A 992,630-nucleotide genomic window follows, 5' to 3' on the forward strand; every position below is an offset into this window, starting at 1 on the left:
CGAAAGTAGCTTAGGTTTGGGAAGTTGTGAGAAACGCCTTAGTACCATAAATAGTTAACAACAGTACTCTTCAACTCTAATCATTGCGGGGAACTTCAGAAAGTCAAGTGCCAACGCACCAGACAATATAAAAAGTGAATGACGCACATGGGTTGGAGGAGGCCAACAGAATGAAGCCATGCTAGTAAGACACTTAAGTTGTTTTTGCTACTGCCTCTGATTCAATCTGGGCATCCAGAATTTTCATGCTGTCTTCGTTCCTGCTATCAGCTCAAAGGCTGATCTGAAATCAATCATTTATAGCTTAGTAGGATGTGTTTCAGAGCCAAGGTAGATCTGGCTGAATAACTCAGGAGCCTCTTCCCAGAAGCTCCTGGACTAGAGAACTCCATGTAGCTAAAGCATTTAATATACTTGTGTAGCAGAATTACTTTCTGCTATTTCCACTATTTTAAATATTTTATTACAAGAATATGGTTTTCTGCCTCAAAAGGTCAATTGTGTTTTTGTGGACCAGAATTGCAAGATAATAATTCACTTTTAGTATCATTCAGTGGGGTGGAGAAGTTATCCAAATTTCAGAATTACTAATACTCATTAATACTTTTAGAAAAGCAATCTGTTTCTAAATTTTGAAATACTTGGATGTAAATCAGAAATTAAAGGTAGTTAAACACCACAAAATGTTCTTGGAGAGCATGTTTGCCTTTGGAGCAGGGGTCTTTGTATCATTTCTGAAGTTAATGAGAAATCACTGAGTTCCTGAGATAGATCTACAAAATAAAAGTGAAACAGGAAATCAATTAGGGGTGTGGAGAATGGACTGGAAAGGATAGTGGTGGAGGCAAGCAAATTTGAAATTTCCTGATGTGTACAAGTCACTAAACTGCATATTTTATACATCTAATGTCACTTACTCATCATGACAATAACCTGCCATAGATACTGATATTCACTCCATAGATGAGAGAGCTCAGGCTCAAAGGAATAAAACATGTCTCGCAGTTTTATATTGCTATTAAATATCAGTACTAATTTGAGGGAAGAGAGCGTACAGAACAAATTTATGGCATCCTAGGAAGTAAGATCAATTTTGATGATCCTCTCCCTAGAACAGTGCTTCCAACTTGGCTGATCACTGGAATCACCTACAGCACTTTTCAGAATACCTAATCCAGTACTCTACATCACAGTGATTCTGATGATAAGTCAGGTTTGGGAACCTCTGCTGTCATCTAGATGATCTTCTAGTCATTTTACCAGAAAAGAAACTAAGTCCATAAGATGATTAATTCAGCATTAGACCTATTAAGTTTGATACAGTGGCAGAGCGCCCAGTAGGATCTCTGCATAATTTAACTGGAGATATGAGAACAGAGCTTGGAAGAAATGTCAGAACTAGAGGAATAAATTCTGAATCTATCTGCATGGAGGTGATATTTAGAATTATGAAGGGTCTTCCAAGAAGAAACAAGAGGGAAAGAAAGAGAGGCTGACTGAAGAGCTTTAATAAATATCCACAGAAGTAGAATGGGAGAGCAAGGAACAAGTTGATATGATTGAGTAGTACAGTATATTTTTTAAATGAATTTTTTATTTAATTATTTTTCAAGTACAGTTTTCTGTCTATTACTCCCATCCCAGCCCACCCCACCCCGTGCTTTCCACCTCCCTCCCATTTCCACCCTTCTTAGTTGTTGTCCCTGTGTCCTTTATACTAGTTCCTCTAAATCCCCCTCTATTTCCCCTTAAATTCCCTCCCCTCTCCCCTCTGGTCGCTGTCCCCCTGTTCTCTATTTCAGTGTCTGAGTAGCACAGTGTTTAGACAGAAACAGAACCAGGAAGATAAACTGCCACAGAAGCCAGATGAGTGGGGTGCAGTTCTTTCATCAAGGGTAATGTGCACTAAGGAAAAAATTCAATTCACCAACTGAAAATTCTGGTGAGTTCTGAGACTATTATCTGGGGAGAAGGCAAAAAATAAGGAGTTGATAAAGTTGTTGACAAAAAAAGGAAGCTGGTACAGTGTTTGGGGGAGTTTGGCTATGAAAAAAAGGAAGAAATAGTAGCAGCATCTGGACCAGCAAGGTAAATGAAAGACATTTTTTATTCTATTTTTCTTTAGATAGTAAGGAAGGGAAGGGAAAAAGGATGGAGAGAAACATCATTGTTAGAGGAAACATCAATTGGTACCCATCCCAAATGGGGACTGAACTCGCACCCCAGGCATGTGCCCTGATCAAGTATCAAAGGAAGTATACTTCCTTTACAGGAGAAAGGTCTGGGTATGTGTCCCAGATATAAAAGACTAAGACCTCTCCAGACTGCTGATCAGGGCTCCACACCCTGAATACCATCCCTGAAAAATGAGGCCACCTTGGGATAAAAAAGCTTATGCTCTTCTTCCACCAGCTGAGCCAAGACTTTGGCCCCATTTGGGTTTGGGGTCAGCTTATCCAAGGCACTGAAGACACATGTACTCTTATAGCCCTCTCCTTACGTGTGGTCTGCAGATATGAGGAAAAATGTGAGATTCAAGTTTGCTGTTTGTTTTATTGGTGGGGTGGGAGAACTGAAGATGGCAGGACTTTAGACCTCCGGGCCATGTGCACAAGTCCAGCCTCCCAAAATGCTTCCAGTCGAGGTCTGGCCCAGGTCAAGTAAGCAAATGTAACTTCACTTCCCCCCAACCTCTTTTCTTTACTTGTTGCTTGCATATATCCCCTGTTGTGAATGTTGAGTTTGGTCAACATTTCCCTCCTATTACTACCAGATGATCCTTTCTTCAATTTTAGGTAAATCCATCTACTCACACATTGAATTTTATGGCCCCTGCTTTTCTACATACATTTATTTTTCTTCTACTATAACCTGTTGATTATCCCTTTTTTTCTTATATCTTCATCTCTTCTCTCTCAACTGGGTCCTCTTTATTATTAAACTTTCCAAGCCTCTTTCACAATTTGAAAAGCCATCCATAGGCCATGCCCTCAGGTTAACATCTATCTCTCACCTCTCCTTCAAAGCCGGGTTTCTCAGTAGAGAGGTCTGACCTCATTGGTCTTCTGTTGCCATCAGCCTCTCTAACCTTTCCGACTGGCTCCCAGCCTATTACTCTACTGAAGAACCCCTTGGTTCTCATTACGGTCAACCTACCCTGAGCCTGATTCAACTGGCATTTTCATTTGTCATCCTAACTGATCTCATAAGAATGTTCAATATCATTAGTCATTCCCTCACTCTAGAAATTCTCTTTCCCTAGCCTGAGTTACAGAATCCACATTCTCCTGTTTCACTTTATTGTATTTTATCTTATTTATTTCTTCTTAATCTTCCTTTCTAATCCATATTCCTTCACTTGGCTATTAGTATGTGGCTACTGGTGGCATCGTCGGCAAGCCCTTCTCTCCCTCCCCAAGCAGTCTTTTCTATGGCTGTAGATTAAATGACTATATATGTATTGATGACCTTCATTGTATATACTTGTTCCTGTTCTATGCTCTGGCCTCTAGTCCTAGAAACCCAACTTCTTACTTAAAACCTCTGTAGTATCGAAACTTCCTATGCTCATCATGCTCCCAAATGAACTCAGAATCTCCCATTCCAAACCTGGTTTCCTTGTAGTGTTGTTTCTTTCAGTGAATGTCACTTGTACAATCCAGAAACGTATGGGTTGGAAAGCACTCCAAGACCGGCCTAGGTCAACACAGCTTAACTCCTCTCACAGCCACATCAGAATTACAACCTAATTGTAGAACAAGTTTCTCTCGGAACTGGCAGAAATGGAATTGAACGTCCTACAACCACAGAATGAAAGAAGATCACATTCATTCAGGCTGGTAGGAGCAGGAACACAGAGACATGAAACAGGTTGGTCCCACACCCACACATGGTGGATAAAAATCAGGAGGGATATCTCAGGAATGTGAGGTCCTAGCCCCACATCAGGTCCCCCGCCAAGGGTTCCAGTGCTGGGAAAACAAGTCTCTGTGGCTTCTGGCTGTCAAAACCAGTGGAGATTGAGTCGGTGGAAGAATGTTTAGAGTTCCAGGTAGTTCCTCTTAAAGGGCTCACACATGGACTTACCTAGACTCCCTCCTCTGAGCTTCAGCACCAGTACAGCAGCTTAAAAGACACGAGTGTTATATGGGAAGGAACTGAAGTGTCTAGCTTCAGAGCAAGAGCTGGGGGACAGCTTTCTCCAAGACAGAACTACTGACAAAGGCCATGGCTCCTCTTCTGAGCCCTCCCCCCAACAGAGTCACAGAGCTCCATCAACCTGGCTCACACTGTTTGCCCACCCTGGTGATTCCCTGAGACTCCACCTTACCCAATTTATGGGCCCACCGAAGCGGTTAACAGTGGTTTTTCTATATGAATGACTTGTCTTGACACATGCTTCTGATCTTCCTCTCAAGCAAGCAGCAACTGGCCTCAGTGAGCCCCAGTACCTTGTTAAGTGGCCCAAGGCCTGGAGCTAGCAGCAGTGTGTCTTAATTCACAACCTGGCCTTGCTAGGGAACCTCCAAGCCCAACACAAGTAGCAGACAGCTGCAGATCGCTTCACAGCTTATGCCATGTGGCCCAGACAGAATGCAAGCAGGCACCAGAGCCCTGCTGAAATAAGCCCTATTCTGTGGGGTAGGCCCCCCACATAACTGGTCCTTCATGGAGAGTGGAGGTTGGTGGTCAGTGGTCACAGACAGTCCTTGAAGGTGACTGGCCTAGGTAAATCCCTCCCATTGACCTCCCAACAGCAATCCATTCTCAACTAAAAGTAGTGGGTGTACTCAGACCACGCAAAGGGTACACCTTGAGTACAAGCTTGGGTGATATGGGTGGTTGTGCCACTGGACCCCACAGGACACCTACTACATTAGGCCATGCTACCAAGACAGGGAGTCATGGCAGCTCTACCCAATACATAGAAACAAACACAGAGAGGCTGCCAAAATGAGGAGACAAAGGAACATGGTCCAAATAAAGAAAGAGAACAAAACTCCAGAAAAGGAACTAAACAAAATGAAATAGGCAATCTTTCAAATGCCGAGTTCAAAACACTGGGTATAAGTGTGTTAAAAAAACTTAGTGAGGACTTCAATAGCATAAAAAAAAGATCCAGTCAGAAATTAATTATACACTAAGTGGAATAAAGGACAATTTACAAGGAATCAACAGTAAAGTGGATAAAGCTAAGAATCAAATCACTGATTTGAAACATAAGGAAACAAAAAACAACCAATCAGAGTAACAAAAAGAAAAAAGAATTCAAAAAAAAGAAATGAGGGCAATATAAGAAGCCACAGCAACAACTTCAAGCATAACAATATTTGCATCATAGAGGTGTCAGAAGGTGAAGAGAAAGAGTAAGAAATTAAAAATCTATTTGAAAAAATAATGAAAGAAAACTTTCCTAATTTGGTGAAGGAAATAGACATGCAAGGTCAGGAAGGACAGAGAGTACCAAACAAGATGGATGCAAAGAGGCCCACATCAAGAAACACCATAATCAAAATGCCAAAATGTTTAAGATAAAAAGAGAATCCTGAAATCAGCAAGAGAAAGGCAGATAGTTAGCTACAAGGGAGTTCCCATAAGACTGTCAGTTGATTTCTCAAAAGAAACTTTGCAGGGTATGCAGGCTAGAAGGCCTTGGCAAGGAATATTCAAAATGATGAAAAGCAAAGATCTACAGCCAAGATTGCCCTAGCTAGAAAAACTATCACTTAGAATTGATGAGTAGATAAAGAGCTTTCCAGACAAGAAAAATTAAAGGAATTTATCATTCCCAAACCATTATTACATGAAATGTTGAAGAGATTTATTTAAGAAAAAGATTAAAACTATGAACAATAAAATGCCAGTAAATACATATCTATCAACAACTGAATCTAAAAAACAAACTAAGCAGACAAGCAGAACAGAAACAGAATCATAAATACAAATAACAGTTTGAGGATAGCCAGATGGGAAGGGGTGCTGGGGGAATAAGGGAAAGGTGAAAGGAGTAAAAAGCACAAATTGGTAGTTACAGAATAGCCATGAGGATGTAAAATACAGTATAGGCAATGAAGAAGCCAAAGAATGTATACGCATGGCCCAGGGACATGAACAAAGGCATAGGGATGGCCTGAGGGCGTGAGGGGTGCTGGGTGGAGAGGGGCATAGTGGGAAAAATTGGGACAATAGTAGTAGTATAATCAATAAAATGTAACTTAAAAATAAAACAAAAAATTAATGTGTGGGTCATATTTAAATCTCCATATCTAATTTATCTATGAGCCCTGAAATTTTGCCTGAACATCTCTGAAATTCATATATTTCTCTTCATTCTCACAACTACCTCCCAGAACAAGCTGCTGTCAACTTTCCCCTACACTGCCATACTTAATCCCATTGGTTTCCCTACATCTGTCTCGACTCTTTCCAATTGGTTCTCTACACTGTAATCAACATATTTAAAATATGATTGTATCACCCCTACTTAAAATTCTTCAGTATTTTCCAGGGCTCTTAGGATCTTACCTGGCCTTACTTCTCCAGCTTCACCTTGCACACTTTTTCTTTGATTGCTCAAAAGAGATTACACCTACCTGCCTGCTTTTGCTGTCTTTCCTCTCCCTGAAACATCTCTCTCTCTCTCTCTCTCACACACACACACACACACACACACAACTTCTCTTAGTTGACTCTAAGTCACTCTTCCTAAGCAGCCACATGAATAAATTCTTGCCAGGGAATCCCCTTCACTAACCTACCCTCTTTTGACCTGTTCCCCTCCCCACTATACCTCCTCATGGCACATTGCATCTTTTCTTCACAGCTTTATCACAGTGTGTAATTATACATTTAGTTGAGTTTATATGACTCTCCCCCCTTACTATATTGTAAGCTCCCTGAGATAGGGATCTTAGCCCATGGTAACCACAGATATTTATTGAATTCAATATGTTAAATTTGATCCAGGGGCTATAAACCAGATTCAGTTTAAAGTTTAAAAATCAAAGTTCAGGATCAAGTTGAGATCCAACTACAGAAGAGGAGGTCCTTGGGTTCTGTAGCACACATTTAATGCTCCACAGATGGGCAAGTGAGACAGTCTGCCTCAAAGGGGGGGGGGGGTCAGACATCTGACCCTCTCAAAGAACGGTTATAAAAATTAACATATGCATGGGAAAAGGTTTTACAAGCTTTTATAGCCACCGTTTATAGATTTTAAGCCTATGTAGGGTGATATAAGACTGAGGAAGGCAGGTAAAGTCTCTAATTCCCAGCTCCAATCCCAGAGTATAGAGCAGTGTCTGGCATGTAGTAGATGCTCACTAATTGCGTATCAATAAATTAAATGGTTACCCTCATATTAAACTAAGCTAAATTTAATGAAGTATTTTGTTGAATGAGTGAATCCTATTCTCTGAACTGTCAAACTGTTTCTAAAGGAATTTAAGTTAAAGGTTCTAAAAAATAAGATAGAATCATATATATCAGATAGCTTTTTAAAACTTTGGATGGTAGAACATGCAAATGATCCTTTTAAGATAACTTTAAGACCTATATCCCTAGTTAATTTCCATTCATCCTTGAAATCAACTTGGCTATCACCTACAGAAAGCTTATCTTGACCTCCAGTGCAGGAGAAGTACTCATCATACCCCACAACAGATACAGGCACCACACCTGAACTTCTCTGGCAGAAGTATCTCTGTAGAAATATCTCTTTCATAGCACCTTTCTCATTGTTTTTAAATTCAGATGTTTTTGCTACCAATCTCTAACTTTCATTAGGTCAATGAAATGGTCTTATTTTCCTAATGGTTGCTACTCTAACACAGTATCTGACACTTAGTAGGTGCTAAATAAGTTTTTGTTGAAGTGGACTGAATTTTTCAAGACTTTTGCTGATGGTATCAATTTTATAACCTGATTCACCCATGCATTAACTTCCAGCCAGGTTTTCAGCTAATCCCTGTTCATACCTGGAAGAGATGATAACATATCATTTCATAAAGACTTTCTGGACCACTTTCAAGGTACCAAATGTTATTTTTAAAGAATTCTGATCAATAGTAGTTTAAATTAGGTATCAGAAAATCCAATGCATACATAAGTGTTTGCAGTATTTATATAAAGCTAAACTCGACAGTTTTTTTCATTTCCTTTCCTTCATTTAGCATGACATTTTAGCTGATATTCCTGAACTGCTGGGTAAAGCAAATGCATTTCTATCAGGGCCAGCATTCCCCCATGATTCTGCCAACAGGTGTTCAGCTTCTTCATTCTATGTACACTTTCCTTACTTGCTCTATTACTAGAACAAGAATTCTTCATTAAAGAATATACTGTGGTTGCTATAAAGACTGGATCTACTTAAACAAATAAAGCTCTCTGGATTACATACAGAATTAAAACTTAAGGCCCAACTCGCCCCAGTATTGTATAATGTGTGGTCAATAGACAGTATTCCAGTGTTTTCTTTCCTGTTCATATCTTCGTTCAGCTCTGACTTTAGAGGGGGGATATATTCAGGGAACACATCATTATATTCACAATTCTCAGTATTCTAAACACAAAGGAAAATCCCACTCTAAAAAATATAGATGATTTTTTTCATTCCGAGATGACATACCAGCATAAGCCTATATATTCCAGATAACTTTATTTAGTAAATATATAACTTATGTTACCCATCTGTGCAACTGCCATATATTTATAAAGCACTGAAATTCACAGAAAACTCTCTTTGAGGAACAAATGGTAAGAAAGTATACTAGTGTTTGATTTATTTCTTTGAGTAGATACCTCCTTGGGAGAAAATACACTGTACTGTCTTCAGGACATGTGGCTTACCATTGGGGAAGAAGGGTGAGGGTGAGGATAAAATCATTTCTTCTGTCTTGAACTGGCAACCTAGATATATTTGAAAAATATTTGTGAGTCTCATTTTTTAAAAAAGTTGGCATTGCCAAGTACTAACTTGAAATTCTCCTGATATTGATTCATTTTTTCCCAAAAAGTTTGAATTATATGTTGCTACACACACACACACACACACTTTATTTCTATGCTTGATTTCGATTGTATTCATTATCTCCCTCTCCCATACCTCTTGTCCCAACAGAATGAATATTCTTTTGAATTAACCAGCAGAACATCCCCAACTATTATTGCTCTGCAGCAGCCCCTGCTGGCAAAAGACATTATCCAATTTATCTGTCTCTGCTGGGCTTGTCAGATCTGATGATTCATTTCCAATAAACCATACCACGGTCTAGCCGCAAGTGACCTGCAGGTTCGGCAGACCCTGGACCAGGGCTGCCTACCATCTGCAAAGAAGAACAGTTCCTTTCAGTGTGGAAAGAACATCAGAGGAATGCATGAGTTTTGTGAGTCTTTATTGTCCTTGTTGGTAGTACACAGAAGAAAAAAAAGAGATTTGAAACTGTTTGTGACTAAAATGATAAAAGGAAATCAATGCAGCAAAGCATAGACCACCTGAAAATCTTCAGTTGAAGCACAAGTTGTGACATGATGTCAAAGAGGCACTCTTTTCACAGCGAAGGCTGGTGTTAAATTATGCGATTGCTGACTGCTCTTCCAAGGGCTGTTGATAGATGTTTAGGAAAGGAAAATCTTCCTTTCTGGTTGACCTTAAAAGCTGTCTTACCCCAGGCCTTAAACGTTTAAATGTGAACATAAAACATTTTCTCTTTAATCCCAGAAAAAAAATATTCTCAACCTTTTCTCTTTATTTGTTGTTTATCATCTGCCCCTTACATATAGAAAAATATATGGGTATATGTAGAAATAGATGGATGTATAGATATATTAATTTTCAGCTAAAGAATAAATGCAGTTATCACTCAGGATGCCAGAACTAGGGTGGAAAACACCCAGATGACTGCAATTTGTTTTGCCATGCACCATGAAAACTCCCTGTAGTGGGAAGAAAATAGAGCAGGCAGGTTATAATAATAGAATATATCTATTTTTCCTCACATTTATCATTATATTTAAGCCAATCTTCCCAAACAGTGTAAAATGTATACATTTGTAGTAAGGATACAATTTTCCCAGGATGGAGTTGAATGGCTGGGGGGGGGGGGGGAAAGCTGCAGAACTAATCCTCATGAACATGAGTCATGCAACAGAAAACAAGACATCAACTGAGAGAAATAAAAGAAACAAGAACAATGGAGGACAGGAAACAGGACACAGAAGACAAACCAATTTAAAGATTGGGGGTATGTGGCTATTTTGGTATCAGGAACTCTATCTTTAAAAGGAAGGGGGAATGAATAAGCCTCAAACAATGGGAGATACATTATACTTTGCATGCAATCCCACCAGGAACAGCACCTCTTCAAAAGAGTAACCTCAGGGCTACATCTAATTAAAATTTGATACATAGTGTGATTTTATTTCATAGCAAATAATACCACCAGGTGTGCCAGTTACCAAGAGGCCATTAACCAAATGAAGCACTCCAGACGTTTCTGGTTGTGATGTTTGCAGTCTCCTCACTTGGCGGTATCACACAATGAGCAAAGCAGGGTCCCAAGGCCAGCAAAGCATGATTGGTGACAGTTGTGCTATTTTATTGAAACAGAATCATCCAGTGTCTTTATTTTTCTATTTAAAGGCCTAAGTTGACCTGAAAGAGCCATCTTGACATAACAAAGTAACAAAACCCAGGCTGATATTATAGAAGCCTCTTAGGCAAAACTGCTAATAGTTGTACCTGTTAAAGAAAATAAAGAAAAATAAATCAAAATAACATCGTATGTTCCCTCAGTACAGAAGATAAACTTTCAAGTGGTGACAAGGGACTTTGACTTACAGCAAACCTTGACTTAAAGAATCAGTGTGCAGATGAGCAACCATTAAGTCATCTGACCTTCGTTTGTACTCTATTTGGCAGACACTCACAAAAATACTACCCAAGAAATATCACTCTCATAAAGCAATACAAAAAAGTCACTATGTATTACCATATCTGGCAAGGGGAAGGCTCTAGAATCTATTGATTGTTAATGAATTACCAATAGTAGGAATATATTTATATGCTTTTCTGTAAAAAAAAAAAGTAAGGTTTCATTATGCCAATGGGCATAAGCTCCTTTGACAACCTTCTTGGAAGCGATTATAAAAGCAGTATCTTGGGGGAAATGTCACAAGGGTCCAGCTTATTAAATTTTGTAAATCATAAGACTTGTCTGCAAGTGCAGAACACTACAGCTGATTTAGTTGTTGGCCTAGAAACTCTGCTGTTAGGACCATTAAACAGGTCCAGAGTTTAAGTCACACAGTAAATTATACTTAAAAGAAACAGACGGAAATTTTGCCTCATGTTTTCTGTCTGTGAAGTGCAAACCCACTGCACTGCAGCAGCCCTGGGAGGTGGTATCGGATTTCCACACTGAGGCATCGGCTCTGTGAACCTTGATGAAGCCCACCTGAGACTACTATGGAATTCTGTGAATTTTAATATCAAAAGTGGAGAACTAAATCAAGTTAGGCTTTTCCTAGCTGACAAATCTTCACACTGGAATAGATAGAACCAATATTCCTTTTAGATTATACCAGCTTTTAAAGTCAATTTCAAGAAACAGCTATTAGGAGAAACAATAAGGACAATGCGGCTGATCATTTAAAAATGAAGGATTGTCATTTTGAGGTTTTTTTCTTAAAAGGAATAATGAGTCACCTATAGCTACTATGACTGAAACATTTCTTAGAGGTCACAAATAAACCAGGCCAAAACGAAAGCAAAGTCATATGTCAAAGAGACCTAATCCAATTAACCATTCTTTGTAGTAATTCTGCCATGATGTTTTCTGATTTTTTTTCCTATTGATATGTAAACTGTTAGCTGGTAATTTGGAGCCTACTCAGTTATTTAATGATATATTAATTTTTTAAATGAAATTTCCCATGCAAAATTACACTTTGAAAGTTTCTAATGGCCAAGTTCTAAATAGCTAACTATTTCATAAAAAGTGGGAAAAATATTTTTTGAAATATAGAAACTAAAAGAAAATATATTGGAGTATGTCATATAATGTTATTGTGTTTACAGTTTGAAAAACCATTACATTATATAATTGTTGCATAAAAATATTTAACTGGCTAAAAATATATAAAATTGTCCTTGTTACACTTTTATAATATGGCAGCATGCCTTTAAGTTATATTAAAAAAACTATGCTATTTGATATCATTTCTAGGATGGAGCCCTACACACTTATAGATACTCAATAAATGTTGGCCTATGAAAAGCATGATCCTACCCATTCTATAGACTTTGTAAACATAAAGTCCTGACTTAGTTTTCCATGATAAAATAGCACAAGCCAAATAACTTAGGCAATTTATATCTATGAAGCCCATTTTATGAAAAAAAATTTTGTGTCAGTCATTTATTGAGCTCCTCCTTTTGTCCCCCAAGACTCTGCATACCTAGTACTTCACAGTGTAATGCAATAGAACGTAGGTTGCTTGTTCATTAAAATTTTACCCATTTTTTATGTTAAGATATACAAATCTAGTTTGAATGATATGGTTAAAATGTGATTTGATATCAATAGAAGAAAAAGGCAGAAATCAATACTGGGAGAGCTAATAAAGACAAATGTTCTCTGATTCACCAGGGAAGAAATAATGGATGAAAAATTGAATATGATTCAGCAGAGTAACACTGTCACCAAAAGGCAAATGCTTTATTGGATTGCATTAATAGACATATCATGTAAAACAAGCAATGTAATTTTTCAGCAGTGGCCATTCTCAGCACTATTGTTTAGGACAAAATTAGAAAAGTGCCTGTACTCTGGGGCACAATCAGTGCTTAAAGTGTTGTATCAGTTCACAAGAGAACAAAAAACAAGCATAAAAAAATTAGTATAGTTATAGATCAATCGATAGATGGTCAGGTTATCAAACACAAGGTTTAGAAAACCAGGCTTGTTTCCAAGGATTGAAAGAACTAAGTCTTGTTCAGTCAAAAGCAAAGTCAACTAAGAGAAAACACAGTTACTGTAAAAACAAATGCATAAAGGGAAAAATCTAAATGGAAGATAGAGACCAGTTGCTTTTATTAAGCAGCAATCTAACCAACAATAAATGATTCCAGTTGTTTCAGACAATGATTTACATTAAAAAGAAAGAAAATTTCTTTTTATAGACAGGCTTGCAGTGAGTCAATATGTCTGGGATCCCAGTCATTGGAGGTATTAAAAATAATCAGCATACGCTGCATTTCAAAAGGGATTTGGATTAATGAATACATGGCTGAGGACACCTTCAAACATTTACAGCTTTGTGTTGTCTATATAATATATCTAGCCAGATCATTGACTAAAAGAGCAAAATTGAAAGAAACAGCTGGAGAAATTCAGCTTGAAGTTACAGACTCTAGGAATCACTAAATCTCTACTTTGTCAAAAAATAAATTATCTCAAAATAAAAAAGGAAAATTAGCTATTTTATTGAGAACTTGCTATATACCTATGTCATGTATTTTTGACTTGTAAAATTCCACTTACTACATAATCATGAGAGCTATATACTCCATCATAAGCTCCATTTTATAAAAGAGAACATGAGGTATAGGAGGTTAAGTTATTTTACCCAAAAGGTCCCACATTTAAGATTGTGAACTTTAGCATCCTAGCTGCAGGGTATAGTAGGCTAATATGAACCCTCAGTTACCTGGGAACACACCACAAACTTCACAGGACCTAAATAAGATGTGCCACAATGGCAGTTTAAGAATCACTATAATTACAATTGGTGACTAAATAAATAATATTTTGATGCAGAAAGAAAAAATTATACTCAGAATAAGGAAAATATTGCATTTAGTGAGTGGTAGGTGTTAACACTAGAACACATACTGCGAAAATCTAAAAATTATTCTCTCTAGAGATTTTCTGAAATCCTAAAGAGTTTACATATTCATCTTTTGCAGTAATTTTGTGAATTTTTCTGAATATAGAGTATTACATTAAATTCTCCTGAACTCTTTTATACCATATGATTTATATAAATCATAATATTGCATTGGAAACATCACACTAGAGGACTTCTAAGGGAGTATTTAATTTCTGTCTAATATAGATTAACATTTAATTTCTGTCTAATATAAATTAATTTTATTAATAGAGGAAGCTGGCTGTATAACCACATCCCCAAATTTTGCATCTCTTGGGTCTTGATGGAAGAACAGGCAGTTAGAAATAGGAATAGGAAAGCAAGCTAGAACATGGTCATGATTATGACAATTACCTTAATTGTATCACTTATTGTATAACCATACCAAGTTCAGAAAGATTATTCAAAGATGTATTCATGATATGAGAAAAAATGTCCAGCTGCAAAACAAGGTCTGCCCAGAAAGTATACAGCCATCTACTGACACGCACACTGGCCTGCAATGCCTGCGACATTATGGTTGTAAAATCAAGACAAATTCACACAACTACAGAGTCTCCTGTGGAGGAAAAGGGAGGGCACGGCTACTCCTTCAAGGGGTGAGCCCCTCAGAGCGGCCTGGCAACTCTCTCAAGGGGAGAGTGCACCGAACCTTGCCTAGACAGGCTTTTATTGGTTTTTTTTGCGCAGGAATTCAGGTGCAAAAATGACAACTTATTAATCATTGTCAGGCAGTAAATAGTAGATAGCATACAAAGAACTACTAGGGCTTCTTCTGAGTCAGGGTCGATTAGCTAAAGGGCTACAAGACTTTGGGAAAACAAACTTATTTTCTGCCTGGGCCTTTATCATTTAACTAAGAGTATTCTTAGGAAAGCAGGCTTCACAGGATTTCACGTATCCTTTCTTAGGCCTGATCACCCAGGGAGCCCGCCATTCCCAGCACAGGGCTGCACCTCCCTCAATCATTGTTTTCAGGCTTACATCAGGCAGAGGAGGCAGATAGCCAAGGAATTCTTGGAGATGTCTCGCAGACAGACTGAGGACTCAGGCTTCATCAAAGCCAGGGGGCGAGGGTCCATCACCCCCTTTCTCCACAGCCCCTCAGGTCCTTCCCTGGGGCCTCCATGTGATCATGCCTGTCTTAGGTCGTTCCCCTCCTTGGGGAATCTTACTCATCATTGGCTAACTGATCAAGCCTTGGAGGCCAGTTATGGAAAAAGGAGCAGAAGCAGCGCTCCTGCCAGAGAGATAAGCTTTGTCTCCTTAGTGGCTTATGGTCCAAAGGTTGCTCACTCAGCCTTAGCCATGGGGGATTTGCAGCTCCTGAAACCAGGCGGGGAGGTTCCCAACAATCCACTCGAAAATAGAAACATTTATTGATGAAGATACAAGATACAAGAAACATTGTCCATAGGACAAGAATACCCCAACCCCCTTCAAAGCAGGCATCTTGGGACCTCACACAGTTCTCCCAATCACTATTACCTGCCCCATCATATTTTCCTAAATCTCATTGAAAGTCTGGATTCTCTTCCCTTTCAAATGTGATTTTAGTTTTGGGAAAAGCCAAAAGTCATAGGGTGTCAAACTTGGGCTGTAGGGGGACTGAGTAATCTGGGCGATTAGGTGTTTTGCTGACTCTGCAAGAGACTGTGATACAAGAGCAAGCGTGTCCTTGTGATGAAGACACCAATCACCAGTTATCCACGACTGTCACCTTCTGAATCATCCAAATAGTTTCCATAGAGGAATGTTCAAACTTAACACAAAACTTGATGCAGATTCATTACTCTACTCCCTCAGTCATTTTGAATGATACGTCCACACAGTACACATGCTCACTCAATGTCATTTACCAACCCCACTGACTAGTACAATGAAGTCATTGTTGTTCACTCCTGCACATTCCAGTACACTCTCCTTGGCTGCCAGGTTACAGCAATGCTGTGCAAACCATTCTCATTATATTAACAATGGCTGACTTTTTCCAAACATATTCATTCTGCTTACAAAAATCCAGGGATTACAACTATTTTTTTGCCCTTACAGCTTCCAAATATTTCAATATGTTTTGATTCTAGGCACATTTTATAGGTAGACTCAAGAGGATTTTAGAGCCAATGTCAGTGTGGAGAATCAAATATTTCTCCAAAGTTTTGGGCTTGAACAACTATAATAATGAAGCTGCCATTTATAGATATAGGAAGATTGTAATTCAAGCATGTTTGTGGTAGAAAGAGTTCAATTATTAATATGTTAATTTTGAGATTAACTTTTAACTTTTTAGGCTTTGTGATGTCCAGCAAAAGGCAAAGATTTGGGCTAGAATCAAACTCATTGAATTATTATTTCTGTATCAGTGAACCAGTGAATATTTGGTATTTAAAATATGTTTTAAGTTTTAGAGAATTCATCTTCATAGAGCAACACATCAGCCTTATAATTCTGAGTTCAAATGTATAACCAGAATTTAAATATATTAGAGGTTTTAAGTGGAAATTTTAGCTTTATATAGTATCAGATTTTTTAAAACTTAAAGTTTCCCATGTTTGTAATTTTAATTTATTAGAGCCTTAAGAAATTATTAAAGTATAGACTTGTAAGTCATATGATTGACACAGTAAAAAGAAAAGAAAATAAGTATTAAATATATTAATGAAGTTTTAAAAATTTAAACATGGTATTCAAAGGCCCTGAAAAGTTACTGTAGACTTACATACATACAGTAAGTTTTGTAAAATGAACCAAAAAGCTTAAGGAAGAATAAGAATTTTAAGTTTCCAACATTAATCAATTGACTGTTTTTTCAAAACAAATTCAATACTAAATAGTCTTTCTATACACATAACTGCCCCAAAGGGCATCAGCAGACTCACATTCAATAGCTTTCTCTGATGACAAAATGAAGAGATTTGATGTCTACTGTCTAGTCAAGCGTATTTCTGGGAAGACCAGAGGAATTAAATTGCTACTTAAAATTTCAGAGCCTAAATTTCCAGATATTTCCTGGTTTATTTAGGCATTATTCATGCCCAAGTGAACTGTACTTTAATCGTGAGTTGTTTTAGAAGTGTTGGCATTCTATGTTGCATGTCCAGTTACTTAATGGTTGGAAGCCCATCTTGTTAAGGTACTTGCTGTCTTTTCTTGTTGTTTTAACTCAGTGATTTTCACCCTTTTCCTCTCATAGGACACATACACTCACTACTAAAATTCTGTGACACAACAAAAATATGGTTTTGCTAATCTGACAAAAAACAGATATCATTTTGATTCATTCACACTGGAAGCCTCTTGTGTTAGCTGTTGTCATTGTTTCATTTGACAATCTAAGGGAGAAGAGGTCAGTGTCCCAACTAAGCAGTCAGGTATTACATGTTAGAAAAATTCTTGCAACACTGGTTGAAAATTGTAATTTTAACTATTCAGCACAATGAATACAAGAATCTAATCCAACGTACATATGACATAATACTGTTTACTAGGGGTAATGGAGTTGCCAGTAGGTCCCATATGTCACCATCGAGGCCAGAACTGGTAGAGTCAGAGAACAAAGGAAAAAATTCGAATTAGGAGACATGAAAGAAACTATATTCATCTTTTTCTAATCTATTACTATATCTGAGTAGAAACCACAGAAGTTTACAATATTAAGAAAAATTGGGGCAACACATAAAACTGTATTGATTAAAACTTAAAAAAATATATACTACATAGGTAATACCGAGCTCCATTGAATTGGAATTGGAACTCTTTCTAAGTTTGTGACCAACTTTTGATGTGAGAAGTAGAGATTCATTGTATTTATTCTTTCAAGGATTAATTTTTAAAATTTAAGTTATCTGAAATGTTGAGTGGCTCCCATAAGTAGAATTTACTTAGATGGATTTGATACTGAATTATTTCTGAGGCTGGCTGGAGGTGAAATAAGATGAGGTAGTGACATGAAAGCAGAAAACCGGTTTGAGCAGCTCAAATTTCCAGCCAAGATTTCTCTATTTGTGTAATTCACTGAGTAATCCTTTACACCCTTCTGAAATGTATCTTTTGAGAAAAAAATGATTATCACAAAAAAACAACAATTAAGAATTAGTAACCACAGAAAAGTAGAACATGAGGCTTTCTAGAACTTCAGATATAAAATAACCTATTGAAAATTGTATCTAATTTGTCATTTCTTGCCCAACTCATTTAAATATTTCATTAATTTTTTTCTAAATCTTTAGCTATAAATATAACTTTCCCCCTTGTTAAAAAAATTTTTGCCCATTTCACAAATTCATTTTTAATTAAAAAAATACCAAAATGTTTTGAATAAGAAAATAAAGATTTCCCACAGATTCACTATCCAAAGTCAACATTTTAGTGTAAGTTGTCTGGGTTTTTTCCTGCATTTATAAACAGATTTTTAAAAGCAAATTGGAGATCATGTATTTCCTTCAGTTGAGCATTCTTTTCTTCCGGGTACAACTTTTTGTGGATATTTTCCCAAATCTGTAGCCCCTAGAAGCGTCAGCTCAGCACCACTGTGAGTAGAATGAATCTGTTTCATATTGCACTATCCCACTCAAGGTTCAATTTTCCTGGAAGAAAGTGTCTGACTGGGCAAGCTGCCTTGACAGTACTTAGGTAGGAAGAAGGATCTCCAGTAAGGAGCCCACAGGGATGTTTTGGATTCTCTATAGAGAAAGCAAGCACTTGTTTTACCTGACCACTGAGTTGTCACAAGATGGAAAAGGAAATTCCCCGAAGAAAATCAAGGTGCTCTTATGACAAACAGAAATGAATGCTAGACCACAGACAGCATGGGAGCAGAAATCTTTTATCTTTTTTGTTCGCAAATACTATGTGTAGCCCTGCTTAATAAATAGTTATTGAACAATTTGAAACTGGGTAGGCAAAAAAGGAAAAGAATGGGGAAGGAAGGAAACAAGGGAGGGAGGAAGTAAGGGGGGAAGGAGAAAGAAAAGAAAAAATAAGGAGGGTTAATAAATTCAGGGTAAATATTATCTTAATAAAGACTAAAACTTGGTGACAATTTTTTAAATATGATGAAGTGACTCTAAAGCAATGTAATCAATTTTCTTGGGTGGCTTGCATATTGACTTTGAAGCCAGTTTTCAAAAGGAAGTTCTAAAATGCCCTTAAACAATGGCAGTAATGTTGGTGTAATGTGTAGCTTCCCTATGGGGGCACTCCAAAGGACTCATTTGGAGGTTTAAGTCCTGCAATGTAGGCTTTTGTAAATTCATTTGTGATTATATATTGCATTTGTTCTGTAAACTAATTGGTTAAGGAAAGCAATATAAGGCAATAAGGAAACTAAGAAAGAAGCAGAAAGGAAATCACTCTAAACATGGTAGGCTTAATAAAATTTACAGATCAAATATAATTTGAAGAACTAAATTATTTTTAAACACATTTGCAAGGCTTACTAAAAGCTGTACTAATAGTTGCCATATATCTATTACTATGTCTAAGACAGATTACCTTAAATTATCTATAATAATCTTTATAACCTAAATGACTATTATAGATACCACTATAATAGATAAATAGATAGATAAATAGATACCACCGCTGAAATTTTATAGGCAAGGAAATTGAGGGTCAGAAAATTTGAATTGTCCTAAGTCATCCAATAAAGCAAGACAAAGCCATGATTGAACCAATCTGTTCGTGCCAAACCCTGCATGTGATACTGAATGGAATACTCTCTAAAACAGAAGGGCTAATAAGGCAGTGTCCCAATGTGTCCTCTAAGATGCAAATTTATGAGTATATTTATTACTTATCTACATCCAAAATGTTCTCACACAAATCACTTAACATATTTTCAAAATGATACTAAACTCAAGCAAATATTTAATAATATCAAACCTGTCTTTATTTTTTCTTTTAAACTCAATTTATTTTACTGTTTTAAAAATCGAATTACATATCCAAACATCATATTAATTTTTAAATCTAATATACATGAAACATGACCAAATAGATGGATAGTGATAAACTTTCCGTTAAATGAAATTAAGTTCCATTGCTTTAGCATATGATTCACATTTGCACCAAATTCTTATTTTATGGAAAAAAGTCTTGTTTTCTATCATGACCAAGGTCTAGGCCTGTAGATACCCCTTGTAAGGAGCTCTTGATGCCAGAGCATATCAGCATGAAAAAGTAATAAAAGAGAGCTCACGAAGACTAAAAAGTTTGTGGAAAGAACAACTACTTCATAATGAGAGTTTCCAGATCACAAAGTAGAAAGAAGAAATCCAGCTATAAACCTATATTCAGAGCATAGTGGGGGAAATAGGATATGAGATCATTTTGCCTTACTTTGGAGTAGCACAGATCTTACGACAGGAGGTGGAAGCTGTTCAATAACATTTATTGCAATTCCTTGTTCAGTGCCTTCCACGGATGGGCAGTCAATAAATCTTATTTGGAGATCATATTTATGTGACGATAATCAGTCTAAAACAGCACAGCAATTTTGGGGAGAATATTGTCTCTAGTGAGTTTAAGCCATGTGAAATAAAATAATAAAAGCAAGGGAGAGACCAGATGTGGAAAGTATTCAAAAAAGAAATTAAGGTTTAGCTAATATTTGCATAAGCACTTACTACTCTGATTCAGAAAAGTAAATGCATTTTCAAAAAAAACTTGAAACACACTTTGGTAAATTAGGAAATCATTAAAATTATACATGATTCTCCCTTCCATCTTCACCAATCTACACATGTTTACCTACTCATTCAAATAGTGAAGACATAGATTCAGAAGAAATCTGACCTTAGTTTCAGAGCAGAGTAGGTTAACTATACACCACAAAGTCCTCTATCTTCATTTCTTAAATTTTTGTACACTAAATTAACAAATTATGAGCCCTCCCTGTAAAGGTTTGCCACACACAAAAAAATCATACTAAGTAATTTCATACAATGATTTAATGGTCTGGTTCAACTATATAAAATAATTTAAACATAAAAAAATTTAGGTTGATTTTGAGTTGAGAATCTTTATTTTGTGGGAATGAATTGAAATTCGATATCTCATTACACACACACACAGCAGGGACTCGCAGGGGACACACAGGTGCTGACAATAAGCTGGTCTTGTGTCTAGAAAATAAAAAACAAGCTGTGCTGACAGTGTAGAAAAATCTATACATTTCCCTTGTGAACAACTTATTTTTCAAATAAATTTTATATGAAATTTCAAAATAATGGGAATTTAACTTTTTCTATCTAATAAAGAACATTAAGCCCTGGCTGGGGTAGTTCAGTGGATTGAGTGCAGGCCTGCAAGCCAAAGGGTTGCTGGTTCAGTTCCCAGTCGGGGCACATGCCTGGGCTGCGGGCTAGGTTCCCAGTGGGGGGTTGCACAGGACGCAACCACACGTTAATGTTTCTCTCCCTCACTTTCTCCCTCCCTTCTCCTCTCTCTAAAAATAAGTAAATAACATCTTTTAAAAAAACCTTGGTTGGGAATACTGCCAAAGACATAGGTCCTTACAAATTAAAAAAAGAACATTAAAGAATAAACTGAGGAGTAGAAAAGAAAAAACTACCAAAGCTATGACATGTAGAATTATTTCACTCCCTTAACCATAAAGTTTTCCTACATGTGTGTTTTAAAAGTTGTTAACATATCTAGACTAAAAAATTATATGGTGAAGTTAACAAGACAAATAACCAGAGCTAAACCTGTCACCTGACAGTCCCAATTTCTCCTTCAACGTCCGTGGGATCCGTGAGAGCTACATTGCCAACAGGACATTGTTAGAAACCCAGAAAGAATGGAAGTCATTTACTGCAATCTTTAGTTTACCCAAACACTAAAATTTTTTCTCTATTTAGGTCTAATTTTAGTTTTCTTAGACTTGCCTATATCTTCCTTCCTTTGCCCATTCATAAACCCAGTTTGAAAATCCATGGCTGGCATAATACTCTCTAACAGTTCAACAGTCAGCTAGAAGAATAGTTTTCACCTGATTTTTTCTTAAAGAGAAAGTTGGAAAGAAGAAAACCCAGGCTGTTCAGTCAGCAGAAACAATGAAACTTAAAACAGAGATTTTTATTTCATAATTGGAGGCATGGGTAGAGGATTCCAGCAACTGAAGTGTAGGAAGCGAACTGGTCCCTGGGAGTGGCCATGGGCCAAACAAGCAGAAAGGAGAAACTAAAAATAAGAACGACTTCCTTTCTCTGCGGTTTCTCACTTTACACAAACTACTCCCTGTGTCCAACCTCATCTCTGACTTCCTTCTGCAGGGAAGTCTATTTTCACAATTTAAACGAACAAAGTTTACATTAAATCTTCAAAAGCAGACAAACTGAAACCTTGGCAGCAAGTCACTATAAAAACCTGGAGAGGACAAAACCAAACTCCACATTGCACTGAGACCAAGTTCAAATAAATTATGGGTTTGTTTTTGTGGAAACATGTTGGATCCCACCCAAACACCACACACACACACACACACACACACACACACACACACAGCAGTTAGTAAATTCTGAATTTGTTGCACTTTTTCTCATTAAGCCTGGAATCAGCACACACTGGTGCCCATACACACGTGTGTGGGGGAGAGAGAGAAAGACGTGAAGAACTAGAGCAAAGACCACAGAGAACCCCAAAAGATAAACACATATTTTATTGTTTGTAATATTCAAGTACTTAATAATTACTAAATAAGAATATACCCATTCAGAATAAAAAAGCAAGTTTCATGCTAGAATTGGGGGGAAATCTTTCAGGATTATAAGTGAGTTTAATTGAATTAGAGATAGTAAAGTAAGCATAAATCAAGCAGTGGTCAAATTTAGGATGATCTGCCAAGACAAAGTGAAGGCAAGGTGTCCAGCAAGAACTATATAGCTTACCTATATAAGCTCTATAGATAGCTTATATAATTCACTCTTCATCCAATTTAACATTTCTAAATATTTTGTGAGCACCTACCATATTCTAAGTTTGAGATTTGCTTTCAGTGAGTTCACAGATAACCTTGTACAGGAGGCCAAAGGTGTGGCATCTAGAAATCAGGTAACAGGAATCAGAAAATCAGGTAAAGAGAGCAAAGAGAAGGATACTGGCACCCAGAAACGAAACCCATATGAGAAGCCGGGCCCCCAGACCACCATACCCACCTAGCTCTGCACAGAAGTGCTCAATCTCCATTCAGGAGAACTCTTGTGTCACAGATGGGGAACTAAAGCCGACAAAACCAAATACAGTCTTGCTTATTCCCCCAACAACCCCCATTTCACCTGTAATCACCCTCATCATCACTCCCATCTTTGTACATTTTGGCTCAAATCCCTTATCTTAGAACAAAAATACATCTAAGCTTATTCCCTTTGATCAGCACCTGCCACTTCTTTGCTCTCACTTTGTATCGCAGCCAATTTGAGATCTGCACATGCAACATGCTCTTTCATGCTTACGTGTTTGTGCCGGAGCCTCCGTCTGATGAGTTCCCACATATACTGGGCATTTCGCCAACTGCTCCATGTGAATAGCTTATATAATTCCTGTGAAAGAGTTACAGTGATTATTGCTATTGTACAAACTAGGAAACTGAGGTTTTAAGAGTGAAATAACTTACCCATTAATCCCCAGACATAAGTTGAACTGAGAGCTGAAGCCCTAAGGGCTGCATGCAAGGTCCATCTCATCAGCCGCGCCATCCCTCCATCTCTTTAGCTAGTAACTGCTATTCCAAACTTTTCCTTACTCCATAATTGGATTTAGATGCTGTTTGCTATTCTCCCTAAACAGCCTGCCCGTTCCTCTATCAGAGCACTTATCATGCCTCATTTACTTGATTTTTCCCCTCTAGTGAATAAAATAAGCTCACAGCCCCTTCCTATACCCCTTCACAGCCCATTGCCTGGTACTTCAAAGGTGTTCAATAAAAGTTTGTTAACTCACTCAGGAATAAATAAATGTCATTTGGCTATAAATTACGGGCAGTGGAAGGATTAAAATATAAGTCTATTTGACTTCCAATCATTCTTCTTCTAATGCATCATTCTGGCTCCCAACTAATCATGAGTAAATGTCTTTACTCCACCCACAAAGCAGTCATGCCCAGCTTAACGAGGGACATATGTCCTGAGAAATGCAGCCATAGGCGGTTTTGTTGTTGTGCAGACATTGGAGAGTGCACTTACGCACATGTACTATAATTGTATGTGCTACACTTTTATAAGACTGGCAGTGCAATAGGTTTGTTTACAAAGGGCACCACAAACACATGCTAATAGTGGTGTAACCCTTGACTTTTTTTTTTTTTGGTAATTCAAATGCTTCCTTAAGCTTTGACTGCCTCCTTGAGGCATCCACTTAAGGAAGGCTGTCTGAATACACACAGTGCCAGCCACGTGACTAGACGAGGAGTGAAGTCACCCACCTCACCCAGCCCCCTTTGGTTTAGAGCTTGGTTGATTTCAATAACTGACCATTTGGGCTACGTGACATTTTTCTCTTACCATGCTTTAAATTCCTGCTCTTGTGTTTTTAATACACCAATAAAGAGTGAGCCCACAAAACCTAGGCCTCCAGCCTGGACCCCAACAAAAACGGGACCTCTGGTCCATTCTTTTTCTCTTTTCCTACCTGCAACCTCACTGTATACCTCCCCGCATGCCTTGTACAATTCAGGCCTATAAGCAATTAACTCTTTTTTCTTTCAAGGTTTCCTAATGATTATCACTAAACGATGTCTTGCAATGGTCATAAGAACCAGAAAGGTCGGTCCAGTTGAAACATTGACTTAGAACTGGAGAGATGTCTGGGAGAAGTTCACTGGGCCCAGGTGAGTGTCCCAAGGCATTTCTAGCAGACTGCATTACTGTGCATAGGATGATACAGCACAAACCAGTTAGGTGTTATGTTATAAGAGTATGTTACCATGACTATGATGTTGTGACAGGTGTGATGACTATGAAGTCACTGGGTGATAGGAATTTTTCAGTCCCATTATAATGGGCCACCTTTGTATATGTGGTCTATTGTTGATGGAAATGTCCTACTGCACACGATCAAAAGTAACGGTAACAATTCTGTTATCCTTGAATTAGGATGAGAGAACCATAACTAAAATCTATTGTTTCCTGTATCCAGCACACATCAGGAGTTTCGTAAATGTCTATCAAATCAATATGCCTAGTTCTAGCATATATGTGGTTCCTACCACCTGTGTTCTTTTCCATTTGTAAATATAAAGGTTGACATTGAACAGTGATACTCAAGTTGTGATTTGTGGACCAGCAAGATTGGCATTACCAGAAAGCTTGTTAGAAATGCAGAATCTCAGATTTCAGCCCAAACCTAATAATTCAGAATTAGTATTTTATCAAGACCCCCAAATGACTAATGTACCTGGTAAAGTTTGATAAGAACTACTCTGAAGTTTATTGTGTGTACTAGAATGTGGTTCCTACCCAAGGGACTTAAATTTAAGTTTAACAGAAAAATCATCCCAGTTATAAAATGCAGTAAATTAACATCATAAAAACAATATCAATGCACTGAAGTAAAATGAAAATGATAAAGAATAAAATAATGTAATATTTCAAGGAACTCTTCTTGGGCAGAGAGCACAGAGGCCTCAACAAAGGTGCTACAAAAGGTGAACTCACTGCCCAGCTCACCCACATTGAAATCATAATGAAGACAGACATTAGCAAAACCCAGGTGGCTGGGTCTATATCACATAACTCAAACAGACGATTTGTATTGAGGACCAAGAGGTAGGAACTGGAGGCAAATGGCCTGGGTTCAAATCCCAGATGAATCATCAGCAAGCTCAATGATCTTGTGACATTGGGTAGATACATGGCTTAAACCTCAGTTCCTCTTTGGAAAAAAGGAGACAATAAAGTACCTTATAGACTTGCTAGGAGGCTGAGACAAAACAATCACTGCAAAGTACTTAGGAGAACATCCGACACAAATAAGTACTCAATGAAAATAAAAATTACATAACTGTTCTTAAAATACATGAGCAGTTGGCTTCTTTGGGCACGGCTCCCCTAACCTGGTCAGCTTGAGCAGTGGCCTGGATTGACCCATCCCTATTTCCACCACCCCAGCCCAAAACGTGGCTGCTGGTCCCCAGATCAGAGCCCATCGACCAGGGTGCAGTTAACTGTAAACCCCTTAATCTTGTATGAAAGTGTGTGTAGAAGTATATGGGCACATCTCTTCAGAAATGTTTATCATTGTTATCAGATTTTCAAAGGCACCTGTTGGCCCGACTCAGGTTACTCATCACTGTTCTAAATGGCGTGGCTGAGAGCACCCGCGACTTGGACTTCACTCCTGACTTCCCTAGTTGTGTGATTTCTCCAAAGGTGTCTTCTCATCTTTTAAGGGAGGATAATAACAGCATTTTAATAATAGGTCCACGGTGGGATTGTGTAACAATCAAATGAGTTGCTGTGTGAAAGGGTACTCTGTAATTTAGGAATAGAACTTCCAGATGTTAGTGACAGCTGTTTTTATTCATGACATCAGTTGTCTTCTCCCACAGTAGGACCCATCCACTCGCTCCAAGGAACCATGTTCTCAGGTAGCATCCCCCTTGGAGAGCTACTAGTGAGGTAGGCTTGTCAGGAGGCCTCAGTGTCCATCACTTATGCCCTGTTGTGTTTAGAAGATGCAGATGGTCAAGTGTAGCAAGGTGGACCCAGCAGCGTGAAGACTGGTTAAAAATACATGTCGCTTAAGCAGTCCTAGGTGCTGGTGGCGGCTCCTGGCTTGGCGGCTGTGGGTTGCTACACTTTGATCTCCAGACAGACATCTGAGGCGGACACGTCTAGATGTCTTCCAGCCAGCAGCGCTGTCTCTTCAGCAGCACATGCCCAGGCAGCCTTGCTGCGACATTTCCATTTATCAACAGTTAAAGTGAGTGGAATACAGAATTCAGAAGTCAAAACACTCTGCTTATTTAATTAAAAGAGGTTTAAAAAAAACAGTGTAAACAGAGGAAGGAAAAACAGTCTCCATGAGTAGATCGGGTCGTAGCCTGTCTTTGAACTGAGACATTTCCACACTGTAATCGAGTGGATTGTCAGGAAGCCATGAGTGTATAGCTGAGGTGCAAGTGAAAATGAGACTGTGATGGGTGTGATAACAGTTCTATATCCATAACACTTTCATCTCTTTCATCTCATAGTACACTTGTACATCAAATGCATTTGCCGGCAGCTTTCTTGCCTTTTGAGTGGGAATCTGGCTGGAAGACTGGAAGAAAGGAGCTATCAGGAACTCAAGTTTTGTGTAAGCCAGTCGGGCAGGAGTGGGTCAGCCCTGGGCTGAGTGCGTACAGGCAACTTGGGAGTTTTTACAGATGTGTTAACAGTCTTCCCCGAGGGCTCGAACAATCCATTCCAATCAACCAGTCTTTCTCAGCTTGCATTCCTTTTGAATTTAAAAAAAAAAAAAAAAGAAAGAAAGAAAGCAAGGCTGTCTTCCTATCACTTTTATTTTATTTTTATTTTTTAATTCATTTATTTACTTTAATTGTTGTTCAAGTACAGTTTTCTGTCTTTTACTCCCATCCCAGCCCCCCCCACCTCCCTCCCATTTTACCCCCCTAGTTTTTGTCCATGTGTCCTTTATACTTATTCCTGTAAGCTTTCCCTGTAAGGGAAAGGGTAAATCCTTTCCCTTTTCCCCTGAAATTCCCTCCCCTCTCCCCTCTGGTCACTGTCAGCCTGTTCTCTATTTCAGTGTCTTTGGTTATATTTTGCTTGTTTGTTTGTTTTGTTGTTTAGGTTCCTATTAAAAGTGAACGACAAATACCTTGTGATATCACCTCATCACTTTTAAATCAGAAGCAAGGATATTAAGTCAATTCCTGAAGAAATGACATAGGAAAGCTATTAATTCTTGACAATACGGGAAAATAGGATGGTGATATTGGGCTTTTCCTGTGTGTTTAAAACTGAACCATTGTATGTGTTAGCCCGTGACCATATTTAACTGATTTCTATGTCCTTACATTTGTTCACATTTTCTTCTCTTTGAGCTTTAACTGCTTGAACAATACCAGTAATGAGGAGAAACATATTTGTCTTTCATAACTGTCAGAGGTAACACAGAGAAGCAAAAGGAATGTGGAAGGTGCTGTTTTGTTTCTAATTAACGAGGGTTTTCAAGTATTTGTTTAAAGAAAACAAGTACACATTCAAAGGGCTGGAATCTATTGCCCTTTTCAATGTTTATCTGTAAGAAATAACGATAAGTTTGTATGTAAAGAAAATACTGTGCGTGCAATTTAATAGAAATAGTAGGGACAGCTAGAACTAAAATATGAAAAAAAAATTAAACCATTCAAATACCATAAAGCAATGTGTAGCTGAAGGTGCCTTATTACTTTCTATTATACCTCTCATTCCAAATAACTACTGTTATGTAATATGAATCATTGATGTTTAATAATAGAAATAACCACAGTCAGATGTCAAATCAAGAAAAAAGATCTGCATTTGGAAAAAAAGAACTCTTCATGTGCATGCCACATACACATTCAGGGCTTGCACTCTGAAAGGAACCCTGCAGTGGGGAGCTGTTGAGAAAGCAGTTCTGAGACACAGAAGAGGAGTGGGTGCAACACTAGTTACAAGTCTGGCTCTTTCCAAGTTGAAGTAAGTGATACTATGAAGTACGTCTACACCCAGCTCCACTGCCAGACACTGACACCCCTTCTGGTTGCCTAGTAGCAGCTGGCAGAATTCAATGTGCAGAATGTCCGTCCATCAAAAAATACCTACTGAAATGTTTAGAAAGAAGAAAGCTCTGAATCACACATCTGAAGGGAATTTTTTTAAAAAACCACTTTTTATGCCTCAAAGACAAAAAGCAAAACATAAAAAGAATATTATCACCACAAGGTAACTTAGCAACAAATAGAAAGTATTAATATTAAATAAAGGGTCTCAAGGAGCAAAGTGCAATGCATTAATTGATAGTGAAAATCAAAAAGCAAAGGGATGCCCAATGATACTGTTCAATCAGTTCTATGGAAAGAAGAAAATACACTTATGAGGAGGATGTGGATTTAACTATTTATGTTTTCCTGAAATAGGGGAGTTTTTAGAAGATGAGGAATTGATGGAGATGCATGAGAATTCACAGGTGAATGGGATGTTTTGTTCAAAGGTACCGTATTGGAATGTAAGCAGCCACAAGTAACAGAAAAATATGATGGACAGCAATTAAAAACAATGGGGATTTCTTTATCTCACACAACAAAAAGTCTGGAGATAGGCAGCTGCTTATATTAGTTCTAGTTTCAAAGAGTAAAAGCTGAAATTTCTGTGATTTTCTCAGTTCTTCCTCTTGATCACAAAATGGCTGCTACAGCTCCAGTTATCATAGTTTTATTCAAGGCATACAAAAAGAAATGACACAAAGAAAGAATAAGGAGGATGGGGGAAGAAAAGGAAAATGAGTGGTACTCATGGTAAATGTGGTATATGCCACTTTTATCAGGAAAAGTAAAAACCTTCCCAAAACCCCATTTCCTCTGCAGGCTTTTATTTGTGTCTCATTGGCCAAAACTGTTTCTCATGACCACACAAGGAATCTGATAAGGTGAACCATGAGTTTTTCTAGTCTCCAGTTTTTCTAGTCTCATTTTATCTAGTCGCTGGCAGAATGAGGTCGAAATCTACCAAGGGTCAGTGCCTGCCACAATTGAACAGACAAATGAAATAAAATACAGGTGATGGAGAAATTCATTTGAGGGACTGAAACTATCTGGATGGTATTTTGAAAGATTTTACAAAGCACACACACACACACACAAACCCAAAAGTAAATTGTGGGTAGAAATAACATCTAGAATATCTTATTTACAAAAACATTCACACATTTATGATCCACTTTCACACTTTTATACAGTGGAAAATTTCCATGCGTGAAAGAAGAGCAGTGATCTCTGAAACAGGATTTGGCAACAATTTGCCATGCTACATACAAGAATTCTCTGACACAGGCTAAACGAGGAAAGAGAAACCACTTTCACAAGAGCCAAACCACAAAACTGGGTTATAAGGACAGAATATATTCACTTAGAGAATCTCCCAGTGAAGTTCCACATTTTACCCTCGCGCTTCTCTGGTCTGTGATCCAACGAGCGTTGCCTATTTTGTGCAGCACCAAGTGTCTTGTCTGTGGCTATTCTAGTTATTCACAGGCACACTCTCCAGGACATCATGTGCCATTACCTGGAATGAGGGGAGAATGAAAAGCGTTCTACCCTCTGCTTACTCCATGTCACCGAAGTCTTATGTGTTGGGTCTCTGTAAGCTCCCAGCTACCCTGGAATTCAACGAGTTACTTTCCTGACTTGAAAAGGGAGCAGACTGAGGGTTCCAGAAATAAAGTTGAGTGACTAAAAAGGAAGGTGCAGCCTGGCACCAAACCCAACCCATCAGACTGCAGTGCCCATGGTTCTTCCTGGGCACCACACTTACTCCAGAGTTCTTTTTTCCCCTTTTAAATATTTTATTGTTCATGTTATTACAGTTGTCCAAATTAACTCCAGAATGCTAAGGGACTAGCCAAAAACTCCAACAACTGGCATAATTGCTGAATTATGTAATGTGTTGAATAAGTGAATTAAACTCAATTCTACTCTAGCCTCAAAAAAGACAGTAAAAAGCAATGAAATATTTCCCAGCTTTGAGGACACCAGCCATTTTGTTTAAACCATTCTGGTCATTTGAAAGCCTCTCCGTGGTTCAGGGAAAATAACCATCTTGGACAACCAAAGTGTGTTGGGAGGTCCCTAACTCTATACAGGACATGAAGGCAAGAGGATCCTGTGGAAAGAGTGAGGCCTTTAAACAAAACGGTCTCTGAGTGCAATGCCTAGTTCTATCTGTTGCAAACAAACATGCTCAGCTGGTTGGTAAAATGCTCTGAGCCTTCTTTTCCTCTTGGGTACAGTAGGGTTAATGACGTCTACCCAGTTGAGACAATGTGTGAAAATTACCTTGTGCAGTGGCTGACACCTATGGCTGGCGCTCTATGAGGGAGAGCAAATGTGGAGTGAGCCCTCTGTTAGCACCACGAGAACCCATAGTGTCCCTATGACGATAATCCATGGGCCCAGGACCCTCCAGAATATGACAGGGTAAGGGAAATGGAGTCAGCAGGAGAGTTCTCCAGGCTCCTCCCAGCCCAGAACAGGGCAACCAGAGCTCAGTGCCACCCAATAAAAGGCACATTAATGTAGCCTCAGAAGTGTTTGAGCGCACAGGAGTGCAGCAGAGGGCGGGTGTCAATGATCAGGATGGTTTAGAGAATATAGAGATGAGAGGGAAACCCAAAAGAACATGAAACAGAGTGGTCAGAGATGTTTGAAGAATGTCAGAAAAAAAGGAGATATTCTTAAAGGATCAAATGTCTCACGATTAAAAAGGGTGAAGTCTTAACACCATTTTAAAAGCCTTTGAATATCAAAAAATTATGCCATTGACAATAGCCGACCGGAGAGGGATTGCCAGTGACAACTAGGGAATGGATGAAAAGCAGCGAAAGCTTGGTAAACTCCAGCAAGGCTTTGAAGGGGATTTGGAGGGAGTTGTTTTAGAACAGGGTTTCTCAACACCAACACCATCGAGGTTTTAGACTAGATAATTTTTTGTTGCAGGGCTTGTTCTGTGCGTTGTAGAATTTTTAGCAGCATCCCTGGCGTCTACTGGCTGGATGCCAGTAGCCCCTCCCACCGGCAAGTCACAACAATCAAAAATGTCTTCAGACTTTGCCAAATGTCCTTGGGGGGAAAAGAGGGTGAGAGTGGGATATGTGACAAAAATCAATCTTGGTTGAAAACCACTGCTTTGGAATGCAGAGACCTGCGTAGGTTTTAAACCACAAGGAAAGAAATACATAAATAGTTTCAACTTCTTGTCATGTCAAGCTTTTCTGTTTCATATCAATACAGAGGGAAATGCCAAAATTTCAAACACCTGAGAAAAAATAGCAATGACTGTCAGCTCGAGGGCATGGGAATCATCAGTTCCTTGATGCTTTTCTTCTGTGTAATAATGCAAGTAAAGATAACTTTAGGGGAAAGACTTGGCCTTTAATTTAATTTTAGGATATGACCAACTTAGAAATAAAGAGTCTCTATACACAAAATAAAAAATTTCATAATAGTTTGAAAACAAATATGCAACCAAGAGTTTTGAAAGAACTGGATAAGCTTACAATACCCTTACCGTATGGATGGGAAGAAGAAATGAATATGACAAGAAGTCTTTATAGCCTTAGCTTGTCTTTTGGCTTTTTAAAACATGATGCATTTGAACTCTTTCACTGGTTCCTAGCTCTCAGCTTTCTTGCAGTATGAAAGCTTTAGCATTCAGTCATGAAATATTGCACCCCAGTTGCTCCTATTTTTAAACAGATTTTGCAGAGTTGATATTAGTATAGTTTAGTGTTTTAGGTAGGAGTTCAAAAATATAAATAATTCAATCCCATATCTTTACTTAGTCGCATATTAAAGAAATGTAACTTATAATAAACAACTGCTTTCCACTAACAGAAAGAAATAAAAATTGGGTTTGAGAAATGATATACACTCATACATATATGTAATTAAACCCTAGAAGAACAGCTGAGTGATTGTTTATATCAATCCAAGAATTAATAATACTCAAGTCAGGGTCAGGCTTATAAAACTTCCATTTGAAGTTAAACACAGTGGCCTGGTCCAGTGGTGGCACCTGTTAAGATCTCAGTTTATAGAGTCCTCTGAGGTACATGGTGAGGCAACACTATAGGAAAACCAAACAATGGATCAGCTTGGAAGACTGGAAAATCAATAAAATTGATTATTTGGCATTGTGAACACACCTCTCAAAAAAGGGCGATCACATTTAATTTTCACTTTCCAATTGTTTGCTTTAAATCGCTTTGATAAGAACTTGTAGAAAATTACTACAGAGATTGTTCTGTGTTATCATTACACCAAAATATATAATGTTTATATTTTCTTCTGTCTCTTATCAAATCTGTCCCTGAAGAAATAATGGGTGTTTGAAAAAGTAATTGCTGGATTTTCTGGAAAAGTCCCTACAGATAAGGACTTTAATTTTAAAAATAGCCATTAGATTAAAACCAATAAACTCTTGTGTAGAGCATGTTGCAAATGAGGTCAAGCTCTCGAATTAATTCTGTAATAAGCTGTTTATTTTGGTATGGTTCCATGACTATAGATTAAAGTTGCAACCCAGGCCAGCCAAATCAAAACCACAGATGCTATTCCAGCAGGGACTACTCTCCAGTGTAAAGGGATCAACTCAAACCCATGACCATTACTGGAAAAACAACTCAAGGGTATATAAACCTTCCCTAAAACATGGCCCACTAATGGGGGGAAAATCAACCACATGCCTTGTTTTTGTGGTTGATCAATAATGTTGCCTTCATGCCTTAGCTTTACCACCCAGAACAGGCTTTACCTTGCCTGATCTTGGATAAATGCTACCTTCATTTAGGGGAAAACAAGAATATGTATGCCATTTTGAATTGCAATAAACAAAGGCAAATTCTACATTTGTCTCAAACTCAGCCTGAGACTACTAGTTGCAAAGTATCTGTGCCTCTCTTTAACACAACAAGCCAATCTGTAGACATGGTCTATAGATTCGCAGTTCAGTTATAGCCAGCCTTGGTCATTATATTTAACCTGTTACTAAACAGGATTGGAAATAAAATTTGTTTGACAGATGACTCAGATTATAGTATTCCAACTGGAAAGAAATGTTGTAAAAGGTTAGGAAGGTAGAACATCTGACCAGCAAAATCTTGACTGAAAACAATAAAAATCAATATTCCATTTCATATCATAAACACTATAATGCTAGATATCTGGCACCCCAAAACTGAGTCTTAAAATGAGTTGACAGAAAGCTGAAATATTACTGATACTAAAACAATACATAATGTTTTGAATGCTGCAAAAGGATGAGGCTAAAAATAGAAAAGAAGCTTTTAGTGTGAGTAGCAAATACCTTAGATGATTTCAGTTGGTGATAATTTTGCAAAACAAAAAGCAGCCATATTATCTCATCTTTGAATAATTGCAGTTGCTCAATCTTAACATGAGTTTTATGAAAATGAGATTAAATAACATGAATACAAGCTGATATTAAAGATTCCTTTTTTAAAAGCAGTCTTAGCATTCATACAGTTTCAACACAATTTCTCAATTTACTACATTTGCATCTTTAAAGTTTACCATAATTGATGTTTAAAATGTTTAACTGAAGGCACTACAAGAGTCTGAAAAGTCAATCCAGGTTTAATATACCTTGTTTATTAAAGCATAAAATTTGAAAATACATTTTCAAAAGCTTACTCAAAGGTACGATTGAAGTACAGTAACAGAAGTTAGAATGATAGATGGGGAACCAGATGGGTTGTGTTCAGCCATGCCAAAAAGCTGAGCTGTGGCCAAATATTTATAGTTCTGTTACAGAGATCTTTGGGTCAAACTGCCCAAATTTGTTCTCTCTCAGTAGGTCTCGACCTTCGTATGGATGTAGCCAGGGGAGGGGAGTAATGGAGAGGACGTGTCAAAATGCCCAACATCATAGAGTTCCCCTCAAATAGATTCTCACTACTCTAAGTCAGAGGGGATTCAGTGTAGACCTTCGTAATGAGTCTCCCAGGTGATTATGATTGAAATCCATGGCAAATATTTTGAGGAATGTTGCAGCCTTCTGCTTAACACTTGAGAAGCCTTGCTTTACATCCTAAATTCTCTCTTCTCAACCACTCTCAGGAATGAATGATGCTCACAGATTCCTCCTTCCTTCTTACCATTTCCTTGGGGCATTTTTCCAGTCTTTGCCTCAAAAATCTTCTCCTTGCATCTTTTCCTACATCATTTCCTTCCACTGAACTTGATGCTTTGGATTTTGCTTTACTTCCTGAAACTGAGCTCACTGGATATGAAGACACTTGTTCCTCTGCAAATGCAATTTTCTGCAAAATACAGGCAGTTCTATTCTTCTGTCAGCATACCTGCTATTACAAATTTGTGACATTCTTATTTTGAAAAAGGTACAGTGGTGTCATACAAAGAACCTGGCACCCTATGTCAGATGACTAAAGCTTACATCTTGGAACTGCTATTTCTGATTTAAGATATTGGGAGATTCAATGTATGGTCCGAGTTCCAGTCTCCTCATCTATAAAGTGAATTAAATAACACCTACTTCTTAGGGCTTTAGTTTGGGTTAAATGAAATACTGTCTATAAAAAATCTTTAAAAACTGTAATTTCCTATTTGAATATTAGACTATTCAATTAAAATGTTTGAATATGTCTGCAAAGCAAGTGAAAAACTTGCCAATAATTATTTTGAAATTCTCATCTCATATGAAAGAAAATGAGGGAACTTCTAGCTTCTTTTACATGAAGGGTGAAAAGTAGCCCCCTAATAAGTAATTTAGTTCCTTTGACATCAATAATGTTAAATCTTTAGTGATCCAGAGGCCAACGGTTCTGGGTATTTTCCAGTTTTGCACCCCATCCTTCCTTCCTTCCTCTGCCCTACTTTGATTCAGCAGGTGGCTCCTGCAGACTACGTCTCCTAAGCACCTGCTGGCTGTCTTCTAGGTGGGGCTGACCAACAGAGGCACCAGCAGAAGATGGTTGGCAGAAGGAAAGAGGTTGGGATATTTCTACCCTACTCATTCTATTTCCATACCACATCTATGGTGACAACTGTGCCCACCCACTCTGACAACAGCCTTTGCTCTACAGTTCCAGGGCTTACTGGGTTTCAATTTTACCACTCCCTCCCCCAACCCCTCAGCCCCGCAGCCCAGACTGTGGTGATGGCTTCTTGCTTTCAAACCGAGTCGAGCACCTCACCACCCTTCATGCATTTTCCACATTTGATTGCAGTCTCCATATCCCTGTAAGTTATGCTTTTTGAAAGTCTCCTCATTTAAACCATCTGCAATAAATTGTGTTTCCTGCAGAAGCTCTTATATGTATACCAATATAGCAGTAGGCCAACAACATGCATGGAATTTTTGGAGAAGAGCATGAATTCAAGTTCATTTTTATCATTAGGGTTTTTGTCATTGTAGAATATTTTCCATTCTCCTATTCTTAGTTATAAGCAGGCATCACTGCTAATATTGAATCATTAATTAGAGCAACATGGTAAAAAAGATTATTGCCCTGAAGCTACATAGAAACAAACTCTTCTGAAGTCTCTCTCTGAAGTTTTTTTTAATTATTGATTTGAGAGAGAGAGAGAGATCAATTTGTTATTCCACTTATTTATGCATTCATTGGTTGACTCTTGTATGTGCCCTGACAGAAAATCAAACCCCCAGCCTTGGTATATCAGGGAGAAACTCCCAACCAATTGAGCTACTCAGCCAGGACTTTTTGAAGTGTCTTGTTACCATGGGGTACTTTGACTTTGGAGTGTTTTTCTTTCCTTTCTCTCTTTAAACAATACATAAAAGTTTTCCAGTGGAAGGGTGGTATTATTTCCTGTAACTGAGGTGGGGTGTGAAATAATTTTCTTTTGAAACAAATGTTTATAAGTTTTTAATGTGGATTAAACGCCCTCAATATTTTTATGGAAAAAATAATGAAGAAGTTATTAACATTGGAAAATAGGCTATCTCAATTACACAGTAACTTTTTCCCAATGGTTTTCTTAATATTTATGTATTAACATCATAATGGCTCAATACAATTTATATAATAAGAAGCCATTATTGTGAAAAATCCATTAAAATAATATCTCCATCCTACAGACAGACTCAACATGCCCATGATGGCTCATGGGGAGCCAACTGCAGGATTACATGATAGGCCGGAAGTTGTGTCATGGTCTACAAGGCCAGGTAAGTAATACACATTTTGTAAAAGAGCCCAGTAAATAGTTACAGATACAGGAATGTCTCTGTAGAATAAATGTGCACTCGGGCAATTATTAAAATATGGATTATGGAAGAGTCTCTTTTCTCCTTTTCTGTAGGCTTTACCCTTTTAATAAGAACAAAAGTAAATGAGACGTGTGTGCACAAAGACACAGAATACATTTTAATAACTTCAGGGACTCTGTTTTAATTGACAAAAGAAATATATCTCAGAGTAGAGAAATGACATCTTGAGATACCTTCATTCTATCTGGGTGTTACAGCTGATACTGGCCTGTGTCAGGCAAGCTAAGAAGAATACATGCTACTCTGATGCCTGGTATTATAGGTGCAGCAATAACTAGCTTGCAGAGCTTCAAAGTGCTGAAACGATTTCAACCTTAATAACCCCTGTGGCATTTTTCAATTTTCCAGGCTGCCAGTCAAATGAATGCATGTCTGAGAAGGAGAGAAGACAAGAAAGGAAAAGATTAACCTCTGAGATATATAAACTCCATGATATAAACTCCATTGGCTAACATCGATCATGTGTTAGAAAACAAACATGGGTAGCAATAGCCCTCTGTGAGCAGTGAGCCCAAATGTTAGAACAAAGATTCCCACAGAGAAACTTGAGCTTCAGGGTCACCTGGCTGAAATAGTCTTGGAATGTTAATCATTCTTATTTCTTCTTCCTCTAGGCTGAAAGAAACCCAGCAGTATCCTCCTGATCTTCAAACTTATTAGCTCAAGACATGGTTCTTTAAAAATGTGCACTGTCTTCCCAATGAGAAAGGCTTGCAGAAAACTCAGACCTGCCACTGCCAGAACTGCCGGATCTTAAGGGAAGTGAGCAAACAGAACTCTTTGTGTGGCGCCTTCTTCATACACACTCCACCGCCCTTCCGCAGGCTTCCTTTATCCATATGCAAATTAGAAACTTTTCTCCAGGAGGTGAAGAACTCCTAATTATGGATGTCTCTGAAAAAACTGAGATTACCTCTATTGCCAAAAGGGCAAAATACAAATTATATGTGGGATGAATCTGCTAAAAAAAAAGAAGCCATTGTGCAGATGGCTCACTGCACCTTGACTTTATTTCTTGCATTTCCAGGAATTAAACAAATTCCATTTTTTCCAAGTGTACTTTTTGCCTGAGCTTTTCTACTTGGTGCTTCTCCCTGAACCTTTGTGCAAGCACTGGGCATTCCAAAAACAAGACAAGGAATCACTCATTTCTGGAGTAAGGGTCTTTGAAAGTCAAAGGAAAAACTGTGAGGCAAAGTTTGTTGATTCTGTCAGAAATCACCAGTTGGAGACCAAGAGTTTTAGACAGGGTCACCATCATACTGCCGAGGGGTTGCTGACTTCAGGAGCTGCTTAAACTGATCTCATCCTTTTTCATTAACTCATCTATTTATCTATTCATTTATTCACTCAAGAAATATGTATCATGTAGATATTATGTGCAGAACCTTGTGATAGACACTAAAGAGAGATAAAAGATAAATGCACTCCAAAAACATGTATCTTACTAAGGAAAGTCTGCCCCACTTTTATCTGACTCATTTCTAGTCCACTCTCCACACTCTTCCCAAGCTAGTGATATTTCCAAAGGCAGCTCTCCTGTAACATCCACTGTTTAAAACACCACAGCCTTCCCCTCACTGCAAGATGAAGCTCAACACTTTGTAAATGGTGCACAAGGTCCCAGGAAGTCTCAACTTGTACCACTCTTTCATTATGCACTGAGCTACTTCCATTCTGGCCTTACTGCATTTTTAAACTTGTAATTCGTAATAATCTCAGAAATGCAGAAAAGTTGCGTAGCTAATAGAGTTCTCACATACTGCTCACCCAGTTTCAGTTTCTCCTCAAGTTACCATCTTCCATTACTGTGACATGCTTTTCGAAACTTAGAAACCAACTTTGGTGCATTACCATTAACTAAACTCCATACATTATCCATATTTCACCAGTTTTTCTACTAGTGTGCTTTTTTCTGTTTCTGGATCCAGTCACTCTGGCCTTTGATTGAATTTTTACTCTATCATACAGTCATGCACTCCACTGTATTGCTCAACACAATCTCTTTTACCCTCACTCCTCCCCCCAGCCCTCTGTGTACTTTCTACTCATTGTTTACATCTCAGCTCGTCTCCCTGAATCTGAGTCTAGTCTGTGTAATGTGCCTTCATAAAACTGTGTGCCCTGCCTTCGTAGGAATTTTTATTATGCCCTTCTTTATGTAATTATTTAATTTGGTTCCTATTTACAACTAGACTCTAAGGGCCATGAAAGCAGAAAGCCTGTATGGTTTTCCTAATCATTATATCCACCAAGACTTAGCACAGTTAGTGTGTGGCATATACTAGGTACTCAAGGAAAGTATTGTATTAATCAATAAATGACAAATAAATGAATGAAAGAGAAGAGTTAGTGATACCGGGAGGAAGCACACTACAGAAATTATAATGAGTGATAGAGACAATGTAGAAAACCACAGGATTTCAAAGAAAGAAAGATCAAACTAAGAGGCATAATTATAAAAAGACTTCATGAAAATAGGGTGGGGCTTTACCTGGACCTTTTATTCACTCAATTAATAATATTGAGTACCTACTAAGTGTTAAACATTCAAAGTGTTTGTTCATTTTAAGCAAAGAAATTACATGATTAGTGTGACCTGTGAAAACAGTGGAGCAATATGGGATATGGACTGGAGTCGAAAGAACTTAGAAATGTAAAAAAGCAATTAAAATAATTATCTAGGAAATACTGAGACCTTACACTAAGGCAGAGGTGGTGAAGATAAGGAAATATTGAGGAGACTAATTCAACAAAGACTTGCAAATACTGAATAACAAAATAAGAAATTCCCAGTAGGTGAACAGAACAAGAACAAGTTAAGAGTTAAATATTAGCATGGATATTTAGAACACAGTGAGAGTACTTCCATGTTGAAGTAAAGGGCTCATGATGGAGGCAGTGAAATAGAGACTTGGATAGATGAATTCTGCTTCTAAAAAGTCAAGTAGAATGGACTTTATTCTATTAGTAATGAGTCATTAAGCAATAATGACATGATAAAAGTGAGATATAGGATGAAGAGACTTTAGACAAAGGAAGGTGCATTGAGAAGCTGCTGAAGAAACGCAAGCACTCGCTCTAGACGGCTACCATTAGAAATACAAAGGAAGGGACATATTTACAACACCTTCTGAAAGAAGATCAACTTGTAAGTACTTGAATCAGCATCCAACATAGTAACTAGTACAGAGAAGTTTGTCTTCCATAGATTTAATTGACTTACTCCTTTTTATGAACAAAACACACCCTGGAAGACTAGTAGATTTTGATTATCCACTGATATTTATTCAGAATCTTTTATATGACACATACATGGAACACACACAAATATGTATACACATGGTCCTTTGAGCTGGGTTTTTTTTACTCTTATCAGCTTTCAGGAGAAGCTGACTATATGTGATATACCTCTGTGGCTATCGCCTTCCAAAGTGGCCTCAATGATCTCCACCACCTTCATTTACATACTATCTGGTCTCCTCATACCTTACACTGTGCTTGACCCATGAGACCAATGATATAAAGCAGAAGTGATGGTTTATCACTTTCTAGAGTATATAACAAAAGCCCGAACCTTCTGTCTCGGCTTTCTTTCTCTCTCAGATCACTCACTCAGGGGGAAGCAGGCTGCTGTTGTCAAGAAGACATTCGGCCTGCCCACGAGGACTCACAATTGGCAAGGAACTGAGGCCTGCAAGCAGCCACATGAATGAGCTTGGAAATGGAGTCTCCACTCCCAGTCAAGCCTTGATAAGACTGCCGCTGTTGCCAACAGCTTGACTGCAGCTTGAGACCATGAGCCAGAACCACCCAGCTAAGCTGCTCCCCATTTCCTGCCCTGCAGAAACCAAAAGGTAATAAATGTTTGTTGTTTCAAACTGCAAAAATTGGGGGTAATTTGTTACACAGAAGTAGACAACTAAAACAATTTCCTACTACCAAACATTGAAAACTACCAAGGAAATCTCATTTCCATCTTAATCTTGGCTGCTAAAGAGTACAAGCTAATATTCTTGATGTTGTTGATTTTTCTTCCTTTTCTTTTTTGGTCTCCATTCTTTATCTTCTACCTAATGATTTTTTATCTTATTGTACCCACCCATTTATTGTAAAACTCCTTAACATTTTTTTAGAACTAGATGGCCCTGGCTGGTGTGGCTCAGTGGATTGAGCACCAGCCTGTGCACCAAGGGGTCACTGGTTTGATTCCCAGTCAGGGCACCTGCCTGGGTTGTGGGCCAAGTCCCCAGTGGGAAAAAGCAACCACACATTGATGTTACTCTTCCTTTCATCCCTCTGTCTAAAAGTAACTAAATAAAATCTTTAAAAAAGAAATAGATGGGAAATAAAACAACAAAGTAAAACTAGTGGGCCCTACATAAGATCCCAGCCACCCTCAGAGAGATCACAATCTCATTGAAGTGAAAAGAGAACAAGTCAATTACCAGTGTTCAACCATATAGAGATTGCTATTAAAATGCAAACAAAAGGTAAAAGTTGTGTTTTAGGTCAAGTTCCCCAGAATCGGGCCTTGAGATAAGATTTGCATTATTAAAGTGCTCTCAGAGAGAACTACTAAGGAATGAACAAAACAGGACAGGGAAGGAGAAGAAGCCAAGCTTAGATAGTATTTCAAAGTCTCACAGAACATTCTGCATAGAATGTCTGGGATGTAAATTAATCCTTTGTAGCTTGTCCAAGGCAGAAGTGATGAGCTTCCACACCTCTGCACCAGCCACTCATTGGCAAGGGCCTCTAAAAGGACAGATAAGCACCCAGGCACTCCAGCTCTCTGCAGGGCATCTTGAACATGCAGGCCAAGTGGCTTCAGTAGCCTGAGGAAAGTCCTCGAAAGAAACTGCAGGTGTCTGCGATCAGAAGAAAGAACACCCTGAAACCAAATTAAAACACATAGAACTGGTGAAGAGATCTGAGGGCATCTGAGATCTGAGAGTACCAAGGTCTGCTCTATCAGGGAAAACTCCATTCAAAGAGATGCCTCTTCACCTGTACCAAGTCTTACAGGATAAGGTAGAATTGGAACAGACATGAAGGTAAAAGTATTTTACAGAATCTAAATGAAGTGACTAACCAATTACAAAATTAGCAGAACCTCTCAGGTACTCTAGAATGATCTGATATTTAACTTAGTCTCTTAATTTTATTTCTAATCCCAAGGAGGGATCTTGAATCATCTCTTATTTGGGTTATTAAAACACAATCGTTTTTGGCAAAGAGGCAATGAGAGGTTAAAATAATCTTATGTGTCTTCCAAACCTTAGCAATGCTATTTTTTTCATTCATTTTGGTTTTAAAATACAAATGCAGAATAAAACTCTGGGCTTGATGTTAAATAAAAAGAAAGCTTGGTAGAAGAGGATGATGCCCACCAAGTGTTTTGAGACCCTCTCTTCTATTTTTTTCATTATTCCCAGGTTGCTGAAATTTGAAAACCATTTCGAATGCAAGCTATTTAATAATATGTCTCTTTTTTATTCTTTTTAGAATTTATCTCTGACAAGCAAAGTGCTGTAATAGCTTTTCCTCCTATATATGCTTTAGGATTTAGTCTAACTTTATCTGAAGTTGAGCATAAAGGCATAAATCATTAAGCCCCTGCTTGCCTGATCAAGAGCCTATCTTTCAGAAAAATCAGGTGTCCAAAGGCTGCTGTTCACAGAAGCTCTATTTTCTGGCTCTCCATCAGGTTTGCAGACACTTCTCCCCAAGGATTCATCAACCTCCAAATAAAGAAGGAAGGCAGGTCAATGACACCAAAATCTGCAGCTTCAGCAGCTTCTGGAGTTCCTGGCTAGAAAAAAAAATAAAATAAAGAAAAAGAAAGAGAGTGAAAAAAACACTCTCAAAGAAACTTTAACAAATGGTCTCAGAATTCATAGGTTACATCCTGCAAAGGAGACTTTCAGAACCCTATAACAAGCAAGTTTCTGGTGTTACCGTGACGGGCTACCAACCAGCCCAGATAGATGCTGGTCATTATTGTTTCATTAGCTACAGTACATTTTTGTGTGCCATTTTATCATTTTGACAAAAGAATTTCTTCGTATCTTTTATTATGTTATCATGATTTAAATGTGGATAAATCATACTGAAAGAGTCTGTAGATTGTAGGCAGTGCCTTCCAATTGAACACTCCTCAGATGCCCTTGTACTTTGGCAACCCAGTCCACACCACAAAATGATAGGATTGACATCCTTTATAAGAACCACTGTGTTGGGGGTTATTGCTCATTCTACAGGCAAGAAAGCTGAGATTCAGAGGGGTTAAATAAGCCTACTTAAACAAATAAGGCCAAATGAAGCCTGTTGTAGAAGCCCAGCCACCTATCCAAGTGTTTCCAGTATACCACAGTTCAACTAAAAAGGTTAGAGACAAATTTAAACTCCAAAGTTTTGTTTGTATGGAATTTAAAGAGGCTTTGGAGGGTGAGACACAACACAATGAAACATGAAGAGATGAAAAACAAACTCTGCTACTTCAGCTCTGACTGAGACAGGGCCACACACAGGATTGGACAACAAAGTGGGGGAGCCAGCTAGAGATGGAAGAGGCAGCGTAAGTATGGCAATCAGGATAGAGTTAGCTAGGGTTTGGGGCTTTCCATAGATTGGTTGATTTAAGTAATTCCTGTGGTATCTGGCCCAGGGGTGGTTAGGGTGGGTGCATAGTAGCCGTGGAGTGTGGAAGCTCCATAGGGTGAATGGTTGAGTTGTGGACTTAAGCAGTTATTCTGAGAAAGAAACTGATTGGCCTTTAGCCATAGCTGTAGAACTGGGTGAAGACAACATCTCTAAAAAATTTCATTACGAGTGCTTATCAATAAATAGTGTCAGCCCTATGTCAACTCTCAGATACTCACAGAAGGAGCTGTGAAAAAGAAAATTAAACAATACCATTCAGAACCCATAGACCCGGGATGAGTTCCTCAGCAATTCATTTGCCTTGTCATTTGAGTAAGTCATGTGACTTCCTCAGGTTCATCATCTGTGCATGAGGAATTCACATTACTCACCTCCCAAGATTACTGCAGAAATTAAATATAATAATACACAGCTAAACAAGTATGCATAGTTCATATGTTTATATAAAATATTAGATTTAAACAAGGAATTTTTACCTTAATCACAAGTATCATACAAATATAATGATGTCAAACTACTTTTAAATGACCATATTCTTATCACTACATATGCATGCAAGCCTAGCTCTCAGGGAGTGTCCTTTTACCACCAAATAGACAGAGCTATAAATTGTGGAGTCTTGATATAATAGATCAGATAGCTCTTTCCAATGTGTTATGTTCTATTGCCTCAGAATAATAAACTGCCAAGACAATATCATGCATCATATTAGTGGCAGATTATTCAGCAAAACTCACAAGGAGAGGAACTTACAGCTCACAGACAGATTCCAGGCTTCATCCTTTGTTATCTTGTCCTTCTTTGTAGAGTCCTGAGTTTTATAGAGTAAAAAAAAATCTTATAATAATCAGCAAGCAGCATGATTCATGGAAACACTTCAAATTCTTAGAAATACAAAACTTTACATTTATCAGGGGTAAAGCAAGATAAAAATAAATCATTCTGGACTTAGAAGGACTACTCTCAAGGCCAAGATTTATGAAGGGGATCAAGGAATGGGAGTCTGAGTATAAAACATTCAGAATTCTTTCCCAGACATTCAGAACTTCCCAGTGGTTCTCAGTTCATTTTTCTCAGGAAGCACAGTTCTTCTGATATCAATGAAAGAAACTCAAATTGGCCTCACTATTGCTTCTTTCACTCTTCCCTCATAAGAATTGGATAGTAGAGCATACCCTCCCAAGAAAGGAAAAGACCTGACTTACATTCTCCACAAAAACAGGAATACTGATGAATTATTCAAGTACATATTTTTTTCCAAAGCACTGTAGGTAGTGTGTACTTTCAAGATGTTTATGAAGTAATGGTTTGAATAGTCCAGTTCCAAAAAGAAATATCCAACTGCTACTCCTAAATCTCAAACATCTAAGGGTGTCCACTTACAAGTGAGTGAAAGCTCTCATACAGAGTTTTCTTATCTGCTGGGTATCCTTGAAACTCCAGAGAGCCTCCTGCTGCCCTGTTCATCTGTTCCAACTAAGCTCTCTGCAACAACTCCCCTCCTGTATCAGTGGTCAATACTTTGTCACACGTTCACCCTAAATCAGCCACTGGTGAGGGAAATTTGCCCACATCCTTTGGCTTAGATGAATCAGGATTTATGGCTGAATCTCATGGAAAAGTTCTAATATGCCAGTGGGTAAGAACCCACAAGATCTGTTAGCAGTGCCTTTTCTTGTGCCCTGCGCTTAGCGTTTAATACAATATCTTATTCTATCCTCAAATATCTATGAGGTGCTCATCACTGTCCTCATTTTACATCTGAGGAACCAGTTGCAGAAAGAATCACTAACTGCCTAGTACATCAGTAATATGCCCAGATTTACACTACTTTTCATCGTGGAACCAGAAACTATGGCTAGGTTTGTCTGATTCCAAAATGCTTGCAATCACCCGATGTGATGAACTATGAAGTAAAAACTTCAGCTGCTGTCATTTCTCTTGGATCACCATAACAAGTTGCTACCGAATCATCAATTTGTTTTCCTTGGATGTTGCTACAAATAACAGGAGAAAGATACCAAGCTTAAGCCCTTTTTGGTCATCCCAACCTCAGCTGAGAACAATTCATCGATATTGAGACTATTCAACAAAATGGCCATATGGAAACAGAGAACCAGAGGCTTGCTATGAAGTGCTGAGAACAATAGAGATACCAAAATATCATTGATTCGCTGGAGAAAATATCCCTGTTCTGATTCTCACATGCTGATACTACAGATGGACCCAGCTTAGCTGAGGCACGCTCTGTGCTTCAGCTGTTTACTTAAGCAGCACCAGGGTTCTCAGAAATAGTTGCTATGCCAACCAGCTCCAGGACTATATATACATTCATGACCAGGGCTTATTCTTAGGGCTTTGTTACCTTTCTTTCTAAAGTTTGACTCTCTTACTGCTAAACTGCTTGTATTCGTGCATTACGGACTCTGGCAGGCAGATTTTTTTTTAACTCCAGCAGGTGAAAAATCCAAGTGGAGGTTTGCAGCCTGTACTAAGCAACCTCTGACATCGATATTTTTTAATTTAATCTTTGTTGTCTTCTTTCCCATTACCATGTAGTCCTCTTATACCTCCCTCCCCACAGCAATCACCACACTGTTGTCCATGTCCCTGAGTCCTTTTTCCTTTTACTCAATCCCTCCACCCCCTAACCTCCCTCCCAACTAGCTGTCATCTGTTCTCCATCTATGAGTCTGTCTCTGTTTTGCTTGTTAGTTCAGTTTATTCATTAAATTCCACATATGAATGAAATCATGTGGCATTTGTCTTTCTCTGGCTTATTTCACTTAGTGTCACAATTTTATAGTCAGTGACCAGACTGCTCTATCTGTCCAAGCCCCTGACAATTTGGTGTTTAGATGACAAAGGGCAGCATCTTTTGTCATCTATTATTAACTGTCAGGTGTGCCCATTACCACAGAAGTTGTCAGAGGAGAAAGTAAAGCATGCTTTTCAGGTGCCATGATTAACATGCTTTTTAAATTTCCACACTGCATTTTTAGTGGGACACATTTCAGGACAGCATCAGCGAACAAATTTGGCCAATCAATCCTCCTCAGGTCTCCTGCTAGAGCTGCATTTAAATAAACCTGTAATGTTGAAAACTGAACAGAGAAAGCTCTTTAATTACCTTTTCTCCTATTTATGTTACTTTGATGGCCTCTGTTTAAATGTATCTGAAATTTCAGTCTGTTTATTTTATAATTATTGAATGACTACATACGGCACTGCCATTTCAATTAGATTTTGATGACTGATAAAATTGTTGTTGACAGAGAACACACAAATGAATGTGGGTAAACCAGATTAGCGATATTTGTGTTGTTGGATTTAAATAAAACAAAATGACCTGGTGGCTATGTGATCAAATCAGAAAATTTTGCTATAAAGACAAAGCAGCTCTGTGAGAAATCAGGTTTTCAACCAAGAAGCTGTTTTCTGTAAAGACATCCTTTTAAAGCCTCAAGTATGCAGCCACTTCTTCTTCAAACAGATTCTAAAACCAAAAACAGGCATATAATCTCTTCTAACAAGAGGTTTGCAGCTAGACAGATTGCTTTGAAGGAGAAAGAAGTGAAAAGAAAGTCAAGATCTAAATGCTGATAATGCATGCTAAATCCATTTGAATTGATAAGGTAGAGAAAGTTATGGTGATAAAGCTTGAGGGGTTAAGACTTTATGTTCACCCAGAAGATCAACAACTAGGGAAGAAGAAAATTTGGAAACATTTCCATTTCCAAATAACAGCTGAAATATACAAGGGAGATGAGGCAGAGAAGAAACAAACAGGCTGTTTTCCGAGAACAGACCATGCTCAAGCAGGGCTCAGTCTTGCTCTGTTGTTAGTATAACAAATGCTCAAATGACAATCTTTGTGTGCTAAAATATTTGCAAAAAGTAATAAAAATCTGCTGTTTATTCCAAGTTGTTAAAGCAAAGCGGGAGAGTTGAAGCAAGAGCGAACCATGTACAGTCAGCCAGACTGAAAGGATACTAACATCTATCCCCACAGCACGCCCTCCACCATCCGGGCTAGGTGCTCCGTGCTGCGTCAGGACAATGTAGCCTCCCAGTTCAGAAGGTGAGGCCCACACAGCTGGCCATGGGCAGAGCTCGGATGAGGACTCCGGAGTGTCTCCAGCATCTGTGTTCTTGACCATTCGTCAATGGCAGGTTATGTAGTCTGATTTCATCCTGTTCAACATTCACTTACTGATTCAGTCTACTCTTTGCCGCTCCTCGCCCTCCTCTTTCAGCCACATCTGAGATCTGGACCAGGAAAGGTCAACTGGAGTGGAAGTGAGACAACACCTATTGTCTACATATTCACAAATAGCCTGATGTTAAATGTCCTGGAAAACAAAACCCAGAAAGGTTGGCTATACTTCTCATCTTTCATTGGATGTTTTGATAGAATAATTTCAGCTAATAACTGCATAGTGCTTTCTATGTGCCAAACACTTTTCTAAGGACTTCATAGGTAATAACTTATTTAATCATTATAACGCCAAATGTTCTTATTTCCATCATCCTCATCTTACAGAAAGGGGGCAAGGGGGCAAAGAGATCTCTCAGTTATAAAATAAGAGAGCCAGTTTCTGACCTAGGCAATCTAGCCTAGCCGCCAGTCTACACTCCTGCCTAACATTTGCAGGTCTGCAAGGATAACTGAGTGTGTGTATGATTGTGCATCATGCACACTTACACGGTGCTCGCATCTAGTTGCAACTCTGATCCACTAACAAGGAAACAAAATTTCTTTTCCGTCACCTGTTGTTTTCTATGATTACCACCAATCACTGGCTTCTGAAAGAATTATTTTTAATTGTTATTAAATATATAGACTTGCTAACATATTCCTGACTCAAATTTATGAATAAGCTATTTATACCCTGTTTCCTGAGTACATTGCCTATAGTCTCTCCTTTCACATGGAAAGAGACAGCTCTGTAAAGGTCATTTCTGCCAGTAAAGCTTTCCATACCTCCATTCCACTGTGTGTGGGCTTTCCTTCAGACCTTGCTGCAAGTTCACAAAGTAATGTAGGTGTCATTTTCTCATAGCGAAGAGGCAAAGAACCACATGTGGCAAAAATCAAAGATAATAGTCAATAGGATAAGTTCGGAAAACTACAAGATGATGAAGGGAGAACAAAGGAAATGGGGGCTGAAGGAAGTCAAGCCGGCTTGCCCATCCCAACTGCTGATCAAGTCAGACAACCTGTGAAGGTCCTGGGGAGGGTGGAAGGAGGCCTGCTCACCAAGAACTGACAGTCACTGTGTTCTGGGCTCTGGGAGCTTCACAAGGAGGAGAAACCAAACTCTATAACCTTAAAACTCTCACAATTTGAAGAAGAAAGAAATGCACATGTCCATATAAATTAGGACAAGATTTCAAAAAGGTCCATCTTGCCTCTCAGTAAAACTTTGAAAAAAGGAAGTATCTTCTAATTTTTTAATCTTTTCACTCCAATGGATGACTATCAATTGATTATTGTTAAACAAACTAATAAAAATTGTTATTAAAAAATAAATAGCATAATGAAGATTCTTGAAATGGGCAGAGGGGACTTTCCTTTGATGGTGGAATGAGTGATGCTGGAGTTTGAGGACCTATTGGAGTCCATTTGCTTCTGGAAGTGAGATGTCACTTTAAAAGTTTCTATTGTATTAACACAGAACCAAGATCTGAAATGAAAAGTGGTGATGTGGTTTGAGAGTAGCATGTTCTTACCCAGCAAGTTTAAGAAGTTAGAAAAAGGACTGTGAACTCTTGGTTTCTTCCTCAGTAGTGAGGCAAGTCAGAGAAAAAGAACTTTTTAAAAGGATAAAAATTCAATACTGCATTTCAAATATGAAGATAACTGCCTTTCCCTGCTCTAATCTTAGTGACCTGTTTTTATACTGGTGATACATAAGGCTTATTCATCTACTCTCACACTTGACCTCCCCTTCTCACCCTACTCTTCAATAAACATCATACATTTAAGATAACACAACAAAACAAAACAAAACAAACCCTGAAGTTTTGGGTTAGGGAATACATGGTAGAGTTAACTGGAGAAAAGAAAGAGAGCTGGTTCTTATCGACATGTAACAATGAAACCAGACAGAAGCAAGGCCAAGGGGTTATTTCAAGGGCTGGGCTAAAATAGCTGCTTTTCTGCTTTTAATTTCAATTACAATGACAGTTTACCTCAACAAAGTCTGCAGATAAATTATGATTCTGAATCTGAGAACATGGGGAAAGTTACACATCTTGTCAGAATTTTGTTTTGTACAGATAAACTTTTAAATCTTAGCATTCAGCAGTGTATGGCCTTAGGACAGTATGCCAGTTTCTCTGGATGTCTATTTCTTCATCTGTAAAAGATGGTGTTGAATTGGGAAGAGATATAAGCTCCAAGGAGATCTGCTGAAGCTCTTTGAGTCCAAGCACTGTGACATGTATAAGTGGTCTGCAACACACTGTATCACTGTGGGGAGATTCACTCAAGCAATTCTTTCATCATGTAAAAAAGCGATTCTGTCCAGTACACAATGCTACTTTTTAATACTTAAACACACAAAGGCTGTATTATTACTAGCATTTTGTTTTTTTTCTTTCTCATCAAATATAAATATATTCAGTTTCTTCACACTGAATTTTTGGAAGGAAGAAGCATAGAGAATTTTCAGAAGAAAGACAGCTTATATTCTATTTCATGTCAGTTTCATTTTTCAGGTCTCACATTCATTTAGCATGACATACTCTTAACCAAACTGCAAAATATGAAGATAAATAATCAAATCACCTCCATTCTCTTCTCTCTTACCTCTTCTGTTAGAGGACATGAAACAAGAGGAGGGGAGAAGAAAAGAAAGGAGAGGAAAATCTCTTCCAGGTCTCAAACTATCACAATCAAAATGAAAGACCTTACAAACATACTTTTCAGAGTTCCGAGTCTCGCTCTTCTGAAGGGCTGAAGAGCAGATTTCTTGCCCCTCCTCCACGGTACTGATTGCTCTGTCTGCAATTTCACCCCCTGCTCCTCGGTAATCTCTCCACTCAGCTTTGTTTTCTGAGCGCTTTCCCCGCCCTCCACGTCTCTTCTGTGATTGCTCTGGCCTCCCTGGCTGTCTCCAAGCCACCCCCGTTCCTCCGTTATCCCTCTCTTCTATTTTGGTAACCCTTTCGGTGCCTTCCTCTGCTCCCCCCCACCACCCGTGTGATCTTTCTGGCCTCTGTAGCTTTTCCTATGATCCTTCTCTTTGTTTTTTTTTTTCTGTGAGAGTTCTCTGCCCTTTCTGGTTTTCTCAGCCTTTAGAACTCAGAAAACCTCAAAAGGTTCAGGGACTAATTACAGGTTGGATAAGCACCCAAAATTAGGATTGCTTACGGCAATTCTTTACTGAAAGTCTGTGGATACAAAAATCTCATTGGGAAAGTCTGCCTTATAAAAGTTCAAGTACTTAGAGTTGTATTAAGAGAATAATTTCCCTTCAAACACTGGCCTTTCTGCTTCTTATTTTGGGTAGGGTGAAAAGGAGTTAGCCACTGCTCTCTGTGCATAGTTTATGTTCCTTCATTTGAAATAGGCTTCACTTGACCAGAAAAAAACAGCATGCTGAGTACTGAGAGGGGACCCAGCAAGCACTTTTGATTTGTTCAGTAAAGATTTATTGAATACCTACTATGTGCTAGAAAGGCAGGAAGCTAGACTTCATTTCAATCTCCACCAAGTAACTATAGATTTACCTCCCATGAATATATTTTATAGACTGTGACCTTAAACTAGATTGGAAATGTCAAAAATGTTATTGTATAGGTTTCCCTATCACTCTTGTTTCACATCCTAGAATTTAAAAATTAGATAGCTATTTACCTCCTGTTACCTTAAAGTGTATATTGCTATTATTTCTATCACGGAGCAGCTTAGGTGCTTTTAAATCCAAAGTTTACATGGATTCTCCCTTTCCAGGTCAAGCACAATTACCAGGATTACAAGCTCATACCCTATAGGCTAAAAAAATAGATAATGTAGAGAAGGTAATTCTTTTCCCTTGATGTGTCCATCCAATATTTAGTAAATTTCTTTGTTTAGCTTTTGCTTTTACATCTCTTGAGAAAATTGGAAAATGAATTTTTATAGTCAACATTTAGCCAGATTGCATAATCTGAAAATATTGAAATGTTGAGCCAAATGTTCAGTTCTATCTTCTGTCAGACTAGTATCTGGGCAATTTCCTTTGTATCCCTTTGTTCTTGGAGTCCCACACTGATGATTCATGGGCCACGTCTGCCAAAGGATGTGTTTTATTTGCCTGTAAAATATTTTGTAAATTTGAATATAAATTCTCTAACAGACTGAAAATCTCCACTTTGTTACACTCTCCAGTAATATTTGTTGTTATGGACTTGTTCCATTTCACACATTTATATTACTCACCTAGTTCCATAGACATTCGGATTTATGATTCCTAAGTTGAGTGATAAGTTGGACCCAAGTGGGAGGAGAGATATGGAGGGAAATAAAATTTTGATGATATTTCAATACATCCTCACAATAGGTTTATTTGAAATGTAGTGAGGAAATGCAAACTTTGATTAAGATGCCCTCTCCCACACTTTCCTCATACGGATAATACATAAGATGAATGAAATGAAGAAAGCCATTCAGTTCTCTTAAATTCCCACGAGAGCCTTCTGCAGTGTTTGGGATGAGTGAGCTTGTACACTTAGAGGAATTCTCTCCTTTAACAGACACTAGCAGGAACATGCACTTCCTCCCACATAGGAGGGAACCTGCACTTCCCTCCTCACAGAAGTGAATGTTGCTTTCCAGTTACTTTTCCTGATTGTTTCAAGAATCAGGAAGATAATATTTATAAATCATCCCTTAAATTAAAATTGCATAGATTATATAGACTATCACTTATGGTGTGGTGAGGTAATGCCTGAGCATAAAAGGGTATCGGGATTACAAGACTTGGTCCATATCCTCCATTCTGGCAGGATCTTACCTACATGGGAAGTGTCTGGACTACATATGACTTTTCTACATGCTCCATGTAGCCATCGCACCTGAGTTCCATATTAGCATCTTAAATGTGTGTCTAGTTTGGAAGAGAAAATGGTAGTGTGCAATAAAGGATCACCTCTGCCCAGATGGAGTTTTGATCTTGTCCTCAGTTCTTGAAGGCTGACCTCGGAGGCCTTGGAATGACATTTCTCCATAACAGTGTCTTTGTTCGCCTCAGAGATTTGGGCCTCACTAGAGAGTCTCTGCTAACAAAGTGACTTACAGTGGGGAGCCTTGGTGGTAAGAACTCCGCCCATGGGAGAGCTGAAGACTAAGGTCAGCCATGTGGGTGGTCAACCACGACTATGTGACTGAGAAAAAAACAAACCTCTGAAAATCAAGAATCGGACAAACTTCCCTGGTTGGCAGCACTGCGTGTGTGTCGCTGTTCCTCAAAGCTGAGAGGAAGAGGGGCCGTCCGACAAGTCCACGGGGAGAGAACGACTGGAGGCGCTGTGTCCACCTCCTGGACCCTGCCCTAGGCCACGCTCACCTCCGCTGATTTTATCCACGCCTTTCACTGTAATAAACCCTATCCAGGAGGAAAACAGCTTTTCTGCGTTCCATGGGTCCCTTCAGTGAATTATCAAACCTGAGTATAATCTTGGGGACCTCTGAACTTGTGTCAGAAATGGGAATAATCTGGTGGACTTTCAAAATTGCATGTAGACAGGGGTGAGGAGAAGGGACAGAATCTGTAAATCTCTAACATTTTTCAGTGATTTTTCTGGAGCTTCTATCCCTACAAAGCCAACTGTTTTCAGAAGACGGTCTCCCCGGACGTCCAGCCCTTATCCAGCTCACAGAAAATGGTCTGGGCACCAGCGAAGGGCAGCCTGAGCATTTCAGCAACAGCACACAATCCCTCTCCATCTGTCCAACCCGAGCTCCACCAAGAGAGACAAAGGGAAGCCAGTCAACTCATCTTTCATTCGCTCTCATCATCTTATTCAGTCAATTTTATTAAACCTGCTTCTTAATATTATCCCATTAAGGAAAAAGATAATTACAATATTTACATCTTGTTTCCCAACACTTAGTAAAGTCACAAGTATTTAACTTCACACTTAAAAGAAATGGGTACCAATGTATCTGACACCTAATACTCAAATGCAAATCTCAGAGTGATGTTGAAAACTCAATTTCTTTTTATTTCTGACTACAAAGAACAGATGGCATTTTCAGTGAACTGATCTCAAATTGCCTGTGGGACCAGAGGAAAAAACACAGGTATGCGTGCAGATCCATCTTACAAAGTAACAAATTATATTTGGAAAAATACACATCTAGACTAATTTTACCCATGAAACTAATAGCATGCTGTCAAAGACTGAAAAAGCTTCCCCAGTACCTGTTACTTTCCTTTTTAGTATAAGACTCCAAGCCCTCAGGCAGAAATACAGATGCCCAATGGCACACATCCAGGGTTTCCTCTCCCCCAATGCATCTTCCACAGTAGTCACAGGACACACCAGGGGCACAGAAGATAGACATGAGGGTGGCTGCTCTTCCCATTCCCACTACTTACTGAAGGATTACCAAATACTTGTCACTGTGATACAGGGTGCAGCCAAGGGGGGACCCCCAAAAAAGATTTGGAATGGTGTCCAGAATTCAAAGTGTATAGGAATATTGGAGAGACATAAGATGTCCTCACCCCCCAAGGGGGAAGGGACCAATAGAGCAGGGCCATTGAGCGCTGTTTTGCATAGCAACAGTTTTGCAGCTAACCTCTGGAATGGTTATTTAACATATCTATAACCTTTGACTGGTTTCATAGATATGTTAAATAGCTGTGGCCAAGTTTGGAGCCAGGGGGAAGGGAGTGGACTGGGACTCAGGAGGATGTAACTAAGGTCTGCACTCCTGAGTGAGAAGGGCTTGGACTCAGGATGGAACTAAGGGCTGCGTTCCTGAGTGAGATGGCCTGGGTGGGAGCTTGGAAAAGACTGGCTCCGAGACATGAGGGGATAACTGCCCAGGTGAAAGGGAAAACCACACAGCTTTGCCAGAATGGAGATCCCTACAGCCAGGTGAAGAAGAAAGCCACATGCTTTTGGTGGAGTGCAAACCCCTGCAGCTTTGGTAGAAGAGGCCCACGTGGCTTTGGGGTGCCCCCTTTGGCCTCATGGCCTGGAAAACAGGAGAGACTTTGACTGGAACTGGGTACAAAGAACTCTTGCCAGTGGACCATGAGAGGGTACCACAGTACTTTGGATTAATGAGAGAGAGGTCCCGCCCTCACGATGACACAGCTGACGGTGCCAGCGGCCTGCAACACAGACGTGTGCTCTTTTCCTGATTTACGGTACCCGGAGTGGGACAGTGGGAGAAGGGAGAGCTGTGTGGGTGTAGGTGTATACCCTAAAGGACTTTGATATTTTAGTAGTGGCGTTAGGCCTGAATAGCATTAAATAAACATTTTGTTTCCTTTTCACAAATCTCTGGCATTGAGAGATGTCTTTGCAATTGGTGGCAGACAGAAGAGCCCAATAGATATTAGTATACCGTCCTTGGGAGGGGCCTCTGTTCTGTACCAGTTTTTGGCATCCCTAGGTGGGCCAATATTGTCCCCTCCCCCGGACCTCTGGTTCGGTAACAACTGTGCTGAGCACACTCATGACTTCCTTTAATCTGCCCAGTCTGCCCGTTCTGCCCTGCAGGAAGGAGATATTATTCTTCCCATTTCACAGAGATGAAGAATCCAATGTTTAGAGAGGTTAAGGACCTGCCCAAGATCACAAAGCTAGCAACAGCCAAGTCAGCATTCCCCAGCTCTGTCCACCTAACAACATAATTTAATCTCAACATATTCAGTGTTTTGGTTAATTATAGAGTCTGATTATAGCAATTTATCCTATATATCATTAATAAATAGCTAATTTTCAAAGAAAGTCCAGTAAAATAGTCTTAAGACTCAAAGTGCAAAAATTACACAGAATATAATCAAATTTTTCTTGGATGTTTCCGATAATACTTTAAGCCCTAATAATGTCTCGGGTGCATCATCCTGCAGAAGAGTGATTGTGCTAATGAAGTGTAGGTCAGAAGAATAACGGATAAATCAGCTTCCACTTACATATAATCACTACCCTAATTCTCATAAATACTTTTGCAGAGTTCATGATGTAGTGATCTACTAACTTTTTTTTTACTTCAAGTTAACAAATCTTTATCCAGTGCTTTCTTTGTGCCAAGCCCTGTGGTAAGCTCTGGGCAGCAGTAATAAGTGTGATATAATGCTTGTCCTTAAGGAGGACACATTCTGTCTTTGAATCCCTACATTATCCCCCTTGCAGTACAATCACCCTGTCAATATTTAATTGGCTGCAAGTGGAATATTAACAGCAGCAGATCTATATTTTTAAAAAAAACATAACTGGTGTGTCTGCTGATGTTGTAAAGTAGCTAGCTTTTCTCTTATTTTTTATGCTTTTTAATGAGCTATAACTACTTCCCACGTCATCCAAGCTTTTTTTGTAACTCTCCCCCATACACGCAAATACTCACGCACTTTAGTAAATAAATTATTTGGTGCCAGTATTTGTGGTGTTACCTGGTTTCTATCACTGGCTCATATTCACAGAAATTTGCAAAAATCTCTCTTATGACTCTTGGAAGGGAAGGGAAGCAGGGAACAAAGCAGAAGGAAGGGAGGAAAGGAGCATAACCTTCCCTTTGGCGGATGTCTAGGAAAGGGAGACTCTTCATGTGATCACTGCATCAAAGGGAAGTAAGAAGTTTCCAGGCTGCCAGTCACAAAGCCACCAAAAACTCACTTCTAATGAAAAAAGAAACTGTTAACTCCTGCACTGTTGTAAAATACTTACCAAAGACACCTTCCCTGCTAAGTGCCATTCATTTCAGGAGTGAAATGCGGTAACAGAGAAAAATGCCCAGGGCAAATGGGAACCAAAGAAGGAGGGAATGTGTGGTTCAACTGTCCCTGTAGGGGAGGAAAGCATCTCTTTCCTTGACAGCTACCCCACTTAACTGCTGTGCAGTCATCCCTGCTTGGCACCAGTGAAAGTCAGCCTTCCAGCAGATTCCCTGACATCTATCCACCTTATGGCTCCCAGCCCACAGTCGAAATACCTTGAATGCTTAAAAATCCTCAGAGCTCCCAAGAATTGTCTTTTGGGGACAATTAGAAAACCCAAGGAAAGAAAAATCTTTACTTTGCCACTTGGCTTCGATTTCCAAATTTAGTTGAAATTCTGGAAGAGAACTCTCAAAGATTATTTTCTGATTTTTTTTCTTTCACCTTGGTACTGTTTCCGTACTCGTAGTCAGCAGCCGTGGAAGCTGAGGGCGTGACAAATGGTCAATGACAAGGCTTGGGCCTCCAGAAAATCAGCAGACATTTTCTTCAACCAACAAAGAAGAAAAAAAGAGAAATGAAAACAAAACGAACTTACTGGGTCTGGGCCCCAGGCTTCCACCAGGTATCTGCCAATGTATTCACCCTGAAATCTAAAGATTCCACACGAAAGCATTTTAACTTAAAACCATCTCTTCACTTTGTTGAAATTTTAGTGGTTAATATTTGAAAGTTTCTTTGCACAGGGCTAAAAAAAAAGCTAATATATTTTTAAAGCTTTTTAAAGCTCAAAATCTTTGGAGGGAATAAGGAAGTTTTACTTTTAACTCATCTGGGTCACTAGAGTATATGTCTCAGTATAGCCAAGATCTATTCTTCCAACATGTATCCATCTTCCACAAGAAAAAAAACTAGACAACTTTAGTAATTTTTGTTTCATATAAAACACATGACTGGATGGAGCACAATTTGAGTCCAGTTACAACCAAAGCTAAATGCCTTATTCAACAGTTTAGTCCAGGGCCTGAAAATGAGAATTGCTTGGTGTCTTCAGAGTCTGAGAACTCTCGTGAACAGTGGTATGGATGTTAGAGACAGCTTTTTCATATCAGGCCAGTATTGTCTTCCCCACAGTTTCCTTTTTCCAAATGAGTCCCTGGTCATTTTCATTTAGTTCCCCTTGTTGAATGATTCCTCTAGGTTTGGATTAATGAACTTTCAAGCATCTCCAGTTCAGATGTGCATTAATCAGATTCATAGCTCTACTTATTTTTCTGAGCACATACTTGAAGAGTTCATGAGCTCAGATATAAATAATGCCTCTTGAACAACTGTATTTTTCTTCTTTTTTCAATGACAATTTATAGCCAATATTATTTTGTATTAGTTTCAGGTGTATGGCATGGTGGTTAAACAGTTAAACTTTACAAAGTGTTCCCCCTGATATTTCCAGTACCCTCCTGGCACCACATATACTTAATAAAATATTATTGACTACATTCCCTATGTTGAACTTTACATCCCCATGAATAGATTGTAACTACCAATTTGTATTTCTTAATCCCTTTACTTTTTTCACCCACTCCCCCAATCCCTCCCCTTTCAGTATTTAAAGATACATTAGCCCTGGCTGATCTGGCTCAGTACTGAGTGCTGGCCTGCAAACAAAAGGGTCTCTGGTTCGATTCCCAGTCAGGGCACATGTCTGGGTCTCAGGCCAGGTCTCCAGTAGGGGGTGCATGAGAGGCAACTACATATCGATGATTCCCTCTCTCTCTCCATTCCTCCCCCCTGTCTAAAAATAAATTTTAAAAATCTTTAAAAATAAATACATAAAAATACATTAAAGCTGACACAAAGTTTTCTACTTAAATTAGGAAGGAGCCAAGTTTCAACCAAAAACATATTCACGCCATACCGAACCTGTGTTCCAACAAGAGTTTAACTTCTTAAAGATATTTAGAAATGCAGTAAAAGTTATTCCATAGCCTCTGCAGATGGACTTCAATCACTTCCGTTCAGAATTAAACTTAACATTTGTTACAGGAGAAACTTCCAGGAACTCAATTCTTCTTGCCAATGCAGCAAAGAATTACAGGTCAGCGAGTCTACTGGCGTGCAAGCCAGGCTTATTGGTGACCCGTTCTGGAAGAGAATAGACCTAGCTAATGCGCGGGTGGGGCACTAAAGGCATAGTTCGGGGCAACGTAGGGAAAGTAAGGAAGGCCAGAGGAGCGGTGAGAGCCAGGGTGGCAAGTGGGAGCATGACCAGAGGCCAGGTGGCCTGAGGCTGGGTGGCCAGAGGCCAGCCAGCCAGGGAGCCAAGAGAGCCAAGATCGCCAAGCCCAGAGTCCTTTGTTCTGAGGACTTACATAGTTGGTGAGATGGGGGGGTGAAGAAGTTACATATTGATTGACCGGTTAAGATGGTGCCAGTTTTCGGTGGGTTGAGGGTGTGGCACGAATACCCAAAGACATCAGATGGGCTTCTTCCTTTGGGGACTGTGGGCCCTTTTCAGTCTTTCACTGAGAGCCAGGAAGTCTTTGTTCTTTGAGCCTGAGCATTGTTACGTCCCTATTCAGAAGGCCATTTACGCACAGTAAGCTGTGTCCTTTACCTGCATTAAAGGAATTTGAATCCCTTCCCTGTCTCAGTTGGCCTTTCCATCAACTACACTTATACACCACATATCTTGCCACAAAATACTCTTTTAAAATACTTATTTAGTAAATCCGTGATGGCTACATTCCCAAACCAAACAACTGTAAACATCAGTTTAATATATTGTCACTCTTCTGATTTTACTACATTATATGTTACGTACAAGGAAAGTTATCTGTGCCTAATTTGTAAAATTTAAAGAAATGTTTGAGGCTAATTCTATATCATTCTAAATACACAGCTAAAAAAAGAAAATGTAGTCAAATGTCTGCATTTTTGATCTACCTGATATCAAATGCCTAGATATTTTTAAATATGTGGATCACTGACATGTCTTACAAAATAACCTAAAAAGAAAAAAATTATTATGTGTGAACATATTTTCAGTATTCCTGTTTGAATTTTTACTTGGCTACTTATAATTTTGTTTTAATGTTAAATATTATGTTTCGGTTTTTCTTATAAGTTGACTTAGTACTGAATTATCCTTGTTTTTGATGTGTCTGTCATAACTTTTTAAACATATTTCCTGGCATTTATTACTTTTCAACGTTCCTTCTCAGTTACACTCTTGCCATTTACCCTAATATAGCTGTTTCATGATTAGGATAGAGCATATTTCAACTTTCTCACTCTCTTCATTTCTTGAGGATTTATGTCCTTAGGTCGATTTCTTACTTAATGTTACAAACTTCTCTGATTTCACAACTCTATAAAAATACCAAGCGCAAAATGATGGATATAATCAAAAGAAAGTTTCTGTTACCTGATTCACACAAAAAATGGAGATTTGATGAACGAGGTGGGAGGGTTGACCGCCTACTTAGATTCATTAGTGGCATACTCTCTGAGCTTCACGCATGGCACACTTCAAGATATTTTTAAATTCTTACTTCTTCCCATGAAATGAAATGAAAAATGTTTACTCTTCATATGTCACTGAAACAAGTAGTTTATTCATACTTGAATGGGAAGAACATGTTCTCACTTGATGAATCATGTAGAGGCAGTGAATGTAAGAAGCAGGGTATTTATTTTTGTATAAATGCTTACTTATTAACCCACACTGATGGCTAGACTTCATGTTCAGCCTCTTTTTCTACTCTGACTTAAGAAAAATCACTCACTTAAAAATAAATAAATAAATAAAATTATAAACAATAGCACTTATTTTTACTGATATCTTCTTGAAATTCATTATACCTCCTCATAGGTTAAATTTAAATACATTCTCTGATGACTCAACTGCAACTCATTCCAGAAGACTGTTGGAGTTTGCCTCCCCCAAACATGTCCAGGTGCACTTAGAATAAAATCCAGCTTCTTTTACACTGATCACTAAGGCCCTGTCTGATCTGTGTTCTGCCCTCCCCACTCCAATCAACTCCTCCTCCTACTACTACTACTACTCCTATTGCTACTACTCCTTTTATTTAATATATCCCAGACACAGCAGTCTTTACGTCACATGACTTGCAAAGCTCATTTCTCAGAACGCTTGCATTTGCCCTTCCCTGTACCAGGAAGGTTGTTTCCCTAATTCGTTGAATGGCCAGCTCCTTCTCCTTTTCGTCTTACCTCAAACACCACCTCCTCAGAGAAGTCTTTTCTAAAACCACAGCTATTCACTACTTCATTGCCCTGGATCATAGCATTTACCTGTATCTGACATCATATATTCTCCTGCTGCTGTCTGCCATAGGATGAGTCCTTGGACAGCTTCATTCTCCTCGGGACCTTCCTCTCCACCCTAAGTCTGGACCTTGGGGTATCTCCAGGTTCTTGCTCTCCTGCTCTCCACTGAAGCCTGCCTAACATCGTGAGCTGCTCACGTTCGGCCCGATCCCTATCCTCCTCCCACCAGTACCTTCTGACACAGAATATGCAGTTTTCTCTCCCTTAAGGCCTTGTTACTGTAGAGGGACCTACCTAGGACTTCTTATCTTTAGGAGATTATTGGTATCCTTGCTACACTCACTACCTCAGAATCTTTGGCTCAGACCTAGGAAGTTTGAGTAAGCACTGGCTTCCTTATGGAAGAGGCTGACATGAAGACTGTTCTCTTTCTCCACTAATATTACTTGAGACTGTAAGTTCTATTGATTCCCCAATATTCCTTGATACTTATAAGAATATCATTTCTGGAAATGAACAATTTCCCATTAATCTTATCAGGATACCAAACATGATTCATGTGGCTTTATGCAGGAAATGTGTGGTGCAGTGAGGTGGTTAGTTGCATGAGTCTGGATTCAAATCCTGACTATGCCCTTTAATATCTGTGTGACCCTGGAAATGTCATTCAAGCCTTAGCCTCCCAAGTATAAAGTGAGAGTAATAAAAAAATCTTCCTGAAAATGTTGTTGTGAGATCTCAGTGTGATAATGCAAAGAATTCAGACCTGTGCCAGATATGTTCACACATTGTTTGTAGAAGTGAGAATGATACAGTTCTATGGAGGGTGATTTGCAATATGTAACAAAGTTACATTTTCACTTACCTCTTGGCCCAGCACCACACCACTGTGAAAAGAATGGCAAGTACCTCTGTCAACTGATATGAAGGCATTTCTATGACATATACTGAGTGAAAAAGAGGCAGATGCAAAATAATGTTATATACATTAACCGTAGTCATAAGACAAAATCAGAAGTACACACATACTGTTTACATATCTATAGACATGCTTACATGTAATATATACAAATAATTATATACCTATGCACATAACATTTATTAGTAACTTCTTTGCTTATTTTTTGCAAAATAAAATATATGAAGAATAAGCCAGAAAATAACAAAAATGATTACCTAGAAGGTGTGAATGGGAATTGGGAGAAATACAGAAATAAAAAGAGGAGTTTGAGTAAAAATTTTAAATGCCATTTTGCCTTTTGAGTCATGTAAATATTTTATATATTTAAAATTTAAATTTAAATTAAAAAGGATTTACCCAAATCAAACTTTAAAATTGAATACATACAGATACAATGAACCTAACCACATAGCAACTTGATGATATAACCACATAGAAAAGTAGTAAGCTTTGAACACAGTAGTCTGACCGTACACTTTGTTAGACCTTATCAGGAAAAAGCAAACTGTGGGGCCTTCTATAGGAAGCCTGTCCCAGAATCTTCAAAAATATTAATGCTGCAATTAACAAAATAAGCAGATGGGGGCTGTTTTAGATGAATAGAGACCAAAGAGACAAAATAACTAAATATAATATATAATTCTTCCTTAGATCTTGAATTCAGTAAGAGAATAGCCATACAGGACATTTTGGAGAAAATTGGGGAGAATCTGCATGTGGACTGCACATTACAATGTATTACTGCATCCATGTTATGTTCCTTGGATATGCTCGTGACCGGGTGTCTTTGTTCTTAGAAGACATATGCTGAAGTATTTAGAGATGAACTATTAGGATTCTACACGAAACTTACTTTCAAAGAGAGACAGAGAAAGCAAATGTGCGAAATGTTCATATTACTCTCTCAACTATTCTGTATGTTTTAAATTATTCAAAATAAAAAATTGAGAGGTAAGCCCCGAAACAAACTAAAAAAGATCTGCTCCTGCTAGCTACTGCTAATCTCCGATTCTCCCAATCTGGGAGTCTATGAGAAGGAGACCTGAAATGAGCACATATGGCTGATAAATAAAAAAGAAATCGTGTACTGGGATCTATTTTCAGCCTATTGAAGCATGTCAGTTGATACTTTACTTATTCATTTCCCATAGTGTGTGCCCAAACAAATAAAATTGTCTCCAATTTTAAAAATGAAAGTGAGGCTGTCTATAAGCTTGCCTGCAAAGAGGCAGTTAAATCTTGTCCTTATTTTCCCTTCTTATTTAGTGATGTGCCTTGGCAGAAACTCAGGGGGAATCTAGATGCAGCCAGCCTCTGGAAAAAAAACCGCAGACAGCGCTGCCGCTCGCTCCCATTACTTACACTGGGAAACAACAGGCCACCGCTTCCAACCTGCCTGTGTCCATTGTGGTGACAAAGCACTGGGGCAAGAGGCAGACCCCTGGATAGTGGAGTCTATAGTATTTCAGATTCTGAACACTGAAAGAGACACAGAAAACCCTTCTCCCAGATCAGGGAGTGCGAAGTATAATTTACAGTAGATGAGACTCACCTTTTTCAGTGGGGAAAGGGGCGGTATTTAAAGATCTATAGGTTCTGCCTTTTACATTCCTGGTACACAGTTGACCTAACAAAACACCTTTAGACACTCCTAAATCATATATTTAAAAAAATCTTTTCTTCAGTTATATAATATTTGATGAAATGACAATTTGCCACTGGCCTTCTGTTTTCATTTCTTTCTAGGCTTAAAAGCCTGTTTCATTTCTATTTCAGGACTGTGTCCAGGTACAGACAGACGCCCTTTGTAACTGGGTAAAAGCTACAGAAAGGCTCTATGGAACCAAAATGCTGCTCATATCCCGATTCATGCCAGGAGGAATAAATCATACAAAAGCACCTAAAGAAAACTGTTCTAGAGTTACTACTGTGTTACATTAGCTGACAAGGGAGAGATGATGACATTTATAGATTTTTTTTCCTTTTATAGAGACAGAATCTATATGCAGCTGAAAAATTCTGTATTATCACCACTGGAATTTGAATTCAGCTAATGAGAACAAACAGCAAAAGGAAGACTTCTTGCAAGGCTTCGTGGTTTGGTCCTGTACATAAGCCATAAAATTAGACTCCCTTTCTTCCCTTTAGGGCCACAGCACTGATTTACAGGTATATTTCGAGATTCCATTTTGGCATCCAAAAAAATATGAAAACATGTATTTCTTTAAAACATGCATCCAAAGCTAATTATGAAGTTGGAAGCTATTAATACCAAGCTATCCTTTCAAAATAATACTCTCTATTTACATAGTGTTCTATACACCTCTGCTTCAAAGTGCAGTCACAAACATAGTCTCACTAAATCCTGCAAACTCCGTGAGGTAAATTGTGTGGTTAATCATTGCATTATGTAGTTAAAGCAACTGAACAAGATGTGGTCATCCTCAGTGCTGAGACTTTATTTCCACCATTTATCAGAACTGAAAGGGCCTAACAGAGAGACTCAGTTCTGTCGCTTCCTAGGTGTAGCCCCCTAATCAAATGGCCAAACCTCTCTGAGCCTCAGTTTCCTCAGCTGCAAAATAAGGGACACAATACTTACCTCTTATGAATAGTTTGATGGTTAAATAAATTTATAAGAAATAACACTCAGGATGATAGATATTTATTCATTCATGCATTCAACAAATATTTTGGTGTTTTTAGCAGTTGACAGACAAGAAAGATACAGATCTAGGGGAGGCAAGTGATATAACCGTACTGTTCGGAGATGGTGGTGATATAACTGTACTGTTAGGAGACGGTGGTGATATAACTGTACTGTTAGGATGCAGTGCCAGCGGCCGTGAAGCTCACAGACCTGAAGCATGGTGGACATTCGAATAAACCACTAGAATGGAGCGTGATATTGAGGAAAGCAGTCCAGGGCCACCATGTACAGTTGTGAAACCTTCATACTGCACAATCTAGGGGACAACCACTCATGTCGCACTGTAGTTGAGTGATGGTACAGCTAGAGTTGTGTAAGAGACCACCTGAGAAGCCATTCACAGCAATCCTACTGGGAGCAGAAAAAGGTTAATAAACTCTTCACAAAGGTGATATATTTAATCTAGGTCATTCCAGAAAAGAGAAAAAGTACATGAGAATACATGAAATGAATACCGAATTGTAAGACGACTATTGCCAAAGTAGATGATATATGTATACAACAGAAAAATGAAATTGAAAGAAGTGACCCTGGGGTGAGGGGCCTTATAAGCCATGCCAAATACATTGTACTTTATGCTTAAACAACAAAGTACTTTAATGCAATATGTGATTGCTACAAAAGTATACCTTCTTGACTTCCCATCAGCCCCTAGTTTCCATTTGGAGATAGTTCTAGGGATTGTGCAAACAGAATAAAACCCAAAAATGTTTTTGATAATGCTGAGACAACTATATAGGATGCACTGTGGCTCAGAGGGAGGACAGCTAGCATGAAGCCAACACCCTGACAGGCAGGCTGGAGAGACAGGGAGAAGCCAGGCTCCTGATGACTATACTGAAGTCCTGAGTCTAGCCTTGTCAGAGGTCCACCCACTTTAGAATCTTCAGGAATGTAAAGAAACAATATTCTATTTATTCTTTAAACCATTTTAAGTTTTTTTCATTTAATTTCAACCAAAAGATTTTTAAGTGATACAGGTAATAATAAAAGACTCTAAGCAAAAAAGTGGCATAATTGTATCCATAAGGTCTGTTCATGAAGGACACAGTCCTGTCATGTGATGAATAGAGAAGATATTTATTGGAGAAGATACAAGATACAAGAAACATTGTACATAAGACCATGGCACCTCAGTCCCCTTTGAAGTAGGCACCTTGGGACCTCACACAGTTCTCCCAAATTCAGCACAGTATTCCTTCTGCTCTGGTAGCAAAAGCCACAGAAAAATTTGCTACAACCCATTTCATGCCAAGATTCTATGTCAAAATCTCAGACACAGCAGATCCCCAGATCAGCTTCTAGTTCTCACACTGTCTGTCGCTGATCTTTGTTGATTGCAGCCCGCACACACTCAACATTCTCAGGTGTTCTGCTTGTTGCAGGCCTTCCAGAACGTGGACCACTTCCAACAGATTCTCGGACATTTTTGAAGTGTTCATGCCACACTTTTATTTGCACTGTACTCATTGCATCATCCCCAAAAGCCTTCTGAATCATCTTAACAGCTTCCATGAGGGAATGTTCAAGCTTAATTTGATGCAAAATTTGATGCAGATTTGTTGCGCTACTCACTCAGTCATTTTGAATGTGATGGCCACACAGCACACACGCTCAGTCTAGTATAGTAAAGTCATCATTGTTCACAATCTACACTCCTTGGCTGCCAGGTTACATCGATGCCATGTGAACTGTTCTCATTATATTAATAACTGCTGGACTTTTTCTGGACAGACAGCATATATTTTAAGAAGTATTATTGGTAGTAACTGTGAAGATTTACTGGAAAAGGCCAGAAATCAGTAGAATATAGTCTTTTGCCAAAGTCAAACAAGAAGGGAAGCCAGAACAATGAGCTGTAAATACTGAGTAAAAAAGATATTAGAGAAATGTTTTTCATGGCTAAAACCAAGATGCAAAATATTTTGCCTGATCTGACCTTGTTTTATTTTTTAAATCTTCATTATTTATGATAATGACACATTATCTATGTGTCATTTCATATTTTACTATACATATACATATGTATATTTATATGTATATATGTAAAATATGTAAATGTATGTACATATGTATATGTGTAATCTATGTAATACGTGTGTGTATATATATATATATATACTGTCTGAATTTTTAAATTGACAAATTGTTAGTTGCATAATTAAAGAAAGAACATTTAAGAAATACCGCTCACATGACCTAATTTTGTGGCCTTGAATGGAAAGGATGAACTTGAAAGACATTTAGAAGTCAACCTATCTGAAGTCATCCTTTTAGGAAAGGTTGGAGGCCCTCCTTTCTGGACTATCCCTGTCAGGACAATTTTTTTCCTTTTAATTCCTAACACACTTACTCTCTAGATAATTATTCAGTCTTCCCACATTCTACCTTGTACTGAGGCTTAACTTTTCATAAATGTATATCTTCCAAATGCTTATAATCTCCAGGAATCTTGGTTTATGCTTTTTTTAGCTTTGCTTCACCAGGTCTATATTTTTATGTAGTAATCATCTAAATACCCCCTGATCAGCTGAGTGCTCCCCAGTACGCAACACTGCCCTCCCTATTCCCTGTTTTTCTACCCTGCCCAGACTACCCCTTGACTTATCAGGGAGCAGTAGGCCCAGAAATCTCCAAAAGGGCTGGGAAAACCTCTGAACTGCAGTGCTCAAAACTTCATCCCAGGTTCTAGTTTTGGCTCTACTCTGTATTACCAAGTGGCCTTGGGATAGTCTCACCCTGTCTAGGTCTGTGTCTACCTATGAATACTTTCACAAAAATATTTGGAGGGGTCAAGATAGTCAGAACCTGTGAGACACAGAAGTAAAAAGCAGGCTGGTACAAAAAGATAACAGGAGGCAGGAAATCACATGTCAGAATGATGATAGTTAAGGGATATTCTTGGAAAAGTGCAATTGATGAAGACATCCATTTGAGAGAAACAGTAAGACAGGAAGACATAGCTAATGTGGCTTTACACCAGAAGCCAAGATCCAAGCAAATAAACTGTCCTCAAGTACAGAGAACAAACGTAACAAACAGGTTTGATCCAATTGTGTTTTGGTTGTCAAGGTCATTTATTCATAAATGTTCATCAAGTGTCTATATTTATGAAACACTATGGTCAGTATTGAGTTGATAGTAATAAACAAAATAACCATAAATCTGCCCCCATGAAGCATACATTCTAGTGAAGGATACAACTAGGTAACCAATTGCAATACAGTCTGACGAATGCACTCGGAGGGCAACACTCACATTGCAGCCTATGTCATTGGCACCCCTGAAGTCCATTTTCACAAACCACAATGTGAGTGGTGCTCTAGGTAAGAAATATAATTTTAGCCACTGAGTTTTTGTATCTCCCCAAAATTCATACATGCAATCCCAGCCTCTAATGCAACTGTACTTAGAAATAGAGCCTTTAAGAAAATAATAAAGTTAAATGAGGTTATTAGGATGGGGCTTTAATCTGATAGGGTTAGTGTCCTCTCTATGAAGAGACATGATCCTCTCTCTCTCTTGCTTTCTCTGCCATGTAAGGACACAGCAACAAGGCGGCCATCTACAAACCAGGAAGAAAATCCTCACCAGAAATCTACTTGCTGGCACTTTGATATTAGCATTCCAGGCCCCAGAACAGTCAAAAAAAATTTCTGTTCTTTAAGCCACCTAGCCTGAGGTACTTCATTATCTCAGCCTTAGAAGGCTAATAGAAGCACCCATTCCAATCTTACGGATTCATGGAAGTCCTCTTAAAAGAAAATAAAATTTAATTTTAGATCCAAAGAGTAAGAGTTAGCAAGTCAAGCAGTGTTGGTAGAGGAGCTCAGGGAAGGTATTGAATAGAAATTGTTTCCAAGCAAAGAGAAGAGCAGAGGTACAATAAACAAGACCAAGACACATTCACACTGAGTGGGTCATGAAGTGTGAGGAGATCGGCATGTGAAAAGATTAGAAGGGTCAGAGTTACAATAGGTCTTTTATAAAGCTATATAAGAACTTTGAATTTTACCCTAAGACCCATAAAAATGCTATAGCATTCCTAAAATATTTAAAAAATAATAATATTAACTGGAGTCATTTGTTCTTACTATCTGGAAGGATAGTAAGAACTTTTGCAGCTTTTCCAGCATTTTGCCAGCACCACTTGGTTAGTCCTCAGTGACATTTGTTTAATGAATGCTGGGTTTAGGCTTCTTCTGAAGATATCATGATCCTTGTCTTACTACCACAATGTCTCTGTGATTCCAGGTCAGAGGAGTTATTTTTAATGATTTCCTGTTGACATAGTAAGACAGCATTTTTCTAAAGCAATCCATGTAACTCTGCCCTAAAATTCAGGTTTACATTCAGTTTGCCTCCTAGAGCTCATCCCTTGAACCACCAGGCCAGCCAACACAGTGCTGGATTTGTGAAGATCAAGTTTAAACCGATCACTCTGGCCTCCAGAACAGTTCTGTATATTTTTTTCACCTCCTGAAATCTGCTGATCCTTGGATGAGTATTACCACACCACTTTTACATTTTTCATCCTTCTGGAAAACAATAGCAAGACATCAGAGCATGAAATAATGTATTGTTCAGGGGTCTGCAGAGCATGTGAGGTCAAATTCTCCTTTCTTTCGGCCTTCACATTGTTTTGTGAACTCCGATAATGGCATTGTACCACATTCGGTCTTCAGGAAAACAGACTTTGAGAACAAAAGTTGATGGACCCTGACAGCCAGTTTTTTAGGTCTGTTCTTCCAGCCATCCAAGCATGGGATAGAGTTACACTCTGACCTCCAAATCCTTGCTCCGTCTCCAAAGTCCTCTCACAACATGTAGGAACTCGTGACTGTTAGGAATCTACTGCTTGCTGGGCATACTTGAGTCAGCATTTTGAAAAGATGGTTAGCTCTCCAAAATCTTCAAAATAATTTTTCATATTATTTCTTTAATGTGGATCTGATGAATAGGAAAAAGCTCAGTGTGATCAAAGTAAGAACTACCCGTATGGAATGAGTAGCACCATAACCCAAGCTTCAGAACGGCAAGTGAGCAAACCCCACCCCAACCTGGTGCTATTGCTGATTGCAGCTGATAGCAAGAAGGAGGCAAAATGTTTCTGTGATCCATAATCTTGGAGCACCCTATTCCTAAATGCCAGTCTTGTAACTCAATGAGTGAAGATTCATAACAAAGCAAGGGGGGTTTAAAATGGCTTCTGAGACAGAGCCATGTCATTCGACTTAGCTGAAACTTCAAAGGAAGATCAGATAATATGTTTGTGCCTAAAGGACCAGCTCGCTTGAATTCTTTGCCATTTTTGTGTGTGAGGATTAGACTTTGGTGGATTTGGCAAAATCATTGCATCCACTTTATATAGAAATAATATTGCACACCCCTCCAGCCAGTCCTCTTCCCTCCAGCACCTCTGTTAGTGCTCCTTCCCTCTAGAGCAGCTGCTGCCCCTCCACCAACACTAATAGAGTCACTGCCGATCACCTCTTTTTTCCTACTTGTACTTGTTTGCTTGTCTGTTGCAAGTCAGGTTCACTGGAAACAGACTCTGAGACACAGATTCGCATGCAGTTTTCTTGGGGAATGCAGTTAAGACCAAGGTGTGCAAGGAAGTGATGGACTCAGATGTGCTGCAGTGGAAGAATAAGGGCAACAGGGATGTAGTCACACAGAGACGGATGCTACAGGGAGTCCTAAAGATACCATTGTCCTTTAGAGTTGCCTCCAATGAAGGCAAGGGGGCCAGGTCTTTATATTTCTAAGCTGACAGGTTATTAGGTGAGGGCTGCTTCAGGAGACAGGTCACGGCATCAAACAAGACTGTTCTCGTAGGCAAACAGCAATTCCTGGTAAAGAGCTCAGCTGGGAGCCCTTGGCAATGACACTCCCAAAATCTGGGGTCTGGGTGTCTCAAACAGGAAAGGGGATGTGGATGATGCCCCACAAATTCCACCACAGCCCCTCATTCCAATAACGTAAAGAGCAGCCCTGGGGTGGAGAAAGTCTGCCTTAGGGTTATTTGGCCATCTTTTTGCCCCTCTCCTGTTAGGTCAGCATCCCCCTTTGATTCCCCCTCCCTCCTAAATTCTGGTGGTGAATCAAGGGACTCTGCTTCCACTTCTACAAGTGTCAGACTGAGGCAGGCAGCTTAGGCCAAGGGTCTTATGGTTTTAAGTTTTGTAGTGCTTCGATATATGATGTGGTTTTTAAAGCAAATTTCTAATACATGCTTCTAATTTCCCTTGCTTGCTTTTAATTGCAAATGCACGGTATTTCAGCTACATTCAGAGCCAATAAATTTTTTGTCCACTATCCAAAAAGCCTTACAGCCATTGTTTCTATAGGAAAATATACACTGAGTTCCAAATACTCCACTCAGAAGAAGTCTTGGAACAGTGCCCAGGTGGCACCTGCCGCACAGGGAATGGCTGCAGTGAGCACGTTACGATTGTCAAACCTTTCAAACATCAAGAGGGAGGGCACAGCCCATTAAAAGCCAGAGTTGCCTTTTAACTGTGCCTAGCACAAAAAGATGCCTGAGGGCCAAAATACTGTTTTCATCAATCTTTTCCAAAAAATAAATCAAGTACTATGGTAGGCAGATAGATGTGAGCAGAGCAAGGACGATGGACCAGGTAGAGAAGGTCACCAGACTGGAAAGCCCCAGGTGCCTAGCAATGGGTGAAGCAGGGAAGACAAGGTCCTCACCCCCAGGGTAACCTTTTCTCTCTGAGCATATTGCTGGCCATGTGGTTTAGACCCCCCGACCTTTCATATTGCTGGTCATGTGGTTCAAGCCCCACCCTTACATGTCCTCTCCTGGCATGTTGGTACACATGTGGTAGATCCCTTGGAGGAAGAACAAGGGACCGGCATCAAATACATCTAGACCTCAGCTGTGTTTCAGCTCTAGGTCCAGAAAAGCAACAAAAACAGACAACGCCATGGCTGCCTTGGGACCACTGCATTCATTAACTGATGACCCCCAGTTCTGTTGCCAACCAATCAGTAAAGACTACGACCCTGAAAAGACACACCTGAAAAGCTGATGCATCTCCTACTGTGATCCTCCTGAGACCTCCAGAAAAATACCCTGAGGACCCAGGGCCCAGCATGGGTCTCTGTATGGAGTATACCTAAGGCTTTGCCCCAGCCTCCCCCATACCTCCAGGCCAGTTTTCCTTGCCTCCCTCACTCCTAAGGTTCAAGACTCTTCTTTTGTCTCTGTAACTTGTTTCTTGAGCCCATTTCATCTACTGCTCACTTCTTCTGCCTCTGTGACTTTCTAAATAAATTTTATCTTAGTGTTTGAGTCTTAGCTCTGAACTCAAGTACCAAGGTGGCTGAATCAAGGTCTGACTCTCCTGGTCTGACACCTGGTGTTGTTTCACCACCAACAGTACCACACATTCAAAAACAAGGCAGGCTGTTTAAACAGATCACATATTTTAATGGACTCACACTTCATTTCTGGAACAAGCAAGCACATTTTGCCCAAGCAGCTCAGCTGTCATTACAAACGGGATCTGGTCACAGTGTCCCCTCTTCCCAGCATTATCCTTGTTTTACTGGAAAGAAAGCTGGCAGTGACTTAGCCCCAAATCAGGGATCAGGTCTGAAACAGGCAGCTGGTGATAGCGAGTCCTTCCACAGCCTTTGGATGAGTTTGGCTCCCAACCCTGCCTGGACTCCCTCCCAGTGGCTTGAAATGCTTTAACTCTTCTCGGCTCTTCTACCTTGAAACGGGCTGAAAAGAGCCTTTTCCAGGAAGATTCATTTGCTGATCAAAGAAAAAACCACCCTCAAGGGGGACACAGAGCTCAGCGCAGCTTCTAAAAAGTGACTTACTTCTCTTCTTAAAGGGGAGCAGTGTGTCTGAGGTTCGGGGCCCTCTCCTGCTCTCGACAGCAGTGTTGACGATCACACCAGTGCTCTCTTGGCGCAGTGGCGCCAGTGAGCGAAGCCCAGTGAAGAAGAGGTGCCCGATGCGATAATGCCAGTTCAATACGTACTGTTCATTACCTCCCAACAGTCAAGGAGTTTAAAATCCTGTCAATTCATCCCACGTGAGGAAGATTATGTGATTTACATGTTAAAGTACCCCTGTGGTTTGATTTGCATAGCAAAGACTCCAGGGGCACAGAAACAAAGGATCACTGTGCATAACAAGAGCGCGATTAGCATAGAGCCTTCGGATTCTCAGGCAGCCCAGCCCAGCAAACCATCCATCTGGCACCTTCACCCCACAAACGGAATTTATAGGATTTCACAATTTCTCATCTACAATAAAAGGAAATAGGTCGGGAGTTAGGGCGTAGAATAAGGTTTACCAGAAAGGCTATCTTCCGAAGCACAATAATTAGTCTTTTCTTAAAGGGATTCCCTCCTCCCACTCTTTTTCCCCTTCTGATACTCATTCCATGGTAGAAATATTCTGCTTCATAATATTGGGAGAGCCTGGACACACCCATTTGAACGCTGGAGAACTCAGATGGAAGCTCTTTACTTACAGCTGTGACATTCTGACTGTAACTATCTTACTGAAACTTTCTGGCACCCTTTAGGATCTCCCAAATTTTATCAACAAAAGCACTTTGGGCCCAAGCCCTTGAGCTGGCTTCTGGGAATCTATAAAACTAGTTGGGTTTAGCTTCTCTTTTTTCATCCCCTCCTGTTCTCTTCTGAATGGCCCTTATAGCCATTTATTTACATAATTGTTTTTGATTAACTTATAGTGGCAGATGAATCTAACCAACCACACGGAGCTGGCCATTCTGCAGGTCATCTGTCCTGTAGTGGAAGCTACCCTCAGGAGTCCAGGTTGAAGAGCCAGAGGTCACTGGGCAAGCACAGAATCAAAACAAATAGTGTCATTGGAGGTCCTCAAGGTGCTTGTCTATCAGCTGAGGGCACCAGAATGAGTTGCTCTTCTATGCTCATTCACAGTTAAGGCTTTATGGTCTAGAAATAAATAAAACATGGGCCTTGCCACCCAAGGTTTCCAGTCTAGTGTGGCAATGGAGCACTAAGAGAATAAAGATAGCAGCTAAGTCAGCAACCAGTTGGGTGACAAGAAAGAGCATTTGAGGGCAGGAGATGCCTAAGCCAGGAGTAAGGGGTGCACAGGGAAGAAAACCAGGTTGAACATCCTCAAAGCCAAACTGGGCTAGATAGGCCCACATTAACCCCAGCCAACTATTATGCTTTCACTGCTTTGGCCAGGTTTTGACTACTTAGAGACTCCTCTCACTCCTTCCTTCATCCAACCTCTGCCCACAGCACTTAGTTACTTCAGCTGTATTAAGGTAGCAGCATAGAAACTTCATTTCTTTAATCTAACCTTTTCTCCTTTTTTCCCCTTTTCATTCAAAATGGCCTCATCCATCACTCCATCTCTCTTGGAAGATCACTCCCTTAATCAGTAAGCCTTCAGTGATACAGGGTGCAGTGGGGGGGGTGATACAGGGTGCAGCCAGGGGGGCCCCCCGAAAAAAAAAGATTTAGAATGGTGTCCAGAATTCAAAGTGTATAGAAATATTGGAGAGACATATAAGATGTCCTCACACCTCCCCCCCACGTGTGAGTGGGGAAGGGACGAATGGAGCCAGGACATTGAGAGCTATTTTGCACAGCCACAGTTTTGGAGCTAATCCTCGGCATGGTCATTTACCATATCTATAACCTTTAGGTTTCACTAGATATGTTAAATGGCTGTGGCCAAGTTTGGAGCGAGGAGAGAAGGAACTAGCAGAGACTCAGAATGTAACTAAGGGCTGCTCTCCTGAGTGAGGTGGACTGGGAGAAGATTGCTCAGGAGGATGCGCCTAACTAAAGTCTGGACTCCTGAGTGAGAAGGGCTTAGGGACTGGCAGGATGGAACTGATAGTGGGGAACTCAAGATGGAAACTAGGGTCAATAATGGGCTCCAGAGTGAGAAGGCCAGATATGGGAGCCATTGGAGACTGGCTCCAGGACATGAAGGGTCCCCGCTTGTAGCCATGAAGAGAGAGAGCCACGCGGTTTCAGCAGAGTGAGGACCCCCTCTTGGCGAAGTGAAAGAGGGGAGCCACATGGTTTTGGCAGAGTGCGCACTCCCTCTTTCCCAGGTGAAAGGGAAGAACCACGCAGCTTTGCCAGAATGGAGATCCCTGCAGCCAGGTGAAGAAGAAAGCCACATGCTTTTGGTGGAGTGCGGACTCCTGCAGCTTTGGTAGAAGAGGCCCACGCGGCTTTGGGGTGCCCCCTTTGGCCACATGGCCTGAAAAGCAACAGAGACTTTGACTGGAACTGGGTACAAAGGACTCTTGCCAGTGGACCATGAGAGGGTACCACAGTACTTTGGATTAACTCGAGATCCTGCCTGCACGACACAGCTGATGGTGCCAGCGGCCTGCAACACAGATGTGTGCTCTTTTCCTGATTTACGGTACCCAGAGTTGGGACAGTGGGAGAAGGGGAGCGCTGTGTGGGTGTAGATGTATACCCTAAAGGACTTTGATATTTTAGTGGAGGCAATAGGCCTGAATAGCATTAAATAAACATTTTGTTTCCTTTTCACAAATCTCTGACATTGAGAGATATCTTTCCAATTGGCGGCAGACAGAAGAGCCCAGTAGATTTTAGTATTTTGTTTTTGGGAGGGGCCCCTGTTGTATAGCAGTTTTGGGCATCCCTAGATGGGCCAAATATTGTATTGCCCCTCCCTCGGACCACCTCCTCTTGTTCGGTAACAGGGGTACAAAAAAAAGATTTGCAATGGTGTCCAGAATTCAAAGTGTATAGGAATACTGGAGAGACATATAAGATGTCCTCACCCCTTCTCCCCACAGGTGTGAGTTGGAGGAAGGGACACATGGAGCAGGAACATGCAGGGCTGTTTTGTACAGCCACAGCCTTGCAGCTAATCCATGGCATGGTCATTTACCATATCTATAGCCTTTGGAGGGTCACTTGGATATGTTAAATGGCTGTGGCCAGGCTTGGAGCTAGGGGGATGAAGTCACTTCCCCCAAGATGTAACTGGGGGCAGGTCCCCCAAGTTACAGCGCCTGCGTGGAAGCTTGGAGAAGATTGGCTCCAAGACATGGGGCCATACCTGCCCAGACTAATGATGGCAGCCCAGTAAACTTGTAATAATACAGAAATACTGGCAGGTGTAACTGATAGTGGGAAGAGTCGGAAACAGGGGCACAGAGGTAGATTGGCGCGAGGATTTAAAAGCCAGACATGGTAGCCATTAAGGGAGAGCCACTCAGTTTGGGGCAGAGTGAGGACCCCTGTAGTCATGTAGGAGAGAGCCACGTGGTTTCAGCAAAGTAAGGGTCCCCTCTTGGCCAGGTGAAAGAGGGAGCCACATGGTTTTGGCAGAGTGCACACCCCCTCTTTCCCAGGTGAAAGGGAAAACCATGCAGCTTTGCCAGAATGGAGATCCCTGCAGCCAGGTGAAGAAGAAAGCCACATGCTTTTGGTGGAGTGCGGACTCCTGCAGCTTTGGTAGAAGAGGCCCACGCGGCTTTGGGGTGCCCCCTTTGGCCGCGTGGCCTGGAAAGCAGGAGAGACTTTGACTGGAACTGGGTACAAAGGACTCTTGCCAGTGGACCATGAGAAGGTACCACAGTACTTTGGATTAACTAAAGATCCTGCCTGACACAGCTGATGATACCAGCAGCCTGAAACACAGATGTGTGCTCTTTTCCTGATTTACGGTACCCGGAGTTGGGACAGTGGGAGAAGGGAGCGCTGTGTGGGTGTAGGTGTATACCCTAAAGGACTTTGATATTTTAGTGGAGGCGATAGGCCTGAATAGCATTAAATAAACATTTTGCTTCCTTTTCCCAAATCTCTGACATTGAGAGATGTCTTTCCAATTGGCAGCAGACAGAAGAGCCCAGCAGATATTAGTATTCTGTCCTTGGGAGGGGCCCCTGTTCTTTAGCAATTTTTGGCATCCCTAGGTGGGCCAAATATTGCCCCCCCCCAGACCTCTTGTTCAGTAACATCAGAACAATGAGGTTCTGATGAGCATCAAATAATCTTAGGAACAAAGCTGGGGGTCTCTTCACCCCAGACACAGAGATTCAGTCTAACCAGAGGTAACATCTCAGTCTCAGTTGTTCTTCAGCTCCAGGCCCAGAAAATCAGAGGGACCTGCCAAAGCAACGCCATGGCTGACATCAGGACCAGATGCACCAATCAACTGTTTCCTACCCTAGTACCCACCAATCAGTAGAGACTATGATTCTGACCATAACCCTCACTACCTAGTCACCATGATTAATGATTTTGCCCGTATAAAGCCCATCTCCTAGAAGCCATCTGAGAGCCAGGCCTTTGAGCAATTAGCCCACCCATGTCTCTGGGTGTGGGCCACTTTCTAAAAATAAACCCTTACTTTTTTTTGTTGCAAGCTCCTGTTTGTGTCATTATTGGGCTCTGATGGGCATAGGCACATGGACCCCTTTAGTTTAGTAACGTTAACATTGAGCAAGTGATGGCTTTTTGAGAAATTCTCGCAAACTGATACTATTTCTTTCCTGATTATCTGGCCCCACAGATGTTGTTCCCTGATTATTGGGAGGATATCTTTTGCTCTCAGTCCCCTCTTCTCCTAATGCATCCCTACAACACACACATACATGCACACACACACCAAAAATGTATTTATTTGCATGCTGTTTTTTATTTCACTCATGTAATATTGATTGAGCAGCACCTAATGAAAAGGTCACTGGTTAGTAAGTTTGCAGGATCGGGCTTCAGTCCTGACTTTGCCACATCTTACAAGGGCAAGTCACCTAATTTCCCTGCATTCAGGTTTTCTCCTTTCTAAAATGGAAGAGATCAAAAATCTACTAAAGTTTCTTCTAGTCTTAATATAAGAGAAATCAACAAGACAGTCTAATGCACAGTCATATCAGACAAACTAAAACAGAAATGTGGGGGCTGAGGGTCAAGGTGAGAGTACCCCAGAAATCTCACCTAAAATGTTTTCTCACCTGTCACTTTAAAAGTTTATCACTTACCAGCTCTGAGCAAGTCTCTTTGTCTTTCAAAAAAAAAAGAACGTCAATGTCCCAGGCCACTAGAGCATAATGCATATATGTTAAGGTTGCAGGTTCCATCTCCAGTCAGGGCACATACAAGAAACAACTGATGAATGCATAAAGAAGTGACACGAAAAAATTGATGTTTATCTATCTATCTACTTATTTGTCTATTTCCCTTTCTGTCTCTTTCTAAAACAAAAAAATCAATAAATAAAAGAAGAATATCAACAAATGTGCCTGGGGACCATTAGGAGAGTTAAATATAGTGCTCTATGTGAAAAGCACTTTGAAAATTATAAATGCAGTTTATAACTAATGTGTTAACTCAGATGAGATTGAAATTCCAAGTACTAACAGCAGAAAAATGTGGTATAGTCTTTTAACGCGTTCGTTTTCAAGTTGGCATTGGGCGAGGTAGGGAGGGGTTTTGTCCCCCCACCCCCAGGGAACACTGGGCAAAGTTTGAGACATTTTTTATCATCATGGCTAGCACCAGGGGAGAGGTGCTACTGGCATTTCCAAGAGAAATGCTGGGGATCTGCTGAATGTTCTTCAAAACTCAGAACACCTCCCCACAGCAAAGAATTACCCTGCTCCATAGCAAGCATAACACTAAAAAGTCATCCTAACAATTCCTCTCTTTCTCAAGAAAAATGTATATCCATTCAGTATGGACCAGCAATACCTAGATCCCGTGAATTCCTAGATTTCCAAAGAGCCCTGTTGCCCCATGAAAAAGCTCCAGCCAAAAGAAGTTCCCCTCCAAGATTTCAGCACCAAGCTCTCGGCTGCAGGGATTTTGATGAAGGCTGTCCCATGACCAAAATGTACCATAAATTAAAGTGCACAAAGATCAAGAGCATACTAATCTCTAGAAAATTTATGCTCATTTTTATTTTGATATAATTAGGCAATGGGAGTTGGGGAAAGAATGTAGGAAGAGTGCATGAAGCATCATTTACACTATGGGGCTGAACTCATTGATTCTGGGTGTATCCCATTCCCATACATGCAGGAAGTAAGTAGCTCATTCTCTGCAAATCTTCTCATTTAAAGGTCTGCTCTAAGCACACAATGCAAGAGGATAAAGTATCTGCTATAATTGATATTTCTTTTAGTGACTATTTAAAATAATGTTTGGTCACTAGCCAGGTGTTACAGACTTTGAAGCATGAGTCATTCTACTGTAACTGAATGCAGGTTTGGCTGCCTGCCGGAATGAAAGCCAAACTTGTGAGACAGGTGCTAGTGAGAAGAAAAGCAGTTTATTTGCATGCCAGCCAGCTGAGCAGATGGGGGATTCTCATCCCAAAACCCATCTCCCCCTCTCGGTACAGGCAGAGGATTTTTATAAAGAAGGAGAAGGAAAACAGAACAAAGAGATTAAGGGGTGGGGGGCAGGGGAGATTGGGAGTTCTCCACTGAGAAGACTACATGCAAGCCAGCACAATCTGTTCATATAACTGGTTGAAGTTCAGCAAATCTCCCGGAGCTAGAACATCCAAAAGTTGGAGTCTGTCTCCCCTGAAGTCAGCTCCTATAATTCCCATGCAAACAGGCCACTTATCAGCAGTCACCCATCAGCCAGGGTCAGCACTTACAAGAAAAAATGTCAAAAGAATGGAGGGATGGGTTACAGTTCCTCACTGTTACATTACTGGGTATCTGTTAAGCAGTTGCCTCTGGAAACTCTTCTTGCAATCCAGGCTGAACAGTGAACATGATTTGGTAACATCTTTAATGGGTTAACTAATTCAGTCTCCAAATGGGTTCAACACTTTAGGCAGAGAAAAATAAATTAGGAAATAAGAAACTCTTATTTCACATTTAAGTAACAACATTTTTCTCCCAAAGAAACAAAATGACTTTAAACACATCTGTATTATTTCTCACCATTCTCCCATAAGGAGTTGTTACAATAAATGGGGAAACAAAATCATAACTGGAGTAAGAAAGCTTTAAAGGTAAAACTGAGGCAGGAAAGATAGAACAGGAAACAAAGGTCTCAAGCTCTTCTTCCCCTTTCCATTCCAGCTGGAACATCATGGACATGACTTTCCCTGCCCACCTGTTCCCTCCCTTCCCCCCTCCCCAATTTCCTGTAGTTGAGACAAAAACTGGTCTCTGCCAGATTCAGCAGCCATATTGACCTAAAAGTGACCAAACAGGGTCATTATAATATCTTCTTTTAATAGTTTATTTTATTGTGTTTTATTTCCATTGCCATTTATCCCCTGTAACCCTCTTCCACTTCCACACCCTCACTCCTCCCCCTCACTCACCCGTTTAATCACTACACGTTGTTCATGTCCATGAGTTCTTTTTCTTTTAAAATCTTTAAAATAAATTTGCATTGAGGTTCCAGGACCACTTCACCGCCTCTCCTCCAAATCACCACGACAGTTCCAGGAGGACCACAAAAGAAAACACTACCTGGAGAGGAGGGATGAGCTGAGGGTGAGCTGTCTGGGCAGTCAGCCCACCAGCAGCAGAATCTGCATATCCCCCATCCAACACCCCTGCCAAGTTTCATAAAAACCCTCCACCCAGACCCTGTCAGGATATCTGGTCCTCCTAGGTCACCTGCTCTCACTTTTTCAGTGAGTACGTTTGCTTTAATAAATCTGTGTTTTGTTAAATGTCTTCATCTCGCTCTCAAGTCCTCTGTTTGCAGGGACATGAACCAGTGTCAGTATCTGGTTAAGGCCCCCCTTGGCCTTCCTGGGTGCCAATGGCATCAGGATTAGAATTTACAGCCTTTAGGTTATTTAAAACTCCTGCCAACAGTGTTGACAATGCAATTGTCACTGCTATACTTTCTCCTTAAACTTGACATTTTCCTGTTTCATGTTATGCCAGTATGTTCTCTAAAATGTTTTGAATAACAGTGACTCGGTAGGAGAGGGTGTTTCAGTGTTGCATAATTTTGTCTTGACTTGTCATGTTCAAGCCAGATTTCAGGCCCTGAGCCTGGTGTTAAGGTCTCTGGATCCTGACACCTCCGACCTGAACTGAGAGCTCTTCCCTTTACCCTCTTGAAATGTTAGCAACGGCAGGGGCACTGGCTCTCTCCACTGAGATAAGAGCTTGGCAGTGAAATCCCAGAGTGGAGGTGAAACCCTCATAAAACACAGAGCATAAGTGTAATAGTTATAGGGTAAACTAAGATCACAGAGAGCTCAGCGAGGTGGCACTAACAACACCTTCAGAAAGCCTGACTTTGTGCGGCATTAGTAATTGTAGTCTCTTTGAAAAGAAGTAGCTGATTAATGTACATGCAGATAACATTCCAGATTATTTCTGTGTTTGAATACAAACTCAGTACTTCCGAAAATGGCATAAAATCTGTCAAGTCAGCAGGGTGCCATTTTGAAATTACAATGAATTCAGCAGTGCCTTCGGCAGTTACCCCATGTTCAAAAATTGTTCTTATAATTAGGAAATAAAACCATTTGAAAAAACATAAGAATAATTTAAGTCCCAGACAGAAGGAGCCAACTATGTTGGGAGCTTGCTTTTGTCCATGCACTACCCCTAACACCTAAGTGAGCTCCGAAATTTTCTAATGAACACTGTATTGTAAGAAATTCTTTAAAGGTATCATTTTCCTTCCATTTTTATACATGTATGCACTCATACGCATTTCGTCTGTAGAGTCACCTTTGAGGATTCTGGTTAAGGAAAACCTCAACTTTCAGAAAGAGCTTTCTCATTTGGGTCAGGGAGAGGAACAGAAAGGTAAATAGCTCAGGAAGTGCCACCTCAGATGCTTCAGGTCAGAGATTTTCAACCAGTGCACTGCAAGAATTTTTCAAACCTGCACTACCTGACTATGCAGTCAGGGGTACTCTTTTCCCTCAGCTTGTCAAATTTAAAAAATGACAATGGCCAACACAACAATAGCCGTCCAATGTGAAAGAATAAAAATTATACCTATGTTTTCTTTTGGTGTGCCACAGAATTTTAGTAATTAGTTTATGGCATGAGATGAAAAGGTTGATAGTTGATGCTATAGATTACTTTCATTTGGGATAAGTATAGACAAGAATGGCTGATGGCAGAAGAAAGGAGGATTTATTTTCCACAGACTTGTATACGTTGAAACAAAAGGAGAAATTCTCAGTAGTGTCTAGGTTGGCAGATCTTAAAGCGGTGGATTAGGAACTTTACTTGAGAGGAAAGTGGCTGTTCCTGGGAGGATCACCTAAATCAGGTGGCATTGTTTACATGACTGGCACAGAAGAGCCTCAAAGTGAAGCCTCTAGGATAGCAATCCCCTAGAATAACCAAGAGCTACAGGGAGAAATGTCATTTTGGTGAAACCAGCACTTATTCAAAATGTTTCCAAAGGGTATAGGCGTGCTTTAAGGAGTATAAACTAAACATATCTTCTTTCACATACTGAGGACAATGAGCCAGTTACACTGTTGAAGCAGCTGTGACAAAGAAAGCTCACCAAGACATGGACAGATACTTGTGAGGTCGTCAGACACAGTTTGTGGTCTGCGTTAGAGAGTGAGGGACTCTGGGAAAAGAGCGGCAGCAAACGTTCTTCTGAGAAGACAACCATCGTCTCTGAGACCAGAGCATCCTGGAACACATTGCTTTACCTTTGCTTAGGTTTTACACTGAAAATAACTAACTCTATGCCATTTGACACAAAAGTGCTTCAAAACAGAATTAAACAAGCTTAATAAATATAAAAAGGCAAGAAGGTATATAATTATTTTTGTTCCCTTTCCTAGTAACTTATCCTTTGTTCCTCAAACCTGAAGTGTTTATATGGATCAAAACAAAGTCTTTAAAAAATAAAGAATCTGTATAAAGATAAATATTCTGAGATAACACTTGTTTAGTTTCCTCAGTCCCACCCTGATTGTAAGTCTATGTCACACTTATACTCTCCTAGTGATACGTTTAAGATAAAACAATGTTTAATAAAATTTTCAGGCTTATCTGAGAACAACCACCCTTGTCCATTGTCTTTTCACTTTCTGCATTTTTTCACACGAGGAACACCATATCTGAACAATCCATTTAAAAAATAAACAGAGCTCTGTGGGTTGCTGATCTTAGATTGTGTCTGAGATTCATCTTCATATCAGCTCTAATCTGTGTTGTTTTCTGCTCTCAGTGCCTCCCCAGTTTCCAATGGAAGGTACTCAACTAAGAAATGAAATATCCGTCTTTCGGTTTTCCCAGAAGGTTCATTCTTGACGTGAAGGTTTCCACGAGTTGTTTATATCCTGTTCACTATAACTCTATTACCTCTGTTGGGAACAGGTGTTAGTGTGTTGTGGAAAACTAATATCATCTCAAAAATTTCATTTAGATCATTATACATGACCACCTAGAGATAAATGCAGGGCTAAAGTAATAGAATACAAGAACATGGAAAAATTCAGAAATAGCTTACTCTCGCTATGCACTTCATCTTCTGGAAGTAGAAGCAACTACCTTTGCCAAAAATTGATTGGGAATTAATTAGAAAATTCTCTGACCTAAATCAAATGATAAATTATGTGAAAATAGAATTTTTTCATACATAGCAAAATTGTACTTTCCTGGTAATATTGGCTTTATTGTGTAGTATTATATACATTCTTAATGGCATTCTATTCTAATCAACAGTATGTTTTATATACATTTTTTAGTTAAATTCAACTTATAAGGATATTTAGAATTCCAAAAATACATAGTTTTATGGAAAAATTGAGTCTTTCATATACTGCCCTATATAGACTAACAATGCCAATTTTTTAGAAGTTAAGCAAATAATGGCAAATTTTTAATTTTCTGTTGAAGTGAATGATAATAGCAGCACAGAGAGATTTTTGGAAGCTTCCAGAAAAAGCACTGTGCTATCAGACTGTGGTTTTAGGTGTCCATCAAAGGCCACTCATTATTCAAGGCCAAGAGAGATTAATAAGGCCATAAAAGTAACAGGATGTGACCATTATTTCTAAAAGGACATTTGAATTTAGATATCAAAAACTTTAATGGCATTAATGATAAAACATTTGACAAAGTAAAGATCATCAACACAGGCCAAAGATTAACACTGGCTACCTGGGCAGGAGTCATTTTTTTCTGTCCTAGAAACTTGTATCTCAAACACACAACCAGTAAGATTCCAGCTCATTTACCCCATCACTGTCTTGATTATCAAGGTCTTAAGAAAAGATTTTGAAACTTGGAATGAGTGTAAAATCATTCAGGAAAAGCTCAAAATCTCTTAGGGGGTTGTCCCAGCTTAGCTGTGCTGTCATCGATTGGTATGAGGCAGAGATAATTCAAACAAGGGTATTTTTCCTCACCTACTCTTTGTAGGGAATTACCTATTGGTAAAAGTGCTCATAAAGAACCTAAGCATCACAGCAATACTTCAATGGTAAAAATTATGTCAAAGAAGTTAATATTTTTACAAGTTAACAAGGACCTAAGATATCTGATACAGCTCTCTTATTTTACAGATGAAAAAGTCAAATTTGGAGAAGCTGAATGTGACTTCTAAGTACACAGCAAGTCAGTAGGAGGCTATTAAGCTTGAAGGTGGAGGGCTTTGGAATTTTCCTACCTGGGTACACATTCCATCTCCACCATTTACTGGCTATGTAACATAGTATGTTTCTTAATCTTTCTTGGTTTTGATTTATTTAGCCTGTAAAAGAGACATACCAATAGGAGAGTGGAACCCCTTTTATTCAATATAATAAATACTAGTATAACAGAATGTTAGTGAAAATAATGATTCATTAAATTATATATTTTAACCTAAAACATATACCCAGTTTCCTGTTGTTCTAAGGTCTTTTCTTTGACTATTGGCCCTTTAATTGGGTTTCTAGTCATCCATAAAGGTGCCATTTCTACAAAGTGAAGAAAAATTTTAGACACCATGATTCAATTAAGCACAAGATTCTTTTAGATTTTTTTCAGTTTCTAAATGTGTTGTGGTTGTCTTATCCATACCTAACCAAGAACATTTTTAACAATTTATCAATTGAGCCCTGGCTGATGCAGCTCAGTGGATTGAGTGTGGGCCTGTGAACCACAAAACTGTGCTTCGATGCCCAGTCAGGGCACATGCCTGGGTTGCAGGCCAGTTCCCAGCAGGGGACACATGAGAGGCAACCACACATTGATATTTCTCTCCCTCTCTCCTTCCCTTCTCTTCCCCTCTAAAGATAAATAAATAAAATCTTTAAAAAATTGTCAGTTAAATCCTTCCAATGCATTCAAGTTAATTTTATAAAAAGTAACCTTGTTTTCTATTGGGAATCTTATTTTACTGAATTGTGTTATATTTAATAAAACTATGTAATTGTTGTAACATGTGCAACTGGTATAATCAGACTGAGTCCAACTCATGACTCTTGCTATCATGCACCTTGACTCAGAATAGAAATGTGCTTGGCTTCCTGGAGATGTACATATGCCAGTGTTCTGCATGGATGGAATAGAGAAAGCTAAGGAATCTTTTCAGTCCAGGTGGTAAAGGAAGTTTCTACTGAAAGCTCACAGAACAGTGGCAATATATGTTAGCTATTAACACACAAGTTTAGAACTCATTTCTCCTGACTTCTTGTCAAGAGATAGAGAGATACTAATAGGTAGATATTATTCTTTCTTCTACACATTGTTCTCATGTTGACATTCAAAATCAACTTTTACCCTCCACTGAGCTATATTAACACAAATTACTACTTAATTAAACTATATACCCAGTGCTCATTACAACACCAGTAAAGACTGGTATCTAGTCTTTATTAAAGACTAGACTCATGCTAAATATAGTCCCTGTGATATTAAAAATTATTTTTTAATATTTATTTTCTATTTTTTCACAATTAAGATGCAAATAGTCTAAAAGTCAAATACTCTATTATACTGATTCTAATACAGGAAGACTTTATTCCATTGCACTGCACTTTATTGCACTTCACAGATGCTGTGTTTTTTATAAATTGAAGACAAGATCCTCCACCAGCAAAAAGATTATGGCATGCTTTATTGCAATACTCACTTTATTGTGGTCTGGAGCCTAATGCACAGTGTTTTCCTACATTTTAGTATCTCTGAAATCTGGATGCCTTCTTATGGCCCATGACATTTTATAATTACAGTGGACCAGGTGGCAGTCATACATAGTGATGCTGCCTGCACATTTATACTCCTTAAAAGTACCAGCATCAAACCCCTGAAGTGACAGCAATTTGGAAGAGAATCACAGAATCAATAGATCAGTCATTTGAGGACTGCAGCATCAACAATGATCTCAATGGCACAAAGGACACTATTGTATTGAGTAAAATAAGCACTGACAACTTTAAGTTGAAGTTAATTCAAAAGGATTTGAAGGTATAACTTATCCAGTTCATTTCATCTATAATTTTGCTTTTCTTGTATTCACAGGCATGATGCATGATTTAAAAGTGCTATGTCAAATAAATACAAAAGATCTTTTTCATTAAATTTTATAAAAAATACAAGGACTCCTGACAATAGTGGAGTAACTGGTACTAAACTAGCACTTCCATCATAAATAAGCATAGTAATGGGTCAAATATGAGGCAACTCAAAGCCAGTGTGTTCCGGCACTGGACCACAAGCAGTGTAAGGTTGTGATACCCAAGAAAAGGAACTCATAACGTGAGTCTCATGATTGCCCAGCTGTCTGAATGGGAACACATTCCTGAGTACACTGCAATGAGCTGGAATCCAAACAGATGATGGCAGTCCACCTGAGCTGAGGAGGCAGAGGTCAGAGTCAGGGCAGCTGAAGCAGCTGGAATCTCCGTAGCCAGAGCTCCAGAGGTACAAGGTGCACAGAGAGGGTACTCCACAAGTTTGAAATAGGCTTTCTCATGAGTCTTTGGCCAAGGACTATGCTGTGCATGGTCAGATTAAAATCGTGCTGATGAAGATGTGGGGAAAAGGGAACCTTTAATGCACTGTTGGTGGGAATGCAGACTGATGCAGCCACTGTGGAAAACATGTGGAATTTCCTCAAAAAACTAAAGATGGAACTGCCTTTTGATCCAGGGATCTCAGTGCTAGGACTATACCCTGAGAATCCTAAGTCACTAGTTCAAAAAAACATATGCACCCCCTACATTCACAGCAGTACTATTTACAATAGTCAAGTGCTGGAAAAAGCCTTAGTGTCCATCTGTAAATGAGTGGATCAGAAAACTATGGTACATACACAATGGAATACTACACAGTGGAAAGAAAAAAGGAACTCCTATCTTTTGTGACAGCATGGATGGAACTGGAGAATATTATGCTAAATGAAATAAGCCAGGCAGTGAAATACCATATGATCTCATCTATAAGAGGAATCTGATGAACAAGACAAACTAACGAACAAATAGAACCACAGGCTTGGAAACACGGAACACAGTGAAGTGGCCAGAGTGGATGAGGGAGGGGGATAATGTTGGGAAGAATGGGAAGGGACTAGACAAAGAACATGTACGAATGACCCACAGACATAAACAACAGTGTGGGAGCTGAGTGCAGGAGAAGGGACGGGTATGGGCAGAAGAAAGCAAAGAGGCTGGGGGAAGAATTGGTATAATTGTAATAGAATAACAATAAAAATGACTTAAAATATAAAAGAAGATGAAATAAAGTAAAATCATGCTAGGCTTACCAAAGACTAACTACCACAGGGGTGAACATGGAAAAGAGACATTAGTGGTCAAGTAGTGCATGTTAAAATGTCATTAACACCTTGGATATCCTTCAGAGACAACAAAAAGCTGCTCCTTATAAATTAAGACCTTGCCCTACTCCACACACAAAACCTGAAACCTAAACCCTGACAAGACCTACAGAAAGACAGAATTTAGAGACCGAGTTCCATCAAGGTAGAGGGCATTAGAAAGCACCTGATCTTTTCAAATATCTACCTTAATAAGCATAGAACTAGGGTTAAGTTTACAAAATCAAGATGATTAACTAACAATTGAACTGCCTATAAAACATAATCAAAATCCTTGTGTCTCTACAATATAGTATCAAAATGACTGGCATATAATAAAATTCATTGAGAAACAAGAAAATGTGAATTGTGTCCATTAAAAAAGTTATCAAAAGAAACCATTCCCAAGATGACTCTTACGTCAGATTAAGCAAACAAAGACTTTAAAGCAACTACTATAAATATTTTTAAAGAGCTAAAAAATGTTCATAAATATACAGAAAAGTATAGTTGGTTGTAATAAATGAATAGATAGGAAATCTCAGGAAAGAAATAAAAATAAAATGTAAACTGCATGGCTGAAAGTAAAATAAGCAAATGAGAAAATGGAGCTGACAGCCCATTAAAGATGGAGAAAGAGTTAGTGAGCTTGAGTTAGAGAATTTCTGATTGAACAGAAAAATACATGAATAGAAATCATCCAGTCTGAAAATCAGAGAAAATATTGAGGAAAATTGAACAGAGCTCCAGGAAGTCTTACATATTAAAATTTAAAAATGGTGATGATAGATATAGATAAAAGAAAGAGTGAAAGAACAAGAAGAAAAGAAAAGAAAAAAGTGAAAGGGATAGGAAGGAAGGAAGGAAGGAAGGAAGGAAGGAAGGAAGGAAGGAAGGAAGGAAGGAAGGGAAAAGCAAGGAGGAAGGGAAGAAGAGCGTAAAAACTTGAAACAAAAAATGGAGAAGTGTAATTGTCACTATTTTTAGACCCTATAATCTTTTTCTGTATAAAAATCCTAAGGGCTCTTATAAAATCCGGAATTAAAAAGTGAATTTAGTTAGATCATGAAATAAAAATTTTATAAACAAAAATTTTTTGTATTTCTATATACAAAAAAGTTGAAAAATGAAGCTTAAAATAAATAAATATATTTAATTTTAAAAGTGAAAGCTCTCATAGAAAAAAACCTACAAAGCCTTAACAGAAATTTTTTTTGATGTATACACCTTGATCCAATGTGTAGCTTTTTATTTATTTTTTTAATTTTATTTTATTGATTATGCCATTATACTTGTTCTATTCCCCCCTTCATTCCCCTCCACCCTGCACCCCCCACCCCCACCATTCCCCCCCTTTATTTATGACTACGTGTCTCAAATTCTTTAGATTCTATATTTCCCATGCTATTCTTGCCCTCCCCCCTGTCTAGTTTCTACCTACCATCTATGTTACTTATTTTCTGTACCTTCTCCCCCCTTCTCCTCCTCCCACTCCCCTGTTGCTAACCCTCCATGAGATCTTCATTTCTATGGTTCCACTCCTGATCTAGCTGTCCTCTTAGTTTGTTTTTGTTTTAGGTGTGGTTGTTAATATCTGTGACTTTGCTGTCCTTTCACTGTTCATATTTTTTATCTTCTTTTTCTTAGGTAAGTCCCTTTAACATTTCATATAATAAGGGCTTGGTGATGATGAACTCCTTGAATTTGATCTTATCTGAGAAGCACTTTATCTGCCCTTCTATTCTAAATGAAAGTTCTGCTGGATAGAGTAATCTTGGCTGTAGTTCTTAGGATTTCATGACTTGGAATACCTCTTTCCAACCCCTTCTTGCCTGTAAGGTCTCTTTTGAGAAATCTGCTGACAGTCTGATGGGAACTCCTTTGTAGGTGACTGTCCCCTTATCTCTTGCTGCTTCTAGGATTCTCTCCTTCCTTTTAATCTTGGCTATAGTAATGATGATGTGCCTTGGTGTGTTCCTTCTTGGGTCCAACTTCTTTGGGACTCTCTGAGCTTCCTGGATTTCCTGGAAGTCTATTTCCTTTGCTAGATTGGGGAAATTCTCCTTTATCATTTGTTCAAATAAGTTTTCCACTGGTTGCTGTTCCTTCCCCCTTCGATAACCCTATAATTCAGATGTTGGAGCATTTAAAGATATCCTGGAGGTTCCTAAGTCTCTCCTCATTTTTTTGAATTCTTGTTTCTTCATATTTTCCTGTTTGGTCATTTTTTTCTTCCTTCTGGTTCACTTCCTTGATTTGAGTCCCAGTTTCCTTTTCATCACTATTGGTTTCCTATGCAATTCCCTTCATTTCAATTAGTTTAGCCTTCACATGTTCCTCTAATTTGTGACTAAAATCAACCAGTTCTGTGAGCATCCTGAGCACCAGTGTTTTGAACTGTGCACCTGAAAGTTTTGCTATTTCTTCATCGCTTAGAGTTATGGGCTCTGGGGCTTTGAGATCTTCTTGAGCCATTTTTGGTCTGTTTGCACCCCTTAAGTATGAGGAACAAAGCCTTAAGTGTTCATCAGAGTGGGGCCGCCCAGGTAGCTGGGTTGCGACATTGTATGTGGGGGCGGGGTCAGAGCGGGGAAATGGCGGCCCCCTCTGCTGCCTCCCACCACTGGGGCCTTCTCAGTCCTGTCTCTCTGCCCACTCCCTCGCCGGTTTATCTGTGCAGGCATGCGCAACCACAGTCAACCTGCCGCCCTGCGCCCTCGCTGGGTCGCCGGTCGCTCACTGCGTCACTCACTGGGTCTGCCCGTTGCCTGAGATCCGTGCCTGAGATCCGTGCCTGAGTCTGTCTGACCAAGTTTTCTTGTGCAACCCCACTCCACCAGCTGCTGGCTTCACCCCTCTTACCACTCAGGCTGAAGAATTCGTTGTTATCAGACTTCCAAAAAGTTCAATTTTCTGTGTTCTGGCTGTGTTTTCTGTTGCTAATATTTTATTGTCTCTAAACTTGGTTGTGTAAGAAAGCATGGCGTATCCACCTATGCCTCCATCTTGGCAGAAGTTAACAACAGAAATTTTAAGACTAACTAGAGAGAACCAGACAATATTACAAGTTCATAAACTGGAAGGCTTGATATTAAGATGTCTATTCTTCTCAAATTTGACCTATAGATTTAAGGAATCCTAGTCAAAGTCACAGCAGTAGAAATTAATAATCTTATTCTAAAATTGCTATATAAATGAAAGGGCCTGAAATAGCCAAAACAATTTTGAAAACAAACAAGTGAAAATAATTATAGCATCTAATGTTGACACTCACCAAAAGTTACAGTAGTCAAGACAATGTGATACTAATATAATCACAGATAATTAGATCATGGAAATAGAGTCCAAAAATCATATGTATCTACATCTCTATCTATTTGATAGTCTAATAGTGAAATATATTCATTTCATCAAATGGTGCTGACACTACTAGGTATCTGTAAAAAAAAATGAACCTAAAAAAAGTAAGAACAATGAAAACAAAAACTAATCAAATAACCAGAACAGGAACAGAATCAGAGAAATGGAAGGTTTTGAGTGGGGGGTGGGGAATTGGCAGGGGAAGGTAAAGGGAATAATTGGTAGGCATAAAATAGACATGGAGAGGTTAAGAATGGTAAAGAAAACAGAGAATGCAAAGAACTTTTATGTACATCGCATGGACATGAACTAAAATGGGGGAATGCTCGAGGGTTGGGGGTGCAGGGCAGAGGGTGAATAAAGGTGGAAAAATTGGGAAACCTGTAATAGCATAACCACTAAAATACATCTTAAAGAAAAGAGAGAATCTTAACATCAGTCTCACACCACAAACAAAAATTTCGCTTTGATGGTTTGTTATCAAAATCATCAAAAACATTGATAAGTTGGATTCAATAAAATTAAAAATTTTGACAGGGTTGGGATTAGGTTGAGGCAAGCAAAGCCAAATTAGGCAAGTTCCGAGTTAGATTCTGTCTTTATTCAAAAGTTTGACACTGTATTTGTCCATTATGATCTTTACATTAATTTTGTTTTTAATATTGGATTAAAATATTATTTTTCTTGGTTATTCTGTTTTTTTTGGCATGTCTCTAAATATTGTGCTTAAGGCATATGGCTTACTCTTCTCCCTCATTCCTCACCCTGATCCCATCCTTCCTGAACTCTGAAGTCTGTATCCTGAAGTCAGTGGGAGCACCAGGCTGTGTTCTGGTTCCCCCTTCCTGCTCTGTTCCTTGAAATCTCTTCACTAAGTTAATTTGGGAGAATATAAAAAACACCTCATTGGTTTTCCCTCTCTCAGGAATCACTGCCATGTTCTACCTATGGTCCAAAGACTGAATATCATTTTTCATATGTGTTTTGGATTTTTTTAAGGAAGGAGGGTAATTCTAGTCCTTATGCTTCATTATTGCTGGAAGCAGAAGTACTTGCAAGAGTTGTGAAGTGTATTTTTATCTCTAGTTTTTGTATTTTTAACATTTGGTTAATACTCCAAGCTCTTTGACATACTCCAATTTATACAAGGGCAGATAAAAAAACAGAATGTATATATAAAAATTGTATATTTATTCTTACATGTTTAAACTTCAGTCACCTCCAAAGTACTCTGTCTGATGCAATACACCTATCTAGATGTTTTTTCCCACTGCTCAAAACAGTTATTTAAAATTTTTTAAATAATTTTTATTTAATTGTTGTTCAAGTACAGTTTTCTGTCTTTTACTCCCACCCCAGCCCACCCCCCCATTGCTCCCCACCTCCCTCCTATTTCCACCCAGCCTTAGTTTTTGTCTATGTGTCCTTTACACTTGTTCCTGTGAATCTTTCCCCTTTTCCCCTGAAATTCCCTCTCCTCTCCCCTCTGGTCCCTGTCTGCCTGTTCTGTATTTCAGTGTCTTTGGTTATATTTTGCTTGCTTGTTTATTTTGTTGTTGAGGTTGGTGTTAAAGGTGAGATCAGATGGTATTTGTCTTTCAACACCTGGCTTATTTCACTCAGCATAATGCTTTCCAGTTCCATCCATGCTGTTGCAAAGGGTAGGAGCTCCTTCTTTCTTTCTGCTGCATAGAATTCCACTGAGTAAATGTACCATAGTTTTTGGATCTATTCATTTACTGATGGGCACCTCAGTTGCTTCTAACTCCTGGCTATTGTAAATTGTTCTGCTATGAAAATTGGGGTGCATAGGTTCTTTGAAATTGGTTTTTCAGGGTTCTTAGGATATAATCCTAGCAGTGGAATTGCTGGGTCAAAAGGCATATTCATTTTTAGTTTTCTGAGAAAATTTCATGCTGTTTTCCATAGTGGTTGTACCAGTCTGCAAACCCACCAACAGTGAACTAGGGTCCTCTTTTCCCCACAACCTTCCAACATTTGTTGTTTGTTGCTTTGTTTATGATGGCCATCCTGACTGGTGTAAAGTGGTATCTCATTGTGGTTTTAATTTGCATCTCTCTGATAGCTAACGATATTGAGCATCTCTTCATGTGTCTCTGGATCCTTTCTATGTCCTCCTTGGAGAAGTATCTGTTCAAGTCCTTTGCCCATTTTTTAATTGGGTTGCTTGTCTTCTTAGAGTGGAATCATGTAAGTTCTTTGTATATTTTGGAGATTAAACCTTTGTCTGAGGTATCATTGGCAAATATGTTTTCCCATACAGGTGGTTGTCTTTTTATTTTAATACTGTTTTTTCTTAGCCATGCAGAAGCTTTTTATTTTGATGAGATCCCATTTGTTTATTTTTTTCTTTATATCTTTTGCTCTAGGGGACATATCAGTAAAAATGTTGCTGTGTGAAATATCTGAGATTTTCTTGCCAATGTTTTCCTCTAGGACTTTAATGGTGTCATGGCTTATATTTAAGTCTTTTATCCACCTTCAATTTATTTTGGTGTATGGTGTAAGTTGGTGCTCAAGTTTCATTTTTTTGCACTTTTTTGTAGCTGTCCAGTTCTCCCAACACCATTTGTTGAAGAGGCTATCTTTACTCCATTTTATGTTACTGCCCCCTTTGTCGAATATTAATTGACTGTAGAGAGTTGGGTTGATTTCTGGGCTCTCTGTTCTGATCCATTGGTCTATGTGCCTGTTTTTATGCCAGTACCAGGCTGTTTTGATTACAGTAGCCTTGTAATACAGTTCGGTATCAGGTATTGTGATCCCTCCTACTTTGTTCTTCTTTCTCAAACTAGCAGCTGCTATTCGGGGTCGTTTATGGTTCCATATAAATTTTTGAAGTGTTTATTCTATGTCTGTGAAATATGCCATCGGTACTTTAATAGGTATTGCATTGAATCTGCATACATTGCTTTTGGTACTATAGACATTCTGATGATGTTAATTCTTCCAATCCCTGAATACGGTATATGTTTCCATTTGTTTGTGTCTTCCTTGATTTCTTGCTTCAAAACAGTTTTTTAACTCATCAATTTTGATGCCTTTTAGTGCTTCTGCCATTTTTTATTTCACCTCTTCAATATTGGCAAAACATTTCCCTTTGAGGACTTTTTTCATTTAGGAAAACAAAAGAAAAGTAGCTCAGGGGTGAAATCGGGTGAATATGGAAAGTGGTATATGAGGTTCATGGTGATTTTGGTCAAAAACTACTGAACTCTTAGCATCATGTGGACAGGTACACCTGTAAATCACCTGTAAATTACCCATATGAAAGGGGCAAATGCACTGAAAGAGTCTTCCAAAAAAATTCACTGAAGCTGAATGCAGCCTCTCACAAAAATATCAGCTGATGCACTGATATACATGGGTTCATAGAGCACCCACCTATTGGGGGAAGGCTGTACTACAAGGGGCCTGCCCTTCAGAAGATAATTCCATTTTTTGGAATGTGCCCCCTCATACTGGTTTGGAAGAGGAGGTTATCAAAGTTTTTCTAAAAGTATTATAATCTTTAACATATATTACCATTTTGTATATGGCCTAGTGACCATTTATTTTTATCATGCTGATTTTTTTAAGTCTAAAAATATTTGGTAATTATTTCTAAGTCTACCATAGGAAGTACACTGATGTGCGAGAGTACTTCGCATTATACACAATGTGCGAGCATGTGACACATGACTGTCTGTGACATGATTCATGGTGAAAAACACTGAAAGTTGCTGGGTTTCTTGAATGACACTAAAATTATTTTTCTCTCATTAATTTGTAAAGGTATATTCTATTTGCATGAGAAAGACTAGAGATAGGAGAACTTTTAAGAAACTCAGTTTACTTTTCTCTACTGCTATGTAAACTTGGAAAGATGTTTTATCTTTACTTCTCAGCCCAGGAATAAGGTGTGAGTTGCAGGAGCATGGACTTGGCTCAGGCATGGAAGATCAATTGCTCTGAATGCAGGTCACTGGGCCAGAATCAGGAGATGGGGTGGGGATGACGAGAAGGAACAATGAAGACTCATATTCATAGCATGGAATAGAGACCAGAGAAACCAGCTACAGTAAGAAGGCCTGGAGTAGAGAGCAGGGGGATAGAGGCAGCATCACTGTATGTTCTCAGACCTGACAGTGGACAGAACACCCTTGTAACTTAACTACTAACTCTACATTATTGGGCACTTTGATACTTTTCCAGAGGGAGAGATCATTTTCATTCTTTTGTGGTCAACAGCATACAACAGTGAGAGCAGCAATAATAGAACAAAAATAATTTGTATTCATAAGCTATCTCCCTAGAGGCATAAGACATTATTTATATTAGTTTAGATCAAGAAAATTATCCTTTTACTCCCCTCACTGACCAAACATAGAATAATAAGCTTAAGCACCTCCTGGCTTTGCTGCAGCATGTGTTCACTGCAACACAAATGTTAAAGAAACTGCTATTAGACAAGGTATGAGGCCCATTTATTCTCTTTTATTTTTAAAAGTAGCTTTTATTAAATATTGAGCAGTATCAAAAAAAAGTGTGTAAAATACTGTTGAGTGTAAAGGATGGAAATAAAACAAAGACTTGTATACCTACCACCCTACATTGAAATAAACATTGTTTGGGGCTTTTTTGGTTTTTTTAAATATATTTTATTAATTATGCTGTTACAGTTGTCCCAATTTTTTTCCTCTTTGCTCCACTCTGCCCAGTATCCCCATTCTCTCTAGCAATGCTTCCCCTTAGTTCATGTCCATAAGTCATGCATATAAATTATTTGGCTTCTCCATTTCCCATACTATTTTTGACATCCTCCTGTCTATTGTGTACTTACCAATTATGCTTCTTAATCCCTACATATTTTCCCCCATTCTCCCCATTTCTCCTCCCAGCTGATAACCCTCCAAATGATCTCCATATCTATGATTCTCTTCCTGTTCTGGTTGTTTGCTTCATTTGTTCTTGTTTTTATTTTTTAGATTCAGTTGTTGATAGTTGTGAGTTTGTTGTCATCCTAAAGTTCATAGCTTTGATCTTCTTACTTTGTTTAGATAAGTCCCTTTAACATTTTATGAAATAGTGGCTCAGTGATCATGAACTCCTTTAACCTTATCTGGGAAGCATTTTATCTGCCCTTCCATTCCGAATTATAGATTTGCGGGGTTGAGTAATCTTGGTTGTAGGTCCTTTCTTTTCATCACTTTAAATACTTCTTGCCAGTCCCTTCTTGCCTGTAAGGTTTCCTTTGAGAAATCAGCTTATGAGAACTCCTTTGTAGGTAATTCTCTGCTTCTCTCTTGGGGCTGTTAAGATTCTCTACTTAGGATTTGGCATATTAAGTATGATATATGTTGGTGTAGTCTCTTTGGGTCCAACTTATTTGAAACTCTCTGTGTTTCCTGGATTTATATGTATATCTCCTTAGCCCAATTAGGAAAGTTTTCTTTCATTATTTTTTCAAAGAAGTTTTCAGTTTCTTGCTCTTCCTCTTCTCTTTCTGGTACTCCTATGATTCATCTGTTGGTATATTTAAAGTTGCCCAGAGGTTCCTAAGCCTATCCTCATTTTTTTAAATTCTTTTTTCCTCCTGCTCTTCTGACTCAATGCTTTTTCCTTTCTTGTGTTCCAAATCATTGGTTTGATTCTCAGTTTCATCCTTTCCACTGTTTGTTCCCTGTAGTTTTTTCTTTATTTCACTTGGTGTACCTTCATTTCTTTCTTTATGTTGTTGCCATACTCAGTGAATTCTTTGAGCATCCTGATCACCAGTGTTTTGAACTCTGCATCTGATAGGTCAGCTATCTCCATTTTATTTAGTTCTTTTTATGGGGTTTTGTTCTGTTCTTCCATTTGGGCCATATTTTTTGTCTCCTTAGTTTGGAAGCCTCCCTGTGTCTGTTTCTGTGTATTAGGTAGAGCTATTTTGACTCGCTGTAAAAGGCACCTGTAAATTATGTGGGGTAGAGCCTTAGGTAATTGCCAGGATGGGGTAACCCACTTCACCACTTTGTGGCTCCGTGTGGGGGGAGGGTTCAGAGAGGAAACAATGCCACTGCCTGACTTCTGGGGGTTTGCCCATCACTTGCCCCATTTCCAGTCACTTCACCTACTTCCTATATACCACTGGTTTTCTTCCAGCTGTTGTCCTGGTAGTGAATTCTAGAATGGGTGTGTTTGTGTATGCTCTAAATCCATGCGGGCCCTTTAAATAAACTTTTCAGGGGACAAAGGGAAAGGATTTACAGGAACTAGTATAAAGGACACATGGACAACTAAGAGGGGGTGGAAATGGGAGGGAGGTGGGGAGCACTGGAGGGGTGAAGTGAGATGGGAGTAAAAAACAGAAAACTGTACTTGAACAATAATTAAATAATTTTTTTAAAAGTTAAAAAAATAAAAGAGAAGCATGGAACAAAAATATAAATAAATAAATAAACAAACAAATAAATAAATAAATAAACTTTCCTGAAAATCTGGCAGTTTCTTCTGCCTCCTCAACCCCCAGTGGATTTTACAGTCAAAAGTTACAAGGATTTACCTTCCCAGTGCTAGAACCTTGGGCTGTGCAGTCTCTCCTGGGCCTGGGATCTCTCACTCCTAGGGTATCCCTCCCAATTTCTATCCACCACACGTGAGTGTAGGACTGCCCATTCTGCCACTACTGCTGCTATTAGTGGCCCATTTATTCTGAAAAGAATTTCATGTTCTTTTCTCCCTGATGGGACTGCCAGCCACCTGCTAATTGTGATGCACGTTATGATATCAGCAGAGGAAGCTAGACAAAGTTCTCCAATTTTTTCTTCCCAACAAATAACAAAACATAACTTGAAACAGAATCACATAAACCACTGACCATTGGATCTTGGCTTCTACTACGAAAGCAGAGGTAGCTCGTCTTTGACAACTGCTTTAGCCTTGGAATGCCTGCTCCCTGGCCTCAGCTGTGTTGACTAGGGCTGTAAACAGAGAGCTCCATGGTGGAATGTGAGGTTTGAAAAAGATGGATATAAGCCTCCCAGCTTCTACGAGCTATCTGAGGCCCATAGAAGCTATATGACTTGCACAAAATCAGCACAAAGTCAGAGATATATTACTCATACATTTATCTAGTTGTTACATTGAGTGACAACTTTACCTCAACTACAGAGTTTAAGGATGTGTATTCTCACCCAAATTATGAAATTAGTATACAAATGTTTACAAGGATCTTGGCTAAGCTCTTAGTGGTTACTGAAGATAATTCAAAGAAACAAAATAATCTGTACCATCAGCTCTGTATTTGCTGCTGGACTCTGGCTTTAGTAAGCTGGTTGCTTGACTTGTACTGGGTGCTCTGATGGTCTGAGGCCCAAGTGGCAATATCTGAAGTGACAGACCACTAAGTTTTTAATGTTTGGCTTCTTCACATGATGGCAGAAGCATTCCAAAAAAGGAAAAAGCAAATGATGCAAGTCTCCTGAGATTTCCACAGCATCAAGCCCACCACATTCTTCTGGACAACAAAAGGCAAAGGTTAGCCCAGATGCAAATGATGGAGAAAAGAGGGCTTTGTCTCTTCATGAGAAGAGCTATGAGAGTTTAGGACCATTTTAACCTATCATTTCTCTGCATCTCAGGAGCTTAGTATCTGGTTGTAGGAACACACCATAAATATAAACACCCAGAAGGCATAGCATTATTGAATGCTAGTATGTTCCAGGACTGTTTCTAATGCTTTCATATGGAACAAATAACTTAATATTCATTATAAGCCTATGAATTATCAGGAGCGATAATAGGCTTCTTTATTAGAGATGATAAAATTATAGCATATAAAATGTTAAGTAATTTGCATAAGGTCTGTGGGCAAATTACAGAATTCAGGCCCAAGCAGTCAAATTCTAAATCTCAATTTCTTGAACTCCATACTTTTCGAAATGCACAGAAAGGATATTGTACTAGTTTTCATTGCTGTCATAATACACTGCCACAAATTTATTATCTCAGTACTGTAGATTAGACACTTGGTTTGGCTTGGCTGGTTTCCCTGTTTCAGATTTCACAAAGTCAAAATCAAGGCTGGGGTTTTACTGGGAAGTTCTGGGGAGAATCTGCTTCCCAATTCATCAAGATTGTTTTTTAGGGGGAAAAGGGGAAGTATTTACAGGAACTAATATAAAGGACACATGGACAACAACTAAGGTGGTGGAAATGGGAGGGAGGTGGGGAGCACTGGAGGGGTGGGCTGGGACAGAAAACTGTACTTGAACAATAATTAAATAAATTTAAAAATTAAAAAATATAAATAAATAAATGAAACGTTGGGAGACAGAGGGACAAAAAGAGTGCTGTCAGAATTCAGTTGTTTGCTGTCAAAGGACTCAGGTCCCATTCTCTTGTTGGTTGTCGGTTGGGACCAACCAAACCCTTAGCTCCAGGAAACCTCTCTCCAGTTCTTGCATGTGGGCTCCTATATCTCAGAGCCAGCAGCCGTGTGTCAGATCTTTCTCAGACTGGAAACTTTCCCATTGTCACATCTCATCTTCCTTCTCTTCTGCCACTTCTCTCTGACTGCAGCCAGAGAAAGTTCTCTGCTTTTAAGGACTTATGTGATTAGACTGAGACCACCAGGGTGACCTGAGATAACCTCCCTTTGGTGAGGTCTGTAACTTTAATTACACCTGCTAAGTCCCTATTGCCCTGTAATGTAACATATCACAGATTCCAGGAATTAAGGCACAGACTTTTTTCAGGTTATTTTGCCTACCACAAATATTAAGTACTATTGAAGTTTGGAGGAAAATGAGGTCTTGAGAACTGGGAGGTTAGAAAGTATTCAGGAATATAAAATAAGAGTTGGCTTTTATTTTAAAAGGAGATGCAGAAGAGGTGGTCTTTGTGTTGGGAAGAAAGAAAGAAATACCCACCAAGGATGCTATTAACTGACACCAAGGATCCAATAACTGACAAGAATTGCGCAAGTGAAGATGCATAGGAAAGCATAAGGCACTTGTGGTAGTGATAATGATTACAATGATGGACTCGTAAAACAACTGGTAGAGAGATATGTTACAATGTATGTTAAGGTCAGATTGTGGGGAACCATAAATACCACATAGAGGAATTTGGGCTTCATTCTACAGGCAACAGGAAGTCATTACTTTTTAAATAAAGAAGTGAAAAATAAAATGATCTCCTGGAAAAAATAAATTCAATGAGTTGTACAGGAAAGATTGAAGTCACAAGAGTGGGGCAAGAAAATGGCCAGGTAGGACTTCTGGCCAAGATGAAGGTGTAGGTGGAAATACTGTGCCTCCTTGAACAATCAAATTTAAGGACAACAAAGATTTAGAAACAAAAACTCAATCAAAACAAACAGAAAATTGAACTGTGCAGAAGTCTGACAACAACAAACCATTCATCCAGACCAGTAAGAGGGGTGGAGGTGGCAGCCATTGGAGACGGGTCCCAGCAGGAAAAGGTGGTAGTTGGTGACCCAGGCTTGGGGAGGAAATCAGCAAACCAGTGAGGCACACAAGGTGGTTGACTGACCACAGACACACATTTGCACACAGATAAACCAGGCAAAAATCAGGCAGTGAGACAGACCACACAACCCAGGGCCCCAGCAATGAGAAATAAAACCTAAAAGCACTGATTGAAAAAATTTTGGGGGGTTGAGGTGCCAGGAGAGACTCCCAGCCTCACAAGAGAGTTTGTTGGAGAGACCCACAGAGTCCTAGAACGTATACAAGCCCACACACCCAGGAACCAGCACCAGAAGGGCCCAATTTGCTTGTGGGAAGTGGCAGAGGGGACCAAAATTTGAGAGAGAGTGGAGCAAATGCCACTGTTCCCTCTCTGACCCCGCCCCCACATACAGTGACTGGGTTGTCCTGCCCTGGTGAATATCTAAGGCTCTGCCCTTCATATGTAACAGGTGCCACCTGACCAAAAAATTATGGCTCAAACAGAAGAACAAATCAAAGCCCCAGAGCCAATACTTTAAAGCAACCAAGAGATAGCCAACCTATCAGATGCACGGTTCAGAACACTGGTGATCAGGATGCTCACAAAACTGGTTGATTTTAGTCATAAATTAGATGCAAAAATGAAGGCTACACTAAGTGAAATGAAGAAAAATACACAGGAAACCAATAGTGATGGGAAAGAAACTGGGACTCAAATCAATGGAGTGGACCAGAAGGAACGAAGAAATAACCAAACAGAAAAGAATGAAGAAACAAGAATTCAAAAAAATGAGGAGAGGCTGAGGAACCTCCAGGACATTTTTAGATGTTCCAACCTCCAAAGTATAGGGGTAGAAGGGGAAGAAGAAAAACAACAAGTGGAAAACTTATTTGAACAAATAAGAAAGAAGAACTTCCCCAATCTAGAAAAGGAAATAGACTTCCAGAAAATCCAGGAAGCTCAGAGAGTCCCAAAGAAGGTGGACCCAAGGAAGAACACACCAAGGCACATGATCATTACATTAGCCAAGATTAAAATGGAGAGAATTCTAGAAGCAGCAAGAGATAAGGGGACAGTCACCTACAAAGGAGTTCCCATCAGACTGTCAGCTGATTTCTCAAAAGAGACCTTGCAGGCAAGAAGGGGCTGGAAAGAAGTATCCCAAGTCATGAAATCCAAAGACCTACATCCAAGACTGATCTATCCAGGAAAGCTTTCATTTAGAATGGCAGATAAAGTGCTTCTCAGATAAGGTCAAGTTAAAGGAGTTCATCATCACCAAGCCCTTATTATATGAAATGTTAGAGAGACTTATCTAAGAAAAAGAAGATGAAAAATATGAACAGTGGAAGGACAGCAAACTCACAGTTATTAACAACCACACCTAAAACAAAAACAAACTAAGAGGACAGCTAGATCAGGAGTAGAACCATAGAAATAGAGATCACATGGAGGGTTAGCAATAGGGGAGTGGGAGGAGGAGAAGGGGGGAGAAGGTACAGAGAATAAACAGCATAGATGGTGGGGAGAAGATAGACGGGGAGGGCAAGAGTAGTGTGGGAAATGTAGAAGCTAAAGAATTTATGACACATGGACATGAACTAAAGAGGGGGAATGCGAGGGGAGGGGTGTGCAGGGTGGAGGGGAATGAAGCAGGAAAAATGGGACAACTGTAATGGCATAATCAATAAAATATATTTTTAAATGGCTGGGTAATGAGGGGGCTATTCTATTCATCAGGTTGTGCAATAATAAGGTAATAGGGGTGACTAGAAGGAAGAGAAAGTAGCAAGAGATTCTGGGAAAAAAAACAGCTGGACTGTGGAATTGACTGAATATCACCGATCTTTCAGACCATAAAATGCTCCTAGCTTTTAGAGGAGGAAAATAGAAAAAAAATTTTTGAAGCAAAAAAATATGTTAAAATATTTAATAACATAAATAACATAATATTTCACCAATGCAAATGTAACAAACTCAACAGCAGCATTAAAACCATCATTCCTCCCAAATTTGGCAGGGCAGGGGGAGTGCATCTTACAATCCAAAAAATACAGGTAAGTGTGAAAGAAGAAACTGATCTTGGAGAAATAGGGTAGGGGGAGAGAGGGCGGGATCTATCACAAAGAGGAAGCCTGAGTCGGGTTAAGCACGACGTGTGATTCTCCCCTAAGGGGAGCAGGAGCAGCATCCTGCTCAGCATTGGTGTCCTGCCATCTTCCTACTTAGGGTAACAAATAGACTCCCCACAAAACAGGCACCCTGCCAGCCGCCCTGACTTCAAAAACCACAGCTCTAGGCACAGAAAAAGCAGATAACTTTTCCCTCCTGAAAAATTCCTTTTAATATTTGGAGTTATTTTCCAAACAGTGGTTTAATTAGTGTTTTTAATTTCTATACTTAATGAAAAATTTACAGCTCCACGGTTGCTTCTAAGGATTCTGTGTGTCTGTAAGAATGTTTTCTTTTTTCTTCCTATTTTCTTAATACAAGATTTTCATAGACTCAAAATCATCTGAATTTTAATTTGGGGGGACCTCTGCAACTCAGAATTGATGTATGTAATAATAATTAAAACACCCCAACTGTACAATGGAGTGGATTAAGAGATCATTCTTGAAGGCACGTCTTAATAAACATTCTTTGGCAGGCCTGGGATTTCCAGGGGGCCATCATCAAAGTGACCATGTAAATGGGAACATATTGACAACTTCCTCCTCAAAGGCAGAGGGGAAAGGATTTATACACTTCCACAACAGCTCCCTCAGGACCTCAGCATGGGACTTATTTTGTTTCTTTTTTAATAGCTGCTCTTGGGAACTTTATGAACCAGTTCTCTAAACTCAAGTGTCTGATCCAAAGACATAAATTAATTTTAGATGCACCTTTTATCCATCTTGTCTGCTAAGGCAATGTTCATTATTTGTTTTGGTCACCATGGAAAAAATTGACTTCCTGCCATGACAGGAGTCTTGTTTGGGGGTATTAAAGGGTTTGGCTCCTGAGATTCTTTAACTTTCACACAGCGAAAGCCATTCTATCTATAGAACATTTATACACATCTCCCACTTTAACTGGAATTTTTGTATCACCTTGTGAAATTTCCTTTTTTATTACCCATCACTTCATTTTATGAGGCTTCACCTCTACTCTCGTAGGTGCTGACTGAAACCACACTGAAGGGGTACCAGTCCATTCATCACTATTCCACAGGACAGCTGGACAGGGTCTCCCCACAGAATACTATTGAACAGTCGAAGAATCTGAGAAAATGATGGGTTATAGAACTCTGTTCACAGAGGAAGAGGCAACATTCTATCAAGTCAGGGAACACTTTGCATACCAATTCATAAAATCTATGTCCCAGTGACTGGGTCCCTCTGGAGATTAGCTACCAGTTCTGATATTTACAAAAACAATTGTTGAGTTCTGCTATAAACTGTTAAAACAGGCAACCTGAAACCACTTTTCAAGTACAACGGGAAATAAGTTTTAAAAATCAGTTTTTAAAATAAGGTATACAAGATACAAAATTATAAATACAATTTAGTTTACATATTGCCTCTTACCTTCCACATTTTGACTACCACTACAGATCATGCAAATTTCCTTAAAAAATCATTTAGAGACCTTCTAAAGTATTTTAAAACCTATCAGAAATGAATCATACTTGTTGCACTTAACAAGTTTGATTTTTGAGACTCATATAAGTTAAGCATTTCTACACGTATAGTCACAACACACACAGAGAAAGTCTTGTAGCAATTATCCACAGGGCTAATATTTTTGCTAAAATATTTTTTGTTGTAGTTCAAAAAGCTATTACCAAGAGAAAAATTAAATCAACGATCAGAATGAAAATCTTAGAAGCAATAACAGTGAACAAAAGTCTAAGAACCTACTTCAGTTGTTTTAAGTGCACAGCACACAATCAATTTGCAATGACCCTGAGAACCAGCCTTCCTCACCATATGACAACAAAAGAAATAGAGGATGAAAGCAAATTAAAGTAGGTTCTTAAAAGTCTTTTTGCCTTCCAAAGATTTCAAGCTATTTTTGAGCTATAAAACTTTTAAAGGCAGCTCTTTGAGTGTTTACTGATATTATTATACATTCTTACAGTAATGACTTTGAACCAACCCTAGAGGTTCACAATTCCTTTCCCAATTTGTCTTTAATTCTCACTATTCATTTATTTCACAAATGTTTTTGAAGGAATATCATACACATAGCACTGTACTACGCAATGGAGGGCAAGAAAAATAACTGATGCAACGTAAATATTCACAAGGTAAGTATAACACAAGGTAGATAACCAGGTGTATGTGTCCAGAAGAAAAAAAATGCTAAGGAAATCCAAAGTAGACAAAACTGCTCCACTCCACTCTTCCCACACATCAGCTTTCGAACATTAACAATACACAGAAGGGGAAGACCTGGTGACACATCAGTTCACTGATCAGAAAGCTACACTTTAAAAAGGTGTTGATATAGGATGGAAGTGAGATTTGCCCCCAGATCTCTCTGATCACCAACCCAAGCACTAAAACTACAGGTAACCTATAATGTTTCCTTGTTTCAAGTGTTATAGTTGGCTTTCATGACAGCATCTTACTGGACCATGAGAAATTTTAACATGTGTAGAAAGAGCAAAGACATTCCAGAGGAACAAAAGAATACATGAAGGCTAGTGCATGAGAACAACACAAATAGTAGCTAAGTCTTACACAGCAGTCACTTGGTGCTGGACACTGTTCTAAGTGGTTTCTATATATTAACTTATTTCATCCTCACAAGGGCATCTTCATTATCCAATGACAAGAAGTACTATTATCATTCCCTTTGTATAAATGAGGAAACCAGGCTCAGAGAGATCAGATAACTCGTCCAAAGGCAAAGCTAGTAAATAGAAGACCCAAGCTGTGCCCTTGGGCTCAGAGCCTCTGCTCCTGCATCCTCCAAACCCCTGTACTCACCTGCCTCCCTAGATGCTGCCTGAGAAATACAAAGAGATACCAGACAACTGGTATCTGACACTGAAGCTTGGAAAAGTAGCTCGTGGTCCAGCTGAGAAGGGCCTTCAATTACCTTCTCTAGGTTTTGAGGAGCCTTCTTAAAATTTATTTCTTCTTCTTCTTTTTTATATTTCTCTTGAGCAGGAATAAGCTAAGCTCAGCTGTGTTTTAGAAAGATAACCTTGGAGCAAAGAGAAGCATGGATTGGAGAGGATAAAAGTTGAAGGCACTTTTTTGAAAATAAAAATATATTTATTGGTAACCCTCCACATACATACATACCACCATACCACCCACAAACTAATATACATATATTACACACAAGCACACATATACCAAATACCCCAAACACATACATGAATATATACCTCACAAACATACTCATATATACACCAAACATACACACACACATATACACCAAACACAGCCATACATATATAGCATGCACTCACATATACATATATGTATGCATATGTACACTACAGACACACAAATATATACCATGGGCTCACACATCATACTTGACACATGTGTGCCACGTGCACTCATATGTGCATATACACTCAAACATACCACACGATGCGCACACTAGTAGCATGTTTGCACATGTATGTGCACATGCCGTGCATAAAACCTCACACATGTATGCCACACACATTAACAGCACATACACACTGACACATACTCCCATACACACTCACATACATTCCCTGGCATCTGTCATGAGGTAAATGAGCTCAAAAAGGCAATGCTCACTAAGGTGTCCATGTCATTTATTTTCTACCTCTCTGAACAGACACTGGATGTTATTAGGAACCCTGAGCCTGTAGCAAAGGAATGTTGCAAATCTTTATCTTCTATTTCTGATGACCTGGCATTAAAAAGACTTTCCATTTTCCAGATTAATTTAGATCTTTTCTGAGGTCAATCAGCATGCCAGGGAGACTATCTTGAGGGACCTAAAAAGGGCCTTGGGCAGCATTTTCCTTAGCTACCACAGATGATGTCCTGGTTGCTTACGTATTAAAGTAAGAAAAACAACACATTTTGGTTTCTTCAGTTTCAGTTTGTATCCTACTTAGAAATTATCTGTGTGAAGCCTGGATAAAGTCAGTGTTCAAATTGAGACAAGGACCATAGCCTGCCAAGGGATCCTGCTGTGTACATGTAGACTAAATTATGCAATTTTCTTTATGTCTAATTTTATTTTTTGAGATTTCATTTATTTATTTTTAGAGAGAGGGGAAGGGAGGGAGGAAGAGAGGGAGACAAAGATTGATATGAGAGAGAAACACGGATCAGTTGCCTCTTGTTTGTGCCCCAACCAGGGACCAAACTCATAACCCAGGCATGTGCCCTGATTGGGAATCAAACTGCAACCTTTCATTTTGCAGGATGACCCCCAACCCACTGAGCCCATGAGTCAGGGCTACGTCTAATTTCTACATTGTTTTGTATAATAAACACACAAGGACACTATTCACCATTTATGAGAGTAATGTCTCTATCTAAACAAAATAAAAACACTTCTTTAGTCACAAAACTGCTGCCTAGATGGTAAATTAAATTCATATAGTGGTTCATACTTGTAAATTTTTTAAGCCTCTAGGAAATTCTGGTAAGCAAACATTTTTGAGCACACACCGTTTAAGTCTCACTTAGAGACCATGAAAAATACATTCTTTAGAACACACACAGGGCACTTACAGGAAATGTGGTCCACGAGATACAGATTCTCCGTTCTGAATGGAAGATTACATTTTCATATTTTAAGGTCAAATTACATCAGTTTTTTCCAGTAAAAAAAAAAGAGAGACAGATCATCATGCTGGAATGTTAATATCTTTTAAACCTCTGGGACAATATTCTGATCTCTCGGGATAATGTACTGAGGTGAGAGTGATGAGCTGCAAGAGCTGTAAACACCCAGGGTTTTGCTTAAGAGAAAAGGATTTGCAGAACAAATCATTTGCAGAGACAACTCAAACCAGTCTCTTTTCTTTTGAGAACCTATATTTCAGGTGGAAAAAAACCCTCCAACATATATCAACATGGAGTATTCACCCTTTATTTAAGTCTAGATAATTCGATGGCACGATGATTTGGGACCACATGAAATCATTTTATTGAAAGAAACAACTGAAGGGATTTCTTTTAGTTTCACTCGCCTCCCTTCCCTTCCCGCATTGACTGTGGTGAAACTGCGTGCAAAATACATTCAATAAGCATTCACTGAGCCCTCACTCTGCTGGGTGCAAAATGAGACATAAAATTGCAGAAAACTTCATATTTGCCCTGGGTGAGCCAGAAGTCCAGCAAGACGGAAAAGACACATATGGAGATTTAGAAAACAAGAGCACTGTTACCAGGATGAGCAGGGTGCTGCAGATTGCTTTAGGAATGCAAAGTTGGTTGAGAACCATGAGACAGCAGCCTAAAGAAGACATATGCGTAATTCCAACAATGGGAGATGAAATTCCCATTTCAGGGACATAAAGTTTAAGTCTGTTGAGGTACTTTTTGGCTACAGTGGCAGATGTTTGAGACCCTGTCCTAGAAGTAGGGAGAGCTAATGACTACAGGTGGTTATCATACCAAAATGACAAACAACAATAACAAAAAAATCCATTAAAAAACGAGTGGCTTCTGCTTGATGTGCTGGCATACGTTCAAACACTGAAAAATATTGCTCATAAATTATCTTTCAAGTTGAATTCCTTCTTCTCTGCATGCTGGTGAAACACTTTTATGAGCATCAACACCTCCTCAGTGGAATTGGGAGTTAGGGCTCTTTGTGAACAACAGGTGAGGTTGTCGCTCAAGGACATCCTAAGCATCTCTGCTCAAGCAATAAGCCATGGACTCCCGAAGCCCTGGATGGTTTGGGACCTCGCAGCAACTATCAAAGCCAGCTTTTTTAGTCACTGGGGAGTTTTCCATGTGGGATTTTGTGGAAGACTCTATCAGAGAGTCCCGGGGCCTCTTTCTGAGCATTCATACACATCCTCCCTCCTCCCCTTTGCACCTTACAAATGTAAGGTGCAGGTGCCTTACACCTGCACAATATCATATTCATATCTATAATGCAGAGGAGTCAAATTGGATCAGAGGCATCCCTCACCACCCATGCCTGTGAGGAAAGGTTCCATTGTTAATATTTCTGCTGAAGGCTGAGCAGCCTAGAACCTGTAAGTTAAGTATATATCTTATCAAAATTGCCAGCCTACAGTAGAAATAGCAACCTCTACCATTTCTAGAATACCTACCATGTTCCAGAGCCTTACATAAATTATTTTCTCCAAACAATTCCATAGGGATAGCTATTCTCATTCCTTTTTTCATAGGTTTCAAAAGACTATAAATAATTTGCCCAGGATCACACATACAGCAAGTGGTAAGACTTTCTGATCCCAGGTCATTGCTTTTCTCTGTTCTGAGATTGGAAATATAACCCACAAGTGAATTATAAATTCCAATGTAAGCAACATAAAAATATGGTGGTCAGCTAGGTGCAGCTATATTGGGCTAACCTGGAGAAGTTAAACAAAACCCCTGGGCAGCCCAGACCTTACTCTTTTAAGTGAGAAGAAGGTGAGGAAGGGGCTCAGCCTGAGACACCATAATCTCCAAGTAATCCAATGCCCTGCGCCCAGGGACCAGTATTATGGAGCACTGCTCACTCTCTCATGAGTCAGTAATTTCACAGGCAGGAAAACCCTCTCAGAACATTAAAAAGGGGCTTGATGACCTGTCCACTCACACAGAGTGCCTGCTGAAGTGTACCCAATCAAAATCTGAACCCAAACACATGGTAAACCCATGATTTTCCCTATAAACAGTTAATCCAAAAACAGAAATTTCAAGCAAAACGTGGACATTCAAAATTGCTGTGCTATCCTTTAGGAAATAGATGTAACTTATTCAAAACTTAGTAAAATGTCAGGCTTGAAATGGGCTAATTGTAAAGGGATGAATAGAAATGAGTGATGAAAAGATCTGTAGTGAAGGATAATCATCTTGCTCTCTTCTACTTCTTATAACTTCAAATGAAATACATCCTAGATTAGGCAAATTTCCCAGCATCTAATCCGCAACACTCTTTCATTCCTCTTTTTTCTTTCTCTTTTTTTTTTTTTTTTTTTTTTTTTTGCTGCGGTTTCTTGGGGAGTGGTTATGTTCAGAATAAGATAGGTGTTGAGGTTTATGTGGAAAGAGAAAGCAATTAATTCTTTCAATCATTCTTTTCACCAATATCTGAGTATCTACTTTGTGCACTGCTGCAGATGTTGTTCAGGAAAATAGTCAATACTCCCTGCCCTTGTGGAGCTAACACTCTAGTGAGACAGGATGACAAAAAGCATAAATAAGTAAAACATGCTCTGTGTTAAATAATAGATGCTAAGAAATAAACTAAATAAAGGGAGATAAAAATGTCTGGGGTGCAATTTTAAGTGAGGTGATTCATTATGGGAGCACCTGCAATCCATGCAAAGACTCCAAATTGGTAGCAATATCCTAACCCTAGCGGAGCAGACCTAGGCAGTTGGTATCAATATATTCGGTTCCTGGGGCTGCTGTAACAACATAGCACAACAAGGGTGACTTAAAAAACAGAAATCTATTGTTTCCCACTTCTGAATTCTAGAAGCTGAAATCGAGGTGTCCACAGAGCTGAATCCATCTGAGGGCTGTGAGAGGGTCTCTGCTCCAGGCCTCTCTCCTAGCTTCTGGGAGCTGCACAAGTCCCTTGGCTTGTAGATAGTGTTGTTCCTGTGTCTTCACATCATCTTCCTTCTGTGCATGTCTCTCCCTGTGTCCAAATCTCCTCTTTTTTTATTTTTTATTTTTTAAATAATTTTATTTAGTTATTTTTCAAGTGCAGTTTTTTGTCTATTTCTTCCATCCCAGCCCCCCCACCCTGTGCTCCCCACCCCCCTCCCATTTCCACCCCCCTTAGTTCTCATCCCTGTGTCCTTCATATTTGTTCCTCCAAATCCCTTCCCTTTTTCCCCCTTAAATTCCCTTCCCTCTCCCCTCTGGTCACTGCCCACTTGTTCTCTATTTCAGTGTCTTTGTTTTTATTCTGCTTGCTTGTTTGTTTTGTTGTTTAGCTTCCTGTTAAAGGTGAGATCAGATGGTATGTGTCTTTCAACACCTGGTTTATTTCACTCAGCATAATGCTTTCCAGTTCCATCCATGTTTTTGCAAAGGGTAGGAGCTCCTTCTTTCTCTCTGCTGCATAGAATTCCATTGTGTATATGTACAATTCTTTGATCCATTCATTTACTGACGGGCACCTCGGTTGCTTCCAACTCTTGGCTATTGTAAATTGTGCTGCTATGAACATTGTGCTGCATAGGTTCTTTGAAATTGATGTTTTAGGATTCTTAGGATATAATCCTAGCAGTGGAATTGCTGGGTCAAAAGGCAGGTTGATTTTTATTTTTCTGAGAAAATTCCATACTGTTTTCCATAATGGTTATACCAATCTGCAATCCCACCAACAGTGAACTAAGGACCCCTTTTCCCCACAACCTCTCCAACATTTGTTGTTTGTTGCTTTGTTTATGATAGCCATCCTGACCAGTATAAAGTGCTACCTCATTGTGGTTTTAATTTGCATCTCTCTGATAGCTAACGATATTGAGCATCTCTTCATGTGTCTCTGGATATTCTGTATGTCCTCCTTGGAGAAGTGTCTGTTCAAGTTCTTTTCCCATTTTTTATTGGGTTAGATGTCTTCTTAGAGTGGAGTCGTGTAAGTTCTTTGTATATTTTGGACATTAAACCTTTGTCTAAGGTATCATTGGCAAATATGTTTTCCCATACAGTTGGTTGTCTTTTTAATTTAATACTGTTTTCTTTAGCCATGCAGAAGCTTTTTATTTTGATGAGATCCCATTTGTTTATTCTTTCCTTTACATTCCTTGCTCTAGGGGACACATCAGTAAAAATGTTGCTGTGTGAATATCTGAGATTTTCTTGCCAATGTTCTCCTCTAGGACTTTAATGGTGTCACGGTTTATATTTAAGTCTTTTATCCACCTTGAATTTATTTTGGTGTATGGTGTAAGTCGGTGCTCAAGTTTCATTTTTTTGCACGTAGCTGTCCAGTTCTCCCAACACCATTTGTTGAAGAGGCTATCTTTACTCCATTTTATGTTACTGCCCCCTTTGTTGAATATTAATTGACTGTAGAGAGTTGGGTTGATTTCTGGGCTCTCTGTTTGGTTCTATTGGTCTATGTGCCTGTTTTTATGCCAGTAGCAGGCTGTTTTGATTACAGTGGCCTTGTAATACAGTTTGGTATCAGGTATTGTGATCCCCCCTACTTTGTTCTTCTTTCTCAAACTAGCAGCTGCTATTCGGGGTCGTTTATGGTTCCATATGAATTTTTGAAGTGTTTATTCTATGTCTGTGAAATATGCCATTGGTACTTTAATAGGTATTGCATTGAATCTATGTATTGCTTTGGGTAGTATGGACATTTTGATGATGTTAATTCTTCCAATCCATGAACAAGGTATATGTTTCCATTTGTTTGTGTCTTCCCTGGTTTCTTTCTTCAGCGTTGTGTAGTTTTCTGCATACAGGTCTTTTACCTCCTTGGTTAGGTTTATTCCCAGATACATTTTTTTTGCTATATCGAATGGGACTTTTTTCTTGATTTCTGCGTCTGCTGATTCATTGTTGGTATACAAAAATGCCTTTGATGTCTGGATATTGACTTTGTATCCTTCTGTTTTGCCAAATTCATTAATTAGTTTGAACAGTTTTGGGGTAGAGTCTATAGGATTTTCCATGTACACTATTATGTCCACCATGTACACTATCACTGCAAACAGTGACAGTTTTGCTTCCTCCTTTCCTATTTGGATGCCTTTTATTTCCTTTTCTTGCCTGATTGCTGTGGCTAAAACTTCCAATACTATATTGAATAGAAGTGGTGAAAGTGGACAACCTTGTCTTGTTCCTGATCTTAGTGGAAAAGCTTTTAGTTTTTTCCCATTGAGTATGATGTTGGCTGTAGGTCTCTCATATATGGCCTTTATTATATTGAGGAATGCTCCCTCTATTCCCACTTTGCTGAGTGTTTTTATCATAAATGGGTGTTGTACCTTATCAAAAGCTTTTTCCGAGTCTATTGATATGATCATGTGGTTTTTGTCTTTGCTTTTGTTTATGTGATATATTACATTTACTGATTTGTGAATCCCACTTGGTCATGGTGTATGATCTTTTTGATATATTGTTGGATGCGATTTGCCAATATTTTGTTGAGGATTTTAGCATCTATATTCCAAATCTCCTTTTTTTTAAAAAAAATAAGAACACCAGGCATTTGGATTACGGCCTACCCTAATGACCTACCTCACCTTAACTTCCTCATTATAAAACCCTATTTCCATAAGGTCACATTCACAGGAACCAGGGTTTAGGACTTTGATATCCTTTGAGGGGGCACAATTCAACTCATAAGAGTGGCTGAGTAAGAAATGATTTTAAAAAATTAAAAGTCCCAACAATACCCCTTGTAGAGCAGAATCATTAAAGGGTTTGATTGGTCTCATCAGGGAATGGTGATAATGCCTGCTTCTATATTTAATAAAGTCTAATTTCAGCCCTACAAACATTCATAATGAATTATTTAATGTGAGCTGGCAAAAATATGCCTATTGAACACAGATGTGGTTATTAGATTTGGCTATAGCATGAGAAAGGAATTAGTGATCTCTCAGGGACCAGAACAGCAGAAAATTGGGTAGGTAAAGGCCTCCTTAGCCCGAGACCACCCATGGCCTCTCTGCACACAGTGGGCTAGTACCTGTGCAAGTAGGAGCCAGCAGTGCCTCCTGGGGTCCTTATTCAGCATATTTTCTTTTCACATAGGATAGAGAATATTATCGAGCTAAATTTTTTCCTCTGCCAACAAGTAGTGCTAACGTGCACCATGTGGATCAAGCTGATCACATAAATTAAGGCTTTAAAGCACAATATCTGAGCATTTCCCAACTGAACACTACTTTTCTGTATGAATTAAAAACGTCTAAAAGGGGGTTTATTAGAAGGAGACTATCAAAGCTTTTTATGCCTTCTTTTTTGATCCATATAATTTTCAAAAAGTGTTAGACATATCATGATTTCTAGCACAACTAGAATTTTAAGTCTAGGAAAGAAAAGGAAAAAATGCAAATAGGGAAGGCATGATTTTGAAGCCAGGTCTATTTCCCAACAATTAGTCAATTAAGCAGAGGAATTTTGGTTAAAAGCCTGCATTATCTAACACTTTATCAATGAGGAAGCTCTAGGAAAAAAAGCATTTCTAATATCTCCCAACACAAATTTTCTATCTTTTAACCACAGGACTACAAAATGGTTGTTATTTGCTTTCTTACTGGTTTGAGGAAAAGAGAGAAAATTACATCTTTGCATCATTGAGCTTTTTCAAACAATAGTGATTTACATGTCAATCTCCTGACTATTAAAAATTATCTATGTGATTTTTCAACCCCATCAAATAGAAAAATTTAATTGCAGGTGATATTTTAGAAACAGTAAGTAGTTTGAATTTGGTATGTAAAACCTTGGAGATCAGAGTCCGTTCGAGGTTTGCTTGTGGATTACTGAGCCAGAGCAAGTGTGAAGTGGTCATTTATTTCTGAGCTCTCTCTTGAAGCATGTCAATATTAAAATGTCAAATATTGAGAGACTTCTCTGGTTTTATTCTTGAAAAGCTAATCCATGTAAGAAAAAGTAATAGTGCCCCCTTGAACTTGGAAGATTAGTGATAGTAAATATAATGTTCCTAATGTGTCCAGTTGCTGTCCATGTAAAGTGGTAGAAGAATAATTTAGGCACCTTTCCCTGTCTGAATGGGAACTAGGGAAAGGTAAGGTTCCTTGTTTTTGAAAGATTAGTCCATCAAGTTTCTGGACCATGGAATTTTCAAAAGATGCAGAAGCAAGTATATTTACTCACCAGGATTGCCATAACAAAGGACCACAGAATGTATGGCTTAGACAACAGAAATGTGTTTTCTCACAGTTTTGAAAACTGGAAGTCCAAGATCAAGATGATGGCAGGGCCAGTTTCCTCTGTATGTCACAAGGGGATAATCTTTTCTAAGCCTTTCTCTTTGGCTTGTACATGACCACCTTCTCACTGTGTCATCACGTGGACTTTCCCCCTCATGAGCACACCCCTTTTGTCCAACTCTGTGATCTAATCTCTTCTTCATAAAAGGACTCCAATAAAATTAAAGAGGGCCCATTCTAAAGCCCTCATTTTAAAATAATCACCTCTTTAAAGGCCCTGTCTCCAAACAGAGTCATATTGTGAGATCCTGGGGGCTAAGACCCTAGCATAAGAATTACAGAGGTACATAATTCAGCCCCTCACAGTGAGAAAAGTGGGAATCATTTGTTAAGCTCAGTGATCATAAGTCCCCTGTTGGTGAAGTTTTTCACACTCTTCCTGCTTGAAGGATAAATGTAGATATCATTTAATTCAACTGTACAAGTTATACCTCTGGATTCTGCCTGAATGGGGGAAGAATTAGTAAAATATGGACAGCAAAGGCAGTATTGCCAGCCTCTCCCTTCTGCTTTTGAAATAAAGAGAAAATGATTATATAAACAATGCAACATGGATTATCAGAGTCAAGGCTTTAAAAATCTCAAACTAGAATATGGGCTCTACTGGTAAATTTCAAAGTCTTGCCTAGCAGTGTCTGGTATAATTCAAAGCTATGTGAGTAGTGTATTTCTAAGTAGGTTGGCAGCCATCCTACTCCTTTCTTATATCTCTCATCACACATTGACCTCTATAAGAGCAGAGATTTATTCATGTTCACTAGACTTCTCTAGTTCCCAGAATGGTAGTAGACACATTGTAATTAGAACCTGTTGAGTAAGAGAATATAACATGGTCATAGATGAGCAAAGTGGAATGCCTCCTAAATCACTGCCTTTGGCTTTTCTGAATAACCTGATTCAGGTTTTCTGCACATTCTAGCCAGGAGAAAGGCTCCGAATCTTATTGTAAACCATGAGTCTGGCACTTAGTCCCCCATTGCTCTGTACAGTCCAGCTGAAGGAGACAATTCTAAACATGATCGACTTTCCATTGATTCAGATTGCTTCTCATTTGAGTAGCCTGAATCCCCAACAGAAAAGGGATTTCACAAGAGGACCACTGGCTGTAATGGCATGTGTGCTTTTTATATTTAACATAGTACAGGGCAATTTTTGTTTCTTCTAATTAAATTGTAAATTGGTGCGACCAGGATGAAAAACAAAATAGAGATTCAACAAAAACAATTAAAAATAGAGCTTTTATATGAACCAGCAATACAATTTTGGGGTAGTTATCTTCAGAAAACAAAAACTAATTCAAAAAGATATATGTATCCCCATATTTCTTTATAATAGCCAAAATGTGGAAGCAACAAACCAGATGTCTATCAATAGATGAATGGATAAAGAAAATGTGACTAGTATGTGTGTGTGGGGGTGTGGGTATACACACACAATGGAATATTACTCAGCAATAAAAAGGAATGAAATCTTGCCATCTGTGACAACATGGATGGACTCAGAGGGTATTATGCTAAATGAAGTAAGTCAGACAGAAAAAGACAAATACCATGTGATTTTACTTACATGTGAAATCTAAAACACAAAATAATTGAACAAAACAGAAACAGATCCATAGGTACAAAGAACAGGGTGATGGTTGCCAAAGGGGATAACAGGGGTGGTGGAATGGTTGAAAACTCATCTGACGCTATCCATTTCATTATATTTCTTGGTAAAGTGACCCAAACACAAAGCACCCTCCTAATTGGTTCGTGAACATGGGCTCACTTACATGATGTGACTGAAAGGAGACTATGTCCGTGAGTACTTTTATTGTGGTCTATGCAAATAGTCTGCATAAAGTCTGTATCCCTGTAAGGTACTCTTTTCCAGTGTAAGGACTCCTCTGCTTCCCTCCTTTGCTGAGGTTCCCAGGAAAAGAAGTGTGGAACAAGTGTTAGAGACATGTCTCCACTACAAGGGGGATCTCAGTATATTAGCACTGCTCCCCCACCTCCTCTCCTCTCTGATTTCTGAAAATGAAGGTCATTTCTCTTTGCTAGAAGACCCACGGCCCCTAACCTGTGGGATAGCAGGTAGAGAAGGCAGAACAAGCAGCCAAATGAAAGATTAAATGCTGTTTCCAAAAGTTTCACTCTCATTCTCAGTTGTAGATTATCTGAAGGGAAAATTTAACTCAACCAAAAAATTTGTTCAGCTCCATGAAGCTGCAGATGTTATAAACTGACACTTTCCTAAAGAGCACCAAACCTTGAATTTTCCCTGCTGGAGAGGAGCTGATCTTCACGGATAACTGTGCATTACTAGACATTAAGAGGGAAGGTGAACTCTGTCCTCTCCTCATAAAATGCTTTTATTTTGCCTTTTCCCCTTCTCTTCCACTGAACTCACTATGTTTATAAGTATAAGCTCTGACTCTGGAGATGGAAAATCTGATACCATCAGCACAAGTTGAACAAAATGAAAAGGGAAAAAAAACTACACCCATCTGGACTTCCATATGCTCTGTAGCCAAGAGGCTAATATAATTCCTTGAATGTTGGTTATAAAGCAATGTGATATGGATAACTGCTACACACTGAGCTTATTTAGACAAGTGTTCTTTCTACTCAATAAACCTTTGAAAAGATTAAAGTACAATCACTCCCAATTATCTGCCCATAGTTCTTCCTTTCCTGAGTTTTGAAAGTACCCTGTAATTGGTCCCTGTTTATACCCAGTTTGATTTTCTGTCCACTGGAAAGTGACAGAGTATAATAAGATGATATGACATTCAGGGAATGTTGAGAAGCTTAATATGACCAGGGTGCTTGATGCATGGCCAAACAGGGGGCTGCTGAGAGATCTCCTAAAGAGACAGAAGCCAGATTGTAAACAGCCTTATAAGCTATGGTATGGATTTTATCTCTGAGCATCACTAAACCTTTGGAGTAATGTGAAAATTTTGTTTTAAAGAAATAATCCCAGCCGCTATATGAACAAGAAAAGAAAAGAAAGTAGGGGTCGACAAAGTTGGTGAGATTGCCATGGTCCAGCAGATAAATAATAAGGGCCAAACCAAGGCAACTCAGTAGGGATGGAGAAGAACGGGTTCAAGGCTGTGGTCAGATTTATACACTGGGAAACCTCCCTCCTCTTCAGAGAAACCAGACAAATGTGAACTCCCTGAGGAATATTTTGGGGGATTTTTGCAGCCCCTAATAAAAGGGAACAATATTAGGGAGACTTTTAGTGTGCTTGTTGAAGAATACTATAAAGAAAAGGGGGGAGGATCTTCATACACTTCTTTATTTCATAGGAGTAACAAGTCATTACTGTTCTCATCTTAATATGTAAGTTGCTATAGTTTTCTATATTCTACTTTATTCTTTTATGCTGAATATAAAAAATGCCATTGACTTTTCTTTCTTTTCATTTTTTTTTCTGCTGATGCCCAAGATTTTCACTTCTAGAAACTCTAGTAACAGCCTTGACCACTGGTCCTTAAGTATATTTTGTGATAAAATTAAAATTAAGTGGATCTCAATAATCTAGTCTAAATGTTTCTAAGTCTTCTTTTATAAACATCTTTTAAATTTGGAGACCACACAATGGTCTTTGTGGCAGTTATAAAAAGGGGGTGGGAGCATTCTGCAAGATACTTTCTTTCTAAAAATTTAGCCCTTAAGTTAAAATCTAGTCCAAACTACTGTTACATGAAAGAACAGAAAAGACCCAGCATCATTAGTAGACAAAGACTATTATAATTTACAAAGATTTCATGATGCCAATGAACACTCTCCACTGGTTTACACTTGGGATCATTGCATGTTATAAAGATCTTCACCTGTGAGAAAAGATGGGCCAGCTCAGCTGAACACTGTTTTCTAGGCCAGCAGTTTCAGAAGATCCTCAGGGCACGATGCGCACTAGATAACCGCCCCATCCTTCTGCGCACAGCTTGGTGTGCTGATGCCCAGGTACCCACAGCCTAGGTTGCAGGAGGCTTCAGAGTCTTAGACCTGAGAGGTGGGTGGAAGAGTAGTGTGAGCCTTGTTTTAAAAGAATTGACAATTTTAAAAAGGAGCGGGGAAGGGGGTAGGAATCGCCTAGTGCCTCTCTGCAGTTTCTTGGGAAGCTTGGACACAAACTCATGTTGTCAGAGAAACAGATGTTTCCTATTTTTAGTGTTTTTCTCATAAAAATGACCAAGGGTTAAAATAGAACTGTGTTTCTGAGGCCACAATTTGGAGCACATGCCCCAGCAGCGTGGGAGGGACAGCATCAGAAGTCCTCACCTGTGTCATGATGGGCCGCACAAAGACAAGCTCTCGGGAAGTAAACAAGCTTGTCAGCTCACTAAGAATGTGGCAGACTACCTGTCACTCTGTTGCACATTTGGGTTTTAATTTTATCCCAAAGACATGAAAACGGGCATCCAATACCACCTCTCATTTCTCTTAAGCAGCACAATGGAACAGAGATTCTCTAAGTTCCAAGGAAAAAATGTAATCAGAGAAACTGAAATGAGGAGAAAAAAATTAAGGTAGAAGTATGCAACAGCTGCTTACTCAGGGCCAGGTTTTCAATGGGCCTTCTTAATTGTGTCTGCAGCCTTTAACGGCATCTTCCATTTTCACCAGTATAAGCCCACATTTCAAAAGCAAATTGGATACCTGCATGAACAAGCAGGCAGTTAGGCAGCTAATTACCGTTTGCAATTCAATTACCTAATTACTGTGGGCAAGTGTAGGGTGTTTGTGCAAGCAAACAGTCCCACCCACAAATATTGCAGGTTTGATTAAGAAGGCTTAGGTGCAAAGATCCATGTTCACTGCTAGTGCCTAATAGGTTCGATAATTTTCCCAGGGGCCCAGGAAGGTCCTGGTTAAACACTCCTCAAGGAATGGAGTGGAGAACAGTTTGCCAAAGCAGACCTCACAAACCTCTCCTCAAGTCAAGAAGAGGCTATCCTGGAACATTGCCTTGCTACTTAAAGTCTGGTTCTCAGATCAGCAGCATTGGCATCTTCTGGGAGCTTGTTTGCAAAGCGGAATCTGTGGCCCCATCTCAGACCTACTGAATTAGAATCTGCATTATAACAAGATGCCCAGGAAATTCATATGCACCTTTGTGTTTGAGAAGCACCTGCAAGAGCGCTGCTCAAAGAACAAGGTCACCCTCAGCTGCAAGTTAAGCAGAGCTAGGTCTGTGTGGGGGTGCCCTGGAAGGCCTTCTTTTCAAAGGAGAGCAAGGCAAGTGGAAGGAATTGATCAATAGCTGTTCAGTCACAGTGAACAAGTGTGATGCTTCAAGAGAAATCCTAAATAGGTGATCCTTTAGGAATCAGTCCTAAACATACTAACAGTACTCAGCATGTACCCTAGCAGAGAATAAAGATGATATAGTTGGCTACCTCCCTAAAGACTCCACAGCTTTCACACATCATTTCAGGAACATTCACCACTCATCTAGGACCCGTTTGACTGGTGATATTTGTCTTCATCTGGGACTACATGTTCAGCAGCAAAATCATTCTGCTCATGTCCTCAACCAGTACTCAGAGTCCAATTAATCAGTAGAATCTGCCTCCACAGAACAACTGCATAAGAGGGCTCTGCTTTGGGGGTCTCAGCCAATCTCTGCTAAGACAATCCGCGGTGACTCATTCACCCAAATGTTTCTGAGAGGATGACTGTGCAGCCTGGGGGGGAGGCATTTTCCACTCTCAAGTAGACTGCTTCAGCAACCTCATCAATCTGGCTCACTTTGCATGGTGTGGGAACCTGAGAACAATGCCATTTTAAGCAAAATTGTGTAGTTTGTCTTCATGATCTAGAGCAGTGGTCCCCAGGCTTTTTGGCACCAAGGACCAATTTCATGGAAGACAACTTTTCCACGAACCAGGGTACGGGGGTGGTTTCAAGATAATCCAAGCACATTACATTCAAGCTTACCTCCTGCTTTGTGGCCAGGTTCCTAATAGGCACAGACTGGTACTGGTGCGCAGCTCAGACATCAGAGACCCCTAATTTAGAGGAAAAGCACTGGAATCAGGGACCTAACCCCACCACTTAGCATCTGTGTGACCTTGGGTGAGGCATTTAAGGCTCAGTGTCCTCCTCTGCGAAATGAGGGGATTGAATTGTATGGCTTCCTAATTCCCTTCCACTTCCTACAATAATTTGTCATCTTATTTCCACACTTGGGCTCACAGCTTCTAAGTCCATCAAGGTACCTCATTAACATATTAGGGCTTCTAATTTCAGGCAGCTCCCCAGTGTGGGGTTTTTCCTCTATCTCTTACCTGTATTTTTCTACTATGAATCTCATCGAATTCAGAGCTTCCTTCAGCTAAGTGTCCCATTGGCAGCCTCCAAAAAAGCTGCATTCTAAAGTGTTAGCAGCTAATTTCAATGTATTAACTTTCCCATGGAGTATTTGGATTTCAATGGGAAATTCTTGTCTTAGCACAGAGGACTCAATTTCTAATGATGAAATTTTAAACTTGTTTTTCTAATAAGAAAGCAATGGCATTTCCACAAACCTGATCATGAGGCTACAAAATATAATCAGTTTCTTTTCATTTCAGCAACTGAGACACAAAAAGATTGACTGACTCACCCAAAGAGATGTTGCTAGCATCACAACTAAAGTTTCCTGAATCTTGACACTGTAAGGAGGCTCATCTTTTATTATTTATTTATTTTTATTGATTGATTTGAGAAAGAGAAAGGAAGGGAAAGAGAAACATTGATTTGTTGTTCTACTTATTTATGCATTCATTGATTATTTCTTGCATGTTCCCTGACTGGGGATTGACCCTGCAACCTTTACATATCAGTGTGATAGCCTAACCAACTGAACTACCTGGCTAGGGTGAGGTTCATCTTTTGTATTGGTATTATTATAAAGACAACTGCAGTGTGAGATAAGTGCTGACCCATCAACATGATCATTAACTCTGTTTCCCAAAAGGTCAAGGGTAGACCAGATCTCAGAGAGGGAACAGATGTCATTTCAGGATTTCTTCTGTAAGGGAAAAAGAGAAAGTATCTTTCATAATAATGCTTTATCCAAGTTTGTTATCCAAGCTAAAGTTGGTGGCTCTTAAACAACATCAACCATTCAACAACCCAAGGGAAAGGTTACTACAGCTGAGGGCACAGATTACTACAAGAAATGAAGGGCCGAGGGAAGAAATAGGATTCAATAACACCTCAGGAGCTCTGGCTCTGTCATGCATTGGGGTCAACAACTTTATATCCTTGGATGAGATTGGACTAGATGATCTCTATGTTTCTCTCCTATTCTGAAAGTTCTTTGAAAAAAATGTGATAGGTGGGAATAATGAATCAAATCCAAAATGAAGCTTAGTAGTAATAAATAAAAGGTCTCATATGTGTATCCATGTAAACAATGGTATAAGGATACGATGGAGTGAAGACATTATTTAATAGCTGTATGATTCCACCCACTGATTCCAATGAAAGTCCCTTAAGACTTGAAAGGGTTCATTTGAATTCCAGCAGCATTAATATGTTCATTTTTTAAAGAGTGTTTTTATTTATTTTTAAAGATAGGGGAAGGAAAAAAGAGCAAGAGGGAGAGAAACATTGAGGTGTTAGAGAAACATCCATCAGTTGCCTCTCACATGCCCCAGCTGTGGACCTGGCCTGCAACCCAGGCACATGTCCTGCCCGGGAATCAAACCAGTGACCTTTTGCATTGTGGGACAGCACTCGACCCACTGAGCCATATTAGTCAAGGCAATTATGTTCATAGTAATACGGATTAAGGAAAACTGTAGTCCTGTTCTGTTTCATTAGATCACATCTGGAGCATTCCATTCTGCATTTGAGAAGCATGTGGAGAGCCAGAAGAAAGTGGCTGGAAGGTGAAGAGACTCTGAACTTTGTCATGTAAAAAATGATGGAATGACTCAGACTATTTAATCTGATAAGTTAAGTAAAAGCCCTTCGTTACCTAATGAATACTTGAAGGTCTGTCATTTTTCGGGAGGGGTTGGCACTAGTTTATATTGCCCCAGTAATTGGAGCAGGGCCAGTGCAAAGAAGATGCAGAGGGTAGAATTCTGAGCAGTCAGAAACATCTAAAGGCAGAGAGGGTTGACCTCAGGAGGTCACTTGTCAGAGCACTTCAAGCCTTCTGTTTGTCCTTCTTTGGAAAAGATGCAAGCATCAGATGAGTAGAGAACAAGGTGAGCCTTACCATTTCTTCCTAAGAGTCTATGAAATCGAAAGTGAAGCTGAACAAAAAGAAAAAGCAGAAATAAGCAAATGTCAGGTGTTTCTTGTTGCCTTAAGTGAAACAATCCCTGTCTAGGCAATAGCACTAAATCATTCATTTTCACAGGGGGATATTTTTAGTCTATTTTTTAAAATACTTAGAAGGCACTTCTACAGATTTATGACAATTAAGACACTCTTAATGTCACTGATACAACAAGGTTATCACTAAGTTGTTGGTTTGTTTTTGTTTTTTGTTTTGCTAATGAGGTACAAATATTTTATAACTAGAAAACTCATCTTTTTTCTGTACCTAATATGGTCATCTCTCGGAATCCATGGTGGATTGGTTCCAGGACACTCCCATGGATACCAAAAGCCAAGGATGTTTGAGTCCCTTATATAAAATGGTGTAGTATTTGCATATAATCTATGTACATCCTTCCATATACTTTAAATCATCTTTAGATTACCTATAATACCTAATTCAATGTAAATACTATATAAATACTTGTTATACTGTATTGTTTAGGGATCAACTGTCTGAAATTTTTTAAACATTTTTGATTCACTATTAGTTGAACCCATGGATGAAGAACCCAGGGATACATGGGGTCAACTGTATGTAAATTTACTCTTTGTGCCTTATTTAAGGTTGTCATATCTCATTAGCAAATTTTATTTTCACCTGACTGGTTGAAAATGCATAATGACAATGGCAGCTCTTTTTACTGAACTTCATAATGAAGAGAGATGCCTTCACTTTGTATTCATTTTAAGTTTCTTTGTTGCTACTAGTCTAACTATGATTTTTTAATATGTGACTGTCTTCAGTAGCGTGACCATCTGCATCATTAATACAAAAGCAAAACAAAACCTGCTCCTTTTAGCTTACTTATACCCTCTTCCCAAATCTAGTAGTCATGTTATTTTTATTTATCCAAGAAGTATGAACTGTTTTCTTAATTTTAAGAATCTCCAATTTGAGAGTGTTTGAAGTTCACCTTTTCAGCATAGACACAAGAGAAATTGCTAAAACTCTGGCAATCCACATCATAATCAAATGTGTAAATGTCCACAACTCTTAATTAGAAAAGATATTGAAATTATCAAAGAAAAATGCTCCTTATAGACACACATAGAAGAGTCAGGAACTTTTCTATGTTCTGATGAGTCAAGTCTACAAGAAACTCAAAATCTGAAAGTTTGATAGGTAAGTCAATAAGTACAAGACATACAAGCTCTGTTAGGAAAAAGTACAGCCATTATTTATATAACAAGAATGGTTTGCATGACAGCAATGTAACCTGGCAGCCAAGGAGAGTGGACTGAAATGTGCATGCATGACAACTTCACTGTACTAGTCAGTGGGGGCGGTAGACAATGTTGAGTAAACTTGTGTACTGTGTGGCCATCACATTCCAATGACTGAGCGAGTAGAGCAACAAATCTGCATCAAATTTTGTGTTAAACTTGAAGATTCCTCCATTTAAACTATTCAGATGATTCAGAAGGCCACAGCTATGGGCAACTGGTAATTGGCAGCTTTATCACGACAATGTGCCAGCTCATGCATCACGTCTCATACAGAGTTTTTTGGAGATATATCAAATCACCCAGGTGACTCAGCCTCTCTACGGCCCAGATTTGGTGCCCCAAAACTAAAATCACCTTTGAAAGGGCAGAGATTTCAGACTGTCAATGAGGTTTAGGAAAATATGACAGGCCAGCTGATGGCAAGTGAGAGAACTGTGTGAGGTCCTAAGGTGCCTGCTATGAAGGGGACTGAGGCATCCTTGTCCTGTGTACAATGTTTCTTGTATCTTGTGTCTTCTTCAATAAATGTCTCTATTTTTCATATTACATGGCTGGATACCTTCTGGACAGACCTCACATACTGTGAATTATAATAGAAGTTCATAAAAGATGCTGTGTAAGCACAGCAGAAAAAACTCTTAATTTTGTCTGAAAATGTCAAATGTAGTCATGTTTTAGCCAGTTTTTAAAATGTAGGCATCCCCAAAGTAGAAAAGAAGCAAGGAAGGTGCTAGCAGAAAGAATAGGGTAAATAAAGGCACAGAAATATGCAGGTGAGTGGCATCTAAAGACATGGTCAGTGATATAGAGACACTACATTGGGTCTGGGTTGGAAGACGTCTGTATGTTGGGTTAATCAATTGGTAATTAGCCCTATAGGCCACAAGAGGCTATGGGAAGCTTCCCTAAAAATAGTGATTAAAGACTATTTTTAATACCTATTAAGAGTAAAGTACCAGGTTGCAGACACCATTCTACTGTCATGCTGACTAGAATTGAGAACAGCCAGGCTCCTATTCTGACATCACCATTTCACCTCTCCTTCTACACTATCCAGGAGGCATCTAATATAATTGAGCATCCATAGCAAGTTCTGTGTTGGCAGTGAATTGAATCATTCATTCTGGCTACAGGGTCTTCATTATAACTGCACGAAGCTCTCATTGTGGGCCATATTGTGAGAGTGTACTCAGCACTGGCACAAGGATAACTGCCGGGTAGAGCCAGCTGCAAATGTCATGTCCAGCTTTTACACACAAAGCAAATGGGAGCTTAAAAAAAAAACAGTGCTGATTATCATTGTGATTCATCTTCTTCCCATCAGCACCAGGAGTCTCAGATTACATTGTCTAGTCTAGACAAGGTTGAAGGGTAGGGGGTTGTCACTGCAGAGTCAGGGTCCTCTCCTCTGAGACTCCAGCTGCAGACAGCCACGCTCCATGCTGACAGTCGAACCAAGGTCTTCCAAACGATGGCTGAAAAAGCCTTTATGTAACAGAACATGAACCCTGGAGCCTACTGCTCCCTGCAGGTGGAGAAGCAGGGAGCAATAGGAGTTGAGTGTAATTTTCTCTTTCTGTGGTAATAGAGCAAGGAGATGTGTCACAGACATAAAGAGAGAAAATGGGAGATCTTTATGCTGAGCTACTAAATTCAATGGAAGCTGAAAACCACAAAAGATACATTCATATAAAACATCATTTGGTATTTCACCTGTATGTTCAAGAACCTCAAGTGCAAGGTTGTTTAAAATACAGCTGCCTCATTGGTAGACAGGGAGATGGGGCCCTGGGTGAATGTATCTATGAGGAGCCTATCAGAAAAACAATTGATTGTATAGATTTTACTTACAAAATTGAGGGAGCTTGTCAGTGGACTCTGCAAGACTGATGTCTACATCTGATGCAGGAGCTTGATTTCTGCAGGCACCCCAGGAAGGGAAGGTAGATGTAAAGTGGGGAGAGGGAGGATAAGCTAGGACCCCTGTAGAGACTCCCACTGTCTCCTGCAGGAAAAAGTGGATCCTATGCTCAAGGATAAACACACACTAGGCCCAGGAGTCAGAGAGGAAAGTGGAAAGAGAATGCAGGGGTACGTGGAGCCGCTATAGTCCCAGTAGCTGCCTCATACCAGTGAGGTAGGTGAGCACTAAAGTATATGAGTTACAAATGCACCTGCTGATGCTGCCATGACCTTCTGAGCTTTCTAAGCTCAGAAGGTGTCTAGAAGGCAAATACATCTCTTGCTATTTCCGTGGTGCCCCCCAAAAGCTTGTGCAAAAATGATTCCTGTGACCTGCTTTAATCAGAAACAAACAGGGAAGGGAATTCTGGAAACGCAGCCCAGCCTAGTCAACATGTTGCAAAGCCAGCATGTACCTTTAAAGTTAACGTAATGACTTTAACTTACAGGCGGGTGGCAATAAGTGTTGTATTAATTCCTTAGGGGTGCTGTAACAAAGTGCCACAAACTGGGTACCTTAAAACAGCAGAAATTTATTCTCTCATAGTACCGGAAGCTAGAAACCCAATTAAAATGTCAGCAGGGCCATGTTTCCTCCAAAGTTCTTTGGAGCCTTCAGGAGAATCCTTCCTCTTCTCATGTAGTGTTTGGTGATATCAGCAATCCTGAGTGTTCCTTGGCTTGTAGCATCATAATGCCAGTCTCTGCCTCTGTCTTTACATGTCTTTCTTCCTTGAGTTTCTGGGAGTCTTCTTCTTATAGGGACACCATTCAAACTGGTTTAGGGCCAACCCTAATTCAGTATGACCTCATCATAATGTAACTAATTATACCTGCACAGGCCTATTCCTAAATAAAATCACATTCTGAGGTTCTGCATGGACATGAATTTGCGGGGAGGGGGTGACACTATTCAATCGAGCACAAGTGTCATAAGGGAAATCTATACGAGGAAATGAATGGAAATCTTAGAACAGAGAATTCACCAAGGAAGTGGCTGTTATAAAAGGAACAGCCTCACCCCACAGACTGTGTGTTCAGGGATGGAGTTAGGATCACAGTTGGCCCCTAAATCTGTTGACTTTGGAATGCAGGCATATCTAGAAGACTGGAAAACATGCATTTACTGTTTTCTTACTTTATCTCATTTATTTTCTTATGGAACATGCCATATTGTTATTCAAAAGAGAAAACCTAGGGTCAGGAAGATGAAACAATCATGGAGCAGTGAGGCTAGGATTTGAACTGAGGACTGTCTTTGTTCATAATACATCTTCTTTTATTACCCATACTATGTAACAATAACTGATGCTTGCTAAAGTGAATATGAACAAAATTCTTCTGATCATCTCTTATTCATCATTCAGTGCTTACTTAAACATGACTTCTTCTCTGAAGATTTCCTTCACTTCACCGAATAGAGTGAGTTTCTCCTCCAGCCTCTCACACTGTGGTCACAACTCCAGTACTGCACTAATTTTATTATGTTACGGTTTACCTGTTTCCTGTCTTATGAGCAGGGACCACATCTCACCACCACAGTATCCTCGTACCCCAACCCAGTGCTTGGTACATATTAGGAGCACAGACCTAATTGGCTAAAGTTCTCCAGAGGAGAAGCATCACTTTCTAAAAATATCAGGACATGTTGTATCTATATACTCCCCCGATATTCTTTCTTATGCCAAATGAAATAATTTTATTTCAGTACAAAATTCTTTTTTTCTCTTTTCTGAAAAGGTATGAAATGCTAGTCTTGAAAACTTCAGAAGAAGTAGCAGGTAATTTTATTTACTATGTGTGTTTTTCATTTCCTGATTAATAATCTGAATTCCATAACCTAATTTTATATTTTTGAAAACCTGTCATCTATGCTTATGAACACACATAAATGCTTTTCATTTCATTTTGATTTTAGATCGTTCCAAAACCTAAAAAAATCTAAATTAATCCCAGCCATGATTTCCCTTTTCTCTCTTCCCACGCACTGTCTCCATCTCCTGCTTCTTTGTACACATCTTGGGGAACAAGCACCTGCCCTCATCACACTCACTCAGTAGCTTCCCAGGGAAATAGATCACCACGAAAACTACACCAAAGAGGGAAAGAAAGGCAAGGCAGGAGTTACCCGGGGCCACCACCTCACTTTAGACTTCCTGATTCCCCTAAGCCTTGCAGCAACTAAATTCCATCCTTATTTATCCAGTAGGTTTCCATTTGCTCAGTCCTGTGGTATTCACAACAGGAGCTACAAAGTCAGAAAGGGCCATTTTCCTTTAACTCACATTTACCTCTTAGTCCAAGCCCGGTGATGTCCTAGGTCCTGGCCACTCAAAGTGTGGTCCACAGACCAGCAACAGCAGCATCACCCAGGAGTTCTTAGAAATGCAGGATCTCTGGCCCTCCTCAGACATAGTGTATTAGAATCCATACTTGGACAAATTTCCCAGTTGCATCATCTGTACATTAACTTTTGAGATGCACATCTCTAGATAATTGAAGGCAACTGTGAGTTAGAGGAAACTACCATGGATTGGCATGAAAAGCCCCAGGCCGGAATCCTGGATCGGCTCTATATCTCCCTATGTGACCTTGGGAAAGTCACTTAGGATTTCTGATCCTCAGTTTCCTCAACTGTATCTGAACACTGTATAGTAACTCCAGTGCCACTTGCGCCAGATTCTTAAGTCCTAGCCCGTCCACTCAGTGAGGATTTCTCAGAGATTTACATTTTTAACAAGCTTCCCATGTGGTTCTTCTGCATCTTTTTATTTAACAATCTCTGTAGTCAGTACATATGGGGAACAATATTTTCTATTTTGACATCACTACTAGCGATGTGAGAGTCAGTTCTGGTAACACAGAAAAGGAGAAGAGTGATTTGAAAGGTTCTCTTGCTAAGTTGCCACTTGTATTGTATTTTGTCTTCCTTCTGTAGTCTGCATCAGAGATAAAGTGGTAGTCTTTCCCTAAACTGAATCATAGCAGGACAATTGCTTTATGGGATAACTATCAAGAGTGGCAATCATTCTAAAACATTCTGCGTAGTGAGTCATTATTATTATCCGTGGCTATTTATTGCTTTTCTGATTTGTCTAAGAATACCAAAAAGGTTTCTAGGGAGATGTTACTTCCCACTTTCTACTTCACAAGATGTTTCTACACCTGGCAGTTAAATAAAGTGCTGAAAACCAAATGCTTCCTTCTCACTGCTGTGCAAGCTTTCTAGACCAGCAGTCCTAGACAACTAAGTTAGGGAGAAAAATGATGGCAATCAACATTTGGTGAGCCTCTCAATATGCTGGGCACTATTCTAGTTGTTTCACTGCTATTGATTCAGAAAATCCTCCTGTCGTCCTATGAGGCTGGAGGTTATTTTTCTCCATTTGCAGATGATATTGGGAATGAGCATTGAATGCATTACATACAGTTTTAATATATAGATCTTATTCTAGGCTTTAATTAGTTCATTAGAGCCTTAACATATAATTCATTTACCATCTAATCCCATTTGTGATTCTCAGCTTCACATTATCACAAAATTTGATCACAAAACCTTGTTGAGTGCTTGCTCTATTCTCTAGGCCCCTGATTTGCAGGCCAAGGGAAGGTTACACAAGCACTAGGTGGTAACAATACCTGCGAAGACTGCCTCGCATTCTGCTTCAGAGTGGGTTCATACAAATGAATGTGCTGTTACCATATGAAGTGAAATAAGAAAGCTGCTGTCAGGAGAGGGCTCTGGGAATTTCCATAAGAAGGGGCCCTGGTATCTGGTTGAGGGGGACCGACAAGGCATGGAGAGGATCTTAGTATCTGGAGCTCAGAATTTGCAGGAGAAAAATCAAGTAAACCAAGTTCCAGAGACAGGGAAATTCAGGGTTTGTTAAAGCAAATAGGAGTAGCCCTATTTGGTTGCAGCACAACAGATAAAGAAAAGGGACCTTGGAAAGGGGGATGATATCATGGAAAGCCTTGAATGTCAATCCAAAGAGCGTGTCAGGCACTCAGAAGTCTTCAAAACAGGCGAGAGCCTTTGATGATGGCTGCACTTTAAAAGTCACTGGAGCAGCACCACGCAGGGTGCTTGCAGGAGCAAAAGAAATGGGATGCAGGGAAGAAGGCCATTGCCAAACCAGCACTCCTGGATTAGTGAGAGTGGAGAGGGGTAGCTGCCATGATGAACCTCCATGGAGCATAATGGACGCACCTTGCTGGGGACTGAGTACCAGTAGGAAGAAGGGTGGCACACTTATTAACAACTAAAGGAGGCACTGAGAGGAGGCCACTTGTGCTCTGTGATGTCACCCAGTGCTTGGTACATATTAGGAACATATGATGTCATACCCTAGCTCTGTTCCATTTCCTAACCTCTTTGAGTCTGAAACCTTATTGGTAACTGGGGAAAAGTGACCTAGCAGGGCTGCTGTGAGGAGTGACTGATTAAACTTGCAAAATGTCTCATGCAGAGTGCTCCTGGTACCATGGTTTCCTCCTCTCTGTGTCTCCTTATTAATCAAATTATGGTACATGGGCCAGCAGCAGCAGTATTACCAGAAAACATGGCAGAAATTTAGACCCTTAGGCCCCACCCAAGTCCTAAGGAAACAGAAATCTGCCTTCTGATATCATCACCAAAGTTTTCAATGCACATTAAAGGTCGAAAAGCATTATGCTAAGTAATCCTCCTGGAATTTTCCCTATCCAGGTTCCCCAGCTTCTCCACGACTCCTTAACCTCATTTCCTGTATTTTTCCCTACTTCCCATTTGCCAAGAGGAAATGGAGGAAAGAGGGGAAAATGAAGGGGAAGAATACCATATGGCCTAGAAGAATATCCTGTGACTACAGCATAATAACACTACTATTTTTCCTTTTGTTAAAACAGTCACTAGAAGGCATTTTAAAAACAGTTCTAAAAGGTGAATTTCAAAAGTACTTGAAGGAAAACAACTTCCCAAAACAAATTCACTTGGCAATTTTCCTGCTATGTTTGTGAGGAGCAGGGGCTGTCTCATTATTTTACCAGCATACCTGTTTTTAGAATGACAGATAAGGAGAAAGGACAGTTGTCTAGTTGTCACTAGACAGTAATCCAATTTCATAAGGTAACAAGCAGGACCTGTGTCTGGGAGAGAAGAACCTTTGATTTGGTGGATTAAGGATCAGACTCAGTCCTGAATGCCTGTGCAGTTGGCCAACATTCAAACCAAAGCTTTTAGGCTCTTGACATCGTGAAGCAGCAACATGGTAAAAGATTAAAGGATAGAGAATTCTCCACAAGTGAGGGTTAGTTCAGGCTCTGCCAACATAGGTATTCTCTGCATAACATCCACAAGCACAGGGAAGCTGCTAAGCTGGTGAGCCAGCAGCTCAAGGCAACAAAAACAGACATTCTGATTCCAAGCAAAGAGGACAGAACCATAAGCTCCAAGGCACATGCATGCAAAAGGTACATTCATGAGGAGAAAATGAGAGCCACGAAAGCCCTGGATAAACACCTCAGAAATTGATCCAGCATGGACCCAGGTCTCCCCACCAGAATAGTACTTAACATACTTTGTAAAAATACCTTCCTAAATGTCCTAACCCAGATAAGACTCAACAACTAACAGAATATTCCCTGGTTTTATTTCAGTATGAATAAGTGAAAAGTATATAGATTTATGAACATATACAGTTGACTGGATAATCTATCATATTTATCATCATTTCACACTATTGGTGACAGCACCGTTATAACAGAGAACAAAGAACTAAGATGGTGACTTGACATTTTTCATCATTTCCCAGCTTTTTTAGGTAAAATAAGAGCTACCTTTTGAGTCTCAATGATGTCATTAAAATAATGAGAATTAATTTCCATTTATTCAGCAGTTCCTCTCTGCCACAGACTGTTCTTACAAAATGTTACTGTAAATATGGTAATTCTTACCTCACCTATGTCAAAACTAAAGCAGAGAGAGGTTAATATCTTCTCCAAGGACATACAGCTAATAAAAAATAAACCTATCATATTTGTATCTTCCTCTCTCTAAAGTCCTACCCACTAATTCACACTGCCTATCCACTAAGTCACTTTACTTTACTGTAACTCAGTCTCTGCATCTGTAAAATAATGATGTTTGCTGTATGGTTTCCCTTATTCTCTTCTGCTTTGACGACTTTTGATTCTCTGTGAACTTTAATTACTCAATTTATATAACATGGAGTATTGTGATAGTTAATTTAATGTGTCAACTTGGCTAGGTTTCCAATTGTTTGGCCAAAATTAGTGTAGATGATGTACTGAGGATATTTTTTGGTGTGATTAACATTTACAATCCCTTGATTTTAAGTAAAGGAGTGTATCCTCAATAATGTAGGTGGGCTTTTTTTAATCAGTTGAAAGCCTTAAGAGAAAAACAAATCTCACAGAAATAGTAATTTTGCCTTAAGATTGTAACATAGAAGTGAAGGGTCCACTCTTCTGGTCTTCCCTACTGATTTCAGACTCAGGACAGCAAAATCAATTCTTACCTGAGTTCCAACTATACCAGCACACCCTATCATTTCAGACTTGTCAGCCACAACAATCTTGTGAGATATACGTATATAAAATTATGGGAGAGACTCAGTTCTTCTTGCCGATGCAGTAAAGAATTACATATCAGCAAGCCTATTAGCAAGTAAGCAAAGTTTATTAGTGCTAACTTCTCATGGAAGAGAACAGGCCTAGCTAAGGTGGGGGTGAAATGCAAGAGCTTGGATGGCAAAAGCAAAGGTGAAAAAGAGGCATCAGGTCCTTTGTTCTGAGGATGTGTATGGTTGGTGGGATGGGGGTGAGGGAGTTACATATTGATTAGTGGGTAAAAGTCACACCAGCTTCTACCAGGGGAATGTGACTACCCAAACATAGGTATGTGTGTGTGTGTGGGTTCCCAGATAGTGAAAATGGTATATAAAATTTTAAGGACTTCCTTCCCACTTTCTAGGCCTTGAGATGTTCAGGATACCTGAAATATTAGTAAGATTGTTACAGAAGCCCAATCTCAAGGACTCTCTCCTCCCCCTGTACTGTCAAAATTTTTACTTGGGTTGTTTGGAATGCCTAGCAGTCTTATAAGACCAGGATCAGGACTACTGAGTCAACGTGTAAGATAGGTCTTCTTTTGTTTCTAGCTAGAGATTTTAGTTTGGGGAAAAGCCAGAAGTCACAGGGTGCCAAATCTGGGCTAAAGGGGGTCTGAGTCACCTGGGTGATTTGATGTTTTACCAAGAATCTCAAGATGTGATGCATAAGCTGGTACATTGTCATGATGAAGCTGCCAGTCACTAGTTGCCCAGAGCTGTGGCCTTCTGAATCATCTGAATAGTTTTTGCAGAGGAATATTCAAGCTTAATGCAAAATTTGATGCAGATTTGTTGTGCTGCTTGCTTAGTCATTTGGAATGTGACAGCCACACAGTATACAAGCTCACTCAACATTGTCTTATCCACCTCTGCACTGATTAGTACAGTGAAGTCATTGTTCACACACGCACATTCCAGTCCACTTTCTTTTGCTGCCAAGTTACATCAATGTTGTGCAAACCATCCTCATTACATTAACAATGGCTGGACTTTTTCCAGACACACTAAAATATATATACAAATGTGTGTGTGTGTGTGTATACTTCTTGTTCCATTTCTTTGGAGAATATTCACTGATTTAAATATAATGAGAAATCATTTGTATTTTTAATACAGTGTTTTACCATCTTTTGTCCTAGAAAAGTGTAAGAACACAATCAAAAGCCAATACATAGAAGACTAACATCGGCGACATGGAAGAATTCATCAGTTAGCAGCTAGATCTTGAGCTTCACAGCCTTCAAAGTTGTGAGAAAAAAATTCCTGTTGTTCATAAGCCACCCAGTCTGGGGTAACTTGTTTTTAATGTGGACCCCGGCCAGCGGGGCCCATGTGTTGTGGATGTGACAAACAAATTCACATGGACTATAAAAGTCCTGTGGAGAAAAAGAGATGGCATAGGGACTCTCCAAGAGAGATAGAGAGGGCCCTGCCTGGACAGGCTTTTATTGCTTTTCTAGGCACATTACATCAAAGATGGTCCTCATTTAGTATGCACAGGTTTGCTTTAGGTGGTTATACTTTATAGAAAACAAAGGAGAGGATGTGGCTAATTACATCAAAGAAGAAAGATATTTGCAAATGCAAAAGGAAAAGTGGTTGAACTGGTTACACTCATCCTTGGGAGGTGTAGCATAGATTTTAGGAAGTTACTTTAAAGCTATGCAGTAAACATTTTCTACCTCAATTCAGGGTGAGGGACTTTTAGCAAAAGCAGGTCTCATAGCAGCCTAGGTACAATGCAGGACTGATTTTCCATAGGAGAAACTATCTGCGGGCGTGGGTCCTGTGTGCTGACCTTACTCCTCATCAGTTTTCCCCACGCCACGTGGAACAGTCCCCTAGAGTTTTTGCTATCTGAGTAGATAAGATAACGAACAAAAGAACAGACAGACAGATAGAAAACAATATAATGGAAATTGTAATTCCTTCCATATCAATAATTACTTTAAATATAAATGAATTAACTCCTCAATTAAAAAACTTAGAGTGACTAAGAATTTTTTAAAAAACAGCTCTAATTATGTGCTACCTACAAGACTCATTCTAGATTTAATAACATAGAGAGGCTGAAAGTGAAAGAATAGAAAATCCTATTCCATGCAAATGGTAATCAGAAGGGAGCAAGACTGGCCATACTTATATTAGACAAAATAGACTGTAAGTCAAAACTGTAAAGTGGAAAAAATAAAAACCTTCAGTAATTAAAACAGTATAGTGCAAGCATAAAGACAGACATATAGACCAATGGAATACAACAGAGAGCCCAGAAATAAACCCATGTATATACAGTCACTCAGTGTTAGACAAGGATGCCAAAAACACACAATGGAAAATGCATTAATCTCTTCAATAAATGGTGTTGAAAAACTAAATATCAGTCAAATAAATAAAATTCGACCCTTATATTATACCATATGCAAAAATAAACTCAAAATGAGTTAAAGAAAAAGTTAAGACCTTAGACTGTAAAATTCCTATAACAAAACATGGGGAAACTTCATTACATTGGTCTTAGAAAGGATTTATTGGATATGACACCTAAAACACAGGTAACAAAAGGAAAAATAATTAAGTGGGACTACGTCAAACATAAGTTCTGCACGGTGAAGGAAATAATCAACAGAGTAAAAAGGAAACTTGTGAATGGGAGAAAATATTTGCAAACTATATAACTCATAAGGTATTAGTACCCATAATATTTTAAGAACTTCTACAATTTAATAGCAAAAAGCAAATAACTATAACCAAATGCAGACCCAGCTGCCTGCTGCTCTGAAAGCCAATACTCAAGAGGCAGGTGCTGCTGTCAAGGAAAGTGGTTTATTTTCAGGTGCTGGTCACCTGCAAGATGGGGGACTCATGTCTTAAAGCCCATTTCCACATCTCTGTGGAGGCAGAGGTTTTTATAAGGAGGGAGAGGAGAATAGAACAAAGAGATCAATGAAGGAGATTGGAAAGTTCTCGACCTGCAGACAAACACAGTTTATTCTGATAAGGCAAGTGATGGTCAGGTGTGCATCATCCTGGTTTAGTCGTCCTGGTTTCACGTCATCTCAACTTTATGTCTTCCAGTTTCCACAGATGAAGGTCAGCAAATCTCCCAGAGCTGGGATGCCTGAAGGTCAGAGTCTGTATTTTTTTAAGTTAGTTCCTAGAATTCTTATACAAACACGCTGTTCATCTACAAGCTACATATTTGTCAAAGTCAGCGCTTACAGAAACAATGTCAAAAAAGTGGTGAGTTACAATTTCCAACAGTAAGAATTTTCCACTATTATATAACCTGATTTTAAAGTGGGCAAAAGACAGTCTATAGCCATACCATCCTGAACTCGCCTGAGCTCATCTGCTCTCGGAAGCTAAAATGGGCAAAAGACATACATAGACATTTCTGCAAAGAAGACACACAAATCACCAACAGATATATGAAAAGATGCTCAACATCACTAATCATCAGAGAAATGAAAATCAAAACCACAATGAGGTATAACTTCATACCTACTAGGATGGCCAGGAAGGAATGAAGGAGAAAGAAAAGGAAGAAAGGAAGGAAGGAAGGAAGACTAGTGAGAATGTGGAGAAATTGGAGCCCTTAGGCAATGTTAGTAGGAACGTAAAATGTTCTCCACTATGGAGTACAGTATGGAGGTTGCTAAAAACAGAACTACTATATGATGCAGCAATCCTACTCTCGATATTTACCCCAAAACAATTGAAATCAGAATCTCCTAGAGACAGAGGCACTCCTCATTCAGTACCACCTTGCTTACAATAGCTGAGTGGTGGACACAAATGTCCATTGACTAATGAACAAGTGTAGAAAATGTAGCATTTACAGACAATGGAATATAATTCAGCCTTAAAAAGTAAGAAAATTCTGTCATTTGCAACAACATGGATAAACCTCGAGGACATTATGCTAATTGAAATAAGTGCCAGAAGGGTAAATACTGCATTTATAAGAGGTATGTAAAGTGGTTAAATTCATCAAGGCAGAAAGTAAATGGTGGTTGCCAGAGGCTGGCACATGTGGGAAATTCAGAGTTAAAATTTAACAGTATAAAGTTTCAGTCCCTTCAAGTTTAAAAGGTTGCAGTGATCTGCTGTATAATGTTGTGCTTATAGTTACCAATACTGTTAGGTATACTTAAAAATTTGTTCAGGTTAGGTCTCCTGTGCTTTTTGCTACATATGTACTTTAAAAAGTACATATGCTAAAATCGAAAATAAAACCAAATGAGGAACTAATTATAAAATATATAATTTTGCTTCTAGGCCTACAGCCAACCACAGTCAAAACTATTTGGGGTTTTTTTTCTTTAATATATTAACACAATTTTCCATAGTAACTCCCTCCATTGTCCTTAGGATGTTTTTCTTTAAAGTTGTCCTAATTTTATTGTATTACATTTTCTTCTGGGCCTAAATATAAATGTTTTATTTGGTACTTGTCTATGCCCTTAAGAATTCCCATGTGCCTTTTCTTCCCTGTACTATAAAACTTTTTAAATGGCTCTGAGACTTTATCATGCTACAAACTATTAAAATTTCTTAGTATTGCCCAGCAGATTGATGATCTTTAAAAGTTCACTATGAAATAACCAATTTAATCAGCGAGATAACTCTCGTTAGGTAGTTACCTAATTTAATCACATTAGGTCACTACTTTGTGGCCTCGCCTTTACCTTCAACATGCCTGGAGTTAGGTTTAATTTACCTGTGCTACCCACATGTGACTACATTTAAGCTTAAATTAATTAAAATTATATAACCTTGACAATCCGGTTTCCTAGCCACACTAGCTACATTCTGAGTGCTCAAGAGCCACAGGTGGCTAGAGTCTACAGTACTGAACAGCACAGGTGGAGAATGTTTTTATCGTTGCAGAACGTTCTGTTACACAGAGGTAGTCCAAATTCTCCCCCCACTCTCCTAAAGCCCCACCCCGACTCGGCGTATTAGCAGAATGCTCGGCCTCTGAATCAGTTTCACTCGTCTCATCTGAAAAGCCAGAACATTTCTTACTCCAAGAAGAGGACTCACCCAGATTACCTTTCTGGTTCCTTACTAGTGTGGTATCCTCATTTTTGTGAATCCACTAAGACTTGACCTATGGTAAAGAAGATAACTGCATTAGAATAATGTTTCTCTGGGGAAAAAAATCAAATTTGAGTTGCGTCCTCTCAACTCAGCTTCTTTGCCAAGAATATAACCTCCTGAAGTAGGGAAGCTGTGTTCCAGCTTCACAAATTCCTTATTGGGTCCACTGTGGCAGTAGTTTTAGTACTAAAACTACTAAAACTGTTTTGCTTTTTATTTTTTTCACACCCCAAGAGGCCTCAGAAACACTGTAATAGGAGAACCAGCCTCTCTACAAAGGGTCAAGCACTCCTGTAAGAAGACATCTGGGAAGCAGAAAATTCATCTAAAAATGCAAACTACATATTCCTATAAGTAATTAATTGAGGAACATAAGTTGCATTTGAACTAAAACAGAACCTTTGATTACACTGAACGTCTGGTGGATGATTAATGTATAAAGTGTTTGCTGTTTACTAAACAAGGCATTTGTCTTTTCTTTACCATCTGAAAAATCTTGTTTAAAACACTTAGTTTCAGATTTATGATCATTTCTTTGGCACTTACTGGACTGTTAAATTGAATTCATGCTGTCCTTCCACGTTTCCCAGCCTACCCAGGAAATATGAAAATGGGATACGATGAGCAAGGCCTGGACATGTTTCCACATCCATTGTGTTGATGGTTATTGATGCAAGTCAGCCCTGCACACAGATCTACCACCTGGCCCAAGATAAATGGTGAACAGTGTACTTTGCTACTTCAGCAACTTCCCTTTCACATCTAAAACAGAAGTTCGATAACTTGGGATATTATGTACTTTCACTGCAAACATTATTGAGATCATCACTCTATATATATCAGAAACTATTTTATATTAGAAACCCAGACATGTGTGAATGACAATAATCCCCAGCACGAAGTATAAAAGGAAGGTATTCAAACTCCCACTCACCTCCTCCCTTCAAGTAGCTGTCTTGCTTAGGTTTTCCTGAGCAAGGAAAATAAATTGGTTGAGGGTTGAGTAACTCTCTCTCCATTCTTTCACTAACCTTCCTGATCTTCCGTTGAACCAACAGAAATTTGTTGTGTTATCCTTGCTTCACAAAGAGCCAGGAGTTTATAAGTAGACTCAGGAGCCAGTGTTTGTTTGTTTGTTTTTCTCCTGATAAGAGCAAAATTGTCTGAACTCATGCCTTTTGTTCCCTCTTGAAGAGGTTACTGGCTTTCGTGAGATTTTGAAAATGAGTACATGATCCAGAGGAGATTTAAAAAGTCCCAGTTTCTATGGACTTGGAATGTAGTTGTTGGGGAGGGGACATCCTGCTTCCTGGTTCTTCTGTCTAGTTTAAGAATTAAATTGATATGAGACAGATGAACAAGAGAAAATCAAGTTTAATTTTGATCATATACAGGTCTCATAGATATGGGACTAAGAAACATCCAAAGCCAGCAATTTTATAGTTTTTAAATAAAGAAACAATACATTTGTGAAGAATTGATAGCACAAAATAACTGAAGCTTAGGTATTTAGTAAGGAATCTAAGCAGGATTTGTTTACATAATCTTCTCGGCCCTGAATTCTTTGTCTCTGGTGATAGCGACCTCCGTTTACCGCCTAGTACAGAGAGGGAACCTTTCATGTGGGAGATTTACTTCCTGCTTCCTGGGGGAACAGAAGATAGTCAGATGTCCTTTTAGCACTAGCTGTTTCGTAAGTAACTTTAATTCACAATAATCAATAAGCCCAAGGGGCCTATTTGGGACAGCCTGACTTGAACCACAATCAAGGTCCCAGTGAAGTTACTACTTCTGCCACTAGTAGGGGTTGGTGACTGGGCACAACCGAGTGGCCGCAGTTCTGTAAAAAGAAGCAGAATCGGATGCTTAAGTCAAGATCCCCTCTCTCACCCCCAACTTTTAATAGTTGAGGTGTGATCCATGAACATGTATGATGGACTTTATGTGCTGCAAGATTGGTAATACATCAGAAAGTTGGTTGTAATAACACTCGCCACTATTTATTGCACACCTATGTGCCGAACAATCGATACACATTTTTCCATTTAATATCAATAATCCTTCAGGTGGGTATGATTTACTCCATAATGGGGTAAGAATACTAAGGTTCACATTGGCTAAATAGTATGTTCAAGATAACATAGCTAACATTTCAGTGCCAAAATTAGAGCCGAGGTCACTCTGATTCAAAAAACTTGTTCATTCACATTGCCCAGCAAAGAAAGTCCTTTAATTCTCCTATCATCCCACCTAAAACTGAAAAAGTAGCATACCTCATCATTCTTCAGGCAGAGAAAAATAAAGCTAATTTTAGAAGTCTAATGAGAAAGGATTAAGGTACTTCCTGTTAGACAGTCAACACAAGTGACTTTCATTAGCAACAATGAAACACCGGCTTATAGGTTTAGCAAAAGAAGCAGCCATAGCTGCTTTTGTGATTCTTAGCTGGGTTGCCCCTTTAAGAAGCTTAGCCCACATAGTCACATTTATAGATCCTGTAAATTAAAAACCTTTTTAAGAAGCACCTAGGAGGGATCCCTAACTACCAAGGAGTAAGACATATCCTCTCAGGAAGTAACTTTGAAAGATTTTTCTGAATGCCAATGAGTTTAAGTTCTTCAAAAGGAAGCCATCTAGAAAAGTGATTTTACACAATCTGTGAATTTTATTTCATTCCATCAAACATTTATTTGCCACCTATTCTATGCAGTAATTATGTAATATGCTGCAGAAGAAACAGGGATGTATAGAATGAGATTGGCCTACACCAGAGATTCACTGTTCTTTGGGACAAACACACACTCAATGTGTGTAGTCTAGCAGACAGTAGTGAGCTACAAAATTGACTTCCAACCAAAATGCCATAGGACTGAAGGATAGGGAAAGAGTGATTCTACTGGGTGGATGGGGTAGAGACAATTCTAAGACAGGCTTGTACAAAATGTGGGTTCTTTGGGTAAACAAAGGCAAGTAAGTTATTGACAGGGATTCACGTCCTAAAAGCATAGAAGAAGAGGGTGTGTATGTGTCTGGGGAAACGATACTAACCTGAAAAGGCCATAGAGTAGAGTGCAGATGGAGCACCAAGGATATAAAAAGCAATCTGCCTGGGAAGATGGTTGGAAGCTCAATGTGCATCCCATAGGCCCTACATCCACAAAGTGCAGTCCAGGGAAGAGCAGCCTCAGGAACACCTGGAAACTTGTCAGGCATTCAGGAGCCCACCCATCACATCAGAATCTTTATTTTTACAAGGTTCCCAGGTGATTGATACACACATTATGGTTTGAGAACTACGGCTGAGGACAATGGGAGCCACTGAAGGTTTTCAGGGACAGGAGTTGATCTTAGCTGTGCCTGGGAAATGCTACTTCGTGAAGCAGTGTGAAGGGCACACGAAATAGCCATTTGATTTAAGGGCAGTTATTCAGTGTCCACATTCTGCATAAAAATATGGACAGTTGCTTTCTGCAATGATGATTATTAAATGATACCCCTGTAGTCATAGCTCTATCACATTGGACTCTCAGGAAATTTGGATATTAATTTTTTTAATGCAATTTATTCATTGGATAGAAAAATGAAGAAGGGAGACCTGGTTGCTGCCAAAAACAGACTTTTATTTTACTTTAATTCACTATCTGGAATCTGTGTAATCATGCTGTTTGATTTTTAGATGGTTCAAATTTTTTTTAATGCTATCTGAAATCTGATAGCCAATGACCCTATTATATGAAATGAAATTAATCAAGCAGGCTCACAGCCCTAATTTCAGAATAGCCTATAGCAACTTTTACACTCTCTCTCATTCCCCAAACACCCATTTAGAGATAGCCAGGATAATTTTCTTCATTTCCTGCCCAGACAGCTGTGGAGTGTTGTAATTCATTGTTAGACAGCTGCAGCATTCCTCTTTAGAAAAGGATATATCTTGTCAAGGATGCAGTTTTTCTCCAATTTTCAGTTTATTTTTTAAACAGCAGTGTACTCACCAGATGTACAAATGGCATAGCCTTACAAACCTTAAAGCAAGGCCACATATCCCTGCCTGGAAGTCAACACTATAAATACCCTCCTTAGGTTGCTTATAATCTCCACTGCTTCAGCAAACAGTCCAACCTACTCCTGTTGTAAAATCCTCCAGATTTCTGAAAATAACTCCTTACTAGCTGAGTAAACCTTAACCCTCTCCTATAAGCCGATAAGAAAAATCCATATATCTAAAAGGTGAGCAGTAACCAATTCTATTTTTATTTTATTTTATTATTTTTTTAGAGAGAAGGGAGTGGAGGGTAAAAAAGAAGGAAGAAGACATAAAACATCAATGTGAGAGAGAAACATCAATAAGTTGACTCTCATACGCACCCCAACCGGGGACCAAACCTGCAACCCAGGCCTGTGCCCTGACCAGGTATCAAACCAGTGACCTTTCCCTTTGCAAGACAATGCCCAACCAACTGAGCCACGCTGGCCAGAGCACTGTGGTCAGTTTTAATCATCAATTATCACTACATTCCATATTCATAAAATGGCCTTGCTCTCTTCTTATTTTTACTATGAAACTGTGGAGAGCTGAGAAAGAGCTGAAAGAAGATAAAACTTCTCATGTGTCTGTACACATGTGAGCATAGTCATATGGGAGGAAGACAGAAACAACCACATAAAAATAGAAAAACACTTCATGTGACAGTGAGGGAGGCAAGACTCAGAAGACTTCAGGGAGCAGAGATGATGAGAATGAGTAGCAGTGTCCAGTGAAGGCTAAGAGGGTAGAATACTTAGATAATTTAGAAAATGTTGGACATTAAATCAAGGGAGGTTTGTTACTATGTCATGTCTTATAATTTAAAAATTGTAATCACAAAGAGGACAAATATGAGGGGAGCTTTTCTACTTTTAAATGACTTTTACTTTCATAATAACCTCTTATTTGGTACTATTTTAATTTTTTAAGGCACCTTAGAGTTGGCAAAATGGATCCAGAGGCAATTAAAGATTTTCTAGTTTCTTCTGTGAAACTGGTGTTTAATAGCTATGTGGGGAGTTTCTCCAAATAAAAATTCTATTTTTCCTGATTTCTATTTCAGGATCTCTAATATTAATCATTAAATTTTGTTTGATGGGTAAAGCTACTTCTTAACTTAGTAAAATCGGTCACAAACTCTACTCCCTGAAGTAGAGAGGAGATCATCATTATTGATTGGCGTAGCCTGGAAGTCCACAGAAAAAAAGGCCACAAAGGTCAACCAGTTCAATGCAGTCAAGAAACCTCTTCTGGGACCTTTGAGGACCTACCACATATTAGACATTTTGCTAGGCAGAGGCCGAAGGAGACAAATAAAGCATAAAACCCTGTCTCACAAAGCTTACACATCTTAAGACAGACAATTAGGGAAAGGGTAATTATAATACAGGTTTACCAATATAACAGGGGCAGCTACCCATAGGGTTAGGAAAAGCACCCTCACCAATTGAATGAAAAGAACTGCACTACCCCCAAAATGAGAAGAAGTGTCCATCTTCTTCCTAAAGGTTTCCTCCTAAAAGGTGCTACCTCATGTGGGAGACTATTTGGATTATTCCTGCCAAGTTCCTGATACCTTGTCCCACTGGGCTCAGTTCCATGCGGGGAGGATGGGAGAGTGGCTCAGAGCTGGTACATTCACAATGTAAGTCCCTCGGATGCCACTGTTTGGGAGCGGGATAAAGTACTTAGACCCCTCCTGAAGTCCGGGCTGGCATCACCCTCAATAGGAGACTTTTAAAAAAATCCTCACCAGGGGACATTTTCATTTTTTTAAGATTTTATTTATTTATTTCTAGAGAGAGGGGAAGGGAGTGAGAAAGAGGCAAAGAGAAACATCAATGTGTGGTTGCTTCTTTTTCACCCCCGCCAACTGGGGACCTGGCCCATAACCCAGGCATTTGCCCTGACTGGGAATCAAATCAGCAACCCTTTAGTTCACAGGTCATCACTCAATCCACTGAGCCACACTAGCTAGGGCAATAGGAGACTCTTTCCTTCTGTCCCCCTGAGCCCAGGGTGGCTGAGCTCACTTTTACAGAAGGGATGGCTGGTTGCACCCAACCTGAACCTGCAGTTAGCCCCTCCAGGGGGAACTAGAGCTAGAGACTCTGGCAGAAACTAAATGATTTGGTTCTGGAGAAGGGCCACTTTCCCTTCACTTAGTTCCTGACTGAGTGATCCACAGGTAAGGGGCAAACTGACTCAGTTCTTCCAGCCCAGTTGTGGCTCCCTACTTAGCTCACAACCTATGGAAAGGACTATGGTTCCTAACCAGCCTGAGCCCACTCTATAGTGTCTCTTTGGAAAGGCTCTGGGAGAAGACCAGGCAACCTCAGAGAAAGACACAGTAGCTGACAGGTGGAATCAGACTTCAGGGATCTTTAGTCCTTTTACAGATCTGCTACCAGTTCTAACCTGGAGGAAGCCAACCCTTATACACAGACTTTTTCCTTCCACACATATTCAAGTCTAATAGACACAGCCGCAAACAGTGAACAGCCTGATAGATGCAGACAGGTGGCCCAAGGCTGGTTCCAATTTCTGACATCAACCTGTACCTAAACACTGCCCAAGTGGACCCAGAACCAACACAACCAGTGGTGGGCTTCGGAGAATACTAGAGCTTGACCCAACTAGCCACATAGGCAGCACATGAAAAGGTGGATTCTGGCAGGAACCAGACCTTACTGAGAGCAATTCTGCCTTGGGGGACAGCCCCTGCACAGCACTTCATACATGGTGATTGAGGTTTATCCTTATAGTCAGCCAGCCTGAAGGGTTAACTCCACCACAAAAAGGCCAACAGCACTCAAGACTCAACTACAATAGGAGGGTGCACATAATGTACAAGAAATATTTTGGAGCAAAGAGCTCAGGTGATCTGGAAGATTGTGCCACTGAGCCCATCAAGACACTTTTTTATCATAAAGCCATCATAACAAGTTTGAAAGTCATAGGAGATATATGTAATGCACATAGACAAAATAGAGGAAACAAAAAAATATGCCCCAAATAAAAGAACAAGAGAAATCCCCCATAAAAAGAATTAAATAAAATGGAAGCAACGAAAACACCAGACGCAGAGTTTAAAACAATGATTATAAGGATGCTCAAGGATCTTAGAGGGAAGAATGGATGATCTCAGTTAAAACTTAAACAAAGAGACAGTAAGCATAGAAACCATAAAAGAGAACCAGTAAGAAATAGGGAACAAAATATCTGAAATAAAGAAATCACTAGAGAGAATCAATAGCAGATTAGATGAAAAAGATGATCAAATCAGCAATTTAGCGGACAAGTTAACATTAAGCACCCAAGGCAGAGAATCAAAAGGAAAAGAGACTTTTTTTTAAATAAGGAAATTCTAAGGAACTTTGATATAACATCACGTGTAACAACACCTGCATCATAGGGGTACCAGAGAGAGAAGAGAATAGGCAAGAAATAGAGAAACTGTTTGAAGATATAATAGCAGAAAACTTTTCTAACATGGTGAAGGAAAAAGTCACACAAATTCAGGAAGCACAGAGTCCCAATCAAGACAAAATCAAAGAGGCACACATCAAGACATTTCATAATCAAAATGCCAAAGATTAAAGACAAAGATAGAACTTCAAAGGCAGCAGGAGAGAGACAAGTTAAGTCACCTACGAAGGAGTTCCCATAAGGCTGTCAGCTGAGTTCTCAACAAAAACACTTCAGGTCAGAAGGGGTTGGCATGTATCTATCAATAATAACCTTAAGTGGCTTAAAACCTCCAATCAAAATATGTGGAGTAGATGAATGGATAAGAAAACATTACCCATATATGTGCTATCTACAACATATCCACTTCAGAACAAAAGATTCACACAGGTTGAAAGTGAAAAAAATATTCCATGCAAATGGCAAACAAACAAATCAAAACAATAATAACTTATACACAAGAGTCCATTCAAAATGGATAAAACACTCAAATATAAGTTGCAAAACCATAAAAATCCTACCAGAAAACATGGGCAGAAAAATCTCAGACATCTCTTGTAACAATATTTTTGCTGACATGTACTTTAGGGCAAGGGAAACAAAGATAAAATTAAATAAAATTAAACTACATCAAACTAAAAAGCTTTTCCACAGCAAAAGAAATTATAAACCAAATGAAAATGGTATCCACTATATGGAAGAATATATTTGCCAGTGACACACCTGATAAGAGGTTAATTGCCAAAATATATAGGTCAACTTATGCAACTCGACACCAAAAAACCCTCCAACAATCCAATTGAAAAATGAGCAAAGGACCTGAATAGCCACTTCAGCAAGGAAGGCATACAGATTGCCAATAGACACATGGAAAGATGCTCAACGTCACTAATCATCAGAGAAGTGCAAATTAAAACCACATGTCGCCTCATACCTATCAGAATGGCTATCATCAATAAATCAACAAACGAGTGTTGGTGAGGATGTGGAGAAAGGGGAACACTTTAGCACTGTTGGTGGAAATGCAGACTGGTGCAGCCACTGTGGAAAGCAGTATGGAATTTCCTCAAATAATTTAAAATGCTTTATGACCCAGCAATTCCACTCTGGGAATATATCTGAAGAAACCAAAAATCTGATTTGAAAGAATATATAATCCCTATGTTAATTGCAGCATTATTTACAATACCCAAGATATGGAAGCAGCCCAAGTGCCCACCTGTAGATTAGTGGATTAAAAAAGTAGTGGTAATTTGCACAATGGAATACTAATCAACCATAAAAAAGAAGGAAATCCGACCTTTTTCGACAGCCTTGCTGTTCCTCCGTGGAAGAACCTGGAGAGCATTATGCCAAGTGAAATAAGCCAGTTGGAGAAAGATGAATACTACATGATTTCACTTATATGTGGATTCTAATGAACCAAATAAACAAACAAAATAGAATCAGAGTCATAGAAACAGAAAACAGACCAAGAGCTGTCAGAGTAGAGTCGAGTAAAAAAAAATAAAGGGATTAGGCAAAGAAATAAAACCTCATAGACACAGACAACAGTATGGTGATTACCAGAGGAAAAGATGGGGAGGGGAGGTAGAAAAGGATAAAGGGAGATAAATGAGTATGAAAGGAGACTTGACTTGGGGGGTGAACACACAATACAACAGATGATATATTATAGAATTGTACACTTGAAACCTATATAATTTTATTAAGCAATATCACCCAAATAATTTTAATATAAATTAAAACAAAACAAAAAAATAAATTACAATCGAAAGTTAAATTTTATTTCAGTTACATATTTGAGTTTATCTGCGGTGGTATTGGAGAGGTGACAATAAACTTTTTGAGACCCTTTAGAGAATAAACGATCACAAAAATTAATTAATTAATTAATTAATATATTTAACCAAAAGCAAGAGACAGCTTTATATTAAAGAAATAGAAAACCTGAGATATGAAAGCAAATTAACACTAAGCTATAGTCATATCCTTTTATATATCTCTTCTCTGAAATTCAATGCTGAATTTAATTACATTGATTGGCTTTTTTTGGTCCTATCTCTGATTATAAAATTAATTTGCATAAATCTGCTTTCTCTATTGTTCTCCACAAAAGTTAACAAACAACCCTCCTCCTATAGGCCATTTATTTTAAAAAGAAATTGCACTTAGACATACACATAATCTCCAGACTGACAGACTTCTAAAAACTAAATGCCTGATCCTCCAGCCAAAGGTCTGTCCTGAAGCAGCAACCACCTGAAAATGACTTGGAAGTTGCCCAAGGTGAGTAAACGCCAGGAAGCAAACACGGCCACCTTTTAGATTTTACACAATCGTTCCAAGACCCAGAGATATTTTTTCTCCAAAATTTTAATAATCAGTCATTTTCTTCAGTTCTGACCAAAAAAAAAAAAAAAGGAAAGGACAAAGCTTCCTTAGAAGGACATTAGGATTATATTACCCTCCTTCGTCTGGCAGCTTAATACGTGTCCCGCTGAGAGGGTCAGGAGTGGCTGTCCCTCCCAGCCTCACCACAGATAAAAATTCCACTGCGATGCACTTGAGTCCCTGACCTGCAAGTTAACACTCCCTGTTTTCCCAGACAGCCCTTCTCTGGAGCACAGTCTGACAATCACGTCACACGGGCTGGGACCTGACCACCAGCTTCATTTTCAATTGTGAGTAAAATCAGGATTTGAAGCCAGGTCTCTGAAGATCAGGCGCAATGACATGAACTTGGTCCCCTAATAAATCACAGCTGAAGTCGGTGTTCAGGAGAGCAAATGCTACATGATGCTGCTGGCGAGATGAATTCTGTTACAATCTCACTTGTCCCCTTTTGCTTTGGCTTAAAACTTTCAAAGAACTTGAATCAGTTTCCTAAACTCCATGTTATTCCTTTGTTTAAAAGCATTGTTTGTTGCTGTTGTTGTTCTGGAGAATCATCTCCCAGACGGCCTCAGGGGGAGAGTTGTGGGCTCCCCCTGGAGTGGAGTAGGGAGCAAAACTCCTGTGGGGATCTAGGGCTCTGAATGAAGAAAGAAGAAAATTTCAAGCCATTTTTGAAGGGCAAAAATTACATACCGAGTGATTCTTGAAGTATTTTTAACATTTTATGCTTTCTATCTGGAAATGCTGAAAATAAGTAATAATGCCAGAAAATTACAATTTACATTCTGAATTCAGCTTCGGTGGAGCAGGTGATACTTAAGAAAGCATCACCAGTAAATATCAAAACATCACAGAAATATTGATGTTTTCACCTCTACATTCTCTTTAGCAATTTTTAAATGGGACAAATGGTATAAATTCAGCATTTAAATCTACAAAGGAAAAATTTTTTTCTGATTCTTAATGCAAAATGTGTACTCACAAAGAAAAATCAATTTGTCAGCCTGGCGTGTACATGACATTTTTCATTTCCCCACTTGCTGAGGAGAAATGCAGACAATGTGAGCTGCTGAATGAAGTGACATTTAAGGAATTGTGATTTTTTTATTTACCACTTTAGTCACATTTAAAATTTTTATTTCAAATATTTTATTACTAAACCTGCCCTGCGTATTTGAAATAAAACCAGTAAAATTACTTGCAAGGAAGCAAAATTTTCACCCACTCAAATCGCCCTTTTAAGCCTGTTGTCAAAATGATACGTGTAATGGCATCAAAAAGCTGAACAAGTAGAAAACTCACTCTTTGGGCAACATTTCACAAATTTATCCAAATTTTCACTTGCCCTAAACTGACTTCTTTTAATGCCAGATTCACACTTCCAGGACCTAGCCAATCCTTAGTTTCAGGACCACATTATTCTAAAGTGCTAAATGAGAGTCATTAATTTAGCTTCACATTATAAAAGAATCAGGTTTACCTTATCACCATTTTCTAGTTGAAGAAACAGACTGAGAGATTCAGAGGAGTTACATTCACCTAGCTAGGAGGACCTGAGATCCAAACCGTCTGGGTCCAAAACCTGGATTCCAGTAACTGAGTCATCTTGCTTCCATTTCTGGCCACAGGCAAAATACAAAGGTCAGGATCTGAAGGCTGGATTCAAATCGCCCCCCTGCTCCTTCCCAGGTATGGCACTTTGGGAAAAGCATTTAAGCACAAAGTGATGTGAGGCTAGGAATGTCCACACCCTGTAGATGTTTCTGAAGATTAGAAAGTGTGTGAAAAGCTTGAAACCGAGCAGACAGGGTCCCATCCACATGGTGTCTTGGTGAATGACCTAACAATTAATGTGGGAAGAGACAGGTTTTTATTCACAATATTCCAACCTTGGGGGGGGGGCTCAAAGCATTTATGCTCAGGGGCCTCCTTTCCCATAAGACCCAGCACTTGCAAAAGGCTATAAGCCAAAAGCAAACCCCACAGTTCCTCATATTCTTATCTTAAGCTGGCTGTGCAAACAATTCTCCGTCTCCCTAGAAGGTACCAAAATCACCATCCTCATGCAGTAGCTCTCCCCTTCAGGATCTGGGGTACATTGTCTTCAGCCTCCATGTTATAGTCCAGGACATGTGCCGTGTTACACTGGATCGTGGCGAAGTCCAGGAAAGGCACAAGTCCCAAGAGAGTGGCCTTGCCATGTTCTGAGTCCCAAGAGTCAGCATCTTGCAAGGCAGGGTCTTCGATGGCTTCTGAGCCAGCTAGAGTGGGCAGGAACAGAGCAGCAGTAGGTCTCTTTCCTTACTATACCAGGCCACATGGCAGGATCCTGACTGCAAACTACATAGCTGCTTGCTTCCTTCTCCCTTTGTACAGCTGCTACATCATTGCTCTTCTTCTTCATGGGTCCCCACTTACTATGCCCTTTCCAAACCACCTCTCTGCTCTACCTCTCTGCTGGCAACATGACATTTCCTCTTCACTACTAGCACTATGGGTCCTCTCCTTATGGTTGAACCCCTTTATAGCTGCCCACCCTTACTTTAAATACTGACCCAGAGCCTCCTATGTGACCTCATCTCTAACTCCTCCTGTAATGAGCTACATTTGCCAGTTTTCTGTATAGTTTACATTTATTCAGCTGCCATCTTCAGTCAGGGTAAGAATGACTCAGTGATCTAGGGGGTGCCCTCCCTCCTACATCACGAGTCAGGATATATCCTGAAACTCCCACCCACCTTGCCCCGAGGTGGTAGCATGACTATTAAACTAGCTACCAAGTTGATGTGAGATGTGCAAGTTGTCTCCATCCTCCCCATCCCCCAACCCATGGGCTATGGGGCTTTTCTCCTATTTTGCCTGCACCCCTCAGCCTGTACCCCATTATGAGCTCCCTACCCAGTGTTTTCCATGTACCGAAGTGTTCGCTAAGACAGGGGCTGTCAGAGCATGGCCAGTCCCACACTGATTTAAGATACTTCATGTCACAGTGAGTGTCCTCAAGGCATTTGTAAAGTTGAAACCCAGGTTTTCAGTCACCCAGGGCTTTAACGATCATAATTAATGAAAATATTTTTATTAAAAGCTTACCATTGCCAGGCACTGTGATAATCACTTTATACACCCCATCACTTTTGATTCTCACAATCATGCAATGAAATAGAAATTGAATCTGCTTGATAGTTGGCAGGCCGAGAATTACAAGTGGTTTTCTATGCACCCAGCGAGTTACATAGAGGAGGGCAGATGTAAACCCAGGAAGACACCAGAGCCTAAGCTTTGACTTCTGTGAACCACTCTCTGATTATCTCTGGCAGATACATGGTGACCTGTCTAAATTCAACTGCTTTTTTCCTTCTTTCTTTTTATTACATTAAGAGAATAGAAGAGAAACATTTTTACTCACCTGCTAAAAACTTTGAGGATTGACACCTCCTTGCCCACTGGGAAAGAGAAACGAGTTTATCATTGCTTAAAAAAAGTGGGCCCAAGGATGCTGCCCCCACCGCTGGGCCAGCCCTGTGCAGGAACAAAAGGAAAGCGGGTTTTCAGGTGAGTTGAAATCTCTCCAAGAGAGAAGAAGGATGCCTTCAGAACAACAGGAAGTCATAAGGAAGTGACTGGGAAGGAGGAGGTGCATAAGGGTCATGGGGATGGGAGTCTCATCCCGAAAAGTCAGCTTCTCAAAGGACAACTCTGAAGGGCCTGGGTGAAAAGAGAGGCACAAACGTGGTGCAGAGCGGTGGCTCTGGCCCCAGCCTGCCTCAGATCAAACCCCAGTTCCACCTCTTACTGGTTTGGTGACATTTGACAAGTGATTTCTCCTCCAGGCTGCTCAACCCATACCTCATGATACTCTTGTCTAAAAGAGAAAAAATATTGGCAACTACTTTTCAGGGGTCTGAGGATTCGACGAACTGATATCGGATCCTCAGATATCCATCCCCCAGACCAGGGTATGGCCCATTGTATGTGCTTAGTACATGTCAGGCCTTATTATCTACACAATATTCAAAGGCTCTGGAGTTGGCTGGAGCTATTTCATCGTGGGCCCAGAGTGGAAGCCTCTGGTGTGGTCTGAGCCCAACCAGGGTGCATGCCAGCAGGTCCTCCTGTTGGGACTCAGAAGTGACTCACTCCAAAAGGGCCCCACAGCACATTTGTGGTCTCCTGACTGTGCTACAAAACTCCAAGGTCAGGGAGCCTATCAATATCAGAATCCAACTAACTAACATGGAAACCCCAGTTTCCCTTTCTTCTGTCTGCCCTCACTTATTTCTATTTCGGTTCATTCCCATGTTAATAAAATAGAAACACCATTCACCTCACAGGATTGTTATGAGCATTAAATGAGATAACAAATAAAAAGCAGCGGGCACAGTGCCTGACACATAGTAGGTCATTTTAAAGTACACATTTTCTTCCTTTCTTCTTTCCTTAAGCTAAAGACACCACTTACTAAAGCTGTGAACGGACTAATGATTTAAGGCAAATACCTAATGAGAAGCAGAGAATTGGTTCTATCATTAAGACACTGCTGTTAATAGTGTATCTATTGATTACTTTTCTCCAAATGCTTGATTTTCACAATGTGGATAAGTCTGAAAGCATGACTTTAATATAGAAATAAAATAAGGATAATAATAGTAATGGTCTTTAAACACACGTAACCAGATATATAAGAAAATTGGTTTGTATTTAATAGAAAAACCTCTGGTTTTCTCTTTTGGTCCCTAGAAAACTAAATCATAAGTTATTCCTGTGCATTAGGAAGAAACGTGCTCTGCTCTAGAATTAAACTCATTTTAGCTCACGCTACACAAAGAGGCGTTCTGGAAGTCCATTTTTGTTGTTAAATGAGCACCTACGTGGTATTGCCAGAGGCAGAGGAGATAAAGGCACTTTGAGGAATAAGAGAGGAAAAGCACTGGCCTAGAAGTTAATCAGATTAAACGTATTAGTGGAGAGAGACCTGCAATTGGCTTGCTACCCACTTCCCCCCACCCCTATGTGACAACAGGATGAAGCTAATGAGGGGAATTACCAGAGAGGGCCCACAGTTTAAAAACAAATACACTAGAAACAAAGGCTTACTTGAAGTTCCATTTATGATGCTACACCTAACTCCCCACAGGACAGCTAATTTCTCACACTAATCAGTCCATTGCTGGAAATGCTGAGGAGGAAAAAATACCCCTGCTGCACACTTTCCTGTCTCTCCCCAGATTCTAAATCTTCACACAGAAATAATTGTGCAAGCACAGCCATCTCGGGGATTCGACGAATTCTCCTACCACCTCCTGTTGTTCCTTCAGTCCTAGAGGGATGCTCCAAGCAGACAGGAAATGTGACCCAGAAGTGTGGCAGCATATTTGCAGCTTGTTCAGGAAGATAAGTGTCTCTCAGTCTCCTCCGGTTGAACTCACACATTCCATCTTTGAAGAGAGCTTTAAACAGTCCTGGCTTATTTCAGAACCCTTTGTTCTCAGGACCAGTTTAGGAAACAGCCCTGAGGGACAAAAATACAGTCAAACTTGCTTGGTGATAGGCACAGTGCTCTGCATATACACATATATATGAAGTCTGTCCAGAAGGTACCCAGCCATGTAATACGAAAAATAGAGATACAAGATGCAGAAAACATTGTGCATAGGACAATGACACCTCAGTCCCCCTCAAAGTAAGCACCTTGCGACCTCACACAGTTCTTCCAATCGTCTTCAGCTGCCCCATCATATTTACCTGAATCTCACTGACAGTCTTCAATCTCTTCCCTTTCAAAGTGATTTTAGTTTTTGGAAAAGCCAGAAGTTGCCAGGTGCCAAATCTGGGCTATAGAGGGGCTGATTCTCCTGGGTGATTTGATGTTTCTCCAAAAAGCTCTGCACGAAACATGATGCATGAGCTGGTGTGTTGTAATGATGAAGCTGCCAATCACCAGCTGCCCATAGCTGTCTCCTTCTGAGTCATCCAAATAGTTTCTATGGAAGAATGTTCAAGATTAATGCAAAATTTGATACAGTCATTTTGAATGCAATGACCTCACAGTACACATGCTCACTCAATAGTATCTACTGCCCCCACTGACTAGTACAGTGAAGCCATCATTGTTCACACATGAACATTCCTGTCCACTCTCCTTGGCTGCCAGGTTACAACAATGTCACACAAACCATTCTTGTTATACAAACAATGTCTGGACTTTTTCTGGACAGATCTTACATATATACCTTCAGGGATCTGGATATGCCATTAATGTCTTCCTAGCATGACTTTTTAGGCAGGTTTCCTTGTTACCACCCAGTAATATCAGTCCTGATCTAGGTTACACTTCAAGAATCTTTTTTATTATCACCTGCTGGTTAATAGAATGAATATGACGTATGCACATAGCCTTCAAATTAGTTCTAATTTTTCCCTTTCGGTGTGAAATGTCATTGAAAACATTCTTCAGGAACTAAATGGGCATACGTGGATATTCCACACACATGTCTATATGTAGTTGGACTTCACCTAAATTAACCCAGACATAGAAAATGTATCTGTATTAACTAATAAGAACAATCACTCATTTACTTTCTTATTGAGGTAGAATTTCAGGCTAGGGAAGTCAGGGATGATTAAAGTGGAGGGCTTGGGATTCACACAGACACCAAGAAGCACAAACACACTTGGAGCTGTTACTAGTCAATAAGGAAAAGTGGATGATGCGTCACCCCCCACCCACCCTGCACTGGTGCAGCCATGGGGCCCAGAGTCTGTTGAGCAAGAGGGCGTCTAAGTTTGAGACCTTACCTGTGACCTCAGCCGGGCACAGTGCGTGTCACCAAGAGCACATCAGAGAAAGCCACCGCCCTTGGTGTATCCAGGGCACATTTCCTAGGAGAATGAAATAGGGCATCAGTGATGGATTAGTGCTTACTAATAGGGGCTGTCCTACAGATGAATCTTTACAAAGGTGGTGCCTGCCTCACACTTGTGCTTATTCAAGTGGAAGCGAAAGTTTCCCCCATCCACTGCATAAAAATCATGCAAAAAATAATCACTCTATCTCTTGCTAACTGTGTCTCTTTGATTGAGGGAGATGGGAATGCAGAGGGAATATTCGCTTGGCTCCTTGCATCAGTTGCAAACTAGCATCTACTTTGGTGTTGGATTCATGCTTTAGGATGTTTATCACCGATATGAAAAGCTCTAGTACCTCAAATACCCTGATACATGAGCAGTCCAGGTAAGAATGACTACAGTTTATAATCAAATGTTACCTATAAGTGAGTATATTCGTTATACTTTATAGGAATGGCTTTAGTTCATAGTAAAATGTAATGTATGAATGGTTATATTTTTTAAATACATAAGACAAATTTTGTCTTTTCAAATGAAAATTCTAACACATTATCCCTCATAAACAAAACAAACCAAAAGTTCATAGTCAGCAAAGAAATTAGACCCCACCCAAATGATGTCTTTGGAATCATCCCTTTTTCTGCTCCATTTCTCTTTCCCCCACCTTCCCACAGTCTGCTATTGCCAGCAAGTAAGTGTGTAAGTGCTGAAGCAAGAACAAAAGGAAAACAGAAGCATATATTTATGTAAACTTGTATTGATTCAACTAGGAGGAAACCCCACAGCTTTCGAGGTCTGTTACAAATCACTATGATCAGAAATGCTGATGTGCTAGGAATACACAATTCTTTTGCTTGTTATCTGGGCTCAGGCCTGTGGCAGAGCTAGAGTTAAACTGAATAACATTAAATGTAGTTTTAAGCCTCCATTCATCCGGCGATATTTTGGAAGAGGCAGGACACAGTAGCCAGGAGTCGAGGCTTGTGTATTCAGACCCATGTGCAGTGACTGACTGATCCACGTTTGAGAAAATCAGAGGGAGGTCGTATCACCTTTCCAAACATGCGAAAACTCTGTTCTTCCCAAGATGACCCAAAATGTTCTAATTATTGGTTATTCCCTCTGGTTGGTGATGCAGCCAACAAGCACATAGAGTTCAGTGAACCCACAAGCACACAGCTGTTATCTTTGACTTGTGGCCAAAACAAAAATTGGAACGGAATACTTCCAGACAAGTGTAAAGGCTTCTGTTTAAAGCAGCTATTTTCTAACCCAGATCAACAGCTTTGAAATGGTGAAGAAATGAACCCTTTTCTAGAATGTCTGAATCAAAGCAAGGTCACTGTCTTGAAGACAAGATGTTAAAATAGATCACCCACAATGGCTGCAACAAGGAGGCAGCCTCTGTGCCTCCAGGCTGTCCGTATTCTACCTGTTTTGTTAACTGTGTTTGTGTGTGGGAAACAACTTTCTGCATTCAAGAGTGGTGGCTGTGTTTACTTAGCTAGTTCATGATATAAAACATCCAAGAGCAAACTGCTGTGCTGAAAGCCAACCAGATGTTGCCTAGGCCACTGGCCTCTTTGGCTAGTAGCGTCAGAGGCTCTTATCTGGGAGCAGGAGGGCGGGAAGAAACAGTAGTTTCACTTTGGGGTTGAGTCAGTAATTCTGCCCTTCGAAGTTCCACTAAGAAATGACATTAACAAATACCTCACTTTAACAGGAAGCAAAGGGACTGGTAAGAAATAGCTGGTAGGAGAAGAAGGGAAAAAAATCACCCTTCCTGTTCCTTACGCAAACACTGTGTGCCTGTGCTAATCTGGCAATCCATCTTACAATCACCAAACAGTACAGAGCAAGGAAGCAATTCGTGCTGCAGTAGTGCTCCTCAGAGCTTTTCATAGCTTGATGCCTATTGAGGCTGCTTATATTGTACCAGCAGGTGGGTATAAAATAGCAGATTCCGAGCCTACAGAAGCAGTGTCCCAGGGTAGAAGAGGAGATGATTTTTTTCCAGTAGAGTGAATATGCATATCAATGTCCCTGAATGGAGAGCTGAGTCCTGGTGAGCTGTCATCAGCAGCAAATCTGTCTATACTTCCATCTCAAGTGGTCTGTTTCAGCGATAACAGGGCTTATGTAGCAGGGGTTTGAAGAGCCTGCTTCCCTCGATTCCAGTGGGGTTGCAGACCGTGTCTGCAGTGCAGACAGCCCTGAGCCTGCCGTCAACTTTCGTTCATTCCCAAATTCTCCCTGAACTCTTCACTTGCAGAAACGGTGAAGTCGCACCAGGTTCAAAATGCCACACGTGCAGACGTGGCGGGAACAACAAGGCATTGCAGACTGCTCTAAAACACTCTATGGTTAAGGCAGTCACCTGCATAATCGGTGTCGACTTCATGCCCAGTGGGCAGCGATAGTTATCAGAAGCCCGTTGAACAAATGGATGGGATGTTTCAAACCTATGAGCATCCAGCTTCTCCCAAAATAACAAGAAGTGACAGCTGAAGTCATGCTTAACAGAATTGGTTTTAAAATGTGAAATGGATTTTAAAAGCCGTGCTGTCTTCGTACTGGGTGTGAATGAGGCTTAGCATGAAATATCATAGGAGGGGAAATCCCAATCAGGGCTGGGATTCTTGCTTTGTTCTCTGTGCATAACGACTGCAAGTCTCTGGATATTACTTGAAAGGACCAAGTTGTGTGGGCAGCAGCTGGGTGGGTGGCCCCGGCCACGGGAAGCAGCTCTGGAAGAGAGAGTTTCAGTGCCTAAACTGCACACAAGGGCTAATCCTTGTAACAATTCCAGAGCTCTTGTTCATCTGGTTCTTTGTTACCTGAAGTAACCAAGGAAAATTGTGCCTGCCACCTTCCTTCCTGCCCTGGACAGTATGTTTCCTACTGCTGATTGCCTGGTGTCTTACCTTTTCTGAACCTGACTCATGACTTTCATATAATTCTCTAACTTGGGGGTCAGCAAACATTGTGTATAAAAGTCCAGATAGTAAATAGGCTAAAAGTTTACAAGCCACACAGGCTCTGTCACGCTACTTAGCTCTGCCCCGGTAGCAAGAAGCCAGCCATGAGCAATACACAAATAAATGGGGTGGCTGGGTTCCAATATGTCTTTATTTACAAAAATAGGTTAGAACCCACATTTGGCCCATGGGCATAGTGTGCAGAGTCTTTCTCTAAGATACTATATCTTCAACAAAGTCAACCCTGGGAATTTTTAGGGTTTTTTCCTCATTTTTGATAGCACTCTGGAGTAGATTATTCAAGTAATGCTCTCCTCCTATTTGCTCATGCCTTTCATTGTCCATGCCCTGGGTGGTTTCCTTCCATATTGACTATTAGAGGCTGAATTCAGTCCCTCCAAAATCCGTATGTTGAAGTCCCAACTCCAGGACCTCAAAATGTAACCACATTTAGAGATAAGGTCTCACAGTAAAATGAGACCATTCTGGTGGAGCCGTGATCCGACATGACTGGCGCCCTTAAAAGGAAGGGAAGAGACCGGAGCGCGTGAACCGAGAAAAGACCACGCGAAGAGGCAGCAACAGGGAGACCATCTGCAAGCCAAAGAGAGAGACCCCAGAAGAAACCAAAGCTGCCAACACCTCGATCTTGAATTCCAGGTGCCAGAACTGTGAAAAATACATTTCTGTTGCTTAATCCACCCAGTCTGTGACATTTTGTTATGGCAACCCTAGCAAACTAGAACACTGGGCCAAATATGCGACTTGTTTTGGACTATGGGGCAGTAGCAAATATGACACAAACAGAGGCTTGAAAAGTACTTCTTGCTGCTCTTGAGACCCTTGCTGGCAGCCCTGTGAACAAGTCTGGGCTAGTCTGCGTGGTAAAAACACGTGGCCAGTCATCTAACCACCCCAAACTCTGTCCCCTGACCCCCCGACTGACAAACTGAGCCCAAGAGGCAACTGCCTAGCTGACTGGCAGCCGAGCTGATCACAAAGGCATGAGAGGACCGCCCCCCACTAAGCTTAGCCGAAGAACCGAAGAGCTGAGACACTCCAAAGTGCTAACTCACAGAAAATTATTGTTGTTTTCAGCCACTGAGTTTGGGGGTTGTTTGTTGTACACAGTAAATAACTGCTATACCTCCTAGTCATTTTCCAAGTCTTCTCCACCCCAACACTGAGCTGACCCCTCTGTCTCCTGCTTACCTGGGCCACTGCAAAACTGTGCTCCATTTTTTAAGCCTCTCCTACTTCTCCACACCATCTGATACTTTAATCTGGTGCTTCGTCCACTCAAGACATGACGCTCTACTAGGTGGGTATGCTCATTTTCTATTGCTGTGACAACAAATGACCACAAACTTAGCAGCTTACAACAACACATTCATTATCTCACAGTTCTGTAGGCCAGAAGGTCACCATGGGCCTCCCTCCAGGTTCACATTAAGGTGTGGGAAGGCTGTGTTAACAAGGTTCTGGCAGGGCTGGGTTCCTTTACTGGACCCTCTAGGGGAGAATCTATTTCCTTGCTCACTTACATTGTTGGCAGAATTCAGTTCCTTGCTGCTGTAGGACTGACGTCTCTGCATCCATGCTGGCTGTCAGCTAAGGGCTACTCTCATCTTCTGTAGGCCACACACATGTCTTAGCTCATGGTTCCCTTCCTTCCTCTTCAACACCAGCAAAGGTAAATCAAGTCCCTCTTGCACTTAGAATCTCTCCTGCATCTTCTCTGACTGCAGTGGGGGAAATGTCCTTCTTTCAAGGGTTTGTGTGATTAGATGGGCCCATCCTGATAATCCAAGGTAATCTCCCCATCACGAGGTCCATAACCTTTATCGTGTCTGCAAAGTCCCTCTGCCATGGTCATACAGCACATTTACAGGTCCCAGGAATTAGGATGTGGGCAGTTTGTAGGAAGAGGGATTCATTATTCTGCCTACAACAGTTGGCAGCTTGTAACAATGAAATCAGACTAGTTCTTAGCAGCTCATAGTTATAATGAGGACTTTTTTGAAGGTTAACTTCACACCCTCGGTGTGGCCAAGTCCCCACTATCACAGCCACTCCATTCCTTCAATGATGGCTGGAATCATAGCCTTTATTTACTGCAGAGTAGTCTTCACTCATATTCCTAGGAACCTCTCCCTCTGCGCAGCTCCTCTCCATAGCTAGTTGTAAATTAGGGTACATGCAATATGTGGACTGTGGTTCCCTGAATATGAGGTTTTCAACAATGGTGTCTGGAATCCCATTTGTCAGTGTCTTGGGCAAATGAACTCTAACAGGTACTTGTTTTTCTCCCCCAACTGCTTCAAGCTTGAAGGAATTATTAAGCTTATACCTAAGATTGTGTACAGAAAAAAATGCCAGTATTATAACCAATGTCATAAGTTCCTACTTCTTTCTATTTACGATTTTGCAAACCGGCCTATTGCAGTCTATAAAAGCTACCAGGACCCATTTTATATTGGTTAGGATGACTTCAGCTGCAAGTTAAAGGAACCCTGATTTAAACGGGCATATACAATGTGAAAAATTACTATTTCACATTACACAAAGCACGGACACAAATCAAACTTCAAGGTTAGTTAATTCTGTGGCTTAGAAAAATAGTCAAGGTCCAAATTTTGTTCTCCCTTCACCCTGCCATTCCTGTGTCATCAAGCTGGTAGCAAGGCATCTGCAGTTCTTCCTGGCATCACATCCAATTATAACAACATCCAGAGGCAAAAGTGATGTCTCTTCCTGTGTCTCTATCTTTTTTGTGAGGAAACATTTTCCTACAAGTTCCCTAGTAGACATTCCCTCTGGTTTCATTGACAGAACTGACCTAATTTTAAAACAAGAAAAAGGAAGGAGAACATATCAATCCATCAAGCCCTTCCTTGATCTCCCTTTTAAAATAGCAACTCTTCCCCAACTTTGTCTCCCAGCATTTCCTTCTGCCCTTTTCCTGCCCTACCCCAGCCTGGCTTTCCTCCTTTGCTCCTATCACCATATGTTTTGCCTTGTTATTTGTACATTTTTCTTTCCACACACACTCTAATGTCCACTTCATTGTGTTAGGGATTTGGAACTCTTTTATTTGCCTAAAACAATGCCTGGCACAGAAAGAGTTCTCTCAATATCTCTTAAATAAATGAACAAAGAATACCCCTCTCAACCAATCAGACCCTTGGAGTTAGAGGTAAGATCCCCTTCCCCCTATGAATGCAGCGGGGAGGGTGGGTTACTGAATGAAACTGAGTTTCTGTTAAGAGTAGCTAGGGGGACTGAATATTGGATAGGCAGCCAGCATCCTCCTTCTTAATTTCATTTCCCCACAGCCACCATCACATTATTGGCCTGGGGTAACTTCGGTGTTGCTGAATCTTAAAGAGGTTTACTGGTCTTAAGGTAAGCATCCAAGGCATCTCGGGCCAAGGACCAGACTTACAGATACCTCACAGATCCATTCATCCTATCATCATATCATCACATGAAGTAGAAGGAAAGGCTTCTGATGCTACCAAGTCCAGTGGCTTTATTTATTCCTTCTCTATGCCTATATTTCTAATACTTTATATAATTTATTTTCATAATTCTGAGAAAGTGATTTACCTAAAGCTTACATAGTAATAAGAAGAGGTTTATCCTGTAAATAAGGAGGAAAATCTAAAGCAATTTGTTGGAGCAATAAAAGGAAAGCCATTCAGCTAGCCATCAGGCTGATGTCTGGCTACTCAGAATACCCACCTGGGAGAGGCTGAGCAGACTTGAAGAAAAGCAGCAGGTGACTATATTCCTCATAATTAACATCAGACTTCTGAAGCATAATTTCTAATATTCTTCATCATGATCTGCTCTCAGAGTTCTTGAGAGTCCCAAGTTAGGAGAACACCAGGTCTCTTGGACCTCCTTTTGGAGACCCCTCCCTCACATAGGAGTTAATATATTCACTGCCCAGGGGTACTGGTCAGGCACCCTGTTTATGTGGTCCGGGAAACCCCACCCCACCCTCATTCCAAAAGACATTGCCTTCTTCTTGGGAAGAAAATAAGGGGATGATTTGGTCTGTTCATCCCTAATAATGGGAGTGGGACAGTCTCATGAGTGTTACCCAACTTCATCCAGGCTCCAGAGTCTTCTTCCCATTTGAAATGATTCTGCCTAAATGAAGCTGGGCTTCCCTCAGAGCTCAAGAGTCTCTTACCTCACTTAGCCATTATTCACTTCGCCATTGCCATCACTGTCCCTCCCAGGTTCTGCTCTTTCTGGCACTGCTCCCCTTCCCACTTCCTACCATGACCAAAGACAACTTCTGCTCTGTTTCCTCTGCTGGACCACCCAGCTGCTTCTTGGAATTCCTCATGGTCCCTAGGAGCATGACCCTCTTATAGGCATTCTCTGAAGAACCCTATTTATATATAATCCAATGTTTTCATCATTTTTTTACCCAAATTACTTCATCTTTGCTCTGGCCAGTTTGGCTCAGTGGTTGGAACATAGTCCCTCAACCAAAGGGCTGCAAGTTTGATTCCCAGTTGGGGCACATATCTAGGATGAGGATTCATCCCCAGTCCAGGTGTGAGTGCGTGCGACCCCCAGTCTGGACACATACAATCCCTGGTCCCAACATGGGTCCCAGGTCTGGGTGAACATGAAGGCAACAAATCAATGCTTCTCTTGCATCAACATTTTGCTCTCTTCCTTCCTCTCTCTCTCTCAAAAATAAAGCAAATGAAAATATCCACAGGTGAGGATAAAAAATAAATAGTTTCACCTTTGTCCATTAAGAGTTTCTCCAGGTTGACTGCTGCATCTTTGTAGCAGACATCGTTTCTTCTTTGGGCCATTCCTTAGACCCCAAAAGGCTCCAGGTTAATCTTGTATTTCCCCCATCCTACCCCAGGAACCAACCACCTCTTTACAAAACCTGGTTTCTTTAATTAAAGAATGGCATTTAAACACTAAGATATGAGCATCAGGTAAACTCATTGTTATTGTAGAGGGCATTGCTTCTAGGCCCTCTCAGCAGAGAAAGCTAAGAAACACTCTGTGTACATGAACCCAGGCATACATACAAAAATTTGTATTTTATATCTGTCCAACTGTACACACACACACACACACACACACACACATATCTCAAAATTTGTGAGTTTATACTGATATCTCTGATTTCAGGCTGACATCACAAGTTTCATATTAGCCTTCTTTTTCCTCATCTGCAATGTATTTCTCCAGTAGTGTAAAACAGCTTCTTATCTACTTTACTATTAATTATATTTATTATATAAGTGAATATATAATCTTTGTTCAACTCTAGTATATATAAATATTTCAAGATTTCTAATCCATGCCCTTAAGGAACATATTTGCTAACTATGTTACAGTATTTGTATATAGTTATTTTCATCTTCAGTCTTACAGTACTCAGTCAAAATACTGTTTTATAAAATCATGTAGGTTTGCTTTTTTGTAGCAATAGGATCTTGATTTTGAAGTCTTCAAGCAACCTGTGTCCTTCCTTGTAGTCATGGGACCACTTTATCCATGTGCATTGGGTTTTAACATCATGATTCATTTTCTTCTAGAGTGGAGACACATTCGAACACACTTTTTTTTTAAATACTCACCCAAGGATATGTTTATTGACTTTAGAGAAAGCAGAAGGGAGAGAAAGAGAGAGAGAAATATCAATCAGTTGATATTGCACAGGACCTGACCAGGGATGCAACATGCAACCTATGCATGTGCCCTGACCGGGGATAGAACCCACAACCTTTTAGTGTATGAGATGATGCTCCAACAAATGAGTCACCAGCCCAGGGCTCAGACATACTTTTATGATAATACTTTTATATCCTTAACCTAAATAAGTGTCAAATATAGAGTGTGCCACATCTTTGTCTTCTTTACAAGATTAAATCTCTTCATTAAAGAAGGAAAATGGGCTCAACTCTTGTATATATTGTATTTACATTTTATTATTTTTCTATATAATACTTCTGATACCTGAGATGATCATTATAAATTTTTTATTATTCTAAATTTGTATTATCCCCTTAAGTAATATATTGAATTGTTATAGTTCATAACCTCCAGCTATAAAATACGGAGCAATATTGCCTTCTAATGCACACATATGCAAAGTTTGTAATTAAGTGCAAAGCTGTAATAGGACCCAGTACCCCATCTAAAATGAAACAGCAACAACAATGAATTAACGAGAGAAAAGAGGTGGAATACTCAACATTGAAGTCAAATGGTTTTACAGTAATTTAAAGAAAAATATTATTCCAAATGTTGGGGAGAAGAATACCCTTAAAACCAATAAGGAGAACATCTATCCCACTACACAGGAGGATAAAGTGTGTCAGTAGTGACACACTAAAGTGGGAGGAGACCGTAGCAAATGTAGGAGCCTGGCAGTAAGAAAATACGTTCATCTACTGACTGTAAGCTGTCCACATATATTCTCACATACAGCCAAAGCACACTCATGCACACACTCACACACACCTCCATTAGGGTGAGACTTAAATTTCCACTTCCTCTTGCGCTTTTGTTCTACACTTTTCTATATAAATACACAGTAGGCAAAAGTAAGCTTACAGTTGCCTGTATGGAAAATAATACAACAAAACATAAATAATACTACAAGAATAAGCTTGTCTCATGTACTCACAACTGTAAACCTCCTTTTGCCCACCCCTAGATTATGCCCCTTGCTTCAATGGCAGTTCTACCTTTGTCCACAAATATTTCTAATGACATTATCAAAATGACCCACAAATACACTTTTCACAAATGACTTTCTCCAAATTCTAAAAAATTAATAATAGTAATTTAGGAGATCTGAATTTTACTTCAAATGAAAACACATTATTGTATTATATTAATGCCAGGATGTAGCTAACCAGAGCTGCTTCTCCCCCAGCCTTGTGATTGAACACTGTCATCATCAGCCACACAGCTGCCCAAACGGGAGACCAGAAATCATCTATCACTCCTCACTTCCTTTCTGCATGGGCACATGTGAATCCATCAATATGTCCTATAAGTTCTATCTCCAAAATGCAGCATAAACTCTTGTACAGCCTAGTCTCTACTGTTACACCCCCATTCCAGCCGTCTACCATAAATGAGCTGGACCACAGTAGTCGTCCCTTAACTGTCCTTCCAACAGCCATATTTTCCACTGTGAATCCACTCTTGTACTGCAGCAAAGTGAGGGATGTTTCGCAAATAGAAACTGATCATATTACTCCTTTATTTAAAAAGTATTAAATGCTTCCCATTTTTCATAGATGAAAGACTGTGCTTCACTGGTCCCTTCTGGGGACTCATCTCGCCCTATACTTTACCATACTCAACGCTCCTTTGGTTCCCGGAATGTTTCCTTACTGCACAAAACCTTTGCCTGTCTTTCCCACTCTACACCTGGTTAATTCCTACCCATCATTTAGATCTCAATTCAAATGTCACCTCCTGTAAGAAATTTTCCCTAACCCCCATATAATAAGGCAGGGTACCACTTATGTATTCTCAAAACACAATGGACCTATTTTCATAGCACTGATCATAGTTGAATTTTTACATTTATTGGAAAATTATTCAATTACTAGATTTCTACCCCTACTGGAATATAAAGAATTATGTCTATTTAGGTTCCCCGTAGTATCCTTAAAACCAGGTAGAATATATGCCTGGCACTTGGGTGATCAACAAATATTTACTGAATGAATAGTAGATAGAAAAGAAATAGCCTAGATACTTGGAATTTTCACTTTTGTCTTCTTTATCAACCATCAACAGCAGGTGGGATAAAAATCCTGTCAGTGTACGTGAATCTCCTATTGTGATCCCTTAAGTTCTGCTGAGCTCAAGGCAGATGGAAATCCTGCCACAGCCTCACAGAACAGCTCTCAGATGTGACCTGCATACCAAGCAGAGGGCAGGAAAACACTCCAGAACAGAGAGTCGGCAGCCTGTTCACATCCATAAAATACAAGGCTAGTTCTGGCTTTGACCCTCTCCAGTCCAGTAAAACATGGTAAAGATGTAGAGAAGAGATACGTTAATGTCTTGGAATTATTCCAGAAAATTTGAATATATGACCATTTATCAGCCACTCTGTATTACCTGATAGTATGCTATCATCTTTTTAGTCTTGAAGAGCAGAAGACTAAATGCTTCCACATTGATTTTTTTTCTTTCTGCCATTTCTAGGTGACATATGTTAGTGAGATAAAAATAAAGGTAATGCTTTCTGATTTTTTCTTTTCTATCTCCTACAAAAATATCATATCCTAACTGTGTGGAACATGGAAGCAGGTGGGTGGCCCGCCTGAAGAGGAGACAACCATCTCCATAAAGAGGGCAAGAGGCCAACACTGGGCCCAGGGTGTGCAGTGAATGCTTGCCCGCTCTAGACTGGAGCAATATGCAAGGATCTGGACTCAGGAGGTTGACTGTGCACCATGACAGATTTCCAGGTGGCAGAAGTTCTAGACATCACGCGGTGCCTGAGGTGTTAGAAGGAAGATCATGCTAAAGAAAGGGAGAGTGGAAACCAGGCAAGTAGAATTAGGGTTCATGGCCAAGCAAATGGTTTGTGAACAGAGGGAGAAGAGCAACTGAGAAATAAAGAGGATAGAAAGCCAACCAAGCCAACTCTCTCTCTCCCTTATCACAATTAATTGTCCTTGAATGTTACTGAGATTTTATGTTCAGTTTCTTAATGGGTCATTTTCTAATCTTTGCACCTTGAGTGATCCTGCCAGAAAAACTCCCAATGCTGGATCAATTCAGTTGTTACTAGACAGAGGCTTGGCCCTGAGCCAGTCTGCCTAGACCAGCTGTTTGTAGTGTGTGGGTTCTTGACTTCAGGTAGGAAAAATTTCACAACACGAGTCCAGGTGACTACGAGAGTATATTTATTAAAGCTGGGGACAGTGAAACAAGGAAGGGCTAAGCATAAAAGTAACAGGACAGCCTAGGCTGGGCCGCCTTAAGTCGCAGTCAGAGAAAAAGGGGCTTTGGGGACAGGTTCAGGGGAGTAGTTTGGGACAAGCTGCCAGACACCCATTGCCTTAGAGTTTAGAAGACACATGCATGTGAAGAAAGGAGTGGGGAGGGGGAAGTGAGAAGAAGGAAAAGGAAATGGTCCTGGATGCTTCTAAGGAAGAGCTCATGCACTGGGTCCTTAAGAGATAAGAGAAAGCTTTTATCTCTTTCTCACAGGTGGGAATCTTAGGGGAGGTCTCAGGGAAGGGTGTCAGTTGAATATTCATCAGTTCTCCAGGAGTGCCCTTCCAGGGTCGTGGTCTGCACCGATTGGTCAATGGCAGGGCAGAAGTCGTTTGGCATCTCGACCAACTAATTTTGCTGTTTTTCTGGGCCTGGAGCTGAAATAGGGCTGAGACCCAGATGTTACCTACAGGGAGGAAAGACCAGGGGGAGAGAGGTTACCCTGGGTGTGGGATCTTTGTTTGCCTGTTTTGCCCCCTGCCAGGCACTGGGGGCCTTCCAGGCTGGTGACTACCCACGCCTGGCTGTAAATTGCTCAGCCATTGTGTTCAGCTACATGTCTCAGTTTCCTGATTCCATTCTCCAAGAAATCTTTCTATCTTCTCACTATCCTGTCTCCCAACCAGCAACCACCTACACTTCTATTCATATACCTAGTCTGGTGAATATGTACCTAAGGAGAAAACTCTCCTAATGGTGCAGAATAGCATAATTATTAATTAATGACCCCCTACCACCACCCCAATCTGAGCCCCAATGTGCCCAGGCACCTTTTCCAAGATCCCATTCAAAAATATTAAAATCTGAGTGGCTCTTTTGATCTGTCTCCTCTCCCAAATCCTATCCCCACCTTGACTCTCAGCCAACTGCATCCTTTGTTTTATAGAGAAAAATAAAAGCCATTGAGCAAAGAATACCTCAACCCCCGAGCACTACCATAGGAGCTGAACAGGCGTCTGGATCTTTGGTTTTTTCCTCTCTACCTCAGAAAAAGTGGTGGCTCTTCTGCTTCTTAGGATTCCTCCACACACATTGAGGATCACATACTATCCAAGTCCTCAGAGAACTTCCTCCATCAATTACATCCTCCCTTCCTTTCCTCTGTCTTCAACTTCTCCCTTGCTCTTAGCAAGTAAGTCTCTTCTTGTTTATAATAATTGTTATCACTTCAATTCTCTCTTTCCACATTGTCACAGGTGACTTAAAGACTTTTATACTCAAAAGATTTCTTCTCACCTTCTCATTAAGTGAGTGGCACAACTGAAAGAGCACTCACCAAATTAACAACCCAACAGACACTTTCCTGAAATGTAGGACTGGACTCCTAATTTATCTCTTTTTCCCTATTCTGCTCCCCTTTAAACATATCTTCCAGAGTTCTCTGCTTTTTTACTTTGACATACTACAAGAAAAAATAACACAACTTTGAAGCATGATATACAAATGATTCCTAACCTAAAGAACACAATTACTTCCCCAAATATTAAGTACATTATTTGCATATCAGTAATACCTGTAGCCCAGGCTTATGTGGCTCAGTTGCTTGAAGCATTATCTCATGAACCAAAGGCCATGAGTCTGATTCCCAGTCAAGGGCACATGCCTAAGTTGTGGGTACGGTCCCCCATCGAGACACATGCAAGAGGCAACCATCAATGTGTCTCTCTCACACTGAAGTCTCTCTCCCCTTCTTTCTTTCCCTTTTTCCTCCCCCTCTAAAACCAATAAGCATGTCATTTGGTGAGAATAAAAAATATTAATAATACCTACAGCTTAAGTTTTGGGGGAGGCATAAATGAATTAATACTTATAAAATATATAGGACAGTGTCTCATGCAAAGAAAATGCTCAAAAAATTAGATAATATCCTACAAAGAATTCAGTAAGTGTTCAAGAAATAAAGACAGGAAACTGAGATACTCATCAAATAATTTGGTGGTCTGCATCCCAGTGTTATGCAGGGACACAGAAGACTTAGTGTGACACACTAGGCTGCAGAGTCAAGGCTAATGGGGGAAGGAACTACTAACAGGATGCCAGGTAGAGCTGTCATTAGCTAAAGACCACATTCCTGGTATTTGTAGCCCACCTGTGGGTAGGCAGAACAAAGTAATTTGGGATAAAAAGCACATTAACTGTGAGGTCCATTTATTTGTTTCTTATTTTTATTTCTGTTGCAAATAATTCATTTGCATATTCTTCTCTGCTTTTTCTCTTGTTTGAAATCTTTGAGTATAGACACCTACAGGGTATTAGCTGTACTGCACACAGTGGAAACTCAAGTTCTAATGGGTATTCTCTGGGTAAGTGATGAGAAGATGACAACATAACAACAATGAAGATACTAGTTAACAGAGTCCTTCTACCACCCTCCTCCAAACATTACATAAGCTTGCCGAAAGAGGCTCCTGAGAATATTAACCTTAAGAAATGTTTTACATGAAAACGCAATTATCGTGTAGGGTACCAGGTAGAAGACCCTGTCTGTCAGAGGCCCTGAAATTTCTTCACCAAAAGGACATCTCTTTGCTTTTCCACATCAACCTCTAAGACATGTCTGAACTTCCATTAATGGTCTGTCATTGTTGTTTATCTAAACCAGGTCTACAAGCTATTTATGTTAGCAGTCTCCCACACCATTTGTAGGCAGTGAGCTTCTCGTGTTCCAAACTTCTCTCTTCTAAGTGGAAAAGGGCCACTCTGGTGTACCTGGACTGAACGGAGGACACCCCTTTTGTACAACTATGAGATTTAATGGCAATATACTTCACATTCCCTCAAATCTTTCACTGGGGCAGGATACAGCCAGGACCACCAACACAAAGACCACAGACCACTGCCCATAATGGAGAAAGATATTTCACTTCAGTAATTATGGGCAGAAAAGTACATATTTTAAAAAGATAAATGAGCTATTACATTTTGGACATGTTTATTCTTCTTACTCCTTCCTGTTCTAGGGTTCAGAAAGAATCATGTCATACAATTATATAAAGCACGTGAAAAGTGTTTAGTATAGCACACAGGAAGCCTGGCATAGAGTAAATCTAATAAACAGTCATCACTGATATTATTATTATTATTATCATTATCATCACCATCATCATCATCTGTGCTAGTCCATTGAGGATATAGCCAGAAAATAGAGCCAACCATAAGTGTATCTTCTATTTAGGTGATAGAGATATAGGTAAAGTCAGGTATAGACGAAGGGTTTTTGCATTTATCATAGCATCACATTTACTTAGGAGCTCCATGATGTAGGGAAGGTAATATAATTAACCTAATTTTACATATAAGGAAGGAGACATTAGAAGAAGTAAATCAACACCCCCTGCCCATGGAAGTCAATGGAAGATGTGAGCCTGCAATTCTGCCTTTCAGATTCCTAGCTTCTCACTCTTTTTCTGAGGTTGAGGGAAAGGGATGGTTGGGGGACAGAGTTGCAAGGGAGGTGGGGAGATGAGACATAGTATTTTAGGAAGCTGTTTTCCAGATTATCTGTGTCCCTCAAAGTATGCAAGGAGTAGATTGAGCTGTCAAACAATTGATTTTGTTCAAGGGTGTGGTGTATATAACGTATCTTTTTTCTTGGTTTTCACCCCCATAAGTTAATGGGGGCATTAGCCTACATTCATGGTTTGCTGTTTATTGCAGCAGCATAAAAAGCCAGAATACAGTCAGAACACGGCACCGTATTTTACAAAGGCTCAAATTTCTTTGAATTTATAATCCTTGTTCTAAAGGAGAAGTGAGATTCTGACAAGCATGAGTTGATTTCCCATTATGTTTCCTAGCTTCTTGGCTCAATAAGCTAGACTTTCAACAGTGCCAAACATACGATGACTGCCCTGGATCCCCCAAGGTACGCTAGAGGCCTTGGGAGACCATATGTTAGGCATCTGACATATGTTTAAAAAAAAGAGCTGGTCATATTTCTGAAATGGATTTCCATAATATAGCTTTGGCAGTGCTAGAATTAGCCCTGTAGCTCATCATGTTTAATTCATGCTTAATTACATTTGAATCCGTGAACTTTTCCGTGAAGTCTTTACAATTGCACTTCCATTGTAGTAATCATTCTCGCTGAATTTTTCTGTGCTTTAAACACAAATGTCTGTGCCTTGTGAAATTTCACAATTGTACTCTTCACTGTCATTTTTCATCCAGCCATGAATCAACATGATTTGATGGTAGCTGTACAATTATGAAAATACTGTCGAGTAGACATCACCCACATGAACCCAGCGCTAAGCATTATTGAAATGAAGTCAGGAAAAAGCCATGAAATTCCGAGCCAACCTGAACTTAACAGAACATGAAGTCATTTAACTTAATTGAAAGTGTTAGCGCCGGGTTTTCCCACTTAAGCAATAGAAGTTTTATACAAATGAGAGCAGTTTAGGGAAGGACTGCCTCCATAGTTGCCTTTTACACAGAGCCGACACAACTGCCGATTTGCCCTCACATTCCACATTCACTCAATCATCCTTTCTAAGTACCATTTGATTATCTCCAGGTTTAAATCAGGTTCTCCGAAGCCCCATGTCAGAAAGTCGTAGCGTCACAGTGGAAAGGAACTTTGTAGACTACCAACTCCTCACATTCATTTTACAGATGAGAAACTCAGACCCAGAGGTTTTTCTTTTTTTTATAGCACAGCTATATAGCAGTGGAACTGGAGCTCAGGTTTCCTGACACCCAAGCCAGGAAATAGTTTCCCCATGTGCTGGGGCACATCTCCATCATGATGCTGGAGTGTTACGAGTAACGCCTGAAACTGTGCTCCTACCTGAGAAATGGAGCACCAAAAGCTCAAGCTTTGTCTTCTTCTACACGCAGACAGACCATCCCTACTAGTAGTCTGGCTTTATGCCTGAAAACTTCACCATTAGAAGGATCTTCCTTGGATTTAAACCATTGGATTCCTCGTTAAAATAGAAATAAGTGTATTATACAGAGAGGCTGTATAACCTGAAGTAATCATTTGTGTGGATTTCAAGTCAGCAAGCAGGGCCAGAATGATGGGACGAGAAACAGATTCTATTTCATGGAGGTAACTGATCAACGGGAAGAGGGCGAAGGCCCCGGGCATGGTGGGGAGCCATGTGGGTACCTGCAGTCTGAAGGTTGGGATACTATACAAGCTTCAAAGGAGCAGCAGTGAGTGACTATCATAGGTTGGGAAATGGAGGGAAAGACACTCCGATAAAGGCATGAAGGTAGGTAACTGATAACCACACACCAGAGCCCAGGTATTTTCTTCTTTGGAGAAAATTCATGTCTCCATGAATCATTTTCTATTTTCATCTTTTTTTCAATCAGAAAATTTAAAAAAACATTTCTGCATTCACTTTAAGCACTCTTGAGTGAGGTTTTCTTCTGGGTATATATTACCTGCAGGTAGTCAATTCTTTAGGCAGAAAGTTCACGGTTGTAGAAAATCTTCTGAGTTCAAACAGCAGGGAGGAAGCTCCCAAACACACCATCCTCCTCTCATTCTTTTGTTATAAAGCTTCTTCAAGAAGGCCTTGGCCAGTTTTGAAGTCCCTAAAATACAGGAAAAGAGCTTTAGCTACTGCCAGGCAACATCTCTACATCCCTCACCTTTTTTTCACCTTTATAACTTACATACATTGAGCAGGGGAATGTGATTATGATGACATGTGGGGACTCTTGGCTCAGTGTTTTGCCCTGCTCCAAGTGGGTGAAAATACAAAGGAGGAGAAAACTCCCACTGAGGGGTAACCCCTCTTAGGATAAGGTGTGATATTTAAAGATCGCTTTCTGGTGAGTGTGAGTCAGTCTAGCAGCAAGGCCCTGCGCTAGTCAATGAGGCCACAGAGGAAAACACCAAAACAAAGGTGGTGTGCCTCAGAGCTGCCAGGCCAGTGAAGGAGAGGAGGCGTCTGTGTAGAGAGATAGCCAACGTCAACGTCAGGACAAGGCAATGAGAGGGAAAGCAAGAGGAAGCTGGACAGGAGAGACCTGTGTGTGAAAGGAAGAAAGAAATGGATCAGACAGAAAGGACGGGACATTCATCTTCCTGTAGATTATCCCCCAGTTAAGTGAGCATTGTCTTCCCAGCATATGATTCATATATATTATCTTATTTGACGGTATTTGTAATTTCACATCTCCAGGACAATACTGTAATCATTAGTAACGGTCTCCAAAGACTTACCTCTAGGGGAAGTATTACAACTGAGCAAAGGTACATTACTTAGTGATGACAAAGAAAAACCTGTGTTTTGATAGTAGGGAGTCCATGGCAGAAACTCTGCCTTACAGCTCCTTCCGCTGGAAACTATCTCTGTCATTTTATCACCTTGGCTTTAGATGTCCCCTACTGTTTGGCACAGCACCCTATTCATTTGTCGGTTTGCCTTGGATATAACTTCTTGGATCCTAAGTGACTCTGCATTTTTGTTATTAGCGAGCGACCAAACTCTTACCCTCCAATCTGGCAGCAGTTCAAGTTTCCAAAGTGCTTAACTGAATAGGACCCACTGTGGACCTCTGGCTGATACATACTCTTTTTCCCTTTGCAGACCCAGGAGTTCCCCTAAGTTCAAAGTCACCCAGAAGTGCAAAGAGCACGCGTGGAATAGAGAGGTTAGTGAAGCAAAGGTGTTGGAAAGCAGCAGAGGACAAGGCAACAACAGCACTTACGCTGAAGACATTTTCACGCAGGGCAGGCCAAGCCGTCACCTGCCAGCTTTGAAACTGCTGGCCACAACACGCCCGGCATTTGCCAGGATAAGAGATTCTATTGTAGAACTCTCTATAGGTCCAGGGAAATAATTATTAACTGTGGCTTCCACAGGCTAGGATTATGCCAGGTGGGGAAAAAAAACATGGACTTTAATCTGCTTGATCTGAAATGTCAAATTGGGCCTAAACACTTCCTAGTGCCCTGAGTGCTGCTGGGAGAGCCAAGCTCTTGGTGCCTTAGACCTTCTGTTCTGAACGCAGCATTCTCTTTCACGTTTCCACATTAATTAGAATTCTTTGCAAGGGAGAGAGTAATTGTTCTGCAATTATGCACTATCAACCAGCCATTTTCAAGCTTATACCCCCAATTCAGTGATTAGACCTCGGTCGACATGCCTTCTGGTACCTCGAGCTTAGCCCTTCCCACTTGCTGAGGAGACAATAGTAAATCCTGTGGTTCTGAGATTGGAAAAATATTAGGCCTCCATTCAATTTTAATCTCTGTGCCTACAGAGCTCTGAGGGAATAGCGGCATTGATGAGTCCTCCTCCTGGGACCAGAGCAAAAGATAACTCACTTCCATAAAACAGACAGAGGAAGTCCTTCAGGGGCATGTGGAGAACCGGCCTCAGCCACTTGACGCCATGTCAGAAAGCCGGGCACCGCCAAGCTGGCAACAAGGACTCTGAGGAACGAGGTGGGCTGGTTTGCACAAAGCAAGAAATGAGACCAGAGCCGGAGGAGCAAGAGGGCATCGACCCCTTCAGATGGAGACTCGGGATGGTGCGGTGTGCTGCTGGGCAGCCAGCTTGATGGTGGCTTGTCACTGCCATTCATTTGCCATCAGGAGTGTGGCTGTCACGTATGGGAGGTTACTAAACCAACAAAAAACCCGAGTTCATTACCTTAGTCAGTCATTTAGCTCCATCTCCGTTTTTTGAAATCAGAGGATCTGTGTGACTAAACTCTCAAGGAGACGCAAACATAGTGTGATGGACTCTGACTCCGTTTATGTTTGAGTGCAGATAGCTTTCTCGACCCACCACACCCCCTGCCCCACACCTGAGCAGGCTAATAAGTAACCCCAGTTCTCCCCTCTCCCTCTCCCTCTCCCCTCTCCCTCTCCCTCTCCCTCTCCCTCTCCCTCTCCCTCTCCCTCTCCCCCTCCCCCTCCCCCCTCCCCCTCCCCCTCCCTCCCGGCCCCAGCCGCCCGCACCACGCCAGCCACAGTCCGGCCTACCCTGGGCTCAGCCCGCTAACCGCCATCAGATCTTCCTCTGCTTTCTCAACCCATTTTCAGACTGCTTTAGAGCCTGCCTTTTCCTCCCCAGAGAGCCTCATTATGTGAGCAGGAAACCGGCTCACACCCTCCTGTGTAACGTCATCACAACCAAATCGGAGGCAGGGGCACCCCACTGCCATGGACCAGCCACAGCACATTGTTTAAAACGCGTGAACGCAGTATTGTCTTAAAGAATTGACCTGGAGCGTCTTCCAGATATATTCTTAAGTGCAGAGAACAATTTGCAAAACTACATGGATTGTAACATTTCGTCTATATAAAATTATATATATATGCACACACAATTAAAATCTATTAATCTTGGAGAGAGGAGCAGAGAATAAAAAGGGTTGAAAGGTTACCTTCTTGTTTTAATTTTTGTGTTTACATAGATTTAAATCATTCACCATAGATATATTACTATTTTGTTTGTCTAAGTCACTACCAAACATTAATAAAATAAAATATTAAGCCTAAAGTAATTTGAAAAACTAATTTATAAATCGTTTCATTCATCAGACGGCCTGAAACTTTTTACCGGGCTCCCCCACAGTGACGGGGGTTGAGGACACAGGCACTTCCCACGTGGCCAGTAAGCTGTGGTGCAAACGGGTACATGAATGATCAGACCTTTCGACCTAGTAATCCCTTTTCTCGTGATCAATCCTCAGGAAAAAATTAGTGCTGTACGCAGTGAGCTATATAAAAGAACCCTATCACATTGTTGTTAAAATGAATTTTTATTTCTGTCAGTGGAATATATGCACATAGTTTAAACACGAAGTAGGTTATAAGGCTTATTGTGAACAGAGCCGCCCTGCCCCAATATTCCCTGAGCCTATTCCTTAGATTCCAGCTCTTTCCTCTCTTTGATAGGTTTCTTTTGATGTGTAACTGCATATTTTTATTTTTTATTTTTCTATTATAGTTGGCATAACTTCATATTTTTAAATAATGTGCTTATCCAGATACTTCTTGATTCACCCATTTTAGACATAATATATTGATCTTGTGGCAACTGAGACTTCAACTCTCCTGCATCATAATCCCCACCCATCCTTACTTCCTATCCCTTCCTCTTCCCAATATCATTATATCACAGTTTTTATTTTCCATTATTATAACTGCAAATATTGTATTGAGTCAAGAAGTGTGCTACATTGCACTTTCTTTTTCACACAATTATTTTTCCTAAATTTAATAATTGCTGCTTCTTTCTTATGTAACTCGCTAAATATTTTCCCAACATTTCCTGATGTTTAGCTCCTCCTCCAAAGAACATGCTAGGACTTCTTTTCCTTTTCTCATGTTAGATAGGAAAACCATTTTTCTTGGTTTTTCTCTTTCTTCATTTCCTCTCTCCTTTACTGGAGTGTACCTTTCACCAGCCTTTCAAGATGGGAGACAAAAAAGATTCTTTCTTTTTTAAAGTATTTGCATGTCTAGAAAATTTTTCATTATTTCTCCTATAATTTTTTCATGCTTGTTTTTTTCCACCTCTTATTAGATTAATGTTAGACTTTCTAGACCGACCTAATTTTTCTGTTCTTTCTTCCATGTCCTGCCTCCATTTATTCTATTTTGTTCTATTTTCTAAGAGTTCCTCAACTTCTTTCTCCAGTGCTTGTATTGAATTGTGTATTCTGCTATCAAATTTCTAATTCTAAGGGCCCTTTCTAATCCCCTAATTTTTTTATAGCTTCTTGCATTTGTTTTATAGATGTAGTATCTTTTATGGCTCTGAAGATATTAAATATAGATTTTTGTTTGTTTTCTTTTGCATTGTCTCTGTTTTTATGGGTCCTTTATTATTTGTTTTTCTTTTTAATGTTGAATGAATTCCTCAAATATGTAGTGATCCTTAGCTGAACATTTACACTTAGGGCTGGCAATTCCAAAGCTGCTGATTAGCAGCTCTGTGTTTCTCAGTGTGACTTAGACCAGTGGAAGTGTGTCCTCGTGGGCATGACCTGTGGACCTATGACCCAAATGGAATGATGTTTAGCTCTGAAGTAAACAAGGCCTTTGGTGAGAGGTGTCAGCATCTGAGCTCTCTTCTAATACAAGGATTAGGTTCTCTGAAAAGCCTCTAATTCCCTGTAGGATGCCAGGAAATTTGGTGAAAGAGGCATCATACAACAGGGCTGTCATGATTCTAGAAAAGTAGGGCAGGGGGAGACTGCTGAGGATTTCAAAGATCAGTACATTTTAACAGCACCGCTCATAGCTCTGTGCCCACCTACCAGTCCCTCCCGCATTCTGTGGTACCACTGCAAGTAGTACACATGGTACCTAGCATTACTATGAGAGGGGAGTCAGACAAATTGATATAAGCAGCAGGTAAACTGCACAGCCCGAAGGAATATTATGTTACTGGGATGGTGTGCATGGGGCTGGTGTCTTCTGCAAGACCAGTGTTGTTTATTGACACCTAACATTTCCTAAAGATGAATCCTACTCTGAGGACTAACTCTGGCCAACATAAGGAAATAAAATGTTGTAAGCTGGATAAAAAGTACCAGGCAGCAGCATCCACAGAGCTATATTGCTAAAATAAATCTTCCTGCTAGCTGGTCTGAAGCTCACTGTTTCTGTGTATTGGATTTTAGCCTATTTTTATAGTCATGCTTTCCTGTAAAGACAGTTACCACAGACTGCAAAGACCTGATTATGAAGAGTAGATACAGAAAATGAATTATGCAAAGAGAGGATTTTGTATTCTTAAAAATATACTTGTTAACAAATACGTAGCGAAGAAACAACAGGCAAAGAGCCACTACCCCAGAAATGAATGCTTATTATGTGAAGCAATAAATCATATTGTTTGGTCGAACTATGTGAATGACATCCTGCAACTCAAGCAGATAACATACACTTAGCCTTCTTCCTAAACTCTCAGTTCAAGTTAGGATCATGTCAGGATCAAGAAGAAACTCAAATACATAGCTTTCTGAGTATCTTGTTCAAAAGGATCAGGAAAACATCCAGAAGGCAAATTCAAAGGTGGCTTTTCCAGATGATTATTTGGAAAATGTGAGGTTCTTATTAAATACTTGTCTCTTCCACCTTAAGGGTAGTGATTTCTTGCTATGGATAACTGAAATGCTACTTCACTGAACTTCTCTGTATATGTGAAAAGTTTTATAATAGGCAACCCCAGGAAGACAGGCTTAGTACAAACTCCAATGGACACCACACAGTAATGCAAATATTCATTAGATACAGTGCTACGTATTTACCCACGCATATATCTACCATGTCCACAATGCCTGTATATTATAGTTAACATAGTGTTTAAATTATCCTATAAAAGGTTCTTCAATCCTCAGGACTATAAATAGGTACCCTTACTGTATACTGACATGTACACTTACTCAATCTTATTTATATATTTATGTCCCTTCTAGGTAAGAAGGCATGGATGGTGCATGATCCATCATCTCTACCCTGCCCGGTGCCTGACACAGAGCTGGGTACATAGCAGAAGTTCAAAAATCACGTGCCGTGTGAAGGACTGACGTACAAAGTCTTTATTAAAAGCTCCTCACAAAGCTTGTTTCACTTCTCATTTAGCTGCTCAATAATCTAGGGGTGAGTATAAGGGAAAAGATAGAGTGGATAATGATCAAATTGTCAAATGAATTTGACTCTTTTTATGTATCTAATCTTGGTTTTTGAAACTGAAATATTGAAAACCACAACTCCACCTACTTAAATGTTTTGAAAGAAATGTAAATTAATACAATTACCTTAGCAAATGGGTTAGCACTATCATTAATAAACACAGTCTACAGCCCAGCAATTTCATTCTTATACCCTTGAGGAACTCTTGCACACAAAGGGACATGCGTAGAAATGTTTACTGCAGCTTTATTTATAACACCTGAGAAATGCAAACACTTAAGTGTCAATTGACAAAAAAAGAAAGCGCAAATAATGGAATGGTGAGCGAGCTGAATTACAGCTATACCCACAACAAGGGCGAACCTTAAACATGCGATGGTTAGCGTTACACGTCCACCTGACTAAGCCATGGTACTGGGTTGTCTGGTCTAGAGGTTGCTGTGGAGATACTTTTTAGCTGTGATTAAAATTTATAGTCAGTAGACTATAAACAAAGCAGAATACCCTCCATAGTATAGATGGGTATCACCCAATCAGTTGACAGACTTAAGAGCAAAGATGTAGGTTTCTTGAAGATATTCTGAAACTACAGTATAAAAACCCTGTCTGAATTTTTATTTCCGGGCTGCAGCCTGCCTACAAATTTCAGACTTGCCATTCCCCACTGTCATGAATCAACTCCTTCAAATGTATAAATATATACATCTCCTATTGTATCTGACTAATACCAAACATAAACATCAGTGTAAAAGCACATGAAACTCCGCACAGCGGTCCTGAGGCACCATATTTATAAAGCTCAGGGAGAAGGGACACTAACCAATGTAGTGTTTAGGGATGTGGAATAAGAATTTTTAAAAAGTGCAGGATAAGCCACGCACGCGGTGTCACAGTGCCTCCACGCAGGGACTGAGGAAGAGCGCGGGCTTCCCTTTCCTGGGGTCTTACTAATGTTCTAGTTCTTAGGTAAAATGGCATGTGTACGAGTATTGATGCGGCATAAAATGAAAATGTTGAAAGAATTATTCAAAGTACACTATAATGATTTGTCTCCACTTTTGTTCTCATTTTTATTCTAAGTTTTTGTATTCTATATGTATATTAAATGTACTGTTTTACAAAGCGAATATTTTAGGATTAAAACTTTTTAAATAATGAATCTCCTAGGCACCTCTATAAAAGAACATTGTGCTGAGCGCCTTTTGTTGGCTCAGCCACTGTTTTTAACATAAAATATTATTTCCTGGAAGCCTTGCTCTGTTCCTTTTTCTTTCATGACACTCCTTCTTCATTTATTCAGATCTCACTTGTACTTTTCACAGCTTCTAGTCCATTAACCACTCTGACATATGGACTTAAGTGCCCTTCATAATACACTCTGCTGGACTCTGCTTCTCCAGGTCGGATTGTCCCAACTCTGTTTCCTACTCAGTAGCGTTTCTTGTAACTTCATCTTTTGACTGTCCTCTGGTTGCACTGCTGTACCAGGCTCTGAACTCTTTCCTGGGAGATCACAGTGTTTCCTGTTGACCCTTCGATCTTTCATTACTTCTCCTCATAACCTTGCTCTTTTGGTTAAGTAGTTCTTCTTAGCCAAAAGTTTGCACCTGTTCCCTTAAATTTCTTTCCTTTAATTCTCTCTTTGACCTTCTCTAATCCGGCTTTTACCCATTTCACCCCTTTGAAACACAAAGCTACCAATTACTTCCTCCTCAGGGGCTAAGCCTCCTGGCCTTCCCGACAGCCTCAGCCCCCTTGACCTCACAGCTGCCTTTGATCTCGTGAAATATTCTCTCCTCGGGTCCGTGGTTAACTCCCACAAGGCCCAGGCAGAACGGGCCTTGCCTACAATGTAGAGGGGCCAGTGCACAGCGGCTACCAGGGAACTGTGCGTACTATAGAGTAGCCCCCAAGAAAATAGAGGGAGCCTTGAGAGGGGAATCCATTTTTCATTTGAAAGCTGAAGAAAGGATTGATTGTGCAGGCTGAATTAACCTGGAGAAAGAAAAGAGCTGCCAAAGGATTGGAAAATGCAGACCTTCTTTCAAATAATTTTTCAGCAATCTAAGACATAGTTGTATAGAATGAAAATGTTGAAAGAATTTAAACTGCATTTAAATTCAAAGTTCACTGTAATAATTTGTCTCCATTTTTGTGCTTATTTTTATTTTAAACTTCTGAGCAGCTATTCAGGTTTTAGTTTTGTAACTACATATGTGAGCAGCATATCTGGACATTTTTATTTGACTGGTTTTTATTTAGATTTAGAAAGAGCTAGAAAAAATTGTTTCTTCTCTGAAATTATACTTTAAAAAAATAATCTCCCTTTACAGCCCTCATTGTAATTTATTATATGTTAAGATAGGATATATTATTTATAAAATAGTTGTTTAAATTGGAGTTGATAATCTGCATTTAGACATTCAAGATAGCCTCTCATGGTACATCTCCAGTTATCCATTGGCAATTTATCTCTATAATTTCATACACTTTCACTCTACATGACTCTTTCCTCCCTGGCGCCTTCACTTTCCTTCTTCCCTATCTCTGCTTCAGAAGCTTTCTGGGTTTGCTCATTTGTTATTTCCTCGGTTAAAAACGCCTTTGCCCTCTCGTTTTCATTGGTCAAAATTCCTGTCATGATCTGACCTGCAGAGTACTCAATTTATATCCTCTCTGACCTATTTTGTTTTGTTTTATGCATTTGCTATGCTATTTCTTTATCTTTTTATTTGGTAATATTTCAAACTCACAGAAAAGTTACAAAAATTATACAGAGCACAGTACCCTTTACACAGGCACATAACTGTTAACATTTGTAAGAATTGTTGTAACTCTTCCTTTCTCTATATGTGTGTTATGTATATTTCCCTCCTGAACTTCTTTAGAATACAATGCATTTTTTGTGCCCTTTTATCCCTCAACAATTCAGTGCATATTTCCTAAGAAGAAAGCTATGATTTTATGTAACCGTAGTACGGTTACCAAATTCAATAAATTTAATATTGATATGCTACAATTTATCTAAGCAGTTTATATTGCAATTTATTAAATTGTTCTAATAACATCCTCCATAACTTTTATGACCTCTGGTGCAGGACCCAGCCTAAGAGCACACATTGCACTTAGGTTACATTTAATCTAAGTCATGTCACTAACTGACATTCACATTGCAATTTTAAGCAATCTGAACATAGTCATACTAAGAACATAAGAAATCCTGCTCTTCATCACACTCTTCCCCCTCGATTCAGCATCACTTGATTATTCTCATCCAAACAAATCTTCATTATGATGACTGAAAAATTATCATCACTCCATCCACATTCATGTGTCTAAATTATCCTTTAAGAAAGAGCTCTCTGGACTTCTGGCCAAAATGGAGGTGTAGATAGATACACTGTGCCTCCTCGCACAACCAAAATAAGGACAACAACAATTTAGAAACAAAATAAGAACCAGAACTGACAGAAAATTGAACTGTATGGAAGTCCAACAACCAAGGAGTTAAAATAGACACATTCATCCAGACCAGTAGGAGGGGCAAAGTCGGACTGCTGGCAGAGAGGGGTCAGGACACAAAAAGCAGTGATGCCGGGCATGCAAGGCACCCGGGGTGGGCAAGATGGCAATGGGCAGGCCCTGGGCATGCAGGCAGTGGCTAGTAGACCCTGGGCGTGGGGTGACAATGGGAAGACCCAGCAAGGCAGCGATTGTGAAGCAGGGCATGGTGAACAAGGCGGCTGACTGACCGGGTGGTCCCACGTACGTGCATAGATAAACCAGGTGAAACTGGGGAGTGAGACAGACTGCACAACCCAGGGTCCCAGTGCAGGGAAATAAAGCCTCAAAACACCAACTGAAAATACCTTGGGGGTCATGGTGCAGGGAGAGACTCCCAGCATCACAAGAGAGTTTGTTGGAGAGACCCACAGCGTCCTAGAATGTACACAAGCCCACCTACATGGGAATTAGCCCCAGAAAGGCCCAGTTTGCTTGGGAAAAGTGGAGGAAGGAATTGAAATCCAGCAGAAAGCAGAGCAAGCACCATTGTTCCCTCTCCGGCCTGCCTCAATGTACAGTGTCACAACCCAGTGACTGGGTTGCCCCACCCTGGTGAACACCTACGGCCCCTCCCTTCATACATAACAGGCACAACAAGACCCAAAAAAAATGGCCCAAACAGAAGAACTGATCAAAATTCCAGAGCAAATACAACTAAGTGACAAAGAGATAGCCAACCTATCAGATGCACAGTTCAAAGCACTGTTTATGAGGATGCTCACAGAATTGGTTGATTTGGGCTGCAAATTAGATGAAAAAAATGAAGGCTATGCTAAGTGAAATTAAGCAAAATGCACAGAGAACCAATAGTGATGGAAAGAAAATCAGGGCTCGAATCAATGCAGTTGACCAGAAGGAAGAAAGAAAGAACCAAACAGAAAATAATGAAGAAATAAGAATTTGAAAAAAAATGAGGAGAGGCTTAGGAACCTTCAGGACATCTTTAAACACTCCAACATCTGAATTATAGGGGTACCAGAAAGGGAAGAGGAAGAGCAACAAGTGGAAAACTTATTTGAACAAACAGTAAAGGAGAACTTCCCCAATCTAGCAAAGGAAATAGACTTCCAGGAAATCCAGGAAGCTCAGAGAGTCCCAAGGAAGGTGGACCCAAGGAGGAACACACCAAGGCACATCATCATTACATTACACAAAATTAAAATGAAGGAGAGAATCTTAGAAGCAGCCAGAGATAAGGGGACAGTCACCTACAAAGGAGTTCCCATCAGACTGTCAGCTGATTTCTCTGAAGAGACCTTGCAGGCAAGAAGGGGCTGGAAAGAAGTTTTCCAAGTCATGAAATGCAAGGACCTACATCCAAGATTGCTCTATCCAGCAAAGCTTTCATTTAGAATGGAAGGGCAGATAAAGTGCTTCTCAGATGAGGTCAAGTTCAAGGAGTTCATCATCACCAAGCCCTTATTATATGAAATGTTAAAGGGACTTACCTAAGAAAAAGAAGATAAAAATATTAACAGTGAAATGACAGCAAAATCACAATTATTAACAACTATGCCTAAAACAAAAACAAAAACAAACTAAGCAAACAACTAGAACAGGAATAGAACCATAGAAATGAAAATCACATGGAGGGTTAGCAACAGGAGAGCGGGAGGAGGAAAGAGGGGGAAAAGGTACAGAGAATAAGTAGCATAGATGGTAGGTAGAAATAGACAGGGGGAGGGCATGAATAGTATGGGAAATGTAGAAATTAAAGAACTTATAAGTATGACATATGGACATGAACTAAAGGGGGGAATGTGGATGGGAGAGGGTGTGCAGGGTGGAGGGAAATGAAGGGGGGAAATGGGACAACTTAAATAGCATAATTAATAAAATATATTTTAAAAAAAGAAAAAGAAAGAGCTCTCCCTCTTCCAACTTTGTTTACAATCTGATTACCAGTACAATAGTATTTGATTCAATGTGTTACTTTCCTTGTATGTTTGATGCTTCAAACTGTCCCAACTGCAGCCAATGAAAGTCTCTTCAAATTGGCTTCTGTATGCTTTTGTTTCGTTCATTCATTTTTTTAAATTGCTTCCTCACTTGCCAGCATAACAAAATGGTCAAGGCTCATCTTGTACTTTCCCTGTCCCAGCCCTGCAATCTGCAATCGGCCATTCATTCATTCATATTGCAAACATTATCTCAGTACCTACCATATACCAGCCACTCTGCTAGGCTTTATAGATACAGTGATGAGAAAAACTAGACATTGTCCTTTTCCTTATGGAACTTACATTTAACTGAATCAGATGGACATTCATCTTTTTCTTTCCCCATATCTCACAATCATTCGTCCTATCCCTATGTGGAGAAGTACAGGAATTTCTCACAAACTGAACTGCATGTTTACTAAATGAGACTCAAGTTCGTTTCTGATTATCTCCGAATTTCTCTCTTGTCTAAACCTAGGGCAGGGTGATCCTGCAGGCCTATGAGAAGTAGGTTTGAATCTAAAGTTGTCTTCACCAGCAGGGAAGGTTGTGGCAGGGTGCTCCATCCTGGGAGGAGAGTACACCTCAGGGTCCCCTGCTCACTGCTGCAGGGCAGATTTGCTGGGCACCCAGGTGGCGCAAGGACTCAGGTGGCATTGACTGTCAGGAACACAGGGCATTGAACTGACACTTTAAGGAGGAGTCAGAAACGCCCAAGTCAGAGATCTGGGTTAATCAAGAAGAGTATTGCTGAAAAGCCCCAATTTCTCCAGACCCACTTTATGGGACGCCTTTCCATTTCTTGGAAAAGCCGAGTTCCCTCCCGCCACAGGGTCTCTCTGCTCCTCCCCACACTATTCTCATCTTCACCACACTCTTCCCCCGAGATTCAGCATCCATTGACAATTCTCCCCCAAATAAATCTCTGTTACAATGACTGAAAAATCATCATCATTCCATCCACATTTGTTTGTTTAAATGAACCTTTAAGAAAGAAACTATCTAACCATCCCACCAAAATCGTCCTTCACCCTGTTCATTCCTTAAATATGGCCTTTAAAGTCTGCAGTATAGCACCTTAAACAACATGGCAAGGAGCTTGGATTTTTATTCAAGGACAGTAGATTCTGAAAAAATTTTTTAAAAAGGAAGAAATGAAAAAAACGAACCATTATGACATTTAAGGTAACTATTAGAGATACCCTTTCACTTGAGCTAAGAAATGTGACAACTGAGGTGAAAATGTTAGTACTCTCACCTCTGTAGTGTAGCAAAATGACTTACAATCTGAAACGCTAGGAATAAACAAGTCACTGCACACAGATTCAGAATAAATGAACTATCCCATGGTGAGGCTCCAAGCAGAACATCCTGTCTTATTTGGGGATGCAACTTCCTGCTTTGGTCATGCTGTTTGAAAGTATTAGTGTGACTGTTAACTACACTTCAGGGACTTTTGAGAATGTAATTTACAACATCTAATATAAAGGTGAATGTTTTTCATACCCAGTTGTGCAGAGCTGAATGCATGAGGGCAGATGACTGAAAAAGTTTGTACTAGTAGTACTTAATTTTGAAGACCTTTCTCTCCGTAACTCTACAACCTTAATCTGGAAAGTGGTATGAAGCAGCAAATGTCCTGAGGAAATGGTATCCAGGAGACTTTTAAGCATCAGAATTTTTGAACCTTAAGGCCTTGAATAAAATGTAATCAATCATTCTGTAAATTGCTATTTAAAATAATCAAATTGCTATTGTTTTATTCATTAACAGATAAAAGTATCTATAGTCAAGACTGGAGAGATTTGCTCTCTAAAAATTAGATATAAAGAAAAGACTGACTTAAGATTTTTTTAATTTTTATTATAAAAGTAACACACTAAAAAACTGAGTATGTTAAACTGCAAAAGAATGAAATCCAGTAAATTTGCTACAGTCACATTATCCAATTATACTAAAAACTATTATGATTTTGATACATGAATGAGAGAATTGGGGCCAGACTATAAAGAGAATTCTATATTCTGATTTTTATAAACAGAATATTCTGAGCATTTCTCTTTGTCATTAAATGATCTTCAACACCATGATTTTTAGTGCCTATGCGTTATCTTGGCACACACACACACCTGATTTATTCAACAACTTCCTGGTTTGGGGAAATGTAGGTTGTTTACCAATTTTTAGTCAAAATGAATAATGTTGTGGATTTTTGTTTAAAAAATGTCAGACCGACTACACACACTTTAGCCCTCTGCTTCCCCAAATCCTGTTAAAATATCAGAAAAGGGCATTAATCCACAAGGAAAAGGAGATTGCAGGGAGAGGCCTCAGTGAATTAAAGATTTAAAAATGTTTTTTGAAAGCGAGAAAAAAGATAGAGTAGATTGACTGGTTATAAGAAGAAAAAAAAGAGAGAGGACCTGAGGCCTGTGGAGAAGGTTCCAGTGAGAAGACAACCAACTGACCCCGGCAAATGCCGAGCGGCTCGGCCCTTGCAGGTGTCTTGCTATTTCATCCCTGTGAATCAACTTGCTTAAACATCGCTGTCTCTGCAGTACCCAGTCAAGAATGATGACACATTTCTAACCTTGATCAAGTCAAGAATTAATAAGCTCTCAAGGGGCCACTTGCAGAGAGCGCAAGATGGAGTAGAAGCCTCAGTCAGAAGGGAGGAGACGCAGGTTGGCCCCGGTTATTTGGGGAGGGCCTTTTAATGTGAAGCGAGAGACAGAGAGTGGGAACACCCCGCATTGTGATCTCTCCCTCCTTCACCAGTTCTCACTCGCCATCCTCTATCCAGTGTTTCATGAGTTCTCACGTTGAATCGTAAAGCAACAATGTGCCTTTAGGGTATTAAGACACTTACTCAGGTCTACCACTCGCTGATACTCCAATTCACTAGACCCCACCTCGAAACCAACTGCCCTTTTCCTTGCGTGAAATGTAGCACATATTTTATCATATATTTATAGATAATACACATCATTTTATTCAGCACATATGTTGAAAATCTTTAAACATGCAATTTATTGAGTCATGGCAGGAACCAAAAGTCCAGCTATGTGACTTTGAAAGCAGCCCAGGTTGCACCAGTGAGCTTAATAAAAGCTTCTGATGATAGAATAAGCGGATCCTATCATGTTCAGATCTGAGCGTTTGGTTTTTGACAGCTTTCCTTGGCGTGGTAACACCACACCCGAAGGCTTTCCACCACCTCCCTGCTATCATAGCTCTTCTACTACTGCAGTTATCACTTCACATGTTAACTATTGGTTCACAGAACGGTCTCACACACTAGCGTATGAGATCATGGAAGTCAAAACCCCTGTTTTCATTCCTTTATCACATATTTTTGAACACCTGCTACAGCACTGTGTGATAGGAACAGGAAATACAATAATGAACAGGGTAAACCTGTTGTTTTTATTTAGACAAATACAGTGTGGTCTGAATCACCAGACTGGTGTGTTAGTTAGCTGTGGCCACAGTAATGTTGTGTAACAAACCAACCCACAACTCAGCGACTTAGAACAACAATGCTGTACTCCTCTGCCCATGGGTCTGTGGGGTCTCTACAGCTTGCCGAATGAAGGCTGGACTCCTGTGGGAGGTTCTGCTTCAAGCACAGATTGGCTGAGCTCGTGTCCTCACTGAGTGGGTTCAGGTGTAAGGCACTTGTGTTCATTCTGGGGCCCGGGGTTCTCGGAGCATGTTCTCGTCATGGTGGACCACTGGCACACAAAATGTCTAATATACAAAATTTTCTGCTCCCTAATTTCCATTAACTTTTCACTGAGCAAAGCAAGTCACCCAACCAGGCTCGATATCAATGTGTCAAGAAAGTGGCCACTGTGGGAGGGCACTGCAACGTTACTGAGTCAGGTGTTGGCATGCACTTCAAATGAGGTGGGCGTCAGGAATTGTCATTATCTACTACATTAGTTTTTGTTAGAGCTGACTATCGTCCCCTGTACTACTGTTCCCCTTTAGTCACACGTCAAGCTTATAAATAACTTATTTAGTATTTGTCTTTCTACTCTTGTGCGAGCTCCATGAAGGTAAAGGGCTTGCCTAATTATTCACCAAATTATCTATAGACATAGTAAATGCTCAATAAACTAGTATGGCATTGAATTGAGTATGTGTCATGATAGGAAAGTCAGAAACCTAAGAGACCCCATGGGAGAGAGGTTTGTAACAGTATCTGCTGACTAGTGTCACCTAGGGGAACTTTACAAACTCTCTGCCCATGCCTCACCCAGACCAGTGAAAACAGAGACCTATTAGTAGCTTTGCTCTCTGGAAGCGGGGACTGGGCATATTGTAGATGCATACTGGGTGATTCTAATGGGTAGTTGGGGATGAGAGTCACTGATCTGGGCAACACCTAACATGGATTTGGGCAGTCAGGGGAGAGTTTGTGAAGGAAGTAGTATTTAAGCAAAGACCATTCCTGGACTCATAAAACAGATTCTGGTCCAGTGTGGGTGGTGTGGGGAACAGTCAGGTGCTGTGGGGTGGAAGGTGGCTGGAAGCAGAGATTTTTAATAGAGGGAGTTGTGTGTGCAGAGGCATTGAGGTGAAAGGGTTATTTCACTTGTTATCTGATTCAGGGTGAGGCCAGTGGTGTGGAGCCCAACAAAATTAGCTCTGGGAAGAACTGTTAGATAAAATGACCAGAAAAGTTCAGGATTTGGGGTGGGGGACGGAGCCTTCCCAACCAGGAAGCGGACGGGTTTCTCAGGAAGGGCTGCGCCCAGTCTGAGTTAACTTCCCTTGGCTGCTTGCCAGGCTGAGGCTTTTGTTGAGTGAAGTTTTGCCTGTGTTTATTTCTGTTGCTGCTGTTATTATGCTGAACTCTTTCCAGCTCTTTTTTGTTTATGTAACTCTCTAGGCAGCCATCTAATTCTAGGATATGACAATCTTCCCTCACAACATTTTGTTCATGATGACTGCTGAGTTACATTTTAATAGTATGCCAGCAAGTTTTTTTTTCAGGTACCAATATAAGAAGTAATCATAACAAGGGTATTCTGCTTTTTAAAAATGTTCTCTTCAAAATAAACTTCATGTAGTTCAATATTCTCCCTCTCCAGATCTACAGGATGAATCCATTTTTAATTTTTTTTAAATCAGTAAAAGCTTGTAACCCTTGTGAAAATGTTCTTTCTTGCACTCAGTAATGAGACATAGTGCCATGGCCAGGTGGCTCAGTTGGTTGAAGTATCATCCCATACACTGAAAAGGTTGCAGATTTGATTCCTGATCGGGGCACATACCTAGACTGTGGGTTCCATCCCCAGTCAGGGCGTGACCAGGTGGGAAGGGGCAACTGATGGACGTCTCTCTCTCTCTGTGTCTCTCTTTGTCTACCTCTCCCCCACTCCCTACCTCTGTCTCTAAAATCAATAAGCATATCCTTGGATAAGAATTTTAAAAAATAAGAAGAAGAATTATTTATCTATCATGTTTTATTTCTTATCTTAACAGAAAGCTGAGAGCTAAAATTGTAGAATTCAGAATTTGCCCAGATTTGAAATATGATTTTCTTCCCACTTATCAGATTTTAATTCTTCATTTTAGCAGTTCTACTCTATGTGTGTCTTCAGCAAAAATGTACCTGAAATACTTTTTGAAGCAAGAAGATTGCAGATAACCAGACAGAGTAGTCAGAACACTCACTGGATGCAATAGCATATCAAGACTTATTCACTGACCGGGAATTTTCAGTCTACTAAATATTCAGAGAAGGATTTAGCAAATAATTATATTATTTCTTTAAAATATATTTTATTGTTTATGCTATTATAATTGTCCCAATTTTTCCTCCTGCGCCCACACCACTCAGCACCCACCAGTCCTTCAGGCAATCCCCACTCCACTGTTCATGTCCACGGGTCATGCTTATATGTTCTTTGGCTACACCCTTTCCTATACTGTACTTTACATCCCTGTGGCTATTTTGTAACTATCATTTTGTACTTCTTCATCCCTTTACCTTTTCCCCCAATTCCCCAGAAGCCCACTCCCTCTAGAAACCATCAAAATATTCCCCATATCTATGCTTCTGTTTCTGTTCTGCTTGTTTGCTTAGTTTGTTTTATAGATTCAATTGTTGATAGATACATATTTATTGCCATTTTATTTTTCATAGTTCTGATTTTTTTCTTAAATAAGTCCCTTCAACATTTCATATACTAACGATTTAATGATGATGAACTCCTTTGGTTTTTTTCTTATCTGAAAAGCTCTTCATCTGTCCTTTAATTCTAAATGATAGCTTTGCTTGGTAGAGTAATCTTGGATGTAGGTCCTTGCCTTTCATGACTTAAAATACTCCTTTCTAGCCCCTTCTAACTTGCAAAGTTTCTTTGGAGAAATCAGCTGATAGTCTTATAGGAGCTCCCTTGTAGATAACTAACTGCTTTTATTTTGCAGCTTTTAAGATTCTCTCTTTAACTTTAAACTTTGGCATTTTAATTATGATGTGTCTTGATGTAGGCCTCTTTGCATCCAACTTGTTTGGTACTCTCTATGCTTCCTGGACTTGTATATCTATTTTCTTTACCAAATTAAGTATGTTTTCTTTCATTATTTATTCAAATAGATTTCCAAGTTCTTGCTTTTCTTTTTTCCTTCCAGTACCCTATGATGCAAATGTTGATACACTTAAAGTTGTCCCAGAAGCTTCTTATACTATCCTCATTTTTTAATTTTTTTCTTCCTGCTGTTGTGATTGGTTGGTTTTTGCTTCCTTATGTTCAAAATCATTGATTTGATGATTCTCAGCTTCATCCACTCTATTATTGATCCCTATAAATTGTTCTTTATTTTAGCTAGTATATCCTTCATTTCTGACTGGATCTTTTTTAATGCTGTGTAGGTCCTCACTAAATTCCTTGAACATCCTTATAAACAGTGTTTTGAGCCCTACATCTGATAGATTGCTTATCTCCATTTTGTTTAGTTATTTTTCTGAAGTTTTGTTACGTTCTTTCATTTAGGCCATATTTCTTTATTTTGGCACCCTCTCTATGTTTGTTTCCATGTATTGGGTACAGCTGACTTGACTCTGTGTCTTGGTAGCATGGCATAATGCAGTAGGTGTCCTGTAAGATCCAGTGGTACAGCCTCCCCTATCACCCAAGCTGGTACTCAAGGTGCGCCTTTTGTATGGGCTGAGTACATCCTCCTCTTGTAGTTGAGCCTTAGTTGCTGTTGGCAGATTAATGGGAGGGAGCTACCTAGGCCAATCAACTGCAAGGACTGGCTGTGACCAGTGGCCATAAACCTCTGCCCTCTGTGGAGGATCAGCTATGCCAGGGTCCACTCCACAGAGCAGGACTTACTTTCAGCAGAGAACCAGAGTCCACCCCTTGTGTGTGTCACTTGTGGAGTTGGTGGGTGGTGGTGCTCCAATGTGGTCTGTACCTGTCCATTGGGTACACAGGGGCCGGGATTTTTCAGAAGATCTGGCCAAGGTCAGCCACCACCTTCATTCTATCTGGGGCCACTTGGTATAACCTCTAAACAGGTCTGCAGATGGCTGGGCTTGGAGGTGCCCAAGCACGGCCAGGCTATGAAGCAAGACCAACTGCTGCTAGTACCAGGCCTGGGGCCACTAAGTAAAATGTACAAGGGTTTGTTGAGGCCAGCTGCTGCTTGTTTGAGAGGATTTAGGAAGATCTGAAGCCTGAGCCAAGACAAGCCATTTGTATGGAAAAGCCACTGTCAACAGCCTGGGTGGACCTATAGGTTGAGTGGGGCAGAGCCTCAGGGCATCACCAGGGCAGGACAAACAGTGGGAGACAGGTTGATGGAGTCTTAGATATGGTGCCCGCAGCCCTGTGGTTCTGTGTGGGGAGGGCTCAGAAGAGGAGCAATGGCCTCTGCCAGCAGTTCTGTCTGGAAGAAAGCTGTCCTTCTGCTCTTGCCCTGATGCCAGCCACTTTGGTTCCTCCCCATATGCCATTTGTGCCTTTCAAGCTGCTGCCCCAGTGCTGGAGTTCAGAGTGGGCAAATCTGAGTAAGTCCATGTGTAGGTCCTTCATGAGGAACTGCCTGGGAATCAAGCAGTTTCTTCCACTGACTCAGTCCCACTGGTTTTTACAGCCAGAAGTCATGGGGACTTATCTTCCTGGCACCGGAACCCTGGGCTGGGGGCCTGGTATGGGGCTGGGACCCCTCACTCTCAAAATATCTCTCTCAATTTTTATCCATGGCACATGGGTGTGGTACCAGCCCACCCACATCTCCATGTCTCTACTCTCCTACCATTCTGGATGGTTGTGGTTTCTTCTTTAATTCCATAGTTATAGGATTTCCATCCACTTTGATTTGTGATGTTTCTGAGTGATGGTTGTTTTATAGTTTATTTGCCATTTTGATATACTTGTGTGAGGAGGTGGGGCATGTTTACCCAGGCTGCCATCTTGGAGAATCTTGTTGATGTAACTAAAGAGCTATTCTAATGTAACATGTCACTTGAACGGTCCAAGAGATGTGGTATGGTATAGTGAAAAAAGCACCAAATTAGGACTCCATATTCATCTTCATTGCTAGATTGTGAGCTCCTGAACACAGCAACTAAGTTTTCTTCTTCGTGGTTGAATTGTCCTTAGCACCTACGTTGTTGGGTATGTTCCCTCAGGCTAAGCAAATAACTATATTAACAAAAGGCTTAAATTTCTTAAGTCTCAAATATTTTGGCGATTGGTCTAAAGCTAAAATGTATTTCCATGCATTCTACCTTAACATCAAAGTTATAATCATTTCTTAAATTTAAATTCTTCCCCCTGTATACAAAATATTCTTTTCTAGAAAGACATATGTGTGAGTATATATACACACATACACAAAGGTAGCAGTAGTTATTACCAATGTATCATGGTAAATGTTGACGAATATGAAATGTGTCTTTGTAGTAGTTCCAATTGGAGGGTATATGGGCACTAACATTGAAATAGTAAATGCATAAATAATTGCCGCCGGCTGCCTTTTGCAGCTTTGCAGAGAAAATAGTATCAATTGAATTCAAGTAATTTTGAGCCCTGTAAATTTAAAACAGAGTGTTTAAGAAGACTGGGCACCCAGCTCCAAGGATGTTATGAATACAGTATTCAATAAACCAACATGTGGAGATTTTTCAAAAAAATTAGGACAATCTAGATCCCAACACCAAGACTGTACTCTAATGTACCTCCTTCTAATAAAAGGAGTAATTTTTTAAACTCTCTAAAAAATATTCCTTGACACAGTACTGTCTTCTGAATCCAATTAGTAATCTTAGTACCTCATTTTATTAACACCTATTCATCCTGAAGAAGATTACTGCCATTCTATTGATCCTTTCTGATCTGTATTTATGAGGAAAAACGTGTTATGTCTATTTACTAATGTGAAACAAAAAGAGTTAAAACAAGACAGCTAGCGTGGAAAGCTCACTGTGGAGAGTGTCCACGCTGCATTGCTAGTGTGGAACGTCTAACTATGCAGTTATAAACAAACAGATGCATCTGAGCAGCACTGGTAAACAGTGCCATGTTATGGCCCAGTCAATACCGTAAATGCTAATTGCAATGGACTTTTGTCACAATTATACTTTATGTTAAATTTAATTTCTGGTTTTTGTCATTCTCCATAAAGAAATTCTGAAAACTTGAAGCTTATTGTATCTCCTTCCTGCTAATGAGAGGCAGCTGACATGATTTAAATAAAATTCTATCCTGAACATTTGAATATCAGGTTCAATATTCCTGTCGGTACAGAAGGGACTGACATTGACTAAGTCAACCCCCACCTGCCTGAGACTTGCAGTAATGCAGCTCAAAATTTTCAGTGAGTCAAGACTGACAGCTCTTGACCCAAACCGTATTTATAGAAAATGCCACAAACATTTGTCTCCAGAGGTAATGTCCTTTACAACTGTGTAAAGAAATGTAAAATGCATTATAGAGTGCCTTGATAGCTTTGTGCAACAGGTGCTGCATTTCCCAAATGGGAGAAAAATGAAAGTTCTTTTTTATTTGATTACAAGTCTCCTGTGAACTGTTCCATGATTGTTCTTTACATGCCAGTTCCTATTCCTTGGAATAAACACAGGAATTGCAGGAGTCAGATCAATCACAGCTTGTTCTGAGGCAGCTGGGAAGTTTCAGAGCCTCCTGCTTATACAGATGTAGAGAAATCCTGCCTGATCCTTCTACTAGGCGGTATCATGTCAGACAATTGCATAACATAAGCTTGTGCTAAGCACTGCTTTCTTGTTCTCCAATCAATCTCAATCAATCTCTCTCTCTCTTCTCTCCCTGGCTCCCTCGCTTATTCTATTTATAACTATCTGGTTTGCATTTACCTTTACAGAAAATTTTGGCTGGATAATTCACACTCTTTGAGAAAAATAAAACTGCAAAATGCCAGGTTCTCAACTAAGATGTTTACAGAGAAGAATCTAATAATTTCCCATAGTTATTCCTCTCAGCATGGTATGGAAATGCATTCAGTAGTTTAATTTGCTTTTTCTTCTCATTGCCAGGATTATTTATTGCTGAAAATGGAGGAGTCATATTATATTTATTTTCTTTTGATTGGTTGAAAATTCAGTTTGCTGAGAATCCTAAAAAAAAATACCGGTTTAAATGTGGGTTGGAAATGCAGCAGAGGGATTTGAAGAGAACAGATCTGATGAAAAAGAAAAATGTTAGCATTTTCAACTGACCAGTGGAATCACTGAAAAACAGGAAATCTCAGAGGAAACTGCAACAAAGTAAAAAGGTTTATAAAAAAAATACACAGCCATTTTGAGGGTTGTGTTGGAAAGGATAAGGTGATATATTTTTGTATCTGAGACTGTAATGAAAAGACCAGAATTACAGATTTGATACATCTGTGGGAATCAAACTTTTCCCTGACAACAAACTAGACTCCCATCCCTGGCTAAACATTTTGAAAAGACATGGAATATGGAACGGATATATAGTTAATTATGTGAGAATTCGTGAACAAAACAATGCATAATAAAGGATCTGGGTAATTAAAACAGTCTCCACAAACTAATCTGAATGATTATTAGAACTGAAGGTTTCTTGGGCTATGACTATCTGTACACATGAAATGAGCACATTAGGGCACAATCTATTCATTGTTACTCTCTGTGGAGATTGTTCAAGAGTCAGTTCTGCAGCCATGGTTATTGGCAACAGCCAGAGTGAACATGAGCAAAGAGTATGGTGCCCTGGCAGGAAAAACAGGGTGCGGAGATGCGGCCTTACCCTCTTAGCTCTTTCACTAACCAGCCATTTGATGTGGTATATCGAAAAGCACCATAAATTCCCTACCTCTTAATTTCTTCAGCTTTCAAATAGGAATAACTATACTCATTTATCTACTACCCCACTGTGTTGTTATGAATATCAAATGACATGAAAAAAGGTAAAAGAATTTCAGAAAATATTTAAATCACTTATAAACATAAGGCAGTGATAGTATTTGTTGATCAGTGATACCAGAGATCATTCTTGCATCAGCTCAAGGCTCCGATCGCATAGCAATTTATGCCATGGAAATTAGTGTTACTCTTTTCCAAAGTTCATCCTAACACATTCCTACTTAAAAAGCAGATGTGATGGTTTTTGCAGAGACTTGCCTTTTGTTCTTTTTTTGATCTAAATGGAAAAAAAAGTTCATTTGTAGACACTTTTACAGAGGCAAACTTTAAATCCTCTTCTTAAATATTTCAATGCTGATAGCAGCAACAATATTAATACTAACTGCATTGATAGAGGCCTTGATTTCCCTTACGGTTATGTCAAATGCATGTTACAGCTTGAAAAAGATGGAGCAATACTTCCTGGGAAGAGCCAGCTGGGCTCAGACAGGCTCACACAGAGAAGAGAGCTTTGTGTGGTCACCAAGGGTCTGGGGCATGGATGTGGAGGTTGAAAATTTAGTGGCCAATGCATCCCAAGACAATCAGGCTCAGGGATGCAACTTCAAACCAACACAACTCACAAATCTGAATTTAGAATTCAGAATGCAAACCTGTTCATTTACAATCAAAAGTATCACTCTCCATGGGTAGATGAGGGTAGGGCCACGCTCACCAGAAGGTTGCCCGATGGGTGTGGAATCAGAAGTTTATCACCTAAACTGAATGGCAGCTGTGGTCAAGCCAGCAGAGCGCCGTGGGATACCTGTGCTGCAAAGGCCAGGGCCTGGGCTCTTACAGTTCCAGAAACCCAGTGTTCTGGACGGGTCTGGAGACAGAGAGTTCATCTAAACCTTGTTCAACCCAATCAGCTTTCAGGTTAAGGCTCTTTTTATTTTGTCGTATGAATACTTTTCCTGCAACTTTAGCCTGAGAGGCATTCTGGTGTGTTAAGGTAATCACGTATCTTTGCTCTAACATATGAAGTGTTTGTTTCATAGACACACTTGAAGGGTGATCTTTCCAGGTTTGGGGCTGTATCTGATTGTGGCCCTTTGCAACCTATCACCAACGTACTCCTATAAAACTCTCAGTACCACTTTAAAAGGCCTCTCCTCTGTGCCCACTGTGTAGGCACAGACCAGTGTTCACTAAAAGAGCCTCATCACCAAACTCAGTTACACTGTAGCACTTAAGTGACTTTGCTAGCATAGCCCTTCCCTCCAATGGAGAAAAGTAGTGAAGAGCATCCTTATTTTGCAAGAATGACCATGTACATATCAGTTTTTAAGGAACCATTCTGGTTTCAAAGGTCTATAGTAGACCTTAGGCTTCCTCTTGACTAGGAGGATTTTCTGTTGTCAAACAAACAAAAAAAATGTTGTATTTTATCAAATAAAAAGGTTTTATTGCTAATCACTATAACACTTTGAGATTCAAGAAACAGCCCCAGCAGGCTACATTTGTAATTGCAGCTAACAGTTATTGAGTAATTACTAAGTTCTAGGCAGAGTACTAAGCATTTTGCATTATTCCATTTAATTCTCACAGTAACTTCATGATGTGGGTGGTTTAGTCATCCCCATTTTACAGACAGGGAGACTAACAGTGAGAACAGGCAGGCGGAAGGAGGCGGAGGCCTTGCATCGACCTGCTGGTAAAATCTGAAACTGCGGTGACGAAGGAGTGTGCCAGGATCAGAGATTCTGCTTTCCCCACATCTCTGCAGTGTGCCTGCGCCTGCGAGAGGTGCCTGCGTGAGGCTCCTACGTCTCCGCAGTGCGCCTGCGTCTCTGCAGTGCACCCGCAAGAGGATCCGGGTGTTCCACCGTGGCTACGCAAGATTGGAGCTAATGAAACGTCAGAGTTATACAGAGTCAGGCTCTGTCCATGAAGGAATGGTGCCAGGTGCTTCTCAGATCAGCTGGTTCCCAACAGGCAACTTCCTCAGCTGCCACAGAGCCATAAACATAGCTCGGGGATTGACCGGTAAATGCTCTGAGCTGTCCAAGACTATGTCACACAACTGAGAAGTATTAAGGTTTTAACTAAGAAAAAGTGTGTGCCCTACAGAGGCACACTCCCAGAATGTATTACCATATCTTCAGCCACACTATTTGCTCATCCAGAAGTAGCTACTGTGGAGGAAGGTCATTGCCAGCTCCCACTGGGACTCAGCCAGCTGTAGTATCTAAACACACCTGTTGCTACAGTGTCCTCTGTCCTCAAAAACTTGTTTTTGACACCTACAATATGCTGACTGCTTTGCTAGCAAACTCATGTTTTAAGTTTTATAAACCAAGCACTGAAAATCATCCGGTCAGCATAAAAATTTTAGATCCATGCTTAATATGTAGATGAAATATCACAATTCAGTAAATACTCTGTCATGTACTTTGGATGGAGGAGATACGCCTTTTAGAATCAGAAGGCACTCAACCTTTGAAACTGGTTGTTAGGTCTTCCTTCCTTATCTGTCTTTCCCCAAAGCCATTTCCAAGTCTCCTGCTCTCATCCCCTGCATACATACACATACTTCATCAAAACAAATCTGTAGAGCAGCTCCTTGCACGGCCGCTCCATCATTAAGATCTATCACTTCACTGCACCTTATGGTTATAATAGGATTCCCCCGCTTTGATTAATGCTTGTTCAACAGCTCTCACACTGCCTCGCCAAGACACTCTTTCCTGGGGGAGGAACCAAAATTACACCTTCTTTAACAATGATCCAGCAGAGAAAATGAGATTGCCCAGCACATTACAGCTTCTGTTCAGCGAAGCCACATGCTCCCTCTTGAGAAAGGATGGAAAATGAGCTGCCAGCTACAAATTCCTAAAGAGTGTCACAATTACAACTTTTCATTGGTGCTCCTAGTGACAGTACTTCTGACCTAAGACAACTGAGACACACAGATGTACTCCTGAGTCTGCTCATTAGCCTAATGAGGATGGAGTCAGGCAAAGAGTTAATTTGACTAATTTAATCAGCATGCCCTTCATTTTGTCTACTGGGAGAACACCAAAGTGACGGAGACAAACACAGAAGCACACAGAGGAGAGGAATTTACTGAGCTGTTTCTCTGATTAGGCAGAGCCACTGTTTGAAAACATAATAGAATCAAAGCTTAAAAGAATCTTAATGCTTGCTTAACCCAGTCACGTCACTTTATAAGGTCTAATTAGGTTAAGAAATCATTATAAAAATTATTGTAAAATGAGTCGTACGTGGGAAACATTTTATAAACTGTAAACGGCTATGTGTGCGCACAATACAAAATGTTATTGTTTTCCTAAAACAACATGGAAGTAGAATTTGAACAGTGGTTACAATGCTATACACTTCCATAGAACAAACCCCGTAAATAAATGAATTCTCTTTCCCTAAAAATACTCTGATTCTCTTGTTGTGCGGCAATACTTCAAACCAGTCATCTGATGAGAATACAATTCAAAATTATTGTAAAAATTTTTATCAAATGTGTGTGTCCTTTTCTTGAAGACTCTAGAAAAATAAAGCATTGATGAGTATTATTTGATGATCAATATAAATTTTAGTTTTACCAGATTTAGGGATTTCAGCTAATGCTTGGTGTGGATGATTTACATTTTTTATTAATAATTTTGATTTCTTTAAAGTTTCACCTTAAAATGAGCACCATAAAATATCTATTCAATGTTGGCAGTACTTCTAACAGCATGCCTTGATCATACAATTAGAGGTTAAGTCACAATTACTCATCAGATTCAGTAATCCTAAGAGAGTTGATTGAGGTTTTTTTCTGGACAATGGAATGTCATTTGCACTGATTATTTCATTGTATTAATTTTCTCATTACTTTCCCCCTTTTTTTTCACTTAAACACTATTAAGGAAGTTTTTCTACAGGCTCAAGCCTAAAGGGATAAAAATAAAATAAAATAAAGTGAATGGGTTTCTTTTAAAAAGAAAAGGAAGAAATAAAAATTTTATGTGGATACTAAGCCACATAACCTATAATTGGTTCCCGTTCTCTTTTTTCTTTGATGATGGTTTATAGAATTAAAATAAGATGAGAAAATTTATATTTCCAAGGTGAGTCTTTAAAAAATTGATCTTTTGTAATATTCCTTCTATTTTGTGCTGTCCCAACCATCGGGCCAGGCAAAACATAAGGATCCCTTTCTATAAGTTTTCTTATATTTTTTTATTGATTATGCCACTACAGTTGTCCTATTCTCCCCCTTCATTCCCCTCCACCCTGCACACCCCTCCTGCACCATTCCCCCCCTTTCATTTATGTCCATGTGTCAGAAGTTCTTTAGATTCTATATTTCCCCTACTATTCTTGCCCTCCCCTGTCTATTTTCTACCTACCATCTATGCTACTTATTCTCTGTACCTTCTCCCCACTTCTCCTCCTCCCACTCCCCTGTTGATAATCCTCCACGTGATCTCCATTTCTATGGTTCCACTCCTGATCTAGCTGTCCTCTTAGTTTGCTTTTGCTTTAGGTGTGGTTGTTAATAACTGTGAGTTTGCTGTCCTTTCACTGTTCATATTTTTTATCTTCTTTTTTTTTTAGCTAACTCCTTTTAACATTTCATATAATAAGGGCTTGGTGATGATGAACTCCTTGAATTTGATCTTATCTGAGAGCACTTTATATGCCCTTCCATTTTAAATGAAAGCTTTGCTGAATAGAGCAATCTTGGATGTAGGTCCTTGCATTTCATGACTTGAAATACTTCTTCCCAGCCCCTTCTTGCCTGTAAGGTCTCTTTTGAGAAATCTGCTGACAGTCTGATGGAAACTCTTTTGTAAGTGACTGTCCCCTTAGCTTTTGCTGCTTCTAGGATTCTCTCCTTTATTTTAATACTGGCTAATGTAATTATGATGCACCTTGGTGTGTTCCTTCTTGGGTCCAACTTCTTTGGGACTCTCTGAGCTTCCTGGACTTCCTGGAAGTCTATTTCCTTTGCCAGATTGAGGAAGTTCTTCTTTATTATTTGTTCAAATAAGTTTTCCACTTGTTGCTCTTCCTCTTACCCTTCTGGTACCCCTAGAATTTGGATGTTGGAATGTTTAAAGATATCCTGGAGGTTCCTAAGCCTCTCCTCATTTTTTTGAATTCTTGTTTCTTCATCCTTTTCTGTTTGGTCATTTTTTTCCTCCTTCTGGTCCACTCCTTTGATTTGAGTCCCAGTTTCCTTTCCATTACTATTGGTTTCCTGTGCATTTCCCTTCATTTCAATTAGTTTAGCCTTCATATGTTCCTCTAATTTGTGACTAAAATCAACCAGTTTTGTGAGCATCCTGATCACCAGTGTTTTGAACTGTGCATCTGATAGGTTGGCTATCTCTTAGTCACTTAGAATTATTGGTTCTGGGGCTTTGAGCTGTTCTTGAGCCATAATGTTTTGGTCTGTTTGCACCTGTTACACAGAGGGGCAGAGCCTTAGGTATTCACCAGAGCGAGGCTACCCAGGTCACTGGGTTGTGATGCTGTATGTGGGGGCGGGGTCAGAGAGGAGCAATGGCATTTGTCCCTCTCTCTCTCAGATTTCTGTCCCCTCTGCAGCTTCCCACAAGCAAATTGGGCCTTTCTGGTGCTGGTTCCTGGGTGTGTGGGCTTGTGCACCCTCCAGGACCCTGTGAGTTTCTCCAACAACCTCTCCCAGAACCTCAGCCCCAAAAGTCTTTCCAATGGCTGCTTTCAGGCTCTAATTCCTGTCCCTGGGGCCCTAGCCTGAGTGGTCTGTCTCACTGTTTGCTCCTTCACTTGGTTTATCTGCGCTCAAATATGTGACCGCGGTCAGCCAGCTGCCCTGCACCCTCACTGGGTCTGCCCATTGCCACCCTGTGCCTGGTATCCACCAACCACCTGGTATCCACCAACCGCCTGGTGTCCACCAACCGCCTGGTATCTGCCAACTGCTGCTTGCACTTCTGGGTCAGTCCACCAATCTTTCCTGCCTGACCCCACTCCACCGCTGACTCTGCCCCTCTTACCAGTCTGGCTGAGTGGTTCATTTTTGTCAGACTTCCGTACAGTTCAATTTTCTGTGTTTTGGCTGCATTTTTGTAACTAAAACTTTGTTGTCTTTAAACTTGGTTGTACAAGGAGGCATAGTGCTTCCACCTACACCTCCATCTTGGCCATAAATCTCTATAAGTTTTCTTAAAAATAACTTTTCTCCTGCAAACCCAAGTATAAAGGACACATGGGTGAAAACAAGGGCAGGAGGAAATGGGAGAGAAGTGGGAAGGACTTGGGGGTGGGCTGGGATGGGAGCAAAAGGCAGAAAACTATACTTGAACAACCATTAAAAATTTAAAAATTAATAAAACAAAATAAAAGTGAAAAAATTAATTTTTCTCTATTTAATTATTGAAGATTTCATGGATACTGGGCATAAAGTTTATACTCTTGTAAGAAAGATAGACATTAAGTAAATAAATATGACTATGAAATATATCTGCAATATAGGAAGAAAACTTTGTTCTATCAGAGAAAAATGGGGGTAACCATTTACGTATACATGAGTATGGTCAGGGACAGCCTCTCTGCAAAGAATTATCCTGTTTAGACTTGCAGAGGAAGGGGATGTGGGACAGGCAAAAGAAACAGCATATGCAAACTGTCCTGAGGTGGAAAAGACCTTGGTGGTTTCTAGGACTATTACCACGATAGCTATAACTGCAGTAAGGCAGAAAGTGGTGCAGGATGTAGGCTAGAGAATAGGCCATTGTCCATACTGGAGCAGCTGAGTAGTGAATGGGGAGCTCATATAGGATGGTGGTAGATTGAATGCAGGGTTGAATTCCTCTTTCTCATCTCTAATCCCATTATAAAATGACAGGCAAAAAATAACTCATTTATAAAAGGCATAAACCCCTAGGAACAAAGAGAAACACAAAGGATAACTTAGAATCCAAACTTTTGAGTCTACAAACCAGGTGAGCAAGTGGTAATTAATTTATCAAATCTGAGAAAGTTTGAGTGAGGAAAGCAAAGAGGTAGACCAATCTACCAAGTTACCTCTAGAAGGAGAGTGAAGATGAGGCTAAAAACAGAAGGATTGGTGGAAAGTTCATTCAAACAGCTGTTAGACTTTGCACTAGTGAGGAAGGGATTCAATATAGTGAATTCACTGCTTATAAAACTGTTGAAGGAACAGAGGAAAAGTGCAGACCAGAAAAAGCCACGGATACTTCTTAGGTTTTCTGTCAGTTGTTTTTTGGTTGTTGTTTTTTTTTTTTTGAGAATCAAGTTGTTGCAGGAACTTTAGGAAATTTCCAAAGATGATCATGGCTATCTGAAACATCAGAGCTGGTGATTTGCAAGGAACTACATTGGAACTGTCACAGTATCTCATATTTGCTAAAGTCCACAAAATTGCCAGCTCTCAGAGGGCAATAAGGTGGTATCTACCTTTCTCATGCCTTCCAGTCTTGTAGGCATGTCTCTCATGGATAGACTTGAGTCCAGAACTTGACCAGCAAGTCATTCTAGGAATTTAGTTTCTGGGCCTGTAGCTCTTGCAACACAAGCAAGAGCTTGGAAGAGTTGTGATGTCAGGAGGAGCAGAAGGTGTATCAGAGCTGAGTTGCCACCCAGGAGGTCAGCAAAGATCCCCTCTAGATCCCATTCTCCATTTGTGCAATTGGCCAATCACCCTTGCCTCTCATACGCAGAAGATTAGGTGTGTGTAGAGCAAATGGTCTCTAGATTTGAACACCAGGCTCAGCTGATGGCTGGGAGACAGTTCTTAAAACAGACAGGTTAAGAAAAAATGACCATATTAAATACTGAGGACTCTTCCACCCTGCTTCTTCTTTCATTTAACTGCGAGTTTGAAACCCGTGGGCTAAACACTGAAAGAGCCATCCCTGGGAAACCTGACCAGCCCAAGAGAAAAGGCCTCAGACATATTGACATCAGGGCTTTCTCAAAACAAAAGTCCCTGTCAGTTCACTTCATAGAGAAGCCCACAGGGGCAAGCCCAACCACAGGCATAAAGCTTTAGATGGCTAAGTTATGTCACACATTACGTATGAGCCAAGGATCACCAGCATGTATCACCAACAAATATGAAAATCAGAGCCCAAAGTAAAAAAGAAAGAAAACAGGGAAGACAGAGGCTACTAAAGAAAAAGGAAATGTCAAAAAATAAAACTCTGATTAACCAACCTCAGAGAAAGGAAAATACATTAAAACAAGGACAGAAAGCTAATTTAGGGGGCAGAACAAAAAGCCTTAACAGAAACTTGAAATAATTGTTACAAAAATATCCCAGAAATTAAAGCAAAGAGACAAAAAGTTTTTTTTAAAAAATAGGAGAGAAAAGATAGAGGGTGGTTCAAATAATAGAGTCTCCAAAAATAAAGAACTAAGGAAATTATAAAAGGAAAAAAAGCATTTGAAGTGAGAATAATTCAAGAGAACATACCGGAAATGGAGGGCAACCCAATGAATGAATATAGACCAAGATACAATAAAACACCAGGGACAATATCGTACAAACTTTTTAAAGTATTAATTGTTGTTCAAGTACAGTTTATCTTACAAACTTTTAAAGAGGAAATAAACCCAGGACTTATTTGAGAGATTGGAAAACTTTTTCTGTAAAAATCCAGTTGATAAAGGTTTTATATTTTTCAGGACATATAATCTCTGTCAAAACCACCTAACTTGGCTGTTGCAGTATGAATGCAGCCATAGACAATATGTGAAATAATGAGCGAGGCTGTGTTTAAATAAAACTTTATTAACACAACAGACGTGTGCCAGATCTGGGCAATATTTTGCTAACCCCTGTTGTATATAAAAACATTAAGAATGAAAACAACACCAATTTGCAATAAATAAACTAAAGAATAGATGACAATTGCTCATTGTTAGTAAAATTCTGAAGAAAAATTATTTTTAACCTAGGATTCTCTTCCCAAATTATCAAATAAAAGGGAGGGGTGAATAAGTTTTGAAAAATTTTACCTCCCATCAACCTCTTTCTCTGGAATCTGATAGTTGGATTCAAAATGAGAAAGAAAATCAACAACACAAGTAAACAAAATGATTACTATTAATTCCAAAGGAAACAAAAGTTATACAGAAAAAAAAAATCATTGATCACTGTATGACTAAACTCTGGTACTGGTCTCAAAGTTATAAACATTATATTGATCTAATCAAATACATAATAGAACTACACTGAAAAGATAGAGGGAAAGAATGGCAGTGTGTGGTACAGTGGGGTTTATGGAAAAGAAAGCTAAAACTTTGTCTCCCAAAGCGGGAAATCAAAAGGTAATAGGTAAAATCTAAATTGGAAAGCTAACATTTAATATAGAGTTTTAGAGGCAAATATCAAATAAATCAGCTGCAAAAGTTGCACATGGTTGTCTCTGGAATGAGGTGTAGCTAAATCGCTTAAAAGCCTTATAGAACAATTTGATTCTTTTAAACCATGTGCATGTATAAACTTTGATTTTTTTTTAAAAAACAACTTTAGAGAATAATGAATAGTTTTCCATCAACAGGAAAATAACTAAATGATATATTTAACCAGTAGATTTTATGTAGCTCTTAAAGTAATCAAATAGAGCTTTTATGCTTTAAGATAGATAAAGCACAATAATTATGCTGAGCAAAAAACCAAAGCAAAGAGAATTGCAGAAAGAGATACAGAATATGGTAGACCGATAAAAAGTTTAAAAACATGAAAAGCAATACTGTAGTTTATTTATACACACACACACATACTAAAGACGCACCTGTGGAAAAACAGAGCCAACTCAGAAGGTGGCCACATCCTGGAGGAAGGACAATGAGAACTAGAATGCTTCCAATCTAGAAGGTTTTATTTCTCTAAAAATTTCTCCTAAGTAAATGAGGTGAGCTAGTACAGTTAGACACAGCAGAAAGAAGGTAAAGATGGGAAAAAAGACCCCAAAAAAAGAATAAACATGATGAGCAGCAGCAGCTTTAAAACCAGAGGTCTCATCCACTTCCTGACAGCGCCTGGTCCCTGCATATAAGCTGTTTCTTTCACTCCTCTCTGCTTTGCTTTGTTTCTGTTGTTCTGTGGGTTGTGTTTCTTCTGCTTTTCCATCAACCTTTCAACATGCTCTTGTGGCGATTATATGTCCCCCCAATTATAATCCTACTGGGTCACCCTTCCTGAGAGAATTTGAAAGAGTTTTATACACAAGGTCTCCATTCTCTTACCTCCCATCCATTTTTTCTTTTAAAGTGTTTCTTTTTTAGTAACAAAGCTTCAGAAGGAGTGTTTCCGAGTAAAATATGGTGCTATAAGTTAAAATTGTTTCCTACCTCAGCCCACCATGCAGTCATATCTTTGAAGAGAGGGAGCTATAAAGCTGTGTGAGATTTGAAGCACAATTTTTATCATTAAACATAATAAGAAAGCAGGAAGTAGCTACTTCCAGGATTGGTTCAGTCAGTGCAACAATGTCATCAGGAGCCAGACTCTTTCTACCCTGGCATCCTGAGAACATTAGCTCAGTCCTTAGATCTGCCCTGTGCAGTTCCATGGCGATTGCCACAATTCCAATCTCTGCTTGAGGAAGAGAGATGTTTCCTCCCATGCATCTCTGTTTTATTACAGAGGGAATCCTAGTAACCAAAGCAGACATTCTGTCAGGTTACAGTCACAAGGGTTAGATTACATGCCCACGCCATAAGAGCAAAAGGGATAGATGAATGAGAATCTGGAGTTTTCAGTCTCTAGAGAGACAGGTGGGTTTTGCCAGCAGGAAAGTGCGGTTTTGTTATGGTTATTGGATAGGCAATCAGTAGTGCTGACCACATCCATGCCCAGTGGACAGAGCCATACCAGGCACAAGTGGCAGCTCTACCCGTAAGGAAAGGCAGTATCAAACGCAATCCTCAGTGGTGCCCGGTGGACACAATGGTGCCCAACAGATTTTGCTGAGTCCAGCACATGGAGAGACCACAGCTTTACTGTTCAATATCATAACAATTGTCCCCAGGTGGCTCTTTAAATCAAAACTAAGTAAAGTTTAAAATTGGGCTCTCAGTCACAATAGCCACATTTCAAGTGTGCAGTGGCCACTGGATGCTAGAACAAGTTCCTGCTGCATTAAACATTGCAGATCAAGAACATTCCCCCTTATGGAAAGCTTATTGGACAGTGCTGGGCTAGAACATGGGAAGAATTACTTCAGTAACAAATCCACATTATGCCTGCAACCATGCTACCGACCCACGGCCCAGATAGGAGTGAACTATACCAACTAATGGCTTATAATGTGCTGCTTAAAGCCCAAGAGTTTCCTGGTGGCCCCGGGTGCCAGCTTGTCCGCGATGTTAGTGAAAATGTATAGATTGATGGTCCACATCAATTCAGGCTGATGCTGGCCGTGTGATCAGTGAGGTATAAAAGCCCTCCATGCAAATTGTGCTTCATCTTCCGTGAGACAGATACCTTATTTTCATGTTGATGGGTCATGAGCCCGTGAGGAAGCATATTCTGTGCAACTGAGAGAAGACCCCAGAGCTGTGTCCACGTGTTCTGGGCCCCTGTAATGTTGCTTTGCGCTTTCCTGCTCCTGGTGCTGCATACCCTTCCCATGTAATAAATCTTACTGGGTATGCCTTGTTAGAGTCCTGCCGGTCTTTTCAACTATGTGACCCTGGGTAATTGCTGCCCCCCAAGGTGACCAATTGGACTTGGTCATTAACACACACAAAACATCCTCAGGACACTGCTAGAAATAACTAGGTTGAACTTTACATGGCTATAGAGGTCCCACATTAGCAGGTGTAAGCAAGCAACACCAAGATATAGTTAAGATTTTGTTGTTCTTTGTTCTTACACGTTGAAAGGAAGTTATAAATGAAGTAATATAGGTTGGCACAAATGCAAGTCAAAAAGATTATTTGTGTTCAAGCCCTTGGAAAAATAATTTTATCCCCTAGACCTCAATTTTTCTTCTGTAAAATGGAAAATATTGCAAAATTGACATCATAGGACTGCATGTGCATTGATTTATACACTATATGTAGTAAGTACAATGCTGAGCATGTAGTAAGAACCCAATAGATGTGAGTTCCTGTTATTATTCTCGCCAAATAAAGATATCTATTAAATATAAATATCTGTAACAAACTGAGTAATGCATTATAAAAGATTTCATTATCTGTCTTAGATTTTATTTTACTCAGCAGCACTGTCTCAATTATTTTCTAATTTTACATCCCTTTTGTTTTTCTTTCAATTATATTTTATATAAACACACACTGTATCTGAATACATTGCTACATCTTCTGACCCCAACTAGAGTGATATTTCTATATGTCCTACTGATGAACTTAGCTTTTATTGGAAGAAAAAAACTGCATTTTTATTTCCTGCATGGCACTTCCTCAGTGGGAAAATTATGAATGAAATTGTTAGGCCACTAACTCAAATTTCTTCCCCTGGTGGTTAATCTTGGTTTCTTATCCCAACGGTAAAGAAAAAACTTCTTTTCTGGCAGTCTTCCGGTATTAATCATCTGCCTTTATAGGGAGATTTCACAGCTAGTAAATGATAGAACTGGGACACAAATCCAATCAGACCCATAAAATTGTTCACATTGTAAGAATATATGGATGATATGGTGCATTTTTGGAGGGGATATGATTTGTAATTGAAGTAAGAGATTGTGGAGAGACAAAAAAACTTTTTAAAAGAAATTTATAGAATGATGCTGCAGGAGAAGCAACAAATTAAACTTTATTCTTCCTACCTACCATTAAAGAACTTGAACCCTTCATTGGACTTGTTCTAGTCAAGGTTCTTTAAATCACATGAAACAGAAACCCATTCAAGATAACTCAAATAAAAGGGTAATTTATTGTCAGGCTATCTTAAAGGAGAAAAGGAAATATGGATGAGTCTCATGTAAACTAGGACTGGAAAGTGGAAGGCTGCTACGAATTGAGACAGGCACTTAATCTCTCCCCCGCTCCCCTTCAAGATGACAAGTTCTCAATCCCTACCTTTCTTTCTTTGCTCTGAACTCCTTCCTGCCTTACCTTGTTTGCTGTGCTTGCATAGATGAGCATGGCACAACACAGCCAGACCCTTAACACTAGGGTCCGTTACCTTGTCAGCACCCTTCTTACCATTATCATCCATCTGAAATATCTGCCTTTGGCTCAGAAATTCATCTGCTGTTGATCTGTTTGGCTGGAGGTTTGTGAGCACCCACAGTCTAGAGCTGACCTTCTGGGCCTGTAACAAAGCAAGTACCTCCCAATATATCCTTTATACATACGCATACAGGTGTGAGAGTTTAAGAACCATGCAAGTGTGGTCATTTAGGGCTATTCTGGAGGCATCATGTAAGGTATGTGCCAAATGCATAGTAAAACCAGAAGTGCTCCATCCATTCCATCATGACAGATCTTCATGTGGACTGAAGCTCTAGGAAGTCTGCATGGAGGAGGTGAGTGCAAAGTGGTATCTTGAAGAAGGGGTAGAGCGTGACCATGGAGAAAGAAGACAAAAGGGTGTTTCAGGCAAAAGTGTGAATGTTAAGATGCATTCAATGAGAAGAGTATTTGAACTGGAGTAGAGTGTTCATATACAGGTGCAGTAAAAGATAAGATTGCAAAAGGCAAATTGTGGACTAATTGAGGAGGGTCCTGCAGTTCATATTATAAAAAATAGATTTGGTTCCTGAGGCACATTTAGATAAGACTTGGTTTTAAAATATTTTCTATTTGGGGTACATGGGGAGAAGCTTTGGTATTGGAGCTTTTTGAAGATGAGTCTTGGGTGGTCCAGGGTTGGAAAAATGAGGAAAGGTAACATAGCATATTCTACTTCTAAGGTCCCACCCTTATGAAAATATAAAAGATAAGGACCACGATTTATGAGCCAGTACTCCATATTCATGGCAGCATTGTGAATAACACAAAAAACTGGAAACAATTAAAATACCTAACAGCATGAGGTTCATTAATAAATTATGTATATCCAGATGTCATGTCATTAAAAAGAATGTTGCCAAAGAATATTTAGTGACATGGGGGGAGAGAAGGTAGAGCTGCTGATTGTATATAAAATGTAAAATTCAAGGACAAAGCTAATGTTTATGTACATGATATTGCCTACAATTTACACATCAAAATCTTTCTTCCAAAATTTTTATAATTTAATCTCCACTTCTTAAATAGAGGATATTAACATTATTGTTTACATTTTTGACAGATTTATTATAGCAAGCAAATATTCGCATCTGCTGTATATGTGAAGGTAAATGCTAGGTTGCTGTAACAAAAAATTACCAAAAATACAATGGCTTCAGTAAGACAGAGATTTGTTTCTTGCTTATGTAATCTAGTTGATGTAGGTTTTTGAGTACCTTCACTTTGCAAGATCATTTCAGGAACCCAGTTTCTTTTATCTTGGTTCTTCATCTTTTTCTGAGTTACTACTTTTTCCTGCACAGTCAAAGCTGAGTCTATGCTGCATCCCGGTTCTAGTCTGCAGGATGGAGGGAAGAGAGCAACAAGGTTAAGCAACTTTATTTATTAAGGATGTGGAGCACAAGTTCACATCACCTCTGTTCATAGTCCATTAGCCAAAATTTGGTTATGTGGTCACACCAGCTGTAAGGGAAGCTAGAAAGCTGAGTGGGAGGGTGGGTGCTCTATGACTTAAAGGAGGGAGAGAAGGGATATTTGGGGATAGTAATCTCTTTCAAATCTGATAGAACATAGTGCACCCTCAGGGGTCCTTTATTAACTGTTCTGCCAAAATCTAAGGGGTTTGGGGGGGTCCTTATGTCAGCAGTGGAATCACAGCTGGCAGTAAACTAGTCACCTGCTTTGCATGTTTGCTACGTGTCCTTGTGTGGGCTCCTGGCAGTCCTGTGACTGAGTGATGTCCACAGTGTCCTACTCAGTTCTTGCAAACCCATGCCTATGGCTTTCTTTATGGAGTCTGTCCACCTCATATTTGGTCTTTCTCTTTTCCTGCTGCTTTCTGTTTTCCCAGCATAATTGTCTTTTCCAAAGAACCCTGCCTTCTCATTGTCTGCCTGAGGCAGGCAAGCTTCGGTTTTGTCCTTGTTGCCTCTAGTGATGTTCCAGCCTCATTGTTGTAGGACGCAGGTGTTTGTCCTTCTGACTGCCCAGGGCATCTGTAGAGCTCTCCCCTAACACCACATTTCAAATGAATTCTATTTTTTTTACTATCAGCCCCTTCACTGTCCAGCTTTCTCATTTGTACACAGTAATTGGGAATTGGTATTGGTCTCTAAAGACACAGCATTGCTCTCGGTGAATTTTCCTAATTCTTCCATCACTGGCCCTCCAAGTCTCAGCCTTCTTTTGATTTCTTGGCTGCGTCTCCATCTGAATTGATAACTGATGCAAAACCTTTAACAATTTCAGTGTCTTCATTGTCTCTTTTAAAGTCGTGTATTTTTCTGTGGTCATGTTTTTGTCTTCTTGAAGCTCAAATGCAGTCCTGCTTTAGCACTTTTTTCTTTGAGTTTCATCAGTCATTTCAAATCATTGCTACTTTCAGCTGATGAGGTAGCATCATCAGCATATCTTCAGTTATTGGTATTTCTTCCACCAATTTTCACTCCTACTCTTCTGAGTCTGGTCTAGTTCTTCCATGTGATGTGTTCTGCATACAGATTAAACAAATAGGGAGGTACAATGTACCCCTGTCAGACAGCTTTGCCTATAGTAAACCATTCTGTCTATGCCTGTCCACAATATAAGCTATGCATCAGGATATTTAAGTTTCCTATTAACAGAGCAACTGGATAATTAGATATAGCTATTATAAATCTCAGACCACAGCAGGCGGGGAAAAGTAACCTCATTCTTCTATTAACTTTATATCTATTTAAATCTAACTCTAACCCCCATCCATCTGGCTGGCAAGACATTTGGGCTTAGCTGTTACTGGACTTTTCTGCCAGGGTGTGCCAAGGCCTTCAGCTGAGCCCCCCTCAGCTGTCAATGCACATGAAATGTGTATTTCCTCCAAGTGCCCAACTGCACAGAGCACAAGAGTATTTCTGAGACCACAGACACAGGACACGGGCCATACCTCTGTGTTCTTTCTGTCATCACTTCCTCCCCTCCCCTCGCACTGCCAGGAGACAGGTCCCAGGACCCCTGCAGGCAGGGCCTCCAGACCTGTTCGACCTTCCCGTTTTGTGTAAACCTTTCTTTTCTCCCTCTGCAGTGTTCAGGAAAATACTGTGAAAGCCTGAAGTTCAGACTAACATTACAAATGACAGAAAATGCTTTAGCCCTTAAGCAGTTTTCTGCATTCCACCCTGCAACATTTCCACCTGCTTGAAGTGGAAGAAGAGGAGAAAATAGAGTAAACAAACCACAAATAATCACTTGTAAGAATTATCCTGCTTCCAGCTTGCTGGAGTTGTTTAAAACAGAACCAATGTGCTTTAGTACATGAACTATTTTGAATTCACAGAGCTTTTTCTTTTCTGCTTGCTGCCTAGTTATTGGTCTGATTTTGGAGAATTGAAAGGGTTAGATAACCTGCACCTAAGTGATGTATCTTGAGTTTCTCAAAGATAAAAAATAGAGAGTGGCAAGAGGAAATGTGAAAGAGCAAAAGCTTACTTATTTAACTGCTGTACCTACCAAGTTTGCCCAGGGTTTAAAAATAACCTGGGGACTGGAAAAAGCATGAGGGCATTTGTTCATTACCCTAGGCCAGCAGATGGATGTGGAACAGTGTAGGGAGCCCTGAGCATAACAGATAAGAAGAGAAAAAGAGGGGAAAATAGAAATTCCACCCAAATCATAACCAGGGCAAGTAAATGGGCTCCCTCCTTTCTTTAGGCAGCTTTCTCCCCACCCACCTCCTGAGAGAATAAAACTCTCTCTCTCAAAATCAGTTTTTTGAGAATCAAATCTCTTATGCCTCAGTTCTTTGCCTGACTTCCCAAACATCAACATTTCAAATTTTTAGAAATATTTGACATTTTTTCTGTCAATTTAACACAAGCCAGCAATATTTTTTTTAATTTAAGAAAACTCATTTTAACACAGCGAAAACCTGACGAAAAGCAGCGTGCAGCCAGCTGACGGTGCAGGCGGCCTCTCAGCAGACACCTGGGAGCACCTCGGAAGCTGAGCCAGCGAGGAGAGCATTTAAATAGTTCATGTCAGGGAAAACTTTCTCTACCATCTTCACTTTGTCCTGAAGAAGAGGAAGTGTTGTAGCAGCTTTCCAAGATGCTATGGTTGACAGCCTTATTAATGATCTTGCAGAGACAGCAAATGATACTTAAATGAAGTTTACAGATAATGCTAAATGAAGAGCTGTTGCTAATACCAGCAGAGACAACATAGTCATAAATAAACTTGTGATGGCTAAAAATACAGGGAAGAAAAACGGGGGGAACAGAAAACATCTGAAAGCAATACAGAATACGTATATTAGGTGATTGCATATGAAACTACCATGCCCGCTAGAAGGAGACCCAGTTTAGGGTAAATATGAAGACACTGCTCTAAGGAGAGAAGAAATCCCATGTCTTTTTCTCCAAATTCAAATGGAACTGAACTCAGGAATAATGAAATCAAGTACAGCATTATTTCAGCAATATCAAGACACTTTTTTTTCCAGCCATAAAAGCTATTCAATTTAAGCAATTGGTGAAAAAAATTCTGGAACCTTCCATTCTGTGAGGAAGAAGAAAAGTAATGAGAAGAACCGTAAGGTAGCATATCAGTGAGCAAAGAACAAGTAAGGCAGGGACCTGGGGCTGAGAAGCACCAACCAAGACCCCCAGGAATGTGCTATCAGCAAGAAGAAAGACTCGTGATTTCCAGAACATCTCTCTCCAGTGTTGGAAAAGATGAGCAGAAAAGACTCCATTCATACGGGAAATGCTTGACAAACATCTCTGACCCATTTTCCTGGTGACCTCTATGAATTAATTCTCCTGTGAACAGCAGATTGGCAGCTACCAAAGGCAGGAGCTGGGAAAAATGGGTGAAGGTGTTCAAAAGGTGCAGACTTCCAGCTTAAGATAAACAAATTCTGGAAATTTAATGTACAGCATGGTGACTATAGCTTATAATATGTGTGGTATGTTCCAGAGGTGCTAAGAGAGTAGATCTTATAAGTTCTCATTAAAAAATATTTGTAACTATGTGAGGTGATGGATGTTAACTGAATTTAGTGTTGGAGTCAGTCATTTCACAATTTATACATAAATTATTATGTTGTACCCTTTAAACTTCTGCACAGTTCTATGTTGATTATATCTCAATAAAATTGGTGGGGAGAAAAGGGGCAGAAAAATTATGTTAAGGTTAAGCTTCCCAGAGCAGTCAGTGTTCAAAGTCTACTGGTTCATCAGGAAATGGCCACCATCTCCATTAGAGACTCCCACCCCATGGAGTTGCTGCTACTTGCATCTGCCAGAAACTCAACAGGGCCACACCATGGCTGCTGTTGGCACCCTCACCACCTCTGCACAGACGGTGGTAGCCAAATACCTGGGCGGTCACATCCTCCTGTCAATTGGGCTCCACTCACAACCAGCTCCTCCGGATTTCTGCTCTGAATTAGTTTCACGTGTCTAATTGGCAGTGTCTGGGTCACTGCCAGTTCTTACTGCAAGGGGAGCTGGGAAAAGGGGTGTTATGACTTCTTAATTGGGGTGGCAGGATTCATGAGGCTACATATTCCCTTAAACACAGGAAGGGTTTCAAGAGATGCTGGACAACCCAAAGCCATGACAAGTGTTTCCTGGAGGATTTGGCTCCCAAACACTAACATACACATACTTTGTTTCACAGTAAAGATTAAATAGCAACAGATTTAGCAACGATGGAACACAGAGTGCTGCCACCTAATAGATCTCTCATATGAGCCATCTGCTGAGAGAGAGAAAGGCTGAACTGCGACTGCCTTCAAGTCCAAATGCAAGGTCTTGAAGTCTGTTTGCTTCCTCCACTGCATCTTTCACAATTCTCTCCAGACAGTCTTTAGGCTATGAACTATTTTTTAAACTTTACTCAGTCTAAATAAAATGTGGAAAGCCAAAGTAGTGGAAAAAGTGTTAGATAAAATGTACAAATATATGCACCAAATGGTAAGGAAGAAATATGAGTAACTATAACAGTTCTTATTTCTGAATGGGTCACAAGATTTTTTTTGTTTTCTTCTTCTTCTTCTTCTTCTTCTTCTTCTTCTTCTTCTTCTACCTATTGTCATCAGCCAGTATCTCAGTAGGTGACAATTCTTTGCCTGTTTGGGAGAACCCAAATTGTATTCCCCAAATAGATAAGCCCTTGGTAATGTTGCCCGTACAGGGTCACTGCAGTTTTCTCATCTGCATCACTGGATAAGGAAAACCGAGGAGACATCGCGGAGAATTCCCTGGGTTCCACTAGAACCCTCCCTGCCATCACCATGTAGCAGCCCCCCTATTGCCCATTAATAACAAGGGTCAGCCACATCAGTGAACAGGGACCCTTATTTTTGCCTATTTTCTGGAACAAGAAGAATGCTGGCTGGCCAGGTAACAATCTCAGCTTCTAATACTTGCATCTCTTAACAATGGAAATACTTCCCTTTAAACCAGGAGAGTCCAGGGATATGAAAAGAGAAAGTGAAAGCTGTTAATTTGGTGTAATAGTGAGATGTATCATGCCCACCCCTACCCCTCGATATCAGGACTCCTGTTCTCTGGCTATTGGGAAAGAGCACCAGACACTGGTCACTGGTTTAGAGAAGCCCACATCTTGTAGAAGAGCACACAGGCCACACAAGGAGCTGTTGCCCAGCAAAGCTGGAAGCGAGTCTTTGTGAGACATCAGTGGAATGAGACATTCCACTGAGACATCAGGCCCGCTGCTCCTGGATGGCAGGGTACCAGGTAGTACTGGTAATGGCAAACGGCACCCGATGTTAGACCTTGTCCTGAGTTTTGGCTTAGAGAGAACTCAGAGCCGAGTCTCAGATACAAGCAAAAGTTTATTTAGAAAGTCACAGGGGTAGAAAAAGTGAGCCATAGAGGAAGTGAGCCTGCTGGGCTGCATGGGCTCAGGAAACAAGTTACAGAGGCAAAAGGAAGGGCCCTTGAGAAAGGAAGCAAAGGTATGCACCTTGAGGGAAGAGAGAGTGGGAAAAGGCACAGATATGCCAAGATAGAGACAGAGAAACACAGAGATAGAGCACTGGGTCCATGCTCTTAAGGAGTTTTTGTCCTTTTTGAAGGCAAATGTGGGGGTTTTATGGGAGGTCTCAGGGGAGGACTTTAATAGAATATTTATCAGGTTTTCCAGGTGTTTCTTTTCAGAGCTGTGGTCTCCACTGACTGGTAAGCACCAGTACAAGGGATCATCAGTCATCACGGCTGGTCCTGATGTCAGTCTTGGTGGTACCCTGGCTAACCTTGGTGCTTTTCTGAGCCTGGAGCTGAAACACAACTGAGGCCTAGATGTCATCTCTAGTTTGACCAAAACCCTGTCTCTGTGGTCAACAGACCTGAGGCTTTGTTCCTAAGATTATCTGATGTGGGTCAGAACCTAATTGTCCCGAGGGCTTAATATTTAAGGGAGTGGTCGTGCCTGTGTGGGAGTCGTAGGAGGCTATTCTCTGCCCCGATTTGTCCCTTCTTGAAGGCGGTCTGCCACATGCCCAGTGACGTGCCAGCGAGGAAAAGTCAAGGGAGGGTCCCAACCACATCACCGGTGATATGAAAGGTCAGGGGGTCTAAACTACATGCCCAGTGATGTGCTAGAGGAGGAAAGGTCACCCCAGGGGTGAAGTCCCACCCTAGCTTTGCCCACTGCTGAGTAGGCAGGGCCTTGTGCCCCAGTGAACTTCAGTACCTGGACTGTTGTCCCTAATCCGCTCACTCCTAACTGCCTGCTATAGAACTGGGGAACCCCACGGCACGATTACATTGGCTCATGTCTTGTACTCTGAAATAAACTTTTGCTCTGTAAATTCTGGCCATATCTCAGACCCTCTAAAAAGGCACTCTTACATTTCTCAGTGGGTGGTCATGGGGGTATGGCCTCCGTGTAATTCTTTCTTTACCCTTTCCCATCAGCTTAGGGAGTGAGAGAGCATGATTCCTGAGACTTCTCAGAGTCACACAGTGATCACGAAGAACTAATGTCAGCCCCTGAGGGCTCTAGAGGCTCAATTTACAGCAGACTCTCGTCCCTTTCACTCCCTCTGCTTCCTCTTTCCCTTCCTCCCCGCCCCCAGCTCCCTTCCTCTAGACCAGGGGTGTCAAACTCATTTTCACTGGGGGCCACATCAGCCTCTCAGTTGCCCTTAAAGGGCCAGATGTAATTTCAGGACTGTATAAATGTAACTACTCTTTACCTAGGGGCGAGGAGCTCAGCACTGCCACTGGGTAGAAACAAGGTGGAGGGCTGGATAAAACCAAGTGGGGGGCCAGATTCAGCCCACGGGGCCCTGTGTTTGCCACCTGTGCACTAGATCATCCTTACCCATCTCTTCCTTCTTTTAGCCTTTTTTATTCTTCTCTTGTTCCTTGTTTACTCTCTTTTCTTCTTCATCCCTCTTCTCCTAATTCTTTCTTTTCCTTTTTTGCCTTGCACACTCTTCATCATTTGTGTACTTTCAACCATCTACCACCTGATGCAAATGGGGAGAAGCCCAGTCCCTACCTAAATTTCCCAGAGCAACTTCTGTCCCATTCAAGCCCCAGGCATATGATGTCATAGAAAGTTTAGCACATACAGAAATAGAGAAAAAATCTTGACAGAATTACATTAAATTGTCCTCCACAACATATGAGGGGGGACCACAAAACCCCAGTACTTATTTATTAAAAATTGTATGTTTATTCTTCCACATTTAAACTTTAGTCACCTTCAGAGTACTTCCATCTGATGCAATAACCTATTGAGATGTTTTTTCCACTGCTCAAAAACAGCTTTGAACTCATTTGTTGCCTTTTAGTGCTTCCACTATTTTATGGTTTCACCTCTTCCACACTGGCAAAATCTTTCCCTTTGAGCAATTTTTTTTATCCAGGGGAACAAATAAGCAAACAAAAAAAGAGCACTCAAGGTGAGATCTGGTGAATAGAGAGGGTGGGGCACGGGGGTCATTTCATTTTTGGTCAAAAACTGCTGAACACTCATCACGTGTGGGCGGGTGTGCTTACAAATCATCGGTCATAAAATTGACCAAACATGTTAGAAGATTCTTCCAAAAAATTCAGTGAAGCTGAATGCAGATTCTCACCACAATACCAGCTGGTGCACTGATACAGATGGGTTCCTCAAACACTCACCTAGCAGGGAATCCTGTACTACAAGGGGCCTGCCCTCCTGATAATAATTCCAGGTTTGGGGGGTCCTTCCTTATAAAGACATCAATTTTTCTCATTTGTGTAAAAGTTCAAGCTTTGATTCCTTCAAATCAGGGGAAGTATTTGCAAATTCTCTCATACAATCCTTACAAATTTTCAGTTTCAATCTCTATCTGAGATCATTTGTTTTTTCAAAATAAAAATCCTCTTTTACATCCATAGCCTTATTTGAAAATTACATTTTAGCTGTTAGTGATGTGGCTTAGTGGGTTCAGCATTGTCCTGCAAACCAAAAAAGGTCGCCAGTTCAATTCCCAGTCAGGACACATGCCTGGATTGCAGGTCAGGTCCCCCGTTAGGGGGCGTGCAAGAAGCTACCCATCAATCAGTGTTTCTCTCGCACATCGATGTTTCTCTCCCTGTCTTTCTCCCTCTCTTCCCCCCCTAAAAATAGATAAATAAATGTTTTAAAAGAAAAGTGTGTTTTAACCAACCATTTGATAGTCTTTTGATCTGTCTGCATCCCTCTATGTTTATCATGTTAAATTTAAGTATACATTTTTAAGAATAGTGCCTTTAACCACTTTGGATTTTTTTTTATATCTGTGCTATTATGTTATTGTTGTTTTACCCTTTCTAACTTGTGTTGACAATTTTTATTTTCTAACTTTGATCTTTAGTGATAGATCTATTATAAAAGTAATCACTATTTCTGTAATCTGACATCTTTCAAAAGCTTTGAAGCCCAGGCCTAAATGGTCTCTATTGACTGTCAAATGTCTGTTTTTACTAATAATATGGTTTTGTAAAAAAGATAAAGAATGGCTTAAAATTTCAGTGAGAATTTTTCAATTGAGTCATAAATGAGAATATACAAAAGAAAAACCAATTTATTGCAAATAGCATGTGAGTAGAAATGGCCTAAATTGGAAGGAAATTTTCAGAGAATAAAAAGAGTAGTTGAAACATATGCGCACACACACACAAACACACACATTTTCTCAGGGGTCATGATTTTTCATCTTTTTGGATCTTGAGTCCCTTTAAGAATCTAAATAAACCTTTAGATTGTCTCCCCAGAAAGAAATATTTTGGCACTCAAGGTCCATGGGATCCCCCAAGGTAAGAACCTATCGAAAGAATAATATTAGACAATTATTCCAAGTCGAAATACCTTCTTGCTTTTTGTTCTGCCTCAGAGCCCCACTTGTTGAAGCAGTGTTCATCCTGAAGTCGAAGTGAAGTCGGTATCACCTGGGGTTCAACACTCTCTCCATTTCAACTCAGCAGGAAAAGAAAGAATGAGTGAGGCAGTGAGTGTTTGAACACAAGGACAATTCATCGTGGATGAGACTCTGGAAAATTACCACGGCCCACGTTTGGAGAAAGTTTCTCTGAGCAGAAGACATGGCCTAAGCAAAGGAAGGAAGTATGAAGCGCTGTGTCACATGCGGCAAATTACCCGTGTGAAGGGACAGTGAAGAGACAAATCATTCCATGGGGGTGATGTTGTATGTAATATTTGGCATTTAGACTTTACCCTGTGGAGACAGAGTTTCAACTGTAGAGTAACTGGTCAGCTTTGAATGTTAAAGAGATCACCTTGGCCAAAGTGGGGAGTGCATTTGAAGAGAACGAGCCCAGAGTGCTGGAAGCAGAAACACCACGGGGAGGCGGTTGCCGAAGTCCAGGACAAAGGTGATAAGGGACTGAAGCAAGGCAGTGAGAGTAGACTTGGCAAGAGGAGGAAAGACTTGAAAAACAATTAGGAAATAAAAAGCAGCAGGACTTAGTAACAGACTGGAGGTTAGAGGTAATGGAAATGAAAAAGCCAATGTGCTGTCCTTACTAGGGGTACTTTTGTTTTATGAGAATTCGAATGTAGAATGAACAGCTTTAACACTCTGGGACCACCCTACTCAGGGCTTTGGGTGGTCTTGTGCTGAGGGCACAGCACCGGAATGTTTTTTTTTCCACTAAGTGACATCCAAGGCTAAAGCCAAGAAGCAAAAATATTTGTGGGATGGAGTAAAGAAAGGGACTCACAAAGTGATTCATATACTTATAAATGTCCTTGTAGTTTCCTAAGTCACACACACACACACACATGCAAACGCATGCTGAGCCCCCAAAACAGAGCACCCCATCAATGCCATGCACATACAGCCCGTTTGTCCAGGATTCTTCTACAACATCAAGTGCACACTCTCAGCCACTGAGTGACTAAAGTATGTTTTCTTTGATTTCCAAAATACATTCTTTCATATTGAAAAACTGCTCCTCAAACTGCTTACACTAGTAAAATCACAAGTTATGATTCATATGCCTGAATCATATGATTCATATGCCAGAATCATATGATTCATATGATTCTGCTTTACTGAAGCTTGACTCTATTTACAGTTGATATATTTGGGGGATATTTTCTCTCCTTCTTTCTCTCTTCTTCAAGTCAATGGCATGCAAAAGATAAAAAGAACCAGAAAGGAAAAGGAAAGAAAAAGGTGTATGTATGAAAGTAGTCGGAACTAATGTTAACTACTGATGATTATATCATGGCTTTCACTTTCCTGCCTCCTCTCCATCAAGCTCAGAATAGGGGTTGCATCAACAGGTGGCTACTGAGAAGGTTTCAGCTCCACCCCACTCCCCTAATAATTTCCACGAATGCTTCCTTCAAGCAATCCACATAAAAATACAAGAAAAATATAAGTAAAGCCATGCACTCGCCTTTGCAAACTCAGTTACAGGTTTCCTACATCCTCATCACCAAACTTAGGCTTGCTCTTCCTAAGCCCCTTCCACAAGGAACCCTCCTTGCACTTCAAGAACAGTTGCATGTTAGCAATTTCACCTGTTCAGTTTTATATGTAGGAAATCTGGAGTTGCTCACATCCAACATGTGTCCCTTCCTGAGATCAGAGGAAGAGAAACATTCTAAGCCACCCTTTTTGCCATTGTCACCCATTGTATATTTCTGTGAGTCCCCAGTTCCTCGTACTTCATGGCAGATTCTCCCTCCTATAAAGTTAGTGTTGGGTTGGAGGAAAAAGTGACAAGGCATCCTGAAAAATGTAGGGGTTTGCTTGGAAGAGATTTTTACAAAGCCATCTGCTGGCTAGTTTGTGTCTGAATCAGTGTGGTAATATGGAATCTTTTCACTAGTTTCCTGGGACCCCATCTGGGGCCGCGATGTCAGCATGTGGCAGGACGAGGGGCGAACACGTTTTCCTCATACTACATCTTGGCTGACACCCAAAGCACTCTCCTGGGCTCCTAAGAAACATACCTCCTGCCTGCATACCGAGGGGGAAAATATGGATTTTACAAAATGTGGCCAACAAGAGAAAACTAAAGAGGTTAAACTCTGGAGACACTTCTGGAAAAATTCGTATCTGACTTTAATAATCAATAGCTCATGCCAGCGATCGTCACACACTCTGTATGCCTGCAGACTGTGATGCAATCAAGCTTTCATTTATATTTATGTGACCAGGAGGACTTTGTGTTTGATGATTTTAAAAGATGCACGGATTCAGCTCTGTGTAATTCTGATATATTTGGTCTATTATCTATAAGAGGCCATTGGCTAAATTGTACTATTCACATGAGGATCCATGATGGAAATTTATGAGAATGATAGGGAAATATTCAGATTTCTTCAACAGTAAAAATGGAGAATTTAAGCATATTGTGCTTCCAAACAGCCATCAGAATTAGATTTAAGAGGACCTCTTTGTACACCAAATGCACTATTAAAATAGTTTTTTATGCTGCATTAATACAGAAGAAGGTTGACAATTGAGGGAGCTGGAGAGATCGGACCCACAGGATCACAGCAGATGAAACCACAGTTTCAGGGAATCATACTCGGCGAGTCTGGAGGGGCCCCACAGTGAAGGAGACTGGCATTTCTTAAACAGGCAGAGTTGTTTATGTTCTTATTTTGTTTCAGTGACAATATTTATTTAACTTCCTTGCTGCTAATTAGTCTAGACAAGTCACACTGGTTCTCCAGGACCTTTCACTCACTCAACACCTAGGGCTGAGTGTCTCTGTATGATAGTTACTGTGATGGTCAGGGATTTCAGAGCACATATTCATGGTCACTGCTCATCTAGAGAGGAAATACATGGTTTGTTGATTAACAGAACGCACTAATTTAGTGTTCCTCTTGAAGGAGGTAAGAAGAGGCAGGAAATTTTTGGTTCCCAATAGAAATTTAGTGTGGAAGAAAACGCCCTGGTCAGAGTTGCTCAGTTGGCTGGAGCATTGTCTTGTAAATGGAAAGGTCGCAGGTTCTATTCACTGTCAGGGCATGTGCCTAGGTCGTGGGTTCTATCCCCGGTCCAGGCTCCTACAAGAGGCAGACAAGCAATGTTTCTCACATCGAGGTTTCCCTCTCTCTCCTTTCCTTTCCTTCTCTCTAAAATCAATAAGCATGTACTTGAGTGAGGATTTTTTTTAAAAAGGTGTGGGCCCTGGCTGGTGTGGCTAAGTGGACTGAGTGCCACCTTGCAAACCAAAGGGTCACTGGTTTGATTCCCAGTCAGGGCACAGGCCTGGGTTGCAGGCCAGGCTCCCAGTAGGGGGCGTACAAGACACAACCACACATTGATGTGTCTCTCCCTCTACTTCTCCCTCCCTTCCCATCTAAAAATAAATAATAAAATCTTTTTTTTAAAAAAGGTGTAGTATAAAGTATGTGTCTTGGTAAGCACGTTCCCCTCTCAATAGCATTTTGAGACTGTTCTTTTAAGGGGCAAGGTATATACCCACAGCTGTTTCAAGGCGTGGTGATGGGTATAAATCATTCTGTGTGTGATCTGTGGCATGCCTATTCAGGATGGGAGTCTTGGTGAACCAAGAGAATTCAGTTATTGTAAGTGACACAAAGGATTTAAAATGTGTAAGACTTAGGGTCAGAAGGTCTGGCACCGATCCTCAACTCTGCCATTTCCTGACTATGGAGGCCTGGAAAAATCACTCTAGTTCTAAGGATCTCAGATTTCTTCAGCTGCAAAACATTAACTGAATATTAATAGTCACTAAAAGCATAAGCTTTTATTGCTTGATGTGAAACTGAGCATTTGCCTGTCCACCAACTCTATCTAGATACCTTTAAATGAAGGCAGCTATGGAGTGGTTTGTTGCATGTCAGAGTCAGATGTAGAATCTTACCTGTACAACGTGGTCATGCCGATGAAGTAGATTTTGCTGTCTTTGTACATTGGATATTGGAAACTAAAGATCCATCCATTCAGTGGATATATTTTGAGTGTGTACCATAGGTCCTGAAAAACAGTGGAAGCAAGACAGAGTCCCTTCCTCTCCCTGCAGAGATAAGCAGGAAAAAGTTCCTGGAATTAAGGTCAAGGAGTTCAAATATCTTCTAGCTAGCAGAATGCATAGCTTGCAGCTAGTATCGTAAAGCACTACATCTAAACTGATTTTAGCATTCATGTAGAAAAACCTCCCCATTTTTCATTAGAGGAAACTGAGACTGGATATGGTGTATACATCTTTCCCAAGTCCCTAGAGCATTAGTGACATTTTTCATTTATTCAACCAATAGTTAAGTGACAGGCTTTTTGCTGGGTACAAAAAAAAAAGAAAACAACTCACAAATCTTATAGTTTAACGGGACACACAGATGAGTAAACACAGTTTGACAAGCACTATGATCTGGAAACCAGTTCGGGAGTGTCCGAGACCACTGTCTTGACGGAATCAAGTCTAGGCTGGGTTCTAAATGGTGAGTAGGGGGCATGGAGCTAGCATTGTGAATCCTAATTTAGGTTCAACCCCCATCTCCAAACTGGGACTGTAGGAACCAGTTGTAACTAGCTGCTCAGTGAGGGGTGGGGAATGTTCCTGGGGGAGATTTGCCTGCTCTCAGCCCAGTCTGACACAAAGGGTCAGCCAACTCCTGAGAACTTCTGCCAAGGTTTGCTCTGTCCTTTGCTTTCATGGATAGTGTGAGTAGGATAATGGGATAGAAAGAGCATGTCCCACTGAGTTGGGTAGACCTGGGTTCAATCCCAGCCCTGACAATGACTATGGCTGGGACCCATGAGCAAAGCCTCTGTGAAACTCATACTTCCCAACTGCAAAATGAGAAAAATATTTTCTTAATAACATTTTGAGTCTTTAATCACATAATGAGTGTAAAACAGTAGCCAGGCCAATAAAGAGTACACAGAGAGCAACTTTGAAGGTTCAGGCAACAGCAAACACACGAAACTGCAGGCTTCTTGTCAGAGATAGTCAAAGGAAACAGTAAATTTGAGGTCTCTGAACACTAAGGAATTATCTTTTGTTCTACTTCTCTGCTTCCTTATTATCAATTTAGATTATTATAAACTTTCTTGGTGCTTTACTTTAAGTCCATCAAAATATATCTTTATAAACCCTTTATCCCAAGCTCACTGCTATGAGCTTATTGAAAAAAAACACAATAATAAAATTCAGATTTACAGATTTACTGATTAGAATCAATTCACTGAGCCAAAACATGTGGTAAGAAGCATAATTTCTGTTGTCTTATTTTCCAGCATAAATTAATGCTAGTTTATTCAAAGGATTTTTTTTCTTTTTTATCTTTTGCTTTTCTGCCTTTTCCCCCATCCCTCCCCACCACCCCAGGACTCCCCTCCTCCCTCCCATTTCCACCCCCCTTGTTATTGTCCATGTGTCCTTTATAATTGTTCCTGAAAACCCTTCACCCTTTTCCCCCATTATCTCACTCCCTCTCCCCTCTGATCACTGTCAGCTTGTTCTCAACTTCAATGCTTTTGGCTATACTTTGCTTCCTTGTTCATGTTGTTGATTAGGTTCCTGTTAATGGTGAGATCATATGGTATTTTTCTTTCATCGCCTGGCTTATTTCACTTAGCATAATGCTCTCCAGTTCCATCCACGCTGTCAAAAAGGGTAGGAGCTCCTTCTTTCTTTCTGCTGCATAGAATTCCATTGTATAAATGTAGCATAATTTTTTGATCCATTCATTTACTGATGGGCACTTGGGTTGCTTCCAGCACTTGCCTATTGGAAATTGTGCTGCTATGAACATTGGGATGCATATGTTCTTTTGGATTGGTGTTTCATGGTTCCTAGGATATAATCCCAGCAGTGGAATTGCTGGGTCAAAAGGCAAATCCATTTTTAGTTTTCTGAGGAAATTTCATACTGTTTTCCACAGTGGTTTCATCAAAGGAAATTTTGAGGGAGAACCTAACCAAATTATAAACATAGGCCTCGGCATATTTTATTTATTTTTAAATTATTTTTTGACAGAAAGATATTGATCATTAGTAATTTTTAAAGATTCTGTGTATTTATTTTTATTTTATTTTTTTAAAGAATTTATTTATTTATTTTTAGAGAGAAGGGAAGGGAGAGAGAAAGGGAGAGAAACATCAATGTGTGGTTGCTTCTCACATATCCCCGGCTGAGGACCTGACCCACAACTCAGGCATGTGCCCCAAGTGGGAATTGGACCAGTGACTCTTTGGTTCTCAGGCTGGCACTCAATCCTTTAAGCCATACAAGCTAGGGCTAGGCATGTTTCAAAGAAGAGCATTAAGTACCCCAAGTTATTTCCTGCTTCAGAAGGGTTCCTCCAGTGTAGCTAGAAATACCACTGCCCAAAATGATTTTCCTTGATTGGATACAAAACAAAACAGATGAATAAATGACATCAAAGTACATAGATTCTAAACCCCAATGCATAATTCTCATCAGAGCTGGGGGTTCTGTCTTTGTTATAAGCGTTTGTCTTTAGTGAGGAGCACCATAACTCTTGGCTCCTTTGTTTTTACTCCATGCAAATACCGAATCAGTATTCATTTCATTCTTACATCTTCTTCAAATGTTTTGATAAGCTTCTCATTAGACTTTGCAAAGGAGGAAAATGACAAGCTGCAAATTAACCACACTGTGCCTGGTCCAAGCTAATGAGTGGAATTTTGGAGAACTGGGTAGTGGAGAGGGGAGTGACTGATAAAACACCTGTAGGTTCTCACATATAAAATTTTTACTCTGGGTTTCCAGAAACAATGATGTTGCCAATTCACTTTTTCCTACTCAAGGATGTTCTGGACCGTCAGCTTCCAGTCTCTGATATTTACAATTTTAATAAACTCTTCCCAATAGATCTTAATTGTAGCCACAAAAATCCTAAGGATTTCTAAAACTATTGGACAAGCGATCTGCATATCCTTTTGTCATTATCAATAAAAGTCCAACTCCTTGCATGAGAGAGGGAACATAGTGCAGTATTTTTAGCCCTGAGAGAGCTTCACCACTCAATTTAATGAATCCAACCAATCAGTGACCTTTGTACCCTTTCAGCCAATTACAAACCTCTACCAATAGGTGATTACTTAATATAACTTTAATGAAAGGAATCAAAGTTTCAGAACTAAGTAAGAGTGCACATAAAGAGAATGTATGATTATTCCAAGAGTCATGAAAAAAGGCTATTCTGAGCTTTCAAACTCAGCATGTGTCCTGGTATCTTTCAGGACTTCCATGTTAAGTTTTCATCAAATACATGGACAATCTAACAATTGTTGAAAGAGTCACTCTTCCTAGTTTCTTAATATCACCTCCATTCTCTTGTCCCTTCTACATCCCAAGCGCCATATGCCAGAGCAGTGATCTGCGTAGGGATTGTCACTGTGGGGTAGTCACAGCCCTAGGAACGTATAAAGGCTTCCCAAAGAGCATGGGGATTTCTGCAGTTTTATTTCCTTTCTTCTCTTTAGCATTCTTTATTAAAACTGACATATAACTGACATAATGTTATATTAGTTTCAGGTACCCAGTGTAATGATTCAGTATTTGTACATATTGCAAAACAACCACCACCATAAGTCCATTACCATACAAAGCAGTGAAAGGACAGCAAACCTACAGTTATTAAGAACCACACCTAAAACAAAAGCAAACTAAGAGGACAGCTAGATCAGGAGTGGAACCATAGAAATGAAGATCACATGGAGGGTTAGCAACAGGGGAGTAGGAGAAGGGGGGATAAGGTACAGAAAATGAGTAGGTGAGACAGTCACCTACAAAGGAGTTCCCATCAGACTGTCAGCTGATTTCTCAAAAGAGATCTTACAGGCAAGAAGGAGCTGGAAAGAGGTATTCCAAGTCATGAAATCCAAAGACCTACAACCAAGATTGCTCTATCCAGCAAAGTCTTCATTTAGAATGGAAGGACAGATAAAGTGCTTCTCAGATAAGATCAAATTCAAGGAGTTCATCATCACCAAGCCCTTGTTATATGAAATGTTAAAGGAACTTACCTAAGAAAAAGAAGATAAAAAAGATGAACAGTGAAAGGACAGCAAACTCACAGTTATTAAGAACCACATCTAAAACAAAAGCAAACTAAGAGGACAGCTAGATCAGGAGTGAACCATAGAAATGAAGATCACGTGGAGGGTTAGCAACAGGGGAGTGGGAGGAGACGAAGTGGGGAGAAGGTACAGAGAATAAGTAGCATAGACTGTAGGCAGAAAATAGACGAGAGGGGGCAAGAATAGTACGGTGAATGTAGAAGCTAAAGAACTTGTGACACATGAACATAAACTAAAGAGGGGAATGGTGGGGGAGGGGGTGTGCAGGGTGGAGGGGAATGAAGGGGGGAAATAGGACAACTGTAATGGCATAATTAATAAAATATATTTTTAAATTTTTCTTTTTCTTTTTTTATAAATAATTTATAAAGATTTTATTTATTTATCTTTAGAGAGGAAGAGGAGGAGAGAAGGAGAGAAATATCAATGTATGGTTGCCTCTCATGAGTCCCCTGCTGGGAACTGGCCTGCAACCCAGGCATGTGCCCTGACTAGGAATCGAACCTCAATCGTGTGGTTCGCAGGCCCACGCTCAATCCACTGACCTACACCAGCCAGGGCAAAATTTTCTTTTTCTTGTGATGGGAATTTTTATGATTTATTCTCTTGGCAACTTTCAAATATGCACTACAATATTATTGACTACAGACACTGTGCTGCAATACAGTGTTATTAACTTTGGTCATCACGCTGGGGAGGGATTTATGTCTGGATTGTGTCTGCTTCTCCTACCCACTTCAGTGGGATTCTTCTCTCATTCATCCAAAGCACAGGAGGTCAGTCGGCCAGCTTTTAGGTTTTTCTCAGAGGACATTGTCCCATGTGAAGCTGCAGATTCAGTGTGTTTGTGGAAGAAGGTGAGTTCAGGACCCTCCTACATCACCATCTTGAATCAGAACCTCCCTGTAGTTTTACCAAAATCAATTTCCAGATTCTCAAACTCTACTCACACCTTTTCCTTAAAAGAATTGTCTGAGCTTGCACCTGTGTTCACCAACAGCCCCTTTCCCACTTCGCTAAAAATTAACCATGGCCTCACTTCCCAACTCCTATGTAAAAATTGTCAGGGTGCAAAAAAAAAAATAAAGAGTGAGAGTACTTCCTTTTATAAATACTCAAGACACTATAAATTCTTAGGGCTTCCAGTTATTTCTTCTATTATACATACTCCTAATAATTATAAAGATGGCATGAAAAATGAAGAATGTGGGTCCCTGTTTAGATGTTCTAAATGCAGATGTAAAATAAAGTGGGCCAATGGTAATAAAAATAAAAATGAAAAAAGTAAAAGTAATGATAAGTTTTGTTTAATGTGTTTACTTTTCTATCCCCTAACTACTATCAAAGAATTCATTATTCATGAGGGAAAATCTATTGAAAAAAAGGGAAAAAGAGCATCTGTGGGAAATATTGAACACTAAAAATAGTTTCTTTTTATGTATTTAAATGTAAGCACTTCTTTTCAGTTATTCTCAATGCTCACCCTAAGACACATTATTAGCTGAGAAAAAAAAACAACTTCCAACAGCCAAAAATAAAGGAACTTCCATCAGCCAAAGCAGTATGGGTTAGTGATGCAGATCGTTTAAATATAAATGGAAGGTTTTCCGGGACTCCAAATTTTCCAAGATAAGTTAGGTAAAATCCACAGATAACCTCCTGTATGATTTATTTCAGGATTTGGTGTGTGTTATTAAATAAGGTATTTAAAATTATTTCATCTGGCCATACCTTAAAATATTTATTCTAATCTTAATTTTATTTAATGTTTAAATTTTCATCCCTTATTAACAAAATATAAAAGTATGCTAGTTGCCAGACTGATTTGATTGTATACCTAAAAACCAACTTATTAAAACATTTATTTATTTAAAATGAAGTCAGAGAGATTTGTAATTTTAAGATAAGATAGAGTAAACATACTTCCCTATATTGCTTCTACTAAGTACAACTAGAAAGTGTGGACATTATATAAAAAACAAGCAAGACTCAAAGGTGGAGGAAAAATGCCAACCAGTGAAGAACCTTGAGACCTATAGAACAGCATAGCAATGAAATTCTCATTTTTTCTATTCACATTACATACCCTGGACTGGGTGTTAAGAGAAGCTAGCAATCCAGTAACACTAATAGGCACAGGGGAAAAGTTCCCCCAAAGCTTACACTTCTGAGCCAAGGACCAGGAAAAGACTGCTTAGCAAGAGAGAAAACTTTCAGACAATATCTGCCCTACTCTAGCCACACGACAGGGAAAAACTGAGGCCACACCCCCATCAGTGAAGACTAGGTAGGAAGATTGGACTACCATATCATCAAGCAGCCATAAGTTGTGCCTCCCTACTGCCAGCATGGGGTCAGAGAAAGCCAAGACGGGACTTAGGACTTTCGCCACCACCCAGTGGTATGATATGGGTAGCTCCCCTCCCAGGCTGTCAGTGGAGATCACTTGGGGGTCCCCCCACCAACAGTGATGAGGCACCCTCTTCCAGAGTGTCAATGTGATGTGGACATCTAACCCCACCTGACGGTGACTGGGTGGTGTTTAACTTCTTCGATCAGCATGGTATCAGAAAACAGCTACTAAAATAAAGGATTTAAATAAAATCCAGAGTTTTATAAAATAATACTCAGAATCTCCCAAATTTGGCAAAACATATAAACCTACATACTCAAAAAGCTACACAAATCTCAACCAGAATAAACTCAAAGACAACCATGCCAATATATAATATAAACTTCTGAAAATTAAAAACAAAGAAAAATATTTGAAAGCAGCAGTAAAGAAACACCTTACCTAGAACGGGGATAAAAATCTAATGTTACATTTCTCATCAGAAAACATGGAGGTTGGAAAGAAATGATAGAACATTTTCAAGTACTGAAAAAGATAATTGCCAAACCAGAATCTTATATCCACCAAAAATATCCTTTAGGAATGAAGGGGAAATTAAGACATTCCCTGAAGAAGAAAAGCTACAAGAATTTGTCACTAGTAAATCTATCCTAAAAGGACAAAGAAACTTCTTGAAACAAAAAAAAACATTATTTTTTAAAAGAAATATTGGATTATTATAAAAGAAGAAAGAACGATGGAAAGATTAAGAATATGAGTAAATACAATAGACTTTCCTGCTGTTCTGAGTTTTCTAAAAATTGTGTTTGATGTTAGAAGCAAAAATTATCCTCTGATCTAATCAATGAATGAAGAGAAAATATTTTAGATAATTATAATACAAATGGGGAAGGGGAAGGGGAAGGGGTTAGGGGGAAGTAAGATTCTCCTTCACTCAATTCACTCAAACTGATCAAGTGTAAATATCAGTAGACTGTGTAAATTACATGTACACAAAGTAATACCTAGAGTGACCACTGAAAAAATCTACCCAAAGATATACACACAAAAGCACTGTAGATAAATCAAAACGGAATTCTAAAGTATATTTAAGAAAAGTTGAGGGAGGCAGAAAAAAACAACAAAAAACAAAAAAGGATACATGAGTATATATTTGTGACTAACAATTGTATACACGGGTTGCACCCCAGTCTGTTCTCTGTTTTTTTTTGTGTAAAATGTAGCCTTTGGGGAAAAGTAGGTGAAGGGACATGAGATATATCTCCACTGGCTTTGCAATTTTCAATGGATCTATAGTCTCAAAATAATTTTTTTTAAAAAAAATGAGGTCAGGCATCTTCTAAAATGAAGTAAGCCTGACTAGGTTGATTGGCTTGCAATGTGTCCTTGCTTTCTAAGTGAACTCTTTGTTGGTCATTAATGAGTTAAATTCTCTACTATTTGCTTTAAATGAAAAATTATTTAAGCCACATGATAAAATAAAAGTATTTTATCAAACATATAATACTGGGAAAAGCATAATAAAATTAACAATATATTGTCTCCCCTCTTCTTTCTAATTGTATATTAGGTTTGGGTAAACAGGGTGCTTATAAATTTAAAGTTAATAGGTACAATTCATTATCATTTGATACATTTGATAGAGCCTTTTTGATATACTGTGCTCTCCTAATTGGAAACTCAAGTTCAAGGAGACAAGGGGAAATTGTAATAATTTTCCAATTTAACAGAGAACTTAATCATATCCACTTAAATTGGATGATAGTAGATAGTAAATCATTATGGTATTTGGATCCCATTAGATACACTTTGAAGAATGATATAGCAGTTTCATATTTAAGTGCTAGAAATTACGGTACATCTTTTGCAGTTATTTAAACGTATGATGGAAAAATCTTTGAGGTCAATTTAAAAATGTGTGGGAAGGTACGTACGCACACACACACACACACACACACACAAAGTTGGTAGCCCGTTCATAAGCCCAGCATCTCTCGAACTGCCCTTTTCTCCCACTGTCGTGAACCACTCTGGATGCTGACCATCTATTATCGCTACATGCCTACGTAGCCACTCACACAGAATTCCTAGAATTCATCTCCTCTCCTATTTGCACTTGTGTCAGAGACACTACTCTTAGAGTCAGTTTTTCTGGGTATGGAGACAGTAGACTTGCAATGCCAATCACAAAGAATGAATGGGAGGGGTTAGTTGAGGAGGTTTTGTGCCTGGAGCACATTTGACCTAGGACTGTTTCTGACCCATTTGTTCTTTACAAATTTTGTTTAGTTTACTTTAACAAATAGTATAAATATCTTGTGTATCGAGGCAGACTGTGCACCATGCAGAAAAATTTTATAGATATATAAATTATATATATATATACACACACACATATATATACACACAATTATATATACTTTCTGGCTCTTAAGAAGCTCAAGCTAACAAACTTTAATAGATTTTGAAAATGAAATACTGAAGGTATAATAATAAAACACACAGGAATACTTTACTTTTATCAGAGCTTAGATACCATGGCTTATAAATTATACTATTCTTTTATGCACCATTAAGGAACACTACTGCTGCTTAAATAACAACAATGCTTTGTTGTCACTTAGAATCTTTATTATATATTTATTGAAAGAACCTTTTAAACTTATCTAGGTATAGCTTCTTATTACATTGAATATACGTTAAAGGGAAATGTAAGTAGAATAAACTGATTAAGGCGTTCCCGAAACTTCTTCCAATTCAGAGTTTATCTATTGAATATTAATTTTTGAGTCAGAGATTTTTACATCTATGTATTTCAGTGTAGCATACGATTTCCTTTCAAGTTGCTAATATTGTACTTCTTCAAGTTTGGTGATATCACCTTTTTGACACTATGGAGAGGTTGTCGACAAAAAAATTTCAAACAAGTAAGACTCCTGTTTCTTCTTTGAAAACCTTCCTTAAATAGTCTGTTGACCATGAGGGTTTTCAGTTGTTTAGTTATGCTTCCGTAAATAATAACCAAGTTTGAGTATGTCCATAAAATAACAGCCATGATCAGGAGCCTATATCCCAAAATAAGATGCCCAGACTCTGCTGGGCGGCTACTATGACCCACTGAAATTTTCAACAGGGCTAAGATTTGGCTTAAAAGAAAAAAAAAAGATGCTTGAGTTGGCCAATAAAGGATACATTTAAGGAATGCATTACCAGAGAGTATGGAAGACAGGGGAGAAAAGTTCTGGTGGCAAAAACCAAAGATGATGGGAACAGCTGTTATGACACCTGGAAGCCTCCGAGCAGTCCTATACAGAACCAAACAGCATCTATACCCAAGGTGCCTTGAAGCTCAGGCTCCAGTGCAGTTCTCAGCAGGTGGAAGTGGTAGAGAGAATCTGGTGCTGGAGTCGGTCTCCAGTGGTGGTCCTTCGCATTTGCCTTTCAGATCTCAGCCGAGTCTATCAGACAAGAGAAAATTACTGCTGGAGCAGACCTCCCCAATTCAACCAAAGCATGTGGTGAGTACTTACAGCCAAGCAAAGAATTTTATAGGTGTTCTCCAAAGGGAGGTTAGCAATAGGAAGTAAAGTTCTGGTTCTCCAGAAAATATCGTAGAGACTCAATAAATATTTGCTGACAGGAAGGTGAGAAAGAGAGAGAGAGATAAAAAGAAGGAAAAACGGAGGAAAGGAGGGACGGAAGGAGGGAAGGAAGGAAGGACGGACTTAAAAAATAATCAACACTTCAAATAGGAGATCCTATTTACTCTTTGAAACTTTGAAAGATTTTAACTAGATGATACAGGAAGACATCTAAAAGAAGAGTTCCCCCACAGGATGAGTTCTGTTAAATTTCATTATGCCTCCTCCTACATCTTTACCCATCTCCATTCACTCACTGGACGATTAGAAGTAGAATATGTTCCATTCGCTCTTCTACTCCCAAGACTCCAATTTCATGTTAGTTCTTTTTATATCATTCCATAGGTTCTTGAGGATCCTTTCAATTTTTCAAATATTTTTTCTATGCAGATTAAATAGTTTCTGTTAATCCATCTTGAAGTTTACTTTTGTCTATTATTTACATTCTACTATTAAGCCCATTCAGTTATTTTTTTTTATTTCAGATACTGTATTTTCAATTCTAAAATATCCAAATGGTCTTCACTATATCTGCCAATATTTTCACTTATTGCCAACATGTTTTCCTTTACGTCCTTAAGTATAATTAAATAGTTGAATAGTTAAGTACAGTAATAGTTAAGTACAGTAATAGTTTTAAAATCTCTGCTAACTCTAACATTCTGCTCTCCTCAGAGTTTATCTTTACTCTTGAGAATCAGTTATCTTTTTCTGGTTCTTTGAATGTCAAATTACTTGGGATCATATCCTCAACACTGTAATTATTATATTTTAGGGACTGAATTTTTTTATATTCCTCTGAAGAATGCAGATTTTCTACTTAGAAAGCAGTGATTTGGTTGGACTCAAACTCAAAACACTGCCTCTTGGGCAACACCTTAAAGCTCAGTTTAGTTCTTGAATTTTAACTGGAGTCTGCCCCAGGTACACATGGTTTGACAGCCAGTGGTGTGGGCAGAGTTCATAATAAAACTTGAGCTCTCTCTCTCTCTCAGACTCTCTGGAATTTTCCCTTCATTTGCCAATAGCTATGGTTGCCCCCAGCTCTGCCCTTTTTGGTTCTTTAGGCCAGAAAACTTGAGACTTTTCTTTCAGAATTTTCATGACATCTTGGCGTCAACTTTGACCTGTCCTCAGACTAAATACTATTGAAAAGCAAGTAGTGTATCCATGTGGTTTTCTTTTTCAGGAGCCCACTCCTCTCCAGAATCTGCCTGCTTCGTTCACTCTTCCGTGCCTTTAGGTCATTTGTTTTTCATTTGTGTCCAGAAACAATTACTGTTATCAGCAGAAGGGTGAGGTTCAGTCAGAGCTGCTCAGCCAAATGGGAATGAAAAGTCTGATTATGACTAATCCTAATTACGATTTGTAATTACTTACTGAGCCTTGGCTCAGTGCAGGAACTGTGCCTTTTTAAAAATAGATTATCTCATTTAATCCTACACAAATCCCAGGAGGAAGGGACACAAGAGATGTTATTGTTGACGTTCTACAGTTTAAGGAAATGGATGTTGAGAAAGGCTTGAGGTCACACTCCAGATTCAAATCCAAAGGTTTTAAAGTCCAAAGTCCATCCTCTTAATTCACTGCTTTAAGAAGAAATAAACACACACACACAATTAGCTTTCACTACCAAAAGGCGCCCTGAGGCACCAAAGAATGCCCTAGGCAGTTTTCTTATCAGAAGCCAACTTTGAACTAGATGATTGCAAGTGCTAGAAATTCCATTTCTTATGCACCTAAACCAGTGTTTCCCCAACTTGATTTATCATAACGATCGCCAGAGTGGACTCTCTGGCTACAGATCACAGACTTTGGGAATCAGGTTCCAGGGGTAGACACTGAAAATTCAAATTTTCAACAGGTACTACAGATGATTCCATGGGCTTTGTGAATCAGTCCCCAAGGGTAGATGCTGAAAAGCTAAACATTTGTCAACTCCTTTGGATGATTCAATGTTCTTCCCAGTTTGAAAACACTTATTTAGAGAAATGAGCACCTGGTACCCAAACACTTCATTCACAACTCTGTGATCCCTGATATAAATAATGATAGTACTAAGAAATGCTAATTATCACCTAGCTTACTTACCTCAGGCCTGGCAGCCTTTTTTCCTAAGTGTTTTGCCTAAGTATTTTACTGTAATATGTCCTTTAATCCTACCAAACATACCTCTAAATCTGCACTATTTTTATGATGAAACTGAGGTTTGCCCAAATTGTACCACTTAAGTTAGAGGACCCCATTTAACTAGATGATTGATTTTAGGACCACCCTTTTGATCACTGCACTATTCTATTTCCACTTGCCCAGTGTGCCACAACCACTCCTGAAAAGTTCAGGTAAACACGTGGCCACGAAGCACTCTGACCAAAGGGCCCAAGGGACAGACTCCAGTTAAGTAGAATGCTTGACTCAGCCCAGAAAAAGCCACTTTTCCCTGCCAGAACCTGTTGAAGCTTTGGGTTTTGCCCTGGGCAGCTTCAGAAGGTCCTGTTACTTTGATTACTTTCAGCACCAAGAGTGGAGAGGGTAGGAAGAAGCATGGGGAGCCCATCCAGCTCATCCACAACATGCCCCTAATGATTTCTGCGCATTTCCCATAGCAGTCCCTGTGCTAGGTGCCAACGGGAAAGCCGGATGGAGAGTTTACGGCCTAAGGAAGGAGGTAGACAATAAACAGGAATGTCAACTATTGCAAACTGACCTATTGACCATATGCACGATTCTTAGGCTCTTTTATAAATTGTAGGAGCCACCAATGGAGTTTAAAGTGGAGATTGTCAACTGTTTCCTTACGAAAGGTTATGCCAAAAGCAAGTCTCATATGTTTCTTAAATAAAATTTTACTAACAAAGCAAGTATTTTTAACAAACCATGACTTCTGTAGACTGGAGAAGGTCTCCATTCTCTTTCATTTCAGATGCTTTCACCACTGGTTTTTACATGGAAAATTTACTCTAGGACAATGCCAAGTTTCTGGGCAGGGCTCTGTCACCATGGTGGCCCGACAGAATCCAGACTTTATGGCTACAAACCAGACCTCTTCAATGCAATCCCTCAGGGTATAGTCACAAGCCTTGCTGGATTTTTACACTTTATTTATGCTATTTATTAAACATTCAATGTATACTAAGTACTTTAATTTCACCAGTGACAGTTCATTTCTAATATTTCTGACATTAAGCAATAGGCTACGTTTTATGCAAATAGAAACCTATTTCTGACATAAAATATGCTAATTAGAATCTGTTCTTGATGAGATATAGATAACAGGAGGGCCTGTGATAGCTACCTCTGGAGAGTGGTCCTTTCTGATAGTGCTATCTGACCCCTCAGCTTCACCTAATGAGCATACTAGCTGACCGCTTCTTGATTGTGCTTTCTAAATTAATCCCTGGGTATGGGTTTAACCTAAATTTACATCCTATAATATCATATTGTAACACTAAAGAGTTTTTAAAATATTTGCCAACACAGGAGCAACAACAAATAAGAAACTACGTTAACTGCTAGAAAGGAAGCCCATTACAGAGTGTCCTGACAGTGAATGAGAAGGGCAACCAGTTTCCTCCCACCAGGGCCCCAAGACTGGAAGCAGAGTGGCGGTTCACAAGCCAGGGATCACCTCTCCTGCTTTTCCACCTCTGTTCTACTGTTTCGAATAATGATAGTACTAAGAAATGCTAATTATTACCTAGAGCTTCCCTCAGACCTGGCAGGCTCTTTTCTAAGTGTTACACTGGCCAAAAACTCCATTTAGTTTTTTCCCATAAAATTAAAGACACACTTTTCATGTTCACCAATACCTTTATTGATTTGGATATTTTGAATATGTCAGCTATCTACCTCATGGTATAACACTGATTGTTCTCAATTAATGTCTTGATTTGATCACTATCAACTTTCAGCTGGTCTGTCCGACAACCATGGAACATTGTCCAATGAGAAATCTCCAGCATGAAACTTCGCAAACCACTTTTGACACATTCAATCCTCAACGCCAAGAGAGGTGGATGCCCACCCTAGATGCCCAGGCATCACAAGGAACTCTCGCCCTGACTAAAGATGGAGGCGGAAAGAAGGTAAAAGATACGGGGGACTTAGCAAAAGTTGCACATTATAGGAGGGGCCAGATGTGAGATCACATAGGAGGTTCTGGGCTGAACATTTAAAATGAGGGTGGGCTAAAAGAGAAGAGAGAGTCCACTCTGAGAAGTAGCCAAGCAGGCTGAAAGGGTGTAGGACAGTGTCCCAGCCCATCGTGGGGTCTGGTGTGTGGAAAAGGGTCTGCCACAAGGTCTGGCGTATAAGGAGATGCCACACAGTCTGGAGTAGGAGTCTGGAGTAAGAGAGAGCTGATAGAGCTGTTCAGGGACCTCCCTAAACAAGCACGGATTCATGGGAGATGCTTGGAGCTGAACTGTGACCGGGGATGCTGAACTGTAGATTCCTGCTTCTCTGAAGGACATACAGAGAAGCCACTCTCTTGGGACGTGTGCCTCCCTGGACTCCACCATGACCCAGTGTAACACAGCACATGTCTCCCCGAACCACTGCATGGAGGCTGAGAACACTGCACCCCAGATCCTGAAGGGGAGAGCTGCTGCGAGAGGATGGGGACTCTGAACCCCACAAGTGCACCTTCCAGAGGGGATGGAGGTCTGTTTCTGTGGCTGACTTAAGAACAACAGATGAGGACATGGGGGACGCCAGGGAAGTGCTGGGAGAGGAGGGTTCTGAGCAGGAGTGCCCTCAGCCCTCCCAAGGTTGGAATCCTGTTCATAAAAACCTGCTTCTTTCAACATTAATTGTTGGGTCATGCATCAAGGTGTCACATGGCTGAGCCCCAGTTTGCTCAGTTACAACAATACAATCTAACAAAATTGTTTTGAATGAAGTTAAAAAGAAGCAAGCACTACTAGAGCCATCTTATGGAGAAAAACAAAACACAACTTTTTGACCAACCCAGTATTTTACGTGTATTATCTCCTGTAATCCTCCCAACATACCTGTAAGTCGGTACTGATTTTTTTGATGAAACTGAGGCTTGCCCAAAGTTGTACCACTTAAGCAGTATAGGTTGTTCAAAAGTACAAGTAGGACAGAGGAGAGAATGTCTAGGGAGGTGCAAGGAATAGTAGTCATCAAAGTGAGTCAGAGGGGACATCTTTAGTGCCAGGATGCAAGAGAAAAGCTCCCTGAAACACCCCAACTCATACCTTCCTCAGTCACCAGCAGAACTAGGAGGGTGTTTCACTAGTGCTCAGATGCCTGGGTTCCTCCTATTCAGAGTGCAGGCTGTCAGCTTAAGAAACCTCCAGACCTGGAAGAATTTTTCTGAGTGTATTTGAGCCAAACTGATAACAATGGCCAGGAAACAACGTTTTAATGGATTGAGAAAATGCTCCAGAGGATGGCAGTTTTACACCTTATTTTATATATTACAAACCAAGGGGGAAGCGTAAAGGGGTTACATGAAATCACTGATGATAGATTAGGGAAGTGGGAGAAAGCAAAGCAGGGAAATCTCTGGGATTGGATAAAAAGTAAAACAAATAGACACATACATTGGTAGGTATAAGATAGTTAATAGTTAACAACACAGTAACAATGAAGGCATGGGTGGTTTCAGGGGCCTGAAAAAAATTACTTTGATATTCTAAGGGTATGTTATTGTAGAGGAAAAAAAAAGACAACAGGCAGGCTCAGTTAAGGTAAAGACTGGCCTGTTAGGGAAAAAATATCGGCCTAGGACATGACTGCCCATCATGAACTGCTTTTAGTTAGAAAGTTTTAATTTCAGACCATCCCGTGTGGTTACTGTAGGTCTCTGAGTTTGTTAAGGCCCCACGCAGGCCTCCTCTGAGCTTGTCACGTTTAGTATGTGGTCCCTTTTCTTCCACCACACAATTCCAGACTCTAAGAGCCCATTTCCTCCCCCTCACCAGCCCTAAACCACTCACGCTGCTGCCTCCTCCTCCACCTCACCTAAACATCATCTTCCTCTTTTGTTTAAGCCTGATCCAATATTTCTCTAGAAAAGTGATATCTAGTCTTTCACACCTTCCAACACAGCTTTTTGTCTGCTTCCTGGTTCCTAAATGATGAGAACTTGTGCCTTCTGTTCATTTTTATACTTCTACTGGTAGGGCTTTTTTTTTTTTACAATTAAAAAATTTTTATATTTTGTTTTGCATGCTCATTACACAAAGAAATCAAGCGATATGTCAAATAAGAAATAAATTTTTTAAAAACCTCCTCGAATTCTGCAACCCAGAGAACCCATGTTAGCAAACTAACTTTTCAATATCTCACCCCAAACAAAAGATCTTACTACAGGCGGGGCAAATGTAGGTTTACAGTTGTTCATATGGAAAATAATACAATAACTAAGAAATAATAATACAGGAATAAACTGAGTCATGTATTTACAACCCTAAACCTATATTTGCCCTGCCTTTACATAAATTTGTATATTCGTATGTAAATAGGACTTAATTATACATGTTATTTGTATGTTAGCCTTATTTTAACATAATCGTGGGCTTGCTCCCACACTCACATTCTAACATCATCACAGACAATCATGTATACGTATATGAGGGAGTTGCCATTTTTTAATGAAAACATGTTAAATATCCTTCCCTTCATCTTGCTTCTATCATTGAACAATATGTCATGGAACTTTCTCTAAGCCAATGATTTAAGTTTTATTTATTTCTTCAAATATCAGCATAATATTTTGGTATAGATTACCAGAGTTAAACCAGTCCCTTAATGATGAGCATTCACATTATTTCTAAAGTTCTATTTTTGGTTTTCTTTTTACTATAAATAATATGAATACTTATTCATTTACATATATCCTTCATATACTGGACACTTTAATTTTTTTACTATATTTACAGGAAAAAACTTGCAGGCAATTAAAGAGTATGCTTTAAAATTTTTTTACTACTACAAGTAAGACTGCAATAAACATTTTAGACCATACCTCTAATTATTCCCTTAGGTTAAATTTCTAAAAGTTAGTCAATGAATGAAGTAGAACATTTTTAAGATTCGTAATGCATATTGCCAAATTTTTCTTCAGCAAGACTGTGGCTGTAGCCTCTTTAATCTTTTTAGTAGAGTATGAGGCAGCTTATTTTACAGCACCTTTCACAGTACAGACGATTCTTGCACTCATTTGTTCATTAACTCTGATTTGTAAGAGCATCCCTAATTCTAACCATCACTCTCTGTGTTGATATCTTTTCCAGATTCTAAAAATGTTGACATTTGACTGGTGGTTTATTTTTTATTTTTATTTTTAGGTGGCACTCTTTATGAAGTATGTTCAATAACTTCTTGAACAAAATGAATTTCACTTTGGGGCAGTTTTCACTATTGCTGATTACAAACTATATCTCAATACAGCCACTAACTTTATCTTTCAAGGTAGATGAATTTCGTTCCTTAAAGTTTATAGCACTGGTGGATATAATCTGCATGGACAGGGGTGTCTATTTGACAAAGAACAGACAATATTAAGCTGGAAGCAACTTAAAATCTTTATTTCTTTAAGATATTTGCTTCTCAAGTGATCTGGAAATGAAGCACCCATCAGAATTATCTGTCCCCATGATTCTAAAACCTAAGGTTCATCAGAACCACCTGAAGGGTTTGTTAAAACACCTATTGCTACTCTGGCAAGTGTGGCTCAGTGGATTGAGCACCAGCCTGCAAACCAAAGGGTTGCCAGTTTGATTCTCAAGAAGGACACAAGCCTGGGCTGTAGATCAGGTCCCCAGTGAGGGGTGTGCTGGGGGGTGGGCAAGAGGTAGCCACACATTGACGTTTCTCTCTCTTTACCTCTCCCTAAGTAAAATCTTAAAAAAAATTTAAACCTTTAAAAAAAGACACCTATTGCTGAGCCACAACCCCAGAGTTTTTGATTCAGTAGGTATGGGCAGGTTTCAAGAACTGTCATTTCTAATAAGCTTGCACGTTCTGCTAATGATTCTGGTTCTTTAGCAACACCTGAGAGTCACTGATCGATCTATTCTACCCTGGCCACTTTTTTTTTTTTTGGTAATAGAGTCAAGTATTTAATAGACTTCACCATGAATTCTATTACTTCTCTATAAAGTATCCTCCTTTTTATGAGTTCTCTCCTCTGTGACAGTAGAGAACAGCTGGTCAGCACCTTCCTGATTACAACCTTTCACATCCTTGAAGAAAAATATTAAGTTTTCCTCATTCTCTTTTCACCTATCTAAAGTCCTGATTCCTTAGCCTTTCCTAAAATCACATATCCAACCTGCCCATCATTTTTATTGCTCTTCCCCAAAACCCATTTTAAATTTCCCCTCCATCCCTACCATGCTGCTGTTCTCATCCCAGTTCAGAAGATGATATGAGGAGAAGGGAATGTGCTAACATAATCCTTAAATGCATGATTTGGGGGTATATCCCTATTGGTGACTGGTCATGATATTTTATTTTAAGTAACTTCATAGAAATCAGCACTGTAGGATATTTTTTCTCAGCTCTTTGTTTTAAACACTATACTGTTACACAAATAGAAAATATTGGTCACTTTCTATATACTTATTTAAACATCATCAGTTGCCTCTTTTGGTATAAGAAACATCCATTCATTTGTTTAGTTCACAAATATTTATTGGACACCTAGAATGTGCCAGGCACCATGAATACCATAGCTAATGAATGCAGCATTAACTCTCATTAAGTCAACTTGATCCTAACAGCCTGAAAATATCAGGAATGTTTCTATAGCCCATCCACAGTATAGCTGGAAAGATGAAATTTAGCAACCCAAACGTTCTATAGCCTCTTTCAAACCCAATACCACCATACAAAAATGAACCTAGCTTTTGTCAACCATACATTATCTACAAAGAAGTAATATTTTTATAATTTTTCTGTAACTCACATTGCCATATTATTAAAAAAAATCTTTTCTGTTTGTTTTTAGGGTGTGTTCTGAAACATGCTTATTTAGTTTAATGCTGTAACAAGTAGCACTAATCCATCAAAACACTCTGAAAAGATCTTAGTTCTCATGGTGCAAGGACAGAGGGAAGAATATGGGGTCTCTTAACCCCATTCATGAGAGCTCTACCTTATGACTTAAGTAACTTGCAAAGGCCCCACATCCTAATACCACCACCTGGGACACTTTAACATCGGATTTCATGTTGGGGTCTGGAATGGTGAGGGCACAAACATTCAGCGCATAGCAGAAACATTTTTTGGAAAGCGACTAGGTAATTTTCCCATTTTGTACTCTGAGGGAGCGAGAATTGTTCAGCTGACAGCACTATGCATTCTTGGCACTGTGCTTGTGGCGTTAGGGTGCCAGACGGTTGCTAGTGGGCCAGGTAGCACTCTTGTCAGGTCAGCCCGTGCAGTTTTGCTCTGCACATGAATTGCTTACTCCTCTTTCCCCCAGTTACTCTGACTTCCGATGAGTGAATTTTGACTCCTAACGCCCAACATAATGAATGCAAATAACGGTGCTGGACCTACCTCATATACACAACGATAAAACCCTTTCATGAAATGGTATAATACAAGTTTTAATGATAGCTTGCGTCCTCATCAAAGAAATGACCATGGAAAAGAGAAGGGAACCTGCAGACAGTTAGGGGTTGGAGGAAGTGCTTGGACCTAACAGTAGGTCTCAGGCATCATTGTCGCCGATGCCCGTTCATGGCTTCGGAGAATGTGAAGAAAATGAGAATTGATTTCCAATGTGAAAGAAATACCAGTGCCCCATTTCCTTAAGGGCTGTGCTAATACTATCTTTTCTGATATCAGTTTCATTCCCTCCAGAAACGCGTGGGCCACACCCTGTGGGGAAGTAGGACAGGAAGGGCTCAGTGTGTTTGAATTTCACACCCTCCAAGTGAATTTTGAAAATTTATCAACAAATAAAGTACTAGTGAATTAGATTAAACAGTACATTAACATTACAATCCACCATAATTAAGCATAATTTGTATAGAAAATCTGTTAACATACCACTTAAAGTCAATTAAGTGGGAAATATTATAGGATAATCTCAGTATGCTCTGAACAGGCATTTAATAGAAGCTTACTCCCTGGCTGGTTTAGCTCAGTGGATTGAGCTCAGGCCTGGGAACCAAACAGTGGAGGTTTGATTCCCACTCAGGGCACATGCCTGGGTTGCAGGCCAGTTCTTAGCAGGGGATGCATGAGAGGCAACCATACATTGATGTTTCTCTCCCTCTCTCCTTCCCTTCCCCTCTAAAGATAAATAAATAAAATCTTAAAAATTTTTATGCCCATTTTCAGTTTTAAGGTCTCTAAAAATTCAAATATAGGACTACTTTCCTATAATAATAAATATGTATCTAAAATCTAAAGGTATTTTCATACTTAATGGTAAAATACTATAAGCATTTCTATTAAAATCTGAATTAAGAAATAATGTCTACTACAATTATTACACAAAATCTATTTTCTTATTTAAAAATGCATATTAAGATTACACATTTTTTCTAGGTGCTAGGGATATAAAAATAAACTAAACAAAGTCTATTGTCTTAAAAGTTATCACCAAACAAGAAGATATAAAAATACAGCTTTTGGAAAAGAGAAAGAAAATTGATACTTACAAATCATGTAAGTTTATGTAGACAGTACTTTACATAGAAAATACCAAATCAGTTGAAAATGTAGTAGGATTAACAAGTGAAATCAGAAATATAAATTTCTCCAAAGTAATACTGGGAGGAAATGTTATCCATGAAGTAACAAAAAGATAAAAGAACTAGGCACCTTACCAAGGAATGTGCAACACAGGCATAGATGTGAAGGGTACTAATATATGCTACCCCCAAATACGTCTTTTTGGCATATGGATTATTTTAAGCTACAAACTATTGAGAGCCATCAAAGGCAGGAAAAGCTTTTTACATGTCTCTAACTGCCTAAAACTAGAGTATAAATGTCCTTTTTTATAAATAAAATTTTGATTTGTACAGTTATCTCCACAACCAGAAGAGAGCTTCTCCAGACATTATTCTTACTTTCAGCATGGGTAGCTAGTTAGGAGGGAGAGAGAGAGAGTAAAGGGAATCAGATATTAAACATAATAAACCAGGGGGCTGAGTAGCCGAATGGGACAATAAACCTGCCTCACCAGGGAGTTGCAGCATTCACAGGCTCCCCAAGGGACTGCCGCAGCCTCCATCCTCCACCCTCCTCAAGACCTAACCCTGGACTACCAAGGGGGGTGGGGAGGGGAATAAAACAGCAGGGGAAATTTATTCTCTGCTGGGCACATCCCCAGTAGAAGCCAAAATGGACAAGGGGCGGTACTTCTGCTGAGGCACACACAGCAGGAACCGGACTGTGACCAGAAAAAGGATCGGGTTGGATAAGAGACACAGAAGCTCAGAAGGTCCAGGAAATGGATTGATTACATGGACGGCCCCGCGCAAGCTAATAAAGGATTGGGGAAATGACCGGATAGTTTGAACGAGCACCTGGTCCTTCCCAAGCCCAAGGTAATATAATTAGAGCCTAACAAAGTGCTCTGGCCCAGTAACATGTGTTCACTCGACTGTCGGTTCATGCATTCTCTCCCAGCAGGCTGCGAGCTCAGCCTGGTTACCGGGTACGAGCACACAGCGCCGGCCTGAGCGCAGCTGGAAACGGACTAAACCAGAGGGTGACAGACTCTGAGCTGGACTCAGCTCTGGCATGGACTGAATCAAATGCACAGAATTTCTGGACTCTGGCCCTTCTTCTGGGCTTGATGAAGGCAAGACCTGACTTCTTGTGCAGCGGGATAGATGGACAGAGATGGGACACTGGGAATCTGGGGGCAGTTTTTTATTTCTACTCCAGTAAATCTTACTATTACATCTAATCTTCCCATGTGTGGGTCCCCAGAAATGGCTTTCTTGTAGCACCATGGAAGGACCCCATTTCTACTGGCAACATTGTCAATTGAGAAAAATCTCAAAAGGGTCGGCATAAGCCGACCCTTGTGAGTATCCATTTCTTCTTCTTACCTTCCTATAACTTGCCTCCTCCACCCAAAACCCAAAATCCCTTTTCCTCGGTTTGATGTAAGATAGTATATAAACCTCAATCATCTGGCTGACTCCTTGAGTTTCACCTAGTCATAGATCATCATAAGTAACTGAAATTGTTTTTTCTCTTATAACTCTGTCTTTTATCCTTTTATCAGTGTGATTCTAGCTAGGGCCCCAGCCACTGAACCTAAGAGGGTAAAGGAAGTTTCTTTTTTTCCCTAAAAATTAATCTATGAAGTTTACCAGAAGAACCTAAAGAAAATATGACTAAACCAAGAGGCTTACTAAACAGCATGCAACCTCACAATTTCAATGAAAATAACAATGAAATGTTTTTTAACTTGACAGAAGTAATCACAAATTTAATCTGAAAAAAGTGAAAGGCAAGACCATCCAAGAAAATTTTGAAAAAGATGAATAACAAAGGAGTCTTCAACAAATATTTAAAAATCTTAGAGCTATTTTTTTTAAGTATCTGATTCTGGAAGAAGATTCAGGCAAAACAATAGAAGCACAAATTTATAGGATAAGTAATAAGTTCTTCAATAAGTGATTTGGTTAAAATTGGCAATTTAAAAACAATCTATCTGGAACCTAACTTTAAATTTTATGTAAAATAAAATTTAGAACCTAACAGATAAATTTTAAAAATTAAACATAAAAATATAGATGTTTGTCAAAAGTTAAAACGGAATTACCCTAGGACCCAGAAACTACACTCTGAGGTATTAAAAATAATTAAAATAATTAAAAGCAGGTATTCAAACAAATACTTATATATAAGTGTCCACAACAGCACTATTCACAGTAGCCAAAAGTTGGAAACAACCCAAATGTGTATACTTGGATAAATGGATAAACAAAATATAGTATATCACATAATTAAATATTATTCCTATAAAGGATTAAAGTAGTTATATGTGTTTCAAGGTGAACAAACCTTAAGAAACATAATAATAAGTGAAAGAAGCCAGATAGAAGAAGTCAATATTATGTGGTTCCATTTATATATAATATTCAGAATGAGTAAATCCCTAGAGACCAAAAGCAGATTAGTGGTTTCTGGGGTTGGGAGAAGTAGGAAATGAGAAGTGATTGCTTAATGGGTTTGGGGTCTCATTTGGGAGTGATCAAATGGTTTGGAACTAGATAGGGGTGGTGTTCATACAACATTATGAATATACTCAATGTGACTTTGAAACGGTTGCTGTAGTTAGATAAATTTTAACTCAATAAAAATATAAAGAAAATCACAGAAGAACACGTGGGTGTGAATTTGTACATTCTCTAAATTTGAAGAGCTTTCTATATAGAACATTATGAAAGAAATCAGAGAAAAAATAAATGTAATTTCTGTGAAAATATTTAAACTTGGGGGAGTCAAATTAAATAATGAATCTGTGCATGCTCTGCAGACATGATTCCCAAAGAATAGAAGAGGCATTTTGTCCTTAAGCCTGCCCTTCCCCTTCACGACTCTTCCCTGCCTCTGTAACTCAGCACCTCCTCTTAGCCTGATCTAGAGCCCCAGCTGAAAAACTATCAGACATAGACACAGAATTGCTGTTTCATACCTCCCAACAGCATGAAATAAACCTTAGTATAGTCTGTGAAGGCACCAAGCCCACAGTGTTGAATTTTGAAAAGGAGCAGATCATAGCAAGATTTGTTGTAAGTCTCAGTTCGGTTCATCTATGAACAGATTTTATTAGATATTTATTTAGATGCTCTGTACAGATTGCTTTGTTTAATTTTGAAATTAAGTTTTCAGGTTGGCAGAGGAGTTTTTAATACTTGAATATTAGAAAGGCAGCAGCTTTTAACCTTTGTACTTCTCTTTTAAAAGCTAATTAGAAAATTAGATCCAAAAGGACCGAATCCCTACAATGTTAGCTTTGTAACAATTTGTCACCTGCTATTTCAGTGTCACCTTCTGATTAGTCACTGGGATAAGATATTTTAAAAACTTGTAAAGATTAAAACATAATTTAGAAGTTTCACCATCTTTGTTAATATTAGAAACTTTATTGCTTGGAAAATTAAACCTGAACAGAGAAGTATTTTAGATTTTCTTATCACCCCTGGCTAAACGGTTTTCTTTGTTATGCACTTGATCAGTCGGTAAACTCTGGGAATAACTCTCAGTCCCCGTGGCAGCCTGCACTCCAGGCCTGCTCATTATCTCTGTAGGTCGCCTGGCACCCCGTGGACGCTCACCACAAACAGCTGGAGTCCACTGAGGGGGGAAAAAACACTGAAGCTTTTCTTTTTTTTTTCTTAACCTCCAAAGGCATTTCCAGCCAAAAGCACTTGAAATGCTCAGCGACATTCAAAATTCCCCTTTCCTTCAGCACAGGGTTCCATGACAGCTGTGACCCTTGGCTTCTTTAATAGGTTTAAACAACCTCTTGACACTGAGGTAATTTTTTTCTCTTTGGTCTCAAATATGCCCAGGCCCCTGTGAAATCCCACCAAAATGCAGGGAGACCCAGGTGTGCCTCAGGTGCGAGCCTCCCTAAAAGTCACCCGTCAGTATCTCCATTTGAACTTCTTTCTCTCAAATACCAATTCTGCAGAGGATATTTCTGGTTATTTTAATCCTCGAAAGCAAACAGTTTTTTTCTTCTTCGACAATATTTTTTAAGGTTCTATTTTGTATCTGGCGCTTTCCTACGCACGGATGATAAAACACAGACTCAGGTTCTGAAGTGTTTAGGAGAGGCAGAAGTATAAACAAGTAATTAAATAACATGTTGTAGATACCAAGCAAGAAGCCCACAAGGTATTCAACGAAAAATAAAAAGCCAAATGGAGAGGCAACAATCTCTCATTTGAGATCACAGAATTGCAATCTGGGGGGCACAGATTCAGGCAGAAATTCAAATTGTATCCCAATTTCAGGGTGAGGACAAGGGGCTTTTGTTTTGTTTGGTCTTGTTTAGTGAGAAAAAAAGGAATGAAAATAATTACACGTATAGAAGAAAGGAATTTGCATTGGTGGTAACACTTATTTTCTAGCCACACACGGCTGCTTACTGTTTCTCAGGCATGTCCATAATTGTCAGTTCTTGTGGTCAAGATGTCTGCTTTTCTGTTCGTTTTCCAAGCAGTTGCTAGGAAGACAGTGCTGCTCTGGCCTAATCCAGAGGTTATTTTGTGCAGTTCAGACATTCCAATGGGTCAGGGAGTAAGATGTGCAAGTTCTTCTGTAATGGCTATTTTGGCTCCATTTAAAAATGACTCCACTTATATCAGCTTTTCAGGAGGGGAAGTGCAGGCCTACAAAGGAGAATGGGCCTAATTCTGCCTTGAGGTGCAGGAGTCAGGGACAGAGTTGATCTCGAAAGGTAAATAATACATTTGCTTATGGAAGTAGGGTGAAAGCGAAAAAAGCATGGCTGACAATAGTAGCTAGTCTCCAAAGACAGTCACCATCAGCTCCTTCCCTCCATGTATGTACGTGATGTTTCTCACATCAAATGTGGAATCTAATTCCCCTATGTTTGAATATGGGCCGATCCTAGTGACTCCTTCTAACTCATAGCAATGGTGGAAGGATACTCTGTGACTTCCAGAGTTTGGATAGAAAGTCCGTGCCACTTCTACCTACTCTATTAGGAATGCCTTGCTCTTGGCACTATGTTGTAAGAAAGCCGAGGCCCATGTGGAGAGGAATCAAGGGCCTCCAGCTCTCAGGCCTGGCTAAGCTCCCAGCCCACAGTCACTATTGATTGCCAAACATACAAAACCTTTGAGATGACTCCAGCTCCAGCCACCATTTGGCTGACACTGCATGAGAGAACACAACAAGAATTGTGCAGCTGAGCCCATCCGCCTCTACCTCAATAAAAGATAACAACAGTAAGCCGTGGTTGTCGTTTTAAGCCACAATGTTGGGGGTATTTTTTTCCATAGTGGTAGATAAGTAGAATACAGATGAAGGCAGAATCCTAAGCAATGGCACAGGGACACTAAGCAAGAGCCTGACTTGTAGCATCACAGGCTCACTAAGATTGAGAAAACGGACAGAAGGAAGGCAAGGCATAAAGCTGCAGGGTCAGGGCAGGACATGACAATCTGTGATGCCACACCAGTCTTGAATCCATACCACCTGGTAAGGATTGCATCCTACGGGCAACGGGGAATACATAGCAGAAGTCTTAGAGAGAGTGGGGAGGTTACTATGCTAAGATCTGAGAAAGACCTTCTAGCACCAGTGTGCCAAAGGGTTGGTTATCTGGAAAATACTACAGTCACCCATTGGAAAGCATGAGGGCCCCCCGAACTAAGGCTGGAAAAAAGGAGATGGAAGGGAGTATTTAACATACGAAGAATGTTAATCTGTAAGATTTGGAGGTTGTTTGTATATTATATTGAAGGAATGGAGAAATTTTTCAAAACCTCATTCATTCATTAAATTTTGACTGAGAGCCTACTAAGTACCAAGCATGCTTCTGGGCCCTGAGGATAAAGCACTGAATTAAACATTCTAGACCCTAGTGAGCTTATATTCTCGTGAGAAAGAAAAACAAGTGGGTTTAAGACTCAATTTTCAGTTAATGGCTTCCTATTAATTCATCTTTTCATTTATTATGCGGCATATAGGAGAAATGGACAGTTTTCCAGAAAGTAAAATGAACACCTTTAATTTAACACTCTGATGATGATCCATGACACAGATTATCTGGGAGGTGGCAAGAGTCTGCGACTTATTCTTTGATACTGTTGGACCTCACATGGAAACCAGACACGTGGGGGTCAGAGGTGTGTTCTGGGTTGTGTATTATAGTCCTTGGTTCCAGAGGCCAATACCATGTAGCAAAAGGAAGCATAAAGGATATGTTTCAGCCAGGGAGGAAGTGATTTTCATTCATTTTCCTACAATCTTGTACACATTTGTTATTTCAACAAATATCCACCACTCTGACTGCTGGACATATTACAGTGAAAAAGAGAGGACAATAACTTTTAATTCATTGAACTTACATTGTGTTAAGGAAGACAGATAATAAACAGTAAAAAAAACAACGTAATATCAGTGTATTGGCTTCCTATTGCTGCAGTAACAGAATACCATAAACTTAGTTGCTTAGCACACCATGGATTTATCTTACAGTTCTGGAGGTTGGAAGTCTGAAATTGGACCTCATGGGTTAAAATTGAAGTGTCGGCAAGACTGTGTTCCTTCTGAGAATCCATTTTCATTCCTTTTCCAACTCTTCAAAGCCACCTGCATCCTTTGGCTTGTGGCCCCTTTCCACAGTCGCATCACTCTGACTTCCACTTGCCTTGTCCTATCTCCTCAGACTTTGATTTTCTTGCCTCCTTCTTATAAGAACTCTTGTTCAACCCAAATAATCCAGGATGATCACCTCATCTCAATATTTTAAATTTATCACATCTGCAAAATCTCTTTTGTCATGTAAGGTAAGAAACATATTGATAGGTTCTGGGCATTAGGCTATGAACATCTTTGAGGACCATCATTTGGCCAACCACAGTCAAGTACTAATTGCTATTAAGAAATATAAAGCACGTTGCCCTGGCTGGTGTGGTTCAGTGAATCGAACGTCATTGGCCTATGAACCAAAGAGTTGCCAGTTCAGTTCCCAGTCAGGGCACATGCCTGGATTGCAGGCCAGGTCCCCAGTAGGGGGAGCACAAGAGGCAACCACACATTGATGTTTCTCTCCTCCTCCATCCCTTCCCCTCTCTCTAAAAATAGATTAATAAGTTTAAATATATGTGTGTGTATATATATATATATATATGTGTATATATGTATATATGTTGGTAAGTTGATAAAACTTACCAACAGGGTAAGTTGATAAAAACCGTGACTGGAGAAGAAAGGGAAAAAAATTAGGTCAAATAGGTGATGTGATTATGTAAGTTCTATAAACTATGGTAAAAATATCAGGATTTTATTCTCCATGTGTTGGCAAAACTCTGGGTGACTGACTAGCTGGGTATGGTGTGATTTGATTTAAGTCTTGAAAGTTCACTTTTGATGATGTGTAAAGACCATTTTTAAGACGTTTTATTCCAAGGAGGACCACAATGTGTGGGCAAGGGGGGTGTTTTTATTGCTATTGTTTTTATTCTCGCTCTCTCTTTCTTTTTTTACCTTGGAGATAGTTCAGCAAGTCTAGGTGGTGGTGGGAATAGTCTAGTAAAGGGAAATGCACAATACAGGAAGAGAATGGGTTAAAAGCAGAAGCAAATCTTGGCTAGGCAAGAAGGCAATAGGATGCAGTTCATACGTGGAGGGAGGGGTTGGACGTTGATAGGAACAGACGACACCCTTTCTGTGCTAACAAGGGAAAGGTGGAACAGGAGGGAGGAGACGGACGCCGAACACCAGTACGTTGTACCTGTTGCCCTGGTGGAACGAGAAGCAGGCACTGCTAAGTGTGTGTGTGTTGGCTTGGGAGGGGAAGGGGAGTGTCATAGGAGAGAAAAATAACTGTGAAATATTTATTTAAGAGAATGAGAGAATGCATTGACTATGGAAATGTTACAAATTTCCTGGGCAATGTTGAAAGTCCTTGTAGTCATTAACTTAAAGTCAGGAGGGTTGTATGCATATTTTTTCCTTAACTATGATCAGCTGCTGGGGAACAGTAATGAAGAATGGGAAAAACTGGATTTAATCAGGGTTAGAGTTTTGAATATAAACACAGGGAAGAGAGAAGAGGAAATTTGATCGTGATGCGAGGGGGCAATTATAAGTATGGACTATGGCATCTAAGTTGAATAAAGTAGGGAAGTGAGGACACAGAGCGGTAATGGACAGTAGAAGAGGTAGAGCCAATGGATAGAAGGTCTAGAGAGTGAAAAAAATATTGGTATGGGGGTGTTAGAATAATAAAACATTACCAGTATGTGGGCATTAGAATAAATGAGAAAAATAGGAAGTAGTGATCAGAATAGGATGTCTGAAATTGAGATTTTGGAGGAGATATCTGTACCAGGTAACAAAAGATACTATGAATTTGGATAATTAAGGAACACTGGAAGATAAAATCACTGGAGACAAGTATAAGCTGATGAATATTCATATAGATATTGAAACCAGAAAGGATGATAACAGAATAATGGTAGGAAAACTTCCAGGTTGGAAGGATGGTAAGTGGTTACTAAAAGGAAGAGTATCAAATACAGTAATCACAGGCTTTTGTGGGTGCAGAGAGAACAATGGTCTGGAAGTGGGAATGAAGAGCATTACCCATTAGGTACAATGGGGTGTTGGGAAAGAAAAGAGCCCTCATTTGGGAGACCTGCAGGGAAAGCACCAGCGTGAAGGAACAGCCAGATTTCTGTAAGAACAAGAAGATGGAAGGGGATTATGCTGATGACACATGAAGGGTTCTAGAGATGATCGCTGTGAAGTTTCAGGCTTTGGAGGAATAGGAGCTTGGATCAGGAAAGAGCTGACCCAAGACCCATGATAATGCCTTGGGAGACTTGGGCTTTTCATAGAGACCATGGTCACAAAAGATTCAGGAAATCATGGGATTAATCTGATGTTCTATTAGGGCAGGAGTCACCAAATACTTTCTGTAGGGAGCCAGATAGGCTTTATGGAACATAAGCTCTCTGACTCCACCACTCAGCTATGCCATTGCACAACAAAAGCAGCCATAGAAAATGCATAAGTAAATGGGGGTGGCTGTTAAATTCTGGGGACTGTAATTCAGGTAGTTTCAGGGATAAAGCAGGTGCAGGTTGGGTGGGGTGGGAATGGTATTCTCACTAGAAGCTTGTATTATTCCAGAGCCCTCCATTCTGCCTGCAGAGTGAGTGAGGGCTAAGTACTCTCCCTGCAGCATTTAGATGTCTGTGGACCCACTCAGACCGAGCTGTGGACTTTTGCTGCGGGTTTCAGCTAGAATAATGGGTGAGTGGTGCAGTCAGCCTCAGAACACAAGTGATGAAGGAGAGTCATTTTTGAGGGAAAGATGATGAATTTTATCAATAATAATTTTGAAGTATCTGTGAGACATCCAAGGAGAGATGACCAGGGGCTAGTTGGACAGGGTTATGGAGCTCAGAAGATGTCTGGATGGGACATACAGATGAAGAGGCATTGTTATTGGGGAGGGGATAAGTTGAAGCTGTGCCCAGGTTCCAGCTGGAGGCAGAGAGATTCAGATACAGAAATCTTGAGTCCTGAGGTTTCTGGTTTTATATATTAATAAAATCAATCCCACATTTTTCAAATCCCATCCTCGTTTCGTGCCAGGTGGGCACTGAGATTCCAAAGAATACGAGGCAGAAAATTTCCATCATGCACAGATGAGATAAAAGCACTACATGCTTGAGGTTGTATGAGAGGTACAACCAGAAAAATGACTGCATGAAAAAGTCTTGAATCTTCTGCAAATTTTCAGGAGAGCAGCACTGACTAATGAATGGCCGTTGAAATTCCCTCTGCCCTCTTTTGATTGATGGCTTGGTTTTTCTGCCCATCATCACCTCTAGAAGACAAAGAAATTAAATGAGGTGATACGTAAATCATTTGACATTGCAACCAATTAACAGCTTCTGCAGTGGGAAGTAATGGAAGCTGTTGCCTAAGTGGATCTTTTCAGGTTGTCTCTTTTTGTGCCTGGAGAACCCAGAAACTCAGTGTGAGGTAGCGGAAAGGTGGTTTGTACTGGGACTCTGAGGACCGAGATTTGAGGTGATTTTGGCACAGACAGGACCTGTGACCTTGGGCTCCTCACTTATTAACATCGTTGCACCACAGTGTTCTCACTTCTAAAGCACCAACTCTGCGAAGCATATGCCAGGCACCTTATACACTTGTTTTGTTTAGTAATCCCTGCCTCAAACAAGGTTGCTGTCAGAGCCACACAGAAACGGATATAAAAGCTCTTTGGAAACCATAAAGCAGTGCACCAGCCCATGGCATTGGGTAACATTAATCGTTGTTTTCAGGTCCCTAATTGCCATAAAAACAAGTTTGCCCACGCCTAAAAGCCTCATTTTTCGGTTCAGTTTTCTCTTTGTGCTGCTGTTTCTGTTATTGTTTTTCGGTTAAGGAACCAAATCACCCATTTATCATTTACGTTTTATACTAAAATTGCCAAACTCAGAAAAGGGAAAGTGAAGTTCCAAAATTCTTACGAGTCCTGAGCCCCAACCCTCTCACTCAATTTGCTGTGACTTTTATAACCACACAGTCCGCTGCTCTTTCTAAAACTCCCCTGAGCAAGATAAAGGATTTGGAAAAGGAATCCGTAGGGGAGCTCTTTCCTGGACTGAGGAGGCACCGCCATCCGAACAGGATGGCATTCTTGCATTACAACTTACACCTGCATTTCATGCATTTCATTCGCTGCCAATAATTATTGAATAATCACTTTGTTCTCCCACTGTAGCCTCTCTTTGTGCCCCCACTTCTTCCCAGGGTCTCGGCAAGACTGTTGCCTTTTGAAAGTTTCTTTGCTTCTGGAAAGGAGGCAGGTGGTTTGTAATTCTTATTTTTGAGCCAAGTATTTAAATAGACAAGACTTTTAACCCAGTAGCCTGCCCCGTCCCCTGTGCGGCTTCCGTTTGTACAGTGTTACTGGGACTGTCATAGGAAGCAGTTTGTCGTAGGAAGTCACTTTTGCTTAAAGACCTTAAAATTCATGTGTTTGTGACTCCCATGTTACCTATTTTCATGTAGCATCTTCCAAATTTGCTAAGCTGACTTGAATTGAGATAAATTAGATCGTTTGCAGCCCACTTGCCTGCCAAATTCATATTGGCACTTGAAGCACTTTATCTATGTTTGGGGGTTTGTTGGAAGACAAAATCATCAAGCCTTAGCTACGCGGAAGGAGTTTGTTTTGTTTCGCTGTGTGGGAAAGCAAGTCAACTCTTGCTTTTTTTCCTCTTGTTTGTTTTTCTCCCTTTGTTGCAAAAAAATAATCCCCCAGTCACCCAGTTAGTCTGTCTATCTCTTTCCTAACTCAAAGAACAGTCCTGTCTCTGTCCAGGAAACAAAGACTTCAGAAATGGCAGATAAATGTGAAGCACTAGATGTAACCTGAGTCGACATGAACTTCCAGTCATTCCAATGTCATTCCTCCAGGGGAAATTTTTGTTAAGACTTGAATCTTTACTCACTGTTTTTTTCTGTTAAAAAAAAATAAAATGACTCTTGGAAGGAACTTGAACTTCTGTCAGTCCCGGAAGAGTACTTATTCTGCATCCTAAGTGTTCATTGGGTTTTCATCTCATACTTTCTAACCACAACAGACTTTGGTTTATGACAGTTTAATAACCAGATCTTTCTTGAACCTGATTATGGAAATGGAGACAAAAGCAATTCTGGAGTCCAAGCCTTGTACATGGTGTTGGTCTGCTTTGCGTAATCAATCAACCTTACATCTTGTAACCAAAATGACCTGAGCCCTGGCATTACAAGATAATTGAATGTTTATTATCAGAAGGCAACCTCCATTGGGTAAATGTGGATGTTGCTCAAATTGGTGGTATAATGTAACACCCAGAATGCACCAAGGCAAAGTACTTTAAACTCCTTTCTCAGTTAGTCGTCACATCAAGGTTTCTAAGGCAGGAGATAATAAGATCCTTTGCTTTATAACATAGGAATTGAGGTGGTTAAAGTCGGTTTGGAAATATTTGTGTAGAACATTCAAGACATCGTTTTGTTCACAGGGGCCTCCTAGAACAAGGAGTTTCTAAGTGAGTCTCTTTTAGAAAAGAAATGATGATAAATGTTTGAAACTTCATTTTGTTTTGTTGTAAATAACACATTCCTTTAAATAATAACCCCTATAAAGCACCTTACCTAGCTTCCTCTGTTGTGAAAAACTCAGATTTGGGAGATGACAGATGGGCAACCCCAATTGTTATAAAAAACTAGATAAGCTCAAGTCTGCCTCCATGTATTTTTTTAGGCGTTGGCCAAATTATACATTTAATAAATTATTACTGAGCATCTGCCACACACTAGATACTGCTCCAGGGTACTGGTAATAAAATAAATAAAGCCTAGCCCCTGCCCTCCATTCCACCTTCAGCCACCGCCAAAAGTAAAATTAGAATCAAAATCCAGGAGATGAGTTAGATAAAGATATGACTAACCTCAAGAATTAATCTGTACATGGCCATGAGATTATGATACATAAGTGATAAACAATCATATGTGTGTTGAATTAGAGCTACTTTTAAAACAAAGTACAGTGAATAGAATTTGAATTAATTAAACTCACTCAGATATCAGATGTTTATTGTTCGCGTACCTTTCCCTGTCCTCACAGAACTTTCAGCACTTATTTTCCAGTTTCTCTCTGTTTTTCCCAACTGTGAAAATATCCCAACATCCATTCCGTTACCAAATTGTAGAAGTCATCTTCAATTCTTCTCTTTCCTTCGTCAAACTTCCTCCACCCTCTCATCCCCAGACACACGGTCTATCAACAGAAACAGCCTTTGCCAACTGCAAAGCACACCCCGAACGCACCTGTCCTCACAGCGCCCATAGTCCCTGTCCTTCAGCAGGGAAGGCCACGGCTGTGGAGCCCTAATTACCATCACTGCTTCTATTACCCCTGCCAACCCCAACACATGCCGTCCATTCCCAACTCAGTAGCCAAAGTAAGCTTTTTAAGAATGGAAACCAGGTTGTGCTATATTCTTGTGCAAAGTATGTTCCCCTTGAACATGGAATAAAACCCAAACCTCTTTTCCTAGGCTCTAAAGGCATGTGTGGTCTAGGTCCTATCTCTCTCTCTCCAAGGTCAACTCCTACTACTACAGCCCGACCCCAACCACACTGGTCTTTCTGTGCCTCAGATTCGCCACCTTCCTCCCCAGCTTCGAGTTTTCATACAGGCCGGTCTTTCTAATCTCCACACAACTATTTCGTACATCATTCAGATCATAGCATAGAGTCACATTCTCAAAAGTCTTTGATTTCTTTCCTTGCCCTCATATCATTACAACTTTAATCCCCTTCATACCACCTATCACAATCTGGAAGCTTCCCTCTTTAACAGCTTCTTTGTTTATCACTTTTAGAATGAAATTTCCACATTCATTTGCCTGTTCCATAACTATAGGGCCTATAGCAGTGCCTGATATGTATCGAATTCCCAAATAATATTGGTGGAATGAATGGGTGAGTGTTAGGAAAGGAGCAGGGAATAAAGAGCTGGAGGCAGAGGAAGTGAGGAGAAAAGGACAGATAAGACATGGAAAGATGTCGGCAGAACAGGGAGAATGAGAGACAGGGAGAGAATTTAACTGCTTTGAAATTTCAAGGACAGGGAAAAGTCAAATATGGCAGAAATAAAAAGCGGGGTGGGAAAAAGGATGGCGAGGCTCAGAAGAATGGGCAGCAGCAGGCGGTCATCATGTCTGAAATCCAAGCAAAGAAGTTGGTGCTTCAGCCTACGGAAGCCAATTAAGGGTTTTAAGCAGGGGAGTGACAGGATCAGATTTGTGTTTTAGAAAGATCGCTATAGCTGCAGTGTAAGAAATGAATTAGAAGAGAGAAGACAGAAGAAAAATTATGTTAACAGAAAAGAATGGTCAGTGTGGCAGCTTAAACAAAGGGGAGTTAGGAAGCAGGGCTTCGGCAGTGTGTCTCCGACACTGTCGGGGAGAGGCAGTAAATCTGCAGGGCTGAGCCTTGCGCAGAGAGTGGAGGAAGTGTATAATGGTGGTTAAGAGTCTGGGCTGGGAGTCAGGCAGACCCGGGGATAACCTCAATCTATCACTCCGTAGCTTACGTGGTCTAACACAAGTTAGCAATGCTGAGCCACAATTTTCTCCTTTGTAAAGTAGGAATAATAATTGCAAGCATGTAAACTGCTTATCTCTCCTCCCATGGTGTATGAGTAATAAATAAATATTAGTTTTATTATAATATTATTAGGCGTGCTTTATTATGGGCTTGGATAATTCTAATAAGTCACCGCAGGACCTGGGTGTACTGCACCTCAACAGCTTCTACCTCCTTTTGATATGATTCTCTGCATATCAAGAAACTCTGATTATTAACTTGAATTCTTACATACCTGATTTATTAGGATCCTGGCTGCCAGTAAAGGCATAGTTCACAGTGAATATTAAGAACACTGTGTTTAGTTAGTCATTGACTTTGGTCAGCTGAGTTGGCCCCTGAACTTACTCATCTTTGGGAAAAAACAGATATCAAGACAAGGGGCCTCCAAGGCTGAAGTTCAGGCCCTGGCCCCGTGGCTGCATCCAGGACACGCAACCAGGAGAGTGACCAACAGCTGCCCTGGACAGCAGGTCCCTGTCGTGCCCTGTGTCAGTGTGTGCTTTGAATCTAATCATTCTTCTGCGTAAAATTCCCTACTGCCCGTTACCCGCCTCCCCCAGCTCTTCTCTTAAAGATGGGAAACCGCACAGAATGAGAAGTGGCTGGGGCTGTCTCGCAGTGCTGAGCTTCAGATGAGGAGGAGTGAGATGTGTTTTTCTTTTAATCTGTCTTTTGGGGGGAAAGGCTAGATCTGCTATAGACTTAATATTTGTAGAAATTTAATAGGCTCATTTAGAGGCAAATATTTACAATGGCCACCCATGTGTCACATTAACTGCCCTTTATTGCCACAGTATTACCAAAACTTCAAACCCTAGGGACTCGGAAGCCTTTTAACACCCCGTTGAGTAAATGGTAACCCTTTGGTTGAACTGAGTTCACTGCCCCTCGTGTAGATCAGGCAGCTGAGGTGGGTGATATTTCAGTCATTCGAATGTCAATCTGAAAACCCGAGCATCTCTGCTGCATGTCATCAGAGCCTGGGGTCATTCACACTTGTGGTTGTCTGACTTCAAAGCCCACACCTTCCTGGAGCTGCTGTCACTCTGACCCCGAGCCCACCCTTCACAGCCTCCTGACTCCCAACATCCTCTTTCAAGCTGACGCAGAGCAGAGTCTGACCTTGTCCCATCAATCACTTACTCACACAGACCCCGTTAATTTTTGGTGGCCAATCTCACTTCCTTCCTTGATTACTGTAGAATCTCACACAGGGGATGCTTTGGCTTCATTTGCTTCCATATGGAATGAGCTGTGACTAAAATGTAGACAGCTGCCCTGTGGGATAATTGGAGGACCCCTGATGAGCACAGGTAATTTCATGCAGAGTGTAGGTGTGGGCTCTCACCGCTAATCCCTTTCCTTTGCTCCTTAGGGCTTCTTTCCAAGGATAAGGAATTCCTAGAATAATTAAACACTTGCCCCCAGCCAGGTAGTCTGCTCCATGACAGATTCCATCCAAGTATAATGGGAAAGGGATGGAAAAAAGGCACTAAGGAAGAGCACCGGGTGCCTGCAGGTAGCAGGTGTCCAAGTGAGGGCACAACATTTTTCTAAAATGAAAGTAATCTGGGTTTATTCAAGGTGATTAAACTGTGTGGCCTGGGTAAGATATTTTATATCTCTGAGGATATAGACATCCAAAATATTAAATGATATCCTGTATGCAGACTTCCATAGTGTCTACATGCCACATGTATGTTGTTGTATTAGAGACAAACACCACTCATTGTTGAATTTAACCTTGGCCAGACATGGCTTCAGCCGGGAACACAAAACCATAAATTAGTTGCTACTTCAAAAAATATGGGGCAGAGGTCTAGCATGAGGATTAGCCTTAGCAGTCAAAAATCAGAACATTCGAAATGCATTCAGATTACTGTTGTCTACATGAGTGGCTCAGGTGGGCACCCAGATTTGATGAGCTTCTCACGACGAGTAGGACAGAGACTGCCATTCGGGATGAAAGACCTGGTAAGGAAGAAGGCATTGCCCAGAGTGAGAAACCTGAGGGGTAGGGAAAGTCAGTGGTCCAGTACACCTTCCAATAACAAGAAAAACATCCCATTGTCCCACCCCTGGAGTCCAGGGGACACATGCCATCCACTGTAGCAAATATTGGGGAATATGTTTGGGTCCTGTCATACACAGAATATCAGCCCCCACCCCCAAATATGTCCAGACCCCAATTCTTGGAAGCTGTGACTATGTTAAATGACACAAGAAGGGGAAATGAGGTTGTAGATAGCATTAAGGTCAGTAATTAGCTCACCTGGAGGAGGGAAGATTGTCCTGAAATACGCTGGTGGACCAAAGGTAATCACATAGATTCTTAGCAGAAGAGGGAAGCAGCAGGGAAGGTCAGAGCAACAACATAGAAAGATTTCACCTACTCATGCTGCCTTGGAAGATGGAGGAAGGGGGCCACAGGCAAGTAGTGGAGACAACAGGAAAACTGAAGGACGCATTCTCCCCTTGATACAGGGTGCAGCCAGGGGGGGGGGCCCAAAAAAAGATTTGGAATGGTGTCCAGAATTCAAAGTGTATAGGAATATTGGAGAGACATATAAGATGTCCTCACCACCCCCCCCCAAAGGGGGAAGGGATAAATAGAACCAGGGTCATTGAAAGCTGTTTTGCATAGCAATAGTTTTGCAGCTAACCTCTGGAATGGTTATTTAACATATCTATAACCTTTGACTGGTTTCATAGATATGTTAAATAGGTGTGGCCAAGTTTGGAGCCAGGGAGAAGGGAGTAGCGGGGACTCAAGATGGAAACTAGGGGCTGCGCTCCTGAGTGAGAAGGCCTGGGTGAGAGCTTGGAAAGGACTGGCTCCAGGACATGAGAGGATAACTGCCCAGGTGAGAAGAGGGCCACGCCGTTTGTGGCAGAATGGAGATCCCTGCAGCCAGGTGAAGAAGAAAGCCACATGCTTTTGGTGGAGTGCGGACTCCTGCAGCTTTGGTAGAAGAGGCCCACGCGGCTTTGGGGTGCCCCCTTTGGCCGTGGGGCCTGAAAAGCAAGAGAGACTTGGACTGGAACTGGGTACAAAGGACTCTTGCCAGTGGACCATGAGAGGGTACCACAGTACTTTGGATTAACTCAAGATCCTGCACAGTGACACAGCTGACAGTGCCAGCGGCCTGCAACACAGACGTGTGCTCTTTTCCTGATTTACGGTACCCGGAGTTGGGACAGTGGGAGAAGGGAGCGCTGTGTGGGTGTAGGTGTACGACCTAAAAGACCTTGATATTTTAGTGGAGGCATTAGGCCTGAATAGCATTAAATAAACATTTTGTTTCCTTTTCACAAATCTCTGGCATTGAGAGATGTCTTTCCAATTGGCGGCAGACAGAAGAACCCTACTGGGTTCTTTTTGTTTTTGGGAGGGGCCCCTGTTGTATAGCAGTTTGGGGCATCCCTAGGTGGGCCAAATATTGTATTGCCCCTCCCTCGGACCTCTTGTTCGGTAACACCCTGGAGACTCCTTGACTTCCCCTCGTGAGACCCATGTTGAACTTGTAAGCTACAGAACTGTCAGGTGATAAATGTGTGTTGTTGTCGTCACCAAAGACTGAAAGCTTCCCAGTTCCACACCTCGCAGTGGCATGCACAGATCCCCGGTGACCACAGGCGTTTAGAAGTTCGAGGTGGGCAGCTGAGTGCTAACGGAAAGAGCATCTGTTATTGGAAGTCACCGGGAAACTTCCCTCGGAACTGTTCAGACCACTACTTCAAAAGAAGAAAGAAACATTAAGGAGGTTGATAGGGATCTGACTAGGCAGTGTTTGGGAAAAGGAATTCAGAGACAAAATGTGTCCTTGTGTCCCATGTCTCAAGTTTACCTTTCTTGTTCCAAAGAATAGCGGGATCTAGAAGGCTCAGCTTAAAGCACAACGTGCGAGTTGGAGATGGAGTGGCAGTATTAATGGAACTGCCTTGCTTTAGTAGGTTTAAGGTAAATCCTTAACATTATTTTCCTGCCGTTTTCTAAATTAAATTTATAAGAAATATTATGTATCCTGCTGTGCAGCGCGAAAGCTGTATTCTTGTAAAGGACTTATAATCATATTAAAAGGCTGGAGGGTGAAGTTTGTTCATGCCTTCAAAGTCACAAATAGAAAATAGAGTTTTGCATTGTGCATTTTGATAACGGCATTACCTTTTGGGGTATATAACACCACAAAGAGCTTCACTGGTGGTGTTTGTTAATCCTCCGCACAACCCCGGTGGGGAGGCACGGTTTTATCTCTACTTCGCGTGTGGGAAGACTGAGGCTCGCCGAGGGTCGGCGGTGCGCCTCGGCCTGCCGGTGGGTCGCCAGCACAGCTCGCCCCAGAACCCAGTGTCTCGGCCTGAAGACGATTTATACCGTTCATCAGACGACAGTCATCTTTCTAATCTACCTTTCTGCAGGTACGGAAATGGCTCCAGGAGGACTTCTGTATCGCTCAAATTGTATTAACGTTCCGTAAGGAAAAAAATCCTATAAATAGATTTTCTCTGAATTCCACGGCATCTGCTTAAAATGCTTATGAATTTGTCTTCCAGCTCTGTGGGTTGGAGTTGGAAGGCTCAGAGCAAGGGCCTTTTTGCAATTAGTGGGAACTGGGGATGCTCTGGGGAAACTCAGCCGGGGACACAGTTTGGGGAGCTACAGCAAGACTGCATAGAAAGTCGGAAGCTCCCCACAGGAGCCTGTCCCCCCAAAGCCCACACTTCTCAGACCAGAGAATTTGAGGCCTTTCAGGAAGGTATGTTTGTGGGCACAGAGGTTCCTCCCCTTCTTCTGTAGACTTAGATTTTTATCCTGGGTCTTAGGTCTCTGCTTGGCATGCTCTTAGCAAATTGATATGCCCCGGGATTGAGTGTCTTCACAGAAACTTATAGTCTCTGAAAATCATACCCTTTCCTTTGATGTGGGCGGAGGGGGCAGTTCCAAATCTTATTCTGTCTGCTTGCACCCTTGGCTGTGTGTCGTTGAGTGATACAGAAACCAATGGCTCAAGCATCTTACCAACATGGGTGAATAAAATAATGTTTGGAGCACCTGCTATGTGCAGTCATTTGTCTCTGGGCATCACTCTCGGGGCCTCACTAGAATCGGGCTGCCCCTGCGTGACACAGGGAAAGGGTCATTTGCTCCAGGCCACACACCCAGTGAGTGGTGTTGCTGGGATTCAGTCCCAGCTCTGACAAAACTTAACCACCTGCATTGAACCAGCACATGAAGGCCCTCCTGGGCTGCAGGAGTTCTCCATGTGGCCTGTGACACATGGACCCTGCCAACCGGAAGCTGCCCTCCCAGCAGTGAGGTGCCGTTCTGTCTGCTCCTGGCATCTTTCTTTAGTATTTCACTGTTGGGTCTGATAAGCATGCTCATATCTCTTTTAATTTAGGGGTTTCTTATCCTAAATACACTTCAATAAAAAAATTTATAGATTTTGCTTTTAGTTCTTCACCCTAGGAACTTACTGAAAACAAAGACAGTCAATTTATTTGGATAATTAATATTGTCTATTCCTTTCCTTCTTGCACTCATGTGTTGTGTGTATGTATCATTAGTGTGTTGCAAATGCTCAGTTGTTCTATGATTTATTAATACAAATAGCCAATTGACTAGCTACATAGATGGACATGTTAGCACATTGTTTCCATTCCAGGAATAAGACTAACAATTGGGAGACAAGGGGTATATTCTGCCTGCTCCTTTCTGGACAGCGTAGATGGTCTTACAGTGCTGGTTCTCACCCAGGGTGTTAGAAGCCAACTGGAGTGTTTCCCAGACTGGCCAGCAGAGCTCTGGTCACTTCCCTTGCTTCACCCCACTCCAGTAGATGCAAATGGCTTTGTGCTTCCAGGGCTCTCTGTTTGAGAGTTTCAGCTGGCTGCATACACACTCGGCCTGAGAGGACAGGAGGTCAGAAACCCTGGAGAATTACTAGCCCTGGAGCAGCCCTAACCAGTGATGAATTAAAACGAGTAGACTAGCACCCCACCTTCCTTGCCTCTCAGGCAGGTCATTTCTAAGGCATATTCTATACCACCTCCCACAGGCCCTACAGGATTTAAATACATTATCTGCAGAAGTGACCTACCCACTAATGCACCTGATATTGGCCTTTTCAATTCCCCATCTCACTTCTGCTCTCTCTGCCCGTGACTTCTGGAGTAGCTTCCTAAATCAACTTAGAGTCTGCTTCTCCAAAACCAAATCTAACACATCCATGCTTTCTAGACCCCAGCTTCCCTTCTCATATAAAAACATGAACCAACCAAATTAGAGTTGGAGTGGACCTTCCAAGTCATCTAGCTCCATACAATCCTTCAGGGTGGAGAAAAGGCAAGAAGGCATGACTCCATTTCTTCCTGTCAGATAAGGGAAAAGTTCTGTGTTTTACTTCTTGCTTTACCAGTATTATTTCACTTACACCAAAGACTCTAAACTTTGAAAAATCTTGAAAAGCATGGATATAGGCAATCCAATTTCCACATAGTGGAATCCCACCTGTATTAGTTTCCTAGTGCCATCATAACAAATTACCACAAACTTGAGGACAACAAAATTTATTTCTTCATAGTTCTGGAGACCAGAAGTCCAACACCAAGGTGTTAGCAGGGCCTCCAAAGTCTCTGTCAGAAAATGCTTCTTTGCACCTTTCAGAGTCCGGTGGCTCCAGGCAGTCCTGGGGTTGTGGCAGCGTAATCCCAGTCTCCGCTCTGTCTTCACGTGACCTTCTCCACTGCTTCATCTCTCCTCATCCTTTGCCTTTTAGGTGGCTGTCCTCATTGTATTCAGGGCTCACACAGATAACTCAGAATGATCTGATCTTGAGATCCTTAATTATACTTGCAAACACCTTTTCCCAAGTAAGTTCACACTCACAGGTTCTCGGACTGGTGACCTGAACCTACCTTTTGGGAAGCCGTCCCTTGACCCACTGCATCATCCGTAGAGTCTCTGACCAGCAGCATGTGATCACAGATCATACCTGTGATGATTAGCAACTCCTCCACTCACAGGTGATTCCATTTCCACTAAACTCTAATTTCATAAAGATAATCTTCATGTTGCACAATATTCTGCCCAAATCGGCTTTTTCCCATCAGCCCTGCTTTTGCCTAAGGAGATAACTAGGGGAAATTCAATTTCTCTCCAATTAGGCTAGTGAATAGAGCTGAGCCTAAACATTATGTGCCAGAGAAATGTGGACGTTTATGAATTCAGATCCATTTGGACAATAATTCAACCTAATTTATGAATCACTTACTATGTGTTTACATCGTGTCATGTGCTGTGTGGTGGGTTGTGCAGAAGACTCTAAGACAGACAGGAGAGCCCAGGATCTCCCATATGTTACCATCTAGTATTGCAACAGACGTGCTCACACAGAACTACAATGCACAGTATTATCCCAATAACTATAACACAAGGTAAAATCTGATAGAGGTCATAAAGGAGGGTTAACAGTGCACTGGGAGTTAGATGATACAGGGTCTACTTTGCCATCCCTCACAATCTATTCTTTACACAAAAGCCACAATTAAAGAAAAATCTGAGCATACTCATCCAAGCTCAATACTATACAATGTTTTTTCATGAAAAAGGAAAAAATTCAACTCCTGGTCTGGTCCTCAAAGCCCCTCCTGATGGGGCTCAGCCTTGCCATGTACACAGTCCTCCATGCATTCTGGAAGGGCACCAGCCACGTTAGCCCACGTTCCACTCATTGAACAAGCTCTGCTCTGCCACAGGGCCACCTCGCTAGTGACTCTCTGAGCCTGGAATGCTCTGGCCCCAATTCTTTTCTCATCATTTAAGTCTCTGCCTCAAAGAAGGCTCTCCTGATTCTCTCATTTAAATTGGGCCCCTTTTCATTTCTCTTACAGCACCTTTACTTTTCTTCATACCATTATTATAGTTTTCAATCACACACCTAGGTGTGTGGTTATTTATTCAATAACAGTTTCTTTGAGACTATTATTTCTCACAATGTCTGCATGACCTATCATAGTACCTGGATTAGAGATGTTCAATCAAGACACTTGCTGTGATAGAAGAGGCATATAAGGGGGATAAATGATAATGGAAAAATATACAACAAAAAAGAAGAAATGACAAAAAAGATACTTGCTGAACTAGTGATTCAATGATGAATGTATAAAAGCAATTGGATCAAAGTTTTGCAGAAGCTGACATTTGAGGAGAATTTTGAAGGAATTGTAGAGAGGGCAGGGAAAACATTCCAGGAGAGTGAAGAATGTATAAGTGTGAAGTTTGGGACTTATTGTCTAGTGGCAAATAATAGAATTGGGTTTTAACACTGTAAAAATACATCTAAGATAGGGATCAGTCAAGTTTTTCCATAAATGGCTGATTAGTAAATAATTTAGGCTTTGGGGGCCATGTGGTCTCTGTTATAACTACTGAACCCTGCCATTGTAGTGTGAAAGCTGACAGACAATACACAAGCAAGTGGGTGTGGTTGTGTCCTAACAAAACTTTATTTACAAAAACTGGTGATGGTCCAAATTTGACTCATGGGTTGCAGTTTGCTGGCCCCTGACCCAGGAAAAAATGAGAAGGCTAAAATTAATTGGGGGCTGGTGCTTCATCTCAATGCAAAGTTGTGCAGCTGATAACTTCCTAGAGAAGTAATAGGGAGGCACAGGAAGTTTTTGGAAAAAGCAGGTATGTGACAAAAGTGATTTTTCCGTGTATTTAGTCTGCTAGTACCATCTGACGAACTTAATCAGAAATGATTAGAGGCATAGAAAGGAACATTAGGAGTCTATTGTAATAATCTAGGTAAGAGTCTCACCTGAAAAGATTGAAAATGAAGAGGTAAGAATATGCAAGATAACTCTGCTGTTTTTATCCTGGGTAGTTGAAAATGGTGTAAGGCTACTAAAGAAGAAACAGGATATTAGGAGAAGGAATAGCTTTGTGTTGAAGAGAAATGGTCAATTGAATCTCCACATGTATAGTTTAAGGTATCAGGAGGACATAGAGTGGGGTATCCAACAGAACGGACAAAATTTGGGGTTCAAGTGAAGGATTTCTGCCATGGATGCAGACTTGAATGAAAGGTTGAGAGAGTATAGAGAGGGAAGGCATGGTGCGCAAGAGCAGACCTTGGAGACAATCTTCATTTAGACAGTAAGTGGAAGAAGAAAGCATTAGCAAGTGTCACAGGATAGAACAGGACCATGCGAGACAAACAGAGTTTTAAGAAGGAAAGGTGTGACTTCTGGCCAAAATGGAGGCATAGGTAGATGCACTTTGCCTCCTTATACAACCAAACTGTCAGAAATCGAGTTAAATGGAAGTCTGATAACTATGGAATTAAAGAAACCAGACCCATTCAGACTGGGAGGAAGGGCACAGATGGAGAACAGGCTGGTCCCTCACCTATGTGTAGTGGGTAAAAATTCAGGAGGGATATCATGGGAGTTAGAAGTCCCAGTCCCATGCCAGGCCCCCCAGTCCAGGGTCCCAGGACCAGGTCATAAAACTTCTGGGTACAAAAATCAGCAAGGATTGTCAGTGGAAGAAACTTCTGGAGCTCTAAGCAATTCCTCTTAGAGAACACATGTATAGGTTCTCTAAGACTTACCTACTCAGACTCACTCCTCTGAGCTCCATCACCCAGGTAGCAGCTTAAAAGGCACTAGTGATATACAGGAAGAAACTGAACTGTCTGGCCTCTGTGAGCAGAGGCCATTGTCCTTTTTCTAAACCCTCCCCTGACAACAGAGCCTGCAAGCTGGTGTCATAACTGAGACCCTAATCAACCTCACTAACACTCTTTGACCCATCTTGGAGATCTCGAGACTCTGCTCCATTCAATTTACAGGCCCACCCAAACTGCTTTTCCATGTGAATGGCTGGTCTTGGGTCTTGCTGCACAACTTCCTAATCCTCTCAAACAAGCAACAGCTGGCCTCAGTGAGCCCAAGGACCAGCACTAGGAGCAGCCAGCCTAGATTCACAGCTTGGGTTTGCCTGGGAATGTCCAAGCCCAGCACAGGTAGCAGCAATCACAGATTGCTTTGTAACACAGGCAAAGTGGCCTTGGACAAAACACAGGTAGGGGCTGACCTCGGCCCACAACACCCAAGAAATTCCAGGGCTAGTGCATCCAGGGGACAGCAACAGACCCTGTTGGAGTGTCACCACCCTGTCCCTGCACAGCTGATTCTCCATGGACAGCAGAGGTAGGCATTAAGTGTCCATAGCCAATTCTTGCAGCTGACTGACATGAGTAAATCCCTCCCATTGATCTGCCAATAGCAACCAAAGCTCAACTACAAGAGGAGGGTATACTCAGCCCACATGAAGGGCGCACCTGAAGTACCCAGCTTGGGTGATAGGGGAGTCTGTACCACTGGATTCTACGGGACATCTACTGCATTAGACTACACTACCAATACACAGAATCAAAGCAGTTCTACCTTATACCTAGGAACAACCACAGGGAGGATGCCAAAACAAGGAGATGAAGAAATATGGCCCAAATAAAAGAACAGATCAGAACTCCAGAAAAAAAAGAGCTAAATGAACTAGAGATAAGCAATCTATCAGATTCAGAGTTCAAGACACTAGTTATAAGGATGCTCAAGGAATTTAGTGAAGGCTTCAACAGCATAAAAAAGATCCAGTTGGAAATGCATGATACACTAAAATAAAGAACAACTTATAGAGAAACCACAATAGAGTAGATGAAACTGGGAATTACATCAATAATTTGGAACATAAGGAAGCAAAAAACAACCAATCAGAACAGGAAGAAGAAAAAAGAATCCCCTCAAAATGAGGATAGTATAAACAACCTCTGGGACAATTTAAAGAAATCCAACATTCATATAATAAAGATGCCAGAAGGAAAACAGAAAGAGCAAGAAATTGGAAATATATTTGAAAAATAATGAAAGAAAACTTCTCTAATTTGGTGAAGGAAATAGACATGCAAGTCCAGAAAGCACAGAGAGTCCCAAACAAGATGGATGCAAAGAGGCTACTCCAAGGACACATCATAGTGAAAATGCCAAAGGTTAAGGATAAAGAGAGAATCTTAAAAGCAGCAAGAGAAAAGGAGACAGTTACCTACAAAGGAGTTCCAATATGACTAAAAGCTGATTTCTCAAAAGAAACTTTGCAGGCAAGAAGGGACTGGCAAGAAATATTCAAAGTCATAAAAATCAGGGACCTGCAGCCAAGATTGCTCTACCCAGCAAGCTATCAAAGGGCAGATAAAGAGCTTCCCAGAGAAGAAAAAACTAAAGGAGGTTTGTTATCACCAAACCATTATTATATGAAATGTTAAAGAGACATATTTAAGAAAAAGAGCAAAACCACAAACAATAAAATGGCAAAAAAATACATATCTATCAAAAATTGAATCCAAAAAACAAACTAAGCAAATAAGAACAGGGACAGAATCACAGATATGGAGAGCATTTTGATGGTTGCCAGATAAGAAGGGGTGAGAAAAAATGGACGAGGAGGTGAGGGGATTAAGAAATCCAAATAGGTATATTGAACATGGGCCTGTGAAACAAAGGGTCGCCGGTTCGATACCCAGTCAGGGCACATGCCTGGGCTGCAGGCCAAGTCCCTAGTAGGGGACACATGATAGGCAACCACACATTGATGTTTCCCTCCCACTCTTTCTCCTTCTCTTCCCCTCTCTCTAAAAATAAATAAATAAATAAATAAATAATGTAAAAAAGAAATGCAAATAGGTAGTTACAGAATAGCCATGGGTATGTAAAGTACATTACAGGAAATGGAGTAGCCAGAGAACTTACATGCGTGACCAATAGGAACAATGATGGGGGATTGCCCAAGGGAGTGGGGGTGCTGGGTGGAGGGGGGCAAAGGGGTGAAGATCAGGACAACAGTGACAGCCTAATTAATAAAATATAATTTAAAAAAACAAAAGTAAATGTTTGTGGGATTATTTTTAAAATGCATTTCCACCACACGGTGCATTAGCTAAAATTAGCCGAAGTGAGCCTGTCCTCAGGTTTGGTGCCACCCTGTTCTACTCAGAAGCTGCGTTACAAAGAGTGGGATGCAGCGAAGAAACAGACCTATTTGCTTTCTTTATCCTAGGCAGGCTCTCTTACTTCAAATGACCTGAAAAAATTCAATCATCTGTTCATTTGCTCCAGTCTCTCTGAGACTCTGTTGATGGGCGATTTATCAGAGCAGCCAGGGCCAGTGCAGGGCATTTTCTGCATTTACTTTGATGCCCTGATGCCAAAGCACATTATCAGAACTGAAGGCCAGTTATTTCCATTGAAAACAATGGCTCGTGGTTAATACGCCCCCATTGGCATATAATACAGGAGATGACTGGCGATAATGCAAAAGGCTCAGAGTTCAGGGTAGCCTACGTCTGTCACTGGGTTGAAGGCTATGTGTTTGCTCTGCATTCTCACGCTGCCCTTGTGTTCCCAGGAAGAGTGGGTTGTATCTGTCCTTTAAAACACAGGCTCAGAATCCTTGGCCATAGGTAAAATCTGGAAGGAAAATAACCCCACAGCAGAAGGCTATCAAAGGCTGATTTTACTTTTTTGTGTTTTTTTTTTATTTATTTTTTTACCTTGCACTCTGAGTTGGAGGCATTTGATCATAGATTTGTGTGGTTTGCCCAGCAGAGAAATTAGAGGAAGGAAGAGAGCAAAGATCCCAAATAACCTTCCTTCCTTGGAAAGGACCCAACTTGTTCTCACCTGCTGAGTTCTGCACTCTTTCCAGGTGCTCTTGAATTTGAACTACTGTGTATTACTTTCTGTGGATGCTCTTTGTGGAAAGATTTACTGTTCTGCATTTCTTGGAAGAAAAAATAAAAACTTCTGAGGCCTCTTCAGGGATTTTACAATCAGGAAGTAGAAAATTACATTTCAAAGTTGCAGCTAATGAGAGATCATCCTGTAATAGATGGGACATAAGACTCTGCCTGTGGAGGGAAAGGATGAAGGAAACAGACAATCTGCCCGCTGCTTTTCTCTGTCACCAGAAGTATTTCACCTTTGCCATCTGACCACAAAGGTTTGCAGCCTAGAACATGTCAAACCCTAAGTGAAAACAACTGTTCCCATTTCAGGTAAAAATGCATCTGATTTTCACAAAATCATCTGGCTACAGGGTAGTGAGTTAATTATTTCCCTAGAATGACTTTGTGAATACATTTCAAATTTCAACAACACTACAGTGTTGCAAGTATAAAAGTTACCAGACCATAAGTTGAGCTGTGCTAGTCATTCATTGCCCACTTGCCCCTTCAGATCCATTTTCGGGCTTTTACTGTGCTGCAGGAGACTGGCCTCTATGAAGCTTCTTCTTTTCTGGTTTCGGATTATGTTCATTAGTAAGCACCAGCAGATCAGAGGACAGGGCACACAACCCCGTCCCCTTTCTACCGCTTCCCTTCTCTGCCAGGTTCGGGCGCAGCTGTGTTCTGCCACACTGCTTGTCTTGGGGCTCCAGTCACGGGGTCTCCACCTCTGCCCATGCAGGTTCCGGGGTGCTGACGACTTCTCACTCCTTGTCTCAGGGGTTCCCCATCACCTGTTGGTTCCCTCGCACCTCTGAAAGTAGTCCTTTTATTAACGTCTTTTCAATAAAACCTTTTATGCACGCCATCTGTTTCCTTACTGCTCTCTGAAGGAAGCCAGAGCTGTATTGTAATGATACCATTTGTAAGGTACATAGAGGGTAGTGTGGAAATAACCATGTATGTTCCAGTCAAAACTTTAACAGGTGTACTGGGAAACCTGATAGATTAATTCTAAATTTCATCAGGAAGAAAAATATTCAAGAATATAGTCAGAAAATTTCTGAAAAAATTAAAAGCAACAGTGATGAAAGAACTCTCAATTTATCAGATGTTACAGTTGATTAGGAAACTTTACGGAAGGGAACAAACACTAGTGTAAGGAGGTACCAGAACCACTGGGTTCTGCTGCTCTGGGTTCTACTGCCCACTGCTGATGAGAACCGTGACTCCCAATGCCAGAGTCTTATGAAAAGGAAAGGAACTATTTATTCAAAAGTTATCCAGGGTTAGAACAATGGCAGAATTCTGCCATTAAATCCCACATTCTTTAGAGACAATAGAACACCCACAAACACACAGTCAGGCCTCTCCTGAACAAACCAAGCCAGTCAGAGGGACAGTCTCTCAGGAAAAGAAATTGAAATTTGTGGTCTGGCTGGACAGACTCCCGTCTGTATTCTGGCTTCTTCCAGTCATCTGTGCTTGGCTGGCTAGGCTCCTGCTCTTAATCCCAAACTGGATCCTCATGGTGGGCCAGTGGAAGTCCACCTGCATCCTTTCAAACATGCGGCCAACACCCCACACTGCTGCTACATCCTGCTTTTCTGCTCATTTCTAAGCTGCATGCTCAAGAGTGCAATGGTTGCCCCACACCTGAGTTTAAATTCAGGTGTGGATCTTCCTCCCTAACCCCATTTCCTAGTCCCCCCACACTGGATTACACCTACCAGCAGCCTGGTCTCTTCCGCCTTTCTCTGCTGCCATTGTTAGTCCAGGCAAACTTGGTCCTGGGACAAAGAGCTGACTACCAGCCAGCTCTCAAGCAGGCGCAGTAATCACGGTTTAGAGTCCCGCCCATCTCCCAGGCTCCAAGTACAGCTACTTAGCATCACTAAAACACGGGCCAGGTTCTTTAGATATGCAAAGTAATTCTCAATGGTCTGGCTCTGCTTCCTCTTTCCCCAGCCAGGTTACTGGGAGAACTTCCTCATTTGGGGGGACCCCAGTGCTCCCTGTTACAAGGATAGAAGACTGATCAAGTAAAGAGAATAGAGAGCACAAAAGTCCCCAGAAGAAGATATGGGAACACTGTTCAAGAATATAGTTTGTTCCTGGCTGGTATGGCTCAGTGGATTGAGCGTGGGCCTGTGAACCAAGCAACCACAGTTCAATTCCTAGTCAAGGCACATGCCTGGGTCGCAGGCCAGTTCCCAGCAGGGGACGCACAAGAGGCAACCACACATTGATATTTCTCTGCCTCTCTCCTTCCCCTCCCCTCTAAAGATAAATAAATAAAATCTTAAAAAAAAAAAAGAACGTGGTTTTTGAAAATGGGAGTATTTCTAATCAATAGGGGAAATAATGATTATTTTAATAAAAGGTGTTAGGGTAACTGACCAGTTATTTGTAAGAAATAAAAAAGGTAGATTCCCAGCCTCATTGTTCACATCACAGCAAATTACAGAGGAACGAAAGGTTTTAATGGGGAAAAAAGTCAAACACTAAAAATATTAGGACACATATTTGAATATTGTTGTAATCCTGGAGCAAGTATATGGGTCTTTGTAAGAATGTAAACTAATATAGGATGCATTGTTAATTATAATTAAATACAAAATTATACTTGAATGAAAGAGGACATATATAAAGAAAATACTGACAAAACTTCAGTTACTGACAATATTGTAGAGTAAACAGCCTAAAAATTTTTCCTGCTGAAAACAACTAAGAATACTGGCTAAAATATTTTAAAGCTTTTGGTGTGTATCACTCAGCTGGGATAAAAAAAATCAAGGAGTTTGCAGAGGTCAAAAGTGAAATTAAAGTAAGTCCTGTGAGGCAAGTGACAGTGGAAACAGTTTTCACCCTGAGCATGTTTGCCGTCCTGGTGACATGCATCTTCCCTCTGCGACAGTTGTCCCAGGAAAGGGGACAAGGTGGAAACAGGGCCTGCACTGGGGCCCCGGAGGCTGCACTTCACTGTAAGGGTGAATAAACACTAAGCCCGTTTGCATGGAGAGCGAAGAACCTTGCCTTTGGCCACTACAGCAGTGAATGAACAGGTCCATTTCCATGGAATGGAAATATCCTTCCCTGAGTTTTGCATCCATTATGGGGCTCTGCAGCCAGACTCTCATTATCTGGTGTAGTTAGACCAAGAAACTTCTTTCTGGCTGTGGCCCTGGGCAACTGACAGAAGCAAATGCAGATAATCTCAGAGGGCGTGCAAATTTCCTGAAGGAAACAGCAGGCCTCAAATAACTTTCAGAGATAATGTTCCAAAGAAAATAAGCTCATAAGCAAAAATAAAGGAAACAAGACACCAGAAGCAAGAGCCAGCAGATACAAACTGGCCACGTGTTTAGATATCAGAATTATCAGACACAAACTATAAAATAACATATTTACTATGTGTAGGTAAATACAAGAGAAGCTTAGAAATACGAGAAAGAAACAAAAGACTATCAGAAGCAACCAAGCGGGCTTGGAAAAGAAGCAAATAGATTTCTAAAATCAACCATATAATTGTTAATACTAAAAACTCAGTGGGTGGGTTCCATGGAAGCTTAGACACAGCTGGAGAGAAATTAGTATCCTGGAAGATAGATGGGAAGAAATCATCCAGAGTTTCACATAGAGTGTCAAATAGAACTTTAAAAAGCACAGTTGAGACATAGAAGACAGACATTGTCTTCTACATATATAATCAGAGTTTCATAAAATATAAAACAGAAAAAAATACTACTCAGTGAGAAAATGGCCAGAATTTTCTAGAACTGTGTAGAGACACCAAAGCTCAAATTGAAGAAATTCAAGGAATCTTAGAAGAAATAAATAAAAACAAAGCCATACCTAGGTAGGTTACAGTGGAACTGCAGGACCCAAAACATAAAGAAATGCAAAAGTAGTCAAGGAGAAAAGTGAGATTACCTCTAAAAATCAGCTGTTAGACTGACAATCAATGACTCAATGGCAATAATGTAACTTGTGAAATACCTTCATGATTGTGCTAAAGGGAAACATGCAAATATAAAATCTCTCTTTCAAGAATGAGGGTGTCATAAAAAGAGAACTCAATTAATCAAAAATCAGAAGTGTTCCCCATCAGTAGACACTAAAAGAAATTCTAAAAGTAGATACAAAATTATTTCAGGAGGATTTGAGATGAAGAAATGATTAGCAAAGATACTGGTAAATATGGGGTAAACAGAAAGGGAAAATGGTATAAAACAGCAATAACAATGTGTAATTCATGTAATTAAAAAAGGAATGATGTAAATACTAGACAACATAAACATATAGTTTTTAAGGGTCTTGATGTTAAAATATTCAAGGAGTTTCTGTCCTTTGGAACAGAGTGTGAAATAACATATCTTTGCCCCCTGGTTCCTGGCAAAGAACTCGTAAAACTGTTGTAATTTCTTGAGTAATAAAAGCACTAGGAACATTTCTTGTTCTAATATTTGATCTTTGACCCTGTCCCTGACACAGAGCAACTTCTAAAACACTTGTAAAATCCTGAGAGCACTAGGAGCAGCTTTTGTTCTAGTGAAGTGATTCTGAGTAGACTTCTGGATAACTCCGGGCTGGGGACAAATGATCAGAAAGACCAAGCCATGACTAGGAGCTTGGAATATTCAGCTCCAAACCCCCATCCTCTGGAGAGGGGAGAGTGGTTGGAAATGACGTCAGTAACAGATTATTTCTATGTGAGGAAGCCTCCATATAGAACCCTAGTAGGAGGGGGTTTGGAGAGCCTTCAGGCTGGCTAACGCAACTCACACCGGGAGAGCCACGTTCCCCAGCTCAAGGGAACAGGAGGGTGCTCTGCTCAGGACCCTCTCAGACCTCAGCCCCTGTGCCTCATCCTCTGTCATATCCTTTACTAGACTGGTTAACACAGTTGTTTCCCTGAGTTCTGTGTGCTGCTCTAGCAAATTAATCCATCCCACAGGAGGGGATCTTTGGAACCTGTGATTTACAGCAGATTTACACAGGTGCTAACCTGGTCTTGCAGATGGCATCTAAAGTGTGTGTGTGTGTGTGTGTGTGTGTGTGTGTTCTGGGGATGGGGAGCAATCTTGTGAGACTGGCCCCTAACCTGTGGAATCTGACACTATCTATGGGTAAACAGTATTAGAACTGAGTTAAATCGTAGTAGGTAACCCAGCCAGTGTCTGAGACGTGCTTGTCGTTGTGAGGAGAACACCACACGTTTGGTGACCAGAAGTGTCACAGGTGAGATGTTCTGTCTGAGTAATAAAGGAGACACACAGGAGGGAAAAAATAATAGGAACGAACTGGGTTTTCCCCTACATGGAAAAGAAAAAAACACTCTAGTTTTTTAATCACAAAGAGTAATAAAAGTAATTAACTTTACACTTTTAAAGATAAACTATCAGAATAGCTAGGGAAACTACAAAAGAATAGAGTATAACCTTCAAATTTATAGAGAAATAAAGTGAGAAAAATTGGGTGTGGGGTAAGACTAAAATGAATTGTGTGTTTACATATAAATTGTTTAAGTGCTATACATATTCATAGACATATGGAAACTGCACAAAGAAAGGGAGGGGTCAGTGAGCACACAATTCAGGGAGCCTCTGTGGCTAATCTGCAGGCCTCCACTGGCCTGGGCGCAGGACGGACTCGGGAGGGCGCCCAGAGCACAGCGCTCAGAGGGGACCTGAGGGCCGGCTCTCAGCAGCTCCTTCAGGAACTGCCGGTTCAATGGCAAAGATGGAGATTAACATGGATTCGGAACCCAGAGCCTCTCCTGGGTTTCTTGGGCACCATCGTAGCCTGGGAATTCTGTATGTTCTCGTGGGAAGTGAGAGGAAGCTCCACCAATCAGAAGTGATAACTCACATCACAACATCTGACTTAGAGAAATAAAGGAACAGAACAGTTCTTTGTCTGAAAACAACAAAAAAACCTATTTCATTCCCAAAATGTTAGTAGTGATCTTTAGTGAAATTTAAGGTATCATGTGTTGCTATGTCTGATATGCACTTTTTTGCCCAAATATTTGAGAGAAAACTAGGGATGTGTTTTATACATGGGTAGTACCTGGAGTACCTTGTACCTGTTCTTGCGTTTTGTAATTATTTATTACATAAAATTTCTTGTTCCATAATATGTTCAAAAATAAATGCTAACATTCCTTTATAATACAAAAAACAAGTGTCTAAACATAAATAAATAAAACATCGATTTTAAAAAATTAAAATATTTTTTTCCTGAAAGTTTGGGCCAAAAACATGAGTGTGCATTATACAGAGCAAAATATGGCATTTTTCGGTTTCTTTATATTTGTATTTTTGACACTTACCTTGAAAAAAAAACAGGATAGCTATAAAACTAAACCTATCTGTCTGCAAGACATAACAAAGGGAGTTTTCTGTGAACTGAAAAGGCCAATGTTTGTACGTCCCTAGAAGCTTCCTGAAAATATTCTTCGATGGTTTCTCACACTCTGACTTTCCGAAGGCAGGCTGTGCTTTGCAAACTGTGAAGCCCCATCTGTGCTGTCCCTATCCTTGCTTTCCCTCTGTGTCAGTTAACATTTAGTAGTCATTCTTCCCTCATGATATGTTCGTGAAAACACATCTGTAACTTAGGTTGTCATGTAATTCTTTGTCACCTCATAACAGAGGACCCCTGTATTTTGGGCTCTTTGTAATTAATACATGAAACTATATCTATATATCTCTCTGAATTTTATATATAAATGTATGTATGTATGTGTGTGTATATGTATATATGTGTGTGTGTATATATGTATATATATAATTTTATCTCTTCTAACTGCTATCCTATTTATTTCCTTCTCATCACCAGAGCTGCCCCCCGCCCGCCCTTCTCATCCCTCCTGACGCACTCACACGTGTTCACACAGGTCCCGGTTTTTCATTCTCTTCAATGTCCCCGTTTCTCGGACCCGGCGTCATGCTTTCTCCCTACCCTTTATGCGCATAACTAACGGTACAATATTAAATTTAAAAACACTTCTCTAGTAAGTAATATTCTAAAAGGAAGAAAATGAGACCAGAGAAGTAGCCTGGTGAAGATGGTCGGTTTTTTCCGTTGCGGTCCCTCCTTTGGACACACAGCTGCGCTGCAGTTCCCCTTCCCTGCGTTCGGGGTGACCGAGCTCTCAGCAGTGGTGTCTGCTACTCCCAGGCCTGCCGAGGAAACCTCTCTTGTCTCCTCCTCTTTTTCCCTCCAGGCTGCCTGCTCCTCTTCCCACCTCCCAACCCTGAGCAAAGCCAGGGGCTGAAACGGTAGAAGGACCAGCAGCCTGGGCTCTGACCCGGCGGAGCATCTTAGCCCAGCCAGCCAAACACTAGCTAGATGACTGAGAGAGCTGGAAGTGAACTGCTCTCTGGTGGAGCCAGCAGTCTCTTTGCTTTCACTGTGCTCTCTGCTCTAAAATACAGCAGTGGCAAATTCTCAAGAGTTGCTCACAGTGACCTGTGAATGAACATTTTTTTTCCTCTGATGACTTTTTCTAAAGTCCTTTTCAGTTGAATCCTTAAACACTGTGTGGTGTTTCACCCATGAATGTCAGATTTACCTCATTAGTTAATTTGATCTCCTGGGTGCGAAATGGTTCAGAGTTTCACTCAGCGTGATTCAGAGGCACACTCAGTGGGGTACATCTCAGATGCCAAAAGCTAAGCAGAGCAGTATTTTCCACCGTTTATTTTGTTATGAAATGTGGAACCATTTACTTTGTTACAATTATGGATGGGAATGTGATCTGGAAACTGAAATTGCAATTTTAAAAGTGCAAAAGTAGCAGCAACGAGTCCTACGTTTAGAGGAAACAAAAGGGTTAAGATAGGGTTGTAACAAAAACGAAATAGCATGTAGTGTTCTGGAATGGGCTGAAGACCTTTCGGAACGAGCTCGCTGTTTTAATTGCTCTTCTTGAGCCTGAGATGTCGCAGGAGCGCAGGTGAGCCATTCATACACATCCCACAAATCTGACTCCAGAGACCGTGACAAATAACATGGATATTTCCTAAAGGTTTTCTGGAAGGAGCACTGCCAGGCCTCTTACGTGCTGCACACCGGGAGGTGCCTGCAGGTCCCCATGGGCCCTCCCTCCCCACCATGTCCCTGCCGTGGTGGCAAAGGCCCTTCTCCCTGGGAAGTCACTTCCCATTTTCCTCCTCCGTCCGCTGGTCCCTCTCTTCTCAGTGCAGACCCTGCCACCACACTCCCCGGTTTTCCCAGTTATTTCACCCTTCCTTCCACAGTTTACCCTCCACCGACAGACCCAGGGAGAGAAACATGGGGCTGGAAAGACAGAGGTTGTGAATTCTTATGTATGGATTTTTGTCCCTATCATAATGATCTGGAGCTTTATGAGACTGTGTGATGACAGGATTCTTCACTGTGCTCTTTCCAGTTTTTAGGAAGAAGCTCTTGGTTCTCCAACAGCCCCTAGCCCTTAACTGAATGAATTGCGAAGGTTTTAGGGAAAGACAAGGACCAGAAGTTCCTTGTCTGGTGAGGCTTTGATTTCCACCAATATCAGTTGTAATTCTGAGTTATCAGTTTTGGGAGGCTAATGCCCCAGGCCATTGAAATAAGTTGTTGAGAATTGTTTGATTTATTTCCACCTAAATTGCACTTTAATGCTACAGAGTTCACAAAATAAAAGCAGTTCTGCTGCCTTTTAACCCAGCAATTCTGCTGCTGGGATTATACCCTAAGACTTCTGAAATGACAATTCAAAAGAACCTGTGCATCCTAATGTTCACAGCAGCACAATCTACAATAGCCAAGTGCTAGAAGCAACCTAAGTGCCCATCAGTAAATGAATGGATCAAAAAACTGTGGTACATTTACACAATGGAATGCTACACAGCAAAAAGGAAGAAGGAACTCCTACCCTCCATGACAGCATGGATGGAACTGGAGAGCATTGTACTAAGTGAAATAAGCCAGGCGGGGGTAGACAAATGCCATATGATCTCACCTATAAGTGGAACCTAATCAACAAAACAAACAAGCAAGCAAAATGGAACAGAGACAAGGAAATGAAGAACAAACTGACAGTAACCAGAGGAGGGAGGGGAAGGAGGATGGATAATGGGGAAAAGAAGGGGAAGAGTCATCAAAGACCATGTATTAAGGACACATGGTCAAAGCCAGAGGGTGGGAGGTGGGGATGGGTGGGGGGCAAATGGGGACAAGTTACTGTACTTGAACAACAATAGAAAGAAGCAGTTCTGCAAGGCTTGCAGGTCCTTCATAGGATTTTTAAGGATACGCTCTTTGCCTGGAGTCTTCCCTGATGCAAACCAATAGGAGGTCCTGCCCAGTTCTTCAGTGTCTGTGGTTCTGCCCACATCCTCGCTCTATAACAGGAAATGATGATGACGACCCAGCACTGTATCCCAGCACTTGTATCCCATCAGAACCTGGGGCTGTGTCAGGGTGACTTCTGTGAGCCAGTGTGAACAGGAGAATATGAGATAGCTGACTGTCCTGTTTGTCCTCAGCCTAATGCTAGTGATTTTCTTTTTTATTAGAAATGGCCTGAGACACTGGCACCGTTCCCATTCCTTGTGCTGACCCCCCCGCCCTGACATCCCCTGCCTCCATGTGGGCCCTGTGATGGCAGCATGCACTTCAGCAAAAATTCCATCAGGGCACTTCGAGGAGCAATGTTTAGTGCTCGTGGGTCCTGGAGGGCACACAGTCCGCCAGAGGACCACAAGGGGAGGTCACAGGTAGGGAGAGGGAGGGAACCTGGGCTGGCCTCTTCTTTTATTAGCAGCGGGGAATGGGAGGTCTAGGATTTCACAGATTCACTCTGTATTGGCAAATTTAAAGCATGAGTTTGGGAATTAGGGTGTAGAGAGAAATGGGGTCACCTAAGCTGTCAGTCACCTAGGTTACCCAGGGCTTTCACGGGTGGGAAATTCATGGGTGGGACAGCCTGGCTCTCTTAGCTAGTTGTGTAGCTGGCAATATGTTTATCTGGGGTGAATATCTTTGAAATGGCTGTGTCAGCAATCAAAAGCTTAATGTCAGGTACTACCATTACATTGAACATACTGAGACCTACACTCCTCTGAGCTAGAAGCCCAGAATCCTGGTGCCAGACAGTCTGCTCGTTTTACTGACTAAGGAAGAGGGCCCTGAACTAGAACTTGGGGTTCCAAGGGCTCGTGTTTTCATTACCCTTTTCATTTTGCCGGAGCCCTTGGACGGCTGGCAGCTCACCTGGCACCTCATTCTCGGAGCTTCTGCCGTGCATTTCTGAGTGCTGAGTCTCTGTGCTCCCTGAAAACTTCAGGCTAGCTACCATCATTTCCTCTGTGACCTTTATGGTTGCCAAATGAGCTTACAGTCTCTTTTCCCTTCAGTCCCTTACCCCTGAAGTGAATGAAGTAAGGCTACACATTAATCAACCTGCTTTCCTGGACACTTTGCTTCGAGCGTCTTTTATGCTTCTCTGCTGTCTCATAGAACATGCATTTAGAACACATCTAGTAGAACACAGCTGCCCTGCCCTTTTGGAACACATCGTGTTTGCAAAGGCGTCATGACACATGCTGGTACAGAGACAGGGCCAGGCCTGTTCCGGTGGCTTCTCTTAGGCTTATTTGACTTTGGTGAGATCATATTCAAGTTTCGTGCTTTCTGGGTGTGTAAAATTGATGTAGCATAAACTAGTTGGCTGATCTATGCATTTTTTCCTATTGTTTGAAAATTACTGACTCCAAGGAGCTCCCCAGTGGATACAACCTTGCCTGTATAGATCCTAGAAAGAAACACCGTGTTTGTCAGAAATGTATGCATGGAGAAAAAACAGACTTCACTGAAATATCAGCCCATATGGTTATTCTTACATATTCTTCTTTTTTCTCCCCATCATTTCTAAAGAATGTCCACCCACAGTGACATGGGTGATCCAATGGCATTCTGTATGAGTAGTATTAAGAATGAGAGCGACAGACTTAATCTCAAGCTCTATGGTTGCTTTCTAAAATCATCACATGAATGCACATACTGAAAATGTATCAGGTAGAAAGGGGATGTGCTTGCTTTAACTGCTGAGATAATTTAGTGAAGACTAATTTTTGCAATAATTAGTATGATAACCAGTTTTCACCTTAGAATACCTTAAATCTAGAAATCTTGACACATGTAAAATTAACAAAAACTTGAAGCCTAATTTAATGACATCATATTTTTATGAAAATGAAACAAAATTTAAGGATGGTGATACCATGAGTAATTGTTAGTTATTTGCCTTTTGTGGTTGGCTCAGCAAAATTTCTATAACTTGTGGTCAAATTAAAAAAAGATTTCCAACAGTTAACAAAAAATATCAGTGTGTTTGTTACAGAGGAAGCAATATACTAGCTTCCCCTCAATCTCAGACCTGTTTTTGTGCTTCCACATAGAAATTTCATGCTCATTCCGTCTATCCCGATTGTTCCCTCCGCCTGGCACCCCCTCCGTCTGCCTGTTTTTGCCCATCCTCTCTGCCTCAACTTAAGTGACCCTCCAGGACAGTTTCCCTGTGCCCCTATCGCTCTGTTAACCTCCCTTCCAATGTCCTCCTAAAACCTGTGCTCCCTATATACCAAGCACACAGATTCTGTGTTTATTTTCCCTGGTGGATTATACATCCCTCAAGGGCAGGAACTATATTTGTTGAGCTTTAGGTCCCCAGTATTTAGCATAGTCCCTGACATTTATTGAATGAATGGGTTTATGTTAAGCACTGACATCGGAACAGCTGTGGCAGGATCTTGCATCTAATTGCTATTTCATATACATTATATGAACTTTAGTGAAAGGGTAAGAGTTGTCCAGGAATAAATTTATCATTCTCTAATGAAATCCTTGGTCTTCGTTCACTGAACAGATTTTTCATCAATTATTTTCGACACAGTTGAAGTAGACTTTGTTGAGCTTTATGCCAGACATCATTCAGGACACTGATGTAGTTCACAAAGCATAGCCCTTTTCCTCGTAAGCAAATTATATCATGGATATACACACAGCGAGATATGTGTGCTAAGGATAACGCCAGCAACTTTAACTTCAGAAACACTTAACCGTGCAGACAAAAAGGACAGGCAGGTAGAAACCCCATACTGGAATGCTTTAGTAATAACAGACCGATTTGCTTTTTATTTGTCTTAAAAAATGCAATTTTTTTCTGGTCAGTTTTGCTAGTTATGGAATGGAAAAAGCATACCTGTGGGAGGCCAATACCAAGTTCAATTCACCCACAATAAACATCTTAGGTTCGATAGGACTGGAACATTAATTGCTTCTTATCCAAATGACATAACTCACAAATCTCTCAAAATATGTTATTCCAAAATGCACAGCTTACTACTAATCAAAGGTGTGAGAAATATGTTGATGAGTGGATTAGTCTCCTAAAAACTTCACACATCCTGAATTAAAAAAAAAACCCTCAAATGCACTCGAATTTCTAGATATTATTAAGAGGTCTGTTTTAAACAAAGTGATTGTTTTGGCAAAAACAAGTCTTCTCAGAGGTATGACTTATGTATTGTGCTTCTATTTCTCCCCAAATTCAGAAAGAAAGAAGGGAAAGAAAAAAGAAGCCAACAGAAAAACAAAAATGATGAACACTTATTTTGTAGAGAGGCAAATGGTTTGGGAAGGACTCAGCTTTCGTACACATTGTGCTCACAGAAATCTCATGAGTCTTCACAACACAGAGGCCTTGACAAGCTGTTCATCTCTGCGGGGAAAGTGCTCCCTGGTGGGGGCAGGGCTGGCGGGATGGCCAGTGTGGGAGGACTGGACACCCCTGTCAGCTGCTGGTCATTTTGACCAACTGTGGCAGCAAATGTTCAAATTTAAATTTATTCACCTTTGATTCATATGTGTGATTGATTATTTGACAATGCCATACTTAAAGAAAAGCAGTGATAACAGGAATCCAAATTTTAAATGCTTTATAAAATTTATCTATCATTATCTTCAGTATATATAAGTATTAGAGATTTGGGGCAATCATAGCATTTTGTAATAAAATAGTGCAGCTGGGTGGTGAGTCTATAAAGGCAACTACGAAAGTGTTGCCAAAGCACAGGGCAGGCCAAGTGTTTGATTCTTACCCCTGGTGCTTCCCAGGAGCAATTTAGAATTCTGCAGAGACAGAGAACAGCTGAAGATCGTGGGTTCTGGAGTTTTGGAATGCCTAGATTTTCATCCAGCGGTCACTCCTAACTGGCTGTGACCATGAGTAGATCACTTGTCTACTCAGTTTCTTCACCGGTAAAATGGCTCTATTAGAAATCCCTCTTTGTGAGGTGGTTATGCACACAAAGTGAAATAAGAGACACAGCATGCTCAGAACAGTGCCTGGTGTGGAAGCGTGTGAGCCGTGGTGGTAAACGGTTTCTTTGCTGCATTTCCATATGCTGGCAAGGAGCTGCTTTACCTCAGACTGGGGCAGCCCACCAGATCCTTAGCAGGTGTTCTTCCCCACTAGGCTTCTTTGCCTTTCTGGACCACTTCTTTCTAGGATAGGGCTGATTTATTTCAGTTGCAAGACCCGGTGCATGCACATGAATAAACCAAGACAGTTATTATGTCTCTCGACAAGGTAAGCAAGCAGAATATGTGATGGCTTGAAGGTGAAAATGCCCAAGGCTAGGGTGCCCACTTATGATCCCATAAAATCACAGAACACAGTCTAAGAATGATAAAGTCCTTCAGTGCTCATGTACGCCAACCTTCTACCTGAGTAATAGATTCCTTTATTATCTCCCAATCAAACAGGTACTGGCCTCTGCTTGCCGAGGGAACTTGGGGAGGGAGGCTGTGTGATGAGGGGAGGGTGTGAAGGGCAAGGAGACATGGCTGCAGTGGTGCATGGGGAGTCACGTCACCCCTCAAATAGGGAATGAGGGGCTTGAATTAGATGACTTCTAATGTCCCTCATAAGAACTTGCTCCAGTTCTAAGACTCAATGACTTTACAACTTTGAAGGACAGCCTCTCTCATCACTGGGCAGGTCTACAGTTAAAGTGCTTTTCCATATATACTGTTGGCCCTACCTAGCTCTGTCCTCTAAAGAGTAAGTTCATTATCTTTTCCATATGAACCTTTTAAGGATGTGAAGGCAGCTGTCCTGTCCTCTGAGTCCTCCCTCCTTCAACGTGGTCAGACGTGCCGAGCATCCGTGTTGCTTCCAGCCCTCAAGATGCCCATCCTGCACCACCTAGCAAAACTCCTTTGATCTCATGCTCCTTATTCTGCTGTTTACCTCACTCCTAGTATTGTGCATGGCTTCTGCCCCCACCCACACCCTCCGGCCAGTGCATCATCAGCCCAATGATGAGTGTGGCTTCTGAAGGTTGTTGCTGTTTAGTATCACACAGCAGTAAAGGAACCACATACCCAAATCAATAAAGACAGCAAACCCAGGGGCCAAATGGCTCTCATTTAGTGTTTTATTTCTCTTTTTTAATATATTTTTATTTTATTGATTATGCCATTACATTTGTTCTATTCCCCCGTCTGTTCCCCTCCACCCTGCACACCCCTCCCCCCACCATTCCCCCCTTTAGTTCCTGAACATGTGTCTCAAGTTCTTTAGATTCTGTATTTCCCCTACTATTCTTACCCTCCCCCTATCTATTTTCTCCCCACTGTCTATGCTACTTATTCTCTGTACCTTCTCCCCCCTTCTCCATCTCCCACTCCCATGTTGCTAACCCTCCACGTGATCTTCATTTCTATGGTTCACTCCTGATCTAGCTGTCCTCTTAGTTTGCTTTCGTTTTAGGTGTGGTTGTTGATAACTGTGAGTTTGCTGTCCTTTCACTGTTCATATTTTTTTATCTTCTTTTTCTTAGGTAAGTCCCTTTAACATTTCATATAATAAGGGCTTGGTGATGATGAACTCCTTGAATTTGACCTTGTCTGAGAAGCACTTTATCTGTCTTTCCATTCTAAATGAAAACTTGGCTGGATAGAGCAATCTTGGTTGTAGGTCTTTGGTTTTCATGACTTGGAACACTTTTTTCCAGCCCCTTCTTGCCTGTAAGGTCTCTTTTGAGAAATCTGCTGACAGTCTGATGGGAATTTCTTTGTAGGTGACTGTCCTCTTATCTCTTGCTGCTTCTAGGATTCTGTCCTTCATTTTAATCTTGGCTAATATAATGATGATGTGCCTTGGTGTGTTCCTTCTTGGGTCCAACTTCTTTGGAACTCTCTGAGCTTCCTGGATTTCCTGGAAGTCTATTTCCTTTGACATATGGGAATGTTCTCTTTTATTATTTGTTCAAATAAGTTTTCCACTTGTGACTGTTCCTCTTCCCCTTCTGGTACCCCTATAATTCAGATGTTGGAGCATTTAAAGATGTACTGGAGGTTCCTAAGCCTCTCCTCATATTTTTGAATTCTTGTTTCTTCATCCTTTTCTGTCTGGTCATTTTTTCCTTCCTTCTGGTCTACTCCCTTGATTTGAGTCCCAGTTTGCTTTCCATTACTATTGGTTTCCTGGGCATTACCATTCATTTCAATTAGTTTAGCCTTCATATGTTCCTCTAATTTGTGACTAAAATCAACCAGTTCTGTGAGCATCCTGATCACCAGTGTTTTGAACTGTGCATCTGATAGTTTGGCTATTTCTTCATCACTTAGATTTATTGGCTCTGGGGCTCTGAGTTCTTCTTGAGCCATGTTTTTATTTGTTTGTACCTGTTACATATGAGGAGAGGCGCCTTAGGTGTTCACCAGGGCGGGGCCACCCAGGTTGCTGGTTTTTGATGCTCTGTGTGGGGGTGGGGTCAAAGAGGGAGCAATGGTGGTCCTCTGCGCTCGTCCAGTCCACCTCACAGCTCACCCCCTGCCTGTTTATCCAATAGGAATTGTGCGACCCTGCCGCCCTGCACTGTGCGGTCTCAATGCTCGCCTCTTCACTGGTTTATCTGCACGCAAATGTTTGACCGATCGCAGACAGCCAGCTGTGCCTCTTCCCTGTGTCCGCCCATAGCTAGCCCACACCTGGGATCCGCGCCCTCGGCTGCCTGTGCACCTCCCAGGTCAGGGGATCGTCCCTGCCTGAACTACTCCACTGCTAGCTTCGCCCCTCTCGCCGGTTTAGCTGAGCAGTTCATTGATTTTGGACTTTGTATTGTCGATTTTCTGTGTGGTTTGGTTGCATTTATTGTTGTTAAAACTTTATTGTTTTTAGGTTTGGTTGTGTGAGGACGCCAAGTGTTTCCACCTATGCCTCCATCTTGGCGGAAGTCTCATTTAGTGTTTTTTTGACAACAGTATACAGTTCAGGCAAGGCCTGGTGTCTTGTCTCTGAGGATTAAGAAAGACCACATTGCCCAGATAATCTTCATGGATATGTGGGATGTCATTCTGGGACTGAGTCAGCGGTTTCTGCTCTCTCTGTGGGATCCCTGCAGCTCTAGGGGACTAGATTGTTCCTCAGGAATATGGGCCAGCAGACCTCTCAACCTCAGCTCTCACCTGCTCCTCCTCAAATTCGAGAGGCATGTTTGCTGTGGAGGGTGAGAACTCTTGTGTACTAGCTTGGATGCCTTTGTATTTTTTGCTGCCTCTATCTTTCCCTTCACTTTGTACTCAGAGCTTCGTGAAATCTTTTGAAAGTGCCCTCTTGTTGCAACTTCACAAGGGAAGATAAAGAAAAGGGACTTTGGTTCTTACTTTGACCTCAGCATTAAAGGATGAAGCAGCTGCCCTTGAAGACAGGGTGGTTGGTGATCAGACGAAAGGAACGAGGGGAAGCTGTGATTCAGGGTTCAGTTTAACAAGTGAGCATAGATTCCCCCAGTTTGTTTCTTCTCAATTCTCCATTAGTAGATTCTCAACCCTTATAGGTCAAAGGCAAGTGAATATGCAAATATCCTTATGGAATTGACCTTTTGCTGTTGCCACCTATTTAAAGAATGCAAAAGAGGCACCGGTGTAGTGTAAGAGGAGCCATAAGGATAGCAAAAGCCCAGCTTCTCAGAAAGAGTGTGCCTTATCAAACCAGACTTTGCCTTCCTCATTCTGCATTGGGGCACGCCCCAAAAATGGTCATCTTGGTTGTAGTTAGCTTGCATAAACATGGCATCTGGTCTCCACAGGTGTGGATTCCATTCCCGTGTGACACTAATATCTTCATGCTTAACTGCATCCTTGAAGCGTGCCTGGTCTGGTACACAAGTGTGTTGTGCTTTGGCTCATAAGACAGAGACTGTTAAGTTTCTCTGGAGAGTATGAGAAAAACTATTACAACATATTTAAAAACTCCCTTTCTGGGAGGATTCCCGAGGAAGTGCCTGAGAGACAACTCTCCTTAGGGACGGCCAGGATGAAGGAACTAATCATTGAGAAAGTGGGTGGTAAATTGGTGAACTAGGTACGTACCTGTTTCTTATAATAACTGGGGACCCCAGCAGTTATTGAGGAATGAAGCTGGACATTTCTTGATGCGGTCCTTTAATCTCTGAGAGACCTGCAGTATTCATTTCATAAAGTGAGACAACATTTCATCTAATGGAAGCAGTAAATATTCTACAGAAAACATACGAGTCATTTCGAGGACATTTTAACTGACGTTCTTATAAAGATTAAAAAAACCCAGATCTGTTTTCTTCGGGTCAGCAATCTTTTATTTGGGGAGAGGCTGTGGAGGGAGGAGCGGGGAGTGGGCACAAGCTATAATTCAGGAGGGCGCCACAGGGAAGGTCAGGCAGGACAGGATGATGTGTGAGATCACGTTAGAAATATCACCAGATTCCTTCGGGAGTTGTAAAGGTGCCTTAATTCTTGTCCTTGCCAAACACCCTATAATAGTATGACAAGACATTATTTATTATCACAGTCAAATTGGACACTTACGCTCTGGGTAGGCCACAGGTGTGAGATGTCTGTCGCAGCTCTTACCATCACCAGAATGGCTCTTGTTAGGCTTGAAGAAAAGGAAAGGAGTCAAGAGGAGACCCTCCAAAGAAAATGCCCTTTTTTTTTTCTGACTGGAGAGGCACCTGTTTGCTTTTATTAGGCCACTGGTTGGTTTTGCACTGAGGGGTCCAAGCATTTGTGTCTTATACAAGGGAAGAAAGGAAATGTCATTTTAAAAATCAAGCTTCCCTCAGAGGTTGGGTATTTTAATTTTGAGGTCTAAACTTCTGTTGCCTAATTTTGATGTATTTTTATAGAGAATACTTAATACATACTGAGGCTTGAAGTTATTACAAAAGATGAAAATAGACATTTTCATGTTCTTAGCATATATCCATACTGATTTGCCTTTACACATGTTATTGAGTATCTTAAATACACATTATATATTCATTATTAATCTGCTAATTTTTTAATGTAAAGATAGACCTTTTTTTACCCAAATGGGCTGAGTCTTTGAAAACAAACACTTTGGGGAGAAATTTATTGAAATATACCTTTCTGAATACTTGGTCCTGTTCTTAAGAAGTAATTTACCAAACTCTTGTTTCAATCTGTTTGATTTTATTATAGCTTCTATTATAGGCCCCCTGTTTGAGCATCAGTCACCCCTCGTGAGATTATCCATAAAATGTTAATATTAGATTCTCATTGGAGATTCATCTTTAAAATAAATTTATAGTAACCCATAGTTCAAAAAGGAGAAAAGAGAAATTTATAGAAATAGGTTCGTAATTCAAATATAATATAGACTAAAAATGTCAAGAGAAAAATGGCAAGTCACAAACTTCAGATACAATAAAAGATAAAAAATATTAAGTGGCAAAGATCTGACTTCTGGCCCAGATGAGAATGTAGGTAGACATGCCTCGCCTCCTCCTGCAACCACAAAAAAAAATTACAACTAAATCTCAAAATAAATAACCCCCAGAACTATCAGAAAATCAAACTGCATGGAAGTCCGACAATCAAGGATTTAAAGAAGCCACATTCATCCAGGCAGGTAGGAGGGGGCTCGGTGTGGTGTGGAGAGGCTGCGAGGGGGTGGTGCCAGAATGGCACAGGCAGTCCCACATTGACGTGTGGTGGATAACAATCAGGAGGGACACTTTAGGAGCAAGCAATCCCAGACCCAGGCCAAACCACATAGCCCAGGGGTCCAGCACCAGAAAGATAAATTCCCATAACTTCTGGCTGTAAAAACCAGTGGGAGTTGGGGTGGTAGAAGAAACTGCTAGATTTTTCAGGAAACTTCACTTAAAGGGCCCACATTGTCTTAAAATGTATACAAACCCACCCGCTCTGGCACTCACCACCAGTGCAATAGCTGGAAGGGCACCAGTTGTATATGGAGAATGAATAAAGTGACTGGAAAACAGGCAAGTGCTGGGCAAACCTCCTGGGAAAACCAGGTGGTGGCATCATCCCCTCTCTCTGCCCTCCCCCCACAGAGCCACAAAGCAGTGAAATGGGTTGTCCTGCCCAGGCGAATACCTAAGGCTCTGCCCCATACAACTTAGCAGGTGGACTAAAACAGGGAGTCGAAGCAGCTCTACCTAGTACACAAAAACAAACACAGGAAAGCTGTCCAATTAAGGAGAGAGAGAAATACGACCCAAATGAAAGAACAGAACAAAACACCAGAAAAAGAACTAAACAAAACAGAGATAGCCAACCTATCACATGCAAAGTTCAAAACACTGGTGATTGGGATGCTTAAGGAATTCATTGAGTATAGCAACAACATAAAGGGAGAAATGAAGGTTATACTAAGTGAAATAAAGAAAACCTACAGGGAACCAACAGTGAAGGGAAGGAGGCCAGGATTTAAATCAACGATTTGGAACATAAGGAATAAATAAAGATTCAACCAGAACAGAAAAAAGAAACAAGAATTTAAAAGAACAAGGATAGTATAAGACTCTGGTGCACCTCCAAACATGTTAACATCTGAATCATAGGGATGCCAGAAGAAGAAGAGAAAGAGCAAGAAATTAAAAACTTATTTGAAAAAATAATGAAAGAAAACTTCCCTAATTTGGCAAAGGAAATAGACATACAAGTCCAGGAAGCACAGGGTCCCAAACAAGATGGACCCAAAGAAGACCACACAAAGACACATCATAATTAAAGTGCCAAAGGTTAAAGATAAAGAGAGAATCTTAAAAGCAGCAAGAGAAAAGCAGAGACTTACCTACAAAGGAGTTCCCCTAAGACTTCCAGCTGATTTCTCACAAGAAACTTTGCAGGCAAGAAGGGGCTGGAAAGAAGTATTTGAAGCGACGAAAAGCAAGGACCTACAACCGAGATTATTCTACCCAGCAAAGCTGTTGTTTAAAATCAAAGGACAAAGAGCTTCCTAGACAAGGTTAAGCTAAAGGAGTTCATCATTACCAAACCATTTTCACATGGAAGGTTAAAGAGACTTATTTAAGAAAACAAAATCAATAGTATGAACATTAAAAAGGCAATAATTCACAACCATCAACAGCTGAATCTAAAAAGAAACAAACCCCAAAACCAAACAAACTAATCAAACAGCCAGAACGGGAACAGAATCATAGGTATGGAGATCATTTGGAGGGTTATCAACTGGGAATGGGGAGGAGGAGAATGGGGCAAAAGTCGCAGGAATTAAAAAGCATAATTTGTAGGTACAAAGCAGACAGGGGGATGTTAAGAACAGTATAGAAAATGGAGAAGCCAAAGAACTTCCACGCACGACCCATGGACGTGACCTAAGTGACTGCTGGAAGGAAGGAGTACTGGGCAGAGTAGGGCAAAGGGGGAAAAACGGCGACAACAATAACATGATCAATAAAATGTACTAAAAAATTAAATTCCATAAGAGAGACTTCTAAAATGCCTCAGAAGGCTGTTGTAAAAAAAAATAATAATAATAAGTTGCCCTGAAGGGATAATCCAGAAATTTGGCTTCCTGATCATTATCAGAATGCCTTTAAAAAAGTTACATTTCACATATGAAATGTATGATTATGTAGATCTATCTGTGAGAACATGCGCAATGTTGGTGATCATAATTGTGAGGAGGCAATACTGGAGATTTAAAAATTTTTTTGTCAGCCTGGCTGGTGTAGCACAGTGGATTGAGCACGGGCCTGGGAACCAAGCAACCACGGTTCGATTCCCAGTCAGGGCACATGCCTGGGTTGCAGGCCAGTTCCCAGCAGGCGACGCACAAGAGGCAACCATACATTAATGTTTCTTTCCCTCTCTCCTTCCCTTCCCCTCTAAAGATAAATAAATAAAATCTTTAAAAAAAAAAGTAAGTAAATAAAATCTTTAAAAAAAATTTTTTTTGTCCAATGGAAAAAATACAATAAAAATAATCAAAAATAAAATAAATCTAATAAAATACTTTTGTCCGATGGCTGGAGTTTTAAAATGGATAGCAGATGGGAAAGAAAACAAACCTATCCTTTTAAGGCTCCCTGAAAAAAAAAAACCACAACCCAACAATATTCCCTTTAAGTTCTTCTCTCTTGGAGAAGGCTGAAGAGAAGATATTGTTGAAGTCAAATGTTACTCAAATTTAATTAGGTGACTAGGAAACAAAGAGGTCTCTGCAGTCAAACCCCAAATAGAGGACAAAGCTAAATTTCATTGTACTTCAAATCCCATTCCCGTAGCCTACTTGTAACCCATTCCTTATACTCATTTTAAAAGGCAAAAGTTCTGTTTAGCAAAAATGAGTTTTTATGGTTTAAGGTTCCATTATTCTCATTTTATGGGGAGATTTGGATTCAGTTCTGAAATGCCATCCAGTCTGTGGTTCTTTGGCAACGCCAAATGTTTTGCTAAACAGTAACTCTTAGAGCAAAATGGTGTAACCATTTGGCCCTGGGACATATTCTAAGAACACTTACATCTGGTAAGAGCCTGTCACAGCTGCCTTTTAACAGTTCACCAGACAAAACTGAGTGCTGAGACACTGCCAGCTACAATTCCTGGATCTCAAAAATTTTAATAATTACTGTGAAGGAAAAAAGACCAATGCCACTTTTTTATTTTCAATCAAATGAGCAGTTTATATATAAGGATACATTACTTTTCAAAAGTGACATGGTCTGTATGAAAGCTTGCCACAAAACTAATCACTAAATCTGCTTCCAATCCTCACTTGCTTACCTGTGCAAGAGTTCACTAAGATGAAATATAGCAGATTCACATTACAGCCTGAACAATATAGTTCCTAACTAGTCAACTCAGAGCTATGTTGGATTATATTTTAAAATAAGAATGAATCAACCCAGGAAATAATCATTTGTGGCTAAACTAACATTTTAAAGTCATTAGTAACTACTGTTTTTGAATAAATACTATGGTAACAATTTGGGTTAATAATTGCATTTTCCAGATTTACTGGAAATTTTGATGTGAATTATTGAAATTTCAATTACCTCATAAACACTGATGTATTTTGTTTGAATATTCCATTAACAAAGGGTATACATACATACATGATTCGATTGCCTTCCTCTTTTTTATTATTTTTTTCCCCAGATAAATGACATTTTATTTATTGTTTCCACTTTCAGAATATATTTTTCAATTACAATTGACATACAACACTATATTGGTTTCTGGTGTACAACATAATGATTAGAAATGTATACAATTTATGAAGTGTTCACCCTGATAAGTCTGGGACCCACCTGGCACCACACACAGTTGTTCCAATGTTATGACTTTATTCCCTACCATATACTTTATGTCCCCATGACTATTTCATAACTGCCAATCTATACTTCTTAACCCCTTTACCCTTTTACTCATCTCCCCAGCCTCCTCAGCCATTTGGCAGTCATCCATTTGTTCTCTTGGTCTGAGTTTGTTTCTGTGTATTGTTTTTCAGATTCCACATATAAACAAAATCATACGGTATTTGTCTTTTCCTACCTGACTCATTTCAGTTAGCGTAATGCCCTCTAGGTCCGTCCATGCTGTCTCAAAGGGCATGATTTACTTCTTTTTACGCTGAGTAATATTACATTGCATAAGTGTACCACAGCTTTTTTACACACTCACGTGCTGATGACACTTAGGCTGCTTCCATATTTTGGCTGCTGTCAATAACACTGCAATGAACATAAGGGGCCATGTATCTTTTTGAGTCACTGCTTTGTATTTCTTTGGATAAACACCCAGAAGCTGGGTCATTTTTAATTTTTTGAGGAACTTCTACAGCATTTTCCATTATGGCTGCACCAATCTGCAGTTCCACCAACAGTGTATGAGGGTCCCCTTTTCTCCACATCCTCACCAACACTAGTTTGTTGATTATTGATGATGGCTATTCTAACAGGTGTGAGGTGATATCTGTGTTTTTAACTTTCATTTCCCTGGAGTTTAGTGATGTAGAGCAACTGTTCATGCTTATTGGCCATCCGTATGTCCTCTTTGGAAAAATATCTATTTAGGTCCTCTGCCCATTTTTTAATTGACTTGTTTTTTCTTTTTCTTTTTTTGGTGTTAAATTGTATGACTTTTCTATATATTGTAATTTAATTATTAACCACTTATCAAATGTATCATTGGCAAATATCTCCTTCTAATCTGTGGATTTCCTTTGCTGTCTCAAAACTTTGTAGTTAAATGTAGTCATATTTATTTATTTTTTCTTCTGTTTTCCTTGTCCAGTGAGATATATCATAAAAAAACATTGCTAAGAGAAGTATCATAGATTTTATTACTTATATGTTTTCTCCAGGAGTTTAATAATGTTGGATGTTACATTTAAGCCTTTAATCCATTTTGACTTTATTCTTGTATATGAAGCAAGAGGGTAGTCTACTTTCATTCTTTTGCATGTATCTGTTCAATTTATTGGAGAGATTGTCTTTACTCCACTGTATATTCTTGCCTCCTTTGTCTTAGATTAATTGACTGGATAGGTGTGGGTTTGTTTCCGGGCTTTCTATTCTGTTCCATTGATCTATACGTCTGCTTTATGTCAGTAACATGCTGTTTTGATTACTATAGGCTTGTAGCATCATTTGATATCAGGTAGCATTAATACTTCCAATTTGGTGCTGATTTCTGGGTGGGTGGTCTTGTGTATGTTGTAGGACCCTGTGGGTCTCTCCAACAAACTATCCTGTGAGGCTGGGAGTTTCTCCTACTGTTACAACCTGCACAGATTTTTACAGCCAGAGGTTTTGAGGCTTTATTTCCCTGCACTGGAACCCTGGGTTGCATAGTCTGTCTTGTTCCCCAGTTGTCCCTCCCAGTTTATCTGCACTCAAATGTGGGACCACCTGGTCTGCCAGATGCTGCTTTACCTGCCCTGGTCCTCCAGAGCCACCTTGCCCCCTGTCCTCTCCACCCTGGCTGCCCATCTCCACCCCTCCTACCAGTCTGAATGAATGTTTCTTCAACTCCTTAGTTATTGGACTCCCATACAGTTAAATTTTCTGGCAGTTCTGATTGTCTTTTGTTTTTAAACTTGTTGTCTGTCTTTTGGTTATGCAAGGAGGCAAAGTGTATCTACCTACGCCTCCATCTTGGCTGGAAGTCCTCTTTTTGTGTCTTTATTTTGTTTTGATATCAGGGTAATGCTGGCCTCATAAAAAGAGTCTGGAAGCCTTCTCTACGCTTCAATTTGGGGGGATAGTATGAGAACTGGTATTCTTTGAATGGTGGTAAAATTCACCTGTTGAAGCCATCTGGTCCAGGGCTTCTGTTTGTTGGGAGCGTTTGATTACTGACTTGATTTTGTACTAGTTCTTGGTCAGTTCAGATTTTCTGCTTCTTCCTAATTCAGCCTTGGAAGACAATATGTACTTAGGAATTTATCCATTTCTTCCAAGTTGCCCAATTGGTGCTGTAACTTGTTTGTACTATTTTCTTATAGTCCTTTGTATTTCTGTGGTGTTGGTTGTGACTTCTCTTTTATTTCTGATTTTATTAATTTGGGCCATCTTTTTTTTATTTGATGAGTCTGGCTAAAGGATTATCAATTTTGGTGATCTTTTCAAAGAACCTGCTCTTGGTTCATTTATATTTTCTGTTGCTTTTTAAAGTATTTCATTTACGTCTGCTCTGATATTTATTATTTCCTTCCTTGCACTCACCCTGGGCTCTGTTTGTTCTTTTTATGGATCCCTTTACGTGTGAGGTTAGACGCTTGAGATCTTCCTTGTTTCCTGAGGCAGGCCTGCACTGCTATGAGTTTCCATCTCAGGACTGCTTCACTCTCCCCCGTAGATCTTGCACTGTTGTGTTTTCATGTTAATTTGTATCAAGGTATCCTTTGATTTCTTCCTTGATCTCATTGTTCACTCACTCATTGTTTAGTAGCATGTTATTAGCTTCCATATCTTTGGGTGTTTTTCAGTTTTGTTCTTGCAATTGATTTCTAGTTTCATACCATTGTGATCAGAGAAGACACTTGATAGAATATCAGTCTTTTAAAATTTATTGAGACTTGTTTTGTCACCGAACATATGGTCTATTCTGGAAAATGTTCACTGTGAACTTGACAAAAGTGTACGTTCTGCTGCTTTGGGATAAAATGTTCTAAAAATTTCAATTAAACCCACCTGATCTAATGTGTCATTTAAAGCTGCTGTTTCTCTATTTTGTGTGAATGGTCTACCCCTTGACATCAATGGGATGTTAAAATCCTCTACTATGACTGTACTATTGTCAAGTTCTCCCTTTATGCCCATCAATAATTGCTTTGTATATTCAGGTCTCTACCTTGTGTTTATACATGTTTACAGAGGTTGTAATTGCTGGATAGATTGATCTCTTTATCATTATGTGGTCTTCTTTGTTTGCTATAGTTTTTGTTTTAAAGTCTATCTTATCAGATAGAAGTATTGCTACCACAGCTTTTAATTTTTCTGTTTCCATTGCATGAATGTCTTTTTCCATCACTTTACTTTCAGTCTGTGTGTGTCTTTCAATTTGAAGTGGGTCTCTTGTGAGCAGAATTTGTATGGGTCTTGTTTTTATATTCATTCAGCTACCCTTGGCTTTTGATCAGAGCATTTAATCCATTTACATTTAAGATAATTATTGATAGGTATATAGTTATTGCCATTTTATTACTCATTTTTGTAATCTTGTTAAAGTCCCTTTAACATTTCTTATAATACTGGTTTGATGGTGATGTTTCTTGTCTGGGAAGCTCTTTCTTCTCCTTCAATGTTACATGATAGCCTTGCTGGGTAAAGTAATCTTGGTTGTAGGTCCTTCCTTTTTTCACCACCTGAATATGTCTTGCCAATCCCTTCTGGCCTGCAATGTTTGTTGAAAAAGCAGCTGACAGTTACGGGAGTTCCCTTGCAGGTATCAAGTTTTTCCCTTGCTACTTTTTAAGATTCTCTTTTTTTCATCTTTAAATTTTGGCATTTTAAATTATGGTGTGCATTGGTATGGGCCTGTTTTGAGTTCATCTTATTTGGGACTCCGCACTTCCTGGACTTGTATGTCTATTTCCTTCCCCAGGTTAGAGTTCTCAGCCATTATTTTTCCAACTAGGTTTTCAACCCTTTACTCTTCTCCTTCTGGTACTACCATTACATGAATGTTATTATGCTTGACGTTTCCCAGAAGTCCCTTGAACTATCCTTAAATTCTTTTTTTTTTTTTTTTTGCTGTTCTTATTGGATGTTTTCCACTACCTTTCATCCCAAATTGCTGATTTGATTCTCTGCTTCACCTAATCTGTTGTTGAATCCTTATGATGTGTTCACTTCAGTTATTGTATTCTTCATTTTTTTTCATGGTTTCTGTCTCTTTGTTGAAGATCTCACGAGTTCATCTATTCTTCCCCTAACTTCATTGAGCATCCGTATGACCAGTGTTTTGAGCTCAGTATCTGATAGAATACTTGCCTGCATTTTTTTTAGTTCTTTTTTCTGGAGTTTTGTCCTATGCTTTAATTTGGAACATGTTTCTCGGACTTCTCATTTTGGTAGCCTCCTCGTGCATGTTTTTATGTATATTGGGTAGGTCAGCCATGCCTTCCAGTCTTGGCTGAGCAGCTTTATGTAGGTGTCCTAGTGGCACAGTGTCCCTAGTTATCTGAGCCAGGTGTTCCAGAAGTGTGTCCCATGTGAGTTATATGTGCCCTCCTGTTGTAGCTGAGTCTTGATTGCTGTTGGCATGTCAGTGGGTGGGACTGACTCTCAGGCTGACTAGCTGTAAGGATAGGCTGTGACTCCAATGGATAAGCTGTTGTGTGGGGACTCACCTCACAAAGTGGGGACTGCTTTAGCATGGCTTTGGGCCTGCTAAGTCTGCCCACTGGGTGTGTTGTTTGTAGTGCTGGCTGGGTGTTGCTCTGGTGTAGTCTGAAGCTGGCCACTGGGTGTGTTGGTTCTGGGGCTTCTTGGGAGGGCTCATTTGCAGGCCAAGGTCAGCTTATGGCTTTTGGGGCCCAGGGCCACCATGTAGCAGCTACAAAGTAGCTACAGTTGGTTGTCACCTGTACTGGGCTTGGAGGCATCCAGGAAAGGCTATGCTACAAACTGAGGCTGGCTACACGAATGACAGGATTTGGGCCACTTAGCAAGTGGCACAAGGCATGCCAAGGTCAGCTGCTGCTTGTTTGGGGTTTGTGGACATTTGAGAGATTTCAGGAAAGGATGCAGCACTAGGTGAGGTAGGCTGCTTGTGTGGAAAATTCACTGGAAGAAGTCTGGGTCAGGTAGGCAAAGTTGGGTGGGGAAGAGAAAACAGTGTTAACAGAACATTCAGATTTGGTACCTGCCTGTGCCTGTCGGCTTGGTAGGGGGAATACTCAACAGGGAAACGATGTCTGCCAGCAGTTTTGTCTTGGAGAGAGCTGACCCAAACCCTGACCCTCCAGCTCTTGTCCTGAAGCTAGACAATTTAGTTTCTCCTTGTATGTCCCTGCTGCTTTTCAAGATGCTGTCCCTGCACTGGAGCTCAGAGAATGAGTTTGTGAGCAAGTGAGTCTATGGTTGGGCCCGTTAAGACCCAAAATGCCTAGGGCTCTAGCAGCAGTGTCTCACTCAGACTCAGTCCCTGCCAGTTTTCACAGCGAATACAGGGATTCCTCTTCCCAGAACTGGTGCCCCGGTCTGGGGAGCCCAGTTTTAGGCTGGGACCCCTTGCTCCTTTTTGGGGGTGGGGGGCTCTACAGCCAAGATATCCCTTCCGTTGCTTAACTGACACACTGTGGCTGTGGGACTAGCCTCCTTTTTGACTCCACCTCCCTTACCAGTCTCCACAAGCCTTCACTACCTCCTTAGTTACAGCAAGTGCGTTCAGCTAGTGTTCAGGTGGTTCTCAGTGGGTATTCTATCATCTAGCTGCAATTCCACTGTGGTTGTGAGAAGAGGCGAGTCCAGCATTTAACTGTTCTTCCATTTGACCGAAGGCTCTGCTTTCTTTATGTTTCAATTACGTTGATTGGGAAAATTGTTAGCTGTAAGTCTTTGCTCTTGAACAACTCAGTGATCACTTAGCTGTCTGTGTGTTCTTGCCAAATTCTCTACATTGGCCTGAGGCAAAGAGGAGGCGAATCTACTTGGGGTTTGTCAGCAGCCTGGACAGAACATCCTCATCAAGGGCACTGAGCTCTGTCAGATGGTTTCGAGTTGGCCTTTTATCTGCTAATTCACATGAACGAACGTTCGCTCAGAAACACAAAATTGTACCTCATGATCTGCCTTCAAGTCACAGTTCATTAAGACAGTTTTCATTTTCAGTTGGCTAAAGGAATATTATGAATTTTAAAACCCCAATTCTATACCTCCAGCCCCTTGTTGAATGGACATTTATCAAGGACATAGCAAAAAACGATCGGCTTCTAGTTGGCACTCACCTCTGTCGACCCTTGTATTTTTCCCTTCATATCTATAGTCTTCCTATTTAGGACTGCTCAGAACAGGCCCTTCTCCACGGTGGCGGGGAGCGGATGTGGGCACCCGCACTGCTGTGCCAGGTTCAGGCGACTGGCTCTCCTGCTCGGAAGTTGTCCTTCGGCTCCTGCGCACAGGCGCCCCGAAGCTGACTGCTCGACTTGGCGCCTCCCTGCCTGCCCCCGGGAGTCTGCGGCATCCTCCCTTCCCTTTGTGTGCCAGGCCGCTCCATCCACCCTGATGGCTGCTCCTCAGCTCCAACGTTTCAGAGCTTTCACCTGCCACCTGGTGTATCCAAACTACCTGGCTGAATTTCAGTTGTGATTCTGCAAAGCCCGAGTCTTTGCAAAATCGTGTTAAAAACCAATACTCAGAATCCTTTCATTTAAATTCTCTCCATCCCGTTAAGTTTCCTTTCTACTTAAATCTGGAAACATCTTCACTTTTCTTGATTTTTAAGACTTGTGTTCAGGAAAACAGGAATTGCAATGGGAGTACAAAATGTACGTTTCAGTGATACACAGGAGAACGATTTATTCCCACACTGCATATGGATAACACTCTGGTCCCCAATATCTATAAACAGGGCCTGGTTCATGGTTCTAATTAATTAACTTTATTAAGCTGGAGCTGAAAGGTGGCAACTTAAGGAAATAAAAAGCAGTGGACCTCACAGGCTACTTCCATATAACTGCTTTTTAACTGAAGGTAAAAGACCAGTCACTTACTTACTGCAGATAATAAAGCCAAATAGATGCTGAGATCAACTGCATAGCACAGTCTATTTCCAACTCATCCACAGAATATGCTAACTACAAAAAGGAAAGGAGTGATTTTTCTCATTAAGTGCAAGCAGCAAGTTTATTTTCTTTGATACAGAATTAACAAAGTTAATTTGATGCCCTAAATAAAATACAATCGTAACATCTGCATAAGAAAACTTTCCTTGAAACATTTCTTCAGATATTTGTTAAAATTATTGATTGTCAGGTCAAAGAAACTGCAATTCCAAGTTTGTTCGCAGAAATCAAAAAAATCCGTTACTTGGGAAGTTTCACAGCAGCAGCTCAGTCACACAGTCCCAATTACGGGGTGGGGGGCGGGGCGGGCTGCGCTCTCAGCTGAGTCCCAGCAGCACTGTAACACCACGTATGTCCAACTTTATGCAAAAGCTTGTGCATTTTGCAGAGTGTGTTCCTAGTACATCACTTTTGGAAATGTGCTCAGTGGTATTATAGTTTCTTACAGGTCTAATTACAATGAATTCAGTGATGGTAAGGAGCTTACCAATCATATCCTCACAGCTCTGTTATATTAAGTTTCACGTTTTTGATACTATGCTAATAGCATATTAACCTCAGTTCAGGGAAAATCTGGGCCTATGAAAGTAACATGCATGGATATGTAGCAAGACTTGAGGTTTAAGATTTGACGTTTATTGATGTGGAAAAGAGTAAAGTAAACATTACAGTTGACTTAGAAACTTGGTATTTTCTTAAGGACCCATTGCTGAACACATGGCCACCTCCCTGCTCTCAGAAACACGTGTGCAATTTAACCCCCAAATATAGGACACATAAATACCAGGTGATGAAAATACATTAAAGCCCATTACAACCTTGATTAAGTCACAACCTCAAGTCCATAGGAAAAGCATCACAATCATGCATTTAACTTTGTTTTTTAATATATACCATAATTTAAAATGATATAAAGTAGCATATAAAAAGCAATTTTTCCAAGTGTTAGAGCTCAGAGCATGGCTTGATATTTGGTGTGATCCTTTTTAAATTTTTTTTTACCAGTTTAATTTATAAAGCTCGTAATCTTGCCAGCAGGGCTTCAACTTCAGGAATGGATTCATTTTTAGGGACAGAGCCGAGAATTCCCATTTCCTTTTTTCCGCTGCTGTCCACGTCGCAGGCGTCCTTCCTCTCAACCGCCTTGATCCTCCCTGCAGACGCGTGAGTGTCCGGATTATAATTAAGCTCCTTGGTGACTGGAACCCTCGTTGGGTTGCTGTTGACACTGCAGTGTGGATGCGACCCTTCGGTCAACTGCGCTTTCTGGTTTTCTGCAGTGAGGAAGAAACATAACATTTATCACCGTAAAAAGCAAGGACTGTGCAGATTACAAGATATAATTTTAAAATAATTATTCTCAACAAACAAACTCTTAGCTATATTAAGCTAAAAGTATTCAAAAGAGTAAGGTAGATTTAAAATGAACATGCAGAGGTTAAGAATAAACTGAAGTATACACAGACAATCATTTCATTAGCATTTCTGCTTATTTCTTTCTTCCTTTATGCCCACGATGCCCATCACTCAGTTATTATCAAAGCTTGGTTCTGTGTTTCATTCAGGTGCCTGCTCAAATGCCATCTGAAGAAAGAGGTCTGCTCTCACCATCCATCGAAAATGACACTCACTCTCTCACTACAGCATCTCCTTACCCCCTCGCCTTTCCCTCCACAAAACTTAAAACCACTGGACACATTTTGTATTTGTTTACTTGCCCATTGTCTCTCTCTTTATTGCAATGTAAGCTCTGAGACACCAGGACATTGGTTTAAATACTGCTGTAACTTTTGTGGCTAAAATGGCCCTGGAGCAAAGTAGGTGTTCAATAAATACACACTGGGTAAAGAAATCATTTCCACACTCTATCACCCAAGATAAGCACTAGTTTGAATAATAATGAATTAATTTCCTTTGGAACAAAACCAAGGAGAAAAGCTTCTAAAAGGAATTTAAAAAGTTGACAATTTCCCCTAAAAGAAATACTGAATTTGGCAAGCAAATTGTTGAAACTTCCTAGCAAAACAGAATTGCCATAACTTACTTGTCAAATATATACACTGTGTACGTACATACATATTTTCTTTTCTTTTTTTTTTTGGTGACAGTGATGATGACTTCTCAAGGCTCTAAGGAGAGAGTTGCAACAGCTAAGGACTAAACAGCTCCAGCTGATTGACTTTTCCGAAGAACACTAGATTTTCTTTTAATTAACTGACTCTCACATTGCACAACCTCGTGAGCAATCTCTCTCACAGAGCTCCAACTTTGAAAAAACAGACACCCTCAATATTCATGTAACCTTGAATGCAGCTTGGAAATGGCTTCAACAAACTTGACATGACATTTAAAGTTTTTTGGTTATTCGCTGAGAGATGTTCCATTATCCCAACAGTAATGACTTTGGAGCACAAGCAGTCACTCATGACAGTGTGTTTTATGTGAGTGCTGAAAATTCCAACCGAAAACAGCTTGTACATTAAAAGGTGGCTGCTGGAGATATTTACTGCACTGTCATTTCCTGACCAGGGGCTCTCCGTGATGGATGAGTATTTTACACACTTTCTTGGACAATCTCAACAAATTTTAGAAGTATGATCACCTTTTAGCTGTTGGAAGAAAATAAATACACTTTTCCTATCACCTTCTCTATCAGGTGGGTAATTGTTACCCCAAAATCAACATCTAATGGAGCAGCGCTTTTCTCTCAGAGCAGTTTGTGCCCTGCAGTTCCTGAGGCACCTCGAGTGTCTGCAGGGGAGGGTGCAGCGGGCCTGGGATTCCTGCAGCCCCACGACCACACCCGTGTATTTTCTAGCACGCACCCTTTCCCCCCAAAACATGTTTGAAAGCCACATTTTTTGCTAAGTACAAATTTTTAGTTAGCTTACTGCTCCCTCCCCTAGATGGTCCTGTCTTTTCTTCTTATTTGATTTTTTGTAAGTGGCTCTATCATGATGATATTTACAATAATCCAGCTTTTTCGGCGACTGGGCAATTCCAGTCAAACTTCTGATGGCAGAGAAGAGATTAACGGGGCCGAAACGCAGGTCTATAATGTACAGTTATTCTGTCCCTTCCGAGGCTGTCATGCAGCAAGCCTGACCCCAGGGTGGCGGAGTGGAAAGAGCGTGGGATTTTAAGGCTATGCTGGGTTGAAATCCAAGCTCTACCGCTTGGCTTCACACGTTACTTAATCTCTTTGGATTTCAGGTTCTAATAATCAGCCTCACAGAGTACTTGTGAGAGTTAAAGGAAGTAATGTGAGCGACACCCCATTTTCCTCCCCCCGTTCAAAGTTTTCTAAGGGAGGCATCTACCTCCCAAGACTTAGAGGACTTTTCCAGTTGCTGCGACCTTTGTGATTTTCTGGTGACTGCAACAGTCAGGATTGAAATAACATTGTATTAATAGCTTGTGCTTATGTAGCACCTTTACTTGTAAAGCATCTGTTGCAGTTTACACATTATCACCCTCATTTTATAGACTGAGAGGCAGGAGCAGTGGGAGGTTAAGTCATCGCTTAGACTCTGGTACCCAGTGACTCAGTGGCAGCGGCCCAATGCTGTCTCCAGAGACACTAAGGCTGTCTCAGAGAAATTTGAAAAGCTTTTTGCCAAGGAAAAAATGCTAAGTAATTCAAAGCTAAGTTTCCTAATAATGACCTGTACTTAATACTTCAAAATGCTTTCTCTATGCTTGATTTTAGCCAAAGGCAGAGAAGTGGTTTTCAAAATGCTTTCTGACACGTTTAATCCTCCTTATCAATAACTTTGTAGGGCAGATGGTATACCTATGTAAATTACCTCAGCACATAGTATGTCCAACGTCACACACGTACTCCTTTCCTTTCCCGGTCCCACTTAAATTCATGATTATGAACTTCAAGTACAACCTTGGTCCCCCTACCACCCCCTCCTCCATGCACCCCTCCCATCTCCTAGATGACTATTTCTCACCTTCTGCTTTCTTTTCAAACATCCGGCATGATCGCCTTCACTCTCATTTGAGACATTCGTGGAAGTGATTAGGAGAGATCAGGCCCCCATGCGCTCTCCCTGTCTCTGCACTGAACGCTGCTGTCAGGGTCTGCTCCCTGTGCTCCTCTGTGGGCAGCACCTCGCGCTACTCTTGCTTCTCTATTCAAGGACACGCCTTTGGCCGCTGTGTCCTCACTACCACTTCACAGAAGCTTCCCAATTCCTGTGACCAGTCTCTTTAGCACACAAGTATGTTGTATCAATAATAACCTTAAGAGAAAAGAATCCTTTGACTTCGACTCCACATCCTGGCCCATTTACCACCTCTGTTGTTGACTGACTCACAGCAGAACCTCTTGGAACTGGCCTTCCTCACTTTCTCAGTTCTGTGCTCCCCATTTTTATCTGGAACCCACTCCCATCATGCTTTTGACCCTTTAACGCTTCTGAAGCAGCTCCTGCCAAGGTCACTAACAAACGGCATACTGCTAAAAACAAGAATAGTATAAACCCACTCGGATATTTTGGTTGTCTTTACTCAACCTATACCAGATCTAAGGATGAACTGCCCGGCAGAGCCTGGGTTTTCTTTCAGAGTTTGCTCTTTGAACTTGCTCCAAGGCCAAGGTAGATAACAATGGGAGGACCAAAGCAGGCAAGAGCATTCTTCCCTTCTGAGAACACTCCACAAATAGCCGGGAGCACGCTTAAGGGACAAAGTGATAAGAGAAAAACCGAGCTGGTATTTAACTCCTCTGTGGTTTCAGATACGGAATCTTTCATGAGAAGCAACAGACAAGGCGAGATAAAAAGAGGCCATTCCTGAGACCACTGAATAAATAAAAAAGAAAGAGCACAAGGGTTTCTTTAACAATGAGCTTATGGCACTGTCAGAAGTCTCTAGACAACTCTAGCCCCCACATTTATCTCTCAGCATTCGAACAGCCCCCATGCAGGTCTCCAGACGTGGGAGATCCAACATACAGCACGGAGGAGTCACATTTTAAATTGCGAAGCAGGTAAGTGAAGTCGGGTTGGAGGCGTCTTCTGCTCTACTACAACTAGAGAAATTTTTACAGTCAGAGGAAGGTCCTGAGATGAAAGTTCACTTTTATATAAAAATGTTACTGTAATATTGGTTGAAGGCCAAGTGTCTTTTGCTATAACTATTATTTTTAAAGTCCCCTGTTAATGGCTTCACATGGGCTGAAGTAGAGACCCAAATTCCACACACTTAACTGCAATAAAAACATGCACTTAATTTCTAGGAGGTTCATTTCAAACATCCAGGAGGTGCCACAACCCTGTCGTGCACTGGAAAAAATTCCATACAGGTGCTCAGAGGCATGAAATAAATAGTCATTTCGGCCAATGGGCTTGTCCTTATCATAAGAAATTAGAAAGTTGCATACAAAATGACCTACCTTGGATACATAAACTCTTTCATTCAAAGGTAAGACTGGAATGTCAACAAAAAGAGAAGCATTTTCTATTTCCCATCAATTCAAATCCTTACCTATACAGTTTTTAAAAAATGGAAAACTAAAAACATTAAGACAAAGTAGAATGATTATGTAACTCTACAAAGAGAGAAAATCTGTGCCATTATTTTGTGAATTGAAGCCAAGCCTGCTATTGCTGGCCCCCATCCCGAGATATTACAGTTGGTGTCTGTTAAGAGAAGTGTGACCTATCCAGGACCACTGACAATATCCAAAGCCACTGGTGATCAGCAAGGCCCAGCTGCTATTCTTAGTACCAGGCCAGTAAGAGAATCCTGACCACACATCTCGTGTTTATTTTCTGTAGAAATAAACAGGATGAAAATACATGCTATTTTCCTTTAACATACAAAAGGTCACTAATTTCACTGTATTTCCTCCTATGATTCTTACTATAAGAATGGATTCTGGAGTCTTACCACAGCTTTTTCCCCCCTTGAAAATGAAGGAAGTTGAAAATCATTGAAAAGTTGAATGGCTCTTAAATATAGAAAACTCACTAGACTTAGATATGAGAATAAAAGCCTTAAACTGCATTCGTGTTGGGTCCCACATGGCCTTTGGCAGACTGGAGATTTGGATGACAAAGAAAACTAAAAAAAAAAAACAACAAAAAAAACAAAAAAACAAGGAACAAAACCTCTACCATCCTGAGCTAACATTTCCATTGTTTTTTTTTAATTTCTTATTCTTTTTTTAAAAATTTTATTTAGCTATTTTTCAAGTCCATTTTTTTTGTCTATTTCTCCCATCCCAGCCCCACCCCACCCCGCGTCCATTGTTTTTTGAGTAACACAAAAAACAGAAAACCAGGAAAACTGCTGACACAAAAACGTAAATCTAAATATATGCGGCTTGGCATCAAACGAGGAAATATTTCAGCCAAGAGCGAAGAAGGCGCGGCTGCCGCCCTGGCTGACAGCCCTCGGGGAGCGCCCTCTTGGCTGCAGGAAGTATCAGTTATGGTTCAGAGAGAGGCATGATTCCCTTTAAGTCAGCATTGATCCCCCATCACACTGTGGTTCTAATGGGCATGAGCTTCTTAGAAGTGCCAACTCTCAGATGAAATAGGAAACTGAGCTCCTGCCTTTTGTGGTCAACCGTGAGCCTGTGGCAGCTTTGACAGGACGACGAATGTGGAGCTCCGGCGTCCGCCATGGACTGCATTTGTTTAGTCTTTCTGGAATTCGGTCTCCCCTAACAGTCCTGTACCTTTCCCTCTTAACTGTTACTTTGGCCTCTACTGAGGAACTGTTTGTTTCACCCCGGCAATGACTTGACGTTGGTGAGGGAAAAAGTGATTCATAAATATAATTTTAAAGCACTACTGGGTCTACGTGATAGTAAAGTGTGTGACAAATATATGTTTTTAATCTATGCAACAACGGAAGTTAGTGCTGGCCGCCAGCAGCCCACATCCCTGTGGTTTTCCTTACTGCTGATTTACTGATGCTATAAATAATTGTCTTCCCCCAGCTTCATTTTGCTGTTTATTTTTCCTTTTATATTGAAAGTGTATAAAAATGATAAAAAGAGCAAAGGGGCATTTTGTATATAGTTAAAATCTTTCAGGAGTGCTAAGAAACTCTTATTGAAACCATATGTAAAAACAAAAACCAAAACAAAACAATTACTTCCCCCATTCAAACAAAACAAAGCAGAGGATGATAAATAAAAAGTATTGTGTCTCTGAGTAGAGAAGGTACTTGACAATTAAACTAGAACTTTTTGGTTTTTTTTCTCAGAAAGCCATCAAATATACACTTCTATTCAGTCTCGTTCTGTAGCACTACCCTTCAGGTAAAACTTCAGAGATGGCACTGACATTTTGCAGTTTCCTGTGCTGAGCCTCCCTAACTGGCCTAGGGCTGGAAGGAACTGGCGACGGAGGAGGCGATGGAGCAGGCGATGGAGCAGGCGATAGAGCAGGTGACAGAGCAGGCTGAGCCGGAGACAAGGCTCAAGTCTTCAGATTCCTGATTAGAACGCCCTCTCACAATAAAGCCCTTGACCGTGCTTATGCTCCTGCTTTTTGATGACTCATTTTCAGTCATCTTCGATAATTTATTCTACCTTTCAGCCCCTTGCCAAACACAATGATGCCCATTTTTCTGTACCTTCTACATTCTTTTGGCCAAGATCCCATAGCTGCAGTCGCGTTCTCTAGGAAGGAGTGGCCCTGTTCTGTGCCCAGCCCTACGGGGCGGGGTCCCACACTGCGCCCACCTCAGCCTCCCGGGCATTTATCTCAGTGCCCTACCATGACTTCAGACCACATGTTTTCAAACCAGACTTCCACGTGCAAAGCAGTGCCCTCTTCATACTTAAAGCAACCACAGCACCTGTTTACCAGTCCCACTCTCTGCTCCCCACAGCTGCCTCGGGTCACTCTGCACTTGTGGTCTCCAGTATGTGGCTTAGCAGCCATTAAGTAAATATTTCTAAAGAATGCAACTGCCTGTCAGATAATGCATGACAGGTAGGAAACACCTTGATAAGTTGATCTGGTGGTTTCAGAGGAAGAGGGTGGGGAGATAACATAGGACTATGATTTGATATTAGTGTTATTAAATATATATATATCTAAAAAACTCATTACATGCTATTTTAAATTTTTTCCAACAACCCTAGAAGACAGCTACTAACAACTCAGAAAACTGAGGGGTAGAGAAGTTCCCGACTGAGCAAGCCCTGCAGACCTCTCTAGCTGCCCCGGGCAAGGCCGACCCAGAGCTGGTGCTGCCCGGGCTCTGGCGTCGTGATAGAGCCGATGAGACCGACACACTGGGAAGTGGACAGAGCACCTTACATGTGAGAGGTTCCAGGAGGCCGATCCCTCATGCTGATGACTGGGAAGCTGTTGTTATAGTATAACGTGCTTTCAACTTTCTCCTTTACCTCTCATATTTCCTAATTCAATATTTGTTAGAAACTTTCAATGAATGCACAGGTGTTTCTTCTGAATAACAAGCTATTTTAAGTCCATTTCACTTTGATTCATAGACTCATAAAATGTAGACTTACGCAAACTCAGGAAATAGAAGAGTCTCAGTTACTTGGTAGAACCGTCAGGCCACTGCTTAAATTCCACTTACTCAGCCTCCTGTCGGATGGTTGTCTAGCCTAAGTTTGAAGGCTTCCAGTCACATCCACATAATCATAGAAGGCCATATATTCCTCCTTTGTACAGCTCTAATAATGAAAAGTTTTACCTTATATTTTTCTAGAGTTTGCTTTAGACACTGGCCCTACTCATGTTTTCCATTAGGGCTGTATTAAGTGAGTCTAATTCCTCTTCTACTCACTACCTGTTCACCCATTAAAAGACAGAAATCGCATTCCCCAAATCTCTTTGTCAAGCCAAACAGCTACGATTCCCACTGCTCTCCTTGAAGTAATAGTGACATCAATTCATTAGTTGATTCAGTGAGTACTCAGCTACCATGCTAGGTGCTGAGTCCTTGAAATATTTAGGATTGTGCCATTTTTATAATAAACATGCAAAACCATAGTCATTTAAATAGTTCAAAACTCTGGGAAGAACCAAACCCAACTACTGTATCCAGTACTATAAAACAATAGCATTGTATATCAGAGAGTCCTTTTGAATTCAACCTTTAAAAAAATTTTCATGTATACTTAATGTGAGTCTGATTTTCAACATATGCCTAATAAAAAAATCTGCTTAAAACAGCCTGTTTCTATTCATTAGAGAATTCAAACCTGGCATACACGTGTGATGAAGACCATGTTAAATTCAAGTAATTTTATGTATGACCATGACACAGAAATGCCCCTTTACTTCTCCACAATCCATCACTAAAGGCATTTTGTTAGCCATATCTAAAAGGTAGTAATATGTTCGAGGACTAAGAAAAACTCACAGCCATCTAAATCTGATCTAACTTACTAGGTTACAACTCCATGTGGGCAAGGATCTTTCTGTTTTATTCACTGTTGTGTCCCAGGTATAGTAAGTCCTCAGATACTGTCACTGATAGGTTCTTGGCAACTGCAACTTGGAGTGAAACAACGCACAGTGGAATGACATACAATGAATCCAGGTCAGGACTGTACTCGCCAGCGCTCATCCTGGCGGTTCAAGGCACAAGGTGGGAACCCACCTCAGACAGCACGCCCTTTCTTCGAAGGGCCACCCTCACGCACCCGCACGCACCCACACCCACACCGTGCCAATGCAGACACACCCGTTCACCTCACACGCACGTCTTTGGGAAGTGGGAGTCCCTGGAGAGAGCCACACAGACAAGGGGAGAACATGCGAACTCCACACAGACAGTGGCCCGAGGCGGAAATCGATTTTCCCCTTCGTTAGCATTACAACAGAACGAGAGACTGAACAGTTATTTGAGGACTTGCTGTACTCGGAATGGTGGTGCCTGCCTCTCAGTGAATGTTTGTACATTATTTCTTGAGCAACTGAACCTAAGTACAATATAATTTTACCACCTCGTTTCACTTAATGTTTCATAGTAATCTGTTAAAAAAAAACACTTTGGAATAGCATTCCCTAAATAACAAACTGATGACGTATCACAGAATTATGATTAATGCATATTTGTTGTGTTTTCTGGCCTCTTGAGGACATAGCACTGAGTCTAAGACAGCTGTCCAATAGAAACACAATGAGTCAGCAAAGTAAGCTATATATGCAACTTAAAATTTTCTAGAAATCACATTAAGCATTGTGAAGAGTCAGGTAGAATTAATTTTAAAGATGTATTTTACGGGACCAAATGTCAGCTTGCTAGTGTTCATCCTGGCAGTTTCGACATGTAAGCAAAGTAAAACGTACTGGCAAGATCCGTAACATTCTGTTTTGGGGAAACACTAAGTCTTCACACCAAGTACCTGTCACACCTGCAGCACCCTGTAGCCTCCATCCAGACCAGCCGCACCTCCAGGCCTTGGCAGTGCGCGGCTACCGGCTACAGTACTGCGGGCACCGCCCTAACGGAGTCTCTACCAGCACTCTCACTTGCGATGCGTTTAGGTTGGATATCTTTGTAGAAACTTACAGTGATAATAACGTTACCTCAAGTTTGATTTAGTACTATAAAAGACCTAATAATTATTAAAAATAATTTAGAAATCATAAAAATTTAAACTCCAGTTAAAAGTTAAAGTTCAAATCAGAATAATCCATATCCTAATGGAAATTAATATTGTCCATTTACCCATATTTACTAAAAATACTTCTATAATTTACTTAAGTTACCAGCAGGAGTCCCCAACATCCGGCCGAGGACCAGTACTGGTTAGGAACCTGGCAACAGAGCAGGAGGTGAGCTTGAATGTAACGCACTTGAATCATCCCCAAACCACCCCCCTCAACCCCTATCTGTGGAATAATCGTCCTGCATGAAAATGGTCCCTGGTGCCAAAAGGGTTGGAGACCGCTGCTGCAGAGGGATGTGTAGTTCTCCTGGCCACAGCAGAAATTACAATAGCAAGATAATAAACCCCACCCTTGTATGGGCATGTCTTTTGGAATCTCTTACTCAGTATTAGAAATGTATTTATTCTGCAATTTACTTCCCTGTGTAGTTTGGATTAGAAAACTTGGCTTTGTTCTATGGTCAGAGTGTACACAAATCATGGTTAGTTATCATATAAATATGTGCTGTTAATTACATAAGGAAATAATTGCAGTTATAAATACATTCCTAATATTGAGGTAATCCCAACATACAGACTTTATTAAAATTAGGTCAATAAATGAAAGACAAACTATTAACAATATCAATTCTTACAAAAGAATTTTTCTCAATATTTTTACTTTAGCTACATAAGAAACAGTCAAGTGAAAGAATGCAATGTTCCAAAATTTGAAGAGGAAGGGACAGTTGGATATTCCTACGTAATGTGGATCTATGTACTTTTGTGAATGGTAAAACTAAAGTTAAGAACACAGTCGTGACAGGCGGACACCAACTGCAACAAGCCCACTGCTGTGCGGTCTCTGTGTGGACTCGTGTTTCCAGCCACCCAAGCAGAGGAAGACCAGGCTCCCTACTTTTGCTTCATGGTTCTAGAAATACGCGTTTTAGTAAGTCAGTGAAAATTAGAAGGGTCTAACATTAACTGTGACTCTCCTTCTCTCCAAAATGAGATTGGCCTTTATTTCTTGCCATTCTTCTATTCAAATTGGAACTGAAGTACAGAGTTGCCACTGTTAGAAGCTGATAGACTTGCCTCTTTTGATTGTTCTATTCATAGCCCAGCAGCATGGAATGATGGTACCAAGTTTCATTATAAAATCTGAAACTACTTCTAAGATTTTGGTTTCATATATTTCTAGAAAATGAGTTAAAAAAAAAAAGATCTGGCATGCGTCACAGACATTACTGTAAAGAGAGCAGCTCAGACCAGTGCACTACTGCCTCCTACTGTCAGCTGGAGGAAAGTGAGGGCCTCGGAGGACGGAGCTCAACCTCGCTCCGTTTACAGACTTGGGCATCACTGGCCGCCTCGCTCCCGAGGACAACTTACACCCTGTGCCCTGGGATCATCACCTGGGAGGATCTGTTGGCGTTTTCTGAATTTTCCTGAACTCCTTCCTTGCACAGACTGCTAGATCTTTGACAAAAGTCCAGGAAACACCCTGGGTGTGGACCTCATCCACTGAGAGCATGTGCACCTGGTTTTAAATTTACAAAATATCTGTTCTTTTAAAATTCCTTTCCACATTATTTTATTCTTAAAATTTCATTTTTTTCTCCCCTTTCCCCTTCAAAGACTTACCACATACACACTGTAAGGAAAAATCAAGAGAAAAAAAATCTGTATGATTTTTAAATCTTTTAGCAGCTTTCTCCTAAATAAAAATATTAACAAGTATGAGTTAAAATATATAGTGGAAAATATAACAATTCATTACATAAGAAAATGTTTGAAAGCTTTAATTATGTATCAAAAATATGCACAGAATATATAAGTATTTAGAGTAAATACAGGGATGGGCAAAAGTAGATTTACATTTGTTCATATAGAAAAATACAATGAATAAGAAATAATACAGAAGTAAACCCATATTTTGCATATTCCCAACTGAAAACCTACTTTTGCCCACCCCTGTATAAACCACTCATTTCTAGAATCAGTACATTTGGATCAATGATTTGGGCGCTGGTTTGTAGAGTCCTTTGTGCTCAAACTACAATCTGACTTATGATGGTTTCGGCTGAGTCAAGAAATATCAATCCACATTTTAAAGATAAAATTTTTGATAGGAAAAATAAATCAGGCAAACAGAACCCTGCTTAGAAGCTGCTCCCTTTTAATAAGGAAACAGTAAGAAGAATAGGTCAATGTTACTTCAGGTACTTTACTGCAAACAAAACACTATCTGTGGTTACAGGCTGCACTGAAATTACTGAAAAATCGGTTTCTGTACACAACTCATTTTTAATGCAGCTGATGGGCTGGACCTGCGCTTCCTGAGACCCTACGGAGGCAGAGCCTGATCAGGACACGCAATTGCCTCTTTCCATTTCCCGCTGTAGATTCCGGCCTCGGGCTTCTCTATTGTAGCCAGCGGGACTGTTTTCTCAAAGACCTACTTCTACTCATCTTCCCAGGGCTTTGGAGTACCTCCTGTCTCTATGGTAACATGAAACACAAAGCATTAGAAATGTACCATACAGCAGGCAGAAAAGAACGAAATTAGAGGGCAGTACTCTTGGTAAGCTAAAGCAGGTGCTGACTGCAGGAAAATGGACAGAGGGCAAGCTATTGCAAATGTCAGTTGTCCATTTCCGGCATATTCTCTTAAGATTTATAGTAATTGTTAGCTCAGAAGAAGTTTTAAAGTATATGGAACCTTAAAATCGACATGGTATTTGATATTAAAAAAATTACTGAGGATCCACACTAACTGTAAATGTCCAGCAATTTATGGTTCATTAATTATTGAGATGCAAGTTCTCAGCTGAGATACAAAATATTAAAAAGAAAAAAAATTAAATCAAATATTCCAGAATGGTTCATGTTAAAGACAAAGGAAACTGTTATCATCACACTACAGAATATTCCCTCTTTTATTACTTTAAGATAATATAAGCGTTTTCAGTGTTTTGAAATTTGGGACATTGTATAAAATGTAGTGCTTAAGTCTATTTGGTTCAGTGGCTCAGTACAATCAGAGAGTCTAGACCCCACACTCTTGGTCAATTCCAGTCTATTTCTTGGTCACAAACATCATCCTTAACTTATGATGATGTGTATGAGGAGCAGTAATGCTATTCAGTGGGAATCTGAAAATATTCGTATTAACCCCAAACATCTATATACATGCAAGACATGTTATTATTGCAGCCATTTCATACATAGCTATTCTGTCACTGTTTTAAAAATATTTCACATAAGATGAGTAAATACACTTATTTATTATATTTAATATGCTATATTATTTATTTTACTATATTATGAAAAATAATGCTGAATAAATAATACATTTTCGGCACATAAACTCACAGATCAACAATGTTGGCTCTGAACTCTGTTTGTTGAGGCAGTACCCCAACAATTAGACTGGTGGAAATTCAGGGGAGCTAATACACACTCACCTGTGGAACTCTACAGTTAGGATCTCAGAAGATTTCTTTCCACAGTCTAAGTTTTTTTTTTTTTTTTTTTAACTCACCAGCTGAGATGCACCTATAAGCTCCAGCCACTAGAGGTTGGACAGTCACACCTGTCACCAATCATTAAATTAAAGTGGGTATTACAGCACCTTGAAGAATTCTGGTGACTTAAAATACAGAACATAAACATTCTCTTACAAATATCACAGTATAGTAATAATATGCCTTCTAATTGATTATTCTATTTCTAAAGGTCTTAGATTTTGCAATGCTACTACCTTTCTGTACTTGCTCTCATTTAATTGGAAGAGAGAAGAAATAATCACAATGAATGGACTGTAGAAACCCTCACAATTAATGGAATCCCATGACATGAAAAGGCCTCTTCTGGAGTAGAAGAGGTAAGTGATGTGTCCTGCAGTTGACCAAGTCCATTTGGAGACCCAGCATTCATGGGCTTTCCAACAGGAACCACTGTATCTTTATTTTTTAAATATTTTAAAATTTATTTTTAGAGAGAGGGGAAGGGAAAGAGAAAGAGTGGGAGAGAAACATCAATGTGTGGTTGCCTCTCATGTGTCCCTTACTGGGGACCTGGCCTGCAACCCAGGCATGTGCCCTGACTGGGAATCGAACCAGTGACCCTTTGCTTCACAGGCCCAAGCTCAATCCACTGCGCTACACCAGCCAGGACAGGAACCACTACCTCACGTCTATGTTCTCCTCGATTACATAGACCTCATTATCTCACATGTTTACAGCCCCACTTAACACAGTAAAAAATAATCATAATGGGGTGGTAATTTCTTATCTATCCAGTGAGGTTTACTACGTGGCAAACCAAGTATAGTTTGTTAAAACACAAGAAGACTTTTGAATTCTAACACAATCCACAAAGATAGAACCCAGATTTTGTTCTAACAAAAATACTACATTCACTTTCTCACCATTATTACAATTAATAAAATAATTATGTCTTTTTGTATTTCAAGTTTTGTTTCGCAAAAAAATAATGAAAATAATACTGATGTATTCGAGCACTTAGTAAGTGCCTTTTACATGAACTGTCATATAGCCTAATAGAATATAATTCTTATTCTATTTCACAAATGAGGAAGGGACACTATGAGGAGTTAATGAACTTGTCCCAGGTCAGAGGCAAGTTACGGTGAAGCTTGAATTCAAGCCCAAGTCCCCTCATTCAGGTCTGGGCTCCAAACTATTCCACTGCTATCTAACTTAAAAAACAAAAAAAAGTACACGTGCTGAAAAAAGTAGTACACAGTATTCCGACATCAGCACAAGGAAGTAAAGTGTGATATACTTCATTTCTACTGATATTGTTTTTGACAAATACCTTAAAAATTATTTGAGCTCTCTAGTTAAACAGAACCAGGAATATATTTTCCAGAGATTTTGCTTGTATTGTATAAAGTACTACCTGTGCTTAAAATGCAATATAGCCAGTTATTCATAGAAGAAGCAAAATCTGTGACCCAGATTCAACAGTACACTACAACATTCAGAAAGCTAGTTTATGACGGTCTCTCCGACATGCACAGAGGAAAGGCTCCGAGACGTCCGTGGATGCCCGAAACCACAGATAATACTGGCCCTATACACACTATATTTTTCCCACAAACACACCTATGTTAAAGATTAATTTATACATTAAACGCAGTAAGAGATTGACAACAACAATAATAAAATAGAGCAATTATAACAATCTGCTATAATACAAGTCACGTGAATGGCTTTGGGGCCCTAACTAAGCATGATAAGGGTGACTGGACACAAACACTGTGATACCAGGACAGCTGGTCTGAGAACTGAGGGCTGCTGAGTGAGTAACGTCTGTTCATGGCATGGCTATCAGAGGAATGGCTCCGGGCAGTGTGGGGGTGTGAGATTTCATCACGCCACTTGGAGTGGCATGTGATTTTAGAAGCTCAAAATCGTATCTGGAATTTTCCATCGAATATTTTTGACTGCAGTGGATCAAAGGTAACTGAGACCGAGAATAACTGCAACCGTGGAAAACAAGACCATGGACAAGGAGTGACTATGGTACTTTGACATCACACATAAAAACTACGACTTTTAATTAATACTGTCCAATTTGTCCCAGCTAGCGTCCAGAATGTTTGTAAAATGCTAGAAAATGTTTTTTTTTTTTTTAAATAAAATGAGCTAACCACAATGCCTCAGTCAAGTTTACATTTAAAAATTTTTTAATGTATTTCTCTCACTGGCAAGCCCTGCTTGAGGAAGCTGCTATTCTCTTAGGAAACTGAGCAATTCCTGAATCTAAGACGTGTTGTAGCTTTTTTAGTTTTACGGAGGTAGTGAACCCTGGAATGCCGCCCCTTTTCTACTCCTCTGTCATGATCATTGTAACAATCTGCGATCCCTCGGATCTCATTGAACGCTACTGATTTCTCAAACGGCTGTGCTGTCACTCGCCGCTGAACTGTTATTGTACTTCTCTCCCATGTTGCATATCTTGGTCCACTCAGTGTCGCGGTTTTTTTTGTGTGTACCTGCTATATGCCAGAGTCAAGTGATAAGACCATCAACTCCTTAGAGAAGAGTCTGTGTTCTTCTCATCCCCTGTGGAGTTAAAAGCAGTACTTTACACGCAGATATGGCATATGTCATCATAAGAGTCTACAATCAAGGCAGCAAAGACTATGTTTAACAATTTCTGGGCAGATGGAGACCATGCTTTCATTCACTTTGCATGAAATGCTGGGTGTGTTACAGAACAGGGCCAAGGGCAAGGGGGGGTGGTGCAGATACACTATTACTGAAAGGACCCCCTGCCAGGTCTGTTATGTCCATCACCTTGGGAACTATACCAGAGATTCGTGAAAAGGAAAGGAAATGTTTATTCAATGCTATACAAAGTGATCTAATGTCTTCGTTAAAGTATCAAAGTCCTTTTTGATACCCACAGACGCCCACAATGCTTCCTTTTCCCCCTGCCCTAATTTGGGGTACCATATCTCAGGAAAAGAAATAGATGTCCCTTACTCTGACTCCTGACACCATCAGCTCTGTTGCCATCCAGGCAGGATCTCCAGTTAATCCAAAGCCATGTGGCACCTTCTCATGGTCTACTGGCAAGAGTTCTTTCACCCTTCTTCCAGACAAAGTCTCTCCTGCTTCCCAGGCCACGTGGTCAAAGGGAGCACCCCAAAGCCACATGGTCCTCTTCTACCAAAGCTGCAGGGGTCCCCACTCTGGCCAAAACTGAATGGTTCTTCTCTGCACCAGAGCTGAGGGGGTCTGCACTCTGGCCAAAAGCACGTGGTTCTCTCTTCACTGCACGGCAGGGAGGGGGTCTACACTCTGGCCAAGCCAGGTGGTACTCTCTTCTCAAGGCTGCCGAGTCTGGGTTTAAATCCCCTCACCAACCTTCCTCTGTACCCATATTTCCAACTCCTCCTACAGTCAATTACATCTTGCAGCATTCCTGTATATTACGAGTTACTGGGTTGCCATTGAGAGTCTAGGCAGGTGTGGCCTCATGTCATGGAGCCAATCTTCTTCAAGCACTCACACAGGCGCTGTAACTTGGGGGAACTGCCCCCAGTCACATTTTGGGGGAAGTCCCTTTCCACCCCCTATCTCAGAACATGGCCATAGCTATGTAACATATCTATGCAGCCAGTTAAAGGCTATAGATATGTTAAATGACCATGCCATGGATTAGCTGCAAGGCTGTGGCTGAACAAAACAGCCCTGCATGTTCCTGCTCCATGTGTCCCTTCCCCCAACTCACACCTGTGGTGGGGAAGGGGTGAGGACATCTTATATGTCTTTCTAATATTTCCTAGACACCTTGAGTTCTGGGCCGCATTCCAAATTCCTATTTGGGGCCCCCTCCTGGCTGCACCCTATAACAGGTGTGTACAGTGGCCACACTGTACTGTCAGGGACATTGCAGAGGATGAGCAGACATGGTTCCTGCCCTCAGGAGGCTTAGTCTCATCACATCCCTCCAGCAACATCTACAGAGGTATTTGCTTATTATTTTCCCTATGTCACAAGGAGAAATGGCAAGACTGCTCAACGTGATTTGAACAGTCAATTATGCCTCTCATTTTTTAATGCATTATTAGATCTGGTATCTGTTATAGATTTTATCAAAAATAAGATCCATGCCTCTTAAATAATAAACAGAAAAGTTTAAGTCCTGTGGATGTGTCAGATTAAAAAAAATGTTTAGGACTGGGAAGGAGGGTGTCATCTGTGGCGGTAGATGGTAACTGAAGGGAACCCATTCAGTGATGAAAGTAAAGGGCCTACTGAGGAGATGGTCTAATGGGAGAGGACTGATGAACTTGGCTATGGGGGGCCTGGCTGACAGGTGGGAGACAGGGAGAGAAGAGAGAAGGCTATGTAGGCTGTGTAAAAATACAGGTATGAAGTTATCAAATCAGGAACAGTTCATACAGGATGAACTAGGCAGGATTTGAAGAATAGCATGAAGATGGAATAAATTTGTAGTCAGAAGTCCTGAATTTGAGATGCTTTTGCCCCAGACGTAGTTGACAATGGTGGCTGTCTCCACTATCTTCTTTCACTGTGGATAATGTCCTGTTATTCTTGCTGTCAATGTTATATTAGAAAAAATGATATGACGTCATCGTGCTACCTGGGCCTCTCTGAAGAGGCTGGTATTCCAGTTTCCACGAACCAGGTCCAAGTGCTTCGGCACAAGAAGTCAGCTCCAGGGAACCCTCTTTAGCGCCCACCCCATACCTCCTCCCATTCACTCTCACATAGCACCCTGTTCTTTTCCTTCACTGCACTTACCATGAGCGTAATGTGTTTGGGTAATTATATATTTAATATCTGTGTCCTCTACTGCATCCCACTAAAGAAATCTTTCACTCAGTCTCTTCCGAAGATAATGCCAGTAATTTAGTGTGCCTCTCTGCGCCAAACACGATAAGGCGTTTAGAAAACTTTTCCCATTAGTGCTCACATACTCTATGAAGCTGTTATTAATAACCCCATTAAACAGGAAAAATATCACTATCTGTCAGAATGTGGTGATGCTCTTTGCTTTGCTGCTGGAACTCCCGGGGGGGACGGTGATGATCTTCTCAGGCAAATTACAGGCCCCTTTGTGGGAGGCAAGTTTAGCTCACCCACCTTTCCTGCCGTCTCTACAGATCTGGCTTTAACTGAGCTACTGCCACAGAACAATCTTTTTATCAAGCTGTATGCTCATTGTTTGTTTGTTCTTTGGCTTTACACGAAAGGGAATCCAAAGCCATTTCCCTGACTCATCTGATTGGCTGCAAACTCTGCATTTGTGACTAGTACATCAGAAGGTGCTCTATCATGAAGCTCGTTTATACCTGAAAGGAAAAACTGGAAGGGTTTCTTCTTCGCTCTATCGTTCAATTTTTATTCGCTGGAATGACTCTCTTCATCGCTGTAGACCTCAGCACCTTTCTTAGTTTACCTGGGATGATTAAATAGGCCTAACCTACACAGAGACTTTTATGGCAGGAACAATATACACAAAAGCTCTTTGATGAGTACAGATCACCATACAGAGGTCAGATATCGGTAAAGTGTCCTCTCATCACAAATCTCGAAAGCAGCTGTGTTTGGGCTTCTTTTCTAATGGTTATAGCAGGAACCTCTGTAACAGACACTCCTAAAATTATATAACTGTGAGTGAACACAGAGCCATTGATGATGCTCTTGGAGTAACTGATCAAGATATTGATACAGGGTGCAGCCAAGGGGGTGGTGCAAAAAATATTTGGAATGGTGTCCAGAACTCAAAGTGTATACGAATACTGGAGAGACATATAAGATGTCCTCACCCCTTCCCCCCCACAGGTGTGAGTTGGAGGAAGGGACACATGGAGCAGGAACATGCAGGGCTGTTTTGTACAGCCACAGCCTTGCAGCTAATCCATGGCATGGTCATTTAACATATCTGTAGCCTTTGGCGGGTCACTTGGATATGTTAAATGGCTGTGGCCAGGCTTGGAGCTAGGGGAATGAAGTCACTTCCCCCCAAGATGCAACTGGGGGCAGGTGCCCCGAGTTACAGTGCATGCGTGGGAGCTTGGAGAGATTGGCTCCAGGACATGGGGCCATACCTGCCCAGACTAATGATAGCAGCCCAGTAAACTTGTAATAATACAGAAATACTGGTAGGTGGGAGGAGTCGGAAATAGGGGTACAGAGGAAGACTGGCACGGGATTTAAACCCAGGCACAGCAGCCGTTGAGGGAGAGCCATGCGGTTTTGGGCAGAGTGAGGACCCCCTCTTGGTAAGGTGAAAGAGGGAGCCACGCGGTTTTGGCAGAGTGCAGACCCCCCTCTTTCCCAGGTGAAAGGGAAAACCACGCAGCTTTGCCAGAATGGAGATCCCTGCAGCCAAGTGAAGAAGAAAGACACATGCTTTTGGCAGAGTGCGAACCCCTGCAGCTTTGGTAGAAGAGGCCCACGCGGCTTTGGGGTGCCCCCTTTGGTCGAGGGGCCTGGAAAGCAGGAGAGACTTTGACTAGAACTTGGTAGAAAGAACTCTTGCCAGTGGACCGTGAGAAGGTACCACAGTACTTTGGATTAACTGGAGATCCTGCCTGACAGCCAACACAGCTGATGGTGCCAGCGGCCTGGAAAAATGGATGTGTGTTCTTTTCCTGATTTATGGTACCCAGAGTTGGGACAGTGGGAGAAGGGAGCGCTGTGTGGGTGTAGGTGTACAACCTAAAGGACTTTGATATTTTAGTGGAGGCATTAGGCCTGAATAGCATTAAATAAACATTTTGTTTCCTTTTCACAAATCTCTGGCATTGAGAGATGTCTTTCCAATTGGCGGCAGACAGACGAGCCCAGTAGGTATTAGTATACTGTCCTTGGGAGGGGTCCCTGTTTTGCATCCCTGGGTGGACCAAATATTCCCCCCCTTGAACCTCTGTTCGGTAACAATATCACTTCTCATGTAAAAAAAAAAGAAAGAAAAACTTTATTTCTGTTATCCTCAATGTAATCTATACCATCAGCCAACTAATTTATGCTTACATGTAGTGTGATTACTTTCACAGTTAAAGTGATAAACCCAGTGAAGTGCATTTATTCATTAATTTGATGAGGATAAGGTGGGTGGATATCCAAATTCTGAATATATTTGATGAGAATGTCAGCTGTAATATTTATGAATCACAGGTCTCTGATTTAAAATAAACTGACAGCTTCCTCTTAAAGCTTGATAACAGCAACCAGTTTAAAATCAAACTTGAGGATTTCAGGGCATCTAGAATTATTAAGAAAAAATTGCAAAAAGCTGTTTTATTTTGTGGGGGAGGGCGGTGGTGGTTTGGGGTGGGAAGGAGATTCTTTTTTCTGAGAGCCAGAGAAACATTTCACATTTTCCTTAAATGCTGGTGCTTCCCTAAGGGACTTCCTTCCACTCTCAGCTCCCAGTATCTTAAAAGAGACATCTGGGACTTCTTCTGAGTAGTACCTAACACAGTACGTTCACGCACACACTGGCAATGAGGAAACAGATGAGGAGGAACTGCTGAAACCTCCAGTTTAATGAAATGCAAGCTCTCTTGTTCTTGCACTCTTGTCTTTCCCCAAGGTCTCCCTGGCTCTCCGTGGCTACACAACACAGCCCTCGGAGAAGCCGGCTCATTCACACAGGCAGCATCCACTAAATCCTCCTGCGAGGTGGTCAGTGCTTATCTTAATTTACCGACGAGGAAACCGAGCTCAGAAAAGTGGAGTACTCCAGTGACAGAGTGGAGAAAAGGCAGAGGCAGAATGAACACCCGAAAGCCCTGTTTCGGGCGGCACCCGGCCACTGTCTTCTGGGCCATGAATCAGCTGCTCTCTGTTAGAAGAGGTGGCCAATGTGAAAAAACAGTGAACAGAGATGGAGAAGTGGTATTGCTGGTGGCTGCATAGGAAAAAAATGAATATATTGGGGCTGCAGAAGAGCTAAGCAGCTGTAAGCTTCAAGAGTTTGTAATAACAGTTTGAATAACCAAAACAAAGAAAAGTTTTGTTCGTTATAACAAAAAATAGATTCCTTTTATGTGGACTCTATTTGGGGACTGATACCATTTATGATGAATAATTTCTGTGTTTATCCTTTATTTGGTTTTAGTCTGAGATAAACAGAAATCAACTGAATATATTTAAATTTCGGAAGTTAAGAGTTGCAAATTCCCAAACTAAATGTGCCACTACCTGTGGTTTTCTGCCAGTCACTCAGGCTCAGATTCATCAGTCACAAAATGAACATTTTTTCTGAGATCCTTTTCTATTAGAATGTTCTTTGATTCTATGAAGAATATGAAAGTACTAAAAATAATGTGATAAATATTTGCTAGCAGAATCTCCCATAGAAGAAAAAAGTAGATAAGCCTCAGAAAATGGGACGCTCAGCCATTCATCCTTCCTTCGGAAACACTGGAATCCTTACTTCAGATAATGCGATTATAGAGCAATTCTAAGCTGTAGCTGTGCCCTGGCTACCGGCCTGATTTAGTGCCTTGAAGATGTCACCTGTACTTTTTAATCTGATACTGCAAGAATAACATCATAAAGGATATCTATTCACATCAATGTTTCACTTGAAAAAGAAACAAAAAATTCAACTCACAGGTGGCTACCAGGCAGGAGTACTCACAGGTTCTAACAGGATAAAAAGGAAAATGATGAAGCACATCAGCTCTTTAGGAAGAAGGTACTGCTATTAGGCAAACTCAAGGATCTTTTCCCATCGAGATGATGTAAAAATGCTTTCACTGACAAAATAGGCCATTTGTTTTTAACATTAGTAAATTCTCACCACAGTCCATAGCTTCTTGGAAACAGTGACTTTAAGTGAAATGACATATGAGAAAGCCAATTTTACCATAAGCTTACTGATATAAGCAAGAATTAAGTTCCTATGGCACATTTCTGGCCACAGAAAACATCACTGAACTTCTCAATAGTCTCCAAACACTTCTAATGTTACACAATAAAACACATTTAAAAAAGATGATTGAAAACATGATCCTGATTTTTCCACCCCACTTACTCCAGTTCAGGGTCAGGGTCGGCCAGAGCCTCACCCAGCAGCACCCAGAGTGCAAGGCAGGCACCCACCCGGGACAGGCACCCTTCCATCACGAAGAGCCCTCGCACCCACAGCCTCAGTCTCTCCTACTGAGACAGCACGGACATGCCCATCCGCCTCCTACGCACACCTTTGGGATGTGGGAGGAAATCGGAGAACCCGCGGAGCACCCACACCGATGAGATGATGTGCAAGCTCCACGGACAGTGGGTTTGACAGAAAATCAAATTTTCCCCCATCAATACTGTAACAAAATGCTGTTCAACAAAATGCCATTATTTGAGCTATACTTCTGCTTTGTATACAATGACTTTGTTGTGTCAAACACAGTGTCTGATTTACTTTGGGCTAGAGGTACGGAAAGTTTTGTGGAAAATAAGCAGCCTTTTGCCTGGTTTGTGCCAGAGGTTTATCACAGTTTACACACCCCGGGTAAGCACATTCCGAAGCAGATCCTATCATCACGTATCCTCAGGCAAAACCACGTGCACCAGGGCACTGCAGAAACAGCCTTCGGACGTGGAACAGAGCAGTGGCGCCACAAGGAGAAAGGCTGCAAAGGCCAGAACCTTTCAGGATCTTTGACAAGCGACACACCTACGTGAGACGGTAATGACGACATCAGAGCGTGGAGGTGCTGGGGCTTCACGTGAAAGCACCATCCACTTCTCTTTGTCTGCTCTTACTTGAGCTTCCCCATAAAGACTGAGTCTAGACTAAAAGGCAAGATTAAAAACAAAAGGTTAGAGATCACCATGGGACATTAATTATGCAAAAGAAGGCATACTGAATTTAATCAGAAGCAGCAGACTCGGTGCAGGAAGAATTTTCTCTTTTTGACAGAAGCAGTTAGGAAAACATTCATGGTAATACTGCAGCATCTGCTGATTGCAGTTGGAGCTGCAGGACACCAGGGTTAAATCACTGAGCCGTCCTGACAGCTCCTGGGTGCTCCAGTCACATCGAACTGCAATTTGCAATGAAATTCATCCAAGTCTAAAAAATCACCCGACATGTTTAAACCAGACAGAAATAACTTAGTTTTGACTTTAAAAAAAAAAAAAATATATATATATATATAATAGGGAATTATATTTCACAAAACTTTGGATCTAATGCAAGAATTTCCCCCAACAAATACTGGTACATTTTTTAAAAGAACACAGGGATTTTCAGGTCTATTAATGCACACTGTGATCAATCAATATTTAAAATTTATAGAAAGAAAAGAAGTCAACATTTAAGTCAAAATATGGGAAATAGAGTTTTAACTCCTTGACAAAAAGGAGAAAATCTGACATCTCCGAGTGCTTTGATACGTCTACAAGGGTCAAAGAGTAATTAAGTAGAATAATAACTTGTAAACAACCGACTTGGCTGCTAAGCAAATGTAGGTAAAATAAGCAGTGCAGAGAAATAAAGAACTACAGAGTAGCGTGACATTAGGATGGCCGTCGTGTGGACTGCCCATCATGGACAGGCAGGTCGACCAAATGTGTTAGTGCCCATCAGGGAACTGCTGAAATGGTTAAAGGAATAATGAAATTCTATAGGTATTCATAACCAAAACTCTCATACATAGGTGTTTCTGTGGGATTTCTGGTGGTCAAAAACACACTGTGTTTAAACTTAAATCTTTGAATGACACAAGAGCCCAGAGAACAAAAGATGATGTTAAATTCTTCTGAGATTAAAATTCACAGAAGTCAGTGTCCCATATTTTATCCAAAATCAACTCCAAAGATTTTCTTCCCTCAGCTGCTTTGGGAGCTCAACTAAATATTATTCATAACATTAAAAGATTAAAGAAAGAAGGAAACAAAAACTTTAAAATGTCGATTTTTGAAGGGAGCCATTGAAACTAGCCACCAGGGATGGCTCTATTGTTGCCTTATTCTCAGCTAGATGAACTGTTTGAAAATATGTCTGCTACAGGGAACCACTAACACAATATTCATCTGCAACTTTAAAATCTAAAATTTTAATTAAATTTCTTTTGCTAAACACATTAAAAATATCTCTAGACTTCTCTTCATAGACATAACCTATTGATGGTAAAAAAAAATGCAGCTAGGTAATCAAAACACTCACAAAAAAACCACTGAAAAGGTAAAAAAATCGATCAGTTGAAAGCTTCAACTTAAGTCAATAGGTAATTGAATAATGAATCAATAAATGTTTATTGAACAGCTGTACGTATAAGCTACAGAGCTACAAATGGATAAGAAGTTTAAGGCACCGCTGCTGGTCTGAACAGGACCATGGACGAGAGCAGAGCTTCCGTGGGCTCGGTTTTTAGTGCTGCTGAGGGGCCGGAGGACTTGTGCCCAGTAGGGGTGAGGTCTGACCAGAAACAGTGTAAACGAAGGCAGGCTTCACAATGGCACAGTCTCAGTTGGGCTTTGCAGTAACAACAGGACTTTAGATAATTCGGAAACAATTTACAGGGGATCAACCTGATCTAAGGAGAAAATCTAAAAATGCTACAAAGGTCCCACCTGCAGATGTGGATGTTATGATTCAGGACAAGTGACGTGCATGTAGACGAACATATAAAGAAGACACATAACATGGGTCAATCCAATACATTTTAAGCACCCAACTGGTGAAATGTCACACAGGAAATGTTTTTGTGACAGAGTCTGCCCCCACAGCACTGTTTCTGTGGGAGGAGTCACATATTTAGTCCCCATGGGTTCCCCCTCAGGCAGAGGGAAAGCAATGACTGAGGGAGGGACAAACGTGACTCTAGTCACAAAAAGGTGACGCTCTCAAGATTTTACCAACTTCTTTCTTTTGTCCCAGAAAACGTTCCTCAAAGGCCACACATTTTTCTGAGAAAGTTTAAATATAAAGCAGAAAATAAAGAGGGCTTGGCAGCCTAAGGAGGGAAGCAGACCCTGGGGCCATTTCTGTCCCCTCCCACATGAAAGACACGGAAAACTGAGCTAGGAAACTGGGAAGTCAGGTGGTGTGGTAAAAACAGATGAAGGCGCTAAAATGAGTTGCACTAAAATAAGACAAATAAGACACAGAGTAGTCCTTGGGAAACATGGCTCTTAATAGAGAATCTGATGAGCAAGTTAGCTGGGCATATCCCCACCACGCCAGAATCACCTAGAAATTCTTAGGTACAGTGAGGGAAGCTTCCCTGTCACTGCATTTCTGCAAGTCTGGATGAAGACACTACGTTGCAGAAGTTAGATTCCATGAAGACTTTTACCTTGGGAACTAGTTGGTTTTTAAGGTGGGCTTATTCAGCAGATCAAGGAAAAACATCTTATCAACCAGTAAAGATAAAAAATATGTAAGTGGTGCTTGAAGGAAACTAATCATAGAAGAGAAAACTGAATAAATTTAGGCCATATTCATTATCTCTCCAGGCCATTTTTGATCCCACCGAAGTTACCACTATGTCCTAATGTTAAGTACAGACATTCAGATGAAAAGAACTGGAGGGTCATCTACTCTAAATGTCACTTTGCTTGAGAAGAAACTATGGCCCAGCAAGATGAACTCACGTGCCCTAGAGCTGCTCGTGGTGGAGGAGGGGTGACGTGGTGCTTGTCCAGTGCCTAGGCCTTGGGGTCAGGCTGCTGAGGTATAAACCCCAACTTTGCTACCTTATTTCCCACTCTCTTAAATGTTCATAATTCGGTGTAATTTTGTTTTTGGTGGGTACTTTAAACCATGACACACTTTGCATTTGTACAGGGCTCTATTGTTTCAATGTGTACTTATACACATTACTTTGCTTTTTCTTCAGGACAGCAGGCAAGAAATACCAAGCAGGGAGGGGGGCAGATACAGAAACTCAGGCAAAGTAAAGGATTTATAGGGCTTGGCCTATCCATATTCAGAGATCCTGCTCTGTTGCTAGGTCATGTTATACCTGCCCATCGGTATAATTTGCCCTGGACTGCAGTTTCTACACAGAAAATAATTGTATTTACTTAATATAATGAAAATACTGCACATTTGTAGCAGTGTTGCTTTCTGCTATTTTTCATTACAACTGCACAGTGTTTAAGCTACATTATGGGTTAAATACACTCTTGAGGGCTAGCCTGGTAACTTAACCACCATTTATAACATTTATAACATTGTTTCAGTGGGAAATTGCTTTGAGTTCCACAACAACTGATTTAAAAATTAACTGTGGGAATATAACTGGTTTCAAAGTAGAAGACTGTCTGTCAGACATTTCATGTAATTGGTTACTTAATTCATGCACTGAAGCAACAATAGTGGATTGTGTACTGTGTACCTACTGGTGAAAGAAGGTCTTAGACCCTTAGGCACTCACAGCTAGAAGGGGGAAGCATATTATTAAAACAAATACACTCTAACTACCGGCTGAAACAGAGCTATGGGGAAAAATGCTGTAGGAGCAAAGAGGACAGAGGAACTTGCCTCCAAAGGATTGACTGTGGAAGTAACATTTGCGTTGAGTCCTGACAAGTGAGTACAGCCTGTCAGGAAAGGGAAGGGGGGCACCAGGCAGGAGGAAGAGCACACACAGAACACCAGCATGGGAAAGGGTCTGGTGAGCTTGAAGAAATAATAGCAGAAATGCCGGGGGAAGGACTTGGGCTATGAACTGTCAGATACTTTTTAATCATGAACAATTTAAGTAATTGCTGAAGGAAGAACTACCGAGGAAAGGATCCAAATTAGTATATCAGTCCATATTGGAGCATCTTAAACTCTTATCTTCTTGGATTCTCCAAAGGAAGAAGGATGACGGGATCAAGAACATTATATAGACCCTTGCCCTGGTGAAAGATGGGAATTGCTCCTCACTCATTTCATTAGGATTGCTTTTATCTCCATGGATCATGTGATCAACCTACACCAATTTTTTGCTGACCTACATAAAATCTAAGGTTATAGAAGTCTGCCTCATGATAATTACCGTCTTAGCTGTTAGGGAGAAGGATCAGCACAACCGGCATATTTCAACTGTCTCTGTACGCTTGCTTCTGTTACATTAATGTGTTTCATATTGAAGCTGTAACCTTTTTGACTACCAGAAACTGTCTCACTGTAAACTCCTGCTTCAGGAAAATTCTGAATCAAAGTTCGTCTGACATTTCAGCCTGTTTACAGGTCAGTTTTAGTTAATGCATATAGAACTAGTAACATAAAGCAAAAGAAGGAAGCAAACCTAGAGGAAGGGAAAGAAGAAAAAGAAGAGTGTTTCAGCTTAAGCGCATTTTAAATGTAGGGAGAACTATTTTATATTCAAGTACAAAAACTATTTGCTGGCTGAGGGTGTTAAGGACTGAGTAAACTGTATTTCTTTCATATGTAACATAAACAAAAAGAAGCAGTCCTTTGTAAACATTAGTTAAAAATATTCCTGACCCTTCAGTGTAAAGCTTATGCAATGTACACATTGGGACTAAAATACTTCATTTAGCCTAAGACAACTTAAAAAGGATTTTAAAAAGCCGAGTATGGAATCGAGAATGTAGGCACCACAGCTGTGGGTGATGGTGTTCTCTGCTCTATGCTTTTGATAACTAAAAACAGAATGAAACTCTTTTTCAAATCTTACTTGGTATAGATTACTCATAGCTTTGATAAATTATTAGTTGCTTCTCTTTTTTTCTTTTTCTTTTTTAAAGAAAGGAATATCAGCTTTCATACTTGGAGTCTTAACTATTTTTCAGAATCCTGAGAATTTATCCATGAAATCTGGTGAGAAGAGCAAGGCCTGAGTTTTAGGTCTAGGGAGCTACAAAAAAGGGAGCGTGAGTGCTAACTCACTAACTGTGAATCTGGAGCCAAAGACGCTGCTTAGGCGAAGTCGTTCCACTCGCACCCCTCCTTCCCCCTCAGAAGCTCTACATTATCTGTCTGTGTCTGAAATCCCTGGCACGGCTCCTGGCTACAATCCATCTTCTGAAAACCAAAGAACACGGGAGCTCAAGCCTCCCTCCATCCTACTTTCAGGTTGACAACACTGTAGTAAAAGCACTTTGGGTTTCCTTTTCCAGACATGGAAACTGAGGCCCGGAGAGGACAAGAAACATGGCCTGGATGAACTGTCAGGATCTGCTCTCTCCACATATGCCCTCCCCTGACCCCCCCACCCCCCGCCACGTCCCCACCCGTCTACTCTATGAGCCTGTCTGTGGACACCAGGCTGCGCGCCTCCCGCAGGACACCGCACAGCCGCTCCTTCATTTCATGGTCTTCAAGCTCTCTGTTACTCCCTGGGGATGATTTTGGTCTAATTTACCTGTCAAAGGTGTGAAATACTGATTCTAATAAAATCTTCTTTCCTCTGTCGCCTACTCTTTCTTTAATCATAGAGCTTACACACTATTGGGAGAGACAAGCATTAAACAAATAATCGAACAAATATGTAATTATAACTTGTAAATGCAGTGAAGGAAAAATAAAAGATGCAATTATGAAGTGTAACCGGGCACCTGATTTAAGTTTCAAAGGAAAGACAGTTGTAGAAAAGCTTCTATGAGAAAATAATATTTGAGACCAGAAAGAGTAAAGTTAGCAGGACAGGTCTGGTGGGAGAAGAGCATTCCAGGCCGGAGGAACTGCAGGAAGCCCTGGGACGGAAGGCTCCTGGTTAGAATGCAGAGACGGAAGGTGAGAGGGACCGAAGGTGAGAGGGGAGGCGTGCGATTTTACTGCAAGAACCAAGGGAAGCCACTGAAGGAGGTCAAGCAGAAGCCTGGCACGGCCAGGTGTGCAGCTCTCAGATGACCCTTGTCACGGAACTCAGCTTTAAAAGTTCATCCTTAGTCCAAAAAGTGGAGAGAGCTATCAGTGCAAATCTTTCTCTCCTATTTGCAAAAACAATGGAAGTCTGTATGTGGGTAGTATCATGGCATCACAGGCTATACTGAGTCCTAGCATTGCAATCTAACAGGAAAGCAAACTGCAGAAGACAGCATTCTATCCCAATTCAGAAAAAATCAAGTTTGTATAAAACTCATGGGGCATGAGAGATCTTCGAAACAGCAAATTTTTTTTTTAAAAATAAAAAGACAAGGAAAATTGTTACAAAGTTACATGACAAATTTGAGTTTCTTATTTGCATGATAAACTTGAAACCATAAATTATATTGGAAATTATATTTTCTAATCTGAATTTTAAATGATCGTTATAATCCTCATTTTATAAGTAATGCCAAAAGTGAATTTCCAAGAATATTTTCATGAAATAAATTATGAAATAGTCTGTTTAGTGTATAAAATTCTAACTTCATCATTAAAAAAATCCTAGTAGTATTCTGAAGTGTGAGTTTTCAAATAAGTGACTTTATTTTTGTGATCCTGAATTATTCTGGTGGTGCTATGTATAAGCCAACGTTTCCAAATACTCCACCTTCAATTTGCTGACCATTATAGAGAAAGCACAGGTATGAGAACCTATTAAATTGTTCTGGCTTTGAAATTAATATTAATAACCAATAATCAATCTCAATAATACTAAAAAGAATAACTCTTGGAATGTATCTAACCACGGTAAAAGAAAAAGGAGACTCGGAAAAAACTCAAGAGACTTGCGTTTGACCTCAACCCTCCCAGGACACTCAAGGTTGATCCGTTACAGGAGTCGCGAATCCCTTTCTCAGGTTCATTCCAAGAGTAAGTGTATAGGGTTGATAACACTCTAGTTTGGGTTTAGTTTACTAGAAAGGAAGCTGTGTCACTCCTCATTTGTAGCATGACTCTTAAAAGAAAAATGGGAAGATCTTTGTCAAAGAAAGCCTATTTTCAGAGTCCAAAGTGAAATGTTTTTTAGTTGAATACTTTAACAACTTCAGAAGAAAATAAGTGATAACAACATTATAAAGCAGCTATTTTTTATAGCTGCCAAGTAATGCTCTTGGAATGCCTATGTTTCTGCTTAATAAAGTAAACTAGAGTAGCTTCTGGGTGGATATAAGACTTTAGAAAATACTTTATTCTTGATTGTTATTAGAAACAAAAACAGTAGAAATATGTTATATTTCTAGAATGAGACAAAGTTGTTTAGTCATTTGAAACATCTGGTACTGAATGCAGATTTCTTAATTATTGAGAGGGCCCCAAAATATAAATATTCACAGATTCCAGAGAGTGCTGCCAAATATTGTAGGTTATCAGGCAAAGAATACGCAACCACCTGGAGAACAAAATCCATCTGTCTGACTGAATTTAGTTGAAAATAATTTTTTACACTTGTTAGTAAAACCCTCATGCAAAATTTATTTGATTGAATAATTTACCAAGAATATTTCCATGAGCATCATAAAGTGCTATAGCTGATAAAAATAAATACACTAATCATCTTTCTAACTTGGACCCACTGCCGCAGCTTCCAGCGAGTATTTTGCAGGAATCGTCAGCCTGTGGTCTCGACTTGGAAACACAGGATTCCCATAGACAGAAAGAAGCCGGTCCCCTTAAGGACCCCCTTTGGGGGGGGGAGAGAAAATGTCTTTCTCTCGGAGACATGTACTGGGATGCTTTTCCATCTTCTCTGATACTGACACCTGGGTGTTGGCAGAGCTGGGATGGGGAAAGCTGGCGAAGGCAATACTAGCCCTGTATGCCCTTTCCTGGAACTTCTGCCAATTGTGTGTGTGTATTTGAAAGGGACCACAATGCAATACATCCAGATGACTCCCTGCTTCAGCTGTGCAGTACAATGTGTGTGAGGCGCAAAGCCAGTACTCCACCTGTTAAAGTCACTGAACAAATAGTAGTCCCATCAACTTGCCACTTCCCCTTCTCGAAAGCATCAGAAAACTATAACAGCACAGTTCCTGACGAAGATGAAAGGTTGACAATTAGGTAAATTATCTCCTAGTAACTGAAGTGCCAATACACAATCCAGTGGGATTCATAGTTTTAATACTGATATGTGCATTCATTCCTCCTGAGGACTAAAAGATGTACTTAAGAAGTTAGTAGTGAACTTTTAACTAGAATAAGAGTATTCCAACAGAAGGACATTAAGTAGTGGAGTAAAATGACCCTTATCTAAAACAGAATGACAAGCCAGACTGAATCAAGCAATTAAAAAGATATGCACTGGTACCCTTTCTGCTACTCTAATATTATGAAAAAAAAATCTTTAAAAGAAGTTCTTTGTTCCACTACCAAAACCTCCCAGTGTGGTTATCTTTAAAGAGAAAGCAAAAACCAGAAACTAAGATACACGGTCTCATCTTCCAAACAGAAGACATGACAGATCACTAAACCCTTACTGAAGCAGCTTGAAAAGCAGGGATGTGGCTCCTGCCTGCCATTCAGAATAGCTTCCAGTTTAAGTGCATCCAATCCCACTCACCAGTCTACTCAGATGAGGTGGTTACTGGACCTTATGCTTTTTGGAGGAGATCAATCATGATAATCTAATCAGATCAAAATGGCATATTATTTAAATTAAGTCATTCTTTAGAAATAGCTTCATTGATTTCTTATCATTTGGATGGACATTAAATAACAGGTGGTTATTAATGGTACAACATTGGATTATAAAATTTTAGGCAACTTGAAATCCTGTCAGTTGGTATGATGACCACTTGAGACCACGTGGAGCTATTTCTTACCCACGATGCCACATTCCTGTACATCCCAAACCTGTTCCCACGACAGGAGGGCAAAGTGCCTGCTGTGCAGTGCTACGCACCCCATTGCAACGGGTTCATTCATATTTATAACACAATCTGTGATGTCGATGCAATCATTGCAGGTCTCAGTTATTTCACACAAATCCATAACTGAGCAAAAGGAAGGATGTTGACAGGAGTTAATGTGGATTTTACACTGCTTACAATTGCCTTCTAATCTGCTAAATGGCTGTGAAAATTGATGCATTGTTAAGAGTGCTTTCATATCCTTGTACAGTTGTTGTGACGCAGTAATCTCTACAATGCTAACTTGAATTTTCTACAGTGCTTTGTGTTTTTTCTATTTGTCTGTGATAAGTAGGTTCCTGATTTTATGTAAATGATTAATAAATAAACCCCCCAAATCTCATTTTATTGAAGTGAGTTTGTTTTACTTTCAGACAGTAAGTCAAAATAAACTTGTAATTCTATCTTAGCTACATATAAAATAAACTCTGAGTTTTTCAAATAAATTAAGGAATCACATCCCCAAGGGGTGTGGATTATCTCATTCCAAACCTCTGAACCATTTAACCTGACTAGGAACCTGGCTAGCATATGGTACACTGAAGCAAGCATAAACCGAAGATAAAACTTCAGACACATCAATATGAAACATTAATAACAGCACCTCCTCTGCAGACCTACTGCTCGTGCTGACAATAAGGTAGAAAGAGGGCAAAAAGGGTTTCAAAGAAGGGATTGAGGCTCATGTAACAATAGCTATAATTATTATATACATATATTTACAACATATCATATATAACATATGTAATATGAATATGTAATAACACGTTATATATCATATAATTTTATTTAAACACTACTACCAACACACAATGTGTGAGTGCATTAGCCCTCCAGAGCTACCAGCAGACTGCATTGCCTTTGCAGCTGTAACACACTATGACTGTGAATGTGTGACAGATCTCAGAATCCCTCCTCCCTTGAGAGAATGTGGCTCATGTGTGACACTCGGAACAACCTAGAATCTAAGAACTGGGAGCTGGGTTTTCAAGTCTATAGAAGCTATGGATAAAGACTAACTATTGATACAAGCAAAGAACAACTAGTGTTCGTGATATTTAAAAACAACTTTAAATCATCAAACTAATTATCAATTACTTGTTCATTGTGCTAATGGCCTTATATTTTCAAGAAAGGAGTTAGAAGCAGTGAATAATTATGCTTTCATTCTAAGATGCTAATTGTGCTTATAAACAATGGTTTCTTATTTCCACATAAAATTTTGTTTGTAGGAAATAATGCTCCTAGCCTTTTCCCTCTTACTAATATTTTAAATTCTGGTAGTCAAAGAAAGGAAAACTCTGTTATGTACTGGCGAGAATTACACACACAATTGAGTTCAATAAACGCATATGCCCAAATGTGCACAAAGCAGAGAATAATTCTTTTACAGCTACTGGAACGGGTAACATCCTTTTCAAGACCTGTCTTCTTCCTTTTCATACTTATCAATACATTTCATGCTCTTACTATTTTTTCCTATCACAGTTATTGCAATGACATTTATAAAGTGCATCATTAAGAAAATTAAATAACTGGCTGTCTGATTACGATGTTACTCTGAGCTTAATGTGGGGTTTTAAAGTCTTTTCCCATCTGCCACCTCCGATTCCTTGTGGCAAACTGGTCTTCTCAAGGACTTAAAATAACTAAAAATTATGTTTTTCTAATGAAGAAACACAAAACTATTTCACTGCCTCAAAACAAATACAAAAGGAAAAAAAATAAAAGAATTAACAATAAACCTTACATGACAACCAGCTACATATATCTGGCAATCAGGACGTTAGAACACAGCAGTTGCTGAAGGAATCTGAATATAGAATAATATCTCTTGATACCAAAGGTAAAAAAGCACCAGCAAGTACCCCTTTCATCTGTCTTTTAAAACAACCTCCGTGTACAAACATATGGAGCAAATGCGCAAAAAACAAGTGTTGCTAAATTAGTGCATGAAAAAAGTATTATAATTGCCTATCTTGACAAAAGAAATAGCACAATAAATCATATTCCTGCCTTCTTAAAAAATAGGAAGTAAGCAATATTCTTATTTCCTTAAATCAGCTTTAAGTGGTTTATTTCCTACCATAACACAAATACTACCTGGCAAGGATTAATAGATCCAAGAGAATTAGATGGCATGGTGTAATAATTCCCAATAGCTGCTCACGAGCGTTCACTGAGGCAAATAAAAAAAAAAAGCTTCCTTAAGCTACTGTTCTACAAATTTAACATTAACATAGCTTTCTGATGTTAAAATATTATTATTAAAAATAAAGTATAGGTGACTGCAAAGGATCATCTCTTATGCCTATTCATTCAACAATTAGTTACCAAACTCCCATTGTGCATCAGACTGTTCTAGAAGAGAGCCAGCCTGGGGAGGTCCCTGGCACCATGGAGCCTGCCTTCTGGGGCTAAGGCGGGAGGGTGCTCACAAGAGATAAACAGGTAAACACACCTTATGTCTGAGTGCTCAGCACATTGGAGAAAAAGGCAGGGCAAACGTGCTGAGGGTTGGGGTTGCTCTTTTAACAAACAATGGTCAGAATAAGCCTCTCTGATAAAGTGAAAATGGAGAAGAGAGATCTGCAGGAATACAAGGGGGGGAGCACGCATACCCTACATTTTAGATGGAAAGGTGTTCCAGGAAGAAGAAAGAGCAAGTAGACACTAATGTGTTCTAGGAATAGCAAGGTTTCTGGAACAGCCAGGGCAGGAGTAGCAGAAATGAGATCAGAGAGATGAGGTGGACAGATGGTTTGACCTTGTCGGGCTCTTATCCCACTGGAGGGTTTTAAGAAGTGTTATCTAACCTGACCTACACTTGAACACTTTCACCCTGGCTGCTACCTTTAGGGTAGAGCAGACCAGAAGAGGACAGGGTAGAAGCACGGAGGTCAGTTAAGAGGTGAAGCCAGTAACTCACAAGAGAGGGTGAGACTAGATTGCTTTTCAAAGGAGAACCAGAGAAAACACGAGATGTCCATTCAATAGCAATCATTTCAGTATTGACTTTCTAATTTATTTTCTGGTGTCCCACATTTTTTCAGAAATGCTTTTAAGCAAGACTTGTCTTAATTCCAGGTTTTTATTAGAAAGTGATTTCAGTCATTTACTCCATCTTAATTTGTAGTTGGATTTTCTCCAGGACTTCCTCTTGGCTCAGGGGCTTCGATGACCCTGGCATTTGGAAGCACAGCCCCCCAGGGAAAGGGCTGGCAGTAAGGGACCATGCACAGGCTGTTGGAGCGGAATTAGAACAATGGCCTCACTTGGATTTTCTAATCTCTGAAGTGGGTTTTAAAAAGAGCTATTTTTTTCCTTTTTTTCCTTCCAGACTTCTTGGTCTATCGGTGCTGCCCCTAAAGACATCCTGCTCCTTCACTTCTTTTACGATCCTCCTACTCCTCCAACCTCACAGGTTATCTCTGTCAGCCTTTAAGCAGGCAATTTCCCTAAAGAGCTCACCAGGCTCTGGCTTCACCCTCAGGCTTCCGGTTGCAAACATTATACCTGTACGCTGAACACTTTCCTCAGCTTCAGATCTCAGTTTCTATCCCTCTATACAATGTTGCTGCCTTCTTTTCTCCTCTTCCTCCTCCATCCTCCCCTTCCTAACAGCCGATGCATCAATGCAGTGATGTCTAAATCCTAGAGAGAAAAATCCGCCCTTCCTTTCATTCTCTATGTTGTGTAGTGGAACCACCATTCTCTCGCTTAGCTCATTACTTCTGTCCTCAGGAAGGACAGAAAGGAGGAAATAGCAATTCTAATTATAGCATATCTCTCTACCTTTTATCCGGCATCCAGTCAACCAGAAATCTTTCTGCTAGTAGCCAGATATTTCAGTGGTGGGAACTTTTTTGGGAGAACCTCGGAAGAGTGCACACCACATTCCTTTGTTTAGGCCGTGTGATATTTTTGCTGGTAAGTATCCCCGAAGATTGGGATGTTGGAGGGTGCGGCAGACACACTGCTCACCAAATATTTCCTGTGGCTTCCTACACTTCCTGGACTGCTCTGTGATCACCCCGGAGCTGCATGAGTAGCTCTGGCCTCTGCATGTGGGTGGGTGACACTGTTGGGATGAGGCAGTTAAGAGCCATGGTGTCTCCTCCATCTCTCCTTCCCTTCAGCAGGGACTGTGGGCTTCCAGAAAATGTGCCTACATACAGGTGAGAGGTTGTCGGACCCACACAAGACCACAGATGGGAGAGGAAAAAAACCCTTCATTTAGTTCAGTCAATACGATCCAAGGATTTGTCTGACATGACAGTAAGTCTTCATCACCCCGACTAAGAAAGATTGCTTGGTTATCCTGGTTAAATTGACCTTAAATGTGAAATGGATCACTTTAGTACTTCTGTCTTTCTGAAATTTGTCAAAAATCTTAATTTCCATTAATCTTTTCTTCCAGTGCCATCTTTAGGATGAGCACAGAAATTTCTTTGCTTAGTAAAGAAAGTTACCCAAATCAAGATTCAAAAATATGTATCTGTTGTTCTATTATTGGAGGATTTGGTAAGTCTTACAATACAACACTGACGCTCTTTCTGTTAAAAAATATACATGTAATTTGTATTTATACGTATACTCATACACACATATGTCTATTTTATAGTACTCTCTCAGCCTGTGATTCCCAGACCCAAAATGCTGTACATTTAAAATTTTCTCTTGTCCTTCTGCTTCTATTAGTTGCTTTATTCCATTGTATCTATGCTGAGGTGTATCGGATCTACAGATACTAAATGTTCTATGTCTGGACTTTTCTGGGTAACTTTTTGACCGAAGGTAACCACTGGATGTCAATTAGAGGTCCCCTCACGGACATCTCTGAACTCTGTTTCCACCCCAGTCTGAGTCAGCGGACCCTCCAGACAATTCACGGCATTTTAGGAGGAGGAAATAATCACCGCGTCACAGCACAAAGGCCTGCTGATCTAGCCCCTCCCCAAATTGTAACCTATGTGAAGTCAGATGCCAAGTTTGTCTTGGTGTCTGTGTGTCCTTGCACTTAATATAGGACCACATTTGTAAAAATGGAGCTCAGTAAACACTTATGCACTCACCAAATGAAAGGCTGAGGAAAATTATTTCTGAACTTTTTAAGTCTAATTCAAGACAACTATCTTGAAATGTGACTTATTATTGTGGGGGTTATGACCTTTTTCCTAGGGAAAGCTTCGTAACTTTAATCAGATCTTCAAAAAGTCTGGGTGCCCTCCAAAAACAGAAATTGTCACTGCTTTCAAGTCACACAGGCACAGGCACACACGGGTTTTCAAACACACTGCAATACGTCCTTGCATTTGCCCATTTCAGCGCTCCCCTGCCCCCCTGCACACAGCCCCCAGGGTCTTCCCTGAGGGCGCTCATCAATTCATTGACTCTTTCCTGCTAGAAGGCTTTTGACCAAGCATTGCCTTTCTCCAGGTTACTTGTAAAAGTGTTAAGTGAGCTGAGAGTTAATATTTCCTGAAGAAAACTAGTCCTTAAACTTCTCAACCTTTTCTTCTGTTTGTTTTCTTTTGAAGATTTTTTCACCATAATTAATCCTTTTATGCAACCTTAGAAAGTGAAGACGCATATTTATTTTTCTCCTTTGGTTATAGCAATTACACTGTTACACACCTTTAAGCAGGAAGGCGATAAATAACTCTCAGGCATCCTTACTTTAAAAAGCTTCATTTGTCAGATGAGCAAATTCCTTCTTTCTAACTAGACATCTTCCTATCTCCTAACATATAATAGACTAAAAAAAGAGCTATTTATATATATTTAAAAAAATACATGCTTAACTCACTAATTGAATATAATTCTTTTAAATCTTTAAAGTAGAAAACACAGTGTTAAAAAACTGAACATGAATAACTGTATTGGTTTTACTGCTAGATGTGCAAAAGCTGTTATTTAAAACACTTGTGCCTCTAGAGCTGGATCACATCCAAGGGACTGAAAACCAGCCTCCAAACAAACACACCTTCCCTGACTCTGCACTGCGGCACAGTGATACGAAGGCGCGGCGTGATTTTATCAGGAAATTTTAAAGATATACATTAATATACTAATAACTGTAGAAAAACCAAAGCTAATTTTTAAGCCTTGAGATTATCCGCGCCCCCCACCCCTTATCTGAAGGAATATACAAAACATGAAAACATATGCTCTTTATTTCTACATACGCTCCAAGAAGTCTATTAGGCTTTACCTGAGAGGGTCCCCATTTGCTTTTCTGTCTTAATCTCCTTTTAGTGTCCCAGTTAATTCCTCCAATATACCAGTCTCCTTGGTGTTCTTAAAAAATACCTACATTGATTTTGCATCCTATAACTTTCCTGTATTTGTTTATTGTTCCTAATAGTTTTTTGGGTGGAGTCTTTAGGATCATGCCAACTGCAAAATGTGGTACTTTTACTTCTTCGTTCCCAATGTGTGTGCCTTATTTCTCTTGCTCGACTGCTCCGCCTGGGACTTCTAGGACTATGTTGAATGACAGTGGTGAGACTGGGCATTCCTGTCTTGTTCCTGAGCTTAGAGGACGAGCTTTCAGTTTTCCACCATTGAGCATAATACTAGCTGAGAGTGTGTCACATACGGCCCTTATTAGATTGGGATACTTTCCTTTTATACCCGTTTTATTGAGTGTTTTAATACAAATGGATGTTTGCATCTGCATCTATTGATAAGAACATACAACCTTTACCCTTTATTTTGTTATTGTGCTGTATTCAACTGATCCATTTGTATATGGTGAACCATCCTAGTGCTCCTGAAATGAACCCCACTTGATTGTAACATATAATTTTTTAATGTACTGTTGTGTTCATTTGTTACTATTTTATTTTTTAAGATTTTATTCTTTAGAGACAGGGAGACAGAATGAGCAGGAAACATCAGTGTGTGGTGGCCTCTTGTGCGCCCCCGACCAGGGACCTGGCCCGTAACCCAGGAACGTGCACCAGACGGGAAATCCAACCAGCAACCCTTTGATTCGCAGGCTGGCACTCAACTGCTGAGCCACACCAGCCAGGGCCATTTGTCAGTATTTTGTCTAGGATCCTTACATCTGTATTCATCAAAGATACTGGTTTGTAATTTGCAAACAACAACTCTGACAAGAGGGTAATATTAAAAATATACGAAGAACTCAAACAACTCAACATAAAACAAACAACCCAATTAAGAAATGAGCAGAGGACCTGAAGAGACTCGTCTCCCAAGACATACAAATGGCCAACTGATATATGAAAAGATGCTCAACTTTACTATCTATCAGGGAAATACAGTAAAAACAATGAGATACCACTTCATACCTGTTTGAATGGCTATTATCAACAAGACAGGTAATAACGTGTGTTGTAGAGGTTGTGGAGAAGAAGGAACCCTCATTCATGTGGGCACAGCCAGCACTATGATACACGCCTCCCTATGTTCACTGCAGTATTATTCACGGTGGCCAAGACAGGGAAACAACCAGTGTCCTTTGTGGACAACTGGATAAAGAAGATGTGGTACAAAGGCACAACAGAATACTACTCAGCCCTACCAAAAGGTGAAATAGTGACATTTGTGACAACACAGACAGACTCTGAGAATATCACGCTAAGTGAAATAAGTTAGAAAAGGCTAAGAACTATGTGCTCTCACTCCTTTGTGGGATATAAAACTGAAACTCACAGACACAGACAACAGCATGGTGGTTACCTGAGTTGGGGGGGAGGAGGGTAGTAAAAGGGGAAGGGGGACAAACATGTGGTGATGGGAGATGACTTGACTTTGGGTGCTGTAATATACAGATCACGTATCATAGAAATGTACACCTGAAACCTATATAGTCTTATTAATCAATGTCATCCCAGTACATGTAATTAAAACTATAAATAACAGTATACTCATGCCTCAGGACTCAGTCTTCAACCTTCTTCCCTCATCTATCTGCAAGGCTCACTCATTATCCCCCATCTCCTCCTTGTCCGTCCTCAAATACTGTCCTGCGGCGAGGCCTTCCCTCACTTCTTTACTTAAAACTGTATGGCTCCTCGTGCCCCCTGCCACCAATATGTATGACTCTCTGTCACCTTTCCTCTCTTCCTTGTGGGATTCCAATGACACACAAGAAAGCCTGAGCTGCCCAGTATGGCAGCCACAGACATGGGACTGTGCGTCACTGGAAGCGGAGAGTGCAGACCGAGATGAGGACTGGAAAGCACACAGTGACTTCAGAGACTTTGCAGACACGGCAGTATCTCCGATGGCTGACACACTCACATGAATTACTAGTTAAAATGAAAAGTAACAATGTCAAACTAAATTCTTTGAATACACTGGGTTAAATAAAACACGTTATTAAAGTTAATTTCAGATACTTAAGTTCCACACGTGTCCTGCTACCATGTCTGCTGGACGGCACTGTCAAACCCCTTCGGGAATCTCGCACCTATTCATCATCTCTGTTTCCCTTTTTCCCCTTTCGGTGATTCTGATTGGATAGTTTTTCCAGCTCACCAATCCTGTTTTCTGTTTCTCTAAATTGACATTTTAACCATGATTTTAGCTATCGATTTAATTTCATATTTTGTATTTTTCAATTCTAAAATCTCCTTTTGATTTTTTATAAATTCTAATTCCTTCAGTAAAACACCTGATATTCTCATCTATTTTATTTTTCTTTCCCTTCACTTATTATTAGTACTACTCTATGACAGTTGTCCCAGTTTTCCCCCTTTGCCATCTTCTGCCCAGCCCATCCCCTCACTCCCAGAGTTAGTCCCCACACTGTTGTCCGTATCTATGGGTTATTCATCCTTTACTTTGTTTAAAATTTTAATCTCAGTTAAAGTACTTGTCCAATAACTCTAATGTCTGGGTCATCTGCATATTCATTTCATGTGTGTTCATATGTCCTATTTCTTGACAGGCCTAGAAATATTTTACTGAAATCTCGACATTATGTATATACTAAAAAACAAGATAAAACAACCCCCCCTCCATAGGATGCACCAGGTAATACTGAGGGCTCATACTTTCCTGTCCTGGGAGTGAGCACCTTTATCCAGCAGGGACTGGGCTGACCCTGAGCTAAGTTGCACTTTGAGTACGACTCTGACTACACTGCTGGCCCCAGTCCCTAGGGCATAGCCCTCTAGAATTTCTGCCCAGCAGGTTGTTATTCCCTCAACAAGGTATTTTCCTGCTTGTGCAACTCTTCACGGCCCACAGCTTCAGAACGCAGGAAATGTCATAAAGAGGAGACTGACTCTGAGCTGAGGCCTTCCCAGCCTCCCTTTCTGCCACTCCAGCCCCACACGGCTGCCAAAACCTGGCTGGTTTTGCGGCTCCCTAGGAGCTAACCTCTTTCTGGGGCTATACTCCCAGGCTTAGCAGCTATGTGTACCATCTCACAGGTGCAGGTACCTACCTCATCTTCAGGGATCGGGGAAAGACGGACTTCTCCCCAGATGTCACTTCCTTTGGATGGCTTGTGGGTTTTAACTGGCATTTTGGTTGTTGCCGGCAGAGATGGTGATCTGCTACCAGCTCAGCCCCCAGCCAGAAAGAAGCACAAGGTGGTTTACTGTTTTTCAAAGAACACTTAACCATCTATATTTTTTATTTACTTAGTTTATCATCTTTTTCTTCAGTGGAATGTAGCCTTCCTTCAAGAAGGCTAGTGGGTTTTGCATATTTTTTTCATATTTGCATCCTCAGTTCTCAAAAAAAATGTGGAAAGAATAGCAAATTAATTGATAGTAAATGCATTGTAAGATTTATAAAAAACCTGAATAAAACTGATTCTTAAGCAAATATAAACTATTTGTCTACCTAATAGATTTATTTAATCAACAGTTACTGGCCCTTACTATGCGCCAAACAGTATCTTAAGAATTGAGCATTTAAAATTGAATACAATGTATTCCCTATCCCCCAAAAACAGACTAGCAAAAAATAGAGATAAAAAGTACTTTCCTGATATGACAAGAAACCAACAATGGATTTTAAACATATGAAGACCCTAAATAATAACAACCCCTTTCCAAAGTGTCTGTGGGAAGTTACTCCCTTACTCTGGTTCTGCGCAGAGCAATCTGTCATTGTCTCTATAACTGCCTTCAGGGCCCGCAGCACTGCTGTTTTCAATGGCGGCAAAAAGAAAAATCCCCCTGGAAGTAGCTTTGACTTTAGAAAACAATCAGAAGCCCTTTGGAGTGAGGTCTGATTAAAAAAGACTCATACAATCCATTCCGATCAATGAGGGAAGACCGAAGTAAATGAGACTCCTTGTCTTGTGTGGTTTGTAAGCTGGCTATGAAGGCAACTTCGAGAAACTAAAAATTGTGAGTAGAAATACTGCTGAAATAAGCATTTCAGTGTTCTGTTTCATTATTTTAGTCCTGTGGTTAAAAAAGTAATTTTCAGATTATACAATGTCTGTTCAAAGGGAAGACTTAAAGAATACTAGCATATTCTTAATATGCTAGTACTAGAAGAACTAGCATATTAAGAATACAGACAAGTACTTAGGAATTGTTACGGTAAGTGACATTATTTAAATTTCACAAAGCAAGTATTTCATAGCTTAGAATGTAACACTTCCTGTGCTAATATTACTAAGCAGGTCTTTCATAGCCAACAATTCTATTTTATGTTTCAAGACACTTAACTGATGTGTCCATCATGCATCACAGTTTTCCTCATGCCCTGCTGTGATCTACTTACGAAGATACGTGAATGTATATATTTTTTACATCTTACAATCCAGAATTACCCTCAAACTTAAACTTAAGAAGATATTAAGTAATAATCAATAGGAAAGGAAAAAGCTACCTTTCCCCATTTTTAGCTGAGGAGTTATGAGATCAAACAGGGAAGAGAGAGAAACATTAATAATATAGATAAAAGAAAAACTACAAAACCGAAAGTTGGCTGTAAATAATGGTGATTAAGTCAAACTATTTCTTAATATCCTTTACAAAATGTTGTAACATTTTAATTTATAAACAGCTGGAGGATACAAAATAAACAAACACTCCAAAGTGTCGGTAAGTCATAAGTCACCACTTTAGGATGCTATTTCTTTTGTTATTTAGATTCCTGACCAGAAGAAGGTTCAACTCTGAGAGACCTGCTACTAATGAGAAATAAATTAGCTGCTGAGAAATAAAGCTACTGAGAGGTCACCTTTTTTCCCCCCTCTCCTTTTCCTCCTGTTAGTCATTCTCAGATCACTATTGATAATTCGGTTATATTAGCATTTTTGACAATAAAGATAGCTAAAGGTAGTTTCAATTTGAGTTCTTCAAATTGAAACCACCAACAAAAATGTTAATATTTTATATTAGCAACACATTTCTATATGAATATTTTGAGTGAATAGAATTGACACATATAAATGCAAAGAAGTAATTATAATTACATATTAGTAGCTACTGTGGCAATAATTTCAGAAAAATGGTTATATCTACCTCTCTGAGAAAACAGACTTGAACACAAAATGAAGTCATATTCCTTACATGAAAGAAGTGATTAGAACCTAGGAGGAAAGCCAGTTAAATGTGCTTCTACCATGCTCCAAGTTTAAGTTTTAATGCATTTAAAAATGTTTCTGGTCTCAAAACACTGAACCGCAGAACCCCCAAGAGAACAATACCTTGAGGGGAAAAGCAATTAAAATATGGATTGACCAACAATCAGTAATCGTAATTTGGTACATTAAATGCAGTATGCTGGCAGCTGATTAATTTAGAAATTGGTTAAATATCTGGAAAACAGGTCTTCCTCAAGTTAAATGTGGATGCTCAGAGAATAAAATGGACTCTCTCACAGTTAGCACATATCAGGAAGAATACTGTAGAATAAGACCTCAGAAAGTTAAAATTCGCTGAACATATTAGAGTCGATTGGAATCAATTTCTTCTAAGAAAATCTGGTATTTTTTAGAAGAGCTGATGACACATTTTATGTCAAGGCTTAATATTTCTGTGAAGGTAATTTAAATAAAAAGTGCAATTCAAAAAAAGCCTTTCTATAAAATTCTTCAACTAGAAGGAATGAAAATTAATTACTAAACCAGTGAGACGAGAACTCCCACAAACCCCCCACCGGCGGCATCTTTCACCACAGTCCCCGTCCCCTGCCTTCCCTCCTTTTCCTGCTGATGAACTGTCCAAGCTTTGATGGGGTCAGCTCCCCCACTTGCCTCCGGGGCCTCATCACACCTCATTCCAGAGCAGTGCTCCAGTAACCTTCACCTTTTCCCACCATCACCAATTTCCCCCATGTCACTGAGATGTTCTCTTTAGTAAACAAACATGCTACTACTTCTCTCATCTTAAAAACCAACAAATGCCCTTTCCTTGACTCCAGTTCTCCCTCCAACTTCTAATCCATTTTTCTCCTTCCTTTTACAGCAAACTTCCTTGAAAGGGTCATCTATACTCTCTCTTAGTTTCGGATTTATGTTATTCCTTCTGGAACCCATTCCAATCAGGCAATGATCCTCCCCGCGGCAGCCAAAATACGTTTCATCTCAAGGCCACCGGGCACCTCCACTCTGATCAATCCAATGGTCACTCCTCAGGTCTCGCCCTACTTGACCTCTCAAGCAGTGCTAGACACAGCTGTCACCGTCTTCTTCCTAAGAGTCCCTTCCTTTGGCTCCCAGGACATCGGCCTTGCCCAGCTTGCCTTCTCAGGGTTCTGGCGTGTCCTCCTCATCACCTGGAACCCCAAATGTTAGCAAGGCTCGGGGCTCGGCCCTTGATAGCATCTCTTTTCTATCCATACTTATTTCCAAAGCAATCTACTCCAGTCTCTTTGTTTATATATCATTTGTTAATAACTCCAAAATTTATATCTCTATAGCCCTGATCTCTTTCTGGAATGCATTTTCTAAATATTTTAAATAAGATGTATTATTTTATAATCCCCCTTTTGCTCCCACCCCCCAATTGTTCACCCGTTTGTTTTCCAATGAAAACACTGCTTTTCTTCTGGATTGAAACAAAGGACTATTTGCTGTGAACAATTAAAAATTAAATAAACGGGAGGGATTTTGAAAAACAAGTATGAAAGACACAGGGATGAGGACTGTGGGGGGGGGATGGGAGGGAGGTAGGGAGACGGGGCGGGAGGGGCTGGGATGGGAGAAAAAAATTTGTACTGAAAGTTAAAAGAAAAACAACTGTACTTGAAAAATAACTAAATAAAATTTAAAAAATAAAAAAAATAATTTTATTCAAAACACCCTTAGTGACATGTATGATTTTTCTTAATTGCTAGATATGAAGAATATGAGAATAAGAAACTAAAAAACAATCACCTGATCTTCCATAACCATATATTCTCATTCTCTCTCTCTGTCTCCATATATATATGTGTTTCATTTCACATGAATGTATTCATTATTTCAGGCACATAAAAATTCATTAAAATCTATGAAATAATGAATATACTCAAGTGAAACAAAACCTGATAAAAAGTTTTTAAATGTGCATATATCTTTTGTGCCTTTTTATATTTTTAATGAATAGCTTTTATTTCTGAGCAAGTCTGTAATTTTATAGATTCATTAGTTGAATATGATTTACTTTTATTAGGATGGTGTTTTGAAAAATAACAGACTGATGGCGGTTAAGGTAGAACAGTTATATTAAAAAATACCATGGCATATCATCTGAAAACCTCTTATAACAGATTTCAAGTAAAGGAGTAAAAGTGTACAATTTCCATTGTACTTTCTACATTTAAAGGTAGTTAAAAAATTGACAACAAATGCTAGTCAAACTGAAGTGTAAAAAAAGCATGAAATTTAAAATATGGGCATAGATAGACTAGGGCTATATTAATAAGATGAAGACTCAATTCTCAAAAAAACATAGAATCCAACTTCCACTGAATTTGAACTCAATTGTTACTCACCCAATTACTGCACAGCAATTGAGAAATAACAGAGAGCTTGCTCAGTTAAAAGTGCAGTTAAGAACATGTGCTGTGCATGTGGGCTGCATCTCATCTGAGTTGCGTATGCATGGGGTTCTGAGTTTTAGTTCATCTGTCAAATGAAGGTAATACCGGCTCCCATGTCATGATTATTTTGACTACTGAGTGCGATAATATATCTAAAAATCTTAGCCTAGTGCACAACCTATACACTAAGGGCTTAACAAATGTTAGCTATTCTTAGCATTATATTCAACTTTTCAGACTTGTTTACTCCCTCTTATTTTTTCCTAAGGTACTTTTACTCACCAAAGCTAGTCAAATGAATAAATAACAAAAATAATTAAAACAAAGAGAACATCAGTACTGAGCTATGAATTCTGCCTGAAAATTTTAAAACAACATGGTTTATTACACGGAACAAAGCTATACTTTGAAATCAGTTTGTTCTGCCAAAAATAGTGGTGGCAGGAGAGACTCACAGGAGAGCTCGTTGAAGAGAACCATAGGGTCCTAGAATGTACACATACCCACCCGATTCAGGAATCAGCACCAGAAGGGCCTAGCTTGCTTGTGAGTAGTGGGGGAAGTGACTGAAAACTGACTGAGAGCTGAGCAAGTGGCACTGTTCCCTCTCGGCCCCCTCCCTGACATATAGCGCCACAAGGCAGCAAAGAGGGTTGCTCACCCTGTGAATACCTAAGGCTCCATCCCTTACTACGTAACAGGTGTGCCTAGACAATGAAATGTGGCCCAATTTCCCAGGTCAAGTTAAAGGAGTTCATCATCAAGACCTTATTATATAAAAATGTTAAAGGGACTTGTCTTAAGAAAAAGAAGATAAAAATTATGAACATTAAAATGACAACAAACTCATAACTATCAACAACTGAACCTAAAAAAGCAAAACCAAAAATGAACTAACCAGACAACTAGAACTGGAACAGATTCACAGAAACAGAGATCACATGGAGAGTTATCAGCAGGGAGGGGGAGGGGTGAGAATGAAGGAAAAGGTACAGGGAATGAGAGGCATAAATGGTAGGTAAAAAATAGACAGGAGGTTAAGAATAGTATGGGAAATGGAGAAGTCAACGAACTTACATGTATGACCCATGGACATGACCTAAGCCAGGAGGGGGTGGGAAGGGGGTTGCTGTTGGTGGGAGGGGTGATGCAGGGTAGAGGGGAATAAAAGGGAGAAAAAAATGGGACAACTGTAATAACATAATCCATAAAGGATACTTTAAAAAAAGACAAAAAAGCTCAGCGGGTGCAGCCGAATGACTTCTAGAGTGCACCCTGGCCAAAAAGCAAGACAACCTGCTTCTTAACATTCACGGAATTGAGCCTCGTTCTTTCCATTTCATACAGATTTTCCACTCCTAAATTCACTGAAATAGTTAGATAATTGTTGTACATTTTTAAGTCACTTTGTCAGTGTTCTTGAACTGTGAAGGTAATTCAGTGTCTAACTCATAAAATAGACTCTTGAAGGTCTGAGTTTGTGATTTGTTTCCTAACAACAGTGTCTGACTTAAATTTAAAAACTCCTTCGTACTAGGCAGTCTGTGAATCAAGTTCCTGTCCTATCCATCGCCCTTCTGAACAAAGCAGACATGGGTGTTCTGGGGGACCACCCCCACAACAGTCAAGATCAAAACCTGTCGTTACCTCCATCCCTACCCGCCACACTGTTCCCATCCCCTCGGTGGTCGCATCTGTTGCTCTCACAGCCACCAATGCCACTAACCCTCTTACCGCCACCACTCGTGATAAATATGAAAACACTGATCCTTTCACTCGTATTGCTCCATTTAATCCTCAGAACAACTTGAAATGTTCGTTTGTTTTAAATATTAAAAAAAAATATTCACCTGAAGATGTTTATTGATTTTAAAAGGTGAAAGATTTATATGAGCTAAAGAGAAACCAGAGTATGCTTATTGATTTTAGAGAGAGGAAGTGGGGGGAGGAGAGGGAAGGCAGGCGGACAGAGGGGCAGAGAGAAACATCAGTTTCCTCCCATCGACTCCCCGACCAGGGACTGAATCAACACCCTCGGTATGTTCCCTGACCAGGGATTGAACCCGCAACCTTTTGGTTTTTGGTGCAGGGATGTCACTACAACCAACTGAAAACCTGGCTGTCCAGATACAACCAGGACTGTTGTACGTATTTTATGGAGGAGTAAATCAAGACACAGAGAACTTAATCATTTTGGCCTGTGTTCATATATTTGATGAATGGAAAAGCCAGAATTTAGATAAAAATTTTAATAACCACAAGGCACATATTCTTTTCATGGCCTAGTGTATCATTTGGCCCAGAGTTCATAATAAAAAAAATGTTGAGTGACTGGATTAGTAAAAGATGCCATGCTTTGGGTCATCTGGCAGTGGTGACAGCTAAGTGGACAACTGTCAGGAGATGCTGCCTTGCAGCAGATTCCATACTTGGTATTACCTAAGTCGCCTTGCAAATTCCTCTTGTGGGACAATGAAACATATAGAGAAGGGCACAAACAGTATGGAAACACTGAAACCAACAACCAGAGCGAAGGCAATGGGCCACGGCCACAGAGTCAAGAACGCTAGCGTAAACCCAGCAAAAATGGTTAAAGCACTGTATCTGCTGGTAATGACAACGGAAACAGGAAGAGACGGACAGAAGGTACATTATCAGGATGGCGCAGCACCCTTGGGGTGATGGCGGTGTTCTGAACGGCATTCTCGTTCTCTGAGTCATTTACTGTTGACACACTCTCTCAAACGTTTCTGGCTCCTCTTTCTCTAACCAAGTGGTGATCCCTTTCTTGGAAACCACAGTCTCGTCTGACTGCTCAGGTCAATAACCCCAGAATCAGATGTTTATTCCCCCCATGCAATCCTTTACTGTGCTCTCAGTTTCCTGTCCTCCCTACTTCAATCCTGGTCCAAGCCCACACCATCCTCTGCTGGGATCGCTGCAGCTTCCTCCTAACTGGTCTGCACCCACTCTTGCCTTGCCTTTCCCTGTCCATTCTCCACGTGGCTGGCTCCCATAACCCGCTTCTGCACCTCCCTCGGACTTACTCAGCTCTTACTCAAAAGATCACTCCTTTGGGGAAGCGCACCTTCAGGTAAAATTGGACCCCCTGTGATTGAGTCTTTCGCCACTCTCTACTTTCTTCACATGTATCACAATGAACAATTTCTTGTTCCTAAGTCTGTTTTTATACGATAGGCTTCTTGAAGACAATGCTCTGTTTCGTTTAATCCCATACTCCAAGTACAGTGGCTCACCCGTAAGTGTACAATAAATACTTGCTTAATTAACACTGCTTACTGTTTCTTCACATATCACATCATCTTTGGTAACTTGAAGGTCTGTTTTTTTTTAAACTAAACCTCAATGTATGATTTGAAATGCATTTATACATATTTCACAATTAACAGAACGAGAATCCAACGCACCTCCTTTGGGGACTGACGTTACATCTGCACCGCACGGAGGAACCAGGGATGGGCAAGAGAAAGAGGCAGAGAGCAGGGTTTATTCAGTATGCACAGAGAAGCCACTAATAACCTTTAACCAGTGGAATGATCTGACCAGATCTGCGTTTTGGGTGGAAAAAACTTGGAGGCAGTGGACGAACTACAGTGTGCTAAGCCTTGAAGAAGGAAGAGCAGTTGGCGAGCTGTGGGAGGCTCTTTTGATGACAAGAGACAGCTGCCCACATGGCCATGGACCTTCTGGCCACTAAGTCTTTAAAAAGTCTGTTCAAGGACTTCTGAGAAAGATTTCCCTTCCTGTAAACAGGCCCAGACGACTTTGGACACGGCTGTGTGCAGGTGTGACGGCAGTTACCTCGCAAGCTTGAGTCGGTGAGCCCAAGAACAGTGGCAACAGAGAGCAAAGAGGAGATTAAAGAGTACAGACCTTTGAAGCCATTGTTGCACCCCTAATGAAAACTGGAAATAAGTTTTACTTAGAAGATTTTAAGACCTGAGACATTTTTTACATATTTACTTTTATTCTTGTTCCTCTTTTTCTAATAGGATGCCACATCCTCACTCATGGAAGTTAGGATGCCCCAACTTCAAGTGACACATTACTTATTAAAGTGCCTAAAGTAGGAGGTGTATTTATTATCTTGCTTATCAGTAAATCAGCTTTTTGACTTTCTGAAGTGGCTGAATGGGGCCCTCAGGGAGCAGGCTGGGAAAATGGAGAATATGCAATTCCATTTTCTACATGTAACATATAACTTAATTTTATAAGATAATTGTTTTGGTGAATAAACATGCATCTCCCCAAAAATACCCTCTGATCATTTTTTCCAGGGAGACAAATGACAAGGAGCAATACTAAAACATGTTTTATCTTCTCACCAAAACTTCTTATAAACTGAGATGCTTATTACATGCTCTCAAGTAGCATATACCCTATTTCCCACTTTATATATCTACATGTGGCCGATAGGCGCCTTCCTTTCTTTCATTCACCGAACATTTGTTACCATTTGACAAATGATTACCAAATAACCATCAATTATCTAGATGTTAATAAAAGCACACCATTTTGTCTGCCTTCAAAGAATTAATTCAGTATTTACCTCAAGAAGAAGTCACATATTACTTGCTTACCAAAATTCCCAAAACATGGTAGGTGTTCAGGCATTTACTTAATGCATTAGTTCTGTAGCATGATATTGCTGAGGGTTCTGAAGAAACCCTATCAAGATAAAATTTTCTGGATAGGGCATCTGCTTAAAGGAGATGAGGAAACATATCACTACCAGACATGATTTTGAGCTTTCAAGGTCCTCATCAGATAGACATGAAACCCAGCCATTCATGTAAACCTCAAGGCAATTATTAAAATAATCCTATATGTCAATAATCATAGAAAACTTTTTATCTCTCTCTACGGAGCACTAAACACACAATATGGAATTTTAACAATAAAATGAAAAATAAATAGTTACTGAACTGGTATATGCCAGGCACTAAGCCAGGGCCTTTTATATATATAAATTCGTTTTCAGACTCACAATAGCTTTTCATGGCTGGAATTATCATTCCAGTTTTATAGTAAGGAAATAGATTTAAAGGCCAAGGTCATGCCGTTGGTAACCTTCTTGACATCATGCTGCCAGTGGTGAGAAAAAAAAAACACCTCACACTAACTTTCCTCCCTTTCAAAAGAATATCACAGAACATAAACCACCCTAATAAGGTTCTAAAACTTTAGAGAAGGTATATGGAATGAACTTATAACTATAAAGCGAAATCCCCCTTGTTCTGAAATCTATTTGAATAGCTCAAGAAGAAAACCAAATCTGTTTAGCAACTGACAATACTTTCAAATTTTAGAAACAGTAATAGTGTTTTATTCAAGGAAAAGCATTATAAATTATAAACACCAAAGTGTTACAGGCCTAAATAAAACAGACTATCTAGTCCTATTCATAGTTACTAAATGTGAAGTGCTTAGTAACAAGCACTTGTGAGCTTCATGTGCTATGCCTGTTAAGCTGACACCAGGCAGCAAGGAGATCACCATAAGCAAGTTTCCAAAGTCAAATGGTAGCATCTAATATCTTTCCACATCTCCTCTTCCTCATGTTGGGAAAAGTTCTCTATAAAGCTATGCTTTTGGCTCATACTGAGTTTCTTTCTTCTCCATGGAATATAGAAATGACAGACGATGACCCAGTAGCCAAATTAAACCAACAGGCAACCCTGATATTAGAAGCTAAAGGATAAAGATGGTGAGCACAAGAACAGAAGGAGACAAGCCCTTCTGTTCATTGTCTGCAAACTGGGCCCAGCATAACGGCCCCCACAAAGGATGGCGAGAATCAATATCATCAATGAGGTGAGGACTAGAGAATAAACCACCAACACTCACAAGCACTTCTACAGAGTGGGCTTGGCTTCAAGAAGTAAGCTTCATGCCCTTCAAGCATTCAAACGGATTGACAATTTGCCATGAAGGATGGAAACTCCACATGTGCACACTGACACCAGGCTCAACAAAGCTGTCTAGACCAAAGAAGTAGGGATGTTCCATGTGATATGCACATGTGGTTGCCGAGAAAACGCAATAGGATGAAGGTTCACCAAACAAGCTCTGTATGTTGGTTATCCACATACCTGTTAACCTTCAACAATCTACAGTCAGTGTGGGTGAGAACTAGCCACTGAGTTAAAAAGCTGCAAACAAAAATGACAGAAAGAGTTCACATCCCTGATGACGTTGTGCAACTTCAAAGCAAGCATCATAATGACACCTTTGAATTTCCGTTTAAATGACATTTTAGTTTTCTCTTATATGCACTTGAATCTAATCCTAACCAATATGCTCAATATGCTTCCCCCCCCTTTTTTTCTGGAAATTGGGAAACTGGCTGGTTAAAAGATAGGGAGAAAAAAGGGATTTGTATTTTCTTTTAAAAAATCTCAATTTGAGCCATGTGATCACTTTTGGGCCCGCTGGCTAAGATCAAGTTGAACTATGTGAATGTATTAGTCAGAATTAAATTATATTAAAATTAATTTAAAAATACTAAAAAATTAATAAAATATTATATCTGAAACATTAGAAACTGTTATTTTATGAAAACAGGTTTATTCTATTAAAAAGTTCATAAAAATCTGCACATAAGACACTTTAATAAATATTGGCAATGTGACAGAAACCTCAATGGTTTCCTCTGCAAAGCTCAGAAGGACATCAGGACAGGAACCACTGAGTCCACCTTTGTAACAAGAGCAACTAGTCTGCAACTGTGCATGTGGCTGGTGCTTGAAAATACAGGCTGAACAAATTAAATGCCATAAAATCCATCACCATTCCAAGTGCTCACCTCAGTATGTGCTTCACAGTTATCTATAAAAACTGAATGTATGAGGAAGACTTTAGGCAAACACAGAGGAAAAAGATTATAATTTTTTCGTAGAAGCTTAGCAGAACACAGTTATTGGTAGTTATTTAAGCTGGTAAGCAAACATTATAAGCCCATTTATTTATCTGCCTCAATAACTCATTTTCCTCTGCAAGCAGTCATTGACTGACTAGCGTATGTAACACTCTCAAGTTAAAAAGGTATTTATATGGGACATGCTGTAAAATTGCTATTAAAGTATAGTAGGAACTTTGCCCTAATTGCCATGATTTTTATTGTTTTAATATTTTCATGCTATTAAGGCAATCCAAAAGAATACAATTTACTAAATGTGCACTCTGCTAAATTTTCATACTGAAAAACTGTACGTTTACAATATAAAACATTTTTGTTGTTCTACTTAAAAAAATCACTCATCTTCCCCAAAGGGACTGTTAACAATTATAACTAGCTTATATGAAAATCTGATTGAATAACTCAAATAGAATTTGCAAATATGTAAAGCCTTTTCACTGAGCAAATCCGTGAAACTTTTAAAAGATTGATAGGAATGTGTAACTTACTTTGTCAGTTTCATTTTTCATGTCTTGGTAACAAATGTTATTTTGATAAATAAAGATGATTTATACTTCATTTATTGCACTGTGATTTTTATACAGCTATGGTTCCTCAAGTAATATAAAAGGAGGGACCATACTTCAGTACTCAAGCTGTTAACTCATGTTTGTTTTAAAGTTGTTTGTCAACATTTCTACATCTGTGTAAGAACCAGATGAACTGATGATGTGGGTTTCTCTATGTCCTACAAAATGAAAGTCTGAAGAAAAACAAAATGGGTGCAATAGCCCTTAAACGGTTTTTGTTCTGTCACTAATTCTCCTCTACCTGCCTCTCAGCATCACCGTACGAACATTCTCACTTGTGTCCACCTGACGAATAACGGTAATGACAGTGGGAAAGATGGCTGTACCATAAACAAAACAAAAGATCCTTGGGTGGATCTGAGCAGGCAGCACTCGACATCGCTCAAGCCATAATAGCAGGTGAAGGAGCACAAGAATTCCAGTCCCACTGGGTGACTTGCAAAGCAGAATCAGTCGAGGTGGATCTGAAACCAGCTTCTGAGCAGCATCAAAGTCATGGCCAGAACGGACTAGCTGCCTGTGTCCTTTCAGGAGTTGGCTTCCGCTTGAGAGCAAAATCAAGACAAAATATACAGCTATAAAAATAGCTTTTATATTTGGTTAAAAAAAAGGAAAACTTGTCAAAACAATGTCCAAAAGACATCTAAACATATTTGTCAAAAATTCTGTGTTCAAAGCCCTTAGGTATTTGAGTCCTAACTTCAAGTTAGGACTTAAATCTGAGTCTTGCCATTGTTTCAGAATTGTATATGACCTCATAAATGCAAATAATAATGATCTACCTTAAAGCAGTTCCTCTCAAGTATTTTTCTGAAAGGCACCTGGGATCTTTATTACACGGTCTTTATTGACTTTTCTCTTCTGTATAGAGAAGATGGATTAGTAAGATGTGACTACTACTTACAAACAAGGTTGCATGTCCTGGTTATGGTGGACTGAGAGTCAGCGTCCCTTTGAACCAACTACTAGAGTATTATAGTGGCTGGAAAGCCAAAAACCACATCAAAATCCTCTTGTAGTTTAGATGTGATTTGGTCTGGGCCATCACCAAATTACTCAGAGGATGTTGATGCGTGTGAACTAGTGGCCATCTTTGCTGGTTTTGAGCACGAGAGTGACTTCAGAAGCATTGGCTCTCTATTGTACCATCAGCAGAGTTCCTGGTATCTGGTCACTAGCTTGCGGATAAGGAAAGGCAGGTACATGGGTATCTGTCATGCTGGTCTGGATCATAACAGACGCTGTACAGTTCGGTAGCTGGCAGCAATGGTGGCAGCTTCCTGACACAGGAACTTCCTGTCAGCAAGTGGCAGTAAGGTTCTGGTGCCGGTAACTGAAGCTTGAAAAGGAGAGAGCAACCACCTTGGTGGCCTAGTTATGGTGTCAGTGTTGTTGGTCCAAGGTCAACCTAGATCATTTCTTCAGTCCTCCCCATAATACTGTAATCCATTTCATATGCCATTATAAATATTTTTCTGCTGAAACTTGATTCTGGCTTTTGTGGCTAAACCCGAATGAACCCATATGCCAGTGCACACATACCCTTTCCAAGAAATGAATTTCCAATTTGTAATGATGAAGGACAATGCAAGGTTCAAAGGTCTATAGGGAATTCAGCACCTCAAAAGAACGTTCAGGGGTGGAAGATTGCGAAACAATGCTTTCCCTCACTCAGAACGAAGGTGTGGTCTTGGTTACACACTGTGATACGTTCAAAGACCAGGAGCGGACAATGTTTAAAATATTCCCTTGACCAGATTGTTGATATAAGTACCTCCAGAATAATATCCACGACTTAAAACTCCTCAAGTGTAAAAGAACAGTAAGTGCAGTTAAGAGCTGAACTTCTCAAAGCCTGAGCCACCCTCCCTTGTGGGGAAGGGTCCTGCCAGCAGCCGGCCCCATCAGCTCCCAGAGGTAGTGGAGTTCTGAGACATGCTTCACCCACTCCTGCCCTGCAGCCCTCTGACGCACCATAAGATGCTACGTCTCGGCTATTTCAGTTGGACACTTAATTTAACTGTACTGTGTATGTGTGTGTATGTATGGAAGGGGTCTTCTCCTGCCAATCCATAGCTCATTTGAAATATTCAAGTCTCTTGATAAGTGTTTCTTTTTTAGGGTCAGTGGTAGTATTATGTACTGTCTAAAGATTCTTTTGTTAAGTGTCTCTTTGCCTGAACATCATGGTCTACCCCCAACAATGTCTTAACAAAAGTTAAAAGAAAAAAAATGAGCTGCCACTGTGGTCTTTCAGTTTTTGTAATAAAAAAAAACAACCCCTTATTATAGTTCATGAGCTTTAGCTGCAGACTGGGGGTAAGGTTGTCAAATTCAGCAAAACAAGCTAAAAAATGAGGATACATATTTAAATTTGAATTCAGGTAAATAATGAATAATTTTTAAGTGCAAGAATGTCCCATGCAATGTTTTGGATCTATTTATATTTAAGAAGCATTTATGGGACTTACCAATATTAAAAAAGTATTGATTGCTTACCTGCAAATCAAATTTAACTGACTGACAATCCCACGTTTTATCTGATGATCTGAGCTGCATGCACCACCACTGAGGAGTGATCTTACTCTACAGCAGCCCAGGGGCCCGACACTGTTTGAGACTCTAAGACACCCACCAGGAGACAGAGGGAAAGCGCCAAGTGTGGGCAATTCATGGCCTTTTAAATAATGGGGACAAAAGAAGAAATGAAACTCTTAACTGGCCTCAGACTGTTGGTATTTCCTGTTTTGTTTTGTTTTTTCCTTCCTTGAATCCAGATTCAAAGATGTTCTTGCTCGGGAGATACAGTCCAAGTTTCAGCACTCCATAGTCAGCTATGGTCCCTCTTCTATGCCTGGCTGTTAGGAAGCTCAAAAATATATCACAGTATTTACTATTCAGCTTCTTCACCCATTAAATACACAAACCACCTCGAATCTTTTAAATAAAAGGTGGCCATGAAACATTGGAATCAAATGAGTTGGCTTTCTTCTGTGGTAGTCATGGGCAGTTAACGAAAGAAACAATTCTAAAATTTATAACACAGCAGAAGTCACCTGCTTAATTTTTCCTTCTGTGGGGAATAAAAAATAATTACGACGTTTCCCTTAATAATTATGTAAGTTAGAAATTTTACTATACAGGTTTGAAAGCAGCATAGCGCCCTACACTACTGCCACAGTGATGAATGATACCCCAGAGCAGAAAAGCTACTCTAGGGTTTCGACTTTCATTTACCAGGCCCTGCTCTGTAACACAGAGATGAGAGCAGGACCAAGCAATTTAGTGTTTTTATTTGTGAAAAGTGTTCTACTGCTCAAGTATGAGAAGTGAAAATGTGGCTGAATTTTGAAATGTAATATATATCTGGAAAATAAAATAATTTGCAGTATAGTTAAGTTCTGCTCAAGTCTAAAGAAATTAGATGAGAAATTCTCAGACTAGCAATTTGCTGACTAGAAAATCACTATTTTTCCAATCAGCCTAATATGGCAGTTGTTTTTCATAGGCAAAGAAAAGCTAAGAAGACTTACAGCCTGTAGATATTTGGCATAGCTTTGCAAAATTCAGCTGCTAGTTTCTTCGTACCCTTGTTACACATTTTCCATATGGGACTTATTATTATCAACCAGAAGTAACAGAAGCAAACAGAAGCAGGAGACAAGGTCCAGAATGGCACACATTAACTCCTTGTCAACTGTGGTTTTCCTAATGAATGGCCCTGTTGCTCTGCATCTCACTGATTACAGTACAACAGCTTTCATTAGTCACTGCAAATAAGACTTAGTGCCACCTTATTTACATTCTAGTGCAAATAATTAGCATTTCATATCAGAATCATCCAGGGCACTTCTGAACTTACAATCAAGACTATTTGACATCACCCAATACTTGATTCCATCCCAAACAAGCTTGAAAACACAGTCTGTGCTTTTTAGTTACAACGGTGTCACCAATGAATTCTACCATGGCTTAAATTCCTGCCCGTGTTATAGCTGGGGATATCAAAACGCTGCAGTAATTAGACCTTGCAAGTCTGACTTCCCTAGTGGTAAAACTGTCACAGAAGGGGAGGAGTTGATATTCAAAGTTTATAATAACTCAAACCTCTAGAATTATTGCTAAAACCCGAATGCAACCATTGTAAATGGCAGAAAGTAACTTAAATAAAAGCCTCATCACAAAAGTAAAAGAAAAAAGTAACGTCACATGCTTTGATAACCAATGTCTTTTCTCTGCTAAAAATATATGATTACTTATTAAAATTCAAACCCGATTCTTAACTTGGTGAGGAAGTATTTTTTTGAAAACATAGCTGTCACATTTAAGATGGTCAAGCCTATTCTGTAACATAAATTAAAATTTCACTTTATAAGTGTATTATTCTAGAATTAAATATGTAGTTGACAGATATTATTTCATATAACCAAATTTATGAAAAGTATTTTGTACAAAACCAATTATTTCCATTTCTATATAAATAATATGTATGTATATATAGGTCTACATTTGTAGTTCTTTATATAGAACTGATATTCCTGAAAAACAGGAATCAATCATTGTAAATTTGTGTGAATATGCTGTTCATGGATAGAACTGGACAATCTAAATACAACATTTCAGGACAGGGTGGCCCCAGCCCCAGTCAGTGGCTGGGTACATATGCATGCTCTTAGTTTCCTACTTTTCCATCGCTGGGCTCTGTGCTATGCGAACAGCTCCTGGTACCTGCTTCTGGACCTCGCGTGATAGCAGCCTCCTGGGCCAGTAAGTCAACTCGGAAATCCCCGACTGCTCACATGCTTCCTTCTCAGAGTCACAGATCCAGCCTGCGTGTCTCCAGGTGGCTGATCTAGTGGCCCCACACTCACCAGAGGGGTGATCTGCCGGACTCTTCCTATTTCGCTACTTCAGTTTTTAACTAATGGTTTAACTGTCTTCATTAGACTTTGGAAAAAAGCATGCAAGTGGGCATTAAAAATGAAATACAATAACAATAAAAAAATTAGCCATAGGAGCAAAGAAGTAAATATAAACACGGTAAAAATGATAGTGTGTGGGACCGTTGGCTAAGAACTCCCCATGTACCTAGTACACATTAGAGGTTATAAATCAATGATGAGAATAAAGTTTACTCAGTTGATAAGGGCCTTTCACATAAATTATCTTTTCTATAAAAAGATTAAAGACCTTCAAAGATATAGGGTCTCTCTTTTTTACGTTGTTTCATTCCTTATCATGTCTCTCAAGGGGAGCAGTGAATTAGTTCTATCTGAAGAAACCTCTTCAAAAACAAGGTAAACCTCTGTGGATTTCTTGCAAGGTGACTGTGACCTACAGTCATCAAGGGACTTTTATTCTCCCCTGGCAACAGCTGGTAGTTGAATCCCGAATATAGTTCTTTAGGGTTATAAGTAGTTGTTTAGGAAGCTGGGATGATAATTAGGTCACATAGAGCAAAGCAAACAATAATTGGATATCCAGGGAAGAGGACTGTTAGAACTTGTCTGGGCTGATATGTCTGCCTCCTTCTCAAATGTCTGTCTAAAATGAACCAGGGAAGTTGGAAACTGTTCTCCATGGCAGTCCTCGTCATCCATGCATCTTCAAGCAAAGAACATGGACAAACGCATGAGTCTGAATTCCGCCTCTGCCATTCACGACCCATTTAACCTTAAGCAAGTTATTTAATGTGCCTAAAGTTCCTCATTTACACACACACACACACACACACACACACACACACACACCCAGCCATGCCTTAAGGGATCTTTGTGATGATGGAATGAATACATATAAGGGCAAAATGCTGCCTAGCTAGAGTAGGAGCTACATAAATGTTGATCATTATTTCTATTGTTAGAAAGATGTGAGGTAGAGCAAATAAACCATTGTGAACTTGTGAACTTAAAAAAGGCATTTCTTGTCTAGTTTGTTATTAAAGAGGGCTGGTGTGGCCTTCTGCACCAGCCTACCACCACGCACGTAGTTTGTCACGCAGCACTAATGCCCACGTTTTGGTCTCCAACACTTCTCCATTACAGAAAATGAGTGACTGTGAAGAGTAACTGATCTCGAGTTCTGCAGTAGAGGAAAAAAGTAAAAATGAGCCTGCGACATCTTGTTACCAAATCATAAGCACATATTAAAAAATGCCTGGGATGCTTTTAAAAAGACACAGAAACTTGAAGAGAGCTCTTACTTGACAAGAATGATAATTTGGGTGTCAAAAAATAAATATGTAGAAGAGAAATTAGTCCTCCTGAGTTGAAGTCTATTTTAGGTTCTTGTTTCTTGTTTCATGTTTTAATATCTGGTGTGGCTAGAACCCCACCAGTTATTCTGTATTTTAATAATTTTCCCAGTTTTTGCTTGTTTTTCTATTTAAATTTTAGAATTAGCTTGTCTATTTCTAAGAAAAATTATGTAGGCAATTTTTATTATAAATGACCATGCTGACTGATATTTTAATGAATCAATTCATAAAGAATTCCTAGAAATAATTAAGAAAATGACCAAATGACTCACTAAAATGAATAAAGAGACATGAGATATATATTAAAGAAACTTAAATAGAACATCTAAGCTCTAGAATCTGATTTGAAGAGATTTCTCCTCATACTAATTGTTATTACATTGGTAAATTACTAAATCTCTTTCAATCTTACTTTGCCATCTATAGAGCAGAAACATTACCTCCTATTTCACAAGGATGCTGTGGTGACCAAATGAGATACACACATGAAACACTTAGCACAGTTCCTGGTACCTAGTAAGTGCTCAATGAAATTCAATTGTTACTGCTTTCAGCATAAAAACCAAACTCCTTATCTTATCTACTAAGACCACTCGCTGCCTTCTGCAACAGCCTACCTCTCTAAACTTCATTCATACTCCTTTTCCTTCTTTCATTCATCACCCCGCAGCATCACTCTTCTGTTCATTCTTCTAAGAAGCCCACATCTTTCCTGACCCCAAGTAATCACTATTGCTTCCTCCCAGCTCTATTATTAGTTGGGACCTCCCAGGGTTGCTGTTCAATTTGTAGCTCAAACGTTACTCCTAAGGCAGGCTTCTGCCGACTGATTATCACATCTTTTCATTCACTTCCTTCACAACCTTTATAATAAGCTGTTATTTGCTTTATTTATTTACTTGCTGTTGCAAGAGAAGGGTGGGCCTTGTAAGGTCCACAATGGCATGTAAAGCTACAGCCTCAGCATCAAAAACAGAAGCTCCTGGGAACTGCATAAGGAACACCTACAAAGTAAATGTCTCAGACCTAAACTACAAAACACTGATGAAGAAAATGCACATTTTATATACAACAGCAAATCATAATTCAAGCTTAAATGTTTAACTGTGATTAATGTCTCATGAAGTTCAAAAGAAAATCCAATCATATAATTACATTAACAAAGAATATTCAGAACACTGAGACAAGCAACAGTACAACAACAAAAAAGAATGCCATTCTGATAAATATTAAGCAACCTAATTAGACAGCCGCCATACCTACTTTTGTATAACATTTTTGACCTGCAAACTGTGCCTTCACACAGGAGAGGCAGCTCTGTAATTACCCCAATCACCACAGTTAAAAAGCTTAGAAGGAGAATGAGCCAGTAAATCAATGTAAAAGACATAATTGCCACATTTCAAAGATCATATGAGGCTGCTTGTTATCTATAGGCTAATATAGTTATTTAAAAGGGGGAAACAGCAAGAAGAACCAAAAAGTCATGTTGCTTAGATTTTCATAGCTGAAATGAAAATGTTTGTATCTAAATTTAGAAAGATTTCTAGCTTATTTTCTGCTGGTTTCAGTTGAATGTAAAGATTTTAAACACCTAGATGGTCTCCACTGATCGCCTGGCAGAATCCTGGCGTCTGTGTCACTAGAAATATTTGAAAGTATGTTATGAAAACTGATCCACTGTGCTAAATGATGTTGGATCTTTGTGGGATATTAGATTCGGGACAATAGGAGCAGAATGTATTTATATAGCCAAAGTGAATTAACAAACTCCAACTTTGACCCTCATTGTTCTGTAAAATTTGATTCATCAGAATTTATTTATCTATCATACAGAATGTTATAATGAAACACCTTCCCAAAAGATTTTTTTCTGGGGAAAAAAAGTTTACCTTTCTCTTCCCCTTCAGAATATAGTTAAAATATAATTTTGTTTATACAGATTTTTAATCTATCCATATTCTTCTCATCTGTGCAATCTAAATATTCATATGTAATTCTATTTCTTATAAGTTGGTCTTAAGGGGGTTAGTTGTTAATGATTTAATATATTTAATTGTGTTTGTCCTATTTATATTTCAGTCCATAAATTCCTCAGGGGCCTGGAGCTTAATTTCTGTTACTTCTTAATAGGAGACCGTGGTGTTTCCCTTCCCCTCCCCTCCCCTCCCCTTTTTGTTTCTTTTGGATAAAGAGTACCTTTGGTTTGGGCTTTAGTGTCTTAACCAATAAAATGAGAAAACTAGACTAGAATAGTATTTTCCAAATTTCAGGTCTCTTATCCATCAAAACTGGCATCATATATTCTTTTCTAATGGAATATAGATTAGAACAGATTGCATTACAAAAAAAGACCACATCACATGAAACACAGGTAACAGTTGTGACATTTTTGTTCTCCAGTTTTCTGTAGGTCTGTGTGCAGATATACACAGTGGGTCTTGGTATATTACGTTTTTCCCAATGTGGTTCAAAGTCAAAAAATTTGAAAGCCACTGGGGATAAAAGACATTCTGTTTCTTTAAGATCTAAATTCTATAATTTCTAAGGCTCTCAGATATTTACCTTTCTTCTTATATCATTGTTCATTAGGAACCATTAATGAATTACATGCAATTTAATCCAAAGGAGACTAGTAAGAAAATTGTAATAGATAAGCACACTAATGAATAAGAAAATGTTCATTACTGAGTAGAACTTGGAAGAAATGGATTTTGGCAGTTTCTTTTTCTCAAAATAAACAATATAGCCAGAACTTAATTTCCATAAAAATTTCCAATTTAAAAACACCATAATCTAAGTATAACTACTGAGAAGGTAATAATAAAATCTATTTTGTAACTAGTATGTCCTATAATCTCATTCTAATGTTTGAAATAAAAATATCCTAGATGGGGGCGGGGTGGCTGGGATGAGAGAAAACTGTGCTTGAACAACAAGTAAGTAAAAAAAAAATATCCTTGATGATTTCTAGAAGAGTTGTTATAAAAAATAAATACATATCCTCTGATAAATTCATTACAGATAAAATTTAATGTTGGAGATATGAGGGTTTACCTATATTAAAGTCTTCTGTACCTTCAGTATCATGGCCCTTAGATTTCTCATATGTTTGCTTAGGAAGAAAAAACCCCAAGCATATATTCACCCCACTTTTTTCCCCACTCTCAACTTCAACAGGGTAAAGTACTATTCAGAGGGTAAACGTATGATATATAATATGTCACTTCCCTATTCTGTACCCATCACAGACATCACTAAATCAGCATGATATTCTTTGCAACTGAGCCTTCCAGAAAGCAAATGCCAGTCACTAAGCTATTGAGAGGAAACATTTTCCTTATCTGGCCCAGATCAGAATCCATTTATGTCAGAAAACTATGGCTTGGAAACTACGTTGCCATTACACACGCATGCACACACACAAACACAAGATTTGCCGAACTCACTGATACATACACACATTCAGAAACCTGGTTTCAATTAGATAGCAATGAGGCATGATACAGTCAGTAACTCTAATGTTTTATTGTGTTTGGATTGCGAAGTTGCTTGATTTAATGAAACTCAACTTATTCATAGTCTTCAAACTCAGAAATCAAGGTCATATTATGAAGGTAGATTATATATCTGGTTCTTATAATCACCCTCTTTTCACTCTCTCTTAAAACTCACATTCCTATCAGGTGGCTTTTGTTGGAAACCACTCTGCCTGGTTTCAGTTGTAACTACCCCCATGGCTAAGGATGAACAAGCAACCTCCGGAATGCCAGCCACAGGAGACAAAGCTTATCTCTGGTAGTAAACGCTGCCTCAGCTTACTCCCCTGCCCCCAACGCTTGGTCAGTTAGTACATGACAGGTAAGACTCCTCACAGCGAGGGGCAACCTAAGCCAGACACGATCACTTGGGAGGCCATCATGGATGGACTCAGGGGGCTGCGACAAAGAAGGAGCAATGGACCCTTGCTCCCCAGCTATTCTGACATAGCCCGAGTCCCCATGTCCTCTGGGAGAAGTGCTTCCTGGCTCTAATCCCCTTAAGCCTGAAAACCTATGATGTGGGAGGTGGTGCAGTCCTCTGCCAGCTAGAGTGGGATCTGGGGTGATCAGGTATAAGAAAGAATTCCTAAAAATCATGTGAAACCTGCTTTGCTAAGAATGCTTTCATTCACATGTTAAGGGTCTGAGCAGGAAATGAGTATGTTTCTCACAGTTTCTGTAACCCCCTTTCCTGACAGACACTGACTTAGACTAAGCCCTCAGATTTCTTTGAAATGTTATCTACTGTTTGATCCTTACCGCCTATATTCCTGTGTATTACAACCCAATAAAAGCCCCTGGCTTTTTTCCTCTGAGAAACTGGCCACCTCTCCTCCCCAAGCAGATCATGTCTTGGTAGTGTTTACTTTCATCCATGGCGGACGGGGGGACTTGAGGGCAAAGTCGTCCCCACAGGCTTAGTAATGAAAATGATACAGAATATGTGATGTTCTGCATTAAACTGAGTATCTTAAGAATTATTTATACATAATAAAGTCTTCAGGGTGAAGGAATGGAAAGCTAGGCTAATCCAACAAAAGGCACCATAAAGCCTGACTGTGAAAAACAAAAACTTAATTTTCTTTTTGCTTATCAACGTCATCTCATATCAAAAGTTAATGTTTATGAATTATTGAGTTGGTAAGTAAATTTGCCCTTTTAAATCATCTGACTTTTTGCCTCTGAGGAGTCATGTCACTTTCTCTTCATGTCAATGTCTTGCAATGGCTGAGTTGCCACAATCCACTATGGCCACTAACGCTCAAGTCATTCAGAGCCATCGAATCAATTATAACAGCCACCACTGTCTTACACCGACAACCTGTGATTGATAACAAAAGCTGTTTGCTTTCAGTTCCATTCCGAAGCAACAAACCAGCCCCTGCCTCCTCTCACTGGCGTTTGTCATAAGTCAATAGCAATTCCCTCATGCAGAAAGGTGCTGGAGATGCTGTGGTGCACCTGGCCACACTGTGTTTTCAGATTTAAAATATATCTATTAAGCAAGATTAATGCCAAAAGATTATTTCTTGAAGTGTCTAATGTTACATGTAATGGCATAATTTAATACCACATCATGTTCCTATTCTTTAATCCCATTTCTAAAGTGAATGACTAAAATAACACTAAGACTTAAAAGAGAAAACCTGATGGTCTGAAATTCTGCAAATTTATATTGAGTAGAGAAAAATGACACATCCTTTCAGATTATTCCAGATTAATGCCATACTTTTAACTCTTTGAATATTTTAATTGTTTCAACAAGAGATATTTCAACAAACTTAAGAAATTTTTTAACTGTTAAGCAATATCATTACAAAAATGAAATAAAAATTTAATGCAGTATTATAAGCAAGTAGTAGTCAATAAACAGTGAATATTAATTACATGTAGAAGACTATAATTTACAGATATAAAAATATAAAATTTTCTTTAAAAGGTATTACTTATAGACTGAGACCAGTGCACTTTATATATATTGTGAGTTAACACCTTAGTTATTTGCAGAAAAAATAACACTAATTTAATTAGCAGAATTTGGAGAACACTTGCAAAATTTTAACACCTTACTACACAATTTTCAAAACCAAATAATACTGAATCTACTCTATGTTCAAAGCTAAACTAAGCATCAGATATATAAAAATGAATGAAATGCAGAGACTGGAGTGCAGGTAAACAAATCAGACACAGAACCACAGAGTGGTAGCAGCCATGGGAAATAAGGGAATATCACAGTGAGGAAGGTAGATGTGTGTGCGCGCGTGCGTGTGCACCGCCTCGCGTGCAAGTTCACAGAGAATGACTTAAATCTCAACTCAGCTACCTAGTTGTATGACCTAATAGTCTCTTAACCTCACCTCTTTCTTATCTGGAAAGATGGATTTATCTCAAAATAGTGAGTAGGAGTTCAAAATGAATGAATCAATACCAGAAAACATTGAGCACATGGTAGTGGCTAATTAGTTTCACTTTCCCTTTATACAAATCCTCACCTTCAAACACCTCCTAAGTTTAGTCACCATCCTCAGAGATACAGAAGACCTACCTCCCTCATTTAAAATGTAAATGACTTGATTTATAGAATTCCCTGCGCAGAACTGGAACCCTTGGTAACAATGGCCTTCGATCAATTTAATAAAGATCCTGGTCTAAGGTAGCCTGCCAAAGTGGGGGGACCATAGCCATCAAGGGTGTGGGTGAACGGGGTGAGAGAATCCGGAGTGGTTGGCTCAAGGAGCTTGAAGGGTACAGTACAGCAGCCTCTAGAGCACAGGTGGCAAACATGAGGCCCGCAGGCCGAACCTGGCCCTCCACCTTGTTTCTACCCGGTGGCAGCACCGAGCTCCTTGCTCCTAGTTAAGGAATAGCTACGTTTATACAGTCCTGAAATTACATTTGGCCCTTTGAAGGCAAGTGAGAGGCTGATGTGGCACCGGGTGAAAATGAATTTGACACCCTTGCTCTAGAGACTGGGCAGACCTGGAGACTGTTGACTTGCCAAAGCAATACCTAAACTGCTTAAGAACTGTCATATTCTAGTCCTAGCTGGGTAGCTCAGTAGGTTAGAGAATTATCTGCATATGTCAAGGTTGTGGGTTCAATCCCCTGGTTAGGGCACATGCAAGACGCAACCAATGAATGCATAAATAAGTGGAACAATAAATCGCTGTTTCTTGCTTTCTTTATTTCTCTCTCAAAAAAAAAACAGTAAGAAAAATTTAGAATTGTCATATTCCCTTTAGCTTGCTTCCTCCCTCCACGTGCTGGGGAGAGAAGGGGTTGTTACTCTAGGTAGGCCCCAGGTGAGAGAGATAATACCTACTGTCAAGTACTAAGGCTACTAAAAATAAGCACTAGAGAGAATATACTCCTCAACATTTTGTGATTAAATGTTATAATCCCATTAATCCATGAAAATATTTTTAGTGGCACCACTTTAAAAATAGACTCCTTCATATAATAGCTTGTAGCACCCATAAGGGGATTCTGTAGATCAAATTAGCTCAGTATCTGTCCCAATAACTGTTACAGATTGACCTGAACTCTATCTTCAAAAATTTTTGGTAGTTTGACCACTGTACATATTACCTATATGCCCTTTGTGTGCTGAAATATTTTCACCAACACAGTGTCCACAAAAACTTGGCCATGTTTATGATCAGTGGTTTTCCTACTTCTGGAAGATGTTTTTTTTAAGACAGCAGTGTAGCAATACAAGTTCATGTATTAAGAACATTTCAGGGGGTAAAGTTTAAAGACTTTCCCTGCTGGCCTCCCATCTCTCCTGACCATGCTGTAAGGATCTATCCCTCACACTTAGTTCCAAATTATCAAAATTAACAACTGTCAGTAGAGAGGGATTAGTAAAGGGATTTGAAGTTTTGCATTTGCATCTCGTTAAGAATGTGATCCTCTAGAATAGCGTGCTATACAAAATAATCACATTTCATCTACTGAATTTTAATTTGGTTCTTGAATGCATTTAGCATTCTAATACCGAACTGTTGGAGGCTGCATGGTGTACTAGAAAAAGCCACATGAGAAGTGAGAATTAGAAGTTCCTTACTCTGCAGGCAGCAATGTGAGTGGGTCAGTTGACTGCTCCCGAGTCCCCTGGAAATCGGAATAGTCTGTCTTGCTTCACAGGACTGTTGAAAGACTGAAGATAAGTGTACACTGCCTGTCACATAGATGGCACTCAGTAAATGTTATCTGCTAGTATTAATTACTGTGATAGTACTAATGACATTTAATTAGCTTGTGTGTTGGGATTTCCCATATGCTAAGTCTAACACCATGTATCAAAGCCTTCTATAATTTGTAAAATTAGCAAACAAAGCATATTTAAACTGTACATAAAAATGCCATGGAAAAAAGTAAAAACAAGTTAAATTCTAGCTTGGTATCTTGGAAAAAACTTCATCAAATATACAATTTGATGTAAAGGGTAAAAAAAACTTATAACAAGCTAGCATGAGATAACTCGCCTACTATTCTTTTGTAATATAGAATCATTTGACCTCTACTGGAAATGCACTTGCATATTTCCCCCCATATATGTTACCCCATAGTGAGAGGATGAAGAGTAGGGCATGAGAGAACATGTGGATAAAAAGAGAAGGTGTAGCCCAAAATCACGGAGGACATTTTCTCAGAGTTGGTGAACAGTGGGAATAGCTCGAGGAATCCACACCCAAGGCTGGCAGGGATGGAGATGATGGGGTGATGAGCAGAGAGGGGTGAGGCTAAATGGTGACTTGGAATCAGGAAAGTGAGACAACTAGTTTTTTCCTGTGCCCATTTCTAGCCATTTAGAAGTCATTTTCACAGCTTAACCAGCTGTCATTCCTGACAAGTGAGAACATGATGGACTTAAAGGAAAATTTACGATTAAGCAGTTACAATTTAAAAGAAAGAGAATGGGTACAGGTTAGGAAAGAAGAAATACACATGGACATTTTTCCCTTGAATTTCCTTTCATTATTAGGAATATTTTGGGGGTGTATGCGTGAGATACAAATATGCAAAGAAAAAATGTGAGTATCACTAAAGGGGAGAGAAACATTCTGAAAGCACTTATGCTATTGTACTACTTATGTGGATTTCTTCTCATATCTACATAATAAAAACATTACAGATTTCAGTGTACTTCAGGGAGAAAAATACTAATGGAAGCCACAGCTGTAAGTACTGTTAGCAATAAGTGAATGAATTGAAAATATTGCTTTTTAAGAGATATACTCTATAATGCCAAATTGTTTATATTATGATAGATAAATTAAAAATGCTTAGGTAGACTGATAAAGATTTCAAGCAAGCATAAAATCTATAGCCCAATTCAAATATAACTAATATGTCAACAATAAAATTTTATAAAATAAAGTCAACTTAAGTGCTAGAATTTAACCTATTTAAATATTATTCAACATTAACATGATTTTGAAATAGCAAAAAAGAAGACTGTGGCAATTACTAGTATCCTAACCACATTCATAATTTGTGATTTTTTTTTATCATCAGTATTGCCTCCAGTAGACACAGTACTTTTCTGTCTTCTCTATGTTGTTTCAACCTAATAGTGTTAAATTAAAATATGTCAAGTAAATAAAAAATATTTAAAACAAAGAATAAAACATTTTCTAATACTTAAAATATATTCCTTCTGGGCAGTTTGTATCTAAAGTTAGGAATTAGGTATTGTAAAAATTAGAAATTAGGGACTTAAATTATGGTTTTGTATGCAGATCTAGTATTATTAACTTGTGACAAAAAAAGTAGAAAGAATTATTCTATAAAAATATGGAAGTAAGATGGGCAGTTGGTATTTAATGAGCACAGTTTCCACCGGGGAGATGACAAAGGTCTGGAGGTGGGTGCTGGTGAGGGTCATACGACAGTCTGAAGGCATTTAATGCCACCGACTGTACAGATGAAAATGGTTACAATGGCAAATTTTAGGTTGTGGATATATGTCCACAATAGAAAAATGTAAATATATAAAAACAGATGGCAAGTAAAGGATAAAGGCACAACTAAAAAGAACCAAAAATAGAAGATTAAAAACTCCATGTTCTAGATGGTAACACTAAACAAGGAAGGCTTTAAAAAACTATTATTTATTTTTAAAGATTTTATTTATTTATCTTTAGAGGGGAAGGGAAGGAGAGAGGGAGAGAAATATCATGTGTGGTTGCCTCTCGTGCGTCCCCTGCTGGGAACTGGCCTGCAACCCAGGCATGTGCCCTGAGTGGGAATTAAACTGCAATTCTTTGGTTCACAGGCCCATGCTCAATCCACTGAGCTACACTAGCCAGGGCTAAAAAACCCTTTTAGAAGAAAATAGAATATATTTATAATCTTGAGGTGATCAGAAAGGTTTTCGTACATAGGAAGGACACTAAAAGTGTTATAAAGGAAAAGACTAATTAATCGGACTACATTAAAATTAAGGTCTTTTTATCATAAAACCACAACTGAAAGGGGAAAAGGTAAGCTCTATACTATGGAAGATATTTATGTTACATGTACCCACCAAAGAACCTGGATCCAGAATATATCACGAGTTAATAAGAAAAAGAAAACCCAAGAGAAAATGGACAAAAGGCTTGATCAGCCACCTCACTGGAAAGGCTGCACATTAAAGGAAATACAGAACCAAGCCCCAGTATAATACCAGTACACACCAGCAGAATGATTAAAATACAGAAGAATTCAAAAGACGGGCAATACCAGCTGGTGAGAATATGAACCGTAATTTCATTCACTGCTGATGGAAGTATAATTGGTATGATTTCTTTGACAAATCTTCTGGTAGGATTTGTGTACACTAAACATAAGCATGAGCTGTGATCTAGAAATTCCTCTCCCAGGTGTATACTCAACAGCAATGTGCATATATATTTACCAAAAGACATGTTTGAGAATGTTCATAACTAACGCCATTCAGAATAGCTACAAACTTGGAGCCCTGGCTGATGTAGCTCAGTGGATTGAGCGTGGGCCTGCGAACCACACGATCGCGGTTCGATTCCCAGTCAGGGCACATGCCTGGGTTGCAGGCCAGTTCCCTGCAGGCCAGTTCCCAGCAGGGGACGCACAAAAGGCAACCATACATTGATGTTTCTCTCCCTCTCTCCTTCCCCCCCTGCCCCTCTAAAGATAAATAAATAATAAAAAATATATATATATTGTTAAAAAAAAGAATAGCTACAAACTTGGAACAAACCAAATACATTTCCACAGCAGAATGAACAAATTATACATCATTCAAATAACGGAATATTAACTAGCAGTAAAACAAAAAATTCAGTATGTGTAGAGTTGTATGTGTTCATTCTGAGAACATACAGTGAACTATACACAGCTGACCCATGATCAACATGGGTTTGAAAAGTGTGGGTTCACTTATATGTAATTTTTTCCCATTGGTAATTTGAAAATACAGAAAATCTGCATACACTAAAACAGATGCTATAAACTTATAGTATCGATAAATATACAGACTTATAAATGTATTTTCTTAAAAACATTGTCTTTTTTCTAGCTTACTTTACTGTAAGAGTATAGTAGATAATACACATAACTGTACAAAATGTGTTAAGCAACTGTGTTTTCAGTACAGCTTTTAGACAACAGTGAGCTGTCAGGTGTTGGGGGAGTCAAAAGTGACACGTGAATTGTCCACAGCGTGGGATGTGGAGAGGTCAGGAGATCCAACCTCCGTGCTCTTCAACTGTAGTATTATAATTTGTGCATTTGTGGGCACATATGTATACTTCATTAAAAATTTCTAAAAGAAAACATTTATTAAAACTAAAATCAGAAAAAAAATAAATGAAAACAAAAATCCTCCATTTTAATTGAAAACCGGAAACATCACAGCACACTAAACAGCCTATCTGCAAAAATAATTGCCATGGAAGACACTAATTGCTGGCACATACCCTTGCAGATTTCCAGCAGAAACAGGAGAAATTTAGAAAATACAGGTTTTCTAAACGTAAGTTTCAGAGACTGGGGAGGTCTCTGACGGAAGGAAGCGGCTGGAGCAGGGAAGAGCTGGACCCAGCACCGCACGGACCCAGCACAGAATGGGGGCTGAACAGAAGTCCTGAGGACACACCCTCCTCACAGCCAAGGGCGACTGACAGCCACGGGTAAAGTGAGACCAGCAGGTTCCACTTGAAAAGGCCTGTGACTTAGTTAAGTGCCACAACTATGTGGACACTAAAAAGAAAGAAAAAACCCAGGGCAATGAAAAGAAAATATTGGAAGAAACTTGAATTTCCACTTGAGACTATACTAACCCACTCTCACCACCCACCCACTTCAATTCTTCAGCATACTATTTGCAGCAATACAAAAATGAGCAGTAATCCAACCTGCATGTGATTTAAGGGTAGATGCTGCTAAAAGGAACAACAACAACAACATACCAGAAAAGGAATGGATGCAAAGAAGAGATTAAGGTATTTCCACTCCACTCAGTAGGTCACGTGTTTATTTTATTCTCCCTTGATTTTTATTTCAGCAGCTGTGACAACTCACACTTCATCAATGATAACAAGACTTATCAGAATTGAAGAAATGGTAGATTTTGGGGGTGGCCTTTCTCGGAGAGAGTGTGCACATTTTTAATCTTAATGAAAATAAGAGGCAACATTTCTAGATGATAAAGAACAGTACAAATTGAAAAGTGTAGGGCATAATGGGGACTGCAACGGCCTAAGTACGGCCCCTAGTGAGATAGAGAAAGGCTGGAATCTGGTGACAGGCCACAACTAGGTGAGCCTGGGAGGTACATACAGGATCACGTGGGCATTTATACTCTATAAACTATTGGAATTTACACAGAGCCTGAACATATCTGCGTTTTGGATGAGCTCCTTGTAGCACTACGAAGGAATGAGTTGGAGTGGAGGAAAAGTGGCGGGAGGGAGAGTGGAGGGCAGCGGGCAGCAGACTGAAAGTGGCGGGGCACTGGCAGGGCGGAAGGCTGGGGTGGCGCAACCTAGTGGAGATGGAGACATGGCACCTGGTGATGAATGCCGTGGGTGCGTGGTTGTGGTGGTGATGAGGCAAGGCGGGGGGGGGGGGGGGCGGTTTCCAGGTGGGGAAGAATATAGAGAGTAGATTCAAATGGAGTTAGGAGGTGGGATAAGAGTTCCGTATTCGCCCTTTTGGGGGCACCCGAGGAATGGCCACCCCGGAGGGAATGCTTCCCCCTCATCTCACCCCTTCCTCGGTCTGCCTGACAGCCTAACTGAGGAGTGCCACAGAAAAGTAGGGAGTTTCCTTTTCTGAACATTTTAAAGAAAAAGTGGCCAATTATCTTTTGTAATGGCTATTCACAGATCTACTGAAGGTTCTCTTCTAGCTTTTTGATTCCGTGGCAACTGTCTTTTTCAGAGTCATATAGAGATGCTTGGGGAATTAATAGGATATTTGTAAAGCATTTTCATTTCCTTTAAAGTTTTTATTTACAATCCATTTACATACATTTAAATGCAGCTAGAAAAGCACATTTAAATTCAATTTCCTTTGAAATTGCCAAGGGATTGCTACAGGGAGAATAAAAAAGGACTTTAATAGAGGAAAAAAGTCTTCACACCACAGGTGTCACTGTCACTTCCCTCTCTGAAACAGCACACGTACACACAATCAAGTACAACTGGCAGGCCAGGCTACTTCTTTGTACGAGGTTTATGTTAGGGTCAGTCCTTTATTTTCTCTGGTAAATGTGTGTATATTGCTAAAAAAAAAAAAAAAAAAAAAAACCCCGCGAGTGCTGGTTACATGGCCAATGCATTTTGAGAAAATACATTGAATTATATATGCTTTTAAAATGTGTACATTTTCTGCATGCATGTAATAAATCAGTAAAATAAAGTGAAAACCAAAAATAAAACTCCAACCTTTAAAGACGATAATAAGCTTGATACAGCATAAAGATGCAATATCTAATATTTGGACTGATGAACCAGTCAATTACAAACTATCATCTTGGAACAAATGACATTACAGGCCCACATAATAATAATCACTAAGCTCACTTGATAATCTGCCAGGTACTCTGCTACGCATTAGGGAATCCAAGGTGAAGATGGCCCCTGCCCTCCAGAAGTTGATATTCCAGTAAGACAGACAACTACATCAACAGCTAACCTAGGAATAAAGAGGCAGAATGTTCTATGGGAGCAGCACAGAGCAGCAGAGATTATTTTTCTTTGAACAGGAATCAGACAGAAGTGGCCTGGAAGGTGACATCTGAAAGAGAGCTTTGAAACTAAGAGTGTACCTGGACAAAGGAGAAACAGAATCTCAATCAGCACGAATGACCCAAGATGTGGAACGACTAAAGACTTTTAGTTAAGAATGACTAAAGTGGAGTTTATGGACAACCTGGAAGAATCACAGCCTTTTTGTTCCGGAATGGTTTCTGTTGAAGTTGCTTTCAAATAACTGACAACTTTAGCCTGCCAGGAAGGAAGTGTTTTAAACCTTAGTTACTTTTTTGTCTTTCTTTTTCCTTTAGCTTTAACACACAGCCTGAGGTTTGTCAGAATGTTTAACAAGAACAAAGCCAGGAGTTGAAAGAGAAGGCAAGATAGAGAAGGGAGACAGGTCCGCAACCCAACACGGTAGGGCTAACACTATTCAGATGTGAACATCGCTTAACCTGAGGATTAACTGTCTTCTACAAACAATACCAAAGGTTTCAGCTCTAGGGAAATTGTCACCAGCAAACTGACTACAAATGAATGCATATAATCTTTGCACACTTTAGGGTGCTCTAAAAATTCTTTTTCAGCCATTTATGACTGTTCTGTTTGTTTGGCAGTTTTCACTAATGTTGAAAGTATGTTGTAAGCTCTCAGTAAATAGTCTGGGAAGATATGGATTGAAATGAATCTTTCCAATCACTGATTGATGGTGATGTTACACTTTTTGTTCTTGTGCTCTGGACTATACTAACCAGTTTTTACACCTTAAAAACAGTAATTCTGTCCATGTTCTATATTATTTTAAACTTATTTTCAGTCACTAACACATTATATCAGTTATTTTATATTTGCTTCACATTAAAACACTTTAAATATTTTCCTTTTAGAGAAAAACAGACATTAAAAAGTAACCAAAAAATATATAAGGCAGTTGGTTTTCAATATTCCTAGAATTTACATCAAGACTTTAAGCCTTGCCCTTACTGCTAAGGCTCAGTTGGTTGGGTGTCAGCCTGCAAAATGAAAGGTTGACGGTTCGATTCCCAGTCAGGCACTTGCCTTGGCTGTAGGTTCAATCCCCAGTTGGGGTGTGTACGAGGCAACCAATTGATGTTTTTCACATCAGTGTTTCTCTCCCTCTGTTTCTCTCTCTCCCTTTCCCTCTAAAAATAAGTAAAATAAAAAAGATTTTAAGCTTTGTTTTCACATTGAGACCTGATATTAATAAGTGGGAAATATTACTCCAGGTTTGCAAAATGCTCCTTTTCCAACCAGGAACATCTCAGGGACACAATAATCTTTTGACGAATTTGTTTAAAATATAGTTCCTGAGCACCCAGCCCAGAAGTTTGACTCAGGGGTCTAGAATGAGGCACATAAAACTACTTTTTAAAGGAGCTGCTTGGTTGGTTATGACCAAACAGCAGGGTTTGGAACCACAGATGGAGTTTCTCTTGTTATGCATAATTTTTAACTTAAGTAGTGCTAGTTACTGGCTTGACTAGTCATTTTCATGCAATGACTGACAAAGAGAAAAATGTATTTAAGTTTAAAAAATTAAGAACTCAAACTATCATACCCAGAAGTTATAAAGTCATGCCTACATGCAAAAATTTGTGCATATTTAATTAGTAGCTGGAAAGATTAGTTTCTGATGAGGTTTTTCTAGGAGTGAAGTGCTTAATGATGATACGGTTACAAATAATTCAGATAACTCTGTGAAACTGTGAAGACAACAGATTTGGTTGAAAATAACTATAAAAGCAAATCAAACTGTAAAACACAGAAATACTAAAAAATACTTAACAGGTCACTCAGGTGACCCATTTTATCAATTGCCAATATAAGGGGAAAAAATCACCACCAGGAACTGTTATTGAAGCATACATACTTAGGGAAGGATTTGCAGATAATGTCCTGGGGATTCTGGCATAGGTCAAGAGTGATGGGATCTCCTAATAAATATCCACATGAGGTACAGATTTTTCAGCTAGATTTTTATATCGGCCAGCTTCCATCAATGTATTGTTAGAATGGTCCATCGACCTTCGGGGGTGGGCAGGGGAGTGATGGGCGGTGGGAATATCATAGTAGAACGCAGCTCCCTCAAGCTTCCTTTATTGAAAAGTAGAGACAAGGAGTGAGTGGACTGAACAGGGGTTAACACAGATCTTTAAAACTCGGGTCACTCACTTTCTCATTTTCCCAGTGGAGTGGTTCTTTTAAGTTGTCTGATCTTGTCTGGGCCAGTGGGGTCTGGCTCAGAAGAAATCTTCAGCTGAAAGAGAGGGCCATCTAACGTTATGAGCACTCAGACAACATCTGCTCTTTGACCGCTTGAGTTACAGCCTACTGTGGACATCCTCTTCTCCTCGGTGAGTGAACATCTGTCTCACATTTACATGAAATTATGACTGTTTTCTTCTCATTTTACAGAGTGATTATCGTGCCATCCAAACCAGACTGAGCAACCCGTTCGTCCCCTGATCCCTTTCCCTCATAGTCAATGCTTCCTTCCCAGGTGATGGTCCTGTGTAAGGCTCACTCCAATCAAGGACCTGATTCTAAAAGCCTGTGGAGTGTCACCTTCCACGGGACATTATCTGAGAAAGCTTTAGTTTGTCTTTGCCCAGGTGAGCTTAGTTAGCCAGACATTGGGTATGTTGCATCACCTAAAGCAAAGGCCTACAAAGCATCCAATAAGACAAGCTGTGCTGAAGATGTGTACACTGGAAGGTTATGGAACCAGTCAGCAATGGGTATGATTTTGTGCGCAAAAGAAAGGTGGTGGGGGCACTCGACCACTCTACTTATCACAAAGAGGTGACTCCCTGATGAGATTTAATATTGATATTATGGGCTTTCAAAACCCTCCTTGATATTAGAGTACTCCTCATCACATATTCAGGCTGTAGACCTTTCATCTCTTTGGCCATGAAGAAGAAAACACTTTAACAGAGTGAGGAAGGACTGTCCACTCTTATTTCTCCAGTGGGCTCCTGTGTAGTCTGATCATGATGGACATCTCTCCTTCCAGTTATTATCTAGCCCACTGCTAAGTTTTGTGTTAACACAAATTCTCTCTGTCATGGAAAAATGCCAGTGCATCCTCATCGTAAGGATATTTTAAACTTCATTTGTTCTCAGAACCCTATGGGAGGCCTAATCATTTGAGGGACCAGAAGTCATGACTGGTGGTAAATTTGACAGTAACTAGATCTTCACTGACTGAGGAGCTGAGTATTTCTTACCTTGTAGAGAGCTCTTCTCAATTACTATACAGTGAATACAGTATTTTAGAAGTGTAGCCAAATATTTAAATTTGAAACTTTAATGAAAATAACCTTTAAAAATATTCCACGGGGCTTATTAAGGAATATCTGAGATACTGTATATATAAAGTTCATAAATAAAATGTATATAATATTTAGAAAATAGTATTTGCTATACATGTAATTTATAGTTACTTTTATCTTAATTTAAAACTATGAACATAGTGAGTCTTAGAACATTTTAACACATAAATTTCAATTCTTTTCTCCTTGTAATTTATAGACCGAGTATCTATTTTAATCATTGAGATGGGACCAATTTTTTTGGTGTGTTTGAAGTATGCAAATGACTTAGATCACGATCATCAGAAGCTAATTTCTCTCAGAACACTGACTGATACTCCGGTAGCTATCTCGCTGGAAAGGGGACAAGTTATAAACACATTAAATACACATGGAGTTCTATCAGGGAAAAGAAATCACATTGAATTGAAAGGCCTTCTTTCAACCTGCTCTCCACTACGAAGAGGACTCTGTGGTTATGCCCGGGCCATCTTTACAACAATTATAACTATTTCTATACAAACAGACATTAAGCTATGGTAAGACATAGCCTGAAATAATGATATTAGCTTCTCTGAATTCTCAGAACATTTCAGCCAGGAAGCACCTTCAGTCTATTTCATTAAAAGACACATATATTAAGACTTCCAGCCAAGATGGAGGCATAGGTAGACACACTGTGCCTCCTTGCACAACCAAAAGAAGAACCACAACAATTAAAAAACAAAAAAACAAGAACTGAGAGAAAATCAAACTATATGGAAGTCTGACAACCAAGGAGTCAAAGAAGACACATCCATCCAGACCAGTAGGAGGGGCGGACGTGGGCAGCCAGGCAGAGAGGACTCCCACCAAGGCAGTGGCTGATGGACCGGGTGGTCCCACATTTGCTCGCAGATAAACCAGATGAAACAAAGGGGGAGTGGGACAGACTGCACAACCCAGGGTCCCAGCACAGGGAAATGAAGCCTCAAACCACTGACTGAAAACAGCTGTGGGGGTTGAGGCAGCAACAGGAGAAACTCCTAGCCTCACAGGAGAGTTCACTGGAGAGATCTACAGGGTCCTAAGATCATATACAAACCCATCCACATGGGAATCAGTACCAGCAGGGCCCAATTTGCTTGTGGGAAGCAGCAGAAGAGACTGAAATCCGGCAGAGAGCAGAGCAAGCACCATTGTTCCCTCTCAGACCCCTTCCCCACAAAACAGTGTCACAACACAGTGACCTGGTGAACACCTAAGGCTCCGCCCCTCACTATGTAACAGGCAGGTCAAGACAAAAAAAAAAAAGGCCCAAACGAAAGAACAGAAGATCAAAGCTCCATAGCAAATACAACTAAGAGATGAAGAGGTAGCCAACCTATCAGATGCACAATTCAAAACACTGGTGATCAGGATGCTCACAGAGTTGGTTGAATTTGATCACAATTAGATGAAAAAATGAAGGCTACGCTAAGTGAAATAAAGGAAAATGTACAGAGAATCAATAGTGATGGGAAGAAACTGGGACTCAAATCAATGGTGTGGACCAGAAGGAAGAAAGAAAAGAAAGAAAAGAAAGAAAGAAGAAAAGAAAGAAGAAATAAGAATTCAAAAAAATGAGGACAGGCTTAGGAACCTCCAGGACATCTTTAAATGTTCCAACATCTGAATTATAGGGGTACCAGAAGGAGAAGAAGAGCAACAGGTGAAAAAGTTATTTGAACGAATAATAAAGGAGAACTTCTCCAATCTGGCAAAGGAAATAGATTTGAGGAAGTCCAGGAAGCTCGGAGAGTCCCAAAGAAGGTAGACCCAAGAAGGAACACACCGAGGCACATCATAATTACATTAACCAAGATTAAAATAAAGGAGAGAATCCTAGTGGAAGCAAGAGAAAAGGAGGCAGTTTCCTACAAAGGAGTTCCCATCAGACTATCAGCTGGTCTTTAAAAAAAAGAGCTTGCAGGAAAGAAGGGGCTGGAAAGAAGTATTCCAAGTCATGAAAGGCAGGGACCTACATCCAAGATTGCTCTATCCAGCAAAACTTTCATTTAGAATGGAAGGGCAGATAAAGTGCTTCTCAGATAAGGTCAAGTTAAAGGAGTTCATCATCACCAAGCCCTTATATGAAACGTTAAAGAGATTTATCTAAGAAAAAGAAGATAAAAAACATGTATAGTAAAATGACTGCAAACTCACTCACAATTATTAACAACCACACCTAAAAGAAAAGCAAATTAAGCAAACAACTAGAATAAGAACCAAACCACAGAAATGGAGATCACATGGAGGATTATGAACAGGGGATTGGGATGGGGAGAGAGGGGGGAAAAGGTACAGAGAATAAGTAGCATAGATGGTGGGTAGAAAATAGATGGGGGGAGGGTAAGAATAGTATGGGAAATTAGAAGCTAAAGAACTTTTATGTGTGACACATGGACATAAACTAAATGGAGGAGTGGGAGGAAGGGGGTGTGCAGGGTGGAGGGGAGTGAAGGGGGAAAATGGGACAACTATAATAGCATAATCAGTAAAATATATTTTTAAAGGGCACATATATTAAATATATACATACAAACTACCTTGAAATTTATTAGTATGTTTACACAGTAGCTTGTTTCAAAACCTCATGAACTTGACCAATTTTATGGGTCAATACACTTTTAAAGGTAAGAAACAATATAATAGTACCTCCCATATATTCTCTTACCATTAATTTCTTTCTTCCCCAACTACCTATGGTAATTAGGTTCTATAACGAATTATTACTTGCCAGGTTTAAGAACATTTTTTTCCAAATTAAACTAGCATAAAAGACCATACAGTTGGTAGATACCACTTTGTCATTTATTTTTCAAAAGAGGTCTGGTCTCATTTACATTGAATTGATTTTCAGTTTCAACTCATCTGGCAGTTAAATCATAAGACTCTTAAAATAAGGAATTATAAATAGAGGAGAGAGCTACCAGTACAAACTGAATCTAATACCTATGTGGATTGCAATTAGCTAGTTCCAGTACCTATGTGAATTACAATTGACTGGTTCCAATCAAATGAATATTTTTACCTCAGGCCACACTACTGTAGTTTCAGATGGCAATAAAAGAAAGAACCATTGATCTGTCTGCCACAGCCTCTGGGCATTCCAGTTTTGAGTTCAGCCTGGATAAACAGTTGTTATGTTATTCTTCACACCTACCTCTGAGGGGCTGGTGTCAAATTAATCTCCATGTCATCAGAACCTTCTCAACAGGTTTTAAACAGTCTTCTCCTTCCCTCTCAGTCCCAGATCAACAGTTGTCAGGGTCTGAGTCACGCTGTGCTTTTCTGCCCTCATAGTGGCATTGCCAGCACTCAGCTGCTCAAATGATTTTTTAAGCAGAGCAGCCGGATGCCTTCAGCAGCAATGCTTTTGGGGGCACTCCGTGCTGTTCACCCAGAGTCTCTGGCTGCTCTACAACTGTGCTAGTTAAGGGATCGACAGAAGGAACAACAAATGGCTACAATGAGCATTCGCCCTGTTCCTGCAAAAGAATTTTGTTGCTATGGCAACGGGAGTTGCCCAGACAACATAGGGCTTTGCCTGAGAGCAGTGTACTGTATTATACCAAGCTCGGAATAAAATAGCTGAAGATCAGGCTCTCGATTCATGGCACTAAGATCTATGCCATTATATTTAAGTTTAATTAGCAAGAACTGATTTCTTAATTTTATGAGCCAAGGTTCTGGCTGTTAATAGCCTAACACAAAAGATCATTATTGATCCATTCTTTTAAAATTCCAATAAAATAATTAGAGTGATTAAATTAGGTTCCTCTTAACTTGATCTTCCTATTTCCTACCTTAACTGCCATCCCTTACTTTTATTGCTTCAGCTGTTATTTACAGATCTATTTTTACCCAATCAGTTGCTATGATATAAATGTATATAATCTGTGAAAAAATTACCATGTGTTTCCTTACACCTTGATATTACCATGCCCTAGATGTTTATAAATGTATGAAAGAATGAGCAACAATGTCTAAGCAATTTATATCGAGAAGTACAATGTTGCAGTTCTTCTAAACCATTTGAATAGAATAAGACCATATTTATCACGCTGTTTTTAAAGTAAACTTTTTAAATGTTTTGAAATTGGTTTGGTAGCAGTACAAGTAAAATGGAAAGATTAATCTCAATGACATGAAAATAAGCTGCCTTGGCTACCACTAAATGGCCCTGCAGTCAAGCTATGTAATTGGATCAGCGCCACTCACAGTCACGCAAGCCATTCCGCGGGTCTGACCCAGGAGCACTTCTTAATGAGCCAGGAAGGGAGGTCTGCTCGGGTAGCACAGGACAATGAGGCTACTTGGTAAAATTTGGCAAATGATGATCTTCTTTTCTAAGAATTTCAAAAGTCAAATATCTTTAGAGTACAGTCTCCTTCCCAGCCAACATCCTTGTCAGCAAAGGACCGAATATTGTCATCAATTACAACTGTTAACATTTACTGGATGCATCGCAGTGCTTTGTGTAGTTTGTTCAATTCAGTTTTCACAAATTCCCTATAAGTGGGCATAATTTCTGTCCATTGACAAACGATGAAACCAGGCGGCAAAGAGATTCAGTAAATTCCAGCATATAAGCAGCAAAGCTGGAATTCAAAACTGAGTCCACCCTGCAGTATTTCCTTTTCCTACAGCAATATTGTCTTATACCACAACCAGTAATAATGTAGCAATTTTAAAGCTTTGGTCTCTTTTCAGAATAATAGTAAGTACAAATTCTATGATAAGACAGTCTGAATGAAAAAATTAGTAGTACATATGATAAGCATAATGATGCTTTATTTGATCAAATTTTGTAAATGATTTTCTGGGAATGTGGGTGCAATGGCTGAGGGTGAAGAGAGAAAGTATTGAACCCTCATTGAGCATATTAGCTAGTACTAGTTTTGGCACAAAAACACATGTAAAAAATCTGGCCAGAAATTGTATCCCTTAAATTATGCAGACATTTATTTTCATTTTGTAAAAGATTTTAAAAAGGTAACCCCCTTTTTAGCAGTAGGTAGCCATCTATGAAAGGTAAGACTATTTTACTGACAGAAATAATCCTGCTTTACAGCTTTTTAAATGACACGTGGATATGTAGCAAGGTACAGGGCGGGGTCCCCTGAAAATAGCAGAGCATTATGCCCCACAATTCTTGGTTGGGGGGAGAGGGAAGTGGATGATATCGCTTTAAGACACTTTGAATAATAATGGCAAGTTAATAGAGGTGCCTTTCCTGGAGGGAAGAGGGCTGCCACCCAGGGAGAAAGTTGTGACTTTAAGAACATGTAGTGATTTGTGACATAGCCAGTGGAGGCAGATGTCCGCCCCAGATGCCCTTGTGTCACTTGGAATTTTTGCCCTGACCAAAGATGGCAGCCAAAAGAAGGTAAAAGATATGGGGGAACTGGCAAAAGTAGCGCATCTTAGGAGGGGCCAGATGTAAGGTCCCGCAGGAAGTTCTGGGCTGAGCATTTCAATGAGGACAGGTTGAAAGAGAGGAGAGTCCATCACAGAGAGAAGAGGTACGGAGTAAGTGAGAGACATGGGAGTCCGCCACGAGGTCTGATGTATAAGGGGGAAGCTATGCAGTTTGGAGTAAGAGGATGCCACTGGGCCTAAAGTCAGAAAGAGGCGACCTACTGGGAAGCCTGCTGGGAGAAGGCAGCAGCAGAGCTAATGGAGCTGTGAGGCAACCTGCCAAGCTACGCATGGATTTGTGAGGGATGCTTGGAGCTGAACTGTGGCTGCGATGCTGGGTTGCAGCCTTCTGCTTCTCTGAAGGAGGTACAGAGAAGCCACTCTCGGGACGTGTGCCTCCCTGGACTCCACCACGACCCAGTGTAACACGGCACATGTCTCCCTGAACCACTGCATGGAGGCTAAGAACACGGCACCACAGATCCTGAAGGGGAGAGAGAGCTGCTGTGAGAGGATGGGGACTCTGAACCCCACAAGTGCACCTTCCAGAGAGGATGGAGGTCTGTTTGCACAGCCGATTTAAGAACAAATAAGGACATGGGGGACTTCTGGGCATGGTTTTGGCTTATAGCCTCTTGGAGAGCCAGGGAAATGCTGGTTCTTGCTGGAGAGGAGGGCTCTGAGCAGGAGTGCGTTTGTCCCACCCCATGAGGTGGGTGATTGGAACGCTGTTAATAAAAACCTATTTCCTTGAACACTAATTGTTGGGTCATGTGTCAAGGCACCACATGGCCGGGGCCTGGTTTGCTCGGGTACAGATAGTTTGCATCATACAACAGTTGGTTAATGCCAGTCAAGCCAGTCAAAAAAAACCAAAACAGAAATAATTAGGGATTTTACAAAATGTTCCTATAAATAAACAAATAAATTTGACAAAGTCTAACTTTAGTCCAAGGTAATGGTAAAAGGCAAATATTATGAGACTTTATAAGAATTTCAATATCTGAGGTTTTCACTCTCATGAATTACTAGAAATTTATTTCTATAATTCCAATTAATGAAAACAAGAATTTTTGTAAATTGTCAAACTTCAGACAAAATGCAGTACAAAGTTTTTTTTACTGTAACTCCAAATGCTATGGTAATGTTAGCCTACAAAATAGTTAAAATCAAATCGATAAGTTGGCATGCACAAGTGCATTACATGGGGAAAATCGCTTCATTCTGAACATGTCTGAGCGGCAGCAGCAGTGAGATTTTGAGGCAGAAAAAGGAGGTGTGAAATGAGAGGGAAGAAAAGCAAAGACCCTCCATGACACTGCCTGACAGCCAGTATTTTCCAAGTAATACCTACATTTTAATTTTTCATCATGATCAAACTTGTCATTTACAATGCAATAAAACACATTACAAAGGTGTATGCACAGAAATTCCAATACGGACGACTTCCATCCAATTTGGTATAAACGTGTTTCATGTACTCGTGGATATTTCAGGGCAACAGAAGCAAATCGCAAAAGTGCCCACCAGTATGTTAGGATCAAACAAAATCATGTTAAGTGAAAGCACTTTGAAAACTGTAAAGGGCTATAAATTGCTTCACCAAAAAAGTGTTAGTTTTCATGGGCTCATAGGATCAACCCTTGGTGTTTACTTATTTTAAGTAAACCAGTGGAGAAACGACGATAAAGTATATGGATTGCCTACCTTTCTAACCCATCCTTTCCAATCTATTTCCATTTCTAATACCTCCATCTAGCCCATTTATAGCCTCTTTCTTCTAAAACATCTTCTTTTTAGCTATTTAACTAATTTAAATACATGCTAAATGCAAGAGAAAAAGCCCCTCAGCTGCTTTTCCCATTTTATTCTGTCACTAAGCAGGAAGCCTGCCTCCCACCTTATCTCTCTGTACTCTAATTCTGGTGTTTTCCAGTGCATATTCCATTCCAGAAAAAGTAATTTCCTGATTCCATTCAAAGATAGGCAATTTATTGAAATGATTTAGAGAATGGAGTTCACTGTGCCAGATCTGGGTCCAATTCCTGCCTGATTCATTTATCAGCTTTAGGATTTGGGGGCAAGTTACTTAACCTTTCTAAGCCTCAGTTTGAGACAATGTAAATAACGCACTCAATAAATTCTGACAGGTAGCAGCTGGTCAAAATATTGGCTCCTACATTCTCCTTGGAATCTTATTTTTCTAAAATAGATTCCCACTCCTTTCACTACTTATGTCTGGGGCAATCCATTCTCTCTGTTCCTACCATTTAGCTATGATCAACTTGTAGGCAGAAGTTCTGAGTTTGAATTCTGGCTCTACCCCCACTTTCCAATAATAAACATAGCACATTGAGACTGAAAATCTAAACTGTTTTCTAATAGAAAAACATACTTAAACTTGTAAAAACTGAAGTTCCAATTTAGCCTCATTAGTCATTGAAGAAGACAGATCCCAGACCGATCATCCTTTGTGTCACTTGGATTATTAATTATCAGTCCTGTCAAACCAAACCTAAAATACCTTCTATCAATTCCTCAACTGATTAAAATTACTAGCACTTATTTACTTGAATTGCTGCTATTCCTCAAGCCCTGTTGAGAATCTTCCATGATTGTCTGATTTAAATCCTTACAACAGACCAAGGCAGGAATGATTAAGATCTCATTTTATGGGTGACAAACTGAGGCACGAGGATCTAGTAACTTGCACAAGGTCACAGCAAATAGGTAGCAGCTGGTACTCTTATTTCTCTTCTGTATGAGCCACAGTTAGACTGTGACATTACATGCACCGACATGACCTACATTTTCAATGTTCAATTTCTGTGTTTAAATGTTTACTTGCTCTGTGTTGTTTATACGGCTCACATTATACACATATGCTCCTTACAGTTAAAGCTACATGGAGTCAGATCCAGCACTATTTCCACCTACGGAGAAGTCATAGAACGGGTCAATACCACGCAGCTTCTGAGCACTAAATAAATGTTCCCTGATGTGAAGAAAATGTGCATGACCAAGGCAAAGTCAAGGTAGCATCACCCACTTGATAGAAATAATTTGCAATAAAATTATAAAATATTGAAACTTAATGAGCACAGTCTCAATTAGGAAACTCAAAGTCTGCTCATTAAATTTACAGATGATATTTAGTTGAGCAGGGGTTAAACACTTTAGGAAAAAAAAACTATTTAAAATGACCTCGACAGATTAGAGGAACTTCATCAAAATCAGAAGTAGTCTACTTAAGAGATGAACAAAATGGCCCGCATAAGAACCAAAAACATACCCCAAAGATAAATGACATGAATGAGTACCTGGACACACTGATGGGGGGCGGGGGGAGAAAAAAAAGAAACCCAAGCCACAACCAAAACATCGGATTATCTATTGTCAAATGGGTTGTTTTTCTCTCTATCTGTGGCTTACAATTCTGGCCAACACTGGAGTCATAAGGGAAGTTATAAATATATAGTGTCTAGGTCCACCATGGACCAGTTAAATCAGAACATGTGGAATAAGGCTCCATACTGGTGCTGTTTAAACTCTCTGGGTGTGTGTCTAATGCAGCCGAGGTTCACAACCAACAATCATACCCTCCAGGTCCATATGAAGAACTTTATGAAAATAATAACATGGCTGTTATTATGTATAAGACAGTGGGATAGAACGTTCACAAAAAGAAACTATTTAGTTAAAAAGAACATCAGTCATCCATTATTCTAAACACTCAAAGAAGCAACAGGACAATCCAGACCAGCGCCTCTCACAGTGTGGTTCCTGGAAGAGCAGCATCTGTGAATTCCACGCCCACCACAAACTGAATCACTGAGTTACTGAATCACTAACTTGAGGCTGGGCCTGGCCACCTGTGTTTTGATAAGGACCCTACCCGACCCAGGGGGGTTTCTGATAGATGTTAGAGCCCAAGGCTCTAAGCTAAGAAGTCAACCTACTTTTGTTTTCTTATAAGCATCTATTCTATTATAATTACAGGATTATTATATGCCTTCTTTTGTCAGCCATCTCAAAGTATTTAAATTATAAATTTTTTAAAAATCACACTTAGCAAAGTGGTCAACATGTACAAATACCTTCATTGCTGAAATCTCTCTTAAATGAACTCATATGATAATTTCAGTGAAAAGGAATCTGTTAAAATTGGTGTTAAAAAATCACCTGGCACCATGGAATTCTATGCAGCAGAGAGAAAGAAGGAGCTACGACCTTTTGCAACAACATGGATGGAACTGGAAAGCATTATGCTGAGTGAAATAGGCCAGGCATTGAAGGACAAATACCATATGATCTCACCTTTGACAGGAAGCTAAAGAATAAAACAAACAAGCAAACAGAAGAAAAACAAAGACGCTGAAATAGAGAACAAGTGGGCAGCGACCAGAGGGGAGAGGGAAGGGAACTTAAGGGGAAAAAGGGGGAGGGATTTTGAGGAACAAGTATGAAAGACACAGAGATGAGGACTGGGGGGGGGGGGGGGGATGGGAGGGAGGGGGGGGAGACCGGGTGGGGGGGTGGGGTGGGATGGGAGAAATAGATTAAAAAAAAAAATGTACTTGAAAAGTAACTAAATAAAAAAAAAAAGAAGTAAAAAAAAAAAAATCACCTGGAAGAAAAGTCAGTTGTGGGTTTAGTTTCTTGAGCTCTCAAATGGCTCTGATGGAATCGGGTAGATTATGGTTAGTCACAAGCATCTTCACAGACACACTAAGTTGCTGCCTAATGACCCCAAAACCCCCAGGGAAGGAGGTGCAAGCCCACCTGAGATTCTGCCTCCCTTGATTAGTCATGTGCCACTGCGACTCAGGTGTAGCTCCAATAAGTCAGGAGTTGATTTTATGTATTATTGCTAACGGCCAAATATATAAATAAAACCAACTCCTGTGCTGGCAGCACTGGGAAATCATCACAAATAAACAATAATAATAACTGCTGCTATTGAAGAAGTAAGATAGAGGAGATAGTACTAACGTTGATGACTTTTCCTTAATGGATACACAACTTCATAAGAAATACTAAGAAAGTTTCTCTCCTGCACCCCATTTCTGTTCTCCCTGCATTTCACATTCTGTCAGTTATAACAAAAGATTTTTCAAAAGATACAATTTCGTGGCTAACTAAAAATGGAAAACACCATGAAACATCATTTTGTCTAATTGGTAAAAATTTTTAAAAAGCTAGTGCAGCTGAGGGTTTGCAGAATGGACACTGCCCTTGGCAGCCAGCAGAAGTACAATTTAGTAAAATATAATTAAGGGATTACTTCACCCTACCCAAGCCAGTGTGACAGTATGTATGAAAGCCTTAAAACTGTTCATACCTGTTAACTTTCTCTGAAGAAATACTTCTATTTACTCTGATGGTGAACAATTTGAAAACATCTAAAGGTAAAACCTGGGGGAAGCTGGTCAGGTAATGTATGGCTCAACCTTATTATAGGTATTATATATGGATTAAAACATTGTTAAGATGAATTCATATGGAAGATACTCATAACAGTCACTATGCACAGCATGTCTGTATTTAAAAATTTGTGTTTACAATTAGAAAACCAATGCCAATAATATTTACATAAGAGTAGTTAGGTTATGGGTAAACTTCATTTTCTCCTTTATACTTTTCTGTATTTCTAAAATATAATACTCTAAATAGATGTTCACATCAGAAAACTCAAAGACACTGGTTTTTAATTTTTACTCAATGTTTACTTTTAATAGGCATACTTGAACTCAAAGGCAGCTCAATTAGTTCAAATGTAGCAGTCAAAATAGACTGGATACGGAACAGCCATAGTTTGGATCTCAACTCTAAGTGTTAATCAAATAAATATTCAGTCTAGAAAGAAGAGAATGGGAGGTCTAAGGCTTAAAAGAGTAAAAACTATCTAATAGCACATGCCACAGATGAAGAAACACGGTAAGTAGTAAACACAGGAACACATACTAATTCCACAGAGTGGAATGACATTTTAAAATAAACGGCTTCTACTTCATATGAACCCTTTCTGAATTGAAAACTACCTTAATATGTTGCAAGCTTGACTTTGGAAGATAGTATGGAGTCTTTTTATGCAGACAAGTCATGGGAAAACCACACATTTATTCACTCAACACTGATCTAACTCATCAGCAATAGAATCATGTGCTTGGGCTATTTTAAATAGGAAGAAATTTTTTCTTTGGTAATAAACTACATTTTTAAAAGCAGTTTATAAAGAAGCTATGCAAATTTTATCATAAAATTAGATCTAAGTATGTTTGTTATAAGTTTTCACCTTGCCAGTTCACCCTGACTCATGTTTGTGAGCTCCAAGGTGAGCACATTCTATGACAATTATTCAGCACACGCAAGCAATGCTTCCTGATTAATAGTAAGCATTGGGGCCTACTGGAATTTACATCAGATTTAGAGGTGGAAGGCCGAACTTCAAGACTCGGCTTTGCAGTCCTTTGTTTACTTTTCTCCTTCCTGTATTCACATGTTCACTCACTCAATCATTCATGCAGCCATTCACTGAACAAATGATTTTCTGAAGTCTTTTGCATGACATAGTTGTCTTTTCTAGAATAACGTCCTTGGAGTGTCTGCAGTTTAGTTAGAGAAGCTAGAGGGGCCCTGGCTCCAATCACATACGACAACAAAGAGGAAAAGACAATGGACAGGTGCACCAAGGGAATCTGACAGAAGAGGGTTAGCAGGTGGCAGATTTCACAAGATGCTCTTTTCGTGTATAATATTGACCAGACCTGTCATTCTAAGGTCTCGACTTGGAGATCTGAGCAACATGGAGGCTTATGTTAACATAAAGTGACGCACAGTCTTCCCTTCAATTAGCGGTTTGACATAAGTGTTATGATCAAGTTTTAAATGGTGTTAAATCTATTTATTCTTAATTTGAAAAATGCCTATGAGCCAATAAAAACTAGGCAAAAGACTTGAACAGGCACTTCAGATAACAGGATATCCAAAAAGACAAAAAACTTATGAAAATGTACTCAAGTTACTCAAGGGAAATGCAAATCAAAACCACAATGAGCTCTCCTACCAGAATTGTTGAAACAAAACTCTCGTACATTGCTGATGGAAGTCAGACTGGTACAATCACTTTGGAAAACTGTTGGGTGCCATCTACTAGAGCTGAACATGCAAACTCAATGAAATGACAATGAGACTACACCTTAGGTCTTTACTGGACAGAACCAAAAGACTTGTACAAGAATCATGTACGTTATGTGTAATAGCCCAAATCCAGTAACAAAAAAATTTGATATATTGTTAGTGTGAAATATTAAATAACAATAAGGACAAACAAACTACAACTTCACACAACAACATGGACACAAAGCGTATGACTCCATTTGTAAAATGTGCAAACGAGGCTGGTTTTTGCTGTCACAGTCAGGACGGGAGAGGGGTGTGAGGAGCCAGAAGGGGCTTCATTGTTTCTGACACTGTTTTTTGATCTGGGTACCGGTTATATAGGTAAATTCACTCCAGGAGCATTCAGCGAGCCATAAACTTAATACTGTGTACTCTCCTATATTTATCTTATTCTTCAGTATAAAGTTTACGTTTAAAATGAAAGAAGAAGCAAAAACATGTATAAGGGCTGTGTAAACAAAAACAAAGCCTCTCAGTGCAATATATAGTGCCAAGTAATTTAGTAAAATAGAGGGCTTTTATTCCCATTCTGAAAGTAGAAAGAGTGTGCTATTTTTTTTTTTTAAAAGAGGACAGTAACAGGGTTAGAGAAGATCTCAGTGCAAAGGGGATTCTAGATAAGATCAGAGTTCTGTTTGGTAGAGGAACATGTGACTAATGTGGGCCTATCACATGGAAAAAATAGTTCACACTTTTCAAAATGGAGAATTATGCATCTAGGAGCACAGAAATTAACACAAAGAGAGTATACTAGGAAGATGTATAAAACTCATCTGTCTTTAAAACAAATATATAGCAGTCAGAGAGTTACTTTCTAGGAAATGTTATAAGTTTCTACAACACGGCACTGAAGAGTCACTGATATTCATTATTTCATTTTATTACTGAATATATTTTATTTCTTAACCTGAGCAGATCATGTGTTGTTATGTTTAGGTGAAGAGAGGGAATGGGGATCAGCAAATGAAGAGAAAGGTTAATAGGACAGAGAGTAACAGGCTATGTCCAGTTTCCAGCAAGTGAGGAGCAAACAGAGAGACCAGTGAGCAGAAAGCCTTAAGGCTTATCAGAGAGGAAGCTGCTGCCGAGGGCTGACAGGTCCTGGGAGAATCCGCCCAGAGGCGCCTCCTCTGCCCAGCGAGACTGCGCCAGAGACTGCACCCTGGCGCACCGTGTCCTTCACCTGTTTCCGTCTGCACATTAAACAATGGAGTGTCATTGTCATTACTGGGGAAGCTGCCTGATGACAGATCACAGTGAATTTTAAAAGATCTTTTTCTCTATCTTTTCTCCCTTCCTTTGGGACATGGGGAAGAATAACGAAAATGTGTGAAAATATGCTTCACATCCACTGATAAAATATACTTTGGATTATGAATAAAACCCTGTTCATGGTTTATCAAACATAAGCTTGAGAACTCCTCAGGCTAATTTTATTAACAAGAAGTAAGTAATACAAGGACTGATAAAACTGCCTGAGTTGTGTCTTAGATTTGTAGTTTTGGAATTCTATAGATTTTAAATTATTGGCTTGTTAGAACTAAAATACATGTTATGAACATTTTTAATGTTAAATCTAAACACTTTCTTAGTTCATCTTTTAATATGGAGAAGTTGGTAAAGGAGGATTTTGTTTTTATTTGCATATTCTGTTAGCACTTTTTCTGCTGTATAAGTGCTTTAATGGGCAAAACATGCACATATAATTTAATAAGCCTAATCACCATATTTCACAATTTAAAAAATGCCAGGCATTTTTGAGGTTGTTATAATAGACTAAGTGAAGGTAAATAAAGTTGATATATGAGGTAAACAGTGACACACTCTCACTTACTTTAGAATATTTCAATGTTCCTTTATTTCATTATTCCTCTAGAAATTGGGAATAGACAGCTCCTTTGACTAATTAACCAAAAGAGGTTTGACTAATGGAAGGAAATTGCAAGCACAATTAGTTAAATAATAATGTACATAGCACTTAATGATAATTATCATTTATTCTAATCTCACTGCTAATAAATGGTAAAACTGTTTAAGCCAAATGCTATCACACCACAATAATGTCATCATGGCTAACACTGATAATTTCTAATTTACTTGGCAGTTAGTGGGATACATTCAGGTTTATTAATACATGGCAGTGCTTTCTTCAATGAATTTGTAGACCCTTGTAAGGTAAAAAATACTCAATATTTATCTCCTCACCTTCACTACTTAACAAGTAATCATATAATAAGGGAGTTGCCTTTCCTCTCCAAATCACGAATAGGTCTAGCTACACTAGAGCTACATCTTTGGCTTTCACAAAGCCAATGTAATGTATTAAGACCTTTATTTACAAAAGAGCAACTGACTATCACGTTCATGTTTCAAAATGTTAATTTCACCCTATTCTCTTGCTTTCTAAGACTTCAGTTTATCCATCCAGTTCTCATGCAGCACTGAAAGGCTATTTTTCCTCTGAAAATAAAAATAAAAATAAAAAAAGGAGTGGAACTTGAATTTTTACTGTAACTCATTTTCTTCATTATTTTCTCTCACATTAAGAATGACAAGGGAAGAAAATATTGAGATACATGCTGCAAAATAACTGACCAGTATTATCTACGGAACACCCACAAAAAAAGGTTGGACAAGGATCCATTTTATTGGAGCAGCATCTTTATTATCCTGACCTAGAGGCACTGCCATTATCAACTCCTATCCTCACCAACAACTTTTTAGGAGTACACATTAAAGAGCACTTCGGTTTCTAGATCGCATTAAAATGAGAGAGAAAATGAAAAGGAAAAATAAAAAAAATAAAAGTACAATCAGTCTATTTTAGGAGAAAAGAAGAAAGCTAATGAATGAAATTGAGTTCCATATATAGTTCCATACATATACATTCATATTCTATCTAAATAGCAGATAGACTAAGTTATTCTTGGAGATGTCTTGCTATCATGATTTTCTACCTGTTGTCAATTAAACACCTCAATATTTCTAAACATTAGCTTTCTTTAAAGTTATTGGTGCTTTACACAGAAATCCAACAGGCCTCCCCAATGAAATATTAGCAGACCCTTGTCCCTGACTCTGCCTTATTTATATGTCTCCTCCTGTTCCCTGATTCATCCATTTTAGACATTATTTAATGATCTCCCATTATAACAGACATAAGCTTAGTTTCCTCATAACTTGGGCCTCTCCGAAGGGCAGCTCACAACATGGCCAAAAGAGACAAAGAAAGCAGGGGAGGACATCCAAGACAAAAGCCCTGGTGCCTTTTGTAACCTATTATTAAATGGGACATACCATTATTTCTGCCTTATTTAATTGGTTACAGACTCAGCCTGGAAAATATTCTGGGGGAGATGCCATAAGGCTGTGAATACCAAGATGCAGGGATCCATAAGGGCCACCTTAGAGTTGGCCACACCAGCATTTGTATTGTTACAGCTGTAAAACAGCTCACCACGCTACGTCAAATACAAGCATACTGTGATTATACACCACTTTTCTTTTTTCTACCGTTAATAACTGCCGCTCACTCTTTCCAAACCCGTACCCAAAGCATTATAGAACAACTGTATACGTAGTCGAATCTATCGGGCTATCTGTAACTTCTGCATTTTCCCCTGGAACCCTCTATTGTTTATGCTTTTCCAAATACTGTACTATTTTTTTATGCTACGAAATTTTTCATATCCAAAATATCTTGTTTCTAATAATTCTTTTGTAAATGCAGGCACATGCCCTCTGCAGATGCCACTTCTTACAAATGGAAGGTTTGTGGCGACTCCGCACTGAGGCAGTCTATTGCCTCCATTTTTCCAGCAGGCTCAGAACATGGTCAGCATTTTTTTTTAAACAAAGAAGTACTTCAAGTTAAAGTATGAGCATTGTTTCTATTTGGACATGATGTTATTGTACACCCGAAGACTACAGTATAGTGTAAACATAACTTTTAAATGCACTTGGAAACCAAAAAATTCACGCGACTTCCTTTATCACAGTGTGCTTCCTCATGCATGGCCTTGAACTGAACTTGTGATATCTTAAATATCTGTCCAGCTATCTAGCTATCTAATCCTATTTTCATCACCGCAATCTTTGATATTGTTGCAATGATTAATTATGGTGTTATTCTTCGCATTTTCTCTGCTTAGTAAGAGTTCCTTTGGTTGATTATTGTTTTTTTTCATGTTGAACGTTTTCCTCAAATGTCACACAAATTAATATCTAAGAGTAAGGATTTTGTATAAGTGAGCAGGTTTGTTCACTTGTGGGACTCCCCGTGGGATGGTCTGGTAGTAAGCTAGGGCCTTTAGGGGGCGGTCAAATGTCATCATCTGAAGACCTTCTCTCTAAATTGTTCATTACCTTCACAGGAATATTCTGTAATCTGCTTGGAGTATAAATTTAGCTTCTATACTCTGAGGACTAAGAGGTGGGAGGGGCCAGAAGAGGATTTTGCAACTCATTTCTTTTTTCTGCAGAAGACTTTCCTCTGAGTGCACACAATCCCTGTTTCCAGTGGTACACTTCATCCCTGGCCTGTGTGGCCATTCAAAGTATCACAGTGTTTCCAATCAGTGCACCTCTCACCTCCTGGTTGGGAGGAGTGAAGGGGGCGAGGGAAGAGCAGCATAATGGTTAAAAGTCTGAGCTTTGAGGCCACGTGGCCTGCGTGGAGGCCGAACTGCCCCTTTACCAACTATCCATTTCCGGCTCTATACCTCATTCCTTCCGCCAGCTGCTCCTGGAACCTATAATTCCTGAGCCCTTTTGTGGTCGGTCCTGTGAGGAGTAAATCAGTCTGCTTCTCACTGGAGTCACTGCTGTTATGGGTTAAATTGTGTCCCCTAAAACATGTTGAAGCCCTCAATCCTGGTTGTCCTGAATGTAAACTTATTTGGAAATAAGGTCTTAGCAGATCTAATCGAGTTAAGATGGGGGTCATACTAGAATAGGATGAGGCCTAACTAAATGACTGGTGTCCTCATATGAAGGCCAAGAGAAGAGACGCAAGGGAAAAAGGCCACGTGTAGGGAGACTCAGCGATTAGGGTGATACGTCGAAAGTCAAGCACCGCAAGGCCCACCGGCCACCAGAAGACGGGAAGGAGAAAGGGAACAGACTCTCCTCAAGAAAGAACTGACCTTGCCAAAACCTTGATTTTGGATGTCCAGTCTTCTGAACTGTGACAGGATGATTACCTCTGCTGTTTTAAGCGCCCTAGTCTGTGGTTTGTTATGGAAGCCTGGGAAACCAATACGCTTGCTTCCCAGTTCTCTCCTTCCTGCAGCCCCTTCTTCTCTGTTCTGCCTGTGTATGTCTCAGGTTAAAGGCGCCTTGATTTCACAGAATTTGAGACTGTTTTTTGTTACTCCTCTTTTGGGTTTGTGGTGAAAGAAGGGGAACACATCTTTATTATGGTATTTTAAAACGCAAAGTCCCTGTAGTCTTTTAATTTTTCACTTTTTTTCTTCTATAGTTCACAATACTTATTGCACTTTAAGTGAAAAAATTCACTTAAGTGAAAATATTCACCATAAGAAAATGAACTTCAACCTGTCTCATTATCACACCTACTCTGCACACCACTATCACTTTGCTGAAGAATTTACGACTTTCTGTGGACGAATTCATCATGGAAGTATAGTGGAGAAAGAAAAAACAAATGAGGAGGAATTCACGCATATGGAATTTTTTGAATATTGACTCAATTCTAGGTAATTCAGTAGAGTATTCTCAAACACTTTCATTTAATCTTACAAACAGTCAAAACACATAGTGTAATTTCTCCTTTTATAGCTGAGGAAAAGGAAATTCAAAGCTGAATAAAGTTGCTAGTGTCACCCTGTTAATACACAAGAAGTCAAAGCAAGACCTGTCTGCTTCTAACGCCCAAACCGACCCCACACTGCTTTTCAAGGTCAGAATGCACCTCCAGGTCACTCAAGGTCTGTATAAACAGGATTAAAAATGTCTGACTAGGTTTGTGCTTTCACAAGTAGTCAGTGAATAAGAACTGTTACTGGTATATAATTATTTTTTAAATTCTTGCCTGACGACATTTTTTCATTGCTTTGAAAGGGAGGGAGCGAGGTAAATATCTGAGGGGGAGAGAGTGTGAGTGAGTGCGGCATCAATTAACGGCTGCCTCCCTTACATGCAACCTGTGCATAGGCCCCAACCTGGAACCGAACCCATGACCTTTCAGTTACAGGATGATACTCCAACCAGCTGAGCCACACAGACCAGGGCCACTACTGGTATTTTTAAAGTAACTGTTATGTGCCAGTCAGGCAGTTTGGAAAACCCTTATTTTTAATACTGACAAACAATCTTAAGAATAGTTTTCGTATCTGTGGCTACTCCAAACTGAACTTTAGTGAGGGCAAATACAATAAAAATACAGAAAATAAATCCAATGGCCCCTTGTGAAAAATGAGTGTAGCGCCAAGTGTTGTTCTGTGGGGAAACACGTCAGACACGCGATCCAGCTGGCACACGCCCGGAAGGAAGACAACCAGCTGTGTCAGGGTCACTGCTGTCCTGTCACATGCTTTCCTCACACGTGACAACACTCAGTGCTCAAACACGCACTGCACAAAGCATGCCAGCAGGGGACCCATTATTTCCCTAAGTAACTACTGCACTATTTTAAAATATGAAATAGCTTACGTTTTTAAAAGTGGAATGGCTCTGCTTTATGAGTGAGCACTATGGTTACATTTGGACATTAATTTTTGGTATCTTCAGGCTATTGGGGAACCGACTGCCCTTTGTCACAGAACCTGGGAAGCACCTCAGTGACTTTTCTTCCCCTCACGCTTCACAGACTAATGTTACACAAGTTACCGTCTCCCTGTTCAGCGGGGCCATTATTGCCAAAATTATTCTGCGTCTCCCCGAGCAGCGATTTCTCACTCCCTGGAAGAGATGTGCCGTCCGCCATCGCTCTCGGCCACCTTTCCCTCTCGGAGACTGTTGCTTTCAGGAGGAGACTTTAGGTCCTAGTTCTCAGCAAAAACAGGTGTATCAGGTGAGGCCTCCCACTCTTCCTTACTCGGCACTTGCATGCACTTCTCTCCGTACACCCTTTCTTCTTACTGTCCAGGTTCTCTGCACCTGTGCTCTCCCGTCCCAGCCCCCAAGAACCTCACCCTAACTACTGCCCCACTAAATATTCATCCCTCCCATTTAGAATACAAAGATAGTAAAGCCAATGTCATACAAAAGCAAAGAAACATAACCCACTCATTGAACCATCAACCCATTATGGTGCCATCTACTATAGCGCCATCTACTTTCTAGCTATTTTCTCTCTTTCATAACCAGGCTTCTAGAAAGAACAGCCTTCACTACTCCTCCAATCGATGCTGTCTGGCTTCAATTTCTAGTATTCCACTCTGCTCTTCCTCAGATGACAATGACACCTGTGTCCTCAAGCCAATCTGTACCCACATGCTCCTCCATCCTTTCCATACCAAGCCCTTCTGAAGCCGATGGCTTTGCTGACTGCTCCGTTCTAGGCTCATCTGTCCCTTAACTGCTCCTGCTTTCCACGCTGCATAGGCCCAGATGAGCCTGCACACCTTCCTGCCTGGGAGACCCAGGAAGACCAACGACTCTCCTGGGTCCAGACGACGCTGTCCCTTCCCTGTGTCCTGAGTGAGCCTCCAATTGCAGCACCACTTCATCGGACCTTAACTGTTTAGTGACAAACAATTTATTTGTCACTAAAATTCTGGACTGGTCAATCATTTGACATATTTCCCATATTTGTGATTATAGCAATGGAGGTTTATTCTCAAATGACAAGCAGTTACAGTAAAAGTGGCTCCCTTTTAAGGATATGCCTATAAAAATATAATATGTAGAAAGGAGGAAATTTATAACAAACCAGTAATCAAATAGCAATGTCAATAATTATTCTTTAATCTCTTTTTTGGGGGGAAGAGAAATATGAAAAAAATCAGGCCTGGCTGGTGGAGCTCAGTGGATTGAGCGTGAGACTGTGAAACAAAGTATCACGGTTCGATTCCCAGTCAGGGCACATGCCTGGGTTGCAGGCCAGTTCCCAGCAGGGTACCCATGAGAGGCAACCATACATTGATATTTCTCTCCCACTCTTTCTCCTTCCCTTCCTCTCTCTCTAAAAATAAATAAATAAATAAAATATTTATTAAAAAAAAAAGATATATGAATGTAACGTTCCTAGTCCAATAAAATAACATGCATTCATTTGAATCTTAATATAGCCAAAATATATTAATAACTGATGATATTTTAAGAATATATGTGTCCCTGGCTGGTGTAGTTCAGTGGATGGAGTGTGGGCCTGTGAACCAGGGTATCACGGTTCAATTCCCAGTCAGGGCACATGCCTGGGTTGCAGGCCAGTTCCCAGCAGGGGGCGCACGAGAGGCAACCACACATTGATGTTTCTCTCCCTCTCTCCTTCGTGTTCCCCCTCTAAAGATAAATAAATAAAATAATTTAAAAAAATCAACAGATCCTTTCACTAGGGAGAAAAAAAAAGCCCAAACACAAAATCTTAATCAAAAGTATAGAATTCAAGGAACTCCTAAAGTCATTTATCTGCTGACTCCAAGTAAACCTGATTCTGGACCTGTATGACAAGCAATGGGAGAAATTCAGAGTGAGCCAAAATGTTAACATTTCTAATGCTTAGAGTCTACTACAGACAAACAGAACAAGAGACGGATTATCATAACACCTATTTCAGGGACATCAGGGGCATTCCTTTCCTTACTTAACAGTTCTTTATCTTCTTTTCACTCAATTTGGTTTCAGCCTTCAGCATCCATTTGTGAATGCTCATTAAATGAAAGACATTGGCTATTTCTTGCATAAATGTCCTTTTAAAACAACTTGAAGTCTTTGCTACTTGAGAATTTTCTAACCTGTTCCGTGCTTAAGAGGCTGTATGATAATGTCTGAGCCAAAAGGTCGTCCCGCCCCGCAGTGTAAATCGGTCCTTCTCATCTCCCTGCAGGGTACACTCACCAAGGCAGCCGCCTTCTATTCCTTTGGCTTGACTACATAGTAAATAGAAGAGACTGATGTCTGAATAAAATGCGAAATGACCCAACCTGTTTTACATTTCTGGCCCAGAAAAGTCTCCTTAAAAATATTTAAGTCTTTTCACAGTAACAGGTAGCAATTGATTCTGCTTGAAAGCTCAAGTGTAAGGGTGCCAAAAACAATTAGTGTTTTAATAACTCCCTTTCCTAGCTTATTTGACAGGCACAAGTGTATCAGAAAGAGAACAAAAGCTCTTCTCAAGAAAATAAGCCAATGACATTTAGCAAAATGATATAATTTTACTATAGTATTCCTTATGCTCTTTATACTTTAAAAATAGGATACAGTTTAAAGAAATGGAAATGGTGGTTGTCAACATTTCCTACTTTGACAGATAAAGGTTTTCTAGACAAGGACTGGATTCGCGTTGTCCTCATTGTTTTCCAAGAAGCCTTAAGGCAGCCAGTGCTCAGCAGGCACCACTGAAAGTTTTACAAATTTCATAATTTTGCCTCCAGACAAATTCTTGCTGTTTCGGGAAAAGGGAGGTCAAGAAATAAGGGACCGAGCCTGAGTGGTTTGGTGAGGGGGCACGGTTATGTGTGAAGCTTTGATACATCAACAACAGAGGCTGTTTTGTGTGGCTTCCTTCGAGTTATTTTGTAGAGAAATATGCTAATTCAAAAATATCTAACTAGCTTCACAGTTAATTCTGACTTCAAATCTTAAGAGTGGCGGAGCAGCTGTGCCTGGAGGCGATACAATCTTATTGCTATAAAAGCCTCTCAAAGCTCCATATATAAGTAGGAGAGTAAAAATAGATAATCAAATCCAAATTAAGGCTATTAAGAATTGATTTCGTGTAAAGATAATATAGCAAGATTTTGTTTAGGTTACGAATATTCACTAAAAATGCATAATACTTGTTTGCCTAAAATTTTGATTATGTTTTATCTTATTTTGTCACAGTTAAATGGTTTTATCATTAGTGATTTTAATTGCACATAGTTTATAGAATTTTTTTTGATTACTCTGTACCCATCTAAACTGAGGGAAAAAAACCCAAATACTCCTTAATGAAAAGAGAACTATCTAATAAGGATGCAATCAAGTTACAGGGGGATGCACCAGAAGGTGCATTTCTGTCACACATTTTATAGTCTATATAGTGTGGAGGGAAAGGCATGTCCTGACGACAGCAGGAAGAGAGACACTGGTCACTCCAGTGGTGTACTACTGAATTGAATGAAGAAACAAATAACGGAAGAAAAAACCAAGAAAACCAACTCCTTGAAAGCTGTCTTTTAACCATCATGTAGGCTCTATTATTATGTGCTCTCCCCCCATTTCTTTTGCCTTTCATTCACTTCATTATTCACCTGGCGTCAATCCTAAGGTCCAGCCCTGGATTTACCATTCTCCAGTTTAAAGATTTTCTTGTAGATAACTCATCTGCCTATGCATCCTTAGCTATTTCCTGTGCTGGTCTCAAGCAGAGGCTAGACCTGGCTTCCTTCCTCAAAACTTGATGAGCTCTTTGACTGTCTCCTGCGCCCTTGCAGCCAACCCCTGTCAGCACTGAGGTAGCTACAAAGTCTCTGATTCTTTCCTGTCATTCAGTCGTCACTTCAATTCCAGGCAAACTGCCCAAGCCTGTCATTTTCTTGCTCAAAAACATAAGTAGTCTAAATTCTTGATCTAGCATCAGACTCTTGATATACTTTTCACCACTCTGGTGTGTTATTTTCAACTAGTTGATTTGCTAACACCCAAATCAGGTATGAACTCATAAGTAACCTTCCATTTCCAAGGAGTGAATAATCCAATCAAGATTAAACTATACCCTCCACATTTGATCTAACAGACCTAATGAATCCCAGACCAGTGATAATCAAATACGTCCTTCAGATAACATTTTAGGGAGATGAGAGGGGGTTAATTGTGTTCACAGCCTAAGCTTCAGCAATTTGGCATATTAAATTCCATTTATTTGGGTGATATCGAGGGACCTGATTTTGCTTACTACACATTAATTGTTCCAATGCAAGCCAAAACCTAAATATGTCTGTTCATTCAGTTCATTCTTACTAAACATCCCTGTACCAGGCACCAACACAGCTAAGTACTGAGGTTACAGCAACAAACAAGACAGACACCCTCCTTTATGGTCTTACCCCCACCCTGAAGGGCCTCACAAGTAGAGTAGCAGACACTGAATAAGAACATTTTTAGGAAAATGAGTATCATAAATTGGGAAAGGCTAGGGCGTAAGTAAGAGCATGATTATATTAGCTAATAATATGTGAAAATAGAGCATATAGTCTTACAGGGTTCAGAATGGGGCTCAAAAGGAGCTCTTGAGAAAGGATGCCCAGGCGGCTCCTTTCCTGGCCCACACACCCTCGTCCTTAGGTTTTTTGGGGGCCTCGTTTCTGCTCATCCCTCAAAACTCAGCTTGGATTTTAGGTCCTTCTAGAAGCCAGGTGTGAACTGCTCTTCAGACTTCTTGGTATTCCCAAGAGTCTGGTGTGTTACACCTAACTTGGCATCAAGCAAAGACAGGGTGAGAATTATTACTCGTCTATCTTCCACCTGGATGGTGAAATCTTTGAGTGTATCTCTATATCTTAAGTGCCTATCATGTTGTTTTAATCAATTTTGCTAAGTTAATGAGTGGAGATTTAGCAAGGAAAAATGCCAAACACTTAATATCTGCCTAGACTTTAATAGGCAAAACAAAAGATAAAACAGGTAAAGGATTTAACCAAAGTATTTTTGCTAGAGGTTTGGAGAAGAGCTAAGTTATTCCGTGTGTACAGTTTCTGTGCTTCTGAATCCCACAGAAGTGAGAACGCTTGAGGTCATCTTTTGCCAAAGTATGTATGTACCAAGGTCTCAGAGGACACTTCAGAATTTTCTGATTCTAAAATGAAATAGGACAGTGGTATATAGACACATATCTTTCTAAATGTGTATGTATAATCTATATCATCTGTGATCTTTTAGTGTATAAATTTATTAAAACTAATATAGATGTTTTAATACAGAGTTTATTAAAGGAATAAAAAGTGGTCCTAATTCCAGAAGACGGTACAGCCTTGTAATCCAGCCTCTGAAGAGGAAAAGAGCGCTATCTAGTGGTCTGATCAGGGAATAAGAGACTAGACACACCAGAGGCTAGGAAACCTCAGAGAGTCTGTATCTCAATAGTTCAACTTTATGTCATGAGAAAAAAAATGTACACAAATGGCTCATCGGCCCAAGGATGGGAAGAATGGATACTGCTTCGAGCAGCTATATTCAGAGCACAACGCTGCACTGAGATCAAGAACGTGGATGCAGAAGTCAGGCCCAGGTTGGAAAGTGGACAGCAGTGCTTTAAGCAAACTGTTGGACCTGTGTAATCCTCGGTTATTTCCAACTATAAAGTGGAGATGAAAGAATTGACTATTAATAGGAGTATTAAAAAAATTAAATGGGATATGGATAAAACATTCACCATAGTGCTTGGCATTTAGTAACCATGCAGAAAATCTTATAAATCTTTCAAAAATAGTCTATGATATAATATCAACAACTACATACTTTTAGAAAAAAGTAAACATCAGACATTACTTTTAAATACATTAGAGCAAATTAAAAAGTAAAAAGAGTTACCTGTTACATTCCAATCACATACTCCAGTTTTCGATGAAAACAATTTTTAGAAGATTACAAATAGACACTGAAATGTCATTTTTCTAAAAATAATCATGATCCTTATTGCAATGAATATACTTTCCTTAATCAAATTCTTTATTTTTTAACATCTAGTCTAATAAATCTATCTTTATACACGCAGTTCTTAACGATTAATTTGGTCATTTGAATTTTGTTCTCACTGGCTTAAAAATGTGAAGGGAAAACACAGCAGAAATAGCAATACAAATTAAGTCAATCCACTGCGCATTTCTTTTACAACAGAGAACTTGATATTTGTGGTATATGTCCTTTGGCTCACCATCCTGAGCTTAATTATCACAATGGCCTTAGGACTTAAGATAGTACATATAAGCTTTAGTAAAGATAGAAATGCAATTCTCATCTGCTTTCACAAAAGAGATTGAAATATCACAATTTATATGTAATTATACATGAGCCTTTGAAGCCTTAACACTTTACTAATATTATAGTCACAGAAGGACTGGAGCTCCTGAGGTCAGTGCAGCAATTTACCCTAAATAATTTCCCTCATCATTACACCTAAAATATGTATATAAAATTAGGCATAGCAGAAGTACATATGCCACCACAATCACACTATAGTCACTGTGTTGGCAGTGGTTTTTTTAATGACTTACAATGTGGGCTGAATTGTTTATTTTATATATTTTACTACTAATAAAAATAATCAAAGTACCTATATGCAATCAAAAGAGAAAGGCAATGGGAATCAGAACTGTGTCATGGTCAAGGTTGTGTCAGTTACTAGCTGTGTAGTTTTGAGAAGTTTTCAGTCTGAGTGTCCATGTATTAATCTATAAAAATAACCTCTAGTGTCCAGAAAGAGAATATCCTCTACACTTTTTGCCATTATTTCTTAAGTCACAATGACTTTAGATCATAAACCTCAAATTAGGAATTAATTATCCACAATAAATTTTTCTGACTTATTTTAGTTGGTTTCCCCTATTGTTCAGAGGGAAAAGCAAAAAAAACAATACAACACAACAAAACAAAACAAACATCTTTCCCCAAAACACTGTTGACAAAAGTCAAAAGATCTATGTAAAATTTCCCTGCAGGTTTTTACCTTTCATATGAACTTTGTTTACCGTGAGCAGTAGGGACCATACAGCTAGTAAGAGATCATTATACCCATGTCATTTTTTTATTTACCTCATAACCTCACAACTTTTTTAGGCTCTCCTAAAAATGTTTCTCTTCTCAGGTACACATTAGAACTAGAACTTAATTACTTAACTCATCTGTACTCAAAACAACCCTTGAATGGAATCGATCAAGTATTTTTCCATTTGTAAAGCTGGTGAACTTTGGTGACACTCCCACTCTGAGTAAATGGCAATCACAGTGGATAAATTTGTTTTTGACAAAGGAAGGTAAGCAGACCCCATAATACGTAACAGTGAGAAAAAGGGAACCAAAATAAATCAAAGCCAGTCAATACAAACTGGCAACTTGAGACAGGTGTGCAGGAGGTGGTCAGGGATGTTGGGAAGGACTCAGTCTCATAAACAGCAGAGACTAAGTCAACTTACCTTCTTTTTACTGACCCTAGCACCACTGTCCATAACACCACATGAAGCTCGCCTGCATTATAATTTTGCAAACCGCTGATCACAGTGTTTAAAACTGCACTGGCAAGTGTGGTAGAGTATAGTAGGTAACAGATTCAACATTTCAAATTGTATCCTGATGTAAAGTAAATCCACTACTTAATACAGTATTATGAAAGCATAATGCTTTTGAAAGAATACAGAGAACAACACTGATCGGAGATGTGTGAGGTAACTTCAAATAACAACAATAACAACAACAAAAACACTCACTCAAGACCTAAAAGAAGAACCCTAGACACTACCTCAAGACAACAATGTCAGGATGCAGAATGAGTACACTACCCCCTAGCAAAGATCCACAGTTTTACTACTTTAGATATATTTAAACTTGAAATCTTCATAGCAGTGCACTAAAATCACAGATCAACAGGATAAAAGTAGATAAGAAGAATGTGCAACTTATGAATACTATTTATTACCATGGTTACAAACTTTCAGAACAGGCCGCTGAGACATTGGACTGAGACTCTGCCGAATATCTGTTAAAAAAAATACAGAAGAGAAACTTAATATAGAGGTCTGTTCATCTCGAGAAGTGTAACAGTATTTTTTTCAAGGTTAAGTATTTCTGGAAGCAAGCAATAATGTTATGACTTTTACTTGCCATTTAATTATGCTACTGTAAACTCCACTGGGAGAAAGTACATATGGTTCTTTAGATGAGACTTGTCACACTAATCAGGATTTCCTAGGCTCAGCACATTGATTTGTAATGTGCCACTGACACCGGCCAACTGGAATGCTTCTCCCTCTGACATTTGTCATCGCAAGGGAAGGATTAAGAAAACTCATGAAACTTCTGAGATGTTGCCCACAGCACTACATTCTTGACATATGACTTTAAAAGAATTAAAAAGTGTAAAAGGGTTGTTCTTTGTGATAGTTCCCTAGAAAGTAACATGAAACAAGTATAATATTCACCTTTGGACTTCGGTGTCCTTTTTCTTCGGTCGCGGAAGGCAGCCCCCGACTGCAAGGCCTCCAGCAGACTATCCATCACTCCTGTCTCGTCACCCTCTGTGAAGAGAGATGCAGGGAATTCCATCAGCCCTCAGGGTTACGCAGCAATGTCACGCACACACACAAACTGGAGCTGGTGGTGGCAGGGGGAAAAGAGCAGACGCTAGGACGAAACCGGCAGTGATTTCAAAATATGACAGGACTTTAACTCTCTCCTAAATCAAAAGTCTTTTAATGAAATCTGTCTCATTGGTGCCTGTGTTACTGTCCATTACAAAGGACCGAGTTCTACGATTCACCTCAGAGCGCTGCTGTAGGGGTGGCACAATAACTTTCAGTGGAATGTGGTCCCCGGCATTTTCGTGGCTCAGGTTATCATAAATCACACTTGCTTGGTAGAAATGGGTTATTTTCAAAGCATCAGCTTCTGTTCTAAAACCGGCCAGCTGTGGGAGTGCTGTTGTTGGTTTTATTGATATTCTGCTGCCTAAAATTACTGTACAAAATTGTATTTCCATGCTAACTTTTGAGAACATGCCCCCAACAACTGATTCTTCGTATCAGAGTGTAATCAGTCCTTAACTTTAGGTGAATACAACAATCATTACAGATTGTTACGGAATGTATGAAGGTTGTCTTCTACAATGAAAAACAAATGACGAGGATTTCCAAAATCTAAAGAACTGTATCACATTACGATTAGTTTAAATTGATATTCTGTATATGATTAATGACGCAGTTAGAGGGCCAATTCTCGCTACAAATACCAAATTTATTGCAGTAATCATAGCTATATATAGTTGTCGATGCTAAATACTATTTAAAGAAAACAGAACAAAAGGTTTCAACAATACTACTGGCCCAACTGAAATACAAAGAAACAACAAAGATAGTTTTTGTCCCTTAGAGAGAGTGTATTTGCAGGCATTCTCTATGAAATTGTACGGATGGTATATAGGTGTGTCTAAACTAATAGAAACTTATTTTCCTCTGGAATTTTTATTATTTTTTGAGATGCAATCCCCATTATAGGAAACAGATGACAAATGAATACATTAGAATACAAATAAAGCAGTTTACAAAAAAATACATATAAACACAAATATGCACCAACCCCTTTTCCTTCTGGTTCTAATTCATATTTTCAGAAAAGTACTAAAACTTGAGGGTGTAATACAAAAAGGTGAGTGAGAAAGAGAGTATTTGGAGATTGTTAATTTACACATCAATTTAATTCTAAAGTGGCTTGATGGCTATTTTAATTAAAATACATTAAATAGTCCAGACACCAACTATATTTTCCCCCCAAAGAGCTATAGGTAATGTCAAATATTTAAGGTTTTGAATAAGTTTCATTAGTAAAAAAAAAAGCATTTAAAAAATCAAAAACTTCAAGAAGACAAGCATGCGATAAATGGCATACATAAAAAAAAAAGAACTACAAAGAAAATTTAAACTTTCCTTAGTAAGTCTGCTGTTGGTAGTGGTATTGATAGAGTGATCTGAAACTATCATGTATACTGTAAGACTGAACAGACGGGTAAACATGCTGACATTGGCAACAGGAGTGGAAATACAAATATAAAGTGGTAGAAGGACAGGAAGAGCTGGGAAGTGTTGGATTAGATTTAAAGGCATCATCTAAGCTCAAGGTTTAAAAAAAATACTTTCCCAAACTTTGTGGCTCAAGGACCCCAGAAGTAATACCAGTGCAGTAACAAGGTACACTGCTCTTGGAACTTGGTGTCTGAACATCATTACTCAGTAACAGGAACCAGAAAACTTAGAGAAATGGGTGGTTTTAGGGCTGAGACCAAGACACGGTGAGATGATCCAGGAACATGCTGTTATGCCGGAAAACAAGAACGTGCTCAGATGGACAGGTACGTATGTGTCCAAGGGCAGAGGAGCCAGACTGCAGGGGGGCTGTAGGCGATTAAGAGGACAATTTGAACACTGAAGAAGTAAAAATGAGAATGGATTATTACACACTACAGAAAAAAAAAACATGCATCCGTACTGGTACTAAAATATTAAAAAGTAAATATGGAGGAGGAAGAGAAAGCTCCTCTTTAAAGAAGACCGTAAACTCATAGAAGTGAAAGATATAAAGAGGACCAAGGATATAAACAGGACACAGATATGAGGAAAATAGAAAAAAACACCGTATTACAATTCACATGGTAGCAACTGATTCAGGCAGAAATCATCAATGGTTACAAAAAATCATCTGTATAAGACTGGTAGAGGAACAGGATATGAAGAAATCTCACAGCTACCACCTTACCCAAATAATCAAATCTGACATCTCTGTGTTCCCCAGTGATGGGAAACACAGACGACTGCCTTCTAAAGTGGTGCGCTGAGGCAGAAACAACATAACCTGTGCAACACTTTGCTCAACAGCATTTCACCTGAATTTAAATGGGAGGAATCATCAGACAAAGCCTAAGTGAGGAATATTTTGTGAAACAACTGGCTTGGGTTCTCTCTCTCTCTCTTTACCATTTTAAATTTATTATTATAAAATTTCAATTACAGTTTACTTTAAGTATTATTTTCTATTGGTTTCAGGTAATGGCACAGTGCTTAGACAAGCATATACGTTACAAAGTGCTCCACTCAATATTTCCAGTACCCGGCTGGCACCACACATAGTTGTCGCAATATTACTGACTATAGTCCCTATGCCGTACTGTACATTTTGTAGCTACCAATCTGTACTTCTCGGTCCCCTCACCTCTCTCACCCGGTCTCCCATCCCCCTCCCCTCTGGTGATCAGCAGTCTGGTGTCTGTCTCTATGAGTTTGTTTCAATTTTGTTTGTTTATTGATTTTGTTTTGTACATTCCACATAAGTAAAATATACTGGCCTGTTCTTAAAAATCATCAATATCATGAAGGGCCAAAAGAAAAATAAAGTAAATAAAAAGTTAGGGAACTGTTCTAGATTAAAGATTGAAGAGCTCTGGCTGGTGTAGCTTAGTGGGTTGAGCATGGGCCTGTGAACAAAATGATTTCTGGTTCGATTCCCAGTCTGGGCACATGCCTGGGTTGTGGGCCAGGTCTCAGTAGGGGGCGCTTGAGAGGCAACCACACACTGATTTTCTCTTCCTCTCCTTCCCCTTCCCTTCTCCTCTCTCTAAAAGTAAGTAAATCTTTTTAAAAAAACATTAAAAAGACATGAAAACTAAATGTAACCCACAATCTTTGATTGGCTGTTGAAAAGTGAAAAGGTTACAAATGGCATTATGGGGATAATTGAATAAAATTTAAAACGCACTGGGTATTAAAGAATTATATCGTATAGTGTTGAGATCCCCGAGTGTTATAATTATACCATGGGTGGGCAGGATAATTCCATTGCTCTTAGGAGATAGAAGCTGATTCTTTTAGGCTCACTGACAACTTGCACCACAGTTCGTGTTCTCCAGTTCGTGTCTTTGAATGCGCTCTTGTGCTGTACAAAACAGCCATCACACTTTCTTCACTAAGCTCACTCCTTGTCCTTCAAGACCTATGTGGCCGAAGTGGGTGGTCCTCTGGGTCCAAACGGCATGTGGCACACAGAGTAGTAAGTCCTTTACAATATCGTTTACTTGACAATTTCCACCACTAGACTATGCGTTCACTGAAGGCAGGGACTGTGCTGTTCACTTATCTTTAGCACCTATCACAATGCTATTATTACACAGGAAGTGTTCCTTAAGATACGCTGACTATGTTAACAAATGTGGCACAACATGGTCAGCTGGAAAGAATAATGATGCAGGAGAAAGGAGGTCATAGATGAAGATGGGGCCAGGGAAACAGCAGGAGTGCATTCCCATCACCGTTGTAAACAGCACATGGCTTTTTGTCTTCCTTTTCCTTTGTCTCAAACATCCAGTCGGCTGACAAATGTTAATGGACGCTCCCAAGTATCTCATAAATTGATCCACTGTTCCCCTTTCTGACTAAACCTTATATGTTGGTGGTTCGAAATCGAATTATTTTTTACCTGAACACTGCAGGAGTTGCCTGGACTCACATTGCTTCCAGTTTCTCCCTAATTCTAATTCATCTCACGCAGTACTGATAAGTCCTAAAGGAGGGTGATGATCTTAAGCCCCTAGGCACAGGTTTCTAATATCTCGCACTTCCCTCAATATAAAGTCCCATCACTTTTACTTGCTCCCAACACTGATTCTAATTGCTCTTCTAATCTTATCTTGACTTTCAGCATCACAACCTATTCTTCAGTTAAATGCAACTGCTGTGATTCTTCACAAACATTCTCTCTCCTGTCCATCACTTTCTCCACCTGGAACCTCTACCCCTGCTCTGGTTCCCCAGTGCTGACGGCTTCTCTTGGCCTTCACACCCACATGCATAATGGAAAGAATAATACCTACATAAGAACACCTGTATTCTGAGCTCTCACCTAACTACCTGCGTGACACCAGACTGGTATAATCATTCCCGAGATATATAAGAGAGAGAATACCTGTCTAGTGTTAATCAGAGGATCAGATGAAATCATAGAAATAAGAGCACTTGGTAAATTGCTAAGTGATATAAAAATGTAGAGAAATTCATAAGTAAACTCTAGAGTGCTTTAGCAAGTTTATGAAATATGTGCTTATATATTTCAAGCATCGCTTTCTATACATTAGAAATTAAATAAATCTTTTATAGTGTACTTGAGTATGTCCTTAGTAAGGGACATAGTTTATGACATCATTAACTTTCTTAGTAAAGGACATAATATATAACATCATTTCTAAGGGAAACTCTAATTGAAAGTACAAACAGAGTTTTAAACAATCCAATGTGTAAGATGAAGAGAAGTAATGAAGGTGCTTCTCCAAATGTGAAAAATGCGTTTAGAATATTCATTCTACACATGTTTACTAAGGGCCTACTATGTAGCAGGACATTATTAAGCACTAAAGATACCTAGACACCAAGGGTTAACGAATGTTGTCTGCTCTCAAGAAGCAGAAAAGTGTGAAGGTATGTGAGGGATCTACATGAACTCCAGGAACTATGACCTGACAAAGAGGCAGGAGGTAGCCGCTGCAGGGACTGCGGAGGGAAGAGCATACCTGGCAGAAAGAATAGCAGGTACAAAGCCCAAAGATATGAGTAAAAACAACAGCGAGGTATAGGAGAGTACTTAAATGATTCGTGTTTACATTATTCTAACATAAACCGGGGGACAAAAATTAGCCATTTTTTTATTGTAGACTAGAATTCAATTTCTCTAACTACAAGTCAATTTATATTCAAAATATTTACAGCCTCTCTCTTGCTGTGAAAACTTTTAAATAAACAGAGTAACTACAATAGTCAAAGCTCTGCTATGTCTGAATAACAAAGCACCTGGTTTAATTTGTAAATGGTGTTTCTAATAATTGCAGTGTCATGGGAAGTGGAGAAGGGAGAGTTAAGGATATTCCTAAGGCAGAATCAGTGAGGTGAGGGGACAGACAGGGACTGAACTTGCTAAGGAGTGAGTGGGTCATGTCTGATGTCTTTGGGACCTATGACTGGTGAAACAGAAAACATGGAAATTTTTAAATAATATTGAATTTGCTGGGGGGCAATGTTTGAGAAGATAATGAGTTTCCTTTGGGACTGGTGAGTGCAAGGTACTTGCAGGGACCTACAGATTGCTTCTGGAAGTAAGCTGGAAATTCTGGCCTCAAATTCAGACAGAAATTTGGGCACTATTTTTGGGAGTCATTTTCATATTACAAAAAATACTCATTTAGAACAATGGACCAGACCCTAAGAAAGACCTTGGAATTAACAGGGGGAGATTTCTCCCACTTCATAGTTGCCAGTGGCACTCTGGAAGTGAGTGTGTCTGATGCATCCACAGAGGCAGCATCTTGAGAACATAAATATAAAAAGCGGAGGCAAAAAGATAAGGCAGTGAGATGGCAGGAGTGTTCTTCCTTTTATTCCATTTTCTCCAAGTCAAGACACAACAATGAAGTTGCAGGTAGCTATGTATACAAGGACCCTAAAAATGTCTATATGCACTCATTCTGAGGAAACTACTGGAAGGTGTAACTTTTGCAAAACAAGAAAGAAAATTAAGAATAAGTAAAACATAAGCTCTAGCAAAAGGGAAGAAGGGACAAAACAGCAAAGTGGCAAAAAGAATCCCCAGCACAGCACTGGTGCGCCAGGCCCAGAGCAGCCAGTTCGGATCACATGGGAGAAAACCATGGCCAGGAACTGAGAGCAAATCTGCTGTGTTGGACTATTTGCAAAAATAAATGCTGCTTATTTCACAGACCTGTCAGAGTGTTTGGATAAAACAGTGACAGGTATACACAAATGCTAAGTGAATCAATAAAACCTAGAAATGGCATTGTTGTCTGATAGGAAACAATCATGGAACACTAACTAGAGGGCTGAGGAATATTTACACACCTGCAGTCTCTAAACACTGCCTATCCTTTTGACTGCTACACATTCCAAAATTGCTGTGAAGACACGGGTGAAGGAGAAGGGGTGTATGAGGACAGCACAAATATGGAGAGGGAATAAGGGAACTAAGTCTTCAACCACTTGCCAGGTAACATCTAAAATGAAAAAAGGACAAGTAATAGTCTAAGCATATTATCTAGAAACAGGGAGGAGGTTAACACCATGGGGAGAAAAACCCGAAGCACTAAAACAGTTGCCTCTGGAAAGTGGGAGAAAGTTGAGAAGAGTGAAGGAGAAGATACTTTATTATGCTACGAATTTATTGTATTTCAATGAGGAATTTGCACATGTTATGTTAATACAAAGTAACTAAAAAAATCCTGACAGGAAGGACAACAGAGAAAGAGGAGAAGGAGGAGAAGGAAAGGAGGAAGAAGCGGAAGATGAAGAGGAGGAGGGGAAGGAGGAGCAGGGGAGGAAAGGGAGGGAGAGGAAGAGGCTGTTTTTTGACCTGAAGTGCTTGCGTCTGAAAGGAAGAGAGGTGACAGATGGTAGAACACAGTGTCGTGGGTATGAGGACGGAGACCGCCAGCCCAGAAAGGACACCAGGTGTGGGGCGGAGGGAGAAGGGACAGCAGCTGCAGGCCTCCTGCATACCCGACTTAAAGAAGAACTTGAGTTTGCCCCAGCTTCCTGAGGAGGGTAGGTCCTGCTACTACGGAGTTTGGTTTTGACCTTTAAGGGACCCATGAACTCATTTTAAGTTAGGAACTGGTATGTTCACATTTCTACTTTAGAAAGATTACATGAGAAAAGAAGACAGAGGGCAAGGAAAATAAGGAGATAGGAGGTTTAGTCAGTTAAATACAGACAAAATGTGACTGTCGGTCTCAAGTAAGAAATGGAAGTGGTAAAAAAGAAAAAAGAGAAAGGAGGAAGAACACAAAAGTCTTGATCTGCATGGATGTATTAAAAAATAAAGTTGAGCCTAGTTTCCAGGTAGCTGGTGTGGCCACCTGGACATATGTGAATATTATTCACCACGTAGCTGAATTACTTTTGTTTGGTGGTAGAATGGGGCTGAGCCTAGAGAGGAGTTCGGTTTGGTTTAACATCTCAATGTTAAATTGAGATGTCTGCTAGCTATCCAACTACAGGTGATTAGAGGTGTCTAGCAGCCTGATGGATTCATAGATTTAAAATTTGAGGGAGAGGAAATGGCTATACTCATAGACATAAGAGGATATTGGTCACACATGATGCTATGCAAAGGAGTGTAAGTGCAGTGAAATAGTAGAAAACACAAGTTTTGAAATAGAACAACCTGGACTTCATGCTGACTTTTCAATCTTCTGCGATTGTGACTTTGGGCAAATTACTAGCCTTACTATCTCCCCCACCCCCAACTATAATGTGTGAATAATAATAGCACCTACTTCACAGGGTTGTTGGGAGGATTAAAGGAGGTACAATCATGTGCCAACTTGACAGTGTCTAGCAATAGTAAGAACTTAGAAACAGGTCATTTTTGCTGTAATAGTTACTGATATTATGGTGGAGCATGAGCTCTCTTAGGAAGAGTATGTGCAGTTATAAAAGAAAGCTAAGGTTAAGCCATAAGACAAACTAATATGTAAAGGGGGTTTTAGAAAATGACAGCTCTCAACCTGTGACATTTTCCACTGTGTATATTTTGCATGTGGTTTCAAGGCTGTTTTTATTCCCATCATTCCCTGACATATGATCTTTAAGTCTCAGCACTTAAACATTTTCTTCTTCAAGTACAATTGACATTTTATTAGTTTCGGGTGATCACTACAATAAGGCTTGTTACCATTTGTAAACACGCAGTGTTATAAAATAATATTTTTCTTGTGATGAGAACTTTTAAGATTTACTTTTTTAGCAACTTCAAATTTGCAGTATGATATTACTGAGTGTATGCACCATTCTGTACATTACATGCCATGACTTATTTATTTTGTATCTGGAAGTTTGTGTCTCTTAATCCCTTTCAGCCACTTAGCCCACCCACCTCCTCTCTGGCAATCACCGATCTGTTCTCTGTATCGATGACTTTTGTTTGATCATTTTTGCTTTTCTTCTTTTTAAATTATACAGGTAAAGTTATATGGTATTTGTCTTTCACTCTGACTTATTTCACTGAGTTAAATATGTCTCACCACCTTTTCTACGATTGTAATAGTAGTAAGAGATACAAAGATAACCACCTGGAATTTGGAGCGGAGATAGGGAAGGAAAGCTCTATTTCTCCAATTATTGAAAGTGTGCAGCTAATGCACAAAATTCAGAGGCTCATAGTTTATCCCAGCTCCTTCTAAAAACAAAAAACAAAAAACATGAGATAGTTTTCCTAATGAAATTTTATAAATTATTGTTCTATAATGTTGATTCAATTGACCTTCTGGGAACCAGGCTGCATTTGCTTTACTTTGGTAACCAAGTGCAATCTTTAATCTTCTAGAACAAAGCTCAAAATACTCCTTAAATTAGATAGCAAATAAAATCTCTGGACCTGTTTTAATCTAGAAATGAAAACAAACATGTACTTGAGTCACAGGAGTGAGAAAGCTGATGTGCACTGAGATTCGACTGATAAAATGACACTTAGGACCATTCTTTTTCGTGCTGTCGTCATGAAATGACTGGCTCACCAGAAGTGGAATTTTATATTAAAAACATCATTTTAATATGTCTGTTTTTCTCTACTATTCTTCATTATTTGCATAGCGTGAATGAAATATCTTTCCTAGTATAAGTTAGAAGGAAAAAAACAATAGAATCTTTTCTCCCTAAGATAGAACAATTAAGAATATCATCAAAGAGTCAAAGTGCTGGGCTTAAATCTTGGCTCGTCCTCTTACCAGCTGCGTGCCACTTCCTCTCCTCTAACACGGACATAATGACAGTATCTACCTCCAAAGGTGGTTGTGAGGATTGAGTTAATACATGTGAAGGGCGCGGGACAGTGCCTGACACATGGTGAGGCCTCAATAAATATTAGCTGTTTTTCTTTAAATTATCGTGACTATTCTTTTCCACTCATACGGCACACATCCCTGACTGGCCAATGCCACACCCCCACTCTGTCTGCTTCCACTGGAGAGAACGGAGAAGTTAAACCTCACGTTCTAAGGCTCCCTCGCAGCAAAGCCGGGGCGGCAGCAGAGCACGTGCCGCAGCTCTGGCCAGTTAAAGCGGGCGGACAGCTGCTCGGGTGTTTCCAGGAACGGAACGGCACGCACTGAGAACCGGTCTCCCTCTTCTGCCCGCCTTGAACATCTACTGGGGCTGCGACAGCCAACGCACACGGCCACCCTCCCCCTGCCCTCTCCAATACGCTGGGACCTGCGGCAATCCCCCGCCTTTTAGGGCTGAGCACAGACAGCAGGACTGGTTTTTTAGTCGCTGTATAAAGCTGCATTTTCAAAGTCTGAATGAACAAACCTTTTACTGGTACACTTGAATGGAAAATTCTTATTATCATACTATATGTTACACTGTACCCAAGTTAGAACGTAAATAACTTCATGTCTTACAGTAAATCGTTATAGAAATAATTAAAGAAATGTTCTTATATAAACTCTCTGTTCTTTAAAAACATCCATAATTGGATGTGATGTATAAAGCACTGTACTATTTTAATTATATAAACAACCCGGATAAAGGTAATATGAACATACCGTAACACAGCATACTGTGTTGCTATTAATTTTTAATTTTCAAATTTGTTATGATTTCAATTCTGTTGTAAGAAATGATTTTGGCATCATACTTTTTAGTTTAACTCAGTTTCTTCTGGAATCTTCTATTGAAGTTCTTTCATTTTTAAAACTAATGTAAACTATGGGCAAAAATCCACAAATGTAAGTTACTTGTCTGCTCATGTACTTCTTCTCTCAAACAAAAGGGCAAACAATCATGGGAATGTAAACATACATAAGACACAAGATTTAAAACTAACCATACAGTCAACGAATGAATTTGTCATTACAAAATACTATAGCAAAAGCCTAGATTACATTCAACAGACACCCCATATTAAAAAAAAAAACAAGAACGACACTTCAATAAGACAACAGAATTTACCAAAATGTATACCACAGAATTCTGGTCCCATGAAAAGTTAGCTCTTTGTATGCTGTGTGTGTGTGTGGGGGGGGGGAGGTGAGGAGAGTGGGGGTGGTTCTGTGGTCAAATAAGCTTAAAGAATAATGTGCAGTATATACTGTTCTTGATAATATTGAATATATATAGAGACTCAGTTCATGATACAAAAAATGTGGTATTTCAAATTAGCAGAGTATAAGAAAATAGTCAATAACTAATGTAATGACAGTAATTTATTTGAATTCCACTCTGCAACTTACACCAAAATAAATTGCAAGTGGATCAAACATTTCAACATTAAAATATTAAATTGCAAAAGTATAACAGACAATATGGAAAAGTATATTTTTTATTAGTTATGGAGTGAAAAGATCTTCCTAAGAAAAATCTAAATACCTAAATGTCATACAGATTGTATTAGATAGTAAATATCTACAAATCAAAAGAAAAACAAGAACAAAGTCTACACACAAACAATAAAGGGAAAACTAGAAAAAAATTTGAAACACAGGAATTTCCTGACTGACTTTTTTAAAGTGAAAAAAATTATGACTCAGTAAGAAGACCAACATATACTAAAGAAGACACCCATAGTCTAACTTTAATAAAACAACAACAGCAAAAACCAGGGAAATGATATGTTTAGGAAACCTATCATAAAAATAAATGAGACTTATACAGAGGATATAATCCTTAACCTTACTCATAATTAAAGATATTTCAAATACGTCAACGACAGATCTTTTTCTCCCTATCAGCATAGCAATAATAAAAATTGAGAACAAAGTAAAGGTTAGAAAACAGGTCACTCCACACATTGTTAATGGAAATATAAAACAGATGCAACCTCTTTGGAATGCAATCCAGCAATCTGTATCCAAAATGAAACTGCACATACCATATGATGAAATGATTTTTTCCTAAAAAAATCATTCCAATTATAACTCAGTCGCATGCAAGGGCATATGTACAAGGCTGCTCACTATAATATTGTTTATAATAACAGGAGATTGGAAACAACCTAAATGCCCATCTGCAAGAGACAGCCCAAGTAAACGATGACATCCGTATACTAAAATATGTGGAGATGTGAAAAAATAATGAACCATATTTAAATCGTTGATATGGATCATCCCCAAAACATAGTAAGTAAAAAGAGCTAATCGCTTGTTTTATCAATGAGGACCCTAGATAATAGACCTTTCTATGGCCACTCACAGCTATTAGTACGAAGCAGATATTTTTTCTGACTTCCTGCTTAGTTAGCAATTGCTCTACCATGTGGTACTGAAGAGAAAGGCATTACTTATTAAGTTGTTTCTGTGTTAAATGTTTTTAAAATTTACATACCTGTAAGTATGACTCTGATTAGCTTGCTCACAGTGACCTATTCTAACCATTACTAAAGAAAGCTACATTTAAAAACCAGTGTTGACTCCCTGGCAAAAAGAGCGTTGCCAGAGTTGCTTCTGTGTAGCTATATAGGGTCGAGGGTGCTGAACAGATGCTTTCAGTTGCAAAAGCACAGAATGTCAGGAAAAAATGTATCTATTTAAATATACATGTAGATGAGAAATGATAATGACATTTAACAAGATGTGACTCTCACAGACAGTGAGCACCCATGACCCCTTAATTGAAGAGTAATTTGGAGAGGAAAAGGTTAATTACAAGGCATAACACCACCACTTCTGTCACAGGAGCTTCACTTGTCACCGGCAAGAACTTCACTTCGCTCTGAGAAAAAAGCCTGACAGTCGTCTAGCTTGGCGATTGCTTATTTCCTGTTGAAACTATATTGGGATATGTTTTAGACTTGTTTTATTTTTTGGTAAAGAATTTTGAAACAGACTTTTTGATGCCTTTGTTTTTCATAAAGCTTAGAAAAAAGAGTAAAATGCTTTTAAATACAGAAAATGAGAATACTTAGTGCAATACCAAGAACCAAAAAAGGAGGGCGGGAAAGCTGGGAATAGTGACTGCACAGGGATTTTCTTTCAGAAACAGCTGGGATAATGGACTGGGGGCCATGAGGAGCCACGGCAGTGAGTGGCCTCGGGAAGCCTGAGAGGGCCCCAGGGGCCCCAGGAGTGAAGCTCTGACAGCAGCGTCTGGTGCACGCCAGAGGAGGGGAAGAAAGGTCAGGAAGGGAACCGAGGGAGCTTGGACTCCTGACGGAAAAACTGCCATAGAATATGTCTGAAAGGTGTGAAATAATCAAAATTGGACTTCACTGTGATTAAAGCTGGCATGTGTGAACGTGTCAAGCCTGGGTGACCAGGAAAACGGCAGTACAATTAACCCAAAATAACAACATGAAAATCAGGTCTTATGTGGAACATGATGTTGAGTTTTAGATGAATTGATTTTGAGGTGCTAGCAGAATAGTCAAACAGTTTTGCCCAGGTAGTTGAGAATAAAAAAACTATAAAGTCTGCAATTCAATTCAATTCCACAAATGTTCACCAGGAATATGTGTCAAGCACTGAAACCAGCCTATCCCTGTTCTCATGTGACGCACAGTCTACAGGCAATTTGAACGCGTGATTTACAACGACCTGCATGATGACTGTTCCAGACCAATAACGAACAGACTGCTATGAAATTCCCCAACACCAAGGCGGTAGGTTCGTTCAAGTGATATGGCTGCCCAGTGATAATTTTAGGGGTTATTTTTTGATAGGTGTATTTGCACTTATATTTCTCAAATGTTTTATTTGTAATTTAAAACACAGGACCCTATACTTAGTACAGTAAAACAGTGAAAATTTGTGGATTAGCATTTTGGGGACCAAGAATGTTTTTGGTTAAGTATCACCTCACTTCTGCCAACCCTGTCCAAACAAAGCATTTTATGAGATTCAAGTTCTAGATTCATTTCTAATATGAATTTGTGGTTCAAAGTATTAAGTATTCATTATATTTTCAATTTGTTTCAAAGGGAAAATACAGATTAATTCTGCACAAGTATGACATTCCCTCTCCATCCCTTCTCCAATCAGACGCAGAAATGGTGGCATTAATATTACAAACTGAAGGAATTCGAGAATCTCAGAGTAACAGCAACATATTTTTTGAGAGAAAGGAAGTCAGCAAAGATAATAAAGCAAATCTGAATGAGTGGAAAGTAAGAAAAGGAACTGACATACGCTTCCAGAGAAAGCAAATAACACAGAAAAGAAATGAAAATGGGAGACAACTGAACTTTCCACGAACTCATTAACAACTGCAAAGAAACTGGAGGCCAAAATGTGTGGAAATTCGCTGAAGAGAAAGATAGCAGATTTTCCTCTTGACTACAAAAAGCTGACAAATATAGAAATCCATAAATAAAAACTGAGGTTGAGAACAATTTTATTTAGAAAAAAAGGAATGCATGAGGAAAATAATGACGGCCTAAATACAAATTAAGATATATCAGAAACCATCACTTTGAATGCCTGCTTGCTAGGGTCTGCGTGGAGCATTTTACCTAGATTTTCTAATCTAATTCTCACGTCAACTCTACAACACAGGTGGCAAACACAAGGCTTGTGGGCCGAATCCTGCCCTTCACCTTGTTTTATCTGGCGTAGTACCTTGTTTCTACCAGGCTGCAACATGAGCTCTTGCTTAACAGTTAAGAAGTAGTTACACTTATACAGTTCTAAAATTACACCCAGCCCTTTGAAGGCAACCTCAAGGCTGATGTGGCCCCCAGTTAAAATGAGTTTCCTGTTCTACAAAGTAGCTGTGGTCAGATCCATATTAAAGCCAGAGAACCTGGAGCTTAAGGAGGTAACGTGATATGCCCACAGCTCTAACAAAGGCTAGGTAGCAAAAGGAGATTTGAATCAGTATCTTTGGAATGCTAATGCTCACATTTTCTCCATTAATAGACTTTTGAAACAGAGGTGGTGGTATATGACAACTGAGAAGTATTCAGATCCTTAGCATTGCTGACGAAGGTATTTCAGGAAATGCGTCTTACAAAAAGACAATGGCTTTCATAGCTGGGAATTCAACCAACGAGCACGAGCACGGGTTGGGTTTCCTCAAATTCACTGGGCGCCAGATTCCTTTCCTAGAACTTGGCAATAAGTGAGGTGGTCACAGACGACTCCTTCCTCACAGAGAAAGGTCAGAAACAATCCTCTCCTAAAACCAGGAGTATCTGGAAATACAAGGATCACTTCAGTGCTCAGTGGCCCACTGGTCCCTCCCTACAGAGCATAACTTGTTTCATGCACAGACACTGTGCTTTCACCAACATCAAGGCAAGACCCTCCACCAGCAAAAAGATTACAACTCGCTGAAGGCAAGAATGATGGTTAGCATTTTTTTAAACAATAAAGTGTTTTTTACTTAGGTATACTGTATTTTCAGAGGTAATGCTATTGCACTTAGTAGACAACAGCAGAGTGTAGACATAACTTTTATATGCAATGAGAAACCAAAACAACTGTGGGACTCGCTTTATTGTGATGCGCACTCGATCGTGGTGGCCTGGAACTGAAAATGCAGTATCTCTACAGTGTGCCTGCATGGGTCTTCATCTTGAGGCTGGGAAACCAGTATCACTATCATTCTCAGACACCACTGCCCAAGAGTCAAGTCCTCCCTGACCTTTATTTCCTCCCATACTTATTAGCATAAACGACTTCTCTACTATCTCAATGTCTTTAGTGAACATTCCTTCAACCCTCTCATCTTCATTGGAAATGGGCTGTACCCGGACACTGCAGAGATGGCGTCCACAGCCCCTTGCTAGCACATGTTGCTCATGCTCTCACACCTGCTCTGCAGGGGATGGGTGTGGAGGAGTTTTACTGCTCTCTCTATCAGGCTATCACTTCCTCCACCCTCATGTAAAAAGCGCTCTCCTATGAGACACATGTCATTCGGTTAGACCACTGTCACTCTTCTAGGTCAACATCACCTTAACCAGGCACTAATCTCCTTTCTCACTCACAATAGACATTGTCATCTGATTCAGTCTTCCTTCGAGTCAGGTCCTGCAGGAATTCAATTCCGTCAGAACAAGAGCAAATCCTCCGAACTTTTTGACCTCCCACATCCCCAGAGACCACTGCTTTGTCTCTGCTTTCCATTGCTCACTCTTGTATCCATAATTCAAATCTGGATGTCGCCCACAATGGTTTTATCTTACTTCTCACAATTTAACACAAGCCATTCTCTGACTGCTGTCCAAGTTCTTCCCTCTTCCCTTCCCACTCTCTCATTAGTCCTAATGTCTATCCATGGAAATCTCCACAGTCCTGCTCCATTTTCTTGCCTATCTAGTTTATGCACTCATCTTGTTGACCATGGCCAACAAGCCAGTATATTTGACTTCCCTCCTCCAATGATGTTCTTTCTCAGACTGGTGCCGAAGCATAAATGAACCCCAAATTCCACCTTCTTGGCACTACGCCAGCTGCTAGTAGAGGTGAAAACTAATTCTGCAGGGTCAGGGACCGCACATAGTCACAGCTGCCAACATCAACTGGATTCTTCATACCATCCAACACTCCTCCTGTGTTTCGCCAGGACAGGCTCCCTCGAGCTCCCTCAAAGAGGCTGTTTCGTGCCTCCTCACTTCCCTCAAGGCTCTCAATGGACCTCTGCCCTTTGCAGCACATGACTTCCTCTAGATTTCGGCTACAAAATACAGGCCACCTAATGAAAATACCCTGAACATCCTACCATCAAATCTACAATCAGCTTTTCCTCCTTCTCACCCATCATCGCAATAGCAGAGCAGCTGCTTTCCAAGATGATGTCCCCCCGCCTATGCTGGTATCACACCCTCCGAACTCTGCCCTGCTGCCCTGGGGTCCTGTTCCATTGGGTGTCACTATCTCCCAACATCTCCTCTCCTCACTCCTCCCAACCCACATTAAACAGAGTCAGACACCTACTTTGTCCTCCTTGAGCCCTCCAGTTATCTCCAGTTAGTAACCTTTCTTAAATCTGCCTCACTTTCCATAATCACTTACCAACACGCCCTTCTTTTGAGCTGAAGTCAGAGACAATTGTTGGTCTGTTTGTTAGATGCTCTCTCAGCAGCGTTTGACAATGCTCTACACCTTCTCCTTTGAAATGGTGTCCTCCCTGGGCCTTGTGATACAGGAATATCTTGGTTCCCCTACTGCCTCCATGGTGATGCCTTTTCAAGCTCTCCTCCTGGCTCCTCTTCTGCTTACACCCACATCATTCCTCACATTCTCCAACAGGGATTCATTAATTCCCACAGCTTTGCTCACTGAGAACCCTAACTGTTTTGTTTTTTTTAAATCATGAGCACAAACTCTATTCCTGAGCCTTGACCATAGTAACAAGCAATCCCTGTTTGCCAAGGGCTAAGTGGTTTCCTGGGACACAGGATCTTCATTGTTAAATGGAGGAAAGTCTCAGGCAGACTGAGATGAGTTAGTCACCTTAGTACAATCACACATTACACATGGGAAATCGAGTGTCCTATAGATATGTCAAATGTAACATCTGTGATACTGAATTCATCACTACCCTCCCCAAATTTCTACGATACCTCCTCTTGTGTTCCATATCTCAGTGAAGGGCACTACCTGCTCAGGCCAGAAAGCAATGGCCCAGGACAAGTATACACAAAAGGTTCTCAACGCATTGAGTTCCCAGTAGCTTTTCTTACTGAGGAATTGTCCAATAAGATTCTTATAAGACCTGTTAGCACTTAAAAATTCTCTTAAATGAAAACTAATGTGCCATTTGTCTGAAAAGTTACAAATCCCTTGGGTAGCTCCAATGGTACAAAATTTTTTTCTTCAGTGAAACATTTTTCTACCACTCAAGTTCTTGACGGTAATTTTCACTTCTATCTAATACATCATTAAATTTCTTCTTTAATGGAATATTTATTTGTAACATGTTTTTATGGAGTGATCCATTTTCCTCTCCAATAAGCTGAAATAAATAAATGTTCCTTGAGTAAGGAAATGCTGGAAAGCAACTTTGCATCCACTTGGAACTGCCTCAGCCTAATGACACGGTGGACATTCTGTAGGTCACGGGAACACAGAATGGTTGCCCTTCGAAGTTCACTCTGTCAGTGGTCTGCAGACCTCAGTTATCTCCACACGGCTCCTGGCTCGGGTGCCTCAGTCAAATGTTGCCTTTAAAAGTGCCCGGATAAGGGAAATGCAGTCCAGTGCACAAAGGAGAATGAATGAAAGGTATAGATTAAGAAACTATAAGACAAAAGGAAGACCCAAGACTCTTTAGGTCAAAGAAACAAGGCAAATTAGTAACTTCATGGCACTTGGGTTATTATATTTATATCTCACCTTCATTCTGTATGAGTCAGTCAGTAGGTTGATGTTACAATGAGAAAAAAATTGACACTAAGTTGTGGAAATAATTATATGAAAAGAAATGGTTGTTAACAGAGAACTAGGCTGCTGTGGGAAATGGTGTTCTTTCCTTTCTCCTGGGTATAAGGGGATGTTCCCTCTGTCCCAGAGAGCTCGGGTATGACATTGCCGGAGCTGGTGGCTTCCCCTGGTTTCACAACTCGAAGCTCGTTAGACATGTAGCTACAAATGAATCTGAACAATTCATTGCTCAACATATTTATTTAGTTTGTGCTTCCCATGTTCCCCCTCTTGCCAGACATCTTGTGACCACATTTGTACATCCTAGATTTTCACCAGGGGGTAGGTGCATCAATAAGAGGACGAGTGGAAATGAGATTAATCTCCTATTTCACTGACAGCTATGGTAACAAGTCCAAAGAAAAAGGAGACTGAAACTAGCCAAAATGAGGGGGCTTATATTGTGAGCAAATCTAAATTATCTACGTCCCCTTTTCCTACGGATAACTGAGAGTCAGCTGCGCACACATCTGTGGGTGTTTATAAACATTTACCATCTGTTAGAAGCTTATGGGTTATAAATGATGAGCTAATTAGTGAAATGCTAGTTATTTCTAATGACAGTTGTTATGGATAAAGGTTTTATCCAGGTTAAATTGATCTCAGAACCTCGTTGATCACTGGAGGCCACTCAACTTTTTATTACAAGACTAAAGAGTTACACTGTGTCACACATTAAAGATGCATTATAACTAGATCCGGCTGCTAGTTTATGCATGTTAATGAGCCCTACTTTATATAGACTGAAGTGCTGATTGAGTATTTGCCAGGGAAAATGGGAAGTTGTCCATCTGTAAAAAGTTCTGCTGATTCTGTAATATAGACATTTTTATTTCTGTTCTACATACATACTAAACATACTCCATTCGGAAAATTAAGGAACCATTAGAAAGCAAACTAGTAATTGACATAAGAGACAATTCATTAATGAAAAGGTTTGTTCACATACATTCACACATAGCTGCATACACATATATTTGCCTAAGTCCTCCATATCATAACCTTTTTCTATACCCATTTCTCTCTTTACTGATCAAAAATGTGAGAAAAACATGCAAAACCAGTTAACTTCCAAATACATTCATCCTGTAAGCTAATGGGAAACAAAACAAAAAACAAAAAAAAATAGATCACTCATGGGTAGACTCCTCATATTTATAGCAAAATGAAAAGCATCTTATAATATAGTGTGTAGTTTTTTAAAAATGTATTTATTTTCTAGAGAAAGAGGAGGGGAGAGAGAAAGAGAGGGAGAGAAGCACGTCCCCAGCTGGGGACCCAGCCTGCAACCCATGTATGCGCCTGACTGGTAATCGAACCAGCCATTTTTCAGTTCCCAGGCCAGTGCTCAATCCACTGAGCCACACCAGCCAGGGCAATATGGTTTGTATCTTAATACAGGACACTGTTATAGAATGACTGACAATGGACCTAAAATGATTTTGGCTGCTTAGACTATAACACAGCATGTTTTTTACTTAACAGAGCACTCTGCACTACGCGACACTGCTTGTAATCCAAGAAAGTAACAGCGTTGTCCACGGCATCGAGAATTTTCACAAACGGGAAAAACCACATCATCTACAATGTCCCTCCTGCTCACATTTCCTGTTCTCCATCCTTGCTTTATTTCATTCTCCTTAGAACTGACTAAATTCTAATACTACGTATTTATCTTAAATGTTGTTCATCATCTCCACAAGCATGTTAGCTCACAGGGCAGGGATGAGGGTTTGCTTTGTTTCCTGTTTTATCCCCAGGAACTGTGCTCAGTAGATATTTGTTGAATGAAGAAAATATCTTGATAGAAAAGTTTTTTCCACTACTACTTTAATAATTCCATCAATAAAGGGGATTTTCCAATGAGATATCTTAAAAACTTCTTGTCAGAAATTTAAAACCGTAAGAGCAAATAACACAGAGCCTTGGAAATTCTTTTTGAATGCCAGACAAGTGTGATTAATGCTTAAAAAAATAACAAAACTCTGACTAAAGCAGCATCACAGATGCCAGGAAAACAAACAGGAAGGCAAAGTTCAATGACGAGTCCTGCAGAGCCCGAACACAGGGCTCACTTCTCCTCGGCAGGACGGCTCTGTCTCACCTCACCCATGCTCCAAGCCTCGGCTGGAGAGGGCCGGCCCCAGCTTATCCACATGAACTGATGTGATTTGGCTCCAGATGTTCTTGTTTGGTCCAGTTACAAAAGAATGCCTAAAATGTCTCTTTGTTAACAAAAGAAGAGTTTTTCCTCTCAGAGAAAAAGCTCACATTGATGTGAAGGTGTGTTTCATACCCTACGCCAGGCCCTTTCGGATGAGCAGTTATTCCCAGCTGAAAACTGGAGGTGCAGAATCCCTGTGTAGAAGTACCACCCACCCATCGTGAAAGTTTCTCCTGTTCTCCCGACATTCAGTCAGGTACAAAGCTCATTGGGACTACTTCAAAACTGCCTTTCAGACCTGTCCTATCTTCTCTTTCTCAGTACATCCTTACTCAGGCCTTTGGCATTTATCTTCTACAAAATTTCAAGTTCCCTAATTGGTCTCACTCTTTCTACTCTCCCCACATCCTCTGATCCACCTGCAGTTCTGCCATCAGAGTCCTGTCTCTCTCAAAGAAGACCCGATCACTGCTCTGCTTAAATGCCCTCAGAGCGCGCCTAAAGCACGAAGCAGAAACCCTAAGCACAGCACTCTCCGGCTTTCAATTTAGCTTCATCTCTTCCCGCAGCTCTACCGAAAGATCACTCCAGGCATGCTATGTTATTTGTTGCTGTCCAAATATGAATTTCATGCCTCTGTGTCTTAATTTACTCACTCCAGTGGATTCCCAGGCGTGGAAGCCCTGGCTCATTTAATTCTGTGTTCAACTGGTATCCACCCAATTCAAGATTCTGCATTTCAAGGGGCCTGTAGAGGTCTGAGTACTATTGCTCAGATGCCAACCCACCATCCCTTCCTTTACTCTCATGTGAAAGCCAAAAGGACTATTCTACATATAGAAACCAACCCATAGGAGAGAATGCTCACTGCATTCTTGGCTTGTACGTGGAAAACATGCCCCCATCTGGTAGCAGAGAGAGGGAAGGGAGGAGATTCCGGGCACACTGCTCCTCATTCCAGAGGCAACATGGGACTGACAGGGTGAAATCCCCACGGATTCACAGGGAGTGGACTCCAAGAGTGGAAGTATCTTGTGCCCAACACAAAGAGCTGGGAGAGTGGCAGACTCACTGGCGATGCATTGCGAGGTTGTACGTGTACAACTGAGAGGTGCCGGGAACGAGTACGGGCACAAGGAGGCTGCAGAATCTCCTTCCCACGCCCCCCTCCCCCACAGCTGAGCGCTGTCGGGGGAGCAGAGCAACTTTCTGTGCACACTGGCTGGGAAGAAGAAGCAGTTGGCAGAGAGGAAGTAGAAATTCAAGTGAAGAACATGGATACATTTTTGAGGATCATCAATGTCAGGGACAGAGATGGTATCTAAGAGAAAGCCAACAGACTTCCCAGGTTACCATTTGAGAGCAAAACCGACATCACTGAACAGAAGAAATTAGGTCCAAGTAGAGAGGCTGTTTCAGGCTCAGAAAGAAGTGAACCTAAAAGAGTACACACCCTTAGAAGTGTGCCCCATGCCGGCTTTCAAACTTGGGGTCCATTTAAGGGAGAAGGAAAATAAGAAGAGAAAGTGTACAAAGAAATTTCAAACAGGAATAACTGAATTCTACACTGAAATTACTGAGTTAAAACTGAGGGAGAAGGGGGTAGGGAGGGAGAGGGGGAGGAATCCGGCTAGGTTGTTCAACATTGTTTAGGCTGGCAGCTCAGAGTCCGAAATTAAATTTGCTCTTATACAAAGAGTTACATCTTTGCACACCAAAGTTTGTTGTGATTGCGAAACACCAATTGTCATCAATACCATATGAACACACAAAGCAAACTTGACAGATGTCATATCTCATTCCAGGATTGGCCCAATTTACTTCAGTGAGTCTACTCAAATAGAATATGTACAAACGAAGGAATTTTTGTCCCATAGACATGGATTCTGTATTTTAAAAGTGCTTATTGAACACCTGTTGTAGAAAGATACTATACTAGAAACAGCAGCTCAAACAAGGTTTATTTTTATAAACATGGCTAATTTTGTATAAAAGAATTTGATTTTTGTAAGATTTATTAACTAGAAAAATAATGGTATGTTTAATTTTCATGTATAAGGTAACTATAGCCAAATCAGAATGTTAAATGAAATATCATTTAAAGTAACTATAGTAGGTATTTCATGTCATTTTCCTTTTTTATACTTTATCTCATTAACTAGATAAAATCTAATTAATAGACCTTTATGCCAGGGGTCCCTGATAAATTTCTAGGAGGATATGTTAAATTCTCAAAACTTTTGATGTCTTTTCAAATAACTGACCCCACATTGGAGCAGGCTAGCGGCATGTCTGTACAGGCAAACCTCCATTAGCTGAACTGTGATACGCAGGTGGGAAGTTTTATATCTCTCTGAGCTCCTCAGATTCTAAGAATGCTAAAAGCTGTCTTCTGGAGAGGCACCTCCCTTCTCCTCTTCCCTTCCCCTTTGACGCATGATGACTGGCGACTGTGAGTATTCTGTTTCTATGGTATCAGAGAGCAATGTTTTAGGAACAGGGCGATGCCGACCATAACATGGAAATGCTCTCGTGGGTGAGAGGAAGTGGAGCTTCTTTCCGGCTTTTCCCACCATGCTGGTGTGGCAGATCTGAACAAAGCGTGGGACCGTTTAGGCTCTTCTAATTTTCCAGGTGGAGAAGAAACACTTCTTAAACTCCCCACTAGGCCTCCAAGTACAACCTTAAGACATTTTCTGTTCAAGATCGTAATTTAAGAAATGGTACTCCCTCGGACTGCAATGCTGTGCACCTTAAAGTGGTGAAATGGAAGGGTCTGTCAGAACACAGTGTAACCCCCCCGCCATTTCCCTGGACACGGTTCCTTCGCAGCTCACAAGAAAGCTTCAGTCTAAAGGGAAGGTGAGCAGCGTTAGGGTCTTTTGCAAAGATGGATGGTGGTTCCAATGACTGTGAGCGATACTTTCATGTATCAAAGTTAAACTCAGAGTATATAGCAACATGGTAGGGTAATCTATTAAAATATTTAGATTTACTTATTGACGGATTTAATATTTAACAAAACCATTCTGTGCACTCAAGAAACAGTGAGGGGCTAGTCTCAAAGGACCCCATGCTTTCATTCAGACAAAAACAGCATTGTGCCACAGAAATATTTAAAAATGCTTTTATTCTCATGTGACTTCAACAGAAAATAGAATTTAATTAGCATTGAGAATATCCACTGGAAAGGATATCCGAACTGCAACCCAGCACCAGAGAATAAATACTTCTAAAGATATCTGTGGTGCACTGGCAAGGCTGTCTTTCCTGGCTTTGGATTAAGATAGCCCCTTTTGTTGACTTCATGCCATTTGAAGGCTACTTTGCAGTTATGTTAAAAAGAGGAACTGTCAAACATTCAAAATCTTTAGAACTACTGACAAGTCAGAGAACCTGAGCTGGAATGACTTTGGGAAAACTATTCAGCTTTCTAATGCACTTGAAGTTAGTGATGAAACCTCCAGTTCAACAATGATCTGAGGAAAATGTTTCTACTTTGCAAGAAATCTTGCCTGAATATCACTAATCGTTTAAAAATAAACACTCAAAGGATTATACCGAATTAAAATCACTGTCACTTCTACCCATTAATGACAATTATCAGTGGGAGTGTTCTTGTGACAGTTCATGCTAGGCAGGCACTGGTCTTGCAAGAACTGCTCATTCCAAACACAGTCACCTGTTTTCTGTTATTATACCAGTCTGTCCCATTCCTCCTGCCTCGGGGCACCCGAGCCTGTGCGAGGGCTGCCCTCCACGTTAACTCTGTTAATTTTATGCTGCTTCTAATTTTCTTGAAGAACATTGGATACTGAGGAAGGAAGCTACCCAGGAAACAATATTTTAAAACCCTATTACAAAATAATGTCTAATTTCATCTGAACACAAATGGCTATTTATGCCATTTTCAAGTAACACATAAATATTCAATTTCTCTGCTTAATTTTCCCAGTCTGCCCTAGGGTATATTCAGTCATCATCACAAGCCAAATACTACTGAATTCCTTTTTCACTAGGCAAGATAATCACTTTAGACTGAGCAACCTTCACAACCAAGTTCAGCACCACTGAATGGATTTCCTTCAACTTTAAGGATTTAATGTCAAAATGACCAAAAATAGGAAGAGAAAAGAGACAGCCGATTAATAAGAAAAATAAAACTCTGGCTCTTGCTATGACCTTCTGACACATTGATATTTTCATCTCAAAAAAGATATACAAACAATAGTACAGAAATACTGGGAACTGTAACCTGGAATAAAAGGATAAGAAGAGCACAATGGTTGGTTACTCATTGGTTACTGGAACAATCAGAAGCCCAGGAGCTTGCTAGCATTCCAAAAGTTCAAGTGCAGATATTCTCTGCTATTAGAAATGTGCAGAAAGATTAAGATTTTCCTAACACTTCCCATTACCTATCAATCAGTATTTTTACTTATTTAATTATTACATATTCATTTTCCAGCACAGACCAGTCACTTTGCAAATGTGTGCTTTGGCTACAGGAAAACAAGAAATAATGAACACCCTGTCTGGGTAGCTCAATTAGTTAGAGCATCATCCCAAAGTCAAAGTTGTGAGTTCAATCCCCAGTCAGAGAACATGCAAGAATCAACCAATGAATGCATAAATAAGTGAAATAATAAATTGATCTTCCTCCCTTCTTCTCTCTCCCTCCCTCCCTATAAAAATCAATAAAAAATTAGCAAAACAGTTAAAAAATTCTGTTATGAAAATCAAAGAATATTATGTATAAATTACTGATCTACATCAAAATGAAATACTGAAAAGACAAACTTTTTCTGCAAAGAACTAGATACTAAATATTTTAGGCTTTGTGGAGTATATGACCAGTGTTCTAATCACTTAGCTCTGCACCTGTAGCACCAAGACAGCCGGAGACAATGTATGTAAAGGAATGCATGTTGCTATTTTCCAATGTAAGTTTATTTATAAAAACAGGTGCAGTCTAACTTAGCTCGGGGGCTGTACTGTGATCTATATTTTTCATTTTCTTTTTTAAAATATATTTTATTGATTATGCCATTACAGTTGTTCTATTCCCCCCCTTCATTCCCCTCCACCCTGCACACCCCCTCCCCCACCATTCCCCCCCTTTAGTTTATGACCACGTGTCTCAAGTTCTTTAGATTCTATATTTCCCCTACTATTCATGCCCTCTGCCCTATCTATTTTCTACCTACCATCTATGCTACTTATTCTCTGTACCTTCTCCCCCCTTCTCCTCCTCCCACTCTCCTGTTGCTAACCATCCATGTGATCTTCATTTCTATGGTTCTGCTCCTGATCTAGCTGTCCGCTTAGTTTGCTTTTGTTTTAGGTGTGGTTGTTAATAACTGTGAGTTTACTGTCCTTTCACTGTTCATCTTTTTTATCTTCTTTTTCTTAGATAAGTCCCTTTAACATTTCATATAATAAGGGCTTGGTGATGATGAACTCCTGGAATTTGACCTTATCTGAGAAGTGCTTTATCTGCTCTTCTATTCTAAATGAAAGCTTTGCTGGATAGATCAATCTTGGTTGTAGGTCTTTGGATTTCATAATTTGGAATACTTCTTTCCAGCCCCTTCTTGCCTGTAAGGTCTCTTTTGAGAAATCCACTGACAGTCTGATGGGAACTCCTTTGTAGGTGACAGTCCCCTTATCTCTTGCTGCTTCTAGGAGTCTCTCCTTCATTTTAATTTTGGCTAATGTAATTATGATGTGCCTTGGTGTGTTCCTTCTTGGGTCCAACTTCTTTGGGACTCTCTGAGCTTCCTGGATTTCCTGGAAGTCTATTACCTTTGCCAGATTGGGGAAGTTCTCCTTTATTATTTGTTCAAATAAGTTTTCCACTCGTGGCTGTTCCTCTTCCCCTTCTGGTACCCCTATAATTCGGATGTTGGGACGTTTAAAGATGTCCTGAAGGTTCCTAAGCCTCTCCTCCTTTTTTTGAATTCTTGTTTCTTCATCCTTTTCTGTTTGGTCATTTTTTTCCTCCTTCTGGTCCACTCCTTTGATTTGAGTCCCAGTTTCCTTTCCACTATTATTGGTTTCCTGTGCATTTCCATTCATTTCAATTAGTTTAGCCTTCATATGTTCCTTTAATTTGTGACTAAAATCAACCAGTTCTGTGAGTATCCTGATCACCACTGTTTTGAACTGTGCATCTGAAAGTTTGGCTATTTCCTCCTTGTTTAGATTTATGGGCTCTGGGGCTCTGCGTTGTTCTTGAGCCATGTTTTGATCTGTTCGTGCCTGTTACATATGAGAAGCGGAGCCTTAGGTGTTCACCAGGGGAGGCCCACCCAGGTCCCTGGTTTGTGACAGGGTACGTGGGGGCGGGGTCAGAGAGGGACAATAGCGGTCCCCTCTGCTGCTTCCCGCCACTGGGGCCTGCACGATCAGTCTCACCGCTCGCTCCTTCACTGGTTTATCTGCAAGCGAATGTGTGACCATGGTCCGCCCTCACTGAGTCCACCACCTTGCGCCCTCAGTGGGTCCGCGCACTACTCCACACCTGGGATCCGCCCACAGCTGCTGGCGCACTTGGGTCACGTGCCCGGGTCAGTCTGGTAGATCTTTCTTGCTGGACCCTACTCTGGTGCTGGCTCTGCCCCCTTACCAGTTTGGCTGAAGGGTTCGTTGTTGTCAGACTTCCCTATAGTTCAATTTTCTGTGGTTTGGCTGCATTTTTGTTGCTAAAACTTTGTTGTTTTTAAACTTGGTTGTGTGAGAAGGCACAATGCTTCCACCTACGCCTCCATCTTGGTGGAAGTCTGATCTATATTTTTCTTTACATATTAATACCAATATCCCAAACTCAACTCAAAATGGAAGAGATGTCACTTGACCAGTTACATTTTATCAACTGTCTGACATATCTTGAGTGGCCTCTGTGGTATCTACTGTGTGTACACAGGAAGCCAGGTCCTATGAGAAAAGGAAGGCATAAAGCCATGTTCTTGAAAAACATACACAATCTGTTGGAAGCATAAGACTAGAGCAAAATGCAACAGCATTAATGAAATATTGCATATGTAAGTTATATGGCAAGAATATAATAGTTTATAAAAAAGGGGTTGTCTGCCCTGGCTGGTGTAGCTCAGTAGATTGAGCACGGGCCTGAGAAACAAAAGATCTCGGTTCGATTCCCCGTCAGGGCACATGCCTGGGTTGCAGGCCAATTCCCAGCAGGGTCCAGTTCCCAGCAGGGGACGCACCAGAAGCAACCATACATTGATATTTCTCTCCTTCCCTTCCCTTAAAAAGAAGAAAAGGGGGGGGTTGTCTGTTTATCAAGGACATATATTTAGAAGACATTTAAAAAATCCAAGAATTGAACTTAATCACATTTTGTTATACTCAGTCAGTTAAAAATGAGACGAAAGGTATTTATGGCAAAGAGAGCACCAGAAAAAAAGCAGAGAAGTAGGAGGCACTGTGGCCGAGGTAGGTGGTATAACCAGTTCAACAGAGGCAGAGAGCAGTCAGTGAGAAGTCCAAGTTCACAGTCTCCTATCTGACTGTGATCAGACCTCTGATATGACCAGACCAAAACATGACCTCTGATCAGAGAACATGAGTGCTGGCTTCATTGCTGGCTAAATCTAGCAATGCAGTCAGGTATGTCAGATTTAGTTTTTCAGACTGCAGGAAATTTAAAAAGGTGTATATGCTGTAGAATCTTAACATACCCAGAGCAACCTGGGGCAACAGCCTCTAATTAAACGTATTATATTCCCATTTGATGGGACCTCCTATCAGTTCAGGTCAGGTGTGGCCTCAAATGCGCTGGGGCACTAATTTACTCAAGAAAATTAAGGTTTTCAGACCATTTTGCATTTCTGAATTGCAAAAGGCATTTAGACATAAAATGGATTCAGCCGTCCTGAGGCATGAAAAGTAATCCTGTGTGTGTCGCAACTTTGTCCACTTGGTTGTTACAGTTTTTTTTGACTGGGGACACAAGTACTGGGCTTTAGAGATGGTATAAATTTCACCTCTTTTTTAAACTGCTAGATATACTGTTAGATATATTTTTCTTTTTTGAAAGTGCTGGAATAGATTCTATGAAAGTAAGAAGCTTCCCAAGTGTAGCTTTTTTGGCTCTAAAACAACTGGAGGCCTGTATAAGGCTCTGTTCCTCAGGGTAAAGGTTAAAAGCAGAAATTTACATAATATTTAAGAGTATGTATTAGATAACAGAATGTGATAAGCTTCTTTTTAAAATTGATTTGAGAGTGAGAGGGGAAGTGAGGGGGACCAGGGAGAGTGAGGGAGAGAGAGAACTGCCTGGTGCGGGGTTGGGGTAGGAGGTGGGGGGGGAACCAATCAGTTGCCTTCCATACTTGTCCAGACTGGGAATAAAACGGCAACCTAGGTATAAGCCCTGAGGGGCAACTGAACCCACAACCTTCTTGTTGTACAGGACGGTGCTCCAACCAACTGAGCCACCTGGCCAGAGCATTGGTTGGTTCTTGTTTGTGTCCTCACTGGGGTTCCAAACCACAAACCTTGGTGTATCGGAATGACACTCTCACCAACCGAGCTACCTGGCCAGGGCCATGATAAGTTTCTTAGAAGCTGGAAAGATTTATGGTTATGTTTGAAAATAAGACAATACTCATTGATTGTCTATCTCTGGAAATAAAAGAATGACTTCCCATCAAATACAAGTAATTCCACTTAGAATTGGCAGTCTGGCATGAGAGGGCCCTTTGTGACAGCACACACACGTCTCAAAGTGTACACTATGTAAACGACCACCGGTTAGGGAGACAATTACTGAAGGCGTACACAGCGGTACACACAAAGAAGGTGCCACTGTGATTGAGTTCTCCATTACAGCACAATAAATGTAGCCGATGTTATCAAAGGTATGGCATTCTCCACATTAGAACGGCATTAAAAGAACTGAATGGTATCATTTCTGCCCTAGAATATACACAGGGTAAATCTGTGCTTGGTAACAGAAAAGTTTAAATAAATATTATCAACGCAAAGATTTCTTTGGTAAAATTCTTAGAATTCATGCTATAATATAAAGATTGAAATTATTTTGTCTCAAATAGAATTTATAATAATTATTCACTCTGAAACAAATTTAAATAAAAATTGGAGTCTCACACATAACTCAACAAAGTAAAAAACAAAAAAAATCATGGTTTCAAGATACATTGTGCTGGGGAGGTCTGAGACCCTCCTCTCCTAATTTCCCTTTCCTGGGACTTTTTGGAAGAAGACAGAAGGTCACGTGTGAGCCCTGCACAGCTACACAGAGAAGACAAGTATTAGTTCAACCAAGGCTGGACTCCAAATGAGCTCTGACCATTGAAGCTGTGTTACGCCAGTGAAAGAGACTGCTGTGTTCAAGTCAAAAGCTGTGTAACTGTTAGTGAGACCTTCGGAAAAATTTCCCACTTGTTGCCCAATAAGGACTCATGGAATCTCAATCTCTTACTAACATTTAAAAAAATGTAACTGAAAACACTAATTTGAAAGAATCTGAAACACTAATTTGCACCGCTGTGTTTACTGCAGTGCTATTCACAGTAGCCAAGATATGGAAGTAGCCCAAGTGCCTGTCAACAGAAAAGTGGATAAAAAAGCTGAGAGACATGTATATAATGGAATACTATTTGGCCATAAAAAAGAATGAAATTTTATCATTTGTGACAGCATGGTTAGACTTAGAGGGTATTATGCTCAGTGAGATAAGTCAGTCAGAGAAAGACAAGTACCATGTGATTTCACTTATATGTAGAATCTAAAGAACTAAACAAATAAACAAAATTGAAACATTCACAGACAGAGAGAGTGGAACGGTGGTTGCCAGAGAGGAGGAGAATTAGAGGACTGGGAAGAAAAGGCGAAGAGATTACAAAGTACAAATGGTAGAGACAAAATAGTCACTGGGATGTAAACTACAGAGTATAGTCACTAACGTTGTGATAACGATGCATTGCGCCAGCTGGGCACTGGAAATATCAGGGGGGAGCACTTTGTAAAGTATAAATAAGAGTATCTAACCACTATGCTGTACAGTTGAAACAAATACAAAATAATATTGAAAGTAAACTATAAATAAAAAAGTAAAATGAAAAGTAAAACCCAGTATATTGTAATTTCCCTGGTTCTTTAACTTCTGGGTCAAACGATAAAAATACTGAAGATGTTTCCACCTCCTTCAGAACTGGTGAGTTCTGCTGGGCCCAGAACTACTCCGACCTTAAAAAACCCCTCTTTCAAGAGGGGAAGGATGGTTCTGATTTATCCTCCTACTTCTGGGCAGTGGGATAAACAAATCTTTGAATAAACCAAAGCATCAAAATGGAACCTGACCAGAGTAAGGAAGCCTTTCTAACTTGGCAATCCTCCCAAAACTTTGCAAAGGAAGGAGTCATCTAGTTTAAAACCACTGAGGATGGTTACCACAGAGACAGCTATCTCTGTCGGAGGCTTCCAGGGAAGATAAGTCTCAACCTTCATGCACAGGCATAATCTGGTACCAGTTACTGATCACTAAAATACTTTTGGTCCTTTTCATTAAAGGAGTAACAGCACAATAATGAAAAACATGACCTCTGATCAGAGAACATGAGTGCTGGCTTCATTGCTGGCTAAATCTGTGACCATGTACAAAGGAATTAAACAGCTTTTAGATGGAAATAGTACCGTACGTTTGTTGTTAAGCATTACATGCAATAATGAACACATACGGAGCCTGGCAAATAGTCTGTGATCAATGGTTGTAATAGCAGCAGCAGTGCTAGTACTAGTAGTAGTAGTATGAGTGCTGTTGTTGCTACTATGATCTGTATAGTACTACTATTCCAAAAGTGGGGGAGGTTAAGAAGAGAGGAACACATCAAAGCCAGTGCAATTTAATTTGTTATGTTCTTCTAAATAGAGGAATGATTAAAACCACTGGCCTATTTACGTGTATCAATGGCCAATAGTGCCAGAAAACTGAAAGCACTGCTGCATAAAATGACGATATACACAATTATGGAAAATAATCTCATTTTATGTTATCTGTAGAGGACAGGGTAATTGTCAAAGCCTTTATGAAAGCAAGTATGCACATTAATTGCTATCTGTTGAGACTGGCAGGCATTCCCGAGCAGTATTTGTGTAATGTGCATTTCCTCTAAAATGGAGGCCTAATTGCTTAGTTATTCTAAATTGCAGAATGGAAAACAAAGGGGCAGTTTTAGCCGTGTGGGTAAACAACAGATTTCTAAAAGCTAATTATCTTTTTATTTAATAGACTCAAGTTGCACCAAATAAGACATTTAAATCTAATAAATAATAAACAAATTGTAACCTAAAGACTAAAATATAGGAGCCGCTCATATAGTTTTTATTGCCCCATTAAATAGGCTCTTATTTACTTCCCCCACAAAACATAATTATACAACACGGGGTCCATTTCAAGGCCATTCTGATGTGCTATTTAAAAATTATGTGAATCAACTTACATACTCAGGAAGTCTTACAGCATAATATTTGAATTCTATTATCAAACACCCTATTCGTTTCCATGATTAAGAAACAGAAATGCAATTTCCAAAAACTTGTATATGATCACATAAAATCGCTATTACTATTTGTCTTGCTAGAAATGATTACACAGAAGGATAGCTGTGCACTTTAAATAAATAAATACTAGTATCTACACTTAGTAGTTTCTACATCAGACATGTAATACTTGGGCATCTTCTAAATTAAAATAATTCAAATTTAAACATCAACCTCAGAAAATGTATTCAAAATTCACATACTGATTAAACAAAGACCCCGTGAAAATACAGTTAATTTGCTTGTTTGTTTAATGTAATATCAAATCATTCAACATAAATAACCGTAAATAACCGAAGCTATACATGTGAATATTTAAGAGACCTCCAGGCTCATCTTTTTTTAGAGAAAACAAAAATGAGAAAAATGCCCTTTTAATGCTATAATATGAAAATATGTGATGCTGTACTTTCTTAGTTTTGTTGTGCAAAAGGATTTTTAATGCTTTATTCTTCTTCTTAGGGAAATGTAGTCCACTAGTCTACCTTTTATTTTCACTCTGTTAACAAAACTCACATTCTGAAATAACAGTGATAATAAATAGTAGATTTGAAAACAGCTGCCTGCATTTTTGCCAAAGGCAAGTGATGACTGATGCTGGATAAGCCAGAGCAGGACTTCAGTTCACCACCACAGGTGGTGATGGAATACTTTGAATATCGGGAGGAACACAGTTCTTATTCGCAAGGTAAAAATACTAAAGTCGTGAAAGTATTTAGAAGGAAGCTCCCTAGGGGCAAAAAAAAAAAAACCAGGAAGCTCCATGTGAGGTTACGACAGGATTATTTGAAGATGTCTCTCTTCCTCTATCATTTAGGGATGCATATCCTACAGACAAAAATAAGATGAAACAAAAAGTCCCTGAATCAGTGATGTAAATTCAACAATTCACCTTCGACTTTTTTTTTTTTTTAAGAATAGGAGAGCTAAGCTGACAATATCTACAAAGATGAGAGTGATACAGTTGTCCTCGAACACAGGTTTGAACTGTGTGGATCCAGTTATACATGGATTTTTAAATTTTTCCAATAAACACCTGTTCTGTTTCTGGCCAGTGGTTGGGAGTGCACAGAGGCAGAGGGCCCGCTGTACGCATCAGTCATTTTACACAGGGAACTTGAGCCCCCGTGGACACTGGTATCTGCACAGGTCCTGGAACACATGCTCTCCAGAGACGGAGAGACAACTAAGTTTTGGGGGAGTCAAAAATTATACATGGGTTTTCGACTGTATGCGAGGGATCAGGGCCGTAAACCCGATGCTATTCAAGAGTCAAATGTACTATGTTCTGTACTAAAACATCATAGCTGCAAAGGAAAATCATATAAAGTTTCAGCTGATCCTCACTATTAGACATTAAAAGAAGTACACTGTATTAACACAAATAGTATAGCAGATAAATGTGAAACTAGTTTTCCTATCAATGTCTAAGGAGTTTTATATAATTCATATTTTACATTAATATGTTTGGTATAAGTAACATTCTCCTTAGTCTGTAACACCAAATCCTGTGGCCCCACTTGCCACCCTGGCATGCCCCATCTCCATCTCATGGAGATGAGATGTCTTATTTTACTACCTGGGACTGTTTGTGATCTGTGACTACCATATCTTATCTATATGGTTTGTCTGATTCATTCATTAAAATTTTAAACATCATTGCAGCAAGTACATTTTTGTCTTTATCACTATAATCTCAGCATACAGAAAAATAAAAATTATTTGTTGATGACTAAAAGAAACAAAAGTGGCCAAGCTATTAAATTTCTTTTCTGTGCCAATAAAATACTGACAAGCATTAATAAAATAATGCTGTGTGAATAAGACCATAGCCCTTGTATTTTTCATAAAAACACAATGCCTTTATTGAAGACAGTATTTGTCAAATATCAGATATGCATTAAATTCAGTGTCAAAACTGACATTTTGCCTAAGAATACTTTCAGTAATGAGTACTGATTAGACATACTTCTTTGTAAATTCTACTTTATAAAGCCTCCAAATGTTATAAAATCATGATTTCACATAAAGCATATTCTATACTTAATACGGAAAAGGTAGGACTTCTGGCCAAGATTCAGGTATAGGTAGAAATACTGTACCTCCTCGCACAACCAAATTTAAGGACAACGAAAGTTTAGAAACAAAACCACAACCAGAACAGACAGAAAATTGAACTGTACAGAAGTCTAACAACAATGAACCGTTCATCCAGACCGGTAAGAGGGGCAGAATCAGTGGCTGGTAGAGAGGGGTCGCTGCAGGAAAAAGTGGTGCTTGGTGGACCGGGTGGGCATGGGGCGAAAACCCAGTAAAGCTTGCAAGGAGGCTGGCTGACTGTGGACACACATTCACAAGCAGATAAACCAGTCAAAAAATGAACAGTGAGACAGACCATGCAACTGAGGGCCCCAGCGACAGGAAATAAAGCCTAAAAGCACCGATTGGAAAAACTTGCAAGGGTTGAGGTGCCGGGAGTGGCTCCCAGCCTCACAGGAGAGTTCGCTGGGGAGACCCACAGGGTCCTAGAATATACACAAACCCACCCACCTGGGAACCAGCACCAGAAGGGCCCAATTTGCTTGTGGGAAGCAGGAGAGGGGACCAAAATCTGATAAGAGAATGAAGCAAACGCCATCGCTCCCTCTCTGACCCTGCCCCCAGTCACAACCCTGAGACTGGGTCACCCCGCCCTGGTGAACACTAAGGCTCCATCCCTCATACATAACAGGCACGAACAGACCAAAACATTATGGCTCAAGAAGAACAGCTCAAAGCCCCAGAGCCAATACTTCTAAGCAACAAAGAGATAGCCAACCTATCGGATTGCACTGTTCAAAACACTGGTGATCAGGTTCCTCACAGAATTGGTTGATTTTAGTCACAAATGAAATGAAAAAATGAAGGCTACACTAAGTGAAATGAAGAAAAATGCACAGGGAACCAATATGATGAAAAGAAAACTGGGACTCAAATCAATGCAGTGGACCAGAAGGAAGAAAAACAAACAAACAAACAAACAAACAAACAAACAGAAAAGAATAAAGAAACAATAATTCCAAAAATGAGGAGAAGCTTAGGAACCTCCAAGACATCTTTAAACATTCCAACATCCGAATTATAGGGGTACCAGAAAGGGAAGAGGAACAGCAACGAGTGGACAAATTTGAACAAATAATAAAGGAGAACTTCCCCAGTCTGGCAAAGGAAATAGACTTCCAGGAAGCTCAGAGTCCCAAAGAAGTTGGACCCAAGAAGGAACACACCAAGGCACATCATCATTACATTAGCCAAGATTAAAATGAAGGAGAGAATTCTAGAAGCAGCAAGAGATAAGGGGACAGTCGCCTACAAAGGAGTTCCCATCAGACTGTCAGTGGATTTCTCAAAAGAGACCTTACAGGCAAGAAGGGGCTGGAAAGAAGTATTCCAAATTATGAAATCCAAAGACCTACAACCAAGATTGATCTATCCAGCAAAGCTTTCATTTAGAATGGAAGGGCAGATAAAGCACTTCTCAGATAAGGTCAAATTCCAGGAGTTCATCATCACCAAGCCCTTATTATATGAAATGTTAAAGGGACTTACCTAAGAAAAAGAAGATAAAAAAGATGAACAGTGAAAGGACAGTAAACTCACAGTTATTGACAACCACACCTAAAACAAAAGCAAACTAAGTGGACAACTAGATCAGAAGCAGAACCATAGAAATGAAGATCACATGGATGGTTAGCAACAGGGGAGTGGGAGGAGGAGAAGGGGGGAGAAGGTACAGAGAATAAGTAGCATAGATGGTAGGTAGAAAATAGGGCAGAGGGCAAGAATAGTATGGGAAATATAGAAGCTAAAGAACTTGAGACACATGGTCATAAACTAAAGGGGGGAAATGTGAGGGGAGGGGTGTGCAGGGTGAAGGGGAATGAAGGGGGGAAATGGGACAACTGTAATGGCATAATCAATAAAACATATTTTTTAAAAAGTATTATATTAAATTGCAAAAACAAAACTTAGTTGTTCCAGAAATTGGAACTTTCCATCAGGAGAAATACAAATTTAAATAAAATTATTACTAAGATAACACTGAATTTAAAGTTTCGCTTAGATGTTCATGGGAGGTTTCAACTCTCTGGACTGACTGAACCGAGACCTGGGAGAGGCTGTGTGATAGAGGGTCAGGCAGAACTCACAGCAAACAGCACAGCCAATCTGCCTGCAAGAAGCAACTCTTTAACCAACACCAAATGAGTGAATGTTCAAATAACCAGAAGGTTTGGTAAACCAGGCAATACTAGATTAAGTCAGAATGTTTTTCAGAAGCATATTTTTAAAAAATCAATGATAAACCTTTCTAATCTCCATTTTTGTTTATATTTTAAGATATTTCTCAGGATACTTCCTGAATTTCAAGTGTACTCTTAAAGGAAATTGTGCTTAGATGATTTTTTTCCCTTGTAGTAACATGTGTGATACACTAAAGTACTTGGTTTGCTTTATTAAAGATAAAATATGTCTGTAAAAATGAAAGGAGAGAAGGCAAGAAGGCATCTCTGTGTACCCCCAGGGGAACCTTGGGTAAATTTGCAGCTGTCCTGATTGGAAGCTACAGTAATGTGGAAGTGAAGTTGATGGATTTTAATTAAAGGCTTCTGCACCCTTGGTGACTTAGAGGTAGAAAAGCCAAAATTTTCAGGGGTGAAATATAACCACAATTTACTTAATTCTTTTGCTTCTAAGTTTGTGGTATCTTTTAGCTTTGGGGGGAAAAACATATCTCTATCTCTAACTCTGTCAAGCTGTAATTTTGCTATTTTTTCTTTTTAATTTCTTCGAGGAGCTTTTTATTAAAGAAAATATCAAAACACACCAAAGTAAAGAAAACAGTGTAGTAAATACACCCTTGCCTTCAAGCACCCATCAGCGAACTTCAGCAGTCCTTACTGACAGGCAGTCATGTTTCACCTGCACTCCCACTGGCCTCCCAGCTGCACTGGACCATTTTGACTGAAATCCCAGACATTGTGTCTTTTTGTCTATAAAATTTCAGTGAATTTCTAAAAGATACTTGGAAACATTCACAGCAACTCTATCATATCTGTAACAACAACAAAAAAGCACTTACATTTTTCAAATTGATTTTTCCTAGATTTGGATTGGAATATAAAGGGTGAAGGAAAATGTAGGTTTACAGTTGTAAGCAAAACACAGTTTATTCTTGTAGTATTAATTACGAGTTTTCTTATTATGTGCCATATGAACAACTGTAAACCTACTTCTATATTTAAGTTCCATTTATTGCAATTGGTTGATATGTCTGAGTCTCTTAATCACTTTTTTCTTCCTTAGTGTACTCATATGTTGTTGAAGACACAGGATTACTTGGTGTATAGAGTTCCCCAAGGTTTCCAATAGTTGTTGATTTACTAACTGACATAAATTATTGCAGATTGGTTGTTGAAAGAGTAGCCAAAGAAATATACTAGAACCATAATATACCAGAGAACCAAAATCACCCACAAGCCCAGTTAGAATGAAAACACTGTTAGTAAACTAAAGCGGGGGAAGCCCATAAAAAATGAAGTGCTATACAATTTCATAACAGAAATAAGTAACCATATCTCCCTTCCTTCTTCACTGAAGTATTACACTGCTAATAAAATAACCAGTATAAATCTTAACTATACATAGTATAAATAGCAAATTTGATGGTACTTACCAGTCTTCATTTCTAATAAGCGCTTTTTCTTCTGTTGGCGTTCAAGTCTTTCTTTCTCTGCCAATTCTTGGGCTATTCTGGCACGTTTTTGTTTTTCCTCTGCTTCCCGTTTTTTGACATTTTCCTTTATTGCTTGCTATAGAAAATTAATTTTGAAAAGTGGTCAATTTTAACCACAATGATTCCACAAATAAAATGGGAAATTATTCATCTGTAAAACAGTGAATATCTTTTAAATAATGGTTACTTATTATATTAGTAACACAAGCTTTTAAAAGACTAGCACACAAACCCTTGTTAAATATGTCATGTAATATCTACAAATACAGCTGTTAGGTTTAAAGCATCTGTATCTTAATGTAATCAACTAAGAGAAGGGAGACAGAAACTAAAAATAAAAACTATTTAATTTACAAGTCAAAACTGTTTCTCTACATATTTCCAAAAGAATACATTTGTATTAAGAGTCTCCCATACTTTCTCTGCTAAGTAAACTATTAAGTACAAGTAAAATAGTTGAACAAATAGTAAAAGGGAGTGGAAATTTTGAAATGGCTCTTTTATACTATAATCATTTAAAAATTTTTCTCACATAGAAGTGTTATAAGCATGACTAGAGAAATACTTGGCATTTCAAACACAGATCCTCTGATTATTCATCAAAATGAGTAACAACCTGTAAAATATAAGATCTCAATAGATATGTGATCAGTTAATTTCTTATTTTCTAAGTTTTATACGTATCAAGAAACACCTCTCATGTGGCATTAGTGGGAATTAGCAAAACATGGATTTTTCTAGGTGCCAAAACCAGTATGGTATCATATTCCAATCTCATGTGGAGACCGTATTTCTCAGTACCAATGAAACCAAAGAGGTTATCTAATTACTAGTTTATCACTAATAGTATCAAATAGGAAAGTGAATAATTAAACTTTAGCAAGGAGGTAGCTTATCTTATTTTTGGGGAGGTGTTAATTCCTCCTTTACTGTAATATTTTTTAACCCTAGAAATAGTGCAAGTTTTTCATTAGAAATCAGATAATATAATTTAATATTATTAACCAAAACAATGAAAAGAAAAGCACAAGGGAGAAAAAGGGAAAACCCCCAGACAATACTAATTCATCCATCCATCCACTCAATAAATTCTTACTGAGAGGCCAAGTAGCAAACAGCACTATTTAAAGACGAGAGATATATAGCTCTAAAACAGGCTTACATTTTCTGTGATAGGGTGGGGCAGGCCAGTACAGACAACAAATGATAAAATATTTGACGAATGCAGCACTACAAAAAAGGAGTGATGGGAGAGAAGACCTGGGAGCTACTTTACACTGGGTTGTCAGTAAGGCCTCGCTCACTGGCTTGACACAAGCTGGACTGTGAATGGCGAAGAGCCAGCTCGGTGATCATTTGGGAGAAGAACGAATGCAAAGGCTGCTGGAAGGTATGGGAGGCAGGCAGCCAGTGCAGTGGTGTAAGGTGAGGTCAGGAGATCCGCTCAGGCCTGATCATTTGGTACTTTTGGTCTTCTAGGACAGCTGGATTTTCTTCTAAGGAAATGGGAAAACTGGAGATTTTCCAGCAAGAAAGTCTAAGACCAAGCACTCTGAGATATAAGTACTAATTGAGCACATTTGTTTCCAACTCCCTTTTCAAAGATATGTGCATAATGAAGAGTGTTGGAAAGTGGAGGTAGTGTCTCCCTCTTAAGCAAACGGATTTGTTTGCTGTCCAGTGCGGTAAACTGGGGAGAAGTCTGGGCAGTTGTATTAGCTCTTAGAGAAGACTGAGTTCCCTAAGTTGAGGATTTTATCTTGTAACACAAACTCCTAAGCATGTAGGTATTATACCTGGCCCTCTTAACATTGCCCTGTGGGAATTTGGGCTCAGGAATTGACAAAATTGTTTACTCTGGCTACTGCTATTGCTGTAATGAACTGTGTTTTGTCTCTGACCCCACAGTCTTGTGTCTTCCGCCAACATCCATGGAATTGCTGGCAGGCTAACAAGGTAAATTCTCCTACTCTTCGCAGTGCATGACATATTAACACATCACTATAGCTAAGCTATGAAAGACCAGCTGCAATGGCAAACGCTTCAATGTGCAGTCCCTCCAATCTGCAAAATGGATTCTATATTCTCCATTCTGGCACAGAATGGTTAAGTATTTGTTCACTATAATGAGACTAGTCAGAGGCAGAGGTAAGATTTGAAAGTAGCTATAATCTGTTTTGTCCACCACGTTGCTTCATATTATGGTAGCATATGGTAAGTGCCAGCTATAAGACAAAAGCTGTGATAAAAATCAACATAAGATTGGGAGATAGGAGAAGGCAACATAAAAAAAATAAGCCCAGTTTCAAAGGTGAGTGTGTATATCTGTGTGTGTGCATGTGCAACCAGCATATGTACGTGTGAGAAAGAGGGTATAGGAAGAGTGGACTGTGGTGGAGAGTAAGATAAATATTCAGAAATCAAAACTTTATTCTTGCTTGAAAAAACGAATACAAGGAAATGGAGAAACATACAAATATATATCATGTAGCTTATTTATGAAACATTAAAGTACAAAATTTTCTGAGGTGAATTTTCCACTTTAATGAGTGGATGCATTTCAATGAGGACATTTAATAGACTACCTGTTACCACATATAATTGCCACACCTTTTTAGTATTTTGAGGGGCAAAAAAGGTCAAAATTACTTCCTAGGACCTATAAAAATAATGTTTATATTTAGAAATAAGATCTGAAGTAGTTCTTAAAGCTATTCTGTTTTATAGAAAATGCACTATTGATTTTCATTAAAAAACCTACCTCATTTAAAACATACCTTATTCTGACATTATAACTATTAGGAAAGTTTAGCTGGGAAAATACCAATAGACAGCATAGAAATAGGTATTTAGTCTAAAACTGATATTCCAGTTCAAACAGTAATTTGGGATATTTTTTAAATTCTAAATGTTGAGAAGTAAAAGTAGCGTAAAATAGAAAGGCTGAATAGTTAGGAAACCACATTATTTTAAAAACAATTGCCTTTTGGTTACTTTAATTGTAAATTCAAAGCCAGAAAACAAAGTTAAGGGCGAGCCATACATAAAGATAATTAGGTATAAGACACTGATTTTTTAAATTATCTGCCTCTTGATCTGGTTTTCTATTTATTCAATTGGCAAATAAATCGCACCGCCACCGCCTCCTCCCAGCCATGCAACGCCAGAAGGAATTCTCTGAGCACTCACTGGCCTCCTGGATGCAGCCTGCCACACACTCCTGTCCGAAAGGGCTGAGGGCTTCCTAGTGTGGAGCAGCTACGGCCAGCTGGTGCGCCCCAAGAATTTTTCAAACACCCAACACCTATTTAGTTGGGAGCACTGACCTCTTTTCCCTTAGACTGCCAAATAAAAACTAACAACAACCAACAAAACAATAGCCATCTGGTGTGAAAGAATCAAAACTATACCTTTTTTTCTGTCAGATTGGCAAAAACATATTTGTTGGTGTGCTGCAGAATTTTTAGTGATTAGTTAATGTGTGCCATGAGATGAAAAAGGTTTAAAATTATTGACTACAGCAATGACTACAGAAGGTTTTAAAACTTCAGTCAGTTTTGACTATTCGTTTCAAAGGCATAATCAATAATTTATCTGAGTTCTTAAGGCTCACATGTTTTTGATGGTGATAGTAGATTCTAGCATATCTATATTAAAAATACATAAGTATGTTAATAATATATTTATACAAACATATATAGAGATGTTAACAAATGTGAGTGTGTGTTTATTCTGGAAAGAAATAAATGTGGGCTCAAAGTTATTTTCCATCTATAATTTGTTTTCTATGTAATTAATGTAACAAGAATTTGCTACATCTAGTTAAATATATATTATAGCATTATATAACATATTTTCTCTCAGAAACCAAAATAATCCAAAGTCAGTAAATTTAAATATGTGTCTATGTGTGCGTGTGCATGGGTTTAAAATTTTAAAGTTTAGGAGTGTGTAATCCTCCATAAATCATGGTTATCATAAACATTACTGCTGAGTTTTTTGAAAACTGCTTCATCCTTACTTTGAACTTATGTTCAAAATGATGTTGAGTAAAACTTCTTTTCTAAGATTCATCCAATTTTTATGTATAAACTACACCTCATTTTCAATGCTTATAATATTAAATTGTTTTATAATGTACTCTCTTACCAGGGGGATTTGGGTTGTTTCCAGTTGGGGCTATAATAAACAATATAAATACAAACACTTCTGTATACATCTTCCTGTGTACATGTGTAAAATTTCTTTAATGGCACGTCCTATCAGTTGGTTCTTAAATCTGTTTAGAAACTGGTGATAGACACTGTGTAAAGTCATGGGTGTCAGAGTCATTTTCACCAGGGACCACATGAGCCTTGCGGTTGCCTTCAAAGGGCCAAAATAATTTTAGGACTGTATAGATGTAAGTGCTCCTTAACTGCTAAGGAGTTGAAATTACATTCGGCCCTTCAAAGGCAGCCATGAGGCTGATGTGGTCCCCAGTGACTTGACGCCCTTGGTTGAAGGGAAAGAAAACAGAACACTTTAGAATGTGACACAAGTAGGAGAAGAAATGTTTGCTGATGATTTTCCGTTCTAAAAAATACACATGCATAAAAGTGCTGAGTCTCACTGTAAAATTTTACAATGTGGGTTATAGTGGAAAGTTTGAAAACCACTGCTCTCTAGAGTATGAGTGAAGCTAATGAATACATAAAAGGAGAAGTCCATCTGTAATCTTACTCGATGACGTCAATGTATCTTCAAAGTGGTTGTCCAATGAATGAATACCCCTTACCACCAGTGCGGGATGGCAGCACACATACCATCAAACTGTCCCCACCAGTCTTCCATTCACTGGCAGGGCTGTAGTGGTGTCCCATCGTGCTTTTAACTTCCATTTCCTCCTCCATGAAATGCCATTCATATCTTTTACTCACTTTTCCATTACATTGTTCATTGTTTCCTTAGTGATTTGTAGTTCTTTAAATGTTCCAGATACTAATCTTTTGTTAGCCTTAAGTTTTATCAGTATACCCTGAATTGTAACTGTCACTGTACATTATTTAGGTTCTTTCAGTAAACAGACGCTTTTAAATTTACACAGTCACAAATATTTTTCATGTTGCGGGTACCTTTTATATCTTATTTAAGAATTCCTTCCCCAATTCACAGAAAAGCTATTTTCCTGCATTTCCTTCTTAGTTTTAATGATGCTGTTCTGTTCACATTTCAGTATATACTTTATCTGAAATCAGTGTTTTTGAATGGTAATGAAGTGGAGATATAATTCACTTTTTTCATGTGGGAGACCAGCTGACACATAACCATTTCACTACTGGCCTACCCTTGCTCCATGGATCTGCAAAGCCACCTCGTCTAAATTTCACACAGTCATGAAGTGTTGATGTTTTAGTCTTTTAGGTCAAGATTTCCATGTTTGCACCACTAACACACTATCTTAATTATCACAGCTTCTATCTTATCTTACTTTAGAAATCTTCATTGTTCTTGGGACTTTGCTCTGTCATCTATATTTCAAAATGTACTTACAAAGGTTTTTGAAAGGCCTATTAAGATTTTGACCAGAATTCCTCTGATTCTGTAGATTACTTTACAGAGAATTGAAATTGAGTCTTTACAGTATTGACTCTCTGTATAATGAATGTCATGTGGCTCTCCATTAACTTGGGTCTTTTTAAGTCATTGGACAAAAATGCTTAATTTTTTTCCCATTCAAGTTTTAGATATTTTGTGTTAGATTTATTCTCTGTGTCTTCTCAATTATTCTTGTTAATGGTGACTTTTTAAAAATGTGATTTTTAATATTTTCTAAATAATATACATTTAAATATTCCATTGATAAAATTCCTAATTTCTAAAAATTTTCCTATAGATTCTTCTGTATTGTTTATAGATAACCATGATGACAATTAATCTCTTCATATTCTATTTTTATGCCATTTATTTCTTTCATATTGTACCATTCGGCTAGGAGTTAAATTCCCATTTTTAGGTTGGGAGTTTCCCCTTTGTCCTAGTTTCCTACTTTGAGGTACAACGTTCAACTAGTTTGTTCAGAGAGTCTGTTGTCTTGTTTTAAAACCTGAACAAGGATTGAATTTTATCAATGTTTTTCTCAATCTACTGTAACTCATAATTTGATGTTTTATTACTAAATATTCTTTTATAAAAACACACTTTCATTTCCGGGATACGCTTAACCAGGACCTGAAAAATTTATCTTTTGAACATTTGGTCATAATATATTTTTTCACACTCTAGTGTGTAATAACCATTTCATTAAAATATGGTAGAGTATCTGCAAAACATTCTGGGCCAAATATTTAGTTTCCTGGAAGATTTGAAACAAGTCATTAAATTAAAAATTAGTCATAAGCTTATTCAAGCTTTCCAATTCTTTTAAAGTCAATTTCAAGATGTAATTTTTCCCCATAGGAACTTAACTATTTCATCAACCTCTCAATTCTGGCTTACAAATTTTTATTGTATACTCTTCTGTTTTTACTATCACTGTATCTGTCCTCATATTCCTTGTTACATTCTCAATATTCTTTGTCTTGATTAATCCCTTCAGAAGTTTATCCAATTAACTTGTCTTTTCAAAATAACCACAACTGGACTTTAAAAAATTCTCTCTTAAACCAGTTTTTCCCTCACTTCCCTCCTTTTATATTCTCTAGGATTATGTATTTCCTTTTCAATTTTTGTAGTATGATGCTTACCTTGTTAATTTTCAGTCTTTATGAATTTTCAATATAAGCACTTAGGGTATAAATTTCTTTATAACACTATTACTATATTCCACAAATTCTGATGTGGGGTATTTTCAGTATTATTCAGGTCTAAATTTTTTCTATGATTTTTTTCTTGATACCTAAGTTACTTAATGTATTTAAAAAATTTTCAAATTAGAGATTTGAATTTCATCCTCTTTTAAACTTTATTTCTAACATCATTATTGTGGTCAATAAATAAAGCTGACACTTGGAAATTTGTAAAGATTTCTTTCATGATCTCTAGTACATGATTAATCTGACAAAAATTCCACTTGTGATTGAGAAGAACGTGTTCTTTAACTGTAAAGTTGGGTTTTATAGTTTAATCAAATGAAGACTGTAATTGGATTGTTTATAGCTCCCATGTCTTAATATTTTTCTGATTGAGTTACCAATAAGTTAGAGAACTTTGTAGAAGTTTCCCAATATAATGTTGACTATCAATTTATATCTAGAGCTTATTAATTTTTACATGTTAATTTTGGTGCTATGTTATTATGTACTTGTAAAGTTTAGAATTATGTCTTTCTGCTGAACTACACTTTTTATAATCTTGAAGTAATATTCCCTCGTCTATTTGCTTTGTTTTTAACATAGTTTCCCTTTTTCTTTGATTAATGTTTTTAACAGTTCTATTACTTGAAACTTTTCCACATCCCTGAATTTTAGGTAGACTGGAACCAGCATAAAGCTAGATTTTATTTTTTATCTAATGTTGTGGCCTTTGAAAAATTTTGGTGTGATTTATAAAATATGTTTCTACCACCTTACATTATTCCTTCTATTTGTCCAGCTTTATCTATGCTCCTTTTATTGTTTCCTATTTTTATTAAGTTACATATCTTTCTTATTCCATTTCTTCCCCTAAAGTCCAGAATTTTTACTGGATATATCTATCCTCTTACATCCTTGTAATTTTATCACATAAATTAACAACCTAATAAGGTCTGAAGTTCATATATCCTTACTTCTCTACCTCTTCTTTGGATAATACATAGAACATAAAACACCTGAACTCCAAACATCTCTTTCAATTATTTAACAAAGTCATCCAATAGCTAAGCTCTGTCTCCCCTTTCTACGAAACAAGCTACACATTGTTTTATTTTATACTTTACTCTTTACATTTAGTTTCATGGTAGGTACGTTTTCTTGTCTCCAAAAAGTTTCTTTTTGGAAAAATAAATTGCTTGGTCTTTAATACATCCTTCAGAACAAGAGTAAGCAAACTACACTACTCAGGGGGTCAACCTGTTATGGTAAATAGAGGATTATGGGAAGGTGGCCACACCCACTCATTTGCACACTGCGCAGTGCCTGTGGCTGCTTTTGCCCTGCTCCAGCACAGCTGAGTACTTGCAACAGAGACTGTACGGTCTGCAAAGATGAAACTTTTGCTAGCTGGCCCATTAAGGAGTTTGCCAACCCCTCCTTTAGAAGATCTTTAACAGAAGGGTATTTGTGGAAAACGCCCTCATCTGTTTATTTGCAAATAGTTTAATTTTGCACTTGCTGCATAAAGTGCTTTTGCTAAGTACCCCAAAAGGGAAGAACAGTTTTCTTCTCAACACTTGAAGATATCTCTTGGTTTCCATTTTTGCTGATGAGAAATCACTTGCATTGGGGTCCTATCCTTCCCCTTAGGCTGCTTTTAAGATGTTTGTCTTTGGTGTTGTGTTCTAAAGCTTCACGACAATAGTTTCTCATGTGAATTTTATTTTATTTATCTCTCTTGGTATAGGTTGCACTTCCAGATTCTTGATGTGGAAAATATATAACCATTAGTTTTAATAATATCTCTCCTTCATTCTTTTGAGTTTTTTCCTCCGAGACTTCCATTGTGCAAAGTGTAGTCCTCCCCGTGCTGCCCGCCCTGCCTCTTCACCAGTTTTTACCCCGCTAATCGTGTTCTCTCTCTGAACTGCATTCTGGACAATTTCTTTAGATCTATTTTTCAATTCACTGTTTCTTTCTTTGGCTGAGAATAATCACTGAACGTTTAATTTCAACCATTGTGCTTTCATTTCCTTACATTCTGTTTGGTTCTTTCACAAACCTGCCTGGCCATCTTTGGTGGTCTCTTGTTTCTTTAATCACATCTGGACTTCCTTAAACACTCCGCATATAATTCCACATCTGGAGTCTTGGGGGTTTACATCTACTGTTTTGTTCTTTGTTCTGATCACTTCACCATACAACCCCTTGTTTTCTCTGTGTGTTTGTTGATTGGGATTAAGAGCTCTTATTTGATTAAACTTAATTTGTGAGTATCTTGAGGATATAAATTGTAATTGCCTCCTGCACAGAGCTTTGAATTTGCTTCTGTAAATAACCAGGGATTATTTCTAAACTAAGTTTAGTTTCTTTTTGTCCTAGATTTGTCTTATTCAGTGTACTGGATAATTTTGTGCTGGTCTTGCTCTCGGCAAACCTGGCTTCCTCCTTTGTACCTATGCACAACATCCAAGTTTTAGCTTTGTTCTTTTTCTCTTTAATCTGACTACCCTCGGGAATTTCACTAACTTTCTCCCAGGACACTCATGTATTAACAGAGTTTGCTGTATTGTGGTGGGATGGATAGTCAAGAGTTTCTGTTACCACACATGATAATAGCCCTCAACAGTGTGTTCTTGTAGAAAGTTGAACATAGAGATCTTGAATTTTTTTAAGATTTTATTTATTTATTCATTTATTTTAGAGAGAGGGGAAGGGAGGGAGAATGAGAGGGAGAGAAACATCAGTGTGTGGTTGCCTCTGCACCTCCCCTACTGGGGAACTGGCTGGCAACCCAAAGAATGTGCCCTGACTGGAAATCAAACTGGCGACCCTTTGGTTCACAGGCCAGCGCTTAGTCTACTGAGCCACACCAGCCAGGGCAGATCTTTAATTTTTACCCACTTTTGTATAATGTGTCAGATCTTATACACTATATGTTTTTCTGGGTATCTTACATGTGTGTGTTTTAGGATTCAAGGAGTAAAGGATCCAAAACAATTTAACAGTGGACAGACACATAAGATCAGTCTAAGGCAAGCACTCAGAATAATTTACCTGACAATCAAGAATATCTTAAAAAATATAGTATGATATTTCACTACTTTCAGATATATTTTTTTAATTTACATGATGTTATCATTGCATATTAGATGGAAAGTACTATAATGGTTAGAAGGAGGAAAGCTGAAGTCATATATTCTTTATTTGAATCTTCACCGGGCACTTAATAGCTGTGAGGCTTGTGTCTCAGTTTCCTCTTCTGTAAAATGGGCAAAATAGTACCAAGATTTTGCCCATTTTATGAAGATATGATAAGAATTAAATGAATTAAAACATGTAAGTGACTTACAGAACTGCCAACATAGTAAGCCCTATATAAATATTATCAATTATTATTTGAATTACTATATTACTAATCTATATATTTTTCATTACTACTATGATACCACACACAATTATTCATCCATCAACAAATCGAGTACAAGCCACTGTCTAGCATCCATCAATCATACGTGTACCTACTATACTGGGGACGTGCCAATTTTCATAGCTCCTGTGAGCGTATGAATGCTTTCCATTCCAAGATGTTCAGATGTGACTGTACACTGATTTAATAGAAGGTATTGTCGTCAAAGCATGCATTCAATGCAGCTGGATTATTGGCTGGGAAAGTAGAGAGGTATATGGAAGGCAAAACCTACACTTGACCTTGAGTCTAGATTACCTCTAAAGATTTAAATACATGTATCTATAGAAATATTGCTTTTGATACTTCTAAATCTAATATGCTTTATGAAATTTTACTTTAGAAAAGAGAAGTACTTTAGTTTCCTATGTTTTCTTCCTCCAAAGTCTTGCCTGCACTCTAGATAAATTAACTTAAAACAATGCCTAATGATACAATTAATAGTAGTTTTATTTCCCCCCTGAAGTTCAAAATATAAAAATTTAGTGTGCATATTACCTGCTCCTAAAAATGAAAAATCAAACTTAGGAAATAGTCTGTATCCAAATATGCCTACTTGAAGAATACATTAGTTTTATTTTACAACATTGTGGTAAAATATAAGAATGAAAGTATAAAACACAAGTAGACTTCCGTAGATCCTGACTGTATGACTGTACTTCATCTCTGTTGATGAGTCTTAGCCTATTTAAACAGACCTATGTATCTACTGAACACTTTTCAACATATGATAATATCCTATATAGTTTTGTAAATTAAAAAAACTAGTGCAGATTTTATTATATGAAAAATAATATTGAAAAGCTAGTAAATGTCTTCTTTTTCAGAGATATATTTCTTTCAACATTAATGGATATTTAAGCGATGTAAGCCACGAATCTCAGCACAGTTTTCACTACGCTCAAAAATCTTTTCTTCACATCCTACTATTCAATTTTTGCTTCAAGTCCCTAAAATAAGATTAGACAAACCAAATTTAAATCCACATGCTTTACAAAGGATGGATGTGAAGGTAGTATGAAAACACAGACTAATTTTCTCAAAGTAAACAACCAGGTAAGAGTTCAACACATTCCCACTAATCCTTTGTTAGGAGTTTACTTCATCTTGCAAAGAGACAACACTCAACCATACTAAATGACTTTTTTTCTAGAAATTTCTATTAACATTTTCAGGAAGAAATGGAAAATAGTTTCTATAAACATTGAAAATGTATGCCTGTATTCTTATATATAGTCCTAGACTGGAACATAAAAGAAAATATTTTTAAATAACTAATGCCAGTGACAAAAATCTTTAAGAATATTGAAAAAATGTGATGTACTTGTCAGTTTTCAATCAAAAATATTTTCTTTTGTAACTACTATAAATACAAAATTTCCCTCCATATTCAAAAACAGGATTATAACTATCTTTATGGAAAAGAAGTTTATTCTTAGAAACCCTTATTTGCAATAATTACAAAATAGAGGCTTTAATTGAGTGTGGGCCTGTGAACCAGAGTATTGCAGTTCGATTCCCAGTCAAAGCACATGCCTGGGTTGCAGGCCAGTTCCCAGCAGGGGACACACAAGAGGCAACCACACATTGATATTTCTCTCCCTCTCTCCTTTCCTTCCCCTCTAAAGATGAATAAATACAATCTTTTAAAAAGTAGAGGCTTTAGAAAGAAATACATATGACCTAAACACTACCAAATTAATGTCTCTGGCATCACCAACTCCTATAAAAACGGTGATCACTGAGAACAGGAGAGCATGCTACACTGGCACAAACAACTCATAATCTTAGCATTCAGTACAAGGTGTCATTAGTTAAGCACTTTACAACTGTGAAACTTACGAGAATGGGACATTATCCTTTGAGAATGTCCCAAAGGAAGTGCAGATGCTAATGATTAAACTGTTTCAGCTTACAGTTGTTCTTTATTATAGAGTCAGTCTCAGATGAAACAACAAATTACTTGTTAGCCCAGCAGGGACTTACCATTACCAACCTTTCATCACTGTGCTACCAGTGTGTTTCCTATTCCTTCAAACACTCTGTAAACGTCTCAAATAAATGAGATATTTCAACCTATTCAATAACTTCTTTAATAAAGCATGAAATGTTTACAATTAAGGTTTTCCCAAAGTAGAATTTGATTCTTCCATTAAATGTGTTCTCTTCCTTTGTGTTCTGAAGTGATACACTATAAAAATATTCTCTTTACCTTTCAATTGTGGGGCTAAATAAAGGTACAGGTAGGCATAAGATGGCAGCCCTGAAGTACAGTGCTTTAAGGTAGGCGTGGTGATAGGGCTGCATTTTTTTTTTGGCTACTGCTAATCACCTCTTCAAGGAGAACATCCAAGTAAAACCCAAAAATATCCCATGCAAACCTGGTAATGTTTAAGATATAATAAAATGTAGTCTTAAGCCAAGAGCCTTCTCAGTGTTCTCACGAGCGCACTCTCTCTCGCTCTCTCTCTGTATGGAAGATCAGAATATCTGATATGCAAAGAATATGCCATTTCATTCACTTTTGTTGGTTGCATACTAGCTTAGTGCTATTTTTTCAATTACATGGAGTAATCTACTTATGATTTTATATTAGTTACTTAGTTGACTTCTTTTTACCAATCATTGGCCTCATTATTGTATAGAATAATCCAGTTTTACCTTTTAACATAATATTTCAGTGAATAAGCAAAATACTTAAAATAGGAAAGGAAAATACAAATTATTAGTTATTTAGTCGTACAGAACCCATCAGTCAAGTGCACGCATTATCCCACTAAGAATAAATATTATCACTAAAGGGAAAATGTTAGCTAGTTAGTCTCAGTGTGTTTTTATTGTGAAAAGCCTAAAGGATAAAAATTAGAAGAACCTAGCAACTGATTTTTAGGTTTCATATCCAAAATATTCAGCGCCTGGGACTGATCTAATTCCTTAAATAAAGAGACGCCAAGGATAAGAAGAAAATAAGATCCTTTATTTAAAAAACTTACTTTATTCTGGGTTTAGAGCTTTATACCTCTAAGTATGACCTCAATCGTGACAATGAAGAGAAATTTCAACTTTTAAGCTCACCAAGATAGGCAAGGATTGAAGATACGTCCTGGTCCTATTATAATTGCATAAGTTGACTCAACATCCAACCACAGGACTTTTGTATAATTTTCTTGTCTCTGATAACATGACATATAATGAGTCAATCTACAAGAATTAAGGAATACATCGAAAATGTTTAGTGCTTTGGAGTTTCTGTTAGTTACCTAGTTGGTTTATATAGTAGTCTTCAGAAATCACATTTAGAGTTTACAAGTATCAAATTTATCTACTTAAATGAGCTGTCAAAATGAGATTTGTTCTGGCTGTCCTATTTATTAAAAAAATTTACACTAAAAATACCATCATTGGATGAATTCATATTTGTTTGGCAAATCACTACTTTAGCCTGGTTATTCAGTAGAAGAATAAATTGTATTTGATCAACAGAAACAGCAAGATTAAATGAATTGTAATTGATTTTATATTTGTTCACTACACAATGTTTTCAATTGTATGAACCCAAAATCAACTTAAAGTCTGCAAACAGCATGAATGACAAATCTTTAACTGGATAAAACATAACACTAACAAATTTGAAGAAGTAATCTAAAGACAGAAATATTGATGAAAAATAAAATACTTAAAATATTGCCTTGTTATAATGAACTGGGAAAGGTAAAAATTACTGCACTTCTATTATTTGTAGATAGCTAACTTGTTTTGAGGGTATATGTACATTATGCCATTTGATCTTGAAAATGTAACATCCCTAAGAAACACAAATTGTTACTAACAGGAAGCTGGGGCAGTGAGGTTAACTGACCTGTCCCGCCTCCTATCGCCCAGAGTGTTCTGATGCCAGGGCCTGGACCCTCGGCAATTCTGTTTCCAATAATGAGGTGGAGGCAAAACATCACTATTACAAACAAACAAAGAGGATGAGGCTTCTTGCTGGCAGAATTCATACATCACTTACGATTCGAAGAAATCAGAGCCCTTTCTCTTTGTCACTGCATGTAACTCAAATGGGGAGTGTGCATGTGGGCAGGTTTAGGGAGGAACAGACTGAACTTCATGGGTTAGAAAATAAGTACAAAGTTTAGCACTTTTATATATTTAAACCTAGGGGCAAAAAGGAAAAATATACACCACATAAGGCTCCCACTTCTGTGTGTACAACAGTAATCCCTTTAGCACAGGGATTTCGTTCTGTTGCCCTTGAAAGATTAATCCTAAAGTGGGGTATTCAGATACGCAGGGTCTTAGAAACTATAAGTATGTCCAATTAATCTTTTTCTAGTATTTTAAAACAGAAAAGGTTCATACGCTCAGAAAAGTAGTCGCATGAACCAACAATTCTGACCTCTCTCATGAATCACATCAATTCTACTTGGGAACCATGCAAGTGTAACCTCAGAGGGTCTCCACAGAAGGCCCTCTGATTAAAACAGAAAAATGGTACATTCTTAATATGTGTAATTTGACAGAGAAATTTATTTTCAAACATGTTAACTAAACGGGACAAATAATAAAGGAGTCCTAAGAGGGGAAAACACTCAGAAGTATTTCTCAGAAGATCGTTAAGCAAAATAAATAAGGTGTCAGATGAAATTAGCTTAAAGAACTAAGAGTGCTGCTGCACTGTGCTAATAATTCTGGTTAGAGAATAGCAAACGAACTTTCAATGATGGAAAAGGAAGCATCATTGGAATAAGAAGTATGACATATAAAGAAGAAACCATGTAATTCAGGCCTATGTGAGTATAAAGCAGTTTAAGCAACATTCCCTAAAATGAATACGAATGGGAAAGGGGCAACCAGGATGTACATTATGCCTCAAGGCTACAGTGACCAATGAGAGACACAAAAATTAGGCTCACACTCAAAGGACAGACATCCACATGCTATAGCTATTGGGTAAGATAAAGTAGGAGAAAGGTTACCTAGCAAGATCCAACAAAAACCTCAGTTCACCCTGTAGAAGCATGACATCTCTGTTAACAGCAGGTATGTTGGTAAGGGCATGTACCGATGAATCTAAAACCAGTCACAAGAAGAAAACGATGACTATTGGTATGTAACACCATACTGCTTTAGTGAGGCAGGAACCTCACTGTGAAACCCAATGCCTGGTAGGCTACCAGTTTACGCAGCCTGAACAGTGAGTTCCACCTACTGCCTTCAGTTTCAACTCTAAGCTTCCATAAAGATCTCCCGCAGAAAGGTGTTTGCTAACTCTACCTCTCACTTAACCCTCACTTCCGCTATTAATTGGCCTCTAATTTTGAAAGAAAACATTTTAGGCTTTGAAATAAAAGCAGACCTGCGAGCATTCTTCTATCATACACCCATCAATGTAAATAAATAGGAAGTTATTATATTAAAGAGTGAAGAAATAAAGTATGATTTGTGCTGACTCCCTCTGGTAAAATATTGTAAAAAACACTTAAAAATTGCATTTTGACTTTTCTTACAAATGCTCTGTGCAGCACTGTATTGTAAATGTTTAAAAAGTCCAGGCTTTGCACTTGGCAGGCCTCCATTAAAACCCTAGCCTCTACCAATTATGCAGGGCCTATGCAAATGCACTGAGGTCTCCCTGCTGCAGTTACCCTCATGGGTATCACTCTGCACCTCTCACAAACAGCATGAGGACCAAGTGAGACACATGTAAAGCACCCAGCACAAGGGTCCAGCTGGAAGCAAACACTCAGTGGCTGTTGTTTAGTTTTGGCCTGGTGAAAATGGTAATAATAAAAAAAGCTAGGTAAAATTACAAAGTAAACAAATTTTCTATTTTTGAAAGCTATTAGTTCTAAATAAAAATCATTCCCTATGTGCATGCTACCTAGAGTAGACTGTAAAAGCAATGATGATGACAAATGAATTCCCAGTTGAGGAACTCCAACTAGAAAAGGGATTAGTTAGAACTACTTCAGAATGAACGGTGTTTCCTCAGAGGAAGCTCCAAGATCATGAAACACCCTCTTGGTCTCTATAGCTTGAGGCTGCAGACTGGAAAAAATATTTCTACTTTATGTATTATAAAAAGGCCGAGAGAGACAGAGAGAGAGGCTATATCTATACAAATTAGTTGTGAGATTCTAGTAACACCAGTGAGAGGTTGTAGGAATTAGTCAATTTTAGTAAAGAGCTCTGAATACAAGTGAGCCAGTCTTTAATTGCTTCAGTTTAAAATCTGGGGCAATCCTAAAACAAGTATTTTTGGATAAATTAGTTGCAAGCTAAATTACTATCAAGAGTAAGAGTGACGCCCTTTTTCGGGACAGAAGTTAGGTTTCCAGTCAGTCCTGTGAACCTACTAAATGTAATTCCTGTGTACAATGGAATTAACAGAGTTCATCCACATGTGGCACAGACTGTGGAGCCCCACTCCTCTGGTTCACAGCTCAGCTCTGCCTCTTGTAACTGTGCAGCTGGGTAGAAACAGGCAAGTCATCATGTCTCTGAGCCTCAGTTTCCTGATTTTAAAATATAGCACCTGGTACTTGGTCAGCACTGTGAGTTAGCTATTAAAGCCTATCACCCATTTTGATCAGAACATCAGTTACTTAATAAATCTGTCCATTTGTTATATTCCATTAATTAGAGACACAAAGGTAAGCAAGACAGACACAGGCCTTGACTGGCTGAGTATCTGAGCAGGGACCAGAAAGGTGAGCCCAATAGCAGAGCCAGGCAAACGTGGAGGCCTGCTCCCTCCTGAACTCGAGAGAAAGAGTCCGTGAAAAGCCGCCACAGCGGTGGACGGCAGCTGTGGCGGGAAGACAGTGGCTCCCAGCTCCTTACCCATGGTATGAAATGGGCCGCCACAAAACACTGAACAGTACGCTTGGCTCGTTCATGAGCAGGCATGTACCTATGTTCCAGTGGATGAAGTAACGGTATAAGCAGAGCACAACACTATTTTCTTAAAAGAAAATATGCTTTTTGCCTATTATATTATGTGGCTTTCCAGAACAGACCTTCAATACGTGAAAGGCCCACATCTATCGCTAACATTTTCATAGAGGCTCACTAAATTTACCGTTTTCCAAAGTCGAATACTATGAAATTAAATAGCAACCTAAAACACAAAGAAGTTTTAAAACCACAAGGTATTTCTTTATCAATAATTTTTGTTAATATTGATATCTTGGTATTTTTAAAGACCCAGTGCCCAGAATTCAAGCAGTGTAACCATATTTGTCAGAAAGAAAGAATAAAGTGGATGCAAAATTGTACTTCCCATCCAATCACCTTTATCTTTACTTTTATTCTAAAGAAAAATTTCCTCTTCATATTAGAAGAAAAATACGTTTTTAAAAAATATTTAGCTCTACGGACTTTAATTTAGTACAGTGTGTGTGCATGAGTGTGTGAATACGTGAGAGCAGATACTTCTAACCTGTCTGGAATAGGCAAAGTATATTATCACTCAATTATCCTCTGTCTTTGAACCATTCTTCATTCAAACACTTACTTTCTCCATCTACCCACCACTTAATAACAGAAATGCCAAGTTACAGAATGCCCAAAGCCTCTAATCTTACCAGACTTCAGAATGATTTGGAATTAGACATGGATTCAAATCCCAATTCAACTACTTACAATATGGACTTAGTCTCATTAGGAAACCTTCCAAATGCCAGTGTTCTTTATAAAATAGAGCATAAGCTATAGAACAAGGGAAGCAGCCATGCCTGGCATTTAAGAGCACAGGCTCTGGAGGAAGCCTGTACTGGTTCAAATTCTAGTTCTAGCATTTTATACCTAAGTTACACTGAGCTAGATATATTGTACTTCTGTGCCTCAGTCTCCTCATTTGCCACAAAGACATGGTAACAGTGAAAAGATGGAGAATTATTCAGAATGAGAAAGTATATATAAGGTATTTGGGAAAATGGTTCACAGAAAACACTGACTATATAATGGCTATTATTTTATATACGCATTTTATAATTTTGTGCATAATTATGTTAGGGGTCCCCAACACAAGCTTCAAGTTTGATTATTTTTGGGGAGGACTCACAGAACTCAGAAAAGCTGTTTTATCTACTGTTACAATTTGTTACAGGAAAAGGATACAGATTAAAATCACACCGTCCTCTCCCAATGGGGTCTGATTATCCCCGCAATGATGTGCGACAGCACGAGAGGCAGACTGCCAACCAGGGACGCTCGCCCTGCCTTGGTGTCGGGAACTTTTATTGGGGAGGTTGGTATCACAGGCATGGGTCTCCTGCATGAATGAATAACCTTAGCTCCTCAGTCTCCAGTGCCCCACAGAGGACCAAATGACACAGTGCAGACTGCGCCTCAGGTGACCAAAAACAGGTATTCACCATAAACTGCATATTTAGCATAAACTATCTGGCTTGGTCCTAGGTATACAAAGACACCCTTCCCAGGGGCTTAGAGGTGACCGATCTCCCAGGAGTCAGTCAAAGGCCAGAGCTCTCTCTGGAATGCTCAAGATTTGAGTACCTCGAGTTTGCTGAGTTAACTAACTCTTTACTGAATAAGAATTTATTAAGCAACTACCATGTGCCAAAAGCAATGTAAACACTTAACATATAGTATCTCATTTAGTATTTAAAGACTCTTACGAGAAAGAAATTAACATCCACTTTTACAAATGTGGAAACTGGGACTCTGGAAGGCTGGTGTTCCTAGTCACTTAATTAGTGCGCAATCCAAACCCAGCTCTTTCAGACTGCAAGGCCTTTGCTGCTTGCACAAAGCCACGGTGCCTCACAGAACCTTATAAAAACTAAAATAATATATCATTCAATACATCATGCATATAGGCACAGAATATTTAATAATCAAAATCACTTCTGGCATAGAAATAATCAAAGAATCACTTTCATTTTGTAAAGAAAATAAACCAGAGCTGTAAGCAAAATGTATATTTAACATAGACAAACCAGTTTTCCTTTAAAATACTGACTTTTATTCAAAGACTATCTAATCATAACCAAGTGATTATAACCAGTCTAATCAATCCAGCAATAAAGTTTTCCTCAGATTAAAAAAAAAACAAACCTCAGTTACTCAAAACTTTTAAATCCCATCAAACATTTGCTGAAATACAGAAATGACTTACCTATCTATTAAGAATAATGTAATTTTTTTTTTTGCAGAAATGTATCTCCAGTTCCCTAGGGAGGCAACAATGCTTCCTCATTTTAATATGAGTGTGGTTTCCCCCCATCTAATCAGCTAATACTTTTCAAAAGATCTTTTTAATGCCTAAATGAAAGGATTCCACATCAAAGACCTGACCTCCCTATTAAAATATCTAAAGGAAACCCTAGGAATGTAAAATCCATTCAAAGGCAAACTGCAGGTAGCTTATTGTACAATGCATTAAGCAAAGAAAAGGGGGAAAAAGCTTTGTAACAGCAACACGGAATTTGGTAAAATTATACCACAAAAATACAAATTGATCTTAAGTATAATAAAACAAATTCATGGCCAAAAAACTTATTACAAAAGTGCTCTGTAATCTGCCAGGAGGGGAGTCTCTATGAAAAACTTCAGAATTTGTCACATTTTCAATCAAAATTTCTAATTACAGTTTAATGTTCGGAAGGCCAATAAAAAAAAAAAGAAAGAAAGAAAGAAACCATACACTTTCCAATAGATTTAAAATTTGAAATTTTAAAAGCTAACTTTCAACATCAGAAAAAGTAGGTATTACTAGACAACAGGAGTGAAATGAAGTAATGAAGTAAAAGTGGTAATAGATGAGATAGTATTGGGTTGGCCAAAATGTTCATTTTTTTTTTCTGTAAGATTCCTCTAGTAGTGCTTAGATGTCTTTAACTTCAATCCACAGTTTTGTTAGATTGTATTGTGACAATTGTCATATCAGCATGCATTTTTAAAAAAAGCACATTATTTTTAAAAGCTTTATTACTTCAAGAAAGGTAAAAATGCAACTGAAACTCAAAAAAGGATTTTACAATGTATGAAGAAGGTACTGTAACTGATCAAACATGTCAAAAGTGATTTGCAAAGTTTCCTGCTGGAGACTTCTTTCCAGATGCTGCTCCATGGTTGGGCAGGCTGTTAAAGTTGATAATGAGCAAGTCGAGACATTACCTGAGAACAATCACTGTCATACCACAAGGGAGATAGCCGGCTTCAAAATGTCCAAATCAGTGAAGTTATTGGTGTAAATGAAAAATTTTGTCTTTTATTTTAGGGCAAAAAACCATATGGACTTTTTGGCCAACTCAATATAAATACAAATTCTTCAAAAAAAATAGACTGATTTTTTTTAACATACCATGAACGCAGTTCTGAAGTTATTTAAGTCGGTCAAAACATCTTCCACAGACACTTTCTTCGCATCGATGGCATAGTACTCCATTATGCTCTGGTACAGCTCTTCCATGTGTTCGTGCAACTTTGAAAGTTTTTCATATTGCTCCTTCGCACTGATAACAAAGCTGTATATGATAGTTAAGGAATTCTGAAACGTCAAAATAATGTTTAAAAAAAAAACCTTTTAAGTCCAATGTTTTAATGTAATTGTTGGCTAGTATTATATATTTCCAAAATCGCCTCTAAAAGTCAACCACTCTTACAATTCAATCTATACTGAATATGATGAAATCTTAAATTCAATTTCTAATTAACTCTGGAAAAATTATCAGAAAATTTAAGTATTTATACATGTAATATTTGTCTTTGACAATTGAATTCAAGGAAAATTTTCTTCCAATCTGCCCAGTTATATTACATAGATTATTAAATGTGATTTAAAATTATAGTTTAAGTAGTTGTAGCTGAGTACTTTCAATGGTAATGAAATCAATAACCAGCATTGACCACAGCAGTTAAATTGGACGACCAGGGCCCGGGCTCCAGCTCCCACACGTGGCTGTACTGTGTCCGTGGGCAAATGTCTTCATCTCTCTGTGCCTAAATTTCCTCCCTTGTAAAATGAGAACAATGATGATAATGTCACCTATTTTATAGGGCTGTTGTGAGGACTAAATGAGCTAGTATATGAAACATTCTTAGAAAAACAAATGGCATTTAGAGTACATATAAATACTTGGTATTTTGCTGCCCACTAATTCATTTTAAGCTTTATGTAAAGTGGTAAAGGCAATTAAAAATAAATGTTTAAGAGTTACATTTAAAACCTCATATGAAAGTAAATTCATGTTTTAACTTCTCCTTTGGAAAATCAGTAGTTTCTCCTATACACTATGTGATTTCAAGTTATGATTATACATACACATGGAGATGTTCTTTTCTCAATTATGACAACTTAGTTTAAGGCACATTGAGATTGGTAAGTCTAAATGTGAATGTGTTGGAGGCATTAGAACACATTTTGTAAACAAAACCTGGAATTCCTCTGGGGCATGACATATTGCTGATGCAGTCAGATATAAAATCACCAGTCTGGAAAGATGAATTTTATAGTGTCAATCATAATTGTCTATGGGGCCTTTAAATTGGGTTTTAAATAAATGGAACATACACAATCAAACTTCCTGAAGTCATCTTATTGTCTCTAACACAAAAGGATAAACAGACATTAGCACACTAAAGAAAAAAAAAAGGCCAATATTAAGAATAACTAGATTCAGACCAAGAGAGGCAAACCAAAAATGTCATGTTTATTAAACATTCCAATGTTAAGAAAAATTCTCCACAACTTCAAACAGATATGGTTCCTCTGGTCAGAGCATTGCCCAGTGGAGGATAAAATAAAGCAAGTCATCCAGGCCCTTCATTCTGAGGGTGGCAAGTGGGGAAGACTGAGGATGAAAGAGGCAGTGCTGCTGCCAGGTAGGTGGTGAGTTCAGGGGGCACAGGAGAATTCTAGGAATCAGAACTCAACCTCGCAACAAGGAGAAAAGCACCCCAGCCGACTACAACCCACCTGCACCCATGTTTGCTGTCAGTCCAGGGGTTGCCTATTGCTCTTCTATGTCTCTGCTTTTCATATTATACTGTGTGTGTGTGTATATACACACTCACTTTTAGATTACATAGAGTCTGGATTTTAATGCAAGAGCTGATTTTTATTTTTAATGACCTTAAGAAAACCTATAAATCTTTTCTGGTTCAGTTTACATTCAACTGAATAGCAAATTACCTCCTTACACTTTCTAGAATCTAGATCGTAATACTACACCAGTGATTGATGGCTTTATATGTGGTATCATTCTTTAATTCTTGAATGAGCAACAAAAATTTCTTATGATTAGTCAAATAACAAAATCACAAGGAATTATAACAATACAGTGACATGGGCATGGGATAGGTTTCAATATACTTTGTCTTGTGAAATATCCATATATATGAAATGTTCCAGGTAAAATGAACTTACATAAATAAAAACCACATCTGAAATGCATTCAGAAACTATCATTAGATGGAACATATGGGGAGTCATTTGTAAAGTGAAAAATCAATCACTCCCTTTACCTAGTAGGTTCAGAAATCAACTGGTTTATCATCTACTCCATCTATAAACTCAAACCTAAAATTATTTACATCCCAGATAGAGATTGCATCCACATGGATTATATATATATATATATATATATATATAAATATATACCCTTAACTTCTATCTAAAAGAGAAATTGTTTTCTGCCTTTACAAGTCCAAGCCTACCATTCAACGCTTCATTAAATTCTTCCTCTTCCATGAAGCTTTCTTCTCTGCAGCTGTGAGTGATCATTTTCCACTGAAGACATACAGCACTTTTAGTCCACTGTAGTCATGTGCAATGACATTGTGCATGTCCCCTTGTAATCCAGTTCCCTAGCAGCGCTTTGTTCTTGCCCTCTTCCTGGGAGGTGGTCACCCCTGATTGTCAGCCCCTTCTCTAAATGCCAGGTTCCACCTTCTTAGTTGTTCTAGGTCTACTCATCTACAACTGCACTGGTGACAATCACTTATTTCACTCTGCTGTCAACAGTCTTAAACTTTGGTGGGAAGGGTAACAGAGGTCTTCTCACAATTCTGATGGAAGTCATGGAACATCAAACTGCACGTATACAGTATCCCACACACAAACAGTTGTGATGCCCTACTAAGAGCTAATTGAGTGCCTGAACAGGTGTGGTCCTGGACAACAGGCTACACTATTTTCACGAGTGTTCCGAACTGTTCGGTTCTACAGGTACTACTTTCTGCCGCTGTCACTGCTTATAAGGCTTTGAGTTTTCAAAAAGGCACTTCAGCCCTAGCTGGTGTAGCTCAGTGGATTGAGCGCGGGCCTGCGAACCATGCGATTGTGGTTCAATTCCCAGTCAGGGCACATGCCTGGGTTGCAGGCCAGTTCCCAGCAGGGGACTCACGAGAGGCAACCATACATTGATGTTTCTCTCCTTCTCTCCTTCCCTTTCTCTCTAAAAATAAATAAATAAAATCTTAAAAAAAAAAAAAAGGCACTTCACAAGTCCTAGCAATTTTATTCTAATACCTGGGAATATGCCTATTCTCAAGAACCAATTTGGTAAGTAGGTTAAATTAAAGCTATAAGTATTATCCAACAATATTTTTTAGATATTCAGATATGAATCAAAAGTTAATGAAATATTTGGAATATGCCTGGGCACACTTAATATTAAAATAGTATAGTTCTATTTAAAAAGATGGGAAAGAAGACCAAGAGTAAAACCATGAAAATTACATGGTCTTGTTCTAACAGCTGGAAAGCTTTAGAAGTTAATTTTATTATAATTGTTCGCTATAAAACAACTTGCTCCCAAAGGAAATAAAGTGGAGCTTTGAATAACTGGAATTACCAACAAGAATGGTAAAACTGTGATGAAACTGAAATAATTTTAGAAATAGCCAAGTTCTCAGAAGATTAAAATGACTGTACAATAGGACAGAATAAATGGTTACATAAATGAGTTACTCAGTAAGAGATGGTGAGCCCTGACCGGGTAGCGCAGGTGGTTAGAACATCATTCTGATACATCAAGGTTGCAGGTTCAATCCCAGGTCATGCAAAATTAATGAATACATACAAAATCAATGAATACATAAATAAGTAGAACAACAAACTGATGTCTGTCTGCCTCTCTCAAATCAATCAATAAAAAAAAGAGATGGTGAAACATTCAGACAAAAAAATAACTTCATCATCATCACTCAAAAGAAACAAATGCAGGTATTCTTGTGCCAACTGTTAAACAGCAGATAAAAGCAATGCTCATCTCAGTAGTAGTAAGGCTTTATTTTTTCCCCAGCATGAAGTTCTATATTTGTAAAAAGCTTTAGAAAGATAGGTGAGCCATGTGACAAAATAAACATTTGATAAAATTCATTACGAAACTATTGATATTAATCCAAACACTTGATATTCTTACAAAATCTATTTTCTATTCCTTTAGTAGGACAAAGGCCAAATTCTCATGAATTTCTACCTGAACCATTGTAATCCTTCCATTTGCAAGGTATACTGATAACCAGACCTGTGTACACACCTGCTGAAACACTAATACTTAGCGTTGGCCAACTAAGTAGCAAGAGTAAGATTTGGGATTCAGTCTTGGTCAACATTTACTGCTCATTCCCTAACTACCCAGCACCAATGTATTCTCCATTTATTCTTATGTCTTGCCTTCATTTTTGTACTTTCCCCACAAAAGATGTCTACTATTTCCATGAACACACCTGATAAAGATCAGCTTCAGTCATACGTGTCCAATGCCTTTTATACAACTTCTTAAGTACCCAGGATCTGACAGCCACGCAGCCAGTCGGCTAATCTGCAAGTATTCATTGAGGGCCACTGTATTCCCCTCTTTTGGGCACTAGGGAAAACAGTAGTTAACTACATAAGCAAAGTCCCTGCTTTTGTGAAACCTCCCTTCAAATGAAATAGACAGTGATAAGTATGAAAAAAAATTGTGTGATGTAATACAAAGTGGCAGAGGCTAATTTATGTTGTATGGCCAGGGAAGTCCTGACTACGAAGCTGGTATGGACTGAAATGACTGAGGCATGACTATGAAAGAGCCATGAGAGCTAAGCTGTGGAACAGCCTTTGTGAGTGCAACAAGATTTCAGAGAAGAAAAAGGTCAATATAAATGGAAGATTCACAGAGGATGAGGAATAGGATATTGTAACCTAAGTCTCACAAGTTTGTTAAGAAGGGGTTAAATGAAAGACAGACGAGAGAGAAAGAAGTGAGGAAAAAGAAGATTAATTTAAGAGAAGAAAAATCTGCTTTTATGTATCACCCAACTCCTGCAAATGGACAGTGTATTATACAAGTTTACATTTCACCCATTCCTCTCTTCTATTTTACTTCCTAACTATAGTTCAAGTCAATAAAAGTGTACTGAATTCCTTTACCTCAAAAATGCTCTATTTTATGTAGTGTGGAATATACATAAGATGTCTTACAAAAAATTTACTGAAATAGTTTTATCGTCTACAGAGTAATTTCAAAAGTGACTAAAACATTGTTATGTAGTAGAACAACATGAAAGAAAACGCAAAAATAAAGCTGGATTGCAAAAGAAATTTAAAGACGGTAACACAGAGAAGAGGCAAGTAACTTGTTACATATATTGTGATAAATATAAAAACATAAATGTCTAGCAAAATGATTTTTTCCTAAGAGTCTTGGAAGGGGTAGGAAGAAAAGAAAATAGAAAGATTAAGGCTGTGCAAGGAGAATTTCAAGGACAATATTCTAGGATCTATTTTTTTTTTCTCTTAAAGCAAGAAATATACCAGAATGTGAAGGTCAACAGAAAGAAACAAGTACTGCATGACACAAATCCTGGCATTTTCTTCACTTTTTCACTGATAAGAATTTAATATGCATATTCACCTCACATATAGTAGTTTGTATATAACAATATTAATGACCTCACCTCAAATTTGTGTTAAACATTTTTCAAGCAAACCCTTACAATGAAACTATTTTACTGTAATTAGATTTCAGAGCAGGCTTAGCAGTTGTAAAGTAACATCATCATTACTAAAAGTCAGTGCTATATGTATGAAATAATTGTTCACGCCTTTTAAAGAATGTACTAAATTCACATTTTTTATATTAAGAAGTATATGCAAAGAAAAAGCATGTATTGAGAAATAATACAATATACTATAATTGAATGCTATTAGCCAAATTTTCTATAACAAAATTGTATCATAAAGACAATTTGATTAACAGATTATTTAATAGTTCACCAAATGATGACTGTTTACTCACACTGACTAGCTGTAAACTTGAATAACATACCTATTCTGCCAGAGTTGGTTGATGAAGCAAACATCTGATATGTGCTGTAACTAATAAGCACTAAAAATTAAAACAAAGTTTGAGTGTTAATAACCCAAACTTTGTTAAATATATCTCTATTCATTGTGCATTTTCGTTTCCAAATCTCCATTTGCTAGGATCTAAGAAGCTCACAATTTGCCATTTTAATAGGATCTGTATAAATGCATTTAATATTCAAGATCTCATTTGTTGTCAGTCCTAATTAAAGTAAACAAAGCTTTGCAATGAATGAATTTAATTACTTGGATACTAGTATGTCTAAGAGGAAAAGCAAACAAGTGCAATCTAATCTCAGCAAAGAATATTTATGATCATAAGCTTTGTCAATAGCGAAGTGCACCGAGTGTTCATATATCTGACTTCCAAGAGATATGTGAATGCTAATCAGTTCATTAGAAGCTTCTAGGTTGTGATATTTAGTGACAGGATATAGTAGCTTTCATGCCCATAGATTATGATTGTACTCAGAATAAAAAATTGTTTCCAACAAAGCACCGTCCTTCCAGTTTCTGATTTCCTGAGAGGTGCTTTTTATGAGCTGCATACCTTTCAAGAAGCCGCCATCATTCAGCTTCCTGTGCCATACAAATACAAGTGGTCCTGAGATCATCTGCTGAGCACGGCTCTACCACATTTACACCAAGCTCAGGAATTTATCTCGGGTTACATGTTCAAGAAACCTGACCTTCATAATTAATACACTCACGATGTATTGCCAGAAACTGTATGCAAGCAAATCCTTTTCTAAAATGCTATCTGTAGGGAACAATAATAAGTACTTCAATTAACAGTACTTAATGATTTAAATACACTGTCATTTGTGAATATTTTAACAATAAGATGACTGAGAAAAAAGCTAAGGAGGGTGAGACTAATATAACTGCAATAACAAATTTAAAAAATTTAGTTTTAAAAAGCATATGTTGCCAAATGAGAAGGTACTGAAAAAAATATTTTTGATAAATATAGACTTCATTTTTTAGTTAAAAATACAAACAAAAAACCCCAGCTGTCTCCAGTGCAGTGATAACGGCGCCCCACCTCATAAAAGGAGAAACTGGACAGGCAGGGAAGCCAGGGAAGGAACAAGCACATTAGCCTGGACTGACTGTCGCTGGAGTGTATGTATTTTTACAATATTTCCCAAAAGATACAGTGAAGGAAGCTAAAATGGAACTAATTCACAATCAAGCTGAAAGCATATACAAGAAAATCTATGACAAGCCAAATAATAATTTTGTGATTTGCCAAATCTCAGGGGAGAAGTGACAGAGAGAGGAAAAGTGGTTATTTTACTTCAAGTAACTCCGTTTAAAATAAAATATTAGGAGTGTCTATTTATAACAGCTCATTTTAAAAGTGGGTTATCCTTTTATGTAGAATTCTGAAGTCCATATGGGATTTTAATAATGCATAGTAGTAATACTTCATTATAACACAAAAGATATCAGTCTCTAATTTCACAGATCGGTTTGCAAAGCAACTTAACATTAGTTTCAGGAAATAAAGTTTATTACTTCAATTACTCATTAGAGTTTAAGCCACAAAGTTAGCAAAACCAAAGATAATTGAATTCAAAAGAAACATTAAATGAAGTAGGACACAAGCCTCAAGCTATTAATTTTATATATGCATGTATATACACACACACACACACACACACACATTTGTCCATTTTATTTTGGGTCTGGAGAATACCTTCACAAGCAATGATGGTGACAAACTCAATTTTGATTTTGGAACTATAGTATCTCTAAAGAAAATAGTCAAGTTTCTGAAACGCAAGTTAATTTTTAGTATATACCAACACTTGAAATTAAGCTGAGTAGTCACTCCACTTTATAGCCTTTATCTGCTTCCTGAAACATTTCAAAATACCTAAATCACATCATCATGTTAGATTCAAACTTCCTCAAATTGAGTTTTCATATCCTTTCAATCTAACATGAACATTAGAAGGAAATAAGGCATGCGGAAGGAAAAAGATGAGAGAACATATTATCCAAGTTGATGAAAAGGGAAAAAAATTGAAATCAACAGAATACATTTCTGCATTGTTCATGATAAATAAACACTTTGATAAATTTCCCTGTAAGAAAGCAAAGATGAAACCTACAATTTGGCACTATAGAAGGGTCTCTGGTTATGCAAGTATTCTTAAAATGTTAAATATCTTCTAATTCTACGTGACTGATCATTGAAGTTATTTAGACATCAAAAGGATATGGACATCTTTGTCACAAACTTATCATGCAAGTCCTCAGGAGGGGGAAAGGTTTCCAAGTCTCTCTCAAGCTGTTGAAGCTGCCTTCCCATCTGCTTCAAATTCTTTTCCAGCATTTCTACAGAGACTAAAAGAGAGTATATTAAATGCCTTGAAAAGATGAAATTATACTATATAAAAGGTAAAACAGTCTAGAAAAAATATTTGTGAAAAATCTTACAATAATAAAAATTTACTATAATAAAGGTAAACTTTTAAACCTTTCCATTTTTAACTCCAGGAATAAAGAAAAGTATTAACAGTCTTTAAGACATTGGATGAAATTCAGAACGGACCACATGAACAAGCTATATTTAGGAAATGTGTTTAAAATTAGAGCTCTTGACTTCTAAATATACTACAAAATAATCAATCTATTCAAATGGACAAAGAAAGACTATGTTTGTAACATTAAACTAGTTTCCATATAATCTTAACATTCTTCACTATCACGATCTCTTTGAGAAGGAACAGTGAGCACATGAAGAAGATCTCTCGGGCAGGCTTGTCTACGGCAGGAATGAGGGTGTCAGACTATCTGAGTAACAAGTGGAATGGTAGGTATCAAGCTCTCTTTGCAGGCACCGTGAGCACAATCTGTGGTGATTATCAAACGAGGAGTTTCCGTCTCTGACTTAACGTTGCTCTCACAGTGCACTGGAAGGGACCAGTGGTGAAGCAGGGCTCAGAGGCACTATCAGATGGCCTGGCCACCCAGCAGGACAGAGTTTAGGTATCACTTCCTAATGTCTTTGCATAGTCAACTTTAGAAGACATCGAGAAGAATTAACAACATGTAAAGACATAGTGGCTCAAACCAAATGCTTGGATATGTGCTTTAGGTTCAAATGAATTTTAATTACAATTTGTTTTGATCCTGACTACTATGAACTATACAAAATAATATTAAAAATGTACATCATAATTCCAGGTATGCTATGATTTTCAGGCTTCAAACTAATCCAGAGGAAGAGGTGTTAAGTTAGTTTTCACCTGTAAGAATGCAAATATCCTTTAAAGCAATTTAATTATCCAACCAAATGAATTGCATTAAAAAAAATTATGGTTTGCAGTCTTGGGTCCATAGAATGGAATAGAAGGGAGGCATGAAAATGTTGCATGAGGACAAAGACTCTTCTTGTTTCTGTTTTATAAACTACTGCATACAAAATAACATTCGTTATTCTAACATGCCGATAGCTGTTAAGAAAACCTTAACATATTTGGCTGTAAACACAATGAGTAAGCTAATTCCCAGAGACGCTGTTTAAGGAGACCAATGACTGAACCCTTCAGAGAGTCACGCGCAACAGCTGTGCCTAAAGAGCTACGACACTTGAACCTTCAGCTCCCGCCGCAGTGAAGTTCTTCGGGTGCGTATTTTCTCCATGGTTTTTTGCTACTCACGTTTCCCCTTCCCGTGATCCTTGAAATTGAGACAATAATTCAGACAAGGGAGTGCACAAAATATTTCTATCACAACAGGGTTTAGTGTGTTAATTCAATTGATTAATCTCATGTTCCTGATATATTGTGTTGTAGGTCAATATAGGATTGGAGGAGTTTGTAAGCTGTACAACCACTTTATGCTATGAATTAAATTAAAAAAGAATTGTATTAGTATCATAATAATAGTAGCAGTAAGAATTATAATGGTTGTAGTAGTGATAATACATTGAAGATTAAGCAGCAGCTAAAATTTACTGAATGTACATGTGTGTCAGGTACTGGCTTAGGTGCTCTGCATTAATTTTTTTAATCTTCCTCAGAACACTATGATATATACTATTATCTCCACTCTAGATGACAAAACTAGACCTGAGTGGGTGAGGTAAAAGTTAACTACAAAGTGGTAAAGCCAGAAACTGAACTCAGGCAGTTTAATTCTAGGTGATATTTTTGAACCATTCGACTTTATAGAAATTATGAACTACAGACTTTATTTTACTTTTACAACCCCTAGCTACCTATCTGTAACAACATTTAAGAATACATATAATTTTCACAAAATGACTTTTTTTCTTTTTTTGATATACGATTATCCTTGCCTAGTGCAATGCCAAGTAATCCGTATATGGCTAAACCAAGGAGAATATATCCAAGCATTCTGGCTGGATGCATGGCAAATAAATACACTACTATATTTTTTTATAATGTGGTAACAAATCACTGAACAAAGCCACACACTTAAAATATTATAATTTAGTCTGTGACCCAGTTTTATTATGCACACAATCATGTCTGCACAGATATAGAGAAAGGCCTAATAAAAGGCTCCCACATGAACAAAAAGCACAAGGCAGACAATGGGCGGGAACACAGCTGGACTTTTTTTTTTCTGGCACAAAATACATTATTCCAATACCTACCACTTCTCCAACACCTATTGAGTACCTTCCAATTCGATTCAATTGAGACACTACCTCGAGTTAGCCTAAGAGTTTGAGAACTCAGTCCCATGAAACTGCCATATTTCACACAATAGCCCCAAGTCCCAAAGACCACCCATATTTCTGACAAATTGGCTATAAACATTTCACACAAATGTTCCCAAGTCCCCTCCCTCTTACAATACTTTCCACGATTTGCTAGGATGATTCAATAGAACTCAAGAAAGCACTATACTTCCTATTAGCATACAGAATACAACTCAGGAACAGCCAAATTGAAGACGTGCATAGAGCAAGGAATGGAGAGGACAGGACAGGTGGTACAGAGCTTTCATGCCCTTTCCAGGTGCACCACCCTCCCAGTACACAATGTGCTCACCAAAAAGAAGCTCCCTCAGTCTGGCTGTTTCAGAGTTCTTAGGAAAGCCTAATTACACAGGCATGATTAATTAAACCATTGGCCATTAGTGATAAAACTCAGCCCCCAGCCCCTCTTCCCTTCCTGGAAGTCAGAGAGTAGACTGATGATTCTAACCTTCTAAACACATGGTTGCTCTGGCAACCAGCCCCCCATTCTGAAACCTCTAGAGTCCCCCTGCCTACCATCTGCAGGGGAATCATCTCATTGAAACAAAATGCACTATTACTTAAGAAACCCCAAAGCATTCTGACTGGATAATGTGGTAGCAAATAAATATGCTGCTATATATTTTAAATGAACACTTAAATATAATGTGGTAACACCATTCCTTTCCCTATGCATATATTCGATTGACTATTCTGAGTTGTATTCTTCACACTAATAGGGAGTATAGTGCTTTTCTGAGTTCTGTTGAATCGTCCTAGCAAACTGTGGAAAGTATTGTAAGAGGGAGGGGGCATGGGAACATCTGGGTTTTAGGAACTCTATGCCAGAAATCAAGAAAAAGACTAAATATACATATATATATATATTACTATATCTCATGGATACGGAAGCGTGTGTCTGATCAGAGGACAGAACTCCAGTAACTGTGAGGAGGTGTGAGTACGGTATATTTTTGATGAATGAGTTGTCATCCTCAGAGCAAATAGCGTGGGCTGTTTAGAGGAGGCCAGCTGCTTGTAATTTAACACTGAGCCATCCCAGTGAATAAGTGCTTCTCAGTAGAATGAGAGAAGAAGAGCGTAAGGTTCAGATGAAAGGCTTCTTAGGTGATCCTTTTAGCTTTTCCAACTCCTTGGTAGCCAGTGGATCAGTAACCACATTATATCATTGTGATTTGAAGCAATTTCTCAATGGCTCAGTTTCCAAATCACTGGAATGGGTAGAATCCTACCTCATATTTTTACCTCACAGATCTCTCATAAAATGTCAATATATACTGATATTTTTAACATAGGCTGTAACATAGAATGAAGAACTTTTTAAAAATAGAGTGCACTATGTAGTCTTTTGTTCTTAGTGAAGAGCTTAATAACTGAAATACAAGTAGGTAACAGAATCAAAGGAAACGTAAATGATCATTATCACCATCACCACCACCCAGGAACAGTGTTTTAGAAGTCAGGCTAAGGAGAAAAGCTGTTCATTTCAACAGTAAAATATTAGGAATGACTGCAGTGTATTCAAACTTGTAAGGTCAACAGCATAAAACGTAGCCCTCCTTAAACAATGGCTCTGTGGCTGCTCTACGGAGGGAAACCCTGGCAAGCCGTAACTCATGCTTCATCAGCAGTCTCCCAATACAGTACTTGTACATTGTAGTTCAGAGGACTTCTGTGCAACTGACCAACTTTTCAGTGTTGGCTTTTAAATAAAGACCAAAGCACACCTGGAAAAAAGAAAGGCATGTACATATTGTAGGCTAATAAAACAGAATCTAATGTTTGGGGTCTTCTGATGGGTAAAACTGGGAGCATTTAAGAATTTCCTTAATGTTATTCCTTTTAAAATTTTTATTTATTTATTTTTAGAGGGAGGAAGGAAGGGAGAGGGAGAAGAAATAACATGTCTGGTTGCCTCTCATGTACCACCTACTGGGGACCTGGCCTGCAACCCAGGCATGTGCCCTGACTGGGAATTGATATGAGTTCCTTTATACATCTTCAAACATAATTTTAGCCACACATTTCATATGTGTCAAGCTCTTTGAGGTCGGTGACAGTATTTTTTTAAATATTAGAAATCTGAACTACAGCAGAGTTTTAAATTGCGCTCTCAAATAAGTGATAATTTACTGGTATGCCCCTATGTGACCTGTGAATGAATTTTATCTTTCAACTTTGTCACATTTCTTGACCAAGAAATTAATCTTATTTTCCTATTCCTTTTCATCATTTAGTAGCAACAGAACATAGCCGTCATCAAACAAAGGTGATTAGATTCTTTTGAGGCAATTCTTGCATTTCACTCAGTTAACATCCAGATAGACGTGGTGTCTCTGTCACCTCAGACATCGAGTGGTCTCCTATTGTTTTTCTCCAGGGCCTTTTTCTCACTGTGCATGGGGGTTTCCTGACAAATATTAATATAAAGATGTCCCCTCCCTGCTTAAAACCAGCCAGTAAACTGCTTATATGACAAACATCTTAGCTCCACCCCCATCTGGCTTGGCTCTATTCCTTCTTCTGCCATGTTTCCTTCTAAAACAACCTCCTGCTTGTACTTTCCCTACCTCATCCCTCTTCACCCATTCTGCACCTGACTCTGGGAATAATGTCCGTTTCCCTTGCCTCCTCCACCCAACTCATCCTATTCATACTTGATAACATGAGTTAAAAACTCTGGCCAGCCTCCAGGTAAGCTGCCCTCACTACCCATCATACCTGCTAATTACCTCATCTTTGCAATTACTACACTTTATTACTTTTATTTTTCTATGTGTCTTCCTCTCCCAAATGACTGGGATTTCCTTAAGGGAAAATACCATACTCTAGTAATCTGTGCATTTTCAATTGTATAACATAGTACAGACACTCAATGTTTGTTGAAGAAATGGATTTTAGATTTAACTTTTACCATTTGAGGTAAAAGCAGTAAAAACAAAATAGAGAAATATAACATATTAAATATCTAAAATCTTAAAATCTAAGACACAGATTGCTTGTCATTATAATACCTGTACTCTAGAGGTGTTAAACAAGCTTTGAACAAAAACTAAAATCATAACTATAAATATTTAAGTTTAATGCAATCATGGATATAGGCTTTCTGCAATATGATGGCTTCTGTGATTTATCATGTTACAAATTCAGATAAGAAAGGTGAGTAGAGCTTACTACACATATTTAAGTAATCTTTGTAATGAAATAATAATCTTCTTTGAATATGTCCTGAAATTGTTGACTTTATAACAAGCTTACAAAGAATGACATTCACTCTTAAGTTTCATAATATATTCCAAAAATACTAATTTCTTTAAAGAATGCTTGAACAACAACTTATTACCATAAAACAATTTAAACATTCAACCTAAATTAACCTTCCGACACTCACTGACACAATTATTTAGTGAAAGAAACTAGAGACTAGAGCATTTCAGGCTTCCAACAAAACAATTTTTCCTAGAAGATTGTAATAATAAAAGTGTTTTTATAAAACTATAAGAATATTTCATAAATGCAAGTTATGCACAAAACTTCAGTATCATTAAAAAAATCTGTACTACTAAGTAGGTCTATAACGAAATCTAAGTTCTATAATACCATTATAAAACACATTACTATTTTGAAAATGTATGAAATTGAAACAAGATGGTAAAGAAGCACAAACTCAGCCCTGGCTGGTGTAGCTCAGTGGATTGAGCACCGGTCTGTGAAGCAAAGGGTCACTGGTTCAATTCCCAGTCAGGGCACATGCCTGGGTTGCAGGCCAGGTCCCCCCGTAGGGGAAACATGAGAGGCAACCACACATTGATGTTTCTTTCCCACTCTTTCTCCTTCCTTTCCCTTCTCTCTAAAAATAAATAAAAAGAAGCACAAACTCAAAATAAATTGCAGCTTAGTTCTTACCAGGAAAATAGAAGTTGAAAAAAACAAAAGCCAGTTATTATCCTCACCAAGAGCCCTGCCTTCCTCTACTCAGCTTTCCTTTCCTCCCTGAGTTCTGATTATTGATGGAACCCATATCACAAATACAGCATAACTTGCATCCTCCCCCCCGCCCCCGTTAACTTGCTGTGCTCTCTGCAGTGAGGGTTTTGCTGTTGCTGCTAACATCACACTGCATGAGAACGGCCTACGTCTGCCATGGAACCTGAACGAGGACAGGGACAAGGCAAGCAGAGGAGATCACGGTCACTGCCAGTGACAGGTGCCAGTCAGTTCTGTTGTCCCATGTCACTCTCACCAGGGAGACATAAGCAGCCTTATTCCTCAACTACGAAGAGGGTTTAAAGGCAAAATAGCTTTTTAGGAGAGAAAACAATATTAGTGGGAGAAGCCTATCTCATAGCATATCATGTTTACATGTAATAATTTGAGAATCCCTTTCTATAAACAAGATGTTGAAGAACATGACAAATGCCAGACAAAAGTGGTCCATAATACAGTTGTTTGTGACAGTATCGAAATGTCCTCTCAGGATAGCAGTTCTGTCTGCATGTATACCGGAGGGAGGTGTTGTTGCTTTAGATGTGCTCCACTGTAAACATGAAGGACAGACTGACATGCAAATTATGAGATGAGTTCTCTGATATGGCTACTGGAGACCATGTTGCCTAACAAGTCCCGGCCTGTTCATCTCTAGACCTAAAAAATTCCAAAATTTTTTAGCTCTTTCCCCTGAATTCCAACTGTCCATTGGACATCTTTCCTTGATGTTTAATAGACATTGGCAACTCACATTTTCAAAATGGAACTGCTCATCTTCCTTCTTGAGTCTACTCCTATATCATCTCGGTCAATGGTGATTCCTCTCTTTCTGCCATATTCCACACACCCAATCACTGGAAATCCTGCTGGTTCTACCTTCCATGTAGATTCATTGTCTAAACCCTTCCCACCACACTTGGTACCTCCTCCTGGCCTAACCCAACATTTTTTTCTCTCCCTTGCATTATTATTATTAAAACCATCCAAATGGTTTTGTCCTTCTGCTGCTATTGGTCCTTTACATTTTTCCTTCAACACAACAATGAAAACATCCTATGGGAATGCAAGTCAAATATCCTTCTGCTCAAAACACTTCCAACGGCTCCCCATCTCAGAGTAAATGCAAATCCTTACGATGGCCAAAAATGTCCTGCAGGATAGGTCACCTTTCTGACCTATCTGCTAACCCTCCGCCTTCCTCCCTCTGTTCGACCCAGTTCCGTATCTTGGGGCCCGTACACTTGTTCTTCCCTCTGCCTTGAGTGCTTCTCTCCAATACTCAAAAGGCCTCGCGTCCTCGCACCTTCTTCGAATTTTGCACAAAGGCCACCTCCTCTTCAAGGCCTCTCTGACCACTCAGCATAAATTCCAAAACACTCTGCCCTGGACTTCCAAAGTTAACTATCTGACATAACACACGCCGACTGCTTTCTTTGGTGTATGCTCTGCATCCACAAACTAAATGTAAACTTCCAGAGAGCTGAGATTTTTCTTTGTGATCATGTACTGTATCCAGTACCCCAAATGGAGCCTGGGACAGAAGAGGCATTATATGAACAACTTATGAAATAGTGAATGAATAAATCTTATTTAAGAGACTGTTATTTTTTTTCCTGTCACTCAAAGTCAAGTCTCATCCTAGCTTATACTAGTACCTAGGACAGTATCTACTATGCAGTGAGAATTCAATCAATTTTGGGAGAACAGTTCTTTCTTTATAGTGTCAAAATAAATAAAAAACCATTAATAAGCACTAGTACTTCTTTCCTTAAAAGAACTAGCTTGACAAACAGCTGCTGAGAAGCTGCCATCACAGCGACAGACACGGGTACATAACAAAGGGACTCCCTATGGAGCTGTTTGAAATCCATCCTTAAAGATGACCTCTTCCAGAGGGGTCAACATTCCCTTTAGTTTTTTTTAAGGTAAGTAAACATCTTTTTGGACATCTCTGTCACTTACATCACTGATCTTAAGTGTTACTTCATATTTTCACAGGGCACGCCTTTCTCAGGGCTGATAAAATTGTTTTTTAAATAACATGTAAACACTCCCGTAAAAAACAATCTCCAAGTTGTTGAAGAATTACTGGAAGACTAGTTCTTTTCAAAAGTTATTTAGTAATAGAAACCCTTTTTCTACAGGGTTTCCATAAAGAAATCTTATCAAAGTTCAAATCTTATCAAAATAGAGTGTCACGCTGAAGCACAGAGGAAAAATAGAACTCATTTTTCAAATTCTATTCCCTACTCTTATATGTCCAATTGGTGAAAACGCACTGAGCTGAACATTCATGATTTGTGTAATTTCCTAGATGGATATTATTCTCTAATTTTTTAGAAAAGTGTAAAAATTTTTCAATAACAAATCCATAAAGTTCTTACATTCTAAAGCTTACATAAGTGTCAGGTAAGACACAGTTGGTGTCTTATCCTGTAAGAATATATATTAAAAGTCTACAATATATTATTCACAGAGACTCATGTTTACCTGAACCATTACTGACACCACAGGCAGATCTATGTCAACAAGAAAAAATCATCTAAAAATAACGGCAACAACAACTACAACAAACAGAGACTATTTATGTAGTGCTTACTAGGTGCTATTCAAACTTTATCAATATTTACACATATTAACTTATTTAATCCTCATTACAAACCTCCGACTTACTACAATTATACAATCCTCATTACATAGGTCAAAAAGAAAAGAAAAAAGACAGCAAAAACAAAAAACAAGAAAACTAAGCCCCAGAGAGAATAAGGAGCTCATTAAGGCTATGCCTTTACCAACTGGTGGATCTGGGGTTTGAATCCCAATTGTCCAGCTTCAGAGTAATAACAGCCTCCCCCACAGTGTGTGGCCTGCACAATCTAACTAGGATCACATTTTTATTTTGCCCACTGAAATCATTTATTGGAGTTACTGTCATTGTCACTATCTGTCAACAAAAACTCCTCAATTCAGAGGCATATTATGAATTTAAGGCATATTAAGATTTTAACTGCTTTAGTATTTGCATAGACTTAAGAAAAGGATGCTCCATAAGCTCACCAACAACTGTTAAACACCAAAATGTTTCACGACTTAGTGATAAATGCTTTCCATATCTACCTATCAGCGTAATTTCCCTTACTGTTTCCTGATACTCAAAGATGATAATGCTACCTCCATCAGTTATGGGACTGATGACAAGAGGGGACTGAGTTGAATAGTGTCTCCCCCCCCCCCCCCGCAAATCCATGTCTACACAGCAGCTCACAACTTATTTGGAAATAGGATCTTTGTAGAGGGAATCTGTTAAGAATCTTGAGAAATCTTCATGGATTTAGGGTGCGCCCTAAAGGAAAAGACTGGTGTGCCCTTATGAGGGATGGGGAGGGCACAGTGACACAAAGAAGGCAGTAGGAGATGGGGCAGAAAACCGCCAAGGACTGCGGGCAACCACTAGAAGCTCAGAGAGAGGCACTGGATGGTTTTTCCCTGAAAGCCTGCAGAAAGCACCATTTCTACTGATATCTTCATTTCAGACTTCTGTATTCCTCAACAGGTAGTTGAAAAATTTCTCATTTAAAGCACCCCAGTGTGTGGTAATTAGTTATGGCAGTCTCACAAAACTAATATAATTACTAATTCAACATGTTGTAAGCTGCGCAAACAGTGCAGGCAATTCTACCTGCTGCATCTGATCAACTCCCCGCCTCCCCATTGGTCCCACGTCAGCCTTGAGCACAATGAGATTCAGCCCATTGCCATAAATATGTTTTTCCCATCCAAGCTTAGATTTCTTGATGGCATACACATTTGCTTTGTTAAGCTGTCTTTCAGAATGCTTTCATTCTGAAATTTTCTTTCATCTACCTTGTTTGTAATTTCCCACCTCAGGTTGCAAACTGAGGGGCAGTAAATATAACTTTACAGCCAGCAGTGTGAGAGAGCTCCAAGACCTTGGTCGTCACTGTTGACCCTGCCCTGTTATTTGATGTTAGCTATGGCTCATAGGTGACACTGATGTAACTGTTTGAGTAGCTATTTCAAATCTGTAGCTGGCCCAAAATCTGAAAACACTATAAACTGTTAGTTTCTCGAAAAGATTAATGCTGTGTTGATGCCACTTTCCATCTGCTAACCTCCAAAAAGATATAGAGGGCTTCCTGATGTACTTTTCTTCTTCATCATCATCTATCAGCCCAAGCACCGACCAACTCAGGAAATGTTCCTAGCTCAGTATCTTAAAAAACCAATCTCTACTGCGAGTGGTTCCTCCACGCCCGATGCTCTTCAGTCTCAGTCCACAGAGTCCTTCAGCCTCACAGACATTCTGGCAGTTTCTTTCTAAATTCCTATCTGCTGCCTTCCAAAACAGTTTATATTTGCACTGTACAATACTGCATGAAAGCCTCCAATTTAAATTTCTGATGCCAACTCTTCATAGATAATCCCTGAAAATAAACAGGCAGAATTTAAAACAAAAGGCTGTTCATCAGGCAACTTGGGCCTTGTGGATCCCGACCAGCACACCGTGCAAGTATTAAGTTTAGAGGTGTTGCCCTTTTACTAAGTATATGCAAAAATTTGTATAAACTGCAATTTTTAAAAGTTTAGCTTTTCTGTATTTGACTTGTAATAATATTAAAATTATGGTTCCTAAGTATAGTTATTAGATGGCTGCAGATTGTCAAATTAGATCATTGAGGCCAACTACCCAGAAGTCATAGACTACCTTCATAGACAGAGCTTGTTACTCTGCCACCAACCTGTAAAACCAGTGCTGCCAGCTAGGAAACACCAAATGCTTATACCATTTCCATGGAATCAGGGGTGAAAATTATATAAGTAAAACCATCTATCCATTTCTCCTATTTTGGAAAGTGTCAAAAGATGATTTAGTATAAGTAGCCTTTATCAGCTACTTGCTTATAATAAAATTACAACTATTACATTAGCAAAACAGGGAGATGTGGCAAAAAAGTATACATTGGGATGTGGTCAGTAAAAGGCAAAAAAAAAAAAAAAGACTCAGTACAATTCAGTATAAATGAATGCATTCTAAAATAAACTCTAAGAGATGCCATGGATCTAACCCTGAAATGAAATGTAAGTATTCATAAATACATTTATTTTTTTAATTTTATTTTTTATTTATCTTTAGAGGGGAAGGGAAGGAGAGAGGGAGAGAAACATCAATGTATGGTTGCCTTTTGTGCGTCCCCTGCTGGGAACTGGCCTACAACCCAGGCATGTGCACTGACTGGGAATCGAACCGAGATTGTCTGGTTCACAGGCCTGCGCTCAATCCATTGAGCTACACCAGCCAGGTCATAAATATATTTATTAAAAATACCTCAATGTTTCTTTCTACGTGTACTAATTCATGTGTCATGTCTATTTTTAAAAAAGGAATTGAGACACACCTGTAATTATTTAGAATCTCGTGATAATTCAAGGTTTGTACAAGAACCTTTGACATTCCCTGGTTGATTACTAGTGAATGAACAATCTGCACAGCAGGTCTAGGACTGTTTCTTCAACTGATCTGATGAAATAAAAAAATTTTCAGGTAGGCTACTCTATTCTGTAGCCAGACATTTCTAAACCAGAAAAGTGAGCGTATTAGTTTGCTAGGGCTACCATCACAAAATATGCCACTGAGTGGCTTAAATAACAAAAATCCATTTCCTCAAAGTGCTACAGTCCAGCATAAGGTGTCAGTAGGTCGGTCTTGTCTGAAGCCCCTCCGTTGGGTTTGCAGGTGGCCACCTTCTCACTGTGTTCTCAGTGGTCTGCCTTCTGTGTGTGCACATCTCGGGTGTCTCTCTGTTGAGTCCAGTTTTCCTTTTCTAAGATGACTAGTCAGGCTGAATTAGGGCCCACCCTAAAGTGCTCATTTTAACTTAGTCACCTCTAAAAGCCCTGTCCCACATATAGTCACATTCTCAGGCATGGAGTTGGGGCTTCACTGCATCGGGACAGAATTCAGCCCAAAAGAGCATATAGATTTTTTGTGCTTCATTGACAATTCAATGAAAGCAATATCCTACATGTTTGTCTTTTCCAACAAAACTATTTTAATATAAATGCCCTCCCAGCAACAATGTGTACTATCAAATTACTTCACTGTATTGAGAGAAATGGACAAAAATGTGTATTTTCAAAAACTTTAATATCCTACAATTGATTTAAGACATGGAATGAATTACTTATCTCAGAAAATTATGGGGCCCCAACCTACAGCCTTTATAACATAATGGTTTCAACTAACACAATGTTACTTAGGTTGTTAACTTGCTACACAATAAAATTTTAGTGAACTGACAATTACATTTAAAATATAAAATGTAATTGAATTAATAATGCTGAATACTCAAAATATATATTCTCTCTACAAAACTCACTAATAAATTTTAATTGATATTTTTGAGGTCTATAGCATAAGGAGGTTAATGGAAGCCTTTGAAAATGCTTTGTGCTTGTTACTGCAGGTGAATTTGAAATTTTCAAACACTGTGCAGTTTCCAGGTGGCAGCCACCTGGAAATTAAGTGTTCTAAGTGTTCACAGTAGGTGAATAAAAGACAAACATTTGGTATTTAGTAAGGCATTTATCATAAAATGTTGGAAAGTCAGGAGGAATTGAAAACTAGGAGATATATTTAAATAGACAAATATTTGGATTAGACCAAGAAATTACTAGCTAAAAGCAAACAAATAGAGCCTTAAAAGCAGAGAGGTCTTTAAAATGGAGAGAAAAAAATCAAATATATCAAAGAATGCTCCCAAAAGCTAAAAATGTGGAAACAAAAATGTGACAAAAATGAAAATGGGTGATCATTAAATCCACTCTAATACATGGGATATTGCCCTTTTTCTAGAAGCTAATTACATTCCCAGCAGTTCCAGGAATGGTATCTAATACATGGTAGGAATTTTTAAATAGTGGTCTAAGATTTTCTGCAAAACCTATAAATTTATCCTTAAGGACAAAGTGTAATGAATACACAGAGACTTTGGTGAGGTTGCCAGTGAGGACCAGAAAAAAGCACCAAAGAGAAGGTGACATTTATTTGTTACTTGATGAAAGAGAAAAGTAGACAATTCAGGCCACAGCTGCTACTCCCCACAGACTGAACTTAGAATCTACCACAGACCTCTCTGTTGAGATGGTAAAAGGTGGTAAAAAGGGCAAATGAGAGAAAGGAAGGGAATGAAAGGGGCTAAGGAGGATTTTCTCAAGTAATTAAATTTTGGGCAGGAGAGGTCTAGGGTATAAGAGTCAACAGCCACATTTTATGGCACATCGTGATCTACAAATTGAGATGTAGCTAGAGATGGCAAGTAAGCTGAATCTACAAGTGTAGAGCTTAGAAGAAAAGTGTCTGATAAAAGCTTGTGAGTCATTAATGTTATGATGGTATTTAAGCTCTTGGGACCTGAAGAGATTACCTGAGGAGAAGCTATAGAGAGAAAAAAAGGGAAGGGCTCAGTAGTAGGCTAATAACAGCAGCAACACTTAAAGGTTGCATAGAAGAGGAGGAGGAACTAAAGGGCACTGAAAGTAACAGGGAGGAGCCAGCTGGGACAGAAGCCAGGTATGAGTGACAGAGCCCGACTGCACTAAGTCAGACACTATGCCTTGGATCAGAGGCAAGACAAGAGCACAGTTTCTGGCACAGACTAACCACACAACATATGCTGGTTTAATGAATGAGTGAGTAAGTTACAGAGTGAACTCGCATGGCGCTTCTACAATTCAGAGTTGACTACCTAGGGAATAGTGGAAATATATGCTAGAGGTATGATAACCCTACAAAGGACAGAGGTGAACAAGGTGACATTGTAAACTTACCTTTGTTCCATTTTAATATACACCAAGAACTCCACAGTTTTGTCATATTTTCTATTCATTAAAAAAAATCATTCCAATTTAATGAAGCAGGTCGTGTGAAATAATCAATAAAACCTTCATAGATTAGAGTTCATTAATTTCACTTGTTTAGACAAGGGAAAATGTATTCAACCCTTAGAAGTCCAGAAAGGAAAGAACTATCACAATCGTATACAGAAATACAATAATGACCTGAAATAGTTTTCACTGAAATACAACAGATAAGCTGTAAGCTATTATCTCTCAGAAAAGAAGCAGCCCTAATGAAGTAGAGTTTTGAAAATTGTCATCCGGGTAAGCTCATTAGTTGCAATGAAAGTTCCCCCTGCTGATCCAAGAGTACCTAATGGCCAAGATTTGTTATGTCTCAAAAAACAAAGGTACTTTTTAATTCATGAGATAGCTCACTATGGAGATTGCAAATCTAGAAACTTTAAAATAATGATATATAAGAGCACTGAAATACTCCAAAGCAAACCAACTTACTTCATCCAAAACCTTACATTTATTCCTCCAAAATCTCATGCATTAATGGGGTAATATAAGCATAGAAAGAAATTACGCTCCACAATTACCTGCACTATAAAAACAATGATCTCAGTAGTGGCTACTCCACCTTAAACATGAAGTTTGCTGCTCCCTGAGAAACACATTAGCAGTATCTGCTGACCCATCCACATACGCGTTCCTCGGCTATAACAGATGGAAGCCAAAGCCTCCAAGGCCCCTACTGCCCCACAGAAACACCAAAAAGGAAAACAAACAGAAGAACTAATTACCAAGTTACAACTCTGCAAGACCTTATGAAAGTTAAACAGTTTTCAAAAGTAAAGTAGGGTAATATTTGTACAGAATTTTACGTACAGTCAAATGACTCATGATAAATGATACTTCAAAAATTTAATTTACAAGCAAAAGCTGCCAGAAAATAAGTTCTGTGATACCGACTGCATCTGCAAGACAAGTAAGTCCAGGCTTACCGTTAAGTTTTAGGACTAGCGGGAAAGAGGGTGAAGAGATCAGAAACACAAGCAGCTGTTGGCAGATAATGCCCGCACTACTTTAACTCCTGCTCAACACCTGATGTGGACATAAGCTATTAACTACTCATCTACCTTTTTACTAGGAGAAAAAAAGAAGGAAATTTTCACTATATTTCAAGGCACTTTGCACCACTTTTTCACCTACCATTCTGTTACTTATAAAAGATAATGTTGGTCAAGAACACCAATTTTCAATTCTTCTTCATTGTTAATTCACATTTTACTCCAAAATTTCAGAAATCTCATTTAGGAAAGTCACTTTTCCTCAGTTAAAGAACTGACCACGTAAAAACTATTTTTGAGAGTCACCGAATTATTTTAAATTTTTTTCTTCTATGCCTCTTGGCCCTATCTCACACTGTTTAATTTCAGTTATTTTCATTCTCAAATTTTACACACACAATATTCTTATACCAAGCACATTTTAAAGTAGCACAAAGAGAAAGTAAGTAATTCAATTACCATTCAAGCACTGAGAGGCAGGAGCGAAAAGTAAAGTTAAAGGTTTAGTTTTGGTCTTAAGAAATTCAGGCCAATATTCCCAGCACCCATCCACACCCTGAAAACATACATCTCAGGAAAAAGTGTCAAAGAATATATCATCTCATTGAATCACATGCTTTTATGCAGGTAAATTACTGCAATCCCCATTTTATAGAAGGAAAAATAATTTAGATGGGGTAGGGAATGATAAAAGTGAGTTTTTTGATTTAAGAAGTATTCACTATAATATGGAAAAAATATATATTTAAGTTGACAAATTCCAAATTTAAGAAGGAAATAAACAAATGATAAAATACTTTTACACTGCTAATGACCAGTGCTCCACACAAAGAGGACAGTCACCATTTCAACATTTGTGTATCTTCATAGAGGTGTGCGTTCGTAAATGGGTTGCTGGGAGCCAAATTCGAGCCTCCCATAAGATCAACGTGATATACAAATAAAAACTAATCAAAAATTACAATTGATCATATCATACCCAAGTATTAATAATAGGTTCTAACTCTTTCTATGACCATTTATAAACCGATCTAAACCCACAGTCAGGGGTAGAAGCAGGTTAGGAAAGGAGTGAACTGAATCTCTGGAGGTTCGGTGTCTACCTGGACAGGGAAAGCAGGCTCCACCTGCAAGGCGGGTGGAGACAGATTCAGGACTTGAGCAAACAGGGGACACTGATTACCTGTGCTTGGCTCAGATACGCAATAGTCCCCAAGTACGTGTCCCCAGTGTATGACACTGAATCAAGGGAGCATGACGCTGGCTACCAGTGGGGCAGGCTTACCAGCAGAGGTGGGGCTGGCAGGCGCGCCTAAGGTTTAAACTGACTTTTAAATATAGGTAGGGCCTCAGTATCAACTCAACTTAGACTCGTAGCTCCAATAATGACAGTTCATAAAACAAATGTTCTACAACTTCCATTTTTAAAAGGACGCACTCAGTATGAAAACACCGTGACAGAAGAGCAAGTACGCTCAAATAAAAGGCATTACTTTCTGTCTTTATGAACCGAAGACCCAGAACAGCGGCATGTTTTCCATAAAAGCACAAACCTTTGCTAGCTTTGTCCAAATGTTCCAAATCGTTCACAAAATTCAGAATATCAGGGTACTTTTCTTCACATATTTCCACCAGAAAATGAAGTAGTGTTGTTTTCTGATCTGCTGATTTTGTGTCCTTTAGCTAAATAGGATAAGAGGTAGAAAAAACACAGCATCAAACACGTTTTGATAACTGGCCTATTAAATAATGTTAATACTATATTTTCTAGATAAGAATAAAAGAGTAAAATTAGTTCATTCTATTTTTGAAAAGCAAATATTTAAATACTTGCAACACTACTTTTTACATGTAGTTGTTTGGTCAAAGTCATTAACATTCGTTGAAATGAAGGAATAAGTTCAACCCAATCTGGTATGCAACATTTTATGGGGGAAATATATATATAGTAAGTACCTAAGAAAACAGAAAAACCTCAAAGTTAATTCAATAGTGTCTTTAAAACACCCCCGCTTTTGGTCATTTTTTTCACTTGGTGCATCCAGATAGAATGTGCACTATTTACTGTGGAAGCTGCAGATACACAGATGACACAGTCATTCCTCAAGAAGCTGTTTAGTGAAAAAACAAAGGAACGGAGAATACCTATTTATCGTATTTGGTGTGCCAAATAGTAGAGTAAACTAGTCACAAAGCACATTTAGGAGGACATGATGTCTAAATTGAACATCTGTAGACAGGAAGTTGCATGGGGTTAGGGAAGGAAAGAAAAAAATCAAAAGCTCGGTGTCAGGGGCAGAAGGAGCAGCTGTGGCAAACGGCCATGAATGCAGAAGAAAACAGCACAGTGGAGGCATCTGCTAGACTCCAAAATACTGGTGTGTCAGGGAGGGCAAGAAGGTGAAAAGATATAAATCTGATAGGACAGAAAAATAAAGAAAAATAAAAGAAAAAGTAGGCCATGCAATAGAAATAGGATTTTTGACCCCTAAAAATTTGGAGTTTTTAAGCAGATGACCACATTTTAGAAAGCTCCCTGTGTGGTAGTGTGGATAAAAGATGAGAGCAAGGGTAATAACAGAAGCAGAAAGAGTAAGTTAAAGAGCTGTAGCAATAATCCAGAGAGGGGAAGAAGGCAGCGTGAGCCGAGGTAATGCTTCGGGAATAAAGGTCGCAGGGCAGAGTGGACACAGAAGCTCAGGTGGTACCATAAGTGAGACAAGCCAGAATGGATGAGAACTGTTTGGGTGGGTGGGCAGCGAAAAAGTCACTTCAGCTGTGAACAAGTCGAGTTTGAAGTTTTTAAGTAATATCCAAGTGGGAATGTCCAAAAAAGGCAGATTTATATAAGTGTACGACAGTGTTCCTCAACCTTTTTCATCACTGCCAGCTAAGGGGCTTTTTAAGGAGTTTCACCCCCTAGTTGTTTGCACCCATGGAATTTTTAAACCACAGGCACACTGTACATGTATTTAGGTAGTGTATGTACATCTGTGCTTTACAAATAACAACAGTAAGACATTTTTGCTAACCAAGAACAACTTTTCTATCCCTACGAAGATGAAGAACTCTGGGAAATTCCTCAGGTGGTTGGAACTTAAAAGGAATCAACTGGTCTAAGACCATCAGTTTGTGAGCTGTTAGCCCTAAAGCTAAAAATTTGATCACATAAACTTCAACAGGTACACAGAATGAAAGAAAGAACAGAGGCTTGACAATCAGAATGGAACCATTCTAAGCTGAAATGGCCGAGGAGTGCAAGCTGAAAGGAGAGGTGGTGAAATCCAAGCAATAAGTAGAAAGATAGCTGGTGTTTTGTGTGCTTATTGGGGTAAGGAGTACTGAGTCCGAACACAGGACAAGTAGATAATCTGGTAGTGTCCCCTATAACTGAGGAATCATCCAGAGCAGATACATGTATGAGAGGGGGAAAAAAATCACTCTTTGCATCATACCAAGACTTAATTCAGAGCTGGAACTTCTTGGCCTACCTTACTTGGACAGCCTTATTTTCTTGTTGCTTTTCCAACAATTTCCCACTTTAAAATATAGATGTATCAGCCCTGGCCGGGTTGCTCAGTTGGTCGGAATGTTGCCTCATAGACCAAAAGGTTTCAGGTTTGATCCCTGGTCAGGGCACATACTTAGGTGGTGGGTTCAGTCCCTAGTTGGGAGATGTCTGGGAAGCAACCCATCAATCTTTCTCTCATATCAATGTTTCTCTCTCTCTCTCTCCTTCTCTCTTCTTTCCCTCCCTCCCTCTTTCCCCTCTCTATCTCAAGTCAATAAATATATCCTTGGGTGAGGATTAAAAATAATCTATAAGTATGTATATAAATAGACATCCACATATGTAATATTTTTACAAACCCTACCATCACTGAATATTACTATCACCACCAGAAGAAAAGTTAGTATACAACACAAGAATGGGGGCTATTCTATGCCATCATAAATATAAACACACACAATATTAATACAAAACCCAGAGCATTCCTAGAACATACAGCTACCTTTCTAGACAGCCTGACTTTCATATGATTACCCATGTAATAGGGTCAAACACTACATCGACCTACTCAACACACAAACTAACATTCAATCGCTATGCTGTACACTTCAAACTAACATAATATTGTATTCCAACTGCACTTTAATAAAAAAATGAAATGAACATTTAATCCATTATTTAATGCCTTTTAAAAGGAACACAAATCACAAAATCTGGCTGAATGTTTTGAAAGAGTACAGGAGGTCTGTCCGGAAAAAGTCCACCTATTATTAATATAACGAGAATGAGTTGAGTGACATTGATGTCACTGGCAGCCAAGGAGAGTGGACTGGAACACACATGTGTGGATAATGATGACCTTACTGTACTAGTCAGTGGGGGTGGTAGTGAGCATGTGTACTTCACATCTGAAATAACTGAGCGAGTAGAGCAATGAATCTACATCAAAGTTTGCTTTAAGCTTGAACATTCCCCCGGGGGAAACTACTGGGATGATTCAGAAGGCTGTAGCTTTGGGCAACTGGTGACTGGCAGCTTCATCATGACAAGGCACCCACTCATTCATCACATCTCAGGCTGAGTTTTTTGGTGAAACATCAAATCACCCAGGTGACTCAGCCCCCTTACAGTCCAGATTTGGTACCCTGCAACTTCTGGCTTTTCCCAAAACTAAGATCACTTTTGAAAGAGAAGAAATTTTGACCATCATTGAAATTCAAGAAAATATAACAGGGCAGATGATGGTGACTGGGAGAACTGTGTGAGGTCCCAAGGTACCTATCTGAAGGGGACTAAGGTATCATTGTCCTGTGTACATTGTTTCTTGTATCTTGTATCTTCTTCAGTATATGTCTGTATTGTTCATATTACATGGGTGGATACATCCTGGATACCTCATACTTCAAATGACCTGAACAGTAGAATGGCCACTAACATGCAGAGTTGGCCTGGAAATGTTGAAACACATCCTAAACTAGTTACATAGCCCTGGGCAAGTTACTGGCCCTCAATTTTTACAGAAGTAAAACAAGAATACAAACTAGACAGAGAAAGAGAACTCTTCAATTCATTTTCCACTCTAAAAATATTAAATATGTATTCCAGTGGACTTAGTGCTGGTGGATGTAGCAAAATCTAATTTGAAACAATGGTAGGATAAAAATGAAGAAACCTAGTTATAATCTCAGTTCAGAAGTTATTTTTGAGTGCTTGAGCTAATTAAAATCTTTCTGAGTTTCAGTTTTTACATATGGTGAGAATGTTAATACAATTTATAAAAGTTATCTCTCAACCGTAATTGCATTCATGCTATCACCTTCAATGGATAAGGCCAGATTAAAAGTAGAAAACTTCTGCAAATGCAGTTTTCCTTTGTACAATTAACAGTTAGCATAAAAGTTGTCTCTCTCTTTTTTTAATAGCATCGAGTAATGAAGCTCTTTATGCCTCCACCCCACCCCCTTTACAATAGCATCTGTCTGGGAAATCCTGTCCCTTCTGTGAACGCTCCCCTCCTGATGGTCACCAGTGTACACCCTTCCTATCGTGCTCCTTTCATGTGACACTAGATACACAGCCTGTGTGGAACATTAAGACAAGCACCACCTACCTCTCTAATTGTAAAGCCTGGAAAGAGTGTTGCTGTACTGTTTGTAACATAGCGAAACAGCCAGCAACTGCTAGGATTGATATACCAAGCCTCTATGATCCAACAACAACCAACTGGATCAATGTTGATTTTTATTCATGAGCAGCAAGATTCTGAATTAGAATCCTGGAAATACTATAGTTTACGTAGCTAGCATGTATGAATTTACTGAAAGTTAAGTCTGCACATCTAATACATTTAAGTCTTTAGAAACAATCATGAAGCTAAACACTAATTTACAGAGGATGGTGGTATGTTGGTTGTATACTGAAAACATCAAATAACTAGCAAGTAGCATATTGGTAAGTTTAATATTAAAAAGTATACTGTGGATAGTAAAAAAAAAAAAAAAAAGCAGAATTCTCCTAGGCCTCCAAAATCTATTTTTAACAATTATGACAGAAAAAACACCCCCTGCAAATTTCCAATAAATAATCTGAAATGAAATTAAACCTAATAAGTAAGAAGTTCAAGAAAGAAACACAGACAGAGATCATTTGTCAATAATGCACAGCGTCTATTTACAAACTATATGGCTCTAAATCTGAGGTCGAGCCTTTTTTACTCAGGTCTAACATTTCCAGAAAGAAATCTGTGATTCTACCAAGGTATTCTTCCTGCCTCAATTACTCTATTTGCTCCCTCCTTCCCCAAATCACTTAAAAAACAAACTCCTGCTAACAGCAGGAAAGCACAACAAAATGTATTTGTCAAAATCTTTACTTGCTGCTCAATTTTTTTCACCTTTTTGATAAACATTAACAGTAAGGAGGGCACATCCTATTTCTACTAATTTCTCATATCAAACGTAATCAGTGATTAAGTCAGAAGAGGGATGCTTGGGAGATAGTGGTCATTTTGCTGAAGAGACCAACGTGAGCACATTTGTAATGCTAACTTTTGGAAAGAAGCAAAGCTAAAATATTTGCTTTGAAAACTCACTTAGGTTTAAAAATATGTTTTATTTAAATTTAACAGACATTGCTTGACAGAATTCCTTTTGTATTATTGTCAACAGATTTATCTTCTTGATGAATAATCATCACTATTAAGCAGAATTTCTTATTTATATATTGCTTCTTTAAGGTACATTTAATGTGGCATACATGTCAAATGAACCAAAAGATGGATGGACTTTCTTCAACTGCTCTATTCATTCCAGACAAAATAATGTTAAAAGCAGATACTGTAATAAATCATTGCCTAGTTGTCAGTCTGGAGCAGAAGTTCTTTGTTGCTACAGGGCAAGCTTTTGGAATATTTCTAAGGTACTTGGCACAAATTTGGATGGGAATGAGGTTGGGCAGGGCAGGGAAGAGCAACAGGGGGAAATGGGACAACTATAATTGAACAATAAAATCAAATTAAAAAAAAGAATATTCCATTGTTTTAAGCACAATGAAGAAAATTCCTAAAATAAACCTTAGTATCTTGGTGATTTTCTTAATTCAAAGGCTGTAAACCCTTTACTCTTCGATAATAAAACTTATATCACATGAATATTATTAAATGACTAATTCTTCTCTCATTATGTTCCTGTAATCTGAGTATGTTTCCAGAAACCACTGTTTCAGATGTTATAGACATTGCTGACCACCAGAAAAATGACCAAAGTATGAGTACCCGTAACGATGAACATTCTAGACGACCATCACTTGTGAACAGCATTAATGCTGAGAGTGACAGCAGCAGCTCCTTCATGTGGCACTTGCAATGAAGCAGAGACAGGCCAAAAATACATGTTTTATGCTTAAAACACTCATCATTCCCATTATTAAGGAGGAGACACAAAGACATTCGCGAGATCGTGTACTGAGCCCTGCATCACACAGCTGCTACCTAGCAGAGCCAAGATTTGCGCCCATGCCTGCAAATCCGAACCTCTTCACCACTACAAACACAGTTCCTCGACAGAAGTCTTTTTCTAGTGGGTTTTATTGTTCATTAAAAGAAACAAAATTCTCAAAAACACAGTGGACAAAATAATACTAAGACAAAAGAGCACTAATGCAATTTAAAATACTGAAGCTCTAACACCTGAAAATTCTAGCCTGGAAAGTCTCTGAAAATGAACACCCTCCACCCTCATGTCATTTCTAGTTCTGAGAGCATGATATTCTTTTGATTGTTTTATATTTTATGCTAATAAAATGCCACCTGAATACTATAACCCAAACAGCAAGCCTTTCCATATTGCTAATGTAATAGTGCTGACATAAAATATGAATATGGTTGGGTGAAAACATATCTGTAAAGTTTAAACTTTAACAGATTTTAACAAGTATTCATAATAACATCATCTTTCCTCTCAAATCCTTTGCAGAGCAAAGTGATTTGTATATGTATGAAATAGCATCTCTAAATATAAGTTAAAGTTATCCACACAAAAATGAACGTGTAGATACAAACTTCCAACGAATGTCATAATTACTCAGATAAGAAGTTCAAAAAGTCAAGTTCACTCTAGAGAAACCAACCCACAATTATAGAATAGACAATATTTTCTGATATGCATAAACACATTAAAAATAATCACTCCCTAATTAGATTTTTCAAAAAAACGATGCATCCCTCCAAAATGAATGGAATTAAAAATATTAACATGAACAAATCTGGCATGGATATAACCATTTTAAATTCATATAATAAAACTTTTATAATGATTTTAAAGATGGGTAGAAGTCAATCAATACTAGGTAAAATAGATAATTGGATAAATTTATGGTATTTGTATATAAAATTTTTTATATTTTTGCTAAATTTTCACTTTAAAATAAGAGGGTTGAAACATTAAGCAAGCAAAAAAAATTCCTATGGATAATAAGGAGTTCTAAAATTAAAATAAGCTGGTTTTACCATATACTCATGGACATTCAATTTAAAAATTATAATATTTTGTTGATGAGTTTTACACCTATGTTTATGAGAGCCATTAAGCTAAATTTTTCCCTTATTGTAATATCTTTGTCTGGTTTTGGGGTACACCTATGTCATCACCATACCCTTCCCCTCCACCTTAAAATCAATGTGCATAAACACCTCAGAAAGTACAAGCAATAACAATGTGTGTTTTGCCTCTGGTCCCCAAAATCGAGAAACAATGCAGATCCTTGATAAAGGAGAGCTAGATAACAAGCTTCCTGGAGTATCAGAAATAAAGCACCCGTTTACCAGGGGAGACAGATGGATGCAGCCTCTGATTTGTGGTAGCTGTTGATAAGCACGGTGTTGAGGAGGACCTGGGAGTCTCACAGATCAGCAGTGTTTGTCCCAGGAGCAGCAAGACACACACACAAGTGGTGTATTTGTTGTTGAGAGCATTACAGTTCTATTAAAATAATAATTCTAATTTACAATAATTAATTACAATGGAAACCAGTCAGAAGTAATATGAATAGAATTCATCAACAACACTAGTTAGTAAAGCCAACTGTATGTTTCTTGGAAAATGCCATGCATTATTAAATGGTGTTAATGACTAAGTCAAAAGGGGTTAAGAATCTAAGTAGTTTCATGTTGCTTTGGAAGTCAGTATTTCAGTGATTTAATTGGATGGATATAAAATAAGAATGGCATTTGTTATCTGCAAGTCTTTGGCCAAAAACTGCTTTACTTTCAGTAGATGCCAAATTTATAGTAGGATTTTGCCAATTTGATTAGAAGTGAAATTTCTCTCAAGTTCTTCTAAAACACTGCCTGCAGATGGAACAATGGGTTGGTTTGGTAGAGGTCTTTCTTAAAAATAATTTCATAGTATAAAAGAAAAGGTGACCTATGAGAACCAAAAGTTAACCTGTGTGAGTGATTGTGACAGGTGGGCACCATACAAACTGCCTGTGACGGGAAGAGGTATTTGTCTTCTGCTTTTTAAAATCACTGTAACTTCACCTGTGCAAGGTGGAGGCCTGTGAAATAACTCAGGATCTGCCATCAACTTATTTCATTTCCATTGTGTGCCTCACATTCGTATTCCTTTCACCCCCCCCCCTTTTTTAAATTTCATAGTAGTGTTCATTCGTCACCAAAAAAGAGAAGTAATGGTTTTTGGAAATTCTCTCACCACTTATCACCCTACAGTGAAGAAATAAAGTTGCTTCTTTTTTGTTTGTTTTTGTGTTGGTTGGGTTTTGCTTTTTTTGTTTGTTGGTTGGTTCCAGACCACCAATCAAGGATCTTCAATTCTGAGACAAGGCAATAGGGCAGGAGACAGCTAAAGTGATTCTCAGGTCTGTCAGTGCATTAAATCATCAGGAACTTTTTTTTTAATGCCACTAATCAAAACCCACATCTATACCTGCCGAGGTAATCTGATGCCGGGCTGACATATGAGTGTTTCTCACAGTTCTCCAGGTTGAGAATCAATGTCCTGCAAGAGGGCTGTTCATAATTTCAGGAAACCACTCACTGGTATTGGTGTATTGGTGGAGATATTAAAGGAAAAAATTCATTTTTTTTCTAAAAAATCTTCCCCAGCACAACTTTGGCAAAGTTATTCAATTTTGTCCTGTGCTTATAAAAGGAACATTTAGAAGATGAGATAAAGTTTTCAAACACTAGAAAAGAGAACTCAGATAAAAATCAATCTTGCATGACAGCACCCCACCTTCATCACCTAACTCCCCACAGCCACAGCCCACTACTGTGCATCCCTCGATGACTACTCTTTGAGGTGAATGCACATGTTCTACTGCCACTGAGAACACACAGTGTGCTATGGATGAATGCCGTGGATGAATGTATAGTAGAATCAATGGCTATTTGTTTCTGTAATTTTCCCCAAAATCACAGCACAAACTCTGATAAAATTAGTTATTACAGTTAGTAAAGTCTTCCAAAAATCATATCTACTATCCTAATATATGACATTAGTTTAATTACCTTGACAAAGAGCTACACTTTACAGTTCCAGCATTTATTTGTATTCACTGAGATGATTTGTTATTCAGATCATAGTGAACATTACTAAACACATGATATAGTTATTGCATGTGGATTGATAACATCGATTTTATATTTATAAGGTAAAGTCATCTCATATATTTTAATATGATGGTTGAGTCAACGCCTTCTTCTGCTAGATCTCCTTGGGACCAAAAGATGTTGGCCTTACAAACAGGTTTTTTTAGAGCACAAACTTCAACATTATCCACATACAATTTCTTTCTAGGTGTTAGCGTAGGTAGCTAGATAATAATAAAGGAGAAGGAAGCAAAACTGGCTAAGCTTAATTAGGCAAGAAGCTACAGCTTCACACACCCCAGGTGACTGCTGCATCCTCTACACCCTGGACCTAATGCCGGAAGTGGGCAGAAGAACTGGGTACTAGTCATCAGCCCAGATTACCCAGGGAGAGACAAAACAGCAGAGAAAACCCATCTGCTGGGCCCACATGCAGTAGAAGCTAAGATGGTAACCATGAAAGGGAGGCATTTAATTTGGGAAAAAGAATGGAGAGGTCAGGGAAAGACCCAGTCAGTACAAGCCCAGAAAGATCTATGAAATGGATTGGTTAGAGGAAGGGTCCGGCACAAGCAGACAAAGAACTGGGAGACTGGTCCACTGGATAGCCCAAGATAATGTAATCTACACTTGACAAAGGTCTCTTGCTCAGTAACACATTCATTTGTTGGTTCATTCCTTCCTCCGTTCTCTGTTCCCTCTCCATGGCTGCCATGGCAGCCCAGCAGCCACAGGAGCCCAAGCATGGGCCCTAAGGTGCAAGCTGTCAGCTGTCTGGCCCCAGCAGCCAGGCAGGCTCAAACACAGGCCTGGGCTGGGCAGCGCATCCGCAGCCAGAGCACAGCCAGAAACAGAGGCTAAGCCGGAGGACGACAGACTGAATGGCAGTCAGCTCTGGCATGGACTGAGTCAACAGCACAGAATTTCTGGACTCTGGCCCTGCTGGGCTTGGTGAAGGCAAGGCTGGGCTTCTTCCACAGCGGGATAGATGGAGATGACACATGGGGAACCTGGGAGCAGTCTTATTTCTACTGCAGTAAATCTTACCACTGTACCTCATCCTCCCACTGGTAGGTCATTGAAGTGCTTTTCTTTTGATTCTGTGGAAGGACCCCATTTCCACGGGCAACATCCACAGGCATTTTGGTCAGGCAAGAACCTACCATTTGCTGATTAAATTTCTAAGGATATATATTTCCATTTAATCAATAAAGCTCCTAAAAATAGAATATAATCTCAAACTACCTATTATCACGTTTTTATCTAAAGTCTAGTCATACCTTTGGAGGACTTTGATGAAGTAGTCCATCCATTGTCCGAAATTACAGGTCTCAGGAAGGATAATCCATTTGAAAAGCCATGTTATCAGAAAGCAAGTTACTAACTCTATTTTACTTAAACTAGAAGTAGTATTACTGTAACTAAAGACCATACTTATATCTTACCATGAGGGTTCTTTTGGAGTGCCAAGTCCTACCATGCCCTGAATACACATTTGTAGGAGATGAGAAAGGAGAAAGATGGTAAGAGGACACTTGTAATGAATGTTTTCCCACTTATTGTTTGTAAGAACACAGCTCTGTACCACATTTTTCCTTTATGACACTACACATGCAAAATTTCTTATGAAGGCCAGCTCTGGCTAATCACAGAAACCACTATTTTTAGCTCATGAAAATTTTCATAACCATGTTTGTACTTCATTTTTACCACCAGAAATGCTCAAACGTATGCATCTACTATAATTTTTATTTAACTCTTAATAATAGATTCTATTTTATGTTTCCCTTATATCTCATATTTCACTTTTATATTTATTTATTATAAGCTATATTAAATCTTCAGGGCAGAAGAAATTAGACGAACCCTTTTCTGTCTCTGAACTCAGTTATTTTAGTTAGCCATCTCAATGACAAATAGATACAAGAATATAATACAGCTCCTAAAATATAATATATATGGAATTCAAAATTCACATAAATATTCCAAAGTTAATAAATTTAATATGAATCTTCATGCACAGTTCACACTTGAGATAAATGTACAAAGGATACTTACAAGTAAAAAACTGGGATAGAGAATATCAGATGTCACAGGGTTACCTGGCATGTTTTAACAGCTTAAAATACAACTCTGTCTTTCTACTTTCAAGTAAGTTTTAAATTCCTTGTGTGGAGACATGATCAAACCAAATGCTTTATACTCAGTGTGAAAATTCAATCACAATTGTGAAAGATCAAACTGCTACTTATAATAAAAAAGAGAAAACATGATGAGATATCATCTTGTTCAATATGTGCTTTCAACTTGATGCGTAGGCTAATAAAAAATATGAAGTTCTACTATTTATTTTGTTTTTACACAACATAAGTCTCCTAAGAGGGATGATTAAAATATCCAGTCTCACTGGCTGAAGAAAATAGAGTCCACTTTATTATCTGGAGACAGATTAGCCAGTTTGCAGATTGACTATAGTAAAATAAGAACAGCATGCATTGCATTTGTAAAAGATTTTAAAATTACTATGCATCAGTGACTGTATCTCAATACAAGAAGATGTCTATTTTCAACTACATGATAACTAAGAGATAGAGCATTGTTTCTACTGCACTGCCATTCAAGAGCTATTTATTGATTACTTACTATATACCAAGCACTGTCAGGCTACTCCACCTCATTAATCAGTCCTAATCTCTCCTCAACGTGCTCTTTCAGAGGAGGACACGTGGGTCAACACTTTGTGAGTTGGCCATAGTTCTGAGATACAATATCTAAACAGAAACAGACACCTAACACCAGGAAACAAACACCAGGAGATTTCTAGGTGTGAACTTAACTTCTCCACCACTTGCTCTGCATTCTGTTTTCCTTTGCTTCCCTTCTCGGGGAAAGCCTGATCCTGGCAGTCTAGCTTCTCTCTTTGTCCTTCAGCTTCCAAGTTCATAATCACCACCCCCTGACAGTTCCCCACATGTTTCTTAAATGTGTGCACTTCCCACCATCCCCTGCCCCATTCTACCTGGAACTGCTCTATTACTACCTTAGCAAAGACCACCATCATCCCAAAGCACAATGACTATTATATAATGGACCCTCAAATATTTGCTATGTAAGTAATAAGGGACATCAATCAGATGCTCTTCAAGACACTGAGGTAAACAGGGAAGAAAACACCACAAACCACCTGAACTTCATTTTTAAGCAACCGCTCCAAACATGTCAGTGGCATGGAATTATCTTTGACTCTTCCCCTTTTCCCTTCACCTCCCATTGTCTTCCCTATTTATCTTCTCAGCTACATTTCCTCTGTCACTCTCCTAGGTCACATGCTACTGTCAGCCAATGACAGTCTCTCCCACTGTAGCCCTCTAACCAGTTCTGTCCATAGAACTTGCTTTCTGCAATGAAAGAGGTTATATTTGTATTGCCAGCATGTATGGACACTGATTCACTTAAACTGATTCCCAAAAGTGGGACTGAGGAGCTAAATCTTTTAGTTTAAATTTTTATTAAATTTAAATAAAAACATTTGGCTAATGGTGACAATGTAGCTTACTTTTTCCATACTGCTACTAGAATTATCTTTCTACAAGATATCTGAAAATATCACTTGACTTATATAGATAACATGTCTCCATAAAACCTTGACCATGAGGAGTGACATTTGAGGCTTTTTGAGATCTAGGCCCATTTACTACCTCATTTCCATTTTCTCTGCTCCTCTTCTCTCGGCTCCGCCTGTAACTAGATCACTCAGTGTACTCACACACGCCATGATACACCTTTCATACAAACTGTTGATTCTTGCTTAGAATGCCTTTTCCTCTCAGGGAACACCCACTCACTCTTCCATATCCAGTGCAAATTTCTGTTCCTCTCTGAACACTTGATGGCCCTCCCTTAGCAGAGCTAATAAGCTCCCTTAAAACATTTAATCACAATGAATGATTTACATGTGAAAAATGTACACTTCACACATGCTAAGTAAATATAAACCGTATTAAATGAGACCATCAGGTCAAGCACTGGGCACAACAGTCACTCTATAAATGCGTGAAGTCTTCAATACATGTGTGAGAAACCACATCACCCATGCTAGAGACCTTAACAGAATACAGACAGCCAAAAAAAAAAAAAAAAAAAAAAAAAAAAAGGAGATATAGAGGAAAATGAAAAGATGGAGATGGAAGAGGGGAAAAGCTCGCAAAGCTCTGATATCAATGGGAAGCTCAGGTTGGGGAGCTAATGTAAGAAAAGTCATGAAAATACTAAGAGATTAAGTATTCAGCAAACCCATAGCTAAAGCTGAACTTGTTTCTCACCTTCCCTTCCTAACTGGCAATAGCAATAATCAAATTCCTTAGTCAGGGAGAGTACATGTTACCAGGTCAAGAATGAGAGAAAGCTTTCCTTGAGATGTGCAACTGAGAAGAATTTGTTATAAGGAAATCAATAAAGCACTATTACTCTGACCCATTATTTAGAAAAGAGCTCTCTTACATAAAACATTGAATATATTTGCTGTAGAAAATGTTAATCTATGGAAGAATCTAGCAGAAACAAGTATCTGTAAACTTACACAATTTTCATATCCTCTAAAATTATATTTAGATAAAAACATTTCAAAATCTGTTATTCCTTTATGTAATCATGACTTCCCCTTTATATAAAGCAATCTCACTTTTCCCTCCCTTTAGTTTGCTTGCAAAAATTAAATACAAAGAAAGAAACATTTAAATAGTTAAAGGTAAATATTTTAGTGGCAATCCTAAGCAACTGTCAATAAATATCATAGATTCAGGTACCGAAATTGAAAGACAACATTTTGATGTCCCATTTCATCAGTTTGAGAAAGCACAGGTTTATGACATGCCTTTGTTATTAATCAAATGCCTTCAGATGGATTTGCAGATCAAAGAGAATTAACATGTGGATTTAGGTCAGAGGTTAAGAAAATTAGCTCTGTTCACTCTGGGTTTGGGTTCATGGTTCGGTTCAGGTTCTTGACAATGAACATATCAAAATTAAAAAAAATAATTAAATATATGTAATCAGGGCTGGCATTCTACAAGTAAGTGTGCAGGCAAATATGTATTTCGAAAAAGACAAAAACAAATAAACTCACTTTACAGAGGGAGCTAAGGTTAAATCCGAAGGTTTGAGCATTCCGGGAGCCGGCATTCATGTAGTTTCCCATTAGCAATACAAGTTCCAGCAACTTGCTAAAGCTTTTGCTCTTCTTTATCTCTTCGCAGGCGGTGCTGACAGCCATGATGTCAGGTTTGATGTTATTCACCTGCTCTTCAAACTGAAGCTTAAAGAGAATAGCACTGAGCCGTGGCCGCAGTCTCTTCACATTGCTCATCTGATTGAAAAGAAAATAGCAGATTTCCTTTAAAATGCATGGTATACTTTAGTACTGTAAGCCTGCAAGTAATCTGGGATGATTTATTGGTATGACAGTACCGAAGAGGCAATATGTCCCCTAAAACTGATAGCAGGAAGAAAGAAAAATCCTGGTTGTTTTTCTGAGGAATCCAGAGCCATCCCTCAAAAAACAATAACAACAACAAAAACAATTTAGATGCTTAATGAAATGAAAGCTTTAATTACATGATAAAGTTTAATTAAGCAATAAAGTACTGTACCTATTTTTACAACTAAATTTTAAAAAGAGGATACAGAGGCAACAAATTACAAAGCATTCATATCATTAATTTTGTTCGAAACTGAAACATGCTGGGTCACATTTAAGACATATTTAGAAAGGTGTACAAGAGGGTTTGTTTTCTTCAAGTAGCTAATGCTGTCCTCAGAAGCACTGCTGACTACGAGTACATGTTAGATAGAAGGAGAGTAAATAGGTCCCAATTTGTACCAAAGTGACTTTCTTCAGCAACGCAGGAAAGCGGAATGACTACTGACATGTACTAAATTAGCAGAGTTAGACTCCAGAAGCAGGGGCGTAACAGGAGACAGAAGCAGTTGGGACTTGGGGTTTCCCTGCCTTCCCAAGTTTGGGACTTGGGAAGGCAGGGGTTGAAAGTGTCAAAAATGTACACAAAAGGGCTACAGGGTTAGCAAGTTCTTGCCTTAAACTTACTCCCCATGTTCTAACAACACCTGTAAAGGAAGAGCCAGCCACTTACCTGAAGGCTGGAGACCTAGGGCATTTAAGCTACATATAAATTCCTTGACCAAATGTGTCAGGAATTTGAGACTTAAAACAGATTGATGGGACAGTAATAGTTTAACTCTTGAACTTCAACAACTATTATACACATCGAAAGCAGTTTCCAGCAAGGTCAGGAAAAAAATAACAGAACATGACACGGTTAAAACAGGAACCACTTCCTCAGTCACAGACCCAAAAGGAAAAGCTAAACAGCTCATGAGGTGCACAGGATATCTGTCGAGGACACAGAAATATGTGTCCTTGACACATGATAATAATAGGTGGTGGTTATTTAGAACAAAATATGCCATACAGACGCCTAAACTTATTAGATCCAATAGGGTAATACAGATATTATTTTAACAATGCAACAATATAACCCAGCACACTCATCTAAAAAGAATTGAGCAATAAAGAGTTAATCTCAGTAGATACCTCTGAGAATATATCTTCAGATGGACCAAAATCTTACAATGACTGGACCGAAAAGTTTCCTAGCAAATAGTATAAATGTCTAATTTACATCAGTACTCCCCCCAGGCTCTTGGCATGTGAAATGTTTGTTTATGTGTACACAGAAGAGAGTCTATGAGCTCAACAAATACAGTTACCAAGAAGGCCCCCGCTACAAAGTACTTTAAGGAATGTTTTAAAATTCCTTAACTTCAAGGAATGTCTTCAAATTCTTGTCTAGAGAAAATGTTTTTCTCCTAGGAGAGAGTAAAAAACTATAAGCTCAAAAAAGACATTTCTTAAAGGAAAAAGAAATGAACTAATAATGATTTTATAGAATAAGTTTAATACAAAATTTTAGAAAAAAAGTGAGGTTCTATTAGAATGTTTGACTATTGAATGTCTAGTACACAAAGTAGATTTAAGCATTATTTCTATAAAGTCATTTCATATGTTTTAAAATGCCCCCAATGAACTCACTTTCTTGAAATTTTTATACTTACTTAAACATTGCAAATGGTATACGAGGTCTGTCCAGAAAGTATCCAATCATTTGATATGAAAAATAGAGGTATTTATTAAGGAAGATACAAGATAAAAAAACAATGTACATAGGACAATGACACCTGAGTCCCCTTCAAAGTGGGCACCCTTCATTCACCTCTGGCTCTGACCTCCATGAGGAAGTCTGGCTCACTGGCAACTGTAGCACGACATCACTTCTGCTTTGGAAGCAGAAGCCACAGAACAAATTTTACCACGACAGGAATTTTGCCACAACATGTTTCATGCCAAGATTCTTCATCAAAATTTCAGTCACAGTAGATTTTGGAATCCTGAGATCTGCTTCTAGTCCTTGCACTATCTTTCGCTGATCTTTGTGACTGCAGCCTGTACATGTTCAACGTTCTCAGGTGTTCAACAAGCAGGTGTTCTGCTTGTTGCAGGCCTTCCAGCATGTGGGTCACTTTCAACAAATTCTAGACCATCTTTGAAGCTTTTGTGCCACACTTTTATTTGCACTGCATTCCTTGCATCATCCCCCAAAGCCTTCTGAATCATCCAAGTAGTTTCCATGGAGGAATGTTCAAGCTTAATGCAAAATTCGATGCGGGTTCATTGCTCTACTCACTCATTTTCAATGTGACGGCCATACAGTACACATGCTCACTCAATAGCATCTACCCTCCACTGACTAGTACAATGAAGCTGTCATTGTTCACACATGTGCATTCCAGTCCACTCTCCTTGTTACACTGATGCTGTGCAAACCTTTTTCATTATATTAACAATGGCTGGATTTTTTCCAGTGAAGCCTTGTATATTCATATTATATTGCAGCAAGTCTACATAATACTCTATTATATTTAATATATCCTTTAGAATAATAAGATGTACAAAAGAACACTCACTTCAGTATATATATTATGGCCTTCCAGAGGTTTGTAATGAGCCCCTAGAATCGGTTTTCAGTCTGTGCCTTTATTCATCATCATGAAGTTAGGTATTTAGCACTTTGCAATAAACATGAGAAGGAATCCTCCAGTATTCCATGAAAACCATTAGTATTACAAAATATATTAATTTTAACATATTGCATACTAGTAAACTGCTTTGTGCAGAAAGAGGAAAAAAAGACTGCTTAAATGGCTATACAATGCCGCCCCAAAATATGTTAAAGGTTTCCTGCTGACAAGCTAACCATACGCAGCCAGTATCAAGTAATTAATTTTCCTAGGGAAAAATATAACCTAGATTTGTATGAGTAATGAGTCTACCTGGCACTAGGGACAGGTAGCTTGAAAAGATAGAGTAAGTCTATGATACAATGCAGAACAAAGTGTTCAGGAAAAACCCTGATAAAGCAAAGTCAGGAAAGCCAACCAAACAACAGGTCTTTGACCACAGTTTCGTAAATTGGACGTCCTTTTCATATCGCTCTTTCTTCCAAACTTAGAGTTAGTATTTTGACTGATATGAAATAAATGTATTTTAGTGAATGAAATTATTGAGATGAAAAGGGACATGAGAGGTCACCTGAATGTAGTCACTGTCTTTAGTCCACCATTCAGCCCACTCCAGCCCCTTAGGCCAAATGGTTGCCCCTTTTATTAAAAAAAAAAAAAAAACAGTGAAAGCTAATGTCCAAAGATCTAAATCTGGAGACCTATGATAATAACAGCATGACTTTTTCTTATTAATCAAATCAAAGTTTATTTCTTCAGATGGAATCAAAGAAAATAGGTTTAAAACAATGGGGAAATATTTTATTTTAAACCCTGAAGAACGTTTCCTTATTACTTCACATAGTCTATCAACACTAGAGATTTGCATTTTGTTTGCTTGCTAAGAAACCTAGAAAACTCTGGCTGGGCTATTAACGCCTAAGGTGAATGCAAAAATAAAGCTATAGTGCACAAATCATTATTCTCAATGGTATACAAAATCACCAAAAAAAAAAAAAAAAAGAGGAAGGGCTATCATAAAAGTAACTTTAAGATAGTTAATAATTAGAATGTTAGAGGAAATTATGTCATTTTTACAGACGTATCCTTTACATTTGTTAAATAATCTTCGCAATGTAAACCCAAAGCACCAAAGTCTGACAAAAATGAGTTACAATCTGAAATATAAGGGTATAAAAAAGTAAAGAATATTTGATTTCACTACTATTTCTTGAAGGCAGGGAGCAGTACTCCTGTAATCTCCCACTACCACCACAGATGACTCATGCCAGAATGAAATAACCTTAAAAGCAGTGACTAGTGAAAATTAAACAGGCAAATTCAGAACCCTAAGAGTAATCTGTATTCTCAAATGTTGCTGCTGGGCAACATACGTAGTTGGTACAGGGGCAACATAAGATGAAAAGACCTTTAGAGAATCAATTAAGCAACAAGTCCTGACTGGGTGCCCACTGGGTGCCCGCTGAGGGCCCACTGGGGGCCACGAGAGGTGCAGAGGCAGTACTTACTGCCCTTACAGCACATTTCCTCTTTCTTCTTCTGTCTTAAAAGGTAAAAAGTACAACAAAGTCCCCAAGGAGATGTGATCTGTCAAGATCTAATTTTAATTGTATCTATTATTCTATGAAGAAAAAAAACTAATTTGGTATTTTTATACCAATTATGTTTAATGCTGAATATGGTTCACTTTATGCAGTTTCTTTTATAAGGAAGAAATTTTCAGGAGCCAACTTATTCAAAACTTGCTGGGTTTTGCCCCTTCCTGTCTGCAGGCTTACTTAGGCTCACCTCAAAAGAAAGTTTAGTACATGTTCCATCTCTTCATTACTTTTACCTAAAGCCGTACATAAAGTCATAGATACTTAACTGTTCATTTAACTTTCAACCACTACAAGCAACCAACTGATTAAAAAGCTACTTGCTTCAGTCTTAATTGACTGACTAAACCTTTACTTTATACACTTTTAAATACATAATTATAAGGAATAATGAAATAGTATTTCAGGAAGGCTAAATGACGCTTCAAGGTCACATACTGCCAATCAAGCATACAGTTCTACTAAGAGCATCACAATGTAGAAATTAACAACCGCAGCTTAAAAGCCATCTGATACTCATACTACTTCTGCTATGTCTTCCGATAAGAATGGACTTTAATTTCCCCACAGCAGTTATTAGATAAAACACCATGGAGAGGACCCGGCTGTGTGCTCTGCCTACTACGACTTCACATTCCTTTCCTTTCTCTTGGGTATATCCATCTACCTCCTGCTCTGCTGAATTTTTAATATTTTTTCCAGATCCACACTGTATTCTCCACTCATATTTCCGTATTAGCCAATTATTCTATTCTTGCGGGAGAGGTGTGATAAGCAAGCAGAGGGTGAAAAAACAAATGCATCCTTGTGAAAGACAGGACTGAAGAAAATGACAAAGGGTTGAGGGAGGGAAGTGACATCTGAGAAACAGGATCTAATAACAGAATTAAGACGCTTATGAAAAAGTTTTGAACTTCACTTTTCTAATTAAACTAGGTGAGAAATATCTAACCATTATCATTAGCTGGCCAATATTTTCATGATCTCCAGAATTCTCAGAAAAAAGCAGTGTTCATTTTACTTCAAGAGAGGCGTCAAAAACATAGCTATTCAAGTGCTCAGAATATTTTTTAAAAATGTTTTTTAAAAGAAATGTGGCCTTACAGTATTAAAACTCATAAGCTAAAATTATTTTTAAAAACTACACAACAGCAAAGTACATATGGTATGTTTTTTACAAGTTTTCATAGGAGCAAGGTAAAGCCAAGAAAAAAATATATTAACCAGATAAAAATGTATATTCCTCTAGCTAGCTAGCCAAGAAATCAACAATCAGCTATAGACATCATAAATAGCTTTGCCATTGTTTACAAATGCTTATCAATTCTGGACCACCAAGGATTTCACAGGAGGTCCAGATGAATTCTATAGATACTCAGGTGGTAAAGCTAGAGAGCAAGAGACTTATTTAACTTGGCAATCTTAGCAAGCACTCTGAACACATAAGTTTTGTATCTGATGAATTAAAAAGCTGGCATAAGACTCTGAACTATTCTGGTGATTTAAATTCATTCACGTCTGCTTCCAGACAGTCCCCGCCCTCCCAGAGAAAACCAATGTTTTTACTCCTATCATTATAACTTAGTTTTGCCTGTTCTTAAAAATTTGTATTAATGAAGCCTACAAGAAACACTGTTTGAGTCTGGCTTCTTTCACATACCAAAATTACTTTGAGATTCATACACACCTGGTGCAATTGACTACTTTGTTCCTTTTCATTAGTGAACAATAATATTTCATTGCAAGAACACTCAAAATTTGTTTATACATTTTCCTGTTAATAGTTTTTGGGGGTGTTTTCTTTTTCATTTTGAAGCTATGTAGAGAATTGGGTTGAATACGGACTCAAAAAAATGGTATTTTAAGTCCTAACCCCAGGTACCTGTTAATGTGAACTTATCTGAAAATAGGGTCTTTGTAGATGTGGTGAACTTAAGGATCTTTGCAATGAGATCTGCTAGATTTAGGGTGAGCCCCGAGCCCAATGGCTGATGTCACTTTAATAGAAATAGTAGAGAGAGAAACAAACAGAAGGCAGCGATGGGAAGGCGGAGGTAGACTGAAGTCATGTTACAAGCCAAGAAGTGCCGAGAACTGAAAGCAGCTACCAGGAACCAGGAGAGGCAAGGAACAGATTCTTCCTCAAGAGTCTCCAAAAGGCATCAACCCTGCCAAAATGCAGATTTAGAGCTTTTGGCCTCCAGAAATGTAAGAGAATAAAATTCTGTTGTTTTAGGCCATCAGGGCTGTAGATGTTGGTTACAGCCACGTGTGAAAACCAATACAGGATATTATGAATAGCCTTATATGAGTCTTTTCATTTCCATGAAATATCTAAAAAATTATAGTAGAAATGTATACATAACTTTATAAGAAATAAAAGTTTATACCGTTTTATACCCCCTTTACTGTTGTGGTTTATTCCAGAAGCTGTATACTTTATCTTTACATATTTAAGTCTACACTACAAGCTCTTATTAATTAATTACTCTGTGTGGTGTGATGCAGGAGCTGAGATTCATTTTATTCCACAGGATATCCAAGTTTTGCAACACCATTTGATACCAGGAAGTTCCTTTTCCCATTCACTAGCCTTGAAGTCTTTATTGCAAATCATTTGTTGGTATCTTTGCGGGTCTATTTATAAACTTTTCAGAAAAAAGTTTATTTGTACCCATATCTTTGAGCAAAACCTTACTGCCTGGATATCAAATCAATAGTCTAAGTCCTCCAAGTTTGTCCTTTTCCAAGTTCATTTTGTCTATTCTAGGTTCTCTGTATGACATATAAATGTTTGTAATTTTTATCGACTGCTGTAATGAAACCCACTGGGATTCTGATTGGGAATGTGTATCATATGTTTATTAGTAATTTACAGATCATTTGAGGGAAAAAATAAAATCTTGGTAATATTGAGTCTTCCAGTTTAATGAACATGGTAAATACCTCATTTACAACTTGAATTTCTCTCAGCAATATCTTGTAGTTTTCAGTGTAAAAAAACAGCTTATTTAGTGAAATGTATCCTGAGTATTTTAATCTTTTTGGTGCTGTTGTAAAAAGCACTATTTTTTATTCTGTTTTCCAATATATATCATTGCTACACAGAAAAATACAACTCATTTTGGTATACTGACTATCTTGTTAAATACACTGATTACTTCGAAAAAGTTTATTGCAAACTCCTTATGCATTCACACAGACAAAAGTAAACCATAAAAAATGGTTTACTTTTTCTTTTCTTATCACACAGGCTAGGAGGTTCATTATAACGCTGAAGAGGTAGAAACAGATAATCCTTGACTGGTTTCCAATCATAAATAACTGAGCACTTAATATTTTACCATTAACCATGAGGATAGTTCCAGCTTTTCCATAAATGTCTTTTATTAGGTTGAAGAAGTTACTCAATTTCTCGTTGCTAAGAGATTTTGTCATAAAGCAAATTCTATCAAATGCTTTTTATTTTACATCTTTTTAGATATAACTTGTCTCCCTTTGTTTCTGGTAATAGGTTAACTACATTTTTTAAGGTAAACCAAGCTTGCACTACTTGGTCATAATAAATTCCTTTTAATGAGTTGCAACATTTGATATACAAATATTTTGACACTTTTTACACATGACTATGTATGAGTCTTTCAGTTTCTGTAGTGAACTTCCTTCTTTGATTTCTGATATTGGTAATTTAAGATTTAGTTTTCTTTTTCAATGTTTTCATTTTCATTCAGTTCAAACTAATTGTACTTTGACACACAAATAACTTAAGTGTGTTACATAATTTTCAAAGAGATGTTCTATTGTTGTACAAGTCAATTGTTTTAGATAGAAAAGCAGAAAACATATAATGTAAAATCTGAATCTTCTAAAAATTACTGAGATCTGTTTTCTGTCCCTACATGGTCTACCTTGGCAAACACTCCATGGGTATTTGAAAAGAAAGCATATAACACAGCTATTGTGTGAAATGTTCTACAAATGTTAATTCTAAGTTGGTTGATAGAACTATCTTGATTTTCAAAATATTTACTAATATGTTTGGTCAGTTTCTGTAACATTTACTGAAAGAGGAGTGTTTAAAGTCTCATTATGATCAATAAATTATTTATTTCTCCATTTAATTCTACCAGTTTTTGCTTCATGAATTTTGATACTGTGTTATTGGAAGCATACATGTTTATGATTATTCCTAGTAAATCACTCCATTTATTAATATCACTCTTTTTTTCTTACAGTATGCTTTGCATTGAAATATTCATAGCTATGCTATTTTTCTTTATTTTTACTCTTTGTTTTCTATTTGCCTGTTGTTTTTATCTTTCTTTTATACCTTTCCTGATTTTGTGCTAATCAAGCAATTAATATTCCATTTTATTTTTTCTGTCTTCGGAACTGTATCTCTTTTCATTAAACTTTTTCTGAGTGCTCTAAGAATAACAAAATGCATCTTTTTGCATTATTCTATTGAGAGTTGCTATTTAGTAAATATTGTAACTGTTCGTTTTTCATTAACTGCCTCACCCTTCCAACAGTTCACTCCCATTTCACACCTCTGGTTGACTGCTTCTGCGTAATGTTGCAACAGCACAGTCCCGTTTGCTGTGCACATCATTTGTGCCGTTTCCATCATGTCTCTTACTTCTGTGAACATTAAGAAACCCAGCCCACATTGTTCTTTTTTCTTTGTTTTAGTTATCAGTTTTCTTTCTGTGGATCTGAGTTTCCCTACAGAATCACGTTCCTTTGGCCTGAATTCAGGACAGCCTATACCATTTCTTGTAGGATAGGTCAGATGGCCCCAAACTCTCTCAGGATTCACATCACTTCAAAATGTATTTTGCTCTACTTTTGGAAGAGTATGTGATAAATAAAACATTTTGAGTTTATAGGGTTTTTTGATTTCAATGGTTTAAAATACACCTTTCTCTTGACTTCTGCTTTCCAACAAAGCCAGCAAAAGCTCTCACCCTTGGTTTCCAAAAAGTAATACTCTCTATGCCTCTCTCCCCAGTTATTTTTATGATTTTCTCTTTATCTTTGGCTTTCACCAATTTGATCAGGAGGTACCAATGTATCTTTCCCTTTAATATTTACCCTGATTGGGTCTGTTGAGCTTCTTGAACAATATGTTGATGTTCTTCATTCAATTTAGAATTTCCTAGCCATTATTTTGTCAAATATTTTGTCAGCCATAATCTTACTCCCTTATCCTTTTGGGATTCCAATTACAGGAGTTCTGGACAGACTGGTATGTACCCAACAGTACCTGAGACTCTGTTCGTATTTACTACAATCTTTTCTTCCTACATGCTTAAGAAAATAATTTCTGTAGATCTGTCTTCAAATTACTGATTCTTCTGTTATTTGCAATATACTTCAAGCCCTTACATTAAATATTTTGATTCGGTTATGGAAATTTTCAGTTTGAGAACTTCCATATGCTAAGTTTTTATGATTTTCATTTCACTGCAAATATTCCTTAATTAAGACCGTGCTTTCCTCTATTTCCTTTAAGATAATTTCTTGAGTTCTTTGAACATTTTCATAATATCCACATTAAAGTCTCTGCATGTGAAATCCAAAATATGGGCCATTTTGAGTCTGGTTTGACTTTTTCATTTTAACAACACATCCTGTTTTATTATTCTTTACTTTTGAATTAAATTTTATAACATAACAAGGACTGAGGTGTAATATTACTTTTAAAGAACATTCACTCTTGCTTTAGCAGGCAAATCAGTCACTGGGTGATTACACTGTTCAGGCTTGCACTTGCACTTAGTTGATATAGCTCTGTGTAAAGTAAGAGGTGCTGGCCCAGCTCTTCGAACTTGGCACAACTCAATTACCAACCTTTCTTCCCAGAAGTGTCCACAGGACTTGACTATAGCTTTTGTTAGGATGGGCTTAAAGTAAAAATTCGTTTAGGGTGTGGTCCTTATTCCTACAGTACACCCAACCTTTCCAATTCCTTTAGTAAATGTTTAGTGAATGAGCTATTAAAATTTTTCTGTTCTGGCAGGGTCAGAAATCCAATGCCTCCCAGAAATGCTGGATCTGTGTTTAGTATCTCTGTTCCACTCTAAGCTTGGAGCAGGTGCTATGTGACAAATCGTGCTCAGCATACAAACAGCCCCGCCAACATACCCAAGTGAGATCCCCACATGGACAACTGGTATCCCTCTCTGCACGATCCCTCCCGCTCTAATGCCCTGCCCTGCAGATCCCTGCTGTTTCAGCCGCCATAACATGTGATCCCTGCCTCCTCAGCTCTGAGAGAACCACACCCTCTGCTTGAACTCAGCTCTCTACTACAACTGAAAACTCTCACTAGGCCACTCATGAAATTTATGAGTTTATGAGGTTTGCAGTTTTTCTCTTCTGTTTTAAAACAGAAACTTTCCATATTTTGTCAAGTGTTATCATTATTAGTGGTTTACACAGCTTTTGTTAAATTTATTCCTTATTTCTGAGGTGGCTATAAAAATGTTTTGAAACTTTATTAAAATATCAGTTTTAAGAATACAAGAACAACTCTTCACCCAGATGAACTAATTGTTTCCCTTTAGCCCCATTTGTTTTATCAGTTTCTCTTCTTTACCATATAATAAGGATATTACACAATATGTATCAACTATAAAGGAAAACATATGAGTATATGCATACCTGGTTAAAGTGATATTTAATAGTTTTCCAATGTAAAGTAACCATATTCTTCTTTTACAATAAGTAATTTATAGGGAGATGCTTTGAGACCATGTAAGATATATATAATCTATCTTCATCAAATATTCACTTTTGTGTTAATGAGGACAGCCAACTGAGTAGCATACTCATTATAGCATTTTACTTGACTTCATTAAAAATGCACTTTATAGACCCTGTACAGATGTCCTCAAGAATGAAGCATAAAATAAACCAATCTACATACAACAATTACATCTTAAGTCACAAGTGGGATAAAATTGTCCAACACTATAGGACACAGTTCCACAAGTCCAGCCCCCCTTTTCCATCAGGTTTCCAAAACAGTCTTAGAAGAGACTACATAAGCCTATTTAATGAAAGTACTTCCCAGGCACTAGTTGATATTTGGATCTTAAAAGCAACCTTAAAACAATGCCGTTTGCAAAGTGATGAATCATAAGAGACCTTTTTGCTTATAACTACAAAATGCTTTAGGCTCAATTTCAAATGAATGATGCATGGCTAGTAATTAGTTTGTGACTATAATGATGTTTTGTTTTTGTTTTTGCAAATGAGACAAATTAAGTAGATTATGCCATAAAATTCCAATACTACATAGACAGTCTGACTAAAAACCACCATGTTTCCACCTGAAAAAATCAACAACACCCCCCCATTCATAGTATGGACTTAAATATCCCACTTATTTGTTCATATAGAAGACTTAAAATCCCAATGAAGAAAAGTAGAAACTAACATAATTCCCAAAAACTTGATTTCAAACATTCCAGTTCCCATACATTCTATTTGTATCTTATAACTCAAAGTTACTTTTTCAGTATTACAAATAAATTGCTCCAATAATGAAGCATACAGAAACTACTGCTAAAAGCAACTTTGAGTAAAGCAGCCAACAAACACAAAAGTGACTGCCATCATGAGCAGTGACATGAAGGACATGAAGTGTCCTAAAGGACCCAAAACTGTGGTTCACGCCTGAACTATATACTACTGACTGGTCGAGTGACTAATTTGTCATGTCTACATAATGATAATGCCTATTTCTGGAATTATGTGAAAATATATAATTACTCATACATCAGTTTAAGTATCAAATATTTATCGAACACTAATTATGTGCCAAACATTGTTTTAAGTCATATAAGTTCCTATGAAAAGATGACAAGGACCTCCTCCAAATCGTGTACATGATAAAGCAAACAGACAGGGAGTGGGAAAGAGACAGAGGAACAAAACAAATGAGAGATTTTCGATAGGGGCAAGTTCTATAAATAAATACGGTACTGCCGACAGCAGATGAGGGGGGCATCATCATGATGAGAGCTCGCCTGAGAAAGTGGCCTATGGGCTGAAGGAAAGGAAATGGCCAGAGGCAAATCTGAGGTTAGAACAGAAAATGAATGTGGCTAAAGGGAGTGGTAAAATATGAGGTCGAAGAAAGAGACTATATCATCTCACAAATTATCATTAAATTGAAAACCATCAGAAGATGGGAAGGGAAATTCCCTCTCTGGCCAAAGATGCCAATAGTGAGTAGACTTGTCCCCTCTGCCTGAAAGAACAGTTTTGAGACTTTGGACCCGGGCAGTGTGGGACAGTGGTGCCTGAGAAGAGGAAAACAAACAAGGTGAGCCTATGACCCATGACCCCCCCCCCAGCTTACTGTTTGCAACTTCCAAACTGCAGCACAGGGAGAAGCGAGGCAAAGCGAGGATGTCTCCATGAGTGGAGGAGATGGAGGTGGGAGTCCGGACATGCTGGAGAGGCACAGGTAGGTCTTGAGGCACAGTACCAGAAAATACAGAAAGTTCTGAGGATCTCAAGGGGTCCCCCAGGAGTGTTTGGCTGTAGCAGTGACTAGCACATGCGTGGGAAAAAGAAACACTGGAGGCCTGGGAACACATCGGGCAAAAGGAGTAGAGGTAACAGCGTCTGATCCTCACAGAAGGTTGGGAATAACACCTGTTCTCACCAGTCAGCGGGGAAAACCTTCAAATACCTTGAACACTGAGTTCCTCTCAGAAGGGTATTGCTTTCATTAGTGGGGGAAAAAAGGCTCTCGATTCAAAGCTACTCTGATTCCACGTAACAAAGCTTTTTACAAAGCTCACAGAGTATCAAACTGTTGCCATGCATTTTAACTGCCTTCCACAACAAAGCTCAAGGATATTTATAAAGAACACAAAAATATCTAGAGTACACAGTAAAATTTTTGGTTAGCACCCACAATTATCTTGGCCCAAGGAATCAAGAAAATACAATCAATGAAGAAAATAGTTAATTAACAGGGCCAGAAATACACAGATGACAGAATTACTACACTGGGAAGTTAAAAGTTATTGTAACTATATCTCACATTTTGAGAAGGTTGAGGAAACACTGAGCATTTTACGTGGAAACGTGATAATGCCAAAAAAATCAATTTCTAGAGGAAAAAAAACCCTATAATATCCTAGATCACTAAATAAGAAAAAATGTAGATTAGGACACAACAAAAAATCAGGGAACTGACATACATGGCAATAGAATTTGAAATTAAAAAAAAAAAAAGTAAAAAGAAAGTATAAAGAGTACCAGGAGCTGTGGGACAACTTTAAGAGGCATAATATATGTATAATAAAAATATGTGTAATTGAAGTCACTAAAATAAGAGTACCATGGGAAGAAATACTTGGAAAAAACTGGAAAAAAAAAACCATAAGCACTAAAAAATTCCTCAGAAATTTAGAAATTTTAGATGAGAACTAAAACCTCACAGATTTGAGGAGCTCAATGAACCCCATGGAGAAGAAATATGAAGAAAACGATAACGATGCCCATGATACAAAATAATCAAATTGTACAAAACTAGTGATAGGAATTTTCTAAGCAACCAGAGAAAAAAACACATGTACAGAGGAACAAAGTTGAGTTTTATGGCAGTTATCTTGCCCAGAAAAATTTGACTGTGAAGACAGTGCAGCAACATATTTAAAGTGCTGAAATAATAATAATTGTAATAAAATGTCCACCTGAAATCTCATTCAAAAACATTTTCAAAATGACTTCCTCAGAAAAAAATGAAAGAATTCATTAGCACTGGAAGAAATATTTCAGGTGTTCTTCAGGTAGAAGAAAGAATTTCAGATAAAAGACAAGATCACACCAACAAGTGAAAAATACTCAAAATAGTATATAAGTATACAGACATAAAGTCATTTTTAATATGTTCAAGCTTCTCTAAAAAATAAGTGAGTTGAAAGTAAAAATAACATGTTAAGAGTTTTAAACATATGCTATAGCAAAATGCATATTAGTGAAAGCCCAAGAGGAGGAAAATGGGAGTATATTATTATAAGGCTTTATATTGCACATAAAGGGTTATAACATTACTTCAAGGTAGTTCAAAATATATACTATAAACCCCAGAGCAACCACCAGTAAAATGAAACAGAGAGTAACAGCCAATAAGCCAACAAAAAGTGAAACAAATTAAAATATTCCACCAAAAAAAGAAGAACTCTGCAGAATAGATGAGATAAACAGAAAACAAATAGCAAGATGGTAGATTCAAACTCCATCATATGAATAACCACACTAAAAAGAAAAAGGACAAAACCTTCCAGGAAAGGCAGAGATGATCAGACTGGATCAAAACAAAACAAAACAAAACAAAACAAAACAAAACAAAACAAAAGAGAGACTCAACTAGTATGCTGCCTGTAATAGCAGTATGTTAAAAGAACAAAAAAGATACACCATGCTATCATTAATCAAAAAAACAAAAACAAAACCCTGCAGTGGTTTTATTAATAACACAAAATAAAATTTAAAACCATTAGTGTACTTTAAGCTTGGAAATGACCTCATCTCATTTACTTTTACAGTGAGAGGTCACTAGCTGTGATGTGGACAAGGGCAGGGCACTGAAAACAAAAACATCGGGCCTGAAATGCAGCAGGCAGTCGACAAATGGCAAGTACAAAAACACATACAATTATGATGCACTGGCCCAGCACTACCATCCCTAAAACTGTACCTTTTCCCAACCATACTGTTCTAAAATGAATACCCACATTTTATTCTACATTAAAGTTGGCTTCCCATTGCCATTCATACCCACGTATGCAATGAAAGCACTCTAAGTATGGAAATCCCTGCCTGACTTTCAGAATTTCATTTAACAAAAGAGGGATTATGAGCAATCATTAGAATACCATAAACATGATATCTACATTCAAGAACCACTTTGGCTAAATCCTCTATACTTGCAAGAGGTTAATTAATTACATGTTCAAGATCGACCAGTGGACCAGGTAAGGATTAGTCCGTTACCGTGTAAAAGGGTAAGTTGGAGCTGGAGGCAGGAAGCAAACAACAACAACTACAATGGAACAGCTACCCTTAGATGTAATCTAGCCCGGTGCCCGTTAACTCTACTTCCAGAAGCAGGTCTCACCAGTAGACTTGACCATGAGCGATGTCCCTGTAGGCCCCTCCTTGCACAAAGACTCTGAGACTAGTTCAGGCTTCCCAGTTCACTGACGAACATGGGGAGGCGTGCCCAGCTGGCTGGAAGCCCGATGCCCAGAAGAGTAAAGAGTGTTTCTCTAAGCAGAAGTGAGCACTAGGCCATTGTAGGGTCATGGGGCAGTGGACGGCCATGGAAACAAAACCTTTACTTTTACTACTGTCATGTCTAACACACCAGACCTTAGACTTAGCCCAGATGAGGTGTGGGACGGGACAGGGTCGGGGAGGCCAGCCTTCCTTCCTCGGGGGGGAAACAGCCCAACCTCTGCTATGGAGCAGGCCAACTGACGTGCACGGCAGTGGGCATCACTTAGGATGTTTTGCAGTTTCTATTAAACTTGATCTGAGGAAAAAAATTGAGAGTGGGACTTTGAGGAGGCAGGGTTGGGGTAGTGGAGGTAAGAAAAAGTGACACAGAGCCCTGGCTGGTGTGGCTCAGTGGACGGAGTGCCGGCCTGCAAAATGAGAGGTCAGCCGTTCAATTCCCGGTCAGGGCACATCCTGGATTGAGGGCCAGACCCCAAGCTAGGCCAGGGAAGAGGCAACCAATCCATGTATCTTTTGCGCACTGACATTTCTCTCCCTCTTTTTCACCATCCCTTTCCCTTTACCTAAAAGTAAATAAAATCTTTTTAAAAAAGTGACATAGAAAAATTTCTCTATGTTGTAGATCAGTTTACTCAAAATTAGTAAGGAATAACAAGGCCTTTTCCTGTAATGTTTGCTAAATAGCTCAAATAAAAAATAAATAAATAAAACTCCCCACATACTCTTAGCCAACGTCTTGCCTAGCCTTTAGTTTTTCCTGTACCATTTTAAATAACTATGCCCAGAATTTAAAAATTCTGATGCCAGAATATTAATGGCAAAGGTGTTTCTGTATTTATACATGACACCATGTTGTGTTTCTTGGTATTGTTTACAGTTTTTTTCCTATTTCTACATGAAGACAAATAAAATCCACTTAGAGACTTTTAAAAATAAATCAGTGGCTTTTCAGACATTCATTCAGTGTTTGGTTTCATGCTTCAGTTCAAGCCACTGATTTTGGTGGGTGCATTTCATTTGGTAGCATTCGAGTCAAATGACTATGCTACATTTTCAGGGAACTCCTCTGCTCTTCAGTAATGAAGTATGTCTAATGCTTTGCCCAAAGATGCTGCAGGCACCAGGTCTGGGACCTGCACTTAAGGCAGAGTGGGAGAACTATGTGGCTACTGACTAAAGGTAAAACAAAGCAAAGTCGGAAGGCGGGACTAAGACAAGGGGAATTAATAAAGGATTGGGGTATAGTTAAGACCCATGGTTGGGAAAAAATAGGCAGAAACCTGCATTGGGGGAGGATAAAGTTAAAAAAATATATAAGGAGTCTTCAAATAGCAAGAGAGGTCATTACTAGGGCCAGCAGTCAGAATCACACATAGTTCCAAAAAAGGTTATAAGAATCCACTAAGAAATAAGAGAGTAAGAAAACAGCAGAAATAGCCCCTAAGAAAACAACTAGAAAAATGAAGAAGGCAAAAAAAAGTACATATAGTAATAAAATGAGAACAGAAAATAGCAGATAGACAAGCAGTAAAGGATAGTCATGAAGCTAACAGAACTATTTTTTCCCTAATTACATTCCAAATATAAAATGCTTCAAAAAATTCTGGGTCAGAACTTAGGGAAAATATAAATAATAATACTGTCAATGAAACCTATAATATAAGCCTGCTAGATCTTTAAACCCCTTCAGAATATATAAGCATTCAGTGGATCAAAATGACTTGGGTGCTTTCCTGTGGTTAGTCGTTCCAAGGGGACCTACGTACAAAGGAAACCTTGTTATATGGGACAGAAAGACTACTTGTCCGTGGCATACAACTTCAGAAATGCCACACAGATCACTGCAGGAAGAGACTTGTACTGCAACTTCAGTAAACAGAAAGTGGACCGGATTCTGGTCCTATCACACTTTCAGCAGAAAGCTACAAACTATGTGAACTCTTAAACACATTAATATTTATACTGAATCATTACTATTTAATGTAAAAATATAAATCTGCATTATCAATGGCTCAGTACACATACACACAAAGAAAACTTAATTTTTCTAGTAAAAAGGAACTTGAACAAATATTATAAGACAAATGATTTGGTAGTGGCAATGCTGGTGGTCAAAAGTTAACACTAACTTTTCACCAAAGAGGGGAAAATCACTTTGACTGGTCTCTATCCCAACCTGAAATAAATATTATATGGGGACTTGGATACAACATTAGCATCCTCGGTTAAAAAAAAAAAAGCATTAGTAACAGATAAAGCTGAGTTTAGGACAGGAAACTTGTAAAGGGATTTATCCTTTCAAAAGAGTCAAGACTGGTTTGGAACTTAAGTATGTGTAATGAAACATATAATTCAATACAGAATAAAAATATAAACAAAGAGGGAAAAGGGCTAAAAAAATATATAGGCAAGTACCATAATGAACTAAACACACACAGGACTAAAACACCGCCATCCTGTGTACCAAGTTTTATTTCACTTAATGCAAATTAATTGAAATCAAACTTTATGCAATTGATTCTGGAAATCACAGAAAAGTTTTCAAGGGCTCTGGCCCTTAGCACCAAAGTGCCTGCTGTTCCCCTGTCAGCCACGGGACAGAGAACGGCCGAAAAACTTTCCATGGGAAATCAGTGGTCAGGCCACAGAGGAATGAGCCAGCAAGGCAGTCCCTGTTCCAGAAACGTCTACACAAACCAGGCTTTTCAAGGAAGGACAGTGCATTTCCCTCCCATTTTAGGCCCCAAGTTTCTGATAATAAAAAACAGTCAAATCCTGAGTAAAAACACATTATAAGCTAAAGTATATTGTAAAACCTTTCCTGTGCATCCAATGACCTTTTCCCCCACATCTACTTCTCTGCCAACAGGTCAAGAGTTTTATACCGAGAAACAAAGCAGTGTGTGAAACCAAATCAAACACGAAAATGTACAGTCACAAATCCTAAGTCTGAATCCTTCTCTTCTGTTTATCAGCTGTGTGTGCGTTGGGGGCAGGGCGGGGGGGGGGGGAGAGCAGTCATGGTTAAGTTGCCAATTCTATATGACTTTCAGTTCTTGCAAACTTAATAGGCTGCTGTGAGGAATATAGCACATAAATGTATACAGACATACTATGTAAACCACATCACTATACAAATTCAAATAATATACCGGTCATTGTCACGTAATTACTTGGCTGCTCTGCTGCTGCGCATTTGGTCCAATACTTAAGTCATTGACCAAAAACTCTAAAATTAATCTCTCTACCTGCTATTATTATCCAAACACTCATCTCCTAAGTATAACAAGTCTCCACACCATATTAAAAAAAATAATCAGACTAAACTAATGTAGAGTAAGATTTTAATATCCTCTCACTACCCCATCCCACATGATTTAGAAGCAGAGGGCTAACTTGCTGTCTTGTAATATCTCAGACAGTTAAAATAGATTTGCAGAGTTTTTTTTTTTTGGGGGGGGGACCCTTGAACACACTTTCCATAATAACCACCAAGCTGTTATTGTCTGCATTTGGGTGATTTTCATTTCAGGGGATTCCTAAGCTAAGGCTTGGATCCTTGGTTAAATATTCCTAGTGGAAGATCTTGAAGTTGAAAGCTTTTAAGCTCAAATTTCTGGCCCCAACATCTGTGACTACTATTAGAAGAGAAGCTTATCCTAACCAGTTTTTCAATAATTTGTCTCGAACTCCTGAAGGCTATTCCCAGGAATAGAAAAAAAAATATTCCAGCACCATGAGGTCTAGAAGGTACGACAGCTGATCATAATGGAAATGTTCATGAATCAGTACTTATCTTTACGTCAGGTTCCTTCTAACTCATCCCCTTGGCTGCTTTGTGTGACATTAAATTTTGCATACTTAAAAGTCAAAGTACAAAATGTCTGGAAGATGTTCAAAATGAGTTATTAATAAATGTGTGCTGAATAAAAATCATTGAGAAATAGAGTATGGAAAAAAAAAGAGCCCAGAAAACAGTATTTGAGTAAGAATACATTTACTTGGGTATTAAAAGACATCAATCAAGAGCCAGAGAAGAGGTGAGAAAAGAAGCACAAGGGAGCCAGTAGACAGGACAACAAAAAAGGAGACAGTGCCAACAGGGTGAGCGGGTGACCACAAGTCACCAGCACAGGGGACCAGGGATGAAAGGACACGTGTTGAATCTGGAATTATGAGGTCACCGACACACCAAGAGAGTAACTCTTAAGACAGTAGTGACTGAAGCAAAAACACACACATGCGGGAGGACTACACAACAGTGAGGAAAAAATTCACATATAAAGAAGGGAATAACATCACAACAGAGGAGAAGAAAAGCGCCCAAAATAAAAACGGGATGATGATGGCAGCAGCCACGACGGGCACTTATCCGCACTCCTGACACCTGTGTGCGCCATCTCCTCAAATCTCACCACAACCTAGTGAGACGGTAATAAAAAAAAAGCGAGGGGTTTGAAGAAACTTGCCCGAAACCCAGGTCTAATTAGACTAGAAATGTAATAAAGACTATTTTCAGGAATACTAAGTAACAAGAAGTTGTCTTAACCCAGATTCATGTTTTTACACTAAAACATGCTTCACAGCAAGACTTAGTGAGCCAAAAGCTAACAAGGATTAGTTTTTTAGTATTTAAAATAAATCTTAAAGTGCCTTAAGGAAAGTTATTTATTCATTCATCAGATATTTATTGATATTGACCAAGACATTATAAATTCATGTTAGATACCCAAAAGGATGATTCCTGAGATTAAAGACACTCTTATGATAGAATAATAAATAGGTTAATGAACAGAAGATAATACAGCAAGTGAGAAAGAAGATGGGTACTTGGGAGAAAAAGTAAGTGGGGAAGAGAAGTGATAAGGGCAACTGGGCATGCTATTTCAAATAAAGTGCTCAGGATAAAAAAGACCTGGGGAAGGTGACTCTTCTGGCAGGACAGGAGGGAGGAAGCCATTTGCATATCCAGAGGAAGCAAGGTCCCAAGAGGGCCAACAGCAAATGTAAAATCGCCATGGTGATGGGCCTGAGGAATAGTGCAGAGCCCGTGTGCCTAAAGCTGCAGGAGCTGGGGAAGAGTGGTAGAGGCCAAAACCAGCTGCGCAGTGTGTAGGGCACTGTCAGCCACTGCAGGGTTACAGGGAGACAGAGAACATCATCTTACTGAAGTCACTACTTACTCTGTTAAGAACAGACTGTGTTGAAGATAAAATGAAATAGATTATTTCTTACTATTACCAAGTTCTTTCACACATTTTACATGAATGTTATATAAAATGCAAGCAAAAAGTGGGAAAGATCGAGATAAATCAGTGGAAAATTCAAACTTTTTGAGCAACTTTATTAGAGTTCCTCAAAAAATGTAGTATTATTCTGATCATTCTGTGTTTTTATTAGTTCTAATAAGTTAAATAATTGCAGCATTATTTAATATAACTGACATTCTACTAATTTCAAGGGAGCGAGGGTAATAAAAGCTCATAAAGAGAATTCATTCAGAGTTCAATTTCATTTACCCTCCCACTGTTCTCTCTACAGAGAACACAAGGCTAGTATGTTAGTGAATTTTCCCCTTACCGGCCAGATTTGACATTACTATTTTGAGATAGATTTGAACTAAATGAACTCAAGCCCTTGATTAAATGAGCTATTTTATCAAGGGATATGCCTGTATACTTTTGACATTTTAACTTCATATTAGTTCATAATATAGGCACTTATATACTAATTATTATGATGTATTAGAGATTATTCCACTATTTCATATGAGAGCAAGTTTTGCTTGGAGGCAAAGTAGATTTTTCCTTTCTTTTTACAGACACATAGTCTCATGAGCACTAGCTTCTTTCCAAAGATCCCTGATGAATTATGTCCTACAAATGCCAAATCGCCCTTTCACCCAAGCTCATGCTCAGTTTTTGAAACAAATTGCAATAGTGTCCTATTATAAAATCACCTTGGACAATTCCCTAGACCACAGATTGCAATTTTCCTCAGAGAGGCGGTAACCAGCAGCAAAAAAAACAAACAAAACTGTGCTGATGATGAGTCCCTCTCCAGAGAGAAGATTGAGAAAAACAGTAGTGTCTGCATATTTCCTCTTGCCCTTCACTGACTCCTAGGTTACATTTCTAATTCACTTCCTTGATGATCTCATCCCCTCCCAGAGCTTTAAATGCCACCTGTATGAGAAAGGCTCCAGATTTATACATCCAGCCCTGAACTCAGAGCTTACTTCATATGCCCAATTGGGTGTCAACACACATTTTAAGTGAGCTTCCTTCCTACTGCAAATCTGTTCTTCTTGCTGTAAGTGGACAGTCATCTTTCTAATCACACAGGCCCAGAGCCTTGCAGTCATCCTTGACTTCTCTTAGACTCCCATCCAATCGATCGGAAATCCTGTCTTCCTGCCCTGGCTGGTGTAGTTAAGTGGATTGAGCATGGGCCTGTGAATCAAAGAGTCACGGTTCCATTCCTAGGCAAGGCACATGCCTGAGTTGCAGGCCAGTTCCCAGCATAGGGAACATGAGAGGCAACCATACACTGATGTTTCTCTCCCTCTCTCCTTCTCTTCCCCTTTAAAGATAAATAAATAAAAGTTAAAAAAAAAAAAAGGAAATCCTGTCTTCCCTACCTTCAAAATTCTTGTGGAATCTGACCACTTCTCACAAGTGACAATGGCATCAAACCTGTCCAGCCAGCACTCTTTCTCAATTACTGGATCACAATAATAGTGTATTAACTGGCCATCAGCTTCAATCCATGCCCCTCCCCCAATCTGTTCCTCACGCAGCTGCCAGAACAATACTCCCAAAGCATCAACCTGATCATCTCACTTCTTTGTTCAAAATGCTCCAATGGCTTCCTTAGAATAAGTGCCACAGGTCTCACACCATGGCTGCAATGTCATCTCTCATGTCACCTCTTCCCACCCTCCATGTCCCTTCACTCTGGAACAGCCATTGGCCTCAACTGTGCCAAACTTACCTGCCCGCAAAAGCCTTAGGGCTGTGGTCTCCTTCATCTATAACATGTTTTCCCAAGACGGCCACACAGCTAACTAAAGGTATTCAGACTTCTGCTCAAATATACCCCTTTAAGCTTTCCCCAGCCATGTTAGTTCAACCCATAACACGGTGCTCACCCCACCACTTCCACAGGAGTTCTATTATTGCTTGATTATATTTATCTTACACTTTTGATTATATGTATATTGTTGCTGTGCTCAATTAAAGTATAAGGCCAATAAGGAGTGAGAGATATGTTTACAGCAATAAACTCAGAACCTACAGGAATACTCAGCACAATTGTTATTCAATAAATATTTGTCAAGTGCACAGCTGAATCACTGGTGAACCAGTGAAACGAGGTATTCAAATAAAATGTATCAGTGCTGTGCTTACCAACATAAACTCAAGCTATCAACTCATCCATAAACTAGGCGGCAGTCCAGGGCCTGTAACACCACAAGGCTGAGGCCCACACCAAGGAAACGCCACGACCTGGAGCCTTTGCTTCGGGGTCGGCCTCTAATGAGAGCTCAGGTCGGCATGAGGAGAGTTCTCAAATATACTCACCTTTCCAGCACTGGAGCCATGTTAATTTAACCATTAAAAAAAGCCTCTGATGTCTGTGAATTTCTAGTACATTGGTTAAATTGGTAAATCTATTACATGAGTACATTATTTTCTATTACTTGTTAAACATGTAAAGGAAAGATGTAAATGACCTTTTAATAATTTTGTTAACATGTATCTCTCCATTGGATAACGTGTAGGAAGAACTAAAAAGAAACATGTAAGTAATAAGATTTTAAGAAAAAGTAATAGGATGGGCAAGGTAAAGATATCTTTCAGCTGACCATTGATTTTAACTTCTTAAACCAACAAACTTTCAGTAAGTTTAATTAAAAACTCAACACTGTGTCTATTTTAACTGAGACTGAAGGAGATGGGAGGCAGATATCAGATTATAATAAAAAGTACAGAAGTAATAAATGTTGGAATAATTTCAGGCTACAAGTCAAACATAACTGAAATCAAGCTGAATTAGCAAGCCCTGGACTGGACGGAAGGAAAACCATCTGTGTCACTGAGCCGTATGAAGTCCTGGCTCCTGGTAGGAGCATGTCAAGAAGGCTGCAAAGCAATGTGACAAGAATACTGAACAACAGATAAATGCTTGTGATCTCCAGAGAACAAACCTCTAAGGCTATAATAGCTAGGAATATAGTTACAATAGTGCATATTATTCTGAACAAATGTCCTCCTGGATACTGAAAGATTAGCCAATGAGTTTGCCAAAGTGCTGTCTAAAACATTGAAATTAGAGGGACTTGGGACAGATGGACAGGAACCACGATGCAGCAGCAGAAGGCAAATAGAACTATTTTCAAGTAGGAGATTCTGGTAAGATTTATAGCATTGAGAGATAAGATCAAAGATGAATTATTAAAGAGAAAAAGTAGTAATTACAAGAAGCCAAAATGGGTCTTGAAGAAGAAATTATATCATACTAACTCCACATCCTTTGTTAATATTAAAGTGATAATTCTATGAAACATGATTTGTTTTTGTATCTGGATACTTGGCAATACACTTGAAATAATCACACCAAAGGAATGAAAGATGAAGATATTTGTTAGTCTGGGAAAGTGATGGTTCAGTGAAGAAATTCTTTCAGGTTCCTTACCTGTCTTGGTCAGTCTTATCTGAGGTACTTCAGTAAGCCATCCTGTTAAATCAAATTACAATTTCCTCAACTGTTTTTCGAATAAAACCAGAGGCCAAAAGCAGTATTGTACGTAGCCTTCTGAGTTAAAGGAGGATCAAGGAAAAAGTCCAATGGAGGTGTGGTATCAGAAGAAAAGTAAAATGTTGAGCAGCATACGAATTAAGCTGCAATTTCACAGGGCAGTTAAGTTCTATTCTTTTTTGGAAAAGTGAATTCTATTCTTTTTTTGTTCTATGCACAAAAGTGTTGATTATCTGGTCTACTTTGAATTAATCCATTCTCTCACACACAGAAATCATTACTAAGAGATTCATCTTAATAAAAATGAAAATGATTACCTCAAAAATAATCAACATTTTTATTTTAAAAAGTAACTTTAAAAACATTTGTTTCAGCATGACAAATACTCTGGATAAAACCAAGATGATGTACACATGTCATTATGCATTTGTCCAAATCCATACAATGTACAACATCAAGAGCGAACACGACTGTAAAGTCTGGACTTTGGATGATGATGATGTGGCAATGTAGGTTCACAGCTATAACAAACGTACCTTCCCAATTCGGTGGTGAACCATAAACTGGTCTACAAACATTAAAATCTGGAAAAATATTTAACATTAAAAAAATTTTATTGTTTTTGCTATTATTCTTCCTCCTTTCTGTTCATCATTCCCTTATTTCATATATTCATTTAGCCAATACTGTGTGGCCACCAGGGGCTGGAAAATGGGCTGTGTGTTGATAATATAGAGATGAGCATGATATACTCCAGCCCATCAAAAAATTCTGAGCATAAATGAAGATGTAACATGTAAAATAACATTTCTGTTCCAAATTAAGAAGAACCATTGAGAGATACGTAAAGGGCATCCAAAGGGGAAAATACTGAAGTCTGCAGAAATAAACAGAAGTGTTAGGGACAGCATTCCAGAGAAGGCTTCCTCAAAAGGGAAAGGAAGTATATTGACAGGCCCAGAAACATACAGCAAGCTACAAGGAAAGATAAAGCACGGGGGGGGGGCGCGGGGGCGCGGGGGGGGGGGGGAGGAAGCAAGCCAAGAGGTGGGAGGGGATAGCAGGAATTGCTTCATTAAAGACCTAATAAAGATGGGTACCTGAAAGAAGAGGAGGGCATTACTGAGAGACCAGAGGAAACATTTGGGGATGATGGCTATGGTCACTGTCTTAATTATGGTGATGGTTTTATGAGTTTATTCATGTGTCAAAATTAATCAAATTGAAAAAATTTAAATATGTGCATTTTATTGCATGGCAATTATGCCTCAAAAAAGTTTTTTTAAAGGCCAACTACAATTTTATGGATTTTGGACATCCATGTAAAAGTTATAGGGAGCATCTAAATAGTTTTAGGGAGCTAGTGAAAGTCAATGGCACTTCATTCTTCATTTTACATCTTTACAAGATGTTCTAAACTAAAGACTTAATCAACTGCTATTTAACAAGCTTCTACTAAGCACAAAGGACCAAGCTTTTTCTATACATAGAACATGTTCCTATCATTAAATGAGTAACAGGACTTTTTTTTTTTTTAATGTCAATTCACTTATAAAACCCAACTCAATCCACTGGTGTAACTCAGTGGATTGAGTGTCAGCCTGCAAACCAAAGAGTCACTGGTTCAATTGCCAGTCAGGGAACATGCCTGTATTGTGGGCCTGGTCCCCAGTAGGGGGCATGTGAGAGGCAACCACACACTCATGTTTCTTTCCCTCCCTTACTCCTCCCTAAAAATAAATAAAATCTTTAAACATATTTAAAATGTAAGGTAGAGCAGACATCAGATCTCTAGGATGCATAGCCTTCAAAAACATATACAAAATTATTTTTGTAAAGCACTGGGGAAAACAAAAGTGTACCATCCTTCACTGAGGAAATAGTTAAAAGAAAAAGTCTTAGTATGAACCATGCAATGCCACATCAAAAATTTAAAGCAGCACATCATAAAAACAACCTCCAAAATACATTTTACAGTTAAAAAGTTTCAGAAATAGGAATTTTTAATGTGTATACAAATATTCACATATTTGTAAATACAAAGAAATAGGATTGGAAATCCAACAAAATGTTAAAAATGATAGCTTATATGGAATGTAGTAGGACAGTGAGGTATAAGGAACTTCTCAATTGTATTCAATATTTTTATATGTTATTTGAATGCTTTACAACAAGAATATTAGGGTGTACTTTAAAACAAGGCATTTCTGATGCAGGGAAATAAGCATGAACTCCCTACAACATTTTTTTATTAAAAAAAAACAAAAACAAAACTGGAGGTCTCTACCGCACAAAGTTGAAAAGCCCTGCCCTACAGTGCCACCAAATGGTGGCAGATCAAAACACAGCACAAAAACAGGACATTGGTTCAGTTTAACCAGACTGTAAAGCATTTGATTCCTTTGAAGAACAGGCAGCTTAATAGAATTAAATAATATAGAGACAAATACTCAAAACCTCAGAGTTTTTAATCAAAGTATAGAGTACCAAGTTTCAAATGTAAATTTTTAGGCCTTTTTCCAAATTTCAGCTAATCTTCTGATCATTGAATATTTACATATCTTATTTCTCACACAGTTAAACCATGTAACTGTGAGCATAGTGATGTTACTTGGTGGTTTACTGATCAAAAAAATACAGCAAACGGTTTTTAAAATGCAGTCATACAACTAAACCCAGGGTCTGCTCCGTGGGAACCAGGAGGGTAAGCAGGCAATATTTGGAGGGATGAAGGAGGAAGTGCTGGGGCTGAATATGGAAGGAAGGAATCTGGGAAAGACAGGCAACCAACTGATCTGATGAGTTTCTGGGAAGCGTATGTTCACTTCTTCATCTTCTTAATGGAAAGTTAACTTAAATAAAGCATGGGGCTAGATCATGCCGAATACAAACCAATTTCGCAATAAAAAATTTGCCCTGGACTGTCCAAGAAAAAGAATTTTTCAAATTAAGCAAATCAGTCAATACTTAGTATCCTCTGCTCAGAACTAACAAAATCAGAATGGAAACTATCTCCTTCATCTGAAGTTACATAAAAAAATTAAGAAACGTACTAACTCCCAGAACATTCCTCTAAAATAGCATTTGACCAGAACCCTTAGTCCAAAATTTTTGATGCATTATTTTTCATATACCAAAATCTCCCAGAAAACACAGGACATACAAATATACTATAATCAGCTACTAAAACAAGTCAATAATATCTTAAAGTTCTACGCCCTGAATTTGTAGCACTGATGTTAACTCTAAAAGGTACCAGCCCACCAAACACCACCACGTCACCGCCACTTACTCCACTGCAGTGTATAAACAGAGCCAGACCCGGAACACCTGAGTCACAAGGACAGCAGGAAGGTTCAAGAAGGTACCTTAAAATTCAGAAATACTAGAAAAAACTGATGAGCAACTGAACTGTTAATTTCAAAAAATATCCATGTCTTGTACTTATGCATTAAGACAGTTCCTTTAGGAATGTAGATAGTAACAGCATGTAAAAATTTGCTTCCAATTTCAACGGAGAAATAAATAAGTGTGAATACGAAACTCTGTATTACAGGAAACCTGGAGAGAATGTAGACATATCAAATGCTTCAGTGGTTGAAAGAAAGCTTCAAGGACACACACTGACATACTATTTCTGAATAATATATATGTATACCAGTGTAACCGTCTAGGACACAGAGCCCTGGAAAACTGTATGTAAAGTAATATAAAACAAAAGAGAAACACATTTCTAATTTATATGTTACATCTTATGTATTCTAATAAGGCTTTAATTGACTCTGGTTACTAGCATTTTGAATGTATTTCTTTTGCACACTGCCTTTCTAATCAAAGACAAAATAATGAAAACAAATGCCACAGTCCAGGTAAAGCTACTTTTTGTTAATTGTTTTACAAAATTAAAGCTGATTATATAATGCAAACAACTGTAGTGACTCTATCAAATTCATGTGTATGTTTATACACAACACTTGAGAAATCTGTAATTCACAAGAATCAAGTATGGTAAAACTCACTAGCAAGTAATATAACTAGAGTTTTAACTAATTTCTGTTAAAATAAAAATAATGCTAAAAATAATAATTATCAGTCTATAGAACCTGAGAACAAAATAGAGCTAATCACAAATCTATGGTGCAAACAAATGAAAAGGCAAACCACAGCTCTATTTATGGGTTAAAACGCTATCTCCACCCTTGATGATTCCTTATTTACAACTCTGATGTTTTTTTTTTAGGTTGAAATGAGTACATTAAATCCAGATTAAGTCAATAAGTAAATATTTTTCTACAACATAAAAGTATATAGGAATCTGCAGTTTACCTTACCTCACCTCAATGTTAACAGCCCATCATCAATAACATAAACATAATTTCATTAAGTTTGTTACTTGAAACATGAAACTTAGTATTATGGGAATCTTTCAGAAATATATGTGATAATTACAATCAATTTCCCAAGCCTACCAAATTATTATATTATTTATACAATGTTGATAAGTTGAAAACATACCACTTTAATTAGCAAACTTAATATTAAACTTTTAATCTAGAAAGAAGAGCAGAAAAACTTTGGGCATTCCACACAGTTCCGCACTTTTTGTCCCTTTTTTTTTTATAACTCCCACGTATTCTTTGTAACTTCAGCAGGACCCCCCTCTTTTTGGTGGGAAGGGGGGGCTGAGAAGTAGGGGAAGCTAGACTGAGAATGGTAAAATGCTGAAATAGAAAAAGGCGAAGGTAAAGAATGATTTGACAAGATATAAAGTTTTCACATGTTCTTCGACTTTCTATTTTCTGCACCAAAACAATCATATTTTAAAATGCTAGAATGACCCAAACCAGAACTTAAAGCAATGTGTTCAAGAACATTCATAATCAATAGATGATAAAGCACTGCTCATACTGTCTGTAGCAGATGTTTTCCACCAGCATTACTCTTTTTACATTAAATTCCATTTGTAGTCAGGTATGACCTGTGACAGATTATGTACATTCAAGGTCAAGTTTGAATTGACAAGTCATGAAAGGGAAGTGGTCCATATGTCTTAAAACTATAACCTCTAGTGCCACTATCTGGGAATATAATTATTTTAATGTTCTTACCCCTATGAGTACACTGCTTGTAAATCACAGCTCTTTGATATGAACACTACTGTTTGAATAGCATAACTTGGCTATTTTAAACAAACCTAAAAATATTTGTCAGTTTGAGTTCATTCTTCTGTGACAATCATGAGAATGTGGTAATAATTTCCAATCTTTTCAGTGATGCTATGCAACATGAAAAATTATTTGTTAGGTAGACATTTAATATAAACTTGTATGGGTTTCAGACTTAAGGTACTTGGAAGATATTACAAAATTATAATTTTACACTTTATGACTTTCATTCAAGGGCTAAAAAAAATGGCCAAAGATAAAAACTCTGATCTGTGGTTATAAATTTAATGTAATCTGCCTTATTCATTCACTGTCATATGGAAGACACTGCAAGTAGAACACTGTATATGGACTAAGTGAAGGACTAAGTGATCAGGTAACAGGAAGTAAAGCAAATAAGAAAATACAGAAGCAGGTGAGGAAAAACAGTACCCTGAAAAACTGGGGGGAAAATGAAAAGCATTTTTGTAAATACGGTAAGTTAAAAAGTTTCAAAAGAATGAGAAGACTATGAATAGGAAAACTCTGTTTTAGGGGGTTTTGGTTACTCCTGTGTTCTATTCAGTTTTGTGAACTTGGGGAATAAGAGGAAAGGAGAGGCACTGCAGGGAGGGCTGAATAGCATGGTTTTATGAAGAGACGAGAAATAGTTTTATTTTTTTAAAGATCTTATTATTTATTTTTGAGAGAGAGAGGAAGGGAGAAAAAGAGGGAGAGAAACATAGATGTACTAGAGCTGACTCTCACAAATCCCCAAAAAGAGACTTGGCCTGCAACCCAGGCATGTGTCCTCACTGGGAATCTAACCAGCAACCTTCCGGTTTGCAGGCTGGCGCCCAATCTACTGAGCCACACCAGCCAGGGCAAGGCAGGAAGGAGTTTTATAGCAAATGCCAACAACATGCAAAATATGGTATGGAGGCCACAGTCAGTCCTTCAGTCAGTCAATCCAAATTTTCCAAATTTTATCAAATGCAATTTCATCAGATCCCTGGAGGTTGGTAATAGTATAACTGAAGAGGTAATATAAAAATAACCATATATATACACATATACAGATGTGTGTGTATATATGTATATGAGTGTGTACATTTAATGGAACACTAAAGTATTGTCATGGTAACTGAATGTAACCAACCTCAAAATGATAATTTAATGGTAGGAGAAAGAAGCAGGAGAAAAAAAGCTTGATAAAAATCTTAAATTTGTTGCAACACAGCTCATACACAACAATGGCAAGTCTTCTCACCTCCTCAGACCCTAGTTTCTATAAATAGGAAGGTGGAACAAGACAATTATCAAGGTTTCTGAAGATTTTTTAAACTATTTCATTCTTGAACCTCATTGCCAAAAAAAGTAATAATAACTATATTTCTAATTTCAGATCTAAAACATGAGATGAACTGAAGTAAGTGATTAGAACAAAAAACTGGAGTTACTCTTGCAATCTGCTGGATTGCAGTTCTAGAATAAACCATAATTTTGATTTTACATTTTGACAGTAAATAGAGAATATAAAAATCACATATATTTTTAAAGACGACTTGGACTTCACTTAAGGCTAGAGTCTCAATATATATTTTAAATGAACATAATTTCCCACGAATATCCTTACATTAAAAAGAAAGAGAAGAACCTTAAATGTGTGTGAGTAATAATGAGTGAAAAGCTTGACATTTTCTCTCCTGTTTTCCACAATATTAAAATCCCCTCAAGAGAGTTAACACTGAGACGGTACTTACCACAACAGCAAACTGCTCTGGTTCACTTAAGTTGTTATAGTCACTCTTGAACTGAGATAATAAGTTTAATTGTTCTTGATCAGGAAGATGCTTTATTAAGTTCTAAAAATTAAAACCAAAAGAAAATGTCTTCATTAAATGTGCTTCTTGAATTGTAGGAAAATTTATCAATAACCTCTGGGAAGGAAATCAGTAAAGAAGTTAATCTTAATTTTATTTCTAGGTAACCTCCCTTTATAATAAGACTTAAGCTGCAGTCTCTGCATCTTGAAAGCAATTTTCTTCTTCTCTATCCAGACCTATTATATATTCAAATCAAGCACTACTGAATGTTTATTTGATTAGGTGTATAATGGAGAAAGAAGAACTCAACCTATACCAATGAAACAGCTTTCTCACCTGGATAAATGTGATCAATTACATTTCAGCTTTAGGGAATTAAATGTCAGGAATTTCAGGCAAAGCCAAACATATTTTAACACTTCACTCACAGTGATAAAGAAATTATCATATTGCTACTTAAAAGGCAAGGGAAGGAATAGAAATCAAGAGTATTATAGTGACAGTTCTTGCAAGGTTTAACCAAATGAGTATGGTTTTAATAATAAAAATAAAGGTATCTCTATAACACAGACAAAGTAATTCTTCTAATGGGAAAGAAACTCTGAAAGGCACTGAAGACGCAAAATGATACACCTGCAGATAAAAGCATACACAGATGGAGATCCTTTAGGAGCTGAAGTGCCTGTGGCTGCAAGGCCCTTTGCCTGAGTTATGTGCAGTCCAGAAACGAGATTCAATTGGTCATTGTGACTCCTTTGTCCACGCACAGCCTTTCCCAAGTCACACACACACACCCCCCCAAACTCTCCCAATGGAAGAAGAGCATGGAAATACATGTAATTATGCTTCTGTTTAGAACTTAAATGATTATACAATCCCTTGGCCAAAGTTTACATAGATTCTCTGTGTCAAACGTATTTGACTGTCATGGTTATAACCAGTTAGTGTAATGATAATAAAATTAAGAAAAATAGAGTAGTTGGTGCTCACAATCCTAAATTATAGTATCAGTATATTTTGTGTAAGCTAAAATTCAAGTACAAATTTAAATTATGCCTATATCATGCTATACATATTAATGGGAGAAAAATCCCTCAAAGATGTTATTATTTAAAAAATAATGTCAGAGTACGTTATATATCAAAGTAGTTAGATCAAAGAACAAGTTTTCCACTCACTCAGTGTGTATCTTTCAACAAAAATTTGGTTGACTGGTCAAACATAAACAAAAAGTGGCAATTTAAAATCATTCCTAAAAAAATATTCACTATATTATTACCACAAACTAAATAAAAACATACGGGTATATGATTTTCCCATATAAATAGATATTTCTCTTAGAAGAACTGCCTGGGACCAAAAGACCTGGTTATTTATATTTTATTTTATTTTTTAAATATTTTATGTTTACTTATTTTTAGAGAGAGGGGAAGGGAAGGAGAAAGAAAGGGAAATACCAAGGTGTGGTTGCCTCTCAAGTAACCCAGGCATGCCTGGGACCTGGCCTGCAACCCAGGCATGTGCCCTGACTGGGAATTGAACTGGTGACCCTTTGGTTTGCAGCCCATGTGCAGTACACTGAGCTACACCAGCCAGGCTATTTATATTTTCTTATAATCATTCTAGCTGACAGTTAAATTATTTGAATTATTTATTACATCAGGTTTCTAAATTTCTTTAGCACTCTCTATATGACCATCCAATCCCCCTGAATATTTTCAGTTAATATATAATTAAATTTTAATTTCTCAGCAGAAATTTTTCACTTCATTATTTTTTCATCTCAAAGCAATAAAAGTATTGTAAGAACACAGGCTCAAATTTCCGTCATCTCTCCATTCACCATCTTCCCTATACACTTTATAAATCCTAAGATCCTATCAAACTAAGCAACTCTTCACAGTGGCCCTCACACACCCAGCTTTTCCTCTTCTCATACCTGAGGGCTTTATTATTGCCAGAATGACTGCCCCTCACTAAATGACTAACACACCTCTCTGCCCTTTTCCATATCCACACCGTACTCAACCTATGAGTACGCTTATATGCACACATACACACACCTAGCACTCCCCTAACACATTATGTAGTTCTGTAACTATCGTAAATCAGCTATGTCTGTCCCGTATTTTAAATATATGTATGTATGTGTGTGTATCTGTATATACATATATATAAAATCTCTCTTGCCACACTGTCAATTCTATAAAGGTAAAGTCTGTGCTCGAGCCTAACACAGTGCCTTGCACACGGTGGGCGTGCATACACAAACACACAGAGCTAAATAAACAAAGACTGATGGAAGGAAGCTAAATGGATGAAGAACGAGGTGGGAAAATGACATCAATGCCGACATGTTGTTATATAGGAATAAATAAATAGATCAATAAATAAACCAAAATGAGGTCATGATTTGGTAGGTTTTGAAGTGAATAAAACCTACCAAAAGAGTAATTATTGCCAAGCAATGCTCATTCCCTATCCTGTTCAACACAGGCAGTTTTTCACTTTAAAAATATGTTGCCATAAGGAACATATAATTAAAATTAAAAAAAGAAACTTCAAATATCATGAAATCCTTGTTTTTTTAATGACTACAGCATATGTCATTATGCTATGAAGACTTTGCATATGTCCAAACAAAAGTTTTAAATTTTAAATTCATAAGACCAGTTTTATATTTAGGAAGTCTGTTAGGCAGAATAATGACCCAACCTCCCCCAAGATGTCCACATCTAATCCCCAGAACCTGTGAAAATATTAGGTTCTGTGACATAGAGAATTCTTTCAGCTGACCTTAAAACAAAAAGATCATCCTGAATTATCCGGATGTACCCATGTAATCATACATAAAGGTCTTTAAAAGTGGGAGAGGGAGACAGCAATCAAGTGAGAGGGAGATACGACTACGAAAGGAAGGACAGAGATGCAGCACTGCTGGCTCAGGAGAGAAAGCACTGTGCCCATGAGCCAAGGAAGGAAGCAGCCATGGGAACTGGAAAAGACAAAACATACACATAAGTAAATATTAAATAAAAATGTATATACTAAATGTAAATACACATATATTAAATATATGTATCAGGGTCCGGCACATACAACGTTCCTTGTTTATTACAAAAATCTTTTCTTACAAAGTCATAAGCATGTCATTCTGTAATAGCAATACCTCACTCAAGCACACCATATGACATTTTAGGTGAAATGTTCAAATTAAAACTATAAATTATTGCACCCATATGATTACCCTGCCAACCACACTCAAGCAAACCTTACTTCTGCCAGACCCTGTGTATATATAAAACAAAGTCTTCCCTAAAGTCTATGGAAAGAAAAGCAAGCCTGCCAACACCTTGACTTTGGGACACTAAGGCCCAGGCCAGACTTCTGTTCCATAGGAACCTATAATAATACATATTTGTGTAATCAAAGCCACTAAATTTGTGGTAAATTGTTACAGTTGTAATAGAAAATTAATATATTAATAAGCTACATGGAACTCAATGCTCTTTAGATATGAATTTCAAATGAAAATACTTGTTTTTCCAACTCTATACAACAAGTCAATGATCATCCAAACCATTTGTTTGAGCAAGTTAAAATCTATTCCATGAATATTTAACAAATGCATTATAAAAAATACGAACATGTATAAAGTAGAAAAATTTTAAGAAATTTGAAGTCAATTAAGAACAAGGCACATACACAATCAATTAACAAAATTCTAGTAAAAAGAAACTGTTAAAGTACTTAAAAATTGTTCAATCATGTAGATTATGTCTCGGAGACTCACAGCACAAATCACTAAAGGGATTATATTCAAATCACATTTAGAAGACAAGATAGGATAGATGAAACCAGGAACAAATCCTAATGTTACGATTTATTGATGAATTAAAATGTTTAGAACAATTTTAATTACTTGTAAGACCAACGAATAATCCTTATTTTCTTTATATTGTTAAAACACCATTTTTCCTCCATTATAAAAATAAAAGACAGTACACTGAAGACGTCATCCTCTTGCTATATAATTTGTGATTTGTTTCTCCAATTTAAAATTCTATCTAGATGTGCTCTCTGTGGAATTAGGCAAGTAACTTTGGCACCACACTAGCATTTCTTAAAAAATACCATCAGTTGAATCCATTTAAAAAATCTTCCAGTCTTCTAAATGAATTCAGAACACTATGCAAACTATCTGCGGTGTTCGCAGCACAAATGACTCCAGCAGGGATTGTTAGTAAGGTTACTCTGAAGGAAGAGACATCTCCCTCAGTCTTTTATCTTAAATAATAATACAACTTCCTAAGACACATAAGCCTAAGAAAAACACACAGTGGAAAGATTATACAAGTAAATTTAACATATTACTAGTCTTAACTGTAACAAAAACAAAAATGTAAAATTAAACAACCTGGCTTTCAGAAAAGTCAATTAAAATAATTGAAATGTAATCATTTTGAAAATATTATATTTTGTTTGCACTTAAGCGAACATTCAGAGTTTTATCTCCTGGCAATGCCAAAGTTAGGCTAAAACTAATTATGCAGCAATGATTTTCCGCTTGAATGCTTTGGTTTAAGAATTTTGCTTCACTTACAGATTTCTATTTAATGAGAAGCTTTGCAATGAAATGTTGGAATTTAAGCTCTCTGCCCATTACTTTACCTGAATCATGGACTCTGCCAACTGTGTTTCATCCACTTCCAATATCATCATTTTGATTTCTTCATATGGTACCCGAAAAGAGCTCAGGAAGATTGCTGAAAGCAGGAGGGTGAAGGGGGGTTGTTCATAAATAAGGTATGAAAAGAGTCTAAGGAGTAGTTCTAAATGCAAAATCAAAAATATTTCATAAAACAAAATATTGTAAAACATTTCATAAAATTACTGTGAAAGTTTCATTAGCACATTTTATACTTCTCCAGTTTTAGAACTATTATCATTATCCTGATTCTGAGGTTGATTATTAATGAATAGTTATTAGCTTATCAGAGAGGAATGGCAGCAACTTTTGAGTGATGAAAAAAAAAATATGTTTGGCCATGGCTGGTGTGGCTCAGTGGATTGAGTGCCAGCCTGCAAACCAAAGGATTGCTGGTTCAATTCCCAGTCTAGAGCACATACATGGGTTGTGGGCCAGGTCCCCAGTACGGTGTGTGTGAAAGGCAACCACACATTGATGTTTTTCTCTCTCTCTTTCTCCCACCCTTCCCCTCTCTAAAAATAAATAAAATAAATCTTAATAAAAATAAAATATGGTTGGTTCACTACAAAAATAACACATTATAAAGAAAAACACCACAACACCCAGTATGTGCATATAATATTTGTCATATCCTGTGTGTTGTCAACTCATGTAATATCTTTTAGCCCTACAAAATAGTTCAGAAAAAATACTTTAAGAAAACTGCTTATGACATTACCACTTCTACAAGTTGTAATAATACTTTACTGTTCAGAAATATTACAGACATTATGCCAGAGAACTACCTTTTGCTGTAACTAATGCTTAAATATCCAATATTAGAAAACAAGTTTTCATGGAAAACTATCCAAATGAATTATATGGGATAATATGTTATTAATGAGAATCCCAACATTATTTACTTCATTTTTGACACTTCATAGATCTACTGTTAAAATGATCTTCTCAGAAGCTATTGCAGTGTATGCAGATACTTTCACAGCATCAGACTTAGTGTTTTGGCTGTTCTCCCTTATTCTACTATTACTGTGTTTCCTCTCTCTCATGACAAATGTCACTTCTTGAATATACCTAGAACTTGCCAGCCAATAGACCACTAACTTATTGTATATATTGAACTCTTTTTCATAAGGCTCAGAAAATACGATCCACTTCTTTCTTAGAGTAAGGCTGTATTCCAGATCCCTGAGAATCCAATGTATCATCCACAGCTGAACAACCAAGTCACCGTCCATGTTCTTATCACTAGTTTCATTCCCACACTTCGGAACTCAATCAGTCGTAAGTCTGGGAATAGTGCTATAAATTATCTATAAAATATGGATCCATATAATCCTTAATGTCCCAAGAACAGGAAGAAATAAAGGATATAAATGAAATTGTAATAGAATTATACAAGGAGAAATCCATAACAGGTATTAGAATTAGAAAGCACAAAAATACGATAATATATACTGTTGAAGAGTAATTAATGAATAATTGATGGGACAATCATGTACATCACGTACAAAACAAGAAGCAAATAACTGTAGAATTAAATGTAAATATTAGCAACAGAAAAGAATACTAAAAGAAATTTAGCATAGCAAATTAACTCTTTTATGGTTACAGAAGAACTTCTTAATCATAAAAACCAATGGAAAAATACGCAAAGATTGATAGCTCACAACTAGAAAGAAAAACACTCCTATCAAAGTATTCATACTCAAAACAATTAAAAAGCAAGGAAGTTGAAAGGACAAACCCACTTCAAAATTCACAATGTATTCATTTACCTTCATTTAGAACACCGTGAGGTCCAAATAAAAAAGTGGACAAAATGGGTGTGAATTCAATTAAAAGAATAAGAAAAATATGACCAAAATAAATGTAACATAATAAACCTCAGGAGTAAGCAAATTGAGTACACAAATTGTAGAACCCTTAAAATAATTGATTCCATTTGAGAAACAGTAAATTCCACTCAAGAAATCTAGCCTATGGAAACACAACAAACAACATACAAAGAAGATTATGTCATTAAATAAAGTAATCAAAAGTACAGAATTCCTCTGAGGCATAATATAGTAACTGAGAGAGAAAGAAATGATAGTTTGATATTTTACACAGTAAAGCAAAATAGAGAGATACTTAAAAAAAGATAGATGTAAAAGTACATTTTTAAATTTTATTATTATATGCATTTCTGAGCTATCGTGAAAGAAAATAATAACCTGTGATAAAATAAGTATTTAAAGAAATGAAAAAAGTTTGAAACATTGGACAGAAAAATAATACAATACTAAAAAGAAACAAAATGATTTAAGGGGAAAAAGTCAAACTTTTAGAAATCATAGAGATAAATTAAACTACTGAAATACAAACTAAACATACGAATTAGACATCGATGAAAATTCATGACACGAAAGACCACAAAAGAAGTTACCCAAAGTGTAACATAAAGAGATGGAAAAATACAAGGTACACAGAAGATTAGTAAAGGTAACGAAAAACTACCTACTTCGAGTTCCAAAAGAAAATCACAAAAAGAACAGGAAGTAAACGTATATAAAGAGAAATTATCAGAGAATTTTCCATATTTAAAGAGACACAAAACACCCAATCAAGGAGGCTGAACGGATTTCAAACATAATTATTTTAAAGCCACAGGAGATTGACTCCTGCAAAACAGGAAGCATTTGGGAGGTTGTAGAGCAGGAACACTCAAGCAATGATGGGGGAAAGCACGTCGGTGCAGCCACAGAACAGGTGTACATTTAGAGCAGGGTCACCACACATCTTCTGTAAAGAGCCACACAGTAAATATTTACCATCTGTGAGCTATACAGTCTCTGTCACAGCTACTCAACTCTGCTACTGTAGCACAAAAGCAACCACAAACGATGTGTAACTAAATGTGTTGGCTAGGGTCCAATAAATCCTTCTTTTAAAAATTGGGCATTGGAAAGATTTAGCCGAAGGACCATAGTATGCCACACCCTGCCTCTGTGACGCCAAAAATGGGAAACCCCAATCCAACCAAGCATCGAATGAAGTATGATATTCAAAATTTAGACTGCAGATAGACATACTTTATTCCTTTACTTCTTCTGTATTTGTAATTCATCCACTGCTTTCAGTTATTATTCCATAATTAGAATAGTATACACATTAAACACATATTTAGAAAGATCGAGCTATGTTTTTTCTTAAATAGTTTATGAATAAATTCTTTTGTGGAAAATATTTGCTGTAACTAAAGGCAATAAAAGAAAAAGAATTGAAAAAGGCCTAATGCATAAACCCAAACATAGAATAGACTTTAATTGTTTTAATATTTTAAAAAGTTACTGAAAATAATGGGACTCAAAGCCTCCTAAAGACCCATTAAAATTAATGTTTTTACTAACATGTATCTTATCCTTCAAAATGTGATTTATATAGATTCCAGTGGGAAGCTCTGAGTTCAGTGAAGGAGTGTAAAGTGTGCAGATTTTGGAACCAGTCACACATGTTTCCTGCAAGGGAACTTACAAATATTTACACCTTTATAAGGAACCTATTCAACAAAACAAACAGACAAGCAAAATATAACCAAAGACAATGAAATGGAGAACAGGCTGACAGTGACCAGAGGGGAGGGAATTTCAGGGGAAAAGGGGAAGGGTTTGCAGGAACAAGCATAAAGGACACATGGACAAAAACAAGGGCGAGGGTGGAAACAGGATGGGAGTAAAAGGCAGAAAACTGTACTTGAACAACAATTAAAAACTTCAAAAATTTGTAGATTTCTAGGTTCCTCCCTAGAAATCTAATATATCTAATATTCTCTCCGAAAAGTCTGCTAAAGCACATGAACCTTGCAAATCTCCTGAGCTCTCTCTTGATCCTAGAATGGCTGGAATTCTATCTTTTATCCTGGACCCAGAGTCTTTGTCAAAACATTTATGAACTCAAAATACAGGGAACCTCACCCACCTTTTAATAAACCGGTAAATAAATGAGTGATTTTTATAGATCCTTTCCTCAACTTTCTATAGAATATTTTGGATAAGAGGAATCTAAGAAAAATTATATTTCTAAGTGACAAGATAAAGTCTTGTCACTATCATAAGACTCTTCTCAGAATTCAGTATCTCAAAAGACTGAATTTTTCATAGACAAAAACCAGCTGTGAATCAAACTATAATTATAGTAAAGATTTTAAGCCTTCTAAAGCTTCTTAGAGCTTAACTCATAACACGTGGTGTAATCAGAGAGGGCAGAATAATACAGAATGGATTACATCATAATATGGCAGTATAAATTCTGCACCTTTCGATCTTATACTTTAAAACATGATTAACAATTAAAGGAATGGGTATATATCCTCTAGCAAAAGCAAACAAAACAGTATCCTGTCCAATGACAATATAATTTTGTTATCCCTAAATAGGGATAGTTATATACCCACTGGACATTTTCAAAACAAGCAATCTTATTCAAGTAACTGAACTGCTACACCCACCAGATTCCCCACCTACAATGGCCACACTACTACCTATGCCATGGGCTGTCCTAAAAGATTGAAGAGTAAAATACAGAACTAGCACATTCAGGCAATCAGTAATTACTATTATAATTAAACTTAAAATCCTACTTAGTACATGTTCTATAATATATAAATAATACCAAAGACCAATGAGTCACTTCAAGATGACTTCAAGATGAATATATAAGCTAACTTATCAAGGCTGAACCATCTGAAAAGCACTCGATGCAAAATAGTACTTCTTCAGGACCCATAACGAGGCTATTTATAGAGTTAAGACTAGCAATCTGTAATGCATGGCATGGACTGTTTAAAGAAAATAACCATTTCTTTCAGATCACCGGACACAAAATTTTTTTATATTACCCAAGTTAATAATGCTTTAAACTGAGACCATGTTCCTTTAAGGAGGAAAATTCCCTGAAATCTCTGTTTTATGTAATAGTCCCCAAAACTTTGCTGGTCTAAACACAAAACAAAAATAAATAAAATATTTCTAATTGAGACCACGTGCCCATCACACACACCTGAAAGACAGGACTTGCTTACTTAGGATCCTCCCGTCAGGACAGTGGACGCTGTTCTGACCACCATTCTGGGTGAATGGAGAGAGCACTGGAGCTCTCCCACGGCAATTAAATGCTTCCACACAAAAACTTTTCAAGTTGACACCTAACTTGAAAGAGGCAGGGATGTGCAATCGACTTGTAAACAGAATAAAGAACTATGTATTGGCCAAGAGCATTCGCGTCTGCACACTTTTACGGGGATCTCGGCAGCCTATGCTGCAGAATAGGGATGGCCCTCCACCACAGTGACTGTGAAAGGAAGGAGGTTTCCGAACTTTTCTAAGAGGAGGGTATTCTCTGCCTTTTGTACACATGCCTCAAAGCCCTCTTGCATCAGTAGTATCGATCTTTATACTCTTAACAAAAAAAATTTTGTTCTAATACTCGTTAAAAGCTTACCTGAGGCATGTAATAATTGAAAGGCAGATTAAAAAGCCACGTTAACTGTCCATACCTCTAGATTCTCCACATTATATCCCACTTGCACCGTCAGAGAGTAATATGTACTGATAGTATCTTATTGCCAAGCAGAACTATCTTTAATGCATTTAAGCAGCAGTTAGAAATGAGTTAGAAGCAAACCCAGTTTCTCCCACAGTAATTCAGTCAGGAAGACAATTCAATACTAAGTATTTAGCTCCTTATAACAGTAATTAAATCTAAAATACTTCCAGTTAGTACTTTTGAGGAAAGGCTTTGAACTGTTCAGATGGAATAATGAAATTCATTTTACTCATCATTCCTTTACTTCCATTAATATTCCAGCCTCCTTTATGTGTGATCAAGTATTCAAATGGTAGAGATTCAGAGGTATAAAAGAAATAATACACTACACATTTACTTCAAAATAAGTCATCACTTACTTTGTTAATTCTTTATTTATATACTTAAAAGAGAATTTAAAGGGTAGGGTTTTTTTTTTCAGTTATGAGAGATATATTCTCATTCAGAATCCTTTTCTGTTTTATTTTATAATATGCTTCAATCTTTCAAAGAATTTAAAGCACAGGTCACCTACAGGAAAGTTGTCTTTGAATTTATTATACAAATTATAAATTATTACGCAAATTATAAAAAATAACAAAATAAAAAAAACAAGTCACAAAGAAAATGAAATTATTTAAAGAAACCATCTCCAGTGTATTTTACTGATGTAATAGTATTAAAATATTATACTTACAAAGGTTCTGGGCAACTTTAGAATCTAGAAATTTAAGTTCTTTAATTTTTTTTTTAAGAGCTTTCCTCTCTTCACAATCTTCCTCTTCTCTTCTCTCTGTAAAATCAAGGAAAGGTCTGTGTCAGGGGCAATCATAAGGCACTCGGCGGCCACAAGGGTGGGATGTGAGTGCTCTATCATCAAAAACCTGGAAAAGATATAAAGCTTTTAAATCACATAGTTATAAAAACAATTAAATAATAGATAATCCCAAGACACAACCTATTTCAGATAGGCACTGGTGGCTCTTATGAGAGAAGAACAACTAAGAGTAAATATTTGAAGGTCTAAGAGGAAAAACAAAAATAAATCTAGTGTGTGCTGTGGAAACCAATAGCATCGAGTACAAGAATAATTACAGTTACCTCATTTGAACAGTTCACAAGATTCAATTATTAAATATATATAAACTGCACTTAGGATGGGTGAAGAAGTTAGCTCTAAGAGTGCAAACAAGGACAAGCACATAGCTGTTTTACGTTTCATACCCCATGCTTATTTAAAAATATAGCTTAGACAAAATTGGAATGGTAGGTTGTTTACAATTTATCCAAATACTTGAAAAAATAGTCAAATTATGATACTCAGCTTATTTTATCTGAGTGTCTTAAAATCAACAATTGCATTAAACCTCTCTGTCCTCAGCAGTAAATACATAACTAAATACATTAAATAAAGAATCATGCTGCTAAACAACATTACATGACCTGTAGTTACACTACAGTATTGGAGAGTCATGGTGAACGGCTGTAACTAATAAAGAAATCCTGTCATCTTTGTTGTTGCGACATGGTCAGTGCTTCTAATTAACATCAGTCATCTTACAATATTAGGATCTTGGTAACAAAGATAATAGAGCCAAGTTTTTAATTAGATATGTACAAATAAATCACTAATGTTGAGAAAAATAACTTTAATAAAGCATCTTCACATCTGTAATGATGACACATTATAATTATGTGATTTTTAATATCAGAAAAGCATATTGTAATTACATGTTTTGGATCCAATGTCACAGTTTTCATCATTATTACTAATAATCTCTGTATCATTTTATTCGTGATCACTAATCTTTCTCAACTGACTTTACATTGCACTTTACCTTGACTTGTTTTCTGAAGTCCTAATTCTGTTGCATCGCTCTATGCACTTCGCCTGTGCCACGATTACTGTCTTAGGTACTGTTAATTAATACCTTGTTAACTGGCTGTTCACACTTTTCTTGCTTTTCTAAATTTTGTTCACTTTTCTTATTCATTTCTTTTTTTAAAATATTTTATTTTTATTCATATTTAGAGAGAAAGGAAAGGAAGGAAAGAAACATCAATGTGTGGTTGTCTCTTGTGTACCCCCAACTGGGGACTTGGCTTGCAACCAGGCATGTGCCCTGACTGGGAATCGAACCAGCAACACCTTGGTTCACAGCCCACGCTTAGTTACACCAGCCAGGGCTCATTTCTTTTTCCATGTGAACTTTAGAATGATTCAAAAGTTTCAAAAATAAAGTTGATTTGAATTGTATTTTAATTTCAAGGCATTTGAAAATAGTATAGAGAGATGTGATATGTTGACAATTATCAAACTTCCCAATCCATGAACATGACACGTATCTAAATTTAACTTAACATAGGCAACCTACATAGTACTGTTAGTGTTAGCTCTACTAAATATGTCTAAATTATACTTTTAAGTATTTGATGGTGAGTGTTGTCTAATTCTACTTTTTATCCACTATACTTTGCAACTAGTTACTGCTGGAATATAGAAACTTGGCTGAATTTTACATACATGTTTTATAATCAGTGGCTTTACTTATTCTTTCACTCAGATGACATATGTATTAAGCACCATCTAAAAGGGTCTGTGCTGGCGGATACGGAAATAATACCGGGCACAATACAGACACCTGGCCTCACAGACTTTAAGAACCAAGCGAGGTAAACGCAAAGGAAATGGCAATCATAATACAGATACGCCTGTAATGTTTTTGTAAAAATCACAGGAGAATAAAGAATAGACTCTTAATCCATACTTGTCAGGTACAATCTTCACAGAATAAATATCTAATCAAGAGGTTAAAAGAGAAAAGGAGATAGGCAGTGAGAAGGTTTGGGTGTGTGGAGGGAGAAAGGTCCACATAATGGAAGAATAGTGTTTCAAGGTGAAAAAAGTGCAAGAACATGAAGGGCACAGAAAGAAGTGAGAGCAATGAGTAGAGAAGATTGAATGGAAGTCAATGACACCAGACTCTAATCAGGTATCATAGCATGCAAAACCCTTTAAATCAGGTTAAGAAGTGTCGATTTTATGCTCCAAGTTCTGAGGAGACACTTATGGTGTAAGTAAGTGAGAGACATCAAAATTATTGCATTTTAGAAAAAACTCAGCTGTTGAAGGTAAATTCAGTGACAAAAGTAATTAATGATGGAGGGCAAGACAGAAAGAAGAGACGGTAATCCAAATGGCAGTAAATGGAACCCTCACCTAGCGCAGCGGCAACTGGATGGAGAAAAGGGGTGAATTTCAAAAGTATAATCCAGCCCACACCTGTCTCCAGAATTCCACACCTGAATATCCAACTGCCTACTCTCAACATTTCTACCTTGATGTCCAGTGGGCAGCTTCAATTTGACATATCCCAACACACACGCACACCCCTCCACACCTACTCTTCTAACAGTTCTCCTCATGTCAGAAAATGCTCTTGTTGCAGTTCTGGGGGCAAAAAGCTTGAAGTCATCCTCCTTTCCCTCCAAACCACATTCAATCCTGTCAGTGAATCTGGCCAATTCTAATTACAAAACATTCACTAAAATCAGCCCTCCTCACCATCTGCCTGGCTACTACTTATCCACTGTTTGTGGCTACCATTCTTTTTCACCTGGACCACAGCTGCTTCCTAATACATCTCCCAATAGCAGGCTTGACAGCTGTAGTCTCTTCACTACAATGCAGAAGAGTCCTGCTAAACCTTAATGGAAAACTGCCTTATAGCTACCCCCAATGTGCTCCCCACCCCTGTATTCCCTACTACCATCATTCTTACCCTTTCTTCCTCTTCCAAAGTACTTACTCCTCACACATCATAAATACGATAGTTTCTCTTCCACTATTACAGAACAAGTCCCTTAAAAATAAAAACTTTGTTCACTATTACATTTGTAGTACCAAGAAATAAGGCCTGGAATATAGCAGGTGCTCAATAAATGTCCCTGAGACATATATATGTGTGTGTATATATATATATATATATATATATGAACCTGCAAAATAAAGGGAGAAAAAGGGGCACTGAGGTTGCTTAACAACCAAGTAGATGATGCAGCTGTTTGTTTAGTTCAGAAGTAAATGAGCAACAGGTCTGAACTAGTCCAATTTTAAACATGCTCAGTTTGAGGGGCTCTCATAAATGTACATGGTGATGTACAAGAGGCAGCTAGACGTCAGACTGGAAAAGAGAAACCTAGAATGGGGATTCATACACTATCTGTCCTGTTACTTATTCCAGTCGCTGTCAGATGTTTCCTGGGTACCAGCAAATACTGACATATTTGTTTCCTTACTTCAAGTATTTAAATTTTTTCCTTGACTTATTAGTTAAAAGTTTCAGATGAAGACGAAAAATATTTATCTACCTAAAGAAGAAAGTCAAAGGAACAAGTAACCTTTAACTTTAGCACTTGAGTATTTATTAGGCACAGCACTGAACACTTTTTGGAATAATTCTCGTAATAATCGTGCTCCTACCAGTATCATCATCATACTAACGGTGAGAAAAATAATGCTTAGGTTAAGTAAATTTGAAAGAATTTAAAATCACTAGACTTTGATGCTAATGTTCTTTCCACTAATTATGAAATATATTACATGTCATATTTTTTAAAAGTGTACCTAGCAATATTGAGCACTTCAACTTCCCAATTAGAAACAAAAGCAATTTTAACCAATTCTGCCCTTTTTAAAAACCAACAAATTAGACTTGCTGAGTTTAATGCATCGGCACACCAACAATGCAATGAAATTGTGGTTTGTTTCATTCTTTCCTGCTACCACACAATCAGAAGATGGTTGGAAAAACGTGGGACTGACAGAGTGAGCAGAACACAGACAAAGGGATATGTTTTCTAAGAGGAAAACAATAAAATTCAAAAAACAAAAAAACAAGGTAGATTATGGTTTTATTGAAATAAAACAAGAAAACCAGTCTATTATCCAAATAAAGTGATTGGGATAAAATCTCGTATATGGAGGAATAATGAAAAATAACATTGAAAACAAACAGAGTCAAGTAATAGACTGCTTCAAATCAGTGGAAAACCAGTGAAAGTATTTATGCAAAGGCCACTGCTAAGGCGGACTAAATGTTGGCAACAATAAAAGGATGCATTAAGGAGGAAAAGAATAAAGGAGAATGCTTAGTGGGAATAAAGCTTTTCACAAAATCTTATTTCGGCTGCCCATGCTGACAGCATCTCTGTGAAACACTCGCCAGAAGAAGTGCAGGTCCCTCGGGGAACTCAGGCTTGGAATCAGGCGCCAAGGCCTGCGTGCTCCAGGGCTGCGGATCCCAGCCACTGAACCGCACTGTGCTTCCCATCCTTCATCTGTGACCTGGGAACGCTGGCCCTCTGAGAGATGTTAATGGAATGAACTGATGATTACCTTCCTGTGGCCTGCCCCTACTTCCAGGAGTGACAGAGAAGGACAAGAATCAGAGTTCCTAACCACAACTCGGGAGCCTACAGGACAGCACCTTGTGAGTGCTGCTATTCATCCCACATGGCTGGAGTTCCTCTTCTAAAGCCAATACAGTAAAACACTAGGTTTTTGCAAGTATAAGATGAAGCTCTGAATCACAAAGTCAGATTATTACTGCCAACTATACGTGTGCTCTAGCCTTTTTGCCATTAGAGGTCTCTGTTTAAAAACATCGTGTGTGTGTGTGTGTGTGTGTGTGTATTTAGCACGACCTGTGGTTTCAGGTACCCACTGGGAGTCTCAGAACAAATCTGCTGCAGATAAGGACTACTGTATCAGTGAATGCAACTAATTGTTTACTCTATTTTTGTTGGTGCTTCCTGGTTAAATGTATGTAATCTCTGTATTTTTAAAATACTAAACATTTCCAATTTTTCTGGTATTCATTTAGCACAAATGCTATTAGATTTTACAGGTTTACAGTGAATTGGTAATTCATTAGACTTTTTGCACTGGCCTTGAGAGGACAAAGGACAAAGGTACACCTGATTAAGTGAGCAGGCTCTGTGGCACTGCCAGAGGCCAGTAAAGTCATCTTGATCACAGAAATAAAGCAAGCGTAACTCACAGTAGGTAGGAAATGAAAACTGAGGCCTCCTACAAACTTCAATGGGGTAAAAGGTGAGGGCCAGGAGACATTTTTAAACTAGAGATTGTTCCCATTGTGGTTATTTTTTCTTCGTGCTTTCTAACTATTAAGGTTCAAAGACACTAATAACTAGTGTCCAAATTTTATATGGTCCAAAGTTTAAAAGTAGATCAACCCTAGAATATGAAGTTTAATCATATTATTTTAGTGAGGAAACCTAGGCACAGAGAATATGAGTCACAGAAAGGGCTTGGGGGTGACCAGCTCCCAGACAAGGGCACTGACCTTCATACCGCAGGCCCAGAGCACCCTCTGGGACAGGAAATCTGCATGAGGAAAGCGCTCTGCAACCAGGCACACAGAAGAAAGTTAATACCCCAAGCTCTGAATTTATGCTTGACTGAAATTTCCCTTGCTGTGCATGGTCTCTGGCAGAGTTTGTGAGAAGGGGAATGGACCTGGAAGAGGGAAGAGAATGCTTGGTCTCCTGAACACAATGAGCAGGATTTGCAGCGATGGAAAACAACAAGGAGACACCCTAGCTTCACCCAGTAGTACCTCGCAAATAGAGGCTCACTTTGCATGCAGTTCAGTTACTCAGCCGCACAGTGCGAATGCAATGTTCTTGGGAATCGGAAGGGTCAGAATTTGAGAATAGCCAACTAGCTGAGAAAGAAAAATAGACTTTTAAGAGTTACCATTAATGGTTGCTATGATAGAATATGATTTCAAAGAAGATTTAGGCAGCTTGAAGATGGAAAATATGAACTGTGTAGAAAGAAGTGAAAAATTATTTTTTAAGTAGGCAATGTCCACTTGGCAAAATGTCAAACTAAATGCTCTGGTATTGAAAACCATAATTGTATCAATACTTGTATTCATATCTGATCTGTCAAACACAGTTTTAATATTTCTAGGCACATAAATAATGACTATGTACCTAACTACACAGAAAACACATAGGGAAGAAACAGATTGTTTTCCTATGCAAACATTAATATATGACTACCATAACTAATCAGAGTGTTTTCCTGGCAAAATGATGTCTGTTTGATAATTTTGCTACAAATGATATAACATATAAGAGTGGCTGAAGCACTAAATAAGGTTTTGTGGAATGGATTATTTCATTTACAGCAATCATCAAAAGTAGAGTTAATAAATGCATATTTCTCTTTATGTGACATTCGATTTTAGCAGATAGTGTCACAAACCAAATAGTTTTGAAGGACTTTTCTCTACAACTAAAGTCTTACAATGGATAGGAAGAAGAATTTCATTATTTAACAAACTCTTAATTGGGATTGTTTCCAGATTTTTTCCCCCAACCATTACTACAAGTAGAAAGGGATCACTAGGCATCTGAAATATATTCCATAAAAAATTTGAAAATATACTTCAAAATGACAATGATTTCTACATAGTTGACTTAAAAGTATGTTTCCCCATCTCTTTATCTCTATATAAAATTTAAAAAATTGGTCAAGATATGTTATAAATATAAAACTATTTGGTCCTGGCTGGTATGGCTCAGTGGATTAAGTGCTGGCCTGTGAACTAGAGTCGCTGGTTCGATTCCCAGTCAGGGCACATGCCTGGGTTGCTAGCCAGGTCTGCAGTACAGGGCACAGGAGAGACAACCACACACTGATGTTTCTCTCCCTTTCTTTCTTCCTCCCTTCCCCTCTCTCTAGAAATAAATAAATAATATCTTTAAAAACATAAAAATAAAACTGATCTCCAAGGACCTTTGAAATCATAAACTAATCATTTTACTGACCTCAAATGTATTACCACTACATACTTAAAAACCCACTTACTTAAAAAAATAACAGATCCACTTACTTGAGGTCCCCTTGTAAATCATAATTAAAGATTTAGATAGCAGAAAAACTGGAGTTCAGAACAATGAACATATCAAAAACCCTCAAACTCACATATTCCACAATTATTTTAATTTAACAATTACGCACTGGGGATAAAAATAATGCTCAGACACTTTAGTCTGTTTATCACGTGTATCTTAGTGTTAACTGTTACAATTAATAGTTACAAACTGAAATGAACTCTGATTAAATGGATGAAAGATATGGTGTGGGGAAAGTAAAATAAATAGCTAAAAACTCATCCAGAGCAACTACTGAAGCATGATCTTTTCCTGGCTCATCACAACTGCTCACAAAAAATTTATTACATATACTCAGATCTCCCCACTTGAAGTGCCTGCCCCTGTGAATTTTCCCAAATGTCACTCTTTCCCAGTAATGAAATAATACATGTATTTATTTTTTAAATTGATTTCTACTTTTGTTTTTTTAAATATTTTATTTATTTATTTTTAGATAGAGGGGAAGGGAGGAAGAAAGAGAGGGAGACAAACATCAAAGTGTGGCTGCCTCTCCCGTGTCCCCTACTGGGGACCTGGCTTGCAACCCAGGCATGTGCCCTGACTGGGAATTGAACCAGGCTGGCACTCAATACACTGAGCCACACCAGCTAAGGCTCTACTATTGTTTTTGCCAATACAACCTATTTCCTATATCTTCTGATGATAACAGAAAGTAGAAATGTATCTCTGCTAAAAAAAAAAATTACAAAGCAAAGAGTCTAAAAGTTAATGCATGGCATACTAATATACACACAAAAAATGTACTGAAGGAGGTGAAACTTATTAAGAAAAGAATGAGAACTCAGTATTCATTCCTAATTTAAAAGAAAAATTAAGTCCAAATGAAGACAGGTAATTCAGGATCTCTTGCATGCTGTAGAATGGAAAGACTTAATAAGCTAACTTATTAGTATTTGCACACACAGTGCTGAGCAACTTGGAACAGAATAAGTAATAATAAATTATATTAACTAACAGATGAAAAGCAATGCCATATAAATAGTGAGCTGACCATCCCTGGTGTGTCAGAATGTAGGAAAAACAGAACAGAGTTTCATCAAAATGGCCAGAGTGATTATCTAAAACTTGACAGAAGAAATGTGATCAGATATAAAAATAAGCATTATTCCAAAATACTGAGAAAGAACTTCAGGTTTAAGTGCCGCGGTCTGGCCGCAGCGGGTCTAAGGGTCCCCTCGAGGTGAAGGTAGGAGTCTGCGCAGAAATCAGGCAACTACGCAGCTCAAGGCAGGTGATGCTCTGAAGACCTTTACTGAAAGTAAGGCTGAAGCTTTTATACTATTCTAGCTGGCAAGCAATTTTGGATTCGTTGGCTTTTGCAGTTATTGTTACTATGCTTCTTGGTCTGAACAGGAACTTGGCTGTCTGCCTTGGTTAGGCTGTCGCAGGGGGCCTATTCTTATTCTGCATATTAGATATGTCTAAAATTGACTCGGGGGGTAAACATGCCCTCCATGCCACATCCACCAGGTTGGAAAATGCTTCTTTGAAGTCTTGGACCTCCCCTCCTGACTTTGTCAAGGAAGGGATCCAACTGTGGACGTGGCATTTAAGAATCTGAACTTTTCAATGACAGCATGCTTGTATTCTTCAGAATCTTGTGTTTTTGCAAAAAGGTAATTAGAATGTAGAGTGTCAACTCAAATTTTTGATATAGAAAAATGATGCTCTAGTACCCCACCCTACCATAAGAACCACTGACTTGTCTCCACCTGTGGGCTTAGCAATGCCCTAGAAAATGGGTATAAACATCATCTCTAACCAAAAAAAAAAAAAAAAATGCTTAATTTTGTGTATATGTGAGTGAAGGAAGCAGGAGATAGAGTCGATACCTAGGTATTTGTTCAATTCAACTCAACCTTTATTATAGACTTTCTGATAACTAGTTAACTTCTCCTCAGATTTGACTGTTCTTATGTCTGAGAGTTCAGTTGGGGAAAACTCAAGTCATTTTTCCGATTTCTCAGTTATTGAATCTCTATTCGTCTGTGCTCTAGAATGCTAGCAACTAGAGCTGAGGATAATTTGGTCTCCAACTGACCTACCTAATTGGAGCCTCATTAGGTGCCTGGTCTGTTTCTAGAATAAAACATTCTGCTATTTTTTTCCCACAACCACCTAGATTTGGAACTCTTATTTTTTTTTTAATTTCGGTTTTTAACAACTGTATACCTATGTTCCCTCCCCTTGAAGCTAACACTTCTTTATGCAGATCCTGCACAGCCATACACAACTCCTGGCTCACCTACAGACCTTTCTTCCAGTGCACCACCTTCCCTACCTGCAAATCAAATGCAGCTTACATGCCTTCCAACTGCAAGGAAGAGGTCACACGAAGACTAGCAAGGTTCATGCTATACCGGGATTGGGGAAATATTTCTAAAACATGATCTTTAAGTAGGAAAGAGAGTGGGGAGTTATTCTTAAAAAATACTGAGTATCTAGTAGAGAAGAGAGTAATTGCTGGAGGTGGAGGGTGGCGGTGACTGAGCAACCATGTGAATGTTCTTAATGCCACAGAACTGAATGCATAAAAATAGTTTAAAGTGTAAAATTTGGTTATATGAATTAACCACAATTTAAAAATGGGAAAAGAAGATCTTTATAAGGCTAAATTTCAAATCACTCTCTTTTTTTTAATGTTAATTGACCTCTTCTTGATTAGAATATAAATGTGGACAATTTTTTTTAATGAAAAGAGACAGACCTGAGTAACCCCAAAATTCTCCAACCAGACCAAACTGGGATGATTTTAAATGCATGTGGTTTTAGCCTTGACTGGTATGGCTCAGTGGGTTGAGTGCCAACCTGTGAATTAAAGTGTTGCTGATTGATTCCAGTCTAGGCACGTGCCTGGGTTGTGGGCCAGGTCCCAGTAGGGGGTATGCAAGAGGCGACCACACATTGATGTTTCTCTCCCTCTCTTTCTCTCTCTCTGAAAATAAATAAATAAAATTAAAAAAATAAACTGAAATGCATATGGTTTTCCCCAGGGCTGGTCAAAAGCAGAGACAGTGCTTATTCACTGCACAATATACTTCACACACATACACAGGCATGAGTGCTGACCCACGGCGCCGACAGTGCTGGTAAGAACCGTCGCCTCCTGCCCCTCAGCCCAGGCTACCTCTCCAAACTGTACAAGGACTTTACCTCTCGTGCAGTTCAGTGTTTTGAGAACCTGGTCTCATTTCCATTTTCTGGAATACCACAGCCCAGCTCTTAGATTTCTAAGAACACGGTAGCCCCTGTCAAGTTCTCGGTCATAGAGAGATACAGAGTGAGAAAACAAGGGTGTATTTTATATGAAAAGAAGATCTTAGCTTCTCTTTCCAATCTCTACTTACCCTTCACTTTCGAAGGTTCAGCACAGAGTGTAGACATCTCACCTTTTATTTTCTTCCTCCCTAAACAGTTGGAGCAGGTTAAGGGAACCTGGAACATTTTCCAGGACTGAAACTGCCCTTCTCATGTCCTTGGGCATGGCCCCATATAGGTGGCTGGCACACAGGTACGGTATAGGACTGGATTCTGGAAAAAGGCCAGTCATAGGCCTGAGCCTCAAACCACTCACCCAACACAACAGAGTTTTATTTGGTATATTCAGACAAAAGCCACATTAACAATAACACTGTGTTTTGTTTTTCTTTGCTGTGGATCGCTGTGTACATATTTCAAAAAGGAAAAAGGAGAGGTAAGCCAAGACAGGACTCAAAAATCTCTTGATGCTTGATGCTAGTCCCCAAAGCCCCAATAAAAACTCCTAAGACTGAACTGGAGGAAGACGGCGGCCAGGCAGGTAGAAGGTCAGTCCACTTGCTCTAGCCCCCCAACTCGAATTCGCAGCTGATTTGCCAACGAAATCCCTGAACAATCAATGGAATCTTAGCTGATACAAAGTTTTCAGCCAAGGAGTACAGAAGACACTTCAAGGTGGGTGGTAAGGAGATCTTCTAAGCTGAAGGGGAAATATCCCATGTGCGGTACCTGTAGATGTGGAGAGATTGGTCAGAAATCTCAGCTTTATGGTTCTACCCCCTTCCAGGGCCAGGGAGCCCAGTCCTGAGCCAGAAGTGACCTGGGAGGTTGTGTTAGATCACACACAGAGAACAGCAAGTCATCCATGGAGCTGCAGGGCCAAATGGGGAGAGTGCGGGGGGAGACTCTACGGCACCTGGGTTGGGTGGAGGCAGGCTGCGGGCAGCCGTGCCCGTGAGCGACTTCTGGCTTGGTGCAGAGGTGGTGTGGGTGGAAAGCCAGCCAGTGACTCAGTGGTGCAGTGGGTGTACAACAGAAAGACTTTTTAAAAGGGGAGCTGAAGGGTGCTGGGCAGGGAACCCACGTGTACCTGCCTTGACAACAAAAAGACAATACTGAAAGGGCCGTTTGCTCCCCGTGAATAGAGCTGGGCAGGGAGATCAGAAAACCGCACAGCAAAGGGATTTCTGGCCCCAGCCCAGCTCCGCTAGCAAGCCAGGGGCTTCACAAAATGGAGTTTGGAGCAGTGGGCTGGGAATTAGCGAGGCAAGAGCTGAATGCCTGAGATTACTGGATTCTACCATGTAAAATGTGCACCTTTTTGCCCACATTTTTGAGGTAAAAATAAGAATGTATATTAGACATGGGTGGTACTAATTCCGTATGTATATAAATGTTTTTAATTCTTTTATTTATGTTTATGCATTAAAGTGTAACTCTAGAAAGAAATAATGGTATCTATATGCAAAATAATATCTTGGTGTACAATAATTGGTTTTGTTTCTAAATACGAGTAAATAAAAAACTGAATTAAAAAATTAAAAGATTTTTTCCCTGGAAAAGACCTGGACCAGATGGCTTACCAAGCAAATTCTGCTAAACATTCAAAGCAGAACTAATACCCATCCTTTTCAAACTATTCCAAAAAATTCAAGAAGAGAGAAAACTCCCAAATTCTTTTTATGAGGCCAATGTTACCCTAATTCCAAAACCAGGTGAAGACACAACAAAGAAAGAAAACTACAGGCCAATATCTCTGATGAACATAAATACTAAGATCCTCAACAAAATATTGGCAGTCTGGATTCAGCAATATATTAAAAATATCATGCACTATGATCAAGTAGGATCCATCTCAAGGATTCAGGGATGGTACAATATTCACAAATCAATAAATGCAATATATCGTATAAACAAAATGAAGGACAAAAAAATCATATAATCATATCAATAGATGTTGAAAAAGCATTACATAAAATTTAGCACCTATTTGTGATAAAAATACTCAGCAAAGTGGGAGGAGAGGGAGCATACCTCAGCATAATAAAGGCCATATATGAGAACACTACAGCCAAGATTATACTCAATGAACAAAAATTAAAAGCTTTCCCCTTAAGATCAGGAACAAGACAAGGGTATTCACTTTCACCACTCTTATTGAACATACTATTGGAAGTTGTAGCCACAGAGATTGGAAAAGAAAAAGAAATAAAATGCATCCAAATTAGAAAGGAGGGCGTAAAACTGTCTTTATTCACAGATGACATGACAGCGTACACAGAAAACCCTATAGTGTCCACCAAAAAACTACTTGACCTAATAAGTGAATCTGGCAAAATAATGGGATACAAAGTCAATATTCAGAAATCAATGGTATTTTTGTACACCAACAATGAAATATCATAAAGAGAAACTAGGAAAAATATCCAATTTATTATAGCATCATGAAAAATAAAGTACCTAAGAATCAATTTAACCAAGGAGGTAAAAGATTTGCATTTGGAAAACAATAAAACACTGAAGAAATTAAGGAAGGGACACCATATTCAAAAAGCATCTGGAAACAAATGAAAATGAACACACAACTACCCAAAACATATAAGACACAGTGAAGGCAGTTCGTTGTTTATGGATCATAAGATAACATTACTAAAATGTCCATACTACTCAAAGCAATCTATATATTCAACACAGTTCCTATTAAAATATCAATGGCTTATTTCACAGATCTAGAAAAAATACTTCCAAAATGTATATGGAACCAAAAAAACCCTTTGAATAGCCTCAGCAATCTTCAGAAAGAAAAACAAACTAGGAGGGATCACAATACCCTATATCAAATTTTACTATAAGGCCAATGTCATCAAAACCATCTGGTACTGGTATAACAACAGACACATAGATCAACAGAACAGAATAGAGAGCCCAGAAATAAATCCATGTCTCTACACTCAATATTTGACAAAGGGGGCATGAACATACAATGGAGTGAAAATAGCCTCTTCAATAAATATTGGGAGAACTGGACTGGTACATGCCAACAAATGAAACTCGATAACCAACTTACACTATATACCAGAATAAACTCAAAATGGATAAGAGGCTTAAAAATAATTCATGTTACCATAAAAGTCCTAGAGGAAAACATAGGTAGTACAATTTCAGATATCCTGTGCAATGGCATTTTTGTCAATATATCTCCTAGGACAAGGGATATAAAGGAAAGTATAAACAAATGGGACTACATCAAATTAAAAAGCTTCTGCCCAGCTAAAGAAAACATCACCAAAATGAAAAGGGAACCAACTGTATGAGAAAGTATATTTGCCAATGATATCTTGGACAAGGGTTTGATCTCCAGATAAGTGAACACTAGGAAGACAAAAAATCTAATTTAAAAAATGGGCAAGGACCTGAAAAGACACTTCTCCAGGTTAACCATACAGAGGGCCAATAGACATATGAAAGGATGCTCACATCGCTAGCTGTCAGAGAGATGAAAATTAAAACCATAATGAGATACACCTGTCAGAATGGCTATCATTAATAAATCAACAAATAACAAGTACTAGTGAGGCTGTACAGAAAAGGGAACCATCGTACGCTGTTGGTGGGAAGGCAGACTGGTGCAGCCACTGAGGAAAACAGTATGGAATATCTTCAAAAAAACTAAAAATGTAACTGCCTTCTGATCCAGTGATTTCACTTATGGGAATACATCCTATGCTAATCACCAATTCAAAAGGACTTATGCACCCCTGTTTCAAAGCAGTGCTATTTACAATAGGCAAGTACTGGAAACAGCCTAGGTGCCCATCAGAGGATGAGTGGATCAAAAGCTATGCTACATTTACACAATGACACACTACACAGCAGAAAGAAGAAGCTCCTACCCTTTGAAACAGCATAGATGGAACTGAAGAATAGTATGCTAAGTGAAATAAGCCCATCAGTGAAAGACAAATACCATATGATCTCACCCATAAGAGGAATCTAATGAATAAAATAAACTAACTAACAAAATAGAACCACAAGCATGGAAACATGGAACAGACTGACAGTGACCACAGGGGTGGGGGTGGGGGTGGGGGGAATAATGGTGGAAAAAAGGGGAAGGGACTAGTTAAGAGCAGGTATGAATGACCCGTGGATATGGACAATAGTGTGGGGAGTGACTGTGGGAGCAGGTGGTGGGATGAGCAGAGGAGGGCAAAAGGGGAAAAATTGGAACAACTCTGACAAAATAACATTTTTTTAATCTTAAAGAAAAAAACAACTCCTCAGACTTAAGCAACATTTCTACCTCCTTCCCAATGTACAAATTTAAAGTTATGGGCTTCTTATAAAATCATAATTTGCCCTGGCTGATGTTGCTCAGTGGATTGAGCGCAGGCCTGTGAAGTAGACATCTCAGTTTGATTCCCAGTCAGGGCACATGCCTGGGTTGCAGGCCAGTTCCCAGCAGGGACCAGTTCCCAGCAGGAGCCAGTTCCCAGCTGGAGCCAGTTCCCAGCAGGGAACGCACCAAAAAAGCAACCATACATTGATGTTTCTCTCCTTCTCTCCTTCCCTTCCCCTCTAAAAATAAAAGAATAAAATCTTTATAAATAAATAAATAAATAAATAAATAATTTATCAACATCTTGCAGCTTGCCTCCCCCAAAACATATTACCTTTAGCACACTAACCAATGTGTTATTTAAAAGAAATACTTAACAGAATCATTCTGTGAGAGGGGAAATGGAGAAACGTTTCATTAATGGGAACGCAGCAGCTTAAATCTAGTTAGAGAATCTCACTTTAAACTCAATTGCTTCACAATGGTGTTGGGCCACCTGACACTTGAATGGGGAAGCATTAACATCTTAGTGGAGAAGCATCTTTCCTGGAACTGAAATATCCCTTACTGTAAAGTATCCAAGTTCATTAATTAAAAAGTCTCTAGTGTAAATGCTTCATGAAATTGTCAGACAGTAAAAGTTACTGCTCCAAAGACATACACCAACAAGTCAGTGAAGAACAGAAAATGAAATACTAAACAGAACAACACTTCTGACATCCAGGAACACCTATTAATTGGGGCTCTCTGGTGCATGCCAAAGTTCTTCATGTTTAAGAGGTTTTAATAAATCATATTCCTATTCTTAAAACTGTTTTACTTCATGCCAGAAACATCAAGTTCATATATCAAATAATTATTTGAATTTCTGAAAATTTCAAATCCCTTTTCCCCATTTAAAATGAAGAGTAGACAATCATGTAATAAAAATTTCATTTTACAGCCCTGGCTGGTGTAGCTCAGTGGACTGAGCGCAGGCCTGTGAACCAGACAATCGCGGTTTGATTCCTAGTCAGGGCACATACCAGGGTTTCAGGCCAGCTCCCTGCAGGCCAGTTCCCAGCAGGGGACGCATGAAAGGCAACCATACATTGATGTTTCTCTCCCTCTCTCCTTCCCTTCCCCTCTAAAGATAAATAAAATAAAAAAATATAAAAAAATTTCATTTTACAGTATGAAAACTGAAGCAGAGAGAGACTAGGAGTCTAACAAGTGGACACCAGCATTCTGGACTTCCCTTCTTATTTATGCCTGCTCCACTCTGAAAATGGTTCTGTCCTGGCCATTCAGAGCCTATCTAGCTCATCAGTGGATACTGCAAAGGTGATGAGAAGAGAATGGAATTAAAGGCAGGATGACTGAGATTCATTGAGCCCTGCAGAGAAAGTTGAGCCAGATAATAATTGGAGATGATATCTGGAGATTAATTTTTTTTCTTTCCTGAGATTTTCCCCAAAGCCTTGCCATTTCAGGATCATGGCATTTATTTCCTCTGGGGAACAGATAACACTTAGAGTAAGAGGTCATTTCTCAATACTGAGTATAAAATTATATTCATTAATATCTATAGTGAGAAGAAAGTTTTGAAAACTACGTGGTCCGAATGCAAGACTGGAGTCCTTCCAAAGGAAAAAAAAATTAACACATTCACGAAACTTCCCTTTAACTACATAAAACTTAGAATAGGATCCCACTTTCAGCAGTGAAAAGATGTCGAATACATGGTAAGTACAATGTCTTAGGCACAGGAAAGCCGAAGAAGCTCTTGGGCTAAAGGAGCATTTGCAGGGCATCGGGGGAGATGAGGCCAGCTTTTAGATCCAGCTGTACAGGGTGTGCTCCCTTCCTCCTCCCACACATAACAGTGGGCTGGAGGACAAGGGTCTAGGGAGTGAAAAGAAACCAAAGAAAGTTCGGAGCAGCGGGTACCTGTGCCCAGCTTCCTGCCTGGATCTCAACTGAAAGACTATCTCATGGCGCCATTTTACCCCGTGGGCTCTGCTGAGTGGTGAGTGCACCAACCAGAGAATATGTGTGTGGTAAAAAAGTCAGCAGACACATTTTCAGAAATATGTGGTATCCTACATTAAAACTTTCAAATGATTGAGCAATTCAGGTTGGATATAAATCCCTTGAAATTCTAGTAGAAAAAAATCTATATGAGCAGAAAAATATATCCAAATTGCAAAGACTAAGTCAGAGTGAAGGGCTGAAAAGAAAATTCTTCCCCATCTGTACATACAAATGCCCAAGAGGAATATAATATATAAAACATACATTTCTATTGACACTTATAATACTTGACTTCAAATTATCAAATTTAAAAGACTAAGCCGCACATTTAGCCCTCTTTATTTAGTTCCTTAAATTCTCACAATGCTTTCTCAGCCTTTCCCAGGCTGCTCCTAAGCCTGAAGATCTGTGCAACTTCTCATTTAATCAATTACTTCACACTCAGAACAAACGTTCTTCTGGATGACCATGACACAGGTCCCTTCATTACAAATGGGTGTCCCTTTTAATCATTGGCACCATTTGGAATAATTAACTATCAAATATACTGCTTACTGAATGCAGTTTACTGATTTAATGAAACCCTGTGTATGTAATATACTTGACAAAAATTTCTTTCACTTTGGAAAGCTAAGGTCACTTCTAAGCCATGACTGTTTGAAAATAAAACAAATGACTCAAATATCTTGTTACGATTTGGGGATTCATTTCTGTTGACAAGGCAAAGTCACCTTGTCACTTTCCAGTTAAACAATAGACATATAAAATATATATATTTTTAAAAGACTGAACACACTATTCCTGCTAAATGCTCTTTTATTCTGGAATTATTCTTCAGGAAAAAATTTAAATTACAATAAAAATTTAAAATTTCATTGTAAAACAATTCAACATTATAAAAGTGCATAACAAAGGTTCCTTTAATGCTTACTACAAACATTACCCATAGAAAACTACCAGTACAAATAGTTACTGGTGACAAAAGCTACAGCTGGCACTCTTCTAAAAGGCTACAAATAAAATATGAATATGCGCATGAGGGTGTATACAAAGACAGATATATCTCCATGTATACAACTATACAGCTTAGGATTTTGTTAACCAAAAGTGCTTTTCACAGCATACATTGTTTTACATTTTACTTGTTTCACAGAGCAGTTACCCCAGACATCTTCCCACATTCACACGTACAAATCAACCACACTCTCTTTAACATCTTCATGGTATACCGGCTAGGTACCACAGCTGAACAGTGTCCTAGCTTAACTATTTTCTTTATGGATGAGTATTTACGTTGTTTCTAAGTTTTTACTATCGAAATTATATTACGGTGAATACCCCTATATTTTCTCATATGTATATGTTTGCTGTATCTGCTTTTAACTACATATAAGTGAGAATCTCACTCCCTCACGAGAAAAGAAATATATGATCAATTCACCATGATTAGTACAGTCACCCTTCTACTGAGCACAGGTACAATGGACTTTTTGAGATTCTTTTTTTTTAGTCATCTTTTTTGTAACTTTATTTTTATTATTGACACTATCACAGATGTCCCCATTCTCCCCCCTTTGTGCTCCTCCTCCTAGTCCCCACTCCCCTTTCCCTCTGGCCACCCCAACACTGTTGTCTGTATCTATGGGTTACACATATATGTTCTTTGGCCAATCCCTTCACCTTCTTTCACCCAGTCCCCCAAACCCCTTCCCCTCTGACAGCTGTTAGCCTGGTCTTTGTGTCCATACTTCTGTTTCCATTTTGTTCATGAGTTTATTTTGTTCATTAGATTCCACCTGTGAGATCATATAATATTTCTCTTTCTCTGACTGGCTTATTTCACTTAGCATAATGCCGTCCAGGTCCATCCACGGTGTCACAAAAGGTGAGAGTTCCTTCTTTTTTTATGGCCGTGTAGTAGTCCACTATGTAAATGTGCAACAGGATTTTTTATCCAGTCATCTACTAATGGGCACTTGGCTGTTTCCAGATCTTGGCTATTGTAGATAACACTGCTATAAACACTGGAATGCATATATGCTCTCAAATTGGTGTTTCAAGATTCTTAGGATATATCCCCAAAGTGAGATTGCTGACTCAAAAAGCAGTTTCATTTTTAATTTTTAGAAGAAACTCAAAACCATTTTCTATGGTGGCTGCACCAGTCTGCACTCCCACCAACAGTGCACTAGGGTTCCCTTTTCTCCACAACCTTGCCAGCACTTGTTTGTTGATTTACTAATGATGGCCATTCTGACTGCTCTCAAGGGGTATCTCATTGTGGTTTTAATTTACATCTCTCTGATAATTAGTGACTTTGAGCTTATTTTCATATGTCTATTGGCCGTCTGTATGTTTGATATGTTCCTAATGTTTATTTTGGTAGCTGATAGAATGTTAAACTACAATGAACTCATATTTAGTAGATGTGCAACTGAGGCCCAGAGAACGGAACTCTCCAAGATTCAAGACTAGAAATCAGCTTCTGGATTCGAGGCCATTCCCAAGGGACCACATGGCACTTCCTGGAGAGGACACCCAGGCAAAGAACCCCTCAGAGCAGTGATAGCAAACGGACCTGCAGTAATGGTCAGGATGGTGCTGCCCCAAGAGCCCCTTTGTCACGACAGGCAATCTTAAATTGTTCCATCCACTCCCTCACTCACTCACTCAGAAGCCACTGAGGATATGAATGAAAGAACATAGAAAACATTGTCTTTGTCCTTACAGAACTGCAACTGAAACTGGAGCAACAAAATATACAGAAATAAAATTTAGAATAATACAATTAGGTTCATAAAGTAAAAAGTTTTAGAGAATTCAAGCATCTTGATATCTATGCAGTCAAAAGCCCAGTAAATGAGTTCACTGAAAAATTAGTACATTTTTAATGGCTGAAAGATATGAGGCCGATAATGAAAAAAGATGCATGGAGGTTAAGAGAAGCAAAAAAATAAAAATAAACTAACATCATGCGGTAAAAGATGTGGGCCTTGAAAAATAAACAGGGGACAAAATTACAATATACTTGTTTTTTCTCACCCCATAGTCTCTTCTGCGTATAAATACATGAATTAATATACACGTGTACACACTAAGTAATAAAGTACAGTTCTGAATAAGTTTTCTAAAGAATATAAATAAAAAATTTTAGTAAAAAACCTAAATGCAAAGGGCAAGAGCTTCAGTCATTTCTAGTCTTATTCTGCGTAAGGCATTTGAAGAACAAAAGGGTTTATTTTAAGAATTATCATCACACATGAACTCCTAGTGCATTTCTGAGATTCAAAACAAACCAATCCTCGTGGGGAAGCAGGTTTTTGAGTGGAGCAATAAATTATAAGATTAATTTGACTTCTACTGCCAACCATGCTTCGTATGCAATGGAATCTTTGGTATTTTATTCAAATAAATCTTTTTTATTTAGTAAGGAATAATTAAGTCAAAAACTCAATTGTTTAACACTAATTTGTTTCAAAAATAATTTTGTTTTAGAAAGGGGCTATGTCTTTACATCTCCTTTTGGAGTAGACAGGCAGAGCCTCTAGAAAAAACTCAACCCTCAGCATCAGTACTGCTAAGCTCACAGCAGGCCACTTTCTGGCCTTGTCACACTGCCCACCCGCCCTCTCCGCAGGACAGCCATGCCATCACCACCACCTACGTGTCTGTGTCCCAGCGAGTGGGCATCTCAGCAGCGCGCCAACTCTGCCCCTTTTGTACTTCTGCAGGGTTGGTCGTCTTCCTCCTGACCACTTGCAAAAAGCATGTCCACACTTGGAAAAACACTCAAAAGTTTATGTGAAGTATTTCCAAACAGCCCAGACCTCAACTTCTGATGGAACCTAGATTACATATTTTTTTCACCTGAGGAGCTCAGACCTTGCTATTTCCCACTCGTGGACATCCATCCCTCGATTCCTTGCCTGGAAAAATCTACTTTTCTCCTCTGAGTCTCCATTTAAACGTCACGACCTCCAAGGCATTCTGTGGCCACCCTCTCCGTTCTAGCTCTTATCAACATACCTTGCTTACTTAGTTTCACAGCACATTCAAAAACTACAGTCAGTTTTCTTTACCTACAAATTTATTTACTACATTCCCCATTTAAAAATATTCTACATAGAGGCAGGAGTTATATCTGTCTTGCTCAGCACTATATCCCAGGAGCTAGGACATTCATTACCTTTCATCAGAAGGGCATCCAATATTAATTGTTCGCTGGCTGACTGGCGGTCAGCTGGGCTGCATAATTTGCCATGACTGATTCAATAACTAAACCCAGAGCCTTTGCTTATTGATGGCAGATAACTGCAGGCCTAGACGTAGTATTAAGAAGTAGCCAGACTTGAGGTAGTGTGATTTGTACATCCAATTTCACTCAATGACAGAAAAAAAGGCCACAGGAGCACCAACACTGAAGCACTGAATACAACAAGGATTCCAGAGCTCCAAGAAGTAGCCCGTAAGCACAAAGCTGCTGGGCTAGGAGACAAGGAGGCCCTCTTCTTCAGCACAGCAATCGACCTTAGCACAGAAAAGATGTGAAAATCAGTGCTTAGAGGTACAGTAAGTGTTCCTCCTGTTCTATTTCCTTCAGAGCTCAGGTTTAATGCATGAGTGTTTTCTGTAATTAGGAATTCATTTTATCAGGAAAAATTAAAAACCTATCGGTTGAATTTTAAAAAACAAGCTTCAAACATTAAAATAGACTTATATGAAAATAAATAATACTCTGGCTTATATTTTAAAATCTTACATTAAGTATGCAGTGAATTATAGAAAGCTGTCTCCATAGGGCACATAAAAAGTAAGAAAAGATTCTCGATGATTGACAAATAATCCAATTATGTCAAATAATGGTTCTATTGGCAAAGGTTTTAATCTACTATGTTTAGCTCTCAAATTTTTCATCTGTTAAATGATAAATGATGGCTATAGTTCCTACTAACTTTATAAGTCTATGTCTCTTTACCAATGTTTTTTCTATTTCTCTTTCAAGATGTAAAAGCATTGTGATTCTCATGTGCTGTCCTTTAGCTAAAATAGGTTAAATACGAGCATTTGCATAACATTTTATACTTTACAAAGCACACCTTTCAGTTGGAAAACCCCATTAATGAGACCCCCATTAATAATGGGAAAAATGATGAAGAACAAAAGCCTCATCAACACTTCTTAATACTGCTTCTTACACTGTCATTTCTTTAAAAAAAAAAAGTATTTGAAGTCCATGCTCAAACTATAGTATATGAAATGCCATATTCACAAAAATCAATTCAAAAAATTCCTCAAGATTACACACACGGTTTCCTCTAATTAGCATACAAACAACAAATGCTGGCAAAGCACCTGGGTCATCATTTAAAAACACATGCAGATGGCCACGAAGAGGAAGGACGGATTGCTGATGAATACTGGCTCATGCTTCTTTGAACAGCTATTGTATACGATATTTTAATTCGATCATACTTACAATTGCAGATATTATTCTAAAAATATACGTACATGATGGACATGTTAATTTAAAAAAGAAAAGAAAAACTATACCCCTACCATCAGGCACAACTTTAAAATAATGTGCAATATGAAACAAGAGAAGTTGGAAATCTGGTACAATAGAAAAAATGAAAATTATAAAATAAGACACGATGCAGAGTGGAGCTGCACCAGAGGTCAACAACACTATTATTCAGCTGAAACACAGAATTTGCCTTTACACACCATTTTATTGTTAAATCGAGAACTGTCAATCAGCACCATTTGTTGTAACCCCTCAGCAGAACCCACTGCCTCAGCCTGAACGTTCAGAGGGAAGGACTGCAGAAGGCATGTCTGCAACCACTTAACCTTCATCAACCAACATTCATGCATGCTCATTAACATTTTCTCATCCCACTTTCGAGCATGACACAGCTCAAACCAGAATAATAACTCATTGATAATTGTTCAAGACAACAGCTGGACAGGCAGAGTGCAAAGGTGAACACTCTCATAGATTATGGAGTACAGTGATGCATTACAATTAGTATAAAGAGTAATGTGTTCTTGTTCAATAGTTTCCAAAAAAACTTTAAGGAAATGTCTTTAGACAAAACAGCAGTCTCTTCCAACTTTAACTCTGCATGGCCCACTGCCTGATTTTCTTGGCACTTTATTATTTTCAAATAAACCATAACAACCATTGACCCCAGTGACTGTAGTGTTTCATGGATGAAAGCAATCATTTTGATGTATCATGGTCAGACATCATTTAAACTTATTATCTAACCTAAAACTACAAAGTGGGAGAGGAGAATTTCATACTTTTCTAATAACAATTGGTTTCTACTAAATTTCTTGATTATTGATTATTTTAAAAAGTGGTACTCAATATTATACTTCAAAAATGTGAATTCAGAAACATCAATTGATATCATTGAAGAAACCTGGAATAATGCAAAAAAAGAGGAATCCTTGCTATGGAAGGGAACTTAAGAGAATACCCAGTCCATTCATAACAATTTGAACAGCTAACGCTACTTCTCTGCCACAATGCAATACAGATAAAATGAAATTAATATAATGATAACAGTTGCCATTTATGAAGTAATGTGAACCAGTTATCATTCTAGGCATTTATTCAATAGACTTCGTCTTTCAGCTGTCCTGTAAGTAGATACTGACCCTCTCTTACAGAATAGGAAATTGAAGTTAGCCTGGAAAAGACTGAAAATTCACCCGAAGTCAAGAAGTCTTAGAGACTGGATTCCCAACGGGCAGTCTGATATCAGAGCTAAAGCTTTACACTGTTAATTTCTGCTTCAGAATCTTGCTTCCATTTCCATTATTTCATTCCGACATCTCATTGCACAATTATTTGATGCTCTAGAATTAGACCTCTTCCTGAAAGGTGTTCATTCTAAAGTTTAGCACTTAAAATTCCACATTATTCTTTCCATGTCCAAGAAGCCTGCTCATAACACTTATAAAATATCTAGTCCCTGTAACAGAAATTCCCTTTAACACCTTTCTCCCACTCACCTTTTTTTCTCCCGTCACCCAGCTTATAGTTCCTGGTCAAACTTCTAACGGGAGTTCCTACTATACCTTTTCTCTGTCATGCTTATTTAACCTTTAGTCACAAATGTCTGGGAGATGGATCACTGAACCTGAGTAAATACAACAGTCCTCCTTTAGATTAGTAATCACTGTTTTAGGAAATTGCATAACCCACCCTGGCTGGTGTGGCTCAGTGGATTGAGTGTTAGCCTGTGAACCAAAGGGTCACTGGTTTGATTCCCAGTCAGGACACATGCCTGGGTTGTCGGCCAGGTTCCCAGTTGGGGGCACATGAGAGACAACCATACAATGATGCTACTCTCCCTCTCTAATGCTAACCCTAATTCTCCCTTTCCTTCTTTCTAAAAAGAAATAAAACTTTAAAAAAATAACACAAACTTCATTTTATAAAAAAAAATTTGAACCCTTGTACACTGCCAGTGGGAATGTAAAATAATCCAGCTGTTGTGGAACCATTTAGCACTTCTCCAGAAAGCTAAACACACAAATACCGTTTTATACAGGAACTAGACTTCTAACTCAAAGCCCAAAAGAACTGAAAACAGGTGCTCAAATGAATACATGTACACACATGTTCACAGCACCACTTTACAACAGCCAAAAGGAGAAAACGGCCCAATGTGCATCAAAGAAAGCAGGGACTAACAAATCGTGGCATATGCATGCAGTTGAATATTATTCGCTCATTAAAAGAAATGTTGTATTGATACATGCGACAGTGTGGATGATCCTCAAAAGCAGTATGCTAAGTGAAAGTAGCCAGATGCAAAAGGCCATATATTTCAAGATTCCACTGATGTGGAACATCCAGAATAAATTCATAGAGGAAAAAAAACAGATTGGTGGTTGCCAGGCCTGGGGGAAAGGAAAATGAGGAGTTACTGCTTAATAGGCACTGGTAATTTTTTGTTTTGTTGTTTCTTTTAAACTTTGGACTGGTAGAAATATTTTGGAATGAGACAGGGGTAGTGGTAGCACAATACTGTAAATATACTAAGTGCCATTGAATTATTCATTTTTAAATGGTTAATTTTATGTAATGTAAATTTTAGCTGAATCCTCACACTCACACACTCACACACACACACACACACACACACACACACACGAAAACCAACACCCAACAAAGTAGCAATTTTCAGGAAAGAAATTGTAGCGAGTGCTATAAAGGGTATGCTAACAGTTATTCCTGCTTTGCAGACATCAAATCAAGGTTCATCTGCCAATAACACAGAATTCATCTAAACTTTTTCATCCTTATATTGATTCTTGCTGCTAAAACAGAAAATAACAATGAATTATTTTAGAATTAAGACCTTGAACCTACATCATTCTCAATCACCTTTATTATTCTCTGAATTTTTTATGTAATTTACAAAAGAGCCTGTATTTACACAGAGCTACAGTCATTCATCAGTGGCCAAGTTAATTGGACTCTAGATTGTTTAAATAATACTTATCTCCTTCCAAAATTTCTATTTGCTGAAAACGAAAAAAGACAGTTTGCTGGAGGAGTGGGAAAATAGATTTCTTCTTTAAAGGAATGAAATTCCATTCATTTATTCAGCAAAGGTTAATTTGGTGTCCACTATGTGGCAGGCATTCTTCTATGTGTTCAAGATATATCAGCAAACAATGACCCCTCTGCTGAAGGAGTTCGAATTCCAGGAAGGGCAGAGAGAGAAAAAGAAACATATAAATGATAAGTAATAAACAAAGTAGGGGGACTGAAGTGGGGATTGGGAACATGGAAAATGTAGCCTCACTGAGAAGGCAACAACTGAGTTAAGACTTGCGGTGGAAAGGAGCTGTATCAAACAGATATCTAAAAGTAAGAATATTTCAGGGCCAAGGCAGGAGTATAACTAACACGTCTGAGGTATATTACAGAGGTTCTCCGGCGTGGCTGAAGAGAAAGAACTGAGGGGAAAGTAGTAACAGATGAAAATAGAGAGCAGGGAAGCAGGAAAGAGGGGTTTTCTAAGGCTTTGGCTTCCTCCCAGTACAGAGAGAAAGGACTGAACCAGGGGAAGGCAGAAGAGACAATTGTGGAGGCCAGGGGCAGAATCAAGGCAAGCTCTCCAACACCTCAGCCAGTGAGAGACACAGTAATCAATAAGGCAGCAGCAGCTCTCGTGAGGAGTTTTCCCAGGAGAGGAAGAATGGGTAGGGACCGCAATATAAAACATTCAGTGTAAATGAAGACAGGGAGAGGCAAGAAAATGCAGTCAAATTTAGTGAAAAAGTAAAGCAAGGTTACTACAGTATCATGTGCAGAACAGAAAAATAATAAGAATACAGCTAGAAGTACAAGTTGGATTTGACTGCAGAAGGCTACGAATGTCAGACAGAGCAGTTTTCTTACTTTTCCTGTGTGCACACTTGGGATACAATAAACATGATATCCACAGGGATGATAAATCTGAACAGAGCTCGCAGTACTGTTGTGAAAACAGGAAGAATGTGAGAAAACAGTATGAAAGGCATTTAAGAAAAACAAACGTTGCAGAATGTATGTAATGAACAAAATGACTATCACAGCTTCTAAAGTTTAAAGAACCAAAACAGACGTCATTGTGTTAACACAGGCAGTTGGTGGCTGGTAACGGGGTCACTCCAAACCAATGCACATGGACTTCCACTGAGGCTCCCTCTGACCTGCTCACATGCCTTTCCTTCCCTCCTTTACTTGTGTCTGAACAGGGGACGGGAAACGACACAGGACGTGAAATCAGGCAGAAGTGAACTTTGGACTTTCTAACAATGCAGACACGAAGGCCAGATTTTTAACTCCTCTCAGCCTCAGCCTCTTCACATTATGATAGGACAAAGGCCTAAAGCTTACACGGCACGGATGGGGTGCGGTCACTGGGGCTGGGCAGCCACTCACTTTCCCCTTTACTGTGGAAGTCAGCTCCTTTCTCTCCTTTCTTTGTCTGCCTAACAACCGCTTTGGCCTTACAACCCTAATGTAATCAAAAATAATGAGAATTTCTGATTTATTGAGGGTGTAGGTTATGCTTGTTCATCAAGAACACATTCACAAAAATAGCAGTTCTGAAAGAATACACCTCAGCGACACAAAAGTGAGCACAGATGACCATGTTGCCTTCTCTGGATTCAGCAATCCTGCTGATTAAAAAAGATTGTAAAAAATGAAACAACAATCCAGCGATCAGTCAATTTTGGATAATCTGGTTTATGGAACAATGTTCTTTCATACATACATGTGTGTATATATACATATATGTTTTTATATACACACACAAAGGGTAAATTCTTAACAAAAGCCTCATTACCACACAGAAGCTGCACAAGCTGTTTTCCTGGTATCAAAAGCACTGCTAAATCTTGTAAAACCAGTAATAGAAATAGAAAGGACTGGTCACTTTAAAAAGTTCATACTCACTCTTATACAGATACATAAAAGCTGAAATGAAGTGAATAAAGAAAAAGGGTAATTTTAAAACAGAACAACATAAAAGCTCTAATGACTAACATCCTTCATTTAAAAACAAACACAATTATCCCATTGGCTATCTCAACTCTTGAGTTAAAACTTATGCGATGAGAACAGAGAACCAAACTATCCCAGTGTGACCTGGGAAACCCTGAAAAATAATTGGTTCTCTAATTGAAAAAGAAAAGAAGATTAAAGAAGGAAGAATAGCCTGCTTCAGGAAGAACCAGTCTAAGGCAATATGATGAAAAAAAAGCAGACTGTCAAATAACTAAGAACCAATAATTAAATTAAAATAAATTGCTTATTTTGTGTGAAATGTAGTTGTATTACCTCTTTTGATAAATGTGGTTTTCCTCAGCGATAAAATTTTCCCAATTAAAATAAACTTTGTTACATATATTTTAAATGATCCAGTGAAATATGCAATTATAATAATATATTTTCCAGATTATAATGCAATTATATATTCATGTCAACTTGTAGATGTTTATTAGGTTTGAGCAATGGTTGTACTCAGAAAAGGTCTCTCTTCCCAAAGTCTCTATCACATAAAAATATTTTTCAGATAAAAAAAGCATATCTAATATATGCTTTATATCAGATATAAAACAAGAGTAAAAGCTATACTTTAAAACATAAAGAAATATTTAAGGTAAGCAAAGTATTAAGTTTTTCGAAAGACAATGTAGAAACAGTTATCTCCTAAAAGTTAATAATGTATAAAATATAATAAATTTGTTTTCCTAAATTAGAATCAATCTCTCTTTCTTTCTTAAAATACATAGCAACAAGTAAAAGTCAAGAATCAATTTTTTTAAAACACCAATGGTACTTTACCCTAAGTTTTTGGAGGGTATTTCTGGTTTGAGAAAACAAATGACTATGAGGTTAAAAATTTAGATAAAAATTCAATAATTTCCCAGAAAAACCAAAATTAATAGTATATATTACAAACTGGAAAATATACAGTAAATGATGATGCTTGTTGCACATTAATTAAATATAGCATATTTCAACAAAAAGGGGGAAAAACCTTGCCTAGAACTCAGAAAGACAGAAGGGTTCTTCCTAAAACTCCAGAAAGGCACTTCACTGTGGTAACAAAAACATATGTTCATGTAACTTGTGAAGATCTAAAGCTCAATAAATAGTGAACAAATGATTTAAAAGGTTAAGTCAAAGTACCCCCAGACCCTAAAATGACATTCCTATAAAGGAAATTCAAGGTTAAAGGAAAGTGACAATCATGAGTGAAATTAATGGGAACAGCTATCTTGTGATATGTTGAGATTTTATGGCACCCAGTTGTTGGATGTCTATATAAGAGATGTCTATCTATGTCCTAGTCCCTGGAACCTGAAATACAAGGTCTGTCCAGAAGGTATCCAGCCATATAATATGAAAAGTAGAGCCATTTATTGAAGAAGATACAAGATACAAGAAATATTGTTATAGGGCAATGATGCCTCAGTCCCCTTCAAAGTAGGCACCTTGGGACCTCACATAGTTCTTCCAGTTGTTATCAGCTGCCCCATTCTATTTTCCTGAACCTCTTTCCTGCATGTAATCTCTTCCCTTTCAAAGGTGATTTTAGTTGTAGTAAAAGCCGAAAGTCACAGGGCACCAAATCTGAGCTGTAGGGGGCTGAGTCACCTGGGTGTTTCACCAAAGAACTCTGTACCAGACGTGATATCTGAGTGGGTGCATTGTCATAGTGAAGCTGCCAATCAATAGTTGCACATAGCTGTGGCCTTCAGAATCATCCAAATAATTTCTGCAGAGGGATGTTCAAGCTTAATGCAAACATGCAGATTTGTTGCTCGACTCACTCAGTCATTTTGAATGTGATGGCCACACAGTCCACACACTCACTCAACGGCGTGTACCACCCCCACTGACTAGTACAGTGAAGTTGTCATTGTTCACACATTCGCTTTCCAGTCCACTCTCCTTGGCTGCCAGGTTACATCAATGCCGCACAAACCTTTCTTTTTATGTTAACAATGGCTGGACTTTTCCAGACAGACCTCATATGTTGCCTTTCTTGGAAAAGGGAACTTCTGAAGATATGATTACATTTAAAGACTCTAAAATTGGGAAATTAGCATGGACTACACAAGTGGACCTCATTTAATCACAGGAGTCTTTAAAAGAATATTTTCTGGCTTACGTCAGAGTCTGTACTCAGGGAAGTCAGGTGAGAGAGACAGCCTCTGAGGACTGACTTCTGACTCTGAAGGTTAGAGAAAGGAGGGCCACAAACTAAGGAATATTTGTGGCTTCTAGAACAGGCAAGAAATGAATTCTCCCCTGGATATCCACTTGTGAGCATAATTACTCCCATCATGGCTAGTTAGGCTATGCTCAAACTGGAGAGAAAGCTAAGAAAATGGACAAGAAGCTACATAGAGCCCCGACATAATTGGGATATTGCTTATGAGCTCTGAGACCACCAACCACACTTGTTTAAGTCACTTTTAACTGGGACACTGTTACCTACAAGCAAATTTCCTCATAGAATCCATGGGAAAGACTGGCTCATACACATCTATGCAGTATGAAAAATTCCAAGTATTCCAAACTGAGATCTGGGGGCTACAAATCATTCCAAGATAAAACTTCCATTTCCAGATTTTTGCACCCTTATCCATTACTTGACAAGCTATTAGAGAAGCAGAAATGCCAATATTCATTTTCGATTAAGCAATAAACTAGAGAAACCTCTTTATGTATTTCCTTAATTTGACAACAGTTTAGGAAACAAGAATCAGACTGAACCAAATGAAGTTGGTTCATTTATTTTCACCTATTAAGATAGATCAAAAGGGTAGAATTTCAACAAATGCATGATGCACCAAAACATTTTTTTAGCTTATACCACAAAGCTGGAAGAGAAAAAAAGGAACAATTATCACTCCTTTGAACCTTCTGCTAGCACGACATTAAAATTAAGTTATCTACCCTCCTGCAAACCCTGGGGAGAATTTAGCCATAAGCTCTACTCAGCATTCATATTTGCCTATCGACTAAAGATTTCCTACATCTTAATGCATCCCAGTTCCATAATTATATTAAGCCATCCATACCATCGTCACAAATCTTTGTAAATCTTTGTGACTGTAAATAACTGTGAAAAATAGTAATGAATTATTAACAAGAACCAGTGAGCTTTTATAAAGAACTCAATGAGCTTTTCAAGATCCCTCTCAAGTCATCAGCTCAATGCTCTAAAACTGAATCACACCAAAAAAGCAAAATTAAAATGCTGTTTTTAAACTTCATAAAATTACAGAATCATTGGGAAATAGCTCTATTAATGACTGATAAACTAAAAGGAAAGTAAATCATGAAAAATAAAAATTTTTAAAGATTTTATTTATTTATCTTTAGAGGGGGAAGAGAAGGAGAAAAACATCAATGTATGGTTGCCTCTCGTCGTGGGTCCCCTACTGGACACCGGCCTGCAACCCAGGCATGTGCCCTGACTGGGAATCGAACCGCGATCCTCTGGTTCGCAGGCCTGCGCTCAATCCACTGAGCTACACCAGCCAGGGCTGAAAAATAAATTTTTTAAAAAAGTAATAAAACCCCAAACGGTTCTTTATGTTTATTCCTGATTCAACAGATCCCTCTCTACAGGAACTTAAATCATTTGGCAGTTCAGACATACACAAAAATGAAAGAAGACAGGTACACAGAATAATCTTCTATGACTATTTTCTAAAGTTAATGGTACAGACCAGTGTTACATCAGATGTGCCTATTAATAATCAGTTAACACAGCAGTTTCATAGTTAAGAAGCTGCATTTGGAGGTGGGGCCAGAGCTGGAGGGAGATCATTGAGCTGGTAATAACTGTGGACGACTCAGAGATGATAATAAACCAAACTTTACAAGTAGAAGTGAGCCTATATTCTCAAAATTTAAGTTCAGCTAATATTTCCCAAGCAACTACAATGAGTTACGCACTGCAAAAGAGGCTTTAAAATGTTAATTCTATAATCCTCACAGAAACCTTGTGAGATGGATAATATCTCCTTGTTTTATAGAGGAAAAAACTACAGCTGTGAAAGCCAGGGTCACTTACTTGGCAGGGTGGCCTCCACAGTCCCCCGCTTCTCCTACACACTCCACAGCCTGGTGTTAGTATTTACAGCTCAAATACTCGCTGAACTGAACAGAGGTACCAAATGATGAAAGATGGTTTTGAGATGGAAAGTGTTTAAAGCCTTTAATGTAAATTGTGGGATGAGGGTGAACTGCTATGGGACAGTGGTAAGGTGGCAGGAGATGAGAGGAAAATTATTTTAAATCAAAGAGGAGCACTTTAAATTAAACAGAATAGTTTGTTGTTCCTATTTTTTAATCAGGGAAGCAGTGTGGCATAGCAGAAGGAGCAAGAGCTTTAGACTCACGTCTGTATCCCATTCGAAGTGGCAGCTCCTTTTAGCCAAGGTTCGCTTGAGAAGTGGAACTTCTCCTAAATACAAAATGGACACAGTGTTTGCCTTGGTTCTTTCACAGGATTGGCTTGGGAGCAAATAAAATTACATAAATGAAGTGAACATAACTGCTGAAAAAGAGTCAATGTTATTAATACTGTTTTATTATTGTTTAATTAAAATTTTCATATTTTTCCAGATTTGACATATGTTTTGAGTAACAAATGCATAACAATAGGTTGTTTAAGTGGATTTAAAAACAGATGCCTGGTGTTAAAACCACCACATAGTTTTTTCTACATCGGATGGAATATCTTACTTATTACAGATAATGTACTGGTCCCTGGAATTAAAATAAAAAACATACATATGGGGTTGGCAAAAGTAGGTTTACAGTCGTGAATATGCAAAACCGGTTACTAAAGCTATTGTAATGACCACACCCTGAGTGTCTTTTCCCACACACACACACACACACACACACACACACACACCTACTTCTCCCACCCCTGCACGTGGACAGGCAGCAGTGCAGGCAGGCCCCAGGCCCTAGTCACCTCACTCCTACCACCACACAGATCGGAAAGGCCATAGCAGCGTTCATAATTTTACTGCCACGGACCCTATTGGCAGTCAGAGAAGTGGCCCCTTCTCGGGATAATTTGTATTTTATTTTTTAGAAGACTTTATTTATTTTTAGAGAGAGGGGAAGGGAAGGAGAAAGAGAAGGAAATAAGCATCAGTGTGTGGATGCCTCCCCCATATACCCCACTGGGGACCTGGCCCGCAGCCCAGGCACGTTGGCTGGGAATAGAACCAGCGACCCTTTGGTGTGCAGGCCAGGGGTCAATTCACATAGCCACAGGAGCCTGGGCTCAGAATAACTTTTAAATGCAAAAATATTTGTTCTAGATCTGTATTCTTTACACATCTAGAACAAATACTCCAAAAATATATATGGAACAAAAAAAGACCCCGAATAACCTCAGCAATCCTGAGAAAGAAGAACAAAGTTGGAGAGATTACAATACCTGGTATTACACTGTACTACAAGGCCACTATAATAGGGACAGTCTGGGACTGGCGTAAGAATAGATACGTAGATCAATGGAACAGAATAGAGAGCCCAGAAATAAACCCATGTCTCTATGGTCAAGTAATAGTTGACAAAGGGGCATGAGCATACAATGGAATAAAAACAGTCTTCTCAATAAATGTTGCTGGGAGAAATGGACTGGTACATGAGGGGAAAAAAAAAGAAAAAGAAACTACACCACCAACTAACTTATATTGTACACCAGAAAAAACTCAAAATGGACAAAGGACTTAAACGTAAGTTGTGATACCATAAAAGTCCTATCATAAAACATATACAGCAAAATTTCAGACATCCCACATGGCAATATGTTCGCTGATATATCCTAGGGCAAGGAAAATAAAGGAAGAAATAAACAAGGTTATATCACATTAAAAAGCTTCAGCACTGCTAAAGAAACCATCATCAAGATGAAAAGGGGACCAACTGTGTGGGAGAACATACATGTCAATGATACACCAAACAAGAGTTTAATCTCCAAAATATATAAAAAACTCATACAACTCAACACCAGTAAGACAAACAACCCAATTAAAGAATGGGCAAAGCACCTGAACAGACATGTCTCCAAGAACGACGTACAGAGGGCCCAGAGATATATGAAAAGATGCTTAACATCACTAGATCAGAGAGATGAAAATTAAAAACACTTCACACTGGTCAAAATGGCCATCATTAATATATCAACAAACAACAAGTGCTGGCGAGGATGTGGAGAAAAAGGAGCCCTAATGCACTGTTGGTGGGAATGTAGACTGGTACAGCCACTGTGGTAAACAGTAAGAGATTTCCTCCAAAAATTAAAAATGCAACTGCCTTTTGACCCAGTAATTCCACTACTGGGAATATACCCTAAGAATTCTGAACCACTCAAAAGTGGTTCAAAGGAACTTACACACCCCTATGTTCATAGCAGCACTATTCACAATAGCCAAGTATTAGAAACAGCTTAAGTGCCCATCAGTAAATGAGTAGATTTAAATATTGTGGTATATTTACACAATGGAATACTACACAGCAGAAAGACAGAAGGAGCTCCTACATTTTCCTGACAGCATGTATAGAACTGGAGACTATTACGCTAAGTGAAATAAGTCAGTTGGCAAAAGACAAATACCATATGACCTCACTTATAATTGGAATCTAATGAACAAAATAAATTAATGAGATAAATAGAATCAGAGACATGGAAAAGTGAGATAACAGCTATAGGAGGGGAGTGCTGAGGGGGCAATGGTGGAAGAAAGCAGAAGGGACAAGTCGAAGCACATGTATGAATGACACATGGACATGGACAACTGAGAGGGGATTGACTGTGGGCTAGAGGGCTGGCCTGGGTGGAGGGGGTCAAAAGCAAAAAATAATTGGGACAACTGTAATAGAATAAACAATAAAAAAGACACCATCAAGAAAATCAATAAATACATGCAAAAATGTGTAGGATTTGCCCTGGCCAATGTGGCTCAGTTGGTTGGTGTGTCATTCCATAGCCCAAAATGTCACTAGTTCGATCCCTAGTCAGGGCAAGTACCAGAAGGTAATCAATCAATGTTACTCTCTCACATGAATGCTTCTCTGTTTCTCTCTCTTCTTTCCTCCCTCTCTAAAAAAGCAGTGAAAACACATCCTCAAGTGAGGATTAAAAAAAAAAAATACATTGGATTTCAAAGGAAGCAAATGATACCACGATGAAGATTCAAAATGCACTGAACACCAGTTTATTAACTAACTACATATATACATTTCAGCCAAGGAGATGCATTGCTCAAATCTAGCTTCAGGAATGAGCTTTCCACTCAGTTGAATGGAGTGCTCTTGGTTGACAAACTGCATTAGCTCCCTCGGGATCCTCCTTAGCTTTTGAGCCCAGGCAATGTTCTTCCGGGGCATCCTCCAGCCAGTGACTGAGCACGGCAGGAGTACTACAGGCTGGCAGGGGTACTACAGCCCGGCTGTGCTCCAGAGCTCCCCCCAAGCTGGGCTGGCTGAGAATTTCACCATGGCCTAAGGTTCCTCCTACCCAGTCCTGCTTTCCCCTTCTACCTTTCATATGCATTACCTAGCCCCTGCCTCCTAAAATTACCTCTTGCACTCTGACATCTCAGGATCTGCTTCCTGGAGGACAATAAAATGCCCTTCTTTATTAATGTATTAAATAGCAAGATCTAGCTGCAGGTCTAATAAGTACTCTGATTTTCAAATACTGATGAGTTTCAATGATATGTAGATATATGCACATATCTGAACTGATTCTAATGTGATATGAATGATATATGTACTTTACAGCTAGAAGAGGCAAAGGTACCACTGTATTTGTTGCCTATATTTATAATTGAAGAAAATGTTAAATTTCAATTAGAAGTTAGGGAAAGTGATAATATTGTGTTTTGATGGTTTTGGGTTTTTTTCTTATCTAATACCTCAAGTTAAGAACTCCTGGAATAGTGTGTCTCTGGCTTGAAAAAGCCATTCTTTTAAAACAAAGATGCACCCTTAGGTAAGTTAGAGCTGTGACAACCAAAGGTCTCTAACCTGGTGCTCTTCTAGGATACGATGAAACATACATGAAAGCTTGTGGTAAATGCACAGAGTATCTTACAACGTATAAGACCATATGCCCAAATGATTTTATCTTCAGGGACAAAATATACCCAGCACCTAAACGTGTAAATATCTAATTACATCAAAATCTAATTTAGAAAATTCAACACTTATAAAATACATAATAAAGTTATTTTCATAAAGTTTTTTTCAGTTACAACAAGCATTGTGTGAGGAGGCGGGCCTAGGGGCCAGGGAGGGAGGAGTGGAAGAGAGGGAGACAGATTTACAAATACCATTTTAATATTAAAATAGTGTATTCAGAAGGATGAGCCTCGTTTACCATATTTTGCCTTGTATAATATGCTCCTGGGTATAATGTGTGCCCACATTTTTGGCCTTTTCAAGAAAAAAAAATCTTTCATTTAATTTTTTTAATTCAAATTTTTATTTATATTTAGAAATAAAACTGATCGTCATATTCCAGGGTATTATTTTGCATATGTGAGATATTGTTATTGCTTTCTAGAGTTACACTTTTAATGTATAAGCATAAGTAAAAGAATGTAAAACATTCACATAGATATGGAATCAGAACTACCCAGGTATAATGCACATCCTTATTTTTCTCTCAAAAATTTGGGCAAAAACGTGTTCATTAAACTTGACAAAATATGGCACATCTTCAGATGGATCATACTGTGAACTAATTATGAGTGGGAGTTTGAAGGGGTAGAACATAATGCAGACAAGAAAAACACTAGGGAAGTGTAGTTTGAGCAACCACAGGGCAATAGGGAAGTGCCGGGTAAACAGAGTAAGACAGAGGACACAGGAAATGGAAGAGAAATCCTGGGAGAAAAAGGTGTGTGGTAACAATGGAATGGAATGGATTTACAGTTTTGTTAAGGGACTTAAGTACAGTTAGACCACTGAAAGTGCTAGCAGAGTTAAAAAATACCGAGGTGAACTGGTAGCACAGAAGGGATGTAGCATCCCCACACTAGTCAAGTAGCTTGAGTTGAATCTAGTGCCCTGATACCATTCCTCTCTACAGTGGAAGAAGAAAATGAGAGGAGAGGGGAAAAAAGGAGTGAGAAAAAGCTGTTTATGGGCACATCCCCCACAACACAAGTTCAGTCCTCCTCCTTTTCTATTTATAGCATCTGTACAATATATAAGAAATACACCTATTCACAGGGACCTTCAAATGCCAAAGATATGAAGTGTAACTAAGCACATAACTGAGGCATTTTGTGGATTTGAAAGTTGTCTGTGGCTCCATGCTAAAAAAAACTCTATACCCTTTCACTTTAGGTTCTATTTCTACACTTGATCTTAGCCAAAAGGCCGAGAAGCGATTAGGTTCTAGTTCTCTAAAAGCTTTCAGAATCATTTGCTGTTCCTTCAGGGATCCAACAGAGTACAATATAATCAGTAACAATGAGATACTTTCTAATGGTAAATCAAGAGATTCCTGGCCTGCTTCTTAATTTCCTTAAGTTTTTAGTTCTTTTGAAAATCTAGACACATAGAACCAAATGATAAATTCAGCCACAGACAAGAAACAAATGAGAAATCCCTAGAGAAATATTTAATTCTCCACTGACTTCCTCCCAAATCTTTCCAAATTAGTATTTCTCAATTTTTTTTAAATCTTGAAGAAGTTCAAGATGTGTTACATTAATTTTGACATCATCTCTTTATTAACATGCATTCCCAAGAAATATAGCTGTTAGAAATTATACTGTTCATCTAAATGTAGGCTTGTGAGGTAGTCTAGTATTTTTTATACACTTTTGTTCATACAGAAGAATAAACTGTGTTTCTAATGCAAAGCAACATCCCAAACACAGCCAAGTCCCTGGGATAATCCATAGTTCAATCACTTTCTACCCCGATATTTTATCTACTGATCTATGATGTTAGAAATCTCAGCTTGATTTGTTTTTTTACTGTATAATCCATTAACTGTTTCCATATGCCAAACTATTCAGTTGAGAAATATTTATAAACCAGTTTACTGGCCCTAACCGGCAAATATGATGCACCTGTTATAAAAATGTGATTGCTTCAGGAAGCTAACAATTGTGGAATCACATTTTGATAATAAATCAGTCTAACTGAATTAGAAAATCCACATACTTTCAGAAAGCCCTTTAATCCCTATTAAGTTAACAGTTTGTGAATAATGAAAGTAATCAATATTAATTTTAGTTGATAAATTCAACACCAATAACCTGTTAGTATACTTTAATCTATTTTCCAACAGCCTGTAAAAATCAACCAACAGATGCTTCCAATCTGGTAAAAAATACACAGGTCATTAGCATCATTCTGATGACACCAAATGTTCAGTATATGAATATTGTGATTAAATATTAAAGAGATTACAATGTTCTTTTTTAATCTTGTTAATTCTTAACAAAAGCCAAAGACCATAAAATATGTCATTCTTTACTAAATTCCAAATCAGCACTTACTGTTCCACTCCTCATTCTTGAACTTGATGGAGTCTCGCTGAGACTGTAAAAGCAACATGAAAACAGGGCACGTGCCTGCCTTCCTCATTACAGTGTCCCCGGTGGTAAGCGACATGAGGCCTGACGTACAACATATACCAAATAAATATCTGTTGACTTGAATATGCATAACTAAGTATAAGAAAGAGAAAACGTGGAACAGACGACTGAGAGAAAAATGAGAAAAAGAAACAGTAAAAGAAAAACATCAGGTTATTTTCAGAAGGATTTAAAATATGGAAAGCCAAGATGTATCTCAAAAACTTAGACCTGAGAGACACAGGGAAATCCAAGTGAGATACTTAAATAGAAAAACAACGCATTTAAGAAATGTTGATTTCACAGGAAAAACATTTTTTCTCAATTAAGAAAATGCATTTACTGAGGAAAACAATTTTTAAAGACAATATTTTGCTTCAGAGGCTTTGGCTTTTCCAGATTTGTTTACAAAGTATGTAGGGGAAGTTATCATTCCAGAAAACCCAGGAACACCTCTGCTAAACCTGAAATTTCTCCCTTTGCTAATGGGTTGCTGATGGGTGGTATGTATACTTTGGCATCTGATACTGGCTGTCCTTTCATAAAATGCTTTTTGATTAACAAGTGTCCACTTCAACCATTTTCCCCCTGAATGTGGGATTCTTGGGCACTAAAACCTGCACATAGAATCGATTTGTGTTCAACACAAACCTTGGAATCAAAAGATTCTTCTGTTACTGACATTCATTGTCTTTCACCAATCTTAAAATTAGAGAGAAGTTCTTGTACTCCTTAAGATATGACACTGGCACTATCCCAAATGAAGCAATGTTATAGATGTCACAAGGAGATAAGTTTAAAAAACAAAATAAGTAAAATCAAACTGAAAAAAAAAAAAGGCAAAGAGATACATTGAAGAGCAACATGAAGGAGGAGGAATATACAAGCTCTTACCAAGAAGATCTTGCAATATCTATGAGTAACTGGGCCAGGGCACTATTCTGAGGAATAAGACCTGTTTGTAGGAGAAAAAACTCAGCAGAGATGTGGTAAGGACTAAACCAGGTGACATGAGGACGATGGCCCCACTTGTGGACCTGTATACCAAAGGGGATCCACAGGTATCATCAGTTCTTCTTCCTTTAATAGCTCTCAGGGTGCAAGAGCTCTAAAACCTAAAAGTCCCAGAAACCTAAACCAGTGCCTTCTGTTAAAAAAAATTACTTTGTAACAAAAAATAAAGAGTATGTAAGAGAAAATTTTAAGGTTCTCTTTAAATGACTGGATTCAGTTCCATTTACCCCCCCCCCCCCCCCCCCCCCCCATATATCTCAAATGCTTAGGATGCACAAAGGATTCGCATCTACCATTTTAAATGTCTGGGAAGGAACATCCACCCGCCATTGTAATCAGAGAAATAGCCTTGGTTCTTCTTTTTAAAAAATTAATTTACACCCCCTTCACCAGTTTCTCAAACCCCATCTCACCCCCACCTTCCACCTCTGGCAATCACCAATCTATATCCATGAGATTGTTTTGTTTTTTTAAGATTACACATATAGAAGAGGACATATTATTTCATTTAGCATAATGCCCTGCAGGTCCGCCCATGTTGTCAAGAAAGCCCCCAGTCTTAATCAAAAGGGTCTGCAGGGGGAGGTGGGGGGTACAAAAAAACCCTCAGATAAACCAATTGCTCCAAAACCCCACAAATCACTGGCTTTGTAAATCCTGTTCTCCCTGACAAATTGTGATGCAAACCAATGATGAAAATCAACCAGCAGACAGGGCCTCAACTTCCCCTTCTTGCTCTGGAGTGGTGAGCAACTAACTATATTTCTACCTTGCACTGAACAATAAATAAGTGACTAGCTTTAATTTTGAATTCTGCAAAAACTACAAAATTGATTCAAACAAAGTAATCTTTGGAGACCTTAGAAGCTGGTAAACATTAACATTTGCACCTAATGCCTCAGCACCCATGCCCTGAACAGAGACCGTAAGGAGCCATCTGTCTACTCCACCAGCCCTTTGTCCTAAGTTTTTAGTCACCGTTCTCTTGACTTCCTTTCTCATCTAGAAAGGAAGATATTTTCTTTGCTAGAAAATATCTCTACAGAATCCTGATTTTCTGAAAGTAACAATAAGTGGCCTTTTCCAATAAAATAAATGACTACTAGTCATTACTACATGAAGCACTCTCAACTGAGGGTCCTTGACTAATGCTCACTACAAATTATTCTTTAAAATCCAGACAAAAAAATAGTTACATTTATAGCTTGTCTCCTGTTGACATTGCGAAATGTTAGCATTGCCCGGGGCTACAACCCCAGGCTTCCCCATTTTTTCTGTTCACCATGGAAATACCATCCACAATCACAGAAAGGAGAAGGTACCATTTAAAGAGAGAAAACAGAAGTCATAGGCCTCTGCCAGCTTCTAAGTCAAAAGAAAGAGAGATTCAGGGCAGAGAGAACAACGTGTACAAAGACAGAGAGGGATGAAGTACGCAATATTCAGAAAATGCTCATCATTTCCTCACCTTAACCTTTTTTTACCACTGGTGTTAGACTGAGCAAATACATTGTTTTTTTTCCAACCTTGAATCTCAAGGCTAAAGTTAGATGACTTAAGAAATTTTTAAAGGTACAATTATTTCATTTAGGGCTAACACTACAGCTAAATTAAAGACATGCTAACAAGTTTCCCTTTTGAGCCTCATTAATTAAGAAAGTAATCAGAGTAAAGATGGAAAAAAGAGAGTAGCTGGATGGCAGTATTACTGAAATAGCTTTTAGGTCCCTCCATTTGCACCTACTAGGAAAGCAAAGGGGAAAGTAATCAATTCTAGATTATGAAATCTGAAATTCTGAAGTCTTTTACATGTAAATACATTTTAACTGCCATATAGTTGCTTTGATTGCCAAAAGAGTACACTAATTTTATTCAAAGAAAATCTTGATTCTCCATAATCAAAAGGTACAATTAAGATCTGCTTACTTCACAAGATTTCCTAGGGTAAGCTTGCTGAGAAAACTCACCATTTTCAAAGATCAAAAATATATCATTTTTATTATTTTAGTCAAGACCAATAGTGCTTAAAAATATCTGCTAAAGACTTTGAATTTACCACACATAATAGAAAACTACCTTATTTTACAAGTACCTTTTAGTGTTTCTAACTTACAATTATTTTTTAGAAAGTGTCTAATTTACATTTATATTTTAAAAATCATTTCAAAGGAATGCAAACGGTTTTTGGGGTTTTTTTTTGGTATCAGCCAACATCCCTTATTTGCTGTGATGATTAAGTTAAAACAGACACATAAAGCATCCAGTGTGGTGCCTTGTACACAGTAGGCATTTTAAGAAACCAGCCTTCCCATCTCCATTCAATGCAATCACTCCAGTCCAGCTCTGTGCTCATTGAGCTCAGGGACAGAAAGAGCATAAGTCTATGGGTTCTTTTTTGAAAATTAAAGGAAATCACTGATCTAAAACCAACCAGGATATATAACACTTAAAAATTAAACTAGTCAAAGAACACGTATCAATGCTCATGTACACTAACAATGAGAGGGGACTGATTGTGGGCGAGAGGAGAGTGGGTGGAGGGGGAACAAAGGGGGAAAAAAGACATTGGAACAACTGTAATAGAATGAACAATTTTTAAAAAGTATAAGTGGGTATCAGCCTTGAAACTGGGCCATGAAATTGGATGAAATAAAATTCAGTTTACAGACAAAAAGTGTGATATCTAAATATAACTTTTTTAAAAAATCAGAAAACAATTTGAACAGTACATTCCATTACTTTTAATGAAAAGATCTTATAACCTACTCACATACTTCTGCTTCACACTAACTTTCAAAACACTCTTTAAAATTGCTATTTCTATCCCATGTGATTCATACTAATTAAACTATGTGACAGTCACTGTAATATTAAATATTAAAATCTGACTCAAGGAAGGCTCACATTTTGCTTCTGTTTATACTATTCCTCATTGACAAAAAAATTTTCATGACAAAATTCTCTCTAAAAATATCCTTTCTGAAAATCTATATATAAAAATTTCCTATGTAATACACTTTTTGAAGATGGGTATTATATAGAAAATTTAAGTTTTGTTTCAATCATCTGCATTTTAAAAATTGCTAATTTGATACTCTAATAACATTTTCTTTTTAAAGATTTCATTTTAGTAAATCATGTTTTTATCCGTTAATAAGGTAGAAATATATATAGGATTCTCAAAATAATGCTTTCTAGTAGTTAATATATAAAAAGTGGCCATGTTAAAATACTAAAATTAAAAAAAAAAAAAACCAAGATGTTAAACTTACCTTTTTGTTGGCAACAAAATGTATTCTCAAGTTTACAAAGCAAATCCACATTTTCATACTTGTTCTCATTTGCTTTTATCCAGAAACAGTTTTCAGTCATTTCATGAGGTCTGATCTGCAATCAGAGAGAAGACTGATTCATCAAGAGACGGGTGTTTCATCTGTCCCAGCACAATCATTATGCTCAGACCCAGCGGCCCAACGCTGCCAGCCAGTGTTTATGAAGTAATTCTTATATGATTTTTCTCCAATCTGTGTTCAACCAGATACAATTTCTGCAGGAAGTTAAACTTTTATTAGGGGAAAAGTTGGGGATTGAAGCTGAATAAAATGAAGTTTGTTTCATCTCAATTATACTTCTCAGAGTCTTTAATAATACTCATGTGCACTATAACTCTTCCATTACATAGAATTTCCCAAGGTTATGTAACCAACTAACATTGACTCCCACTGCATTTATAAACTAGAAAGCCTTAGTTGAGAGCAAAAGGCTTTGTCTCAACACTTACAAGGTTTTTTTCTTTTTTTAAAGGCTATTTATTTAAATTCACTTTGAATAGGGTTCTTACTAGAAATTATACATAAGTAAAAACAAAATAAAATTTTAATTTAGGTAACAGTATATTTTCTTCTATTTATTCATTTATTTACTTATTTTTATTTTTTAAATATTTTTACCTTTAACCAGTTCAATCTTCTCATGCTGATTTCAGGTTTAAATTCTTTCTTTGGTTTCAACCCAAATGGCAGGGTGGGTGGAAGACAGTTTCCTCCACTGAGAAGTCCTAGGGGAGGAGGTGGAGGCACAGGACCACCGAAGGGCAGAGGCACTCCTGGCAGTGGAGGAGGCGGGGGAGGAGGCGGGGGAGGAGGGGGTGGAGGAGGGGGAGGGGGTGCCACAGGAGGAGGAAGGGCTGGGTGCTCAGTTCCATTTTCTTTTGACAGGTGCAAAGAGGCATTTATGTCAGCAGGCAAGGCACCAAACTAGAGAGAGATAAATAAACAAACAAACAAACAAATAAATAGGCAAACATGACTAAGAACATTCTGTAGAACATGTAAAACTACTTTCCTTAAATATAATGCAATACTTTAAACCAAAAATAATTGGATATCAGTAATTTCAAGTGGTTTAACCTAAAAATTCCAGTGACGTTTATTCCCAGTTTAAGCATATAATTATAACTTTTCATGAAAATGTAACTGAAAGAAATATGACTCCCCACTTTGAGGTAGGTATGATCATCCAGACAGAGATGTCTAGGAAGAAAATGGGTCTAAAGGTATGAAAATCAGCAGGTTCTAAGACACAGTTAAAGCCATGTGAATGGAGAAGTTCGCCTAGTACAGAGGCAGTAGCAGGAAGTTAGTTCTATGTACAGTATTGTATAGAACGCTGGCATTTAAATAAGCTTTTTTAAAAATCCAGAAAAAGATTTAACTACTATTGCCACATCATGCCTTTGCCCTTGAGGAAAAAAAAAAAAATTCTTAGTAGGACCTCCAAAGACCTATCACAATCTGGAACTGGTCAAGTGACTTTCCTCTACCACTCTATGTATATGCCAACCTCATTTCAATGTCAGGTTCCTAGCACATGTTATTCCTTCCACCTGGAACATCCTCATCACCTGTACCTTTCAATCTTAGCTACCATATCCCTTTCTCAGGAAAGCATTATCTGACAACTCATTTCACACCAATAGTACCCTTCACTTCTCCTTCATAGCTCTTCCCAAAAGTGTTTTATAACCATTTAGGGAGTTGATAGCATTTATTTCTTTGATAGATTATAACTCTATGAGGGAAGTGACTATGCCTGTATAGCTACTCTTTTCCCCAGCACCTGATGTTGTGCCTGGCCCATGACAGCCACTGAAGAAATATGGGTAGGCTAAATGAATTAAAGACAAGAGGATAAAAAAGGCAAGGCAGACACGAGGTCATGAATCAAAAGTAAAGAGAGTGACCCTCATCCCCTAAAAAAGGCATCAAATGTCACAGAGAAGCAAACTAAAATCAGGAGTGAAAAAGAGCCAAATGTGTCCACTGGTCACTTTTCTCCTTATGTTCCATGGTATGGTAAGAATTTAATAAATATATTTTGATACCATAAATAAGTTCTGGGTTCATAATTAATTTTTGTGATCTGATTATTTTCCTGAAATTACTAACTTTAATCCTGAACTAGACGTACACATACATACAAACTACCTTGCAAATGGTGCACATTTAATATATGTTCAATCATTTTTCAGTTTTATGGCACAATTATGAAAAACAGACTATGTATAAATGCCTGAAATTGACATCTGAGATCAACACAAAGAAAAACTGTCATAAAAATTGAAACCAGAAATCAAAGACTATGCCTTATCAAAAACATTCATGTTGGTGCTGCTCTGGGGTGTTGTCTTGGACAGCACTGCCCTTTGAATGTTAGGAAGTGTGTACACTCTACTCACACTCAATGCACATGGAGTTAACTATTCACATCCTAAAGCAGAGATATACTGGATTTCTGCTCTCGACTAGTGTATTTAACAGGATGGTTGACTTGAAATGCATTGCTCATGAGGCTGGACACTGTGATTGTCTTGCTCACAGTTATATTCCCAGCACCTAAGAATGCTTGGTTGTTAAGTGACTAAATGAATGAAGTCTAAGATAACAGAACATATTTTACTCATAACCTTCAACATCAGCATAGCTTTTATCAAAGAGAAGTATCTTAAGACAAATGCATAGATTTCATGAGAAACAGATACTAATTCAAAGAAATAATTTGTCAGGTGTTCTTCAAAAACGAAAATGGTGGCCAATATTTAGACCCTAATTCTAGGCCTTCCTTTGATAGCCATAAAAACATGCCACACAATTGACCCCAATTTTTACTACATAGGATTTAATCTCAGTTTCAAAATATAAATTTATTGGCATTTTATACAAAAGCATAGGCAGCAATTAGATATCCAAAGGTGGTAAATACATTTTTTATAAACTGGAATTTTCTAGAGTACATTTATAAGCAACCCCTCAACTGGGAGAAGTTAAAAAGAAAAGAAATTCTTTTCATTTGTATTAGCCCAGATCAGGAAAAACATTTCATAAATATTTCAGCCATTGTCTGTAACTCTATCTAAAATATAAAACACGATCAAATGTTTCTTTTAATGTGAAAGACAAAGAACCACCTGGGAAATACAAGAAAGTTCAATACACTGTTATGTTCTCATTTTGTGCACTGAAGAAAAAAAAGATAATTGAGAATAATTTATTTGTAGGTAGGAGCTTTTAATTTTTTTTAGTTGAACACTAACAGAGAAGTCTCCCTTAGGGTTTCTTCAGACAGTCTCTGTAACAAAACTATCCACTAAGTTTTAAAAAGCATGCCAACAACATAAGAAATCGTACACCAATATACAAAATAGTATACCTGAGACTACTGTAGCACAACCATAAGTTAGAGTAAGAGGAAAAGAGTAAAATGATACTAAGTGCTCATCATCCTTATATAAATATACATAAAGAAATTTAGTTATGAATATTCTACCTCCCAACTTTTACCCATTTAAAATATGTAGATGATATACTTCTTGCTACCTAAATGTTTTATGTATAGAGGGTGCATGTGAGCTATCTGCTTCATAATCCAGATTTGCTCTCTCTCTTTTTTGTCATGTTTTAAATCTGTTTACTTTTGGAAATTGAAAAATTATCAGAAAATGTTCTTATTCAGCTAGAGGTTATCTTTCACTGCAAGGTACCCATGGGCTGAAGGTCTTGAAAAATAAATAGCTAGAGCAATAATTTCCTGTAGTAGGATAAAGATCAGTGATGAATGACAAATCTAAGATGAAAAGACTTTTTTATGCTTCATGCTTAATTACATTGGAAATGTGACATTATGAACAAAACCCAAATAAAATATAAGGAAGCAGATTGGTTAGTAAAAGTTTAAACATTCTTAAAAATGCAAGTTGAAAAAAAGTGGCAAAATAGTTTAAACATTTTGATGCTCTGATGATATTATAAGACCCCTGCTCCCCTGGTAAGCTTTCAATACTGAAGTTCACTCTGGATAGTCTGTATTTTTACCTGAGATTTAAAAGCTTGTAACTCTGCTTGAAGCTCATTAATCTTCGCCTCTTTTTTCTGCAATTGAGCCTGTGTTTCTTGATGGTCGGCAAACTCTTTTTCAAACTAAAAAGGAAAAAAGGAGAGAAAAAGGGAGGTGGAAATAAAAAGCACTATTTATAGAGAAATGTGGCTCTAATCATCTGTCAGGAGAACATAAACTTTTATGAAAGGAATCGTAGATTTTCGCTAAGTCACCCACAGCCTTTCTCTAAGTCCCAACCAAAATCATTTCCGAGCGGGCAGACAAAGCCAGAGATGCAGTCTGTGACCTTCTCCTCGCAGCAGAGGAAGCAGGCCCACAGTTGTCTGCAACCCTGGCATTTTTCTTGAAAGTCCCTAAATATCAGCACGACTTTGTGTAAAATAATAGAGAGCAAAGCATTGTACTGAGTTCCCTGACCTCTACCTGAAAAAAAAGTACACTTGAAATTTACCTAAAGTTTACCAATATGACTTAAAAGAATTCCCTGTTAATGTGAACATTCCCTGTTTATCAATAAATATTATATAATTTAAGAGAACAAAGTCCGTTTTACTTATCATTAATCTGTTGGAAATTAATCTTTGAGCTATTAAGTATAAATTAATCTTTCAAAGTCCTTAGTTGGAGGAAGGTAAATGATAAAATTTGGTGAACCTGATGAGTTTTTAAATTCATATAGCCACCCATCACGTGTCCCCATCTTGAATTCAAAAAGCTTACTATCATTATGACTGAAAACCTCTCCTAACAGAAGTAAATTTCCAATAGGGTATTGTCTCATAATCAGTAACTAGTACTTGACTCTCTTTTAAAAGTGGGTGGTGGGGGCAATCAATCAGTTAAAAATAATGCAACTACTTCACAAATATAGCCTGCACTTTTAAAATACAGACAAACCTCAATAAGAAAAATAACATTGTGGAGCTTAACAGTTTACAAAGGGCTGTATGCATCTCGTTCTCTACTTAAGAAAAAGAGATAGTTCTCACCATACAACCAGTGAGTAAAAGATGTGAGATTAAAACCACATGTTATGTCTTTAAAGTCTGAGTTATTTAGATGAAACCACACTATCTTCCTACAATAATGTTCAGATCGTGCTTTACAGTTTTTTCTATAGACTTCATTTTTTAAATTTTTATTAGTATTTATCTGATCCTGGGCCATAAGCACTTGTTTCTTCAGTTTCTTCTGGGATGGCTCCTTCTTCTGTGCCACCCCCTCTTCTGTTTTGGGAACAATTTGTACCTGCTCTTTTCCAGGAAAAACCATCTCCATGTGGCAGGAAGAGCCTGTGTATGATGGGTTAATCCGCCCATGAGCTCTGCAAATTCTACACAGCATCCTGGGAGCTTTGTTCACGTGGATGTGCTCAATGACCAGAGAATCGACATCTAAACCCTTAGGTTCAGCATTACTCTCTGCACTTTTAAGCACGTGCAGCAAAAACTCAGCACTCTGTTTTGGGCCGCCACCCCTGTGTTCAGCCCCACTGTTTGGCCTGCCAGTTCTTCCACTGTAACGACAGACTGGTACACATTGCTTCTTTCAAGTGACATTTTTCAAAAACTTGGTGGCTCTTCGAATATGCATACACTGGATAGCCTGGGCAGTTTCAGGAGTGCTCTTAAAGTGAACACAAAGATTTGAACCTCTTGATTTGCATGATTTTGCGGGATTTTCTGGGTCAAGTGAATAGTGATCTATTTTCAGAGGTCACCTCTGGTCACCTTCAGGAAGAGTAGACTTTATTTTTAAAGTCACAGTATCTGGCAAAAGCTTCAGAGAGTTCCTACATATACCCTCCCTGCACACATATATTATCATTTCCTCTCCATGTTCCACAGTATTTAAAGCACAAAAATAAGCACATTTGCATTTTATCACCAAAACAACAATGAAATAAGAAACATTATTACAATTCTAACTACAAGATAGAAAAGTGAATCTAAGACTCATGATCTTCTCCGTGGAAGTGTCCTTTAACTCTCACACACAACACCAACATTACCACTCCTACCCCCATTCTTACTACAACTCCTCCAAACCCCTCCTACCACTAATAATTTTAAGAAGATACTAACCTTAAATCAAATGAAATAACTAACTTACACACCAAAGCAGCCTGCTTAGATCTCAGAGGATAACCCAAAGCCCGCCTGCTACCCAGGATTCCCAGGAACAGGCTAAGTCACGAACACCTATTGCACCGTGAACCTCTCTGTCCTTTTGCCCTCTCACTTGCCCTATGTCACTGTAACATTGTTTTCATTTCAAGCCAACTTCTTGAAAAAGTGTTCTTACTCCACACTCACTTTTCCGACCTGTGACCTTTATTCACTTCATCATCCACCACAACGTATTCATCACTCACTTTAAAAACTACGGGTCACTTGCCCTGGTCACGTTGCTCAGCCAGGGCATATTCTTAGGCTGTGGGTTAGATCCCACGTTGGGGCATATACAGGAGGCAACTAATCAATGTCTCTCTCTCTTCCCTTTCCCCACTTCCTCTCCCTATCTATAATCAGTAAAGATATCCTCATGTAAGAATTTTTTTTAATTTTTAACAAAAAAATAAAAACTATAGCTTATCAAACTGCAAATCACCTGGATTTCTCCCAGCCTCATCTTACTTGATGTGTCCATAGCTGTGCTATTTCATAGAGTACCCACCAGCCATAGGTGGCTATTAAAATGTAAACCTAATTAAAATCAAATAAAGTTAAAATTTTAGGTCCTCAGTCCAACCAGTCACATTGTTAGGGCACAGGAGACACACTTGATTGACAGCTACTGTATCAAACAATACGGATTATAAAACCTTATAGACACCCCTGCTCTAAAGCATAAATATGCTCTTACATCTGCACATTGAGTCTCTCTTCCCCTGTGTGTTCTATACTACAGAATCCTAATCCCAGCTGTTCCTACCAGTTCCTTATGTGTTCCAAATCTTTAACACCGCCACTGAACTGGACTTTCCCCACCCCTCTACTGGACTCAGATCCCATTTTTCATGAGATGCGGTCTTCCTCACACATATGCTCCAATCACCATTCTTATATTATTGGCTTCCAAAATCCCCGTCACTAGCTCAGCTTCTCATCTGAATTTCGGAGTGCACATCAATCCATAAAAGTATTTTCAACTGCTTAATGAATACTTTCCAATGTAAACAAAAAACCCAGTATTTTCAAAACTAGTATTATCTTTCCCCTACATACTTTGTTTTTTGAATACTCCTATCCTTTCTAAAAGACAGCTTTAATGACATGTCTCCTTTGCCCTTAAACCTTTTTCACTGGCTTCATTATAAAGGCAACACTCACTGGCATAATATCGAAGGAACCTCTGGAATCTGGCCCCAAACTATGTATTTCCCATTATACAATAACTTCTAATAGCATGACTGTGTGTGCCCTCAGAGTGGCAGGTGCTAAAGATACAGAATTAAATAAATTCTGGTTATTGCTTTTAGTACGCATAGTGTCTGGTGATAAAACCAAAGCAGACAAACCAAAACTTGCACAAATTACCAGTAATAATGACAGATATAGTGAACAATTCTTGGAAGGAGGATGTTCAACCCAGGGTTAGAAAACCTGGGCAGTTAGTAGAGAAGGGAAACTAGCACTTCACCTAGAGGAACTAGCACTGGATGACAAACAACCTCTTATACGCAGAAAGGAGAAGGGGTCAGGACAAACTGCAATGGAAATTGTTAAAAGGAGTTTTACAATAAGCCCCCCAAAAATTCTTTTTCCCAAAACCCAGGGAACATTATTAAAGTATTTATAAAAAGAAAATAACGACCAAATGTACATGCTTGAGAACCCAAACAGCAGCAAGTGTAGAAGATGAAACAGAAACACGAGGGGCATGAAACAAGTGAGGGCTATGGCAGGAACCCAAGCAAGAACCGAAGGCCTGAGTGACTGAGGCACAAGACGGGATAATGCAAAGGAAATGGAACGAAACATTTTTACAGAATTCAAGAAAGTTAGTGTCCAACTGAATAACAGAAATGAGTGAGAGAATATGTATAAGATGACTATGATGTATACCAGATGAGAAAATAGAATGCAGGTTGAAAAAGTATTTTGAGAGAGATTTCTGGCCAAAATGGAGGAGTAGGTAGACATACTGTGCCTCCCCGCACAACCAAAAAGGACAACAACAAATTTCAAACAAAAACAACCAGAATTGGAAGAAAATCAAAATGTACGAAAGTCCAACAACCAAGAGGTTCAAGAAGATACATTCATCTAGAACGGTAAGAGGGGTAGAGATGGGCAGCCAGGTGGAGAGCACTCGCAGCAAGACGGCAGCTGGAGGACTGGGTGGTCCCACATTCATGTGCAGATAAACAAGGAAGAACAAGTGGGGAGCAAGACAGACTGCACAACTCAGGGTCCCAGTGCAAGGAAATAAACCCTAAAAGCCTCTGACTGAAAACACCTGTGGGGGTTGAGGCAGCAGTGGGAGAAACTCTCAGCCTCACAGGAGAGTTCATTGGAGAGACCCACAGGGTCCTAGAATGTACACAAACCCACCCACCCAGGAATCAGCACCAGAAGGGCCCAATTTGATTGTGGGTAAGAGAGGAAGTGATTGAAAACTGGCAGAGAGCAGAGCAAGCAACACTGTTCCCTCTTGGACCCATTCCCCACGAACAGTGTCAACACAGTAACGTTGGTTGCCCCGCCCTGGTGAATGAATACCTAAGACTACACCCCTTACTACATGACGGGAGTGCCAAGAAAAAAAAAAAAGGCCCAAATTAAGAACAGATCAAAACTCCAGAAAAAAATACAATTAAGTAACAAAGAGATAGCCAAACTATCAGATTCAGAGTTCAAAACAATGGTTATCAGGATGCTCCAGGAACTCACTGGGTACTTCAACAGCATAAATAGACCCAGGAAGCAATGAAGGTTGCATTCTGTAAAATAAAGAAAAATCTACAGGGAACCAACAGTGATGAAAAAGAAACCAGAACTCAAATCAATAATTTGGAGCAGAAGAAAGAAAGAAACATTCAACCAGACAGAATGAAGAAGCAAGAATTCAAAAAATGAGGAGAGGCTTAGGAACTTCCAGGACAACTTTAAATATTATAACATCTGAATTATAGGGGTGACAGAAGAAAAAGAGGAAGAGCAACACATTGAACACTTATTTGAAAAAAATAATGAAGGAGAACTTCCCCAATCTGGCAAAGGAAATACACTTTCAGGAAACCCAGGAAACTGAGAGAGTCCCAAAGAAGTTGGACCTAAGGAGGAACACACCAAGGTACATCATAATTACATACCGAAGATTAAGATAAAGAGAGAGTCTTAAAATCAGCAAAAGAAAAGGAGAGAGTTACCTACAAAGGAGTTCCCATAAGACTGTCAGCTGATTTCTCAAAAGAAAATTTGCAGGCAGAAAGAGGCTGGAAAGAAGTATTTGAAGCGATGAAAAGCAAGGACCTACAACCAAGATTATTCTACCCAGCAAAGCTGTTGTTTAGAATCAAAGGACAGACAAAGAGCTTCCTAGACAAGGTTAAGCTAAAGGAGTTCATCATTACCAAACTATTTTCACACAGAAGATTAAAGAGACTTATTTAAAGCCCTGGCTGGTGTAGCTCAGTGAATTGAGCACGGGCCTGCAAACCAGACAATCGCAGTTCGATTCCCGGTCAGGGCACATTCCTGGGTTGCAGGACAGTTCCCTGCAGGCCAATTCCCAGCAGGGGACGCAGGAAAGACAACCATACATTGATGTTTCTCTCCCTCTCTCCTTCCCTTTCCCTCTAAAGATAAATAAATAAAATCTTAAAAAAAAAACTCTTTAAAAGAGACTTATTTAAGAAAAAGAGACTTCCGGCCAAGATGGAGGCACAGGTGGAAACACTGTGCCTCCTCGCACAACCAAGTTTAAAGACAACAAAGTTTTAGAAACAAAAACGCAACCAAAACACAGAAAATTGAACTGTACAGAAGTCCGACAACAACGAACCATTCAGCTAGACTGGTAAGAGGGGTGGAGTCAGCAGCGGGTGGAGGGGTGGAGTCAGCAGCGGGTGGAGCGGGGTCAGGCAGGAAAAAGCAACCAGACCAACCCAGGCGACAGGAGATGGTTGGCAGATCCCGGGTGTGGGGTTGCAACAGGCAGACGCAGTGAGGGCGCAAGGTGGCTGGCTGACCACGGTCGCACATTCACACACAGATAAACCAAGTGAAGGAGGAAGCAGTGAGACAGACCGCACAGGCTAGGATCTCCGGGGACAGGAATTAAAGCCTAAAAGCACCAATTGGAAAAACTCTCGGGGTCAAGGTGCCAGGAGAAGCTCCCAGGCTCACAGAGAGTTTGTTGGAGAGACCCACAGGGTGCAAAGGCCCACACACCCAGGAGCCGGCACCAGGGGGGCCCGGTTTGCTTGTGAAAAGCAGCAGAGGGGACCAAAATCTGAGAGAAAGTGGAACAAACGCCATTGCCCCTCTCTGACCCCGCTCACACATATAGCATCACAATTCAGAGATGTGGGTTGCCCAGTCCTGGTGAACACCTAAGGCTCCACCCCTCATACATAACAGGGGCGACCAGACCAAATAATTATGGCTCAAAGAGAAGAATAAATCAAAGCCCCAGAGCCAATACTTTTAAGAGACCAAGAGATAGCCAACCTATCAGATGCACAGTTCAAAACACTGGTGATCAGGATACTCACAGAACTGGTTGATTTTAGTCACAAATTAGAGGAACAAATGAAGGCTAAACTAATTAAAATAAAGAGAAATGCACAGGAAACCAACAGTGATGAAAAGGAAACTGGGACTCAAATCAAGGGAGTGGACCAGAAGGAAGAAAAAAAAATGACCAAACAGAAAAGAATGAAGAAACAAGAATTCAAAAAAAATGAGGAGAGGCTTAGGAAACTCCAGGACATCTTCAAATGTTCCAACATCTGAATTATAGAGGTACCAGAAAGGGAAGAGGAACAGCAAAAAGTGGAAAAATTATTTGAACAAATAATAAAGGAGAACTTCCCCAATCTGGCAAAGGAAATAGACTTCCAGGAAGTCCAGAAAGTTCAGAGAGTCTCAAAGAAGCTGGACCCAAGGAGGAACACACCAAGGCACATCATAATTACATTACCAAAAATTAAAATGAAGGAGAGAATTCTAGAAGCAGCAAGAGATAAAGGGACAGTCACCTACAAAGGAGTTTTCATCAAACTGTCAGCAAATTTCTCAAAAGAGACCTTACAGGTCTCTGTAAGTGGCAAGAAGGGGATGGAAAGAAGTATTCCAAGTCATGAAATCCAAGGACCTACATCCAAGATTGCTCTAAATGAAAGCAAAGCTTTCATTTAGAATGGAAGGGCAGATAAAGTGCTTCTCAGATTAGGTCAAGTTCAAGGAGTTCATCATCGGCAAGCTCTTAGTATATGAAATGTTAAAGGGACTTATCTAAGAAAAAGAAGATAAAAAATATGAACAGTGAAAGGACAGCAAATTCACAGTTATTAACAACCACACCTAAAACAAAAGCAAACTGAGGTCAGCTAGATCAGGAACAGAACCATACAAATGAATATCACCTGGAGGGTTAGCAACAGGCAAGTGGGAGGAGGAGAAGGGGGGAGAAGGTACAGAGAATAAGTAGCATAGACAGTAGGCAGAAAATAGGTGGGAGGGCAAGGGCAGTGTGGGAAATATAGAAGGTAAAGAACTTATGACACATCGACATAAACTAAAGGGGGGGCAATGGTGGGAGAGGGGGTGTGCAGGGTGGAGGAAAATGAAGGGGGGAAATGGGACAACTGTAATGGCATAATCAATATAATATATTTAAAAAAGAAAAAGATCAAAAATATTAACAATAAAATGATGACAAACTCATAGCTATTAACAACCAAACCTAAAAAAAACAAAAGCAAAAACAAACTAAGCAAACCACTACAACAGGAACAGAATCACAGAAATGGAGATCACATGGAGGGTTATCATTAGGGGAATGGGAGGAGGAGAGAGGGAGAAAAGCTACTGAGAATAAGTAGGATAAATGGTAGGCAGAAAATAGACAGGGGGAGGTGAAGAATAGTATAAGAAATGTAGAAGCCAAGAAACTTTTATGTACAACCCATGGACATGAACTAGAGGGGAGATGAGGGTGAGAGAAGGTGTGCAGAGTGGAGGGAAATAAAGGGAGAAAAATGGGACAACTGTAATAGCATAATCAATAAAATATATTAAAAATTCTCATGGAACTATCATAAAAATGACTATGAATGAATACAAGGGTGTGTTTGCTTTGTAGCAATAGCATATGTATGCTTTGCACATTTTTCTATACTTATGTTAAATTTTAAACCTGTTTGTCAAAAACAAAATGCTGTCCCAAAGAGAGTCTCTGGGAATTTCAAAAACTAATATACAAAATTCTCTGACAATAATGCAATTAAATTAAATACTAACAATAAAAAGATAGAGAAAACGAAACTTCTTGGAGAGTGAAAAATGCATTTCTAAACTCATGAGTTAAGGGAAAAATTTTAAAATAAATAAAATCTCTTTTAAAAAAGTATTTTTAGGGTACAAGAAAGATAAGTTTGGTTTATGAAAAGTTAAGCATGTGTAAGAAATCCACAGTTTGTGCATGGCTCCTCTTTGGCATCTCACCTCGTTACCTCACACTGATCCATCAGAGTTCACATTAGTCATTGCTTCCTTGAGTGAGCTGTCCCTGGCTCGCCACCCAGGACTAAGTGAGGAATACAGTCAAACCTCAGTTCTCGAACATCTTGTTTATAGAACAATTCAGTTCCCAACCAAGTTGTTCATGGAAGAAAATGTCTCAGCTGCCTAACAAAACTTTGGGTCTCGATTCTCTGCCTAACAACTCCTTTCATGCTGATACATGTATGGTCAGTCAAGTGTCTCCCAGGCAACAATGGAGATTTGGTTTTCGAACAACTTGCTTCTCAAACAGTTTTCTGGAGTGAATTAGGTTGGAGAACTGAGGTTCTTCTATACTTCCTATAGGCTTACACACCACATAGGGTTTCTCCTACTAGAGCAGTTATCACACTGTAATATAAAAATTTAAAAATGCAGCATCACATTCTTCAAAAACACTCACTAACCTGGAAGTTCATCAGTAATGAAAACCTTTTCTATTTTATTCCAAAGCTTTACATTTGTAATTAAACTCCACATATCTTTGTTGAATGAACTGATGGGCCAATTCCTGTCCAATCTTTCTTTATATGATGAATGACTAAGTCAACACCACATATTAAAGTCCTCCAACCTCCCAACATCAAACACCTTTGAGAGGTCTTTTTCTCTATTCTCCTTTTAATGACTGCTCAGTCAGTGTTTACTGCAGTGTAGCGAGAAATATTAAATTCTTCTTATGAGAGTAAGAATGAAAATGTCTTTTCCACAGTATAAATATGTACACTATCATATTTCATAGGCCTTGGAATGAGATTCATAAGAATAAAAGATTGTGTAGGGGAAAATGATAAAACTATCAAAACAACTAGTCATAATTAGTACACACAAGAGAATTTAGTAAATTAACTTGGCCCAGTATTACATACCAAAGGAAAAATATCTAGATTCTCCCCTATAAAAGGATCAGACAAAATATAAACTTTACTTTAGCATTTTTATAATATCTATAGACAAATCATAGTAGCCTTGGGGATAAAATGAATATCCATTAAAGACGTACTTTATAAAAACTGATATGATAGCTTTCTTCTCCAAAAAGAGTTACTAGAGCAATATTGCACTTACAATATTACATGCAAAAATGTCAAGAAATACAGTTAAGGTTGAGGGTCTGCTTAATTTCATTCCCTAGGGTAAATGTATTAGTGCATCTGTACAAGAAGGTTGATAATTCAATATTCTCTATGTACTTTCTGACATTTCTGGTCTTCATTTTTCAAATTTATGCACCAAAATAAAGAATGTGTCTGACAACTAAGATAGCTTCCTGCCTAAAGCAAAATATTTACATGTGTCCTTATAAAGCTATCAGAAAGAAGTTCTTGCTGATATATACAAAATGGTATGGCAGTAGAAATCTTTTATGGAGCGAACAATATTTTCTGAATATACCTAAGACACATAACTTCTACTAAATGGAGACATCTAACCTTGAACAAGGTCTTTCTTCTATTTACATTTAAAGCTTACAATTTTAAAACAATATATTAAGAAGGTTATCATGTTTAACACCAATCACATAAGCTGCATGTCTAAAATTATTATAAAAACAAATTTATACTATCTGGGATACATCTAAATGAAGTACTTGAGAGTTTCCCACTACCTTCCCATAAAGAATAAAAATTCTTACTAATATAAAGGTGGCAGGGTGAGAGAGTCACTCAACAGCACGTCTGTCAGCTGTGACAATGACGACACTTAATTTAAATGATCCATTGTTTCTCCACCAGACTAGGTACTTCAGGGCAGTGACAACACCATGTTCACAGCTGTAATCCTGGCTGCACCAAATGCCTGATATATAATACCCTCCCGTTAAGTGTTCAGTGAACTTTAGGACATTTTAGGAAATTTACAAAGTTTTCCACAAGTTACTGGTAATTTACAAAAATGTGCCCACCACTGGAAGTCATATTTTATCTTAAAAGTTTATAAAATTGTACATTTCTCTCAAGATTTTTTTTAGGGCCAGATACCAAAAAAAAAAAAAAGTAGAGTCTTTTTCATGGTGCTGAACACACAGTGAATGTTCATTTGGTGGTGGTAGTAGTAATAGTTATTTCTCTGATGTAAGAAACCAGTTCAATCAATTCAAATCAGAGTAATTACCTAAAATATGAAGAAAACAACATTGCCAGCAAAAAAAAAAAAAAAAAAAACTGAACAAAACAAAAAACCACCAAAGGAAAAAATCTAATAGAGATTTTAAGCACGAAATAAAAGAGATAAAAGCACGAAACAGCATGTTAAAGAGAAGTAATGATCAAATGACTGGCTGGTTAGCAATACTACTAGGCTGAAACAAATGAAGTTGGCAATATCTGATACTTTCAATCTATGAAAATGATAATTTTATATGGTTCAACCTGATCTAATATGAAGAAACATTAATCAAAACAAGCAAATTAACCTTTCTTTAAAAATTGTTGGATATATTCTCAAACCTAAATCCTAAATTATATGACTTCTTGAGAAATACACTGATGTTAAAATTCTGACTCTATATATTTTGTTCAATTAGTCATTCAAAAATATTCTTTTAGTTCTTAGACCAGGAATCATCAAGGTGTTGGGGATAGTGAATAAAACAAATGAAAAAAAATCCCTAATAAAATGTACTCTAGAGAGATGGACAACACATTTATATATACACACATAAATACATAATAAACTATGTAGCATGTAAGATGATAAATACAACAAGAGAAAAACAATGTAAGCAGCACAGGGAAGGTCAGGGTTGGGTGTGAGGAGCTAAAAATTTTAAACATAATGGTGTGGAAGTCCTTGGAAGATGGCATTTGTGCAAATGCCTGAAGGAGGTAAAGGAGAAGGAGGGAACAACGAGCAAAGTCTCTGAGGCAGATTCATACCTGCAAGTGGTTCCCCACATAGTTCCTGAAGTTAGTCAAAGTTACTTACTTTCTTGTAAAATTCTGATGCTTTCTCTTCAGACTCTTCGACTTTCACTTGATCTGTGCAAATATCTAAAATTGCAAAAAAAAATTTTAATTGCAGTACTTCCCAAATGCATTATGACTTTAAAAGTTTAAAAAAATTAATCACTGAAAAGATTTTTTGACTTATAAAAAATTTATTTTTCAATTACTGTTGACATTTAATATTATTTTATATTAGTTTTAGGTGCACAGAATAGTGGTTAGATATACAATAGCCAAGAGTTGGAAGCAACCTAGGTGCCCCTCAGTAAATGAATGGATCAAAAAATTGTGGTACATTTACACAATGGAATTCTATGCAGCAGAGAGAAAGGAGCTACTACACTGAAAAGATTTAGAACAGTGCTAGTGATAAGGAAAATGGAGAAACATATTACAATGTAGAAATGAACAACTTTCTAAGCATAATACCAAGGCCATAAAACATAAAGGAAAAGATAAACCCTACCACAATTTTAAACTTCTATTAGGCAGATGGAGGAGGTACTTGAACCATGACATGTAATACTCAAATGTTTCTATCATCAGTCCATATATATTTTAAAGGAAGAAGATTATATCCAACACAAGATAGGAAAATGGGCAATAGTAATAGAGAGTTAAGAGTAACAAAATTAAAAATTACTAAAATATATGAATGAATATTTTATTTTCCCTGATAATAGGAAAATACAAAATATTTAATGAGAAATAGCACAGATTAAATGGTCCATAATGTCAAATGTGGAAGTGGCACAGAGAAATCAACTTTGTCAACACAACAAATATAAATAAGAATCTTCACTAATGAGAAACTAGGCAATATGTACTAACATTTTAAAATATAAATTTTCTTCCCCACAGCACTTCTATTTCTAGGACTTTGTCTTTAACGATGGATAGTCATAATATTATTTATGTTAGAAAAAACTAAAAATAAATGCTCATAAAATTATTTAAATAAGTTATGACACAGGAGGTCTGTCTAGAAAGTATCCAGTCATGTAATATGAAAATAGACATTTATGGAAGAAAATACAATATACAAGAAACATTATACACAGGACAATGATGCCACAGTCCCCTTCAAAGTAGGCAGGCAGGCAGGCACCTTGGGACCTCACACAGCTCTCCCAGCATGTCTTCCACTGTTCAAAACACTCTGCAAAATCCTTTGTTAGGATCACCGCCAGCTGCCCCTTTGTATTTTGCTGAAAATCTCATCAATGGTCTGAAATCTCTTCCCTTTCAAAGGTCATTTTAGTTTTGGAAAAAGCCAGAAGTCACAAGGTGCCACATCGGGGCTGTGACAGGGCTAAGTCACCTGGGTGATTTGATGTTTTCCAAAAAAATTCTGAATGATACATGATGCAAAAGTGGGCACGTTGTCATGATGAAGCTGCCAATCACTAGTTGCAACTGTTTTCATCTTATTGAATCTCTCAAATGACAAAGAACATCGAGGTGGTACTCTTTATTAACTGCTTGCCCTGCAGGGGCATACTCGTGATGGATAACATCTTCCCAATCAAAAAACACGCTTATAATGGTATCAATCTCACTGTCACTTTGCCTTGACTCCAGGTGTGGAGAACCAGGAGACACTCACTGGGACAACTAGGCCTTTGTTCTGGATCATAACCACAATTCATCTCCAGTTATGACCCTCTTGAGGAAATCTGCTTCATTGGTAGAGGTTTGAATCAAGTCATTAGCAATTACACAATAACGCTCTTTCTGCTCTGGTAGTAGCAGCCACAGAATGAATTTTGCCATGACATGTTTCATGCCAAGATCCTGCATCAAAATCTTGGACACAGTAGTTTTTGGAATCTCCGGATCAGCTTCTACTTCTCACACAGTCAGTCACCAATCTTTGTGGATTGCAGCCCATACACATTTAACATTCTCAGGTGTTCTGCTTTTTGCAGACCTTCCAGAATATGGATCACTTTCAGCAGATTCCCAACTATCTTTAAAGGATTTATGCCACACTTTTATTTGCACTGCACTCATTGCATCATCCCTGAAAGCCTTCTGAATCATCCAGTTTCTGCAGAAGAATGTTCAAGCTTAACACATAATTTGATGCAGATTTGTTCTACTTGCTCAGTCATTTTAAATGTGACAGCCACTCAGCACACACACTTAACGGCATCTACTGTCCCCACTGACTAGTACAAAGAAGTCGTCATTGTGTGTGCATGGACATTCCAGTCCACTCTCCTTGGCTGCCAGGTTAGATTGGTGTCGCACAAAGCATTCTTTTATATTAACCATGGCTGTACTTGTTCCAGAAAAGACCTTGTATATCCACATGATGGGATACCATGGCAGAAGTGATTTATATGGATTTCCCATGATGTATTTTATACCTTTCACTTTTTAAATGAAAGTAATATATGTGCATGGCTTTAAAAAATTATAGAAGGGCTTATAATAATAAGTAATAGTGAACCAAATTGACTGTATTGAAAACTGAACCCAACTCCCTAAATGCAACCTCTCAAAGCTCTTTCTATGTTAGATTATTCTGTGGTTAGGTTCTTAACTCTAAATAAAATGTCATACCATTATTTCTTGACTTATTTAAGACATTATAGATAACTTCCTGTTACTTGCTAAGTTGCCTGGCTCTATACCACTAAACAGACATGTAAACCTCTGATTCCTGTTACACAGACAGCATCTCTTGGTTTTCACTCTAATACATGAAGCTACCTATGCCCCATGCTTTCCAACATTTGTCTCCCAAACTGCCCAACCTGTGTCTTCTCTCATCTTTTCATTTCAACACTCTTCTGTATCTGCATTGGTCAGTGCCTGTAACTTTATTCTAAATTTTAATATCATAAATACAATAAATTCATTACTTGTATTAGTTATGTTCCCCTTATATAGCCATACAGTGTTTTAAGATTATAATTTCTTTCTACATTCTATATTTTGCAAGAATTGAATGTCAAAACCAGTCATCTCCTCAAAAAAATAAAAAGTGTTCCTAATGTCCAGGAATAAATATTCTTTTCCGATACTATTCAAAAATCATTCCACATTTTGAATTTTTACTTGAAAGCTTGAATTTTATCACTGGTAACAAATTCCAGCACTCATTTTCCTTGAAGATACAGACACACTTCATTTCATTTTTAAGAAAGTGTGTGCCAAACATTCAGTCTGAGCAGTCAGAGCTTGTATGACAATCATCCATTTGGTGTAGAACAAGCCAGTTTGGGTCACACAAACAATTACACGCGTGTGTTCTCACTGCACTCTGGAACACAGCAGCAGTCCTTCACATGCACACCTCATTTTGTCACACAGATAAGGAAAACAATGTGTGCTCAGGGTAGATATTTAATAAAATTAATATTTTCTAGGTCTTTATCAAGGACATTCCTATGTAAAAAAAAAATGAGTTTTTACTGTTTTGTTTTGCTTTACTGGGAGTGAAGAATACAATGACTAAAAGGATCGTTTTGCACCACTGCCTGGTTTAATCACAAAGTGCTAGCACTTCTACCCGCCTTCGGTTTGCATCACCAGAGCAAATATCGACACAGTAGAAAAAGACAAATAATGTTTTAATATTATGAAAGTAGTTTTAAGTATTTGAACCCCAGTAAGGGTATCAAGAACCTTGGAAGTCTACAGGTTCCACTGTGAGAACAAATACTCTAGAGTTAAATGAGGGAGTAAGAGACAACAATCTTATTTCCATTTAAACAGTAGAGAAATACTCACCAACAAATTGACTTAAATCCAAATCTAGTCTTTTTCGATATGTGAAGTCTGGATCCATCCCATCTCTATGCAATACAATCTGAGCTACACATTCGTCAATTAACTTGAAGTACTGTTGCCTAAACCAAGGAAAAGAATAAGTGTACACTCAATTTATTAGAGTGACTTTACATTAAAATAAAATATTTTGGTAAGCTTGATTTCAAGTTCAATAATTTACTTTGTACAGTTTCAGCAGTGGACGTAAATTTAACATGGGAGTGACAGTAAATACCATTACCTTATCGCTTTCCTTTTAGTCATTTTAAGACATTATATTTTATAATACTTTAACCAATACAGTGTGTTTTAACAGTTCCCTTACCCAAGTCAGAACCCTGACTTAATTAGTAAGCAGTAAAAGAAAGAATATTAAGATACAGTGAGATACGTGCTCAAAAGCAATCCTCACTAAAAGTCATCAACCAACCACTGTAACATAGTGAAATAGCTACCATTAATTCATTTTATTAATATAAAATTTTTTAAGTCTTTTCTAAAATATTCTCTGGCCCTGGCTGGTGTGGCTCAATGGATTGGGTCCTGGCCTGCGAATCAAAGGTCGCCGGTTCAATTCCCAGTCCTGAGTTGCGGAACAGGTCCCCTGTTGGGAGTACGCAAGAGGCAACCACACATTAATGTTTCTCTCCCTCTCTTCCTCCCTCCCTTCCCCTCTCTCTGGAAATAAATAAATAAAATCTTTAAAAAATTCTTTTGAAGTTTCTTCAAACCATACAGTATACTGTTTCTAGAATGTATGGGAAATGAAATTGAAGACTGAGACTGTAAATTATATACAATATCAAATAAATATCTTCCTCAAAAAAAAAACTAGAAAAATTTAGTGTTACAATTTTTGTCCAAAATTTAAAGTTTAATTAAAATACCCAAATGGGATTTGTTCATGTTGTCATCACAGGTCAGTCCACTATGAGTGTAATAAACTAGAGAACATCCCTTAAACTCAAGTCAACACAAGTGAAAGAAATATCTAGAAAATTTTACAAAAACCAAACTAAAGTCATAGAAACTCTGGACACCATTCCAGTGAGGTACAGTCCTCCATCCCCAGCCACCTCCCACCCCACAACTCATTTCTGCCTGGATGACATTCTGCAACTTCTCTCCCAATCATCCTTACTGTGTATATGTGTCCCCTCTAGCCACTTGGGCCTTCCTTCCCTAGAAACTATTACCTATAGCTCTTGACCTACTTACCCTACATCTAATAAACCATCCATTATGTTTAATAAAATTTACAAAAGCTTAAGATTAGCATAAAGACTAAGACTCATTAACTGTCTGAGTGAAAATGTTCAAGACACTGTTCCAGGCTACAAAATCAAAGCAAGAAGGTATAATCAACTTCTTTCAAATAATCTCCCATTCTCTAATACTTCAGCACAAACACATTTACACTCAAGGTACATAAATTGCACGCACATTTATATCTCTCACATTTGAAGATTTAGACAATCCACTTCCATTCCTCTTTACTCATTCAATGCTATGCTAATGTTGTTTTAATAAGAAAAAGATTTTAAATTAACAATGCAAGCTACTTATGTCATTGAAAAAATTCATTTTAGTAACTATTTTCCCTCTTCCACACTCCCAATTATGAGCTCATTTATAATCTAGCTGAAATTTTTACAAAAAATAGTTCAGCGAGGCAATATTAGCAAAGAATAATATGCATCTGATTTCTAAAAATGAAAATTGAGAAGATAATCTCTATGAGTGATATCGGTGAGTTAGTGAGTATGTCAGAGGCACATGGGAATAACATTAAGAAATGAATACAAATTGTCATTACTTACTGACAAAAAGCCATTTTAGAGGATTTTAAAAACAATATTCATTTTCTCTGTAGTATTTTTACAAAATATGAGAAATTACCTCCCATGCACACCCAACAACATGGTGTTCTGCAATGGTCAGCCACTAATCATTTGTCGCAGAACTGAATCTGATCTTCTATTCTACCTTCTAATTATCTCACTGCATTTGATTTTTCTTGGTTGGTAGGGGCTACTTTGATATGCATTTTCCCACGAGTTCCACTGAAGTAAAATTCTCTTATGTTCCAATGTAGAAGTGAAAAAATAATCTAGTTCTGTTATTTACTAATTAGTTTAAATGAGACTACTTTGCACTCTGAAATCTATTCATTCCGTACCTAATCTATTAAAAATGAATTATGTTTCTTCAGATCAATAATTTAAAATGTTCATTAAGCAAAATGCATTCAGATAACAGAAGACTTCTGAAAGGGAAAGTCCAGGTCCATCTGAGATAGCATACTAAAAAATGAAGGTAAGACCAAGATTCACAGAACTCTAAATCAAACAGTTAATTTTACTGTATGTAAATTTAAAAAATGAATGTCTGAAAAAAGTCTATGTAAATAAACATGATTCTGACTTAATATCATTATAAAAGCACAACCACCTTATAAGAACAAAAACAACCCGACAACAAATAATGAGGATGTTGGGTCACGGGAAGAACACCCGTGGAACTGTCTGGACCACAACAGTCGCAAGAAAAACACTGCCTTCAGAGCAACCATACTTGGAACAAAGACTAAGGACCTGCAGCTTAAAGAGCCAACAAAAAAGCAACATTACATGTGAATCGAATTTAAAAAGTGATACTCAAAAGATGACCAAAATAATTAAACTCGTGTGCCTCACTAACGTCACTTCAGTAGGACTACAATTTAACACTTCTCTGAGACCCTCGATCCCACTGAAGTGATTGGACTGATCCCCTGAACATGCCCAGCACAGCTGTGCTTGGTAATCTGTTTTGAAATTAGACACAACTTCTTGTCCCCCTGGAGCACCGATGAAGGGATTAAGGTCATTAAGTAAGATATAACCCCCGCAACCTCACCCCCCTCACCCCACATAGCACTAGGGCCACATTCAAATTTTTGAAAGCAAACATCAGTGTTGAATCCTTGAAACCTCAAACAGCTTTAAACAACTGAAGGTTGACAGGACCAACCACACAGGGAGATCAAGTAAAGGATGGGGTTTCTTCAGAGGAAATGGAAGTTTCAATTTCACCTATAATTAAATCTGGAAGATAAATATAATATCCCAACTAGCAGGGTACCTCTATTTTAAAGTCTTATGTAATTAATGTATTAGTATTTTTATCTAGCATTTATAAAGTGGTTAAATATTTAAACTGTTTTATTTTTTAATAAAATAATAGAAGAAAATTAAGCATCAAAACTGGTCACTAAATTCATATTTTACAATACCACTGGGATTCCTCAATTCTACAAAGGGAAGAGATGGGATGGATGATCTGTACTTAACCCAAAGCACCTAAAGCTTCAGCATTTTTGCCTCATTCTGCTCTGATGTTGGCACATCAAAGCATACTCCCTGACCTCACCCCGAGGACAGTACCTGAATGACGCATGTCTAGCAAATCCTTCCTGCTAAAATAAGAACATGGAAAAACTTACTAACCGCAGTATTTGAGAGTGCAATTTCAGTAAAGCTATGTTGGTGGCAAAAAAAAAAGGTTTTATATTCAAAGATCTCAGCTTCCCACATAAAATAGTAATAAAAGCAAAAAGAGGATATTGAAAACATTTACTGAGCATAAGCATACACCATGTGCCAAGTATTAGGCTAGGAGTTTACCTATGTTACCATATTTCATTTTCATAGCAACCCAAGCAAGTTAGGTGCTAATATCCATACCTAGGTACATGTAGGTAAAGTACAGCCAGGATAAACAGCCTGTTAATAAGGTCAAGATGGCTAAGACATAACCAAACTTGAAAAGTCATTTGTCTTGCTTTTCTGATACATTAGCAACATTAAACACATCTATCTTATTAAGGCACTTTCTACCTGCTTAATAAAAGCAATGTTTAAGTGCCCTTCATATAACTTATAAAAAGAAACTCATCATCATTCCTACTGCCTAAGGACTAACCAGAAAATATCATCCATCACTTGATAAACTAGCAATTTGTTGCTGGTTTGCATTTTTATTCAGACGAAAAGTTGTAAACAAGAATCCATTGGAGCTTTAAGAAAAAGTAGTAATATTTTACCATCACCTATCTAAATATAAGCCCAGAGGTAATACTACATTCTATGAATCAGTATTATGACAGAAATGAACATCTTACAATTATTTGCTTGCCCAAATCAAACATCAGGTGAATTTCAAAATTAACAGAATTTTACCAGTGAAAGAAAACATTAGAATATGGCTTCCTCTTACCTTATAAAACAATCATTTCGAATCAGTAAAAGATGCTGAAGAATAGAAATAAAATATTTCTCTGCTCTAGTTTCCTTAACTGTGCTCCACAGCATGTTGTAAACATCATATGCATCAGTAAATCAATTAAGGAACACGTCGATTTATTTATGCTCTACAATAAACTAAATAATATGACCTAGAATCTGTAACACATCTAAATATTACTGTGTCTTACCCTGAAACAGGCATCGTTTATACTCAACATGTGATCAAAAACAGGTAATTAGAACTGAGAGTAGAGGGGAAGTTGTGTGCAAATGATGCCCTGACACTTCTTGGCTTCTCCTCTACTTCAACCAACCCCCCCTATAGAGCCAAGATGCTGCTGGCAGGCTGTGCACTGGGCACCTGCACTGGGTTCAGGGCGGGGTGGGGTCCTGAACCAAGAGAGCATTACCTACCAGGGAGAAACCTACAGGGGGGCTGGAACCTGGTGGATCTCTGAAAAAGCACAGACATCTGCAGACCCAAGGCATTAACAAAATCCTGTGTGAGTACATACCCAAGGTGTAAGGAAGGAACTAACCAGAAGGCTATAGTCCCCTAATTCCTACTGCTGGAAAGCATGTAGGGAGAGGGCACGTACCAAACACAAAAAGACAAGAGGGTAGAATACAGATACACATAAGAGACTGATGTCACAAAATTCATCTGTACATTGTAACATCTGTTTACTTATTGGTGTATTCATAAAAATCACACATTAATTAACTAATAAAGTAAGGAAAGTTTATACAATTATCCTCATTCATAAAGATTTGATTTTATATTGTTTGTATAGACATGGCTACAAGAGTTTAATATTTTATGGGATGGAACGTGGTTGGTTGAGTTTTAACAGTAATGTATATATCTGTCTAGACTTTAGAACAAAAGGATATTCAAGTTCAGCTCTAATATCTTCCAGGCGATGAGACAACTCAATCAAGTCTTCTTCCTTGTGCTCATCAAAAACTTTAAGTTGGATATCCAGGCCATCATTCTTAATGCATTTTAAATTCTAGAAATAATAGAAATTATAATAAAATATTTATATTATGCAAAAAAATAAATACAAAAAATAAACAACCAACCACTCAACTTGATTTATACCATTCAAACATTTAAAGTGCTAATACTCAGAAATCTTATCTAGATTTAGAAAATAGATTTTAATATTCAAGCCTTTTTTCCCCACAAATAAATTATTCTTGAAGGTAAGTTATCTAAATTTCCCCTTACTCAAATACTTCTCTAATTTCAATATTAATAAGGAGCCTGCTGGGCACTTACTGGCAGTATCTCTTTCAGTCCACAACGCAAAAATTCATTTCTGATGTGAAGCCTGAAGTCCAGATCATCGGGAGATGTGACAAGGGCATTGATGAGCTGCATACATGCCACCTACAGTAAATTACACAGCCAAGGTCAGACTTGGATGCGACATTTAAAAGGGGGGTCACGGAACTGAAACATCACGGTTTTGCTCCAAGTATTATTATCAAATATCTTCCTTCACAAGAGAGTTTATTAAAACAATGATTCTTACGTAAACTATTTTAAATAACTCTAAGTTTTATAAAAATTACAGTTTCAATGCAGTCTTTACTTTTCAAGCAGTCAGAGCTTCCTGTGGGCAAGGAGGGGTGAAGGAACATTAGGCACTGACACTGTTCACAGAAACATTTACTCTAACCCAAAGTTAAGTTCTTGTCCAAAAAGGTCAGTTCATACACATAAACCACAAACTCAACAATCCTAGTTGACAGACTGTAAATCTCTAATAGATGGCTAACACGTAAAATAGGAAAATGAAATAATTTTCCATTCATCAGGAGAAATCCAAAGTCCCAAAGACTTCAAAGTTGACAAGTGTCCTGAATCTGGGGTTGTTATAACTGGAAACTATTTATAACTGCTATACAATTAATTACTAGCAGTTAATTTCCCTAGAAACAGTTCTTAGCTTTTGGTAAAAATTCAAAATCACTGTATATTTTGACAAATGCAAAAAGAATTAATATAACTAACTATATTATTTATTATTTAATACACACCTTAAATGATAAAAATTAAAATCCACTGTATTTTTTTCATCTAGGTTTAACACTCCAACTTTCAACCTCTCCATTTTTTAACCCTGGCCTAAATACATCATTCATCATCTGAAATCCATACAATGGAAGAATGAGAGATTGTCTCTGGAGAAGCAAAAGTATGCTTTGCTGCTGATGTTGTTATTTTTATAAGTCTACATTCTACCAAAATCTAGCAAAAATGATGAGCCTTCTGATCAATGTTTAAACTCATGCTGTTCCCTAAATTGTCCTTTCTCCATCCCTTAAGGCAAGGTTTCTATGAATTTAAAATGCCATTTTTAGATTAAAACACCAGTAGGGGACTCAGTCCCTGTTGGTTGAAATATATAGTAATTGTTGTATGTTATATCCAAATGCTAAAGTCTAACCAGCATTCTTCTACTGTCAAAAGTTAAGACTGTTTAAAGTGGGGTTGAAAAATGTGCCAGAAGAGAGGGGAAAGAAAAACTTTTTTTTCTTGAAAAAAGGAAAAACTGAAAAAAATAATCAATCTTTCCAGCACACATTCACTGAACTGTAACCAGTTCGTGTCAAAAAGTCAAGTTTAAAATGCTTTCTTTCCACTTCCTTCCCAGTCATTACCTGGTACCCACAAATGTTTTTCTCAGTAATGCTACACAAATTTAAAAGATCTCAAAGAGCATATAAGTAATGGTTCTGTGCATTCAGAGAAATTAAATCAGTCTTAGTCACCAAGTTTCTGGGAAAAATGTAAATTAAAGGCTACTCAAACAAAGCCACAAAAAATAGTAAATTTGCTCCCTTGGCAAATATCACCTAAACAGAAAGTAGATATGTGTAGAGAAATAATAGTATGAAAATGCAGAGAAAAAAGAGAAAAGTCTCATCCAAAGTACTTCCAGTAACTATTCTAAATGAGAATTCACCATAACAGGAAAAACAGAAAATTGACTTAATTTGAAATGATGAATTTAGTTCTATAAAATATCCTTCGCAATTCTAATAATAATTTGCCATCAAGACCTATAGCCACCCTTTGATTAATTTATACTGTTTATGTTAATTATGCAAAGATGTCTATGAATATATACAAGTATGCAGCAAAATGTATTATTTCGTTACAGTTAAAAAATTCTATAATCAAGCTAAAAACCAAGGAATGAGTTTCTTCTACATTTTTAACACATATACCATTGTATCACATAATTTCACATTAATACAACATACCAGCAGAAGTGAGTACCAAATCAATTCCAAGAGACACTAAAAAAGTTTCAGGAATTATAACAGTAAACAAGTTGTCTGCCCAAATAAAGGTAAATAGGAAAAATGATTAAAAATATACTACATACGATGAGAGATATGTTTGGTATATAATGGTGTAAGAGGGTACAGCCCAGGGGCCCCCAAAAGGATTTGTAATGGGGTCCAGAACTCAGGGTATCAGGAAATATTAAAAAGATGGGATATCCTCACCCCCAGAGGTCTGAGCTGGGGGATGGGACTGAAGGAGCAGGACCATTGAGAGCTGTTTTGAATAGCAACAGTTTTGCAGCTAACCTCTAAAATGGTCCTTTAACATATCTATAACCTCTAACTGGTTTCATAGGTATGTTACATAGCTGTGGCCATGCTTTGAGCCAGGGTAATGGGAGTGACTTCCACCCAGGATGTAACTGGGAGGCAGCTCCCCCTGATTACAGAGCCTGGGTAAGAGCTTGGAGATGACTGGCTCCACACCACAGGGCCACACCTGTCCACTGGGCCGCTTACTATGGCAGCCCAGTAAGTCTGGAAGAATAAGGGAATGCCAGCAGGTGTAACTGACTGTAGGAGGAGTTGGAAATGGGGCTGCAGAGGAAGACTGGCGCTGCGATTTAAACCCAGGCCACCATGACAAGAAGCACATGGCTTTGGCAGGGGAGAACCATGTGGCTTTGGGTCTCCCTTTGCCACACAGCTTAGGAAGCCAGAAAACAAGATGTAGCAGCAATGCAGAGCTCTCACTTAGCAGTTTGGAAGAATGCAGGGCAGACACTGTGGGAAGGAAAGGAGTGAAAGGACTCTTGCTGGTGGGCCATGAGGAGGTGTAATGTGGTTTTGGATTAAGAACTGGGGATCCTGGTGACACAGCTGATGGTGCTGGGAACAGAGGGAGGCCCAGCACGGATTACTGGGAAGAACCTGGGGCTGCCTGAGCCATGGACTTCTATTTCTTTTCCTGAGATACGGAACCCCACACTGGGCAAAGGTGGGAAGGAAGGACTGTGTTTATGGGTGTTTTAAGGGACGTTGGGATTTTAATGAAGACGTTAAGCCATTCTTCTTAAGTCTGTATAACTTTTGAGTAAATAATTCCTTTTCTTTTCACCAATATCTGATGTGGAGAGCTATAATTCCCTGGTGACAGGCAAGATAAACCTAGTAGAGGGGACCCCAGGAGAAAAGGGAGTCCATTCGATAACATTGTGTAACCCCTTCTCTGGTGGCCAATCAGGGGAAATAATGGGAGACCACATGCGCAGTAGCTTCAAAGTAATACAATTACTTATAAATGAGCAATAAAAGCCCACCAAAACTAGCCAGGAAGGATCCGCCTTATAAGAACAGAATCCCTCCGGCCCATGAGGTCAATCTCTGCTTGGGGTTGGCCTGCTCCCATGTTCTCTGCTATAAACTCTGTGTGTTCAGTTCAATTCTTTGTCCCAGTCACCAAGAACCTGGTTACCTGTGCCCACATGTGACAATGGGAATATGGAAAAACTAAATAAAAACAAAGACAGCTTAACAATGGTACAGACTCCTAAGGATTAATAGGAAGGCAGCCTAATGAAGAGGACAACCAAGATGTTGCAAGAAGAGGGATTAACATGTTCAACGATATGAGCTCATTTGCTAACTTACGAGGAATTTGGATTCCCTGAATAGTCTGTAGGGTGGGAAGGAAGAGAGCAGGGGAAGAAGTCAATGGAGCTGAGGCTGAACAAAGAGAAAGGGTAGGTGAGGCACCAGATGCAAACAGAAATAGCAGCCAACAGAAAAGATTTTACGCAAAAAGTCAATAATAGAGGCAAGTTAAGAATCTATTATAGAAATAAGTTTGATGAGCCATATAAGGGAGAGCTTGAACATCTGAAGTATAAAGAACAATGGATACAGTGCAATGGCTGGATGAACAGGGTTTGGAGACACGAATTTACAACAGTCCTGCTACCTTTGTTATTCAAGTAACAGGAGGTGGTACCATTAACACATAGAAAATTGTGTTAGAGAGAGAAACAACTTCTCTCTCTCTACCAAGCTGAAGGAGAGAAACAAGTTTATAGGAGAATAGAAAAAAATCCACTTTTAAAATTCTGACATTGAAATGGAGCCATTAGGAATCTCTCATTCATTAATAAAAACTAGTTACTGCGTACCTTACCCTATGTCACCTGGGGATATTAACAGAAACTCAAGGAAATAATAAGTGAGATGTTAATCATAAAGAATTAATCACCATGCTCTGCTTGATGTTGCAAAAACGCAGCATATGATCTCCATTAATTTGCATTATGCCATACTAATTGCTTCAATAGCAGATCTGGAACCGAGAAAAGTAAGAAAACAAGGACCTTCTGCCCTTTGGGGAGCATCCTAAGTTAACGTAAAATTCTATCTTTGGGCATCAGACTGCAGTTCACTTTCTGTTTTATTAGCTCACACAATTCATTCCATCAAAGCCTATTTATTGGTGCCTACTATGTATCGGACACTATTCTTTTTCTAGGGATACAGCTATAAAAGAGAGAGAGAAAGACAGACAAAGTCAAGAGTTGAATCTACATTTTTGGGCCTAGGCAATTCAAAGAATAAAGCTGTCATTTATTTGGATGGGAAACACCATGGGGGAAATGAGCTTGTGAAGAAAGATCAGGAATTCATTTTTTGGAAAACGTTAAATTGGAAGTATCTATATCAAAAAGAGTGGGGGGGGATGGTTATAGGAGACTCCAATTCAAGAAGGAGATTACCACAGTGAAATGAGGTGCAAAGCAAAAAGGACCTCAATATAGAGCTTTTTGCCCCACAGCCCTTGGTTGGGGGGTGGGGGAGCAGATCATAAGACAGTTAAGATACTTTGCATAACAACGGCAAGCCCATGCCTAGCTAGTAGCTGTGCTACCACCCTGAGGTGCAGGGTGTGTATGTGACTTCCACAACGTAAGGTGACTCCTGACTTGGGGCAGTGGGGGGGATTTGTTCCTGAGCTACAGGCAAAGAGTTGGTTCCCCCTGTGTCACTGAGTCACTCTTGCCCTGACTAAAGGTGGCAGCAAAGTGAATGTACACAATACAGGAAAGTAGCAAATGTAGTTCATTGCAGGGAGAGCCACATAAGACGTCACTTAGGAAGCTCCAGGTCAGGATTTAAACTAAGGGCAGACAGAGAGAAGAGGCTGATCTGCCATGAGGACTGAGAGAGTAGGTAGCAACCATGCTGACCTGTAGCAAAAAGGGCAGCCACGTGAGAGAGATTCAGCACTGCTGGTGGTAGTAAGAGAAGGGCCATGTAGGCAGAGTCCAGAGGAGAAGGAGCTATGATATAGCGGGTAAGCAGTTTGTAGTCAGTATTTGGCCAGGCGGCCTAGTGTAGTAGGGAGAGAACAGCATGCTGCTCTGATCAGGCCCGCTCTAGCTGACGCAGAAGCCATCAAGAACTCTGCCTTGCAAGAGGCTGACTCTTGGGACTTAAAACATACAGAAAAACCACTCTCTTGATGCTTGTGCCCTTCCTGGATTTCACAATGATCCAGTGGAACATGGCACATGTATTCTTGGACCACACATGGAGGCTGATGGCAAGGCACCCCAGGTCCCCAAGGAGAGAGCTGCGGTGAGAGGATGGTGACTGAAGCCCACAGTGTACCTTCCAGGATGGAGATCTGCTTGCGCAGACAGCTTAAGCATACATAAGGACACAGAGCTTGGTTTCTGCTTTTAGCATTTTGGGGTGCAAGGGAAGCAGTGGGTCTCATGGGAGAACAGGGCTCTGGGCAGAAGTGTGCACAGTCCCCTACCCCAAGGTTTCACCCCAGTAAATAAAAACCTGTCTCTCTCCACACTAACTGTTGGGTCATGCACCAAGCTCCACATGAACAGGTCCCTGTTTGTTTGGTACAATTACAATAGAATGAAAACACCAAGAGCTTAGATGGATGGATCATCTAGGAGGCAGCAGAGAGAGAGAAGAAGAAAGGACATTGAAAAACTGATAGGAGCAGTTCAATTGTAGGTTTCAATTTATAGGTTGAGGAAATAAAAATAAATAAATAAATGAGGAGGAGGAAGAGGAGGCACCAACAGGTGTAGTGATTTAGTGCCAGGCTTACCTAAGTTCACAGGCCTCCAGGGCAGATGCCTTCTCCCTGGTTGTGCTAAAGGAACGGAGATGTTATCTAACAAACAGCAAAGCAAGTATTCTATAGAAAGCTCACTCTTCAGTCAACTTGTTCCTCCTGGATCTAAGTAGATGTTCTCACAAGTAAAATGATGGCTCTACTACATTAAAAACCCATCAGCTACAGAAGCTAAATCCAGACTGGAAACAAGTACCAGTAAGAGACTTAAATAAAAATTCTATCAGCATCAGTGAATAATACTTATTATCTGGGCATGAAAGATACTGCTTAGACTGCTATTCATCTCTCCTACCCCATAGCAGATATCCTCTGTCTCTCTCAACACAATCAAATTTCACATTTATCAAGTTAAAATGAACAAATGATGTTTACAAAGAAGTATTTTGCCTCCAGTACAAATAAACTCAAAGACTTTAAATAAACATACTTTAATTCAGAATAAAAACTAAATAGAACACACTATATAATATAGACAAACACAAAAACAGTAAAGTAAATCAGCAAATGAGGTAGTATAATTTTATTTACACTTCCAATTATATGTTCTGTAAATGATAGATACAGTAAGAGAGCAAGCCAAAACTTTGGATGACTGCATATATCCCACAGATTAAAAAAAAAAAATTGCAGGATTCAAAAAGCTATAATTTACATGAACAGGAATGCTGAAAAACAAACTTGGATTTTTAAATATTTATTCAGAAACTTCTCCTGAGACATTATTAATTTCTTCTCTTTCCTCCCATAAATTTGGTTGGAACTGCCAGTACTGCAGTTTTCATAGGAAACACTGGCTGGCTTTATAAAACCTTGAGTATAAGCTTCGTAAGGACAGGGGTGTATTTCATTCATCTTCATAGCTCTCGTATCTAGCACAACCAGTATGCAATAGTCACTGCATAATTAACTGACTTGCTGATAATCACGAAACTTAGCGTTTACCTTTGAGGCATGAGTTAAGTTTATCTTTCTGGTGGTCTATTGTAGCCTAAGTGAAGAAATAAATTATGCAGCCCTGGTCTGATAGCTCAGTTGGTTCAAGTGTCGTCCTGATATGCCCAGGTTGTGGTTAAATCCTGGGCCAGAGCACATATAAGAACCAACCAATGAAGGCATCAATAAATCAGAACAACAAATCGATGTCTGTTTCTCTTTCACAATAAATTTTAAATTTTTTTAATTATGCCCACTAAGAAAACTGACAGGAAATTTTAGACAAAAATGTTAACCACTAGTTTATACTTAAGTGCGCTCCATGACAATAAGTTCACATTGGAATGTTATTTTACCGTATTTTTTATGGCTATTAGCTTAATGGCATATTATTTACCAGTCCAATTTAACATGTTTGGTGTTTGATTTGTATTGGTATATTAGTCTTACTCATTAATCCTACTGATTTTGACTACTACTCCATAAAATTTGTAGTCAAAACAGAGGAATTAAATCGATCTCTGTATCCTTCTGGAATGCTCCAACAATGGCTCTTAAATTAACTCTACCACACTCCATATTCTTCACTGGATCTGTCATTAAATGTGAGAACAATTTATTTAAAACTGAAAATAACTTAAGCTGACAATGATTTTTTTGTGGGGGGATGAAAGATATCTAAAAACTACAACTCAAGAAATGGCAATTCATTAAGAAAGACTTTATTTGATCTCAGGCAAAATTACCCTTGGGTGCATTTTTAGCTTTTGAGGCCCGAAGGCGGCAGAGTGGGGGGGGAGCAATTAAATTTGGCTAAGTCACAAGGCATTTTAACCTATGATTTGTGTAATTATTGCCTGATGCCAAAAATTCCAAATACATAGTTTTAACTCAAGGGAGATTTTTAATACTCGGTTTTTAATACTTTAATAAACCTGAACCACTTAAAAATGAAGGAAATTGTAAACTTTCTACATTAAAAAAATACCAACTTTTTCCTATTTTCTCACATTAAAAAACTGAGATCTAATCAAATTTTCAAAGATCTAGTCTGTAGTTAAACTCCATGAAATACAATGAGATTGGAGAATTCACCTTTTTTTTCTTAAGTTAAAAATTTTCACTGTCGTTACGGCAGCCATAACAACACAACTCTTAAATTTTGGCTAAGGTGAACATAACTGAGGTGAAGAGATTAAGAATTTTTTTAAAAACCCTCATAGACACAGACAATGGTTTGGTGATTACCAGCGGAAAAGGTGGTGGGGGGAGACAGAACTGGGTGAAGGTGGGATAAATGGTGAACACAGAATACAATATACAGACGATGTACTACAGAATTATACGTCTAAAACCTGTATAATTTTATTAACCAATGTCACTTTCATAAACTCAATAAAAATAAATAAACTTTGGCTCAAGAATTCCCAAACTATCTTGCCGAGTTCTCCCTAGAACAGCATAGCAGCCTAGGATGTTTCCAACCAACCTCCCTCCCTCTTTTCCGCACTCCCTCTCCCCTTCCTTTCTTCTCTGTCTTCCTCCTTCCTTCACCTAACTCTCCTCCAGGTTCCCCACAGGCACTTCCCCTGTTGGACATGAGAGCTCTTGCTCGCAGAGGATGCAGATTAACACAGCCTGTTCCACAAAGAAAGTTCCAACAAGGTTATCATTTTCAAACTGTAAGATTAATAAGTTTATAACTAAAACTTCATATATTTAACAGAACACTTCCACATTTTCTTATTTTTCTCAAAATGTGAGCACCCTCTTCACTTTAATTTATAAGCAACCATGAGATACTTGTAAAGACCATATGCATGTCACATACCTAAATGTGTCTGGGACCTAATTTTCCTTTAGTAACAGTTCCAGAGACTCCAAAGGCTTGGAGAAGACATGTCTTCTCTCCAAACCAAGGGGCAGTCACGCATTCTGTCTAGTAGAATAAAGATGGTCTCTCTTTGAAGCAAAGGGCAGACACATGTACAGCCCATTGTAAAAGATTTAGGTTCTCAAAGTTCAAAATTCCACTTTGACAGCAAAACTGCCATCTCTGCCATATCTTTAGACAGTTAAGTTAATCCAAAACCAAAAATTGGACTTGGTTATTTCTAAAACTGAGAATCCTGATGCCCTATATGGGGAAGCCAGAATTAACTTGCCTCATTCTCCAAAAATGCTGTGACTTGCACCTTAGAGATGGTCATAAAAGATGTTCAAGTGTTTCAGGAAATACCAACCAGTAGACCAGGAAGCCCTCCGACAACTATGGAAATCTCTCCAGACTGAGGCGACCTTAGCTCATCTGGAAAGCCTCTGGAGAGAAAACTGATCACTATGTGCATGCACCCAGCAGACAGTCATCCCTATGATGAGAGTCACCCAATTAGAAAAGGTGGCAAGAAACGTGTCCCTGATTTTAGCTGAAATGATCAGCGACACCTCATCAGCTCTGGAAGGCACGCAGGTCAGCACCAACTCACCCGCCAGACTGTATGGGTAAGAGGATTGCCCTAGACTTCCTCTCTGCTGAACAAGAAGTCCATGCAATCAGCAATACAACATTCTGCACCTGAATTAATATCTCAAGCCAAGCAGAAAGATCAATAGAAAAAATTAAGAAAACTTCCTGGTATTCTAAAGCAGACCCAGGTTGTCTGTGGAATTTGTTCAGCTGACAGGACCTGGGACCAGAAGGCATAGCTGAGGTCGATACTGCAGGTCAGCTCCAACGTCTTGTTGACCAGCAGCCTTAATTAAATATCTATGAGGCGAACTAAACAGATTTCATCACAGCCTATATAAATCAGAATGATCGCTGCCCATGATAATCAGGTTGTATTCCCTAAATTCTCCTGAATTTAGGTTTCTCTCCTGAAACACAACCCAATGCAACTGGCCACTGGGGCTGAGGCAAAGCCGATACTCAATCTACAGCTATTGCTGTGGGTAATAAAGTCCTTCATGTTTGATCTAAGAGTTTGTGTCTTCTGACAGCAACCCTAAAACTGTGATATACTAACTTGTTAGTTTACAAGTGGTATAAAATTGCAGACCATTCGTGTTCTTCACACTGCACAGCCATGAGTCCAAGGGGACTAGATAAGGAAGAAAGACACCACAGGAAAGGAAAGGTGTGGCAGGCTGTCACTCTGGGCCTGAAAACAGAGACACAAAAGGAAAGCCAAATATCCACTCAACAACACTCTAGAATTGGCTCCTTTCCTGACAAAAATCTACAACAATTCAAATCAGCCCTGTGACGACAGCAAAGCTTCCAACAAACTCTTTAAAAGCTAGATTAATGCTTCTAGTAATCTAGCAAAGTGTTTCTAATAAGAGAAGAAAAAGGACACACACAGAAAGAAAGAAAAAAGAGAGAGAGAGAGAGGAGAGAAATGAAAATAACAGATAATATCAAGAGGTAGCAGAAACTAGAGATTGGTTCGCCCATACTTAGTCCAACCCTTTTCTGCTAAAATACGATCTGGCCAACAAGAGGGGACAATTACATTTATGAAGAAAACAGGTCCATGTGGAAAAGCTTTGGTGCTTACTGTCTGTCCTTAGTGCCTCGGTGCTAATCAGAGTAGAGTGTTGGGAGTGGTGTTTCCATGGGAACATCTCTAGATGTGGATTCCGACATTTCTTCTTCTCATTACTTCTGGTTATCCACTATCCACATATGGTTCTCTGAACCTGCCAGGAATTCTGCAAGGTGTCCAGTGGTATTTCCTGCTTAAACCACCTAGAGCAGATTATACTGCTTGAAGCCAAAAACCTCATCTGCTACACTTGGAAAAAAATAATGTACATCTACTTTTTAACTCCAATATTTATATTTGTACTTCTTTCCTCATAGTAAGACTCTCCAAGGCCTAAAAATAATTTTGAGTTATTTCTGGAACTCAGTTTTTTACATTTTTACAAGCTATTGGGGGCTGAGCAGAGCACTGCAGGGCAGTAGAAGTATGCTCATTCCATCAGAAACATAGGCAGTCCAATTATCTCCATTATTATGACCAGACTCAAGAAAATCTAAAAATCCTCCTTTAAAAAGTACTTCGTTATAAATATACTTCGCAAGAAAAAAATGCATTTTTTTGAATTTTACTACCAACCATCTCCTCTGACATAAAAACAAACAATTGAGTTCTATTTTATTCAGCAACAAACAAGTTTTATTTTTAATTTGGTGATCTGCCAATATCACCCAAACTAGTATATTTTAATATATGCAAATTATACAGCTAATAGAGTAAAATGGGCACTTATAGCCATAGCTTTATGGGAAAATTGATAACCAGCTAGCTTTAAAATATGCTTTATTTTATAAAAAATTCCAAAGCACTCAAAAAGGAAAGTATTTTTAGATATTACTGAAGTGCTACTTTATCATTTTAAACATAAGTAGTGCACAATCAGCAATCCCAGAAAAGAGAATCTCCCCCAACCCCCAAAATAGCCTCTAAAACATGGGAACTTTTAACTCTTAATTTAAGGTTGCCACGTCCTAGCAATTCCACACACTGGGCTTCAGAATAATGGAAAACCTCAATTAAAAAGTAAAAATTCACAACAAAATGGATGAGAAGGGGAAGTAAGAAAGAACTATTGTTTCCACTGTCTATGTTCTCAATCAAGAGCATGCAAATTTAACCTGAACTTATCCTAAAAGTGAAAAAGAAATGAACTTTAATAAGTGATGCCATGATGACTTTTCATTTACCAATGAAAACTAAACTTTAAGAACAATGTCAAGAAATTTATTTTAGTGTTTACAGGGCATCAAAAAAATAACATTATTAACCATAAAAAATATAATTATTTACAACTAAGGCCATTAGTTTCATGAAAGCAAATACGACCAGCCATCTACATCTTGGTAAAAAAATTTCTTAAGAACTGTACTAAATACATGACTTCTACAACTATTAAAGGAAGACACTGGGGTCGGCCCCAATGCTCTGTGCCCCGTATCCCCTTCCATACACATGAAACATAAGCAGTCAGCAAAAAGACAGCCTCTCCACTAATACCCACAGCTACATTTTTTATAAAAGTCAGAAAGTAGAAACATCCCAAACCTCCAAGTGACAAATGATAAACAAAATGCAGTACACATCCAAAGAACAAAAAATGAAGTTCTGATACATGCTATAAACATAGGTGAACTGTGAAAATATTGTACTAAGTGAATGAAGCCAGTCACAAAGGACCAGAAATTGCATGATTTCATTTATATCACATGTCCAGACTATGAAACCCTATAGAGATAGTGAATTAATGGTCACCTAGAGCTAAGGGACAAGGAGTTTCTTTTAGGGATGATGAAACTGTTCTAAAATTGTAGTGAAAGTTGCACAACTCTGCAATTATAAACACTGGACATATACTTTAAAGTGGGTGAATTATATAATGTGAATTTATGTAATTTATAAAAATTTACATAAAGCTATTAAAAAAGAAATCACTTCAAATCTATGTCAAGTCTTTAGACATATATGTATATATTGTAATTTCTTCATGTCTTGGTAACATCTTGAATTAGAGTATACCAAAAAGAGGGAACTGAAATCAGTACAGTCCACAGTTTATTCAGACTGTACCACCTTCACACTCATGCGTATGTGTGCATGTGCAATTCTATGAACTTTTATTATATGTGTAGATTTATATAACCATCACTATAATCAAGACACACAAGTGTTTCAACCATACAAAACTCACTCTTGCTATTTATTTATGGCTATACTCAATACCTTCCCAGACACGATCCCAAACTTTGGCAACCATCAAATTGTTCTCCAGCTCTATAAATTTAGTTATTTGAAAAATATTATATAAAAGGAATTATATAATGCTTAACCTTTCAGAACTGGCATTTTTCAATTAGGATGATTCTTTGGAGATCACGCAAGTTATGTGTATCAGTGGTTCACTCCTTTCTGAGCAGTATTCTGTGGAATGGCTGCACCACCACTTAATCATTCACCAGTGGTCAAGGCTCTGGGTTGTTTCCAGTTGAGCCACGACCAATAGAGCTGCCATAAAAATTTGTTTATTTTTTCTGTGTGTGAAAATTTTCATTAATCTGGGATAAATGTTCACGAGTGCAATTTCTGGGTTGTATAGTTAATACCAATTTTAATATCAACACTGGTAATGTTCCTGAAAAAAAAATGAAGATCACTTCCAATCTCCACTCTCCACTGACTTTGTTTAATTTAACAAAATTACTTTTTACGGCTTGCTTTTACTCAACAATTCTGCTAAAGAACTGAGCACTACACTAGCATTTTAAAAACATTATCCTATGTAATCCTTGCATCGACAACGAGCTGGGTATTGATATTAATTATCTCCATCTTACCAATGAGAAAACCGAGCTACGGAAGAGGTTTGGGGTTGACCCAGAGTCACACAACTAGGACGTGAAGAGCTGGAACTTAAATTGGAGGCAGCCTGCCTCAGAAGTCTATTCTTGTCACTACAAGACACTACATTTCCCACTTTCATAGCACGTATGTGATTAGATACAAAAATTATATGTTAGTACAAAAAAAGTCTTCATTTAGGGCATAAAGTTTATATGCAACCATTAAATTTCATAAATGAGATTTTAAAAATTAGACATGATCTCTAACATGCTGCAAAAGTAAGTGAAATTAATCTAATAATCTGATATTTGCACAAATATTATATATACAGAAATTAACGTGATTACTGGATGAAAATTCACCTAAAGTAGCTGTTCAGTTTTTCTCAACAAAGTTTCTTTTAGGTTTACTCTTCATTAACATTGTGGTGAACAGGGAATCTGGGAACAGATGCAAAAGGAGGCAAAGAAGAGAAAGGAGGGAAAAGAGCGGGGTCTGGGTCAGAAGTGGGTAACACATCCCAGATCCTTACTTGCAAGCCCTCTGATAAGCCCGGATGAGCAAGGAGGGGCTCTTTTCCAGGGGCTGCACTAACTGAACCCCACTCAGCATGGTCACACACTCACAGCTGCACACCTGCCTAGTGCCCAGCAACAAATCCCAGAAGGATTCCTCACCAGCCACTCACAACAGTGTCATCAAAAATGTCACCCTCACAAACACTGTCATCAGAAATGTCATTAGAGATTTATTAATTTGACAGTTCCTAACATTTTCTGATTTTTTCTCAGAAATGTTTTATCAAGATTTCCTTAAATATACTCACAATTGATTAGCAGTGACTGTAACAATAATTACAGGGAGAAAAACTCATCTCCTTTCTTAAGGAGAAAGTAAATGAATATTATTATGCACCTTGGATACTCTAATGTTTAATTCCAAATGTGACTTTTGGGGGGCATTTAAATATTTTGAAAATCTCTATAAGTGTACCTTGGTCATCATTATTACTCATACAAAATTTCAGTTATAAAAATTATTATAAGAAGCCATTAGGAGAAATTGCCAAAATTTTTTCAAAATTATAATCAACTTGTAAAACTAACACAGAATAAACAATTTGTGGGACCACAATCACAAAGTTTACAGAGAAACCAATAAGTCAACTTCTAGGAAAGTAACCCTATAGAAGCAATTGTGGGTATATACCAAGCTGCATCTATAAGATAAATTATGATACAGAATGAATAGAATTCTATACAATTCTTAAAAATGGTATGAAATAGTAAATGACACTCAGGATTTCACACTATCGTGTTCAATATAAACCAGTCAGAAAACAGGTTACAAAACAATGTGCTTGATGTACATGACACCTACTTGCAGTTGGACTGAATTGTGCCGAAGACCTTTCACAATAGAAGAAAATCTGTCAATTCTTCTTTCTTCTCCAGCTGATGTTAAAGCTTCTAAAACCTCTTCAAGGCTATTGGAAATTTTGAATTTACTATTAAATTGCAAACTGAGAATAATCCAAATGCTATAATCTAATTGCTTGATTTAATAATCTCTGTAGTCAATACTTCTTCCAGGCAACCAAGAACATTTCAAAGTAGCTTACTCAGTACGCATCAGCAGTTCACACAATATATATCCAGCAATGCTCTAAGCATATTACACATTTTGATTTATTTATTCCTCATAATAACCATAAGATGATGTTCATTTATCAAGCATTTATATAGTGCTTACTACACATCAGGCACTAACTGAACCTGATGTAAACCAGTTTACAAATAGTAACTCATTTTAATGTCTATAATTCTATGAATTAGGTATTATCATCATTCCGTATTACAAACTAGGCAACTGAGGCAGAAAAGGTTAAGCAATTTGTCCTCCATCTACTAAAAGATGGAGCAAGGATCTAAAACCAGAGAGTCTGCACCATATAAATGCTCATAACCACTACACTTTACTTCCTCTCAAATATAAGTAACTGAAGCTCTGATAGGCACAAATATATACTAGTAAGAAATTATAGTTGAATAAAAAAATAGTTTAACAGGAACTGCACTGGCTTCTCCTTTAAAACAAATAGCTGTGTTCACAGGACCGAGCACACTGTAGAAGCTCACATGGTTTCATAGTTTGTGAGCACAAACAGGTGGGTCCTCAGAGTTATCAATATTTATGTCATTTTGAGTCCTATTTTGAAATAAAAAAATAATAGAAATAATATGGAACTAGGGGAAGAAGAAAAAATAGGAGGGGAAAAAACAAGAAAAAAGGATAAAGAAAAAGAGGAAAGAAAACGGAAAAGGAAGAAGAAAGGGAGAGGGAAGAAAAAGGAAAGAGGGAAGAGGAGAAGAAATCGGAAGCGTGGGAGAAACGGAGAAAGGAGAGAAGGGGGGGGGGCACAGGAAGTACCCTACATGACAACACTAAATTCACTCTAGAAGGAAACTTGACTCGGGAGAGTAAACACATAATACAATATATTTTGATGGTATAGAATTGTACTCCTGAAATCTGTATAATTTTAATAACTCACATCACCCCAATATATTCAATAAAGAAGACATTAAATTTACTCTTAGGTTTCTATACCAAAATTAATATGGCCTCTTTAAAATGGAAAATGCAAAGTGCTTAGGCTGTTTGCCTGGCTTTGCGTGCTGGGATTGCAGCAGGTGCAGCTTCACCCACAGAAACTCTCCTAGATGCACATGGGCACAGAAGGGCAGGGCTGAGTGCTGCCACCTGTTGACTCTCCAACTAAATCCAGACTGAGAGGTTCGATAGTCACCAGCCACAGCAGGATCACCACAAGGACAATGTCCCACTGTATGCAGGAAGTGCCACTCACAGGGCTCTGCCTACCCTTACCTGAGAGGGCTGTTTCCATTTGTCTCTGGCTTTTTGGTTTTTATATCTTTATTCTTTTTTTAAATATTTTATGTCATTTTTAAATGGCTCCTTGTAATAAGAACCCCCAATCTTCTTTTTAAAAAAGTTCCCCTTTATAATTCTTTTAATACGCATGTAATAGTCTTTAGGTACAGCTATAACATAAATAATAATCTCTTTAAAAGCTTCAGTATGTATCTTATGGTCAAGAACTTTGTACCCTCAACCAGTAAAATACAATTCCATATGTCCCTTTTTAAATCTGCCTTACATACAGATTTTTAAGTAGTATATTTGCTTTTTTATAATGGAATATATATGACCTACACTTTGAATTAATTCTATCTATCTAAAAAAAAAAAAATACAAGGCAGAACTCATTAGCATCTTTTTCAAATCTTCACTTAGCATTTTTATTTAGGGTCTGAGTCCAGAACAGTCTAAAATAAGTAAGATGAAGAAGTCGGTATCTCACGGCCTATATCAGGGCTTCCCAAACCCTGGGCCACGGACCAGTACCAGTCCACAGCCTTTTAGGAACCTGGCCGCACAGCAGGAGGTGGGTGGAGAGCAAAGCTCCATCTGCATTTTCAGCAGCTGCCCATCGCTCACATTACTGCCTGGGCTCTGCCTCCTGTCAGATCAGCGGTGGCATCAGATTCTCACAGGAGCGTGAACCCAACCTGAACAGCATGCGTGAGGGATCTAGGCTGCACACTCCTTATGAGAATCTAACGCCTCTAACGCCTGATGATCAGGGGTGGAGCTGAGCCAGCTCAACAACCACAGTGGTGCAAATACAGATGACCATTAGCAGAGAGGTTTGACTACACAGAGACTGTAACAAACTAATTAGTTGCAGACTCATATCAGTGAGTGGCAAGTGACAATTAAGCTGCATCTGGTGGCAGGCTCTCAAGCCATGCACTGCCCCCAGTCTGTGGAAAAATTGTCTTCCACAAATGGTTCCCTGGTACCAAAAAGGTTGGGGACTGCTGGCCTACATGAATCTAAATCAGTTGCTTAAGTACACTTCATTTATTTAAATTCCAGTCTAAAACAGAGTAGATAATGAAAACATTAAATACATCACCTTGTCTTAAATCATTATATAATGAAAGGAGTAAGTTCAGAAGACTCACATGCTTTCCTCCCCGACAATGCACACTGCAGAGAGAAGTTTGACCACGTCCGTCATCATGCTGGGGTGCTCAGGATCGATAGCCTTGGCTAATAAAGAAAGACTCCTCTCTTCACTCATAATCCTTTCCAAGCCATACTGTAACATTTTGGAAATGAGAGGTTAAATGTTAACAGTTAGTTTAAAAAAACCAGTGTTCTGAAGAAAATGTAGCTATTAAAAAATATTTATATTTTAAATATTTATTTATATGTTAAATTTATATAATATCAATATATTTAATTTATATTTTTACAACTACTAAAGCTAAAAAATATAAAGAATGTTAACATCCTAAAAATGAATAGAATACACTTTATATCAAGAACTATAAGAATCAACCAAATACAAATAACCATTCAAAGATGATTTTATAATACTGACTGATTAATTATTAACATAGATAAGCAGTCAACTGGAAAAGAAAGAAGCAGTGTAAACTATTACGATTTCCCAACAGAAACATACAAAACATAAAGTCAGACGATGAAGTAGACACTAAAGCCATCAGGATTCTTCCTGTGGGGGGAAGACCGGCAAGAGACACACAGCGGCAAGAAGCCGCACTCTGTCCCGGAGAACCACACCGTGAGCTGCATGTGCAATGCAAAATTTACAAGCAAAAATGAAAACTAGTTTTAATAAACATTTCAGTACATCTAAAGTAATAGCATTTCAACATATAATCTAAATAAAACATTCGTTGATGAGGCATTTCACTTTCTTCCTCCCAAAGTAGTGTAATCTAGTATGTATTTTATACTTACAGCACATTTCAACTCTGACTAGACACATTTCAAATTCTCAATAGCCACATGCATACAGCAATCACATTATACAGTGCAGGCCCAGAGAGTAACACCTCATTCAAAACAGGAAAGAGCCAAAGGATGATTTGGGCACGTACCATATAGAAACTGCATTAAGGAGCATATGTATTTTGATTGGAATATTTATCATCAGAAACACAGTGTAGTTAGTTGTAAACACATATAAAAATGGGATGATTTGGCATAAGAACAAAGTTTGTTTGCTACTGCCAAGATGTCACATCCAACTAGAAGACAGAAGTTTATGTTAATGACAGTGTTCTGATATAAGGATGTATACATCGCTAAGGCCTCTTTACCATCTATGGAAGACAAGTATCAAAAAACAAAGAATTGGCCCTGGCGGGTGTAGTTCAGTGGATTGAGCGCAGGCCTGGGAATCAAGCAACCACGGTTCGATTCCCAGTCAGGGTACATGCCTAGGTTGCCGGCCAGTTCCCAGCAGGGGACACACAAGAGGCAACTGTACATTGATATTTCTCTCCCTCTCTCCTTCCCTTCCCCTCTAAAGATGAACAAATAAAATCTTAAAAAAAACAAAACAAAACAAAGAATTCAGAGAAGTAATAAAACAATACTATTTATTTACCATGCATCCCAGAGAATCCTCCAGAAGTGAGAAATTGGTTAATTATAGTTACTCCTAAGAATTAAAAAAGGCCTTATCCCAATTATGAACCTATGAACTATGGTTTACACTAAAAATTAGCACTGGACGTATGTATCATAGCTGAATCTATAACAGGCTTAGACCCAAATGTGTTGAGTGTTACGAGATTTTAGTTATAACTTTCCTATTATAAATAGCTTTTATGTAAAGAAGCCTTCACACCGTGCTGAGATACTGCATTTACTTTAAACTAGGGAACACAGGTATAAAGAAGGAGGGACAGAGGATCAAAAGGATCAGGATACAATTTTGGGGAAGACTACTGTCTTGGTGGTGACTGGGGAAAGTTACAGAGATAACTGCACTGGCCTGGAAATGCTCACTTCTGTGATTTCTTGGGTTTGTGTCACACCTGAGACAAAGAACACAAAAGCAGGCACGAGACCAGACACTATAATGTGGCTCAAAGATCATTCCAGGAAATTGTCAGGGGCTTGTAATATACCACTTAGATCCAATTCAAAAATTCAACCAGTCAACAGTTACCAAGTACAAAGGACTGGCTCTGTCTTCAGAAACGTGAGGACTGAGAAAAGCCTGCCTCCAGCATTTTCCCCTCATTTCCCACCCCCTTGGCTAGCCTTAGCCAGTGAGTGCCTTCCTGGATTCACAACCCTGTGGTTCCTCCAGCCACTCACGGGATTTTCATACTACTTTCCTCTGGGCAACACTACAACTAACTTCTCTGTGTCGACCTCTAAACCATCAGGTAGGAAGCGCAGAACAGCATTCTCTGATCTCACAATTTTGACCATCATCCTGTGACCCCCAATGCTCCATCACAGGCAGTATTCTCTGATTTTGCTAATGTAAAAATGTGTAGTTATCAGTTTTAGCATGGAATGAAGACAGTTGTCAATATTCAATATCTAGAAGTGAAGACAGAATTGCTGCCTACGTGTATAAAATTACTCTCATCCAATTATTTAAAACACAAAGCAAAGCAAAACAAAAAATGTCAACTTTGTGGGAGAATTAACTGACTTACCAGTGCTGGCATGTACAGTGCATTAAGTGAAGGCTTTTACAAAGTAACAGAGGTGGTGACAACTTTTGGAAGGTCTAAGGAAGACTCTTGACTCAATGTCAAAGACCCACTCTGGATTCTAAGAAAACCTGTGTTCTAAACTGAGGACTAATGTCAGATTCCATCTGCATTCTACACGAGGCCTATTATTACCTAATAGAGGGAAGTTCAGGCCAACGAAGAAGGGTTAGGTAGGGGAAGGTTAGTAACCCAAATCCCTGTAGAGGGCGCCCGCCCGACACTACATGCATCTGCTGCTGAACAAGTCCCCCAGCCCTGCCAGCACCAGTGAGCCAACCCCAGCGGCAGAAACAACATGGGGGAGGGACTGGCTCCAGGAGCGAAGCACCCTCACTGAGGGGTGCAACTCAAAGCCACACACAGAAGCTTAACTGACCAAAAGGAAACCCCTCTTCTGCTCACCTTTTAATTTCAATAAATTAACTTTTCATCCTGACTTTTGCAATCAGGATGATTGCAAAACTAATATTCACAATCTTTTTCCATTTAAAAAATTAGTCCACTTTAGTGTTATAAGAAATTCACTTTCATATATTATTAAATTTGCTTATTAATTATATAAATAACTACTAGTTCAAAATAAGGCACCACACTTTTTTCTCTAAAGCCTGTATTGTTCATCGTTCAATACCTCTTATGAAGGAAGGCTGCACAAGGAGATATAAAAAACAGCATCAGCAGGTCTTGGGAAAGAAGAAATAGCCTTACCAAAAATTTCAGACAGAATATATAATACTAATTCCAAGTATCAGTAACTTAACTTTTCATTCCAATTAGCACAAGTGATATTAACAAATACAAATAGCAACATATATCAGCTCCACATATACAAACTGTAAGCAATACTGTGTTATAAAAAGTAACAGTATACTAATTAGAATATAAATACATACAAAGTTTACCCCCTGTCCTATCCAGTCTCAAAACAAATAGGAATATTATTTTCAATATGCCATCTCACTGTAACCCTGAAATTCTTCCCAAATTAGGATCCCCCTGCCCTTCTGGTTTGAAAAAATGGTGCTAGGTTTTCTCTTCTCTCAGACTTGCCACCACTAGTGAATGTTCAATTTCTCTGTTTCCGCTTTCGAAGGAGCCTCCTGAAGCAGCGCTATGCACTCACGATGTGAAAAGGCCTCTCCCCGTCAGTAGTTTCTGATTCCTTTGTTCATTTATTCTTATGATATAGTCTGCAAAATACCTAAAACCTACTTCTCACAGAACAACAGAAAGAAGTTTGATTTCCACAGCAGATGTTTTCCTTGAAAATCTTATCTAATTAGAAGGGGTGAGGGAGGAGAAAAATATTTCACTGGTTAAAAATAGAAAACTTAGCTCCAGAAAATGCTAAAAAATACATAAATAATTCAGCAAGTTAAAAATAATTAGAAAACATAAATATTTGCTATATGTAGTAAAAATACATGAAATAAATGTTAATAATTTAAATATCAGTACTTCTGTGCGAAGTCTTCTAAAGGTTTATTCTGAAAATCAAAGGCAAAATATTAAAAATAAAATTAATCAGAAGTGTACAGTTTGCTATAAAACACAAATCATCACACCCTCATAAGTACAATTTCCTCTCCTGCTGCCTTTACAGCAACTAAAATACCTATCATTACTCACACATCATGAGGTAAATGCGTTTAGATGTTGGAGCTAAAGACACGGCATGGGTAGAGAAATTTCTTCAATTAACAGTATAAAAGAAATCCTTTCAGAAAATCTAACTTCAGTAAAGAGCTTGAAGTATTTTTCTCTTCTAATGTTTCCTCTTTAAATATGCAAAATCTGCAGATCCGTCATATTACATTTGGTCTCAATAATACGTGTATTAAGCATAACTGCTCCATTTCTGGGACCTGTTTTATCATTTTCATTAATTGCATTATACAGTTGAATTCCTAAACTGTAAAAATTAAGTCTTTCCAACTTGATTCTTTGGTAATGAATATTAGTGCAAACCCCATTTAACAATCATGTATGATTTCAAAGGTGATTCAGGCTATGGTTTCGAAAATTAAGAGAGAGAGAGAGCAAGAGAGTAAGGAGGGAAGTGAGGGAAGGACAAAAAGAAGGGCAGGAAGGGAAGGAGAGAGACAGGGAGGGAGAGATTAAACGACACGTGAGAAGGGCCACAACACGGTCCATTTATCCCCAAGCTTTCTCCGCTGAAAGACAGTGGTTTGTATACAAAAATAAAAATTATACAATTCCATATGTTTTCCATTATGTACTAAACAGTGTGTCAAAGCAGTACATCACTTAAGTGCAGATTCATTACACAACTCTAATTCTTAAAAATTCTAGAAGAATCGGTGAAAAATGAATACAATATGATTAACCATGTACACACCTGGGTATTCATCAAAGCCTTCAGACACTGTATGACTTTGTGCTGATTCTTCTTTACAATGTTTTCTTGTCTGCATCGGCATAAAAGATGTCAGTGTTAGAATTATAACTGGACATGCAAATGTAGCTTAAGTGTAAATAATTAACAATACTTACATTTTGCTACTAATCAGTTTTTCCAAAATGTCCAACAATAACCCCAGCCCCTCACAGCCAAAGCTCTGCACCCAACTGAAAAACAAGAAAAACGCTGTTATACAGTGTCAGTGTTCTCAGTGTGGAATATCACAAGACCATCACACATATTTTACAGTAGTTATATTCTAATCATAACACAATATAAGAATAATATCTTGTATAGAATCATTCGTAATTCATAGTCTTAGTTGTAATGGAGCAAAAATACAATGAGTGGTGTGCATCTTTATAATTGCTGAGAATTTCCTAAGTTTCAAGGTTTGATTTTTTTTTTAAAGTTTCTTCATTATTTTTTAAATGAGTATTTTCATCCTCACCAAACCACCTCTATTCCAGAAGCCCATAAATACAGTCCCAGTACAGTATGTAATTAGGACATCACTGCCAACACACAATAGCTCACTGAGATTATAGAAAATCCACCTTCATAGAAATAATGCATTTTTTTCCAGTGGTGATTTAGAATGCCTAAGTCAATAAATAAAATGATAACAAGAAGAAAGCAAAAAATATATGTGTTTATATCTCTTCATTTGTATCTTTGTAAGTATGTATGTTTGTGTGTGTGTGATATGTGTGGCCTTTGAAAAATGAAATGTTGCCCTGGCCAGGGTGGACCGCCGGTTGGGCAACATCTGGCAAACCAAAAGGTTGCTGGTTTAACTCCAGGTTAGATTACCAGTCAGGGGCACACGCCTGGACTGCAGGTTTGGTCCCCTGGGGCATGTATGGAAAGCAACCAATCAATGTTTCTCTCACTTCAGTGTTTCTTGCCCTCTCTTTCTCCCTCCCTTCCCCTCTCTCTAAAATCAAAAATGAAAATAAAATGTAAAAAAGAAAAATGAAATGATAAAAACAAAATTTTGTCCAATAATCAAACACAGCACATTATAAAGAATAAAAACAAATTTAAGTCATATAACCAGGATATAATACCACTGTCTTAGGATACAATATAACATTTCCCACGAAAATAAGAAGGGTAAAAAGCAAATGCACCATTTTACACGAAAAATAAAAATCTACCTTTATTTGTACATTTCTGTAAACACAGCTTAATCACCTATAAGCTTTAGAATTTCTGATTTTACCACTCCCCAAAAACCACAATTTGCTATTTACACTGCATACTCTTCTCAGATTACTTTTATTCGTCTATTCTCTGTGAAAACCAAGGAATAACTAATTCAAGAATGCACCATACAGTAACGACCCTCCTCTGTAAAAAAAAGACTGAAGGTCACTATCATAGTTAAGGGAAGAAAAAAAAAGTTAACGAGAAGCTGGTATTTTCAAACCAGAATGCTGCTTCAAAAGCGAAGAGTTCACTCTGCTCTATCAGCAACACACATTACCTGTGGACATTTCAATTCCGTCTTTCATGTTTCACGAACACACCTAGGGCATCCCGCTTAACTGTTTGTCTTGCTGTCTCCTATTCTGTATTTATTCTTATTTCACATGCAGCAGGGAAGCTTGTAATCAAACACATAAGGAGTGATTTGAGTTCTACGTGGGCTGGTCCTGACATGTGCGGACAGGCTCCGTTCATCAGGCCCTCCCGTGTCAGTACCTCACAGTGGGACTTCAGCGTGTTGTTTGAAGCGAATTTTCAGCAATCTCTATATTTAAAAGCATATCCATAAAAACATTCTAAAGCTAATATGAGCAGCTTAGGATGACTCACACTACTATCATCTTCAATCACTGTGGACAATACAGTTACTATTCCTAAAACTGCCTTGTACCAAAATATACAAATTTAAAATTATGTTAATATAACAAAAAGACCTTGTTGAATTTAATATGCTTATCTTGGAGTCCAGTGCACAGTTCAGAAAGCCTATTAACCCAGGTAAATCAAGATAAGGCCTCTGGTCTGAGTAGTTAATAGAACATAGCTATTTTAAAAATGTATCACCACTAATATAAAAACTGTATCTACAATATGGGGGCCCACAAAAATACATCCTCACATAGACCATTTTGGACCCACTACATAAGTCTCTTTTATATTGTAGAATATGAATCATTAAAGCGAAACTTACATCCATTCATGTATATTACATATAAACTAATTCTCTATAAAACACAGTTAAATGTAAAGAGGCATCCTACCTAATGACTTCATATTACAATCTTTTAACTCATGGTGGGAAGTAATTTATCAACGTCAATAAAATCAAAGAGGATGGTAACAGTCTTATGAAAGGCAGACTATATTTCACTAAACATCAAAAATAAGAAAAGCAGGACACAGTACAGAGAGCAGAAACTAGGATGCTCAGTAACAAAAGAAACACTATATTTTAACATGAAAAGGAAGCTGATGAAAGTACTCATTGAAAAAGTAATACTGAAACACAAATTAAATAGACATAAAACGTCTTCCCATTTTCCTAAAAACCCGCAAGGCTAACGTACTATTGTATTAACAAGTTATCACCCACAAACCCATTCTCTCAAAACATTCGCCCCCACCCCTACTATTTTCAGCAATATTATTTTTAAGGATAGGGGCAAATACCACCAGTTCCTATCTCTTCAGAAAAGATGTTCAAGATAAAAAGTGATATTGAGTAGGTAGGTCTGCAGTCCTGACAAGAGGTTTATTGAAATCCATAGCTTTCTACAAAAGTAAAAAATTTCTCATCATCAGTGCAAGAAGCAACCTGGAAAAAAATAATCAACTGATCTATAAATAATCAATCTTCAGAAAACAAAGTCTGTACTATTTATTCTGGGCCTGTCAGCAAAGTGCCATCAGGCATTACGTGGTTCAACTATAAACTGCATTCATGGATGAATGAGCATTGTGCAAATGTTTTTTTCTTCATGATAGAAATGGCACAGAGATTAGCATAGCATTTGCATTGGGAAAAAAACTGCTTTAGAAAGCGAAAAGTAATGTGTTAAGCACTAATTTAAAACAAAATCTATTTCTTAAAATTCTGTAACAGGAAATATGAAACTCTTAATTGCTTCAAGAGACACATCTAAGTATATTTATTACTATTTAGCACTTCATAATGGGGTCTCAAGGTAGGAGAAAAGAAAAGGTGAAGGAAGAAGAAGAAGAGAAAAAAGAGAAGGAAGAGCAGGTCTCTAGGATTAAATGTTCAAACCACCTTTAAATGTTCAAAGCAGATTAGGCTTTGAAATTCAGTTATTGCTTCCAAAGACAGAGAATGAAATCAGAAGTGTGCAAAGTGATTTCCAAAGTGTCATTGGCTTTATGAAGCAAATACAGTCACCTCATAGAGCACAAGAGGCAACATACAGTCAAGCCTCAGATTTACTTCCCAGCCAAAGGAACAAAGCACTATGTGTGTATGTTTTCTACAGACTAAAGTTCAAGTTACTAACTCTTCCCAAATGTGCCCTAAGGAAGGAAAAGACAAATGCATCACCGACTGTCAGAGCTGAAACAAGCCTACCAGTCTTAAGAGCAATAGTACCTGAGGCATGCAAACTGGAGAAGAGGGACCATTCCTTCTTTGTCTTTTTATCTCCAGCACCAGGGACAGACTATACTGAATAAATGGTTTCAGAAGGGAACTGAATCACTTTCCAATTTTATACAGAAGGAAAGGAATACACTGAGAGATTAAGTTCACTTGAAATAGCATCTAGGTCTGCTGATGCACAGGCGCACACCCTCACTTTATATACATAGAAAAAGACACAAAGAGATGATGTGTTCTATGTAGCATCACTGAACCTGTCTCAAACTTCATGCCAGGAACATCTATTCTGATTTTGAAACTGGTACTTATCCATACTGAACCAAGGATGATGAATCTAAAGACTCTGTCCTACATCACACTTTAGGACTTGATTGACTGCTGCTAGAAGGGTGGTTTCATTACTACTAAACCTCAAGTGCTCATTAACCAAGTCAGCCAGCCTTTAATAAGGGCTCACTATGTGCTTAATACTGTAATACATATGAGAAAAACAAAACTGAATAAAACATGTTCTCTGCCCTTGAAAGGATCACAAACCAGTGATTGAAACGATGTTGAACAAAATTATTCCCATAATGTAATAATAAGTGTTATAATCATCTACCTCTTGGGAACAAAGCTGCTGATGTCTGACCTGAGTCTTGAAGGACAAGTCAGGAGGAAATACATGCAAAGACATTAAATGTTAAAGATGCAACCTGTACTGAGCACCAGCTATATTAGAGATAAAACCAAACAGGTAGGAATGAGACTGATTTTGAAAAAACTGTATCTAATGCCATGGGCAATGGGAAGCCATTAAAGGATCAGGCACATATTTGTGTTAGGCAACGGAAGCCCACTTCTGCTCCCACCAAAGATGGCCACGCCCTAACACCAAAACCTATGAATATATTATACTGCATTGCAAAGAGAAATTAAAAGGGAAATTACAGTTGCAGGTGGAATTAAGATGGCTAATTAGATTATGTTAAAATACAAAATGACCCTACATTATCCACGTGGGTCCAATCTAGTTACAGGATTCTTAAAGGCTAAGACCTATCTCCAGCTGGGTAGGCAACCAGAGATGCAAGAAAGAGATTCAAAACATGAGAGCAACTCAACCTGCCTTTACAGGCTTTAAAGACAGAGGAAGAGAAATGTGAGCTACAAAATGTGGGTGGACTCAAAAAGCTGAAATAACCCTAAGTCAGTAACTATCAAGAAAATAGAGATGTCAGTCACACAACTGCAAGGAATTGAATTCTGCCAACAACTCCAATGAGTTGAGTCTCCTCGCTCATGATCATGGAGAGAACTTATTTGATTTCTTTCACCATTATTTCATAGTTTTAAACATAAACGTCATATACATAAATTTAGATTTATACCAGAGTATTTGTTTTTGAGCAGCAGTAATAAATGATGCTGTTTTCCAAAAGTTCGCTTGCTAGTACATAGAAATACAATTGTTTTGTTTTTCAGGTTAGAAAAACACGTCTTATAAATATATCCTCTTAATATTTAAGTGTATAGTATTGTTACCTATATGCACACTGTTGTACAAAAAATCTCAAGAACTTTTTCACCTTGCAAAATACAATTGATTTTTGTCTTGAATCCTGCAATCCTGCTGAACTCACTAATTAGTTCTAGAAGTTTTCATAAATTCTTTGAACTTTTCTACATAAACAATCATGTCCTCTGTAAATGGAAATACTTTTACTTCTTCCTTTCTGATTCATATTCTCTTTATTTCGTTTTCTTGTCTCATTGCACTAGCTAGAATTTCTAGTGCTGTGTTGAATAACAGTGGTTAGAGCAAACACCCTTGCCCTGTTCCCATCCTAAGGGGAAAGCATTTCACCATTAAATATAATATTAGCTATAAAATTTTTATAATTTGTGTAATTAAGTTGAGAAAGTATCCCTCAGTATTAGTTTCCTAGGGTTGCTATAACAAAAGTGACACAACCTGGGTGCTTTACATATTCACCCTGGCTGGGTGGCTGAATGGTTAGAGTGTCATCCCATACAACAAACAGTTGAGGGTATGAGCCCCAGTCAGCAGGCAAGTGATCAATGCTTCTCTCTCACATCAGCAATGTCTCTCTCTCTTTTTCTTCCTCTCTCTCCAAGATCAATATAAATATCCTCAGGTGAGGATTTAAAAAGAACAACAACAGATACTTATTCTCATAGTTCTGGAGACTGAAAACTCAAATTGTCAACAAGGACAGTCTTCCTCTGAAACTCTGACTAGAATCACTCCTTGCCTCTTCCTAGCTTCTGGTTTTAGCAGTTAATACAGAATTCCCATACTCTATCATCAAATGACATCCTGTCTATAAGAAGATAAATTATATGGGAGTGAGAGCCCACTTTACTCCCTTATGACCTCACCTACTTACTTACATCTGCAATGACCCTATTTTCAAATAAGGTCATGTTGCATTCTAAGGTGCTAGGGGTTAGGACTTAATTTCTTTCTGAGGGACCACAACTCAATCCACACCATCTATTCCTGCATTCCTGCAAGTTTTTGTCATGAATTGGTGTTGGGTTTTGTCAAATGCTTTGCATCAGTTGATATGGTTCTGTGGCTTTTCTTTTTTATTCTTTAGCCTTCTTAATGCAGTCCATTACAATAATAATTTTTGTGTCCATATTCATGATGGGCATTGGTCCATAAATTTGGGTCTTTGGGGGTTGTTTTGTTTTGACATTGTCTTTGTCTGTCTTTACTATCATTACCAGCTTCATTAAATAAGTCATGAATTCTTTCCTGCTCTTATATTTTCTGAAAGATACTGTATAAAAATGGTATTAATTCTTCTGTAAATGTTTGGTAGAATTCTCCAGTAAAATCATGTGTACGTGAAGACCTTCTGAGGAGTTGTAAAATAGTAGTTCTATTTTCCTAAAAGTCAAAAGACTATTCAAACTTTTTATTTCATACTACATGGATTGTAGTACATTGTCCTTTTCAAAGAATTGACCTTTTTCATCTAAGTTTTCAAAAGTGTCTTCAAAGTTCTTTGCAGTATTTTTTTATTACCCTGTTAATGTGGGGTTGTTAGTGAGATTCCCTGTATCATTCCTGATATTGGTTTTTTGTGTCTTTTTTTCCATCAATATTAATAAAGGTTTGACAATTTATTAATCTTTCAAAATAACTAGCTCTTTGTATCATTGATTTCCTTTTATTTTCTCTGCTGAATTTAATTGGTTTCTGATCTTATCTATATTTCCTTTCTTTTTACTGCTTTGGCTTTATTTTTCTCATCTTTTTCTAGAGTCTTAAGGTGATAGCTAAAAGATTAATTTGAGCCTTTCCATCTTTATAATGTATGTTCAATTATAAATTTCTCTCTCAAGTATTACCTTAGATATATCCCACAAGATTTGAAACGTATATGCCTTTACTTAGGGTATTTTTTTTAATTTTCCTTGAAACCGCTTCTTTGGTCCATGGATTATATAGATGTGTTGTTTACTTTCCAGAGGTTTAGAGACTTCTAGTTTGAGTGCACTGTGGTAAGAGAACACATTCAATATAATTTCAATTTTCTTAATTTGATGAAATTTGCTTTTATGGCCCAAGTTATGGTCTACCTTGGTGATGTTCCATGGGAATAAGAATGTGTGTTCTATTAGTGTTGAATGGGATGTTCAAAAATGTCTTTTGGTGTTATGGCAGTGTGGAGTTCTTCTACATCTTTATTTTCTACCTAGTTCCACCGATTAGTCACAGAGTATTGGGAAGTTTCTAAATCTAATTTTGGATGTATCTATTTCTTTCACTTCTACTATATTTTTGCTTGGTATATTCTGCACACTTGTGGCTTGCCATGTGCACATTTAGGAGTGGTCTCTCAGTGGCTGACTCTTTGATCACTATGTATTAATCAATCACTTTATTTTCTTTACTGTGAAGGCTAAACTATTTGATATTAAAATAACTACAACTGCTTTCTTTTGATTAATGTTTGCACGTTTTACCTTTTTACTTTTAATCTGCCCACATCATTATTTTCTAAGTAAATTTCTGGTAAAAAGCATACAACTAATATTTTTTATATCCACTCTGCCAATCTCCTTTAACTGCCAATTTAAACTATTCACAATTAATGTAATGAATGGATATGTTAAGGTTTCGGTCTACAGTTTACTTTCGTGGGGGGGCGGGGGGACGGCTTGTTATTTTTCTTGGGGGAGGTTATCTTCTTTTTCCAGCTGGGATGAGAGCAAAAGACAGAAAACTATACTTGAACAACAATTAAAATAAATAAAATTTAAAAATAAATTAATAAATAAACATGTTTTAGAATTCCATTTTGATTTATTTATTGTTTTTCATGTATATCTCTTTGCATAACATTTTTACTGGTTGCTCTAGGTGTTACATCGTAACATACCACAGTTTTATTGGTATAATCACTTTACAAGGTGGAGTGAATTATAGAAAAATTCATTTCTGTTATGGATTGAATGGTGACGTGTATGTTGATGCTCAAATCCACAATATGACTATGGATTTGGAAATAAGGCTTTTAAAGAATTAAAAGTACATGAGGTCATATGGGCACAGCTCTAATCCAGTGCGACTAGTGTCTTTGTAAGAAGAAGAGACACCGGGGATGCCTGCCCATAGAGGAAAGGCCGTGTGATGGCAGGATGGGCGCCACCTGCCAGCCAAGGAGAGAGGCCTAAGAAGAAACCAACCCCGCCAGCACCTTGAGCTTAAGACTTCCAGCCTCCAAAATGGTGAGAAAATAAATGTCTCTTGTTTAGCCACCTAGTTTGTAGTATTTTGTATGGAGCTCACAGCAAACTAATACACCTCCCTGTATCCTTCCCACTTACAGTATAATTGTTTTAGGTATTTTCTCAACATACATTTAGAAACATATTAAACAGTGTTATAATTGTTGCTTCTACCATCGAAAAATTTAAAACACACAAGAAAAAGAAAGTCTATTGCATTTACCCATATTTTTACTTCCGTTCTTCCTACTATTTCAAGGTGGCTTCCTTTCTCATTTCCTTGCTATTTAAAAAATATCCTTTAGCCACCCTTTTAGGTTAACTTGCTAGCCACAGATTCTCCGGATGTTCCTTCATTTGCATATATCTCAATTTCCCCTTAGTTCCTGAGGATATTTTCACAGCACATAAGATTCTGAGCAGACTGTGTCCTCTCCTTTCTTGATTTGAAAACTATTTTTCTCCTTATTTTGCTTTCTTTTGACATTCTTAATACCGGAGGAGAAAACCAAGGTCATTTGAATAGTTTTTCTCCAAAACTAAAGTGCCATCTCTTGCTGTTTCCAAAAATTTTCTGTCTTTAGTATTCAGAAGTTTGACTGTCACACTGTGTCCTACTATGAATTCCTTTGGGTTTATCCTGTGTTTAGCTGACCTCCTGTGGCACTGCTCCAGTAGAGGAAGGTGGGGCACCACATGCCAGGTAGGGATATAAGTCCAAATTCCTCACTTGGTTTCCACTGACACGTGAGAGAAAACATTCCTTGTTACTGCTTAACACAGATGGGAACCCGGGCTCCCACGTGGCCTCCACAGCACCTCCCAGGCAGGAACAAGTAGGACTGCATTTTCACACTCACCATGCCAGCTCCATGGTGCCAATGGGAAGGCAGGGGGAGAGAGGGTGACCTTGCTACCACTAGGTTGTGGTGAAAGTTCTGACTCTCTACTAAGTCTCCTCTGACACCAACCCCGGCGGAAGAGGGTAGAGCACCTCCCTTCTACTGCCTGGGAGTCTAAGTCCAGGTTCCCCACTGGGCAAGCAAAGTCTGGTTACCGCCCAAGTTTTCTGTATTGCTGGCTGCCCCTTCCATGATCCTTTGGCTTAAGAGAGCAGGCTTTGGGGGATCAGGGGACTTCTCCTTGTGTCTATTGGCATTTCTGGGTTGCCTACTTCTTTATCTCCAAATCCAGGATCAAAGAGGCAAAAAGAAAACCCAAAGAATTCACCACCATGTTGTTCCTTGGGTCCGAAGTTTCCTAGACTATGTGCTGTCTTGTATTTGGTTCACATATAATGTCTAAGTGTTTCAGTTGTATTTAGCAGGAGAAAGAGGGAAAACTTTATCTCCATCTTCCTGGAAACATAAGTCTGAAACATCCACTGTTGAAGTGTGAGAAGGCAGAGGCTCTCGCCAGGGCCCCCAAGGAAAAGCAATAACAATAGCAAACGAAGAACCAAATGAAGATGCTACGACAAGTCCTAAAAGACAGTTTTAAAAAAAAGAGGGGTCACTGCTTCAGTGAGGTAAAAAAATTGAATTCAAGAGCAGTTCATAAATAACTCTGTATAAGTAAATTTCTAATTGCATAAGAATTAAACAAGAAACAATAGTAAGGGCAGAGATAACAAACATAATACGGAATAAAGCCTTGATGGTCTGAAGGAGAACCAAGAACAGGTAAATACAACAAACAATGAAAACAGTATGTAATATATGTGACAAAAGCAACCGATGGAGGCTAAATTAAATGGCTACCTACTAATCTAGCATGGGGATAGAAAAGAATCTCAAATTAAAGAAAACTATGCCTTCTAAATTTAAATTTTGGACATCAACCCCTTATTAGATGTATAATATGTTCTCCCATTCCATGGGTTGTCTTTTTATTTAAAATTTTCACATTTGTTTTTCTTTTGTTTCCCTTGCCTGGGAAATATACCTAATAAAATATTGCTATGAGCAAGGTCTAAGATTTTGCTGCTTTCTTTTATTCTGGAATTTTTATGGTTTCAGGTCTAGCATTTAAGTCTTTAATATGTTTTGAAATTATTCTTGTGTGTGGTGTAGGAAGGTGGACTAGTTTCATTTTTCTGCACATAACTGTCCAATATTCCCACCAGTTACTGGATAAACCATCTTTAGACCACTGTATGCACTTGCTCCCTCTGTTGAATATTAACTAACTACAAAGGTGTGGGTTTACTCCTGGGCTCTCTATTCTGTCCATTGATCTATGTGTCTGCTGTTATGCCAGTATCATGCTCTTTTGATTACTATGGCCATCCGGTGTAGTTTGATATTTGGTAGCATGATTCCTCCAAACTTATTCTTCTTTCTTAGGACTGCTGTTACTATGCAGAACATTTTATGGTTCCATATAAATTTTTGAAATATTTGTTCTATTTCTATGAAATATGTCATTGGTATCTTGATAGAAATTGTGTTGAATCTATAGATTGCTTTGGGTAGCATGGACTTTTTTAAAAATATATTTTATTGATTATGCTATTACACTTGTCCCATTTCCCCTCTTCATTCCCCTCCACCCTGCACACCCTCTCCCACCCACATTCCCCCCTTCAGTTCATGTCCATGTGTCACAACTTCCTCAGCTTCTACATTTCCCCCACTATACTTGCCCTCCCCCTGTCTATTTTCTACCTACCATCTATGCTACTTATTCTCTGTACCTTCTCCTCCCTTCTCCTCCTCCCACTCCCCTGTTGCTAACCCTCCATGTGATCTCCATTTCTGTGGCTCTGCTCCTGATCTAGCTGTCCACTTAGTTTGCTTTTGTTTTAGGTGTGATTGTTAATAACTGTGAGTTTGTTATCATTTTACCATACATGTTTTTTATCTTCTTTTTCTTAGATAAGTCCCTTTAACATTTCATATTATAAGGGCTTAGTGATGATGAACTCCTTTAACTTGACCTTATCTGAGAAGCACTTTATCTGCCCTTCCATTCTAAATGAAAGCTTTGCTGGATAGAGCAATCTTGGATGTAGGTCCTTGGATTTCATGACTTGGAATACTTCTTTCCAGCCCCCTCTTGCCTGTAAGGTCTCTTTTGAGAAATCTGCTGACAGTCTGACAAAAACTCCTTTGTAGGTGACTGTCCCCTTATCTCTTGCTGCTTCTAGGATTCTCTCCATTTTAATCTTGGTTAATGTAATTATAATGTGCCTTGGTGTGTTCCTCCTTGGGTCCACCTTCTTTGGGACTCTCTGAGCTTCCTGGACTTCCTGGAAGTCTATTTCCTTTGCCAGATTGAGGAAGTTCTCTTTTATTATTTGTTCAAATAAGTTTTCCACTTATTGCTCTTCCTCTTTCCCTTCTGGTACCCCTCCCCTATAATTCAGATGTTGGAGTGATTAAAGATGTCCTGGAGGTTCCTAAGCCTCTCCTCATTTTTTTGAATTCTTGTTTCTTCATTCTGTTCTGGTTGAATGTTTCTTTCTTGCTCTGGTCCACTCCCTTGATTTGAGTCCCAGTTTCCTTTCCATCACTATTGGTTTCCTGTGCATTTTCTTTCATTTCATTTAGCATAGCATTCATTTGTTCCTTTAATTTGTGACTAAAATCAACCAGTTCTGTGAGCATCCTGACCACCAGTGTTTTGAACTGTGCATCTGACAGGCTGGCTATCTCTTTGTTGCTTAGAAGTATTGGCTCTGGGGCTTTGAGCTGTTCTTCTGCTTGAGCCATAATACTTTGGTCTGTTTGCTCCTGTTACATATGAGGGGCAGAGCCTTAGTTGTTCACCAGGGTGGGGCCACCCAGGTTGCTGGTTTGTGACACTGTATGTGGGGGCAGGGTCAGAGAAGGGACAATGGCACTCTGCTCTACTCTCTGTTGTACCTCAGTCCCTTCCACTGCTTCCCCCAAGCAAACTGGGCCTTTCTAGTGCCGATTCCCATGTGGGTGGGCTTGTGAGCATTCTAGGACCCTGTGGGGCTCTCCAGTGAAATCTCCTGTGAGGCTGGGAGTCTCTCCCTGCACCTCAACCCCCACAGGTATTTTCAATCAGTGTTTTGAGGCTTTATTTCCTGGTGCTAGGACCCTGGGTTGCGCGATCTGTCTCGCTCCCCAGTTATCTGCCCATGAAGGTGGGACCACTGCCCGGTCAGCCAGCCACCTTGTGCATGGTGACCCATTTCTCAATCGCCACCTTGCTGGGTCTGCCCGTTGCCACCCCACACCCAGCTGGGGTCTGCCAGCTGCCGCCTGGGTGCCCAGGGTCTGCCCGGTGCCACCTTGCGTGCCTGGGGTGCCTTGCATGCCAAGTGTCACCGCTTCCTGTGCTGCAACCCCTTTCTCCTCAGCCACCTGACTGTGCCCTGCCTACCGGTCTGGATGAATGTGTCTATTTTAACTCCTTGGTTGTCAGACTTCCATACAGTTCAATTTTCTTTCAGTTTTGGTTGTTACTTTGATTCTGAATTACGGTTGTCCTTATTTTGGTTGTTCGAGCAGGCACAGTGTGTCTACCCACCCCTCCATTTGGCCAGAAGTCTCCAGCATGGACATTTTAATGATGTTAATTCTTCCTATCCATGAACACAGTATGTGCTTCCACTTATTTATATCTTTTTCAATTTCTTTCTTCAGTGTCTTATAATTTTTGGAGAACAGGTCTTTCACATCCTTGGTTATTCTTTTTGAAACAGTTGTGAATGAGACTGTTTTCTTAATTTCCCTTTATGATAGTTCATTACTAGCATATAAAAATGCAGCTTATTTCTGGAGAATGTATAAAAGTCAACACCAAAACAACAAATAATTCTATTAAAAAATGGGCAAGGACCTGAATAGACACTTCTTCAAAGAGAACATATGGATGGCCAACAGACAAAAGATGCTCAAAATCACTAATTATCACAAAAATGAAAATTAAAACAAGAAAATACCATCTCACACCTGTCAGAACAACTATCATCAGTAAATCAACAAACAAGTGCTGGCGAGGATGTAGAGAAAGGGGAACACTTTTGCACTGTTGGTGTGAATGCAGACTGGTACAACCACTGTGGAAAACAGTATGGAAATGCCTCAAAAAATTAAAAATGGAACTGCCTTGTGACTCAGCAATCCCACTTCTGGGAATATACCTGAAGAAACCTGAAACACTAACTTGAAAGAATATAAGCACCCCTATGTTCACTGAAGCATTATTTACAGTCACCAAGATATGGAAGCAGCCCAAGTGTCTATGAGTAGATGAATGGATAACGCAACTATGGGACACTTACATAATGGATACTACTTAACCATAAAAAAGAAGAAAGTTTTACCCTTTGCAACAGCATGGATGCCCCTGAAGAACGTTATGCTAAGTGAAATAAGCCAGTCAGAAAAAGACAAATACTGATGATTTCACTCATGTGGAATCTAATGAACAAACTGAACTAATAAGCACAATAGAGAAATACTCACAGAGAGCCAGCTGAGAGCCACTAGACGGGGGTGCAGTAGGAAATGGAGGGGCTAAGCAAAAAGGACTCATGGACATGGACAACAGTGTATTGACTGCGGGGTGGCAGGAGGGGTAGGCGGGAAAAGGTGTTATAAGTGGATAAATAATAATGGAAAAAATACATTAGAAGAATTTTTTAAACTGTGCCTATAATCTTTACATGAAAAGATGCTAACACATCTTAAGACTAAAAAGCAGAAATCGTTATGTGACATTTTTTTTGTTCAAAATATGTTTTTGTTCACATCAAGGAAATGTGTGCATGTACATGTTGCTATTTAAACACACTGTTAGTCATTTTCTACCTAATCAACTCATTCAATTACCTGCTGTTTTCATTCTATTTATGAAACACTGGCTAATACCATGGCAAAATGAACATTCCAGGCTGATGTTCTACTCTCTCATACATTCACATGCTTATGCTCCTACCAAGAATCGGTGGTGTTCACTTCCAAATTTTGCCAGTTGCAATTATTACTGTAATTATGGAAATTATATAAACTTACCATTGGGAACATATCAGGAAAACATATCATAGGGGAAAAGTTTCTGTTTCTGTGAAAATAGTACTTCTATGAACATATCACTGGGCCACCATGTCACTGGGAAAAGAATTGCCATTTCTATGAAAACTAACCCTAATGCTTTGACAAAAAAATTTTTTTAAGGATGACATTTGAAAATGTTATAGAAGTAGATATGGATACAAGTATTAATTGTCAAAAGATATCTCCAAAAAGAAAATGAATTCTACACTCAGCTTACTTTGTAAGTCTCTACATTTCTGTTTCCTGTTAAAAATATCAACACGAGGATGACAATACATTACGGGCATGGTTTATGCAATCAGCCTGTGCCTACTCCAAGAAAAGGCTCCACATCAAGTGTCCAGAGGGAAGAAAAGGCAACCAATGTTTATATCTTGAATCCAAAAAGAAAAAATGCTTATGGTATATATGAGTCACTTATTTTATCATTCCTTGCTTTAACCAACTCTTTCAAATAAGTAACCAACAGCATTAAACAAGAGGGCTTCATCATTAGACATTCGCTTCCACCCAAGAAATTTCCGTGCCTCCCTACGTAATTACACATTTTTCTTTTGTGTATACATTTGCCTTTGTGTAAGAGCTTGCTTATTTTCCAGTAATGAGCCCACATTTTTGTAATAAGAAAACTATTTTTAATTACCCCAAATAATAATCTTACATGAATACCTAGGGAAATACAAAGTTACTTTGCCAAAAAAATCAGTGTAAGAAGCTTCTTGAAAGGGGAAAAAATACATCATTGATCATATGTGACAAAGTAACAAATTTCATACCTTAAACTCAGAAGGTCAGCTTTAATACTGTATAATATCCAGATCCAATTTACATTCCTCTGTCAGAGTAATATATCACCAATGCTGAATATAATTATAGCTTATTTTAAGCTTTCATTTTCACCTACTCTTAGCAAGGTGACTAAATACTTAGAATGAACAATTGGGGGTGTGGGGATGAGTACAAAGCAATTAACACGCCCTGGAGGGCAAAACAAACATACACCCACATACCAAGTGATGGCTTATCCACAAAAATCACACTAAATTATACAGCCACACAAGGAATTCAAGAACTAAATACTGTCCTGATTGTAAAATCTGCCAAATTTCAAAATACAGCCATTAATATGTATATTTTCTAGAAACTGACTTTTAAAGAAATTATATATTTAAAACTATCGTTTATTCTCACTTCTAATATTAGACAAGATGATAGAGTAACAAATTGAGTAGTTCATTCCCCTAGTTATTTTTAGCCATAACATATTCAAAGGCATAAAATGTGTAGAGAAAGTATTCCAAATAAAATAAAAAAGAAAACCAGGTCAACAGCAAGGATAAAAAACAAAGCACTTATATATGACACGTGAGTTCTTGATGGTTAGATAAAAAGATAGTAAGACAACTATGGATTTAAAATAGCATATACACATATGTCTTCTTCTAATCAAAACTTAAGACAACTGTTAAAAAATATTTGTAGTAGAAAACAAAATTGGTTGAATATGTTGAAATATATTAAATATTAGTATGTTTCTTAGTATCAAATCAAAGCCATCATTACCTCAGGAACGCATTAACTGAATTATTCATTTTAAATACTGACTACAGTTGACCCTTGAACAATTCAGGGGTATGGGGTACAAAGTCAAAATAATCACATATAAGTTTTGACTCCCCCAGAACTGAATTACTAATAGCCTACTGTTAACCACAGCCTCTACAGATAATATAGTCAATTAACACATATTTTGTATGTTATTTGTAATACATACTATATGATTGTTAGAAAATAATATTTAAAAAACCATAAGGAAGATAAAATACATTTACAGTACTGTGTGAATCTATTTTTTAAAATCCACCCATAAGTGGACCCCTATTGTTCAAAATTCGTTATAACTGGATAACCAGCATGGGGAAAGGAAAATTATGATCACATTGTTGTCAACTGTTCCCGTCATCTGTTCCTACCCTAATACTTGTTACTACTGACCAATAGTGGTCCCATTGGTCAATTAGATCGGTCCATAAATATAAGCCCATAATCTGCCCTTGACTCTATCAAGTTCATTGCTAGACCTTTACTCATAATGCTCCCCTCCACAGAACTGTCTCATGTTTCAAGGGCCAATTCAATGTTCCTTCTTCTGTGAAACCTCAATAATTTACCCTTCACCATTTGCTCAATGGGTTCCATATCCTGAACCCCAGATATCCCTCCAGTTACTGCCCATTTCTCTCCTTTCTTTTGTAGCAAAATATCTCAAATAATTTCATGACAAGCATGGCCAGTATTACTTCACCATTCATTTACTCAGTCTCACTTCAGTTTGGCTTCTGCCACCCAAACTGCAAAAAACTGTTTTTCTCAAGGTCACCAACACCCCCTCTCCTGCCAGTTCCGGCCCTGCTATCAGGCTCCACTTCTCAGTAACATTCTGTGTGGTCACCACTTCCTTCTTTTCAAATACTCTTCCTCTCTTAGGCTCAGATGTTCTGGGTTCTCCTCTTTCCCACTTGGCCGCTCCATCTGTTTTCCAGGCTTCTGCTGCCTTTATATACCACGGCTGGAGTTACTCAGAGGGTCTGGGCACCCTTGTCAATCTTTCTATTATCTCTGCACACACACACACACAATCCAGGATCTCAGCCATTCTCAGGGATTTATGGATAATCCACATATAAACAACAGATAAGTACCCCTTCATTTCTCCACTGAGCTCCAGACTCACTCGCACAGCAGACTGCTTGAAATCACAAACTGTAAAACTCTAGACATAGCCAACTTAACATGTTTAAAATACATATATTGGTTTTCTTCCTCAAAAGGCAAGAAACCAGTAACAATAACTGTCTTCCTCCACCCCAGTTAATGGCACTACTGTCTATTAGCCCAGGTCAAAAACCACAGTGCCATTTTTGATTCACATATCACATTCAATCCATCAACATGTCCCACAAGTCTCTGCCTCCAATGTACCTGCAAATTCTATCCACTCCTCACCCCACCACCACTTCAATCCTTATCCCAGGCACCCTCAATATCCCTGTGACTGCTACCACAGTCTCCCTTCTCATTTCCCTTTCTGCTCATTCCTCCCTTTTAAATCCATTCTCCCTAGAGGAACTTCTTTGAAATAAGTAAATTGAGACTACAGCATTTCCTGCATGAAGGTCTTCAAAAGCCACTTATTGGATTAAAACCCTGATCTCCCTACCATGACCTTTAAGAGCCCTTACAGCCTGGTCGCCTTCCACTCCTCTGATGCCCCACCCTCCTGCCACACTGCCTCCCAGCCTCAATGTCTCTGCTGTCCAACAGGGCTCCAGGTCTAAGTTCCTCTTAACAGGCTCCTTGTCCTTCCCATCTCTTAAACGACACCATGTCACAGAGACTTCCTCTCGTATCTCAGTGCCTTATTATTTCTTGACTGAAGTGATAATATCTTCTGTTTTATTTATTTACATGTTTGTTTTCTAAGTCTCTCCCCCATATACCTGTTACTGTGGTACCTAGCAGAGGATCTGTGAATACTTTTTACATGGGCAGATTAACAAATGCATCCTCTACTTCACTCAAGCGGTGTGTTATCTGTCGTACCACATGCTTAAGGATTATTTAGATAACAGCTGTTGGTACCATTTATTCTTTAATGTATGTAATGTATGTTTCTCTTGAAATAGAATCTGAGGAATCTGAAGACAGGAAAAAGCCCCTGTACCTCTTCTACTCTTCCAACAGGGAGGTGGTTAAAGACACTCCAAATACTTGACCTTCTGAAAAATGAGCAATAGAGGTACATGCATTTCACTTTATTTCTTTCTCGAATTTCTCTATTTTCTTGTTACTACTTGAACCCATTTAACACATACTCTATTACCCTCTGCTGAGCCACTCATTAGGGTTCTGGTCTCCTCCTTGGAAATCCATAGCATGGTGGAGAAAACACCCACGCCCAGGGGGACTCAAGAGGACAAAGTTTCAAAATGAGTGCACAGGAAAACTAGATGACTTTCCAATCTCTAAAACCATGTCGTTCAAAACAGTAGCACCCGTATGTTCATTGCAGTGTTACAGCCTTATATACAATGCCCAAGATGTGGAAGGAGCCCTAGTGCCCACCAGTAGATGAGTGGATAAAACAACTCGGGGACATTTACACAGCATGCATTTGAGGAAAAAACAAATCAAAATTGGTGATTTTTATGCAGCCATTTAAATAGTAAAGATAGAGGAAAATAAGTAACAATTTCAGAGTTTTATGCTTTATTATTTCAAGAACGGTAAAAATGAAACTGAAATGTATAGAAAGATTTGTGCACGTATGGAGAAGGTGCTGTGACTGACTGAATGTGTCAAAAGTGGTTGGCGAAGTTTCCTGCTGAAGATTGCATACTGAATGATGCTCGAGTAGGCCAAGTGAAGTTGACAGAGACCAAGTCAAGACATTAACTCTCACAATCAATGTTTTACCACATGGTAGACAGCCAACATACTCAAAATATCCAGATCAATAAAGTTATTGATGAAAATGGAAAATGTGCCTTTACTTTTATGGAAAACACTAAATGGACTTTTTGGCCAACCCAACATAATGTATTTTACTACATCAATAAGCCAAAACCAAGCTATGCTATGAATGACAGTACACGAAAGAGAAAGCCTCCTACCAGAGCACTCAGGCTCCTAGACAACCTCAGAAAAATGACACCAGCTTTGGAAGACTGCGAAAGTACTGAAAAGTATTAGCTTGTCCTTTAAAATATCAAGTTAGACCTTAACCAGCATGGCTCGGTTAGTTGACCATCATCCAGCAAAGTGAAAGGTCACCATTTCAGTTTGTACTCTGGGCACATGTGTACATTGCAGGCTGGTCCCCGGTTGGGGCATGTGAGAGGGGCAGCAAATCGATGTTTCTCTCACACAGTGATGTTATTCTCCCTCTCTTCCCCCTCCCTAAAAATATCTAAAATCTTTAAAAATATATACATCGAGTTAGTGCTCCTTTGAAAATATTACTATTATTTTCTTCCAAGATATTTTTCACTAATATTTCATTTAATTATAATACTTTGGAAGGGAGATCAAAAAACGCTAAAATTAAGGGCGTTTTCAACAAGTATTTCCTTAATAGGCAATCTCAAATATCGTAAAAGTTATGTATCCTGAATGATAATTTAGAAATAAATAACACCAACTGTAGCCTAAGATTTTTGGCAGTGTCTAAATAAAGAAGTTAGAATGAATGTTAACATCCTACTTACACTTTTTGACTTCTTACTGAAAATCAACCCACGGGGGTTGGGAGGTGGTAAATGCTTTTAGGAGGTAAAAGCCCATCTCACTGAAGGGAATTCTGTTTAATAAACATGCACCCTACTAATACATTTAACCTACCAAAGGGGATGTTTCTGTGACTTCACTGATGTGCCGCATTATTGCTCATTCTGATATCCTGGCTGCAGGCAGCCACACTGAAGGTTGCCAAGGACCCTGTAAAAGCATTGCCTGTCCAGACATGCCATTCCTCTCCTTTTCTATCCTTTAATGAATGGTATGAAGCCCAAACCCTTAGCTTTATATTTTTAAATCAGCAGCCGCCATTAGATCTCAGTGAGAACTTCGACAGTCAACCAATAAAATATTGACTGTAAACTATAATTTAATATTTTAAATTTTAAAATATTTTTAAAATCACAGAAATAAAAAAGAACCAGTTAGAAATGAAGAATACATAAACTGAAATGAAGAATAAACTAGAAGAAATCAATATCACATTAGATGAAGCACAGTATCTAACCAGTGATTTGGAAGGCAACATAGTGGAAAACACCCAGCAGAACAGAAAAAAAAAATTTTTTAATGAGGAAGTTTAATAAACTTCCGGGGCAACATCAAGCATACCGTTATTCATATCATAGAGGTTATGTATGAGGGAGGCACCAAAAAAACAAGGATTATCTTCCGGAGGGTGGGCCCGTTGTAGCAAAGGCCTCGCCTGCTAGGTGAGTGTTCTAGAAACCATCTGTATCAGCACACCAGCTGGCATTGTTGTGAGAAGATGCATTTGTCTTCAGTTCATTATTTTTGAAGATTCTTTCAAGATGTTTGCCCATTTCATGATGGATGATTCATAAGTGTACCTGCCACACCAAGCTGAGTGTTCAGCACTGTTTGACCAAAAATGGCTGGACTCCCATGCCCCACCCTCCCTATTCACCTGATCTCGCCCTGAGCAACATTTTTTTGGTTTCCCGAAAAAAAAGTCCTCAAAGGGAAATGATTTACCGATGTGGAAGAGGTGAAACAAACAACAACAAAAATAAGAGAAACACTAAAAAACATCAAATCAACAAGTTCAGAAAATACATTGAACAGTGGGGAAAAAAATGTCTCCACAGGTGTGGGCCATCAAATGGAGAGCACCTTGAAGGTGACTGAAGTTAAAAATCTAAGAATACGCAATTTTTTAATAAATAAATTCCAGGGCTTTTTGGGTCCTCCATCATATGGTATCAGGTTGGTATGAGACTTACTGGAGATATCATTTCATAAATTATATAAATGTATAACTGCTATGCTGTACACCTGAAACCAATATAATATTGATTGTAAAGTATAATTTAAATTTTTTAATTTTTAAATAATTTTTTTAAAGAGGAAAAGAAAGATTTAGGACAAAAAGACTTCCTCAGTCAAAGAACACTCAATATCTTCATCATATTTATTGCCCTTTCCCCCAGACTTTTCCCAAGTTCACTCCCTCCATAAATTTCTAGGATATATCTGAGGAATACTAACACAGTCCACTAATCTCTAATGTCAAAGGATGCTTTTCAAAAAGATAAAACCATTGCTCACCCAAATAAAGTCAGAAGTATCCATGATTATTTACAAAATAAATGAGGGACCCAGTAAGAGGTATGGCTGGTTCAAAAAGAACTGGAAGAATCAAGGAATTTATCGTGGCTTTAAAGATAGTAGAATAAGAATACCAAATTTAAGTACAAAACTAGTTAATATCCTGCAGGGCAACTTCTGGAGTTCTTCTTAAATAAAAAATAAGCACCAGTAAGGTAAAAAAAATAAAAATAAAATAAATATGAACATACCAACATAAGTATTAAAAATATGGGTCAAAGGCACACAAGAAACTATTCACAAAAGTTCACCACTGAGCATCAGGTCTGGCAATCAAATGGCAAAAAGAAGACTTTCTAAGAAATCTAAAAATGTTGGTGTTTGGCAAAGGAATGTAATGCTTTTATAATTTAAAATTCATTATTCAATACTATTTTCCTGATATTAAACTAGATTCCACAACCACCTTCTCAACAAGAGTTATAGAGACATGATTTTAGATGTGCATCTGAGGTTTGGGTGGTGAACACAATACTATAAACAAATGACATATTATAGAATTGTATACCTGAAACCTATATAATTTTATTAACCAATGTCACTCCAAAAATTCAATTAAAAAAACCCTCAGACAACAGAATAGTGGTTACCAGAAGGGGCTGGGGGGATGGCGAACTGGTAGAGAGGGTCAAATATAAAAAACTTTCTTGGGTCCAACTTCTTTGAGAATGGAAGGGCAGATAAAGTGCTTCTCAGATAAGTTCAAATTCAAGGAGTTCATCATCACCAAACCCTTATTATATGAAATGTTAAAGGGACTTACCTAAGAAAAAGATAAAAAAGATGAACAGTGAAAGGACAGCAAACTCAGAGTTATTAACAACCACACCTAAAACAAAAGCAAACTAAGAGGACAGCTAAATCAGGAGCAGAACCATAGAAATGAAGATAACATGGAGGGTTAGCAACAGGGGAGTGGGAGAAGGAGAAGGGGAGGATAAGGTACAGAAAATAAGTAACATAGATTGTAGGTAGAAAATAGATAGGGGGAGGGCAAGAATAGTATGGGAAATATAGAATCTAAAGAACTTGAGACACGTGGTCATAAACTAAAGGGGGGGAATGGTGGGGAAGGGGGTGTGCAGGGTGGAGGGGAATGAATGGGGGGAAATAGAACAACTGTAATCGCATAATTCATTAAATATATATTTTTTAAAAACCTGACTTTGGGTATTGAACACACAATAAAGTGTACAGATATCAAATTATAATATTGTATACCTGAAATGTATGTTATTAAACAATGATTTTTAAAAAAGAAAAAATGTGTCTGAGGTGATAAAGGAAAGTCTCCTTAAAAGCAAGATTTAAAGAGAGAAAGAGAGGAATTCAAAGAGGTAAGCCAGCCTCAAGACCTATTTGATCTGTGGGACAAAGGCCAAGCCCTGGAAACCCACCATGTCCTTTGTGACAGCTGTGCACAGTGAAAGGGACGACAGATGATGAATGCCTAGAGGCCACCATCAAGCCTAGGACACACAAGCCAAAATGTGAGGATAGCAAAGGGTTATACCTTCAGTAAGAAAGCAAACCAGAAATTACCTTGCTCAGTACATGAGGCCAACAAGGCAAATTTGTTCTAACTCATAACACTAACCAGACACATGTAAGGGGCCTGCCTATGTGGTCAAAAGCAAACAAAACCCCTCAAGCCTGCGAATGAAAAGGGGGCCACATACTGCACCTGACAAACTTGGGAGGGAGGACATGAGCAACACAAGGCAGGCTTTAGAACTTGGGGATGGAAAGCAACCACACAGTATGGTCTCAACATAAAAATTAAACTAAAATGGGTCATAGTGTGTAGTCACATCCTCGACATGCAGTTTCCTTGACAAAGGTCATGTCTATCATCTTTGTGCACCTAGGAAAACATGCCCTTGAAATCTCAGAATAATCTTCTTTTCCCACCTCTGGAAGGCACAAAGGCCAGCACCAGACCACCAGAGCAGGAGACCAGAGAACCCCTTGTGATCTTGTTGCAGGCATACCATCTCTGTGTGCTGGAATGTTGATTAACTGTCCTTTACCCACCAAGGTAACTATGTAACTACCCACGGAACTATGTGTCTCTCTAATTTGCCTTTTATCCAATCCTAGAGATTTCCCCTGCTTTGCCTGCCCCACCCCTTTAATCTATCACCAATGAATTTCATATATCTTCCTCTTGTCTTCCCCTTTGATTATAAAGTATAAAATACGCTGAGAAACTGCCATTCTCCTGAACATTTTCTCAATCCGTTGAGATTTTGCTTCCAGGCACGTCCTCAAATTTTTCCTTCAAAAAATTCTTACGAGACCTTTCTGTAGGTTGGATGTTCTTTCATCAACAAGCCAGTAATTTTAGTTTAAGGTGGTACCAGGTCATTAGTATCCCTATGCTCCCAGTAGTACAAACACATTAATTCATTCTAACAGTATATATCTTCAATAAAAATCTCAAAGGAAAAGTTCTAAGGAATAGGAGGTCACACTCTGAAATTATAAGACACACAAAGAAACAACATATGAGTAAAGGTAAAAAGAAAAAACCAAGACCAGTATTAAGCCTGGCTTACATTCATTAATGGGAATTATAGACATAGAATATAAAATAAAAATATTGAATATGTTTAAACAAATAAAAAAGCACTATCAATAACTGAACCTAAAAAACACAAACAAAACCTAGGCAAACAGCTAGAACAGGAATAGAATCACAGAAATAGAGATCATGTGGAGGGTTATCAGTGGGGAGGTAGAGGGAGAAAATGGGGGAGAAAAGATACAGGGAATAAGAAGCATAATTGGTAGACATAAAATGGACAGGGGGAGGTTAAAATAGTATGGGAAATAGAGAAGCCAAAGATCTTACATGTATGACCCATGGACATGAACTAAGGAGGGAGGATGCTGGAGGGGAGGGGGATGCAGGGCTGAGGAGGGGGCATAATATGGAGGAAAAACATGGGACAACTGTAATAGCATAATCAATAAAATATACTTTTAAAAAAGAGAGAAAATACTATCTTCAATGTTCTAAATAAGAAATCTAAAAACCTCAACTTCATGTGGTAGGAAAACTATCCTTCAAAAGTAAAGTCACTGTCAGACAAATAAAAAAGAGTTTTACCACCAACAGGTTCTCACCAAGGGAAGTTAATGATATACCTGAAGCAAAAAGTAAAACAATCAGGGAAAAACATATGCACAAAACCCAAAAAGAATGATGACAATATGTGTTTGTAAACATATACAAATATTTGTACTAAAACTCAAAAGTAGTAATAGTTAATTTATAATATTAAAAAATAAAAAACAGCCTTGAACAGCCCTGGTGTGGTTCAGTGGACTGAGCACCAGCCTGCAAACCAAAGGTTCGCCCATTCAATTCCAGGTCAGGGCACATGCCTGGGTTGTGGGCCAGGTCCCCAGCAGGGGGCACACGATAGGCAACCACACAATGATGTTTCTCTCCCTCTCTGTCTCCCTTCCTTCCCCTCTGTCTGAAAATAAATAAAATCTTAATAAAAATAAAAATAATAAAAGCATAATTAAAATAGCACATAAAAGTAGCACAGAAATTAAGAAGGGATGACTGGTGTCTAAGCATTCTTAGGTTCAAAAAGAAAAGCGATCTTGCTTATTTTTTTGGCTTTCACGTACACACATGTTAAAGTTACTTTTTTATATATGTTAAATATTTTTGTTATAGGATCAGAAAAATGAATGTGTCTTCCAAATTAGTAAATGAGAAAAAATAATATAAAAGATTTTACATCTATCCAAAAGAAGTTAAGGATGAGGAAGAAGGAAAACTACAGAAGGAGAGGAAGGAGCACAATGAAGGAGGAGAGGAAGGAGAGGAGGAGGAGGAGGAGAAACACGGAAAGGGTAGCAAACTAAAAGCTCAAATGAAATACCAGATATAAATTCCAACGTATTTTTATAATCAACACAGAAAAATAAAACTATAAAATAGAGACAAAGATTATCAGATAGGATTTTTAAAAAAGCATTCACATGCTATTTATACATTCCTAAAGTATAAGAAAAAATAGTTATAAAAACGACTGATACAATGTGAGTAGTGGCACACATCAATATACGTAACTCTGACAGCAGAGGAACCCGCGAGTCTCAAAAAAAAATACAGGGAAGATGATGCCATTTATACAGAGGTGAAGAGGATATGAAACCAATATATTTAGAATACATATGTGGTAAAAAACTTTAATAAAAGGAAAAAAGATAAGCCCAAAATTCAGGATACTGGTCACCGCAGGACAGTGAGAGAAGGCTATGCAGAATGAAGGAGGGATATATGGAAGTTCCAAAAATACAGGAAATAATCTATACCTCAGCTCCATTAATAGGCATGTGGTACTTGTTTTACTGTTAAGAACCTCTTTTAATATATTTAACATTTTATAAAATAATCTTTAAATAAAGCAAAGTATTAGTAACTTCACAGTTTTGGGTCTTTTTTCTTCGTGTTGATGCCAGTGAGTACATGGATGGCACTGCTCACCACAAGATTCTCTATCTTTTCCCATCGTAGATGCCATACATGACAAAAAACATATCAACACCAAAGCTAAGCTCCTCCACAGGGCCTGTGTTTTCAAACCCAGGAAAGAGACAAAACTAGATTTCAAACATCACGCTGATTGAATGGAATAATGGCATGCTAAAGCTGTTTATTTGCTTTGAGGAAAACAAATACATTTTAACTGCATACTTTTCTAAAATGATTTTCTGGAAGTTATAGTTTAATAAAACCTAGTTCCGAAACCTCCTTAGAAATCTTCTAACAAAAAGATAAAGTAAGCGAGAAAATATTTCTTGTAAACTTCAAAATGTTAACCTTAAGGGGAAAAAAATGCCTAAAGTCACAAAACACAAAGAACTGATGATTTTCTGCGACAGAAATCTCATCCCTGACAGCTGCGTCAAATTGAGAAAATGAAGATGCATTCTAGAATTACTTTGCTATATGTGCAGATGGGTATGGACTAAAATGCTGGATATCAATCATAATGATGTTAGTGTCTACCTTTTTACGTTTCCACGTCAATGTGTCTGATGGCTTAAATGTAATTGCTGACTATGTCAAGATCCACTAAAAGTAATATTTGATCATTTGAAGAAGTTACTCTCTTCTCTAGTGCTTCAAAAATAAAGCAATTTTGTCTTTTAGCGCAGAAGTGTCACCAAGAATATTGAATAATCAATAAAACTTCAAACAGAAGAACTTTGTGATCTTCAAATCAACTCTTCATAAAACAAGCCAAATAATCTGTTATGCAATGCACTAGTTTTTACATAATTCACTATCCGGATAGTAAAAGATTGCTATGGCTCATAATTCCTAGGCAGAGTTTCAGAAGTTGACGAATGGCTCTAAAAATACTGCATACCAGCTGGGGTGGGGGAAAGGGGTAGCACCTCCTACCTTCTCCTTGATTTTTTGAATTAAGTAAATCTGGATCCCAGCATTGGAGAGCCACCATTAATAAGTTTACTTGTTTCTTTTGCAACTCAATTCACAACACAGACATTAAAAAGTTTTAACTATAATGTTCTCACTAGCACCACATAACAATGATCTCAAAAGCTGACAAAAATTCGAATTCTTTCTCTCTTGGAATGTAGTTACATACTGTACATAAAAAAGAAGAATAAGTGATTCTATCAGCAGATACATAGTAACGGCAGCGAAGTGCGTAAGATTTGATCATAGGCATAATTTCAAGTGTTACATGTACAGCTAAGTCTTTCCTCTAATCAGAGCACTAAGCATAGAAATTACTTACTCAAGCATAGAAATGTTCTTGAGTAGCTTCTCAACTCTTCAATTCTCTGTCTACATAAAGTGCTATGATTTTAGAAAAAAGAATCTCCAAAAGATTTGCTATTCTTTTCTATTAAAAAGACTACTTCTCAAGGAACATCCACATCACTTGTGGAATCCTGCTAATGTTTTCTAGAACAAGCCATTCTTGGGGAAATAATTTGATTTTTATTTAAATTAGGTTCAAATAAAACAGACATAAAGCATTATTCCCCAGTGTCTTTGAGTGAAACCACAAAAAATAACTGTATCTATAGTCATGTGCATAAACTTATACATGAAACCCTTTCAGTTTTTCTTGTTATCACATTCACTTACTCAAAAAATGAAGATAAAGAAGAAAAGGTAAGGTCTACTTTTAATTATATTGAAAAGCCAAGAATATTTCCAGTGCCCTACCAGATAAATTGAAAGATGAGTATATCTCCCCACCAACCCCCAAATAGCTTTTCCTACATTCGAACTCCATAGAAACAATACCAGAACAGCTTTGCCATCTTCTCAAGGCCCACGTCTAACATAGAACTTGGAAAGTAGCAAGTGCTTAATAATTACTTTGTGAATAAATACATTTAACAAGAACAGATTAAGCTAGAAACTAGGGCTCTTCATACGTGACTACGCCTCTAAATAAATTAGTAATTCAACTTAGTTTCTAACATTAGGCAAGGTTAAGACTTACGAAGGCTAAAACCAAACTTCGTTGTTTCAATCAACAAATCTTACCGAACACTTCTATGTGCTAAGCATGGTCTAGGAAAGAGAGGTAAATAAGAAATATGAAGTCCTTGGTCTCATGTTCACTATTAGTTTACAGTCTAGAAAACAGATTAGAAGTGGCAAAATATGAAAAAATAAAGTTGAACTACAGTAAATATTCTCTGTTTGCTCTTCATACTCCTTGGTCAAACCTCACTCACTTTCATGACTTAGCAGAAAGAGCTCTTCTGTTTTAAATACTTGTACTGTCAAAGATTTTTGTCATACTATAACCTAACTATAGGAACGTCCAAAAAAAAAGTAACAGAGAGAATGTCAAAAAGATTTTTTTACATATTAAAAACCAATCATAATTTGTCATTCTAGCCCTCAGAATATATGCACACACACACAAACACCATGTCCACACATAAACATACATTCCTATGCACAAATAAGCATTGACATTTAATACAATAATAAGTTAAAAGTGATCTACTTTAGACCCTTGGAACTGTGAAATTCTAATTCTATAACTGCTGAGATATTTTATAATTTCTGCTTGAAAAATTTCAAGAATATACTCAGCTAGAAAGTCTAAAAATTGATGTAGAGACATCCCAGTAGTAACGCTGCCAGATACAGGACACCCAGTTAAATTTGGATTTCAGAAAATCATTTTTTCTAAGTATAAGCATATCTAAAATTCAGATTTTACTAGGCATCCTGTATTTATATTTGCTAACTCTGGCAACACTAATCTAACACAACCATTTCCAATAAAAGAAAAGGTAGATTAATGGTACTTCTGGCTATGTTCAACAGGAATAACCAATATATATGAATCCCCAAATTCTAAGTGAAACGCAATCACATTAATTAGTAGTTTTTGATCATGATTATTCTATGTAAAAATAAAAACCTGTTTTTTAAAATTCTAAGAAAAAAGTGATTTTTTTTATTTTATTTAGTTATTTTTCAAGTACAGTTTTTTTGTCTATTTTTCCCATCCCAGCCTCCCCCGCCCCTTGCTCCCCACCTCCCTCCCATTTCCACCCCCCTTAGTTCTCGTCCCTGTGTCCTTCCTATTTGTTCCTCCAAATCCCTCCCCCATTTTCCCCTTAACTTCCCTTCCTTCTCCCCTCTGGTCACTATCCCTTGTTCTCTATTTCAGTGTCTTTGTTTTTTGTTTGTTTTTTTTTTCTGCTTGTTTGTTTGTTTTGTTGTTTAGCTTCCTGTTAAAGGTGAGATCATATGGTATTTGTCTTTCAACCCCTGGCTTATTTCAAAAAGTGAGTTTTTTTTGAAATCCAGTTTATGTATTACTCAGTAATAAATACAAAAGTACAACTGACACTATATTTCTTAATGCATATAAATATCGTATATTCACTTTTTACAGGCTCTTAATTATAGAAAAAGTACTAAATAAAAACGACAGGTTGATAACTACTGTTCAACTCGGCGGCAAGCCCTGATGATGCGCAGACACAGGAATTACCTCACAGGGTTACTAGTCAAAGACACACGCAGTGACTCCAGGCACGTGACGAGTCTCTCATCTGCAGACCCCATTCGCAGTTCATGGATGAATTCCTGAGGTGAGATCTGCCGATTTCTCTTCAGACTTCCCTGTAAAGGAAGTCAAAAAGAATTTTTAATTCATACTGTGTGAAGATTATCCCTTAAAATAGCAATTACATTAACCTCACCTTTCACATTAATAGCTATACACAGCTCCTTGAAGTCTTACTATCAGAGGATGATTACTTCTTCTGCCCATAAATCTATAAATTCACAATTTATGGTATCCACAAAAATAGTAACATCATATCAAAAGTTGCGAATTAACACAACTTTTTCCAATCAAAAATATAAAAGGCTATAAAGTTTCTCATAGAAAATATTTTAAAATATTTTAGGCACACTCAAAATAAAAACCAAAACTCAATACAAAGATGACCCTATTGGAATAAATCCTCCAAGCTAGGTCAGCCTGTTAAGGTTTAATGGATGCTGACAGAAAACACAAGAATCCTAAGATAGAGTCAAAATACTTGATTACGCACATATTGGTTCCCCAACCCAGCAACTCTCACGGGGGACGATGCAGGGTGACGGATGCAGGGTGACGGATGATGGATACCTGCATAGGCAGGGGACTGCATTATACAGGAAGAACACTGAGCTTGGGGGATACACCATTTTTGTAGTGAGCCCTAACAGGCTTGCTTGCTCATTACCCATTGACAAACAAAACTTCACTTCTAAGGCTACTCGCTGCAAATGCAACCCTGAGAAATGGCCCGGGTGAAGAGCATTCAAGCCTTGAATTCTTGCCAAAACCAAAAACTATATACACCGTATATTCAGGGCGCGAGAAAGACTGCCTTTCCCAATGATAAATGTATCTCACAAGGGATTTGTACTCAGAATATTTAACACACTCCTACAACCCAACAGTAATGACAAAAACAATACAATCACTAAAGAAGATATACAAATGGCCAATAATCACATGAAATGACATTCACAATCACTTATCAACAGGGAAATACAAATGGAAACAAGTGAAATGCAAATGAAAACAAATGAAATAACACTACACACTCCCTAGAAAGGTGGGATGTGAAGCACTGGAACTCTGCTACGGGACCCTGGCCATGTAACGTGGTGCTGCTGCTTTCCAAAAGAGCTCTGACCGTCTCTTTTAAAGCTAAGAATATTCACTGAACCTAGGACTCAGCAATTGCACAGCTAAGTGCTAAGCAGGAGTAAATATATGCATACAATGTTCAGAACAGTTTTATTCATAATAGCCAAAGACTGGGAACGACCTAAATATTCATCAACAAACTGGGTTATATCCATACAATGGAATACTACACAACAATAAAATTTTTTCCACTACTGATAATGCAACAAAATAAATGAATCCAAAGTAACTATGCTGGGTTAAAGAAGCCAAACAAAAAAAGTACATAATGTATTGTTCCATTCACATAAAAGACCAAGACTGACCTGCCAGTTTTTCTCCATATACCATTTTAGCTCAAGGCATAGAAGCGGAACTGTTACTTTTTGGTGTTTGGCTACAAAATAGGGTTAAAGGTGAACATCTTATATGGGGTAGCAAGTAGATTTTTCCAATAAACATTGAGCAAAACAGACCACATTCACTGGCAAAAAATACTTCTTTATCTCAGCCACATTAAGTTTTTCTAGTTTGAACAATTTATTAGGCAATAAATTGCCTAAAAGCTTCTGCATTTTCACCTGAAACCCCTGCCTCTAACACACTTCCCTCTCGCCCAGACCTCGCCATCACTGCGCATCCTCGCGCAGTCCTATTCCTAGATACCAGTGAGGTATGGGCTGGGGTGAACTTCTCAGAGAAGGCTTTCTCTGAGACACACAAACTCAATCCCTGATCAAGAGCTTCCTGACTTAAAATATGCCCCACTGTGTGTAAAAATAACTTTTACATTTATCATTTAAAGGTTATAGTGAATGCCTACTGTGTGCCAGATCCTGTTTACATGATGTAGATCCAGGGGTAAAATAAAAGACAAAAATGGCCCCTAAGTTTTTGGCCTAAGCCAAAATGTGGTGCCATCTACTGGAATGGGAAGGAAGGAGAGTGGGTGATAGGGAATGTTAAGAGTTACAAGATTGAGCAAATGACATTTTCCTGAGAAAATAACATTTGAGAAGAGAGGAAAATAAAGAGGGAGAAAGATATTCCAAGCAAACAAAGAGCCAATACAAAGCCCTAAGGCAGGAATTCACTTGGTATATTCAAAGAACAGCAAGAAGATGCATCTACATCCCAGGGAACAGGACAGTTAGCGATGGCGAGGACAGACACAAGAGGCAGGCTTCTGATACTGCGGTTGGGATGGAAACACTACAGTCTGGGAGCCTAGTGGTTTTTTTTTATCACTCTTGGGCTAAGAATGCTTTTTACATTTTTAAAAGCTTGAAAAAAAGAAGAGGAAGCACAGGAGAGGGGGAGGAAAAAGACAAAGCAGCAGCAACCGAGGCCCTATGGCCACACGAAGCCTAAAATGCTTCCAATCTGACTGTTTAAAACAAAGTTTGTGGGCCACTGATAGGATCCCGCAAACCATGGTAAGTGCTTTAAGTTTAATTCTGAGTGGATGGAAACCTATTAGAGAGTGCTGAGCATAGAAAAGATGTAATAAGCATTTTTTTAAATTATTCTAAGTCCTATGTGGCAACATACTGTAAATGGCAAAACATGAAACAAGGAGACCAACTAGAAGGCTATTATACTGTTTGGTCAGGAGCTGACGGTAGCAGTATAAGATGCCAGTGATGGAAGAGAGGAAAGTTGCTCAACATGAATGTGGACCAGACAAGATTTGCAGACAGTTTGGATGTGAGGTGTGAAAGAAATAAAATGTAAAGATGATGCCAAAGCTTTTGGTCTCAACAACTAAATGAATGGTGTTACCATTTACTGATCACTATGACCTTACCCATATCAGCTTGAGTGGTAGGTAGATTGAAGATAAGCCTGATCAGAACTTGAGGGGGAAAACAAAACAAAACAAAACAAAGAATGTACAACACTTCTGAAGAAATCTTCTGTTAAGGGGGGCAAAGAACTGGGGCAGCAGCTGTGGGGTAATTTGGGCAAGGGTGGGAGGGGCCTACCATGCTTGCATGCTGATGAGAATAACCAAGCAAAAGGGCAGAAATGGAAGACGCAGAGGATAGTTACAGATGCAGTGAAACAAACAAGAGACAAAAAAACCCTTGAGTGAGGTGACGGGATGTGAGCTACTACATAAGAGGAAAGACTGACCTTATGCAGCTGCAGGGAAAGCCTATCACCATAGGAAGAGCAAAAGCAGAACCAGAGAAAAGATTCAGGTACAGTGTTAGGTCTGGTGACTTGGACATGAGGGATGGCAGTTCTATTACCTCGACACTCTCAGTGATGAAGCAGCAATAAAATCACCTAAAAGTGAAAAATGCAGAACTGGAAGTATGAGAAGATATGAAATCATTTTCAGAAAGTAGAGAAGTGCACTGACAAGACCTGATATCTGTTCAGATATAGGTCACGAGCTCGTTGGTCACCCATGGTCGTTTGGGAAAGGCCAGTCAGTGTGCTACATGCCTCCTCCTAGCTGCACGCCGCACTGAAGTGCAAATACAAAGAGGTGGGGAGTTTAACCGAGGGCAGAGGATACGTGAAGAGGCCAGTGAACTGACGGTTTGTTTACGCAAGAGAACAAAGGCTTGTGTGTCTAAGGTCCATAAGGAGGTGAGTAAAGGCATGGCAAGGTTGCAGAGGCAGTAAATATTTTTTAAAAATGGTAGAGTTGATAGATTAACATTTCTAAAAGGGTTATAGAAATTTTTTTGAGTTTTTATTTATTTATAGAGAGAGAGGAAGGGCGGGAGAAGGAGAGGGGGAGAAACATCCATGTGCAAGAGAGTCATTGACCACACGCCTCTCACATGCTCCAAACTGGGGGCCTGGCCTACACACCACATGTGGGCCCCGACCAAAAAGGAAACCAGCAACCTTTTGGTTTGCAGGCAACTCCTGAACGATAGAGCCACACCAGTCAGGGCTAAAAGGGTTATAGAATTCTTAAAGTGAGAATATTTAAGCACATAGAAAAGACAGATGATGCTCATGAAATGATGTTTTTAAACCATATTTGGAGCTGATATTTTACTGGACAATGGGTAGTTGAGATTGGTTGGAAAAACAAAGATCACTGGGAGTGATAAAATTGAGGAAATAAGAGTACGGAATGTTGGGTGGATCATCTATGTGAATGATGAAGTCAGTGAGAATAATGACTGTGGTAGTAGCAGGAAGAAAAGCAATGACCTCGGGAGGCAATCTGCTAGGAGCAAGGAGTCCTGTCAGCACATGCCAGCACCTCTACGTGATGCCATCGTCACCACTGGAAGACATCTGCTAGGGCAGTGTGTGCTTCTGCTAATTCATCACTATGTCATCAGCCCCTGGAAAAGGCCTGGCATCCAAATGAATGAATGAGCTCATCATAAAACAGAAGGTACACATAGACTGAGGATTAAAATAAGAAAGAAAAGTCAGAAAATTCTGAAAAAAAAAATTGATTACTCAGAAGGAAATATTTCAAATTAAAGACATAGGTTGGGACCAGATAATTTGGAATTTTGTTTTCAGCAAATTTCCCCCCTTTTATTATATTACTATCAAAATACAGGTTTAAAGGAAAATTGAGGAGAGAAAATATTGTTACACGAAAAATCAGAAATATTCCTTTCAAGCACTGCTCTCCTTGTGTTTCTTTCATTTTATACAACTTCAAGGAAGTGGGAAGGAGGAAGAGAGAAGGCAAGGCCACTCACGTCTGCACATCTACAAGTCCATTAGCCGGGAAGGGGAAGATGCTTAGAAAGCTTTATCCCCTGTGGTATCAAACACATTACTGAGATAAGAATGTCTGCCTGATATCACGAAAATTAGAAGAATATTTATCCAACATAATTTTTAAATCTTTTTTAATCCCATAGTAAATTTTATTCTAAAACATCAAATGTAGAACAGAAAGTAAAGCCCATATATCACTCATCAGATTCTTTATTAAAATGTATTCTAAGGCACAAAATGTAACACTCACTTTTATACTTATTTCCCTTATCATTTCTATTTCTCTAAAACCAAATATTCTTGCATTAAAGGCAATTCTTTTGACTCACCTTAGAACAGATTCTTCTGTATCTGCCTCAACGCCTACATGTCAAGTCAGTTCAGATGTAAAAATTATTATTAAATGTATGTATCCTCACGCTTTCATCTTATTTACTTGTTTGCAGAGTAATTTGGAATACCCTATCTATGACAAATTAAAAATATACCATACCTCAAGTTACCAGTGGAAAATGGTGAAAAACTTTCTTTATTTTTTCAAATAATTGAATGACTTCTATATAACCATGGAGAATCCATCATTATATGATGGCCTGTTTTTTAAATAATATAAATAAAAAGCTAAACCTAGAATGTCTGCGTGCTCTGCAGGACAATGCAGCACAATGCCATGTTGGTGTGGGCTGGGACGGTGACCTTCAGTCCCCAGTCAAGTGTGGAACACAGGGCCATTGCTTTTAGCAAAAGTATGCCTGGATTATTTGAGACATCACAGAGATCGGAAATTCTATTCTTAAACATTACTCCAACCGCTGTAAACTGTTATTCAAAACATGAAATCAAACCTTGCTTCTCCTGAAAAGTGGCCTATATTACAATTCACCTTTCAACATCCCCAACTACAGGTAATGTTTTGTCTTTTAATCACATTTTTAAAATGCTGATTTGCTTTCTGAATTCAACATAAAGACCCAAAAAACCTCTAGAGATGTAACTTTTTAAATATTGGGAGACTGAAAGAAGAGCTTGAAACTACAAGTGATTTTGGTATGACGTTAGTTACTAGATCCAAGATCCTTCTCCACAAACATTCACTTAGTAATTGTTAGCACACAAACTGCAGAAAACAGAAAAGTTCCATGAAAATAAAGCCAATAACTCAGAAAGCCTCAGTCTTCATAGTTATGAGAGAGCCTGTGCACATGCCGGCACCGGGCTGTGTGTCTATCTCCATGTCTATGGGGTTTCTCTGTCAGTGACTGAACTGTCCTGGTTTCTTTTTAGTAGTATAATTCCTGAATTCTTAGTGCCTATTATTTAGGTGATGAGACTTGTGAAGATGAATAAGATGATACAAAATGTAGAGCCTTTTTAAAGAAATAGTTTGCATGGATAATAACAATATTTTAAGAAAACAGCAGCGTCAGCATTGTAAAAAGGAGGGGTAAGCACAGTTGACACCAACGAAGTAATTATAATCTAAATCACTGTCACGTATATTGCTATGAAAATGCATTGCAACAATCTCCTTACGTTTTTCAAATGATTTCTAGCATCTCTCACGTCACTGATCAACAGAAACACTGCGCTGTCCCTGTGACATAAATGGCTTGTTTCAGAGCATTTACGACCCCAGCAGATCTCCATTACCTGTGAAAACCTGTTATTCAGAGATGATAGTATGCAAACTCATAGTAGAAACTAGGAGCCATGTAAAGTACTGCAAAAAGGTACATTCACCAACAAAATAAAGTTTAGCAGAGTTTCCTTAGAGTTACTTATAATTTTTTTCATAAACATTAAATGAGCACCATTATATACCAAAAACACTGGCTGTAATTTTAGAAGCTTCTTTTAAAATACACTAAAAATAGAATATATTAAAAGTTCAGAATTACCAAGTACACTTTTACAAAGAAATGTGATAAAATGTAAAAAATACGCTGTTCTCCTTTCAGTTCCTAAAATATCTTTATAAACGAAAACAAAAATTGATCCAACGCTAGTTTTAGACGCTTAGAAATTAACTTGAAAAAACAAAAGAAACTTCTACATTTTAAGATTGTTCACTATATTCACAACACTCTATATTTGTCTATAACCCACCAATACCTAACTAGCATTGACTTCCCTCCTATTCACCGGAAAGCTTTCCTGCATTAGCCCACTGCCTTCAATAAGACACTTGAATATTTAGACTACTTTATGTGTTTAAGAAGAGTTACTTCAACTGCTGTCTGCAACATCCTGGTGTTATGAAACTGCTACCTGCTTACCATGACCAGAACTGAGATGTTATTTTAGCTTTTAAGCCTTAAAAGTGATATACCAGAAGGTAACAGTCAACTGCTTCTACCCAAAGCCAGAGAATAGCAGTTGCATAAGCAATGGGGAGCCAAACGCACGAGCTCACTGCGTCAACTGTAGCACACAGTTGTAAGAAGAACGAGGGTATCTCTGAACTAACATAGCGTGGTTTTCAGACTACGCAGGGCTGGCAGAAGTAATGCCACTGGGTGCCATTGGTAGGGTACGTGAATGTCTCGCACGAGATGGACAGTAATTTGAACATTTCACCTAAAAGGTCACATGGTATGCATGAATGTGATGTATGTTACAGAATTACATGCTTATGATTTTGTAATAAAAGATTTTTTTCCACTACTGAATTAAAAAAAGGTTATTTGTGCTGGACCCTGTGTATTACCTTGTGCTTATAAAAGAAAAATGAGAAAATGCATTATTTTTTATTTGTATATAATAATGGGGACAGAAAAAGATACAAAATGTGAAATTAATGAGACTGTATGCCTTGCATGGGGACATGATGAAAATGAAAGAGTAGAACAGCTCAGAGAAACGAGGATGAGTAAAAGTTCTCGTCATACACTTTTTGTGCAGTTTTGATTTTCAGAACTATGTCAGTGTTTCATATATTCAAGACGAAAAATATAAAACAAGAAGAATGGGAAGGAAATCCTAAAGTGAAATAAATCCAAATCAAATCAACCTAGCTGTATTTCAAATTCATAATAATGTCAGAAATAAACTAGAATATGAAAATGGAAGCTATCAGAATAGCTCCTGGTTTGGGTAGGAAAAGGAGGGGCTATTTAGATAGATGATAGATATAGACAGCTAAAGACATAAAAAATAAGATGGGTACTTGTATATATTTTTCTATATGTATAGTAGATACATTATTACATATTTTATATGTGCACACATGCATGTGCATATATAGAACATGTATCTCTATATTATATATCTATATATACACAATATCAAAATGTCCACGCATGCATATATTCATGTGTCATATATAAACACACATATGAGTATATACATACACCCTAACTACCCTTTAGAAGATCTAGCACCCCAATATTGATTTCCAAATAGAGTCCCCAACTCAAGGGAACATTCCTTGGAGAAAAAGCTGATTCCATGGCTGGAGCTAGGGCAGTACAGGCTGACCGTGGAAAATCCTATACAAGATAGTAAGGAAGTGCTCAAAGGATGATGGGCTACGACCAAAAACAAAGGAACCAGCTTGAAGGGCTTTCTATCCACCAAACGGACCAGTGTGGGTGAAGGGGTGACTGATTAAAGGACACAGCTTCTCCCTTGGTATTGATGACAATGTGCGGGAGCTAGATGTTGGGAAGGTACTTGCCAATGAGTTGTATACCGCAAAATGATTAATGATATTATTATATTGTGCAAATTTTACCACAAGAAAAAAATTTTAAGGAACACTTCTAAAGCAGAAAAAAAAAAGTTAATTTGTAGTAGCAGATCAGGACAAGGAGTTATCTTGAGGAAGAGGAAGTAATAGTGACTGGGACAGTCAAGTTCACTGGTGTGCTAATTCTCCAGCTGGGTCCCAGTTAAATGGGTGTGTTCACTCTGTGATGACTTACCTGGTGCTATATTGAATACTTTTGAACTTTATTACATAAATTTAATTTTAAAATATTAAAAGTTCAAATTTACCAATTTTTTATGCTTTATGTACATATACATCCATATCTAAGGTTAGGTATGTTCAACTTGAATGCCCTTTAAATCTTAACTTAGGTTTTAAAACATACCATTTAAAATATTTTATACAGAATAATATTATGTATTTCCTTGCTAAAAAATGAAAAGGAAAAATGAAAAAATAAAAAGAAACAGTTATATTGTGTCAAATAAGGCCATTTGTTATTATTTAGCGTCTTTACTATACCTTTTAGAACTGGCTTTACTTCCATTTGAACAACAAATTGTATTTTTAAAACTTAAAAAAAAAAGAACTTCTGCCAAGATGGAGGCATAGGTGGATGTGCCGTGCCTTCTCACACAACCAAGTTTAGAGACAACTAAATATTAGCAATAGAAAACACAGCCAGAACATGGAAAATTGAACTTTTCGGAAATCCGTTAACAACAAATTCTTCAGCCTGACCTGTAAGGGGGGCGAAACCAGCGGCTGGTGAGGGGATGCACAGGAGGACGCGGTCAGACGGACTCAGGCGCGGAATCCAGACACGAGGAATCCAGGCCCAGGGTTGGACTTAGTGAGCGACCGAGCAAGCGACCAGGCGAGCGACCGCGGGGGAGACAGCGGGGGAGCGGGGCTGCGTGTTGACTGTGGTCGCGCATTTGTGCAAGGGCGGACAGGCGAGGGAGTGAGCGGTTGGACCGCGGCCCAGCGGGTCCCTGCGGCAAGCGGCAGGGAGAGCGCCGCCATTTCCCTGCTCTGACCCCACCTCCACATACAGCGTCATAACCCAGTGACTCTGAGTGGCCCGGCCCAGGTGAACCACCTAAGGCGCTACTCCTCACTCAGCCATGCGAAACAGCAGAGGAGGTCGCCAGTTCCCTGCTCTGACCACGCCCCCACATACAGCATCACAACCCAGCCACCTGGGAGTCCAAGGCTCTGCTCCGCATACTTAAAGTGCCAGAACAGACCAAAAATGGCTCAAGAAGATCTCAAAGCCCCAGAGCCTATAAATCTAAGTAATGAAGAAATAGCAAAACTCTCAGACGCACAGTTTAAAACACTGGTGATCAGGATCCTCACAGAACTGGTTGATTATAGCCACAAATTAGACAAATATATGAAGGCGAAACTAATTGAAATGAATGGAATTGCACAGGACACCAACAGTGATGAAAAGGAAACTGGGACTCAAATCAATGGAGTGGACCAGAAGAAAGCAAATAATGGCCAAACAGAAAAGAGTGAAGAAGCAAGAATTCAAAGAAATGAGGAGAGTCTTAGGAACCTCCAGGACATCTTTAAACGCTCCAACATCCGAATTATAGAGGTACCAGAAGGGGGAAAGGCACAGCCACCAGTGGAAAACTTATTTGAACAAATAATAAAGGAGAATTTCCCCAATCTGGCCAAGGAAATAGACTTCCAGGAAATCCAGGAAGCTCAGAGAGTACCAAAGAAGTTGGACCCAAGAAGGAACACACCAAGGCACATCATCATTACATTAGCCAAGATTAAAATGAAAGAGAGAATCCTAGAAGCAGCAAGAGCTAAGGGGACAGTCACCTACAAAGGAGTCTCCCATCAGACTGTCAGCGGATTTCTCAAAAGAGACCTTACAGGCAAGAAGGGGCTGGAAAGAGGTATTCCAAGTCATGAAATCCAAAGACCTACAACCAAGATTGCTCTATCCAGCAAAACTTTCATTTAGAATGGAAGGACAGATAAAGTGCTTCCCAGATAAGGTCAAGTTAATGGAGTTCATCATCACCAAGCCCTTATTATATGAAATGTTAAAGGGACTTATCTAAGAAAAAGAAGTTAAAGAAACATGAACAGTGAAAGGACAACAAACTCACAGTTATTAACAACCACACCTAAAACAAAAGCAAACTAAAAGGACAGCTAGATCAGGAGCGGAAACACAGAAATGAAGATCTCAAGGAGGGTTAGCAACAGGGGAGTGGGAGGAGGAGAAGGGGGGAGAAGGTACAGAAAATAAGTAGCATAGACAGTAGATAGAAAATAGATGGGGGGGGCAAGAATAGCATGGGAAATATAGAATCTAAAGGACTTGAGACACATGGTCATAAACTAAAGGGGGAGTAATGGTGGGGATGGGGGGTAGGGTGGAGGGGAATGAAAGGGGGAATAGAACAACTGTAACAGCATAATCAATAAAAAAATTAAAAAAAAAAAAACTTAAAAAAAATCAACCCGAAGTTGGGGCTGGGGGCTGATTAAATAAACGTGTATGTTCTAATTTGTCAGTCTCTATTTGACAGCTCAGTGAAAGATAAATCTATTCATAGATCTTAACAGATAGAAGAAAATATGCTAATGCCTTTAGTCATTGGTTCATTATCTACTTTATTGTGTTGATTATGAAAAAAGAAAAACCACAACAAAATTTCACTGGGCATTGAAACACACACACACACACACACACACTCTCTCTCTCTCTCTCTCTCTCTCTCTCTCTCTCTCTCTCTCGAGCGTGCGCATAGTGGAAGGAGGTGGTTAAAATAACACCAGCTGTTCCGGTCTTCAAAACTAGGCAATTTGGTTTTCAGTCCCTCCAGGTAATTGCACAATTATTTGCCTCCACAATTCTCAGTAGTTTTTTAAAGTGTCACTGTTAGATTTATAGTGTAAGCCATCTTCCTTTTCTCTTCTTTTTCTTGATTTATGGAAGAAAACCATCTTGGCTACGCATACACACAGGGTAGCCCACCAATCCAATGTTTGTTAGTAACAAGGTCGAAAATATAAAACAGTGCAAAATTAACTTCGAAAATACCTGTATTCTCTCATCTTGTGACAGCAGGCACATATTTCCTTTTTCTTAATTAGCAGTTTTTAAAGCTGTGTAGTTTGGAGATCAAAGCAAAGGAAAGGAAGGACCCACAGTCTGCAGGGTGGATGAGGGAGGGAGCGACATGAAGAACTAAATTGATTAAAATGAAAGGAAGCAACTGAAACCCAACAAAAAGAGGTTAATTGTTCATTTGTTTATGTTCATCCTCCTTGTTACTAAGTATACAGATATGAAAAGGCAGAAACAGTCTCATATCTCTTCTCTGTCTCCCAGAACAACTGGCATTATGTTCTAGCAGATACTACATAAATGTTTCCTAATAAATGAGAGAGAATAAAGAAGGTAATGAACTTAAATTTACTTAACTACTATGTTCCTTCTAAAAGCATCCACAAATGTGAAGTCTAAAAACTTTGGTAGTCACATGACAACAATTTTATAAGTATATAATTTCTAGGATGTTCTATAAAACCTACTTGTCCTCCTAAAATAATCACTCAATAAACATGTATGTAAATGCCTATTATGTACCAACCATTATGATGAACACTCCGACTCAAAAACAGCAAGAGAAAATTCTGCCCTTGGGGTTCTCACCATCAGATGGGAAAGAGTAACTGAACAGTTACAAACTGGAGGAGCCTGGATATAAATTCATTCTCAGTGAGCAGAGGGAGATGTCCTAACTGCCACCTGCATAATCAGAGAAGGCTTCCTTGATTCAAGAACCAGGTCTTTCAGGATGGGGAGTGGGAAATAAATAGCACAGAGAATGTGGGGCAATGCACGGTGAGGCAGAAGAGCTGGGAACTACCTGGCTACATCGCAGGTGATGTACAGAGTGTGGAGAACAGAAGCACAGAATACACAGAAACCTGACCACTGAAGACTCCTGCCTCGAACCAAGGAAAGTCAACTGGAACCCAGAGATAGCAGGAAGTCACTGTAGAATTGGAAATAAAGTACAAGAAGCTGTGTGTTAGGAAGATACTCTGGCAACAGCAAGGAAGACAGAAACATGAGCCTCTGAGGCAGCTTACGAGGTTAGAGAGAGACAAGGCCAGTTCAGGTAAACTTGTAAGAAAAAATTCATCTTCTCAGTTCTATTAAAACCTTTAAAAAAGAAAAACAAACAGCTGAGAAGAGTTAGTGGAGTTGATCAGGAAGCCCAACATGTCCTATCTCCAATGCACCTAAAGACAAAATACGGGGAGAATCATTCTTCCTACTAACAGACACAAAGAAGCCTCTTTTTAATCATTCCACTCTTCTCATAATATTCAATGTTCTACCAGGAAAAAGAAATTTTTTCCCAAACCTACCCTTTCAATCCATGTTACACTGTTCTCTCTCATGGGCACCTCGCCACAAACTGAACTTCCTGTTCCACGTGTGCACATCAGTCTCCCCACACGCACATCTCTCCTGGTGGGGTCTCCACGGTCTTCTGCACCCCCACTCCCCCACCTCCAAATACTCCAATCCTGCCTGTCCTACATACAGCCCTACTCAACACCACCTTCTCCCCGAAACCTTTTCGAATCGCCTCAGCAGGAGGCAACTCTGACCTCCAAGTCACCACTTCAAATTTCTTTCTCCCATTGCACTTCAATTATTTCTACATGGCCTCAATAACATATTTACACATTTTATGACTTCTACCATATTATAAACTCCTTGGCAAATGATAAGTGTTGAGCTCATCTTTATACACATTCCAGGACACAGGAACTCGAACCATTTAAGAAATTTTATAAATCCTACCTTAATCAAAATTACATTACAGCAGTTGGTTAAAACAATCTGGTTACACCCAGTCTTTCATTTAACATTATTCACTGGGCAGCTACTACATGCAGCCACTGTTCCACAGTTTAAAAATTGTGAAATGAACTAAACCAGAAAGAAATCCCTATTAAGATTTAGAACTATACTTTGGGGATGTTTACCACTTTGGGAGATCTTTCCTTCCCAGAGTAGTTTTAGCATCATTGCTAGTTAGAGATTCAGTATATCTCCTTTCAATTACCTCCTAAAACTTTCCTTCAGGTATCTACCAAGCACCACCCCTCATGAACTACATGGACAAATTAGGATTTCTGTCCTGGTAGAGAGGATGAACATGTAGGATGCTCAAGTTCCATCCTATGAAAGAATCTAGACATATAGAAAATATTAACTAATACAAAAGTAACTAATACAAATTCTTTGAGTTTGGCCTGGTCTTATACATTGATTGATTCTACTAAAGTATAGCCTACAAGGGAGCAAGGACATGGTCAGCATTGGTTATTACAATATCCCTTTGCCTAGAACAGTGCCTGGCCCATAACAATATTTACTTATAAAAATGAATGAAAAAGATTAAACACTATTAATCTAAGACTTACAGCCCTATTACAATGACTCAAAGTAAAGATCATGACTTGAAGGCCTGCTCCATGTCAATACACTAACTTATTTTCATTTCTGGTTTAATTGTCAACTACAATTCTCATAAATTCCCAGAGTAGTTTCTAAATAGGCTATCTTCCCAGCCTGCCATTCCCTACATACCATTATTAAAGATAAAAATAAAATATAACACTTTCAATAAAGCATCTTTCTTTATAAATAGGCCAAGAACATTCAAGTAGCTAGATAGCATAAATTCACAGGAATATAATTTTAAGTGCAATTTCCATTCATTGATATGTATCATAAGCAATAAGCCATTTATTAAGCATAAAAGTAAAGGGTTATCCTTGAAGCACTAGTACCCAGAAATCTAATAATGGAAATGGAGTAATTTACACTTGAATTTTTAAATGAGAATGCATAACAAAAATAAAATTGTGAATATAAGAAAAGCAAATATCCTGTATGTTATAAATACATTGCACAACTAATTCCAGATAAAAACAATCATATCAATTAAGTTCTGGAATGTATAAATTATTTTCCCATTTTTACAGTCCGTATCATAAGTTATGATCCACAATTAAGTGCAATGGCATTGCTGGTAAGTGCTTAAGAACTGACTCTCAGGAGAACAGTAACAACAACTTATTGGCAGTGTTTGCCAATCTGTGTGAGATAGAGACTCCCAGATGGCTGATGGCAAGCAACTACTGCAATGTTACTGAACATGACAGAAAAACTGGCTCTAGAACACCACTGAAGACTGCACTGTGCTAGACTAATATGTGTTTGGTACATGCTGTATTTATAAATCACTGACTTATCCATCAATAGCTTATTCTGCATACGCTACATTCCAAGTTAGAATGGAGGCATGATAAAAATGACAAAACCCCAGCCTTTGAAGCCCACCCCTGTACTAAGTAACAAGTTAACCTAAATAAATTAAAGCTCTATATGCTTTAATAGGGTGAAGAGGCATATAAATATAAGTAAATATGCAGACACACCTCTTTATTCAACTAACATTTATATAGATAGCCAACCCCCTGCTAGGGTACAAAAATAAAGTAATTAGGATGTCACTACCTCAAAATTATTTCCTTTACATAAATAGAAAATCTATACCGTCTTCAATTTATGCCCAAAGGTTAGTGTCTTTGAATGTTTTTCATTTTCTTGAGTTTGGCAGTGAGATTTAAAATCTAACATTCTGAAATCTTTAAAAATAATTTCTGTGTAACTACACCTGTATTGCCGTTTGATATGATTTTCTTCATCTTTAAAACTCTTTATTTATTCATTTGTGTGCATATATGTACACAAATTTTTTATAAATCCATAAAAGCAAAAAGTTACACCGAGCTCCTCTCTGCCCCTTCCCATCGTAAGGTAATCCTTGTAAAACCCCTTGTCCGTATCCTTCCATATTTTAAACAATGCTCACGTAATCATATGTGCTTGTGTGTATACACACATACATAATTGTACCGGTAGAACTTGGCTTTTAATTGCATTATCTTATATAATTTTCTGCATTTTACTTTTCTCTTATTTAGACATTATGGAAGTCTCTCCATCTAATATAACTCTAATTTATTCTTTTTAATATTGGCATAATTCTCCATGGTATGGATAACCATAATTTATAGAAATGTCTTTTGTTTCCAGGTTTTTAACATAGTAAGTAATAACAAAAGGAACATATCACTGTGAGTATGTTCTCATCTATTGGTGCTTGTTTTTTTTTATTATTTACTGTTTTTATAGAGAGAAAGGAAGGGAGAAAGAGCTGTTCCACCTATCTATGCATTCATTGGTTGCTTCTTGTGTGTGCCCTGATTGGAGGTTAAATCCACAGCCTTGGTGTATCCAGATAACACCCTGACCAACCAAGCTTCATGGCCAGGGCTGGCGTGTGTATTTCTAAGTCAGAGATTCCCTGGATCAAAGAGCACGCATACATTTTTCTTTTTCGTGAACATATCAGGCACCTTTCCCACAATACTGTATCATTTTACAACTCCACCAGCAATGGATAAAGGTACTTTTTCTCCACTAGAAAAGTAAAACTACCTAATGGGAATAAAGTTATTATTACATGTATATAATCAGTACTATCTTAGTATGAATATATAACTACAAATTTCACATGTATTTATGTTTTTAAATTTGTTCTTGAATTGTTATTACCTCATTTTTTATTTTTTCTCTTTTTCTAGTCAACTCATGCAAGTTCACTATAAGGTATATATTTATCCTTTGCCCAGATCATTAGAAATATTTTTTTAACCGTGTCTCGTCTTTTGCCCATGCTTAGTTTGGCATACAAACAGTTTCAGCTTCTTTTTTAAACAGCCGATTATACCTGTTTTCTTTCCCAGTTTCAAGCTTTCCATTTCTGGGAAAACGTTGTTCTGTAATCAGAGAACACAACACCGATGTTCAGAGGTCAAGGGAAAAGCGGAGAGAAAGTCCCACCTTCAGACCCTCCTTCTCCTCATCCCTTCCCTTCCAAGTAGAAAAGTCAATACAAGGTCTTCTTTGCTCGTTAGTTCAAGCTGGATTTCTAATACCAACAACTAAAGCAGACGTGACTAACACTGTGATGTACTTCCCCAACCGAAAGGTTGTTACACTGTGGTTTTCAATGCCAGGACCCCAAAATCAGTACTACATATTAATAAATTATTTCCCATTCTCTTTACCCATGTCGGTTTTCCTCAATCCCCACATTTTCTAACTGCATTTATTGAAGTGACATTGGTTAACAAAGTTATATAGGTTTCAGGGGTATAATTTTATACTACATCTCATCTGTACACTCTACTGTGTGTTGAACATCCCAAGCCAAGTCTTCTTCATCACCATTTATCTCCCCTTTACCCTCTCCGACTTCCCTGCATTCTTTCCCTCTGGTGATGTGCATACTGCTACCTATGAGGTGAGGTGATTTGGGGTTTGTTTTAGGTTTTGGTTTTTGCCCTTTGCCTAATCACTTCACCTACTTTGTCCAGCCCCTCACAGCCCTGCCCTCTGACAGCTGTCAGTCTGTTCTCTTTATCTGAGTCTAAATCTCCACATGTTTGTACAGAGAAATTATCACTACATAGTTTAAGGAAAATGAGATCTAGCTATTTCTTAAAGTACAATAGCTAAAGCTTGGGAAATTTATGAAGAATCGACAGTATTATTTAAACTATTCCTAAGGACTATGCTAATAATACACTCAGAGTTTCCATTAGACAAATGTGTCTTTTCCTTAACACATAACATCACACAATTTTTATCCTTTGTATTTTTTATCTTTGTATACCATAAGTGAGATAAGCTTTATTTCCAGGTATTCGTCCAGAAAACTATGGATATGATAGCTAATTCTTAATTTTAGAAAGTATTTAAAATTTTACATTTATTCTCATTTTAAAACCCAGATTTCTAAAGGCTTTATTCCAATAAACTCTACGATCCCTCCACTTAAGAATTAAAGGAAGGTGAAAAATTAAAAGTTGATAGTAACCATCTGGTAAGAATGAAGTAAGTCAAAGCTGATGTCAACGGTTTGTTGCCCTGATTATCCTGTGCTGAGATCATCTCGTGCTTGGAGGAAGGAAGTGAGAAATCAGACCCGCAGGCTCACCCATCCAGGTGAACTACAGGAGGGATGCATATCACATAAAGCGCTCTCTGGATCTGGGGCAAAAACAGATCCATGAGCCCTTCATGAGATCTCTAGGTAATTTTAATAAAGCTCACAATGAATTTACCCAAACTGAACTTTACAAGCCACACGTGAAGGCAACAACAGACTCACTGAGGCATCTGGTGCTGTTTGCAACACCCACACACAAATCCAGAAGCAGAATGTGCCTCTAGTCCCCAGACCTCCTTTCCAACCCACACACAAGACTCAAAGTTACCCACACCCAAAGGCGGCATGAAGACAGGATGAGAGCCAATCACGTGATGTTAACCTCATATGCTACACTGTTCTTGTACCTTCTTAAAATTCCCAGACTCATGAAGAAAGCTCTTGCTCAATGTGAACCCCTCAAATCCACACATTGTTTCTTTAGCTAAGTGACTTCCTATGCATGTATTCTAGTTTCTTACATGATCTTCCAATATTCACTTGCTCCTCAGCCTGGCCTTACTCTCAGGGTTACTTGATTTGGTGTTAATTAGCCGATCGTGGTTATTCTGGCCTCTTCTTTGTCAAACAGAAGAGAATTTGAAGGTTCTAATTTGTCCATATCACCTTCTTTTCTTGTGAGTTGTACTTGTCACCTATCAGTCTGTATCATGGTTCTTGGAGTTCTAGGCTTCCGTAGCTGTGCCTCAGAGTTGACCATAAGTTCACCTCAAAGGCCCACTAGTCTTTCTCAGAGAAAACAGATTCACTTCTATCACTGAGATATGATGGGAGGAAGGGAGCTATGTAAGACTACATTTTTTATCAAAAGGGTTCTTGCACTAACCAAAACTTAGGAACCATTAGCCTGCATTATTTGTTCATATTTTCCAACCTCAAATAGGCCCTCAAGCTACAGTTCAGATATTTGTACTCATATTCCATTCATACTCTCTCGGTAACTGTTCAAAACCCATTAGCTCTTTCTGAAACTATCCCTATCCCTGCCCTACTTGTAACGCATGACTTTGCACCTTGCTTCATTAACATAGTGAGTCTAGGACACCTGAATTGCCTCAGTTTTCCTCTTCTATCAAGGAAATCAGTTTTCTTCTCTCTTTACCAGACCTCACTGCCCAGAGAAACACATGTACTTCCTTATTGTTAAGTCTTTTAACACTAAGCCATTCGACTAATCCCAGCACCTGTTCCACTGATTTGGATGCCTGCCCCATTTAAACTCTCCCCGAGTTTCTCTTACAAAAGTCCACCAGGGAACTCCTAATCCTTGTCTCTCTCAGTGCCTATCCCCTGATACCCGCTAAAGCCAAACACTGGTATTTTTCCACTTGAACCCTTCTCTCCCTAAACTATCCCATGTAATTCTTCTCCGCCTCCCTGCACCATATCTAAAGCTGCAGAGCAGCTTCTGCAGCTCCTCACAATCCTTCGCTGGGTTTCTCCTCCTCTGTTCATTCCATGGAAGCTTCCAACTGTGGCTCCACCGTTTCCCTCCTCTTGCTAAGTTACCTTCACTGACTAGTTTCCACGTCCACTGGCATAAAGACATGATTAAAAATTTGTCTCTGGCAACATTCAAGTTTTCCTTGAAATGGGGAATTAAATATCGAAAAACACTAGATGACAAATGTATTTTTATCAAAAAATACCTTATAGTAATTATTATAAGTTAACAGTCATAAAGAATCTCTAACAAGCCTCAGAATAAAAGAAGCTGAAACATAATCAAAGACACTGTAAAAACAAAAAATAAAAATATATAAAATAAGGCTGACACTTTTAAAAGTTACTAGAGAGAGGACCAATCATCAGTAATGCTTTACCTAACATACATGCCAGACACCAAACAGGTAATAACAGCATGTGGCACTTCATTTGAACTCCACGACCACCTTGAGATTGATATTCTCAAAGTCATTTTTCAGACTTGGGAAAAGTAATCAAAAATGTTAACAACAGTTATCTCTGGTGAAGAAATTATGTCTTTGCAGCTTCTTTTTGCCATCTGTGCATGTTTTACAATGACTATACATTACTTCCGAAAACATTAAGATGAAAACATGGAGTTTTCAACTAAATAATTTTGAAAGGAGAGATTGAGTGACATATCCTGGTAAAGAAAGGAAGCAAAGAATATTCAGAAATAGAGTGTAACTTAGATGTTTTCAAGATATAGCCTCTGGTTTTTCAGGTTGAAAAGTATCTGTTCGGGTAATAATAAATTCTAAGGCACACAACAATTACATGAAATACTTCAAATGTAAATGATGCTTTTTATATATTTTAATGTAGCCATATACCTCTTATGGGAGTCAGGTCTCCAGGTCTCCTACATGTTTCATTTTCTGTGGTACTGACAGCATCCAGCATTATCATACATAGGCAAATGCTTAATACACATTATTTGGCAATGATCACAAACTGAACATTTAAATTATTCATAGATGTATCCAGATGTTTCCAAAACTTAAGTTCTGTAAATAAAAGCGATTATTAAATGAATGCCAATTTACTACAAGAATGTAAAATGCATCTGTGTGCTATTCCAAGTTACATTGAAAAGCTTTGCCAACAGCGTACTATCAGGTCTGCTGATTTGTTTTGATATTTCTAATTGAAATGTGGTCCATGTTATCAGGCCATCTGCACCACAGGAAACTGACTTGGTAAACAAGACAAAAATGGTGTTTTCTGTTAGAAACAACATCTGATTTTATTTCTGCTAAGAAAATACTATAAAAAAGACATTTTCTGGGACTGACGCAGAAACTCAGAGGAAGGCGCCACAGCAGAAGCAGCCATTCTGCGCTGCCTCTGTGGCCAGCCAGGAGGCCGATGAGACCCGGGGTCTCACCATTCGCTCCCTAACACAGAGTGCCAGGCATTCTCGAACACTGGGCTGCTGCCAACGGTCCAGCACTTTGCATCTCACCGCATCTTCCGAGGTTTACAGTTTTGTCTCTACCAAACTGTGAGCTGCCTGAAGTAATAGAGATCTTGTTTTGTTCACACTGACTTCCCCAAGTTTCTTTCTCATAGGAGGAAGAAGGTATTACTGTAGTCTAAAATCGAGGATCAGACACTGAAGCTCATCACACACACATACCTCGCCATCCAAGTCATTGCTCTCCCTCTTCCCCAGCTCGGTTGCCTCTCGTAAGTGCTCTGACCAGGACCAACCGGGCAACCCAGGCTTTTGCCCTGACTGGGAATCGAACTGGTGACCTTTTGCCTTGCAGGACAAGGCCCAACCAACTGAGTCACCACCAGTCAGGGCATATTCCTCTAGCTCGTCACCCTCTTCAATTTTTTAATCAAAAACCAAACCAAACAAACAAGAAGAACCACAGTTTACCTTGAGAAATACACAAAAACACCAAAATCTAAATCGTCTGTAATCCCAATAATCCTTTTTGTTTAATTACTAGAGGAAATTGAAATTCTTGCCTCTGTTTCTCCAGTCTTAGCCCAAGAGAAACAGTGCAAATGATTTTTAGAAATTTGGTGAGAATCCAGCAAGAGTTTTTCTTTAGTTGGAGAGATATACATAGGCACCTGTCATTCACAGAAACAAAAATTGGTTCAGACTGTACACAGACCTCTATGTTTTTTTAAATAGTAGCTCACTCTCCAAGTGATATCTAACTCATTCATTTTAGCATGCTGTATCATCCATCATTGCGTGAATGTGCTGAAGATTACTTAATCACTTCTCTAATGATGAATATTTTGGTTGTTTTAAATTTGACATTTTACACAATGCTACAAGGAACAACTTCATACATAGATCTTTACAAGTTCATGCTACTATTATAAAAACAGAGTCAAAATAGTGAGATTATTAGGTCAGTAGGACATACAAGTTCTTTTATTTTGATAGATACTGGCAAATTATAATCCAAAAGGCTTACATTGCTATATATTTCCATACCCTCACCAAACGCTATCAGCAATCTTTTTCACTCTACTTTGACAGCTGAAAAATGCCCTCCGTACCCATTTTAATTTACATATTGAGATTGAACATCTTTTCAAAGATCTGTCTGCCATTTGTATTTCTTCTCAGGTAAATTGCCTATACGCATTAAAATTTCTCCTATCAGGTTATTCATCTTTTTCCTAAAGATTTGTAGATGTTCTTTACAGATTAGTGATATGGAGCAGATATTTTCTTCCAGTTTTTTATTTCTTCTAACTTTACTTACTCCCTCCTTCTCCCCATCACCCCCCATATGAAAGTTTTTAGTTACATTAACACATGTACCCACCTTCTGCTTTATAATTTCTGGATTTAAACTTGCATATACAAACACTCTCTGAATCCAAAGTTATTTTTAGTAAAATTACCTCATAATAGTATTCTACATTTCACACAACTTGCCTAGCCCAGTACGGAAGAGTGAGGCTAATCTTAAAACTTCAATCTTAACTAACTGAAAATTTCTCCCCTTCCTCAGTGTGGCCCTGACTCAGACTACGAAATCTACAGTGCTGAACAGGGCTGTGGACCCGCACTATTTTCCCACCTTGTTCTTCAATTCCATGGCCCCTACTCATCAGGTTTCCTCCAGCACCTTCAGAGCTGAAGAAAGTGGGGAAGAGAGTTTAAGATGCAGAATCCTGCAGTTATCAGGTATCGCTGTTGCACTCCGGTGCACCCGTCCCCTGGCTATGGCTAAAATGTAATCACCGTCCTCTCCTACGGGATGTCCCTGTGGGTTACTCAGAGACTCCCTTGCTGTGACTCGGCAGTCCAGCCTTACAAAGACTCTCTCAGCTGGGTCACTGCATATGCTGGGGGTTCCCTTGGACAAATCTCTTCCCAGGACAGCTCAAAGTCCACTCCCTCCTGAGAGGTCCACATCCAGTCAATGTTTTGGTGCAAGTCACACTTCTCCCCACAAAAAGGTCTAACTAATCCTCTCTCCTCGTTCTGCCACCACAGAAGCTCACTCAGTCTCGGCCTTTAGAGCCTACCATTTGCAGTTTCCAGGGCCCACATCCCCAGATTGGAAGAGACACATTCAACCTCCGAGAGGCTCTCTCAAAGGAACACTCATTTAGCTCCACTCCGTCACAAAGATTTGGAAATAATGCCATTGTACTACGACACCTCTTTCTCCAAAGAAAGCCTCTCTCGCAATCTTCCATTTTAAAAAGACTTTTACACCTACTATTCTATCTAGCCTGGAAGTGAAGGATGAGCTAATGGCAGCACAGTCGGCTCCACCGTCTATTTTCACGGCCACACTGTTCTGGCTCTGCCACCTTCAGCTTTTGGACTTAGGCCAAAACTCTGACAAAATAGAAAAACCACATTCAATATTTCTGCTACAGAAACCTTAGCTTCACTGTTACAATAACTCTTTTTAGGCTTTTTCCAAATCAAAACAACCCTAATATTGTAGCTGGATGCCTCATCTTGAAATAGTAGGTTTTTAAACAATCTTCCTCTCTATGATATCTTGTATTTTCTAAATTTTCTGTAACAGTGAATTATTTTTGAAATGAGAAAACACATTGTTTAAATTGTTATATTTTAATGCCTTTATTTAAAATATTCCAAATTAGCCAAATTCTGAACTTGGGTTTCATTAATCTTAAAAAAGCTTTATAGAACAGCAAATGATTACTTAAAACCATTCTATTCATTCTTACATTTGTACTTAGTCATTTTGCATTAAGATATTTGTTTTCTGATCAGATCTCACAAGAAAAGCATTCCTTCTACAGAACTGATCATGTGAAAGTGTCCTGAGGTCACATACTTTTGTCACTGAAGAACAGACAACGTAGTAAGAGTGTAAGAGCCCTGGCTGGTGTGACTCGGTTGGTTGGAGCATCAGCCAGTAAACAAAAGGTCACTGGTTCAGGACACATGCCTGGGTTGTTACAGGATCGGTCCCTGGGCAGGGCATGTACAAGAGGCAACCTATCGATGTTTCTCTCCCTCTCTCTCTCCCTACCTTCCCCTCTCTCTAAAATCAAGAAGCATGTCCTCAGGTGAGGATAAAAAAAAAAAAAAAAAGGATAGTAAGAAATTATTCAATGTTGGTTGAAGACCACCTCATTAAGTATACTCTATCTTTTTAAGTTGTATCTTTGATTTTAATAATTTTAAATTTGAGCATCTGAATAAATGAATGATACTTGGAATGTTACTTGATTACAAACAAGTTGATCTTAGAATTTCTAATCACTTTGATTATTTAAACAACCTTTGTGTCCCACAAAATTTCTCAAAAATGACAGGGAGAAATGTATCAAGATCATGAGTTATAAAACTGAAATACTTAGTGAGAAAATAAAATGAGAACACCAGTTCCTATCAAATTCTCCCCTAAAAGGTAACCTGAAAAGAAGTGAATCTTGGGGGATATGCATTTTGCCAACTGTAAGATACCCCCAAATCTTAAATCACAAGAAAATTAGGAAAAATACCAAAAGATAACAGATAATGCAACTCCTATAAAAATGACCAAAGAGATTACACATGTACACCAAGACCAAGAGTTACCTCAAGAAAAAATAAATTTATTTTAATTACTGTAAAGGGTGTGGCCTCAGCAATTTCAGAGCACTAGCATTAGTGAGCATGTGCTATAGGAGAAGATAGTCGACATGGCTACGTGAAGAACCCAAAGTTCTTCAGAGAAGCCGCTCCCCAGAAAAAGGGGTAACAGAAACATTTACACAAATATCTACTTTGTGCTGCATCAGGTATTCTCTTACTCCAAGGAGCTTCCTTCCAGTCTATCACATAAATAACGCAGGAAGTATGAGAACAGTTAAAAGAGCAAAAGCCTGCGATGCTATGGGCATATACCCCATTATCTTTACAGAGAAGATGTTCCAACAAACCAAGTAAGCAACTCGCTATCACTTGGCTTCCTACATATACTAACCTACAAAGAAAGAAGAGAATATAAGAATTATTTTCCCCTTAATAATGTTTCTGATTGTAAAAGTAAGTGATACTTAGATTTTTATACACCAGTCTCTATTAGCTTGGATTGTATACCAACTCACAAATGTATACTGGGTCTTAGCATATGGATCAACCGAGTTTGTGAGACTTCTAGACCTGTCACATGTGGACAATCATGAATTAACAAAGATAATACTGCCTTAAAGGGATCTATCCTGTCCAGATGACACATGACCTTGATCCACATTTTCATATCTTTTTCTCCACACACAACACATAAAGGCAGCGACAGGGCACATTTAGTGCTCAGGGGCCTGAGCACTAAACTAAAGAGGACAGCCATACTGACCAAAAAAACCCAGCAAATGCAAACTGAGTCTTTAACTAAATGTGGCTAAATGGAGGATAGGAGCTGGTTAGTGCTACGGGAGAAGAACCAGTACAAGCAAGACTAAGGAAGAGCTGAAGTGGGCAAGATCGAAGTCATCTTTGAGCTTTGGAGAACTAAAAAATTGCCTACTGCATGCTTGTGTATGCTCGCAAAACATTCCTAAATGGGCACAATAGATTTGGTTATAATATAGAGTAAAACCAGTTATTAAAAATTAAAAAGGCATTTAAAATTGAGAGGCAGAAGTATAATTTTTAGAAGAAAAATAATAAAAGAAATTTTAGAGTTAAAAATTTATCTTAATAAAATGCACCAAGGCCGTGATGGATGTGGTTCAGTTGGTTGGGCATCATCCTGAAAAGCAAAAGGTTTGATTCCGGTCAGGGCACATGGCTGGGTTGCAGGGTCCATCCCCAGTTGGGGCCCATGAAAGAGGTAATCAATTGATATTTTCTTCATATCAAAAGAGGGAGGTTCCTCTCCCTCTTTTTCCTTCCCTTCAACTCTCTAAAAAAAAAAAGTACCAAGTGCAGAGACAGTTTTATATTCTCCAATAACAAGTCATGAAGTAATTTGTAGATTGTGTAAAACCACTTGAGTAGAAAAAAGAAGGCATGTTTAGCAGTTTGTCATGAATCTAGCACCGCTAAAAGGTGATGATGAAAAAAGAGGAACCAATTTCATTTGTGTATATAAGGCAAAATTTCCCAGTGAAATAGTAATACTTTAATTTATATTTTGATATTAGCAATTCATATTAGATAGATAGATAGATCGATCGATCGATCGATAGATAGATAGATAGATAGATGCAGTCCATGTAGCAATGGCGAAGGTAGCTCAGCCCTGGTTAAGAAAACTGGCAGGTGTGAGGCAACACACAGGAGCCGGGCCCACAGATGCACGTTCCCATGAGCAACCAGGCCTGCATTGTATCTAGGCTGCCTTAAGGCTTGCTTTTGCTAAAACTCCCTCGCCCTGAGTTAAGGTAGAAATGTTTACTGCATTCCTTTGAAGTAACTTCCTAAAGTCTGTGCTAAACCTCCCAAGGACAGAGTGCAACCAGTTCAACCACTTTTTCCCTTGCATTTGCAACATCATTTTCTTTGTTATCTGTAAAAAGTAATCACCTAAAGCAAACCTGTGCATAATGAATGACATCCTGCCTTGATGTAATGTTCCCAGAAAAACAATAAAAGCCTGTCCAGGCAAGGGTTGGGGCACTCTCTCAACTCAGAGAGTGGCCGTGCAGTCCCTTTTTCTCCACAGGATTTCTGCAGTCCGTGTGAATTTGTTCATTGCATCCACAACACCACAGACACTGCCATTTGGAGTCTGCATCATATATATTTAGAGATAAATTATAATTTACCTCCTTATATATAAAATCAATAACAAATATGAGGAAGTAGCACAATAAACATGCTTATGATAAACTTTCACCGACTTACTAGTATATATGATCAACTTATTTAAATTGATAGGGTAAGTGAGCTAAAATCTGGGGATACTACTGATTTAAAATATAGTAGTTAAGTCCTGGCTGGTGTGTCTCAGTGGATTGAGTGACAGCCTGAGAACCAAATGGTCTCTGGTTTGATTCCTAGTCAGGGCACATGCCCGGATTGTGGCCCAGGTCCCCAGTAGGGGGCACACGAGAGGCAACCACGCATTCATGTTTCTCTCCCTCTTTCTCCCTCCCTTCCTCTCTAAAAACTAAATAAAATCTTTCTTAAAGTAAAATAAAATAAAATATAGGGGTTAAGTCAGAAGCTTCTACTATCCATCTAGATTAACCATAACAAAAGCCTGCATGAATGAAGTCAAATAGTAAAGCAGCACTAAGAGATATAAAAAACTGGGTGGGTCCTTAGGTCATTTGAGTACCTAGGTCTAGGCCTATCAGAAAGGTACACATCTCAGGGCTACTCAGAAGCAGAAGCTAATATGCTCCCATTTTTCTCTGAGTCAATTTGAGCTAAGATGGTCATTTCTAATGAGGGGTACAACAAAAAAAAGAAGGGAAAAACTTAAACAATTACAGAAAGTTATATTTTAATGACCCCACTGATGAGAAAAAGAGTGGAAAAAAATAAAGTTTTCAACCAAGTTTGATTTCTGTATAGCTGCCAGAGGAAAGCGGGAAGGGGGGACTGGTGGAAAGAAGGTGAAGGGACTAACTAGACAAAGAACATGTGTGAATGACCCATGGACACAGACAAAGGGGTGGGGATGGACTGCGGGGGCAGGGGTGGGATGGGTGGAGGAGAACAAAGAGAAATACGTTAGAACAGCTGCAACAGAATAAACAAGATTTTTTTAAATTTTTTAAAAATATGCTAGCGATACACATCCAATATCAGACTCTCCATTATCGCATTACATACAAAGACGCATAAAACATGCTGTAGGCAACACAGTTATACCTACGCACTGATTTCTGTGGATACCAAGAGTTGATTTTTCATGCCCCACAACTGTTCACAAACTGTGATAATACTTGTTCTTGTTAATGGAATCATAAGAGAATGAGAATACTTGTTTCTATGATAAATCACTTTAATGCTTAGAAAAGACAAGATAGAGTGAGTTGGTTTAAAACACCCATTTCCAGATTAGGTACGGCAAGATAATGGAAAACATAATACTGTAAATAGCATACAAATCTCTTGTAACTCTGAACACAGGCTGTATCACAAATATAAATTCTTAGTTGAATTAAAATGCACAAATGGTGATCACAGATGATGCTTCCCGGGTATGACTTGTGTAGGGAAAAACTTAAAGAAAAATGCTCCACTCTACAGCCAAAGAGTAGTATGTGAATACATATTTTAAGAAGGAAAAAATATTCTATGTATTATTTTTGATGACCAATTTTAGTGATTTTTATTCAACCTTTTATTCTAATATGAATTAGAATTAAGAACGCCTCTGTTGTAGCATTCATACGCCCAGTCCCATTTTACACTCTCAACCTTGGTAAGAGGACTGGAACTTAAGGTAGCAAGATAACTCAAAGACTTCATTTAATCATTGCCCTTACTTCCCACGGCATAGTTTCCCACACAAACACTCCGAAATTGTATTATTTAGTAAACTAAGTCACAGAGAGGGATTCTAAATTTTCTGAAATCTTAAAGCTAGAAGTAACAAAGTTAAATTCGTAACTACTAAAAACAAAGTATAATCTTCCATGAAGAGTAAAATGACCTTTTACAAAATATCATCGAACACAGATCTATTTCAAACCTTCTAGAAAAAAATTTAATGCATTCTTTGTCACACTTTCAAATAATTAATGTTACTATACTTTGAATATTTCAATAATTTTCTTAGTATTTAAAAATGTGCCTAAATATAATTACTCACCATTTTTTTAAATTTACTTCACTACTGTATGTGTAATAAAATCCTAATGTCCATAACATTTTACAATGTGTAACAGAAATTGATGACTTTAATTACTTAATGTGCACGAATCAATTTGAAATAAATTGAAAATGAACACACCGTACACTCTACTTAATCTTGTTACAGTCTTGTTTCAGATTTCGCTTTCTAATTTGCAACCCAATAGGTTACATTTTAATAATTAGAAAACTTTAACATTTCAGCAGTTTAAGTGAAAGCGACTAAAAGTGGGCAGAGTTCTACTAGACAAAAGGTCTAACCTCAAAGGGAAAAAAATCCTATGCTTTTATTGTCTAAGCCAATTCAATGGCTGGTTATACTCATTTTTTTCTTCTTAAAACTCAGGTTGAAATAACTCCCTGTCTATAGAATAATTTTTAAATGAATTATAGGCACAAAAGGTAGACAAACAAATTGGCAGACAAATGAAGTAACAAAGGAAATAATCATTCAAAGTCAATTCTAGCTGGTTAAGGATGGCATGGAACTACATACTTAAGATGAATAATACATTTTCATTCTAAGTAATACAACTATCTGCATAAAGGGTCACAAATCACTTTTCACACTGAACCAGTTTAAAAAACAGGGTGACAAACTCTCAGATGCCTATGAACTCCATTTACATGGAGTACATCACAATAATTTTTTAAATGCATTGATATTCAAATCTGAGAAACATGATTCTGAGCTCATCAGGCCCGCTTAATTGCACCAACATCTGCAATCAATTTAAATTCTTTAAGATAGTCTTTCACAGAGCCTGAAGTGATTTCATGCTGTGATAGATTTAACACACTCACTAATTTATAGACACATACAAGCAGCTGAGACCTATTTTCTGGGGGTGGAGTAAAGTGCTGAAGGGCAGTCTGAATCTGCCCACCATCAATGGGATATTTAAAAAGGCTGCATTCTGCATAAGTTATTTAAATTATATGAGAAGATCTAGCACTGCACAAACATAATACAGAAATTAAGACTAAAACTAGTGTTTTATTGAAATCTATTTGTAGGTCATGGACCACTAAGGGGCTTGATGAAAGTTTACTAGTTAAACAGCAAAACCTTGAGCTATCAGTTAAAATTACATAGCAAAATGTCATTTCTCAATATATCATAACTTCTCCCCTGAAAGTCAAGGGACGTGGGGGCGAGCGAGAGGAAGAACTCTAATAATCCGGAATTGTTTTACTCTCCAGGTGCCCCCAGAAAAAGAAACAAAACAACTAAATGCCAAAAGCAAAGTCCCAACAATACTGAAAGACAAGGTACAGGCATACCCTTGTTTTATTCTGCTTCACAGATTTTTTTTTTAATTAAATGAAGGTTTGTGGAAACCCCGCCTTGAACATGTCTAGCATCACCATTTATCCAACAGGCCCTGATGATGGTCAGCATTTTTTTTGCAATAAAATATATTTTAACTAAAGTATGTACATTGTTTTCTTTAGACATAATGCTCTTTAACACCTAAGAGACTACAGTATAACATTAAAATAACCTTTATATGGACTAGGAAACCAAAACCTTCATGACTCACTTTATGAGGTTTCACTTTCATGAAACCTTCATGAAACCTTCATGACCTGCTGTACTGTGGCGGTCTGGAACCAAATCTGCAGCGTCTCTGAGGGATGTCTGTACCCCCACCCGTGACCCTCAGAGTACAAGCAGCTGGAGACAAACCACAACAGCCACTAGATCTGCACAGCATCAACATCTGTGCAGGAAGAAGCAAGAAAGTGTCTAATGAGTGGGAAAACTCCAAAATACCCAGAGATACTCATCAGAAATTACAATGGACCAGTCTGAGACAAGCAGCCTACACTGGCTGGAGGTCAGCCCACTCCAGTTGTTGCGAGTGGACACAGGCAGAACAGATCAGGAGAGACCGCAGCAGTCGATGTCCTAAGAACTCCCAACACTGAGCTGCCAGGGCTTCCAGGATGGGACCCCACACATTGTAGAGAAGGTCCCGAGAGTGAAATCGAAACGAAGCAGAACACCCTACAGATGGAAGGTCACCACAAACAGAAACCCTTAAATTATGGCAAACTACAACTTCCAATTTCACAATAAGAGGCATTAAGAGAATATATAAGACATGAAAAAAATACTTAAAGCACAGTTAGGAAAACTCAGAAATGAGGTGAGAAAACTCAAGGAAACACGGAATAAAAATAACTTCAGTAATCCAAACTAGCCCTGGCCGGGTAGGTCAGTTGGCTGGAGCATCGTCCCATATGCCAAGATTGCAGGGTCGGTCTCCAGTCAAGGCACATGCAGGAAGGAACCAGTGAGAGCATAAATGGATGGAAACAAATCAGCGTTTCTGTTTCCGTTCTCTCTCTTTCTCCTTCTCTCCACCCCTCTAAAATCAATACATTAAAAAACAAAAGAGAAGTCAGTGAGAGTCTTACATGGGAAGGAGAAGAAAGAAAAAGAAAAAGGCAGCTTAAAATGTGCACAGTCACTTACTTGGCAATCTTCTTTCTGGAAAAAAAGGTAAAAGAAAAACTAAACTACAATATAAGAACAAAAACATAATAAATCACATCATAAGAGATTCAAAAAGGAACTAATTTGTTTTAGTTTAAAGGAAAGGAAGAATAAGACAAACAGGATTTAGGGGAAAGTGGCAGATTAAAGGTAGAACTCCAATGCACAGACAGTAGGATCCCTGAAAAAGGAAAACCAAGGCAAATACATAATGGAAGAGAACACTGCGTACTTTACAATCCCAACTCAGACTTCTGAATAAAAAGAGCCAAAAATCGATAAGGAATGAAAGTTATTCAGCAGCAGTCCTTCTGACAGCAATGTGGATGTACTTTGTGCTAGAAGAAAATGGTATGTGTGAGATACTATGGGAAAAAACGTGAGCTAAATATTTTATATCCAGTAAAAATGCCTAAACAATAAAGGAAATTTATTGTTATCAACATGAAAAACTCAGCAACTAGAGTCCTTCAAAGGAATCTACCAAAGAACAAATGTTAAACAGACAAAATGACTAGAGAAAACACTGACCTAAGGACTGCTAATGAGCATTAAAACAGTTACTCACAGCAGCAAAGACGTAAAAGAGGGTTAAAAACAGTTATTCATAGAAGTGAAGGCTAAGTAAGGACCATAAAGAAGAAAGCATATAAAATGCAATGATTATATGCTCACTGTATAGCTAGTACAATGATAGTTGGTGATGTGAACAGAACATACAAAAGAAAAGAATTTAAATACACACATTTTTCTTGTAGTCTCTCTTCACTGGAGAGGCCTACGAACAGAAATTAACCCCCCGGCAATAAGTATCCTTGATCCCAACACTGCTCTTGAAATATCATTTCTCACTAAAGGAAATGACTGATTTCAGGTCTAGTGTGGAAAAAAAGAGGAGCCTGACATCTTATCTAGTCAGGTGGGAATGAAACAATCCCAAACTACTGGGTCATGCCCAAATGACTAGAAGCCAACTGGACAGGGTCCCACCAGTCAAATATTGGACAAATTGAGCTTTACCAGAAATAACTGTGATGCACTAATTTTAAATGACATTAAGAATAGTTGATCACCTTCGAAGGATGATAGGGAACCAACTCAGTATCTTGAAAACTGGCAAATAAAAATGAAATCAAGTATTTATCCTAAATTTCCTATACTATGAGATAATCAGTATTTTAGAGGAACTGTCTCTTTAAAAATATATTCAACTAATGAACGAAGTAATAGGATTCTAGTTATAAAGCACACCTAATAACAGATCATCATACTTCCTGGGGTCTTGTCAGAGGGATCAAACCCGAGTCTGAACAAGCTTCTGCATCTAATGCAAAGAAATGCAAATGCAAAGAAATGCAAAGAAATGCAAATGCATTTCTGCAAGAAATGCAAATGCATTTCTGCAAGAAATGCAAAGGAAAGCGAACCTGTTAACTTCACCACAAGTATGCAATCGGCAACATCCAGACTGCCCTGGACAAAATAAAGAAACAAATGTGGAACCCGAAGATTAAAAAAAGGTTTAAAATGCTCAAAATTCTAAAATATAAGCAAGAATAAATTATGGTGTTTGGTAATGTGCTTCTGGATTGCAAAGCTGTAAAATTCAAATAAGCAATACCTTAAAAAGTCAAGATAGGAACTTCTGGCCAAGATGGAGGCATAGGCAGACAAACTGTGTCCCCTTGCACAACCAAAATCAATACAACAAAAATTTAAAACAAAAAAACAACCAGAACTGACAGTAAATTGAACTGTATGGAAGGCTGACAACCAAGGAATTAAAAAAGACACAGTCATCCAGACTGGTAGGAGGGGTGGAGTCCGGCGGCCTGGCAGAGAAGGATCACAGCAAAAAGAGTGGTGGCACAGGACGTGCAAGACAAGCAGCAGGTGGACCCTGGGTATGGGGTGACACTGGGCAGACCCAGCGAGGCGGTGATTGTGAACAGGGCATGGCATGCAAGGCAGCTGGGTGGACCGGGTGGTTGGTCCCACATTTGCATGCAGATAAACCAGGAGAAACTGGGGAGCGAGACAGACCACACAACCCAGGATACCAGCATGGGGAAATAAAGCCTAAAAGCACCGACTGAAAACAACTGTGGGGATTGAGGTTCCAGGAGAGACTCCCAGAATCACAGGAAAGTTCGCTGGAGAGACCCACAGGGTCCTAGAATGTACACAAGCCCACCCAGAAGGGCCCAATTTGCTTGTGGGAAGCAGCAGAGGGGACCAAAATCTGAGAGAGAGTGGAACAAGTACCATTTTTCCCTCTCTCACCCCACCCCCACTACAGCCTCACAACCCAGCAACTGGGTTGCCCCACCCTGCTTAACACCTAAGGCTTTGCCCCTCATACATAACAGGCGCAACAAGGCAAAAAAAAAAAAAAAAGGCCCAAATGGAAGAACAGATCAAAGCCCCAGAGCAAATACAGCTAAGCGACAAAGAGATAGCCAACTTATCAGATGCACAGTTCAAAGCACTGGTAATCTCAATGCTCACAGAATTGGTTGAATTTGGTCACAAATTAGATGAAAAAATGAAGGCTATGCTAAGTGAAATGAAGCAAAATGCACAGGGAACCAATAGCGATGGAAAGAAAACTGGGACTCAAATCAATGGAGTGGACCAGAAGGAAGAAAAAAACAAAACAATCAAACAAACAGAAAAGAATAAAGAAACAAGAATTCCAAAAAATGAGGAGAGGCTTAGGAACCTCCAGGACATCTTTAAATGTTCTAACATCTGAATTATAAGGGTACCAGAAAAGGAAGAGGAAGAGCAACAAGTGGAAAAGTTATTTGAACAAATTATAAAGGACAACTGCCCCAATCTGGCAAAGGAAATAGACTTCCAGAAAGTCCAGGAAGCTCAGAGAGTCCCAAAGAAGTTGAACCCAGGGAGGAACACATCATAATCACATTAGTCAAGATTAAAATGAAGGAGAGAATTCTAGAAGTAGCAAGAGATAAGGGACAGTCATCTACAAAGGACTTCCCATCAGACTGTCAGCTGATTTCTAAAAAAAGACCTTACAGGCAAGAGGGGGCTAGAAAGAAGTATTTCAAGTCATGAAAGTCAAGGACCTACAACCAAGATTGCTCTATCCAGCAAAGCTTTCATTTAGAATGGAAGGGCAGATAAAGTCAAGTTGAAGGAGTTCATCATCACCAAGCCCTTATTATATGAAATGTTAAAGAGACTTACCTAAGAAAAAGAAGATAAAAAACATATATACTAAAATGACAGCAAACTCACAATTTTTAACAACCACACCTAAAACAAAAACAAAAAACAAACTAAGCAAACAACTAGAACAGGAACAGAACCATAGAAATGAAGATCACATGGAGGGTTAGCAACAGGGGAGTGGGAGGAGGAGAGAGGGGAGAAAGGTACAGAGAATAAGTAGCATAGATGGTAGGCAGAAAATAGATGGGGGGAAGGCAAGAACAGTCTGGGAAATGTAGAAACTAAAGAACTTGTGACACATGGACATGAACTAAAGTGGGGGAATGTGAGTGGGAGAGGGTGTGCAGGGTGGAGGGGAGTGAAGGGTGGGAAATGGGACAACTGTAATAGCATAATCAATAAAATATATTTAAAAAAGAAAATAAAAATACTCTGGAATATTTAAAAAAGTCAAGATAGTAATTACTTTTAGAGAAAATAACAGAGGTTTGAGACTGAGGCAGGGCAGATGCAGGCTCTCCTGCTTCCCAGGGTAGCTGGCAAGGTTCTCTTTACTGATCTGGGTGGTCTTCTCCTTATAATAATCCACTAAGGGACATACTTGTTTGGGGGAGTTTTCTAGAACTATGTTTTATTTGATAACAAAGGGGCTTTAAAAATCAGAAACCCTGTTTCTAGTTCTCAGCGCAGCGCTAACTTGGGAGTGTCACACACGCTTTAGGCCTTTCCTCATGTACAGCATGTAAAGACACTGTAAGATACACCAGACCTAATGTAAATAAACAGCTTCATAACTAAGAACAATGTCTACTAAATGAGTGCAATAAAGCCATCCTTAACATATTGCCAGGAAATTTTTAATTCATGAAAACAGTACGATACAGCTTTCCCAAGAAAAAGCCTATACCCCCCCAAAAAAGTCAAATGTAACAGTAATAATGTACACAAAGTAGTCAAACCATAAGACTGTCTGAGTTTACTATTGGAGTATTTTGCTTTCCCACCTCAATAAATACTAAGGGCAGAACTCCCAGTTTACGTAATCTACCCTGGAAGGCTTTCTGATACTGAAAATATTTGACAAAACTTTGTATTACATAGAGGGTACGAAGTTTTATCAACTCTTACGGGTGGAGGAAAACCATTACTTTGTATCATTTAGGAAATGGCAATAAATCAGGGCAGCATGAAATTAGGAATGAATGCTTTTTGCACATCAAGGTGATTAACATATAAAGGATTTTTAAGTTTATGTATAATTTTTAGAAATAAATATAAAGGTTATTGAGACTGAAAGGATGTCTCAAATCCAAACTAAACTAAGAGAGGTTAAATTTTACCGCCACCAACTCGGAAGATGAATCAGTCCACTGAACCTTTAAAACCAGGCACACCCACTATTCTCCTTGCTAATGTCTGTTCTATGGAACATCTTTTTCCAAAACAGACCAGGTTCTTCTAATTTTGACAGTAGCTAACCTTCCCCTTTAATTATTTCTACAAGTGCCCAAGGGTCATCGAGAATTTCTTGGTAGCTATAGTATGCCACTTGAACACTTCCATTATGCACATGCCAACCAGGCTTGAACTCACAGTGACTTGATCACGGTTTCATCAGTAATGTCGCCAGGCTTAGCCTTCAAATTCTGCGAACCCCTAGTCTTTGGTTGAATGAGCATCACAATAAAGGACATCTAGCCCTGGTCAGGTTGCTCAGATGACTGAAGCAACGTGCATCCTGTATACCAAGCAGGTTGTGGGTTCGATCCTGGTCCGGGCACATACATACGCGAGGCAACTAACTGATTTTTCTCTCTCACACTGATGTGAAGAGGGATAGTAAGAAACCAGGAAAATTCCGGGGCAAGTGGAATGGAGAAACTGAGACAAGAAAATTAAACACAGAGAAACAGCTTATAGCCAGCTGGTGAATCACAAGGACACTGAAGAGTAAATGGTTTATACCTTTCCTCCCTAACCAAAGAATACACAGTTTAAATCTCCCTGGCCTGGAAAATAGAGAACGGAGACCAAATTACTGCCATTCATGCCAACTAAACCCAAGGACAGATGAAATCAGGGGGAATAACAAAAAACACCATTAAAAGCCAGACAGACCCAAGATAAAAGTCAAACAGGAAGTACAGCAGACCAAAGAATAGTTCCAAAACACCCGTAACATGCTCATTTTGACACATCAACATATTAAAAATGCACCTGGAAATCTGATGAATATTCCACTGAAACTCTCCCCTAAGATTTTCACCTGCAGCAAAATAATTTAAAAGCCTTCAGGACAAAGACTAAATGAGTGTAATAAAGCCATCCTTAACATGTTGCTCACTCTAACATATTGCTCAGTGTGGTCTCACTCTATTCCATGCCCCTTCCTGAGCATGAAACCTTTACCTCCTCCTTAACTCTAAGGGTCCCCAGGGACATGCAGCCAGGGGAGCAGTGGGCAACAGCAGCTCCGACCCTGCTTATCCCCGATCCTGTCTTTGGGGCTCCCCTTTTTCTCTGACTTCCCAGTGAGCAAAAAGCAGCTGCATCTTGGCTCACTTCTGTCACTGTGACCTTCACTTCCCAGTGAGCTAACAGCCCATCCCCTGGCTCAGTCCTTTCCTATAACACTTCTGGAGATCTCAGAAAAGCAGAGCACAGCCTAGGCTCTCTCCTGTTACTTCTTCTACCCTAAGTCTTTCCTTCGTTTCACTGTCGCAGCCTTAATACACACACTCTCACGATCACCTGGACTCAGGCTGTGAAATCTTTCCTACACTACAGGCCAGCCAGAGTCTTATCTGGTCTTCTTTCTCTCCCAACCTCCCTGCCCTCACCTAAAATCAATTAAAAAACAAAACAAAACATAGTCTTTGGGTGAGGATTTCAGAAAAAAAGGGGGGACATCTACTGGTGAGATACATCTTGTACAGTCCAATAGTTCTCATCCTTGACTGTACCCTGGAATCGCCTAGCAGGGTGTCCAACCTTTTGGTGTCCCAGGGCCACACTGGAAGAAGAGTCTTAGGCCACATGTTAAGTACACTGCAGCACACAATCACAAAAAAAGTCTCGTAATGTTTTAAGTAAACTTACAATCTTGTCCTGGGCCACATTCATAGCCATCCTGGGCTACGGGCTAGACAGACACCTGAGTCCCAGAGGTTTACTAAATACTGATACTTGGGTCCCATCTGCAGGAACACTGACTTAACTGTTAAATACTAGGGTACGGACAGTGTGATTTTTAAAGTTGTCCAGATGATTCTAAAAGATATCAAGGTTGAAAGCCATGGTTCCTAATTATTTTTCCCCTCATTTCATCAATTAACTTTCCCCTTGTTCACTGAAAGGCAACTGTACATCATAGCACTTCTCTCAGTTTTCCACTCTTCCCTTCATAACTGTTTCCTCTCTCAAAAAATTCACTCAACAAGGATAGTTTCGCATCATTTTCATCCTCATCATAACCACATGTCTCTTCCCTCTGGCACTTTCAAAGTTTTCACTAATTTTGCCGTTAATACACAGGGTAAACGTAATTAACATTCATAAAAATTTAACAAGTGAGCATGGGAATAGCACAACATCTTAGACCAAGAAACAACTCAAATACCCAAGAGGGAAAAAAATCTCAGATGACATCTAATGTCACAGTCAGTGAAAGCATTACTGACCATGTTGAGCTCTAAAATTACAGCACTTTTTACTAGTAGTAACAATGCTTCTACATCTGGCAAGTCTTTTTTAAAGAAAAGGTATCTTAAATAACTGTAAGTTTTTTAGAAGACCAAAAGTACCCAGTTCTAATTTACACCTAATGTAATTTCTTCCTATAAAAAAAATAAGGCCTGGCTGGTGTAGCTCAGTGGCTTGAGCACGGGCCTGCCAACAAAAGCAGCGCCAGTCTGGTTCCCAGTCAGGGCACAGGCCGGGGTTGCAGGCCAGGACCCCAGTGGGGGGTGCACAAGAGGCAACCACACACTGATGTTTCTCTCCCTCTCTCCCTCTTTCCCTTCACCTCTCTCTAAAAATAAATACATAAAATCTTCAAAAAAAAAAAGAAGACTGGTAACATAACTCATCTTTCATTATTTAAAAAAAAGAGAAAAAGAAAGAAATAAAAGAAAAGGTACCTATTTTGTTCATTGCCACCTCCTGCCTAAACAAATGAGAGTCTCAGTAATGGCAGAGACCAGCAAACGCTGCTGGGACTGCCCAGAAACTGCTCCTGAGAAAGCGGATGCATTTCAGCAGCTGGAAGATCATTTTAATGGTACATAAATAAAACCTGTCCTTCATAGGCACAAATGGAAATTAAAGTGCCAAACAGATTACTAGGAAATCCTCTTAACAAGAAATTGGTTCATTGCCCTAAGGCTCTGAAATTTCATCCTGGTCAACAAGCAAGTCCTGGAGATGAACAGGCAAAGTATCTTAAGCAAGGGCATTGTTGATTAATATGTGTCTTATACCAAGTACCAGCCACAAATTTTCACTCAGCTTTTATGTTAGAAGGGTGCTTTGATCAAATCCCTAACCCGATGTGGAAGCCAAAATATTATCCACACTAACTTTAATTAGCAAAAACAAGTAAAACCGTCTGGTTCCTCTACATTTTACACCATGATTAAAATATAAACAGCGATGAAAAGTGAAAGAAAAAATTTTTAAAACTTGATTTACCTGTATCTGACAACAATTTCCAAAATTAAAATATAAAACTGAGCTCTAAAGGTCTTGGCCAGGTACCGCAGTTTGTCAGAGAATCTGAGGAGACAGGCCAAGGTTGTAGGTTCAATCCCGAGTCAGGGCACTTACAAAAAAAATCAATAATGAATGCAACAATAAGTGGAAAAACAAATCAATCTTTCTTTCTCTTTCTCTCTCTCACACACATACCTTTCCTCTCTCTACAATCAACAATTTTTTTTTTTATTTTAAACTGAACTCTAAGAAAAATAAACACTGAAAGGTATGAACATATCCCTACTGGTAGAACAATATTAGCAAATCAATACTAAAACAAATGAACACTAGATTTTCTATCTAGAGAAAATATATACAAATCTGCTTCCTTCCCTGGGAAAAAACATCAAAAAGAAAAAAATAAACATAAATAGGGAATAAAGGATGACACATGGTGGGAAGGGAGGAGCAGGAAGCCAATGAGAGCTTTTGATTCGAAGCTAAAACAGAGGAACTAGAAGTATAAATTTAAAAAGAAAATTTCTGAATCATTTTACCCACCTCTAATGGTACAATCATTTAAAAAAGTAATTACGTGCTGACTGGTAGCAGCAGCCCAGTTGTAACCTGCACAGAAATAAACAGTCTGCACAGCCTCATCGTCTTGTATGCAAAAAGTGGAAAAAAGGAAAAGATGACCCCAAACGCAATGATGAGCGAATGCTTATCTCCACTGAATAGCTCTCGAAGACATACTAAATGTCTCGAAGATATTGAACACTATATAGCATAAACAAAATTTCCCTAAGAACGCCTAATTTCTCTCCCTGAAACTCCACCTCCCCACACGGAACCAGACATCCTTCCGGTTCTCCTGTCCTCTCCCCAACTCTGCCTCCCTGCCTCCCCTTCCCCTCCGCTCATCTCCCGAGCCTCTTCCTCCCTGGGCGATTTGCCTTCACCTTCGGGGATATATTTTGGCTTTTCAGGACTACTTCATTGTGGTATTGGCACAGGTTACCCTGAAAAAGCCTAAATGTGGAACAACAAATAGAAGAATCATCTGACAGAAAAAGGAGGGGAAAGTAAAGCGAATGTTTTATTTTTACTAATCATTTGTGACAAGGGGTGGGAGGTTAACCCATTCTTTAATGGGGTATGAACAAATCCGTAGCTTTCTGTTAAGCCTGTCGTGAGAGACATTCACACTATCCAGACACAATATATCCTGAGCCAGCTCACCCTAAATACAGCTCAAGTACCCAGAAGAAAATGAACATCAACATGAACACTGGTACCACAGACACATGATATGATAAATCAAAACCAAAAAGAAGAGGAAAACTCTTCCTTCCAGGTTAGTGTTTGAGTGAAGGGAGCGACTCTATGAGGATACAGCTCCTAAGCTGGCTCGCCCACAAAAAGCGCAAGAGTCTTGACTACAGAAACGTCATTTAACAGTGTCTGTAAAAATGCTTCAGGAATTTTAAGGGAAGAAAGGGATTAAAAATATTAAACCACAATAAAGAACTATTCTCAGATTAAGCATAATTAGATACATTTATATAATAGATCTATATATATTAAATTCTAGCTCCCTTCCATTTAGAAAATAGGAAAAATTAGTAGGCCATTATGGTTTAAGATATTCTTTGCTCTGTTCCAGAATTTTCTTACATTGTTCAGGAACTGTAAATTTACTTCTACTTGGACTATCATATCACATTCTGCTTTCAAGGTCCTTACCACCAATTGCAGAATAGTTTTACCCTCTAGCTAGTAACCGAACAAAAGGAAAATAGGTATCATTCTTTTTGAAAGAAGTTTTCTCCAATAGACTTGCTGCTAAACATCTGAGGCAAGTCACTGACTAAGAATGGGCCCCTAGTCCATGTAGCACCTACCCCTCTCGGGTATGCTCTGAGTATACTGGGTGAGGGGAGGATCTTATAAGAAGCTCCTTTGGATGGAAGGAGTAATTTCCAGCGTGAATCAGTGATGGAGAGAGATCCTGCACAGGCAAAAGTGTATCTGGATGGCACATCAGGATGCTCACAGCCGCAAAGCAAAGAACCCAGCTTAAAGCAGCTTAAAGCAAAACGTGTATCTTATACAATAGAACCATCTGGAGGCAGGATGGCATCAGACCAGAGCAGCAGCTCTAAGATGTCTCAGGCAATCCACACCCTCTCATATTCAGCGGTGAAGACACTGCCTTTCCTGCTCTGGATCCTTCTACGAGGGAGGGAAACCTGTCTCAGAAGCCCGGAGCAGCCCTGGCCATCAGATCATAATGGTCAAACCCGGGTCACATGTCCATGCCCTAGGATAGGTTAGAAACTTGTGAATCTGGCACTTGCCACCTCTACACATAATACTTGCTTAATAAAATTTTTGAAATCCTACCTAACTGAAGAAATTCAGTTTTACACTTTTGCTACCTAAACTGAAACTTACTAAGGTCTTCAAAATAACCTAATTTGATTGATTTTTCCCCCTCTTCTAAAAACCAAGCTAATCTACTTCAGCCTTACTTTGAGAGTTAAATGAACATTTCTAAAGCATTTTCAAAGCACTGGCTAGGCATCAGCACTATTTTCTAAAAAATACTAATGCTTCCCCCAAAAAGAGAATCTCAAAGCAAATTCTAAGGCTGAAATGATAACAAAAGTATATCTGACACACACACACTCCCCACATCTTCTCTAACACAACCTATCTGTGAATTTTGTTTGGTTTCTCAGAGTAACTTTGTGAGTACTCATTAACCTAAATATACTGGCATGACAAGGCCCACATCTTAGAGTTAATAAAATGTGTTTCTACTTCCAGAGTGAAAATAGATGACTGGTCAGCTTGCACTTGCTAAACGCCTGCCAAATTACTCACAACCCTCTTAGGAAAAGCCTTGACCCTCCACACGCCAATTAAATGAGTTGAGGCTTTAATCAGACTTTAGATAACTAATCTATTTCAATCCTGATAATCTAATTAACTAATTCTGGTAAATAAATTCCAACCTTAGTACAAAATGATTAGGGGATTAGAGTTTTAAATCAGTGAATGCAAACTGAAATAGATCCACTATAATGAAGTTCAAAATGGTTTGTTCTCCTACTCAAAAGTCTGTTTATTACCTGAAATTCAAGAATTAAAGTGCAAGGTTTTTTTAAACCAGCTCTAATATCGTATCTCTTGTAATTATATCATGTAAAGGCTTGCTTGTTGGATTTAAACTTCCCAAATCAGAGTACTCTTCCCTGATTATTCTATGTCAAACAGTTACACCCTCTCCACTCCCTTGCTCTTTTTGTCACCTATGTCACCTATTATTCATGTTTCTGTGTTGTCCTGGTTGCTCACGAGACCCTGATGGATTATCTTGATGCTCTATCTCCAAGGCGTAAAATAGTGTCTGACATGTAGACACTTACTAAATGTGATGGGTGAACAAAGGCATGTCTTAGAAATGTGGTCTAATAGTAAAATTGTATTTTTACTGATGTACATTTACTTCTATTTTTAATTATGGTATAATAATTTCAATAGCACAAACAATAAACAAACCACAAAAATAAAAGTAAAAAGCAACTGCCACTGCCACCACTGCTACCACAGAGGCAGCCACCAGTTATAAAATCTGTTATGTTTTAACCGTGGAATAAACAATTTAATTCTAACAACAAGCCTATGTTGTTGGGTATTAGCTCTACTTTATGGATGAGGAAATTGAGGGTCAGGGAGGTACAGTAAAATGCTCAAGATCAAATACAGATAAATAAATTGATCTAAAGCTTAAGAGCTCTGACTTCTAATGCTAACTTGTGATGTCCAAGTATCGTTAAGGTACAAAGGCAATTTGTATCATGCTAGCAAGTACAGCACCCACCTATATAAAGAGCTGAAATCTCAGTATTCAATGATTTCTACAACTGAACGGCAGGCTGCCAAAACGAGAGACATGCTTAAAAATTAAACATCACTTGAGTCTTCTTCCAAAATAAATATTACAGAGTCACTGACTGGTCTATCAGATAAATGGAGTTAAAGTATAAATAACTTATATTCATTTAATCTGGGCTTAGGTTAAAGTATCCAGTGAATATTATAGTACATTAAGTTATTTTTCCCTAATCCAATTCTATCTTAAATTCAGCCAAAATCATTTTTATGGCCTCTCTACTGATCGACTCTTCATTAGTTTCCATTTTATATTTTTCATCTAATCTATTTATTTACAATTTTTATATGACTGGTCAAGCTCATTTGTTGGTCCAGGAACTAAATGTAATTGATTCTGGGTGCCAGTCATGGTTTCTCAGACATTTAGTCATTACGTCAGCCCACATATTTCAAGTTTCCCTAGAAAACTGGCAACGATGTAGAGGCTCAATGCTCCTTTCAATGTCTACATTTATAATCAGTTATAAGATAATTTTATCAATACGAAAACTCACAAGTATCCTGATTTAGGCAGTTGGAGGAAAATCAGTCTCACTTTTCTATAATACAAATACTATCCTAATTTACAAGTGACGTAGAAATCAATAACCACATTAATTCACTAACAAGAAAAGTTATCTTAGAGTAAATAAACCAACTAATCACAGTGTTTCTTAGCAACGTGAATGGCTAAAATACAAAAGCAGCTTAAAGTTATAAGATGAGAAATATTTTTAAATTAAACAAACGTACAGTTGGTGTGCCCATAATTACACACTCAAAAGCCCTCTGATTCGTGGCGCCCGCACACTTAAGCCCTTCACCAGACACGCGCATTGTTTCCCGCATCACAGCACGTCTCAGCAGTATCTCTTCACTTGACACTTTTACTTACTGCCTCGGAAGCAGTATTGATGTACTGCATCACCATTTCTTTTTTGATACTGAAGTCCTTTTCCCGCAATGGTGCCTTCTTATCTTCATTTAAATTCATATCTTCCTGGAAAATACAATTAAAAAGCCTCATTTTAGAATCTAAGTAGAGCAGCCACTCTACATACACTATGAACGGAAAATCAATAATTTGTGACTACAGCAGCATTAATTGTTTTGGAATGATTTGTATGTAGTTCTGCCTGGAGGAGAGAGAGGAAAAGAGCTGAGGTACAGAGAAAGGAGGATTCTAGATCATCTTCTCAGGTAAAACACTTCCTGAAACAGCTTTTTAAATTCACGGCAGGCTGGCAAAATTACATCTGCATCACTATAGTAATTAGACAGTTGGAGATATCTGCCTTTCATAAAGCCATTAAGATTCACAATTTCAAAATATGGGTGTATATATAAGTATATATTTTACCAACACTGTACCTGAAACTATCTTGCACTGTTTTAAAAACACTGCTCCATGTTTCATAAAAATTAAAAGGTAAGTAAAGCCAACCACTTTCCAGATTCTGATAGCTATAAGCAGCGATTATCAAGTACCTAGTAGTGACCCCTCCAAAAGGTGAAGCAGTCTACAGTTTTGTCTCTCCTTCACTTCATCTAAAATACTCATTAACTTTTTAACCATATTCAGTGTTCCAAATTATAGAAAAATTACAGTTACATAAAGAGATACCACCTAAAACTCTAACATTGATCAAGCACCATTCAAAACAAGGGTTTAAGTGACCTGGATATTGCTTTAGGCCTAATCCTCACTAAAAATACAAGTCAAGTATATCCACAGAAATATAAGACTTGTTACCAGGATCTACCAGTTAAGCTGCTTGAGTCAGAAGCTGTTCTGCCAAAGGAAAAAGGGCCTCGGACAAGGCAGAACGGTGTAAGAAGGACAGCCAAAGTGGCTTTCCTCCCGATGATTAGCCCTGAGTGGTTTCTGACATACAGAGTAAAACCTGAATGAAGATAAACTCCATTGCCACTCAGAAATGAGACCACGAAATTCAGAACTTTGGATCACCTCTGGAGTCCAGCAAGTTAAACTTCTTCCAAGTTTTAGAAGGGTGCTACAATTCATCGGACACTGTAGTTTATGGCTTTAGCTGATTCAGATTTTGGCTATCGAACTGTTGAAGCACTTAAAAGTCAAAATTCCCTTCATTGCACCTTGATATAAATATTTGAGGTCTTATAAGCTGTTCCATTTGACACTCCAATAAAAGATAGTAATTAGTAATGTCTCTCCTGGCTGTTCTGGTTAGTAATATCCTATGATGTGAATAATGGTTTGTTTTGTGTCATTATTTTTTCCTGCTAACCCAGTGATTTTCATAGGCCTTAACGCCACTTCAGAAGCACTTTGAAAACGCCGGGGAGCACTGTGGTTGCCAGTGTGACTGAGGGGCTTCTGCCAAGGTTTGGGGGAACCGCATGCCAGACTTTTCACAGCAAGTGGGCTTGCCCTACAGGTAACAGAAAAAATGGGGGGAAAACCTCTCCTGTCTCTCAGGTGTACATACCTTAAAAAAAGGAGAAAATCTTAATTATCTAAGCCTAAACTCTGATTCAATAGAATGAGATGTAAAATGGAGTTTATATGTAAATTGTTGCATATTAAATATTATTGCATGGTTTTAATTATATGTGGGATTTTCCAACAATACAACTACTACTCTATAACTTAGAGTTACACTGTTTTTATTTAAGGGTGTCGAGTTTTGGTTTTCTTTTGTTTGTTTAGTTTTACCAACAGGTGTGCTCCATTTCTGAAATTTAGGTATCGCAGGACAAATACTGCCTTTGACATTTGAGTCACCAGAACAGCACACCTATATCAACCTACACTGCAGCTGTTGTGCTCACGGGACCATGAGGCAGAGTCACGAATGTGACTGTGCTGTGCCTTCTTGAGTCATCATAGCCAATTGCTTATACTGAAATATATATTGCTTTATTATATAAGTTTGGCGAGGCAGTGTAATAATTTTTCTAAGTTACAAGTGTAGATAGTTTATATTATCTATGAGGATTTTCACAGGGAAAAACGTAATGGGGAAATTAGGGAATATTTATTGTAAAAGGAAGGGGACCAAAGAACATTAAGAACGTATTTAAAATTATTCACTATTTTTTTATATTTCCTTCTGTCTGATGACCAAACATGACCCAGCCTCCATAGCCAGTAAATTAAAATACCTAATAGATGCAGAATACTAAAAAGCAGAAAACCCATCAGCTGTGGTTAAAGTCAAAATAAAATTTCAAGACAGACAGATGAAAGATGAAAAGACTACTGTTTTCTTTGTGGAAAGGCATCTTCAAGATGACATGAGCTTATACAAAAAAAGGAGCATATTTGGAAGTAAGGACCAGACCCACAGCTCCTCCACCCTCTTTCCTCTGGCTTGTCTGACCTCCCTGGTCTAAATACAGTACTCACCAGTACTCACCTTCACAACACAGGTGTGCTGACAGTCCCTGTTTTAAAAAAAAACAAAGAGGAAACAGAAGAAATGACACTACAAAGAAGTTTGCAATCAACTACACATAACAACACAAACCTCTCAAGAGCATTTATGAGGTATGTGACTTCATCCAAAGACACAGTTATTCTCTGCATGTCCAGGAGAAAATGGCACTGGAAAGTATAAGAAAAATTCTGTCCTTTACAAAAGGAAAAAGAAATATGGGAATAGAAAAAAAAGTGTGTGTGTGTGTGTGTGTGTGTGTGAATGAATGAATGAATGAATGAATTAGTAAAGGGCGCAGTGCTCTTAGATTTTTAAGCTCTATCTACAAAGGGCTAAAAGAAGAAAACCCTGTGATTCATTGGCACTGAACTTGTGGAGGTCACAAACTCCTTAGGAAATATACTGAAAGCTTTTTTTCTAGAAAATGCACATCCATGTTTTCTATTGCAATTCCAGAGGAGTAAAGCTAAGCATCTTCTAAAGCTACCCCAGAAGTTAGAGTTGGGGGCATCAAGGGAAGCCAAACACCTTCCTGTAATAACCACCTTCCTTAAGGGAAAATCTTCAACATGAGAGTCTGAATAATGCATAATCTAAGCTCTATATATTACAGAACAGAAAAGATAGACTCAGAGAAATAAAATGGCTTTTTTTTTCCTATTATTGTTGTTCAAGTAAATGGCTTTTCACAGCTAGCTGGTTTTTACAAACTCCAGAACCAGAGCCCAGATCCCACGTCTGGTGCAGTGTCCAGGTAATCACAGTGGGTACCCTGTGGCCGAGTCATCAATTTCCACGTTCCTTAAGTTTGCTTCAGCTCAAAGTGATCATATCATAGCTCCACTGCCTTAGGTCAGGCTTCCTAGAGGCAGCCTCACAACTGGGATTGGAGCGCACGTGATTAATAGAGGGAGGGGATGCTTTCGGAACGAGGGGTGAAGGAAGCAAGGGAAGACAGGAAAAAGAGACATTCGAAAACGTGGCCTCAGGTGGATTCTCACTTCAGCCCAAACTGCCCCACAGTCAGTACCTCCTGAAAGGACACCCCCAAATCAGCCATAGTTCCCTGAGGCCAAATCTCTGAATAAGGGACAGCTGTCAATCACTAGGACCCTCACTCATGCACTGGGGTAGGCATGCACCACCCTGGTGAAGGGGTCTTGGGGGGGGGTACCCACAGTATCCACAACACCACTTGAAAGTAACTCACTTTACATTATAAGAAGGCTTCTTTCTAAGAAGAATGCAGAAACCTAAACAAGCTTACAAACCATCCTGCGTTAACCAGTTCTTCCATGACACATGCACTGAGACACCCACTGCACTGCACGGGTATAAAATGACACTGAAGCTACAGATTCTAAAGCAGCTCCAAAGTGGCAGTTTCAGCCATTGTACAGCAATATACTGATATGTGTACACAGTTCATTAAATGTCTATCAAGAAAATACCGAGCAGAAAATACATAGAACACCTAACCACAGCCATGCTAACTACCTAGGGCCTGAAGAGCAATTTGAGTAAGGTCAATATTTCAGTAGTCTTTAAACAGAAACAAACCCATCAGTTAGCTATTTAACTGAATATTGTCTCATTCAAAAATACTATTTAAGCAGTCATCAAATCAAAACTTTAGCTTCTGTCTGTCTGTCTGATGAGTAGTTGTTTTTGTTGTTAAAATTCTACTAAAACCTTAGCAACATAGACTGTGAATTAACCCTTTTCTTTTTATTGAATTTACTGAGGTAGCATGGTTTAATAAAATTACATAAGTTTCAGGCATACGATTATATGACACATCATCTATAGACTGTACTGTGTGCACAGCGCCCCAAATCAAGTCTCCCTCCCTCATCATTTGTCTCCCTTCACCCCTCCCACCCCCTTTCCCTCTGATGATCACCATGCTGTTGTGTCTATGAGTTGTGTGTTTTATATTTTTGCTTAATCCCTTCATCTTTTTCACCCAGCCCACGACCTCCTACCCCTCTGACAGCTGTCAGTCTGTTCTCTGTATCTATGAGCCTGTTTTTAACTTGTTGGTTTATTGTGTTCATTAGATTTCACATACACATGAAATTATATAATACTTGGTCTTTCTTTGATTGGCTTATTCCACCTAGCATAATACTCTCCAGGTCCATCCATGCTGTCACAAAAGGTAAGTTATTCTTCTTTTTTACAGCCAAGTGGAATGCCATTATGTAACTTTACCACAGCTTTTTTATCCACATATCTACTGATGGGCACTTGGGCTATTTCCAAATCATGGTTATTGTAAATAGTGCTACAGTGAACATAGGGGTGCGTATATTCTTTTGAATTAGTGTCTTGGGTTTCTTTGCATGTACTCCCAGAAGTGGAACCACTGGGTTGTCAGGCAGATCCACTTCTCATTTGGGGGGGGGGGGGGGGGGGTAAATCCATGCTGCATTCCACAGTGGCTGCACCAATCTAAGGGAATTTCTATCGGTGCAGATAAGCCGACACAGTGACACTGCCAATTCTAAACATTGTGTTTAATTTTTATTCTCACAGTTATCAGTCCTTTAGTCCTAATATCTGTCCTTATCTTTGCCATTGTTTGAGACACAAGGTTCGGGCCCAGTCCAGGTTATTCAGCCCTGCTTCAACATTTGAAAGGTCTGAGGAGTCAGCTTCCAAGGCAGCTCCTCTGGGACGACAGTTGCAGCACCCGTTTAAAGTGGCTCTGTTTATATTAGTTTTTGCATATATATGTTTATCAAGTCATCGCACTGAATGCCTTGAGCTTACACAATGTTTTACATCCACTATATCTCCATAAAGCAGAAAAATAAAAAGAAAATGATGAGCTCGGTGTCTGGTCTGTTCAAGTTGAGCGTATTTAGAGAGATTGATTACAGCTGTTCTGGTGTAGCAGCCACAGTGAGGTATCAAAGCAGGAGACAATGTACAACACGAAAGGGCTCTGAGCCCTTTGGAGGAGTGTGCAGGGGAAGACACGATGGTCAGAGGCAACACTCAGGGCAAATAAAAGGACAGATAGAAGAAGAAACCTGGAAAGAAAACTGGTAAGAACTTTCCAGAAAGGAGGCCAGAAAGGAGGGAAGGGGGATGAGGTGTCATGGGGCCCAAAGGGGGGAAAAAAGCAAAGAGGGGGGGATGGTCAGCAGTGTTAGATGTTGCAAAGAGGACCTAATCATCAGAAAGCCACACAGAATTAGAGGAGTAAATAGCTGGAAGAAAACAACTGCAAAAATTAAAAAGCTACAGTTAAAAAGAGCCAGAGTAAACCGCTCTTTGTAGAGAACAGATTCTGAAGGTCCAAAGGACAGGAGCTCAGGGCAAGGGAGGCACTAACTTTCCTTGGACAAGACGTGGACCCCAGGGAGGAAGCAGGCCTGGGCCATTTAGAGGCAGTGCACCCAAAAGGTGACCCCAGCAGAGGAATGGGGTCATGAACACTGGGAAAGAAGACCAGACAAAGCAGATGTCACCAGTGACAAGGGAACTGTAGGTGAGACTGAGGAGGGGAGGGTGGAAGGTGCCCCAGAAATACCAGAGGAGCAAGGAGTCGGTCCATGTAATCTCCTACACCTCCATCAGGTAAAGGGGACTTTGCAGATGCAATTAAGGTTACAAACTTTAAAATCCTTAGGGAAATTGTTTTGGATTATCTAGGTAATACATGAGTCCTTAAAAGAAAAGGACTTTCTCTAGATGTAGGCAAAAGATGCCATAGATGGGGAAGCCGGAGATTCTAAGCGTGCGGTGGATTTGATGTCTCCGAGATATGGGGGCCCACATGAAGCCTAGGAACGAGAGTCTGGAAACTAAGATAGCCCCCAGATGACAGTCAGCAAGGAACTAGATTCTGCCAACACGAACTTGGAAGAATATTTTTCCCAAAGCCTTACCAGTAAGAGCACAAGCATTAGACGCTGATTTCAACCTTGCAAAACCTGGAGAAACAACGTGAGTCAACCTGGACTGTGACCTGCAGAACCGTGATACACTATGTTGGTGTTGTTTTAAGTCACCAAATCAGTAATAGTAATTTATTACAGCAGTAATAGAAAATACAACACCCCAGGGCACCAATGCCTGACTATAAAACCATGGGTATTTATTATTATTATAGCAACTGTATTCTTGTTCCTCCTCCCCTCACCTCCAATCTAATCCTAGAGGAGACATTCAGTCTGGAGAGTAGAGAAGAATAATATGGAGAAACAGAGAATGGGCCAAAGCCCTCACTCCCCCCAAACAGCCCCCACTAGAGACTCCAAGGGGAGCAGGCTTGAAAGGGGAAAAGAGGGGAAGTTTTGGGGGATGAAAATTAAGTTATTTATATTAAACTAAGGCTTTTTTGTTATCAGAAAGTGAACAGAAAGCTCTGGGACCTGCCTGAGATTTAATCCAGGGACAGGAAAGAAGCTGAGAGGGCCGGTTGAAGGGGCAACAGGTGGAATACACAGTCACTTTCGACTTGCACCTATGATGTTCACCTGGTTCAAAAATCAGTTACATGTATCTACAGTGAGTTCAAGAGTAACTAGTGAAATCTGACTTCCAGAAATCAAAGTTTTATATACAATGATGTCCGCACAACTATTTCATATAAGTAGATCCACAAAGAAACCAATATGGGCTTTCAGGTAAAAATTCTGCTTTCACGAAAAGACAAGTGGGGAAAAAAAAGCCCTTAAGAAGTGTAACTACAAATTCTTCAGCACTTTAAAAGCACACTAAAACTCTTATCCAGAGACCAAGCAAATCAATTTCCTAAACAACTGAATTGAGTACCAATGCTGAAGTACTACAGTGTACTTCACAGTCATTAAATAATCAGGTTAGCACACTGTCTTTCAAAGGATTGTCTTGAGGAGGAAAAAGAGGTTCTTCAAAACAAAGTTTTTACTTCACGTAAAAATTATTTAAGTACCTTCGATAATGTTAAATAAGAATCATTTTTAAAGTGGCACAATGCCAAAACAAAGTCTTTAGATGCAAATTTTAAATGGTATGAAGCCTCTGTAGGTGCAAATGCTGAAAGATTAAAGTGGCAAATTACTACCTGTTGCCTCATCAAAAGAATTTTTATTCATAAAAATACCACCAGTAGGTACAAGCCGAAAATCAAACCCAACCTAAATCTTGCATCTTCCACAGACAAAGAAGCAGCTTTAAATTTGTCAAAAATGTGATGCACCAAAAAACCTGAAAAATGTTATTGATTCGCATTTTAAAAAGGAGAAAGACCCCTCTCATGTTCAGAATCATCAGCAGATCTTCCCTATAATGTCTGTGATATGTTGAAGGAATCAGAAAGGAAGGGAAAGGAAAGAACCTAGTCCTCATTTTTAAAAAAGAACTTAATTGTGACAAACTCATTTATTAGCAAATTGAGCAGCCCTGAAAAAGCAACAATTTCATATTCTGCTTAGTAAAGTGAATTTGATCGCAAAAGATCTCTGCCAACAGGAAGTCCTGTTAAGATTTAACAAGTGATCTGGCCCAGTTATTAAATATGTATTCTGTAAACACTTCAGGAATGTCAATATCCATCTGCCCTGCCCATACTATTGAAATTGATACTCTCAGCCAGGAGAAGGGTAAGACTAACATAAAAACACTTCCAAAGTAATCACGTTCGGAACCGAACACCATAAACTACATTCACTACTTTCAAGGCAGTTGTTTTCCTGGCTTGTGGTGATAAAACAAACCTCTGTAATTATCTAATATCAATAGCCTACTCGCTCTACTTACTCAGATGGCACCAGCAACTATGACCAAAAAGAAAAAAAAAGTATTTATTTTAACAAGGTAGTCACAACGGAACCACAAGAGTCCCATTCCAGAACCTCCCAGGTGATTTAGGTGAGTGGTTGCATGTCTGAGACATGGATGAGGGCAAGGAATGGGCACTGGAGTATCCTGGGTCCAAGGTAGTAATGTGGAGAGAGGCCTTTACACAGCCTGATTGAGAGGGGCAAGGGCTAGCAAATAAAGGGGGAGAAGTTAATTTTTTTGTTGTTTTTCTAGGCTGAAATTATATCAATTCATAATGACAAGGGTTAGTAAAGAAGTATATATGTATGGTTAATTAAAATCAAAGCCAGCACTTCATCAAGAACTGACATGAGATCAGAAGTTCCCAAACATAAGGTCCATGCAAAACAGTACTAATAAAATGTATGTTCAACAATGAAAAGTTAGGAATCACTAACGGGAATTAAGAATCCCATGCAGGCACACACCAGGCATTCTTTCCTCCTGGGGTCTTCTGAAGGGCCATGTGCAACACTGAACTCGAACACTTGTGGAGGAAAAGAAAATAAGGCAGTATAACAGCAAACACCTGCCGATTCCAGCTGACCAGTGAAGAGTCCAGCTATTAACTTTTTCCCAAATCCCAAGAACATCGCATACTCTAATTTAAACAGGTGAATGCAATAATCCTCCAAAACTAAATGAGGCTATCAAAACCAATAACCAATTTGTACATTAAATAGACATGTACAAAACAAAATGATGCTGAAATAATATATAACTCCTCAGAACAGCATATAAAATCCTTTCATAATCTGTCCCAAATAATCATCCCAGTCTATTTTATCCAGCCCCTCAGTTTCCCCACCACGTGAACTATTTGAAACCTAGCTCGTCTTTACTGCCTCCCATCTCAAGAGAAAGCCCTTCCCTTTGCTGTCCAAATTCTGTCCTAAGTTAAGACCAGTCTCTAGTCCACCCTCTCTACTAAATATTCCCAAACTACTATGATTTCCTTTCCAGCTTGGTTTCCCCTGAACCTAATGAGGTATCACAAAAATTAAAGTAGTTCGTTCCTATTCTGAATGTATAAATAACTTAATCATTAAACACTACCTTCAGGCATTTTTTACTCTTAATTTTTTCAATTGTTTGTTTTGAATCCTAAGAGTTCAGCAACTTGAGGGCAGAAACTATATATGTAAATAATCTATTTATATAAAATTAGCATTCACTTGTAGTAAGTGGTTTGAATATACTTTAACATGTGGGTTATGGGTTAAATCAGTCCAGCCGGCTTGAACGCCAGCGGCTGAGTCTGTCAGAGCATCACCATTGACTTCAGAACCCACTGAAGAAGGCCTCGAAGGACACCAGGTGTCTCTCCCAGAACAGGCACATTCCGAAATGAAGGAGTTCAAGCCTCTACCAGTGTAACTACTGCAGGACTACAAGAACTTGGTTATCCTGAGAACCAAGAAGGAAAGAAAGCACGTCAACAAATCAGCGCACTCAACAGCGTCACACACAGCAGAGCGCTGTGGCCGCCTTCCTAAACATGCATCCGAACCTAAAAAGGCCACTTAGATCATCCATTCAAGACAAAAATGTATCATTTGATACTTTAGAGTATCTATGGTACAGTATTTTTCTTCATTCTTTTTTTGTCACTTTAAAGTTTCTATGCCTAAAGTGCCATGTTAAATGATATCAGAAACCATTCTATGGAACATGACGAGTTCCAAATATGTTTAGCGTTTCTAAACATGACCATAAGCTAAGGCTTTAACACCAAACATTTCATAAGACTCTAATTCTTACCATCATCTTTTCAAAAAGCTCTAAGAGTTCATTCTCTGACAGTGGCTTCGGAAGGTTTTCCATCGTCTCTGAGGAACAGTCACTGCTGGCAAATGCAGCCTTCAGGTTCGGAAGTGCAGGCCTCTCTTTCTTGCTCCCTGGAATTTTTATGCTGGCAAATCTGTCCAGCTACAAAAGAATAAAGTAGAACACATGTAAATATCTCCTTCTCAACATGAATAAACAAACAAGGCCGATCACATATGAAGTCAACCCATGAAGTCAACAAGTACCTGTTGACTTCAAACTATCAGGGAGCTGAGATCACGAGAAAATTTACAAGAACTATCAAGAAGTGATGGACTTGATTTAGTCGCCGGTTGGGGTGTGTATGGGAGGTAACTGATTGATGTCTCTCTTCCTCGTTCTCTTCCTGCCCTCCCCTCTCTAAAAATCAATAAGCATGTCCTCAGTAAAGGATAAAAGAAAAGTGCAGGTGCTCTCATCACTGACAAATAGCAAAAAAGTAGTTAAACAGAGGTAAAGAAAAACCAAATTTTTAATGAACTACTGTTGACAGGAACACAGGTACTGGCACGAGAGACTAGAATTCCCAGGAGCCCAAGTCACAAAGGCCCAGCCAGGAAACCAGTCTGCACCCACCTACAAACTCCTGCCCTGAAGTCTTCACCAGCTCCATCGGGTAGCACGCAATGGCGGGGAGCACAGGAAAGCTGAACAACATGTTCCCTGGGGCATGAGAGGCACAGGAGGAAAATGCAAAGCAGCTGCCCTCTGAAGCCTCTGGCCTAAACCAATGATCTGAGAGAAATCCCAACACATTAGGGCCTGGGATAAAGGTATCAGGTCAGACAGAGACTACCTGAAGAAAGAGCCAGCAGTGGGGCTGAAAGCATAAAGAAAACTCTACCATTATCCTACAAATGGGCATCAGGACATTAAAACACAGACACCCCAGAGTTTTGAAAGCTAGTGGTTCAGTCATGAAGTCAAAAACCACACAGCCAGAATCTCATTACTGCTCAGATCCCAAGCCCTCAAAACATGAGGCCAAAAATGAGCTGAATAAAACAGAAGCAGCAAGGAAGCCAAAACTCAGCTCAACTAGAGATCTCATTGACCCATTCTAGCCACTTGAAAGAAGCTTTTTTGGAAGCAAGTATTATTTAACTTCTACTATAATTTTCTTACATGTTCACCAAACGATCAAACATTACAAGATGCACAAAGATCAAGAAAATGTGTCCCCTAGTCAAAAGAAGCACACCCAGACATGGCTTAGATGGTGGAATTACCAGACAGACTTTAAAATAAGATTTATAAAAATAACAAAAGATATAAAGGATAAAAGATATAATGAAAAGAGTGAACACCATGCATGAGAGATGGGAAATTTCAGCAGCAAGGTCAGAAAAACTTTTTTTAATGTCTTTTAGAACAAAAAATGGATCAGAAGTAAAGAATTCATTAGATGGGCTTAACGGAACCTAAACATCGCTGATACAAGAATGGGTAAACCTAAATACAGATCAAGGAAAGTATGAAAACCACAACAAATAGAAAGAAGAAAAAGAAAAACACAAAAGAAAAAAAGAACAGAGCAACCAAGATCTGTGCTACAATACAAAATATTGTAACACAAGTGTAATTGGGGTCCAGAAGCACAACAGAGTGAGAATAATACAGAAGATAAATGTCAGAAGATAACCATTCTATTAAAAAAAAAAAAAAGGCTCAGCAAACACCAAGGAAAATACATACCACCCACCCCATAAAAAAAAAAAAAAACACCACTCAGGTACCTCCTAGTCAAACTGCTGAAAATTAAAATTAAAACCACAGAAGTGCAGACAAAGAAACGAAGACATTATATACACAGGAGGAAAATGACACGAATGATAACTACTGTCTCACCAGAAACAATGACAGCAAAAGACAATGGAATGGTCTTTAAAGTACCAAAAGAAGGGGTCCAAGATGTCAGAGGAGTACATGGAAGCTACATTAACCTCCTCCCAGGACTACTCTGGAATTAACAACTGAATTGTAGAGAAATCACCCTGAAAAAACAACTAAACACTAGCTGGAGAGAAGCGTTATAAACACAGACCGAAGAAACCACTTCACCACAACATGAATGGTAGGGAGTGTGGAGCAGGCACAAGAGGGCTGTCTGGGATCCCATGGGTGGCAGCTGAAGTCCTGGAGGGTTATTTCATCTGGGGGATTCACTTGAGAAGTGTGGGTTCTAAACCACAAGCTGAGCTCCCCAGCCCACAGCACCAGAGCCAGGAAAGGAACCCAGACAACATTCAGCTGTGAAAAGCAGAAGGGTTTGGGGGGGGGGGGCGGGCAGGGAGGTGGAGATTCCTAGAGATTCAGAGGGCCTCTTAAAGAGCCAGCACACAAAATATCATTTGCAGCCATTTACCCCAGTCTCTGGCAGAGGGAGGGCAGAATGGACCAGAGACATTGGAGGAGAGTCCTGGGTTTGCAGCTCAGGAGAGAGAACTGAAGGAACAGCCGCCAGGATAGCTGTGCCGAATCATTCCCCACACTGCAGGAGCCATCCTCCTCAGGCAGAGCACTCCTCTCCAAATAGCATCAGCCTGAGGGGAAGCAACCACCCCACCCTGTGGACCCTAGGCCTGGCTGCTGATTACTGCTTGATGCTACATCACCAATTAGTTTAACAAGTAATGCAGATACTTGGGAATTCTGTAAGACTTCAGCTGATCCCCCCCAGCGCCCAGTGCCGATAAAAGGTGGTGACCTTTGTGCGCAGACTGGTTCCTTCGCACACAAAAAGCCCAGCCAAGGGGGCCACATGCTGTGGACTGCTGATAGCTCTAAACAGGTTGACTGGGGCCAGTCACAAGCTGCAGCTGACAAAGGCCTGAACCACAGTCTTTCTACCTAACATATAGAAACAAATAAAAAGCAGCAGCCAAAATGGGAAAATACAGAAACAGACACCAACAGAAACAAGAGAATTCTCCAGAACAAGAGCTAGAGGATATAGAGACAAGCAATTGTGATGTCTTCAGATACACACAGATTAAAGTAAAGGGTAAAAAAAAGTTATTTCATACAAATGGAAAGGGAAAAAAAAAGCTGGGGTAGCAGGACTTATATCTGACGAAACAGACTTTAAAACCAACACTTAGAGACAAAGAAGGACACTACATAATGATAAAGGGAACAAATCCAACAAGAGGATATTATCCTAGTAAAAATTTATGCACCCAACATAGGAGCACCTAAATATATGAAGCAAATCTTCATGGACATAAATGGGGAGATCAACAGAAATACAGTCATAGTTGGTGATTTAACACACACTGACTTCACATCACTGTCAGTGATGTGTTAAATGGGTAGATCTTCTAGGCAGAAAATCAACAGAGACAGCAGCCTGAAACAACACACAAGATCAAAAGGACTTAATTGATATCTTCAGAGCATTTCACCCCAAAGCAGCAGAACATATATACTTATCAAGACAACATCAATGTTTTCTAAAGTAGAACACATGTAAGGGCACAAAACAAGTCTCAATATACTTGAAAAGATTGGAATCATTATCATGCATCTTCTCTGACCACATTGCTATGAAACTAGTAATCAATCACAAGAAGAACACTTACACCCAAAGACATGGAAGTTAAATATCATGTTATTAAACAATGAATGGGTCAACAATGAGATCAAGGAAGAAATCAACAGATACCTTGAAACAAATGAAAATGAGGACACAACAATCCAAAATCTGTGGGACACTGGGAAAGCAATGCTAAGACAAAAATTCATAGCATTAGAGGCCTATCTCAAAAAAAAAAAGTTCAAATAAACAATCTAAGTTCACAATTTAAGGAACTTTAAAAGAACAACAAAGCCCCAAGTGAGTAGAAGAAAAGAAATAATAAAGACCAGAGCACAAATAAAGGTAATAGAGTCCAAAAAAAAAAGAAAGAAAGAAACCAAAGATCAACGAATCGAAGAGCTGGTTCTTTGGAAAGATAAAAAAGGTTGACAAACCTTTAACTGGACTCATCAAGAAAAAGCTCAGAGAGAGGACCCAAATAAATGAAATCAGAAATGAAAGAGGACAAATAACAGCTGACACCAAAGAAATACCAAGGATTGTAAGAAAATATTATAAACAACTAAATGCCAAAAAAAATTGGACAACCTGGACAAAATGGGTAAGTTCCTAGAAAACTACAATTTTCCAAAACTAAATCAGGAATAATCAGAGAATGTAAAATCGAAGCAATAATCAAAAGACTGCCAACAAACAAAAGCCTTGGACCACATGGCTTCAAGAAGAATTTTACCAAACATTTCGAGAAGGACACACAACTTTCCTCAAACTGATAAATTTCAAGAGGAGGAAAGGTCCCAGCCTCATTTTACAAAGCCAGCATTACTCTAACTCCAAAATCAGATAAAGACACAACAAAGAAAAAAATGATAGGCCAATACCCCTGATGACCATAAATTCTAAAATCCTCAACAAAATATTGGCAAGCTGAGTAGAGCAATGCATCAAAAACATCAAACACCATGGTCAAGTGGGATTTATTCTGGGAATGCAAGGTTGGTACAACATTGCAAATCAATAAATGTGATTCACCACATAAATAAAATGAAGGATAAAACCACGTGATCGTAACAACAGATGCAGGAAAAGCATTTGATAAAATCCAGTACCCATTTCTGATAAAAACTCTTAGCAAAGTGGGATTAGAAGGGACATATCTAAACATAATAAAGGCCATATATGACAAACCAACTGCCAGCATCATGCTGAAGGAGCAAAAACTACAAGTGTTCCTCTTAAGATCGATTGCAAATAAGACAGGGATGTCTGTTTTCACCTCTCTTATTCAACATATTATTGGAAGTCCTAGCCATAGCAATCAGAAAAGAAGAAGAAATAAAAGGCATCCAAATTGGAAAGGAAGAAGTAAAACTGTCTTTAATTGCAGATGACATGACACTGCACAGAGAGAACCCTAAACATTCCACCAAGAAACTACTAGAACTGAAAAACGAATTCAGCAAAGTAAGAGGATACAAAATTAATATCCAAAAATCAGTTGCATTTTTATATACCAGCAATGAACTAACAGAAAGGGAAATTAAGAAAACAATTCCAATCATAGTTGCTTCAAAAAGAATAAAATGCCTGGGAAGAAACCTATCCAAGGAAGTAAAAGACCTGTACTCAGAAAATTATAAAACACTGAGGGAAGAAACTGAAGAAGATACAAATAAGTCAGAGCACATACCATGTTCATGGACGGAAAGAATATCACTAAAATAAATGTCCATACTCCCCAAAGCAATCTAGAGTCAATACAATTCCTATCAAGATTCTAATGATGTATTTCAAAGAACTAAAACAAATACTTCAAAAATTTATATGAAACCACAAAAGGTCCCAAGTAGCATCAGCAACCTGAGAAAGAATGAAGTTGGAGGAATCATACTACCTAATATCCAACTATACTCTAAGGCCATAGTAATCAAAACAGCATGGTACTGGCATAAAAACAGACACATAGATTAATGGACAGAACAGACAGCCCATAAATAAACCTACAACTTTGTAGTCAATTAATATTTGACAGAGGAAGCAAGGACATACAATGGTCTAAAGATAGTTTATTCAATAAATGGTGTTGGGAAATTGGACAACACATGCATAAATGAAACTGGATTACCTTCTTATACCACACACAAGAATAAATTCAAAATGATTGAAGACTTAAATGTTAGACCCAAAACCATAAAAATTCTAGAAGAAAACAGTCAGCAAAATAACAGACATTGCTTGTAGCAACATTATTGGACATATCTCCCCAGAAAAGGAAAACAAAAGAAATAAACAAATGAGACTACATCAAACTAAAAAATTTTTGCAAAGGTAATCATCAACAACAGAATGGGAGAATATATTTGCTGATACATGTGATAAGGGCTTAAGGTTCAAAATTTATAAAGAACTTATAAAACTCAACAGCAAAAAGAAAAAACGAGTAAAGGACCTGAACAGACACTTCCCCAAAAAGGACATGCAAATGGCCAACAGACAAATGAAAAGATGCTCACTGTCACTCATAATCAGAAAAATGCAAATTAAAACCACAATGAGATATCAACTCACACCTGTCAGAATTACTGTCATCAATAAATCAATAAACAAGTGCTGGCAAGGATGTGGAGAAAGGGGAATCCTTTTGTACAATTGGTGGGAATGCAAAATGGTGCAGCCACTGTGGAAAGCAGGATAGAGATACCTCAAAAAATTAAAAGTGGATCTGCCTTCAACCCAGCTACTCACTTCTGGGAATACATCTGAAGGAACACAAACCACTAATTTGAAGGAACATAAGCACACCTATTTTCATTGCAGTATTAAACTAAATCACCATGGTATAGAAGCAGCCCAAGTGTCCATCAACAGATGAGTGGATAAAACAACTACGGGAAATTTACACAGCGGAATACTACTCAGCTATAAAAAAGAAAAAAAATTTTCCCTGGCTGGTGTGGTTTAGTGGATTAAGCGCCAGACTGCAAACCAAAGGCTCTGGTTCAATTCCCAACCAGGGCACATGCCTAGGTTATGGGCCAGGTCTACAGTAGGGGGCGCTCAAGTGGTAAGCATACACCGATGTTTCTCTCCCTCTCTTTTCCCTCCCTTCCCCTCTATAACTAACTAACTAATTAATTAATTTTTTTTAAAGAAGAAGAAAAGGTTACCCTTAGTGACAGTATGCATGGACCTGGAGAACATTATGCCAAGTGAAAGAAGCCAGTCAGAGAAAGACAAATACCATATGATTTCACTCACATGTGGGAACTAATGAACAAACTGAACTAACCAACAAGACAGACTCACAGATAGAGAGTGGGATGACAATGGGTGGAGTGGGACAGGGCTTTGCAGGGTGGTAGGGGATAGAGAGATAAAGCAAAAAAAAAAAAGGACTCATGGACATGCACAACAGTGTGGTGAGTGCTGGGGGCAGGGGGATGCAAGGGGACTGAATGGTAATGGAAAATAATACAATAAACATCCAATCAAAAAGTATTAATAATAATTAATAATAAATAAAAATTTTAAAGTACCGAAAGAAAAATACTGTCAATCCCGGGTTTTTATGTCCAGTGAAAATATCTTTCATAAATAGAAGCAAAACATAAACATTTTCAGACACACAAAAGTTGAGAGAATTTGCCTCTGGCAGACCTATAATACAAGAAGTGTCAGAAAAAATTATACCAAATTTCATGTTTTTCATGCCACCAAGAAATTACATCAAATGGAATCCCAGATTTCAAAAAGAAATGAAGAGCACTGAGAGGTTGTTCTGTTTGACGTTGGCGATACAAAGGTACATGAGCTCTTTAGGACATAAAAATCAAACCAGCAAAGGGGACAAGTGCATAAAGAGGATATTATATACCTATGTAGAAAATGCAGCAAGAGGTATGTACAACGTACTGCAGTAGCAAAGAAAAGAGTTATCTATCTAACTCACTGAGATAAACAGGTTCTCCTTAGGAATAACCCATAAACATAAAACTGCCTTTGCATGAATATATTTCCAGAAGTGATTGTACCTCCATACCTTAGTACCCCAAATATTCATATGTTTTAAAAAACCAAGGAGATACAAAAATTTGTTTTTAAGAAATGAGACTGGTTGTTCTATCTTCTGATTTACCTCTTCATTCCCATCTATGCAGTAACAGTCCCTCAGTGTGAAAACTACACCGACTCCTCTTCGAACACCACAAAGGTATGACTTGACTAATATGCTAACATTACGACATGAAATTAAGCAAAACATCATTAATACAACATCGATATTATAAGTGTAAACATGTCAATGAATGGGAAGTGTGCTCAAGCAATTCACAAGCTGATTTGTTATTATATAACTTAATGATTCCATCTGTGGTAGAATAAAAATTTTTAGTTTTCACCAAAAAAAAAACCACAAACCTTTCTTAAACAAAAATCTCTAAATGTCATAAAAATGGCAATGGCTAATATTTATTGAGTCTCTTCTACATGTCAGTCACTGTGCTAGGAGCTTGAGCAACAGCATCGGACTGAATGCACGTCTAACTAACAACGAACAAGCTCCAAACCACTTACACATAAAAACTGCATAGTAGTTGGCTTATAAAATAGCATAAAGGGGAAAGAGAGTCAACCTATTATGTTTTTAGTAGGACAGTATTTTTATCAATAAACAATATCAGAATACATACAGTAATAATAAAACAGAATTAGCACAACTTCCCCATACACTTAGCACTTAAACTCTGGGGAAGGATGAATTTTATACAAGTGGAAAAATTAATTTGCACATTACCACTAGCATACCTAGCTAAAGGCACAATAGGAAAAATTAGCATATCCCTCTTCTATCTTGTAAATCTTCAAAGGTCCAAACAGTAATGCGAGATACAAAAGATCAGTGTTTCATAATTCCATTACAATGCTTTTATCTATTTGCCCTGAGTTGAAGGCATGAAAGACAAAATAAAAAAGGAGCCATAGGAGAAAAAGAAATACAATCCTTCCCCCTATACTAGGACAGTAAATTGAATTTGCTGAATACCTCAGGCTTAACATAAAACTGTTCCCAGCTATGTGATGAGCCATTGAGCACTACAGGTAGATTCCACGTAATCGAGACATTATTACAAACCTAGGTGCAAAGTGAATTTTACTATCAAATCATTTAAAATGTAATAAGAAATTTCATTTTTAAAGGGATGATACTATGTGTCCTCCACTCACAAATGAAAAAAAATCACTAATTTATCTTTCGTAAAACTGCACATACTATTTGCTTAAAGCAAGACACAATAAAACATAAAAGCAAACTTTTAAAAGCAAACTTTAAAATACTTTTGTACATAAAAACACAATATAAATCCCCATCATACTGACTATAACTGGTTGTTATTTTGTATTTGGCAATTTGGCTGGGAGTATGTGTCTTTTACAATTTCTGTAGTTGTGTAGCTACTTTTCAAATTCTTGTCTTACAGATAAGTTAGAAAAACAACCCAAGGAGACAAAGTACAAACAATTAGCCTTTGTTGAAGAACTGGTTAAACACAGAAGACTGAGGGAATTCTATTATAATGCTATTTGAGGTGGTGCGCCACACTTAATTAATACAGCTACAGCTGTGTCTGGGGTGTACTGAGTTTTATAATTAATATCACTTATCTTCAGGGGAAATTAAATGAGCACCCTACTGAGTATTACCCCACACTGATAATCACCAATGACAGTTTAAATAAAATTAATTTAACCGAAAACAAGCTCTTTATAAACTGTCTAGATTTTTAGCTATAGCATAACATGGTAACAGTGAAAACACAGTATATAACTCTTAAAACATTTTAAAAACAGTACTCCTTTAATTTAAAACAAAAGGAAGATACTATGATTATTGGTCTTCCTACAACTTGCAAAGTCTGGAAAACTATGTGATCATAAACACACTTCCTTAGAACCTGAAGGAATTGATATTTTCATACAATCCAGAAGTGTTAAGCAAATGAACCAAAAATTCATTGTGATTATAGAATCATTTCCATTTAAATATATGATAACTGAAATCCAGAGAAAATATACCACTAAAATTATCAAATTCCATCTAATATTGAATCATATTTAAGAGGAGGGAAAACCTAACAGCTTAAATAGTGATACTTTTTCATTAGCTTTATAACTAAACAGGCAACTTGATAATAAATACATGGCTCTGCAGTCTGACTTCTGAATCTTGCTTGCTGTGTTATGCTAACCGAGCCACTTCGCCTTTCACGTTCGTACCCATCACAGTGAGTTGATAATAGCAAATAAAACCACTTGACAGTCAGGCCTTAAGTTAAAAGGTCAGAAAAGCCTTAGCTAACCACCCTATCTAACGTACTACATGTCTACACGCTCCCCACTCTGTCATAGCACAGTGTATTCCTCTATGTGTCATTTCATTGACACTAAGAAAGCCTATGATTATCTTATTTATTTTATAATTGTTGATGCCCTCTCCTACTAAAGTGTAAGTGCCAGGCCGGACAAATGATGAACTGCCTTAGTCTTAGTGGCCAGTCTTTGAAAGGGCTCCCAGTGGTCCTCTGACTTGTGTAACCAATAGGATACTACGGAAACCATGGAGGGTCATTTCCAAGACTAGATCATAACAGACAGTACAGATTTTGTGTCACTCCCTCTTGGATCCCCTGCTCTGGGGTATGCCAAGCTGCCAAATGAGGACACTCGAGACCACCTCTACAGCGAACGAAGCCCACAAGACCAAGCACTGAACTACAGGAGCTACAGCAGCATGAAGACCTCCCACCAGCACTCATGGGAGCACAGCATCTTGGAAGCTCCAACTAAGTCTTCAGATAATATTATACAGCAGCAGGTGACTAACACAGAGCTCCTCAAAGAATAATACTTTTGAAAAGCTCTAGTCAAAGTCTTCTCTGTAACCTCCTGAAAGCCCTAGCCAGAATCTCCTAGCTCAGCCTACCAAGTTCCTATCCCAGGAAACAGTATGAGATAATTGCTGTTTTTAGTCACTAAATATGAGGGTAATTTGTGGGGTAATTTTTATACAGCAACAGATAACATTACAGCCCCTGGTGTGTGTTCGGCCTAATAGCACAGTAGCTGGCAGATAGGTAGCAATCAATTAATACTTGTTGAAAGTATGAATGAATGAGCAACTACTGGGTGATAAAATACACTGCCATCCCTGCAGATAGATGTTCGCCACCGAGGGGGGGAAATGTATGCTAAAGAACTATTTATAAATTAAGGTAAAATATCGTAAGCACCCCAAGAAACTCCTAAGCCATGTGAATTAGGAACAGATAGGAACCAGTGAATAATTCTGGAGAGAGGAAGAACCTCAAGAGAAGCCCTAGAAAGGGGGATACATCAGGCACTCCTTTGAGGCCAATACACATGAGAATTACAGGAAATGGTACATGTTACAAGCTAAATAGTATGCCTGCCTGTTCCATGGTCTTCACTGAAATGCTACTGACATCACTATTAAAACAGATATTATAATGGGGGCAAAGTGGGCCATTCGCTGTTTCAGTTGCTTGAAAGTGAGACACAGCACGCAGTGTGTGTTCCACAGCCAGGGGTTGCAGAGCATCCAACAGAGATGCCACACAGGGAAGAACTGAGGCCTCCCAACAGCAGTGGGCACACGTGCCAGTCGGCAGTGAACCGCCATGAAAGGGGTTCTCCAGACCCATCAAGGCTTCACATAACCATGGCCTGAGCCGATGCCTCGATTGCAATCTCACAAAGACCTCAAATCAGAACCATCCTGCTAAAATGTTTCCAAATTTTTGACCCAAAGAACTATGAAATGTTGAGTGTTTATTACTATTATAAACCACTAAGTCTTTTGGGATAATTTACTGTGTAGCAATAGAAGACTAATACAGAGGCCCTCACAGAATACTTTTAAATGTCTCAAATACATACAATTACAAAACAACTAAGTAAAATGAGGTTATAGAAATAATAAAAAAATAATTGTGATACAGTAATATTCACCTCCATGAGTCTATTATTGTCAACAGTGTTGAACAGAAAGCATATTTTGAAGTATCTTCAATTAACTACAATATGTCTTAAAAACATCTATGATTTCTGTGGCAAACCCTACTGAGTGGGGAGTGGGTACCTTTATTTGTAAGTTTAAAAACACTAAACTTCACTTAAAGATTAATGAAAAACTTTTTTAAAGTTCACTCGTTTCCTATTCAAGGACACCATAAATTCTACTCAAACCCTTAATGGTCCATAAAACCCCAGGTTAAGACCCCTTGTAGGTAAATATGGAATAGTAGCAGAAACAGGGGTAAAAAAGAAATTACCTTAGAAGAAAGTTCTGGTGGCTTCAGTAAATCAGTGGGAGGGACGAGAAAACCTACAGTCAAGACCAACTAGGAGAAATGCACAGAAATGCTTAAAAAGAGCTGGAAGCTTTTGAAGAAGATACCAGGAAAGCAAAAGCCTTCAAAGAACATCTAGGTTTCTGCAGAGCAAGAAGGAAAGCAAACATTTTAAATGATAGGCTTTGAGACACAAAAGGCAAAGGAGGAGGGTGTGGGAGGCCTAGAGAGTTCAGAGACAATGTCGGCTTAGAGGAAAAGTGGACCTGCATGGGGAGAGAAGCCTCCGGGTGCTTGCTGATGATATGGATTAATTATGACTTCTGATGCTGTCTCATGTCAGCAGAAAAGTGAGCTGCACTGTAAAAACCAATGAAAATTAATAAGGAAACGTACATCATCCACCCTGTTGACTGACCTTAATTCATCTTCTCTGTCCTTATTGCTACTGCCCTGATTCAGGCCCATGGGACAACTGCTACAGCTTCCTAAACTGCCTCTGTGTCTTCACCGCCCCCTACCCCTGCCGTCCTGGCGCTGTTCTCTCCCCTGACCTGTTCTCATCTTACTGGAATGCAGATCCAGTCCTGCCCCACATTCCTGTGCTTCACACCCTTCAGCCTTTGTATCCCCATTACTCAGAGGACGACATTCAAGTGTCTTTCCATGGCTCCAAGGTCCATTTTAATCAGAACCTTTCTTCCTCTCCAGACCACCTCTCACCATTCCACCGCCCTTATGCTCAATGATCTAGATATCCTGACTAACCTAGAATTTCCTAAGTGTGCCAATGCTTTTTCTTGTGCCTAGAACCTATCCACATTCACAACTCATATCCCATCCACTTAATCTGGTGAATTTCAGTTCAGCCATTAGTTCTCAGTCTGAGCTCTATCTTAGATGGAGCCTTCCCCGACTCCTCCAGGCTGAGTCAGATCCTGCAGACCTAGTGTTTGCTTACTTACAAAGTAGTATGTATAATATTCTAAAACTGCGTGATACCATTGATATTTACTCAACTAGGGTATAAGTCCTTGAGAACAGGAATTGTTATTTTATTCACTGAACCACTCCTAGAACTTAGCATGGTCCTGAGTATGTAGTGTGTTTTCTGTTAATATTTGTTAAGTGAGTAAATTAATGAATAGCTTTCTATCTTCCAGAGCTGGGACACAAGCCACTGCTCCTTGCCTTCTAATTCCTTCTCAACAATATCAGAAAAAATACCAGGTGTTATGCCTTTAATATATTCAACAGGTAAACTAAGGCTCTTCCCAACACCGATCACAGAGCAGCCTGCTACACTGAAAACAACCACGAATCTCTGTAATGTAACACCATGAAGACAGTTAAGGAAAACTTCACTCAAAGGAAAGGAGCACAAAATCATTTTAAAAGAATTTAATATTCAAAAAACATTTTATCCACATCTACTCAAAGTATAATGATAATTGTATATGTTCGAATATTACAGCACTCTATAATTAAAAAATATAAATTAGCTCTGTAAATGACTACTATACTTAATTTTTAAAAGACAGACATACAGTAGCCATTCATGAAAATTATCTGAAGATATTCGTAATTGCTTTCTACTTGCCAATCTGACACTTCCACTAGGCATTCATTCCATTGACATCCAGGAAGGAAGGTTATTGCAGTAAAAAGTAACCACGACTCCTCCCAGCCTGGATTCCAACATGTCCTTCGAAACTCAGCTGAGGTCACCTGCTCTATGAGGTAAGTCTTCCCCTAGATCAAAGTTGACCTTGCGACTTCCACTGAACCCTGTATACTATTACTCTAGCCCCTATCACACTGCACTCAAATGTACACTGACTGTGTACTCATCTGTTTCACCACTGTCCCAAGAGGGAAGAGACAGTCTTATTCATCACTGTATTCCTCTAACAGCACTAGGCGCTCAATAAATGTTTAATGAATGAATGGATAAAAGGATGAATAAACAAGTCTGTACACCCTACTCCCTCTTAGTATATTTAACACCGAGAGCTCTTGATCTTATTCCCAAGTTAGTACTGATTTGAGGAGGAGCTCTCTAAACTATTTCATAAATATTTAAAGATCCTAAGATAGTACTTAAGTGTTGCTACTAAAAACCTAAGTACAGGAAGCTCTAATTAACTCATATTAATGGGCTCAGAAAGGCCCACCTGCCTTAGCAAATAGTTTAAATTTTATAGAACATGTTTTGATGTATTTGACCATATATATTCAGTTGCCCCAGTCCATACTGGTGTTTCTACATTACACAGAAGAATAAAATGTATTTTGAGGATATAGTTTTATAGAAAAAGTATGGAAAATACTGTTTTTAATTTACAAGGAAAATATAGTAAGTTCATAAAATGCAAAATGAACTTAAATTATAACATTAAAGCTTTATATCCTACCAAGCCAATATTACTTTAAATAATATCACCTTAAGTTTAGCTCTTTTTATGTTTTACAATTCATATTAACTGACTTGAAAGTTGGACATATGTTCATATAATCAAAATCACTTTATTTTCTTTCATTGAAATCATTTCATTTTCTTTTTATACATCTGCGTCTAATTTAGCATATACCCCACAAGACAAGTCACATCTAGATACAGGAATAGTCCGCAGGTAGACGGAACCTGCAGGCACGTGTCCTGCTAGGCATGTTCCTCTGGAGAACTGCTCTTTGAGGGAACTGGTCTCACAGAAACACCCAGCAATGTGCTGGAGCTTTCTGGTAGCAGTCAGTTACACCACACGAGCCAGGTGGCCCACAGAGAACAGTGAGAGCTCCACAGAGCACGCCCACCCCAGACTAGGCAGCATCCTCTGCGGCTCTGGGTGTCCACACCCCCATGGGGGACTTCCAGGGGAACCAGGAAAACCTGTACTCTCATCTGGGAGTGGACCGCTGTTGCTAAACCTGTGAAGCGGCGTCCTCCCAGTCTTTCTATGTCCTTGCAGTGTGACAAATCTCAGATCTTTTATCTGTGGCCGTCTCAGTCACACATATCACTCTACTGCTTTGGAATAAACCTTTCACCCAAAGTTCACTAGAAATATTCAAAGTAGTTCATTTCTTATGAAAGAAAACTTGTTAGATACAATATGTTTTTACAATTATCGTTAATTCTCTCAGGATATAGACCAATGGCTATGATACTTTTTCCTTTTCAGTTTAAAGTCAGAAGTCTCACACTTTCCTCAAAGATAGCTTTAAAGAAAAAAAAAAACAGAAAATAATGAGATACACCTTGAGATTTGGCTCTGGCCTTCTCAGTGGAAAAAGGGACAGCACCTAGGGGGCAGCATAACTCTCTTGTTAAAGATCGGGTCCTCTGGAGCCAGTCAGTTTCCTGGCTGCCCCCTGTGACTCTAAACAAGGTACTTAACCTCTCTCTTGCCACAGTTTCTTTGCCTTTAAAATGGGAATAATAATAATAATAATAATAATAATAATAATAATAATAATAATAATACCTATCCAGAGGCTTGCTCAAAAAATTATAAAGCTAACATTTGGAACACTACTTAGCACACAGCTAATAATTATATGGTCGTTACTATCACCTCACACTCCAATCGGCAACTATGTTTTTCCATTTGCTTAGTAAATCCTCTAACAACTTATCTCACATGTTTCTATTCCCTGGAAGGCTTCTGCCTGCCTGGTGACTGAGAAATGTATATTGAACTAGACACTGTCCTATCATAGAGGCCTTATGTGCCAGGTTAAAAAGCCTGGGCTTGACTTATAAATAGCAGGTGCAATTAAGCAGTTTCAAATATGGTAAAACATGGTCAAAACTACAATTAGGACAGGTCACTTAGTTGCTGTGCAGGAAGCTGGGTCTTTTAGAGAGCAACAGGAAGTCGTGAGTCCTGATAAGATAATAAGAAGTCTAATGTTATAATAGAAGTACTTCAGAGATGAAAATAGATTCAAGAAATAATAAAAAGAAACATGAGGAGGATGAAGCTACCTTTTAGAAGAATATAAGAATAAAAGTAAGTGTAAGATGAAAGTGAAGGATTTAATTTAGGGCAGGCAGAGTTTTAAGTACAAATAAGACATCATATGATGGTATTCAGCAGGCTAATGCATTAATGTCTCACCTTGAGGAAAAGGTCACAGACGGACACACAGACAAAGGTAACTACCCAGATCGAGCACTATATACGGAGAGCAGTGGATTCAGGAGAGAGCTGAGAAATCACAACGGTTCAAAGGAAGAACGCACGGGAGAGAGAGAACAGGAAAGGTCACAGGGATGTGGAACCCACAGTCGGTCTCAGAGAGTCAAGAAATCTCATCCTTCCAAGAGGAAGGGGACAACTGCATCGAGCAGAGCAGAGAAACCCAGTTAATTTTCAAAGACTAAAAACGAATGAACATAACTGAGGATAAAAACAGTCATTTCATAATAAAGGATGCATAACAATCCTAAATATATACATACTTGATTGGAAAGATTTTAAAAAAGAAGTGAAAACTGAGAGAAGTGAACAGAAAATTTAAAAATCCTACATAATATTTGGAGACTTCAACACTCTTCTTTCCATAATTGTCACAACAAGCAGACAGAAAATCAGAAATATAGATGTGAACAATATATCAACCGACTTGACCTATTTACTACTGAGACCAGTTCTAACAAAAATGGTGCCACAGAACATTCACCGAGACAGACCACATTCTCACACAGAATGCCAGATTCAAAACTGAAATGGACTGAAATCTCACAGACTATGATCTCTGACCCAAGGGAATTAAATTGCAAATCAGTAGTAACAGAAACACATCAGAACACTCCTCAAATAATTGAAAATTAAACAACATGTTAGCTAAATGACCAATGGGTCAAAGAAAAAAACAACAACAGAGAATTAGAAAGTATTTTCAATATTCAGAAAATGATGCGGCAGCTCCCCAAGGGGAAAATGTATAGCATAAAATTCCCATAGAAACAAAAGCCTCAAATCAATTATTTAATCTTCTATCTTAAGAAATGAGAAACAGAGTAAAGCAAGATGAAGGAGATAATAAAGATAAAATAAATGAAAACAAAAGTGCTATTAGGAAAATTTGTGAATCCAAAAGCTGTCTCTTTCAGGAGATCAATAAAATTGACAAACCTCTACTCATACTACTGAGGAGGGGGTAGAAGACACAAATTATCAATAGCAGGATTCGAAAAGGAGGAGATCAACACAGATCGTACATTAAAACGATAAGAAAATATCAAAAACAACTCATAATTCAACAACAGAGATATGCCAAAAAAAACTCCTGGAAAGACAAACTACCAAGATCTCAGAACTTCCTGTTTTGCTAGCTATAGCTGTGAATCATGTGTGGGTCATGAAATCAGTGGAGTGTATTAGATCATTTTTTCTTGTATTAGTTTTTTTTTATGAAATGGAGAAGAATGGATAAGATCAGAAAAGAAAGGATCTGAGATTATTATGCTTAGAAACATTAAACACTATTTTTTAAATCTTAAACTTTAAGAATTTGTGTGTGTGTGTGCGTGCGTGTGTGCACGCGCTCTGGGTTACAAAACAAAATGCATTTCGTACTGTGGGTCCTGTTCCAAGTTTGAAAACTGCTGCTGGCATGCCAGGCAACAGGTTACAATAGCAATGCTGAAGTCAGTGGGAAAAGGAACGGATTATCAGCAGGGGCACTGCGTCAATAGTTCTGACAAATGGTTGTGAGGGGCAGGGGCGGGGAAAGGCAAGGCAAACACAACTCCTGGACGGCAGAGACACTCAGTGCACACTGAGGTGGAGAATTGAGCACGGCCAAGTCCACATTCAATTTCTCTCAGCTTACCTCTTCATACTGTCCCCCTCCCTGTCCTTCTCCCAACTTTATCTCTACAGGGAGAGCTTCCTTTCACCCAGACTGTAACAATAGAGGGTGGTAAACTCAGTGACTTTTTTCACCTTTACATTACCTTAACACTTTGGACTGCACTTTATACACGGTGAATACTCAGATATTTATAGAATAAACACTATGTAGAATACGCTAACTCTGCCTAGGGACCGCAATGCTATAGTACTACTTCACTCTTAACAAAATAGTGTTCTGTGAAATTAAATTCTGATAGTAATTCACGAAATAACCTTAAAAGGTGAAGTACTTTTGCAGGCCTTTAACAAAGCACCTTAGGCCCTGGCCAGGTGGCTCAATTGGTTAGAGCATCATCCAGATACACCAAGGTTGCGGGTTCAATCGCCGGTCAGAGCACAGGACAAGAATCAACCAATGAATGCATAAGTAAGTGGATCAACAAATTGATGTTTCTCTCTCTCTCTCTTCCCCCCACTCCCTTCCTCTCACTCTCTAAAATCAATAAATAACAAAAAAAAATTATAAGCAACTTAAAGAAATAGTAAGCAACTATCTCATGTTTCTAAGCCCTGTTAGCACAGCAGGTGCTACTTTAGATGCCTTCTCTCAAGTGCGGCCCAGAAATGGCTATTCTCATTAAGAAGTTCTGATTCGAAAGCACACGTGCAACATGTGTACCCTGCGAGTGCCAGCGTTAATTAGAAAACATCATGCTAGCGTACTTCACAGTCTCAGCTAGTGACAAATGCTTCCCTGAGCTCTAACCAGAATAATTTGAAAAGACTTCGAAACACCCAGCTCCCCCGTCCTCACAGCTCTGCACTGATCTATGCTACACATACCCTGTAAGCCTCAACTGCAAATGCGTCACACCACCCCCTCTCCGTCCACCGGGGGATATTTTTAAAAGGGGTCAAAAAGGGACAAAACAAATGCAGCAGTACAACCTACTTGGGCTTAATTGAAACACACCAAAAATCGTTCGGGAAGGCAGGAAAGCTTTAATTAGTCGTCCTTTACAAGTAAGCAAACATGTCATTGATTTGCCAAGGTCACAGAGCTAAGAAGTGGTGAAATCCTGTCTTTCCACAAGAGTCTTTTGATTCCAAATTTGATGCTCTCTCCACATTGCATTAATCAACAGTAGGAAAAACCTTATTGGTCAGTGTCTCCTGTTCAAGATAATCATGCTTATTCTCTAAACTCCACAAAAAACAGGTCCAGCACTTACTTAGATTAGATTATCTGTCCATCCTTTCCTGGACTCAAGTCAAGCCTGGGCCACTGAAGAGCCAGGCTAAAGCCAAGATCAGAAGAGAACAGTGAGAGCTGGGAGACAGCAGTTCAGTCAGGGGGGTCACTGAGAAGAGGGTCACCAAGCAATCTAGGAGACAGTTATGTGTACATCTAAGATGACGGCAGGAGCAAGGCAATTCAGCGATCCAGACAGGTGCTGAGAAGACTGATGGCATGTCCTTGTCAAAGCTTCTCCACCCTACCCCGGCTGGTGTGGCCCAGTGGACTGAGCACCAGTCTGCAAACCAAAGGGTTGCTGGTTCAATTCCCAGTCAGGGCACATGCCTGGGTTGCAGGCCAAGTCCACAATAGGGGACATACAGTAGGCAACCACACATTGATGTTTCTCTCCCTTTCTCCCACCCTTCCCCTTCATAAATAAATAAATAAAATCTTTTTTTTTTAAAGCTTCTCTACCGTCTGCAAAACAAGACTCCATCTCTGGGAAACCTGACCAGGACCTAGCCGGCACAGATCCAAGGAAACCACAATACAATGCCGGTTATCAAAGCAGCAACTCATCCTTTCACTTCAACAAAGAACTTACAAAAGTGCTTAACATGTGCCAGAAAACATGCCTGGAAATATTAGTAACACACGGCCTCTGCTGTCTAAACAAATGAGAAAGACAGATAGCAAATGATGTACAGCTGGATGAAAACACACACACGGCACTGTGGCACCAACCCGGAAGTTCTGACCCTGCCACGCCCAGGTATAAGGGTCAGGGGACAGGTGAGGAAGGCAGGCAGATGGAGTACGGAGGTTAGGAAACTCTTCACTGAAGAGGAGCCCATTGATTAATGTAAGATCAGAGCAAGGTGGCTTCTAGAGCAGCCCGTTGAAGCGACTCCATCACATGACCGTTTCTAAAAATTTGGGGGTTATAAGGATACAGTCATATAACAAAGGTATAAGAAAGGCAAAGGGCACAGGCTGAAAGGTTACAGGGGGAAAAATATAGACTGCCCATAAAATGGAAACAAATCTCAAAGAAATCATCATATAAAATACTATTCATCGATAGAAAGGACGTACTGATACATGCTTCAACATGAATGAATCATGAAAACATTATGCTAAGCAAAACAATTCAGTCACAAAAGCTATGTCATGTGACTCCATTTATATGAAGTGCCCAGAAAAGGCAAATCTATGGACAGAAAGCAGACTGGAGATTGCCTAGGGCTGGGGAAGCTGGAGGGTTTGGGAAGTAACTGCTTAAGGGTATGAAGTATCTTTTGGGGTGATGAAAATGTTCTAAAATTGACTGCAGTGATGGTTTCACAACTCTGCAAATATACTAAGAACCACTGAAATGTACACTTTAAATGGATGAAATACATGATATGTGAATTATAGCTCAATAAGGCTGTTGCAAACATACCACTGTATATTCTCATAAAAGTTCAAACGTAAAAATTGCAGATGGTTTTATTATCGGCCTTAAGAAGCCATTTGAAAGCTAAGTCAGCAGAGGAAGCGTATGGGTTTGGAGCTATGTACAAGATTCAAGCCACAGCTGCACCACTTGCCAGCTGTGCATACTTGAGAAAGCTCCCAACTTAACCTGTCAGCCTCAATGCACTCGGTGGTAAAATGAGGACAGTCTCAACCTCGCAGGGTGAGAAATGATACAATCTACATAAGTGTTCCATATTGCTACCATTTTCTAAATACTGTTATATGAGATATAAATGTTCTGCCAAGTTTACATAAATATCCTTTTATTAGATACTATACAGAGGAATAAAACATACAATCCAATTCAATTTTTTAAATCTGCATGTCAAAATCTATGTCTCATTCATATCCACATGTCTACTTTACCCTAAAATGGTTAAGTGTCTAAGACGGTACTTTGCATTATCAGAGGTACTAAACATTTTCTGAGTGCTTTCTATGTTCCAGACACTCTGTTTCATATTGATACAAGGTGAATTTTAACTCAAAACTTGGTCGGTAGAGTTATATGCTTTGTCATCTATAAGACATTAATATATTTTGGGTGTTATTCTTTATTGGGGTCTTGCTCTAGTTACTCCTTTACCACTAACCAATAGTTATATTCAAAAATAGTTATCGGAATAATGTATTTGAACATACAGGAGTCAGTAAGGGTGCTGTGCTAATGACAATGCATAATATTTTCAACATGCATAACATATACTAAAGCTGCTTAGTTCTCTTGTTTTTAAGCAAAATTTTAAAAAATACGGGGGGGGCAAAAAACTGGAAATTATTCATTAAAAATTGTGTATTTATTCTTACATGTTTAAAGCTCAGTCAACTTCAAAGTGCTCTCCATTTGATGTAGTCTACCTATCGAGACTTTTTTTACACTGCTCAAAACAGTTTTTGAACTCGTCTAATTTGATGCCTTTTAGTGCTTCTGTTGTTATTTCACCTCTTCCACATTGGCAAAAACGTTTCCCTTTGAGGACGTTTTTATGTAGGAAAACAAAAAGGTCTCTTGGGGTGAGATCAGGTGAATAGGGAGGGAGGGACATGGGGGTCATCCCATTTTTGGTTAAAAAATGCTGAACACTCAGTACACTGTGGGCAGGTGTGCTCGTCAATTACCCATCATGAAATGGGCAAACATGTTGAAAAAGTCTTCAAAAAAAATTTACTGAAACCATATAGAATCTAAAGAACTTGAGGAACGTGGTCATAAACTAAAGGGGGGAATGGTGGGGAAGGGGGTGTGCAGGGTGGAGGGGAGTGAAGGGGGGAATAGAACAACTGTAATGGCATAATCAATAAAATATATTTAAAAAATAAAAATTAAAAATTTACTGAAACCTAACACAGCCTCTCACAATAATGCCAGCTGGTACACTGATACAGATGAGTTCCTAGAACACTCACCTTCGAGGGAAGTCTGTACTACAAGAGGCCCGCCCTCCAGAAGATAATTCCGTTTTTTGTACATATATAGTATTTTACTCTGGTCTATTTTAATTAGCAACTACATATTTCTGAAAAGCTGACATGTCTTTAGCTATTCTTTTTACCTCTTTTTGTAAGCATGAGAGCTGATCTGAATGATTCAGGTTGACTAATAATTTGTAATCAAACAAAATTTTTAAACTAATGTATCAACTAGTCCCTTTTACTATTGGAAAGCAACAGTTTAATAAATTTTACTACTTCTGCCTCTTAATTTAGCACCTTTTAACAGTACATTTACAAAACATGCAGCTTTTAGCAATGTCCAAGGTGTTAGCACAGCATGCCATCAACATCATACAGTTAGTCTACATTCAAACAAAAGAAACATTGAGAGGAAGCTTACCACGTCATCTGTCAACGTCCTAATATTTAAATGCTGCAAATTAAAGAAACCAACCATATTAGTAATTTATAACAGCTTCTTAAATTTTTAGTTAACAGAGTACATTTAATATTCTACAATGCTAGGTTGAATGTAATTAAACTCATGATAGTCTAATAAAAATGCATTATATATTGTTGTAATCACTTTCACAAAAAGGTAGACAAAAGTTGCCCTAGATATGGTAGGTCCAAATATTTCCTAAAATTTCTTGTATTTGTAAACCAAACTAGGAACCTAATTGTGGTACAATAGATCCTCCCAAGTAATCATAATAATTATCATTAAATATATAAACTTAAAATACAGTGGATATTTTTAATCTAATTTTCAAAAATGTGTTCATATTACAAAACAGGGAAACTTCAAATCTAGCACTAGCATGCAGCATAGCAGATAATGAAATACTTTGCTGGTTTAATTAAGTTAATTCTAGAAAGGAAGAGAATACTATGACCAGTATTTGCATCTTTAACATCAGTTTGACTTATCACTAGTGGTGACAGTGGACACTTTCAATTTCATTGCTATCATCTTTGAAAACCCATTTTCTGATTTCCTTGCTAGATAAACATAAGGCCACTTTAGAATATGAATAATTTAGTTTCCTGCAAAGTGGAGTTCAAAAGAAAAAGTATTTAGGTGAGGAGGGGGAACAGAAATCTAAGTTTTATAAATTCTGGAGTCAGGAAAGATTTTGTGTCCCAGTTGCTGGAATCAATATCTGATCCTCCTTCTTTTATTCATTGTGGCATTAGATCTTTAATAGGGCAGAACAAGGATCAGTGCATTTCCTAAATAGGAAATCAGAGATATGGACTATATTGTAAGTATAGAATAATGTGTTAGCAACGAGTTCACCTTTATGCTCATGAATCTAGTTCAATGATGATCCAGATTAAAAACTGTTACAGAGTAAATCACTATCCCAGATTCTCTTCTGTCTTTCACCAAGATGTTCCTTCGTCTAGTACAGAGAAAACAGTAACTCTAGGGACCCAGAATGAGCCCTGTATACCCCAAAAAGAACACAGAGGGATAAATGACCACACCATTAGCCATTACCCACAGCACTAGGTTCCAGACTGAACTGCTCGGTAAATTAGGAACAAAGAAGTAATAATATTAGATAAACAAAGGGTTAGTGTGTAATTTGGAGCTGCAAAATTTGCTTTTAATCAAGACTATCTCCAGCTCTTGAAACTGATAGGTATGCTCAGAGGTCCTTAAGAGTGGGTGTGATCCTCACCCGGCAGAACTACAAAATCTCTGAAGCACTTAGGACTCCAGTCTCATCCCAGAGACCTTTACTAGGATGAAACCCAAATCTCCACAGCTCCCAGGTTCACAGAAAAAGGAACAGTGCCAAGGCTGCACAGGGTTCCCTTCCTCTAACTGCAGCCCCCTGTGTGCTTTCCCGCCGAGAGAGCTTTCCGGCCCCTGCATCTGCCGAACCGAATCTCTCTCTTCTCCACCCAGAGGTATCACCCCAATCACAACTCTCACAACACTTGAAAGCGGTCGTTTCGAAGTTCTCTAACAAGAGGAATATATAGCCGGCTTCTGACAACAGCATTCTAGGTGGCTTAATGCTTAAGAAAAAGTAAGGTCTAAGAAAAAGTATGAAGCGGAAATCCTATTTAGAATAATCGGCTACAAGAAGAGAAACACCTACTTAAACAAATGAAATATTCCCAAACTCCAATTTGAGTCGCCAGAGAAAAATGCTATAAAAATTATATTAAAGAGAAAGACAATGAAAATAAGCAATTTTAAGAGAAATGGGGTAGAGCCTGTGCAAGATTTATGAGCTGCAGAACGCATAGAAGATAGAGAAAGCAGAGCACCAGACAGAAAAAGTAGGGGCGATAGGTTACGCGATGTCAAACCCAGAAGATGTAAATACCCAAAAAGAAGGTTTTTCATACCTTCAAAGGCTCAAAACTACACAGCTTTTTGGAGTTAGGGAAAAAAAACAAAGAGTGACTTGTCTAGGAACAAGACGTATAATGATTAATTTTTTTTGACATGGCTTTATATTGGGTTAGCCAAAAAGTCCATTTAGTTTTTTCCATGAAATAAGATACAGTTTTCATTTTCACCAATAACTTAATTGATTTGGACTATTTTGAGTATGCCATCTATCTCCCTCATGGTATACGTTCATTGTTCTCAATTAATGTCTCAATTTGATCGCTATCAACTTCAACTTGTCTCCCCAACCACGGAGAAATCCCTAGCATGAAATTTCACCAACCACTTTTGACACATTCAATCCATCACAGCACCTTCTCCATACACTGCACAAATCTTTCCTTGAGTTTCATTGCATTTTTACATTTCTTTGAAACAATAATGCATAATACTCAGAAAATGTTGTTTATTTCATTTCATCTTCAATATTAAAATGGCTACACAAAAATTCACCGATTCTGATAAGTTGTTTTAAAATGCATGCTGATGTGACAGGTGTCACACTGCAATCTAACAAAATTGTTTCAAGTGAAGTTAAAGACAACTAAGCACTGCTGGAGCCATCATATGAAAAAAATAAATAAACTCTCAGCCAACCCAATACGTTTATAAACATGTATATCTGTATGTTTAAATGATCTGACTCTTGACTTCCGCCAAGATGGAGACCTAGGTGGGAACACTTTGCATCCTCGCACAACCAAATCTAAAAACAACAAAGTTTTAACAAAAATAAACGCAACCAAACAACACAGAAAATCGAATACGGAGTCTGAAAACAACGAAGCGCTCAGCTAAACCGGTGAGCGGGGTGAAGCCAGCAGTGGAGCAAGTCAGGCAAAAAAGATCCCCCCCACCCGGCGGTGCACAGGCAGCCCAGGGCGCAGATCCCAGGTGCAGGCTAGCTATGGGCAGAACCCAGGGAAGAGGCGCGACTCGCTGTCTGCAGTCAGTGCATTTGCACGCAGATAAACCAGTGAAGAGGCCAGCGTTGAGACAGATCTCGAAGGCCCCAGCAGCCCGTGCACAGCGCAGGCTCCCACATTTGCGCTCAGATAAGCAGGCGGGACGAGTGGAGAGGACCGCCATGGCTCCCTCTCTGACCCGCCCCCACATACAGTGTCACAAACCACTGACCTGGGTAGCCCCGCCCTGGTGAACACTTAAGGCGCCTCTCCTCATAAGTAACAGGCACAGACAGATCAAAACATGGCTCAAGAACAACTCAGAGCCCCAGAGCCCATAAATCTAAGTGACGAAGAAATAGCCAAACTTTCAGATGCACAGTTAAAAAAACACTGGTGATCAGGATGCTCACAGAACTGGTTGATTTTAGTCACAAATTAGAGGAATAAATGAAGGCTAAACTAATTGAAATGAATGGTAATGCACAGGAAACCAATAGTAATGGAAAGGAAATTGGGACTCAAATCAAGGGAGTGGACCAGACGGAAGGAAAAAATGACGAAATAGAAAAATATGAAGAAACAACAATTCAAAAATATGAGGAGAGGCTTAGGAACCTCCAAAACATCTTTAAATGCTCCAACATCCGAATTATAGGGGTACCAGAAGGGGAAGAGGAACAGTTACAAGTGGAAACCTTATTTGAACAAATAATAAAAGAGAACTTCCCCATGCTGGCAAAGGAAATAGACTTCCAGGAAATCCAGGAAGCACAGAGAGTCCCAAAGAAGTTGGACCCAAGAAGGAACACACCAAGGCACATCATCATTACATTAGCCAAGATTAAAATCAAGGAGAGAATCCTAGAAGCAGCAAGAGATAAGGGGCCAGTCACCTACAAAGGACTTCCCATCAGACTGTCAGCAGATTTCTCAAAAGAGACCTTACAACAGGCAAGAAGGGGCTGGAAAGAAGTGTTCCAAGTCGTGAAAACCAAAGACCTACAACCAAGATTGCTCTATCCAGCAAAACTTTCATTTAGCATGGAAGGACAGATAAAGTGCTTCCCAGATAAGGTCAAGTTAAAGGAGTTCATCATCACCAAACCCTTATTATATGAAATGTTAAAGGGACTTACCTAAGAAAAAGAAGATAAAAAAGATAAACAGTGAAAGGACAGCAAACTCACAGTTATTAACAACCACACCTAAAACAAAAGCAAATTAAGAGGACAGCTAGATCAGGAGTGAACCATAGAAATGAAGATCACATGGAGGGTTAGCAACAGGGGAGTGGGAGGAGGAGAAGGGGGGAGAAGGTACAGAAAATAAGTAGCATAGACAGTAGATAGAAAATAGATAGGGGAAGGGCAAGAATAGTATGGGAAATATAGAATCTAAAGAACTTGAGACACGTGTTCATGAACTAAAGGGGGGAATGGTGGGGGAGGGGTGTGCAAAGTGGAGGGGAATGGAGGGAGGGAATAGAACAAATGTAATGGCATAATCAATAAAATAAAAAATATATATATATAAAAATAACAATAACAAGAAAATAAATGATCTGACTTTTGAAGGGCTCAATTTGTTAGATGTTTGACTTGTGTTTTTAAAACTATAGAGGCACATACATAAGCCCCATTATAATCTACATTATTCTACATGCCTTCACACACACACACACACACACACACACACGTGATGCATTTCAATACAATTATAATGCAAGGGTAGCTTATGCGGAAAATAGGAAAAATAAGAACCCAGGGGAATTTAATAGTCTGAGAGAAGAGCAAAAGAGCAAGAAGATCGAGTCAAGTTCATTATTCCTTCTCTTCAGGAAAATGCTCAACTATGGATTCTCACCACCAGCCAGAGAAGCCAGCAGGACAGGAAATGACGGCAAATTCAAAGTTCCCATAATTGAACAGGAGATACTAACTAATAGGGTGAATGACTAAAAAACTAATCTAAAAAAATTTGGGTATCTTTATCAAAACATTAAAATAAGAATTTAGTTCCAGAAAACAAATGACATAGCTATTTGTTTAGACACATTCAATCTAAAAGAAACCACCAAAAGGAAAAAAAATTTTAATAGATCTAAGCAAAAGTAAATTCTGCAAAAAGCTGAAATATCCAATCATAGTCTACTTCAAACATGCCTGAAAGAAAAGAAACAAACACTAAATACTTAGTGAAAAAATGTAAAGGTTATATAAAATGGCATTCTTTTGTGAGATGTTTGAATGTCAATATCAATTCAGGTTTATTATCCAGTTTACACTATCTCAAGGTCCAACCTGTTTAAATTAGAGACTTCTAAACAGTTGAGTGAGTAAGTGATGGACATAAAATCCTCAGATCATTACACAGGGCTTTGGCCTTTTGTAGCTACAAAACTACATGGATGATACCCTTAATTTTTAAAAATAGAAAAACTGTACTGTAGAAAGTATTGCTTTTGTACTGGTACCTGAGGTACTCTTTAAATGTAAGGTTGACTGAGATACTGAGAAAATGAAGAAGTGTTTCTGTTTTCCAGCTACAAGCCATGCTCTTTACTCCCGGCTGGGGCAACAGGAAGTGCACACACATCAATCCTGTCCAGGACGAGCAAGTGCTGGTACCAACGCCAAGAAGGAAAAAGAAACATGAAACTGACTATTAAGCAGACACAACTAGAAATGCTGTTTAAAAATAACCATTCGATCTTTAGGGTCATATCTGTCCCCCCAAAAGTTAGAACCATATTGTTTTAGACATTAAAACGGTCACACAAAGGTGACTTTGTACCTTTAGTTTTTTAATTGGCCTGTGGTCCTATAGATATTATTATGGCTTTAGAGGAGAGAATAAATCTGGGGATAATCAAAATATGAACAGTTCGGAACACAGGACTACTGATAATTGGTTAGTGCGTGGTATAGTGCTATTTTCCTGGCCCTAACTTTTTAAAGCAAAAACCTCACCCTTCTTCCTGTGGTCTTATGTTTCTCTGCTTGCGAATTCTATTTTCTCCCTAAAAAGTAAGGAGTACCATATATAGATATGTTTTCTGCTAATGACAGTTCCTAGGATGAATGATCAGAGACTAAATCTGGAATTGATAGATAAAGTGTCTTTTTTCTAAGGAACGTAGGACCCAAGAATAGGGGCAGAAACACAGACCACAGACCTCCATATTCCCACTTAAGCAAAGCATGCAAACCTTTACTGAAGACAGAACATGCTCCAGAATAAATCTAGAGCTTTCAGAGCACTGTGCTAAGTGCTGTAAACATCAAGAGGTATGAAGAAATAATCCCGCCTCCACCCATGTACTTTACACGTAAGTAACAAAAACCAAATAAATTAACACAAAGCAAGATAAAAACCCCCGGGGTACTCATGCAATGAAAAAGATTCCCAGCTACAGCCAAAGATGTTTAGCAAGTTTTACATTTTCTTTCATTGGTTAACACATCTGAACTAGCAGGGAGCAAAGGATCTGTCCACTGATGTCATCAAATATAAGACAGCCACCACCAAGGGTCAAGATATCAGGCTTGGATCACTGTCCTGAGAGCCAAATACATGGTAATATTGAAAAATCGTTCTCAGCTGCTGCAATTCCATTCAACTTACACCTTTTAACTGGGTCATTATAAGAAACTACCAACAAGAACAAAACCTGTAAGACTAAAGATTCTGAGCTCACTTGACTCAGACTGAATTTTCATAAACTAGGTTCTCTGGACCATCCGGTTAGTGGGCACGAATAACAAGCCCAGATTATCTTTGTAAAACTCAACCACAGGGCCTTGGCTTCCCAACATTCTGCTTCAGTAGGTCTAAGGCCGGGGGCACAGGACCAGCCTGTTTAATGGGCCCCACAGAGGGCCCAGGACTGAGAGAAGCAGGCTCCACACAGCCCCCCACACCAGCCACGGAACATTCCCCCAACCTGCACACACATTTCTCATCACATGGCTCACTTTAAAACCGGTGCCCCTGAAACGAGCTAAATGAAAGGTGCAGGTAAGAGCACAAGAGGATTTCAAAGAAGTGATAGACAGGGAGCTGGTACAACTGGGACAGGTTTACGGCCAGGAAGTGGCAGGCACCAATTAGTACTGTTGAAATCTCTTAAAACAATCTCGGGTGTCAGGATGAATTACCAATTACATCATTTATTCAAATGCTTAGTCTGTCTCTAAGGTACAATATTTCAATTTCACAAGCATATGCCTAGACCCTAAAGTATCAAAGATTGTTCATTATATGCAACCATGACATGACAGTATGTGCTTGTCAAAATGAGTCAGTGACAGGTTACCTACTGACACAACAAAGTGATACCTTAAGGGGGAAAAAAAGCAAGGATCAGTCTCTTAATCATAATCTATGGGTAAAGATAATAGGTCGAAATGTTGCTCACACTTGTGTTAAAGTCCAGATTTTTCCTCCAACACACTTAGGAGTATATATTTTGACCTGATGACATTTCTGGTCCACACACCTGTGTTTATTTTAATGTGAATTCTAATTATAAGTATGGTAGAAATATAAAGTACATTACTACTAACCATGATACTAAACACACCCACAGATTCTATCTGAGGGTCATCTCCCGGGCAACTACACCACACACACAGATGAGAAAATATTCTTCAAGGGCTCCAGATTTAACATCTCGGAAGGGTCCAAAAATAACACTGAAGCTTTCCTAGCACCGAGGATAAGAGCAGAGCTGGCCCTTTGATTCCATAAAGAAAAGCTTTTAAGTTTACTGGCTCTTCATGTGGTCAATTTTTTTAATCTTAGATGGAGAAAAGTGAGAGAGAAGACGGTAGGTACAGCTGAGAATTAGGAAACGCTTCCAGCTTCTTTTAAATCTGTCCATTTGCTGAAAGCCATAATCCTGCCCACCTCGAAAAGATAAACACCTGTCCATTAACTATTATCCAAGGCTCCTCCACTCTCATCCACCCCAGAAGCCAGACCTCCCTTCTCCATAATTCCTTCTTTGGGAAAGGAGGCTCATCAAAAAAGACCGGCTTTCAAGAGGAGGCATCATTTAAGCATCAAAAGAAGTAAAAAAGATTCATTTCTAAGAGAATATAAGGTTTTCAAAAGGCTGCAACATAATTGCTAGAAGACAACCACCTCTCTAGAAAAGCCAATTATCAAACTGCTACTCGAAAGTCTCACCTAGGTTCCTCATCACAGGGGCTGAGCACCTAACAACTCATTTTTATTCTACAAAGAACCCTAGTGTTCTTTTTTCCATCAATGAATGTAAAATTTGAGGTAAAATTAAAGGGAAATCATAATGGCTAACTAGTAACACAGCTTTAATATCTATTTTAAGACGCTAGCTTCGGCTGTTCCAGTTCTTTTCACTCTACTACCCGATCAAAAACGCTTCTCCAGTCAGCCCTGGAAAAAGCCATGTATCTCTTTGAAAAGCTTTACACATAGGTTTAGTTCTAGACCTTTTTCATTATCTGAAGAAGGCTGAAAAGTACTTAAACTGTAAGTTATCGGAAGATTTTAAATGGTCCCTGGGCTTTGAGGCCCTGAGGTTTACCCAAATTACTCGATTACTCCTGACCATGCCTCAGCCTCCTGGTCGTTTGTCCAAGACACGAATCTAGACTGAACGTCTCTGAGACCAGTGGAGCACCACACATCACCTCATACACGTTTGAGAAGGATTGTATTCATTCCCATTCTAGCATCACCATTAATGAATATAATTTCATTCAGTCTTTTTAGAGAACAAATTGGTGAAACAAATCCTATGTTCCCATTTTTAACCTAGTAAGTCTACTTCTAGAACCTACACTTAGGAAATAAGAAATACAACCAAAGATTTATATACAAATATGTATCGCTACAACATTACTTTAAATATCTAGAATTGTAATCAACCTAAAATTTTCTAGATTATAAAATAGATTAAATTATAGTCCTGCCATACGGACGGTGACATAGAAAAATACAGACAACAAACATTACATTAAAAAAATGTTGCATTTACAATGGTGTACGCAATATAAATCCAACTTCATTAATACAATAATTTATGGAAAAAATAAGATAGAAACCATTGTTAATTTTATGTACCTGCATTATGGGGTTTGAAACAACTTTTTTCTTTCTCATGTATTTCTGTATTTTCCAAGTTGTCTAGAATGAGTAAATTTATTTTTATAATGAGAAAGCTTTTTACATTACTAAGAATAATACTTTTCACACCAAGCAGAAAATATAGATTAGTTCCTTTTCAAAAAATAAAAGTACGTATTAGTGAAAAAACTAAAAATGAAAATCTAAAAGATCTGATAAATGCTATGAACAGACTTTTTAATGGGCTGGGTTTTTTAATGCACATTTTCAGATGTCAGAATATTAGGCACATTATTCATGTGTTTTCTAATTCACATATATAAATTAACCAATCTCAAAAGGTCCTTGGTTTTGTGAATTATTGATGGTGTCACCTGCTAGAAACTTAATTCCAAGAAAAATATACGAATCACTCCATCACAAGCACAAATCCTTCTGACACAAATTCAATTTCTGTGGCAACGATAATATATTGACTTAGCTTTAGTTTTCTATTTTATGACACTTATTAATGGCAGAGATAAAAGAAATCTAACATTTTACTTTATTGTAAATGTAAACGATCTCAGGTTATCTTGAGAAAGTCAAACTAAATACCACACACTTGATAACCCCTTCGTGAATGAGGACATGATAACAAAATATAAAATATAAGACCTACGATTTTCAATGGAGACCTAGTTTTATAATCCGATTATTTTTCTACTACGCAATTTAATTAGGCCGCCAACCTGTAGAGGGCACTGCATTAAATATAAATAGAGCCCAGTTCCTTCCCTTAGGAGCTTAAAGCCAGAAGAGCAGCAAGACAAGTTAATAACCACGGTACTGTACGAGGCAGTGGGGTAAGCACCACGGCAGAGGCATTCAACGATGACTGGAAGGAAAAGCAGAGCCTCTACCTGCTAATTATGCATGCTTAAGTACATGCTAATTAACTTGCAAACATTACGGCAATGACCTAAGACTATAAAGTGAAATTAATTTTTAACCATAGTTTAGGTAAGTTATAATACACAATTTGTTCTTCTTACAGAATGGGATTTCTAAAACATTCATTCAACAAATATTTATTCAACATTACTACGTTCTTGACAAGGGAAACAAATAAATAAAACAAAGATTCCTGTCCTAAAGGAACTTACCTCCCACTGGGGAAACAGACGATCAACACATAAGTAAGGCAGAGAGGGTGCTGGGAGGTGATGGGTGCTCTGCTACAACCGAAAAGCAGTGCAGGCCAAGGCCAGCCCGGAAGGAGTGGCAGGAGGGTCTGCAGGCTGCAGTTTTAAATGTGGGTAGCTGGGGTCGGCACTGGCCAGAGTGAAAAAGTCTGAGCAATGCTGAAAATGGACTAAGTTGGCAGCAGAGCAGAAAGTGCTTCAGATGGAAAGATGGGCCACAACAAAGGCCAGGCAGAAACCGGCGCCTGGGCTGTGTGCTCTCGGAGCCAGGAAGCCGGCGCAGCTACAGAGGAAAGAGGGCAGTGGCAGCAGGCCGTCCGGGCCATTTTGAGGATATGGGCTTTTATTCCTCAAATGGAACAGGTGCAAGTGTTTAAGTATAAAAACACATTATGAATAATCGGCTTAAACAGTAAATTATATTTGAATCTGCACATTATTCAAGATACACCACAGGGAAGGAAGGCAATAGGACTGGCCTCAAAAAATCCTTTCCCGTCAGGGCCCTTGAAGAAGCTGGTTTGGTTGAGCTGCCAGGAGTCTCCACTAAAAAGTATTAGAAATACTCCCAAAACACTGTGAAGATCACATAGGCAATTTTTGGACAAACTCAGTTAATTCTATTGCACTACCCACAGTCCCTCAGCCCCCTGGCAGGCCTGAGTGTCAGCCCTAAGGAGTCCTCCTACAAGGGTCCCCACACAAGTGCAAGACAGACACACAGCCTCAGGGACCCCACTCAGGCAGCATCGCCTCTGCCCTTTCCCTTCCACTACTTTATGAGCAGTCCCCAGATTAAATCTACCTACCACGGTTTTCATTTCAGTGCCACAGTCCCTCCTCTCTCAACACCTGTGCTCAGGCTGTTTCTGTTACCCCACACACCCAGCTACTCACCTTCAAAAGCTGCCTGGTTCAGGAATGTTCTCCAATTCTCCACAACCTCAGGTGTGCCTCTCCCGTGACTCTTACATACCGGCTTGCACTGACTGGGCAGAAGCAAACTGCCTAGGTTCTAGGATCAAACTCACCTGGGTGGATATCCAGCTCTGGATACCAATCAGCTGTGCGACCTTGAGCATATTAACCTTCTGAGCGTCAGTTTCCTATCTGCACCAGGAGAATGGGAAGCATCTGGCCCCATAGACTCCTTGGGAGCCTTAACTGAAGAGGCCAGGTAAAGTATACAACATACTTCACCTGGCGGGGAGGTGGCTCTAATGAATGGTTGTCCCCTTCCTTCCCACTAACGTCCCCACAGGCACCACCTTGGTTCAGACCAAAGTCACTCACCTCAAAGCCACTCACCTCAAAGCCACCCCCAACAGTCTCCTCCCCCCTGAGCAAGGGAATCATTCTCTAATCCACTTACAATCAATTAGTACCTAATGTAAATGTGTGCAGGTCTCCCACCCTGGGCCCAGACTAGGGTTCCTGGAGAGCAGGGATTTCTGTCGTGGTCACTTTGCCAGCAGCTCTGTGTTGTGGGGTGTCGGGGATACTGGATCACCCTCTCTCACCTGCTGGAGCTTCTCATATATTGTTCTTTTTCTCTGGGGCTCAGATCTTAGGGCTGAGAACTCTAAGCAGTCAACTTCCCATTGCCATCCCAGAGCCGCCACACGTCACTGGGGCCTGACCGGGGAGGTAAGCAGACTGAACCAGTACTGCGCACAGAGATCCCTAACGCCGTCACTACCACCAGGAAATAAAAACCCCACCTCTGCCCGCCTGGATCTCTTTTTTCACAATTCCCTTGGTCACACTGATTGCTGTTTATCTTAGAGTACGTGTTTGTCTTGTTGTCTCATTTTTTTTTTCCATTTTAATGTGGCAGGGACTTTGCTTCTCTCATCTTTGAACACCTAGACCTACCACAGTGCAGGGAACATTTTAGGCCAGTGGTTCTCAACCAGACTGTGCAAGAGAATCATCTGAAGAGTTGTTTCCTTTTTCTAAATCAGATGCCTGAATAACATCCCAAACCAAATAAATCAGAAAAGCCGGAGGTGGGGGCCTACCATAAGTATTTTTAAAGGTCCCTCAAGTGAAGCTAATATGCAACCAGGGTTAGAATCCACTAAACTGGGTGAAGTACAGACATACTTCATTTTATTGTTCTTTGCTTTATCTCGCTTTACAAGTGTGTTTTCTACACGTTGAAGGCAAGACTGTCCACCAGCAAAAGAGTATGACACACCTTACTACAACACTCACTTCATTTCGGTCATCTAGAACCAAACCTGTAATATCTCTGCACACCTGAATTAGGAACTCAGTCTTCTGGTTCCAAGCCCATCATCAAGGAATCACCAAAGACCCACACGTGGAGACGTGGCAGACACCTGTTGTGTGTCATGCACACAATCACTTCTCTATGTCATGGGTGTGGGCCCCAAAGTCTTCAATGTCCTTTGTGAGCCAGCCCTAGCCACAGCTGAAGTGAGCAGAGCTCAGCACTTAAACACAAGCCCGACCAATCGAATCCTCACTTTCCCAGAAACCTGGATTTGGGATACAGAGATGAGAATCAGGATCTGCTCTCACCTAGACCAAGGGCATACATAGATGGGCACGTGGAACTGTGAGGCTCTGGACTTGGTTGTATGAAGATGGGTAGTAGAAGCTGCAATATGCAAAGATACGACAGTGGGCAAGGGTGAGAAGCAAAATGAGGCTATATAGCCCCAGAAAAGAGAATGAGGAAAGCAGCCAGCTTTCAGTTCTCGGCTCCAGTCTCTTGTGAGAACAAGACACATTTACTGTACTTGATCCCAAAGATAACCCTGTCTATCTACAATTGTGCTTTCCAAGCTTAAACTAGCTATTTTTTTTTACTTTTTTAAATTAATTTTTTTATTGATTATGCCATTACAGTTGTTCTATTCCCCCTTTCATTCCCTTCCACCCTACCCCCCCGTTCCTACCATTACCCCCCCTTTAGTTTATGACCATGTGTCTCAAGTTCTTTAGATTCTATATTTCCCATATTGTTCTTGCCCCCCCCATCTATTTTCTATCTACTGTCTATGCTACTTATTTTCTGTACCTTCTCCCCCCTTCTCCTTCTCCCACTCCCCTGTTGCTAACCCTCCATGTGATCTTCATTTCTATGGTTCTGCTCCTGATCTAGCTGTCCTCTTAGTTTGCTTTTGTTTTAGGTATGGTTGTTAATAACTGTGAGTTTGCTGTCCTTTCACTGTTCATCTTTTTTTATCTTCTTTTTCTTAGATAAGTCCCTTTAACATTTCATATAATAAGAGCTTTGTGATGATGAACTCCTTGAATTTGGTCTTATCTGAGAAGCACTTTATCTGCCCTTCCATTCTAAATGAAAGCTTTGCTGGATAGAGCAATCTTGGATGTAGGTCTTTGGATTTCATGACTTGGAATACCTCTTTCCAGCCCCTTCTTACCTGTAGGGTCTCTTTTGAGAAATCCGCTGACAGTCTGATGGGAACTCCTTTGTAGGTGACTGTCCCCTTATCTCTTGCTGCTTCTAGGATTCTCTCCTTGATTTTAATCTTGGCTAATGTAATTATGATGTGCCTTGGTGTTAAACTAGCTATTGATTGGGGTCTGTTCCTTTAGGCCAAATAAGCCCTTACTGAAATAGAACCCAAGATGCAAAACAGGTCCCTAGGTACCCATATGATCTAGCCCACCTCACCACCATTACCACCAACACTGACTGAGCACTTACCATAATCATTAATACATCAAACAATCCTACAAATTAGCCATTACCCCCAGCTTAAAGATCAGGGAATTGAGTGCCACAGATGTAATTTGCCAGAGTGGTGAGTGGCCAGGCTGGGAATGGAACCTGAGTTACTGCGGACTCCCAAACCCAGGCTCATTCCCCCTTCCCCTCCCCTCTCCCCTCCCCTCCCCTACATTCCCCCTTCCTCTCCTCCTCTCCACTGCTCCATGCGACAGCTGCTATAATCCAACCTAGTGGAGGAAGACTCACAGTGGAAATGAGGTTCTGAGTTGTCTACCAGGTGAGGAGGTGGGCAAAGAAATTTGGAAATTAACTAAATCACTACTAAGCTTTCTTGCATTATCTTAGTACTACTTCTTATCACTGCCCTCTACATTGGTTTGTAACTGAAAATAAGTCAAAGGGATGGCTGCATGTTTACAAAGTTCACAATTGCAAAAGAGAGGAAAGTGGCACAATTCCAGCTCTTCTGTGCAGTCCCAGTACTGTGCATAAAATGCCATCACATTTTACACTTCTTCTAGAAATATTAACCAAACAGAATTTATTTATTGAGCATGTCAGCTAACTCAGACATCACATTAAGGCTGGCATATAAAGACCTATAAAACACAGCACCCGTCCTGAAGGAGTTTACCGTCCAAAGGTTCTAGAGGTAATAAATAGCCTGGGTCACTTATTTTTCCCTTCTTGGTGACTCAAAACATAGTATAACAAAAGTAACTGCTAGTGCTACACAAACTGAAATATACACAGGTTTCTTACCTTAATGTTTTCCTTTGTACTTATCATTCAAAGAATTTTGGGGATTTGGGGAGATAAATCCTTGAATAGGATTAGATACAGAACAAGGCAACTCAGTACCAACTTCCACTGTGCCATATGAAAATTATGTGAAAATCCAGTGAAAAATCCAACACATCACTTTCTATGTCACATGTCAGGTTTCAAACACCAGTTTCTGCAGTGAAGCTGCAAGCTCAGACAACTGCAGCTTAAACTGCCCTTGGCAATCTTCCAGCAACACTGAAGGAGACTTCAGCCATGACTCTAGCAATAGCCCAAGTATATTTTTAAAGGACTTCTAAAAGTACATAGTTTCATGTTCACTACTGCACCACTCAAGCACACTAATAAAGCAAGTCAACAAGGGTTATGGGTAACTCAGCAGCTGACAGTCACGGGCGTGGGAGAGCACCCAACAATCCCAATAACCTAATGCAAATCACTGAGTACGGCAGATCTTACAAGGAGGACTGTTGTGGACGCCGGCCCCCAGTGTCTGCGTCACTGTGGATGAAATGAGACATTCACACAGACTACGGAGTCTGGTGGAGGAAAAGGGACAGCATGGCTTTTCTCTCAAGGGGAGCAAAAGCCTTGGCCCTTGCCATGACCTGACTTTATTGGGTTTCTCGGCACATTACCTGATGGTCCTCATTTACTATGCACAGGTTCACTTTAGGTGGTTACCTTTTACAGACAACAAAGGAGCCAATGCCACTAATCACACCACAGAAGAGGGATATTTGCAAATGAAAAGGTGAAAGTGGTTGAACAGGTTATACTCATCCTTGGAAGGTTTAGCATGGATTTTAGGAAGTTACTTTGCAGTAAATGTTTGCCACTAATCTGGGTGAGGGAGTTTTTAGCAGAAGCAAGGCTCAAAGCGGCCTAGACATATTGCAGGCCTGATTCCCCGCGGGAGAACCTATCCGTGGGCCTGGGTCCTGTGCGTCTCCAAGTGGGAGCTGGGCGCACGCCCCGCGGAACGGTCTCCTACAGGAAGACAATTCTCCTGTGCCTGTTTCTTTCTTTTTTTTTTAATTGATATATAACTGACATATAATGTTATGTAAGTTTAAGGTGCACAACATGTTGATTTCATTCATTTATGTATTGCAATATGATTACTTCTGTAATTTAGCTAACACTTCCCACAATTATCACTTCTTGTTTGTGGTGAGAACATTTGGGGACTAATCCCTTAGCAATTTGGAAGTATATAATACAGCATGGTTGACTACAATCGCTATGCTGTACATTGGGTCCCCAGAATATATTCCTCTTCCACATGCAAGTTTGATGACATCTCCCCAATCCTCCCACCCTGTCAGCCCCAAGGAACCACGATTCTGCTTTGTGTCTACAAGTTTGCCTTTTTGAGTTTCCATATAGGAGTAATATCCTATAATTCTGTCTTCCTTTGTCTGCCTTATCTCAATAAGCATAATGTCCTCAACGTCCGTATATGTTGTCACAAATGGCAGGATTTCCTTTTTTCTTATGGCTAAATAATATTCCAGTGTGTGTGTGTATACACATCTTTATCCATTCGTCTGTTGATGGATATTCAGGTATATCCTGTATCTTGGCTATTGTGCATAATGCTACAGTAAACATGGTGACACAGTAAACTTGATGATATCCAGTCTTCATTTCCTTTGGATATATACCCTAAAGTGGAATTGCTGGGTCATGGTAGTTTTAAAAGAACCTCCTTACCGCTTTCCACAGTGTCTGCACCAATTTCCAATCCCACCAACAGTGCACAAGGGTTCCCTTTACTCCGCATTCTTGCCAGCACTTATCTTGTCTTCTTGATGATAGTCATTCTAACAGTGATCTCATGCCTGCTTCTGTCATCTTGTTTTGCTCATAAACCTATCATTGAGGGTAGGTCCAAAGGCTATGAATGAGCATTATCTTTGCTGGAATAATATGTGCATGTTATCCAGCAGAAGTAAATTGTCACATGACTGGAAGGCAGTCTGATCTATAGGTGAAGACTCTGAAGGCCCTTTAAATATACCGACAGACCAATGTCACATACGGCTATTTAAATTAATTCAAATTAAATTGAATTAAAAATTAAGGTTTTGGTAGTTATTAGCCACATGTGGCTAGTGACTATTGACTTAAACACAGCAGGACAGAATATTTCCATCATCCCAGAAAGTTCCATTGAACAGCAGTGATCTAAGCAGTAGTAAGAGCTAAATACATGAACGTGCTCATGCTGAAAGGGGTATGGAGTGGACAGAGAAGCAAATCAGAGAGAGTACTTGGGAACACTAATTGGAAAGAGTGAGAAGAGGAAAGAGCAAAGATCAGAGAGAAGAACACATTATGGCAAAAATTTCAGAAATGACAGGTCAGCGCTAATACTGTGAAGAAGTCAAGTAACATGAAGTTTGAATATCAGCCAGAGGGTTGGCAATTACTGACCTGCCAAAGCAATTTCAGTGGAGTGACAAAAGCCAAGGCAAAGATGAGGAACACTTGCAAAGTGGCTGAATCTCCCCTTTATCGGTGCACTTACCCCTTCCCAGTGCCATTGTGAGAGCGGCAACGAGCTCAGCAGTACTCATGGGCTAACCCCCATTACAACATCAGCATACCTAACCTACACACAGGGACTAATGCTTCTATTTCACAGGTGAAGAGAGAAAATGCAAAAGTAATTTTCCAAGGTCACACAGCCATCAAATACAGAGCCAGGGTTTAAACACTGGTTAACTCCACAATCTGAGTTCTTAAATATTGTACAACTTGGACTCCCCAGGATCACTTTACAAAAAGAGGGGTGTTGGTTCACACCCCTCTTTCTCCATACCAGACTGAATGTGGGCCTCTCAAAGTCAAGGATCAAACCTTATCTACCTTTGCTATGCTTGGTATAAAGATCATTCAAATATTAATGAAATAAGTGACAATAATTATTGAGTTGGCCAAAAGTCCATTTCGTTTTTATAGTAAAATAAAAGACACATCTTTCAATTTCACCAATAACTTTAGTGATTTGGATATTTTAAGTATGTTGGCTATCTTCTGTGTGGTAGAATGTTGATTATTCTCAATTAATGTCTCAAATCGGTCACTATCAACTTTAACTGGTCTACCCAACCATGGAGCATCATCGTCCAAAGAGAAATCCCCAGTGTGAAGCTTTGCAAACCATTTCTGACACATTCGATTGTCACAGCACCTTGTCCATACACTGCACAAATCCTTTGCTGGGTTTCAACTGAGTTTTCACCTTTCTTGAAATAACAAAGCATAATATGCCAGAGATGTTGCATATTTTCTTCCATCTTCAGTATTAAAATGGCTACACATAAATCCACCAATTTTGATTTAAAAAAAATTTTTTAATATGACAGCTGTCACAAATACAATCTAACAAAATTGTTTCAAATAAAGTTAAAGACAACTAAGTGCTACTATAGCCATCTTCCAGAAAAAAACATGAACTTTCTGGCCAAACTAGTACTTCAAAGGGTCTGGCTACAGGGGAAGAGCACGGTATTCCATGGGAGGAAGAGTCAAGGGCGAGTTGGAGAGGGAAGCCACTTGCTTCTGCTACTGCTGTTTCTGCTACATTGGACGACATCAGGACGTTTTCATAGGAGGGAGGCTGTAAAGAATGAAGCATTCCTAATGGGATGGGGCTGGAACAAGAACAGTGCACAAGGGATTGACTTTGATCAGGGAAGCAGACATTTCTTCTGTGGATATTGGAGCAGAAAAGATGAAGAGCTGCAGGTACAGAAGATTCCAACTGCAGCAGCAAGAATTTGAGCAAGTTCAAGCAAAAAGGCCTGTATTTGCTCTCTGAAGAAGGTGTCAAAGTCAGTGCTGAGAGTCAGGAGTAACCGTCTCTGATAGCTTTTAAGTGAATGCTGTGGTATGTTCTTGTGTGGGTACAAAATGAGGGCTTTACACACACACAGAAAATATCATTAAAGGATACAATAGAAAATAATAGAAGTCATCATCGCCTCCGTCCGGGTAAAGCCTGAATTGGTGGTCTGGGATGTAAGAGGAAAGCTTACTGAATTTCGCTCTGTACTCTTAATAGTTTGGGGCTTTTTAAGAGGTGCACAGATTACTTTTTCAATTTAAAAAACTATTTACAACAAAAAGATATCAGGCCCATAGAGAAAGTAAAGAAAGTGGTAAGGGTTTAGCCTAAATGCTGCAAGAAATGGAAAAGGAGGGAACCAAAGAACTAGTTCAAAGCCAGGACTCTGGAGCCAGAATGACTGCATTTATATCCATCATTCCCTATCCCCCGCTGGGGCACCTGGGGAAAGTTCCCAAACCTCCCTCCCCATCTCCGTCCCATCCTGTGCAACACAAAGGTGGTGAGAGTACCTGCTTTAAAACACTGTTAGGAGAAAGTGACTTAAACAATGCCTAGCCCACTAGGAGCTGGATAAATGTGGCTATTGTAATGATTAATATCCAGCAGTTCTGAGGACCAAGATAGTCAGCAGTACCTTGGAGATGCAAAAAGGCAAAGGGCATCAGTTCACATAGCTTGGAGGGGTTCCCACCAGGATGCCCCAGCCTGGTTCAGCCTGTCAGGTGGCTCCAGGTTTGGAGATCTGAGACAATTAGACAAGGAGGCCAGAGGTTCTGTTATTTTTTTTCATATTCTACCTTATGGCAGCTTGAAAAGGCAAGGAGTAGGAAGGCCTCATCAGTAAAGGAGTTCTTGGGTTACTTTTGGGTTTAGTGCAGAGCAAATGTTTGCAGGAGGATATCAGAGAAAGGCAGAGGCAAGGTGAGGGGGGTGGAGGTCTATGATGGGGACTAAACCCTTGTGGTCCCTACACAAATTAAAGTTCAGTCCCTGGAAACAATCAATGCAGGGGTCCAGCAGGCAGGGAGGCATGAGGAGAGAGGGAGGTGAGAAGCAGGAGAAAAGGTCAAAATGCTGTCAATAACTGCGGTCCTGCCACATCTCCTTCAAGACAACCAACTCTGGAGAACTCAACACTACAGAGATGGGATCTCGCCTACTGTGGTGTCCACAAAACAATAAAAAAATAATAATAATAACACTCATAATAGCTATCACACTGCTATGCACTGTGCCCAAGCTATTGTAACATGTGTTACCTCAACTAATCCTCACAATCTCGAAGTGTTGATACTGTAACTCCCTGTTCCATTTTACAAATAAGAAAAGCTGAGGCGCAGAAGATAACTAATTTGCCCAAAGACATACAGCCATCTTTGAACCCAGCCCAAGCCCAGGGGTAGGGGCAGGGCTCTAAAGCCACACTGCCAGGCCCCTGCAGGAGCTGGAGGTGGCAGGCTCAGCTTGCCAGTGACCCACATATTTCCCTCACCCACCACTACTGAGCTCTTCTATAGAAAAAAGCAGACATTTAAGATATATCAGTAACATTTAAATTTAAAAATTCATCAAGAATAGAGTAATGAACAGGCAGTGTAAGGCTACAAGATTAATTTGACATAGATTTTCCATTAGCCAAGCACTCACATTCCTCCTATAAGCTCAAGCCTATACAAGACACCACAGAGAAGGTGACTTCCAAAAGCTTACAACCATGGGCATAAAAGCAACTGAAAGCAAGTTCAAGATAACGTATTAACAAGAACAAAGAGACGAGAGGCTTAGAGCATAGTTTTAACTGTAGATCACCATCTTCTATAAAGAAATGAAAGTGTCACATTGAGTTTCTGATTGCAGATTATGTGCATGTGTTTTTCATGTTCATTTCTCAGGCAGGCAAATTTTTCGTTAGAAATGAATTGTAATTGCCACTAGAATTACATTCTACCGAAGGTTTTGATAAACTAAAACAGTCTAATGCTACAGTACAGTCCGTAATTAATGTCACCCATTTGTAAATTCTAGTTAAAAACTGAATTTTACAGTTTCATTTAATGGTGCCCAAATAAATAGCACACTTTGACAAAATGTAGCAATTACAAGATAAACTGCCCACATCCTGGAGATACTTCATAGTAAATTCACCAAATAAATGCAATGTTATGGATCTTACAACAGACATTCTATACTATAACTTAAAAAGGATCACACTTTTTTTTTTTTTTTTACTTCTGGAATGACCTAGGATTAGCAATAACTTCCTTGAAGAAAGCTGAACAGATGGTTAGCCATCTTTAATCCATGATGGTCTGACTTGGATCTCAGCTACCTAGATGTACCCAAGTCCTTCAGCAAACAGAATGCCCTTAGAACATACCTGGTACCAGGAAGGATTGAATGCATTTAAGATGGGCTATGATGCTCAAAGATGGAGAGATAGAAAGATATTAAATATTAATTCCATTCACAGATCTATTTTTAGAAAAAAAAGATCTATAACTAGAACCAAAAAAATCAAAATAAAAAAAAAGCCCTTACCTCAAGGTTATGAAAAGCAAAGATTATAAGGAGATATAGATAGGAAAGGAGAAAAATGAACATTTCAATAGGATTTATGAAGTTTCATTTGTGAAGCTTACTGGTGAGTACATGGTGTTCTATACCTCTTTTGTATAATAAAATATTTTTTGAAGATCATAAGAAAAATATCTACCCTTAGAAAACTACTTAGAAGTAAACTATTTTAAAGCACATTGATACGTCCTTAATATTTGCTAATTACTTTTAATCTGCCACTAGACAAAGGACTGAAGGTGCAAATACCCTCATTCCAATACTCTTCTAATTTCATGAAGAAAGAAGGATTCTGGATTCCTCAAACTGCGGTCTGCAGAGCCCTTCCACAGACTCTCCAATTAGGAGACTTCTTAAGTCGTGCATTTATCTTAAGCATAAGAAGTAAAGTAAGCACATTCGGGGACGATCCTAATGACCACTACAGCCACGTTCCGGCAGGCACTTTCGGTGGCCACGCCTGCATTGGGTGTACACAACCACGGCAGTGGGCAAAGGCCAAACATCACCAACATGATGCCATGTGGGTTTTCACAAGCCTCCTCCACTTGGGAAGGACTATTCAAGGAACCATGTTCCAGAGCTAGAGAAACTAAAGTTAGGGGGAAAATGAACATGCATGCTTATAGGTGTTGACTCTGATTCCTTCTGCTCTTCTTCAACAATTTCATACAACTTACTAAAAAATTTACATACGGCTATTTTCTTTTTTTCACTAACAGGCTTATAAGGGTCCATACTACTTCACCCACTCCAGTCAAAACTTTGTGAAAAAGACAGGAGATGCTCGATGACAGGCCGCTGCCCACGGCATGGGGCTGAGTGTCTGGATTAATGGCTCTGCACGTCTATTCCTCAGCCTCCGGGACTCCATTTCCATCCAAGTCAAGATGACACAACGGAAAACAGCAAACCATACACATATCTTTCCAATATTAAATCCAATAATGACTTCATTTCAGCTAAACATCATCGTCAATCACATTAAGTTGATGTTACTGTTCATTTGAATTTTACTGGCTCTACGGTTTTCTGGAGTTTATATGTAAATCTTGGTTTTATAGTTGAAAAGACCCATAAGCATGAAGAATTATGCATAGTTTTATGTCTATATTTACATATCTATGTAACATTATTTTAATTTTCATTCAAGTCCACACTGAGGATCATAGAGTTTTTTTCCTAAGTGTGAGGTTGTTGCCTTTAAAGGTTCCTTTGTGTGAGTCTCACTGGCACGCAGACCCCACAGTCGACGACCTGCATTAGGACGAGAACCGAGAACAGAGTGACTCTGCCTCTGCCACACCTGCCCCAATTGAGATTTTTCCAATATGAGAGAGTGATTCAAATATTCAATATAATTTCCCCAAGACCCTAAAATCAAGCTGTTGGGGAAATTACACCACTACTTTTATTACTAATGAATACAACTACAACCCTATAAATGGCAAATATTCATGTAGAGTTTAAAGTGAGCCAGGTACTATTCTAGGCCCATCACATTAACTTTTAATCTTTCCAACAACCCCATTTTACACAGGAGGAAACAGAGGCACCAGAGAGGTTAAGTAACTTGCCGAAGTTCACACAGCTAGTAAGATCCAAGCACTGAAAGTGGTGCAGGTCACTGCCTGTTAATGTTCGTCACAATGCCCTTTCTACCAAAAACAAACAAACGAACAAACAGTAAGAAAGGATGGAAGTGGGTCCTTTCGCAGAATAAAAATCTATGGCAAGCATTCCCAAACCTGAATATTCCAGCACCAAAACTTAACTACAAAAACTCTTAAATCCTCCCCGAAGTCAATAATAATGATTTGATTTGCTATTTGAGAAAATTACTCCCAATTGTAAGGTATGTCAATGCCACCATGCTGCCAGCAAGAGAAAAGTTACCTTTGCAGATCCTGTTCAAAGAAAGCTCCTGCTTTGATCTTTAATATCCCATGAAGTAAAAGGTTATACTTAATCTATATTTTATAGATCTAAAAGTCAAATTAGTTCCTGGGATAAACAAGCAGAGTGTCAGGGTAAGCATATTCTGCAGCATTTGTTGCACTCCTAGTTTGGAGGATACTATGTGCTGAGTTAAAGACAATTACATTAGTGTAAGACATAGCAGTTTTTTCTGGCATTATTCTGCAAGCATAAACAAGTTATACACATGTTAATTTACATTGTATATAAAAAGCCAATTTTAAATCCAATTTATAAGGCAATAAATATATAAAGATCCTAGGACACAGCAATAAAGTTATGCCATAAAGTAGAGTTAATTCAAGACAACAATAATAAAAGCATGACAAATTTTAGCATTCTACCAACAGCACAGAGGTGTTCCATGTAACATCTGTTCAGAGGCAATTGCTACAAGCCAGACTAGACGAGATGCAAGGTTTCACAGTGTAATAAATGTATGTCAGTTTGCTTGCTTCATAATTAAGGATACGACTCTTTGAAAAAAGCAATTAAGCCATGCTCTAAATCTGAGACAAACATATCTATTCCCACCCATTTTTAGCCCACAAAGAAAAGATCTAGAGTGATAACAAGTAATAAATACTACACATCATCCTTCAGCAGCTAACTGTACTCCCCGAAACCCTTCTGATATAATTTATTTTGAAAATCATATATTAAAAAAAATTTTTTTAAACCTTATATTCTCTGTTAGGAAGGGTAGAAGGAACAATTCAGAGTAATTTCCTTAGAAGACTGGCCCAAATAACATGATTTTACCTTATGAAGGTTTCAGTGTTTGATGGGTTAGGTAGAATTTGGTATGAATAAAACTCAGGTGCCTAGTCTTCAACCAAGAACACTTATCTCTACTTCTTGAGTCTTTAACTTTAGGACCATTGAAAAAACATCACCTTAGCTGCAGACTCCATAAAGAAATAAATTCAGAAAACAGCACACAGACTTGGCTCCATCTTTTCTCAGCTTTCTAGCAACTATGAAAATGATATAACAAACCAAGATGAGTGAAGGTTCTAGTGGTTATTCCAGACAACCAATCTGTGGTGATCTTATCATCTCCCAAATCACAAACCTTCCAAAATAAAACACTGCAAGAAAGAGATATAAATGAATCTGATGGTTCCTCTAAAAAACACATTTTTAAACTGTTCAACCAGACCTCACGTCCAGGTCACCCTCAGCTAAACCTGCTGTGTTGGTTTCCTATGGCTGATACACCAAATTACCACACAAATGGAGCCCCTGGGTCCTGGAGACCAAAGTCCAAAATCGGGTTCACCGAGCTGACAGCCAAGTGCCTCCCTCTGGAGTCTCTGTGGGAGAATGGTTCCTTGCCTCCTCCAGCTCCTGATGGCTGCCAGCCTTGTTTTGTCTGTGGCTGCATCACCCAGCTTTGCCTTCTCATCACACCGCCTTCTCCTCTTCTGTGGTCAAATCTCTCTGGCTCCCTCTTACAAGAATATGCACGTTTGCATTTTGGGGGCCCATCCTGATAATACAACATAATCTCATTTTAGAAGCCCTAACTTAATCATTCCTGCAAAGCCCTTTTTTGGAACATTGACAATTTCTGGGGATTAAGATGTGAATATATTTGGGGTTAGAGGTCATTATTCAGCCTGCCACAGCTGCCTCCAAATAAGCCCAAAGCAATTAGGTAACCCTGCGCTAATCTCATCAAGCCTACTCTGATTTCAACTATACCAGGGGTGTCAAACTCACTCATTTTCACCAAGGGCCACATCAGCCTCACGGTTGCCTTCAAAAGGCCAAATGTAATTTCAACTCCTTAACAGTTAAGTAGTTACATTTATACAGTCCTAAAATTATTTCGGTGAAATAGGAATTTGATACCCCTGAACTATACTCAAGTTCTCCAACTTAATACCTCTCCTGCTCACGACCAGCCTATGATCGAGAAGTTGCTAATTCTATATTCATTAAAGCCATTATTAACTACTGTTAGAAGTTCCTAAATGAGAAAGGAAATGTAGCAGTGGAGAACTGTAACAGTGGAACATTTCTTTTGACCTGTTTCTGTAAATGCTCTGACTGATGTGTAGTTTGTTGATAAACAGTATGTTTATATAAGAATCTTAGGTGCTAACTTCAAAAGACAGGCTCCAACCTTCAGTTATCCCAGCTCCAGGAGACTTGCTGACCTTCAACTTTAAAACCAGAATGAGGAACACCAGACCAGCACTTGACCAGTTTCGAGATCCTTATTGGAATGGAATCTGCTGGTCTTCCTGTAGAGAACTTTTCAGCCCCCTCCCTTTGATCTCCTTGTTCTGCTTTCCCTCTTCCTCCTCACAAAAATCTCTGCCTGCACTGAGATGTGAATATGGGCTTGGAGACATGAATGCCCCCCCCCCCCCCGCCACCATCTTCTCAGGTGATCAGTACTTAAACCTCCTTCCTTTACACCAGCACCCTCTCTTCAGTATTGGCCTTCAAAGTGGCAGGCAGCCAGACCTGCATTTGGCTACAAAAAGAAGCAGTAAAAATTAAAACTCCCTCCCAACAGCACAGGAGAGTAAAATCAGCCAGCCCAGGTACGACTCCCATCTCCCCAGGTGGAAGCTGTGTAACCTAAGGCAATTTAACTTCTGTACCCTGGTTTTCCCATCTAGCAAGTAAGGCTAATAATACTATCTACTTCATAGAGTTATTGCAAGTACTAAAGGAGCTGATAGTTATGGAGCACTAATAATGCCCAAACACTGTAGACATCAAGCTATTAATAGACAGGGTGAAAAATCTCCCACAACCAAATTTGAGGGTACTATAAAGACATAACTGAAGGTAGTGTAATAATCCATTCAGTGCAAACCATAGAATTAGATGTTATATTTACACTAAAGTCTAAGAATTTTTAAAGGATGTTCCTAAATAAACAGCTACTTTGCCAAGTTGGATCGCCAAATTTACAGGCCTCCTTTCAAAAGACCGGCCACATTCCAGAGATGGAGACGTCTCCAGTAGCCACATATCTTGCTCCCACTCTCTGGATCTGGTGGCCACCGCTGTTTACCATGTGTTTCTACAGGAGGAGGAGGTAGGAATGCAGTGCCCAAGTATCCCTGAAAAACAACTCCTTTGTTTTGTTCTACAAGTGAAACAGGACTCGGGTCTCAGTACTGAGAGTATGACCTAGGGCAGGTACCAAGCTTAATGATCCTACTGAATTCTACTACTTTTATAAAATCTTCACCCAGGTACCTGCCTCCTCCTCCCAGTCTCCTTGTTTGTATCCCATCTCCTAGCAACTATCCCAGCATCTCAATACTCACCATTTACCACATTTTCTATAGAAGCCAAGTTGGTTAGTTCACAAACAAGCCCAAAAGCAGATGACTGATTTTACAGCCAACACATCACACATTTACAATAGACTAATTTCTACTATTTATGCATATTTATGGGGGAGGTTCTATAAACTTTTATATACAATTCAAAAGTAACTTGAGGCCCACAATTATACATTCAGTAGAAAACAAAGATTTATCTGCTTTATCATGGCTCAGAGTAAACCAGGGTTTCAGTGGGCACCAAAACTCCTTCTTAAACTAAGACAGGACCAAGTGGCCAGTTTACCACTCAGCTCTATTACCTGCTTGCAGCTTTGAAGAGTATGCAAAATACCAAACACCTAAATTAGCCCTGCTCCATTCACATCACCAACCTACATTACTTGTCCTACTGAAAAAAGTTGCCCCAGGCAACCAGGTGATCTGACCTGAAGAGATTCAAGCTAACATCACTTCATACCAAATGAAAGCCAAGAACTGGCTTGACGCCTTGCAGTACAGCAAACTGAACTAAAGAACAATCACTTTTTGAGATATTGCTGAGATCTCATGAGGAAGTGATGGTCCCTAAAGATCACCCTTCATCCCCAAAACAAGAGTTATTAGGTTGGGACTGAGAGTAGTGAGAAGTTGGCAAACTGTTCAGAAGGCAGCCTTGAGATTGGGAAACTGAGTCTTGGGCCAGGAACAGAGTTAGAGCTAAGATTAAAACCCCAGGCCCCCTCAGAGTTCTAGTTCAATAGAGAGATAGTCCCAAATCAGTGGGACCCCCAGGGTGCTGTTGGAAAGAGAGTCTAATCTCCACAGAGAAGCATTCTCAATTAGGCCTCCTGGAAAACAGGTAGAGAGGAAGCAATGAACTTGCAAAGATCAACAAGCAAAAGGGGAGAGAGGAAGCCACCACTGAGTTCAAGTCAACATAGACAGTCCAAAGATTGTGAGTACCAGGACTGTCGAATAAAGAATAAGAGCCCAGTAAGAAATTCCTAAAGAAATGAAAGAATAAGAAACAGTACTATCAGGAATGACCAGGCAGAACTGAAGAAACAAATGGAACTTACAGAAATAAAAAATAATTGCTAAACTCAAATAGTCAGAACAAGTTAGACAGAAGATTAAACATAGCTGATGACAAAATGAGTGAAATGGAAAATCTATCTAAAGAAGTTACAATGTCAGCAAGAATCTAAATTAGTTTTGGAAATTATGAAGGGTCTACTTCTACATAATTATGATGGCTCAAATAAGACTCCTATTTTAAAAAGAACATAGTATTTTGGATGTGCTCATTAGTTTTATAACCTAAAAGTATTATTTTATTGTGTTCATCTTTAAAATAACCCTTTCACATACCTAATAAATAAAAAACACACGCTAGAACCCAAATCACCTGATATTAATTTAGGTTTTGTTTTGATTACATCCTTGTGCCAGATGAGTCACAGAAACTTATACTTTATGTATAAAGTATAAGGAGTGAGACACAGGAGTGAGACAAAATGGAATGTGTTTAACCCAGAGAGAAAACTATATAGGGAAGAAAAGTCATTGCCCCAATGGATTCTTCTCCTACTGGATAGAGTCATTGCTAATTTAACCCCATCCTATTTATTCCTCCAATCTGTCAGTATAATAATCAACAATATATTTGATCCTCCTGCAAAATTTTGCCATTCCTACAGGTATCTTGATGCTTAATTTAACATAACTAATCCATGTTGTCTCTCATTTCACATAGTATTCTGATACATCTTAGAGCTCTGCTCCCAGTTCTACTCAATTTTCACTTTTAGATGTTATACTTAGCAATTCACTCCTCTTCCACAAGTCTTTTAGTCCTTTAATGTGTATCCTAACTTAAATTCTTAATGATTTATTTGTTCACAGAAGGCACATCTGTACTGTAAAAACCTACCTATGCCTAAAAAGAAATGTTTTTCCATACTCCTAAGTAAAATGGAGGGATATTAAATTTTCAGTTCTGCTGGTCTCTGTCGTTTATTTACAGACACACACCAAACTATCATCACTACCTACTTTTCCACTAGTTGATACCAACAAAGATTTACAAGGCACCTATCTGGACACTCCCCCTTGAGTGTTAAGAGTGAATAGCGAGTTTCAAAAACTTGGGACTTCTTTCCAATCATAACATTCTTTAGCAATGACTGCATGGCCCCACCCAAGTTTTAAAACAAGCTCTTTCGACTCGGAAAATTACATCTCCCCTGAAAAGTTTTTCTAGGATTAAAATATTAAGTAGGAAAAAAAAACGCCTAAAAGTTCACTTTGATATGTCTCATACCCTTAGACGCTAGGAGTAAGGGGAGAAGTTCGACTTAAAAAAATGCAATATCCACGTGGGTGACGTCAATACAAATGCATTTGAACAGCCCTAAGATATCTGGGACAACTCCAGTGATCATTGTATGCCGGAGGATCCAAATAGAATTGGACAGTGTCGTCGTAAAACGACTGGTAGCTCTGAAAACCTAAAACAAAATTTAGCCCAGGTGGGCCCACCCACTTCAACGAAATAGAAGGACCCTGGGACACAGCTCAGGGCACAGCTCAGGTCGATCCGGCCAGGGCTCCCGGATCCGAGCCTCACGCAAAACTTACAAATTTGGGGCGTTTCTCTCCAGGCACCTCCCGACCGCCGGGCGCCGGAGGGTGCTGGGAACCCTTCCTGCGCGGCATCTTGCCCTCCCGACAGCTGCGGACAGAGGCAGAGGACGAGTAAGCAGCCCCCGCGGCGGAGCCCTGCGTCAGATGGTGCAGCCGTGGACGCTGCCGATCCATCTTCCCCGAAGCTCCGAGCGACAGAGAAAAGGCTGCCTCTCAACAAGCCACAAGCAGAGAGCTTAATGATCCTGGCTAGACTCTGCTTCACGTTCTGCCGCAGACGCCCGCAGCCAGACTCAGTCCAACCGCTGCACCCGGGAGACGCCGCCAACACTTCCGAAAACTCCCGCCACCACGGACCTCCCGGGAACCCGCCAATCGTGCGCCGCTACGTTACTAACACGCCCTCGATCCGCCCCTTCCGGATATACAGAAATATGATTGGCTCTGCCGTCCGCCCGTTTAACCACTCAGCCATTCGGCGGGCTTCAAGGCGCTCACATTAAGAGCACAAGCCAGAGTCGAGTTTGGAAAGCACAGGTAAGACCCGCTTGGCGCCACCTTTTGCGCACCTCCTGAATGAGAAACCATCTGCTAACCCCTTTGCGGGTCTGCGGAGCCCCTGAGTGTGTGCACCACCAGGAAAAGTAGTTCTGGGATCCGTGCTTGAAGGGGTGCTAGGCGGTAGAAAACGACAGCGCCCCCAACGCTCGAAAGAAAAAAAACTTTCTCGTCATACTTACTGAGCGACTGACTGCTTAGTGCCTACGTGCAGAGAGCCACTCGGGTGGCAGAGAGGTCCCTCAAAAAATCAGAAAGCGCTACGTCACACCCTTATGGAGGGTACCGAAACCCTTATAACAAAATGATGTAAATGTTATAGCAGTTGTTTTAAAAGTTCATTGAGAACAAAGACGGAAGATATATTAAGGAGCAGTTCTGGAAAGGTGAAAGAAAGAATACATAGACTTTATGCAAAAAAAAGAATGGTGGGACAATCAGATAAAAGGCATTCCAGCCAGAAGCAAGGCCAAGAGAGGTCAAGAGCATAGGGTTGAAAAACACTTGAAGGGCATATAATGAAGGGCTTTGAGCTGAAACCATGCAAAAGAATTTGTTGTGTATACCTAAGGTCAAGTTACAAGACTAAAGCAGTTTTTCCACTTATCAGTGTGCTTTTTTCATATTTAAAAGGCATTTTTTTCTTTGAATTCTTTCCTTAAGTTATCCACCTCCTGACTGCCTGGAGGTGGTGTGGGCCAAGATCCTGGTAAATGTGCAGTGGTGATTTGGGTTCAGGAAACAACTCTAGTAACTCTGGGGATATTGGCGCAGAGGTTCAGAAATAGGACTTAGTTCCAGCTAAGTCTTGACACTACAGTTAGGTGTTTGTTTGTTTGTTTGTTTGTTTGTTTGTTTGTTTTTACTGGCCAGCCTTTCTATGCCAGTCTCTACTCAAAGACAGCTAATTTTTAGGAGAAAGTACAAAGAACAACAAGGTTAGGAGAATTGTGAGTCTTATGTCTTAACTGTTAGACCCAGATGCAAGTTTTATTCCTGTCGTTTACTAGCTACGTGATGTTGGAGATGATGTTAAACTCTCTTTGACTTTCCATCTGAAAAAACGGCATGATAATAATAATAATAATGCCTAATACACAGGGGCATTGTTAGGTTCAAATCAGATAGCATATGTAAAGTTTTTAGAAATGTCCATGAAAGCCCCTCCCACCAGAGAACACCAGTAGCAACATTTGCTACTGTTGAATAAGTGGAGTTTATTATTCCCAGGGAAAGACAACGTGGGGAACGCTGGGCTTTCTCAGTAAAAGGGTACTAGAAAGGACTGGGAGGATTTGAGCTTCGTTTAGTGTTAGGTAGCTGAGGTGGCTAAGAAATGACCTAACGCCAGAAAAGTCCAATTAAGGGCTTTTATTCAAAATGAGACACTGTGATCAGGGGAGCTGGGTCCTACAAGAGGCAGCCACAAAGGGAAAGGATAGGAGGGCTTTTAAAATGTGTAGCAGACCCCCAGGGGAGGGTGAGTCACCCTGCTGATGCGCCTCAGGTGTCCTGGGTATCTATCTGATCAGGGATGGCTGAATCTGTAGAAAGCTTGAGGGAGAGGGGAAGGGCAGTGAGGATTCAACCGGTCTCCAGCAGGATTCCAGCAGCCATGCCACAGTTGCTTCTAATATGGGGAATCTCCAGGTCAGGTATTTAGCAATTAGCGCCTACCTTCTTTGTTCCAGCATAGGTGGTGGCTTCTAAGGTCCATGTCCCTGTACATTCTAACAGGTGATGTTGGAAGACCCCTCAGAAGCAGAGTGGGAGGATTCCCATGCTGTCAGGTGTAAAGACAGTTCAAAGATTGGGTATCTTAATACAGCTTATCTAGAAGGATGGCAGGCTAAAGAAAGGGAATTAAGCTGTAACTGATAAAGCAGCCGCAGTCATTCAGTGTATCATGGAGAGGGAGGTATTTGGTATTTTGTGATTTTATACATTGACCTTGTTACTGTTTGTGCTTAGAAAAAGTTAGTAGTTTTGTTCTGTCTCATTTCAACATAGTCAGAGTGATCTTATCTGATGTTGGCCATCTGTAAGTTTATGTCCATGAGGAGAACAACGTGGCCTAGCTCTGTCAGGCTAGTTTCTAAAAGCACTGCAGCTTAGCTGTGTCAAACTCGTTCCCTGGTGTCCAGGACTGTTCTTTTCTTTCTCCTGTTCTTGACATGCAGAAGGTTCTCAAAATAAATAAGCAGGAGCTACTATAATCAACTTTCAAACTTCACATAGAACACTCTGAAATTTTTCTCATACAAATTCTTTGCAACTGCAATGCATCTGTGAAAATAATACCTTTGTCAAAATTTTACATTTTAAAGTGCTTTTTATATGTGTTTATCATTTAAACCTCACAAGAGCACGCACTGTCCCTCATTCTGATGCCCCAACAAGGAAATGTACACCCCACTGAGTCAACAATTTTAGAAATGCTACCTCATGCCTTGTAGGCTCAGCACACAAGGCTGGGACAAAGCTGAATGAGACGGAAGGCAGGCCTAGGGAAGCTTGGAATCCAGAAATACATTCTTTCCTTTATCACGTCTGTTTAGTCTCAACATTCAGGAATTCAGACAATTTTTTTTTTAATATATTTTATTAATTATGCCATTACAGTTGTTCTATTTCCCCCTTCATTCCCCTCTACCCCGAACACCCCCTCCCCCATCATTCACCCCCTTTAGTTTATGACCACGTCTCAAGTTCTTTAGATTCTATATTTCCCCTACTATTCTTGCCCTCCCCCCGTCTATTTCTACCTACCATCTATGCTACTTATTCTCTGTACCTTCTCCCCCTTCTCCTCCTCCCACTCCCCTGTTGCTAACCCTCCATGTGATCTTCATTTCTGTGGCTCACTCCTGATGTAGCTGTCCTCTTAGTTTGCTTTTGTTTTAGGTGTGGTTGTTAATAACTGTGAGTTTGCTGTCCTTTCACCGTACATGTTTTTTATCTTCTTTTTCTTAGATAAGTCCCTTTAACATTTCATATTATAAGGGCTTGGTGATGATGAACTCCTTGAATTTGACCTTATCTGAGAAGCACTTTATCTGTCCTTCCATTCCAAATGAAACCTTTACTGGATAGATCAATCTTGGATGTAGGTCTTTGGATTTCATGACTTGGAATACTTCTTTCCAGCCCCCTCTTGCCTGTAAGGTCTCTTTTGAGAAATCCGCTGACAGTCTGATGGGAACTCCTTTGTAGGTGACTGTCCCCTTATCTCTTGCTGCTTCTAGGATTCTCTCCTTCATTTTAATCTTGGCTAATATAATGATGATGTGCCTTGGTGTGTTCCTTCTTGGGTCCAACTTCTTTGGGACTGTCTGAGCTTCCTGGATTTCCTGGAAGTCTATTTCCTTTGCCAGCTTGGGGAAGTTCTCTGTTATTATTTGTTCAAATAAGTTTCCACATGTTGCTGTTCCTCTTCCCCTCCTGGTACCCCTATAATTTGGATGTTGGAACGTTTAAAGATGTCCTGGAGGTTCCTAAGCCTCTCCTCATTTTTTTGAATTGTTGTTTCTTCATCCTTTTCTGTTTGGTTATTTTTTTCTTCCTTCTGGTCCACTCCCTTGATTTGAGTCCCAGTTTCCTTTCCATCACTATTGGTTTCCTGTGCATTTCCCTTCATTTCACTTAGTGTAGCCTTCATTTATTCCTCTAATTTGTGACTAAAATCAACCAGTTCTGTGAGCATCCTGATCACCAGTGTTTTGAACTGTGCCTCTGATAGGTTGGCTATTTGTTGGTCACTTAGAATTATTAGTTCTGGGGCTTTGAGCTGTTCTTGAGCCATTAATGTTTTGGTCTGTTCGTGCCTATTATGTATGAGGGGTGGAGTCTTAGGTGTTCACCAGGGAGGGGCCACCCAGTGGCTGGGTTGTGACACTGTATGTGGGGGCAGGGTCAGGGACAGGCAATGGTGTTTGTTCTGCTCTCTCTCAGATTTTGGTCCTCTCTGCAGCTTCCCACAAGCAAGCTGGGCTCCCCCTGGTGCCCGCTCCTGAGTGTGTGGGCCTGTCCATCCTCCAGGACCCTGTGGGTCTCTCCAACAAACTCTCTGTGAGCCTGGGAGCTTCTCCTTGCACCTCAACCCCGAAAGTTTTTCCAATTGGTGCTTTTAGGCTTTAATTCCTAACTAACTGGGGCCCTAGCCTGCTTAGTCTGTCTCACTGCTCACTCCTTCACCTGGTTTATCGGGGCACGAATGTCTGACCGCAATTAGCCAGCTGCCTTGCGCCCTCACTGGGTCTGCCCATTGCCATCCCACACCTGGGATCTGCCAACCACCACCTGTGTGCCTGGGATGGTCCAGCTGCTTTTTCCTGCCCAACGCCTCTCAGCCAGCCACTGACTCTGCCCCTCTTACTGGTCTGGCTGAATGGTTTGTTGTTGTCAGACTTCCGTGCAGTTCAATTTTCTGTGTTTTGCTTGTGTTTTTGTTACTAAAACTTTGGTGTCTTTAAACTTGGTCATGCAAGGAGGCACAATGTTTCCACCTATGCCTCCATGTTGGCCAGAAGTCTTGAAATAACTCTTAACAAAATTTAACATATATTGAATCTCAGTGGTGAGTATATTTAAATCTATCTTTTATTTCCTGTTTGCTGGAAATGTTTAATATCAAGCTTTTAACAAAATATGCAAATTAAGAGAAATATAGGAACCTTAGAGTTAGTGACCTTAACTCCTATTCCTCTAGAAAAATCTTTATTGGCATTGAGACCACACTGAGCTATCAAGTTCATGTAAGGGAAAAAAATTAAATAATTTCCTTTTAGGATGACTTTAATTTTTAAACAAATATGTGAGCCCTGGCTGGTGTAGCTCAATGGATTGAGCACAGGCCTGCGAACCACATGATCACGGTTCGATTCCCAGTCAGGGCACATGCCTGGGTTGCAGGCCAGATCCCAGCAGGGGACACACGAGAGGCAACCACACATTGATGTTTCTCTCCCTCTCTCCTTCCCTTCCTCTCTCAAAATAAATAAATAAAGTCTAAAATATATATATATATATATATATATGAGTAATAAAATCTATTTCCTCCCTTCTACCCTGTCCTTCCACTGTCTTTTATCTCTCTTATCACATGCATTTCTCTTCCCTCCCTTAAAGTAACACAGAGTCAAGAATCGGAAACAAGGAAATTCACTGTGTTCCCTCTTTTAAGTTTCAGGTTAAACTACAAAAGCAGGTCTTTGTCACACATGCTTTCCAAATGGTCCATGGATTAATGCAAGAACCATGTAGTAATTACAAGTCTAATTCAAACCTAACTGATGTAACATTATCACTTTCACCATTGTTTTAGCACCTGACTACAATGGAGGTAGCTCACTATACACAAATTCATAGCATTTTTTACTTAATGACAAGGTGTTAGATAATTATCTGGCTTTGTACTTTCAGTCCAAACTCTCAATGCCAGGAAATAATAGTTTTGCTTGCCCTACCAGACTTGAGACATGACTGCTTCCTCACTGTCCACATGCATGTCTGTCTTTGTTAAAATTGCTGCTGTTTTACAACTTAATGTTAAATGGCTCAAAAGCCAATTTTATGCACAGGATGATCACTGATATAGTTCTATAATGTATGTGTCTCTGCCAGGGTTTCTTAACCTCCACATTGACATTTGGACCTGGATAATTCTTCAACGGAGTTGGGGGTGGGAGGCTGTCGTATACGTTACAGGATGTACAGCATAGCAGCATCCCTGACGTTTACCAAAGGTGAGTCAGGTAACTGCACTGGACAGATAATAATGACCTTTACCCTAGATGCCACCTAAAACTTCCCTAACATTCCCAAATAGCCCTGAAGGGCTGAGTAATACTTCATTGTATTGTATGGATATAGCACATTTTGTTTATCAAATCATCAGCTGACAGATATTTGGGTTTTTTCTACCTTTTGACTATTGCAAATAATGCCGCTGTTAACATTCGGGTATACGTTTTTGTGTGAACCTGAGTATTCATTTCTCTTGGATATATTCCATGGCAGGAATTGCTGGGTGATATGGTAACTGTGTTGTGGCTGCACCGTTTCACATTCCCTCCAGGAGGCAGGAGGGTTCCAGTTTCACCACATGCTGTCTAACAATTACTTTTACCTGACTTTTTTTGTCCAGCCACGTTAATGGGTGTGAAGTGGTATCCCACTGTGGCTTTGATTTGCTGTAAATTTTTTTGTAAATAAAATGTTACTGGACTGTAGCCATGCTATTCTTACATATTGTCAATAGCTGCTTTTGCTCTACAGCTGTGGAGCGGGGACGGGGAAGGGGGGCGGTGGCCACAGACCGCATGGCCTGCAAAGCATGAAATGTCTGACATCCGGTCTTTTACACAAAACTGTTTTCTGACCCCTGCTAAATGATTTTTCCCCTTGATCTATAACAATTACTTGTGTTACGTTATCTCTTGTTTTCAATAAGAGTAGTATTCTAGTAGGAATCAAATATTATTTTAGGCAAATGTTCACAGTAGAGCTAAGTATCTCCCTTTGCCATATTAGACACTCACACCATGTTTAACACCATTTTTTAAAATGTGATAAACAAGGTCAAGAAGATCTTGCCACAGTAATGAACCACCATGGAAAACAGAGTTGATTTAAAGCAAAATGAAAAACAAAATGATTATATGGATATATGATTCTTCTTAAAATGCATTTAAGCAATTTGTGCTCTTAAGTTTTTTCTCCAGGGTCTTATGCTTTAAGTTCACATAGAAATTCTTCATAGGGAATATAATTAGTATAACACAGTTTAATGTCATGCTTAATAGTTTCTCAGGATGTTTTGATTAGAAAATTAATCTCCCCACATTTGTAGATGATAAAACCATTTAAAAGAATGAAGGAATATTTCTATTAGTGTGAGACAGTTAACTAAGGTTCAGTTACAAGTGTGATATGTCACTACAAGATCATACTCCCAATATTTGAAATAAATAGCAAAAATAAATTAAGTAATTATTAAGACTATTGTAAGATTACAGTTTAATTCCTTCATATTAACGCACAATTACTAATGCCTCAATATAATTTGTTGAGTCACTTGGATAATGATTTTCCTGATAATAGCAAATAGTAACTATGTCACTTAAGGCTAAAAATACATGTAAATGAGCTAGAATTCTATGGTGCCTAATAGAGATTTTCAAATTTTCTTTTTTTCATCTATGTCTCTTTTTTAGCACCATATATGTTTGCACTTTTTGTCCTCAGGTAAATTGCCATTTTGGGACATTTTATGAACTCAAACGTAAAACCTCTCTTAGTGAGATCTCTCCTGAAGGCATTCATTTGTGTGTGTTACTCATTTTGTGTTCCAATTCTTTAGTTGAACCCATCTTACTTAATACAATAAACTAAAACCTGTTTTGTCAATTTGGTGTGATTTAACATATTGATGTCTCCAATTGGTTATGAAAAGGTAATGTAAAATTAGTTACAATATTTTTACCAAAGTAAGCATTCTTACCATTTTGTTGATGATGACTGAAATATTTACAATTTCTGGTGAAATCAAGCTCTGTCTATACACTCGCTCAAAACTACTTATAAGTCACCAGAGAATTTTATACTATCAGATCTTTACTCTCAATCTTTAATAAACTCTCCACTTGCTGCTATTGATTACAGTATCCTTTTTAAAATTTATTTTTATTGATGCATAATTGACATGTAACATTATATTAGTTTCAGGTGTACAGCATAATGATTTGATATTTGTATATATTGCGACATGATCACCACAATAAGTCTACTTAACATCCATCACCACACAAAAATTTTTTTTCTTGTAATGAGTATCCTTTTTTAACATCTCCTCTCACTCATTTCTCTCTACCCATTCTGTGCCTGACCTCCGCTCAGGTCAGCTTTCTCTTCTATGCCGCCCGGTGTGAAGAATGCCTTACCCCGTGGAATGCCTCGGGGTATGAAGCCTGATTCAGTTCCACTTTGTGTGTGAGTTACCAATGATAAAGTGACTGGAGGAGAGAATGCTTACACCTTACAAGCTGGCCTCTGTTTACTCGTCTGCAAAATGAAGAGGTTAAATTGTGTTCCTCAAAGCTTTCCTATCAGTACCCTAAAGCCTCTGTAGGAAGTGAGGGAGAAGGCATCAGAAATGGGGTGATCCTGGACCCTCTCCCTAGCAACACTTAAACTGACACTGTTTCTACTTATTGTATGTGTTTGTGTCGACATGTGAAGCAAAAATGAATTCTGCAAAAAACAAGTAAAAACTTCATTAAATGAAATGAGATCCGAATCAGTGTTTCTTTACCTTTTATTATCAGCCCTTGAAGGGTCTTTGTTGACATTTTCCCACTTGTCCCCAGTGACATTCTACTTTAAACATACTGTATATTTGGTTAAGTGCAATATGTATATCATTTCTTTACATAAAAAGTGACCATTGTTTGCCCCATAAGAACCACTTTTCATGCTTTTGGAATGGGGTACTAAGGATGATAGAGGCTCCCCACCCACACTCAGATGCTCTAAATAACCCACTAAATAACTGAGTACTTTGAGCTCCTTATCATCTGAGAATCTCTCTTTTCATTTACAACACAGGAGATATAATTTATAAGCATATTATCAAGATTAATTGAGGCAATATATCAGAAAGTATTCTAGCAAAGTGCCTAGAGTATTATTATATGCTCAATAAATGTTCATTTTTCTTCTCCTTGAAAGTCCCATCCAATCTGACATTCTATGAAATCACAATTCTACTTGAATGTTCCCAGTTTAAATATTAACAGAACTGAACCCCTCGCAATCTCCGCCTCAACTGCCAACACCTGCCAGTCCCATTGCTACTCCTCAGTGCTCCAGACAGAGCCCAGAAGTCCCCTCTGACTCTTCCTTCTCTCTGACAGATCGCACCCAACTCCAGGTGGTTTGGGGCAAGAAGTGAGGCCATGCTGAGATCTGGAAACAGAGGAGTAAAATTAAGTCATTCTCCTAAGAATAAAACGAATTTAATTAGCACATGTTGGGAAGTTGCTGGAGGTTTTTCTGGGTGAAAAGATTGATAACTTTGACTTCAAGAGTATATTAATTCATGAAGAGAATAACATCATTAGAAGTTTGGCAGTCAGAAGGAGAAATTAAAAAAACATGAGGCTGCCCCACAGCCACCCCAAATTCAACACATGTGAAAGTGAGCTCAGCAGTTGCCCCTTCACACCTGCCTCTCACCTAGGAAGCTCACCTTCATGAATAGCAAAGCCCTGCCCAGTTACCTCACAGAAACCTGCTCCACTTCCCATCCAGCCTCTAATTCCTGCCACTTCCTCGTTGTCACTATACTTCATACCTCTCAAATCCATTCTCTCAGCACCATAGCCCCTGCCTCCGACCAGCCCCTGGCCCCTGTTCACTCTCAGGGCTGAACCGGCCTCCAGCTGCTTTCTCAGACCACACTCTTCCCCCTCCACACACTCTGCAGGCAGCTGCCACAGAAATCTCTCTGAATAGGTTATTATAGTCTACTTACTCCCCGGGTTTAAAATCCAGCTGCTCCACCTTCCTGGCCCTCCAAAAGAATAAGGGGGAAAGCTGTACAGCAGAAACTGCCACAAACCAATGCGGCAAGATTGCCTTATTAGATAATTGGCAGTGGAAAAATGTTTTGACCAGTTGCTTAATTTCGTCAAAGTCTGCCTAATGCTGACCTTAAAAGAAACAAACTTGACCCAGTGTAGGGAATGGAGTGATTCCTGAATTTAACAGGCTTTTAATGCACTCAGCCAGTCACCCAGGCTCAGCAGAGGCTTTTCTCTGCACTTGAAGATGTTTACTGTTCTTCCTGAACAAGAAGAAGAGGTCTGCATTTTATTAAGTAGAGAATTTCATCAGTCTTTGTTCAGTGTCAAATGTTTAGTTTTTATAAACAATTTCTTTGGGAGCACTGTTTAATTTCTCAGTACCATTCTACTATTCCTATAAATAGGAATCCTGATTCATAGTTCTGTATTGTTTAAATTACAATATATATCTTTTCTTCATTTTCCTAGTTTTAATTTCACTGCAAAATCTCTTCAAAATTCTGCAATTTAGACCTATATTGCCATCTCTCTTTCTTTTCTTTTCCAATAAATCTTTTCCTTTACCTTAGGTTGTGTCTTCGAAAATAAGTTACCAAGATTTCTATTTTCTTAAAGGCAAACGCTGGAGCCTAATTATCATGTTACCATATGGTTTCCCCTCTCTTCCTTATTCCTCAAAACTATCACGCAGTTCTGCAATTGCTATCGAAATTCATCTGACCTCCCCCATTTGTATCTGTACACCTCTAAACTTGCCATCTGTTGTTGTCCTTCAGATGGTTACTAAATTCTGAATTCATTTTAAGGTCTTGCCATTTCTATAACTCTATTTCTCACCTCTCTCTGTGCTAGGAATCCCTAAACCTAATGTTTACTTCTTACTCACAGGAGGGAGTGGACTGTTTCAGACAAAATAAAGCGTCCTCTCTTCATTCACTCTCTGACAAGGAGAAGAGGCACCTTCTCCATTTTCTGAATAGTGGTCCAGAGCAAGAACAAATTACTCTGGAAAGGAAGAAAGGAGGAGAGCCGTGGAGGATGCCAGAAGGACAATTTCAGTACAACAACGTCCCGTTAATTTTCTCAGGGTAAATGAACACCCTGGGGACTCTAGCCCAGAATATTTTTGACAGATAAAACCACAAGACTAAGGAAATGTGTTAGCCTTCCATCAAATTTATGTTAAACCTTAATAGTCAGGCATAGTCTGTTCACTTTTAGTAAACATGAGCCCAAATGCTTAATTAAGCAGTTTTGTAGTTCAGCCTAACTTTCTAGACTGAGGTTTCAGAAGACAGGCTCTCATTGCAATATTCCAGAATGCAAAGTACCTGTTCTTTTTTTTTAAACATCTAATTATTACATATGACTTCATGCATTTTGGTTATGTCCTCCCTTCGCCTTCACTCAGTTGAAAGCCTTCCTGCCTTTGAGTCCTGTTTCCATACAACAGCACCGCATCCCCATTTTGGTGATCATGTAGGGGTATTTCTCGCGAATCTGGTGTGTCTCTACTAACATGACGAGCAGCACCACAAACTGAACTTCAGATGTAGATAAACCATGCTTTTATAGGGCAGCAGGATACCCCTTTCATTGGGTTTCAAACTTTTCAAACATGAAAATGTATCCCTTACCCAATGAATGGTTTAGCTCTTAGTGGCCCAGTAGTTCTATTCAAAACAGAAAACCTTATAGTAATATATTGTATGCAAAAGCATTTTATAAACTGGACATCACTTTAAAAACATTAATTATGATTTATACATTGAGTACTATATTTTAAAGACATTTTTAAATATTTATATTACATGCTAAAATATATATTAGAAACTGATAACATTTTTCATTCCAGGGACAATTTAATTGATGTTGTGGAGTTAGCTGAAAACATGACAGATGACAGGAGAACAACATTCAGTGTTAAAACTATGTCACAAAGAGTAAGTGAATAATTTATCCTTCAGAGATGATCCAGGGTTGAAGCTATCACAACCTTGAGGACTAATAGAAAGAGTGGGTTTGGAGATATATGTGCCAGACTTGTTTCCATTGCAAGTCACAAATTTTCAACTCAAACTAGCTTCAGCATAGAAGGACACTTTATTTTCCTACGAAGCAGAGAAAAATACTAGGGACTTTCACATAACAGAAGGAATTAGATCACAGAAGTTGAGCCTGAAGATCAGGACTAGCTACATAATTTGGAAAGTAAAAAAGCCTTGTTTCAAAATTAAGAATTACAAGCTTGCAACAAGAGAGCATTAAACCTTATGTGCAAGGCCTTTCCAAGCTCAGAATCCTGTATGACTATGCGTACCCATGTAGGTGGTCCTGCTAATGACTCAAGTCAACCAGAGCCTTCCTTCTCTCTTTCTTCCTGACATCTCATACCCACTTTTCTGTGTTTTTTTGGTTGTTGTTTTTAAATGTATTTCTCCTTCTCTCCTACTACGGCGGTTTAGCCAATCTGCTTTGTTAACTCAAGGAAATAAAGACTCAGAGAGGTCTCTGGTGAGTCAGACCTGAGTGAAATGCCTAGGTTTATCAAGGCAGGGCCTGGGAAGGCAGGGGACGGATGAAGTTACACAAGTGGGATGATAAGATGGACGATGCATCCAATGCACAAGGGATTGGTGGGGAGATCCCCAAAAGAATTTGGGGTGCCCTGCCAATGAAACAGTGGGACAGAACAGTATTCTGAGCAGGCAAAAATGAAATGACCACATAAAACCCACTGGGTTTTACTTGACACCCTAATGGTTGTATTTTTTAATCTTTCTTACCCACAGTTGTGAAGATGAAATGACATGATTAACACTACACTGTAGACATTCAATAAATATTACTTCCTTTTACATTTATCAGTGTTAGTGTGAACTCCAGGGTATAAACAATTTTATCATTAATTTAAGACACTGACACAGTTTTAACATTTATATATAAACTGCACGGTGATTCTGGTTGACTTTAAACCTTTTCTATAAAACCCATGTAGAGAAAGGTTGAGAGAAAGCTGGAGAACAAATAGCAGGACAAGTGACAAGACACTTGCGTTTCTAGAGCCGTTTCACAGGTAGAGAGAGTGCACAGTGTAAAGATTTGGTCAGTCCCCCAATTCCCCTCAGTACAGGTGAACAGTCTGTAATGATAAACAGATCTCTTCCTAGATTTGGAGATAACAAGAGGGAATTTCAAAAATTTACCAAATATAACTTTCCTATGAAGCCCAAAGCAAACCCTTTTGTAGACATTCCCTCCTGGCCATTACCTATTCAGGTATCCAGTCTGTTTTATTTCTATGCCTTTCTCATTCAACTTTTCAAATCATATCCCAGACTTTCCTTTCTCTTACACATAAGTGTCCAGGTCACACCTGGCCTACACAGTATTGAAGGTTTATTGAAGAATAGAAGAGGTTCTCCATAACCTCAGTGAGGAGAGAATTACCTTTCATTTCAGGGAAGAGCTGCTTATGGGAGTCTTTGTAAACAAGAGAATTGGTCAAAGAGAAATATAAACATAGAATCAATATTTTGTTTTCACAACACAGTCAGAGTAATATGGAGAATTGGCCAGTCATCAATATAAACAGCCAGTCTTCTTCAAAGCTAAACACTTTGACAATTGTCTGTTTAACCACCTGAATTCTTTTCTCTGAGTTACTTTTGTTCATATGGACTATACCTTCAAAACTAAATTTGTGACTAAAACTATTTTTAATCATGGTACATGATTAGTAGATTTTTGTGTGTATGGTTTCAAAATATACTATGTAACTGAAAATATAAAGTTTTTTGTTTATTGATTTATTAAACCTCTTCTGTCTATATTTAATCTCGTTTTCGTGAAGCAAGCATGTTAAATACATGATCTATCCTCCCTGCCCCTGTCACTCTCCTCCCCCTTTTTATTTTTTAAACTTTGAGGAATCAAAGTGTTGATGCTGGCCCTGGAAAAGAAACCTTCCCAGCTGCAAGATGGATTTCACATGCATTCAGAGATACCTGGGACCAAACAAATAGTTTATTTGCCTTAATTACCATGCATAAGTGGAACAACAGATGTTCTCTGACATGTGGCTTACTAATTTACTTCTTTCTTTCTTCCATTTACATGAGTCATTCTGAATATTAGTGCTGAGAAAGTGTAATCGAATCTTCTCCTCTTGGTAAACAAAATCTGATTTCTCACATTAATATGTCATCTTTCAATACCAAAACTTAGAAGAATGCCTATTACCAACCACAACCACACATGATGCACAGATGAAAAATCTACATCAATCTTTAGCTCCATGCAAAAATACCAAAATGCATTTGTCTAACAGCAGCAGCAGGAAAATAAACACAGCTGCTACCACACACTCATGCTCTCTAAGGTATTTAACATCTATAAAAGGTTGTTTGATCTTTACCCATAAATTGTGGCAAATTCAAATTCAATCACTTCCCCCTCCCATATTCATGTACATTCAAACGTTCACTGGATGTCTGGAAATTTGCCCACAATTATATTTAAAGCCACAATTTAAATATGGCTAGTTTTGAAATAAATGAATGACTTCTACTAAAATTACTCTACATCAAGCATGTTCTAGAAAACCTTTTAGATCAGGACCCATTTTTCTATTAAGTCTGCCTAATACGAGTAATGCTAAAGTGCCCTGATCCACTTAAGGAAGAAACTGACATGGTTTTCCATTATATAATATAGCTGACCATAGAATATTTAAATTGGTTTCAAATTTTAGGTTAATGTTCTTACCGCTGTCCTGCTACTTACTTTAATTCATCTTAGTATTTTATGATGTTAGACATTACTGCCTGCATACTGATCACAGAACTTTCAAATGCAGTGTCTCCTTTCTCTTCATTAATGCTGCTACTAAACCTCACTTCTTAAAGAAAAATGATTACACTATATGCCGTATGTATATATTTAATTTCAAAATAGATAATTATACTGTTGAATGATACTGCCCTGTGTGGTACTTTAATTTTTGTGTGGTATAGAACTTGATTGTAAGCATCTAGGGAATTTGCACTAAATTTACCCCTTTTTAAAGTTATAAATATAAAATTAATATGTTAATAAAAATCTAAAATAACAGATTATGAAGCACCAAATAAAAATCTCCCATTTTTATGCTGAAAATCTTGTTTTATTTTTGTTTATTCTATTACAGTTTTCCCAATTGTTTCTCCTTTGTCTTCCTCTGTGCAGCCCATCCCCTGCTCCCACAGTCCATCCCCACACTGTTGTCCATGTCCATAGGTCATTCATAATGTTCTCTGACTAGTCCCTTCCCCTTCTTTCCATGGCAGCTGTCAGTCTGTTTCCTGTTTCCATGTCTCTGGTTCTGTTGCTTCTTGGTTTGTTTTGTTCATTAGATTCGTCTTATGAGTGAGATCACATAGTATTTGTCTTTCATTGACTGACTTCTTTCACTGAGCGTAATAGTCTCCAATTCCATTCATGCTGTCACAAAGGGTAGGAATTCCTTCCTCTTTCTTTCTGCTGCACATGGAATTTCATCAAAAAATTAAAAATGGAACTTCCTTTTGACCCAGCAATTTCACTGCTGAGAAAGGAGCCTGAGAATCCTGAGATACCAATTCAAAAGAACTTATGCACCCCAATGTTCATAGCAGCAGTATTTACAACAGCCACGTGTTGGAAGTAGCTTTAGTGCCCATCAGTAGATGAATGGATTAAAAAACTGGTACATTTACACAAAAACCTCCCATTCTTTATTCCCAGTTCCATTTGGCAAAGATAACCACATTTAGCTATTTTTATTTCAAGCCCTTCTGGTCATTGCCTCTGTAATACTGAATATTATATTGATGCCTTGTTTTTTCAATTTATTGGTACTCAACAGTGTCCACTGACTCTATTATGAAAGATGAGAAAATTAGCTTAATTCTACTCCTTTTACTATCTTTTTCTCCCAATTTTTGTTAATTTAATTTTTATTTCTGTTCAGTAGTTACCTTTATTTTTAGTCACATATATACATACAAATATTTTTACATTTATCATAGGTATATAAGTGTGATAATATAGTACACGTTTTGTCTTAATGAAGTTTTTCCTTTTTGTTTTTTGGGGGGAGGGGGGTTCCTGAATTCTCCATCTCTCAATTTAGAAATGTAGTCTCTCGCCATTAAGAAATATTTACAGCCTATTAAGAATCCTTTGGTCTTTCTTTGTGATTACAATACCATATAAAACACACACATTGCTTAATAGATACAGAGTTTCAGCGTTGCAAGGTGAAAAAGTTCTGGAGATCCATTGTGTTCAACAATGTGAATCCATGTACACTCAATATTACAGAACGGCCCACTTAAATGGTTAAAATGGTAAATTTTAAGTTATATGTTTTTACACAATTAAAAAACTTTTTTAAAGACATAATTATGTAACCATACACATGCGTTTATATATAGGACGTTTTCTTTGCAGGGTTCCTACATCAATGGGTTTCATGTAGGACAGTTCAGTTAACTAACAGGAGTGCCCAAACAACATAGTCAAATTTCACTTGCCACGAAATATAAACTGTGGATGATTGCATGAAGTGCAAACTTCACTGCTGGCTTCTCAGTCTGCACATCACCGTGTAAATAACAAATACACATCATTAACACGTCACTTCCTGCAAAATCTGTTGGTGATTGGTCACTGCACAGAAAGTAGAATTGAACGTAAATGGAGTTAGGAAAGAAGTAGCTAGCCATGGGAATGTTGGCGCTGCTGCCATTTATTTCAAAGACTTTAGCTAAGAGGCCAGAGGAACTTAAGGAGGGTGTACTTACCGACATAAACAATGAAAGTGATTGTGATGAAAAAGAATGAGATCCCTGAGGAAGCGACACGAACCAAAAAAAAAACACCAAAACTTGCTATTAAAGGCATTTCTGCGGGTATGTCACAGCTGTGAGTGAGTGAAGGATAAAATGTCAGAAGCCAATTCGAACTCAGGAGTATAACAATTCGCCAAAGCATTGAACAGATACGTGTTCTGTACTGTAGTTATCCAAGGAGAAGAGGCAACACTCTTCCAATTATTCTCAGTAAGTTTGCTTTAATGAGTTTTTAACAAAGAAATAAAATGCTTTAACTCTTAATGCTCCTAATGTTTTCATTTACAGTGTATGAGATAAACATTGATTTTTACAATTAGTTTATTTCTCTACATATATAACTGAGGGTAACAGAGATTTGAATGTTTTGACTAAATTTTTAAAGATTTTAGAATAATCATAGTTTCCTCCATTGCCTGTTAAGATCAATTGCATGGTTTCAGTTTGCATGGTCCTTTTTTTTTTCTTTTTTCTTTTCATGATCGTTTTTAAGTTCCTAAAAGCAAAGAAATTGTGCCTATATAGGTTGTTTTGGTCATTATTTACTATATAAAATTGAAATGGTGTTACCTGCACTTTTCTGCATTTTTCTTTTCCCATTCAACATTTTTTGTGTGGTTTACTTTCAAAGGATTCTTTTTAAATAGTTGCAAATCTCATAATACACATGTACTATAACTTATTGAATAATTCCTTTCCAAATGAGCGTGAAACATATTTTTAGTTTTATACCCCAATGATCACTGATTTAATAAACATTCTGTACAAATATTCTTCAGTACATCTTGACTTATTTCTCTGATATAGATTTCCAGGAATGGAATTAGTAGGTCAGTTATACTGTTTTTTAAAATTCTCTCAGCTAACTCCAGATAGATTACCAAAACCCTGTAACAATGCATATTTCAGTTCCTTGTAAGTAAGATAAGGTGAGTAAAGCAAGGTAAAACAATTTCTTTTCCTTTGCATCCTCCAGAAACAAATACTAGAATTCTTAAATTGTTGTCAGTTTGTTGGGCAGGGTAAGACTATATAATTTAATTGGCCATTGTTGACTATTGAAGAATTTGAACATAATCTTATGTTTATTGGGCATTTGGATTTTTTTTAGTAAATAACCTTTTAGTGTTCTTTGCTTAGGTTTAAATTGAGCTGTAATTTTCTTGTTGTTCTTGAGTTCTTTGTAAATTATAGATTGAATGTAAAGAGGAAAAGCAATTTGGATCAGGTCAGAACTTGCTTTACTAATTAGCTGGAACATGCATTCGTCAAGTCACTAAGATTGGTATAGGAAAAGAAAATGGATCTGCAGAATGGAATAGGCTTCAGAAACAAATCCAAGTCTAATGTTTAACAAATTTTATTGGCAAAACTAACTAGACATATTGGAAAAGTCAATTGGACCTTATTTTACACAAAAAAATATATATTTCATATGAGTTAAAGTTATAAATGTAAAACTTAAAAAAACATTCTTACATAAAAATCTAGTATACTATATGTATAATCTATGAATAGAAAAACTAATATTTCTAAAAAAGATGAGACATATTTGACTATACAAAATTAAAACTTTTATGTGGCAAAATCTATTTGCAAAATCAATAGAAAATGTATATATGTGTGTATACGTAAATATGTACAGAAACATGTATATTCATTATTGCTGCATAATAAATTACTGACATAATAAACAGATAATATGAAAGTATAGCAACAAAATTTACTATCTCACGGTTTCTTTGGGTCAGGAATGTGTTAGCTGAGTGCCTCTGACTCAAGATTTCTCATAAGGTTTTTGTCACATTACCTAGAAATTCAGCCTTGCCTACAGCCTCCCCAAAGGGAAGAAATCACTTTACAGGCCTTTCCACAGGATTATCTCACACCCTGGCAGCTGAGCAATCCGGGAAAGCACTCAAGGTAGGAGTTGAGATCTTTTTTTATAACCTAATCTCAAGAGCCATCCTATTACTTCTGTTGTATTGTAGTCCTTAGCATCTAGCGAGGAGATCACATAAAGATGTGAAGACGAGAAGGGAAGGATCGTTGAGGGCCATCTTAGAAGCTGCCAACCACAATATATTACATTCAGAATTTTAAATAATAATATACCAACCTAACTCTTATTTTTCATTTCCACATTTTTAGATGAAATCTCTCAACCATTATAAAAGGAGGGGATTAGTTCCTTCTACCAGTTGGCGGCTCCCAACTGCCATTTCTTTCAGTGAGACTGTTGCATTAACATTGTTAATGTTTGTAACATTTATTTGACAAATATAAGTAAATCTATTGACTACCTTCACTTTAACTGAAGGAATGGGCAGGAAGTTTTCTTCTCTTCCATCTTTCAATTTGAGGGAGAATAACCTCCAATTCAGGTGAATAACCCCCCACTAGACAATGTAGCCCTTCTCTGGCAAATCAGTCCCTTTATTTTTAACCTGGAGATTACAAGTAAGGAAACTCACACAGCTCATCTATAGACTTTGCTTCACAAAATCACCTCAATTTTTGTCCCACTTTTTACTCCTCGTTTCTAAACTTTTTTAAAAAAAATATTTATTGTTGTTCAAGTACAGTTGTCTAAATTTTCTAATGGGGAATCTGAAGTCTCCCAGGACTTGGCCAGAAATAACCATGGTCACTTCCACTACAAGTTTTCTCAGGCCGCGTTTGGTCTATAGATTCTTCTGCTCCAGGTTATTCATCAGCATGCTCCTATCTACTCTCTATCTTATGCAGATTCATCAAACTCTCTTATCTGTTGATGTTCACACTCTTGTTTTTGAATACTTTATTAATATATTCTCCTATTTACTACTTTGTTAGTATTTCCATAAAATTTTGAGAGAAAGGGGTGGTAAACCCTTTTACTCAATTTGCTACAGTGGAGCAGAATTAGCCCTATGTATCAGATGAAACTGGGCACCCTGAAAGGCCACAGACTAGCCCTATTTATCTACAAGACTGTTAATAAAGCTTATAGAATAACTAAATTAATGAATAAATTAATTATTTGAAGTGAGTGTGATTACAGAAAGAGAAAAAGAGAGAAACATTGATCAGTTGCTTCTTGTATGTGTCCTGACTGGTGGCTGAACCTGCAACCTAGGTATGTGCCCTGGCTAGAGATGGAACCCACAACATTTTGGCATACGGGACAATGCTTCAACCAACTGAGCCACCTGGCAAAGGCAGAAACACCATTCTTTTATGTTTCACAGCCTTAGATTTTCAACTACAGTGGACTCTTAACTACATCCTTCAATTTCCAAATACCACTGTGATGCCTGATTTTTGTCATAAAATGACTATCTAAATTACTATACAAAAAGGTTTTGTGTTTATGAGTTGCTTTGTGAATGGGTATAGAAGCTGCTAAACACAAAGATGATTTGAATATAAATGCAGAACAGTAAGCTAATCTTAGCTACTAGCTAATGACAGCCACCCTGTAATACAAGTAGCCCCAGCAAAATTACAAATTACTATATGGCATGAAAACTTGAGGTCATTTATAATTTGTCAATATGTGAATGCTTGAGAATAATTTATTAGGTATGATTTCCCAGTGTTAAACTTTATAACACGATACTATTTGTAAAATCTGAAGGGAAGGCAGAGGAAATGGAAAGAATTAAATAGAAGCTTTCAGGAAAGTGTTGGAAAATTTGCGTTAGCAAGAAAATGTAGATGTATACTGCAGTATTCCAGGAAAGCCCTGAGGTGTATTTGAGATTTTGATACAAGTTCTAATTCTTCCCCATCAACTTCTCCTGTGTCTCGTTCATCCTTCTATTAAATGAAATGTTGTACCTAATGCATTTGGGCCACATTCCCAGCAGAACTGTAATGAACAGAGAGCCCATGGAGATGCCAGCAGGAGAGAATCAATCATAGCCTGAGGTTTGAGGACTCTTGCACATTAGATTTGGAAAGAAGAATTAGGTCTTGAGTCGGCCTAACCGTTGCTGTTTACTTTTTATGTTAAACTCTGTTTATTGTTCTGATTTCCTGTCTTCTCTGTTTCCTCTACAACAGCAGCTCCTCTGACATTTGACTTTGCCTGTCCTCAAAACTGCTGCACCTAGAAAATGTGTTTTATGACTATTGGCTTAGTGTCCACGTTAACACCTTCTATTCACCGATCTAGACTCACTGCTCATCTTTCTTTATCCAGCTCTGTATTTTAGGAGGCTGACTTGCATAGACTTTATCTGTGAACTCTCTCGCCTCCAAGCTTTCAGCTAAGGAGAGCCTCATTGTCAGATTGTGTAGAAGGAGGATGATGAGCTTGAAGTACTAATTCTCTATCTGCCATAGGTTCTCTATCTGTAACATAGGTTCTTCATGGAGGCAATAATGCCCCTTGTAGAGGGTGAAAATTAGTACTCAGGGCCCAAAATATTTTTAGCTAGTTGCAATGGTTCGTGGCTCTACAAAGGGCCATTGGTACAGAAACAGATAGACACTAAATCCGTGGTATTCACTTCCGTGGGGGAGAGGTGATCAGGTATAAAACATCTAAGAAGCCTCCCCCAGAAGCGATGATGATACATTTTCCTGTGGAGTCTGGCTGACTTGGCTGCATCCTTTAGCTCAAGGTCACAGCTGTTCTAAAATGATGGGGTAGGTAGAAACCTAGAAAAGAAAGATGGAGGGAGAGATTGAGGGTTTCTTTCAAATAACTATTCAGAAGTGAAAGAAAAAGAGAATTGAAACTTCCATGGGAAAAGGATAAAGGCCGCTCTTTTTTTCCTCCTTTCTGCAACCTAAATTCCTGTACCTAATCTTACTTTAATGTATACTTTCCCCCAGATCAAACCTTTATGTATAAATCAATTAACATCACATTTTCTGACCCTATACATAAACAAAAAGGGAGCTTTGATAAATATTAATTTATGCAGAGTGTTTTACAATTCAAATAGCTTTTAGTGAGATAAGATACACTCTTATCTTTCTCTCAAAATTACTTTTATATTACCATTGGTAAGTGAGGACATAGACAAAGATTGCTTATGTAACTCACGTTGGCTCAGAGCTAGTAAATAACAGTACAAAGAGTCAAACATTATTTAAAAATAGATTTTGTGCTTTTTCCATTTCAACAAGTTGCCTCAAGTTATTTCCTACTGAGTAAGTAGAAGTTAGTCATGTACAGAGAAAAAATTCCAAAATCCAAATAATCCTAAGAATGAATAATTATATTCTTAAATTAGTTCTTTATCTCAAATGCTAAATTCTTAGGTGTTACAAAAAAATAGAGGACAATGTCTGTCCTGTTAGAAATTTTTAAAGAATATTTTATTGATAAAATACAAATATTTTGTAGAGTATTATAGATATGTAAGCATACATGGATGAGGAAAATTATCAATTTCGGTATAATAGTGGAGACTTAACAGTATAATAATTCATGTTAAATAATCTCAAATAACCCAAGTGAAAATAAATGTATAAAACCTAGACATTTAGAGAAAGTATTCAGTCCAAGAGATTTTAATAAATCTCAGTTTAATGAAAACTCAATATATTAAAATTTTTATTTTAATCCCCACCTGAGGATATGTTTATTGACTTTAGAGAGCGAGGAAGGGAAAGAGAGAAACATTGCTGTGAAAGAGAAACACGTATAGGTTGCTTCCCATAAGAGCCCTGGCCAGGGATTGAACCCTCAGACTTTTGTTGTATAGGATGAAGCTTCTACCAACTGAACCACCCACCCAGGGCAAAACTCAGCGTATTTTCTAACTCCTTCAGAAGTGAGAACTCTATAGAACAACTGGCTTGAGTATGTACCACTAAAAGATCTTGACAAATAAAATCTGTGTGGGAAATGAGAAGATGACAAGGAAGCGAAGTGAACACATCACATAAGACAAGACTTTAGTTGAAATGATATGTGTTTGCAAGTGAGCAAAACATTCTAATAATAAAAAAGGATTAACACTAATCAGTAGGGTGTTAACAAATATATCAGAGGGAGGAAATAAAAAAGGAAGTAAATTTGCTAATAAATGAGGACAAGCATGAAATTAATTATGTCTCTTAGATGCCTCTGAAACTGAAGTTGTTTTTTTTTTAATCTCTTCTTAACAAGAAGAGTGAAATGGAATGTGTGCAATTTAGAAGTAATGAAGTCCTTGCCAAAGTAACAACTGATAATACGCATGATAAGGCATTTAGGTATTCTGCACAGACATAAATCTGCAGCCAATCATGACAAGCTGGTCGGAGATGAAAAGCAATTAGACACAGGGCTTATTGGGTTATTGCAAACATCATTGTTAAAAGCTAGTGGATATCTTTAGAAATAATTTGTTGAAAAGAATTCTGCACTGCTGAAGAAAAAAGTGAAGGAATTAAAGCAGAGAGAGTAACTATCTGGGATATATATTGTTACCTATTAGCAAAGTGGTGGGCTCACCACCACAGGAGAAAAACTGTACATGTCAGGGAAAGGTGTTTCCAAGAAAAATAAATAATAGCACATTATCAAGATAAAACATCCTATTTAGAAAAATAATTTTATAGAATTATCTAGAGAATGTTTAATATTTCAACATTAATAATACTTTGTGCAGTCTGCTTGACTATTTAGTTGAACAAAAATGAATTTAATTTAGATAGAATGTGCTGAAGAAGAATCTAACAGATATTTTTCATACAAGCTATTTGAACTTTTCAGGAGAAAAACATAATACTTATAGACTCAACTTTTAACCAAGTTGTTTTAGCAAAATCAAAATAATTATTTCTATCATTCCATCTACCCAACATTTAGAAATATTGAATGTAATATTTTTGAGCCAGAAGTTATAATTTTTTAATAAATGCATTGGATTTTCTGCTATTCATAGCTTAACATTTAAAAAAATATATTTGTAAGTTAGATGAACTTGATAGAAGTACATTGTGGGAGATAACAAATAAAAGTTTTAAATGTATCCTTATTCTTTTTCACAACTGTGTAATATTCCACAGTATCTTTTACTTTGTTGTTTTAAGTAGGGACATTTAAGTTATCTGGAACATAATTATAACAATGTTTATATATAATTACTTATCAGTTCATAAAGAATGTCTTTGAAGGAATTATTAATATTTGAAAAAATCCCATGTCAAAATACTTTTACCTATAAAACAATCATAGGTATGGATTTCTCTTTCCTGCCTGCCTCTACACATGCATGCACACACACACCCCCTCTCCCCCCAGAAAAATCAAGGGTAACAATGAGTTGAAATGAAATCAACGGCATGATAATGATTTCAATTTTAAAGAATCCAAATAAAGTGTATGTTCACAATACACTTTAATACACAAGTCACTAGTTAAATTCATGAATCCACAGAAACCACTCCTTGTAACTGCCAGATAAATAGTCTAATTGAATTGACCATTCATTTTAGTCAAAATGTTTTACCGGGTACTCTAGTGTAAACATTGTCTCAGGGATCTTCCCCTCTACCCTCCCCACCCTGCAAAGGATACATTTCCCTCAGAGAGACAAGATACACAGTGAATTAACAAAGCTGACTAATCTGTTAGCAGACACAGAGGTAATTCTGGAGTGCTCAACAGTGATCTGACTCTTAATCACCCAGACTGAATAGCAAGAGGTGACCTTGAAAGAAACTGTCTAGGACTCAGTGTTCCAAATACTCCTGAAAATTTGAATGATTCTTCAAGGAATAGATATGGTAGAAAGAAGTCCCTGGTGAATGGGTTCTAAAGAGTCTATTTGTTTATAAAAGAAAAAGATCAAAAACATAATTCATTAGATACACTGTAATAATTATATGCCTTGCTTTCTTGGGGACAAGCTGTTATAAACATTACTGTATAACTTCAGAAAGTGATACCTGACAGCTTTAAAAAAATTAAATGATATCTGACAGCTTTTAAAGACCCTGAATCTTTAGTTAAATCAAAGTACATTTATTTATTTATTATGAAATAAAGCCTGTTGACATGTGTCAATGAAATGTTGTTACTTTTAAATGTTTCTACTTAATCTAAACATTCACATATCACATTCTTGAAATTGCAAACAGCACTCAAATTAAATACAGGAGTACAACCTAAATCAGAACATTGAAAGGAATGATTGACATACTTGACAATCTCATGGGGGCAGAGAAACCATATAAGTAAAATAAAAAGTAAAAATAAATTAAAAGTAGAAAGATGAGTGACAAGCACAGGAAAAAACTTTATGATGGCTTATAAAGTGTAATATGAAGCCTACGAAGAAAAAATGAGCTAAGAATAAGAAAAGTCAACCTGGAGAAGGAATGAAATGCCTACTAAATATTTTTAAATGTTTAATTAAAAATTATTAAAGTAACTAATAATCAAAGGTTTACTAAGTAAAATATCAATTTGATGTTATTTTTGGTCCATTGAAGATACAGAAAAAATAACACCTATAAGTGAACAGAGTGTGAATAAACCAGGATTTTCACCCATTGGAGTATATCTGAGAGCAAAAACTGGAAAAACCAAAGGAAAGCAATTTGGAAAAAAGTTTCTAAACATGAAATGTGCATACACTTTGACCTAGAAAATCTGTTCCTAGGGCTTTTCATTAAAGAAATGATTTTATAACTGATCAAAAATGTATGTACAATAATAGAGTCAGCCATCTGTATCTGCAGATTCCACATTCACAGATCCAATCAATTTCAGATGAAAAATACATGAAAAAAAGTTACATTGTTACAGATGCGTACTACATAGTTAGTCCTATGATTGTTGAGTCTATACTGAACATGTGCAGACTCTTTTATGTTTTATTTTCTAAACAATACAGTATGACAACTATTTACACAATATCTACATTGTTTCAGGTATCGCAAGTAATCTAGAGATCATTGAAGGTATACAAGAGTATTGATAGGTCATATGAAAATGGTACATATTTTATATAAGGGACTTGAGCATCTGCACGTTTTGATATCTTCAGGGGATTTTTGGAAACAACCTCTCATAGATACCGAAGGATGATTATATTCATTTCTGCATTTTTATACTAGTAAAAACTTGGCAACAATCAAAATGTCAATCAAAAGGAAATTAGGTAAGCCCTGATCAGCGTGGCTCAGTTGGTTGGTGTTGCCCAGCAAAGTGAAAGGTCGCTGGTTTGATTTCTAGTGAGGGCACATGCCTGGGTTTTGCATGTTTGGTCCCCTGCTTGGGGCACATCATAGAGACAACCAATTGATATTTCTTTCACACATTGATGTCTCTGTCCTTCTTTGTCTCTTTCCCTTCTCCTTTCCCTATAAATAAGTTAAATAAGTAAATAACTATCTTTCAAAAAAGAGAATTAGGTAAATATATTCTAGAGTGATCATGTAATAAAATATTATGCAGTCATTAAAAATGTTTATGGAGGCCTATACAAATAGGGTTATATTATAACTAGGGATATAAACCCAGGTTCTGTCCCCACCTATCACTGAATCAATGCATTTATAGGGTCAAGAAAAAGACAAATATGACAGACATATATGTTCGTGAATGAAAATTTAAATCAAGAAGCTTTAGTATTGCAAGAGTTGGGAGAGAAAGGTGTTTAGTTTGATAAGTTTGACTTTGCATATTAGAAGCTCAAGCCCTCAAGTGTTCAGAACAAATGGTAGATTTGGAAGAATGATGGTCTGGCCAGTTATTTCCTCCTTCTAGGAAAAGAAATAAGGTTTTTTTTTTCCTGCACACAGAGAGTAGAGTAATAGACTTGGCAGTTGCTGTTGGTCTCTGAGAAAGAAGATAGTTCTCTGTATCCCTGTTCATCACGCTTTAAATGTGGGGTGAGTGGGGACAATGGAAGTCTGATTTCTACTGGGGGGGGCATGAATGGAGAGGTTGCCTATATTTGACTTCCCTAGGTATAGCCTAGAGACCCTTCAGGCCTTTCAAAGGAAGTCTATGTTTAGTATGTAGCTCTATTAATTTCCTATTGCTGCTATAACAAAATTCAACAAAGTGAGTGACTTAAGACAATACAAATATATTATCTTATAATTCTAGATATCAGAAGTTGAAAATTAGTTTCAATGGGCTAAAATCAAAGTGGTTGGAAAGGCCACATTCTTCCTGAAAGCTTTAGGAGAGACTATGTTCCTTTCCTCCTCTAGAGGCCGCTGACCTTCGTTATTAGCTCGTGACCCCTTCCTCCATCACTAAAGCCAGCAGTGTAGCACCTCTCTCTCTCTCAGCTCCCATCATCATATATCCTTTACTGCTTTGGGTCATTTTGCTTCCCTCTTATCTGGGCCTTGTGATTACACTGGGCTCCCTAGGATAATCCAGTATAATCTTCATATCGAGATTGTTAACTTCATTGTATCCGCAAAGTCCCTTTTGCCATTTAAGGTAACATATTCACAAGTTATGGGATGAGGATGTGAATATCTTTTGGAGTCCTTATTCGGTCTACCACAACATGCTACCCTAGCAACAGAATAGCAATGACTGTATTAGATGTGTTGGCAGGTGGTCTCAAGTGCAGCCTTGGTGTGGCATGGGGAGAGCAGCTGAGAGAACATGGATGGTATTATGGACTGAATGTTTGTGTCCTCCAAATTCACATGTGAAATCCTAACACCCAAAGGTGGTGGTGGTAGGAGATGGGGATTTGGGGAAGAGATTAGGTCACGAGGACAGAGCCCTCATGAATGAACTTAGTGCCCTTATTAAGGCAACCACAGAAAGCTCCCTTGGCCCTTCCAGCAAGTGAAGGCACAGGGACAAACATCCCTCTGTGAATCGGGAAGTGGGTTCTCACCAGACACCAAATCTGCTGCTTCCTTAAGCTTAGACTTCCCAGCCTCCAGAACTGTGAGAAATAAATGCCTGTTGTTTAAGCCTCCCAGTCTATGGTACTTGGGTTATAACAGGTTGAATGAAGTAAGACAGGTGGAATGATGAGAAGACTTGTAGAGACCTTGTGTTTGAAATAAAGTGAACAGAGTTTGTACATGCCGTATGTCAAAGAGTGATTCCAACTCTCTGGAAAATGTAGTGAGAATTAAGACTGCTGGCCAAAGGGCAGATACAAGGCAGCACAGGACCAATTGGCATCATCAAGGACATAACTGAGTCCTCTCCACTGCTCAGATGATTCGTAGCCCTTGCCCAGTAATTGAAAATTGCCAAGGATGCAGTGAAGGAGAAAGGAGAGTCCACCATTAATTGGCCAGATTTACTTTTTTATTTGTGTATTTTAACAAGAAATGAAGTAGTATCTTAGGTGAGATTTTATACATCTTTTTTTACTTTATTTTTATTGTTGACATTACAGATGTCCCCATTCCCCCCCTCCTTTGCCCACCTCCACTGGCCCCTCCTTCCCTCTGGCCATCACCTCACTATGGTCTGTGTCTACGGATTATGTATAGATGTTCTTGGACTAAACACTTCCCCTTCTTTCATTCAGTCCTCCCCTCTGCCCTCCCCTCTGACAGCTGTCAGTCTGTTCCAAGCATCCATTCCTCTATTGTTATTCTGTTCATACATATATTTTATTAGATTATACATATAAGTGAGATCATACTGTATTTGTCTTTCTCTGACTGGCTTATTTCACTTAACATAATTCCCTCCAGGTCCATCCATGCTGTCACACAGGGTAAGAGTTCCCTCTTTTTTAATAACCAAGTAATATCCATTGTGTAAATGTACCACAGCCTTCTTATCCACTCATCTACTGATGGGCACTAGGGCTGCTTCTAGATCTCAGCTATTGTAAATAATTATACATCTTAATAAATATTTGAAATTCATAACTATCCATATTTATTGATATGGAAATGTGTCTAAATGTATTATTACATGAAAATTACACTATAAAACAGGATATGTTATATCTTGTTTTAATTGTGACATTGTGTTCCTATGTGTTTATGCATAGATAAATGTCTTAAAAGTTATATTCCTCATTAAACTTGTTTTTCCCTGAGTGATTGGATGGTGAGTGATTTTTTTGTATTTTTTTCTTTATAGTTATCCAATTTAGACCTATGCAATTGATTATATAATAATCATGCATTATTTGAATATTCAGCAAAAATCACAAAGCTGTTTTCATTTTGCAAAAAGCTATGGTAAAAGACTCCATTATCTATTTAAGAACACTAAAACAATGCCAACAAAATAACATCCAGTGTTAGTTTCCCAGTTTACTAGTGTTTTGACCTTTGGCAAGGCACCTGCATTTTCTGGCTCTAATCTGAAAAGTGGGGATAATCATGCTAGCTATATTACCTGGCAGCAGAACCATGTAGAATGCACTAGATTTGACATTTAATGCATTATCTAATCCTTAAAACAACTTATGATGTGGCTATTATTATCCCCATTATGCAAAATCAAATATAGACTATATACTGTATATTGCGGTTCTTTGAAAAACATACTATAAACCTAACATATTCCTGTAATATAATCAAGAAGAAATACTTTCAGTGCTCATTGTAGATGTCCCATACAAGCTCTTTTAAACCATTTATAAAGAAACTGCTTTGAAGCATGAATATCGGGCTCCTTTAAGATATTCAGAAATTTGTGTGTTCTCTGCCTAAAGAAAGCTTCTTTAAAGCCAGACATTTCAGTGGCCCTCCTTCCTTTCTTCTCTCAGGGTTCTTGACTAAAGCTTTGCCTCTGGGAAAAGATCGTGGAATGAAATATCAATTAGAAACTTTTGTTCACTAAGGTCCAGGCTTTTGCCGTAGTAGTGTGTGTATGTGTATCTGTATACTCATACACATGTATGTTTTTCATATACGCATACACACATTATTTTAAGTACATAGCTATCATTAATTACCTAGTACTCTGGTTAAGATGAGCTATATTATAATTTATGGATACAGGCGAGGAAACTAAGATCAGGAACATGAAACTGTCTAGAATAATTTTATATAACCTAAGTTGAAAAACTAGTACCAATTCACAATTCCTTATCTAAAAGCTTTGAGGCTAGAAGTATTTTAGAATTCAGGAATTTTTAGGTTTTAGGAAGATAAGGTAATGCATATAACTTATGTAATGTGCTGGTAGGTAATATAACATCCCCAACAGGTCTGTGCCCTGTAATCAAGCACATTGTTATTTCTGCAGAGAAATGAATGAATATTCATACTAAGTAGGATAAGCAGTCTTTAAACAGCCTTATATAAGTTCAGGCTTTGCTGCCAAATGAGTTTGCCCTAAACTTAGAGAAAACTTTTTGATTCAATTAAACTCTGTAATGAGACACGAGGTGCTTCCCTTTCCTTCTAGCTGTTTTCGGGTTTTCACTTGCTCTTCACTCTGCTGTTCTTGCTGATGTGCCGAGAAAGACTCACAGTGGTGGAAAGAAAACGTGAAGGCACAGCCTTGACTCTTACCGGAAGCTTCACCGCTAATGGCAATGAGCAAGTTGTCTGTAAGACGGGAAGTGCTTCCTTCACAAGATCAATGTGTACTCCTGCATAAATAAAACATATCCATCTCACGGAATATAAAGAGTTGATAAACAGTTTCCTATGTTAAAGCTTTTAGAAGCCTTTAGTTTGTATGCAAACCCAACTCCTAACCTCTGCTGTCTGGGCTCTTGCTAATGGTAATGCTTATTACCTATTTCAAGTTCCGATGACCTAGGTGCAATTAATGGTAATGTTGATACACTTAGGACTGTAGATGCTTTAATAATTTTATGTTTATGTGAGTAAGGTGAGTAAAAGGTACATTTTCTCTGGACTTTGGGTAGAATGTTTCCATTAGCAACAGCTCAAACATAAATAGTGACTTCAGGTTGAAGAAAAGTTTTCAAGCAGTGACTCAAATTTTTCTGAGTGTTTTCAACACTTAGGATATAATAATGGCTAGTATATCCATGAGGATGTAAGAATAAGAAGAAAGAGGGTACAGAAACAGCTTTTAAACTCTCTACACCAAATCTCCCAGCTCTCTGTCACCCTAAATTCAGCAGAGATTGAAGAGAATAGGCTGTGGTGTCTATCAGACTACTAGGAAGGAGGTTCACAATGGCAGGTTAATGAACAAAGCCAGTTGGCTAATACGTGGTGAACAGCCACTCCAGTACCGGCTTGGTTATTCATGGTTCTATATAGTCACATCATTTCAGGATTTGGTTCTCACTCTTTTCTCCTTCCCTTCACCCAGGGTGATTTTTCAGTTAATGGGCAAGGGCCATGAGTCATCTGGGCAGCAGAGAAGACAGGGCTGGGATCTTTGACGATCCTATTTGGCCTTTTATCTTCCCTTTGGCTAATGGCCTCCATTCTTGCTACACTGACCAAGAGGGCCAGAACAAATGTGTGGCAGAACCTCACCAATCTTAAAGGGGAAGAATTATCTTCCTACTAAGAATGGGGAAACTGAGGTCCAGAGAGGTTAGATTTTAAAATAAGAATCATGTGGACATAAATGATAGAGCTTGTAGCTTTATCTAGTTAAAAAATGAAATAAGAACAACTTATGGAAATTTTATTTAATATATTTCTAGCAAGCTTTTAATGATAGCTACATTGATTAAATTGCACATATAGTTATATATTCAGTGGCGTGCTTCTTAAAGGAATAAAATGTAAAGGAATAGTGACATTTATGATCAGGAGAAATGGACCAAAAAAGAAGGGAAACACAAAAATGATTAAAACAAGTGATCAACCCCCCCCATATAGTTAGCATGGACATTGTTCCTGCACGTCTGGAAGTAGCAGACATTGTGTGACTGTGTGTATACTCATCTAATGAGAGGTAAGAGAGTAGGAAATAAAAATCTCCCAATGCAAATGGTAGCTTTGTTTCTGGTTACAGTGCAAAGAGCCAAACAAGACGTTCTACACTTATGCCAATTTAAATCGCTTTCTTAAAGCAAACTTTAAGAGTGATTTGGTTCCTAATCTATGGTAGCAAAAATGTACCTCTGCCTGTTTTGTTTACTTTTTCTGTATTTAAACTCATCTACCCACATCCACCCACCTTCTCTCTCTCTCACACACACACACACACACACACACAATAAATGTAGAAAAAGACTTTTCCAGATCTGACCACAAATTTTCTCTCTCTCTCAATTGGAAGGGAGTAAGATCTGACAGAATCCTGGAAAGGAAGCTGAAATATGAATCAAACTGCATGTAGCCAAGTGGAAGGATCATGTAGAGGCTAGTAATCTTCACAGTCTCCATTGATACAGCTGCTCCCCTTCGTGAGGTGACCCTGACTCTGAACGGAACTTATTAGGGTGTCCTATTGCTCGGCCCTCTTGACTAATCTGCAAGAACGTATGTAAATATATTAAGCAGTGTATAACAAATCAAACTATTATAAGTATTTCTAAATGGAAACAAATAATGCATATTTAATGGGAGGTGTTCAGGCATTGTGATAAGCTTGTATAAAATGATATTTATCTTAAAATCCCCTAATCAGACTCTATGCCAGCTGGTCTTCTTAATCAAATATTTGACATTATAGAGGACTCATCAAGTCCTCTTCATTAGCTCTTAATTAACATGGTAAGCAGAATTAATTTTTTAATATACATATTAAATTGTTTGATTATCATTTTGATGTCTTCTGGGGTTAAACAAAAAGTCAGAGGAAGTTGAATTTGTTGTTAAACTGAGCACACAGGCTCGGTTCTTAGCAAGTCAAACTCACTGAATGGAACCATGAGCAAGAACTCAGAAGAAAAATAAAACCTTACGGATCTGATATGTCTAATATATATGCCTAGTTTGGTGTAGTAAAAACAAATAAATGTGCAAGAAAATAAATTCCTAAAATTGGTCTGGGCATTAAGGAACATCAATTTACTTTTAATTAGATTTGTGATCTCTTGTTTTCCCCCTTAAATATAGAATAGTTTTGGGTGCCAGAAGGATAAAATTATGAGAAAAGTATTATAAACAGAAGTGGTTTTTTTTTTTAGCACATTCAGAATTAGAGCATGTAAGTTGTTTTTATTTATTTTTTTTAATTTATTTTTATTTCCCCCCCCCCGCCCGGTCTCCCCCCTCCCTCCCATTCCCCCCCCCCCCAGTCCTCATCTCTGTGTCTTTCATACTTGTTCCTCAAAATCCCTCCCCCTTTTTCCCCTTAAGTTCCCTTCCCTCTCCCCTCTGGTCGCTGCCCACTTGTTCTCTATTTCAGCGTCTTTGTTTTTATTCTGGTAAACAGAAGTGTTTTTAAACCCTGACTTACCTTCCCTCTGCTTAAAATACACTAATACTGCTGGACAATGAAAAATCATCAGAATAAAATATAATGATCTGAAGGTTACTGTTTATTAAAAGCTCATTGAAATTGATAAGAAAAACACTGAAACATTGACATGAAAATGAGCAAAGGACATGAACTAAAAATACATACTAGCAGAAAGAGGTAGTAAGCAAACATATGGGAAAATCTTTAACCTTGTTAGTCATCAAAGAAATAGAAGGTAAAATAACATTGTGTTAATACCATATCATTTAAGTGTATAAAAAATTATATTCTGGTGAATTCTGTCAAATGTTTAAAAGAGAATGAATATCAGTGAAATATTACCCAGATATCAATACTGAACAAAAATATTACAAGAAAACTATAAACCAATATGTCATAAATATAGATGCAAAAATCTTCAACAAAATACTAGTAGACCAAGTCTTATAACATGTAAAAATAGACTATATACCATGAGCAAGTAAATTTTATCCTAGGCATGGGTATTTCAACAAAAATAAATCAATGTAATATGTCACATTTTTTTAAAAAGGAAAAAAACAAATTATCAACTCGACACACAGAGAAAAAGCATTTGACAAATCCAACACTCTTTCATGAGGAAAATACTCAATAAACTAAAAATAGAAGAGAGCTCCCTCAACCAAATAAAGGCCATCTACAAAACCCGACAACTAGCATCATATTTAATGGTTAGATACTTTTTCCTATGATCAGGAATGAGGCAAGCATGTCTACCCTTACCACTTCTTTTAATACTATACTAAAGGTATTAGTGTTAAGCAAGTAGGCAAGTAAATTTTTTAAAAAGTCACCCAGATCAGAAAGGAAGAAGTAAAATTATCTGTATTTGTATATAACATAATCTTTTATATAGAAAATATGAAAAAGTGCACAAAATAATCAACTATGAGAAATAATAAATGAGTTTAGCAAAGTTGTAAGATATCAGATAATACAAAAATCAATGGCATTTCTATGGACTATAAATGAACAATCTTTAAATGAAATTTAAAAAACAATTGCATTTTGTGATCACGTCAAAAAGAATAATTTTTTTAGGAATAAATTTAATAAAAACTGTGTAAGACTTGTACACTTAAAGCCAGAAAACATGGTTGAAAAAAACTAAAGGTGACCTAAGTAAATAGAAAAATATTTTATATTTATGGATTAAAAGATTTAATGTGGCAACAGACCCAAAACTAATCTGCAGATTCAATACAATACTTATCAAAATTCCAGTTGCTATGGTGGTTGGGTGGGTTCATTGGTTGAAGTATCATCCCATACACCAGAAGGTTATGGGTTTGATTCCCAGTTAGAGCAGATTCCTAGGTTTCAGGTTTGATCCTTGGCCAGGGCAGTACATCTGGAAAGCAACCAACAGATGTTTTTCTCTCCTTACCCCTCTCTCTCTCTCTTTTTCCCTACTCCCCTTCCTCTGTCTCTAAAATCAATAAGCACACCCTCTGGTGAGGATTTTAAAAAAGAAAACTTCTTTTTTTGGATAGAAATTGATGAGCTTATTGTAATATTCATATGGAAATCCAAGGGACTTGGCCAAAACAGTCTTGACAAATTGGAGAACATATCTCTCTCAATTTAAAAATTTACTATGAAGATTTGATAAACAAGACAGCATGCTACTGCAATAAGGACAGAAATATGTATTAATAGAATTGAATTGAGAATTTAGAAATAAATTCTTATGCCTACAGTCAATTGATTTCAATAACAAGGCCATGACAATTCAAATGGGGGAAGAATAGTCTTTCAACAAATGATGCTGGACCAAATGTATATCCACATGCAAAAGATAAAAATTGGACACTACTTCACACAAAAATTAACTCAAAATGGTCCATAGGCTGAAGTGTAAGAGCTAAGACTATGAAACTCTTAGAAGAAAACATAGATGTAAGTAAATCTTTGAGAATTAAGAAACAGTTTCTTAGATAAGACAACAAAAGAACAAGTCACAAAAAGAAAAAAAGTAAATCTGATCCTATCAAAATTAAACATGTGGACTTCAAAGGACACCATCAAGAAAGTTAAAAAGAAAATACAAGAAGTGGGATATGAGGAGAATTTGAAAACTTCATAGATTGTTTATGGGAATATAAAATAGTACACCACTTTTGAAAGCAGTTTATCAGTTCCTCATAAAGTTAAACATAGAGTAACCCAGCAATTCTACTTCTACTTGGTATTCATAGAATTTGAAACACATCCACACAAAAACTTGTATACAGATGCTCACAACATTATTTATAATAGCAAAATGATGAATACAACCAAAATGTCCATCAACTGATGAATCAATAATCAAAGTGTTATATCCATACAATGGAGTATTTTTTCAGCCATAAAAAAAGAAATACTGATTTGTGTCACAACATGGATAAACCTAAAAAAAAATCATCTCAGTGAAAGAAGCCAGATATAAGATCACATATTGTGTGATTCCAGTTATACATAATGTTCAGAATAGACCTGCCCATAGAACAGAAAGTTGATTAGTTTTGCCAAGGGCTGAGAGGAGGGAAAATAGGGAGTAGTTGCTAATGGGTATGGGTGGTATGTGAATAATATTTCAGCAATGCCGTTATTTAAAAAAAAAGAAATTATTTAGTCTTGGCAAAACTGTGATAAAACTGGTAACCACAATGCATTGCTAGCAGCTTATAATCAGTGTAATTTTTTCTAAAGCGAATTGTTCCAATTCCTGTATGTTCCAAGAGACAACCAAGTCCTCATCCAGTAAATATAAACTATGTTCAATGTTGAAACAATAAAACAAAGCTATGTACTTGAACATGCTCATTATTTACAACAACAAAAAAAAAACTAAAAACACATCAAATGCTTTACAAAATGAGAATAAATAACAGCATATTAACTTAATGAAGTATTTTCAAAACTATGTGATGAATTAAGTAAAAATGTTCTAACTATAATTACATGTTTTGAAATCTTTTAAATTATTTATACATATAGACAAGGACAGACGGAGAAAACAAGTGGCTTGTTAGAGTGCTGTGATGATGGGATTCATCGCCACGCTCCTGTTTCTTGTATTAGTTTTGTGAGGATTATGAGCTGACTACAATATACTTTGCTTTTTTAGTGTAGTTTTTAAAATAATTTTTAACTATTTAAAGGAGGATTTCTGGCTGTTCTTTTGGTCATGTCTGGCATGTCCAGGAAGATATGCCGATACTCTGGATGTCGAGGAGAGGATCCTGATGAGAAGGCAGCAGGCGATCACAGCAAAGCTGGGGGACTGCGCTGAGTGCAGCCTCCCCTCTTTGTGGAGCAGCCTGGCTGTGGTTACCCCAGAACAACCAAGCCAGGGGGACCACTGGCCTCCCCACTGACAAAAGCTGGGACTACAGACTTTGTGTACCCTGAAGGGAAAACCACAAGAATGGCGATCCTAATGAATTCTTATATAAATCACAGAAAATAGCAAGTCACTGGATCTTGAAAAAAAATTATTTTTAAGTACAGGTATACAATTACAGAGACCCGATTGAATAAACAATGGTATATCCACACACAATGGAGTTACACAGCTATAAAAAGATTTCCATGAACTGATATGAAGAAAAATCAAATCAAATCAAAATACAGGTATAATATACTTTTACAAATTTTAAAATGAAAACAAACTATATATACATTTACACATAGTAAAGTACATAAATCTTAGTCTACAACTGGGCAAATATGTGAAGAAGCATAAATTAATTTTGCCGCCTCCTGGATAAAGACAGAACTTTCCTGGCAGCATTCACAGGCTCTTGGTGCTCAGTCGCATTTGTACCCTGCAAACAGCAGCCACTCTCTGACCCGTGTTACCATAGATTAGGTTTGCTGCTCTTGAACTTCATAAATATGGAATTCTTCAGCATGCACTCCTTTGTGTGCCCTTTCTCTTGCTCACCTGGGAAATTCACTATGTCTGGGAGATTCATCCGTGATGTTCACATAGAGAGAATTCATTCCTTTTCATTGCTGTGTAGTATTGTCACTGGATTTACAATTGCTGCAATCTGCCTCCTACAGAAGATAGACAAGATTAGTGAATTTTTAATTTAAATTTAACTCTGATGTTAAACAAATACATGATTAAATAATCTGTCTTAGGAGGAGAAAGTTTAGAATAACAAAAAAAAAATTCTGCTAAGAGCACTTTGTCCCCAAGGAGATCAGACTTGGGAAGAGAGCAGTCACCTCTGAATAAATGAAACAGGCAGATGTTTGGGAAAATCTGCAGCATTGTATGATAATCCTGTGGAGAGGGTAGGCAGACCGGGAAACAAGAGAGATTTGACCAGCTAGTCAAAATGGTGAAAAAAGGAAATCGATAAGATGGGAAGGATTTGCAGGGAGCATGGTGAGCACACAGCTCTTTGGACTCTTGGTGTTTGAGGCACACTAGGTGTGAGTCCAGAGGTCTGTCCTGTCCTACTATACATCCACCTCTCCTGCTCCAGTCATAAGATCAGTTTAAGTTCCAGTGAAAGTCTTGAGAAAAAACTTTTATTCCAGTCCGTCAGCAAACTGCTGCCTGCAAGCACCAGGCTTCCAGATGACACCATAGCAGACAGGCTTTGATCAGAAAAGGAGAATACCATGGTTTTTAGGTACACTTACACAAGGGAATATTACACAACAGAAAAAAAGGAGCTTCTACCCTTCACAGCAGCATGGATAGATCCAGAGAGCATTATTTAAGTGAAATAAGCCAGGCAGTGGAAGATGAATACCATATGATCTCACCTATAAGTGGAACCTAATCAACAAAGCAATCAAGCAAGCAAAATATAACCAGAGACACTGAAATAAAGAACAAACTGACAGTGACCAGAGAGGATTGGGGCAGGGATAATGGGTGGTAAAAGGGAATGGTCATCAAGGAACGTGTATAAAGGACCCATGGACAAAGCCAAAGGTGGGTAGGATCAGGGTGGGAGGTGAGGACAGATGGAGTTCTGGGGAGTGATGGGAGGAAAATAGAGACAACTGTGCTTGAACAACAATTAAATATATATATTTATATATATATATATATATATGTATTTATATATAAATATTTTATATATATATATATATATATATATATATATATATATATATATATATATATATATATAAATGCTATGGAGACCAATTAAAAAAAGAGTTTCAGGCAGGAGCTCCCTAAAGTAGTGAAAAAAATATTTTCCCTTTATGAATGGCACTAAAACATACATTGGTTACTCTCTTTTGTACCTGCTTCTCTGTTAAAAGACAATATAAACTAGTAAATTTTAAAAAAGGAAAAGGAGAATATGTTCTTAACAGCTGTAAAATGCATTTCAGTGCTTGCTTTGAGAGGACATTAGAGGCTAGATTATGATAAAAAATAATAGCAATACTAGTAATAATGTTAGTGGTATAAGTTTGTTCTTATTTAATGGAGAGATTGGGGCAGTTATTTTCTGCATCTGAAGCTGGTGACCTTCTCAATGGCTTCTTACCTACCCCCTCTCTGTTGCCTTCTTCCTCTCAAAGCTTGGTGTACTGAATCTTTACTTTCTAGAAAGGTAAGTAATTAGTAATTTGTGAATCTATAGAAGAAGCAGAATCTAAATTGCTGGCTGTTCACTGATCTAGGCTTTCGCTGACAGAAAAAAAGATCTCTGTCATAACTAAATATATCAAAGTGTTTAGAACATATTTTGAACAGTTAAATAGTTTTACTTTCTCCATGATTAAGGTACAACAACACAATGTGTAGGATAAGCTAGCTCTTGTCGCTGACGTCCGTGTGACCTTGGGGAAAATTACTTCTTGGAGTCTGAGTTTTCTCAACTGAAAACCTATGAGCTTAAAATTAAGAGAACTCTAAAGTGCATATTTTAAATGCTAAAATAATTTATTACTAATTCAAGTCACATAGAGACTCTTAAAAAAAGAAAGCTCCCCTTTGATGCTAAGCTTATCCTTACATTAGTATTGACTCCAGGAACTAAACATTTTATTTCGAATGACTTAGAATTATATTCTACTACAGTTTGGATGCTAAACTTGAAAATGACCACATACCCTAGTGAAACAGCAGGTAAGCACCAGGAGGCAAAATAACAGTTACTACTTGGAAAAGAATGATGAGATCCTGACCAAAAAGGGGTCTTTTTGGTTTAGATAAAGGAAGTGCCAGATGTCAGATAACATTAGATTAATTTAAGGTTTAGAGAACATTTAGGTCAGGCCAACAAATTTATCTTTATTTGAGCTTTTTAGCAACCCGTGTAGCAGGTGTTTATTACTCTCAGACGAGCACCTTCTGTTTATCTGGGAGGAGTTTGTGGAGACATGAGTGTGACATTAAGTGACACTAAGTGATAGGAAGTTGGCAGGCCAAGTCTTTATTGTAAGGGACCATGTTTTATAAGGAGTAAATGGTCATGATTAATAATTTCTTGGACAAAATGTAGGTTAGGCTCATGCTTAAATTATTCCCTGTATAAGATGATCACCAGAGAAAATGTGTGGTCATCCTCCATGGAACTGTGCTTATTCAGACAAAATTATTCCTGATGTCCACCCCTGCTGTTTGGTGACCAACATATAATAACCCCAGCTGTCAAATGCTGATGGAAGGCATGAAAATTCCATTTTTCTTTTCTCCTACAGAAAAACACAAAGATCTTCCCATGCAATCATCTGGGCCATTGTCATACATATGATTTATGTATTTCTTACATGTTTTTTCTTTTAAAATCTAGAAGTATATTCTTTTGTTTTATTGGGCTATTTATTCTCTTGACATCCTTGGATGTGAGTTAATGGAACCATGATAAAAGGGTAGAGAAGTAGAACAAACAAGCCTGATGGTATAGATCCAGGACTGCCTGACAGATTGGGGATGGCGAGGATAGGAGCAAAGATAAAATAACCTGACTCATGTGCTTGGGGACGATCCCAATAAACCGGTGCTGGAGGGTTTCACTATGCTGTGACTCTGCAAAGTAGATGCAGGAGAAAATGGGTTATGAGTATAGGAATTAAGAAAAGTTGTTTGTTTTCCTTTTAAAAGTTAATTTTGATATGTAAAATGTAAATGCTTACCCTAAGAGTATAGCACCATGCCTTACACCAAAAGAGCATTTAATAGACTTTTGTTAAGTAAAGTTAGGGAAAGGAGTTGATGAATGTGAAGATAAAGAGGTGGGGTGGGCAGATGTGTTTTATTTTGTGTGCCTGGAAGAGCACCCACCCCATTCTGGTCATGCCCCATCCACCGGGCCAGGATTGTGAGGTGCCACTGTCCTACAGACCTTGCTGGTTGTTACTGGTGTAGAGATGGAAACCCAACCTAAAACAGATCTCGCACCTTCCCTTCACTGTGACAGGCCCAGAGAAATACACTTAACCCAAGCCGAACCAATTAGAGGGCTTCCCCGGGATTTTTTAAATTGGAACCATGGAAAGGCATAATAAAGTTGGAATCAGATAAGTGTGAAAACTTCTAGTGGTTGCTACATCAGACTCAGGAGGAAATAAGTCTGACCCGGGGAATAGTCTGGCCACATTTGTTTCTGGTCCCAGCTGTCCCCATGGCCCAATTTTATCCCTGCCCCTTGTGAGACTTGGTCATTTGAGTCAACACTCCTGCCTTGTGCCAAAGCTCAGAGTCCTGTCTAAACAAGGGACAATTAAAGTAGAAGTAGGACTGAACTGATCTGAGAATAATCTAGACTCAGAGTAGTGTGAGGTCAAAGTTCATGTCTTTCATCTTTATAATCACAGTGCGAAAGACAGTGCATAGCACACAATTGGCAGTAATAACTGTATAGTCATTCAAAATATAGTCATTTATGTCTGGAAAACACACTAAGTGCTGAGAATAAAATAGTGAACAAGACAAATGCAGTCCTTGCCCTTAAGAAGCTTTCATTCAAGTGAAGAGCGAAAACAAGATAACTGTCAATGGTAATAAAAAGTGATGCTTTTTCGACAGGGGAATATATTAATTTGGGTTATTGGGTGACAAGTGTATATAGCCTAGCTAATCTAAGTTAAAAACAGAATTACTAGGTAATGGGCTATTTCATAGAACAGGGGGAGGGATGCAGCCTGACCTTAGCAGGGACAGGGGACAGGCGTTGAGAGCCATTGTCTACACAAGCAGTGCTCTCTTTTTGACTCTCTGCTTCTCTTAACTTTTTTTAAAGACTAACTTCTTTGCTCACTAATATAAGTGCTGTTATCAAGCTGGTTATAGCTTCCCAGTATAAACCTTTCTGAAGAAGATAATTATAATGACAAGAATTCCCCTGAGGAAAAATATCTAGTTTGAAAGTAATACTTTGATAAGCTGATTGGCTTAGTGGGAGAGTCTCCAAGCCATGCACAAGTTGCAAAAGAGGATAATTCTAAACTGCTCTGCATAAAACAAGGGGAATAATGAGTGTAACTCAGACAGAGTTAAGGAGAGGAAGAGGAGAGACTGAGTGACCTCTCTCCCCTTCTCCTCACTTACAGTGAAGACGACAAAAATTATAAGATAACCAGAATGCCCAGACACTTGCATGGAAACTAGTGAGAAAACTGAATTCTGTCTGGGCTGGAGAAAGAAAGATAGTGTATTACTAGGTGAGGATCAAGGACAGCCATGTTACACAAGCAAAAGCCTCAGCCACCTAGAGAGGCTGACTAGTTCTTCACTACTATTTCCAATTGCTGGAGAGGAAATGGCGATTGACTGATCTTGTGACTGGTCTGGCTGATAAGATAGTGGGATCATATTATACAAAATGATTCATAGTCCATATTTATGAGGGTGAAAGGGACAATCAAGAGATTCTAGTGACTTGGTCAGATGTTCTAAAACATATTCAATACAGGGAAGAAGTGAGTGTCAAGGAAACATGTGAGATGTCTAATCCAAACTAAATATTCTATGAAGGAAAGAATGAATAAACTAGACTTCCTTGGCTGGGCTGGCAAAGCTGTGATATATGTTGATGAAAAAAGTGTGTTCTACGGACAATAAGCTCACAGGGTGATCTGATTGTAAATTCCTAACTGGGCAGGTCATGGTGGGTAGTCACTTCCCAGGCCTATAATTTCTTCAGTAAAAGGCTTTAAGCTAGTCCTACCCATTGTTCTGTGCATCTAGATCAGCACACCTTCGTTACCTTTTACAATAACCCTGAAGTGGGTGTTAACCCTCAAGAGAGCACATAATCTTGTTGACTATCTTGTGTTCCAATCCCAGCCTTGCCTTTTCCCATGGTCATGTAATCTCTTTTAAATTCCATCCTTAATTCCAAATGCATAAAAGAAACTACAAAACTGTTACTTTTTGGAGCCTTTGAGATCTTATTCTCAGGCATATGTCACCTGTTTGGCTCAAATTAATTCTTATGAAAACTTTCCACAGGTTTGGATGTTTCTATGTCAAAACATACACAGAAGAAGGCGAGGCCATAATGCAAAGTCAAGAGTAAGAAAAAGCCAGGAGGTAGTAAAAAGGAGAGTAAGAAGAATCAGTGGTGGCAATAAATAAGAGCCATGACACAGAGAGAGACAGACAGACAGACACTGGAGGCCTGTTGACAAGAGGAAGGTAATAATGAGATACTACTATTTTAGTAGCTGAATGCTGTTCCAGTTCTCCTTGAGGTCTGACTGTGAACAAAAGTCTATTATCACCAAGTCCTCGTGGTTTAGCTGCTAGATTTATTTTCTGTTTTTCCTTAACTTTTCTTATTTTCTTTAGTTCCCTGACAAACAACTATCATAATTAAGATGTCCTGAGCACATTTATGATTGTGAGAATCTGTAAGAGCTTAACAAAACAAAAAAGGAAGGGTAGAAGAAAGAAAGAAAGAGAGAGAGAGAAGAATCCAGGCTAGCCCATGCATTTTTATAATTGAGTAAGAATTAACTTCTTTCCAATTGCTGTTCCTTTCTCATAATTACTATTTTTCTCCCCACTCCCACTTTATCTGCTATAATTCCTTTCTCTCTTAGCTTCCAAGTTAAAAAAAAAAATCTATCCTATCTGCCTTGCTCCCTTCCTGTCCTATTTAGTTTCACCTGACTTTTGCAGATTTGACCTCATACAAACTATTACATAAAGCACATTCAGTTTAAGAGAGATAGAAAATTTTATATTATGCATAGATGAATGTTGTACATAAAGATGGGCTCTGGAATAATCTAATGGAAAATAACCTTCCAGGGTTATCTGATCACAAACTCCTAACTGGGCAGGTCCATGACGTGTAGTCTTGTCTCTGGCCTGTGATTTCTCTAGTAAAATGTTATCCCTGCCTGGAGCAAGCCATGGCCAATCATTGTTTTTGTGCATCTAGGCTAACAGAGTTTTCAAATGCTTCCTTTCCAGATCCCCACCTCAAGTGCTGCCACCTTCAAGAGAGTACAAACTCGCGATAACTATCCGGCAATCCAGTCAGAGAGATTTCCCTGGCTTGCTTTCTCCCACATTCTCATGATCTTCCTTACATTCTTTCCTAAATTCCAAATATGTAGAGCCAACTGCAAACTGTCATGTTGGGAAGCACTTCTCAGTCTGTTGAGATCTTGCTTCCAAGTGTGCACCGTGTTTGGCTCAAATAAACTCTTACACACATTTTCTACAGGTTTGGACACTCTTGCCATGACAATGCTAAGAAGCAGGGCCCAGAAGAGCCCCAACCAGGAAAAGAACAATAGCTCTTCATCTTTTTTTGTCTCCCAGCCTCTGCATCACCAGCTGTTGCAGTTACTCCCCCACCATTTCTTGGAACTCTGTTGTATGGCATGCAGTTGGTCCCACTGCTTAGATTTGCATCCCTTTCCTACCATTTACTAGCTGAGTGGCCTTGAAAAAATCATTTAATCCCTCTCAGCTTCAATTTCTTAATCCACAGAGTTGGAATAAAAAAAGTTTCCTTCTTCAGAGTTGTTATGAGAAAGAAATCAGATAATATTAGCATGATGCTCAGCTCGTAGGGAACACCCTTGCCAGTAAATTGGAAGTGTAATAGTGCTCACACCAATGACAGACTTCTGGTTTCTTGGCCTACAAGTTAGGTTCTTTTTAACTTTTGGGCATGAAAAACAAAACAAAACAAAACCAGAAAACAGAGAACAACTAGGGAGCCTCCATGGTAGAAAATGTGGTAGTGGGGAGTTCCAGACCTAAAACAGCCCTTTCATTTTCCCAAGTGAGCTGGATTGATCTGAATTAACCTAGTGACAAAGGGAGCTTTACGTTCCTGTCAAATGCTTTTCCCGATGTTTGGCCCAGCTCTCAGTGTCTCCTGCCCCAGTCTGTCTTCCATCCTAGGTTTTCCAGGACTAGTAAATGTGGGGGGGAAGCACCTAAACTTAGTTTGGAGAAAGAGAAGGGGGAAGACTAATAGTCAAGGACTGTAACCTAAATATTCTCCCGATAAAGACGAGTTCCTGGAGAAACTCAGGTCAGACGTCTTTAAACGACAGTGCAGTGGGAAAAACATTCTTCAGCTCCCTTGTTGAATAGAGAACTTATCAGGCTGCCTTTTATAAAATCTCCTTTTGTGGAACTAGTGAGAGTCTCAGAACCATGTTCATATCCATAATAATGAAGCTAGATAAGGATGCAGGACTGGATTCTGCCCTGAAAACAAACCATCCCAGCACCATGTGAAAAGCTTTGATAAGGCCCAGCGGAGATAGTTTATGCAGTCCATTTGTCATTGAATATGGTTTCATCCTTAGCACAACATTTTTAAACAGCTTGATTTTTTAAAAAAAAATCAATAGTCCTTGAGTAAGAATAATATCAGGACAACAATCTTCAATTTAATATGGATGGCTTTTTTCACATCTCTTTTAGCTTCAAACCACTGGCTTGTAACACAGTCTAAATTCCAACAGTGACTTTTCAATGCTTCCAGATTAATTCTTTCTTACTTTTGTCATGTTACACAAGTTCAACCTCTACTCACTCTTACTGGTGGTTTACAAACTTGATTTTTGATCTTGGAAAGTCCTTTTATCAAACAAAATCTTACTCAGAACCCAACCACAGACTGGAACTGCTCAGGAAGTTTCTCCTATCTGGAAGATGATTGGAAAACCACTGCCCTATGGCCAAAATGCTTTGTTTGACAGGCAGATTTCATAGCCAGAAGAGAGAGAGCAAATGTAATTTGCTTGCAAGAATGGAAATTCATGAAGTAGTACATAAATAGAAAACAATATTGCACAGTAACTACATTCATAAAAAAGTTGCACTTGGCATTGTGTTTTCTCATGAGAAATAGCAACGGCTACAGGCTCAAGACTGCATTTCCAGGTCTGCATTCCCCACTTTCTTCCAAGTGTGATGGGCTGAAGCTCTAGAGTTAAGTAGTTAGCTTTCTTGCTTCTCTTCTGAATGTGTCCTCCCGATAACTAGAATTTGAACATGTCCTGGGTCCAAGCCTTTCAATCCCAAGGGACTGATCTAAACTCTGAGACTATGGGTCCAGAATACAGCCCATCTAGAAGGTATGTGTGTCAGAGACAGAACAAAGACATTCTCCTAAATTAATCTGATGTTAACAAAACTGGAGAGAATGGGACTTTTCTTCCAACCCAATCATGCCAAAGTTTACTTTGCCAAAAGGAACTTTGATCTTAGAGCATTATTCTGCAAATAACAGTTCTCTGTACTATTTTTGAGATGAACCATCTTTATGATGAACCCCCATTTTCCAATGCCAGAATGGGGTCCTTGGTTTTTATAAACCTAGAGAGGAAAAATATTTCAAGTTCCTAAACAAAGTTACCAGCAGGGTAATGAAGTGTGGCAGACCCAGAAGCATGGCCCCATTGGTACCGCACACACCTAGATGCAGTCAGAACAGTGTGAGTTTTTAAGAGGAGAAGACAGACATAACATATTTTACGTTTACCCTTACGTGAAAAAGCTGATTTTCCCCTGTCTCCCAGTTTCTCTGTCACTGTTCCTTCAGGGCAGGCAGTCAGCATTCTTCAGAGCTGCTGCTAGTCCTACGCACAAGGAGCTTTCTTTCCCAGGGCTCTCTGCTCACAAGCCAGTCCTTTCCACTAAGATCAGTGAGGAGCAGTGGTGGCGTCACACAGAGCTGTATCACCCAGGCTCGTGAAATCTGGCTGTGCAATTTGGGGGAATATTGCAAGCCATTAGTAAAAATTAAATTGTGTAAACTTAGAACTAAACATTATTTAAAGTAAAGAGTTCTCAAAAACTCATCCCTTTCTAGTTATTTTACAACTACCTATACTCTTGGTATTATCTACATTCATTTGATCTCTGTATACTTATTGAATAGTACTGTGTTACTGTGCAAATCTTTCTCTTTCCACATTCAGTGAGGTTTGGTAGACAGCTTGAAATCAATTGCAGTGAGAGCATTTATACCATGGAAATTAGTAAACACACAAAAAATTAGAGCCTTTTTATTTTCTAGAGAACCAGTCATTAAACATTCACCATCACACTCTTGGCGAGGAGTGTTTGAATAGATGTTTAGTTCTTGGTGGGCACCTGACAACACAATTACTTAAGTTTACATGACTGGCTATTGGGACATTTTTGCCATCAACCAGCTATTTTTATAGCATTGTGAGCTCCGATGCTCACAAGTGGCTTCCTTCGTTCTCTCTCTATCATCAGTGAAAACTGGAAACCAGCAGCCATAAAGGATTGTTAGGTTTCAACAAGAAATAAAAACAAAGTCAATCAACTGTGTGGGTAGCACTTTACACTGTTAGAAAAGTAGTAAAGATATGAAACTCATAAATCTATTATGGATATATGAAGCTGAGATGGAAACAAGCTATCACAAGGGGAAGGACATAAATTGTGCTATGTGACTTCTCAAGAAAGACATGTACTAAAATAAAGAAATGCATGGGCTCAAACTTTGATGATACTGTGAGATCATTAGCAAAAGTTTGGGATGTTTTTGCTGGCAATAGACAGTTTGTCACTACTAGAAAGAAGACTTTACTTCGATATAAGGGTTAAATCATAGGAGCATGACTCAGTGCATAGCTAAGGGCTATGATCGTATGTGCGGACATTCAAACCTAGGTCCATCTGTACAAGGGATCACTTGTGGGTGCCTTTCTGTATAGTGTCCCTGAAGGGAAGTCACTGAGCATTTTTGCTTTCCTAGAATCCAGGCTTATCATGCCTCTGAGTCCCAGACAGTGTCCATCTCTACCTAAGTCATATACCTTCAGTCCATAATACTTGTTTTAGAATTAACCTCTCTCCAGGATGATTAATCCTACCAACATTTTCATTGGTGGATAAAGTGTCTGTGTCAAATGGGTCTGGGACTAGTGTGAGGCAAGGGGGTACTTGATTCTGGTGTAAAACTTAAGGGGAACCAAAAAAACTTCAAAATAAAGAAACATTTTAATGCAATGTTTAAAAAATCAAAATAATAAAAAATTGCATAATTTATGAACTATCAAGCTTTTAAATAATAATAGGATTATAATTTAGCACAAAGGGTAGGTGTTCTCACTTGTAAACCAGTGGAATGCTGTTGTTCCCATTTTCTCCTGTGAGAGTTTGCTCAGGTGGCTATTCCCTCTCTAGTTGTTCAGTTTCCTCTTAAAGAAGGTGTTCCCCAAGCCTGCAAATTGCTCAGTCATCTTTAAAACAAGACAAAAGCAAGAACTGCCTCACCTCAATTGCCTTGATTCCCCCAGCGAGTACCTCTCTCACAACATCCCTTTACCTGAAAGATTCTTGGAAAAAGAGTCTATACTCCAAGTCTTTATATTCTTACCTCCTCGTTGGCATTTCTTTTTTTAAAAATATATTTTATTGATTATGCCCTTACAGTTTTTTTATTACCCTCCTTCATTCCCCTCCACCCTGCACACCCCTCCCCCACCATTGCCCCCCTTTAGTTTATGACCACGTGTCTCAAGTTCTTTAGATTCTATATTTCCCATACTATTCTTGCCCTCCCCCCTATCTATTTTCTACCTACTGTCTATGCTACTTACTTTTTGTACCTTCTCCCTCTTTCTCCTCCTCCCACTCCCCTGCTTCTACCCTTCCATGTAATCTTCATTTCTGTGGTTGCGCTCCTGATCTAGCTGTCTTCTTAGTTTGCTTTTTTTTATTATTATTAATTTTATTTAGTTATTTTTCAAGTACAGTTTTTTGTCTATTTTTCCCATCCCAGCCTCCCCCGCCCCTTGCTCCCCACCTCCCTCTCATTTCCACCCCCCTTAGTTCTCGTCCCTGTGTCCTTCCTATTTGTTCCTCCAAATCCCTCCCCCTTTTTCCCCTTAACTTCCCTTCCTTCTCCCCTCTGGTTACTATCCCCTTGTTCTCTATTTCAGTGTCTTTGTTTTTTTTTATTTTTTTCTGCTTGCTTGTTTGTTTTGTTGTTTAGCTTCTTGTTAAAGGTGAGATCATATGGTATTTGTCTTTCAGCTTAGTTTGCTTTTGTTTTAGGTTTGCTTGTTAATAACTGTGAGTTTGCTGTCCTTTCACTGTTCATATTTTTTATCTTCTTTTTCTTAGGTAAGTCCCTTTAACATTTCATATAATAAGGGCTTGGTGATGATGAACTCCTTGAATTTGATCTTATCTGAGAAGCACTTTATTGCCCTTCCATTCTAAATGAAAGCTTCGCTGGGTAGATCAATCTTGGATGTACGTAGGTCTTTGGATTTCATGACTTGGAATACTTCTTTCCAGCCACTTCTTGCCTGAAAGCTCTCTTTTGAGAAATCAGCTGACAGTCTGATGGGAACTGCTTTGTAGGTGACTGTCCCCTTATCTCTTGCTGCTTCTAGGATTCTTTTCTTGATTTTAATCTTGGCTAATGTAATGATGATATGCCTTGGTGTGTTCCTTCTTGGGTCCACCTTCTTTGGGATTCTCTGAGCTTCCTGGACTTCCTGGAAGTCTGTTTCCTTTGCCAGATTAGGGAACTTCTCCTTTATTATTTGTTCAAATAAGTTTTCCACTTGTTGCTCTTCCTCTTTCCCTTCTGGTACCCCTATAATTCGGATGTTGGAGCGTTTAAAGATGTTCTGGAGGTTCCTTAGCCTCTCCTCATTTTTTTTGAATTATTGTTTCTTCATTCTTTTCTATTTGGTCATTTTTTCCTTCCTTCTGGTCCACTCCCTTGATATGAGTCCCAGTTTCCTTTCCATCACTATTGGTTTCCTGTGTATTTCCCTTCATTTCAATTAGTTTAGCCTTCATTTGTTCCTCTAATCTGTGACTAAAAGTAACCAGTTCTATGAACATCCTGATCACCAGTGTTTTGAAATGTGCATCTGATAGGTTGGCAATTTCTTGTTCGCTTAGATTTATGGGCTCTGGGGCTTTGAGTTTTTCTTGAGCCTTGTTTTGGTCTGTTCATGCCTGTTACCTATGAGGAGAGGAGCCTTCTTAGTCATTCACTAGGGTGGGGCCACCCAGGTCACTGGGTTGTGATGCTGTATGTGGGGGCGGGGTCAAAGGGGGGCAATGGCGGTCCCCTCTGCTGCTTCCTGCTGCTGGGGCCTGCGTGGTCTGTCTCACTGCTAGCTCCTTCGCCTGGTTTATCTGCACATGAATGTGTGACTGCAGTCAGCCCTCAGTGGGTCTGCCTGCTTCTCCACACCTGGGATCCACCCATGGCTGCTGGCACACCTGGGTTGCATGCCTGGGTCAGTCCAGTGGATCTTTCCTGCCCGACCCTGCTCTGCTGCTGGCTCTGCCCCTCTTACCGGTTTGGCTGAAGGGTTCGTTGTTGTCAGACTTCTGTGTAGTTCAGTTTTCTGTGGTTTGGCTGCATTTTTGTTGCTAAAACTTTGTTATTTTTAAACTTGGTTGTGGGAGGAGGCGCAGTGCTTCCACCTACACCGCCATCTTGGCGGAAGTCTCCTTGTTGGCATTTTTTCATTGGACAATGTTGACTATCTCTGTCTTGAGAAATCTCTTCCCTGACTTTGAGGATACTACGTTCCTATTATTCCTCCTCCCACTTCCAAACATTCCATCTCAGTCTTTTCTGCAGACTCATTTGTTTCTTATCTTTCTTGAAATGTTGGTAGTCCTCAGGTGCTGACACCAGTTCTTTTTTCCCTTTATCCCTCCCTCAGTGACCACATCAACTCTCATGATATTACTATCACAAATAAGTACATAACTCTTTTTTCATCCCCAATATATCTCCTGAACTATAGATTCCTATATAAACCATCCACTGAACATGACCTCTTGACTCTCCCTGAGACACCTCAAATTCAACATATCCAAATTAAAATAATTTTTACCTCTCCAGTAGGATTTTCCTCTACTACACACAAGATCTGGTCTGTCTCGGAAAAGTCCAGCCATTGTTAATATGAAAAGAAAGGTTTGCATGGCATCAGTGTAACTTGGCAGCCAAGGAGAGTGGACTGGAATGCACTTGTGGGGACAATGATGACTTCACTGTACTAGTCAGTGGGGGAGGTAGATGCCATTGACTGAGCATGTGTACTGTGTGGCTGTCAAATTCAAAATGACTCAGTGAGTAGAACAATGAATCTACATCAAATTTTGCAGTAAGCCTGAACATTCCTCTGTGGAAGCTATTCAGATGATGGAGAAGGCTGCAGCTTTGGGCCACTGGTGATTGGCAGCTTCATCATGACAGCATGTCCGCTTATGTATCATGTCTCCTGCAGAGTTTTTTTTTGGCAAAATATCAAATCACCCAGGTGACTCAGCTCTTCTACAGCCAAGATTTGGCATCCTGAAACTTCTGGCTTTTCCTAAAACTAAAATTACCTTTGAAAGGGGAGAGAGTTCAAACATCAATTAGATTCAGGAAAATATAACAGGGCAGCTGATAGTGATTGGAACTGTGTGAGGTCCCAAGGTAGAAAGGGGATTGAAGGGAACTGAGGTGTTATTGTCCTGTGTACAATGTTTCTTGTATCTTCTTCAATAAATGTCTCTATTTTTCATATTGCATGGCTGGGTACTTTCCAGACAGACTTCATATATCTAATCGAGATGCATGGCACTAAGGATCTAACAAAGGAGCCTAGAATAATCTTTAAAAAAAAATTGAGATGTAATTAACATATAACATTGTATTTATTTTAAGTAAGCCACATAATGATTTGATATGTGTATATATTATTACCACAAGTTTAATTAACATCCATCATGATTCATGATTACAAATTGTTTTCTTGTGAGGAGAACTTTCAAGATCTACTCTCTTAGCAACCACCAAATATATAATACAGCATTGTTAACTAAGGTCACCATGCTGCACATTATACCATGAGGATTTATTCATCTCATAGCTGAAAGTTTGTACCTTTTGAACACCTTCACCTATTTCACCCACCCGTCACCCAGTGTCTGTGGCAACTACTAGGGTTTTTTTGTTTTGAGGGGGGCAGGGGGTAGATTCCACCTATAAGTGAGACCCTATAATATTTGTGTTTCTCTGACTTATCTCACTTAGCATAATGCTCTCAAAATCCATCCATGTTGTCACAAACAGCAAGATTTCCTTTTTATGGCTGAATTTTATCCATCATACAACACATATGTGTTACATATGTATCACTTTAATTTTACCCATCCATCCATCAGTGGACACTTATTGGAGTCACTGTTGAGTCTTTCCTTCTGTCAATGGTTGAGGGCTCCAGAGCCCAGTGTGCTCCAGCGGACACCACCATCGATGGAGCTGCCAGCACAGAGGGGCCCTCAAGACTCCCCTTCGATATCGACACTCAGAAGCTATAGGACAGCTCTGCTCCTGGAAAGTCATTCCCCCCACCACAGTCTACCCATGGTCATCCCAACACGCTCTCCCTTTCTGCCTTCATTTGCTGCCTCTCCACCATCACTACTTCTGCACTAGAAACTCTAGTTTTCTTATTTCCACCTGCACCTTTCTTCCCCAGATACTCCTGTGGCCCCCACCTCCCTTCCTTCAGCTCTCTGCTGACATAAAACTCTTCCAGAGGGGCCTTCCCTGACCACCTGATGTAAAGCAGAAACCCACTCCCTGCTATTCTCTAGTTCTCCTATCCTGCTTCATTTTTTTCAGGACAATTATACACATCTGATATATTATTTATTTGTTTATTCTCTCTTCCCCATTGGAATTTAAATTTCCTGAAGGCAGAATCTGTTTCATTAACTCTCTATCCTCCTCACTTAGAACAGTGTTTGACATTTAGTAGATGCACAATAAATATTTGTTAAATGAAAGAATGATTAATTCCTGTGACATCTACTGTAACACTTATCATCACTATTAGTCCCCTCTTTTGTATGTTGAATAAATATTGACTCAGCACTTTGAGCCCAGCCCAGTGCTCTGTGCTCTCTGTTCTGCTGCTCCATATCTTATGGTCTTCAGCCCAGACTCTTGCAATTGTCCCCTCACAGATTCTGCTTGCCATCAAGTCTCCTTTTCCCGTGTTCTTCATGCTATTGCTAGGTTATGTTTCCAACTTGGCTAAAATTGATAGTTTTTCTGTAAAGCCTTTCTCAATAATTTCAGTAGAATTACTTGCCTTTCTTTGTGCCTCAACATACCTTGTACAGATGGTGATCATGGTACATGTACTGTGACACTTTGCTGCACATATTTACCCATTTGTCATGTTCTGTTTGATCACAAACCCAATGAGGGAAGAGACTGTCGTGTATTTTGCCCCTAAGCCTTATTCATCCTTACTTTTTAACACAGTGCCAGAGCTATCACAAATGCTTGGTAAATACAAAGTATTTGTTGAATAGTGAAGTAAGAGTGTATTAAGTGAGTTGTCAGTCTCCTTCAAGTAAACACTTATGTCCTTCTTATATGCCCCTATCAGTTGTTGAGCATTTCCATATTTTCTGGCACCCCGATTTGTTTCAGGCTCTTCTTGTATTTTTCTTGCCTCAGCACTGGAATCGGTCAGGGAGACTTAGCTCATTTTATGAGAATGATTTGAAAACAAAACCAAGATCTGAGTGCCACATGGGCTCAATGCTGAGGTATCATCATTTCAAGGCTCTTGCAGAGAAAAGAAATAAGAACTATATGCGTGTATACACACACATACATTTGCACACAATGTGTTTCTCTCACGTTCTCTATCTCTAAGTTACATTAAAGACCACGCATCCAGACTGACACAAACCAGGCCCTCACGGGCCTTTCCAGCCTGCCTCACAGCTTTCTCCAAGACTGAGAAGCCAGACCCTCATTCTGCTCAATGTTTTTACTTTTTTGTTTAATTCTAAAATACACATAAAGAAGTTATCGAATTGCGGAGTAATACCCCAGTGAAAAACAAATTTAGTAACAATATTTCTGTACAATTTTTTGTCTTTAGTCTTATAATAGTTTTCCAAATGTTTTGCTCCGTGTATTCCACTTGGGTTTTCATCTACTTCCAGATTAATTTTAACTATTAATGAGTGTGAATAATATTGCTAATGGAATTATAACTCCAAAAGTCAGAACTTGGAGAAGCATCAATCTCCCCTCAGCTCTTCCATCCTGTTCCCATTCTCTCATTCTTTCCATCCAGTCCCTTCCCATTTCCTTTAAACAACCAATCTCCTTAGCTCCAGTCTATCTTTCCTGTCTTTTTGTTCGTAAAAGTGAGAAGATGTCCCACCCTGACCCAGTGTGGCTCTGTTGGTTGGGCATCCTCCCGCAAGGTGAAAGATCCCAGGTTCAATTCCTCATCAGGACACGTGCCTGGGTCACAGGCTTTGTCCCCAGGTCAGAGGGTGTGCAAGAGGCAATCGATTGTTGTTTCTCTCCCTTCCTTCCTAAAAATAAATAAATAAATGTTTTTTTAAATGAGGAGAAATATGTATATTTTTATACTATAGTATACATTATATGCTATTATTTTTGCACTTGACTTTTTTTTACTTAAAAATATATTCTGGAAATTAATCCATATCAGTTAACAAAAATCTTCCTCATTATTTCTTTTCTTTTATTTTTTATTGTTCAATTACAGTTGTCCTCCATTTCCCCCCATTGCTCTCCCTTGTTCCACCTTCCTCAGTCAATTGCCCCCCTGTTGTCCATGCCCACAGGTTCTCTATACATGTTCCTTGACTTGCCCCTTCCCTACTTTTCCCTGCTACCCCCCTTCATTGTTTCTTTACAGCTACATAGTACTTCACTGGGTGGACGTGCCATAGTTATTCAACCATTCTTGTATGCATGGGCAGTTAGGTTGTTTCAGATATTTTACAGTTGTTAATAATGTTGAAATGAATAACTGTGTGCATGTATATTTCCATATTGTTGGAGAGATATTGTCCACTTCAGTTCTCTAGAAGTGGGATCATCAGGTCGAAATGTAACTGACTACATAATATCGTTATACATTACCAAGTTTCTCTCAAAATTGTTGTACTACTTTACATTCTCCCTAGCAACCTATGAGAATGGGTTTTCAGAGGGGCTGTTTAGACATCTTTTATGGGCATGTTGTTTGTAATGCTATACATATTGTTCATGTAATAAATTTTCACTTAACTAATATAGTTTTATTTAACTTACATATTAAATGATTCTTTAAAAGAAATAATTTAGAGTATTTCATGTATTTTATTTGTAATTATACTTTTTGCATTTTACAAACACATTTTAATCACAATGTGGCTAAATGAGAACAGTAGAATCAAAGAAATAGATTCATGCAAGAACTCTATTATATGAATCCCTCACATAGTATTTCCTTAGTGAGAACAGGCAAAAAAATGTTTTTAAGAAAGAAGGTATATCAATTGGGCCATTCTGAAACTGACACTCATTTTTTAAAAAGGAGGAAATAGCCTCATTAGTAATTGAACTAAAGGTGATAAATAAGTGGAAAGAGTGAAGCAATGGAAAAAACTACCAAAATGGAGACTTACCTAGATATTAAGCAGCTTTACTAAGATCATATATCTAGTCAAATACTGAGCTGGGCAGCTTCTGGTTACTATTTGTTTTCATTTGTTTAATCCTTGTCCAAGGATATATTTAGTATTGATTTTAGAGAGAGAGGAAGGGTGTGGAGGTGACTTTGCCTGCAAGTCCCCCCGTTTACCATGGGTGAAAGTAACACTACCAAGACATGATCTGCTTGGGGAGGAGAGGTGGCCAATCTCTCAGAGGAGAAGGGCCAAGAGCCTTTTCCTCAATGGCTTTTATTGGGTTGTAATACACAGGAATACCGGCGTCAAGGATCAAACAGTAGATAATAGTTCAAAGAAATCTGAGGGCTTAGTCTGAGTCAGTGTCTGTCAGGAAAGGGGGTTACAGAAACTTTGGGAGACCTACTCATTTCCTGCTCGGACCCTTATCATATGAATGAAAGCACTCTTAGCAAAGCAGGCTTCACAGGACTTTTAGGAATTTTTTCTTATGACCGATCACCCCAGATCCTGCTGTAGCCAGCAAGGGGCTCCACTGCCTCTCCCATCATAGGTTTTAGGCTTAAGTGGATTAGAGCCAGGAAGCGCTTCTCCCAGAGGACATGGGGACTTTGGCTATGTCAAAATAGCCGGGGGGCAATGGTCCATTGCTCCCTCTTTGTCGCAGCCCCCCAAGTCCTTCCATGATGGTGTCCAAGTGATCGTGTCTGCTTTAGGTCGCCTCCCCTTTGAGGGGTCTTACCCATCATTGACTAGCCACCATGCTTTGGGGGCTAGAGGATGAATCAGAAGCAGCTTTTGCTACCAGAGACAAGCTTTGTCTCCTTAGTGGCTTGCATTCTGGAGGTCACTCACTCAGTCTTAGCCATGGGGGGCAGTTGCAACTCCTGAAACCAGGCAGAGTGGTTCCCAACAGAAGGGAAAAGGAGAGAGAGAGAGAGAGAGAGAGAGAGAGAGAGAGAGAGAGAGAGAGAGAACAATGTGAGAGAAAAAGAACAGTGTGAGAGAGAAACATAGATTGGTTGCCTCCCAGCTGCACCCTGACCAGGGATCACACCTGCAACCTGAACATGTGCCTGGACCAAGAATTGAACCTGCAATGTTTTGATGTACAGGATGATGCTCCAACTGAGCCACTCAGCCAGGGAAGCTTTTGGTTACTATTTAAAAGACTTTGTTGAATATTCTTCCTAGTTCTCTCGAAGAACAAATAAAGAATTTATTAAGCTTTGCAGATGTACTAAACAAGGTGTTTCCAACAAAAGAACAGCACATTTGGAACGAACAAAGTTAGGAATGTGAGGTGGGAGTAAGCAGTCATGATGTGATTAGTCTTGGGCGGGGGGAAGCTGCTATTGTTCCTTGGGTGGGAAACATGGAAATATTAAAATTCAGAAGAAATCCAAGGGGACAAAATTCCACATGGCTCGAAAGTAAAAAATAGACCTTTTAGTAATAAATACAATAAAATCAAATAACTAATAATAACCGGCTGCTATGAGAGCAGGCATTACCCACATGAGAGTTCATCAGTTACTTGTGTATCAGTTGGTCAACTTGTTTTTCAGGGGTTCATGACATTTTTAAAAAATCTGCATTTGAATTTATTTAGGTCCTACCACTCATTCCCAATTGCTTAGTATTTGGCAAATTTTACCCAAATTTAAGTCTCCTGTCCATGTAATGCAATAACCCTCCCCTCTTTTCAATGCCATTGATTTGTTGAAGAAACTGGTATAGAATGTACCGCATTCTGGATTTGACTAACTGCCTTATTGTTGTACCATTTAACTTGATTTTTTATATCCACTCTATTTCCTGAAAATTATAGAATAGATCTGAAACAGGGGTTGGCAACCTTTTTCTGGAAAGGGCCAGATAGGAAATATTTTAGGCTTTATGGGCTATAAGCTTTGTGCCACAGTAGCACAAACACAGCCGTAGACTGTAAATAAATGGGCATAGCTGTGTTTCATGAAAACTTCACCAAACCCGGTGATAGTGTCAGTTGGGGCAGAAGGAATAGTGAGGACCCGGAAACATGTGGGAACGTGTCATCTCAAGGCACAAAAAGAAATTCAGTGTGGTGGCAGGTGGAGTGAAGAAAAGGTTGAGTGAAGGCCACCTGCTTTCAGTGACTTTACCACAGAATTCCAGCACCTCCCTTAAAGCTTTTATTCAGCAAATCGCATCCTGCTCTTCATCTCCTAACTCAGAGTCATCCTCAGTGTCCTCATAGGTCATACACCTAACAGCCATTTTACAGTCATGACCACATGCACAGTTGTGGATCAGTGTCCCAAAAGGCGGGAGACAATGCTGCATTCATTTATCAAGTATTTAATGAACACCTACTATGTGCCAGGTTCTGTGCTAGGTACTCAGGGGCATGCTAATGAACAAAAACATAGTTTTTCCTCCTGGAGCTTACAGTCTAACAGTAAGAGGACAGACATTAAGAAAATAATCATAAAAATGCCACTGAATGACCTAAACGGAGCAAAGTGCTGTGGTGTCTGTCAGAAGAGTGGTTCTTGAAGAGACTATACCAGATGGCCCATTGTGGGAAGGCTTCCCTGAGAACTCTTTCTTCTGCTCAGGTTTCGACCTGCCTCTAGTCTCTTCGGAGAGCACCTGCCTAGGTTGGAAGTCGTCTCTCCTCAGTCACTGCTTCCATGTCAGGCAAGTGTCCCAGGTCATCCGGGTAATAGGCCTCTGCTCTTCTCCCCATTTTTACTGCTGTCAGGGGCTCACTCCTCCCAAAGAGCTGGCTGCCTCAGGATCCCAAAGTCTGCAGAGGCAGCATCTGTCTCTCTCCTCTATTTGTTTTTCGGAGGAGACCTCTAGCCTAAGTGTCTCTCCTGGAACTTAGATAATACTGTCCCTAGAGCATGACAAGGCCCAGAAACATCTTTTTTTCTCTTTTGTTACAGATTTTATTTATTTTAATTTTAGAGAGGGTAAGGGAGGGAGAAAGAGAGGGAAAGAAGCATCAACGCCTGGTTGCCTCTCGAGTGCCACCCACTGGGGACCCAGCCCACAACCCAGGCATATGCCCCAATGGGGAATCGAACCACCGATCCCTCAGTTCACAGGCCGACATCCAATCCACTGAGCCACACCAGCCAGGGCCCCAGAAACTTCGTCTAACTCAGCCACTCAAGGGGTTCAGTGCTGCTTAAAGACCAGACTGATGACCAGTGTAACGCGTGAGAAATGAAAGAGAATCCATCAGACAGAAGTCAGGACATGGAAACAGCAGGGCAAAGAAGGGCCCTGGCCTTCCCATCCCCCCTGTCTCCCTCCCTGTTGCCTCCGGAGATACCTCCCCCTCGTTTCCCTTTCAAAGCAAGTCTGATGTCGATTTCACCCATTCCCCTCTGCGCCAGTGTGAGACGTGGGGGTTGTTCTTTTCTCCTAGGTTTCCTTGGATCAACTGAGGTCACCTCATAACAAACGTTCCAAAGTAGCTGTTTCCCATCCACCTTTTCAAACACTCAGCCAGCCTTGGCTGTTGTCAGTTCCTCTTTCTGGAACCACTTTCTGTCCCTTCTCTACCTGGAGGTCTCCAGCTCACCTGGTAAATGTATCACTTCCTCTGTCACATGTTCCCAGGCTCCTTTATTCCTGGAAACGCAGCAGAACAAGTTCATTGTTCTTTCGTTCCTCCTTTCTGCTTCTGCACTTCCCTGAATAGGCCCAATTAGAGTATTTTCCCTATTACGTCCTTTATTGTATTAGGTGTTTTCATACCTGTCTCTCCGACGGCAGCTCGACTGCTTGAGGCCTGGCATAATTACGTTTTATTCCTCTTTGTGTCTCCAGTGCTCGGCGATATCTGCCACATAGTGGGTGCTGAGTACTGTTTAAATGATTTCATTAACTATAATTCTTTGTCTCAAATGCACTTGTAGCACAGATACTGAAAAGGTACATCTCTAAAGAGATTTCACACATTCTGCTAATGCAAATGGAGGAACTAAAGCCCAATGGTTAAGTGAGAAGTTTCTCATTTTCAGCTGTGGAGGGTGAAGTCTTGCCCACCTAAAACTGAGAGGCACTGAATAAAATGGTCAGATTTTCCACAAGCTGAGCCTGGGGCAATTAGGGAAGTTTTACTCTTTATCTGTTTACCTCTTGCCTGGACCCTAAGGTGTTGGAATTGCAATAAGGGCTTGGCTTATGGGATGTCTATTCCTCTTCTAGCAGGCGAATGTCAATAATAATTTGGGTCTCACTAGGCTGCATCTAACTATGCAACTGGTCTGTGAGTTTGACCTTTCAGTTGCCAACCACCGCTGACCTAGGATTCCTTAGGATCCTCACATCATCAAAGAAATAGCGTTCCCCCAGGAGAGGATAACAATAAAAATAAAACAAAATGAACTTCGATACCCAGCTCTGTCGGCATCTTTTTAAAGTACTACCTTCATAAGAAAGAGTTTCTGCTTCTGTTTCATTATGTGCCAGTCAGAGACTGTAAACGCTGTCGGTGGCAGAGAAAACAGTGTCGCAAAGCAAATGAGAAACTAAAGATGAAACCGGAGAATGTACTTTGGGATTCTGTGGTCATGACAGCCTTTGCTCTCACGAAAGCACTCTGTGTGCTGCTCTTTTTCAGTGTAATGATTTCTGCAACCGTGTGACTTGTGGAATTTGCCTTAAAAAATGCAGTGAGTGTTTAATCACTCAGGGTGTGAGTAACCACATTCTGTACAAGTACGCTCCAAGCCTTCACTTTCCTCCTTATCAGCGACAGTACTACAAACACTTGTCTCAATTTTCAGATCAAAGCTGATGAGAAACAGACCTCTAAAGAGTTGAATTGCCTCCTGCATTTCTGTACACCAAAAAAAAAAAAAAAATGCCTATGTCACTCGAAAGGGCTGAATTTTTTTTAGTGCTTCATCTTTAGATCGTGAATTCTGCATTGCCTTTCTGCTTTGCTTATTTTTTACTCTGTCAATGTCATCTGCTTCATAAAATGTGTCTTTTAATTAACTATTCTTGTCTCAAATTGTCTGCCATGGCTCACTGTCAGGGCAAAAATTTATATTAGTAAAATGTGATCTGTCACTAAAGGGAAATATCTGGGCTTATTTCAATGTGGAACTAACCTCGTTTACCCAACAATCACCTTAATTGGTTTTCCAGATAAATCTTTATATGTACATATATTTCTTTGAAGTTGCACACAACGTGGCTTTTCTACAAAGAGCAGAAATTCAGAAATATGAAAACACTAAATCATAAAAGAGCTGAGAAGTCTGAGAAAGCGCCGGGAAGGAATTTGAAGGCTGGAGCAGCCCAAACCACAACACAACAATAACAGCAATGCCATTTGCATCCCGCTCTGTGGGGGAATCTCTAAAGAACGCCTCCCGAACATGCATTATAAACTGTGAGTAGTTTTGTATAGATTCCTCACGTTCTGCCTGGGTTTTTATTAAATCAGTGGAAGGCAAATGAAGGCAAATGAAGTTATAACAAATACAAACAAGATGAATGATAAAATAGATATGAATTTTCCAAAGGCAATCTTTAAAAACAATGTTAGATTTTCAAAGTTAAGACACTTACCAAAGTGAATAAAATCACACTTTCTTATGCTTCAGAGAACCATAACTTAGTCCTTTGGGGAAGAAATTGAGGTAGGAGAATTTGCATATATTTATACACTCTTTTCTATGTAATCCTTCAGATCAAATTTGTTCTCCTTTCCTAAGAAGGGGGGAATGAAGACCACTCTTCTCCTTCTAGTCCAGATATTAGGGACACTATGATGATGTGATGTGCGCTCATTAAGACCCACCACAGGATATAGAAAGGTCACTGAACTAGCAACAAAGAACTTTCTCATCCCAGATTTACTGGTTTTGTGACCTTGTAAATATCAATGAATTTGACAAATATTCTTTAAGTACCTAGATACTGTGCAAAATGTTGGAAATACATTTGCATTAAGAAAGGTTCCTTGACTTCCAAGATATCTCTCTTTAGCAAAGAAGACTGGCGGTAAAAAATAGCCACAATAAAAAAAGCTACAGGTGCATCAAGAAGAAATAGATGGTACAGAGGTAGGAGCAGGAGGAGGCATCTAAGGAACTTCAAGCCCTTTGACCTTGATGGCCATGACAGACCTTGACAAGGTGGGGAAAAAATACAGCTAGACTTTCAGGCAGGAAACAAACTGTGGAGTTGTTTTTACATTACAGTAAGGGAATGGGAGTTTATTGTGTATCCAGTGATTCTCCAATTTTGATATGCAACAGAATTACTTAGAGAGCTTGTTAAAACACACATCAGCCCTTCGTGATGGCATCAGAATCTTCAGTGGCAAGACCAGGACACTAATTGTTTTGACAAGCTGTCAGTTGCTAATGTACACAAAACGTCGAGAACAACTGGTAGAGTCAGTGGGGACCCACAGAGGAAAGTAAGGAAATACACCAAATTTGTGTTTAAGAAAGATCATTCTACTGAGAAAGTAGAGATTGGACTCGAAAAGACTGTTTGCCTCGTGACCTATGACTCAACATTCCCTTTTGGGTATTCATCTGAGGAAAAGCCTAATATATGTACCTCAGGAGACAAGCACAAGAATGTTCACAGCCGTGGTATGTATAGCAGCGAAAAACAGGAGCATCCCAAAATACTCACTAATGAGAGAATAGGTAAATTGTGGTATCTTCCTACAACAAAATGTTCTATGACAGTGAAAATGAGCAAGTCAAATCCACATGCAACTGAATAGGTGACTCTTACAGAATTTTGAGAGTAAGAAACCAAGTAATTAAAGACTGTATACTATATATAATTCAAGTCATTTAAAAATGAACACAATTGAACAGTTTGCACATACTCACTGTTTTTTAGCAAAGCAAAAGAATAAAACACACAATTCAGGATGGCATTTACTACTTGTAGACAGCAAGGTGTTTACTGGTCCAGAGGAAAGACATAAATGACTTCAATGGTGCTAGTAATGTTTTACTTCTTTAGCTGAGTGCTGGATTAATGGTTGTTGGTGTTTTGATCACATATGATTATATATCATAACTTGCATTTGGTGACCATTCGACAAAGATGGCCCTCCAATGAGCCATGCTTGTCAATGTTATGCTCTGGTGTGGTCTCCACTCACACCGAACCTGGTGGTGTAATCGAGAGGCTGCAGCCATAGTAACAATGTGTGGGTTCCAGACCTGTCTCAAGAAGGCTTATATCCGTCTGTGCCTCTTAGAGCACACACGCTGGGGAAGCAAGCTACCGGGTAGGAAGTCCAACCAGGCTGAGAACATCATACTGTGAGGAAGCCCACGTTAGCCACATGGAGAGGCTACAAGGAGCCAGAGAGATGTCTTACCAGCTATCTCAGCTGAATCTCCAGATGTATGAGTGAAGAAGCCACCAGAGGTGTCCAGCGCAGCTGGGCCTGTGGATGACTGCAGCCCATCCACTACTTCACTGCAGCTACCTGACAAAATCCCAAGTGGGAACGGCCTGCTGCACTGAGTGAATCTTCACAACTGTGAGAGGTAGTAATAAAGTAGCATTTTCAGCCATAAAGTTTGAAGTGGTTTAGGTAACCACAACATTAGAAACATGTTATATATATTCTTTTGTATGTATCACTTAGTTCAATTAGTTTTCCAAAATGTGATTACTAAAATAATTTGTTAATGTTGGACAGTTCTGGCTTCAAATCCTGTTCCTGCCACTAACAGAGTCTTTGGTCCTGAATAAATCACTTAACCTCTCCAATAATTAGTTTTTTCATCTGAGAAATAGAGAAACTAATAACTCCTAATTTATAGGAAGATTGAGAGGCTTACAAAACACAGAGGCCACATGCCCTTTATGCAGGCAGAGGGTAAGGATCTAGTAAAATTACAGGAACCAGGCCAGACTATACAAATCTGCTCCCTCTGGGTCTCAGGAAGAAAGAACCATGTTTTTGTAAATAAAGAATGTGGGTCCTAACTCAAAACTTCTATGAATATCCACGGTGAATAGGAATTCAGCTGGAACAAGTGACTATAAAGTCTTTTACCACTTGGTGGTTTTATGAAGATCCATTGATTTCCTGCAGTTTGTTCCAGGTATAAAACATTTGAATTCAGATTTCCCAGGGACAGGTTTCTCCGGCTATTTCTCTATTTTTAGCATGCTCTCTGCCTTTGCTCTCCCTTTCCTGTGGCAATTCCCACATTGGGCCTTCTCATCTCGTGCCAGGTGACAGCAAAAAACGAAGGGGTAATTCAGTCAAAGCACTTGATGGTTGGTTAATACATCTTGGGGAGGGGGTGGGATAAGCGAGGAGGAGCATGAAACTGAATGTTCTTTCTGCAGAGTAGGTGAAGTCTGGGAAGACAAGCTGGACAGGTGACTTTAAGAAGCAATCTTGTTTCAGAGATGATTATAGTCCGGGAAGGGGTGAAATATGACCACTGAGTGTCCCATAAATATCCTCAGAGCGGAATGAAAAGCAGTTCTTGCCCTTTTGCATTAGCTTGGTCCACAGTAACACAATTCAGCAGGATTAACACCATCGGCCACGAGATAAGCATTGCTGTCCTGAAGGGCTTGTTGCCTGCGGAGCTTGTGAACCACAAAACATCAGCATCGAGACCAGCTGCGGGCGATCCACGGGGAATCGCCCGGCCTGGCTGCAGCATGCACAGGGGGCAGCCTTTCTGTCTGCAGACCCTGGAGCTCGCAGGATCAGAGGCTGGCTTTCATCTTTTTCTATACCCACCAGGGCAGAGCAGAAGGGATGCAGGTGATAATCCGGCAGAAGGTATTTGGGTTAGATGAGCTCCAGAGGTCTCTTTAAGGTCCAATTCAACGTGAAGAGATAGCATTCTAAAACATTTCAGGCACCCTGAAAAATATTGCACTTGTGAACTATTTGTTGAAACTTTGTAAACGTCTATACTTAAAAAAAAGTTTTAACTACAGTTAAATGTTCAGATTTGCTAGAGACCTAATGCAGGAATCTGGTTTTTATTTATTTATATGTCTTTCTTTTTTATATTCCTTCCTTTTTTCACTGAATTTTGGAAAAGAAATACAAGTCACTTTCCTTACAAGAAGTCCCTCTATTCCCAGTAGTTCTAAATGTCAGACGGCAAGGTAATACCAGTGGTTAGCACTTCAAGGTAAGATTGTGGATACTTACCTAGCAAATTCTTGTGTAGTTTAGCCATATTTAGCACATAGAATGTTGTTATTACTGTTGCTTTGCTTGGGGGAAAATACATAGATTCACATCTCCACCTCACTGAACTTTCCTAACAAATTCCAGCGTGTTGTACTTTTTTACACAATTTCAAGTCTACAGAAAAATTACAAATACAGTACAAAAAAGCTTGTTTCTTTCTGAATTATTAGAGAATAAGTTGCTAACCTGATGTTCCATAATCCCCAAATACTCTAGTTCGAAGTCATATTCCCATATCACAACAAGAGGAGTACCCTGATCAGGAGATCAAAATTGATATATTACTACCACCTGATCTTCAGAGCCCATTGAAGTTTTGCCAACTGCACCACTGGTGTTCTTCACAGAAAGAGGATCTGCTTTGGAAGCAAGAGTGGCCTTTACTTATGTATTCTTAGTTTTCTTCAGTTTAAAACAGTTCCTCTGTCTTTCATTGACCTTACTGACCTTGACACTTACAAAGAACAGGCCAGTTTTTTTTTTTTTCAAATAGAATGCCCTTCAGTTTTATTTCTTCACAATTAAGTTTATATTCTGCATCTTTGGCAGAAATGCTGTGTTCTCGTTGTATTCTGTCGGATGGAACATGATTTTGATTTATCTTTTTACTGATGATGCTACTTAGATCACCTGATTCAGGTGCTGTTTGCCAGACTTGTCTGTGAATTTACTTCTCCCCTTTTAATTAATAAGAATATTGTGGGGAGATACTTTAAGACTGGGTAACTCTTCCTTCCTTCCTTCCTTCCTTCCTTCCTTCCTTCCTTCCTTCCTTCCTTCCTTCCTTCCTTCCTTCCTTCCTTCCTTCCGTCAGTATGGAGTTATGGATTCCTATTTTATATATTACTATATTTATTTTGATTCAAAAATAAATAAGTACTGTATTTCTAATAAGTTACTATATTTATTTTGACATACCAATCGTCCCAGATTTAGCCAGTGGGATACTCTTAGATCTGGTTCCTGTGTTCTTTTGACAGGTCACCATCCTTCTTTCAGCATTTCCTCACTTTTGGGCACAACAACATGTTCCAGGCTCCCCTTGTCCTTCTGCTGCTCTAGCACTGGAATTGGCCATTTCTCTAAGGAGCCTAGTGCCTTTTAACGGATGATGGTATTTAGAAACCAAGATTTGGCTGCTAGGTATGCTCATCACTATCAGGATATTTCTGCTCCCGTCCCTCTCAGCCTTTTTAAGCCCTTTAGGTTTTAAGAAATGATCCATTTGTCAAAATGTAGCAAAAAGTTTTTCTCAGTTTTAGGGTTGTTTTCTTTTTTCCTCTCCTACCGCTACCCCCACCCCAGCCATCTCCACCTCCCACACCTCGATCCAACCCGTCTGTGGCTTTGTCCATGGGTCCTTTATACCTGTTCCTTGACAACACTTCCTCCTTTTCCTGTTATCCCCTCCCACCTCCCCCTAGTTACTGTCAGTTTTTTCTTTATTTCAATGTATCTGGTTATATTTTGCTTACTTGTTAGTTTTGTTGATTAGGTTCCACTTATAGGTGAGATCATATGGTATTTGTCTTTCACTGCCTGGCTTATTTCACTTAGCATAATGCTCTCCAGTTCCATCCATGCTGTCGTGAAGGGTAGGAGCTCCTTCATGGTGATTTGGGCTATGGAAAAATAACTATATTGTAGTCCAATTTATCAATTTTTTTTGTTTTGGCTTCCGGGATTTATATCTAACTCAGACATCTAATGCTTCAGAGTTATCAACATTTCTTCCCATTTTTTGCTTCTAGTACTTTCACAGAAAAAAGTTAAAAAATCTCAAGTGCATCTACTGAGATGTGGCAAAAATTTTGTGTTTCATTTGGGGAACAAGCTCAGTGCCACAGGCTGACACACCATGTGAGGAAAATCAATGCCAGGTCCATTTTTTTAGATATGTAGGTGTTCTGTGAACTTGTTATCCAAAGTGTTGGTTTTCTACCCTGGTTGACCATTATCATCATGTTGGCAGCTTTTATAAAACACACTGACATCCAATATCTACCACAGAAAGCAATGGAATCTGACCTTTGGGGATTGCCAGGTAAGTTTTTAAAATATATTTTATTGACTATGCTATTACAGTTGTCCCATTCCCCCCCCCCCCCCCCTTTATTCCCCTCTGCTCTGCACTCTCCCTCCCACCCCTCCTTAGTTCATGTCCATAGTTTGTACATATAAATTCCTTGGCTTCTCTATTTCCTATACTTTTCTTAACCCCCCTTTGTCTATTTTGTACCTACCATTTATGCTTCTTATTGCCCGTACATTTTCCCCCATTCTTTCCCCCTCCCATTCCCTGCTGATAAACGTCCATGTGATCTCTCCATCACTGTGATTCTGTTCCTATTTCAGTTGTTTGCTTAGGTTTTTGTTTGTTTGTTTTTTCAGGTTCAGTTGTTGATAATCATAAGTTTGTTGTCATTTTACTCTTCATAGTTTTGCCCTTCTTCTTTTTCTTAGGTAAGTCCCTTTAACATTGCATGTAATAAAGGCTTGGTGATGATGAACTCCTTTAATTTCACCTTATCTGGGAAGCACTTGATCTGCTCTTCCATTCTAAATGACAGCTTTGCTGGTGAGAGTAATCTTGGATATAGGTCCTTGCTTTTCATGACTTGGAAAACTTCTTTCCAGCCCCTTCTTGCCTATAAGGTTTCTTTTGAGAAATCAGCTGCTCGTCTTATGGGAAGTCCTTTGTAGGTAACTGTCCCCTTATCTCTTGCTGCTTCTAGGATTCTCTCCTTCATTTTAATCTTGGCTAATATAATTATGATGCACCTTGGTGTGTTCCTTCTTGAGTCCAACTTCTTTGGAACTCTCTGAGCTTCCTGGACTTCCTGGAAATCTATTTCCTTTGCCAGATTGAGGAAGTTGTCCTTCACTATTTTTTTAAATAAGTTTTCAATTTCTTGCTCTTTCTCTTCTCCTTCTGGCACCCCTATCATTCAGATGTTGGGGGGTTTAAAGTTGTCCCAGAGGTTCCTAAGCTTCTCCTCATATTTTCAAATTCTTGTTTCTTCATTTTGTTCTAGCTAAATGTTTATTTCTTTCTTCTACTCCAAATTGTTGATTTGAGTTCTGGTTTCCTTGCCTTCACTGTTGGTCCCCTGTACATTTCTCTTCATTTTACTTTTCATAGCCTTCACTTTTTTCTCTGTTGTTTGACCATACTCAACCATTTCTATAAGCAGCCTGATTACCAGTGTTTTGAACTCTGCATCTGATAAGTTGGCTATCTTTTCATCACTTAGTTGTATTTTTTCTGGAGCTTTGATCTGTTCTTTCATTTGGGCAATATTTTTTTTTGTCATAGCACACCTGTTTTGCAGCAAGGGACAGAGCCTTAGGTATTCACAAGGTGAGGCAGCTCATGTTGCTATGCTGTTGTGCCGTATATGGGGAGGGGGTCTGAGAGGGAACAATGCCACTTGCTCGACTCTCAACTGCTTTCAGTCACTTCTTCTGCTACCCCCAAGCAAATTGGGCCCTTCTGATGCTGATTCCCAGGTAGGTGGGTTTGTGTATGTTCTAGGACCCTGTGGGTCTTTCTATCAAACCCTCCAATGAGACAGAGTTTCTCTTGCTGCCACAACCCCAACAGTCTTTTTTCAGTCAGAGGTTTTGAGGCCTTATTTCCCCATGCCAGAACTCTGGGTCGCATGATCTGTCTTGCTCCCCAGTTGTTCTTCCTGGTTATCTGCACACAAATGTGGGACTGCTGGGTCCCCAGTCACTGCCTTTCTGCAAGTCCTCTCCACCCCTTCTACCAGTCTGAATGAATGCTTCTTCTTTAATTCCTTGGTTGTTGGACTTCTATATGGTTCAATTTTCTGGCACATCTGGTTATTTTTTTGTTTTTAAATTTGTTATTGTCCTTCTTTTGGTTGTGTGAGGAGGTAGAGTTTATCTACTGACTCTGTTGGCTAGAAGTCTCAGAATTTGCTTTTTGTGCTCTACAGGTGATTTTAATGTGCTGCCAAGACTGAGAAACACTCATGCAGCTACCTTAAATTCTACCGCTAGTAACTGCTTCCTTTGAGTTAAGTAATTTATTTTTGGTTGTCTTTTTGAAAAATATAAATATTTTTCAGATTTAATGTTCAAGTTTCAATAATTTAGTACTAGTGAGTTTAGCAGACTGTTAAATCAAGATACAAGTATTAAAGTTGTATATGTGAAGAAAATACACATTCAACATGCCACTCCCCTGTGCTCATTGTGCCTAAGAAGGTGTCAGTTACCTACACCAGTGATTTTCAACCTTTTTCATCTCATGGCATACATACACTAACTACTAAAATTCAGTGGTACACCAAAAATGTGTTATATTTTTCTGATCTGAAAAAAATATGTATAATTTTGATTCATTCACACCAGACAGCTATTGTTGTGTTGGCTCTTGCCATTTTTTAAATATGACACTCTAAGGGAAAAGAGGTCAGTGACCCACAACTAAATAGTCAGATATTTCATGTTTGAAAACTTGTAGCTCACTGGTTGAAAATTGCTGATCTAGGAAAAGGTGGTATCATGAAAAAACAAGAAGAAGCATTGCCATCAGAATGGTCTAAAGAGGAACTTAAAAATATGGCTCATTATCTATGTGGTTATGGATAGGTTACATAATTTCTCAGAACCTCAGTTTTCTTATTTGCAAAAATGAGGCTAGTACTAATTAATACCTTTTTTGTGGGATTGTTGTGAGAATTAAGTTAGGTCATACAGTTAAAGTTCTTTACATGTACCTGACACAGAGTAAAAACTCAGTAAATAGTTGCCTTTAAATAAAGAAGAGCTACTCTTACTTTTTCTAACCATGAGCACTTCTAATGGCAAACTACTTCTGCATCAGCCAAGTGTAAATTGACTTCTTGGGTGGCCTATATACAATATTTAAAAATATAATTATTTTTAAGTGACTTTTTGACATTAAATACTTTTTCATTTTTTGATTACAGTTGACATGCAGTATTTATATCAGTGTCGGGTGTACAACCCAGTGATTAGAAATTATATAACTTACTAAATTATCATCCTGATAAATCCAGTACTCACTTGACATGATACATAATTATTACAATATTATTGACTATATTCCCTAGGCTGTACTTCATATCCCTGTGACTACTTTGTAACTGCCCAGTTGTACTTCTTAATCCCTTCACTTATTTCACTCCTCTCTCCAACGCCCCTCCTGTCTGGCAATCGTCAAAATGTTCTTTGTATCTATGACTCTGTTTCTGTTCTCCTTGTTCATTTACTTTTTTAGTTTTTTTAGAATTCAATTGATAGTAATATATTTATATTCATTGCCATTTTATTTTTCATATTTTCATTCTTCTTAACCCTGTGGATGTCATGGCTGATCTGAGAGAGACAAACAAACTCTTTTCTTAAATATTGTTACATATATTGGGTGCATTGGTTCAAGGTCATGGCTAGTGTTTGTATGTGACTAATGTTAAGCCATAACATCTAAGCCATTAGTTTGGTTATAACATGTTTTGTAATGGTGTGCAATAGTCAATAGTAAATTATATGTGAGAAATACCCTGAACTCCAAAGTCAGTGTTGGTGTAGTTGTTTTTCTTTCTGTCCCCCACCTCAACAAATTGAAGCCAGTGTTCTGTTTTGTGGTTTTTTTTCTTTTTTTTTTTAATTTATTTTTTTAAATTGATTATGCTGTTACAGTTGTTCTATTCCCCCCTTCATTCCCCTCCACCCTGCCCCCCTCCCCACCATTACCCCCCTTTAGTTTATGTCCATGTGTCTCAAGTCCTTTAGGTTCTATATTTCCCATGCTATTCTTGCCCCCCCCCATCTATTTTCTATCTACTGTCTATGCTACTTATTTTCTGTACCTTCTCCCCCCATCTCCTCCTCCCACTCCCCTGTTGCTAACCCTCCTTGAGATCTTCATTTCTATGTTTCCACTCCTGATCTAGCTGTCCTTTTAGTTTGCTTTTATTTTAGGTGTGGTTGTTAATAACTGTGAGCTTGTTGTTCTTTCACTGTTCATGTTTCTTTAACTTCTTTTTCTTAGATAAGTCCCTTTAACATTTCATATAATAAGGGCTTGGTGATGATGAACTCCTTGAATTTGATCTTATCTGAGAAGCATCTTATCTGTCCTTCCATTCTAAATGAAAGTTTTGCTGGATAGAGCAATCTTGGTTGTAGGTCTTTAGATTTCATGACTTGGAATATTTCTTTCCAGCCCCTTCTTGCCTGTAAGGTCTCTTTTGAGAAATCTGCTGACAGTCTGATGGGGACTCCTTTGTAGGTGATTGTCCCCTTAGCTCTTGCTGCTTCTAGGATTCTCTCCTTCATTTTAATTTTGGCTAATGTAATTATGATGTGCCTTGGTGTGTTTCTTCTTGAGTCCAACTTTTTTGGTACTCTCTGAGCTTCTTGGATTTCTTGGAAGTCTATTTCCTTTGCCAGATTGGGGAAATTTTCTTTTATTATTTGTTCAAATAAGTTTTCCACTGGTGGCTGTGCCTTTCCCCCTTCTGGTACCCCTATAATTCGGATATTGGAGCGTTTAAAGATGTCCTGGAGGTCCCTAAGACTCTCCTCATTTCTTTGAATTCTTGCTCCTTGACTCTTTTCTGTTTGGCCATTATTTGCTTTCTTCTGGTCCCCTCCATTGATTTGAGTCCCAGTTTCCTTTTCATCGCTATGGGTTTCCTGTGGAATTCCATTCATTTCCATTAGTTTAGCCTTCATATGTTTCTCTAATTTGTGGCTATAATCAACCAGATCTGTGAGGATCCTGATGACCAGTGTTTTAAACTGTGCGTCTGAGAGTTTTGCTATTTCTTCGTCACTTAGATTTATTTCTGGGGCTTTGAGGTCTTCCTGCGCCATTTTTGGTCTGTTCTGGCCCTTTAAGTGGGAGAAGCGGTGCCTTGGACTCCCAGGTGGCTGGGTTGTGACGCTGTATGTGGAGGCGTGGTCAGAGCGGGGAAATGGCGGCGCCCTCTACCGTTGAGGCCGGACCAAGGTCCAACCGCCCAGTCCCTCGCCTGTCCGCTTGCGCGCAGATAGGCAGATAGGCGACCGCAGTCAACATGCAGCACGCCTCCCCACTGTCTCCTCTGCAGTCGCTCACCTGGTGGGTTGCTCGGTCGCTCACTAGGTCCAATCCTGCGTTTGGAACCCGTGCGTCTGGATTCTCGCGTCTGGATTCCGCGCCTGGGTCCGTCCGACCGGAGTCCTCCTGTGCAACCCCTCACCAGACGCCGGTTTCGGCCCTTACCGGTCGGGCTGAAGAATTTGTTGTTAACGGGCTTCTGAAAAGTTCAATTTTCCGTGTTCTGGTTGTGTTTTCTGATGCTAATATTTAGTTGTCCCTAAACTTGGTTGTGTGAGAAGGCACGGCACATCCACCTATACCTCCATCTTGGCGGAAGTCCCTACTCTTAATCCTGTTTTGTGGGTTTTTTTCATTTACCATTGAAAATATCTACCTTGACAAGCAGGAAAAAAAAAGGTATATTTGGTGCTATGCATCCAAAATTGAGTCGCTTATCAAAATATTTTTGCAAATGTTGTGAAAGGTATTTATGCCTTGAGCATAGCAATATTGTTTGCAATGGCTGTTACAAACATTTTGCAAAGCCAGCTATTGAAGATTCTGATTAATTAATGTTAAAGACTTTTTTGGTTGTATTTTTTGCAATATCCATATTTCTGTTATTTGAAAAAATTTTATTTTGTATATTTTTATGTTTCTTTGTTTAATAATTTCTAGATGGTAACTGAAGATAAATTTAAAATCATGTATTTTATTATATAAGTATAATAAATGCAAAATTTCAGTGTTTTTAACTTTTTTTTTACATTTCAGTACATACTAGTAATGACTGTGACTCTTGGATACATGATCTACACTGTAATATTTGACTACAACCTCTGCAGGGTTAAAGACATTTTAAAATTTCATATAATACTGATTTGGTAGTGATGAACTTTTAGCTTTTTTTGTTTGGTAAGCTCTGTCCTTTAAAGCAAAATTATAGTTTTGCTGGGTAGAGTTATCTTGGTTGTAGGTCTGTGCTTTTCATTGATTTGAATATTTCTTTCCAATCCCTTCTAGTCTACAAAGATTCCTTTGAGAAATCAGCTGACGATTTCCCTTGGAAACTCCCTTGCAGGTAAGTAACTGCTTTTTCTCACAGATTTTAAGATTCTGTCTTTATCTTTAACCTTTTGCATTTTAATTATGATGTGTCTTGGTGTGAGGCCCTTTAGGTTCATCTTGTTTGGAACTCTCTGTTTACCAAACTTGTATTTCTGTTTCCTTCACCAGGTTATAGAAGTATTCTGTCATTTTTTCAAATAGGTTTTCAAGTTCTTGTTCTCTCTCTTTTCCTTCTGGCACCTCTGTGATGTGAATGTTGGTAAACTTGAAGTTGTCCCAGAGGATCCTTACACTATCCTCATTTTTTTGGATTCTTTTTTCTTTTTGCTGTTCTGATTGGGGGTTTTCTGCTTTCTTATGTTCTACATTTCTGACTTGATCCTCTGCTTCATATACTTCACTATATTGATTCCCTATAGTGTATTCTTTGTTTCAGTTCATGTATTCTTTCTGTATTCTATTCTAAATGTATTTTATTCATCTCTGACTTGTTCTTTTTTATATTTTGTAGTTCCATTTTTGTGTTTCCTGTTTACTTATTGATGTTCTTGCTAAGTTCATCTACTCTTCTACTATGTTCATTAAGCATCCTTAAAACCAGTGTTTTAAACTCTGTATCGGGTAGAGTTTACTTTTTGTCTTCATTTTTTTAGTTTGTTCTCTGAAGTTTTCTTTTTACTTGGGACATGTTTCTTTGTCTTCTTATTTTTGGCAGCCCCCCTTTTTTGGTTTCTATGTATCAGGTAAAGGTGCTATGTCTCTTGGGCATGGTGGAGTGGGTTTACATAGTAGGTGTCCTATAGAGTCCAGTGGCACAGGCTCCCTGTTAACCTCAGGCAGTCACTCCAGGTGCACCTCCCTTGTGGGCTGTGTACACCTTTCTGTTGTATTTGAGCCTTGATTATTGTTGACACATCAATGGGAGGGATTTACTTCCAGGCTGATATGCTGCAAGAATTGGCTGCAAGTACTGTGGAGAATCTTCAGCAGGACTCTGGTGTTCACCCAGTCTACCCTTCGAGTGTGTCACTTGTGGAGGTGACTTGGGGCCTCTTGGAAGTGCATGCCAAGGTCAGCTGCCAACTGTATCCTAGCTGAGGCCACCCAGCATAAGCTACAAAGCAGTCTTCAGATGGCCGTTACTTGTGCTGGCCTTGAAGTGCCCAGGAGAGCCCAAGCTATCAACTAAGGTCAGCTGCTGCTGGTGCCATGCCAGGACCACTTAGGGACAGGTATGGGACATGCCAAGGCCAGACGTTGCTTGTTTGAAAGATTTTAGGAAAGTGTGAAGCATGAAATAAAATAAGTCATTGGTGTAAAAAGCCAATGGAATCTTGGGTGGGCAAATTGGGTGGGTCAGGTTCTCACCCCAGGGCAGGGCTAACAGTGATAGCCAGGTTGATGAAGGTTCAAATAGGTATGGTGTCTGCCTTCAAGCTCTGTAGAGAAAGGCTCAGAAAAGGATCAGTGGTCTCTACCAGCACTTCTGTCTGTAAGAAAGCTGTTCCTCCAACTCTTGCCTTGATACCAGACAATTCAGTTCCTCCCTGTATGTCTTTGGTGCCTTTCCAGCTGCTGCCCCAATGCTGGAGCTCAGAGTGAGTGAGTCCAAGAAAGTCTGCGTACGGGCACTTTAAGAGAAATGTCTGGGGCTCCAGAAGTCTTGGTCTCACTTAGCCACAGTTCCTGCTGGTTTTTATAGCCAGATATAATGGCACTGGAATTCTGGGTTGAGGGGCCTGGTGTGGGGCTAGGACTCCTCACTCTTTAAGGGGAATCTCTGCAGCTAAGCTATCCCTCCTAATTTTTATCTGCCACACATGGGTGTGGGACCAGCCCCTTCGGCATCTCTGCCTTCACCCCTCCTCCCAGTCTGAATGTGGCTTCTTTATATACTTAATTATAGGATCTCTGTTCAGCTAGATTTCAGGAGGTTCCAAATGATGGTTATTCTGTATTTTAGTTGTAATTTTGATGTGGTGTTGGAAGATTCCAGTACCATGTTTACCTATTTGCTGTCTTGACAGAACTCAGTAGTATCATTATTTAACACTAATCTTAGCATAAGAGTTTATGTTGAGACAAGTTTTTTCACAGTAAGCATGCTTTTCTTGATTTCTACAGAAAATCTGATTTAAAAAACTCTTACACTTTAGAGAAATTATTTTTAAATAGTTAAATTACTCAGTCTACTCAATAGGATTGTACTGAGGTAATAATAAATCCATGGTGATAAATATGCTGTAATTGTTTATTGTACTAAAATGCCAATGTTGTAACATTTGCAGTATCATGTGTGAATATCATAATTTCTTTAAAAGGTGATATGAGAGCATGATATGGTCATGGATAATACCGAACATAAAAGTTTATTATGGTATTTAAATTAGTATGTATATACTTATTTCTTATTTTACCTGATGCATGTAAAGAGTCAAGCAACCTTATGACAGTTTGAAGTAATAGACAAAGCGTTTCAGATATAAGCTCAGAATTATGTAGCCTGAGGCATGTACAATTTCCTGTACTGTCAAGTAAAATGAATATGAAGTGCATCTTTAATAAGCAGAAGCAAAAACTGATAGCCTTTCCAAAGGGGAGTCTCTTTAGCTTTATATATACCTCAATATATACATTTTTATATATTTCTCATATATACATGTTATTATATATGCATATATATTTCATATATATACCAATTTATCAATAGTTATTTTATTTAAAAGAAATTGATGGTTTAAGTAAACTGAATTTATATAGCCATCAATTCTCTTTATAAAGATCTTCAACAGGGAAATTTTTGCTCTTGTTGATCTATTTCAAGAAACAGTCCATTGAAAGGGTCGCTATTGATGCTTAAACCAGGACACTGACTGGATGGGTGGGGGAGAATATCAAATCTTCTTGCTTTCAGCGAGTCAATTTTTGTTAGGTTCTGAGAAAACTTAGAGTTTGTATAACTGAATATATAAAATACTACAGAGAAAAATGAAAAAATTTTTATAAAACTGAAGGGAGATAGTATATATTACTGAGTGAAGTAGTCAAAGAAGGCTTTGTGAGATAGCACTTGACTTGGGTCTTAAAAGTAAATAGATACAAGTAGAGGGAAGAGAAGAAGCCATTCTAGGAAGAATATGTAGACATAAACACAGGTGGGAATAAGTATGGAATGTGTTAGTTCTTGCTATATAACAAATCACCTATCAGCTTAAACCCAAGGCTATTTGCTATTGCCTATTATTCTCCGGTTGGCACAGTGGTTCTGCTGATCTGGGCCAGGCTCAGTTGATCTCAAGTGGCTTGCTGTAATTTGCACAACAGTCAACTAGAAGGTCAGCTTGGGCTGGCTGTTGGCTGGCTGTTGGCTCAAGTACCTAAGTTTGTCTCCACATCATTTGCTGTGCTCCAACTAGCTGTCTCTGCTTGTTCTCATATGGCAGGAGAATAAGGGAGCAAGAGCAGAAGCATACCAATGCCTCTTGAGGCCTAGATTTGAACTTGGCACATTATCATTTTGGCCACATCCTTTTGGTCAATGCATAGCAGAAGGCCATATTAAAGTGGTAGGAAATTAGACTCCACCTTTTAATGGGAGAAGCCACAACGGGTGTGAACAACCGGGACCGGCCATTTTTGCTAAGAGTCTACCACATGGGCCAACCTCACTGAAATACAAAAGTGAAAAGAAAAGGAAATAGTGAAAATATCTGTGTAGGAATATTAGCTTGGCAAGAGCTCACATATGACGTTGAGAATTCATAGAAGAGACTGAAGGAGATCGGGGCTGTGTTAGTAATTTTAGTAAAAGATACAAGGACCATGTCTTAGTCCATTTGGACTGTCATAACAAAATATCATAGACTGAGTAGCTTATGAACAATAGAAATTTATTCTTATAATTCTGAAAGCTGGGAAGCCCAAGAGCATGATCGCATTCTGGTGAAGACCATCTTTCTGGTTCAAAGTTGGCATCTTCTCGCTGGGTCCTCTTGAGGTGGAAGGAGCGAGAGAGCTCTGTGGTCTCTTTTTTTGTGAAAGTATAAATCCCATTAATGTCAGCTCCACCCTCGTGACCACCAGAGGCCCCACCTCCTAATTCTGTCACGTGTGGAGGTTAGGATTTAAATATTAGACTTTTGGGATGACACAGACATATAGACCATAGGAGGTTAGGTCAAGGATAGAGGCAGTATGGTGAGGATTTTTTTTAATGCAACCACCAAAAAGATGGGTTCCTTTCATTTGAAAATATTCTAGAGCATTTTTTAATTGATCGTGTTTCACAGCTGTATGTTTCTGAAGTGTGTCTTTTGCTGTCTGTGTCTTTGAGCTGCAGCCTGTTCTTGGACTCTGGCAGGTCATGAGTTCACAGCGTTGTGCTGACTCCCCAAAATGTACTATATCCAGCAAATCTGCTTGTGCGAGCATTTCAGGTGCACATTCATCAGCATTCAGCTGTTCGACAACTGAAAGATTTTTTTATAGTGTTTGTACTCTCCTGAGTGAAAAGAGTTTCCCAAAAGATTTGAAACAAATCCCAATCTTGGTTTCTTAAATCGTGTTTGTAACCTCAACTATGCTTACTTTAAATGTGGACCTGTTAAGCACCTTGCTTCTTTCTTTTGTTGATGGGACCGTCCCAACATGAGATCACCTATGGCCTGCCAAACATCACCATGTATGAACCTTAACTCTACTTAAAGTGATAAATGATGGTGTTACTGCTTCTAGCATTTCAAGATATCACATCAGATTAAAAAGAAAAAGTGCGTTTATAAATACCGTAAGGCTTATGTGATAGCTACCTTCTGTAAGAATTATAAGTATAAAAACACCATACTGATTTTTTAAAGCATTTTATTTCTTCAGGAAGTCTCGGGAAAAAGATAATTGAGAGTTAGGTTTTGAAGAAACCTTAAGAGGTCAGTGTAAGAATGTTTGTCGTAAGAGGGAAAAATCATTTAATACCAAGTAAAGATTTCAGATACTTATCAAACTTCCCAAATTGATTTAAAATTTATTGCTTTCATAACTCAAAGTTCAATTATTATTACCTTCCCTGATACTCTTTTCAAATGGCCACACTGTTTTGTTCTAATGATTTTGCTTTTCCAAAGACTTGTAAATCTTCTATGCAAAGATTTAATTGCTTCCTGTGAAGGAAGGAGGGGAGGATGAAAATGCCTGGTGTGGAGCTCCAGAAAAACAAAGCATTTATCTCTATTTCTGTCCGTTAAGTTGTTTTAAGGTTAATAATTGGGAATTGCTCATTTTAAAGCCACTTTGCATTAAAAAAAAAAGGCACATGCTTCCTGCTGATAGGATTTTCAGCCAGCCTAGAATTTATTATAATTTTATGAGAGAAGAATCTTAATAGCTCAGTGATCAAATACATTATAAAATAATTTTAGAAAACCTAAGTATTTATAATTTTTCTAATTGTTCCATGTAAATTTCACTTTCCCTGCTCATGCAGTTATGTTATCGGATTTGGAATTTTAAATTGCAGCTTTCATTCATTTTACAACAGTATGATGAACATTTTATCTTCGCCGGGAATTATTATTTCCAGAGGTAATAAGAACAGTCATCTGTTATTTTGTCGGCATTTCTTGTTTTTTATGCTTTTTGTTGTCAGCCTAGCAAAATTAATTGGATTAATTCCCTAAATTCTAGAGAATATTATTGAATATCAATTCAGCTTTCAGAAATGGGTATTTTATATACTAGTTTATAGTCTAATTTTCAAACAAAGTAACCCCATATAAATTCATATATCTTAATGCTTTGTCTTCACAATACACCCTAATATCTATTAATGTTGTCATTATTTTTTATAGAAATATAGTAAAAAAGTCAGTTATATGTATTTTGAGTAACACATTAACTGACTTTAGGCATTATTTTCCTGTTTTTTTTTTCTTTTTCTATATTTCAAATAGGTCTAGGCACTGATATATCCTCAAAAAAAAATACAATAACTTTATTTTTTAATATATTTTATTGATTATGCCATTATAGTTGTCCCATTTCTCTCCCTCCACCCCTCCCACCCACATTTCCCACCTTTAGTTCATGTCCATGTGTCATAAGTTCTTTAGCTTCTACATTTCCCACACTACTCTTGCCCTCCCCTGTCTGTTTCCTCCCCACTGTCTATGCTACTTATTCTCTGTACCTTCTCCCCACCTATCCTCCTCCCACTCCCCTGTTGCTAACCTTCCATGTGATCTCCATTTCTGTGGCTCCACTCCTGCTTTAGCTATCCACTTAGTTTGCTTTTGTTTTAGGTGTAGTTGTTAATAACTGTGAGTTTGCTGTCCTTTCACTGTTCATATTTTTACACTTATTTTTCTTAGATAAGTCCCTTTAACATTTCATATAATAAGGGCTTGGTGATGATGCACTCTTTGAACTTGACCTTATCTAAGAAGCACGTTATCTGCCCTTCCATTCTAAACGAAAGCTTTGCTGGATAGAGCAATCTTGGATGCAGGTCCTTGCCTTTCATGACTTGGAAAACTTCTTTCCAGCCCCTTCTTGCCTGTAAGGTCTCTTTTGAGAAATCAGCTGACAGTCTGATGGGAACTCCTTTGTAGGTGACTGTCCCCTTATCTCTTGCTGCTTCTAGGATTCTCTCCTTCATTTTAATCTTGGGTAATATAATTATGATGTGCCTTGGCATATTCCTTCTTGGGTCCAACTTCTTTGGGACTGTCTGAGCTTCCTGGATTTCCTGGAAGTCTATTTCCTTTGCCAGATTGGGGAAATTCTCCTTTATTATTTGTTCAAATACGTTTTCCACTTGTTGCTCTTCCTCTTCCCTTTCCAGTACCCCTATAATTCAGATGTTGGAGTGTTTAAAGATGTCCTGAAGATTCCTAAGTCTCTCCTCATTTTTTAAAATTATTGCTTCTTCATTCTTTTCTGTTTGGCCATTTTTTTCTTCCTTCTGGTTGACTCCCTTGATTTGAGTCCCAGTTTCCTTTCCATCACTATTGGTTCCCTGTGCATTTCCCCTCATTTCCCTTAGTGTAGCCTTTATTTTTTTCATCTAATTTTTGACCAAATTCAACCAGTTCTGTGAGCATCCTGATCACCAGTGTTGAACTGTGCATCTGATAGGTTGGCTATCTCTTGGTCATTTGAAAGTATTGGCTCTGGGGCTTTGATTTGTTCTTCTGTTTGAGCCATAATTTTTTGGTCTGCTTGACCCTGTTATGTATGAGGGGTGGAGCCTTAGGTGTTCACCAGGGTGGGGCAACCCACATTGCTGAATTGTGACGTTGTATGTGGGGGCGGGGTCACAGAAGGAACAATGGTGCTTCCTCTGCTGTCTCTCTGATTTCCATCCTCTCTGCTGCTTCCCACAAGAAAATTGAGCCCTTCTGGTGTTGGTTCCCAGGTGGGTGGGCTTGTGTATATTCTAGAACCCTGTCAGCCTCTTCAATGAACTCTCCTGTGAGGCTGAGAGTCTATCCTGGCACCTCAACCCCCAGTGTTTTCAATTGGTGCTTTTAGGCTTTATTTCTCATCTCTAGGGCCCTGGGTTGTAAAGTCTGTCTCGCTGCCCATTTTTGCCTAGTCTGTTGGCAGGCGAATGTGTGACTGCAGTCAGACCTGTGCTGCCTGCGCTCCTGGGTCTGGCAGCCACTGCCTTTTCCTGCCACAACCCCTCTCCACCGGCTGCCAACTCCGCCCCTCTTACCAGTCTGGATGAGTGGTTGTCAGACTTCTGTACATTTCAATTTTCTGTCTGTTCTGGTTATGTTTTTGTTTCTAAATCTTTGTTGTCCTTAATTTTGGTTGTGCGAGGAGGCACAATGTTTCCACCTATGCCTCCATCTTGGCTGGAAGTCACAATGACTTTAAAAAAGAAAATCACATACCTGAAACAGATTGGCTGCCAATATTAAGTGCCTGACTAGATTTCTTATGGTTTTAAGATGATTTTGATTCTTATGGTTTTATGATTATTTTTAAAAATAATTTTTTTGGAAATAATTTTTAAAAAGCTAACACATAGAGTTTGACCATCATCAAGTGTACTGATACAAAATGGTTCCTTGGCCTACTTTCCAGCCTCCAGTTTTACTCAACAGAGATAAGGACTTCCAACTAAGTGCTTTTTAAAGTTTTGGTCACTGATATTTCCAAGCCTGTCTTGCAGTTTAATTGCAGTCAAGTTTCAAGTTCAGTCCAGTGGAATATGAGCAAATATGATGTAAGCCACTTTCAGGCCTATCAAAATCTCCCATGTACCGTTTTCAACTTTCCGCTGAAAGGAGATGACTCTGAGACCTAGAAGCGTGTGCATCCTGAGATCACTGTTTGATATTCCCTGTGGAAGGTTGCCATATTGTTTTTCACATAGTCATCTAGCTATCTTTCACTCCACCAAAAACCCAAATCATTCCTCACTATGTGAGTTTTTTTGCCTTTATTATTATACAAGGAAAGAAGCAGTTTCTAAAAATATATCAACAAATTTAACAAAATTTTGTTCCAGCTTAAGTATTGTATGTCTTTCTAAGTAGCTGAAAAACAGTAGAGGTTTGCTTCATGCAAATGCTTTGTTTTAAAAAGTCTCACTCACTGTGACAGCTCCGCCAGCATCCCAAAGAACAGTGCACAGCCATGGAGGCAGCGGGTACTAACATGTTAGATGTGAACCCGTACCACAAATACTCTTATTCACAGTTTTGATTTATTTTTAACCAATGTGGAGTCAGATTTTTAAATCAGTGTTTTCATGTCACTGTGTGCCTACCAAGAGCTCATTTCAGGAGCAGCAGAAGTGTTACCATTGCCACTTGTATTGTCAATTGTCAGTTGTATTGAGATTCCTAGTATTGTTTTTAATCAGTGGTTTGTGTGTAAGAATCTCTTTAGTCACTTCTCCATTTTCTGAGTATCAGTTAACATTAGACAATATAATCCAGATATCCACTGAACAAGATATATAAGTGTACTATGTGGTTGTAAGTTGAAATTTGACATTGGAAAAAATGTGACACTGTCCATGCCTCGAACACCCACGCCCCTACAGGATGCCTTACCTTTCACAGGTACCAAGTATTCAGCAGGCAGAGTGAGGGAAGGTGCCAGAGTGATCTCTATATTATGGTAGCAAAGTTTAGTGTCCTACTTTTTCACAAAGAAGAGTTCTAACATCTTCCTTCCTCACTCCAATGAGATGTTTCCATGTCCCCTCTGGAGATGAATGCACTTTGAACCATTGCTCCTTACAGTGTGGTCCATAGATCAGCAAAACAACACCCAGGGGCCTGTTAGGAATATGGCATCTCAGGCCCCTTCCCGAACCTTTTGCCTTAGAATCTGCATTTCAGCAAGATCCCCAGGAGAATCATATGCACATTAAATTTTGAGAATATTTGGTCTAGAATAAATTCCTGACTTGGCAGTGGAGACTGGAGGCTGGCATTCTCTGCATAGGGTAGGGGCTGAGAGACCCATTATTTTGTTAAATCTTCAATTTAATGCCATTGTTTTCAGTTCTCTGCTTCACCATCATCAGTGGCTCTGCCTGGTGTCCCCAACTTCCCAATTTTACTTGGTCAGTTTCCTCAGGAATGAAATTTCCCTGGAGGAATCAGTTTCTCAAACCACTGAGTCTAACACAGATTCTTTCTCCTTTTCTCTGCCTGAACTTTCCTAATCGTTTTTTCCTTTCCTTTTGTCCTTTCCAAGCCCATTCCAAGTGGCAGTTTTCGGAACACTTCCTCTGGCCTGCCTCCAGCTCCATCCGTCTACTACCACAAACCCATAGAACCACAGACATGCATCTTTAGGGGCATCCATCTCACCCCACTCTCATCTCCACCTCTTCACAGGCCTTGGTCATTGCTACTTTATCCCTCTTTTCAAATGAACTGTAAGCACTTGATGCCTTTGCTTCCCCAATTCTGGCACATGCAGGAAGCTCACACTAAGTTTCTGTCAGACAACCTTGCCTGGACTCAGGTGGAATCTTTGGCAGCTCTTTCACCGGCAGTGCGAGCATAGGAACCCCATAAGAGTGTCTTCAGTTGTGCCCAGTGGTGTGGAGAGCTTGTCCAGGCTTCTTCGGAGTGAATTAGGGTAGAATCCCTCCATTCTGTTTTCTGACTTGCTGCCTCACAGCTGACTTCGCCTCCCTTCTTGGACCCCTTGGGCTGAAGCCAGTTACACTTGCTTGCCTAACTTCTCAGCATGGTCCTTCACAAGGAAAACACTTAAAAAGTTGATAAAATCAAATTTCTCAATTTTTCCTTTTATGGATTATGCTTTTGGTATTGACTCACAGAAGTCTTTTCTTGGCCCTGGTCATTAAAATTTTCAATGATTTTTTTAAAAAAGTTTTGTAGTTATACATTTAAGTCTTAATGTTTTGAGTTAATTTTTTTAACCTACAGATGACCAATTCTTGTAGCACCATTATTGAATGGGCTGTCTTTCTTTCATTGAATTGCTTTTGTACATTTGTCAAAAATTTATTGAGCATATTTGTGTGGATCTATTTCTGGGTTCTCTGTTCTGTTGCATTGATCTGCTTGTCTATCCCTCCATCGATACCACAGAGTCTTGATTAATGTAGCTATGTGTCTCGAAACAGAGTAGACTGATTCCTCCCACATTATTCTGCTTTTAGAAAATTGCTTTACCTAGTATAATTCCTTTGCCTTTCCATATAAAATTATTTATTATACATATAATATATATAATTTTATGTAAATAATCTCTCTCTCTCTCTCTCTCTATATATATATATATATATATATATATATATAATATTAAACTCTTGTTGGGATTTTGATAGGGATTCTGTTAAACATGTATATCAGTTTGGGGAGAATTGGTATCTTTGCCATGCTGACTGTTCTAATCCAAGAATGGACATTTCTATCCATTTATTTAGATCTTTGATGTCTTACATCAGCATTGTATATAAAGCCTGTACATATCATGTTAGATTTATACCTACGTATTTTTTCCTTTTAAGCTATTGTACAGTTATTGTTTTTAATTTCAGTATCTGCATGTTCATCGCTAGTGTACAGAAATACAACTATATATTGTATGCAGATTGTATCCTGACACATTGCTGAATTCACAAAAATCTCTAGTTCTAAGAGATTTTTTTGCAGAATCTGAATTTTAACTATAGGTAATTGTGTCTCCTGTAATAGTGACAGCTCTATTACTTTTTTTCTGGTCCGTATACCTTTTTTTTCCCCCTTGACTTGCCTTGCATTATTGCACTGCCAATAAGAAATTTTAGCCCTGGCTGGTGTAACTCAGTGGGCTGAGTGCTGGCCTGCAAACCAAAAGGTTGGTGGTGTGATTCCCAGTCAGGTCACATGCCTGGGTGTGGGACAGGACCCCAGCTGGGGACACGCAAGGGGCAACCAATCCGTGAATCTCTCACTGATTCATATTGAAGCACATTGATGCTTCTCTCCCTCTCTTTCTCCCTCCCTTCACCTCTTTCTAACAATAAATAAATAAAATCTTTAAGAAACATAAGTTTTAGCACTATATGAAATAATAGTAGTGAAAGGAGAGATTTTTGCAATAACGCATAATGTTAGTTGTTGAGTTTTTGCAGATGTTTCTTATTGAGTTGGGTAAATTACCCTTTATTCCTATTTGTCTTGAATAGCTGTTGAATTCTGACATATGATTGTTCTGCTCTGATTGATTTGATCATTACTTTTCTTATTTTTTATATGTCATAGGTTACATAGAACTGATTTTCAAATATTAAACCAGTATTGTATCCCTGAAATACATCTTACTTTTTCATGATATACAATGATTTTTTAATATTGCCAAGTTTGATTTTCTAATATTCTGTTAAATATTTTGCATCTATGTTCGCAAAGGACATCGGTATAAAGTTTTCTGGTTTCCCACTGTCTTTAGTTTTGGTGTCAGAGTAACACTAGCTTCATGAAACAAATTAGGAACTGTCCTTTGATCTTCCAATTTCTGGAAGAGATTGTGTATAGAACTGGTGGTATTAATTTTTCTTTAAACATTGGTAGAATTCTCCAGGAGAAGCACCTAGGATTGGAGATTTAGTACTTTTTTAAGATTATGAATTCAATTCCCTTAATAGTTATAGGACTATTCAAAGTATCTATTTAATTTTGAGTGAACTGTGGTAATTTGTGATTTGTAAGAAATTGATTTATTTCTTCTAAGTTGTCAAATGTATATGTGCAAAGCTGTTGTTAGTATTTTCTTACTATCTTTTGATATCTGCAGTGTTTTTGGAGATAGCATCTGTTTTATTTCTGGTATGGGTAGTTTGTCTTTTTTCTTTTTTGTATACTAGAGCTTTGTCAATATTATGATCTTTTCAAAGAACTGGATCTTTGTTCGATTGATCTTCTCTATTGTTTTTCTGTTTTGAATTTCATCAACTTCTAATTTTTATTATTTCCTCCTTTCTGCTTGTTTTGGATTTATTTTGTTCCTCTTCCAGGTTCTTTTTTTTTTTTTTCTCTTCCAGGTTCTGAAGGTGAGATGTTATATTAACCTGAGAATGTTCCTTTTTATTATCATATGCCGGCAGTGTTATAAATTCCCCGCCCAGCACTGCTTTAGCTGTGTCACACAGATTTCGGGATGTTTTATTTTTGTTTTCATTCTGTGCAATGTATTTTTTTTTAATTTTCACTTTTTTTCTGAACTTCATGATTTCTGATGAGCAACCCACTGTCATGTTAATTATTTCCCTCCATTTGTAATGTGCCATTTTTATCTGGCTGTCATTTTTATCAAGATTTTGTCTTTGCTTTTAGTTTTCAGAAGTTCAGTAATGATGTGTCTTGTAATGACTGTCATTGTGCTTCGCCCAGCTTCTTGACTCTGAAAATTCATGTCTCTTGCCAAAGTTAAGAAGTGCCCAATCATTATTTCTTTGAGTCCTTTTTCATCCTCATCCCCTTTTTTGTCTGTCCTGTGGAATGTGGATGATTCGAATGTTAGATGTGTGGTGCCCTTGGTCTTTGAGGCTCTGTTCACTTTACTTCTTGGTCTATTTTCACTCTTTCATTCAGATTGAATAATTTCTATTGTTCTACCACCAGTTCACTGATTCTTTCCTTGGTCCCCTGCATTCTGCTTTTGAGCCCATTTTATTTTGGCAAATATATTTTACAGGTCTAAATCGTCCATTTGCTTCACTTTGTATCTTCTTTTTCTTTGCTGAGGTGTTGCATTGTTGTTTCACTTCTGGAGTGCCAGTGATGGTCTGAAGCATTTTTGTGAAGGCTGCTTTCGGGTGTTTGTCAGATCATTCTAACACCTTGTCACCTTAGTGTTGGTATCCACTCATAGTCTTTAAATTCAGTTTAAGGTCTTTGTTCTTGGTATGATGAATGATTTTTTATGAAAGTCTTGACTTTTTAATTTTATTATGAGACTCTGAATCTTGTTTAAGCCTCTTAATTTAACTCTTTTTTTCTGACACTGTTCTTTCAGGACAAGGGGGCGCTATCTCTTTATTATTACCAGGTAGTGGTAACCTCTGCAGCCATCCAGCCTCGGTTGATATCTGGTAGGAGATCCTCATTACTGCTGGAGTGGTGGCACCTGCAGCTTCTCTGGTGTCTCCATCAGAGTGGGGGTGGCCTTGTTACTGTCAATTGATGGTGTGGGTCCTGACTCTCCTAGAGCGTCCTCTGACACCACCCAGCAGGGAGGGGGAAGGGTGCCTCCTTACTGCTAGATGGGAATGGAACTGTATGTAGACTTCCACATAGTCTCCAGTGATTTTGTGGGGTGATCCATTACTGGTCAGCAGGATGAGTGTCCTGACTCCCTGCTCGGCCCTCTCAAATGTCATCACCCTACTGGGTGTTGGGGCACTTTGTTATGGCTGTGTGTGAGTAGAAGTGTCAGCTCCTCACTCTATTCAGTCCTCACTAGCATGGGTGGGAGTGGGACTAGAGTCTTTTCCATGGTGCTTGGCTTTTAAGGTCTAAAAGTTTTCTGTCTTGCTGTGCTACCCTGTTTTGATCCTTTGGCTAGAGACAACAGGTCTTTGTTTTGGCCTTTTTCCGTGCCCCACTGGCATACAAATATCGTAGTCTTCTTCAACTCTGAGTCTAGGATTTACAAGTATGAGGCTAAAAAACCAAACAAAAAATAAAAAACGAAAACATAAAAGCCCCACCTCACCACTCTGTCTTTTCTCATGTCCCAGTCTCCTTTTGTTCTGCCTTCTTTTCTCCAGCTTCCAGTATCTCCTCGTGTTGTCATATAAGAGGTATGTCCAGAAGGTATCCAGTCATATAGGATGAAAAATAGAAACATTTATTGAAGAAGATACAAGATACAAGAAACATTGTACACAGGACAATGACATCTCAGTCTGCTTCAAAGTAGGCAACTTGGGACTTCACACAGTTCTCCCAATCACTATCAGCTGCCTTGTCATATTTTACTGAATCTCATCAACTATATGAATTCTCTTCCTTTTCAAAGGTGATTTTAATTTGGGGGAAAGCCAGAAGTCACAGGGCACCAAATATGGGCTGTAGCAGGGTTGAGTCAGTTGGGTGATTTGATGTTTCACCAAAAAGCTCTGCACAAGATGTGATGCATGAGCAGGTATGTTGTTTTGATGAAGCTGCCAATCACCAGTTACCCATATCTGAGGCCTTCTGAATCATCCTAATAGTTTCCGCAGAGGAATGTTCAAGCTTACTTACAAAACTTGAGGCAGATTCACTGCTCTAGTCCCTCAGTTATTTTGAATGCAACAGCCACACAGTGCTCATGCTCACTCAACTCTGTTTACTGCTCCCACCAACTAGTAGAGTGAAGTCATCATTGTTCACATATGTGAGTTCCAGTCCACTCTCCTTGACTGTCAGGTTATATTGATGTTGTGCAAACTGTTCTCATTATAGTAACAATGGTTGGACTTTTTACAGAGAAATCTCATTTTATGTTTATATATATGTATATATGTGTATGTATAACATAATATATAACATATATACATATGTGCATGTATATATGTGTATGTATATATGTATGTGTATATAGAACATAATATTTATATAATATAAAATGTCCAGGGTTTTTAAGTTGTATTCAATAGGACAGATAGAGAAATAATGTCTACTCTATCTTCCCAGAAGCAAAAATCTAATACTCTTGACTTTAAAATGAGAAAATTGAAGCCTTGGGTATGGATGCACAGCTAATATTGGTGTGGCTGGTTTAGATCCCTGTTTTGTCAGCTTTTTGTTCATAGCTGATCCCTTTGTAACAGTGAAATCCAGGCATCTGCCCTGAACTGTGATGGTGGAGAGACAGTGTCATGAGAACGCTACATGGATTCCCACTGCTTCCCAGCCACTTATTTCTTCAGAAATTTCTTCACACTGTATTCCTTCAGAAACCTATGTGAAGTTTTAGTTGCCTCATTATATTGCTGTCTCCAACAATGGGTCCTGAATGGCCTTATATGAACAGCTTTGAGGCAGCAATGTAAATTTAAGGGTGGGCAAGGGACCAATAGCTTTAGTTTAGCAAATGCTCTGTTTTTACTCCCAAACATGGATTTGGGGGTGGTGGGTAGGAGGTGCTAAATCACCTCAGGCCTTCCAAACAGCACCTGCCTTGTATTCAACTATGATGTTAACAGTATGTTGATATGGTAGCTTCTGTTGGTTTCAATTCACTCAGGATAAAGGTGGAATATTTTGTTCATGATAAATCTGAGGTTATCTTTGACACTTGGGAGATTAAAAAGACTTTAATAAAAAATTTGCTTATTTCTCTCCTACTATTAACATTAGGTGCACATTCATATCTACATAAAAGCAGAATCTGTCATTTCTGAGTTCCACTTATCCTTGCATAAGTCTCAAGTATCAAAATTAATTTTTTTAAATGTTCATTTGAAAAACTGCAGAGATAAGATTCAAGGATGCTTGCTTTTAGAGGATTATTTATTGAGGAAAAGACTTGTCCTTTGAAAATTATTATCATAATTATCACTAAGAACCTAATTCTATATTTCTTATTAAGGCAAAATCCCCATTGAAGCCGATACGAGAAGGCTGTTGATTGCAGTGGGACACCTGTCTGAACAGGGCTAAGTAATCAGCCTCGAAATGTCACTCAAAGGAACCAGCAGGGCAGGGGCCATCCCCTGGTGGGTTGCAATACATTTTTTTGAAACTGCCAAAGATTTTATATTATCCTTGCATCAGTAATTATTCTGGATAACTCCAGAAATAATACTTAGGACTCAAGGAAAAAATATATTGGAACGGAGAAAGTGGCATAGAAGTCCAAGGAGCCACATCGACTCACTGAATATGTTGAGACTCACTAAATTATATGTTCTGTAAGGCATTTTGTTTTAACTCACAATGGCGAGTACTTATACTTTAGAGTTACCTGGCTGTGATGGGTATGAGTCTCATGTCTGGAAAACTGCACAGACGGACCACTTCAGGCTTCATGTGTTGACTTCCCTGTCTTGGTTTGTGGGGCCTGACTCTATTCCTTGCAAGTGCTTTGTGAGTAAATGATGAGAATAGAGTTTAGATTAAGTCACTTGAAAACATTAAAATCTCAATACGATAAGCACTTGACATTTTGAAAGGCTATATTCCAAAACTTTTAATATTCTTTAGACATGAAAGTATTGCTATGGATCATAAAGTGTGGCGAGTCCTCAAGTAGCAAACTACATCCACTCACCACTGAGCTTTCAGATATGAAAACTCACTAGTTTCACTCACTTGCCAAGAATTTTGAGAAAACTTTGCTAATGTAAGTGCCCTCAGCTCGTTCATTTCTTTATTTTTTCATTCATTCTTTAAATATTTATTGAGGCCTAGTACATGACAGGCACTATAGTAAGCTCTTGAGATGATAAAGCAAATGCAATCCTTGTCCTTAAGGTATTATCAATCTAGCAGAAGAAGTAGTCAATGGACAAGTAAACAAAAAGTATGAAACACGAATTGTAATTAATGAAGGAAATAAACAGGGTTGAGTGATACGTGGTACATTGTAGAGGAGAGCTTACTCACAACCGGTAGGCAGGGAAGACCTCTCTGAGGGAATGGCATTTAAACTGAGAACTGAAAGAATCAGTTTCATGAAAAGCAGGGAAAATGGTATTCCCAGTAGAAGAACACCATGTATAAAGTCTCTGAGAACAGAAAAAGCATAGGGCCTTTGAGGGGTTGAAAGAAGGTCAGCGTGTCTGGAGAGAAGTGAGAAAAGCTGAGGGGTCAGGAGATGGTGAATTTTGTCAGACAGGCGAGGCTGCATCACGTGGGCTCCCCGTGGACCATCTATCTCAGTCCATCTGGGTTACTATAACAATGTGTAGACTGGGTGACCTCAACAATAAACATTTATTTCTCACAGTTCTGGAGGACGGCAAGTCTAAGATAAATGTGCCAGTAGATACAGTGTCCAGTGAGGGTCCATTTCCTGCTTCATGTATGGCCGTCCTCTTGTTCTGTCTTCACATGGCAGAAGGGAGCAGGGAAGCTCTCTGGGGTCTCTTTCATAAGGCGCTGATCCCATTCATGGGGGTCCTTCCCTCAGGACCTATTCACCTCCCAAGGCCCCACCTCCCACAGCCATCACATTGGGGTTGACATTTCTACCTATAAATTGGGGGTGGGGGGCACAAATATTCAGTCCATAACACCACTATAAGTTTAGACTTTATTCTTGTATAATAGGAGCCCATTGAAAAGGTTTTAATAGAAAGGTGACATGTTTGTAGATAAGGTCAAACTTGTGACAACTCAGAGTAGCCATTTTGCAGTAGGGTTTAGAATCCACTTGTTAATTTTAAGGAAAGGCAGCTGCCAACAATGTATGGCAGGTAAAGATTACCTTTTTGTTGTTGTTGTGGAACAAACTGGTTGAAGGAGACATGAGTGTCAATAGCCAGCAAGGAAGCCAACAAAATAGTCCACAAGAGATGGTGGCTTAGAGTGGGGTGACAGTGTTGGAAATGAACATCAGCAAGATTTGACATGCTTGTTCAACGTAGAGGAGACAGAGGCATCATGCTGGTAGCCAGCAGTTCGAATGGTGCTAGTTGCTCAGGTGGAGAAGTCCGGTGCCACATGGGTGGTCGGCCACATGGGTGGTGGGCCACACTGAGAATGCAGCTGTGGACTGACTGGCTGCATCTGAGCTGCTGGCAGACCTGTGAGAGGAGACGATGGGCAAGGATCTGCAAAGTGGAACTCAGAGGACAGTTCTGGGTATGTAAATTTGGGAATTGGGGTGTAAAGATGAAAATGAAATCCATGGAAACCAACAAGATCACCTAGAGAGAGGGTGATAAGAGAAAAAAAAAGAGGGCTCAGGACTGAATTAGAGTCAACAGTTACTCTAAGGGAATCCACAAGTATGCATTAGCAAAGAGAAAGAAGAAAAACCAAGAGAGTATGGAGTCAATTCAGCAAAGAGTTAAGGGGAGGGGAAAAGTATGAAGTGTCTGTCTACTGTACTGAATGCTGATAAGAAACTGGTTCCTGACTTCAAGAAGCATAAACATCAAATCAAAATTAGATGTATTGCTCATCTTTGTTATTTCTCGTGTTCTACCTACTAGTATGTTTTCCAGCTCACCTGCAGAAATGACAACTGCCATCTGAATCTCAAACATAGGCAAATCACGTACTTTAAAAAGATATCTTTCATCTTTCTTTATGAATTTTGATTGTCCCTGAATTCTTGAATAACTTCTACAACTCTCTCCATTTTGTTATTATATGCAGAATCTATTGTTCAAAAGCCTCCGCTTTCCAAATGTAAAACTATTTTAGATGCAATTTATTATCTTTGAAAATTATCCATGCCAATTTAAAAACATATTAGCTCTTCACCTTCAATGTATTTGAGTTGTCATGTTGTAGAAGCCTTGGACTATTAAGCTAAGCGGAAAGTTAGGACAAGTGTTCCCTAGAGGATAGAGAGTAGCTTGAAATTCAAAGTAGAAAAAAATTCCATATCTTAAAATAGAAGCAAATTTGTTCTCTGTCTCACATTCTCTCAAGATATCCACAATCCTTTTTAGACTCTCTATTTATTATTAAATACAAGCAATTTAGCTCCTTTGTAAGGTTATGCAAATAACTCATCCAGAATTAGCATTTAACATGCAGTTCTTATATCCACACAAATGTTTTGTATAAAGTTGTTTTAAAAAGATTCAAATCTTTATAATTAGGAAGTGAAAATATATTAATAGGAATAAAGGGATACTCTGCTAATCTCCCATATGTAAATTAGCTTATAATTTTCATCATTTACTTTAGAAGCAACAGAACAATGGAACTTTTATTCTTCAATATTGCTGTCTCTCTCCTCCTGCTAGAAAGTATGTGCTTATACATGTATATTGAAAGGAAAATGACAAGGAATGTTAAACACTTCACTTTTACGGGACAGAGAGGGTTGGTAACTTGGGAGTAGGACTGAAGGTGATATTCTGTATTTGGCAGCCGAAGGGAAAGACTGCAATGCTCTTGTGTTCTCATTTCAACTGGTCGACATTCCTTTTTGCTAGGGGGTTGGATCCACTCTTGCTCACCTGACCCTTCCTCCACAGTGTCTCCATTTCTTCCCCCCTCCCCAGTCTTTACACAGAGGACATTTCTCTAGAATGTATGCGGAACCTGTTCACTCCCTGAGGGACTTGCTTTTTGCATTAGTTTCTAGTTTGGCCTTTGGAGAAAGAGATCAGGAAGGCAGCAGGTACATATTGGTCAACAGAATAGTACTGGTTAGATTTCTCAGTCACACCTTCTGGAACTTGACTTTTCTCTTTCAAGATTTCAGCTGTGCAATGCGCAGTTCTGGAAGTTTACCATGATTCCGTGAACTACAATAAAACAGTGAAGGGATCAAAACAAAGTTGGACACAGACCCATTAAAAGGATTAGGTTGTTGAACCTGGAAGTGGAGAGGAGAGCTCTGAAAAGACTTTAAATAAAAAATGGGTTTAAATATGTTCCTTACAGCTTCAAAATAGTAGAACTAGAAAAACGAGTGAAATGTGTATTTCTCCTTCAGCAAACATCTGGGCAATTCCATGCCCCAGGCAGAGAGCTGGCAGACTGAACGTCAGATGAAAGTAAGCACTTACGGACCTCAGGAAAGTTACTCTGCAGTGGGGAAATAGACAAGCAAGTAAACAATGATAACAAGTCATGATATACAACCACAGCGGTGTGTATAGGATTCAAAGAGAAACGGAGGAAGGCTCCTACATCTGCTTGAGGGTACAGAGGGAAGTGCGAGTAACAGCCTACTTTTCTCCACCCCCCTCTGCAGTCACCTCACCCAAAACTCCGTCGTCTCTTCTAAACTTCTGCAACTGCCTCAGAACTGGTCTTCTGGCCTCCAGTTCGCCACTTCCTCTCTTTCATCCACATTGCAGCCAGAGAAATGTTCGAAAAAAGAAACCCGATCATATCTTTTGCAACACTTAAAAGCCTTCAATAACTTTCCATAACCAAATGCTAAAATCCAAACCCTCCATCTGGCTCACTAGGCATAAGTGGCCACTGTTTCTCTCTCTAATCTTTCTCTCACTGTTCCCCACCTGCAGCTCCAGTTAAATGACTAACACCATTTTCCTAAGTCACTATTTCTTTCTGAGTCCTGGGCCCCTACACCTGTGTGCTCTCTGCCTGAAACTAACTGCCCTGCCCTCAAAATTCATGCATAAAGATATACAAAAAGAGGGGTACACACACATGCACATTGTTCTCCCTGTCAACTCCTGTTCTTCTCTCTGGTCTGTGACACCCCGAGACCCAGTGTTGTTTTTCCTGTGGGTACACTCCTGTGTTGCACCTGCTGTAGGCACCTAATCAATGGGCTCATCACATCTCGTGCTTGGCTGATGCGTGCACTGGCTCATAGTGCCCGTGGCGTCATGGATGAGACATGAGACAAATTCACATGGACTACTGAGTCCTGTGGAGGAAAAGGGAGGGCACGGCTACTCCCTCAAGGAGGGAGCACCTCAGAATGGCCTGGCAACTCTCTCAAGGGGAGAGCGCACCGACCCTTGCCTAGACAGGCTTTTATTGGCTTTTTTGCACAGGAGTTCAGGTATAACTTATTAATCACCGTCAGGCAGTAAACGGTAGATAGCATACAAAGAACCGTTAGGGCTTCTTCTGAGTCACGGTCTGTTAGCTAAAGGACTACAAGACTTTGAGAAAACAAACTCATTTTTTGCCCGGGCCTTTATCATTTTAACTAAGAGTATTCTTAGGAAAGCAGGCTTCACAGGATTTCACATATCCTTTCTCAGGCCTGGTCACCCAGGGAGCCCGCCATTCCCAGCACAGGGCTGCACCTCCCTCAGTCATTGTTTTCAGGCTTACATCAGGCAGAGGAGGCAGATAGCCAAGGAATTCTTGGAGACTTCTCGCAGACAGACTAAGGGGAGTCAGGCTTCATCAAAGCCAGGGGGCGAGGGTCCATCACCCCCTTTCTCCATAGCCCCCCAAGTCCTTCCCTGGGGCCTCCACATCATCATGCCTGTCTTAGGTGGTTCCCCCCTTGAGGAATCTTACCCATTGGCTAACTGATCAAGCCTTGGAGGCCAGTTATGGAAAAAGGAGCAGAAGTGGCGCTCCTGCCAGGGAGATAAGCTTTGTCTCCTTAGTGGCTCACATTCTGAAGGTCGCTCACTCAGCCTTAGCCATGGGGGTGGGTTACAGCTCCCGAAACCAGGCAGGTTGGTTCCCAACACTTGGCAGTTTTCTTTCCCATCTTTTTTACTAGAGGGAGTTTCTTAAGTGTAGGGAGTATGTCTTATTCATCATTGCATTCCCAGAAGCTAACATAGTTCTGAGTACATTGTTGAGGGAAAGTATTTTTCAATAGACGAGTGATGGAATAAACTTCTGAGCAACGCTATCCCAAAATGAGAGAAACATTCCTGTCACTGGCAGCGTACAAATAAATGTTACACATCTCAGTGGAGTGACTGCTCAGAAAACTTTGAAAGTTTCTAAGACTTATGATGACAAAAATCTATCTTACATGCTTTTTAGAAAAAGGCAATGTATTGGTAAATAATCTATGAACTATTTCTTACCCATGGGCAGTGATGATCAGGCTTCTTGACTCTTTCTCTACATTGGGCATATTCTAATTTCAGGGGGAAACACTGAGGCTGAAGTCGCAGACAAAATATTTCTCTATAGCGGGAAGAGCTGAGTCTCGCAAGCTTCACGAGGCTGGCTGGGCAGACTAGTAGGACACAGGGCTACTTAGCTACGTTTGGATGAACTGGGCTTTCGTCTCTCCCTTTCACATTTTGTAAAAGGGCAAGAACTGCAGCAGCCTCCTTATAACAGACCCTAGTCCTCTCTCCTTGCCTTTATTGCCTCAATGACTCCAACTGTGAGCACCCGCACTTCTTTGCGTCAAGCCTTCTCTTGCTGCCAGAGCCCACGCTGTAGCCTACTGGGCAGCCTGGAAGAGTGAGCCTGGAAGAGTTGACTCCCCCACCCCCCAGCAGCTCTCAGACAAAGGCCGACCAGTGCTGGTATATAACCAGTTCTCAGGTGTGCTACCGGTAACTCGAAGGTACATGTTTTCTCTGGGTCCCAGAGGTCCCCTGATGGGATCTGGCTCCAGCTTTCTGCAGTGAAAACTGACTTACTGCAACTTTTCTATTTTCCTGCCTACTCTCTTCCGTGTGTCAAGGAAGAAACATTCAAACCTGTGGAGAATTTGTGTCAGTTTATTTGAGCCAAACTGACGACAATTGCCGGGAAGCAAAACATCAATGGATTGAGAAAAATGCTCTGGAAAATGGCAGTTTAACACTTTATTTTATACATTATAACCAAAAGTGAAGATGTAAGTGGCTCACATGAAATCCATTAATGATAGATTAGGGAGGTGGGAGAAAGCAAATCCCATCTTACCTCTGGGATTGAATAAAAAGTAAATCGATAGACAAATACTACTTTTACATAGGTGAGTACAGGACAGTTAAGAGTGAACAATTAACATGATAACAATAACAGTGAGGGATTTGTACTTCCTCTAGTGCTTGTCCCTGTGCTTTGAAGGGTCTGGAAAAAGGAAATTGCTTTGACATTCCGAAGGTATGTTATCCTACATGCAAAAAGCCAATAGACAGTGTTAATTAAGGTAAAGATGGACTTTTGTCAGGAAAGATTCCAGCCTCAGATGTCACTGCCTGTCATGATCTGTTTTTCGTCACAAAGTTTTTAACTTCAGACCATCCTGTGTGGTTACTTTGGTCTCTGAGTTTGCATGGCTGTCGCACAGGCCTCCCCTGAGTTTGTTAGGTTTGGCATGTGGCTCCTTTTCCTCCACACCTGGTTTCCTAGGATTGCACCCAAAGGAATTCAAATTCTAGTCCAAGAGTTTGCTTTTAGGGGAAATCTGTACTGAGACAGCTGCTGACAAGCATATTCTTCTCACCTTGGAGCACAAACCTGTCAGCAAAGCCTAAGACAGATGGGAGTTACCAGCAGGGGCCTTGCTCCTCAAAGAGAGGTTAGTAGATTGGGCAGGTGGGAGATGGAGGATGGGTGCTGGCTCAGAGGGCTCAGAAGTGGTTTAACTGGGGGCAGCTGGGGCCAAACCCCACTAGGGAAGCTCTGGGAGCCAGGACGGGACACCTGAAAGGCACTTAGTTCTACACCAGCTCTGGTCAGGCTTTGCTTGGGAGTAGAAGAGGAGAGTCAGTTTTGGGACTCTTCCAGCTGCCCAATTGGCTATTGTTTGCATTGGCTTCCAGAAAGAAGTGTAGTCTTTTCCACATGTAGACATCTTACAGATTTGGTTAGACTAAAACATTATAGAGTCTGAGCAGACTGTGGCTAGGTGTTTACATACCTATCCACAACTTTGGACTTGACCATAGGGTAATTAAAGGCAACAATTGCAAAGCTCTTCTCTAAGAAGTGTTCTTTTTCGTCCCTGACTTCGTGCCAAGGAGCACAGAGCTCTACCTGTGGAGGTGTCGGAGTCAGGTCAGAGACACCGCTTCCACAGCTGGGGCCTCAGTGTTTATCTACCACAACCCCAAATTTACCCATGAAGGAACGGAAGCCCAGAGAAAAGAAGTGAGGTGCTCTCAGGTACAAATAGGCTCCCACTTTTTATTTCAGGGCTCTTTCAACCAGATCCCCCCACCTCACTACAAGCCTGGACAAGTTTGTTGGAATTTCATTCCTAACTTGAGAACTCCATTTTAGATTTTTTCTTTACAAAAAATTTTTAAAATATTTAAAATTTTATTTTTCAATTACACTTTATACTTAATATTGTACTGTATTATTTGAGGTATACAGCACAGTAGTTATATAAGCATATACTTTAGAAAGTATTCCCCCCGACATTTTCAGTACCCACCTGGCACCATACATAGTTATTACAGTATTATTGACTATATTCCCTAAACTATATTTTACACCCCAATGACTATTCTGTACTTCCTAATACTGTCACCTTTTAAACCCAGTCCCCTCTGGCAACTATTAGTCTGTTCTCTTTCTTTGATTCTGTTTCACCTTTGTTTGTGTATTTATTTTGTTTTTTAGATTCCACATATAAGTGAAATCATATGGTATCTGTCTTTCTCTGTCTGACTTATTTCACTTAGCATAATACACTCTAGGTCCATCAGTGCTGTCACAAATGGTAAGACTTCATTTTTTATGGCTGAGTAATATTCCATTGTGTGTGTGTGTGTGTGTGTGTGTGTGTGTGTGTATACCACCATGTTTTTATCCACTTGTCTTATTGATGGGCACTTGGGTTGCTTCCATATCTTGGCTATTGTAAATAATGCTGCAATGAACATAGGGGTGCATATATTCTTTTGAATTAGTATTTTCCTTTACAGATATATACCCAGAAGTGGAATTCCTAAGTGATAAGGCAATTTTATCTTCAAATTTTGAAGGCGTCTCTATATTGTTTTCCATAGTGACTCCACCAGTCTACATTCCCACCAATAGTGCACAAGGGTTCATGTTTCTGCACATCCTCATCAACATCATTAGGGATTTATTGATGACAGCCATTCTGACAGGTATGAAGTGGTATCTCATTGTGGTTTTAATTTGCATCTCTCTGATGGCTAGTGATATTGAACATGTGTTCACATGTCTATTGGCCCTCTCTGTATGTCCTCTTTGGAAAAGTGTCTATTTAGGTCCTCTGCCCATTTTTAAGTTGGACTGTTTTTTTTTGTTTTTTCTTTTGATGTTGACTTGTATGAATTCTTTATAAATTTTGGATATTAACACCGTATTAGATATATCATTGGTGAATATTTTCTTGCATTCAGGACATTGTCTTTTCATTTTGTTGATAGTTTCCTTTTCTGTGCAAAAGCTTTTTAGTTTGACATAGTGCCATTTGTTCATTTTTCTCTTTTGTTTCCCTTGTGTGAGAAGATATAGCAGAAAAAAATAGTGCTAATCGAAATGAGAGAGAACTTATTGCCTATGTTTTCTTATAAGTGTTTTATCATTTCCAGTCTTATATTTAAGTCTTTAATCCATTTTGAGTTTGTTCTTGTTTAAGGTGTAAGAAGATAGTCTAGTTTCACTTCTTTTTATGCATGAATATATCCAATTTTCTTAATACCACTTATTGAATAGACTGTCTTTACCCTATTGTATATTTTTGCCTCCTTTGTCAAATATTAATTGACCGTGTAGGTGTGGGTTTTAGACCAGATTTTCCCTTAGAGAATGAGTTCTTATTGAAAAGCCAACGGTGGTTGCAGCAAATCTGTAGTGTTCAGGCCTCCAAGAGACTGCTTCATTCTGGAGTCTTTCTTTATGCTCAAATGATCAAGAGAGAGGCCACATGATGTGGTTTGCCCAGAAAACCAGGCCTCAGAGCATCAGCCAGGTTAAGTCAAGGACTGATATCCTTCTCCCAGGAGAAGGTAGCAGTTCCTCTGCTTCTCTCTGGATTCCTCTTGCTGCTGTCACAACCACACCAACATGCCCCTGCTCCCATCCCACCAAAAAATTGCTTCGACAGAGACAGAACTTTTCTCAGAAATGCAACAACATTGTTAAATCTGCCTGATTCACCTCCTATGAGTCATGTAGTCTTGAGCCCTCCATCAGAAGATAAGGGCTGTTAGTTAATTTCACAGCCTTATTTGGAAGCCCCACGGTGCCCCCAGCCTATTCACTTTTGTTGGTCCTTTGCAAGGAACTCTGGTTACTTCAATTAACAAAACATATATTGTGGAAGAAACAAAAAATGATAACAGCAAGTGTTTCAGGGAATTAGGAAAAGGCTGAAAACTAGGACTCATGGAAATGGTTTGTGTTCTGGTATTTTGTAATTAATATGACTTCTGTATCCTTGTGTTTCTGAGGAATTTCTCTCTACATGACCATTTTCTGTTTTATGGCTCTGCCATTTTTACAGCGTCTGCTCATTTATAACCTTTATAGCCTCATGGCCTCTAAAAACTGCCTTCTCTGTGCATTCTTTCACCTTCAACCCCTCTGCTAATTACTCAACTCTGTATTTTTTTTTCTTTTTGAAGTTTCTGAGAGGGAAATCTCATTGCCCTGCCTAATTAACATTGCACCTTTCTGAATGAAGCCATTTTGTCAAATCACCTAAAAAACTTCTGGCTAGCCAATATTTTTGTTCCCATTACTTGTTTTAAGAGATGATGTGTTGTGTAACATGTTATGCAAAATGCTTAAGGGACCGTTTAGATCTGCCTTTCTTAACCTATGGGTGTGGGTGAGGGCTTCCTAGGTTCCCAGGTGAGTTAGTGAACTTTGGCCTATCTGGTCAATACCCCAGAGACAGGTACGAACATGGGGATGATGCCTCTTTTCTCCTTAGAAGTTCTCAGCACCTCATATCGTGCATACAATGAAGTGGTTTGGTGGCTTCCAGGCAAATAATAATTTGTGCTTCTTCTGACCACTCTCCCAAAAGATTCCAGGCACCTCTTGAAAGAGACTTTGGTCATCTTAAAAAGAAGAACATATTTAGATTCTTGTATGCCCAACTTTATTCTGTACAATAACTTAGGGAACAAAGTAAAATACACCCTGGGCCTCTTTGAACCAAAACTTAAATGCATTTTGGTATGTGATGTAATTTCAGAAAATGTGACTATTGGCTACAGACCCTCCCTCATGATAATTTGGATATTGAAAATGATGCATTTGTGTTTTGGCCATCTGCATGGATGAAGGTGATCCTGAGTTATGGATGATTCATTTCTCACTACACAGAGCACTTGGCATCACTAAATGAAGTTTAAATTGGAGAGACACTATACATTACACATGGCAAAAATTTGCATTTTAACATCTCTAGAATGCTATTAAATATCTCAGGAAGATTCATAAAGGAAAGTGTGTCCTAGAGCTTGAAATAGAAAGTGATTGGAAAAAGTAGAAATAGAGTTCCTACTTTTCAGAAAAGAGCCATATCATCCCATAAATCTTTGAAAAGAAGTTTTCTTGGGCTCTGCTCTGAGCATTCAAATGCTTCCCAGGAGCACCTTGACCTTAAATTAACATTTATAGAGTTTAGCTGACATCAAGCTTTGCAATTTAATGGAAGGTTTAAAGTTGAAGAAGGTAAGTAGTCTAAATTGGTATTGTATATTAAGTTCTGAATAAGGATGCATTTCTACAACCACCACCATTTTCATTTATTTCCCCCTCTAGAACAATAATAACAATTGGCAAAATATATGAAATGCATTTTCTTTCATGAATAATGCATTTTTATATGTTAACCTCATGGAAACAGAAACTGTTTAATAGTAACAGCAGCATTAATGCTGTCTTCTTAAGAAAGGGTATAGATGACGACATATGCACTGTCTGACCTTGACAATGGTGTTTTCTGTAGAAGCTGTGATATAAAGGTAGGTTGTAAGACATATTAACCAACTGTTAAAATAATAAAGAGGTATTTAAAAAATACAGAAAAGAAGAAAATACGCAGTGTTACCCATAGATTCTGTTACAGATCAAATGCAAGTGAGATATGCCCCATGCTGTTCAAACCAGGAGTGCACTGTAAGGGAACTGCAAATGTCTAGAGACTAATATGTTAAGCACAAAGATGGTGTTTTAATTCTGCTAATGAGTTGCTCCTTGCTTGTATTGCAGATAAAAATGGGCTCCCAGTATATATACATATTTCTGCACTGCATAAGGTACAATTTATAAATGCTTGGCATTAGCACACAAAGGAAGAGTTCATTTCTTCAAGTGTTCTGTCTGCCAGAATGACAGTGATTTGGTCTCTAGAAAAAGTGCCTGTGAAAGAGCAGATTACTAAGGAGGACTAGTACTGCCTTTTACACTGCAAAATGCTCCGGGTCCTGGCCCAGGGGAACTTAGTTCCTCTTTCCTCGTTCCCCTTGTGTTTTTGGCACACCTTCTGCAAAATGTCTGAGTTCTCCTCTGGTGGCTGGGACCAGCCAAAGTGGCAGTGCCATTCCAAGAGGGTGCCCTTAGCCAGACCATTCTGAGTGGCCTTGAGTTCCCTTACTTCTCTTTAGGGTGCTCTCCAATCCTCTCACTGTAAGTGTGGGGTCAGCCAGATGCTGTGAGGCACTCTGGACTCATGTTAGTGAGGTTGTTGGGGGAGCTGTGGCCAGCTACCAGTTCCTGGAGGGTAGCCTGGTAAGCAGCATTGCTGAACCTTGTTCCTGAGGTTCAGCATTTCTTTTATCAGATTATATGGGCTGTCCAAATGGTGCTAACAGTAGATTTGGGAGAACTGAAATTCTTTGTATAGACAGTAGCTCATTGAAAAAACAGTAGCTCTTCCCAAGGTGAGGATGGCCTTGTCAGTAGTACAATAAGGATTGTAAACAATAAGGATTACAATTCTAGCCAGAATAAAACAAGATATTTCTCTTTCTTTGAAGTTGATGGCATATCAGTTACACAAGAGCTGAGAAATAAATTAGTTCTTAGTAGTGAAAACTTAGTCATGAAAACTATCTCATTTTGGGAAAACGAGATAGTTTAAAAAAACACTGAACTATAAAGCAGAACCTATTGACACGTACTCCTTTATAAAAAATATTAATCACGCATAGAGCAGGGGTGTCCAACCCGCAGCCCCTAGTCAGCATGTGGCCCGGGATGGCTATGAATGTGGCCCAACACAAAACTATAAATTTACTTAAAACACTTCTTAGTTCTATTACGAAGTTTTATACTTAATTTTATTACTTAGACATGTACATTTTTCTATATCAGTGATCACAGACTTGGGACCTGCTCGATGATTTTAAAAGATTATTGAAAGAGCCACAGCACAATTAGGGCCATTATGTGAGGACTTTTTTGCTTATCTGTGGTGACAGATATCATGAAAATTATGCATGGACCTTTTTCTTGCTCGTCAGTTTTCATTAGTGTTTGTGTATTTAATATGTGGCCTAAGACAATTCTTCTTCCAGTGTGGCCCAGAGACACCAAAAGGTTGGACACCCCTGGCATAGAGGTTCAAATCTCTATTGTGGAATACTTCCTTGCTTAAATCCTATTTGAGACTCTAGTCCTTAATGAGAATTCTCTTTGCACAGCGCCCTGGTCCTCTCAGTCTTGCTTCCTGTCGCAGCTATGGTGGCTGTAAGCAGGTCTGCACAAGCTGTGACCCATTTTATGCTGAGAGCACCACTTCTCTTACCTACCCTTGTGCTGTGGCTCCTTGTGCTGTGGTCGGGGATATCTATGGCCTTGGAGGTGGGAAGGAGTTAACTCCCAATGGGCAGCTCTCAACCAGAGGAGAAGCAAGGGAGATCCAAGAGCCAATGGGTAAATGCATCTTGCTATGCTCCCCTAGATCGACTGTTATTCAGCTACTCAGAAATTACCAGCAAGAGAGAGTTTCAGTTGCCCACAGTGGTGACCAAATCAGTAACGCACACTTGATTTGGGTTTTTCTCCTTTCTGGTTTACCTCTCTGGTCTTTCATGCCAGATCCCTGGCAATGCTTTCCAAAATAAACCACCTCCGGGTCTCAGACTTTGTTCTTCTGGGAGGAACATGGGCTAAGACAACAGACTAACATCACAGGTCATTATAATTATTCCCCTAACTTCCACAGGCCTCTCCACCATGAATTATCTATCACATGTCTCGGTGCTGCACACAGAGCCTTCCCTATGTACATATACTTACAAAGTTTATCACACTGCCATAAAGACACATGATTATCCCACCCCTTTCTGCTAGAGACTAGTAGTTAATAACTCACGGCCCACATCTTACATTCCCTTGGTAGTCTGAGTAGTATTACTTCCAGAATGTTGTCTTGCATTCACTGGATAGTTCATGGTGTTGGACCACTGGCAACCTGCAGAAGGTGGCCATGCAAATAGCTCTATTAACTGTATAGCTCACTCAAAATGCAATCATATGAGTGAAGGCAAGAAAATATTTTCCTCTAGCATGAATATTATGAACAACAAGATACTACATATTTTTAGATGGCTAACTGGCTTTATAAGATAAAGACTTCTACCTACATGCCAAATGTCATTGAAATTAGTGTAAAATCAATAACTGTTGTATTTGTGTTAAGTAAAATAATTGTCAGAATATCCAGAAGTTTTCAACATTTCTTGGATCCTCTGTTTTAGGAAAAATGTTCAGTGATGGTATAATTTAGATGACTGAAGCCAGGTTGCCCAAAATATTCGAGATTTTTAAAGATTTAAGAACATTCTGGATTTATAGAAAAATGGAGAAGTATTTCTTAAAAATAAACAGGCAAGTCAGAAATATTGGGTTGGCCAAAAAGTTTATTTGTTCTTTTCTATAAGATGGCTCTAGTAGTGCTTAGTTGTCTTTAGCTTCATTTGAAGCAATTTTAATTGTATTGTAACAGCTGTCATATCAGCATGCATTTTAAAAACTTATCAAAACTGGTGAATTTTTGTATAGCCATTTTTATATGGAAGATGAAAGAAAATAAGCAACATTTTTGATGTGTTATGCTTTATTTCAAGAAAGGTAAAAACATAACTGAAATGCAAAAGCAGATTTGTACACTGTTGATGAAATGTGTCCAAAGTGGTTTGCGAAGTCTCATGCTAGAGATTTCTTGCTGGATGATGCTCTTGGTCATGTAAATCAATTGAAGTTGATAGCAATCAAGTCGATATAGTAATTGACAACAATTAATGTTAAACTTCATGAGAGATAGCCAATGTACTCAAAATATCCAAATCTATAAAGTTCTTGGTGAAAATGTAAAGTGAGTCTTTTATTTTATGACAAAACCATTCAGAGTTTTTGGCCAACCCAACAAAATAGCATTAGTTATACACAGTCACATTCACATACTCATACATTATCAATTAGCCTTGGAGCATTTGCTAGTGACAGTTTCCTATGGTCCCAAAGGGAGAGTGGAAGGATTAAAGTGTTTCTGTTGGACAGGCATCATTGCTCTTTAAAGAGGAGAAAACTGTAGTTAACATCTGGTTGAGATACATTATTGAAATACATTCCAGACCACTGCTTCTTTTGGTCAAACAGCTGGATACTTTTCTTTTATCTTTTTAATAATTTTGATCTGCCTAATCTTCAACCTCCACTGTAGGGAAAAAAGAAAGCATGAGTGGCAAAGAAATATACCCCCTTTCTGGGCACCTATTCCATTTCAAGCTTGTGACTAAATGTTTTATATGTTCATTCTGGTAGGATCAATGAGAAATGGCCAAGTGATCGGCTGTATATGAGTAGGTGTAATCACACTTGCATGCAATTTTTTTGTTGTATCTTATGTAGTCTATATTTTTATTGATATATCTCTCTCTATATATATGAGCGTATATGTATCTTATATATTTTATATCCAGGTTCTAGACAGGAAAATAGAAGCAAGAATAGGTATTTCAAGCAGAGAAAATTTCATACAGGGAATTATTTCCACAGGAGTTTGAGGCCCAAAAGAGTAGAGATGAAATACTAAATTGCCCCAATATGAGCAATTTCTGCGCCTGGAGGGAACAGGAGAGAAAAGAGATGATCAGAACTTAGGAGTTCAGGGTTAGCTCACATCTTCCCCACAGAGGGAGCCAGTGCCCTGAGTGGGGATAACATGTTTGGCACTAGGAGTGCCAGAAAGCCCAGCAGGCTGGAGAAGCGGCTCTCCAGAAGCTGGAGTGCATGATAGAAGTAACTTCTGCCTTCCAACCTCCCATCTGCGCATCCACTAGAGAACCTAACAGTGGGTAGACGGCAAAGGAGCCTGGGAAAAGCACTTCATAGAATCCCAGCCCCATCGCATCCCATAGAAAGCTGCATATGGATCTGAAAGACCATATGCAAATCATCCATCCATCGCTCTGTAGGAATGAAGTAATATAGTAACTTCATGTTTAAATGTGTGTACAGGTCAGGCAAAATTTACTTTAAGATCTTTTTAAAAGTTTTTATTTATCTTTAGAGAGGAAGGGAAGGAGAGAAGGAGAGATATATCAATGTATGGTTGCCTTTCATGGGTTCCCTGCTGGGAACTGGCCTGCAAGCTAGGCATGTGCCCTGACTGGGAATCGAACTGTGATCGTGTAGTTCACAGGCCCGCACTCAATCCACTGAGCTACACCAGCCAGGGCTTTACTTTAAGATCTTTAAAATCATTTATAGTTGTTTTACACCTTGGAGCTTTGTGATTACAAAGGATACAGAGTAAGGTTGGATCCTATCATTTGTTAATACTCCAGAAATATTATTATGAAATGAAAATATATTAATATTTCATTAATTCATATACTAATTAAAATGATATTTTAAGGCATTTTTGTACCTGGTATTATGAATCATTTGACATGTAAAAATTTTAGAAGGTTAGATGAGTTTCTACTGGCTTCAAATCTAAGATACTGTAACATTTAAGGGTATGTTAAGTTTTCCAATCTCTGAACCAAAGAACATGGTTGAAGACTGACTTTCATTCAACAAGGTGAAACCAACTTTCTATGTAACCACAAGGGACTTGCATCCTTAATTGGCTCTAAGTTAGCAAGCAGTATGTAGCAACTCTTCCTATTTGCGATCCAACGGCCCTTCCCCTAAAATCCCCAAATTGTACCTTTATACATAAGAGAGGTATTATTTACCGACTGTGACTAAGTCAATGCCCAGAGTTAGAAGTAGAAATGCTTGCTTTCTGGTAGAGGAAGATGATGAAAACGTAAAATGTAAAAGTAAGGAAAACTGGAGTTCAAACTCAGTTGCAACATCTATTATCTGTGGTACATTATTTTTGTAGCAGAGTTTCTCACCGCTGGCACTACTGACATTTTAGACAAGATCATTCTTTCTGTGGGGACGTGCCTATGCATTGTATGATGCTTAATAGCATCCCGGTCTTCTCCCCAACAGAGGATAACATTTCTTAGATCTTGTGGAAACCAAAAGTGCTTCCAGACATTGCTAAGTCTCCTCCAGTTGAGAACCGCTGCTCTGGAGGACGTTTCCTCAACTCACTGTAATTGCTTCACATGGTGGTTTAAGAACGAGATGAGATGTTGTGTGTGCATCAGGGGTCCTAGCATCCACCCCAGTTAGCACTTTGGTGCATAATTGGCAAAACAGGGCTTGTAACCGCTGGCAAAAATAAAAATGTTTTTGACTGTGAGGCTTTGCTGCTAAAAAATGTGGTCTGATCAACATCACTTGGGATCTTTAATCCTGCATTTAATATTTGGATATTTTGTTCATCATGGATTTTTTGGTATTAACTTGTATTTTCCAAAATATTACATCAAATATTATGAATATTATATTAGTCAAATATTTATTATATTTATATTTATTAATAAATAGTATAGTTATAATAAATACACTTCAAATATTGCATTAAGTATTATTATTACATTAAAATGGATGTTCAATGTATAATGTTGGATAGTCTTCTCTTTTCCTCTCTCTACCCCTCATCCATTGTTTAATTGAAAACACAGCATGTTTTCATGGGCAGCAAATCAATGTTGTTTCTAGGGAAAACTGTATCTTAATGGACCGGGTTCCCTGAGCTCCTTGCCTCTGACGGGCATGTGTTCCGTCAGTTCGTGGGACTGCCCTGACCCTGCCCTGACCCTGCCCTGACCCTGCCCTGACCCTGCTCTCCGAACCTGGGGTGCAGCCTCCCCTGCAGTGCTGGCCTCTCCTCGCACACTCCTGTTCCCTCAGAGTGTCAGAGACCAATCTAGAAATTAGGAATGAATTGCTAATGTACAACTTGTCATCAAAATGTATATACAATAGGCTCTCAGACTTTTTAAAAACTCCATGTCCACAACGATGTTAACCTTTAAGTACCAGTCCTACGTTCCTAGTCCCACATATTCCTTGTCATAGCAACTGCACTTCTGATGACAGGTACTCCTTGGAAAATTATACTGGTGTTGATGTGGATGAGAATTAACAATTTTTATTTAAAAGTATTTAAAAAATAATTTTAAAAAATCTTGATTACTGAGTTTTTTTGTGACCTAGTCTGGGCTCTGCCTGGCCTGGAACGCAGGCCTGGAACAACCTCACTAAATCCCTGTTTGCATTTGAACAAGATCCTGGGTGATTAAGATGCCTGAAAGTTTGAGAGGCACGGGGTATTTGCCCCAAGAAACGGTGGGGGGGGGCTGGGCGTTGGCGGCACTCGGGGGAAGCAAGGCCTGGGAGGACGGCTGGGGGCACGTTTCAGATGCTTTCCTCGGATTTCCCTTGGTGTCACAGCGGCTGCAGGCAGAGCTGAGGGAGCTCTTGTTTCAAGGGCTTAGGTGAGTCATCTGCTGTTTGGATGCCTAGCTGATAAAGCGTGACGCACAGTGGGAACACATGGCACTGCCTCCTCTCCTGTGACAAACACGGTGAAGCCTGTATGAGAACTCTGCAGGGACTGCGACAAGTCTCTTCAATGACTAGAGGGCTGTTTCTCCAGGAGGGTGCTGGCGCCCTCAAGTGGATCTGTGGGCGCTGCTGGAGTCAGACTAGGAAAGGAGTCAGCACTGGTGAGTTGCACGGTGAAGACCCAGAAATAAATACTGGGTGGGGGCGTTTTGCAAGGGACCCAAGGCCTGCAATATGCTGGCGAGGGCAGGGGCCAGGGAAGATGTCAACTATCCAGGTTCAACTATCCTATCTCCAGTGGGAACCATAAACTGGAGGGAGGGTGGAAAACTTTCCTTCATTATTTTGCTTTGAAATTTTGAGGATCTAGTCTGCCCCATGTACCAAGTGGGTAAACAGCGGCCAAATGCATGTGGTTATTCTTCAACAAACATTAACTACCTAAATACATGGATCCTGACTTCGAACACTTGACTTGGGCCACATTAACACTCTTCTCGCACGAGCACGTTTCAGACCCAGAAATAGTTATTGCGTGTTATAGCCCTAGACCAGCAGATCTTAAATCTGTGGAACTCGGTTATTTTAAGGAACAGGCAAATTTTTATGCATGGCCATTTTACATTGGTACGTGATGTGTCTCATATGTCAAAGAGCATGTGGAGTTGCCATAGTATTTTATAAAATACAAACTCATTGAAAATTGCACTAAGTGAGCTTTGCATTATTCTGCATTTTCACCTTTAAGTGGTACCAAACGGGCACTCAGTTCCGCACGGGAGCCTCTGTGTGGCTGTGTATGTGTGACATGACGTTTTCTTTATGCCACTTCCATAGATAAAATAGCTCGCTTTCTTACAGCTTCCTTTTTGTCTGCTGAGTTAGAGTGGCAGAGAGGATTGAACCCGAGGACAAGAGTCTAGCTCAAAGAACTCTGATACCTGCTTTTAACACTGTGTATTTTTATTTTTTTGTATTTTTATTGTTGTTCAACTACAGTTGTCTCCATTTCCCCCCCCACCACGTTCCCCCCGGCCCACCCACCCCACCTCCCACCCTCAATCCTGCTCCCCTTTGGCTTCACCCATGGGTCCTTCATACATGTTTCTTGACAATAATCTTGGCCAAACTTTAATTTCATACTCATACATATAAAAAGTATATTAAGTGTACATATATTGTATGTAATTATTTTTAAAGGGGATCTTATACTTAAAAAGTTGAAAACCTTGAAGTGTGGACTATCCTTTTATAATTACATTTAGCAAATAAGGACATTCTAAGAAATTGAGGTTTTGCCCAGACAACTAAGGAGTATACAGTGTTAAAAGCAGGTTTCATAATTTTATACACCAGACTTTCTTGTCCATGGGCTCAATCCCTCTGCTACTCTAACTCGGCAGGGAAAAAGTAAACTATAAAAAGAAAACTATTTTAGCTATGAAAGGTGACCTAAAGAAAAATTATTTCAAGACCAAGTTGGTTGCAGCAAAATTCATTAGCCTCCTTCAGGATGAAAGCTGGTGTCTCGGTGACATGCCAAGGTTACTAATGCTTGTCAGCCCAACAACCTGCAGCCTGTATAGGACAGGGAATCTTGGGGGCTTGGCATCAAAGGAGAACGGATGTAAAAATGGCCCTGATGGATGTTCTGAGGTTGTTTGATCTAAATCCAGAGAAAATAGCAGCTATCACAGCTGATGGAGTGCCCACTATGACTGGGAAGATGAATGGCATGAAGGAAAAAAAATTAAAGTCAGACAACCTTGTGCCAGACATTTTATCATATCTTTTTATTTTATTTTTTACAAACCAAGCTTGACAATGTGGACATCTCTTTATAAAAGAGTGAATTCTCAATAAAGGCCTAGATTCACCAGTAGACCAAGCAATTCTGTAAGCAATTTCTGTTCCCCAATACGGCTCCCTGTCACTGTGTTTTTCAAGTCAAATCACTTCCGTGAGGGGAAACCGTAATACACATGATGAATATCTCAGAGATGTTAGCTATCAGACATGGTAGGTAGCCAGTTACTCGATGTCCGATGACAAGAAAGGTATCCCTGTGCTGTATTTCCTCTTCTGATTTACACTCAGAAGAACCAGCTGAAAGATGAAACTGCTACAGGATAATCTGTATTCTTGTATCATTTCTCCTGTGTTCAGACGCCTTTATTCTCCGATTTCATTACCATGGCTGTTTCTCACTTTCAAGCTCCTTTTAAACACACACACACACACACACACACACACACACGCTCACATTCACACACAGCTCTTGAAGGTTGCAATTAGTCGTATGCTTTCAAAGTGTTACCTTGTGTTAATGCTGTCCTTCCATCAGCTTCCGAGCTCCTGGGCAACAAGCAGCCGCGGAGTGCGTGGTGCCCTCTGTGCCCTCCCCACACAGTGCGTGTTCAATAACCAGTATCGACTGACTGACACAGCTCCCTTTTTCTCTCTTTGTCTCTGACACCCCGGCTTTCTTTCAGAAATGATAATTTTTAAGTGGCAATATTTCCCCACTCTGTACTTGTAAAAAGCTCTCATCAGCCTTGAACATTTTCTTTAGGTAAGATTTTCAACAATAGATAAAATGTAGGTGGAAGGAAAGCGATACCCCTTCACAATAAATCTGTCTTTCATTGGAATGTGACAACCACCTTACAGAACAGATGCTTTTCCCCAAGAACAATGTCCACATGGACATCTCTGTTGAAGTAGCCATTATGAAATAATAATAACTCCTGCCCGCCCCACCCACTCCAATGCTTCCCGAATTCAAGGCAGATTTTAATGGACAGTCTGTCTTTATTCTGCTCTACCATGGGTCAGAGACGGTGTCCATATCCAGGGTCTCTGTTGTTTTCTCACAGATCTTAAATAGCAGTTTGTTCTCTTTTTGAACTGGACGCCTAAGCCACAATCATTTTTTTAAACCTATCTTAGGAAAAGTCTTGGTAGCTCAGCAATATCCAGAAATACAGACATTTCAGGAGACACGGAAATACCCTCCATCAACCTGGACATTGTTTGACCTCACAGCGGCAAGGCAACTCGCCTTTGTTACTGTCAGCTTTCTGCCACAGCTGTTAGGCCTGTGCGGTGGTGGTCGATGATGCTGCAGGGAGGTTGCTCTCCTCTCATAGCCTCCCATGTGTCAGCCTCCTGGAAAATGTGCAGGGAGGAGATCTCAGCCCACGGCGGCCCCTGCTTTTCACAGCCTGTCTCAATGCTCACAATTACAGTTTAAAGCAGCATTTTAGGTATGGTTTCCATCTCAGTTCTTTTTCTGCTAATACTTCCAGTTAAAAGCCTCTAGGAGCAAAAGAATATTTAGAAAAAAGAGTAGACCATTCAAATAAAAGTCATGAAGATGATCATAAGATGCCCGTGTGTACGGACATTTCTTGCTCACCTGTGTGCAGGAGCCCGCCTCACTGTTGCTGCTGACACGTATCTGGAACACATAGAGCAGGGTGAACCACTGCAGGTCCCTTACCTGCGCCAAGCCCCAGTAATATCACCAACCCCCCGTGAACTGAGTATCTTAGTTTGGGTGTCCTTGGAAGAAGACCCCAGACAAGGATGCTAATGCAAATTGTTTCTTTTGCATTAGGCGATCCCAGGAAACAATGGGAGATGGTGTCATCTAGCATCAGATGTCTGGTGCTTTCCATAGAGTTGGGGGACAGGTCTCCACAGTGGGGTGACTCCATTTTCTGCATTGTGTTGGATCTATCTCCCTGTGTTTGGGAGCAAAGAAAGTCAGTGGGAGTAAGAGGTACCTGTGGCCCTGATCTGTTACCCGTCTTTGCCACAGGTCGAGAAAGTGCCTGTGGAGGAACATGCCTGTCTGGGCCCAGGTTCAGCAGAAACAGCAGCCCAGGTGTGGATTCTTCAGTGGAACCAAGGGCACAGGCAGAAGGGGTTTATAGATGGGAGTCTCAAAATTCCCCTTCTCTCTTTTGAAGTAGACAGAAGATGACTGAGGACAGAACAACCAATGGACTCTTAATTTGCTTCTTAAACATGTCCTGAGACTCTTCTAGGACCGGGGGACAATAATAAGAATTGGTATCTACAGAGCACATACCAGGATACCAGGCCCTGACTTGTGAGGTGGCCATATTTTACAGAGGAATGCTGTCGCACTGAGAGATTACCTGCCCAAGGCCACACAGCTGGTAGGAAACAGATCTGGCATTTGAGCTCCAGAAGCTAACTCCAGGGACTATTCTTGCAATCCCTGCATACACTGTCACAAGGAAATAACATTTATTTACATCTGTGCTCATCTTTATTTCCTGTAATTTTTCCAATGTAGGGGAAGAAATGGTGATGCAGTGTCTTGAGAACTGCATTGCTTCCTCTGGAGATTCTTGGATTTAGCCATCTGCATGCTGCCATCAGAGCACGCTCCCTGCCGTGCTTTTGGTGTCAATAAGTAAAACCTGATTTACCAAAGAAAGCACACCCAGAATAGTATTTTTAGCACGTGGCAAGGGGCATCCTGCTTCGGATTATGAACTCTTCACTGATTTCATCTCTTCCCTCTTCTATAACTGTATATGCCCATTCCCACATCACATTCATTTTCCCATCCAAATTATCTGAGTGAAGAAGTTGGAACCATTCCTCCGTCCAAGGCAATGACCACAATACTTCAGGGAAATCCAGCCATCATAATAATCCTTTGATATTTCTGTTGGGAAAATAGGCTGGGCATGGTAATTATTCAGGTGATTTTCTTCCTCCCAGGAGAATAGGCAGTTATTTTGACAGCTTATTTCACTGTTACCGATAAAGTTTACGTTGTCAATTAATGGGAATACACCAGGTAATAGTCAGGAGCTCTCAGGGGATCACCTCGAAGCTGTTTCCAAATGTCCTTTATGCAAGCATATGGTCATATCCTCCACTTCATCACCAGGTCAATCAGCAGTTGCTCTTTAATATGGTATGTTCTTCATGCACCACTGCAGTTTCCAAGCTCTATCACATTTGTTTTGTTCCCCTTGGTGCTTGAAACTTGCTTAAGCCACTGATTATTACCTTGCCATAAGCTCTGATCACTCTTCTGGATAGCAGGCATTCAGATGTCATCTTTAATTTGTGATATTAATATCGAACTCCATCACTGTTCAGTGGTTTTAGTGAGGTATTTACATATAGACTAGCAAAGTGTTTGAACAGTGAATTGGAAATTGTCTGTTCCTAATTGGAACCGTAAAGTTTACTACAGCATCTGCATGACATGGATATGATTTCTGGTTGTAAAGCAGCCTCGAAGGTTTGCTTCCAAAAACAAGTGCGACGTGTTTTCACAGCTCCGCGTTTCCTCACCCGTTCAGCCCGTGCGGCTGGTGGTGACAGTGCTCTGACGACTGTCTCTCTCCACCTCACCTGCTTGTATGAAAGATGGATTATCTCAAAGAGTTTTTTACTGGGAATCACATATAAAATTAATGAACTAATTAGTTAAGAAACGTATTACTTTATTATGGAAGGAGAATCCTTGCACCATAATGATACCATGAAGTGCATGAAGTGTCCTTTCATTTTATGGCATTAGAGAGAGGAGGACTTGGTAAGGAGCAGTTGGATGGCTGTTATTAATGATCTGATGTGAAGATCACCTCACCCTGTGAGGAAGATGGATCTCAGTCAGTACCCGAGAGGTTCAAACGGATGAAAGAGAGAAAAGAAAAGGGAACATCTTCCTACGTGTGTTGTTATATGACCTTGTGCCCTGCTATGTTTAAATTGCTTACTTCCTATAACTCTATAAACTTCTGTGTTTTCATTTGCTGGATTAGATTGAAGTGTCAACTATATGTGATGAATGGCATTGGTAATATATGTTCATGTTCGTCTTTGCTCTTTCTGCTTTTATTTATATAGTCAGTATAATTTATTTCTCCAGAAAAAGCTTTCAGCAAAAAAGATTTTTTAAAGTACAAATACTTTTTAACAGGGCTCTGGGGTTTGTGATGATCAAATCACTCATCTTTCCTTCTTTCTTGCTTTCTTTTTTTTTTTTCCACTTGCTTACTTTTCTTTTAAATCTAGCGACTAAGCAGAATTGCTCAATGGTTGCACCTAGACAGAATAAGAAATTAACATCATAGACAAGCTGTTAGCTCAGTCTATGCATTTTTAGCTTAAGTTGCTAATAGTATAATGATCTGAAGAATTGTGCAATTATCTGGATAATTTAATTTAAAAACACCAGCCTCCAGGCTCCCCTATTCAAACACTTTATACTTTCAAATAGCAGGCCTAGTGTAATACTGGGGATTTATTGTAGCTCTCACTGACTAGGAGGAACCTGTTCTTTCCTTAGAAGATATTGGGAAGGAAGGCCTAGTAATCGTCAGGTTAAAATGGAATATGCTGTTATTTATCTAATTAGCTACTCGCTCTGGGTTTTTACTTAAATAAAAACGCTGTGTTTAGGTGAACAGGCACACCTATCTACTTCAAAGCCCTCTGAGGGTTAATAGAAACGATGGGGGAGGGGCAGGAAATCGAGGGGCAGAGATCACTAAGTCGGCATTGTCAAAATCTGAAAACCACCTAGCACAATAGTGGTTAATAAATGAGCCGCAGGAAAAAAATGGGGAAAATATAATAAATACAAAGCTAGATTGGTAAGAGTACCTAATTTGCTCCCCCCTCTCTCCCTTCATTCCTGCTTCCCTCCCTCCCTTTCTTTCTTCCTTCCCATTTTTCCTTTTTAAAATACTCTATCCTGAACTGCATTCTTCCCTTATTTCTCTTTTCATTCTTTTCTCTACCCACAAATTTCTCCTCCTAATTGAAATCCAGGATCTTTTTCTTGTTTACCTAAAGGCTGTTGAAAAAAATAATAGACGTGATGGAACACCCAGGTTGAATCAGTTCAATCACAGGAATAATGATATGCTTAATATAACTACTTCTGCCTCGCATATCCACTTGTCTCTGCTTCACAGCCGTGATGATTGCCATGACCCACTGGCCTGGGGTCAGCCTGACCTGTGTTCTGAGTGCCCTGGGCTCCCATCCTCACTTCTCTGGGACTCTATGCAATGAAACAAGATGACATGTATGCTTTTGCAAGACTCAGGACACATTTTTTTGTAACTCCAGAGAGTCAAATAAGCTGAATTTTAAAAAATAAATAGAACCTGAATAACAAATTTTAATCCTGCATAACTGAACACCAGATATAAGCTCATGATTTTTTTTTAAAAATCCAAAATAAGCCTAATTTTATTTCTCATGTACCTGTGGATAATGTGGGGTTGATGATTTTTAATTTTTGTAGTCTTGACAACACAGATGACTTTGGAAGTGAAATCAGCATTTAGCCAGAACAGAAGAATTTGTTTATATGTATTTTATTTTTAATGCAAAGTTTTCCAAATTATGTTATCAATATGCAAAATAAGTTGGTGCAAATTATACCTTTGCTTCTTTTTGTATAACTGTCTTTGCAATCAGTTGTTATAATTCCTGTTCATTTGGAAAAAGCATATGTTAACATATGGGCTAACATAAAACTACAGTTCTAATTTTAAAAAAGAAGATATTTCAATAAACATATAAGAAATCATTTGAGGGAGCTTAAACATTATAAATGTAGGAAAATGTTTATGGCCTTGGCTCTGAAGTGAATATTATCATGTGGACCACAAGAAGACAAATTCATTTGATGTCAACCTCCCAAAAGGAATTTATCTGCTGAGATGGACTCCCCATGGTCAACCGAGGGTCCAAATTTTGTAAATAAAAAGAGTCTAGGGGCCATTTGCTGAGAGGCTCCTCGCATTACTCTGCATACTGGGAAGAACTGAAACCCCATCTCCTGCACTATGTCCTGCTGGTTTACACAGTCTCGGCAACTGCAGAAAACCCCGGGTTCATCTTTCCACCAACAGACAAAGATCTGACCTGTCCAATCACGTTCCCACAATTTTGGATACCTCATTTACATAGTGGACCTAACTGGGTGGAAACTTTGGCCATGAAAGACGGCTTCCCCTTTGTTTTAGTCGAATGTACTTAGGGTGCTATCCTGAATTTCTGTCTCTGGGGCCGCAGTTCCTTCTTGCTCAAATAAGTGCCTTTTATTCTTTATTCCAGTTTAAAATTAATTTTATTTTGCAATCATAGACCTGTTGATGTCTAATAAACACCTCAAATTTAACGGAACCTAAACTGAGCTCTTCATCATGTATCTCCTCACACCCTGCCCCTAACTGCTTCTACTGCAGTGTCCTCATTCTTTTCATTCTTCCAATTGTTCAGACAAAACACTTCAGTCTACCTTGATCCTGTCTTTCTCTCACATCCCATGTCCAATCTGGCACCAAACCCTGTTCATTCTACACTTAAAATATATCCCAAATCTGACCACTTCTCACCATTTTCTTCAATATCATTTACTCTGTCCCCTAAATTCCCCTGGATTAATATGCATCTAGCTCATCTTCCTTGGCTCAACAGAACAGGAGGAGGAATTCATTTTTTATAGAGTACGTTTCAAAAGAGTTTGACCTGAAATTTTGCTCCCCAAAAGTGAAATAAAATTTGAGGTAAGCTACTCCTTTCATTTTCCTAATGGGCAGGAGACTTATACTCTACTCTTTAGGAGTAAACTTCTCGACTCTACCCCCTTACTGAGGAGCGGAGTAAATCGCGACTCCTCAGGCATGGCCCAGGGCACAGGAGGCAAACACAAGGCCCACAGGTGGAATCCAGCTCTTTACTTGGTTTTATCTGGCCCTGCACCTTATTTCTACCAGGCAGCAGCACTGAGCCCTTGCTCAACTATTAAGGAGTAGTTACATTCATACAGTCCTAAAATTACATTTGGTCCTCTCAAGGCAACCTCGAGGCTGATGTGGCCCCTGGTGAAAATGACTGAGGCCCCTGGCCTGAGGTGTCGGCTCTATTGCCCTCCCTCAGCTGCTTCAGCAGACAGTAAGGGAGGCTGTCATCCTCATGGGACTGGTTAAAGTTGGCTGTGTAGACCCAGCTCTTCATACTGGCAGGCCCCAAAGTGTAGATTTGGTGGGGCGAGGAATGGTAAATCTGCAAGTCCATCTTTCTTAATAGTTTGAGATTAACTCTACATTTCTCTCCAACCCTGTAAACCTAATGGCACCGAGCAGTAGACCCTAGGCAGCTCTTTCATTTCAGCCACTCTTTCCTTGATTACTGATACCATAATTCCAGTTAATATGCAATGGGGTTTATGTATAATCCGGGCCGAAAAATTTTGATCCTCAGAATGTAGGGTTCATTTCAGTATGACCTGTTCGAAAATACTTTGATGTCAAATCATCAATTCCAAGTTGTTGGGAGAACTGTCAGAGTAAAATAAAAAGCCTTCTCAGAATAAACATTCAAATTCCTTGCCAATAAATTGTTCCTCTGGTGAGTAAACACAGAAAGTGCTCTACAGAAGCACCATCCACCCTGCCGCTGTGATTCAGTTGGCTGGAGTGTCATCCTATAGCCAAAAGGTTGCAGATTCAATTCCCTGACAAGGCACATACCTTGGTTGCGGGTTTGATTCCTGGTGTGGATGCAAATGACTCCTGGTTGGGACAGGTATGACCAGCCCGATCCTGGTCTGAGTGGATAAGGAAAGCAATCAACCAATGTATCTCTCTGGCATCGTGCTTCTCTCTTTCCCTTCCTCTCTATCTCTTTCTTTCTCAAAAAGTCAATGACTGAAATGTCCTTGGGTGAAGATTAAACAAAAACAACCAAAAAAAAGCACCATCCAATGTTAAAACATAATTACCTCATAGTATATTATTTAAACATGAGTACTGCCATTCCTATCAAGATTCCAATGATGTATTTCACAAAACTAGAGCAAATGTTAAAAAATTTTATATGAAACTGCAAAGGGCCCCACATATCAACATCGACCCTGAGAAAGAAGAATAAAGTTGGAGGAATCATGCTACCTAATACCAAACTATACTATAAGGCCTTAGAAATCAAGACAGCATGGTATGGCATAAAAATAGACACATAGATCAATGGAACAGAATAGAGAGCCCAGATCAATTAATATTTGACAGAGGAGGCAAGCACATACAATGGGCTAAAGATAGTTTATTCAATAAATGGTGTTGGAAAAAGTGTATAGATACATGCAGAAAAATGAAACAAGACAACTTTCTTACACACACAAGAATAAATTCAAAATGGATAAAAGACTTAAATGTTAGACCCGAAACTATAAAAGTTCTAGAAGAAAATGTGGCAGCAGAATCTCAGATATTGCTTGTAGAAATATTTTATTGGATATATCTCCCCAAGCAAGGGAAACAAAAGAAAAAATAAACAAATATGACTACATCAAAATAAAAAGTTTTCTCACAGCAAAGTAAATCACTAACAAAACAAAAGACAACTCATAGAATGGGAGAACATATTCCCCTATGTGTCTGATAAGGGATTAATATCCAAAATTTATAAAGTACATACAAAACTCAACACCAAAAAAACCCAAACAACACATTTCAAAAATGAGCAAAGGACCTGAATAGACACTTCTCCAAAGAGGGCACACAGATAGCCAATAGATATATGAAAAGATGCTCAACATCACTACTCATCAGAAAAATGCAAATTAAACCACAATGAGTTACAATGTCATTCCTGTCAGAATGGCTATTATCAATAAACCAAAAAACAACAAGTGCTGATGAAGATCTGTAGAAAGGGAACGCTTTTGCACTGTGGGTGGGAAATGCAGACTGGTGCAGCCCATGTGGAAAGCAGTATGGAGATACCTCAAAAAATTAACAATGGATCTGCTTTTTGACCCAGTGATCCCACCTCTGGGAATATATCCAAAATGACCCAAAACACTAATTCGAAAGAACATAAGCACTCCTATGTTCATTGCAGCATTATTTACAATCACCAAGATATGAAAGCAGCCCAACTGAACATCAATAGATGAGTGGATAAAACAAATATGGGACATTTACACAATGAAATACTATTTGGCTATAAAAAAGAAAATCTTATCATTTGCAATAGTATGGATGGACCTCGAGAACAAACAGCATGCTAAGTGATATAAGCCAGTCAGAGAAAGACAAATACCATATAGTTTTACTGATATGTGGAATCTAATGAACAAATTGAGCTAGCAAATAAAACAGAGACAGATTCATAGATGGAGAACAGAAGACAGCTTGTGGAGGGGGATGTTAGGGGGTGAAGGGATTGAGCAACAAGAACTCATGGACATGGACAGCAGTGTGGTGATTGCTGTGGGGGAGGGGTATATAACAAGACTAAATGTTAATGGGAAAAATACTATAAAGATTAAATTAAAAAATAAATAAACATGAGTACCTCTAGCTAGAATCTTCTCTTCTAATTCTGCCATTTTCTTCTTCTTTTTTAAAAAAGATTTCATTTACTTATTCATAGAGGGGAAATGAGGGAGAAAGAGAGGGAGGGAAACTTCAAGCAGTTGCTTCTTGCCCTGGCAACCTTTTGCTTTGTGGGATGATGCCCAGCCAACTGAGCTACACCAGTCAGGGCTGCCATCTGTTTCTTATAAGCTTTTAAAGCTCCTTAAAAGTGATTTTTTTTTACAAGAAAAAAACCAGAGCATAGTTCTGTCTGTTCAAAACACTCCAAAGGCTTCCTTATCACTCCAAGTAAAAAGACAAAGCTTTAAAATGTCCTATATGATATGACTCCCATTACTTCTCTGACACTTCCTATTGATCTCCCCTTTACGCAACTCATTTGAGTCACCTAAATGATTTTACTGTTACCTCTTCCTAGAAGTTCTTCTAGATATCCTCATGGTTACAGCACCTCCTTTATTCTTTGCTCAAAGGTTAACTCATCAATGAAGCCTTTCTTAATCACCTGATTTATATTTATATATAATTGTATAACCTCCTGTCACTCTGTATCTTCTTTTCCTATTCATTTTTTCCTTATACAACATATTACTATCTGACTATGTACACACACAGACACAAACACACTTGATTGCACATCCAAGGTCGGCCACTGCTTGTGTTCTCTCCAGGGTCACAAGCATAAGTTACAAAGTAATCTGCAGGTGGCTGCTACTTACGTTGGGCTTAGAGGTGCCCAGGTAAGGCCAGGTTGTGAAGCAACATTGGCTGCTGCTGGTGCTGGGCCTGCTGAAACTTAACAAGAGGTAAGGGTTTTGCTGAAGCCAGATGCTGCTTATTTGAGAGAATTTAGGAAAATCTGAAACATGAGCCAAGACAAGCTATTCATATGGAAAAGCCACTGGAAACTGTTTGGGTGGCCCTGAAGGTTGCGTGGAAGAAGGCCTCAAGGAATAACTCAGACGGGAAAAACAAGGTGAGCCAGGTTGATGGAGTCTCAGATATAGACTGGCTCTGTGGGTCTGTAGGGGGAGGGCTCAGAAAAGGAACAATGGCCTCTGCCAGCACTTCTGTCTGGAAGAAAGCTGCCTCCTAGCTCTCACCCTGATGCTGGACAAATCAATTGCTCCTTGTATGCATCTGGTGCCTTTCAAGCTGCTGTCTCAGCAAAGGAGCTCAGAGGCAATGAGTCTGAGTAAGTCTGTGCACAGGCACTTTAAAAGGATCTGCCTGAGGAGACAACTGTATTTGAACATCATTAAAAAAAAAAGTAAAAAAAAAACAAAAAAAAAACCCCCAAAACTGAACCTGCCCGAGATTCCAGCAGTTTCTGTCTCCCACCCCTCAATCCCCATTGGTTTTTACTGCCTGTGTGTGTGTGGGGGGGGGGGGCTCCCTCCATGGATGAGAATAAGTTTACCAAGACATGATCTGCTTGGGAAGGAAAGGTGGCCAATCTCTCAGAGGAGAAGGACCAAGAGCCTTTTCCTCAACGGGCTTTTATTGGGTTTGTTTTTCACAAGAATACAGGTAAAGCTCATTAATCATTATCAGGAAATAAGGATCAAACAATAGATAACATACAAAGAACTCTGAGGGCTTATTCTGAGTCAGGGTCTGTTAGCTAAAGGGCTACAAAATTTTAGGGAACAAACTCATTTCCTGCTCAGACCCTTATCATTTAATTAAGAGCATTCTTAGGAAAGCAGATTTCGCAGGAGTTTATGTACTCTTTCTTAGGCCTGATCACCTGGGGAGCCGCCCTTTCCAGCACAGGGCTGCACCACCCTCAGTCATTGTTTCAGGCTTAAGTCAGGCTGGGGAAGTAAGGCAGCTAGGAAATTAGGAGACTTCTTGAAGACAGAATGAAGACTCAGGCTACGTCAAAGCCAAGGGGCAAGGGTCCATCACCCCCTTTCTCTATAGCCCCTCAAGTCCTTCCCTGGGGCCTCCCTGTGATCATGCCTGTCTTAGGTCGTTCCCCCCTTTTGGAATCTTGCCCCTCACTGGCTAACTGATCGAGCATTGGGGGCCAGTTATGGATAAAGTAAAAGGAGCAGAAGTGGTGCTTCTGCCAGGGAGATAAGCTTTGCCTCCTTAGTGGCTTATGTTCTGCAGGTTGCTCACTCAGCCTTAGTCATGGGGCAGTTACAGCTTCTGAAACAAGTCAGGGCGGTTCCCAACAATGGCCAGACATTATATAGACTTATCTTCCTGGGTGAGTGAGGCTGTGGTCTGTCGAGCCTGCTTCAATGGGCCTGGGGCTAAAACACAGCTGAGTTTACAATGTTATCTTTAGTTTGACCTAAATGTTCTTCCTATGCTTAACAATTGAGGTTTTATTCTTAAGGCATTTGCTGTTGACTAGAATCTGATGTCTTAAAGGCTTAATGATTAAGGGAATGGATATGCAAGGGAAGAGGAAGGCAAGAGTCATGGTGACATTAGTCTGGACAAGGCCAGTTTGAATGAAGAGGAAAGAAAGGAGAAAAGGTCATATGAAATAAATTAAGTGTCTGCATGGTTACATTATAGAATTGGTCATGTATAACAAGCGATCCATGCTGTGATATGGTCATTTCAAAAAGAACAATCATAAATAGAACAGGCCAACAAATAAATAAATAAAGCTACAGTTAGATGCTTTCTAATAACAGGTACTTGCTTTGGCGTAGTGAGAAGTAGGAGAAGGTCTTGGCCACAGAGCAGGGGTGTGGCTCACACAGTGGGGATTAAAAAAATCATCTGTATACCTAGTTCAGAAAAGAACACTTTGTAATCAGTTTCTGGGTTGACTAGATGGGTAAGTCAATGGGCCTGGGCTGGTTTTGTGTAGCTGGTGTGTATGGGAGTGGAGGGGGGCAGCAGTGGCAGGGTGGGGAGCACAGGGACATAAACAAAGGAGGTAGAAGACCTGGCAAGTTGGCCTTTGCTCTCTCCTTCACCCTGGAGAGGGCTGCCAGCCCCTCGGCCTGACCAGGGACTCACTTCAGGTGTTGGACATAAGTAGGATGCTCAGCTACTCTCAGCCTGGGCCCACCCCTTCACAAGCTCTGTGCCACCCCTTCACAAACCATGGGCTCTGGGAGTTTTGGGTCCCACAAAATTCAAATACACAAAAAATCTAATGCATTTCTACCCTAATGCTACACCTGCAAGAGCGGTCCTACTCTTGTGACACCTCCTTTACTACCATCTGAAGCAAGGAGTAAGGTGGACATCTTCTAGAACAAAGAGAGAGAAAGAACCACTTCCCCTGCTGGTAATGTAGGTAACCTTTTTCTGGCCAATAGGTTCCTGAGGACAGTTTGAGGTACATATTTACGCAGAAGGATCTTTTATTTTGGTTGATTTTTTAAAAACTTTTTATACAAGACCCATAAGAGGTTGCAAAGGAGTTTCTGTGCATCCTCCACCCAGCTTCCCCAACAGCAGCCTCTGTCATGGCTGTAATATATTAGTAAAATAAAGAAATAGATACTGATATACAACTAATAACAAACAGAAGGGTCTTACTTTATAATGACAAAGGGAGAAAGGTCACCTTAAATTATATTTGTTTTTGCCTAGGGTTTTAAACAAAGGGACTCTGAGCAGTACCTCTTTTCTGCATTTTCTCTTTTATGGGAGAACCACCATTATTCATAGGTGGATGGATGGAAAGTGAGTTGTCAAATGTGCTTAAGTCTAATCACGTTATATCCCTGTGCCACTCCTTGGGTGTTCAGGTTGGGTCCTGGATCTTTGCTCATCTCTGAGATGCTGATCTCTGTGACTTTCAAATCAATGCAGTCTCAACTGCAGACTCCCAGTGCTCAGACACATAGGAGCAGCCACAGCAACCACATTTCCTGGGCTGATTGTTAGTAAGGAGGCAGGCTGTGCTCTAGCTAATTGAGCTTCCATCTCTTTGAGTCAGTCCCAGCTGTTTGTAGGACTGCATGCAGCTTCATCATTTCTTTTCTTCTAGCCATCCATCTAAAGCTATATATTATTGCAACCTATACAATCCACAGATTTGATTTTCCATGTGAATTGGTTATCGATGGAAGTGGGTGATGAAATTATGCTTTCAGTATGGGTCAGACTCAGGTGCTATATATTCTCCTGTCTTCTTCACCTATGCATGGTATTTAAGTTTAATATTTTCACATATATTCCATCCCCTGCAATCTAAAAGCTTTCTTGCACCAGCCGTTTTGAACAACTCTTCCAGGACTTCGTGGGGATTAATCAAAGACTAAAGGACACTCCCTAGGAGAATTGACAGCATATTTCTCTCCTGGAGGTTCCAACACCCTGTTTACCTTCGGTGTAGCCATAAACTGATGCAGCTACACTGGACCCACCTGAAGGATTTGTGCAAAAGTAAAACTATTTCACCAGGTGCCACAATGTCTTGGGTCACATTTCGCTGTAATTTGATAAGTCTATGTTATGTGGAGGGGGGTTTGCATCAGCTTTCTAAGTCTACATCTAACTGTTGCTGTTTAAAAAAAAGACTCAGAATCTAACTGTTGCTGACTGAAAAAAAAAAAAAAACATTTAAAGAATGATAGGAAGCATTCAAAGAGACTATCACCACAGACGTAGGGACCACTGCAGGGGGGTCTTATAGTGAAAAAGATAAATTGACTCAAGTCCAAATACACCAAGAAAAATTAAGAATTTAGGGACAAGGAGCAGGGTGGGGGCCAGGGAATGAAAAATCACTAAGAGGACACATGACGGTGTAGGGGAGTTTTGGCTAAATCGACCTGGCAGGATCCTTGCTGAAGGCAGGCCAGGGTGACCAGACATCACTCGGGTGGTGGTAGAGAATAAGATTAGATGTTGAGGGTGATTAATTATACAGGATGAGTATTCCAGCTGCATTAACTTCGAGAATTCTTGCTAAAAAAATTGGACAATGCAGAGGTGAACATGAACTTCTAAAAGTTGAGTCCTAGTTTAAAAAGTGTTCAGAGGAGTCTGATTTGTGTTTGGTCAAAAGAGAAATCTTCGCTGATGTTTAAGGAGCAAAAAGTTGCTTATTATCGCTAACCAAATAGGTAAGTTTTTTTTTGGCAAGATACTCAAATTTTCTTTATCTGAGAAATTTTTGGTAAAAATACAAAGGACAAGACCCTTAACTTTTTTTCTGTTAAACTGAAAAAGGAGAGCAAATTGGCTTCATCCTCAAACAGAGTTTCCCTTGGAACACTGTAGTAATTAGAGTAGAAATTGTGGGCATCTCCCTGACCCCAGAATAGTATTATCTTCAGAGACTAAGAGATTTAGCAGGAACTAAGATTTTATAATGATACTATTGTTAAGGGACAGACTCATGCATATATGGGGTCTTGGAAATGACCTCTCTTGTCAGTCTGAGGAGAACCAATTTTTGCAAGCGTGTATAACCTGAAAGAATTAGAAATTAATGCATTGGTTTTTCAACCAGAGCAAAACACAAACTATGTGTATCTCTTGCAATTTAGGAAAGAAGATTTATGAGAGAAAGTGTGGAGTCTACAGACGATAAAAAGATGATCTGATGGCCATGTTTAAAAAAATAGGATTCTAGATTGTAACCTTTTATATCTTTGGGAAAAGACATTAAAAAGAAGAAAAGGCTTACCATTACGTAGGGTTAATTTTAGTCCTGAATCTATGACAATGACTAATGCTTTATTTGGGTTTGCTTTTAATTTGTGCCTTTCCCACCTGCCTCTGCCTGCTCCACTCTCAGAAGACGATCTTGCCTCCCAATTAATCAAGAAAATTGCGGCCACGAGCCTGACCTTTCTTAAATCCTGACCTCACTGTCTACAAACTGTTTGCATTCACACCTGCACTCTGTTTCCTTCCCCGTCTCAGAGGTTCAGGTGTTTTCTCCTTTTTAAGGTCAAATCCTCCACCTGTCTCTTGAGCCGACCACTTTCCTCCTCTTTCAGTATCTTGTTACATCTTTTAGGACCTTCCAGGGGTTCAAAATCTCTGCAGAATTTTTTATACTAATTTCTAATGGAGAGAATGTTCTCTCTTCCATTTTGGTTAGCATTTCCCCATCTATTATTCTATACAAGATTGCTTTTTAAATTCCCTTTCGTAGGGCCAAGGAAACAGTGAGGAGTGGCTGACATGCATACCAATGTTCTCATTGCATTGATAACTTCTTTTTGAAACATTTAAATGTACAAATCTGGTACCTATAAAATTAGCAATTAGAAACAATATTTCTACATTTGAAAAGAACGACTCAACTCAAATCCCCTACTGATTTAGGAGGCAGTTTTATCTTATTTAAACACCTGGTTTTTACAATAGGGCACATATGCTCTTATATTCTGGATTTTAATAATTTACACTAATTACACTGGACTAATTTATTTTTGAAATATTTTTTAGCGTGCACCTTTCATTTTCATGACAAAAATTTGATTGTTAATAAAATACAGCATCTATTTTTAAAATTTCTGCAGGAAAAGAAGTGGGCTTGTTATTTTCTCTAGCATCATGTTAAGTCTATACCAAATAAGCATTAAACTGATTTCAAGCATAACCTTTTTTTCCCCTTTCCATGTTATTTGACTCAGGCATATTGGCGATATGACCATTAATGACAAGTAATAATACCAGTGACTACAAATTAATATTAATGGAGTGGCTCACAAATTTCAAAGTGCATCGCATTATCACATTGTCCTTTCAGTGACAACATGAGTGGCATATTCTGCAGGTATCATTAGCTCCTTTCCACAGATAAGGAAACTGAGACTTATGAGTATTAAGTAACACACTGGAGAGAGACAAAGTCACATGTAAAACAGTATCATTTAATATTTAAAACAGCAATTCAGCCCTGGCTGGTATTGTTCAGTGGATTGAGTGCCAGCCTGCGAACCAAAATATCACAGGTTTGATTCCCAGTCAGGGAACATGCATAGGTTGCCAGCCAAATCCCCAGATGGGGGTAAGTGAGAGGCAACCAATCAATGTATTTCATGAACATCAATTTTTCTCTACCTCTCTTTCTCCCTCCCTTCCCAGTTCTCTAAAATAATCTTTTAAAACTTTAAAAAGAGCAATTCCTCCCCAGCAATTCAAGGCATTATTTTGTTCGACATCAATATACATAAGTACAAATAAATATTTTTGAAGGGGTTTGATGTGGTAAAACTATTTCTGGTATAAATCAGATGTTAAATATACTCCTTCATTTTCACATCTGTTTGTAAGTGTGATATATAATAAATTTCTCATATAATTTTTATTAGTTATTTTCTTCCCAATATTTATTTTGTGCTGTTTGTTTAGTATTTTCCCCAATACACAGTCAGGGTTTCAAAAGGTTCTAAGATTTTCTGTTCTAGTCTTTTGTTTACTGCATCTCATTGAAACCGCTAGATGAGAAACTCTGTCTGTCCTCTGTGTATCCCCGATTGCCAGTCACTAATTTCCTATTTTTTAGTTACAGTGAGACTGTGGTTTTTCAGAACTGTTTCTTCAGAGAATTATATTCTGAACCACAGCATCTATTTAACTTTCCTATCTACACATTTGGAAGGCTACAAATTCATTTATGCTTTAGATAGTATTACTGCTTTTCACACATCATTCCTGGGTTTTCTCTCTCATGCCCTTAATGCCTCCTAGGGAGAGCTAGTATTCCATCATCTTACATTTTCATAATATTTGTGAGCAGACCTTTTATTCAGTTCTCAGCTTTAGCTTTCTTTCTCATTGTGTAATGTCTTTGAAGTTTAGTCTGTAAACTTCGTTATCCTCTCTCTCACCTCTGTATTTTGTGCCTCTGATACTCGTTATTCTTATCTCTGATTACTTTTCTCAGGTCCTATTCTCTCACAGTGGCCCCTTCCACTCCTGGGGCACCTACTGTTAGATATTCACAGAACCCTGGGACAGCCAGTAATTGCTTTCTGAGCACTTGTCATTTCTTTTTCCTATTTGCTCTCTTATCCTTCTGTAATATACTCAACATGGATTCCATTTTTTAAATTGTTTCTCTCTTTTTTCAGAATCACTTATGCTAATCATTAAAATTATTTGAAATAAATATACCATCTCTATAGCTCACACCCAACATGTAGATTTTAAAAGTCTTCTTTTTGTATTTGAAAATGTCTCCACATTCTTTATTCTAATATGGTTCCTTGTTAGGTGTGCTGAAAATATTTAAGCCCAGTTTACTCAGATTATTTTTTGACAGCAGATCAAAGATAGACTGAAGGACTTCCAGTCAAGATGGTAGCACAGGTAAAAACACTTGCCTCCTTGAGCAAACACATCAAGAGTACAACTAAACTATAGAACAACCATTATTCAGAACCACCAGAAATCAAGTGAAGGGAAGTACTACAAGTATGGAATTAACGAAGAAACCACATCAACTTGTAGGAAGGGCAGAGATGTGGAATGAGCTAGTCCCACACACACAGTTGGCAGATAAATATCAAGAGAGATATCTCAGAAGCAAGGGGTCCAAGCCCCATGCCAGGACCTGCAGCCCAGCATTTTAGTGCCAGGTAAATAAACCTCTATAATTTCCAGGTGTAAAAACCAGCAGAGATTGAGGCTGTGGAAGACAGACTGCTGGACTCCTTGGCAGTTCCCCTGAAAGAGCCTGAACACAGACTCACACGGACTCACACTTTTTGAGCTCCAGTGTGGGGACAGCAAATTGAAAAGCATCAGAGACATATGGGGAAGAACTGAATCATCTGGCAACACGGCAAGAGGTAGGGGGCAGCTTTCTCCCGCACAGAAATGCTGGCAGAGGCCATTGTTTCTTTCCCAAGTCCTCCTCCAACTGTGCCAGTAGGCAGGTGCCATATCTGAGACTCCATCAACCTGGTTCACACTGTTTGCCTCAATCTGGTGATTCCCTGAGGCCCTGTCTTAACCACTTTCAGGCCCACCCAATCTGTTTTGACTTTTCCATATGAATGGCTTGTTTCAGCACATGCTTCAGATTTTCCTAAATTCACTCAAACAAGCAGCATATGGCATCAGTGAGCCCCCTACCTCATGCTGAGTGGCCCCAGGCTTGGCACTAGCAGCACCAGCCTTGGTTCCAAGCTTGGACTCATCTGGGTACCTTCAAGCCCAGAACAAGTAGCCAGCGTCAGCAGATCACTTTGTGCCTTATGCTTGGTAGCCCCAGACAGGACACAATTGTGACTGACCTTGGCCTGCAGCTCCCAAGAGGCTCAAAGCCTGCGCTCCCAGTGAACAGCTTCAGACCACATCAGTGTACTGCCACACAACACCTCTACAAGCAACAAACAAACTCAAAGAGCAGACTCGACAGGTGCCAGAACCCTGCTGAAATAAGTCCTGCTGTGTGGAATAGACCCTTGAACAGCTGATCCTCCATGGTGGTTGGAGATTGGCGCTTGGTGGTCAGTAGTCATAGCCAATTCTTGCAGCTGATTGGCCTGGATAAACTCCCATTGATGTGCCAAAAGCAATCAAGGCTCAACTATAAGAGGAGGGTGTACACAGCTTACATGGCTCATGCAACTTGAATACCGAGCTTTGGTGATAGGGAGGCTGTGCCACTGGACCCTATAGGACACCTGCTACATTAGGTCACTCTACCAAGCTAGGGAGATGTGGTAGATCCCTACATAGAAACACAGACTTACATGGACTCACTCTCTCTCAGCTCCAGTATGGGGACAGCCAAAGTAAGGAGACAAAGAAACATGTTCCAGGTGAAAGAACAGAACAAAACTCCAGAAAAAGAGCTAAACAAAAAGGAGACAAGCCATCTACTACATACACAGTTCAAAACACTGGTCATCAGGATGCTTGGTGAACTTAGCAGAACCTCAACAGTATAAAAAAGATCCAGTCAGAAATGAAGAATACACTAACTGAAATAAAGAACAATTTATAGGGAATCAGCAGTAAAGTGGATGAAGCTGAGAATCAAGTCAGTGATTTGGAACATAAGGAAGCAAAATGCACCCAATCAGCACAGCAGGAAGAAAAAGAATCCAAACAATGGGATAGTGTAAAAAGCCTCTGGGACAACTTCAAGCATACCAACATTTGCATCATGAGGGTGCCAAAAGAGGAAGAGAGAGAGAGCAAGAAATCGAAAACCTATTTGAAAAATAATGACAGAAAACTTCCCTAACTTGGTGAAGGAAATAGACATACAAGTCTGGGAAGCACAGAGTCCAACACGATGAACCCAAAGAGCCTGAAATGAAAAAGGTTAAAGACAAAGAGAAATTCTTAAAAGTAGCAAGAGAAAAGCAGTTAGTTACTTAAAATGGACTTCCTATAAGACTGTCAGTTAATTTCTCAAAACAAACTTTGTAGGCTAGACAGGATTGCCAAGAAATATTTGAAGTGATGAAAAGCAAGGACCTACAACTAAGATTACTCTACCCGGCCATGCTATAATTTAGAATCGATGGATAGATAGTTTTCCAGACAAGAAAAAAAATTAAAGGGGTTCATCACCACCAATCCAGTACTATATGAAGCATTAAAGGGTCTTCTTCAAGAAGACGATCAAAACTATGAACAATAAAATGACAATAAATACATGTCTATCAACAATTGAATCTAAAACCAAACTAAGCAAACAAACAGAACAGAAACAGAATTATAAATACATAGAATGCTTTGATGGTTGACAGATGGTAGGGAACTCAGGAGGAGGGGTGAAAACACTGAAGGATTAGGAAGTACAAATTTGTTGTAACAGAGTACTCATGAGAATGTAAAGTACAGCACAGTGAACATAGTAGCCAAAGAACATTCACATATGCATGACCCATGGACATGGACAACAGTTTGTGATTGTCTGAGGGACTGGGGGTGGGGTGCTGGATGAAAAGGGACCAAGGGGAAAAAATTGGGACAACTTAATAACATAAACAATAAAATTTAATTTAAATTAAAAAAGACAGTTCCGGCTAAGATGGAGGAATAGGTGGAAATATTGTGCCTCCTTGCACAACCAAAATTAAGGACGACAAAAATTTAGAAACAAAAGACAACCAGAACTGACAGAAAATTAAACTGTACAGAAGTTCGACAATCATTCATCCAGACTGGTGAGAGGGGTGGAGTCAGTGGCCGGTGGTAAGGGGTCTGGGCAGGAAAAGGTGGCTGCCAGAGCTGGGTGAACAGGTGGCATAGGGCTAGCAGACCCCTGGCACAGGGAGGAAATGAGCAGACCCAGTGAGGTGTGTAAGGCGGTTGGCTGACCATGGTCATACATTTCTGTGCAGATAAACCAGGCAAAAACAGGCAGCGAGACAGACTATGCAACCCAGGGCCCCAGCAATAGGAAATAAAGCCTAAAAGCACCAAGTGAAAACACTTGTGGGGGTTGAGGTGCCAGGAGAGACTCCCAACCTCACAGGAGAGTTCACTGGAGAGACCCACAGGGTACTAGAACATACACAAGCCCACCCACCCAGGAACCAGAACCAGAAGGGCCCAATTTGTTTGGGAGAAGTGGCAGAGGGGACTGAAATCAGAGAGAGAGCAGAGCAAGTGCCATTGTTCCTTCCGTGATCCCGCCCCCACATACAATGTCACAATTCAGAGACATGGGTTGCCCTGTCCTGGTGAACACCTAAGGCTCTGCCCCTCACCATGTAACAGGCACAACCTGACCAAAAAAATATGGCTCAAACAGAAGAACAAATCAAAGCCCCAGGGACTTCCGCCAAGATGGAGGTTTAAGGTGGATGTGCCTTGCCTCCTCTCACAACCAAGTTCAAGGACAACTAAATATTAGCATCAGAAAACACAACCAGAACATGGAAAACTGAACTTTTCGGAAGTCCGCAAACAACAAATTCTTCGGCCCGACCGGTAAGGGGCGAAACCGGCGGCGGGTGAGGAGTTACAAAGGAGAACTCGATCGACCCGGGCGCGGGCGCAGAATCCAGATGCGCGACATTCGCGCGGGTTCCAAACCCAGGATTGGACCTAGTGAGCAGCCCACCGGGTGAGCGACTACGGAGGAGTCAGCGGGGAGGCGGTGGTAGCGAGTTGACTGTGGGTGCCCGGATACGCGCGGGTGAGGGAGTGAGCGGTGGGACCGGCTGCGGCGGCGGCGGCAGCGGCGGCGCCATTTTCCCCGCTCTGACCACGCCCCCACATACAGCGTCACAACCCAGCGACCTGGGACTCCAAGGCGCCGCTTCTCTCACTTAAAGGGCCAGAACAGACCAAAAATGTCGCAGGGGGAACCTCAAAGTCCCGGAGATAAATCTAAGTGACGAAGAAATAGCAAATCTCTCAGACGCACAGTTTAAAACACTGGTCGTCAGCTTCCTCACAGATTTGGTGGACTATAGCCACAAATTAGAGAAACATATGAAGGCTAAATTAAGGGAAATGAATGGAATTCCACAGGAAACCCATAGAGATGAAAAAAAACTGGGACTCAACTCAATGGAGTGAACCAGAAGGAAGAAAAAAATGATCAATCAGAAAGGAATGAAGAAATAAGAATTCAGAAAAATGAGGAGAAGCTTAGGAACTTCCAGGACATCTATAAACGCTCCAATATCCGAATTATAGGGGTACCAGAAGGGGGGAAAGACACAACCACCAGTGGAAAAACTATTTGAACAAATAATAAAAGAAAATTTCCCCAATCTGGCAAAGGAAACAGACTTCCAAGAAATCCAAGAAGCCCAGAGAGTACCAAAAAAAGTTGGATTCAAGAAGAAACACACCAAGGCATATAATAATTACATTAGCCAAAATTAAAACGAAGGAGAGAATCCTGGAAGCAGCAAGAGCTAAGGGGACAATCACCTACAAAGGAGTCCCCATCAGGCTGTCAGCAGATTTCTCAAAAGAGACCTTACAGGCAAGAAGGGGCTGGAAAGAAATATTCCAAGTCATGAAAACTAAAGACCTACAACCAAGATTGCTCTACCCAGCAAAACTTTCATTTAGAACGGAAGGACAGATAAGGTGCTTCTCAGATAAGACCAAATTCAAGGAGTTCATCATCACCAAGCCCTTATTATATGAAATGTTAAAGGGACTTATCTAAGAAAAAGAAGTTAAAGAAACATGAACAGTGAAAGGACAACAAGCTCACAGTTATTAACAACCACACCTAAAACGAAAGCAAACTAAAAGGACAGCTAGATCAGGAGTGGAAACATAGAAATGAAGATCTCAAGGAGGGTTAGCAACAGGGGTGTAGGAGGAGGAGAAGGGGGGAGAAGGTACAGAAAATAAGTAGCATAGACAGTAGATAGAAAATAGATGGGGGGGCAAGAATAGTATGGGAAATACAGAACCTAAAGGACTTGAGACACATGGACATAAGCTAAAGGGGGGGGTAATGGGGGGTTGGGGGGGCAGGGTGGAGGGGAATGAAGGGGGAATAGAACAACTGTAACAGCATAAACAATTCAAAAAAAATAAATAAATTTATTTAATAAAAAAAAAATCAAAGCCCCAGAGCCAGTACTTTTAAGCGACCAAAAGATAGTCAACCTATCAGATGCATAGTTCAAAACACTGGTGATCAGGATGCTCATAGAACTGGTTGAATTTGGTTGAAAATTAGATGAAAAAATGAAGGCCACACTAAGTGAAATGAAAGAAAATGCCCAGGGAACCAATAGTGATGAAAAGAAAACTGGGATTTAAATCAGTGGAGTGGACCAGAAGGAAGAAAGAAACACCCAAACAGAACAGAATGAAGAAACAAGAATTCAAAAAAATGAGAAGAGGCTTAGGAACCTCCAGGACACCTTTAAACGTTCCAACCTCTGAATTATAGGGAAACCAGAAGAGGAAGAAGAAGAGCAACAAGTGGAAAACTTACTTGAACAGATAATAATGGAGAACTTCCCAAATCTGGCAAAGGAAATAGACTTCCAGGAAATCCAGGAAGCTCAGAGAGTCCCAAGGAAGGTGGACCCAAGGAGGAACACACCAAGGCACATCATAATCATATTAGCCAAAATTAAAATGAAGCAGCAAGAGATAAGGGGACAGTCACTTACAAAGGAGTTCCCATCAGAATGTCAGCTGACTTCTCAAAAGAGACCTTACAGGCAAGAAGGGGCTGGAAAGAAGTATTTCAAGTCATGAAAGGCAAGGATCTACATCCAAGATTGCTCTATCCAGCAAAGCTTTCATTTAGAATGGAAGGGCAGATAAAGTGCTTCTCAGATAAGATCAAATTCAAGGAGTTCACCATCACCAAGCCCCTATTATATGAAATGTTAAAGGGACTTATCTAAGAAAAAGAAGATAAAAAATATGAACAGTGAAAGGACAGTAAACTCACAGTTATTAACAACCACACCTAAAACAAAAGCAAACTAAGTGGACAGCTAAAGCAGGAGTGGAGCCACAGAAATGGAGATCACATGGAGGGTTAGCAACAGGGGAGTGGGAGGAGGAGAGGGAGGAAGAAGGTACAGAGAATAAGTAGCATAGACAGTGGGGAGGAAACAGACAGGGGGAGAGCAAGAGTAGTGTGGGAAATGTAGAAGCTAAAGAACTTAAGACACATGGACATGAACTAAAGGGGGGAATGTGGTCAGGAGGGGGTGTGCAGGGTGGAGGGGAATGAAGGAGGGGAAATGGGACAACTGTAATGGCACAATCAATAAAATATATTTAAAAATAAAAAAATAAAATTAAGAAGACAGACTGAAAGTGTTTTACATTAGTTTCTGAAAATGGACTGCTGATGCAAAACCCTAAATAATATTGAGTGATCATATTTAAACTCTCTGAATTAGACCATACATTTGATAATAATTATATAATTTAATAAACTGTAAGTTATCTATTATCAGCCAACACAATTGAATTAGGACCTTTACTGGGTAACAGGTTAAATAATATAAATTAAAAAACATATCTACTATTTACGTTTACTCATTTAAAAACCTCCATGTTCACTATAGATGGGGCTTGCTTTTGTTGAGTATGTTTTCTATAGAAGTTTTGGTTCATGATATACTTGCTATTGAGCTGTCTTTTCTTCTCTGTTTCCCGATCTTATCAAGCGTTCATTTCCATCAAAGCCTGACTGTATGGTGTTTCCTGCCCATAGTTTTCTGACCTATAACTGAAGTTTCAGTGGCTTTGAGTTTTCATTCCTTAATGTTTTTTTTCTGCAAGATTTTCTTTTTTTTATCTGTCCTTCCTTCCTTCCTTCCTTCCTCCCTCCCTTTCTTCCTTCCTTCCCTTCCTTCTACTTTCTTCTTTCTTTGAGATGAAATTCACACAACATAACATTAATCTTTTTAAAGTGAGTAGTTCGGTGGCATTTAGAAGATTCACAGTGTTTTGAAACCACACTCCTATTTAACTCTAAAGCATTTTTATGACCTTGTGCCCACAAAGCAGTTACTCCCCACTCCCAGTCCCCTGCAGCCACCAGTCTGCATCTGTCTTTATGGATTTACTTCCTCTGGATATTTTATATGTATGGAATCATACAACATGTGACCTTTTTCATCTTTGGCTTCTTTCATTTAGCATGTTTTCAAGAATTCCCTGTGTTGTAGCATGGATCAGTACTTCATTCTTTTTTATGACTGAATAATATTTCATTGTATGTATATGTCACAAATTGTTTATCCATTTGTCCATTGATGGATATTGTGGCTGTTTATATATTTGCAATGTTAGGTATAGTGTTGATATGAAAATACATATACATCCATTCATTGTAATACTTGTTTTCAATTCTTTTGGGTATACATCTATGAGTGGAATTCTTGTGTGATATGGTATTTCTTTTTTTTTTTTTAGATTTTATTTATTTATTTATTTATCTTTAGAGGGGAGGGAGAGAGAGAGAGAGAAACATCAATGTATGGTTGCCTTTCGTGCATCCCCTGCTGGGAACTGGCCTGCAGGAAACCAGCCTGCAACCCAGGCATGTGCCCTGACTGGGAATCGAACCATGATCATGTGGTTTGCAGGCCTGTGCTCAATCCATTGAGCTACACCAGCCAGGGCCATGATATGGTATTTCTTTATTTAAGTTATTGAAGAACTGCTGAACTGTTTTCTTCCTTAAAATTTTAAGGTTCTCTTCAACATATAAAGTTTTAGACACTATGTCCTTGAAAGTCAGTTTTCCTTGAATTATAATTCAGATTTTTTAATCAAAGTCATTATTTGATTAATTATATATGTTCTTCTGAATGATGTGCTTTACAAAAGCCATTCTTACATTAAATACTATCACGTAATAAAAACTAGAAGTTTCTCTGATATTGTGGACATTGGTAGAGGGGAAGTAACCGATCACCGCAGTCATGAAAAAAATATGCCTAAAATCTGCCTGAATCACCATAAAACTCACTAACCTGCCTTGTCAGTGACATAGAACGATTCTACATAGAGTTGCAGTAAAGTCATTAGTTTCTAGTTACTCCTATTTGTTTTTAATTTACCTCCTTGCTTATGTGTTTTTTAATATTACTGAGTTAAATTCTGTGTTGAACAATGCAGGGAAGGAATGTAAGAAAAAAAACAGAGAAAAGGAAAAAGAGCTGTGGTAAAAAACCTAATGTCATAATAAGGAAAACATTTTTTTTTAAACAGCGTTGGTAGTCATTTGCTTTAAGGTTGCCCTGAACCCCACAGATTATTCATATGGAAAACCATTTCTTCTAGTAAGCTACTCCTGTGTCTGTTCAATTCTCTTTATTTCTCACAATTAATATTTATGTCTTCCCTGTGGGAATTACCTTACTTGTAGGAAATTTAAATACCCAAATAAAGAGCCCTTAGTAATTTTAGAAGAAAAAAATAGCCATCTCTTATCTTAACTATTTATGCATCAGTCTGGGTATTTAAAATTATTATATAGATAAGCTATAGAAAGGCCTTTATATGTAAGTATCCTACTATTGTTTCTCAATGGTAGGGGAAGTCCTGATGAAATTAATACCTTTCTGGGAGAGAATATTTATTTTCATCTAACCCCTTGCCATTTTCAGTAATGTTTTAAGGAAAATTAAATAACTTTTGAGATTTGAAAGGTATAGATGAAATTACATATTATTGTGGCCATGCTATGTTGCATTTTTTTAAATTAAAAATGAATACATCAACTTAGATTTATTTGACAGTGGTGTATGCCTCCAGAGTCCAGGCTTTAAAGGTTCATTCTGTTCAGTAATACTTCAGCAAGACACATCTCCTTCATCTGCAGGATCTCATTTATAAGATCTCATTTATAAGCTAGGCTCACCTTCTGCTTCCTGCAGTAATAAACATTCTTGCCTGAAAGATTTTAGATGAGATATTGTGTTCCCCCTCTTATCCCCTTTCAACCTATCACCCTGTAAAAAGTGCGTTTCTTCTTTGTGATCTTTAGAAGGAAAAACTCACTTGACTCATTTTTCCGAAGCAGCTCTTTTAATGTGTTTGGAATTGCTTTCTGAATACTGTCTCTCATGTGACTCTTGAGGTGTTTTGTTATATGTGAGATAGAAAATAGGAAAAGCCACTTAGATGACTGCTTTCTTGATTAAAAAATATAGCGTCAATAAAAAATGTTTTTCTTGTGTCTCTGTGTCTTTGAGGCTTTTGATGTTTAAACAACCTGTGTAACAACTGGAGGGAAAGGTATTTAAATATGCATAAAAAGCAATGTAAAAAATCTTCCACCCGACCACTTTAAAACAGGACTGAATTTTTAAAAATAGAATGTGATATATGCTCTCAGAGCATGCTTATTTGTGTGTGCAGGGCAGTAAGTCCTTTCATTGTCCTTCTAAAGGCTTTCCTTCCCAGCAGATTAATGCACTCGTTTTCCAGCTGCCGCTGGTTTAGAAGGCAAAGGCAGGCCTATCAGGACACTGAAGAGGGCTGGTCCACTCTGGGTGCAGCAGGGCTTGCCCGTTTTCCTGCCATGTTTCTGGCCAGGCCATCTGTTCCCTAGCTCTCTGTGTAGCTGCCCCCCCTAAAAGCAGCTTTCTGGGGCAGTGCAGGTTTCAGAGGGTTGTGGAACATTTGCACTATACACGGAGGACAGCCAAACAAATATACACTCACCCCGGTGATATTGCCAGGAGGGGGCGTGCCCGGTGTCTCAGGAAATGAGCACAGGACCAAGGCAGAGCTGTCCCCTGAAAACTGTGCCCCGGGACACAGCAATTAACATCTCGAATCTCTGTTTCCTCATCTATGGACTGGGAACAATAATATCTGCACTGGAACTGGTTGTAAGATTAAAAGAGCTATCGGGTAATTAATAAATGATATTATTATTATTATTACTTTATTTTAAATATATCTTAAAAATAAAGACACATGATTCAGAACAAAATTCAATTTCACAGAATACCTAGAATTGAAAAGTCTCTTTGAAGTTAAAATTCCCAAATTCCTCATCTTTCAACATTATCAAGTGAAACAATAGACGTAAGAAAAGCCTCCTGAAGGAGAACTTTGAGAAATCTCAAATTGAAGTGTGGAGAGTGGAGCTAGGAGATGCATATTTTTATTTCCTTCTCAATTAATCTGTCTATTCCCCATTACTGCTTTTCTAACTCTGTGCAGCTATATGGTGTCTAGAGACCCTTGAAAGATTTTCATTTTATTTTTCCTGAGATGATAAATATTTTATCCTTGAATATTAAAAAACTGAAAATGGAAGAATAAAGTCAAGTCTTTTAAGTTGTAACTGAAAGAAATATTCTTAGCTCTATTTATTCTTTAGTAGTTTTTGGTTTAACCACACAATTTAATTATGCTGCAATGAAAAAGCACATTATGGTAGTAATCATGCCAAGGACCACATATAAGGGAAGCACACTAGTGTTTTTTTGCTTTGTGCTTTTTTTTGTATAAGGGAATAATTTTAGAATTATTTTCTACAACATAGAAGATAAAATATGTATAAATCTATACTAAAATCTATAGTGCTCCTACTATGTGTTGGACATTTTATTGATATTACATGCAGGGCATTGTATTAAATGTGTTATTATAGATGTTTCAATAACAAACTAGTCCTTGCCTTCTCAGAGCTGATAAGCATGGGAAAGAAATAAGACATTTTCACAAATATCAAAACTATAAATCATGTGGGAGGTACAAGAAAGGTGAAAATAAAAAAAAGTATTTATGAGAATAAAAAATAATACAACCGAATACTTTCTGAGACCTTTAGGAAGGCTTTGTACACAGGTGGCATTTAAACTGGATAGAATTTCAACAGAAGGGACAGATGAGGTTAGAATGATTCAGAAAAAAAACTGTGAAGAAAGGACTGGAAATAGCGAGTGGTCTGGGGGGCTGAGTATATGGGAGCACTGAGAGAGAAGGCATAGACATATACTGGTTACGCTGTGGGTGGGTGAGCATTGGTTACATTCACTAAGGAGGGTGCACAGATTTTAGGGATATTGACAGCATGTGAAAGACCAGGGAGAGAGAGTAAGGAAGGAGACATCTCAGAGAACATAAGGACTTACTGAGGAGGAGCCATTCCAGAGAAACCAGAAGAGTTGCTTTCTGGCTCACAGTTACAGTTGGGGATGACAGTGGGAAAAAAGCAAAAAGAACAATGATAAAGTATGCCATTCTCCCCTTTTGACATGTGAATATTTCTATAGTGATACGGAAGGAAAAGGGCCAACCAGGAAGTTTCATGCTGTTTAAATATGACTTCTTCAAGGAAGTCTTTTTTGTCTTCGCCTCCTCTGTCTAAATTAAGGCAGAGTCTCCTTAATTTAGAGAATCTAACTCAGAACTATCAGCTCCGAGTTAATAAGGATCCTAACAAGGAATAGACAGCATACTCAAACTAGAAGACTGATAAATTTAACAAAAGATTGATTCACAAGGGCTAAGGGAAGCCAACAGGGATGGTCAGGAGTGGCAGGCTGGCACATGGGAGCCGTGATCACCCCTAGGCCGCAGTGAGAAGGGAAGGAAGAGTGGTTCCCAGTGTAATGGGGTACAAATCATGTGTCCTCTGGGTTCAGAACAACCTCATAATCCTGCCTTCAGGCAGGATACGAGGCAGGATTGGAGGCAGGGAAAGCGGATGGTACATTGTTTAGGATACACTGCATAACAAAAGGCAAGTCAATAGTCATGCTTTCCTGGAGCAAAGAAGGTAGTGGCCCAGGGCTAATTGTGTACCTGACTGTGAGAAGTTCAGGGACTCAGGACAAAGCCAGGGGAAGCTCATACAGTGCCTGCAAAAAGGCAGAGGGTGGGTGCTCTTATGTCACTGGGAACTCTTGCCCTGACTAAAAATGGAAGCCAAAAGAGGATTGAAGACACTGGGGAACTAACAAAAATAGCAGATATTAATGCACCATAGGAAGGGCCAGATAGGAGGTCACATAGGAAGTTCTGAGCCAAGCATTTAATTTAGGGCAGGCTGAAGGTTAGGTGGAGAGAGAGCCACCAAGTCTGCAGTGAGAAAGGATGTCCTCTGGGAGGTATGAAAGTCAGTGAGTCTGCCATGAGGTCAGGAAGCCTGCCTGGAGGAGATGGCAGCAGAGCGGGTGGCACTGCAGGAGACTGGCCTAGCCACCCAGACTCGTGAGAGGTGCTTGGAGCTGAACTGTGGCTGGAGATGCTAAGTTGAAGATTCCTGCTTTTCTGAAGGGCATACAGAGAAGCAACTCTCTTGGGACGCATTTCTCCCTGGACTCCACCATGACCCAGTATAACACAGCACATGTTTCCCTGAACCACTGCATGGAGGCTGAGAACACGGCACCCCAGATCCTGAAGGGGAGAGCTGCTGCGAGAGGATGGGGACTCTGAACCCCACAAGTGCACCTTCCAGAGGGGATGGAGGTCTGTTCAAGTGATTGGCTGATGGACAGACAAGAACACGGGGAACTTCTGGGCATGCTTGTGGCTTGTCGCCTTTGGGGAAGCAAGGGAAGTTCTGGATCTTGTGGAAGAGGAGAGCTCTGAGCAGAAGGGCTCTCAGTCTCCCCAAGGTTAGAACCCTGTTAATAAAAACCTGTTTCCTTCAACAGTAATTGTGGGGTCATATGTAAAGGTGTGGCCAAGTGACTGAGCACCGGTTTGCTTCAGTAACCTGAAGAGAACAATGTAACCACTGCCATACCATGGCCAGGCTGGGAGGGAGCAGAGAAATAATTACCTTGACCTGGATCCCCGTATGTCTTCCTATCTTCTGCTGAACCCGGAAGGAAGCCGGGGAGCAAGGAAATTCATGGAGGTAGCTCAAAGAGGTCAGCCTTCCAGACCGCAGAGCGGAGCAGAGAAAGGACGGGACACATACAGGGGGACAAATAGAGATTACCTACCTCATGTGCTTCCAGAGTTTCTTGTGTTTCTTATTTCTGGCTCTTGTCACAATTATAGCCAAAACATGGACTGCATGCTTAGTACAATGGATTGTATGCATCTTCTTATCACAATGTATGCTCCATGAGGGCAGATACCCTTCGGAATTTTTTCTCTGCTGTATTCTAGTACCTGGCCCAGTCACTACACATAAAAGGTCTCAATAAACATTTATTAAGTGAACAAATAAATGAACTAATAAAAGCAGAATAAAATGTATCTTTAATGCTTATTTTAGGTGTTTTGAAAAAATAAATTTAAAAGCTCTAAAATGAGATACACTTTACATTGTGCTTTGGATTAATTTTAAGCTACGCTTAGAAGAAAAACTGTCAGGCTAAAAGTTTTTCCTCACAGTTGTGACTATAATTTCATTTCATTATTGTACTGATTGCCTTTCCTGGATATAGGCCCTTGGAATAGATCTTTGTATGATTAGCAACATAAGGCTGATGGTCCTGAATATCTTTCACATGTGATTATGGTGCTAGAACTATAAGAAAAAAAATTCCCTCAAGTAGCTCTTTCATGTCTTGAGTCTTCTACAGACTACAACAAAAAAGAGAATGACTTGCTTATCTTACTTGACTTATCTTCATCAAATACGGGTCAAAAAATTTGTATTGACTAAAATATGCACTTAACTCAGTAACAGGTTTTCTTATTAATTACAAGTGGAAGGAGGGATCTGCCAGAGTAATGTTGGTTAAATGTAAATATGGTGATTAACACTGAGAGACATAGAAAGGAGAGCCATTTGTCTATTCATATTGTTAAAACACAAAATTCAACTGAATAAATTTTAAAGATCTTATTGGCTTTATTTAATGACTCGTGAACCAGGCAACATCCTAACTAGTAGATAGAAAGGAGCTCTGAAGAGCTGTACAAATGAAGGGCTTTTTATAGGCAAAAGGAGGGGCAGGAAAAGGAAATTTCTGGGGAAGAGTGGATTGTTTCATTCAAGGTCACTGTCCTCTGGGGGACAGAGGGTTTGATGTGGGAATTATCTCACTAGTGCTAAACAGGTAATTCCAGATTGACTCATTAAAGGTAATGTTTCTGGGAAAGGCTGTAATTCTGAGTAGGTTAAATATTCAGTCTTGGTTTAGTGACCTGGGCTTAGCACAAGTGACTCCATTTGGGGCCTATTGTTTCTTATTTTAAAAAACAATATTGTAAATTAGTTATTGAGGCCATATTATCAGCCAGACACTGTACTAGAAGTTTGAGATGTAGTAGTGAACACAAACATATTCCGAGTTCTAAAGGAATTTACAGTGTACTGAGAGAAGCAGACAATAAGGAAAAATAGTGGGATAGACGAATAGGGGAAGAACTATGTGGAAGAGCAGGCTGCTCAGTGGCTCTGGGAAGGGCAACTCTTTCCACTTAGGGGTAGAGTGAAAGAGCACATATCTGGAAAATGTGACATCTGGGCTGTGCCATAAAGGGAGAGTAGGAGGTTAGGTGATTCGGAGTGTATTGTACCTATAACAAGATGTCATTGAAGGTTGTGCTAAAAGACCCAATTTGCATTTAAACAGATTCCTCCTGGCTGCTTTGTGCAAAATGGATTGAAGAGTGGCAAGAACGGAATCATAAACCCATTGAAAAGCATTGTTCTGGAAAAGAACGGCAATAGTAACTAGGAAGAGAAATGGACAGATTCTACATATACAGATGCTCCTTGACTTACCATGGGGTTACCTCCCGTAAGTTAAAGTTAACTTAAATCAAAAGGCATGCAATACACTCAGCCTGTCTTAATCATAGCTTAGGCAACCTTGAATGTGCTCATAATACTTAAATTAGTCCATGGTTGGGCCAAATCATCTAACACAAAGACAGTTTTATAATAAAATATTGAATTTTGACATGTGTAATACACACTCACATTTTTGACTCAGACTTTCAGAAAAAAAATCTTGTGTTTGAATTTTAACTTATTTATTTATTTATATTTAGATATTTGTTTTTTATTACGAAGAAATTTTAGTATTTATTTTTTAACATATTATGGTGCAAGAAATTTTATATAACAAATAATTACAAAACACAAGAACAAATATAAGGTATTCCAGGTACTATTCATGTACAATGTGCACCCTTATTTTTCCCTAAAAAATTTGGGCAAAAAAGTGTGCATTATACACAGCAAAATATGGTGATTTATTATGCTTATTGCTTTCACTCCATCTTAAAGCCCCCAAATCAATAAGTTGAACCATCATAATTTGGTGACCATCTGTATTTTGAGGAAAAATTGACAAGATTTGTAAATGGTTGGAGTGGCAAGGAAGAGGAGACAAGATGAAACAAAATGTCCCTTAGATTTTTGGCTTGTTCCTCTGGGCAGATGGTGGTGCTATTATCTGAACTGTGGAAGACTGGAAGGCAAATGATTTCAAGGGGTGGGTGTTGCTTTGGACAAGTAAATTTTTAGATGCACACTAAACATTGAAATAGAATGGTGGACACAGAAGCCAGACTGAAATTACTTGAAGAGAGAATGTAGAAGTAGAAATGTGGGTAGAAATGAGGTTCTTCCATGGGATCACAAGGAAAGCTTTCCAAGGACCCATGCATAGGACATTGTGGGGTAACAAGATGGTTTATTCATGGGGAAATACAAGCTGCTCCCATGGGTTTCCAGTGTCCGATTTTCCTCTGTCCTGCCATGGAAAAAGTCCAACCGTGTCCTTTGCAAGGCCAAGACAAAAGTCAGTGTGCGGAGTTTTTGCTTCATATTAAAGTCTAGTCCAGTCCAGCATCCTGCTAGCTTAGCATGTGTTTCCAGATGCAATCCATTTCAGGCTTCCTCCTGGAGCCTGCACGTGGAGTTGCACAGCCATGGAGATGCACTGTGCAAGTGCTGTTTGTGTGTGTGAGAGAGAGAGAGAGAGAGAGGGAGAAATTCTTCGTTCCCCTAGGATTATATTTACTTGGGCTTGGGATGGACTGGGTGCTTTCTCAAACCAGCCAATCAACTTCCCATGTTTTCACTGGTTTTGATAGAGTCTATTCCCATGTTAGACTGACAGGCATCTATGTTTCAGCACCTCCCCCATGTCCCCCAGTAATCTGGTACTCAGGGGGAGGGAGGAGTATTAATCCCCTTGGTGGAACACAGTGTTGTGGTCCTCTGGAGTGTGAAAAGCTGTGGCTTCCTGGTGATGCAAACACATTCCTGCTTCCTAGTTTATTAAGGTCAATGCCTAGCCCCCTTTGCTCTCCCTTTTTAGCTAAATACTGACAGTAAAAGAAGCAGCAAATATAGAACCTATGTAAAGATATTCTGAAGTGAATAGCAAAAGAGAAGTAAGGAGACAGCTGGGAGGGATTTTTGGGAAAGAGAGAGCAGTTGTTTTAAACAGGTAACACTAGAGCATGTCTGTTGTGCTGGTGGGAATGACCCAGTACCAAGGAGAGGCTGATGATACTGGAGTGAGAGGAAACAACCAGAAGCATGAAGTCTTTGAGGAGAGAGGAGATGGCAGCTTAGACACAAGAAGAATAAGGTAGTAAGAGTAAGAAAACAGAGGAAAACAGAGAACATGAGTGATAACAAGAGGAAAACAAAGAACTTGAGTGATAGGTAGATTTTTCTATTAGGTGCCAGAAAAAAAGAGAGAGTTTTTAATTCTATTTTGTCAATGAAGAGTAAAGAATGCAAGAGTGAGGAAGCAAAAAGTGTGGTAAGAGACAAGAAAGTGTGCAAGAGTGGTTTCAGATGTGGGAAAGCAAATTTACTAGGGAAACATGCTAGGATTTGGGGGTACCCAAAGATGCTCATCTGGGGTTTGTAATCATGATTCAGATAAAATCAGTCATCACGTAAGTGCTGTGTGTCACTTTCTTACCAATGAGGAGCAATGTCGTCGCAGATAGGTGGCCAAGCAAGTATGAGTTTTGACAGGTGAATGTGATGGAAGAAGAGAGGAGGAATTTTGTTGAGGCCACTTGCCTCCAAGTGACAGACCATGAAATTTAAACTGGAAAGCAGAGATAGGAAAACAGAAGGAGAATGATGAATAGTAGAAACTGGTCACTTACTCATGTCAGGAGTTAAAGAGCTATGATAGTGTGTGTAGTGGGGAAGTGAACTAGAAAGATAGGAAGTGGTATTTAGAAGCAACATAGTGAAAGTACGATTTTAGAGGGGTCCATTACTAGTGATGACCGGGACTAAGCTCTCACCATGGCTGTGGGTGACAGAGGTGGAGTGAATGAAGAGCTTACTGGGTCTGGGGTGCCAAAGCCAGAAAGGTTGGATGTGCTGTCCTTGTGGATGTGAAATTTACTGAGAATAGTGACAATTGTAGAGGTGGAGAAGATAGCAACAATCTTTGAAGAGAGGGGTCTAGGAAGGGGTCCACCAAAGAAGGGAGAAAAATATGGCAAATGAGAAGGCAGAAGAATAAAAGGATCTCGACCTTTAAGAAAGAGAAATGGCTTGGGTATGGAAATGAGGAGCGTGTCACACTTTACTTTTAGCCCTGAGATTAAAGGTGCTCACACCCATGTGCACGCATGTGCGTGCGCATGTGTGTATTGCCAGGAAGCAGTATCCTCAGGGAACAGCCAAGTTGCAGTTAGACCAGAGGTTCAAGGTGCATTCAAGGAATTAGAGACATAGGAAAATTTGCTAATCATGGATCTAGAATAATACAGGGCACAGGAGGGGCTAAAAGGGGACAGGAGAGTGTATAGGATTGGGGAAGGTCCTGCACTGTATGGAGAGAGTCTGGAAAAAGGACAAGAAACAAGACCACAGAGCGAGGTCTAAAAATGGAGGAGACATAGTTTTATGACTAAGGATAGAAAATGGGCCCGTGGGACCTGGGAATACTGGGCTGAGAGGAAAAGACTAAAGACTGTTTCTTCTGAGATCTCCAAGATAAATGGTATTCCTCCCACTTTGCCCTGAAATTAATATTGGCTCTTTTTTAAGGTGTGAAGAAAGTGCCAGAAGAGTAGAAGAGGAGAGATCCTGAAGGGAAGAGAAAAATTTATTTTGGTCATTTTTAAAAGAGAGGTTTTTATCTGATCAAAATGTTATTAACTATCTTTCCTGTCAATTTGCAGAAGATGAAAATTTTAAGAAGCAAGTAGCAATCCCTTATAATTTTCCCACTCAAGAACACCACTGTTAGTGTTTTTCAAAATGCTTACCTGCTTTCCCCAAGACAAACACATTTCAATCTTCATAGAGATGATAGAAATACTGAGAATCACAGTGGAGAGAGGAAAGCTGAACGAGCTTCCTTTCTGTAGCCCCGAGTATCTCAAAAAAGAGGTGATATTAGCAGCAGAGGGTGAAAGGAGGAGAAGGGCTGGGGTGTTAAGGAAACTGATGAGTATCCACAATGGCTGTGATGGTGGTGTATCAACAGAAGACCAACTGGGGGTGGATAAGTACTTACTGAGCAACACTGAGCACATATATAATGAAATTCTGGTGATTTCCCCCAAGATTGTAAAAGTGGGCATTCTGCCAACTTCCACTGCTCCCCTACGCCAAAATTAGGGGAAAAAGCCATAGGACAGCATCATTTATTCTAGAAAATTCATAGCAATTTTTAAAAGATCATATCAGTTAAATCGAGTTTCAGGTTCTCCCCAGTAATTGCTACAAATGCTGTTGGTAGAGAGTATGGGATGATTTTCCTTGCCTCCCTAGCAGTTGACTTCAGAAATGAAAGAAACAAAAGAAGAAATAAAAAAGAAATAAATAGCCTTTAATTCAGATCATGATACACATCTAAAAAGAGGAAATGACTTTTAAAAGAATATGGTGGTCAACTTCTTTTGACAGATACCACCTGGTGAGGTAGGAGGAAGCCCGACTCCCCAAGAAAAGCAAAGTTACCTGCATTCACCCTGAATTTGATGACATAATTGAGAGTTATGTAAAAGTTTTTATTTTCTTATAGTGTATTCTTTTAAACACACTCTAAAATAACTCTAAAAATTTTTCTTGATTTTTTTCCTAAAAAATTTTTATATTAAAAAAAATGAACATGTTTATAAAAATAATTTTTCTCCTATACTTGTCTCCCTTTCCAGGCTGTAATACAACTGTAAGTGATTCTACACCGAATAAGTGTCTTAGCCTCCGAGGTAATGATTCATTCTCTTTTTTTCTCTTGCCAGCACTGAGGTACGAGGTGGCAGCAGGTGCATGAAGCACTGACCTAGAGAGCAGAGAGGTAGACAGCATGAGGCCAAGAGAGCTGCGGGGGCCTCAACAGCCAGGCCAGTGGACAGGCAGGCAGCAGAAGACTAGAAGCTCAGGGAGACCCTCCCCAGGGCTCAGACACCAGGGGGTCTGAGGGCCCTGACCAGAAGCAGAGGTTGGGCAGAATTAGAGGGCAGAAACAGGGCCCAGCAGATGCAGATGAAGAATGACTCTCACCGTGTCAATGAAACTTTATTCTTAGAAAAAATGTCCTTCCTGCCCTTGTAGTTGGATGTTTCTCATGGTGGCTATGGGGTAAAGAAGCAATATAGGCACATGATGGAAGTGAGGGGCTTTTCCTTTAACATGTAGCCTGAAAAAGGAGTTGCCTATCAAAGCCTCATGGAGTTTTAGGTCCTTCAGAAACTGGCATACATGAGTTCATTTCTTTTGTCCTCATTCTGATTCTTTGATTTCCTGTTTTAGTATCTGCATATTTCTCCTCTTGTTCAGTGTTTCTGTATATTTATAGCTGATAGCTAAATCCGAGAATAATAATAGCTATCTTTCAATCAGTACCCCAACTAATTACTCAATAAATAATCAATTGGATTAATTTACAAATCATTGTCATTATTAGCTGAATGAGCATTTATTGAGTGCCAGACTCTACATCTAGCATTTATTGTTTTCTTCCATCTTCACAGCAATTTGAGACTAGTATTTTTATCTCCACTTTACAGAAGGGAACTGAGTCACAGAAAGGGTATCCGACCTCTTTCAGTATGTACCAATTATATGTGCTATGGTGGAACCAGGATTCAATCTGGATGAGACTAGATTCTCAATACCAGGATTTTAAGTGCAATGTGGTTAATGTTGTAACCCTCCACGGGGATGGGAGAAAAAAAAGCAAGCATATAGAATTTAGGGTGCTTTGAAGATATTTTGTAAGGATTCTTTTAAACTGTTTATTACTAGCCCTGACTCCTGTGACTCAGTGGGTTGGGAGTCATTCTGCAAGCTAAAAGTTTGCCGGTTTGATTCCTGATCAGGGCACATGCCTGGGTTGTGGGCCAGGTCCCTGGTTGGGGGCATGTGAGAGACCACCTATTGATATTTCTCCCTTACATCAGTGTTTATCTCCCTTTCTTTCTCCCTCCCTTCCCATCTCACTAAAAGCAAATAAAATCTTTAAAAAACTTTTTGCTAGTAAAAAACTAAAATAAAAATAAGGAGAATAGTATAATTAACATCCAGGTGTTATCATCCAGTTTAAGAATTATCTTTCTTAGGTCAAATGGAGGCATAGGTAGATATATTTTGCTTCCTCACAAAAATGAAAGAGGGATAACAACCAATTTAAAAGCAAAAAAAAAACAACGGCCAGAAAATCAAACTGTATGGAAGCCTGAGAACCAAGAAGTTGAAGAAACAACATCCAGTCTGGTAGGAGGGGCAAAGACAGGAAGGCAGGGTGGGAGGACTCACAAGAAGGCAGCAGCTGATGAACCAGGTGGTCCCACATTTGCATGCAGATAAACTGGGAAGAACAACTGGGGAGCAAGACAGACCATGCAACCCAGGGTTCCAGGCCAGAAAAATAAAATCTCAAAACCTCTGACTGTAAATACCTGTGGGGGTTGCAGCAGTGGGAAAACCCCCCACTTTCAGAGGGGAGTCTGTTGGAGGGGCCCACAAGTTCCTAGAATGTACACAAGCTCACCCATTTGGGAATCAGCACCTGAAGGGTCACAAACCACTTGTGGGAAGCAAGGAAAGTGACTGAAAATGGGGCAAGAGCCAAGCAAGCAGCATTGTTCCCTGTCTGACCCCTCCCCCATATGTAGCACCTCAACATAGCAAAATGGGTTGCCCCACCTTGGTGAATAACTAAGACTGCGCCCCTTACAACATAACAGGTGCACAGAGACAAAGAAATATGACCCAAATGAAAGAATAGATCAAAACTCCAGAAAAAGAACTAAGTGACCAGGAGTTAGCCAACCTACCAGTTGCAGAGTTCAAAATACTGGTAATCGGGATGCTCACAGAAATGATTGAATACAGTTGCAAAATAAGGGAAGAAGAAAAAGTTATACGAGGTTAAGTAAAGAAAAATATACAAGGAACCAACAGTGAAGGGAAGGAAACTGGGACTCACATCAATAATTTGGAGCAGAAGGAAGAAATAAACATACAACCAGAACAGACTGAAGAAACAAGAATTCAAAAAAGAAAATGAAGAGAAGCTTAGAAACTTCTGGGACAACTTTAATTGTTCCAACATATGAATCATAAGGGTGCCAGAAGGAGAAGAGGAAGAGCAAGAATTGAAAACTTACTTGAAAAAAATGATAAAGGAAGACTTCTCCAATCTGGCAAAGGAACTAGACGTGCAAGTCCAGGAGGTCAGAGAGTCCCCAAAAAGTTGGATCCAAGTAGAAACACATCAAGACACACCACAATTAAATTGCCCAAGATTAAAGGAAGAGGTAAAGAGGAAGTTACCTACAAAGGAGTTCCCATAAGGCTATCATCTGATTTCTCAAAAGAAATCTTGCAGGCAAGAAGGGGCTGGAAAGAAGTATTCCAAGTCATGAAAGGCAAGGACCTACATCCAAGATTGCTCTATCCAGCAAAGCTATCATTTAGAATGGGAGAGCAGATAAAGTGCTTCCCAGATAAGGTCAAGTTAAAGGAGTTCATCATTACCAAGCCCTTATTATATGAAATGTTAAAGGGACTCATCTAAGAAAAAGATCAAAACTACGAACAGTAAGAGGACAACAAATTCACAGCTACCAACAACTGAACCTAAAAAACAAAAACAAACTAAGCAAACAACTAGAACAGGGACAGAATCACAGAAATGGAGATCACATAGAGGGTTATCAGTGGGGAGAGGGAGGAGTGAGAATGGAGGAAAAGGTACAGGGAATGACAGGCATAAATGGTAGGTATAAAACAGACAGGAGGAGGCTAAGAATAGTATAGGAAATGGAGAAGCCAAAGAATTTATGTATGGCCCAAGGACGTGAACTAAGGGTGGGGGGTGCTGGAGGGAGGGGTGTGCAGGATGGAGGAGAATAAAATGGAGGAAAAAATGGGATAACTGTAATAGCATAATCAATATAATATACTTCAAAAAAATTTTTTTAAAATTATCTATCTTGTTTTATCTAAATTCAAAGCCCCCACCAGTAGTTTAAATCAATTCAAGAAATTCCCAGGCAATATATTATTATCATCTCTAAGTATTAAAAAATATTGATTCTATTTTAAAACCCCTCAATATTATTATTTTATCTGAACATGAAAATGAGATCATTTTGAGTCTTTGAGTACTTTTTAAGAATTGAATATTGTCTCTTAAAATGGCATGAAATGGAGAAAGCTCTTCACTAAGGCATCTAGATATTCCTGGAATGTAGAAAGTCTAGGTGCCTTCATTAACAGAGGATAGAGTGTTGAATGTAGGGTGAGGTGTTATAAGGAAGGGAGAAGTTTAGTATTAGGACATATGCTGCACTTCAAGTGTTAAGATGCTCCTTCATCCTTGAATACTCATCCAGGGAATATGGGCCCTACTATCCCTCACCCCCCGTCACCAGACCTGTCATCTCGCAGTGATACTGATTTCCAAGGATGCCACTTTCTCCACAAATTGCTACCTACTGAAGTGATATTTATCTTTGCTCTATGGATCCAGAGAGGCTTTTGACCCCACCACTGTGGTATTTTTTTTAATTGACTGTATATTTTCTGACATGTACACAATCTGAAAATGGTAGACTACTCTGAACTACACACTATTTAAAATTTCTATATTTGTATCAAATGGAATGTTCATTTTTAGAGAGTTAATAGAAATTGGAAACCAAATATAAGTATTTTCAGTTTCCTGTTGGACACTGGGTCCTCCATCAGTTGAGCCACCAGTACTGTTCACACTGTCTCTTTAATATTGCCTGCTTCCTATGTGTACTTAAGTGTTTCTCAAAATATGTAGAACTAATGTTTAAAAAAACCCTACTCTGAGTGAGGTATAGTGTTAGAATTCAATATGAAATGGTGGACAAAACAGACAGTCTCAGCCTTCTCACAAGAGACAGACATTAAATATACAGTCCCCACCAAATTATATAGCTCAAAACTGTGAAGAAAAAAGCAAGAAACTACTAGAAATAATAACAAGGAAGATCTATATGGATTGGAAGAAAAAGGTGACCAAAGCTCATAGTGAAAGTGACCTGATGACGACTGGAGCGAGCTAGATGGAGTGTTTGAGGAAGAGGGTTCCAGGCAGAGCAAATAGCGTGTACCAAGGCCCTGAGGCATGCAAGTAATTGAAGAGTTCAAAGACTCAACAGAGAGCCAATGTGGGTGAATATAAGGGGTAAGGCAAAGTGGAAGATGAAGTCAGAAAAATAAGCAGGACTTTGTAGATAACAGTCAAGTACTTTAATTTCATGTAAAATGCAAAGCTGCTGAAAGATATTAAAGCTGGAGAGTCACTTTAAAATATATGTATATATATCACTTTGATTGCTATATGGAAATTGCTGTGTGGAAAACCTTGAGAGAAAGTAGGAGACCCATGAGGAGGATATTGCTATTATCAGGCAAGAGAATGTGTCTGAGGAGGAAGAAACCTATAGATCAGAAGTGTATTTTGGAGGTAGAATCCACAGGACCTAATGGACTGTGGATGGACTGTGGATCTGACTGCCAGTATAGCTCATATTGAGGTCGTCATCATCCAGGTTCTGAGTTTTTCACATGCAAATCCTTTCCAAGTACTGAGGTTCCTTTCACTTCTGTGATCTCATATTATACTGCTGATAGCTGATAATATTAATTGAGCAATTATTAGTTGCCAAGGACTGTGCTAAGTGCCCACTTTGATATCTCATTTTTTTAAATTTATTTAATTATTGTTCAAGTACAGTTTTCTGTCTTATACTCTCAACCCTGCCCACCCCCATCCCAGTGCTCCCCACCTCCCTCCAATTCCCCCCCATCTTAGTTTTTGTGCATGTGTCCTTTATACTTGTTCCTCCAAATCCCTCCCCTTTTCCCCTGTGATTCTCTCCCCTCTCCCCTCTGGTTCCTGTCAGCCTGTTCTGTATTTCAGTGTCTTTGTTTTTATTTTGCTTGCTTGTTTGTTTTGTTGTTTAGGTTCCTGTTAAAGGTGAGATCATATGGTATTTGTCTTTCACTGCCTGGCTTACTTCACTCAGCATAATGCTTTCCAGTTCTATCTATGCTGTTGCAAAGGATAGGAGTTCCTTCTTTCTTTCTACTGCATAGAATTCTATTGTGTAAATGTACCATAGTTTTTTGATCCATTCATTGACTGATGGGCATCTAGGTTGCTTCCAACTCTTGGCTATTGTAAATTGTGCTGCTATGAACATTGTGGTGCATAGGTTCTTTTGGATTGGTGTTTCAGGGCTCTTAGAATATACTCCTAGTAGTGGAATTGCTGGGTCAAAAGGCATATTTATTTTTAGGTTTCTGAGAAAATCCCATACTGTTTTCCATAATGGTTGTACCAGTCTGCAATCCCACCAACAGTGAACTAGGTCCCCTTTTCCCCACAACCTCTCCAACATTTGTTGTTGGTTGCTTTGTTTATGATAGCCATTCTGACCCGTGTAAAGTGGTATCTCATTGTGGTTTTAATTCACATCTCTCTGATAGCTAGTGATACTGAGCATCTTTTCATGTGTCTCTGGATCTTCTGTATGTCCTCCTTGGAGAAGTGTCTGTTCAAGTCCTTTGCCTACTTTTTAATTGGGTTGGCTGTCTTCTTAGAGTGGAGTCATGTATGTTCTTTGTATATTTTGGAGATTAAACCCTTGTCTGAGGTATCATTGGCAAATATGTTTTCCCATATAGTTGGTTCTCTTTTTATCTTAATACTGTTTTCTTTAGCCATGCAGAAGCTTTTAATTTTGGTGAGATCCCATTTGTTTACTCTTTCCTTTATGTCCCTTGCTCCAGGGGACATATAAATAAAAATATTGCTGGGTGAAATACCTGAGATTTTTCCTGCCAATGTTCTCCTCTAGGATTTTAATGGTGTCACAATTTATATTTAAGTCTTTTATCCACCTTGAATTTATTTTGGTGTTTGGTGTAAGTTGGTGCTCAAGTTTCACTTTTTAGCATGTAGCTGTCCAGTTCTCCCAACACCATTTGTTGAAGAGGCTATCTTTACCCCATTTTATGTTACTGCCCCCTTTGCGGAATATTAGTTGCCCATAGAGACTTGGGTTTATTTCTGGGCTCTCTGTTCTGTTCCATTGGTTTATGTGCCTGTTTTTATGCCAGTACCAGGCTGTTTTGATTACAGTGGCCTTGTAATACAGTTTGATATCAGGTATTGTGATCCCTCCTACTTTGTTCTTTCTCAAAAGTGCAGCTGCTATTTGGGGTCATTTATGGTTCCATATAAATTTTTGAAGTGTTTGTTCTATGTCTGTGAAATATGCCATTGGTACTTTAATAGGTATTGCATTGAATCTGTATAGTGCTTTGGGTAGTATGGACATTTTGATGATGTTAAATCTTCCAAGCCATGAACAAGGTATATGTTTCCATTTGTTTGTGTCTTCCCTGATTTCTTTCCTCAGTGTTGTGTAGTTTTCTGCATACAGGTCTTTTACTTCCTTGGTTAGGTTTATTCCCAGATATTTTATTTTTCTTTTTGCTATATCGAATGGTATTTTTTTCTTGATTTCTGCTTCTGCTGATTTATTGTTAGTATATAAAAATGCCTTTGATTTCTGGATATTGACTTTGTATCCCGCTGTTTTGCCAAATTCATTTATTACATCGGGCAGTTTTTGGGTAGAGTCTATAGGATTTTCCATGTACACTATCATGTCATCTGCAAACAATGACAGTTTTGTTTCCTCCTTTCCTATTTGTATGCCTTTTATTTCCTTTTCTTGTCTGATTGCTGTGACTAAAACTTCCAATATTATATTGAAGTGGTGAAAGTGGACAACCCTGTCTTGTTCCTGATCTTAGTGGAAAAGATTTTAGTTTTTGCCCCTTGAGTATCATGTTGGCTGTAGGTCTCTCATATATGGCCTTTATTATATTGAGGAATGCTCACTCTATTCCCACTTTGCTGAGTGTTTTTATCATGAATGGGTACTTATCAAATGTACCTTATCAAAAGCTTTTTCCGAATCTATTGATATGATCATGTGATTTTTGTCTTTGCTTTTGTTTATGTGATGTATTACATTTACTCATTTGTGAGTATTGAACCATCCTTGCATCCCTGCATGAATCCCACTTGGGCATGGAGTATGATCTTTTTAATGTACATTTGGATGCGATTTGCCAATATTTTGTTGAGGACTTTAGGGTGTATGTTCATCAGCAATATTGGCCTGAAGTTTTCTTTCTATGTTGTGTCTTTATCTGGTTTTGGAATTAGGATGATGCTGGTTTCATAAAAAGAGTTTGGGAGTCTTCCATCCTTTTGGATTTTTTGGAATAGTCTGTGAAGGATAGGAGTTTGCTCTTCCTTAAATGCTTTGTAGAATTCTCCTGTGAAACCATCTGGTCCAGGGCTTTTGTGTGATGGGAGTTTTTTGATTACTGCTTCAATTTTATCTGCTGTTATTGGTCTGTTCAGGCTTTCTGCTTCTTCTTCATTGAGTTTTAGAAGATTGTATTTTTCTAGAAATGTGTACATTTCACCTAGGTTTTCAAATTTCTTGGCATACAGTTCTTCATAGTAATTTCTTAAAATCCTTTGTATTTCTGTGGTGTCAGTTGTAATCTCTCCTCTTTCATTTCTGATTGTATTTATTTGGGTTTTCTCTCTTTTTTTCTTGATGAGCCTGCTTAAAGGCTTGTTGATTTTGTTTTTCTTTTCAAAAAACCAGCTCCTTGGTTCACCGATCCTTAGAATTGTGCTTTTAGTCTCTATGTCACTTAATTCTGCTGTGATCTTGGTTATTTCCTTCCTTCTACTTGCTCTGGACTGTCTTTGTTGTTGTTCCCCGAGTTCTTGTATGCGTAGGGTTAGGTTGTTTGTTTGAAATGTTTCTATCTTCTTTAGGTAGGCCTATATTGCTATGAACTTCCCTCTCAGGACTGCCTTCACTGTGTCCCATAAGTTTTGGGTTGTTGTGAATTCATTTTCATTTGTTTCCAGAAATGTTTTGATTTCTCTCCTAATTTCATTCTTGACACATTCATTGTTTAGTTGCATGCTATTCAATCTCCATGATTTTGAGTGTTTTGGGTTTTTTTCCTTTGGGGTTGTTTTCTAGTTTCAGGGCCTTGTGGTCACAGGAAATGCTTGGTATAATTTCAATCTTCTTGAATTTGTTGAGGCTCATTTTGTGTCCCATCATGTGGTCTATCTCTGAAAATATTCCATGTGCATTTGAAAAGAATGTGTACTTTGCTTCTTTGGGATGAAAGGCTCTCTATATATATCAGTTAAGTCCATTCCATCTAGGGCATTGTTCAATGCCACAATATCTTTGTTGATATTTTGTTTGCGGAATCTGTCCACTTGTGACAATAGGATGTTAAAATCCCCTACTATAATTGTGTTGCTGTCAATATCTTTCTTGAAGTCCTCTAAGATTTTCTTCATATATTTGGGTGCTCCTCTGTTCGGTGCATATATATTTACAATGTTTATGTCTTCTTGGTGGGTTCTTCCCTTGAGTATTATGAAGTAATCTTCTGGGTCTCTCTTTATGGCCCTTTTTTTTGAAGACTATTTTGTCTGATAAGAGTATTGCTATCCGAGCTTTTTTTTTTTTTTCCCTGTCTGTATGCTTGGAAAATTTGTTTCAAGCCCTTCACTTTTAGTCTGTGATGGTCTTTTGTCCTGAGGTGGGTCTCTTGTAGGCAGCATATGTGTGGGTCATGTTTTCTTACCCATTCAGCTATTCTATGTCTTTTGGTTGGAGCATTTAATCCACTTACATTTAAGGTTATTATTGATAGGTACTTATTCATTGTTATTTTTGTACCTGTGTTCCTCTCTGTCTCTCTCTCTTCCTTCCATTCTTTAGAGTAGTCCCTTTAGCATCTCTTGCAGAGCTGATTTGGTGGAGGTGTATTCTTTTAGACTTCTTTTGTCTTGGAAGCCCTTTATTTGGCCTTCTTTCTTGATTGAGAGCTTTTCTGGGTAAAGTAGCCTTGGTTGCAGGCCTCTGGTTCTCATTACTTGGAATATTTCTTGCCATTCTCTTCTTGCTTGGAGCGTTTCCATCGAGAACTCTGCAGCTAACCTTATTTTGGGCTCCCTTGTATGTTACTTCCTGTTTCTTTCTTACTGCCTTTAAGATTCTCTCTTTGTCTTGGAATTTTGCCATTTTAATTATAATGTGTCTTGAAGTGGCCTGTTTGGGTTCCTCTTGATTGGGACTCTCTTTGTTCCCTGGATTTGTGTGACTTTTTCTCTTATCAAATTAGGGGAATTTTCCATCATTACTTTTTCAAATAGGTTTTCTATCCCTTGCTCTTCTTCTCTTTCTGGTATTTCTGTTACACAGATATTATTACTTTTCATATTGTCTTGCACTCCTCTTAATCCCTCTTCATTCTTTCTGAGCCTTTTTTTTTCTTTATTTGCTCTTTCTGGGTGTTTTTTTTTCTACTTTGTCCTCCAACTCACTGATCTGATCTTCTGCTTCATCGATCCTACTTTTGATTCCTTCCACTGTGTTCTTCAGTTCAGAAATTGTATTCTTCTTTTCTTCTTGGCCCTTGCTGATAGTTTCTATTTCCTTTTTCATGTTGATATAGTTTTCAGTGAGTTCATTGTAATTCCCCTGTAGTTTCTGGTATCTCATTGTGAGCTCTTTGAACTTCCTGATAACCAGTGCTTTGAATTCAATATCTGATAGCTGACTTGCCTCTATTTCATCTAGCCTTCTTTCTGAGGCTTCCTCCTCTCCTTTCATTTGGGGATTGTTTTTTGTCTTTCCTTTGTTTGTGAGACTCTTCTTGTTAGCTTCAGCTTCTTAAATTGATTTGTTCTTGGGTTTATGGTATGAATATCTGTGGTATAATACCTGTGAGATTCAGTGATGTAGTCTCCTTGATCTCCCAAGCTCACTAATCTTGGGCTGTCCCTTAAGTTGGCTCTGTGTTTTTCTTTGGGTTTTGATCATTTGGGGGTCTTTCTTTTGTGGGTCCTTCCCACCAGCTGGTTAACTGATGGTCCCTGTGTCCGCCACCTCTTGTAATTTGTTGCGTTGGTGAGGGCAAGTTGTGTTGAAGCTAGTTCTTCCATGTATACGAGGTTTTGAGGATTCTCTTTTGCTCTTCTTGTTTAATTATTTGCACTGGGTAGTTTCTTCACTATTTAGTTGTATTTCCAGATAGGTCTTGGATTGTAGTTTGTGTGGTGTCCATTCCCTCCTTCACCTTCTTCTGTTGTTATCTGTTGGTGATTCCTTTGTTGTTGGGTTTCCTCTTCAAGTGGGTATGCTTTTACCTCTTGTTGGTTTCAAACTGGCCAAACCAGTTTTTCTGGTCTCGCTGGCTGCAGCAGGCTGAAGGGCAATTGGTGTGGCCTTTCTCCCTTCCTGATGTGTACTCAGCCAGTCTTGTGAGCACTCTCCCAAGAACTAGTCTGACACCTCTTCCAGTGGCCCACGCAGGGCATCCAGGTCTTCTTCAGAGCGCTCTTTTCCAGGAGTCATCACCATGGGCTGGGGTGCCCAGCGAGGCTGCCTCGGTCACATGGGTTTGGGTGCAAACCCTTCCTAGTGCTATGGGGAAATGCAGGGCCTTTTTTTCTGGCTTGGTGGGGAGTAGGCTGAGCGGCTGTCACAGAGGAATCCCTCAAACAGTTTTACTTTTTGAGATTTAAATTCCTGCTACTCAAGCCTGCCACTTAGTACAGCCTAATTCTCCAGCCAGACTGGTGACTATCAGGGTCAGTGTGCATCACTGCATGGCTCTCGACTTTCCCAAGCTGGTGACCACAGACTTTGAAGGTGATCACAGCCCTTCTGTGTTTGCCTCCTTGTCCTTTTTCCCCTCTCTGCAACTTCAAGCAACAAGGTCTCTCCTGGTGCTGCTCAAACCCTGCTTGGCCAGGGAGGGAGGGAGCAGTTGACCTGGTCTCTCCCAAGGACTCTGTGGCAGGCCCGCCACTCCCAAGGAGTCTGTGGTAGACCCAGCACCGGGTACCAGGCTGAATATTATTTTTTTTAAGCTACTGAGTTTTGGGAGTAATTTATTACATAGCAAATGATAACTAGCACAAATGATAGTGTCAGTGTTAATAATATTAATAACTATTATAACATCTTGCATTTGTGTAATGTTTCAGATTTTCCCAAAGAAAAATTAAGTTTCAAAATAGTAAGATTAGAAAAACATTACCATTATCTTCCCTAAAACATAGCAGCTGCACTGGAAAGTACAACTTGCATTTTCAACAAGAAAAAAATGGTTTATTCATCTGTTTTTTATTACCTTAATTTTCATCTCTAAAATCACTTGAAATGTACTATCTAGCTAGGCAGTAATTTTTTTTTTTTCTCTAAGGTATTAGTGAAGAGGCACGTGTCAACCATCTGGCCTGGATGTTCTTTGGACTTCAGATTTGCAGCGCCCAGGTGGATTTCTTACCCGTGCTGGGTTTCATAATCCCTATATCAATTTTTGCTCCAAGAGAGGGACATGGATTTTAAGCTGTCAATCAGTATTTTGGCCAGTTAAGATGAAATACAAAGGGCAAGTTTTTTTTTTAATTAACATAAGACCAGTGCTCAAATTGGGCAAGAACATAAAGAATTTTTCTAAAAAGTTTTCCCAGAAGGAACTAATTACTGTGGGAGAAAATTATATTCATGTTTGGCTTGAATAACCACAGAAACAATAAAATGCAAATATTTTTTAAATGATGAAAAAAATTAAAGGAAGAAAACCTTTCTATTGTACTCTTATGGAGACTCTTGCTTTTTAAAAATTTTTTAAAGCAATATATATGTGTAAATGTATATACCCATACATTCTCATCAACAGCAAGAGAAATATAAGAAATGTACTAAAACTTCATTCATTTCACAAACAGTGAGCATCTAACACGTGCCAAGCAAGTTCTGCAGGTAAGGGGCACACTGCAGAACAAGGCAAACACAGTCCCTATGCTGATGAAGCCTAAGTTCTAGTAGGAGAGACAGGTAAGTAAAAGCTAAAGCAATAAATCAATAAATAATTACAGGTTGTGATAGTGATTGAAAGTAAAAAGGAGAAATTGCTTACACTGGATGTTCAAAGAGACTTGTCTGGGAACTAATGGAAGGGTGGGGTCAACCAGGTCAGGAGCTTGGGGAGAGCTTTCCAGACAAAGGGAATAGTAAGCATAAAAGCCCGGAAATAGAAACATTGTGGAATACTCTGGAAACTGTCAAAAGCCTGTGAGCCTAGTGGAGAATGGGGTTAGATGGGGGGATGGTAGTCATGAACCAGATCATTTAGGGCTTTGTAGGCCCTGAAAAGGATTGGGATTTTAGTCTAAGTTCAAAGGGAATCCATTAAAGGCTTTTAGGATCCAAATGGCATGATCTATGTTTTCAAAACATCACTATTATGGCTGTGTGAAGAACAGACTGTGAGTGAGGAAGAAATGGGTGCGAGAAGCTGAGTTGGAAGCCTACTGCAGTATTCCAGGCTAGAGAGGAAGGAGCAGAGGGTCGGGAGCAATAGAGAGAAAAAATAATGGGCAGAATTTGGAGGTAGGATGAAAGGGACTTCAAAGTGACTTGGATGTGGGGGCTGAAGGGAAGGATGAGTCAAGGAGTCCTCTTGAGTTTGGCATTTGAATTAAGTAAACATGTTGCTGCTGTATATCATGGGGAGAAATCCCTTTACAGGTCTGTGTATGAGAGACTCAGGAGATTTGTTTTGAACAAAGTTTGAGGTCCCTATGAAATATTCAAGTAAGATGTAATTTAGGAAATAGAATACATAAGATTGAGTTAATATATAATAAGTATAAAGCCAATCATAGTCTATGATTAGCCTAAATATACAAATATATACACCATGAGGATTATGCTTGGAAATTAAATTCTTATTTTATTTTCGAGAGTTGAAGTAAAATGTCCTTTTATTTATTTTCTACATTTAACTGTAGCCCAAACACAGACCAATGCCATTAAATATTTTTTCTGTTTCATGTTTTCTAATTTCCTTATATTCTCGGTTTCCATTATAAACGCTTTTCCTTGGACAGGTAGCTCACTTGGTTGGAGCATCATCCCATACACCAAAAGGTTGCAGGTTTGATTCCCAGTCAGGGCACAGTCCTAGGATGCAAGTTTGATCCCTGGTGGAGGCCTGTACTAGAATCAGCCAATCAGTGCTTCTGTCTCACGTTGATGTTTTTCTCTCTCTCTCTCTTTCTGTCTTTCTCAAATCAATAAACATATGCTCAGGTGAGGATTACCAAAAATTTCAAAGGTTTCTTATTTAGTTACAGAAAGGAGAGAGGGCTATACTTCATAAAGCATTTACTATAAAACATGCAGGGACAACTTAAGATTATTTCACTGAAATTTGTAGCAGTCCTCTACTATTATCTTCCTTTTGCAGATGAGGACACAGAGGTTCAGAGCATTCAAATAACTTGCCCAGTGACATATGGTCAGGATTGGCATCCAAGTTTTCCTTTGGCACTAAGAGCCATGTCCCATCTTTATAGGTATGAAAAGCACAGAATCTCTTCTTCTGTTTCTTTCTTAGATTTTGTATTTATTTGCATAGTTCTTACATCTCTTTTATTATGAAATTCAATTGAATTCAAGAAACACTTAGAGCATCTCTGACACTAGTATTGCTGTTGACTACATTTCTGCTGAATTGTGGACATGCTCTCTTCCTCACCTCCCCCATTTGATGGTATCCTGCCATCGTCTCAGCTGCTTAATAAAAAGAAATTTCCAATACCCTTTCTTCTCAGAACATCGTAAATAGCTGCTATTGCCTTGGCAATTTTCTGGACTTCTGCATCCAGTGAGGATTGGCTGTTACCTAAACTATTCATTTTCTCCTGGCCATAATCCACAGAAAAGTAGATTCATTAACTTTGAGGCTTACTTAATGGAACAAACAACTTGATTTTCTTCCTCTTTTCTTTGTTCTTCCGTAATATATTGTCTTGTTATATTTTCTGTTCTGTTATTTCACTATTTTCCTTTGATGTTGTTTTTTAGATAATTCAATACCCTTTTCTAACCCCCATTTCTCCGCCTGCATTTCTGTTTTTGGAATAGTACTATTTCAATCTCTTAGTACTTAGTTACTCATTTATTTAAGCAAACTAATAGCACCAGCACAGGATTTGATTAATTCTATCTCAGAAAAAAAATTAGTATTTGTCATTAGAAGGCATACTGATTTTAATTTGATTCAATAGTCAAATGAACTCCCACATTATTTTTTTGAACAAATTCCTTTGTAGCAATTTCTGTGTGCCAGTCACTAGTGTTAACAGCCGTGAGCTAACACTTATTCCTCCTGGCCACTCTGTGAGGTAGATACTATTATAACATGTTACAGGTAAAGAAACCACCAGGAAAGTAGAATAGGCACTCAAAACAGAAAGTTTATATCCACTTTCACACATGGGAATGGAATCTAACCCCAGTCACCTGACTGCAGTATATATTTGGGGTATCATATGATGGGAAGAGGGGAAAAATAAGAAAATTGCATCTCTTCTACTATGCAGAGTTATGGAATGCGGTTTCTTACTATGTAATGTCGTGGCATGTTCCTAGGAGAGAGTGGAGTTCCAAATGGACAGAACTGAAGGAGGGGGCATGGCGTAACCAGGCTATGAATGGAAAACTGGCCTTTTGGGGAAAGTAGAACTCTCTTATGCCCTTTCTTTTGACCCCAAAATAACTTTGTTAGTTAGAAATTTTTTCTTGGTGGGCCAGTGTTTCAGTAGAAAAATCTGCAGATACCTGAACAGTGTGATATACTTGCCAGCAGAGACAAAAAAAAAAAAAAAAAAAAAAAAAAGAGGGCACACTCAGGGAATACAGAATCAGCCTATTGAGTGGACTGGGTCAGAGTTTCAAGTGGTGATTAGCATTACTGTTGTTACTGTCGGGCAGTCCTCATGGGAACCATCTTGGAGAAGCACTGTAGAGAAACGTAAGACCAAACCTGCTTACCCGTATGGAGTGGAGAATGTTTCTATGGATGGGGCGAGGAAGGAGCTAGGAAACATTTGTATTTCAGAACACACACGACTGCTTATACCTTAGGAGAAGAATACAGCATGTTTTTGTATTTATGCTTCTGTAATTGTATGTAACTTTATGACACCCCGATAGCATTGGTAAATTAGAAATAAAATCACAAATCCAGTTGTAGCCCATTCCCAATGCCGTGTCCTGGTACAAACAAGTTTCTGGTGAAATTTACAGCTTTATCAGAGGCTTCATGGTTGAATTCTATCTGAACCACAATGTACATGTGTATAAAGTAGAGTATTTGGAAAATTATAGATCAAATGAAAATAAGTCTACACCATAAGTTTAACCAAGGAATGCAAAACAGGCTAAAGTGGTAATAATGAAGCTAATAGTTCTGTATAATTAAAGAGTAGGAATAGTAGTGATTACAAACTGTGGTCAACCCAATGTAACACAGTTAATATGCTGAGAGTTGAGGATGCTTTCACAAATGAGGAGGGATTTCAAGGATCTGTAACACATAGGTAGTAAACACTTAAGCAAAATTGTTTAACAACCAGTAGAATTCTAATGGAGAGCCCTCAGCAAATTCTAGAATAAGATTAGTTTATGAAGACCACATTTCAGTCATTCTTAATAACTCATTTTCTATCACAGTTGGAATGCTTTGGGCTGCATATTATAGAAAACTCCTGTCAACAGTGTCTTAAGCTACAAGAACACTGTTTATGTAACAAAAAGACTGCATGTATATAATTTGAGGATTAGATCAGCAGCTCCAAATTTTGGGGCATTTGGTTGAAGTTTCTATGATTCTCTTGATATTCACTGAAGCACCAAGCATCACATCCTCAGGCTTCAGAATTAAAATACAAAAGAGAAAAGAGAGAAAGAAAGAAAGAAAGAAAGAAAGAAAGAAAGAAAGAAAGAAAGAAAGAAAGAAAGAAAGGAAGAAGGAAGAAAGGAAGAAGGGAAGGGGAGGGGAGGGGAGGGGAGGGGAGGGAAAAAATAAGTAAGAGTATGGCCAGGGTGATGAGAGAACTTCTCTCACAGGTCTGTCTGCTTTTATCAGGGAGGAAAAAAAACTCTTTAGTGGAAGCCTACCCATGAGAACTCCTCTTATGTCACATTGACCAGGACCAAGTCCGATGGCATGTAAACTGCAAGGGAGACAAGGAAAATGAGTACATAGTCTTTTTTATCCTTCCCGAGAGATGAGCAAGGAAGAAGGAAGTTGGTCATGGCTGCTGGTGTTGGCCATATTTTCCATATTTGAAATCCTTTACTTTCTTTGGATTTCTTACAGCATAAAGTCAAGACTCTGTACCCTGACACATGTCTTTTATAAATTCTGCCCACCTCTCCAGCCTCTGCCCAATCCTCAGGAAGCCTGGGTTATGATCATCATGGACCAATTGCAGTTGCTACACCTCAGCATTCTGTCCTATACCACTATGTCTTGGTGATGCAGGTGGCAGTTGGGTCCTTGTGGTATTGTGAGAAAAAGGTATTTCCAGGGAATTGCAAGGGAGGATGAGGTCTGGTGGTAAGATTTATTTGAGTGGAAATAGAAGGCTGCCCCTAAGTTTCCAATGTCCCATCTCTCTCCATCCTGCCATGAAAAATCAGAGCCAAAAATAGGGCCAATGTCCAGAGGTCCTATGCCTTATTAAAGATTAGTCCTGTGAAGCTGTGTGGTCGCCAGGCCCCCAGGCAGCTGCTAAGCAGTAGCAGTTCCTGCCTAGGTAGCTTAGAGCTACTCCTGGCTGCCCTGCTGCATCCAGGCTCCCATCTGGAGCATGCATTTGAAGTCTGTTTGGCTGCTGGACCTGCATGGTTACTATGGAGAGAATGCATGAACCCAAGGGGCAAGCATGTGGTCTCTGGGGAGAGAGAGAAAGGCTTTGTTCCCTGGGATTACATTATCTCTGGCTTGGGAAGGACCAGAAGCTTTCTCAAAATAGCCAATCAACTTCCCAAGCTTTCATGGGCTTCTGATAGGTCCACACCCTAACCATTCCATCCCTTTCCCGGCTAGACTGACAAGCCCCTACAATCGCCATCTTGGCTCCTATTGCTGGTGTGCTTACCTCCTCCCAATAGTCTGGGCAAATGGAAAGCTGGTCCTTCCTCCCTCTACAGGGGAGGGAGCCAAGTCTGTGATTCCCTGGAGTATATGAGGCTGTAGCTTCCTGGCTAAGCAAGCAGACTTATGCACCCTGGTTGATTATGTACAACAATGTCCGATTCCCTTTGTTTTCGTTCTTTATTAATATCCAGCTACCTAGGCTAACATTAACCGTGCTGTTCACCCTTTAGAGACACTGTCTGCCAAGCATTCTCCAGCCTTCTCTATGACCCTGAGTCATTCTCTCCTCTAAGTTCCCACAGCAGCCTGTATGCTGCTGTAATACATGATCACATGGTTATGTGTCTACTTGTTTATCTGTCAGTCTTCCTTATCAAATCCTCAAAGACAGAGATTTCATTATGTCATCTTTGTGCAACACCTTGCACAGCGCCAGGCATGTATTAATAGCTCCATCAAGCTTGCTGAATACATGAATGAATCATTGGATATTACTCAGTCTTTGAAGTCCTAGGTAAAAATGTCCTGGATGCAGGCAAACATTCTTTCCTCTCTCTTTTTTCTTCAGCAGTTTTGCCCTTCTGCACTTTCTTTTCCTGGATACACTTCTATCTGTGTAGCACAGAACCGAGGGGCTGCTGCTTCCCCCAGCCGCTGCTCCACCCTCGTCATTCCCCTGCAACGCTTCTTCCCAAGCCTCGGGCTCAGTCTGACACCTCGCTGAACCTCCTCTCCCTGCATTTACAGAGGATCCGTCCGCGTTGTCTGCCTCCAGTACCAAGGCTGCAGAGCTCAACAGGCTAAAGTAACCAGCCCCCTGCACCATCACGTTGCTACCTGATTTTACCAATCATGTTTTTTTACTCTATTCTCTAAGAGAAGGGAATGTTTATCTCCATAAAGTAGTATTTCATTAAAAAAGAATAGGTTGGTTTCCTGCTTCAAAATCTTTACCACACATTTTACATGCCTGGCTCAGTTCTGTCTGGGATTGGGCAGGGAGGGTTAGCAGGAACCATGTTACTCCTTTCTGCCTGTTATTTATTTATGGTTTTGAAAATGCTCAGTCCCCTGGAGGGAAGTAATGTCACTAATTTTTTCATTGACCTTCACATGGGCTTAAATACTGATTTCCCAGATTTTTGACATAATATATTCTGCACAGTGTGAATCTGAGATTAAAATTCTACATGCAAATGGGGTATATGGGTAAGAGGTTGAGGGGGTTCTACTCAGGGCTCAGAATTAATAACAAGCAACAGGCATCAGAAATGCAAGTCAAAACTACAATGAGATATCACCTCATACCTGTCAGAATAGCTAACATCAATAAATTCAACAAATAAGTGTTCACGAGAATATCTAGAAAAGGGAACCCTCATTCATTGTTGATGGGGATGCAGACTGGCGTAGCCACTGTGCAAAGCAGTATGGAGTTACCCCCCAAAATTGAAAATGGAACTGCCTCATGACCTAGCAACCCCACTTCTTTTTTTTTTATGTTACCAGGAGCAACCCCACTTCTGAAACTACCTGAAAAAACTCCTACGTTCACTGTAGTGTTATTTACAATAGCCAAGCTATGGAAGCAGCCCAAGTGCCCATCAGCAGATAAGTGGATAAAAAGCTGTGGTACATTTGCACAATGAAATACTACTACTCAGCTGTTAAGAAAACAAAAAAAGAAAGAAAGAAAATCTTACCCTTTGTGACAGCCTGCATGCATCTGGAGAGCATGCTAAGTAAAATAAGCCAGAGAAAGACAAGTACCATATGAGTTCACTTATATGTGAAATCTAATGAATAAAATAAACTAACAACAACATAGAAACAGATGCATAGATACTGAGAACAGAGTGACAGCTGTCAGACAGGAGGGGAATTGAGGGGCAGGGTGAAAAGGCAAAGGGATTAAGCAACACCTCTCCAAAACTCCTAGACACAGACAACAACAGTGTGGTGATTACTAAGGGGAAGAGAGGTGGGGGAAGGGAAAAGAGAGTAAAGTGGGTATAAGTGGTGATGAAAGGAGGCTTGGCTTGGGGTTGTGAACACACAATACAATATACAGATGTATTATAGAATTGTACGACTGACACCTACATAATTTTATTAACCAATGTCAGTCCAATAGATTCAATTAAAAAAAAAAAAACAAGCAGAAAGTTTGTCAGTGGCTGGGAGCAAAAACAGTGCAGGGATGACAAGAGTGCAATCCTCTTTGATGACATAATCCTACAATTTTTATATGTGTTTAAGAATACATTTATAATATTTGTATTTATCTTTCTCAAGGTAATGTGCTTCTTTAATCTGAGGTCTCATGTCTTTATTCTCTTTTGAAAATTTCTACCCATTTTCTCTTCATACTCAGATATTTTCATTCTATCTTCTATTTTTCTTAACACTTCTTTCATATTTTCTATCTTTTATTTGTCTGTGCTATATTCTGGGTTATCTCCATAAATTTGTCTTTCAAGTCACCATTATTTAACAAATCTATTAAGTTTTGTAAGTGACTCTTGTTTTTTTTGTTTTTTTAATCATCCAACTTCTTTCAGGTTTAATGATCTGCTCTTAAAAAATACATATTCAATTTCTTTGAACATCTAAAGTATATTTATATTGAAGTCCCCTTCAGATTGCTTTTCTGTAATAGTTGTGAATCTCCATTTCGTTGGGATTAAGGTTTCTCTTATTGGCCACTGAACTTTGTTATATAATTTCTGCCTATGAATTCAATTTCCACAAGAGTTAACTTTCCTAGCAGTTTCACATGGGCTTGGAAGGCAGCTCTGAGGGATGTTTTCCCATGGCCTCCCCTGAGGTTTTGAACTACCATGTATTTTAGCTTGAGATTTCGGCATGTGGGCAGTGTGAATTTAGATGCGCTTGAGCACAGATTTGATTCCTCCGTGTGGACTATTTCCTCCTCACCCCAGGCTGCCTCTGGGTTCCGTTGCAGGCCTGTTGGCCTCATGGCAAGACATTCTTTCTGGCCTTCTCCCCTTAGGCAGGGAACAGAACGCCTGCTTTGCAAAGGATCTGCACTTTGAGTCTTCTCTCCACGAAGCATTAAGGCCCTGATTATAAAATCCTGGCATCTCGTGGGCAGTGCAACTTTAATTTCTTTTTTTACTCAGAGCTTTAAATTTCTTCTTTCCTCACATTATCTAAATGCTTGTTTTAATGTTGAGCTTGGCTATCTACTATGAAAATAATTCAAAATGTTTTACTGAGATTTCTATTTGGTTGTTGTTTTGTTGGAGGGATGAAGGGGTTTTTCCTTTGGAGTCCACCATCTTCACTAGAAGTTATTTTGGCTTGTTTTTACCCCTAACATATTTTTTACTTTAGTACTGAGTAGGTACTTAAGAGATGTCTGTTGAATTGTTGTGCACTTAAAATGTATATCATATGTTAGCCAAGTTGAATCTCGTATAAGGGAGTTTTGAGCTAACATTATGGAAAACACATAGAACAAGAAGCTAATGCTGTTTTTGGTGATATGTTGATTTGGTTACTCATCTTATACTGGAATTTTTTTCTTTTTTTCACTATTTACTTCCTGTTAGGCTTATCTGAGAAACTGATTCTTTATAGTTCTGTACTTAAGTGAAGGTATCTTAGGCTTTGGTCTCAGCAGATCAGGGTTTAATTCCAGCTGAGCCTTGTCCAAATGTTCAAGGCACATAGTAGGCATTTAGTAATCACTTGTTGAAAGAAATGAAAGAAGGCATAATTTTACTGAGTATCAGTTCCTCCTGAGTATGGATAATAATAATAATCACCTCATGCGGCTTTGAGAATTAAGCAAGCTCATCTGTGTAAAGAATCCAGCATAGTGTTTAGTGTAGAGTTAGAACTCAATAAATGGTCACTGGTTTTATTCCACAGAGTTACATGAAAGGCATATCTTGGGACACAGATATAGAATAATTGAAATAATTATTCATTCTTCTTCTTTCATTTCCCCTATCACTCCCATTATCAAAATATTCTTTTTTACAGGTTGTATTGATAGATGGTAATAGTTTCCAATTTGAGTTCATAGTCTGTAGTTTGCTCCCAGCCTAGATTTCTGGGGAAAAAAATTCTGACGTTTTACACACTAATAACAATGGAATGGCTGACTTTCAGGTAAGTATTTATTACATTGTTAGAAAAATGTAATCAAGAACATAGAAACTACTAGTCTAGTATCTCTGCATGAATGGAGATACCATATTGTATTATTCTAAAAGAAAAGACTTTTTTTTATTGAATAGATGCTAAAAACAAAGAAATAAAAACACAAATTTCTTTGAGTTTATTCTGATTTTCACTGAAAACCTTTTTAAGAGAGTTAAATATCTTAAAAAATTATATCATCATATAGTTTTGTGCTATTATATTCCCTTTAATATTAAGCTACAATTTATGTAATTTAAACTATGCATTTTAAAATTCTATTGTACTACCCTTTTTGATAATAAATACAGAAAGTTATAGTGCCATCTTGTGGAAAAGATGCAAAACTGCATTGTCTTAATATTTTAATAAATTGGAGTAGGTGGAAAAGATACAGAGCTGAAGAATTGTGTATAATAAAGATTCATCAGAATATTTCTGTTTAACTTAGCTAGATGTAATAATAAAAACATAGGACACAGGTAGGTTTTCCACTCCCAGGTTTTTCTGTGGCATGGATAATAACCAGAAAGAAAAGGTTAGCAGGCTGAATTGAAACCATGCAGGAGGAATTACCAAATTTCAGGCCATTTTGATTACAAAGGAAAAAAGAAGATAAACTAACCATGCCCAACGCTCTGAACTGCAAAGCCATGAACATGACTGACCCAAAGATGTCGCCAAACACAACAGAGAGAAGAGGGAATTGTTCACAACAGCGAAAGAACACCTGTACCATGTATTCCCCAGAGCCTACACGAGGCAGCAACACCCTCTGGTTGTCACAGAAAAAGGATCTGGGGAGCTGTCAGAGGTTGTGGTGTCTTATAGAAAAGAGTTATCCTGAATGAATAAAAGCGACTCCAGAATATTTTTGTTACAGGAAGAGCCAAGAAACATTTTTTAGTCTCAATGTGGAGCATATTATAGGGAAATTCAAAGCTCTCTGAAAGGTGTGATGCAACAGACAAGAGCTGCCACTGGCCCACCCATTCAGGAGCACTGTCCTCGCCTGCTTATGTTAGAACACCCCGCCTGCAGGCGTGCGTGAGCAGCTGGACATGGTCATCAGGAGAGTCCTGAGATCTGGTGAAAAAACCAACACCAGAAATGAACTGGTATTTGAGGTTTAACAAGCGCCCAACTGGAAAGAGCACAGAGAGAGAGAGAGAGAGAGTTCTTGTTAGAATGGGCCAACAGAGAGAGAGACAATGATGAAAGGACAGAATCTGGGAAGTAGTGACAGTTAGGGGTGGGATGTGACTAGGTTCAGTGAAGGCACACTAATAGCACTTAAAATGGAATCTCGTTTCTAGTGGTATCATTCTGATGGTCAAAATATAGCTTCTAAGAAGTATGCTGAAGAAAATACCAAGGACAAAGAAAACATGAGAGAATAGTAATACTGAAAGGCTTTATCCGAAAAAAAAAAAAAAAGATCAGATCATTCCCTTATGATCCTGCTCCTATTACCAATATTTTTAGTTCCTTCGCTGATTTAAAGGTCTACGGGAATTGTCAGCTACATAATGTCATCGTCTCTGCTGCCTCCTGTATGTTTAAGGAAGTGGCCGTGCACATGCAGTGAGGCATGAAACTGGAGGAATTGTATTCCTGAAACCTAGCTTTGAATTTTCTTGCCTTCATGGATTTAACTTAGATCCTTTAATGCTATAATAATTTGGTTTCATACTGAATGTCCTTTGGGCTTCCATTGTCATTTATTTTTTTAAAGAAGTTTTTCATGAGTTCAAAATAATCCTTTTGGTGAAAAGGCAATTCAATTATAGTGACAGCATAAAAGGAGCCCAACATGACACAATTCTCTAGTGAGATCAGATTTATTGCTAAACCTGGATGAGTTTATAAAACCGAAATTTGTATTTGCATTTTGAGACACTCAACTGAAAGGCTTGATCAGAACCTAAAGCATCAAATAAAAGTGAATCATCTATATAAGGCAGAGCTGAATTAAGAGTTTAAGTGACTCATCTAGGAGTTTAGTGACTCATAAGTTGCCATGGCACAGCCATTTACCTTGGTTTGAAAGCATGTTTATTACAGACCAGATTCCTCCCAATGCGCTTGCATTCATAGGCAGAGGGGAAAATGTCCAATTCCTTCTGTTCATGGGGCAACACCCACTCCCAACCCTACCACAATGGTGACTCGATTGTGCTGTAACTAGTTTTATTTTTAACAACATTATTCTCTGAATACCTAACTGCTGACACAACATTCAAATTATGGCTTCACCAGTTCATGGCAATGTGACCTGAATCTCTCTGTCTCAATTATATTCAACCTACAAAATCAGGTAATATTAGTACCTTTTATGAGAGAACTGTGCTGGACATATTTTAATGTCCATATTTAACACTCTCCCTAAGTGTTAGCTATTATTATTATAATACAAAGAATCAAAATATAAATGTAAAGTTTGGATATGCATATGTTTATCTACTAGTGGTGTTCTTGAGGATGAGATCATAGAATTCAGCATTGTATGAGATCATAGAATTTGGCATTGGATGTCTGGAGAATTGAATTTCCTGAAGGGTGATTGATGACCACGAATAAGAAGTTAGAAGCTGGAATGAGGGGATTCTGTACAGGTTTAAGTCGAACAAAGGAGTTATGTTAAAGAAATAGAGGTGCAGAGAGATGCTTTTGTAGACATAGAGAGAAGAGAGTATTTGCTGTGAAGGTGTTAAGCAAATGTTTGTAGTAGGAGTTGATGGCAGAGGTTTAAAGTAGGACCAGAAATACTGAAATGAATCAGGAGGTTACTGAGGAAGCAGCATGGTCCAGAGAAATTTGGAAACCCCCCTTTAATTCTCAGTTTTTCCTATGTTTATCATAGCATCTAGAAGTCTTTATTGCTTGGACTTGCTTGATTGTATTCCCATCCTCCTTTATTGCTCTACAAAGTGGATCTCACTGGAGCAGCATGGGTCTTACCTGGGAGCCTATTAAAAATGCAGACTCTCAGGCTGCACTGCCTTTTTATCCCCCCTTCTAACAAGATGCCCAAGTGTTTCCTGTGCATGTTAGAGTTTGAGAAGCACCACTTTCACAGACCTTAAGCTTTTAGCATGGTGCCTGGAGCTTAGTTAACACTCAATGGAAGTTTATTAAGTGAGTTAAGTTGAATTCTTGGAGGCCACCAAATTATACTTCAGGTGGAGATGAAAAAAAGTAATTTTAACCCCAAACTAATGCCTTGACCTAGAGCTAAACTTCTATGCTGACTACAGAAACTAAGAAAAATCACCTGCCTTGCCTGACAGGTAGAAGAAGAAAGGTGTGTAGAAGAAAAGACAGAATGATTAAGGATTGGAGCAAGTGTGAAGATGAACCCTAGGAAGGAAGCCCAGGAAATAGCCCACAGTGACCCCATGAATATAGTTTGTATCACAAGAAGTTGTCCATAGCAATATGATACATTGTGTCCTTTTTAAAATTTAAATTATATTTTATTATTCATGCTTTTACAATTATCCCAGTTTTTTCCCCCTTTTTCCCACTCCACCCAGATCCCCGACTCCCTCGGGTAATCCCTTCACCATTGACCATGTCCATAGGTCATACATACATGTTTTTTGGCTACTGTATTTCCTATGCTGTACTTTACACCCCCATGAGTATTCTGGAATGACCGATTTGTACTTTCTAACTTCTTCATCTATTTTGCACACCTCCCTGCCAACCGTATTCCATCTGGCAACCATCGAAACACTCTCTGAATCTGATTCTGTTTTTGTTCTACTTGTTTATTTTGTTTTTGAGATTCAATTATTGATAGATATATACTTATTGCCATTTTATTGTTCATCTTTTCAATCTTCTTAAAGAAAGACCCTTTAACATTTCATATAGTACTGGTTTGGTGATGATGAACTTCTTTAGTATTTTCTTGTCTGGGAAGCTCTTTATCTGCCCTTCAATTCTAAAGGATAGCTCTGTTGGGTAATGTAATCTTGGGTGTAGGCCCTTGCTTTTCATCATTTTAAATATTTTCATCAATCCCTTCTAGCCTGCAAAGTTTCTTTTGAGAAATTGGCTGACTGTCTTATGGTAAATAACCCTTGTAGGTAACTAACTGCTTTTCTCTTGCTACTTCTAAGATTTTCTTTTTGTCTTTAACCTTTTGCATTTTAATTATGATGTGTCCTGGTGTGGGTCTCTTTGGGTTCATCTCCTTTGGGACTCTGGGTTTCTGGACTCATATGTCTATTTCCTTTACTAAGTTAGGAAAGTTTTCTGTCATTTTTTCAAATAGGTTTTCTTTCTTCTCCTTCTAGCACCTCCATGATGCTAATGTTGTTGCACTTGAAGCTGTCCCAGGGGCTCCTTATACTACGCTTACTTAAAAAATTTTTTTCTTCTTGCTATTCTGATTGGGTGTTTTTTGCTTCCTTATATTCCAAATTGTTCATTTGATTCTTGGCTTCATAACTGTAGTACTGATTCCCTGTAAATTGTTCTTCTTTTCAGTTAGTTTATTCTTCATTTTTGACTAATTCTTGTTTTATAGTTTCCATGCCCTTTTATATACTTTTGAAGTTCTCTCTGAGTTCATCTACTCTTCCCCTAAGTTCATTGAGCATCTTTATAAGCTGTGTTCTGAACTCTGCATCTCGTAGATTGCTTGTCTTCATTTCATTTAGTTTTTTTCTGGAGTTTTGTTCTGTTCTTTCATTTGGAAGATGTTTCTTTGCCTCCTCATTTTGGCAGCCTCCCTGTCTTTGTTTCTATGTTTTAGGTAGAGCTCCTAAAACTCCCTGGCTTGGTAGAGTGGCCTAATGTAGTAGGGGTCCTGTACACAGCCTCCCCTGTGACCCAAGTTGGGTAGTCAAGGTGCACCCACTATGTAGGCTGTGTATCCCCTCCTCTTGTAGTTGAGACTTGATTTCTGTTGGCATGTCAGTGGGGGTAATTTATCCAAGTAAGTCGGAATTGGCTACAGGGACTGACTGTGACCACTGACCACCAACCTCTGACCACCATGGAGGATAAGATGTGTAGGGGTCCACTCCACAGGCCAGGACTTACTGTAGCAGGGCTCTGGTGCCTCTACCCCTTGAGTGTGTCACTTGTGGAGGGGATTGGGTGGTGGTGCTCCAACATTGTCTTTAGCTATCCACTGGGTGGGCAGGCTCTGGGCCTCTGGGGAGTTGCAGGCCAAGGTCAGCAACCATCTGTGTTATGTCTTTGGCTACCCGGCATACACTACAAAGTGATATGCTGATGACTGCTTCTTGTGCTGGGCTTGGAGATGCCCAAGCAAGGCCAAACTGTGCACCAAAGCTAACTGCTGCCAGTACCAGGCTGGTGCTTCTTAGCAAAAGGTATGGGGCTCCTTGAGGCCAGATGCTGCTTGTTTGCAAGAATTTAAGTAAATAAGAGGCATGAGACAAGACAAGCCATTTGTATGGAAAAGCCACTAGAAACAGCTTGGGTGGGCTAAAAAGTTTGGTGGGATGGAGCTTCAGGGGATCACCAGAGTAGGGACAACACTGTGAATGGCATTGATGGAGTCTCAGATATGTCACCTGCCTTCAGGCTCTGTGAGGGGAAGGCTCAGAAAATAACAATGGGCTCTGCTAGCACTTCCATCTGGGAGAAAGCTGCCCCCCAGGTCTCGTCTTGCTGCCAGACACTTCAGTCCCTCCCCATATGCCTCCAGTGCCTTTTGAGTTGCTGCAGCAGTGCTGGAGCTCAGAAAGAGTGAGTCTGGGTGCAAGAGGAACTGCCTGGGACTCCAGAAGTTTCTGTTTTCCACAATCTCAATCCCTGCTGGTTTTTATAGCCAGAAGTTAGGGAGACTTAGCTTCCTGGCATTGAAACTCTAGGCTGTGGAGCCTGGTGTGGGACTAGACCCTTTGCTCCTGAGATACCCCACATGAATTTTATCTGCCACATGTGGGTGTGGAACGAGCCTGTTCTGCATCTCTGCCCCTCCTACCAGTCTCAACGTGGTTCCTCCATTAATTTCATAGTGTAGAACATCCATTCAGCTCTGTTTCTGGTGGTGCTGAGGAATGGTTTTTCTGTAGTTTAGATATAATTTTTATGTGGTTGTGTGAGGAGGCAAGCCCTGTTGACCTATGCTACCATCTTGCTGAAGTCCTGATATGTTGTGTTCTTAAAACACTTGATGCCTTGGGTCCTACACTGTGTAGCAGTGGCAGAGACCTGAGTTTGGGACAGGCATTGCAACCCTACATGGCAGGGAGGCAGGGTACCAGGGAACTTTGTTTAAAAGATTGCTTCAGGATCTTAAATTGCAAAAGCATTAAGTAGAAGATGCCCCCACTCTACCCATTTTTTCCTAGACCACAGTCTTAGAGGCACATAGAAACTGCCATTTAAACACATACTAATTCATCTTAACATCTGCTTTGGGGGTTGACCCTAACTCCTTGGATATGCTGACAACACTTTTGAAGTGTTCACTTCAATTTAAAATACTTGTTTCTGAGACTTCCTTTTCTAAAGTAGTTCTAAAGTAGCATCCCTCTTTTAAGTTCACCTTGAAAAAACAGAATCGCTTTCCATCTTTCCCCTACGTTTAACTTGCCCCTAAGTTTTGTCTAATCTGTCTTGCATAAGATTCTCCCTTTACATTTCTAAAACTACTGCTCTGATTTGGTGTTGGAAAAGTCTTCTAAATAGGAATTTAAATTTGGAGTCAGGTGAAACTTGTCTTGACTTTCTGCTTCATCCCTTATACATGGGGGACCTGAAATTACTAACCGGTTTCATTTTCTTTATTTGTAAAATGGGGATAATGGTAGTACTTACTTCACAGAGGTTCTATGAAAATCAAGTGAGCAAAGTGCATCATAGCATCTCCCATATTGTTAGTGTATATATCTGGTCCTTAGTTTAAAACTTTTTCACAAGATTTGCTCAATAATTGCTTTTCTGCTGCCTGCCTTTATTTTCAACACTGCATCAACTCATCCCTATGGAAACCCCTTACAAATCTTCCTAAAAATTTCCCCTGAACATTAGTTAGAATGGTGTGCCCACAAATGACAGGAAACCTGACTAATACTGGCTTAAGCTATAATATATCTACAACTTACTTATCTGGTCACCTGGCATTAGGCAGGCCCAGAATTGATTCAACATCTCAAAAATGTCATTAAAGACCCATATTTCTTTAATCTTCCCACTTAGCCATCCTTAGTATGTGAGAGACATCTTTCATCATGGACCCAACATTGCTGCTGAAGCTTTAAGCACCCATCCCTACACAACAGAATTCACAGCATAAGTTCAGCAAGGGAAACCAGATGTAAAAGGATATAAAGCAAAATGATGTTCTCCTTGTATATCTTTCTCTTTAAAAATGTTTTATTTCTCAGAAGCACCCAGCAGATTCCCCCCACAGCTCATTGCTTGGACTTGTGTTACACTGTGAGAGTTTTGGCCCATTAAAGCTAGGCACAACCAAGGAGGGAGTGACAGTAGGAAGGCCATTAACTTAGTCCGCCACACTCTCATCTTGCCTGGCTTCAAAACCCTTTTGTGGCCCCTCATTGCCTGTCAAAAAAGCTCTGGTCTTATTGGTTAGGTATTGAGATTCCTCCATGATGTAGCCCTTCCATGGACTCAGCTCTCTGGGCCTGCTCCATAAATCTATACTGGCACTGAACCATCCTCTTGTGTTTTCTTGCCATTCCTTCACCATGTTTTATTGCCTATGTATTTATCATTTCTCCCTCTTCCAGCCACCACAACACACATGCTTGTATTTTCAAACAATATGCTATCTGACTCCTTACTGTAGTACTTTTCAGGTACGAATCTTCATTAATTTTTTGCCTAAATGAATGAAAATATATTTGTATAAATTGGCTAATAAAGGTAGCCAGTCCATGTGACATGCACCGTACACCAACTTCTCTCTTCCTAAATTTAAACCCAAGAAACAAAATTGTATATTCTGTGTACATTAAAATATCTGGTTATCTTCCTCAACCTCCTTTATTTTGCCTTAGCTGTGTAGTTTTTTATTCATTCAACAACAAATACCTATGTTAATTGAGCATGTACTGCTTGTATGTATCAAACAATATGATAAGTCACAATACTTTTAGCCCCATCTAAACACCTCAATAGAAAGTGGCTTAAATATTTAGTGGTTTTGGCTGTCTTCTTAACAATTGGTAGGTGGTGGCTAGACGGGTATAGTAGCATAATGATCCCAGGTCTCAGGATTGGTATCTCTGCAATTCTCTTGACCTTGTGGTTGCAGTGTGGTGGCTGCAATTCCAGACTACATCACTATACAGCCTGCAGAAGATTTTCTAGACTTATCACTGTATCTCAATGGTTAGCGTTGGATTACATGCTTGTCCTGTCTTCCCTGAAATCTGGAATTTCATGATACCTGAACTAAATTGGGATTCTGCTAATAAAGGAAAAGGAAGTGGTTTTGAGTCTCCAACAAAAATTGTCACCCCAGATGAGTATTGCAGAGATAATTAAAAGGGTCATGGTTCTGACCCTTTCATTGAAATGGGCCCCTACCAAAAGAGACAAATAATAAATTGAAAATAAGATTAGACATTGTGATAAGTGATAAGAAGAAAATAAATAAGGGTCTGTGCAGTAGTCTGATGTCTGTTTAAAGCAAGGTGTTTCTGGAAACATCCTTCTACAGGAGTGACATTTAAACTGAGACCAAAGAATGACAATGTATCTGTCCTATGCAAAGAATGTATTTGTATTAATCATGTTTTTAAAAAAATTCTGCATCTTGTGATGTTTTGATATTTGGGGGGCCTTACAGACCCACGAAAAGACTACCAGGACTACCCAGGTCTTAGAGATAGCAGAGTGGCCAGCTGGGAGCATTCCTTTCATATGAGAACCATCCTGCCCAAATCCGCACTCCCACTTACCCACTTACGTGGTCCTTACACACCAAGCCAATAGTTTCCCTGCCCTAAATTATCCCACAGCAGGTACCAGGCTACAAGAGATGGCACCTGTAGCCTGGAGCCTGCCAGAACAATCCAAACCAGCCAATCCTGCACTGTCCACCCCACCCTACCCTTCTTCTCCTCTGGCCCAGGCTTTCTCCTCACCCCTGGCTTTGCCATCTGACCAAAACTGGCACTTCCCCTTTGGCCCTGTGTGGCGTGGGCCCTTTCTCTTGGGAAATGTAAGTAATAAAAATCTTTTCCAAATGGCCTTAGCTCCTCCACGTTGTCACTTCAATAAATTGAGACCTGGGCACTGAACAGTATGGAAGCAAGTGTGAAGACTTTTGGTGGACACTTGAGACAAAAAAAAAAAAAGGAAGCAAGTGTGGCTGTTGGTTAGTTGGTATAAGATTGAAGAGGAGTGAGGACTTCTAACTGTCCACCAAAACCCATTCTCCTCATGCTCAAGTTTGAGAACCACCATTATAGGAGAGAGAGGAGATAGGAAATGGAAGAAGCATGAGCTCCTGAATGCCTACATGGAGTAGAGCTGGGTATATGAATGTGGAGCTCAGGAGAAAAGCTTGGGTGGGAGATGATCAATTTAAGGTGATATTCGCAGCCATAGAAATGAGTAAGAAGACCTAGGGAAAGATTTAAAGAAGGAAGTAAAAAGTACCCAAAATTGAGGCCTGGATAACTACATCATTTGGAAGGAAAGGGGGGAAGAGGAGTCTGAAAGCAGCCTTAGAAGTGGGAACTGGAGAGTTAGAAATCAAACTGAGAGTGTGATCCCAGAGAAGTCAAGCAGGTAGGGTGTTTGGCCAAGGGAGCTGGGGCCTCCTTTGCTCATTGCAGAAACCTCATAGAGCAGCGGCAATGCACTGTTGGAGATCTGGCTCCCGACTCACGTGTGAGTTATACTAAATTGAAAGTAAACCCGCCTTGTTGTTGCCTATGCTTGGTACGAGAATGAATGTGAAGCCCAATTCTTTCTAAGAAGACGCAAGGAGAAGTGTGCCAGAGACTTCTGTGGCTATTCTTCCCTTCGTCGTAATTGAGAGCAACAGGAAGCTAATGTCTATCTCTGCCACTGGATGTAAATAATATAGCTTCGATTGTCACTGCCAGTCATTTCATAACAATGAAGGGACCACAGGGACATCATTTAAGGCCATAAATTTCCTCATTTGTAAAATTGGGGTAATGCTAATACTTCATAGAGAATGAAGCTGGCATTTTGGACACCCATGCGCAGAGATGAAAGGGAACAAAGTCCTTGATAATACAGTTGAGCTGTGGAATCATCCAAAGCAAACTTTCTATTTTGTGAGCTAATACAGTTCCTTGTTGCTGAGTCAGTTTAATTTAGGATTTCCGTTACTGGTAGCTGAAAGCAGCTTATCTGATACAGTAATATATGAAGACTATTTCTATTCTTAAGTGTCAAAAAGTCACTGATTTACTACAAATTCTCAAAAAAAATTATTTATATAAAATATTATTCAATGAGTATTATAAAGCACTTTTCTAATAAAATAGAATCAGCAACCGAATCTTATAAAACAACAAAAAACCCAGTTTAGGAATAATGGATTAAATATTTTACTTATCTGAGAATGAATATATATTTCCTCTTAATGTATTCTTCTACAATTCAAGTCATATTTTAATATTAAAATCTCACTGAAGCTAATTTTTGAACTCTCATTTTGCATAAAAGGAAGTCTATGTCTTATCCTTCCTTCAACCTTGAGTAATTGTAAGGATTGCAAATTAGGTCTATGGAAAGAATGTCTTGAATATTAAATATGCAAAATACTATAAACAGGAAACTATATCCACACAAAGTCAATGGTTGGATTAGTCAAAATATTGATAATTTCATTTAGAAAATTGATTCATCAAAATACAATGGAGCTTATACTTCAAATTAATTTTATTTACTACTGGAATATTGAGGTTGTAGGAAGAATGTTAATCTGGAAATCAGGAGCTTTATGTATTAGTTCTGCCCCTCCCACCAGTTGTGCAGTTTCAAGTACATAATTAACCTCTTGTTACCTTGTGGAGGAAAGGGACATGTTGATCTTGGTAATCTGTAAAATTCTTCCAGTTCTATGAGTCTATAATTTAAATTGTGTCTTAAATTTTGAATGTAAAAATAACTGAGGGCACATTTTTGATAAACATGTTATATGAAATGTACTCTATTTCTAATTCCAAATTGGTAATTGTTTTCTATTCATGACTTAGTCTCTTTTAAAACATTTCTATTGGAGTTATGTATTAGAAGCAGGTAGAAAGCTCCCATATAGATGAGTTTTAATTAAATACCTGTCTACCGTGCACCAGAAAGACACATTTTAAAGAGATGTGTAAATAAATTGTCACAATGAAGAAGTGAAATTTCACCTTGGTGATGGTAAGAAAAAGAATTAAAATTCAGCATGATTCTTAAGCCAATAATGTATTTCATAAATCATAAGATTATAATGCACAATATTCTTATTAAAAATGACATTGTCGGCATTCCCACTCCGTGTGGCAAGTGCTGCGTCAGTAGGACTGGTTGTGTGGTGTGGTGTTTTTGGTGTTTGGTTTGTGCTGCAGTGTCTTCTCTGTGACAAACACATTTCATTGGTCCAATGACCAAAGGCAGCCATATGCAAACGTGAGCAACAATGATGATTTTCTATGTAATTTTCCCTATATTAGTAGATGAATATTATAGTTCTTTCCTTTGACCCACTGTTAGTTCCTTTGATTTCTCTCTTTAACCCCTCCTCAACAAGATATATATATATATATATATTATTAATATAATTTGGGACATTTTCTTGGTAAGTTCACCGTCTTCTCCAATTTTAAGAGGCAGTAACACTTAACCTTGGCTTGATAAATGTGATCCAATTGAGCTAAACTGCTGTTCTTCTGGAACTTAAACAGTAAAATGCCAATATAAATATGTGGTAATTATCACTAGAACTGTTCATTTTTAACTATTAAATTTAAACAAAGAGCAATCGTTGTTTGTTCATGCAAAACAAACAGTGCCTATTTAAGATCTTTTTGATTAATTTGCTTCCCTGCGTGCAAATTCAGAAGCAAACACTGCCTCCGGCTCAGCACACATCCATGAAATGAAAAAGCTTTGCTGTCCCAGTCAATTGTTAAGGTTTTCCCAAAGCAGGGCTTTCGTGGTAAATAATGCAGGACCAGCTGGGGGAAGGGAGACCAACTCTCAGGGAACAGACCAACACATCCAAAGCACAGCAGATGCAGCCCAGTTCTAAAACAATTGTCGGAAACAGAGGGGGCTCTGCTGCTGGGGGGAGGGTGGTTGAGTGGGTAGGAAGTGAAACTATTTATAGAGAAGGAAGTGTTTTCAGACGGAGTGCCAAGTCCCACTAGAAACTGCATCCAGCACAAGTGTGATGAGAAGGAGGGAACTTTTTTCACTGAAACTCCTGGCTGAGGCACCGTTGCATGAGGGCCAGACACATGTCTCCAGGCTGTGCTCAGTGGGTAGGTCAGCGGCCACAAGGAAGCAGACAGAGCCATACAGTAGAGGCTGTGTTGGAGACCCCCATTCTCCCGGTGCCTGTCAGCTTGAATAAAAATCCACAGAAAATGACAACATGTTTTATTTGGTTGGATTTCTTGCAGAAACTGGTGGAAAGTTAAAAGTGAATGGTCAGGACATAATGAAGGAACAGTGAAAGCCTTCCCAGAGGAGTCCAGGGAAGTCCTCTGGACCCTCCCTGTGGTAATGGCTGGAAGGGTCCAGATGAGTGCTGGTCTGCGGGCAGAAGTTTCTAGTGGAGCTGAGTGGAATGGGAGGCCCAGGGTACTTCTAGGTTACGCAAGAAAAGTGAAATGGCAACTGCCTACTATACCTTAGGCACTGGCTAGGTCTTTTCACTTGAGTAACTCAAACATGGAAGAGCAGACTGGGCCCAATCTCCCAGGAATAGAGGTGGCAGGAAAAAGGTACTGGACAGATTGCAGCTGCTGGCAGGCCTGAGCTCCTGTGGGAAGCCATCAGTGAGGTTCAGGTTGCGTGTGTGAGTGGGCGTCTGTGAGGGAGAGGGGTTGGCCAGGAAACCCAAGCAGAAGCCAGTTAGGTAGCCTGGCCCCCAGTTACTTATGGGGTTCTCCTAGGTGGGTTCATGTACTCAGTAACTCTGTCTCAGGCTTGAATATTTTACATGCTCCTCATTTCTGAGGTGAGAAAGTTGATATACAGATTCGATTGTCTTCTAACTTAATTTTGAGGCTGAACTGGTGTGAGTGGCCATTGAAATCATCTTCTGAAAAGGGGTTAAGACAGGGACAGGAGTTGACATCAAAATGGACAGAGTTCAGATTCTGAATGGAGAGATAAGACTTGTAAATGCTAACTTATTACAGAACGAGTCATGATGATATATAACCAATTGCTATCATGCGACAAAGGTTGGGTAACGACTAAGGCACTGGAGAGCATTGACTCATATATTAAATACATAATGATAAACTTCCATGCAAGTTTATCAAGAATGACACTAGGTATGGGGGACACAAAGATGAATGGCATGATCTCTTCTTTCAAGAACATCCCTGTCTGGTGGAGAAACACTGTGGTGGATGAATAATCAAACCTAGTGTGCTACATCAGATGTAAGAGCAAAGTTTAATGAGAGCCCAGAGGAGAATACGCAACTTAGCCTGGGAGTCCCTGACAGCTTCCCAGAGGAATAAAGACATTTCAAATGCAATGTCAATATACACTTATATAAAGAACTGGATGGCTGAGACAGGGGATCCTGAATTTATTACCAATCTTTTTTAAACCAATAGTCTCTTTTTTCAAAATTCACAAAGAAATGTATGCACAGGAACTAATGGCCAGCTTTGGCCATAAATCAGTTAAAGTGAATGATTTTGGACAGACCATGGAGATTATGCCAGCCAAGTTTCCTACAGCAGAGATAACCCCAAAGTCCTTCTGTGCCTCCTTCTATCCTGTCCTTTGTCTGTCTCCCATCTACTCAGGCCGCGTCAGGCTGGGGAGGCAGGAGCAGTCCCTGTGGCACTGCACTTCTCTTCAGTAGCACGTCAGGAAACCACAAAGACTGCTTTATGTGGACTTCATCTTTGCCCCTTTGCTCAGACCAGGGGAAAGCTCTTTTCTTCTTACAGTGACCAATAAAATTGACCAATCTTAAGAATATTGTTCTACCTTGTGGGAGAGTTTGTGGCAGGAGGACAGGATGGAGAGGAGCTCTGACCTCCCTGGAGATTCTGAGAGTGTTGTATGACCTACATTTTGAAGCATGAGGAAACATCGAAATGAGTATTCTTAGCAGAGAAAACAATATGCCAAATTCATGAGGCTGAGGAATTCTAACAAGCCTAAGGAGTGCTAAGGAATGCAGCATGGCTGTGAGGAAGGATGATGGGGGACAGCAGGAGAGGTGGAATCCTAAATACCTGGGGCATCATTTGGTAGAGACTGGTGGGCCGTCAGATGATTGAAAGAAGCAGTCACTTAATCAGCTGCTTGTTGCAGAACCACTACTTGCTCCCTAAAAAGAATACTTAAGCTTATTCTGTGTTTTACAACCACCCTTGGGTTGTAGGTAAGTGGGGCAAGAGAGCCAGGGCAGAAGAGTCCTTCCATGCAGGCATTGGAAGCAGTGTGGGGAAGGCAGCTAATTTCAGAAGGTGGCAAAGACGAAATGCTGTCAGAATCTATCAGGAAATATGTGAGAGGTCTGCCAAGCAAAGAATTATAAGATTAAAATTCCATTTTGTTGTTAATGACTTATCAGAATTTTTCTGCACCTTGAAAATTTAGGGGCTGAAAGTCACACCTGGAGTCAGGCTCTCTCCATAAGGCCCACAAATTATAATGTGGTGTCTGATAGTTGCAAACCCTCTATCCTGCTGTGTAGTCATCCCAATTTGTCTGCCTGTAATGAACTTGAGCCCGTAAAAGAACTTGTTGGCCCTGCTTACATTATAGGCCCAACTGGACCAAGAGTTGTATCCAGCAGGGTATAGTATCACAACCGGCCTACCCCAAGGCTCATGTCTGCCTATGTATCTAAAGACTGAGGGCACCTTGTGCTATTAACACTAGCAAATATTCCCACTTTTCTTCTGGGCATATGGTGCAATTGCACTTCCTTGTGCCACTGGAATAAGTTGTGGGTGTGTGACTTTCTTTGATCCATGAGTGAGCAAAGTGATGCATGTTACTTTTAAAAATAGCTTTATTGAAATATCATTCACAACATAAAATTCATCTCTTAAATTGTACAATTTAGTGGTTTTTAGGGTACTCGCAGAGTTATATAACTGTCACCACTAATTCCAGAACATTTTCAATACTCCAAAAAGAAACCCATGTCCATTAGCAGTCACTCCTTATTTTCCTCTTCCCCCATAACCTGTCCATTGCAAATCTATTTTCTGGATCTATGGATTTGCTCATTCAGAATCTTTTATATAGCATTCAGCCTCTGTGACTGGCTTCTTTCATTTAGCATGATGTTTTCAAGGTTCATCCAAGTTGTAGCATGAATCAGTACTTCACTCTTTGAATGATACTGCATTGTATAGATTTACCACATTTTGTTTACCCATTCATTAACTGATGGACATTTTGGTTGTCTTCACTTTTTAGTTATTGTGAAAAATGCTGCCATGAACATTTGCTTACAGGTCTTTGTGTGGGAATACGTTTCATTTGTTTTGTGAATAGACCTAGGAGTGGGACTGCTGGATCACATGGTAACCCTGTTTATCTTTTTGAGAAATTACTGAACTATTATCCAAGGCAGCTGTACCATTTTACATTCCTACCAGCAATGTATAATAGTTTCAGTTTCTCTACCAACACTTCTTATTTTCTGTTTAAATTTAACTCTTTTTGTGAGTACCTCATTGTGACTTTGGTTTCCAATTCCCTAATGACTAAAAACGTTGAGCATCTGAACTTCTGGCCAAGATGGAGGTATAGGTAGACACACTGTGCCCCCTTGCACAACCAAAATAAGGACAACAAAAATTTAGAACAAACAGAAATGACAGAAAATTGAACTGTACGGGAGGCCGACAACCAAGGAGTTAAAAAAGACACATTCATCTAGACCTGTAGAAAGGGCAGAGTCCAGTGGCCAGGTGAAGAGGGGTCGCAGGAAAAAAAGCGGTGGCTTGTGGACCCCGGGTGCACAGGTGGTGGATGGTGTGGGGTGGCAGTGGGCAGACCCAGCGAGGAGTGCAAGGTGGCTGGCTGAGTGGAGGATCACACATTCATGCGCAGATAAACCAGGTGAAACTGGGGAGTGAGACAGACCGCACAACCCAGGGTCCTAGAGAGGGGAACTAAAGCCTCAAAACACCAATTGAAAGCCCCTGTGAGAGTTGAGGTGCCAGGAGAGACTCCCAGCCTCACAGGAGAGTTTGTTGGAGAGACCCACAGGATCCTAGAATGTACACAAGGCCACCCACCCAGGAACCAGCACCAGAAGGGCCCAATTTGCTTGGGGGAAGTGTTAGAGGGGACTGAAATCCAAGAGAAAATGAAGCAAGTGCCATTGTTCCCTCTTGGACCCCTCCCCCACATACAGTGTCACAATCCAGCAACTGGGTTGCCTCCCTGTGGTGAACACCTAAGGCTCTGCCCCTTACTATGTAACAGGTGCGACAAGACAAAAAAAATGGCCCAAATGGAAGAACAAATCAAAGCTCCACAGCAAATACAACTAAGCAACCAAGAAATAGCCAACCTATCAGATGCACAGTTCAAAACACTGGCGATCAGGATGCTCACAGAATTGGTTGAATTTAGTCACAAATTAGATGAAAAGATGAAGGCTACACTAAGTGAAATGTACAGGGAACCAACAGTGATGGGAAGAAAACTGGGACTCACATCAATGGAGTGGACCAGAAAGAAGAAAGAAACAACCAAACAGAAAAGAATGAAGAAACAACAATTCAAAAAAATGAGGAGAGGCTTAGGAACCTCCAGGACATCTTTAAACATTCCAACCTTCAAATTATAGGGGTACCAGGAGGGGAAGAGGAAGAGCAACAAGTGGGAAACATATTTGAACAAATAATAAAGGAGAACTCCCCCAATCTGGCAAAGGAAATAGACTTCTAGGAAGTCCAGGAAGCTCAGAGAATCCCAAAAAAGGTGAACCCAAGGAAGAACACACCAAGGCACATCATAAATACATTAGCCAAATTAAAATGAAGGAGAGAATCCTAGAAGCAGCAAGAGCTAAGGGGACAGTCACCTACAAAGGAGTTCCCATCAGACCGTCAGCTGATTTCTCAAAAGAGAGATTTCAGGCAAGAAGGGTCTGGAAAGAAGTATTCCAAGTCATGAAATCCAAAGACCTATATCCAAGATTGCTTTATCCAGCAAAGCTTTCATTTAGAATGGAAGGACAGATAAAGTGCTTCTCAGATAAGGTCAAGTTCAAGGAGTTCATCATCACCAAGCCCTTATTATATGAATGTTCATCATCACCAAACTCTTATTATATGAAATGTTAAAGGGACTTATCTAAGAAAAATAAGATAAAAATATGAACAGTAAAATGACAGCAAACTCACAATTATTAACAACCACACCTAAAACAAAAGCAAAGCAAACTAAGCAAACAACTATAACAGGAACAGAACCACAGAAATGGAGATCACATGGAGGGTTAGCAACAGGAGGAGAAGAGATGGGGGAAAGGTACAGAGTATAAGTAGCATAGAGATGGTAGGTAGAAAATAGACAGGGGGAGGGCAAGAATAGTATGGGATATGTAGAAGCTAAAGGATTTATGACACATGGACATGAACTAAAGAGGGGGAATGTGGGTGGGAGAAGGTGTGCAGGGTGGAGGGGATGAAAGGGAGAAAATGGAACAACTCTAATAGTATAATCAATAAAATATATTTAAAAAATGTTGAGCATCTTTTCAAGTGCTTATTGGTCATTTGTATATCTTCTTCTGAGAAATACGTATTCAAGTCCTTTGCCCATTTTTTTTATTGTGTTGTCTTTTTATTGTTGAGCTGTAACAGTTCTTTAGATATTCCGAATACATGCCTGGTTTCAGGTATGTGATTTACAAATATGTTCTACCATTCTTGTTTTGTATTTTCATTTTCTTCAATTCTAATTTTTTATTTATTGATTTTAGAGAGAGAAAGGAAGGGGGAGAGAGACAGAGACAGAGAGAAAGAAGCATCAATTTGTTGTTCCACTTATTTATTCATTTATTGGTTGCTCCTTGTATATGCCCTGATGGGGTATTAAACCCCCAAACTTGGCATATCAGGATGATGTTCTAACCAACTGAGATACATGGCCAGAACTGTCTTTTCACTTTCTTGATAGCATCCTTTAATGTGTAAAGTTTTTCACTTTAAGGAAGTCCAATTTACCTGTTTTTCTTGTGTTTTTGTGTCATATATAAGAAACATGAGGTCATGAAGATTTAGTTCTGTTAAGAATTTTAAAAAGAGAAGGCTCACAGACACGGAAAACACTGTAATGTTTGCCAGAGAAAGTGGGAGTAGAAGGAGCTGGAGGAGGGTGTAGGGGGGATAAATGGTGATGGGCAGAGACTTGACTTGGGGTAGAGAGCACACAACACAGTGTACAGATGATGTGTTGTAGGACTGTGCATCTGAAACCTGTATAATTTTGTTAACCAGTGTCACACCAACAAATTCATTAAAAAGGCAAAAAATTATGATTTTTGCTTTTACATTTAACACGCATATTTTACATTTACAGCTTTCACTTATATTTTACAATTACTATTTACATATAGGTCTATGACTCATTTTGAATTAATTTTTCTATATGGTGTGAAATAGTGGTTCACCTTAATTATTTCTTATGTGGGTATCTAATTAGTAAAACACCATTTGTTAGAACAGCTATTTTTTTCCCATTGTATTTCTCAACATCTTTGCAAAATACTAATTGATCATAAATGTAAAGGTTTAAGTCTGGGTTCTCAATACTGTTTCATCAATTTGTATATGTTTAGCCTTCTGCCAGTGCATGTTTGTCCCTTCTACATGTACAAGTTTTCTGAGGTAGTGCATGTTAGCCACACTTTATTTCTCTGCTTATTCATTGATGATATTTGCAATGGAGGCAGGAATCAAAGGCTGGGCTCCAGAATAAGGATAACATGGGGAAGAGCTTTGGACCAAAGCACAGTGGCCATAGTGTGAGTAAGAATTCAATTTGTGTTTGAACTTACTAATATCCTGAAGTTGTTTACTAGGCTGTTACGACAAGTTGTGCACTAAAATTCACAATTCATGGAAAGTGAAGGTGGAGTTCCCAAAAAGCCAGAGGAAGGGAAATGAGAAAGCATGTTGGGCGAGCAAAACTTTAGCTATAATTAAAACCCCCAAGGTCATGAGCTAGCCCTAATGGTGTTGTTTACCATCATCATATTGCTGATCACTACGTCCTAGGTGCTAGGAATTCAGTGTGTGAAATGGCGTCTCTTCCCTCAGGATCTTACGTTCCAATTGGGGAGACAAAATGTGTACACAGAAAATAAATAACAATACAAGCTCCCATGTGATAGTAGTGCTAGAGAGGCTGAAAAGAGAAGAAATAAGGATGACTTAAGACAGTTAAGGAGGGTTTCGCTATGTTGTGATTTAAGTTGTAACTGCAGGAAAAAAAAAGGATTTAAATGAAAGAGTAGAAAAAAGGCACAATGGTACAGGCACACAAAGGGGAAGGCCAAAGAGTATTAACTTGCTTGGGAGACAATAAATAAATAGATAGACCAGTTTACCTGGAACAGGAAGATATATTGAGAAGTAGTTGCAAAAACAGCTTGGGGCAAAACTGAAGACATATATGAATGATGAGCCTAAGTTTTGTTCTATAGGTAGCGGAAAACCATTGAAAACTTTTTTTGAGGAATAATAATGCTTTTGTGAAATTAATCTTTTGGCATGACACTAGAAGCAGTAACAGCAGTTCTTTGTCACCTCTGAACTAACCTGTGAAGGTGACTTCCATGTTTCAGATTTACAGCAGTTTATCAGTGCAGTCCTGTAGAGATGTGGACGTGCCAATTACTTCACCGCCTGCACCGAGGAGCAGTTCAGGCTGCGGTGAGAGAACGCCATAAACTGGGGGGCTTATAAACAGCAGAAATTTATTTCTCACAGTTCTGAAGGCTAAGAAGTCCAATATAAAGGTGCCGGGAGATTAAGTATCTGGCGAGGACTGCTTCTTGGTTCCTAGATGACGCATTCTCAATGTGTCCTCACACAGCAGAAGTGGAGAAAAACGTTCTCTGGAATCTTTTTTATAAGGGCACTAATCCCTTTGGTGACAGAGTCACCTCCCGTAAGCCCTGTCTCCAAACACCATCGCATGGGGGATTATCATTTGACATAAGGATTTTGGGGAACACGCACTTTCAGTCCACAGCAATCATCATCTAACATTGGAGTTTTCTATATCGGATAGTATAGTGCCAGGACACCAAGTAATAATATATATCAAAATGGTCAAAAAAGTACTAAATTTGGGCTTTAAAATTTTGGATCTATTAGGACCTTGCAAATAGATTCCAGGGGAAAATAGAAGTTTTTATAGTGAAGGAAATGGAAGACTCAACCATCTGAATGTGGCAATCAGGAGCCGTTCTGAGTGAGAGTTGGCAAATATTTTCCCAACTGTCAATTCTAAGAAACATGCAAACAGTTTCTGTAGAAGTGAATGCAGTGGTGAACGCAAGTCTCTGTTCAACCACAGAGAAATGAAATCAGCTGGTTTTAAATTTCTAAAGGGAACTTAAACCACCTGCTAAGTTATAGAATTTAATTTGCAAGATGAATACTTGGCAATGTGACACTTCTTTCATAGCTTCATTTGCTGTTTTAATAAAAATGTTCACAATGCTTTGGTTCCATCTGTTAGAGAGCGTGAAAACAGCTAACTGCTATTCAAACAACAAAAAATACAGCTTTCTAGAAAACTATATCTAGCGCCACCAAAATGTGAAGAGGTATTTATAAATTTAAACTTCTGCCTCACTTCTAAAAAATGTTGTAATAATTGCACTGCATCTTGGACATAACATATAAATAATTTATGCAAAAATTTTAAATTTAAATTATTCTCCCACACTCCAAATGCAAACAAATGCTTTCAAGGTTATCATGACCATGAATCTTACTGCAGCAGGCTACAGATTTTCATTATAACAATTTGTGAGCAAATATTTGGTTATTTTTATAAGCTACAAATCTGGCTGAAGGAGAAAATGATATGTAATAAATAAAAACTGTGCTAACCACAAAGTCTGTTTGTTGTTACATTTCCAGATTGGAGATAACAATAAGCTATAGTGTAACAGCCTTCCTACTTTATTGATTAAATTTCCATAGTTTTTCTCCCTCAGAATAGATAAAAATTTTATAATGTTCAATAAGAGTTATTTCTCAAGTGCTAATTTCAGGACTTAGAACCATGTTGGCACATGGTAGGCACAACCTATATTTTGTGTTAGAGAAATACAATGACAGTCAATGTTATGTCAAAGAAAGGCAATGAGAGAAGAGACATAGAGATGGGACTACAATATAGGAAAGGAGGTAGAAGAACCTTCTCGATTCTGTGTACCATGGAATGACTTTGGATACTAGTTTTAGTTTTCCTTTCTGTGAGATGCTGGGTAAAACTGAACTTTTGTGCAAGGAGAACTATGGCTGATAATAATCTATTAGGGGGTCGGTAGGATGTCCTAGTGCACAGGTGGCAAACACAAGGCCCATGGGCCAAATCCGGGCCCCCCCACCTTGTTTTACCTGGCCCAGCACCTTGTTTCTACCCGGCAACAGCGCTGAGGTCTTGCGTAACTGTTAAGGAGTAGTTACATTTACACAGTCCTAAAATCACATTCGGTCCTTTGAAGGTAACCACAAGGCTGATGTGGTCCTCAGTGAAAATGAGTGTGACATCCCTGTATTGTCCTTCCCATGCTGTCCTCCCACAAGGAAGTTGTATTTACGTTTTCTGCAGAAAGGTAGGGTTGTGAAAATATCAACTCGTTATTCAGTCTTGTGTTTGATTCAAGATGTCATGGTTTTGTCTCAGATTGGTAGATATTAAAAGTCTCTTAAATATTAGTTTTAGATATTTGGATTTAAGCCTAGGCGCTTTAAAGGTAAAAGAAGCTGAGACTCTTGAAGTTAAATAACCAGCTGATTACCTATTGAATAAGAAATAGATAAAATATTTTCTTAAGATTATCTGGACTTCTACCTCAAGTTCAATAAGGAAAGGAACAATAAATATACTCTTTTATCTAGTCATTTCATAGCAATAACAAAACTTGTGTCTCAGTACCAATCTTAAGATGGGCTAGAAACAGCAAAAGAAAAGACACCTATGCAGAGCGGAAACAGAATCATAGATATGGATAATACTGGGATGGTGGCCAGTGGGTGGTGGTGGTCTGAGGGGATAGGGGAAAAGGTGAAGGGGTTAAGAATTACAAATTGGTAGGTAGAGAATAGCAGGGGGGTGATAAGAGCAAGTATAGAACATGGAGTTGCCAAAGAACTTACATGCATGACCCAAGAACATGAACAAAGGAGGGGGGATTGCCATAGGGAGTAGGGGGTGCCAGGTTGAGGGAGGCAAAGGGGAAATATTTGGACGATTGTAATAAGATAATCAAAAAATAAATAAAATTTAAATAATAAAATAAAATTATAATGATAGTAACAAAAACGCTATGTAACAGTGTTCAAAAATGGTTGAAGCCCTAAATATTTATACTATTTTAAAAAGAGAAATTAAAAATATATAATCAATCAACTTAAAAACAAAATAAAGATTTTAAAAGAAATTATTAATAAATATAAAAGCAGAATTAATAATTTTTTAAAACATTTTATTTATTTATTTTTTAAAGATTTTATTTATTTATCTTTAGAGAGAAAGGGAAGGAGAGAAACATCAATGTGTGGTTGCCTCACTTGAGTCCCCTGCCGGGAACTGGCCTGCAACCCAGGCATGTGCCCTGACTGGGAATCAAACTGCGATCGTGTGGTTTGTAGGCCCGCGCTCAATCCACTGAGCTATGCCAGCCAGGGCCAGAATTAATAAATTTTAATAATAGAAAAAAGGAACTGAAAAATTCAAAACTTGAATCTTTGAGGAATAAAATAAGAGTACATAAACTAGTTAAATTAATCAAAGAAAAATATAGGGAAAGTATACCTACATAGATTAATAAATGACAATATAAAAGTAACCCAAGAAAGGATATTCAAAGAATTCTGAGATTACTTGGCTCAACATTATGCCAAAAATAAAAAAACTTAGATGAAATGAATAAATTACCATATGAAAGATAAAATATGTAAGCAGACCAATTTTCAAGAGTATATAGTAGTTGTCAAACTGTGATCTTCTAAAAGCATTACCAGGCCCAGGTAATCTTAACAGAAAAACCTTTTTAAAAAGGTAACTTTAATGCTATTGGAAATGTTTCAACAAATTAAAGTTCCAAACTATTTTTTAAGTAAATGTGCAATGTCTATATGAAGAAAACATAGAGACATCGTCCAAGCACAAAGAAGGTCATGTATATAACACTTGAATAAATAAAAACACATACTCTATGCTTAATTAGGATTCAAATCAATTTCCACTAATTTGCTAACCTACTGTGGCCCCAGTAAAATATAACAGATTTATTTTTTACCTAGGCAAGTTGTTTTCTAAGTTTTAAGTAGAAAAAAATTTAAAGCAAGAATAAAACATAACAATTCTTTTTTTAAAATTTTATTTAGTTATTTTTCAAGTACAGTTTTTTGGCTATTTCTCCCATCCCAGCCCCCCCTGCCCCATCTCCCCACCTCCCTCCCATTCCCCCCCCCCCAGTCCTCATCCCTGTGTCTTTCATACTTGTTCCTCAAAATCCCTCCCATTTTTCCCCTTAAATTCCCTTCCCTCTCCCCTCTGGTTGCTGCCCACTTGTTCTCTGTTTCAGTATCTTTGTTTTTATTCTGTTTGCTTGTTTGTTTTGTTGTTTAGCTTAATTCTTAAAAAAAAAAAAGAACACTGACATAGAAGTAGCCCTACCAGATATTAAAGATTCCTGACCCATACCACATGCATGTAACCAAAAGCCAGTTCAGCTGTCTGCTGTTACCAAAGCCAATGCTTGAGGGGCAGGTGCTGCTGTAAAGGAAATTGGCTTATTTGCAGATGCTGGCCACCTGGAAAATGGGGTCTCATGTCTCAAAGTCCATCTCCACCTCTCAGTGAAGGTAGAACTTTTCATAAGGAAGGAAAGGGGAACTGAACACAGAGATCAAGGAAGGGGATTGAAATATTTTCTCTGTGTAGATAAGCACAGTGCGTTCTGATGAGGCAAGTGATGGTCTTGTGCGTGTCATCTTGTTTTAGTCATCCTGGCTCCATGGCTGAGGATCAGGAAATCTCCCAAAACTGGAATGCTTGAAGGTTGAAGTCTATATCTTTTGTAGTTAGTTCCTAGGATTTTTATGCAAACATGCTGTTCATCTAAAAGCTACATATTAGTCAGAGTCAGCACTTACAGAAACCATGTCAAAAGCATGGTGCATGGGTTACAATTTTCCACTGTTATGGACACACTCTGCACAATCCTCACCACTTGATTATGGACAAGACCTGTAAGTGTGATGAGTGTCACTGCTGTAATTAGATTAGATTAAATATAAAAAATATATTTTTCAGATATGATTAAATCTCTACTCTGTTGACTTTAAATTAAAGAGAACATTGTTCTGGGTGGGCTTGACATAATCAGGTGAGCACTTTAATTGAGGGTTTGATGCCACAATGTTTTCTGCTGGCCTAGAAGAAGCAAACCTCCCTGTTGGGAGAGGGCCTATAGGGGGGCCATGTAGCAAGGAACTGAAGACGCCTATCAGAGCTTACAGTGACCCTCAGCATAATAAGAAAGTGAGTTCTACCAGCAACCATGAATTCTTGGCAAAGAATCCAAATCCCAGGAGGGATCACAGCCTGGCTGATACCTAATTTCAGCCTTGCGAGAACCTGAGCAGAGGACTCAGTTAAGGCATGCATGGCCTCCTGATCCATGGAAAGGTGAGATAAATATATGTTGTATCAGGCTCCTACTGACTTGTGATAGTTTGTTACACAGCAAGAGACAAAAATACACACTTCAAAACCTAAATTCTAGGAGGATGAGAGAATTATGTGTAATAACAAACTATTAGTAGGACAGGATATGAATATGTGAAGCTGCCAATAATTTAGTCAATAACATTTTAAAGAGGTTCTTGCTCTTAAATTTTCTAGCCTAGAATTACCAAAAATGAAAGTGCTGACAAGGAAATTAGCAATGAGAAAACTCCAAGGTAAAAAAATCTGTGGAGGGAAAAATCAGCACAACTGTAATGCCATAATCAATAAAATATAATTAAAAAGAAGAAAAATTCTCTGGAATATCACCAGAGCAATATGTTAAATAAATAATGTACAAAACTAAAAAGTCTTTAAAACAACTAAAATATATGCTAGAAGAAAGTGGAAGAAATTAATAAATCCATAAAGAAAATAAATTAAAAACAGCAACAAGAAATAGACCAAACAAAAATAGAATTAATATGTAAAATCTTTATTTTATTTTTTTAAATACATTTTATTAATTATGCCATTACAGTTGTTCTAGTTCCCCCTTCATTCCCCTCCTCCCTGCACACCCCCTCCCCCACCATTCCCCCACTTTAGTTAATGACCACGTGTCTCAAGTTCTTTAAATTCTATATTTCCCATCCTATTCTTGCCTTCCCCCTATCTATTTTCTATCTACCATCTATGCTACTTATTTTCTGTACCTTCTCCCCCCTTCTCCTACTCCCCTTTTGCTAACCTTCCATGTGATCTTCATTTCTATGGTTCTGCTCCTGATCTAGCTGTCCTCTTAGTTTGCTTTTGTTTTAGGTGTGGTTGTTTATAACTGTGAGTTTGCTGTCCTTTCACTGTTCATCTTTTTCATCTTCTTTTTCTTAGATAAGTCCCTTTAACATTTCATATAATAAGCGCTTGGTGATGATGAACTCCTTGAATTTGATCTTATCTGAGAAGCACTTTATCTGTCCTTCCATTCTAAATGAAAGCTTTGCTGGATAGATCAATCTTGGATGTAGGTCTTTGGTTTTCATGACTTGGAATACTTCTTCCCAGCCTCTTCTTGCCTGTAAGGTCTCTTTTGAGAAATCTGCTGACAGTCTGATGGGAACTCCTTTGTAGGTGACTGTCCCCTTAGCTCTTGCTGCTTCTAGGATTCTCTCCTTCATTTTAATCTTGGCTAATGTAATTATGATTTGCCTTGGTGTGTTCCTCCTTGGGTCCAACTTCTTTGGGACTGTCTGAGCTTCCTGAACTTCCTGGAAGTCTATTTCCTTTGCCAGATTGGGGAAATTCTCCTTTATTATTTGTTCAAATAAGTTTTCCACTCGTGACTGCCCTTCCTCTTCCCCTCCTCGTACCCCTATAATTCGGAGGTTGGAACATTTAAAGATGTCCTGAAGGTTCCTAAGCCTCTCCTCCTTTTTTTGAATTCTTGTTTCTTCATCCTTTTCTCTTTGGTCATTTTTTTCCTCCTTCTGGTCCACTCCTTTGATTTGAGTCCCAGTTTCTTTTCCATTACTATTGGTTTCCTGTGTATTTTCCTTAATTTCAATTAGTTTAGCCTTCATATGTTCCTCTAATTTGTGACTAAAATCAGCCAGTTCTGTGAGCATCCTGATCACCAATGTTTTGAACTGTGCATCTGAAAGTTTGGCTATTTCTTCATTGCTTAGATTTATCGGCTTTGGGGCTCTGAGTTGTTCTTGAGCCATGTTTTGGTCTGTTCATGGCTGGTAGTATGAGGAGCAGAGGCTTAGTTGTTCACCAGGGTGGGGCCACCCAGGTCACTGGGTTGTGACGTTGTCTGTGGGGGCATGGTCAGAGAGGGGCCACTGGGGTCGCTGGTTTGTGATGCTATATGTTGGGGGACAATGGCCGTCCCCTCTGCTGCTTCCCACCACTGGGGCCTGTGCGGTTCGTGTCACCACCGCTAGCTCCTTTACCAGTTTATCTGTGCATGAATGTGTGACCAAGGTCTGCCCTCAGTGGGTCCACTTGCTTCTCCACACCTGGGATCCGCCCATGGCTGCTGGTGCACCTGGGTTGCATGCCCGGGTCGGTCTGGTGGATCTTTCCTGACCGACCCCGCTCTGCTGCTGGTTCTGCCCCTCTTACCGGTTTGGCTGAAGGGTTTGTTGTTGTCAGACTTCCGTGTAGTTCAATTTTCTGTAGTTTGGCTGCGTTTTTGTTGCTAAAACTTTTTTGTTTTTAAACTTGGTTGTGTGAGAAGGTGCAGTGCTTCCACTTACGCCTCCATCTTGGTGGAAGTCCCTGATATGTAAAATCTTTAAAGAGCCCATGAGGTAGGCAAACATTATACAAGTCTAACCAATGAAAAGAGAGAGAGAAGTGGACTATGTGATATTCATGAAGAAGGGCTATGACTACATACAGAAAAAAATTTGTAAATAATGATAGAATTTCCCTTTGCAATAGCATGGATGGACCTGGACAACTTAATACTTAAGTGAACTAATCCAATCAGAGAAAGACAAATACCATATGATTTCTCTCTTCTGTGGAATCTAATGAACAAACTGAACTAACAAGCGAAACAGAGATTCCTAGATAGAGAGCAGGATGACAGCTAAGGTGGAAATAGGGTGGGGGTGGAGGGATGGAGTAAAAAGGAAAAAGGACTCATGGGCATGGACAGCAGTGTGGTGACTGCAGAGGAGAGGTGGTTATAAGGGCACTAAATAGTAATGGAAAAAAGTGCAACAAATAAATGATGATGATAAAATCCTCAGTACAACTCTCCAATTAGATGCCAAAATGAGAAAAGAGAGCCCATTCAAAAGGTAGTTATTATATATCAAAGAGCAATGAATAATTATTTTGTGTGTATGACCTAGGAATAAGTGTAATAAGAATGGGAAATAAAAGGAAAGGACAGATTTTTTAAAAAGACTTGAAAAATGAGAAATATATTGTGCTCTTGAATAGAAAAACTGCATGTTATAAATGTGGCAATTCTATCATTAAATTTATACAATTTTGAGCAAAATTCCATTTGAAGTTGGAAAGCTAGATTAATGCATTTAAAAAATAGAAAAAAGTAGTCATGAGAAGTTACCCAACCAGATATTAAATAGATAAATATAAAAACAGTAATACTAACATAACTAGAAATGGTAATGAAGTTTACCACATGCCAAGAATCATGTTGAATATTTTACCGTTATCTCATCTTATTCTTGCCACAACTCTTAGAGGCATTTACTATTATCTCATTTTTGTGGAGGAAGAGCTTAAGCTTTAGACACATTAGATGACATGTAAATAAGAGAATCAGCCTGGTTTTAACCCATGCTGTCTGTACCCAACACCATCCTCTTAACCACCACATATACCATTTCAAGTTCACATTGCCGGTGAAAGAGTGGACTTATGAATTGGGACAATTGGCTTATGATTTGAAAGAGAGTGAAGTTGAATCCTTACTTCCCACATGACAGTGAAGCAAGTTTCAGAGGAATTAAATAAAAACAATTTCCCAACAAAAAATACCAGAGAACAATCATATAATCTTTGGGAAGGAAAAATATTTTTAAGCATAACTAAAGTCAGTAACATTAAATTTTAGATTTTTATACAATATTATATAAATAAATAACATTAGAGCTCATTAACAAACTTAAAGTATGAATGACAAAATAACACAGACAAAAGGTAATATCTTAATGTAAAAAGAGATTTTCAAATCAATACATAAAAAATAAAAACCCTCAGTTTTGTAAACTTAGGTGCTTCTTAGAAATAGCTCAGTTCATTTAGGATGGGGGCAAGGTTGGTTGATGACTTGGTGTGGAAGAATATTAAGATGCATGGGTTGGCAGGGGATTTAAGGAAATAAAAAATTATTCAGAGAATATCCAGGGAGTAAAATTATTCCTTCTATTAATCACTAAATAGTCTGTAGTCTTTAAAGGGTGCTAAGAGCACACGGTAAATAACACATAGAACATACGTTCCAATTATGGGAAAATAAATTAAGGAGGGAGAGAAAGAGAGAGAGAGAGAGAATGAACATGCCAAAAATTAAAACTAGGTGAGCCAATGATGACAGGTCATGGAAAACTCCTCTGAGGAGGTGAAAGTTAAATTAAATCTGAATGACAAGAAGCAAGATGATGCTGTGGCAAGAAGTGATTGGCCAGAGAGAATGGAGTGGATTGACCACCTGGGAAGGTACTGCAGTGATCTAGATAAGAGATGATGGTGTCTTGGACTAGGGTGGTAATGGAGATAGTGAGTGGACATAGAGTATGTCTTGGAGATATATTGATAATTCTTGTTGATTTTGAAGCCTAGGTAATGAATGGAATTAGGAATTAGGCCCTGATTCAGACCTGAAACAATGAAGGAGGGTGGTGCAGCCCTGTGCCAGAACAGATGGAGGCAATCAGGCCTAAGAAAGAGTGCATAAAATCCTGTGAAACCTGCTTTGATAAGAATACCCTCAATTTAAATGATAAGCATCCCAGCATAAAATGAGTTTGTTTCCCAAAGTTTTAAGGCCCTTTGACATCACTCTATCTATCTGACCCTGACTCAGAATAAGCTCTTATAGTTCTTTGAATGTTATCTATTCCTTCATCATTACTGCCTGACAATGATTGATGAGCTTTATGTATGTGCCCTCTATTCCTATGCAAACTAAACCCAATAAAAGCCCATTGAGATACAGTCTCAAGTCCCTTCTCCTCTGAGAGACTGGCCACCTTTCCTCCCCAAGCAGATCATGTCTTGGTAGACTTATTCTCATCCATGGCAGCCTGGGGGAGCTCTGCTGGGCAAAGTTCTCCCACATCGTAGGGTACAAATACATTATAAATGACAACACAGAAAGTGGTTTTCTCCCTTTATCTTTAATCTAAATCAACTTAATTTGATTTACTAACCATATCACAAGCATATCTAATTCTTATTTTGGGGTATTACCCTTTAATATATTGTAAGTCATGTGTTTAAGTGTAGTGAATTATAAAATCAAAATAATAGGATGATTAATTTGAACAAAATAAGTATAAGTTTTAACAGTCCTATGGGGAATGCAAGTATTTCTCTGAATTATATCCTAAATTATACACTTAACTGATTTAATCATAACCCATTTGACCTGCTTTAAGTGAGTTAGGATCACTAACTTTTTAAATTTTGTTTTAAAGTTAGATAGACTTGTTAGAGAAGTTAACACAGTGAAATAAAAATGATTGTACTAGCCAATCTATACAAAATGTAACTCTTATGTCTGTACCTTATAAATGTTAATTCTGTTTTACTAATGAATCATAATTCTACTAAGCAACACTCCCCTTGTTCCATTAGCAATTTCTAAGAGAAGACATATTTAAGTGATTACTAGTAAATTGTTTTAAGCAGAATACAGTGTTTGAAACATTTATTGGTTATATTCATAAAAACTCACAGTAAAGAAAGTTAAAACACAGATGTGTCACATACACTCTTAAAATTTTTCACCCACCATCTATTGGGCTCAAGAACCAAGTGACAGTGGGGGAAGGAAGGAATGAAGAGACATAAAGCCACATGATGGAACAAGACTTGTGATTTCCCAAATACTGAGTGTTGTACTGACATACAGTCCTTGTGCAGAACAGTTATTATTATACTGTAGATCTAAGTGGGAAAAGGCTGTTTACCTTCTGTGGATAATTGAGTCATAGCTGAGAGGTAAAATCTCGAATTGGGCAAATAACCATAGTCATCCTAGTTGTTTAGGAAAACCCTCACAACTCTATCCTTACCCACAGATGCAGGTGCAGCTTCTGCTTACTCACAGGCTCCCACCACTGCGTATTCCATTGCACAGTGGCCACTCTCCATACTCTGCCTCCACAAATATTCCCTCATCCTTCAGGGTGCATGACAGATCCATTAATTTACATTCCGTTCTTGCTCTCCACTCTGCTCTGTAGACCTGGATCAACTCACTTGGGCCTCAGAACTTGATTGGAACCTGGCTGGGTCAATAAATATTTGTTTAATCAAATTTAATTTTAATAGTTTTCATTCTAAGATAATGATTTAGTGTTTACAAAGTCATTGTTGATGTTGTTAATTTTGTTGATTGACTAACTAGTTGACCTCTCTGTTTTGTATTCTTCCTGTGTAAACTGGACATAATAATATTACCTATCTCACAGGGTTATTATTAGAGGTAACTTAAGTACTTCCTAAGGCATCTTCCATTTACTAAGTAGTTAATAAACAAAAGTGTATATAGAGAACTCCAGTAGATGTCCAAGGATTATTTTCTTACAGTTGCTCTATTTATCTTAGTTGCTAGTAATTACTGTTATTCTATTTTTGACTGACTTACCCAATATGGAAGAAAACTTACTAGCCTAAAATTCTCAGAGTTAGCATTATGATCTTATGGATGTAACAACAAATGTTTGTTGAGCATTCATTGTGTACTTGGCTGTGTTAATGTGCTCTTGTTAAATTAACTTTTTTGAGCTTCTAAAAACCTATGAAGTGGGCTATATTATTTGTCACCATCCTCATTTCAAGGGTGAGGATTTAAGGATTAGTGAGTTTGAGTAAAATGCCCACCTAGTTGGAGACAGAGTCAGTATTTGAACCTAGGCAATCTAAGTCCAGTGCCCATTTGCTTAATTACCAACCTATACTCACTCCTGAAGACATGTTTACCCTGGCATCTGACTAGTTCCTCATTCTTTCTTTTTTTACATACAGAAAAATAAGCATTTGCTGAATGTCTATTATGTGCCAGGTAATAAGAGAGTATGCCTACCCTCAGGCTCACAGTGGCTAAAAACAACAAGTTACAGATTCTAAACTACCATAACTTAATTACTAACAACCACAACGTGTAGTTGCCAATATCTGATGGAGTGCCAGCTCTCAAAGGGCACTATGGACTGCAGCAAACAACTCATTTAATCTCTGCCTAGTCTCTCTGTACATGTTTTATACTGCTATTAATAAGTGCCTGTCTAGCAATATTCTTATCTTTCAATATTTTAAAAACACACTGATATTTTAAGTTTTCCATTTTATTTTGAGATAGTTATATATATATATACATACAGTTGTAAGAAGTAATATATAGAGATCCCACATACTCTTTACTCAGTTTTTCCTATGCTACCATCTTGAAAACAATGGTACAATATCACAAGGACATTAACACATTCACACTGAGCAGTCCATTAACTTACTCAGATTTGTTTTACTGGTACTTGTGTGTGTGCGTGTTTCTATACATCACTCAGATATTAAATCAAGGTTAGCCCTGTACATGTTTCCCTCACATAATTTTATTTTCAGCTTATCTCCTCCTTGTGTAATCTTTACATTTTTAAAAGAAATGTTCTATTTTTTTCTGTGATAGAGTCTTTGACTTTGCATTATTTTAAACATTGTAAATCAACCATATTTTCTTCCAGAAATCTGGTCTTTTTAATTCATGCTATATATTTTTTTGAGTTTCTGGTAAATTATTTTTAAATTATCTGGAGAAAATCTGTGGCTAATTTTTAAAATTGATCCATTATTTTCTCCTAATAAATGCACTTATTTTATTAAATTTCTCAAATGAAATGTATGTGCTATAATTTTTAGGTTTTTCTCCTGAGTTAAGTCACATTCTGATAACTCATATAACAATGCTACACTTTCAGATTTTCTATAGGTAGAAATTTTTATTCTTACTTCATATCTAATATTATTTTTTCTAGGTGCTAACATTGCTTATTCTAAAAATCAGAGCATTGAATAATGTATTCTACATAAACACTTATCCTTAAAATATCCACATTAGGTATCGTCAACCTGAGTGTTTTATAGTACTTCTACTTTTCTTAGTTCTCTATAGTTTGCAGCTTAGCCTGTATGTTACAGAACAGCCATGTGGGGTTCTGCTGCCCAACATCCATAAATGCCAGAGGCAGAAGTTTGGTGAAAAAGGAAAGAAGTCTTTTATTTAATGCCTATAAAATTTTGGAAGAATAGTGAACTTCTGCCTTAAAGCTCATTCCCTTTAAAATACCCAAAGACATGTAACCCCTTCACCCTTTGCCAGATCTGTTCAAGGCTACACATGGAATTCCTTCTCCCATTTAAAATGACCATCCTTTGGGATATCCAGGTGGCTTAGCAGGTTCTTGGTCACAGTCCAGCTCCAGGTATCTTTTAGAGTCTGTGGACACTGGTGTCCTATTCACTGCATGCTGCCCTCTCCTCTGGTCCCTGCGTGCTGGCCCAGTGCCTACACCCTGTCTCTCCAGCTGTTGGCTTACTGGTACATCCATGTGCCTGGCTGGGTGGGACTGTGCAGGGCAGCACCAGTCACCAGCGCTGCCACTGTTCCTCACATGGGGAGGAGTGCCGGGCTTGTTGCCTGGCCACACAGTCTCCAGGATTTGCCAGCCTCGAATGCTTGGGTCCCCCACCTCCTACATGTGAGCAAGTGGAAGAAAATAAGATGAGTTTCCACATGCCCTCTGTTTAAAAATTCCACCCCAAAATCCTGCACTCTGTGGAAGCATCCAACTTTTCTAGCCAATTCTGTGGGCTAGAGTAGTGCATGCCAGCCTGCCTGCCTGCACAGTGTCTCTGTCCCTCCTCCTGCCACCATGATGTAGAAGTGGGTGGGAGGGTTTCTAGCTGAGCACAAGGAAGCAGCATCTCTTCCCAGGGCAGGGAATCACGCACTGGTTTTTTACCCCCACTCAAAGGTATGTCATGCCCCCACTGCAGCTTCAATCCTGCACCTTCAGGTTTCCTGCAAACCTTCCCACACTTTGAGGAGTTCAGCCTTTCATGCTGCCTTGGGTTCCCTCCCCAGGGCCCAGGAATTTGGCCAGATCCCCCTTGCTACATATATATCCCTTTGGTTTTTCTCTTTCTACTTAACTTTCAAGATAAAAATGAAAGCAAAATTAGTATGTTCACTTGCAATTCAGTGCATTATAATAATTATATTACTCTGAATGCTAATCTCTCCATTTTGTTTTAGAATCTATTATTTATTAAGTAGGTAACATTAGTTCCATCATCTGATACAAAGAGGTAGGAACCTTAGATCTCTTGATTCTGCAAACAACAACTTCCTGCCACACAGTCACTGGGATGTCAAGATCACATAACATATGCTCCCCACTCGGCAGAGACTACAAATGAGCAGCCCGTAAACCACATCCAGTTTCTACTTATCTTTTGCTTGACCTGCATGGTATCAGTCAAAATGGTTGTTTTTTTTTTTTAGTTTTAATTAATAGAGAAAACTTTTAAAATCAGGAGATTTTACACAAAAATCCAGATTTCCAATGTTCCTTGAAAAATTAGGATGCCTGGTAGCAATTAGCTGGAGTAGAGGGGCAGGTGCTCACTTCAGACAGGGCAGGCGCTCCAGTTTGCCACAGCTGCACCACTTATTCCTGTCAGCCTGACCTGGAACATGAGTGGCATTGCTCATTTATCATGGCACTCAGGCTGTTGTTTTCTTTAGGTCCTGTTACCTGCCTCGTGCCCACAGGCACTGTGATATGCAAGCCCTTATCTGGCCACTTGTCTGGTGTAGTAGTTGAACATGAGATCAATGAGAATTCCTTCGTATTATGCCAAAGGCAGGCTGGGGTCTGCTGCTTGTTCTTCTTTGATTGGCTTAAACCACTATCTATGGTGGGCTTCACACACAGAGCCCCACCCCCATCTGCCATGGGTGAGAATAAGTCTACCAAGACATGATCTGCTTGGGGAGGAAAGGTGGCCAATCTCTTAAAGGTGAAGGGCCAGGAGCCCGTTCCTCAGTGAACTTTTATTGTGTTCAATTTGCACAGAAATACAGGTAAAGTTCATCAATTATAGTAAGGCCGTAATGATCAAACAATAGATAACATTCAGAGAACTATGAGGGCTTATTCTGAGTCAGGGTCAGATAGCTAAAGGGCCATAAAACTTTGGGGAAACAAACTCATTTTATGCTTGGACCCTTATCATTTAAATTGAGGGTATTAGCAAAGCAGGTTTCACAGGATCTTATGTATTCTTTGTTAGGCCTGATTGCCCAAGGGAATCCACCCTTTCTAGCACAGGGTGGCACCCACCTCTGGCATTGTTTCAGGCTTAAGTCAGGCAGGGGAAGTAAGGCAGCCAAGAGATTAGGAGACATCTTGCAGACAGAATGAGGACTCAGTGTATGCAAAAGCCAAGGGGTAAGAGTCCACCACCTCCTTTTTTATAGCCCCCCCAAGCCCTTCCTTGAGGGCCCCTTCATGACCATACCTGTCTTGGGTCATCCTTCCTTTGAGGGATCTTACCCGTCATTGGCTAACTGGTCATCCACTCAGAGCCAAGCAGGGTGAAATAAAAGGGGCAGAGGTGGTGCCTCTGCCAGGGAGATAAGCTTTGTCTCCTTAATGGCTTATGGTCCCAAGGTCTTTTACTCAGCCTTAGCCATGTGGGGGTTACGGCTTCTGAAACCAGCCAGCGTGGTTCCCAAGCCCCCCTGAGACTTCACCTATGAAGCCTGGTGGAGAAAAAGGGAGCCCTGTCTTAAATATCTGGAGAAGAGCTGCACGTTGTCTTCCTTTCCTCACCCTGTCATCCACTGTGTCTTCCGAAGTCAAGGCATCCTCAGTGAGGGTTCTGCTGGCAAACAGCCCCCGTTCGCTCTTGGATATCCAAGTACCCCAAGGAATACAATGTTTAAATTGGTTTGGTGTGAGGTTCCCGTGGAGAAAATATTCTAAAGCTCTACCTTGACATAGTAGTCACAGTGAGGGAAAGAAAATGAAGGAGCCGGCCCAGTGGCCTAAGAAGGGAGAGTGATAAATCTCATTTGAATTCTCTAAACTGTATCTGTGCAATTTCCACTAAATGTTCTGCTCTTGATATTAAAATATCTATTTTGCCTTTGATTCTTCACTGGTTTGTATGAATGGGGTTAGGGCAGAGCTCTGGTTTTCCAAGGAAGTTAGAAGCACTTCAGGCTATTCAAGTTACTGAGAGTCAGTTACTGGCCGTTCTTCACATCACATTGCTCGTATATGCCTGGCTTTAAAACCTTAGGCTTTTGGTCCATTAAATCTGCAAACTTTGATTTTTGAACTGTCCTCAGGGTTTTGAGGACCATTTGTTAGACTCACTATTTTGATTTCCACAGGGGAAAATATCCAGCTTGCTATGGAACAGGGTCATTAACTGACATCATCCACTACAAGAAGGAAAGCGCAATAATGTTATAAACGAAGTCGCTGCCATGTGGTGAACTAATGCAGGCATGTTCTTCTTAGTGAATTCTGTGCAAACACCCAGGCAAGTGAGACTTTCCTGACTGCAGATGGAGAATGTATTTCAGAACATCAACAGCTGGGTTTTTCAGTGGTTTAAAAGTTGCTATGCTGCAGCATTTCAAAATAAAACCAGTAAATAACACCTGCAGACTAGTCAAGTTTTTTCCTATGCAACATCCCTTTACTTCAAAGCTTATAATAAAATTGATATTTATTGCTTTTTCATTTCAATGAACAAGACCCAATGCATAATGAATCTAAAATAATCTCAGTTTAAGAATGTTCAGGAACCGGTGAGCAATTGATAGTAACTGTTTTGTGCTTAGCCAAAAGACACTGGAAAAAAAGTAAAAGAAGAAGTTGCATGTTTAGATGACAAGAGCCATATGATAAGGAGGCCATGAGCCAGAACATGATTTTCCATGATAATTACAGTACATGAAAACTTTTTAAATTTTTGGTGGGGCTGAACCTTCAAACAAATGAAATTTAATTGCCTGGGTAATTGACAGAGGCTGTAAATCAGATTCTAAGGTGTTTGCCCTTGGAATGTCATTCACTGGTTACAACTATCTAATGAGATCATTGTTTTAGGGAGAGATTTTTAAAAACTTGGCAGATCATCCAGCTATTTGGAAACTGGAGAAAAAACAGAATTTTTTACTTTGTATTTAAATAGAATTGTATTGATAGTTATTTTCAAGGCATGTGTGGACCTAGGTTTTCGTGTCCTGGCACTTGTACAATTTGGAGAGAAGAGCTTTTTTAATGAAAAGAATACAAAATTATGAATATAAAATTTAGTAAGAAAATGAGTGTTTGGAAAAATAGAAATAATAAGGAATTGCAAATCTCAAAAGTTCATAATCACACAAAAATCACAAAATCCTTTTAAAGACAACTAAATACTTTTAATGGATGAACTTCCCGATACATCTCTGTGACACTCTTTTCCTGATAGCTTTTGGCTGCATACTCAATAATTGTCTCTTCACATGACAGTAATTGCAGAATATAAATTTTATCCAAAGAATAGAAAGATAATTCAGCGTTTCCTCTGTTAATACACATTTATCTAATTAAAACTTCTTTATTTTGACTGAAATTTTAGAAAACTTTGGGCTTCACAACTCCTTGTTGATGAAGTCCATGTACAATGTTAATATTATTGCTAAGTTTGGGAAAACCTCTACCAAGTTTCTTTCATACTGAGCTGTTGGATTTCAGGACATTTCGAGATCCCTCAGGCAGTGAGTGATCCGACAGCCACATTAACCAATTCGCCATTGATGTCCTTGTATCGCAGTGATGGCTGGGTCTGCACCGTGGAGTGAACGAACATTCCTGGAAGTCACTTGTACAATGCGACAGCTGGCAACAACAGCTATGCAGAGAAGTGGCCAAACTACATAAATAAAACTGTACCTCCAATTCAGTCTCCTCCTGTAAATCCCCTAGATGCCTGCAGGGCAGAATTCCAGAGCAGAATAGAGAGTGGTTTTAACTGACTGTGATTAACATACCATTCTGAGAATTTTACAAAACAGTCACAAGAAGTCCACTTACATCTCAAGGAGAAGAACTAGATGGAACATTTTACTTAATTATATCTGTTCTCTGAGGAGTGCCTTCTGAGCTGTGAGTACTGGTCTATCCCCAGTACAGCAAATTTAGGACAAATATTCCCAGGGTTTCTGTATCCCAATCAGTACCTACATATATTTCTTAAGATGTAAATTTGGTTACTAATCTCTGTTCAAACTATAGCCTTTTGGAGACCACCAACTGAATTCCGATTGAAATACCTGGGAATTTATCTGACCCTCATTTGCAGGGGAAACAAAGCCTTCCTTAAGAATGTAAGAGAGGGAAGATGTGAAATGTTAAAGAAATACATCATTTGAGAAAAGTGAAGTGTAACATTCTTGTTTAATAAAAGATCAAATTTGTTATTTTGTGTTATAAATAATTAACTGTAAAAAACAGGTATTAATTTATGTATGGATTGCAATTTATATTAGATGATATTTAATTGCCTTATATAAGCAAAGCTTTGTTATAATCAATACTCCATGCTTTCTCAACATACAGTTTAATTTCTGCCTTAAATAAGTCATTAGGACTGTTGTAGTAATTTGGCAAAGTGGGGGTTTCTAGTAAAATTTTGATTTGAAGGACATCCAAAGGTCAGCTTGTTCCAAAATATTTCTATATGCCATGGCAAAAGGGATATTTTACTAAAGCATGTCCTTCTCCTATTATGATAATGTAAATTATTTAATTATATGAGCTATTTATCATCTTGATTTCTGTAGAGACAAGAAATCTGACAAGCTGAGGGTCAATGAAGTCGAATGGAACACAGCAGTGATGAGACCTTGAGGGCAGCAAATTTTTTTATCATAGATCACAGGGTTGGGGCAGTGTCACAGGAACCAGCTACTGTGGAAATCTCAATTTTTCAATTTAATTTAGTAAGCACAAAATATGCAAGTATTCGTTTTATGCATTAATGTTTTAGAGTTTCTGAAAAGTTAGCAGTTAGGGAATGAAGTAATGAATATGCTATCTTTTCTAAATGTGATTTGGGTTTTTTTTTTTAAATGGTAGCATTTCATTTAATTAAAAAAGTAGATTGTGGCTAATGGAATCTGAGGAAGCTTAAGTATTATAAGACAAAACTTCTATAATTCAGTGTAATTTTTTTCTCTTTAGTTTGAAATAAACTAAGAGTAGCACTTGACATGGTTTTAAGAGGTAGAAAATCCAATCCAAACTGGCTGAAGAATTTAATGGCTCATATAACCTAATTTCTTTATGTTTGGCTTGATCTGGAGGCTAGAGTAAATTAATTTACTTCTTTCAGCCATGCTAGCCATTGCGAGGCTTCATTTGAAGGCCCCAAAAGATGGCTTCTGCTCCAGGCTTATATGTTCCCAGATTTAAGTCCAGTAGCGAAGAGAAGAAGATATCTCTTGGCAGTAACTCCAACAAAAGTCCTAGGTTTTATTCTTCCTGGACTACCCAGGGTCACATGCCCAGTCTAGATGGAATTATTCTGTAGAAGAAAGTGGTAGCATGACTGGCCACATTCACATACTTCTTCCTGGAAGTAAGGGTGAAAGTGCACCTCACAGCATGGATGACAGTGGGAGAGAAAGGGGACCCAAAAGAAATCCAAACACAACACTGTTAGCAAAAGAAGGAGAATGACTGTTAGAGAAAACCAGTGGAGTGTACTCTTTGGTAACTCAACATCAATATGCATCTTTCTTCACGTACATAAACTCCCTAATATGCCTCAGCTGGGCTCATAATGACACAAACTTCCATGTGCACTCCTGCCCTTCCCAAAGGGGGACACCTCAGCGTCTGGTCTACTTACTGCATCTAACTAAATTTAAGATACCTGGATGATGCATATTTTTAAATAGATCTGTATATAATGCTCATGATGTGAGAACCCACAGAGAAATGCAAAACCTAATCACTTCTAGTATACTCAAAATGCAATTATAGATTGAAATAGGCTAACTTAAGCCCTGGCTGGTATGGCTTAGTGGGTTGGGCATCATCCCGAAAATCAAAAAGTCACTGGTTCTATCAGGGCACATACCTGGGTTGCCAGCCACGCCCCTGGTTGTGGGTGTGTGGGATGCAAACCAGTTGATGTTTCTCTCTCACATTAGTGTTTCTCTCTTTATTTTTCTTCCTCTCTTCACCTCTCTCCAAAAATAAATAAACTCTAGAACTCATATAGAAAAGAGGATAGAATGGAAAAGAGAGGATAAAATATTTTTTTCTTTGAAACAACTGAGAGTGGTCACTGATTCAATAGTGTGTATTATATCCTGCAGATAAGAAACAATAAAAGAAAATCCTTAGGCTGAAACTCTGGTGGCCTGTGGTCCTCTCTCTGAAATAACCTCTCTAGTATCCTCCACAGATGATGAACCTCAAGGAGGAGGTTCTCTCTCTGATGGACGCGTGTCTTCAGCAGCACATTTCCTGTTGATGCAAAGAAGGCAGGAGTGTGAGAGCCAACCATGTTCATCTCTTCCCAACTCTGAATTCAGTGGCATACATTGCAGCCTGAAATGAACATGATGGGAGTAGTTACGCCACAAAAATCAATGAACACCATGAATCAAAGTCCTCCTCCCTACAGCCAGTTTTACCATTTGTCAGAACACCCTTGAAAGGAGATCTAGAAATTACTTAGGGCTTAGGGGCTAAGCAATCACCAACTTTTGTTCAGTAAATTTTTGTTTACTAAATTTGAAATATCAGTGGCAAAACAATTTAAGGATTTAGTTGGGTCTGCAAGTCCATGGGTTAATCACCAATCTGTTTATCTTTTTAAATTGGAGTCTTTCAATTTGCAATCTGGGCAGGGGATTTGTACTTCTGAGCAACTACCTTCAATTGCTTCTTTATTTACCCAGACCCCAGTGTCAAGGCCTTTATCTTGTCCTTTGTTTCACAGCACAGTCAACAGATGGTCTGCAAGTAAAGAGGCAATAACTAAATAGCGTTTAGTCCCTAAGCTGCAAGCCCGCTGAATATTTGCAATTAGAATATTTATCCCTTTCACAGGTAGAGATTTCGTAGCAGGAGATACTGGATAGGAGCCTGAGCATCAGACTTTTAATGTGCCAATTTCATCTCGTGCTGGGTTTCCTACCTCCTGCTTTGTTTTCATTTCTCTAGTTTGGTGGAGAAGAATTTTGTTTTTATAATATTGCAAATCTTATTACGTCTGAGGTCACTGGGCCCTCAGACATTTTGGATTATAGCATGTTGGCTAAAGAATGTCTCCCTGAGCATAGATACATTTAAACCAACCTTTGCAATGGGTCAATTTCTATGAAGTTTTGGTCTTGTAGGAGAAAAATCAAGTGAGGCATGTGTATCAGGGAGGAAGAAGTGTTCAGCTGTGTTCATTGTCAAGGCTGATAAATCAATATGCTAAATGTCAATGCTGAAATGCCAGAAAGAATGAGCAGGAAAAACTGAGCACTGCTCAGTTTGAAGGTCTGTGAGCACTGTGACCAGAGCAGTTTTAATAGAATAATGGGGGCAAAATGGAGTGGGTTTAGGTGACAATGGGATCGGAGAAATTGCAGAAAGTGTCTGGTGAAGTATTGCTACAAAAGAAGAGCTTTGAAAATTATTTTTACCCCTGTGAAGTTTTGACAGCATGTCCCTGAATATATTTCCTTCAACAAGACAGGTAATTCTCTCCTGGGCTAGTCACATTCCTGTAACTACTCTAGTGTGCTCTGACTTATTACCACCTGGTGGCACCTATAGGTACAACAGCTTCAGTTAAAAAAAAAGTCTACTCTTTTCAGTTAACCAATAGTATAATGAGGGTCTTAACTACAGCTATTGGTTGACAATTTGTGACAATTACATTTACTGACTTGAATTGTGGAAAACCCCTGAATTCTCCTTTTAACTCATTCACCATGAAAATTACCAGAAGAAAGTTACTTAACTTCCCATATACCAGTATATGTATGTGTGGGTGTGTGTATTTGTATGTAATATGGGTACATAAATATGTGTGTAAAATATATTACATATAAAGTTTTTTCATTACCAAAATGAGGATTAAAAGAATACCTATACTTAGGTATTCTTTACCTAAGAATTCTTTGTTCTTGCAGCAGCAAGAACAAAAAATATACTTAATAAATAGTTTAAGGCCTAATGAACAAATATGATATAAATTCAAAACATTACTAATCTATTTACATTTTTATCTATTACATTTAATTCTACTTATTAATGAATAGTGAAAAAAATCTTTTAGTTTGTTAAAGTCAGAATAACCAATTTCTAGGCTATTGTCTGCTGGAAGATCTAAATTTGAGAATGAATGGATTTACTTAGGCTTTACTAAGAGCCTTGAATTTTAAAAGCCTTACAGTTTATATATAATAAGGATCGAAACTTCCCTCTATTTGTAGATAGAATGTGCATTTCAAAGTAATACCATACTGGCTATTTGCTTGACATTTCTGAAAAGAGCTTAAGTACAAGAAGAAATGAAGAGCAGTGATAATGGAAGGAAGCATTGAACATTATTATTATTCAGCTCAGTTCTTGCCTCCTACTTCTGTATGCTGTTTTTTGTAGTAGGAACTGTCCTTAGTGTTCCTTTGCATTTTCATGTGGACAGGAGGAAAGTATCTTTATTCTTTATAGGACAAAGAGGTTAGCATGATGGGAGAGTCAGGGTTCATTTTGCTCCATTTCAGAATCACTCTCCAGTTCCCCTGAGAAGGATGCCTGACTTCTCTGCTCTGCACGTACACTCCCACTCCATGTGTCCACTGTCCTGTGTTCAGGGCTGTAGCTTCAAGCAGGTGACAGCTCATTATTACTTCTGTCCGGGGTCATGAATAAGGTAAATTTATAGGCAGTCAGTTTTCCAGATTAAATTCATCCTCAGCATGAGTTTGATACTGAAAAATACAAAATGCTTCAGGCTCCTGGCCCTGTCACAGGAGCATAATCAGATTCTACATCAAGTTCACTTATCCTCCTGCCCACTGAACAGGTCACATTCCTGACTGGGGCCTTTCCTGTGTGATAATGTTTCATGTGAGCCTGTAGGTGCATATTTTGGAATATTGACTTTGACATTATTTAGTATAGGGCTAAGCATAATGCCAGGGCTATTATATAATAACAAAACAATAGAAAACTATTCCTGCATGGTTTCTACTTCTTTACCAGTAGTTGCTATTTCTAAATATATTAAATAGTTGATTTATTTTGAATATTTTTTAAACATTTTATTTATTTATCTTTAGAGGGGAAGAGAAGGAGAGAGGGAGAGAAACATCAATGTATGGTTGCCTTTCGTGCGTCCCCTGCTGGGAAATGGCCTGCAGGGAACCGGTCTGCAACCCAGGCATGTGCCCTGACTGGGAATTGAACCGCGATCGTGTGGTTCGCAGGCCCGCGTTCAATCCACTGAGCTACACCAGCCAGGGCTATTTTGAATATTTTATGTATAATAATAAGAGCTAATTTTACCTACAATGGTAATATTGTATTCATTTTAATATTTAAATTTTAGGAGATTAATTAAATATACTCCCATATTAATAGAGAAAAATTATGGAAAGAGAATTTGGTATAAATAGAAAACTACTATGGTAATACTGATCATTTTTAGTTTTTTGAGGATGTCCTAGAACAGGTGGCAATATTGAGTCAAATTATATCTGTATGGATTCTTTTTATTATTGCCTGAGGTGCAATGAAGATTTGTTGAAAACATTCATAAAGTGCATGAAGTGCTTTTCATCCAGACAGAACAAATAGTTTCATTACACTAATTTCAGTTTGATCTCACCTAGAATAAACATTTCAAATTTATCAGTTGATAGCAAATGTTACATTCAGTAACCAATGTTTATTGGGTATTTGCTGTGTAGCAGGTACGGTAGTGTATTTTATCTCATTCACACTTCCAAGCATTCCGGTTAGGGAGGTCCCTTAGAAGATAATGTGGGTGCGAGGCTAAGTAGCTAATCCAGCATTACACCGATCATAGGAGGTGGAACCAGAACTCAAACCTGTGTGTCTACCTTCCAAGTCCATACAGTTGACCACCAAGCTCTGTGACCATGCTAGTTAGTGAAAGGATGAAGTGATGGTTCCTGCCTTTAAGCATCCTACAATGTGAAGGAGAGATGGATAGATAAATACGGAAATGATATCAGTGTGGCATAGTGAGAACTGTAGAAAATGGATACGCAAAATGACATGTGAACACAGAGGCAGGAGGCAGCAGCTGTGTCTGAGTAAATCAGGTGAAGGTTCACAGAAGTGAAATCTCAGGCACAAAAGAAAAGAGGGGCATTTGAGGCTAAGAGCACAGTAAGTAAAGAGACACCAAGGAGGAAAAGACATTAGGCCATTGTGGAAATCCTGCAACATTCGGTATTGGAGTAGAGGTGTTTGTGGCAAGAGCACAGGAATTCAATATGGCAATGCTCTGGATTTACTCTGTTGAACAATTGAATATTAAAATAGCCTGGAAGGTTCAGGGAGCATAAGTTAGAGGTTAAGTGACTAAGACAGGACTTGCAACTTGCTAAGTTTTAAGCTAGGTCTATTTCTCTAGTTATTTTAATCACTTTGTCAGCATCCTTCGGAACACATTCTTTCTGTAGATATTTTGTCTCAGGTCAACAACTCTGTGTGCATTTCAGCTAATGCCTCATTATTATGCTAACTGTATTTTCTTTGTTGAAAATCTGTATTACAGAGTGTTACTATATATGGCAGGGCATGATTTGGCCTTGCTGAACTTTGGGCCATTACCAGTGGCTTAAGATTGAACAGGGTTATTTTGAGGTTATACAGTAACACTACAAAGGATTAAATTATTTATGACTTTAATATTTACCAGTGTTTCTAGCTCAAGATCCAATATACCCCTGAATAGTGTCTGTCAACAAAACACTGCATCTGTTCCATTTGTTGATGACTGATAAAACAAAACAGTTTGAGTTGCTGCTTTGAACTCAGTATGGGTTGAGTTTCTGCCCAAAGTATTTCAATAATATTAATAATATTTTTGCAATAAATATTTATAATGTTTATAACAAGTAATAGTATTTATTCTGATACTAACTAGTACCAATCAAGGGATATATGAAATTAACATATGTATCTATGCTATATTACTATATATACTAATTTTATTTTTGCATAATAGACTGACTTGGAGAAATAAGTGTGTTCTTCAAATACGGGTTGTAAGCCCTAGTTACATTCCTGTAAAAAATTAGGGTCTGGTCTAACATATTTTTCAAATATTATGAGTGAATACCTCTCTTTTTATTATACATACCTTCAACAAAGGTTAGGAAAATGAATATTAGTTATTATGAGAGAAAAGGTAGATGAAATATTTTTAAATTCTTTTTAGAAAGCATTTGAAAAATAAATATATTGATAATTTTACAGAATTAAACTGTAGAGATGGGAAGTAGTTTAGAGTTCAATTTTAATCATTTAAAAATATTTTTCAGCCCTGGCTGGTGTAGCTCAGTGGATTGAGCGCGGGCCTGGGAACCAAGCAACCACGGTTCGATTCCCAGTCAGGGCACATGCCTGGGTTGCAGGCCAGTTCTCTCCCTCTCTCCTTCCTTTCCCCTCTAAAGATAAATAAATAAAATCTTAAAAAAATAATAAAAATAAAAATATTTTTCAAAACTGTAAACATCAAAAACATCAACCCTAAAATGGGTTTTCATTTACCTTATAGTAAGTAATGCAGCATAGGGCATTTCTGGGGAATATTTCTAGGAAATGGGACATCTTACAATATTAATTATTTTTCCCAAGAGACAATGTTACATCTGGGAGTTGCATTATTGACCAAAATTCAACCTAAAACAAATCCCAGATATGTCCACTAATGCTGTGTAAAAGTAAATATTGAGTCACAGAACTGCCTAACAAAAATAACGCAAATCAGGTGCCTAGCACAGGGCCTGGCACCTGTGCACATAGGCAATCTGTGCCTGTTAGTTTCTCAAAGCCCATTTTCTTATTACTTTGGCTGCTAAACATATTACCCCATAACTTAATGCCTAAAATAATAATAATCACTTATGCTCTCTCATCGTTCCTGTGGGTCAGAAACCAGAAATCAGACAGGGCACTGCAGACTCAAGTGCTCTCTGCTCCATGATGTCTGAAGCCTCCACTGGAAGAGAAAATAATGAAGTACTTTTCTCCAGTGGGTTGTGAGTCAGTGGAATCATCTGAAGGCTCATTCACTCACATGTCTTGAAGCTGTAGGTGCTTATCAGTTGGGAGCCTAACTAAGGCTGCTGGCTGGAATATCTATACCTGGCCTTTCTGTATGGCCTGAATTTCCTTACAACAGGGTGGTTAGGGTCCAAGAACGAGCATAAGATATATGAGGAGAGAAAGAAAGAGAAGAGAAGAGAAGAGAAGAGAAGAGAAGAGAAGAGAAGAGAAGAGAGGAGGGGAGGGGAGGGGAGGGGAGGGGAGGGGAGGGGAGCTACGTATTACACTGAAGCTGTTGTGCCTTTTGTGATCTCTTGCTTGAGAAATCAAGCAGCCTTACTTCTGCCACATTTCAACGGTCAGCTACAGAGATCCAAAGATAGGAACATCAACCTCTCCTCAATGGAGGCATGTAATATCATACTGTAAGAAGAGCATGTGGGAAATGGTATAAATTGGTGCAGCCACCTTTAAAAAATACAATTTGCCAACCCACCAATAATTTGAAACAATAAAACTACATTTGAACTCAGAAATTAGGAGGGTCCAACTGACTTTATAATGCAATTATTTGGAGATCTGTTGGGAACCATCCTGCCTGCTTTTAGAAACTGTAACCCCCCCCCCCCCCCCCATGGCTAAAGCTGAGTAAAGGACCTTGGGACCATAAGCCACTAAGGAGACAAAGTTTATCTTCTTGGCGGGGGTGCCACCTTTGCCTTCTTTACTTTACCCTGATTGGCCCCAGGCTGATGACTGGTTAGCCAACCATGGGTGAGATTTCTCAAAGGAGGGACAACCTAAGACAGGCATGGTTGTGAAGGGGTTCTCAGGGAAGGGTTTGGGGGCCTATAGAAAAAGGGCATGATGGACCTTCACCCCTCAGCTTTGACATAGTCTGAGTCCTCATTCTGTCTGTGAGAAGTTTCCCAATCTTTTGGCTACCTTACTTCCCCTGCCTGACTTAAACCTGAAACAATGCCAGAGGGCAGTACAGCCCTGGGCAGAAACAGGAGGTACCCGGGATGACTAGGCCTAAGAAAGAATGCATAAAATCCTGTGAAGCCTACTTTACTAAGAATGCCCTCAATTTTCTGATAAGGGTCCAAGCATGAAATGAGTTGTATCCCAATGTTTTACAGCCTTTAGCTAACTGACCCTGACTCAGAAAAAGCCCTCATAGTTCTCTGAATGTTATCTATTGTTTGATCATTACTGCCTAACAATGACTGGTGAACTTTACCTGTATTCCTGTGCAAATTGAACCCAATAAAACCCCACTGAGGAACAGACTCAAGGCCCTTCTCCTTTGAGAGATTGGCCACCTTTCCTCCCCAAGCAGATCACGTCTTGGTAGATTTATTCTCATTTGTGGCAGATGGTGGGGGGACTCTGTGGGTGGAGCCTCCCCACAGAGATACAACCCTCTGAAGAAGAAAACAAGAGTCCCAGAAAAGTAAATAATCTGAGTGGGGCCATTCACTGGTTATTCTAGTGTCAGGAGTTAAACTCATGTTTGCTGAATCTCAGTTCTATAGTAATTTGCCATAATGATATTCCATAAAATGTGTCTGAGTTTGTTCATTGATTAGAAAAAGGGCTTAAAGTATTTAAAACTATCCATCAGTGTTAAAAACATTTTCCATGTGAGAAAGCTGAATTATTGGAACTAATCTTGGGGAAGGATGTTTCCCAGCTATAGTTAAAAATGTATAGGAGTGTCTGATAAACAGGCTGGCCCGTACCTCCCTGATATATACTTGCATGAACTAGAAGAATGGTGCAGTTCTCGCAAGACAAAAAAAAGGACAGAGTGTCTGTTCTCCAACCCTGGTTCCTACACTTTCTTGTTTGAGCTTTAGGGAATCTGAGAGCTTACACAAAAGCTGTTTCAGAAGGAATGTGTGAGAGTCACAGAATAAGCAGACATGCTTTCGGTTCCAGGTGACTCCAAGTATATCCAGTATTGGGAGAGGGGCAATCCGTTTTATACACAGGGCACAATGGAGGGAACACACGTTTTTGGCATACTGAGGTGTTTCAGGTTTGAGGTTATTAATAAACAATCACCTAGACAGAGAAACACCATGTTTAGAGAGGTCATGGGGCAATTATAATGTCCAGGTACTATCCTCCAGTGGGTTTTGAATCACTGGATAGAAACAAGAGAGCAGAGGAGAAACTGTTGAGGACTATCACTGCTCATGTGTCATGCAGCTTCTGAGAAATCCTTGCAAAACTAGGATTAGTTTGGCAGGATGGGGTGAGGTGGGATGGGGGATACTGACATAATGATTAAGTCCTATAGTTATATTGTGAAGAGTGACAGTAAAACTGGCATATAAACACTGATGCAGTCTCATTTGAACCCATAGACAGATAAGGTCTGTGAAAATTTGGATCATACTAATAAAGTATCTGTAATTAATAAGGAATTAGCAATGGTTTTATTTGACTTAAAATTTTGAAGGGTATTTGGATACATGATTTGGATAACTTATGTCTAAAACTGAACTGTTACCCTTTCTTCCCTTTATGTAGAAGCATTATAAAATTATTCATCGCCATTTTAAAAACATCACTGAAGCATCTAACCACTTGAAAACATCATTATAGGGTTTTTGTTGTTGAAATTTAGAAATCCACAGCCTATTCAATCTGCTGTCCTGTTTATATTTTATTCTTTGCTATTCCCAGAATCCTAACCTCTTTTCTCACTTCCAAGGCTTCTTTTTCCACATCTAATCCAAGGCAGCTTTAGTGTACAAAAATCACAGAAATGCAGTTGCAATGGTGTGTGCAAGTGGAATGAGACTGAGTAGGTAGTAGAAGACAGATAACTTATCAGAAGTGTAGGTTCACCCCCCGGGCTCTGCCAATGACCAACTATGCAAATTTGGGCCTGTATTCATCTGCAAATAGGGACACACACACACACACACACACACACACACACACACACACACTATCTCTGATAGGTCTGTTGTTATGATTAAGTGAGCTAATACAAAGAAAGGTATGAGGCACACTTTAAGAACCTAGGTCACAAGAGTTTGAGCCAAGATTTCCAAAAAATAGCACTAACTAGATAGAGCCCACCCACCCAACATTTTCTGGGTGAGCTGATCCGTGTCTCAAGGCCTTCCTCCAGAAGTAGAGCACTGATGTTAGTTGAATAGTTTTGGATAAGCAGAGGGGTAAAAACAAACAAACAAACAAACAAACAAAAACAAAAACAAAGCTTTGAAGAACAATAACCAATCTTTTATTTATTATTGAGACATTTTAGGCATAGAAGTGAATCTGAACAAGCTTTTTATGCCTTGGGCTTAGAAAATTCCACATCTAAATCCTTTATAGCAAAACTCACTAGAAGTAATTCCTGGCTAGTCAGTTAGCCCTGGAAAGCCAGGGGGGATTTGGACTGTGAGAACAAACTCTGAAAGCCCAGCTGAACTTCTTTGGCCCACTGACAGACATCCCATCAACATGCAAAATGTCAGCTGCTCCTACAGCTGGTGAGTAGTGATTTAAAGAAAGAAGAGTCTACCATATGAATGGGAAAATAATGTGGAAGGCATTGCTTGGATCAGTGCTACAGCAAGCATGACAGGAATGGATGGAGGAAAAATAAATAATTGATCCCTGGCACCAAGTTATGGTTAAGGATTTTACAGAAAAGAGAAGATGTTAAACATAATGCAGTTCTCCCTAAATTTAGTCATTCACAAGCCACCCTAGCAATTTTGACAAATTCACATACTTCCTGTGTTGTTTGCTTCATTTTTTTAAAACAGAGCCACTTAAGAAAATCTTATATATATTTAGACAGGAAACTTTATTCACTACTATAAATGGAAAAGCAAAAATACTTTTGCATAAATAGGAACTATGAAAATAAAAACAAAGCAATGTTGTTAAAGTATAGTTAAATATTGTTATCTACATAAGATTTTGATGTTAAGGCAGGTCTGCTGTATTTTTTGTTAAAAATGGAGGTTGGCAGGTGTTAGATGTTAGACATACTCGCTCCAAATTGATACCTACCCTTTTGGGCCTTTAGAAAAACTAAAAGAGATTTGGAAAGGGGGACAACTTTCTTACTATGTGAATGATTCAATAAATATGTATTAAGTCAGTGTTATTTAATGCCGTGTCTACAAACATAATATGTTTATGATAGAAATAATATAAATTTAACAATATAACTCTAGAAATGATCTCCGTCTCCACTTGTACATATACTGGGATTGGCAAATTGGTTAAGAGAGTGGTCTGAGTGTTAGACCTGCATTTAAGTCACAGCTTTGTCACGTAATGTCACAGCTTTGTCACTTAATGTCACTTAATCTTGAAAAAGTAATTTTAGCACTATAATGCCACTTCCTCATTTTTATCTAAGATGATCTTTAGCACATTTGGCAAATTCTATTGTGATGATTATGTTAATGGGAATATGAGGTCTGTCCAGAAAGTATCCAGCTTCATACTATGAAAAATAGAGACATCGAAGAAGATACAAGATACAAGAAACATTGTACATAGGACAGAGATGCCTCCTCAGTCCCCTTCAAAGTAGGTAGCTTGGGACCTCACACAGTTCTCCCAATCACCTCCAGCAGTCCCATCATATTTTCCCGAATCTCACTGATGGTGTGAAATCCCTTCCATTTCAAAGGTGATTTCAGCTTTGGGAAAAGCCAGAAGTCCCAGGAAGCCAAATCTGGGCTATAGAAGGGCTGAGTCACCTGGGTGATTTGATGTTTTGCTAAAAATCTCTGAACGAGATGTAATGCATGAGTGGGTGTGTTGTGGTGATGAAGTTGCCAGTCACCAGATGCTCATAGCTGCGGCCTTCTGAATCATTCAGATAGTTTCTATGGAGGAATGTCCAAGCTTAACTCAAAGTTTGATGCAGATACATTGCTCTACTTGCTCAGTCATTTTGAATGTGGCAGCCACACAGTACACATGCTCACTCAGGGCGCTCACTGCCTCTACTGACTAGTACAGTGAAATCATCATTGTTCACACATGTGTATTCCAGTCCACTCTCCTTGGCTGGCAGGTCACATTGATGTTGTGCAAACCATTCTCATTACATTAAAATGGTTGGACTTTTTTCTGGACAGACTATATATATACACACATATATATAGTCTGTCCCTGTACACACACACACACACACACACATATATATATACATATGTATATATATGTATATATACACACACACATACACACACATATATAAATAAAATATTTCTAATACTTCAGGAGAAGTAAAGGAAGAAATATTCTATAATGAAATGTAGCTAACATACAGAAGGAAATGTAGCTAATATACTTTTTATATTGAATTTTTCTTTACTTATCTGGTCACTTTAAAGAAAGTAGTTAATATCAGTACTTAAAAGGTAAATAGTAAAGTATGTTTACATTTTCTTTCATGTACTTCCTTGTGAAACATTAGTTCTAAAATTAATTCAAGTTAGTTAAGTATTATCAGTGAGCTAAAAAGTGCTAAATCCCAAAGAGCAGGAACAAGCAGCAGTGACCGAGTTCTGAGGAAGGGCCGCAGAGGGGCTGCACGTTAGGCTGGGTGTTAGCAGTAAGTGTTGAAGAGAATAAATGATTTCTAATATATTTAGACTACAGTAATTGTGAGGAAAGTGAGGAAATATCAGAAGTAGTCTCAGCAAATTTTATTAAGTATGAAAACTACACCAAGAGTCTACAAAGATTTTGGGGGGACCATTTTTCACTCCTCTTAAAAACACATAATCCTGTGCACTGTATCAGAACATGATGTGAACACAAAAATACATGTTCTCTGTCCTGAATAGCTCAACGGTTAAGTTCAATTACTCCAAGGAATATGGTGAGATTCAGTGCTTTAAGTGAATTTAAGGAAATGAGTAAAATACAGTTTAATTTTGTGATGTGAAAGCAAAACTGGCCATTTCTTCTTGTGCATCCTTATGAAACTTGTACAGGTTAGGTTGTTGGAAAGTGACTGTCAGTGATTTTTATTTAAATAAAAGTGAATATGTGAAAGTTGAAATGTATCCAAAAGATACATTAAATTTTGATGATTCATCTTTTAAGTGGGTGCCACTATCATTCTTTTACATTATAGGGACTTCAGGTGATTTAAAATATTACATAATAAAATTTCAATTTGCATGTTTTTAGAAGGAACACAGCTGTGACAGATATCTTCTAGCATGTCTGCTCCAGTAAATGGCCCCTTAATTGCCTGTGTCAAATGTGTCCCCACCCTCCGACCATGTTGACTGAACCCTGTGGTGGGCTCCTTACCCATTTCATGCCAGAGCCCTTCCGATATTTCCCTTAGGAGTCAAGAGTGAGAGTCTTTCTGATGGCTGGAACTATAATATATAAACTCAGGAGATAAGGCAATACATCCTTACCTTGCATACTGCCATGCAAATTGGGAGGTAAGGAGTAAAAAGATACACAAGGAGCAGCAGAGATGTCAAGATGAAATTTTGTGTGGGAGTCCAGAGGCTTTCAGCTGTTGCTTCCCCTCCTTCTTAAGGTCCACTACTTTTCTGCTCTTGGGTTCTATGTGACCCCCTGTATCTTTATACATTCTATTTCTTTTTGCTTAAGTTAGATGCTGTTGAAAACAAAGGGCCCTACAACAACATCAGTTGCATTTCAGTGATAGATCAAAACTACTTAATATAGATTTAGAAATGTTCAGTGAAATATAAAGGATGTTTGAAGTGCTCATCGACTTATAAGAAATGATTAAGTACAAAGGATACGCAGGGTACCTAGGTGAAGTAAAGTATTAAATTGGAGAAACTGTATTTCAAAAATATAAATATAATTTATGCCAAATAACAAAGAGAAATAACATAAACCAAAATATAAAACACATATCATGAGAAATGTTACAGTAATTAGACAACAAAATCCTTAACAAGTGTAAAAGAATCTTCAAATTTATGTAACTACCAACATTATTGCACATACATGTGAAACTCCAAGATTTCATAGAATAAAAGAAGCCACATAAATTTACTCTGGCATATTCTTACTGGTTCTGTATGTATTTTTACAAGAGTAATACATGCTAATTTTGGAAAACACACATTCATTTAAGGGACATAAAAAAGTGACACTAATTTAGGCATAGGTTTTCTCAGTCTTTTTCTTTATTTGTAACTCATTTTCCAGTATTTATGTCCAATTATACTCATATTCTGTTATATTTTGTAGCAGTTGACAGAAACCACAGTTGTTAGGGTTGTTGGTGATGTGGGCTGTGAATGAATTCACAAAGAAAGGAAAGTGCAAAGAATAAAGTTTTTAATTTACTGTCCAAGGGGAAAGAGGGATTTGGTGTGGAGAGATACACCAGCCATGAGGGATGAGGGCTTTGAGCTTTAATTAGCTGTGTGGGGCAGCCATAGAGCAGGATGTTTCAGTTAGTCTTGTATAGGCTGCAGCTGGTTTTAATGTTACGTTTGGGTGCAGGGTCTGGTGGTTCCAGTTTAGCATGTCTTGTTGCCTAAGTTCCAGGAACCTCTGTACCTTCGGGGTGCTTTGCGTAATTTTCTAGTCTTGAGGATAGAAGCTCATAAAACAAGAGTCAGTCTTGCTTTATGGTATCCAGCTACCTCTAGCAAGGAGGGCCTGAAAAGGGGGCTTTTGTCCTATTATTCATCTCTCTGTTTCTTGAGATCGATTTATTCTTAACGACCTAGCCCTGTTCTGGTTCCAAGGAGTAGGAAATAAAGTTCTCTTCTTCTGAAACTGCTTCAGGTGGGCTATGGACATAGAGTTGCCCTTGCCTGTGGATCTGGGTATGGGTCATTAGGAGGGAGAGGGTAGAACTGGGCAGACTGAAAGGTGAGGGTTGTGGCCAGAGGTCATTTGTGGAGGGAATCTCCCAGATCCTGAACACTCCACTGAATGAAGGATGTGAGATATTTGAGGAGACAAGTCCCAAAAGCAAGAATAGAAAAGGCTACTATAGGTTCTAGGAAGGGAGTTAGCCAGGAAAAACCAGGACTCCATATTGGTCTTAAAATCCCAAAAAGGGATAGGCGGAGTAGGTAAATTCTGTATGACTGACATTGGATCAGCAGCTCTCAACAATTCCAAGTCAAGGAATGAAAGAAAAAATGAAACATTAGCTTGGAATAAAACTAGAAAAATTAGTATTTAATTCAGTTTGTTGGTGACAATTGAACATTGTGATTTCCGTTGAAACACAACTTTTCTCTCTAAAACTACCTTTATTTTTATTCAAGAGATTGCATTAAGTCCGGTTTCAATTTGGCCTGATTATTTGCATGAACACAAGAATAGTAATTGATCAGATAGGTTCTTCCAAATCTGCTTTGCTGGAATTTCATAGGCAACCTTCAGACTGAGCTTTAGTCAGCCCTTCAGGGCACAGAAGCCAAGCCACACAGTTGCCGTATGGCTTTGGCTGCAATACCAAAGGTGTGGGTAGATTCTTCAAGTTCTTGAGGTCCCCAAATGTCCTGAGTTTCTTTCCTTATCATTTTTTAGG

The 992,630-nt window shown here is 39.0% G+C and overlaps 1 protein-coding gene, 2 long non-coding RNA genes and 1 other non-coding gene across 6 annotated transcripts; 1 reads left to right on the plus strand and 3 right to left on the minus strand.

Annotated features, from left to right (window-relative positions):
- Positions 1–41,215: 41,215 nt before the first annotated feature.
- On the minus strand, positions 41,216–50,682 carry LOC128627493 (uncharacterized). Of its 2 annotated transcripts, none has more exons than XR_008391687.1 (4): positions 50,538–50,682; positions 47,824–47,962; positions 44,364–44,421; positions 41,216–42,759 (listed from the first exon to the last, which is right to left on the minus strand). It is a non-coding gene; the product is annotated as an uncharacterized LOC128627493 (long non-coding RNA). The 2 variants fall into 2 exon arrangements; XR_008391686.1 differs by having other exon boundaries at positions 47,609–47,962.
- Positions 50,683–299,668: 248,986 nt separating this feature from the next.
- DIAPH3 (diaphanous related formin 3) lies at positions 299,669–770,325 on the minus strand. Of its 2 annotated transcripts, XM_053665455.1 has the most exons (28): positions 769,985–770,325; positions 740,910–740,942; positions 718,481–718,648; positions 708,379–708,483; positions 664,654–664,784; positions 635,407–635,481; positions 635,252–635,321; positions 630,307–630,443; positions 627,635–627,740; positions 612,771–612,881; positions 612,380–612,498; positions 611,457–611,573; positions 607,161–607,279; positions 603,400–603,464; positions 591,715–591,819; positions 588,295–588,600; positions 587,617–587,731; positions 545,261–545,356; positions 538,962–539,056; positions 534,228–534,329; positions 502,726–502,965; positions 488,535–488,664; positions 471,548–471,672; positions 463,327–463,491; positions 442,692–442,827; positions 405,248–405,343; positions 404,746–404,805; positions 299,669–300,900 (listed from the first exon to the last, which is right to left on the minus strand). In XM_053665455.1, exons 1-28 carry the CDS (start codon positions 770,162–770,164, stop codon positions 300,638–300,640), a joined length of 3,570 nt encoding a protein of 1,189 aa, XP_053521430.1. In that variant the 5' UTR covers positions 770,165–770,325; the 3' UTR covers positions 299,669–300,637. The 2 variants fall into 2 exon arrangements, with proteins under 2 accessions (XP_053521430.1, XP_053521431.1); XM_053665456.1 differs by lacking the exon at positions 740,910–740,942.
- On the minus strand, positions 581,949–582,131 carry LOC128627501 (U2 spliceosomal RNA). Its single transcript, XR_008391699.1, has one exon. It is a non-coding gene; the product is annotated as a U2 spliceosomal RNA (small nuclear RNA).
- A 151-nt stretch (positions 770,326–770,476) lies between the features above and the next one.
- Positions 770,477–778,831, plus strand: LOC119038266 (uncharacterized). Its single transcript, XR_005080389.2, has 3 exons — positions 770,477–770,527; positions 776,171–776,292; positions 778,445–778,831. It is a non-coding gene; the product is annotated as an uncharacterized LOC119038266 (long non-coding RNA).
- Positions 778,832–992,630: the final 213,799 nt, after the last annotated feature.

Source organism: Artibeus jamaicensis, unplaced genomic scaffold, assembly GCF_021234435.1.
Source record: "Artibeus jamaicensis isolate MK-2021 breed Jamaican fruit bat unplaced genomic scaffold, CSHL_Jam_final contig_415, whole genome shotgun sequence".
Lineage (NCBI taxonomy): Eukaryota > Metazoa > Chordata > Mammalia > Chiroptera > Phyllostomidae > Artibeus > Artibeus jamaicensis.

What these genes read in the sequence shown, in the direction of transcription:
- DIAPH3 (XM_053665455.1), bottom strand. Translation starts at nt 770,164, where the DNA reads ATGGATCGGCAGCGTCCACGGCTGCACCATCTGACGCAGGGCTCCGCC. An exon ending in CATCAGAATTTTACAAGAAA is followed by an intron (nt 591,820 to 603,399) that starts GTAAGTAACTTT and finishes TTTCCTTTTTAG; the next exon opens with TTTGAAAAAGAGTTTGCCGA. An exon ending in ACCTTAGCTCCCTCTGTAAA is followed by an intron (nt 488,665 to 502,725) that starts GTGAGTTTATTT and finishes TATCCTATTTAG; the next exon opens with CTAAAGGACACAAAATCAGC.